Consider the following 1,153,433-nt stretch of genomic DNA (forward strand, 5'->3'; position numbering starts at 1 on the left):
TCTACCTAATTGATTGGAAGGGGTACGGACCTCAGGAGAGGTCGTGGGAACCCAGCGACCATGTGCATGCACCTCGATTAGTCAGGAAATTCCACCGACTCTTGCCAGACAAACCAAAACCCCCGGAGGGAACAACCTTGGAAGGGGCCTTGGGGGGGGAGTGCTGTCATGATGCCCGCTCCCGGGGAGCCGGTTCAAGCCCTGCGTCCCCGAAAGCGGACATCCAGTCCCCAAGGAAGGACCCAGCAACCCCATATAGGGGCCCTTTGGACAGTGTTCTGGCGCCTATGGCGCCAGGCTCATAAAAGACATCAGTCCTGGCGCCATAGGCGCCAGGCTCATTATGGAAGTGCTTGGGTGCACTTACCTGATGCAGACCATGCTGCAGGATCCTGGCCTCCTTGAGGCCTGAAAGGAACTACTTTACCTGTGGGACTAATTTACCATCCGGTCGTGGCCGGGGAAGGATACATGCCTGATTGGAGGAAGGATACATACCTGGAACTTCTTCCAAGGCTATTTAAACCCCACCCGAACAGCCACACGTGCTTCGCGTTGTTCTGCATCTAGCAGCTGGACGCTCACCGTGTCTGCTCCTGCATCCTGACTTCTGCCACGCCTGCCAGCATCCTGGATCACCTGCAAAGGAAGAGAAGAAGAGAACAGAAGAAGGAAAAGTCCTTACCTGCTAAATCCGCATCCCGGAGACATCTCGCCGACAATCCTGAAAAGGAAGACTTTTATTTAAAAGCTCATCGCGTTGATCGCTGCAGCGCCGCATTCCACTCACCTTTACAGGGCGCCTCCATGTTCAGCAGCGATCATCCGGATTCACAGTCACGCCCCAGCGCCTAGGGAGAAAAAGACCAGAACAAAAGGTGAGAGAGAGAAGGGAATAAGGAAAGCTAAATCTCCATGTTAAGACTTACCTGTTGATTCATTCCCTCTTCATTTCGGGTCCGCGCCGCATCCTGGCATTTTCGGACCCCGGCCCCTAAGGGGAAAAAGAGACATCAGCGTTAATGAGCGAATGAAAAGACATTACCAAAAAACGCTCATTAAAGACTTACCTGATTTCTACAAGGATTTCACCTCTCATCTCGGGTCGGTGCCTGTTCCCCGGCATTCCGTACACCGGCCCCTATGGGGAAAAAGACACTAGCATTAGTACATTAATGCATGGACACAAGGGGAACCTCTTATCAAAAAACGTACCTGGAAGCCAAGCAAGTTTGGTTCTCACCAATCCGAAAATCCAGTGAAGTAACTGGATACCAACGCGCCCCTGCATCAGAAGCAGGATGGAGAGCTCGTCCTTCCAGACCCTAAGGTGAGACGCTACGAGGAATCACAGAAGGGTTTCGAGGAGAGTGAGAGGGGAAAGTGGGAGGCTGATTGTATTACCCCGCAGACAGTTAATCCCCTATTTTCGCCTACAGAAGGATACTTCTGCGAGCCAGACAAGCCAGATTTGGGGGCCCGGTCCAGTCCGTCATCCGAACCCTGCGCATCACCTTAGAAGAGGTCACAGCAGCGCGAACCAGGCCATCGCCTCCATGGGAGTCAGGTGAGCGTTACAGTTACAGAACACAAAGCCTCACATCAAAATCCACCTGGGCGTCATGGAAACATCAGAAACCGACCAGTTAGCCCACATGTTGGGACAGCTAAGTTCCAAAGTACATGCGGCCAGGCAGGAGACCAACACCCTGAGGAGAGAGCTGAAAGTAGCCAAAGAATGCACTGATGATTTAAGCCGGCAACTTCTCCAGTCACAAGCAGGGCATGCACCATTACCGGGAAGCGTGCCCTCGATGCCAGCGGCATCAGCCAATCCCGTTCAGATAACCCTTCTTGGGGCAGTTCCCTTGGCCCCGCCCGAAAGATTTACGGGGGATCCCAAGAGGTTTGCAACGTTCATGAACCAGTGCCGCCTGCACTTCCTTTGTAGGCCAGGGGCCTTTCCGAATGACCAATCACGGGTCACTTTTGTGCTATCCTACCTGAGTGGTAGCGCCGCGGACTGGTCTGTACCCTTTGTGGCCCAAGATGATCCTTTGCTGCATGACTTCAGGGGCTTTCAGCAGGAGATGGAAAAGCTGATCGCCCGTCGTACTCATGGGCAGGCATTAGACAACGAACTTCTGTCCAAACGCCAAGGGAATCAAGACCTATTAGCATACATAGCCACGTTCAATAGACTTGTAGTTGAAGCAGAATGGCCAGTGGAGAAGAGAACCACGTTATTTCATCAGGGGTTGCGGGGGGAGCTCAAGGATGTTCTCGCACAAGTAGTGAACCCCCCGAAAGACTGCTCAGAATTCATTGACCTTGTTGTTCAACTGGATCATAGGTTGGAGGACCGAAGAGCAGATCGAACCAGACCGGACCCTCGCCCTATGTATGTGCGTTCAAAGGACAATACTGCCCGAACAACGGAAGGGTCAGGAGAACCAATGCAAATCGGGGGGTTCAGATCCCCCTTGACTAAAGCGGAAAGGGATAAAAGGAGCAGAAGCAGTTATGTCTGTACTGTGGAAGGTCAGGTCATTTCCTTAAAGAGTGCCCTGTGAAGCCACCGAGGAGGACGGTAGGGGCCACGGACAAGGAAGATACCATCAAGGAATCGGAAAACTCCCCAGCCCGGCAAGTGTAGGGGTCCACTTGTCAAGCGAAGAAAGTGAACTACAGACCTCCCATTTTTCACTATCTGAGGTCTTGATCAATCACCAACAACCATCTCGGATGCACGCAGTAAGAACGTACATAGACAGTGGAGCCGTTGGGAATTACATCGACCAGGATCTTGCGGCAAAGATGGGTCTTCCGTTACGCCCAAAATCAACCACCGACACTTTTACCACTGTCGACGGCACGGAAATAGCTTCTGGTCCAGTATCCCAATTCACTGCAGCTTTAACCCTTCTGTGCCAGGATGGACACCAAGAATCTATCGTTTTCGACCTCATTAAGGCACCACAGTTCCGGTTGATTTTGGGAATACCATGGTTGGTAGCTCACAATCCTCGAATCGATTGGTGAGCAAAAGAATTGGCCTTTCCCGAGACTTGCGCCCACACATGTTATCGCCAAGAGAAACAAACAATAGACACCAGAACCTCCACGCTTGCGACTGTGGCAATCGGCACCCTACCAAGTGAATACCAGGACTTTCAAGATGTCTTTCAGAAAGAACAGGCTAATACCCTGCCACCGCATAGACCATACGATTGCCAAATCGACCTGATACCTGGCGCACAAATCCCTTGTGGGCGGATTTACGCACTCACGGAACCAGAAAACCAGCACCTGAAGGCCTATCTTGACCAATACCTGGCCAACGGGTTCATCCGTCCCTCGAAGTCTCCAGCAGCCAGTCCTCTATTCTTTGTACCGAAAAAGGAGGGGGACTTGAGAACGTGCATCGACTATCGCGCACTGAACCAGATTACCGTAAAAAAACGCTACCCCCTGCCATTGATCCCTGAATTGCTTGATCAAGTCAAAGATGCCCAAATCTACACAAAACTAGACCTAAAGGGGGGCATATCACCTTGTTCGCAGAAAACAGGGGGACGAATGGAAAACTGCTTTTCGCACCAAATACGGCTTGTACGAATATCAAGTAATGCCCTTTGGCCTTTGCAATGCGCCTGCTGCATTTCAATACTTCATGAACAATGTCCTATGGGAATTGATTGATGTCTGTGCTCTAGTGTACATCGACGATATCCTAGTATATTCCGCATCAAAGCAGGACCACGTTAAACACGTCCGATCCGTATTGGAGAAACTCCGTCAACACCAGCTCTACGCCAAGCTCAAAAAGTGCTCATTTCACGTCACCGAGGTGGAATTCCTGGGCTTTATTCTCAGCCCAAATGGAATCCGAATGGATGTAAACAAGGTAGATGCTATCCTGAACTGGCCATCCCCAAATTCATTCAAGGGGGTTCAAAGTATGCTGGGTTTTGCAAACTTCTACCGCCGGTACATCCCAGGATTTTCGCAAATCGTGCATCCCATCACGTCATTACTAAGGAAAAGCAACAAAAAGTTCCAGTGGACAACAGAAGCCAAGGAGGCTTTCCAGGAACTCAAAGCAAGATTCACATCTGCCCCAATCTTACGCCCCCCTCGCCCTGATCTCCCATACCTGGTGGAAACGGACGCCTCAAGCATGGCTCTGGGAGCCGTCCTCTCACAAAAGGACCCCGAAACGGGCCAGTTACACCCTGTTGCCTTCTGGTCGCTTAAATTCACACCCCCTGAACTCAATTACGCTATCACAGACAAAGAACTCCTGGCCATTAAGTCAGCCTTTAAGGCATGGCAGCACTACCTCTTGGGCGCCAGACACACAATCACCGTAATAACTGACCACCGGAACCTCCAGTACCTAAAAACGGCAAAGGACCAATCCTTACTACAACTACGTTGGGCTCTTTTTTTTGCTGAATATGATTATTTGATTACATTTCAACCAGGGGTGAAAAACGGGAAGGCCGATGCCCTTTCCCGTATGGGGGCGGAAGAGCAAGGGTATCAGACCCCTGACCCAATAGCAATCATCCTGAGTGACAAGCTCCTAGGAATCACAGCAACCATAACTCAGAAAGAATTACATGAAGAAATCCAAAACCTGATGAGTCCGGAGCAATTACAAGCGTGGAGTGCACAATGAGAACATTACATGATAAAAGATAAAAGATCAGTTGCCCTACATCAGGAATCGTTTATTCTTACCAAACCAAGAACTACGAGTACAAGGCATGTCCGGTTATCATGATTCCTTGATCGAGGGCCACCCCGGAATCGCTAAAACCCTAGCCAAGGTAAAACTAAATTATTGGTGGCCCAAGTGGCGTAAAGACATTATCCAATTCATCCTATCTTGTGGAGTGTGTGCTCAAAACAAGTCATCCAAACAGAAACCAGCTGGGCTATTACAACCATTGGAAATCCCACCAGCACCCTGGCACACGATTTTATTACTGACTTACCACCCAGTCAAGGGTTTAACACTATTCTTGTCGTCGTGGACCTATTTTCAAAAATGGCACATTTCATTCCTCTTAAGGGGCTTCCAAATGCTTCCACTCTGGCAAAGGTATTTCTTAAAGGCATTGTACGGCTCTCTGGGTTTCCTTCAGTTTTGGTCTCAGACCGAGGTATTCAATTTGTATCTAACTTCTGGAGAAAATGCTGCTCTATGGCCCAGATTGACATCTGGCTATCCACCAGTCACCATCCCCAAACGGATGGTCAAACTGAGAGGACAAATCAGACGTTCGAGCAGTATCTGCGTTGCATGTTACACCAAGCTGAAGGAAGCTGGTTCGACCTATTATGGATAGCTGAATATGCTTATAATAATTCCCTACACACCAGCACTGGGCAGACACCCTTTTATACCATGTATGGCAGGCACCGACGTACGTCTGAGTTGGACGTTCCTACAAGCCTGGAAATGCCAGCAGTCAAAACCTTGCACACAACCATTTCTCAAACCTTTAAAAGGGCAGCTGAACACCTACTTCAAGCTAAGAATCGCCAAAAGAAGTTTGCTGATCAACACCGAGCAAAGGCCCCCAACTACCAAGTGGGAGACAAAGTCTGGCTGGCGTCTAAACACGTGTCCATTAAAGGAACCCAAACTTTCCGTCCAAGATACCTGGGTCCATTCACCGTCACCTCCGTGATAAATCCTGCGGCAGTCAGACTAGCTTTGCCGTCAAACATGCAGATTCATCCTGTGTTTCACGTGTCTCTCCTTAAACCTGTTTAAATTGGGACCCGGGTAGCAACGCCACTGCAGCCAGTAGTAGTCGCCGGGGAGCCAGAATTCGAAGTCAAGGACATCCTAGATTCAAAGTACATCAGATCCAAATTATACTACTTAGTAGACTGGAAGGGGTATGGTCCACAAGACAAGACATGGGAGCCTTATGAGTACATCCATGCACCTCGCTTGCTTAGACGATTTCATCAAAACCATCCAACCAAACCAGGACCAGACAGAAGAGCCACCTTGAGAGGGGCCTTGAGGGGAGTGCTGTCATGATTACTGCTCCTCATGTCCCCAGTCCTCCAAGATGTCAGGCTGGAGCCAGGCCACGATCACCTACATGGCCCTCAAGGGCCTCTCCATCGCTCCAAAGACCCACTTGGAGTCAGACTTGGCGCTTGTGGCACCAGACTCACTCACTCCCATAGGATAACATTGTGGATTGGAGTTGTAGTGCATTGATGGGGACAAGATGGATGCCCCCACATATTTCTGTTCCCAGAACTGCATGTGCAGTCTAGTCTTTTGGGTGTGGTTCAGCCCAGAGACACCTGGGATACCCAGAGACTATTTAAGCCACGCCCAGGCTGAGAAACATGCTTTGTGTTTTCTGCACCTGCAGCGTGACACTCACCGTGTTCGGATCGGTCTTCAGTAGGCCTGCATCTTTTTTCTGCGCTCAGCTACTGCAAGAACAAGAACACCGTTAGGAACAGCCTTACTTTGCGGCACTTCTGCCCATCATTCATCGCTCCTTCTGTTCTGCGGGCATCTTCGGCTGTGTCATTCCCATCCCGGCATGCCGCTTCCTAAGGAAAAGGGAAAAGAACAGAAAAAAGGCATTAGTAAGCATTCTGCAAATCTTCGCTTATTTTTAAATACTGTACGAGCTTCAAACGCTTACCTGAATCCCAGCCGCTCTGGGGGAACTCTGTCTCCGGAACTTCGCATCCATCTGAAAGAGGGAACAGACACTCCAGGTTAGCGTGGAAACATCTAGAGGCGCTGCATACCGCGCTTACTCACTGCATTTGTTCTTCATAACCAGCATCCACGCTGAAAATATTGTGGCACCTAAAAGACACAGGAAAAGAACTCAGTTCAGTACACATACGAAAGGGGTGCATCGCGCATCGCACTCTCACTCACCTTCAGCGCGACTCATCTCAGCAGCACGCCGCCATCACTGGACGCCGGCCATCATCTAAGGAAGGAAAGGAACGAAGTTAGAGAACTGTTCAAAAGACTCATTATACTTACCTGTCGGACTCTTGCCAGTGAAGTAACTAGGCAGCAACGAGCCCGCATCAATCAACGCACTCCTGCGCTGAAAGCAGGACGGAGAGCACACTATCCAAGAAAACAAGGTGAGCTGTGGATCAAAGGGAAGGGTTGGACCCCGGGGAAAAAGGGGTTCAAGCACACAGAGACAATAGGGAGTTAAACTCTACCAATCCTGTGTTACAGGCCCAGTCTCCAGTCGAATAGCCTCCAGGGAAGGGTTTGAGGTCATAAGAGGTCAGAACAGGCTGAGTGACGTCCCCGTGGATACCAGGTGAGCGTTACACCAGGGCAGTCTTTAACTACTAGAAGGGAATACAGAGCTGTTAGGGGGCAACTTGATTTGATACAGACGAGGGCAGTGGAGCGCAATCTACTTCGGCTCAGGCAAAAAGGGGGGAACTAGAATAAGCGCGAATAATGCAGACATTAAAACGGAGTTCACCCGATTCTTTACCGACTTGTATAGCTCGGGCAACCTACCGCAAGAGCAGCTGAATGAGTATCTGGAAAAAATAGATCTTCCCAGACTAACCAGGGAGGAATATGAAGCATTAGAACAGGAAATAATAAGGGACGAAGTAAGAGCAGCCATACAGTCCCTACCCCCCAACAAAGCTCTGGGCCCAGATGGTTTCTGGGCAGAGTTTTATAAGAAGCATAGGGAAACGCTCATTCCCCACCTCACATCTCTATTCAATCAAATAGGCAAGGACAGGGCCATCACCAAGTCGATGGAAGAGGCGAAAGTCATCCTCATACCAAAAAAGAATAAGAACCCCACAGATTGTGGGTCGTACCACCCTATAGCTCTGATTAATGTGGACGCAAAAATCCACGCAAAGATTTTAGCAGCCAGACTAGATCAGATCATCCCTAGATTAATCCAGCCTGACCAATCCGGCTTCGTGAGGGGGCGACAGACAGGGAATAACGTCCGGAGGTTGGTCCACTTGATAGAAAAGTCCCACAAGAGGGAGATCCCGGCCATACTTATGATGATAGATGCCGAAAAGGTGTTTGACCGAGTGGAATGGGCCTTCCTCTTTGCGTCAATGCATACAATGGGATTTGGCCCGAACTTCCTGGCCCGGGTAAGAGCAAACTACCAACATCCAACCCTCCGCCTGGCCATTAATGGGCAGCTCACAGAGCCGATTCCAGTGGGGAGGGGAACCAAGCAGGGGTGCCCGCTGTCTCCGATACTATACGCAATACATTTGGAACCCTTCCTAGAGGCGGTGAGTGTCAATGAAAATATAGCAGGAATTCCTTTCGCGGGGATGCCCCACAAGATAGCAGCATTCGCGGATGATATGATTTTGACACTAACCCAACCGGAGGATTCCCTAAGGGCAGTGGAAAGGGAGCTAGAGAAATTCGGGAGATGGGGGGGGTAGCGAGACTCAAAATAAATGCATCCAAAATAGAAATCTTGAATCTTACCCTTCCGCCGGATAGAGCTTGCGACCTTAAAGCAGTTTCGCCTCATAAGTGGGTTGAGCACTTCATCCCCTATTTGGGCATTAAGTTAACCAAAACTGTTGAAGCGCTATACCAAGAGAACTATCCACCCCTCATAGAGAAGCTAAGGTCCAAACTGGTAGATTGGGGCCCGCTAGCGACATCATGGCTGGGGCGCATTAACGTCCTGAAAATGGTGATATTACCCCGGCTCCTCTACTGTTTCGCTTCCTTGCCAGTATGTGTTCTGCAGTCTTTATTCAGAGCCCTTCAGAAAATAACAACTACATTTGTGTGGAATAATAAGCACCCGAAAGTGGCAACCAAATTAATGAGAGCACCTGTGGATAGGGGGGCATGGGGCTGCCTGACTTTAGAGCATATTACAGGGCAGCCCAGATGCGGGTCATACGGGACTGGCAGAGGGACGACCGTGAGAAGATATGGAGACCCATGGATCGGGCAGCGGCAGGGGTGGACCTGGAGGGTATATTGTGGAAACCTAAAGGGGACAGGCCGGCAAGGTTGTACTGTAGTTCTCTCCTCTCATTGGGGGCTCAAGTATGGGATGAGGCAGTGATTACGGCGCACCTCACAACATACCCGTCACCATATACACCACTGTTCGACAATTCTGTTTACTCTGGGGCACAAAACCCCAACATACGATGCATGGCGGAAGGGGGGCTGTAGAGTGGTCCGCGATATGTTCACACAAGGCCAGGTAAAACCCTTCGAGCAATGCAAAGTGGACTTCGGTCTGACAGAAAGAGAAAGATACCCCTACGTCCAACTGCGACACTGGCTACATCATCCCATCTTGCAAAAAGCAGCCACCTGCCAGCTAACCCCTTTTGAGAAATATCCTAGCAGGGACTCCGGGGACAAGCACCTAGTCTCAGCAATTTACAATCACATTAAAGCTGGAGAGGACCCCCCACACAGGGAATACATAAGGAAATGGCGGGAGGTAACAGGGATAGAAGTAGAAGAACACGAATGGACGAAGCTTTGGAGGTATATTCCCAAACTAACAAGGTCACTTCAAATACGGGAGATTTGGGTTAAATTAATGCACCAGTGGCACATAACCCCAACAAAACTGCACAGGGTCTACCCGGGCACGTCATCACTCTGCTAAAGGGACTGCGGGGAAGAGGGCACATGGAGTCACATTTGGTGGCACTGTCCCAAACTGGATGCCTACTGGAAGGGCATAACTGAGGCAATCGAACAAGTCATCAGGATTAAGTGTATAGAGAACAGAGGTCTGGCGATGATGGGTCTGGGGGGCTCGTTGGAGGCCATCAAGTATAAGTCTGTACTTTGTTATTGCAGTACCTTTGGCTGGGTGCCAGGGGAGCCTGGTGCCCAAGAGCCATGCGCATATTGGGGATAACAGAACCCCCGGGTGAAGGGGTATACTGAATGGGGATATAAGGACGAGACAATCAGCCTCGCTTGGAGGAAAAGGGACCATGCGAAACTGGAACCTGGTGCAGAATTCTCGAACCAGGGGGATGGAGTGGAGGGGGGAATTTTTATTTTCCTGTTACTGTTATTCATAAATGCCAATAAAAACTTATTAAAAAAATACTCAGATTGACCAAATCCTCAACAAAAGCCTGGAACATATCCGGCGCAAATATTCTTGTTTTCCATTTGAAATCGATGGATCCAAGTACCTGAGACAAATGTTCATTATACACCAACATTTTTGCAAAGGTCCATCTAATCCTGCTGCCCCCTGCATTTACCACTGCCATCCCCCTTATTTTATCTTGATACTTCTCTTTCGTCATCCTAAAGGTAAGAGACAGCATTCTATGATCAATGGCTGTAGTCCCCAATACTTTCATTGTGTCACAGTATTGGCACTGATGTTGATCCACATATATATAATCAATCACGTTTGAGACCTGCCATTCAACCAGGTAGCTGCCATGGAGAATCTCCATCTATATTCCCATTAAGCCGTATCAGGCCCATAGAAGCAAAACAAGCTGCCCATACTCGACGCAACGCCTCTTTCCTGCTGGACATTTTATACTCATGTATCCACCCCAAAGACTCCCCCGCCTCCAGACTCTTCACAACAGGAGTTAAAATCCCCACCTACCAGGACGTGCCCATTCAGATGATTAGTGGACCAGTGCTCTATAAACCTCCGTAATGCATCAGTAAAAGATGTAATATGGGCCACACCAATGTGCCAATATATATTTACAATCAGAATAGTAATAGTATGTGAGGCAAGTCTTATCTGAAGCTCCAACCCCAGGGCCCCCACTTGAATGTCATACCATAGTCCCACTTGCCACTGGGGTTGGAACTTTACTGCAATTAGTAGGCCCCCTGAGGGATACCATAGCCATCCATTAGTGGTGATGGGGGTCCTCAGCTAGGTCTCTTGCAAAAGTATTAGCTCGCACTTTCCCACCACTTGCCCCAATGTCTAATTTTTTCATACAATTGTGAATGCCCTCTCGAATTCCAGCAAACTAGCTTCACTTTCATTTAAAGAGGCTGATCGTCGGAAAGCGCCCCCTTCACATTTAAGCTCAGAGCACTCTATACGTTGAGAAACCTGAAGGTGTCTTACCTGCTAGTCCCTGGGGATCTGTAATCTAAGTGGTCAGGACACTGCTATCGCTATTGGATCCACTCCTGGAGTGGACCAGTGCAGGAGTATCACCTGGATGGGGGATCCTCGGGGAGTGTAAGTGGTACACCAATGGGCGAGACGTGGTAACCCCTTCCCTATAACACCTTTTCCTCATACTAGCATGTAGGATATTCAGAAGCTCCACCCCCCCAGGCCACTTTTCTGACCTGAACACCTTCTAACACCACGAAAGACAACGGACTAACACCAAGGCCATTTACCTGACATGTCCCAACACGAATGTCAGGCAGAGTCAGGCAATTGACAATAATCACACACACCTGACGACCCTTCTCTTAACCCAGAGGAATAAAAGGTGGAGCACGAGAGCACACTTTGAGCAAGGCAGATAGCACGATGAGACAGCTATTCCAGGACGGCAGTTCAAGAGGAGAAAGGCAGCGATAAGTGAAGGGACGACAAGGAGGGAAGTGCCCTTGCCCTTTTCAACCCAGACCCGTGAAGCCTCCGAGAAAGGAATCATAAGTCTGGGAATAACAGCAAGCTTATGGTGTAGCAGATGTCAACAGTGCACGGAGTCCTCCTACACTGATAACCAAGTCAGGGAGAGACGCTTGCTACCGTGGTACCGCCCTTGACTCCAGAGGCAAGTAATACCAAACGGTTCATCACAATGGGTGAGTCGGAGGGAGAAGTGATAGTAAACGGAACTGTGTTGAGCAAAGGTTGCAAATGGCAACATAACGTAAACTGAAAGAACAAAGACTCTGGGTGTTATGGAACTGGTGACCCAATCCAGGGAGAGACCAGCTGCAGAGTGGTCCGGCGCCAATTGGGCACTCATTCGAAAGACTCTGGCCGGTCCATGTTTGTTAATACTATAGACCCAAGAAGGCCCTAGGAGAGCCGACGCAAGAGGTCAAAGTGGTCCTACAAGGGACGGGTAAAAACCCTTGTGTACAATCGAAAGTCTTTGACCCATAACCAAGAGGAAAGAGGCAAGTGTGAACCCGACAGAGGAATGCCAAGAGAAAGCTAGTGGAAGGGAATCCCACTTTCTGATGAGATTGTGTTAGAATGGCCTTCCGAAGGTTTTTTCCTCAGCTTTCTGAAAACCTGCAGACAACACAAGAGGTAATTAATTAAAAAACTAACTTAACAGTTTAACAGAGAAGACGTTTTATAAGCGTTTACGTACCTGAAGGTTCCTCAAGTTTTCACCTCACAGTTGTTACCGCGCTCCACCTTGAAGGCTACAGTTACTCTGTATTGGCGAACCTATGTTAAAAACGTTTTCTCATCCTGGGTAACCTGTGCTCCAGGATGGAGAGCTCCACAATAATAAAACACAGGTGAGAAGGAAATTCAGCCCTAGAGTTAGAAGGTAGTGATCTTAGGGGTATACACATCTCATATAGTATTATCTCAGTTAATAGATGTTATAGCATTTCTATTGTTGTCATTTGTTTGTTCAAACAGAAACAAATCCTAAAGGCTCCAAGGTATCAGGTCCACAGGCTGGGAAGGTATTACACTCCTGAGGAGTACAGGTAAGCGTTACAGTTGACAAGAGTGAACCTGACCGAGGGATGTCCACGGTGAAAGATTGTTTAAAAAGACATTGAGACTTGTGAATACAACAAGTGGAATGTTCTAAGTAAAAGCTGTAGTGTACCCAACTGAGGGAGGCTAACACTGAAAGAACAAGGACCGAAGCGCGACTGAGGGGCACCAAGAAGAAAGCTAAGGGAGGTGAATCCTGTACTGTGATAAAACCAAGGGAAAGCTAAGGGAAGTGAACCCCACCTTGTGATAAACACAAGTGAACTGTATTGATTGGCAAATGTGAACCTGACCGAGCGATGCCTGCGAATTAGGGTGAACAGTAACACACCCATGAACATTGTGGTAACAAATGTGAACCCGACCGAGGGATGTCCACAGTGAGTGGTTGGTCACAGTGAACCCGACTGAGGGAGGACCACATTGCAAGAAGGATCGGAGCCCGGTTCAGGGGGATCCAAGGGTGACGAGAGATTGCCCCACGTGAAGATTTATTGAAGATACTTTTTGTTCATTGTTTAAGGTTCATCAGGCCTTCTAAGGCAAGAGACTTTGGAGAATAGAGACTTGGCCCCAGAAGAGCCTGGTATCATTGCAAGGAACTATAACCTAGTGCTGGCGAGGCCCAGAAGTGTGCTGTGCTCAGGAGTCCCACCTTGTCCTGTGCTCAAAACTTGAGGAAGGGAGATCCCAGCCATACCATCCTGACTTATTATTTGGTGAACACTTATTTCTCTTCTGGTGAACATTATCCCACACTATTTTATAACTTAGAGGTAAGGATTGGCAATATTTCTTTTTTTTTAGTATAGGCCCTTTTTATTTGACACAGTGCCACTAGGAGTATCTTATTATTTGATGGTCGTAGCTTGCTCCCATCTTAGATTCAGGTTTCAATTAGGCTTTTTTCTCATCCATTCATAAAGTTTAATAAACACTCTTGAACTGTGATCCCTTGTGTCTGTCTTTACTGTTGCCACCATGAGTTCCTTACAATACCCCGGACCAGTGAATTGAATTCAACAGATTGTACACCCCTCTGGGGATCTACACCCCCCCCTATCAACGTCACCCTTGTGTGGCAAAATTGACCTATCACTTGAGCGGTGGATCCTCACTTGTGAACCTCTAACTAACATGGGGGAATGATAAGGTATGGCATCATATCCTAGTCGATGCATTAATGGGGCTTCTTTTATGATTATGTCATATACTATTTTGAATCTTATATCCAGTGTAACTAAGTCCACCCTGGGATTGTCTATGAAGTCAACTCTTGATATATCTTTAGTTAAGATTGGCCATAGATTTAGAATCTCTGTGAAAACCAGTAAGACGTTCTTCGTGTTCATTACCACAAATTGGGGTTCTTTAATTATGCATTCCAGTTTTAATCTCTTTTCATGCCCCAGGCTCAACGGGGGGATGATGTACTCCCTGTTCTCCATGCCCATGTCTTTCTGCTGCATAGACTGAACAAACCATAGTTTTTCAAGTCCAATATCCGTGGATCGTGTGCCCCTCAACACACCGAAGGTTTGTTTTCGCGAACCCACCTCAGACACCTGTTTCGTACTTCCTGTGTTACTTGAGGGACCAAGATCACACCTCTCCCATTTACTCTGCCCCTCACCCTCAATGGTATTGGCAACCCTACTCGGATCATTAATGCCGTAGTTTGCACATAACCTTATTCAACAGGGCCCCATCATCATTCAACTCTTTCCTCAGTGTGTTTTTTTGAGGACCAATGCCTGTGTCCTTTGAAACGTGTATCTCTGGACCTTGTCCGACAGGAGCCTCTGCTGCCACCCCCACAAAGTGAGGCGCAGGCTCCCCCACCCCATTGTTTAAACTGCACCCCTTCACATAACAGTGCCCTTCATAAGTGTCTGAATCCATTGTTGTTGCTCCTTGAGTTGATTCATCAGAATAGTTACCAAGTCACTCTGTAGTTATTTCCCCAGCTTATCCACCAATGTCTTAGTCTCTTCGGGTGATTTTTAACTATGTCTGCATACAAAAGTTTTTGCCCCTCTTGGCCCAACACACCAGCTTGTACACTGGCAGCCTTATCCATACGTCCTCCATCCAAAGAAATGTCCAGTGATGTAGGACCCAGAGGATCTATTATAGATGCGACTAAGGTTGCTGCAGGGCAGTCTTTGATTTGGTTCCGTGACCGGCTTACAGGACAATGAGGGAGGCGGTGAAACCAATAGGGACACATTTCTCAAGAATTTTCTTGAGCCCTTTCCCTTAACCCTTTGTGTTTTCAGATTTTATTTTTTTTCACCTCATGTTTATTCCTCTTAACTATTTGCTGTTGGCTATTCTGATGGTGTTTTACTTGCACACTCATATTGGCTTCACTTATTGTTTTTGTTGAAAGTGAGGTGAGATCGACTACTGCCTCCTCTCATGCCTGATCCACTCACGCCTGATCCAAAACAGCCAATTCTAACAGAGACAATGGTATGGCCGTTTCTCCACAACTTCTGTTACCCAACTTTACCTCACTATGCCGACCTGATGGGCTGGAGGCAATAGTCAGAGTCTGTAGCCCCAATGTACCCAAATGGCATCCTGATTGCAAGCCCACTTCTTCTCTCTTCGGTTCTTTACAGATGCTACTTGAAACGAGCACGCAGTTCATCAACTCCAATAAAAGAGTCTAATTTTGTCGTAACTGATTCCAAAATAACAGTGTGCAGTTTCACCTCCATTTTAATGTTTTCATCTAGGCTCACAAAAGATGTGAGCACATAATTTAATACATGTAACATTGATCCATCCACCTCTTTATTAATGTTTTCTTCACCCCTTGCCAGTTATAATTCCGCTCGCTGCTATAGATACTGTGCTCCTTATTTCCACTCTGACTGGGAGAGGATGTTGTGACTGTAATAAGTTTTCAATACAAATTCTTCAAATATTATAGTTTAGGAGCACCTTTGAAACTCTCGAGCGCACACAGTTGCCACCTGAATACAACCAAAAGAAAAATCACTGACCTGTTCTTCAGTGCGATAAGGTGAGTGGAAAGCTCACCCGACTCTCCCTCTCTATGCCGAGAATGACAGGCACAGAGAGAAAGACCCAGGGAAACCCTCGTGGGGAAAAAACCCTGTGTAGCTAGAGAGCGCTGTTACTGGTTTTCCAGATTGAAGCTGGAGTGTAGATGGAGCGTGAAAGGACGCAAAGAGCGCTGACTCTGGGGATGGCAGGAGGCTGTAGAAGAGACACGACAGTTAGAGCAATACTTGACAGAAGAGAAATGGGCCTTTAGATCAGAAGGCGTACCTCTTAAAGATCCTTGAAGACAAAAGGAAGGAGTAGAAGACACGCTCCGTCTGCTAAGTGAGTGGCCTTTGAAGAAAGACAGAAGGATGAGAGATAAGTAAGAGGATGGCAGAAAGGAGAATGAGAAGGGAAAGGGTTTTGTTCTAAACGTACTGATATAACCCGGGAATTGCAGCTCTCTCTGGGCAGCTGTGGAAGGTTCTTTGTGGAATTCGCTAGGCGAACTGGGAACTGTAGTTCCGTGGCAAGAGGATCGTTGGGTGGCTGCTGTAAGAGCAAGAAATTACTTTCCGAATCACACTGCGCTAAGCAGTCAGAAAGACAAGTCAAGAAAGAAAACCTACATGAGCACAGACACAAACCTACATGAGCACAAACACATCGATCGCCCGAACTGATTTGGTTGGAAGAAACCTCTGCGGGGAATCCGAGAGGGAAGCGAGAGACCCTGACATGGACAAGAGAAGTTGACAAGGAAGGTAAGGCTAGTAATATTAGTAGTTAGTGAAGAGGAAACCTAAGTCCGAACTTATGGAGCGTAGCTGCAATAAACAGTAGCAACGTGCGGTGATGCAGGAGTCTGAAGTACTTCTTCCAGGAAGGAAGGAGGAGTGTCTACCTGGGAATCAGCCTGGATACCTAGAGCGGTGCCTCGCTCTATCAGCGCCATCTTGAGTGAGGATAAACCAACAGGAGAGCGACGCCGCCACCGTTGCCATAGTGACCAAGTCCGCGGCCCATAGCCGTGACCGCTCGTAACAGTGGAACCTTAATCATTGTTATTAACATGATCTTCAAAAGGCAGAGACATATCCAACGAAGGGGGGGGGTATCAGAAGAGGTCTCATCTAGCTGGTATGAGGTTTCATTAACCTGCTCATCCACAGCTTCACCCCTCAGAGTGTAGCTAACATGTAAATCCAATTGCAGTAGCTCAGTATCTGAAAGGGATAATCTCTCCTTCTCCCTCGCGTTGGGCTTTACGACTGGAGACATTGTTTTCTTATCAGAGAAAGATGTAGTCTTAGCTCCCTTTGACCCGCTAAGTTTGCTCTTTTTTTTCAACAGCCTTTTCCCAGCCCATATCAGTCTCCCCTTTGGCTTCAACTACCTCCACAACCTCTGCTAACAGCTTCCTCGCTATACTCCCAGCTGGCCTGGGGGACTCTATTATAATGGGAGAGGAAGCTGGAGACACTGGCAAGGGAAGGGAATGGGCCAAATCAAGCTGGGCTGCCAGCTCTTGTCTAACTACAAGGTCAGTAGCTAGCCCTTCTTTATACGACTGAACGTGCACAATAACAATAGTGGCCCCTTTATGCATACTGCGCAGATTGGACATAGACAATAAATCACTCAAAATGGAAATAGTGGTGCTCACCATACTGGCACCAACTTCAGCCTGTCACTTGCTTCACTGTACCGGTAGACAGCACTAACCTTGCAGTCCACAAATCTGTCCGCAGTTCTGTCTGCACTCTCCGGCACTGTTATGCAGAATCCTGTGCAGTTCCCTTAGGGAGCACTACAGAAGATTAAGACTACAGGTATGAGCAATAAATCCCCTTTGGTATCAGTATGTACCACAAAGATTTAGTTGGTAGCTGTGGCTAAGCAGTCAGACTTATCTCAAGAGGGAGATGAGCAGTATTCAGGGTTTACACAATAGGACTATAATACTATGGCACAAGGAAACCCTGACCAAAGCTTTGTATTAAAAAGAATATATATATTTATTTTACACACTTCTAAGTAAACACATTAATCACAGTTATTAAAGCAAGTTAAAATCAGTCAAGAAAAGTATACACAATGCCCTAGTTAAATTGTAGACAAGTTGGAGCAAGAGTGAAAACTGAGCAAAACGGCACAGTGAAAACCAAACACAAATGGCACTCTAGCAATTTCTCACAAAGGAGGTAAAGCACAAGTTATGCAGGAATATATTCTTAGACACCCTGGCAACACTTCCCATAAGTTTGTGAACAGGTTTAGGCAAGGCAGTACTTTAGCATGTATAATACTTAAATGAAAACCGAGCAAAATGGCACTTCACAAGTTTTAAAAGTGGGAAGAAAAAGGTGGTTATAAGAAGTAGGTGCACCAACACAGTTCTAGTGGAGAAGCAATCTAGAGAAGGCAGTTCTAACAAATTCAGCCAGAGTAAATAGGCCTGTGCCAGAGTCAGTGGTACAGGTAAAAAAGCCCAGGAGCAAAATGTTCTTGTAGCTGCAGTCAAGTCTTTGTTAAACGATTCGAAAAGGTGGATGCAGAAGGTGAAAGACAATGTTAGAGGATGGGGCGGCCAACCCAACAGGTAGGTAAAGGAATTCAAACACCTTTAGCACTACCACGCGAAAAAGGAGACCTGGCGGAACAAAGTACCTTAAAATGTAGAAGAGGCTCCTGCGGTGGCGGTTGTTCCTGGCAGTTCCTGACGTTCGGGAGATCGAGCAGAGGAAGAGAGACTCTCGTCGTGGAGGAAGGTTCGAGTTACTGCAGTGCCCAGGGATGAAACCAGCCACGGTGCTGCCCAACGAATAAAGGGTACGCTCCTTTAAATCGCGGTCTGGGTGGACATGTGCCTGGCTATCCGGTCTCCAAGTGCAGGGCACTGGCGATTCGACCAAGGCAGGTTCAGGAAGGCGATTGGCAAACTGGTTGGCCCCACCAGCTCAAGGGAAGAAGGCTCTTGCAGGTGAAGATCTTCTCTCGTCGTGTGGAGAAAAGTGGTGAGACGCTGCAGCAGGGCTTCACCGGTGGTTCAGTAGTTGCAGATGTCTTTGGCTTCTCTCCTCTTCAGCTTCTTAGTTCCAGTGGTGACGTCTTGCTCTTCCAGTCCTCAGGACCCTGCTTTTATGCAAAATGATCCCCATTCATACAGCCTAGCTTTCACTCACACAGTGGAGTGGTCATCCTGGCGGGAGACTCTCCAGCCTATCAGGGCAGAGTGCGACCTGGGTTGCTGAGGCAACCCTGTCCAGGGATCCTACTCCCCCTCCCATACAATGGATCCACCCCAGACTCAGTGGCGCCGAATGGAGGGCTTCTTGGCAGAAGCCCGCCAAAAGGACGAACAAAGGATCCCCGACCTGGGTTAGGAGTTTAGAGAAAGACACGAGAAAGAATGTATATAAAGTTCGGGCAAATAAAACCTACCAGAGTAAAGTTAATATAAAAATAAACCGGCGGTATGTTAGAGGCAGTCAGTAAATGTGGTAGCCTCGAACAAGGGGAAAATCCCATAGGGAAATATTCGCGGTCGAATATTTTTTCTAGTAACCACTGCAACTAGCCAGAAACTTTTGAGAGAGGGACTGTACGGTACCCTCTCAAAAATGAACATAAGGGAAAACTTATTAACCCTTGCCAGTACCTCCATAGTAAGATGGGTTGTACTGGTTTTGTTCATAAAGATTGACTAGTAAAGTAAATTGGGATTTTACATGCCCTGGGCGACAGTAGTCAGTCCCAGGGTATGGAGTGTATGTTTGGGGGTCGCTACGACACCCCTGTGTCACTGCACGGAGGGTGCTGTGTAACATATGTGGATAAAGATGGTTCCTATGGAGGTGAGATAAACCCTATAGACATTAAACACAAAAAATAGCCTAGAACACACATAGCAAATATGCCTAAGAGTGGGAAAAAGAGTCACACTCTTAGCAGGAGAAAGAAACAAACCCTTCAAATCGAGCAAAGCTGCTGGGGGACTCTATAGGTAAGGGAAATTAGCCATAGAATGAGAATTCTCCCTAACAGGCAGTGACTTATTTCAGGATACATTTCCTATTACTCCAGGAAACATGGTTACAATCTAAACCACTGTTAGATGCATGTGGGTTATTCCATTTTTCTGCTGGTAAAGAAGTGATGGGTCATTGGGGCCTATTGGCGTTTATCAATTCATCTCTTAATATAAAATGTGAACAGTGGGACACAAAGTCTAGGGACTTTCCCGATGTGAAAATCTCTTATGAAAAGCCAGAGGAAAAGAGGCAGAAGTAGCTCCATTATTGATTGTACTTTCGTAAACAAATATGTTGTATGAGAATTGAGAAGTGCTAGAGGTATGTCCCTCCATTGGCGAGTGATCGTGCCTTTCTTTATTTTCGTACAAGGATGAATGTGTGTGGTAAAGAGATGTCATCGGTGCAGAGTAATTTGAATGTTAACATCCAAAAAACGAGAATCTCATGGTCTCCAAAGATGATTGCAAATTTCACCTCAGATCTGTTGGTCAATGCAGAATATCTATGTTAAGACTAATCTCAATATTTGAACATTTAGATCCACGTGTGAGCTCCTTTTTGAGGGAAAAGGGTCATCATACCTCCTCTGAGCTATGTAGGTGCCATCGATTCGATGTGGCTGTCGCCTCTAGGAAGAAACAATTGAAACAAAAAACATACAGAAATTAAGGCGTAATAACAACCCTGAGTCCCTAAAACTACCAAAACAACTGAAACAACATCATAAAAATTGGCTAAAGTTCACAAAATGATTATGTATCAATGAGATGCAGAAGAGATGCTTAGGGTTCTAAATCCCAGGCAGACAAAAAGCTTTTGGCAGCTGATTAGCAAATGGAACTCTCTCAAACTCATGCCCACATAAATCCCATAGGGGAATCTAATTCGAAAACATATTTTTCTGAGATATATGCAAATCCAATTTTACCTGAGTTAAGGGCCAGAATGTGGGAAGACATAAATTGGTCACTAACGTTTGACATAGAAGATATCCATCAAGTGATAACGAGAGCAAACTCCTCAAGAGCCGGTGGCCCAGATGGGATTCCCATCACGATATACAAGGAAAAGTTGCTTGCATGGTCAAAGATCCTTTAAAAAACTATTTAAACACATAATGCAATTTTGGTCACTATTTTTAAGAAGGGGGACAAGGGTCTTCCATCTAATCACAGATCTGTTGCATTACTCGATTCAGCAAGTAAGATTTTTTCAGCAATGGTTTTAAAGAACCTTATAAAGGGGACTAAGAGTTGTAAAACATGGGATGAAAATCAATCAGGTATTTGGCAGGGTTTGGATACATCTCTAAACACCCACACTCTTTCTCTCCTCAAAAAGCAATCAGCCCATCTGGGTGGCATTTCTAGATTTGATGCAGGCCTTTGACACAGTGAACTGGGCCCGGTTAATGTGCAGGTTGCGACACATGGGTTGCCCAACATCTTTGATTAATGTTTTGATGCATCTACATCCAGACACAGCAATATTAAGTCTGTTTGAATTTTAATGGTACTCGTACAAAAGCATTCCCTTCTTTAAGGAACTGATGGTGGCAACAGTAAAGATAGACACACGTGATCACAGTTCAAGGGTGTTTATCAAACTGTGTATGCGGTTTGGAAAAATGCCTAATCTAAACCTAAATCTAAGATGGGAGCAAGCTACGACCATCAAATAATAATAAGGCTGTCCTAGTGGCATCTTGTCAAACAAAAGGAGCTATACTAACAAAAACATATTGCCAGTCCTTACAACAAAATACAAAAGGGTGTGGGATAGGATTCACAGGAAAGAAAGAAATGTACACAAATGATAAGTCAGGATGCGGTAGCCAGGGGTATCCCTTCCCCAAGTTTGAACATGGGACAAGGCGGGACTCCTGAGCACAGCACACGCTTCAGCTTTCCCAGCAAAAGACTACAGTTCCGCTCTCAGATATCAGGACCGTCAGTGGTTAAGTCTTTTTTCTACAAAACGTCTGTTGCCTCTGAGGATCTGATGTGTTCAAAATAATAAACAAAAGTTCCTTTCTGCTTGTACGTTGAGTGATACCTTTACATCCATGGATCCCCCTCTTCCGGGCTCAGACCCTTATCGAATGTTAGCCTCCCTCTGCCAGGTTCACTACCTCTTTCCAAATCAATTTCATTTATGGTATTCACAAATCTTAATGTCTTTTTAAACAGTTTACTGTGGACATCTCTCTGTCAGGTTCACTTTTGTCAACACACTGTTCGTGGGGACTTTAGGCTTGCCAACTTCACAGTTCTTTTTACTTTCATATGATGCAGGACTCACTTCACTTGGGTGTTCACTGGTTTTTCAGTCAAAGACTTTCGACTGTACAGGGGATTTTGCTAGACCCCTGTATGACCATTTTGATCTTTTCCTTGCGGCTCTCCTAGAGCCTTCCGGTACCGGTAGTTTCAACAAATGGTGGATCAACCAGTGTCTCTTGAATGAGCACCCACGTGGTGCTGGACCCCTCTGCAGCTGGTTTTCCTGTAATGTTAACAGTTCTTTGATCCACCCTTACCTTGCCATTTGTAACTTTCATTTATCACAGTTCGGTTTCTTATCGGTTCTCCCCTCAACTCACTGGCTGTGATGAACTGATTGGCTATTCTCTCTGGAGTCAAGAACGGTACCACGGTAGCAAGCGTCTCTCCCTGGTTTGGTTATCAGCAGAGGAGGGCTCTATGTACCCTTGACATCTGCTGCAACACACAGCGGCTATTATTCGCAGTCTTACGATTCCTTCCACAGAGGTTTTGTGGCTCTGGGTCAGAAAGGGCAAGGACACTTCTCTCCTTGTCACGCTTTCGGTTGTTGCCGCCTTTCTCTTCCTCTTGAACTGCTGTACTTGGATAACTGTCTCGTTGTGCGGTCTGCCTTGCTCGTAGTGTGCTCTCGTGCTCCACCTTTTATCCCTGTGGGGAAGGTGAAAAGGCCATCAGGAGTGTGTGATTCTGGTCAATTGCCTGACCCTTGTGTTGGGATATGTCAGGTAAACAGCTCTGGTGTTAGTCCATCGTCTTTCATGGAGTGTGAAAGTGTTTATGTTGGAAAAGTGGGAGGGGGTAGAGTGTTTCCTACGTGGTAGGATGGGGATAAGGTGTTATAAGAAGGGGGCTACCGAGTCTCACCTGTCGGTGTCCCACTTCCACTCGCAGAGGACCCCCCATCCATTACATTACATGATATTTATATAGCGCACTATGGGTCTGTAGGCATGAAGGCGCTAACAGAAGGACAAGACATACAACAGCTGTGGCAGCCTGTAACGCAGCATACTCTTCTAGCGCCCGATTTAGAAATGAGCAAAAGATCAGGCAGAAAAGAGGTGTGCTTACAATAGTGCTACCAGCAATCCAGGTGATCCTCCCTCACTGGTCCACCCCCAGCGATGGCTGTGTCCTCGCCACCTGGATGACAGATCCACAGAGGCACCGTCAGGTTTCTCACACTTCCTAAGGAGCCCTTCGGCAGGGATGCATTCTCGCCCCCACTTAATCTAACCTATACGTTACCAATTTAGGAACGGCTATACCGACATGGGCACCTTTCCACCAAAACTGGGACATCTGCATGCCAAATAGTTGGCATACAAGGGAGATTTCATTATGATGGATCAAACACCCATAGGTCGCCAGAGAGTTTTAAATTCCAGCTTTAAATATCTGAGGTTTTGTAGCTCTGGGTCAGAAAGGGCAAGGACACTTCTCTCCTTGTCACCCTTTCGGTTGTTGCCACCTTTCTCTTCCTCTTGAACTGCTGTACTTGGATAACTGTCTCGTTGTGCGGTCTGCCTTGCTCGTAGTGTGCTCTCGTGCTCCACCTTTTATCCCTGTTGGGAAGGTGAAAAGGCCATCAGGAGTGTGTGATCCTGGTCAATTGCCTGACCCTTGTGTTGGGATATGTCAGGTAAACAGCTCTGGTGTTAGTCCATCGTCTTTCATGGAGTGTGAAAGTGTTTATGTTGGAAAAGGGGGAGGGGGTAGAGTGTTTCCTACGTGGTAGGATGGGGATAAGGTGTTATAAGAAGGGGGCTACCGCGTCTCACCCGTCGGTGTCCCACTTCCACTCGCAGAGGACCCCCCATCCATTACATTACATGATATTTATATAGCACACTATGGGTCTGTAGGCATGAAGGCGCTAACAGAAGGACAAGACATACAACAGCTGTGGCAGCCTGTAACGCGGCATACTCTTCTAGCGCCCGATTTAGAAATGAACAAAAGATCAGGCAGAAAAGAGGTGTGCTTACAATAGTGCTACCAGCAATCCAGGTGATCCTCCCTCACTGGTCCAGCCCCAGCGATGGCTGTGTCCTCGCCACCTGGATGACAGATCCACAGAGGCACCGTCAGGTTTCTCACACTTCCTAAGGAGCCCTTCGGCAGGGATGCATTCTCGCCCCCACTTAATCTAACCTATACGTTACCAATTTAGGAACGGCTATACCGATATGGGCACCTTTCCACCAAAACTGGGACATCTGCATGCCAAATAGTTGGCATACGTGGGAGATTTCATTATGATGGATCAAACACCTATAGGTCGCCAGAGAGTTTTAAATTCCAGCTTTAAATATCTGAGTGACTCAGAGCTCGAAATATGTTAATCTAAAACAGAAATATTAATATTCAATCCTAAAAGAGTCAGTCAGAGGAAAAGCTTGTGGTATTTAAACAATATCCAAATAGAGCAGGTCAAAAGCTGGAAATATCTTGGTAATAATATATTTCATCTGCGTGCATACTTAAAGAGCTACAGATGAAAAGCCTGCCATGTGCAACGCCGATGAAAAAAATAGATATTAAATATGGGAAATACTTAATTCTGCCCCTTCTTTTTTTTATTGTGATTTGGTTTTAAATAAACCTTACACAAAAGATTAAAACATTACAAGAAAGAAAAACAAAAATTAAAAGAACAGTGTTCAGAAAAAAAGAGAAAAAGAAAATATATATTGACAATTGACAGTAAATCATACACTATAAAATACTATCTCATAAAAAATATAGACTAGATATTTAGTTGATTCGCACAGAAGATCAACAGTCCAAATGATCTAGGACAGCAGATAAAATTTGATATGAAGCATCAAAGAAACATTTTCCCCCCACATAAGCCTGGACCAGAACATTTCCCTTGAAACTACCGATTCTGTGCATACGCGATGTTTAAAATATATAGCTCTCTTAATATCAAGTGCCGGACATTCGGTTACCCAATACTTCAGGGTTTCAATGGAATCTGTGCCAGGGCAAAACTGACAGTCTGCCGTTGTTGCAGAAGATTCAGAATGCCCTCCCCAATGGATGGTCCGTTCCATGGTAGGAAGTTGATTGAGTTTAAAACGCAGATATAAGCAAACCCCAGCAAACCACAAACCCTACCGCAACTGCGCAATACAGACACTAGTCACCCTTCCAACTACTCATATTAATCTGAAAGCTCCTACCATCCGTGGTGCCCTCATCAATGCCAGATCACTCCTAGCCCACGCCATAGATATTGCAGACCTGATCACAGCTAATGATCCTGACTTCTTAGCTATCACGGAAACATGGCTCCATGCAGCAGTCGGCCCGGCTCCCTCCCTTGCTATCCCCGAAAACTACTCAATTTCCAGGACCGACAGACCTACCAGTAAAGGTGGTGGAGTGGCCATCATCACTAAGAACTCCGTTAACATCTGGGAAACACCCAATCTCACCTTCCCAGCAGGCAAACTACTATTAATCAAAATGGCCATCTCACCTACAACCACACGGAACATTCATCTCATCTATAGACCTCCCGGCCCCATATCGTCATTTGAGGACGACATAGCACAACTCATCTTCACCAAGGCCAGCACCCATACCTTACTTTTTGGAGATTTCAATCTGGGCTTCAATGACCCTAAAGACAACCACACCCTAGCCCTTGCCAACACCATCTCAGCACTAGGCTACACTCAATGCATACACAACCCCACCCACACCGAAGGTCGCACCCTGCATTGGCTATTGGACCTTAACTGCAACACCAATATTACCTCGAACTCCCATTGCCCCTAGTCGGACCATCATATAATCACCTTCAAAATAGCCAAGAACATAGGAGTTGACCCCACCGCTCATCAGGCACCCGCTGCACTATCCAGAAACTTGCGTAGTATTACAGCTGGCAATATCCTACCATTGTTCCACCCCATCACAGCATTCCATGAGCCACAAACCAATGACCCTGCTGACTTAGTCAACCTTTTTAATCAAACTTTCCAAACAGCTATTGACAAAGTAGCACCTCTAGCCCTACATAAAGCTAAACCACCAGCCCACCTCAACACCTGGGACACACCCAATCTAAAAGCCCTTTGCAATTTGAAAAGAGTAGCAGAATCCAACTGGAAGAAATTCCCAACGCTACGAAACAAAGAAACCTTTTCCGCAGCCTCAAAAAACTACAAACAAGAAATCCTTCACACCAAAAGTACCACGTACAATCAGAGAATCTAAAACACTAAATAAGAATCCAAGGAACTCTTCGCCATCCTGAGAGAACTTAAGTCCCCAGAAGAGAGCTGGTGCTCTAGCATTCAAAAAATCTCCTTCCTGCAAACCAAAATTGAAACTAAAAAAATCAGCCTCAAACCCTCTGAACCGACACCTAGACCCATCACTTACAAATCAGACTCGCTATTTGAATTCTCACCTGTCACGAACAACGATACTGAAAAAATCATCTCCAGCCTCAAACCGTCAAGATGCCAGGGCGACATCTGTCCGGCCTCACTGATCAAAGACTGTGCATCTGAACTGACCCCCTATATCACAAGATCAATTAAAGCATCCTTCGAAAGCGGCTCTGTCCCATCCAATCTCAAAGATGCCTGGGTTCTCCCACTCTTAAAAAAAACACTCTAGACCCTAACTCGCTGACTAACTACAGACCCATAACCACAGTACCCTTCCTCTTAAAAATTCTGGCGAGAGCAGCTCTCTCCAGATCCAAAACTATTTGGAAACCAACACTCTCCTTGGCAATCTCCTTGGCATTCAACAATCTGGTTTTCGTCCAAGACATGGAACGGAAACAGCTCTACTTGACCTCAAAATTCAAATGGATGAGCTAAAAGACACTGGCAACCTAGCTCTCCTCCTCCTGTTAAACCTCTCTGCTGCGTTTGACTTAGTCAATCAAAAATATTCTAAGCAATCACCTAGCGTCAGCAGCCCACTTCTCACCCAAAGCAATCCATTGGATAAATTCCTTCCTTACAGATAGAGCCATGAGAGTCTTCTCACCGCTCTCAGTGGCTGGACCTACCCCGGTCACCTGCGGAGTGCCCCAAGGCTCCTGTGTCTCCCCGACCCTTTATAACATATTCACGAAGCCTCCATTTGATTGACTAGACGAATTGGGTGTCACCTAAACTAATTATGCAGATGACACCCAAATTCTCAGTCCCATCACCGGCTCCCATGACATCGACTCTGAAGCACTGAACAGAATCTATCAAACCATTCAGGCCTGGATGGCCCTACATGGGTTATGTCTCAACAATGATAAAACAGAACTCCTCCTCATAAGATCTCAACACTGTCCCAACAAACCATCTAACTCCTTCAAATCATTCAACATAGATAGCAACTTTATCAAGGAGTCAAACGCTGGTTTTTAAATAGATTCATCCTTAACTCTAACTCGACAAGTCAATGCCACTGCATCTGCTGCAGCTTACACCTCCAAGCTCATCACTGCCTGTAGACCATTCTTATCTCCTGACAGTTGCATTACCCTAGGAAGAGCCCTCATATTTATTGGACTAGACTATTGCAATGCTCTGTATGCTGGCACTAAGGCCCTGAATATCAAAAAACTTCAAGTGATCCAAAACAACGCACTAAGAGCAGCTTTGAATATATCTAAAAAGAAAACACATTTCAGCGACCAGAAGGAACACTCATTGGCTACCTAGCCTTGAGTGCAACCAATTCAAAACACTCGCCCTTACACACAAATGCATTCACAAACTAGCACCTAAATATCTCCCAGACAAATTCACACCCAATCATTCCGTTAGACCCACGCGTTCTGTCTATGCACACCGCCTCACCACACCACGATTCAAGCCCCAGAACGCTGGTGGCAGTAGCTTCCCTGTGGTGGCTGCTAAACAGTGGAACAACCTACCAGTAACATTGAGATCCGAAAGTTCCTACTTGGCCTTCCGCAATCACCTCAAAACATGGCTCTTCACTTAGGAACTACCAAAATAACCCCATGTTCACCTCACTCTCCCTCACTGCAACCTGTACCACTATAGATACCTCTGTTATTGCTTTGTATTGTACTGATTTAATGACTAGAATTTGACTAGAATTTTCCCACTTCACCGTAATAACTTGTTACTTGCAACTGTACACATCATTATCACTAAGCACTGTATTGCATCGAACCTGACTTATGTTCACCTAGAACTGTATTGTACTGCATTGTCGACCTAAACTTGTAACTTTGTAACCTTGGTAACTCGCTCTGCCGTTTGTCTGTCAAGAAAAAGCGCCTAGATGCCCTCGGGTTTGGAGCGCTATACAAAGGGCCAAATAAATAAATAAATATAGAGGGCGCACCTTCTTGAACAGGGTGAGTGAGAAAAATACATGGCGAAATACTCCCTTTTTCTCAGGAATTTGGCATATTACATATATGAACTATATGATTGAATGTAAGGTAGAGCAGTTCTGAAATCTTACCAACATAGTTGTTAATAGAAGCGACCTGGTTATCCTCCATGAGACTATTTAAGTCCACATAAAGTGAATTATCAGCTGGATTGAGAAATGTTGAGTAGCTGTCTCCATTGGTATCTGGCTTGAAGTGAGGTTAGTGCCAAATCATGCCGAATTACTGAATTCGGAATAGACACTGTAAGAGACAGCACCTCTTTGCAATGTTGGGCTTGTAGCTTATTAAAAAAAAAGCTCCCAAATCCAACAATGAGAGATCCAAACCATGCAGGAGAACAGGTTCGATTTTCAATAGGTACTAGCGAAGTGCAGGCACAATCGAAAAACGGCAGACTTGTGAAATAACTGTTTCATATGTAAAACTAAGGGTATGATCTTATCCCTCAGAAAATGTTGCCACATACCGATAGAGGATGAATTGGTGAGGTTATAACCTAAGTATCTAACCGAAGTTAATTGTTCGATTGGTTCCCCTCCCAAGGTCCACTTCATTGTTTTTGGTTGCTTTTGTTTAGAATAGACAATGGGGGTCATTACAAGATAGGCGGTAAGGGGTTAACGGCGCCGGTAAAGGTGCTGGAGCCGTCAACCCCTTACCGCCCTATTACGAGTCTGCTCACGGGACCCGCTAAGGGCGCCTGGTAAAACCTGGTAAAACCAGGCGCCCTTATCGGGTCCCGCTAGCAGACGAGGATGCTGACAACGGGCCCGTTAATAACGGCCCGTTGTTAGCATCATCCCCATTCCCATTGAGCCCATTGAGCCCTGAGGGGGCTGAAATGGGAATGGGGATGTACCGGGTCTGGGTTCCTTGAATGAGGAATTACCGGGCTCTCCAAGGTCGGAATGGCCCTGTAATTCCTCATTCAAGGAACCCGGACCCGTTACCCGGTAAGGGGGTAGCCATGCCGCTAATAGCGGCATGGATACCTCCTACCTCATAATGACCCCCAATGATCTTTGATTTTGAGCCCTTGGCCTTAAGATTGTGTTTTAGTGCAAATTGCAGAAAAATATCCAATTTGCATTGTAGGCCAAACGGAGTATGATCAAAAAGAATAAGATCATCAGCGAATGCAAGCCAATGAAGTCTGAGAGAAACAAGCCTAGATATCGTTCCTATACAACAAACTCTTGATGTCGCTCAAGTAGAGGTTAAAAAGGGTGGGGCAAGAGTGTACCCTTTTTTAACTCCCACTAGAGTTGGAATGGGTTTGGAGAGGGCACCATCTCAGGTGAGATTGTGCCGCCTCTCAAATATTACTGAAGTAAAATAGTTCCCTGCCGGATTTATGGGGTTGCGTCTAAACTAGCAAGGGTATAGTGGGATAAATTCCCAGGTAACATATAGAGATCTGTGCTAATCCTGACAATAGGGGCACCAATTTCATCCATATGATATGAATTTGGGCTAAAATCATTGGAAGCATACAGGCAGTGAAAACTGCCACTTCTATTTTGCAAGTTACTCATACACCCCATGGACTCTCCGTTTACAAAATTGCACGAGATAATGATTAATCAGACGTGCCCGGTTTTAAAAAAAAAGTGGATTAGAGAGATGCCAAATGCCAAATGTATTGGAGAATATTGGCGGCAGTGAAAGTGAATTTAGGAAATAAAATGGATTGGATTAAAACCAGAGCTTCCATCTTGAATATTGTTCAGATTTTCGCACACAATTGAAAAGGGTTTAGGCTTTATGGCAACATACCATAGGAAGTTACCTAAAAGAAAATGGAGATTCGATTTTCTGAGGGTATGACTCTACCTGTTCCCTACTTGTGAAATAAGCAGCATTTGTGTCAAATCTATGGATGCAGTACGTTTCTGTAGGTTTTGCAAAGGGGAGACAGTTTGAGAAAACCTGGAGCATCTTATTATGGTCTGCCCCAATCTACAACAAAAACGCACCAACTTTTCTAGGTTTGTTGATATATTTAAACATAAGGATCCAAATGAATTTTGGAATTTCATCATGAGTGGGAATCAGTTTTCTATATGTAAAGCTGCTTCGATATTTCTTAAAGGTTATTTCTAGAAATGAATGAAGATAAGTATGTAAATGAATGAATGAAATGGTATAGTGCGATCTAAGGCTTGTTTTACGTATCATTAATTGGCTGAGACAGGACAGGAGCACTTTCTGTGCTTGTGCAGCGGCTGGCGAATTTGAAGGTAAGTGTAGGTAGCACAAAGAGGTGGTAGGCAGCACCTACCACATATTTGTGCTTGCCCCCCTTTGTAATACAACAGTGCTGTCCCTACCCACAGAGCCCTTTTGTCACCCTCCTGCTGGTTTTAGCCCCTTTCGTTGCCCCAACCCCTTTTGGCCCCGTTGTTGCCCCAATTAGTTTTAGGCCCCTTTTTCACCTAGCACCAGTCATTGGCCCAGTTCCCTTTTTCCCTGTTCTTGCCCACTTTCGGCCCCGTTGTTGCCCCAATCTGTTTTAGAACCCTTTTGCACCTGATATTGCCCCCTTTTGTTGCCCCAGTCCATTTTAGTTCCGTTTTTATCCCCTGCCCTTGCCCCTTTTGTAGACTCCAACCCCTTTAGCCAATTGTGTTGCCCCAGTCCCTTTTATCACCTTTGTTTGCCCCTAGCCCCTGTTCTTGTCCCAGCCCCTTTAGCCCCCATTCTTGCCCATTTTAACCCCTGGTCTTGTCCCCATGGCACATGTTTTTGCCCCCTTTAGCCTCTTTTGTTGCCCCAGCCCCTTTGTTATTCCAAACTGTTTTTAGCACTTTTGCTTCGTCCTTGCACCCTTTAGCCGTGGTTTTTGCCCTTTCTATAGACCCTAACCCAGGGTGACTAGATTTAAAAAGTAAAAAAACTGGGACAAGGCAACTAACATAAAAGTAGGACTAACTCTTGCAATTGGCTGTCAAGGTACTACACTTCAGTAGTGGTTGGAGGAGAAGGAGGTTTACGTGATACTGGTGGAATAATAATTTATCACAAACAACCACTATCTTAATTCATAAAACAAAGCATTTCTTCTGTGTGAGATTGTGCATTCTTGCCTCCCAGCTATGAAGACCTAGTACCAAAAAATGTGACGACTGTATTTTCCAAAGGAAAAATAATCTTAAGAAAGGGGGACAGAACACTCAATTCCAGGACAGTGCCAGCAAAACTGGGACATCTGGCCACCCTACCCCAAACCCTTTAACCAACTGTGTTAGCCCCAGTCTCTTCCCTACCCCTAGTTCCTGCTCTTACCCCAGCACCCTTTAGCCCCTGTATTTGTCCTAACACCTTCAGCCAATTGTGTTGCCACAGTCCTATTTAACCCCTTTTCTTGCCACCCTAAAATCCAGTGTGGCGATTAAAGAAAGTACAAATGTTAATAAAGAAAGTACTTTAATGGGGCCCACACGCAGGACAGAGCCATCCGTCACTACATGTACGAACAATCAACTGCCAAATACCCAACTGTCACCCGCCCCGCTTCCAAAGTTCTATCACTGTGTTCCATGGCACGTGGCAAAATAACACATCTCCCTTTCAACAAAGAATAAAGAAAGAATCAAGTACAGAAATGCAAGCAAGAATCAATCATATAAAACATAGGGCCTCATTACAAATCGCCCGGTATGGAAACAACGGTGGCGGTAAACCCACCGCCACCGTTGTTTCCATGCCGGGCGATCACAACTCCTGCAGGCGGGAGGTGATGTTCCCGCCAGGTCTGACCTGGCGGGTTTAACACCGCCCGCCTGCAGGCGGACGAGGAAACACCGCCAGCATTACGAGGTGCTGCTGGTGTTTCCATGATCCCCATTCCCATTGAGTCCCATAGGACTCAATGGGAATGGGGATTAACACCATTCCGCCTCCGTGATTCCTGGGAAACCGGGGTTGTAATGCCCCGGTAATTCCGGGAATCACGGAGGCGGAATGGTAATACGAGTCCGGCGGTAACCAGGCGGTTTTACTGCCTCGGTTACCGCCAGACTCGTAATGAGGCCCATAGTCTTTAACCTTTTCAGGCCAGCCAACATTGCGCCTCAGGTGGTTTCTAGAACCACGTCTAAAATTACAAGAATCATCTGCCGCCGCCATCCCACTCTCAGTTCAAATGCTCCAACATTCAAGTGATCTTGTCCCACATCTTCAGCTGAACTACTATCAGATTCGTTCATATGCCCCCCTTCTCTAACTGGGGAAAACTCCACACTCCCCTCATAACAGAACACATCACCCCCACCATCATCCATTTCAGGCATTCCACACCTCTTGTTCAACCTGATAATCCTTTCTTTGTTCCACCATCCATTTTCCCCAATTTGACAGCACTTCCACTTGTGTCAGTGACAACTTCTGGAGTGGAATATTGAGACTCCCCCTTGACTACTTTAAATGGTTTTTTAACCTAAACAACATCACCCACCAGGGTGTCATTCTGCTTGATACACATTCGGGTGTCAAAACAAACCTTACTCTTGAAGTGAGAATTCAGCACCCTTTGGTGTAAGCTGTTAACATCAACAAACAGGAAATCCCTCATCTATCAATTGCCCAACCCAAGCGGGCACTTACTTTGACCCAGCCTTCCTCGCTCTAAACAATTTGAAAGTAGAAAGACCAGTCACAACATTTGGCGTGGTCCTGTATGCCCACAACATTTCACATATCACTGTCTGCACCGGTATTTGGTTAGCAATTGCCCATTGAATGCAACTCTTCACAGTCCTGTTTACCCTTTCCACTAAGTCATTCTCCTGGGACTGGTAATGAGGTGAATTGCACCCCGTTACCAGTCACCAACATCTCCAGGGTTCCTTCTCTTCCAAAAGGTTCCCGTAGATACTCAATCACACCTGTAGTGTTGGGCGCATAACATGAATTTCACCTCACACCATCTGGAATGATAATCTACCACTACCAATGTGTAACGCTCCAGCAAATTCAGGGGACTGATAAAATCCACAGCTAATTTGATGCATGGCACTTTGGGCCAATGTACAATTTGCAGTGGCACATTGCGACACTGCAACCCTTTGTCAGCTGAGCAAGACACACCACAACTACCAACTAACCAATCCACCTCCTTATCTGTTCCAGGCCACCAATAACACTCCTGTAGATGCCTCTTGATATGTGTGGCCCCCATATGCCCCTCAGGAGCCATTTTCAACAGCCTCCCACGCACCACAACAGGTGGCACAATCCTGTGATCACAAATTAACTTTCCATGCTCAATAGACAATTCCTCCTGTACCTTTGCATATACCTGCATCTCTTTGTCCAGACTTCGTTCCCTTGGCCACCCATTCAACAAGTTATGCACAACATGTGTTAACGCATCATCATTTTGAAGAGAGGTTCCACAAAATGCCCCTCTGGATCCCTATAAGCATGACAGCCCGAAGAGCCAGAAATGCAAGATGCCAGTCACTATTTGGCCAGCCCAGAGGAGGGCCAGTGACTTCTACATATGCAAACAGATATATCCAGCTGACGTCCTCATGGATACAGGTGCCTCAACACTGGTCCTGGTTGACTAATGATAAATATCCAGCTGTGCTGACGTCATTAGAGACAACACAACATAGTAATGTTATTCACGAAGCAAACTCGCATCAATGCACAAAGTTTCACATGTTCTTCGTGTGTGTGTGTGTGCACACACAAAGAACATGCTTTCACATTTTTGTAGAGGACAGATACATATACATACTGTCGGAAGCCTTTCCATGTTATCAGCAAAAGGCTGAAATGCAAGAAAGCAAGAGATGCAGAGCAAGCTTGCAGCCGCTTATTGCAACTAACCATATGGAACTATAGGGTTGTATAAGGAACCTGGATGAGCTAAGTAACAATAACCCATAAGGAAAATAATACAATATAGACATATAAAAATCATAGCATAACTATAGTAGGAGTGTATGAAGCCACAAGCTTCATACTAAGGGACGAAGGAAAACAGATTTTGCAGCTCGCAGCCAAGATCATAGATGAGCAAAACAATCCTGGCTCAAGAGACAGGGAGCCCGCCTGCAAAATAGAAGAATAAATCCTCACTAATTGCAGACAGAAAAGCAAAATTGTGCGGTCTTCAGCCACATAATCTGGCCAAGCCAAACAATAGCCATTTACCCGCGGTGGGAAGAGGAGTAGTTCCCAGCGAAGCAGACAAGATCTGATACATGTGCTGTTTTACAACATTGCAACCTGCAGGCACTCTCTAAGGCGAGGTGGTTATACCAGTAGCAACAATGGGGACACATATGCCCTCATTAGGTGTCTGGCGGTAACCCTGCCGGTGCTACCGGCGGGTTCCCGCCGGACCTCTAAAGATTTAGCAGGCCAGGAAGTCAGGCGCCGGTATATTTGTAAATCCCCAATCCCATAGAGTCCCATAGGACTCTAAGGGAGTGGGGACACGGAAACACCGGCACCATTGCTAACAGTGCCTGCGTTTCCACAACGGTCAGACCTGTAGGGCACAGCGGCTCCGGCAGGTAAACACGTAGTTTGCCTGTCCGGAAACAAGGGCGTCAGTGAGTTTACCAGCACCTTTGTTTCCGAACTGGCAAACTTGTCATGCGGCCCATAGTCTTTCTCATCACTGTGAGAAGGTACACAGAGCGCTGAAAACAGAGCTGGATCCCAGACCTCAGGAGACCCGCTCCAGCCAATCAGGGAACACAAATCCAGGGGTGGAAGGCAAAGGACAAGGGCCAATGGTAATCCTGAGACCCTGCAACAATGTAATAGATCATTTTTGGGGAACGCTCAGGCAAAGCCACCTCACATGTAAGGGCCAGTCAGGTAACTTCTATAGGTGGTGTCTATAGGCATTATCACCCCAGCCACCGAATAGTGTAAGCTCTTAGGTTTTTGGGGGAAGAGCCCCAATTTGTGATGACACACGCCAACAAAAACACCTGACGCGGGCTCAGGAGCAGTGATTGCTGGAGATTTCTTGTTTCCTATATGACCCCTGTCTGTTATGGAAAATAAAGGACAGTTCTAACTTGCCCTCGGCTGAGTCCTCTGTCTTTTACCGGGGGAGTGTTCGTTGGGCCCTGGGTACTCTGCTGAATGGTGATTGTGTAGTATGAACCCTGCTCCTCTGGTATACCTTTACAAATTACTAGCAGAGGATGGTTTACTATGCCCATTCGGCATAGAGCCGCCTCTTCAATCGCAGCGCTTGGAGGACTGCGAGGCGCCCCATGGAGCTCGAGTCACACGGTGGTGCACCCCGTGCAGAGGCTTTCAGGTACTGCCTTGGAAAATATCCTGCCTTCGGTCTGTGAGGAGCCCAGCAGACCAGAAGGGCAGTGTGGCAGTTTTGGGGAGAGCAGGTGGCCAAGCAGCCTCAGTGGATCAGAGTGTAAGTATCAACTCGGCCACACAGCAATTGAGAGGGGTGGTAAAGAAATGTTGGGTATGGGGTGGTGATGAGTATTGTGAAGTTTAGTAAAGAAAGGAGCGGAGGTAGATGTCATTAGTTTGTGGTTAGGGAACATTCGATCTTGAGGTAAAAGGTTCAGGCAGTTAGCCTAGACTATTGACTTCTGGCTATGGATGAAAGAGGTTATGTAAATATTGGATTTCCTGTGGATTGGGCATTTTAGCTTGGGTCATGGATGACGGTATCCTGAGTATAGGGCTTAGCAAATGAAGCTAGCTTAAACTGTGGAAGGTATTCTTCTGGTTAAGTCTCGCAGAGGTGTTTTTCATCTACAAGGTGACGTATAGGTACAGATTCAACACGTGAAATATTGGTATCCCCTATTAGGAGGCAGGAAGTCGGCCATGGGTATATGCTGGGTGTGTTTTGGAAAATGTTAGTGTAATGGAACAATATCGTTGTGAGCTCTGTTCATGATTTCTGTCATTCACTTACTGATTGTAGAGGATACGTCACCAATAAGGTTTGTGTACAGGACTAGGAGAGCACGAGGAGGTGCATAATTCGGTTTTGATCATCAAAAGATTGATGGAGTGGCTATTCTGTGTCGGTGCGTGAAGGGGCATGCACAAGATTGGTGGGTGTGCCTGAGGAGGCAGAATTGCAGAAGGGTGGTGCGCGGAGCACGCCTGAGAAGTTGGTTGGGAGCCAGAGAGGCTTGTGATGTTGAGAAAAGAACTGGTATTTGCGAAATTGTCTGTCCTCCCTTTGTTCCCCTCCCTTGCCTCGTCGCGCCTTGAAACACTTGTGTATAGGAGTGTTATAAATGCCATATCATATCATATCATAAACTGTATTTCTGTGTGTGAATAACAAGGGAAGTGTCGAAAACCTCGACTTGAGGTCAAGTAAGTATTAAAAGGCAATGTATTGTGGTAAAGGTGCGGGGGATACGCCCCTACAGCATCGCTGTCATAATCATACGGAGCACACCTTCAGGATGCAGCAGGCACAAGAGTAGAAACATGGGGGAAGGCTGGACCACCTAAGTTGATTGCTGGCGTAAGCACACCATGACCAATGTAGGTGCACCATGCGAACATGGGTCCAGGCCCCTCCTACATGGATGCCAGGGATGGATGCACCCGAAAATCAACATGGCCCCCAAGCACCCCCAGGCTGTGCAGTCAAGGAGTGACCCGGGGCTATAAAAACCACATCCAAAGCCGCATCCGCTGCTTTGCGTTGTTTCTGCTGACAAGGAAGCAGCTTAACGCTTACTGCTGTTCTGTATCTCTGCACTGCATGCTTCAGCACTTTCTAGGCCTTCCGTATCCTCGTTGTTCATCTTGCTTCTGTCCTGCAGAGAAAAGCATGAAGAAGGTGAGCATGCACCCTTAGATACGCCGCGCACTGTCATCAAACCATTCCAATCCCACTTCTAGTGTACCTGTCATCTCATCGCCGCATCCTCACTCCTCCTCAGCTGCTCTGTTCGGGTGTGTGCCGCTGTCTGAGGCTTCTCATCATCAGGCTCCCAGGTGCATCCCGCTGTCTGAGGCATCTCTTCATCAGGCTCTGCTGCTGCACACGCCTTGCGGGCTGCCGAACCAAAGCACCTGCAAGGAGAAGAAAGAGACATTAAGAAAGGCATTATCGGCGCTAGCGCGCACCACCGAGCGCCGCACTGAGTAGAAAGACTTTGAACCAACAAAATGCTTACAACTACAGCTTGGACCTTGTAGCATTTCACCACAAGACTAAGAAGGTCACTCTGCCAGAGCACCTTGCGGGTCGCAGCTGGAGCCGCATTTTCACCAGTGAAGGAACTGGCCTAGGTAAATTTCCAATTGCACATGTGTGTGCACATCAACAAACTAAGAGGTGAGTCCAGCCTTCTCCACAGTCCTGTAGTTGGTGGGTAGTGACTTTTACCTTGCCTAGTTCTTAGGTCTCACGATAGAAACCATCCAACCATCGGGGGGACACAATATCCCATCACTGGGAACCAACATTCCAGCTCTTCCTGCCACACAGTAGACAGGGTTTATTTATACCATGCTGTGCTAATTTGGGGAAGGAGCAGTTGGAACACACAGCAGTCCATCAGAAGGCCGGAGGCTCCTGCAGGGCACCAGGTAAGCGTTACAGAATGTGAAGCCCATGTGTTGAAAGCCCTGCCTAAGCACAATGATGTCTGAGATAGACCAGTTAGCCTCTATCTTAGGGGAACTTCGGGTGGAAGTAGAGGCCACCCATTAATGAGACTAATGCCATGAGAAAAGAGTTAATAGTGAACCGGGAGCGCACCGAAGAATTGGCAAAACGCTTTACTCAGGCACAAGCCAGTCAGATCCCCCTCCCCTACCCGAACCGTCAGACGCCCCTGCAATCCTACCAGCGCACATACAAGTGACCACTTCTGCTTCTGTTACCCTAGCCCCTCCTGAGCGCTTCATGGGGGATTTACATAAATACGCATTGTTCATGAATCAGTGCCAGCTCCACATCCTTTGTAGGCCTGTTGCATTTCTACGGACCAAACAAAGGTCGCTTTTGTGCTGTCATACCTAGGGGGGCACGCAGCCAATTGTTCAGTTCCGCTAGTGAACCGTGATGACCCTATTCTGCACAACTTTCCCAGGATTTCAACAAGAATTAGAAAAGCTCTTTGCTCGCAAAACACAAGGGCAGGCCCTGGACAGTGAACTATTGTCCCCTTGTCAAGACTCGCAAGACCTTCTAGCAGATATCACCACCTTCAATCGGTTAGTGGCAGAAACCAACTGGCCAGAGGAGACGAAAACCACACTATTCTGTCAGGGCTTGCGATTGCGAAGTGAACTCAAAGACGTCCTGGCACAGGTCTTTAACCCCCCCCAGCCCCTGAGCACTGTTCAGAATATATCGACATAGTAATCCAACTAGATCACTGTTGGCAGGAACGTAAAACAGATCAATCACGCCCAGAGGGACACACCCTATACATCCGTCCAAACGAAAATACCCCATGTGTGAGAAACCTGAAGGTGTCTCCCTGGCTAGTCCCCGGGGATCTGTCATCCAGGTGGTCAGGACACGGCCATTGCTATTGGATCCAGTTCCTGGTGGTGGACCAGTGCGGGAGGATCCCCTGGATGGGGGGTCCTTTGGGAGTGGGAGTAGGACACTGACGGGTGAGACACGGTATCCCCATTCTTTCAACACCTTTTCCCAATCCTACCACGTAGGATATTCCAAAATACTGCTCCCCCTTTTTCTGACACGAACACTTTTGCACAACACGAAAGACAGCGGACTAACACCAGAGCCGTTTACCTAACATGTCCCAATACAAGGGTCAGGCAAAGTCAGGCAATTGACCAGAACCACACACACCTGACAGCCCTTTCCCTTCCCCACAGGGATAAAAGGTGGAGCACGAGAGCACAGGACGAGCAAGGCAGACCACATGATGTGAGGGCTAACTCAGCACGGCAGTTCAAGTGTAGGCGAAAGACGGCGAATACCGAGAGGGTGACAAGGAGAGACGTGACCTTGCCCTTTCCGATTCAGGCCTATGAAACCTCTGCAGTCGGAAACATAAAACCACGAACAAAGGCCACTGTGTGTTGCAGCAGATGTCTATGGTACACAAGACCCTCCTCTGCTGATAACCAAGCCGGGGAGAGATGTTTGTCTCAGTGGTACCAACCTTGACTCGAAGGAGAAGAAAGCCAAGGGGGTCATCACAGCTGGTGAGTCGAGGGGAGAGCTGATTAGAAACAGAACTGTGTTGAACGAAAAGTAGCAAGAGCTGATTTGAACTTTGAAAGGAACTATTGAGAAAAGAGGGGGAAAACCCGTAACAGGCAACCAACACCACGTGGGTGCTCACGCAAGAAACTCTGGGTGATTACCCACTGATAAGAAACTACCATAACCAGAAGCCCTTGGGAACAGGCGAAGAGAGGTCAAAGTGGTCATACGGGGGTCTTGTTAAATCCTCTGTACCGTCGAAAGTCTTTGACCGACAGATGATTGTGAAAGAAAGGGAAATTAATCCTGCATGGTGAAAACTAGTACATGAATTGTTTGATAAAAGTTGACACGAGTGAACCTGGCGGAGGGATGCTAACGAGACAGGGTGAAATCTAAAGTCCTATAGCGAACTGTCTGTAGAAATTGCTGAGAGTAAACCCGGCAGAGGGAAGCCGGCAATCAAAGGCAAAACCTGAAGAACTGTTAAGACCTGGGAAAGTAAAAAAGCATTGGAAGACCAGGGGAAGTGAATGGTCCCTCTTGTCAAGTGGGTGCATGCCCGGTCGAGGGAGATCCAAGGGTGAAAAGTCCTCACCCAAAGTCCATTGAGAAAGGAACTTTTTGTTTGTTGTTGACTACATCAGGCCTTCGAAGGCAAGAGGCTTTTTACTGAAAAGAGACTTATCCATCGAAGAACCTGATAGCTGGAAGGGATTTGTTAGCTCGTGCAGAGAAAGCTTGAGTGTATATTGTGCTCCAAGGTCCCACCTTGTCCCGTGCTGAAAACGTGGGGAAGGGAGACCCCTGGCAATCACATCCTGACTTATTATTTGTGAACATGTCTTTCTTTACTGATCCCTTATCCCACACTCTTTGGAAATTAGTTGTAAGGAATTGGCAATAGGTTTTTTCGTAGTATAGGCCCTTTTATTTTGACACGACACCACAAAGACTGCCTTAGTTTTCATTTGATGGTCGACGCTTGCTCCCATCATAGATTTAGGTCTAGATTAGGCGTTTTTCCATCCTACATTTACCGTTTAATAAACACCCTTGAACTGTGATCACTTGTGTCTGTCTTTACTGTTGCCACCATGAGTTCCTCACATATGGTGTCAGGGTTGGGATTTGATTCAACTGATAAAAATTGAAACCCATGCTAATAATTGTGGTACCACCGGAAGGGGAAAATAAAATAGTTGATCTCCTAGATTCTGATTGTGTATCCACCTTAAAAGAGGTGCTGTCCTATTAGTTCCATATTCAATCTAGTCAACAGGATCTGTTCTTTAAGACTCAAGTCTTACTAGATATCCTCTCACTGTCCCATTATAACATACAACTGTGGGACCGAATAATTCTAAGAATCCGACCAGTCTTTTCTTTCATCAGGCCTAGTGCTTTAAATCCTCCTCCTTCCGGGACCTTTTTTTTCTCCATGGTATTCAGTCTCCATCGGTGGTGGGGCCATCAGTGTTAAAACGTAATCTATCACAGTCCACTCCTTTGACAGACTCAGAATCAGGCGACTCTGAAGATTTTGAAACCTTATTCGAAGTGGCCGAGAGTAGTTCTTTTTCTGATTCAGACACCACACGGGGAGCCCTTGCACCCCCGGAAGAAATGGCTGATCTAGCCAATATCATCGCCCATTTGGCAGCACATTAGATACAAGACGAAAACAGACTCCAGGAAAATTTTACTAGACTAACTGAATTGCAAGCAAGTCTGTTACTACCTCAAGGCGTACTTCAACCCTATCTCGAAGGCAAGGATTGAGGAAATTATTTCCTAAACTTCCAACAACTGGCCGAACAACTTGGGTGGGGAGAAAACCTTAAGAATTGCTATTTGGGACGCTTGCTAAAAGGAGAACTCCAAACTTCTTATCAACTACTCAAGCTTGCACAGGGAGCCTCCTTCCTATCCATCAATTTGAATCGGGAGGATAGCTGAGAGGCAACGTGCTCGCCTTGCAAGCAAAACGACACGGATCAGCACAGGTTCGATCCCCGGGTCCGCACTTAGAAACCTCTGGGTATTAAGCGCGTTATAAATAACCTATCATATCATATCAAGGAAGTCTTGTAGAAAAGAGTAGGGCAAAGCTGCAATTTTTATCGGCAGAAATTACGAGTCATTAGATTGAACCCGGGAGAAACTCCTTTAGAGATGCCCAAACTGATCAAAACCACAGTAACCCTATGGACTAATAATACAACTCTAGAAGAACTGACCGAGATGATTACCTTAGAACAATTTACAAACTCCTTACCCCCTTTTTTGTAAAAATCCATCCTTCAATTAAATCGACCTACCCTAAGCTATGGCCATTGGGACTGCGCAAAACCACGTGGATGCAGCTAAAAACTTCCAACCAGCCCATCGATGGGAATATCGAAGATATCATAAACTGATCCATCGCCCTACATCCCAGGGAATAGATATAAAGAAGAGGGGTCATATAGGGTCAAGGAAGCGGTGCCTAAAGAAAGAGTTGAGATAAAGAAACCTGACCCAAGACCTAAAGATGAAAGCAGAAGGGAGGAAGCAAAAGGAAGTAAACCACCTCCTCTTGTCTGTTTTTCCTGTAGAGAAATCGGACATCTAGCTAGACACTGTCCAAAGAAAGTAAAAGACGAACCTATGGAAATAGGCTGCTTGAGGGGTGAAGAGTGGGAAGAAACAGAGGAAGAGCTAGAGACCTTTAGCATCTGCTTATGTCAAACCCATGCCGAGTTCACCTATGAAAAGGCTTGGGTAAAAGGGAAACAGGTAAGGGCATTAATCGATTCAGGTAGTAAACAGACCACCGTATGGGACGATTTAGTTACACCACAAGACCTAAACCATGCCAACCTAGTCCGAGTAACTTGTGTACATGGAGACAACGAAATCTATCCTAAAATACCAGCACAAATAGAACTCTGGGGCAAGCCATGTCAAATACTGTCAGCCATAATGCCAGGGCTCCCTGAAGAAGTTATTATGGTGCGAGACTTCCACATCTTCTCTACTCTCCTACAGGAATCTTCACCTCCCTTTGGAGATTTTCTGCCCCAAAGGTACTACCAGGAAAATTACAACTCCCAAAACACTCTAGTATGGGACTGGGAAAACCCAAAAACCCATGAAGCCCAAGACAGACTTTGAAACCCAATTCGTAGGTTATTGTAGAGAGTCAGATAAGACCACTTCAATTCTACCTATTAAAACCGATCAGAGGAATATGCGAGAGTACCTGGACTTCTCTCACCCCTGTTCTTTAGCCAGTCTTAACGACAGGAAATCTAACCAAACAACAGGTATATCCACCTTGCATAGGGGAAGGATATTTGAGAAACCTGAAGGTGTCTCCCTGGCTAGCCCCCGGGGATCTGTCATCCAGGAGGCCAGGGCAGGGCCATTGCTATTGGACCCAGTTCCTGGGGGTGGACCAGTGAGGGTGGATAACCTGGATGGGGTGTCCTTGGGGAGTGGGACACCGATGGGTAAGACGCAGTATCCCCCTTCTTTCAACACCTTTTCCCCATCCTACCAAGTAGGATATTTCAAAATACTGGCTCCCCATTATTCGACATGAACACTTTTGCACAACACGAAAGACAATGGACTAACACCAGAGCCATTTACCTGACATGTCCCAATACAAGGGTAAGGCAAAGTCAGTCAATTGACCAGAACCAGACACACCTGACGGCCCTTTCCCATTCCCAAAGGGATAAAAGATGGAGCATGAGAGCACAGGACGAGCAAGGCAGACCGCACGACGTGAGGGCAACCTCAGCACAGCACAGCAGTTAAAGAGGAGGCGAAAGACGGCAAATACCTAGAGGGTGACAAGGAGAGACGTGACCTTGCCCTTTCCGATCCAGGCCTGTGAAACCTCCGCAATCTGAAACATAAGACCGCGAACAAAGGCCAGCATGTGTTGCAGCAGATATCTACGGTATACAAGACCCTCCTCCGCTGATAACCAAGCCGGGGAGAGACGCTTGTCTTGGTGGTACCAACCTTAATTCGAAGGAGAAGAAAGCCAAGTGGTTCATCACAGCCGGTGAGTCGAGGGGAGAGTCGATAAGAAACCGAATTGTGTTGAACGAAAAGTAGCAAGAGCTGATTTGAACTTTGAAAGGAACTATTGAGAAAAGAGGGGGAAAAAACATAACAGAGGCAACTGGCACCACGTGGGTGCTCACGCAGAAACCTCTGGGCGATTACCCGCTGGTAAGGGACTACCAGAACCAGAAAGCCTTGGGAAGAGGCATAGAGAGGTCAAATTGGTCATACAGGGGTCTTGTAAAATCTTCTGTAACCTTGAAAGTCTTTGACAGACCGATGACTGTGAAAGGGAAATTAATCCTGCATGGTGAAAACTAGTACATGAATTGTTTGTTAAAAGTTGGCGAGAATGAACCCGGCAGAGGGAAGCCGACAACCAGAATAGCACGTTAAGCAAAGTGAAAACGTTGGCGAAAGTGAACCTGGCACAGGGAAGCCGACAATGAAAGGCAAAGCCTGAAGAACTGTTTAAAAAGACCTTAAGACCCGTGAAATTAAAAAGCATTGGAAGACCAGGGGAAGTGAATGGTCCCCCTTGTCAAGTGGGTCCGAGCCCGATCGAGGCATATCCAAGGGTGAAAAGTCCTCACCCAAAGTCCATTGAGAAAGGAACTGTTTGTTTGTTTATTTGCATTAGGCCCTCGAAGGCAAGATACTTTTTACTGAAAAGAGACTATCCATTGAAGAACCTGATAGCTGGAACAGAACTGTTAGATCATGCTGAGAAAGCCCAAGAGTGTTCTCTGCTTCAAGCTCCCACCTTGTTCCGTGCCGAAAATGTGGGGAAGCGAGAGCCCTGACAATCACACCCTACCCCCTCACAGACCCTACAACTGGCAAACTTACCTGGTACCAGGCGCTCAAGTGCCTTGCAGTTGCATCTACACACTGACGGAGAAAGAAAACCAACATCTTCAAAGTTATCTCGATCAGTACCTAGCAAATGGATTTATACAGCCCTCTAAGTCACTGGCTGCCTCAACTATTTTCTTTGTCCCCAAGGAGGAGGGGGATCTTTGTACCTGTAATGACTACAGAGTGCTCAATAAGATCACAAAAGCGTCTATACCAAGCTGGACCTCCAGGGGGCATACCACCTGGCGCGAGTAAAAGCCGGGGATGAGTGGAAGACCGCCTTCCGCACCAAGTTTGGGCTTTTTCAAGTATTCCGTCATGCTGTTTGGCTTATAAAACGTCTGTTACTCACCGCTCCGTATGCTGAGTGGAGCCTGGGTAAGACGACCTCGCCGAGGGAGGTAGGCTTTAACAGTTTCGGGTTCAGCCTCCAGGATTCCAGCTCCCCTGAATTCTGTGATTCAGGCTTCCTCTAAGAGGGGCTCTTTTCTACGATGTACCTCTCTGCCGTTTGAGTAAAAACCAGCAGAGATGTCTATCGCCTAAAGCGGAAGCAATCAGGCAATAGGGAGTTATTTAGACAATCAGATAATTCTTCTAAGTACCTAGACAATGGTTGAGGTGGTGTTGGACCTTTATAGATGAACCTGATAAGTGGGATTCCTAGGGAAAAATGGGTACCAGTTGAAAGGAAAACAACGGCAGGTACAAAACAACAAATGGGAAGTTTAGTAAGGAAGAATATACTCGGCCGGCATGAGGGTCGCACTAGTGACGGGATGGTGCATACACTGGAAAGCGTCACTGCTATGCACTTGGTTGATGTAGAAAAGGTAAGAATAAATGATATAGTTCCAGGAATCCACACGTAAGAGAAAGACTGATGAATTTCAAGTAATGAACAATACAGGAGTAATTGATGGATTTTACCTTAATTGCACAAACACAGGACAAGTTGGTGAGGCAGTCTTGTAATGAGTAGCGTGGTACTACGCGTAGGAAGATAGTTCAAATTGCGTAGAGCACTAAGAAAAAGTAAACTCACCAGACAGGCGAAAGCACAGTGGGAATCCAGGGACAGTCTGAGTTCGGCAACAGGGTTCACTGATCAGAATGGAGGAACAAGCAAATGCAATCCAAGGACAATCCGAAGTCGGCAACAGTGTTAAAAATCAGGTTGAAGGTACAGGCAAGGACAATCCAAGTAGACAAAGGTGGGTCGAAGGACCAGGAAGTCAAATCTCAAGAGGAAAAAGGGTATAAGCACTGGAACGGGATGAAATCGAAGGAACGTAACGCCACAATTAGCAGCAACAAGCCGCTGAGTCCCTTCGGCTTTTATGGTGCAGGGGGGCGGAGCCTCCTTACGCGTTCTCTGCGCACGGGACGTCTCAGCTGATGCAACGTTCTCTGCTGTACGGCCAGACGCCATGGCAACAAATACCGAAGCCACAACGAAGTTCTGGAACGCGCTTGCCCCCGTATGTGGCCACGAGAAATGGGAGGTACTGTAGGAAGGGGCCGATATGTAACAGCATCCGCCCCCAAAGACACCGGCCACCCCCTGGCGGAATGGAATTCCCTCAAAATCTTAGGACAATGTAAATTAGCAAGAGGCTCCCAAGTACGATCCTCAGGACCAAAACCCTTCCAATCGACCAGATAAAGGATAGTACCTCTGGATACCCTATAATCCAGGATGCAAGACACCTCATATTCTTCTTCACCATCTACCACAACAGGAGGTGGATGCGCTGGAAGCCTAGTGGAAGGAACAAAAGGCCTAATGAGTGAAACGTGAAAGACCGGATGTATATGCCAGGATCTGGGCAATGACAACCGGACTGCAGCAGGATTGATGACCTTGGAAAAAGGACTCATGAAGCGAGGCAACAACAAGCGTTTTCTGGCAATCCGTAAATTACGGGAAGACAACCACACCTTCATGCCGATCTGATAGGTAGATGCCGGCAAACGATGTGCATCAGCTGCCTTCTTTGCACGGTCTTGGGCCCTAAGGAGATGATATCTTACATCTTTATGCACTTGATCCAGATCGCGGACGCAGACACGCACAGCTGGATTGGAATCTGGTAATGTTGGATCAATTGGTAATGTTCTGGGATGACATCCCAAAAGGGCAAAGAAAGGAGAAACTCCAGTAGAGGTGTGCATAGAATTATTGTACGCAAATTCAGCTTGTGGCAACGCCGTAAACCAGGTTTGTTGAAATTGGAGACAGAGACAGCATAGGTACTGTTCAATAGTAGCATTAACCCTTTCAGCTTGCCCATCTGTTTGTGGATGGTAAAATGAAGAGTATCTATCATCGATTCCAAGAGAAGCCGTGAGAGCTTTCCAGAAGCGTGAAGTAAACTGCGTTCCCCTGTCAGAGACGATGACAGACGGTAGCCCAAAGTAGCGAAACACATTAGACATGAACAGCCTGGCTAATTCGGGTGCTGAAGGCAACCCGGAACAAGGCACGAATATAGCATACTTTGTAAAGTAGTCCACTACTACCCAAATTGTGTCGTGTCCTTGTATCTCTGGCAATTCGACAATGAAATCCATCGACACCATCTGCCAGGGTTTATATGGAACTGGTAAGGGATGTAATAACCCCACAGGTTTGGTTCTGGAAGTCTCGCAGTGAGTACATATGCCACAAGTTGCTATGTAGTCTTGTACATCGCGTGCCATGGACGGCCACCAAGCCCAACGTCATAATGCTTCCAACGCTTTCTGGTTACCTGGATGCGCAGCAACAGGTGAATCATGAGACCACTGAAGGGCTAAAGTGCGAGCCTGACCAGGCAGAATGAAAACACGTCCCTGAATGAATGGTAAACCTTGCACCAGATCCAAGTTCAGTTCTGCAATCTCATTAGGATGAGTAGAGGCCCAATCCGTAATAACGGATCGCAAGGGGGGTTGAACAGAACAGCCACATTTGACTCTGTTTGGTAGAAGCAGCTTATGTTCCGTCTGTATGAGCCGCTAACCCGCACAAGAGCGAGAAAGAGCGTCAGCTGATACTTGAGCCTTGGCAGGACGATAGGTAATAACAAATTGGTATTGTGAGAAAAACAAATGCCAACATGCCTGCTTGGCAGTGAGACATTTCATGGATTTGAAGGCCAACAAACTCCTGTGGTCTGAATAAAGGGTTACAGGGTGTCGAGCCCCAAGAAGATGATGCCTCCATTCCAAGAAGGCATCCCTGATGGCCAGAAATTCACGTTCTGTAATTGAGTAATTTCTCTCATATGTTATCAACTTGCGAGAGAAGTAAGCGATGGGATGTATGTCGGCCAAAAGAGAGCACTGTTGAGATAAAACAGCACCAACTGCATAACCTGAGGCATCCACTTCTACAAAGAACGGAAGATCTGGGTCTGGATGTATAAGAACAGGAGCAGTAGTGAAAGCAGATTTCAATTGATCAAATGCTTTCTGTGCCTCGGGTGACCATACATAAGAGACTTTGGCACTAGTCAGGGAGGTCAAGGGAGCCGACAGATCTGAAAAACCATTCACAAAACGCCTATAAAAATTAGCAAAACCTAAGAAAGACTGTAGGGCCTTAACTGATTTAGGTATAGGCCAGTCTAAGATAGCCTTCACTTTGGATTGACTCATTCGAACCCCATGGTTAGTTAAATCGTAACCTAACAACTCCACTTCAGAGGCATGAAAGATATACTTTTCTGCTTTTACGAACAATTTATGGTCTCACAGGCATTGAAGCACAGTTTTGACATGCTGGACATGTTCGGTGAGATTCTGTGAGTATATTAGAATGTCGTCTAAATATACCACGAAGTATTGATCCAAAATATCGTGGAAATGTCATTCATGAAAGCCTGAAAAGTGTCCGGGGCATCGCAAAGCCCGAAGGGCATCACCAGGTATTCGTATAGACCATACCGTGTTTTAAATGCGATCTTCCATTCGTCCCCTTCTCTCATGCGTACCAAGTTGTAGGCTCCTCTAAGGTCAAGTTTCGTAAAAACCTGCGATGAACTCAACTGATCGAGGAGAACAGAGATCAGCGGAAGGGGATATTGGTTCTTTATCATTACCGCGTTCAGGGCATGATAATCAATACCAGGACGCAGGTCTCCTTCTTTTTTCGGAACAAAGAAGAGAGGAGAAGCGACTGGAGACTTTGATGGTCATATAAAGCCCATAGCAAGCGCTTTGTCTATGTACTCCTTGAGCACGACATCTTCTTTGAGAGTGAGGGAATACACTCTTCCAGCTGGTATGCTTCCCCCTGGTACAAGATCTATTGGACAGTCATAGACCCGATTTGGGGGTAGTGTTTCTGCCCTTCCTTTGTCGAATATGTCCATGAATTCTGCATATTGAGATGAACCACGGGTGTGGAAGATTTAGTGATCGCCCCTATATGCATGGAAGGAGAGGCTAGTGCTCTAGCCGGACCGTCTTGAGTTATCCCAAGCAGTGAAGTGCATTGGGTATTACAAATGGTTGACGGGAATTGGATCTGATTCATTGACCAGTCAATGGCAGGGTTGTGAAATTGCAACCACGGAATACCAAGAATGAGTTTATAAGCTGGAGCCTTGATAATGTCAAAGGAGATTTCTTCCGTATGTCCATCCTCAGTACTCATAATTAAAGGAACCGTCTGATGGGTAACCTGGCCAGAAGCAAGAATATAGCCGTCTACGACATTGACAGTTTCAGGTTTTATTTTGTGGAGTAAGGGTATTCCTGACTCAGAGACGTAGCCTTGATCAATATAATTGCCTGTTGCACCGGAATCTATTATCGCCGTAGCTTTTAATGACAATCCCTGGTTCGAGGAAAAATCAACAGGAAGACGAAAAAGCTGTACAGGATCCTGCAAAGGTGAGTCCAGGGTAAAACATCCCGACGTAGGTACTCTATCTACTGTCGGGATTTGGCGTTTCCCGCCTTGCGTTTGGGTTTTTTAGGACACTCGGGTAACAAATGATCTGAGGCTCCGCAGTACATACACAAGTTGTGTGATCTGCGATATTCCCGTTGAGCAGGCATCAGCGGACCCCTAACCGCTCCTATCTGCATGGGTTCAGGGGCAGGTAGGTTTGTGGACGTGGCTTCAGCTGCTGCCGGGGCTAACACAGTTGTTCTTTTTTCCCCACGTCTTTCAGCCTTACGGGCATCAATTTGGAGGACTAAATCAAGTAATTCTCCAAATGCAGTGGGAATGACTGGAACAGTGGACAAAATGTCCTTCAGTTCGTCAGATAGACCTTGATAGAAGAGTGCTGATTTCTTCTCTTCAGGCCAGTCGGTTTCGGCAGCCAACTGATTAAAGTGGGCTAAATAAACCAGTAGGGTATTATTCCCCTGTCGGTGTTTCAGCAACTCCAGGTCGGTGGCTTGAGTGGTGTATCTCGTATCAAATACTTTACTCATCATGGTAAGGAGGGCATCACAATTATAGAGCACATGACTGTTAGACTCCAACAATGGGTTTGCCCATGCGGCTGCAGTACCACCTAGGAGTGGCAACACGAACGTGGCCTTGGTGGTGGAAGAGGGAAAAGAGGCCGGGCGACAGAGGAAGTGTAATTTGCATTGATTGACGAAAGTTATGTATTGCTTGGGATCACCCATAAAAGGTTCTGGGGGGGGCAGAGGAAATTGAGTGGTAAGCATTCCCGGAGCTGATTCCTGATTGGGAGCTGGAAACCCTGACCCCAAAGCCATAGCTGCAGTGCCACTGGGTTGTGAGACTGGAGTAGTCACCAAAGACTGAATAGCGTCCACCCGTTGATGCAATGCCTCCTGTGCGTTGGTCAAATCAGTACGTAGATCCATGACCATTTGCACAATCTGATTCAGGGCATCGGTTGTCTCTGTAGACATTTTTAAGGCTGCTAATTCTGTTACTCACCGCTCTGTATGCTGAGTGGAGCCTGGGTAAGACGACCTCGTGGAGGGAGGTAGGATTTAACAGTTTCGGGTTCAGTCTCCAGGATTCCAGCTCCCCTGAATTCTGTGATTCAGGCTTCCTCTAAGAGGGGCTCTTTTCTACGATATACCCCTCTTCCGTTTGAGTAAAAACCAGCAGAGATGTCTACTGCCTAAAAGAGCTGGAGAACACACACCGCCAATAACCAATGCTGCAAAGAAAACACAGTATGATTAGAAGCAATCAGGCAATAGGGAGTTATTTAGACAATCAGATAATTCTTCTAAGTACCTAGACAATGGTTGAGGTGGTGTTGGACCTTTATAGATGAACCTGATAAGTGGGATTCCTAGGGAAAAATTGGTACCAGTTGAAAGGAAAACAACGGCAGGTACAAAACAACAAATGGGAAGGTTAGTAAGGAAGAATATACCCGGGCGGCACGAGGATCGCACTAGTGACAGGATGGTGCATACACTGGAAAGCGTCACTACTATGCACTTGGTTGATGTAGAAAAGGTAAGAATAAATGATATAGTTCCAGGAATCCACACGTAAGAGAAAGACTGATGAATTTCAGGTAATGAACAATACAGGAGAAATGGATGGGTTTTACCTTAATTGCACAAACACAGGCCAAGTTGGTGAGGCAGTTTTGTAATGTGTAGCATGGTACTCCGCGTAGGAAGATAGTTCAAATTGCGTAGAGCACCAAGAAAAAGTAAACTCACCAGACAGGCGAAAGCACAGTGGGAATCCAGGGACAGTCTGAGTTCGGCAACAGGGTTCACTGATCAGAGGAACAAGCAAATGCAATCCAAGGACAATCCGAAGTCGGCAACAGTGTTCAAAATCAGGTTGAAGGAACAGGCAAGGACAATCCAAGTAGACAAAGGTGGGTCGAAGAACTACAAAGTCAAATCTCAAGAGGAAAAAGGGTATAAGCACTGGAACGGGATGAAACCGAAGGAACGTAACACCATAATTAACAGCAACAAGCCTCTGAGTCCCTTCGGCTTTTATGGTGCAGGGGGGCAGAGCCCCCTTACGCATTCTCTGCGCACGGAACGTCTCAGCTGATGCAACGTTCTCTGCTGTACGGCCAGACGCCATGGCAACCGATACCGAAGCCACAACGAAGTTCTGGAACGCGCTTGCCCCCATATGTGGCCACGAGAAATGGGAGGTACTGCAGGACGGCGCCGATATGTAACAACGCCCCAGCGGCATTCCAGTTTTTATGAACGACGTACTGAGAGAACTCTTGGATGTCTACACTATGGTGCACATCAACGATATCCTAATATACTCCAACTCCCTGGAAGACCATGTGCTACATGTAAGAGCAGTCCTGGAGAAATTGCGCCAACATGAACTATATGCTAAGTTGGAGAAATGTGCCTTCACTGTTACCGAAGTGGAATTCCTGTGTTTCATCTTAACTCCACAAGGAGTTCCCATGGACAACCGTAAGGTTGAGGCAGTTCTTCAATGGCCATCGCCCACCTCTGACAGAGCAGTTCAGAGCTTCTTAGGATTCGCTAAGTTTTACCTCCAACTTCTCTAACATTGTACATTCTATTACCTTTCTACCCCGAAAGAACAAGAAGTTCCTCTGTACAGCAGATGCCGAACAGGCCTTCAACCAGCTTAAACACCAGTTCACTACCACCCCAGTGGTAAGTCATCCAGACCCGGATCTCCCTTACCTAGTAGAAACTGATGCTTCCAGCATCGTAATGGGAGCAGTGTTGTCCCAAAGTAGTCCGTAGTCCGGACACCAACCAGCTACATCCAGTGGCATTCTGGTCCAAAATATTTGCACCGGCAGAACTGAACTACGCTGTGACAGACAATGAATTCTTCGCTATCAAAGCGGCAGCACTATCTCCTCGGGGCTCGCCATTCCATCACGGTGCTCACAGATCGCCTAAACCTGCAGTACCTCCCAACAGCGAAGGCTCAAACCGCCTCGACAACTAAGATGGTCTCAGTTTTTCACCAAATACGACTTCACCGTGATATACCGACCCAGAGTACGCAATGGAAAAGCTGACGCCCTTTCGAGCATCGGCTGGGATACGGAAGGGGGTGATATATATGCCGCCCCTGCACCAGTAGCCATTATTCCAGAGTAAAAACTATTGGGAGTCACCTGACCTGGATTCCTTGCAAGATGCAATCAAACAGACAATAAACCCTGAACAACTACATACCTTGGTCTCCCTAGACCCCCAACAAGAAGAGCGCTGCAGACTCCCATACTACAAGAGCTGCCACCATGCAAACCAGGATCTTGCAAACCTATCATGGTGCATTCATTGTGGGTCATCCTGGTGTTACAAAGACCCTCGCTAAGTTCCGACAACACTACTGGTAGCCTACCTGGTGATAAAATGTGACACATTATGTGAAGACCTATGACATATGTGCACAAAACAAGACACCAAGAACTAAGCCACAGGGTATGCTCCATCCATTACTGATGCCACCCGCTCCCTAGCACAATCTCTGGACTTCATTACAGATCTTCCCCAGTGCAGTGGCTACAATACTATCCTAATAGTGGTTGATCTAATGACAAAAATGGCACATATCATCGCCCTAAAGGGACTACTCAATGCCGGGACACTGACCCAGGTGTTCCTAGTAAATATAGTCAAATTACATGGATTTCCCTCTGTTGTAATGTTATGTTATGTTATGTTACTTTGCATTTATATAGCACCTTACATACCATTGGTATGGTCTGAAGGCGCTGATCGGGGGAGCCAGTTCATCTCCCAATTCCGGAAGAACTGCTGCGCCATTGCCCAAATAGAGACGCCTGTCAACCAGTCATCACCCACAAACTGATGGTCAAACCGAAAGAATAGACCAGACTCTGGAGCAATATCTGCGTTGCATATTGACACATACAGATAAAAGCTGGGTCGACCTCCTTTGGGTGGCAGAATACTCCTATAATAATACCATCCATAGTTCCACTGGTTTTTCACCTTTCTTTACCCTACACGGCAGACGCCCACACACCTCGGTGTATGACCCCCCAGCACTCTTAGAGAGATGCCCGCTATTGCCTGCTTGCACGCCAGCATTCAGGAGACTCTAGAACAGGCTACACCTACAAAAGATTTGCAGATCAGAGGAAGAAGGATGCCCCAACATATCACATAGGGGACAAGGTTTGGTTGGCTACTAAACATATCCATTTGAAATGTCCGAAAAGGTTCCACCCAAAATATATATCGGTCCCTATGCAATTGTATCTATAATCAATCGAGTAGCAGTTAAACTGGAGCTGCTTCCACCTTACGGGTACACCCGTTTTCCATGTATTACTGTTAAAGCCCATTCAGCCCGGTACTCGGGATTCCCTAACCAAACCACCTCCGGTGACCAATCAGGGTGAGGAAACCGAATACGAAGTTAGGGATATCTTGGATTCCAGAGTAGTGAGAAGAAGGTTGTATTACTTAGTTGACTGAAAACCGGCCTGCAATGTACATGCCCCACGTTTAGTGGCCTGTTACCACCGCAACTACCCAGGACTGCCAGGACGAGGCATTGCTCTCTTAGGGGGGCATTGGGCGGGGAGTGCTGTCATGATCACATGGAACACACCTCTGGATGCAGCAGACACAAGAGTAGAAACATGGGGGAAGGCTGGACCACCATAGTTGCTGGCTGACATAAGCACATCATGACCAGTGCAGGTGCACCAATGCGAACATGGGTCCAGGCCCCTCTAAGATGGCTGCCAGGGATGGGTGCAATCTGAAAACTACCAGGGCCCCAAGCACTCCCAGGCTGTGCAGTCTAGACACTCAAGGCGTGGCCGGGGGCTAAAAAAAACATGCCCAGAGCCACACCCGGTGCTTTGTGTTGTTTCTGCTGACAAGGAAGCAGTTCACCGCCTACTGCTGTCCTGTATCTCTGCGCTGCATGCTTCAGCACTTTCTGGGCCTCCGGATCCTCGTTGTTCATCTTGCTTCTGTCATGCACAGAAAAGCACAAAGAAGGTGAGCGCGAACCCTTGGATATGCTGCACACTGTCATCAAACCATTCCAATCCCACTTCTAGCTTACCTGTCATCTCACCGCCACATATTCACTCCTCCTCAGCTCCTCCGTTATTCGGGCGTGCCCAGCTGTCCGAGGCTTCTCTTCATCAGGCTGCCGGGTTCCTCCCACTGTTCGAGGATTCTCTTCATTGGAATCCCCTGCTGCACTCGCCTCGGGTGGCTGCCGGACCAAAGCACCTGAGAAGAAAGAGACATTAGGAAAGGCATTATCGGCACTAACGCGCACCACTGAGCATCATGCTGAGCAGAGAGACTTTGAACCTATGAAACGCTGACAACCACAGCTTGGACATTGGTGCATTTCACCACAAGACTAAGAAGGGCACTCAGCCCCAGCACCTAGCGAGTCGCAGCTGGACTAGACCACATTTTCACGAGTGAAGGAACTGGCCTAGGTGCATTTCCACTTACACATGTGTGTGCACATCAACAAACTAATAGGTGAGTCCAGCCTTCCCCGCAGTCCTGGGGAGCTGGTGGGTATGGTGGTGGGGAGGAGGTAGTAACACATAGTGACTTTTACCTTGCCTTGTTTTTAGGTCCCACGACAGAACCCATCCAACCATCAGGTGGACACAACATCCCATCGCTGGGAACCAACATTGCAGCTCTTCCTGCCGCACAGTACACAGGGTTTATTTATACCATGCTGTGCTACTTTGGTGAAGGAGCGGTTGAAACACACAGCAGTCCATCAGAAGGCTGGACGTACCTGCAGGGCACCAGGTAAGCGTTACAATCTATGCAAGTCCCTTCTGTGATATAAGGACAAGATTTATAAATATGGCACGGAATGGACACGAAGCACAGAGGGTAAATTGTCTAAGCCATGGCTAAAGGATGGGAGCTTCTCCAATATGTGCAGCAACTGTTAAAACCACACATACAAGAGGTTTTGTAAGGGGAAAAGGTTAAGCAATCGTATGGCAATATTCGAGCTCTGGAAGATGATCCAGTACGATGGAGGGGATGTGGCACAGCGTCAATGGATGCTAAGCCAACAGGAGACCCCGGGCGAAAAGCCCTCGCACCCCCCGCTTCCCCACCTCCTCCTGACCATGGGAACGAAGGGGCTACAGCAGGACCACAGGGATTATACCCTATGCAAGAAATAAGAGCAGCGCAGGGGTACACAAATCCAATATTTGCACCTCCACCATACATCAAGGAGGAGGGGCAGAAAAATGTTGCACCAGTAGGAGGGGGAGCAACGAGTGCTGGAGGTGGAAAATGGGTGCGCTGCGAAACACAGACAAGTACAAGGGTTTGTGACCTGAGAACTGAGGAAAGAAGGGAGGGGCTGGAGAATATAGTATCGAAGGAGTGGGTAGGAGGACAAATACTCCTAAAATTAAATGGGACGACAGCAGGAGAAACAGGAGGGGGCGAGTAAGGAAGTAGCTGGTTGCAAAGAGAACAGTGAAGCATGTGAGTGGGCAAAGCTAATGGAAGAGGTGGAAAGACAAGAAAAACAGGAAAAGGAGGAACGCGAGAGAGTGCGAAGAGAAAAGCAAAAGGCAGAAAAGAAAGAGTGGGAGCAGCGAGAGATGAGGAGAGAGAGCTTGAGGAGATAGCGAGGAATAAGGAAGAAGAAGAGAATGAAAAGCAGGTTTTGATAAAGAGGGAGAGGAGGAAAATAGAAATAGAGCATAAGAGACTGCAAATGCGAGGAGGAGGAATGCACAGTGAGAGATATAAGACTGAGATTGGGATTAGCACATTTTAACGGCAATGATGGTAGAGATGAGCAAGTAGGGAGAGAGCGCGGCAGGAAAAGTGATAGGGCAGCTACGCTACCTGATACACCTAATACTGGATCCTCCGTTAGGGGGGTGTTAGGCAGAAACCTGTCCAGTTCCCTTTGGGAACACTGCAAAAGATTTAGGACTACAGGTATTGGCAGTAAACCCACTTAGTAGCAGTCTGTACCACACAGATTCACTGTTGGTAGCTGTGGCTGAGCAGTCAGACTTCCCTCAAGAAGAGTTAGGCAGGATGTAAAGTATACACAATAGGCACTCAGACACAATAGCACAAGCAAACACGGACCAGAGCTTTGGTATCAAAGTATATAATTATTTATTTATAAAAACACACACTTATAGAAACACTCCAGCACTATTATTATGAAACACTTCCGAAACACTGTTACTATTACTATGTACTCCTCAAGTTCCCTATCAGACAAGTCTTAGTTAACACCACTTATTTCCAGACAGAGGTGAGCGCTTAACTAAAGATGGCACTCTGATAAGTTAACGAAATTTCGAGGGAAAAGGCAGAGATTAGGAAAGCCCACAACACAAAGACTTTAGAACGTATTAGCAAGGTAAGAAAAGTCAGAGTCTATCGGTGGGCCAAAGTCCATAGGCAGGGCCCGCTCTTAGAGAGAGTGGCACAAATGTGTTCAGGATCACACGGTTTAGACAGAGTCAAAAAGTCTTGCAAATAGTGTTCAAAAGAAAGAAGTGAACTTTAGAAAAGATTAGTTAGGGTGTCCCAGGCTAACCAGGATCGAAAGCCGAGGGCTAAGACTACCTCGTACAATCGGTTGCAAGGGAAGCCGGGCGGAACACAGTACCTTAAGTGGAAAGGATCCTCCAGTGGGGGCAGATGTTCCTGGCAGTGGGTGCAAGTCGCAGCGTCGTCTCGAGGAAGAGAAGGTCTCGACGAAGAGGAAAGATGAAGGTCGTTGCACTGCCAGCGATGAGGCCAGCCGTGGAGTTACCCAGCCACAGGGTACAACCCTTTGTTCGCGGTTGCGGTAGAAACATGGTATTCCAGCTACCAAAGTGCTTGGCACAGGTATGGCGGCCACGAGAGGTTGCAGGGAGCGAAAAAGGAAGACAAACTGGTTATCCCCACCAGTCAAAGGAAGAAGACTCTCCGGATTGGATATCTCCTCTGTCGTTGGGAGTGAAGAGTCGGTTCAGCAGGGCTCCGCCGGTGGTGTCGTCGTTGCAGGTCGGCTCAGCAGCTCCCTCGTCAGATTCTTAGGTCCTGTGGCGACTTCTGAAGAACTAGTCCCAAAGACCCTGCTTTTATGCAGCAAACCCCCATTCATTCAGCCTAGCTGTCACTCAAACATGCTAAGTGGTGAGTGGGGCGGCTCACCACTTGGGCCAATCACACCAGAGTGCGACATGAGTTGGCAAGGCAACTCAGTCCAGGGTGCCTAAACCCACTCCCACACCCCCTGTGGTACCCAGACAGAATGGCACCACTTTGGAGGGCTTCTGTGTAGAAGCCCGCCAAAAGTGGAACAAAGGACTCAACTTTGGGTTAGAGTCACAGAAGCGAACACATACGCCATTTTAGAACTGAGTTTTGGCAAAAACTACCAACCGGAGAATTATGATTAAATAAATAAACCGGCGGTATGTTCGAGGCTATGGTAAAAAGTATTAGCCTCGAACAATGAGAAAATCCCATACAGAAATATTCGCGGTTGAATATAACAAGTAGTATCCACTGCCACCAGCCAAAACTCGATCAGGGGGGACGGAGACGTGCCCCCTCGAACAACAGACCCCAGGGCAATCGAATTGCCCCGACCAGTACGTCCACAATAAGATGGTTTGTACTGGTTCTGTTCAGAATTTAAGACTAGTAAAGTCAATGGTGACTTTACATGCCCTGGGAGACAGTAGTCAGTCCCAGGGTATGGAGTCTATGTTTGGGGGCCACGATGACACCCCTGTGTTACGGCACTGAGAGTGCTGTGTAACACATATCACAAAAACACATGAAGCCCTATGGAGTAAAAGACCCCATAGCCCATTAAACACATCTAGAGTCAAAGAAACACACTCAAATCATGTCCAGGAGTGAGGGTAAAAGAGTCTCACTCTTGGCAGGAGAAAAAATAAACCCCAGAAATCCAGCAAAGCTGCTGGGGGACTCACTAGGTTAGGAAATTCAGCCTTAACAGAGAATTCTCCCTAAAAGGGGGACTGCGGGAACTTAATTGACAACGAAAGGGAACCACAGGGAGGCGTGGTACTGAGGAGACTAAGCTTCCCGATGATGTTGACAGTGACTTGGGAGACACCAAGTGCGACAATGACTTGGTAGGGAGTGAGGACGAGGGAATAGGGCGACCTGTTTGTCGATCGACAGGGAAGCACACTGATCAAAGCTCGACATGGCGAGCAGACAGAGAGACACAGGGGGATTGTGGGGTGACAAGGATGAGACGTTGGTCCAGGCTTACATCGTTCAGCATGGACAGTGTAACTCTGCATACGCAGAGGCTTAGGGACCTTCCAGCACGAAGGAGGGGAGAATTGGCAAGGACATTCACTGCCACCAAAGACACTGGGAGATTGGATGGGGAGATTGGGTTAACAGGGAGATTGGATGGGGAGATTGGGGTGACACAGTTCATCTTACTGGAAAAGGGGGGGCGACCTCGCTGCATACCATTGAAACCTATTGACAAGGAAAATTTGAGGTGTAGGCTACCCTTGTTGACCGCAGGTGCAGGGAAATGGATATACGAAATGAAGAGGATTACAGCAGGGCAGAGGTTAGCAGTAGGGGACATAAAAGGTTTATTAGTAGTGACCCTCTGAGAGGCTGCCGATGACGTATGGAAAAGGGCTGGATACCCAGGAGTAACCACCCAGAACACAGCACACAATGGCAAGCTCTACGGGCACAGTTCCCAGACACATCAGATATTAGTACAATTATGGCATGCAGAATGGGGAAAGACGAAGACCCCCTACAATATATTCAGGCTATTCAAGAGTTATGGAGACTTGAAACGTGAAGGGTTTGCCAGAGCAGGTGCAAAGGCAACTAAAGAAGCTGATGGGGATGGAGGCAATACCGTGGTCCCAAATTCAACTTACAATAGCACATTATTGCAGGTTAATGTAAAAAGACGCGAGGAAGGAAAGCAGGAGAAGGCAAAGTTAATGCACAAGAAACTGTCTAATATGCCATGAAAGGGGCAGTGTTAACAAGCGCGGGAGGACAGAGCACACCACAGACACAGTATGCACCACTGCCAGCAGAGGAGATGTGTAGCATGGGTTCAGAGGAAGAGGGGGGCCACCAAAGGGACACGGGTATGGGCATCAAATGCAACAAAGTCAAGGGGGATTTTTGGGAGTGTATCGCTGATACGGGCAACAAATTCAGCAGTGTCCAGAAGCGTTCTCTGGAGGGTATAAGAGGCAAATAACAGAACCACCCCACTTCTAGGTGTGTGGACAGATAGGACATATCTGTAGGGCATATAGAAGCAGAGGGGGATGCCACAGAATGGGGGAATGCAATACCAGCCAACATATCCAGGGGAACAAATTGAGTATTATGCCCAGGGCCCGACACAACAAGAACAGGCACCAAACGCATACCCGCAGACATACCAGCCCATGGCACAGACACCACAAATGCAGGCACCAGCATAGCATTAACCGCAGATATCCCGAGCACCACACACACAATAACACACAGCACAGTAAAACAACGGGGCACTGTCATGCACAGACTCCTTGGCAACAACTCCCATTAGGAAACTAGTGGGGTTACCATGGTGGGAGGGCAACCCATTTGCAGGAAATGGAATGTAATTATACCCTCATTAGCACAGCCCACAGACAGACCTAATGTGTTCCATCCTATCGATTACACCCCACCCGGCGGAGAAATGATGCATAGGGGTGACGATAGGTGACAAAACATTCTACTTTCTTGTAGACAAAGGGGCGATTAGATCCTGCATCTGGAAGGAGAAGCATAGAATGTCAGGCGACTCCATGAATGCTCAGGGATCTTCTGGGGCGATAGTATTGGTTCCATATATAGACAATATTGCACTTTCCATGGGAGAGCACGACCAAGCTCTACCCTTACTGTATTCCCGACAGACAACGGTAAACATAATGGGGAGGGACAACATGAGCAAACTAAACATGACCATTTTATTCACTGACAAGGGGATAGTGTGTTTCACACCTGGAATACACCTTCTAAACATGTGGGAAATTATTCAAGCTTATTGTAGACACACGGTACAGAGGGGGCGGGGTGCCAGCAAATGAGGAACTATTTCGATATGGGACTGAAATAATAATAGCATGGCTCATAGGGATTAAGGGGAAAATGTGGCACCTCCGAATCAGTACATTTACAGGCCAGAACTACCATTAAACAAGAAGAAAGGGATGATGGTACCACTAGAATGAGAGGCAGTAATAGTGGGGGACAACAAGATAGCAGTACATGGGACAGATGATACAGGGCGAGCATGGCGATCAGTGATCGCCGTGGCAGAGGGGTACAGATTGACTACCGTTACAGTTGAAGAACTGTTCAAAGGCAATAGATCAGATCATGAGGTAGTGTTTGAAATTAGCATCACATACTGGGTGAAGATAAATTACAGAGAGATACGACAGAGAATGGCGATGATGCTACAAGCACTGCCTACATTTGTTGAGGAAAACTTGGCAAAGGTCCCCAGCATCTTATGGACCACAAGTCCCTGTGACGTGGGGCTTCTGAAAGGTATACGAGCATTGAAAATAAAACTGAAGCCAGGAGCCAGTTTACCACGAGCTAGGCAATATCCCATGTCGAGGGAGGCAGACAAGGGTACTTATGAGACAATTGCAGCACTAGTGAAGCAAGGCATCCTAATACCATCCGAATCACTTTGCAACAGGGCGCTGTACCCTGACAAAAAGGCAACGGGGAGGGGGTCATGGCATTTTATACAGGACTTGTGCCCTCTGAACCATATTGTCGAAGCAGAATTTCCTTTAGTTCCGAATACAGCGACAATATTGTGTAGCATTCCCATGGAAGCTACCTACTTCACGGTCATAGATTTGAAGAATGATTTCTTCTCTATACCACTACACCCAGACTCACAAGACTTAACTTCATTTCTATATAGAAATAAGAAGTGGAAACATACTAGAGTTCCTCATGGGTACTGCAAATCACCTTCCATATTCAACAGTCCTTCAAATGGACTTAGGAAATGTACAGTTAGAGAGCATTGTTACACAATATGTAGACAACATATTGATTTGTAGCAAAACAGAGACACAGTGTAGCAATGACTCTGTGTATATGTTGACTGTACTAGCAGAAAAGGGTTACAAGGTAGACAAGGCTAAATTACGATATTATGTTTATCTAGGATACCCTGCACTCCTATTAGATCTGTGATCAATTTAAATTATTTTAGGATATTCAAATTCATTATAAGGTACATTCTGGATTGTGTTTAAGGTGCAGAGGAGAACATGACAGCCCTGGCATATGGGTTGTAACTAAGAGAAAACAACAAAGGAAGTTCCCCAAATTACAATATTGCCAGAAAGAAGTGTTGTATATTGGACAACTGATATCACAAGATGGACGAAAAGTGACATCAGAAAGAGCTGAGGCAATACGCAAGACAGCAAAGCCCACAACCATAAGACAAATGCAGCCGTTTCTAACACTATGTAATTATTGCAAAGCGTGGGTATTTGACTACAGCACTTACACTAGGCCCTTACTGAGTGCACTGAAGGAAGCACCAAGAGGGGAGGGTACATTACAATGGACAAAAGAAATGACTGAGTCATTTGACAAGCTGAAGGAAGCAATATGCACAGTGCGGGAGGATCACCCGGGTAGAGGAGTCCAGGGTCATTGTCATGGGTATACCCTAGGCGAGACACGGTATTCCAACTTTTACAATGAACCGCTACCCGATATCCCAGCAGTCTTTTTTTTAAATGTATCTTCTTATTGAAATTCCAATGTACAGTGCCGACAGTAATGCCATCAAAAGGTCTAGCTTGTATCATTAGAATTTCATTTTAAAAAACAGAGCCCAGGTGTGAGAAACCCGTACCATCTTCCCTGTTATGTGGGTTGTTAATTTCTCCATTGCAATGATGTCCCAGACTTTAACCCACCAGAACAACGCCACAGGTCATTCTTTAGTTTTCCAGAACCGTGTCTGATTAAGGTTTGCTGCCAGTAAAAGCTTGTTTATTAGATCAGCCCTAAGGCCTGAGGCTGGGTAAACTCCATCTTCTGGTACTTCCCCCAGAAGGATGACTCTGGGGCACATTGGGAGCGAAACACCTACAATGTCCTTAATTCTCGATTTTGATTTCTTGCCAATAGGTTTGTATTATTGGACATTGCCACCACATATGGAAGAAGCTCCCCGATTGGCCAGAACCGTGCCAGCAGCAATCTGAATAGTCTGTTGATATTGCATGCAGGCGGTGCGGGGTCATGTACCACCTAAGACAGAGTTTAAATGCACATTCTTTATACCTGATGCACCTGGAGCTCTTGTTGGTGCAGGCCCAAATTTGTTGCCAGTAGTCCGCTGGGATCTCCCCCCCACGTCATCCTCCCATTGTTTCATGTAGAAGAGCTTGTCCCCCAACTGGGCCTTATCAAGTAAACAATAGCACTGGGAGATCCTATGGGTACTTTGCCCTTCCATCAGTTGCAGTTCGAATCCCTTTCGTGGGAGTATACTCGCCTGTTTTATCTTCTGATTAGAGACACAATGGGCCTCATTACGAGGTTGGAGGTAGCCATGGAGCTATTAGCTCCATGGCTGCCTCCAAAACCCTTCCGACTCTAGCGGTCCATTCCGAGGTCGGAGGGACCGGTAATTCCCCATTCACCAGGGCCATTCCCCATTCCCATTTCAGCCCCCATAGGGCTCAATGGGAATGGGGTGCCGTTAATAGCTCCAGAGTCCCTTTGCGGGTCCCGTCCTTAACGCCTGGAAAAACCAGGCGTTAAGGGAGGACCCGCAAAGGGAACTCGTAGTAGGCCGGTAAGGGATTACCGGCACTGGTAATCCCTTACCGCCCACCTCGTAATGAGGCCCAATGTCTGATCTGGCAGTATCAAAAGCGCTCTGATTCCAGGAGTGCAAACTTGGTTTTACATTCTAGAAAAGTCAGGGGGAGCCCTTCTTTATATATGTCTCTGAGTCTCAGAAGTCCCAGGGATTCCCAGCGGTTGAACGAGTCCTCTTCTAGGCCTGGTGAGAACTCCGGATTCTGCAGTACTGGTGTTAATGGACCTATCCCGGTTTTAATTCCCATACCTTCTCAGACCCTATCCCAGATGTCTAGTGACATGCATGTGTATTCAAGTAGCCCCACTCTGGCTCGTCTGGTCAAGAAGGGCAGGTGTGCTAGCGAAGTCGGTCATACCTTGCTCTATCCCCTTCCATTTCTGTTTAATTTCCTCTGACCCCCAAGCGAACATTGGAGCAATCTGGGCTGCTTGATAGTATCTATGCAGAGAGGGAACCCCCAGTCCCCACAGGTCTTTCGTTCTGAAGAGTGTTTGCCGCGGGATTCTCTGAACGCTTCCCCTTCCAGATGTACTGTCCTACGGCCCTTTGCAGGTCTGACAGCTCTTTGTCAGAGATGCGGATCGGCAAGGCTTGAAACATGTATAAGAGCCTGGGCAAGATTGTCATTTTAACTGCCGTCACCCTTCCAAACCGCAACATTTATTGGGCTTCCAACCCTTTCAGGGTAGCTTTTGTTTCCTTCAAAAGTTGTGGGATATTGGCCCCATGGAGGTCTCTGTATGTGTTGGTGATATTTACCCCCAGGTAGGAAAACTCCTTCTCCACCCATTTAAATGGGAAGGTCGACTGAAGTTCCAGCTGAACGTCCTGCGGTATGCCTATGGATATGTCCACTGATTTATTATGGTTGATATGGAACCCAGAGACCCCACGGAACTCCGCTAGAAGGTCCATTAGAGGGGGCAGCGATTGCTTGGGATTTTGTATAAAGCAGATGACATTGTCCGGGTAAAGCGCTACTTCATGTGTGTTCCCTGCCCATTCCAGGCCCCGTATCAGAGGGCTATCTCGAATTCTTTGTGCCATCGGCTCCATGGTCATTGCGAAGACTAAGGGCGACAGCGGGCACCCTTGCCTTTTTCCCCTGCGCAGAGGAATCGGGGGAGAGTTGATCCCATTCACCCGCAGGGGATTTGAAAATTCGCTAGAATTAACCTACTGATGTTCGGCCCAAAGCCATACAGTGGCAAGAGAGTTTGCAGAAAGTCCTAGGCCATGCTATCAAATGTACAGTTCAGATCCAGGGAGATGAGTGAGGTCCCTCTCGAGAATTTCGGGACCAGAGCTATTAAATCAATCACCCTCCTAATATTGTCATGGGCCCCTCCATCGTATCCTTAATAAGCCCTGTATGGTCTGCATCTAAAATATATGGGCCTTCAGCATCACAGCAAGGATTTTGCTATACAGCTTAGCGTATGTGTTCAAGAGAGCTACTGGATGGCAGGAGGACAAATCCTCCGGATCCTTCCCTGACTTCAGTAACAACGTGGTTGTATATTCCGCCATAGAGTCGGTCACCTTCCCCGAGGTGGAGAATCAGTTAAAAAGAGTTGTGAGATGTGCGGCCAACTGTCCCACAAATGTTTTATAAAACGTGTTGGTAAACCCGTCTGGCCCAGGGGCTTTCCCCCCCGGGAGAGTTTGGATGGCCTGGATCACCTCTTGGGCTGAGATAGGGCTAATTAATGCCTCTCTTATCTCCTCTGAGATCTTAGGGAGCCAAGCTTGTCTAACAAACTCTAGAGGAATTCCAGAAAAAATCTTCCATGACCTGCCTCTTTCCCATTTCTTTAATCGCCCTCTGCCCATCCCCGGCTTTTAAGGCACTGATATAGTTACGGGTAGCCTTCTTCCTTAGTTTAGCTGCCAATAGTTTATTTGCCTTATTACGGCTACAGTAATAACATTGTTTCGTCATAAGTAATGATTGTGCTGCTTTCCCCATTAAGTGAGTTTCAAGTGCCTGTTTGGCTATTCTAAGGTCTCTGAGCGCACATCTGCTGCCTTTATTGATATGTGCCTTTTCTTTCTCCTGTACCGTCTCTTCTAGATCATTGCGGACTAGCCGCTGGAATCTGTTCCAGGTTATTGCTGTCCTATTATGACCCCGCTGATTACTGCCTTTGCCATGCCCCATACTGTGTGAATATCTAACTCCCGTCTTGTTTTCTTGAAAATATTGTGATATTGCGTTCTCTATTGCCGTCCTCGCTACCATATACTCAGGGATACGCTCGTTAAGCCTCCACAGGGGTTTTGGCCACAGTGTCACTAAATCCAGGTTCAACCCCAATACCACAGGGGAGTGGTCCGTAAGCGTCCTTTGGAGGATCTCTATAGCGGTGACTAATGGTATGGGAGTGGGAGAGACCAGAAACATATCCAACCTGGAGAAACCCCTGTGCACTGGTGAGAAGAATTGTACCCTTTTCCCCTTTCCCCTTGTTGGGCAAACCGCCACACCTCGATCAATGTTAGTTCCCTCAGTAAGGTGGTCATGGCGTAGACGTTAATTCTATCGTTGTTTGTCAGGGCCAGGGTCTTGTCTATTGTTGGGTCCACCACACAGTTAAAATCCCCTCCCAATACTACCTTCCCCTCCATGAAGCTCCCAACAATCCCATTAAACCCTTCCAAGAACTCCCCCCGGTTCTCGTTCGGGCCATAAATTACCCCACGCGTGACTTTTCAATTTCCCAGGTCCCCTTTGACCAGCAGGTACCTCCCCTGCGTGTCCCTTAACATCTCCCATATCCGAAGCGGTAACCCCTTACGAACCAAGATTGCCACTCCACACTTCTTCTGCCCACTCGTTGCAAAATATGCCTGTGTGTATCCTTTCCCAATCATGTGTTTTTCATCCTCCTTTATTAAGTGGGTCTCCTGAATGAATGCACTATCTACTTGCATGGATGTGACCCTCTGCAGAATCGCTTTTTGCTTTACAGGTGAGTTTAGGCCCCTCACATTTAGAGTCTGGCATTTTATACTGGGGTTAGCCATTGCGTGTTAGAACCTTTGTGTTGGCCATGCCTCCTTGTTGTGAGGTACCTGCGCGCCCGCCGGGGGCGGTAAGTAGAGAACCTCTTGCACGGTGTTCGAACATTGTGAGAGAGGATGTGAACTGAGAACCAGAAACAATAACCCAAGACAAAATTGAACCAAAAAGTGTGTCTCCAACAAAACCCCAACTATAGTTTCACAGGTTACCCATGGGCACCAACAAAACTGCCATCCGGTAATTATGATGACAGTTGAATGGGCCCCGCCTTTCCGGATGTCAACTCCCCTCCGTGTGCCTAGTGTCTGCCGTCAAATGGAGTATTCGCTCACCCATCTGTCCTGTGTAGAGATGGCTTACCCTATCGGGAGGCCCAGGTCCGAGCCCCTAGATTCTGCACCTCCCCCAGGCGAAATCAGTTATAACGACACTTAAGTCCTTCAGCCTTAGCCCACGCTAGGCTCCGCCTCCACAAGCTTCCTCCTCCTCTGCCTCCTTGATTTGTCTCTGCCAGGCCCTTCTTGGCTCTGATGCACATCTCCTTGAGATGAGCCCTCTCGTGGCCCAGTCATCAATGTAGCAGCTTCTTTTTCAGATCCAATGGCATAATTTTGGTTCTTGTACTCAAATAGTAGCCTGCATGGGAACCCCCACCGATATTTGATCCTCTGTGCCTGCAGCCAGGCCGGCACGACATGCAGTTTGCGCCCATTTGCCAGAGTATGTGGTGCCAGATCCTGGAAAAGCGTGATTTACTTCCCTCGAAACTGCACCGGCTCCATCCTCCTTGCGCTACCACGATCTGTTCTTTTGCTGAAAGAAGTGGACGTGGGAGAGCACATCCGGGAGGAGGTTGCAACGCGGTTGTTGCACAGCGTACATCCTGTGCGTTCTGTCTAGATCCAGCACTGCATTTTCCGGGAGGTCTAACAGAGTCCGGAACAGATCCTTCACATAGCACCCCAGGTCCTGATCTGATACTTCCCTTGGTACTCTTCAAATCCTGATGTTATTTTGTCGAGAGTGGCTCTCGAGGTCCTCCTGCGTGGCCCATATCATTTCCATTTGCTCTTCTAGGCCACGAATTCTGTTGGTGAGTTCCGCTTGATCATGAGCCTGCTCACACAGTGTATCCTTGACTTTGTTTACCCTTGGTTCCAGCCCTATCATATGGGAGTTTAGATCTGCCACTGTCTTCAGCATGGTGTCCTTTGCGTCCTTGATCTCTTTAGTGAGGCCTTGTTTCAGCAGAGAAAGAATCTCCACCATGTCTTCTTTCATGAAGGATGTTGGCGTCGCCATTCCTGCTAGGGGTGGGTGAATCTCTGCCAGTGTTTCTTTGGGGTTGGCCTCCTTCTCCTTTTCCTGAATCCCCAATAACGCCTTGATGTCGCCCGACAAAGCTTTGGCCTAACACCACCCTTCGACATCCTCTTTGCCGCTGAACTACCTGACAGTGTTTGATAGCTACCTCCCCACAAGCCCAGGCCACTGTGCGAGTTGAATTGGTACTGCCAGGCACACCTCTGAGTGGGCCCCGTGTAACAGGCCGTGCGATGCTGCAGGGAGGAATCAGCCAAATGTCCAGAATGCACTGGCCCAAGTGCTCCGAGGCAGTGCCCCTCACCCGAGCATTCCTGCTCTTAAACCATGCATTTGGAACTGTTTTGGCAGGTGCCCCCACCGCTGTCTATCCAGGGCCCAGACGCTCTGAGGGCGCATAAGCGAGTCCCCCCAGCGCTCTGTGACGCTCCTGCACTCTCTTTTCTTCTGTGACGGGGTCTGCTGCACCTGCCGTATGACCCGACAGCCCACCACCTCAAGGAGGCCTTCCATGCCCCGATTTCACATATCTTTAGCCCCAGAGGCCCTTTTCCAGCATGAGGCCATCACCATCTTGAGCCGTGCACCTCTTTCACGCAGCCGGCCCACTTGGTGGGTGGGGTGATCACCTCCGTGGGCTCTCCATGTTGTTCATCCAGGCAGCCCGCTTCAAGGCCCGGAAAATCATCTCTCTCCCCAACCAGGCCTTTCGCACAGGTGGCCCGGTTTATATGTGAGACGACCATCACTAAGCGCTCCTGCGCGTTTTCACCCGGCCAGCCCGCTGCGCTTCTTAGAACTCTCTGCTGCTTGTATAAATCTTCTGCACTGTTATCCCGGCGGCCCGCTGCAGTTCGGGGCCCGCCTGCGTCGCAGTCCACCACCCTGACCTCAGGCAGGCTAAACGAGCACCCTCACGGATCGCGGGTGTCCCTGCTTCAGCCCTGACTCCAACCCACAAGGCTCGGGACTGCATCGGAGTTCAGACCTGCAGGCCTTCTCTCGCTCCTTATTTGGGGGATCTTGCCATCTCTGGCAACTCAGTGATTCCTCTGTCCTCCAATGCGGCCCAGCTCAGGATCCGCCAGGCCTCAGTCTCCATGCCGCCCAGCTCTGCCCCGCATATCTTCCAGCACTCCTGCCAGCCCCTTTCACATAAATCCAGAGCGGGACGCTGGCATACTCCGACTCTGAACCTTGGGGAATGACGGAGCCGACGACCTAGGTGGCCATTTCTCTGCACCCTCTAGCGGTCTCCATCCCAGCAGTCTTTATGGGATGTTGTTACCAAAATCCCACCCCACACCCAGCACTTTCCCTTATGGAAAAGACGGAGAAAAACTCAAAACGAATGTTACCTCTCCACAATACTACAACTGCCATAATTCCATTCCCCCATTGAAATCCACAAGGACTGGGACGAGGAACAGGCATATGGGAGTCACGGGGATTACCCATAAGAATCCATGGGCAATGGATTCCTATGGGCAGTCTCCATGTTGTCCCCATAACGAGGTCAGGCAGAGTCAGGCAGGGAGGGACTGCTATTCACACCTGACTACAATTAACTCTAGCTGGGAGTATAAAAGCAGCAGCCAGAAACAGCATTGTGAGTGAGTTGGAAATGCTGGAAGGTGCAGGCGAGCTGGAGAGGACTGCCCAAACACTGGGCCTGCTACCATAGAGGAGATTGCAGTGTGGAGGAGGAAACCATCCCTCCAGAAGGCAAGACCAGGGCCAGCTTGGGTTGCCTGGAGAAACCAACAGTTAAACTCCTCCCCTGGGCCAGGCAGGTGAACCCAGGTCTCTGAGGGACAGAGCGAGGGACCCCGACCTCCTACAAACTTCCCCTTTTAGCTCCTGCAGCTCCCAATGACAAAGTTCCATCTTGGGGAGCAAAATCAGCCATGTGCATTTTGGGACTAGATGTCCCACAACCTTTTTTTGTTAAAATTGGGACTTTTGCAAGCAGGGTCCGTCTTGTAAAAGGCAGGCCTTTGTGAACCTAAATAGGGGTCTGAGCCCGACAGAGGGAGGCCCAGTGGTGAAACTATAAAACACAAATCAAACCTTCAAGACCAGCTGCAGAGTGTTCCAGTACCACGTGGGTGCTTGTGTGAAAGACTCTGGCTGATCCCCCTTTGCTTTGCATTGAAACTACAGATACCAGAAGGCTGTAGGTAGGAGGACCAGCAAAATAGGTCAAAGTGGTCAAACAGAGGATCAAGCAAAATCCCTGTACAATCGAAAGACTTTGATCTACAAGCAGTATGAGAGAATGGGAGGTGAATCCTGCAAGCAATTTCTTTTTTTTATAACCTTTATTTTATTTTGCTTGACACTGCTTAGAGGTACAAACATTGATTTTTACAGAGAACATACAGAAAACCATATACTTGCACTCATACACATCTTCAAGACAACATAACATTAATGCTTAGATGTAGAGAGTACTTGGGATGACTCGGATGGATCACCCCTTTATAGGGGGCTGCTTTGTCTTGGGGACTGTACAGGGGAAGAGGTACCTGATTCAGCGGACATAGCTGTCATGTATGAGCGGAATCTAGGCCATACATCCCTGGGCCTAGTAGCTTGTGGTAGTTGAAACGACCAGGCCTCCTCGGTGTCAGAGGCCCAGGTGACAGCTGCTAGCCATTGGTCATGCGTGTGTCATGATTACGGGGTTCCCTCGCAAAAGAATTTCCAAGATTTCCTGCTGGTCTAAGGATAGGTAGGTTAGACTCTTCCTCATCACCCAACATGGCGGCCTGATGTTACAACCTCTAGTTTGGGCCAGCAGTCTAGTTTTCTGTCACTCTGGAGTATTTAAGCCCCTCCCCTTTGCTCAACGGCGCTTCGCGTCTTCAGCTGTTTCAGCGAACGCTTACCGCGGTTCAGCCCTCTGACAGGAATTCCTCAGCTTCCTTAGTATTTCATAGATACCCTTTTAGTAGTGCCCTGGTTATTGCTTTTCCCGTTCAGTCCGCAGTCCCTATTTCTGTGAACCCTGTGTGAAGTTGGCGTTCGTCAGCGTTTAGCTGGCAGTGTACGCTTTTCCTTTTGGCGTAATTTGTGAGGAGAATTTTCGAGGCGCTCGTTCCAGTTGTCGCCCCTTGTATCACAGCAAGTATTTTTACTCATCTAGTTTTCTCCATTACTAAAGGTGCCATAGGGGCTCTTCACACATTCGTTCTTAGTGCGCAAGTGAATGCTAAAACCATACTAGTTGTATCTGCCTCACAGAAGGGGGTTGTGTGGAGAATATTGTTTCTAGGAACAGTAGTGTTCGTGTTTTCTGTCGTCATTAGGTACACTAAGTTTACACATTTAGGAATCTAAAATCTTTCGAGTTGTGTACTTCAGTTTTTAGACACATTTGGGTGTTTCTTGCAATTAGTTGGCTAGCGACACCATTCCTGTCTGAGCACTGTTAGGAAGTGTACCCTTTTAGGTGTTTCTAGGTGTTCCGTAGTGTTCCCTTCATTCTCCAGTCACAGTAGTGTAGTTCTGTTGATAGGTAAATTCCATATTGGGCAATTCATCCTTCCTTCTCACATCCCTTCTTCAGAACACGCGCCCCTGCACAGAAGCAGGATGGAGAGCTAACTAAATCACCAACTAAGGTAACCAAACTATGCAGTTTTTTGGAAAAGGTTCTTATTTTTCCCTACTTCAGGAATCACTCAGTTATTTGGTGTGGTAATTGTTTTTATGGCATAGATTGAGAGTCCAGTTGGGATAGTGAACAAAAGATAACTGCGCACCCTGAGAAGTTTCCGAATATCACGTGGTGTCCCCGAGGAGTCTAAGGTAAGCGTTACAGAACGCGAAGCCAGTCATAAAAATACTCCGCCTGGGCATCATGGGAACTTCTGAGGTAGATCAGTTAGCTCAACTACTGGGAGAACTTAGAGCTGAAGTCCATGCAGCCCGGTCCGAAACCGGTGCTCTTAGAAGGGAACTGGGAATCAATAGGGAACGAACTGAAGAATTGGCTCGCCAGTTATTACAGAATCAGGCGGGACAGGTTCCCCTTCCCCAAGGCAATGCCCAAGCTTCCTCATCTACATCGCCCACAGTTCCAGTCCAAGTGGTAATTCCAGGAAATATTCCCTTAGCCCCTCCTGAAAGATTCACGGGGGACCCAAAAAAGTTTGCAGTGTTTTTAAATCAGTGTAGACTACATTTTTTGTGCAGACCTGGGGTTTTCTCCACTGACCAATCAAAGGTTGCTTTTGTGTTGTCTTATTTGGGTGGTCACGCAGCAGATTGGTCCATACCTTTGGTTAATCGGGATGATCCCGTGTTACAGAACTTTTCGGAATTCCAGCGAGAGTTAGAGAAATTGTTTGCTCGCCATTCACAAGGTCAGGCATTGGACAATGAGTTACTGTCACTCAAGCAGGGCAATCAGGAGCTGCTCGCTTATGTGGCTACGTTTAATCGATTAGTGGCAGAAACTAATTGGCCTACAGAAAAGAGAGTGACATTGTTTTATCGTGGTCTGCGCAGTGAGCTGAAGGATGTTCTCGCTCAAGTTGTCAATCCGCCCGAATGTCTCACAGAATTCATAGACCTGACAATCCAGTTGGATCATCGTCTTCAGGATAGAAGGACGGATCGAGCTCGTCAGGACAGTCGACCCTTTGTAGTCCGTTCAAGGGAACCAGTGTCGAAGTCAGGATTAGATGTTCCCAATGAACCCATGCAGTTGGGTGGAATTTGAGGCCCTATTTCCCAAGCAGAGAGAGAGAAGAGACGACAGTTGCAGTTGTGTTTGTATTGTGGCAAGGCCGGTCATTTTTTAAAGGATTGTCCAGTAAAACCTTCACGGAGGCCTTTAGGAGGAATCAATCCGGATAAAAAAGAACAGACGGCGGAAAACTCCAGTGCCCGACAAGTTTAGAGGTCCGCTTGTCGAGCATGGAAAAGGTTGCAGCGACCTCACACTTTGTGTGTCCTATCGTCCTTTCTTGCCCGAATAACCCCACACAGAGGCATGCATTGGTTGCATACATAGACTGTGGGGCCATTGGCAACTACATGGATCAACATCTGGCTAGTAAATTGGGATTCCCTTTGAGGAATAAGTTAGAAGCTGAAAATGTCTCCGGGGTGGATGGCACACCTTTGGTGTCAGGTCCCGTGACCCAGTGCACTGACCCCCTCATAATGCTCTGCCGGGAAGGACACAGGGAGAGGATCTCTTTTGACCTGATTCAAGCTCCTCAATTCCAGATCATCTTGGGAATACCTTGGTTGGAGAAGCATAACCCTGTGATCGATTGGTGTTCCCGGACATTGAAGTTTGACTCCAAGTGTCAGAGTATGTGTTTTTCTGCAGAAGGTTCGAAAGATGCCAGGCAGTCTGAGATGACTATCAACACCACCTTGGGTCTCATAGGTTCATTACCAGTAGAATACAAAAAATTCCAGGATATTTTTCAAGAAGAACGACAGGCGGAAATTTTGCCCCCTCACAGACCTTATGACTGTCAAATTGATCTCATTCCAGGGGCTCAGCTTCCTTGCAGCAGAATTTATGCCCTCACTGAAAAAGAAAATGCTCATCTAAAGACTTATCTGGATCAATACCTGGCCAATGGGTTTATTAGACCGTCCAAGTCACCGGTGGCATCTCCTCTCTTTTTTGTGCCCAAGAAGGAAGGGGATTTGCGAACCTGCATAGATTACAGGGCACTGAATCAAATCACGGTGAAGAACCGCTATCCTCTTCCCCTTATTTCGACCTTGCTGGATCAGGTGAAGCAGGCACGAATATTCACCAAGCTCGATCTTAGAGGTGCCTATCATCTCATTCGCATTAAGGAAGGCGAGGAGTGGAAAACCGCCTTTCGGACACGATTCGGGCTCTTCGAATATCAAGTCATGCCCTTTGGGCTTTGCAATGCTCCTGCTGCCTTTCAGGCCTTTATGAATGATATCTTTAGAGAACTACTGGACATCTGTGTGGTGGTCTATGTGGACGACATTCTAATTTTCTCTGCAAACCTGGCGGATCATGTAAGGCACGTGACATCGGTGCTTCAAAGGCTCCAAGACAATTCTCTGTATGTGAAATTGGAGAAGTGTCATTTTCATGTCCCTGAGATTGAATTCTTGGGGTTCATTCTATCTTCAAGTGGAATCAAAATGGACAACAGAAAGGTTGATGCCATCCTGTCTTGGCCCGCTCCAACTTCTGTCAAAGGAGTTCAGAGTTTTCTGGGATTTGCAAATTTCTATAGGCGTTTTGTTTCTGATTTCTCTCGCCTAGTTCATCCTATCACCTCACTACTTCGAAAAAACAGGAAATTTGAATGGACTAATGAAGCTGATGAGGCATTTAAGAAATTAAAGGAGCAATTCACTGCTGCACCTGTTCTACAACATCCAAGACCCGATCTTCCGTTTGTAATTGAGACTGATACTTCAAACGTGGCTATGGGAGCAGTGTTGTCTCAGCGTGATCCTGACACCCAAGAACTGCACCCCGTAGCCTTCTGGTCAAAGAAGTTCTCTGCTGCGGAATTAAACTACACCATTACAGATAAGGAGTTTTTGGCTATAATTTGTGCCTTGAAGGAATGGAGGCATCACTTGCTGGGCGCACGACACACGGTGACCATCTTCACCGACCATCGGAACTTGCAATACTTACGCTCTGCTAGGGCACAATCTTCAAGACAGTTACGATGGGCTCTCTTTCTAGCTGAATATGACTTCGTTATCACCTTCAGACCAGGAGTGCGAAATGGTAAGGCTGATGCCTTGTCTCGAATGGGTAACGGGGAAGAAGCCTATGTGCCAGGGAATCCTGTGGAGATCATTTCTGGAGAAAAGATCCTGGGAGTAATGAACACAACGGACTCTGCCTTTGAAGAATTAAAAAGAGAAATTCAAAACCACCTCACGCAGGATGAATTGGTGAACTGGGAGTCCAGAGGAGTAGGCTTTACAGTACAGGAGGGCCTTCCCTTTTATCAGGAACGGTTATACTTGCCTACGCCTCAACTACAAGAAAAAGTGGTTACCAACTATCATGACGCTCTTTTGGAAGGTCACCCCGGAATTAAAAAGACCATGGAGAAAGTTAAGAGATCATATTGGTGGCCTACTTGGAGAAAAGATTCAGCATTTGAAAACTTGTGGTAACTGCGCTCAAAACAAGAATCAAAAAAGGAAACCTGCAGGCTTGCTTCTTCCGTTAAGTGTGCCACCAACCCCCTGGCACACCATCTCCATGGACTTCATCACCGACTTGCCTCCTTGTGAAGGGTTTGACACGATCATGGTGGTGGTGGACTTGTTCTCCAAGATGGCACATTTTATAGCATTGAAAGGATTGCCATCAGCCGCAGTTCTGGCAAAAACCTTTTTGGAGAATATCGTGAGGCTGCATGGCTTTCCTACGGTGATAATCTCTGATCGAGGTAGCCAATTTGTTGCTAAGTTTTGGAGAAGATGTTGTGAACTGGTCAAAATCGATGTACGTTTGTCCACCAGTCATCACCCCCAAACTGACGGTCAAACTGAGCGAACCAATCAAACCTTGGAGCAGTACCTCAGGTGTATGTTGCATCAATTGGAAGACACCTGGCTAAATGTTTTGTGGATAACCGAATATGCATATAACAATTCTGTCCATTCCTCCACTGGTTTGAGTCCTTTCTACACCTTACATGGTCGACATCCACGCACCTCAGTTTACGATCCACCCGAACCGTTAGAAATGCCAGCAGTAAAATCCCTGCATGAAAAGATCACCACTGCCATCGCTCAAGCTCGAGAACAATTATCCATGGCTAAAGAATCCCAGAAGAAATTTGCGGATAACAAAAGAAGTGTGGCACCAGAATATGAAGTGGGGAATTTGGTTTGGCTAGCCACCCGAAATCTGACCTTGAAGGGGTCTAGAAAATTCCTTCCCCGCTTCCTGGGGCCTTTTGCGATTGAAAAAATCATCAATCCCGTGGCCATTAAGTTAACCCTTCCAAAAAACATGAAAATCCATCCAGTATTTCACGTCTCTCTTTTGAAGCCTGTTAACCCAAACACACGAATCTCCAAAGCACCAGCCCCTGTGGTCGTAGATGATGACCAACTAGAATATGAGGTCAAGGCCATCTTAGATTCCAAGATTGTGCGTAACAAGCTATTCTACTTAGTAGATTGGAAGGGTTATGGCCCTCAAGACAGAACTTGGGAACCCTGCGAGAATGTTCATGCCACTAGGTTACTCAGAATTTTTCACCGCAACCACCCGTCCAAACCAGGGAGGGGGAATTTCAGTTAGGAGGGGCCTTGGGGGGGAATACTGTCATGATTACGGGGTTCCCTCGCAAACGAATTTCCAAGATTTCCTGCTGGTCTAAGGATAGGTAGGTTAGACTCTTCCTCATCACCCAACATGGCGGCCTGATGTTACAACCTCACGCGCGTCTTCAGCTGTTTCAGCGAACGCTTACCGCGGTTCAGCCCTCTGACAGGAATTCCTCAGCTTCCTTAGTATTTCATAGATACCCTTTTAGTAGTGCCCTGGTTATTGCTTTTCCCGTTCAGTCCGCAGTCCCTATTTCTGTGAACCCTGTGTGAAGTTGGCGTTCGTCAGCGTTTAGCTGGCAGTGTACGCTTTTCCTTTTGGCGTAATTTGTGAGGAGAATTTTCGAGGCGCTCGTTCCAGTTGTCGCCCCTTGTATCACAGCAAGTATTTTTACTCATCTAGTTTTCTCCATTACTAAAGGTGCCATAGGGGCTCTTCACACATTCGTTCTTAGTGCGCAAGTGAATGCTAAAACCATACTAGTTGTATCTGCCTCACAGAAGGGGGTTGTGTGGAGAATATTGTTTCTAGGAACAGTAGTGTTCGTGTTTTCTGTCATCATTAGGTACACTAAGTTTACACATTTAGGAATCTAAAATCTTTCGAGTTGTGCACTTCAGTTTTTAGACACATTTGGGTGTTTCTTGCAATTAGTTGGCTAGCGACACCATTCCTGTCTGAGCACTGTTAGGAAGTGTACCCTTTTAGGTGTTTCTAGGTGTTCCGTAGTGTTCCCTTCATTCTCCAGTCACAGTAGTGTAGTTCTGTTGATAGGTAAATTCCATATTGGGCAATTCATCCTTCCTTCTCACATCCCTTCTTCAGAACACGCGCCCCTGCACAGAAGCAGGATGGAGAGCTAACTAAATCACCAACTAAGGTAACCAAACTATGCAGTTTTTTGGAAAAGGTTCTTATTTTCCCCTACTTCAGGAATCACTCAGTTATTTGGTGTGGTAATTGTTTTTATGGCATAGATTGAGAGTCCAGTTGGGATAGTGAACAAAAGATAACTGCGCACCCTGAGAAGTTTCCGAATATCACGTGGTGTCCCCGAGGAGTCTAAGGTAAGCGTTACAGCGTGGGCATCCGGGGTCGAAGCCAGCACAGGAGAATACATCGAGTTGCTAATAACATACAAAGCCTTGCGAGCTTACAGGAATCTCGGTGCAAGCCTGGAAAATCATGGAAGAGACATTTCAACGGTGAAGGGTTGTACTCATAGTCCAATATTGATGAGGTTGTGGCGCATACATCAGACCAGAATCGGGTAAGGGAGGGACAGGCCCATATCATGTGTATGTAGGATGACTCATTTGATTGACATCTGGGGCAAGCCGGTGAGTGATCTGGGAACATGCGGTGGAGACTTATGGAAGTGTAGTGATATCTATGTAGGATTTTGAATTGTATCAGCTTGAAACGGGAGTTGAACGAGACCTCGTAAGTACGAGAACACATCCGCTTCCAACATTGATCGGATATTTCTATTTCCAGGTCTCCAGCCCAAGATTGTTTCAGCGTTTCGAGTGTAGGGGAAGTCACAGATTGTACTAGTGAGTAGAGTCTGGAGATTTTCCCTTTAGTATTCGTCGTGTTCATTATTTCCCCAAAGATTGGGTTATCGGGTGGTATGGTAGGGAAGCTTGGGTACCTCTTCTTAAGTATATGACGAAGGGCTGAGTATTGAAGCCAAATGGGAGCACCCTGCTGAATGGCGATCAGTAATTCCTCCCAATCAATAAACTGATCTTGAATGAAAATATCCCGAATGCACTCAAATCCTGCCTCCGCCCAGGCTCGCACCACTGATATAGGAACAGAGGGAATGTCGGGGAGGAAATTCCACAGTGGAATATCGCCATGGAGCGGGTAAGGAGTATTGGATAGCGACCATAGTCCAGCTAGTGCATGAAATGTAGTGCCTACAGGATCAAGCGGGTTATCACTACGGTTAGGAGGAGAGAGCGTTAAGGGGCGGATATCGCGGTCACCCACCATCCGTTGCTCCAGTCGTAAGTGTGCTGGGGGGTTAATTGTGGAGAACCAATACGAGGCAAATTGTGCTTGGGCTACCAGCCAGTATTTCTCAAAATTGGGGGCACCAAGGCCACTGAGTTCTGGGGGAGTGGCTAGGATATTATATTTGAGGCGCACTGCTCCAGAATGCAAGAGGAATTCATTAAGTATGCGATTTAGAGATTTAAAGAAGTCTCTACCCGGCCACAGGGGAAGATTAAGGAAGCGGTAGAGAAGCTGGGGGAACACCACCATCTTCAGTACATCATGTTTTCCTGCGAGGGACATTGGGAGGTTTTTTTTTTAATAACATATTTTATTGGTTAGTTTTTAAAACATACATACAACATACCAACAGTTTCCCCCCCACCCTCCATCCCCCGGTCACCGGGTTGGTCCATCAATCTGCTCGTGTCTTGCCACTCTATGCATCACTTTCCAGTAAAATGTTACTTGCCGTGTTCCATGTTGCGCTCCTGCGCTTTCTCCACCCCCCCTTTGGTAGTCCTCAGGTCACACGTGCTTCCCACTTTCCCCAAATGTTTGGGGCCTTTGCTGGGCACCCCCGTGCTGTGTATATTCTGTGTTCTTTCGCCGCGCAGATGTCCATTTCAATTGACCATTGGGCCACTGTCAGGCACTCCGGGGCTCCCCATTTCTACGCTATGTCACGCTTTATCAGGCTCACTGCTATGGAAAGAAATATACCCTCCCATTTGTTTGAGGTGTTCACATCTGGGGCCCCCAGTAACATTATTGCAGGTTGTAATGCTATTGTGCGACCCAGGGTCCTTCCTAATATTTGAGAACATTGTGTCCAGAAGGCCTTGATTTTGGGGCATTCCCAGAGGAGATGGATGAATGTACCTTCCTCCCCCCCGGCATCTCAAGCAGTTGGGATCCGTTGCCCTTCCCCAACCGAAAAGGGCTACACGGGGGTAGTATACCCTATGGAGTATCTTGAGCTGAATCAGTCTTATTCTGGAGTCTATTGCAATTTCGCGTGGGTGCATGAGAACCTGAATCCAGTCCTCAGGTTCAATGGCCCCGACATCCCGTTCCCATCTGGCTTTGAGGCTGACCAGTTCCGGGGTAGCGAATGCATTAATAGCTTTATATAGGATAGTTGTTACCTTGGTGGGGATGTGTTGTGTTCCAGGGGTGTGTAATCTGGTGCATCGGTAAGTGCCTGCCTATGACCATTGAGGGCGTGCGTTAGTTGTGTATAATGGTAGTGTTCTGCTGCTGGGATTCCAAATTTCTGCTGGAGTATTTCAAACGGGAGGATGGAACCATTGGTAACGATATCTCCTATCGTGGTTATTCCCGCCCTCACCCACTGGGTCCATGAGGTCAGTTTTCGTACCTCTGACAACATGTGGTTGTTCCACAGCGGTTGTGCCGTGGTAATCCTGTTCCCCCAACCTATGTGCATGTGAGCCTGCCTCCAAATGGTTGCGATGTGGGTCGACATTGTTTATTCTGGGGGTCTGGGTAGACTCTGATATATTGTTTCGAGTGGTAGGGTGTCCTGAATAATAGGTAGTTCCGCTCTAATATGTGGAAGTTCGCGATCCCCGTGGAGGAGGTCATTGACTACATTTAATTGGCTGGCCCAGTAGTAGGACCTAAGGTGTGGGACTCCAATACCCCCCTCCCAGATAGATTGTTGCAACGTGGTCAGCGCAATTCGGGGCTGCCCTCCCTTCCATATCAGTTTCCTAAGGGGGCGCTCCACCCGAATAAATTCCGAATTTGGTATAGCTAGTGGGGCATTTTGCAGTATGTAAAGGAAACGTGGAAGTGCCATAATCTTAAAGAGGCCCGCTCTGCCCATAAGCGTAAGGGGTAGGAGCATCCAGTGTTGTACATCCCGAGTGAAGCGGTCAATTAGTGGGTGCAGGTTGTGAAGCACATAATCTGATAGAGCCCCCGAGACCCATATGCCCAGGTAGAGGAAGCCCTCCCTCTCTACTCGGTACGGGTGTCTCGAGGAATTGCTAGGTCGCCACCTCTTACTGGGAAGAGGATCGACTTTCCCCAGTTAACTCTGAGGCCACTGAAGTCCCCATAGGTCTTTAGCATTTGGGTTATGATTGGACATGCGTGGACTGGGTTTCTTAAATAGAGTAATAGGTCGTCCGCGTAAAGGGAGAGCTTGTCCTCTCGCCCGTCTGGCCAGTGGAATCCGGACCATGTGGTGACCTGCCGGAGCCATCAGGCCAGTGGCTCTATTGCTTGGGCGAAAAGGAGGAGGGGCAGAGGACAGAGCTGTCGGGTGCCTCCACCCAGTGGTAAGGTCCCAGAGGTCCAGCCGTTCACCCTAACTGCGGCTAATGGGGCCTCGTATAAAAGTTGGACCCAGCTAAGAAAGGTTTCACCGATGCCTATGCGCCTCATTGTTGCCCAGAGGCTTGCCCATACCACCAAATCGAACACTTTCTCGAAATCAATTGCGAGTAGCGCAAGTGGTATATTGAGAGTTGGGGCTCTTTCCAATAGCAGGTGTAATCGGCGTAAGTTAATTCTAGTCGATCTTTGTGGCATGAAGCCGCATTGATCTTGATGAACCAGTGAGGATATGACCGGTTGGTGCCTATTGGCCAGTACTTTAGCCAGGATTTTGGCTTCGCTATTAATAAGCGATATCGGTCTATAAGATGTGCACTGGTCAGGGGGTTTGCCTTGTTTGGGAATGACCACAATGTTGGCCGTTCGTAGGTCTAGTGGAAGGGTGCCCTGTTCCCTGGCTGCAAGGAACAGGTCACGGAGGGGGGCGGCCATCTTGTTCCTGCCCAGCTTCTTCCAGGTCTCGGCCGGGAAACCATTTGGGCCCGGTGTTTTCCCGGATTGTAGCTTGGTCATAGCCTCCACTATTTCAGTTTCGTCCAATTCCCTATCTAGGTGTGTTCTCTGCACTTCCGATAATTGCGGGAGCACGATCATCTAGGAGCGATGATTCTATAGGGGCCGTTGGGGCGGCATAGAGCGTGGCATAGAAGTTGGCGAATGCCTCCGCTGGTTACCTGTCATTTGGTCGAAAAACAAAAGGTCGACAGGACAAATGGTCGACGCAATTTGGTCGAAAGACAAATGGTCGAATGTTTTTTTTTTGTATTTTCACTTTTTTTTTTTTTTGGGGGGGGGGTCCCCCGCAGCCCTCTTTTTTGGCTTAAAAACCCTTTTTTTTCCTAAACGAAAACCTGAAAAATATATCTAAAAATGAAAAAAGAATTCGACCATTTGTCTTTCGACCAAATTGCGTCGACCATTTGTCTGTCGGCCAATTTTCTGTCGACCAAATGACCGGACAGCGCCTCCGCTATCTCTGGTGCCTGTTTGGGCCGGCTCAATTTGGCTGTCAGTAACGTGTCTGACGTGTCTGTGCCCTTCCTCATGTCGTTCCAGCCACGCCAATAGTTTGCCCGCTTTGTCGCCCTGCTCATAAATTCTGGTCTTTGACTCCCTGTGCGCCTGTCTTGCGTTATCTAATGCCGTATTATGGAGGGCTGCTCCCGCCTTCAAGAGGGAGCGATGTGTTTCAGGGGTAGCGTCGGAGATGTATCTGATTTCCCATTTCTCAACCTCATCCTCCGCCTCCGTCACTTTCCTATGGTGTTCTCTCCTTTTATTGCATGTCCAGGCCGTCATTTCCCCTCTAAGTACTGCCTAATGTGCCTCCCATAGTGTCACTGGGTCCTCTACCAAGCCCGTGCTTATTTAGAAGAATTTGTTCGATTTTTCCGTGATGTGTTCCACGAACTCGGCGAGGCCCAGGTAGTAAATATTTAGCCGCCATGTTTTAGGCGGTAGGGGACGTTCCGTACGAGCATCACCTCCAAGGGAGAGTGATCTGATATGCCACGGGGAAGGAATTCAGCCGTTCTTACCCTATATGCTTCGGGGGTTGGGAAGAAGAAGTAATCTAGTCTGGATAAGGATGCGTGGGCACCCGAGTGAAAGGAGAATCCTTGGTCTGTAGGGTGGAGTTCTCTCCACACATCACTCAAACCAAGCGCTGACGCAAAGGTCGCCAGCCTCGTGGGCCAGTTTGGGTTCCGGTTGCGGATGTGGGACCTGTCTAGTGTGTTGCACGTAACATTGTTAAAATCCCCTCCCAAGATCCATACATCCGATTGTTGTTCCGCCATCCGGGCCGTCGCCTCCCTCAGGAGACCCTCCCCAACCTAGGTGGGGAATGTATCGCTAGAATGGCCACTGTCTCCCCCCAGAGTATGCCCCGGAGCATCACAAAACAGCCACAGGGGTCCTGCACCACAGCAGATAGTTCAAAAGGGAGTCGCTTATGTAAGAGGATCAGGACGCCCCGGGATCCCATTGTGTACCCTGCGTGGTAAGCTAGACGATAGTTAGTTCTGCAGAAGAATTGGCATGTGGAGCCTGCTAAGTGGGTCTTGGTTAGGAGGGCTATGTCAGGAGAACGTCTATTAAGGAATTGCATGATCAGCCGTCGTTTTATACTTGAGCCCATGCCATTTACGTTCCAGATAAGGATTTCAAGGGACCTGTGGCGTTCATTGGGTATCATTGGGGCTTGTGTATTTCCATTAATGGAATATTCCTGGTGCTGTGTGGCCATTACTGTCTAGGAATCTGGGATGTTGTACCTGGTAGGTGCGTGGTGCATTTGGCCGTGGGGACACAGCGTTTGCGCTTGGTAGGGGCATGAGCAGTGGGTACGGTATGTTTGGTAGCGTCTTGATAGACATTGGCATGGTGTGACCTCCTGGAAAATAACTAACATAAAACACCCCCCCCCCTTCACCATACTCCACCCCAACATGAAGTATCTGTCGCCCAAACTCTACTGCTGTTTAAAACTATATCGCCAGATTAACTAATATGAACTGTTTCCCCCTTTCCCACTGACTTACTACTCCTTTGTGGGTTTGGTGTCTCGAGTCAGGGGTGTGACGGCCGTCGATGGCATGGTGTGTTAATGGCAACCGCATGTGACTCATATGATCCTTTGTACAGGAGTGAAGGCAACTCACTGCTACTGTCGCTTCAGGAGGAGTGTTGCAGTACAGGTGGTTGCCAGGAGAAGGGTTGGTTCTTGAGTCCATTAGTGGTTCAGTCTGCTCCCGCGTCCGGCCGGTGTTTCCTGTTTAGGCCGTGCTAGGGATTGGGGTCTCCGTCTGGCTCAATTGGGATCTCAGGTATAGGTTGCTGGGCTGGTCTTTCTCCCTGCGGTCGGGGTCTTGGTCTACCCCTGCGGTGTTGATCTTGTCTGGTCCAGTCGCCTCCGATGTGGGTCTCGGCTCATTTCCAGGCTTCCTGTGGGTCGGTGAAGCGTACAGTTTTGCCTTCATGTTGGATTTTCAACTGGGCTGGGAACAGCAGCCCGTATCTCACATTCATAGAGTGAAGCTTCCTTTTTAGGTGCTCAAAGGATTGTCTGGCTTTCTTGACTTCGCAAGTGTAGTCTGGAAAGAAAGCAATTCTGTCTCCATTAAATGTCATTGACCCTTTTGTTCGGGCCATTTGTAGGATGGCATCTCTGTCACGATAATTAAGAAGCCTTGCAATGATTGTTCTCGGGGGTGCACCCGGGGCCTGGTGACCCGCGGGCATGCAGTGTGCACGTTCAACTGAGAAAAAGTTTGAGAAGGTATTTGGCGCAAAGAGGTCCGCCAACCATTCTTCCAGAAAGAGTTACACACTGGGTCCCTCTGTACGTTCCGGCAGTCCCAGGATGCGAATATTATTGCGGCGGGACCTGCTTTCTCCCTCGTCGACTCAGGCTTCCAGGGTTTTCAGTCGGGTTAATGCTTGTGTAAGCTGTTGGTGAACCCCACCAAGGTCGTCCTCCATGCCAGAAATTTGTTGTTCCACCTCCCCGGTCCGAGACGAGAGTTTCTGGAGGTCATGGCGGAGGAAGGAGACCTCCGTGGAGATAGTGTCCATTTTCTGTTCCACCGAGGAGCGCGAGCTGGCGATGGCGGCCATTACATCTTTTAGCGACCGGGCCTCGTCTGGCGGAGGGGCGTTCCCCCCCGGGTCCTCGACACTTATTGCTGTAGATGTGCTCGTAGCATATTGGTCCATTGTACTTTGCGTCGAGGTTTTCTTGCTCTTTTCTTTGCGTCGGGCGTTGATCTTTAGAGGCTGCCTGCCATTAAGGGAGGTTCGTTTTCAATTAGATTACCATATGCTCGGTGATATAATATATATTGCCACAGAAATTTGAGGGCTTTATTCATTTACCATATCTTTCACCAGCTAATTCCAATTGGTACTGCACGTTGTCAGAATTCGTCAGTTCTCACTGGGGAAGGTTTATTAACCAGTCTGACTAGAATGAGTTTAAATTTCTGCATATTAAAATGCCTGTTTTACCGTTTAGGCATGTTAAACATTGGTGCAGCCCATTTTGGACCCTTGTGTTAACCAGTATACCCATCTTCGGTTTTGTGTCATCAATTGGACACTTTTGGTAAGAATTGTTAGTTTACAACTCAGAATTTAGACGATGGGCCTCAACCTGGTGATGTTTACATATTTATTAACATTCTACAGGTTGGAGAAATTCTGGCGCTCAGCAATCTTGTGTGCAGGAACCTTCCCATGGACGCTGTTAATTAGTTCACACAAGTGGACCCAGCTATAAATGAAAGGGAGACATGAACAGTCTTCCTATGTGTATGTGAAGGTTAGTTAATCTCTACCATTTTTTCTCTTTCCCCGGTTTAGTATCTTGGGGTTCAATCACTATTTCAAGAAGTTCTGGTGCATAGTAAGGACAACCACGTCTTCTGGCTACATTATATACCAGCACCACGATAGCTGGTTAAAGTACAATTGCCCATATTGGGTTAGGCAATAAGTATGTGGCCTTTGTGTTCCCTTTACTTTCATTAATCATAGCCACTCCACCTCTGTGCCTATTCTTTTCAAATTAAGATCATGTATTTGATTGGTATCGGTTCGGTCCATGACCTGGTTCCACTGTGACCTCGAGACATCAATTCATGAGGGTAGAACTTCTTTCTGTCTGACACCTCAGGTCCACCTCGGAGAATTCCACTCGGGTTGGGAGCAGGTTGTTGTTTGTGTCTATTAATTGATCTTTTTAATCATGTTATATATTGTTTTTTTGAATTGGAGTTTATATATCGTTTCATGTTGTCATCAAAGTTAAGGGAATTCATGTACTTATGTTTACCTTTTCTTTCTTTTTCCCTCCTCCCCCGTTTTTAGAATGTAAACTTTTTACTCCTGATGAAGACATTACTATAATAAAGTACATACGTCGAAACCGGTAGAGTGTGAATTGGGATGAGGTCGTGGTTGGAGACTTCTGGGACCCATCTCAACGGCTTAGGCCACTGATACTATCCATTGTGGCCGATAGATTGATCGAACATTCTTTCTATAAAAAATGTTTTGGATTAATTATATGTCCTGAATTTTCTTATAGATTATATATTGTACACCCATTGGTGCTTGGAATGAGTGGATTGTTGGATGGATGGATGTGGATGAATGCTTGGACGATTGAATAGGATGAATTTTACTATTTAGATGTGTTCTTTTTAAAAAAAAGTTGTTTCCTGCTATGTAAATTGTTTTTTACAAGTGCAGATTAAATCATGATTTGTTTCATACATTAAAATTGTATCAGGTTCAATAAAAATCCTTGATACCAAGCCTTTGAATCGTATCCTTTGGATGCCTTTCTGCGATTAATTATTACATTAATACTCCTATCCAGAGTGTGGGGTCTCCTGTGTCTTTCAGAGAACGCATTTGTCTGTGGGGACACAGCGTTCGCACTTGGTGGGGACATGAGCAGCGGGTACGGTATGTTTGGTGGCGTCTTAATAGACATTGGCATTGTGTGACCTCCCGGAAAATAACTAACATAAAACACTCCCCCCATTCCCATACTCCACCCCAACATGAAGTATCTGTCGCCCAAACTGTACTGCCGTTGAAAACTATATCGTCAGATTAACTAATATGAACTGTTTCCCCCTTTCCCATTGACTTACTACTCCTTTGTGGGTTTGGTGTCTCGAGTCGGGGGTGTGGCGGCCGCCGATGGCATGGTGTGTTAATGGCAACCGCATGTGACTCATATGATCCTTTGTACAGGAGGGAAGGCAACTCACTGCTACTGTCGCTTCAGGAGGAGTGTTGCAGTACAGGTGGTTGCCAGGAGAAGGGTTGGTTCTTGAGTCCATTAGTGGTTCAGTCTGCTCCCGCGTCTGGCCGGTGTTTCCTGTTTAGGCCGTGCGAGGGATTGGGGTCTCCGTCTGGCTCGATTGGGATCTCAGGTATAGGTTGCTGGGCTGGTCTTTCTCCCTGCGGTCGGGGTCTTGGTCTACCCCTGCGGTGTTGATCTTGTCTGATCCAGTCGCCTCCGATGTGGGTCTCCGCCCATTTCCAGGCTTCCTGTGGGTCAGTGAAGTGTACAGTTTTGCCTTCATGTTGGATTTTCAACTGGGCTGGGAACAGCAGCCCGTATCACACATTCATAGAGTGAAGCTTCCTTTTTAGGTGCTCAAAGGATTGTCTGGCTTTCTGGACTTCACGAATATAGTCTGGAAAGAAAGCAATTCTGTCTCCATTAAATGTCATTGACCCTTTTGTTCGGGCCATTTGTAGGATGGCATCTCTGTCACGATAATTAAGAAGCCTCGCAATGATTGTTCTCGGGGGTGCACCCGGGGCCTGGTGAACCGCGGGCATGCAGTGTGCACGTTCCACTGAGAAAAAGTTTGAGAAGGTATTTGGCGCAAAGAGGTCTGCCAGCCATTCTTCCAGAAAGAGTTACACACTGGGTCCCTCTGTATGTTCCGGCAGTCCCAGGATGCGAATATTTTTGCGGCGGGCCTGCCTTCTCCCTCGTCGACTCAGGCTTTCAGGGTTTTCAGTCGGGTTAATGCTTGTGTAAGCTGTTGGTGAACCCCACCGAGGTCATCCTCCATGCCAGAAATTCGTTGTTCCACCTCCCCGGTCCGAGACGAGAGTTTCTGGAGGTCATGGCGGAGGAAGGAGACCTCCGTGGAGATAGTGTCCATTTTCTGTTCCACCGAGGAGCGTGAGCTGGTGATGGTGGCCATTACATCTTTTAGCGACAGAGCCTCGTCTGGCAGAGGGGGGTACCCCCCGGGTCCTCAACGCTTATTGCTGTAGATGTGCTCGTAGCCTATTGGTCCATTGTACTTTGTGTCAAGGTTTTCTTGCTCTTTTCTTTGCCCATGATGTTGCTATGCGCGGGTCGTCCGGTGCAAGTTTTGGATGAGCACTTCTCGTGGTGTTGTTCGAACCCCTACCAGTGCTTGCAATGCCTTTGTGGTCGGCGTGTGCGGCGTATGCTGTGTTTTGTCGCAGAAGCGTTCCCCCTCGGGTGCCTCGGGATTGCGCATATATCTTTAAATTCAGGCTGAGAATCCCCACGCGGCTCTCTCGTTGCCGTCTCTCACCGGTTGTCGGGAGTGGAAATATGGCGCCGAAGGCGTCACTGCCCGCGTCGGCCTCACCCACAGGAGTCCGCTCTCTGTCCTAGTCCCAGGCTGCGTCGCGGGGGCAGGTCTGGGCCGTCCGCTCCTTATCTGCAGGTGATGCCGTGCGGCTCCGGCGTCAGCCTCGGCCGACGCAATGTCACGAGCCGACGCCGCAAGATTGGAGACTCCACTTGCCCACGCACCCGCTACACACGGGGACCGCAGCAGGCCGCCTCAAGGGCGCTGGTACTGGTGCAAATCTGGCATTCGGGGGTCGATATCCACCTCCGCTCGTCCCCGCCGCAGTTCACTGCGCCTCGATGGCGGCCATCTTGATTGGGGCCGGGCAAAGTTCCTGCCAGTCTTTCAACGCAGATAACTTGCGTTTCCATTCACGGATTCGGCTCCTTTCACCGCGAGGCGTTGCCCCGAGGTTCCGCCGCCCGGAGATGTCGTTTTTAAGCGTTTTCATTTCTCATATCACAGGATATTTCAGGTGGCCACGGGAACGCCGAAGAATCACGTCTCCATTGCACGCTCGCTGGCCACACCCCCGGGAAGTTGGGAGTTTAACCCATCCCTGGCATTTCCTTGCCAGTGTGGTCAAATAGGTCCGAAAATTGGCGTCATATACCCTGTCGTGTGTGCGCGCCACAACCACGCCGAGGTATGTAATTTCTGACTGCGCCCAGGAGAACACCATGAGGTCCGTGGGGAGGGAGGGTGACGTTGGTAAGTGGAAACAGCATTGATTTGGTGCAATTTACTTTGAGGCCGGATAGCTCCCCGAACCACACAACGGCCGCAAGGATCAGGGCAAGGTTCTGCTCGGGTGAACGGATGAATAGGAGGGAGTCGTCTGCATATAGGGAAATTATGTCAGATGTGTCCAGTAGACGTAGACCTCGATTTGAGTGGACCTCCCGTATCTTGTCCGCTAAGGGTTCAATGGCAATTGCAAAGATCAAAGAGGAAAACGGACATCCCTGTCTAGTGCCTCTGGATATACAGAAGGGGGGGGAGAACATACCCTCGGTGTGGACCCTGGCCACAGGGCTTGAATAGAGTAACTTTACCCATGAGATAAACCGGGGGCCAAAGTTACACTTTACGAGTACTCTCCAGAGGTAGCTCCAAGACACAGAGTCAAACGCCTTCTGCATATCCAAGGCTGCCACCACCGCACGAGTGTTTGGATTAATCCTACTAATAATGTTGAAGAGGCGGTGCAGGTTCAGCGAAGTGGAACGACCAGGGATAAACCCAGACTGGTCTGGGTGTATGATATGAGGCATATATGGGGTTAGTCGCATGGCTTATACCATGGCGTATATCTTGATGTCACAGTTTATAAGTTATAATGGCCGATATGATCCACATTGGGTGGGTGGTTTACTGGGCTTAAGTAATACAGTTATGACGACCTCTTGGAGGGTAGGTGGAAGTATGCCAGACGTACAAGATTCTTCCCATAGTGCCAAAAGGTGGGGAACCAAGCGTGATTTGTATTCTTTATAAAACTCAACGGGGAATCCATTGAGGTCCGGGCTTTTGCCAGATGCTAATGAGTCTATGGCTTTGGATATTTCCTCATTTGTGATCGGGGAATCTAGGGCAGTGCTAGTACAATCCGAAAGAACCGAAAGAGAGAGTGTGTCTAGATATGCATCTATATCTGATTCCGGGAGGGTATCAGTATTTGTGTATAAGGCCGAATAGAATGAGCGGAACTGGTCGTTGACATCCGGTAAGAGGGTGGCCAGGGAGCCATCCAGTCTTTCAATGGCAGGGATATGGGGGGCACCCACCTCCTGCCGAACAAGTTTAGCCAACACACGGCCCGGGCGTTCACCCTCTCCATACCGTCTAACCAGTCCGGGAGTGTCTATAAACTTTCTTTCCCTTTTGGCATGCATACGAAAGGTGACCAGTTCTGCACCAATGCTGGCCAGTGTGGTTTGTGAGTGGTGCAGGGCATATTGGGCCTCCAAGGAGGAGAGTGCTGATTCACTTTTCCAGATGTCACTACAAATGGTCTTGAGAATCCCAGACTCCTTGGAGATAGCCACACCCCTGATGTACGCCTTAAAAGATTCCCATAGAGTAGCTTGTGTAAGGACAGACCCAGAATTCAGTGTAAAGTAGACATCTGTTGCCTCCTCCAGGTCAGACCTGAAGGCCGCATCCAGTAGTGACTGGGGTTTTAATTTCCATGTGCGGGATGTAACATGAAGCCCACCTCAGGCGAGCAAGATGGTCACTGGGGAGTGATCAAAGTAGGTTCTGGGAAGGATTAGCATTTGCGTAACTTTTCGGAGCAGTGTGTTTGAAGTTATCCATCTGTCTATCCTGGAGTGAGTGAGAGTCATGGACCGAGTAGTAGAAGGAGTAGGTACGGGAGTAGGGGTGTATTATACTCCATGTGTCAGATAATTCAAGGAGTGCTAGGGATTCCAGAATGATTTTGGCAGCACTAAAGAGTTGACAGGGTTTGGTGCCCGACCTGTCCCGTTCGACATCCAGGATCGTGTTAAGGTCACCGCCCCATAGGATGGGAATCAAGGGACATCTGAGTAGTAGTGTGATTAAGGAAGAGGAGAACTCTGGGTCATCGATGTTGGGACCATACACATTGAGAAGTATGATCTCTTTGCCGTTCAGGTTTCCATGGAGCAGGACATAATGCCCTAGGGGATCTATTCGAGAGGAAATGAGGTGAAACATAATACTCTTATGGAGCAGAATCAAGACCCCCCTGCTCTGGGTGGAGTAGTCCGTATAAAATCTCTGTGTGTCCCAAGACTTCGCAAAGTTGAGGCATTCCTGTGATCTGGCATGCGTCTCTTGCAAAAAAAGAATCTTAGCACCGTGCCATTCTACGTACAGTTGAATGGATCTCCTTTTTTTCTAATTACCCAGTCCCTTCACATTCCAACTTAATAAGGTCAGTACATTATCTGCCATAAGGATAATTTAAACATATGAATAGCAAGCAGTAGTAACACAGCTTATTTTAACAGACTAAATGGTACATTAAGCGTCCAACTGGTTTGGATAACAAATGCGATACCATCGCAAGCACCTCCACCATTGCAAGAGCCAAGCATTTTGCTGTGTAACAACCCAAAACAATATCTCTCAAAAAACCCTTGTCCCCGTTCAGAGTGGGACCATCCCTCTTACCTACCCCTACCTATACCCCTCCCCCAATCGGAAGAATGAAACCCATCCCCATATTAAATCAACTCAAAACCTGGCAACTTCGCCTGGGGTTCTTAGCGCCAGACGAACATGAGCACACTCGTGCTGGGATCGTTACTAGGTTGCTCTAACGCAAAAGCACTGAGACAATAATCCGTTTAGAAACTAGGCAGCATTCGGAAAAGTCTAATCACTGCTCAGAGGAGCCAATGTAAGAAAGTACACCTGACCAGTTCCCCCCGAGAAGGGAGTCGCAGGAGGAGGGGCAATCAGTATTGAAGGAAACTGGGCGGTCAGTCACAGTAGTTCTTCCCTCCACTCACGGGCCCTGCGTGTATTGCTCGCCAAGAGTGCACGGACAGTTATTTATCACCAGTACATTTGCAGAGCAGAGCAAATGCTTTGAACGCAGGTAGACGGAGCTATAACTCACAACCAGACACGCAGTTAGAAAAATAATGAGCACTTATAAAGCTATTTATTCATAGTTAAGAAGCAACAAGTGATAAAACAAAAATAAATCACAGAAAAGATAGAGAATTAAAGAGAAAATACATCACCATGGGCGTAACTGAATCCATCATCTCGCCAGAAGCGGCTGGAAGACTCCGGTAACAGCCAGGCAGAGAGCACAACAGCCCACAGGAAGGTCGGGACAAGGCGTCCCCCCTCCGACTGAGGTCTTTGTGTTTTTTCCACCTGACCTTTCCAGAGCTCCGCATATATGCCCTCTTCAAAAAAGGGTGGCAATTTCTCGAACCTTCTGGCATTAGCGATTGCGCATTGCTGAGTGACCGCTGGTTGCCAGCCGCGTCAACCGACAGTAACGCCAAGGAGCAAAGCTTCCCTCTCCTAAAGCACCACGGAAAACAATTCCATAAATCTCGCTTTTCCAGTGCTGTGTCCTTGGCTGAGGTCTGCATACCAGGCTCAGCAACGAATAACATTGAAAGCATGTTTTTTAGCAAAGCAAGTGCAGCTTTTCACTGAGGCAATGGAATAAATATCCATTATGGCTCTGAGTGCCCCCAGAATGCACTGCGCATCAGCGCCATGTTTTAGCTAAGCATCACAATCCACCCTTGGATATTTACCTTCCAATAGCCCAGTGGTAGAGGAGCTGGTCTCTGAAACCGACAAAACATCAGAACTAAGTTGGGAATACATTGAATACAACAACAACCAATTATTATAATAGCCAAAATAATACAAATGCAAGCAAAGGCATAATGCAGTGTTCCACCAATGTCAAGAATCCATGAAAATAACCAATCCCACCAATTCCCAGTATGATCTTGAGACACTTGGGAAATGAGGTCCCTTAAACCTCTAATATGACTTTCAATGGATCGTGAATGGTCACTTAGATTGAAACAACACATACCTTCAACTGCGTTACAGCCCAAATTATGTTTCAGCAAGAGGTAATCAACGGCAGCCCTCTTTTGCAAAGTTGCTTTTCTAATAACTTTGTGTCAGAAGAAATCCTAGAAGCCTATGGAGACACTGGAAGACGCATAATTCGAGATATTCTCAGTGGAATCCAAGATGGCGCCTGCTTGACAGTGTTACCACTTACTAACATTGCAGGTCCAGTCTTCGTGCTTCCGAGAAGCACACTGTTTACCATTCATTCGTACTTAAGCCCCAAGAACTGACAGGTAACTGCATTGCTACTCTACTGCTACGTTTAGCATTGCTCCACTAGCTATGCTCCCTCTCAAACCTTTCCAAAGGTTTTCCTTACTCGTTTGTTGCTTTTCGCTGTTTACCTTGCTCGCGGCGTCTCTGCCTCCGGAGACCTGCACCTTCTGCCGCTTTCTGGCTCCCTTCTACTTTCGGCTTCGTGCCGCTTGCTCTGCCCTCGGCTCCCTTCTACTTTTCGGTGTTCTGCCGCTTTCGACTCATTTCTAACTATCGGCTATTTTTCATTCTACACTTTTTCTCCTCGCACTCTGCGCGGAGATCGTCTCCCCTACCTTCCTTCTCGCTGCATTTCTTCGCTGATCTTGGCTCTCCGTGCTACCTCGCGCTTGCCTTCTTTTCTCGTCTCCACTCTCCTTCCTACCTGATGTTTGTCCGCTTACCTTACCGTTTCTCTGTCCATTCCTGTATTTTCTCTTCCATTGGACTCCTCAATTCCGGATAACCCTGCTGCCAATCTTCGTTACTCCACGTGAAGATCGATAACCTTTTCCATCGGACTCCTATTCTACTGGATACCCTTGCTGCTAATCTTTGCTACTTCACGTGGAAGATTCATATTACTCTTCATTGGACTTCCATCTCGCTATCTGAATCTGGGGTTTCCCAGGGGGGAGCCCCCTGGTCGCACAGAGCACAGTTTTATGGTCTGTGGACTTCCGGGGGGACACCTCTTACCTCTCCAAGACTACCACTGAACCCGAAGACCCGTGAGTACCAACAAGGCGAAAGCAAGATTGTGGTGTTTGTAAGAGATAGCAACGCCAAAACAAGAGTGAACATGGATCAACAAATCCAGCAACTAATGGCAGCAGTCCAAAACCTAAATACTGAAGTACAGACTTTGCGTAATGAGAACACCATGCTTCGCCAAATGGTACATTCAAGGACGGAAATTCCCCCTGGACCTCTACCCATGGGAAAATATGAAAGCAATCCAAAGAGATTTAAGGAGTTTATTGACTCTTGTACTGTACAATTTACGCTAAAACCAGCCTTTTTCCCTAATGATCGATCTAAGGTTAGTTTTATGATATCTAACCTATCAGGAAGTGCCCTGGCTTGGGCTACGCCATTGGTGACCACAAACAACCAACTCTTCGACTCCCTAGCCGGCTTCACAAATAGCCTGCAGGCCATGTTTGGACACAGAGAATTAGTGGTCACAGCCCAAGAAAACATTCTTGATTTAAAACAAGGAAATAGTGAACTTCTGGCTTTCATCACGCAATTTAAACAGTTGGCTAACGAGACGGCATGGTCAGATGACGCCCTCCTAACCATATTTAGGAGAAATGTTAACGAAGAATTGAAGGATGAGCTGTCTCGAGTTCCTCGTCTACATAACTTAGCGGAAATGATTACTCTTGTCCTACAAATGGATTATCGCATCCAAGAAAGAAACCTAGAAATGAGAAAAGGAAAGGCAAAGGGAATTCCGCCAACTGTAAAAAGTGAATCGGTCAGGACATCACGAGCCACTGAGGATGAACCCATGCAAATAGGTACAACCCGAGGGCCTCTTACTTCAGAGGAGAGGAATAGAAGACGTACGTTGGGCTTGTGCATGTACTGTGGATCCGACAAGCATGTACTTAAGGACTGTAACCTGGTCCCTCCACGGCGCTCAGGAAAGGCCTCCACCCGTTCATAAGGGGAACCATGAAGGGGTCCAATTTTCAGAGTTCCCTTAATTGTGTATCTAGTTCACCACAGATGGTGGTTCTGCCGATTACAATCCAATTCCAGGACGTCACCATCGAAAGGGTTCAAGCTCTTGTTGATTGCGGCACAGCGGGTCTATTTATGGATGCCGACTCGGCTTACAAGAACAAGATACCTCATTTATTCAAGACCTCAGCTGTACCGGTTGAAGGAGTAGATGGGAAACCATTATCCTCCGGACCTATAAAAGAGAATACCTCAGTCATCACTATGAAGATATCTACGCACAAAGAAGAGGTAGTCTTTAATCTTATCAAGGCAGCACACTACCCCATAATCCAAGGGATTCCGTGGTTGACTAAACATAATCCCTACATTAACTGGAAGGCCGGCACTATGTTTTTGGGATCGGAGTACTGTATTTCCTCATGTCTACCGAACTGTGCCACGGGAGTGCAAACATCAAACTCTCATGTCGCATCTCAGAAACCCTCCTCTGTGGTACTGAACTTAAATATGTTACCTGAATGCTATCATAAGTACCACAAAGTCTTTTCCAACGTGGAGTTCAAGGAATTGCCTCCCCACAGAAGAGAAGACTGCAGTATTGATCTGTTACCTGACGCTCAGATCCCCTTTGGAAGAATGTATACTTTGTCAAATCCTGAAAAGGAAGCATTACGAGAATATCTGCAAACCAATTTGCGCCATGGGCTTATAACAGAATCCAAAAGTCCGGCAGGGGCATCCTTATTCTTTATACCTAAAAAAGATTGCAAGGAACTCAGGCCCTGTATTGATTATAGAGGGTTAAACAAAGTCACCCACAAAGACCGATACCCTTTGCCCCTGATCCAAGATATCCTTGAAGTCGTAAGGGGTGCTTCCATTTTTACGAAACTGGATTTAAGAGGGGCCTATCATTTAATTCGGATCAAAAGCGGAGACGAATGGAAAACCGTGTTCCGCACACCCTTTGGGCACTACGAATATCGCGTGATGCCCTTTGGGTTAGCGAATGTACCTTCTGTTTTCCAGAGGTTTGTAGACCAGTTATTTTCAGACTTGTTAATTCATTCATTAATTGTCTACCTAGAAGATATTCTGATCTTCTCCAACAATCTGCATGAACACATAAATCATGTTTCCAAAGTTTTACATCGTCTACAAAACAACCATCTCTTTGCCAAATTGGAGAAGTGCTTGTTTCATCAAGACAGTATTCCCTACTTGGGATTTATACTTTCTGCAGAAGGGGCCTCCATGGACCCCCGAAAGGTACAAGCCTTTCTGCAATGGAAGGCCCCGCAAGGAGTAAAAGAGATTCAAAGATTTGTGGGGTTCTCAAATTTCTATCGAAGATATATCCCCAACTTCTCTAAAATCATCAAACCATTAACTACACTCCTACAAAAAGGAAAAAAATACATCTGGACTACGGAGACACAGCAAGCATTCGACAAACTCAAGATGGCCTTCTCATCAGCGCCCATTTTAAGATTACCAGATCAAACCAAGCCATTCATTCTTGAAACCGATGCTTCCCATTTTGCTATTGGAGGTGTATTGAAACAAACTTCTCTAAGTGGCAAAGAACACCCCATAGCTTACATGTCAAAAACTTTATCCTCCTCAGAACAGAATTACACTGTTCTTGAAAAAGAATTACTCGCTTTAAAAAAGGCATGCCAAGAGTGGAGACATCTTCTGATTGGAGCGAAATATCCCATCACTATCAGAACCGACCACAGAAACTTGAAGGTCCTTCAACATTACGAATGTCAAAACAGCTGCCAAGCCCGCTGGGCTTATTTTTTTTCTTCCTTTGACTTCGTCATCACCCACATCCCAGGAACCAATAATCAATTGGCTGATGCCTTGTCTCGGAGCCTCCAATCAGAAGCAGGTTGTATTCATGAGAAAATATTACCCCAAGCCACTTTTGTTTTTGTAGTCTCCACATTCCTTCAAGAAGTCCGTAGTCAAGTAAATAAAATCAACGATATTGATATTCAAAAGTTCCAACTCCAGGAAGAACAAGAGTTGTACTATCACAACACGGAACTGTATGTGCCTACTGAGTCCCTTCAACAACAAGTGTTGCACATGTGCCATGACCACAAGATCGTGGGTCATCGTGGTATTGCCAACACACAAGAATTGATCAGCCGTCATTTCTGGTGGCCTTCGTTGTCTACTGATGTCAAAGACTACGTATCTTCTTGTGACACATGTCTTCAAGAAAAGACACCTAGGAAGTTACCAGTAGGAAAGTTAGTCCAACCTCCCATACCCAACCAACCTTGGAAAAGGATTTCTACCGATTTTATATTAGATCTTCCTCCTTCTCACCGCAATACCACCATAATGGTAACCATTGATTCTTTGACAAAGATGGCCCACTTCATTCCCATGGTGAAACTTCCTACAGCCGCCCAAATGGCATCCTGTTTTCTACAGACTATTTTTCACTTGCATGGGTTACCCAAGAACACTATCTCTGACAGGGGACCGCAATACATTTTGGCATTTTGGAAGAATTGATGTCAATCTCTATACATACAACGGAACCTGACCTCAGGTTACCATCCACAAAGTAATCGGCAGACTGAAAGGCTAAACCAATCTTTGGAGCAATACCTCAGATGCTTTATCTCCTCTACACAAGACAATTGGAATGAGCTGCTTCCCTATGCAGAAATCGCTTACAACAATTCTCAACATTCAGCGATCAAGATGTCTCTGTTTTATTGTACTTATGGTTTTCACCCTGTAATAATACCTACCACTTCACCCTGGATAACAAATTCACCTGCTGTTGAAGAATTGGTGGCCAACATTCAATCTGGACATAATCTTGCCCGTAGCGTATTGAAGGATACCCAAGAAAAAACCAAAAGACAAGCTGACAAGAAGAGAACCCAGGAACCAATTTACCAGCCGGGGGATCTTGTTTGGTTATCTTCTAAATATCTCCCAAGGAGACTAATACCTTCCAAATTATCCCCCAAATTCTTTGGCCCTTTTCAGGTAACCAAGGCCATTGGCAAGGCAGCTTACCAGATTCAATTACCTCCATCCTGGTCCCGGATACATGATGTGTTTCATGTCTCTCACTAAAAGCTCATGTGTCTGACAGGTTCCACAGATTAAGAACATTCACTCCTCCTTCACTCGACACACCCGAAGGACCAGAGTATGAGGTGTCAGCTATAGCGGATTCCAAGTATCATCGGGGAACTTTACAATATCTGATCGATTGGAAGGACTATGGACCTTCCGATAGAACTTGGGAACCAGCCTCCTCTGTTCATGCCCCTACCTTAGTACACCGGTTCTGTAGGTCTCATCCTTGGAAACCTGGTCCTTCCACCCCACGGGGGGGGGGGCATACTGTCAGAAGAAATCCTAGAAGCCTATGGAGACACTGGAAGATGCATAATCTGCGATATTCTCAGTGGAATCCAAGATGGCGCTTGCTTGACAGTGTTACCACTTACTAACATTGCAGGTCTGGTCTTCGTGCTTCCGAGAAGCACGCTGTTTACCATTCATTCGAACTGACAGGTAACTGCGTTGCTACTCTACTGCTACGTTTAGCATTGCTCCGATAGCTACACTCCTTCTCAAACCTTTCCAAAGGTTTTCCTTACTCGTTTGTTGCTTTTCACTGTTTACATTGCTTGCGGCGTCTCCGGAGACCTGCCCCTTCTGCCGCTTTCGGCTCCCTCCTACTTTCGGCTTCGTGCCGCTTGCTCCGCCCTTGGCTCCCTTCTACTTTTCGGCGTTCTGCCGCTTTCGAATCATTTCTAACTATCGGCTATTTTTCATTCTACACTTTTTCTCCTCGCACTCTGCGTGGAGATCGTCTCCCCTACCTTCCTTCTCGCTGCATTTCTTTGCCGATCTTGGCTCTCCGTGCTACCTCGCGCTTGCCTTCTTCTCTCGTCTCAACTCTCCTTCCTACCTGACGTTTGTCCACTTACCTTACTGTTTCTCTGTCCATTCCTGTATTTCCTCTTCCATTGGACTCCTCAATTCCGGATAACCCTCCTGCCAATCTTCGTTACTCCATGTGAAGATCGATAACCTTTTCCATTGGATTCCTATTCTACTGGATACCCTTGCTGCTAATCTTTGCTACTTCACGTGGAAGATTGATATTCTTCTTCATTGGACTTCCATCTCGCCATCTGAATCTGGGTTTTCTTCCCCACGAGGGTTTCCCAGGGGATAGCCCCCTGGTCGCACAGAGCACAGTTTTATGGTCTCTGGACTTCCGTGGGGACGCCTCTTACCTCTCCAAGACTACCACTGAACCCAAAGACCTGTGAGTACCAACAAAGCGAAAGCAAGATTGTGGTGTTTGTAAGACTTTGCTATCAAGGAGCAACTCTTCTAATGCTTGAGAAGTATGATTAAGTCCTTTTACCACTAAACATGCTAGTTTAATTAAAGATTTGTAACCCCCCGCAGCTAAACCCCAAACTCCCACTAATGAAAGGGCTAATGCTAGAACCTCAGCCTCTGATAACAAATGCACATGTTTATCACAATCTGGGGATAAACCCACAGATTCAAAAGTTGACCTTTTGCTTCGAGACATTGCTGGGTGTAAAGGGAACATCATTAGCCCTAATCGAGTTAAGGCACATGGACCTCCGGAAATGTTAGCTGGAATGTAATTGTATGTGATGTTGCCACATGAGAAGAGCCATCCTGTTGGAAGTTTCACCTGATTGAGATGAGTGGCAGCTATCACTGTATGATTGCAAGACATAGTATTATTCACACTGCTACATGTGCTTGGAACTCGTGAACACAACCTTTTCTCAAACACAGTTTGATTTTTCTGTTTGGTTAAATTCAGCTGTTGGCATTTGCCAATTTCTATTACATTGCAGGTCATAAAGTAACACACATCGCCTTGAGTTATATTGTATGTTATAATACGTGTCAAGTTTCTCCACTTGCGATCTGTTTCCTGGCAAAACCTGCAGTACTCATACATTGAAAAGGATTGTCTGATATCGGAATCTTGAACTGCAGAATCATTGTGCATGACGCCAAAAATGTGCTTTAGAACCGGAACTGGTGTTGGCACCGCTACTAAACAAGTAGTCAGCAAAGCTTCTGCATGATTCACATCAGTAAGGCAAAAGTGCGTAATGTTGAGTACCTGTTGTGCCTATGTCCACATATTCTCTGTCTGGGTAATTACCGGGGAATATTTTCGCCGTCCTAAAGACATCTGTTGTATAGCTGGCATCAACGTTGTTTGCATTTGCACCTGACGTGTTTTTCGCATTCCACAAATCCATTTCTTCGGTCTGGCTGGCTTTTCAGCATCGGCATAAGGCTGCTTTCGGACATCATTGATTATCATTATCGGTTTCCCATGAGTCGCTGGCACAGATGTGACATCCCTCACGGACAGCAGCATGCCGTTTGACTCTCCCAAATGGAGTCCATTTAGTCCCACAATTACACCAGCCAGACACAGGATCTACAAGGCAAATCCAGAAAAGAGATATCAGTGTTGAAAATCACTCTCTTAGGTAACATTTGTCTGCGGGCGCATACTGCAATTTTTTTTCTACCGGGCTCCATTACTAAAACTACCTGGTCTTTGCCTGATGCAATAACATCTGCGGGCACTGGTGGGCCACTTGGTCTTTCAACCCACACATTCGCACCCGGTACCATACTGTCTGAGGAGCCAAATCCATGATCCCCACGGGTAGTTGACACTGTGGGAGGCACCCCCTTTTTAATCATGGACAACTTAACAGGAACAATAATCAACTGGGCCACCCGATCGCCCTTATGGATCGGTAACACTTGGTCCCCACTATTCATAAAGATGACTTTGATCTCGCCTTGGTAATTGGCGTCAATGACCCCTCCCAACACTTGAACTCCCTTCAATGCTAGGCCAGATCTAGGGGCAATCCATCCCATATGCTCTGGAGGAATTTGTACCCCAATCCCTGTTCCAATCAAAACAATCCCTCTCGGGTCTAATCTGATTTCCTCAAGAGAATGCAATTCTACCCCTGCTGACTTTGGAGTCGCCCGATAGGGAGCTAAAGAACCCGGGGTAATTTCCCAGTACAATAGGGTCTCTCTTACTGAGTTGGGTTGAATCTGTAAAGCAGGAGTCATTAGCCGCATCAAAGGAGTTTCATGATTATTCGTAGGCCTATTGTTTAACACTTGCACCGCATCAAACACACGATCACGCCAGCCTGCTAAACTGCCATCTCCAGATTTGCGCAGCTGTTCTTTCAACAAACCATTGATCCGTTCAATTAATCCTGAAGCTGCAGGATAATAGGGCACGTGGTAGAGCCATTCAATACTCTTTTCCTGACAATATTCCTGAATTAATTTGCCTGTGAAGTGTGACCCATTGTCACTTTGAATCTGCAAAGGCACCCCGTAATTCAACGTGATCTGATCCAACAACTTAATGGTGTTCAGTTGTGTGGTACGTTTGCACGGTAAAACCATCATATATCCAGAGTATGTATCCACAATAGTGCATGCATACTGACACCCTTTACTGATTGGCAGGGGACCGATGTAATCGGCCAAATTTGACTTGGTCATTTTCCTCTTTGTAACGTACCCTGGACAATCTGAGGGATAGGCCTGTGCTGTTGGTGTTGGCACACTGGACATTGCAAAATGATTGTTTTCACTACCTCTAAAGGAATATTGATTCCTCGAGCTTGTGCCCACCTGGTAGAAGCCTTTTCTCCAAGGGGCCCACATTTCTGGTGAGCCCACTTAGCCAAACCCTCCAAATCGTTTTCCTGAGCCTCCGCATCCACAAATGAAATCTTGGTGTGTTCATCTGCAACAGAATTAAACCAACGTTCTAATGAATCTGCAGCACAATGCGCATCCACATGATACACAGTGACTTCACTTTGTGATAACATTTCAGCAATGTCTTGCCACAGTTCTTTTCCCCACAACTCTTTTGAATTAATCATCCACCCATTCTTTTGCCACGCTGGCAGCCACACCGCCAATCCATTCGCCACTGACCATGAATCTGTGTACAAATGACATTGACAAGGGGTCTCTTGTTTCAATGCTTGGTAAACTGCGTAAAGTTCTGCAAACTGACTGCTCTTCCCTTTCCCTGGCGTTGTCAAAATCTATTTAGTCTTGGGATTGTATGACACCGCTTTCCAGTATCGCTCGGTTCCCATATATAGGGCCGAGCCATCTGTAAACCAGGCATGCTCTGTCTGCTCTACGATCAGATCGCCATAAGGTACTCCCCATTTCACGGGAGACTCGCGTTTTTCAGACACTTCCGGAGGTATGTAATCTGAGGGTGGTATGTTGGCCACTTGCTCATGTAATTTGGCAACCCCACCCTTCCCTGATTTAGCTCTGTCTTGAATGTACCATTTACATTTGATTAGGCTGGCTTCTAGAGCGTGTCCTATTCTGTGTGTTTTAGGAGAGCTCAGCACCCATTGCATAATCGGGATTTCAGGCCTCATCAACACATCATGCCTCAGTCATTTGCCTAGTATCGACCAGGGCCCAATAACATGCCAGCAACTGCTTCTCGAACTGAGTGTATGAGTTACCAGCATCGGGCAATTTACGACTCCAGAACCTCAATGGCACACGTTTCCTGTCCTGTTTCTGCCACACACTCCAGTTGGCGTAATTGTCTTGCACAGACAAATTCAATTCCACTTCGCCTTCCTTCAATGGCCATAAATCAAGCACCTGCTGCACAGTGTCTTTTGCCAAATCAAATGCTTTTTGCTGCTCTTCCCCCCACTGAAACTCATATTTCTTTCGGGTCACTTTGTAGTATCTGCCCTAAATGGGGAATGTGCTGTCTCTAAAACCTAAACAGCCCTATGAACTGCTGAGCTTGCTTTTTGTTCAATGGAGTGGTGAACTCAAGAATTTTCTGTCGGGCCTTCGGCACCATCTCGCGATGCTCATTATGCCACTGAATCCCTAGGAATATCACTGTCTCAGCTGGCCTTTGAATTTTGTTCGAGTTAATCTCCCAACCTTCCTTCTTCAATCCTTCCATAAAGACTTCTAACTGGTTTTGCACACTGCGCTCATCCTTGCCCTGAATCAAAATATCATCAATGTAGTGAGAGATCTGTATGTCAAGTTTGCATGGTATCTTGTCTAAGTGCTCTGCCACCAGCCGGTGACAGATAGTCGGGCTATGTATGTACCCCATAGGTAACCTCGTGAAGGTGTACTGCCGCCCGCTCCAAGAGAATGCAAACTGCTCTTGGCACTCTTCAGCAATTGGCACAGAGATAAATGCATTGGCTAAATCTACCACTGCATACCAGGTCCCCTCAAACTTTTGGACATTCGCAATCAAGGTAATGGCATCTGGGACTGCGGGCACCAAGGGAGGAGTGTGTTTATTTAACTCGCGGTAATCCAATGTCATCCTCCAGGACCCGTCCCCTTTTTTGACAGGCCATAGTGGGTTGTTCCACGCAGTAGTAATAGGGCGTAACACACCCGCCTCTACGTACTCTTTGATGGTGTCTGAAATTTCCTTGTGCCCCCCGGGAATGCGGTATTGCTTCATCACTACCACTTAGTCGCCAGAGGCACCTGCACTGGGGGCATCTTCAATTTGCCTATGTTAATGGGTGTGCAGGTCAATGCACTCACCCCAAACTGATACATTTTACCTCCTAGTCCCAATGTCAATCCTTCTAGAATGTCAAAGCCAATTATGTACTCAGGTATCGGGACAATCAACACTTGGTATTTCTGCCTAGTCAAATTGCCTATTTTCATATCCACTTCTGTTTGTACTGCGGGGGGTCTCCTTCCCCCCTAGCCCGGTAATGGTAAAGTGTCTGCCTTTGAATCGTGTTGGATTTCCATGAATCAGAGAGGTGTCCGCCCCGTGTCTATCAATGCTCGCACCCCTTGCGTATTTCCTGGCCCCCAAAAAATCTTAACATTAACATGGGGCCACCTATCAACTTTTACGCGAGCGGACGATGCCGGAGCTTTGTCGTAACCCTAGTCAAATTTTGAATGAGTGTAACCTGACTCTGACATTGCACTCACCACCTTCCTCAAATCAGCATATGTTGGCTGGTACAGCGAAGGTGTCCCCATAGACCCTTCTTCCTGTTCTTCCTCAGGAGAGGCGGAAGGTGAGGTGTCCCTCTGTGGCTTAGTCACTACCTGTTTCTTAACCTGTTTATAGGGCTCTTTGGCTGTAAGCTCTCTCTTTTTGTATAGTTCATACATTACCCTGGTTTCAATGCCATCAATTTCTTCTCGTGGCACACCATATTTTAACAAAGCCAAAAACATGACTTTTCTGGACACTCAGGAGTTGCTACTATCTTGCCTCCTGCCTTCAGTTCTTCTCTCAATACGCCCCTCTCTCTTGCGGCTTGTCATCACTCTTGTCCCACTCCCCTAAGTCTGCCAATTGCCAGATGGCATCCACTACTTCATCAGTGGGTTTGCCCGTCATACCTACGAGCAAAGTCATAATGACACTTTTGTATGCGGGTGGTGCAGTTCTGATCACCATATTCCTGGTTGAAACTGAGAGCGGCACGGCCCCCATCTGTCCTGGAGCAACTACATGAATTACCTCCTTCATAGCATGCTCTCTGACTTTTTGAATCACCTCTTTCAAAGTGTAACACTTCTTTTCCTTGCTAGGCGAATCTGTGGTAATGAGATACTTGCAGTTACATGCCTGGGCTGCTAGGTGCAACAAAGACACCTGTGAATCTTGCCCATTGTCATCAGGGGGCGGCCCTGCCCTTAAGACCTCCTGTACATTGGTGTCAGTTGACAAAGGCAAAAAGCACGGTGAGTCTGTGGAATCTACCAACAACCCTGCAGCGCCCCCATCTAGCAATCTCACCATCCATGTCAGTAAAGGTTCCCGTGACTTTTGCCTCAAACGAGTAATGATTTCCCCAACCTCCTGCTGGGTGTAATCTTCCAGCGTGGTTAAATCCACAACCCCGCCTACAGGATTCTGCGGGTGTGGTCCGGCATGCCGTCTCCTAACCGGCTTCACTGCCACTGTCTTTTGCTTCAGTTCTGCATTAGAATCTGACTCATTTGCCGAGATACTCTCTGGGCTTGTTGAGTCAAAAATGTCTCCATCCCACTTATCAGGGTCCCAATCCACACCTGCAGTAGCGATTACAGTTGCCACTTTCCTTTGGTTGACCCCTCCTCGCCTCTTTTTATACTTATAGCGAGCAACCCTAACCGTGGCCCGCTCTGCCACAGCCTGATATTTATCAGCCTTGTCTTTAAAAAGTTTAATCTGAATTTCCTGCATCAAAGCTATTTGGTGCTTGGCAGCTAACTCTTTTTCTAATTGTAAAATATGCTCTTTCATTTCTACATTTTTTTGATGCATTCTCCTATAGGCATGCAGGAGGACCCCAACAGCCTGCCAAACGCAATGCATTCCCGTCCCCTCTCCACTAAAATCTGCTGTAAAGAAAGCATTACTTCTGACAGAGCAGCTTCTCCCAAACTACTGTCCCATGTTTCACTCAGACCAGCTCCACATGCCCACACCTGGGCTAATTTATCATATGGGCTTTTAGCCCAACCTGGAATCATAACCTCGGGGCATTCACTGCCAGCGGGGACAACCTTTTTCCTGAACAAACTATTCATCATCACAGTAATTTGCAAAACCTCTTTTTTTTTACCTTTCCACACTGAAGTCACTCGCGCAAGCACGCACACACAAAAAAAAAACAGATAACACAGTCCAATGCTCACTGCCAAATGAAAACAAACTTTCACTTGCAATGTAAGCAAAGCCTATCTGCGTTCAAACACATTCTTTAATATTTGGAGCAATTCATCACAAACATCCCATCCTCGTCACCAAAGTGTATTGCTCACCAAGAGTGCACAGACAGTTATTTTTCACCAGTACATTTGCAGAGCAGAGCAAATACTTTGAACGCAGGTAGATGGAGCAATAACTCACAACCAGACACGCAGTTAGCAAAATAATGAGCACTTATACGGCTATTTAGTCATAGTTAAGAAGCAACAAGCGATAAAACAAAAATAAATCACAGAAAAGATAGAGAATTAAAGAGAAAATCCATCACCATGGGTGTAACTGAATCCCTCATCTCACCAGAAGCGGCTGGAAGACCCCACAACAGCCCACAGGAAGATCGGAACAAGGCCTCCCCCCTCCAACTGGGGTCTTTGTGTTTTTTCCACCTGACCTTTCCAGAGCTCCGCATATATGCCCTCTTCAAAAAGGGGTGGCAATTTCTCAAACCTTCTGGCATTAGCGCTTGCACATTGCTGAGTGACCGTTGGTTGCCGGCCGCGTCAACCGACAGTAACCCCAAGGAGCAAAGCTTCCCTCTCCTAAAGCACCACGGAAAACAATTCCATAAACCTTGGCGCAAGTATAGCAAGACATAACAAAACCTTTTATATCTGGTGCCAGCCTGCACCTGTAGATTCTCGCTTTCCCAGCGCTGTGTCCTTGGCTGAGGCCTGCATACCAGGCTCAGCAACGAATAACATTGAAAGCATGTTTTTTAGCAAAGCAGGTGCAGCTTTTCACTGAGACAATGGAATGAATGTCCATTATGGCTCTGAGTGCCCCTAGAATGCACTGCGCATCAGCGCCATGTTTTAGCTCAAGCATCACACTGCGTCAAGAGGCGGCACCATGGACAGTGGAAAATTGGCAAACATAGGGAACATGAAGAGCAGTGGAATGGGCGCCAACTGATATTCAAATCTGGGTGACCAATGTGACAGGGTTAGCCATGGAAGTGTTCCTCTACACATTTATTTGTTTCTTCACGGATAGTGAAGAATAGGACCCTGTTCGCATGTTCGATCCTGAGCTTGGCGGGATATAGCATGGAGTATTTCACCCATAGGTCACAAAGCTTTTTCTTCACCGACATAAAGGGCTTACGCTCCTGCTACACCGCAACAGAGAGATCCATGTAAAGGTGAATTCTAGAGGATCCCAGGAGCAGCTCACCCTTGGCACGTGCAGCCCTTAGGAGGGCGTCCCTGTCACAGTAGTTCAGGACCCTCGCAATTATGGGACGAGGCGGGGCACCAGGTTTGGGTTTGGCAGTGAGGGACCGGTGGGCTCTCTCGATGGTGAAATGCGGGGACAGTTTGGGGGAGTCCAGTAGGGACAGCAGGGTTTGCTCCACATACTCCTCCATGGGACTGTCAATGTTGTTTTCTGGAATACCAATAATTCGAATGTGATTGCGCCGAGAGCGCGCTTCGAGGTCATCATTCTTCTTAGTGATATCCTGGATCTTGTTGGTCAAGGTAATCATCTCGGCACGTAGGGAGGTGATGTAGTCCTCAGCAGTGCTCACCCTATTTTCAACCACAGTGACCCGACCGTCGGTTCTCTCTATGTGTGCCTTAATCGAGCAGATCGTCCCACTCATGTCGTCAAGTTTAGAATGGAGAGCCGTAAACCCCTCCCTCATGTACTCAAGCATTTTTGCAGAGTCTTGGATGCCAGCCACAGAGGATGAGGCCGCCTCTGGTTCTGGGCATGATTACGTCGCCTTCTGTGTGGATTTAGCAAACATATTGATTGTGCTTTGCTTCCTATTATTCAGTCCGGGCATACTGCCCACGGAGTGGCTAGCAGGCGGAACTCTAACAGTATGTCACATTGTAATAAGGGCTGACAGGCAGGTTGTGTGGTTCTGCACAAGTGGGACGTGGCTGGATCTTATGGTGGTAGCATACCACTGTACTGGGCTACATCAGCGGGATAGCAGGCGGAACCCTAGCAGTATTTCACAGTGTAATAAGGACTGGCAGGCAGGTTGTGTGGTTCTGCACAAGTGTGACGTGGCCAGATCTTATGGTGGTAGTATCCCACTGTACTGGGTTATATCAGCATTTCATAACTGCCTCCTCCTGCAAAGCTTAAATCGGTTAGGGCACCAGCCATGCAATCCACCCATTAAGTCCAGTGTATACAGGACGAGGGGCCAGGTATGCAGTATGTTCCGGCTAGTGTTACAGAAGTCCCTTCACCACTGTCACGCCCCCGGGCTATTCACATCATGGCCGCCCATATCCTAGTTGGTCTAAGGTCTCCACAATTATGAGCCTGAGTCAGGCAGCAGTTCAGAGCGGCAGGGTGACCACCCGCACTGGCAGGAAGTGGGAATTTAAATAAGGATGTTCGCTGGGAAAATTAGTAACCCCCATACGCCTTCATGGAGACCCAGTGTAGAGCTCGGCACTCCCCGCCCCAGGAAGCCGGCAGTGAGGTAATTTAGGTTGCTCGGGACATGCGACCGCAGCAGCTGGGTTGCACCGGGAGAGACTTGGTTAAAGGAACTTTTATTTTTGGTTATTTGAACACGTCAGGCCCCGAAGGCAAGAGACTTTCAAAGGAAATGAGACTTGGTCATCGACGGCCCTGAGAACTGCCATTGGAACTGTCATCTCATACTGGAGAAGCCCGAGACTGTACTGTGCTCCAAGCACCCATCTTATTTAGTGTTTAAAATGTGGGGAAGGGAGAACCAGGCTACCGCATCCTGACATATTATTTGAGAAAACGTCCTTCTTTTCTTGAGAACTATTCCACACCCCTTTTTGTATTAGTTGGGAGGTTTGGCAATAGGTTTGTTAGTATAGGCCCTTTTATTTTGACACAATGCCACTAGGACTGCCTTATTTTTAATTTCAAGGTCAACACTTGCTCCCATCTTAGATTTTGGTTTAGAATAGGCGTTTTTCCAACCTGCATACAGCACTCATTGTTCAATAAACACCCTTGAATTGTGATCACTTGTGCTTGTCTTACTTGTTGCCAGCATGAGTTCCTCACATCGGTCAACAAACATCTTCAAAACTACAAAAGAGTGCAAGGAAGAGTAAGTGATGGCGGCATTATTAAAAGAATGCTTATTGTGTCCTGTGTCTTATTTTCATGTGGTATTTTCGCCCTCATCTTTTGGCGAATGTCATATGTTGCAAGCAATACCGTTGTGACCTCTACCAACACAACCCCAACTCCAGCAGGTACAACGACCATGTCAGGTGGCAAGGTAAACACTGTAAGTACAGTGGGGAGAGGTAGGCACAGTGCTGATATAGACACAGGAGGGGTGGATCTCTACCTCACTGATATTGCTTGAGTATCAATAACATATGGTACAAGAACATGACTAACGTAGGTAAACAAACCACAAGGGAGAGCTGCTATGTCTGCTCACTAATCCCCTATGCCATGAGTGCCTCCAGAACGTTTGTAGCAACTGAAATACCAGCAGCAAGAGTACAATGCCTTATGTACCTGTCGATGTTTACAACCTAAGGAAGATTCCAAGAGAGAACAGCAGCATTGAGATCGATGTCCAAGGCAACATTCCTCTATGAAGCTATATAAAAAGACTTGACATGATGGACAATTATTGGAAACAAGACCAGGCTATACAATACAATACATAACTGACAGCCCACAGAAATGAGAGACAAAAACAATAACACTGAAAGAATGACCATGTCCTAAGAAGGGACCCAAGGAAATAGGGTGAGAACCAGGGTTTTGGGAACGACAACAGATGCGTGTGTATGGCCAAGTGTACACAGCTGAAGGATGGAAGGAGGGAGTAGTAGATAGCAAAGCACACATGCTCCTACAAAAGTTCCAGTAAACACAGTACAAGAAGAAAATGATAAATGCCTGAAAGAATGGGACGCAAGTGCAAAGTGATTGGCCTCGGTGGAGAATGAAGCTGGACCAATGCCCATAATACCACTGAAGAAAGCAGCATTATTTTTCCAGAATGATGGAGCAGTAAAGGTTGGAGAAAACAAAGACTGCAAGCAAACAGTGAATCGTCCAGGCATGAAGGTTGGGACGTCAGTATTAATGGATCATTATTGGGCATGCAGGTCTAAGGTGTATGAGAAGCTGCCACCGAACTGGGGAGGGGTATGCTCACTGATGCACATCAATTCACCAGCACTAGTAGTGCCATAAAATGACATCAAAACAGAAGACCCTAAAATGGGCGATGCAAGAAGAATGAATGGGTCAGTTGGAGTGAATAGTGTGAAAAGGCAGAACTACTTGTACGCATCGGAAGCATCTCTGGAGGACATATCACCCGAATGCCGATTGTTCAGGACAGAAATGTTCTTTGCGTCAGTAGTTCCAGCTGTACAGACATACACAAACCCAAAATCGCTCCAGATTACGAGACGGGAGCTGATGCAGATAATAAACTGAACTGTAAATGGCTTCAACGTGATAAAAGAAGTGCTCCGAGCAGTAAGGTTGATGGCTCTCCAGAACAGATATGTTCTAGACCTTCTCACAGCAATGTAAAGAGGAGTTTGCGCCAAGATCGTGTCTTCTTGCTGTACATTCATGCCCACAAACGATGAAGCAAATGGCACACTCACAGAAGTAGTTACCAGATTGTCAGAAATGCACGCCAAGATGGAAGAGAAAGCAAAAGGTACAGGAAAAGATCAAAGCTGGCTGTTGTATATATTTTCATGGATGCCAACATGGATGGAAGATGGTCTAAAAGTATTACTAGGAGCACTAATATTGGTACTACTAGCACTGTGTGATTAAGATCTGCATCACGCAATGCCGCAAGACGACATAGAAGACAATAGGAAACAAAGTGTTAGTGGAAACAAATGCTGAAGAAGACAAGATAGTAGAGGAAAGAAATAAAATAAGGACACAGATAAAAGGAGTGCTCATTGTTCCCGGCCAAGATGATAACTTTTGATGATCCCATGGACAACAGGAAATACTGGGCGAAATGGGTATGGTGCAACCCAGAAGGAGAATGCAGTTATATGACGTGGAGTATGGATGACCATGCAAATTCCTATGGACATCTTGGAGGAATAACCAAGATATGGCTCTCAAAAGCAACGGTGACTAGGTTTGGTGTTGTAGTCGACAAGTCGACCAGAGGAGGGACTGAAGAGAGGGTCCCTGGAATGCCCCTCTGCACCCCTATAAGCATGACAGCCCGAAGAGCCAGAAATGCAAGATGCCAGTCACTGTTTGGCCAGCCCCCAGGAGGGTCAGTAAATTCTACATATGCGAACAGATATTCTCTCAGACAACCATTCAAACCTTATCCAGCTGACGTCTTCATGGATACAGGTGCCTCAACGCTGGACCTGGTTGACTAATGATAAATATTCAGCCGTGCAGACGTCATTAGAGACACCAAGACATAGTAACGTTAGCCACAAAACAAACTTGCTTGCCTGCACAAAGTTACAGACACACACGTGCACACACGAACAACATGCTTACACAGTTCTGTAGATAGAGAACAGATACATATACATACTGTCAGAAGCCTTTCCTTTTCATTAGCAAAACGTAGAAATGCAAGAAAGCAAGAGATGCAGAACAAGCTTGCAGCTGCTTATTGCAACTAACCATATGGAACTACAGGGTCGTATAAGGAACCTGGAAGAGCCAAGTACCACTAATCCATAAGGAAAATAATACATTATAGACATATAGAAATCATAGCATAACTATAGTAGGAGTGCATGAAGCCACAGGCCTCATACTAAGGGACGAAGGAAAACAGATTTTGCAGCACACTGTCCAGGGCTGGTGCTTGCAGCCAAGGTCAGAGATGAGCAGAACATTCTTGGCTACAGAGACAGGGAGCCAACTGCAAAATAGAAGAATAAATCTTCACTAATCGCGGACAGAAAAGCTAAATATTGCAGTCTTCACCTACGTGATCCGGCTGAGCTAAACAATAGCCATTTACCTGTGGTGGGAAGAGGAGCAGTTCCCAGCGAAGCAGACAAGACAGGCACTCTCTAAGGCAGTGGTCTTCAAACTTTTTTGGCCTGAGCCCCCCCTGAGCAATGTTTGGGCAGGCCGCGCCCCCCCAAAAGTGCCAGATGGGCAGTATGTAGAAATCGCTATGAACTTTTGCGTGCCGTCACCGCACCCTACTCCCAGTACAGACCCTGGGCTCTCCCCACCCTACTCCCACCACTATCCCAGTGCTGCCGCCCATCCTGCTCCCACCACAATCCCATAACACAAGCATATACACATCCATACACAATTAAATAAAAAATAAATCGCCATAAACGTACCTTTTGAAGGGGCCTGCGCGTGGTTGCTAAAATGCCCCGCTCCAGGTTGCTCTGCCTGTATGTGCGAGGAGGCGCAGGAGAACCCCCTCGCACATACATACATACATGCAGTGCCCCAGCCAGCATTTCCAATGAGCTATGCAAGGCTGGCGAAGCAAAACACCCCCAGCGTTGCATGGCTCAGTGATCATGTGCGGCTGGGGAAATGAACTGTCAAAGTCAAACAGTGTTTCCCTTTGACAGTTCAGCCAGCCCAGGAACGCTCCCTCGGCTAGAAAAAGCAGCTGAGGGAGTGCTCAGTGTTTCACTGGGCCTGCTCCTCAGCTCCTCCATAATGGGTGAGGTGGCCAGTGGGTGGACAACCCCAACACCCATTATGGATGAGCTGGCAGGCTTGGACTGGCCTATAGGGCAATAGGGCGATGACCGTACCAAAAATGCAAAATGCTAGTGTAGGCCAGTCAAAATGGGCCACTTTTTTGGCCAATGTGGGCCAGTTTGAGGAGTTACTTCACTATGCAGCTAGTAGTTTTGACCATTGTTGCTGAATAAATATTCTTTAAAGATCACAATTTGTTTACATTTGAACAAAAAACAACCCGTTGGGTACTATTCAAACAGTCTGTGACTAAAGGACTGAATATCCATTTGCAACTGCTGGCCATTTTTTCATTGGTGCCTAAGACCGTTTTATGGTCCAGTCTGACCATGTGAGCTGCCCCTTCCTATTTCCTCCAATCTAAAAAAAAAAGAAAATACTAAAAATGTTGTTTTTTTTTTTATTATTATTTTTTTTTTTTTTACACATTTCATGCTGGGCTCTGGCGCCCTCCCTGGGATGCGGCCGCGCCCCCCTGGGGGGGCGCGCCCCACAGTTTGAAGTCCTCTGCTTTAAGGCGAGGCGGTTATACCAGTAGCAACAATGGGCACACATAGTCTTTCTCATCACCTCGAGAAGGTACACAGAGCACTGAGGACAGGGCTGGGTCCCAGCCCTGAGGAGACACGCTCCAGCCAATCAGGCAACACAAATCCAGGGGTGAAAGGCAAAGGGCAAGGGCCAATGGTAATCCTGCGACCCTACAATGTAATAGATCGTTTTTGGGGAAGACTCAGGCAAAGCCACCTGACATGTAAGGGCCAGTCAGCTAACTTCTATAGGTGCCGTCTATAGACACCACCACCTCAGCCCCCCAATAATGTAAGCTGGGAAAGAGTCCCAACTTGTGACCGTACACACCAACAAAAACGCCAGAGACGGGCTCAGGAGCGGTGATTGCTGGAGATTTCTTGTTTCCTATCCGTTATGGAAAATAAAGGAAGCATCTTCCTTGGCACCATCATACATCAATGGCATGCAAGGCAGAAAATCTGCTCTAATATGTCTGTTACCTGGCACAAATTCTATACTGTACATGTATTTGTGCAACTTAGAAGCTAAACGTGCCAGTCTCTGGCTAATTTTTTCCTGATCCACCCGCCTGCAGGACACTCAACAAAGGCTTGTGATCAGTCCTCAGTGTGAACATTGTTCCCCAAACATATGATTTAAAGTGTTGAACCACTCACACACACGGTAGCACTTCTCGTTCTATTACAGAATACTGACGTTCAGCTTTACATAGCGTGCATGATTCAAATGCCACAGCACACTCCTTACCCGCAATCACCTGTCCTAATACAGCACCCAAACCACATGTGCTTGTGTCCACTGTAATCACACATGGGCTACCTTCGTGAAACACTCTAAAAATAGGCGCGTCCGCAATGCAACTTTTAATTGTTGAAAACTATTTTCCCTCTCCTCCGTCCATTCAAAGTCGACACCCTTATGTAACAATTCTCTAAATGGTTCCACACTTGTGGCATAACCATGCACAAATGGTGAATAGTATTCACTTAATCCCATTATGGACAACAAATTCTCCTTGTACCAAGGCCTTGATGCCTGGACAATGGCAGCAAGAAAACCTTCCCACGGTTTTCGCTCCATCCACAGATATCACATGACCAAGGTACTCCACTGAAGCCTTTAAAAACACACATTTGGCCTTCTTCAAAGTAATTACTTTCTCACGTAACATCTTCAACACCTCAGCCAGAATTCTGTTGTACTCATCCACATCTTGCCCCAAAAACCAATGTCATCCTGAAAAGCTACGACACCTTTCAAACCCCTGAACATTTCAAACATGACACACTGGAAAACCAAGGAAGCGTATGCTGGCCCAAACGGCATCCTTTTAAATTGGAACGCTCTCTCTGGCGTCACAAAAGCAGTCAAATGTCTGGAATCCGGATTCAGTTGGGTCTGGTGGTATGCATAAAGCATTGTAAAGCAACCTTTGCAAGTAGATCATCAAGCTGGGTCAAAGGAAGGCAATCCACCCAAATCGCAGCATTAAGTCTTCCAAGTCTATACAAAGCTGAATGTCTCCATTCCCCTTCCTTGCCACCACCACGGGCCGACAACCACAACGATGATTCAATCGGCTCAAGTTATTTGATCCTTAACCATGTTCTCCAAATGCTCAGCAAGTTCTTTTCGTACACTGAATGGCACAGCCATAACTCCATGTCTGATGCGTTCCACATTGCTTTTTAGCTTAATCCGGTGCGTTAAGCCCTTCAGGCTACTGAGCCTGTCCTCAAAATCTTCACGGTTTTCCTGAAGAATTCTCCCCAAGTTACACCTGAGAGGTAAAGTCAAAACCTTTTCTTCGCTACATGGGTCCAAAACTATCTTCAATCGCACCTACATCTCCCATTCAAGCACATTATGCCTTTCTTTGCCACGTTTATCTTGTCCTCAGCATAGCGTACCTTGAATTCCAGTTGAGCATGAAACCACCCTAGAAGAGTGATTCTATCTCTCCTTCATACTGCTCAGGTGCAATCCGTGCCTTCATCAAATTCACTCAACTAAAATGTGTTCTCTAAGTGTCCAGAGATATTATGCTCACAGTCGCACCAGAGTCTGTGACCAAATTGACACACTTGCCATTAATCTTCACTTTACAACGTGGTAATTGGTTCTCCTTAGTGGTTTTCGCCAATCATGCCAACCATGACCACAATGTATTTGCAGTTAAAGTCGTCCTCTGCATCGCCTTCTGCAGCAATGTTTACTCGTCCTCCTCTTCCCCATCGACATGTCTTTGCAAAATGTCCCACATATTTATATGAGCTGCACTCTCTATTTACTGCAGGACACATCCTGCTTGATGCAAGGTGCCCTACATTTCCACAACTACAGCACTCCCCGAATTCTCTCATGACGCCCCTTCCTCCTCTTCTCTCATTAGTTGCACCTGCTCTCGACATAATCCTCACAGGCCTTTCGTTGACATATGAACACGATGGGCTCTCACAATATTTATACAGGGCTTTCATTCCACTGGCCGACATCTCCATGCTTTTTGCTATGTACACTGCCTGGTCAAAGTTGAGTTCCCTGCAACTTAACATCGTTTCTTGGATACCCTTGATGTTACAATGCACCACAATTTGGTCTCTCAAATGCTGATCAATAAGATGCCCAAACTCGCAATCAGCTGCCAATATCTGCAAAGCTGCAAGATATTCCTCCACACATTCATCTGCTCCTTGCAGGCGAGTATAGAAATGGTGCCTTTCCAAAATCACATTAGCGTGCAGATCATTATGCCTCTTCATGCGCATCATTGCTTCTGTATACTCATCCAGGACTTTATCCCTGTCATGTGTCACAGGTAGGTGGTGAAACACTGTCCTTCCAGACCCAAAGCATTAACAAGTAGCACAGCCTTCTTCTCAGGTTTAAAGTTCACACCATCCCTGGCTGCCAAATAGGTTTGAAATGCTCTGAACCACACTCCATTTCACCGGTGGTTTGCCTGGAGTGGCTAAGAATAGTGGTGGCTGGGCCTGCTCAATGCTGGCCATTGTTATGATAGGTATACAACTGTAATATAAATGCACAGTATCTTCAATTGTCGCCTCGCCTCTAGAGTGGCTGTAGTAGTTCCCAGATATATATGTAAAAGCCTTTATCTCAAGATAGTTTTTTTCCCTTCAGTTTCCTCACAGCCACTAGACGCCCTCTAGTGGTCACAGATTCCCACAGTATATGCTTGAGACTCCTCCACATGATCGTTTTTCCCCCCTTCATTTACCTCATAGCCACTAGACGCCCTTTAGTGGTCACAGAATCCCACAGTATATGCTTGAGACTCTTCAAGCTACACGTCTGCAGCTCTCCTCATAATATCACGTTACTTCAGCCTCTGCTTCCCGAAACCCTAACCGCCCACCAGGAGGATTGGAGTCAACAGGGACTCTCTACGCCAGTGGTATTCAAACTGTGGGTCGCGACCCCCTAGGGGTCCACGGGTGCATCCCAGGGGGGCCCTGAGAGCTCAGCATGAAAAAAGATTTTTTTATTTCTTTTTTTTTTTTTTTTTAGATTGGAAGAAATGGGCAGGGGTGGCCCACATGGGCGGGCTGAAGCATGAAACTGTCTCAGGCAACAATGAAAAAGTGGCCCACAGTTGTAAATGGATATTCATTCCTTTAGTCACAGACTGGGCCTCATTACTACTATGGCGGACCAGTAACAACGGTGCTGGTAAGCTACCGGCACCGTTGCTACCGTTCCGCCATAGTAAGAGTTGTGCTCGTGGGTGCTTGACAGCCCCCGCCAGGTCTGACCTCAGCTCGTTGGATGCACCAGCACCGTTATTAACGGTGCCGGTGCATCCGAGCTCCCCCTTCCCATTTGAGCCATATGGGGCTCAAATGGGAATGGGGATCTACCGGCACCTTCGAAAGGGCAATTATCATGTCCGCCTAACTCGGCATGACCTAGTAATTGCCCATTCGCGGGTGCCAGACCCGGATGCAACTCCAGTGGCAGCCGTGCCGGTTTTACCGGCACAGCTACCGCCAGAGTAGTTATGAAGCCCACTGTTTCAATAGTACCCAAAGGGGTGCTTTGTGTTAAAATGTAAGTAAATTGTGATATATTCAGCAACAATGGTCAACATTACTAACTGCATAGTGGCCCCTCACCCATTATGGAGGAGCTAAGGAGCCAGCCCAGTGAAACAGTGAGCACTCCCTCAGCTGCTTTATCCAGCTAATGGAGTGCTCCTGGGCTGGCTGAACTGTCAAAGGGAAACACTGTTTCCCTTTGACAGTTCAGTTTAGTTCCCCAGCCGCACATGCTCACTGAGCCATGCAAGTGCTGGGGCGTTTTGCTTCGCCAGCATTGCATAGCTCATTGGAAATGCTGGCTGGGGCACTGCATGTCTGTATGTCCGAGGGGGAGCTCCTGCGCCTCCTCGCACATACGGACAGAGCAGCTGGAGCAGCACCCACACACAGGCCAATGCAGAAGGTACGTTTATGTTCATTGTTTTTATTTAAACATGTGTATGGATGCGTTATGAGTGAGTGTATGGTGATGGATGCTCATGTGAATGATAGAGTGATTGCTGTATGAATGTGCAGCGCCTTGCATATACACATAATCATGTTCATTGTGTTAGGACCAGTGGGGCCCAGGGGACAGGGATGGTATCTTTTTACCGGACATCTATCATTCAAAACCCTCTGCCTTGTCCACAAGGCTTTCTGGGGCCTCGGTCCAAAATACCTTCAGCTATTCCTCCGCAAATACCTCCCCTCTCGAGCTCTTCACTCCTCTACCTCCAACTCCCTCAGGGTTAGTCGTTTATCAAAGAAACGAGCTGGGGGTAGATCTCCGTCTTCGGCTGGGGCCTCCCTCTGGAACAGCGCCCTGCCACTCTAAAACTTGAGGAGAACCATCTTTCTTCCTGCACTTATCAGACCTACCCTGTCTGCTGCCTTAAACGTAGCACTTGCAAATTGCTGGCTGCACTACCACTGTTTGTTGCCTTTATTATTTATTTATTGTTATTTATCTGTTTCTCCTCTGCTTCGCACTTTCCACTTCTCCCCCCTTCCATGCACTTTTCCCCTCACACTTGCGCGTTCTCAATGTCACTGGGCCTAGTAAGATCGCTGTTTTATTCTCCTCTGTTCCCCTCCCTTGCCTTGTCACGCTCTGAAACACTTGTGTACGAGCGCGATAGAAATAAAATATCAATGCCTGCCCCCTGGACTCCCAGCAACAATTGCAAACTGTTTGGCTATTTACCCATTTTTTGTTAAAAGTATGCTCTACAATGCAACATTTTAACCTATTATTTAAAAAAAAATTCACAGGGGGAAACCCCCCCGAACCTCCCCTTAATGCCCCTCCACTTAAAAAAGATTCACCAGCCGCCACTGGCCCTCAGACTGTGTTGGGAACGGGATGGGGGAACCGAGGGACTATGGTGGGAGCACAATGGGCGGGAACCATGGGATAGTGATGGGAGCAGAGTGGGGAGAGCCCTGGGTGTGTGATGGGGTGGGGAGAGACCAGCGACTGGGTAGGAGTGGGATGAGGGAGCCCAGCGACTTTGATGGGAGCAGGTGACGGCGTGCAATATATACTGTCCATTTGGCATTTCTGGGGGGTCCCGACCTGCCCAAATTTTGCTCAGGGGGGCCCTGGCCAAAAAAGTTTGAAGACCACTGCTCTACGCAGACTCGCGCTTGCTCGACCTCCAGCACACTAGACTTCATTACACGGTGGTGAGCTCCACAGAATGATCACCCCCCTTCCCCGTTTAGCCCTGAATTCCCTGGCTCTCCATGGCTCAGAGTCCCATTCACAGTTCCTTTCTTGTCCCTCCATACCTGTCACAGTAACTAGACGAAGAGGGTGTTGAAAATAAATACACTTTTCAGCTGGCGCACCCAAAATACCAATATAAAGCTCTGCCACCTAACCTAAGAGCACGCACATTCCCTTTCTTGTTACAGCCAGCTCCTTCCCGCTCAAGACGTGAGAGAAGACGTCGAACGTCACGTGCCCAGTAAGGAACGCAACGTGCCACGTCTGTGAAGAGGAGGTGGGGCGTTGCTATGGTCCGCTTCTCGGATGGGAAGTAGACGCTTGACTCGAGCATTATAGTCTTTCTTCCGTTTCTTGCAAACATTCGCTCTGACACTGCGCAACTCCAGTCAGCCTGTTCGATCAGGCTACGCCTCTTTATTGATTATCTTTCTTGCACTTGCAGGTCTTCGCTTGGTCCACCCCTGAAGCCCCTGATCCTCAAATCACAAGCATCACTGATGCCAGGGCTGAAGTTACTATTGGCTGTCACTGCAGGTCACGCACATCCCAAGCTAGGGTGGCGGTTCGTTAGTGTCTGAAAGCCCGGGTGTAAACGGAGGTTGCGCGAGAGAGAACTCCAGAAATATACAGTGCGTTCAAGCTGAGTAACACAAATCATCAGCCATTCTAGCAGGGCTATCTAACAAGAGCGCGCACCCGCTCCCAAGAAGCCGTCGCCGCATTTCCAGCGCCCCATCCCCCTTCAGCAATTGATCGATCTGTGACACCTCCCTCCCCCTTTACAGACTGTCCAGTATTACATCCCCTGGCACTCACTGTCCTTTGACTCCCCTTCTCGTTCCCAAAACCCCGGTCCCTTGGTCCAAACCGTTACTGACAGCCTACACAAAAAAGCACATTACCACTCGGTGACCACCACCCCACCAGGCGCTGTTTCATCCACTCTTTATAGATTGCTGCTGCTAAACGGTTCTCGACAGACTACCCTGTGCCTCGTTATTTTCTTCTGTCGTCCGCGAACTACCCATTGGAATTACTATCCACTCAATGACTGCCAAATGACACAATACCGAGTTCTCTCCAACCCTCCACACACCGTGGCCTCTAGTGAATTGTTCTGCTCCTCTAACGATTGTGTTCTTGGTAAAACCGTGTACTGAATGTCCAGCTAGTAGCCACTCCCTGAATCTGTTCTGTCTGATTTCACCACAGCGCTAACTGCCGTGTCTCCATTCTCCCTACCTCTTAACATACAGGCTGGTCAACTTCAACACTAGTCCATTCGTGCACTATCCTCTTCTTATTTCTTTAATACTCACACTCTCTCCTTCTCTGAATGGCAGGGTTTGGGGCTCCTCGACGCGGGCCCCGCCTGCCACCCTCAGTGCTTCTTGTTCTCTTGGCTGTACTTGGACTGCTAGCATTTAATTACTGGTCAGTGAGTGGTCGTCAGGCAGAGCTGACCACTGAGTTGGGAGCAATGCAGGCTCAGGCTGAGCGCACTGAAGTGGCGCGATTGCGGCTGGAGCGTAGGAACACTGAGCTGCTGCTATTAATCGATGAGCACCGGGCCGAAGCACGGAGAGAACGAGAACAGCGTGGAGGCCTGGAGCAGCGTCTGTGGGGGAGCCAGGGCCGACAGGTAAGTTCTATGGATATGGGGATGGGGGGATTTCATTTTGCACTTTGTGGGAAGAGTTTGGGGCTTGTGGGAGACGGCTAGGTAGACCTCTGTGTGAAGTGAGCGGGCACTCTGGGCCCAGACTGCTTGCCCTGCCATGACAGGCAAAGGTCCCAGAAGGCCACTGAGCATAGCACCTGAGCATGTTATAGTGAGGTTTGAGGCATCTCTCGGCTTAGCAAACAACATACTAATCGTAACTAAGGAAGCTGAAATTGGTGTCTGCTTTCCTCTAATTTCAAGCAGCCCTTCATATCCAAATGTCTTGCCTCGCATAGCACTTAATAAGTCGCTCATGGTAATAGCTGGAGTTTCCAGGCTGCCCCTTTCTTTCATCTGCCAACTAGCAAATGTTTGTGTTCCTCATGGGATACAATGTATCTGCTTGAGATGGCGGGCAGGCGGGACAAAGATAATGGAATTGACGGGTGGCATTGTGACGTAGAGAAATGGGACCTGTCTTGAAATGGCCTGCAGTAGGAATGCAGGTTGTTTTGCAATATACGGCCTATTCCTCCCTTCCCTTGACTAACCGGCTCCCCTGTAAGATCTCTTACCACCTTGCGAGACACACACCAAGAGCCCACAGACGGCTCCCACAGAACTCTGCATCAACCACAAGGCTTTCTGGAGCCTGGGACCCTGCTACAGGACAGTGCTCTGCTGCTCTGGTGCTAGGTCAGCACTTTAAACAATAAAATAAAATACTAAATTGGAAATGTCCCTATTTTTAGATCTGTTGAAATACTAACATCAGAATATCTGCCCACAGACTAGCATCAATCAGCCTTAATCACCGCATTTCATAAACCCAAATCATCTTTGTCAAAGATTAGACGACTCAAAGGGGGTGGTCCACGTTTTTGTATTGTTTAACTGATTGTGTATCACATTTATTCAACAAGGACCATAGACTTCTACTATCCTTGTTAATGACTGACCTCATCATAGACTAGCAGTTTCTAATGTTCATTACTACTTTGTCATTTTAGCCAGTTTTTGAAACTTTGCTTTAGCTGTTTCCTACCTCTTATACCCTTCTCGCTCCCCAGCCCTAAATCAAGTGTTTATTCTTTTTTAGAGCAAGTCTTGGGAACCTTTTTCTATTCCTCTCTTGTATATCATAAATATTTTTTTGATTTTCTACAATTGATTTGTCACGTGCCCCCCCCCCCCTTTGTCCCAAGACCTTAGTCTGCCATTCCTTTACTGTTGTCTTTAAAATTAACAGGTGCACAACATTTAAGTTTATTCTGTGGCCCACGTTTTTCAACTTTCAAAAACGTATTGGTTCAGTCGGCATACATTCTTGTGATTCCTCTTTGGTCTACTCCCCTGATAATTGACCTCTAAGTTCCACAGGAAGCAACCATTTACTACCATGGTTTTCTGGATTGAATGTAAGAATATGGACACCACTTGTGTGTGTTGGCACTAAGCAATGATTTTTCTATGTATAAAGAAACAGAACGCTCATAAACTGTAGGAGAGATAAAGGTATATGAAAAGTGGAATGCAAGTTCCAACGGTACCAAGTTGGCTGGCTGGGTTGATTTCCCCTTAGGTTCCCAGTACATTTCAAGAAATTTGATTATTGTATCAAGATGGAGGAAAAACATCAAACGGAGGGGGAGGAAGAGGTATACAAGGAACAGAGAAGTGCAGCTGCACGCATCAGGGAAGAGAGGCAGTAAACGGGAGCAAGAATGCACCCAAAGGAAATGTGCTTTGAAGGGCTGAGGGAGAAATGAAAAGTGACTTGCAAGTCATTGACCTATCTAGTGTCATGCATGCCGGACGTGGTCCTACCTCCTACGCTCGTAGAACAGCTAGACCGTTCTATTCCAAATGGCGGTTGTTCGATACGTTGCCGGGAAAACGACGTTTGCACTTTTCACGTCGCTAACTTCACGTGTATTCTGTTCGTCACGTGAACTACGGCATTACGTATAAAAGCAGCGTGGAAACTCCACTCGCTGCTTCTGATCGAATCATTTGGCGTTGTGTAGCTTTAACCTCCGTCCTGCATCCTTGCAGGTTACTTCAGCTACTTTTTGGGCCTTCTATAGCGTGTTTTCCGCCACACGCTGATTCCTGGAGCTGTTTTGTTCGCGTGTCCTTCCACACGCGCACGTTGTCTTCAAACGTGGCTGTCCTGGGCTGCGTGAATCCTGTTCGCGTGCAAACCCACAAGCGCACGCTATCTTCAAGCGCGGCTGGCCTGGACTGCATGAATCCTGTTCGCGTGTAAAATCCACACGCGCACGTTGTCTTCAAACGCGGCTGTCCTGGGCTGCATGAATCCTGTTCGCGTGCAAACCCACAAGCGCACGCTATTTTCAAGCGCGGCTGGCCTGGACTGCATGAATCCTGTTCGCGTGTAAATCCGCACGCACCCGTTGTCTTCAAGCGCTGCTGGCCTGGACTGCGTGAATCCTGCTCGCGTGTAAATCCACACGCACACGTTGTCTTCAAGCGCGGCTGGCCTGGACTGCGTGAATCCTAAATCGCGTGTATTTCCGCACGCGCACGCTATTTTCTTCGCAGCTGTGCAGAACCGCATGTACTTTGTTTATACCATAAAAAGGGCGATATTTCCAATTCCTGCACCTGTGACATTAACAGGGGGATTGATTCATTTCTATACTTTTCTCTACGTGGGAAGGAAGCTTTTCAAGGATAATTGGAAGGCGACAGTGAACAGTACTTTGGACGCTATCCTGTGGTGCATCAACCCGTATCTAGCGTGAGCCTCGTTCCGTTCGGGATAAGTCTCCCTTACTAATCTTCCCTTCCTTGTCGTTTGTTCTACCTTTGGATTTCCTCAAGAGACTTCTGTTGGATTCTAATGCCCTAGACTTAAGGTCAGTGTGTGCATTCATGTCATTTTCTGTTCTATCATACTCAGTTTGGGGCAGTTTCTTATGATACTTTATTTTGTTCTAGGCTGACTTCCTATACCTCACCCACGCCCTTTCCAGTGATCCATCTCTCTGCCTGTTTTATCAGTCAGAGAGTTGTATCATTTGGAAGGTCTAAACTTGACTTCACAACTATCAAATCGTGTGAACAGGGATCCGGAAGACCCTACCACCTGTATCCTTTTGAGTACCGTATCCTTTTCAGTCAATACTTTGGTGCTTTCTGACATCTAGCAGATATGGTATTGTCCATCAGTGAACATGATGTGTTAACACAAGGGTTACTTTTTTGTCCTTCTAAGTATGATCATGTACAATCACAGATTAACTTGCTTTATGAGAAAGATAAAGCTAGCTAAATAGCTGTCAACAATCTCGATGTCAATATATCCCGCTTCCCTCTTCAACCTCCTCACCTGTTGAATCAGAGTCCTCTTCAATAGATCTGAGAGTTCGATGCGCTCTGTAGTCCTTTTTCTTTTTTTCTTTGTTGCGGATATCTCCCACGAGAAGAAGCCACAGTGAGAACGATAGAAACGCCCTGACCGTGACCCCCTCCCCGGAGAGACCGGAAAGGGTAAAAAAGCCAAGTGTAGGCAAAAACCCCAGGAAATCACAACCGCAGGTGGGAATCCTGATGGAGGTTGTAGCAGTTGAACTCAACGGAAATCAGCAATACTCAGTAATAGAAAGTGAGGAAGGAATAACAGGAAACAGTAAGTGTAGGAAATGCAATAATTCCCACAACAAAAATAAAACAGAAAAACTGCAAGCAAAACAGGATGGTAAATAAACCAAAGAATAAGAAGGAAAATGGAGAGAGAAAGGTCCCGGGAAACAGAACCCGAAAGGACGAGGAGGAGTAGAGAGAGGAAAGCTCAGCGGAGCCAGAATACAGTGTACAGCAAACCGCGGCAGCAAAAGAAAGCACAGCTGACCGGAAGGGTTGCAACGCACAGAAGGAAGATAGGGTGTGGCTTAAATAACGCCACGTTCTCTTAAACAGAGAAAGACTAGACCGTTAAGTGGATGTGACGTGAAAGACGTGACAGGAATTGGGAAGTGCGTAATCGGAATCGGGGCCAAAGACGCCAGGTAGGAATGCGTCGCATGACAGTATGCCCCCTTCCAAGACACAGACCTCCCGGTTTACCAGGATGTAATCGATGAAACTTTCTTAGTAGTATCGGGGCATGGATATGTGAATGAGGTTCCCAAGAGTTCTCTGTATGAGAAAAACCCTTCCAATGGACCAGGTATTCCAGGCGCCCTTTGCGATACCTAGAATCCAACAACTGGGAGACCTCGTATTCAGATGAATCAGGGGAGTGAGAAGAAATAAAGATCGAGCCTTGTGAGACTGGTCGGCACTCTTAAGAAGTGAAGCATGAAACACCGGGTGGATCCGTCTCAATGCATGTGGTAATTTTAGATGGAATGCCACTGGATTGATTTTCTCAGTGATAGGATAAGGTCCAATGAACCGAGGGGAGAGTTTTGACGGACGAGACCATCTTGGGAGGTATTTAGTGGATAACCACACTTTAGAGCCCACTTTCCAATCAGGAACCACCTGCCGGTGTCGATCTGCCTGTTTCTTATAGACTTGTAAACTGTCATTCAGGTTTACCTTTGCTTTTTCTTGAGTATCTTTTAACCCGGACAGTGTTTCAGCAACCGCCGGAAGGGTAGGTTGAAAGGTCGAGAGAGGAATAATGGCTCGGGGATGAAAACCATATGAACAGTAGAAAGGAGACATCCCACTTGCTGAATGGCTGGCATTGTTATAGGCGAATTCTGCCGTTGGCAAAAGTTCCACCCAGTTGTCTTGTTCCAAGTTCGTGTAACTGCGTAAGTATTGTTCCAAGGTGGCATTCAAGCGTTCCGTCTGGCCATTCGTGTGGGGATGAAATCCAGATGATAAAGCACGCTGAATGTTAAGAGCAGCACAAAGTGATTTCCAGAATTTAGAGACATATTGACTCCCCCGGTCAGATATTATTTTGTCTGGGAGACCATGGAGTCTAAAAATGTATTTTATGAAAACCAATGCCATGCTGGGAGCGGAGAAAAATGGGCCATCCTGGTGAGAGAATCGATAGTCACCATTATACATGTGTGTCTCTGTGAGGGTGGTAAGTCCACAATGAAATCTGTGGATATGACTCAACGGGCGATCAGGAATGGTGTCTTGTTGCAACAATCCAAGGGGCCTCGTACTGTTTTTGCTCTGACAACAGATTTTGCAGGTCCTGACATACCGTTTAACATCCTCAGGCAAACCCTGCCAATAGAAGGCTCTTCTTATGAAGTCTAAGGTACTGGCTTGCCCTCTCTGGCCTGCTGTTTTGTGATCATGGCACCTAGACAAGATGTCTTTCTGGAGGGTCTTGGATGGTACCCATATCTTTTTATCTTTGAAGAACAGGCCATCACGTTCAGTCATGCCATGGGGCTCCGGTTGAGAGGAAGCAGCTTCTCTAATCTGTTGAAAAAATGAGGTGATGGTAGCCACTATTCGATTCCTTGGGAACAGTTTTTCAGGGTAGGAAGAGGCTGTCTGGGAGGCAAGTGTCTTTCTGGATAGAGCATCAGCCAAGGTATTCTGACTTCCGGGGATGTAGGTAATCTGGAAGTCGTATTGTGAAAAGAAATGTGCCCATCTTGCTTGTCTGGAGTTTATGCAATCCATTGACTGTAACACCTGTACATTTTTGTGATCAGTTCGAATTGGGAAGGATTGGCAACTCCCTTGTAGAAGATGTCTCCAAACTTCGCAAGCCTTTTTCATGGCTAAGAGTTCTTTCAATGACAGAATAATTCTGTTGGCTTGTTGTAGAGTCTTTGACAAATAGGCTATTGGATGTTCTGTATTGTCGTGTTCCTGTAATAAAACCGCTCCTATGGCTGCAGCTGAAGCATCGGTCTCAAGGATAAAAGGTTTCCTTTGATCTGGCTGACGTAGGATGGGAGCACTACAGAAACTTTTCTTCAAGAGTTGAAAACTGTCTTCAGCCTGAGTGTCCCAGAAAAAAAGCGTGGCTGACTTCTTAAGTAAACTGGTGATGGGTAGAACGATGTTCGAGAACCCTGGCATAAATCGCCTGTAAAAAGTAGCCAAGCCCAGGAATCGCTGTATTTCCTTAACAGATGAAGGAGCTGGCCATTGTAGAATGGCATCGACCTTCTTTTGGTCCATTTGAATTCCTTGAGATGAAAGAATAAATCCCAAGTAGGGTACAGAAGAAACTCCAAATACACACTTTTCCCTTTTGACTAATAGTTTATGCCTTTTGAGTCGCTCCAGTACTTCTTTGAGATGTACTAAATGTTCTGGCATGGTCTGAGAGAAAACCAGTATGTCGTCAAGGTAAACGACAACAGACACAAATAACAAATCTGAGAAGATACGGTTGATAAACCTTTGAAAAATCGTGGGAGCATTCACTAGTCCGAAGGGCATCACGTAGTTTTCATATAGGCCAAATGGTGTTCTGAACGCAGTTTTCCATTCATCTCCAGGATGTACTCTGAGTAAATGATAAGTGTTACGTAGATCCAACTTTGAGAAAACCGTTGCTCCTTGTACAGATTCCAAGATGTCTGGGATTAGCGGCATGGGGTATCTGTCCTTGAGAGTTACTTTAAGTCCCCTATAATCAATGCATGGTCTGAGGTCTTTGGAATCCCGTTTGGGGATAAAGAACAAAGGAGCACCTGCCGGGGACTTTGAAGGTCTAATGAGACCATTACACAGGTTGTCATCCAAGTATTTCCGTAGTGCTTCCTTTTCAGTTATTGATAACACAAACATCCTGCCAAAGGGTAAGAGAGCGCTGGGAGCCAGGTCAATGGCACAGTCCTCAGGTCTGTGAGGAGGTAACGACATGGGAGCAGCCTCTGCAAATACTGATTGGTAATCCTCCAAAACTTTGTCAAGAGAGTGTACTCCAACGGTCGTGTGAAGAGTGGTGGGATGGATCTTTACCTTCTGATAAGGTGTGTCCTTGAAACAATGTGCTTGACAAAAATTAGAATTGAAATGCAAACTGTTGGATTTCCAGTCTATGTTGGGATTATGTTGACGTAACCAGGAGATCCCTAAAATCAGAGGAAAATTAGCTGCCCCGATAATGTCGAATGTGATGACTTCTGAATGCTGAAAAATGGTGAGAGGCAGAGGTTCAGTTGTTTGTACAATGAGTCCAGAACTCAATGGTGTACCTCTACCCCCTCAACCTTTTGGCCGTGTCTGCGATCAACTCGCTTGGCTCCAACTTTGTCCACCCAGAGTGTATCAGCAAAATTTCCTGCCACACCACAATCTAAGAGTGCCAGGGTCTCCAGTTGATTGCCATGAATGGTAACTTTTACTGTTAATACCATAAGCCGTGAATCTTCTGAGGGATCTGAAGATCAATTGACATAGTCACATAGGGACTGGAAGATTGCCCTCGATAACCCGTCCCTTTTAGGTACGAGGGGTTGCGTTTTCTGCCGGTTTATGAGGCAATTCTGTACAATTATGTACTGAATGATGATCTTAAGCACATAGGCCAAGTTCCCTTCTTCTTTTCCTTTCTTCAGAGGTCGGGGACAGACGAGTAGCTCCGATTTGCATGGGTTTGTCACTAAGTTTGAGTGAAGCTGAAGTAGGTGAGGAGGTTCTTGTAAAAGAGGGGCGTGTCTTGCGTCTCTCCTGCCACCTTTCTTGCATCCTGAATTCCATCTGAAGCGCGGCAGTCATCAGATCCGGTAATGAGGCAGGACGAGGAAAATGAGCCAATTCGTCTTTAAGTTCCTCTCTGAGGCCTCGGCGAAATAATATAAATTGAGATTGCTCCGACCAACCAGTCTCCAATGCCAGTCTTTTGAAAGAGGAAATGTAAGACAACACATCGGCTTGGCCCTGGCGAATGTCTAGCAGGTCTTCCCCTGCTGCCATAGATACTTCTGGTCTCTCGAATGTGCGTTTTACTAGATCCACAAAGGTATCGAAATTTTTGAGAATTGGGTTGGTTCCTGTGACTACATTCCCTGTCATGTTTGATATTAGAAACCCGACTTTGGCATGATCTGAAGCTTAGGTGCGGGTTCTAAATGAAAAATACACCCTGCAAGCATCAAGGAATTCTTTTAGGGTCTTAGGAGACCCATCGTACTTCCCAGAGGATAAAGACATAGGAGGTAGAGCTGTTGTGGGTGGTTCGCGTGCCGACACCATTTGTTTCAAAAGGTTATTTTCAGCTTTCATGTTTTGCATTTCGAGAGAAAGATTTTGCACCACACCTATTAACTCTTGCACTTGCTCAGGAGTAGCCATTCTTGATGTTTGGGGGCGTTGCAAACTGTCAACAATCTCGATGTCAATATCCCCGCTTCCCTCTTCAACCGCCTCACCTGTTGAATCAGAGTCCTCTTCGATAGATCTGAGAGTTCGATGCGCTCTGTAGTCCTTTTCTTTTTTTCTTTGTTGCGGATATCTCCCACGAGAAGAAGCCACAGTGAGAACGATAGAAACGCCCTGACCGTGACCTCCTCCCGGGAGAGACCGGAAAGGGTAAAAAAGCCAAGTGTAGGCAAAAACCCCAGGAAATCACAACGGCAGGTGGGAATCCTGATGGAGGTTGTAGCAGTTGAACTCAACGGAAATCAGCAATACTCAGTAATAGAAAGCGAGGAAGGAATAACAGGAAACAGGAAGTGTAGGAAATGCAATAATTCCCACAACAAAAATAAAACGGAAAAACTCCAAGCAAAACAGGATGGTAAATAAACCAAAGAATAAGGAGGAAAATGGAGAGAGAAAAGTCCCGGGAAACGGAACCCGAAAGGACGAGGAGTAGAAGAGAGAGGAAAGCTCAGCGGAGCCAGAATACAGCGTACAGCAAACCGCGGCAGCAAAAGAAAGCACAGCTGACCGGAAGGGTTGCAACGCACAGAAGGAAGATAGGGTGTGGCTTAAATAACGCCACGTTCTCTTAAACGGAGAAAGACTAGACCGTTAAGTGGACATGACGTGAAAGACGTGACATGAATTAGGAAGTGCGTAATCGGAATCGGGCCAAAGACGCCAGGTAGGAATGCGTTGCATGACAATAGCATTCTAATCAAGCATATCTTAAGGGAAAGAAAGCAAGGACTCCAGTCGAAATTACTAGTTTCACTGTAAAATACATACCTGCTTTACCTGCAATGAATCTTGAAACGCAAGCTATTGGTGAAATTAGTGATACACAGAATAGTGTTATGCATAATACTTATGATATGCATAATATTTGGAACACAGAAAATCTAGATCGATTAGCTATTGATACCATGGTCTCGGTTAATGGTGAATTAGAATGCAAGTCTAAATTTAATCCTGTGATATCGAACGGTCTCAATTTTGAAGTATTTGAGGACTTTAAAAGATTGGAGGCGAAAGGTAATGTCAAGGGTTTTCATCTCAGTAAAATGCAATGGGAAGCATTACAGGCTCTGCAGATGGATAATTGTGGTGTTATCAAGTGTCTGATGAAGGGGACAGCATTGTCATAATGTATACTAAGGATTATATTGAGAAGCCCAAGTGACAGCTTGGGGATATGAAAGGCTATAAAAGCCTCAAAATGAATCTTTATCAAGTGTCTAAGCGCGAACATTTTGATATATTACAAAAGTGATTCCAATTAGGCTTAATTGAATAGAAAGTAAAACAATGCTTTTAGTACCCGTTGTATACATTTCCTCCCTAAAGTCAATAAAAGGTTACACAAGCCACCGGGGGTGACCCATTGTAGCTTCTAATAATCTTTGCTAGAAAATGCATCTATTGTCATGATACGTGCATCAATCATAATCTGGGCATTGCAGCACTCAAACACTATCCATGAGGTCTGTTAGTTATAGAGAATGTTCCCAAATTATTATTGATTTGTTAATTTTTTGACTGGGACACAATGTATTTTTGTTTGATCGACTGTATCTGTCACTGGCCTGTGCAATTGGAGTGTGGAGGAGATGGAAGTTCCTCCATTTAACGTTCCAGTACGTTCTTGCTCTACGTTAATGCCTGTTTCAGTCTTTCTCCTCACGCTGGATTCAAAGGCAGGCTTTGCCGCCTTCTCAGCGCGTTGCAACCTTTGTGCCTTTCCCTCTAGGTTTGCACGCAGTTTGATGTAACTTGCTTTCCTACTTGCTATCTCAGTGCTTTTCTTTCCTTTGAGGGTCTTACGGCTTGCTGCCTTCTGCCTTTGGCGCTCCGCACCTCCCCCGTGCTTTGTTCTCAGCATTCCTGTTGTTTGCCTTCATATTCCTTTGTGGTTCCTTCGCGTTGCAGCCTGCCAAAACCCGCCTCCAACTACTGCTTTACCCTGCTGTAATTATTCCTCCCGCGGCTCTCCCCCGCGGTTTCGGCTTCCTGAATGCCGTGCATGGGATCTGTGGTTTTTGTTGGGCGGCCCCTCCTCTTGCAACATTCCATTAGCCGCTTCCACCACCGCGAATGTACCTCGGCTGTGTCCTCAGGCGGCTCCTCTGCTTACTACATTCCTGCAGCCGCTTTCACCTCTGCGTTGAACAACTGGCGGTGTTCCCACGCGTACCTCCGCTTTCAGAATACAGCTACCTTCCTTCCTGGAACCGCAGTTTATTTTCCCTTTTTCACTACAGCTCTTCTCCTTAGTTCCTGCTCTCTTTTGATGTAATTATATCTTCCGGAGCCATCGTTCTCTTCTGTCATGATAGGACCCTCCTCTTAGAGCTCCTTCTACTTCGCACTTATTACCTCCTCATTGGATAATCCTGGACTCGAATTTACTACCACCTGCTGGATCCAAGTTAGCTGAAGAACGCTGGGTTCCACCAATAAGGGTTTTTTGTGCCTCCGGTTTTTTCGTTTCAACTTTGGCGACTCCTGGGAGGTTGGCCTCTTGCCTAGGGTTTTTCTTAACCCGGCATAGTGGCTCTCGGTGTCAGCCATATCTCTATAAGGAGAGGAAGACAACGAAGAAGAAGGGGTCGCCCATTCCTTCAGATGAAGAGGAGCTTTCCCCAGAAGAAGAATCGGGTGAGGAGGGGGTATTCGCCAATAAAGGTGACAGTTTGCAACGCCAAAGGACTACCACTACCATGGCTACCGCTGAACAGGTCCAGGAGCTGATAGCTGCTGTACAAGGTCTCTCAGCAGAACTACAACAATTAAGGCTGAAAATGACGTGCTAAAGCACATGGTCACCTCTAGGGACCAATCTGCAGACCGCCCACCAATGGCTTTGGCTACCGGCAAGTACAATGGCTTGCCAAAAAAGCTCAAAGAGTTTATAGATGCCTGCATAGTCTAGTTTACTTTTCGCACCACTACCTATGCTACAGACCAGTCCTGATTAGGATTCATGGTATCCAACATGGTGGGCAATGCCTTGGCCTGGGTCACACCCCTGGTCGCGTCTGCTGACCCTGCTTTACACAAATTTCGAGCCTTTCTGGCCCTCTTGCGACAGACCTTTGAGAGGTCAGAGGTCGTGTATTCTGATTGTGAATCCCTGTTAGATCTCCGTCCAGCATCGACTGACCTCATGACTTGCATCAGTGACTTCAAATGTATTGCGTCCCACAGCGGTTGGCCCGAGGAGACACAGTATGTTGTCTTAAGAAGAGGCTTGCAGGAAGAGCTGAAAGATGAGCTGGCAAGAATATTTTGCCCTGCTACATTCACAGAATTGATTACCTTTACTTTACAGATTGATTACCGTCTTAAAGAAAGGAAGGCCGAGCACCGGAAACTCCAACAAGCTCAATCCCAGTCCTGCCGCTTTCAACTTCTGGGTATATGCCAAAAGAAGAACCCATGCAAATCGGTTCTGCTCGAGGACCGTTCTCCTCTACGGAGAGGAAACAAAGGCACGATTTAGGTCTTTGCATGTACTGTGGGGCAGACAGCCATATACTTTGACTCCCTTGAAGTGCCCACACAGCGTCACAGAAACGAAAACCCCGGACCTAGGAGGAACCCAGGATCGGGGAAACAAGGGGGGGTTCCCTACTAGTCATGTGCACTGGAGAGCAGGATTACACTCCCGCCTGTTGGCCGTCTGCCTCTGTCTCATGCTTCCCCGCAAGAAGACAGAAGCACTGGCACTCATAGACAGTGAGAGCGGCAGGACAAGGTTTGGGCTTGCTAGGAGGGAATTCCCTGACAAGAAAGAAAGGAGAATCAGGCGGTAGAAGGAGTTGATGTTAGACCTCTGATTTCGGGTCCAATTACCCATACATCTCCCCCGTTAACTTCAGTCATTTTGTGATCACCAGGAAAAGATCTGTTTTGATCTCATTCGAGCCGCCCATTTCCCCATCATTTTGGGAATTCCTTGGCTGAGACTCCACAATCCATATATTGATTGGAGAGAGAACAGGATTCATTTTCCTTCTGCCTAATGCTCCTCACATTGCTTCCCTGTTCTCTGGTCCCAGGGGTCCTCAGTGGAGTGCTCCCAGGTAGAGTGTGCAGTTTTGAGTATTCATTGCATCCCAGCTTGCTATGATTCCTTTAAGGAAGTATTTCTGGATGAAATACCAAAACAGCTACCACCACATCGCCCAGAGGACTGTTCTGTAGATCTTAAACCAGACGCTTTGGTACCTTTTGGACGCATGTTTTCTCTTACTATCCCCGGAAAACAAGCCCTAAAGGAGTACTTGGATGATAATCTACAGAATTGACTTATACAGCCATCAAAGTCACCAGCAGGGCCTTCTCTGTTTTTCAACCCAAGAAGGACTCGAAGGAATTACGCCCCTGTATTGACTATCGCGGCTTCAATCGGGTGACAGTAAGAGACCGGTATCCCATGCTAGAATCTGTACAGGGCTCTTAAGAATTTCACTAAGCTGGATCTCTGAGGGGCATATCTGTTGAGGATCAAACGGGGGGGATAAATGGAAGACCGCCTTTAGAACACCTTACGGTAATTTCGAGTATAGTCATGCCTTTTTGGTCTTGTCAATGCCCCTGCTGTTATCCAGCGTTTCATGTACAGCATGTTCTCGGACCTTTTGTATCGGACGGTTATTATCTACCTGGATGACTTCTTGGTATTCGCGAAGACTGTTGAATCTCACTGAGAACATGTTTCTGAAGTTCTGGGTCGACTACAGAAGAATCTTCTTCTCCTCAAACCTGAGAAATGTTTGTTTGACGTTTCCTCGGCCCCCTACCTAGGTTTCATTCTCTCCGACAAGGGGATGAGATGGACCAATGCAAGGTGACAGCGTCCAACAATGGCCAATTACGTCGACTGTCAGAACATACAAAGATTTCTGAGGCTAACAAATTTCTATTGCAAATTCATCCCCAACTTCTCACAGATCATTTTATCCATCACGACTCTACTGAAGAAGAATGTACCTTTTCGATTGGGGAGAGGAAGCCAATTCTGCTTTCCAGTTTCTCAAAGACACTTTTTGCTCTGTACTCAAACAGCCCGATCAAACCAAACCATTCATTGTAGAGGCTGACACTTTTGCTGGGGCTATCGGAGCAGTCCTTAAACAATGTTTTGGAGACAGTGAGCTTCCCATTGCTTACTTGTCAAAGACGCTAAACGCTTCAGAACTGAACTATTCAGTTATAGAAAAGGAGCTGCTAGCGATAAAACACGCTTGTACGGAGTGGAGACATCTGCTACAAGGTTCGGTACATGCCTTCGAGATCGGTTCTGATCACCGCAACCCCAAGGTTCTTCAACAGATGGAGTGTTCAAATGCACGCCATGCCCGATGGGCTTTTTTCTTTGCTCCATATGATTTCACCATTACCTACATCCCAGGATCGGACAATTCTGTGGCCAATGATCTCTTTCGCAGATGGGCCTCTCCTGAGGTCAAAGGACAGAGTGGGGAGACTCTCTTTAGAAGCAACTGTTTTCTTGGAGTCTCACATTTCCTCCACGAAGTACAAGAGGCCACTGCCAGATTCCCTGATGACCAGTCGGACCCCTCTTACAGGAAGAACAAAGACCTCCTCTTCTATCAAGACCGGTTAGTAGTACCTAACTCTGGTTTACAGCTCTTTCTCACCTGGTGCCATGAAGGAAGAACTGCCGGTCACAAAGTTATCAATGCCACCCTGGAACTCATTAAACACTCTTTCTGGTGGCCAACAATGCACAGTGATGTCAAGGCATTTGTCGGCTCCTGTCCTACTTGTTCCAATGTAAGTCCAACACAGGCAAACCCATTGGTTTGTTGGAACAAGGTCCCACTCCTGCCAGACCATGGAGCCATATTTCCACTGACTTCGTAGTGGATCTACCTCTTTCCAGGGGTTGTACTGCCATTCTGGTAGTGGTGGTCTCTTACAGTAAACTGGCTCATTTCGTACCCCTCTCTGGCCTCCCTTCGGCCTTTACAACCGCCATGGTCTTTCTTAAAGAAATCTTCAGGTTACATGGTTTGCCAGAGTCTATCGTCTCAGATCGAGGTACACAATTTACCTCTGTTTTGGTAGACCTTGTGTGATTTGTTAGGTATCGATAGAGCACTCTCATTTGGATACCATCTGCAGTGGAATGGACTGACCGAACACCTCAACTACACCATGGAGCAGTACCTCTGATGCTTCATAAATTCCTGTCAAGACAACTGGGTGGATCTGCTTCCGACGGCAGTGTTGGTGTACAATAACACTGTCCGCACGGCTATAAGGATGAGTCTGTTATATTGCACCTACAGTCTCCATCCTCGGTTTCTGCTTTCCAACTTCCACTGTACCACCATTGATGCCCTCCTTTAAAGACATCACCCAAGCTCACAAAGAGGCATCAGAAACATTAAAGAAGGCCAGACAAGTGTACAAGAAGCAAGCTGATCAACACCGTAGAAGGGTCCCGGACTGGGATGTAGGTTCCTCGGTGTGGTTATCCACCAAACATTTACCCAGATGGGTTTGCCCTTCAAAGTACCCCTCCCCCGATTTATTGGACCATTCAAAATCCTTGAAAAGATCAATCCAGTGGCTTTCAGACTCAAACTACGGCCTTCCCTAAACAGACTGCATCCGGTCTTTCACTCCTCTCTTCTACGGACTTGCGTCCCTGATCGCAAGAAGAAACCCATCCAAACGGAAGCACCCCAGGAGACGGAGGAATAAGAGGTCTCAAGGATTTGGGATTCTAGATATTACAAGGGTAGGCTCCAGTACTTAGTACAATGGAAAGGTTATCCCCTTTCTGAGAATTCATGGGAGCGTGTTTCCTTCATCAAAGCCCCATATCTCATCAAACAATTCAGTCAGACCCATCGAGGAAAACCCAGAACCACCAGGTACAGAAGGGGGCATACTGCCACCGGCCTGCACAATTGGAGTGTGTGGAGGAGATGGAAGTTCCTCCATTGAACGTACCGGTACATTCTTACTCCACGTTCATGCCTGGTTGTCTTTCTCATCACGCCGGATTCAAAGGCAGGCTCTGCCCCCTTCTCGGCGCGTTGATACCTTTGTGCCTTTCCCTCTAGGTTTGCACGCTGTTTGATGTGACTTGCTTTCCCACTTGCTATCTCTGCGCTTTTCTTTCCTTTGGGAGTCTTACAGCACAGCTTGCTGGCTTCTGCTTTTGGCGCTCTGCTCCTCCCCCGGGTTTGTTGTGCATTCCCGTTCTTTGCCCTCCTATTGCTTCGCGGCTCCTCTGCATTGCAGGCTGCCAAATCCCCTTCCCCCTCCAGCTATTGCTTTACCGGGCTGGAATCATTCCTCCCGTGGCTCTACCACGCGGTTACAGCTTCCGTCCCTCCAGATACCTGGACTCCATGCCTGGGATCTGTTTTTTGTTTGGCAGCTCCTCCCTTGCAACATTCCAGTAGCTGCTTCCACCTCAGCGACTGTACCTCCCGCAGCTCTTCCGGTTACTACATTTCTGCAGCCACTTCCACCTTTTGCGTTTGAGCAACTGGCTGTGTTCCCACATGGCTCCTCAGCTTTCAGAATACAGCTACCTTCCTTCCTGGAACCGCAGTTTCTTAGGGGTTCTTTTCCCTTTTTCACTACACCTCTTCCCCTTACTTCATGCTCTTTGATTCAATTGCAATATCTTCCAGAGCCATCCTTCTCTTCTTTCATGATGAGACCCTCCCCTTAGAGCTCCTTATTCTTCGCACTTCTGACCCCCCTCCCCCCCCCCATTGGATAATCCTGGACTCAAATTTACTACCACCTGGTGGATCCAAGTTAGCTGAAGAACGCCGGGTTCCACAAAGAATGTTTTTTTGTGCCTCCGCTTTTTCCCTTCAACTTTGGCAACTCCTGGGAGCTTGGCCTCTTGCCTAGGCTGTTTCTTCTGCGGTCATAGTGGCTACCTCTCGTGTCGGCCATATCTCTACAAAGAGAGGAAGCCATCGAAGAAGAAGGGGTCAACGATTCCTTCAGATGAAGAGGAGCTTTCCCCAGAAGAAGAATAGGTGAGGAAGGGGTATTCTGTTACGCTCACCTGGTTCCCACGGGGGCGTCGACCGGAACTGGGCCGCTGTTGTTTCCACCAGCGTGACGTGTAGCGCCAAGATGACTGACTGGACTGGCCCGCTCAGCCTAGTTTGTCTGGCTCGCAGGAATATTCTGCAAAGGAGAAGACGAATTAACCACCCGTGGAATTGAGTGTCAACCCACCTTCCCCACTCCCGTTGTCTTCCCACAGATCACTCTTGATGTCCCCTCCTTAGTCTCACCTGATGGTTTGGAAGGATGAGCTCTCCATCCTGCGTCGACCGCAGGGGCGCGTTGATGACCAGTTACTTCACTGGCGTAGAGGAATTGGTGAGTTCCAGTATTGAATCTAAAGTCCAATTGTTCATAAGAGTTCAAATGTCTGATCTTCACTCTGTCCGATTCCTTGCAGGTTGCCGATTAATCCACTTGAAGATTTCCAAATGGCAATTGGTAAGATTCAGGTAAGTCTATTGTGGTTTTCCCCTTAGGGGCCGGGGTACGGCGATGAAGCAGAGTTGACTGCGCCGACCCGAGATGAGGTGAGTACCCCCCGTGGTAAATCGGGTAAGTCCTTGGGGGTAGCTTGTATAGCCTTAGAGAGTCCCCTTGCTCACCTTGCTGTCTTTGTCTCCTTAGGTGTCGGAGGGCGGCCACGAGATGGAGAGAGCGTGATGGAATGCTGAAGTACCGCCAAGCTGGTGAGTTCAGCGCGGCGCCGTAGGAATGCGAAGCGATGCTTCAAAGACTTCTGTCTTTCAGCTCCGTGGCGAAATGGATCAGGATTCAGGAAAGGATTAAAGTTAAAACTCCTGTTCTAACCTTTATCCTTCTTCTCTTCGTGTTTCAGGAGTCCCAGGACTGAAGCGTGCGTGGCTGAAGACTGGAGCTGCTGAAAACACGGTGAGCGTTACGCTGCAGCAAGCAGAATAACGCGAAGCACGTGTGGCTGTCCGGGCGTGGTTTAAATAGCCTTGGAAGAAGATCCAGGTAAGTATTCTTCCACAGCCCCACCCAAGTAACAAAATAGTCCCTTCAGTAAAATAGTCCCTCCTAAGCCTCATTTGGCTTGAGTCTTCATGCAGCATGGTCTGCCTCAGGTGAGTATGCAGCATGGTCTGCTTCAGGTAAGTTATCAATAATGAGCCTGGCGCCATAGGTGCCAGGACTGTACCCAAACAGCCCCTAACTGGGGCTTTTGGGCATGCTCCAAGTGGCATGATGCCTGCTTCCGGGGCTGCTGGGCCTGGTCTGGTCTTCCGGGGGCAGGCATCATGACAGCACTCCCCCTCAAGGCCCCTCCTAAAGTCGTTCTCCCCCTTGGCCGTGGTTTGTCTGGAAATTCCCGATGGAACCTCTTCACTAAACGAGGTGCATGCACGTGGTCACTAGGTTCCCAAGACCTTTCCTGCGGACCATAACCTTTCCAGTCAATTAGGTAAAAGAGTTTTGATCTCCCTCTTTTTGAGTCCAAAATATTCTTGACTTCGAACTCGGGCTCCCCGTCTATGAGGATAGGTTCAGGTGGAGTGGTTAGCCTAGTTCCTGGTTGCACTGGCTTCAAAAGAGACACGTGGAAGACTGGATGGATTCGCATATGAGCAGGTAGGTCCAACTTGATGGCCACATAATTGCCTTGACAGAAAAAGGTCCCAAATATCTGGGGTTAAAGGTCCGAGTCCAAGATGCACTTTTCCAGTTTAGCATATAATTTATGCTGGCGTAACTTCTCTAGGACTGCTCGGACGTGTTTTACATGCTCAGATTCTGATAGAGTATACTAAGATGTCGATGTAAACGACCACATGTCATGATGCCTACCTCCAAAGAGCCAGGTCCGACCCAGCAACCCCAGAGGCAGGCATCATTTCCCCCAGGGGAGTGCCAGCAGGCCCAAGCTGGGGTCCTTTGGACGCAGTCCTGGCGCCTTAGGCGCCAGGCTCATGTTGGACCTCTGTCCTGGCGCCTTAAGCGCCACGCTCATAAAGCTAGACATGTGTTCAAGTGTTTTAATGTGCACTTACCTGATGCAGACCATGCTGCCACATCCAGGCCCTCTTGAGGCCTGAATAGGAACTACTTTACCTGTGGGACTACTTTCCACCCGGGTGTGGTCGTGGAAGGATACATACCTGATCGGAGGAAGGATACACACTTGGGACTTCTTCCAAAGCTATTTAAACCACACCCGATCAGCAACTCACGCTTCGCGTTGTTCTGCTCCTCGCAGCTGGACGCTCACCGTGTCAGCTCCTGCATCTGGACTTCAGCCAGGCCTGTCAGCATCCTGGGTCACCTGCAAAGGGAGACAAGAGACCTACCAGCTAATCTGCACCACGGAGACATCACCGACGATCCTGAAGACATCATTTTTAAAAGTATTTTGTTACGATCGCTGCAGCGCTGCATTTCACTCACCTTTCCTGGGTTCCTCCATCTTCAGCAGCGATCATCCGGATACACAGCCACTTCCCAGAGCCTAGAGAAAAAGACAAGAATAAGAGGTGAGAGAAGGAAGGGAATAGGAAAAGCTCAGTTTCCTTCTAAGACTTACCTGTTGGGTCATTCCCATTTCATTTCGGGTCTTGCTGCTTCCAAGCAGGACCCCGGCCCCTATGGGAAAAAGACAAAGACATTAGATGAGCGAATGCAAAAACATTACCTGAGCGCTCATCTAGGACTTACCAGATCTTTACTGGAACTGCACGTTTCACTTCGGGTCGGCGCCATATCTCCGGCATTCCGAACCCCGGCCCCTATGGGGAAAAGACATCAACATCAGCGCTTTGTTGCAAGAAGTCTCCAAAGGAATCTTCATTCATCACCTGAAAAAAGACAATGACCATTATTATTTAAAGCTTGAACTTTTGAACTTGCAACAGAACTTTACAGCGCCTTACCTGTATAATCAAGCTTACCTGAACTCCCATCCAACCTCAATCCAGTGAAGTAACTGGGTTCAACGCGCCCCTGCGTCAGAAGCAGGATGGAGAGCTCGTCCTTTCAGACCCCAAGGTGAGACTTCACGGGGAATCGTGGAAGGGTATCGTGGAGGGTTGGAAGAGAGTGGGAGGCTTGAGCATAACTCAGTCAGTAGGTAATACTCCCTTTTCACGCACAGGGGAATATTCCTGCGAGCCGGAGAAGCCAGAGTAGAGGGCCCTTCCTGTCCATCTTCAGAGTCCTGCGCTTCACCATTGAAGAAGCAACAGCACTCGAAGCCAGACCTGCGCCTCCGTGGGAATCAGGTGAGCGTTACACCACACAAACGTCGATAAGTTCTCGGAGGACATCGTTCATGAAGAACTGGAAGGCTGCTGGTGCATTGCATAGTCTGAATGGCATCACCTGGTACTCAAATAGTCCGTACTTGGTGCGAAAAGCAGTCTTCCATTCGTCGCCCTCTTTGACACGTACCAGATGATATGCCCCCCGAAGGTCTAGTTTCGTGTATATACAAGCGTCCTTCACCTGGTCTAGTAGTTCTGGGATCAAAGGCAGTGGGTATCGATTCTTGATGGTTATCTGATTCAGTGTGCGGTAGTCTATACATGTTCTAAGGTCGCCTTCCTTTTTCGGTACGAAGAACAAAGCTGAAGATGCAGGGGATTTGGACGGGCGAATGAAGCCATTAGCAAGGTACTGGTCTAGGTACTGGCGCAAATGAAGATTTTCGGGTTCCGTAAGGGCACAGATTCTGCTGCAAGGTGGTTGTGCTCCAGGTACAAGATCTATTTGACAATCATACGATCTGTGAGGTGGTAAGGTGTTTGCCTGTTCCTTTTGGAAGACATCCTGAAAGTCTTGGTATTCAACAGGTAATTGCATGGCTACTGGAATTACTGGGGCCAGGACTGAGTTTTGAGTTTTCCTTGGGTAGCAGGTGTAAGCACATTCTGGGAAGGTTAGTCTCTTCTCTCGCCAATCAATACAGGGATTATGTTTTTCCAACCAAGGTATCCCCAGTATCAGCTGAAACTGTGGGGCCTTGATTAAGTCAAACATCATAGCCTCTCGATGCCCATCTTGACTCAGCAATGTCATCTCTGCAGTGGAATGAGTTACGGGTCCAGAGGCAATTTCCGTTCCATCTACAGTGGTGACATCGGCCGTGGTCTTGCAGGTGAGAGATAGATTCCTCCTGGTAGCCAATTCCCAGTCCAAGTAATTTCCTATGGCTCCACTGTCTACGTACGCCTTTACCGCGTGCATGCGTGATGGCTGCTCTGGATCTACAAGGACCATGGGTATGGTGAAATGCGAGGTCAGAGTGTCCTTCTTTAAGCTTGGCAAGCGGACCTCTACGGTTGCCGGGCGTGGTCGTTTCCCGAGTCAGATTTCACATGGTTTTCGTCTGCTGCTCCTATAACTTTCTTGGGTGGTTTTACAGGGCAGTTCCGAAGAAAATGACCAGCAGTTCCGCAATATAAACATAATTGCAGTTGCCGTCTTCTATCTCTCTCCTTTTGGGTTAGGGGTCCTTTAACCCCCCCGATTTGCATTGGTTCTGAGACATCTACTCCCTTGGAGCTTACATGGGTTTTAACCAACACCCTGTTCTCAAACTTGGTTCGGTCAGCCTTCCTGGTTTGAAGTCTGTGATCGAGCTGGACCACTAGATCTATATATTCAGCACAGTCTTGAGGCGGGTTCACGATTTGGGCCAAAACATCTTTGAGTTCTCCTCGAAGTCCTCGATGGAATAATGTGATTCGCTTGGCTTCAGGCCATTCGGTTTCCACTACTAATCTATTGAAAGTTGCAATGTAAGATAAAAGATCCTGGTTACCTTGACGTAGGGATAAAAGTTTGTTGTCCAAAGCCTGTCCTCGGGAGTGTCGGGCGAATAGTCTTTCCATGCTTGTTCGAAAACCCTGGAAATCTTGAAGAATCGGGTCATCCTGGTTAACTAGTGGAATGGACCAATCCGCCGCACTGCCGCTGAGATATGCCAGTACAAAGGCTACCTTGGCCTGATCGTTTGGGAAAGCTCCAGGTCTACATAAAAAGTGCAAGCGGCATTGATTCATGAATGTTGCAAACCCTTTTGGGTCTCCGGCAAAGCGTTCAGGCGGAGCCAAAGGAACGGCTCCAGGTAAATGTATCTGCACCGGGTTACTCGATGGTACAGGAGCTGGACTTGCCCCAAGTCCTGGTAGAGGTGCTTGTCCAGCCTGGCTCTGTAATAGTTGTCTGGCTAACTCATCAGTTCGTTCTTTTGACACTATCAGTTCCCTCCTGAGGGCATTGGTTTCTTGGCGGGCGGAATGCACTTCGGCCCTTTAATTCCCTTAATAATTGGGCCAACTGATCAGTTTCTGAGGTCTCCATGACGCCCAGGTGGGTATTTGTGGGTAGGCTTCGCGTTCTGTTACGCTCACCTGGTTCCCACGGGGGCGTCGACCGGAACTGGGCCGCTGTTATTTCCACCAGCGTGACGTGTAGCGCCGAGATGACTGACTGGACTGGCCCCCTCAGCCTAGTTTGTCTGGCTTGCAAGAATATTCTTTTGCAAAGGAGAAGAGGAATTAACCACCCGTGGAATTGAGTGTCAACCCACCTTCCCCACTCCTGTTGTCTTCCCACTGATCACTCTTGATGTCCCCTCCTTAGTCTCACATGATGGTTTGGAAGGATGAGCTCTCCATCCTGCGTCGACCGCAGGGGCGCGTTGATGACCAGTTACTTCACTGGCGTAGAGGAATTGGTGAGTTCCAATATTGACTCTAAAGTCCAATTGTTCATAAGAGTTCAAATGTCTGCTCTTCACTCTGTCCGATTCCTTGCAGGTTGACGATTTATCCACTCGAAGATTTCCAAATGGCACTCGGTAAGATTCAGGTAAGTCTATTGTGTTTTCCCCTTAGGGGCCGGGGTACGGCGATGAAGCAGAGTTGACTGTGCCGACCCGAGATGAGGTGAGACCCCCGTGGTAAATCAGGTAAGTTTTGTGGGGGCTAACTGGTATTGTCCTTGCTTTCTCCCCTTAGGGGGCGGGGTACGGCGATGAAGCAGAGTTGACTGCGCCGACCCGAAATGAGGTGAGTACCTCCCGTGGTAAATCAGGTAAGTCCTTGGGGGTAGCTTGTATGGCCTTGGAGAGTCCCCTTGCTGACCTTGCTGTCTTTGTCTCCTTAGGTGTCGGAGGGTGGCCGCGAGATGGAGAGAGCGTGATGGAATGCTGAAGTACCACCAAGCAGGTGAGTTCAGCGCGGCGCCGTAGGAATGCGAAGCGATGCTTCAAAGACTTCTGTCTTTCAGTTCCGTGGCGAAATGGATCAGGATACAGGTAAGGATTAAAGTTAAAACTCCTGTTCTAACCTTTATCCTTTTTGTCGTCTTGTTTCAGGAGTCCCAGGACTGAAGTGGGCGTGGCTGAAGACTGGTGCTGCTGAAAACACGGTGAGCGTTACGCTGCAGCAAGCAGAATAACGCGAAGCACGTGTGGCTGTCCGGGCATGGTTTAAATAGACTTGGAAGAAGATCCAGGTAAGTATTCTTCCACAGCCCCACCCAAGTAACAAAATAGTCCCTTCAGTAAAAGAGTCCCTCTTAAGCCTCATTTGGCTTGAGTCTTCATGCAGCATGGTCTGCCTCAGGTGAGTATGCAGCATGGTCTGCTTCAGGTAAGTTATCAATAATGAGCCTGGCGCCATAGGTGCCAGGAGTGTACCCAAACAGCCCCTAACTGGGGCTTTTGGGCATGCTCCAAGTGGCATGATGCCTGCTTCCGGGGCTGCTGGGCCTGGTCTGGTCTGGTCTTCCGGGGGCAGGCATCATGACATCTATAGCCAAAAGATTCAAAGAAAGAAAATATCCTGCACTTGTTATTTAAACGGCATTTAATAAGGCATACAGAAGGGCAGATCTTTTTGTTTTAAATAAAATTGTAGGAGGGAAGAAAAACAGTATAGCATGAGGTTTATTACTACCTTCAATAGTGAAGCTAATCTAATCAGTACAATTTTGAACACATTAGCATCTTCTGGCAAAAGACGAAATATTTGCTTGATGTTCACCCATCCCATCATCCCCTTTACTTGTGGCACCTAGTTCATTTAAAAGAAGAGGAACACTTGAGGGAATAGGATGGTTAATTGACAATGGGGTTTGGGAAATGTAGACTCCACAAAGATGTTTAGGTTGGTTTCTCAGTGCATGTGAATTGTCTTCAATTGTAAAAGTGTACAAATGTAAAAATGTTTATTGATATAGTTGTTAATACAACTTTTCAATTTAGTTATTATTTAAGCATATCATAGTATACAATTTAAATCGTAACAAAATGAAAATTCTTACAATCTGAAATACAAAAGAAAGAATGTCATTTCATATCAGAAACTTACAAAGATTTAAAAAGTAAATCAATTCAAGCACTCAGATTAAAACTGTTTCTTAAGTATAACGAACCAGTTTTGAAACAAGAAAATGTTATAAATCAATCAAGCAGTGTACCGTGCTTAAGATTATAGGAGCGTCTCTTAGTTAAGCTAGTGCTTAGTCACTTAAGCCTCATTAATCAAACTATACCAGTATTTATAATGGAACTTGCATTGTAAATTTCAGTCCCTTCCAAGCCTCAAATTGAATCGGAAGTTAAAGTGACCATTGGGAGTCATATGTTAATTAGTGATATCAGTATGCAGGGTTTAGCTCGCCTTGAATTTTTGTGAAGGTAATTATGCTTCTAAATCAAGTAAAAGTATGTATTTCACAATTACTGTTTGCAAGAGAATGGATTAAAAGTGTCCATTTAATTAAAAGGGTTCTCTGGGTTTGAAATGAAGGGAAGCTGTGAGGTATTTAGCTCCTGCTTATAGCCTAGAATAGCCTGGTTAACCTAAAACCAACAGTGACCAGTAGCTACCTTTTGGCTCCCCTGGCCAACTGATGCTGAACAAATAATACTATGTGAATTTAACCCAGTTTATTTTGGAAAAGCTATACATAAAAGTTAGGGCACATCTATATGGCATTTAAATCCTAAGGGGTCATATATGATGGATACAATTATAGGTTTGCATTTTATGTGGAAGTTAATTTGCATAATGCTATGTATTAGCTCCTTGTTCCCCATTGGTAGCCCCTGGTGACTGGTTTACTGCTGGATAACTAGGTGCTGCTTTTAGCTCCTAGTTTCGAGCCCTGGAGTTATTACATTTATTCAAGATTTAACTTTAAAACCTTTTTTAATATAAATAGCCCCACTTTGTATGGGGCTTGAATATTGTACTGAGATGAAGTTGGTTACTGGGAAGACTGAGATTGTGGTTTCATCCACTTCTGGTAGCAGAATAACCAAGCTTCAAATACTTTTTTTATTTATGTTTTATGAGCACAAGTTGGTGCTCGATAGGCACCCCTTGTTCCATCTTCTCCTGGTGTTTTCCCTAATTCTTTGAGATAGTGAGGGTTTTCCTGGATTCTTGAAGAACACTGGGTCTTCGAAAAGATGGGCATCCTCAGTATTTGCAGAGTTAGATCTGTGAGACACTTTGCGTTGATCAATCCTTGTATGTCGCCATAGTGATGCCCATGATTTCTAGTTGGGTTTCCCTAGAACCTATAAAACTTTTTTTTATTTTTTATTTGTTCATGGTTTATCACAAACCTTTACAAAAATATTCACAGAAAACAGACTATAAAAACAATAGAAAATTTCACATTCGATATATAATTCTTTAAAGTACATAAAAGAATTTCACATTCGATATAAACATTTCTTTCAAATACATAAAAGAACAAAAAACAAAAGATAAACCGAATATCAAAAACCATATCTAATTTAGCTCACATATTATTTTTAAAAGGAAATTACACGAATAATCAAAATAGTTGAAAATCCATTTTTCATTCTATACCAAATATATTTTGTATCCATACATAAGCAATTTTCAAATAGATCTGAAAAATATTCTGTTCGTTGTTTGAACAGCGCAGGGCATCTTAACATTATATGTTCTAAGGTCTCATCCATTTCAAACTCATGGCAGAATCTACACTATTTTTTTTCATCCAATGGATTTCTTATGTTAAGTATAAAATGAGTATACATGACATTCAATCTAAATCTCATATATGAGTTTCTTAAAATCCTTGATGGAAATTTTGTCAGGTACATCTCCATTACCAGCGAGAATTTCCAAAAAGAGTGGGCATCCTTATACAGTTTAGATGCTAGTACTTTGCTCTTAGTCATAGACCAATCCATTCCGTTAACAATCAGTTTACACTTGTTAGGGTTATTCATTACAGTACACTTAGCAATTCCTATTTCTGTCATCTTTTCCATATCGTTATTTAAAGAGATCATAAATGAACATGTAAGATCTAAACCTGCTTCCGCATAGAAATTACTAATCCCGGATAATTTACATTTTCTCCATAACATGAGCTTCTTAATAGCAACCACCGAATGAAGAGACAGCAAACCCAGTTCGTACCTCAAAACTTCCATCGGGATGCAAAATTAGGTAAAAAAAAGCCCCCTCCATATTATTCCCTCTAAAGATTTCAGAAAGTCAGTAATATCTGTTGGAAAGATTTCTAACCCATAGGTGATCATTGGGACGACTTTCTTTAAGTAAACTGCCGAATAGGTTTCATTGTGAATCCTCCAAACTTTCTTTCCAGCATTCACATCTGCCTTAGTGCCACCTCGGCTTTCACCCTGAGTTGATTTTTAAACAGAGTAACAGAATCCGTACCGGTAAAACAGTATCCCAAATATTTCAAAGCTTTCTGGGGCTTGATGTGTTTGCCCTCACATACCCACGAGAAGGACTCCTGCTTCCTATTTGCACCTCCCATTCGGATAATAATAGTTTTGGAAGGATTAATTTTTAGATATAGATTGCGTATAAACTGTTCAAATATCTTAATTAGGCACTGAAGACCCACTTTTGTGTTGTCTATAAGCAAAAAATCATCTGCATAGGCCAACCATGAAATGGCCCTCCCATTGAGTTTAGGCGACACCAAACCCCCATTAGAAAAGACAATATGTGCTCCACTAACATAAAGATTAAAGATTGTAGGGGCAAGCATACAGCCTTGTCGTAAACCATTATTAGTTTCCATCTGGGCAGAGAGGTCCCCAGCCTAATTCATTTGAACAACTAACCTGGTGTCAGTATATAACTCGATGATGATATCCAGTAAATGATTAGGCATATTTAAGAATTTTAATTTAAACCACAAGGTTGGCCTATCAACTAAATCAAAAGCCTTACTAAGGTCCAGAGAAGCGACAAAAGTAGGTCTCTTTCCCCTTGACCCAGGCTTTACTTTGAAGGCAACGCAATACTAGACCACCACAGTCAGTGCCACAGTTTTCTTTAAAGCCCAGTTGGTTCATGCTAAGAATGTGGTTATCATCAATCCATTTCTGAACATCTATGAAAACCAGTGAGGCAAATATTTTGGAGTCAGTCCGCAATGGCTATTGGGCGGTAATTGCAAGGCAGCAATCTGGAGCCCTTTTTAAAAACTGGGATGACTACAGAGACCCTCCAGGATTGCGGAATAGTTTTAGATACACACACATCTCTGAAAAGAATACATAAAATTCTTGCCCATACAAGAGGATTGGCCTTAAATACCTTGTTAGTGAGATTGTTTAAACCCGGGGCCCCCATGTTTAATAATCAGGCTTTTTTATTACTTCAACCTCACAGGACAAAGTCCACACGGAGGTCTCGCCCAGAGGTGAGTAACACAGGTCATTTTTCTTGTACACCATCGCAAAATGTCCAGCCCATGTCGCTTCAGGAATAGGGTTAACCAGTGTAAGATCTTGAGTCGAATCCACATTGTTAATTAATTGCCAAAAATTAGAGGATGTAACCCCTCGCATCGCTCCCAACATACGTTCTCCATCCCGTTGAGCAATGATGGATCGGTGGCTGATCAACCAGTTTTATATGATTGCTTTAATTTTTGAATTATGCCACCAGTACCTGGGTCTAACATACAACTCTTCCGCAATTTGCAAAGCTCCCTGTTAAGTTCTCGTTTTCTCTCGTAGATCTCGGGATCCATCGAATGCTTATGGTAAGTCATTTGGGATAGTCTAACAGGTCTGTATTCAAAGAAACCCTTAATTTTAGATCTGATGGTGTTCTCAAATACTTTTACAGAGAACATAAACATACGTTGTTCCAACTCTGTGTTTTCATATTCGGCGATCAGAGTAGAGGTGAATTTATTGGTAGCGTTAAAGGACCATTTTATTCTATTCTTTGAATAGTTAAGCAAAAGATCTTTGGTATAGCTCTGTTGGGCCCTCACACTGATTATGGGATCAAACTCAACCATCAACATACAATGATCACTTGTCATAACAGTCTTTACTTCAAAAGTGGACACAGAGACGCTTAGTTTTGCAGTTAGGAAAATATAATCGATAGTAGACAGATACCCCCTAGCGTTCCAAGTGTGGTGATCATTTACGATCAGCTTAAGCTCCCACACGTCAGAAAGTTAACCACAAAAAACCTGTAAGTTTCTGGCTGCCATTTCTGCAGGTCGCCATTTTATGGTACAGATCTTCTCCCAACAGCCTGTCCACACTACAATCTGCATTTAAGTCGCCAGCAATGATTATCTGACGACATTTGTTGGCTATAGTCCACAAATCAATTTGTTTACCTAAGTCAATTAGCTCAATTTCCAGCTGTTGGTCAGATAATTCATTTGCGTTACAATAAACATTGATCACCAACAGAGGAAAAACATTCACATCTTCCCCAACCAAATAAGTGGTTGAGAGAAAGGATTGACCTTGTTTCCAGGTACTTTTGTTTAACAGACCTGCGGATTCTTTTGAGGCCGTAAGCATACCACCCTTTGGTCTGCCCCTCGGCCCTTTTGTAGCACATAGATCCTCTACTACAAAACCTTCCCATCCCACATGAGTGGTCAACCAAGTTTCCTGCAGCAAAATTAAATCAAGAGTGTAGATGTTCCATAAGTAACTCATTATTAAAAAGATTGAAATTGCTGCGGGAGTTCCAGCAGATCAATTTCAACTTATGTTGTCTTGCTAAGCAGGTTTACCCAATTCTTTTAAATTACTGATTGCGTCACGTAAGGATAGGGCCAACCATCTCCAGTCCTGTTTCTCTGACACCTCTTCCACTCTGTGATTACTATGATAGTCAACCTTCTCACGATTATCCTGTGCTGTCAGCTCACTTCTATCTGGCGCTTGCACCAAACTCGTCTGATCTTTAAAAGGAAAGAGGTCGAAACCCATACGTTGAAGGGCTTCCGCCTCCTTCAACAGCATCGATCGAACCAAGGGAGATGGAATAACCAATCTTACAAAATCCAATCTTTCTTTTTGTATAAAATCCACAAGGTGGATATCTGCAGAGGTTATAAGTTTCAGTTCTGGTATCGCCGCAAATAGAGATAGAATATAAGGTCTATTTAACAGTTGATTTCTCTCGTCCTTAAATAAAGAGCACAAAATTAAACCTGGTAAATTTGCAAAAGCTGGAGTTCTGAGATCCTGTGCATATCTGGTGTCATACAATGCTTGTTCATTACTCACCCTCTCCTCCACCCTTACATAAGCACGGTAATCTTTTTCATTTCTTTCTTCATCAACAGATCCAACATCTGTTTTTCGAAAGTTATCCATACTGTCTCGATTCCTCAACTTTTTGTTTTCTTCCAAGATATCATGCACATTTCTCAACAATTCGCCCATTTGAACCTGTTCTTTATCCTTCAGGTCTTTGCTTACATCAATATGTTCATTTTGTTATGATTACATCGTTCGTTACCACAGCCTTGGGCATCTCAGTAGAAAATACAGTTGCCACACCTTTAGTACACCAACTATTGTTAGTTTGATCAATCACACTACCCTTTTCTTTCAGCCTTTTATTTTCAATCATTAACCCCTGCACAATTCTAAGAATGTCCTCCACATTCGTCTGAATCTCAGTTGAATTGGGATTAGGATTAGGCACTCTATCTTTAAATCCCAGCGCGAAATCTATCTCATCTGTTTTTCTCTCTTTGACTATTGTTAGATTTATAAAAGGCAGGGTATTCACAATTGTAGGATTTCTACAGTATAAATCCGTATTTACTGAATGTACAATGGGTCTTGTCTGAGGATTAGCTAGGTCCCCAGAATCATTTATTAAGTGGTTGATTTCAGCTAATTCTATAACGCTGTTCTTGCTGGCTGATGTACTAGGGACAATCATACCTTTTGGGATCGGGATCTCTTACAGAGTTGCCCATTGAGCTCTTAAAGATCTTGAAGATGTCACTCAAACCATCTTCAAGTCTGTTCGTATTATCCACAGCAGAATCCCTTTTTTTTCATAGCTTCAAACATTCCATCCACCCCTTATTCGTATTCACTCTGAGTCGCATGATCAACAGCTGTTTTCATGTTTTCAGTTTCCTTTGTCACTGCAGCGCCTTTTTGGGACGCCACATAGACAACTGCATCCGAAACATCCTCATCCATCATGTGTTTCATGTCAAGATCTCTCATGAATTTTCTAGAGGTTTTGTTTTTTAGTTCTGCTTTTTTTGCTTCTTGTTTTTCTTGGCTTGTTTTTTTGCGGCTCTGGATTGCGGAATGTCAATCAAAGGTCCCTCAATTATACCATTTCCCTTTGGTGGAATTATGGCACTAATCTCATTTGGCATAGAGAGACCCCTCTTCCCAGTATTGGCCACTATTTCCGAAAATCTTTGGGCCATCTTTTTTTTCTTTGGCTGCATTCTCATTAGGTGGAGTAGGTACAGCAGCCTGCTCCCTCCCTACTCCATACCCTTCCAAATTTCGTGCGGACTTGAATTCCACAACCCAAGCTTCCATAGCCTCCTTGGCTATGGGCACGAGTAAATCTGATATACCTTTGGGTAGAACCTTTATGCATGTAACAATAGGCATAAGTGAAACCGATACAGCTTTCGGAATATTATCAATAGATTTTATCATTCCAACCAACAAGTCATTTTGTTTTCTAAGTTCTCCCAGAATAGTGCGATTAAAGATGCCTAGCATCGTTGATACGTCATCCCCTGGTGGAAATTCATTTACACCCCCCGAAAGAATATCATAAATGGGGTCAGAGAGAGTGTCATCCGGAATAAATATAGCTGGAGTATCTAAATCAAGAACATTCGAATCACCAACTTTATCCCGATGATATAGTTCATTTTGAGCAACTTCATTGTCATCATCCCCAAACATGGGTTGGGATGGGTCTGTGTTATCATCTAAGTTTCTGATTTCAACAGAACAATCCTGTGCACATTGGAGCAGTTCCTCTTCGTCTGCACAGGGGGCAGGAAGAGGAAGCGCCGCTGCACGCGCCAGGATGGCCCTGCGAGTCCTGACTGCAGTGAAAAAGTCTGCCCTATGATCTTTACGGAGGGCCGCTAATTTTGCTTTGCCCATAGTGAAATGTATTTAACACACACTCAACCACAACATTTTTCACAAAAGCCAAAGTAAGTCAGATATCCCACAGAAAACAAAAAGACCTGCTAGTTGGGATTCCCCAAACAAACAAAAGTTTCAAAAACCAGTTGTGGAAGCACGCCTTAGCCTCAAGGCACGACTATATCTCTGTTCCAATTTATTTCCCTGACTTGTACACCTAGAACAAACAAAGCTCCAGTAAAACATTGGCCCAAAGCTCAGAATAAAAAAGAAAAACCCTTAAGGTTCAAGCACAACCCCAAAAATGCTTCCAGCGCCCAGCGAACAGCAAAGAGTACTTGTAGTACTTGCAACGTGCGCGGCGCAGGTGTGCAGACCCCTGGATAGATGAAGGGTCAGAAAGGGGGCGTGGCCACCACGGTGGAGGGCTCGACAAACTGATGTCCTTAAAGGTAAACACAGAAAAAGGGGAAATGAAACGAACTTTTTTTTAAGAGTAATTCTCTGTGCTAACAGGCACAACGTGCCAGTCCAGTATGCACACTTCAGGCACAACGTGCCAAAACAGTCACCTTTTTTTCTTTCTCAGGAGGACAGGCAAGCCTCTGTGTTGCCTGTAAAGACGTCCTCCAGGCGGCCGTGTAGAAGCGCTGCAAAGCAAGTTGAAATTCGGGAAGGCAGAAATTCAAAATGCTGAAAGATCCAGTCGGCGTGTCAGCCCAGCAAACAGTACTTGCACGGTGCGGGTGCGCAGACCCCCGGATAGATGAAGGGTCAGAAAGGGGGCGTGGCCACCACGGGGGAGGGCTCGACAAACTAATGTCCTTTATTTCTTTCTCAGGAGGACAGGCAAGCCTCTGTGTTGCCTGTAAAGACTTCCTCCAGGCGGTCGTGTAGAAGCGCTGCAAAGCAAGTTGAAATTCGGGAAGGCAGAAATTCGAAATGCTGAAAGATCCAGTCGGCGTGTCAGCCCAGCAAACAGTACTTGTAGTACTTGCACGTAAAAACATTTTTAAATTGGTATATCATATCTTGCTTCATGCAGGAGTACAGCCTCTAAGCCGGTTATCGAAACCTTGCTTCTCAGATTTGTCTTGCTTTCACGACAAGCACGTTGCTCCTGAGCTATCCTCCCAGCCCGTATATGGAGATTAAATCTTTTTCCCATCATGACAAAAAATGATCCCACCTTAAAAAGCACCCTTTTTCTTATAATGACCAACAAAAGTTTTGAAAACCCGAGAACCTTTCTGTCGAAAAAGGCTTTTGTAGAGGGCTGGTCCTGACTTAAAAGGGAATAGAGAGAAAACTCTTTTTAAAAAAAAAAAAAAGTCTTTTTCTTTTTCTGCCACCCTTTAAAAGGACTCTGGTGGAAAGGGCTGCTCCTCCTCACTGGACGGCAGGGAATCTGTGTAATGCTAAAACCTAAGAACCCATTTTATCCTGCTTCTTTTGGCCAGGGACATAACACTACTTCAGTGCGAGTATTGCCCCTCTTGCACCATTCACCAAAACTCATGAACTGTATATTTCTAAACCCCTTGTCCTATTTTTCATGTAGCCATGGACATAGTGGGCCTACTAGAACCATTGAGGGCTGGGAATAAATTAATGTGTCATCAGAGTATACCCTCTACGCTGTGGCTTTCACTTTGCAAGCTAATCTTGCTTGGCAAATCCACAAACCTGATACTTTATTTTACTAGGGTAATTTTTCCAACTTTCCACCTGCTCTCTGGTTTTATGCCCCAGCTTGTCCTTCAAATCCAAGATCTGCTGAAGGTTATGTTCCCAATTTACCACCTCTATTGGTCCAACACACACTCTTGACATCTTCTGTGGAAATTAGTTGATAAAGATCCTCGAAATAGAGATGAGCTGTTACCTTGGGCACTATTCACAGTGACAAGGACCTCCCAGCTTTCTAGATATTTTAGCAAGTTTTTCGGAAGGAGCTTTTGGCTATCTTAGATTTATTGCATGACGGTTGGGAGGAAACAACAGTCAGCCTGCAATGCCACTTACTTTCCCTGAAAGACTCTAGAGCTAATGTCATTCGTACAAGAACTAACAAAACAACATCTGTGCAATCCCCAGGGTCCACAACCTCATCACTGATTGTTGTGAGGTTTTGTGCTCCTTCTAAAGATCCCGCCACCCATCATGATGGATACAATCATTTTAAAAGCGGGCAGAATATTTGTATCTAAACTATTTGAAATTGCGGATACGCACAGCCAAGGGGGGGCTCCCGTTAACCATTCTGAATCAATTTACATTCAGACATAATTGATACGCATCAACAATCAACTATGTCTGATTTCTGTCCATGATAGGTTCTTTTTGCATGACATATCTGTTATTCAACACCCTGAGAGTGACCATGACCCATTTTGTCTGTAGAATACTTCACTGAGGTATATAATGAATTCCCCAGTGAACCTGATGCCTTACCCCATATTCTGTGGAAGTTGCTGAATTGGGCTAAGGATGATAAAGAATCAATATCCAACCATTTTTATTTGTGCTTGGTTAAGCAGCATAGAACTTAGCCTAACTAGTTTGTCTACAACTGACGCTATTCTGGAAGCCTTTGAAAATATTTTGGAAAATGCAAGACTGCTCGTAACGCTTAAACCCCAATCGTGCCCTCTCACAAAAAGTAAAGATTGCAGAAAAATGAAATCCTTAGTATTTGAAAGGATAAAGGGCCCATTTAAAAAGAGCAATGAATTGGCTAAGTTGAGTTTGAACTATTAAAGGATATAAAAATAGGCAAAAAAAATCCCTGGAAGTGGAATGCTTGCTAAAATTAAGAAGCTGCAGCCAAAAACAAAAATGAAAGTTTGGGAAAATTGTCATGAGGTTTTTAGAATGGCCTCCAATGCTGAGAATGTCAAGCCTCTGGCTGAAATTTGGATTAAACACTTGGACGGCTTTGCAGCTCCCTTGCTCAATTTCAAAGCCTAATATACTGAATTTTGAATTGTTTCCAAGTGAGGAAGTACGGAATGCCCTCTTTGTGACATTCAATAGAGAAGTTGTAGGGCTGGACATGATATCATCTTGCACATTTCACTATAATAATCTAATTTGAGTTCCATTATTCACCAACATTTGTAATGTTGTTCTAGCAAGTAACCTGATTCCAGCAAGTTGGAATGAGTGAATAACTATACCCTTCTTTAAGAAAGGTCATAGACTGGACCCAAGGTAGTCGCACGATTTCTTTAATTGATTCCTCTGTAAAATTGCTGGGTAGGGTGATCTTCAATCACATTAATGAATGGGCCTGTGCTAATAACTTACTGGCCGAGAATCAATATGGATTCAGAGAAGGTGTGGGAAATGTCAGGCAGGCCCTGTACCTCAGGTTGATTGTGGACAAATATAATTTTAAAAAGATAACGAATTGGGACGACCACAAAAATTGCTCAGCCATAAAATGTGCCCAAGCTAATGGCGCCATTCTTAATTATTGTAGGGACTTGTGTGGTTTCCCCTTTGATTCAATCCTTCATATATAATATGCCAAGTCAGTCACAATCAATGACTATGACCAAACGTTGCGGCCTCTCTCCTGTGTCCTCGTGTCCTGGATCCGAATTAAAGAAAATACATTTTTACGTGGGATTTTAGTGGCTAAGTGTGCTTCATCTTATTTGTTACATCTCAAAGCTGGGTTAGGCTATATAACTGATTTCATTTGTCTCAAACCCCTCCAAGTTTTCGTTTGGACTATGGTCTAATAAGAAGCCACACTTGTTCATGCAGTTATTAGCCTTTGTTGCTTGTACTCAGTCCATGGCCAAATTATTTTTAAAAAGAGTTTTTCGCTGAGTTTTCCTACATTGGTTGGGCCCTCCCCCAGTGCAATTTAAACAGATACTAAATTACTACTACTGCACTTTATATTTTTGGAACGGAGAAGAAAATTGTGTCGGTACTGAGGTACGTAAATCCTCAGTTGCACAATATTTTAATCTTGACCCAAGTAAGGATTGCCTGCTGTTCAATCTAATGGTTAATTGCCTTCCGATACCTGTAGTGTTGAGTAGGCGTTCCCGCACAAATGGACATCAACTGAGGGAGACCTTACCCATTTTTATCTTTCTGTCCTTTTTATTCTGTGTTTTAAGGAAAATATTTTTAATTCAATTATTGAGGCTTGATTGTAAGAATGTCATAGATGCAAGAAAAAAATGGGCTGTGTATCTGACATACAAGCTGCATATGATTTTTATATTCATTTATGGAAGGTGCTTTACTGCTTTATGGCAATTATTCCTCCATTTAACTAATTCTCTTTCTTGGTTTTTATTTTTCCTTGCTATGACTACTCTGGGTTTTATTATTCATGTTGTTTAGGTCACATTGCTTTATATTTCTTCTTTCATTATGGCTTCTAACCTTCAATAAATAATGTACAATACAAAACCCGCTCATCAGGAAAACAGCACTATCTGACTGTGGCCTTCCAACTGCAGATCAAATGATGATCCTTTTACTCTTTACAGATAATGAAATTGTGGTCTAGTGGCGGAAACCCTGTGCAACCATGCACATCTTGGAGAAGGCAAAATTATAATGTTTAATCACCTATAAGAGGACAAAAAGCTAATTGTTCATGTAGTTTGACTGACTCGCTTCTTGAGGATAGCAGGCTATTTTTGACACCTTTCCAAGAGACTTGTCGTAACCGCTCCTCCAAATACAGACCTACCAACTATTGAGGATTCCATTAAGTTAACAAAACTTTGTAGCCACTAGAATCTTAAAGCCTTTGAGGCGCGTGACCTGCTGACAATCTTTCATCCCCTTTTATTTACTTCATTGTGGACCCTCTGTAGAATAGCTAAAACTATGCTTGGTCGCCATCTTTATTCGCTTGAGTAGGCTGGCTCATAATCTAAATAGTAATAACCGACTAATGAAGCGGTTCCTAAGCCTTCAGTTGTACGCATTCAGAGGGCATAAATGGTGGTTATTAAAGTCTGCATCCCCTTGGTTGCAAGAAAACATTGTGGGCTGTAAATAAGAGGGAGGTATGTAACAAGTACAACTTCCACTTCTCCCTCTGGGCTTTAAGGTGTTCTTGGGACCAGGGATACCAGCCCGCTAAGCAATGTTTTACCTGGAGGGTGCAAAATTGCGATTCCCTAAGAGTCTATTTATTTATTGAGTATTTATAAAGCACCTATACAACAAATGGTGTTTCAAGGCGCCACATAACAAAAAACGGGTGGGGGGGCAACAGGGAAGACAACTACAATAACGGTCCTACTAGGCCTTGTCATTCGGATCGTGCAAGTGCAGTAACAAGAAGTGGAGGGGGGGAGTGCAGGTCGGGCGTAAGGGATAATGCTAGGGTGGGAGGGGAGGGATAATGCTAGGATGGGAGGGGAGAACAGGGCAGAGTTGAGGTATACAAGTGTGGTGGGAGGAGGAGGAGGGGAAGAAGAGGACCCCTGTGGCTAGGCAAATGCTAAGGGGAAGCCAGGTGGGCAAGTGCCAGGGGGTTCAGGGAGTGAGGACCACATGCTAATTTTGAGGCCAAGGGTGGACCAGTCGCAATAGGGAAGGGCAAGTACAAGTTAGGGCGGGTGCTAGGGAAGACGGGGCGAGGATGGCCTGGTGCCCTGTAGGGATCAGAAGGGACCAGGCAGCCGGTCATTAGCAGGGGAGGGTAATAGAGAAGGAGGAAGAGAAAAGGAGGGTCTTGAGAAGCTTCTGGAACTTGGAGATCCGGCTCACGCCTGAGGGGGGCAGGGAGGCCATTCCAGAGGGAGGCTCCTGCCAAAGAGCGAGTTCTACCCCCCTCACCCCCTCCATACCCCACTCTCTGCTTGGAAAAGCGGCTGATGTGCTGAGAAATAAATCTAGAAGACTGAATAGCTCTATCAGGGAGCAAACATTGGATATAGCATGGTCTAAGGCCCCATAAAGCCTTATGGATGCTGCAGAACTTGATCCACGCAACCACCGGGAGCCAGTGGAGAGATTTTAGGGCTGGAGAGATGCGGTCCCTAAGCTTGAAGCCAAGGTTAAGTCTTTCAGTCGTATTCTGTATTAGTTGAAGGGGGTAAAGGGAGGATCAAGGCAGATTGAGGAAGAGGCTGTTGCAGTAGTACAGTCTAGAGAGGACCAGAGCTCTGGAGACATTGAATTTATGGTGGAAGCCGAGGAAAGGGTGAATGCCTCTGAGGAGGTGCAGCTGAAAGTGGGGCTTCTTGGCAAGGTCCGTAATGTGAGGAGAGAGAGAGAGAGAGGAGTCGAAGATGATGCCACGGTTTCTAGCCTCACAAGAGGGTGGCGGGAGGGGACCCATGGAGACCAGCCAGAGAGTCAGAGGGAAGGACGGAGCAGGGGTCCTAATGAGAAGAATCTTGGTTTTACTGGCATTAAGGCAGAGCTCATTAGCGGCTCACCCGTGGCAGTGGAGGGAAGCTTGTAGGAGAGCTGTGTGCCATCCGCATAACCTTGGAAGTGAGGCGAGAAGGTGGAGATCAAGTGGGCCAGAGGGGCAAGGTAGAGATTGAAGAGCCACAGCGTGAGGATGGAGCCCCGAGGGACACCACAGGTGGAGAGTGTGGTGGAGGAGAGTAAAGGGCCCAGTTGAACCTTGGCAGATCGGCCAGATGGGAAGGAGCTCAACCAGTCCAGTGTCCAGTCTGTGATGACAAGGGTATCACGGAGCAGATTTATAAGGGTGGCATGATTGACCTTATCAAAGTGTGAGGTAGACATGGATTCAGGCGGTAGATACAGACACAAATGTACAGTTTCAAAAACCTTTATTTAACTTTAAAGGGGTTGGAGACTTCCTAACTGGCCCAATCTCTATAATGGCAGTAGTCTTGTCCATCAAATTAAACTGAAGGATGTCAGTCAGTCAGTCAGTCTGTCAAAATAATAAAGGTGTCTGTGCCAAACCTAATCTTGCCCTCACTTAATTCTACAATGATAATGTGCACGGTCTTAGGTCAAAACAGAAGAGAGTCAAGCAATGGAGTTGAATAACACTCCCTTCCCGAGCTTGAGTAATGAGAGTTTGTTAGGAGCTTGGATGGCTAGTTCAAACAGTTCAATGGCGCACAGTTCTTCCAGACTTCCCTTGCCTGGCTCACAATTCACACAGTTCAATTGCATACAGTTCACTCAGGTTTCCCTCGCCTGGTTCGGCATCAACTCAAAATGTTTCACAATCGGAGGTTCCCTTCCCCATCAATTCAACAATCCTTCAATGGTTTACATGACAAGAGACTTTTGCAAACACACAGTATTCACTTGCCCTGTGCGGGACCACTCTTGTCAGTGAGGCTTTCACACAATCGTCCCCTTGGCACTTCTTTACTTCATAGCACAGTAACAGAGACTTTTGCATATCCACTGTATCTTGCTTAGCACTGTGCGGGACCACTCTGTGACTAAGGCAGTCTATACAGTTAGTGCTCCTTGCGTTCTATTTCACTTGGTCGTGCCCCGGCACTGTCTTTCCCAATTCTCATTGTGGGTCTCAGAACTTTTTCTTAATTCCACAAACATAACAGTTCTTATTTCACTTTTGCTTTAGCTTCGAGCCCTCTGTAATTCATGATCTCAAAAAGTCTCTTTTTACCCATGTAAACGTATACGCCGCCTCAGCGTCACTTTGTTTCTTATCACACTCTTTCAACAATGGACAATTGAAGCTTTCATCGCGTCTTTCGCCATACGGGTATCCTCGCTTTGCAATATTGTATTTCACTGGTGCCTCGCCTTTCACAAACCGGGCTCCCTTCTGCTTTGAACTAACCACTGTTTCTCTTCATCATTAGCTCTGTGTCGAGGTCCAGTTCTCATCTGCTGCCCCTCCGACACTCTGCCTTCTCGCATGCCCTGGGGAACCAACACCTGTGCCAGGATTTCTCTTTGGAGTTTCCTTCCTCACGTGACCCCCTTCTGGCCTTGCTCTTTGAAAACATGACTCCCTCGCCACGCTTTCTGCAGCCTTTTCACCTCTCAGGCCCTCAGAGTCTTGGCGCTTTGTTCTCTGTGGACAGATTTCGGGGTACCTAGGCGACCCAGTTCGCCTGCCTGCTTGACTTTCAACTCATGTTCCTTCTCGGGCTCCAACTAGCTTCCTGTGTGATTCTATACTCTACCTTTTATACTCTGGGTAGCTGTCGATATTTTTCAGGTCTGTGTGAATGTCCGAGAGCCTGACCCTGCCTGGCCCTCATTACTGGGACAGGACCATTGCATATTACTAGTGGTAATCTTCATAATCTCAGTCTTTCTCGTCTCAGTAGTTGGGCTGACACAGAAAGGCGGGGAATTATGGGAGTTGTAGAGTTCCATAAAGGTAGCGGGAATATGGGGTAAACAATTGTCAGGAAATGGGGGGGATACCATGTCTCGCCTTCCAGTGGTTCTTCCTCACTCCCCTAGGCCCCCTACCCAGGTGATACTCCCTCGCTCACCACCACCAGGGTCTGGATCCAATAGCGATGGTCCTTCCGTGGCCACCTGAATAAGGGTCCTCGGGGATTGAGTACACCCTCAGGTTTTTCACAAAAGGCAGAGGAAACATTGGGAAGTATGAGAACTGAAGGAGTGTTCGAATAGAGTCCCTCCTCATAGCAAAGGCTTTCATGCTTACAATCACTGAGAATAGCTGTTGACCACAGCTTTCGCATAAATGCTTATGTAGAAAAAATAAACCCTGTTCCACCACTCTTTGTGCCCCTTCAATCCTGTGGCCTGTAATGACAGTACAAATTGACCTTTGGTACAAGCCCGTAATACACAGTTAAAGTGGTAGCGATGGCTGAGCACCCAGACTTATCTCAAGAGTAAGTGAGCAGTATCAGATAGTTACACAAAGGACAGCAATTACTATGATTCAGGCAAATACTAACTCAAGGTTTTCAAGTAAAAGAATATACATTTATTTCACTCTTCAGTTGTATAACATTTCACTATTATAAGCAAGTTGAAAACCACACTCTTAATACACCACACCACTTCCATTAAATTCCAGACAAGTTAAGCTCACAAAATGAAGTGAAAGCAAAATGGTACTCCAGTAATTTAAAAGGGAGGGAAAAACAAAGTTAATTGAAATTGAACCACACCACCAGGTAAGTACTCGGGGCAAGTGAGCAATAGGAACTACAATGATAAAACCAGATAGAAAATGCTTAGGGCCAAAGTTAATTTGTCGAAGATAATACAGTTCAGGGTAGTTTGCAGTAAAGTTTGTGCCACGGATTCCAGAAAGGTTGGTTGGCAGAAAAGTTAGTTCAAAGAGAGAAGGACAAGCCCTCGGTTTGGAGAAAGATTTCAAACACTTTCACCGCGGCTGAACGAAACGAACAACCGGATTTGCACAGTACCTTAAAACGGAGAGGAAGCTGTAGCCAAGGCAGAAGTTCCTAGTAGTTCCTGTAGGCTCACAGTTCCTGAAACGACTGTCACACTGACAAGAAGTAGAAAGACTGGAGGGTCCTGCACTACCCAGGGAAGAAACCAGCAGCAGAGCAAAGCAACGAATAAAAGGTGCGCTCCTTAAAACCCAAGCAGGGTCCGATCTTCCTGGCTATCCGGCCCACTGCAGCTCTGTACAGTGAATTTGAGCAGAGGGAGGGGTCCTGGCTTGCAGTTTGGGCGAACTGGTTGGTCCCACCAGCTCAACGGAAGAAGTTTCCTGGAGGATCTTCTCTGTCGTCCGATTCTGAAGATTCGGACCTGCAGCAGGGCTTCACGGGCAGTTCAGTCGTGATAGGGGTCCTCTTCCAGCAGCTCCTCGTTGGTTCTTTCGTTCCAGTGGCGACTCAGCCTTTCCAGTCCCAGAGACCTGCTTTTTATGCAGTTTTCCCCCATTCATACAGCCTGGCTGTCAATCACACAGCAGGGTGGCTGTCCTGGCAGGACAGTCACCCAGCAGGAGTGCGACTTGGGTTACCAAGGGAACCCTCCCTCACATGCCTACCCAGACTTTCAGGCGCCTTAAGGAGGGCTTCTGTGCAAAAGCCCTCGAAAAGACAGAGAACAAAGGGACCAAACCTGGTTTGGCGCGCAGAGTAAAACACAAGAAAGACATTTACAAAAAGAAATGGCGAATAAACCCAGCCGGAACTGTAATAAAATATATATGGTCAAGAGGTTTATGTTTGAGGCTAATATAATAGCCTAAAACAATGCCACGTTTATATAAGATAACCGCAGTACGAAAATTAGCGTAGTTACCACTGCCACCAGCCAAGTCTTAGTGTAAAGGGAGTGAAGCAAGGCTCCAAGAGACACAGACAAAAAGGGATAAGAATTAAACCTTTCCAATACTCCATGTAAGATGGGGTATATTGGGTCTGTGGTTTAAAGTGACTAAAATAAAGTTAATGGCAACTTTACCTTTTCTGGGGGACAGTAGTCAGCCCCAGAAAATGAAGTCAGGGGGGGGGGGAAGTCTCAAAGACAACCCTGTGTCACTGCACTGAAGGTGCTGTTTAACACATGACAAATGTGAGGCCATGCAGTAGGTGTGGGCCAGTGCCCAAGATCACACAAAAAGTGAAAACGCACACAGCAAAACACATGTAAGAGTGAGAAAAAGGCTCACACTCTTACCAGGTGAAAAAAATAAACCCTAGAAATCCAGCAAAGCTGCTGAGGGACTCATTAGGTAAGGGAAATCAGCCATTTATGAGAATTCTCCCTAACAAGTCCATCGTGCAACAACTCACCATCTAACTACAACTAGTACCAGGCTTTGTCGGTTCTACACATTGCCATCACAATACAACTCGCCTCAAATCCAAGTTGTATTCTTCAGAGTCCTGCACTCGTGCGTACCAATAATTTACCACATTTGAGAACCACACATGCCTGATTTGACAACCATAGCCCCTCCCACTCACCCCAATTGTTTTTTTCATCTGTTTTCGGTCATTGTATTGTCTAGGTTCTCTTCCCAATCACCACCTCCCTTTCCTTTCCACAGACTAAAATCTGGCGACACCCTGGCTGGGTTACAATATGCCACCTTTCAGACAAGTTCTGGGGCTGTAAAACTGCTTTGGATGTGATAGGTGCAACATAAATATTGGATAACATGGCATAACATAATGATTATTAGGCTCTCTATTTGGTTTCCCTAGAACCTTTAGGTATTCAATACTACCTATTCTGACTGGGACAGTTGTTTTGAGCTTCACTGTTAGGACACTTTTGTGTTAATCGTCTTTCTCGCTTCTTAGAGGTATGGTTGGCTGAAAGATGCTCAGAACGTCTGGTGTGTAATCCAACATTCATGCCTTCTGTCGGCTTTACTCTGTGGATTCCAGTTCAGGGGTTGAAGCTAATCAGTCATTTCGCTAGAATATTTTTACGAACTTAGTTATTTATGTGGTTGATAGCCTTCCTCTTGCACATCAGTGCTTATGCTTTCCCTGTACCATGAAGGAAAGGGGAAAGTATGTAGGAGAGAGAACAGGTTACTCACTTTGGAGACCATTATACTCTTAGAGAACACACCCAAAATATAGCGCCAGACTCAAAAGAAATAGCTGTTGGAACCAGTGGGGCATAACTGAAAGGGCGTGTCTGCCCATGGGCCCCGGCTAGTAGTCTGCATGCAGTGCTCCAGTTCCTGGGAATAACATCCAGAAAGCATGGAAGAAGGGGCCTATGGATGGACTCTAGCGTGAGTAGCTTGTACTTAATCATTCCCCATCCTCCCTGTGACATTGGCAATAAAGCAGCATCACCCACGCCTTGATGAACCTCTGTAGAGAGAAGTATTGACCCTGATGTCACATGGTTTTGTCCCGGGAATTGAACTAGATTGTGCAGTCACTAAAAGCAAAAGCGCGATGATTTTAGAATGCCATTATAACATGTCCGACTTGGGAAGTTAAATAACTTAAAATGTAACGAATTAGTCTTTATTTAACCGAGCTATATGAAATAGCTTGTGTGTTTTGTATTTACCAAAATCTTTCAATTACATACTATTTTGTCGCTACCCCTGTCTCCCTCACCACGGTTTTAAGGCTGTTTCTCTTAAATTTCTAATGTTGCCTTTGGATGATGTGTGTCGAACAATTAACACCCTTTAATCACCATGTTGCACTGGACTATCGTGTTCAATTACTTTTCATACACACCTGTCTTTGTGTTACACTTGGTATGCAGCTGCCAAGTATTCGAGAGCAGTCTGAGGCATAGTTAGCTGTTTGAGAGTGGGGAAAGCAAAAGTTCAAGTGAGGACCAGATTGGTCTTTTGGTTGTAGAAGGCGCAAGCCTCCGCGTTTTATTTGTTTTTAATTGTGTGGTGAAACAATTGGCAGTTGGTGCTGCTATACAGAGGTGCGATTTAAATGTTTTCCCTTTTGTGTCTTTTAGATTGGCATGCAGGAAAACATGTCTCGTCTGATGGCCGACATAGCTCACTTAAAAGGTAAGCAACTTACTTGCTTCAGAGGCTTATGGGTTTCGTTATTCCCAAGGAAATGTGCCAAAATCTATTTATTCCCCTCCCTGTATTTAATAATTCTTATATACTGTGTCTTTTTCCAAGTTCCAGAGTACCATGCAAACTGAAACCTATTTTTAAAAACCGCGTTAAAGAAGCACGTGTCGGAAAAAAGAGAGCTGCACAGCTCACAACTGGGTGTCATTTTAAATGCAGATTTTTTTCTTTTTTTTCTTCATTAAAGCAGAATTAATCTTTCTGCGCCGTTATTTCTAAAAAATAATGTGTACAAAAATGATAAAATCAACCTTTTTGAATCGAAACCTGGATCTACAACTGTTTCTCTGACACTTGGACTTCCTATTGCACTAGGGATGTCTGTGCCTGCTGAGCTGCATGTTTCACAGGAAAGAAACAGCTCCCTCCTGTTTCTTTCAAGGCGTGACATGAGACAGTTATTTACGAAACAGTTTAAAAAAAACAAACAACTTATTACCTGTGCGCAAAGCTGCAAAGAAACCGATGTCAATGAATTCCAACTTTGAGTGAAGCAATGTAAAGTCGTTTTTATTGCGTGCCATTTTTGTCAGTTTTTGGTAGCATGATTCATGAAGGGAAAAGGGGTATGGGAGGGAGGGATGTTGGGTGGAGAGAGAGCAGCAGTTGCCAATCCTGAAGCATTGATGGGTGCAGGCTGGAAGTACCAGATACCTGGGTCCTCTTCTGTTTCTACTTAGGTGACTTATAGTTGTGACCTTTGGGCTTTCCCCTGTGGATATACATGCTAAATAAGTGCCATTTCAGGTATACTGGAAGAGGGGGTGTATGTGTATTGTAGGGATACGTATTGCAGTACGCTGTGCTGTTCTATGTAAAATGAAGTGGTCAGGGCGCCAATATGCATTATTTTGATGTATTTCCCTGTTGGGTATCCAAAAGAAATAATGTACGTGCCATAGATCGGTTTCAGTAAACGTTTGGCACCTTGTATGTTTCTACAATACCAAAGTACTAACATTCATATAACCTCACCTTTATAGAAACATTGTTTTGGACAATCTCTTGAATGCTACGGACATGTTGCCCAACTGTGACCCATCTAGGGATTTGCAAACTGACTATCAAAGCATGATCGCTACAAAGCAACTCAAGGACAACAAATATCAGTTATAGAATATTCCCTCTTGCAGGGGTTCCCACGGTAACTATAAAAGAAACCCTAACTGTTGCGGTGTCGTGTCTCAGAAACATGGGTCCATTTAAGGCTGGTGCCCTCTGAGAGTGTTTAGAAATGAAAGCCGGGCACAAAGTTGTCATGTTTTGGGTTAAAGACTTTTATTAACATAAAAGGGTTGGGAAAATGCCTCTCTGACCTCTGTTCTAAGAGAAAGTTCCCTACCTAAAACCAAAAACTAAGGATCTGTCTGTGTCCGGATATCAGAAATCGTCCTTTTGTCCAAATGTTCTATCTGGACCCTCGCACTATAAACAAAGAATAAAGTCAGAAGGGGAATGTCTTGATGTTTGCAAACAGTATTCAAATATGAAAATACAATCGCTCCAATATAAAAGTTCTCCAAAGTGACAGAAGCTTGGTTCAAGAGGGTGGTTCCCTTCCCCTGGATTCTTCATTGGTATGGAAATGTTTCTTGGTCTAACAGTTCTTGGTGTCTTTTCTTGGCCCACAACAATCCTGTTGGGTGCAATGCTGCTTAGCCTAGTAATGTCTATTTCAAAAAGTTCATATTTAACACAGAGTTCATCAAGTGTAACGAGCCTTGATTCCAGAGGTCTACTCCGTTCCCCTGGTTTCTTCTCTATCGTCAGTGACTTTTTATGTGCTTGTGATTTCCTGGTATTCTTTTTTTACCAAAACCTTTTATATCTACCTGGTATGCTCCCCTGCCAGGACTTCTCATGTACTTGTAGCTCCCTGGTTTACTCACCTGGCAGGACGTCTTACTTCCATACATATATAACAATTTCTCTTCTTATCCAAAATTGCATATATCTTCCTTGGTTCGTTATATCAAGTTGTTTCAATGTTTGCTTTAGGTTTTCCCCATATCTGCATTCCATGCACTCCTATGTTGTTGGGGTTTAGGGGTGGGTTGTTTGCGAGTCAAAACGGCAGAGTACAATCTTCTTATTGTTTTTGTCTTTGCAGCTTTTCAATGTTCAAACTGTGTTTGGCGCGGTTGACTTTGCTTGGGCTGACTCACTGGCTCTGTGTGGCTTCTACAGTCCTGTTCACGCTTATGCAGCGTAGCTTTGCTGCCTGCTTTCCACTCTGCACTACTCTGACGTCTCTCCGGCTTCTCTTGTGCCTCTGCTCCTGCATGCTTTCTTTCCTTCAGGTTCCGGTGAGGGTAACGCTGCTTCCTTCCTCCAGCTGCCGAACACCCAGCAATCTCCTTATGGTTCCTGGTGTCTCTGTGGCACGTTCTGATCACGCATTGTTACTTTCCCACTCTGCTGGCGAGCCTCTTTGCTTCGCCACACCGGTTTGTGCCTCCAGCTTCTACGCACCTTAAAGGGAGATGCAACGTCTTCTACTGAACAGCTGCTCCCAATAGTTCGGTTTCCATCTTTAAATGTCACTCAAATCGAGTCTTTCTGAAAACAACTAGCACACTCATTGAATTGAGGCTCCCTTTGCTCTGCATCATTTCCTTCATCCTCCTCATTCCAGTGGTTGTGGGAATAGTTCTATGTCATTATTTTGATTTTTGTAAGTTTCCTAACCAAAAGACTTATTTATTTTTTTGGGGGGGATTTTAGACAGCCTACAAAAATGGCAATACTTACTTTTCTCCCCCACCCTTCTTCCTATTTTCAGTCCAATTCAGGGGAGTTTCCCCCCACCGTCTCTTCCCCTCCCAAGCACCCCCAAGAATGCACACATACACGTACACCCAACACATACATCCACAAACAAACACACAAACTTATCTGATCTCCCTGGCGGTTGCTTCCGGGTCCTGGCGTGCCTCTCCGCCCCTGCACGCACTAGTGTGCATCGCAGGGGCTGGCAGTTCGATTTAGAAAGATTATTCAGTCTTTCTAAATCGTCTCTTTAAAAAACAGTTCTATATGAAGGGGAATTGGAACTGAAAAAGGTATTCTTGGAGCTTTTACTTTTTAGGCGAGGGGTGGGAGTTTGGCCTAAAGGGTGTTGGTAAAAGGTTTCTCTATTTTCCCTTAAGGGGGGGGGGACACATGCATGGCAATAGGCCATTTAGGGTATTGGGTATCATGGGTTCTCTTCCATGGGCAGATGGGGGATAGCATGACTCATCCGATGAAGTCAGGATATCTCCCCGGAGGTTGTCCCCCAAGCACCCACGCGATCCTCCCTCAGCCAGCCGCCCCCAGGATTAGGATCAGGTAGCAGCTGCCATCCCCAGGCCACATGGGAGGAGGTCACCGCCGGGAAAACAGTGATGACACCATCAGATTCATCACACCTATCCACTGAATGCACATGCTAATGGTAACAGGATTTCAGCCATGTTTATGGGGATCCCTGTAGGTAATGGGAAGAGGAAAAGGGTCAGTAGGTTGGCTGTATGAGGGGAGATGAATCCTGGACTGATGGTCATTATCAGAACAAGAGGGGGTCCATCTGTCCTGGGGTTTCGTTCTTATGAAGATTGTTGGACGGTTGTAGTACTGGAGTGTTCAAAGTTTCATTGTCTCCACCTAGTGATTGCTTTTGAAAAGGTTTTTTAATCTGGCCTGCGATATTGACCCTGTCCACTTCAGCCAACAATGTGGGCATAACAGTGATGTTGCACTAGAGAAGGAGACCTTCAAATTGTTTCTTAGGAGGAGGGAGCTTAAATGAGACTGAGCCTATGCAATTTCTGTGTTAGGGTTGTCACACGTCCGACATGGGCATACGCTCGAGGGTTGGTGATGTCTTGTGTCTTTTATGAAGGATGCCAGATTGAGCTAGCTAACGCATGTGTGCACATTTGTGATCAAGTAGAGGTCCTGGAGTTTGTAGTAGTGTGAGTTAAACCGACCTGATTGGGACTTTTTCTTTGGAGTGTGTCTATCGATGATAATTTGGTTGTGGTCTGGTGAAAAGACAGGTTGTAAGTGACTTCCTGGAGGTTTTATGGTCTTCCTAAAAGTATGTGTCATTGGAGTATAGTATTCCATAGATTGGTTACAAGTAATAAGGAGGAGGGCCCTGCATGGTATTTTCAGTTGAAGTGTGGGCCCGTTACCAGAACTGCATTGCCGGATCAAAGTGTTACGACACGCATGTATGGATGAGCTTGGCAGTGTATTTTGGGCACATGCCATGGAAAATATGGTTGGTGATATGCATGATTTTGTAATTGGAATATCAGTTTGACTCTTAGCCAGTGCATTATTTCTAGGGCCCTCTGTTGCACTCTTCTTTCTAGTCTTCACTGTATTCTGGGGACCTAGTTAACAGATGTTTACATAATCCGGATGTGAGAGTACTAGGGTAAAGATGAGTGGATTTTTGGTTGAAAAGAGCAGTTAAAGTTTGTGTTTGAGTGTTGTCTAATTAGAAATCCAAGGTTTCTGACTGTGGCAGTCGGCTTGTAAATGTTCTAATTTCTTTGGGCCAAAGAATGTTTGTGGGGTGGGGTGGGGTGGGGTGGTTTGGAGCCTCATATCAAACATTTGCTTTTAGTTGCACTGCGTTTTAGTGGATTGATAGTCATCCATGTTTCTTGACATGAAAGGCATTTTCAAGTATCATCTCTGTAATTGAAGCAGTTGAGACTATAGCTGTTGATGATTTCGAAAATTGGGATCTGTGAGGACCCAGGAATGAGACAAGGTCATAAGGGGTTCATGGTTTTGGTCAAAGGGGGTTGGGAAATGCTTCTCTGTGCCTGCAGTAGAGATGTTTTCCTCCTACCTAAAACCAAAACTAAGTCTGTCAATGTGAGAATGTCCAAAGCAAATGTCCAAAGCAAAACCGTCCCTTGTCAAAAGTACTATTCTTTTTTAAATTTATTTTTTATTGGCATTTCAAAATTACATCACAAACTGTAACGAACCCCCCCTGCATGTCACAGCAATTAATGCAATTATCAATATCACTTTACTGCGTTACCCTAATTTGGCATATCAAACAATGCCCAGCAGGCGCAGTAAAAGTTTAGCACAATGTTCTAGTCTTCAGTGAACAATGGGAGATCCCTCTGGAAGGAATATGTCATCCACTCTAAGGATAAAAAGTTCCATACTTTAGAAAACCATTCTGAAGTTTGTGGTGGATCTCTTCGGTTCCAGTTCTGAGCGATTAGTAGTAGGGCTGCTAATTGCAATATCACAACGGCTTTCTGAACATTTTTCGGCCATCGTCTAAAGTCTTCGTCCAGCATGACCAACAAGCGGGAACGTAAAGAGAGAGGTGTATGAATACGAAAGATTTCACATAAATATGATTTCACCTCTCCCCAGAATTTAGCCAACCTCTCGCAGCTCAACCATATATGTTCCCAACATGGTCGCATTCCCTCCAGCATTTACTCGATATGGTAGGTTTCATTTGAGCGAGGCAGTCCTGAGTATGAGTTTGAGCCAAAATTCTTTTACTTGAACTGATCTAGTGAGTTTGGGAATTGCTCTCCAATGGGTCTCCCAGTCCAGATAGATTACCTCTTCCCCCAATGTAGCCTGAAAACGTTCTTTATAGCTGATCTTTGTTTTGAGCATCCCTTACCTGAAATACATTGTATAGATTAGAGAAAAGGGCCTTGTTCCCTGGATTAGCTATCACAAATTGCTCAAAAGATATTCATTCCCTGGTGGCCGCGGCCTTAATCGGCAGAGCCAGAATCCAATGTCTCACCTGGAAGTTTCTAAACCTAGATTTTTCATGAAGCCCTAACTCCTGCTTGCATTGTATAAATGATTTTACTGTTTCCCCCGAGAACATATCTCTGTTTCTCACACCCTGCTGCCTTCCATTCTCTAAAAGCATTTGGGTCCAGGCCTGGGGTGTATTGGGGGTTAAAAAATAGGGGCGTGAGAGGGGTAAATTGTTATGCCGTGTTTTTTCACTGCGTCATCCCAGGTATTTTCCACTGTGTGCATAATTTTTACTCAGATGAATATTGGCTGTGTGATCTGGTTTCGATAGCCATAATATGTCCCTTAGTTTGGGTCCGCCCACTGCAAGTTACATCTGTACCCAGCACTTCTCGGTTGAACCCACAGACCATTTCTTTTATTACCCTAATTTGCGCAGCACGATAATATGTCAAGAAGTTAGGAAGACCCATCCCTCCCCTGTCTAGTGGCACCATTAGTGTAGCTAGGGCTTCCCGCGTGGGTTTATTTTGCCACACAAAGGTAGAGGCTGCCGTATGTATTTTGCAGAAAAAGGATAATGGTACTTTGAAACAAATCAAGTGCTCTGGGGAGAGTGACCATTTTCACAGAGTTGATTCTGCCCAGCCACGAGATTGTGAGTGGATCTCATTTTTTAAACTGATTCAAGGTAGTTGGGGAAATTGGGTGCATATAAATATTTAAGGGATGGAGTGAGTCATACCCTAAGTAGTGTAATTCTCTCTTTAGCCCATCCGAAACATGCCTGTGCCTGCAGATCTAAAGCTTCTGTGGGACATAGGGATAAATTCAGAACCTTCGATTTATGCATGTTTATTTTGAGTCCCGCTACTGCCCCAACTTTCTCGAATGCATTCTTGGCTTCCCGTATCGTGTTTGATGGTTCTGTTGCCATAAGTAGGATGTCATCGATGTAAGTCATTATTTTATGCTGAGCACCACCAAACATAACCCCTTTTATTCCCTCTATTTGTCTAATTCTGGCCAACAAAGGTTCCAAGTGTAATGCATATAACATGGGATAGAAAGGACACCCCTGTTTGGTACCGTGTTAAAGGGAGATTAAAGCTGTTGGATGTCTATTTATTGACAATCTTGCAGAGGGATTTTGATTGTTTGCCCTAATCCATTTCTTATAATTTGGTCCAAATCCCATTTTCTCTAGTGTCAAAAAAAAAGAAACTACCATTCTACACGGTCAAAAGCCTTTTCAGCATCTATAGAGACGATCTGCAGGGATTTGTTTTTTTTTTCTCCACCTTCTCGCAGATGTGGCAAACTCTTCGTATATTATCATGTGTTTGCCTTGATTTGATAACAACTAGTTTGGTCGGTCCGTATTAGTGATGGTAAGAGATCTACAATCCGGTTTGCCAACATCTTGATGAACATTTTTGCGTCTAAGTTAATGAGTGCGATAGGATGTTAGGACCCAAAGATTGTTGGGTCTTCTTCCGGTTTAGGGAACAAAATTATTTTTGCTTCTTCCATAGTGGAGGAAATTTGTCCTGTGTGAAAGAGAGAATTTGACAGCTTGGTTAAGACGGGAGCTAGGATGTTGCACTATGGTTTATAGAAGAACCTGACCAGAAAGCAGTCTATACCAGGCGACTTATGTGATGGGAGTTCACGTATGACCCGTAATACCTCATCCGTTATAATAGGGTTTTCTAAAATGTGGGTATCCGCTAACCTGAGTCTAGGGAGTTCAATCGACTCCAGATGTAGTGTTTGAATTTGGGGATCCGGCATATCGGATTTATATAAGTTAGAGTAAAATTTGTGATTGTTAGGATACTGGTGGTTTCAGAGGTCATCTTCCCAGAGGGCAGTTTGATTTGTTGTATAATCTGGGAAGCAGTGCTTTGTCATAGCTTAGATGCCAGGAGGCAGTCCATTTTATTAGCTTATATGTAATACCTCTGTTTGAGTAATAAGAGGGCTTTTTCTGCTTTCTTTAAGTGAAGAATCAGCCTACCGGATGGTGCTCGGAATGCTTTTTGTATTCTAGGGCCTGTATCGGCTTCAATTTTTTTCCATAATATGGGATAGTTCGCCTCTAGTTCTATTTCAAGGGCTGTTTGTGTCTTTTGGCTTCTGCGGCTATAAGGCTTCCTCTTGTAGTAGCCTTAAACGCGTCCCAGGTAATATTGAGTGAGGTCTCCCACTCAGGTCAAAATATTCATTAATGTGTGTGGCAACTTCATCTCCGACGACTTCATCTCTGACGACTTGATCTTGGAGTAAAGCCAGCAGGAATTTCCAGGACAAGAGCTGTGAGTTGGTAGTTTTAATATCTAATGTCAGTGATTGTGCCATGGTCCGAGAGGGTGATTGGATGTGTGGTAATTTGTGTTAATATTCCCGATAATGGAGTGCAGGACCAATCATAGTCTATGCGGGAGAATGACCTATGTACATAATAATAAAAGGAGTAACTTTTCTCCTCCCCTTTTAGAGTGAGCCAAATATCTACTAAGGTTAGATCCGCGAATATGCGTTGCAGCCCACTCAAGGGGGAGCAAGCGCATCAGTGTGTTACCTTGCTTCTGTCCCATGTCTGGTCCCATGTCAAATTGAAGTCGCCCAATATTAGTAAGTCTCCATCCATGAATTGCTCCAGTAAGCCCATCACATGTTTCAGAAATCCATCTTGGCCTGATTTAGAGGCACATATTGACGCTACTGTTAGTTTAATGGAGGAAATCTTAAGAACCGCAAACACAGATCTGCTCTCCCTTTTGTGTTTTGGTGTGAATCATTTGAGATCCACGTCCCTCTTTAACTGCGATCAGCACACCTGCGGTTTTACTCGCAGCACATGCCTGTATTATTGTAGGGTAATGATTTAGGCAGAGTTTGCTTGTTTGCTTTGGAGATATGAGTTTCTTGGAGCGCCACCAAATCCGGTTGGTGCCGCCTCAAGAAAGACTCTACCTTCCTGTGTTTTTGTGGTGTGTTAAGCCCACTTGCGTTCCATGTCAGACACTTGAATTTTAGGGGTGTGTGTGTGTGTGTGTGTGTGTGTGTGTGTGTGTGTGAGTGATACAGCTGAGGGCTAATAGTTATTGGTACATTGCAGGTATTGTAAGTTAGTAAATAGCATACTTTTGCTCTGCAGGTGAGATTCCCCCACAACTGAAACATCACTCCCCCCACCCCTTGACAGCCCCTCAACGTAACTGCCATCAGGTATACATTTCTCCCACCCCTTGGGCCCCCCCTCCCAAGAGTTCCCACGTGTGTTATAGGCCTGCCATGTGTTGCCGTTAAGATGATATAGGGATCGGGCCTCTCAGTTGCGAACGCCAGTCCTCTTTTTGCTGGTCCCTATGATTTCTTTTTTGGCTATGTGCTAAATTGCCTTCGATTTTTATGCCTTTTGTTGCAACGTTTAGTTGGGCGCAGTCCAGTGACGCGCCTGTGGACTCATCTTCCATTTGTAGCACTGTCAGTCCTGTCTCCCTGGTCGTTATTCTTTGCTGCCAGAATTCTAGGGTAAATGATAACCCGAAAGGAAAGGTCCATTTATATCTAATGCCCTGGGTTTGAAGATCTCACGACTTCCTGTAGGTCTTGATGTTTTTTGAGGGTTATCCTCGAGCAATCTTGATGCAATTGAATTTCCGTGCCATTGTATGAGATCATCGCCGACGCCCTTGCCTCCTTGACTATGAGTTCCTTTTGAGGGTATGAAGCACAGGCTGCCAAAACATCTTGGGGGCGTAAACCAGGTTCTAATCTTTTCCGACCCTGTGGATCCTTCCTAGCATTATGTCAATAGGTTCTTCTCCAGCAAAGAGATTAGCGAATATCTGAACTTTGGCGTCTTTTAGTTCTGAGTCCAGGATCGTTTACGGAAGATTCCGAATCCTGATGTTGGATCGGTGTGATCTATTTTCAAGGTCCTCATATTGAAGTTTTAATTTGTGAGTTATTCTGGACCGGTCTTCTAGTGCTACATCCGTTTGTTTACAGTTAGCGTCTAGAGTTTGAATGGCTTGTTCGTTTAAATCGACGTGTTCAGCTAATGATGTTATTTGTTTGCTAACCTCTGCAAGTGAGTTCCTAATATCTACCGCGAATGCTGTAAATTGCGATTGAAAGTTCAGGGTGAACCGATCTTGAAATTCCTGGAAGCTTTTACAGAAATCCTCCTTTTGAAGCCGCCATGTTTGGGGTATTCGTTGAGGTGTTGTTGAAGAGGGTTGCCTTGACGTAGCTATGGGCCCAGAGAGAGTTTTACGACTTGGCCAAAGATTTTCCAGCGGTTTTTGAGATTTTTCTTTTCTGCGGCACGGTTTGCCCGCTTGACTTCGTTTATCTCCACACGCCGACATACATCAATTGGCGTCAAAATCCTAGAAATTGACCCCTATGCCAGAGATGCAGGTGCACTGCTAGAGCGGGTCCGGGGACTTTTGTCTCAAACCTTAGTGTTAGAGAAGATATATGCAAATAGGCCCGCGATCTGTTATAGGGCACCTAGGTGATCTAGATTGCTTCGATGGCGTATCCCCATCATAAGTGTGTGCCAACACACCTGTTCCCAGTATCAAATTGAGCAGTGGTGTAAAGGTGCAGAACAAAGCCTTGCTATGACAGGGCCACAGGCAGGGAGTGGCCATTTGGTAAGAGCAGGGATTGAACTCGCGGTAGAAGGAATTGTGATTATTTTTATTGGATTCGTGGTGTTGATTGTGGGTATTCACTGCAGAGAAGGTCACTTTGGAGCTGCTAAGACTGTGTGATCTGCGGCAGGCACATCAAATAGATCTGACCTGCTGATTCCAAGATGGTAGCAAACATAGTGGTTCACAGCTCCCGGTTCCTTTTGTATGCTAATAGAGGTACAATGATTGGGGCAGCTGACATTACGAGTTGCGATCAATGGTTTCCAGCCACACGTTAAGTATTAGTTACGGGACGCCACACTCCCCTTCCGTCGTTTACTCCTGAAAAATCACAAAATGCTTTAAAAGTTGGGAGTACGTGGTACGAAGGCTCCTCTTTTACGGCAGGCAGCACTTGTGTTGCGTTCGGGAAAACCCTGCTGCGGTCCGTGTCTGCGATACACGTAGTGGCATCAGTGCTGGTGCTGTGAAACTTCTATTTTCAGGCGTCCCTCTCAGTTTACGGAGCGCAGCTACCTCTTAAGTCGTGAGGGACAATACACAGTGCGTACCCCCCAGTCCTTGCCGAAACGCCCGCAATTTTCAAGCCTATGGTGTGTCTGCAGGGACCTGCGCTCACAGGCGTAGTCGCTCCATGATGCAAGGTTATCAGGCTTTTGTCTGCTACAAGCTCTGGTGGGGGTAATAGCGGGCGACCCATACTGTGTCTGCACAGCGGCTGGAGAGAATGTTAGATTGATTTCCGGATGGAAGTTTCAATCTGCAGATGGAGGGTGCTTCGACACGCCTTCCTTAAACGGCGGCCATTTTGGAATCCAAAAGTACTATTCTGGCCCTCACATTCTAACAAAATGAACTCTAAAAAGGGTAATGTCTTTGGCCTTCATTGGTTTATAAATGTTCAAAACAGAAAATGCATAGCTCCAACACAAGTCCCAGAAGGATAAAGTTCCTTATTCCAGAGGGTGGTTCCCTTCCCCTGGATTTCTCTTCCCTCTGTAGTATATTCAAAGGTATTAGTTCCTTGAGTTTTTCTTGATTCACAACACAACTGGTACACAAAAGAACTTTGTATTTGTCTTGTTAGGATACTGTTTTTCTTTCTCATAGAGTGGACAGATATATTTCTATTTTCCTCCCCAGTACATTGTATGAAAAAACCTTGGACGCCTAAGGTCAAATACTCGCACACAGACACACACACTTCGCTAGATTATAAAATGGCTCTTATATGGCCCCTTTTATTCACAAAAAGAATACATCTAAATAGAATACATCACTGTTGACACAGCTATAAAACACATCCTCATCTCTCCAGCAGTCAACTGAAAAGCTCCCAAACAGGCCAGGCACAGAGATTCCTGTTATCAACGGGCCTGGAACGATGTGTCCATCTTCCAGTAAAGCTTTCTGCCTGCCTTTCCTGGCTCTCTTCAATTTAAGCCATTCGCAAATGTGTGATGGCATTTTCCAAAACTTTATCTTTCCAAGTCTGTACCTGTTGACCGTTCCCATGGGCCCCCGGACAGAGCGACCTGTGGTAACCACAGAGAAAAAACCTTTCCCGTTGTCAAGGAAGCAGCAAAAATAACTACATAACAACGTTATCAAGTACCAGCTGGCACCTGGCTTATTTAGCCGCCTATGTGTGTATCTTCTTTCCAACATGTCCTTCGAGCATTGGCGCAATGCAAAATAACATAAGCAATATGCAGCACTGAAAACATGTTTCCCAGTGGAATAATACGAAAAGAGTTTGCATCAAGTGCAGCTTTCACTGAGGCCTTGAGCAAAGGTCCACCATGGCTCTGGGTGCACTACGCACAGGCGCCATGTTTTAGTCAAAAGCATTACAATCCACCCTTGGACATTTTGACTTCATAACTCAGTGGCATTAAAGTCTGCTTCTGAAACTGACGGAACATCATAACTAAATTAGGAATACTTTGAATACAACAATAACAAAAAATTATAATCATAACAATCACACGAATACAAGCAAAGGCGTAACGCAGTTCTCCAACATCTGGAATCCAGGAGAACAACCAATCCCACCAATTCCCAGTATATCGGGTTACCTGTTCCATTAAGTCTTTCAAATTGTTTAATGTGATTTTCAATAGATCGGGAATGGTCACTTATATTAAAACCACACATGTCCTCAAATGCGTTACATACCAGGTTCTGTTTCAACGACAAATAATCAGTAGCAGCTCGATTTTGCAAGGCTGCTTTCTGATAGTTTGGTCATCTAGAAGCAGTTCCTCTTAAGCTTGAGAAGTATGGTTGAGTCCTTTTTATCACTAAACACGCTAGCTTAATTAATGATTTATAGCCCCCAGCAGCTAATCTCCAAATTCCTAGCAATGAATATGCAAGTGCTAACACTTCTGACTCTGTTAACCGGTGCACATTTGAATCACAGTCTGGGGATAGCCCTATATATTCAAAAGTTAATCTTCTCATTCAATATGATGCACACTGCAAAGGAAACCTCATTAAACCAAGCCGTGTTAAAGCGCATGGTGCTCCGGGGGGAAAAAAAAGCCATCCTGTCGGAAGTTTCACATTGTTTAAGTGACTAGCCACTAAAAAACTATAATTAAAAGCCAATGTATTATTGACATTGGTACATGTGCTTGGAGTGCGTGAACACTCCTTCTCAAACGCAGTTTTGTTTTTCTCTTTGGTGACGTTCAGCTGTTAATTTGCCAACCTCTTCTGGTTCACAGGTCATACGATGGCAAACATCACCTTGGGTGATATTGTAAGTCACTATCTGAGTAAGGTTTCTCCACTTTTGGTTTGTTTCTTGGCAAAATCTACAATATTCGTTGATGGAAAAGGATTGCCACACATCAGAATCCTCCACTAAAGAATCTCTCAAAATTGAAGCATGCCTGACGTGCTCAGCAAGTCTCCTGCATTGTGCACGTCAGTCAAACAAAAAAGGTGAGATGTTTAGCACTTTCCGTGCAAGATATGCCCCATGTTCTCTTTTTGAGCAATCGTCAACGAATACCTTTGCTGTACTGTCTCCTTTTCTTGATCTCGTACCTCGAGTATTCTCAACGCTTTACAATGATGGCTCTTAGTGCCTGTTGTGGCTTGTGCGTTGGCGGCACATCGAGCCGCCTCTGGACATTTTTTCTCATCAGACTCACATTGGTCGGCTGCGCACATACAACACCTTGCTCTAGTGTGCCGCTTGACCCTCCCGAATGTCCATTTAGTATCACAATTGCACCAGTGAGGCACAGGTTCTACAAAACAAACCAGAAAAGACATGTTGATAATGTGAGGCAGGCATGGTGTTGCAAGTTAGACACAGACACAAAGATACACGTTTCAACATCTTTAAGTTTTGAATGGGGTTGGAGACTTCCTAGCTGGCCCTAATTATATAATGGGAGTAGTCTAAACCATCAAAGTGAAATAACATAGTCCATGTCAGTCATTCATTCAGTCAAACAAAAGAAAGTCTGTCGGAAACCTATACTTTATGTAGGTTGTTTAATATGTTTATACATGAAGGTGATCTGTGTCAGTCGATGTGTGAAACAATGATTACCTTGATTCCGAAAGAGGGGAAGGATCGGAAAAATTGTGGCAATTATCGACCCATTTCATTATTGAATGTGGATGTGAAGGTATTTGCTAAGGTTATGTCTAATAGGTTGGAAAAATAGTATAGGGAAATTGATTCTTCTCCAGCATGGGGTCTGGCATGGATTCACATGCTCATGAATATTCCCCGTCGTCAGGCTGGGAATCCTCGGTAAAGAAAAAACCAGTATCCGTTTCGTTTCTGATCTGTCTTTCGTAGTAATAACCAATCACTGGTCTCTGCGTCATACTGACCACAGCCAATGACTGCCCTCTACCTAAGCACCGCCTCTGGCAGCCATCTTCAGATTTTTACCGCACGTTCATGTGTTGGGATCCTCGTGCTATTGCTCTCGAGCGTTAGTGCTATTTTTTCACGTTTTTTCTCAAAAACGTCGTTTTTTCGGTCAAAAGAGCCTCAAGCTCCACCGACTCTCCATCCGATCAACGGGGACCCGTGTCGGATTCGTCTGCGCCCCTCAAGGGTGAAGATTTCGTCGAGCTACGCTTTTGGAGGACTCCAGAAGTTTCTCGGGCCCGGACATGGCCCAGGAGAAGGGAAGCTCGACGCCCGGAAAGCTGTTCAGGATCTGCCCTGGATGCCAGCTGCAGAACGTCTTTAAGGAGGACGAACACTCCTTTTGTCTCTACTGCTTACATGAGGACAAGACACACGTGGAGAAGGACTGTGCGTTTTGCGGCAATATGTCGGAGCGGACCATGAAGGACCGCCATCAACGTCTCGCCAACTGGCTGGAAGGGAAGAGCCCGTCAGGCGAGAAGAAGAGGAAGAAATCCGAGCGGTCTTCTAAGACCTTTGAGGACGCCCCGGCGAAGGGGGTCCAACACAAGGCCAAGCACCGCGAGTCCGCTGGCACCGGGAGCGCCGAACGGTCGGGCTCTACTTGCGCCAGGCAGGGCGCACCCTCCCCGGCACCTTCAGCCACGAGCCAACGCTCTGGGTCGGGTAAGAGGAAGGGCGAGCACCCGGCGAAGCTCCTGGAGAGGCCCCGGTCGAGCTCGAAGGCCCCATCGGAGGGGGAGCGAGGCAGTGTCCCCCCCCCCCTCAAGGATAAGGCGGTGAGCGCACCTAAGGTGGTGAAGGCCTTAATCCATCCGGCCAAGCCCTCTATCGATACTGTCGCGGCGGCCCTGGCTCAGCCTGTGGAGGCTACACAAGTGGTGGCGACCTTGGGGCTCAGTCTCCCTGCCACCTCGGAGGGAGTCCTCTTTTGTGCCCATCGATAGGACCCCCGTGAAATCCCCGGCGGGGAAGAAAAAGGGGGGGCAGGGCGTCGTCGTAGATTCGGCTTCAACCTCAAGGGAAGAGCTGATCGAGGTCTTAAGCCACGGCCTTGGCGTGGAAGAAGACCGGCCCGTCGGGATGGATCCCGACGCAGGTGACGACGACATCGTCGAGGGTGCCGACGGGGCCCCTGATCGCCCATCGGATTCCCCTCTGCCAGCGCCGCAAGACAACTCGGCGGCCATTTTGTTGGCTATACAGTCCTTATGCTCAGAGATAAGGACGAGGCTACCGTTGCCGACGGAGGAACCTCTCCCGTCGGGGGATCCTGAACCGGGACCTTCTGGTGTTCCCCCGCCCAAGAAAAGAAGGATTCACCCTCCACCTCCTTTTCAGCCGTCGCGCCCCGTCCACCCGAGGGGATGATACTGGGACTGACACGGCAGCGACGGGTACGGACGACGAGGTATACGACGAGGATCTACCGTCGTCACCTCCCACCAGGGCTTCTCCGCCCGACGAGATTGGATCGTTCCACTCCATGATCGCCAGGGTTTCCGAGCTTTTCCAACTCTGCCCTGAAGAGAAGAAAAAGGAAGGATTCCTTTATCAATGGCGCGAGGCCAAGAGGAAGACAGTCCTCGCAGTGCCTCTACTGGACGACATTTGGGATGAGGGCCTCGCCCTCCTCAAGAACCCTTCCACGACGCCAGCTAGAAGAGACCGGTACGAGAAGAAGTACCGGGTCCCGGACGCGGCCCCCCTGTGCCTCCGGGCGCAGCCTACCCCGGACTCCGTCGTCTCCGCGGCGGCCAGGAAGAAAGCGGGGGGGGGGGTGCGGCCTCCACATCGACTTCCCCACCGGACGGCGAGGGAAAGAAATTGGACGCTGTGGGACGCAGGGTCATCTCGTCTGCAGCGACGACGATTAAAGCGGCCAACGCCTTGGCTATCGTGGCCCGCTACGACAGGGAGCTATGGTACAAACTGGCTCCCCTGCTGGACTTCCTACCGGACGCCAAGAGGGCGGATGCCCTGGAGATCCTACAGGAAGGTGAGGTGGCGTCGGACCACGCCATCACTATTGCGACGGACATCGCCGACACTGGGTTTCGCCAGTTGGGCAACGGTGTGTGCCTTAGGCGGCGTGGATGGCTCAAGGCTACGGACTTCCGTCAAGACGTACAGACCAGAGTCCTGGACATGCCGTTCGATGGGAACAACCTGTTTGGGAAAACAGTGGACGATTCCCTTCAGGCCATTAAAGCGGACACTGAGACGGCCCGGGCCCTTGGGATTCTGCAGCAACGACGGACCCCTTTCGGAGCAGCGGAGGCAAGGGCACCTCCAAAGGTTCCGGCGGCGGTTTCTCCACCTACCGTCAAGCGGCCCGCTCGTCGTCTCAGGAGGCCTACAGAGGACGAGGCAAGTCTGGCGGACCCCGCCGTCGTCGCCAAGGAGGTCAAGGCGGCAAAGCCTCGTCGAAACAGGATTGAACCGGCCGTGGGGTCGGGCCCCCACCGAAGCACCCCGGTGGGAGGCCGGCTGGCGAGCTTCGTCAGCGTGTGGGAGTCCATCTCCACCGACCGTTGGGTGCTGGACGCCTTAGCCCGGGGCCACGCGCTCGAGTTTCAAAGAAGGTGCCCGCGCGTCCCCCCGTGGCCAGGAAAGAGCTTCACGTCCCTCAGCTTCTCCTGGAGGTAAAGGCGATGCTCAGGAAGGGCGCCATCGAACTCGTCCCAAAGAGGCTTCGGGGCTCCGGAGTTTACTCGAGATACTTCCTCGTGAAGAAGAAGACGGGAGGATGGCGCCCCATCCTAGACCTGCGACGTCTGAACAAGTTCATCAAGGTGCAGAAGTTCCGGATGGTCACCCTCCAGCACGTCCTGGGTCAGCTGGAGGAAGGAGACTTCCTGTCGTCGTTGGATTTGGAGGATGCCTACTTCCATATTCCCATCCTAAAGGGGCACCGAAAATTCCTCAGGTTTGTGGTCCAAGGGCGTCACTACCAGTTCAAAGCCCTCCCCTTCGGACTACGGTCGGCACCCAGGGTATTCACCAAGTGCCTTGCACCGGTGGCGGCGCAGCTGCGGCGCGAGGGGATCCACGTCTACCCCTACCTGGACGACTGGCTCATCCGAGCCAAGACGAGGGAGCTCGCCGTGGAGCACACGGCAAGGACCGTCCAACTTCTCACGGACCTGGGATTCTCCGTGAACTACGCCAAGTCCCACCTGGTACCCGCGCAAAACGCACTGTTTCTGGGAGCGAAGCTCGACACAGTGTCCCTTCTGGCCTCCCCGTCGGAGGAAAGGACCAGGTCCATCCTGGGCAAGGTACAGCGGATGTTGGTTTCCGACGCGGCCAAGGTGAGGTCCATCAAGTCCCTCCTCGGAATGATGTCTTCTTGCATCTACCTCATTCCCATGTGCAGGCTCCGGATACGCCCGTTGCAGGAGTTCCTGGACGCGCGCTGGATCCAAACGACGGGCGGCTTCGAGGAGAGGATCACACTCGACGAGAGTTTCCGCCGAGCGGTCCGGTGGTGGGGCACCTGCGCGCATCTGACGGCGGGCATGGACTTCCAGACCCCAGACCACCAGGAGACAGTGACCACGGATGCCTCCCTGGAAGGGTGGGGAGCGCACACCGAGAATCTGCACGCGAGAGGCCTTTGGCTCCCGACGGAGAAGTCCCTCCATATCAACGTCCTGGAGCTCCGTGCAGTGTTCTGGGCCCTCAGGTCCTTCCTTCCGTCCCTCAAGGGCAAGGTGGTGAGGATCTTCACCGACAACACCACCACCATGTTTTACATCAGGAAACAGGGCGGAAACAGGTCCCCAGCACTGTCCAAGGAGGTGCAGGACCTGTGGCATTGGGCCGTCGCCCAAAGGATGTTTCTGGTGCCGTTTCATCTGGCAGGGATAAAAAACACCATCGCCGACTCACTCAGCAGGGAGCTGCGCTCGTGCCACGAGTGGGAACTACGGCAGGATCTAGTGGATCGCCTCTTCCGGCAGTGGGGCACACCCCAAATCGACCTGTTCGCGACGGCGACGAACTCCAAGTGCCGGAGGTTCGCCAGCAGGTTTCCCCAGGCGAGGAGCATGGGCGATGCTTTCTCATTCCCCGGGAGGGCCTGTTCCTCTACGCGTTCCCTCCTTTGCCACTGCTAATCCGGCTCGTCAACCAGCTCAAGAGGTCACGGTGCAGGATGATCCTCGTCGCACCTGCGTGGCCGAGGCAGATATGGTTCCCGGACCTTCTGGACTTGTCAGCGTCCCCGCCAATCAAGCTGCCGGTGGACGCGGATCTACTCTCCAGGGAAGGAGGCGCCATCCTCCACCACAACCCGAAATCGCTGAACTTGCAGGCCTGGCTCCTGCAGCGCTAGAGTTTGGAGGATACGACATACCGGCCGACTGCAGAGAGGTTCTTGCAAAGGCCAGGGCGTCCTCGACTCTTAAATGCTACGGACACAAATGGAAGAGGTTCTCTGTCTGGTGCCATGCACAGAAGATTAACCCTCTACGGATTACGGCTCCCCAGGTACTGCCGTACCTGCTGACGCTGGCCAAAGCTGGACTGGCACACGCGTCCATCAAGATTCATCTTGCTGCGATCTCCCGATACACCAGAACCACGGGCCGGACGTCCTTGTGGTCTCATCGTCTGGTGAAAGAGTTCATGAAGGGACTGTTCAGATCGTTCCCGCCGGTGAAGGCTCCGGCCCCGGCGTGGGAGCTCAACGTGGTGCTGACCAAGCTCATGGGACCTCCGTTCGAGCCTCTGCACTCGGCCCCGTTGAAGTTTCTGTCGTGGAAAACAGCGTTTTTTGTGGCCATCACCTCCGCACGACGGGTGGGAGAGATCCAGGCCCTTTCCTGCAAGGCCCCGTACTTGACTTTTCACGACACGAGGGTAGTGCTCAGGACGCACCCCTCCTTCATGCCCAAGGTACCGTCGGACTTCCATCTCAACGAACCCTTGGTGTTGCCTGTGTTCTTCCCGTCGCCTTCGTCGCAGGCTGAGAGGACTTTGCAATCACTGGATGTGGCTAGAGCGCTGAAGTTCTACGTGGACCGCACAAAGTGTTTTCGGAAGACGTCACAACTCTTTGTGAACTTTGGACCTGTCAGTCAGGGGAAGGCTCTCTCGAAGGCTTCCATTTCCAGATGGCTCTCCGGCTGTATCATGTACTGTCATCGGTTGGCAAACCGACCGCTGCCTGGCCGTCCGAGAGCCCATTCCACGAGAGCGATCGCAGCTACCACGGCGTTCCTTTCTGGTGTGCCCCTGCTGGACATATGCAGGGCTGCTACGTGGAGGTCGACGCACACCTTCACGAAATTCTACTGCGTCGATCGGGATTCCAGGGAGGAGTCCAGGGTCGGCCAAGCAGTGCTGCGCAACCTGTTCGCCTGAGGTGAGCCTGGTGAGGAGGTAAGATGCTTAATGTTGAGTTTGATGTAATGCTTAATGTTGAGCCTTTGCCACCTCCCGTGGTTGTGCATGTGTGTACTGCTATGTATTCTTTATTCATGAGCATGTGAATCCATGCCAGACCCCATGCTGGAGAAGGAACAAGTTACTTAGCTGTAACTGTTGTTCTCCAGCATGGGTCTGGCATGGATTCACATGCGAACCCTCCCGCCTACCCCTCTGCGGCTCTTCACTTGGTCATACTGCCACTTCACGTGCTTCCAAATCTGAAGATGGCTGCCAGAGGCGGTGCTTAGGTAGAGGGCAGTCATTGGCTGTGGTCAGTATGACGCAGAGACCAGTGATTGGTTATTACTACGAAAGACAGATCAGAAACGAAACTGATACTGGTTATTTCTTTACCGAGGATTCCCAGCCTGACGACCGGGAATATTCATGAGCATGTGAATCCATGCCAGACCCATGCTGGAGAACAACAGTTACAGGTAAGTAACTTGTTCCATACATGTCAAGTGGGGTTTTTGCGGAACAGATTTGGGTATGATAATATTAGAACTTTGATATGAGTTTAAAACAGGAGGATCTGTCAGACGCAGCATTGATTTTTATGGATGCAGAGAAAGGCGTTTGATAGAGTGAGTTGGAGATTTTTGCAGTTTACGATGACACAGATGGGATTTGGTAGTGGATTTCTGGGGATAATCAGTTGTCTTCAGAGTGGTGCCAAGGCGAGGATCTGGGTAAAGAGCGTTTTATCTGAGGCTTTTGGATTGACTAGGGGGACAAGGCAGGGATGCCTGTTGTCACCCTACTTGTTCAGTCTTGTTTTGGATCCATTGTTGGCGTATATACGTGGGGAACGAGGTATTAGGGGCCTAAAATTTGGTCATATGGAAGTTAAAGTCCTTTCGTATGCAGATGACATGGTGGTGGTTCTTGCGGACTCTGAGTGAGGTAGTGTAGTTCTGAAAAGTATCTTTTGATAGGGTGGGTAAGTTGTCGGGACATAAAATTAATTGGGACAAAACTGAGGTGTTTCCAATCGCTAGAACTTGTGTGCGTGATTGTTTTCTGGATTGGCGTTGTAAATGGACTACTTCTCATGTGAGGTATTTGGGTGTTTATCTGACTAGGGATGCCAAAAAAATGGTGGCATTCAATGTAGAAAAATTGGTGGCTACCCTGAGTTTGGATATTAGAAGATGGCAACGATTACCGATAGGGATTTGGGCTAAAGTCAACACTATTAAGATGACTCTTTTACGAAAGGTACTTTATGTTGTGCAATCTTTGCCTTTGAGATTTTCAAAAAAGATGCTGACTAGTATTGATCGAGTTTTTCAGAACTTTCTGTGGGGGGACAAGAAGAGACCTAAGATTCCAAAGTTTATTTTGATGCGTAGTACTAAATTTGGAGGTTTTGGATACCCAGATTTGGAACGTTACTGTAAAGGGTTTATTTTGAAAAGGGCAGCAAACTATTTTTCAGTGGGAAGTGGGCCAGAACCCTTTTGGGTGCTAATTGAAAGATGTAAATTGAATTGTTTTCCGTTACATGCTATTACCTCATTGGGTCGTCTGCCTGGGAGGGATAGTAGACTACCGACTATTACTGTGTCTAAAGAGGTTTTGGTGTGGTGGTTGAGTATTTTTCAGGGAAACTTGTACTTGCACTATGGAGCCTCTATTTGGCTTAATCCGAGATTGCAAATTGCCAATAAACCCTTATGTTGGAGAAGTTGGGTCTCGAAAGGGATTTTATGTATCAGGGATGTGGTGCGTGATGGTCGTATATTGTCATAATTGCAGAGGACGTTTCGTTTGACAGGGAGGGAACTGAATATGTTTATGAAGTTGAAAGCACTATTGAGTGAAAGATTGGTTATGTTGGCAGGACCATTGGAAGAGGCATCAGTGGGTGGTCAGATTCTTATGTCATCGCCACGGATGGTATGCACTTATACTAGCTTGATGCCGGTATGTTCTAAGGATGTTGATGCTGGAAGAAAAGCTTTGGAGAGGTGGAAACAGGAGTTGGGTTGTGATATTATGGAAAAGGAGTGGGAATCCATGTGGGGTGTAGGGTATAGAAGTAGGTTGGATCTTAGGTTGAGATTGATTCATTTGAAAGTTTTAGGGCATCTGTATTGGACTCCATTGCGTATGTATAAGTTAGGACTGGCTGGTGATGACTTGTGTTGGGGATGTGGGAAGGAGAGGGTAACGTTGATTCATATGTTGTGGTATTGTTCCCGGGTGTTAGAATTTTGGGTGGGAGTGTTAGATAGACTGGAGGCGATCTTGTCTATACGTTTTCCCAGGATGCCTATGCAGGTGTTTCTTTTATCAGGTAAGGGACGTTGTGCGATTGCTCGTCGATATAGACAGTGGGCTGATAAAGCACTTGTGGTTGCAGTGAAGCAAGTACTGATGGCGTGGAAGACGAGTAAGAAGCCTAGAGTAGAGAATTGGATTAATGATTTGTTAGTATTATCAAACTTTGAGCGGGTGATGTTTGTGAGGCAATGAAAGGAGGATAAGTATCGAGCCCTTTGGAAGCCGTTCGCAGATTTATATGGTGACTGTTTATCAGAGGGTTAAATGCTCCTATTGGATCCGACTACCTGATAACATATATGTGCATTAATTGAGGATTCCCCTACTCTTGTTTTTGTTCTGTTTTGTGTAGTCTGAGATGTCTTTCTGTTTTTGTATTGTTCTGTATTGTAATTTTCGATATGTAAGATTGTAATTAGGTGTTTTTGTTTTGGTTGTGGTTTAGTATTTGATTTGAATTGTCTGAGATGTTTCAATATTTATGCATACTTCGGATTGCTTTTATTTCCTTGCCTATGTAATGCTGAGTGTTGTGTTCTATATTCTGTTAGACTTTTGGTGATATGTATTTTGATTATTTGAAAATCTTGTAAATAAATAATTTAAAAAAAAGAAACCTATACTTGCCATCATGATTTACAATAACAGTGTGAGAAAATGTATGAGAAATAAGAGTGTACAAAAGAAAGTCAGAATGGCAACGGAGTTGGCTCTCAACTCCCTTCCCCAAGTTTGGGGACTTTAACTTCTTCCAATTCGTCGCAGGATTCCCTTCCCCAACCTTCTTGGTTGTCCATTTACTTTCACGTTGAAGATTTTCAATCATAGATTTACTCAGGCCTATGCATGACCACTTCGACACAATGCATCTTGGTTATTGTAGTTCCTTGTATTCACACGTGTTCCCTTAGCACCTTGGTTTCACAAACGCCCTCTTGGCACTCACTTGGAAGTCTCCCTTCCTTCATACATACAAACATTTACTTTATTCATCAAGAAGTCCTTTTGGGATCACGGCTCGTTTTCTTGTCAGCCTCCCTGTTCGACTTGCTTCAAACATCAATTCTTAACACCGTTTTCTGCCCCCTTTTCTGAGGGAGATTACAGTTGACAGAGACTTTCGATAATGCATCTTTCTTTCTCTGCAGGATTGCTCTGTTATTTCTCTTCTCGCGTCTTCCATCATATGCATTGTCTTCCTTGCAACATTGTTAACATTTGCGTCTTCACATACCAGCCTCTCTCTTCATTGAAGAACTCCCCGGCTGTGATAGATTGAAACCCGCTCTTCTCTGCTATTGCGCGCACGGTCAGGGTCTGTCCCCTTTCCTTCTCAGACCTTCCCGGGCACTCCTGTTGCTCCAGGGAATCGAGTTACCTTCAGGCACATCAAAGGAAGGATTCCTGCAGTTTCTCAGCTTTCCGCTCAACACCTCTTTGGCTTCTTGGAGATATGACTCCCTCGCCTTGCTTCCTTTTGCTCTCGCTCGCAATATGTCAGCATCTCGGCTTTCCGCAACCTGATGTTCCACAGCCTTTGCCGCTGCTCCTTCTCGTACCTGTTCTCACCCTCCTCCATGTTCAATAAGGGAACCCTGGGGGACTAAATAGCGAAACACCCTCGGGTTTTTCACAATAATCGTTCTCTTAAATAGCATTTGTCTGCTGTCACATAATCCCATTTCCCCTTGCCAGGCTCCATTACCCAAACTACTTGTCCTTGCCTGATGCTGTGACATCTGTGGGTACAGGTGGGCCAAATTCTACACACACCTTCGCACCCGGTACCATGTCTGATGAGCCAAAACCATGATTCCCACGAATAGGTAACACCGTAGGGGGCTCCCCCTTTCTGATCTTGGACAATTTAACAGGTATGACAATCAGTTGAGCTATCCTGTCTCCCTTCTGAATCAGTAGCACTTGGTCTCCGATGTTCATTAAAATGACTTTAAATTCTCCTTGCTAATCAGGATCTATTACTCCTCCATACTTGGATGCCCTTTATTGCCAATCCAGATCTAGGGGCAATCATTCTCATGTGTTCTTGTGGAATCTGTACTCTGATCCCACTTTCAATTTCTATTATACCTCTTGGTTCTAGCCTGATCTCTTTGATGAGAATGCAAGTCTACCCTTGCAGATTCTGGGGTTGCGCGGTATGGAGCTAAAGCACCTGCAATTATCTCCCAGTATAAGTCTTTTCAGCTGAATTAGGTTGCATCTGTAATGCGGGCGTCAACATTCGCATTAAGGGTGTTTCATTTTCAGTCAATAGTCAATTATTAAAAATGTGACAGCATCAAACTCACGATCATGCCAACCTGTCAGGCTGCCATTGCCTGATTTGCACAATTATTCTTTCAACAAACCATTCATTGGTTTAATCAAACCCACCACTTCGGGGTGATAAGGTACATGATGGAGCCACTCAATGTTCTTTTCCTGACCATATTCCTGAATCAGTTTGCCTTTAAAGTGTGAGCCATTGTCACTCTGAATTTGCAAGGGCACACTGTAATACAGCGTAATCTGATCTGGTACTTTAATGGTGTTCAGTGGTACCATCAGATATCCAGAATATCTGTCCACAATTGTACATTCATACTGACAAACTTTACTGATTGGCAGAGGTCAAATATAATCATATCTGCCAGATGTGATCCAGTAGCTTACCTCTTCGTAAAGTGCCCTGGACAATATGAGGTATGGGTCTGTTCTGCTGATGTTGACACACAGGACATTGCAAAATCGCTGTTTCCACTAAATCTAAAGGGATGCTGATCCCCGAGTTTGTGCCCTCCTGCAAGTAGCCTTCTCTCTCATGTGTTCACATTTCAGGTGTACCCACTTTGCCAAATCCTCCAAATCGCCCCCCTGAGCCTCTGTCCACAGAGGAGATCACAATGTGTTTGTCTGCAACAGAATTTAACCAGCATTCTAATGAGTCAGTAGTACAATGCGCATCCACGTGATAGCCTGTTACTTCACTTTGTGATAGCATTTCCCAGATATCTTGCCATAGTTCTTTTCCCCACAATTCTTTGGAAAGAATTTTCCACCCATTCTTCTGCCATGTTGGTAGCCATGTAGCTAGCCCATTAGCCACTGACCATGAATATGTGTACAAGTGACATTGACGAGCTATTTCTTGTTTCAAAGCTTAATTTCTGATGCTTGTTAATCTGTTTAGAATCCCATGCTGTGCATATAGTCCGACATACAATGGACACCGCAGAGTATTGCATCTTGTCTTTCGAAAATCAAAAGGGGACGTCGACTTGGGCGTGCCTGTAAGACTATCCCTAACGTGACGTGTAGTGTACCCAAAATCCCTCGCGCTTCTAGGTCCCTCAGATTGTTTCCGCCCAGCATACTGGTTGCCTTATGCAGAGCTTGTCCAGAGAAATTGTTTTTGTTCTCTTTGACCTTGGGTCATAATTTATATCAAAGTTATTGGTTATTACTCTACCGTCCCTTCTATCGACGGCTGTTCAGATCTCCGCTGAAGACGGTCCACGGATCTTAGACGGATAGACATTTCCCTTTCCTTTCTTTGTTCCCTGGGTCTATTTGTGACAGTTTATTTCCTCAGCTTTGGAGAGGACTCCATTTGTTAGGTTATTTGAACTTGTAAAGCCCGCGGTCACCAGAGGTATCTTGGCGCTGAGGAGGGGATGAGTATGACAGCCGGCAAAGCCACATAGAATTAAAATAACAGGGTCTTCAAAGATTTTCTAAAGGCTAAATGATTGGATATAGCCTTGATCGAAGAGGGAAGGTTATTCCACATTTGAGCTGCCGCAATCGAAAAGGGCCGGCCTCCAATGCGTTTGCGGCAGTAAGAAGGGACTACCAGCAGTTCAGCTGTGGAGGAGCGCAGCATATGAGCAGGATGATAACGAACAAACTTAGACTGAAGGCATTCTGCACCCAGTCCGTGGAGTGCTCGATGCACAATGACTTAAACTGAGTTCTTCGACTGACTGGAAGCCAGTGCAAAGCACGTAGCACCGGGGAAATAAGCTCCATAGGGAGATCCTGTGGCAACACGAGCAGCCACATTTTGAAGGCACTCAAGCTGCTGAATTAAGCCTTTAGGCTGCGTGAGGTACAGCGAGTTACAGTACTCCAGGCAGCTAAGCACCATGGCTGCAACAACTGGAGGATGAAGAGTATCAGGAAGAAGCGGTAGAACCTTTTTCTAAATCTTAAGATGGAAGTGGCCATTTAGGTTTTGTCCTGTTTACAGGGCCAAATTCCCTTGGAAGGATAAACATCATAAATGTAACCGGTGTTTACCCCTCAATCACGACGAGTCGGTTTGTGAGGCTTGCAAGCTCCTGCGCCTGAAAACTTTGAAGGAGCGCTGTGTTAAGCGGTGGGCGGGCTATGGAATGTCACAGGCTGAGTCAAGTTCTCCCGCTGCCACAACCGCTGATTGTGACGAGGGTTTGAGTGACGAACTAGCCTCCGATTCGGTGGTGATTGACCTCTCGGCGCAGCACTCTCTCTCTGCGTCATCTGTCCCCGGCCCCGCTAGGCAAGACCTAGATCCTGCTATGGGGAATGTACACCCCGGCGACATAGATGCACATGTTCCCCACACTAAAGACACAACCCCAGGGACGTCTTTGACTAAACGGTCGAAGCAATCCATAGCGCCAACGGGCACACCGAAAGCTTCGGCCCTGCCCGCCGACCGTCAGGGTCGGCAGCCCTCCCCGCAACCGCAGGTGCGCCTTGCGACTGGGCCTACTAAATCAAAGGTCGCTGACCCAATATCCACCATCCCATTGAGACGCATCAGAAGAAGACATCCACGGCCGAAAAGGCCCCGGTTCCGCCGAAAGTAGTCATGCAACCAGAGGCCCAGACTTCAGAACCTCCCATTGATGAAGTAATTGGCGAGAGCATCGCCAGGATCATTTTGGTGGATTCTCCCAAAGATCCAAGGATTTGTCAAAACCCAAGGACAAGCACAAGGATTCGTCGAAACCCAAGGATAGGCCGAAAAATGTACCCGGACCTATGGAAAGGCCTACAAACAAAAGGACATGCATCAACCGCTGGAACCCCAAAAATACTTTTTGGAAGCTCCTGAAGGGATTTCTTAGGCGCTCTCTTGACGTTTGCGCCCCTGAACTGCTCTGGTTCATCTGTTTGGACCAGAGAAACATTTGAAGGATGTATGGACAGGCTAGAGCGATTTGTGGAGCTCTCTGAGAAGTCCACATCCAAAGGTCTAGGGAGGAAAAAAAAACCTCTCCCTGTGGGTAAGCTGCAGAGGGTCTTTGACCCTGCTCAAGATGAAGAAGAGGACAAATAGTTAGGACCTCACTGAGGAGGAGGTTCAAAATGAAGATCCCTTTATTGATTCTGAGGAGGTCCATTTAGACCCCACTGAGGGTTGGGGAGTAGACCCGGTTTCCATTGATCCTGGCCCTTGGCCGTCACCTACTCCAACTCCGGACCAGATGCCTTGTGCCTGGATCAACGCCACCCCCCTCCCCCCTCTTCTCCCCCATCCCAACCACCCCCACTAGACAGGCCTCCCCGGTGGACTATCAAATGGCTTTCAATGCCATATTGAGGAAAGCAGCGGAACACTTCAACATTGCTACTCAGGAAGCCGTTCCAGAGGCTGACTTTGTGCAAGACATTTTGAAAGAAAAACCTCCTGCCAGCCAAGCTATTCCTCTACTAAATTTAATTAAAAAGAGGTTGGCCCCTTCTTAACACCTGCACTTACTAGAGCAGTGAATCCGAAGGTAGAGAAGCTTTTTCGACCCCCCCGACCACCTCTACATCAGGGGTCATTCTACTCTAGATTCATTGGTTGTTACAACTACCAGGAAAAGAACAGGGGTTCCCCTATCCACTGGGGAGGCACCCCCTGACAAGGAATGTAAGAGACTGTACGCTTTGGGGAAAAGGGATCACTGCGGCGGCGGCTTACTCCACTCGCATCGCCAACAATACAATGTTGTTAGCCAGCTATGCTGATGCTCAATGGGCCAAGGTAAAGGAAGGCCTTCAAGAAGTCCCTGAGCCACTGCGAGCCTGTCTGCTCTCAACAGTGACAGAGGGCAGGCATGTTAACCAAAGTATGCTAAAAAATACTTTGGATGCAGCAGAAACGACTGGAAGGTCTTTGGCTCAAGGTACCCTCCTGAAAAGGCACGCATGGCTAAGAAACTGTGGGTTCAAGCCAGAGACACAAGCTTCACTTATAAATAAACCAGTGGAGGATACTAATTTATTCAGAAAGGCAGTGGATGAAGCCCCTGAAACTGCAAAAAATGAGCACAACACCCTCTGGATCAGATCACCCAGAGACCTTCACAAAGAAGGGGGTGCGGGAATAGACGTTCCTTTCGTGGGCAAAGATTCCCTCAAAATCGATACAGCTCTGGGAATAACTGGTCCTCTTCCCCAAGGAACCAGCAGCTACAACACCTCTTACCCCACAAGGGGGCAACAACGCGGTAAAGGAAGGGGCCGGAACTCTACCCCTCGAGGCTCCCCGGCCTCAGGCCAGAAATGACCTGCAGTTCCGGGTCCCCTCCCTTGCATCCCCAGTTGGGAGCCGGCTAACATTGTTTTTTCGAGCATGGGAGGGAATAACTACAGCCCAGTGGTTGCTAAAGACCGTCGGCCACGGGTACTGTATAAAATTCATCAGGACCCCACAATTCAGACTGCCATGAGCAAGACGCCCGACGCCAGGACATCTGTGAATCCTCCTACAAGAAGTCGAGACCCTGCAGGAAAAGGGCGCCATAGAGGTCGTACCTCTTCTACAGGTAAACAAGGGTATTTGTTCAGTGTCCTTCCTTGTACCCAAAAAGGATCTCACCATGCGCCCTGTACTAGATCTGCGCCCAGCGAACAAATTTGTGAAACCCCTAACGTTTTGTATGGTTAATCTGCAAGAAGTAATTCCCCTGCTCACACAGGCGGATTACATGGCAACATTGGACATGAAAGATGCATACTTTCATATTTCAGTGTTGTCGGCGCGCAGAAAATACCTCTGATTCATGATTTAAGACAAGCACTATCAGTTCAAAGTACTTCCCTTCGGCATAGCTTCTGCACCAAAGGGTATTTACAAAGGTACTGGCAGTGACGGCAGCACACCTGCGCAGGCAATCCATCCCAGTTTATCCTTACCTTGACGACTGGCTCTTAACCGGGGATTCCTATGAAACCTGCCTGTCAAATACCCAAAAGACTATAGATCTTGTATTCAGTCTAGGATTCTCTATCAATGGAAAGAAATACAGCCTAGACCCCAGCCAGGTCAAACAGTTCCTAGGGGCTCTAATTCGAACAAAGGACGGCCTCGTCTTCCCCTGAATATGTAGCCATTCGAGAAGTGACGGTACGCAAAGCTATGCGACTGTTGTGAATGATGGCGTCATGCGTTTATTTGGTGCCTCACACGCGCTTGCGTACAATGCATGAGTGGCTCAACAGCCAGTGGTGTTAGGCCAGCGGCCAATGGGACGATCTAGTCGTTCTCTCACTACAGTGGTGGTCGAGGGAGAACCTCTTGAAGGGGAAATCCTTCACAACCCCCGCAGTGGAGGCCACTCTAACTACAAACGCATCTCTCACAGGGTAGGGAGCTCACCTGCTTCAACAAACAGCGCACTGAGTTTGGTCGTCAGACATAGCATCCAACTTCATAAACCTGTTGAACTATTAGCAGTATTCCAAGCACTGAAAGCTTTCCAGACACAACTTCAGGGAAAGACGGCCCTGATCATCACAGACAGCACCACAGCCATGTACTGTCTGAACAAACAAGGGGGCACTCACTCTCCAGGGCTGTCCAAACTGTCCCAGAACATTTGGAAGTGGGCTCTCAAACACAACGTGTGCCTGGTGAACTCAATCTTCTGGCAGACTTGATCAGTAGAGATTTCCCACTACCCAGGGAGTACGAATGACGATTTCACAAAGACCTCGTCTCCAGCGTTTTTGCAGAATGTGGGCTTCCCAGAGATCGATTTGTTTGCAACTCTGGAGAATGCTCCATTCCAAGATTACACCTCCAGGTACCCTCGGAACCGTTCCAAGGGGAACAGACTCTGGATAAAATGGTCAGGGAAATTTGTTTACGCTTTACCCCTCGCCCCCGACTCCCCTATTCAACAAGATGCACCAGGAACCATCACAATGATATTGGTGGCTCCCGTGTGTGCCCGCCAACCCTGGTTCGCTCATCTGATGGAGATGTCCCTATCTCCTCCAATGAAACTGCCTTGCCTGTACAACATGTCGCAAGACAAGGGGGAGACACTTCACCCATGCCCACAAACATTGAACTTAGCGGCCTGGCTCCTGAGGTCATAGAGTTCGGGCACCTGCAACTCCCTTAGAGATGTATGGACATACTCAGGGAGGCAAGAAAACTCAACACACGATATTGCTATTCCAGTAAGTGGAAACGTCTCGTTATCTGGTGCATCAGCCCCATTGACTGCTCTCCTCCACATATCGTTTTGTACCTGACTCATTTACTTGACTCAGGCCTAGTCTTTAATTCGCTAAAAGTTCACTTAGCTGCTCTTTCAGTCGACACTACATCACAACAAAAGGTGTCGTGGTGGTAGATGCCAGTTATTAAGGCTTTCTCGGAGGGAGTAAAAAGAATTCACAATCTGATTTCTAATCCAGCTCCCGGATGGGACCTAAACGTGGCGTTGACTAGACTTATGGGGGTCTCCTTTCGAGCCCATGCATAAAGCAAGTCTCAAAGATCTCGCCTACAAAACTGCCTTTCTAATAGCCATTACTTCCAATAGAAGAGTAGGTAAACTACAAGCGCTCTCAGTTCTAGACCCCTTTGTTCACAAGGATAAGGTGGTTCTGCGCACTCACCCTAGGTTTGCAACTAAGTTCGTTTCAAAGTTCCATGTGAACCAATCCATAGAACTACCAACGTTCTTTCAGAACCGTTCAAACATGGGAGAAGGAAGCCTGCACACACTGTATGTACGCAGAGCAGTCCTGTTTTACATGGAAAGAACTCGACCACTAAGAAAGACAAATCCGTTTTTCGTTTCAGTGGCAACAGGTAGAGAGGGAGACCCGGTCTCCAAATCTACTGTCTCTAAATGGATTATCAAATGCATCACACTCAGTTATACTCTTGCTAAGAGAGAACTGCCCTTCAAGCCTAGAGCACATTCTACTCCATAGCATTCATTGCAAATGTTCCCCCTAGAGTCCATTTGCAATGCAGCAACCTGGAGTTCTGCACACATCTTTACAAAACACTATTGCCTAGACACTCATTCTAGGTCTGATTCTCAGGTGGGACAAGCAGTACTAAACATATTTTCTCTACTGTTCCTTCTCGCATGCCACCTCCAACTCCGGGCACTGCTTGCTAGTCTATGCACAGCATGTGATTCTAAGCAGATTAACAAGCATCAGAAGACATGCATTACTTAACGTAAAAGCATTTCTGATGATTGTATCTGCTTAGATTCACACACGCCCACCCTTTCTCCCCGCTCGGATGGAAGGAACATAGACTTCTTACTACTTTCTTACTACTTTCTCTCTTTTCTGTACTCACTCACGATAGTCAAATGCTCCCTCACGGCAAAACAAATGGAGAGGGACCTCGACATGTGAGGGCTTTTGGGTACACTACACGTCACGTTAGGTATAGTGTTACAGGCACGCCCATGTTGACGTCCCCTTTCGATTCTCGAAAGACGAGATGCAATACTCCGCAGTGACCACTGGATGTCGGACTATATGCACAGCATGTGAATCTAAGCAGATACAATCATCAGCAATGCATTTACGGTAAGTAATGCATGTCATAATGCATAACGTTCTGCAAACTGGCTGCTCTTTACTTTACCTGACGTGGTCAGGATCTTTTTTGTTGTGGGATCATACGACGGAGCTTTCCAATAATGCTCAGTTCCTACATTGGGAGCTGAGCTGTCAGTTAACCAGGCATGTTCTGTCTGTTCCACTGTCATATTCCCATTTCACTAGAGACTCATGTACTTCTGTCACGTCCTACAGTATATAGTCCACAGGTGGTACACTAGCCACTTGCTCGTGTCGTTTGGTAACCCCACCCTTTCCTGATTTTGCTCAGTCTTGGATATACCATTTCCACTTGATTATACTGGCTTCTTAGGCATGTCCTATCCTATGGAGAGCTTAAAACCCACTGTATAATCAGGATTTTGTGCCTGATCAATACATCATGACCCACTGTCATTTGCTCGGTATCAACAAGAGCCCAACTACATTCTCAAACAAAGTGTATTTATCACCAGCTTCGGGTAATTTGCGGCTCCAAAATCGCAAAGGAACCTGCTTTTTTGTCATTCTTTTGCCATAGGCTCCAGTTAGAATAATCTTCTTGTACAGACACATTTAATTCCACTTCTCCCGACTTCAAAGGCCACAAATTGAGCCCACGCTGCACTGCCTTTTGCCAAATCAAATGCTCTCTTCTGCTCCTTGCCCCACTCAAACTCATACTACTTTCGCGTCACCTTGTAAAGTGGGGCCAATATTTGCCCTAAATGCGATCTATGCGGTTTCCAAAATCCAAACAGCCCTATAAACTGATGAGCTTGTTTCTTGTTCACTGGAGTGGTAAATTCAAGTGTCTTTTGTTGGGCTTTCGGCACCATCTCTCTATGCCCATTATGCCAATGAATTCCCCAAAATATTACAGTCTCGGCTGGCCCTTGAATTTTGGTCGGGTTAATATCGCACCCTTCCTTCTTCAACCCTTTAATGATTACTTCCAACTGAATTTGCACACTTCGCTCATCTTTGCCCTGAATCAAAATGTCATCAATGTAATGTGAAATCTGTATATCAGGTTTGCATGGTAGTTTGTTCAAATGTTCTGACACCAGCCGGTGACAGATGGTTGGGCTGTGCAAGTACTCCATAGGCAACCCTGTGAAGATATACTAACCACCCATTCCAAAAGAATGAAAATTGCTCCTGGCACAGAGAAAAATGCATTGGCTAGGTCTAACACTGCATACCTGGTTCCCTCAAACTTTTGTATGTTCTCAATCAAAGTGATAGCATCTGGGACTGTAGGCACTAAAAGAGGAGTGTATTTGTGCAATCCTCTGTAATCCACCATCATTCTCCAGCTGCCATCCCCCTTTTTGAAAGTCCAGATGTGATTAATCGAAGCAGTAGTATCAGGGCTTAACCCTCCTGCTTCTACATATCCCTTAAACGTGTCTGAAATGTCCTTATGTCCCCCGGGAATGCGGTATTGCTTCATCGATACATGCTTTTTAGACAAAGAAATGTGCACCAGAGGGATTGTCAGTTTGCCTACAATAACTGGTGTACAAGTCAATGCGTTTACTCCAAATTGATATGTTTTACCTCATAGTCCCAAAGTCAACCCCTCCAAAATGTCAAAACCAATTATATACTCGGGTATTGGGACAATCAACACTTGATATTTCTGCCATGACAAATTGCCTATTTTCATCTCCACTCCTGTCTGTACTGCGAGCATTTCCTTTCCTGCCAGCCCAGTAATGGTAAAGGGTCAACCTTTAATTCTTGATGGATTTCTGTCAATCAATGCAGCCTCCACCCGGTGTCTCTAAACTCGGACCTCTTGCGTATTTCCAGGCTTCCAAAATATCTTCACATTAACATGAGGTAGTCTGTCAACTTTTATACGAGCGGACGCTGCCGGGGGTTTGGCCATAATGCTAGTCAAATTTAGAATTGGTGTATCCGGGTTCGGACCCTGACATTGCATTCGCCACTTTTCTCAAATCAGCATATGTTGGCTGGCACTGGGAAGGGGTCCCAATAGACCCTTCTTCCTGTTCCTCAGGAGGAGCTGAAGGTGAAGTGTGCCTTTTCGGCTTTGTCGCCACCCGCCTCTTAACTTGTTTATATGCCCCTTAACTTGTTTATAGCGCTCCTTCCAAGCAAGCCTTCTTTTAAAAAAAAAAAAAAAAAAAAAAAAGAAAATCCATTGTTTCAGTACCATCAATCTCCTCCTGTGGTACACCATCTTTCAACAATACCAAAAACATGTCCTTTCCTGACAACCATGAGTCTCTAATGTCCTGTCTCCTGCCCTCTGTTCTTCTCGCATTGCGTCCCTCTCTTCTCTCTCTCTCTGAATATCCTCCCCTTTGTCCCATTCACCCAGGTCTGACAGTTGTCAAATTGCATCAACCATCTCATCATTTGATTTTCCAGTCATTCCCACTAACACTCTTGTATGCGTGTGGGGAAGTTCTTATAACCATATTTCTGTTTGACACCGATAGCGGCACCACCCCCATATGTACTGGTTCGTCTACATGAATTGCTTGCTTCATAGCATACTCTCTGATTTTCTCAATTGCCTCTTTCAATGTGTACCACTTCCTTTCCTCACCAGGCCAGTCCGTGGTGATGGGATATTTACGGTTACACCCTTGGGCTGCTAAGTGCATATAGACCATTGCGAAGCTTGGCCATTTACGTCTGGAGGAGGCCCTGCCCTCAATACTTCATGTATATTGGTGTCATTGGACAGAGGCAAGAAGCGCAGGGAATCTGTGGAGTCTACTAACAGGCCCCTAGCACCCCCATCAAGCATTGACACCATCCATGTGAGAAAGGGCTCACCTGTTCTCTGCCTCAACCGAGTAATAATCTCCCCAACCTCTTGTTGTGTGTAATCTTCTAGTGTAGTCAAATCCACAACACCCCATCCCAGGTTATGGGGATGGGGTCCAGCCATATGCCTCCTTACTGGTTTGGCAGCTACTGTCTTTTTTTTAATTTATTTTTTATCTGGTTTCAATTTAAATTCTGCAGCCACTTCTGGGCTACACTCGAGAGTCGGTGGAATTCCAAATATCACTATCCCACTGATCAGGGTCCCAATCCAACCCTGCCGTAGCAATTAGAGCTGCTACCTTCTGTTTGTTTGTTACCCCGCCTTTTTTTATACTTATATCGAGCAACCCTGATAGCTGACCACTCAGCCACTGTCTGGTATTTATCGGATGTCTCTTGCCAAAGCTTCATTTGCAATGGCTGCATTAATGAAATGCATTCACTGCTGAAAAACACAACATATCTTCATTGAGCTCAACATTTCTCTGGTGCATTTTTCTGTAAGCATGCAAAAGAATCCACCTCGCCTTTCTCGCGCAGCAAATTCCTTTCCCTTTCTCTTTTCCACTGAAACCTGATTTAAACAAGATACGACCTCTGCGGGTTCTGCTTCCCCCTAAACTTTCAACCCACTGTTCACTCAACCCGGCGCTGCATGCCCAGTCTTGTGCTAATTTATCAGATGTGCTCTTTGGCCACCCTGGAATCATAACACTAAGGCAGTCTCTGCCGGCAGAGAATCCTTTATCTGTTTTCATAAGCAAAGTGTTCATATTTACAATAACTTACAATGACATATTCTCTATAACCTAAATGCAGTGTCACAAACACACACAAGACACTTATCAACACATCCTGACTCCCACTGTTAAACAACCCCCGCTCCCCTAAAAAAACACTTTCACTATAAATCTTGCAAAACAGCGTCCCAAAACAGATCCTTTGATGCCTTGAATTCCTCTTGATCACAAGGCACCCTGCTCACAGCACCAAATGTTTTGCTTTCTCACAGAGTGCACAGATATATTTCTATTTTCCTCCCCAGTACACTGAATGAAAAAACTTTGGATGCTGAAGGGCAAATATTCACACACACTTAGCAAGATTATAAAATGGCTCTTATATGGCCACCTTTATTCACAAAAAGCATACATGAATAAATGCAACAAGAATATGTAAATAAAAAGAAGTCTAAATGGAAAACATCACCGTTGACACGGCTTTAAAACCTATCCTCATCTCGCCAGCAGTCATCTGAAAAACTACCAAATAGGCCAGACAAAGAGATTCTTGTTCTCAACGGGCCTGGAACGATGCGTCATCCTTCCAGTGAAGCTTTCTGCCTGCCTGCCCTGGCTCTCTTCAATTTAAGCTATTCGCAAATGCGTAATGGCTTTTTACAGAACTTTCTGGCTTTCCAAGTCTCTACTTGTTGACTGTTCTCAGTTAAGTCATCAAACATTTATTTGGTGTTATAGCTTCAAGTCATCTAATGATAAGGGAGGAATCCCGGGAGACACTTGAAGTCACAAGTGTCTTGTTCTATCTAATCCGGGGTAGGATAGACCATGAATATAGGAAAACAGAACAAGGGTAGACAGGTCAAGTTGAAAATAGCTACATGAGCACAATAGGACACCCACTTGGAGGTAATAGTACAGCACTAGAGTTTAATAAATTAGAACAAGGTTAAAACAAGTATTACATCAGCCAAAGTGTGACACAATAATCGCATCAAAAAATGTTCATAATGTTCACATTGCATGTCATAGGAAAACAATAACAATAATGCTTTATTAACCCTTTAAGTGCCCCCCCCCCACCCCCAGTGCCAGGGCCTTTTTTGGTGGTTTCGGTATGTGGCTATTCAATGCCTTGTAACTTTTTTGTTACATGAGATATCTCGTCCAAATTTGGCACCTTTCTTTCCCACATGTAGGCGGTCGTAACGCCACCCAGGAATCCTAGGTTGCTGTAGGGGGGTGAGAGAAAATAAGCAAAAAGGGCAAAGATTTGGGTTTTTTCCAAAAAATGCCAATAAAATGATGTACAAAGAAGCCTGTGGTTTTTTCCTTGTAAGAGCTAGGAACAAATTGTTTGCTGTGCTGACTTCCCCAATTTCCTGGCTTTCAAGAACAGGTTCAGTGGAAACGAACACAAAATATTTTGATGTGGTTATCAACTGTTTTGTGTGAGGTAGGCGATTTTTGCCATTTTTGCCAATTGGCCATGCATGGACGGAATGGAAGAAAAGGGTAGAAAAGCCGAATTGGACGACAGAAAGGCATACATTTCTGAAAAGTAGACACAATTCCAAGTTTAGGAAGGGGTGATTTGTGTAGGTCAGGCAACAACTAGGTAGGGGAAAATGCCATAGATTGGAGGGAGGGGGGAGCGGGAAAATGACCGAAAAAAAAGCTATGTGTTGGACATGGTTGGCTTGGTACGGCAATGGCTTCTGAGTTTTGAGAAAAGCAATGCTCCGCTACATTTCCCCCACTCTTGCAGTTGGGAAAGCACACATTTTTTGTAGTGTTTTACAAAACAAGCAATACCACAAGCCAAACACTGAGCCATGGTACACAGGAGTTTTATGCTCACGGCCTGAACAGACCCACTTAGCATGTGTAAATCGGGAAAACCAATGTGGTGAGGAACGGCAAGCATCCATTTTTTGAAAGAGTACAGGCAGACCTTTTCAAGGGTAGGTGACTTGTGCATGTTACAAAAGTGTAGGGTGCCTAAAGCAGCAACTAAATGTTGGTCACATTTGGGAAATGAAAGGGTTGTGTGATAAAGGGCACCAGCAAATGGGTTAAAACGTTATGACAACCACACAAACAGAACAAATGTTATACCTTCCTGTGTTCCCACAGGTGTCCCGATGAAAATAGTACCTCACATGTGTGGGTGTACCTACCTGGGCGCCAAGTGGAAAGCCTAAGCCACAGGTAATCCCAAGTCTGTTTCGACACCTGAATTTGACACTTTCTCCAGACAAGCACAAGATACAGATATGGGCCTCGCGTGTCCAAGCCACCAAGGAAAACAGGGAACCCCATGCATTTCCAAAAAGAGGACACCTGTGGGAATCAGCAGAGGTATGATTTGCGCAAATCGGCCCAGAATTTATTACCCAGAAGCCCCGGCAAAGTCCGAAATGTGCCGAAAAAAAAACACATTTTTCACTTTGTTGGAAGTTCTGGGTAAAACATTATGGTCTGCTTCGCGCAAGTTGGACCTCTGTGGATTCCTACTGGTGCCTTCTTTTCAGAAATGCATGGGGTTCCCAGTTTTCCTTGGTGGTTTGGACACCCTATGCCCAAATCTGTAGGTTATCTCCCCAAACCCTTTTGTGGTTTCCAGTGGGTTAGCCGTTTCCTTTTGCGGCTAGATTGGTGAACCCACACATGTGAGGTACCGTTTTCATCGGGACACGTGTGGGGACGCGGGAAGGTAGGCCATGTGTTGTTGGCGGCATGTTTCGGTGGTTGAGCAGAGTGAAATGTCTGGAAATTGTGTTTTCTACCCCCAAATTTGGAATTTGCCGGAGGTTCTGGGTAGTAGATTCTGGGCCAATTTGCGTTTGGGGTTACCATCGGGTTACCCTTTTCCTTTTACGTCCCCGGTAGGTGCACCCACACATGTGAGGTACCTTTTTCATCGGGACACCTGTGGGAACGCGAGAAGGTATGACATCTGTTGTTGGCGACGTGTTTCGGTGAGTGGACACAGGGAAATGTCTCTGAAATTGGCTGGAAATGAAGACAATTCTCAGACATTTCGCTCTGGCCACCCACCGAAACACCACCAACAACACATGGCCTACCTTCCTGCGTCCCCACACGTGTCCCGATGAAAACGGTACCTCACATGTGTGGGTGCACCTACCGGGGGCGCAAAAGGAAAAGGGTAACCCACTGGTAACCCCAAGCCTTTCGTCACTGACCATTTTGTTCATGTGGGCAACCTACAGATTTGGACCTAGGGTGTGGAAGCCAGCAAGGAAAACGGGGAACCCCATGCATTTCCCAAAAGAGGACACTAATGGGAATCCACACATGGCCAAATTGGAGGGGCGGCCCATTTTATGTGGCCCTCCCCAGGGGCAGATAAGGGGGGGGGGCTGTCCTGCCCTCCTCCTTGGGCTCAGGCGTCCGTTCCTAGGAGCAGATATCTGGTCCCAGGGAGGGCTGCATGACATGGCACCCACTCAATTGCGGGTGGGGAGACGGGGTCACCACCCCGTCCCATTAGAAAATTACCCATCCCTTTGGGGTGCCCCACAGACCCCCCCTAAAATGCGTTCCACTATTTTCAAGTTTTTTCTTAGTTTACAAAACTTGCCTTGGCGCAGAGAGGCACATTGATATGCCAATCTGGCCCCGGGGTGCCCAAACCGTACTGCCCCACCCACTGGGGGGCCTGTTCCACCATTTTTGGGGGCCCTTTCCCGCCTCCCCCCAAATGGGTGGCAGGGGCACCTCATGCAGGCCTCCCTGGGCCTCCTACAAACGGCTGCGTGGGGTACACCCCCTCCATTTGGGGCGGGAGTAGTGGGTCCCCAGTGGGTGGGGCAGTAAGGTTTGGGCACCCCAGGGCCAGATTGGCACACCAATGTGCCCCTCTGCACCAAGGCAGGTATAGTAAACAAAGACAATAATTCAAAATGGCAGGCTGCCCTTAAGCGGGTGCGGAGGGGCCCCCTACACCGCTGTGGAATTTTCTAATGTGAAGGGGGGTGCACCTCTCCACCCCCACCCCAATTGGAGGGGCGGCACATCTCATGTAGCCCTCCGCAGGGGCAGATAAGGGGGGGCTGTCCTGCACTCCTCCCTGGGCTCAGGCGTCCGTTCCTAGGAGCAGATATCTGGTTCCAGGGAGGGCTGCATGACATGGCACCCACTCCATTGCAGGTGGGGGGCAGAGGGGGTCAACGCCCCGTCCCATTAGAAAATTCCCCGACCCTTTGGGGTTCCCCCAGCCCCCCTAAAAGCGTTGTACCATTTTCACTTTTTTCCTTTCGTAACCCAACTCCCCTTGGTGCAGAGAGACACATTGATGTGCCAATTTGGGGACCCTCTACCCCCTTACCCCAAATGGGTGGCAGGTGCACCTCATGCAGGCCTCCCAGGGCCTCCTACAAACGGCTGCGTATGGTACACCCCCCTCCATTTGGGTGGGGGGGGAGAGGGCCCCCAAAAATGGTGGGGCAGGCCCCCCAATGGGTGGGACAGTAAGGTTTGGCACCCCGGCGCCAGATTGGCACACCAATGTGTCCCTCTGCGCCAAGGCAACTTTCTTAAACAAAGAAAAAAATTGAAAAAGTACACTACACTTTAGGGCGGGCTGAGGGGCACCCTAGACCGCCAGGTAATTTTCTAATGTACTGGGGGGTCACCCTCTACCCCCCCCACACCAAATGCAGGGGGGGGGCATCTCATTCAGCCCTCCCTTGGGTCAGATGCCCCTTTCTGGGAGCAGATCTCTGCCCCCAGGGAGGGCTACAAGGGGTGCCCCCATTTCCCCTTGGGGTGAGGGGGAGAGGGCCACCCCCCTTTTCTGTCAAATATATCCCTGGTGGCTAGTGACCCCCAATCCCACCCTAAATTCCCTTTTGTTGTTATTTTGTTTTTTTGCCCCCTTCCCTGGGGGCAGATGATCAGCCATCTGCCCCCAGGGGGGCCCTAACCTGCAGGCCCCATCCTTTGGGGGGCTTGCACACTATTTCCTGGTGGTCTCCCCCCATCCCCCAATTGGATGGGGGGGCCACCTCATGTACTCCTGCCTGGGGCATAAATCTGCCCCCAGGCAGGGCTACAAGGGGTGGCCCCCTTTCCACTTGGTGTGGGAGGGCCACTACTATTTCAGGGGGGCAAAAAAATCCCAAATTACTTTGTTTCACGATGTACATTACGCACGCCGACGTGAAACTGAAGGTAATCCAGCCCCCTGGCAGTGAGGGGGGGACCTCCTCCTCACATAGCCCGGGGGTTGGATTACTGTTTTGTGTGAGCCCTGCTTTGCAGGGATCACACAAAACAAGGTGCCAAAAAGGACAAGCTATCTCGTCCTTGGCACTGCGTATGCAATTCCAATGACGAGATATCTCGTCCTTGGCACTTAAGGGGTTAAGGAACAATAATTACAGAGGTAAGTAAAAAAAGCTCAGTGGTAAATCATTGTGTACAATTTTCGATAACTTTACAGATGTTTCCAATTCAAAAACTCTGATGGTCTGCAGAGTCATAAAGTCTCGACATATTTCAGTTCATTTGTGTAGTGCATACAGAACTTTCTTCAGGAGGTAGGTTCAAATAGAATTCCTTTCGTCAAACAATTAGTGTGGGCCACTCACAAGACCTTGAAACGGTTCTTGTGGGGGCATACAGCTATAGAGTTGAGGTGTAGAAGGATAAGTGCAGTACTCCTTATGCGTGACTTATAATGTAACTGGAATCCAACAAAATTGGAGAAAGGCGGAATCCGAAGCCTCAGAGTGTGAAGGGGCTGGGAAATGCTCTTACTGCGGTCCTCAGTAAACGTAAGGATCACAAAGTCAAATAGCTTTAATTGAGCTGTCCAGTAGACAGACCGATTCTGCGTACACTGCGTTAGTGTACGTGCAGCCTGCCGGCGCTTGGTACCCTGAGGATGTTCCCGTGCAACCTGTTTGCACTAATAGCTTAGCGGGAGTCCGGACCACAGAGTTTCTGGCACAGCAAATTTAATAGTATTTGACGCCTCCACTTCATCCATAGACTTGAATGGAACAGTTTCGGTAAATGCACGGCGCTGCTTACTCTAAAGACACATGTGCTTCACAATGTATGCCGAATCTCTGGAGACTTTCATGCCTTTTAAACACGGTTTATTTCTGTATTAGCAGATGAAGCAAGAAACGGTGGTCCAGAGTAAAAGAAATGATATTTTATTTATATTGCGCTCGTACACAAATGTTTCAGAACAAGACCAGGCAAAAAGGGAGAGGAACAAGGGAGAACAACAAAATAAAACGGCAATCTTACTAGGCCCAGTGACATCTAAGAAAGCGCAAGTGAATGGAAAAGGGAAAAGGAAGTGCATGTCGGGGGGGGGGAGTGGAAAGTGCAAAGGAGAGAAAAACTGAATAAATATTAAATAAATAAGGGCGATACTACCAAAGGTAGTGCAGCCAGCAAGTGGCAGGTGAAAGTTGGTCAGATAAGGTATATCTCTGATAAGTGCAGAAAAAAAGTGGATGGGGACTGTATGGGTACAGATAGAGAACCTTAGTGCAGAGGGTGGCCTGGGGGCAGTGCAGGAGGGTGGCAGGGTGAGCAGGTACCTGGGCCCGAATGACAGAGGGTGGCCAGGTGCACAATACCAAGGGAAGAAACAGATCAACAGGGGCAAAAGGGGGCAAAGGCAGAGGCAAAGAGGAAGGTCTTGAGATGCTTCCGGAACCGGAGATGGTTTTGCTCAAGTGTCAAGGTGGCTGGGAGGCTGTTCCAAAGGGAGGCACCAGCAGAAGACCGAGATCTACCTCGGAGACCGCACAAAACTCTCAGAAAACATAACAAATGCAATTGAGAAGTGTGACTTTTGTGAATAATCTGAGTCTAGCAGTTTCCAGGCAATAAGAATGTATGTGATTCCGTCTGTTCTTGATGTACACTGCGGTAAGACACCGCTCCAAAAGTGAGGTCTATACAGCTACTAGACTTTCCAAAAAGAGTTAGTAGGGTATGCAAAATGTGATGGCATAACAACATAGGCCAAAAATGAACTAACCCAGATTGAATGTCATTGTGTACTTTGAGAAATGGTACATTTATATTTATGTATGAATAAGTATGTATAGGCAACCAGAGTTTTCACCTATATGTATACACTTTTTTTGAATAAATATATTTTGTGTTGAATAAGAAACAGGGTTGTTTCTTATATGAAGTGGTGTGGTTTAGAGTGACATTAGCTAGCAACTATTTAGGGTTGTGTTGATTGGGACCTGACTATTATTAGTCAGCAGAGCAACAGGAGCAGGAGGAAGTTTGTGTGTGGTCCACACCCTTTTCTTCTTCGTTAGTCAACAAAAATTACAGATACCTGGTGTACTCTCCTGCCAGGTTTTTACTCCACTTCTTTTTGGTTTCAGACCGCCTTTTGCTAGTCCCGATATATCCTTCTCAGGAACCCTTTAGGTGAAGTATTTATTTTACACTGCCAGTTTGACCTTGCCTGGTGTGCTTCCCTACCAGGGATTTCTCACATGATCACTCTTGCACTTGCCTGGTATACTCTCCTCTCAAGACCCTCTTAAATGAAAACACTTGTAACTTTGTCCTTGCCTGGTGTGTTTCCCTACAAGGACCTGGTTATGTGAACATACTTGCACTTGCCAGCCAGGATTTTCCTAAACACACTTGCAACTGTCTACTATACTCTCCTGCCAGACCTTCTTAAATGCACACACTTGGAGCTTTATTTTGCCTGGTGTACTCTCCTTCCAGGGCTTTTCTCATGTGGGATCTGCACACACTTCCAAACATATCATTCTGTGTTTCCTTTATCTAAGACGGTCTGCCTGGTACACTATGCTGCCAGGGCTTTTCTTAAATGTCTATTGCATACTCTAAGTTGTCTGTAATGCGAGGCAGACAACTGCTTGTAGTTTTTTCTAAATATGCCTCGCTTCCCCATACTCTACCGAGGAATTTCCTACCTGTTCTAAAGGCTAAGGGAACAATCTCTCGCATGGGTAAACTGACCCTCATTCTAAGCAATAAGCATACAAAGGAAATTATAAAGCAACACAAGAAAATAAACAATGTTAAACAATATCTGGATGATCTTCACCTGCCCTGGGTAAGATAATTTGCCCAGGCTTTAAAGTCAACTTCAAAATGTTCAAAGGAAAAGAAACGTCTTGAACCAGTTCTCATCAGTTCCAAGTCAAAGCAAAAGTTCATCCAACAAAAATTCACTGATAAAAATTCTTTGGTATTGCTTGAAAGATACCCTTCCAATTCCAGCAAAGAAAATGGCACCAATGATATTCCTGGTTATGACGATAAATTGTCTTCTCTTCAAGATTTTTTGTCGCAGTTCAAAAGTATATGTAATATTTACTTTTAGGACTTCTCCAACTACAACTTTACAATTGGTTAATACTTTTTCAGTACATTTGGTTTATTTGTCAGTAGGCTTCTCTTTGGGTTGCTGCTTCCCTTTTAACAACCACCCTCCTACTGTTGTGACTGTGAGAACAGTCACCTTTGTCCCACAGTATGCCACTACTTCAAACCCCTCCAATGTGACATCTGCTGACAACTTTGTATACCACCACAGTTAAGGTACTTCTACTACTGCTTTGTACTTCTGAATTATCAAGCAAAGTCTGACAAGACACTGCAACCTCTTCGGGTAGGCAAGGCAACCTGCTTCTTCCCACAAGACATACTTCCTTTCAGCTTCATCAGTCTTTAGCACTACAGGTTAACTTCGGAATATTCTTTACAAGCACCCAACTCGCCTTCTCCAGCTTTACTCACACCTCTTCTGCTCAAGTAATTACCCAGAAGCCGTAGTGCCACTATTTGAGCTTCAGGTAACAATGCCACATATCTTGGGCCAGTGGACTGTTGTCAACTTGCGATTAGGTGTTTTACTATGTAGAGGGTTTGCATCTTGGCTTGGGGTAATGTGTGTTCTCTTCAGTATTGTATACTCTTAACTACTTAGAATAAAAAAGAATGTCAATTCTGGATACAATACAAGCTTCAGTCTTCAAAGTGAAAACATTATTGGGCACACGCAACCACTCTTTAAGGTAGATTTTTAAACTTGGTGATGAATAGAATTGTATTCCACTGTAGCGTTAAAGGAGCTTATTTCAGACGTCCTTCAGGAAACACAAATGGTCAAACGTCACCTTCCTTTGATGCCGTTTTCACTTTGTATTCCTTGTAACTGTTATACCTTGTCAATGTTAGATATTCGGAATGGATTTAAGAAGCGTTACAATGAAGGACACGTGAGACACCTTAAGCTGTCTCACCCACCAGTCCCCGAGGGGGGGGGGGGAAATCTGTCATCCAGGTGGCCAGGACACGGCCATCGCTATTGGATCCAGTTCCTGTGGGTGGACCACTGCGAGAGGATCACCTGGATGAGGGGCCTTCGGGGAGTGGGTCACCAAATGGTGAGACACGGTATCCCCTTCCTTGTAACACCTTTTCCCATTCGTACCAGGTAGGATACCTAGAAGCTCAACCCCATTCCCCCCCCCCCACCTTTCCCGACACAAACGCTTTCTCATGGACAGTTCATCGTGAGCCACAACGGACTAACACCAGAGCCGTATACCTGACCTGTACCAACACAAGGGTCAGGCAGAGTCGGGCGATTACTGATAATTACATACACCTGACTTCCATCACACGTCTCCACATGGATAACAGGCGGAGCACTAAAGCGGAAACCGAGCAAGGCAAAACGCACGAGGAAGCAGCGATTCCAGAGATGGCAGTTTAAACCGAGGAGAAAGGCGTTGAGACCAGAGAGAGCTGCAAGGAGGGAGCTACGCTTGACCTTTTCAGAGAAAGACCGTGACTTTCAAAAGGCCTCGAGGCAAAGAACCTAAGACCGGGAATTACAGCTGAACAAAAGTGCTGTGTGTGTGTGTGTGTGTGTGTGTGTGTATGGAAGGTACACAGGGCCCTCCGGTATTAATAGCCAAGGCGGGGAGATGCGATTTCTGCTATGGTACTGTCCTTGGCTCCGACAACAAAGCACCAGTGAATTCAGCACAGCCGGTGAGTCGGAGAGACTAATAGCAGGCTGGACTGCGTTATTGTCATGATGCCTACCCCCGGAGCACCAGGCCCAGCACCCCCGGGTAACAGCCCAGCGGCCCCTTATAGGGGCTCTTTGGATTCTGTCCTGGCGCCGTTGGCGCCAGGCTCATGTTGGACATCAGACCTGGCGCCATAGGCGCCAGGCTCATAAAGGAAGGTGTTTTGTGCACTTACCTGATGCAGACCATGCTGCAAGATTCAGGCCTCCCTGAGACCTGAAAGGGACTATTTTTTCATTGGGACTATTTTGCCACTCGGGCGTGGCCAGGGAAGGATACTTACCTGGAACTACTTTGGGGGCTATTTAAGCCACGCCCAGACAGTAGCTCACGCTTCGTGTTGTTCTGCATCCAAGCAGCTGAACGCTCACCGTGTCTGCTCCTGCATCTGGTCTCCAGCCACGCCCGACTCGATCCTGGAACACCTGTAAGGAAAGAAGAGAAAGGTGAAAACCAAGAATTTTATCAAACTTCTTACCTGCATCCGGAACCTTCACGCCAGCATTCCCGAGAAAAGACTTTCATTTAAAAGCACCGCGTTGCTCGCTGCAGCGCCGCGCTTCACTCACCTGTCCTCGGGAGTTCTTCTGGCTCCACCGCGACTGTCTGCACCGGTCGCCACATCTCTGCGCCTAGGGGAGAGAAGAAGAGACAAAAGGTGAGCAGAAGGAACATATGAGGAAAGCCTAATTTTCCGCCATAACACTTACCGGTCTCCTGTTGGTGGACCATTCCTTATTTCGGGTCGGCGCCGCTTCGTTGGCAGGTACCGCACCCCGGCCCCTATGGGGAAAGGACAAAAGACATTACTGGAGGAATATAAAGACATTAAGAGGGATCGCCCCCATCGCTAACTCACCTGAGTTTACCATCGGCAATTCAATCCCTCAACGCATCGCCTTCATTCTGCACCTGAAATAAAGGACCGATCACAGGTTAGGAAGGCAACAGAAAAGGAGGCTCTACACTTGAACTTTTGTAATCTTCATACTTACGGCGTTCCGCTCGGAAAAGTCAAGTGGATTTTGCCAGCGCCATTCTGAAAACCAGTGAAGTAACTGGACAAACACGCACCCCTGCACCAGAAGCAGGATGGAGAGTTCATCCTTTCAAACCATAAAGTGAACTTCAACCGGGGATTTCGGAGGAAGTTGGGGAAGAACGAAGGGGAGAAGGGGGGAGCAAGCACACTATTCTGCAGACTGTTAATCCCCTTTCTCATCTGCAGAAGGATATTCCTACGGGCCAGACAAGCAAGATTTGAGGGTCCTGTTCAGTCGGTGTTCCGAGTTCTGCGCATCACGCTCGAAGAGGCCACAGCAACCCAGACTAGACCAGCGCCTCCGTGGGAGTCAGGTGAGCGTTACAGTTAAGCTGAAAGTTGCAAGTGGCAACATTCTCTGAGGAAAGATGACTTGTATGTGAATAAACTTTATGAAACCGAAATAGGTATCAAATACAGAGTGGTCCGGCGCCACGTGGGCGCTCACTCGAAGGTTTCTGTTTGGTATCCAACTGAGCATGTAAGAATCGTGGACCCTGAAATGGAAGTGGTCCTGCAGCGGGTCAAACTAAATCCCGTGCACATTCGAAAGTCTTTGATAACCTACAAACTGAAATTGGTCCGAGCCCGGCTGGGGGAGACTAATTGTATAAAAAGGGATTTGAGCCCAGATGAGGTGGATCCCGGGTGAACAGTAAAACTCACCTGAGAAGATATTGTTGTGGCAAATGTGAACCCGACTGAGGGATGCCTACAAACTAAAATTGGTCTGAGCCCAGAAGAGGGGAGGCTAATTGTTTTAAAGGGGCCATGATGTTGGTAAAAGGACCTGTGACCTTGTGCCGAAGAAGCCCAAAGAGTGTGCTCTGCTTGAGTGACCCGCCTTGTCCCATGCTAAAATGTGGGGAAGGGAGGCCAATGGCCTAACCTTCCTGATTTACCATTTTGTGAACACTTCTTTCTTTTTTTTGAACATTCTCCCACAATATTTAGTAGCATAGCGGTAGGGATTGGCAATAGTTTTCTTTTTAGTATAGGCCCTTTTTTTTTATTTGACTAGACTCCACTTGGACTATATTATTATTATTTGATGGTCGTAGCTTGTTTCCATCTTAGATTTCGGTTTAGTTCAATAAACACCCTTGAATTGTGATCACTTGTGTCTGTCTTACTTTGATACCTTGCCTTCCTTACACACGCGATCACTCCGTTAATCCAAAACGAGTTCAACAATGGATGTGATGGCTATTCACTTCTCACGCGACTATTGCAGCTTTCGGAATAAGCACGAGTGCTCCAATTCAATTGTTCACAGACTTTTACTCGATTTAAAAGTTACGTGAGTTACTTCAGAGCTGGATATAGTTACCAGCAAGGATTGTGGAGTGAATCTGAACGCCGTGCTTGCTCACCGGCTTCAGAGAAACTGCGGTTGCGAGTATCTGTTTCCCCTGACTTCCTCGACCACTGCTGCTACTTCTGGCTCACTTGGGACCCACACCCTTCTCCAGCACATGTTTCTCTGTTTTCCCTTTCTGGGACTCGCAGGCTCTTTCTGGCATATTTCCTTCTTCCATGACAAGCCTGCGACAAGCCATGGCGGTCGTTCACCATCTCTCCCTTTTTCGCTGCCTTTGTTTCTCGGCCTCTCGAAGTTTCTGCTGGGATCCTCTGCTTCGTGCCCGCTTCTGAGGTAAACTCTGCAGCTGAACTCCTGCGAACGCCCAGCAGCCCTGCGCTGACTTATGGAGTACCCGCAGCGTATTCTTTCTCTCCAACATGTTTTCTTCTCTGCCTCCTTTAGCCGGATGGCTCCACAGCACTTCGGTCCTCCGGTGCAAACCGAGAGAAGCAGCTTTCTCCTTCCAGCAGTGTGCCCTAGTCCAATGTGGCTGTTGTTTAAATCTCCCGGCTACAGGTATGTGCACATAACCACTAGAGCAAAGCCTGTACTCTTGGTCTTTTCCGCTCTGCATTACTTGGCTGATCTACCTCGTAGGAGTATCTTTGTAGTTATGGGAATGGTAGTCCATTCTTGATGCTTTACATACTAAGTCTGGCTAATGTTCTTTAAGGGCAAGTCAGAAGTATCAAAAGGTGTTTTCATGAGACCTCCACACATCTTGAGAAAAGGTCTTCCGTATGCTTTCTCAATGGATGAGGGGAGGTGTAACATGCCATTAGGGCATTGGTTATGGATGGAGTATCCTCAAGAGAGGAAGGGGAATACCATGCCTTGTCCGATGGTGCCTGCTACTCTTCCGGTAGTTGTCTCCCCCCTCATGTGATCTTCCCTCATATAGCCGCCCCCAGCGCTAGGATCAGGTTGCGGCTGCCGTGCCCTGGCCTCATGGGGATTGTTCACCAGCAGATTCATGACAGGTCTTATAGGTATTAAATGGTGTTATCCATGCTCATTTGGAAAAGGACTTCCCACACGTTCTCTTTCAAAATAATAAGAGAACAATTTTCAAAACACAAGTATTAGATTATTGTGTGACAATAAGAGACCGGAAATACAGCAGGGAGAATAGGTAGGTGTAAAACACGGGGGTTGGGCATTTTCTTTCAGTAAAGACAGGTGAACTGAAAGTCAGGAGCAGACTTGGCTGCACATAGTGATGGGGATGGTAAATGGATTTAAGGTTGGAGGAACTTGGGGCATAATGAGCATTGGCGCAGCATGGCTAACTGAAAAGCAAGATTTCTTCTTCTCTGGTCAGTACGCATTTCCTGGTGCATGCCTGTGGTGGACTCTCTAGCGGTAAGGGCTGGGGTACCGTGGTATCTACACCTTGCCTCCCGGATCTTCTTCGAATTGTATTGGTTTCATGACAACAAAGAAAGGTACAAACAAGCTGGGGGGGGGGGGCAACACCTTACATTATACCCTGCTTCTTCCAATTGTAACCCCCCCCTTCAACTCCCCCTCACACCCCCCCTTTTCAACCTATAACGTGAGTATTCCGTCTCTGGTTTCACAAGTCTGTGTGGAGAGGCCCATTATTATTGCTCCAGTCTCTGCGTATCTCTTGAATTTGCACGTCCCTTGGCCAGTGCCAAATCAAGTCCCACTGGGTAATCTCTGCCTTTCCCCTTCCTTCCTACCCAAAGTTGGTGCAAAACTGTTGCCATTCCCCTTCCATGTCTCCCCTGCCCCCATGAATTGCAGCCGTGATTTTTTCCATTAAGTAAATGTCCTTGGCCGTATCCGATCATTCCTTCCGACGTGGCAGTTCTTTTCTTTTCCAACATCTGGCTATGCACGCCCTTGCCACTAACAGGAAGTGTGACATGTGGGGCAGGCTTTGCCAGTGTCATCCTAGATTTTCCAGCCTGAACGGTATCATTACGGTATCTTGCCCCCATTCCGTCCCCACTGCAATCTTAATCCATCCTAGGACTTTGGTCCAATACATCTTAACCATGGGGCATCCCCACCACATGTGCCAATAATCCGCTCTGTCCCCGCAATCATGCCAACAGAGGGGACTCACCGTCTGAAACATTTCAGAGAGCCGCACTGTGGCATATTGCCACCTATGCGACAATTTCACACCATGGAGATTTTATACTGGCATGCTATGGATGTTTTACCAGTCCTCCTACACATTAATTCCCACCTCTGCCCGAGCCCTACCACCGATTCTTCAACCCCCCCGCCGCACGCCCAATGTTTCTACCAGAGCTCTTCATAGCAGTAATATGAGGCCCGGCATGGTCGAATGCCCATCGAATACTTTTTCAAACAGTGTTGGGTCTCTCTGGATCCAGTTGCGCCATTTCTCTCTGCACAGGACTCCCTTCAACCTAAGATATAGAAGGACTGGCAACCTTTCAATCCCCAGAGTAGCCTCCAACTCCTGTATTCCAATACATTTCCCCTCTACCCACAGCTGACCGACTCTGGACAGTCCTGCCTCGAACCAACCCTGAAATCTCTCCAGTTCTGGCAGTGGTGTTGCTAGGTCTGGAAAAGATCCGGGGCTGCACAAATGTCAGAACTGTCGGGACTCGGGGCTAGGTAGCCTTTTGGTTGTAGACCCTGAGATTCTATCTCAGGCTACAACCAAAAGAGCCAGGGCTATAGCCCTCTAAGCCACCCCCCCCCCCCCCCCCCCCCCAGCAACGCCTCTGGTATTTCATCCCACACTGGTGGGACCCAGATGTGACTCATCAGCGAGGGCCATGTAGTGATCCGTTGCCTGCCTGCTCCCCTTCCCCAAACCTCCCAGTAAACTTCCAGATAGGGGTTATCTCTAATTCTCCTGGGGAGCTGCCCTCTTAGGACCCAAAGCCACTCCCTCACCCTGGCCGGGCGCAGATGAATATTTTCCAGAACGATCCATTGTTTGTCCCTGTCTTTTCTAATGTGGGGTACCATTGCCCTCATGCTGATTTGTAGTATAACCCCAGATCTGTGAACCCCCCTTCTCCTTATGTAATATCAACGTGTCATATCCCACCCTCTGTTTCTGATCTTACCATAGGAACGCAACACCTGAGACTTAGCCTCCCTCAGAAGTGCCTCCGGGGCTTTCACAGGTAACATCTGCAAGAGGTAAAACACTCTGGGCAGGAGGTTCACTTTCAAGGCATTCAACCTGCCCATCCATGAAATGTGCCCTTTTCCCCAGCCCAGCTGCCTCACCCAAGTCTCTCCCCTGCCTAACTATGGTAACTCCTAGGTACTGTATTTTCTCTAACTTGATTTCCAACGCCAGGGGACGCAGGGTCTCCTCATCTCTCTGGCTTTCCTCCGCAAATGGGAAGATGGTAGATTTCCCCTTGTTCCCGTTGAAAGCCTGAATATTCTCCGTATTTTGCAAATAATATCTAGGGACGCCGGGATTCACCAGATGGAGGAGGACATAGTCTGCATAAAGTCCTACCTTGAATTCCATCTCCCCGACACTGATCCCCTCCACCTGTGGGGCCTGCCTGAGCTGCTCCGTGAGCAGCTCCATTGACAGAGCAAAGAGAAGCATAGAGAGGGTGCAGCCCTGCCTTGTGCCACTCTGCAGCCTAATAGACGCAGATTGCCTTCCATTGGCTGCCATCTTCGCCACCAGGGAAGCATACAATGCTCGAATTCCCTTCAACATTTTTTCTGCTAATCCGTATTTCTGTAAAACACTGTAAAGAAAGCCCCAATTCACCCGATCGAACGCCTTCTTAGCATCCAGGGCCACCAGCACCGGGTTACCCATCCCCTTCACTGCCTCCTCCATCAGATGCAGCGTTTTGCGCAGTGTCTGCCCCCCTGCCTCCCCTGTATAAACTCCACCTGGTCAGAATGGACCAGGTGCGCCATCACCCCCTCCATCCATGTGGCCAATATTCTGGTGAAAATCTTGGCGTCCACATTTAACAGAGATATTCGGCGGTAAGATTTACAATTCCCAGGATCCTTCCCCTCCTTTGGTATGACTGTTATCAACACCCCACCAAAAGATGGGGGTGTCCTCCACGTGGACAAGACATGATTGAACAATCTAGCCATGTGTTGCGCCAGGCTGCCTGAGGATACCTTGTTACTGCGGTGTATCCGTCTTCACTGGGGGCCTTCCCTAATTTCAACCGGCTAAGTGCTCCGAGTACCTCCTCCTGAGTGATTGCGGTCTCCATGTCTTTCAGCTCTTTCTCCCGCAATCTCATTCAAATACCCCTCCACCTCTTCTCCATATAATTGTTAATAAAATACAGCGAGTTCTTCTAAAACTTAATTCATCCATGCTAGTATGTAGCATCCCCAACAGCTGAAACCCACCTATACGCTTTTTGTCCCCAGAGCTTTGCTGCCAGCAGGACATCAGCCTTGTCCCCCTTCCTGAATACAGCCGTCTCTAATACCACTGTTTCAATGATTGGAGGCCTGCGACCACCCTCCCCACCTCAATTTCCCTCAGCTCCTGTCAACTGCCCCAAGCCAGTCCCAGATCCTCCTTAACGTTATTCCCCCAACCTGGCTTTCCCGTCTCCAGTGCCCTTATTTCCTTCCTCAGCGTCTCCGCTCGAAGTGTCCCGATTCTCTATTTAGCCATGCCCTCATGTATCAGGAGGCCCCGCCACATAGCTTTATCTGCCTCGCACACCGTTCCCAGGTCTAGTTCCCCTGTATCATTAATGCTAAAGTATTCTTCAATGATGGCCTTCGTTTCCTCGAGAAAGACTACGTCTTTCATATGACTACATATCATTACGGCGCCAGAGAGATTCCCTCGTTTTAAGGCCCAACAATGAAAGACATGGAGACCATATTGTGGTCCTACCAACTAACAGGCATAGGTGTATTCGCTACCAGGTAGAGGTAGGAGATTCCAGTGAAGAGGGGCAAGCAGCTCAAAAGATTGAAAGCGAGATTGTGCACAAGGGGCATGAGGAACGAGTCCAGCAGAGCGGAGAGGCAGAAGAGGAGAATAGAATGAGAGAAGAGAAACAAGACCATAAAGGGATTTGAATACTAGACAGAGGAAATTGAATTTGAGCTGAGAATGAAAAGAAAGCCATCCAAGAGAGTCGAGAGAAGAGGAGATTAAGTCACGATAGGAAAGTAAACGGAGTGAGCGAATGGCGGAATGATAGATTGATCTAAGAGGGGCTAGGCGAGAGCAAAGGCGGCCAAAAAGTAGAACAGAACAGTAGAAGAGCCGAGAAAAGATTAGTGAAGAAACCAGAAGCTTAGTGGCACAAAAATTAAGAATAGGGTGATTTTTACGAATATTGTAGAGGTGAAAATGACAGGCGCGAGAGGTGAGTGAGATAGGATGGGTGAAAGAAAAATTAGTCAAGATAGAGACCGAGATTACGGGCAGTCAGGGAAATCAACAGATTTGAGGGAGGATGGAGGGCGGAGGTGGAAGAACATTAGCAGGAAAGAAAGGAATTTGGTCTTTCCAGTATTTAAGGTGAAAAAATGAGAAGTCGTCCATGACTTAATAGCAGTAGGGCAGGAAGAAAGAGTGGAATGGATGTCGGGTGTGGAAGATGAGAAAGAGAGAGAGCCGAGTGTCATCCGCATAGAAGTGATGTGACACTCCGAAGGAAGAGATAACAGGGGCAAGAAAGGAGGTGTATAAAGAAAAGGTCCAAGGACAGACCCTTGTGGGACTCCGTGATTGAGAGGGAGAGGAGGATTTTGCCGCCCTAGGATACGGCGAACGTACGGTTTGATAAGAAGGAAAACCAGAATAGGACAGTACCACAAAAACCAAATGAGGAAAGCGAGTCAAGAAGCAAAGAGTGGTCCACCATGTCAAAAGCAGCAGAGAGGTCAAGAAGAATGACAGAAGAGTGTTCTGAGTAGCGAGCAGTAAGAAGAGTTGAGTACAGAGGTCAAGGCGGTTTCAGTGGAGTGGCAGGGACGGACAACAGACTGAGTGGGGGGAGGAGAGATGGGTCAGAAACAAAAGATGAAATTTGTGAATAGACAATAAGTTCGAGAAGCTTATATATGAAGGGTAGGAGAGAAATAGGACAAAAGTTAGTCCATGGAAGGATTTGCTGTGGGTTTTTTGAGAATAGGTATGATGGTCGCATGTTTAAAAGCTCATGGAAAAGTTGAGTTAGCGAGGAACATATTGAAGAAGGAGGTGGGAAAGATACCAGAAGTGAATAGACTTTAGGAATGAGTAATGAGGGAAGAGGGTCACTGGGAGCATGCGGTAGGGTGAGTTTTAGCCAGAAGAAGGGCCACATCAGAGTCAGATATAAAGGTGAAGTTGGAGACGGTGATAGAAGGCACTGGGAAGGATAATGAAGAATTGTTAATTGAAGAAGATGATAAAATGTCCTGACGTAGAGAGTGAACTTTAGAGGAGAAGAAGCGAGCAAGATCTGAAGCAGTTAGGGATGATGTAGTGGAAGGATCCGGTGTAGGAAGAGAAAGAATACGAGTCAAAGTTTGAAAAATACGGCGAGGATGTGTGGACTGGCTGTTAAGAAGATCGGCGAAGTGCGTTTTGCTGATTTGAGGCAATTGTCGTAGAGAGTATGGTAAGACAAGTAGGTAGACTGATTAGCCAGAGAGTGATCTTTGCACCATCGCCTTTAAAGGCGACATAGAAGACGGTGCATAGATACGAGCTGAGGAGAAAGCCAAGGTTGGGCAGGTTTACGAGTGGGATAAAGGAGGATAGAGGATAGAGTTGGTCCATGCTACAAAGAAGGGGAGGACGTGGCTTCGTCCGCAGAAAGAGTGGAGAAATGAGTGAGACGGAAGTGAGTTTATGCAAGTGTCATAGAATGGTGAAAGACTAGAAATTGTTGATGAGTACAAATAGCTGGGTCTCAACATCAATAATCACAACTTAGACCAGCCATACCCAACAGAGTTGCAAAGTAAAATCACAACAGCCACTTCACAAGCACAAATTCATGCAAAGTATGGAAACCTCTCTTGCTCCCCAATAATAACCTTCGATATACAAAAAGTGGCCCCACCCTTTCTGTATGGTGCGGAAACTAAAGTTTGTAGACCAGAACTGCACTGGACAAGACTCGAAGGTTCCTTTTGGAAACGTGTTCTAGTTTTGCCAAAAAGTCAGCCTATGTGCATTCTTAGATTTGAAGTAGTCCTAACATAATTATTTGTAATGTATAGTTGGAAAGCTTGCTCTTTTGTATAGAAAATGCCTCCTACCAGAGAAGTCAACTATGCTTTTGAGTACGCTGTCGAGTTATATGATTAATTCTGAACATTCCTTTTTCCAGGAATGGAGAAATCAGATTGTCTTATTGTTTACCACCGCTGATATCTCAGAGGATTTACTGCTATCTGATCTGATATGAGCCAAACACAAGTTATAGCTACATACTGGATACGCACCATCCAAGCATGCAAGATGTACTAGTCATTTAAAGACAATCCATTAGTGGAAAAAAAACTTTGCACCACAGAATCTTTCTTATTGAAATTTCCTAGTCCGGAGTTTGGAAATGCCTTCTTATGCATCTGCCTTAATCTTTGCAAAACCAGAGAAATTCAAGCCAGACGACAAGAAATCCCCAAAAGCAATAACATCTGCAGATTCAGCTGCAGTGAACATCCATGTGAAAACGTGCAACATTTACTGATTGAATATCCGGCACTATGACAACAGCGAGCTAGATAGCTGAGATTCTACTTTAAAGACTTAAGAATGCTACCACCACAATCCTTGTGGCAAAAACTCTTCATACCAAGTTACCAATGGTTCAAATTGCAACTGTAAAGTTTGTTTTATCTTTAAACCTTAATTAGATCAAGAAATCCATTTTGTCGGTGATATCACAACTAATTCCTCTACTTTTTTGTTTTAGTGAAGTCATTTAAAAAAAAAAAAAATTGCATTGTGAATTAATCATGTCTTCATTTCAATTCAATTGTAGAGGATTTTTAGTATTGCGACTTATTATTAACAATGTATGTTCTAAATGTTTTCTTATAGGATGTATTGAAGTGTTTATCAACAGCGTATGTATTTTATTTCTTTTCATCTGTCAATGAATAATGTGAATGAATAGTAATTGAAAGGTTGATGTATTCAACCATAACAATAAAAAAATAAAGGTAATACATTGCAGTGCCAACTAAAAGATATATTGTGTTGAAAAAGGTGCACATTTGTGACATGGCTGTCTCTAGGGTCTGTGATGAAACTGATGATGTCATCACTTCTTACACTGCAGTAACTTCGCCCTATGTGGCCAGGGGATGGTCGCCACTACTGGTCCTGACCCTGGGGCCGACTATGTGAGGGAGGACCACTTGGTGGGAGGTGACTTCAAGGGGATGACACAACATCATTAGGAAAGGTCACATAACCTCCTACCCTTCTAGGGATGTTCCCTCCATTCTTCATGCCTTAATGGCAAATTGCAACACACGTACCAGATCTACTTTAAGTAATCCCCAACATGACATAAACAACAATATATCACTGAGACGAGAAAGAGGCAGGGAGCAGTAATGATCACTCCCAAAAGGTTCCCATACTAGTTTCCTCAACATCACATAAGGAATAACGTTTTAAGAACTGAGATGAGAAAGAGGGATAGAACAATGAAGATCACTAAGACCGGTAAGCCCACAGCATCCTAGTCTTTGGAAACTATTCAATCATGCTGGGAAGTTTAAAACCAGTGCAGTTTACACCAAGCAGAGAGGGCTACAGATACTGAGCTGCGCAGCGACCTGCATGGACACCGACCAGTGCGCTGAGGTAGAGGACGCCGTGGGAAATGGTGTCAAGGTTGACCCAGATGGCAGAAGAGGAAACCAGAGTGCAGACGGGCTCACCGCCCGAGAGCGCAAGTCAGCAGGAATCTTATATAGACACAGCGAGGGTGGAGCGGCTAACTGGATGTATGCTGAGCAAGAAAACTGAGGAGAACTGAAGCAGAGAAGCGTGAGTGTCACTAAACGCACCTGGTAAACCCAGGTAAAAAAGAAGGGTTACCGGGTTTCCTGAGAGTGTAGGTCACTTCATAGAAGCAACACGTGAGCAAAGTGAAATCTGTGAAGAAGCTAACATACATCTAAGCTATGCCACGAACGGGTTGTTGAAACTGTATTTTAAAAGAGAAAGCAAAGTCATTGTGAAAGGAATCCAAGTAAAAGTGAAGGCACTGGCAAAAGGGGCAGAGGCCCATTTTATGAAAGAGATGTATTCTTGAAATGAACACTGTTAAACAAGGAACAATACGCCAAGAGTGGGAAAATATCATTTCATGGATAAAAGGAGATTGTACAGGGTCACACAAGGAAGGTCCATGCCCTTAAGATTGTCAAGTGCTACAAGAGTTAAGACAGTAAAAGGAGAATTCCTAGGAAGTCCTATACCCTTAGGATTCTAAATTATTTGAAATGTGAAAAGATACCCAGGAAAAGGAGTACTGTGAATGTGCCAAAAGGAGGGAGCTATCCTCTTGGGGTTCTAAAGAACTTGGTTATTCTGTGTTTGAACTTTTCATGTTTGTAAAGGAAATAGGCGGAATGGAGCCAATCCCTGCAACTGTGAATAGTATCCACTTGGAACTTTTTAGTTGGATTTACATCTTTGTGTTGAAGTCGCATGTGTGCACCTTGAGATCCGGAGACACTGTTCTTTGCACTTTAGAGTTTGTTTTTAGAGTGAGGGCCAGAAAAGGATTTCGGACATAGGACATATTTTTACTTGCACGTCTTAACAAAGGACAGTTCCCTTCGTTTTTGGATGAGGTAGGAAAATACCTCCTAGATTAGAGAGAGTGAGGCATTTTCCAACCCCTTATTATTTTGAATGAAAGAGTATATCCAAAACCATGAGTCCTATGTGTCTGTCTCTCATTCCTGGCTCTTCACAGGTCCCAAAAGTGGACCAACATTACGTTGCTCAGTTCTTGGCGGTTCAACGCTAACGAACCAGGCTTCAGAATGCTGTCTTTTCTGGTCGAACTAGGTTTGGCTGCAGCACGCCACGCTGCTCCAAGTGTCCAGCTGGCGTCAAGTCAGTTTGAAGTGGTTGCCCAGCACAGTTCACAAAGAAGCCCCAGTTTATTCTTTATGGGTGTAAGGAAAGTTGGACTTTTTTTTTTTTAAATAGAGCAAGGGATCATCGCTCAAAGAAGGATCTATTTTAGTAATGTAACCGGCTGGCAGTCAGTTGCAAGTACAATTAAGATGGTGGCAGCAGAGAGTATGAGTCCCAGATTGCATTTATTTAATGATGCGGGGGAAGGGGTGTAAAGAAGTTGGTGCTAGGGAAATGGTGAATTTGGTGAAGGTTTTTATGGTGAACAATCCCATCAGGAGCTTACGGGCTGATAAGTTAGTGGAATCAGTAGGCTGATGACGAAGCACTCCACTAAAGACAGAACAAAAAGTGGTGTTCAACCAGACATATCGTAGCTTCTTCTAATCGTATGACTAATGGAGCTATCTGAAGTGGTCACCTAGGGGAGTCTATACAGCAATGATGAAGGGGATTGCAAGCTTTACAGGTAAATGGTTAAAGTAAAATGTATTTGCTATACCTATAAAATCGAGGCATTAATTGATAGATTTAAGTATGTAAAATGAAATGATTTTGTTTTGCCTGTAGACATTTTGCATATGGTCTAATAGTACAGTATACTGTTTTTTTGATACTCTGCATTACAAACACAATGCCAGTAACATTTCTTTTTTTTTTTTTAAATGCCCTCCAAATATTTTATGGAAGGGTGTTGGCAACCTACCCTCTGTGTTTGCAGAGACCCCCTCTGATAGTCATCTTGAAGGAGCTCTTATGGGCATCTTTGGAACTCCGAAGGCCTCCTGGATATTCTCAACTTTAGTTTCAACATGGAGATCGAAATCTACTGCACAGTTGATGCAAATTGTGGCAAGTCAGAAGGATTCGAACCAAAGGACATTTTCATATTTAAATTAGAAGAAAACGTCCCCTGACCCTACTACTAAAATGGGGCTCCCTTGCTAACAAAACTAAAATAAGGTGCTACTCTATACTCAATAAAAAGTATTCCTCGGTCCATAACCTATTATCTTAACTGGCCCTACCACTTAGCAAAACGTAACAGAAAATGGGTGGAGTGCCCTGCACTCTTCGTTATCCCCAAAGGTGTCTCTAGTTGTCCCAGGAATCCCTCCTGGGTCTGTATCCAATAGAATTAGAAATATGTAACTGTTCTTCTCAAAGAGAACTGTTCTTGTCACAGTTCAGTCAGCTCTCCACTTTGCCTATGGGCCCTGGTGTTTTTTTGGGGGTTCCTCTGTCTCAATGTCTCCATTCTTATCTCTCTCTAATCCGGTTGACCCCTCTTTCCATTAGGTTTTCTTAGTTCTCTGGGTCCCTGTGACTCGTCGGGAGGTTTATACTGCTTGACTTTCTCGGGTCTCCACAACCCTTTTCCTGGTCTTGCGTTCTTTCTTTCCTGATCCCTGTCACTTGTGGTTGTTTAGGGTAGTCCTTGCTTCTTCCCCCACTTGGTGTTTTACTTATCCTCTGTGTCCCCCTTTTCTGTTTGATCCTTTCAGTTCTTGGTTCTGATGTTAGCCTCCGAGCTCCCCTCATATCTGTTCTTTGCTTTTCTTATCTCGCACTCTCTCGCACTCGGTTCCTGAATTTGGCGTCGGTTTGCGGGCACCGGGACACCACATCCTCTGCGTGGTCTCAGAGCAGTTGGCTCAGTGCCTTGCTGGGCACAGGTTAGCGGACTGTACTGCTTATGTAACATATGAATAAATAATCTATGCCAATCAAGAAATGCATGGAGGCCATCTTTACATTTGCCACAAGGATTAAATGACCTGGCAGACCCCCAACACTAGCAATGTGTATTGGTGAGTGTGACCCTACACGTTGTTAACTGATCAAAATTGCAACTGCAGGTCTACAGATTCAAGAACAGGTGTTGGAGCTGGTGGAGCTAGAACAACCCCAACACCCTGCCCGGGAAAGCAAAGAAGGCTACTACAATTCTACGTTGCACTGGCCGTACAGAGGAGGAGAGCGAGAAGAATACAGCTCTTCCAGTGATATGCGGCAAGCAGCTTTCATATCAGCGATGCGAAAATGGCAAGACAGAAGAAAACAGACTTTGCTGCCCAGCAATATGCGGTAAACAGCCTTCCTGGGAAGTGTTGGTGTACATTAAGAAGGAAATCGATCGTGTTTCCTCACGGCAGAGAAGTGAATCTCTTGTAAAGTTTACATTTTCAAATGCGTGCGTGCACTTTGAAATGACCTGAATCGCGTCTTAGTAAGCAATAAGAAATGGGAGGCGTCGGTATCCAAGATGCGTTCCCCATAGTATAGTGTGTGCCTGGGCCTTCTATGGAGAGGAGTGTGCGAGCGTCTTAAATGACGCGTCATAGTCCATAGCAACGGAGCAACGCCCGTTTGCAATGAGAAGAGGGAGGCGTCCGTACACGTCGCAGCCTCCCATAACAAAGCGTATGCCTGGGCTTGCGTCCATAGCAACGGTCACATGCACCAGTTGAACAGCGACTGATGTATCGGTGTACCGACAGCGTTTCCAACGCAAAAGTATATTGATTTGAAATGGCCAAACGAGGAAACAGCGTGTATGCCCAGGGCCCCCAGGGGAAGGATGTGCACGCAAGCTTGGTTTGCTTTGCTGACAGTCATGCAACGTGGAAACTGAAGGTGAGAGTGCTGAATAGCACACGCTGCAGTTGTATTGAGACCCTTCATCAAGGCAGTTGTTTGTGGTCCAGGATTGCCATCCATTAACTACTGGTAGCACCACGCAGAACCTGGTGGATATAATTTGAGTGCCATTAGTTCCCTGTTTCGTCTTTTGCTGGGGTGGCAGGTGAGAGAGAGGTGTGAGCCATGGCAATGGCAGGAGTTCCAGGCCCACCTGTATTTATGGCCAGCCCTGGCTCAGTCAAAATAAAGTGGGCAGCCTGGAAGAAAGGCTTCATACATTATGTTAAGTCAGCGTGTGGGAACAGAATTTCTGCTGAACGCAAGGCCTCTTTTTTTAATTAAATTTCTTGGGATATGAAGGTCAATGAATTTATGAAACATTGCCTGAAATCCCGGATTTGGATCAAGAAAGCGGGGTGAACGAATTTGACAATGCATAAATGAAACTCGACCGTCATTTTGATGTTGGAACTAGTACTGTATTAGAAAGGTACAACTTTGGAGTGAGGGAGTAGCGAGAGGGAGAGAATTTAGACTAGTACATTACAGCATTATGCCATCTTTCCCTAGGTTGTAAATTTGGAGAGAAACTTGATGAGCACATACGTGATCAGTTTGATACACTGTTTGAATGATAAGATAAGGGAAGAAATGTGGCTAAAAGATGAGCCGTATTTGGAGGAGGTGATGGCCATAGCAAAAAGGGTTGAGCATACTATGCATTGTCTGGCTAAGTTAACGAGAAAAGAGAATAGGCCCATGTCTAGTGAGATATTGAGAGTGGATGATCCGGGTAAAGAGTATAAGCATGCCAAGAAGAATGGACAGGAGAAGCCATCTAAGGGTTTTGAGACAGGTGATGAGAGAAATAATAGAGCGAAGGGTGCTAAGCGAGAGTAGAGGTTGTGTTTTCGTTGTGCAAGCTCAAGTAATTTTGCTATTTCACTGGTGTCCCCGGGTAGAGTGATATGCAACAAATGTAAAAGGTGGGGGCACTAGGCAAATTGCTGCAAGAACTGTGCGTTGGGAGTGGGAAGGGAAGTACTTAATGTGGGTGAGGATATGCAGCAATCGTCGGGTGAGGAGGAGTAAGAGCGTGTTGAAGTCGTTACAGTGAACATGGTAATTGTTGTGACAGTACATTCGGAAACATTTGTGCAAATGGAAAGGTAGTACGCCTGATGGCTGATTCTGGAGCTAAATTGTTGTTGATGTCGCAAGAGGTATATGAGGGTGTTATAGGTGGGAAGGTGGAGAATCTAATGCCGTCAGATAAAAGACCTGGTGGATATAATTGTGGAAAAATCGATGTTCTAGGATATTTTGTTGCAGGATTTCAATTCAAGGGGAGGGAAACACAAGGAAAAATGTCACAAGCAGTGGTGAGTCACTGCTTGGGTGGAAGGACCAGAAAGGATTAAAAATAAGGCTTGATCCCAATACACGCGAGCAAGTATTGAATGTGACAGAAGGTTTGAGTGTGATTGATAGTTTCCTGGATGTGTTTTCTGAAAGGATTGGGTGTGTGAAAGAAATGGTTCACACAATTGTCCTAAAGGAGTGGAGCAAGGCAGTGGGGGCAAAACTTTGTCCTGTTCCGATGGCTCTCAGGGATGGGGTGCGAGATGAGCTCAAGAGGTTGTTGGAGGCAGGCATAAATGAGCCTGCAAAGAGTGTTGTGTAGATATTGTCCTTGGTTATCGTGGAGAATGGAGGTTGTGAGTCGACCTGAGGGACAATACATGCGTTGCGGCGTAGGCAACCCGTACCAATTGAAGACTAAGCTGAATACAATCTTTGTTTCTTGAATACGGAACTTAGTGGAAACCTCATAAGAGAGTCGAACTGTTGCATACTGTTCAGAAGTAAACAGAAATTTAATTTCAAGCAAAACCATTAAATGCTGGATACTAAAAATTAATGCTACTCTAACTACAAGTGAAAAACAATTGTGAACTTTAAATATTGAAACAAACCATGAAGATTATTTCAACAGTCAGTTTCAACATATAAAGAAGGCACAATTCATGTTTAACCTTCAGATACTTTCGAAAACGTGTTTTCTCCCACACGCGACCACTCCCATACAAAGTATTCTTAGTTATTTAAATTTGAACAATAGATTGAACCAGAGCCCTTCGGAAACGTGTTTCTTCAAACACACGACCCATCCTACACAATGTATTTCTCGACTAGCTCAGTATAATGCTCATGCACCGGGTTTCTCAATGGATAGAAACTCACTGGTCGCGTTCAAAGGCTTCACAGCAGTCTGGATCGGGCGGCCTTATGCTCCTCACGTCTGGGGTCTCGCACCTGCCCCTCTGATACATACCCCTGTGTCCACGTCCCAGTACAGGGGAACGTAATATTTGTTTTCCTGGACAGAGTCCCAGCTCCCAAGCCACACTTGCGCTGACCTTCCTGCTGCTGTTCCACATATAGGCTTCCCCGTTCTCTCCCATAATGCTGGGCTGGCCTCCTTTTATACACCTGCAGCCCCTTGACCGGCTGCACGTGCGAGTATTCAATTAGCCCTGCCTGACCACAATTAATGGGACATGCCTGACCCTGACAGCTCTTAGCAGACCTCTTCTTCGTCCCAGTACCAGAATAGTGAAAGAGCATGGTCTTCATTGCTCTTAGTTGCTTCCTCATCCCAGTACTGTCAAGTGTCAGATAGGGAGAAATGAGGGGCATTGGCTCATATCAGATTATGAAGATGGGAGAAGGGTTGGGCACTAACAGGAAAAGGGGAATACTATGTCTCGCCCAAGGGCACCCCACTTCTATTCCCCAAAGACCCTCCACCCAGGTGATCCTCACGTCTCCGCCCCCAGGGTCTGGATACAATCGCGATGGCCTTTCCCTGGCCGCCTGCATAGAGGATCCAAGGGGTTTCGGAGTGAGAATACCCTACGGAGGGTATTGTGGTGTGGGCTCACCTCCAGAGCCTCCAAGGAAGTGGCTCCCCCTTCGGGAGAAGGGACGAATACCCCTGATTCATCACAGTGCCTAGCAAAGAAGTGTTAACCCGTGAATTTTAAATTACATTGCACTCTTCTGAGTTTCTAGTCCTACATATTGTAAAATAAGCCTTCAATACCACAAAAGGTTCTATAATCTGGTCTCATGGGATTTCTGGAGCACATTGTTTTATTGTATAGAAGCATTGTAACTTGGTTTCTGATATTTCTTTTTATTTTTGTTTTTTTGCATTTTTGTGGACTTTACAGAAAAACTGACTGATCTCAATCAGGCTTTTCTCCAGCGAGAAGATCAGCTTCATGAGTTGCACACCAACAATACTTACCTTCTGAACAGGCTGGAACAAGAAAGGTATGGTACTGATGTCTGTGACCTGTATTAAAAATGGTGGTGGTTGTTGTATGCTGATTGTCGTCCCTGCGGAATGGGGTGCAGTACTTGAGCACTGATTTCAGCATACTACATCTAGTGGTGCAGAGATTAAATGCTGATGGTTGTCAGAGGTCGTGTGCAACAGTAAAAGGAATCTGTTTGGGGCTGACCATGGTGTACTTCTATGGTTTGTTTGTGTGGGTATACCAAAACTAGGATCTGGAAATAGTATGCTTCCTTAAAGAGAAGAGGATTGACGCTTGCTGTATTGGTCTCAATTAAGAAGTGTTTGGAGGCTGGCTGTGATGGTTTGCAAACCATGCAAGAGAGGTTCTCATCATGTGATCTTAATTATTAATGACCACTAGTATATTAAAATAGTTTTGGGGACTTTTCTAACTTTACAAAAAATAAATGTCCATTTAAATAATTTCCAAAACAAAAAATCTATTTTCAACAATTATATAGCTTTTCTTTTTTCTTGAACTTTTTTTAATTGCGGGTACAGCAATTCAAAACAATAAGTCATATCAGTTTAGTGCAGTCAACACACAATGTTATGCCAAAATCTCCTGACATAAAATCCACATTTTATGGTTCTATAACCGTTCTCCACAATAAACACCCATTTATATAGCTTCAAGAGATTGGACAAAAGTAGCCATTCGGGCATGTAGGATAGCTCAGAGGTAATGCGCTTGTCTTGGAAGCAAGACTACACTGAGCAGCATGCGTCCGATATCCGGTCAAACGCTTAGAGGCTGGCCTCTGGCATGAAGCACAATATAAAAGCCCCATTTAATTGTTTAAAACATTTTCAGAGACCTAAATAGACTGAAAAGAGGAAATACCAGAAACCTAATTATCTTACGGACACCGAAGTGCAGAAATTGCTGACTGCTATGGCTGACCTTGTCTGGTTCAGCTGGTCAGTGAAGCCACTCACTACTGTGGCAATACCCTTGATCTTATATTGGCCCTTCCAGTGGTATCCCAGTTTGTCCTGTTCTTCTATTGACCTGGTCTGACCACTACATGGTCCTTTTTATCTGTGACTACACTACACTTTCTCTCCCACGAGGACTACACCTCCCCCTTAGTTCAGCAGGAACTGGCAGTCTGTTTAATTTACTGAGATCACTTCCCTGTTTCTCGACATGTGTGCTATTACTGCCTCTCCGGACATTGAGACGGTATCCCAAGCATTTGTCATCCTGTCTGATCAGCTGGCTCCTCTTAAACCCTGTGCTGCTAAGAGACTAGCCTCTGAACCCTGGTTTAACTCTCTTCTGTCTCTCCTACTACTGCGTAAGCAAGCGCAGCACAAATGACATCTGTGCTACTGCTCCAAGGTCAAAATGGCTTTCCACTGCTAGTCTCTTGCCAGTCATCTGGCGATAAACCACGCTAAGTGTGTACACTTTTCTAACCTAGTGGAGTCTTCTCTGAATAAACCTAGGGAACTCTTTTGGAGTCATTGACTCTTTATCTGCCATTCCCAACAAATCTGTTATCCCTTTGCAGTCTCTGTGCGTCTCTTTGCTTTTTATTGAAAAAATCTGTGGCCACATCACTTTGGCCAGAAAGGTATCTATACACTCTAAATCCTCCTCCCCCAATCTGTGCACTATTGTCCTCCAGATCAGTAGTCTTTCTTCTCGGTAGTCTTGCAGGATGAGTTTGCCTCAGCTGTCACTAAACTCCGGTCTGCTTCTCCGTCTGATCCTCTTCAGCTTGCTCTAATAAAGGACATTTCGCCTTATATATTGCCTGTGCTTACACAGGCGGTCAAAATATCTCTCACCACCGGTTTCATTCCTCCTTCTCTGAAACTTGCTCTTGTGGTGCCCCTCTTGAAAAAGCCTTCTGTGGACCCATCTTTACCTGTTAACTTTCGGCCCATTTCCCTTCTCCCGCTCTTGATAAAACCTCTGGAGTCTCTTGTTGGTCACCTTCTCACTTCTTTACTTGAGCAATCTTCTTTCTTTCATCCCTCTCAGTCTGGCTCCTGTCCGGGGCGAGGCACTGCGAGCATGTTGGTCTGCGAGTTTGATGACCTTATGTCTATAACTGATCAGGGCGGTGTGGGAGCCCTTACATTATTGGATCTCTCCACCTCCTTCGACACGGTGGACCACACGATTCTTCTTGACATCCTTGTCAATGCCGGTATTTTGGGTACTGTGCTGTTGTGGTTTCAGTATTTTCTCCAAGATCGTTTTCAGTCCTCTTGCTACTTCCTTTCCATTCTTCCTGTGAGAAACCTGAAGGTTTCTCACTCGCTAGTCCCTGGGGATTGGTCATCTAAGTGGCCAGGACACGGCTATCACTATTGGATCCAGTTCCTGGGGGTGGACCAGTGAGGGAGGATCCCCTGGATGAGGGGTCTTTTGGGAGTGGAATTGGGACACAGACGGGTGAGACACGGTATCCCCTTCCCTTTTCCCCCCATCCTGCCAAGTAGGATATTTAGAAACCTCCCCCCCACCCCCTTTCCAACACAAACACTTTCTCAGACAACGGACTAAGACCAGAACCGTTTACCTGACATGTGCCAATACAAGGGCCAGGCAGAGTCAGGCAATTCCCGACAACTACACGCACCCGATGAGCGCGCACTCTGCGCAAAGCCAAACGCACAAGGAAGTAGCTATTCCAGGACAGCAGTTCAAACAGAGGAGAAAGGCGGTGAGACCTGAAAGGACGTCAAGGAGGGAGTTGCCCTTGCTCTTTTCAACTTGCGCCCACGAAGCCTCCGACAAAGAAAACACGAGACCGGGAATCGCAGCTGGCGAATGGTGTAACGGATGTCAGCGGTACATGGAACCCTCCCGCACTGATAGCCAGGGCGGGAGACGCGGTTGCCATTGTGGTACCGTCCTTGACTCCAGTGTCAAAGGATACGCCAACGAGGTCAGCACAGCCGGTGAGTCGGAAGAACCTGATAGGGGACCAGATTGTGTTCAGCTCAAGGTTGCAGGGACAACATTGAGAAGATAGACCGGTATTTGTTGTGGACAAACTTGTTTCCAGAGATGGAGGGGCCCGTCGCCACGTGGGCGCTCATCGGAAGGTCTCTAGCTGGTACCCATCTCCAGAATAAAGAGAATGTGATAATACAAAATTATTGAAAACAAGAAGTACCAAGAGGCCATAGGGAAGGCCGGCGTGAGGTGGCAAGGGGGTCATGCAAGAGTCCAGCAAAAGTCCTTGACACATTGCTGAAGATTTGATGATTGTGAAATAATCCGACTGAGAGAATTGTGAAATAGGCGTTTGCGCCCGCCTAAGTGGGACGCCATGAAAACTGTTTTTTGTAAAGCCTGCACTTGCCATAGCAAACAGTGACCCGGGGAGAAGTGATCACCCTTCGGGAGTCTCTGTTTAAAATTCGCAAGCACTATGGAAGGTCTGAGCCTGGACGAGGGGGACCAAAACTGTAGATTGTGAGATTATTTAAAAAAACATTGAGACTGTTGATTGAGATTTAAAGGCGGTAGTTAACTCGACTGAGGGACGCCAAAGGAAAAGCAAAGGGAAATGAATCCCACTCTGTGAAGAAGCTAAGAAAACTACATTGTGACTACAAGTATGCACCTGACTGAGGGATGTCCACAGTGAGTGGTCGGTCTGATCCCAACTGAGGGATGCTGACAACTGAGAAAAGGATCGGAGCCCGGCTGAGTGGGATCCAAGAGTGACGGGTAATCACCCAATGGGAAGATCAACTGAAGGAACTTTTGTTTTGGCATATCAGGCAATCTGAAGCAAGAGACCTTGCGTGAAAGAGACTTAGACACAGAAGGTCCTGATATTGAGAAAAGGAACTGTAAGCTTGTGCCAGAGAATCCCAGGAGTGTGCTGTGCTCAGGAGTCCCGCCTTGTCCCGTGCTAAAAAACGTGGGGAAGGGAGACCCCGGCCATAACATCCTAACTTTTCTTTTTTTTGAAAGATTTTATTAAATTTTACAAACAACCAAACAATACAAACCAAACAAACAGTGCATTTACCAACAGTTTCATTACACTTTCTTAACTTCTAACCACTACTCACCCTATCCCACCCCCCTTTACGAGTCTTGCATTAAACCTTCAGTTTCCGCATCCTGTGGTTCGATCCCCTCCTCTACAGGCTCAGCCGGGTCAGCTAATGACCCAAACAGTTCGGCTATCGGTGATTTCCAGGCCATCAGGGACTCATTCTCCTCCTCCCCCCCTGTGCTACTCGCTTCTTGCCATGCCATGGTTTCGGCTTCCGCCCATTTTTGCAAGTCTTTCCACCACACCTCTATCTTTGGCACATGGCATGACTTCATCCCATGGCAATCCTTCTTTTTGCGAGCACATAAGCCAGATCCCTCAGCTTACTTACATGCCTGAGCTTCTGTGGTCTGGGGAACCCCCCCCCCCCCAGCAGACAGGCCCCCACTGTATCCACTACTATCTTGACCCCTTTTTCTTCCAGTTTCTCTTTCACTCCCCTCCAGAATCGCTCTATGATCGGACATGGCCAGAACATATGCACCATGCCCGCGTTCTCCTCATCACACTTGGGGTATGCTTGCCGCCCTGCATTTTCAAACCTCGCTATCCTCCAAGGCGTCATGTAGGCCCTGTGTGTTATGTACAGCTGAATCTGTTTCAGCCTCACGTTTCTAGACACCTTCTTATGATACCCCTGCGCCCGTTCCCACATCCCATCTCCCATTGGGGCCCCAACCTCCATTTCCCAGTAAAGTCTCAGCTGCGTGACCTCCTTCCCCACTTTAGACATCAACATTTCATACAGTCTGGAAATCTCGTGACCCCCCTCAGCTATGTCATATATCATGTCTATGGTGGCGTCTAATTCTTCCTCCAACACAGTTTCAGGCCATGTTCTCTTAATCCTCTATACCATTCTATGATACGTAATGTACTGGCCGTCGTGCAACCCAGTTTCTTCCCGCAGTCCGTCAAAAGTAATACTTGAGCCCTCCTGCCAAATATCACCCATTGTTGCCACCCCAGCCGGTTCCTGAGTATCATTCGTAGCTGAGCGTCTGCCCCCGTCAATACAACCAATGGCATCTGCGGTGAGCATGGGGACGGGTCCTCCATCATTTGACATGCCCTGCGCCACACCTTCCACCCCAGTAGCATCATTTTAGGGCGCCCCACCATTTCCGCCCTGGGTACCCACATCATCTCTTTCAAATAAAAAGGTGCACAATCACGCCCAAACAGCCTATGTTCAGGGGTCTCTTCTTCAGAGAGCCATTTGGCAACATACTGCAACTGGCTTGCCACATAGTACGCCTCATAGTTGGGCAATAGTTGTGCAGCTTTATTCCTCCTTTGTCGTGGAAGTTCTGAAGCTTCCATAATGCCACTCTGTTTCGCGTGCCATGCCACAAAAAGTCCCTACACATGCAATTCAATTTGGTGAAGAACTTCTTAGGAATCGGGTACGGTATGTTCGCGAAGTAGTGTAGGAGCCTCGGCAGGACCACCATCTTTAGCATTGCTCACCGCCCCATCATCGCCAAAGGCAGCTTTGCCCAAAACTGCATGCACTTCTCGATTTTTCTTGATGGCTACTTCTGTATTGCATCTATGCTCTTCCTCCACGGTGTGATATATGTCTATCCCAAGGTAACGAAATGTGCTAACCGCCCACGGTACCTGCAATACGGGTAACCGCTCTGCTGGAATCCCCATGTACCCCCCTAATGGGAACAAGCTAGACTTCTGGGGATTCACCGCTATGCCGGACAGCACAGCGTTTCTCCCAAGCACTTCCAGAATGTACTGGAGGTTTTCTTCTGGGAATTGCACGTACAGCAGCATGTCATCTGCATATAGGGAGATCAAATGCCACGCCCCTTTCACCTCGATGCCTATGGTGTCATATTGCTGCCTCAGATATATTGCTAGAGGTTCCAGGGCCAGTATGTAGATCATAGGAGACCACGGGCATCCCTGTCTAGTACCCCTGCTGAGCTGCCACCTCTCTGATATCACAGATCCTGTCTTAACTCTAGCCACCGGTTCGCTATATAAAATTTTCGCCCACCTTACATATCCAGGCCCTAACCCGTAGTGCTTCAGGGCTGCCAGCAGCCAAGGCCATTTAAAGGAGTCGAAGGCCTTGATTGCATCCAAGGACACGATTGCCATTTCCTCATCACTTTCTCTGCCAAACTCAATGATTCTTTCGAGTCGCCTATGATTATTGGTAATGTTTCTATGGGGGACGTAGCCCGTTTGATCCGGATGTATTCATTTGCTAATAGCCCTCTTCAGTCTATTTGCTAGGACAGCAGTTAATATCTTGCCGTCTTGATTCAGCATTGACAAGGGTCTAAAGGAACCACAGCTGTGCCCAGGTTTATTAGGTTTGGGGAGAGGTGTTATGACAGCATCTCTCAGTGACTCCGGTAAGCGTCCCATCTCGAACGCTTCGTTTATCATCTCTAGCAGCGGGGGGGGGGACCTCTTCTATGTATACTTTGTAAAATTCACTTGGAAGCCCATCTGTCCCTGGGGTTTTGCTAGTAGGCAGCTGCCTCACCACCTCCCCCAATTCTTCCAAGGTGATCGGGGTGTCTAGTTCCTCTCTCTCCTCCTCGCTTATCTTGGGCAACCCCATATCCTCAAGCGTTTCTTCCATCATAGCACGGCTACTTTCCCCATCATCTCCGTATAATACTTTATAATAATCCACAAACGCTTGATTAACTCCCTCCTGGGTGTCCTCTACGCTACCGTCTTCTCTCTATAGTTCTGATTGTGACTCTGGGGGTCTCACTCTTATATAACCACGCCAAAAGTCTCCCCGGTTTATTACCTCCCGCATGTTGTCTATGTATTTTTTATAATTAAGGTTACACAATCTCTCCCAATATTCCGCACATTTTTGCTGTTGCCGAAGTATCAATTCTAGCTTCTCCGCTGTATCGTCTCCGCCCTTTAAGGCCTCTTCTAATTTTTCTTCCGTCTCCTGCAGTTCAGCCAAAACCCCACCTTGTAGGCCCTTGGATTTCGCTATGGCCACACCCCTCATGACAACTTTGAAGGCCTCCCATAGTGTTCCCGCAGAGTCCACGCTTCCAGTATTAGTTTCAAAGTAATTTACGATCCCCTCCCTCAAGTCCTCTCTAAAAAAGGGGTCCCGCAACGCCTCTGCTCATAGGCGCCATGTCGGGATCCTCGCTCTCGGGGGGCAGTATTGCCATGCAAGAATCAGGGGCGAGTGGTCCGAGAGGACCCTGTCCTTATACTCTATATGTACAATCTCCGCTATCATTTCAGGTGATGCGAAGACATAATCAAGCCTCGTTGATAACTGCTGTGGGGCAGAATAATGTGAATATTGCCTTTCCTTGGGGTGCCAAACTCTCCATGCATCTTCCAACTCAAAGTCATCCAGCAATGTCTGTAACGCCCTAGCTGCAGGGGCCGGTCTATCCAACTTCCCATCCGGTCTGTCCACCCTCGGGTTCAATACGCAGTTGAAGTCCCCTCCCCAGATCACTCCGCTTCCTACACATGCGCTCAGGTTCGCACTCAATGTCCTAATGTACGCCGCTGTGTTCTGGTTCGGGGCATACGTGTTAACAATGCTCATCTCCCTGTTCTCCACCAGTCCCCTCAGCAGCATAACCATCCTCCCGTCTGTCTCAGCCACCACTTGCAATTGCTGAAAGGGGACATGTGGCGCCACCCATATAAGCACTCCTCTTGCATAGGCAGAGTATGATGAGCCAACCAGCACCCCTTTCCACTTCCCTGCGATCGTGTCCATCCTCTCTCGTGTAAGGTGGGTTTCCTGCAGCAATGCAAGATCTATTTTCTGCCTGCGCAGGTACAACATAACTTTGTTCCTTTTTAAGTAGCTATTGAGCCCCCGCACATTCCATGTAAGTATCTTAAGGTCCCCCATGGCCTGTTACAGTTCCATTCCCTCTCCCACAGGTGCAGTTTGACTTTGGATTCCAATCCAATCTGTATAGGCTCGCATCCCATTCCAAATTCCCTTTAACCAAAAACACACCAAACTTCCCGCTCCCCCTCCCTCCCGCCTGCCGTCCCTTCCCCAACATCACACCCACCAACTGTTGCCCAGCTCCATGCCTGGATCTCAGGCTCCCCCGCATCTAGCTCTTTCTGGCTCTCGCCTGTACTCGAAGCTCCGCAGGGTGAGGCCACCCTAGTGGCCAACCTACTACTACAACTACTATAATTCGGGGGGTAGGGTGCTTTCGCCCTGCCGCTCCTATGGCACATCGGATTGACTACACATTGCTATACAATTTAAATATATGTACATGCCACTATATTCCAGTCCTTCAAGTCCATTGCAATCAGCTGTATTTTATCAAAACATCAGCCTCCTACAGCCGCGCCCATTGTTCTTAGCCTTCGTCTAGGCACCCCGGGGATGCTCACACGCCGCCTTAACAGTATGCATACCGTATCCCAGTCACTTATCGCGTCCATCTTGGGTCTCTTCCGTGTCTTGTTCCGGGCAGCCCTGCAGATCCAGCCACGTCGTTGCTTCTTCCGGAGGGTCAAAAAAATACATTTTGCTCTTGTGCACCACCTTCAATTTCGCAGGGCACAGGAGCATATATTTTACCCCAGCCGCACGCAGCCTCCTTTTGATGGTCACATAGCTGTACCGTTGCCTCTGGACCAACATAGTATAATCCGGATACACCGTGTTGGTACTAGAGGCCCTTTCAATTGTTCCACCTTTTTGGAAGTACTCCAGTATTTTCTCGCGGTCTTTGTAGTTCAATATTTTGGCGATTATCGCCCGTGGAGGGGCCCCTGGTCTCGGCTTCCTCATAAGGGCTCTGTGTGCACGCTCCACTGCAAATCCCTGCGAGAGTTTACCAGCCCCAATTCCTTGTAGGAGTAGGTTCTCGATGTAGTCTGTCGGGTCCTGGCCCTCTTGACCCTCCGGCAAGCCCACCACGCGGATATTGTTTCTCCTCGCTCTCCCTTCCGCTTCTTCTGCTCGAGACTCCAAGTTAGCCACCTGTTTAAGGACATGGATCTCCTTTGCATTGTTAGTGCTGGTGTCCATGTTAGTTTTCACCGCACCTTCCAGGCTGCTTGTTCGTTCCGCCAGCCCCCTGACATCTTGCTTCAACAGGGAGACTTCAATACCCACTGCTTCAATTTTAGCCTCCAGGGAAGTGCTCAGGTCCAACATCGCAACCCCCCAAGAGTCTTTCAGCTCTGTGATGGCCTCTAAAATCTGATGATTATCAGCCGCTGTGGTGCCCTCCGCTGGTACCATCGGGCCTTTGGGTGCGATGGCCACAGGAGAATGTTGTGTTTTGGCAAAAATATCCATTGTGGGTTGTTTCTTGTTCTTGCCCACGGCCCCTCGCGCCGACATTTTCCGGCCTTCGTTGGGCCTCTTTATCGCGTGCCTCCCAGACCGTCTTTTCCACCCTTATCGGCTGTTGTAGTGATCTTCAAGCAGTCGCACCATCCGCCGCCTCTCGCCGCAGCTTGCTGCTCATCCATGCCAAGCGAGCGATTCCCGTGCCTATCGTGGTGCGGCCTATCTGTCCCTCGGGCTCCTGCCTTCCAGGTCAGCACACAAGCCATTGCGACACAAGGCTCACCGCCACAGGGGTTTCACTCCGTCTCCAACTCGCCATCATCATTCTTTCCCCGCGGCGGCCGCCTCTATTCCGCCTCTATTCCGCCTCTTCGGGTGCTCTAGTTTCGTTTCCTTTGTTGTCGGCCATCTTGTGTGACAATGGACCGAGCAGCTGCCGTCGTTCGCCGAGCAATTCCTCCAGAATCACACTTACGATTCTCTCGGTCTTTATACAGTGAGCAGAACACACGTTCCGAAACATGTGTGGTCAATCCTGGAACCAGTGGCGTGTTTTCACGGATCATATGTCGGATCCTCCGGAGCTGCTCAGGAAGCACGTCCTACTCCATGGCTGTCCAAGCCACGCCCCAACATCCTAACTTATCATTTTGTGAACATTATCGCACACTCTTTTGTAGCATAACGATAAGGACTGGCAATAGGTTTCTCTAGTATTGGCCCTTTTTATTTGACTAGACTGCACTAGGGCTGTATTATTATGATTTAATGATTGTACCTATTAGACTTAGGTTTAGATTAGGTGTTTATCCCACCCACTTTATGGTTTAATAAACACCTTTGAACTGTGATCACTTGTCTGTCTTAATTTGATACCATGCCTTCCTTACATTCCCTTGTCACTCTTCCCTGTGGTATCCCTCAGGGTTCGGCTATCTCATACGACCCCTCACTAATCTCACCTTTTTCTTTGCGTTCATCTGCTACTCTTATGCAGACGCTACCCAAATTCTTTTCCGTCCCAGTCTTTCTTGTACGGACACTGCACTCATGCTCAGGGCCTGTCTTCAATCAGTAGGGGAATGAATGAGCCTTAATTCCTTGAAACGTAATGGCGATGATACAGACGTTCTGGTTAAGGTGGATACATCTTTTTGGACACCTGCATTTTGGCCCTCTACCCTGACCAACACCTCCCCCCCCCCCCCCCCCCCCCCCAACGCCAGCTCTCACAGTGGTTATAGACTTGGGAGGCAAGCGCTCTTCCTCCTGTCTATGGAACCCCAAACAAAATGTTCTGCCTTTTGTGCCTCCGCAATTCCATTCTCCAGTGGTCGCCTCTCTTGCTCTCTCCTCTATATTATTGAAACTCTGTCTGGGCCAGCCGCTCTACCAGACTAACCATCTTCAAGTTCTGCAGAATGCTGCGGCTAGGCTTGCCACTTAACCTACTCGCATGGCGCACACCTCCCAAATTTTGCAATGGCTCCCTGATGCTAAGAGAGCCCATTTCAAGGCGTTGTGTATTGTCCTGCGGCCCCTTCATAATAGTGCTGAATATCTGTAGAAGTTGTTTCACTGGTATGTTCCTTCCTGGGTCCTGCATTTGTCAGAAGCCAGGCTTGTGCCATGATTTACATACCTGCGTAGAAGCGGGCGCTCCTTTTACGTGGTAGCTTGTCGGCTCTGGAATTCTCTGTGCCATCAATGAAAAAAATGTTTTGGGACATGCTCTCAAAACTATCTATTCCCCCCCCCCCCCCTTTGCCTTTGCTTTCTACTCGCGCCAGGTTGCCCTCGGGTTTTCGTGTGCTCTAGAACTGCTATAAATAAAAGTTCTATAGAAAAATTGAGGCAGAGAAGGTATAGAGGAGCTATGAAATGGGTTCATAAAGTAAAGAAAGGGTGAATTGCCATTGTTTCTGCATTCTTGTGTCAGATATTGTCCTTCTGTTTCCTCTCCCATAGCATGTCTGGGATCAGGGTATTCTGAGGTATATGCACCAGCTGGGCACACAGTGCCGGGGTAGGGCTTGGGCTTAAGAGATGGCTGGTGAGTATTAATACATGCCTTAAAGTCAGACTATGCATCCGCTGACAAACCCTTACAATTTGCTACAGCAGACCGACAACAAATTAGCTAAATCTACTGCCACTCATTTGTAGAGTGCCCATTATGTGTTGTTTCCATGGGGATAACATTCAATGGAAGCACCCCCTCCCTCGGCAAGAGGGGAACCAGTCTCCTCCAGTAGAATGTAGGCATACCTGGGGTGGCCAATCCTCTGTGCGTGCACTGTGATAAAGCATGCCACTAGCAAATGAAGCTGCAATACTTGCAGCACAGTCGGCAAGTGTTTTTACTCGTGCAGAAGGAACCGCACAAAAGAACCCAACACTAGAGTGCTGATCTTCTTGCACGTGGACCCCCTCGCTGACTTCCCTCTCCAAACACTTAAGAGGTAGGCGGCCAGGTCAGCACAAAAGCCAAGCAAGCTAGTAAAAAATCCATCCTATTTTAAGTGCAGAACCACACTGCCACAAGACACTTCACAGTGCAGGAACATTTCTAGTCCCTACCTGTGTGTGGCCTAATCCTCTTTGACACCCAGCTCATGCCACCAGAATTCAGTCAACCCTGTCTTACTTGATTACTTCTGTCCAGCAAGACTCCTTGCAGCAGTGTCCCAATCTTGACTCCACCATCTGCTTGAAGCTGCTGCGATTGTTGCGTGTCCTTGATCTACAGAAACTGTGACATGGGTGGAGGGCAATTGGGCGCTATTAAGGATTAAAGCTTAAACGGCTCAACAACTTCATCCTTAGCCCATTCGTGGCTCATTAGTAAGAAATAGCACAGCAAATCACACCATGCATGCACATGTAACAGAGCAGCATGCCCTACCTCTTCTTTAAAAAAATAAAAGCATTGTATTCTTTATTTTGAGAAAAATAATGAACACACGGACGTCGCATTAACAGCATGACTTGCTTTACAGGACGGACTATTCACTCATGTTTTCTATTTCATACATTAATACAGTGCTGCCATCGAACATCCCCCCACCCCGCCACCATCAACACCCTCCCTTCTATGTATCTTGCTGAGTTGCCACAACTGGTTGCTCAGCTTACGATGGGTACTATCTCAGCGGAGTCCAAATGTCTTTGGGCCCACAGCTTGACGTGAACATGGCTATGTAGGTTTCTTCATTAGACCAAGTCTCGAAGCCACTCTGCAAAGGTTGGGGCTGTTTTGGATTTCCTGTAGCGTAGGATACATATTTAGGCTACAACACAGGCAACATTAAACAGTCTCCTGATAACTACTGATGCCATCCCAGTGTCCCCAAGGAGGTAGGTGACATTGTCAGTGGAACATCAGGAATTTCAGTTAGTGCTGCAGCCACTTGTGGCCAGAACTGGTCAATTAAAGGGCAGTCCCAAAACATATATATTGAGGTTGCCGGGGACATATACTTTACACATGCATCACGGCCCCCCGCCCCAGCAAATTGAGCTCCTCCTTTTGATAAAAGGCAACATTTTCTCCATTACATGTCCGTAAACTCTACCCCCAAGTCTTGCTCCCACCTAGAGCGTGTCAGATTTTTAGAAGGTTGATTAGATTGAATCAAGTTATAAAGCTTGGGAACCACACACTTGGTCTATCCCCCAGACACGATTGTTTCTACACATGGATGAGACTCGGGCTCCTTAGGGAATGATGGCCCTAAATGACGGGCCACTGTTCCAACGCAGTAATACTGTAACGTTTTGATAGGGGTATCACCCAGCTTGTCAGTAAATTCCTCTAATGGTACAAATCTTCGTTCAGGGAACAGGTGCGCAGTAAGTAATCGCCTCTCTGCATGCCAGGATTTCTGCAGCTCATGGTCGAAAGAAGGGAGAATGCCTGTGAAGTTCCATAGCAGAACCCCCTTGTTATATAAAGCAATCAGTCCAAAGCTACAAAATATTCTAGCCCATGCATTCACTGTGGTGCGCACTGGGTTATGGGTACATGAGTCAAAATATCTATCGCTAAATATTACTGGTTTCAGACTCGTGGGTGCTGCCCCATACCTCTCCAATGACACATGCACCGGTTTGGCGTTGTCACAGTACCAGTGCCCTGCATATTGTACCTGTCCTACCAGGTACCATAACTCGAAGTCTGGTGCGGCCAGCCCCCATGTTCATAAGGCTCTACCACCTATTCCCAACTGATCCTGGCTACCCCGGCCTCACGCAGGAATCCCAGGGCTAAAGATTTCATTGTCGTGAAGAAAGCTCTACCTGTTCAGATGGGGATGTTGGAGAAAAGATATACTAGCGTGGGAAGGACAATAATTGTTAGTAAGGTGAGTCATCCATACATGGAGATTGGAAGACCCGACCATAGTTTCAATTTCACTTGAAGTTGTTGAGGCTATTCTACATAGTTTTCAGCATAGAGGGACTAGTGCGTTCTGGATATTATAATACCAAGATACCTAATCCGCAAAAGGACACACCAAAATCCCAGCAAGCCAGTGGTTGGGGTCGTAGCATCTGTGAGGGGGGAATATCTCAGATTTGGCATTATTGACTTTGTACACCGAATATCTAGCAAAAGTATACACCTTGTTCATTAGAGGGCTCAAATATATGTCTGGGTCTCTAATATATAACACAGTATCGTCTGCATTCAACAAGATAACCTGGTGTGGTCTTGCAATGTGAATGCCCCTATGACATGCTTTTTTTAAAAAATTAATCCTGCCAGCGGTTCTATCATAAGTGCGAAAAGGAGAAGAGACGGGGGGATAGCCCTGACGAGTCCCCAACCTCAGGCTTTGAGAGATGGTACTATTGGTGCGAACTCTCGCCGTGGGATGTGCATATAGCAGCCGGACACAGCTAAGAAAATAATGGCCAAATTGAAATCGTCATAGGACTCCAAATAAGTATTTCCAGGACACCGAATCAAAAGTCTTTTTGGCATCTAATGATGCAGCAACTGCCCAAACTTGTGGACTGATTTGCCTCAGAATACAAAATGGCTGCCTCGGATTCAATGCTGTGGCGCTGTCTGGGATAAACCCAACTGGCCTGGATGTATCCACGTCTGCATATGCCGCAAGAGTAGAGTGGTCAAAACCTTCGTGAATACTTTCGCTTCCACGTTTATTAAGGATAGCGGCCTGCACAAGGCTATGTCATGGGGAGATTTATTAGGCTTTAAATGCACTGTGTTAACAGTTTCCCTCAGAGTATGGAAGTGCCCCACGTTCTAATGCTTCTTACCACACTTGAAGCATGCGTGGGGCCAGGACCAGTTTGTATTCCTTGTAAAGTTCTAACCCAGTCCATCCGATCCTTGTGCCTTAACGGACACCAATGTCGTTGCAGATGTGATCTCCTCAACCGTCACTGGCTGATCAAGTGCCAGACGCTCCTCCTCGGGTAATACCTGGAGGGCAATGCCCTCAAAATGGCTCTCCGGGCCTGCCTCTGAACATATGCATTGGCATATAGGGTTGTATAGTAACTTACAAAGGCTGCATTTACATCTCAGCAGTGCACACTGTAGGATATATTTTGGGGTTATGTCTAGTACGTCGTGTTATTTTTATAGTGGTGACACTCATTTTAGAAGACTGCCTAATACGTATTTCACCAGGGTCACTAGCAACAAACAAATACTGGACTTAATACACTCTGAATAAATGGATCATGTTCTCCTGTGAGGATTTATTTACCACATCACGGCTATGCCCTTTTGGCTGTGTTTCAACAAATGTAGAGCATGCAATTCAAATACAACACATTCAGTCAGCCTCTATATTAGTAAAACAATTTACCATGTCTACTTTGCTTTTGATATATTTCTTATTGCATATGTTTATCTCTCTAAGCATGTCAAATCAAAGAGAGTGAATGCAGAACAAATATAATGAGACTAAATTACTTTTTTGAACTTGTTCATAAAATAGAATTATGCAAGTAAGCAGAGTGACATGTACACTCGCGTTATACTTCAGTGTAAGCACATTTTTTTCTGTAGTGGCTTTCAACGCTCTATCTGTGATAATGTGTCAAGCTCTGCCAAATCAACCTTGGCTTCACACAAAACTTGGCAGAAAGAATACACTCTGAATAAACAGCAAGACTTTGAGAAGCATAAACACAGTTTTAAATGTACATTTAAATTATCATTGTTAACACAATGCCTAAAATGACCTGAACCATTTGAGCTATGCTACATATCTATGCTATGCTCACTCACTCCATTCGCCCCTCAATTAACTTATAATTACCTAGATTAAACTGGCGATATTTCCGACTCAGTTTGGCAATAAATCCTTCCCTAGCCTTTCTGCCTGCCTTGCACAGGGTCAACCCAGATGAGGATTCTCACGACTTTGCAGCTCTGCTTAAGATTGCCAACCCAGGAGCGAGACCGCCTTCTCAACAGACAGCCTTCTTGGCAGACAGCATTCTGCTCCTCTGTCCGTCAGCGCCAGAAAAGGAAAATCCTCTCTAACTCTGCCTCAAACCAGTTTCATAACAAAGTCTCAGTGAAGAGCACCTCCCCTTGACCTGATAATCCCACTGAAACATCACGCGATTTCCTCTGTGCCTTTCACATTGTGCTAACTGCATTGCTGAGGAGAAAAAAAATATTTTTATGGCACTTCCTGCGACTATACAATGCCATAATTTTAGTCCTGTGCATTTAAATCATCTCGTTCCTATTTTCTGAGCATTATGCATTTCACTCAATCTGCATCCAGTTTATTTCATGGACTAATTTGCACTAAATGTTATTATGGGATTCAGTTACATGTTAAATGGGGTTGGGTTAATTAGTACATTAGATTCATGTTAGTTTCATATTTTAGTGCAGCTCAACCCATTAAAATAACCTCATGGAGCAAAGTGATCATTTTTTAGCATGTGCTCTGTGCATTGGCATCTATTTATTTCAGTCTGAGACTCGTACTCTTGAGTCCGGCAATGAGTCTCCCACCCTTGGCCCTAGTTAAAACTCAAACCCTTGCTAAAATGTGAATGATGAAATACGGAGTCTAGATGTTGAAATGCGAAGCCCATACTCCTTCAATCCCTTCTTTTTTTTCTGCTGGGATATAACCCGAAATCACTGCAGGGAAAGCACCCATATATGCTCTAAAACACATGTGCTTCTCCCAGCTTCACAACATTTTCAGCGTGTGATCTTGAGCACAATTTTATCTTCATCTTATCAGCCATTAACAAACATCATGCAACTGCTAATACTTATACACAAGAACATTATGTATGAAAGATTTCTTTCCCAAAAATGTTTAAAAAAGAAAAAAGAATGTATCTCTGGATCACCTTCATCTTTTATCTTCTTTTAATTGGTCATCTATTCTTTTTTGGGGGGGGGGATTTCTTGGTGCTTTTAAAAATAAAATGTATTTTAAAATATTAAAGAAAAACATTGTCATTTTAAGAAAACGTAAGTCCAAAGAACTGTGCTATTGAGTCGGATGTAAAAATCAATAACATTCATTTGAGCTAAAAATCAGTTTGTAAAAATAATTTAAAAAATAGTCTGATAAAAATGGTCTTTGTAAATAATTAAAAAATTGCACAGGAAAACGGTCTTGGTGGACTTCATTGGACTTTTTCTGGGGTCATCATCTTCACGTCTTTAGAGGTCATACTCTTCATCCCTTTCTTCAGTCCGGGAGGCTTTCCGGGGGGACCATTATTTTTCAAAAGTGAAAAGAAAAGACAACTTAAGAATCAAGCACATCAAACCCTTTATTTTTCCTTTCTCACTGGGATATCGGAAATCAAATTCAGTTATGCACACAAATGCAAATTATACCAAATAACATATAATACGTCTCCTTATAACCAAATGAAAATAACATGAATTTAGCACACTAATGTCACATGGTATTTTTCAGATAAGTCTCCAACACAACACTCCTTTTTCTTAGTTACTCACTTACATTTCGAAGGGATTGTGTCCTCCGACATATTCCTTATCTTTGATGTTACCCACCCCAGCTTGCTGGCCTCAGAATTTTTTTCAGTAGAGGGTGCTGCGCGTCGACGTCCTTTGAGTTGATGTCCCTCGACAGCCTCCGTCTCGGTGCCGACGTCACCGTGCGTATAAATAGACTTGCGCAGCGTCCGATGCTCAGTTCTGGGAAACGGTGTTGCTCAGTTCTTTCTTCAAGAAGATTCAGACTTATTCTTCGAAGATATCATCTTATTTCGATGGCTTCTTCATCCGAACCATCGACCCCTCGGTCCGGCTTCAAAAAGTGTTGTGACTGGGGGAAGAAAATGTTGACGGATCCTCACAGGATCTGTTTGTGGTGCCTGGGATTGGAGCATCACTGTTCGGAATGCGAGGATTATATGTCCATGACGGCGAAAGCCTTGAAGGAGCATAAGGGGAAGCTAGAAAGAGGCAAGACTCTTAAATCTCTTACTTCCTCGAAAGTTTCTTCGGCAGAGTCGAGACATTCGTCTCCTCGTCGTTATAAGAAACATTCCTTTTTATTATTATTATTTATTATTATTCCTGTTCAAGATCTCGAAGCAGTTCCCATCAGTCTTCGAGATCGAGACACTCTAAGAAGAGGCGTTGTAGATCTCCCTCTTCTTTGTCTTCTTCTCTCTCTCCGGAAAGTGTCACCTGCCCCACGAAACACAGTTCTCCAGCTAAGTGGGAGAAATTCCGTAAGAAAATGCTTAGCGTCTTCGAGAAAGCGGCCTCGACCCCCTCGGAGACGTCTAAAGGTGATACCTCGGGTGAAAGACCCGAAAAATCAAAATGCTGTGAGTCGTTGCACCCAGCTAGAATAACTACCCGAGAGCATCATGAACCCTCGAGTAAAGGCAGTAAGACCGCGTCGTCGACGCAGTTGTCGAAGGGCCCTTCGCATAAATCTGTTGCGTCGACGCCTTATTCGATGCCACTGTCAACTCCGATAAAGGACAGACCTTCAACTGTCACTACAGTAGAGGTGTCGAGGACCTCGACCATGACGTCGAGAATGCCATCGAATATTTCGACGACACCAAGTAGGATTCCGATCCTCTCGAGTACATCGAGCTCTCTTCAGACTTTTTCAACGCCCTTTTCGAGTTTGTCAAAGCCTGTGACTTCCACTTCGACAACCTTGACGTTTTCACAACCAGTGACAACAAATTTGGCTCCTTCTGCTCTAGAAATGGGGTTTAACCCACATCCTCGGTCTGACTATTTTAGAGCCTTGTCCTCAATATATGAGGAAGGTGAGGATTCTGATCATGAGACCTTTTGGTTTAAAAGGACCACTACACCCATACCAGAGGAATTTATCTCTGAAGAGAACAGGTTGAAGGACCTTCAAGACTCCTTACATGAGGCAAGTGGTTTAGATACTTCTCCAGAAGTAGAGTTTGCTAAACCAGACCCTGGGAAACATGCTGAGACCCCTTATAGGTTTCTGATGGCCAGAATAATCGAATTCATGTGGTGGTCAACAACTACACCCTCTTTTCAGCAGGATGACCTTACTGATATTTCAGATAAAGGTCCACAGGAGGACCTGCAAATTGGGAAACTCCTGAAGTTATCCCTGCAGTTAACAAGAGACTGTCTGCTAAACACAGGGTATCTGCTACAGAGCCTGAATATTTGAGCAAACATCCAACTCCAGAGAGTTTGGTTGTACAAGCAGCAACTTCACCAACTCTTTGAAGTTTCCAAATCCGCTTCTTATGCAGGAGATTGTAGACCTGCTAGAGAAAGGTGCCATAGAACCGGTACCTGTAGCGGAGACCAACAAGGGTTGGTATTCCCCCTACTTCCTAGTACCAAAGAAGGACGGAGGACTGAGACCCATCTTGGACTTACGAGAATTGAACAAATTCCTCAGGAAGGACAAGTTCAAGATGGTAACTCTTTCTCAGATCCTCCAGGCCCTCCAGCTTCAGGACTGGTTGGTATCTCTAGACCTTCAGGATGCTTATTTCCATGTGCCAATCCATCTCAAACACAGGAAATACCCGAGGTTCGCAATTGGCAACTCTCATTATCAGTTTCGAGTTCTGCCGTTTGGGCTGACCTCCGCCCGAGGGTCTTCACCAAGCTAATGTCAGTAGTGGCTGCAAGTCTAAGGAGGGAAGGAATCCACGTCTACCCCTACCTGGAAGATTGGTTGATCAGAGCAGTATCTTCGGAACAAGCTCAGATCCATCTGGATTATGTCTGCCACTTCCTTCACAAGCTGGGCTTCTCCCTCAACTTAAAGAAGTCACAGATGATACCATCACAGAGACTCCAGTTTATTGGAGCAGTCCTGGACACTTCCCTGGGAAAAGCCTCGCCACCAGAAGTGAGGGCTCAAGATATTCTGCAGATGGTCAACAAGTTTCAAAATGCCCGTCTTCCCAGCTTTCGACTTTTTGAGGTTGCTAGGCCTCATGGCATCCTGCATTTTCCTAGTGCCAGAGGCTCGCCTGAGAATGAGATCCCTCCAGTGGGCACTAAGAACCCAATGGTCGCAATTTTCAGGAAGAATGTCAGATCTCCTTCAAGTCCCGGACAGAGTGGCTCGAGACCTTCAGTGGTGGGCCTGTCGGGGGAGAATTTTGAAAGAACTGTTTTGGCAACCATGGCCGGAGATAACGGTAGTCACGGATGCCTCACTCAAGGGGTGGGGAGCCCATGCTAACGACTTGACCATCAGCGGTTGTTGGTCTCCATCGGAGTCCAGACTACATATCAACCTGTTGGAGCTGAGAGCAATCAGACTAGCGCTGAAGGCTTTTCTGCCATCAGTACAGGGGAAGAATGTCCTGTTAATGACGGAAAACACAGTGGCCATGCACTACCTCAACAAAAGAGGAGGCGTAGGATCCCTGCCACTGTGCAGAGAGGCAATGCAGCTCTGGTTTTGGGCAATTCAAGAAGGAATCTCTCTATCGGCAGTTCACCCAGCCTGAGAGAAGAACTTGACGACGGACGCTCTGAGCAGGCAGAGTACAGTTTGCCACGAGTGTGAGCTAGCTAAGGAAGTCCTTCAAGAGATCTTTGCCCTTTGGGGAACCCCTCAAGTGGATCTGTTCGCCACCAGCATCAACAGGAAGTGCGATCAGTTTTGTTCAAGGGAATTTCCCCCTAGAGGAGCTCTAGGAGACGCGTTCGTAGTGAACTGGGAGTTTCCACTCCTGTACGCGTTTCCTCCAGTCCCTGTTATTTCTCAAATGATCAGGAGTTTGAGAAGATTCTGGAAGACCATGATCCTAATTGCCCCAGATTGGGCCAGGAGAACGTGGTACCCGGACCTTCTGGACATGTCAATCTGCCCTCCAATTCGTCTTCCGCAAAGAGAGGATCTTCTCTCGCAGAAGGGAGGTCAGGTTCTCCATCCAGACATCAGAACCCTCAACCTTCACGCTTGGTTTCTGAAAGGTTGAGATACAAGGATTGGGATCTCACGGATGACGTCATGGAGGTGTTGCTTTCGGCTAGACGGCCGGCAACAAAGACTTTATACCGCTGCCGTGGGAACATTTTTTGCAGCTGGTGTAGAGAAAAGAATATTGAACCCTTTCATGCAGTACACCTATGGTGTTATCTTTCTTACTGTATTTAGCAAATTCAGGTCTTCAAGTTGGTACGATCTAGGGCTATCAATCTTTAAGTGCACTACAGAGGAGCCTTCGTATTTCAAATTACCTTTGGTAGTCCAATTCCTGAAAGGGTTAACTAATGTTTATCCCCGAAAGCCTTTCCAAGTTCCATTGTGGGACCTAAATCTACTCTTAAATTTTCTGATGGGTACTCCTTTTGAACCACTCCATTCTTGTTCATTAAGATTTCTCACTCATCAGACAGTCTTTCTAGTGGCTCTAACATCTGCCAGAAGAGTGAGCGAATTGCAAGCTCTATCTTGCAAACCTCCTCATACAATCTTTCATAAAGACAAGGTTGTCTTACAAGTGAAGCCTAATTTTCTCCCAAAGGTGGTTTCTGAGTTCCACATTACTCAGAAAATAACTTTACCTTCATTCTACCCTCCTCCCCATCCAGGGAAAGAGGAATGAGGTTACATAGGCTGGATCCAAGGCGTGCCTTGAGTTTTTATATCAGACAAACAGACCAACCGTTTGTAGGTCATACAGGACACAAATTAGGAATGCCAATCACGAAACTGACCATTTCAAGATGGATTATTTTAACCATTCTAGAATGCTACAAATTGGCAGGGAAAGAGCCCCCTCAACATCTTAGGGCTGATTCAACCAGGGGTATCGCAGCCTCTTCGGCTCTCCAGAGAGGAGTCCCGATTCGGGACATATGTGCGGCTGCCACATGGCCGACCGCACATACTTTTACAACATTTTACAGCCTGGATTCCTCCTCTAGCCAGGAGTCAAGATTTGGCAAAGCTGTGTTACATTCTGTACATTCTTAAAGGGAATATTAAATTTTACTCCCACCTCCTCTTTCATACCACTGCTATGGGAGTCTGTCAAAGATGAGGAATACGTCGGAGGACACAATCCCTTCGAAGAACAAGTTACTTCTTACCTTGAAACGTTCTTTCGATGGGATCTTCCTCCGACGTATTCCTCATCGCCCCTCCCATCCATCCCCGCAGTAAAACTTCCCTTGTGCTTCAAGGTCAATAACCAATTCATGCATAGCTAATTTCAAGCTCCAAAAACGGAACTGAGAAACGGACGCTGCGCGAGTCTATTTATACGCACAGTGACATCGGCGCCGAGATGGAGGCTGTTGAGGGACATCAACTCTAAGGACGTTGACGCGCAGTGCCCTCTACTGAAAAAAGTTCTGAGGCCAGCAAGCTGGGATGGGTAACATCAAAGTTAAGGAATACGTCGAGGAACATCCCATCGAAAGAACGTTACATGGTAAAAAGTAACTTGTTCTTTTGTTCATTAACTTTCCTTTTTACCTCTTCAAATCTCATTTTGATATCTTCACACAATTTATACCAATCTACATGCTATGGTAATTCTATTAATAGATAAGTGCTTTACTTTTTCACTCCTTGCTAGTCTCAGCTCGCTCTAGTCTTTTCTCTACATGTTTCGGGTGAAAGGGCTTCATTTGTTTAACATGAACAAACTGTTACACTGTTAATTCTCCGTCCTTTCTAGCAATTATGTAGACCACAGTTGAAACCTTCTATATATGGCCCTTGCCATACTGCAAGGTAGAGTTTTATGTTTGCTCTTCCTGAAATTAAACTTTAATACCTGGTCTCCTATTTCATATTCTCTCACAGATGTCTTCCTATCATAATACGTCTTTGCACAGTCAGCAGCCTTTTTCCAAATTTCGCTGCGCGCATATTGCAAGTGCTTTCTCAATTCTTGCACATATTCATGAATTGTGGATGCATTTACAAAAAGCACCTGTTCATTTGTTCTGTAAAGTAAGTGTTGTGGCAAACCATTTATCTTCCTGTCAAGATTTCATGGGGGCTGAGATTTGTTGATTTAGAGGGAGTCAACCTGTGAGCTATTAGTACCAGTGGAAGCCTCAAATCCCAACTAGATCCTGCTTCAGCTACAAACTTTTTTAACATATCAACTATCGATCTGTTACACCGTTCTACTACCCCTGAAGAGGAGGGCTGGTAAGAAATGTGTAGCTTCCTCTTCACAACCAAGATTTTCCATATTTTTGTCTTTCATGCACTAGTAAAATGACTTCCACGGTCTGATTCTATTCTTTGAGGTTAACCAAATATTAATAAAATAAAATGTACAAGTATAGAGTGCCTGCCGTTTGCACACTTTAGTCTGGTGCTGGAATGCACTCCATCCATTTAGACATTAGACAAACTACTGTCAGCATGTACCGGTTTCCCCTTGCTGATCTCCTCACGGGCCTGACATAGTTGACTTGTAAATCAGACTTTGGGAGTGTCAAGCCCCTTTTCATTAACCGTGCTCTGAGCCGGTGACGGAGCGCGAAACTGTGCACGCACTAAACATCCTCTGGTATAGAGCTCCACATCTTGGGACATGTGTGGGCAATAGGTATAATCTTTTAAAATGTCCAAAGTTTTCTGTGAACCTCTGTGTCCTGCAGTTATGGCATTGTGGGCATGATGTAACATCAATCCCCGAAATGACAAAGGTACTACCCATTGGTTTGACCTGTCACAGATTCTCTAATAATCAGTCCGTCCCGTATCCTAATTCTCTTTTTGTTTTTTAATAGCACCCTCAATTCCTTTTTCCCTTTTGGAGTCCTCTTCAGTCAGAGGATTTTGTTCTGCATCTAGCAAATGATTGTAGAATGGGCCTAGAATAAGATCCTCCTTGTGTGCTTTGATCAAATCCTTATCTGGAGTATCAAAACTCAATTGTGCTACAGGCTGTTCAACTGTTTCTGGAATTTTGGAACATGTTGTTGCATCTACCTGCATTTCAGAAAACAAGTGTTCAATAGGAAATAACTCTCCCATCACAGCTCCAATTTTGGCTCATTGATCTGCCTTGTCATTTCTCTCCTTATCCTAACCTGGCGTTTTCAAATGACCCCGTATTTTGCTCCAAAGGATTATCGGGTCATTTTATGACACAAGTTAGTCTATAGCCTGAATCATCTTGCCATGTTTAAGTGGCTTTTGTTATAGGTGAGCATGCCTTTCACCTTACAGCCAGGTAAATACTCCACAAACTATTCCGCGCATAATCTGAATCAGTAAGTAGAACTATTTCTTTGAGTCTATTTTCTACTGCTGTAGGTATTGCCTTATAAATAGTGGCCAGCTCTGCCACTTGACTACATTAGGGGCCTATCCTCATGCTTACTCTTGGAATATTGTCACATTTAAACCATATATTTCCTATTCCTGCCTGAAGCTCTTTTTCCGCATCATTTCCTACATGGTATGCACATCCATCTACATACACAGTTGGCAAATCCTTACATGTTTCTTCGTTGAATGCCTTGTGTGAGGATTGCTCAAATTGATTCAAACTTGTCTCTAGCTCTGTGTCATGAGGCGCACAGACAGCTGCACAATCATGCAACTCTGCTAGTCCTAGGGCAACTTGGGATCTTTTTATTTTGGCCATACCTCACTTTACAGGAAATCCCTGAAGCGCTAATGTACAGGAAGAAATTCTTGACTGGGCCAAATTCCCTGATCTAATTCTCTTACTTTGCAAAAATTGCAGAGGCTGGTGATTTGTTTCAATAATCACCCGCTCCCCTTGAATTATGGGGCGGAAATGTTCTAATACCCAGACAGTGGTCAGACGCGCTTTTACCCATTCACTGAATTATGTCTCTACCTGTGACAATGCTTTGCTAGCATATGCAATGGTTTTAATTTTTGCGTCGTGTTTTTTGATATAATACTGGTAACCTGCATTGATCTGTGAATCCTATTTCTACAAAAAAATCCTAGTTTTTCTTTGGCTATGCCAAACATGGTGCTTTCATTAGACACACTTTTAGCATGGCTACTGCCTCACTTGTTCCTTTTGCCATTAACAGGGTACAGCAGGCTTGAGTAATCTTGTCAAAGGTTGTGTCATCACTGCATAATGTTCAATACATGTTATGTTGTAACTTGTCATTCCTAAAAAACTCATTAAAGCTTTCAAGTTAGTGGGTTCTTTTAGTTTTATGAATCGCCTCCACTTTTTTCTTTTGTGGGTTTAACCCATGTTCTGTCACTTTATGACCTAGAAAATGTTCCCTTTTTCTGCACCACTGTGCGTTCTGTAAAGCTACTTTTGCCCCAGCCTTCTGTAGCTGACTGAGCACATGTCTAATCTCATTGAAGTGGCTTTTCAGATCTTCATTTTTGATTGGCACATCATCAACATAAACTATTGTCCCTCTTTCAGCTGCATCTGGGAGCGCTTTGCTTAGGAAATCCCAAACTCACTTCCATTATTGACTTACCCAAAACCGGTCCGGGACCATGCATACTGTGATTTGTCAAATGAAAATGCAAATACATGTTGAATATCTTCAGGTAGTGGCATACACCAGTATCCAGCTGTAAGGTCTAATGTGGTAAACACCTTTGACCCGTGAATCTGTGCAAGACCCTGATCAATAAATGGACGGGACCACCTTGAAACAGGTACCTTTTTGTTTATTTCTCGTTGATCTGCACACAAGCGCCATTTGGCCTTTGGGTTTTAGCACACCTAATATAAGGGTATTTGATGTACTATGAACAGGTATAATGATTCCTCTAGATTCTAAATTTTTGATTATTTCAGCTGGTGACTCCAAACATGCCAGGGGTAAAATATATTGTTGCACACATACTGGATCCCTACCATGTCCTTCTGGTAGTGTGGCAATATGTAAATCGGTCAGCTTGCAGCCATAGGCCTCTTTGGCAAAAACCTGTTTGAACTCAATAAATATTTGTCTCAATGGGTCTTTGTCTTCTTCACTTGTGCAAGCATCTGCAGCTTGACTCTGCTCCTCTACCACTTTAGAATACTCTGGGAAGTCCTCCAAAGGAGGAACCTCTGTACTTTCCTCTAATCGTGTCACAGTGCCTCATTGGAGAGTTGCTACGCTCAAATATTTTGGAATATTGACCTCCATTTCAATATGCTGTTTTTCTCTTCGATTGACTTAATTCCAATAGAATACAATCATCTTGATGACAGCACACTATTTCACTTGGCTTATAAGGGTACACAGACTGATTCCTTTAGGCTTAGAACTCGCCCTGTGCAGTCACATCATTTTCAGGAATGTTCCCGATTACTGGGTTACTGAAATCGGCAGTGTAGTAAGATTTCTGTATTGCCATTCCTAATGCTGAATTCTCTTCCAAATGAATGTCTTGGATCCCTTTATTGTCCACCAGGATTTGAATAGGTCCATCCCCAATCTGTATCAGTGGTGTATATTTGCATTCTAACCCTTGCTGCCTTATGGATTCATTTAGGCATAAAAATGCATCAGAATCTTGTATCTGTTGTCCCTTTCAATATTTTAATCCTACTGTAAATTGTCTGTTGAAAGCGGGAATGGTAACATCCTTTATCACCTGAAGCTCAATTGCATATGGAATCACTTGGGCACAATGGTAAGCTTGTCTTTTGTCTTCAAATTCAGGTGCGGCTCCACCCAACCTGGACCAAACCCCTGTGCATGATGTAATTTCCCAAATATAATTTGTTTTGTGTTCCGCTCACGATCCACACATTCTGATGAATACTCTTAGGGACAATTGTAATCTTTAACATGCATCTTCCTACAATTCTTTGTCCCAACTCGGGGTCATCGAGTCCAAAAATGTGTTGATTCTTTATTCTGAACTTTGGGATCTCCTCCCTGTCAATTATTTGCCGAGTGTCTTTTCATTAATGAAACTCCTTTCATGTTCCAGCGCCAAAGTGTCTTCAATCATTTCAGGATGCCCATTTACATGGATAGGGATCCATGGCAGCCTTTCTCCCATGTTTATTTCTGAGATTGTTGAAATGTGTTTTTCTTGATTTAACTCTGGAGTCATATTTGATTTGCATTTTTCTTCATTTAGATAGAAGCGCAATGTGTTTTGATCTATTTCTGTTTGCCATTTTTTCTTGGGGTCCAAATAAATCTCCAAAGACGGCTTCTCTTTATCTCCTCACATTTCATCCTGATACATGAGAAGGTCAGTGATGCTAGGCACACAGCCATTCTGAAGATCTACTTCCACTGCATGTTCTGATTTAGTAACTGTGTGGCATTCTTTTACAATGTTGCTTTGGTCATTATTTTCTTGCGTCTCAATGGCTTTTTAGCTATGGACCACAATACTCCAGTTACCCCATCAATGATGGTCGACAACCTCTTCAGGCAATTCGTCCCTATGATAAAGGGTATTTAATTAATGGATGTGATCAACACTTCCTGTTTCATCTGATGCTTCCCTATCTTTGTGCCAACCTCAGTGACACCTTCGATAGGGATTTCTTCCCCATTGAAATTGTGTTCAGGGCCTTCATTTTTCCTCACCTTTACATGATTTTGTGGGGATCTCCATTCATTAATACTTTTCACCGGTTCTTTTGACATTATGGTTTCTTGGGCACCTGTGTCAATCATTGCAAATGCATTACGTTTTTCTTCAACAGTGGTAGGAGCATAGTACCGATCTTCAACGTCCTAGTACACATAAAAAGTGATGTTTTTGCTAATTTCAGATCTTACTTTTCTTAGCTTCTTTTTACTCTTTGATAGGCAAATGGGCATATTAAATGACATTTTACCCTCCTTTTTACCCACTTCATTTAGAATTTTTGTCTATTCTCCTGGGCTCAGAACCCATTTGGAGTGCAGCCACTGACTGCCCCTCTGACTTGGGACCACTAGCGTTCGCGCCCCAATTTCTCTTTGTACTTTTCTCACTGTCTGGGTCCTCCCTACTTACTTCCACATTGCAACCTATTAACTGGGTTTTTCCACAAGTGTCACGTGACAGCATTTCCGCTTCTGGCGCGTGATACTTATCAGCGTTTTGCCTGGAGCTTGTCATTTTTGTCTTTTAGAATATCCGTGGTTCAAAATACTCCTCAGGTGACTGACCTGCATCCACCATTTGGCAATTGTTTCCTCTGTGTGAGTATCAACAGTATTTTGATTATGAAGTAAGGATAATCTTTCAGTTGATCCTAATTCTTAGTTTTTTGTTTCACTTTCACATTGGATATTCTTTATAAATCTGCTTCTCTGTTCTTTTGGTTTTTATTGTTCATTCCCCCCCCTCCTTTGTTCTTCATCTTCACAAATCTGAATAGTCTGGTTCAACTCTAAATTGAACCACACTCCCTTTTTTGTGTTGAAATTCCCTGTCTCACTTTCATTTGTTTGTTTTCTCATTTTTAAATTGGCAAGCAATTCAGTACTGTTATTCAAAGGTGATCTATAGGCATTTATTTTGCTCTCATCAGGGCAGAGGTCATTAGCTAGTCACTTGTCGCTACGCACAAGATCTCTTCGAATGGATTGTGTCCTCCCACGTACTCCTCATCTTGGATATTATATCTAGTCAGCTTTGCTGCTTCGGAAAAAAAAATTCTGCAGAGGATGCTGTATGCGATCGCGTCGATGTCCCTAGAGGGCATCCGTCAACGTCATCGTCAGATAAATAGCGCATGCAGTGCCCGTTGGCTTCAGTTTCTTTTTTCCGAAAGCTTCCGCTTCAAGTGTTTAACGGCACGCTTCAGTTTTCTTCATAGAAAATGCCTTCATCTTCGACTCCTTCGGCCCCTAAGTCTGGCTTTAAAAAGTGCTACGACTGCGGCTCAAAAATGTCTATTACGGATCCTCACGAGTCTGCCTTTGGTGTCTGGGCTCCGGGCACCGTACCGATGACAGTGGGTCTTGTCGGGCCATGACAGAGAAAGCTCTCAGAGAATGTATAGGTAAACTGGCTGTGGGGAGGGTGGCTTTGAAGTCTTTTTCGAAGAAAGAAAAAAAGTCCGGCGAGTCTAGAGACTCCTCCCGGCTTAAGAAATCAAAGAGTTCTTGGTCGAGGAGTCGATCGAGGCAGTCTTTGTCTTCTTCAAAGAAGACGAAGAAGAGACACCATAGGTCTCCCTCTTCTTCATCTGATTCCTCTACCAAGGTTATGAATGTGGGCTCGACCCCCCCCCCCCCACCCCCTCGAACACTGCTTCGGACAAAATCAAAGGTAATACTGAGTAAACCGATGACATTGTCGAAGCTGTCTTCGTCGCCGGCCACTTCGACTTCGTCAAGGCCTTTGCCCATTCAGGTTTACAAACCTGTTCCGAAAAAATACTTTTTAAGTCCATGTCCTCAATATTTGAGGAGGAACAGCCCTCTGAAGAGGATTCCCCTCCTCTTGGGTTACAATTTGGCACTCATAATGCACCCGAAGAGCCCATTAATCAATAGTCCAAAATGAAAGCTCTTTGACTCTCTCCAGTCGGCTAGTGGTCTTGATACCTCGCCAGAACTGGAATTTGGCAGGCCTGACCCTTCTGAACATGCAGATTCCACCTATACAGATCTCATTAATCTGGTCATAGAATATATCGGTTGGAGCAGAGTTTCCCCTAAGTATGAACAGGATGCTATGACAGACATCCTAGACCAGGGACCTCAGAAGTACCCAATTTTGCCCTTCCACAAAGCCCTTCAGAAGAAGGTTACTGCAAATTGGGAAGCCCCGGAATTTGGACTTGCAGTTAACAGAAACTTTGCTAGGAAGTACAGGCCTTCAAGCAGCGATACAGAATACCTGACCAAGCACCCCACACCTGAGAGCTTGGTAGTTCAAGCTGCAACATCAACCAGGCAATCGGCCTATCCCTTTTATCCCCGCAGATAGAGATGACAAGAAGGTAGATGCCTGGGCACGTAAGGTCTTCACATCAGGCAGCAGGGCCTTGAAATCTACTGTCGTCACTTGTACTCTCTCAAGATTCTCTTATACCTCGTGGGGCTGTGTTGCCATGGTGGCTGATCACATCCCAGAAGGTGAAGAAAGAGACGGCTTCCTGGCTATATAGTTAAGGATGGAAAGTAGGCAATGGGAGAATGTCTACAGTCATGATTGGATACTGCTGACGGCATCAGCAGATCCATGGCTGCCAGAACCGTACTAAGCAGATTTACGTGGTTCAGGAAGCCTGGGTATGCATCGGACATGCAGGCCAGACTGCTCAACATGCCCTTTGACGGCTTGAGGTTCGGCAGCAAGGCGGATGAGAGTCTGGAGAAGCTACAGACCTTCAAGACGGCAGCTAAATCCCTTAGCGCCTCCATTCGACAACCTCAACAACCCTATTCAGGCTCATCGTCCTGGAGGGGTCATTCTTTTAGTGTCTATTCCTCAATTGGTAGAGGAAGAGGACAGGCCTGACAAAGGGGACAAAGGACATTCCCTCGTTATGGACGAGGAAGGGGTGCTAAATCAGCCCCAGCAGCAGCAACTTTACCTTCCACCGCTACTGCAGCCACCTCTAAGCCCAAGGTTATTGCCTTCCTTTTCAAAAAAGGCCTCAAGATCATCCACCGGAAAACAACTCTGTCAAAATTCGAGATCCGCTCCTTGTGCGGGAAATTTTAATCCCGCTAGAGAAAGGTGCAATAGAACATGTACCTGTACCGGAAAGGAACAAGGGTTGGTTTCCCCACTACTTTCTCCTTCCCAAGAAGGACGGAGTATTGAGACCCGTCTTGGATTTAAGAAACTTGAAAACGTTCCTCAGGAAGGACAAGTTCAGGTTGGTTACCCTTTCTCAGATCCTTCAGGCTCTCCAAATCCAAGACTGGTTGGTATCATTGGACCTTCAGGATGCTTACTTTCATGTACATTCCATCTCAAACACAGAAAGTACCTGAGGTTTGCGGTTCTCATCGGTTTTGAGTTCTGTCATTCGGGCTGACATCCGCCACAAGGGTTATCACCAAGTTGATTGGTAGTGGCAGCAAGTCTGGGGAGAGGGTGCCCGTCTACACCTACCTGGACGATTGGCTGATCAGGGCTTGTTCACGCAAACAAACCCAGGAACATCTCAGTATCACCTGCCACTCCCTTCACAGACGGGGCTTCTCCCTCAATTACAATAAGTTCCATATGATACCATTCTAAAGACTCCAATACATCTTAGCAGTCCTGGATACTTCCTCGGGGAAAGCCTCGCCTTCCGAGGTGAGAGCTCAACACATTCAGCAGATGGTAACACAATTCCAGAATGCCCAACATCTTGCGGCCTTCAATATTTTGAGGTCTCTCGGTCTCATGGCATCCTGAATTTTTCTGGTGCCAGAGGCCCGATTGAGAATGAGATCCCTTCAATGGGCTCTCAGGACTCACTGGTCCCAATTCTCAGGGAATATGTCAGACCAACTGCAAGTTCCGAGCAGAGTTGCTCAGGACCTTCTATGGTGGGCTTGCAACATTCTCAAGGGAGAATCTTTTTGGCAACCATGGCCGGTGATAAAGATAGTGACGGACGCCTCACTCACTGGGTGGGGAACCCACACCAACAAACTGACAATCAGCAGTTGTTGGTCTCCATCGGAGTCCAAACTACATATCAACCTGTTGGAGCTGAGGGCAATCAGGCTAGCACTGAAGGCCTTTCTGCCATCTATACGGGGAAAGAACGTCCTGATAATGACGAACAACACAGTGGCCTTGTACTATCTCAACAAGAGAGGTGGTGTAGGGTCACTACCACTGTGCAGAGAAGCAATGCAGCTCTTGTTCTGGGCAATACAAGAAGTAATCGCACTATCAGCAGTTCACCTAGCTGGAGAGCAGAACACCGCGGCAAACACTATGGGCAGACAGAGCACGGTCTGCCATGAGTGGGAACTAGCTGAGTAAGTCCTTCAAGAGATCTTCACCCTTTGGGGAACCCCTCAAGTGGATCTGTTCGGGACCGGAACCAACCGGAAGTGCGAACTGTATTGCTCCAGGGAATTTCCCCCAAGAAGAGCTCTAGGAGAATAGTTCGTAGTGGACTGGGAATTTCCACTCCTGTACGGGTTTCCTCCAGTTCCCGTCATCCCTCACGTGATCAGGAGTTTGAGAAAGTTTGGGAATTCCATGATCCTAATTGCTTCTGATTGGGCCAGGAGAACATGGTACCCAGACCTTCTGGACATGTACATCTGCCCTCCAATACGTCTTCCACAAAGTGAGGATCTTCTCTCACAAGAGGAAGGTCGGTTTCTCCATCCAGAGGTCAAAACACTCAGCCTTCACGCATGGTTTGAGAGGCTGAGATACAAGGATTGGGACCTCCCCGATTACGTAATGGAGATTTTGCTTTCGGCCAGAAGGCCAGCAACCAAATCCTTGTACCAGTGTCGTTGGAATAAATTCAGTAACTGGTGCAAGGTTAAGAATGTGGATACATTCCAATGTGGCACACCTATGGTGTTTTCTTTCCTGTTGCATTTAGCCAATCTGGGGCTCCAGATTGGAACCATAAAAGGATACCTGGCAGGGCTTTTCATTTTTAAGCGCTCCCCTGAAGAGGTTTCCTATTTCAAAATCCCCTTGATTGTACAATTTTTGAAGGGACTTACTAATGTGTACCCTACAGTCCCATTTCATGTACCTGTTTGGGACTTAAACCTGATAATAAAATTCCTATCATGTATCCCATTCAAGCCTTTACATTTGTGTCCTTTAAGGCTCCTAACATTGAAAACAGTCCTTATCGGAATAACATCAGCCCGCAGGGTAAGTGAGTTGCAGGCTCTTTCTTGCAAGCGGTCATCCTCACGGTAAAACCATTATTTCTACTGAAGGTATTCTCTGACTTCCATCTGGCGCAGAAGATAACGCTTCCAACTTTCTACCTTCCTCCTCATTCAGGCAAAGAGGAAGAGAGAATGCATAGGCTAGACCCGAAAAGGGCTCTAAGCTTTTACATTTCAAGAATGGCTAAATTTCGCCAAGATGATCAACTTTTTATTCGGTATACTGGCCCCAAATTGGGCCTGGCAGTAACCAAACAAACTATATCCAGGTGGATCATACTGGCCATTGGAGAATGTTAGACTTGCGGGAAAGGACTTGCTGGAACGGCTAAGAGCCCATTCCCAAGTGGCATGGCATGACAAATGGGTGTCTCAATAAATTACATCTGTTCAGCGTGCAATTGGTAGTCTATTCACACATTTGTCAAACATTACTGTTTGGATTCTTCGTCAACTGAAGGAGTTTTTTTGCTAAGGCCAGTCTCCATTTGGTCCATGACTACATTGATGGCTAATCCCACCTACAAATTGTCACTGCTTTGGGAGTCTATCACAAGATGAGGAAAACGTGGGAGGACACTATCCATTCGTAGCACAAGTGACTTACCTCTGGTAACGTTTTTTTCCATTGGAAGTTCCTCCCACGTATTCCTCATCGCCCCTCCCAGCCTACCCTGCCGTACAATGTACGTGTATTACACTCTGCGCTTTGAGAGTTTGCTGTCTTGGGTACACCTGGTTAATTCCTCGAAAAAGGGGTAGAGAATAACAGAACTGAAGCCAACAGGCGCTGCATGCACTTTTTATACTGATGATGACGTTGATGCTCGACTAAGGCCCTCGTGGGACATCGATGCAACGGCATCGCACACAGCACCCTCTGCAGAGAATTATTTTCCGAAGCAGCTAAGCTGACGAGATACAATATCACAACCTGAGGAATACTATATCCTATGGCCTTCTGCATCTTCACTTGGCTGTTCCTATTTTGTCTTTCATTTGGTGGGAATTGTTCCCTATGCTGGTTTCCATTTTCAGTGAATTTATCCACATGTCTTGGTCTTTCCTGGTGGCCATATACCATGTATTAGGGTCAAATCTACTCTGGGCCCCTAGTGTCTGTTATGGGCCATTCTATTTTGGATTTTGTTTCTTATTTAGGCCTGGCATATTGTGGCAAAATTCCACTCTGGGAGAATTACCAAGATATCTAGGACTAATGTAAGAACCCCTATTGCTGGGATCAATGGAATGGAACTTAGGAGTTTGGCGTGATGTCCTCTGTGGAGGCGCGCCCCTTTGACTAGATGTCATGTCGTTCCTTGCCTGAGTTTGGGCTGATTCAAGCGGCATCATTACAGATTTTACCTCCAAAATTGCTGGTATGGCTTCCTTAGACTTTGGTTTTGTCTCTTTATTCTTAGCCTCCCCCCTCTCTCTCTGACCAAATATCACTTCATATAGTTTGGTCCCCTGTTGTATTATCCATTCTAGTGGTTTTTCCCCTGTCAAATTCACGAATTAACTTGGAGACCATTACTTTTTGGAGCCCATATGATATATGATATGATATGATATTTATAACACGCCTATACACAAGTGTTTCAAGGTGCGACGAGGCAAGGGAGGGGGAACAAAGGGAAGCCAGACAACGATCCTACTAGGCCAGGTGACATTCAGATCGCGCAAGTGCATGGGAAGGGGAAAGGGAAAAGTGCGGGGGGAGGGAAGGGAGGAGAGGGAAGTGCAGTACATGGGATAGTACAATAAAATAAGATAAATAAAACGGCCAGCAGGTGGCAGTGTATGGTAAGTGTAGAACATAAGTGCTGGTAGGGGGGCTGTAAGGATACAGAAAAACAGTCCCCAGGTGCAGGGATTGCCAGGGAGGCAGTGCAGGTGGGCAACTGGCGGGCCTGGGCCCAAGATCAGAAGGGAGGCCAGGTATCCAGTGCAGTATCTGTCTGGAAAATCAACAGGGGATTGTGGGGAGTGAAAGCAGAAGCAAAGAGGAAGGTTTTGAGGTGCTTCCGGAATCGGAGATGGTTCTCCTCAAGTTTCAGGGAAGCAGGAGGGCTGTTCCAGAGGGAGGCCCCTGCCGAACAGAGGGATCTACCACCAACTCGTTGCTTGGCGAAGCGACTGACCCTGAGGGAGTTGGAGCAGGAAGAGTGGAGAGGTCGAGAAGGAAGATATTTAGGAAGAGAGAGTTGAAGGTATTTCGGCCTCAGAAGACCTTATGGACAATGCAGAGGGTTTTGAACTTAATCCTCGCAGCCACTGGGAGCCAGTGCAGAGATTTCAGTCCTGGAGAGATACGATTCCTGGGCTTGAGGCCAAGGACAAGTCTTGCAGTCCTGTTCTGGATAAGTTACAGAGGGCGGAGAGTAGAAACAGGCAGATTTAGATAGAGGCTGTTACAATAGTCCAGCTTGGAGAGAACCAGGGCTCTGGAGACAGTGAGCTTCTGGGCGAAGGAGATGAAAGGAAGAATACCTCTGAGGAGGTGCAGCTGGTAATTAGACTTCTTAGAGACTTCAGAGATGTGAGGAGAGAAGGAGAGTGTGGAATCGAAGATGACCCCAAGGTTTTTAGCCATGCAGGTGGGAACGGGAAGAGGGCCAAGAGAGGCCGGCCAGAGAGCTGCAGGGAAGGAGGGCGTGGGTGTACCGATGAGCAGAATCTCAGTCTTACTGGCATTAAGGCAGAGGTCATTGGCGGCAGGAAAGGAAGAATACATCTGAGGAGGTGCAGCTGGTAATAATACATACATAAAAGTATGCAGTCTTAAATTCTACAGAGTTAGGTTTAAAGGCCACATCAAAGGTTGGAAATGCTCTTTTTAAATGTTGCCGTCATAGTATAAGCTGCCTTTTTGGCTTCCTGTATGGACTGGTAAGGTGGGAATTGATGTCTAACCTCTTTTTCAAAGTCTGCCCATGACAAATCTTCCTGTTAATTGAGACCATGAATGACACTAGCAGATGCTGCATCTAGGGTGAGGTGAAAGTGCTGCCTAGGTATCTGGAGGGCTTTAAATATATATCGTGAACGGTTTCTAAATGCTCTAACATGCAACAATCGCCTCCCTTTTTGAATGGTTTAATTAAAGTCTTGATAGATTTCTTCATTTTTATAGGACAACATTGGTGCATTCTGGTATGTGTCATTTTGTCGCTCATTCCTGTTCTCTTGTGGGCAAGAGTGGGTGTGAATATTTGCAGGTTGTTCAGATCCCACCATTGAGTTATAACCAGGTCCGACCAAAGGGACAGCTGTTCGTACATTTTCCTTGGCCATAGCTATGATTGAGTTCAGCTCCAGTGAATGTATTGCCCTTTTGCTTTTCTCTGAGATTAAGTATTTTCTATTCTAGGTTTTTGCAGCTGTTCTGTCTCATGACAATGAGAATTCTCCTCCCTGACCTTATTGATTATTGCTTGCAATTCATTGATTTATGTCTGAGACTGATTAAGTTCTTTGACCTTTTTGTCATTTTCTTCCAGTAATTTAAATATCTCCTGTTCCATAGCATGGAATTGTTTGTTTCTCCCTGCCATCTTCTGTAAGGGCTTGCATTTCCGAAATAGCAACATCTTTATCTTGTCTTATTTCATCTAATATTGTTTTTAAGTGGGTTAATTCTTGCTCACTCTCTTTAAATTGTTTCTATCTGAGTCAATTGAGTAGCAAGATTGCTGCATTTGGCTTGTAATTCGTGTGTAGCACCCTCTGCTTTAATTATGCTTTTATTTGCTGCACTTGATTACATTCATTTTCCAAACTGCTTTGTAACTTGCTAATAACTGTCTTTCCCTTGCATCTTTATGGTTCTGTGTAGCAGGAACCACAGTTTTCTGCAGTCTGATGAGGCAGTTTTTCTCCTCTGTGCATTCTGATCTCGGAGTAGCCTAAGGAGGCACACCAGCACAATGCTTCCTTCATCAAAAATATTTTCACATTTCTCCTTTCCTACCTCTGTGGCAATTCTCTTTTTCCATCCATATTGTCACATTTTCTGAGGACCAAACTGCATGGGCATAAAGCTTTGCCTCGAAGTAATCTGACAATTTAGAAAACTCAGCCTGAATCTGGGACATTGTGGCACTGTTGCCAATGACAGAGTGAAATGAGCACACAGTACTGCACTACCTCACAGTACTAATTCAATTGATAAGTGCACAATATGGTTATGCTTTAGAATGCAAGGCCACGCCCAGTAATTGTTTTAAATTTTCCCTGCCAACGCACCAAATCTGTAGGATGTATTTTGGGGTTATTTCTAGTATGTTGTGGTATTTGTGTGGTATTTCTCTGTACTTTGCTATGGTGGTATTTCTGTGGTATTTTGCTGTACTTTGCTTTGGTGGTATGTTTGTGGTATTTTTATAGTGGTGAGACTCATTTCAGAATACTTCTAATGATTATTTCACCAGGGTCACTAACAACAAACAAATACTGGACTTGCTTAACTCTGAATAAATGGCTCATGCTCTCCTGCGATGATTTATTTACAACATCATGGTTATACCCTTTTGGCTGTGTTTCAACAAATGTAGAGCATGCAATTGAAATAAAACGCATTCAGTCAGCCTCTCTTTGTAAAACAATTTACCAGGTGTACTTTGCTTTGAGATATTTCTTACCGCATGTTTATCTCTCTATCCATGTCAAATCAAAGAGACTGAATGCAGAAGAAATATAATGAGACTAAATTATTTTTTTGAACTTGTTCTTTATCATAAAATAGAACTATGCAAGTTACACAGTGACATGTACACCCATGTTATACTTCAGTGTAAGCACATTTTTCTGTAGTGCCTTTCAACGCTCTATCTGTGATAATGTGTCAAGCTCTGACAAATCAACCTTGCTTTTGCAGAAAACTTGGCAGAAAGAATACACTCTGAATAAACATCAAGACTTTGAGAAGCATAAACAGTTTTAAATGTACATATAAATTATCATCATTAACACAGTGCCTAAAATGACTGAGCCATTTGAGCTATGCTACATAGCTATGCTATGCTCACTCACTCCACTCGCCCCTCAATTAACTTATAATTACCTAGATTAAGCTGGCGATATTCCTGACTCGGTTTGGCAGTAAATACTTCCCCAGCCTTTCTTCCTGCCTTGCACAGGGTCAACCCAGATGAGGATTCTCGGGACTTTGCAGCTCTGCTTAAGATTGCCAACCCAGGAGCAAGACAGCCTTCTCAACAGACAGCCCTCTTGGCAGACAGCCTTCTGCTCCTCTGTCCGTCTGCGCCAGAAAAGGAAAATCCTCTCCAACTCTGCCTCAAACCAGTTTCATAACGAAGGCTGTCAGTCAAGAGCACCTCCCCTTGACCAGATAATCCCACTAAACATCACACAATTTCCTCTGTGCATTTCACATTGGGCTAACTGCATTGCTGAGGAGAAAAAAATATATTTTTCTCGCGCTTCCTGCTACAATACAATGCCATAATTTCAGTCCTGCACGTTTAAATAATATTTTTTTCCCATTTTCGGAGCATTATGCATTTCGTACAATCTGCATCCAGTTTATTTCATGGACTAATTTGCACTAAATGTTAATATGGTATTCAGTTACATGTTAAATGGGGTTGTGTTAATTAGTATATTAGATTCATGTTAGTATCATATTTTGGTGCAGCTCAACCCATAAAAGTAACCTCATGGAGCAAAGTGATAATATATTAGCATGTGCTGTATGCATTGGCATCTATTTAATTCAGTCTGAGACTCATACTCTTGAGTCCGGCAATGAGCCTCCCACCCTACCCTTGCCCCTAGTTAAAACTGAAACCCTCGCTAAAATGTGAATGTTGAGATATATATATATAATATACATATACTTTTTCGGCAGTTTATAACTTCACTGCCCCTGGACGAATCCTCAGCAAATTCTTGAAAACAAGTATATGGGCGGCTCTGCATTATTTCGCCAAGTTGGCCGAGGTTTCGTGCTGTGGGGAGGGGAGTTATAGGGAGGGGTCCCAACATTTTCTTTTTCCCATAGACTTAATGGGGAAAATTTTGCACATGGCTACAGGTGGAATAGCTGGATGGATTTTCACCAAATTGGCACCAGGAGCGGGGGCTTGGGCCAGAAAGCGTGCTTTTGTGTGTTCGGTACATTTTCTGCCAAACACTGAAATGTACGTCCCAGAAAATTAGTGATATCTGGGTCTGCTCTGCGGACCCATTTCCCTGTTCGCTTTGCGGACTGATGTCTGATTGGCTTGCGGTACGCCATGCTTTCAGCGAACAGTGGACGTGGCCGGTGGTTGGCGGAGAGGAAGCGTGCTGTGCGTCAACATTTTTTGGAGAAGCTGCCATGGTGTATTGGAGGATAGTGGTGCGCCAAAGGGCGTTAGAAAGACTGCTTTGTAGGATTGGCTGGGTGAAAGAGGGGGAAGCAAAGATATTGCCAACGTTTTGTGCTGTAGGCTATGGCGGCCGGTGGTTATGTTGAGGTTGTGCGTTTCAGTTGTTTTGTTACAATGGGTACGGCTCGGGAAGGAACAACATAAACATAACAGATCATTCCATACTTTACTGATAATAAAGTGAGTGGTTGTAAGTGCTTTATTTTGCCACAGATTGTAAACGCAGTTGGTGGATTCACCGCTCTTTTATTTCGCAAACAAAATACAGTGACCAATGCCGTCTGTGCAATTATGTTCCTCTGTTCGTGTGTAGCACAGTGGGAAAAAGAGTATGTGGTGCTGATTGGTGGTCCTTGTGGCAGAAGATATTGTCTTTGAAAGGTAGCGAAGGTAGCATGCAGTGCCTCTGGTATGGCTTATTGAATGAAGGTTTGCAAGTTGGTTCGTATAGCAGGAACCGCAAGTCGACATACCGGCCCATAGTGGTCGGCCCAGATAATAACGATGGAAAAGACATTGCTTATGGTAATCTTCCAATGGTTGGTCCACCAGCCGTCTATTGGAATGTGGAATGTGTGGCATGCGCAGTAGGGTGCAACATATCTGAGTAGCAAGAGGAATAAGAGTACATGTAAGTAGCAGGTATTAGTTGTAGCGTACAGGACAAAACTTTGCGGGAAGGATAATGTGGTAATAGCTAAATGGCTGAGGAACAATCAAGTGTGTTAGTGTGTAGTGCCATATCTGAACTCACTGCCTTGGTGTCTGGTTTGTAGGTAATGCAGTGATTGTGCAGGTGCACAGAAGAAAATGTGTTGGAACAAGATGATGTTTTTATGTGTTGCTTTTTAACAAAAGTTGACGGTGGTAGCGAGTATAGTTGGACCCACGGCGCAATGTGTCAGTGTGTTTACAAAGAAAGTAATACAATAAGAAACGTAATGTGGGTTACCTTGGATTGCTGGAGAATGGAGTAGCTGCTTTGGTAAGAAGTGTGAAAGAAATTTGAGTTGTACATATTTGTGTGCCGGTTGACCGCTGCGTGCACCTGTGTCGGTTATAACGTATACTACACTGAGGGTGCGTAGACGACGTAATTTTGTGAAAGGCCATACAAAGTGCAGAACAGGGAATGTAGCAGTGTACGAATGTGTAGAAGGTGAGGTGCTTTAGTGTATGACTTGCGTTCCATGTTCGTGGAGCCTTGTATGTCTGCATTTGGAGGGGGTGGGGAAGACTGGAAACAAAAGAAAGTACAATGACAGTTGCAAGTTACTTGGAATGGTGGAGACATGGCGGTGTGACAGCGTTTTTTTACTGCCGTCACAAAGGTCTGTGTAATGTATGGAGAGAAAGTGAGCGGTTTAGCAAGTTTGTAAATATGCATACGGATGAGCACATAAATATTTGTTAATCGTAATACACATGTGATGTAATGTTTTCGGCAAATTCCATCCTTCTTTTGGGAGGCTGTGAAATGGCAGTATACGGCGTATGAGATGGTTGCAGAGTACCTTGGGGGCACATGGACAGAGGAACTGCAGTCCAAGTTATGCATATTTTCTTGCTAAACTTCTATACAATATATGAACTTGGCGCTAAACTGGCTTCCCCCTGTTTTACAATGAGCGAGTGTTCTGTTTAAGGAGAGGTATGTTGGGTTTCGATTTCTGGAGATGAGGCAGGAAAAAAAAGAAGGAATTAGCCGGGAATGTGTTTCGAGTGTAGCATCTATTTACGGTAGTGTCATTTACGGTGAAGGTAGTGCAACGTACAAGTAGATATGATAGTGCTGTACAAATGATTGCGTGAATGAACAGATGGCAAAATACATCAAATGTGTTTTTACAGTGAGTAAGAAAAAGTTAGATGTGCACTGTGTTACGAGGCAACGGTGGGTAATGTGACTGTGTGTTTGCTGTTTGGGAACACGTGGGTGGGTGGTCCATAGTATGCAGTTTGGTGTTGTACTGCATGACCTTTTTTGGGGCTACTGTTTAGGAAAGGAAAGCAGTTAGTGTGTACGTTTGTTTAACATTGTAAGGCGCTTATGGGCTGTACATGGTGTTTTCTTTACAGAAGAAAAATGGGTAACCGAAGATGAAAAAGTAAAGAAGTACAGTAGTGGTTGCAATGTGGCTGGGGAGCTATGATGTATGCGCTGTACTGAAATATGGGTTGGCTATGTTTTTTGGAATGGTGTACATAACGATGAAAGAGACCCAATGGCGTACATGGTGGCAGTGTAAAGCAAGGAGGCAAATGTTTGAGAAGTTGGGAAAGTTACGTAAGATGTATGGCTGCATGCATGAAGTGGTATTGTTGTAATTGTGCGGATTGTAGGGTAGGTTACTGTAGTGTTAATTCAGTGTGTGCACTTATGATAGGCTTAGGTGACCCGTGTACGTAGGAAACAGGTTATGTATTCTGTGGAAGAAGTAGTAGGCAATGTAAACTGTACAGGCTAAGGGGTAAGTGGCTGTGTTATGTGTGGGGTTAGTCGTATGTGCATAGATGTTTGTATGTGTAGTTCTGCTGTGCAGCAGCAATAGTGGGCAGAGTGTATGTTTAGTGTATGGCTGGAGGCCCTACAATGTAGAGGGTGTAGTGGAGCGTGTAGGGCGTGGCCACAAGCTGCATAGTGTAATATAAGTGTGCATTGTCAGTGGTTCTATTGGTATGTGTATAGCAGAAATAAGTGCACTTATTGCACTGTGGATATTGTACAGAAGTATAATAGCAATCGTTGAAGACTTATTGTTTGCACTGAGGAAGCCCTGCACTGTGTTTTGGGCATGGAGTGTAAAATGTTGTCGTACTAGTTGCTGTATTATCTGTGGGAAAAGAGAACACAATATGTTAGCGCAGGTATTTCGTTACTTTGAAGTACACTACATAGCATACATTCTATTTTGTGGACCCTCATAACTAGCACTTCGGAAGTACTATGCTTTGAACCAGTCTACTGTACAATCAGCGCAGTTCCTGTGGTTCTTTGCATAATCATTGGGTCTGTGGGGGAAAAAAATCCATGCTGGATAAAAATAAAAAAAACCTTCCAAATTTAGTTGCTAATATAGTGCACAATGAGTGATAGTGACATTTGTAGTGGTTACAGCACTTTTTAAGGTGTACTGTTGAAGTAGGAGGAAATGTAATGGTGTAAGATATGTGCACTATACATGTTGCTAGGATGGGTTGCGTTCTATAGCAGGTGCTGATTTGTAAATATCTCGCTGCTTCCTTTTTGTACCATTGTTTCTTTATGCGTTAGGTTTCTGCTGGTGGTTTGCAAGTATTGTGATATTGTACAGTGCTAATGCAGTATTATGACCGTAGTTACGTAGCTGTTGGTGTATTGTAACTGCTTATACTTTGGAAGTGTTTGATGCTATGTTTGTAGCACAGTAGTTGTTGAAGGTTGTGTTGGGTAGTTGTGATGCTGCAAATAACATTGTCATATTCAGGTTGCAGTTAGATACCAGGTGGCGTATTCTAACGGTTTACAGTGTACTGTTTGTTAAGGGTACGTAGAGAAGCGTGTGCATTCTTGTGGTTATTTGGACATCTGTTTACATTTGGAGCTGGTACTGCTGAATTACGGATGTACGTGGTGCCACGTCTGTTAAGACGGATTTCTGAACTCTGTCCTGGAGGCGCAGAGGTTCAGAAGGCCAGCCTAGTTTCTTGGAACAGGGTAACCTCTGGACAAGCCAGACCAATCAGGGTAGCGATCGCGGCGGTCAAGACTAGGTCTCAAGAGGGGTGAGGGTGACTGAAAGACCCGCAATGAGCACACAAAGCAAGGACACTTACAAATTACTCCAGACAGGTGTTATATTAAAAATATATACACATTTATCACAAGGCCTTTGTAACATTAAACGTAGCGAGAAATCACAATAAAACTCCAGTAAACCAACACATACCAAACCAATACAATATATATACAAATACAAACGAATCTAACGAGTTAGACGCACGAAATGTGTAGACCACCTAGATGGGGAGGAAAACAGGCAGTGCAAATAATAATTAGACCCAGTCCGTCCTCAGAGGCACCTAACTAAAAGGAAGTCCAAGCCATACGAAGAGTGGAGCCTTGTGCTCAAAAGTACCTGCACACGCTGGTGCCAACGGGCAAAAAGGGAAGTCTCTTCGAGGGAATCAGGCAGTTTAGTTCGGTGAACAACTGAAGATGAACAGAGCTCCGTGATTCAAGCGCAGCCTCCACTGTGGGCAGAAGCAGAGCGCGAGTACGGAAAGGCGTGCTGTTAGACACAGCGGGGAAAAGCTATGGGCTCCTGCAGGAGGGCGACCAGTTCCTAGCTATGCTACTCACAGGTCCCCGATGCAAGCAGACCCAGGCTTCTCCGCGTCAGTTTCAGTGCTGGCAGGTTCAGATAGGAGCAGGGGACTCTCTGCGTCGTGTAGATTCCGCGGCAGCAGAAGTTGAGTTCAAGATGTCCCAAACGAAGTGAACCCGCACAGATTGTTACCACAGCAGGGCAACGGAGCGGCCGTGTGTATTTCAGCCAGATGTACACTACTCACTTCAGACCTGGGAATGCCAAGTGTACGAATCGTGTGAGAGTGACAAGGACTCAAAATACAACACAACCTGACGGCGGTTACAGAGCAAGACTCCTGGGTAGGCTGGTCAGTCTGTTGGATGGCCCAGAGACACTTCCACAGGCTTAAGTGCAGGAGATGGTGAAGGTGCCGAGAATAGCTGTTCCCGCTATTCCAAGGGTCGAAGTACCAGTACAGGCCTTCTCGTTCGATCAGAGGTAGAAAGGGTTTCACCAAGCGACAGCAGTGCAGAGGAGCAGTCCTTCAGCGGGTCACCAGTGATTCCTCGGTTCAGCCTTGTGGTTGCAGGATACTTGGCTCCTGTATCCCTTTGTTCGCGGCGTTTCCAGCCCCTCTTATCGACGGTTCCCTTCGCACCAAAACGGAGGGGACCCAATGGTAGATCTGCTCACAAAACACTTGCACCATACGTGGACCTATCACGGACCACGGTGGTCCCAGGCATTCATACCACACTAGACTCTCTGGCACCCAGGATGTGTATTGGGACCAGACATCCCAGCCCACATCCTGGAGGCACACACAAGGCCTGTAGAAGCCCGCGAAAGCATCTGTGTTTCGTGGGAAAAGTACATGCCCAAATAAGGAAGGCCCGGGTCGGCTCGACCTGGGGAAGGTGAAGGGGGCAAGTCGGTCAGCGGACAGGACAAAGAGCCTCGTGGTCTGGCCATTTTATGAGCCAGGCCACCATTTTGGGCTAAGCGTGAGAAACGCGCTTAAAACGCCAAAAGGAGCTCAGAAACACAAACGATCGCTGCCACCAGTCCCGTCCGTGATTCACTTGCACCGATCATTTACAATCCAAAACGAGTATCTAGGGCCTGTAGAATACTAGAGACCCAAGAGAGCAGTAACTTAGCTTACAGTGCCCTCTTGTGTCATGTTGCACGAAAGCTGCAACATGATAAAGAAACTACGGAAAACAACGTTTCCCGGTACTGACTGTCTTAAGGGCATGTCAGTTTCCCCGTAAGAATGGAGCGAAAGCCCAGAGGAGTGCAGCAGAAGGCTGCACTTCTCTGGCAAAGTCTAGATCCTGGTGAAAACAACAGCAAAAAGTTTAGGGGTTGCCACATGGAAGGAAAATTACCCACAATTAAGAAATCTTTCCTAACAACGTCCATATGTGTTGGAGTTGTAGGAGTGTTGTTGGAGAGCTGGTGACTTATTTGCGCAAGTCTTGATTTAGGAGGTTACTTTTGTATCCCTCATACTTAGCACTTTTCCTTCCACGTATGCAGTGGAAAATACTGGTATTGTGCTTTGTGTAGAAGTACTGTTTGCGTGACTGTACTCCTTGGGTTTATTGGGGATAACCTTGTCCAACACACACTGTAGTGCATTTCGTCAATGTTTCCGGTATGGTACATTGCTTTAGGTAGATAGTGTGGGAGGAAAAATATTTTTTGGCCACTTAAGGTAGTGCTTGGTGCTGGGGAGTAAGGGATGGAAGTTTCATTGCATTCCTACCATGACCACTATTTTCTAATGTATGCAGTATAGTGGACTTCATTCGTGGAGTCCCTGCTAGTGCAGAATTTGCACAGTAGTTACGTACCTGTTGGGGTACTGTAACTGCTGATACTTTGGAAGTGTTTCATGCTATGTTTGTAGCACAGCAGTTGTTGAAGGTTGAGTTGTGTAGTTGTGATGCTGCAAATAACATTGTCGCAGGTGGCGTATTCTAACTATTTGCAGTGTCCCGTTTGTAAAGGGTACGTAGAGAAGTTTGTGCATTCCTGTGGTTATTTGGACATCTGTGTACATTTTGAAGTGGTACTGTCCATTTGCAGATTTAAGTGTTGATACGTAAATATGTGTTGGTAGTTGTAGGACTATTCTTGGAGAGCTGGTGACTGATTTGCATTAGTGGTGATTTTAGAGGTTACAGAGGATAGTTTTGAACCTTCACACTTAGCAAATTCCCTTCCACGTATACAGTGGAAAATACTGGTACTGTGTTTTGTGGACATGTACGGTTTGTGTGACTCTACCCCTTGGAATCATTGGGGATGAAATTGGCAAATATACACTGTAGTGCATTTCGTCAATGTTTCCGGTATGGTATCTTGCTTTAGGTCAATAGTGTGGAAGGAAAAACATTTTTTGTCCACTTACGAAGGTACTGATTGTTGCTGGGGAGTAAGGTATACTAGGTTTGTACATTAATGAGTAAATTTTGGCCTCAAGAATATTAAGTAGGCATTTGCAAGATTTGCAGGTAGTCTGTGCTTTGGACTGATGGAAGCATCATTGCATTCCCACCATGACGATTGCTTTCTAATGTATGCAGTATAGTGGCCTGGATTGGTGGAGTCCCCTGTGTGGTCGATTATGGCTACAGTTGTGAAGGTTTTCCTGCCAAGTGATATTTGTCCGTGTGTGAGGGCAGTAAGTTTGCAGTTGCTTTTGGTACCATCGGCATTGTATTTTAAGAGCATTAATATCACATATTGACTATGTGTGTATATGTAGCGTCGAACGATTATCAGAATTGCACGACGTACAGAACCTGCTATGGTTTGCATTTTGCACCAGTTGCTGAAATGGAATGCAGTCACAGTTGGGTATATACACACAAAGGATTTGTTAGGGACTTGCTCCTCAATTACACTGTTGCAAAGAGTGCATGTATGTTTCCACATGTAGGAAATGTGAAAGATTTCTATTAAAAGTATGTTTTTTCTTTCCTGTATTTGTAGTAAGTACATTAGAAATTCTTGGATCTTCTTGTCAGTTTAAAGAGAATTTTGCCATTCCAGCACTGTAGTCCAATTCTTGCCTTCCTGAGACACTGTAAATGGTGTCAGGATTGCTTACTGCATTTCTGTGAAGGATGAGCATTTTTTAACACAATTGGTCTGCGCCATTTGAATAAATGTGTTCAACAACTGCTGGTATTTGGAATAGAACATTTATTGTTACATTTGCATAGCAATTAACATCTATTTTATTGGATAGGTTAGTGGGACAGGTCCTTCTGTGTCTCAGATCTTTGATGGAAGGATACTTGGTTTCTTAGCAGAGCCTTTTTTTGTGTGAGTGGAGTTTGGTTTGTCCATTTTACTCCTTTTGTATGTGCTTTTGGTAGTTGCTGTAGTATGACTTTCTTTGAATTTCTTTGACGGTACTGTGGCCCAATCATTTAGTACTTCTGATGGAATGAGCCTTCCTTTCAAAGCTTTTCTTTTTTGAGGAATAGGGTACCATTTTTAGATGGGGTGTGTACAGTGCACGTAGTCTATTGTACTCTATGATGCAAGCAATTTCTGCACTGACTGCAGTTGCATCAAAATTAACTAGATACAGTCCTTCCCGTGTACTTAGTCGTGACAGTGCTACGTAACTCATGTCTTCTTTGAAGACTGTTGCCAATATCAATCCATGCTTGATCTAAGGTGAGACCTTGTGATTTATGAATAGTTACTGCATAAGCTAGCGACAGAGAAAACTGTTCTCTGCGTACATACATTTCCTTGAAAAGAAGGAATCGCACCGTTGTGCGTCTTATATTTTTGACTTCTGAAAGTTTGTCAAACTTGACGTTTACAAACTGACTGCTACTGTCTCGTGGGTATGTGTGGAAGGCAATAACTGTACCAAGTGCTCCATTAACTAAACCTTACTCTACGTCAATGTTATGCTCTAGCATAACTCTACAGTTGTCACATAATGTTAGAATATTCTCCAAACCAGCTGTGTTAGTGATGGAGTTATCTAAGGCTTGTAGTCGTGCTATGCCTTGCTGACACATAGTCATTGTCATACCGTGTACGTCCGGCTTGTCTGTGCTTTGAATTTCTACTAGTGGTTGATTCTCTTTTTGGAGCATTGTTGCATTAAATTGTGCGCAGCTTGCTAGAGTTGGCATAAAGGCCATACAGCTGACATTGTTGTGAGCTAATTGTTCCATGACATCAGTAGCACATGTTTTACACCCGTATAGCTCATGGATAGGTCCACTATTGAGGGTAGCCTGCGCCTCTTTTGATAGTACATCAATCCGTATGTTTTTTTTAAATGTTGGCATATGTGAGGTCTGTGGACTGACGCATGTTTTGAGTTAGTTCTCGGTATTGGAAATGCTGCCAAAGATTTACATTGCTGATGCTTCCAAGACTTTTACGGCACTGTTTGTGTCCTAAGGTTTTGAAGATAGGTCCACCTTTGACTGGTGTCAATTGAATGAGATCTCCGGAAACAATTACATGTTTTCCTCCAAAGAGTTCTTTGTAGTCTGTTTTGAGTACCTCTTGCAATCTGAGGTGAATGAAAGCCAACATTTGGTTGGAGACCATGCTGACCTCATCTATTGGGAGTATTTTCATTTGTTTCAAAACTCTGCATAGCTCCATAGCAGCTTGTGCTGAATGCTTATAGTACTATAATTTATTTGCTGTTCCACTGGAAGGAGTAGCAATCTGTTTAGAGTGACACCACCTATGTTGTACGCAGCCAAACCTGTAGGGGCAGTTATAACTGCAGAAAGGCTGTTTGTTATTTGTTGGACATATTTACTGATCATTTTTATTAAGAATGTTTTACCTGATCTAGCGTCACCACTTACATACATTAGTATAGGTTTGTAGTTCTTACAGTTGCAAGTTGTACTTTCGGGCTGTATACCATGCTCAGTGGTTTTACTTACTTCTTCCAAAATTGTACACTGTTCATTGTTTAGTTGGGATTTCAGTACTGCAAACTCTTCTGCAGAGTGCTCGTATTGAAGCATAGTGGTGGTTATCTCTGTCATGGCTAATTCTGCCTCATTTGCTATGAGTGGCTCTCCAAGTGGTTTTTGGCTGCCTGTTTGCGAAGGTTCACTGGTTTCAGAAGTGTCTACATTTAGTTGTACTTGAAGTTCTTCTACTTGTTGGTGTTCACTGTCCAATATGGTTTTGTACTATGTAATGTTTTCATCAGTAATTGTACTTTCAGTGGCTTTGAAAGCATCTTGCACGTGTAGGTGGCTAATGCATCTTCTTTTCTCTGTGGTTTAAAAGTTGGAGTAGAGCCATGTAGTACAGTTCTTTGTGTTGAATTTTAAGGACAACTTCATGTGATTAATTAGGCTTCGTTTGGTTAGTGTCATGAGGATGCCTACACAACATTCCACTCTATCTACCTTTTTCCTCATTTGGTGTAATGTTGTTTTTGTATGAGAAGTTTTGGGCTACCTGGTACAAGGACAAGACTTATAAAGTAGTACTCCTGTTTGGGTAGGATGTGTCCAATAAGTTGTTCTTTAACATGTCCTGGCTGTTGGGATCGCTTTTGGCTATTCTTTATATGTCTTTGTACGATTTAAGTACACTATTTCTGGATGCAGCAGGCCCAAGGCTCAGCCACACTATGTTGTCATATTTCCCATATAAGGCTGTACCGTTTAAGCGGTCAGCAGCTTCGTAGCTCCCACATTCTCTAGGAGAGAGCATTTTAATGCCAAAGCTGTACAATTTTTGTGACAGTGTTTTCTCAGAGGATATGTCATCCCAGAGGTCTTTGAGCTCTGCTTTCTCTGATTTGGTTAAGTAGGCAGTGACATATCGTGCAACAGTAGTGGAATTGTCTGCAATGTACTGCACATCAACATTGGCATTCCATGAGAGGGCAATAATTGCATTGTAATCATTGATGTACTTGGATGCTTCGCTCCTTTTTATGTAGTATGCGTTTTTAGGAGATTTTCCTTTGACACTGTGTCGAACTGAAGACATGAAACTGTTTACTTGGCCTGTTGTTGAAACTGGTCTAGGGAAACCAAAGCGGCATTTGGTGTAGTATTTGCCTCTGTTCTTGTATTTGCCTCGACAATACTTGCCACACTTGTGTCATTGGAATTGCAAAATGTGTGCTCGTAGGTCACTATGGGTACTTTCTGGAGGGATTTCGCAAGTGACATATTTGTGAATGAACTCCAAAACAGTTTCATCCCTCTCCTCACCAAATTTAGGAGCATTTTTAATCCACAAAAGCATGTGGAGGTGTGGTGCTCCTCTGGCTTGATATTCTTTTCTCCAAAAGAAGTGTTGTACTTCTCCGAGGGGAGCAAGTCTTTTATTGCAAATGAAGTGCAGCATCGCAAAGGAAGCAATGATGAAAGTAGCGTGAAACATTTACTGGATCGAGAGAGCACAGCTCTCCTGGTGTTTTCATATCTATACCTGTTTTGTTTTAGTTTGCTATGTGTAGAAAAGTGTGCAAGTCTTCCCATGTATATACTCAGCCCAACTTAAAGTTACAAACCACGTGGGTGGGCCAAGGTTGCGCATCATACACTGCATCTGCGTGCTGTCGGAACCAGTACTCTTTGGTGCCACACATGTTTGCCAAGATATTTGTAGCACTACTTTGTAAAACTTCGTCCTTTTGTTGCACCTTTTGAAGTAGCTGTGTAGCAGACATGTTTTGGAAATCGGAACCTATTTTTAATGTGTGGGCAACTCCATAACATAGGGTTGCTAGTTCACTTTTAAAGAACAGGTGGAATATGTACTCCACGTTCTGTCTCAATCTTGGGTCTCCATCATACATTCGTAAACAGCAGTATTCAGATGATGTTATTTGTGTGCTTCTTTCATCATATCTTCCACCTTTTCCGGTGGGGAAGAGTAGAGGAAAGCCTTGTGCTTCCACACTTTTTTTTGCCCATATACTGATTGGGACTCCGATGGCTTGCCGCATTTGATATGTTTCTAGTGCATCGTCTATGGTGTCTCTGGAGTGCAGTGGGTGAATTGTATAGTGGTCTAAAATACTGGAGGGTGCACTAGGATCTAGGTGTTCAAATTGGCCACTTTTTGAGGAGTGCTGCATTATTTTGGTTGTTTCTCTCCGGTTTTCTCCAATGTTCCTTGTAGTATTCAATGTTCACTTTAAGGTACTGCAACGCCTCTCTAACTTTGGTTAAATCCACTAGGCATTGCCAAATTCTTTTGTCCTTTGTAGGTACACCATTCACCAGGATAATCAAAGATTCATGTATTGGCCTTTGGACTCATAGTGTCTACATTTTCTTTCAGATCGAACGGTAAATTAACTACTTTACCACAAATGTCTTTGAGTAATTCGGTGGGGGGTAATTTTGCAGTATTTGGTTGAAGACGTATTCTTGCTTGAAATGGGTGCACTGTTTGTATTCTAATGCTCTTTTACAAATTAAGCTGCTGCAGTGCGTTTGGCACTGGAAACAGTTCCAAATTATTACAAATTGCACGTAAAGGCCTTTGGTTATTGTCATGTTTTGAAGTGCAGTATTAGCACCGTATGGAGGTGTAAGTAATGTCGTACTTGTTTTCTGCTAGAAGGTACAGAGCTAATTGAAACAATTGGGATTCCTCATTGCCTTCTATTTTCTGAATTATAACCGTTTGGGTGCTCTTTTTATACAAAGTTCTACGACAACACACACATACTTGGTTTGGCATTTCAGCAGAAGTGCTTTTGAACTTTTGTATTTCTTTTGTTGTATGTGTGATGTAAAAGGTTGATAGCTGCACTGTTGTCAGTATTGTTGGCTGACAATGTTGCAGTGGGTAAGTGCTCTTCAGTTTCACAGTATTTCCTTGGGATGTGCTCAATTTCATCACGCACTTGTTTGGCTGTACCGTGTAGGAGAATATCATTTAAATGTTGGAGTGCTAAAGCTGGAGTTTTTGCATAGTACAGTTTGTAGACTAGATTTCTGATTGTTGAATGGTGGGTTGCTAACATTTTAATACGGTGAAAGGTGCTTTTGCAAGCTGCTCCACAAATGCAGGGTAAGGAATGTCCAAGTATTCCAGTGTACTTGCGCACTGGACAGGAGTCCATACTTGTAGTATTTTCATTTTTCTTTTGTTGGTACCTTTTGACATACTGATTGAGGAATTGCTGCAAATCTTTGATTAGGCATGGGCGAACGTTGCACATTGATGTCCAAGGCCATTTGTAGGTGAGGTGTGTTGGTTTGGTGGATTAGAGAGTGCCATCTAAGTTTGATGGGGATATTTGTGAAAGAAGTGTTTCTTCTTCCATTATGGTATTGGCTATCTTTTCATATCCTCGACCACTCTGATGTAGGGAATTTGGTTGGTTAGTTGTTTCTAGCATTCTTCATTGAGGTATGGCTCTGTGATGGTGGTGTGACTCCACTCACCTGTACATGTGTGGTTAAAGGTATCTATGGTGACATTGCGTTTGTTTCGTAGTACTGCTTGTAATTTAACAATTAATCTTGTTAGTGTTTCATTCCCTTTAAAGTTACTATAAACAATTTCCGCTTCACACTTATAGCAGTGTCTACAAGAGCTTCTTGGATTACTTTTCTGTGGTAGGTTTTGAGGGTTGAGCGTGATTTCTGTCCTCTACTTGTAAGGTTGTGAAGGACTTTGTGGTGGAAATTTGTTTTGTAAAATTAGTTCCTTTTTAATGCTTGCTTGTGATTACACTATTTGTACGTGCTCTTTTAGGAGAAGTCTGCGTTGGACTGTATTTTGTGGTTTCCTGTACATTCTCACATTTTGCCAGATCACCTACACTGTCTTTAATGGTAGATGGATTAGTTTTCCTTAATGCCTGAATTAACTCTTCTCATGAACCTTTCTGTTTACATTCAGATTGCAGTGGATGGGTACTTTCTGTGTTTGTAGGTTGCATGGCTCTCTTTCGGCGTTGCTTTCTACAGAATTGCCGTTTGGTAGGCATTGTGTAGTAGCTGTTGGCGAAGAAAGGGAAGTGTGGGTGTGCACATTTTCACATGCATATGTGTATGTTTGTCGGTGGGTGAATGGGACAGTAGGCAGCTATTTAAGTGCAAGTGTGTGGCTGTGTAGTGGTGTGTAAGGGTCGGTTGGGGACACGGTTGGTATGTGGGTATTATTGTAATGGTGGCGACATAAGAAACACTTAGCACCTGTAGAGGTGTAATTAATAACAATGAAGTACATACTGCTGGATGGGCACAGATGTATATGCTACAGTAGAATATTAGTGCACTGGTTTAGTAAGACATACAAGAGTATGCTGGTATTGTACTTTGTTGATTGTAGAAAGTAGGTGTCTTCTAGGCTGTATTTTGAAGTGTACACTCCAGTAGTTTCCCAGAAGCTTCCCAGAGACTGGTGGGTACTGCTCCTGTACAAGAAGAAGGTAAGAAAATATGTTTGCTAATGACATACTGCTTATATTTGTACATTACATTCTTGAGCACTGTAGGGGGGGTGTCTTGGCAGGAAGAATAAGTGTGCTTGTGTAAAGGGAAGGTCTACAATATGAAGGGCGGTTGGGAGTAAAAGCATATTTAAGGGAGTAGGTGGCCTACTTGGAAGTTTAGTGTGTCACAAGTTATGAAAAACGTGTGTGTATTAGTGTAGGCCTATTTACTTGACAAATGCAGTACTGTGCAGTGTGGGAGGATGAGACCAAGGTGCGGAAAGAAGCACAGAGTGGAAAGTAGAATGTTTTTGAGCGTCCATTTGCATGCAGTTCTGTGCATGTGTATGCTCAGTACCTGAGTGCAGGGATTGCTTAAGGGTTTTAATTTGAATATGCACATTTACATATGTTACAGTTTTGAACGTTGCGATAACTTACTTTTATTGCTTACCTGCTGTTATGGATGCCGTACGGGTGGAAACTGTCATTATGCTTTAAATGTATGCAGTTTGGTCGGTAAGGCTGCCTGATAGTTATGTTTGCGATTTGTACAAAAGTGCTAGGATGTTGTGTAATGGGGGAAACAATTGTAAAAGACGGAACAAAAGAACACAGTAACCTATGGGTGTTGCATCCAAATGGAACCTTTGCCACCACCTACCACCACCTACCACTGTAGGAGCAATTTCATGGTATGTGATGGGAGGCACAATAGTACAAATTTTGAGTACGTTATGGAGATTTAGACCTAGGTACTCTGTTGATATGCATGGTGTATAGTTCTCAACCTTTCATGGCTCTTGGGTGGGTGAAAACAACTGATGTTGTCAGTTCTCCAGATAGGATTTTGAGGTGGGAGTATTTTACACATGATTTTTCAAATTAGAGAGTAAATGCAATTTGAAGAGTAAAAATTAGTTTTCTCCTCTGCAAGAGAGTAAAACGTATCCAACACATACACCCAATGCATACGTAAAATCAGACCCATAGACCAATAAAGAGTTGTAGATCAAAGTTGTCTGGTTTCCGCAGAGCCCTTCACTCTACATGCAAACGGCACATCCCGTCTGAGCACATAGTAACAGCACATCACTCCACTTGATAATGGCATATATCCTCCCTGAGCATGCTAGCTACACATCTCCTCTTGACACATACTATCGAGTATGACACGTACTGTGTGCACATGTTAAAGGCCCATCTCCTTTCAGCATTTTCAGAGATGCGCTGTTAGCATTTGAAGAGCAAATTTGTGTAATTTACATGTGTAAATTGCACCTTTACACTGTGCGCATGCTAACAGCACATCTCTATGCATATGCTAATGGCAGACATTGTTTTCACGTATTGATAGAACACGTTCTGTTTAGTAAGCCTGATATTTGCACACGTTGGTAGGACATATCTCTACCCATAGTGACCTCAAATCTCTTCTGTGCATGCTATTGGCACATCTCTTCTTGTGTGCTAATGGCGCATCTTCTCTGCGCACATACTAGTGGGACAGCTCTCTGTACATGCGTGCTAACTATGTGCACAGAGGAGATGTGCATACCAACGACATGCCTTCTCAACGCACATGCTAATGGGACATACCCTCTCTGCACATGCTAACTGCACATCCCATCCCTGCACGTACTAACTGCACATCCTGTGCAGCGACGGGATGTGCACTTGGCATGTGCAAATTCCACATCCTGTCTCTGTACATGCTAACGGCACATCTCTGCTCTGCATGCTAATTGCACTTCTGTTCGATACTAATGGCACATCTCTTCTTGGCATGTGCAAATGACACATCTTAACTAAGTACTTAATATGGGGATATTCCTTCTCTGCGAGTGCTAACGTAGTGTCTCCTCTGCCCATGCTATAATGGCACATCTCCTATCTGCAAGTCTTAACTGCAGAGCTCCCTTCTGCACATGCTAACATTGCATCCGAAGAAAGGGTGGAAAGCTACCGGGTAGGAGGGCGGCCTGTTCTTCCCAAGTTCCAATTACGTAGAGGGCTGACGCAGCCTTGATGGGTGTGGCGCAGAGGGAAGACTGCAGAGGAATCGCTTCTTTCTTACAAGAAATGCAATAATGAAGAATGACTGTTCACAGAAGTTACTATCAGTGCTGGAAATGGAAAAAATTTACTTGGGCCAAATGTACCTGATTTTTCCCCCTCCCCTTTCCTTATTCAGCCTGACTCAAGCACGTCTTTGCCAGCCCCCACCACAATGGCCAACAGTGCTCCCCAGGCATTCTGCTCGTTGTTGCTGTGATAAATCAAGTACCATTCGAAATGGTACAATAACTTTTACCACAGTGCTGAAAAGCTGAAGGAATTTGGTTAAAAATGCTATGTAAGAATACATAATCCCTTTTCACATGTTATTGGCATAGCCTCCGTACACATGCAGCAGCACATCTCCTCTCTGCACATGCTAACTAAGCATCTCTTTTCTGCATGTGCCAGTGGCACATGGCCTCCCTGCATGTGCTAATGGAAAATATATTCAGTTCCCGGGCTGCCCCGCATCTCTCATGCAGGCTAATGGAACCGTTCATCCCTGCATGGGGTAACGGCCCATCCCTCGTGGTATAGCCCAACAGCAAGCACACGTCTTACTACAGCCAGCATAACTTTATAAATTATACATTACAGAGCAGGTTTGCAACGGCCCATGGTGCAACAAGTAAAGGAATAATTGCAGATGTGTTGAAGAGGTGGGAGTGACTGGTGGCTTGTCAGACTGAGCCGACCTACCTGACCTCCCTCCCTCCCATGCAGGGACGCAACAAAACCAACATTTCGGGGGGCGAGGGGGAGAAATTAAGTCGTGATGGGAGGGGCCACTTCAGAAAATAGGCCGGGAAAACTTGGAGGCTCTGCCCCCACTATTCTACCCACCTCCCCCCATGGTCTGGTGTGGGGACCAACTATCAAATAGTATATTTTAATGCGCAATATGCAGAGAGGTGATGGAAGACTTTCTTGAAAGTAACAGCTTTAAAGGTTTACTGCGTTTGTTCAAGTACATTTTTCTGAACAAACACAGTAAGACTTTAACGCCGCCAGTTTCGGGGAAAGGCTTACTTCACCTCTATGCCTAACAAAATGCAAGTGCGCGCATACATGGGTGCACCTATGGGCTAAAATTTAGGTGGGGGCTAACCCTTCAAATGTTGGGAGAAGCACTAACTTCAGAGACCGTGGAGGAGTGGCATCTAACTTCATTACTCATTGTAATAAGACGATTTTAGTGCTACCATCAGTTAACTGCTCTCTGTTTTGAGTCTGAAACACCCACTTCTTGCAGATCCTGAACGTCCTAGAAAGTGTGAAAATGGCAGATGGTGTGCAATGAAAGATTCAATATCATAGCATAACATGACATTCCAGAGTGTGGGGCAGTACTCAGGATGGCTCCAGCAACTTCAGTGGCTGGGAGCAACAGCAGAGAAAATGTAATGTTGGTTCTACCACAGTCCGCTATACTAGAATATCTGGTGCACTGACTGGCTGGTGAGACTGTCTGCCTGTCAAATCCAGTCTTACAAGACTGGGGGAAGGCCAGTGCAGCAATAATACAGTTCTATACACCAGTATTGGAGCCACTAGTAGAGGAACACCAGGGTACACCAATATGTCCCTACACTTATTAAAACGGTCCTATTGTAAGGGTGTAAACTTAATCATTTATAAACACTCCAATTTTTGCAATTGAAGTCAGGGTGAGATTACATTATTTGCCCAGCATCACACACTTACGCTAAACAGCGAAGCAGGGATTTTAACCCACTCTTTCAATTTGGGCACGGCCACCTTCTTCAGTGCTTCACTTGGAACACAAATATAAGTGTTGGGTGTCAAGACCTACAATAATACTGTCCTATAGAGTTTACTTGCAAAATAAACAAATTGCATAGTAAAGCATGAGGACGACAACATGTAAATCCTTATAGCAGCATGTTGGGTCAAAATAATATCACTGTACCTTTATTTTCCCTATCCTGAATGGAAAACTATAAGATGCAAAAGGCAAAACATCCCGATTTACCCACTTTATTTTCAGCGCTTTAAAAACACACAAAAAAAGTAAGTTGTGCCAAAAACTCACTTAGGTTTGTACATTTGTCACAAACCTCCAGGGTGGTGTTATGTATGGTTAAAGAACATTCAACTAAGGACATCAAAGCAACCTTTACTTTTTAGCATATCAAGCTATTAGACGTTTTTGGTATGAACACATTTTAAAAGGGTGCATGCTTTGTGTTGCCTGGTTTACCTGTCACAGATTTGCAAGGGGACTCGTGGTCTTTCAGTTGGAAATTCGCCATCATACATAAGAAAGGCTATGCTGCCAAAAGAAACTCTACAGTGCCATCTAGTGGTGGAAAGTATGTTTTTTAATGAATAATTACAGTATATGGTACGCAGTAGAAAATGAAATTATCCGTATTGGATATAATAACATGCGTAAAAAGGTACTATACGTACCTTATCTGGAGGGACTGGATGTCCTTATTGGCATGTGAAAGCCCATTGATAGTTATGGGCGTTAGGGAGCTTGGCGGGTGAGACAGCTGCATAACAGGTGGGTGACAGCCGCCAAAAACATGTGATTTGAGGGGTATACAGACGTATAACGCAGTTGGCACTGTACTATAGAAAAAATTGTAATGCCTACTGGGTGTGCTGATGGGTAGTGATGCTGATGTTTGTGTGTGCAGAACCCGTAGATCGTTCACCCGTAATTTCTTGTGGAGGTGCTTTTCATTTAGAAGATATGTCACCTATGTGTGAGTAACAACTGTTACGCACTGTTCATTAGATGTGATCGAATTAAATGCCCACTTCTTGGTTGTAATTGGTTTATGCGTATCTAATAGTTTAACAGTAGCCAATCAGGGAGTGCTGCTGGAAGACTCCTTGAAAGGGAAGGAGGACTGGCCCTGCTCTACTGGGCTACAGCCTTCGCGGTAGTAGGTGAAATCGCACGTGCTAAATGGTGTTTTTCTTAATGTGCTTGGTATGGAAATGGGACTACTGTTGAGCGATTCACGTTTATGTATGCTTTTGTGTTCCATGGTAGGATGTTGTTTTTTGGCCATGATAACGTTAGTGCTTGTAGTGTGATGTTTGTTAGTGGCAGTGCATTTCTTTTTCTTGTATTGCAATTAGTAATCTGTTGCAGTACATACTATGTATGCTGCAGACACACATGTAGTAAAATACGGAGGACAAGCCGAGAGCAACCCATAACAAGGAGCACAGAAGGTGTTTCTTGATGCGTGCCTTTAGCAAAATTTGAAATAAACACTTTGCATAACTTCTACGAAGACGCCAATTTTTTTTATTACGCTTCAATGTGTTTGTGTAGCCCCGTACACTAGGTAATATGTTGGCGAAAGCCGCGCCTTTTGGGGGAGCGCACGTGCTACATCCGGGTATTGAGGGTGGGTGCAATGGAAATGGGACTATGCTGGAGTTGGGATTGGTCAATATGAATTTGTGGGTGTGGTGTGTAGGAACAGTTTGTGGCATAACTTTTCTTTGCCAATAGGAGTGGACATGGCTACGGGGGCAGGTGTGCCGTTAAGTAGGCGGACTATATGGCTGTTGGGTGACTCGTGGATACATTGGGTACAACTTTAATGCAGAGCTTGCTGCACTAGCAGCACACTATGGTTTCAATAATGTTGCTGTGCAGTGGTACATAATACGTGGAATGCAGTGGGTCCATGTGGGTTCTTTTTGTGCTAGTTTGGTGACGCTTCCTCATCCAGACATTATTATTGTTAATTGTGGAGGGAACAGTTTAGGGCATGTTACCGGCATTTGCCTGCAGTTTGCAATGAAGGAGACATTTTGCCAACTAATGGAAATGGTTTCAAAATTCACCCATAATCTTTTCTTGCATTGCCCAGAGGCAGATGTGGCTGCGTTCTTCCTTCTGTGGTCCACAAATGGAGAAAGCGCGGCGCAATGTGAACAAGGCTGTGTGCGCTTTTCTGCGCGATGTTGGCATGTTCTCCTTCCACATAAAACATTACCTTTCGTAGTAGGAACATTTTTCGTTCAGATGGAGTTCATCTGACTGATGCTGGCAATGAGATCTTTCTGTGATATCCAAAATGCCGTACAGCGCTTCCTGCAAGTGTAGGATGCATTTTCCCAGTGGTCCTTCCCGAATTGTAACGTTTAAAATACAAATAGTACCAAAAAGGCTCTTTTCAGAGCCACTACTTTTTTTGTGGAAATGCGTACAATGCTTTTGACGGCGTCTCACGGCTAATTGTTGCCATCCCTGTACGCGGCGCTTACATGCTGCGTCACCGCCTGCATGCTTCATTTGAAGTTATATTTTTGAACACTGGAAAGTGGCTCTGAAAAGAGCCTTTTTGTTTGTCCCGCTTTCAGGCTGTGTAGCATTTTTCCTGTTACAAGAGACGACCGAAAAGACAGCAGTGGAAGGGAGATTTCACAAAGCGTACCAACTACAGGGATAAGAAATGGTGGAGAGTAGAAGATGGTAAGGTGCACCTTACTTGGGTAGGGGTCAGCGTTAGCCATGGTCCCGACAGCTGACTCAAAAACACTTCAAAAATGTTCTCCCCTACACAGTACTGTGTCGCAGTATATGCACAATAGAGGGACCGTTGAAAGGTAGGGGGCTGTTGTATTGTGTATGTCCTCCAAGATTGCTTGCGGGACACGGTGGCCCACTGGAGTGTCTCTAGTGGTGGTAGGAGCAGATGCGGAGGATGCTGCAGTGGACAATAACATACTTCATGCTTGGAAGGGGACAGCTCTCCAAATGGCTGCCTGGTGGTGTGCTTTAAAGTACCTTAGCTGTACAAGCCAGGTTTCCCGCGACTCTCAGTGCACTGCACCTGGCTAGCATGAGAGTTAGGTACATTTCCAATGTCCTAAATAGTTTCCACACCCTGGATTGCCGCTGGCTGTAGGCAATGGGGATTCCTTCTACTTTACTCTAGTTTCCTTTTCGATGTCCCTCCCCATTATGACGCTTGTCCATTGGCTGAGGACTTTTAGAAGGAGCTGTTGGTGCTTCTGAGTCAGAGGTAGTAGCAGAAGCTCTGGTGGCCATTACTTGGAGAAGTTGTTTGCAGGCACAGATTTGGTGCGAAAGCTATTTCTGCCGCAAGCACTGAGCACCGGTGCTCTTGTATAGAAAGCCAAACGGAGCAATTGTAGTGTGTGCACTTTTATAGGGCTCATGTGGAGCACGTGACATTCCAAAGCGCCATTAACTAATTCCCTACATGTAGAAGGAAGTGTGGAGGATCGCTGCAAGGGTGCACTATCACTGTAACACTCCGTACATTGCAGAGAAATATTCTCTTTCGATGTGTACGGATCTGGCTCGTGTCCGCCAAATAAGGGACGACGCACAATGTTGCTACGTTTCTATGGGGACGTCGCCATTGTTCTCCATTTGCATGCTTGTGTCCTGGATGTATATTGCACTTTACACTTAGTCACACGTGCATAGTTGTACTACCGATATGTTTCCCACCCACGGCCTACTTAAACACATGGTTCACGTACATTGCACATTTATACCTATGCTTGCTGTAAGCACTATAGAGGAGGTGGGATGTTTATGTGGAAAAATACGTGCAGAACGAGGGTATACGCTTCCAGCTACTACGACTATACCACACGTTTATTTGGTTATGTTCACCAAGGAACGTGTTACCAGGCATCACAGCATGATATACCTATGTGCACAGTTGTGCTACAGATAAACGGACGCTGCTGTTACTATTTCCAGATGGATGTGTTCATGCAAATATGCGGCCCGTACAGGCGTCCTACCGTTGATTGTATTGTGATTGCGCATAGGGCAGCCAGGTGCGGCGGTCGTCCGCCTCCTCCATTTTTCTCACTTGTATTCATCCCCACTACTGCTTTGCCCTCCTCACTTACAATGGCCTTGTTAAACGGAAAAAAGGGACATACACAATCTGTACAAATTAACATTGCAATATTTATTAGCGCACATATATAGCGACTATTCGGAAAGGGAAGGGGGACAAGAAACGGATACATATATTGGGGATGTTTCAATTTCAACAAGCTGCTGCTGAGATGAAGAAGGGACTGAGCTCTCATCGAAGCGTCTTTCATGCCACTGATTTTGCGGGAAAGGGGGGCTGGGAATTGGGGAAGGCGGACATGTGCAAGTTGGGCAGTGATATCTTATTTTGCCCCTTATATGTTCTTCAACAACCGTTCTCAAGGCAGCAGATTGGAGGAGCAACTGCTTGATTTTGGCATCCAGGTGGTCAACTTTGATATGCCCAGTGTTCAGTTCCGTTTCGGTGGCTGTATGTTGCTGTGCAAAAGGTGCCGCTTCTGGTGTACAGCTTTGCATTCCGATAGGTTCTGTTAAAAGAGAACAAATGTGGTTACTTGAAATGAAATTTTACATTGCGATTGTCTTCTTTTTGCTAGCTTGTTCCCTACCTATGGGGTTACTATGCTCACTCAGAAAATGTTCCTCCAGCCAGTCCAGAGTGCTTGCCCTTCCAGTAACTCTTTCCCTTTTCACAGTGCGGCGGGTAACAATGGGCTTATCATCGCTCATTTCTTCATGCGGAAAATTCTCCTCAAGCCACTCTAGGGTGGAAGCCATTGCTGCACACAAACAGAAAACATAATGCTTTTCTACTATTGTACACTAACGGACCTGTCCACTTACAACAAAAACATTTGTCTCCTTATGTTGCTCTGAAGTTCAGTTCTCGGTAGTTGCTGCTTGCTCCTCTGCCTCTTCCTTCTTTGTTTGATTGTGCAGCAGGTGTGCGGTAAGATTGATGAAGGCAAACGTCACTTTTCATGTTGGTGCTTTTCCTTATGCTGCATACTTTATGCCTTTGTGCACTTTGTTGCGAAAGTACACATTTTGTATAGGTACAGCATTTTCCCTTCTAATTGACGCGCTTGAAGCTGTTTGCATATATTTTTTGTCTTTGCTGAATGTTACACCTTTTTATGACCCCTCCCTTTCTGGGAATATTGGACTCAACCCAATCTCCGCAAACGGACGCAGTGTTCCCAACCTTTTCTGCCTTTTACTATACAGCCTCCGGCTTCAGTATGTTGCACAGTACATCTTTATACACTAAGAGTGAAAGACAACATTATTACAGGGACACTATGGTTCACTTGTGCAACTTAAACCCCTATCATCTTTCCAGCAAAAACTATAACATACCAATGTTATGATTAAAGTGCCGTACTCAAGACCTAGGAAATTCATTAACAAAAAACATTGTTAAAAGGACGTCATGGTTAAGTTGTGCTTCTACAACCATTTCCACTTTATTGCAAAAAACTAGCCTAAAGCATCGTTATGATTACAGTGCACTATTAAAAACCTATTAAATTCACCGACAGAAAACCTTGTTAAAGGGGCGTTATGGTTAAGTTCCACCACTACAAAACCTATGAAATTCAATGGAAAAACGTTGCTGCAGGGGCGTTATGGTTACAGGTAAAACCTAAAAGCCCAAGAAATTTGCAAGTTATGGTACGCTACACAACCATAACTCGCGCTACCACTGTGCACTGCAAGGACTAACACCCATGATATCAAAGATGACATCACAAATGTCATTGATGACATCACATGTATATGTAGTTGTCATGAAAAGCCTCCAGAAGGGATTGTCTTTATATTGCCACAAAACTATCAAAGATCATGGGGAGAACTATCATTACATAAGTAGGTAATTGCACAAGGCATTGCTATTAACAGTATTGCATTACACATTTCTTTCCATTACACGACCAAACTCGTGTACAAACGTAAGCAGTGTGTGCAGCATGCATGATACAGGTGCAATATCCACATATTTTCCATGTTGCATAGTGAAATGATGCATGCTTTGCTGTTAGACTTTTGTGGACAGTTAAACATGTGCTAAGTAGCTACCAATCCCTCAGTTACTATATAAATATACTACTGCACACAAAAATGAAAGACAGCACAAAGCATACCAATAGCAGCATATACAAAGAAAGTAAAGTAAGCAAAAACGTAGCAGTACTACCACAAAGTATTCATAACCTAACTGATTATTTTAATGCACAGAAATAAGTGCTGCATTTCAGGCTTCCTTCTTCATATATATATATATATATATATATCATATGATGTCACTGAACCCGAAGGAAAGCAGTGTAAGAACATATGAGAACTGTAAGGTCTACAAATGAATTACCTTCTCACTTTGCAATTCCTCACTGCTAGACAAGAAAATCACCTAGTGTACATATCTCACTAAACTAAAAAAGAGGGTACCAGACTTGTGATGTCATCAGTGATGTCATCAATTTGTGATGTCATCTTTGATGTCATGGATGTTAGTCCTTGCAGTGCACAGTGGTAGCGTGAGTTATGGTTGCGTAGCGTACCATAACTTGCAGATTTCTGGCATTTCTAGGTTTTACCTGTAACGATAACGTCCCTGTAGCAACATTTTTCAATTGAATTTCATAGGTTTTGTAGTGGTGCAAACCATAATGTCCCTTTAACAAGGTTTTTTGTTGGTATAGAACGTCCCTGTAGCAACGTTTTTCCATTGAATTTCATAGGTTTTGTAGTGGTGCAAACCATAATGTCCCTTTAACAAGGTTTTTTGTTGGTATAGAACGTCCCTGTAGCAACGTTTTTCCATTGAATTTCATAGGTTTTGTAGTGGTGCAACTTAACCAAAACGTCCCTTTAACAAGGTTTATATCCCGAAATCACTAAAGGGAAAACAACCATATATGCGCTAAAATACACGTGCTTCTCCCAGCTTCACAACTGTTCGGCACACTTTTGTCTTAATCTTCTCTTAATCTTATCAGCCATAAACAAACATCATGCAACTGGTAATATTCATACATGAAAACATTATGTATAACATATTTTTTCCCATTTTCACGTCTTTCGGGGTCATCTTCATCCCTTTCTTCGGTCCAGGGGTCTTTCCAGGGGACTCAATCCAGTGGTATCCTCCAGGGATCCGGCGCTCCAAGGATCCAGCGCTGACTAGGAAAACCATTATTTTTCTAGAGTAAAAGGAAAAAAAATTAAGAATCAAGCACATCAAACACTTTATTTTTCCTTTCTCCCTGGGATATCTGAAATCAAATTCAGTTATGCACACAAATGCAAATTATAAAAGTAACATATAAAACATCTCCTTATAACCAAATGAAAATACCATGAATTAAGCACACTAATATCACACAGTATTTTTCAGATAACGGTCTCAAACACAGCACTCCTTTCTCTTAGTAACTCACTTACATGTTTGTTAACTAACTTTCCTTTTTACCTCTGCAAATCTCATTTTGATATCTTGACACAATTTATACCTATCTACCTGCTATAGTAATTCTTTTTTTAAAAACACTTTTTTATTGAATTTTGATGCAAAGAACAAATACATCAACACAATATATCACCAATTTACATGGCTCGCTAACAAAAAAAGGGTCTGGTAAAAAGAATACCCTGGTCCACCCCCCCCCCCCACCTCCGTCTGTACCCTCACCCTAATTACATCATTACACTGAACCTAATCCCCCTTGCCCCTGCCCCCTTCGTTCACTTGTAACCGAAGTCTGCTCGCCTAAAGTGGCGTCTATACAGAACGATTATCATACAGGACTAGTACAATCTGGTGTATTCCTACGCATCATTTGATTTATGTGTCAATAAGTTCCCCGATTTGGTCTGCTTGTGTGGGTCTACCTTTCCGCCTCATCACCGCGCATTTTAGGGTACACACCTTAAGGATCAAGCCTAGGCAAGTTTGTTTCATAGGGTTTTGACCGCCTTCCAATGCATAATTAGTAGCTTGCGTGCCAAGAACAGTAATGTGTGGCAAATGTCTCACATTAGGGTCTGCATGCCAGTCTGTGTCATTGGTACCGAAGAGCATGGGCCAGGAGCAAAATCATTGGAGGTGTCAAGGACACAAGAGATCATCTCAATGCTTCCAATAAGTTAGTATAGCCGGGCATGACCACATGATATGGGCCAGGGTGCCTAGTCTGCCAGATTGGCACCAGCACGCGGGGGAGCATACCAGGCCTATGCAGTGTAGTTTGCTGGAGTTGTAATATAATTGCTGGATTAGCTTGTATTGAATTTCCCTATTGCGTATGTTGCATCACATGGCACAGATATTCTCGAAGTAGTCGTAAATGTATCCTGTGTCTGTTGGTGCATTGAAGTCACTAGACCATTGTGTTGATAGGGTGATATTGCGTTTGGTGGTGTTAGGGGTGCAGATGGTGTAGAATGAGAGCAGTTTTGGATATTAAGTAGGGTTTCGCTCCACAGCTTCCTTGCCTCCTGCTGCTGTCTCTTCATTGGCTACCTTTCCCTCGCCTCCTTCCACCTCTGCCCCTCCTCAGGCTTCTTCTACACCTCCATAGGGGTACCCCTGGTTTGTACCCCTCCCCGGAAGTCTTTCAAGGACGGCAACCTTCTCCATATTGCCACTCTAAACTCTTGCTTAGCTGTCAAACACTCCTCTGACATCTGCCGCCTCCTGGAGGAACTTGACCTCAATGTCCTAGTCTAACCGAGACATGGTTCACGGCCAACTCTGGCACGAGCTTTGACACTCGCCTCCCCGATGGCTGCAAGATCCTCTCCGTGCCCAGATCCAACGGTTCAGGAGGGGTGTAGCCCTGATCTTCCCTGAGTGGATTTCTGCCTCAGTCATTCCTATGCAGGCCTACTCCTCTTGCAAATGCCTCGTCTGCTCCCTCTTTTCTTCCCCCTTCCCCTTTCCCCTCTCTTCTCTCCCCTCCCCTCTCTTCTCTCCCCTCACCTCTCTTCTCTCCCCTCACCTCTCTCCTCTTCCCCTCTCTCCTCTTCCCCTCTCTCCTCTTCCCCTCTCTCCTCTTCCCCTCTCTTCTCTCCCCTCTCTTCTCTCCCCTCTCTTCTCTCCCCTCTCTTCTCTCCCCTCTCTTCTCTCCCCTCTCCTTTCCCCTCTCCTTTCCCCTCTCCTTTCCCCTCTCCTTTCCCCTCTCCTTTCCCCTCTCCTTTCCCCTCTCCTTTCCCCTCTCCTTTCCCCTCTCCTTTCCCCTCTCCTTTCCCCTCTCCTTTCCCCTCTCCTTTCCCCTCTCCTTTCCCCTCTCCTTTCCCCTCTCCTTTCCCCTCTCCTTTCCCCTCCTCTTCCCCGACTCTGCAGGGCACACTCTGGATGTTCTGATCTCTTCAGACCTCCCTCTTTCGATCCCTCTCACCACTCCTCTCTCCTGGAGTGATCACTTTCTCCTTTCCTCCCATCTCACCCTCTCTACACCTCAGGCAAAGCCAACTCCAGCACTGCCACCTAGCTTCTCGGTTGTCCGACCCATGAAGCATGTCAGTTGAGGCTTTCGCTGCCACTCCCTCCCACCCCCCCTCATCTCTAAAACTCGGGACATCCTGTCCTCTCTGTCTTCTTCTCACCCTCCTCCTTCTACTCCCTGCTCTTCCTCTGCCCTTCTTCGGCCACCTTTCCTCACTTCTTCTCCGCCTTTCCCCTGTTCTCCTCAGACGAGGTTTCTAGACAAGTCCGATCCATGAAAGTCTCGTCAAAACGGGTTCACCCCTCTTCCTCCAAAACCATCAAGGGCCACATTGACACCCTGGCTCCTACTTTGGCTGACTTTTGCAACTACTTCTTCGCCACTGCAGTCTTCCCCTGCCCCCTGCAGCACTCCCCTGTGCACCCTCTTCTTAAGAAACCCTCTGCTGACCCTGCCTGCCTGGCTAACTATCGTCCACTCTCCATCACTCCTTTGCTTGGCAAACTCCCGGACAAGATGGCCAACTCCCAGCTTAATCTTCACACTGAATCTGCTGGTTGGCTCCATGCCCATCAGTCTGGTTTGAGAGCTGCCAGAAGCACGGAAACTGCTCTCCTGAACATCCGTGAAGACCTGCTCTCCAACCTTGATTCCAAAAGCCCCTGCGTCCTCATCTTACTAGATCTCTCTTCTGCCTTTGACACGGTCAACCATGCCATCCTGCTCGACCGTCTCAGTGATAACCTGGGTATCACCGGTCAGGCCCTGGCTTTGCTAACCTCCTTCCTCTCCGATCGACCTGCCCAGGTCCAACTTGGGTCCTTCCTCTCCTCCATCTCTATCTGCGTTGTTCCCCAGGGGTCTAACCTCTCGCCCTGGCTGTTCAACCAATACCTGGCACTTCTTGCCCACTGCATTGTCGCTCTCTGCCGCAACTTTCAGTGCTATGCGGATGACACTCGACTCAATTTCAGGCTCCCTTTCCGCCACCTCTTCTCCTTCTCTCATCTCTGACTGCCCACCATCCAGGAGGGGTGTGCCGCCAATGATCTCTGCCTTAATGCCAGCAAGACCGAGATTTTCCTCATCAGCGCACCTGCTCCCTCCTTTCCTGACACTCTATGGCTGGCCTCTCTTGGCCCTCTTCCTGCTCCCACCTGGGAGGCTAAAAACCTCAGGGTCATCTTCGACTCCACACTTTCCATCTCTCCTCACATCTCTGACGTCTCTAAAAAGTCACACTACCAGCTGCACCTCCTAAGAGTTATTCTTCCTTTCCTCTCCTTCCCCCAGAAGCTCTCGGTCTCCAGAGCTCTGGTTCTCTCTAGGCTGGACTACTGCAACAGCCTCTTTCTAAATCTGCCTGCCTCTACTCTCTGCCCTCTGCAGCTAATCCAAAACAGGACTGCAAGACTTATTCTTGGTCTCAAGCCCGGGGATCGTATCTCTCCAGGACTGAAATCTCTTCACTGGCAGCGAGGATTAAGTTAAAAACCCTCTGCATTGTCCACAAGGCCTTCTGGGGCCTGGGACCTCAATACCTTCAACTCTCTTCCTAAATATCTTCCTTCTCAAGCTCTTCGCTCATCTGCCTCCAACTCCCTCCGGGTCAGTTGCTTCCCCAAGCAGCGAGTTGGTGGTAGATCTTTCTTCTGCTGGGTCCTCCCTCTGGAGCAGCCTCCCTGCCTCTCTGAAACTTGAGGAGAACCATCTCCCGATTCCGGAAGCACCTCAAGACCTTCCTCTTTGCTTCTGCTTTCTATCCTCCTCTCCCCTGCTGAGCTCCTGGCTGAATCTGAAACTGCACTGGTTACCCCTCCCCACCAGTTGCACCAGCACTGCCCCCCCCCCCCCGGCAACCCTTGCACTCACGGACTGTTTCTGTATCCCTACAACCCCTACTAGCACTTGACCCCTGATGTCTGCACTTACCCTTGCACTGCCACCAGCTGGCCGCACATTTATTTATGGTCTTTATTTATTTCACTGTTATCCTATGTACTGCACTGCCCCTTCCCCCCACTGTTTTCCCCTTCCCTCCCTCCCCTGCACTTGCGCGATCTCAATGTCACCTGACCTAGTATTATCATTGTCTGTCCTCCCTCCCTTGCCTCGTCACGCCTTGAAACACTTATATAGGCGCCTCATAAATGCCATATCATTTCCTGTTCACCTGCTGAGGGGGCATCTTGTACTGTCTGTCTGGTAGTGTTTGCTTTAATCACTCCTCGTATGGTGTGGTAGTATATGTACTCCGCACGCCGTAGCTGGAGTACTCTGCTGGCCTCCGGGAACCCCATTGGTTCTTCCCGAACATACAAATCGGCTACTCTGATTTCCGACCACAGGGAGTTTTAGTGCTTGTGCAGGCGATGGTCAAGACCTAAAGATAGGATTGCGTGCACACTGATCCAAACAGGGGTATCCCGGATGTCTGTCCCCATAAACCCCCCTTTTTCTATGCCACTGTGTTAGCTTTGTGCCAAGCAGCGGATGTGTTCTAATGTTCGCAGGCAGTTTGTTCCAAGGGATGGCTAGGACTTCAGCTGGCGTATATGGAGACATCAGTGAGAGTTCAATTTGGGACCAACTGGCAGAGTCAGTTATGTCAAGCCATCTTTTGGCCCAGTATATTTGTGCGGCTTGGTAATGGGTGTGCCAAACCGGTGCCGCTAGGCCACCATCGGTTTTGGAGCCTTATAGGATCTCAAGTCGAACCCTGGCCTTTTTACTGCTGCAGAGGAATTTTGGACAGTTGTTTGTCCATATCTTATACATTTTCTGCGAGTGAGCACTTGGGAGCATTAGTGCAAGATGAACACATTTTGGGAGCAAATTCATCTTGAAAGCCTTAATGCGCCACCATCAACGACTTGTTCCACCTAGTAAGATCATCAGTTATCTTTGCCAGTGTGGGTGTGTAGTTTAAGTTTGCAAGTTCCTGGATGGAAGGAGCAATATTAATTCGTAAGTGTTTGATGGATTGATGCTCTAAACAAAAGGGAGCAACCCCTCCTGGGTCCCATGGTATGTCTGGTCTGATAGGGAGGACCTCTGATTTTGACCAATTGACCTTATAGCCCGTAATGGGCCCGAACTCATTTAATAGGTGACACAGGCGTGGGATTGATACCGAGGGGTTCCGCACCTAAACTAGTAGGTCATCAGCGTATAAAGAAATACAATGCTCCTCTGTTCTTTCACGCCGTTCCAAAATGGATCATTGCGTAGTTTCTCTGCAATCGGCTCTATGGATAGTGCATACAGGAGGGGGGGACAGGGGACATCCCTGTTTGGTGCCTGAGTATAGATTGACTTTATTGGAGGTATTTTCATTTGTGATTACCAAGGGTTGGGGGTCGGTGTAAAGTAGACGAATGCTCCCTATTAGCGCCGGTGGGAATCCATAGATTGTGAGTACGCTGGACAAAGTCCCACCTTACTTCATGCTTTTTCTGCGTCAATTGTTAAGAGTAGTTCGTCGGGCTGTCTCGTCACGCAAGCACGTGTAAAAGTCGCGGAACATTATCCACCAAGTGGCGGCCTGCAATAAATCCGGTCTGATCTTTCTGGATAAGTTGAGGCAGTAGTTTGTCGATTCTACATGCTAAGCACTTAGCTAAAACTTTGGCATCAGCGTTGATAAGTGAAATTGGCTGACATTGGTGCTTTGGCGAAAATAGATTCAGGCAGTGGGGCCATACGGTCCGTCATTATTTTATAGAGATCTTTTGGTATACCATCGGTGCCAGATGCTTCCTCCCCCTCCCCCCCGGATAATGAGGCAATGGCACGGGTGATTTCTTCCGCCGTTAATGGTTTCTCTAGTTCTACCTTTTGTGAGTCGCTGATTAAGTTTAAGTGGAGTGAGGTGAGGAACGGCGCAATATTTTCAGGGTTAATTGGGCTGGGCTTGGCATAGAGTTTGTGATAAAATTCCTCAAATCGTTTTTGTCTTTTTTGCCGGTTAGTGACCTCCCATCCTTGTCCCTAATGCTGAGAATTTGTTGAGGCCTGTCTGGTGCGGATGGCGAGCGCCATTAGGTGAAGGGGTCTGTCGGCATTTTGGTAATAGGTCTTTGACCAACTAGTGAAAGACTTTTGCATTCGCTGAGTTGTAATCTGTTTAAGTTCCCCTCTAAGCCTATTGAGCCGTGCGTATGTGATGAGGTCACGTGTCCATTTATGTTGGGTTTCTGCAAGTGCAATGTCTGCCCCAAGCTGGCTTTCTTGCTCCCTCCACCCTTTTAGTTTGAGCCTATCACGATATGCACTGCCCCCTAAGGAAAGCTTTAAAAGCATCCTAGTAGGTGGCGGGGGAGTATCCGGGGACCAGGTTGTTGCGCCAAAACAGGTCTATGTCCTCGCCCAGTTTCCTAGTGAAGTCTGGGTATGTGAGTGCTCTTAAGTTCAAGTGCCAAGGTGGTCTAACAGGAGGCTTATCTGCTATCCTAATAAGTAGAAGCACTGGTGCATGATCTGATGCACTCATGGGGAGAATTGAGCATTGGCGGACGTGGGGGAGAATATTCGTCGGGGCCACACAATTATCCAGTCTGGAATGTGACTTGTGGCAGTTTGAGAAGAATGTAAAATCCTTGCGAAGGGGATGGAGGTGCCGCCATACATCTGTGAGTTTCAGGTCAGTCATGAGTGTGAGTAGGGTAGCGCGTTTTCGTGGGGTGGGGGGTTCGATAGTATTGCGCCTTGGCGGTCTAATGCTATATCTAGGATTGTGTTCCAGTCCCCACCAATGAGTGTGAGCTTCTGCATAAACGGTGCGCACTTTGCGATTGCCTGTGTAAAAAAAAAAAAAACATGGGTGTATCTCCGGTCGGGGCATAGACTAAAAGGTTGTTGCCAGATCAGGCCTTGGAACATAGCATATCTAAAGTCTTTCAGCGATGGTGTGCAATGTATTGACTGGGACACGTTTATGAATTAAGATGGAGATGCCCCTATTACCCCGGTGGGGTGAATGTACTCCTACACCAACTCAGCCCCAGTTTAGCTTCCCAGGTTTGTGGGTATCAAGGGGAGTTTCCTGGAGGAATGCGGTATCGCATTGTGTGTCTCGCAAATAGTTAAGGACGCAATGTCGTTTGATTGAATGCCCCAGACCCTGCACATTAAGAGTTACAAGGCATAGGTCAGCCATAGCCATGGGGTACGGTCATGCAGCGGTTAGGGTTGGGGAAAACGATGGTCTATTTATGTCGTGAGAAGTCGCAGCGGGGGGGGGCAAGGAGTGTGTGTGTGTGTGTGTGTGTGTGTTTGTTTTTCAGAATAATTAACATAACAAACATGGCTTTCAACTTGGAGGCTTTAACATTGGGACAGGTAAACATTATCTCAGTACTACCTCGCAACAGCCCATGCAATGGGGAATATAGAAGAGAAGAAAAAACCGAATCTCTTCTGTCTCCCGGCATGATGGTAATGCCCATTTGTGGCCGCCAATGGAGCTGGGGGCCGTAATGGAGTGGAGAGGCCAGGTCCCGCCAGAAGGCAGGGCAGAGTGTTCTGTCATTCGGGTTTACTCGCTTGAGTCAGGGAGGTCAGATCTCTTTGCTTGATGGATTCGGCCAGGGTAAAGTAGCCTACCAAATGAAACACAATGCAGCGAACTCACCAGGGCACCTTAGGTTGGGGTGAAGCAGTAAATGAGCAGTCCCATCAGGATGGTGCCGGGGGCCTGTGTGATCGGGTCCATTGGGCCGTCTGCCCTGAGGTTTCCGTTGTTGCCGGAGCCGCGGTGGTGGGGCGTCCAGTTGGCGGATCGACCTTTCTTCCTCCGTATTGAGGGGAAGGTCTGTAGAGACTCAGTCTCGTCTAAACAGGCGGCATGCATCTTCCGGGTCATCGAATGAGTACCATGTCTTGTCAAGGAGTATGCACCAGACTGCCAGAAATTTCAGGTAGAATTTGTGAAGTGTGCCTCTTAGCGCAGTGAACAGTGGGCCAAACCTCTTCCTCCGGCGGGACACTTCTACAGAGTAGTCAATGAAGATACAGATGTACGTCCCTTCTAGCATAATCGTGCCTACTGCTCTGTAAGCACGTAAGTATGGCGACTTTATGTTGAAATTTAAGACGTTGCATTGCTATAGGCCTTGGGCGGTCTCCAGTTGCTTTCTTCGGCGCTCTGTGGATCCGTTCAGTTGTGTAGGAGTGTGAGTCCTGGGTGTGCAAGTGGTCTTGGAACAACCGGAATGCATACGCCTCGAGGTCTGGGCCCTCAGTCTGCTTGGGGAGGCTGATGATTCGAAGATTATTGCATCGGGAGTGATTTTCTTGATCCTTGACTTTAGCCCAGAGGCGTTGCACTTCCTTAATGAGGCCATGCAGATCAGTGGTGGCTCTTGCGCTGTTATCATAAGATCGCAATGATTCTCTGTTCATTATTCGTAGTGCGCTCGGCCTGGGCATTTAAGCGGGTCTATATGTCGTGTATGTCTCGCTTGATCTCCAGGACCATAACATTGGTTTCTTGCGTGCTGTGGCTGCTTGCTCTCATCTCTGTTAGGCATGTCTGCAACTGATTTTGCACATCCATTTTCGCGTGTTGTGTTGCAGACCAGCATTGGAGTGGTATAGCAGAGCCTGGCACGTTATCCATCTTGTCGTCGTTGCCAGTAAGGATCTCTGCCATGCCCCCACCCCATGCCAATGGGGGGGGGGTGGGGTTAGGCGAGCCACTAGGCAATATCGGTTTCTGTGGTTGTCCGATGTCCCACGGGATGCCCATATCACTGTCACCTCCACCCTGATAGCTCCCACCCTCCGGATACCAGTCTGGTCACCAATACTGGATTAGCTGGTTATGGTGGTAGCAGGCTCGGTTCTCCCGCCGACAGTGTAGTTAGGCCCCCAGCGCCACAACCAGGCATGATTGGCCGTTCACGTGGTCACTCCAGCTGCACTGTGTGGAGCCGCATGTGTGTTGCGGGGAGACAGAAGTGCGTGGTCTTGCATGCATAGAGGTTTTGTAGTGTTCGCCACCAGGCAGCTAGGAAAGACATCCTTATTGGTGTTCCTAGGTGGTTAGTGTCCATAGCAGCGAGATTCATAGTGCCTTGGCGTTATGGGGGTTTTTGGTCCTTAGTGTGGTATCCACCGGGGATGGTGCTCGTCCCGATTAGCAGGGCTTATTTGCCACGTCTGAGAAGCTGCCACCTAAGTAGGGGGGGGGCGTGGACACCCCTGCTGGTGTCTGCCTGTCACAGTTGTGGATCCGCTGGCACTACGTCAATCAGACAGTAGTCCCCTGGTATCCAACATCTGAGAGTTAGGTAGCCGTCCGATTTGCCATTCTGGTGCACTTATCTGAAGAGCGTTGGTACGTGGTGGCCTGATTGCCAATTTGGGATAAACGGCGCTGTTGTACGTGTTGTCTGGTAAGCTGCTGCAACGTATTAAGGCTTTCTGCTCTAAAGTAGTGTTGACCGAAGTGGCTGTCTGCTGCATCGTGTGTTTTCACACTATCCCCCAAGGAAGTTAGTGGGTTCCCAGCGCATGCCTCGCTCTCCGCTCGGGTGCCCGCCGGCCCACTGCTGCATCCGTCCACGGAGAGGTGCAGGAGAAGTGCTCTTCATCTCGGCCCACTTGGGCATGCGCATGCAGTTTCTGAGCGCAGCGGGGGAGCAGAATGGAGCACAGGACTCACCCCTGCATCCTCATGTCAGCAGCCGTGGCTCCATTGCGATACCCTCGGGTTTCTTCTCTTCCCTCGGGCCTCCAGGCGTAGTGGCTCCTCCCCCAGCCACACTCCTTCAGCAGCCATGGCTCCATTGCGATACCCTCGGGGATAAAGGTTTCTTCTCTTCCCTCGGGCCTCCAGGCGTAGTGGCTCCTCCCCCAGCCACATTGCTTCAGCAACCATGGCTCCATTGCGATATCCTAGGGGATAAAGGTTTCTTCTCTTCCCTCGGGCCTCCAGGCGTAGTGGCTCCTTCCCCAGCTACACTCCTTCAGCATCCGCCGTTACAACGCGAGCCGGCACCGGCTCTGATGCTTCATGCTTCGCATTTTCGGTTCTTGGAGCAGCAGGGGCAGCACGGAGGACAACGGTCTGACCCCCGGAGTATGCGCTGTCTCTCGCTGGCACTCCATCCACTATCCGTCTTTCAAAACAGGCATATTAGCCGATATTCCTCCTGCCTTCTGTGGAGCGCAGCACTGCACCGCCATCTTGCTCGGGCTCTCAAGCGCCCCCCCCCTTGCTATGGTAATTCTAATAATAGATACGCGTTTTCCTTTTTCACTCCCTGCTAGTCTCAACTCGCTCTAGTCTTTCCACTTCACGTTTCGGGTGAAAGGGCTTAATTTGATTAACATGGAAAACTGTTCCACTGTTCTCCTTCCTTTTTAGCAATTCACAGGTGAAACCTTATCTAAAATTCTATATGGCCCTTGCCATGCTGCAAGGAATTCAAAGTTTTTATGTTTACTCTTCCGAAATTAAACTTGTATACCGGGTCTCCTATTTCATATTCTCTCACAGATGTCTTCCTATCATAATACGTCTTCGCACTGTCAGCAGCCTTTTCCAAATTTCGCGTCGTGCATTTTGCAAGTGCTTTCTCAATTCTTCCACATATATTCATGAATTGTGGATGCATTTACAAGCAGTTGCTCATTTGTTCTGTAAAGTAAGTGTTGTTGCAAAACCATTTTTCTTCCTGTCAAGATTTCATGGGGGCTGAGATTTGTTGATTTAGAGGGCGTCGACCTGAGAGCCATTCATACCAATGGAAGCCGCAAATCCAAACTAGATCCTGCTTCATCTGTAAACATTTTCAACATATCCACTATCAATCTGTTGCACTGTTCCACTCCCCCTGAAGAGGAGTGCCGGTAAGAAATGTGTAGGTTCCTCTTCACACCCAAGATTTGTCATATTTATGTCATTAATGCACTAGTGAAATGACTTCCACGGTCTGATTCTATTCTTTGAGGTAAACCAAGTCTTGAAAAAATATGATTTACAAGTATAGAGTGACCGCCGTTTGCGCACTGCAGTCTGAAGCTGGAATGCACTCCACCCATTTAGACATTAGACAACCTACTGTCAGCATGTACCTGTTTACCCTTGCTGATCTCCTCACAGGCCCGACATAGTCGACTTGTAAATCAGCCCGTGGGAGTGTCAAGCCCCTTTTCATTAACGGTGCTCTTGAGCCGGTGACGCAGGCTGAAACTGTGCACACACTAAACATCCTGTGGTATAGAGCTCTACATCTTGGGACATGTGTGGCCAGTAGACATCATCTTTTAAAATGGCCAAAGCTTTCTATGAAACACTGTGTCCTGCAGTTATGGTATTGTGATGTAACCTCAATCCCTGAAATGACAAAGGCACTACCCATTGGATTTGACCTGTCACAGATTCTCTAATCCGTCCATCCTGTAAACTAATTCTTTTTGTTTTTTAATAGCACTCTCAATTCCTCTTTCCCTTTGCAGTCCTCTTTAGTCAGAGGATTTTGTTCTGCATCTAGCAAATAATTGTAGAATGGGCCTAGAATAAGATCCTCCTTTTCGCTTTGATCAGATCCTTATCAGGCTGTCCACTGTTTCTGGAGTTTTGGAACGTGTTATCGCATCTACCTGTATTTCACCAAGCAGGTGTTCAATAGGAAATAACTCCCCCATTACAGCTCCAATTTTGGCTAATTGATTTGCCTTATCATTTGCCTCCTTATCCTAACCTGGTGTTTTCAAATGACCCCGTATTTTCCTCCAATGGATTATCAGGTCATTTTCTGACACAAATTAGTCTATAGCCGGAATCATCTTGCCATGTTTAAGTGGCTTTTTGTTATAGGTGAACATGCCTTTCACCTTCCAGCCAGGTAAATACTCCACAAAACTATTCCACGCATAATCGGAATCAGTGACTAGAACTATTTCTTTGAGTCTATTTTCTACTGCTGTAGATATTGCCTTATAAATAGCGGCCTGCTCTGACTCTTGACTACATTAGGGGCCTACCCTCGTGCTTACTCTTGGAATATTGTCACATTTAAAAATAATATTTTCTATTCCTGCTACAAGCTCTTTTTCCGTATCATTTCCTACATCGTATGCACATCCATCTACTTCTGTACTTTCCTCTAATCGTGTGGCATTGTCTTTTTGGAGAGTCGCTACGCTCAAATAGTTTGCAATATTGACCTCCATTTCAGTATGCCGTTTTTCTCTTTTAGATTCCCTTAATTCGAATAGAATACCATCATCTTGATGATGGCACACTATTTCACTTGGCTCATGAGGGTACACAGACTGAACTTTAAAGATTCCTTTAGGCTTAAACTCCAGTGAATCTGGTAACTCACCCTGTGCAGTCCTAGTTTTCAGGAATGTTCACAATCACAGTGTTACTGAAATCGTCAGTGTAGTAAGTTTTCTGTATTGCCATTCCTAATGCTGAATTCTCTTCCAAATGAATGTCTTGACACACTTTGTCCACTAGGATTTGAATTGGTCCATCCCCAATCTCCATCAGTGATGTATATTTGCATTCTAAAACTTGCTGCCTTATGGATTCATTTAGGCATACAAATGCACCAGAGTCTTTTGTCTGTTGTCCCTTTCTATATTTTAATGCTACTGTAAATTGTCTGGTCAATGCGGTAACGTTAATTTCCATTTTCACCTGAAGCTCAATTGCATATGGAGTCATTTGGGCACAATGGTAAGCTTGTCTTTTGCCTTCAAATTCAGGTGCAGCTCCACCCAACCTGGACCAAACCTTTTTGATTCTGTGCATGATGTCATTTCCCAAATAGAATTTGTTTTGTGTCCCGCTCACGATACACACAGATCGAAACTCTTGGGGCCAATTGTAATCTTTAACATGCATCTTCCTACAATTCTGTGTCCCAACTCTCGGTCCTCTAGGCCAAAAATGCATTGTTTCTTTATTCTGAAATGGGATCTCCTCCCTGTCAATTATTTGCTGGAGTGCCTGAAACTCCTTTCATGTTCCAGCGCCAAAGTGGCTTCAATCATTTCAGGATGCTCATTCACATGTATAGGGATCCATGGCTGCCCTTCTCCCATGTGTATTTCTGAGATAGTTGAAATGTGTTTTTCTTGCTTTAACTCCGGAGTAATATTTGGTTTACATTGTCTTCCTTTATATAAAAGCGCAATATGTTTTCATCTATTTCTGTTTGCCATTTTTTCTTGGGGTCCAAATAAATCTTCAAAGACGGCTTCTCTTTTTCTCCTCGCATTTCATCTTGATACATGAGAATGACAGTGATGCTAGGCACACAGCCATTCTGATGATATACTTCCACTGCACTTTCTGTTTTAGTAACGGTGTGGCATTCTTTTACACTGTTGCTTTCGGTCATTATTTTCTTGCGTCTCAATGACTTTTTAGCTAAGGACCACAATACTCCATTTACCCCATCAGTGAGGGGCAACAACCTCTTCAGGCGATTCGTCCCTATGAGAAAGTGCATTTCATTAATGGATTTGATCAACACTTCCTGTTTCATCCGATGCTTCCCTATCTTTATGCCAACCTCAGTGACACCTTCAACAGGTATTTCTTCCCCATTTAAATTGTGTACAGGGCCTTCATTCTGCCTTACTGTTACATGATTTTGTGGGGATCTCCATTCATCGATACTATTCACCATTTCTTTTGACATTATGGTTGCTTGGGCACCTGTGTCAATCATTGCAAATGCATTACATTTTTCTTCAACAGTAGTAGGAGCATAGTACCTATCTTCAACCTCTTCTAATACACATAAAAAGTGTGAATATTTGCTAATTTCCAGACTTATTTTCCTTATCTCCTTTTTACTCTTTGCTAGGCAAATTGGCATATGAAATGACATTTTACCCTCCTTTTTGTCCACTTCATTCTGAATTTCTGTCTATTCTCCTGGGCTCAGAACCCATTTGGAGTGCAGCCACTGACTGCCCCTCTGACTTGGGACCACTAGTGTTTCTGCCCCAATTTCTCATTGTACTTTGCTCATTGTCTGGGTCCTTCCACATTGCAACATATTAACTACTGGGTATTTGCAACCTATTAACTGGGTATTTCCACAAGTGCAAAGTGATAGCATGTCAGCTTCTGGCACGTGATACTTGTCTGTGTTTTGCCTGGAGCCTGTCATTTCTGTCTTTTGGAATATCTGTGGTTCAAAATACTCCTCAGGTGACTGACCTGCACCCACCATTTGGGCAATTGTTTCCTCTGTGTGGGTATCAACAGTATTTTGATTATCAAGTAAGGACAATATTTCTGTTGCTCCTAATTCTTCATTGTGTTTCACTTTCACATTAGATATTCTTATTAATATTGCTTTTGTTCCTTTGGTTTTTCTTGTTCATCTCCCCCCCCCCCCCTTGTTCTTTTATTCATCTCCACACATCTGGATAGTCTGGTTCAACTCTAAACTGAACCACACTCAGTTTTTGTGTGTGTTGAAATTCCCTGTCTCACTTTCATTAGTTTGTTTTCTCAGTTTTAAATCAGCAAGCAATTCAGTACCGTTATTCAAAGGTTATTTATAGGCATTTGTTTTGTTCTCATCAGGGCAGAGGTCATTAGCTAGTCACTTGTTGTTGCTACGTACAAGATCACTCCTATGACCTTCTGCACCTTCACTTGGCTGTTGCTTTTGGACTGCCGCATAATTTTCCTATCTGTTCCAGCAGCATTTTGACTACGGTCTCTAAGAATTGAAACCTGTCCATGTCTCTGAATTCCTACTTTTATGGCCTGGGCCGCTAATGATTAAACTCACTCTGATTAGGCCTGTTCTGCTATCTCTCAGGGGATTGATTTCTGTTTGTTCCTCTGAATTCACGTGACACAGGAGGTGGAGAACGCGGAGTGACCATCCTTTGACCATGGTCGACTTGTGGGCGTGATCGATTATAATGTCTAGTGACATAATTCATATTTTGTCTTTCATTTGGTTGGAATTGTTCCCTATGCTGGTTTCCATTTTCAATTAATCTATCCACATATCTTGGTGTTTCCTGGTGGCCATATACCATTGTATTAGGGTCAAATTTACTCTGGGCCCCTAGTGTCTGGTATGGGGCATTGTATATTAGATTTTGATTGTTATTTAGGCCTGGCATATTGTGACAATATACCACTCTGGGAGAATTACCAAGATATCTAGGTCTAATGTAAGAACCACTGTTGCTGGGATCAATGGATTGGAACATAGGAGTTTGGGATGATGTGTTCTGTGGAGGCACGCCCCTTTGACTAGATGTCATGTCATTCCTTGCCTGAGTTTGGACTGATTCTAGCAGCATCTTTAGAGATTTTACCTCCAAAATTGCAAGTGTGGATTCCTTAGAAATATCACTTCATACAGTTTGGTCCCCTGTTCTATTATCCATTCTTTTTTTAACTTTGGTTTTTATTGAATTTTTCAATAGGCAATACAGGCATTTTCAACCAACAGTAGCAACAGTAACATTACATTTTATCACCCCATCCCCCTTCCCATAACCCTCCCCACCCCTCACACGGGCTACCATGATTGTCTGTCCAGGTGAGCAGCTTTCATGGGTTTAGGTCACTTGTAAGGGGGCACATTCCAGGAATACATCTGGTACTTTCTTTGTTAGATCTAGCAGAGAGACATCTTTATAGTATGTTGGTATAAGAGTAAATATATGGCCATAATGGTCAGTGAAGGTTGGGGTGGACTGGACTGCTTCCCAGTCTGGGGGGCACATGATATACATCAGAGAGCCGGTGGCGATGAGAGTGGCCTGGGGGCCCAGGAGGCCAAATACCTATTGCTGACTCCAGGGAGGGGGTAAGGGGTTGCAGTCATAGCATTGCATCCCCAGTAGGCCCAAGGCATTACATCTCCTCCTGGTCGGAGGAGGGAGAAGGGTGGGGGCTGGTATGCTGTGCTGCTAGACAGGGGGGGATAAGAGGCCCTATACTCTGCTGGCCGTGCCTTAGTTGGGCTGGGGACACTCGCACTCACACATTCACACACACTCTTTGTGTATAAATACAATAACAAGGTGTACAATGCGCCACTTATTGCATGGGTTATATGGTTTAATTCTCAGCAAATGTATATATACATGATTGAGAACTATACACGTTTAGAAAATCATTGAGTACATCTTGGTATTAACGTTGCGTTATGCAGTCTACAGCAACCAGTGCTATTTGATCAAGGGCGAGGGTCTTAAACATACAAGTCATGGCGTCTCTGTGTGCAGATGGGGGGGGATAGGTGAGGGTCACCTTGTTTCGTTATTTGCAATCAATCTCGTGGTAAAGAACAGGAGTGAATTTATAGTTCCATCAGGGGGATTATCTGCAAGGGTGAAACAGGGTGGCACATGGGCTTGGCATACATGTCTGGCACTTCAAACGGGGAACAGGGTTGAGGGGTTATCCATAGCATATGTTAAGGGGACAGGACAAGTTTTATGGAGACAGCTTGTTTTTCTCAAACCCCGGCTTGGGTGCGGTCATTTGCAGGCCAGTAAGGGACTGCAGAAGGTGAAGTGTTTGTCATGTAAATTGTTCATGCCTAGTCTCCTGTGAGAACAGGGCTGCCGAGGGGAGGAGGGCGAGGGAAAAAACCTGCTTGCTGTGTGCGATCAGGAGAAGAGAGCTGCAGCCCTGCGGGCCGCTTGGGCCAGTGAGGCCTAAGTAGTTTTGTTCAAGATGGAGTCTGGTACCATCCCATCAGATGAGCATTGCAGCCACATGTGTCGGCCCGCAGTCATCCTGCATCCCTGGCCACAGGTGCATGGGTGGCTGCTGGACGAGTCATAGTCTAAATGCTTGGTGAGAATGGTATGGGAGGGGGGGGCCATAAAGACCTTTCCTCCCATACATTCCCCCCTTTCGTTACTTAAGTAACGAATATTGCAGTTCACCCAACCTTCACCGTTTTTCCTCCTCAGCTACCGCTTCGTCCCAGGAAGGTGTTCCCTTTCGTGGCATCCAGGCCCTACACACTCCCCGGAGGCTCTGCCCAGCTTTAGCATATTCATCAGGAGTGCAAGTCATGTATATTTTTTGGCAAACATCTCCATCCATGGCCGTCTACAGGTCTAGAGCGTACCTGTTCTGCATTGTCATTAGCCGTAGGGCCCTTAGCTCCACCTTTATTACGTTGAATCCTTCTTCTGTGTCGTTGGCCAGTTGGATCAACTCCCAGTGCGTAATTTGGAGCCATTTTACATTGGTTCGTGCTTGGATACTTGGGACGAGGGAGGCGAAAAATGTTTCAGCGGAATTGAACAACCAGAACCTGTCTGGAATTTGCGCCAAAAGTTCTGTGGATGCCTTGGATATGTAATTGGATGACCTTCTTTTTCTGGATACTGAACTTTGCATATTCTCCGCGGATAGGGCATACACTGAGGCCTCATCGTTGGTTGTGGAGCCTCTGGTTCTTGGATGGCCGACAGCCCCTTCCCCTCTTGAATATGACAATCCCGGACCACCATCGGGGCGGAATGCAGCGTCGCCAGGGAACACGTGCCCCTCCATGACTGTGGGAGGTGCAAGTATGCCTGTTTACCGCAAACCCAGTACATATCCATTAATGCAGCTGTACCCTTCATGTCTGGGATGAGCGTTTTGTTACAGTTCTTGTTTGAGCCCATGTTTACTGTTCCTTCTTGAGAAAACATAGGTGGTATGTAATTTCTTTTTGCAGTTTGAAGGGCTTTTCCAGGGCTGTTACCCACATGAGCTTTGTGATATGTTGGGCCCATATCGGAGCGCGTGTTTTCTCGATCCACTGCAACTTTTCAATTGCCAACCCTCGTAGTGCCTCTGCCTTGCATGTGATTTGCTCGTCTTGCAATTTATTATTCAAATACAGTGTTCCTTTAATTACTAAAAATGGTTCCTTTAGACACACCACCCCCTTGGATCTTGAGTAGCATGTTTTTTCGTTCTGTAGCATTTCAAAAGAGACAGTATGTGCCTGGAAGGTGTTCTTTATTCTGCATAATGCGAGATTAAGGAGACACTGGGCATCTGCTATAGATGATTCTTGCGGCAGGAGCACCTTGGGGGTACCCGAGGCGTGGGGAAGAGAGCACACTTAACAGCTCTCGTTAGTTGTTTGCTTTGCAGTTGTCTGCATACCACTTGTTGGACTGGTGTGGGTGTCGTGGATCTTCTACTGTGTCTAATCCCAATCCAGAATATTCATCATACTTCCTCCTCCCCGCCTCCCTTCTTCTTCTATTACCTTTGGGATGTACTCTTCCTTTCTCTACAACATGCTGCGTTAAAGGTGTTCCCCCCTGCCCCCCTTTTTCCCATTAATTGTACAAGGCAATAAACGTCTCGGCTGTTTCCGCATTTTCTTGCTCTACACTTGTTGGGGAAGGATTGTCTATAGTACTTTCAGATAGCGGTGTCACAGTTGTGGTGGCGTCATCGTATAACCAGGGTAATCCAGAAGAACGTGGGTCATTCAATTCGTAAATATTGTATTCAGATGCATTTTGTGGGGCGTACTGATACCTGTGCATCACTTGCACTGTTTGTATGCCATGTGCAACTGTGGTGTGTCCCGTGTCCCCATATTAGTTTAAACCCATCCCATATGAGGTGTGTCCCCTGTTATCATGCTTGTCCCATTCCCTCCCCCCTCATTTATATCAATTGATATAAATGCTACTGCCCAATATATTACTAGTCCAAACATCATTGAGAAGAATATCACAGCAGACATAAACAGACCGCATTCGTAACTGTATCTACGAAAGTCAAAGTTACTATTTCCATTTCTATCTATTCGAATGCTGTTTACATCGGGGGCCCCCTCTGTTGCCATGGTGTCTCCTACATAAGGAGACAAAGTGTATTAAGTAACTCATATACATCCATTTTCCTTATTTACAATTTTGTTCATTTCATTTTCTTATCATTACCTTTTCTTCAATTATCATTGGTATATTATTACTTACAACTGTGAGAGGGAAAGAGAGCGAGAACAATTTTTCTTTGTTCCATTAATGTTTTTTTTATACATCATTCTATCTTCATTTAGTTCTTTTTCCTTCTGTCACCTTTGTACCTCTCAATCTACCCCTTTCTCCTATTAAGTTTGTGTTTCCTCTTCTGCTATTCCTGTTTCTGTTTCCTGTGTTACACTTTAATAAGCTTTTCGTACGTCTGTCAACTGTATCCAGTATCTCAGTCCCTTCACCTTTACGGCAGTGGGTGTGCAATACACCATTTCATATGGGCCATGAAATCTTGGAGAGTTCCACCGACGTATGAAACCTCTCACATACACCATCTTCCCTGGCATTAGCTGACCTGTTGGACTGTCTGCTGCTGGTGTTATTGTGTCATTTGTTGCTTCTTGTGTGAACGGGGTTGCTAGCTGCCTAGCAATCATACGGGCCACTTTGGTGAGCTTAGTCAAGTATTCATTGAATTCTTCCCCTAATACTGTTGCACTTCTGTGGTCATCCGAGTATCTGCGTAGTGGGGAGTGAGTTCTATGCATGCGTCTTCCTGTCACAATCTCATGGGGGTACAAACGGTGGTCCTTGCTGGGTTGATTTCTTAGTCTGAACAAGGCCAGGGGTAAGCAGTACACCCAGTTTTTCTTTAGCGTGAAACACAATTTCGACAATCTCCCCTTCAGGAGGCCGTTTATTTTCTCAACCCTGCCATTCAATTGCGGATGATAAATAGTGCACAATTTGTGTTATTCCCAGCATTGCTGTTACTTCTTTGAACTGTTCATTGACAAAATGTGTCCCATTGTCTGAGCGCATTACGTCGCAGATTCCCCAGCGGGGAAACACTTCCCACACTAGGAACTTTACTGCGCACTTTCCATCTGGGTGTGCGTAGGGGCCTGCCTCTACCCATCTATTATCTGGGAAAACTGCATTGAATTATACCCATCAGGGCGATCTTCTTCCACATGTTTCTGTTTCTGTAATATATACTCACCTGTGTTTCCCTTGGCTGAATATGATGCCTCTTTCGCAGCAGTGTCCGCTGCCGTGTTTCCTAAAGAGATGACGTCATTGTTGTTTGTATGGGCCTGGCATTTCACTATGGCCACAACTGTAGATTCCTTTAGCGCCTCTATCAACTCTTTTAGTAGCTCCGCGTGCTGCACTGGGATCCGTCTGCTCTGTGGAATCCTCTCCTCCCCCATCTAGCCAATCCTCCATGTACTGTTGTTATGTATGCAGTCTGTGTATATTGTTACTGTGCATCCCTTTGCTGCATGTAGTGCTGCGATGAGTGCTACTAATTCTGCTGCTTGTGCTGAGTAATGGGCAGGTAACTTGTTTGGACGAGTACTTCATATTCACCTTCCTCTAGTCGCACAACAGCCACCCCCACATGTTTCCCTCCTGTCTCTGAATTTATTGATGCCGACCCATCTATAAAGTATATTTCGAAGGGATTGTTTCCTCTGACGTATTCCTTATCTTTGATGTTATCCATTCCAGCTTGCTGGCCTCGGAATTTTTTTTAGTAGAGGGCGCTGCGTGTCAACAGCCCTCAAGTTGGTGTCCCTCGACAGCCTCTGTATCTGTGCTGACATCATTGTGCGTATAAACAGACTCGCGCAGCATCTGTTGCTCAGTTCCGTTTTTCCATGATTCGTGGGCCTCGGAAACGTGTCGCTCAGTTCCTTTCTTCAGGGAAGATTCTGCTTATTCTTCGAAGATATCATTCCAACTCCAGAGAGTTTCGTTGTACAGGCAGCAACTTCATCAAATAGTAGGTCTGCATACCCTACTATTCCATAGGACAGGGATGATGAAAGATTTGATGCCATGTCAAAGAAGGTCTTTTCAGCATGTAGCATGGCGGTAAAATCTATTAACGCCACTTGCACGCTAGCACGATTCAGCCATACACTTTGAGAGTGTGCTTCATCAGCGGCTGACTGTCTCCCGGAAGGATAGGAAAGGGAAGCATTCTTAAATATCAGGGATGGAAAGGATGCAATGTGCGAATCCCTTTAAACAGGCATTGATTCTGCTGACAGTATCAGCAGGGCCATGGCGGCAAGTACCACAATCCGCAGATTTGCGCGGTTGCGGAAGTCCGGTTTTGCTCCAGATGTACAAGCCAGACTTTTGAACATGCCCTTTGACGGCACTTCGTTATTTGGTAAGAAGGCTGATGACAGCCTGTAGAGATTACAAACAACCAAGGCAGCAGCAAAATCTCTTGGGGCTGCAATCCAGCAGACTCCGAATTGCCCCTCAGGAGCCTCCTGGAGGGGTAGGTCCTTTTGCTTTTACTCTGCATTCGGAAAAGACAGGGGCCAGAAACGATTCACCCGTGGTGGATGGGTCAAAGGTACAAAAGCCGCAGCAGCAGGAGCCACTTTACCCTCGGCATCTGCCTCAGCCGCTTCTAAACCCCTCTGGTGTCTCCCCTCACAAGACACCTGTAGGGGGCAGGTTAACTCAACATCTGGCAGAATGGCAGGCTATTACGTCAGATGCTTGGTCATTGGAAACAGTTGCTCAAGGTTACTGCCTGCCCAACTCTGTGAAGTTTCCAGACCCGCACCTCATGCAGGAGATTGTAGACCTGCTAGAGAAGGGTGCCATAGAGCCGGTACCCGTAGCGGAGAGGAACAAGGGTTGGTATTCCCCCTACTTCCTAGTCCTAAAGAAGGACGGAGGACTGAGACCCATCTTGGACTTGCGAGAATTGAACAAATTCCTCAGGAAAGACAAGTTCAAGATGGTAACTCTTTCTCAGATCCCCAGGTCCTCCAGCTTCAGGACTGGTTGGTATCTCTAGACCTTCAGGATGCTTATTTCCATGTGCCAAACCATCTCAAACACAGGAAATACCTGAGGTTCGCAATTGGCAACTCTCACAATCAGTTTCGAGTTCTGCCATTTGGCCTGACCTCCGCCCCGAGAGTCTTCACCAAGCTAATGTCGGTAGTGGCTGCAAGTCTAAGGAGAGAAGGGATCCACGTCTACCCCTAATTGGACGATTGGTTGATCAGAGCAGTATCTTCGGAACAAGCTCAAATCCAGCTAGATTATGTCTGCCACTTCCTTCACAAGCTGGGCTTCTGCCTCAACTTAAAGAAGTCACAGATGATACTATCAGAGACTCCAGTTCATTGGAGCGGTCCTGGACACTTCCCTGGGGAAAGCCTCGCCACCAGAGGTGAGAGCTCAAGATATTTTGCAGATGGTCACCAAGTTTCAAAATGCCCAACGTCTTCCAGCCTTCGACTTTTTGAGGTTGCTAGGCCTCATGGCATCCTGCATCTTCCTAGTGCCAGAGGCTCGCCTGAGAATGAGATCCCTCCAGTGGGCACTAAGAACCCAATGGTCGCAATTCTCAGGAAGAATGTCAGATCTCCTTCAAGTCCCGGACAGAGTGGCTCGAGACCTTCAGTGGTGGGCCTGTCGGGAGAAGGAGAGCAGTTTTGGCAGCCATGGCCGGAGATAACAGTAGTCACGGATGCCTCACTCACGGGGTGGGGAGCCCATGCCAACGACTTGACCATCAGCGGCCGTTGGTCTCCATCAGAGTCCAGACTACATATCAACCTATTGGAGCTAAGAGCAATCAGACTAGCGCTGAAAGCTTTTCTGCCATCAGTACAGGGGAAAAATGTCCTGATAATGAATGACAACACAGTGGCCATGCACTACATCAACAAAAGAGGAGGCGTAGGGTCACTGCCACTGTGCAGAGAGGCAATGCAGCTCCGGTTTTGGGCAATCCAAGAAGGAATCTCTCTATCGGTAGTTCACCTATCCGGAGAGAAGAACTTGACGGCAGACTCTCTGAGCAGGCAGAGCACAGTCTCTCACGAGTGGGAGCTAGCGCAGGAATTCCTTCAAGAGATCTTCGCCCTTTGGGGAACCCCTCGAGTGGATCTGTTCGCCACCACGACCAACAGGAAGTGCGATCAGTTCTGTTCAAGGGAATTTCCCCCGAGAGGAGCTCTAGGGGACGCGTTCATAGTAGACTGGCAGTTCCCACTTCTGTATGCGTTTCCTCTAGTCCCTGATCAGGAGGTTGAGAGGATTCCGGAAAACTATGATCCTAATTGCCCCGGATTGGGCCAGGAGAACGTGGTACCCGGACCTTCTAGACATGTCCATCTGCCCTCCAATTCGTCTTCCGCAGAGGGAGGATCTTCTCTCGCAGAAGTGAGGTCAGGTTCTCCATCCAGACATCAGAACCCTCAACTTTAACGCTTGGTTTCTGAAAGGTTGAGATAGAAGGAATGGGATCTCCCGGATGACGTCATGGAGGTGTTGCTTTCAGCTAGAAGGCCAGCAACAAAGACTTTATACCGCTGCCGTTGGAACAAATTCTGCAGCTTGTGTAGAGAATAGAATATCGAACCTTTCTCATGCAGTACACCAATAGTGTTACCTTTCTTACTCTACTTAGCAAATTCAGGTCTTCAAGTTGCTACGATCAAGGGTTACCTCGCAGCGCTGTCAATCTTTAAGTGCACTGCGGAGGAGCCTTCATATTTCAAATTACCCCTGGTAATCCAATTCCTGAAAGGGTTAACTAATGTTTTTCCTCCAAAGCCTTTTCAAGTTCCATTGTGGGACCTAAATCTAGTCTTACATTTTCTGATGGGTACTCCTTTTGAACCACTCCATTCTTGATAATTAAGGTTTCTAACTCTCAAAACAGTATTCCTAGTGGCTTTAACATCTGCCAGAAGAGTTAGCGAATTACAAGCTCTATCTTGCAAACCTATTCATACCTTTCATAAAGACAAGGTTGTTTTACAAGTGAAGCCCAATTTTCTCCCAAAGGTAGTTTCTGAATTTCACATTACGCAGAAAATAACTTTACCTTCATTCTATCCTCCTCCCCACCCAGGGAAAGAGGAAGAGAGGTTACATAGGCTGGATCCAAGGCATGCCTTGCGTTTTTATATCAGCAGACTTGCTAGGATAAGACAAGCAGACCAACTGTTTGTAGGTTATGTTGGACTCAAATTAGGATTGCCAATCACTAAACAAACCATTTCAAGATGGATTATTTTAACCATTTTAGAATGCTACAAATTGGCAGGGAAAGAACCCTCTCAACATCTTAGGGCTCATTCAACCAGAGGTATTGCAGCCTCTTCGGCTCTCCAAAGAGGGATTCCGACTCGAGACATTTGTGCAGCTGCCACATGGTCGACTGCACATACCTTTACAAAATTTTACAGCCTGGATTCCTCCTCTAGCCAGGAGACAAGATTTGGGAAAGCTGTGTTACATTCTTAAAGGGAAATATTCAATTTTACTCCCACCTCCTCTTTTACACCGCTGCTATGGGAGTCTATCAAAGATACGTCGGAGGACACAATCCCTTTGAAGAACAAGTTACTTCTTACCTTGTAACGTTCTTTCGATGGGATGTTCCTCCGACGTATTCCTTATCGCCCCTCCCATCCATCCCCGCAGTAAAACTTCCCTTGTAGTTGCATCTTACGCTCCTTCAAGGTCAATAGCCAATTCATGCATAGCTAATTTTAAGCTTCTAAACGGAACTGAGCAGTGGACGCTGCACAAGACTATTTATGCGCATGATGACGTCAGCACCGATACAGAGGCTGTCGAGGGACACCAACTCGCGGGACGTCGACTCGCAGCGCCCTATACTGAAAACATTTCCGAGGCCAGCAAGCTGGAATGGATAACATCAAAGATAAGGAATATGTCGGAGGAACATCCCATCGAAAGAAAGTTACAAGGTAAGAAGTAACTTGTTCTTCTCCTTCAGATGATGCATTTTCGCTTGCTGTGGGCGTGTCTCCATCTTCTCCTCTGTAGATGGCACAATCGTGTGTTTGCATGTCCTCCACTGTGCATACTTCTGTGATAAATGTTGCAGGATTAACTATTTTACATCTCTCTATGTGTATGTTAGCGCTGGATAGGATAATCTCGTAAGCTGTTGCTCTTTGTGTTGTCAGTGTGCTCTTTGATCTTTCTAATATTGCGAATAGTGAATGTTCCACAAGCAGTGTCACAGAACATCCCATCACAATCATTGCACTTTTCTCTATCACGAACGCTATGGCGGCAAGAGACTGCTCGCAAGCGAAGTGTCCCTGCATCATTGCATCTAGCATACCACTGTAGTGGGCTTATGACCCAAGGATGTTTTTTGTGTTAGCTCTGCTGTCGTAAGTGTCCCATTACAATGTGAAAATAAGTAGAACTCGTGTTCATAATCTGGGTTCGCGAGTACTGGTGCTGTTGAGATCAGTTCTTTTAATGTGCTGAATGTGTCATGCATTTCTGCTGTCCATTGTATTTCTGTGTTTTCTCTCTGTGCTTCTTTAAGTCCCTGCAGTAATGGTTTTGTATATCCTGCATATTCTGAGATCCAGGTACGGCAGTAATTGCACATGTCGAGAAACTTCTGCATTTCCTTCACTGTTTTAGGTTTATTTACAGCATGTACTGCAGCCGCCCTGTCTGGTATGATTCTTTTACCATCCTTTAATATCCATTGACCCAGATACACTTCTTCCTGACAGTATTGTAATTTCTCCTTGTCCACCTTGTAACCTTTATGGGCCAACAATGTCAAAAGCGTAATTGGGTCTTTCCTGCACTAATCTTCATCTTTCCCGCAAATCAGGAGAACATCCACATATTGAATGATCGCGCTCTTTGTGACAATATTCCCTAGATCTTCATGTAGAATTCTGTTGAATATACTTGGGCTCTCACAGTATCCCTGAGGTAATCTGCAATGCTCATATCTTTTCCCTCCCAGGGTGAATGCTGTCAAATATTGGGACTCCGGGTCCAGTGGGAATGAGAAGAAATCGTTCTTCAAGTCCACCACTGTAAAACATGATGCATCTTTTGGTATGCTACACAAAATTGATGCAGGATTTGAGACCAAAGGGAACTCTTTTTGGTTGATGTCATTAAGGGGGCTTAGGTCCTGGATCATCCTCCACGCCCCGCCCTTTGCTTTCTTGATTGGGTAAATGCAAGTATTACATGGTGAATTTGAGGGCACTATTATTCCCTGCACTAGCAGTGCATATATTGTTTCTTTTATCCCTTCTTCTGCTTCTCGGGACAAGGGGTATTGTTTTACTCGGGGCAAGAATGCCCCCGGTTTGAGTTTTATTTTTACTGGTGTTACCTCGCGCAGTAGACTCACATCATGTGGGCCTGTTGTCCACAATTCTTGTGGCACCAGTTGCATGTCCTCATTGAAAAAGGAAGGTGGCGCCCCTACCACTGCCATTAGCTGTACTGGTACCTGTCTTGTTTGTATCATGATATCGCAGGGGATCGCGATCTCCATCACTATCTCCCCATCGCTGTCTGAATCAGTAAAAAAGTCCTAGTCGTACAAATCTCGCAGTGCAATGTTAGCATTAATGCGCAATACTGTTCGCCACTGACACCCGTGTATGTCCATTACTATGACCGCTATTCTTTGCGTGGACACCTGTACTGCATGCAAATCTAGGGACATCACGGTTCCTGGCATTATTTCTGGCCGTGCTATAGGGTGGAAAACAAACTCTGCGGGCACTCTCCACTCTTGGTGCTTTAACTCGGGGACCACTTGTGCTAGTGTTTTTAGCCCCTGGATGAACATGTCTGGATCAACTGGTATGCCGCGTATCTCTGGCGCTGTGGCTGGTGTGTGTACTACCAACATCACTCGCAATAGGTAGATCCCTAGGGTCGGACATCCTATCCCTCTTTCAGTGAATGATATGGTCATATTGAACTTGCTGAGGAGGTCTCTCCCCAGCAAGTTAATCGGTGACTCTTCTAGTACAGTAAGGGTGCTTGTACTGTCTTCTCACCCACTGTTACATCCACATCTTCTACTTCATGCGCACGTCCAAGTGTACCAGTTGCTGTAGGTGGGCAGCTCCCTTGAGGGGGTGTGCCGTGAGTCTCCGCTGTGGGCAGGGACGTCTCGTGCCAAAAAGAAGAAAAGTACAAATCACGTCCTAGGGGTCACCACTTGAAGGTGAGCGTCCCCCAAAAAGGCATCTAAAAATTCCCCAGTGAGAGTCAATGATGGACACACCCCAAATGGGAATGAGACCAAGAGCGGGTGAAGTCAAAAAGTAAAAGTTTATCTAAATCAATATAGGGCAAGCAGAGAACTCTGCAAACTCCGAGAGTGCTCTGCCAAACATCAGCAAACATTCACATTTATTACAAAGTTGCATCATAGATGACGTAAGCTATAGGGGGCACATAAATTGTGGGGATTGGGTGGTGAAGACTAGACAGTATGTAATCTGTAGGCCCGGTGCTCTCTTTTTCTCTCTTTCTTTCTCTCTTTCTGTATTTCTCTCTCTTTCTCGTAGGTGGAGGGAGGGGCGTCAACCATACCCTGTGTTGGGACAGACGGAGCAGGAGGCGATCCAGGCACCAGCAGTGCATGGATGGTGGCAGCAAGCGGTGGAGAACACTGGTCAGCCCTCTGGATGAATACACGCTGTGACACCTGTGTGAGCCACAGTAGTGGTCTCAAGCGTAACAATGGAGCAGGGCAATCCAAGAGTTCTGAGGTCAGAAGCCAAAGAGCACAACAAAGTCTGAGGGATAATCCGAAGAAAACTAGTTTAGCTGTCCAGGAGTCAGAAGACCAGAAGCAACAAGCAGCAGACCGTGATCCAGGGAAGAGGCAAGAGGAATCCGTTTAAACTCTCTATAGTCTGATACAGTGATCAAGAAAGTATGATGACTCCAAATAGTGGCAAAATGAACAGCTGTGAAGCACTGCAAGTGTGTAATCGCAGTTTTTAACTGCACTGATTAGTCAGGTATTCAGACGCCTTTGCGTCACGTGATGCACAGCCCCTAAAGCGCTTCCGCATCACGTGTTCCGTGGTAACAACCACCGGCTGGCCCCTTCTGGTCACGTGATGCGAATGCGGAAAGGAGCTGGGTCGGAGGCTACGCCGACCTGTTGCAAGACGCCAAGGTAGCTGCCAATGGAGAAACTGATGCAGGGAGCTCGGGCGACCATCCATGCCCGTCTGCCTCCATGTGCATTGCCAATGAACACCATGCTGCTGCCGCCCTGATTGGGTAAGTGAGGGTAAACGGGCAGAAGGAGGACTGGAATGACGGGAACCTGGAGGGGCACTGGCACCAGAGTGATGGGAACCCACAGACTGCATGACAATGGGTTACATGGTTCAATTCTCAGCAAATATATATATACGATTGAGAACACTGTTCTATATCTACTGTACCACATACCATAAAAAAGGCCCTGCATACGGTGATGCTGATAGGTCATGCAGAGAACTATACATATTTACAAAATCATTTAGTACATATTGGTATTAAATGTTGCCTTGTGCAGTCTACAGCAACCAGTGCTATTTGGTCAAGGGCGAGGGTCTTCAACATACAAGTCATGGCGTCTCTGTGTGCAGATGGGGGGGGGGATGCGTGAGGGCACCTTGTTTCGTTATTTGCAATCAATCTCGTGGTAAAGACAACAGGAGTGAATTTATAGTTCCTTCAGGGGTTTATCTGCAAGGGTGAAACAGGGTGGCACACAGGGTTGGCATACGTGTCTGGCACTTCAAACGGAGAACAGGGTTGAGGGGTTATGCACAGCATATGTTAAGGGGACAGGACAAGTTTATGGAGACAGCTTGTTTTTCTCAAACCCTGGCTTCGGCCCTGTCATTTGCAGGTCAGTAAGGGACTGCGGAAGGTGAAAGATAGTGTTTGTCATGTAACTTGTTTGCGCCTAGTCTCCCGTGAGAACAGGCCTGCAGCAGGGCCGCCGAGGGGAGGAGGGCGAGGGAAAGAACGTGCTGGCTGTGCGCGATCAGGAGGGAAGAGCTGCAGCCCTGCGGGCCGCCTGGGCCAGTGAGGCCTAAGTAGTTTTGTTCAAGATGGAGTCTGGGTGTGTCACAAAATGCAGTCTGGTACCATCCTACCAGATGAGCATTGCAGCCACATGTGTCGGCCCGCAGTCATCCTGCATCCCTGGCCAACGGCGCATGGGTGGCTGTTGGACGAGTCATAGTCTGAATGCTTGGTGAGAATGGTAGGGGAGGGGGGGGCATAAAAACCTTTCCTCCCATACATTTGTCCTGGTGCTGCAAGATCTGGATGTTTCTGTGCACAATGTCTGTCCCCACCTACATGAGAGGCCAGAGTGGCGTTAGTCCCTGTCATACAGTGTGGCTCAGAGACTGAGTTTTTCTCTTCCCTCTTGCAACAAAAAGGAACCCCACTCAAGAAAGTTTTCATCTTGTCATTTACCATGGTCAATTTATCATATGTAAATGTCCCACGTTTTAGTTAACAGTTCCTTCTTAGTTGGAGTGGTTCTGTCTTTCCATTTCTGGGCTAGGGCTACCCTTCCCGCTCTCAGCATTGCTTCAACGATTTTCGGGAACCTAGAGGTTTCAGAATTAGCGAGTGGGGTACCTAACAAAACCCGGGGGCGGCCAAGGGGTGGAGCCACACCGACCAGGTCTTTGATCCAACTAAGGACTTCAGACTATTATATCTGCACAGTTGGGCTCTCCCACAGCATATGGTACCACGTTGCCCACCGTCCACTCTTCCTTGGGCAGAAGGGGGAGGATCCCTTGAATAGTCTCACAGGGGGCAGGTGCCAAGAGTGCAGGTCTCACAGGGGGCAGGTGCCAAGAGTGCAGGATCTTGAAGTTGTGTTGAGGGCTGACGTATAACATTGCCAGCAAACATTAACTTATAGGTTTACCCCCATGTATCTTCTTTTATCTCCTCCCTCGCCCTTGTCTCCCAGCATTTCCTGAACTTCTGCCTCCCCTCCAGCTCAGCCGTGACTAGTACCCTGTCAATTCTAGACAGTAGTCCCTTCCTTGTTCTGGATTCAGAGTATTTTCTCAAAAGGGGTGGGGGTTCAGGAGGTGTTAGGATGCCACTTGGGGTCGGTCAGGATACCCTCAGGCGCAGGCATTCAAGGACATTTAAGTTGTTCCTTCCCATGGCCTCTACCAGGGCCTCTTACTCAATGAAGGAACTCTCCCTAAACAGTTGGGCCACCCATTCCAACCCCCCCGTCTTACCACTGCTACGTATTCCGGAAGCCCTTGTTTCCCAGGTCAAGCGGGGCACCCCACAACGAACTCGGGGCGAAGGCCATGATGAGACAAGAGAGTTTTTGTTATACTTGCACAGTCCCCATAGCACTGATCGGGTCGGTGGGTTCTAACGTGGGACGGTATCACGTTAGCACGGGCCCGCAAGAGGGTCGGTGTGCATGTCTTCTATGTATGACCAATAGGTCCCTATGTCATCCCTCAAATGCTCCAACATAACTCTGAGCTGTGCTGCCTTATAATATAATTTGATGTCCAGGGAGGCAGAAGCCCCCAAGGTCCCTGGGGAGAGTCAATGTGGCATACTTGATTCTAGGCCTTTTCCCTTTCCATATAAAATGGTGCACCATGGCTTGTAATTTGATAAAGAAGGACTCCGGAAGAGGTGAGGGGAGGGAGACAAATGGGTATAGAAGGCGGGGGAGAATATTCATTTTCACTGACACCAGCCACATGAACCAGTGAAGGAGGTCTAATCTTATTTCTCCCTGTATGGGGGTGTAGTTGACCTCTACTAGTCTTGACATGTCTTTAGAGAGGCGTATATTCAGGTACGGGGAGAATTGTCTTCCTGCCTGTGGTCACCAAATCATCTGCTCCCATGGACATCACACTGGACTTGGGGAGGTTAATTTTCAGGCCTGAGAACCTACCAAAATCCTGTATCTGGCATAAGAGTACGGGGAGAGATTCCGATAGGTTCGTCAGGTAACGGAGGATATCGTCTGCAAACGAGGAGAGCTTAAAATCTACTTCACCACATTGAATTCCTGTAATCACTCGGTTTTCCCTCATGGCAACTGCCAGGGGCTCCATAGTTGGGGCGTACAGCAAGGAGGAGATGGGCAAACCCTGCCTTCCTCTGGAGCGGTGAAGGGGGAGGAGACAGCACCGTTAACAGCCACTGCCGTGGGGCTGTTGTATAGTGTGATATCCACCTCCTGAAGTTCATACCGAGCCCCATCTTCTGCAAGACTTTACCCATGTACTGCCACTCGATCCGGTCAAAGGCTTTTTCTGAGTCTAATGATATCAGATGTGCTTCTAGCCCCCTACCTCTCACCTCATTTATTAGGTTTATGGACTTCCTTAGGTTATCTGCTCCCTGATGCCCCGGATAAATCCCACTTGATCTCCGTGAACCAATGAGGTCATCTGATGATAGTCTGTTGGCCAACAGTTTTGCCATTATTTTGACATCTGTATTCAGCAGGGAAATGGGTCTATAAGAGTGCCACTGGGCTGGGTCTTTCCCTTCCTTGCCAATAATAACACCCTTTTGGCCAGCTACAGTTGCCATAAGTGGGACAAAGTACTGCAGCAAATTGAAACTGTTACAGAGCCATTTAAACCACAGCTTCTAAACCTGGTGTCTGAAGGTAAGCAAGTGGCCAACTGCATCCTAACGAATAGCAGGAGGCACCGGAATCAAACGCCATGCATGGTTAAGACAATCTGGCTTCAAGCTTGAAACACAAGCCACCTTGCTAAACATGCCAATTGAACCTAATGCCCTGTTTGGTAAAGCGGTCGACGACGCTCTTAAGAGTACAAAGGAGGAGTATGATACCCTAAAATCCCTTAGCCAACTATCAAACAGGCCCTTTGTCCAAAGAGGGACTTTTAACACAGGGAGATTTCGTGGGCAAAACTCTCAACGCTCCTCCAACTATAATCAAGGTGGCCAATCGCTGTCATGGGGTTCCTCGCAGGGACAATCCTCCTCACAGAACTTGCAAAGGGGCTACAAAAGGTCTAGAAGCAGAGGTAGGGCCTCCTCAGCCAGAGGCTCCACCCCTCCAAAACAAGGACTCCTCGCTCCAGGTCGACTCCCATGCCACTCCAGTAGGAAGTTTCATTTCACAATTTACCCACGCATGGGAGGGGGATCACCTCAGACAAGTGGGTACTATCCACCGTAGCGGGCGGGTACTGTATAGAGCTTATACAAATACCACCCGCCACGGCAAAAGAAAACGACGCAAGAAGAACAGCGCATTTTTCTAGTGGAGGTCAAGGCTTTACTGGACTAGGATGCAATAGAAACCGTCCCTGCAAACCAGGCAAACAAGGGTATCTATTCAACGTACTTCCTTGTGCCAAAGAAAGATCGAACAATGTTCCCAGTCCTAGACCAGCGAAGACATATGTCAAGGCACAAATGTTCTGCATGACTACGCTGCAGGAGGTAATACCCCTACTGAAACAAGGGGACTACATGGCAACATTGGACATGAAAGATGCTCCCAGTGCATAGAAAATACCAGCACTTTAAGATAGCGGAACAACACTACCAGTTTAAGGTGCTCCCCTTTGGCATAGCCTCAGCTCCAAGGGCAAGCGGTCAGTGGGACGATCTAGTGGTTGTTAGGCTAACCCTAGTACAGGCTCTTTGCTGGTGGTCCAAAGAAAACCTATTAAAAGGAAAACTCTTTCACAATCCACTAGTTCACGTGATACTTACTACAGACGCCTCACTGTCATGGCAACTAGGCATTGGGCCAGTCCCTCCTCATCCCCAGGGTCCCATTGGACCCAGTCCTGGCCCCTCTGGCGCCAGGCTCATTTTAAAGTGTGTTCTGCACACTCTAGACCAAGGGCGTGTGCAGCTGGGCCAGGCGTGGCCATGGAACAGAACTGGAAGGCACATGCTACAGTCCCAAAGAAGGGCAAGGTGAAGTTTGTAGGCGGAACTAAAGGGAGGGGCCTGAACCAGGCTATATAAGGCCAGCCCATCCACGTACCCTCGCTTTGTGTTATTCTGCTTTCAAGCAGCGTAACGCTCCGCTGTGCTTACCTGTGCCTCTGGATTTCCACAGCCTCATCTCGAAGGTACTCCTGAGAACGCTTCTTACCTGCAGTCTACAGCCACATCTCTGCGAGCGTCTTCACCCCAGCTGCTCCATCGTTGTGGACGCTTCTTACCTGCCGTCAGCAACTCCACCGCTGGTGCGCGTCTTACCTGATGTCGGCCGCTACATCTCTGGGCGCGCCTCCTACCTGCTACCAGCCACCACATTGCTGAGCGCACCTCTTACCTGCAACTCGTTGCGGCCTGTGCCGGACTCTTCTTACCTACATTCCATTGCGGCCGGAGCCGAAGTCTTCTTGCTCACCAGCATTCCATCACGGTCAGAGTTGGGGGTGTCCTCGAATCTTCGAGAACCCGGACGCCATTCTTCGTCGGCCTGCACCTACGAGGAAATAAGAACATTACAGGTTAGAACTCACTGCAATGCCGCATTATACAAGAGACAAGAGACTAGAGTTCCTTTATAAAGACCAATTTACCTGTCACTGTCGAAACCACATCAGCCTCTAAGGTCTTCCAGACTCTCTTCGATCCATACTCAATTCTCCGTACCTATGGAAATGGAATGAGACATTATTATTAGATGGAATACAGACAGTCTAATTGAACTATAATCATAACAAAGACTTAACTTATACGTGGATTGGTCGCAGCTGGTCTGGATCAACACTCCCATGGGCCAGTGAAGTAACTTGGTCCGCTCAACATCACTAAACTACAGGTGAGCGTCTATGGGCAAGTGCTTGTCCTCTCTATTCTGGCACGAAAGGGCTGGGGGAAGTCATGATATCCCCACTCCATTCTCATTGCCTCTCTGCTTCACGCAGGGGCAACACCCATCTCCTGAGCCGCAGGTCCAACCACTCTGAGGGGGAAGGTGATTTCGAGGAGCCAAGTTGAGGGAGGGCTCCAACCGTGCCCCAACGCCCCTGCGGAGACCAGGTGAGTGTAACACTCACTCTCTGGATGGGGAGCCCATTACCTTCATCAACCAGCTCACGGACAGTGGACTCCTACCACATCCCGAAACCACATCAACCTCCTGGAACTACTAGCAATACTCAAGGTCCTACAAGCTTTTCAACTGCATCTAGTAGATCAGACAGTACAAGTCCTCACAGACAGTACCACTGCCTTGTTTTACATAAACGAGCAGAGAGGCACACCCTATCCAGGTCTGTCCAGACAATCCTAGAAAATGTGGAAGTGGACACTCAAGCGGAACATGTTCCTACTCTCTCAACATGTTCCAGGGGAACTCATTTCTCTGGCAGACACTCTTAAGCAGAAACCCTCTGCCCAAGGAGCACAAGTGGTAACTGAACAGAGAGATTCTAAACGAAATCTTCTTCCTATAGGGTTATCCTCCTTCAGACTTGTTCGCCACAAACCTAAACGCGCAATGCCCAGACTTTGCATCCTGGTTTCCCCAACCTAATCCAAGGGGAATGCCCTGTGGATGAGCTGGTTTGCAAAATTTGCCTATGTTGCCCCCCCAATCCCGCGATACCACTCCTCAGCAGGATAGTACACAAAATTCACCAGGAATAAGTAACGCTAATCCTGGTTGCTCCAATGTGGACGAGACAACCTTGGTTTCTGCATCTGCGCAAACTGGCGATGTGTGATCCAATCAAACTCCCGTGCCCCTACAACATGTTCACCCAACACGGGGGGGGGGGGGGGGACAACGTTAGACCCACATCCTCAGTCTCGGACTGTGGCTTGCACGCCTTCGGGCTCTGGTATACGACGTGACTCGCATCGTGAGTCTTCGAGGTCCCGTACAGACAAGGAATCTTAGAGTCGCAAGAGACATGTCTCTAGGTCTCGGTCCTCGAGACAGTAACAGCCTATTGAGGGCACGAGGCCGGCGTCGACTTGTTCGCGGCCATGTCCGTTCGATTCAGATGTCAACACTTTGCCATCGTATCAGCCCACGGCGCCGTAGGCACGTCTGTCGACACTCGACGTCGAAGCCTTCAGGAATTTTTTCTCAATTTACCATTGGAGTACCCAGATATCGTGGATCCTCCAAGGAAGGCTACGTCGAATGTCTGCGCGGCCAGTTTTGGCCTCCAGGCCCTCATGTCCCCAGGCCTGGGTTTCAACTCACTCTGGATGCCATTTATGAAGAGGAAGAAAGGTCTGAGGTTGAGGAACCTGGTGACCTTGATGATGCTACACTTTTTTCTGGAGACAATCGGTTGAAGGAGTTGCGGCAGACCCTCCATGATGCCAGTGGGTTGGTCTTCATACAGAAGGCTCATGGCGAGGGGCTTGGAGTATCTGGGCTGGTCCAGTCCTCCTGAAGACTTTGTGCAGGATGATGTAACAGACATTTTAGATCAAGGTCCGTCCCCTGACCCTGTTTTGCCATTTCATCTTACCTTGAAGAAAAGGGTGGCAGCTACTTGGCAGTCCCCAGAATCTCTTCTGGCTGTTAATAAGTCTTTGACCAAGAAATACCACCCTTCCGTTAGCGACCCCAGCTATTTAACCCCACTCCCAAGAGTTTGGTGGTTCAGGCGGCTACGGCCACCTCAAGGCAGGTATCCCTCCGGATAGGGACGACAAGCGCTTTGATGTTTGGGCCCGGAAGGTATTTTCTGCTGGGAGCATGGCCAACTCCACATGTGCCTTGACAAGGTTTTCACACACTCTGTGGAATTGTTTCCTTGGCGGCTGAGCATATTCCAGAGGGGGAAGAAAGGGATGGGTTCCTTGCTCTTGTGCAGGACGGCAAGGATGCCATGTGCGAATCCCTTCAGTCTGGTTTGGATACAGCCGACAGTGTTAGCCGATCCATGGCTGCGAGCACCGTTATACACAGATTTGCATGGTTGCGGAAGTCTGGGTTTGCTCCAGATGTGCAGGCCCGTCTTCTGAACATGCCCTTTGATGGCGCACATTTGTTTGGCAGCGAGAGCCTTGAGAGTTTGCAGACATCAAAAGCTGCGGCAAAATCTTTAAGCGCCACAGTGCGTCAACCTCCGGCCTTTTCGTCCTAGGGGACAGCGGTGGAGGGGAGGTTCCTTTCGTTAATACTCTTCCTTTGGTAGAGCGAGAAGGGCCGCCAGTTAAAGGGGCCAGCGAAAAAGTACCCATGGTGGTCTGGGAAATCGTGGTGCCAAACCCGCTCAGGCAGCTGCCTCTTTGCTTTCAGGCACTGCCGCAGCCGCTTCCAAACAGTCATGAGGCCATGTCCCATGGTTCGCCGGTTGGGGGCAGACTGTCTCAGCATCTCGAAGAATGGCGTGTCATTACTTCAGATGCATGGGTTCTACTGCCTTCAGCGGCCTCACGACAATCCACCGGGGAAACTCTTTGAAACTTCCGGATCCGCTCCTTGCGCAGGAGATCTTGAGCCTGCTGGAGAAAGGCACTATAGAACTGGTGCCTGTAGCGGAGAGGAACAAGGGATGGTATTCACCTTATTTTTTGCTCCCAAAGAAAGACGGGGGGGGGGGGGAGTTGAGACGCATCATGGACTTGCGTTGGTTGAACAAACTTCTCAGGAAGGACAATTTCAAGATCGTCACTCTTTCTCAGGTCCTTCAGGCCCTACAACTTCAGGATTGGTTGGTGTCTCTGGACCTCAAGGATGCTTACTTTCATGTACCGATTCATCCCGCTCACAGGAAGTACCTGAGGTTTGCGGCAGGCGACTTGCACTTTGTTTCGGGTCCTGCCGTTTGGTTTGACCTCTGCCCTGAGGGTCTTCACCAAGCTAATGGTGGTCGTTGGAGCGTAACTCAGGCGAGGGTGGCGGGGGATTCACGTCTACCCCTACCTGGACGACTGGCTGATCTGGGTGTGCTCTCCCGAGCTGGCGTTGGATCATCTCGGTGTCACCTGCCGCACCCTCCACAGGCTGGGCTTCTCCCTGAATTTCAAGAAGTCTCATCTGACACCTTCCCAACAGCTCCAGTACATCGGGGCTGTATTAGACACGTCCTTGGGGAAGTGTTTGCCTGTCAAGGTAAGGGCTTATCACATTGTGCAGATGGTGGACAAGTTTCAACATGCCCAGAGTCAGGTGGGTGACAGTAGTGACGGGTGCTTCCCTCATAGGATGGGGTGCTCATGCCAACGATTTAACTGCCAGTGGTCGTTTGTTAGAGCTGACGGCTGTCAGGCTAGCCCTGAAGGCTTTTCTGCCCTCTTTATGAGGGAAGAGTGTCCTGATCATGACGGACAAAACAGTGGACATGCATTACCTCAACAAAAGGTGGGGGTAGGGTCACTTCCGTTGTGCAGATAGGCAATAAAGTTCTGGTTCTGGGCCATCCAGCAGGAAAATTTGATCTCGGCAATTCATCTGGCCGGAGATGAAAATGTGGTGGCGGATGCTCTGAGCAGGCAGAGCACGGTCTCCCACGAGTGGGAGTTGGCTCAGGAAGTCCTTCAGGAGATCTTCGCCCTTTGGGGAACCCTGCAAGTGGATTTCTTTGCCGCCAGTGTCAACCGGAAGTGCGAGAGATTTTGCTCAAGGGGAATTTCCCCCAAGAGGAGCCTTGGGAGACGTGTTCGTGGTGGATTGGTCATTCCCAGTGCTGTACGCGTTTCCTCCAGTCCCTGTCATTCCTCGTGTGTTGCAGAGGTTCAGTTCCCATTTGATCTTCATTGCACCGGATTGGGCCAGGAGAGTGTGGTACCCGGACCGTCTAGAAATGTCCATCGGCCCTCCACGCTGTCTTCCCTACCGAGAGGATCTCCTCTTGCTCAGGTGGGGGGGGGGGTGTAAGGTTCTCCATCCAGAGGTCAAGACTCTCAACCTTCATGCTTGGTATCTGAAAGGTTGAGGTATAAGGATTGAGACCTCCCGGATGACTTGATGGAGGTGTTGCTTTCGGCCAGATGGCCTGCAACCAAATCCCTGTACCGTTGCCGTTGGTGTAAGTTCTGCGACTGGTGCAGAGATCACAATGTTGATCCTTTTCTCAGTGCTCCATTCCTGTGGTTTTGTCGGTCTTACTTTCTTTGGCCCACGGTACCATTAAAGGTTACCTGGTGGCGCGGTCTATCTTTAAGCGCTCGTCTGAAGAATGTTCTTACTTTAAGATTCCTTTGATTTCTGAGTTTCTTAAAGGACTGACTAATGTATTCCCGCCGTCCTCTTTCCAGTTGATGGTTTGGGATTTGAATTTGGTTTTGAAATTTCTCATGGGTGCTCCGTTTGAACCTTTGCACTCTTGACCTTTGAGATTACTGTCCTTCAAGACTGTTTTCTTGGTTGCGGTTACTTCCGCTCGCTGAGTGAGTGAATTGCAGGCACTTTCATCTAAGCCACCCTTTACTGTGTTTCACAAGGACAGGGTTGTACTGCAAGTACGTCCCTCGTTTCTACCTAAGGTAGTTTCTGAATACCATTTGAGTCAAAAGGTGGTTCTTCCATCTTTCTACCCTCCTCCTCCTCATCCTGGTAAGGAAGAGGAGCGACTCCATCGGTTGGATTCTAGGAGAGCTCTGAGCTTTTACATTTCTAGGATGTCCAGGGTCAGAGTGGACAACCAACTCTTTGTAGGATATGCTGGACACTGATTGGGCCTGGCTGTTACTAAACAGACCTTGTCCAGGTGGATTATCCTTACCATTACGGAGTGTTAACGATTGGCGGGTAAGGACTCTCTTGAAGGGTTGAGAGCTCATTCCACTAGAGGCGACTCTACGTCCACCGCCCTCCAGCGTGGGGTTCCTATTAGGAATATTTGTGATGCTGCTACATGGGCTTCCATCCACACCTTTGTAAAACATTTTCCGATGCTTGTTAATCTGCTTAGAATCACATGCTGTGCATATAGTCCGTCATCCAGTAGTAACCGCAGAGTATTGCATCTTGTCTTTCAGGGACCGAAAGGGGACGTGGGCACAGGCGTGTCTGTAACACTATCCCTATCGTGACGTGTAGTGTACCCAAAATCCCTCACACGCTGAGGTCCCTCAGATTGTTTTTTTTTAACTGGTCACCCTATAGCGGAGCTCTTACAGAAAGAGACATTGTTTATCTTATACCGACTTGTCGGATATTCCCCGTTAAGTCACTTCGGTCACAAGAACATCTTTGACAAAGACTGCGGGGGATTCGTCTACGGTGGTGGATTTCGGCGCCTAAGATCCGGCAGCCGTACTTTCCACGTGCTCGGGCCCTCTGGCCGACTTTTACAGTAGGGAGAGTGGGGTCGGGGTGGCCATATCTTTGATAGGTCTTTCCTCCTTTTCCCTCTTTACCCTTTTGGTCTGGTCATCTTCTCCTTTGGCTATGGAAAGGACTCCTTTTAGGTTCTGCCCTAAGTGTAGGGTCAGATATCCTTGAAAGGACGAACACAGGACGTGCAATGCCTGTCTCCCCTTAGAAAAATGGTGTGCAGCCTGCAAACTCCTTCGGCCTAAGACCCTTAAGGAGCGCTGTGTAAAGCGGTGGGTCGCCTGCGGTATGTCGTAGGTGGAATCCCCTACCCCCTCCGCCAAACCCGCTGAGAGTGACGGGGGCACCTCAGATGACCAAACATCAGTTGCGGATGTAATAGACCTCGAAGCGGACACTTGTAGGTCTGCCACGGCCATCCCCAACCCTTTAAGGCTTGACTCTGGTCTCGCTTCAGGGACAACACCCAGCGACAGTGGCGCACAAACGCATCTCACTAAGCATACAACCCCTACACCGGTTTCGACATCCTCGTCAAAAAAGGTGAAAGTGCCAACAGGGACATCAAAAATTTCAACGGGTTCCTCTGATCGCGCAGATCCAAAGCCTTCCCCGCATCCGCAGCAGCGTCTTGGCAATCAAAAACAAGTAAGGGCACGTCGAAGCGCGGAAATCTGACACTGCGACGGCCCCGAAGGCCATGGTAGGCCCGAAAGTTACGACTAGGCCTCTAGTTGAAAAACTGACCGCTAGGCCCTCTAATGCCGCGGAAGATAACACACCTACCGATAGACCATCGGAGCAATTATCTCACACAGATTCACCGGTTATCGAAGACAGTATCGAGAGGATTAAGGCAGCGGTAGGACTTATCTCGGTTCTGCCTAAAATCATGGTGCAAGCTGCGGACAAATCTTCGGATTCGGTTTGGGGCCCTGATTCTCACGATACTTATGAAGATAGTCAAGATCCTCTTTCCGACACCCTAAGAGACTCTTTTTGGCGCCATTGGGCGGAGGACAAGGTTTTTTCACCCTTAGGCCCGCCTGGGTCCTCTAAATGAACTAGAAAGAAATTCGAAGGGTGTATGGACGGGCTGGAGAGGATTATCAGTTTTTCTGATCATCCATCCCCGAAAAGGTCTTGTGGAGAGCCTAACCCGCAATCTTCTTCTCATTATCAAGAAGATCAACCTTCTGTCCCCATCCAGCAGGAAGACATTGTCCACGTGGACACCTATAGGGACATTTACAATGAAGAGGAAGAAACTTCTTTCATACAGAATTATGAAGAGGAACAGCAGGGTGCCACTGACAATTGGGAAAAAACCCAGCAGGAGGGTACGGACCCATGGACACTGCCACTTCAAGATCAGGACACTGATGTTTTATGTCTGGATTCCCCTCCGTCCACCCCACGCTCGCCAGGCCTCGCCTGTAGATGACCAGATGGCATTCAACTCTATGTTGGAAAAGGCAGCTGAACACTTTAAAATCTCTACTCAAGAGGCTGTGCCTGAACAGGATTTTGTAGAGGATATCCTTAAGGAAAAGCCTCCATCTAGTCAAGCTATTCCCCAATTTAATTCCATCAAGAGAAGGTTGGCTCCCTCCTTGGTGTCACCAGCTCAAACCCGAGCAGTGAACCCAAGAGTGGAAAAATAGTTTCGGCCGTCTCCTTCCGACCCTCTATATATTAGGGGGCACACCATCCAAGACTCTGTTAGTGACTACCACCCGAAAGAGGGCAAGGGTACCTCTTGCCACTGGGGAGGCACCTCCGGACAAGGAATCCAAAAGGCTGTATGCTCTAGGCAAATGATTCACCTTGGCTGCTGCATACACTAAGCGGATAGGTAATAATACCACGCTATTGGCAAGTTATGCTGACTCTCAGTGGGACCTACACTAAGAAGGCCTCCAAGAGGTTCCAGAACCAGTCAAGTCCAAGCTTCTCTCTATTGTGGTCGAGGGATGACAAGTGAACCAGAATGTGATTAAAAAATACCCTGGACACAGCTGAGACAGAAGGCAGGTCTCTGACCCTACTCAAAAGACACGCTTGGCTGCGTACCTCAGGGTTCAAACCCGAAACGCAAGCCTCTCATCAATAAGCCTATTGAGGAAGCTAACCTCTTTGGGAAGGTGGTTGAAAGAAAGAGCATGAGACTCTTAAGTCCCTACAACAGATCACACAAAGACCCCCCCCCCCCCCCGAGAGGTAATAACTCTCGGTGGTCCTTTCGAGGGTAGTCCCGTGCAGGTCAAAACAACTTCAACACAGGACAAACTTCAGGAAGTCCTGCATACTACCCTCCAAGGGGTCAGCGACGTGGCAAAAAGAGGTAGAGGCCCCAATCCTAGAGGAGCCGCAGCCTCTGGTCAGAAATGACCACCAGGTCCAGGTGCCCTCCCATGTCACCCTGGTCGGGGGGCGATTAACATCTTTCCTCACGGCATGGAAGGGGATAACTTCAGACCAGTGGGTCATTAAAACGGTCGCCCACGGGTACTGCGTGGAATTCGCCCGACCTCCACAATTCAGACCGCCGCGCTCACAGCGCCTTTCACCGGACCATCTGGAGATCCTGAATAAAGCGGTGAAAGCGCTGCTGGGAAAGGACGCCATAAAAGCTGTCCCTATTCTTCAGCTAAACAAGGGTATTTATTCAGTGTACTTCCTTGTACCCAAAACGGACCTCACCATGCGCCCTGTTCTAGACCTGCGCCCAGCGAACAAGTTCGTAAAACCCCAGAAGTTTTGCATGGCAACACTGCAAGAGGTGATCCCAGTGCTGAAACAGGGGGACTACATGGCAACATTGGACACAAAAGATGCATACTTTCATATTTCAATGTTGCCAGCGCAACATATAAAATACAAATAGCGCACAGGAAATATCTAAGGTTCATGATAGAGGACAGGCATTACCAATTAAAGGTACTCCCCTTTGGCATCGCCTCAGCGCCAAGGGTGTTTACCAAGGTCCTGGCAGTGGCTGCAGCACACATGCGCAGATTATCCGTCCCAGTTTACCCTTACCTCGATGACTGGCTCATCACAGGAGACTCATACAACACATGTTTTTCGAACACCCAAAAAACCAGTAGATCTTCTCTTCAGGCTGGGTTTCTCAATCAACGAGAAGAAATCCAGCCTAGTCCCCAGTCAAACAAAACAATTTCTGGGAGAATCTAATTCAGACGGAAGACAGTCTCGTCTTCCCCTCCAACGAGAGGGTTCAGAACATGCTTTTTCAGATTCCTCAATATGTAGCCAGTTGGGTGGTGACGGTACGCAAGGCCATGCGCTTGCTAGGAATGATGGCGTTGTGCGTAAACTTGGTTCCCGGCGCACGGCTGCGCATGCGTCCCATGCAAGAGTGGCTCAACAGCAAGTGGTGTCAGGCCAGCGGACAATGGGACGATCTGGTAGTTGTCTCGCCAGCCCTCGTTCTCTCTCTGCAGTGGTGGTCAAGAGAAAACCTCTTGAAGGGGAAAACCTTCCCCACCCCTGCAGTGGAAGCCACTCTCACGACAGACGCATCTCTCACGGGGTGGGAGGCTCACCTGCTTCAGCAGACAGCACATGGAGTATGGTTCCCTCAAGTAGCATTCAACCATATAAATTTACTGAAGCTATTACCGGTGTTCAAAGCACTAAAGGCCTTTCAGATGCAGCTGCAAGGGAAGACAGTGCTGATTCTAACGGACAGCACTACAGCCATGTATTCCCTGACCAAACAGGGGGGCACTCACTCTCCAGGGCTATCCAAGCTGTCCCAAAACATTTGGATATGGACTCTCAGACACAAGATGTTTTTTGTCCCAATATGTTCCAGGGGAACTCAATCTTCTGGCAGACGTGTACAGCAGAGATTTTCCTCTGCCCGAAGAATACGAATGGTGTCTGCACGAAGACATTGGGGGTAATTATGAGTTGGGTGGTAAGGGATACCAGGCACCAGTAAGGAGACCGGTGCCGGTAATCCCTTACCGCCCAATTCCGAGGTCCCTTAGCGGGAACCGCAAGGGACATGTGGTCGGACCACACGTCCTTTATGGGTCCCGCTAAGGGACCAGGGCGCTAATTACGGGTCTGCTATTAGCAGGCCCGTAATTAGCACCTTCCCCATTCCCATTGAGCCCTATGGGGTCTCAAATGGGAATGCTCGGGTGAATGGGGACTTACTGGGACCGCACAGGTTGGAATGTCCCGGTAAGTCCTCATTCACCCAGACCGGACACGGACCCGGGTTTGGAGGCAGCCATGGCACAAATAGCAACGTCTTCGCAGAATGGGGCTTCCCAGAGATCGACCTGTTCGCAACTCGGGAGAATGCCCAATGCCAAGACTGCGCCTCCAGCTACCCCCATTCCCGCTCCAAGAAGAACGGTCTCTGGATAACATGGTCAGGGAAATTTGTCTACTCTATTCACCCGACTCCCCTTATCAACAAGATAGTGCACAAGATGCACCAGGAACCAGTTACCATGATACTGGTGGCTCCCATGTGGGCCCGCCGACCCTGGTTTGCTCACCTGATGGAAATGTCCCTCTCCCCACCAGTGAAACTACCCTGCCCGTACAAAATGTTTTCTCAGGACAGGGGGGAGACCCTACACCCATGCCTACAAACTCTGAACTTAGCAGCTTGGCTCCTGAGGTCATAGAGTTTGGACACCTACAGCTCCCTCAGAGGTGCATGGACATACTCAGGGAAGCTAGGAAACCGAACACACGTTATTGCTATGCCAGCAAATGGAAACGTTTTGTCATCTGGTGTAATTCCAAGGGTGTCGATCCCATCGATTGCTCACCCACACACATTGTGCTGTACCTAACCCATCTGTTGGACACTGGGTTAGTCTACAATTCCCTAAAGGTTCATCTGGCTGCACTGTCCGCCTACACCACATCACAACAAAAAGTGTTGTGGTGGAAGATACCGGTGATTAAGGCCTTTATGGAAGGGGTTAAGAGGATTTGTCCTCCCATTTTTCACCCAGCTCCTGGGTGGGACCTAAATGTGGTTTTGACCAGGCTCATGGGGAGCTCCCTTTGAGCCTATGCATAAAGCAAGTCTACAAGACCTGACTCATGAAACGGCCTTCCTAGTGGCTATCACTTCTATCAGAAGGGTTAGCGAACTACAAGCACTTTCTGTTCTAGACCCCTTTGTTACAGTCCACAGGGATAAGGTAGTTTTGCGCAAGCATCACAGATTTGCGCCTAAATTCATATTGAAGTTCCATGTGAACCAGTCGATTGAACTACCTACCTTTTTCCAGAATCCCACTAGCATGGCTGAGGGAAGCCTACACACACTAGATCTGCGCAGGGCAGTCATGTTCTACCTGGAAAGAACTAAACTACTGTGGAAAACGAACCACTTTTTCGTTTCAGTGGCAGCTGGTAGAGAAGGGGATCCTTTCTCTAAATCGGCTATCTCAAGGTGGATTGTCAAATGCATCTCACTATCTTACACTCGAGGCACTGGGGCATCCATAGCATTCATTGCAAGTATTCCCCTTGAGTCCATTTGCAAAGCGGCAACCTGGAGTTCTGTACACACCTTTACAAAACACTATTGCCTAGACACTCATTCTATGTCTGATTCTCAGGTGGGACAAGCAGTGCCAAGACATCTTTTCTCTACTGTTCCTTCTCACAACCCACCTCCAACTCCGGGTACTGCTCGCTAGTCTATGCACAGCATGTGATTCTAAGCAGATTAACAAGCATCAAAAGACATACATTACTTACCGTAATAGCATTTCTGATGATTGTATCTGCTTAGATTCACATGCGCCCTCCCTACCTCCCCACTTGGGGTGGAAGGAACATGGACGTTGTACTACTTTCTCTTTATGTACTCACTCACTATAGCCTTGGGCTGCCTCGTGACAGAAAAAATACAATTGGAGGGACCTCAGCGCGTGAGGGATTTTGGTTACACTACACGTCACAATAGGGATAGTGTTACAGACACGCCTATGCCGACGTCCCCTTTCGGTCCCCGAAAGACAAGAGGCAATACTCTGCGGTTACCACTGGATGTCGGACTATATGCACAGCATGTGAATCTAAGCAGATACAATCATCAGAAATGCTATTACGGTAAGTAATGCATGTCATTCCCTGGATACAATCCATGGTCAGGGTATGGCCTTTGGGAAGTCGGTTCTTTATTCCACTATCTAATTGGGTATTCTAAATTCTTTTCTCTCCTCCATTTACTGGTACTGCTTTGGGAGTCTGTCCAAGATGTGAAATACGTTGGAAGACACAATCCATTCGAAGAACAAGTTACTTACCAACTGGTAAAGTTCTTTCGACTGGATGTTCCTCCAACGTATTCCACAATGCCCTCCCAGCCTGCCCCTCAGGAGAATTTCCTATGCGATAGCAGCTTCCATTTCCGCAAGGCTTAGTGCAGTCAAGCAGGCATGAGACTGGTGCCACACGTTCTGGGGGAAAAAACTTAAACTGAGGCTATGGTCGCCGTGCGTCCTATTTATAACATCCTGTGACGTTGCCCTTGACGGAGGCCTTCGAGGGACATTGCCTGATGCCATCGACGCAGGACGCCCTCTGCCGAAAAAGTTTCCGAAGTGCACAGCTTTGGACATTACATGTCAAAGATATGGAATATGTTGGAGGAACATCCAGTCGAAAGAACATTACCAGTTGGTAAGTAACTTGTTCTCACATCATTTCTTTTTTTTTTCAACACTTTTTATTATTATTTTCGAACAGCAAAAAGGAGCAGACATAAAACAAACAACTTTCGGCGTGTTATCAGGTCCAAGAGTACATTGAAGCTTTGCTTCGCCGAGCTGGTAGCACAGTATAACTAAAGTAAAAAAGAAAACAGTGGGAGGGGAAGGAGAGGGGATGAACGGGGAACCTCAGTTTTCACAGAGAGCTGTTTCGGGAGTCACTTTCTAGCTTCGGTATCTTAGGGTGGGGGGGCGTATCCGTGGACTGGGGACGCCTTGCTGCCAGGGTGGTGGGAGGAATGTCTGTGTTGGATTCCAGTTGGTCTTCGGGGGTACTTGCGTCCATGATGCCTCCGTCGGGAGCTGTTAGTCCATTTTATCCATCCATCGCAGGGTTGGAGGATGTCTTGCCACCCCCGGGAACTTCTGTGTGTAGTCTAAAAAGGGGGCCCAGATTTGATAGATTTTGTTTCTATTCTATTGTCAAAGCGGGTGGCTGTGATTTTTTTCTGCTGCTACTATCTCCCAGCAGCCGGTCAGCGGTAGTTGGCCTTCACCTGAGCCTCCGAGAAGGGCGATTCCAGGGTCCCACAGAACTGAGAGACCTGTGATTAATTTGATTTGGTCAAGGACGTTCCTCCAGAATTGGGCCGCTTTGGGGCAGGCCCACAATAGGTGGTATAGTGTGCCTTTGTCCGTGCATCCTCTCCAGCAGTGTTCGGGGATAGAAGGGTTACATTTGTTGAGAATCTCTGGGGTTTGGTACCATCTGTAATATACTTTGAAGGCGCCTTCCTTGTTGGTTATGCATTTGGAGCTTTTGTGAGCCCGGGACCAGATGCGGTTCCATTCCGCCGAGTCGATCTCTCTGCCAAAGTCCTTTTCCCATTTTATCATGTAGGGCTCCTTCTTGTCTCGGTCCGCTGTGTCAAGCAGCTTGTATAGGGTGGCCACTTTCCCTTAAGGGGGGGTGGCGTGAGAGTTCTCTCTAGGGCTGAAAGTTCTCTGCTTCCTCCTTGCTTGACTGCTTCGCTTGATAACCAGTGCCTGAGCTGTGCATATCTGAACCTTTCTGATTCCGGGACCAGGAATTTGAACTTGCAGGATTCGAAGTTCAGCAGGTTGCCGTTGTCAAAGAAGTCTGCGATGACGTGTAGGCCTCCTGTTTTCCATCTATTGAAATTGTTCGGGGTGATTGCTGGGGAGAAGTCCGGATTATCCCAGATGGAGGTGAGTGGGCCTATCGTGGTTCTGCGGTTCCATTGGCGGGCTGCTTTCGTCCAACTCGCCACCGTGTTTCTTGTCGCTGTCAGTGGCCCCTCATTGGCTGGGCAGCCCAGGTTTCTCATGTGTTGGAGGCTTTCTATCGGGGGCTGGCACCATTTGTCCTCCAGTATCAGCCAGCTGGGTCGGGGGTCCTATAATTTCCAATCGAAGGCATGGGATAGCTGAGCCGCAAGGCAGTATCTGCTAACGTCTGGGACCCCTAGGCCGCCCATCTCGGTGCCCCGGAGCATGATTCGCTTTGGGATCCGCAGCTTTTTTCCTTCCCAGATGAATTTTAGGATGTCTGCTTGTAGCTTTTGGATGGCTCTCTTTTGGACTGTTACTGGGAGGGCTAGGCAGTGGTACAACAGTCTGGGGACTACGTTCATTTTTACAGCGGTGATCCTTCCAAGCCATGAGATTTCTTGCTTTTGCCATCTGGCTATGTCCTTCGGAGGTCTGCGAATAGAGGGCGGAAGTTTGATTTGTAGATTCTTTCAGTTTTATTCGGAATTTGGACCCCCAGGTAGGTGAGGTGCTGCTTGGCCCATGGGATTGGGTAGATGGCGCTCAGGGGCAGCCTTGCGTGTCTTTTGCATGTTGATGCTCATAACTGCGGATTTTGTAAAATTTACCTGAAATCCTGCTGCTTCTTTAAACTTTTCTAAGTCCTGCCAGATTGCTTGCATGGATTCTTCTGGTTGGGTAGCCGTCAGGAGGACATCGTCGGCGTATAGAGCTACTTTGTAGGACTCTCCTCCTACCGTAAGGCCGTGGATTGCTGGGTTCGCTCGTATTCTGTCTGCGAAGGGTTGCATAGAGAGCGCGAATGTGAGGGGGGATAAGGGACAGCCCTGCCTGGTGCCTCTTGTGATGGTTATTTTCTCGGACTTGGTCCCGTTTACTCTGAGTTGTGTGGAGGGATGCTGGTAGTTTGATAAGACCCATTTGGTAAAGTTGGGTCCGAGTCCGAAATGTCTAAGTGTTTCCTTTATGTAACCCCAGTCCAGCATGTCAAATGCTTTGTGGGCATCCAGAGACATGACTACCAGTTCCGAAGCCTTTCTGTTGGGCGACTCTATTGTGTTGATTGTTCGCCTGATGTTGTCGTGAGTGCTGCGGCCCGGAATAAAGCCTGCTTGGTCCGGGTGGATTATGCTTGGGAGGGCTGGGGCAAGCCTATTCGCTAGGATTTTTGCAAACAGCTTGGCGTCGTTGTTAAGCAGGGTGATTGGTCTGTATGAGGCGCATTGGGTTCGGTCTTTCCCTGGTTTTGGAATGAGAACCGTTGTTGTATCTTCCATTGACTGGGTTGTGGAGCCCGTCTCGAGGAATGAGTTGAATAAATTTGCTAACTGCGGGGACAGGATGTTGGTGAATTTCTTGTAGAATTGGGCTGTGAAGCCGTCCGGTCCCGCCGCTGTGTTTTTTACTGTTCGGATTGTTTCCCCTACTTCCTCCACTGTAATTGGGTGTTCCAGTGTTTCCAATTGAGGGTGTAGGGGCGCTCTTTGTGCGGATGCTAGAAAGCTCAGTTGCTCCGATTTAGGTGTTGGGGGTCCTGCCATGGTTTCTTTGTGGTGCTCTGTCATGAGTTCAAGGATGTCGGGCTTTGAGTAGCGTAGGGTGCCATTCGGGTCTGTCGGGCATTGGATGTTCCGAGAATGCAATTTTTTCAGCTTGTGCACCAGCAGGCGGTTTGCTTTGTTGCTATTTAAGTAATAATATTGCTTTGTGTAGGTTAGGTCCTTTGCTGACTGGTCCGCCAGGTGCATTTCTAATTCAGATTTCGCTCTCTTGGGTTCCCGGCTGGTTGTTTTGGCTTGGTGCCTTTTGAAGGAACTCTCCAGCTCCTTGACTCGTTTCTCCAGCTTGTCCTGTTGTAGTTGGTTGGATCTCTTGAGCCTCACTGAGCAGTTAATGGAAACCCCGCAGATCACTGGTTTCATGGCGTCCCAGATGGTTGCCTTTGGAATGCCATCGGTAGAGTTCTCTGCGAAGTAGTTTGTAATAGCTTCAGCTATTTCTGTTCTGCAAGCTGTGTCCGCCAGGATTTGGTTTTGCAGCTTCCAGGGCCATATCTGTGCTTCAGGCATTCCCAGGGTCCGTAGCCGCATAACGATAGGAGCATGGTCTGAGATAACTCAAAGGCCGATCTGTATGGCTTCAACACAGGGGAAGAGCTCGCTGTAGATCAATCGTAGGTCTATTCGTGACGTGAGTGGTCTCTGGACGTGCGAGAAAAATGAGTAGTCCCTCTCCTCCTTGTTGAACAGTTGCCAGGCATCTATGGTTCCGGTTTCCCTCAAGAACTCCGCCATGGCGAGTGCTTTAATATAGTCCTCCCTGGTGAGGGGGGCGTGTTTTGTCCCGGTCCGGGTCGGGCGTTAGGTTTAATTTATTTATTATAACACAGAGACATACAACATATACAGGTAATCAATATGTTAAAATATCAGAATTCTAAAATATAACATCCAATACACATTAAAATTCATCATTCAATACATTTTAAAATTGCCACAATCTTTACATAAAGAGTAACAAAATAATATATTAGATTTGTGTCATTACCTCTCATAAAAGACATCCATAATTCAGTTGTATACGTCATGTCAATTGCATTGTTAAAAGATTTGGTTCTAATCGCAGTCACTTTCACAATTCATGATTAAATGATAAAGTGACTCAGAGAGATTATTGCCACATCGACAACATTTCCTGATTTCGTGTGGGATACCAGTAATATCGCCTTTGGTTGCAAGTGCTTTCGTCATATTAAATTTCATTAGAAGGTAAGTACGAAAAGTGCTAGTGCTGGTATATGCCACAACATATTTTGGAGGCGTGGTTCTAGTTAGATACTCTTCAAGGTATGGGCCACTATTTGACTTTGAGGCAACATTAGTTACATTTTGCTCATTCCAGAACTCAAACACTTTATTTTTTATGTCTCTTTTTTGAGCAGCGATCGTTAATATTCCAGGAGTACTCAAAGGCAACCATTTTCTATAAGATCTTTGTAGGGTGCCAAGAGCACCAACAAGCATATTACTATCTAGGCAAAGATACGCTTGCATGGCACAATAATCTTATCATTTGCTAAGGTAACCACCTTTTCATAGGTCAACACACATTGACATGTATAGGCACACCAAATACCTTTGATGGCAAACTCCAAATGCAGGTATTCCACACTGAGGTTGTGTGGTAACCGAAATAACTTCCTCAAGAGTTTGGCCTCAAATACCACCATGCGTTGACAAGAGTGACTCCATATCTCGGCGGCATATAGAATCATTGATTGTTTTTTAGCCAAGTAGATATTTACAACCGAAGTGACAGAATAGCCACTGTTTCGACCAATAAAAGCAGTCCAGGCATTCGTGGACACAATACACCTATTCTGAAGTGCTGACCATTGGAATTCCCATGTAAGCTTCTCGTCCACAATGATACCAAGATATGTATATGATGTAACTTGTTCCAACTTTTTTGAGGCCAGATTCCACAAATATCTTTTGGGTCTTCGTTTTTTAGAAAAGACCATAATTTTGCTTTTATCGATATTTATGGTCAAGCCGTTGGCAGCAGAGTAGGCCACTAGGGAATCAAGCATATGCTGGAGACCAGCTGGTGTATAATCCAGTACCAACAGGTCGTCCGCATAGGCGAGCCATCCAACAATCACACCATTTACTTTCACGGGATTGGCATTAGTTAAATTAAAGGCATTCATCATATCGGACAGGTAGAGATTGAAGAGAATTGCCGCTATCATGCACCCTTGTTTCACCCCACAACAAGTTGCCATATTTTTCGATAACCTGCCAGCAGCATTGAGTCTTATTCTTACCGAGGTATCTGTGTGAAGCAACATCAACATCCGCAAGAGACCTTGTGGGATTCCCCAAGAGTTTAGTTTATGCCACAATTTGTTGTGTAGGATGGTATCAAATGCGGCGGAGAAATCTCTGTAGGCACAATATACATCTAAATGCTGTTTGGCCCAAGCATGCTCAATTGCAGATGTTAATATCAATAGGTTATGCATAGTACTGGATTTCTCACGAAAACCTATTTGATTTGAGGGTAAAATATTAGAAGCAGCAATCCATACATTCAATTCTTGAAGTAGTACCTTAGTGAAAATCTTTGAAGAAACATCAAGCATTGCAAGCATTCTAAAATTAGCCGGGTTGTCCCAGGAACCTTTTTTGTGTACAAATAGAATATGGCTTGTTTGCCATGATGGAGGGATCACACCTGACCAACATAGGTCGCACCCCATAGAGCAGCTTGTTTTTTAATTACTAGATTGCAGACACCATCAGGGCCTGGCGCCGGGGAATTTTTCAATTTATCAATGATCCTAACAATATCGGATACAGATACATTGCAATCCCGTGTGGCATCAGGCAATGGGAGAATGTTAATGGACGATTCAGTTTTTCCCAAAGTATCTTTAATGTATAGGGCCCATGTATCCTCAGAAATACAGTTAATGGACAGATCACGTTTTTTATGTTTTCTAAGGAGATGCCAGATGCCGTGGTTGTTGTTGGACAAAGCCATTTTTGCAATTTTTTCCATAGATGTATTTCAGTTTCCCTTTTATGTAGTTTTACCCACTTTTGTAATCTGTTTTGAGTGTTTTAATGTGACATGCTACAGCCTGAACAGATAATTTTGGATCCGTTTTCTCCATTACCATTCTGATAGCATTACGAAGGTGCTTTTTTGCTTCTCTAATTACATTGTCATTGCCCACCCTTCGAGGTAACATAATGTTGGTCCGTTCACCAGCAGATTTATAGGTCCTACGTTCACACACATGTTCGCGAATGTTCTGCATTAGCAAACTAAATTGGGACTAAATTTGGCTTGCAGACATTAGACCCGAGAGCCCTTCCTTAATAAACTCGAATAACAAAACACATACCTCATTCATCTCGAGGTTGTTGCTGAGGTCGCCAATTTTAGCATTCAAATCGCCTAATAGCCAGATTGAATGACGATGATTATACATCTTTAAAACAGCATCTACAGTACGCACATTTTCTATGGTATGAACCAAATTAGGGGGATCGTAAACATTGATAACTATTATGACTTCCAATAGCCGAGTTAGCTTTGCAACTAACCCATGTTGGGTGGATCTCAGAGGACAACCAAGTTTCTTGGAATGCAACAATTTTAAAGATTGACAGGTATTCAATAAGACCCTCCGCCTCAAATAAATGTGAGTAGTCTCTCGTATTCCATGAATATAACAGTTGCAAGGAGTGCAGTCAATTACGGGACTCTGCAAAATGGGATTTAAAAGTCAGTGGTAACCATTGCCAATATCCCTCGGGAATGACGTCAGTACCACGGTTGGCCACATAAATTGCTGGGGGATTTCTTGTAGGAGGAACAGGTGGACTTGGCCGATGGGTTGCTAGTCCTTTCCCACAATTCACCTCTGGCCCAGGTTCCTGATTGAGTTGGTGGGTGGCAGGAGGATCAATAAGAGTGGGCTTCTGCTATACTAAATTAGTTCAGGATTTCACAGCTGGTATCATTACTTTATGTGCAGCATAGTCCATACGTAATAGTTCCACCTCATAGCACAAAACATAATTCAAAATGCTTTCAGCCTCAAAGCATATGTTAGAAGTATATCTGTTTGTTATTTCTAACTGATCAACCAAACGGATATCATTGGAGGAGATTACCCGCAAGGGCACAATGGATTTGAATATACACAGGATCGCTGAACGATTCAGCAGTGGAGGAGATTTATCCATATGCACGTGGGTGATTTGTGGCGCAGACGACATTCCAACATTGGATGCTTCCTTTACACAACTATTAGATATACCATTAGCAGGATTTTTCAACACCCAGGCATCAGGCAGTGTTATTTGCTGTGACGCTACTGCAACACCATTATTTTGAACAGGCACTGCTGCACACGGCTGCTTCAATACAGGTGTATTAACCTTGGCCAATTGCCCCTCAGGTTCATCTAACACACATATTGAGTCAGACGCAGCATCAGTGGATTTACTGGGCCTCACTTTAGCCTTTGTTTTAGCACCCACTTGTCCTTGTACATTATCATCATCAATGATTATGGCTGGTGGTACCTCAGCAGCACAGTTATCAATAGTTACAGCAGCATTGGGATCGGCATGTGGGAACTTTTTCCTTTTCACAATTCTCTTACTATACATAAAAGCTTGGTGAGCTCGTGGATGTTTCCTTTTAGCAGAGATGGGCTTCTTCCCAGCATTCATATCAATACATTTTTTAGTTTGTTTTCAATTTTGCTACTACAGGGACTGTTGCATGTGGCATCACACGCTTACTTACCCACTCTTTACAGCATAACTCTTTAAGCCTAGTATGGATTAGCAAAGATTGCACATCGATTTTTGTTTCTAGGTGTGAACACTTCTCAAGTAACATTGAAAGTAAGTTTTCGAGGGAGTTAAACATTTCATCAGAGTTCATGCTAGTGTCTGCGTCATTTTCACTTGATCCTTCCCCATGGTCAGTAATCACATTTCTAGGTGAGAGAACAGTCTTTCCAGGCTCTCCGTTAGAAGTGAAGCTAAATACAGGTGGTATATTGGAGTTCTACTCGGAGACACACTTTGGAGCTGGTTCAGTGTTAATGGCTTCTTTAACATTAGACAAGGGAACCAGAGCCATCATAGAGGGGGGGTAAAATACAAGGGGGTAGCAACTGTATCAACAAGGGGACATTTCAGGGTCAATGCCCATATACTCGATATCTAAATCCACAAGCTCAGAGTTCGATATATCGATAGCACTTGTGGTTTCACTATTAAATTCCTTATGCACAATAGCAGCAGTGCTCCTATTACCATGTAGTCCATCATTGCCATTTAGGCCACCCAACTCAATGTTGACAGACAGCAATTGCGTCACATTAGGCAAGAAATCATTAGCTTTTGGGTCAAGGAGATTTGAAATGGAATTGATGGCAACATGTGGGTCCATATGCATATCATTAACAGCATCACCGCCATCAATACAATCATGTTGGATTTCCATGGGGCCAGATAACGCATCACACAACAATTTTGCACTAACACAGCCCAGATCACTAGTCAGCTCAGAGACCCAGGCAACAGACGCTGAGTTGAGAGAAGCAATCTGAACAATCTCAGCCTCTGAGGTGCACTTGGCCTTTTGCCAAAATGGTCATTAATCGAATTTCCTTGTATTGTGCCTTTTTTAGGGCGCGAGATAATTTTGGGAACACAAATGCGACGATTACGCAGATTTGTGTGCATGGCTAGTTCCTTTTCATAATCATCCATGTCAATGAACTAATCAGAATAAAACACTGACAGTAAAGGGAAAGAGAAAACAATATAGTGTAAAGCTTAATGGTAATAGTTGGTATTGTTGTAATCCAGCTTGTTAACCAAAAGAAGCAGGTATAAAACGCGCGTGCAGGAGTGCGTGGCTGGCTCTATTTAATGACAATGGGGGCATGGCTAATAAGAATCTTCAATCAATGTCCACAGGTTGAAGAAAGGAGAGTATGTCCTAGCAAAACAGCCACTTCCGAGCCACTTCTCGGAGCGCGCGTAGGCATTGGGTTAAAGTCTCCACCGATTAACAGTTGACCCTTGGAGAATGCTGCCATTGTTGGTAGGAGGTTGCGGAAAAAACGGTCTTGGGCGCTGTTCGGGCAGTAGATTGCTGCTAAGGTGATGGGGAGCTCGACGAGGAGGCCTTTCAGCAGCACGTACCGCCCATCCGGGTCCCTTTTAATTGTGATCTGGGTCAGAGGCAGATCGCGGCTAGGGAGGATGGCCACTCCTCTCTTCTTTTGGTCGGAAGAGGCGAAGTAGCGTCTTGGGTAGCAGAGAAAGGAGATCTTCTTTTCATCGGCGGCTAGAAGGTGCGTTTCTAGTAAGCAGATGATATCCGATGATACCCGCGGATGATTCGGAGAGTTTTCGCTCCAAAGACTCATCTCTCACAGGGTGGGGAGCTCATCTGCTTCAGCAGACAGCACATGGATTTTGGTCTTCTCAAGTAGCGTCCAACCATATAAACTTACTGGAGCTGCTAGCGGTGTTCAAGGCTTTGAAAGCCTTTCAGGTGCCACTGCAAGGGAAGACAGTGCTGATTCTAATGGACAGCACTACAGCTATGTATTACCTGAATAAACAGCGGGCACTCACTCTCCAGGGTTATCCAAGCTGTCCCAGAACATTTGGATATGGGCTCTCAGACACCAGATGTTTCTGTTGTCCCAACATGTTCCAGGGGGACTCAATCTTCTAGCAGACGTACTCAGCAGAGATTTCCCTCTGCCCGAAGAATACGAATGGCGACTGCACGAAGACATTGTGTCCAATGTCTTCGCAGAATGGGGGTTCCCAGAGATCGACCTGTTCGCTACTCTGGAGAACGCCCAATGCGAAGACTACGCCTCCAGGTACCCCCAGAACCGATCCAAGGCGAAAGGTCTCTGGATAAAATGGTCGGGGAAATTTGTCTAGGCTTTTCCTCCGACTCCCCTTCTCAACAAGATAGTGCACAAGATGCACCAGGAACCACTTAACATGATAGTGGTAGCCCCCATGTGGGCCTGCCAATCCTGGTTCGCTCACCTGATGGAAATTTCCCTCTCCCCACCAGTCAAGCTTCCCTGACCGTACAACATGTTGTCTCAGGACGGGGGGGGGGACCCTTCACCCATGCCCACAAACTCTGAATTTAGCAGCCTGGCTCCAGAGATCTTAGAGTTTGGACACCTGCAACTCCCTCAGAGGTGCATGGACATACTTAGGGAAGCGAGAAAACGTAATAAGCGTTATTGCTATGCCAGCAAATGGAAACGTTTTGTCATCTGGTGCAATTCCAAGGGGGTCAATCCCATCGATTGCTCAACCTCACACATTGTGCTGTATCTAACCCACCTGTTGGACACTGGGTTAGTCTTCAATTCCCTAAAGGTTCATCTGGCTGCTCTGTCAGCCTACACCACATCACAACAAAAGGTATTGTGGTGGAAGATACCTGTGATTAAAGCCTTTATGGAAGGGGTTAAGAGGATTTATCCTCCCATCTCTCACCCAGCCCCTGGATGAGATGGTAATGTGGTTTTGACCAGGCTCATGGGAGCTCCCTCTGAGCCTATGCATAAAGCAAGTCTGAAAGACCTGACTTATAAGACAGCCTTCCTAGTGGCTATCACTGCTATCAGAAGGGTTAGCGAACTACAGGCTCTTTCTGTTCTAGACCCCTTTGTTACAGTCCACACGGATAAGGTAGTTCTGCGCACACATCCCAGGTTTGCGTCTAAATTCATCTCAAAGTTTCATGTGAACCAAATCATTCGAACTACCCACTTTCTTCCCGAACCCTACTAACATGGCCGAAAAAAGCCTTCACACTAGACGTGCGCAGGGCAGCCATGTTTTACCTGGAAAGAACTAAACCACTAAGGAAGACTAAACAATTCTTTGTTTCAGTGGCAGCTGGTAGAGAAGGGGATCCTGTCTCTAAATCAGCTATCTGAAGGTGGATTGTCAAATGCATCACACTATGTTACACTCTTGCTAAGAGAGAACTGCCCTTCAAGCCTAGAGCACATTCTACTCGAGGCACTGGGGCATCCATAGTATTCATTGCAAATGTTCCTCTTGAGTCGATTTGCAAAGCGGCAACCTGGAGTTCTGTACACACCTTTACAAAACACTATTGCCTAGACACTCATTCTAGGTATAATTCTCAGGTGGGACAAGCAGTACAAAGACATCTTTTCTCTTCTGTTCCTTCTCACAACTCACCACCAACTCCGGGTACTGCTCGCTAGTCTATGCACAGCATGTGATTCTAAGCAGATTAACAAGCATCAGCAGACCTGCATTACTTACCATAATAGCATTTCTTATGATTGTATCTGCTTACATTCACATGCAGCCTCCCTACCTCACCGCTCGGGTCGGAAGGAACATAGACATCTTACTACTTTCTCTCTTCATGTACTCACTCACTATAGCCTTGGGCTCCCTCATTGGCAGAAAAAATACAATCGGATGGACCTCGGCGCGTGAGGGATTTTGGGTACACCACACGTCACGATAGGGATAGTGTTACAGACACGCCTATGCCGACGTCCCCTTTCGGTCCCCGAAAGACGAGATGCAATACTCTGCGGTTACCACTGGATGTCGGACCATATGCACAGCATGTGATCTAACCAGATCCAATCATCAGAAATGCTATTATGGTAAGTAATGCATGTCTTATAAAGCAGAGTATTATTTATAGACAGACATGGGGGTGATGAGGGGAAATGATGAGAGGGCAAGAAAGATGAGAGACAGCCAGTTAGGGCAAGGACCGCTCAGCGCAAGGATGTGTTGGCTTGAAAGGTCGCAATTGGCGCAGCATGAACGTGAAGGCACTTAGCATTTTGTAATATGTATTAAACGTGAAAAAGATTGATTTACTGCAACATTATAAGACATGATAGGACATGTATTACACTGTTGTTGCAGATTTGAACACGTATTAAACATGAAGCACATTTATTTACTGCAACATTATAAACTGCATGCAACTATCCCTCACAAACATGACACCATGTACACACACACACACACACACACACGCTCACAGCACACACGCTCACAGCACACACGCACACATTGCATGCACATCCTCTGAGATGACATGCACACCTTCACACCACACATTCCCCCTTACGCTGCACATATATTCAAAAAGAGGATTACACCGTCTCTGGGCAACATTATAAAACAAAAAAAAGGAAATAAAAAATCATATTTATGCTGCTATTGGAGAACCCTGGCCTTAAGGAGTTCGAGAAGCAGCACTTAACCATTGTGCTACAATGATGTTATTGTTTGGATTTTCACAAGTTTCATACCTAGCCTTTTATCATTAAACATTATATTATAGGGTAAGTATGAAATTTATGCTCCATGAAGCACCAAGCCTTTGTGGCCTAGTGGTTAAATGCAGGACCTCGAGCTCTGGTAGACCAGGGTGAACTAGGCTGTATGTATTTTATTTTTTTATTTAACTAATTTCATTAAATTAAGAAAAGACTGTGTCCAGTCTGTCTGCCTGTTTGCTTATATAAAGTGTTTTTAAAAAGGAAAAGCAACGCAACAGGGAGGTGGTGAGGTTTGTTGCAGTGCAGTCCTGTGATCTTATTTAGCATGAGGGCATTTAGACGTGGCTGCAATGTCGGCCACGTCCAAACATCGATTGCGCCAAAATGCCTTTCGCGCCGAAAAGGGCTGCGGCTGAATGGGCATGCCAAATCAGGGCGTGCCAAATCAGCCTCCGCCAACATGAGTGTCCCGAAAAGGGGTGTACCGCCTGGAAAACGTGATTAACCAAAGTGTGTGCTCAATGAGAAATAATTTAATCTCACTGTGCATTGTCTAAAAACATTGAGTTCTCAAAGCCTGCAATCTGGAGGCCATGGCTAGTGGTCTGGTAGCATTTTAAAACGGACAGTGGGCACGGCCAAAGGCCATGCCACTGACCATGGCCGAAGACCATGCCAGTGGTCTGGAAGCGTTCTAAGAATCTATGGAATAACAAAACCCTTGAAATTCAAGGGAAAAACTTTAGTTGCAGGGTCTTTAAGGTGAGAACTTAATGCAAAGTAACCCTGGAAATTCTGCGAAAGCCACCTTAACTTTGCACCGCCTGTTGCGCAGACTATAACCACAATGATGACATCACTAATTACATTTTGTAAGGGAACACTGATGACATTACAAATCACATCACTGATGCCATCACTGGTGACAACACTAATTGCATTGTATATAACGGATTACATCAATAATGGAATTAGACATTAACATCATTTATAAATTAGCTCATGAAAACTTTGATATAGATCAATGAAGTGAAATCCCAAGTATTGATCAATTTCATGTGTATTCTTTTAGATCTTTCTCCACATTGCTTCTTGGCCCAGTTTATTCCCTAACTGATGGATTAGATTTAGCTGCCCATTTCTGTTTCCATTCCCTCCAACAAATTCCACTAAAAGCATGTACGTCAGTTACAGTTATTTTGTGTATAACAGTACATTGTTTTGCTGAGTTATAATTGAAAGAGTGCATGTCACTTGTATCTCTGTGTAGTGTCTAGGCCCATTGGAGCGTACTGTCACATTACTCATGTCGTAACTGTGTCTTTTTGATTTGGCCCATTTCTTTTCTGTGCCACAGGAGGAGACAGGGATGGCCAGTCACAGCACCCTTAGACACATTTCGTGGAGCGCATGTATGCCACTTTGCGCGTGAGGGAGGCCCATGTCTGGGGTTACAGTTCAGAGTATGAATGTCAGTAATATTGATCGGTATAGTTTGTAGGCTGAATGGAATGTAGCGACACATGCCATTTTCTTGTATTCTAACTGTGCCTTTGCTGAAAGATTCATTTAATTTCTTGGCTGTAGGAAAAGATGTGTTTGGCTAGTGCTTTTTAGTTACCCTCCGACACCTTGCGCTTAACGTATGAAAGCCAGTCAAGGTTGCTTTGTTAGAGGTAATTTCTTTTAGTGGGTTACAACTGTGAGCAGACAAGCCATTCATGTTTGTCACAGTAGTGTCTAGGCCTAGTAGAAAATATGACCACCCCCCATAAAAGGTGCTTGTGTCAGAACTATGCTGTTTGCTCTTGGACCATTTTTTTTTTTTTCCACAGGAGTATTCCTTTTCACAGCACCCTCGAACATATCGCCTACAGTGCAACTATGCCACTCAGGATTACTTTGTGCATTATGGAAGTCCTTCTCTTGTATTACAATTGAGAGCATGTAGTGTCTAGTGTTTATGCCTAATGGAATGTATTGCTCCACCCCTTTTCCTTGTGTTAGTAGTATGCCCGTGCCACATGGCTCATTTAATTTCTTGTCCTCTAGAGGAGACTACTTTGGCCAGTATTGCTCATGAACATTGACATATCACTGGGTGCGCAGGTATGCCACTAAGAGTTGCTTCGTGCATTCACAAGAAATGTATCTTTGACAAAACACAAGCCGTATATGTTTTGAATTTGTAAAAGTTCGAGAAACTGTCTTCCAATTAATTAGGAATCTGCATCTATGGATCGTCTATTCTGCATAGATGAATACAAATAATATAGCAAGTCATGGTTTTCTTCTTTTCTGTCAGGCTGTTGTCAAACTCTTTCCCCCACCCCCCTTTTTGGTCCAAGCCTATGGCTCTCACATGTGGGGTCCCCCAAGGGTCTGCCATCTTACCCATGCTGTTCAGCATGTACATCCATCCCCTGACTATTCATTTCCTCCCATGGATTTTGTCATTCTTATGCAGACGACGCACAGATCCTGGTCCGCCTTGACCTGTCCTCTTCTGAGTTGGCTACCCGGTTCAGGGGTTGCCTGGCGGCCGTGGGCGAATGGATGGGACATTATTGGCTTAAGTTGAACGGTGATAAGACAAAGGTAATGGTGGTAGGCCCTCTGTCTGCATCCTCTTATTGGTCTCCTGCTTTTTGGTCATCCCCTATTTCGGTAGATAAGGATCTGGGGGTGGAAATTGCTGCTTCCTTGTCCATGGAGGCACAGGTTGTCGCAGTTTGACAGCGTGGATATTTCCGTTTTAAGATGCTCTGAAAGGGACTTCCACTTATTCCAGTACAGTTTCGGGCCCATGTGGTATCGGCGTTGGTTGACTCTTCTATTGACTACTGTAACTCCCTGTTTCTGTTGCAGCCTGCTCATCATCTGCGGCGGTCGCATGTCCTTCAAAATTCGGCTGCCCGTTTGGCTACTTCCACACCTCACTGTGCCATATCTCACCTGTGCTACAGAAGCTTCACTGGCTTCCTTTAGCTCATCATATTCAATTCAAGGCACTATGCCTCGTGCATCATGCCTTTTATGGACAATGGGCCGAATATTTCCAGATGAAATTCCTCCCATATGTCCCTGGGCGAGCTCGACACTCGGCTAATTTATTTATTGTGCATTTGCAAGGCGCTTAACCAACAAGTAAATTGTGTTTCAAAGTGCACACAGGGCAACAGGGAGGCAACATGGGAATTAAAGATTTAAAAATAACAATGAAAGATGGAGGCGGACCTACTAGGCCTTGTGAACATTCAGAACGTGCAAGTGCAGAGAGAAGGGATGAGGGGTTGGGGGATAAGTGCAGGTGTACCAGTAGGTAAGTGCTAGGGAGTGAGCACCTGTAAGTGCTGAGGTGAGTGGTCAGCTGCCTATAAATAATTGCAAGCCTGTGATGCCATAGGCCAGTGGGTGCGAAGGCAAGTGCTGGGAGCGGGCAGAGGCTATAGGTGATTGGGTATGGGAGGCCAGGGCCCAAGCGGACACATAAAGACACTGGTCACCAATCTGAGCAACTGTGGGGTTTTTAGCAGAGGAGGGATGAAGAGATGGAGGTGGTGAAAAGGAAGGTCTTGAGGAGCTTCTGGAATTTGAGGAGATCCAGCTCAAGACGAAGAGAAAGGGGGAGGCCGTTCTATAGGAGGGAGCCTGCTGAGGAAAGAGATCGGCCACCAGTTCGCTGTTTAGCAAAGCATTTGACGCACAGTCAGTTGGTGCCGGAGGAACGTAAAAATCTGGAGGGAGTGGATTTAGTGAGAGCCAGTTGTAGATAGCTTGGTCCCCGTCCCCAGAGAGCCTTGTGGATGATGCAGAGGGATTTGAATTTTATGCTTGTAGCAACTGGGAGCCAGTGGCGAGTTTTTAGGGCTGGAGAGATGCGGTCCCTAGGCAAGAGGCCACGGATAAGTTGTGCAGCCCTAATCTGGATTAGCTGGAGGGGTCATAGAGACGAAACAGGTAGATTAAGGAAAAGGCTATCGCAGTAGTCTAGCCTAGAGAGAACCAGAACTCTAGAGACCATGAGCTTCTGGGGAAAAGTGATGAAAGGAAGAATTCCTTTGAGGAGGTAGAGATGAAAGTGGGCCTTCTTGTCAAGGTCCAGAATGTGAGGGAGGAAGGAAAGAGAGGAGTTTAAGATGACTCCCAGGTTTCTGCCTTCAGATGGAGAAGGAGGAGAGCCCAATGAAGATGGCCAGAGTGAGGCGAAGAATGCTCTACTTGTTTCTATTCCAAGGTTTTGACTTACCCGGGTGGGTGGACGCTCCTTTTGCTGTTACAGCAGCCATTTTGTGAAACTCTTTTCCTAATTCCTTGCAGGCTATTTCCACTCATGTTCCCTTTCATCAAGCATTGAAAACTTACCTCTTTTAGGCTGTTTTCTTTTTCTTCCTTGATGAGCAGCGCTAACATGCCCTTGGGTGAATGTCGCGCTTTAGAAGTACTATGTGTAAAAGCCATTGTTAATCAGAAATGTAAATGCAATTTTGAAAGGTATCGCACACCCTTTATTGGTTGGAATTGTATCACTTGCAGAGGAGGAAAAAGCAGGATAGGAAACGCAGACCACAACACAAACAACGGGCAGTGATTTTGGAAGAATTGATGTTGCAGCAATCTAAACCATCACACAATGTACTCATGAAGGTTGCTTATTCGCAGCGGCCTGAATTAGTTAAATACCAACCCAGAGCTGTGGAAGTTGATGAAAGACCATTGCTGTTTCCCATGCACCCTTGGCTGTCCTTATCAACAAACGAGCTATGCAGATTCAGAGCCAATGAATAGCTTAAACAGTCTGCACCGTCAAAGCCAGATTTGAATGTTTCAGAAATTGATATTCCAGTATCGCTGGTTACACCCCATGGACCCGAATTATGCCAACAGAAGAGCTTTAAGACATTATAGATCTTGGCCCAGACTACGCCATCTATAACAACGTGGTTGCCGAATAGAAGGCATGATATAAAACGCCATGGGTTTTCCATTACTTTGCTGTTTTGACCGCTTGAATTATTTTACAAGTATTCTTGAAAACAAATTAGGGAATCGATGAAGAAAGGCAATGTTGATATGCAATACTATGCAGAGCCTCTTCTGCGTTTGTGTGGCAACAAGCAATTGCATAAATAGGTTTAGATTATATTCTTCTTGGGCGGCTGCAAACTTCACCAGCAGAGGAGTTTGCGCCAGTTTGTGCTGCCAGGGCAGTGGATGTTAGCGTACCCGTGTGTGACTCTTTTCCCACAAGAATGCCTTGGTGAACACAGGTGGGTCACTGATAAGTGTATAACAATTTGTGATACTCCATAGAAATCCTAATACATCGCTATGAGGAGCAGTGCAGATCTACTGATAACTCATGGAGAAAAAGTATGGGTGTGACCATTCCTTTAAGTGCCAAGGACGAGTATGCTCGTACTTTTTGCAGTTTTTTTCATAATAGTCTGGCACTTAAGGGGTTAACTAGTATGTGGATTTGAGAACTGATTTTTTAAAAAAAAAAAAAAATTTTCACTAAATGTTCACTGATTGTATTTTTTTCAGTCTACGATGTGGGGAACAGATCAAAGAACTGAAAGTGCAGCATGAAGCTCGTGTCATAAAATTACCAGAAGCAGCGGTACCGGATCAGACGGCAAAGGTATGCTTCTTAACACCAAGTTGAAACAGTTAGACTAATGCTTCTAGATGCTTTCAGAGTGGATTGATGTGTTAGCCCTTGGTTATGTGACATCTGCTTTCAGAAATCATTTATGGGAAATGATACGATGTGGCATTTATAACGCTCCTATACACAAGTGTTTCAAGATGGAGTGAGGCAAGGGACTGGTAACAGAGGGAAGACGGAGACCGTGATCTTACTAGGCCAGGTGACATTAAGATCGCACAAGTGCAGGGGAGGGGGTAAGTGGATAAGTGCGGGGGGGGGAAAGAGGGAGGGGCAGTGCCATCATAAAATAACCGTAAAATAAAATACAGATAAATAAAGGCAATAAATGGGAAGTGCGGCCAGCTCGTGGCAACTGCAGGACAAGGGCAGACATCAGGAGTCAAGTGCTGTAGGGATACAGAAACAGTCCCTGAGTGCAATGGTTGCCGGGGGGGGCAGTGCAGGTGTGAAACTGGTGGGGACGGAACCTGGGCCCGAGATCACAGGGTAGCCAGGTAAACCAGTGCTGTTTCATTTTCAACCAGAAGATCAGCAGGGGAGCAGAGGTGACAAAGCGGAAGCAAAAAGGAAGGTCTTGAGGTGCTTTCGGAACTGGAGATGGTTCTCCTCAAGGTTCAAAGAGGCAGGGAGGTTGTTCCAGAGGGAGGCCCCAGGAGAAGAGAGATCTACCACCAACGTGTTGCTTGGAGAAGCGGCTGACCCTGAGAGAGTTGGAGGCGGATGAGCGAAGATCTCAAGAAGGAAGATATTTAGGAAGAGAGAATTGAAGGTATTGAGGCCCCAGGCCCCAGAAGACCTTATCGAAAATACAGAGGGTTTTGAACTTGATCCTCGCCGCCACTGGGAGCCAGTGCAGAGATTTCAGTCCTGGAAAGATGACGATCCCTGGGCTTGAGGCCAAGGACACGTCTTGCAGTCCTGTTTTGAATGAGTTGTAGAGGGCGGAGAGTAGAGACAGGCAGATTTAGAAATAGGCTGTTGCAGTAGTCCACCATAGAGTGAACCAGAACTTTGGAGACAGTGAGCTTCTGGGGGAAGGGGAGGAAAGGAAGAATACCTCTGAGGAGGTGTAGCGGGTAGTGTGACTTCTTGGAGACGTCAGAGATGTGAGGAGAGAAGGAGAGTGTTGAGTCGAAGATGACCCTGAGGTTTTTAGCTTCACAGGTGGGAGCAGGATGAGGGCCAAGAGAGGCCAGTCAGAGAGTGACCGGGAAGGAGGGAGCAGGTGTGCCGATGAGGGGAATCTGTCTTACTGGCATTAAGGCAGAGATCATTGACTGCACACCACTCCTGGATAGCAGACACACAGTCCGAGATGAGAGGAGCCTGAAAATGAGTTGTCATCCGCATAGCACTGAAAGTTGGGGCAGAGAGCGCCAATGCGGTGGGCGAGAGGTGCCAGGTATTGGTTGAACAGCGAGGGAGAGAGGTTAGACCCCTGGGGAACACCACACATAGAGATAGAGGAGAGGAAGGACCCAAGTTGGACCTTGGAGGGTTGATTGGAGAGGAAAGAAGTCAGCCAAGCCAGGGCCTGATTGGTGATATCCAGGTTATCACGGAGACAGTTGAGCAGGATGGCATGGTTGACCGTGTCAAAGGCAGAAGAGAGATCAAGTAAGATGAGGACACAGGGGTGTTGGAATCAAGGTTGGAGAGCAGGTCTTCACGGATGTTCAGAAGAGCAGTTTCCGTGCTTCTGGCAGCGCTGAAGCCAGACTGATGGTCATGGAGACAACCCACAGATTCAGTGTGAAAATTAAGCTGGGAGATGGGCAGCTATTCCAGGAGTTTGCCCAGGAAAGGAGTGATGGAGATTGGGCGATAGTCAGTTGGGCAGGAAGGGTCAACAGAGGGTTTATTAAGAAGAGGGTGCACATGGGCGTGCTTCAGGGGAGAAGGGAAGACTCCAGTGGCGAAGGAGTGGTTGCAGAAGTCAGCCAGAGCAGGAGCCAGGGTGACGATGCGGTCCTTGATGATTTTGGAGGAACAGGTGGGAACCTGTTTTGATGAGATTTTCATAGATTGGACTTGCCTGGAAACCTCCTCTGGGGAGAACAGGGGAAAGTCGGAGAAGGAGGGAAGAGAGGTGGCCGAAGAAGGGCCAGAGGAAGAGCAGGGAGGAGAGGGAGAGGACAGGGAGAGGACAGGATTTCCTGAGTTTTAGAGATAAAATGAGAAGCCAGGGCTGTGCAGAGGGCCTGAAAGGGGCCAGGAGAGGTAGATACTGCAGCAGGATTGGCCAGATCCTTGCAGATTTTAAAGAGTTCGGCTCGGTTTTTAGATGCCGCAGAGATGCGGGCTTGGATGTGGGTTCTCTTCTGGTGCGAAAAGAGAGCCGGTATGGCCTTTGGAGCCGGCGGCAGGCCAGTTTGTCCGAGGATGTACCGGAAGTCCGCCATTTCCTCTCAAACACCCAGCACCTGCGTTTAGGGGTGACAAGGTGAGTCATACCAGGAGTTGCACTTGGCTTTGGGCTTCAAGCGGTTCCTCATGACCGGCACAAGAACATGGAGTGTATCAGGTATAGCAGAGTGGAGCATGGAGAGGGCTGTGTCAGGGTGTGAGTCGGCCAAAGTGGGAGGATGGGGGGAGAAAGAGGCGGCGAAAGCCTCAACTGACACACACTTCATGGGTCGGATAACCAAGAAGGTAGGTGGCAGTGCTGGAATTGGATCGGCCTGAGGGGTGGAGGTGGTGAGCTGGGAGGAAAGGAGAAAGTGATCACTCCAGGAGAGAGAAGTGGTCAGAGGGATTGAAAGGGAAAGGTCTGAAGAGATCAGAACATCCAGGGTGTGCAGAGTGAGTCAGGCCAGAGGAGAGAATAGAGAGTGAGAGAGAATTGCAGAGGTCGTGAAAGAGTCCAGAGGAAGGGCAGGGAGCCTCCAGGTGAATGTTAGACTCCATGAAGTAGACCACCAAAGGATGGCCAAAGGATTTGAGTTGTTTATGAACATGGAGTTGTTAGTCATAACACACTGCTGAAATCGGGTCAGGGTGGCTTGCCATTCAACATTAAGTCAGCAAAATTAGAAGGCGTAAATCATCCTTCACCAGACTATGTTAAAGATTTAAAGGGTAGAAAGGAGGTGACTGAAATGTTAGGACATTAATTTTTTTTAAAAAGCTGGACCCAAATTTATCACAAAATCTGAACATGTAGTGGCAGCTTAATGTAAGGACTGAAGGGAGGAATGACGATGACGGCAAAACAGGAGATGGGCATTATGGCTGGTGCCAATTGCACAGGTGGATGTAGGAATAATTGCTAAAAACTGCAATTGACAAACTACCATTGGCAATAATGATCATTTGCTGCTTGAGTAAAATGTACCCGAAACAGCAAGTCAGTCGCATTGGAGTACTTTGCTCCTACACTGTGACATCATTTTTGATGCAAAAGAATGCTAAATTGAGCGCTGAATGCAACCCAAAAACACATTCTCACTAGCTTCTGCATACCCACTTGCACACTTAAAAATAGACTAATCATTGAAAAAATATTACTTGCAAGGAGCGGTGGTTGTGAAGTGTTATGAAGCAGAGAGAGGCTGGCAGTGAAGGGCATTAGGCTAGGGACCTTGGAAGAAAAGTGGCTTGTACACCCGAACAAGAAGGTATAGGACTCGTTGATGGGATTGGGGGACACTGAATCCAGTCTCTCTAGAAACATGGCAAAATAAATACAAGGAACAAGGTTTAAAAGACATAAACGAAAATAATTAAACTATGACATCTGAACAATCTCAGTTCGCAAGTATCAACTGGTAGAAAATAGGGACTGAGGTTGATCCTAAAATTAACACCACAACTGATGGCTAAAATATCTTATACTCTAGAGGTATTGCGAACAGCATGGAAAACAAAGTAGCTGCAACAATACCAGGAGACTACAAACAACATATTGGTACAGGAAAAATTAGGGGAAATGAAACGGCACCACATGTGGAGCCTGCACGCTAAGATTCTTCCCGATTATATGCTCAAGCACTGTTCGAAGACAAAGTAAGTACGTTTGGGGAAACCAGGTATAAGTGTGCTGGGGCTAGAAACGTAAGTGAGGAATATGAAGTATCGAATCAATTATCGGCTGCAGACAATGGAACCTCTGGGCTACCCCTGCCTAGTGTGAGAAAACAGATAACGAGATTGTTCCATGTACATGCGCTGATATTTGCATAGCCAGTAATATATCAGAACTAATCAGCATAGGTGAATTAAGTTGTCAATGTTTATTCCATGGTCTTTGACAACAAACAACTGTGCCGACGCGTGTTTCGACCACATCAGCCTTTTTCAAGGCAAATTATTAAAGCTATAATGAAATATTACACAAACATTAACTATTGATCATATTGATGTCAATTGTAACAAAAAAGAACCAAAATAAATCCCAAATTAATTATTCATATGACAATGTGTCCATAATAGGTTTCAAAATTCATCGGAGGTGGAAAGAAAAAACCCAAAAGGGACAAAACTAAAAAAAGTAATACACCTATGTAACAAATGATACACTTTGCCATCTGCTATGTCGTTAAAACAACCGTACATGACTGGGTGCGACCTGGAACTGGAGTGTTAAGGAAAAGTGCATGGAACCGCGGAAAAAGGTTTGGTTCAGAGTTACAGCAGTTACAATGGTTTGGGAAACAATTCGCTCTAGGCTCACAAGCTTTAGAAGGGCAGTTCATAACTGGCACACTGTAATTCGGGAGAAAAGTGCAAGTCCTCTGAGTCCACCTCCTGAATGAGTCTCTCCATTGTCTTAGAGGAAGGAAGACTTCAAAGAACAGAATGCACCAGCTAGTTCTTGAAGAACCCTAAACAGATTATGGAACCAAGTCAATTTCAGAATTCATCAAGCTTACTGGATCGTTCTAGTCTCCAATTCGTCTTGGGATGTTGCTGCCTTTAGCTCAAAGAATGGAGCATGTCTTACAAAGCATAAAAAAAGCAATGTATTTCTATCCACTGGTATGCTTCCACTCACATGTTTGCCATAGCTTTCATTCCTCCTTTTTTCCACTGGATTAGATGAGGTTGCAGAGATACATGTTTGTTTGAATGTTCAACTTTTCCACTTATATCGTTTGTGCTTTTGTGCCGTTCTCTTCCGGTTCACCCGTTTAATATATATATTTTTTTTGTGTGCAATTACAGCGAATAATCATGGTTCTCCAGCATTGGATCTTTCATGGATTCACATGCTTAGAATATTCCCAGTTGACAGACTGGGAACCCTCGGTACGCTTATAAAGCAGTTTCCCATAGGAAAACTTTCGACACTTGTGTCCTATCTATGTCGTTTTGGGGCCGCCCACGCATGCCCCACTAGGACGTAGCGGTATAAATGCCCCGCCCCCGCGGCTGCCTTCAGATTTCAACCGTCTCCAAAGTAGTGGGAGCACCTCGTGTAGTCTACTATTTTGTCTAGTTTGTGCTGTTGAAGTTTTCTCCTGATGTCAGGAATAGCGCGGATCTGCCCGTGCGCTACGTGCGGGTTGAAGGTGTACGAGGGGGACGGACATATGGATTGCATATATTGTCTACACCCTCATCATTCGTCAGACAAGTGCGACATATGTAAGGGCTTCTCCCAGAAGACTCTTAAAGATCGAAGTCGAAGACTAGTGGCATGGTTAAACGATGGAGCGGGGGCATACCCGCCTTCGGAGGTGGGCTCCACGCGCAGCGTGGCCTCAGTGTCAAAATCTTCAGGGGCCCCGCGCCGCTCGACATCGTCGGAACCCCCAGTGAAGAAATTACGACCGGCGGAGAAGGAATCATCGAGAAGCCATTCTAAGGAGTCTTTGTTGAAGAAAGCCTCGTCATCCTTATCTTTGACGAAGAAAGACAGAAAAGAAAAATGGAAATCCTCCTTGGGCGATCATCCTAGATCGACCTCGAGTCGAGATGCAGAGAAGCATAGGTCGAGTTCAGAAAAGGCGGGAACGCCTCAAGGGCCTACACGACCACCGTCGTCGACGGCAGGGCAGTCGTCAACCACTTCTCTGCCACTGACACAATTGGTCTCAGCCGTTCTTGGGCCGCAAACGGTGACGACGACGACGGGGCCAGCTTTAGCCTCGTCGACGGAGATCCCGCAAGAGGCCTGGCGACCAGAAGTATTCGATCCAGTTTTGCCGGAGACCCTACTGCAGCAAGAGGCCTCGTCGGTGTCCTCGGGAGATGAGTATGTGAGAGTAGCTGGCCCTGCAGACCTCGGGTTACGAGGGATTACCAAGCCTCTCTCCGGGAGCATTCCGGGGTCTACCCCTCTTCTCAATCCGCAGTCACTCTTGTTGCTGGAGGTTTTGTCCACGTTGCAAACGTTGCTGAAGACACTGGACGAGAGACTACCTCAAGCAACTCCGGCCAGGTCGGCCATCGATGAACCAGGCCCGTCTCGTCGGCCACCTCCGTCAACCCCCACGGCAGTGCCTGCGGGTGGAGACCTCTCTGCTCCACGCCATGAGGAAGGAGAGCTGATAGATTCGGACTCGGACAGTAGAGCCTTATCAGATGTCTCCCTTTCCCCCTCCAGGGATCCAACCTGGGAGTCTGAAGCGGAATTAGAAACCCCAAGAAGCCCAGCTCAGCCGTCTCCCCCGGACGACATTGGGTCATTTCACATCATGATGGCCAAGGCTTGTACAGAATTCGGGTTGGTGCAGGAAGAGGAGAAAAAGGACTGTTTTCTTTTCAACCACATGGGAAAGAGAAGGTCGCTGTTTTCAATATCCATCCTGGATCATGTGTGGCAGGAGGGGTTACAGACCATGCGCCACCCTTTCTCGGAACCGGCAATAAAAGGTCGCCTGGAGAAAATATTTAAGGCCCCAGAAGCTACCCCAAAGTGTCTCTCCTCCCAACCAACCCCTGACTCGGTGGTGTCGGCGGTTAGAAAGGCGAGGGCCCAGCACAAGTGCACGACCCCCCCGGAAAGTGAGGCCAGAAGACAGGATGCCTTTGGCAAAAAAGTGCTGTCGGTAGGTGCTACCACAGTGAAAGCGGCCAATTCTCTGGCCATAGTAGCCAGATACGACAGGGAGATGTGGCACCGACTGGCTCCTATGCTGGAGCATCTTCCGGAAGAACATCGTAAGGCGACCATGTTACTGGTCAGGGAAGGTGAAGAGGCCTCCAATCATGCCATAAACATCGCGGTGGACCTCGCGGAATCGGGGTTTAAGCAGGTGAATAACGGTGTGGTTCTCCGAAGGCAAGCATGGCTGAAATGCACCAACTTTAGACCAGAGGTGCAATACAAGGTGCTGGATATGCCTTTTGAGGGAGACCTTCTGTTCGGCGAGAAGGTGGACGAGGCCCTGAAGGGCATGAAAGCGGACACGGCGCGTTCCTTGGGGGCCCTCCAAGTGGTTGAAGTTTCAGGTCTTTTCGTCCCTTTAGGGTAGCATCGGGAAACTCCAGATTCTCGGCATTGAGAGACAGATCCTTCAGTAGGCCAGCATACCCCTCCCAGGGATACAGACAGGCTTCTCAAGCGGCAAAACGACGCCGAGACTACAAGGCCCCCCAAGAAGAGAACAGGTTACTCGTCGACGAGGGATAAGCAGACCAAGGACCAGCAATGACGGGCATCAGAACGTTCTTGGAGGCAGGATATCGTGCTACATCAACGAATGGGAGCACATAATAACGGATCAATGGGTGTTGGACACTGTAAGCTACGGACATTCCCTGCAATTCAAAAGCAACCCTCCGCACATTCCACCGGCGTTTGTAGCTCAACCCTATCTGAGCGTGTTGCAGCAGGAAGTAGCACTTATGCTGCAAAAAGGTGCTATAGAATTGGTTCCGTCGTCGCAGAGAGGTCAAGGGGTTTATTCCCGATACTTTGTGGTGAAAAAACCAAACGGAAAGTGGCGTCCTATTCTAGACCTGCGCGATCTAAACAAGACGTTGAAAAGCCTAAAATTCAAGATGCTCACGCTCCAGGAAGTGATCCGGTCAGTTCAGGAAGGGGACTTTCTGGCGTCTCTGGACCTGCAGGACACGTACTTCCACATACCAATGTGTCGGCGACACAAAAAGTTCCTAAGGTTTGTGGTAGGACGGACTCACTACCAGTTCACAGTACTTCCTTTTGGGCTGAAATCCTCTCCCAGGACATTCACGAAATGTTTTGCCCCGGTGGCGGCCTGGCTGAGAAGGTAAGGCCATCATATATACCTGTATCTCGACGACTGGTTGGTGAGGGGGTCCTCCCCTATGTCGACTCACACAAGTTTGCAGGCCACCATGCACCTCTTACAACGGCTGGGGTTTGCGGTAAACTTTGAGAAATCCTTGTTAAGGCCGTCAAGAAGCTTGGTGTTCCTGGGCGCACAATTCGAGACCCAGTCAGGGTTAGTGAAGCCATCCCTCGACAGAATCACCAAACTCAATTGATTGGCAGGTCAGCTGAAAATCAATACCAGACTATCAGTGAGAAAATGTCAATTCTGGGCGCTATGGCGTCCTGCATTCCTCTGGTGGGCAACTGCCGCCTGTTCATGAGGCCGGTTCAAGAGTTTCTGGCGGACCGGTGGATGCAGGCCCAAGGGCTCTGGTCGGGCAAACTGACCGTCGACGACGACGAGCTCCTACTAGCTCTTCAGTGGTGGCAGAGTTTCAGAATCTATCCAGAGGGGTACCCCTACAGGAGCCGGAGTTTCAGCTAACCATAGTGACGGACGCGTCCCTGACAGGCTGGGGAGCACACATGGGCACTCTACAAACGCAAGGTCGTTGGTCTCAGAGGGAATCTCTCCTGCACATCAACGTTCTGGAAGTGAGAGCAGTGCGCTGGGCCCTGAAGTCTTTCCTGCCGCACATCAGAGGGTCCATAGTGAGAGGCAATGTTTTACATGAGGAAGCAAGGGGGCACGCGATCCAGAACCCTTTTCACCGAGGCTCAGAAGGTGTGTCATTGGGCTCTGAAACACGATATATCCATTGTAGCTCATCATCTCCCGGGAGTAAGGAACGAGCAAGCGGACTCACTCAGCAGAAAAATGGACCAAATTCACGAATGGGAGATAGACAGCGTTCAGTTGTCGAAGGTCTTTGAGAAATGGGGATGGCCTCCGCTGGATCTCTTGGCTACGAAGAGGAACAAGAAGTGCGAAATGTATACCAGCAGGTGGCCACAGGAAGGTTCTCTGGGGGAAGCGTTCTCCTTCCCGTGGACGGACAAGTTCCTCTACGCCTTCCCTCCGTTCCCTCTTATACGGAGAACTCTGCAGTGGATACGCAGGTACAGGTGCCGGGTCATCCTAGTGGCACCGTGTTGGCCGAGGCAGCCGTGGTTTTCCGACCTGCTCCACCTGTCAGTGGATCAACCAATAACGTTCCCGTAGGTTCCCAATCTCCTGTCCCGGGACGAAGGAACAGTGTGGCATCACAATCCATACAGTCTCAATCTCACAGCTTGGCTCCTGACTTTTCGGAATTTGGTGCCTTGAGCATTTCGTCGGACTATCCGAGAATCCTGCAAGCAGCGCAGGCCCCTTCCACCAACAAGTCGTACGAGTGTAAGTGGAGAAGGTTCTGTACGTGGTGTCAAGGACAGACGGGAGTGTAACCTCTAAGGGTAAATCCAGAACAGATTCTGCCGTATCTGCTACACCTGGCGAAGAGCGGATTATCCTTTTCATCAATAAAGGTACACCTGGCGGCCATCTCCTAGGTTCACGAGGAGGAGGCAGTCGTCTCCCTTATTTAGTGACAGGTTGGTGAAACACTTCATGAGAGGTTTGTTCCGGATGTTCCCTCTGGTTAAAAGTTTTCCACCAACGTGGAGCCTTAATGTGGTGCTAGCAGGCTTAATGAAACCACCCTTTGAACCAATGGCCACATCATCGATGAAGTTCTTGTCATGGAAAGTGGCTTTTCTAATGGCTATAACATCAGCTAGGCGGATCTCGGAGTTGCAGGCGTTGGTCGTAGACCCGCCGTACCTAAGGTTTTTTAAGGGCAAAGTAGTTTTGTCAACTAATCCTCGTTTCATTCCAAAAGTTCCTACGGCTTATCATAAACACTCATCCATTGTCCTGCCCACCTTTTTCGCGACCCCCTCATCGGCTGCGGAAAAAGTCCTCCATACCTTGGACGTAAAGAGAGCTCTAAAATTTTACCTTCATAGGACTCAGCAACTTAGATCTACCCAACAACTCTTCGTTGCATATGGTCCTTCGGCGAAAGGAAAAGCAATTTCAAAGCAGGGACTGGCCCGATGGGTCTCGTCGACGATTGCCTTCTGTCATTCCAAAGCAGGAAAACGGCTACAAGGGCGTACGAGAGCTCATTCCACAAGGGCAACTTCGTCTTTGACGGCGTTGTGGGCAGGAATCCCGCTGACAGACATTTGCCAGGCGGCGGCATGGTCAGAGCCTCACACGTTTACCCGCCATTACTGCCTCGAACGGCAGCATGCGGACGAGATACAAATGGGAAGAGCAGTCTTACGCCATCTGTTTCAATAAGGTAAGCCCTTTTCAAGAAGGGTCTGTACTTATTTTGACGTATGTATATATATTTCTGATGTTTGTTAATCTGCTTAGAATCACATGCTGTGCATAGGTCCGACATCCAGTGGTCACTGCGGAGTATTGCATTTTGTTTTTCGTAGTCGAAAAGGGGACGTCGACAAGGCGTGTCTGTAACACTATCCCTATAGTGACGTGCGTTGTACCCACAATCCCTCACGCGTCGAGGTCCCTCAGATTGTTTTTTTCCGCCCAGTTTCTGGTCGCCTTTCGCGGAGCTCCTAGAGAGACATTGCTATACTTGCCACGGACCTCGGTCCTTTTGTCATAACTTAATATACGATAACGATCCCTCCCCCTCGACGTTAGCTGTAAAGCTGTTTCTCCGCCGAACTGATTTTCGACGGAGAGGAAGAGCGGAGGAGATCCTTCGGCGCTGCCGAACACGTGGCCTGGCCTCGACGGCCAACTTACAGTAGGGAGAGTGGGGGTTAAAACTTTGTCTCTTCTCTTTGAGAATGTCTTTCTTTCCCTTGGGGTTGTTATCGCCAGCTATTATTGCCTCAGCTATGGAGAGGACACCATTTAAGTTTTGCCCACGCTGCAGGGGCAAATATACTTGGAAAGATAAGCACAAGCTCTGTAATCGTTGCTTACCCCTCGATCACATAGAGAACAGCTGCGCAGCCTGCAAGCTCTTAAAACCCAGGACTCTTAAAGAACGTAGGGTTAAGAGGTGGGCGGACTACGCGATGTCGAAGTCAGTTTCCTCACCCGCTGCCGCTGTTACTGAAAGTGACGAGGAGTGCGATAACTCGACGTCCGTTACGGAAGTCATGAACCCCCAGAAGGAGCGCTCCCGCTCCTCGTCGTCCGTCCCCGGCCCCGACGGGCTCGGCTCACGCCCTGCTTATGGGGATGAACACCCCGGCGACAAGGACGCACACAAACCCCATAAGGCTAAACACACTACCCACGGCTCTTCTTCGTCGAGAACGAAGGATCCATCAGCGCCGAAGGGGACGCAGGGCACTCCGGCGTCTACCGCAGACCGTAAAGGTCACAAGCCCCACCCGCAAACGCAACCGCGACCAGCGATTGGGCTTCCATCTAACACGGGCGCTACCCCAAAAACATCCGACGCAACGCTCCATAGAGCGACCGTCGAGGTACAACGCGCAACGCACACAACGTCGACACCAGAGCCCTCGACTGACAAAATCGTGGTCGAGAGCCTAGCGAGAATTGTCGCCGAAGACAAACGTACGCGGACGATGAAACAAACGTCGAATACCGCGTCGAAAAAACATAAAAGTAGCCAGGAACTCCCCCTTTCTCCAAAGGACGCTTCCGAACTACCTGAAGGCTTTTCAGAAGGAGACGGGAACCTCTCGTCGACGTTGTGGGAGCGTTTGAAACGATTCAAAGGCGAAAACACTAATTTCCCCCCTCTAGACTATTCAGGGGTACCCCATGAGACCCTTGAAAGATTCCATTCTTGCATGGAGAAAATGGAAAGGTTTCTAGGAAACCAAGACCCACCCACTCACAAAAGACAAAGAGAATGGCCACAGGATGACCCTAGAGTCAAGATTCCTAGGCTGGTTGACCTCACTGAGGAGGAGAAATACCTCCAAGAAGATGAGTGTTTGGGTGGAGAAGAAGAGGTAGAACTTGAGGAAGAGGGGTTCGAAGAAGATCCTTACACCACTGCTACAGGGTTTGAAGAGGATACAGCTACCTCGCAGCCCTGGCATTCACCGTCAGTGCAGCCTTGGCAATCCCCATCAGTACATTCAGACCCTGATGCCTTTCTCCCTTCTCCTCTCAAGGATTCACATGGGAACTCCTCTCCCATAGATGACCAACCTTCCCTCAATGCACTATTGCGCAAGGCAGCAGCGCATTTTGAGATTGATACAGGGGAAACTCTTCCAGACATTGACTTTGTAGAAAAAGTCATCAAAGAAAAAGCCCCTGTTGGCCAATCTATTCCACTTCTGGCTTCTATTAAAAGAAGAATTTCTCCTTCCCTTACTAACCCAGCTTTAGTAAGAGGGGTCAACCCTAGAATAGAAAAGCTCTTCAGCCCTTCATCCTCTGACCCTTTATACATCAGAGGACATTCTATTCCGGACTCCCTTGTGGTTACCAACACAAGAAAAAGAGCAGGGGTGTCACTATCCACTAGTGAAGCACCTCCAGACAAAGAAGGCAAAAAACTCTACGCACTGGGGAAGAGAATCACGACCTCCGCCGCCTTCTCTACTAGAATTGCTAATAACAACTCACTTTTAGCTAGCTACGCAGATGCACAGTGGAACAAGCTGCGCAGCGAAGCAGAGGAAGCACCTGAACCTCTGCGTTCTCGCCTGCTAGCTATAATATCAGAGGGCACACTGGTAAACCAGGGCATCGTTAAAAACTCCCTAGATGCCGCTGAGACGGCTGGCCGCTCCCTAGTGCAGGGAATACTTCTCAAGCGCCACGTTTGGCTACGCAATTCAGGTTTTAAGCCCGAAACCCAAGCCTCCCTCATAAATAAACCCATTGAACAGACGCATCTGTTTGGGAAAGCAGTAGATGAGGCCCTAGAACATGCTAAAAAAGAGTTTGATACCATCAAGACTCTTGATCAAATTTCTAGGCCCCCTAACGGGCGAGGCTATGGTAATAAACGCTCCTTTCGTGGCCAAAGACAGCAGCAGAACCAACAACAACAATATTACTCTGGCTCCAACTGGCCCACTAACCAGGGTAACACCCAGTTCAGTCAAAGAGGCCAACGCCGTGGCAAAGGAAGAGGTCGTGGCTCCAGCCCCAGAGGTTCCACGCCCAAACCAGCAAATGACCCGAAAATTCGGGTCCCCTCCCATGCATCACCGGTCGGGGGCCGGCTAACATCGTTCCTTTCAGCATGGGAGGGAATCACGTCAGACCGTTGGGTATTATCCACCATAGCCCACGGATACTGCATCGAGTTCAACGGTTCCCCGAAGTACAAACCCCCACGGAACCGACCCATGACACCGCAACACCTCTCCATTCTTCTTCAAGAGGTGGAAGAACTACTGAAGAAAGAAGCTATAGAGCCCGTCCCCCTATCACAGGTAACAGAAGGTATTTATTCAGTGTACTTCCTTGTACCCAAAAAGGACTTAACCATGCGCCCTGTATTAGATCTGCGCCCAGCGAACATATTTGTCAAACCCCAAAAGTTTCGTATGGTGACCTTACAGGAGGTAATCCCACTGTTATCACAAGGGGATTACATGACAACACTGGACATGAAAGATGCATACTTTCATATTTTAATGTTGACATCGCACAGAAAATACCTCCGGTTCAAAATAGAGGACAAACACTACCAGTTCAGAGTACTACCCTTCGGGATAGCATCTGCACCAAGGGTATTCACGAAAGTACTGGCAGTGGCAGCGGCCCACCTGCGCAGATTATCCATCCCGGTATACCCTTACCTCGACGACTGGCTCATAACAGGGGATTCTTACGAAACATGCTTCTCCAATACCCAAAAGACCGTAGACCTTTTGTCCCAACTGGGCTTCTCCATCAACGAAAAGAAGTCCAGCTTAGACCCCAGCCAAACCAAACAATTCCTAGGGGCTCTAATTCGAACAAAGGACGGCCTCGTATTCCCCTCCAACGAGAGGGTCCAAAACATGCTGTTTCAAATTCCCCATTATGTAGCAGGCCGAGAGGTGACGGTACGCAAAGCAATGCGCTTGCTAGGGATGATGGCGTCATGTATTTATTTGGTACCTCACGCGCGTCTGCGCCCAATGCAAGAGTGGCTCTACAGCCAGTGGTGTCAGGCCAGCGGACAATGGGACGATCTAGTGGTGGTCTCGCAGGCCTTGGTTCTCTCGCTACGGTGGTGGACAAAAGAAAACCTGTTATTAGGGAAAACTTTTGCCACACCCGCAGTGGAAGCCACTCTAACCACAGATGCATCCCTTACAGGATGGGGGGCTCACCTATCCCATCAGACGGCCCACGGAGTTTGGACTCCGAGCTTAGCATCCAAGCATATAAACCTGCTGGAACTACTAGCGGTGTTCAAAGCACTGAAAGCCTTTCAAAAACAGCTACAAGAGAAGACAGTGATGGTCCTCACAGACAGCACCACAGCCATGTACTACCTCAACAAGCAAGGAGGCACTCACTCTCCAGGACTGTCCAAACTGTCCCAGAATATAAGGAAGTGGGCTCTCAGACACAACATGTTCCTACTGTCACAACATGTACCAGGGGAACTCAATCTTCTAGCAGACAAACTCAGCAGAGACTTCCCCCTGCCCGGAGAGTACGAATGGCAATTACACAAAGACATCGTCTTAGACGTCTTCACTCAATGGGGTTTCCCGGAGATAGACCTGTTCGCAACTCTGGAAAACTCACAATGCCAAAGTTACGCCTCCAGGTACCCCCAGAACCAGTCCAAGGGGAACGGTCTGTCGATTCTATGGTCAGGGAAATTTGTTTACGCCTTTCCCCCGACTCCCCTTCTCAACAAAGTGGTGCACAAGATGCATCAGGAGCAGGTTACAATGATACTAGTGGCCCCAATGTGGGCCCGGCACCCATGGTTCGCTCACTTGATGGAGATGTCCCTATCTCCCCCAGTGAAACTTCCCTGCCCGTACAACATGCTGTCACAAGACAAGGGCAGAACACTGCATCCATGCCCTCAGACCATGAACTTAGCAGCCTGGCTCCTGAGATCATAGAATTTGGACATTTACAACTCCCACAGAGATGTATGGACATCCTCAGGGAAGCCAGAAAACCTAATACTCGACACTGCTATTCTAGCAAATGGAAAAGATTCGTTATCTGGTGTAGAGGTACTAGCATCAACCCAGTTGACTGCACTCCTACTGACATTATTCTATACTTGACCCATTTACTGGATTCAGGTTTAGTGTTCAATTCCATTAAAGTCCACCTAGCGGCACTTTCTGCATACACCACTTCCCAACTTAAAGTTTCGTGGTGGAAGATACCAGTTATTAAAGCCTTCATGGAGGGGGTAAAGAGGATACACCCTCCGATAGCTAACCCAGCTCCCGGATGGGACTTAAATGTGGTACTTTCCAGACTCATGGGCCCTCCCTTCGAACCCATGCACAAGGCAACTCTTAAAGATATCACCCTTAAGACTGCTTTCCTAATAGCTATCACCTCCATTAGGAGAGTAAGTGAACTACAGGCTCTTTCTGTACTAGACCCCTTCGTAACAGTTCACAAAGATAAGGTGGTTCTACGCACACACCCAAGGTTTGCACCTAAATTCATCTCGAAATTTCATGTAAACCAAACTATAGAACTACCAACGTTCTTTCAAAACCCTTCCAACTCGGGAGAAAAAAGTCTGCATACACTAGATGTACGCAGAGCTGTCATGTTCTACATGGAAAGAACCAGACCACTGAGAAAGACTAATCAGTTCTTTGTCTCGGTGGCAGCAGGAAGAGAAGGAGATGCGGTCTCAAAATCCACTATATCTAGATGGATTGTTCAATGCATCACTCTCTGTTACACTCTTGCTAAGAGAGAACTACCCTTCAAGCCAAGAGCACATTCCACTCGAGGCACGGGGGCTTCCATAGCATTCATTGCAAATGTTCCCCTTGAGTCCATCTGCAAAGCGGCAACCTGGAGTTCTGTGCACACATTTACAAAACACTACTGTCTAGATGCACACTCTAGATCTGATTCCCAGGTTGGGCAGGCAGTATTAAGACATCTTTTCTCTACTGTTCCTTCTCATAACCCACCGCCAACTCCGGGTACTGCTCGCTAGTCTATGCACAGCATGTGATTCTAAGCAGATTAACAAACATCAGAAGACAATGCATTACTTACCGTAAAAGCATTTCTGATGGTTGTATCTGCTTAGATTCACATGCGCCCACCCTTCCTCCCCGCTCGGATGGAAGGAACATAGACATCCTTTTATATATATTTCTCTCTTTTCTGTACTCACTCACGGCTAAAAGGCTCCCTCAGGGCAGAAAAATACAAACAGAGGGACCTCGACGCGTGAGGGATTGTGGGTACAACGCACGTCACTATAGGGATAGTGTTACAGACACGCCTTGTCGACGTCCCCTTTTCGACTACGAAAAACAAAATGCAATACTCCGCAGTGACCACTGGATGTCGGACCTATGCACAGCATGTGAATCTAAGCAGATACAACCATCAGAAATGCTTTTACGGTAAGTAATGCATTGTCATATATATATATATATATGTGCATCTACTGTTGCGTATTTTTAAATTGGAATTTTACGTAAGCGTGGTTCGCTATACATATGCTTAGGAGGGTGCCGGATTGCATTCACACCGTCTCTTTTTCAGGATCACTACTGTGCATTCTATTCTAAGCATGTGAATCCATGAAAGATCCAATGCCGGAGAAGGGAATAGTTTCTTACCTGTAACTCCATTTCTCCAGCATTGGTATCTTTCATGTATTCACATGAGCCCGCCGGCCTCCCCGGTATGCAATCGTCTTGTATAACTCGGTTTCACCCCATTCTGCTTTGGAGGGGTCGAAATCTGAAGGGAGCTGCGGGGGCGGGGCATTTATACCGCTACGTCCTAGTGGGGCATGCGTGGGCGGCCCCAAAACGACGTAGATAGGACACAAAAGTGTTGAAAGTTTTCCTATGGGAAACGGCTTTATAAGCGTACCGAGGGTTCCCAGTCTGTCGACGGGGAATATTCTAAGCATGTGAATCCATGAAAGATACCAATGCTGGAGAAATGGAGTTACAGGTAAGAAACTATTCCCTTTTGCAGTATGCTAGCGCCGGCCCTGTGCAGGTTTTGGACATGGATCGTCTGTCTCTCTCCATTACCTCGCTGCTCATCTTAGTTGAACTGCATTAAGACAGAATTTAATTTTTGGGAATTATTAGGGTCTCCTTTTTGCCTTCCTTTTTTTTTTGGTTCACTGCCCTATTTTTGGTGGGCAGAGGGACTTCCACTGAAGTCCAACTACCACTGCAGCCAACCATTTTCTACTCTTGGAGTATATGCTCCTGGGTCGCCAATATGGCCGCCGGTCCAGGGCAAGGGGTGTTGGTTGAGGCTTCTTTATCACCCCATTTGTGTCGTGGGGGTATATCGCCCTCCATTGGTTCTAGGGACTGGGCTGGTAACATCTGCACTTCAGTTTGGATTTTACCAGGGAATGCAAGGTGATTTACCACATTGGCAGTCCAATGTACCTTTTTAAATCCTCTGATTATTTTGTTTTAGGGTAGGGATCTGCAACTTTTGGCTCACCAGCTGTTTTGGGATACCATTCTCACCAACGCAAGTCTGCGTTTTAGGGATCATACGAGTCATAGTCCAAACTATCTAGAGAGCCTCAGGTTGCAGAGCTGTGTTTTTAGGGGCTTTGTTTGTTGAGGGAAACAACAAGACAGTCCATTAATGGCTGTTGTCCGCAAGCAAGTTGTGTGAGCCCACCAGGCACCCTCTATAGTTGGTTAAACCCATGTATACCATTCCTGGCTCCGGGCAGGCTATATTCACATCCTCTGGAGGGGGTTTGGGGTTAGTGGTAGATCTAAGGGCAACAAGATTGGCTGCCACCAAACACTTTGTTTTTTTTTTTTGTCCCCTGGTGTGTTTCGTGGGCATGCTTAAGCCAGGCCTGTATTTCACGAACCAACGGAAAGTCAATGGGGTAATGCAATTAAGCCTGCTTGCAAGAAGTCTCAACCATAGACCATGGAGGCTCCTAGGGGTAAGTATCATGAATAACCCGTCAACTGAGGCCCCGGAGGTAAGTACTCGCTGTGTTGGTTCCCAAAAAGACTTTCAGGAAGGCGAAACAACCCAGTGAATACAAAGATTCTTTTCATGGTGAGGTTTACAGGATCAAAACAGTCAGGGGCCTGAACCCTGGAACAATGACTACCTAGATGACCGAAAAGAACAATTACCCTCCCTCGGAGTGGAACCTTCATGCCAGAAGCAAAAACCTTGGCAAGGATGACTCCAAAGGCAAAAGGAACTGGCAAAGTAGGTTCTGGCAGCTTGATGGACAAAGGAAGGCATCCCAGTCACAGGATACAGTCTTGCAAACACTACGCTGTGGGGTGGGTGAGGGGCAGGATGCTCCTAAAGAGGGGATAAGGTGGAGTGTTCGGTTGGGGGTGGGGGGGTCAATACCCTTCCTGGCTGTATCAGAAATACTCTCTCAGACCCCTACATTGACTGTGAGGTGGACGTGTATTTTTTCCAAATACTATCATTTGGAGTTCTTGAAAAAGCACGTCAAAGTGGTGAATCCACTTCGCATAATGCAGCAGTAATGGCATTTCCCCAAGAAGAAATTGGTCTCAACCACAATCTAAAAAACCTGAGCCCAGAGAGACCCACTTTGGTGTGATTTGGTTTTTAATTGGCTCCATTCACTTGGCAGTGACAGAGGGAGAATCAATGCAGGGATCACACAAATGCATTCTGCTGATGGATTTGTTTGCCACTCAGAATTCCACTTTCAGGAACTACGATTCTTGGATGCGAAAAGGAACAGCTCTATGGGAGGTTTAGTTTAGTTTAGTTTATTTATTTGTACCGCGCACCGAACCCTGGGGTAGCTGGGCGCCGGAGACTTAAAAACAGTTACAGCATGGCAAAAATATACAGTACAGATTGTGATAAAACAACAACGGTGTAGTAGACCGGGTTACAGGTGGTCAACAGAGGCAAGCAGAGAGGAAGTGCATTAAGCGGCGTTTTTGTTGGAAAGCCATGTTTTTTGTTTTGGCTCTAAAAGTCCAAAATGAGGGTTCTGCTCTAAGGTGTGGTGGCAAAGCGTTCCATAGTTTGGCAGCTAGGACCGGGAAGCTGGCGCCGCCTGCTTTTTTTAGAGAGAATTTGGGAACGGAGAGGCAGTGTGCGTATGGTGTTCTAGTTGGTCTAGTTGAGGTGTGATTGTGGAACTTGTCTGCCAGGTATTTGGGTGCGTCGTTAGAGCGGCATTTATGGACGATGACGAGGGATCTGAGGGAGATTCTGTCTCGTACTGGGAGCCAGTGAGCATCTTGTCTGAAGCTGGAGATGTGGGCGTTTCGTGGGATACTGCGGGCTGCTCTGATGGCATTATTTTGCAGTACCTGTAGTTCTTGAAAAAGCACGTCAAAGTGGTGAATCCACTTCGCATAATGCAGCAGTAATGGCATTTCCCCAAGAAGAAATTGGTCTCAACCACAATCTAAAAGGTGGCCTGAATCTACCCTGGGACGATATGGCAGCTTCCATTTTCCCACCCAGTCCAGTGATTATGAGCTTGCTGAACAGATTGGAAGAGGCAGTCATTTGTAAAATAATTCTCATAACTTCTGAGTGGCCGATTAAATGTTGCTTTGGAGATCATGTGCCTGTAATAGAGGCTATTTCCTCTTCTCTGTTAGTCAATCTCCTTTCTTAGCAATGCAGCCGGGTTCTTTACCCCTCCCCACAATCTGAGCTTTTCTGCCCGGTTCCTGAGGCCTTCGTTCTTGGCTACCTGGAACTTTTGGACAGCAATCTTACAGTTCTAACATCTGCCAGACAGGGCTCCACTAGGGCAGTTTTGCAGCAGACTGCTTGGGTTCTGCCACTCGTGTTGCCAACAAGGAGTCGGATCCACTAAATGTTTAATTGGATATGCTTCTGTCCTGTATAGCAGATCTTGCATATTCCTGCATTGGGGCATACTCCTGCAGGTCTTACATAGCAGCTGTGGCAGCTTATTAAACTCTGACAAGTTAGATCTCTTGTCTCCAATCCGATCATTAGACCTACTCAGGGCAGTTTGTGGTTGTATCCTCCTGTAATGCCTCCTCACCCCACCTGGAATATTAATTCTGTCTTTTAACGCTTTGGCCTTTTGATCCTACAGAAGATATGAACTTCGTTTCCTGGAAGACTGCTTTCCTGCTGGCTATAACCTCAGTTAGGAGAGCCGACAAATTTCAAGCTCTAGTGGACAAGGATACCTTTACGGTCTTCCTGAAAGACTTGGTTGAGTTGAAGGCCGATCCATCACTTTTACCCAAAGTAGTATTGGATGTCCCTATACGTCAGGAAATATGCCTCCCTTCTCAAACCCAGGGTCAGATGCTGATAGAACCCTCTGTTGCCTTACTGTTCGCTGGGCCCTTTAGTTCTATCTTCAAAGAACCAGAGAGCTTAAGTCCTCATGCAGGATTTTTGTCAGATGGGGATCGTTGGACGCCGGTAAGCAGAGGTCAAAAGCTAACATGGCTGTGTGGACCGTGTCATGCATTCTAGAAGCTTATGCATGCCGAACAAAGCCCTGTATAAGGTGCTTCATGTGTGTATGCAGTGCTCCAGATAGGAATTTGGCGTGAGAGTATTTTACTCCCAGTTTTTAGAATTGCAGAGTAAATTCAATTTCAAGAGTAAAAATTAGCTTCTTCCTTCGCAAGAGAGTAAAAAATCGTCTGACAACTATCCATTTAGTGCATAAAATTAAAACTGTTTGAAAACATTAGTGACAAAGAACTTGTCGATGCTTACTAACCAGCTTCATCTTTATTATACTTGGACACCAAAACTCTGTTAAGAACTACTACAGATGCCTGAGAGTTACATCATAAATCAAGTCCCTCACTCTACCAGCATCACTTCTCTGTCTCTCAGGCCTAATGTTGCTGCCTGGCAATAGCTGCTTGACAGCCACTCAATGTTTTTGCTCAATCTCTCCTTCCCTTTGCCACTCTGTTTCCCTGGTCTCTCACTTTCTGATGTTCTGCCTCTCACTCTTGCTATGCCACTTTTTGAGGTGTGTTGCTTGGTCACTCTTCCTCTGCCATCTCTGCATTCTATTATTGCTTTTTCCCTCCTACATTGTTCTGTATCGGTTGATATAACTCCTCTTCCCCTCTCATATCACTGCTCTGGCAATATCTGTTTTTTTTCATTTTCTCTGTTGTGGTTGCTACTCCTTTTGATTATCTTTCTTGCACTGCTTCTTATGTTATTGGTCTGCCTTTCTCTAATCTGGACTTTCTATTTCCAGATCTTCCCGTCTGCTGTTGATCTGTGTTTTCTTATTTTACTATCTCTGTATGTCTCTTTTGCGCTGCTTCTATCCCTCTGTTATTGTGTGTCCTATTATTTATCTCTGTTTCCCTTCTCACTTTCTTTGTTGCTCTCTTATGTAGCTCATTGGTCTCTCTCTTCCTGTTGCTTGAATTCCTGTTTTGGATTGTCTAATATGTTCTTTGTTCTCGTAGCCTCTCCCCTCACTTTGTTCTCCTGTATTACATAGGTTCAGTGTTGCTCATTCTCTCCTTTTTGACATAGCACAAATACATATTTAAAAAGCTGAAAATGCCTTTTCCATTTACAAATCCAGTGCAGCTTTACCATTGGGTGCTCCTTTTTTTAGATGTGTACAAACCTTCTTTTGGCCATTAGGATGGGAATTATAGAGTTAGGTGTTTCTCACCAGATGCAGTACTTGCTTGAATGCAGATGCTTTACCACCACTGTATGCCATTACAAGTATAGGAGCCTACATGAGATGTGTGGTCTGAGCCATTAAAAGTTTAGAAGCCCTCATGGGATGTGCTTCTTCTGAGCCATGACACGTGTCTGTTGTGAACCATTACAAGTATAGCAGCCCTGATGAGATGTGTGTGTGTGTTCCGAGCTATTACAGGTATAGCAGACCTGATGCGATGGATTTGAACTACCAGGTTACACGATGATCTCTTATTGACCAACTGAGCTACCTTTCCCAACAGGCTGTTGACTTGGAAAGGCACATAGGGTTAGGGCTCTGGCAGTTCCATGTGAGGCTTGCCTTACATAACTGCCTTGTCAAAATGTCTCGGCCTGTTTTGCTATCCTACATGAGTCCGTAGATTCATAATGAGGCATTGAAATGTGCTAGATTTTTGGTAGTCAGACTCAGTAATGTAACATGGGAGAAGCAGAAGTTTTGAAAAGCGCAAGGCAGAGTATGAGGGATTGAAGTATATGACAGCATTGCCATCATCTCACACTGTCCGCCAGTGTGCATCACACCAGCTCATGAGGCTGGTGTGAAGGATCTACGTGAAAAAACCACATATCTTACTGCGAGGTTGAAAATCCTGCATTTAAAAAATTTCTGTATTTTTAAAGCAGGGGGAGACCGCTCGCAGCACACCCCCTCCACACCCACCCACTTTATTAAATACCCCTACCTCATGCCCCTCCCCATCTATTCTTTGGGGAAAATGTTTTGTTTTCCATGCAAGGTTTTCTACATCGCAGTAATAGGATTTGGGAATTTTGTAGTGAAACCAGTGGGAAGAGCTTAGCCACTGTTGTTGCTCAGTTCTTTAGCTCACTCCAGAAAATGGCAACACATGTTCGTGCTTTGTCATTACAGCAGCTCTTTTAAGAAATGCAGGTACTGTCCCAAAACATAGCAGTCTTGATATGAAATGTGGGCATGATGCAATTAGCCCTGCTGTGAATGATTGGTACTGTGCCATGACATGAGTATAGTAGCTCTGCTGATAAATTAGGCTACTTTACCTGACTATATAGCATTCCTGTTCAGAGGCACCTATACAATCTGTGCCACTGTAAATATATACAGCACTACTTCTACCTGCATCGATTATATCTGTTTGTGGTAGCGGGTGGTCAGAGATGGAGTTAAAGTAATGTTCAGACTACATGCCCAGCTATTTCTTGCTCTCCGAAACACCAAACTATGCACAGTGCCCTTTCATGCATGCACATGGACACATACAATCTTAAGACTAAGTAAAACACATCTTCATATAGAACACCAAATGCTTTTCCTTCTCACAAATGCCAAACAACTGCTTGCTGAGAGGCTCTTCTAAATCTTCGAGACATCAAACACAATTGATATGCTTCTGTGATGAAAAGAAAATAAAGTATGAAATGCCCATGATGCTGCAACTGCTCTGCCTCTATTAAAGCTGATCAAAACAGAGGAAAATGAAGCCGAAATGCAGCGCTAGTTTAATTTTCATTTTACACAATACCACATGTGTCCTAAAGCAATGTGTAAAGCATGATGATGATGATTCAAAATGCTTCAATAACACTGTAACCTACAAAATGCAGGCAGTTGAACAAAACACACATTCCCTTATACTTTAATCAGAGTATTGTCTTGTTAGAGTTATTAACAGAGACTCATCCCAGTTGCTTCTTTCAAGGTACTGTCAATTGCTAAAGTAAAGAGTGGGTTTGCAAGTTGCTGCTGGCCGGCCTGTCTCCAGTGACCACCAAGATTTATGGGGCTGCTGCTATGAATAGCCTGTGTAAACTGTACGCAAGGAAGAATTAAAAGGGCCATACTGACGAGATTTCTGTGCGTAAAATGGCCTAATGAGCACCTTATCTGGATGGGCTGTGTATGGTTATGTCCAAAGACAAAAATGACAATTGAATAGGTACAAAGAAGAGTGCTCTAATGAAAACACACTGTTTCACCCCTTATTACCCTCTGCATTAAAGGAGAAAAAGAAAGAAACTCACTTTCTTTGTTGTTTGGAGAAAATAATAGTTTGTTTATCTATGCAGTTGAAAAAATCAACATAGAGTGAACAGTTCTCTAAACAGCATAACATCACACGGTTTAATGAAACCAACCGTACAGGCTTATAGGATATATTTACAAACACATGGGGTCACATAGTTTGACACAACAGTCGTGTAGGTAACGCAAACTCAATCAAAATACATAGTTTGTTATGGTGATTCATATACTTCAGTATAAAACAACACAATTAGACAAAGTAAGCAACAACAGAAAAAAAAAGGGGTTTGTTAATTGACAATTGGTAGTGGACAGTGACAATGCACTGTTGTTCGGGGTGCGTCTACACCAAGGTGTTTCGGCCGTTTAGGTGGACCAATTATGTCCCAGCATATGTACGGCCTTCATCAGGACGAAGTGCTGCACGGGGTGGAATAGGTGCTGTGGATAATTATTTCCACTGGCACGAATTTCTAGTATTACGCCAGGCGTGGGAAGGATCTTAGTGTAATCCTCACTTGTGAGGATCTTGGAGTGGGATGGACTCTGATTTTAAATATGCGGCCCTTGCGCGGAAACCTTTGTGCATGAATCACGAATAGCGGGCCAGTGGAGAGCGCTGTAGAAATGTGCTGACTCACTCCGGGGCTTCTTCGCCCCGGAGTGAGTCAGCACATTTATACGAGTGAGTCAGCACATTTCTACAGCGCTCTCCACTGGCCCGCTATTCGTGATTCATGCACAAAGGTTTCCGCGCAAGGGCCGCATATTTAAAATCAGAGTCCATCCCACTCCAAGATCCTCACAAGTGAGGATTACACTAAGATCCTTCCCACGCCTGGCGTAATACTAGAAATTCGTGCCAGTGGAAATAATTATCCACAGCACCTATTCCACCCCGTGCAGCACTTCGTCCTGATGAAGGCCGTACATATGCTGGGACATAATTGGTCCACCTAAACGGCCGAAACACCTTGGTGTAGACGCACCCCGAACAACAGTGCATTGTCACTGTCCACTACCAATTGTCAATTCACAAACCCCTTTTTTTTTCTGTTGTTGCTTACTTTGTCTAATTGTGTTGTTTTATACTGAAGTATATGAATCACCATAACAAACTATGTATTTTGATTGAGTTTGCGTTACCTACACGACTGTTGTGTCAAACTATGTGACCCCATGTGTTTGTAAATATATCCTATAAGCCTGTACGGTTGGTTTCATTAAACCGTGTGATGTTATGCTGTTTAGAGAACTGTTCACTCTGTTGATTTTTTCAACTGCATAGATAAACAAACTATTATTTTCTCCAAACAACAAAGAAAGTGAGTTTCTTTCTTTTTCTCCTTTAATGCAGAGGGTAATAAGGGGTGAAACAGTGTGTTTTCATTAGAGCACTCTTCTTTGTACCTATTCAATTGTAATTTTTGTCTTAAAGTAACCCTCCTGGGTAGAATAGGTCCATAACCAGGAGCCCATTTTTTGAAGCTGGTTATGTCCAAAGCCACTTCTATAGCCTTTCAAACATAGGTCACCATCAGTGTAATTTGCAAAGCAGCCTTTTGGGCATTTTAGTCTATCAATTGTTCAGATAATACGTTTTAAATTACCCTTAAATTCACCAAATATTGTTAGTGTAACACTTAATGAATTTAACAAATTGCTTTACAAAGTGGGTCCTGCTCTCACTTTTGGGTTGGGCGAGTGCTCTTCATGCTCTCATTCCCTGCTCCAGTCCGCCATCCACCACCTTTTTCCCCTCATTTGGTTTTATTTATTGAATCCTTTAATACTGCCGCCATCCGCCTTTCATATCTTTAATTTTCCACCCCTGCTGCTTCTCCCGCCACTGTTTCTTAATTTTATTTTTCTTTTCTCTTTTCCCCTTCCTACCCTCTACCATCCAACTTATGCACCTCTTCCCTTTCCACCTTCCCCTGCATGTTGCTCCCTGGGCCTCCATCCCGCCCAACTCCCTCCCTTGCTGATCCTCCCCCGCCCACCCGGCCCGTGATTGGTGGCCCCACCAGGAAGTAGCCTACTTCACTGAGGGCCCCAGGGCAGCCTTGCTCAGGGAGCCAACCGGCTAAGTGCCAAAGGCAAAGGGCAGCTCCCCTTGTGGCAACTCCATTCCCTGTTTGCCCCTCAGCACCCAGTGAGACAACCTACAGCAAAAGACCAGTAAGGTGGTCTGGTCGGGGAGTACAGCCTTCATTGTGCTCCAGTAAATCCCCACCACTTGTTTACCATCTAATACTTGATTAGGGGCAGGGCGCGGCTCATTGGCTGTATTTTGGAGGGTAGGAAATATGTCGCACTTAGTTGGATTATTGGGGTTGGGAAAGGTATCACACTTAGATGGATTTTGAGGGTCAGAAATGATATTGTACTTGGAAGACTTCACATGATTGATTGGGTATTTATAATGCACCTATACCCAAAGTGTTTTGAGGGATAGGCTGCAGCTCCCTTCTCTGGCCAGGCACAACTCGCAACACATTGTAACATAAACATTCTTGGGCCTCCAGGTTCCTATGACATCCAATGGCAGTGTTCCATTTAGAATGGGGTAACATCAGTCAGTTTGGTCCAACATGAACTTTATACAAGATGAATGTTATGATTTGATGTGAGCGTGCCTACTGTGTGAGGTCAGAGTCTTTGGAGAATGATTGGAATGTATGCATGTCAGGGTTCCAAGGTAAACGGTTGGAGTTGCTGAAGGGAGCTGGCTGCGTGGGTGTGGGCTCCAGTGTTTTTCTACCGTGTATCATCGGGTGTCTTCGTGAACTTACTTGTTTCCTTTGCCTCCATGTGAATCCCGAGAGGTGACAACCAAGGGACAATAAAGCGTGAGAGTTGTATACCATAACGGCGTGTCTTCGGTTAATACACTGGTGATGAGGATTTTCTGAGGCCAAGGTTGAAGCAGCTGCTGAGGGGGGTGCAGCGGAACAAAGTAGAGACACTGCCCCCGTTGACATCGATTCCCCACACCCACCATTTCGCGGCCAGCTGCTGCCGGGAGCAGGTGTTCCGGTTGCTGTCTGCTTTCTTCAGAGACAGCTGATCACCACAGAGTTCGGTGCTGCTCTGTGTGGCTTGGCGGGGCAGAGTGCAGGTCGGACAGAGCGTCTGCTGCTTGGTGAAGTTGCAGGCGAGGTTGGACTGGCTGTTGCGCGTGGCCATCGCCTTGGTCGAGGATGGCAAATGCTGTGGACGGAGCGGAGAAAACATCCTTCCTTAAGGTGGAACCGGCATCCCTATTTGAGGTGGCAAGTGCAGCTGAGAGGACAGTGGAAGGAAAGTTTGTCCGCTAACTTTGCGTCCCAAATCGTTTGCTGGCCAGAGGTCGGTAGGCATGGACTGAGCGTGTCCATGTCTGCACTGGGAGTTTGACGGCTGGACGGGGTGAAGGGCGTTCCTCAGGTTCGGGGGATGGCCCGCAAGTTCTACCCCCGTCGACCAGTGAAATGATGACATCAGCGCGGCCAACTCAAAAACGTTGGGCCCCGCGAAGGGCCGTTGGTGTGCGTGTGGGCATTACCAGCACAGGGTGTTTTGGAAATCGTTGCTTCCGGTATGGTGACCCGGAGTGTGCTGCATTCCGGTCGGTGAGTGGTGGACAGAGCAGAGTCTGATATTCCGCGGAGTGTGGAGGTGAACAGAGCTTTACGAGAAGTTTCGCGGGGTATGGAGAATGTTGGAATTTCCGCTGAATGGAGATTTTTGGACTGCGCTCTGGGGAGAATTCCTGGATAGCTAGTTTCCAGGGTTGAGGTAGGACTGTTTTGGGCTTGTGTTTTATGTGTGTTTTTGTTGTGGCCCTGTTAGAGGGAGAGGGTCTCATCCTGGGTTTGGTTTTGAGGTGTAGTTGTCTAGGCCGTTGTCGCTTCTGCGAGTTTGCTTGATGTTGTGGCCTTTTTGCCTAGGGGGTGCAATATGTACTGGTCCCGGGTATGTATTATGGGGTTCAGGGTTAATCCCTTGGGAGTCCAGCATTACTTTTGTTTCGGACATGAGGGTGGAGTTTGGTTCCATTTACGGACATGAGGGTGGTGTTGCGTTCATGGGTATTGTGACTTATTGAATTGTAATTTTCCTTTACAGGATTTCACATGTTTCATTTGGACATGAGGGCACGGGGTCTGGTTGGTAAATTCCCTATTTATTCTCATTGGACATGAGGGTGGGGTATGAAGTGCTTTGGAATTTTTCTACATCCACTTTACGGGATGATTAAGTGACCAGTGTGCGTTTTTCACATGTGATGTGTAAATATTACGTGGTGCAGTTTGTGTACCGTGGGGAAGCGTGAGTGCGCCGTTTGTAAGTTGTGGCACAGTGTTGGAGTGAGTTGTATTTCGTATGGTGTTTTCTGTGAACTGTTGTTAGGGTGTGATATTGCGTACAGTACGGTTTACGGTTTTGTGTCACGAGTTTCCTGGGAGTTACATAGCATGTGTGAGCAGTGCGTTTACGTTGCATGTTAAACGGTTACAGGTGATTTGCAATGAGTGGCAGTGTAATGCCGGGTAGGATCCATGGTTTAGGGGCCGGTATTAGTAGCATTGTAGGCTATCTAAAAAAGTGCTACAGTTGTTGACAGTATCCGGTCTGTTCGGTCTATGGTTTCAGGCAGTTGTTACCAGTTGTTTTGGGGTAGGTGAATGTTTTTCACTTTGGCCTTGCTTGTGGAATGCCCGGTGGGTACCTTAGTTATTAGAGGGCCGTTGTTACTGGTGTTTATGAAGACTGTGGGTTTGCAGTCCATGTGGTGTGTATGGAGTTTAACAAAGCTGATGTTTTTGAATGAGCTGCAGGATACCGCCGGGTTCTGTAGCATTATGACCACGTTTGTTTGTTTGGGACTATGCTAGTTGTGCATAGGTTATTGCTTCAGTATCAGAAGTGCGTTTGGAGGAGCTGTTGCCATGGGTTCTCAAGATACAGTGTGGGGATCTCAAGATGCAGTGTGTTTTGGTAGTTGTGTTGGTGTTTTGGAGTTTTGGTGGGTTGGTGAAGTTGGTGGTCCAGTGGGATTTGCGTGTTGGGTTGGTTTTCGCTGTATGCGAGTTGTGGTCTATGCTCAGGTGTGGCAGGCCTGTGGCCCTGGGGGGCAGCCTGGGGCGGAAGGGGTTTTGATTTGTTTTGAAGGTCAGGTTTGTTGGTAGGTTATTGCCCTTGGGGGCATAGCATGTGCTTAGGCAGGACAGGCCTGAGGTTCTGGGGGGGGCAGTCCAGGACGAGCAGAGGCGGTTTTGTTTTTTCAATTTTAGTGTCTTCCTGTCAGGCGGTGAGGTCGTATGGTCCTTTTTTACATGTCGGTGGGCATTATGTATTTGTTGCAGTGTGTAGAAAGAAGGGAGTGGAGTGTCAGGTGTTGTTTCTACCTGGAGTGTTCACAACATTTGGGTGTTAGACCTACATTTGTGGCTGCAAGTATGCCAGAGGGTCTTCAACCCTGGCTTTTCATGGTGTCCGGGTTTGGTTGTTGCATTGGGCTGCGTTTGTCCTTATATGGGCTTCGGGTGATTTCTGCCAACATGGCCATTGGTGGGGAATCTTCTGGGGTGTGTATTGGTGTCTGCTGGGTTGTGCCGGTCACTACTTTGTTCCTTCGTGTTTGTGTGTATTGCTAACGGAGGGAGAAGTGTTATGATTTGATGTGAGCGTGTCTGCTGTGTGAGGTCAGAGTCTTTAGAGAATGATTGGAATGTGTGCTTTTCAGGGTTACAAGGTAAACGGTTGGAGTTGCTGAAGGAAGCTGACTGCGTGGGTGTGGGGTCCAGTGTTTTTCTACCGTGTATCATTGTGTGTCTTTGTGAATTTACCTGTTTACTTTGCCTGCATGTGAAAGCCGGGAGGTGACCACCAAGGGACAATAAAGCGTGAGAGTTACATACCAGAACGGTGTGTGTTCCGTTATTACAATGAACTATTTACAATATAACACACCTTTTTCCCTTTGACAATAGAAGGATGGAAGAACATGTTTGTCAAGGTTTGTTCGGTTCCTACCTTTTCCAAACGCTCTTTGTTCCAAATGTCTCCACCCTCTAACCTGATGGCATTGCCAAAGTCATCCCTCACTCTCCTGGCCCTAGATAATTTATTATCCAGTCTTCCTAGTCCACCTTGGAAATGTTATCTTCACCTCATCTGACACTCGTAAGACTACATCCATGTTTGTTATCATTCCATCTTTTGCGTTCCTCACCCTTCAATCTCATCTTCTTTCACAAATTGCAGCTACACTACCCGGTTTTTGCTTGACCTATCCAACCAGGAACTAGCATGGTATTGGGTTTGCGACCCCCGCATCAACTCGAATGAAGTGGCAGCACTCACTGGGTGAGGGGTAATCCTGTATTAAAAACTTCTCCAGCTCATCTACTTTTTCCACTCATCTCCAGATTTCACATCCATGCATAGCCCACCCATAAGCGTCCTATATGTATAAGCGGAGTGTGGACAGAGTGTTAGGTGCAGGGACATACTACACAAGTCTTTCAACTCTTTTGGAGGCAGCATTTTTCCACCACAAAATCACCAGACACAGGGGAGCATGTGCCAAGTGTGTAGAGAGTGTTGGGTGGCTGTTGAATCTCTCCCCCTTCCCAAAACCTGCCCTACACCGCCTGCAGCTGTGAAGGAAAAACTGCTTACTGAGGAGGAGCCTGTTTGAAAGCTGCAACTCGCCTTCCTGGAGTTTCTTGGCAAAAACACAGGCATAGCAGCAACGAACCTCGAGCAGAAAGACCATCACCTTGTAAGTAGATTTGACTAAAATATCCTTAATAATTGGAAGTAACCGAAATTCCTTGTCCTGAGCTTTGTGTCAAGTATACAAGTAAACGTCTCTAGCGAGGGGGGAGTCATACTGGGCTAGCTTCTACGACTATTATCACTCATCGACAAAGCTGGCCTGTGGAAGTAAAACGGGCAATCCCCTGCACTAGGCGTCAAGTCTGTCTCTTGGCCGATAATTCACAGGATCCCACTCTGCCGAAGTCTGCTGCCCCCTTGGATGAGTTAAAAACTCTACAGGAAAAGGATCTGCCAGCAAAGGATGCTACAAGCTGGCTGCAGGACTTGAGAAAGGGCACAGAATGCAAGGATTTATCAAAAATTCTTAAAGCAAAAAAAATCGAACCAGGATTATCCAGTCCATTAATCCATATGCATATGCATATGATATGTGACAAAAATGAAAGGGGCTGAATAGAACTATTGCCGGTCCTGATATGTTTGCCATTGCTTGTTAATGTGTTGATGACTGTCAAATGGGGTTGAGCCCAGTCGTATTTTCTTCTCCCTTTCCTCTTTTTTTATTTTTTTTAGTTTGTGCGTGTGTTAATTGCAAGAGATGCCTCTGATTCCGCAGCTGTGCGCCGCTTGAGGTTGCTGCTGTCAATTGTGCCTTACTACTCTTGCTCCGTAATGTGAGCGCATCAGGGAGTGGCCTTATTTTATCTTGTCATGGGGGCGTGGCTTGATGGCTACGTGAGGGGACGTTCCTTGGAGGAGCTCCCGAAGATCCGATCCCGATCCTGGGAAGAAGTGATGGTTTTTGGCAGACTTTCGAGCCCACGGTGCATCCAAGGGCGTATGAAAGTGGGGGGGGCACACGGTGAGTGCCCTCCTCACTAGCGAGACTGCATATCCACGGAACTAGACTTCGAAGAAGGTGGTGGTAGCGCAATGGATGGGCAGCACCCAAGATGGCCGCCTGTGGACAAAGGGCCATAAATGGTCCACGGAGCTGAGGAAGACAAAGTTGGTCGGAACGTGGGCGAGCCCAACCAGACAGACGTGTCGCATGCACCTCTGGCTGAAGGCAAGAACATAAGGGCGAGCCCCCACTGAGGAGGCCCGGGATTGTGGCGGGCTAGCGGAGTGAATCTGGGTTCAGCGGAACATCGCTGTAAGAGAGCCGGCGAGGGAACCCCGCGAGGTACTCGGCAGCGCCGAGGGTACAGCAGGGCGAGTGGGCCCAACCGACGCAGCAGGATGTCCTCCAAGGTGGTGAGACCCTGGATCAAACAGCCCACAATGGAGGCCTACGCCAGGTCGCCCTCGGGCGCGGAAGGGGGCAAGAGCAAAGAAACCCCCGTGGCGACGATGGACCCGCCGGGCACTATCCAGGAGGTGCTGGCTGCAATTGCAGACTTGAAGGTGGCCTGGGATACGAAGCTGGGTCTAGCCATGAAAGAGCTGCAAGAGGGCCTAAACCTTAAGATCGGAGCGGTCCGAGAAGAGGTGAACCTGTTGCGCCAGGACGTGCGAAAGATCGCAGAGCGCACTGGTGAACTAGAGAAGGAGTTGGCCCCGACCACGGAGGCGTGCAATACACACGCCAAGGAGCTTCATGCCCTCGTGCAACGAGTGGGCAATTTGGAAGACGGAGCAGAGCAGGCAGAGGGGCGCGCCAGGCGCAACAACATTCGCATAGTGGGGGTTCCGAAGGTAATGGAAGGATCGAACCCCACGGATTTCGTCGAAACCATGGTCTTGCAGGAGATTACAGGTGGGGAGCTGACCCAGGGGTTTGCGGTCGAAAGGGTGCATAGGGCCCTGAACAGGAGACCGGCCCCAGGATCCCCCCCGCGGCCTTTGATCGCGAAGATCCTGAACTATCGTCACCGCAAGAAGATTCTCGAATTCTTCCGGAAAGGAGACACGATAGAAAGAGGGTCAGCAAATGTAACGGCGTATCCAGATTATACGTTGCACGTACAATGGAGTCGGATGAACTTTGGAACGGTGAAGAGGAGGCTTAGAGAAGCAGGCCACCGCTACATGTTGCTCTACCCCGCCAGGTTAAAGATGTTTCACAAGAACAGATCCCTCTTCTTTGAGACGCCGACCGAAGCGATGGAATGGTTGGATATGCAAGGTCGACCTCAGGAATCGGATGCCCAGACAGAAGCGGCTGGGGATAAGTAGCACGTTGCAGAGGCACCCGTGAGGCCATAGTTAAGACATTTGGACTGGAATATAGTATGATATTGTGCTTGTGGAGGGGAAGTCATGGTATCTGCCGGCGGGTCCCGTTGAATTCACTTCTTCTAAATAGATGACTGGGAGCTCCTGGGGAGCAACCCCTGCACCCAATAATAGTATATTTAGTTGGTCACTGTTAGAGTGGTGACACCCCGCGGGGTCCTCTTTCTCGGACACGAGACGGGTCCAAACGTGGGTAGGCCTGAGATCCAGGGATGGAGCTGGGCTACTGTTGGGGGTTGGCGGGGAGGGGGGGGGGAAGGGGGGGGGGGAGAGTTGTGTGCAGTGGCGTGAAGTAGGGGAAGGTGGGAGGGGGGCACTGTTCGTGAATAGAAGGGAAAGAGCCAGGGAACAATCCTATGTGCAGAGCATTATGGGAAGGGATGGGATGAGGTAGACCGACCGGATGGCATCGGGTAATCTCAGAATTGTGTCCTGGAATGTACGGGGCCTCAATAGCTACCTTAAACGTAACAAAGTGATGTTGTATTTATAGAGGATGCGCGTAGACATAGCCCTGCTGCAAGAGACCCACCTCACTAGGGAAAGGCGGGAGGTGGTCAGGAGGAAATGGAAGGGCACTGTTGTGGGAGCGGCGTACTCGGCGTATGCTAGAGGGGTTATTACTTGAGTGGCGCCCCATGTGCCGTTTCGGGTGCTCGATTCTACGGTGGACCCGGAGGGTAGAATGGTGGTGGTAACGGGTCTCTTAGAAAACAGAGAAGTGCACATCGTAAATTTGTACGCCCCCAATAATGATACAGCGGCATACTTTAGGACCCTCTACGGTAAACTTGGCCCCCTGGCAGGGGGTACGGTAGTGTGGGGGGGGGGATTTTAAATGTACCGTAGATCCCAGAATGGACAAGTCCAAGGACAGGGCAGGAAAGACGGCACCGGCGCCTAAAGCGCTGAGTACCTTACTGAAAAACAAGAAGGTTGGGCAAAAAAAAAGCCAAGTGGGACACTGCGCTTGCAGTCTTGGTTAGTGTTAGATGGAGGGCAGCAGGTGACTGGGTTGTGTGGGTATATTGCCCATATACACCACTGTGAGGTAAAGTTAAGGAGGAGTGTTTCCAGTCTCACTGCGCCAACACATACAAATTTAAGACACTGCTTGGTTTGCAGTTTTATTAGGTGAGTATGGTACAGCCTAACACGTGTTTCGAGCAACACTGCTCTTCCTCTGAGGCTTGTACATCAAAATTAAAATTAAATTAAATATTGGTCAACCATATAAGGGGTTGTAAAGGTAACAAAATAAATAACGAGAAAAACATAGAAATAAATGCAAAGCAACCATAAAGTGCAAATTCATGGATTTCAAAATTTAAGAAGTACCATGGGGCAGTAGGGGTGATATGACCCCCAATTTTTAAGATAAGTAGGTCACATTTATGCCCCCATTAGTTAAGAGGCGTGAGTAAAATTATATAAGGCAAAAACGTTTTAAGTCCAAAAGTAGCAGAAAACATTATACCATGCAATGCATATGGAATTAATACATTATTGGGTGATCCCACAGATCCATTTGTATACATTTAGCATTGTCAACCAGATAATAAGAAAACCCACCGTGTTAATATGGTGGGTTCAAATTGCATAAACAGTTTGGAAACAAAGTTGTAGAGTTGAGAAGGAGCGGAGAAAAAGAGAGAGACAAAACAATGGGAAAACTGTTAGTGCATAATTGCAGTGTATTCACAGTGGCCAAAAAATGTAAGGTTTAATTTAATTTAAAAAAACTAAATATAAGGTACCTTGGATTGATTGTTGAACATACGTGATTACGTGTTGTAGTTGTACTGAAGGTACAAACCTAAAGTAAATGATATTGATTATGGCATTGGTCGTAATTAATCAATTTGGAGTTGCTAAATTATGCAATTTAAAATAATTATGGCATACCTTGTTATATTCCTCGCAATTGCGGAAAGCTACCCAGTTAATATATCCGACTGTAGATGTAACAAAACAGTTGATCCGAATAAGCATTCCATTGGAGCAAAGCCGTAAAAGAAAGAGAGGTAAATCATTAGGTTAGAGCGCTAGCCGCTTGTCTAATTATAGACAGGTGGGCATGCGAACACATATTGAAGGGTGTTCTAGGGACCGGCGACAGTTACTTACCCCGGTGGTCCTGACTGAACGATCTATTCCCCACGCATGCGCTGTGTGAACTGTTGTTTTTATTGACCTGCTTATCGCTGTATACTCCAAAATGGTCGCACCCCATCTAAACTCATGTCGGCCATTTTGGAAGGGTTAAAATACTGTTACTTTCAATTGGAAAAATGGTAAAGAGACGCCTCGCGCGAAATAGTGCATGATATTTTCAAAACCTAATATATTGAAACTCATTTAAGCAATTGTCCAACTGAAAGTTATGAAGAAATAACAGAATTCTAAATGGTGTTCCAATAAAAATCTCAGGTTGCCATGGAGACCAAATACATCTCTCCAATATGGTGATGTAAAGTGTTATAGAGGGCCAAATTGATAAATTATGATTGGCAACTATATGTATACCTTGAGATATAAATGCATTGAGCAGCTAAGAGGTAAATTACAACTCTTGGCAAGGGTGATAAGACGGACTCGCTCTCTACTAAATTGATGGATTCCGGGAATTGTTTGTCTAAAACTGTTTACCCACTCCTAAACCTTGTGCACAGCGATTGCTAAAATTTCATATAGTCATGGGATAAGACTAAGTTAAATAATGTTATGTGAAAGACACGAACACAATTGGATATAGAACCAGACCAGGAAAGACAATAGGAGGAGAAACTTGAAACTAAATTAGGCAATAATAGAAGGGCTTTCAATATAGTCTGAGCAAATTAAATGAAACATTATTATAGAAAAACTGAAAGTTCATGGTCCGTGTTCAGACCCTCAATTACTGTTCTGTATTGGCATATGAGGCGTGCTTCCAATCGGCGGAGAATCAGAGTGAGGTTACCGCCTCTTTGTGGTAATGTCACTTTTGCAAGCCCTACAAATCTAATGTTTTGTTTGAGATCAAGCTGATGGAATTTCTGCCAATGTGATGCTAGCGGGAATTTGGCATCCTGGCTAGCAATGGTCGACAGATGTTCACGAATTCTGGTTTTGAGGGGCCTGATCGTACTCCCAATATATTTCTTACCACAGACACAAATGATGCAGTAGACCGTGTATTTGGTATTACAATTAATGAATGACTCAATCCGATGTGTTTGCCCAGGATTAAACAAAACATTATTAGTTTCTAATGTATATGGGCACATGGAACAGCTGCCACATTTGTGAAAGCCTTTGAATTTGTCTTGGTTGAGCCATGTTGTTTGGCGATCTTCATTAGGCATGAATGATGGGCTGAGTAAATTTTTTAGAGTCCTTCCTTTACTAAAAGTAAAATTAGGAAATGGGTCAATCCAGTTACTGATATCCGTATCCAATTGCAGTAAGTGCCAATGTCTCTTCATGATAGAGTATAGTACATGACTATCCGAATTATATCGAGTAATCAGTCGAATCTTGTCTGGACCTTGTCGATGATTCATTTGTTTGGGATGGAGTAAGGTATCTCTCTCTAACAAGCTGACTTGACGGGCTGTGGCAACTATTTTAGGTTGGTAGTAACCCCTTTGTAAAAATCTATTTTGTATTGATTGACTTTCAAGATAATATTCATTCAACGTTGTACAATTCCGACGTGCTCTAATCAGTTCTCCCTTAGGTATGTTTGAAATCACATGTTTTTTGTGACAACTGTCAGCATGCAGAATTGAATTAACTGCAGTAGTTTTCCTGAAGGTTTTGGTTGTGAAGCCACAGTCCGAAATGCGGATAGTGAGATCCAGGAAATCAATAGTAGTGGCGCTGGAAGAGTGAGTGAATTGTATGCCCCATGCGTTTGAATTAAGCATATTCACAAAAGCCTCGAGTTGTTCTAAGTTACCTGTCCAAAGCATAAATACATCATCTATATAACGCTTCCAAAGGTAAATAAATGAGGTGTAGGCATGTGTGCAGAACACAAATTGCTGTTCAAAATTATGCATAAAGATATTGGCTAATGCTGGGGCGAAGCTAGCGCCCATAGCAATCCCAATGAGTTGTTTGAAATACACATCATTGAAGAGGAACACATTGTTCTCCAAAGCAAACATAATAAATTGCTTAAGCATTTCAATATGCACATAGTAAGATGCTGAGGTATTACGGAAAATGTATTCCACACTTTGAATAGCCATATCGTGTTTAATCGATGTATATAATGATTTGACATCTAATGTCACCATCAATAAATTTTGTTGAAAAGGTAAGTCATTTAGGATTTGTAGGACATGCATTGTGTCTCTAATATATGCCGTGGTGGTGAGCATGGCAGGTAACAAACATTGATTGATATATAGCGCAAGGGGTTCCAAAACACCTCCTCTTCCACTCACTATTGGTCTGCCATCGGGTATACTAGTATACCTTTTGTGTAGTTTAGGCAGAAAGTAAATGGTTGGCATGGTTGGACCGTCTGAAATTAAAAATTGTCGTTCAGTGTCTGATAGTACTCCTTTCTTGTGCCACTCTAAGATCATTTTGTTGATCTCTAATTGAATTTGACGAATAGGATTAGATGGTAGCTGTAGATAGCAGCCTGCCTGATTAAGGTGAGCAAGTCCCATGGTGATGTAATCTACCTTGTTCATTATCACTACGTTTCCGCCTTTATCTGCTTCCTTAATGATGAGGTCCTTATTGTCTGCCAGTTCCCGGAGAGCGGCACGTTCCGCTAGATTTAGATTCTGTTTCGATTTATTCTTGAAAGAAATAGTTTGTTTGTCAATCGTAGAATGGATATCTTTGATTACTGCTTGATGAAAGGTGTCAATAATGTTATCTTGAGCAAATGTAGGTGTGAATTTAGATTTCGAACTAAGTTCTTTAATCGACAGATTCTGTTGATCTATGTCTAGTTCATTTAAAATATTAGAAATTGTTGATTCTGACTGTATGTCTGCATCTTCCAGGGTCATAAGTATATGGGTATTGAGCATTGTTTGGAGCGTGATGTCTGATGGAACTGGTGCTGATGTTTGAGGTTTGAAGATTTTGATCTGAGTGGCAAAGAATTTTTTAAGTTTAAGTTTGCGAATAAACTTAAAAATGTCAATTTGAATATCCACAAAGTTATTGAGCCCGGATGGTGCAAAAGACAAACCTTTATTGAGCACAGCATGTTCAGCAGTAGAGAGACAATGCTTACTCAAATTACAAACAAGATTCAGCGGTTCTGGTTCATCAATTGTTGTTGATGATAGGCTCTTGTCATCCTGCGTGGCACGGCAGGGGCGTTTCCGCCGGGGTTGATTGCCACCCCTGGTGCCCCTTGTGGTATGTTTGGGATTGGCATATTGGCAGCGATAGGTGTTTGGAATCGAACTGATTTTCTGTTGTTTGCGGTGGCCAGAAGTGCTTGTCGATTTCCCTTTTTGTACCGTTTGATTTGCTCTAAAAAAGCGTTAGCGATAGTGGGGGGTCGTGACGAGTTAACTTCTTCTGTTGGATCTTCAGATTGGTCTTCATAAAGCTCGATATCTGCGTTGTTAATTACGCTTTGTTCCTTGGGTACATTGATGGGTACTGAGGTCTCTGTTTCGCTGTCCGGATCCGAACTGACAGCAGATGACGCTACACTATTGGATCTGGATCTGGACACTTGATCATATTTAGGTTGGTAGGTGTAGACCCTGTTGTCTCTATAGTCACGGTCATCTCGAGAGAACTTTCTTGATTTTCGTAATTTGACTTCATCTTGATGTTTCCTTAAAATGTTATAGAGTGTCTGATAGTTTTTGTCTACAGTTGCGCTGGGGGCATCAAAAAGATTGATTGCTTCCTTCAACTTGTCAATTTCAATGACAATCCGTGTGTGTTCCCGTGTTGCATGCTCAATTAAGAGTTTCATCATGTTATTGGAGCTTGTTGCTAGATTGGTTTCCCATTCTGTAATTAAATCTATATCGGATGCGTCTTCAAAATCCGGTAAGATTACAATTCTAAGACCTCTTGGTATTTTCTTTTCTCGTACATAATGGGTGAGTGTAGTTTTCTCCCAAAATTTGTTAATTTCTCTAATACTGAGCTTCTCAAGTTTAACAAAAAGGGAACGTAGGTCCGTTGTTTCTTTGTTAATTCTTTTGAACGGGTTCAATGTAGAGCCGCGTGGGGCAAAGAGAGCCTTAATATCTTCTTCTCTAGTGAGGATGTATTCTGCCTGTTCTGCCATGGTTGCTGCAGCTGCACGTTCCGAAGGCTTAAATTTACAAGAACAAGAAGGTTGGGCAAAAAAAAAGCCAAGTGGGACACTGCGCTTGCAGTCTTGGTTAGTGTTAGATGGAGGGCAGCAGGTGACTGGGTTGTGTGGGTATATTGCCCATATACACCACTGTGAGGTAAAGTTAAGGAGGAGTGTTTCCAGTCTCACTGCGCCAACACATACAAATTTAAGACACTGCTTGGTTTGCAGTTTTATTAGGTGAGTATGGTACAGCCTAACACGTGTTTCGAGCAACACTGCTCTTCCTCTGAGGCTTGTACATCAAAATTAAAATTAAATTAAATATTGGTCAACCATATAAGGGGTTGTAAAGGTAACAAAATAAATAACGAGAAAAACATAGAAATAAATGCAAAGCAACCATAAAGTGCAAATTCATGGATTTCAAAATTTAAGAAGTACCATGGGGCAGTAGGGGTGATATGACCCCCAATTTTTAAGATAAGTAGGTCACATTTATGCCCCCATTAGTTAAGAGGCGTGAGTAAAATTATATAAGGCAAAAACGTTTTAAGTCCAAAAGTAGCAGAAAACATTATACCATGCAATGCATATGGAATTAATACATTATTGGGTGATCCCACAGATCCATTTGTATACATTTAGCATTGTCAACCAGATAATAAGAAAACCCACCGTGTTAATATGGTGGGTTCAAATTGCATAAACAGTTTGGAAACAAAGTTGTAGAGTTGAGAAGGAGCGGAGAAAAAGAGAGAGACAAAACAATGGGAAAACTGTTAGTGCATAATTGCAGTGTATTCACAGTGGCCAAAAAATGTAAGGTTTAATTTAATTTAAAAAAACTAAATATAAGGTACCTTGGATTGATTGTTGAACATACGTGATTACGTGTTGTAGTTGTACTGAAGGTACAAACCTAAAGTAAATGATATTGATTATGGCATTGGTCGTAATTAATCAATTTGGAGTTGCTAAATTATGCAATTTAAAATAATTATGGCATACCTTGTTATATTCCTCGCAATTGCGGAAAGCTACCCAGTTAATATATCCGACTGTAGATGTAACAAAACAGTTGATCCGAATAAGCATTCCATTGGAGCAAAGCCGTAAAAGAAAGAGAGGTAAATCATTAGGTTAGAGCGCTAGCCGCTTGTCTAATTATAGACAGGTGGGCATGCGAACACATATTGAAGGGTGTTCTAGGGACCGGCGACAGTTACTTACCCCGGTGGTCCTGACTGAACGATCTATTCCCCACGCATGCGCTGTGTGAACTGTTGTTTTTATTGACCTGCTTATCGCTGTATACTCCAAAATGGTCGCACCCCATCTAAACTCATGTCGGCCATTTTGGAAGGGTTAAAATACTGTTACTTTCAATTGGAAAAATGGTAAAGAGACGCCTCGCGCGAAATAGTGCATGATATTTTCAAAACCTAATATATTGAAACTCATTTAAGCAATTGTCCAACTGAAAGTTATGAAGAAATAACAGAATTCTAAATGGTGTTCCAATAAAAATCTCAGGTTGCCATGGAGACCAAATACATCTCTCCAATATGGTGATGTAAAGTGTTATAGAGGGCCAAATTGATAAATTATGATTGGCAACTATATGTATACCTTGAGATATAAATGCATTGAGCAGCTAAGAGGTAAATTACAACTCTTGGCAAGGGTGATAAGACGGACTCGCTCTCTACTAAATTGATGGATTCCGGGAATTGTTTGTCTAAAACTGTTTACCCACTCCTAAACCTTGTGCACAGCGATTGCTAAAATTTCATATAGTCATGGGATAAGACTAAGTTAAATAATGTTATGTGAAAGACACGAACACAATTGGATATAGAACCAGACCAGGAAAGACAATAGGAGGAGAAACTTGAAACTAAATTAGGCAATAATAGAAGGGCTTTCAATATAGTCTGAGCAAATTAAATGAAACATTATTATAGAAAAACTGAAAGTTCATGGTCCGTGTTCAGACCCTCAATTACTGTTCTGTATTGGCATATGAGGCGTGCTTCCAATCGGCGGAGAATCAGAGTGAGGTTACCGCCTCTTTGTGGTAATGTCACTTTTGCAAGCCCTACAAATCTAATGTTTTGTTTGAGATCAAGCTGATGGAATTTCTGCCAATGTGATGCTAGCGGGAATTTGGCATCCTGGCTAGCAATGGTCGACAGATGTTCACGAATTCTGGTTCTTAAAACGTTTTTGCCTTATATAATTTTACTCACGCCTCTTAACTAATGGGGGCATAAATGTGACCTACTTATCTTAAAAATTGGGGGTCATATCACCCCTACTGCCCCATGGTACTTCTTAAATTTTGAAATCCATGAATTTGCACTTTATGGTTGCTTTGCATTTATTTCTATGTTTTTCTCGTTATTTATTTTGTTACCTTTACAACCCCTTATATGGTTGACCAATATTTAATTTAATTTTAATTTTGATGTACAAGCCTCAGAGGAAGAGCAGTGTTGCTCGAAACACGTGTTAGGCTGTACCATACTCACCTAATAAAACTGCAAACCAAGCAGTGTCTTAAATTTGTATGTGTTGGCGCAGTGAGACTGGAAACACTCCTCCTTAACTTTACCTTACTGAAAAACCTAGGCCTAGAGGATGCGTGGAGAAGACTGCATCCCACGGATATACGGTACTCGCACTACACAGCGCCACATGATTTGCACACAAGGTTAGATTACATGTTTGTAACAGCCGAGATAGTGAGAGGCATAGAAGGAGCGGAATACAGGGCCCGAGTACTATCGGACCACTCGCCCTTGGTGGTAGACTGGAGACACCAGCCCCCACGACCGTGGATCCCTATATGGAGACTTAGGACTGAGGCTCTGCAGGACGAGGGGTTCCGGGAGGGCCTGAGGGATGCCATCGAAGAGTACTTTGATATAAATACGGGAAGCGTAAGCTCTGTGGGCACACTGTGGGAAGCGTTCAAGGTGGTGGTGCGTGGGGTAGCTATCTCCCAAACTAAGGGGCTACAGGGAGGGGTCGAGAGGGAACTCCAGGAGGTGGAAAGGGAGCTAGAGGATCTCACGCGTTGCGAGAGCACCGCTCATGACAATAGAACCAAAGTAGAGGAGCTACAGCTGTCCTGCAGCGCACTCTGGGACAGACTGTGCAGACTCAACTACAGGAAATATACGGAGAGGATACACGAAGGGGGCGACAAGCCGGGCAGACTGCTGGCCTGGCTGTATAAGAGTGAGACCCCCTGCTCGGTGATTAGTGAGATTCAGGACGAGAGCGAGGTTACATATGCAACACCCAGAAAGAGGTAAATGAGGAATTCCTTAAGTTTTACAGACACTTGTATGAGGACACGGGGGAGGATATGAGCCAAGACATACTGGACACATTGGGGGACATTGAACTGCCCACCTTAGATGATCTAGAACGCACTGAGTTAGACGCGCCCGTCACCTCGGATGAGCTGGAGATAGTGATTCGGAACTTGCCCACTTGCAAGGCGCCGGGTTCAGATGGGCTGCCCAGCGAGTTCTACAAAACGTACCAGCAAGAGTTGCTTCAGCCACTGCTTGCCACTTTCAACGAGGCCTATGAGCAGGGAGAACTCCCATTGTCCCTCTGTGAGGCTGTAATTATCCCACTCCTGAAACCAGGCAAGCCGGCCGTGGAGTGCGGGTCTTACAGACCGTTGTCCATGCTCAACCAGGACAGCAAAATACTCACGGCAGTGCTGGCTTATAGATTGAAGAGGGTGATTAAGAAATGGATACACCCAGATCAGACGGGATATGTTCCATGCAGGAACATCACCGATAACCATAGGAGGCTACACCATGTCATGGATCAAACCGAGGAAGACACGGGCGAGCTAGCAATAGTGCCGTTAGACGCGGTCAAGGCCTTCGACTCGGTGCAATGGCCCTGGCTGAAAGCGGTCCTGAAGGAATACGGAATGGGACCTGGATACCTCAGATGGGTCCAGTTGTTTTATAGTACCCCGACGGCGAGGGTCAAGACAGGGTCCACAGTCTCAGAGTCCTGGCAACTTTGCAGGGGGACCAGACAGGGATGCCCCTGGTCACCCATGCTGTACATACTGGCATTAGAGCCGCTGGCAATATGCCTGCGACAACAATATTGGGAGGTGGGTATAAGCACTGCCAATGGAGAGCATCTGATATCATTATATGCGGATGATATGCTCCTTTATCTGCGCTACCCAGAGGAAAACCTACAGTACGTGCTGGAGGTAATAGAACGGTACGCCATCCTCTCGGGCATATTGGTGAACCCCGGAAAGTCCAGTCTGTTCCCTTTAGGCAGATATAGGAATGTCCTGGTGCAGAGGCTGCCTGTCCTGCTAATACCATGGCAGCCCGTGACGTTTAGATATTTGGGCATAAATATATACCACAAGGTCGAGGCAGAACACAAGCTTAACACAGAAAAGGCGATAGAGGGGATCAAGAACAGCATGGTATTCTGGTCCAGATTGCCCCTGACCATGATGGGGAGGGCGGCCTTGCTCAAGATGGTGGTCCTGCCTAGACTTTTCTGATACCTAGGAGCCTATTCACGAAACTTCATAGCGTGTAGGGGTTTCGTGTGGGGCAGCTCTAGTAGTAGGGTGGCTCTGTGGAAGCTCCAGAACCCATGTGACGGGGGGGATAGGCCTGCCTAATTTTGAACTCTATTACCTGGCGGGACAGCTGCAGTACGTGGCCAGGTGGCTCTCGGCTGAAGACTCGGCGGAAGCCAGGCTCCTGCGAGGAGACACAGCCCCATACTTTCTGATGGAAGTGGTGTGGTTGTGCAGAGACAAACTGATGGGTAAGGGGCGGCTACTGAGGCTGGGCTGGGAGATCTGGCACAGGACATGGAAGAAAGGGGGGGACTGGGACCCGTACTCCCAGCAGGCCCCTTTGGCGGCGCTGTGCGGGAGCGACTATCAACTACTTGAATCGGTCCGCAGATACTGGGAACAGGTAGGCTTAGCCACCCTCGGGGACATATGGCAGGAAGGGGAGGCAGTGGGCTTTCAGAGGTTGCAGGAAGAGACGGGGGTACATGGTGGCCAATATATAACCTACACTAGGCTGGTGAAAAAGACTAGAGAAAGATGGCCTGAGACAGTGCTAGCGCAAGACCCAGATGCCTCCCTGGAAACTATGTATGATGTATCAGAGGGCGGGCATGAAATATCAAGGATATATGAGCTCCTGCGAGTAAGGGCAGGGAAGGAATTGCTCCAATTGAGACAAGATTGGGAGGAGGAGGTGGGAGGACCCATGACGGATGGACAGTGGGAACGGGCCCAGAGGTACCACAAAAAGGTGTCCCGAAATGCGCGATTCCAACAGCTTCAATTGTACGTTACCCACAGGGCTTATCTAACCCCCGGGAAGATTGCAAAGTTTGGGGGACCTGCTACACAGCAATGCCCCAGGTGTGGGGAGGTGAATGCGGGACTGCTACACATGTTTTGGGCTTGCCCGGAGGTGCATAGATTTTGGGACGAGGTTAAGACGAAACTGGCTGGTGGGGGGGTGGTGCTGGATGTGGAATCGGCCTGGTCGTGCATGCTTGGGCTTTTCCCCAGACCCCGGCATTTGAAACACATAAGTAAGATGAAGGACCTGGCTTATGTTTTGGCCAAACGTAGGATTGCCATGGGCTGGAAGGCAGCCCACAGACCTAGGGTGGAGTTATGGTGGACGGACCTCTTGAGATGGGCGGAGGCTGAATCTGTAGTCTGGTTTGAAGCGGTCACCAGGGGAGGTGAGGAGGAAGTAGGGCCCCTGCTGGCCTGGCGGCAATTAGTGGCCTTGTTGGCAAATCCTCACCAGGGTGACGACGAAACAGAGGACCCGGATGATGACTGCCTAAGTATTGTGCTACCCAATGATGCTCCCGTAAATGACATGGGAGAACCGGCCCCCTGGTTTAAGGGGGGAGGTTGGAGTTGGGGAGTTTTGTTGGAAATGTGTTGAAACATGATGCTTTCTATGCTTTGAAACAGTTGTAGTGTGTTTGTTTGATTCTAAAATAAAATAAAAATATAAAGAAAATCTTATTTTATCTTGTCACGGCAACCAAGATGGCTGCCGCCTGTTTCCAACGTATATAGGTCCTTTCCTCTAAGATGTTCGCAGTGCCCGTAACCTGCTAAGCGTAATGTTGCTGGCAGGTGCGGGTGGTCGCTTGGCCGGAGAGAACGAAACCTTTGCTCTGTATTCCCCTGTCTGCCCCTGCCTCCACCCTTCACTTGCGTGGTGGGTTGGAGCTATGCAATGGTCACGTTGTGCGCGCTGGAAATCACTGTGGAGAGCGGTTGCCTCTCACCCTTTAGGCTGGATCGGGTCATTGTCGTGAGGCATCGCACTCCACCTGGTGTCCCATGTCACAGTGGCACGTACGCACACTCACTCGCCGGTGAGTTCACTCGACCTCTATCATTCCACTGGGCTCAGTTTCACTGGGTCCAATCCAGACCATGCCCTAGTCTGCTGCAGCCTGGGCAGTGTTCAATCCTCGTCGCTAATATTATAATCCAATGATCCACAACTGTGAGGTATATAAGGGGCTTTATTAAGAGCTCAGGATAGTCTGCAGCTCCCTTCTCTGCTCAGGCACATAACTCACAACACATGAGATATGACATGACATTTATAACGCGCCTGTACACAAGTGTTTCTAGGCGTACACTTGTGTTTCTAACATAAACATTCCTGTGCCTCCAGGTTCCTATGGCATCCAATGACGGTGTTCAATTTGGAATAGTGTTACATCAGTCACTTTGGTCCAACATGGACTATGTACAAGATGAACTATTTACAATATAACAGACAGAGCCTGAGGAAAGCAGAGGGTGTAGGGGAAGGAAGAGCCACAAGCTAAGTATGAGGAATGGGTTAAGTGTTACAATGGTGCAGGCCCAACCTGGTTACTGCAGGGGGAGGGGCCCAGAAGGGCAAGTGCAGGTTGAGGGGCGTGGGGGGGATTCTAGGACCAAGTGCAGGGGTTTACTGGACAAGGGAGGGCCTGAAGCCCTGTAAAACTCTGAAGGAAACAGGCAGCCAGTCAAGAGGCAGAAGGAGACATTAGCAAAAGAGGAGGAGAACGAAAGAAGGAAGAAGAGAAAGAAAAGGACGGTCTTGAGAAGCTTCCGGAACTTAAGGAAATCCAGCTCGAGTCTGAGAGGGACGGAGAGGCCATTCCAGAGGAAGGCGCCTGCAGAGGAGCGATATCTACCCCCCACTCTCTGCTTGGAAAAGCATCTGATCTGCAGAGAGTTAGAGCTAGATGACTGAAGGGCTCTAGCAGCAATATATTTAGGGAGAGAGAGTTGGATGTAGCGGGGTCCCAGGCCCCAGAAAGCCCTGTGAATGATGCAGGGGGTCTTGTACTTGATCCTCTCAGCAACCGGGAGCCAGTGGAGAGATCTTGGGGCTGGAGAGATGCGGCCCCTGGGCTTGAGGCCAAGAATAAGTCTTGCTTTCCTGTTCTGGATTAGTTGAACGGGGCGGAGGGAGTGTTGGGCAGATTGAGGAAGAGGCTGTTGCAGTAGTCCAGCCTAGAGAGGTCCAGAGCTCTGGAGACATTGAGTTTCTGGTGGACGGTGAGGAAAGGGAGAATGCCTCTGAGGGGGTGAAGCAGAAAGTGGGTCTTCTTGGCAAAGTCTGTGAGGAGAGAAGGAGAGAAAGGATTTGAAGATGACACCAAGGTTTTTTTCCTCTCAGGAGGGTGAGGGGAGGTGGCCCATGGAGGGTGGCCAGAGTGTGGGAGGGAAAAAGGGAGCAGCGGTCCCAATGAGAAGGATCTCTGCCCTACTGGCATTAAGTGTCATGACCTCGGTAGCACTCACCCCTCTAACCCAAAAAGGTTCATATACTAGTCCTGCATCCATTCACTGGGCACGATACCATTCCAAATGGAGAACTAAGAAGCTGTGCAGTTGGTTCAGGGCATGGCATAGGTGGCATCAGCAGTTTCATACCAATATGGAGGGGTGCTAAGCCCGAGGAACGAAGAGAGCAGTCTAGTTGCTGGGTGTGGCTGGCCACACCCAGACAGAACTCCACGCTTAGCGTTGTTTTTGCCCAGCGGCACGTTCACCGCAGCTCCAGAGCAGTGTTCGTGAGTCAGGACCCCGCTGCTCCATCAATCGTTCGGGATCCGCTCCTCTCAGAGCATGTTACTTACCAGTCTCCAGCTCCAGTGTCGTCCTTCTCTTAACGCTCCGGTTGCCACAACGTTCACCGTCTTCAGCACAGCTCCTCCAGACGCCCAGCGAGCACACACATCATCGGCTCGCCTTTAGCTCCTCCAGGAACTCTCGTGAACTCGCGACCCCTCCGGCTCCTGCATCCGCGGCACTCCAGCTCCAGCTCCAGCTTCCGCCACGGCACAGCAGCTCCCAGCATTTTGCCTGCCGGCACGGATTCCAAGTAAACATATGCATGAGGTAACGCATAGGCGATTAAGGCGTAGAACTGTAAAGCAGACCCAGTGAATACTACATGTATGCGTGAGGTAACGCATGGACTTTGTATACAGCAGATTGAGTGAAAACTGTGAAGCAGGTTCATTGCGAATTCCAGCAATTTAGGAAAGCCACAAAGACCGATATAAGGCGTGTGCCAAGAAACAAGTCTTAGGAACCTACAGCTCTCACCTAAGCAAAGACAAGCAAGGGACTTGGATTTGATAGAATAACAAAGCCCAGTGCCATCAGTGAAGCAACTGTTGGACTAATGCGCCCCTGCTGAGAGAGAGAAAGCAGGATGGAGAGTTTGCCCACTATTTACCTAAGGTGAGCACATACACAGTGGGGTTTAAGAGCGGGTTGGAGGGGTCATTCACAGATCATACATCACTCACCATAGTCTTGTTCTTGGCTCCTGATTTAGACGCAGTCCCCCAAGAGTTGACCCAAGGCTAAATACAGTGCAGAGTATCCGGATACTCCTGCAGAGCCAAGGTGAGCGTGACAATAAGGCAGAGATCGTTAGCAGTGCACCATGTCTGAATAGCAGTCAGTAATGAGAGAGGAAGAGGAGGCGGCAGAGGAGGAAAGCTTGAAGGAGAGCTGTGTACCATCCGCATAACACTGGAAGTTAGGAGAGAAGGTGGAGATCAAATGGGCTGCAGGGGCCAGGTAGATGTTGAAAAGCCAAGGGGAGAGGATAGAGCCCTGAGGGACACTGCATGTGGAGAGTGAGATTGTGGAGTGAAAAGGGCCCAGTTGAACCTGGGAAGGTCCGTCCGAGACGAATGAGGTCAGCCAGTCCAGAGCCAGGTCTGTGATGCCAAGGGTATTATGAAGCCGATTTATCAGGGTGGCATGATTGACTGTATCCTAGACAGATGGCAGGTCAAGAAGGATGAGAATGGAAGGAGAGCTGAAATGAGAGCAGGTCTTCACAGGTGTTCAGGAGAGCAGATTCTGTGCCTCTGCCAGCTCTGAAGCCAGACTGGTGTTCGTGGAGGCAACCAACAGATTCAGTGTGGTGGATAAGCTGGGAGATGGCCAGCTTCTCCAAGAGTTTGCCCTGGAAGGGGGTAATGCAAATAGGGTGGTAGTTTGCCGGACAGGAAGGGTCGCAGAAGGCCTTTTGAGGAGAGGGTACACAGAGGGAGTGCTTGAGGAGTGGAATGAGGGGAATGATCCAGTGGCAAAGGAGTGATTGCAGAAATCGGCCAAGGCTGGAGCAAGGGAGATGGTGTTGTCCTTGATAGTTCTGGAGGAGCGTTGGAGCATCTGTTTAGATGAGACTTTCATAGAGCAGACTTGTCTAGAAACCTCATGTGGTGTTAGGTGACAGACCAGAGAAGTGCAGAGGGCCAGGGAAGGCAGAGAAGTCGAGACTGCAGTAGTGTTGTCGAGTTCCTTGCAGATTTTGAACAGGTCAGTCAGGTTGTTAGTGGTCGCAGAGATACAGGCTTGGATATAGGCCCTCTTCTTGGAGCAGATGGAGAGTCTGTATTGCCTTTGGGGCAGGCCAGTTTGTCAGAGGATGAGCTTGAAGCCTGCAACTTCCGCTCAGCTGCTCTGCGCTTCCGTTTTAGAGTGGCCAGATCAGAGTCATACCAGGAGTTGCACTTGGAGGCATGCTTCATGCGGATCTTCATGGCAGGGGCACGAAGGATGTCCAGAGTGCTGGAGATGGAGAGTTGAAGGTTAGTAAGTGCTGTCTCAGAGTGAGAGTCAGTGGCAGGAGTAGGAGGGGGGAGTGAAGTCGGCGGCAAATAGCGGCAACTGTCACTCACTTCATAGGTCGAATGACTGAGAAGGAAGCTGGCAGTGCGGGCGAGAGCTTAGCCGGGCGACCCTGCAGGTCCAGGCAAGAGGACAGGAGAGCATAATCAGACCAGGAGAGGAGTAATGAGAGGGTTGGAGATGAGAATATCTGAAGAGATGAGAGCATCCACGGTGTGTCTGGCTGAGTGTGTTGGACCAGAGGGAAGACTGGAGAGGTAGAGCGAGTCGGAGGTTGCAGAAGAGTCCAGATCAGAGGAGTCGGGGTGAAGATTGAAGTCTCTGAGGAGGACCAGCAAGGAGGAGGACCAAGAAGAAGACTGAGTGGGTTTGATAGTAACAGATATCCACCCAGGGAAGATCAGGGCCACTTCGCCCCTGGGCCAGTTAGGCCAGGGCTTAGATAGGAACTTGTAACCCTCAGGGAGCTGGCCACTTAACCACTGCTCGGTGAGAGTGAGGACGTGTAGGTCGAGGTCTTCAAGGAGGTGTCAGAGGAGTGTTTGACGGCAGAGCGAGAGTTGAGGGTAGCTAAGTAGAGCAGGTTGCCACTTTGGAAGGTCTTCCAAGGAGGGGTGCAGTGTGGTACACCCTTCGGAGGTGGCAGAAAGAGAAATGGCAGAAGAGGGGAGGAAGTTGATTACAGAAGATGCCTATCAAGAAGGAGGTTGGGCTGAGAGCCCTGGACTATGACACTGCCATTTAGATAGACATTAATGGTGACCCTAGATGACGGGAAGGATGCCAAGAGTACCTCCCAATGGGTGCCTCCATTAATGGGAGATGAAGAGAAAGGGAAGAGCACAGAGACCATAAGGGGAATATAAAGGTCCAGAGAAAGAACAGAGGATGTTTTTGAAAGTCTGCATGGAAGAGGCGTTGACATGGGTGTCTGCGATAGATAGTCCTGGATTAGAAACCAGGAGATCGTTCTTGAACTTTTTCCTTCAAGACTTAGACAGGGGGATAGCATAGAAGATAGAATAGCAATTAGAGAAGATGGGAAGGGTTGAGAGCACCAGCGAGGGAGAGTGCGGAGTGATGGAAGAGGGAGAAAAGGAGGAACTGCAGAGCACAACACCAACTACAACCACAAGGCAATGCAACAATCTAGAGTCAAGTGACCAGAAAGGGAAAAGGCCTAGGTTACGTCATACAGAGAGCACAACACCTAGAAGCGGGTTATGTGGACAGAAGGAAGAACCTAGATAGTGGGATAGAGGTAAGCCTAATTTTTAAACACAGCAACACATGCAAGAACACACCAATTCGACATTACCAGAAAAGAGGGAAAGCTTAATTTTAAAAACACTGCAGTAATTGCAAAAATTCTGATTCAACTATCCTAGATGGGTGGGTGGGGGGAAGGCCCCACAAACTAATTATGAGAAATCACCAATGCCAGATATGGGTAACATACGACTGCCAAGTACAGCAGACTGCATAAATAGATAATAAAAGTAATAAAAGAGAAGGGACAGTTAAGTAGGGAGCAGTAATGGCTGTTCCACCTGCCCGCACCTTTCTTACCTTGATGGTCGCTGCTGGTTGACGGCTGCACTGTATGCTTCCAAGGTGAACAACGCCTAACGTCCCCTGGGGCTGCAACTGTGGGAGCTTCCCTTCGTCTCAGGGCCCTAGCCGTAGGGGGGCTGCCCTGTGGGCAAGGATTATATGGGTCTGAAGGCCCAATCAAGCACCTGGGTGGAGCGGGAGGGAAGCAGAAAGAGGGTGGAGGGAGGTAAGGGGAATGGGCTACATTCCGCTGTGCTGCAGAACAGAAATAAAATAAGATAAAGGCAGAAACGGCCAGGTGCGTGGATCAGGAACTGCTTAACAGTTCACACGGCGATGGCACACGTGTGTTGTACTTGGAGCAAATTGTGTACATTATCACATGCACTCCACTTGAACATCTGAAGACTAGAACATGTATCGCACTTAGAGGTTATTTGTAGATCAGCACTCCTTTGCGTCCAGTATCGTGTGTAGGTCCGCACATTTACTGCTCATAGAAAAACGATGAAGATTAGCTCAAGCTTACACTTGGAGGCAATTGTGTGGGTCGGCACTCTGGGTATGTCTAGTACCTGAAGAACTTTGAAGGCTAGCAATTCGGAAGCGCATAATTTAACAGCAGGTTAGAAGCTGTATATCACTAGAATGAATTGGGTATTTTGGCATACGCATTACACACGAAGAACTGTGAAGATAGCACTTGTACTGTGCTTGAAGAATTATGAAGACCTGCACCGCATTACAAGAAACAGTGTAGATTTAGTAGTCACATTTCACTTGAAGATCTGTGAAGGCTGTCACTTATACTACACTTAAAAGAACTGTATTATTTAGACGGTTAGGAGGGTTGCCAGTGTGTTACATTAGATTGACCTGGGATTGGACATTTGTGCTGCGCCTTTAATGTTAGCCTGCCCTTTACGCTCGTAGATCTGCGTTGGTAACCCTTCCATTGCACTTCAAGATACTAAGTTAGCCATGGTATCCAGATATTGCAGTTTGTAGATGGTAGTTGGTAGCGTTTACAGAACTTGGAAGATATTACTAAGACTATATAAAGGTAGTCTATCTATGACACTTAGAGATTCCTATTTCCTAGACCCTTTGGCAGCCTGCCTGTCGCACTAAAGATTTACTACAACATCCAGCCTATTGCCTTTGCTTAAAAGACTTGAGGGTAGTCTCTCAATAGTGTCTAGTAAAGTCTAAAAACTGAGCTGTTTTTTTCCACCCACAAACGATCTGATGACACAGCAACATCAAAGGTATCCTCCATCTGAGGTTTGGGTACGTATAAACGCACCACTTCGGTGGACATCTGCCGTAGGCACAGCTTCCCAGCCACACACATTAGAATGCAGCTACGACCTACGACGCATTCGGTCTAGTTGGACACATAACTAGTCTCTTGCACTCGCACACTCTTGTGACCTCGGCAGGACCCAGCCGCATGCCTGACCTTGTGGGTTGCTTAATGGAGCCTAGCCAGCCCATCTAGTCCCTAATCTTGGCAAAATGCACACACACAGCATTCTAAGCCTTTGAGAATTTTCCCATAACTGTTCTTTGGTCCCCAAGGGCGTTCCCACCACAAGTGCTTTGAGACTATAGTAATGTAAAAGGCGCTATATAAATGACTACGATTACAATTAGAATTGATGAAAGGTGATGAATGTGGAAGTATGTAAATGTTACTCCCCGTAGTGACTACTGTATTCATTGTCCAGTCCCCTTTTCTCAATACGCCACTGGCCATCCCCGCTGATCCTAATTGTGTGGTGGGCCTTGCGTCTGCAACAGACTGTTAAGCATAGCCAGTGGCTTGGTCATGGAAGGAGAGGCTTTGCTGCATACGTGCACTTTGGCACTGCTTTCAAACTTAGGGGGTTTTGATGGTCATAAAAAGGCTCAGGTCCCATCCCCATGCAAAGACATCCCTTAAGTTTGAGGAAAGGAGACACTGGACTAGGAGTTGAGTAGTCACTCTGTGAGTATGCTTTTACGTTTTCATCCAACAGGAATTCAGAGTGGAAATGGTTGGCTAAATCTGTAGCCATAGCTAAATTATTACACACCTTTTCATACTCTCTTGCACAAATAATTTCTCAGCGCCACAACCCGATGTTTCCATGTCATTCCTAATCTGGTACAGGAAACGGATTTCTTAAAACCGCGCTGCCAAAAAAGGACTGAGGTGCACTCTACAGGAACATTTAACCTTAGCACTGAGAGCAGGTAATGATTCTACATTAAACCTTAATTTCTAGCCTTGGGTCAGCACCCAAAGTGACTTTTGTCCCAATTCCAGTTTGTTGCCAATGGGTCCCCAAGCAATTAATGTCAGCAGTGACTTTTGCTGGCCTTGTGGGGCCTGGGATCGAAGATTGATTTGTGTGTGTATTATGATGAATCTTGACTTGGTCCCTTCTCAGCAAAGGGGAGCCACCCCCTTTTAGGCTAGGAAGGTGAGCCAGCTCAGCAAGACCCTCCCTAGGGGACTGGGCAAGTGGGACGTCACTAGGAGTGACTCCCTGCTTTGGTACAAGGACTCCCATTCCTGTAAGGAACTTACATTCCAAAGTACACTATCCTTCTACATGGGAAATAGAAAGACTGTTACTTCTGTTTTCAACTCTCCCAATACTGACAAATCTTCAATCTCTTTGGTGTCAGGCAGTGTTGGATCCCACCTGAAGGTATCCACAGTTATAGAACCTAATCAAGGGATCTAATACTTGAATCTTCCCTTTAAGGTCGTTGTAGCACATTAGGATTCAAGTCAATTCTATTTGGGTATTGCTTTTTATTCCGGTTTTAATACTTATTTTTGTTTTCCTATGATCCTTTTCCTTGGATATTCTATATACCCAGGGTGTTCAGTTGTTTTTTTCCACGTCAATGTCAAATTTATTTCGGTTTCATGAAATGCAACTCGTTAAAACAAAGATGGTAGTGAGAATGTGTATTGGCTGGGAAGTAATACGTCTAGAGACAAGCTTGGTTCACGTGTGTATTCTTCATACAGAATATTTTGAAAATAAAATTTGGAGTACTGGACCACCGTTGATCTAAGACCCCTCCTATTCTTTGAGGTTCGGAGATCTGTGTCTTCTTGTAGTTCCGATCCTCAGACGTTAATACATAATCCCTCCTAATGGTTATTAGGAACAGGAAAGAGAGAATTGCAGCCTGACTTGTGGGTTTCATTTGTCCATTTTCATATAGCCATGGCATGCAATGAGCCTACCATTTTCAGTGGTAAATAGGTTTCTGAGACCACTTTCATCAGGGCTGGGAAAAGAACAACATTGGTTGGTGTGTAGTCTGCTTGCTTTGGAGAGTAGAGACAAATCTAAATAGTCAAAAGGAGGCCACTCTGTATAGTGAAAAGAGCGGGACATGGGGTAAGGGGGAGACAAAGACAAGGTTATGTAGAAACAAATCCTTATGGTCCAGTAACAGTTGGAGAACCATGATTCTATCTCTGTTTTACCCATATATGATATCTACTCCCATGTGGGACGGTCCTAGGTTGACGCACGCATGGTTATTAGGGTATTCCTTATCCCATGTTGTGTACACTATCATGCATTACTTGGGAATCTGCAAAAAAAAGACAATGTCTCTCCGTTCCCAGGGAGGGTATCAAGAAATTAAGTAACTTGCCATCGGGCATGTAAAATCTTTGTTAAATTGTTAAGGCTAGATAGGTATTTGGAGAAAGGTCAACTTGTGAAGCAAGTTTGACCTCATATTACACATCAGGACAGAAGGGGCTGTCCTAAAACATTTTGGGTTGTTGCAAAACTGTCAGGAAGCTGCTGGTTCAGTTCCCTGTTGTCTGTTTAGTTTGAGAAAAAGTGTGTGAGAGAGATCTACCCCTCGACTTATGGCCAAACTATTGCATATACATTTCAAACTTGCCCACACGAAAATTGTAAGGTAGCACAGAAGATGGGAGGAAAATTGTAGATTAGAATGGGCTGAGAGTTCTACAGGCTAATCTCTTGTCAAGCCGTGTGTGCTACAATTCCTATGTGATCGTACTTCCTGCAACAATGTAATGAAAGGAAAAAGGAAAAAGATGTCCGGGCTCACCTCCAGTTTTGGAAAAATCGCCTCGTGCCGGAAGAAAATCTGCTTATATGCGGGGTCCCGATTGCTACGTGTTTACATAGACCCACGATCACGTGTGAGACCACGTGTCGGACGCGGTGAGGGCCATAGACACTGTAAGGGGGAAGCGAAAACAAATCTTGTAGATGAGAGGTAAAAGGGGGGCGGCCATCTTGACCTAGAGTCTCGAGGTGGTTATATGTATAGATGGGGCTGCTAAAAGGGAGAACGGCTATTACTACCGTCTAGAGATGTAGATGATTGTTACTATTTGAAGTGGTACGAAACGTCCTAAGTGGGGTAGAAGGTCTGGCCCAAGAGTGTTTTGGTGGCAGTCACGTGAAAAGTCACGTGGTGCAAAAAGCGGTGTTGTAGATAACTGCTAAGGGGTTGTAAAGAGGTGTCTGGGTCAGCCAGATGGGTTTCTTGGTCAGCCAAATAGGCGTTGCCCGGTTGTAGATCAAGGGACACACAACTCGTGGTCATGTCACATATTCAAAATCACTGACCATCGGAGTGTTGATGTCATCTATAGTACTGATATCCGGACGTCCTATTGGGGGTAGTGTGAAACCATCTGTATAAACCATATTTACAAACGGAGGGTTACGGGGTCGAAAGGTCTTCAAATCCCTATCCGAAGGACCCTCTTGTATACAACACCAGAAAATGGTGAGGTGTGGTTTGAGTTATTAGCTACACAAAATGGCAGGTTTTTGGTGTTGCCATGGGGTATCGGGGAGTCTGAGATAAGCGTATAGACCATGGTGAGACTAGTAGGCACTCTTCTACGGATGCTAGAATTTGAAAAAGTTGGGTGCCCAGGGTTGTGGCTATGACACAAGGACAGCGGGAAAGTGGGTGGGCAAATATGAATTGTGCTCATTATATACAGAACCCAGTCCTATAAAGGGTACAAGGGTCCAGGCTGTTGGGGTGCAGGTTCCTGCCAGAGACATTTCAACAATGTACATTTGGATCACACAGCATATTAGAGTTGCCAGCGTTTGCCAGCACATGGTTTCATTTAGGCCTTTTCACATCAGTTCTGAGTCTATATATCCACATTTGTTCACGTCTGAGTAGTAAATTGTGGATATTTCCGCCTCTTGCTGGAATCTTCACTTTTACAAGGATTGTCCACTTGAAATCTGTCGGACTGTGTTTCTTTTCCAGAAAATGTTCAACCAGTCAAAGAGAAACTACGCACCCTGTTTGGTTGTGATGACATACCCAAAAAACAGAGGAACCTTGACTGGAATAGGGAATCCTACGCAGAAGCGAGTCTGACTGGAAGACATCCTGGAGGGGCAGAGTCACGCTAGGCCGCAGAGCCAGCGGTAGTGTGTTAAGCAAACTGATAGCTGGCAAGACGCCCCTAGGCTGGCTTCCTAACCGACTAAGAAGCCAAGGACGGGGGAGAGCCGGTGTCATGGCCACTAACCAAGGGCCCTTATTTCCTCCTTCTAAAGGGTCCAAATGGACCCTGTCCTGGCGCCTTTGGCGCCAGGCTCATAAAGTGTGCTCTGCACACTTGGTGTCCAAGGCACGTGTATCCAAGCCGGGCGTGGCCATTAGAAAGCATTGGAAGGCACGTGCAATCATCTATGGGAGTGGTGAGGTAGGGCCACAAGGGGAGTCGCTTGGGCCAGACTATTTAAGCTGGCCCCACCTGCATGTTGTGGCTTAGTGTTAATCTGCTGTATGCAGTGTAACGCTTACCACCGCCTGAAGCTCTTACCTGTCTCCAGCTCTGCATCTTCTGATTCCAGCTTCACATCTTCGGCGCACACCTTCCTGATTCTAGCTGTACATCTTCAACGTGCACCTTACCTGGATCCAGCTATACCATCGCCCAGAGCGCATCCAATCTCAATCCGGCATCCTCAGCGCGCACCTTACCTGAAGCCAGCCATACCACCGCTTGAAGTACTACGAGCTTCACGCCAGTATCTTCAGCGCGCTTCTCACCTGTCTCCTCAAATCCATCTTCAGTTTGGCACCTCTTCCTCACCTGTCAGTCTTCATTTACGCAGAAGACTTCTTCTCGTCAGGCATCCTCGCTTCTTCCATCTCGCAGCCGCCAACAGCTTCCCAGATAGCCGTTCTCCATCTTCCGACGTCAGGCCTTCCCTGCAAGAAATAAAGACAGCACACGGTTAGAAACAACCTAAACATTTAACGCTTGGCCGCTCAACACCTAAGCCTTGCATTTCATTTAGAAACCCTACTCACCTTCTAGTGGGGTCTGCTCCATTCCTTTTTGATACAGCGTGGGTACACTGTCATTAACGCGACTCAGTGGAGCCATCTTCAACACCTATTGGGGAAAAGAAAGACTATTAAAAATACGGACAATAATCATTGGGAAAGGCTTTACAGAAGCATACGGACAATAATCATTGTTATCAACACTCACCTCCCACGAGGATTAGTCGCAGCCGGTCTGGGCCAGTACGCATACGGACCAGTGAAGCAACTGGGTCTGTATATAGCGCCTCCGCTGAAGAGAAGCAGGACGGAGAGCTCATCTTTGCAAAATAACAGGTAAGAGCCTATCGGAAAACGCTTGCGCATCTCATTCTGGCACGAGGGGTTTGAGGGGGATCGCAATTCAGTCACAGCATTCTCACTGCATCTTAATTTCCCCCAAGGGCATTGCCAGCAACCTGACCAGACCAAATGGCTGCAGCTGGGGGTAAAGCAAGTTCCAGGGAAGCCAAATCCAGGGAGGGCTCCAACCGTGCCCCAACGTCCCCGCAAAGACCAGGTGAGTGTAACAGCCAGAGACAGTAAAGAGACAGTCTCGCCGGGTGGCGTGACCACACGCAAGCCGTAATGGTTCTGGGGCCTTTTAACTGATGCTGAGACCAGACTGCAGCGGGGAGGTCGGATCCTGATCTCCTCATGAGAAGTGTATTAGCTGCCGAGCTGAGCAGCAGAAGAGAAGCCAATGCTCCCAAAGAGGTGTAAAGCCACTCGGAGGCACGAACACTGATAGTGTAGAGGCAGGAGAAGCTACCCGGTTTACAGGAGCTGACAAAACTGAAATGAGCAGACACCCTATCGAGTCCTGCTAAAGCAAGCTAATTAGAGGACCAGTGGGCTTTGGGAAAAACCAAGAAACAATCTTCGAGGTTGGAGAAGCCACATGGGTTATGGGAGTCAAAAAAACCTGAACGGGCAAACACCCTATGGAAACAAAGCTAAAGCTTTGGAGAGCCCTGACAATTTGAGAAACACTCGTACTCTAGGTTGGAGCAGCCACCAGGGTTACAGGAGCCTGGATAACTCGAATGGGTTGATGCCCTACCAAGGCCCTGTTAAAGCAAGCCTGTCAGAGGAACAGAACTGGGAGGAGAAGAGAACCTGCTGGGATCCAGTGTTTACAACATGACAAGTACACTGTGAAGCACCAAGTGAGAAATGGTGGAGTTGTGTTAAGAAAACCTGGTCTGTCCTGAGAAAAGGAAACCGTATGGAGTCTATGTAAAGACTTAAAAACTTAGCATACCGAACCTACAGAGAGGCTGAGGACTGTACAGCGAGCAATTGATTAACTTTGCATCAAGAGATACAGAACTTGATGAACTTTTAAAACCACCTTCTTGCTAAAAGGATCCAAGTGTTGGGCCAGGCAGAAGCCAAGGACCGAGGCTATTGCCCTGCCTCCTTTTTAAAGTTTTTTTTTAAGTGGTAGGGCCAGTTAGCCATTAGGAGTTGGACTAAGGACTATTTCTTTTGGACTTTGACGAGCACACTTACTTTTAGTTTGGTTATTCAGGGAACTTCCCTCGTAGCGGTAGGGCTAGATAGGCGTTTTTCTTATTATTTAAATAAAAGACCATTAACATGCCCAATCTTAGTCCGACTCCATCTGGTTCGCCTCAGTATGTATGTGTGGGGGATTTCTAACACAGAAACCTAGATGGGCAGCAACACAGTACGGTACATAGGGACATGTCCAGGGGGTTATGGTGCAGGGGTAGCTGGAAAGGGAAGCTCTGGAGGTGAAGTGGGACTGGGTGCTATTTGGAGATGAAAAATGTAGAGGCTGGTCATACCAGTTTCTGGGCATGCGTAAACAGGCCATGAGCAGCATTCTGATCCTTTTTGTATTTTCTCAACTATCGAATTCATTGGATATTTTTTCTTGCATAGCATTTTACTCAGAGGATTTCTAGAGTGCTCTTTCTGTAGAGTATAATCATACAAGGTTAGTGATGAAGGATTGGGGTTAACTGGGAAGGGGATGAAGGGACCAGGAGTAAAATGTAGGTGTGAAGGGGGCTAAAGGTAAATGGTTTAGGGGTAATGTTTGCAGTATGTAAGGAACGGGCTAGGTGCTGAAGATTTCAGTTTAGGGGTACAGGGTTGCAGCGATGGGGCTAGATGAGTGGTCACAGGATTGGGTGGGTAAGTAAGTGATTGCTTTTTGTTTTTTTTAACAAATATCTATAAAAAGCATCAACTGAAATCTAGAAAAATGCTTTTCAGTTTAAAGCATAGCAACTTGAGGAAAATGCAATTGAAGAAAACATTCAGTTATAATACTGTAGGAGAGAAAAACACTTAAAGTAACATAGAATCCTGATCATACCTGTAGCTCTACAAGTAGAGGGTGGTGATGGGTATTGCTATCCCTCTCTTGATCCTTCTAGTCCTTCCGTCCTATTTCACTTCTTTCCTTTCTCTAAATTACCGGAACAAATTGTTTACTCTCAGGTTTCTAGCTTTATTTCAGCGCACTCACTTCTCCCCTCTCAATCTGTTTTTGTGTTTTTCCACTCCACTCAGACTGCTCTTCTTGCTGTGTCTAACACTCGCTACTCAAAATGTTCCTCTCTCCTTGTTCTTCTTGACTTATCGGCTGCGTTCGCTACGGTTGATCACTCTATTCTTCTCTCTTCTCTTAGTCACCTTTGTTTCAACTCCTCTGTCCTTGACTGGTTTTGTCCTCATCTTTCCATAACTCCCATTGGAACTCAAATTGGTCTCTAAATTCTGCCGTTTCAGGCATTCGAGGGAAACCAACAAATTTTGTGTGGTTAATTTTTAGTCCTGAGAAGGTCACAAACCTCATCACCTCCATCACTGTGTTGAGATTCGTCTCTGGGTCACTTATGAAGGGGGCTATGCCTCTGCATACAGTGATAAAATCAGATTATGGGGACCTAGGGTGAGTCCCCTTCCCATTTGTCTAGTTCTGAGGCCCGCAGCAAGTGGCTCCATTGCGAGGGCGAACAGCAGGGCCTACAGAGGGCAGCCCTGTCTGGTCCCCCTTTTTAATTCTATATGTGGCGATTTCGTTTTCCCTAGTACAATACTTGCTAAGGGGTTCTTGTAGAGGAGTGATGCCAGTTTTTGCAAATGTTCCCCAAGGCCTAGTTTTCGGAACACTGTGAAGAGATGTGGCCATTCGACAGAGTCCAAGGCTTTCTCTGCCTCTAACAGGACTGGGACTGCCTAGGTCGAAGGCGACCGCTTCCATGATGCCGGAGCCGTTGAATGCCAAATGTTGTGTTCCGTCCCGGGATAAATCCTGCCTGGTCTGCGAATACCAGCCCTGACATTAATTGGAGCAATTGTTTAGTCAGGATCTTAGCAAGAATTTTATTATCGACTTATCAGTGAAAGCAGTCTTTATGAGGCGCATTCCTCAGGGGGTTTCCCTGCTTTGTGGAGTAGAATTATGTTAGCTTCGCACAACATAGCGGGAAGGCATTCTTCCGCCAGTGTCTCTTCCTATACCGATAGTAGAATCGGTGCAAGGGTTGAGGCGAAGTTTTATCAAATTCTCCCGTCAATCCGTCAGGGCCTGGTGATTTGGACTCGGGTAGCTCTTTTATTGCTGCCAATATTTTGTCTGCAGTGATTGGTCCGGTTAGGGACTCTCTCATCTCACCTTCTACCCAGTATTGCTCTGTGTGCTCCAAGTACTCTCGTAGGGCTGTGGGGTCATTCAGGGACTTGGAACTATAGAGGTTTTGGTAGAAGTTGCGAAATGTTTCCATAATTTCACCCTCGGAGTGAACTCATTTTTCTTGGGGGTCTCGGATGCAGTCTACTGATGGGGGTCGCCTGCTAGCAGCCATGCCAGGAGAGCGTCTGGCTTCTGGCCCTCACCATGCTGCCTTATTTGAATGCCATGTGCCAAGAGTCGGACCTTGCAGTCTGTGTTGTCTCTGAATTTGTTTAGCTCTTCTCGGAGTAGGACCAGGTCTTTCGGGGGGCGGGGGGTATGTTCAGTATAAGCTTTCTCTAGTTCTTTAAGCTGGTTCTCGTTTTCTGTAAGTTCGCTTCTAATAGTTTTTAGGATCCCATTATCTGTGGCCATACATATCCCTCGCATGTAACATTTTAATGTTTCCGACAGGGTCCCACTCGATGATACAGACTCTTGCTTAGTTATAAGAAATGACTTAATTTCGGTTGTAAGTTCCTGGGCGAAACTGAATCTTGGAGTGCTCCTGATTTAAATCTCCAACTGTATGCCCCGTATTTGCCGCTTGTGGGAATGCACTCCAGTGTCACTGGGGAGTGATCAGAGAGCATTCTCGGGAGTATCTGACTTTCTCCCCATTGGTAGCCTCCCCCTGTCTTGGATTCTAGTAAATAGTCTAGCTGTGAGCTGGTTCCATGAACCCAGGAATGGAAGGTAAATTCACGAGAATCCCTGTGGCTAAGTCTCCACACGTCTATTAGGCTATAAACGCTGCAGATTTCCTGTACCTGGAGGCTTGTTTTAGTGGGGGAAAGTTGGTGGACGTGTTTGATCCGTCTTTTTCAGGGTCTAGTGTGGTGTTCAGGTCCCGCCCCATATGATTGTCGGTGTGCCAAACCCAGCTAAGTGTGTCATCACCCAGTCAAACGTGTTGGGGCTGTCAGTGTTCTGGCCATATGTATTTACTAGGACGACCTTGCTCCCTTCCAGCACTCCATGTACCAGTAATGCCCTACCCGCTTCATCTCGAGCCACCGACAGTAGTCAGAATTTCACTCTTGCTTATCAGTGTGGTCACCCCTCTGGCGTATGATGAGAAAGAAGAATAGTTTCGAAGGGATTGTGTCCTCCGACGTATTCCTTATCTATGATATTTGTATCTCCAGCTTACTGGCCTCAGAATTATTTTTTCCCAGTAGAGGGCGCTGTGCGTCGACGTCCGTCGAGTAGGTGCTCCTCGACGGCCACCGTATCGACGCCGAAGTCATCATGCCTATAAAAGTTCAGCGCTTCGTGTGCCTCGGAATACCGTTGCTCAGTTAGTCAGTCGATATATATTCACATTTCCTCAAGAAAACCGACTCGTACTCAATGGTTTTCTCCTCCGACCCGACGACTCCTCGGTCCGGTTTCAAAAAATGCCGAGACTGTGGGAAGAAAATGTCGTTGACGGATCCTCACAGGATCTGTTTGTGGTGTCTGGGAATCGAACACCAGTGTTCGGAGTGTGAGGAATGCCTATCCATGACGGCGAAAGCCTTGAAGGAGCGTAAGGGGAAGCTCGAGAGAGGTAAGTCAGTTTTAACTTCCTCGAAAGTTTCCGCGGTAGAGTCGAGACATTTGTCTCCTCACAGTCGAAAGCATTCTCGGTCTAGTTCTCGAAGTGGCTCCCACCACTCTTCGAGGTCTAGACACTCGAAAAAGAGACGAAGAAGATCCCCTTTATCGTCGTCTTCTAGTTCCCCTGAAAGAGTAAATTGCCCCACAAAACACAGCTCTCAAGCTGAGTGGGAGGAATTCAGAAAAAAGATGCTAAGCGTCTTCGAGAAAGCGGCCTCGACCCCCTCGAAGTCAGCTGAGGGTGATACCCTGGGTGAAAAGCCCAAAAAATCTAAACGCCGCAAGTCGAAGCACCCGGCGAAAGAGTCGACCCGAAAGTGCCATGAGCCATCGGGAAGTAAAGCATCTTCGACGCCATCGTCGAAAGCCCCTTCGAAGCATAGATCGGCGCCATCTACGCCGTTATCGAAGGGTTCTTCGACGCATCCGGTGATCGAGTCGATGCCGACATCGACGCCGATAAAAGAAAAACCCACGGCTACTCCACAGCCAACGGTTACACCGAGAGCCTCCGACACGACGTCCAGAACGTCGTCGACATCCTCGAGCAGGATTCCAATCCTCTCGAGTTCCTCGAGGCCTCTTCCAGTTTTCTCGACGCCTTTGTCGGCGCCTTCGAGGATTTTTACATCGGCGTCGACGACATCGACCTTTTCAAGGCCACCGATGATGCCTCCCTCTGCCTTAGAGATGGGTTTTATACCATTTCACAGACCAGAGCATCCCCCCTTAACTTCTATTTTTGAAGAAAGGGAAGATTCTGACCAAGAAAGGCCTTTTGGGCTGCAGAGGACCACATTACCTGAACCAGAGACTTTTGCCTCTGAGGAAAGAAGGTTGAAAGACCTTCAGGATGCATTACAGGAAGCAAGTAGCCTAGACACTTCACCAGAAGTGGAATTTGTCAAACCAGACCCAGGGGAACGCGCTGATACCCCTTATAGAACCCTAATGTCAAGAATTATGGAGTTCATGGGTTGGTCTACGCCTTCACCTGTTTTTCAACAGGATGACCGCACAGATATTCTGGATAAAGGTCCACAGGAGGGTCCAGTGGTTCCCTTTTCATTCTGCTTTACAAAGAAAGATTTTAACTAACTGGGAAACTCCTGAAGTTGTCCCTGCGGTTAACAAGAAGTTGTCAGCGAAATATAGGGTATCTGCTGCTGACCCTGAATACCTATCTAAGCACCCTACTCCAGAGAGTCTTGTGGTCCAGGCTGCAACTTCATCAGGCAGTACATCTGCATACCCCACTGATCCTCAGGATAGGTATGATAAAAAATATGATGCCATGGCTAAGAAAGTCTTCTCGGCCTGTAGCATGGCTTTAAAATCTATTAATGGAACTTGTACGCTCGCTAGGTTTAGCCATACTCTTTGGGAGTGTGCTTCATCAGCGGCTGACTGCCTCCAGGAAGGAGAAGAAAGGGACGCATTTTTAAATATCATCAGAGATGGTAAAGATGCAATGTGTGAGTCCCTTCAAACTGGCATTGATTCTGCTGACAGTATCAGCAGGGCCATGGCGGCAAGTACCACAATCCGCAGGCATGCGTGGTTGACAAAGTCCGGCTTTGCTTCTGACGTACAGGCCAGACTTTTAAATATGCCCTTTGACGGCTCTTCCCTATTTGGTAAAAAGGCGGATGACAGTTTGGAAAAACTACAAACATCTAAAGCAGCAGCCAAGTCACTAGGAGCTGCAATCCGCCAAACTAATTTTCGTCCCTCAGGATCCTCTTGGAGAGGAAGGTCCTTTCGCTATTATTCCTCATTGGAAGAGGCAGAGGACGGCCGGCTCAAAGAGGTCAAGGAAAATGTACCCGGGGTGGACGGGGTAAAGGAAAGAAAGCCGCATCAGCAGGAGCCTCTTTACCTTCGGCAACTGTATCAGCCGCTCCAAAACCACTCTGAGGTCTCCCATCACAAGACACCGGTAGGGGGCAGGTTAACTCACCATCTGACGGAGTGGCAGGCTATTACGTCAGATGCTTGGGCATTGGAGACAGTTGCCCAAGGTTACTGCCTGCCCTTTCTACGCATCCCTCAGAGCCATCCACCGGGGAACAGCTCTCTGAAAGTGCCGGATCCGCTCCTCTTGCAGGAAATTGTAGACCTGCTAGAGAAAGGTGCCATAGAACTGGTACCTGTAGCGGACAGGAACAAGGGCTGGTACTCCCCCCTACTTTCTCATACCAAAGAAAGACGGAGGACTGAGACCCATCCTGGACTTACGAGAATTGAACAAGTTCCTCAGGAAGGACAAGTTCAGGATGGTAACTCTCTCTCAGATCCTTCAGGCCATCCAGCTTCAGGACTGGTTGGTATCTCTGGACCTTCAGGATGCTTATTTCCATGTGCCAATCCATCCCAAGCACAGGAAGTACCTGAGGTTCGCAATTGGCAACTCTCATTATCAATTTCGAGTTCTGCCATTTGGGCTGACCTCCGCCCCGAGGGTCTTCACCAAGCTAATGTCGGTTGTGGCTGCAAGTCTAAGGAGGGAAGGGATTCACGTCTACCCCTACCTGGACGATTGGTTGATCAGAGCAGTTTCTTCGGAACAAGCTTGGATCCAACTAGATTATGTATGCCACTCCCTTCACAGGCTGGGCTTCTCCCTCAATTTAAAGAAGTCACAGATGATACCATCACAGAGACTCCAGTTCATTGGAGCAGTCCTGGACACGTCCCTGGGAAAAGCCTCGCCACTAGAGGTGAGGGCTCAAGATATTCTGCAGATGGCCACCAGGTTTCAAAATGCCCAACGTCTCCCAGCCTATGACTTTTTGAGGTTGCTAGGCCTCATGCTATCCTGCATATCCCTTGTGCCAGAGGCTCGCCTAAGAATGAGATCCCTTCAGTGGGCACTGAGGACTCAGTGGTCACAGTTCTCAGGGAGGATGACAAATCTCCTCCGGCTCCGGAAAAGGTAACCCACGACCTTCAATGGTGGGCCTCTCCAGAGAACATCTTGAAAGGAGAACTGTTTTGGCAACCATGGCCGGAGATAACAGTGGTCACGGACGCCTCACTCACGGGGTGGTGAGCCCATGCCAACGACTTGACCATCAGCGGTCGTTGGTCTCCATCGGAGTCCAGACTACACATCAACCTATTGGAGCTGAGAGCCATCAGACTGGCACTGAAGGCGTTTCTGCCGTCTGTACGGGGGAGAAACGTCCTGATAATGACAGACCATACAGTGGCCATGCACTACCTCAACAAAAGAGGAGGCGTAGGGTCACTGCCACTGTGCAGAGAGGCGATGCAGCTCTGGTTTTGGGCAATTCGGGGAGGAATATCTCTATCGGCAATTCACCTAGCCGGAGAGAAGAACTTGACAGCGGACGCTCTGAGCAGGCAGAACACAGTCTCCCACGAATGGGAAATAGCTCAGGAAGTCCTTCAAGAGATCTTCGCCCTTTGGGGAACCCCTCAAGTAGATCTGTTCGCCACCAGTATCAACAGGAAGTGCGACAGATTTTGCTCAAGGGAATTTCCCCCGAGAGGAGCTCTAGGAGACGCATTCGTAGTGGACTGGGAGTTCCCACTTCTGTACGCGTTTCCTCCAGTCCCCGTCATTCCTCAAATGATCAGGAGGTTGAGAAGGTTTCGGAAGACCATGATCCTAATCGCCCCGGATTGGGCCAGGAGAACGTGGTACCCGGACCTTCTGGACATGTCCATCTGTCCTCCAATTCGTCTACCGTACAGAGAAGATCTTCTCTCGCAGAAGGGAGGTCAGGTTCTCCATCCAGCCATCAAGACCCTCAACCTTCACGCTTGGTATCTGAAAGGTTGAGGTACAAGGATTGGGACCTTCTAGATGACGTCATGGAGGTGTTGCTTTCGGCCAGAAGACCAGCAACTAAAACTCTATACCTCTGCCGTTGGAATAAATTTTGCAGCTGGTGCAGAGAAAAGAATATCGAACCCTTTTCATGTGGTACACCTGCGGTGTTATCCTTTTTACTTTATCTGGCAAATTCAGGCCTTCAAGTTGGCACTATTAAGGGCTATCTCGCAGCGCTATCAATCTTTAAGCGCACTACAGAGGAGCCATCGTATTTCAAAATTCCATTGGTAATACAATACCTGAAAGGTCTAACTAATGTTTACCCTCCAAGACCATTCCAAGTTCCCTTATGGGACTTAAATCTAGTTTTAAACTTCCTAAAGGGTGCTCCCTTTGAACCACTCCACTCTTGTTCATTGAAGTTTCTCACCCTCAAAACTGTTTTATTGGTAGCATTAACATCTGCTAGAAGGTTTAGCGAGATACAAGCCCTATCTTGTAAACCTCCTCATACAACTTTTCACAAGGACAAAGTAGTTCTACAGGTGAAGCCTAACTTCCTCCCAAAGGAAGTTTTGGAATTTCACATTACTCAGAAGATTACTTTACCTTCATTCTATCCTCCTCCCCATCCAGGGAAAGAGAAAGAGAGACTACACAGGCTGGACCCTAAGCGAGCCTTGAGTTTTTATATCAGTAGACTTGCTAAAATTAGACAAGCAGACCAACTCTTCGTAGGTTACGCAGGACATACATTGGGATTACCAATAACCAAACAAACCATCTCCAGATGGATTATTTCAGCCATTCTGGAATGCTACAAACTGGCAGGGAAAGAGCCCCCTCAAAATCTAAGGGCTCATTCGACCAGGGGTATCGCAGCATCCTCAGCTCTTCAAAGAGGGGTACCAATTAGAGACATATGTGTGGCTGCCACATGGTCGTCCGCACATACCTTTACCAAATTTTATAGCCTGGTTTCCTCCTCCAGTCAAGAGACTAGATTTGGCAAAGCTGTGTTAAACTCTGTTCATTCTTAAAGAGTAATATGGCATCTCTTACTCCCGCCTCCAATCACATACCACTGCTATGGGAGTCTATCATAGATAAGGAATACGTCGGAGGACACAATCCCTTCGAAGAACAAGTTACTTCTTACCTTGTAATGTTCTTTCGATGGGATGTTCCTCCGACGTATTCCTTATCGCCCCTCCCATCCATCCCCGCAGTAACATTTCCCTTGTGGTTGCAGCTTACGCTCCTTCAAGGGTAGTAACCATTCATACAATAACTACTTTACTCTACAAAACGGAACTGAGCAACGGACGCTGCGCGTGGCCATTTATAGGCATGATGACGTCGGCGTCGATACGGTGGCCGTCGAGGAGCACCTACTCGACGGACGTCGACGCACAGCGCCCTCTAATGGGAAAACTTTTTTACGAGGCCAGCAAGCTGGAGATACAAATATCATAGATAAGGAATACGTCGGAGGAACATCCCATCGAAAGAACGTTACAAGGTAAGAAGTAACTTGTTCATCTGTGGCATCCCCAATTGGATGCCCAGTGACCTTCAGATGTAGGGAGGAGGTGGGTCTCCTGTATTAAGGCAACATCGACCTTATGTCTTGCAAGGTATTGGGATACTTTCCGGATTTTAGCTGGATTATCCCCCCCCCTCTAATGTTCCAAGTTGCTAGCTTGAATGTCCCAGTTTCACCTTATGTTTGTGCCAGGTGTGCTCCTCTTCTTGGTCACAGCTCTAGTAATGCCTGCCTGATTCTCCTGTTTATTTGGGCCCGCTAGCGGAGTTGGTCGGTAGGGGACAGGCTCTAGCATATCGCACTCTCTCGTTCGGCACCCTCCCCCAACTCGGTGTGCCCTACTCGAGTTAATTTGTAATGAAGTTCCTCACTCCATCCAACCCGCCTGTCTGTTGTCCACCCCTCCCCCCAACAAATCAATAACTTGGCCTTGGTGCTTTTCCTGGAACTGGGCGGTTGGCCGGTACTCGATGAGCCCTTTTGACTACGAAGAGGTGGGAAAGTGAGGCTTCTTCAAGTTCTCTGCACATGCTTCATCTTCTGTGGGGGTTGCCTCTCCCTCACCCTACAAGGCTTATATTATTGCACCGGTTTCGCCCTTCCAAGTCTTCATTTTTGCCTGTCACTGCTTTCATTTGTGTTTCTAGTGCTGATACACTGGTCGATAAGGCAGGATTTCCATCTTCTAGATCCGACTCCCTCTGCTCGACTGTGTCAATCTGTCTCCATGTTTATCCATCCAATGTTGCAATTGGTCAACTTTTGAGGACAGGGTGTCCAGCTTGGAGTCCAGATTTCCAATGCCAGCTTTAAGTTCTAGCAGAATTTCTCGGATGTCGCAGTTAGTGGTCTGGGCCGCGTCTTCTTCCTGTTCCATTGTCAACACTGAGGGTTCTGACTGCGGTCGCATATCCCGGGGGTCTTGGTAGTGGAACCAGGCTCAAAGTTCAGTTTTCTCTGTGATTTATCTGACTTTCCCATCTTTGGTGATCGTCGTCAGCGAAACAGGTGCACACGTAATAGGAAATTATATCACCGGTCTAGGGGGCCACTCGTCGTGTCTGAACGTTGAGTCGTGATGCAGCTTGTCAGGAGGTCTCTGCATGCGACTATTCAGTAGTCGGGTAGATTGTTATTCAGTAGCTCATATTTGTGACACTTCCTCTGAGAGCTTAGATTTGAGGTATCTGCCTCTGCTAGCGAGTTCTCATTCGTGAGAATGTGTGCAGGTTGGTATCTCTTGTTCGCTGTATGTTTGGTTAGGTGCGTAAGGTGGTGTATTGTACCAGAATACTACCTCGTTGGCTGGGCGCTTATCTTCATTTTATCACGTGTAGGTCCGCTTAATGTTAGATGCCACTACTTTGGAAAGCTGTCCAAGTAAGGATCGATCCTTGTGGCCACTACTGATTGTTATGGAGTATTGCGTGATGCCGAGTCGAGCCCTCCTTCCTAGGCCTGCTCTCCTCTCCTGTGAGGGGATTCGTCAAGGTGTATTTGCGGTGTTCAGGAGGAGAGTTAATACCACCTCTGACGTGGGAGCAACGTGGCTCTGCTTGGATGTGTAGGTTCACTTACTTGGTCGAGATTAAATATATTGTTGCTGTGGGACACTATCGCTGTTTACCGAGTTCTTTCCTGCCCTTGCCTATGTAGGTTACTCTAGTTCCGAGGCTTCCAGTTGATCACTTGGCTTCGCCGTGTTCCGTACAACTCTTTACTATGGTGGTGTAACCGCCAGCACTCAGGCGCAGCGGGGCAGTCGATTCAGAGTGATTTGGCCGTTCCGTTTCCCACTCAGGGGTGGGTCCTTTCTTGGGGCCCCTGGTTGATTTCTAGCACACACGCTCCTTCCTATGCTGTCTCAATGGGGTGCTGTTGTCTATTGGGGACTTTTGTGTGATCTTGTGTCGGAAGGGTGTTAACTTGGGCCCGGGCGTTAAATCCACTTCTGGGTTTAGTTGGCTCTGATTCGGGTCCTTCCTGTGCCCCCCGCCCTGTGTGGATCCCGCAGCACTGTGGACTGTTTTGCAATGGGTGGTTTCTTACTTTTGTGTGTTGCGGGGGTCGAGGGGGGGGAGGGTGTTTGTTTTACCCGCTGTGCTTCAATTTCGCCTGGTGAGTCCTTGCTCCCTGGGTCACTCAGTTCTTAGATCAGGTAAGGCGGATGCTCATTCCGTCGGTTCAGCAAGCTTTCCGTAGGCCGGGATGGACACGGTCCTCTGCCGGCTAGTTCGGTGGGTCCGGTGCCTTCAAGCTTTCGGAGTGGGCTTTGTTCCATTCGTCCCCCTATCGGAGACGTGATGAGGCTCAGGGCGGCACCGTTCTGGGGGGGGGGAGCCTTGCTCCTGTCACTATCTTGCCTCTCACTGTGGTTTTGTCTATTGCGCTCTGTTCCCGGATCTTGGGCCTTAGTCAGCTTGACTGTTTTGCTGAATTCTGGCTGGGCTTGGGGGTCATCGACTGCCTTCCGTCTACGCCCACCCTACCTCGCTTCCCACGTCTCAGCCCCGTGGAGTTTCCAGCAGTGCAATGTTCCACCCAGTGTCTGTGATCTGGCTGGTAGTCGCCTGGGCTGCTCCTCTGATGGCGCACTGCGAGCAGTGGTTCGCTGCTTCTCTCCCCTTCTCTGGCCCTCTTTCGATTCGGGATGCCCGATGGGGTACGCCTGATAGGGTTTGGTGCCGCTTCTGATCCCAGGATGTCGGCCGCAGCTTTGGTGTCAGTTGAACCTTGTTCCCGCTCGTTTGTCACTGCTGCAAACCTGGTAATGGGAGAGTCACGCCATTTCTGCACTGACACCCCAGGGTTGGGGGGTTCCGAGAAGCGTTTGCCCCTGTTCTTTCGTCGACTCCAGCACTGCCAACGTTAATTCAGGATATTTTGGAAGCTCACAGAATAGCCGCCATCTTGGCTGGGCTCTCTAGAGCCCTCAGCTGGACTGCATATCTTAGAAAGCAAAGTGCAGCAGAGATCAAATCGCTGAAGAATTAATTGGAGTTAAGTACAGAAGAGGTATGCAATTACTGCACAGGATGACGGGATAGAATTATGCACGTTAAGGGTGTTGCTTAATACGAATATTGATTTGCAAACTGAGAGAGGACTATTCTATACTAGACAGGCCTTTTGGCAGAGTTGTGAGGTGGGTGGCATGCTCTTAGCTAATGCACTCAATGGTCATCGATCTGTCGTGAGGAATATAGTGAGTGATGATGGTGGTTGCATTGGCTTTGGGGAGCATTTTTGATGAGGTAGACTCGCTGTCTATCACAAGATTAACTGGACGAACAGTGACATTTATTCCTTTTCTGGTGGCTGTTGTAGGGCTGATTTTGAGGGTTCGGACTGCAAGTGGTCTGAAGAAAGTGTTATTTATTTAGGGATGACACTGGTGCAGGATTTAAAGAAGATATTGTCAATGGTGGAGAAGGTGGTTGTAAATATCAAGAAGAATGTTGTAAAGTGGAAGAATATTAAAGTGAATGTGTGGGGAAGAACTACTGTTATTAAAATGGAATTGCTTCCCAAAGGTCTTGTATATTATTCAGTTGCTGCCCTTGCCTTTCTCTAACAAGTTGTTGCATGTGATTGATAGTGTTTTAAAGATTTCTTGTGAAGATGAGAAGATTAACAGGATCCCACATTATATTATGGGTCGTGCGGTTGCGAAGGCGGGCTTTGGCTATCCTGATCTAGTTAAATATTGTAGGTGATTTGTCCTTAAGAATTCCGGCTTGTGTTTTGCATGTGATGTGGTGAATCCACCGACTTGGTTGAGTATGGAGGCTTGGGTTGCATCGCCATTCCAGCTTGCGAACCTCTGTTCTTTGTCTAGACTGCAATGGTCGACTAAACTTCTGCCCACAATGTAGACTCAAAGTGCACTGCTTCATTGGTTGTTGTTTGGCTGCATAGGAGTGCCTTCTTGTGGTTTAATCAGGCTTTCCAGGTGAATTGATAGAATGTTGTTTTGGAATAGATGGGTGTTGAAGGGTGTTCTGTGTGTGGGCAAATGTAATGGAGGCGGATCGGATTTTTGATTTTGATGAACTACATGGTAAATCTGTTAATGTTAAAGGTATTTTTACTGCGCACTGTCACCACTGTAGTGGTCCCCAGGCGGATCTGAAAAGGAGGGTGTTAAAAAAGGGGGGCGGGTTTAGGGTGTTTTGGGAATAGGAACGTGAGTGGTGTGATGTCCTGTCGGCAGCTTCATTTCGGTTTGCACTGTTTGCTTATCTTAAGTGCTGTTTTCCGGTCAGTGCGAATTCCCATGTTGCAATGCAATGCGGTGAAGTGCGTGTGGATTGCTGTGCAGAGAAGTGGTTGTGTGAGTTTCTGTATAAGAAGTGTATGCGGAAAGTTGAGGTTTTAGAATTGGTGTAGCAGGTTTTCCTTACCTCTTTTCTGCTCTCAACATCTAGGATTATCCTGTGTGATTGGAATTGTTTGGCTGCCGAGTTGGCACGCATGTTGAGGGGAGTGATTGTTTTCCTCTGTATTACTCCAGTGGTATGTGTACCTGGCTGATGCGGGTGTGTTCCCCCGCCCTGGGGTTGGCAATGTTTAGGTTAGTGGATTCTTGTCCCTCCCTGCCCATCCTGTGTGGGGTCCTTACCTACCTAAGTTTCCTCTATGGACTAGAGGGTGGCCAGGCAACCCCCCCACTCCTCGGCCACCCTTTAGTTAGGGTAGATTAAGTTAGGGGTCATGGGTTCCTGCCTGGGATTCTTGTTTCCTGCTGGGTCTATGCGTCCTAGTAGTTTCCTTCTGGTTATCAAAATGGTAGACAAAGAGAAAAACACACCTAGATTTGAGATTCCTAGAATGTGGGAGAAAGGCATGGGTTTCATAAAATGGCAAAATTCACAGGTTTAGCAATTACCTGCTGTTAGGGAGTTTTACTAAAGTCCACCTGTGGTATGACTGTAGAAGACTCACTCTTAGATGTACAGGGCTCCTGGGTTTGTCCTGAACTACCCAAAAGGTTTGGTAGCTATGGTCGAGCAGCCAGGCGTAGTCTAAGAGGGAGTAGGGCTGTAGTTGAGTACAAAGGCCTACAATTTTAATTGTGAAGGCGTGGAAAACTAGGAAAAAGCCTCAGATAGATGAATGGCTAAATGATCTAGTTATACTGTCCATATGAGTAAGTGATTTACAAGAAAAAGGATTGCTCTGATATGTATGTGGAGGTTTAGTCATCTTTTAATAATCTATATGGATCATTCTGGCATAGCTGTTTCTATACTTCAGTTTGGCTGTGTGCTTGTGCACAATTAATTATTTTTTTTTGTTGTATTTTGTTCTGTCTGTTTTCTGTTTTGTACATTGTTGTGGGCTTCTATTATAGTTGGATGTATTTATTGGATTCTTTTTCATTTATTTTTCTATTGTACTATTGAATTTGTTCCCACAGCATTTTGTAGTGTTATTTCTTTTGGTTTAAAGGGAACTACATTGTACTACTTTCTACTCTTTGTTTGATATTGTAATGTATTTGAACTATTGTGAATAATAGCGTAAAATCTAAAAATAAAGTAAAAAAAATAAAAAAAACGGGTGCTGGTTTGGTAATGGAATGCTAGACATAGTTTCTTTTAATACAAATGCATCTCCAGATTTGCTCTAGATTTTGGGGATTACATGGTTGAAGAGGCTTTATCCCTATGGACACGTGCAAAGTGTTCATGAGCTCATTGTTTTGTGAGGTGAATTATTTGTGAGTTATCTGACGTCGATTAGGGGTCTAGAATTGAGAGTAGAATTTTCAGACCTTTTTGATTGTTGCCAGTATAGCTAATGTTCTTGATAATGTTTGAAAAACATAAAAAATCAGTGCAAGGTGGCTATAGGTTTTAGTAAAGTGGTTTTGCAAGGGGCGTACTACCTATTACAAATATAATCTGGTGGAAACCCATATTCCAGACACTGTTTGGACTTTGCTATATGAAACACTGAATCGGTTTATCAGAGATTTTTGGCTCCCATACCTTCAGATGTTTTGAGTCTATTATGTTTGCCTTGTTAATTACTAATAAGTCCTTGCTTTCTCCTTCAAAACACCTACACGACCATTCCAACTTTGAGCGTATGCTGTGCGCCAAATTGTACAAGGGTAAAACATATGAAGAAACTGGTTGTGGCAGGTGGAGTTGAACAAGTGGTGGCACACTGTCTTGGTTTATCTCTTTGTTTCCTCAAGTGATTATCTTATCTAAGATTACTTTTAAATCAGTGGCCAAGAAATCGATCACTTATCAAGATTAATCATTGTTTTTCATGTTGTGCAGTTCAATCTCTGAAATCTCTGCCTTCTAGGCTTGTTATAACTAAGATTCAAAAGGCAGGCATTAACTTGGTATAGACGTCATCAAGCATACAATTATGGTGTACATACAATTTTGTAGGTATGCACACCAGCAAAAAATACCTTCTCGTCCCTCTGAGGAAAAATTACACATGGACAGTGAGATTTTAGTTAGCTGATTTTTTCTTGCCATGGTACTACCATTCAGCCTTGGCTAAATATAACAAGAATGTATTTATACAGGGAGAAACAATGCTCTTTTGGTCAAAAAAGAACATACAATAGATAAGAAATCAGCTTTGACGGACAGCAGTGAGCTTCTTACAATGTGGTGAGTTTGATTAAAATTCTGACCAGGTTGTGTGTGGGGAGTAAATGGAACAGTCACCGGGGACAATACATGGGTGGACATAAATAACTTAAGCAGGGTTCGAAATTGAGGGAAGTGTGGACCTATTTAACTCCTGCTTCTGACATAGTAGAGCCTGGTTAGCTTGAAACCAGCAGCTACGTTTGGCTCCTAGGGCCAACTGTGCCTTCCAAACATGTAAATGCGACATTAACTTTAAGTATTTTAGAATGTTAATAAAGAGGAATTGGAACACATGAATACATATTTAAACACAATGGTTCATACAAAAAGTTAAAGGAGCATCTCTGGTAGCTTCTGGCTCTCATGCGGTAGCCCCTGCCTACTGGTTGATAGCCGACACGCAGGAGCTGATTTTAGCTTCTGCTCATAGAATCTCAATTTCGAACCTTGCTTAAGGACAACCAACAGACTTTGTTTTTCTTTTTATAATTTTCAATGTACAGCAGTTGCCACTAAACAAATACAATGCTGTGCCACACAAACATAAGGCTAACTCAGACCAAGATCAAGCAAGAATGAGGCTGCCGCAAACATTTTCCATTCAATCTAAAGTACAGCAAAATGAAACGGTAATACAATCAGATTACAGCTGAGGACAATCATGAGTGTGAATTCAATCACATGACAAACGAATACTAGACAAAAACTGTACATGACTACACAATATGAAGATAGCCCTATGATACAGAGCTGTCTGCCAACTCAGGGCTAACCATATAATCCATTGGAGGATGGCCACATATCATACTAACTAGATTTCTGCATTCATTTTGAAGTGCAGAAGGCGGTACAGCCAGCTGTGTTGGGGATGTAACCATGATGGATGAAGTGCTAGATCGGAGGCAGTAGAAAGTGAGGGATAGGGTTGAGGCGAGCGAAGAATGTTAGCTAGGAGGCAGATGAGAGTCAGGTTAAGAGGGTAACTCTAAGGTGAGGAGGTAGGCTTTTAGTTTGGTTCTGAACAAATCATTGCGGACTGTTTCTAGGATGTCTGGGGGAAGAGCATTCCATGCAAGTGGAGCAAGAAGGGAGAACAAAAGTGAGAGGAAGCACAGGAAGGGTGTGGTGCCACATGGGTAGTCAAGGCGGCAGAGTGGAGATTTCAGGAGGGCTTGTTGTAAAGTTGGCTAGATGAGGATTGATACAGTGGTGCCTTTCTGTGGATAGATTTGTGAACCAGGAGCAGACATTTAAATCTGGGCCTGTTTTGCATTGACAGCCATCCAGCTTGGTGACGGTACGAAAAATGCTTGGCGGTGTTGAAAAGAATGAGGTGCCTGATTTTCCTAATATTTAGGAGTTTGAGGCGAGCCGAATTTAGTTTTTCAGATGATGTAGAGGAGGTTCATAGATGACGCAAGGTTTCTAACGGATGAAGACTAGGTGAGCGAGTCAGGCGGGAACTGGATAGGCAGGGGAAGGGATGAGGGTATTTGACAGGGAAGAAGAGCACCCCTGTTTTGTTAGTTTACCATCAAAGAGTGCGGATCCAAGACGGAGCCCTGTGGAACTCCAACAGTTAGAGGAGTGAGTTGAAAGGTGTGGTTGCTCCAGGAGACAGAGAATTGGCGAGGTGCCAGGTAGGATTCAATCCAGGCATTGGCTTGATCGCGAATCCCAAGAAGAAAGAGAATTAAGGAGATCAGAGTGATCTACTGTGCCAAAGGCATCGGACAAGTCAAGGAGAATTAGGATTGAGGATAGGTTGGAGTGCTTAGCAGAGGAGATGAAGTAGGACACATTCTTTTTAAAAAAAATATATATTTATTAGGTTTGAATAACACAAAATACACTAATACAACCATAACATACATTCAATAAAACATATATATAAAACCCTCCGCCCATCCCAGCCCCCCTCCCCTCTCAAGACCACTGTCAGTTCTTCAATGTAGTTTGCGGCAAACTGCGACCAAGAGCCGTTTGTGTCACTTGAAGCGTCCTCCATTTGCCTGGTGTTTAATAGCGATGTCGTAATCGCCACCCATTGATGTAGGTCTTCGCTGGTGTCCAGTTTCAGTTCACGTAGCGCCTTTTCCCATGCTCCAGTTTCTGCCGTTGTCCATTTGCGGATGTCTTCCCACCACCGTTCGATACTAGGACTTCTGATGCTCTTCCATCCCATGGCTATGCGTCTTTTCACCAGGATATACATTAGGTCCTTCAGTTTATTAAGGGGCTTATTCTTTTTGCCTCTTTTGTAGCTGCCCAGGATGCATGCTGCAGGTGTTTGCACATCCAGTATTATGTCCACTTCCGCCACCTTAGCAGCTATCTGCGCCCAAAAGGATTGTATCACTCGGCATCCCCAAAACATGTCATGTCCGCGCGGGGTTCGCAGCACTTGGGGCATTCGATGATACTTGCCCCGTTGAATTTGGAGATCACCCCTGGCATAAGATACGCCCGATTAAGTATGTAAAATTGGATGAGCTGCAGTCAGGCGTTCCTGGAAACCTTTTTGTGGTAGTGGGCGATGCGTTCCCATTCCTTCTCCTCGAACTACAGTCTCATTTCGTGTTCCCACTTAACTTTGCACTTGAGGCTAGTGCTAGTTGTGCTATTCAGTAGTGTCGTAAATCCTGGAGGTTTCGTGCCCTCCCTCGGCCGCAGCTAGCATGTTCTCGACGGTCTCATGTCCGACCTCCTAAGTTTTGCTCAAGGAGTAGGACACATTCATATGAGCAGTTTCCGTTGAGTGATAGGAGCGGAAAACTGCTAGTAGGGGGTCACAAAGGTTGTGGATGTCTAAGAAATTGGTAAACCGGTTGAACACAACTCTTTCAAGCACTTTAGTGCGGAAGAAGAGAAACCAGGCTAAAGTTTGAAGGTAGATTCAGTTCAATCCCTTGGTTTTTTTAGGAGAGGGATGACTGGCCGTTTTGAAAATAGAGGAAAAGCAGGTGGAGTCTAAGTACAGGTTGAAGGAGGTAGGAGATGCTGTGGCATTGGAGATTTTTGAGGCATGAAGAGAGCAGGTGTCTGCCTCCACCTCTGCCAGTCAGACGAGGAGAGTGAATGAAGGATAGATTGGAGTCATGAAGGGCTGCCAGGGTGGCAGTGCCAGATGGAGAAATCCAAGTTTCAGTGATGGCAAGGTGGTGTAGGGGAGGGGAGCGTGTGTAAAAGTAGTCGGTGATCAAGGACGTTTTGTCGCATACAGACTGAGCATTCCAGAGTGCAGTGTTCAGTTGATGCAGTTAATTTCACTAAAGGGGGGCCAACACGCTTACCAAGTTACCATGTGCATGATCTCATCCACTTCTGTGTCTTTGCATATTCTAGTGCAAGGCTCCCTTGCTTCTGGTATTTGCCATGCTGTCCTAAAATAAACTTGTGTTCGGTCTTCAGGACCCAAGCAAGCAGCATAATGTTGCTTAGCATTGATCAACCTGTCCATCTATTCACCTTCTCTCAAAACATTTAGCTACCATAGACCAGCCTTGATCTCAAGGATAGGAAACATTATCTGGCATCTGATTCTGGCAGCATTGAATTTGGCAGGTTTGCTCCTATGGTCTCCCAATATAACTGCATGAAATTACATTGTTAGGTTAAGAGATTTTTTTTATACTGCTCATGCCATCACTGTAGTGTTCTAACAATGTAAGACTTGTTCGGAGAGTGCCATACTGTGCACCAACCAATGATATTGACACCTTGGTCTGCGAGAGGATACAAAATTGCAGCAGAGATGGAGGGAAAGGGCAAATGTGAAGACTGGTTAAATACACATGAAAGATTTGTACAGGCAAGGAATGGAATGGAGTATAGAGTTCGTGATAGTTTGCATGCCTGTAGGTTTAGCATAGAATGCATAGAACAAAGCATAGCACTGATCGGAAAAGGAAAAATGCGGAATATTCCTTTGAACTAACGTATACCCATGTAGGTAGTTTGTAGTACTTTCAGGGAAGTACTGAAATTAGTCCGCGAGTGGTTGCATGATAGGTTTGGGATGTGACCCAGCGTTCCCTTGAAGCTTGGAGACTTGTCTATTGGGAGTTATCACCTGACACTCTATAGATATAAATCTGGTATTGCCGCGCAAACTTTCAGAAGTGAATGACTGCGTGCAAGGTGAACACACACAGCAAGAGAAATCGGGTGAGTGGGCCTTCCCTTACAGTGCTATACTTTAATTCCTACATATTGAAGGACGTTCTTTGGGAGGGAAGAGTGTAATAATCTGATAATGTATTGTAATGTACATAATTAGTGACTGTTTGCCCTGTCACTGCACAACTTGGGGGTTCCTGTAGAGGTGGCTGCATATGTTACATTGCCACTTATGGTTATGGCATGCTTGATACTTGCATAGCGCTTTATGCTACAGTAAAAACACATGCCTAGTTCTGTAATAGGTATAGATCAGTGACCCTAAATACAATTTTAAGGTAGCCTTTGGTATGTAAGTTCCCTGCTGAGAATGCAGAACTGAGGGTGCTGCCTCAGCAGTCATTGAGCCAAGCCAGCAAATGATGGGGATTCCTGGGGTGTTGTGGTGATTGGGCCCCTCTTAGGTGGTGGTTGGGCTACTGTGGGATTAGTCTGCATAAGTACCACCCTTTACCAGCCACTTTCCTGAGCTGCAGTTGGTTGGTTAGGCTAACAATTGACAGTAGGGGGAAATCCGATAACATTGCAGCCAGCACATCTCGGATACCCGATGTAATTTACACTGGCTCTCAGTCTGCCAAAGAATTTCCTTGAAAACGTTGGCCCTCACCCATAAATGCCTAAACAACCAGGCGCCCATCTACCTGGCCTGCCGCCTCACACTAACCGCTTAGATCTTCTCAGACCAACTGCTTTGCTTTGCCCAGATTCAAACTACAGAAAGCGTGTGGGTCTAGATTCCCTACAGTAGCCTCCAAACTCCGGAATACTATGCCCAACCTGCTGAGATCTGAACCTTCATTCCACTCATTTAAATGCAATACCAAATTGTGGCTAGCAGCATCTGACTATCCTCCAACTGCTTAGATCGCACCGACGTTCGCCACTTCACTGATAACAAGTTGCTTCTGTATATATTCTGAATGTATTTTGTACATTCATCTCTGTATATCTTTCATGTATCTCGCACTGTATATTTTGTAATTATTACTATTATGTAATATTTTCACTGCCAACTTTGTAACTATTAACATTATGTATTATCACTTCCTGTACTGTAAACTGTATCACATATCTCTGTGCCCAGATGCCTTTGGGCCCAGCACGCTATACAAATACATTGGGAAAACCGCTCCCATTCATAAATAACCTGCGCTCTAACAGCACTGAACTGAACTACACAAATTGTGGGAGGGTGCGAGAGGAAGATGGAAAGAAAAGTACCTGGAGTTGAAAGGGGCCCAAAATCCACATGCCAAACTTACTTGGACACCGTTGGAAAATAGGCTGATCCCTAGGAGTGCATTAGGCATATACATTCGGAAGTGAATTATTATTTTGCGGCTGGATTTTCTAATTGGCTGGACATGGGCAAGAACCAGGACAGTTTTCAGACCCAAAGTGGAGAAAATGGGATCGAAGTACAAAGGAATTTGCTCCAAAACAGACTCCGAGGCTATAGAAATTATGGTCTGGGCAGTTGATACGCATGCAAACCCTATAATTATACAGGAAGCGTTGCTTAGCCACCTGTGAAAACACGCATTAATTTGCTCCACTGTTGTACTCCCAGACTAGGTACTTTGCCAGCAGCAGGAGAAATTGGAATTTGGATGGAAGATACTATTCTGCATCCTTCATAAACCCTTAAATCCCTATGGGGTGCATGAAACATGCGAAAAACAAATCAATTTATGGCAAAATGTACGTCCAGGCTTTTAATTGCATGGCGTTAGTAAGAGAAACTAGGACTAACACAAGACAGTCATACTCTTAATTTTTGTAGACCTTCTTTGGTGCTGGTAGTAGGATAGAACACCTTCTTTGCTGCAGATTTCCTTGCAGTTATGGTATGTAGTCAGTCCAGATAAGGCTTTGTTATTCAAGTTACCATTTACTCAGGATTTTCTGGAAGACATCAAGTCGTTTGACCCACATTGGACACTAGTGTAAAACCTGGGTGTAGATCGTGCTTTTGTCCAGCTGTGGCAGTTTTACATGTTTAGAATGAAAGGACTCGGCTTTATAGAATCACTTTTTAAGTAATATGTAGTTTATGGCAAATCTGTCTCCAGGCCGATTTTTTTTTTTCTTCCCTAGATTAATGCCATCTTGCGTCCTGATATGATGGCCAGCAGAGTGCTATGCAAAACCTACCCACTTCACATCCGGAAAACGGTCTGTGACCACTTTGCTAGTTAACGTGACCCTGGATGACCGCTACCTGCAAGGCAGCTACAGGAGAACAGTGCACACATTTTTAAACATTGCTGCCTACACTCTGCGGTCAGGGCTGATACACTAGTTTGGTTGATATCCACGCAAAATTGGCTTACTTCAAAGAGGCGTTGCTCCTGCACTTCACGCTGTTTAGGAGCACTGCTCGGTAGTTGATGTAGAACTGCATCAGTATTTGGGCGAGATTCTTGATTAAAGAATAGAAATTGAGCTACCTATAATACTAGTTGTGCAGGACAATTTTACTTCCAGATTCCGGTGTCCGTCCCTGTGGAGTGTGCGGCCCAAGTACACATTTAAAAAAAGAAAAGGTGAAAGGAGAGTCCCCCTCCCTCTCTGAGCCTTTTTGTCTTAACCGAGGCAATGTCATTTAGTTAATTTGTGGAGTTTTTTCTATGTATGGTTTAAATGGTATCCAGTCATTGCATCGACAACCAAAGCATCGACAGCCATACCATCTAAAAAAAAGCATCTAATGCATTTTTTTTTAGATGGTAAAGGGTTTAGTTTAATAAAAATGGGTTTTAAAGGTTAGAAAAAGAGGGTTTGGTGGGGCTCCATTAAAAAAGAAAATGAAAAAAATGCATTAAATGCTTTTTTTTAGATGCTTTTTTTTAGATGGCATGGCATTAGATGTTTTGGCTGTCGATGGAATGACCATAAACCGTTTAAACCATTGCCATTGCCACAAGTGCTGAGTCTCGAGTTCCTTTGGGGAGTGTTTTTATTTTTTAATATTGTTTAAATGATGGCAATGAAAACCTAATACTGGAACATCATGCTGGAAATCGTTCAAGGCTGAATTGAGCCCTGCAAAGTAGGTTAGCTTCTGCATTTACAACGCTCTTCAAAATCAACTAATAAATAATGATATGCTTGGGTGGCAGGATGTTATTAGTGGCAGGACCCTCCCCCAGATCACATGTTCCATGTCCCTGACCTATTCAGTTCTTTGCTGTAAACTTCACAAATAACTTGCCATTTCCATCTGCACCTGTGCAATTCCCCATCCCCCCTTTTTATTTTACCCTTCAAATGGCTTTCCCATGGACTTGTGCCTGGAATGGCCATTCTCTTGCCATGCAAAATCCACTTTCTTGTATTAGCCTACACACATTTTGTCCACATATTTACCTTTTCACCTCCCATTCCTTCACTGTGGTTGATATTGGACATCCCTCCACAAGTCATGCTGTCCGGGGCCACCTTTTCTGTCTTTACTTTGCAGACACTGCTGTGTGTTTTTCTCTCTCCAAGAGTTCTGAAAGCTTTGTCTGTCAATGTAATAGTTTGTATTACATTTGTTAAATCTCAATTGACTGTCGTTTTTTAGACTGTGAATGCATTGTTATAAGAATATTGTATGCTTGGTTGACAGCCTGTAGGACTGATCGAGTCCAGCAAAGAGCGTAAGCTGGACTTTGATGAAACCGCAAAGAACAATGCTATGAAGGATACAGTTGAGAACTTCAGCATGATGGTTGAAGACGCCTCCAAAGTTCCTATAAAAAATGTGGAAGGTAAATGGTTGCCCCATTAAATGAAAAGGTTTGGTTAAAAAACAAATGATATCCATAATGCCTATTGCTTAGATACTTCGCAGCTGCGTACATTTTGTTCTTTACTGTGCTTACTGTTTTATTGCTCTTTTCTTCTTTTATTGCTTTTGCCTTCCACATGTATTGCTTTGATTTTTTTGCATTGCCCTATTGCTTTTGATGTTTTCATCCCTTTGCATTATTGTTTGTGTTGTTACATTTGTGTAAAGCTTTATTACCCACTGCTTTACTTACTGGTGCTTCCCTTATTTTTTCCTTTTCTCGGTTGAACATTATAATTTGTTTTGTTTGACACAGAATGTGACGTACAATATACAATGATAAAACTAATGGCATTGAAGCACTTTCTTCTAAAACAATAACTGCAATCCTGCACGCAATATACAAACATTGTTTAGCTCTTTTAAAGGACTTGGAAAAGGGGGTTGAATTGTCCTTTCATTATTTCTAGGATGTGTAAGAATGTATTCTTTGTCTTGTGTAAACTTAGTTAATGATTTAGTTCCTCCTTTATCCTGGAAAGGGATTTGCCATAAATGGTGTACTTCTTTCTAATTTTTCAGGCAATTGGAAAACCAAATATTCTTTGTATTGCTCTTTCCTAGAGTTTAATGTTACTATGGGACCTCCTGTTACAATGCATGCAACAATGCATTTGACATCATTGTTGTTGAATTTGTCTGCACTTTGTCTCTCCCAATGTATTCGACGTGACTTGGTACTGTGGGTCCCAGCATAAAGCATAATGTCCTCCCACAATAGTTGTTCGACTTGGCTGGGGTCTTGGGATTCATGTTCCAACTTGCATTTAATGAATCAAGTTGCATTTTCTTCTCCCTTAACCACCTGCTCGCTTGAATTTGTTTATATTGTATATTTAGTTGGACTTTGACTGGGATGCAATACTTTGGCTCCCGGCATGTAATCAATAGGGCAAGTGTTTATCTACGGTCTCTTAACTGTTAATGTTTTATAATTTGCGCCCAGTGTCTTCAGGCTCTTTTACCTTGCCCCCAACATGTTCTGGATTATGTTCAGGTTGGGTGTACTGGACTTTCTTCTTTGAACAGTTTTATCAAAATGCTGAGTCTCTCTGGCTGCTTTTGGTTGTGCTTGAGCAGAGTATTAAAACCTCATTCTCTAGAGCCCAATAACTGTTTTCAGGTTTTTCTCTCATTGTGGTGGTTATGCTTTGGTTGGTGCGTCACCTGTCCATCACTTCCATTTTTTTCTCTTACCTACTGGCTTTATTTTCAGAACCTCTCTCTGAGCGAACACCCTTGTATGACTTCTCCACTCCTCTCCTTTTGTATTGTATAAAACGTTGTATTGAGTCACCAACTCAATATAACGTTTGTGGCCCCCGTTCCCGCCCTGTCAGTGGCTTTCTCCCTGCTAGTCCTTCTCTGCATCTCCCCTCTTCGCACTCCTGGCCTAGGTGTGTCTGTCAATACCTTTAGAACTTCATGGATTCTTATTTGCTGAGTTAGATTTTAAAGTGGCGGTTTCAAAGGCTTAGTCATGTGACCATACTGATAGAAGTGCATCTGCCTGTCATTTGTTCCATTTCCTCGAGATAGTTGACTTGCTGCATTCCTTATTGGAAATACACGGTCGAGGTGCACTGTTGCCTTCTCTGTAATTTTTCATTTCCAACTCCAGATTTTCAAATACTTGACCAGTGTTGCGAGTACCTGGTCACTTGATTGCAATGCTATAGGTACAGATGTACCCTTTTGTCTGAAAATTAAGTATTTGAAATTCTTCAGCTTGATTTGTAAAGTTCTGATCTCATGTGCTCTCAGATATCCCTCTCTTGTTCATCATAATGCAAACGGTGTAGCGGCTTGAAATTGAACCGTTCTAAAATGCCTGTAATTAAAACACTAATTTAAAGGTGTTTCTTCAGCACACCTCTACATTTGAAATGACATTCTGAAAAGAAAATGAAAAAGTATTACCTATAATACTATATTCGGAAAAGTGATGCCTTCATCAAACATTCTGCATACAGAACATTATCTTGAGACACACGCACAAATGATCATTATATAAGCAAGTAGTCTACAGAACAGTTACAGTACACCCTAACCGCATGCTTTCATTTTGTAGTTTTAATGCAAATTATTCTTACTGTTTTTTCTAATGTAAAAACCAGTATATTTTAATCCTGTCATTTTCATGGTTAGACAATAGTGGGCTCACCAAGAAAAGGTGCTATTTTTCGATGAGTTTTTACAGGGGTATTGAGATATATAAGGTGACTTTAAAGGATACATGTGAATGGCTAAATGGGGAATCTAATTTTCCTGCAATGCAATGTTCTGATTTGACAGGTTTTCCACTCTAGAGAGAAATAGTTTAACCTCAAATTCATAGAAGACAATTGTGCAACGGAGTAATTAAGTGAAGTAATGGACTTTCAATAGCAAGAACTGTTGAATCTGTCCGAATATAACATCTTTTTCATACTTTGGAACTAAGTGGCCTTCTGTCAATACACGTTTGAACTTTTTCCCCCCCATTTCTTTGAGTCTTAGGGTATTCAGTTAGATTATCCACGAGAGGCAGTTACCCTCTGCAAACACTTAGTATGTACAAAATAATGCCAACTGGGGTAGCATTGCATATTTAATTGGAGTATGACTGTGGATGATCAAGCAAGACAGGCTAGACCCTACAGACAGGCATAGGTAAAGTGCTGGATCCTCCACACATCTTGATCAAGGATTTCTGAGGTTTCCTTCTATTAAGAATGGTCTGTTCCTTGCTGGTCTTTTATGATCTTATGCACGACTTGATGTTCTGCTGAATGGTGTAATCAGCTGGTATCCAGAGGCAGTGCGTCTGTCTGGGCAATCTTTCCCTCCATTTTGTATCAGGCTTTAAATATTGCATTAGTGACTTACATTTCTCCTCACGTCTGACCTAGAATAACCTGTTCAGCTAGATGTCTATTCTTTTTTTAATGTTTAAATTGATTGGTCAGTGTACAGAGGGACATATTTACGTCTTTGTGTCCTTATTTGCTGAAACCATGGGTTTTTCCCTTGTAGGATGGTCACCAGACACAAGAGCATCTCTCTCCACTTGCAAGTTTTAATGCTTGATTTCTTCATCTTTTGTTCCCACCTCTTGATTTAATGAGATTGTATATTGCCTTTGTATATAACTAAGGAATGAACAAGTGGGTTCGATCTGACTCTTGTGCGCTATTGACCACTCTCCAGTTACCGTAAATAGTTGGCACAAAAGGATGAGCTGGCACCGAGCACTCTATTTCCACAAACCACCCTCAAGGTTTGTAAAATTGAAACAATGAATTTAGGGTTTTGGGAAGGCAACTCGCGCTCTACCAACTAACTGTTTTGAAACAAGTTATGCATACATATCACTGTGACAAATCAGACGTTGTGAAAACGGAGTTTAATTGTGGTGAACAGCAGACAAGTGTTTCGACCACCTGGTCGTTCTCAAGGCTGTTAAAAAATGGTCACATAAATACATTAATGAAACACATTTTTTAATGCATAAATGATAAAGGGATGAGAGAAAATTATATTATTTAACTATATATGATCAAGAATATAAAGTGAAATACAAAAACATACCAAAACATGTCCCAGATCAGGTACGGAGGGTGAAGTCAGATGTATACATATGTAGAGAAAAACCATGAATTAAAATACAAAACCATGATATTCGTGAAAAGATCAGAAATTAGTAAAATAAGTATATGTTGTCATATTATCTCAGTGCACTACGTTAGGTCCCCTGTTCTCAAAGAAAAGAGATGAAGATGTGAAACCATCCTGGTTATCCATTGACAATACACCCAATTAGATCCCAGTTTACCAGAAAAAAACAAGATATGTGTGCCAAACATTAATTCGTTGATTATTTGATACTATGTGATGTTGTGATAATGGCTGAAAAACCCAGGCTTACCGCACTGTGATCAGTCACTGTCCTTCTCTGTTGAAAGGACAAATTGTAAATGGAGAGAAAAAATATATATATATATAAAAAACTGCACATTGCAAGCGTGTATAACGTCATTATTTACCCGCTGGCATTGTAAAAAAGTGAACATACCTTGTAGTAATGGATCATTTCTGATACGACGACTTAAAATCAAGCTGTGTTGCCAGTGTACTTTAGTTGCACTACATAGGTTGATGCTTTCATCTGTACAAAGGTAATTTGGTACATTCCAGATGAGATTTATAAATGCGGAGTATTAAGGTGAAAAGCAGTCTTCAAATTCTAAATTGCATGTATTCCCAGAGTATTAACCTGAAAAATCAAGGAAAACTAAAATAACTGATATTAAAGTTTGAGTCTAAAAGAATCTCAAAAAAAGGCATGGTCAGGATTGAATGGCCCTGTGAATTACCATTAACAACAAAAATGTTTAATTCATTATGTTCCTGTCCTTCATACATCATAAAAAAGGGAATGCTTTAAGAAAACAGCTTCTTTAAATAAGTCATTGGTTAGTGAAATTGACACGTATCCCGCTAGGGTATATTGGCCAGACGGCAGGTCCTGTTACCTTAAATGAATAACATGATCAGGCTTGGGATAGATCCCTTGGAAAAAATCACCCGGCAGTTGCCCGAAAAAGGAAGAAACTCACGAAGGACCATTTCCCTGTCCTTCGCACATAAAGATGTGGAAGTACGTAATACGTGATGACGTCATGCGTGCGAAGGCGTATGACGTCAGAAGTAAACAAAGAGAAACCAAATATGTGTTTTGCCATTTTAAAGAGACAAATTGCGGCATAAAATGAAGTGATTACACGTGTGATATTGCCTTTAGTTTAATGACAAAAAGTTGAAACATTACAAATTTTGCAAAGAAAGTTTGGTCATCGTACAATTAGTAAATCAAAATTATGTGTAATGTGAATATTTACGGATGCCATGAGAATCAATATAACCTAGAGAAGCCACCAATGGCATGTAAAGGTCTAGTGCTCAGAAGGCTCTAAACTAGTACCAATTAGATGGACCAGGCCGATCAGAATCCTGATCATCCTACCGCAATATTGAACTAGAAAAATGCGCTTTAGAAGGTGTGTCAATGTAGGGATTGATTTTCAATTAGTGCGTAACTATTGAAGATAGGGTATTACATGGCAACATTAGACATGAAAGATGAATACTTTCATATTTCAATGTTGCCAGCACACAAAAAAATACCTCCAGATTCAAATTGGGAAATGAGCACTACCAATTTAAGGTGCTTCCATTTGGCATTGCGTCTGCCTCCAGGGTATTCACAAAGGTCCTAGCGGTGGTGGCCGCACACTTGTGAAGGCAGTCCATTCCAGTGTACAGTTACATAGACTGGCTAATAACCTAGTGCCTTCAAAACACGCAACAAACTATCAATCTGCTGTTGCAATTGGGCTTCTCCATAAACGAAAAGAAGTCCAGTCTAGTGTCCAGCCAAGTAAAGCAATTTCTGGGGGCACAAATCAAAACTGACATCGGTCTAGTCTACCCCTCCGAAGAGAGGTTCCAAAACATGCTGTTTCAAACACCTCAGTATGTGGCCGGTCGTCGGGTCACGGTACGAAAGGCAATGCCCCTGTTGGGAATGATGGCTTCCTGCATGTACCAGTGCCTCACGTCAGTCTGCGCATGCATTCAATGCAAGAGTGGCTGGCGAAACAATGGTCGCAAGCAAGCGGGTTATGGGACAAACTAGTGGCGTTTTCCCACAAACCAGCGATCGAGGCCACTCTCACGACAGACGCATCGATGACTGGGTGGGGCGCTCACTTCCTCAATTCTCTGGCAGACATACTAAGCAGGACGACAATGCTACCCTCCGAGCACGAATGGCAACTAAACACAGACGTGCTAAACAATGTCTTCTCAAACTGGGGGTTCCCAGAGATAGACCTTTTCGCAACCCTTCAAAATGCACAATGCCAAGACTACGCGTCCAGGTTTCCCCAGAAAGGATCCAAGGGGAATGTACTTCTGATAAACTGGTCAGGGAAATGTGCATATGTTTCCCTCCCCTCCCCCGCCTCTCACCCCACAAGACCTCTGCTTAACAAAATAGTCCACAAGCTGCACCGGGAACAAGTAACACTAATCCTAATGGCTCCAATGTTGCCCGCCAGACCTGATTCTCACACCTACAAATGATGTTGCAGTGTCCACCCATAAAACTACCCTGCACGGACAACCTGTCGACCCAGGTTCAGGGAACAACGCTGCACCTGTGCCATCAGAAGCTGAAATTAGCAGCTTGGCACCTGAGGTCATAGAATTTGGTCACCTTAACCTAGACTAAAAGTGCATGGAAATACTCAAGGGGGCACACAAGCCCAACACAATGCACTGCTATTTTTAACAAATGGAAACACTTTGTGTTATGTTACAAGACACGGTCTCTCAACCCAACCGACTGTTCACCCACTAATCTAGTCAACTACCTGCTCTAACTGCTTGACTCCGGATTAGTCTTTAAATCAATCAAAGTACACCTAGTGGCTCTCTCTGCTTACACCACATATCATAACAACATTTCGTGGTGGAAGGCTTTCATGGGGGGTGTCAAAAAACTGTACCCTCCCATCTCTAATCCTACTCCTGGCTGGGACCTCAATGTCATAATCACAAGGCTCATGGGTGTGGTGGGACCCCTTCAAGCCCATGCACAGAGCCAACCTTAAAAACCTTACATACAAAACAGCCTTCCTAATAGCCGTTACTACCTGAAGGATTACTGAACCACAAGCTCTGTCAGTACAAGACCGCTTTGTAGTCCTACATAAGGACAAGGTGGTGCTACGCACACATTCTCGCTTCTCATTCAAATTAATATAAAAATTCCATGTCAAAGTATAGAGCTTACTGTGTTTTTCCAAAACCCAACAAACGTAGCAGGGAAAAGTCTACATACATTGGATGTACAAAGAGTTGTCATGTTCAACCTTCAAAAGACAAGCATATCAGAAAAACAGATCGTTTCTTTGTATCTGTAGCCCTGGAAGAGAAAGGGGACCCTTTCTCTAAAGCAGTGATTTCCAAATGGATTGTCAACTGCATGCAACTCGGTTACTCTCTTGCCAAGAGAAGATTGCCCTTCAAGCCCAGAGCACACCCAACTCAAGGCACTGGGGTAACCTTAGTCTTCATTTCACATGTGCCTTTAGATGCCATTTGCAAGGCTGCCTCTTGGAGTTCAGTACACACCTTCACTCAACATTACTGTCTGGACACACATTCTAGGGGTGATGCACTGTTCGGACAAGCAGTGCTTAAGCATATCTTTGCAACGTTACCTTCTAATAACCCACCTCCTTCTACTAGTACTGCTCGCTAACTAGGCAAATCATGTGATTTTAAGCAGATCCACAAGCCACAGAAGGGATATATCACTCAACGTAATCGTTTTTCTGATGCTTGCATCTGCTTAGATTCACATGTGCCAGCCCTTCCTCCCCTTTTGGAGTAGGTGCCTGGGGGAAAAAAAAGAAAAAAGCATAGATTTTTCACACCTCATGGTCTACTTACAGTTCACCCTTTCAACTTACATTCCCTCTTGTCAGAAACAAGTAATCTGAGGGACCTCGACGCGTGAGGGATCCTGGCTACAGGATATGTCACACTAGGGATAGTATTAGTCACGCCCTGTTGACCTCCCTTTTCGATCTTCAAAATCTTCATGTGCAATACTCTGCAACTTCCACTAGATGTCGGCCTATGCAAAGCATGTGAATCTAAGCAGATCCAAGCATAAAAAATATGTTTATGGTGAGTAATGTATCCCATATACATGTATGTATATTACAAAAAAATCCTTTTCAGTGCCATGAGAGATACTCAAACATCCAGAAAGGAAACAATTTAACAGCACTCCAGTGACCCGGTGAAAAATGATTTATCGGATGGGTTTCATCATTAAATATTACCAAAACAAGGCAGAGTGTAAACACTCATAGGAAAAGATTTCCCAAGTGTTCCACCCCTAACAGGGTTTCTGCAGGCTAGTGATAGTCATCGGCGTTTCATTTTTTTAAAACGTGAGAGGAACCCTGCAGCCTAATTCTCACCAACATAGAAAGGACTGGTATGCGTGAGCTAGTTACTAGTTTCTTGCATTCAGATTGCCATCTTGAAAGAGTATTAATATATAAAAGTGTAATTTTATCTAATAAAACCAGCTCCTATTAGACGAGCATTACAAGTCTGAATACAGTACATCCCAACACTAAATAATACATAATAAATGACGCTTTAATGTGCAAAATATGGCATACAAATATTTAGTCTATAGACGGCCTCCTAAAAATACGAGGCAGACTATAATACATCCCATGAGGTAACCTAACGGAAAGCAAGAGATCACTGTAGCACAGTTCAAATTCTTAATCTCGCAGTTCCCGGTATGTGAGTAGTGGTACTTAATACATCAAGTCCACCTTGCATATATGTGTGCAAACAGTACTGCCTGAACAGAAACATAGAATGTATTCTAAAAAATGCTCCTGATTGAAAAAGCAGCACAAAAGATTTATTAAATGTAGACTCCCAGAGCCAATGGATAATGATTGCAAGCCAGCAATCCTAGCACAAGTGTGTATGCTATTGGAAAATGGCTGCTGTTCTCCTTGGGCCCGAAATATCTACAGGGATCAATTGGTTAAATGTAATTCCCAAATATTGGCTGTAGAGAGTAAATAACTCCACAATGTAGATGTGCAGAATAATGTGCAGCGATCAATAATTCCTAGCACCAACATTACAGCACCAACCTTAAGTCACTCTCAGATAGATGTATCTTAGCAATTGGAACATGAACACTAATTCATGCACAAGAACAGTGTAACAAAGCAATTATTCAAAATGTAATAATTACCCACTCTTAATACAATGATGACCCAATTCAAAATCACAGAATGCACTTTCCTCCATGGTACATTAGGAGACCATTTTCTATCTAATCTGAATAGCCCATGCAACATAATAAAGTGCATGGGTAAAGTGCATAGTAAATGCTTGCAATCCAAAACACACAAAGATAGTAAAGTACATAGTGTATCATCTGATCATCTACAGACATTGTCCATGAAAGAACAATCCTCACAGAATCCCTGTCTAAAGTTTCATCCCAGGTGGCCAGGGGAAGGCAGCCGCTACCTGATCCTCACCCTCGGGGTGGTATTACCCGGGTGGATCACCGGGGATGAGAAGGTCCCAAAGGAAGAGGATTCGATGCTGTAGGGTAGTGAAATCTCTTGGGATCAGCAGGTAAATAACATATGTGGGATTCAGAACATTAACACTCTGACTTCTGATCGATACAATTCTTTCTTAAATTTGAATCAACCATTATACCCTCCAAAACCCTTCCCTCAGGATCTATCAATAAGCAATGTAAACCCAAGGATCTATCAATAAGCAATGTAAACCCAAGAAAGTTGAAGTTTATAGTTGTGAAGAAAAAGAAAGGTAATCAGAACATTGGGGACTTCAAGTCCCACAGTGCCCTGAGTACTGTGACGAGAAAGAGGGACCCAGAGGCGCTAAACAGAAGTATGCAGTTTAGTGAATCTAATGACCCTCACCTGAGCAGGATTTTTGAATATAAAAGGCCCTCTTGGGTGCAGGCCATTAGATCCGGAAGGTGGAGTTGCACAGACCCTGTCGCAGTTGCAGCAGGAGGAGGGAAGGAAACTGAGGCGCTGGAGCCATTGCTATCTTTGAAGCGGATGTCGTTCCTGAGAGGGTCTCCAAGATTAATGACATTAACTGCAGGAAGCGTTGTAGCAAGCTTTCAACCTGGAGAGAGAGGCTCTCCTGTTTGCGTGCTGTGTCCTAGTGGCTTGAGAGCACTGGTGATTACTAGGATCGAGAGGGGCTCCTTTACTGATTGGTGGGGGCCACAGGAAATCCAAAGCAGTCTGCTGTTCAGGAGGTGTCAGAGGAAGTAGAATGAGCAGTCGCAGCAGATCGAGCAGATGCACGTGCAGAAACCAGTCAGTTTAGCATTGTCAGATAATCCTGGTACACTCCATAATCTACTGCTAATAATTTTGAATACCAAACTAAAATAAGGAAGTTGCATTAGCGCAATAAGAATTTTGTAAAAAGACCAGAAGGGTAAGCCGTTATTGCTACCAAAGCCAACACCATTGCTAAAATAAAGAGGGGGCAATACCTCACAAAGCATTTACTTTCAAGTGTCAAAATAACAAGAGAACATTATTGCATAAAGATTGTAACCATGATTCCCAGAAAGGAAGGAAGCGGCACTATTTAAGCAAGATATCAGCAAGCATTGCCTAAGTCAGAGGGGCAAGTGTAATAAAGAAACATGGTCAGCAGTTATTTCGATGTGAAAGTGGGAAAACAGATGTGGCAGGAGAGGCCTCATGCTAGAAAATATCAAGGAGGAGAGGGACATAACGGCATTGTGAGTAGCAAATACAAGAGTGGAACAAATAGCACCTATGTGTGTCATGTTTCCTAGACAGAGTTGTGAATTTTAATGTTGTTGAAAGTCAGACTTTTCAAAAGGTTTGAAGCAAACCTTACCACAGAGTACTTGTAGCAGTGTTAGGAGCTTTTTGTTCTGGCAGGAGAGTATAACTGGAAGAAAGCATTAAAGTACTGTATTGTGGTTTAAGGATGTGGAGAAGAAATGGAAAGACCACTTGAGTGTTCATTGAATGGCTGTGGAATCATCCTGACAAAATATTGTTGTTGAAACGGAAGGATTGTGAAAGTGTTTTGTTTCTTAAGTTGTGTTGAACTCTTTTCTATAAACGGAGAGATAAATACTTGTCTGGTTGAACCATTGGTTAAAGTCCAAGTGAAATACTTTTGCAGCAAGATTAACTTTATGATCAGAACTTTGCTACAAAAAGGAACCTTTTTTTATTTATTATTTGCGTTCAAATTGAATCAACAATTTTTTAGCAAAACAATGTATCAATAAACAAGTATTTACATGCATAAAACAAACGGAATAAATAGTAAAAAGAATCCAAAAGTTAAAAAAAAAAAGAATCAGTTCAAAAAAATGTTACACTTGCAATCTCAGGAAGGACCTCAATCAGAATCTTAACTACTGCAATAACGTGCTTAATCCGTTGACCTGGCATTAAAGACTTCCACCACTTTTTTATTTGAACCTTTGATTACAAATCCTGCTTTGAATCTGGTGAAGGAGATCTGACCCAGGTTACAAGGATACACAGTTATTAGGTTTATGTTGACCATAACTGTAATTTCGAATGGATTGTGTCCTCCCACGTATTCCTCATCTTTGATATTCGATATCCAGCTGTAGCTGTTTCAGAAATACAATTTCGGCAGAGGGTGCTGTGCGTCGATGGCGTCAACTCAATGTCTCTCGAGGATGATGTCATTTAAGGTATGTATAGCACGCGCAGCGCCTGTTGGGTTCAGTTCTGTTTTTCCGTGAATGCTATCGCTGCGAGAAATACAGTGCTTCTTTACTTCAAGTAAAATCTTCATTGCTTCGAGTAATCGTTTGTCTTCTTCGTCAACACGACTATCCTGAACTGGGTTCAAGAAGTGTTGAGATTGTGGGTCGAAAATGTCATTGATCGATCCACTCTGTATATGTTTATGGTGCCTCAGGGTGGAGCTTAACACCTCAAACTGCTCCAAGTGCCAGTCGATGAGAGGAAAAGCCTTGAAGGAACAAAAGGGGAAATTGACGGTAGGTCGAATCCCCAAATCATCTACCCTGACCAAAAAACTTTCGACCGAGTCGAAGGGCGACTCTCCTCGGAGGAAGAAAGTTAATTTATTTTTAAATTTCTTTATTGGCATTTGTTATAGGTACAACAGCAGTGTGACAATAGTTGCCACCTGCGGCATGTCAAGTGCATATCAATATGAAATCAGCCGTCAATATTCGTACAAAACTTTAACATACAACTTTTATAACGTACAACGTTTAACATTGTCTCCTTGTGGTTAATGAGAAGTTCAGCGTGGGTGAGTCAGTAGGGGTGTGGGGTGGGGAGCGCCAGGAAGGGGGGGGTAAGTGTACGAGAATGAGGGATCAGTTCTGCTTCTGACAATTGTCTGTTTAGGTGACTTTGTGGCGGTCTAATCAGGTGACATGGGGCAAGTTTTTCATGGGGCTTTTCGTCATTGGAGGGGTGAAACAGTGCCCATGTCAAAGCCTTCCAATCATCCAGTGCCTGGCTTGCATCTTCTGGGGATTTAGCAACACTGTCTTCCCAGGCTGAAGTTTCCGCCCGACCCATCGTTCCAGTTCACTATACCATGCTTGGAATCGTGGGCCACCTGGCCGCTTCCATGCCATTGCGATGGTCCTCTTGGTCAGGATGCATGCCATGTCCATAAGCTTTACGGTGTGTTTTATTTTGGATAATCTGGGGCAAGTCCCTAGGAGGCACTCCCCGGGGGTCCATTCGTACCTGGTCATGCCTGCCCTTCTGCAAGTTTGCTCTACCTCGGCCCAGAGCTGCTGGGTCTTGGTGCATTCCCAGAACATGTGCCATAAATCCGCTTTGTCTCTGTTGCACCATGGGCAGTTGTGATGGTGTTGCTTGCTGAACTTCGCTATTTTATTTGGTGTTAGATAAGAGCGGTACAGTACGTTTAGTTGAATTAATCTGAATCTGGAGTTCCTGGATACCTCCCTGGGGAACGCCAGAGCTCTCTCCCATTCTCAGCCGGTCATTTCTCGCCCCATGTCCCTGTCCCCTTTAAGTTTCAGTTCAGGGCCATGCGGATTAGGCCGGTCTATTAGGTGGCTGTATATTTGAGACACCGGTCTCCAGCCCCCTCCCAAATTATACAGTAGTGTTATGAAGGGCTTGGGCTAGGGCTCTTCCGGCCATGCATCCCACTTCTCTCGTGCCAGCTTCCGAATCTTTTGATACCACAAGAACTGGCCGCTGGGTAAATCGTCCTCTGATTGCAATGAGGAGAAGTCGCCGAAGGAGCCCTCATTGTATAAGTCTCCCCACGTGTGCACTCCCTTCCTCTCCCAGTATATGTAGTTGCCAGATCGCCGCTGTTCTGACACAGATCCGAGAGGAGCAGTATGTCCGGAGTGTATGCATGTTTCAGGTGGAGAAATGACTTTGTTCTATTCCAGACCTGTCTTCCCAGAGTGGCCAGTAAGGGTGTTTCACTTGGGAGGTGTTGGGGTGCTCATATGAGTTCCTTCAGCCGTATTGGAGCGATTGGTTGCTGTAGAAGCGCTGTTTCCGAAGTGACATCATCAGCCAACCATTTGGCTACAAAGCTCAGCGGGGCCGCCAGATAATATTTCTCCAAGTCAGGGAGTTGTATGCCACCTTGTCTTTGTGGGAGAGTTAATGTGGTTAACGCCATCTTGTGTCTGCCTTTGCCCCATAGGAAATCCTGAGTATCGTCTCGAGTAAGCGAAAGAAGGGGGCCTTGATGTAGTACACATTTTGGAATCCGTAGATGAACCTGGGAAGAACAATCATTTTAATCATGGACACTCTTCCCATCATGGATAGGGGGAGTCGTGGCCAGAACCCTATCGATTTGCGTAGGGGGGGCAACGCCGCCACGGTGTTATTTTTGTGCATGCACTCAGGAGTGTGTAGAATGTTGACTCCGAGATAACGAAATGAAGTTGGTTGCCATTGCACACCCAGAGCAGGTAGGTCATCAGTGTGTTTGTCTTTGAGGTCAGCCAGTGGAAAGAGGTAGGATTTGTGTCTGCTGAATCGTATTCCCGATACTTTGGCAAAATTGTCGAGGACCTCCAACATAGTCGGAACGTTCTGGTGCGGGTCTCTCGCAGAGAGGTGGACATCATCTGCGTACAGTGAGATTATGTGATCTATCCCGTGCGATTGTATAGCCGCATCAAAGAATTGCTTTCTGAAGTATATGGCAATGGGTTTGAGCCCAAGTATGTAAAGCATGGGGGAAAGCAGGCAACCCTGCCTAGTGCCCCTCTTTATATCCCACGCCGCAGAGACAAGCCGTCCAGTTCTTACTTGTGCCGTTGGTTTGGTGTAGAGTACTTTGACCCATCTGATGAATTTCTCCCCAAAGCCGAATTCACGGAGGACCGCCATTAGCCATTCCCAAAAGATGGAATCGAAAGCCTTGATGGCATCCAAGGATACCATGGCGTAGGATCCTCCGTTTCGATTGGCCTGGGACATGACGTGCTGGAGTCTGCGAAGATTGGCGGTGGTGTTGCGGCCTGGCACAAAGCCGTTCTGATCTGGGTGCACTATTTCTCCTACTACCCTAGAGAGCCACTTGGCTAGGATCGTGGTCAATATTTTGACGTCGTAGTTGAGCATTGCAAGCGGGCGGTAGGAGTCGCAGTCTTCGGCAGATTTGTTGGGTTTAAGCATCGGGATCACCAGAGTTTTGCGCATGCTCTCGGGCAAGATCCCAGGTTCGTGGGCCTCCTGGAAGACCTCGTGCAGCAGCGGGGATAGATTTGGCTCATAAGTCTTGTCAAATTCAGAGGGAAGGCCATCACTATCCGGAGCCTTGCACGTGGCCAGGGACTTAATTGCGTTTGATAGATCTTCAGTGGTGATGTCTGCATCTAGTGCTTCGCTATGTGTGGGCGACAGCCTGGGTTGCCCTATCTCCTCCAGTGTGTCCGAAATCTCATCTGGGGGTACCTGGGCTTCGTGGGAATACAGTTGGGTGTAAAATTGCTTGAAAGTGTTATTGATGCCCTGTTGAGTTCGATACAGCGTCCCATCCGTGCTTCTCATGGCTGTGGTTAGGTGGTTGGGGTGTTCTTTCTTACATAACCAGGCTAGCAGTCTGCTGGGTTTGTCTGCTTCGGTGTGCGCTCTATTGGTTCTGGTGGTGTAGTCGAGCTTGGCTAGTCTGTCCCAGGCTTTTTTGCATTCGGTTCTGATTTGCTTGAGTTGGTCCTCCTCCTGCTGGGTGCCCTGGGTGTCGGATTCCAGCTGTTAAATTTCGTTTTCCCACAGCTCCAGCTCAGTTCGTAAGTGTTTCCTGATGCCTCCCGCCTTTGCTATGATCTCTCCTCGTATAACTACCTTTAGGGCATCCCATAACGTGCTTAGGCGGTACACACTGCCCATGTTCTCTGCTATGTAGTTCTCTAGGGAATCCCTGAGGTCCTCCCTGAATGTTGGGTCCTTTAACGCTTCTGTGGGCATTCTCCATGTGGGGCCTAGGATGCTCCATTCCATCGTTGATGGTGAGTGGTCAGAGATGGTCTGACCTAGGTATTGTGCCTTGTCGATCTGGGGCAGGTTTTCTCTACCAGTAAAACGTAGTCGATCATAGTGTGGAGGTTGTTGTGGAGATGAGTAAAAGGAGTAGCCCCAGTCGTCTGGGTGTAGCTCTCGCCAGACCTCCAACAGGTCTAGGTGGTCCAGCATGGTGTCCAGCGGCATAGTGGACTCTGGCAGTCCACCGGGGGCAGGTGTGGACCTGTCGAGTTGTGGGTTGCTGACGCAATTGCACAATTGAAATCGCCCCCCCAGATGAAAAATCTGTGCCTGTATTGTGACCTTGGCGTACATCAGGTTTAAGTGGGCTGGTATGTTGTTGTTGGGGAGGTATGAGTTCACTAGGCATATTTCAGTTTGCTCAATATGGCCCGACAATATCACGTACCTTCCATCTGGATCTGATTCAGTCCTGGTTAGTTGGAAGGGGATTTGAGAGCTGATCCATGTTAACACCCCTCTGGTGTATTTGGAGTATGTAGCACCGAATCCCTGTCCACCCCAGTGCGTTTGCTGCATTGCTGCTGATTCCTTTGTCAGATGGGTTTCCTGCAAGAGGGCTAGTCCAATATTCTTCCTATGCAGGTAGGATTTGATCCTGTTTCGGCGAAGGTAGGTGCCCAGTCCCCTCACGTTCCAGGTTAAGACCATAATGCGCGTGGCCATGATAGTTCGGGGAAGGATGCAAGTGTTTATTCCTTGTTGTCCCTCTTCTCTTGCTTGAAGATCTGGGAGCTCGGGCGCCTCCCCCCCAGGTTACCCGGCCCCAATTCCCCTCTCAAGCCCCCCACCCCCACCCCCCGCACCCGCTGAAGGCACAACTGTGGATCTCGGAGACGTCTTAACGGTTTCAATTTCCACTCTGGTGAGTGGTTTAACAAAATAAAGCAACTGTGAAACAGGACTGAACAACAAAGAACTGCCTCTAGCAGTTGCTTGTAACTGGCAACTCTGAGGTTCCTGCGTCGCCTGGACCATTCCAGGTCATTAGGCGCGGGCATTGTGCCGGCTTCTGGCCTGCGCAGGTTCTGGGGGGGTGGATTGTGGTGAGCTGCATGTGTGGACCCCGGAGCCCTGTCCTGAATAGTTAGCAGCAGTGTCGCAGCTCGTTGCTTATGTGTTAACTCGTGCGCTCTTCTGCCTTTGCAGCTAAGATTGTTGTGGCTGCAGTCAGACGTGGTTGACTTGCGTCATACCCTCATGCGTTATCGTGCATGGGTTTGGATGCATTTTGCTTCTTTTTCATCTAGTACCTTTTTGCAGTGTGGGTTCTCCTTCTCCGGCTAAGTTATGTTCAAGCCACATATTCGCTGCCGTTGGGGTCTCCAGAAATATCGCCTTCCCATTGTAGATGACCTTCTGGCGGGAAGGATATAGGAGCACATATTTGAGGTTGAGTTTTCGCAACCTTGCCTTTACTGGCACAAAAGAGTTCCTCGCGCGTTGCACTGTAGGAGTATAGTCTGGATAGATCACTATCTTGGAGTTGTTTCGTGTGATCTCCCCTCCCTCTTTTGAGTACTTCAGTATCGTTTCTCTGTCGCGAAAGTTTAATATTTTCGCAATTATTGGGCGGGGATGTGATCCTGGCGGGGGGTGTTTTTGTAGAGATCTGTTGGCCCGTTCGACGGAGAACCCTTGGGTAAGTTTCCCGGCCCCGATTTCCTGTAGGAGCAAGGTCTCCAAAAAGTCAGTCGGATCTGATCCCTCCATATATTCCGGTATTCCAAGTATATGTATATTGCTGCGGCGGGCACGGCCCTCCGCCTCTTCGGATCGTGTTCTAGTTGGGCCACCTTCATCTCAAGCTTTTGGACTTTTGCGTGTTGGTTGGAGGTGGTCTCGACGTTGCTCTGTAGGGTGGCTTCTGCAGTGGTTACCCTCTCCGTCAGGTTACGGGCATCTTGCCGCATCAGCTGCATGTCTGTCTTGACCGTCTGAATTTTGGTATCGATGAACGACCTGAGCGCTGCTATGGCTTGGAGTACCTGTGTATCCTTGGGTTCTTCATCAGAGGCGGTCGATTCTTCCTCCGTGGCGGCTTCCTGCTGTGATTGTTGTTTAGACCTTGTCGCTGCAAATGACTCAATTATAGTCGATTTAGGCTTGTTTCTGCAGGGGGGGACATCTTCAGTGTGTCTCCATGGGTAGTCGTCACGGGTAGGGGGCTGCTGCTATTTTGTTGGTTGTATGATCGTTGTGCAGGGCTCAGGCAGGGCTTCCTCCTGTCTTTTTGGCGCTCGGCTGTGTTATGGCGTGCCCGGCTGTACTTGTCAGTTCTCCTTCGGGCTGGCAGCGACCCTTGAGTGGTCTCCCTTGGTCTCAATACGGGCAGTGGGCCACTGTGCGGGACCCCCCCCCCTGGCAAATCTTTTCCGGGCCTCCGGATCGCCCCAGTAGTCCGCTGCTTCCTCGGGTCTGTGCTGGATTGTATGCCGCCAACTTGTCTCTAGCTGTTGGCGGTATGGGTTACTGCACGGGCCGGGCTGAGGCTTCTGTTTGCTGCTGGTTGCCCCACCTGCGTTCGATATGGACGGGGCCGTTGCAGTCTGGGCAAGAGCCACTGGGTTTGGCAGCGCTGTCGTCTGTTCTCGGTGTCCGTTGGGGGCGTTCCACTTCTGTTGCGTCCTTTCCCTCTGCGCTTCAAGTTGCCGCTCCGGTCGCCATCTTGTTTGCTTGGGGGCCCGTTTTCTGAAGCCTCGTTTCGCGTGAAACCTGCTCCGATATTTTCGGTTTCTGCGGTCGTGGTGTGCAGAAAAGCTTCCTCTGCTGTCTGGTAGCGTTTGTAGGGCTCAATGTGAAGAAACGCTGCAGTTATCAAGGATCGTAATGGATTCCGGACGGAGCTCCTCTGAGGCTCGCCTTCACTCCATGAGCTCAGGCCACACCCCCTCCCCGAGGAAGAAAGTTAAGAGGTAGAGATCGAGGAGTGGCTCCCACATTCCTCGTCGAAGTCCAAGAAGAGGCAACATAGGTTGCCTTCTTTGACTTTGTCGGACACTTCCCCCGAGAGGGTATCTTGCCCCACCAAAAAATCTACTACGGCCAAGAGGGATGCTTTCGGAGCAGAGATGCTAAAAATATTTATTTGTTTTGTTATTTATGTAGCGTGTCTAACCCGGAGGCATCTGGGCGCTTTTCTTGCATAAGAAGTTACAACAGTTTACATTACGTACGTACAAAGTAAGGTGATCATTTACAGTTACAGTATTGTTTACATTATTATATACATTATTTACAAAGTTGATTGGGGGCATCCTCCATAGTACGTGTGACAGTGCAATATATACAAAGACAATGTGAATAGTTTAGTTATTCAGGCTTTGGGTGAAGAGGGGTGTTTTAAGTTGTTTCCGGAAGGTCCAGAATGAGTCTTGGGCCCTTGGTTTGACTGGCAGGGTGTTGCATTGTTTACTGGCTATAGTGGGAAAGCTGCTGCCACCTGCTTTCTGGAGGTTAAATCTTGGAGTGGCGAGAAGGAGAAGGTGCATGTAGGCTGCTCTCTTAGGTCTATCACGATAGGGTTTAGATATTTTGTCTGACAAGTATAGTGGGGCCGACCGGTTGGAGACATTTGAGTCAATGTGAGGGTTTTGAACATGATTCGTTCTTGTACCAGTAGCCAATGGACATTCTGTCTAGTTATGGAGATGTGTGTTGTTCTGGGGATATTGAATGCGGCTCTGAGGACATTGTTTTGCAATACTTGAAGTTTTCTGATGTTGTGATTCTCGGTGCCGGCATATATGGCGCTGCAATAGTCCAGGCGAGTCGGGATGAGGGCTCTAGCCAGGGTAATGCAGCTGTCGGCAGACAGGAATGGTCTACAGGCATTGATAAGTTTGCATGTGTAGGTTGTTGCTGAATAGGTTGCATTTCCTTGTTTTGATAGTGTGAGCGAGGAGTCCAGGTAGAAGCCAAGGATTTTTACCTCATTAGAGACTTTGATGATATTACCATCAATGTTACAGGATTTGTAGGTGTCATTTAATTTGGATAGCCGATGTTGTGATCCTACGGTCTTATGATCATTTAGGCACAGTCCGTGAGGAGCCATCCAAGCTTGGATTGCTAGGTAGATGGCATTCAGTGTGGCGGTGTCAGTGGCATGATCGCCTGTGATAGGAATGAGGATTGGGGGTCATCTGCATAATTAGTGTAGGTGCCCACCAAATCGTCCAGGTGGTCGAATAGGGGTTTGGTGAAGATATTATATAACGTTGGGGGGGATGTGCGAACCTTGGGGTACCCCACATGAAACTGCTGTAGGTTGGGCTTCAGCCTTAGGGAAGAAGACTCATTGTTCTGTCTGTTAAGAAGGACTTTATCAATTGTGTGGCGTTCGGGGAGAAATGTGCTGCTGAGGCCAGGTGTTTGCAAAGGATATTGTGGTCCACAAGATTGAACGCAGCTGAAGGGTCCAGCAGGAGAAGAAGGGCTAGTTTTCCTTTATCTCCAAGTTCATCCATTTGGATTTTTAAATCCAAGAGGGCGGTTTCAGTCCCATGTCTTGGTCAGAATCCGGACTGACGTAGACCAAGAAGGTTATTGGTTTCCAAGTACTTTTGAATTTGGAGATATGCTACCCTGTCAAGTATTTGTAGTAGGAAGGGCACTATTGTGATTTGGCGGTAATTAGTCGGTACGTTTGGGTCAAGTTTAGGCTTCTTTCGTAGGGGTATGACCCATGCATTTTTTAAGTCTGTCGGGACGCAATTGTTTCTGAACGAGGCATTGATGACACTTGTGATGAAAGGAGTCAGTTGCGGGGCAAAGTCTTTAATGACTGTAGCCGGGTATGGGTAGCCTTGACAGCTTAATAGTTTGAGGCTTGAAGTAATGTGCACGACTTCTGGGTTAGTGACCTCAGTAAATTTGAATTGAGGAAGTCCATTGTTGGCTGGGACGTTTGGGAGCTTGATAGTCGGTCCAGTTGGACGGAGTAGAGTTTTTTTGGCTGCAATTTTTAGTGTAATTTTATCTAGGAGAGCATTTTGGATGTTGGAACACCAGTTAGCATCTTTGTTGCAGCTTTCTGCTTGGGGGACCATCGATTCCAATTCTCTGAGCATTGAGAAGAGTTCCTTAGTTTTAGAATTGGCCTTGGCGAATCTTTCGTTGTATAATGCACTTTTTTGTTAAAAGGACCTCTTGTTTGTACTCATGGGCCACTCTGGTGAATTAAAATGTATTTAGTTCATTAGGATCTTTTTTCCAATGTGATTCCGCTCTTCTCTTGGCCTTTCTTAGTACTTTTAAGGTAGAGGTGAACCACTTGTTTAAGTGTGGCAGTTGTTTCACTTTGCGTATGGAAAGTGGAGCTAGCTTCTCTATTGCTGTGAGCACCGTTTCATTATACTGTTTTGCCGTTGGCATAGGGTCATTTTTTTTCACAATATTTGGATGCTAGTATTGTTTGCAAAAGAGGTAGTAGTCTTATTGGCTGTAATTTTCTGTTTATTTCTTGATGGGGTGGCCGGTGCTAGTTGTGAACAGTTAGTTGGGCCTGACTTGGTATTGATGTTAAATGTTATAAAATAGTGGTCCGACCATGGACGGGCAGAATTCAAGTTAATGATTGACTTGCAGTTCAGGTCTGCTATCCAGTCGAGGATGCAGCCTTTTACATGTGTAGGGTCCTGGATGCGGTGTGAGAAGCCTAGTGCTGATATCGTATTAGCAAGGGATAGTGCATTTTTTTCTAGAGGGACGTTGAGACCTAAATTGAAATCACCCATGATAATGGTTTGGGGTTTTGGTTTGGAGTTGGATGAGAGGAGTTCGGTTACGTTGTTTTTCAAAGGTGAGTACAGGCCATGGGGGTGGATATTGAAAGTAGTAGTGGGGGTCAAAGCCATTTTCACTGATATTAATTCCCCTGAAGGGATGGGCGTATTAGGTTTCTCTCATATTGAGGGTATTTCTTGCTATAATGGCTACACCTCCGCCCTTGGCAGCAAGTCTGTCCATCCTGCAAATTGAGTAGTCATTTGGCACAGCTAGGGCAATGGCTGGGCCTGCTGCTGCATGGAGCCAAGATTCTGTGATAGCTAGGAAGTCGAGGCTATGTGATGTGATGATGTCTGTGATATCTAGTGCATGGGTCATTAAGGATCTAGCATTGGTGAGGGCACCCTGGATGTTTGTTATTAGGTTAACTTTTCTTGATCCGAGATGTGGCTGACGGCGTGAGGCTCTGACTAAGAGCACTTGGGGCCGTTATGTAAGTGTTAAGTCTGGGAGTGGGACCAGGATTACTAGACGGTAGGTCAGGCTTGTCTTTGGAATTAGTAGTGTGGACTTTTTTAGAAGTTGCTCAGGTTACAAGTTGTTCTAAGTGATGGGAGTAGGTTCCTTCTTAAGATGGCCAAGTCAGTGGTGAGGATCGTGTCTCTCTTGAACTTGGTTCTACATGCTAGTTTATTGTTTCTCGCGGTGAGAGGGCAAGTGCGGCTGTGACTAAAGGAGGCTAATGAGGCTGCTGAGTTCCATTTGTCGATGTGGTTGATCATGCTATTGCTACTTGGACGTGTCTTAAGATCATATTTATAGGCTAGTTGGAGGAAGCATGTCGGCTGGATGAAACTCTAGTCAGGAAGGTGGAGAGGCGTGGCTAAGGATCGTACTAGTGTGATCCTAGTCTGAGTCATTGCAAAGGTTGCATGATTGTAATGCTTCATTAGCGAGGCAGTAATGTTAGCTAATGTGGCTGCCATATTTTGAGTCCTGGTGTGCCCTGATGATGGAGTTGCTGATGTCTACCGTTATTAATTTTGCCACAGCGTTTGGCCCATCTGGGGTCAGCCACTAGCAGAAGGGTTCCAGTGTCATTTAGCAAGTTGTGGATTAGTTCGTAATGGGGCCTGCAACTTGGAAGTTGTTTTGGGTGATAGTAGGTCTATCTCAACAATATTCGTTTTTTAGATGGTTGCTCGGGTATACTCTAGGCTGTATTCTAGATGGAGAGTTAGCAAGTTTCATTATTTTAGAGGCATTAATAGCACTTTGTAGGAGGTAGACAATGAGTACTGGTTTGTTAATGAACAAATATCCTAGGCAGTGTTGCAGAGCATTGGGTATGGCCCATAGGCGGCAGTGTGTGCGTCTGGGGACTACAATTTAACATGCACTACAATATTTAAACCATACTAACGAGCATTAAGGATATTGCATAAGTGTAAGCTAGGTAGTATTGCAAGCAAAGGGTTGGACATGTGGGCGATAGTCGGCGCACTTCTGGACTACAATTTATCAAATGTAAACCACATTAAAAGATCACTTTAGCAGTCACAAGGTTGCCTACTATACAATATTACAGTATTACAGACATAAGGTATGGGGCGCACTTACGGATTACAGTTCATCAAGTTTAAACCACATTAATTGGCACTTTAGCAATCACTTGGCTAAGTACATGCACTGCAATGTTTAAGCCATTCTACTGAGCATTTAGGATATCACAACTGTAAACTAGGTAGTATTGCAGGCGAGGGTAAGACATGTGGGTGGTAGTCGGTGCACCTTCGGACTAAACAAGTGTATACCAAATTAAAAGATCCCTTTAGTTTTCACAGGGGTGAGTAATAGACAATATTACAGTATTACAGCCAAAAGGTATGGGGCGCACTTACGGATTACAGTTCATCAAGTTTAAACCACAATAACGAGCACTTTAGCAATCACAGGGTTAAGTAGTAGGCGATGTTGCAAACATCAGGTATGTGGCGAAGTTGGCGTGGAGTTTTGGTTAACACCACAAGGTGAATACAGCACTGATATAGTGTTACAGTACGTTTGGGAGGTTTGCATGTTGCCCGTTTAGGCCATATGCAGAGTCGAGGGTTCACTTTGGATGGTAAACATAAGTTTGCGGTCACTGGATATGAGCATTGTGTTTATGAATATTGGCGTGGGAGTAGGGGGAGTACCTTTTAGTATTTCCGTATTGCTTGCGTTCCTCCCAGCTCGGACAGGAGCCTCTGTTGTTAGGCCTTCGGTGGGGGCCTGCTTTCGCCTTCCGGTGCTCCCAATTGGCTGATATGGGGTGGGCACCCAATCGGCTTAACAAGCCTCTTTGTGGGGATTCTGGGCACTTAGAATTTAGTCGGCGGCCACCTTAAAGAGTGGGCAACCCTAGTTGTGTACAGGTTTCCATAGGAACATAAAGGCTTCCTGGCATCAAACACTGAACGTGGGATAAGACAACACAATAATTTTCAAAGCGGCGCAGATTTTTTAAAGTTAAATCTGGGGGGGAAATCAGTATAGTACGGCGTGGTTAAGGTCCCGCCAGGTGGGCTTACCTCGTGTTGCAAATTATGGTAGCTTTGGGTGCACTACTCCTGCAGCGCATGGTGTGGGAGAGCCTTCCTAGGCTATTTGAAAAATAAAAGCCTCCAAGCCATGCTCCTACCGTGCCTTCCAAAGAAGCCAGGAAGGAAAGGGCTCGACCTAAATCCTGCGCGCCCTCGAGCCCAGGGCGAAGGCCTGATCCTCATCGGGAGCCCTTGAGGTCTCGATCCGATGATGTTATAGAAGGATCTGTCGAGCCAAAAGCATAAGCCTAGGTCAGCGACCGCATCAACGCCATCATTGCCGGCTGCGCCTTCGATGCTGAGCGCCCCATTAAAACCTATGGCACAAGTAAAAAAAAGTTTAGACGGGTCTTTCAGCGTTGAATCTATTATTCACTAAACCCTTGATGCCTGAATAAACGTATGTGCCTTTACCGAGGAAGGACTATTTTAAGTCCCATACCTCATTATATAAGGATAATGAACCCTCAGATAGCGAGGCACCATTAGGCCTCTGGTTTGGTATGCCAAATGTACCAGAAAGCTTTATCTCTGAGGAATCGAGGTTGAGAGACCTTTATGACAAACTGCAGATGGCCAGTGGGGTGGACACCTCACCTGAGCTAGAGTTTGGAAGACGAGAGACAGTGGAGCATGCTGATGCATCATACAGACAGCTCATGTACATGAGGTGGAGTAGGCCTCCATTACCATTAGAACAGGATAATCTGACAGACATCCTGGATTAGGGTCTTCAGTCAGATCCTATATTACCTTTTCATATTGCTTTGCAAAAAAGGGTGGCAGCAAATAAGGAAACACCAGAAACCAATCCAGCTGTGAATACACATTTGACCAAGAAGTACCGCCCTTCCAGTAGTGACCCTGACTACCTGTCAAAACACCCCACTCCAGACAGTCTGGTGGTACAGGCAGCTACATCAACTTCTAAGCAAGCAGCTTACCCTACCATCCCTCCAGGGACAACAAGACAGTAGGTGGATGGGCAAGGAAGGTATTTTCTGCAGGGAGTATGGCGCTTAAATCTGCTAACTCCACATGTACATTAACTCTATGGGACTGCATTTCCATGGCAGCAGAGCACATTCCCGAGGGGGGTGAAAGAGATTGGTTCTTGGCCGTATTTACGTATTTAGAGATGGCAAAGAAACCATGTGTGAGTCTCTTCGGTCAGGTCTGGATTCTGCTGACGGCATCAGCAGAGCCATTGCTACTAGCATCTTTTATATGCAGATTTGCGTGATTGAGGAAATTTGACTTTGCACCGGATGTGCAATCCAGACTCCTCAACATGCCCTTTGATGGGGTCTCACCTTGTTGGCAACAGGGCTGAAGAGCGCCTTGAGAAGTTGCAGAGCTCAAAGGCGGCAGCCAAATCTTTAGGTGCCGCTATTAGACAGCCTTAACCTTTTCACTCTAGTGGACAGCCTTGGCGGGGTAGATCATTTCGCACTACACCTCTGTTGGAAGGGCAAGGGGAATGGCTGATCAAAGAGGCCAAAGAAAGTTCCCTTGTGGTGGACAAGGAAGAGGTGCGAAGCCAGCTCAAGCAGGGGCATCTTTACCTTCTGCCACTGCATCAGCCGCCTCAAAACCTCTCTGAAGTCTTGAGTCGCAACTCACCAGTAGGGAGGCAGACTATCTCAGCATCTAAAATAATGGGGAGTCATTAATTCGGATGCTTGGGCATTGGAAACCATAGTCCATGGGTACTGCCTTCCTTTCATACAGAGACCTTGGAGCGATCCACCAGGGAGCCTCTCTTTGAGGATTCCAGATCCGCTCCTTGTGCAGGAAATGTTACCCCAGCTAGAGAAAGATGCTATAGAACCAGTGCTTGTAGCGGAGAGGAACAAGGGGTGGTATTCCCCTTATTTTCTACTACCCAAGAAGGACAGAGGACTGAGAGCCATCTTGGACTTGAGAAACTTAAACAAGTTCCTCCGGAAGGACAAGTTCAAGATGGTCACTCTTTGTGAGACCCTTCAGGCCCTCCGACTCTAGGACTGGATGCTTATTTTCATGTGCCAATCCATCTCAAGCATAGATAATACCTGAGGTTTGCAGTTGGCGGTTCTCATAATCAATTTCAAGTTCTGCCATTCACGCTAACCTTCGCCCGAGGGGTTTCATCAAACTGATGGCGGTGGTGGCAGCGAATCTCCGTAGAGTGGGGGGGGGGATTCACGTCTACCCCTACCTGGACGATTGGCTGATCATGGCGTGTTCTCCCGAACAAGTCCTGGATCATCTCAACGTCACCTGCCACTCTTCACATACTAGCCTTCTCCCTCAATTACAAGAAGTCCTATATGATGACACCTCAAAAGCTCCAGTTCATTGGAGCTGTGCTGGATACATCCATGGGAAAAAGCTCGTAACCCAAGGTGAGGGCTCAAGACATTCTACAGATGGTCACCAAATTTCAGTGTGCAAAAACGTCTCAGATTTATTTAGAGGTTGCTCGGCCTTTGGCATCCTCCATCTTTCTGGTGCCAGAGGCCCGCCTGAGAATGAGATCCCTTCAATGGGCTCTCACAACTCAATGGTCCGAGTTCTCAGGAAATATGTCAGATCTACTTCAAGTTCCAAGCAGGGTTGCACAGGATCTTCTGTGGTAGGCCTGCGAGGACAACATTCTGAAGGGAGAACCTTTTTGGCAACCATGGCCGGAGATAACAGGAGTGACGGACGCCTGTCATGGGGTGTGGAGCCCACACCAACGATCTGACAGTCAGCGGGTGTTGGTCTCCATCAGAGTCCAACCTGCATATCAATCTTTTGGAGCTGGGAGCACTCAGACTAGCGCTGGAGGCCTTCCTGCCCACTGTACGGGGAAATGATGTCCCGATTAATGACGGACAATACAGTGGCCATGTACTACCTCAACAAGAGAGGTGGTGTAGGGTCACACTACCACTGTGCAGAGAAGCAATGCAGCTCTGGTACTGGACAATTGAAGAAGGAATCTCCCTATCAGCAGCTCACCTAGCCGGAGAGGCGAACACAGAGGCGGACGCTCTGAGCAGGCAGAGCACAATCTCCCACGAGTAGGAACAAGCTCAGGAAGTCCTTCAAGAGATCTTCATCCTTTGGGGAATCCCTCAAGTGGATCTGTTTGCGACCGGTGTCAATCAGAAATGTGAACTGTACTGCTCCAGGGAATTTCCCCCAAGAGGAGCTCTAGGAGACACGTTCGTGGTGGACTGGGAGTTTCCACTCCTGTACGAGTTTCCTCCAGTCCCCGTCATTCCTCATGTGATCAGGAGTTTGAAGAAGTTTGGGAAACACATGACCCTAATTGCTCCGGAATGAGCCAGGAGGATTTGGTACCCAGACCTTCTGGACATGTCCATCTGTCCTTCAATGCGTCTTCCAAAAAGAGAGGACCTTCTCTCGCGAGAGGAGTCGGGTTCTCCTTCCAGAGGTCAAGACACTCAACCTTCACACTTGGTTTCTGAAAGGCTGAGCTACAAGGATTGGGACCTCCACGATGATATAATGGAGATTTTGCTTTTGGTCAGAAAGCCAGCAACATTGTCTTTGTACCGTTGCCGTTGGAACAAATTCTGTAACTGGTGCAAAGAAAAGAATGTAGATCCTTTTCTGTGTAAAACGCTGTGTTTTATCCTTTCTATCTTTAGCCAATCTGGGGCTTCAGATTGGCACTGTTAAAGGCTATTTGGTGGCTCTGTTCATCTTTAAGCGCTCGTCTGAGGAATGTTCATATTTCAAAATTCCACTGGTGACACCATTTCTAAAGGGGCTCACCAATGTGTTACCCCATCTCCTTTCCAGGTTCCAACTTGGGACCTTAATCTGTTACTAAAATGTCTTGTGTGCACCATTTGAACCTTTACACTCGTGTCCTTTAAGGTTGTTAACCTTTAAAACCATTCTCTTGATGGCCCTAACTTCAGCCTATAGTGAGTTGCAGGAACTTTCATCTAAGCCTCCCTTTACTATTTTCCATAAGGATAGAGTTGTTCTGATGGTTAAGCCTTCATTCTTACCCAAGATCGTTTCTGACTTTCACATAGGATAGGAAATTGTTTTAACTTTTTTCTATCCCCCACCTCATCCTGGCAAGGAGGAGGAGAGATTACAGAGGTTGGATCCTCGCAGAGCTTTGAGCTTTTATATATCGAGGCTGTCAAAACTTTGCATTGATGATCAGCTTTTCATTGCATATACAGGCCACAAACTGGGTCAGGCTGTTACGAAACAGACCTTATCCAGGTTGATCATTCTGGCTATTTCGGAGTGTTACAGACTGATAGGCAAGAATCCTCCTGAAGGGTTAAGAGCCCATTCCACCAGGGGCATGGCTACCTCTACAGCCCTGCAAAGGGGTGTACAGATAAAAAGTATTTGTGAGGCAGCAACGTGATCTACGATTCACACGTTCACAAAACATTACTGCCTAGAGTCTTCCCTCGGTCAGGATGGGAGTTTTGAAAAAGCAGTCCTGCATTTGGTTCATGAAAACCTATAAGAAGTGCATAATCAGTTTACAGTGTGCAAATTCTGAGCTGTAAACATACCAAAGTTAAAGTGCATGGTGCAACACAATGTCATGTTCTTTGACCTAATTGTAAGATCATAAGGTGCATGATACAAATATCTAAGGTGCTACGTATCTGAAAAATAAGCATTAAAGGCAAAAGTAAAGAGTCCAAGTGGACTAAAACTTAGTTAAGCCCAGATTACAAGCAAGCTAGTACAAATCACAGAGAAGCAACAAGAGAAACCAATTATAAAAATACATGCAATTCATTGTTGTCATTATGTCCATGAGGTTGTAAAGTGTCAAATGGGATAATCAGTTTGGATTATAATTATTGCTGCTTGAGCTCACAATTATCTTTTTGAACATGTTCAGGTATGTGAGCTATCCATTGCAATGAAAAAAGTCTAATGCTCAAATGTGGTGCAGTCAAATGTATTCATATATTTTTTATTTAAGGCATATTCATGAATGTAGATAGTAACCCTGAGAGGGCCCAACAAGCACACAATGATGTGTATGGAGAAATGCTGAAAGTCATTTTTTTATTAACAACAAAAGTGCAATTTTGACAACAAGCAATGGAAGAAATGCCTTTTTCAATCAAACTAAATACAGAGGTACGAAAACACCATGTGTAAAGCATCAATGCTCAGTTCAAGTGTTTGAGGCACACCGTTACTGCCCTACAAAACTAAAAGTGTGAATGTACAAGGATTTCATAGACCAGCATTTACATGAAACTAAAAAGTGCGAACAATAACTGAAAGTGACAAAAATCACAACCATGCAGGAAAACAGATGCACATAAAAATGCAACAAACAGTATTTGGAATATACACTATGCTGTCTAGGGTAGTCTTGTCAAATGGTGACATCTGTCTACTGGTGTAATGACTGCAACCAGTTTGTTTTGCAAAAGTCCCTGTAGGAACAGAATTGGTTGATATCCCTAAAGGTTATGTATTGTCGACTCAGTTTCCAGCACCCCTCAGGACGAAGAAGCAACGGGTGTGGGAAGCAGACAGGCGAGTATGAAATGATGCAGGTCGTCTGTAGTTCCCAGCAAAAATGAAGTGCTGAAAATGACAGAGAAAGAGAAAATAATTGGTGATGTATGAGGAAAATAGAGTACCTTTTGGATAAGGTCTCAAAGTTATTTAATTTCTGCGGGAAATAGGTAGTTTTGGTCTGTATTGTTAGTTGAATCCCGCCTCAGAAATATGAGTGCAAAAAACAGTGCAGTACTCTGGTGGTGGAATAAATCCACAGTCTAGCCAACGCATGACTAAATGGTAAGTGAACAAGGTACATGACTGAACAAGCAACGGGTAACAGCAGACTGATAATGTAATGGAGATAGCAAGACCGAAATGAGATCCTTCCACTGTGTAACCACCTTGTGGGGGTGTGCGTTAAAGCCCTGATCACAAAAGTGAACTATGCTGTAGTAACTAGGTCAAACGGGGTGAGTGAGTCTGCATTCACTTTCCAACCCGTGGTGCAGTCTGTGATTGGGTCCCGAGCACTTGGGTGGCGTACATTCTCACTTGCGGACTCTGCGGTACGGGCTTGTGGACACACAAGCTAGCAGAAGTCCTGGAAAATAGCACTGCAACAGGAAAGGAGCCGGCACTGTGAAGCTCGGCCTGTTGCTACTGTGTGCGATACGCGAAGCTAAAGGAGCCTAGACATAGACAAAGGATGACTCTGGGTAATGCTGTGTGGAGGAAAAGCTGGCGGCCATCTTAGAAATGTGTGCACCGATAGAGAGGTGGGTGAGTGTCAAGAAGAAGAAATAATCTGAACTGTAGAAAAATGGGTAAACAAATTGTTTGGAACGTAAATCCAAAGATAGAACTTGTTTGGAGAAGTGTGGGCCAATTAATGGTCTCATTCAAACCAGAGTTGTGTGTTTCCAGTTAATGGATCCAATGCTGTTCCAGTTTATGTAGCTGGTGCATAACTGAAAATGTGTTTATCGGGCGAATGGCCTCCAATATGAACCACCGGAGGTCGTTTACAGTGTGTCCTTTCTCAGGAAAATATTTAACCAGCGGTGCTTACGTTTGAGTAGTTCTGATCTTGGATCTATGTGCTTTGAATGGATTGTGTCCTCCTACGTATTCCTCATCTTATGATAATTATCCTTTGCGCTTTAGCTGCTTCAGATTTTCTTTTCGACAGGGGTCGAGTCTATGTCCCTTGAGGGCCTCAGTTTGACTGTCGACATCATCATCAGTAAAAATAGCACATGCAGCGCCCGTTGGCTTCAGTTCCGTTTTTCAGAGCTAACGCTTCAAAGAATTACGGCGTTAGTCAGTCAGTGAACTTCATCAGCTCTTTTCGATCTACAAACATTTCTTTGCCGTCGGCTCCATCCACACCTAAGACGGGCTTCAAGAAGTGCCAAGACTGTAGATCAAGATGTCCGACTGTAACTCCTTTCATGCGAGGACCGAAAAGGCTCTTAGGGAGCGTAAAGGCAAATTGGCGGTGGGGAGGTTGGCTTCAAAGTCTTCTACGAAGAGCTCAAAAAGAAAGACCGATTAGTCGAGAGATTCTCCTCGACGGAAAAGATCTAAAAGAGCTTGATCGAGAAGTAGAGTGCGCCATTCTTCGTCTTCAAAGAAGGCCAAGAAACGGCATCAGAGGTCACCTTTGACCTCCAGTGGTTCCTCGGCCGAGGTAATGAAATGTCCAACTAAGTCAGACCTTCCAGCAAAATGGGATGCGTTTCGTAAAGAAATGCTTAAAATCTTCAAGAATGCAGCGCGACCCCTTCGAAGGACAAGCAGAAAGCCCATGCCCCTGTCGAACTGCATCAAGACGGCAAAGGGAAGTCTAAGAAGAAACCTTCTAAACCGAGCCATAAGCCAGAACAGCATCGAGAAAAATCTCGATCCGACGTGAAACCGCTGAGGGCTCTGACATGTCAGGAATCCAGTCCAGCGAGGGTTCCTTCGATAAAGCATAAAAAGTCATGGTCGACGCCAGTGGTGAAGTTGACTCCAACAAAATCGACTCCGAAGTAGTTGTCAGAGATTTCTTCTTCAGATCACCCACCACCATTTGGGTTACAATATGCCTAATGTGCCAGAGGAATTCATCTGAGAAGAGTCCACGTTAAAAGACTTGTATGATAACCTTCAATCAACCAGTGGTTTAGATAGCTCTCCAGAACTGGAATTTGGTAAACCAGATCCTACTGTCCACGCTGACTCCTCCATATAGGAAGCTAATGAGAAAGGTGAACGTTATTAGGTTGGAGCAGGCCTACTCCTTCTTTTGAGCAGAATGACCGACAGATATTTTGGATCAGGGTCCCCAAAAAGATAAAATGTTGCCTTTCCACATTGCACTACAAAGAAAGGGCTCAACAAATTGGGAGCCACCAGAGACTGTGGCTGCAGTAAAGAAATATAGGCCATCCAGCAGTGACCCAGAGTACTTAACAAAACATCCAACACCAGAATGTTTGGTGGTTCAAGCTGCTACATCTACTAAGCAATCAGCATACCCCTCTATCCCTCCTTATAGGGATGATAAGAGAATGGATGCTTGGGCGAGAAAAATATTTACTGCTGGTCGTATGGCTTTTAAAATCAACTAATGCAACTTGTACCTTGTCAAGATTTACGTTTACCTTGTGGGACTGTGTAGCTATGGCGGCTGACCACAATCCGTAAAGGTGAAGAAAGAGACTGCTTCCTGTCTATAATCATAGATGGTAAGGAGACAATGGGGGAATACCTTCAGTCAGGTCTGGATACTGCAGACAGCATCAGCAGATCCATGGCAACTAGCACTGTGATGTGCAGAATTGCGTGGTTGAGGTAATCTGGATTTGCACCAGATGTGCAGTATAGACTCCTCAATATGCCCTTTAACGGTGTTAGGAAGAATTCTCTGTAAAGGTTAATTTCTAAAACCTAGTGAGTCCCCCAGCAGCTTTGCTGGATTTTTGGGGTTTATTTTTTTCTCCTGCTAAGAGTGAGACTCTTTTTCTCCCACTCTTAAACATGATTTGAGGTGTTCCTTTGACTTTGTACGTGTTCTATGAGCTATGGGGTCCTTTACCCCATAGGGCTTCATGTGTTTTTGATATGTGGGTTACACAGCACCCTCCGTGCCGTAACTCAGGGGTGTCGTAGCGACCCCCAAACATAGACTCCATACCCTGGGACTGACTGCTGTCTCCCAGTGCATGTAAAGTCACCATTGGCTTTACTAGTCTTAAATTGTGAACAGAACCAGTACAAACCATCATATTGTGGACGTACTGGTCGGGGCAATTTGATTGCTCCGGGGTCTGTTGTTCGAGGGGGCACTGTCCAGTCCCCCCCGACTGAGTTTTGGCTGGTGGCAGTGGATACTTTCTATATTTGACCGCAAATATATTCCTATGGGATTTTCCCATTATTCGAGGCTACCACTTTTTAAAATAGCCTCGAACATACCGCCGGTTTATTACATTATTATAAATACACCGGTTGCTATTTTTTGCCGAAACTTGGTTCCAAAATGGCGTTTGTGTTCGCTTCTGTGACTCCAACCCAAGTCGAGCCCTTTGTTCCACTTTTTGGCGGGCTTCTCCACAGAAGCCTCCAAAAGTGGTGCCACTCTGTCTGGGTACCACAGGGGGTGTAGGAGGGGGTTTAGGCACCCTGGACTGAGTTGCCTCGGCAACTCAAGTCGCACTCTTGTGTGATTGGCCCAAGTGATGAGCCGCCCGGCTCACCACTTAGCATGTTTGAGTGACAGCTAGGCTGAATGAATGGGGGTTTTCTGCATAAAAGCAGGGCTTTGGGGACTGGAACTTCAGAAGTCGCCACAGGACCTAAAGAATCCGAGGAGGGAGAAGCCGAGCCGACCTGCAACGACGACACCACCGGTGGAGCCCTGCTGAACCGTCTCACCACTTTTCCCGACGACAGAGGAGATCTCCAGTCCAGAGAGTCTTCTTCCTTTGACTGGTGGGGATAACCAGTTTGCCCGTCTTTTTGCCTTCCTGGACCATCTCATGGCCACCTTGCCTCTACCAAGCACCCCGGCAACCGGAATACCACGGTTTACCACTACCGCGAAAAGGGTTGTACCTTGTAACCGGAAAACTCCGCGGCTGGTTTCTTCCCTGGCAGTGCAACGACCTTCATCTTTCCTCCACATCGAGACCTCCTCTTCCTCTGGACGAAACACCGACTTGCACCTGCTGCCAGAAACAACTGCCCCCGCTGGAGCCTTCTTCCCATTTCAGGTACTGTGTCCCGCCTGGCTTCCCTTGCGACAGATCGTTCGGGTGACAGTAAATCCTCGACTTTCTAACCTGGGTTAGCCTGGGGCCTGTTAACTAATTTTTCCTGACTTGATCTCAATCTTTTGTGAACTATCTACAAAGACTCTTTGGGCAGAACCCCACTGTGTGATCCTGGACACATTTCGCTTGCTCTCTCTAAGAGTGGGCCTGGCATTTGAACTTCCTTGCTCTCCAGTAGACTTTGCCTAACATGCCTCACTGTGGTTCTTTGAAATGTATTGAAATTGTATGCTTTCATAACTATGCCTTTTCCCTCCCTTTTTCTATAACTTATTAGAGTGCCATCTTATGTTAAGCGCTCACCTCTATCTGAAAATAAGTGGTATTTCTCATCAAGACTTGTCTAAAAAGTAATCAGGGTTGTATATATATATATAATAGCGACTATGTGTTGAATTTACTTAACTCTTTTTGTGCTAGTGTAATTTACAAGTGTGTCTTTAAATAAATAATTTTCTGATGTTTGTTAATCTGCTTAGAATCACATGCTGTGCATAGGTCCGACATCCAGTGGTCACTGCAGAGTATTGCATTTTGTTTTTCGTAGTCGAAAAGGGACGTCGACAAGGCGTGTCTGAAATACTATCCCTATAGTGACGTGCGTTGTACCCACAATCCCTCACGCGTCGAGGTCCCTCAGATTGTTTTTTCCGCCCAGCTACTGGTCGCCTTTACGCGGAGCTCCTCGGGAGACATTGCAGATTTCATCTCCTCGACCTTTGGTCGTTTTCCTATTTAATATATAACACATCGATCCCTCCCTCGACGCAGTTGTGAAGCTGTCTCCGCCGAGCAAGATCTTCGCGGAGGGGACGAGCGGAGGAGATCCTTCGGCGTTGCCGAACACATGGCCTGGCCTCGCAGGCCAAATACAGTAGGGAGAGTGGGGTCGTGGGACATCTCTGGTTCTTTTCTGAGAATGCCTTTCCTTTTCCCCTTCCTTTCCCTTGGGGTCGTTATCACGATTTATTGCCTCGGCTATGGAGAGGGCACCCTTTAGGTTTTGCCCGCGTTGCAAGGGCAAGTTTACTTGTAAGGACAAGCATTCACGGTGTAACCGCTGCTTGCCCCTCGATCACAAAGAGGAGGGTTGCACGGCTTGTCGGCTTCTTAAGCCAAAGACTCTAAAAGACCGTAGGGTCAAGAGGTGGGCGGCCTACGCTATGTCGAAGGCCGATTCTTCACCCGCCGCTGCTACCACCGACAGTGACGAGGAACGTGATAACACGACCTCCGCTACGGAAGTCGTAGACCCCTCTAAAGAGCGCTCGCGCTCTTCGTCGTCTGTCCCCGGCCCCGACGGGCTCGGCTCACGCCCTGCTTATGAGGATGAACACCTCGGTGACACTGACGCACACGATACCACACATAAGCACACAACCCATGGCTCTTCTTCGTCGAAGACGAAGAAAGCATCAGCGCCCAAGGAGACTCCGGTTCCACCGGCGGCCTCCTCGGACCGTTCAGGTTCGAAGCCCCTCTCGCAACCGCAGCCGCGACCAGCGACTGGGCTTTCGGCAAATAAGGGCGCCGCCCCCAAACCATCGGCCGGCGCGCACCAGCAGAGAGCGCACGCCGCCGTAGAACGACCGACACCCGTAACGTCGAAACCACAGCCCTCCGCTGACAAACGAGTCGCAGAGAGCTTGGCGAGGATCGTTGTAGCCGACGCCCAGAAGCGTACGCCGAAAGACACGTCTGGCGCTACGCAAAGGTCGAAAGACACGCCGAAAAAGCCCGAAGAAAGACAGGGACTACCCCCTTCAGTCGGGGGGACCCCCAGCACACCGGAAGGCTTTTCGGAAGGCGACGGGACACTTTCCTCGACGTTATGGTAGAGGTCGAGCCGTTTTCAGCTAGATGACACTAATTTTCCCCCGCTAGACCGCTCAGGGGTACCCCATGAAACCATGGAAAGGCTCCATCTCTGCATGGAGAGAATGGAGAGGTTTATGAAGACCCAGAACCCTCCCACTCCCAAGAGAACAAGAGAAGGGCCTCAGGAGGACCGCAGGGCCAAATATCCGAGACTATTCAATCCCCAGCAGGACACAGCCTCAGATTTCCATAATGTGTATGACCTCACTGGTGAGGAACAATACTTGGAGGAGGAGGATGAATTTGTGGACGATAAAGAGGGACAGAACCAGGAGGAAGGTCTGGAAGACAGCCCAGACATGGTAGGAGAAGGCTTCGGAGAAAATCCAGAAGAAGGACCTTCTCATCCCTGGCAATCCCCATCAGTATATTCGGACACTGATATCCTGAACCTAAATCCTCCTGACAATTCACCTGTTAGAAACACGTCTCCCATTGACGATCAGCCCACATTCAATGCCCTGTTGCGCAGAGCAGCAGCACATTTCGAACTGGACACTGGGGAGATCTCTCCTGAAATAGACTTTGTGGAAAGAGTAATTAAGGAGAAACCCCCGGTCAGCCAGACCATTCCCCTCCTCGCTTCAGTGAAGAGAAGAATCATCCCTTCGCTATCCACACCCGCACTAATCAGAGGAGTTAATCCAAGAATTGAAAAACTTTTCACTCCTTCACCCTCAGACCCGCTGTACATCAGGGGACATTCCATTCCGGATTCCCTTGTAGTAACTAATACAAGGAAGAGGGCAGGGGTGCCGCTGTCCACCAGCGAGGCACCACCTGACAAGGAGGGCAAGAGGTTATATGCCCTTGCAAAGAGAGTCACATCCTCGGCTGCCTTTTCGGCAAGAATTGCGAACAACAATTCTTTGCTAGCTAGCTACGCGGACGCGCAGTGGGCCAAACTGCGCAAAGACGCCGAAGAAGCGCCGGAACCACTACGTACACGCCTGCTATCAACTATTGGCGAAGGAACCCAGGTCAACCAGAGTATTGTAAAGAACTCTCTGGATGCTGCAGAGACAGCGGGACGTTCCCTGGTTCAGGGAATACTCCTAAAACGCCATGTATGGCTGCGCAACTCAGGGTTCAAACCGGAGACACAGGCGTCTTTAATAAATAAACCTGTTGAAGACTCAAACCTCTTCGGGAAAGCGGTGGATGAGGCTCTGGAGATGGCTAAAAAAGAGTTCGATACTATCAAAACTCTTGACCAGATCTCTAAGCCCACTACCAGACGCGGCTATGGCAACAAACGCTTTTTTCGTGGCCAACGCCAACAGCAGAATCGGCAGCAACAGTACCCTGCCACCAATTACCAGACCAATAGTGGGCAGTACAGCCAAAGAGGCCAGCGCCGTGGCAAAGGGAGAGGTCGGGGTTCCACCCCCAGAGGCTCCCAAGCCCCCAACAACACCAAGTGACGCGAAGATTCGCGTCCCCTCCCATGCAACACCGGTTGGGGGCCGGATAACATCCTTTCTTCCAGCATGGGAGGGAATAACGTCAGACCGCTGGGTACTTTCCACCGTAGCCCATGGATACTGCATCGAATTCAACGGTTCCCCAACATACAGACCCCCGAGGGGACGACGCATGACACCAGAACACCTTGCCATCCTTCTCCAAGAAGTACAACAACTGCTGGAAAAAGGAGCCATAGAGGTTGTGCCTCTATCTCAGGTAACGGAAGGTATTTATTCAGTGTACTTCCTTGTACCCAAAAAGGATCTAACCATGCGCCCTGTATTAGATCTGCGCCCAGCGAACTCGTTTATCAAACCCCAGAAGTTTCGTATGGTGACCTTACAGGAAGTGATCCCACTGCTATCACAGGGAGATTACATGACAACATTGGACATGAAAGATGCATACTTTCATATTTTAATGTTGCCAGCGCACAGAAGATACCTCAGGTTCATGATAGAGGGCAAACACTACCAGTTCAGAGTGCTACCTTTCGGCATAGCATCGGCACCAAGGGTATTCACAAATGTACTGGCAGTGGCAGCGGCCCACCTGCGCAGGTTGTCCATCCCAGTTTACCCTTACCTCGACGACTGGCTCATAACAGGGGATTCTTACGAAACATGCTTCTCCAATACCCAAAAGACTGTAGACCTTTTGTTCCAGTTGGGCTTCTCCATCAACGAAAAGAAGTCCAGCCTAGACCCCAGCCAAATCAAACAATTCCTAGGGGCTCTAATTCAAACAAAGGACGGCCTCGTCTTCCCCTCCAACGAGAGGGTCCAAAACATGCTGTTTCAGATCCCTCAATATGTGACCAGTCGAGAGGTGACGGTACGCAAAGCAATGCGCTTGCTAGGCATGATGGCGTTGTGTATTTATTTGGTACCTCATGCGCGCCTGCGCATGCGCCCTATGCAAGAGTGGCTCAACAGCCAGTGGTGTCAGGTCAGCGGACTATGGGACGATCTAGTGGTGGTCTCGCAGGCCTTGGTTCTCTCGCTACTGTGGTGGACAAAGGAAAACCTGGAAAGAGGGAAACCCTTTGCCACACCCGCGGCGGAAGCCACTCTAACCACAGACGCATCCCTCACAGGATGGGGGGGGCTCACCTATCCCATCAGACTGCTCACGGAGTGTGGACTCCGAACGTAGCTTCCAAACACATAAATCTACTGGAGCTACTAGCTGTGTTCAAGGCGCTAAAAGCCTTCCAGGAACACCTACAAGGCAAGACTGTGTTGGTCCTTACAGACAGCACCACAGCCATGTACTACATCAACAAGCAGGGGGGCACCCACTCTCCAGGACTGTCCAAACTGGCCCAAAATATATGGAAGTGGGCTCTCAAACCATGTTCCTACTGTCACAACATGTACCAGGGGAACTCAATCTGCTGGAAGACAAACTCAGCAGAGATTTCCCCCTGCCCGAAGAGTACGAATGGCGACTGCACGAAGACATAGTCTTCGACGTCTTCACACAATGGGGATTCCTAGAAATAGACCTGTTCGCAACCCTGGAGAACTCACAATGCCAAAGTTACGCCTCCAGGTACCCCCAGAACCAATCCAAGGGGAACGGTGTGTCGATGCAATGGTCAGGGAAATTTGTTTACGCTTTTCCCCCCCGACTCCCCTTCTCAACAAGGTGGTGCACAAGATGCACCAGGAACAAGTGATCATGATACTGGTGGCCCCAATGTGGGCCCGACAGCCATGGTTCGCTCACTTGATGGAGATGTCTCTATCTCCCCCAGTGAAACTCCCCTGCCCGTACAACATGCTGTCACAAGACAAGGGCAGGACTCTGCATCCATGCCCCCAGAACATGAATTTAGCAGCTTGGCTCCTGAGATCATAGAATTCGGACATCTACAGCTCCCGCAGAGATGCATGGACATCCTCAGGGAAGCCAGAAAACCTAACACTTGCCGCTGCTATTCTAGCAAGTGGAAGAGATTTGTCATCTCGTGCAGAGGAAAAAGCATCAACCCGATTGACTGCTCTCCCACACATATTGTTCTATACCTGACCCACTTATTGGATTCAGGTCTAGTTTTCAATTCCATTAAAGTCCACCTAGCGGCACTTTCTGCATACACCACTTCCCACTCAAAGTGTCGTGGTGGAAGATCCCTGTTATAAAGGCCTTCATGGAGGGAGTAAAGAGAATACACCCCCCGATAGCTGACCCAGCTCCCGGATGGGACCTTAACGTGGTACTTACCAGACTCATGGGCTCACCATTCAAACCCATGCACAAAGCATCTCTTAAACACCTCACTCTTAAGACTGCTTTTCTAATAGCTATCACCTCCATCAGAAGAGTAAGTGAACTACAGGCTCTTTCTGTTCTAGACCCCTTCGTTACAGTTCACAGAGATAAGGTGGTTCTACGCACGCACCCAAGGTTTGCTCCGAAATTCATCTCGAAATTCCACGTAAACCAGTCTATAGAACTGCCAACGTTCTTTCAAAATCCTTCCAACTTGGGAGAAAAAACTCTGCACACTAGATGTGTGCAGAGCGGTCATGTTCTACATGGAAAGAACCAGACCACTGAGGAAGACTAATCAGTTCTTCGTCTCGGTGGCAGCAGGAAGAGAAGGGGATGCAGTTTCAAAGTCCACTATTTCTAGATGGATTGTTCAATGCATCACTCTCTGCTATACTCTTGCTAAGAGAGAACTGCCCTTTAAGCCAAGAGCACACTCTACTCGAGGCACGGGGGCGTCCATAGCATTCATTGCAAATGTTCCCCTTGAGTCCATCTGCAAAGCGGCTACCTGGAGTTCTGTGCACACCTTTACAAAACACTACTGTCTAGATGCACACTCGAGATCTGACTCCCAGGTGGGACAGGCAGTATTTAGACATCTTTTCTCTACTGTTCCTTCTCATAACCCACCGCCAACTCCGGGTACTGTTCGCTAGTCTATGCACAGCATGTGATTCTAAGCAGATTAACAAACATCAGAAGACAATGCATTACTTACCGTAAACGCATTTCTGATGGTTGTATCTGCTTAGATTCACATGCGCCCACCCTTCCTCCCCGCTCGGATGGAAGGAACATAGACTTTCTTTTATATCTCTTTTCTGTACTCACTCACGTCTAGAAGGCTCCCTCAGGGCAGAAAAATACAAACAGAGGGACCTCGACGCGTGAGGGATTGTGGGTACAACGCACGTCACTATAGGGATAGTATTTCAGACACGCCTTGTCGACGTCCCTTTTCGACTACGAAAAACAAAATGCAATACTCCGCAGTGACCACTGGATGTCGGACCTATGCACAGCATGTGAATCTAAGCAGATACAACCATCAGAAATGCTTTTACGGTAAGTAATGCATTGTCATATACTTTTACACCAAAGCTCTAGTCAGTGTTTGCTTGTACTACTGTATCTTTGTACCAATTGTGTATACTCTATATACTGAAAATTTTTCGCCAACTCGGCCTTGCAGCTCAGGCATGCCAATGCTGAACTGGTGTTAGCGGGGGCAAATATGCGGATGTGGAAAGGTCTGTCGGAGTTTGAGGAGTGCATCCCGGTTGAGAAGCTGAAAGACTTTAAAATCCGACGCCAGGATCTTGGCCCAGGATCTCCTGGAGGCTGCGGCTCATCACGTAGACACCTCGGCTCGGGGCCTTATGTTGGGGGTTGATATCTCACGACAGGCGTGGCTGCATGCCACTAAATGCTCGAAAGAAGTGCAGGACAAGGTGCTGGACCTTCCGTTTGATGGCAAGGAGCTCTTTCATTCTACAACAGATGTAGAGCTCACCAAGACGAAGGCTAGCACGAAGACAGCTAAGTCCTTATCGCTCCTTGTTAAGACCCCTTTCAAAACCCAGAGACCATTGGCGCAGAACCGACCCTCCTGGCTTTAGGGGCTTCCTAGATCGGAAATCTCGCCGAGTGGATACCCCTTTGTGGAATAACCGCTGTACGCAACAACGGACTCGGTTTTTCCTCCCGCTCCTCAGCCTCCTCCTCAGGTTCAGGTGGCAACACTACCAAAAATCCTACAAAATGAGGGTTCTCCGCGCTCGCACGAGACCCCGGTGGGAGGACGCATTGCGTCTCATTGGGAGGCGTGGCAAACCATCACCGAAGACAGATGGGGCTTGTCAGTCGTTCGGGCGGGCTTCTGCTTACCCCTACCCCACCCTTCAACCCTCCCTTTCAGCTTTCAGGCTTGCCCTCCCTCAAAGCCAAGGTTCAGATCTTCTGGACCTTAGAGCTGTGGAACCCGTTCCCCCTCAGGGAGCGTGGGGAGGGCTTCTACTCCCGGCTGTTTACGGTGCCCAAACCCAACCAGGCTGGCCTGCGCACCATCCTAGACCTTTCCCAGTTCAATCTTTTTCTACCCCAAGAGAAGTTCAAGATGATCACGCCCAGCCAGATACGGGCCTCCTTGCAGAGGGGCGATTGGCTCAGTGTGGTGGATCTTCAGGATGCGTACATGCATATTCTGATTTGGAATCCACAAGGGAGATATCTCCGCTTCTCTTTGGGAGAGGAGCACTTCCAGTTTAGAGTGCTTCCTTTTGGCCTCAGCTCTGCGCCGCGTGTCTTCACGAAGATGATGTCGTTGATTGCGGCCTATCTTCGTCTGCAGGGTATATATGTGTAGCCGTATTTGGACGACTGGCTCTTACGCAGCCCTTGTCCGTTGGAAGCAGTGGGCAATCTTCAGTCTCTCCTTCAGCTCCTGTTCCACCTTGGGGTGTCGGTGAACTGGCGGAATCTTCCTCGACGGTCTCGCAGGACTTGATTTTCCTGGGTTTCCGCTGGAACACGATCGACTGCAGAGTGTACCTGACCGGAGAGCGGATCTGTTAGCCACGTGTCAGATGTTTGCACAGTCAGAGAGCATGTCGGCCTGGTGGTTCCAGAAGCTTCTGGGCCTCATGGCATCGTGCGTGTTGGCTCTTCCTCTTGCTCGTCTCAAGATGAGGCGTACCCAGACAGCTCTTCGGAGTTCTTGGCGTCAGGCTGTGGGCCCTGATTCCAAGCTGATAATGATTCCGGCTTCCATGAGAGTGGACCTGGAATGGTCATCTCTCAGCAACCTGTCGGTGGGTGCTGGGTTTCAGGACCCAGCCCCTACGGTGACTATCACGACGGACTTCTCCCTCCTGGGGTGGGGTGCGACGTTGGATCCTCTTCAGGTCTCGGATCTCTGGTCGCCTCAGGACAAGCTCCTCCACATAAATCATTTAGAGCTTCTGGCGATCTTCCTAGCGCTCAGGGCGTTCAGACCGATCATAGCCAACAAGGTGGTCTGCATACGCACGGACAATGTGGTTACGATGTATTACATCAACAAGCAAGGGGGAACCAAGTCTGCCCCTCTCGTGGAACTGTCCATCCAGATTTGGGAGTGGGCTGTGCTTCATGGTGTTTGGCTGCTTGCAGTGCACATCCCGGACCAGTTGAATGTCACAGCGGATGCCCTCAGCCAGCGGACAGTGGTCAGCTACGAGTGAGAGTTGAAGGTGGAGGTCCTCTCATGGATTTTCTTGCATTGGGGCACACCAGAGGTGGACCTCTTCGCTACATCGGTGAACAAGAAGCTTCCTCAGTATGCCTCCAGAGGGGGGCTGGGAGCCTCCTCTCTGGGGGATGTGCTCGAGATTCCATGGCACAACATGAGATCTTACGCCTTCCCGCCTCTGCCTCTAGTCCATCAAGCAATTTGGAAGCTGAAGAACTCGGTGAACTGTTCACTTCTACTCATAGCCCCGTGGTGGCCGGTCAGGTTTTGGTTCTCAGAACTTCAACACCTGTCGATGTATCTGCCGATCAGGTTACCAGTGACCCCCGATCTTCATCATCAGGGGGAACAGCAGATGTGGCACCCCCCCCAGCAATCGCTCAGCTTGGCGACATGGTGCCTGAGTTAAAGTCTTTAGAACATCTTAAATTGTATGCGGATAACATGCGTATTATCCAGGCAGCCTCGACTAGATCCCAATACAGAAGTAAATGGCTCAGGTTCCGTCATTGGTGTTTGGGAAAACAGTTGGACCCAAGATTCACATGGTGCTGTCCTTCGTTTCCTTCTTAGCAGGGTCGGGTGTCCATCTTCGGTCATGCAGAACTTGTCTTTCAGTGGTCTCCGCTTACCTTTCTACGGACCAATGCTCTTACTATCTGTGTAATCCAGTGGGTAAGAGGCATTTTGCAGGCTTCACACGCCTCTACCCTCCAATTCGTAGTCTGCACCCACCGTGGGATCTAAATGTAGTCCTGACGGCGTTGTGCCATAAGCCTTTTGAACCAATGGCCACGGTGGACCTCAAGTACCTATCCTGGAAAGTGTCCTCTCTGGTCGCCGTTACGTCAGCGAGGCAGGTGAGTGAGCTCCAGGCCTTGTCAGCGGAGCATCCCTTTTTGTTTTTTTACAAGGATAAGGTAGTCCTACGGACGAATCCTGCTTTCCTGCCGAAGGTGGTAACTGAATTCCATCTGAAACAGTCGATCTCCCTGCCGGTCTTTTTTCCGAACCCTACCTACCAGAAAGGGTTCTGCATTGTCTCAATGTCAGAAGGGCTCTTAAGTTCTATCTGGACAGAACTTCCGAGCTTCAGAGTTCTTCTCAACTGTTTGTGACTTTTGGTAGCCCGCAGGGTAAGCAGGCGTCTAAGGCGACTATTTCTCAGTGGATCGCCGCCTGCATTACGGAGTCTTTCACCGTCCAAGGACTGAAACCTCCTAAGGGTATTCATGCACACCTGGTGCGGGGCAAGGCTGCCGCGGTTGCTTTTCAGAAATGTCCCCTGGGAGTCCATCGCTAAGGCAGCTACTTGGGCCTCCCCGTCTGCTTTTTGTAAGCATTATTGTCTTGACATGAGCTCAAAAGCTGATGCTCAGTCTGGTCAGGCTGTGCTGAAGAACCTTTTTCAGTAAGGTGTATTTCCATCCACCCGTAGTTCCTGTTAGGAGTGCTTGGGAATCTCCCATAAGTATGGAGGAAAGGGGACGGGACGTAGGAGTATAACCAGGTTATTCACCGTAGTGACCACCTTAGTCCTAGTCCATAGTCCCCTTTCCTCCATACGCCCGCCTGCCGTCCCCTCTAATAAGTTTCCTCTGTTATTGCTAATAGGTCTCTGACCTGGCGATAGAAAAGGACTGATGGGCGATGCGTGGGGCGGAGCCAAGGTGGGCGGGGTTACGGCCGCGTGCCGTGCCCCGCGCAAGACAGAGAGGAAGGACACATTTTTGAAAAACATTTTTTGGATGCTGTTTACAAAGTGCTCCGGTCCCGTCCCACAGGACGGAGAGATGTCCCATAAGTATGGAGGAAAGGGGACTATGGACTAGGAGTAAGGTGGTCACTACGGTGAGTAACCTGGTTTTACTTTCTAATTCCCGAAAAGGACAGAGGATTGAGACGCATCTTTGACTTAAACTTGAACAAGTTCCTCAGGAAGGACAAGTTTAAGATGGTTACCCTTTAAGGCTCTCCAAATCCAAGACTGGATGGTGTCATTGGACCTTCAGGATGTTTACTTTCATGTGCCTATCCATCAAAAGCACAGAAAGTAGTTGAGATTTGCGGTTGACGGTTCTCATTATCAGTTTTGAGTTCTGCCATTCAGGCTGACCCCTGCCCGAGGGTTTTAACCAAGTTAAGGGTGGTGGTGGCAGCTAGTCTCCCAAAGGGCGATCAAGGGGGGGGATTCGCGTCTATCCCTACCTGGACGATTGGCTGATCAGGGCCGGTTCACCCGAACAAGCCCAGTAACATCTTGGCGTAACCTACCACTCTCTCCACAAACTGGGCTTCTCCTTCAATTACAAGAAATCCCACATGATGCCATCTCAAAGACTCCAATTTATTGGAGCAGTCCTGGTTGCTTCCTCGGTGAAAGCCTACCCACCCAAGGTGAGAACTCAACTTATTCTGCGGATGGTCACCAAATTCCAGAGTGCCCAGCATCTTCCGGCCTTCACCTTTTTGAGGTTGCTCGGTCTCATGGCATCCTGCATTTTTCTAGTGCCTGAGGCTCGTCTCAGAAGGAGATCTCTCCAATGGGCTTTAGGACTCAATGGTCCAAATTCTCAGGCAGAATGTCACACCACCTGAAAGTTCCAAGCAGTCGCTCAGTACCTTCTGTGGTGGGCTTGCAAGGACTCAAGGGAGACTCTTTTTGGCAGCCATGGCCGTAGATAACTGTAGTGACGGATGCCTCACTCACACTCAGCTGACAATCGGCGCTCGTTGGTCTCCGTCCGAGTCCAAACTATACATTAACCTTTTGGAGCTGAAGGTAATAGCGCTGAAGGCCTTTCTGCCCTCTGTATGGGGAAAGAATGTTCTAATAATGACGAACAGCACAATGGCTATGTACTACAGCTACAAGAGAGTAGGCGTAGGGTCACTACCACTGTGCAGAAAAGCAATGCAGCTTTGGTTCTGTGCAATTAAAGACAGAATCTCTATCGGCAGTTCACCTAACTGGAGAGGAGAGAACGGCGGTGGATGCTCTGAGCAGGCAGAACAGTCTTCCACGAGTGGGAACTAGCTCAGGAAGTCCTTCTAGAGATCTTCACCCTTTGGGGAACCCTGCAAGTGGATCTGTTCGCGACCAGTGTCAACTGGAAGTGCAAACTGAACTGCTCCAGGGAATTTCCTCCATGAGGAGCTCTAGGAGACGCGTTCGTAGTGGACTGTGAGTTTCCACTCCTGTACGTGTTTCCTCCAGTTGCGTCATTCCTCATGTGATCAGGAGGTTGAGAAAGTTCAGGAAATCCATTATCCCAATTGCTCCAGATTCGGCCAGGAGGACTTGGTACTCGGACATTCTGGACATGCCCATCTGCCCTCCAATGAATCTTCCACAAAGAGAGGACCTTTTCACGCAAGAGGAGGGTTGGGTTCTCCATCCAGAGGTCAAGACTTTCAACCTTCATGCATTGTTTCTGAGAATTTGAGATGCAAGGATTGTGACCTCCCGGATGAGGTAATGGAGATCTTGTTTCCGGCCAGAAGGACAGCAACACACTCTTTGTACTGCTGCCGTTGGAAAAAGTTCAGCAGTTGGTGCAGAGATAAGAATGTGGATTCCTTTCTATGTGACACACCTATGGTGCTTTCTTTTTTGTTACTTTTGGCGAATCTGGGGCTCCAGATTGGAACAATTAAAGGTTACCTGGCAGCGCTATCTATTTTCAAGCGCTCTTCAGAGGAAGTTTAATATTTTAAAATCTCTCTGATTGTTCAATTCCTAACGGGTTTTATTAACGTATTTCCACCAGTTGCATTCAAAGTCCCTGTATGGTGTCTTAACGTAGTGTTAACATTTCCAACACGCATTCCTTTTGAGTCTATCCACTCATGCCCATTAAGACTGTTAACATTGAACACTGTTTTGCTAATCGTAATAACGTCAACCCGCAGGGTAAGCGAGTTGCAGGCACTTTCCTGTAAACCCCCACATACTGCTTTCTATAAAGACAAGGTTGTTCTCAGAGTGAATCCTTCGTTTCTACCTAAAGTAGTCTCCGACTTCCACGTGTCGCAAAATATCATTTTGCCAACTATCTTTCCACCTCCTCATCCTGGAAAGGAGGAGGAAAGATTACATAGGCTGGACCCCAAAAAGGGCTTGAGTTTTTATATGTCAAGCATGGCTACATTTCGTCAAAATGACCAATTATTCATTGGCTATACAGGCCCTCAATTGTGTTTAGCTGTTACAAAACTGACCCTATCCAGATGGATCATCCTGGCTATTGGGGAATGTTACAGGCTCACAGGCAAAGACCCACCCGAAGGCTTCACAGCACATTCCACAAGGGGCATTGCAACCTCTGGTGCTCTTCAGCGAGGTGTTCCAGTCAAAGACATTTGTTCATTGGTCACTTGGTTGTCTGTTCACACGTTTGTGAAACATTACTGCCTGGATTCATCTTCCAGTCAGGAAGGACAATTTGGAAAACCGGTTCTTCATTCAGTCCCTGACAACAGTTAAAACAAAATATAATTCGTACTCCCACCTCCAAATTTTTTACTGCTTTGGGAGTCTATCATAAAATGAGGAATACGTGGGAGGACACAATCCATTCAATGAACAAGTTACTTACCCCTGGTAACATTCTTTCAATTGGATGTTCCTCCCACGTATTACTCATTGCCCCTCCCAGCCTACCCTGCCGTAGAATGTACCTGTCTTTACACTTTATGCTTTCTTGGAGCCTACGGTCTATGGTCTGCCTGGTAATTCCTCTACAGGAGTGGGAAAAACAGAACTGAAGCCAACGGGCGTTGCATGCGCTATTTATACTGATTATGACGATTATGACGTCAATAGTCGAACTGGGGCCCACGAAGGGACATCGACTCAACGAGACGGAACACAGCACCCACTGTCGAAAGAAATTTCCAAAGCAGATAAAGCTTAAAGGATAATTATCATAAGAGGAGGAATACGTGTGAGGAACATCTAATCGAAAGAACGTTACCACGTGTAAGCAACTTGTTCTTTGATTGGGGCACTGATGTACCACAAATCACAGGGGCAAATAATCATCTGTATGCTGAATTTGCTTTACTTATTTACTTTTACATATGTAGAGTGCACAAAACCAAACAAGCATCAAGGTGCTGAGACTTGAGGTAGGGGGGAGGGGGTGAAATAAGGGGTGGGAAGCATATGGAGGAAGGAGAGAGGGCGACTTTATAGTACAAAGTACGAAAATGATGATGAGTATCCAATGGTGAGGGAATAGGAGGCAAGTCATACGCGTTAAATCTGTAAACAGGCAGTTTTTCTGTTTCCTGAAAGGCCAATAGCGATGCTCAGCCTGCAGGTGGGGAGAAGGTTGTTTCAAAGGCGGGCTGCTGTGACCGGGACGCTGAAGCCTCCAACTCTGCTGCGTTTGAAACGCGGGGTGGACAGTAGGGTGATCTTGTAGGCCTGGCGAATTTGGACTTGGCAATCTTGTGCGAGATTTAGGCTGGTGTAGTGTTGGTCAAACACTGGTGCATAATGGACAGAATTTTGAAGTTGATCCTTTCTTTATTAGGTAGTCAATGTGCTGTTTTGTTTGGCCCAAAGCAGCTCGGATAGCGTTATTCTGGATGAAATGGAGTTTATGGAGATTATGTTCTGAAGTTCCTGGCAAAGAAGGAATTGCAGTAGTCCAGCTTATAGCAAATTACTGCCCTGACAATGGTCATGCAGTCCTGTGGGGAGAGGTGGTGCCTGGTAGCGATCAGCAGTTTGGTGGTATAGGCTGTCGAGGAAGCAATTGCACTGACTTGGAGTGTCATGCTGAGGCTGGAATTTAAGTAGACACTAAGTGTTTTGATGTAAGTGGAGACAGGGATGGGGCAATTGTCAATGGAAAATGACCGAAATGCATGATCGAGTTTGGCAAGATGTGAAGGGGTAACCCACAATCAGGATTTTAGTTTTCATCGTTAGCTTATGTGAGGCCATCCAGGCTTGGATGGAGTTATAGATGGTATTAATGTAGTTAGTCTTAGCCGTAAATTCCTGAGCGGGGATGAGGATTTCGGTGTCGTTGGCGTCGTTGGTGTAAGATATGCCCAGGAAGTCAAAGGTCGAAAAGGTGTTTAGTGCAGGTGTTGTATAATGCAAGGAGATGCAGGAGCCTTGAGGGACGCCATAGTGGACTTGGTTGGGGTTGGCAGCGGCACTTCCGGTGTACACTCGTGCTGTCTTGGAACGAGGCCACCCATGTGGAGCGAGAAGTTGGCTGCTGAAATGAGGTGATGGCAGTGGGTTTGGTGGTTGACCATGTCGAAAGCTGCCGGTAAAGGAGAGGAGGGCGGCGAGATTGCCAGCTTCACTGATGTCATCAAGTTGATTTTTCAGGTCGAGAATGGCTGATTCAGTGCCGTGACCTGCTCTGAAGCCTGACTGCTGAGGATGTAGGGAAGTTTTGTAAGTTCCATGTGAACGCGTTATAGGTAACTCTGTACGTTTTTGTGGTAAAAGGGCACGCTGTGCAATGACCACATGGATGGTGCCCAATGAGCAATTTGGTGGACTTGCCAATTGATCTTGCAATGTTAGGTAGCTTAGCAGTGGTTTCAAAGGCTGCTCACACTAGTTTATTTCTTAGGTTACAACATCGTTTGAGGGGTAAATAGGAATTGGGAACCAGTCCAGTTTGTAATGTCTAGTGATGTCCAGTATTTGCAAACAAGTTGTTCCAAACTTGGAGAGAATCGAGAAAAGATGGTTACACAGGCAAATATCTGGTTAGTGCTGGTCTTCTGTTTTTCAGAGTTCAGTAGTATTTCTGACAAACCAAACTCTCTTGTCCGTTCTTTTGAGTAAATTAAGTGGGTAGCTGCTTTACAGGAATTTATCTACCGTACGGTTGGCTTGGAGAGTGTAATCGGATTTCTTCGTGCAATTGCATCATAAGTGCAAGAGCTGGCTGGCTAAAGGTAAGAATGTCTCGGAGATGTTTGGGGTTTTGACCAGAGTACTGCAATAAGGTGTTTCTCTGTGGGTTTGGTGCAGTGAGTGGTGTATAATATGCTATTGGAATCTCGAACCATCAAATCAAGGAAAGCAATCTCGTCTTTACTCCATTGGGCAGTAAAGTGCAAATTGGGAGTGATGTTGTTCAACCACCTTGTAACTTGGTGCAATTCATCTGTGTTGCCATGCATAAAAGGTCATCAATAATGCGTCCCCATACACAGATATTGTGGGTATATTCATGTGGAGTAAAAATTAGTTTTTCTTCAAATGCAACCATGAAAGGTTGGCGTTGCTGAGGGCAAAAGCTGAAACCCATCGCTGTGCCCTTAAACTGTAAATTTCTTTTATTGCCAAACATAAAGAAGTTCCGGTTCAGAGTGATCCTGAACAACCGTATTAGAAATTTGGTCGGTATGGCGTGACGTTTCACAGGTGTTGAGAACTGTTTATGCCACTGCTAGTGCCTCATCCTGTGGAATGTTGGTGTACTGGTCTGTCATGACGAGGGTCACCAAGTAGTCTGTGTTTTCATCAAACTCACAAACCTCAATGAGCATAATCACATACTGCATGTCTATCAGATATGCATGTGCGGTGAAAGTCAGTGGTTTTAGATAATGGTTCACAAACTGGCCCATAGGTGTGACAATGTACACGCACAAGGACACTAGGGTCTACCCATGGGAGGAACACTATTCTTGTGGTCTTTGGGTAATGCGTATAAACGGGGAGCTCTTACATCGGTCCTAAGTGAAAAGATATTTTTATAAAGATCTTGTCACTAAAAGACCAATTTAGAAAGACTGCTCTGTGCTCACCCAGTGGGGTCTTTTAAAATCAAACGGTCACGCCCCTGCCACACACGAGTGCATGCAGGGACTGACTGGCTCTCCGAAACCCGGAAGCAGAGGGCGAGGAGATGTGTGTGTGTGTGCGTGCGCGTGTGTGTGTGTGTGCGTGTATGTGTTCTGGTTTGTGTGGGTGCAGGGGATTGGGGCTGAAATCCTGCGGCACAGGGTGGGGTGGGTTGGGGCTGAAAATCCCGCAGTAGAGGGTGGGGTTGGGGGCGGGGAGGATCAATGGGGAGCTCAGCGGTGAAACCACCCCAGCCATTTAAAAAAACGCATTTTAAAGGAGAAAAAGATCTTTACAATGCTGTTTTTAGGATCAAAAGAAAATCGGGCATTGTAAATCAGTCTTTTTCTCTTGAGACCTTTAAAAATAGATATTTTTACATAGAACCTTTACATCATGCTGGGTTAGAAACTTAGCTTCTTGTTCGGTCAGAAATCCCATTGCAGTAGCTACCTCAAAAATCTCTTGTAAGTAAGACATCTCTTCGTTGGTCGGGTCCTCAAGTAATACTTAGTAATGCGTCTCATTGAATAAGAGGTCATTGGCCATTCGTTCATACTGATATTGATTCTGTATTACCAGGCCTCCGCACTTATCCGCGGGTTTATTCACAAAGTCATGATTTATTCTGAGCGATTTAAGTGCTGTTCTCTCTTCTTTGCACAGATTATGAGGCACATATGGATTGTGGCCTTGAGAAAGTTTGGGAAGGTCCCTCGCCCATGCGCTTGACATTGCAGACCTTATCTCATCTTAACAACCTACACTTCTTGGCCATTATGGAAACTTGGCTACAGCAGGCCCGGCACTATCCCTAGCCATACCAGACGGAAAGATAGAGACACAGGTAAATGAGGTGGAGTAGCATTCATAGCTAAAACTTCCTTTGGCCTAAGAGCCACCCCGGCTGCCAGCCTCCCTTCCTCTGAACTTCTAACAGTTAAGATCCCACTCTCATCATTCTAAAACAGTCCTTATGCACCTTATTTACAGGCCCCCAGGTCACATCTCCTTCGAGGAAGACATTTCTGACCTCCTAACTAGAAAACACAATCACCCAACTTGGTTTCAACCACCGCGTCACAGCACCGACGCATAATAAAGGCAGAACCTTGGATTGGTTGACAGACCACAATTGTTATACCACCATACTCTAAAACAAACCAATTGCCTGGTCCGACAACCATGTCATCTCCTTCTCCATCCTTCTCCATCCAAGGGAAAGCTCCGTAGAGCACTTCACCAACCACAGCTCTGCAAACACTTGCCAGGAACAACCGTAACATAACGTTGCAAAGCCTATGCCCTCTCATCGACAATATCCTTGTCCCTGCAAACTACATAGACTTAGATGCAAATAAACTGGTCGACCAATACAAAAAAACGCTTGAGGCAGCATTAGATAGCATCGCACCCATTAAACTTACCAAAGCTAAACCAGTAGCCCAACTTAACAAATGGTTTACCCCTGAACTGAAAATCCTCGGAACGGCAAAAGAGTGGCGGAATCTACCTGGAGAAAAATGCCTAACAAAGCGCTCTTCTCGGCAGCCGGTTCCACTTACAAAACAGCCATCCTCACTGCAAAGAAAGAAACCTATGACAATAGAATCGTCGATGCCAAATCCAGAAAAAAAGAGCTCTTCAATATCCATAGGGAACTTGAGTCAGCCTCCACACCGGTGGAATCTTTTGTGAAAGACACAGACTGGTGCACTAAAATTTAAAAAGCTCTGGCAGACAAAATTGCCCAGCTTCAATCCAGAATTGAGCAAAAAAAGAATACTCTGACAAAAAACGCCAATACCTCTTCACCCCATCCCACAAAACCACTACTTGCCCACCCTTCTCCTTCTCTCCAATTACAGCCACTGAAGTAGAAAACATTATCAAATGCCTCAAGCCGTCCAGATTCCAAGGGGACTTATGCCCAGCCACAATCATTCAGGAAGGCGCTAACGACTTGGCCCCTTTCATAAGTTACCTAAACTAAGGTAATCTCCCCTATCATAACAGCCATAATCAATTCTTCCTTCAAAACTAACTCAGTACCCAATAGCCTTAAAGAGGCCTGGGTTATGCCCCTCTTAAAAATAAATAAATAAATTAAAAAAAAGTACTTAGGCCTGTAGTTAGTGGGATTGCTAGGGTCTATCACTACTGTTCCCTACATCCTAAAGATCTTAGATAGTGCCCTATCTACAAATCCAGAAACATCTGGAGGACAACAACGTATTAGGCCTCAGACAATCAGGCTTTAGGCCAAGGCATGGAACAGAAACAGCCCTTCTGGACCTTAAAATCCAGATGGACGAGGCAAAGGATAACGGCAAGTTAGCCATACTCCTGCTGCTTGACCTCTCAGCAGCGTTCAACCTTGTTGACCACTGTATCCTCATTGAACACCTGGCGTCAGCAGCCGCCTTCTCTCGTGAGGCCTCAGCTTGGGTACAATCCTTCCTTGCCAATCGCACTACTAGGGTCGTCTCACCCTCGGCTACAGCCGACCCTATCCGTATCTATTGTGGCGTCCCACAAGGATCGTGCGCATCGCCAACCCTCTATAATATTTTTACGAAGCTCCTGTTTGACCGTCTCAACAACCTGGGTGTCACATACACAAATTATGCTGACGAGACTCAGGTTCTCATCTCGCTATCAGGATGCCATGAAGAGGACTCTAAATTGATTAATGGCTTATACCTGGAGATCCAGGCATGGATGGCAGACCACAGTTTCTCTTAATGACGAGAAAACCGAGCTGTTACTCGTCGGCTCCCAACCACAACTAAATAAATTAGACCCACGATATGCATCCCTCAACATTGATGGAAACCTAATCAAAGTGGCCAAAGAAATTAAAACCTTAGGGGTATACCTGGACTCTACTCTCTTGCTAAAAAAGCAAGGTAACACCACTGCATCTTCTACAGTGTACACAAATGAGCTGATCAATGCATGCAAGTCTTTCCTCTCGCCCAGTAGCTGTATTACCTTAGCTAGAGCACTAGTGCTCTCCAAAATTGACTACTGCAACACCCTCTTCCTAGGCACCTCTGGCCACAACCTAAACAAACTCCAGGTTCTTCAGAACAATGCCCTAAGAGCGGCATTAAGCATTCCTCAATCTCCAGCTTCAGACAGGACGCCCATTGGCTCCCAGTAAGAGACAGAATAACCCTCAGATCTCTTGTCATTATCCATAAGTGTCTATCGAACACAGCTCCCAAGTACTTGGCTGTTAAATTTAACAAACGCCATTCAGCTAGACCAACCAGAATCTTGTACTCGCATTGCCTCTCCATTCCCAAATTCAACTTTAAAAAAAGCGGGTCGTTCTAGCTTCCCGGTCCTAGCGGCCAAACAATGGAACACTTTACCCCTCAACGTCAGAACGGAATAGTCGTTCTGGACCTTCAGAGCCAATACCAAGACCTGGCTCGCAAATAAGAACTGTTTAACGTCTGTTTAATACATCTCTAATGTATCCCACATTGTACTATACCTCATTATGTATCAACTTTGCAACCCTCATGCAACCCTGTTCCTCCGCGCTTAGTTTTTTTTTCTCTTGTCATTGTCCCTGTTTTCTATGAAAATTCTTGTAACCTGTTGAACTTGCTTTAAGTCTCTGGCGCCCAGTTACCTCCGGGTTCGGCGCGTGGTATAAATAAAGAAACTAAACTCAACTCAATATGCAATTCTCGAACACCAGGCCAGTATGTCAGGAGGCATTTCTGAGTCCTGGGAAGTAAAACTTTAGCTGTCCTGAAAATTTGCAAAAAAGCCTGATCAGATTCAATTTCCAAATCTTGAAAGTAGTTCTTCAATCGAACTTGGCGGACGAATTTGCGAATATCGCGTTCAGTTTGTTGAAGAGTTACTGATTCTGTGGGCACAAAGGACAATCCTCTGTGTAGTAATGAGGTAAAATGGGAATTGAGATTGAATTCAGAGAGGTTGAAGATCTAGGATTTCAACGTAAATATGCCCTCCTCTGTGTCGAAGTTATGAATGACACTTGTGTTTGAGGGTGTCTGGGCCCAGGGGGTCTTTGGCCCCTGCTTTGTCCTCTTCCTAAAATAGATTGACTTTCACAGATCGATGCAATCGTAGTTGTCTCTGACCCATTGTTGTCCGAGCTTGACTCTACGAAAATCTGACCCAATGTCTTCTACTTCTAGTCTGTAAAATTCTGAGTGGGAAAGTATTGAGGATTGGAAGTATAGTCGGTCGCTAGATATGGGTAAACCTTCTTCTTTGTGAAGGCTAGCAGATCTTAAGTTCATTAGCCTTTTTTGCTGATTTGAGCTTCTGAAATTCTTCAACTTCTTGCCAATTGCCTCAAGTTTGGTTCTAGCATCAACTATAAGGGGACTCTCAAGGAAATGTTTGGTACTAGTCTCAAGTTCCTCACAAATCTCGTTGGTTATTTAGGTAGCTGTGGTTATGGTGTGGAGCATCAGATTGCAGCTGCATTTATTGGCGATCTGGCTGAGCCCCACTTTATAATCTTGGTTGTCCAGGAAAAGGAATGGGTTGATCGCTACCTGTACGCTTAAAGGAAGGATGTTGGAGCGGAGATGCTCTTTTAATAGGTGGCAGTGGAGTTTGCTACGAAACTTCTTTTTATTCACTTTCAGGTAATCTTGTGTTGGGCTGTAAGATCCGCAGGTAAATTTGCTTTTTCAGAGCCACACAAAATCAACTGAAATAAATCGGTCTTTATGTGCAGCCTGCAAAAAGCATAACAATTACATAGAACCGTTTAACTGTATGCCTATGCTTAAGTAAAGGACAGAGTTCCCACAAGTGGCACTAAAATGATGTTCAGAATCAAGCACTACTTTCCTTCCCTAGCCCCACATTTCAGAGGTCTGTGGCGGCCCAAAAGGTGCAAGCATGAAATAGATCATGGAGAAGTTAAAATGGCGAAGAGTAAATCGGGATGCTCCAGTGCATCAAGAAACCTGTGAAAGGATACCCAAAGCAAAGAAGGGTGAGAACAAAAACTGTGTGCCAAAGGTACATACGGTTTCACAGCTCTAAAGGTGTCCCGTAAAGATATCCATTCAACCATATTTCCAGAAGCTGCTAAGTGCGGTTATAGGTCAAAGGATCGACTCAAAAGGACCGAAATGCAATTGGTTCGAATCAAAAGGACTGAAAAACAAAAGGGTCACATTTTTGTTTCTTTGGTCTAAAAAACACTTTTTTTTACTATACAGAAACCAAAAAAAAGATATTTAAAAAAAAAAAAGTAACCCTTTTGTTTTCGGTCCTATTGACTCGACCCTATTGCATTCGATCCTTTTGGTGTCGATCCTTTGACCGGACACTGCTCAAGTGCTAAGCAGGCAAATGGCATCCCTGCTGGGGTTATGTGTCTTTGATGATATTCTGCTGCATGCTCAGTGCTGCCAGAAAAATCAACTGCAAAGTATGTCACTCAATGCATAACTGTGATGCGTATAAGTAATGTTTACATTCATTATATTTGAAAAACAAAGTAGGACTTTTACTGTGATACAGTACTTCAAGCGATAACAGGACATCTATATCTACAACCACACATCTCAAAATGTTGCTTTGTATTGTACAGTCCAACCAACTCTACGGAGTTAACAAACATTTTAAATTACCTTACACGCAAACTGGCAAGGCCCATAGCCTAAACCACACCCACAAAGTTAATGTTGGAACCCCGATCCATTGATCAGTTTTACTCTTGGAGTGTTGGGTATTTTGAACAATTGCACAAACGCCAATGATGTAAACAGTATGCACCACTTTATTTGTTAGAAAAGGTGCCTGCATTGTGCAGCTACAAGAAATTGTGTTGCTTCCCACACATGAAGGTTCAGGGTCGCCCTTATCCATTACTCCACCATAAAAAGGCACAGCCAAAGATTCCAAGTAACTTCTCCAACTGTCTTTACTCTGCTGAGGCATTTATGCCCAGGAGAGTTTCCAAATTTCACTTCTGATTTTGCCATGGTATTCCAGCTCATGGAATTGGAGATGCATCGGCACATCAGGTAACTTTCCTTATTTCCATTTTGCACCCTGGTAGTAACCATATTAAGGGGATTGAGTTCTTTTTATTCCAAATTTTTATAAGCTGTGCCTGTACCATTTGCATATATTTCATATGTAAACGTCACCATTTGACAAGACCAGATGTAGAAATGTAGTTATGTTGCTTTAATATCGGAGACCAGTCTAGGTGCCTCTCATAGTGACAGCAGGCAATTTGTGAGAGAAACCAGATATTGGCATTGAAACAAAAATTCCTCATTCCAACCTTCTCTCACTTGTGTCCAGTTGGCAGACAGCTTTTAAAAAAAAAAAAATGTTTAATTGATTTTACAACAAACAAAACATAACTCACATTCCCGACATTTTCAGTTACATTTGTTATAGCACGCATTACATGTTTCATTCTTAATGCCTGCCCCCACCCTTACCCCTAAACTCGAGCACTTCCAACTATACCTCTGGCTCCCGTTGCTCAGGATTAGTTCTCTTCCTGGTTCTCGGGCAGGTCGTCATCACTGTGGTCACTTTGGGTGCACCCATGCAACGAGGCCATCATTTGTCTCCATTCCATCAGTGGTCCCACTTCCTCACCCTCTCCGCTGTGTGCCGCATCATACCATGCCACTGTTTCAGCGTCTGCCCATTTTAGGAGATCCTTCCACCACATCTCTAGTCTGGGTCTATGAGTGGCCTTCCAGCTCATGGCGATTCTCCTCTTGCCCAGGATGTATGCCAAGTCTTTGAGTTTACATATGTGTCTCAAGTTTTGCGGCCTGGTGAATCCCCCCAGCATGCATGCCCATATGGATTCCACATCTAATTTAATTCCCTTTTCAGATAGCTTGTGTTTAATTTCCCCCCAAAACTTCCCAACCTCCGGTTTTCCAAATTTACCTGGCATTTCTGGACACCTTCTTGTGGTATCTTTGGGCCCTCTCCCATTGCCTATCTTGCATGGCCTCTCCCGCCGCCTCCACCCAGTCCCGCCGCAACTTGAGCGGCTCTTATCCCACCCTTGACATTGTTAATTTGTATATCCTGGATATTTCATGCCCTCCCTCCAAGATGTCATACATAGTTTCAATGGCAGTATCCGGTTGCTCCGCTAGCGCTATTTCGGACCACTTTTCTTTCACCCTTCTGACTATTCTTCTATATGTGATATGCTGCCCCGCCTGTACCCCAGTTCCGTCCATTAAAGTGTTTGATAATCAATGGCTTCCCCCTCCTGCCAAATATCCCCTAGGGTCGCTAGGCCCACTGGCTCCCAGTATTTCCGTATCGCTTTTCTTAGTTGGTCATCTGCACCACATAGCGCCGCAAGTGGCGCTTGCGGGGAGCACGGGCTCGGGCCTCCCATGGTCCAGCACGCTTTGTGCCAGACCTCCCAGCCCACCTTTAACAATCTTGGCCTACTCAGCATCTCTGGCTTGGGTAGCCATGAGTTCTCGCAGGAAGTATGGGGCACTCTCATCCATCAGCAGCCTGGATTCTGCTGTCTCGTCCTCCGCTAGCCACCTAGCTACGTACTGTAGTTGCGCCGCTAGGTGGTAAATCTCAAAATTCTGCAAGTTTATCCCCCCTCTGTCATATGCGTTCTGTAATTTCTACAGAGCCACTCTGTTTCTTGTGTTATGCCTTAGGAAACCTCTGCACAGGCTGTGTAGTTTAGTGAAGAAGCGCCTGTGCACCATGTATGGGATATTTGTTGAGAAATGCAACAGCTAGGTAGGACCACCATTTTCAATAGGGCCGCCCTCCCTACCATGGCCAGGGGGAGATTTGCCCAGAACTCCATGCTATTCTTGACCCCCCCCCCTCTCCACTGCTTTCTCTGTATTGTGCCTGTGCTCCGCTGCCACCATATGGTAGATGTTGATCCCCAGGTATCTAAACGTTTTGGTCTGCCAGGCTATCTGCAGGATGGGTAGGTTTACCTGTGGTATGCCTTTGTATCTACCCAGGGGGAACATGCTTGATTTTTTGGGATTGACCGATATCCCGGACAGAGCCGCATACCGCTCCATCACTTCTAGGATGTATTGCAAGTTTTCCTCTGGGTAACGCAAGTACAGGAGCATATCGTCGGCATACAGTGATATCAAGTGCGTTCCCCCTTTGGTGCGCACCCCTACCTCACTGTATTGCTGTCTTAGGTAGATTGCTAGTGGCTCGAGTGCGAGGATGTACAGCATCGGAGACCACGGACAACCACCTTGTGCCCCTGTTTAGTTGCCACCTCTCCGAAATGATCGCTCCTGTTTTTACCCTGGCTTTGGGGGAACTATACAGCATTTTCACCCACTGCAGGTACCCAGGTCCCATCCCGTATTCCTTTAATGCCACCATCAGCCATGGCCATCGTACCGAGTCAAAGGCCTTGACTGCATCTAGCGAAACTACCGCTATTTCGTTTGGGTCACCTTCTGTTAGCTCTATGATGTGGTGGAGCCTCCTATGGTTATCAGATATGCTCCTGCCTGGGACATACCCAGTTTGATCGGGATGTATTAGTTTATCACCGGTTTAAGTCTATTCGCGAGTACTGCCGCGAGGATTTTGCTGTCTTGGTTCAGCATAGATAATGTTCTATACGACCCACAATCTGCGCTGGGCTTGTCTGGTTTGAGGGGAATGATTACCGCCTATCTCAGGGTTTCCTGCAACCTCCCCTTCTCGTATTCCTCATTCAACATTGCCAGTAGCGGGGGGAGGACCTCTTGTCTGTATGTTTTATAGAATTTGCTGGGGAGCCCATCCGTGCCTGGTGCTTTACACGTGGGTAGATGCATCATCACTGCTTCCAGTTCCTCCAGTGTAACTGGGGCTTCTAGGTTCTCTCTATCCTCTGCGCTTAATTTGGGCAATCCTATGTCTTCCAGGATCTCTTGCGTCTCCCTCTCCATGTCCTCCCCCATGTCTGCGTAGAGGTGTTTGTAAAATCTGAGGAAGCTCTCGTTCACCATTTCCTGAGCATTCCAGATTTGTCCCGCCTCTCCCACTATCTCTCTAATTGCAGGCCTTGGTGCCTCATTTTTATACAGCCATGCTAGCAGCCTCCCTGGTTTGTCCCCTCCAGCGTGTTGTCGTTCAATATATTTCTTATAGTTCAGATTGCTTAGCCTCTCCCATAGCTCCCCGCCAGCCATGCAACTGGCTTGCAGCTTCCACCTGTTCCTGCGAGGTCCCCTCATTTTCCATGATTCTTTCCAGCCTCTTTTCTATGTCCCGCAGCTCCTGCCCTATATCCCCCTGAAGCCCTTTAGATTTGGATATTGCCGCTCTCCCCTTATTACCACCTTGAAGGCCTCCCATATGGTCCCCTCCGATTCCACGCTTCCCATGTTGTGCTCGAAATAACTTTATCTCTTCCCGTAGGTCCTCTCGGAATGTGATGTCTCTCAATGCCTCAACTCTAAGTCTCCATGTTAGAATTCTAGCTCTTGGGGGGCTGGTGTTGCCATTCAAGGACCAAAGGGGAATGTTCCGATAGTATCCTGGCTTTGTATACTGAGCTCACTACTTCCCCCGCTATGCCGGGGGTGGTGAAGACGTAATCCAGCCTTGTGTACAAATTATGCGGGGCCGCGTAATGTGAGTAGTGTCTTGCTGTCGGGTGTTGCCGTCTCCAAATATCCTCAAGCCCAAAGTCTCTCAGCAGGGCCCGTAATGCTCTCGCTGCAGGTGTGGGTTTATCTAATTTCGTATCCGATCTGTCTAATTTAGGGTCTAGATGCAATTGAAGTCCCCCCCACCCCTTATGATCGCCCCGCCAGTGAGGGGGCTGACCTTGCTATATAACGTTTTATAGTAAGTCACTGTATCTTGTTTGGGGGCATACGTGTTTATAATGCTTAGCTCCCCGTTCTCCAAGAGCCCTTGGAGCACTACCATCCTCCCATCTGGTTCCACCATGGTCTGTAATATCTGAAAAGGCACCTGTGGTGCCATACAAATAATCACCCCCCTAGCATATGCTGAATATGTTGCACCTATGGTAATTCTTTTCCACATTTTTTTAATCACCTCCTGTTTCTCCTTAGTGAGGTGGGTTTCTTGCAACAGGGCTATGTCTATTTTTTGCCTCCTCAAATACATCATCACTTTATTTCTCTTCAAGTAGGTGTTAAGCCCCCTGACATTCCAGGTAATTATTCTGAGGTCACCCATCGCCCTTCTGGTCCCTTCTGGTCCCTCCTCCCGTCCCTCCCTCTGTAATCATTAGCCCAAGAGTACTTAACATCGGTTACGCACAGAGGCGCGCAGGTGCTTGCTCGTTCCCTAATCACTATCACTTCAAACTCCCTCCCCCCGACCCCTCCCGTCCCAACCCCAACTGTTGCCCAGCTCCATCCCTGGATCTCAGGCGATCCCGCATTTGGCCCTGTCCAGCTAAGCCGGTACCGGGTACCCAGCAGGAGGTTACCGCTCTACTGGTAATCCAACTACCCGATCTATGGGGGTGTGAGGTCGGGTGCTCTGTATCTCCCTATTGTGCGTCACAGTTCGCTGCCTTCCCATTATCTAGCATGACTATAATCCAGTCCCATTTTACATTGTTATACAGCACCTCGCTTTGCAGAGTCTCTGCGTCATTTCTCCGCTTCACTTCCCTTCTGTTCCTCCTTCCCTTCCGGGCAATTTTGCGCATCTAGCCAATCCGCTGCCGCCTCTGGGGTGTCAAAGTGTTCTGTTCTGTTGTGGAATACCTTCAGTCTCGCCGGGTACATCAGCATGTATCTGTGGCTCGACTCCCGTAGCCTCCTCTTAACTGCTCCGAAGTTGAGTCGTCGCCGTTGCACCTGAAGTGTATAGTCAGGGTACACTGTAATTGAGGCAGACGCCCTTTGGATCGTGCCTCCCTTGCCAAAGTATTCCAGGATCCTTTCCCTTTCGCAGTAGTTTAATATTTTAGCTATGATGGGTCTCAGGGGAGCCTGGGGGGGACGCCTGGAGGAGGTCTTCTTGCTAGGGCTCTGTGCGCCCTTTCCACTGCAAATCCCTGGGTGAGCATTCCCGCTCCTATCTCTTGCAGCAACATGGATTCCACGTACTCCGTGGGGTTCAATCCCTTTTCTCCCTCGGGAAGCCCAACAATGCGTACATTGTTCCTTTGCGCCCGTCCGTCGGCTTCTTCGGCTCTACTCTCCAGGTTGCCCACCTGTTGATGCAGCGTATGGATCTCCAAGGCATGCGAGGTGCAAGCTGCTGTGTTGGCCCCCACTTCTTTTTCCAGCTCTCCGGTGCGGTCCGCTATTGCCCGTACGTCTTGTCGCAGGGGTTTAGGTCTATTTGTACTGCGTCTATTTTGTATTCCAACGCCACCTTCAGTGTGGACATTGCGGCTTACAGTTTTGTTTACCACGCCACTTTCAAGTATGCAATGGCTTCCAGGATTTGCCGGTCCCCTGGCGCTGGGGATACGTCCAGCTGGGCACTTCTGTCCTTGCTTCTGGCGCCTTCAGTTGGTTGCGGGGTCTTGGCATAGTCCTCCATCGTAGGTTGCTTCCCTTTTCTTATTGAGCTTGGTTGCCATGTCCGGTGCTGTGCCGGGTGAGCGGGCACCCTTTTTCGGATGTTGTGGATGGTTGCCGCTGTCGGGGGGTTCAGCCTGGTGTACGTGGGTGGCTTTATTGTTTGCTCTGAAGGTGGTGGTCTTTCTGGGGCTAGTTCAACCAAGTACTGTTTGGGTCAGCCCCATTTTTTTGTGGCTTCCAATGTGGGCCGCCTTGGCCTGTTCTGCGCCCCCCTACACCACCCTTCTGTGCCGTGGCTGGTGTCTTCTCCTGAGGTGTTCCAGCGGGAGGTGTCCAGGTTTAGTGCGACGTGTGAGCTAAGTTGTCTTGGCGGGGCCTTCTCCACCCTTGTTTTCAGGGGTGGGCCTCAGCAAATTTGGGCTCCTGGCCTGTCCGTTCTGGTGGTCTTTCCGCAGGTGACCCAGGCGTTGCCCCCACTGGGCATCTGTCAGTGCCCAGGTTGCAGCTGCATGTGTGGTCCCGTTCAGCACGTGTCACTGTCAGGTTGCCTGGTGGAGATGGGCCACAGTGTGAGCCTGCCCCTATGTGCCTGTGGCTAGTGTTGTATTACTTGCCTTGTAGGCAATTGCTTGTCACAAGCTTACTGGTGCGGTTCGTCCGTAGAGCTTATTTTCACAGGGTATTATGATTTGCTGCCCGTGTCCGTTTCTTATTTTGTTGTGGGGCCGCCGGTTCCAACTCTGGAGAGGGCCGGCCCCTCTTTCGCTTCCTCCATTTCTCCTCCTGACTCGTGTCCTCGGCCACCCTAGGAGCCGGATGGTGTGTGCTCCCTCAGTGCGCTCACTCGGCACCTCGAATCCCCCGCTGTCCTCGTTGGGGGTTTGCCATGGGCGTGTCGCAGAGGGGTGGGCCCCAGGGCTACTTGCCTTGTTTTGTCCCGGGCTCAGGACTCTGTATTGGGCGGGCAGACCACTGTGGTCTTCCGCGGCTCACCTTTGCTTGGGGGCTCTTCCTGGCTCTGCCTTCCACCCCTCTTTCTCTGCGCGGTCTGAAACCCCGCCAGGGCAAAGGCAAAGCCCGGCTTGTCCAGCATTGGATCTTTCATGGATTCACATGCTTAGAATATTTCCCGTCGACAGACTGGGAACCCTCGGTAAGCTTATAAAGCCTTTTCCCATAGGAAAACGTTTGACACTTTTGTGTCCTATCTACGTCGTTTTTAGGCCGCGCACGCACGCCCCACTAGAACGTAGTGGCATAAATGCCCCGCCCCCGCGGCTCCCTTCAGATTTCAACCGTCTCCAAAGTGGGAACACCTCGTGTATTTTCTACTTGGTTAGGTTGTGCTGTTGCGGTTTTTTCTCCTAATGTCGGGAAAAGCACTGTTCCGCCCGTGCGCTACGTGCGGACTAAAGAAGGTCTACGAGGGGGACGGACATATGGACTGCATTTACTGTCTGCACCCTCATCACTCGGCTGACAAGTGCGACATATGTAGGGGCTTCTCCCAGGAGACTCTTAAGGATCGGAGTCGCAGACTTGTTGCATGGTTGAACGACGGAGCGGGGGCATACCCGCCTTCGGAAGTGGGCTCCACACACAGCGCGGCCTCGGTATCAAAATCTTCAGGGGCCCCGCGCCGCTCATAGTCATCGGAACCCCCGGTAAAGAAGGAATCGTCAGTAGGCCATTCCAGGGACTCTTCTTCGAAGAAGGCCTCTTCGTCCTCATCTTCGGCGAGGAAAGATAAAGACAAATCTAAATCCTCCTCGGGCGATCGTCATAGATCGACCTTGAGTAGAGAGACAGGGAAACGCAGGTCGAGTTCAGAAAAGGCAGGAGCAACGCATAAGCCTGCGCGACCACCACCATCGTCGACGGTTGGGCAGTAGTCAACTACTTCTCTGCCGCTGACGCAGTTGACATCAACCGTTCCTGGATTGCAGGCGACGACGACGACGGGGCCAACTATTGCTTCGTCGACGGATATCCCGCAAGAGGCCTGGCGTCCAGAGGTCTACGACCCAATTTTGCCGGACACACTTCTCCAGCAGGAGGCCTTGTCGGTGTCCTCGGGAGACGAGGGCGAAAGGATAGCTGCCCCTGCAGACCTGGGGTTACAAGTTACCACACCTTTCTCCGGGAGCATTCCGGGTTCTGCCCCTCTGCTCAATCCGCAATCGGTTTTATCATTGGAGGTCTTGTCCACGCTGCTAAGGCCACTGGATGACAGACTGCCTCGAACAACTCCGGCCAGTTTGGTCGTCGACAACCCGGGCCCGTCTCGCCGCCCTCCACCTTCAACCCCCGCGGCAGGGCCTCCGGAAGCAAGTCTCTCGGCCCCACGCCGCAAGGAAGGGGAACTGTTGGATTCGGAATCAGGCAGCAGAGCGCCGTCGGTGGTCTCCCTTTCCCCCTACAGGGATCCGACCTGGGAGTCCGATGCAGAATTGGAAACCCCAGACGATATCGGGACATTTCACAAGATGGCCAGGGCTTGCACGGAATTCGGGCTGGCCCAAGAAGAAGAAAAGAAGGACTGTTTTCTTTTCGACCACATGGGTCAAAGGAGAAGGTCCGTGTTTTCAGTGCCCATCCTGGATCATGTGTGGAAGGAAGGTCTTCAAACCATGCGTCACCCTTTCTCAGAGCCAGCGATGAAGGGTCGCCTAGAGAAAAAATTCAAAGCCCCAGATCCTACTCCCAAGTGCCTTTCGTCACAACCGACACCTGACTCTGTGGTATCGGCGGCGGCGGCGAGATAGGCAAAGGCTCAAAACAAGTGTACGACCCCCCCCCCAGAATGTGATGCTAGACGCCAGGATCCGTTCGGCAAAAAAGTACTGTCGGTGGGTGCTACCACAGTGAAGGCGGCCAATTCTCTCGCCATAGTTGCTAGATACGACAGGGAGATGTGGCATCGGTTGGCGCCTATGCTCGAACACCTTCCAGATGAACATCGGAAAGCAGCTATGTTGCTGGTCAGGGAAGGTGAGGAGGCTTCAAATCATGCCATTAACATCGCAGTAGACCTTGCGGAGTCGGGGTTTAAGCAGGTGAACAACGGTGTAGTTCTCCGACGACGGGCATGGCTGAAATGCACCAACTTCCGACCGGAGGTGCAGTACAAGGTACTGGATATGCCTTTTGAATGAGACCTCCTCTTCGGCGAGAAGGTCGACGAAGCCTTGAAGGGCATGAAGGAGGACTCGGACACGGCACGTTCCTTGGGGGCCCTCCAGAGTGGTCGCGGTTTCCGGTCTTTTCGTCCCTTCAGAGGAGCATCAGGGAATTCCAGATTTTCATCGAGGGACCGACCCTTCGGTAGGCCAGCATATTCCTTTCAGGGATACAGGCGAGCTTCGCAAGCGGCTAAACGTCGCCGGGACTACCAAGCCCCCAAGAAGAGAGCAGGTTACTTGTCGTCGACGAGGGATAAACAGAGCAAGGACCAGCAATGACGGGCATCGGAACGTTCTGGGGGGCAGAGTATCATGTTACATCAACGAATGGGAGCTAATAACAGATCAATGGGTGTTGGACACTGTAAAATACGGACATTCCCTGCAATTCAAGAGCAACCCTCCGCATATTCCACTGGCGTGTGTAGCTCATTCCCATCTGAGCGTGTTGCTGCAGGAAGTAGCACTTATGCTACAAAAAGGGGCTATAGAACTGGTCCCGTCGTCACAAAGGGGTCAAGGGGTTTATTCCCAATACTTTGTGGTGAAAAAGCCAAATGGAAAGTGGCGTCCCATCCTAGATCTGCGCAAACTAAACAAGTTGTTGAAAAACAAAGTTCAAGATGCTCACGCTCCAGGAGGTGATCAGGTCAGTTCAAGAAGGGGATTTTCTGGCGTCTCTGGACCTGCAGGACACGTACTTCCACATACCGATGTGTCGGCGACACAAGAAGTACCTAAGGTTTGTGGTAGGGCGGACTCACTACCAGTTCACAGTTCTCCCTTTTGGACTGGAATCTTCCCCCAGAACGTTCACGAAATGCCTGGCTCTGGTGGCAGCCTGGCTGAGAAGGCAAGGCCACCATGTATAACCGTATCTCGACGACTGGTTGGTGAGGGGGTCCTCCCCAGCGTCGACGCACAAGAGTCTACAGGACACCATGAGCCTCTTGCAACGATTGGGGTTTGCGATAAACTTCGAAAAATCCTCGTTAACGCCGTCCAAAAGCTTGGTGTTTCTGGGTGCACAGTTCGAGACCCAGTTGGGGTTCGTCAGACCATCCCTCGACAGGATCACCAGGCTCAGTCGATTGGCAGGTCGGTTGAAAATCAATTCCAGGCTGTCGGTGAGAAAATATACATCAATCCTGGGAGCTATGGCGTCCTGCATTCCTCTGGTGCCCAACTGCCGCCTTTTCATGAGGCCAGTGCAACAGTTTTTGGCGGATCGTTGGACGCAGGCTCAGGGCCTCTGGTCAGACAAGCTGACCGTCGATGACGACGAGCTCCTATCAACTCTTCGGTGGTGGAAGAGAGTTCAGAATATTTCCAAAGGAGTACCCCTACAGGAGCCGGAGTTCCGGTTCACGGTGGTGACGGACACGTCCCTAACTGGCTGGGGAGCGCACATGGGCACTCTGCAGACACAAAGCCGTTGGTCTCAGAAGGAATCTCTCCTGCACATCAACGTTCTGGAATTGAGAGCGGTCCGCTGGGCCCTGAGGGCGTGCCTGCCTCACATCAGGGGATCCACAGTGAGAGTTTTGACGGACAACACCACGGCAATGTTTTACCTAAGGAAGCAAGGCGGTACGCGATCCAGAACCCTCTCCATCGAGGCTCAGAAGGTGTGGCACTGGGCTCTAAAACACGATATATCCATCGTAGCTCATCACCTGCCAGGAGTGAGGAACGAGCAGGCGGACTCGCTCAGCAGAAATATGGACCAGATTCACGAGTGGGAAATAAATACCGATCAATTGTTGAAGGTCTTCGAAAAATGGGGGCGACCTCTGCTAGATCTCTTCGCCACGAAGGCGAACAAGAAGTGCGAGATGTACGCCAGCAGGTGGCCACAGGAAGATTCGGTGGGAGAAGCGTTTTCCTTCCCGTGGACGGGCAAGTTCCTCTACGCCTTCCCTCCGTTCCCTCTGATACAGAGAACTCTGCAGTGGATACGCAGGTACAGGTGCCGAGTCATCCTGATAGTGCCGTGTTGGCCGAGGCAACCATGGTTTTCCGACCTGCTTCATCTGTCAGCCGATCAACCGATAACGTTCCCGAAGGTGCCCAACCTCTTGTCCCGGGACGAAGGAACGGTGTGGCATCACAACCCGAGCAGCCTCAACCTCACAGCTTGGCTCCTGACTTTTCAGAATTTGGTGCCTTGAACATTCCCTCGGACTGTCGGCAGATATTACAGGCTGCGCGGGCCCCGTCCACCAACAAGTCCTACAGGTGTAAGTGGAGGAGATTCTGTACGTGGTGCCAAGGACAGGCAGGAGTGGAACCTCTGAGGGTTACTCCGGAACAGCTTCTCCCGTATTTACTACATTTGGCGAAGACTGGTTTGTCTTTTTCATCTCTAAAGGTTCACCTGGCGGCCTTCTCTAGGTTCACAAGAGGGAGGAAATCAACGCCCTTGTTTAGTGACAGATTAGTGAAACACTTCATGAGAGGTTTGTTACGGATATTTCCCCCGGTTAAGCGTTTTCCACCAACGTGGAGCCTTAATGTGGTGCTAGCAGGCTTAATGAAACCACCCTTTGAACCAATGGCCACATCATCGATGAAGTTCTTGTCATGGAAAGTGGCTTTTCTAATAGCTATAACATCAGCTAGGCGGATCTCGGAGTTGCAGGCGTTGGTCGTAGACCCACCGTACCTAAGGTTTTTTTAAGGACAAAGTAGTTTTGTCAACTAATCCTCGTTTCATTCCAAAAGTTCCTACGGCTTATCATAAACACTCATCCATTGTCCTGCCCACCTTTTTCGCGACCTGCTCATCGGCTGCGGAAAAAGTCCTCCATACCTTGGACGTAAAGAGAGCTGTAAAATTTTACCTTCATAGGACTCAGCAACTTAGATCTACGCAACAACTCTTCGTTGCATATGGTCCTTCGGTGAAAGGAAAAGCAATTTCAAAGCAGGGACTGGCCCGATGGGTCTCGTCGACGATTGCCTTCTGTCATTCCAAAGCGGGAAAACCGCTACAAGGACGTCCGAGAGCTCACTCGACCAGGGCGACTTCGTCGTCGACGGCGTTGTGGGCGGGGGGTTCCACTGACAGACATTTGCAGGGCGGCAGCATGGTCAGTGCCCCATACATTCACCCGCCACTACTGCCTCGAACGACAGCATGCGGACGAGATACAAATGGGACGAGCAGTCTTGCGACATCTCTTTCAATAAGGTAAGCCCTTTCTCTTCGAGAAGGGTCTATGCTGGTTTGGATATATATATTTCTGAGGCTTGTGGAATCTGCTTAGATCACATGCTGTGCATAGGCCGACATCTAGTGGAAGCTGCGGAGTATTACAGTTTGTTTTTCGAAAGTCGAAAATGGGCGTCGACACAGGCGTGCCAGTAATACTATCCCTAGTGTGACGTCCACTGTACCCAAGATCCCTCACGCGTGTAGGATCCTCAGATTGTTTTTTTCCGCCATACTGGTCGGAAGCATCTTGCGGAGTTCCCTGGCCTTAGCCATACTTTTGCTGTTATTATAATTTTAATTCTTATTCATTCCCTTCCCCACCCCAACGTCGACCCTCAACCTCGACGACGGCTGGAGAAGTCATCGACCGTCGACTGCTGCACGACGGATCTGGGCCTCGGTAGGCCGCTGGCCTCGGCCCGGGCCTAGTAGGCCGCTGGCCTCGGCCCTTACAAGTAGGGAGAGTGGGGGGTGGTACATACTCTTCACTCTTGATATATAGTTACATTTATATATATTCCTACACTTAGCAGCCCGCTGCCTTAAGGTGCGTATGGAGGGTACCCCTTTTCAATTCTGCCCCAAGTGCAATCGCAAATACCCTTGGGTCGACAGGCACGCCACGTGCAATCTCTGCTTGCCGAGGGATCACCCCGAAGCGAACTGCAGAGCGTGTAGTAGGTTTAAACCTAAGACACTTAAGGACCGTTCGACAAAGCGTTGGGCCCACCACGCCAGGCAGGAGGCCATGGCAGCGGAGGGCGCCTTCAGCGATGGCAGCGACGCCGTACTTTCGGACGGCGAGGGCATTACGGCGTCGAAAGACAGCCGACGAGCGCAGGTCCCCGACCTCGGAAGGTCGTCCGGCAAGGCGGCTATGGGGAAGACCCCCGGCGACGCAAGCGCTACACACCTAACACACACTAAACACACTAAGACCAACCGGACCTCGACGACGTCGACTTCCCGGAAAGAGGCACAAAAAGAACGGTCCGACTCGGTGTCCTCTGGGCGCTCTCGATCGAGATCGCCTCACGACGCAAGGCAATCATCCACTCTTGCCAAGAGTGCCTCGCTACACACACTAACGGAAGTTCGATCGTCGGGAGACGAAGACGACTTCCACCCCCAGGCCGCGCTCCAAGATACCGAGACCGCGGTTAACACCAGTGAGGCCCCACGCCCGAAGCACACAGATACCTTTCCAGACCCTCGACGCCAGGCGTCGAAAGTCTCTGGGGCCCCCAAGGGACAGGGAAAACATTTTTCCACGCACGGAGAAGGGGGGAAACAGCGGAAAGCACAGCCTTACACCCCTGTAAAGCCTAAGCAGACAAGCAAACACAAGTCTACCCTTGAAAATAAATCACCTGCTAAAGTAATACCCTGTTCCAGGGAATGGTCCAGTGAAGACATAGACAGGGTTATGTCTAGGATGTCTTCCTTGGCTGATTTTTATGATAAGAACCCAAAACACTTTCTTTCATATAACCCTCAAGGGGCCACACCCTCAGGCTCCTCCGATCCTATCCCGCTAAGTAAAAAGCCCCGGGTCGAAAGACCTGAACCCTTCAAGGTTCAGCCTTACTCCACTCCATATTCTACTCCACTCCCCAGTTATCAGGGACAAGTTTTCCCTGAAGAGGACCAGGAGTTTGCAATTATGGAAGAACAAACCGGGACAGATTACTATGCAGAGGATGAGGACCTGGAGGAGGGAGAAGATGAGCAGGAAATTTACAGAGTAGATTCCCCAGTACAAAGCGAAGCCCCAGTTACTGACTCTCCAGTTGATAACCAGCCCCTCCTTAACGAGGTTCTCGCTCGAGCAGCGGAACACTTCCACATCGACACCCACGGTGTACAGGAGGAAAGGGACTTCGCGGAGGAGTTTGTAGGAGAGAGAAGACCGGTCGCTCAGACCATCCCTATCCTCAAATCCATCCAACGAAGAATAGATCCTTCCCTGGTGAATCCTAACCTCACCAGAGCTGTCAACCCCAGAATTGAAAAGATTTTCCGGGCAGCCCAGTCTGACCCTCTGTATATAAAGGGACATCTTAAACCAGATTCCCTAGTGGTGACCAACACTAGAAAGAGGGCTGGCACGCCCTTATCTTCATCAGAAGCTCCTCCCGACAAGGAGAGCAAAAAACTTTACGGGTTTGGCAGAAAGGTAGCCTCAACGTCCGCCTACCAAGCAAGGATTGCGAATTCCACCACCCTGTTGGCTAGTTACAATTGCCATCAATGGGAAGAAGTCGCGGCGCTCATTGCCTCTGCTCCAGAACCGTTAAAGGGCCAGCTGGCTCGGATCTCGGCAGAGGGGAGAGCCGTGTCTGGTTGCATTTTAAAAGCAACTTTCGACGCCGCTGACAACGCAGGGAGATTGATAGCAGAAGGTACTGTTATCAAGAGACATGCGTGGTTACGGCAGTCGGGATTCAAGACAGAAACCCAGGCTTCTTTAATAGACAAGCCAGTGGAACCCGACCTATTGTTTGGGAAAGCGGTCGAAGACGCACTTAAAAATGCCAAAGATGAATATGAGACTCTCAAATCCCTTGGCCAGCTTACCAACAAACCCCCTAACCAGAGGGGGAACAATAATTTTCGTCGCCCACGCGGCCAAAATTCACAAAGAGGCAACTATGCCCAGGGACAAGGTACACAATGGAATAACAACCAGCAGTCTACCCAGAGTTACGGCAGGGGTAACAAGAGAGGTCGTGGAAGAGGCAGAGGCAGCCCCAACAAGGGCGGTGGCACGCCTCCACCAAAACAGTGACGCTCAGTTCAGGGTCCCTTGCCACGCAACCCCAGTAGGGGGACGCATTTCCACCTTCACCCAGGCTTGGGAAGGGATCACCTCAGACAGATGGGTGCTGTCAACAGTATCCGCAGGATATTGTATAGAACTACTGCAGCGTCCCCGGAATCATCCTCCACGACAAAGAGTGCACTCCCTAGAGCATCAAAGGATCCTTCTCGAGGAGATCGCCATTCTGCTAGAAAAGGACGCGATAGAACTCGTCCCAGGACACCAGGTAAACAAGGGTATCTATTCAACTTACTTCCTTGTGCCAAAGAAAGATTTGACAATGCGCCCAGTATTGGACTTACGGCCTGCCAACAAATATGTCAAGCCCCAAAAATTCCGTATGACCACGCTACAAGAGGTAATCCCCCTCCTAAAAAAGGGGGATTACATGGCAACCTTGGATATGAAAGATGCTTATTTTCATATTTCCATGCTCCCAGCGCACAAAAAGTACTTGCGCTTCAAGGTGGACAGTCGCCACTACCAATTCAAGGTACTGCCCTTCGGGATAGCTTCAGCACCAAGGGTATTCACCAAGGTACTGGCGGTGGCGGCTGCACACCTACGCAGGGAAGCAATCCCGGTGTACCCTTATCTGGACGACTGGCTCATAACGGGGGAAACCCCAGGAATTTGCAGGTCAAACATTCAGAGGACTATCGACCTCCTCCACGAATTAGGCTTCTCCATCAACGAGAAAAAGTCAAGTCTGGTGCCAAGCACCTCAAAACAGTTTCTAGGAGCTATCCTAGATACTCAGAAAGGATTGACCTTCCCTTCGGAAGAGAGAATTCGGAATATACTTCTGCAAATTCCGCATTATCAGTCAGGTCAACAGATAACAGTACGCAAAGCTATGCGGTTACTGGGCATGATGGCGTCATGCATTTACCTGGTCCCCCACGCGCGTCTGCGCATGCGTCCCATGCAGGAATGGTTGGCGAAACAGTGGTCTCAGGCAAGTGGTCATTGGGACGATCTAGTGGTCGTTTCGCCAACACTCGTACAGAGCCTACACTGGTGGACAAGAGAGAATCTCGCAAAGGGGAAACCCTTTTACGATCCCGAAGTACAAGCCGTGGTGACTACAGATGCATGCCTGACTGGGTGGGGAGCTCACCATCTCCACCACACAGCTCAGGGTCTCTGGTCTCACTCAGTAGCCAAGAACCACATCAATCTGCTAGAGCTTCTGGCAGTATTCCGAGCGCTAAGGGCGTTCGAGCCCCATCTACTGAACTTGTCGGTGCAGATCAGGACGGACAGCACGACAGCCATGTTCTATCTGAACAAGCAAAGGGGGACTCGTTCGCCAAATCTGTCCAAGCTTGCCCAGAAAATATGGATATGGGCACTCAGACGGAACATCTTCCTGTCATCGCAACATGTTCCAGGGGAGCTCAATTCCCTAGCGGATGCTCTAAGCAGAAACTCCCTCCCAGAAGAACACGAATGGGTCCTTCACAGAGACGTAGTAGAAGATCTCTTCTCTCAGTGGGGTTTCCCCACTATAGACCTATTCGCCACAAGCGAAAACAAACAATGCCCAGGATTTGCATCCAGGTTCCCCCAGCCGGACTCCCAAGGGAATGCCCTGTGGATGAACTGGTCAGGGATGTTTGCGTACGCTTTTCCACCAACTCCTCATCAGGAAGGTGGTGTACAAGATGAACAAGGAATCTATGACGCTCATCCTAGTTGCTCCCATGTGGGCGAGACAACCATGGTTTCCACACCTACGCAGGATGGCGGTGTGCGAACCCATCAGACTCCCAGCCTGGTACAACCTACTGTCCCAGCAACAGGGTCAAACAGTGCATCAGGAACCCAACTCTATGAACCTAGCAGCATGGCTCCTGAAGTCATAGAGTTTGGACATCTCAAATTACCACAGAGGTGTATGGACATTCTAAAGGAGTCCAGGAAACCAAATACAAGGCACTGTTACTTTGATAAGTGGAAAAGATTCGTTATCTGGTGCCAGAATAAACAAATCAACCCGGTTGATTGCACTCCTTCCAACGTTGTGACATACATGCTCCACCTGCTGGATGCAGGGTTGGTTTTTAACTCGCTGAAAGTACACCTGGCAGCCCTCTCGGCTTACACCACATCCCATAACAAGGTCTCGTGGTGGAAAGTACCAGTGGTTAAAGCCTTCATGGAAGGAGTAAAGAGACTTCACCCTCCTATTTCGAACCCACCGCCAGGATGGGACCTCAACGTGGTGCTAGCTAAGCTCATGGGACCCCCATTCGAACCCATGCATAAAAGTAGTCTCAAACACCTGACTTATAAAACGGCCTTCTTAGTAGCCATTACCTCCATAAGAAGGGTCAGTGAAATTCAGGCTCTGTCAGTGCAGGATCCTTTCTTTACTATCCACAAGGACAAACTGGTTTTACGCACACACCCTAGGTTCTCACCTAAATTCATATCCAAGTTCCATGTAAACCAGTCCATCGAGCTTCCGGCTTTCTTCCAGAACCCGCAAAGCTCGGCTGAGGTGAAACTACACACCCTAGATGTGCGTAGGGCGGTCCTATACTATGTAAATAAAACCAGACCGCTAAGGAAAACAGATCAACTGTTTGTCTCCGTAGCTACAGGCAGAGAGGGGGATCGCGTCTCTAAGGGCGCTATCTCGAAGTGGATTATCAACTGTATACAGCTGTGTTACTCTCTTTCTGACAAGACTCTGCCTTTTACGCCAAGGGCCCACTCTACTAGAGGCATTGGTGCCACTCTGGCTTTCATTGCAAATGTTCCCCTCGACACCATTTGCAAAGCGGCTACTTGGAGCTCTATTCACACTTTTACTCAGCATTACTGCATTGACACTCATTCCAAGACAGATACACAAGTGGGACAAGCGGTTCTAAGACACCTGTTTGCTCATGACCCTTCTCACATCCCACCTCCTTCTTCTGGTACTGCTCGCTAATCTATGCACAGCATGTGATCTAAGCAGATTCCACAAGCCTCAGAAGGGATACATTACTCACCGTAATCGTATTTCTGATGCTTGTATCTGCTTAGATTCACATGCGACCCACCCTTCCTCCCCTCCGAGAGAAGGCGCATGATTGCTTGTAGTCTTACCTTTTCTGTCTATCTGCTTGGATTATCTGTACTCACGCTACTCCTCATGCTTCCTCATGTCAGAAAAAATACAATCTGAGGATCCTACACGCGTGAGGGATCTTGGGTACAGTGGACGTCACACTAGGGATAGTATTACTGGCACGCCTGTGTCGACGCCCATTTTCGACTTTCGAAAAACAAACTGTAATACTCCGCAGCTTCCACTAGATGTCGGCCTATGCACAGCATGTGAATCTAAGCAGATACAAGCATCAGAAATACGATTACGGTGAGTAATGTATCCCATATATATATATATATATATATATATATATATATATATATATACACACGCATGGAGGGAAACGCGTGTGTTTTATGTATCCTTTTTTGGCTTATATAAATATTGCTCGGTGCAGTACTGTGGCATGTTGTTAATCTCGAATCTTATGTGATCATGATTCGCCTTTTGCAGGATGGGGTGGGTGCTGGATTGCATTTACACCTCCTCCATTGTTTCAAGTTCACTGCTGTGCATTCTATTCTAAGCATGTGAATCCGTGAAAGATCCAATGCTGGAGAAGGGAATAGTTTCTTACCTGTAACTCAATTTCTCCAGCATTGGTATCTTTCACGGATTCACATGCGCCCTCCGGCCTCCCTAAAATGCAATCTTCTGATACCTTTTGATTCACCCCGTTCCACTTTGGAGGGGTCGAAATCTGAAAGGAGCCGCGGGGGCGGGGCATTTATACCACTACGTCCTAGTGGGGCGTGCGTGGGCCAAAAACGACTTAGATTGGACACAAAAGTGTTGAACGTTTTCCTATGGGAAAAGGCTTTATAAGCTTACAGAGGGTTCCCAGTCTGTCGACGGGTAATATTCTAAGCATGTGAATCCATGAAAGATACCAATGCTGGAGAAATGGAGTTACAGGTAAGAAACTATTCCCTTCATGCGCTCCGGTTCTCTGGGTCACCGCTCTGTGTCCCCGTGCCCCTCCTCACGAAGTAATCAACCTCGGCTCCGTGCTTGGCTGCACCTCCTTGAGATAGGAGCCGACGCACTGTCCCAGCACACATACTTCTCCAACTGTGTTGTCCTGTGCCTATTGTTTATTCTGCTCGCTTCTGGATCTATTGAACTTCGCTGCGGGGCTCCCCCTCTGCATCGCCGCAGCGCCCCGCTCCAAAGCCTTTGTTCCGTAGTGCAGCGGCCATTTTGGTGTGAAGTCCGTGAAGCTTTTAGATTTGGGGCATCACCTTCTGCCTAATCCGGATCTTGTCCCCGTCTTGCCCATTGCATGCCGCTTGCTTTCCCCTGCTCGTTCCTAACTTTTGGGAAGGATTTCTGAAGTGGGAACGGCAGCTTTCTCCGGGATAAATGCCAGATCATTAGGAGCTCCGGAGTAGCCCAGCCTCCTACATGGCCATCTAGCCACGCCCCCCAGTTGGCAGACAGCTTATGTTCTTATAACGTCCTCTAAAAGATTGTTTTCGGACTTAACTGGAAGTAGACAGTTAGCCGTAACAATTACCTCTAGTGCACTCAACTGTGGATTACACTGCCTTCTCCAGATCTTGGCCAGCAGAGATCTGAAAACACTCTTTAAACTAACATAGCATAGCAGGTGATAGGCTTGAATTGATACAAATGAAGCAATAACTTTATAATCCCTCAACCATGAAAAATCCCCTTATGTTATTGAGCCAAAATGGGTGACTAAATGGGGGTGAAGTGGCATAGTTTGTACATCGTGGAAGAGTTTGTTGAAGGGACGGAATCCGGTGAAGGTGCAGAGGTGCAGGGGGCACATGCACTTATTTGGGCCAAGGCAGTAGAAATCTGAGTTGTAGGCCTTCAGTTGCAAGAAGCCGTTCATCCAATTTCACATAGGAAATAAGTGGTGCTACTCACAGAGCCATGATTCCACCCGAAGGTAGTTGACAGAACTTCACTTCTATCAAGAGAAGTCTTCCAGTCTTGTTTCCAGATCCTTAAATTGAATTAGAAAATTGCTTTGCATAATTTGGATGTTGGAAAGAATCTCAAGTTTTACCTCAAACGTATGAAACAGCTGAGGTCTTCCATTATGCTATTAGTGCGGGAGCTCTTACCCGGGAAATCAGGCAACTGAAGCCTCTACTGCGAGATGGCTGATCTTAGGTATTTTTGAAGATCACAAAACACAGCATTTGTCAGCCCCCAAAGTCTTCACACCAATTTGATCCGGGCCAGGATAGCTTATGGTGTATTTCAGAGGCCCGTCCCCATAGAGGACGTTTGCAGAGCTACCACCTGGTCTATGCCACACAGATTTTGCAAGCACTACTCTCTAGATTCCAGCTCACATGCTGATGCCATGTTTGGCCAGGATGTTCTGCGGAACCACTGATGCTGCAGGTGTTCTTTGGGTGGCACCACAGAGCCTTTGAAGCTGCAGGCTGAGAGCGGCGGAGTTAGGTCAGTCAGAGTACAAGTGGGTTTGAGGATGGGTTCCTTCATTATGATTTCCTGTGAGACTTTCCTTCCTTCCTGTCCCCTCCACTTCCTGTGGAACAAGGCACTTTGGGTATGGTAATAGGAGGCAAGGATCACTTGTCTAAGGGGCAGCAATTGGGCCATGTAACTCTGGATTGCTTTAATCCTAGCCATTGTGGACCTATACCTATACAAGAGGGTGTCTTCTTTGATCCTATTTGGACTTCACAAAGAATTAATTTGGACCTCCCATGGGAGAGCACTCCGTTCCAGAGTCCTCCGCCATTGAGGTGAATATAGAGTTCTAAGGCAGAGACAAGCTCTGCTCCCTACCGGTCTCAAGGGCACATTGGGGGTGAACTGCTATTGTGGACCACACCTGCCTCTCTTTGCCCATTGCGCTGGTACTCAAGCCCCTCAAAGGAGATGAAGGATTCCTGCAGGTGCTAGCTAGCCTCCCCTGGGTTGGGAGTGAAGACAACAAGCACCATTCTTGTCCCTCTGCCCCTGGATTGGGACTCGCAGCATCCAGAGTAGCCAAAGCAGACAGGTCTCCCCTTCAAACATCTACCAAACCATGGGTGTCGCTTTTGAACCACCAGGTCTCCTTTTGCCGCCTTTGACACTCAACTTTAAACTGCTGCTTGCATCCATCGAACCTGCTCAATGCGGCAGAGCCACATCACCTGTCAGGTTTGAGCACCAACGAAACGTGCAGAAGACTCCGAACCACCCTGTCATTGAAACCAGCTTGAACCGCTGGAGCATCCCTTCACCAGAGCCAGCCGTACTCCCAGTTCCGACTGCTCCTGATGATCCATCAGCCTGCTTTGCTGAATGCCGCCTTTGGAGCACTGTTCGAATCAGACTATGCTGATTTGCCGCCTGGGTTCAATATCTCGAAGCCTGGTTCAAACCGTGTCAAACGCCTAAGAACGGGATTCTTATTTATTTATTTAATATGTATTTGTAATTAGTTATTAAACTTTTACAAAATTTCAAATACAATAGCATAACAACACACATGATTTAAGAACGCATACATAATTTCATATCAATACAGTTAAAACAGTTGGAAAGCATTCTCCAAGTGTCACGTCAGTTGATTAAAATCTAAGCAAATTAGGTTAATGGACGTTGAGATACTGAACCGATTCCCACTACACTTCCAAAACCTGCTACTAAGGTCTAAACCCATCTATCTATTTCATACCAAGGTCAACAAATCGATGCACCATAGGCAATTCAGTCACTCCAACATAGGAATAAAATTCCAACACAATTTAAACTTTACAAAATAATAAATCTAATATTATAAATAGTACAAAATACAGATCAAACCGACTGGCATATTAAAAACCAAACCACAGAATACTGTTTCAAATGAGGAGCCTAAAGCCATTTTACCATACTTCATTCATAGATTAGTGCTATTGATTGTAAGCGCATTTGTGAATAATACCATAATTTTCGGGTAACATTTTGCTTATAATTCCCCATAACCTAAAAAGGGCTAGATACACCCTTCCATTCTTGGTATTTAGAAAATATGTCCAGAAGGAGTCCGTTTTAATAGACTCGTAGCCATGTACTAGACATCCAAGTGTAGTCATAATCGCTGGTCCCAAGCCCAGGCACTCAGTGAAAACATGTTTCGCAGTTTCCAGCGAAACCTTACTCTTACAAATGTGACATGTACGATACTGACGGGGAATGTTAAACCTAGCCCCGAAGGTAATCAACAAGGGTAATTGATTAATCCTCAATTTCAGCAGAAAGTTACTAACCCAGGGGCTTGGACAGGTTAGAATATACCCTTGAGGTTTAAGAAAAGCATGTGTAACATTAACCACGTCAGAGTGGAATCTTTGACTAGAAAGGTGGACATAATTCTTAGTCCAATCTCATTGGCGTTTTTTATTTTTCAATAATTTTATAAGAGTGATAAAACTCGTCCCACGATTGAGCTTGGGAACCCAACCAATGTTTGCAAAACAATTTACCAATAGGTCCGTAAAGTCATACCCCTTGCTCCTGTTACAAACACGACCAGAAGTGGCCATAAGAGCAAGTTGACATCTGGGGATCATTTTCAAATACAATGTTCCCTGTCTTATTCTCACCTGGATTTTTAGTGACACCAGGCCGAGCTCCAACCTGATGTACTCAATGGGTTCTGGTAGATGTGAGAGTTCCAGTTCCCTTAGTCTATTTTTGTGGCCCTAGAGACTGGTTAAGTACCTTGTTGCATCTTTTTCCCGAAGGAGCATATCCTTTTGAGAAACATTGCTGCAATTCTTGCCATTTTTTCTCCCTGATAATGTATCCAGATATGTACATGTATTGGTTCTGCATGGGTGGGTTTCATAGTGTTTTTAATAATCGTTTGATTTTGCTTCGTTTATGTTTTTATAGAACCTGGATTGGACATTCTTTTATTTTGGAACTGTTGTGGTATTGCTGTTTGGGTTGCTATTCTCTCATATTCACACCCCTTCTAAGAGTAAAGCCTACCCTTAGCTCATGATACCACAAAAGGCGAAGGAAATCTATCTCTTGGCTGTGCCTTTTTACCTTCATGACTGGAATCGCTGTTGGTTTGTAGCAGCGTGAGGGCAGAGAAATTGTTTAGCCACTACTCATCCTTGTACTACAATCTGTTGCAGAGATTTGTAGGGCAGCTACATGAGCCAGTCTGTGTGCTTTTTGCAAGCATTTATTCCTTCATTTATCAGTTAGGAAGTACTCTGCATTTGGCCAGGAACTCTTACCTTTTTGCTTAAAGACTGGACTGTAAAAATCAGTTTCCCAAGCAACCAGTTCATACAGGGAGAGACCAGAATTAAAATAGAAATATTACCTCCCTGCTGATTATGGTAGTTTGTTCTTGCTCTTCCTCCTTCACAACTCGCTCCCAGCTATATCCTGAACGCATATGAGACCATCTTGCTTGTCTGAGGGAATGGCGGCTTCCAACGTGTGGGTTTCCCATGTGTAAATGTGAGAAAATCGAAGATAAATCACATAGGAAACATTTTTTGGCTCGATCGAAATATGCTAAAAATACATGCTCTATCCATTGGGCCTGTAACAATTCTGAGAGAATGGCCCCTTTAAATGAAGCAAAAGTGGAGATGGGCTACGAGGGAACCTAAAGGTTGACTTTCTGAGTTTGAAAACAGATATCTAGCTAAATACTTTCTGCCCGATTTATTTGATCAGCCAAAGATGGGAGTGTGTAGAAATAAATCTACTTTTTCCGCACTGAATTTTGGAGCATCACTGCCAAGCCGAAACGACTGATTTTCAACAGCCCCATTTCACTGCATATATATTTGGAGGGATGGGTTAAGTTAATAAAAATGGGTGGGGCTAGGGGAGTTGCAGGGGTTCTACCCCCAAATATATATATATATATACAGATAAATGGGGTAAAAGAAAAGATATATGTATTTTCGGCTTCGCAGTAATTGATTAGATATTTGACATAGATCCAAGCATGTGCAGTCAGAGAATTGTGATGGAGCACGGAATAGTTTGCTGGTTCTGTGCGTAAGCAGTGCTGTGGTAGTAAAGGAACGTCTGGGGAATAAAGTAAATGATGCTATGAAGTAAAGGGTGAAATGCGTGCCGGTGGAGCAAAGGCGCAGCTTTGTTAATTATTTAGTAGTGCAAAGATTTGGGAGGATGTGGGGTGGCCAAGGGTGGGGGTGAGGGGACATTGCCAAAGAAGGTTTGCTGGCACAGTGGGAAGAATGCTGGAGCAGTGAACGTGGGGCTGGACAGCAAGATAGTGCTGGAGATATTAGAATAAATCTTTTAATTATTTGTGCCCTTATACCGTGTCTTCCAGTGTACTCTGTGTTGGGGAGATTTGTGATGTGGCATTTATAACAAGCCTGTACAGTAGTATTTCTAGGTACAACAAGAAAGGGAGGGGGAAACAAAGGGAGGACAAAACCACAATCTTACTAGGCCTTGTGTCATTCAGATCGCTCATGTGCGGGGAAGAGGGAGGGGAGAAGTGCCAGACGGGAAGGCAACGGAGAAGTGCAATGAACTCAAGAAGGTCAGCCAGCGGGTGGCTTATAAGTTCAGAGAGAAGGTACTGTAGGGTTGCAGGTACAGGCCCTTAAGTGCTGGGGGAGCCCGGCGGCAGTGTGAGGGCAACTGAACATGCAGGAGCCTGGGCCCGAGTTCGGAGGGTAGCCAGGTGACCAGTGCGCAGAGAAGTCCGGAACATCAGCAGGGGAGAGGAAGCGAAAAGGAAGGTCTCGAGTTGCTTCCGGAACCAGAGTTGGCTCTGCTCAAGTTTGAGAGAGGCAGGGAGTCTGTTCCAGAGGGAGGCCCAAGCTAAGGAAAGAGATCTGCCCCCAACTCTGGAGAAGCGTCTGACCCTCAGTTGGTAGATGAGCGTAGAGCTCAAGAAGTAAGATGTTTTGGAAGTGAAAGTTGGAGGTAGTGCGGTCACAGGTCCCAGAAAGCCTTGTGGACGATGCAAAGGGTCTTGAACTTGATCCTTGCAGACACGTGGAGCCACTGAAGAGATTTCAGAGCTGGAGAGATACGATCCCTGGGCTTGTGGCCAAGGACAAGTCTTGCAGTCCTGTTCTGGATAAGTTGTAAAGTTTGAAGAGTAGAGGCAGGCAGATTTAGAAAGAGGCTGTTGGCACTAGTCCAGCCTAGAGAGGACCAGAGCTCTGGAGACAGTGAGCTTCTGAGGGAAAGTGAGAAAAGGAAGAATACCTCTGAGGAGGTGCAGCTGATAGTTTGACTTATTAGAGACGTCAGAGATGTGAGGAGAGAAGGAGAGATTGGAGTCGAAGATGACGCCAAGTTTCTTAGTCTCACAGGAAGGAGCAGGAAGAAGGCCCAGAGTGGGCCATTTTTATGCTTCATCCCCTCTCCTAGTGAGACCCCATCACTTTTTTCTGGACTTCTGGACATTTTTCTTTATATCCTTAATGAGTGGAGCCTTTTTCCACTCATTCATTCTTATGGGTTCTACCTTTTGGAACTCTGTTCAGTGATTTACTTTTTCAATGGAGTCTACTTTCCTCCATATCTCTTTTTAAGGCATCTGTGTTTTACTGTTTCTGGCCCCAGCTCCTTATGGGCAGTGTTGCTGGGAACCCTTTGGGTTCTCCTTTGAGATTCTTTCTTTCTCCAGCATGGGGTCTGGCATGGATTCACATGCTCATGAATATTCCCAGTCGTCAGGCTGGGAATCCTCTGTAAAAGAAAAAAACAGTTTCACTTACAAAACTGTATTTCTCCTTTAACCAATCAATGTCTGCTGGGTAATAATGCCCCCATCCAATGACAGTCCTCTCCCTAAGCCCGTCCTCTGGCAGCCATCTTCAAATTCTTACTGCACGCTTCAGTGTTAGGAGTCCTCAAGTTTGCTCTGCGAGCTACTGCTATGTTTAGTCATGTTTTTGACTAAAAAAGGTTCTATTTTTGGTCTGAAAGAGCCGGTGTGCTCTCTTCATCTGCCGACGGCAGGGATCCGTTGTCCGTGAATTTCAGCACCCCGAAGGGCGAAGATCGATGAAGTTACCAGGAGGCCATCGGGCCTACTTCGCGCCCTCCGACCTTGATGGAGGGGAGGGGAGGAGAGGGGAGGGAAGGGAAGGAGGGAGGGAGGCAAGAAGGAAGGAAGGAAGGAAGGATTGATTTGTTGAAGACAAGCACCTGCAATGCCTCTACTGCCTGCATCTAGACCACAAGGAAGGAGAATGTGAGGTATGCCTCGGTTTCTTCAAGAAGATGACGAAGGATAGGCACAGTAGACTGGCGGCATGGCTGAACACCAAGGCCTCTGTCCCGTGCTCTGAGCAGGGTCATGCCTCACCCAGGACCGGACGGTCCGAGTAGCAGTCTTCCAAATCCTTTGAAGGCACCTCATCCATGGGGGCCCAAGACCAGGGCAAGAACTGCAAGTCCAGGTCCCAGGGTGGACAGGGCACGAATGACATCACCCTCCGCCTCCATTGCCAGCCGGCAATCGAGCTCCTCCTCGAAAAGGAAATCGTCCAACCCGGCAAAACTGCGGGAGAAGCCGCGGACGGAGGAGAAGGCCGAACTGCCCAAGAAGGCCCAATCGGCACAGGATAAGACTTCGTCGACAATGGAGTTGGTGGCGGCTGCTCTCACAAAGGCTAAGGGGGCTGACCCTGTGAAGGTAGCCCCCACAGCGCAGAAGGTATCTGTCCCCAAGGCGCAAAACCGCTGAAGTGACTTTGGCAAAGTCTGCTGGCACGTCTGAGAAGGGGACACTGTCTCAGAACCCGGTTCTGGCCCCTCAAGGTGGAAAAAAGTGGGGCAAGGAGGATCCGGATCAGTCCCAGGCCGTGGCCCAAACCATGGATGTTTCATCCATGGATGATGAGGACCAGGAGTCCTTACACATGGTCCACGAGGATGTGGAAGAGAAGGACTACAGCACGGGTCCTAGTGTTCCGATCACGCCAGCTCAGCCGAGGGATGTACCTCTGAACGTCCTGTCGACCCTCCACACCTGGTGTCTGAGATCCAGAAGAGGAAGCCACATGGCCGGGTTCCAATGGTCCTGCATGCCCCTGATCAGCCGCCAACGAAGAAGAGGAAGCATCATCCGACACACCCATTTCAGCCTCCACATCTGTGTTGAGCCGCCTCTGCCCTAGCAGACATAGACACAGGGACGGATACAGCCACAACGACAACAGAAACTATATCGTCGCAACAGGTGGCGGGTCTCCGCAGCCTAGGGTGTCCCCAGCGGATGAGGTGGCGTTGTTCCATTCCGTGATTGCCAGAACCTCTGAGCTATTCCAGCTTGTGTCTGAAGAAACCAGGAAGGAGGGTTTCTTGTACCAGAGGCGCGAGGCCAAGAGGAAGACAATCGTGGTGGTGCCCCTTCTGGACGATGTGTGGGAGGAGGGCCTGGCCCTCCTGAAGAACCCTTGCACGGCTCCGTCCAAACGGGATAGGCTGGAGAAGAAGTACCGGGTGCTGCAATCCTCACCCAAGTGGCAGAGGTTGCAACCATCAGCAGATTCAGTGGTTTCAGCAGCCACGAGGAAACGGTCTGCTAACCCGTCCACGTAGTCTTCAGTCCCTCCTAACAGCGAGGGGAAGAAGATGGAAGCCATGGAAAGGAAGGTGTTGTACACAGCAGCGTCCACCATCAAAGCGGCATTACATTACAGGGAGCTGTGGTACAAGCTGGGTCCAATTTTGGTGTTCCTCCCCGATTACAAGAAGATGGAGGCAATCGCTCTCTTCCAGGAAGGGGAGGTTGTGTTGGATCACGCCATCAGTGGCGCTGGACATTGCTGACACAAGGTTCTGGCAGATGGGGAAAGGTGTCTGTCTTCGTCGCCAAGCCTGGATGAAGGCCACGAATTTCCACCAGGAGGTCCAAGCGAAGGTACTGGACATGCCTTTCGATAGAGATAGCCTTTTCGGGAAGGTCATCGACTAGTCCCTACAAGCTATCCAGGCGGATACAGAGACGGCTCGTTCCCTGGGCACCCTCCAGCAGCACTGCTCTTCTCTTCGCTCCTCCAGAGGAAATCCGAGCAGATTTTTTTAAGGTTTCTCCTCATCGTACCGTCAGTCTTCCAGATAAATGACTCAAATCCTACAGAGGCCGCTCCCAGGCCTCCCTCCGGCATCACTGTCGCCCGTAGGGCAATACGCCGAAGCAAACCTGAACCGGCCTGGACGCCTGGCCCGCACCCATGCACCCCGGGTGGGAGGTGAGTGGAAAAAGATCACTGACAGATGGGTGCTGGACGCTCTTGCCCAAGGACATACCCTGGAGTTCCAGCTCACGTGTCCGCGGATGCCTCCTGTGGCCCGTCAGGAGCAGCACATCCCTCATCTCTTGTAGGAGGTTGCATGAGTAGTACAGACCGATACTACGACTTGGAGACCTGTATACCACTGGGATAGTTTTATGAAGTCTTACCTCAAGTGGGCTTTAGCAAAACTCCCCTAACACTTGTCCTGGAGACTGAATGTGTCGTCAGGAACTTTTGCTGTTCTGCTACTTCGCAAGACTGAGCCCTCTCCAAACTGACTTTTGCATAGAGTTAGAGATCAGACTTTAAAAGCTTTAGTTTGCTAAGAAAACGTCTCTAGAACATCAAGCTCTGCTACTGTATGACTAACCAACCCTATTCCTTCCTAAAATTCTTTTTTTTGCCTGGATTTGCTAACTAAATAAAATCATCCTATATCTTTGTCTTAACACGATAGCGCGGTCGTACCGATAATACGGTAGAACTGTCATTAGTGTCAAACTCTGTAACAATTGTACCGTGAGTAACTACCACTGAAGCAGTGGCCTTTGAAAAGTATTTGTAAGTAATCCTAAGTGTGTTGGTTATTTGAACTAAGTGGATTTCTGACTTCTTTGTGTAAATGTAATAAATGATATATTTTAATACAACTTTGTAAGTGTTTCTTTGGACTACTGTACTAACTGGGTTCAGTGTACTTACCTACAGCTCACAATCCTCCTCCAATGATACACCTGACTGCTCTGCCACTCTACCTAGGTTCTTTGAGTAGTACAATCTTGTACTAAGAGTTGGGGACCTGTATGCCAAGGGATACTTTTATGAAGTCTTACCTCATGTGGACTTTAGGAACACTCCCCTAACACTGTTATCGGTCTTTTATCAGATTTGCATTGGAAGAATTCAGCAGCAGCGGCACATGCATATTTTAGACCATTGCCTATTTACTTAGTCCTGTTCTACAGTAGGATCAGATCTACCTTTGTAAAGATTAGCTCTGTCGGAACTAGTATTTCAGAAGGCTTGCCTTTTTGAAAGGTCTGCAAAGATACCTGTATTGTGATGGTGAATATGCCAGTCTTTTAGTGCTGCCTTCCTGTGAAATGGATTTTCAAAGATAGCTTTTTCTTTCGCTCTGTTTCAACAGAAGCAGTCAATCCTGAAGAATCAGATGCTGGCATGCCGGAGCTTGAAGAAAATGGTGCTGCAAACTTGGAAGATCATCCCGCTGGTGAGCTGGAAAGTTTAACGCGGACAAATTCACACTACATGTACTTGCACATTTTCTTTTCTGAGACAGTTTCTGTTACAATTTGTGTTGATGTTGGGGGACAAAGGTAGTCAACCCCAATATATCCTGGAGAAGAAGTGTGAACAGTGTTCTTTTAGCAAGTAACGGCCACTTAACCACAGCTAGACCACAGTGACTGTAGTTTTCAGTGGTTCTGCATAAACAGCCCTGGGTATAAGTGAGCCAGTAACCCTAGTGCACCTTTACTTTACTCTTATAATACCAGCAGGTAACACTAGTATACTTGTCAATGGACTTTATTTCATATAAATCACAGACCAGTACCAAATAGTAATCTCTGGCACATGCCATCAACCTGAGCCCTACTTGAATTTTTATAAGCGGTCACCTAGAGCATGCAAGCATATTCAACTCTGACCTACTGGCTGTTCGTAGATGACATCGGTGAGTTGCAGTGAGTAGTGTAGTTAATTCTGTTTGTAAACAAAGCCTTTTGGTTAATGTGAAGTAGCATGTGCAGAAACCATGCTGTGAGATTTTGGGTTTGTAAATCTTACAACCAGTGTTTTTTCTTTCCAGTATCACGTGTTGGCAGGTGTGCTCAAAGATTGACACTGTGGTCGGGGATTGGGATAGGAGGTCTGCAAACTAGGACGGTTGTTTAGTTTTGGCCATTCCCTGTACCTCATAGGTTCAACTGCCCTGGTGCATAATTATACTGGAGGAGCACCCCCTTCTTAAGGTGACAACAAGGCTGAAGCATTGTTAGGCAGTTTAAGGATACCATACCGATAACTGCGCAAACAGTCTTTGGTAATGTTCATTCCTCAACTGGTGTGAACTTCAGCTTCTTTGAAGCCCATCTCCTGACCAGTGCTGCAGTAAAATGCAAATTTCTTAAAATAATGAGTAAACAAAAACACAAATATAGAAAAATACGCCCCTTTTGGAATGCACAACCAGTGGAAAGAAAAGGAAGCTAGACAAATGCCCCAGTGAGATAAAAAAATCCCAGCAGTCCTGGCCATTAGGCCATTTCATTTTCAGGAGAATTATTAAGGCTATTGTGGGCATTACCCTAGATGCATTTGAGCATTCCTTGGTTAGTTTGATAAATAATTTAATGCAGTTAAGTACCGTAGGGCTGCTATTTTATTCAATCTCTAAATTCAGTGGTCAATTTGTCAGCAAATCAAAACTGTGTATGCTTGCTCATGGACCCTTACGAGAGCAACTGCAAAATAACAGGTAAACATACAAGCGTAGACTGAGAGAGACCTTCCCAGTCTGTTTGTCTGAACTGGAAACCTCACTGCGGAGACCTTTGCCATCTGTGACACACTTCTCCATTTTTTAGTACGTCTATTGTTCGAGGTCTCCTCCTTCTACAGACTTCCTTTTTTCAGTCTTGTTGCTTTATATAGTTTTTTATGAGCAAGTCTATTTTTTTGCACTTTTTGGTCTTGCTCAGGCCATTGTCTAGAGTGTATATTTATGCCTTTAGTGGCTGGGCGCAGAACACTGATTGCATGTTACGTGACAGTCTTTTGAGAAGGCTTTTTCAAGCAAAACTGTATACATTTCAGGATTTTCATCAAGAAACGACGGCAAGGATTTTGGGACTTTTCATATTGGAATAAGACTAGGACAGTGTGACGAATGCTATGATGTGCCTTCTCCCCGAGGGGTAGACACTTCCCATGAGGCCTCTACCCGATAGTCCTCCTGGGGGTGGTACTCAGCGGGAGAATCTCATGGGGAGTGATTCCCCCTCTGGGATACAGGGTGGACACCATGGGCAGACATGGTATTGTCCGCAATTACCTACCTCTTTCACACCTCCTTCCTCATCTCCCTCCACTCCTACCAACTCCCCTATGTACTTATGCCAAACCAATAGTACTAGGACGAGGAAGAGTAGGGTGGACTCCACTGAACTGTCATCTCTACATACTGGGATGTAGAAAAGGCTTGGAGCCCTGAAGAACCCTCAAGACAACCTTAATTTATTGTCTAGTTCTTTTATGAGAAGGACTTAAAATGGAAAGGGACTAACCATGTTGCTAGTCCTTCCCTGGAGGCACCATGAGCCAAGTTCAAATACAGAAGACAGCGAAGATGATCCTACAGTTGCTGACTGGGATGTAGCTGGAGAAGTTATGGCGTCCCTACCAGCTCCAGAAGAGACCGAGGAACTGAAGCCGCAAGAGGCTCAGGCTCCCGGCATGGAAGAGCACGGCGGGAAACGGTCCAGCAGGTATGTGCAGTCGGTTCTATGTGATTTTATGAAATAGAATTAATCTAATTGTTTTTTCCCTACTGATCCATTTTGCTGGGAGGAGACAGTTTGCAGCCCCCTAACACCCTTGTCCATCCTAAATTTTGTATTCACCTAAACCCACCCCCGACATATATTCGCGGCAAAATCTGATCAAATAAATTCAATGAATTCCCCTTTGATGAGTTCTACTGCGGCAAAAACTGCTGTTACCTGGAAGCCGGGCTGCGCAGGAAGTGCTCGGGAACTGCATACGTCAGCGTGCAAAAAGGAACGAACGCCCAAGGACCGTCGGAAGACGCAGAGAAGGTTGAGGTGAGCGAACAGGAGCCCACATGGAAGGTACGGGGGCGGCCCGGGAACCTCGAGGGGGCAAGAATAACCCATTCGAAGGGGTCTGGGGCCCAAGAACAAAAATCCTATGGGAATAGTTCTGGAAATGGAGTACAAGAAACAAGTAAAAAGGCGTCACGGACCCAAACAAGAGAAACCATAAGCCAGGCATTGTTAAGGGTGGCTGTTGTAGGCCGTGGGAGAGTCAAGCAGACGAGAATCTCACTTGCATGGAAGCCACACCCTCCTGCTTTCAAAATACTCTGCAGGTCCCCGGAGTGGTGAAGCCCGCCGCTGTTATGGGCGGCTGTTGAGATTCGCAGGCTGTTTGAAGTAGCAGGCTACTTCAAACTCAACCCCGACGCTTTAGGATCCCTGGATACCTGGATCAATGGGGAAAAGTTTCCTTCATGCTGCCATAGACCAGTAAAGTGACTTTAAATCTTCTGTAGCTCCCCCGCTCCTTTCTATCCTTCGCCGGCTGTGATTGCCAAAAGGAGGCAGCACCTGCTGGTCAACTTTGTTGTAAATCCCCAGCAAGATGCTGCGGTTGGCAGGCCCTGGCTGGGCTCTTCAGCTAATCTCACGCCTTGAGCGGTTGCGGCTGCCGAACCCACCGTGACTAGGTATGCTAGGGAGGAAGGAGCTCAGGAGTATAGTACGGAGCAGAGGGGCCACATTTGATGAGTTGATACAATTTGAAAGAAACTTGAACGATCCTTTTTATTAACTTGAATTGCTATTCTGCTTATTCTTCCCGCTTCCTAAGCACCCGCTTACGAACTAGGAACTCCATGCAGCCGTACCATTGACTTTTATTTAATGGATTCATGTTTTAATATTGGAATCCGATCAGAAACAGCTGCCGGTTATACAAGTTTAAATTTTTCAGTGAGTGGGCGAAGTAAGTTTTAAAAGTGTTTATATTGTTCTATTGTTTTTTCACTGGTTGTACATTCTCCTTGCCTCACCTCGGTATGGTGAAAAGGAAAGCTGAGAGTACCGTGCAAGGGGGGCAAAGCAACCTTTCAAGATCTTTAAAACAAATTAATAAAGTAAATTTCCTGATCACTGAAATTAGACGTTCTGTATGGCATTGATGGTCATGTTGGACTGAGAGCTCTGAGTTTGCTGGAGAGCGAAAGACCGGTAGTTGCTGAGATAAGGGGAGCTAAAGATGATCATAATGGTAAAGTGCACTTGAATTCCGCCCCAACTGTGTCACCACTGAAACTGATGATTTGATCTAAGATTACGGTGAAGGGGATAGATTTGGTGGGTTCCAGACCTCATATTACAAGGGAGGATCATTTGGTATTGTTTGAAGTCCCCCCCAACCTTAATCAACTAGGGGGTAAAAATGTTGTTCTCCAGGTTAATCACAAAGGTAATGAACCAGGAGTGTTGGTGTCAAACATTGTGGAAACCCTTCTCGTTCCCTCTAACTGCTCGCTACTAACCTTTGGGCAAAGGAGGGTTACTGGTATAACTTTGTCCCTCATTCACCCCTTGGTGGGACAGGTCGGGGACTGAAATAGTATGGGATGCCAATCCTGTCTCCACAAGGGTGCCAAACCCCTTGGTGAAGATATTTAACCCTTTTGAACCCTTCGATTCTCTTGGTGAGTCCCCCGTAAACTTTACGGGGGATAATTGTGTTGCAACACCATGGAAGACAGTGTCTCACACTAAGCATGGTAACCAACGCGGGCACTTCCCAAGAGTTAAAAGACCGCAGGGGAACTAAATAAGAGGTTGAACATTACTTCTTGTGAAGTGGGTACCCAGACAAGCCCCAAAGATTTGAGCCTTAGCTCAATTTATTTAGAGGAGAATGGGGCTGTTCGCTCTCTTGAGAATAGTATTTTATCCTTGAAGGAGGCATCTGGTGACGTTATTGGCAATTATATGAAAGGTTTATTGGGAGAATTAAAGGAACTTAAGGGGTTGATTGTTGCCCTGACCAGTGAGGGTGCTGATAGTACTGCTATACCGAAAGAGAAGGGTTCAACACCACATGCCCATAGCTTCAGTATTTGTGAGGGGGGGGGTGCTTATGCAAGTGCTAATAGCAGGAGGCCATTGGGAGAGACTGGGGTGAGTAATTTGTGAAGGGTAAATGGAAACCTAGTTCGCCATCAGCAGGTTAGGTCTAGATGGGGTGGAGATAGTGATCGCCGGAGTGCCCGCCATGAAAATAGGGGCATCTGGTGCTCACGGGTCCAAGATGCACAGGACTAGAACCAAAGGTTTGGTAACGCACACATGTCTGACAGGTCAATTTATAGGCAACATCAGGGCTTTTGCCCCCCAAATCCTCCCCATCCTCTTTTCTGGTTCTAACCTGATATCTGCCTTGGTATCAGAGAGAGCCGGGTGCCTCGTGAGGGTCATGAAAATAGGGCCAGAGCCAACAAGACCCCTATGTACTATATGATCAATATCCCTAGACTAGCAACAGATGCTTATGAGGATGCAAAAGCTCTTAGGAACAAGTGTGTACACTGGTTTAAGAACACCAGGGTGTCTATCGGTTATTGGGAAGGATTTTATCAAATATATTAGGGGCTCACTCGGGAATTCTAGTACTGATTATATTGAGGTATACTTCAGCTTCTGGGAATTGGTGAAGGGCATCCTAAGTATCGACCTGTGTGTAATTCCACCAAGGGACGTAAAGATTCTGGTCCGATCCCAGCAATATTTCCAACTTAACTTGGGACAAAACGGTCCAAAGTTGTGGAATTTAAAAGATGAGTCCACAAGAGAGTGGATGAATAGCCAGAGTAAGGGAAGTGTGTGCAGCAGGAAATAGGATGAGGTCGCCCTCTAACCTGGAGCAGGCAGATTGACTGGATGGGTTAGAGATCGAAGAATCAATTAGTACCCTCTAAAAATCTTATGGGACATTGCCGGGGTAAAAAGTGTAATTGTGGATCTGGCATGGTGTGATTTTTGTCAGACAGCCTCAGGTTATAATCCTTCAGGAAACATGGGTTTTGGATCCCATAGATTTTCAAAGCTATGCTAGTTTTATGGTACATGCCACTAAAGGCCTTGGAGGAAGACCGATGGGAGGTCTACAGATTTGGCATGACATTAAATTGGACTGGGGGATGACCTCTATTGAAACTGGCTCCCCAGGTCTACAATTGCTGGCTGTGTCTACTCAAGGGGTGGAACGGTTTCTGCTCTTTAATCTATATTATAGACCAAGTGTGGGCTCAGGTTTGGAGGTTTTAACGAGGCTCCAGGAACATATTAATTCAAACAATTCTATGATTCTACAAAGTCGGTATACTGTGGTGGCGAGGGATATGAACCTCCAGCTAGAACCACTGGTAGCTACTGAAGATTTATCGGAAGACCAGGATATTGCCTTGTCTATCCTGGCATTTTTGACTATTCCCCCTAAGAGAATCCACAAAGTGGCTGTGGAATCTGCATGCATCATCGCAAATTCAAATCTTTTTGAGCCTGCAACGAAAGACTGACAGGTGACCAACCAGCATATATAGCATTTAAAGGTCAGAAGGGGTCTTCTTGTATCGATTATATCCTTATTACTGGCATTAGTTTGTTTAGAACCAGGGATCTAGTTGTGGTTGCTTGGAACGAGCGTGATCACAATCCCCTCTGTTAAAGCATGCATAGGGACTGGTGGGCCAAGTGGAGTGAGGGATTTAAGGAATAACCAGATCATTACTATCCATGGTCATGCAAGAAAATCTGTTAAGTGGGCTAATTGGGTTACCAGGGAATTAAAAGTGGAAGCATATGCGGCTATTGCGGAGAATGTGGGAAATATTTCTAATTCCATTTTGCCAGTCAATGCAGTAATTGCAGAATTTTAGACCTTGGGCTCGAATTTACCATTTTTGTCCACAGTAAATGACCAAATAAAAAGGAGGACAATGGTGATAAACCCCGGGTTTTATGAGGAGTGTTCTAGGGCAAAGAGGGATATAGTGGGTGCTAGAGCAGAGAGTCCCTTGGAGAAGAGTGCATTAAGAACCCTAACCGCTAAATATAAGCAGCTATTTAAAAGCAAAAAAGGGGCATACTCAAAAACTGCATGGGAAGCACTTTATTCTGCTCTCGATGAGATGGGCATGACACGATTTTGGAAACTGGTTAGTCCGGAAGTGTCAGGTGGTGAGAGGACACAGCAATGTTGTATCCCGGGAGCTATATGGAGACGACATTTTGCCAAACTATATGCTGCCCCAGAAAGGATGCCTACGTTAGCTAAATGCATTGTTCACGCCCCGCTTATCCCCGTTGAGATATTGTATATCGCTAGGGAAGAAGTGGAAGGGGCCTTGGTATCCCAAAAACTGGGGAAAGCTGCTGGTCCCGATTTGAGCCCCCTAGACTTTTACAGAGATGAACTCACCATTTGGTCCCCGATTCTGACCAGAGTTTTTAATGCTGCTATATGCTCACAGGCAGTTCCTAGGACATGGAGGGGGGCAACAATAGTCCCAGCGTATAAAAAAGGAGGAAGAGAGCTACCAGATAATTATTGCCCAATTTCATTGCTAGACTGTGTTGGTAAGACATTTGGTGAAGTCCTTCAAGTGAAATTACAAAACTGGGTGGATGAGACTAGGATTATCAGTGATGCCCAGGCTGTGTTCCGGGCAGGTAGGAGTACTCTGGACCACTGTTTCCTACTTTTTTAAATAATTCTGAAATGTTCTAGACTGCTCAAAGTAAAACTGTCATTTTTCTAGACATTAAAACTGCTTTTGACTCAGTCCCACGAGAAGCCCTTTGGCAAGCTCTGGAGAGGAGAAAAGCCCTGATTGTATTAGTCGATGCAATCAAATTATTACATGTGGAGACAAAGGTTTCGGTCTGTTACGGACTACGGGGCACGGGGGGGGGGGGGGGACAATCTGAATCCTTTGCTGTCCAGAAGGGGGGGTTCGCAAAGGATGCGCTCTGCCACCGCTCCTCTTTTCGATATTCGCCCAGGAGATGGTGGATGCACTACAGTTGGGTGCTATGGACGTGCCTCGAATTGCAACCAAGAGATGGCCAACCCTTCTTAGCAGACTATGCAGTATTTTTCGCCACATCACCAAAGGGGCTGGAAACTTCCCTTGCCATCTATGTGGGGAAATGCAGGGAGCTCGGGCTGGAATTAAATGCTGGTAAACCAAAAGTTATGGTTTTTAAACACCCGTTTGCCCACCCTAGCAGTATAAATATAGAGGTTAAGGGCTCAAAATTGGAGCAGGTAAAGTACTTCGATTATTTGGGGATTAGGTTCAATGAAACTGGGAGATGGTTGGACCATCTTCTAAAAGCTAAAATTACCCTAAGTAAATATGGTGGGGGTATTCATTCCTTTTTTACAAGTCATGGTGGTGGGGCAATCTCACCGGCATTAGAACCTTTCGAAAAACAAGCTTTACCAGAAGCTTTATATGGTTCTGAGATTTGGGGCTATTTTATCATAACATCATTACCGCCAATTGAGAACATATTTCTGAAGACTCTATTGCTTCTTCCAAAAAATGCCCCTACTTCATTGGTCCAAATAGACCTTCATTGATGGTCTAGAGCTGGCCAGTTTGCCCTCAAACCTGTACTGTATTGGGTAAGAGTATGGTCTGCTCCCAGTTTAGCTCCCTACAGGTATGCCCTGTGGAACTTTTTAGAGTTGGAAAGGGCAAAGAGGTGTAGTTGAATACCTCATGTAGGTTGAACGCTAAAGCATTGTGGGACAACCCCTTATAGTGCCAAACAAAATACATTTCTTAGCTCAAAGTGACTGCAAAGACGAAAACCTTGGAAAAGCTAGTGATATCAAGATCTTTGAAGAAGTGTCCCAAATGTTTACGTTGTAATATGATGGGGAAATGTAAAGATATACTAGATGAAAATGAACCCCCTCCCGCCCCCATGAACGTTCTTCATACGTATGCTTTTTAGGCTAGGAATTCTGCATATAGCTTGGTACATACGGACATGGTCATCGTCGAGATCTGGCGAATGCCCCTTCTGCCGATCAGCAAACAAAACTCTGCCCATTTTGTTAATCTGCCCAGTTACACTAGAGCTAATATGTAGGTATTTGAAAGCTTTATTGATTGTGTCAAGGTTAAAGAGCACACAAGAAGCTGTGCAGTTTTTAACGTGCACGCCATTGTGCAAGCTTGTGTTTGCCTCAGCTAGATATGTGCATCGACTCTGTTTATTAAGAGGGAGGTTGGTGGGTACTTCTTAAATTACATACTGGGAAGAGTTATGTGGCTGTGAGCTTGCTCTTCTCATTGTGGGTAATGCCATTGAATGATATTAACTATACGTAGACACACTTTTGTTTTAGATGTCATTTTAAGATTGTCGTGTGTATTTCAATTTTGTATAAAGTGCTTTTGTGGTGAATTGTGCTGAAGGTCTATTCTGAATAACGCTTTAAAATGAATAAATTAGAAACCATATTGAAGGGATCCGGGGTCCAAGCCAGTATCTGGAATGGGAGTATACCAGGACTGCCTGTTGAGCAATTGGAGTAGCTCAGATAAAGACGAGAGAGCATATTGAAAGGTTTTGGAGCGCAAGACGGTACCTGGCAGGGGAGTATACCAGGTCTGCCCAACTAGGCCAGTGGAGGCCCAATAAGCCTGAGAAATGCCAGAGGAAGGTATTCCCCCTGCTTTGTGGAGCTGTGAAAACAAGCCTGAGAAAGGCCAAGTGAAGGGAGGCGGTCCCCCTAATTTGTGGAACTGTGAAAGCAAGCTTGCGGGAGGCCACGGGAAAGGAGATATTCCTTCTACTCTAAACTGCCAATTGTATGGAACCGTGCCTGTCCAGAAGAAGGGAGTCATTCTTCTGGACCAAAAGGACAGTAAACCACTTTAGTATGTTTTCAAGTTTAAGAAGTATTTTGACACAGGACTGTGGACTCTTTATTTCTGGACATTTTGAAATTGTCCTTAATATTTAGTTGAGGCAGAAACACCCCTCTTAGAGTTAGGGAAAGATAGGGTTTTCTCTTTATTTCTTTAAGAAATAAAAGTCTTTGCCCAGAAACATGCCAACTGTGTGTCAGTCTCCACCTTCCACACACTTACAGCAGGTACTACCACGGGTGATACCAAGGACACTGTTACAAAACCTAACTTAGGTATAACTGTGTTGATACCAAAGTATTGTTACCTGTACTGGCTCAGAAGCTTCTCTTTTATTGGAAAGCATACAAATGGACCAAAGTGCTGACAAAATGACAATAACCTGTTAAACAGATCTCTAAAATAGTGCAGAGAATCGGCAGCAGCTGTCTGATAAAATGGCATCATAAATGGTTGGAACTCGCTCCACATTCGATACTGGCGTTTAAGGGAATCAGACTGAGAACTATAAGTGAAAATAGACTATATTCTGTCTGATCTGTGAAGGCATTATGAAGCAAGACACGGACAACAGATTCAAAGTTCAAACAAAAATGGTTTATTAACCTAAACGTCAGGATGATTGAAAGCCTGACTTGCCGTATGTTAAGGTGGGATTTCCCCACCTAAAGAACAAAGGATAGTTCGAGTCAGTAAGTTCAACTTAAAAGTATGCCTATGTCCAAAACCTATACTTGTGCTCACAACTAAAGCTGAACAATGTGGAGGAATATCAACTTCAAAATAAAGATCTGAGCTCTGGGCTTATTTTTCAGCTTCGCTTCCCCAAATTCAAAACAATTCCACAAAGTCGTGGTGTTCCCTTCCCCAAGTTCAAGGTAGCACAGTTCAGCAAAAGGAATCTCTGGGTTTTCTTCCTCAAGAAAACAGCACAGTTCAAAAACGAGATCTCTGGGTTCCTTTTCCCAAGAAAACAACACAGTTCAAAATTGGCCTCTGGATTCTCCTTCCACAAGACACTAGCTTGCTCAGCTTGCCAACGCCACTCTCCCAATATTCAAAACAAGCTCCAAGTCAACTTTATCCCCCTTCTGGTTATTGATAGTTCATACGGATTGCTTTCTTCTACTTCACTTCAGCAATATCTTTCCAGCACTTGCAATTACTTTCTGTATATTTCTTTGGCTTTCACAGATGGGGTAGGCGTAGTTGTTGGACCCCATGGTCCACCCTTTACAGGTCACGCAACCGGTCACCCTGGACTTGGATGCCCACACCGGTTCTTCTGTAGCTGCACCTGTGTTCTAGTTCACACTCACTTGGCTCTTTCTTTGCCAGCCACATCTTTCTTTGCCACAACATGTTTCTCTCTTTGCCAGTCCCTGGACTTTGCCACCATGAGTTTTGTTATACAGTTCACTTCGTGGTGCTCTTTTCCTTTCACCACATTGCTCTCACACTCTTCGGCAATGTTCCATACTTGCTTAACATTGCATTTCATCAGCTTCGCTCTTAACTTGCAATATATGGTATTTGTTCTTCACACCAGCTTGTCGTTTATTAAAAGCTTTCATATGCTCAGCAAAAGGTTTCATTCAGTTTGATATTTAATAGTTTTCAGTTCTTATTTGCCCACACTTTGTAGTAATCAAAACCATTTTCTTTTGTTCACGGTATCTTGCCCATAATTTCTCATTAATTCAGCATTTTCTTGCCACATAACAGCCCCAGGAGCGCCCTGGTTCGAGTGATCTCTTCTTCACTCACCGGTCTCCGGTGTCTCCTCTGGGCGGCTTTAACCGCCTGTCACCTCCTGCTCTACTCCGCGTACATGCCCTCGCTGAACAGCGAGCCCCGCTTGCAGTTCGTTCCTCTCTCTTTATCTGTGTGGACGCTGACAGTGACTTACAATGGTTGGATTTCTTCTCCGGCCTGCAGCTCCTGCTGTAGGCAGTGACCAGTGAGACTTCCAATACTGTAGCCTTCACACAACCCTTCCTGGTCCTGGTGCCCCAGTTCCTTCCAGTTCTTGCAGACGTCCTGGTTTCCCGACAGGACCACACTTGGGCCGCCTCGTACTCTGCATGATTTCTCCCTCTGCTGGCTTCCCTCGCTCCACCTTTTATACACCTGCAACCGCTTAACAGGTTGCAGGTGTGAGCCTTCAGGCCCAATTGCCTGACCACAATTAGTAAAGCACTCTGGACATGCCTGGTCCTTACACCAGTCTGTTGGCCGCTTCCTCGTCTTAGTACTATAGTGGAATGAATGAGAGGAAATGAGGGGAGAGGGTTTACAACAGTATAAAGGCAGGGGGAGGGCGATGTACATATGGGCCTGCTGGAGTGTGTGGTAATGGGGAAGATTGAGAATACCCTACAGAAGTAGATGGAGGACAGAGGGTATTCTAATAACCTCTCGATATTTTACTATTTTGAATGTGGGAGCATTCTATAATTCAGTGTTCATGTTGGGGTTTTGACAGTACCCTATAAAGGCTTCAGGGACCGAGGGTTCATTATGGAATGGAAACTGAGTACCATGTCTCACCTGATGACATTCTCCTTCCACTCCCCAAGGACCCTCAACCCAGGTGATCTTTCCTCGCATAACCACCACCAGGGTTGAGATCTATAAGCGATGGCCCTTCCCTGGCCATCTGAGAGGAAGGCCCAAGGGTAGTAGATGGGAGGGCACCCTCAGGATCCTTACAGAGCTTACAGAATGACGGCCATCTTGTCATCCACCAACAGTTTCTGCAACTGTGTAAAGACCACAATTTCCTTTGTATTCCCAACACACAGGATACACTATACCTCCGGAATGGTCTTCGGTGCAAATATCCATAGATATCCGTGATGGTATTTTTCACAAGATAGATAAAATAATATACTGATCAGTTTAGATACATTTCTCCACATGGGGTTTGGCATGGATTCACATGCTCATGAAAATTACCCCGATACTTTTCTCCACATGGGGTTTGGCATGGATTCACATGCTCATGAAAATTACCCCTCGTCAGGCTGGGAATCCTCAGTAAAAGAAAAACCAGTTTCACTTTCACTCTAAAACTGTATTTCTCCTCTAAACCAATCACTGTCCTCTTGGTCATACTGCCCCCATCCAATGACAGTCCGCTCCCTAAGCCCTTCCCCTGGCAGCCATCTTCACTTTTTTACCAAACGCTTCAGTGTTGGGAGTCCTCGAGTTTGCTCTCCGAGCTAATGGTACGATTTTTCGCGTTTTTCGATGAGAAAAGTTACATTTTTGTTCCAAAGAGCCTGTGTTCTTTTCCTCATCTTCCGGAAACAGGGATCTGTTGTTGGTGAAGTTCCGCGCCACTGAAGGGCGAAGATTCAATGAAGATTCTAGAAGGCCATCTCTGGCCTACATCCAGCCCTCCGACCATGTCGGAGGAGGGAAGGTTCCTTTTCAGGCTCTGCACCAAATGCGGGCTACGGAATGTGTTTGTAGACGACAGACACCCACCAAGCAGCCCATATTATAGATGGGTTTGGTTGCCGGGTGGAAGGCGTGATTGGTCTGGAGGGTTGCGTATCGGACTCAGTGTTTGCCCGGAATCAATTTGCCTGTCAGACCGATATAGAAGACATTGAATAATGCCAGTCCCCCGGGGTGGCCCTGGAACAGCCGCAAGAGATGCTACCAAGTGTGCTGTACTGGGTTCCCCCGATGTGGGAGAGGAGGGGGGCTAATCTTCAATTACTGTCTTGTAACATGGCCGCAATAAGAACTAGGCTGGCCTGTTCGGAGACAGAGGTCACATTTAGTGTAGTAGATGTCGTATTGCTCTCTCGCTGCACACCAGTTGTATATGCGCGTCGATGTTTAAAAGTGCCCCATCTTGTATGACTCTTCTCATTCACACCTAGCCAAATGATAACTAATGCACTATACTGCTCCAGCCTAGCGTTAGCCCCAGCACTACACTGGACTTCTCAACTGTACACCTAATATAACCTTGCCTTGAATCCATATTTTGCCTAGCTACTATATGTTGACTTCATTTGCCAACCTGCTTGCCACCTTAGCTCCACTGTGACCCTGACTAATCTTGTCTAGTGATTCACACACTGTATGCCTGGCTTTGTGCCACGCCTTCGCAAATCTGCCATATGCTTGCACCTATGCTGCTATGCTGCACCTAGCCCTAGGTGGCTCTATTTTGGACTATTGCATTTAGCCTACGCTGATATCCACGTTTGCTGCTATATCTGTGTTTGCTGCACCTAGCCCTAGGTGGCTCTATTTTGGACTACTGCCTTTAGCCTACGCTGAGCTCCATAATTGTTGCTATAGCCCTAGGTGGCCCACTCTGATCTGCACTCGGACTTATGCTGCTACTTGTGCTTGCTGTACCAGCCCAAGGTGGCTCTACTCTGGATTGCTACATTTAGTACATGACATCAGTATCTGACTTTTGCGCTTAACCAGCCACCTTTATCACACCCTGACTCCGCTATGCTGCTGCACTTCTATACTATCTGCCATCTCATTGCACTATGGGCCCCGGTTACTCCTCTGATTAGACAAGTGATAAGTACCTTATCACTGCCTTATTCCAGACCCAAGACTCACGTGGATTATCCCTCTACCATGTCACTAGACCTGAACTTGGCTACCAAGCCATTAGCCTATCACACCACCACACCACCGCACCCATCTCACCTTCTACACCGATACACTGCTTTACCCAAAGGCCCAACCTTCTGTACAACACTAATCCTTACCTCAACTCTCCTGCCTTATGGCTTCAACATTTTGCTACTAAACCCACACCCAATCAACACTGCCCGCTACATCGGAGGAATATCAGATTAAGAACCAGATTCCTTCACGTACCCAAACTCCAACCCCAGCATGGGGTAGCACCCACATTCACACAAACACCAGCCACACCCAATTTGCCCAGGTACAACCAGACAACCTTAAGCCACCGCCATGAAATGAGGTGAGGGGTGGTTTTAGCATTGCTACATCCCTCCCTGCCCATGACATCGCTGATCTCATCACCACACAAAACCTTGACTTGATTGCCATTACGGAAACGTGGCTACACGCAGCCTCAGGCCCCTTATTGGCTCTTGCCATTCCTAATGGATACTTCATTATCAGAAATGACCGCAACTCTTATTGGCTCTTGCCATTCCTAATGGATACTCCATTATCAGAAATGACCGCAACTCCATCCTTTCCAAAGGAGGTGGAGTCACATTTATCCACAAAGATGTCCTCAGTATAAAATTGATTCCCAACACACAATTTAGTTCTGCTGAGTCCATCTCAGTCAAACTTTCTCTATCTCACAACAGTACAGCTACTATGCACCTCAATTACAGACCTCCGGGTCCACTTGCTACCTTCTCGAATTACATATTAACCATTCTGGCAGACAACACCAAACCTAACCCCCAAGTCTTACTTCTTGGTGACCTTAATCTTGGATTATTAGATCCCAATGACTCGCATGCTGGCGGGATCGCCATTAATATCTCAAATCTAGGATTCTCTCATCGCATTCTTGAACCCACCCACTCGAAGGACGCTTGATTGGATTGCTGATTTAAATTAACACGCATATCGTCTCCAACGACCCCTGTGCTTGGTCAGACGACCCCATCATCATTTTTGACATACCAGCCATAGATCCTCGCACCAAACCCAATATTGCGCCATCCAGCCCTACTAGAAACAAAAAGGATATTACCAAGGCCAAACTTCTTCCTCTGATCCTGCCCATACTTAATAATCAAGCTCTCTCACCTGACGACCCAACGGTCCTGGTGGACATCTTCAACCAAACTTTGCTCAAAGCCATTAACACCATAGCACCTCTTAAAACTAGGAAACCTAAACAGCGTGCCCACCTCAACTCCTGGTTCACTCCATATCTTAGAACACTTGGCAAAGAAAAGTGGAGCGCCAAAGCACTCTGGAAAAGCCTTCCTTGTGAGACATACAAAGACAATCTCATTTTAGCAACCCTTAATTACAAGGAAGCAATTCTACAAGCCAAAAAAGAGACATATAACCAACGCATCCCACAGGCTGAATCTAACACGAAGGAGCTATTCAAAATTCTTAAGGAATTAGAATCCCCATCCTCCACCCCCGATAACTGCATGAAGGACAGGACTTGGTGTGAAAACATCCAAAAAGCTCTCCTCACTAAAATATCCACTTTACAGGCTAAAATGAATACCAAACAAAACTGCCTACAGACATCTCTCCAAAGTAAACCAATGACTAATAAACCTAGAAACCCCCTATTCATGCACACCCCTTTTAGCTTTGCCCCTCTTACTAATACTGAGGTAGAAAGCATCATTAGTAAATTGAAACCTTCCAACTGTCAAGGTGACTCCTGTCCCGCCCCTATCAAGGAAACTGCCCATGATCTTGCCCCTTTCATCACTGCCTTTATCAACTCCTCATTCCATTCGAGCATTGTTCCCGATAACCTCAAGGACGCTTGGGTCATCCCACTGCTGAAAAAACCCTCACTGGACCCGAGTATCCCTACTAATTATAGGCTGATTACCACGGTCCCATTCTTACTGAAAATTCTGGACAGGGCAGCGTATTTAGATTCAAAAATACCTAGATAACAACAACCTACTTGGCACAAAACAATCTGGCTTCCGTCCTACGCATGTGACGGAAACAGCCCTATTAGATCTGAAAACCCAAATTGAGGACCTAAAAGATGGCGGCAAATTAGCCCTACTATTACTCTTCGATCTGTCGGCAGCTTTGATCTTGTCAACCATCAAATCCTCTGTCGCCACTTGAAATCTGCTGTCCACTTTTCCTCAAAAGCTACCAAATGGATCAGCTCCTTCCTGGATAACAGGCAGATGAGGGTATTCTCACCCACTGCCTCAGCAGAGCCTACTCCGGTGCCTTGTGGGGTACCTCAGGGCTCGTGCACCTCACCAACGCTCTATAACGTCTTCACTAAACCACTGTTTGTACTTCATTATCTGGGTGTCACTTACACCAACTATGCTGATGACACCCAGATACTCATCCCAATCACAGGTGACTACATAGTGGCGACACAAGCCCTGAATGACATCTGCCAAGTCATCCAAGCCTGGATGGCCCAGCATGAGCTCCGTCTTAATAAGACGGAGCTCCTCATCCTGGGCTCCCAACAACGACTGAATAGACTCGACCCTGCCTTCAAAACCTTCAACATTGATGGTAATTCTATTAGTCTCCTCCGACACCAAAACATTAGGAATCTACCTCAATTCCACTCTATCACTTAATAAACAAATTAACGCAGTTGTCTCAGCATCCGCCTACACATGTAAGCTCATTATAGCATGCTGTCCCTTCCTTACCACACAGAACTGCACTATCCTGGCCAGGACACTGGTTATGTCCAAATTAGACTACTGCAATGCTTTATATCTAGGGACTAGCCAACGTAACCTGAACAAACTACAGGTTGCTCAAAATAACGTCATTAGAGCTGCCCTCAACATCACTAGATCTTCACACATCTCCGAGACAAGGAGAAGCTTACATTGGCTCTCAGTAACACAAAGAATTTCCCTGAAATCTCTTACCCTCACACATAAATGTTTGAACAACCAGGCCCCCACCTATCTCTCCTCTCGCTTCTCTCACTACACGCCCACCCGACTACTCAGATCGGCTCAAGCCCACTGTCTAACCATCCCCAGATACAAACTGCAGAAAGCCGGGGGAATCAGCTTCCCTGTCCTTGTCTCCAAACTACGGAACTCGATTCCTCTTTCTATAAGATTAGAACATTCCCCTACCCTCTTCAAACAAAGAACCAAATTGTGGCTAGCTACCACTGTTGCCTAAATGACTAAAATCACCTCAGGACGTTTTCTCGGTTCTTCAATTGCCCTCGTCTGTATGTATTCCCGCTAAACTGTAGATATTGTGCACAGCACATTGTAAACTATGTACTATACTGCAACTGTATATATTACTGCACATTATATTGTATACTATGTTTAACTTTACTGTATTTATATGCTGCGCTAACTTTCTATCCTAACTGTACCCATTACTGTATTGTACTACCTTGTCAAGATATGTGCCCGGTTGCCCTTGGGCCTGGTTGCACATAAATAAATAATACAAATCCAAGAAACATGGTGCCAGGAGGAGGTTAGTTTTGATGGTTTTGTCTCTTACCTGAGGTTGGCAGAGAGGAACAAGCGAGGGAAATAATATGGTGGGCTATGTACTCTGGTTAAAACGCACCAGGAGAGTGTGCAGGTGACATTGACAAACCCGGTGCCATATATATTGGTGGTCAAAATCTTTAGACCAGGCCAGGTGGACCTTTTTAGTAGTCAATTTCTACAATAGTCCCCACAAAGGGCATGGGAAAAATTGTCTGGGTGTGCTGGCCAATGTCCTGGAGGAGCTATCCGCCAGGCTCTCTATGGGACATGTGTGTCTGGTATTGGGAGGAGACTTTAATGCGAGTTTGGATGTGGCCGGTAGACAATTTGTGGAGGACACCATGCTCCGTCAGGCCTTTGGCGCTAACTTCATGAGTAGGAATTGCGAACAGTAAATGGGCCTTTGAGTGGGGACACTCCTGGCAGAGTCACTTTATCCTCCGCAATGGGTAGCTCAACAATTGATTTTTGTGTACCAGTTGAGCACTGGTGACTCATAAAGGGTTTGGGGTGCTAGATAACATCTGTAGCGATAATTTTCCCATCAAGCTTGAGATGAAGTTAGCTGCGAGGGTGGAAGGGTCGAGTCAAGTGTATCCCCTGGAATCTCCAGACACCTCCCGGCGAAGGCTGAAATGGAGGGAGAACGACGACACAGATTTATTAAGAAAGGCAGTCCTATCAAGCTCACGTGAACTTGTGAATTTGCTCTCTGGGAATCTGGAAAGCAAAACTATCCTGGTGGAGTTTGGAATCATATCAAACACACTCTCCCATGTGTTTTCCTGTCCACCAGGCAAACAGGGCGAGTGGTTTAACTCTGAATGCACCGGTGCCTGGAATAATCTTCTACTAGTCCCGAAAAGTAATGGAACTCCCAAAACTGATATCATAGGTGCTAGATCCCACTACAAGAAAACATTGGCCACCAGAAAAAGGGAAATTGAGAAAGAAGCACGGGAAGCCTGGGTGGTAGCCGCAAGGGCTAACTACTCCAAATGTTTCCGGGAGATCGCCCAGAGGGGTCCCTATTATAAATTTAAGATTGACATTTTCATTAATATTGTACCAGATAAGGCTTGGGTGGATCATTTCTCAACCCTTTATAGTGTGGGGTCGATGAAGATGGGCAGGTGACTGGGGCAGTCAGGGATGCAGTGAAAGGATGGGAACTGAAGCAAGTATTGTGTTCTTTTTAGATGAAATAAAAAAGCCCATTGGTTGTCCGCGCTATAATCGAGCTCCGGGCCCGGACAATGTCCTGGCTGATTTGTTCATTATGGCTCCGGATCTCTGGGCACCAGTACTGACACAAGGGTTTAATGCAATATGTGCGGGCAAGGCAATCCCACCATCATGGTTCATGGCGGTCATTCAGCTGATATACAAGAAGGGATCCCAGGCTTCCCCGGCATCGTACAGACCATATCTCTCTTGGACTCTGTTAAAGATACCAGGTCGCGCCATTTTGGGCCCAATAGAGGATTGGGTTGTGAACAGTGGGGTCCTCTCGCAGGTCCAGTTAGGATTTCGGCCAGGGCTGGGCACAGCTGAACAGGTACTCAACCTTTATTTGGTAATGGCACACTCACTTGATCTGGAAGAGGAGCCAATTTACCTTGCATTCATGGATCGGAGCACAGAAATGCCATGCCATATATCGCAGCATTTGACAAAGTCAATCGTGCCAAGTTATGGGACATGCTCAGGTTCATGAATTGCCCGCGGCCCTTGGTAAATCTTCTGGCCAGGTTGCATGGCTCCACGCAAGCATGCGTCAGGAGGAGCACAAATGAGCACGGTATGAGTTTTTTCCCAGTGGGATTGATCCTCTCCAGACGTACCAAAATTGGGTGGCCGGCCCTTACTGGCCCTAGTGTTTGCAGATTACTCTGTCCTGATGGTCCGCACACCCAGAGCTCTTCAGGCTCTCATTTCAGAATATGCCGACTTTATGGAGGGGCTGGACTTGGTGGTAAACGCAGCAAAGTCGGCAGTGATGGCCTGTTGGAAGGGGAGGCGTAGGATTAACTTTAGGGCTATGTACTGCAGGAACAGTGTTATCCTCAGCGTTGACTCCTTTGACTATTTGGTGGTGAGATTATCTGCTAATGTTGGCCCTATGGCCCATATAACCAAACAGGCTCTGCAGTTCAAGCAGGCCCGAGTGGGGTCTGTAGGGCCATGTCCATGTTTAGAGCTAAACCAATTGCCCCATTGCTGCAACTGCATAAAGGCAAAGCGGACTCAATTGCCAGGTTTGGGATGGAACTGTGTGTGTATTCAAACGTTAGAGGTTCAAATCCCTGCAAAATCAATTCCTCAATCTGTTGGGGCTGCCAGTCTCGGCTCTGAATTTTGGAGTACACATGTAATTGGGTTGTTCACCAATTGGGGATGTGGTCTCCCTGCAGCCAGTACTGGCTCAGGTTATGGGGCAACTATAAAGCGTCTCTTACTCATGAATTAATCACCTTCATGATGGGTAAGGATGTGGGAGGTAAGTTCCAATGGCTGTCTCATATTAAGAAACAGCTGAGGGTGATTAACACTTTGCATTTGTACCCTCCGAGTAGCATGCTGTCTCGGGGAGCGATAAACCGATGGACGGCTTGCTTGTATGAGTCTGTGAGAATGGAAAGAGAAAACACAGAAATATTGAAGCCAAAGAACCATGGGGTAATGACAATTATGTCCCTGCGCATCCAGCGCTATTTGCTATGGGTGGAGTTCCCAGCGGATCATGTTTTTGTAACAAGGGCAAGGTTTAACTGTATCCACCTAAGGGCTGTGGTGGCAGCATGGTCCAGGGCGGATGCAGATCGATCCTGGCGCATCTGATCTTTTATTGCCTTGCCTATGCACAAGCCAGAGGACAGTTTATAAGACTTCTATTACAGGAATTTCGGTTTTGTACAGTATCGACCTGCCCTAATATATCTGTTATGGGTGGACTCACCATGTGTGGGCTGGTCCTTACTTACATATTTGAAAATTGCACTTTCTCTCGGGAAACGACTGTTAGGTACTTTATCCTAAAAATGTGTTTTTATGTACACTTTTTATGAACTGTATCTGTGCATTTTCCCAGTAGTTTTTTTAATGAGGTTTGCAAGATCATATGTTTTATTGTGCTACAATTGGTATTGTTTTTATGCTTTGTTTTTATACATATCTGACCATAAGGAGGAAGATTGTGAGATATGCCAAGGTTTTTCTAAGAAGATGAAAGACAGGCACAGTAGACTGGCATCTAAGTCCTTTGAGGTTGCCCAATCTGTGGGGGTCCAAGATGAGGCCAAGATCTGCAAGTACACCGGGTTCGCTGCTGATGGGCGGGTTCCAAAGTGGATAGGGCGCGATCAACATCACCCTCTGCCTCCATAGCCAGCCTACCATCAAGCTCCTGTTCGAAGAGGAAGTCATCCACCCAGGCAAAGCTACGGGAGAGATCCGATAAGCCAAGGGTGGAGGAAAAGAAGGCCGCGCAACAACCGAACAGTCGAAGTCTTCGTCAACGGCTTCCACTACCACGGCAGCTGCAGGCGCTGATCGTACGACTGTGGCGCCCGCGGTGCAGGAACTGTCCCTGCCTTCACGGCACGACCCCGCCGCAGAAGCCTTGGCAAAGGCTGCAGGCACCCCAGGAGGGAGTAAGACACCTAGGTCCCGGTGCATGCCTCTCGGGGGTGAGAAATAAAGGGGGGGGGGGGGTAGAGGCAGCCCACTAAACAGTCCTCCCAGGTTTACGCTCAAACTATGGAGATTTTGTCCACGGACGACTAGGATGAGGAGTCCATGCATACTGTCCACGAGGACGACGACGTTGCAGGGCCTAGTTTTCCTTCTCTACCATCTCAACCGAGGGACATTTCCTTGGACATTCTATCGACTCTCCAAATCTTGGTGTCGGAGATCCAGAGGATGCCCCTGGTACCTGCAGCGCCCCAGGTCACCAACCAACCACTGACGAAAAAGAGGAAGCGCCATTTGACGCCCCCATAATCAACCTCGGCTGCCATGTCGGGCCTCAACTTCCCCAGCGGACATGGGTACGGGGACAGATACAACCACGACTACGGATGATGAAGACTTCGTCCCAGCAGACAATGAATTGCCACATTTGGATACTCATCCTAGGGTTTCCCCCCCAGACGAGGTGGGGTCATTCCACTCAATGATCGCCAGGGCATCCGAGCTCTTCCAGCTGCTACCTGAGGAAACCAAAAGGAGGGCTTCTTGTATCAAAGGCGAGAGGCCAAAAGGAAGACAATCATGGCAATGCCCTTTCTGGATGATATTTGGGAAGAAGGCCTGGCCCTCATGAAGAACCCTTGCAGGGCTCCATCCAAGAGGTACAGGCTGGAGAAGAAGTATAGGATGCCAGACTCCGCACCCGAGTGCCTGAGGTCCCAGCCATTTCCAGACTCAGTGGTGTCGGCTGCTGCGAGAAATTGGTTGGCTTACCAGTCTTCATCGCAGTCTGTCCTTCCGGAGGGGAAAAGGATGGACACCATGGGGAAGAAAGTGATTTACAAGGCGGCATACGCCCGGGCAATCCTAGCCAGGTACGACACGGAATTGTGGTACAAGCTAGGACCGAGTCTGGAGTTCTTATCTGACGATAGGATGGAAGCCCTCGCCGTCTTCCAGGAAAGAGAAGTGGCATACAACCAGGCCATCACGGTGGGAGGGGACGTCGCTGACGCAGGGTTCTGTCAGATGGGGAACGGTGTCTGCCTTCGTAGACCGGGATGGATGAAGGCCACTACCTTCCGTCAGGAGGGTCCAGGTGAAGGTTCTCGACATGCCCTTCGATGGGGAGAATCTGTTTGGGAATTGCTGAAACTGAAGGATTGGCTCATGCAGTCTTATAGTTTAGAGGTTATGAGTTGCCAGTGGACTGCAGGGAGGCCCTCGCCAAGGCCAGGGCGTTGTCGACTTTGAAGTGCTACGGCAGTAAATGGAAATGTTTTGCTATGTGGTGCCGGTCACAGAAGATTACCCCCTCCCTCCCCCTGCCGAGGGTCACAGCTCCCCAGATCTTGCCATACTTGCTGTCCTTGGCAAAGGCTGGGCTGTCTCACACGGTGTCCAGTCAAAATGTCGAACATTTGGTCGAATGGCAAAAATGTCTAAAAATAAAATAAAAATTTGAATGCTTTCTTTTTTTATTTACATGTTGTTTTTGGTTCCGCAAGTAGAAAAAAGGGTTAAAACATAAAAAAAACATTAAAAAGGGGGTTGGTGGGAACCCCCACATTTTGAACAAAAAACTTTCGACATTATTTTTTCGACATTTTGACTTTCGACCAAATGTTATTTGAAATAGTGACTATAAATCCTCTCACACATTGTCAGCCATCTCCCGCTACACCAGATCCCCGGGGAGATCCTCACTGTAGTTGCACAGACTCATCAAGGAGTTTCTCAAAGGCCTTTTCCGATCCTTCCTGCTGAAAGCTCCTGCCCCGGCTTGGGAACTCAACATGGTTTTGATGAACCAAGCTCATGGGGGGGAGTGGGGCTCCCTCCGAGCCTATGTATCAGGCTCCACTCAAGTTTCTCTTGTGGAAGACTGCTTTCCTTGTGGCTATCACCTCTGCCAGATGTGTAGGTGAGATCCAGGCCCTATCCTACAAACAACCGTACCTGCCTTTCCACTGATTTCCACTGATCAAGGGTGGTACTGCGTACGCACCCCTCTTTCATGCCGAAGGTTCTGTTGGAATTCCACCTCAACAAGCCTTTGGTGTTGCCAGTTTTGTTCCCGAAACCTCTGTCTCTGATGGAGAGGGCCTTGCATTCGCTCGACGTTGCTCATGCCTTAAAGTTCTACGTGACGTGCAGGAAGAGTTTTCGGAAGACTTCTCAATTGTTTATGAACTTTGGTCCTGTGAACCAACCGCTGCCGGACCATCAGAGAGCCCACTCCACCAGACTGATCACTGCGATGACGGCGTTCTTATCTGGTGTGCCCCTGCTAGACATCTGCAGGGCTGCTACTTGGAGGTCCACGCACACCTTCACGAAGTACAACTGTGTTGACCGGGATTCCAGGGAGAAATCCAGAGTCGGACAAGCAGTGCTACGCAACCTGTTTGCTTGAGATGAGTCTTTTCCAGGGGTAAGTGTTAATTGCTTCTGTTGGGCCTTGCCACCTCCCGTGGTTGTGTAATGTTGTACTGCTTTGTATTCATTATTCATGTGAATCCATGCCAGACCCCATGCTGGAGAAGGTTTAAGTTACTTACCTGTAACTATTGTTCTCCAGCATGGGTCTGGCATGGATTCACATGCGAACCCTTCCTCCGGCCCCTCTGCGGCTCTTCTTGGTCATGCTGCCACTTTTACGTGCTTACCAAATCTGAAGATGGCTGCCAGATGAGGGGTTACGAGAGAGGACTGTCATTGGATGGAGGCAGTATGGCCCAGAGGACAGTGATTGGTTTAGAGGAGAAATACAGTTATAAAGTGAAAGTGTTTTTTCTTTGACCAAGGATTCCCAACCTGACTGGGAATATTCATGAGCATGTGAATCCATGCCAGGCCCATGCTGGAGAACAATAGTTACATGTAAGTAACTTAAACCATCTGTTACATTTGTAGCTATCCATCACCTTAGAGCCCCTTTAAATTTGAAAGTTTGTAGTACCACATTAAGTTATGGAAGTGAAAGTACAAGCAGCCATTTCCACTACTTCTCTCTCCTGATCTCTAGAAGGCCTTCACTGGTACTCCAGGACCGTTGGGAACAACCAGTCTCAACCCCTGCTTGAGGATCTGTGCCTTTCAAAGTGTCCCTGGACCAATCGGTAGACTGACCAGCTCTATCCTGGGTTACCCTGCTTCAACTGTCATCATTCCAAGCAGAGCCTTGGAACTTTACAGATCCCCAGCTTGTGCCACAAGTTGCCTGCCCCTGCATTTTCAACCATCTCACTCCAAGGGTAACTTTGCTAGGGCTGCTGCTAACCTTGGTGACCTTCATTGGATCTTCTCTCCTTTGTGTCCCTGACGTGTCCTGAGGTCATCTCTCCTGCAGAAGTCTTCCTTTGCCTTTATTTTGGTCTTCAACTGGAAGCTGTCTGGAATAGATTCCTGTGCACAGTGACCGACCAAATGTAAAATCCTTTGAAACAAAGTTTCTCTGCTGTCTAGACGACCCTCCCAGTGGGAACAAGAACCGAAGAACAAGCTTGAAATGAAGTCTTGAATCTACGCAGGTGGAATCCAGAACATCACGAGCCAGGAGGGTAAGTGTTCATAACTGTTGCTTTCTCCCTCTTTTTCCAATAGGGTATTTGGGTGAACATCCCTGACCCCAACTCACTCTGATCTGAACTTTGGTGGTGGAACCTGGGTTAAGGATCACCCTCTAGGGATATCCTAGTGTGTTGCATTGAATTGAGTATTTGCCTGAACTTTACTGAACTTGTTGTCTAACTTGGGAACTTTCAATAATCGCCACCATGGTCCACTGCGTTCTTTCTATATAAACTTACCTGAAGTTTTTCTTTGGAAGTGGTGACTTTTGAACACAAGGACCCAAACCATCTTAGGGTTGGACTTTCTAAGATTGAGGGCAGCTGTTGGCTTGATTCCAATACATTCCTTTCATCTGACTACTCGCCTGTATTGCACTGGTAATTGAAGCAGATGCATTTCTAATTCTCCTATTGTTGAATGTGTACACATGTTGTATACGGTTTTGTGTGACAATACTTACTTGTGAATTTTATTTGCTTAGTGTGTAACTGAAGGTATAATAAATAGATGTATATTTGTATTTACTATTTAACCAGAATTACTGGTATTGCTCTTTTTGAACTCCTTGTAGCCCTAGACCACTCTTACACTTTTCCTGTGACTAAGCCTTAACTGCTCAGCTACCCTACGTTGATTGGGTTTTGGCTAACCTCTCAATGTTTTCCCTCTTCACCATAAATAGGGTGGGCTCCTAAAATCCTCCCACCAGGGCTTATTTTGGAAATCCATCTTAACATCAGTCTCGTGGAAAAGCTACTTCAATATATGTTTTAGACACAAAAGAAACCAAAGAAAATCATGCACATCCCTTTCCATGTTTTGGTCACTGACCTATAATAACCTGATAATAGCATATTTTATTTAGGGGGTGCAAGCTTTCTGCATATTTGAAGATATCAACAGATGCAGGTCTTTACTATTCATTCCATGACTTTGTCAGTCTTGCAATTAGTTAAAATCTCTTTGTATACAACTTCCTCTGAATATGATTCACTTGGCAGCCAATTACATTCTCATTTTACTCTTCCATCAATCACTTTGCCATTCACATCCACTACATCTGTTTAATCCACTGTAAAAACAAAGCCCATTTTCTTGTTATATTTGTTTTAATGTTTGTAAAGGGAGACAAATTAAAATCACTCTTTCTTTTTACTTTTTGTTGTAAATGTGTGAAGGTCTTGGGTTTCCTTGAAATAAATCTGTTAAAAAAGAAAAACATTCAATTGTTTTCAACTTTGGTATATTTCAATATGTGCCTTCCCGATTTGTAAGAATTTGAATACTTTTCCAAGTGATTATCTTTTTCTTCATAAAATCACTGCAAATTGCACCATACTAAATAAATAAAGCTTCTTCCCTTCTAAATGAAGCAGTTATTAAAAACACGTTAAAATGAGTAAAGTGTAATTCTTTTATAGGAACAGTTCACTTGCCTGTACTAACAAAACTTGAGATCTTGAAACCTTTTATCAGTGAAAGGAGCACACGTATCTATATAAGGTGGGAGCTGAAGTTCATGGTGTACCAGTTCGAAGGGGTGCATACAGCTGTGAACACTGGCAGGTCTATCTTGCATCTTTTTTTTTTTACGTTCATGTTAAAATATTTTGGTGAGTTATCCTATCGTTCTACTTTATTATCAAACATTTGTTGTCTTAAAAATGTTCACATCCAAGTTTGTCAGGGCTATGTGACTGTATGAAGCATTCCTTTGGGATCCATGTTCGTCTTTGAACTAGGGATCTATTCACATTATAAAGCTGCTATCATTGCCTCAGTAACTGTGGATGTGATACAAAGAGAATTCTAAAATGTTAGTGTCTGCGAAGTGGTCCGAATTAATATTTGAGTCCCAAATAAATGTTTTGTCCAGTCGTTTACTTTATTCACTTTAAGAGATTTTAACTGCTAGAAAGATCCTTCATTTGTAATCACTAAATAATGGTTGAGCATAATGAGCATTTCCCATTTTCGTAATTACCTTTGGATTGATTGTTGCTCAGATTGCGATGAGAATACATTTTGTGTAAGGGATGGAACTATAATAATTTGATGCATTGTAGCCTTGCATTTCTAGGTAATCCGTGATACTTCTTAGATAGGCCTGATTTGTTGTTTTCATTCTCTTTTTTCAAATATTATTCGGTCTTATTTTTTAATTATTTATATTTAGTTGTATTATTTTAAGAGGGATTAGAATAGTTCACTGATTGCTAGTAATTTCCTGTGGTGGTTCTCTTGGTAGCCTGTTACCTTGTACTTCTGCATTAGTTCTGCCATTTAATTGCAGAATCTGCCCTTTGCTACATTATGGCGTCTGCTTAAATTTTATAAAATGAATATAACCTTCCCCAGCTCCTCTCCCTGAAAGAAATCTTAGGTAGTCTCCTTGTCCTCCAATCCATTGTTAGATGCATGATATCCTCAGAGGAGGTTCTCCTACTTCCACAATGGAATCTGACATTCTTGTCTTTAGAAATGCTAGAGTGAACAGCTGTCCTTGGGGAGGCCATTCTTGTGCTCTGCAAGTCTCTGCTCCATTGTGTTAAGCTCCTAAAAATCAACTGGGTGCATCTTCCTCCGATCAGGTTAATAGCCAGTCATCGCAAGCTGATGTTTTGGAAATATGGAAAAAATTATTCCTGGAGGCTATTGAACAAATTGAGTATCAGCGAGTGGGCCTGTTGCTTGTTCAAGCTATTTTTGTCACTGCACTTAGTATTTTCCTGTTATAATATTGGGTATCCATCCGGTCATCAGGTTATTTCTACTAAGTTGGGGAATCATCTTGGATTTTTCTCAACACTCTGCCTTGTTTGCCTCACTGGCTCAATACCTTTCAGAGTAGGTGTTTAATGTGAGCTCCATTCTAATAGAGGGTGGCTGTGTCCTAATTCATGGCGCTTTGGAACAACAAGTTCCAAGACAAAACTCTTCACTTAAGAAAAATCTAGAAAAAGTGGAAAACAAATCTGCAATTTTAATAGCAATGTCCTAGAGCAAACAATTTCAGACTCCTTGTTCGAAATAGAATCTTTTTTTCATTCTTCAAAAGTAGGTAAATTAATAGTCTTTGATATCTTCAAATGCAGCCAACCCTTGGCATCATGAAAATGTGTTGATCCATCTCCTAACAAAGGCAAACAACATGCTACCGTACAATTAAAGGTTATTTGAAATGTTATGTCATGTTACGTTACTTGGCATTTCTATAGCGCTCTAAATATAATTGGTATGACCACAAAGCGCTGTAGGTTGAACGCCCTTGGGAACCATAGTTCTGGTCAGTAGAGGGAGATAGTGTTGTAGGGTGCATCGGTGCACCAGATATGTGTGCAGCTGATGTAATTGCCGGATGGTAGCTGCATCCTAGCGTTAGGTGAGATGCTGAAGATATCAGTTGGATGTGTGCAGTCTGGTGGGTGGACTCCCAGATTGGGCTCTGGCTGCGTTAGGCGTGAAGGACGCATATGTGAGCAACTAGGCCGGAATGTGCTCGGCAAGTTGCGTTTTATTAGCGTGATGAGGTGTTCATGGGGTCGTATTCGTATGTGAACAGCTAGGCCGAATTAATCGGGGGTATAGCTGTGTTCTACTTGAATGATGGTGTATAGTAGAGAGTAAGCGTAGCAATGTGATATGATGGTTATCTTTAAGGAGCCCGAGACCAGACATGTGAACAGGATGGCAGGGAACAGAGCAACACATGGACACATAGAGACAGGGGGCTGGTGTTACAGTGACAGGAGGGGGGATACGGATATATAGAAACAGCATGGGGAACAGGAAAACAGGGTACACATTGATCCATCCTTTTCATCCATCCATTCCGTCCGTCCATTTCATCCGTCCCATCCATTTCATCCGTCCGTCCCATCCATCCGTCCTGTCCATCCATCCGTCCCATCATCCATCCGTCCCATTCATCCGTTCCATCCATTCCAGTCATCCGTTTCACCATTGATCCAATCCATCCTGATCTATCAATCGATTCGACCCATCCATCCTTTCCATCTATCAATCCCTCTCATCCATCTGTTCCATCCATCAATGTGTCTCGTCCATCCATTCCATCCATCAATCCGTCTCATCTATCCGTCCCATCCGTCCGTCCCATCCATCCACCCATCTGTCCCATCCATGCGTCCAACCCATCCGTCCCATCCATCCAACCCATCCGTCGGTCCGTCCCATCCGTCGGTCCGTCCCATCCGTCGGTCCGTCCCATCCATCCATCCATCCGTTCCATCCATCCATTCTGTTCCATCCATCTATCCATCTATCCATTCTGTTCCATCCAGCCACATCCGTACATTCGATCCATTCATATCACATGTGTCCATCCGTTCCATTCATTCATTCCATCTCCTCTCTTCACTCCGTTCGTTTGTTCAGTCTGTCATTCCATCCATCACCTCCATCTATCCATACCACCCATTAGATCCATCCATTTCATCAGTACATTCCCTTCATCTATTTCATCAATCTATCCAATCCTGTGGGTGGGGTCAGAGGTCATTGTTCAGTGTTCATATATGGTTGTCTATAGCCGAATCAGAGGGAGAATTCATTGAGGACATGGTATAGAGTCCCATTGTATAGGCAGTCATTGGGTTGTTATGGGAAGAGCCAAGTTTTTAGTAGCTTGTGGAATGTCATATAGTCTTGGGTGTGTCGGATGTGAGGTGGAAGAGAGTTCCACACAGTCTGGGCCAATGCTGAGATTGAGGATCCTCCGATTCTGACGGAGTTAGTGGTTGGGATCACTAAAAGGAGGGCAGAGCTTGATCTTAGGATGCAGGGTGGAATGTAAGGTTTTAACTTACCTTGCAGGTATAGAGGGCCGGTCTTGTGCACGCCGTGATGAGTGATGCACATGGTCTTGAAAGTTGCCCTTCGTCCGACTGGGAGCCAGTGGAGGGTTCTAAGAGCTGGAGAGGTGTGGTTTCTTGGACCCAGGGCTATGAGCATTTTGGCAGCAGTGTTTTGCACTCTTTGGAGTTTAAGGTGGTATGCCGGGACTGCAAGGTAAAGGCAGTTGGCATAGTTCAGTCTCGACATTACAATAGACATATCGGCAGCAAGTCTGTTCGGGAAGGAGAGGTAGGAGAAATGCGCCTTCTAATTTTGAGATGGTAGTGACAAGATTTACATACGTTGTTGATCTGTCAGGAGAGGGTTAGGCCAGAGTCAATAGTGCATCCAAGGTTTTTTTTACTGTGACTGAGGGGGTTGGCCCATGGAAGGTGGCCAAGCGAGTGGGCTCAGTGTTGCCGCACACCATGATTTCGGTTTTAGTGGGGTTTAAGAGGAGGTGGTTTAAAGTCATCCAACGGTCGATATCTAGGAGGCAGGCTGCAAGGTCGGGCTGAGAGTTGGGGTCTGGGTTGTGCAGTTGAAGGATGATTTGGGTATAGTCTGCGTAGTTGTAGCACAAGATATTGTGCGGTTGAATGATACCAGGGAGGGTGGACATATAGAGGTTGAATAGGAGAGAGCTGATAGACATGGGTACTCCAGTATTAATCGGGCGAGGAGCTGAGACAAAAGGGGAGAGGAGGGTTATTTGTTTCCTGTTGTTGAGGAAGGAAGTGATCCATTTGAGAGCGGTTCCACGGATTCCTAGGTAATGGAGGCGGTCGAGGAGGATTGAGTGGTTAATTGTGTCGAAGGGTGCTGACCGGTCGAGGAGAATGAGTGCAGCGCATCCTGCAGAGTCTGCAGTGATCTTAAGATCGTCCCAGATTGAGGCCAGAGTGGTTTCATTTCCATGTCACGGTCTGAAGCCTGATTGGGCGGGGTCAAGGAGGTTGTTTGGTTCGACAAAGGCGTTTAGTTGCCAGTATGCAGTTCCGTCAATGAGTTTTGCAAGGAATCTGGTGTTCAAGATGGGACGGTAGCTTTGGGGCCAAGGGGGTCAAGGGATGGGTTTTTAAGAAGAGGATTGACATGTGCAATTTTGAAGGCATCTGGAAAGATTCCAGAGCTGAGGGAGTCATTTAGGATGGTTCTTGCATGCTCTCCTGTGCAGGTGGACGAGAATATTTCTTTGAGGACTGCAGCGGGGCAGGGGTCTAGGGGGGAGCCAGAAGGTTTGCAAGCAGATAGGTCAAGAAATTCTTCTCTCGAGGTGGGTTTGAACGAGTCAAAGGTGGGTATGGAGGAGGTTGCAGCGGCAGGGTGGTTGTTGGATTGGTCGGTATTTGAGGCGGGGACAGTTTGTTGTTAAGGGAACTCGTTCTGTCGACAGCAGTGGTGTAGAAGTGGAGGGAGAGAGAGTCACAGAGTGATTGTGATGGGGTAGATTTGGAAGAGGTGCAGGTGGGTTTGACGAATTCGGATGTGATTCTGTGGAGTTCTTTGCTGCGGTTTTCACAGTTGAGAATCCAATTGTTGTAGTGGCCTTTTTTGACTTTCCGGATTTCTGCTTTGTAGTTGCGATGGCGCAAGGCGAAGGTGGATCTACTGAGACTTTTTGTTCGCCATTTGCGTTCCAAGAAGCTATTTAGTTTTTTGGCATTCTTCAGTTCAGGGGTAAACCATTTGGGAAATGGTCTGAGGCGTGAGGAAGAGGGGCACGAGGGGGTGAGCGGAATTAGTGAATCTTTGTGCCATGAGTCGAAGGAGTCGATGGTTAGAGGTCTGTCCAAGGGGGTTGTGGGGGGGTCTGGGAAGAAGGGCTTTGGCTAGGTCAGGGATGATCTTTAGTTTGTTCCAGCATTTGCGGTGAAAGGGGGAGGCGGGTTGGGTGGCGGGGGCCAGTGTAGGGGAGAGGATGGAGAAAGGGACGGCAAAGTTGTCGGACCAGATGAGTGGTAAGGGAGGGGCTAGGTGTATCAAGTCGTGGGAGCTGAAGATAGCATCTAGGGTGTGTCCTTTTAGAATCGGTTGGACCGCTCATGTGAAGGGAGAGGTTGAGTGCATCAAGACTGTCGACCAGTGAATGAGTCATAGGGTTGGTGGGGCTGTCCAACCAGATATTGAAGTCTCCTAGTAGTCATGGAGGGGTGGTTTACTTGACTGGTGGCTACAGAGTCACAGAGGTTGGTTGTGAAGTGGTTGTCGTAACCAGGAGGTCTGTAGATGACTAGGAAGCAGTGGGAGAAATTTGGAGATAGTGAGAGTTTAACGAGGAGGGATTCGCATGATGGAATGTATGTCTGAGAATCAATGTGTGCAACCGAGAAGTGAGATTTGAAACGGACAGCCAGGCCGCCTCCTCTTGAGGGTCTGTTGAGTGGGATGAGGGAGTAGCCGGGGTGGAATGCCTCATGTGCAACAGGGGCGAAGTCGTCCGAGAACCAGGTTTCAGTGATAGACTAGGTCAGGTTTGTCGGAGGAGAGGAGGTCGAAGATGCTGTCTGTTTTTTGCTACCGAGCGGGCATTGAAAAGGATGCACTTGACTTCTGATCGAGGTCTGTCATGGAGGTTGTTGGGGTGTGAGTAAGAGGTGCGTAAGGGGTAGTGGGGGGGAGGGGCCAGTGGATTGCTCGAAGTCAGGGAGGCGGGGAGATGAGGGGTGGTGGGGAGGAGGGGTGTCAGTGGGCCCGGTGTGACGAAGGGTGGAGGCAGGTCTGTGGTGGCCGGGAAGAGTAGGCGGGCGGAGGAGGGTATGTGAGGGGTGTGGGTAGGGATTAGGGGGCGAGTGGATGGAAAGTCAATGGGCGAGGGGACATTTGGGTGGGTAGAGTGTCAGATGGGTCTCGAAGAGTTGGGGGCGGTCCGGTGTGCAGGGCGAGAAGTCGAGAGAGGGGGTGGAAGCAGGGCTAGGGCAGGGGTGAGTGTAGCGGGGATGTGAAGGCTGGGTAGAAGTGGTGAGGAGCTGATAATTATGGAGGTGGACCAGGATAGTTTTCTACTTTTCAAGGGTTTCTGTGCAGTAGGGGTGTGGGAGAGGGTGGGGCGTTCGGAGGGTGAAGGAGAGGCAGCTACTGTTCTTGCGAGGGCAAAACGTGCTGCTTTTAGAGAGGGGAAGGGATATGGAGAGGTGGATGTTGGCAGGTGTCGAGGAGAGGTTGACAGGGTGGGCAGACGAGGGAGGAGGGGTTTGCGCATTTCTGTGGTGGGATAGGGACTCAGGTATGGGTGGGGGGAAATGGGGGAGGGATGATTGCTGTTGGGTGGGAGGTAGAGGTTGAAGAAGGGGAGGGTTTGAGGTCATTGGAGCGCCAGCGGGCTCCTCTGGCTTGGGTGTTCGATGGGGGCAGGGAGTCATGGCGGGGGGGTATTGGGGAATTCTAAATAGCGGTCAGCAAGTGAGTGGGAAGTGGTGAGTTTGGGTGGGAATGGAGGGGCTGTATGGGATTCGGGGGAGGGAGGTGGTTGGCGTGCCAGAGTGTGGCTCTGATTTTCGAGTTTGATAGGGAGCGGGGTGTCGTGCCAGGGAGTAATGGGGAGTTCTCAGAGGCGATCAGAGGGAGGGTTGGGAGTGAAGAGTTTGGATGGGAAGGGGAGGGGGGAGTGGGCTTCTGAGGGGGGAGGTGGTTTGTGTCCGGCTATGATTTTAGGGTTGGATGCGGGTTGATGGTAGGAGGTTGGGCGAGTGGCGTTTTGCTGATATGGGGTGGCAGAGGGATTCCTACGGATGTGCTCTGAGAAGGAATGGTGGGGGGGGATCGTGAAGGTGGGAGCAAGTGTGCCGTTGAAGAGCCGCAGGGACTGAGTGAGGACAGGAGGGAGGGAGCTCTGGGTTCTAGGGATTTGGACTGGTTCGAGAGGTGAATATTTGCAAGACGGGGTTGCCCTCTAGATGTGACGCAGTCTTGCTAGATAGAATTCGACACAGTACATTTTCAATGCGCTATCTTGATTAGAATTCGACACAGTATATTTTCAATGCGCTATCTTGATTTGAGATAGGCTAAGAGCACATCAGCTGCTCTTCAGTTGGTCTCTTTTAGAGAGTTTTGCACAAGGTATTGTCTGTGATAGAACTTGGAAAAGCCCACCTTAGGTGACTGAGTTGCAACCCCTTAGGTTTAGCTTGAACTACTCAAAGGTTTGGTGGCAATGGCTGAGGAGCCTGGCTTATCTAGGAGGGATAAGGTCTGTAGTGAGGTACACAGTACTTAGATCATACAATGGGGTCAAGGAAACACTGACACACTAGCAGTTATATAAAAATGAATATTTATTTTATACACACTAAGGCTTTAGAAAATAAGTCATGTAAGTACTATCTACACAGTAAAATCACAGTAGAATAAAAGGTAGCACACTTTAAATCACAAATGTGTAAAGCAACACAAGTTAGTGAAGACTACTAATACACAAACTTTAGATTAACTCTTGTCACTTTGGTTAACTCTTTCTTAACCACTCTTCAAAAGTCCAACCCTATACTAAAGGAGTCACAAAGAGTCAATGGGGGCACTGGCGATCCAGTGACCAAGTGCTGAGGAGGAAAGAGGTAGGTAAGCAGCAAACAGAACAAAGTCTATGAGGATGTCTTCAGGTTTGCAGTTCAAACTGGTTCCAGGCAGGCCCACTGCCGGATAAAGACCAGGGGAGTTTGTTACCTCCTCCACTTCCTTTCCTTTAAGGCACTCTGAGAACCTTTGCAGGCTTTCCAAGGGAAGCCCACAAAAGACCCATCAAGACCTCCCCCACCCAAGAAAGTAGAAGAAGGCTCACGTGACCACAAGCCATTATCAATTGGTTTTAAAAGGGTACAGCCACCATTGTAGGCAAATGCTGACTCCTTTTTCCTGACTGCAGCTGCAAAGACAGCCTGCGGTAGAAGTCTACAAAAAGTTGTGCAAAAAGGTACACTGCCACCAGCCTGTCAGATGAACTTGGGACAGTAACTAAAAGTTACTGGAAAAGCGAGGAAAGGGAAACAATGTTTCTTTTCAGCACTCCACTTGAGGTGGGGTGTGCTGATCTCACAAAATAAAATACAGGTGGGACAAAAGGTTGTCCCCCTGCCCTGTATGTGTTAACTCAGGTAGAATAAAAAGGGAAGCTCAACGAGCTCCCAGCAACACTGCACAGAAAGTGCTGTGTGCTGCATTAATAAAATGTAGATGCCAGAAAATATGGAGGAAAGCTTAACTCCATTAAAAAGTACCAGAAAGTGATTGAAAGGGTTCCCATGGTTAGAGTAAAAGAATGTGTGGAAGAAGGTTCCCACTCACTCAGGAGAATCACTTGAAAAATCTAATAGTCCAGCAAAAATGCTTGGGGACTCACAAAGAGAATTTCACTCAAGAATGAAAATCTACCTAACACAGGGAGTACAAATATTCTCAACAAAAAAGAGGAAACGGACATGTAGGACCTTGTGCCCCCTGCTTGGCATCCCTATGGCTCGATGGATATGTTTGGACCAGTAGTGTACGTAGTAACACAGGAAGAATCTACTATTATTACTGCCTAATTGGAAAAAGTAAACATGCATCTTTTAATGTGTATGAATAACTAGGTGAAAAGGTTTTATTTAAAAAAAAGTATTTTCCAGTTAAAACATATTTTTACTCTATTTATAAAATATTCCCATTGTGAATATTGGACCTATGTTTTTACTCCCTAAAACATAGTTTTACTCCCAACTTTAAAAAATAGGGAGTAAAATACTCCCACTTCAAAATCTTATCTGGAACACTAGGTGGACAGTATGTAAAATAACACATTATTTAACTCCTGTAATATTATTTCACATGGCTTATGATCTTCCTCTTCCTCGTTCCTGTCCCCAGCCCTACAGATAAAGGGTGTATCAGCCACTTTTGTTTCCCAAAAATAGGCAAATACTCCGAAACGAGGAGTAAAAATACTCTCAACAAAAAATAGCTTTCATCCACAAAACTCCATGGAAATGTTTGTTCCAGTTGTGCATGTAGTACAGCAGGAGAACTATTACAACTGCATGATGGGAAGAAGTAAACCTGTATCTTTTTATGTGCGTGACTACCTAGGTGCAAAGAAATGGTTATTAACAAAACATTTCTGTTTTTCTAGTTTAAACAGATTTTTACCCACTTATAAACTCCTTATATTGGAAATTGGACTTATATGTTTACTCCCTAAAAAATAATTTTACTTCCAACTTTAAATGGGGAGTAAAATACTTCCACTTCCAAATCTTATCTGCCGCACTGCCTGTCCCTATAGCATTGTTACTTTGATCACAACATTTTCTACTTGTGTCCTGTCCCCCGACTTCCATATTCTTGTATTACGTTTAAAGAACAGTGGATGTTATGCTTGCCTTTTCTGTAGATTGGCCTTACCAGAAGGGATGCCAATGGGCAAGCATTTGCTGCCTATGCCAGCCCCCTAGAATTACATTCATGTCAGGCACATGGAGTTGAGCATGGTTGTTCTGGCTCAACTAAGGTTTTTCTGTCAGGCACTCAATTGTGCACAGGCATGTATGGGTGAAATGTTTGTGTTCTAAAGGAAAACCAGGAGCATTCTCCCTTCATTGAATTGCTTGCCTGGTGAAGAAAAATGTGCTGTATCAAGAAATTGAGCTAGGGCTGCCCCAATATCCAGTGATTCATGTAGAATATTGACTTGATTCATGATTGCAAATATCTCTAACAATGTGAAAGTTGTGCTGTCTTTTGGTGGAAGAGAAACTGAAAACACCCCCTTTTGTAAAGCACAGAAGGATATTTCAAAGCCTACGAGCCTGGTAATGATCAAAACATTGGGGATTCTTTGTTATATAAAAATAACTGCAATCATCAATCCAGCTCTCAAGTGTAAAAGACTGATTTACAACGACCGATTTTCTTTTGATCCTAAAACGGTATTGTAAAGGTCTTTTTCGCTTTAGAGCTTTACAATGAGGTGTTTTTTTCAGGGGCTTTGTTCCTCCCCACCCCCACCCTCATTTCTCTCAAATCTCGCGCCTCCCTCCCCACCAGATACTTCCCCCTCACCCAAATAACATCACAACACAGCCATATATCTATATTTCAGAGGCTTGTGGAATCTGCTTAGATCACATGCTGTGCATAGGCAGACATCTAGTGGAAGCTGCGGAGTATTAGTTTGTTTTTGGAAACTCGAAAATGGGTGTCGACACAGGGCGTGCCAGTAATACTATCCCTAGTATGACTTCCACTGTACCCATGATCCCTCACGCGTGTAGGACCCTCAGATTGTTTTTTTCCGCCATACTTGTCGGAAGCATCCCGCTGAGTTCCCTGGCTTTAGCCATAATTTGCTAAATAATATATATTTCCCCGTTTTCTTCAATACCCACGTCGAGTCATCGGAATCCGAAGCTCGGCGCCGGACCGGAGAAGAAAACTGCTGTCGAACTACACGATGGACTTTGGGCCTCAGAAGGCCTCTGGCCTCGACCCGGGCCTCGGAAGGCCTCTGGCCTCGGCCCTGTACAAGTAGGGAGAGTGGGGGGTGGTACATACTCTTCACTCACATATATTTTCATATATATATTCTTACACTCTAGCCCGCTGCCACAGGGTGCGTATGGAGGTTACCCCTTTCCAATTTTGCCCCAAGTACAACCGCAAGTACCCTTGGGTTGACAGACAAGCCACCTGTAACCTCTGCCTGCCGAGGGACCACCCTGAGGCGAATTGCAGAGCGTGTAGCCGGTTCAAGGCTAAAACTTTAATGGAAGCGGAGGGCGCCTTCAGTGATGGCAGCGACGCTGTACTATCGGACGGCGAGGGCAACGTGGCGTCGAAAGACAGCAAGTCCCCGACCTCGGAAGGTTGTCCGGCAGGGCAGCTATGGGGAAAACACCCGGTGACACGAGCGCAATCCACACCAGTTACACTAAGCACTCGAAGTCCAACCGAGACTCGACGCGCACGTCTAGTTCTCGGAAAGAGGCACACAGAGAACGGTCCACTGAATCGGTATCCTCTGGGTGTTTTTGATCAAGATCGCCGCATGACACCAGGCAACCATCCACTGTTGCCAAGAGTGTCTCACTTACTAAAGTAATGGAGGTTTGATCGTCCGAAGATGAAGCGGACCTCCATCCCCAGGCCGCACTCCAGGAGTCGGCGTCAGCAGACCGCTCGATGCCTACGCCCATGTCCCGACGTACTCAATCTACGGAAAGGGACACTACCCCCGAATCTCGACGCCAGACGTCGAAAAGCTCGGAAAAGTTGAAAACCCCAAGGAAACACTCTTCCACTCACGGGGAGGGGGGAAAACCGCAGAAGAGGCCTTCTCAACCTTCCTCTACACCACAGATACATAAAGACAGCTGCAAGTCCTCTGTTAAACATTCTAAGACCCCTGCACAAGTCCATAGGTCCAGTCAAGAGATTGCAGAGAAACACCCCTAAGAGAGGGTAATTCACAGCTCTAAACAATGGTCCAGTGAGGACATAGACAGAGTTATGTCCAGAATGTCATCCCTAGCAGACTTCTATTCCAAGAATCCAGAGCACTTCCTCTCGTATACCCCGGATGGGGCTACTCCCTCAGGGTCTTGGGACCCGCAACCCCCTGGTAAGAAACCTCGAGTTGAGGCACCAACACAAAGTCGGTCTTCTGACCCTTTTTACCTACAGCCAAACTCTCTGTATAAGGAGGATCCAATACAGGATGAGGATTCAGAATTGGCAGCGTTGGATGGCCAAACTGGGGCGGACTACTATGCGGATGACGAGTACCAAGACAAGGACGAAGATAACCCAGAAGTCTACAGAGTAGACTCTCCAGTAGACAAGGAACCTCTGGTTAACGACTCTCCAGTCGACAACCAACCTCTACTAAACAAGGTTTTATCCAAAGCGGCAGAACACTTCTGCATACCTACTCGGGGAGCTCAGGAGGAAAGGGACTTCACCGAGGAATTAGTGGGAGAAAAGAGACCCATTGCCCAGGCCATCCCTATTCTCAAATCTATACAAAGGAGGATTGATCCTTCCCTTCTTAATCCCAACCTCACCAGGGCAGTAAACCCCAGGATCGAAAAGTTGTTCAGGGCAGCCCAGACCCGCTGTATATAAGGGGGCAACTGAAACCGGACTCCCTGGTAGTCACAAATACCCGAAAGAGGGCGGTAACGCCCCTATCATTGTCTGAGGCTCCCCCCGACAAGGAGAGCAAAAAGATCTACGGGTTGGGAAGGAAGGTAGCCTCCACTTCTGCCTACCGGGCAAGGATTGCCAACTTCACCACTCTGCTGGCTAGTTACAACTGCCACCAGTGGGAACAAGTGGCTGCACTCATCGACTCCTCACCGGAACCTTTAAAGAGCCAGTTGGCACAGGTTGCGTCAGAGTGGAGGGCTGTGTCCGGTTGTATCCTTAAGGCAACCTTTGATGCCGCGGATAACGCTGACAGGCTTATAGCAGAGAGCACTGTTATTTAAAGGCATGCTTGGTTAAGGCAGTCAAGGTTTAAACCCGAGACACAAGCATCCTTAATAGACAAACTGGTGGAGCCTGATCTACTGTTTGGCAGGGCGGTAGAGGACGCTTTAAAAAATGCCAAAGATGAGTATGAGACTAGTCCCTGGGACAGTTGACCAACAAACACCCTAATCAAAGAGGGAATGGCAATTTCCGTCGCCCACGCGGCCAAAATTCTCAGAGGCCCCAACTATTCTCAGGGGCAGGGCACACCATGGGGTAATAACCAGCAGTCTACCCAGAGTTACAACAGGGGTAACAAAAGGGGTCGTGGTAAGGGTAGAGATCAGGGTCCCTTCCCACGCATCTCCAGTAGGGGGCCGCATTACCAACTTCACCCAAGCTTGGGAAGGGATCACATCAGGCAGATGGGTGCTGTCCACAGTGTCCGCAAGATATTGCATAGAACTGCTCGAACATCCCCGAAACCACCCTGTGCGACAAAAGGTACATTCCCTAGACCACCAGAAGATCCTCCTCGAGGAGATCGTCAATCTTCTAGAAAAGGACGCGATCAAACTCGTCCCGGGCAAACAGGTAAACAAGGGTATTTATTCAACTTACTTCCTTGTGCCAAAAAAAGATCTAACAATGCGCCCAGTCTTAGACTTACGCCCTGCAAACAAGTATGTCAAGCTCCAAAAATTTTGCATGACTACTCTCCAAGAGATAATCCCCCTCCTAAAAAAGGGGGATTACATGGCAACACTGCACATGAAAGTTGCCGATTTTCATATTTCCATGTTCCCAGCGCACAGAAGATTCTTGCGCTTCAAGGTGGACAGTCAGCACTACCAGTTCAAGGTGCTGCCCTTCGGTATAGCCTCGGCTCCAAGGGTATTCACCAAGGTTTTGACAGTGGTGGCGGCACACCTACACAGGGAGGCAATCCCAGTGTACCCTTACCTGGACGACTGGCTCATCACGGGGGAGACCCCAGCAATTTGCAGTTCAAACATTCAAAGAACGATGGACCTCCATTTCGAATTGGGTTTCTCCATAAACGAGAAAAAACCAAGCCTGGTGCCAAGCACCTCCAAACAGTTCCTAGGAGCTGTGCTAAACACTCAAGAGGGGTCGGCCATTCCATCAGAGGAAAGAATTCGGAACATACTACTGCAGATTCCTCAATATCACTCCGGTCGCCAGATAACGGTACGCAAAGCGATGCGTTTGCTAGGCATGATGGCGTCATGTATTTACCTGGTCCCCCACGCGCGCCTACGCATGTGTCCCATGCACGATTGGTTGGCGAAACAGTGGTCTCAGGCAAGTGGTCAGTGGGACGATCTAGTGGTCGTTTCGCCAACACTAGTACAAAGTCTTCACTGGTGGACAAGAGCGAACCTGTCAAGGGGGAAAGCCTTTTACGATCCAGAGGTTCAAGCTGTAGTCACTACAGACGCATCCCTATCAGGTTAGGGAGCACACCTCCTTCACTACACAGCACAGGGTCTCTGGTCTCACTCAGTGGCCAACAATCATATCAATCTGCTAGAGCTTCTGGCAGTATTCAGAGCGCTTCAAGCGTTTGAGCCCCACCTGTTAAACCTGTCAGTGCAGATCCTAACGGACAGCACAACTGCGATGCTCTACCTAAACAAGCAGGGAGGGACTCATTCGCCAAATCTGTCCAAGCTTGCCCAGAAAATTTGGATATGGGCACTCAGACCGAACATTTACCTGTCATCGCAACATGTTCCAGGGGATCTCAATCCTCTAGCAGACGCCTTGAGCAGAGATCCTCTCCCACAAGAACACGAGCGGTCGCTAAACATAAAAGTCGTAGAAGACATCTTCTCACGGTGGGGTTTCCCCACTACAGACCTATTCGCCACAAGCGAAAACAAACAATGTCCAGGATTCGCATCCAGGTTCCCACAGCCACACTCCATGGATGGATGGATTGGTCAGGGATGTTTGCCTACGCTTTTCCACCAAACCCCCCTTATTAGGAAGGTGGTCAACAAGATGCACAGGGAATCGAAGACGCTCATCCTAGTTGCTCCCATGTGGGCAAGGCAACCGTGGCTCCCACACCTACTCAAACTAGCCGTGTGCGAACCCATCAGACTCCCGTGCTGGCACAATCTACTGTTCCAGCACCAAGGACAAATGGTACACCCACAACCCAACTCAATGAACCTGGCAGCATGGCTCCTGAGGTCATAGTTTGGACATCTCAATTTACCACACAGATGTATGGATATCCTAAAGGAATCTAGGAAACCGAACACAAGGTACTGTTACTTTGATAAATGGAAAAGATTCGTTGTCTGATGCCAGAATAAGCTATTCAACCCTGTTGATTGTATTCCTTCCAATATTGTCACTTACATGCTCCACCTGCTGGACGCAGGCCTTGTATTCAACTCACTCAAGGTACATCTGGCAGCGATATATGCCTACACCACTTCCCACAGCAAGGTTTTGTGGTGGAAAGTACCAGTGGTGAAGGCCTTCATGGAAGGGCTAAAGAGACTTCACCCTCCAATCTCTAACCCACCACTGGGTTGGGACCTTAATGTGGTGCTTGCTAAGCTCATGGGCCCACCATTTGAACACATGCATAAAGCCAGTCTCAAACACCTGACCTATAAAACTGCCTTCTTAGTAGCCATTACATCCATAAGAAGGGTCCGTGAAATTCAGGCTCTCAGTGCAGGATCCTTTCTTTACTGTTCATAAGGATAAACTGGTTCTTCGTACACACCATAGGTTCTCGCCTAAGTTTATTTCAAAATTCCACGTGAACCAGTCCATTGAGCTCCCGGCTTTCTTCCAGGAACCCAAAAGCTCTGCTGAGGTGAAACTACACACTCTAGATGTGTGAAGAGTGGTCCTCTATTATGTAAACAAGACCAGACCACTAAGAAAAACAGACCAACTGTTTGTCTCCGTAGTGACAGGCAAAGAGGGAGATTGCGTCTATAAAGGTGCCATCTCTAAGTGGATTGTAAATTGTATCCAACTGTGTTACTCTTTCTGAAATAACTTTGCCTTTTACGCATAGAGCCCACTCTACAAGAGGCATTGGGGCCACTCTAGCTTTCATTGCAAATGTACCCCTGGACACCATTTGCAAATCAGCTACTTGGTGCTCTATTCACACTTTTACTCGGCACTACTGCATTGACACTCATTCCAAGACAGATACCCAAGTGGGACAAGCGGTTCTAAGACATCTGTTTGCTCAGGACCCTTCTTGCATCCCACCTCCTTCTTCTAATACTGCTCGCTAATCTATGCACAGCATGTGATCTTAGCAGATTCCACAAGCCTCAGAAGAAATGCATTACTTACCGTAAACGTATTTCTGATGCTTGTAGCTGCTTAGATTCACATGCGACCCACCCTTCCTCCCCTCTGAGAGAAGGCGCATGGATGGTTGTAGTCTTATCTTCCTTCTATCTGCTTGGATAATCTGTACTCGCGCTACTCCACATGCTACCTCTTGTCAGAAAAAATACAATCTGAGTGTCCTAAACGCGTGAGGGCTCATGAGTACAGTGGCCGTCACACTAGGGATAGTATTACTGTCACGCCCTGTGTCGACGCCCATTTTCATGTTTAGAAAAACAAACTGTAATACTCTGCAGCTTCCACTAGATTTCGGCCTATCCACAGCATGTGAATCTAAGCAGATACAAGCATCAGAAATACGATTACGGTGAGTAATGTATCATATATATATATATATATATATATTTCTGAGGCTTGTGGAATCTGCTTAGATCACATGCTGTGCATAGGCCGACATCTAGTGGAAGCTGCGGAGTATTACAGTTTGTTTTTCGAAAGTCGAAAATGGGCGTCGACACAGGCGTGCCAGTAATACTATCCCTAGTGTGACGTCCACTGTACCCAAGATCCCTCACGCGTGTAGGATCCTCAGATTGTTTTTTTCCGCCATACTGGTCGGAAGCATCTTGCGGAGTTCCCTGGCCTTAGCCATACTTTTGCTGTTATTATAATTTTAATTCTTATTCATTCCCTTCCCCACCCCAACGTCGACCCTCAACATCGACGACGGCTGGAGAAGTCATCGACCGTCGACTGCTGCACGACGGATCTGGGCCTCGGTAGGCCGCTGGCCTCGGCCCGGGCCTAGTAGGCCGCTGGCCTCGGCCCTTACAAGTAGGGAGAGTGGGGGGTGGTACATACTCTTCACTCTTGATATATAGTTACATTTATATATATTCCTACACTTAGCAGCCCGCTGCCTTAAGGTGCGTATGGAGGGTACCCCTTTTCAATTCTGCCCCAAGTGCAATCGCAAATACCCTTGGGTCGACAGGCACGCCACGTGCAATCTCTGCTTGCCGAGGGATCACCCCGAAGCGAACTGCAGAGCGTGTAGTAGGTTTAAACCTAAGACACTTAAGGACCGTTCGACAAAGCGTTGGGCCCACCACGCCAGGCAGGAGGCCATGGCAGCGGAGGGCGCCTTCAGCGATGGCAGCGACGCCGTACTTTCGGACGGCGAGGGCATTACGGCGTCGAAAGACAGCCGACGAGCGCAGGTCCCCGACCTCGGAAGGTCGTCCGGCAAGGCGGCTATGGGGAAGACCCCCGGCGACGCAAGCGCTACACACCTAACACACACTAAACACACTAAGACCAACCGGACCTCGACGACGTCGACTTCCCGGAAAGAGGCACAAAAAGAACGGTCCGACTCGGTGTCCTCTGGGCGCTCTCGATCGAGATCGCCTCACGACGCAAGGCAATCATCCACTCTTGCCAAGAGTGCCTCGCTACACACACTAACGGAAGTTCGATCGTCGGGAGACGAAGACGACTTCCACCCCCAGGCCGCGCTCCAAGATACCGAGACCGCGGTTAACACCAGTGAGGCCCCACGCCCGAAGCACACAGATACCTTTCCAGACCCTCGACGCCAGGCGTCGAAAGTCTCTGGGGCCCCCAAGGGACAGGGAAAACATTTTTCCACGCACGGAGAAGGGGGGAAACAGCGGAAAGCACAGCCTTCCACCCCTGTAAAGCCTAAGCAGACAAGCAAACACAAGTCTACCCTTGAAAATAAATCACCTGCTAAAGTAATACCCTGTTCCAGGGAATGGTCCAGTGAAGACATAGACAGGGTTATGTCTAGGATGTCTTCCTTGGCTGATTTTTATGATAAGAACCCAGAACACTTTCTTTCATATAACCCTCAAGGGGCCACACCCTCAGGCTCCTCCGATCCTACCCCGCTAAGTAAAAAGCCCCGGGTCGAAAGACCTGAACCCTTCGAGGTTCAGCCTTACTCCACTCCATATTCTACTCCACTCCCCAGTTATCAGGGACAAGTTTTCCCTGAAGAGGACCAGGAGTTTGCAATTATGGAAGAACAAACCGGGACAGATTACTATGCAGAGGATGAGGACCTGGAGGAGGGAGAAGATGAGCAGGAAATTTACAGAGTAGATTCCCCAGTACAAAGCGAAGCCCCAGTTACTGACTCTCCAGTTGATAACCAGCCCCTCCTTAACGAGGTTCTCGCTCGAGCAGCGGAACACTTCCACATCGACACCCACGGTGTACAGGAGGAAAGGGACTTCGCGGAGGAGTTTGTAGGAGAGAGAAGACCGGTCGCTCAGACCATCCCTATCCTCAAATCCATCCAACGAAGAATAGATCCTTCCCTGGTGAATCCTAACCTCACCAGAGCTGTCAACCCCAGAATTGAAAAGATTTTCCGGGCAGCCCAGTCTGACCCTCTGTATATAAAGGGACATCTTAAACCAGATTCCCTAGTGGTGACCAACACTAGAAAGAGGGCTGGCACGCCCTTATCTTCATCAGAAGCTCCTCCCGACAAGGAGAGCAAAAAACTTTACGGGTTTGGCAGAAAGGTAGCCTCAACGTCCGCCTACCAAGCAAGGATTGCGAATTCCACCACCCTGTTGGCTAGTTACAATTGCCATCAATGGGAAGAAGTCGCGGCGCTCATTGCCTCTGCTCCAGAACCGTTAAAGGGCCAGCTGGCTCGGATCTCGGCAGAGGGGAGAGCCGTGTCTGGTTGCATTTTAAAAGCAACTTTCGACGCCGCTGACAACGCAGGGAGATTGATAGCAGAAGGTACTGTTATCAAGAGACATGCGTGGTTACGGCAGTCGGGATTCAAGACAGAAACCCAGGCTTCTTTAATAGACAAGCCAGTGGAACCCGACCTATTGTTTGGGAAAGCGGTCGAAGACGCACTTAAAAATGCCAAAGATGAATATGAGACTCTCAAATCCCTTGGCCAGCTTACCAACAAACCCCCTAACCAGAGGGGGAACAATAATTTTCGTCGCCCACGCGGCCAAAATTCACAAAGAGGCAACTATGCCCAGGGACAAGGTACACAATGGAATAACAACCAGCAGTCTACCCAGAGTTACGGCAGGGGTAACAAGAGAGGTCGTGGAAGAGGCAGAGGCAGCCCCAACAAGGGCGGTGGCACGCCTCCACCAAAACAGTGACGCTCAGTTCAGGGTCCCTTGCCACGCAACCCCAGTAGGGGGACGCATTTCCACCTTCACCCAGGCTTGGGAAGGGATCACCTCAGACAGATGGGTGCTGTCAACAGTATCCGCAGGATATTGTATAGAACTACTGCAGCGTCCCCGGAATCATCCTCCACGACAAAGAGTGCACTCCCTAGAGCATCAAAGGATCCTTCTCGAGGAGATCGCCATTCTGCTAGAAAAGGACGCGATAGAACTCGTCCCAGGACACCAGGTAAACAAGGGTATCTATTCAACTTACTTCCTTGTGCCAAAAAAAAAAAAATTTGACAATGCGCCCAGTATTGGACTTACGGCCTGCCAACAAATATGTCAAGCCCCAAAAATTCCGTATGACCACGCTACAAGAGGTAATCCCCCTCCTAAAAAAGGGGGATTACATGGCAACCTTGGATATGAAAGATGCTTATTTTCATATTTCCATGCTCCCAGCGCACAAAAAGTACTTGCGCTTCAAGGTGGACAGTCGCCACTACCAATTCAAGGTACTGCCCTTCGGGATAGCTTCAGCACCAAGGGTATTCACCAAGGTACTGGCGGTGGCGGCTGCACACCTACGCAGGGAGGCAATCCCGGTGTACCCTTATCTGGACGACTGGCTCATAACGGGGGAAACCCCAGGAATTTGCAGGTCAAACATTCAGAGGACTATCGACCTCCTCCACGAATTAGGCTTCTCCATCAACGAGAAAAAGTCAAGTCTGGTGCCAAGCACCTCAAAACAGTTTCTAGGAGCTATCCTAGATACTCAGAAAGGATTGACCTTCCCTTCGGAAGAGAGAATTCGGAATATACTTCTGCAAATTCCGCATTATCAGTCAGGTCAACAGATAACAGTACGCAAAGCTATGCGGTTACTGGGCATGATGGCGTCATGCATTTACCTGGTCCCCCACGCGCGTCTGCGCATGCGTCCCATGCAGGAATGGTTGGCGAAACAGTGGTCTCAGGCAAGTGGTCATTGGGACGATCTAGTGGTCGTTTCGCCAACACTCGTACAGAGCCTACACTGGTGGACAAGAGAGAATCTCGCAAAGGGGAAACCCTTTTACGATCCCGAAGTACAAGCCGTGGTGACTACAGATGCATGCCTGACTGGGTGGGGAGCTCACCATCTCCACCACACAGCTCAGGGTCTCTGGTCTCACTCAGTAGCCAAGAACCACATCAATCTGCTAGAGCTTCTGGCAGTATTCCGAGCGCTAAGGGCGTTCGAGCCCCATCTACTGAACTTGTCGGTGCAGATCAGGACGGACAGCACGACAGCCATGTTCTATCTGAACAAGCAAAGGGGGACTCGTTCGCCAAATCTGTCCAAGCTTGCCCAGAAAATATGGATATGGGCACTCAGACGGAACATCTTCCTGTCATCGCAACATGTTCCAGGGGAGCTCAATTCCCTAGCGGATGCTCTAAGCAGAAACTCCCTCCCAGAAGAACACGAATGGGTCCTTCACAGAGACGTAGTAGAAGATCTCTTCTCTCAGTGGGGTTTCCCCACTATAGACCTATTCGCCACAAGCGAAAACAAACAATGCCCAGGATTTGCATCCAGGTTCCCCCAGCCGGACTCCCAAGGGAATGCCCTGTGGATGAACTGGTCAGGGATGTTTGCGTACGCTTTTCCACCAACTCCTCTCATCAGGAAGGTGGTGTACAAGATGAACAAGGAATCTATGACGCTCATCCTAGTTGCTCCCATGTGGGCGAGACAACCATGGTTTCCACACCTACGCAGGATGGCGGTGTGCGAACCCATCAGACTCCCAGCCTGGTACAACCTACTGTCCCAGCAACAGGGTCAAACAGTGCATCAGGAACCCAACTCTATGAACCTAGCAGCATGGCTCCTGAAGTCATAGAGTTTGGACATCTCAAATTACCACAGAGGTGTATGGACATTCTAAAGGAGTCCAGGAAACCAAATACAAGGCACTGTTACTTTGATAAGTGGAAAAGATTCGTTATCTGGTGCCAGAATAAACAAATCAACCCGGTTGATTGCACTCCTTCCAACGTTGTGACATACATGCTCCACCTGCTGGATGCAGGGTTGGTTTTTAACTCGCTGAAAGTACACCTGGCAGCCCTCTCGGCTTACACCACATCCCATAACAAGGTCTCGTGGTGGAAAGTACCAGTGGTTAAAGCCTTCATGGAAGGAGTAAAGAGACTTCACCCTCCTATTTCGAACCCACCGCCAGGATGGGACCTCAACGTGGTGCTAGCTAAGCTCATGGGACCCCCATTCGAACCCATGCATAAAAGTAGTCTCAAACACCTGACTTATAAAACGGCCTTCTTAGTAGCCATTACCTCCATAAGAAGGGTCAGTGAAATTCAGGCTCTGTCAGTGCAGGATCCTTTCTTTACTATCCACAAGGACAAACTGGTTTTACGCACACACCCTAGGTTCTCACCTAAATTCATATCCAAGTTCCATGTAAACCAGTCCATCGAGCTTCCGGCTTTCTTCCAGAACCCGCAAAGCTCGGCTGAGGTGAAACTACACACCCTAGATGTGCGTAGGGCGGTCCTATACTATGTAAATAAAACCAGACCGCTAAGGAAAACAGATCAACTGTTTGTCTCCGTAGCTACAGGCAGAGAGGGGGATCGCGTCTCTAAGGGCGCTATCTCGAAGTGGATTATCAACTGTATACAGCTGTGTTACTCTCTTTCTGACAAGACTCTGCCTTTTACGCCAAGGGCCCACTCTACTAGAGGCATTGGTGCCACTCTGGCTTTCATTGCAAATGTTCCCCTCGACACCATTTGCAAAGCGGCTACTTGGAGCTCTATTCACACTTTTACTCAGCATTACTGCATTGACACTCATTCCAAGACAGATACACAAGTGGGACAAGCGGTTCTAAGACACCTGTTTGCTCATGACCCTTCTCACATCCCACCTCCTTCTTCTGGTACTGCTCGCTAATCTATGCACAGCATGTGATCTAAGCAGATTCCACAAGCCTCAGAAGGGATACATTACTCACCGTAATCGTATTTCTGATGCTTGTATCTGCTTAGATTCACATGCGACCCACCCTTCCTCCCCTCCGAGAGAAGGCGCATGATTGCTTGTAGTCTTACCTTTTCTGTCTATCTGCTTGGATTATCTGTACTCACGCTACTCCTCATGCTTCCTCATGTCAGAAAAAATACAATCTGAGGATCCTACACGCGTGAGGGATCTTGGGTACAGTGGACGTCACACTAGGGATAGTATTACTGGCACGCCTGTGTCGACGCCCATTTTCGACTTTCGAAAAACAAACTGTAATACTCCGCAGCTTCCACTAGATGTCGGCCTATGCACAGCATGTGAATCTAAGCAGATACAAGCATCAGAAATACGATTACGGTGAGTAATGTATCCCATATATTAAGCAGGGCGGACTGACTGACAGTCCAAAAATAGCAGCAGCAATCAGGCAATGAAAGATGACACCAAGGCAAATCCCATTTGGGAAAATCCACTGCAAAACAGTCCTTTATTTTTCATATATCCATGGACAGGAGGGCAGCAGAAAATGCAAAGCAAATGTGTGTGTGTGTATATATATATATATATATATATATATATATATATATATATATATATATTCTCTCTCTCTCTCCTCCCTTCTCTCTCTCTCCTCCCTTCTCTCTCTGCCTTCTCTCTTCCTTCTTTCTCTTCTCTCTCTTCCTTCTCTCTCTCGCTCTCTTCTTCCCCCCCCACCGCCTGTGCGGTCAGAGATTGGACTTTCTAAATCGATCTTCGGGTGAAAATATCTTCCTAAAAATCATTTCACATAGAAAGGTTCACACTCCGTGATTCGTAACACTTAGACTGCACGGGTCTGCAACCATTGGCTCTCTAGATGTTTTCAACTACAACTTCTATCAGCCCCAGCCAGTATAATTAATGTTGATGGATCACTGTAGAGCTGCATGTTGCAGAGCTCTGACTTAAACATTGCCATATGATGTATTCCCTACTTCGCTGAGTGGGGGAAATGAGGCTTGCATGCAAAGTGAGCCTTATGTAGCAGAGATGTTTGCATAATGTAGGAAGGAGCAGTATGACAATATAGGGATGTCCATTCTGGTTATATTTGTGGTTGAATATGTTTGTTTTGAGCAATTTTGCAGGCACCTTTATCCCGAAAGACAAATTCACTCATCAAAAACCTTCCTTTTTAGCATTGAAGAAACCTTTACCTTTGGCTCCAGAAGTTATACTGAATCTTCAAAGCAAGCAGCCGAAGGACTCCAAGCTAGTCACAGGTATCACTCCTCAATTATTTGTGATCCCAGAATTTTCCTAAATGCTTGAATTTTTCCTTTTTCTGTGAGATGTATCCACAATAAATCACTTTCCTTTCTCTAGACAGGTGAGATACACAGTGCATTCAGAGAGTTTGGTATTACATTTCCCTCCGCACCTTAGAGTGTAAACTAAGAACAATGAGGTACGGGGACTGGCTTCTCCAGCATTTCATCTCCCTTAGATTTTTGAGGTTCAGTGCTTTATCTTGGGGTGTGTGAGAATCCCGGCACACTTAATTGAGAACATTAAACAGCCACCTGGTCATTGTATGCAAACTTCTAACTGTTTTGATGAGACTCTGATTATAAATCCTTTTATTGTCTTTCTTGGATTTTCTACTTTTTTTTTTCTTTCTTTTTTTTCTTTTTTTCTTTTTTTTATGAGACTCCCTGCCTCAGCAACTCATTTTGTATCTGCTACTTTGAATCTGAGGATGACATCACTCCTTTCCCTGAAATAGCCTCTCCTCATGTGGCCAGGGGACGGAACCGCTGTCTGATCCTGACCCTGGGGGAGGCTATTTGAGGGAGGACCACATGGGGGGGGGGGTGACATATCATCAGGTGAGACATGGTATCCCCCTTTCTCTTTTAGGGATATTCCTCATCCCCTTCAACAACTTGACGACTTTACTGAAAGTACTCCTCAATTTCAAATAGCGAATAAAGTAACAAAAACTGAGACAAGGAACAATGATTTTTACTTCTAATGAGAACCAGCACCAGCATTCTAGTAGCTGGAAGAATCTGATTGAACTGAAACGATTTAAAACAATGCTGAGAAACCGGGAGTATGGCGGCTGGCAGCAGCGCAAGAGACAGAACCGCAATGTGGAGCGAGAAGGCAGCCCTGTGTGCGTCGTGCTCACTGAAGCTCAGTGGAGGCTGCAGCAAGATGAAAGGAAGCAAGCGGTGCTTCCTGACAGCTGAGGGTGCTGGGATGACCACTGAGGACCGGAGGTGCCTGCAGGGTCAGCGGAGACGCACCCGATGCAGAGTCAGGAACGCAGAGAGAATACCAGAAAGCAACCGGTGAGCCCAGGGAAAGTGTCCGGACACCGAAGCACTGTCGGGCACGGCATCGGAAGCTGAGGCAGTGGAACTGGGGTCAGGGACCCACTGTATGAACATGGGGAAGACCAAGAAGGGAAGCCAAAGGGGCATTGTACGTTAAAGAAAGTTCTGGCAGGAAAGTATACCAGACAAAGCCAAGTGGGTGAAATTAATTTTAGTGAATGTGGAAAGGAACCTGGCAGGAGAGTATACCATGTGTTTTGCGAGTCTGAGACCTGAACGCAAATTGTATCAAGGAACTATGAGAGCAGCTGAAAGGGGAGCATACCGGTTGTTGTTTTGTGAGTCAGAGAATCGCATGGAAGATTCATGCCCTTAAGATTTTTGGATTACGTTGAATGTGAAAAGGACCTGGGGTAGGGAGTCATTTTCCCTGGGATAACTTGCTTCACCAAGAGGAGGGGAGTTATCCTCTTGAGCTTTTGAACTTTTGTTTTGGTTGAGAGAAATCTGGGGAAGGGAGTCATTCCCTGAAACTGTGAACATTATTCATTCAGAACTTTTGTTGGATTTATACCTTTTTTGTTGAACTTGTGCACTGTTTAAATCCGAGACATTAGCCTTAGCACCATAGAGTTACTTTTTGAGTGTGATAGCTAGAATAGGATTTTGGACACGGGACATTTTTGCTTTGACATCTTGACACAGTACAGGTTGAGCTAAGGAAATACCTCCTAGATTAGGGACAGTGAGGCATTTTCCAACCCCGTGCCCTCTGTGTCAGCGTCAAATTCCTGGCTCCTCACATAGCCCATAGGGATATTGGGGGAGGGGTGCTGTTCAAGCACACCATTTTGTCGCTGAGTTTTTTTCTATCGGCCAGAAATTGTGTGGAGGAGTAGGCTGGCGACACCTGCATACCTTTATTTTGTCTACTCCTGGTCTGTAGCATTTTACCACGGCAAGTGTATAATAAGCTGTATCCTGTCGCACTTTGCTATGCAGTTACATACATTTGCTAATAATGTTGACATTTGTTTAGTGTAGGGTCGATTTTCTTATTTTATGCACAATCTCCTCCTTATGTGAGTACCCCAGCACTTTTTGCTGGACTACTGGATTTTTGGTCTGTTCCCCATAGTGAGTGGGATCTCTTTTCCACATTCACTCTTTTACCCGCTCTCTGGGATCCTTTTATTTCTTTTCATACCTTTTTATTCTTGGAGCAATAACTTCCTCCAAGTTTTATGGCAGCTATCTTTTAACTTTTGTCGCACACAGCACTCTCTGTGCAGTGTTTCTGGGAGCCCTTTGGGTGTCCCTTTTTATTTTCTGTACAGGAGATTTGTTATCCTTCCTATCTTTTTTTTTTCTTCTTTTTTTCATATTTGTCTTTTTATTGAAATCTCGATGAACATAGCAATAAATTAAGTGAAATAACATCCAAGATGGAAACATCAAAACTTCTTTTCCATTTTCATTACCATAATCCCCCAAATAATAAATTAGCAAACAATATTAATAACAATTGGCCCTAGGAGATGTTCTACTGTTCTTTTACATATCTCAAACAATACTTCAAGTCCTCATTTCCTCTCCGAACATTCCCATCTCTGACAGGGGTCCCCGCCTGTCTCACATCACCTCAGTTTTTAAATAAATGCTTCAGGATCTGCGGCCTAAAAACATGTGTTCCTTGTCTTGCACAAATTCGAAGAATGGGGCCCAAATACGAGAGAATCGAGTCATATTCCCTGTGGTGTGTGAAGTTAACTTTTCGATAACCAATATTTACCACATCTTAACCCACCAGTATGACAGACATGACCCCTAAGTTGTTTTTCCAAACACGGGCACGGTTTAGTTTAGCTGCCAGTAACAGTTGTGTTATGAGCTCTACCTTGGGACTTTGTCAGGGGTGTCCCCCAGCAGCATAAGAGGGCACCTTAGGAGTAGACATCCCTTGATTTATTTTATCCTCGACGGATTTCTTGCCAATATGTTCATATTATAGGGCAAAGCCACCATATATGTGTAAGATCCCCCAGCTGCCCAAGCTGCCCACACCTGGGCCAACAGCGATCCGGATGTTCAGGTAGAATTGCGCGTAATCTCTGTGGAGTCATGTGCCAACGATAGCCTATTTTTATCGCACACTCCTTGAACATTGTGCACCTGGATCTTTTTTGAGTTCGGGCCCATATTTTCTGCCAAGAATTAATTGGGATCTATATCCCTAATTCCCTTTCCCAGCGTGTCATATATGGAAGTTTGTCTTCTACTGAGGCTCTTTCTAATAGGCGGTAATAACTAGAGTTTTTCTGAAGCTCCTGCCCTTCAGAAATTCAAAGTTCAATCCCTATTGTGAGACGTGAACCTGCCTGGATGACTTGCCCATTGGACACCCACTGTCTGATCTGAAAGTATCTAAAATGTTCTGTTTCAAATAACTTTTCTTTGCTCTCCATATATGTAAGAGGACTCCCATCCTTGTATAGGTCCCCGAGTCGCAAAATCCTGAGTGATTCCCAATGTACAAAGGCCCCGCTCACCACTCCTGGGGAAAATTCAGGATTCTTTTACCCTACCGATAAGAGCCCAAGATCTGTTTTAAAACCCACTTGCGAGCAAGCTTTATCCCAGGTAGTAAAAGGGTAGATCAGGTGGAGTCTAGCAAATGGGCTCTGCCAGATTACATTAGAAAAGCCAAATGGGCTAGAGGGATGCAGGAGCAGCCTTCCTCTATTGTCTTCCATTTGGGGCACCTGTCTTCTATCGCTCATTCCAGCATTGGCGCAGTCTGTGCTGCTCAGAAGTAGCGCTGTATCGAAGAGTTCCCCCCCAATCCCCTTCGACCTCAGGAGTACTTTGCGCAAAATTCTAGGTGGTTTCTTTTTCCAGATTTGACCTATTGCTTTCTATAGTTCTAGAAAGTCTTTCCTAGACGAGGATTGGTAGTGCTTGAAAGACAAATGGGAGCCTCAGTAAAATTGTCATTTTAATTGCACTGATTCTACCGAGCCATGAGACGTCTTGCAATTCCCAACGTTTCAGAGTGTCTTTAGTCTCCTTGCACAAACTGGGGATGTTGGCTCCCGCCAGGGCCTTAAACGATTTATTAATGCGAACGCCTAGGTATTATGCGATTTCATTATCTGCCCACCGAAAAGCAAAGGCTGACTGCAGAGCTAGATGGGTCTGAGGTGGTTCTATGATTGCCAGTCCCACCGATTTCTGGTCGTTAATGCAGAAGCCTGATACCAAGGTGAATCTTTCTAGAAGATCAAGTAAAGGCGGAATTGACAGGAGATGCTTCTGGAGGAAACAAATAATATCGCGTATAACGCCACTTTATGCGTTTTACCCTCATATGTCGGGCCCAGTATGTGTTGATTGCTTCGTATCATTTGTGCTAGGGGCTCTAAAGTCAATGCACAAATTAAAGGATACAACGGGCATCCTTGCCTCGTGCCCCTACCCAGAGGGAGTGGAGTTGACCTAGCAGCATTTACTTTGATTATGGTGGATGGAATTTGGAAATGAGCAATTACTAGTATATTAAACACAGGGTCAAAACCATAAGCTGGCGGTACATCTTGTTAAAAATCCCATGACATGCTATCAAATGCTTGAGAAGCATCTAAGGAAAGGAGTGATAATCACCCCAAGATTTTAGGGGCCTACCAGGTCAACCACCCTCCGAATGTTGTCAAGAGCACCTCTATTTTTAATTAACCCGGTTTGGTCTTCATTGATTAGGTGAGGTAAAACCTCCCCTAAACTTGTAGCTAGGATTTTGCTATAGAGTTTGGTCAGTGTTTAGGAGAGCTATGGGGCGGTAGGTAGTGCAGACCTCAGGATCTTTCTCTGGTATCAAAAGTAGTGTAGTTACAGATTCTGCCATGGAATCTGTTCCTTTCCCAGATTCAGAGAAATAATTAGAGTGGTGAGTTGCGGGATTAAGGGACCTGCAAATGCTTTGTAAAATCTGTTGGTTAACCTGTCTGGACCGGGGGCCTTTCCCGCTGGGAAAGCACGTATGGCTTGGGCTACCTCTTGGGTGGGTATCTGGATATCTGGTTCTCTAACGGTTCCCTTGTAGCGTCAGGGATTCAGGGGTGGGGGGGGGGGGGTGTTGTGCCTGTTGAATAAATTCTCGAATATGGGTAGGGTTTCCCTGATGCAGGGTGGAGACCTTACGAAAGAATTCCTCCATAATCTTCAACTTCCCTATTTCTGTGACTACTTGCGTCCCATCTTCACCCCTCAATGCTCCAATATAATTACGACTTGCCGCTTTCTTAAGTTTGGCTGCCAATAATGTATTTGCCTTGTTGCCCCTAGAGTAGAAATATTGTTTTGTTTTAAGAATAGACTGTGCCGCCTTCCCCATCATGTGAGTCTCAAGGGTTTGTCTAGCTATTCTGAGGTCCTGTAATGAGTGCCTTTTCCCCTTTGCTGCACGTGCCTTATCTTTGTCTTGGACTATCCCCTCCAACATGGACTGATTTAGTTTGAGTTCTGCCCCAAGCCACTGATAGCCCAATTATGACCCCCCAAAAGAAAGCCTTCCCCGCATCCCACGCAGTTCGCATATCCATACCCTCTAACATTTTCCTGAAAGTAGTTGACTATGGCCTCTTATATGTGAGCCCTCGCGAACGTGTCTGTTAGTATAGCTTCATTAAATCTCCATGGAGGTTTCTATTGTGGCGTGCCCTGTCCCAGGTCCAACTCCAATTTTACAGGAGAATGGTCTGAGTGCTTTTGTTAGGATCTCTATTTCTTTACCAGCGGGATGAGACCATTAGAGACCAGGAACATACCTAGTCTGGAGAAGCCCTTGTGCACAGTGGAGTAAAAATGTATATTCGTTCTCCCCTGAGTGAAAAAAGCGCCATGTCTCTATTAAGGAGAGGTCTCTTAAAAGAGTTGTCAATCGCAGTGGGGGCTAGTGTTTTATCTACGGTCGGGTCCAGCACACAATTGAACCCCCCCCCCCCTCCATGATTTCCTCTTCCATGAAGTCCACCAAGGTCTCGGAGAATTTTCACAGAAACGCAGCCTGCTTTTCATTAGACCAATATAGTACACCTAATGTGAGCTTGAGATCCCCCAGATGACACTTAAGTAGCAGATATCTCCCTTCTGCATCCCGCAAGACTTCCAATTTTCGTAATGGTAGGCTCTTGTAAACCATGATGGCTCCTTCCTGTTTTTTTAAGGCCACTAGTCGCAAAATATGCGCACGGGTACAATTTATTAATGAGACTATTTTCATCCCCTTTTAATAGATGGGTCTCTTGTAGGAGAATCAAATCCACCTCCAGAGAGATGATTGTCTGTATTAATGCCTTCCGCTTTATTGGGAAGTTTAGACACAGAACATTCAGGGTCAAACATGAGATAACTGGGGACGCCATCAAGTGTCGTTTCGAGCTGGGATTTAATCACTATGAGAAACTGGGAATCGGGAGGAGTTTTTCAGAGTAACACTTTTGAGAAGTAATGCCTAAGAACACGTAAGTGGCCAGAACCAAAAGAAAAAACAAAGAGAAACAAAAACCCCAAATGTTGAAATCTCCAAGTACTAAACCATTACCTTTAACACTAAAGAACCAACATTCTGTTATTCGCAATAACATTTCTATGGTAGCCATTCGGTCATGGCAACCCTCCACCCCCTCTCCAGTTACCCTCGGTAGCGTCAAACACATTTATTACATGTTTGCACCACCTTTGCCAACATAGGAGATCATAGTCCCCTATCACCAATTCCAAGACACTGGCAAACCTGGATCATCGACATTCTGAAACCGCAAGTTCCATACAACGCTGTGTCATGTAGGGGTGCTCCAACCCAGTTCGGTCCCCACTATAGCCGGTGTTGTCCCGGAGAGTCGCTTCCTTCTCGGTCTTCAGTTCAAGCTTGTTTTTGCCCTTGCCTCTCCCGTATCATCTTCAGTACTGCTTGGGTCCCAATCATCAGTTCTGCCGCTTCTTCTTCTGAACCAATCGCGTATCGCTGGTTCTGGTATGGGAATAGGAGTTTGCAGGGGAACCTCCAGTGATATCTGACCCCTTGCGACTGTAATCAAGCCGTTACTATGGGTAATTTCTGTCTGTTCGCCAGGGTACGCGGCACCAGGTCCTGATATAGGGAAATTCTTGCTCCCTGGAACTCTACCGGCTCTTTTTGTCGCGCCGCGGCCATGATCCTTTCTTTCCGCTGAAAGTAATGGACTCTGGACAGAACATCGGGCAGCATATTACGTCGCTGTTGCTTCGAAGAATAGACTTGATGCATCCTGTCAAGTTCCAGATTTGTAGTGTCTGGGAGGTGCAGGAGATTCCAGAACAAGTTGCGCACATATTCGGCTAGGTCCTGATCCTGGATGTCACACGGTATGCCTGTATCCTAATGTTTCTGTGCAGCCTGTTTTCTAGGTCTTCCTATTTTGCCCATATCGCCTCCAGCTGTTCTTCAATGCCCAACACTGTTACTGAGTTCCGCTTGGTCATGGGCTTGTTCGCCCAGCGTGTTTTCAACCTCAACTTGTGATTCTAAGCTCATCATATGAGAATTGAGCTCTGCAACAGTTTTGACCATAGCTACCTTAGTCGCCTTGATCTCCATTGTTCGATCCGCTTTAAGCGTAGAGAGCATTTCCATAAGGTCCTCTTTGGTAAATGAGGATGGGGCGTTTGAGCTGGCCACTCCAAAAGGCGGCAAATTAATCTCCACCTGTGTCTCTTTGGCATGCCTTTCTTTTTCTTTTTCCTGCTTGCCCAGTAGTGATTTATCTCCCGCCTTAGGTTTTGCTCTGGTCTTTGCCATCCTATTCATATAGGGCTTGCTCCCAATCTCTGGGTATCTCTTGTCTCTATTGTCCCAGCTGTGGGTGTACCCAGTCTCAAGGTGCCTGGGTCTGTAGTATTAACCAAGGGGACTGCTGTGTGGTCACTTTCCATTAGCCAAGACTCAGTGATTATAGCAGGGAGTCCCAGGCTATTGATTGCACACAGGATTGTGGTGTTGCGAAAATCAGGGCAGGGTCCAGACCTCTCTAGAAATCAGAGTGTTCACCAGCTATGTCTGATTGTAGATATGGACTGCTCTGCCCATGACTGTCTGCTTCCTCCTTTGCTAGGCTTCCTTTGTTTGCCCACAGTAGTAGCAGATGCAGTGTCAGCCTTTCTCTATTCCATTCGCCAGCGCCTTGCAGTCTGGGCTGTTATTTAACTCGCCCCCTCCGCTCCTCTCTTTACCTCTGTGCACTAGGAGGCTTCAGTCATGTCAGAGCACCCGGCTCCTCGAGCACGTCCTAGGTTTTGCTGTCACCCACACGCACTCTGACCCCAGCCTCTGGTTGCATCCACCAGGCGGTTACTTGTGTTCCTTTTTCCCCGCAGCCACCCTGACTAAAGGGCCTCCCTGGAGCCAAGACAGAGTGCTCGTATGGGTGTTGTGCGGCGGGAGCTGCCATTTTCTTTCCTATTGGGGCAGCTTTAACGGCAACGTGGATCACGACTCCGAACCCAGACGGGCACTATTTTGAGTCCAGATGCTCCGCGGATGATGCGCATTGGTTGCCGGGGTAAGTACAATTTTGTTGGCTGCCAGATGACAGAGCCTACGGCGGACACAACTGCATCGGTTGCCACCTGCCACGCCCCTTGCCTATCTTTTTCTATTGCGAGATCAGCATACCCCACCTTATGTGGAGTGCTCAGGGGCTACACAGTATCGCCTTTATCACTGCTATTGTACATTTTTGGTTACAGTGACACACTAATCTGAATGGCTGGTGGCACTGGTTTTATCCTAGCTGCTTTTGTGCAATTGTTCCTCCCAGGCTGTACTTCTAGCCACGATAGTGCACTGAAGGGTCACCATTAACCCAAAATGGTGACAGTGTTCTTTTTTGCCAATTCAAGATGCCTTGTGCTTTCTTGGTCCTTCTTTTTCCGTGCATTTTCCGTGCAGGGTAGGGGAGGTTCCTGGTTTGACTTTCGTCTTCAGCGGGATCCCTTTGTGAAGCCCACCAATGTGCCAGTGTGTCTGTGAGGACAGGAAACCGGGGAGGACTGTGAAACACTGTTTTTGTCTTCTTCTGTGCCTGTCTGGAACCAGTTCCAACTGGGAACCACCCACAGTTTGAATGGTGCATGGGTGCTGATTGGCTGGATTCCTGCATAGCAGGCATGGTTCCTGAGGCTGATGTCATGGCTACAGGCCCCAGAACACACAAACCACACCATCTAGTGATGGGGGCAATGGGTCACTTGACTCACGTATGTCCCTTTTGGGACCCATAAACACAGGGGCCCTGGCTGGCGCCAGGCTCATATAGAGATGTGATCAGAAAGACTTCATTTCAGAGCAGGAGTGCTTTTACTTTATTTCAGTGCAGGAGTGCTTTTATTTTACAAGAACTTTCCAGGAGCTGGAAGCCTTTATTCCAGAGAACATCCTCATGTGCGGACTCATCGGGTGTGGCTTCAGAAGCTCAGCTATATAAGCTGCTCTATCCTTAAGGCCAGCGCTTCGCGTTACTGTGCACTCGCGTGCAACGTGACGCTCACCGCCGCTTGGACCAGTTTACTTTCCTTTGAAACCAGGCGTACTCCTGCATACTCGCCACCAGGAAACTGGTGCTTCATCGCTTCATCTGCAGACTCATCTCCTGACATCCAGTGATCTTGCTCCCGACGCCGCAGCACCGCACTCCGCATCCACGAACTGACTCTGTGAAGAAGAAGAAGAAAGACAAGGTTGGAACATCCGTCCTAGGGCTGCACCGCATTTGAACCCTGCACGCCCCCTAGTTAACCACTTACCAGCTACTATACAGCTGCAGCTTCGTTCCTCATTCCCTCCGGCTGCCGCCTTGAGCTCCGCAGCTTCTGCCGGGCCGCCAACATCACCTGCAAGGGAAGAAAGCAAAAGAGCAAACATCAAAAGTGGAACGGACAGCAATACAAGACAATGAACTTTACAATACAAAAAAAACAGACGAGGAAAGACAAAGGCTAACAGGAACACTTACCTGAAGTATAGTGGCTTAGTCGCAGCAGGACTGGACTACCACGTGCAAGGGACCAGTGAAGGAACTCAGTCCAGATCACACAAGTCCACCTGCCAGAAGCAGCAAGACGGAGTGCTCGCCAAAACTAATCAACAGGTGAGCTTTCCAGGGACAGCGCATCCCACGGGTACCACGTTTTGGGAGAAGGGGTCTGGAAGGGGAGCAGGCGCACAAGCTGGCATACTCAAGCCCCCTATTCTCGACGCAGGAGCAGTCCCGAGCAGCATCACCTATTACCGCCAGTCACCACATAAAAGCAGAGGACGAAGTCGGACCCGAGCAACCTCACCCCCAGGAGGGCTGCAACCGTGCCCAAACGCCTCCGCAGAGACCAGGTGAGCGTAACAGCTGAAGACAAGCGAGCCACTGGTACTGAAGAATCGACGAGGAGGAGGAAGAAGAGGAGAGGATGTGTGCAGTCTCTTGCAGACGACCAGAGATGCCTTCTGTGTACTCTCTGCCGTCCAGCCTTCTCTTCCAAGCGTCAGGAGTCCCTAAAAGTATGACTCTCTACCTGGGTCTGCTGGGTCCAATCAGTCTGAGGACAACCTGCATTTCGAGCCATTCCACGACAAACTGTAACCGTAACCTTCACGGGCTGCAAACCGCCAATACTCTGGGACCTGTGGCCACTCTGCAGTGCATCGCCTTCCGAAGATCAAATCCTCCCGAAACTTTGGACTCTTTGCGGGCCTCCAGAGGTAAGATGCCACTCCTTAAAGTCCCCTCGTCAGAGTGCTGGACCGAGAAAGCGAGGCAATCGACCGGGCAGTAAACGTTCTTCACTGGTGTCTTGAAAAGGGCACCAAAGTCACAGACCCACAAAGAATCCTTTGTCTGAAGCCTCTTCACTCGACTGGTACTGCGAGATCCATTCCAGTGTCGTTTCTTTCCTCTTAATGAGTGTTCTTTTCATTGTAGTAAATAATGCATTATTTAAACACTTTGCTTTTTCTTAGCATGGATGAATAATTCTTGCTAATCGTGTCATTCGAACAGGAAATTCAAGCATGTTTAACCCTATTCATGGATTGGAAAAATATAGCTTTACCAAAAAATGTGCCTTGCATTCCATAGTTAATAGGATAGCTAGACCGAGTGTTGTCCAAATAGGTCCATTAAACTGTCTGGAGAAAACAAAAACTGTACCAATTTCATCTAATTCGGATACTTGATCTATTACAACTTTGTTTGATAATTTTATGATCATTCTCACATGTGCACTGATCATTGAAGTAAGCTACTGTATAGGGATTGGATCCCTTCAAGTGGTATGCGTTTTCACAATGGCTTAAGAACCTTTAACATACAGTAACTGAACAATATTAAAAATGAGTGGGCATTTGAAATTAAATTCATCATGCAAAGATCCAAGGGGCAGTAGGATTGTATTCATTTCACAGTATCTTTCCACCAAATTACAGGCACAGCATTTAAACTGTATTGGAATCCCGGTCCTTATGTGTCGATTGGGGTGAAGGACATGGGCCATTTTAGCACTGCCGTTTTAAGGGACTGAGATCAAAACTGAGAAAGTTGACTGCAGGTTAATGCAATGGCCTGCCATATTGGAAATGCCTTGAGGTAATGGAAAACGGTAGATGAACTACCCAATTACGTGCAACAGGAGACCGGTGGTTCAGGTGGTGAAAGTAATGGATCAGTCATTTCTTGACCGAAAACAATGGTAATTGTACATGAGGGTCAATTTTAATTGTAGTCACCAGATATCATGCAGCAGCCATGTTTTTGTGAACACGTTTGCCTAAAGGGATCCCTTTTACGAAACCCAGATAATGTGACCTTTAAAATTGAAGCTGAGAAGTTTAAAGTGCATGTTTGCTTGAAACACTTTTTCACTGGCTGGCTAGAGGCAGGGCGAATCTACTGGTTACAGTAGCCATATTTAAAGATGTTTTACTTCTGATAATGATATTCTTTTAATAGAATTGCACTAAATCTTTAATACAGTGCAGATTCAGTATATATCTTATGTGCCAGGAGGCTGTGCATCATCAGGGTAGGTAATCATAATAGTCGGAAATAGTCAGGATATCTTATGCTTGTCTCGTGAGACAAATGTGTTAATTTGTGCAACAATATTAAATAAGTCTTGCCAGTGCTCCAGATTTTGAAGTGTTTTAAAGTTGGTAAAAAAATATTTATTATGGAGTAAAAATGTAAGTCCAATTCCCAATGGGTGTATTTTATAAGTGAGTAAAACATTTTTTTTTACTGGGAAACTGAAATGTTTTTGTAATAATTATTTCTTTGCACCTAGTTATTCATACTCGTTAATCGATCAGGCAGAAATAATATCGATGTCTTTCTGTGATTCTATGTGCATTGCAGGTCCAAACATATCAATGTAGCTGTGTGAGTGAAAGCAGGGGCACAAGGCCATATGTGTCTGATTCCCATTTTTGTTGGGAGTATTTGTACCCCCCAGGGGAGTATTTGCATTTTTGTAGGTAGTAAAAGTAGCCGAAACACCCTTTATCTGTAAGAGTCCAGCAATGTGTTTGGTGGGCAGAAGATATCGATAGATCCTACAAAGTGTACCACCAGGTTTCCTGCTTAATAGGGCCATAGTATACATTTAACACTGACATTATGAATTTTTACATTGTGGTCTGTATGTTTTATAACGATGCCTAAAAATTGATGCCCCAAAAAAGTGTTTCTTCTTAAAATGTTAAGACTATCCTCTCAGTGCCTTTTTATAGATCTATTTGGCTTAACATTGCAGAAGCATTTGTTCCCATTCTCCCACTTCTTTAGTTTTTAGACTTGAGGGAGACCTATACATTTGTTTGTAATTTCTACCCTGATGGTGTTCGGTGCAACGTTTTGCTAGAGATTATTTCATCTTCGTTCTTAATTGCTCCGAGGTATTCCAGGATTCTGTCTGTGAACCCTTGAACAACCCTTCCTACATATTTCATGTCACAGATACAAAATGAGATATGCAGAGAACGTTGCTTAAAATAGATGAAAGCCTGTTTGTATTGTATGTGTTTACTGGTAATTGTTACAGAGTTCGTTTAGTTTCGATGGAAACCTAACTGGTGCAGTCTTATGTGTGAGTATGTCGATTGTCTAATATTTCCGGTGGTTTTTTGGCTTTCTTACCACCATACTCAGCATGACGCAACAGCAACATTTAAAATGAAATACCAATAGACTTTGCAAAAAGTCCAAAATGGTTTGTTAAATCAGATATCAGGATGGTGGAAGGGCTAACCTGCTCTATGCTAAGGTGGGATTTCCCTACCTGAACGAAACTATGGAAAGTCTGAGTCAAAAAGTTCAACTTAATGGTTTGTCTGTGTCTAAAACCTATCCTTGGCCTCACAACTATTGCTACACAATGTGTATGGATGTCAATAATGATAGAAATGATGATGGAGCCACCAGGGGGTGCTGAGATGATCTGAAGTCTTTCAGCCGATCTCCTCCCCAGGGCATTTAATTTTGAAAATCGAGCCCCCCACAGCCTTGTGGGAGTTGCACCCTGACCCCCCCCCCCCCCACCCCTGTGGCAATCTGAAGCAGCAGTGAGGCGGCGGATCTCAATTCCGGAGCCCGAGGGTGCAGGGAAGCCAGAGGTCGCAGATACCCTTGCTGGAGGAGGGAGGAGAGAGGCGGCCGTCCCCACCGAAGATTCTGCATGGCGCCTGGCTAGCTGGCGGCGGGGGATGGGCAGCAGCCTGCGGATCGGGCTTGCGGCCTGAAGAACTGAGCACCCACAGGGGGGCTGCGGACCCTGAGCAGCAGCGCTGTGCGCAGGACATTGCCTGACGGGCACCCTGGTGTGAGGATCCACGGAGGCGCTGTCGGCATACGTGAACAGGAGATCTGGTGGTGGTCTGTGGTCCAGGGGAGGTCTCCCCTACCCAGCTGTCCTATCGGCGGAAGAGGCGCAGTTGGGGAGTTGAGAGAACGCCCGTGGATGGGGTCCTGGACCCTTGGACTCTGGATCCTCGCTGCCTTGTCAACGCCTGGAGCGCAGGTGACTGTGTGGGAGGCCTTTTAGCTGGAGCAGGAGTTACGGGTAGGCGGTCTGGGCCCACCCGTCCCCAAGGTGGAAGGGCTGGGGAGGCCCCCTCCCTGGGATAGTGAGCGGGAGGATTCCCTCCTTTGGTGGGGACGATCCAGTGGCTGGAGGGGGGCACTGAAGAAACCCCTCGCTGTGGGGTCTATCCAGTCAGGGCCAATTTCGGGGATATGGCCACTGCCACCATTGTTGAATCTTGCGGCCTGTGTCACCTGTGGGCCTTTTCCTGCATTTTTACTTGCTACTCTGAGGATTAATTGCCTATTGTCAATGCTTCGCCCCAGGATGGTTTTATGCCTCGCCCTGGTCTGCAATTGCATTTCTTTTATTTGAACTTTCCTGGGCTCAATTGCTGGAGCATCATTTCGGCAGCTCTATGGAACTTGGCTCTTCCCTCGGGCAATGACATAGACTGTGCTTTCTGTGGAGGGGTGGCCTGGTGGTTGCTTACTCCCCTAAGCGGGCAGCGGGGGAGACTCCTCTGCGCCAGAGCACTGCAAGTTAGAGAGTTGGCAGCACATGTGTGGCTGTTCCCCTTACTGGAGGTGGGCTACGCTCGGGTGACTCAGGTGGCAAATTGGTACGAGGAGGTCTTCCAAGTAACAGGTCATTGGGGGACTGGCCTGAGTTGTGGATTCCAGCCTGGGAGCTGCAGAAGAAAGTGGGGAGGTGTATGTTATGTTATTTTGCATTTATATAACGCCTTATGTACCATTGGTATAGTCTCAAGGTGCTGGTAGGTTGAACGCCCTTGGGAACCGAAGTTCAAGTCAGTAGAGAGAAATAGGGAGAGTCAAAGGTGTGTGTGAGCACCTGATATGTGTGCAGCTGGTGTGGCATTTGTGTAATAGCTGCTTCTTAGCGGTAGGTGTGGTGGTTGAGAGATCAGGAGTATGTGTTCGTTCTGGCAGGTTTTTATCCAGACCGATTCTGGCTGCGTTAGGCCTGAGGAGGAATGCCTAGGCTGGAGGGTGTGTAACCAACAGTGTTTAATAAGGGTGATGGGGAGTATGAGGCAGATGATGGTATGAGAACAGCTATACCGTAGTATCGCTGTGTTCTAGTTGAGTGGTGGTGTAAAGAGGAGAGTAAGCGTAGAGATGTGATATGGTGGTTTAGCTTAGGTGTTGGAGATCGGGTCCACTCCAATAGTTCCATGTACTCTGACTGTTCCATGCATTACGACCGTTTCAAGCACTCAAAACCGATAACTTCCATGCTCTTTCAAACGTTCCATGCATTCCAAACATTCCATCCCGCACATACATCACCCGTTTGCTCCGCACTCGACACCTGCTCCGCACCCGCACCATACTCTACATCCGCTCAACACCATACATTGACTAAACACCACCGCACCCTGATTGCATTCGGTGCGGTGGTGAGGGCCAGCAATGTGGGTCACAGACCCCTGCAGGTGTAAATGCAGGGGCTACGGGCCAATGGAAGGTGCCGGGTGGGATGGGAGGTGGGTGGAGGGGGGACAGGGAGAGCGGATTGGAGGGACACCGGAAATAGGAGGAAAACGAAAAACTTATTTAAAAAAGGAAAGAAAACACACACAGGAGCAGGTAAAGGGGATGACTAGCCTACCACACGGCCACTGGTGCCATGGAGTGAAGGGGTGAAGAGAGGCCCCAAATGGGGTTGGAGGCACTGCACTTACCGTGTGCTCAAAGACCATGCCGGAGTGAGGGCCAGCAATGGGGGTCACAGAACCATGTAGGTGTAATTGCAGGGCCTACGGGCCAATGGAAGGAGCTGGGTGGGGATGGGAGGTGGGTGGAGGGGGGACAGGGAGACCGGATTGGAGGGACACAGGAAATGGGAGGAAAACGAAAAAATTATTTATAAAAGGACGCAAAACACACACAGGAGAAGGTAAGGGGGAGGACTGGCCTACCACACGGCCACTGGTGCCGTGGAGTGAAGGGGTGAAGAGAGGCCCCAAATGGGGTCGGAGGCACTGCACTTCTCCAGCATTGGATCTTTCATGGATTTACATGCTTAGAATATTCCCCGTCGTCAGGCTGGGAATCCTTAGTAAATTATATAGACCTTTTCCATAGGAAAACTTCTGACACTTTTGTGTCGTGTCTTCGTCGTTTTGGGCCGCGTACGGCCGCGCCACTAGGACGTAGAGGTATAAGTAGCCCCGCCCCCGCGGCTCCCTTAGATTTCAACCGTCTTCCAAAGTAGTGGGATTACCTCGAGTATCTACTATTTTATTAGGTTGTGCGTTCTTCTTCTTCGACTGTTTCTTTTCGAAGAATGTCTGGAAAGGCGTTATTTCGTCCGTGTGCTACATGCGGTCTTAAAGTATATGAAGGAGACGGGCATATGGACTTTATTTACTGCCTTCACCCTCATACGGCGGACGGTGTGAGATCTGTCAAGGCTTCTCACAAAAGACCCTAAAAGACCACAACAGACGCCTGGTTACTTGACTCAATGATGGAGCGGGTGCGTTCCCGGCATCGGAGGTAGGCTCTACAGCCTCGAGATCTAAGTCTCCTGTCCCCCCTCGTCGATCAGGGTCAGCGGAGCCTCCGGCGTAGAAATCACGCTCATCTGAAAAACGCCCCTCGGAGAAACATCCTGCGAAGTCCTCCTCTTCACATAAGGCTTAGTCTTCTTCCTCCTCATCTAAAAAGGAGAGAAAAGACTCATCAAAATCCTCCTCAGGAGACCGTCATAAGTCTACCTCGAGTCGAGAGTCCTCGTCCCACAAGTCGAGGTCAAAAACGGCGGGAACGCCTCAAGGCCCTGCTCCACAGACTTCATCGACGACGATCCGGTCGTCGACGCCTGCTTTTCTTCGGCGACGGTTCTTCCAACGGCTATTTCGTCAGGTCAAACAGCGCCTATGGAAAAGATTTCATCGTCGACGGTGGCCCCGTCGGTGCGATGGCAACCAGGGGTTTTTGATCCGATCCCGCCTGAGGCCTTGCTGCAACCAGAAGCGGCTTTCTCCATCTCGTCGGTGGAGGATGACCGTGATCCGGTCGCACATCCAACCGATCTGGGATTACAACCAACTGGTTCGGGGTCGCTCTTTAGTGGAAGTGCCATTCCAGTTACCTCTTCCTTACTGAATCCCCAGGCTGTTCTGTCCCTGGAGGTGTTGAAAACATTACAGAAGCTGTTGGAGCGGTTGGACACTCGGTTACCTTAGCTTGTCCCGACAGTGTTACAGGCCTCGCCAGTCGTCGACGAGCCAGGCCCGGCTCCTCGCCCTCCATCCAGAATTCCTACCGCTTACCCGGTTGAGGAAGATCGTTCTCGTCCACAGGAAGGAGGAGAACTGTCAGAGTCGGAACGTGAAGGGTCGGGTTCAGACATCTCGTTATCCCCCTCAAGGGACCCTACATGGGACTCTGAAGCGGAGATAGAAACTCCGAAGAGTCCGGCGCAGCCATCACCACCTGATGATGTGGGTGCTTTCCATGCCATGATGGGTAAGGCATGTGCAGAGTTTGGCCTTGTCCCAGAAGAAGAGAAAAAAGATTTTCTGTTCGATCATATGGGCAAGAGAAGAAAGGCGATATTTGCTATCCCCATTTTAGACCATGTCTGGAAGGAGGGACTAAAAACCATGCGTCACCCTTTTTCAGAACCGGCAGTAAAAGGTCGATTGGAAAAGAAATACAAGGCTCCGGAATCGACTCCCCAGGTGCTTGATGTCTCAACCTTCGCCGTAATCAGTGGTAACCGCGGCGGGGGCCAGAATGGCAAGGTCGCAACACAAATGCACGACCCCGCCAGACAACGAAGCCAGGAGACAAGATGCTTTTGGGAAGAAAGTGCTATCGGTTGGAGCGACTACAGTTAAAGCAGCCAACTCCCTGGCTATTATGGCCAGGTATGATAGGGAGATATGGCATCGACTAGCTCCTATCTTGGACCATCTGCCGGAGGAACACAGGAAGTCTGCCATGCTGCTCGTACGTGAGGGAGAAGAGGCCTCCAATCATTCCATTAACATTGCTGTCGACCTGGCGGAATCAGGCTTTAAGCAAATCAACAATGGCGTAATGTTACGAAGGCAAGCTTGGCTTAAGTGCACGACGTTCAGACCAGAGGTACAATATAAGGTAATGGATATGCGGTGAGAAGGAGAACACCTGTTTGTGGAGAAAGTGGATGAAGCCTTGAAGGGCATGAAAGAAGATTCTGACACGGCTCGTTCCCTTGGAGCCCTCCAGAGTGGTAGGAATTTTCGTTCCTTTCGTCCCTTCAGAGGAGCATCAAGTAACTCCCGGTTTGGATCATCTAGAGACCGAGGTTTCAGCAGACCCTCCTACTCTTCCCAATGCTACAGACGTGCAGCCCAAGCTACTCGTAAAGGCAGAGATTACCAAACCTCCAGACGACGAGGCGCCTGCTCCTCGTCGACGAAGGATAAACAGGCCAAAAGCCATGACAACTTACAGAGCGTCCTGGGGGGCAGAGTGTCTTGTCACGTCGACGAGTGGGCGCGCATAACAGACCAATGGGTTTTGGACACGATACATCTGGGCCATTCTCTACAGTTCAAGGGCAAGCCACCACGCAGCCCTTGTTCTCGACGCAGCCCCACCTTCAAATACTAATGCAAGAGGTGACGCTTATGCTGCAGAAAGGGGCTATAGAACTGGTCCCGGTGGCAGAAAGAGGACAGGGAGTGTACTCCTGTTACTTTGTCGTCAAGAAACCCAATGGAAAATGGCGTCCCATTCTAGATCTATGAGCTCTCAACAAACTGCTCAAGAATCTAAAGTTCAAAATGCTTACACTCCAAGAAGTGTTCCGTTCGATACAACCGGGAGATTATTTGTAGTCGCTAGACCTTCAGGACGCATACTTCCATATCCCGATGCATCAACGACACAAGATTTCTACGGTTCGTCGTCGGACGAACCCACTATCAGTTCAAGGTCCTCCCATTCGGACTGAAATCGTCTCCCAGGACGTTCACGAAATGTCTGGCTCCAGTAGCAGCCTGGTTAAGGAAAGAAGGTCATCATGTGTACCCTTATCTGGACGATTGGCTAGTGAGGGGATTGTCTCCGGAAAGGGCACAGGAAAGTCTGAATGCCACCATGTGCCTCCTACAACGTTTGTGCTTCGCAATAAACTTCGAAAAGTCCTCCTTATTGCCATCAAGGACCTTGGACTTTCTGGGGGCGGAGTTCCAGACGCAGTCAAAACTGTTAAAGCCATCCACCGAAAGGGTTCTGAAACTGCAGCAAAAAGCATCGGATCGGAAAGTCAACACCAGAGTGTCAGTGCAAAGGTACATGTCCCTACCGGGGACCATGTCGTCCTGCATACCCTTAATCAACAATTGTCGTCTCTTCATGAGACCGATTCAGGAATTCTTGGCGGATCGATGGGCACAGAGTCAAGGGCGTTGGTCGGACAAATTGACCATCAACAGCAAACTTTGTGGAGGCGCTTCAATGGCGGAGAGTTTCCATAAATCTGACAAAGGGAATCCCCTTGCTGGAACCGGTGTGCCAGATGACAGTGGTGACGGATGCTTCCCTAACTGGATGGGGAGCTCATCTGGATTCCCTACAGGTTCAGGAGCGTTGGTCATCGGAGGAGTCCGGCCTTCATATCAATGTGCTGGAATTAAGGGCGGTGCGTTGGGCCCTGAAATCCTTTCTTCCACGGATAAAGGGATCAGTTGTACGGATTATGACAGACAACACAACACAACAACAATGTTTTATCTAAGGAAACAGGGAGGGACTTGCTCCAGAACTCTGTCGACCGAAGCCCAGGAGATCTGGCATTGGGCCCTTCAGCAGAAGATATATCTATTGGCTTTCCACTTGCCAGGAGTCAAAAACGTGCAAGCAGACTCTCTTAGCAGGGAGATGAATCGACTACACGAATGGGAACTGAACGACCAACAACTACACTGTGTCTTCGAGAGATGGGGTCGTCCGGCCCTCGATCTCTTTGCAAAGAGAGACAACAAGAAATGCCCACAATACGCGAGCAGGTGGCCACAGCAAGACTCACTAGGGGAAGCGTTCTCTTTCCCGTGGACGGACAAGTTTCTGTATGCCTTTCCCCCGTTTCCGCTCATACGTCGGACGCTGCAATGGATCCACAGATATCCATGTCGGGTGATCCTGGTGGCCCCGTACTGGGCCAGACAAGTGTGGTTCTCCGATCTACTCCATCTTTCAGCGGCAGAACCAATGAGGTTCCAGAAAATCCCGAACCTTCTGTCTCAGGAGAAAGGGGTTGTTTGGCATCACGACCCAGACAGCCTCAGTCTGACAGCCTGGCTCCTGATTTCTCCGAGTTTGGTACGTTAGAGATTCCAGCGGACTGTCGTCGCATTTTGCAAGCGGTGAGGGCGCCGTCCACGAACGCTTCATATTCATACAAATGGAAGAGATTCTGCATATGGTGCGCAGGTCAACCAGGTCTGGTCCCGCTTGATATCACACCGGAACAGCTTCTACCATACTTGCTACTCCTAGCTCAAAAAGGCTTGTCTGTTTCATCCATAAAAGTGCCTCTGGCTGCCATTTCGAGATTTACTCGGAAGAGACATTCAACTCCGTTATTTAGTGACCGGCTGATTAAACATTTTCTTAAAGGATTGTTCCGAACCTTTCCTCCCGCGAAAAAGTTTCCTCCAAGCTGGAGTCTTAACCTGGTTCTGGCAGCGCTGATGAAGCCCCCTTTTGAGCTGATGTCGTCATTGAAATTTTTGTCGTGGAAATTGGCTTTTCTGGTGGCTATTATTTCGGCTCGACGACTGTCAGAAATACAAGCTTTAGTGATCGATCCACCGTACTTGAGATTTTTCAGTAATAAAGTCGTGTTGGCTACTAATCCTCATTTCATTCCTAAAGTACCTACCATGTTCAATAAGCACTCTTCTATAGTGCTGCCGACGTTTTTTCCAACACCTTTGTCGGTTGCGGAGAAGACTCTCCATACATTGGACGTGAAAAGAGCTTTAAAATTTTACCTCCATCGCACTCAAAGCTTCAGAGAAACGAGACAGCTATTTGTGGCTTATGGCCCTTCGGCTAAAGGTAAACCGATCTCAAAACAAGGACTAGCCCGATGGGTGTCATCTACTATTTCCTTTTGTCACTCAAAAGCCGGAAAACAGCTGGAGAAGCGTCCAAGGGCCCATTCGACGAGATCCACTTCTTCGTCAACGGCATTGTGGTCCGGAATTCCGCTGGGCGACATCTGTCAGGTGGCTTCCTGGTCGGTACCACACACGTTTACCCGCCATTATTGCCTCGAACAGCAACATGGTGAGGATACACAGATGGGTTGTGCAGTCCTACGGCACCTGTTTCAATAAGGTAAGCCCCAATTAAGGGGTCACATCCTTCGGCTAATGTACTTTGAAGTGTGATGTTTTCACTGTTAACCTACTATAAGGTGATGTTTTGCCATGATAAATATGCATTATGGTTATGGTGATATTGGTTTGCATACACACCTCCAATGTTGGGGGATACTGCTATACAATCTATTCTAAGCATGTGAATCCATGAAAGATCCAATGCTGGAGAAGGGAATAGTTTCTTACCTGTAACTCCATTTCTCCAGCATTGGTATCTTTCATGGATTCACATGCGCCCGCCAGCCTCCCCTACGCATGCAAACCAGAGATCCCCCCCCATACTACTTTGGGGGTCGAAAACTGAGGGAGCCGCGGGGGCGGGGCTACTTCTACCTCTACGTCCTAGTGGCGCGGCCGTACGCGGCCCAAAACGACGTAGATAAGACACAAAAGTGTCGGATGTTTTCCTATGGAAAAGGTCTATATAATTTACCGAGGATTCCCAGCCTGACGACGGGGAATATTCTAAGCATGTGAATCCATGAAAGATACCAATGCTGGAGAAATGGAGTTACAGGTAAGAAACTATTCCCTTACCATGTGCTCAACGGCCACGCCGGAGTGAGGGCCAGCAATGGGGGTTCACAGACCATGCAGGTGTAATTGCAGGGCCTACGGGCCAATGGAAGGTGCTGGGCGGGATGGGAGGCGGGTGGAGGGGGGGGGGGACAGGGAGAGCGGATTGGAGGGACACAGGAAATAGGAGGAAATCAAACAAATAATTTAAAAAAGGACGCAAAACACACACGGGAGCAGGCAATTCTCCTCTGAACAAGAGTACCAACAGCGACACCAGACACGTGTTTCGGTCTGGTTGAACCTCATCAGTAGGGCGTAGCTGTGCCTCTCTAGGAATAGTGAGCAAGGGGTCCACGTCTGTATTTCCCTAGTAATTTAGGGTGAGACCCAAAGTTACTTGAAATATGCAAGGGCAGGGCAAAGACTGATATGTTTAGGATATTTCTCCTCTGTGAAAGTTAGTGAGCTAAAGACTCTGGGTAAGTCTCTCGTAACCAGGACTAATGTCTGGCAGAGGGACTCCCAGTGCCCCCCCCCCTTTGTTAGTTTGCATATTTAAGTAACTATGGGTTTCACCCTAAGTTACTAGGGGAATCCAGACGTGGACCCCTTGCTCACTATTCTTAGAGAGGCACAGCTCCACCCTACTGATGCGGTCCAACCAGACCGAAACACGTTTCCGAGGTTGCTGTTGGTACTCTTGTTCAGGGGAGAATTGCCTAGCATTTCAGTGATGGACTGCCCTAGGGCAGGACAAAGACTGATATGTTTAGGATATTTCTTCTCTGTGAAAGTTAGTGAGCTAAAGACTCTGGGTAAGTCTCTCATAACCAGGACTAATGTCTGGCAGAGGGACTCCCAGGACCCCCCTTGTTAATTTGAGAGAGCAAATTGCCGCCATTCAGCTGGGAGGGAAGCTGAAAATGCAGTAGGGTCCGGGCAAGTGGGAGGAACTACAGAGTCTCAGGGCAAAACTAGCCGCCCTTCTCGTGGGGCAGACGGAGAGAAAGCTTGCTTTTTTAAAACCGGTATATGGAGAAAGGGGAAAAGGCGGACAAGATTTTGGCGTGGAGTCTGAGGGAGCTTCGTAACAGCAGAAGGGTGAACTTTGTCTCGTGCCGGCCGGGGGAAATTGTTTTACAGGATGGTCAGATAGAGGAGCAGTTTAGGCAGTACTACGAAAGCCTGTATACTGCAGAGTATTCTGGGGATGGGACGGATATGGATTGGTTCTTAGACTCTCTCCCAATTCCTCGCCTCGCCCAAGAGAATGCGGACTTGCTAGAGCTTCCTATTTCGCCCCAGGAAATAGTTGACGCTAGCTCATCCTTGAAGAGCGGTACAGCACCAGGTGACGACGGTTTCTCAGTCCGCTTTTACAAGGCATTCCGATCCGCGCTGGCTCCATCTCTAGCGAAGGTTTATAACTCTGCCCTGGACACTGTCTTTCTCCCTGACACTATGATGTCGGCTCTTATAGTAGTTCTTCCGAAAGAAGGGAAAGATCTCTTGTTGTGTCAGTCTTACAGGCCCATTTCCCTTCTCAATATAGACGTTAAAATTTTGGCCGAGCTTCTGGAGAATAGGCTGTCTGGGTTTCTTCCCTCGCTGGTGCATGGAGACCAAGCCGGTTTTATCCCCGGGCGCCAAGGCTCTGACAAGGTGAGGAAAACTCTGGGCCTCATGTATGAGGTGTCAAAGCAGGAATCGGAGGCTTACCTCCTCTCATTGGATTCTGAGAAGGCCTTTGACCGTGTCAAATGGCCTTACATAGAGAAGGTGCTATGTAGGATGGGATATAGATTTTGTGGGTGGATTTCGGCCTTGTACAATGGTCCCTCAGATTGGGTTTTTGTAAACTGATATACTTCGGCGGGTTTTCGGCTAGCTAGAGGTACCCGTCAAGAATGCCCACTTTTTTTGAATGCTCTAACTATGGAACCCTTTGCCATTGCGGTCAGGGTTGATAGTGGTGTTTCTGGGGTGCAATGTGGGGACTGTGAATTTAAATTATCTTTGTTTGCAGACAATATTTTGGTGTACTTGACCAAGCTTCAGGAATCCCTCCCGCAGTTGTTAGGCCTAGTTCGTCGTTTTGGTGCATTTTCTGGGCTAAAAATCTATGTAGCCAAGTCTTGCATAATGCTGTTGGGTAGGCGGGACCAAGAGACCGGGGATAAAACGGAAGTAATGGGGATGAGAGTAGAACGGGAATTCATTAGGTATCTAGGTACTAATATTCCTAGAGATGTATGTAAAGTGTTTGAACTAAACTTTCTCCCCCTTCAGGCTAAATTCTTTAGTGATTTGATAAGATGGGCTCCCCTTACCCTCTACTGGTTTGGGCGAATGGTCACAGTTAAAATGAATATACTTACCGGGCTCCTTTATCTCTTTTCGTCCCTTCCTTGCATCGTACTGGACTCTTTCTTTAATTCGCTACAGTCTCGCCTTCTTCGGTTTATTTGGAATGGCAAGAGAGCTGGAGTGAAACATTCCACCCTGACCCTTCCAAAGTCTTACGGGGGATTTGGTCTCCCCGACTTCAAACTGTACTATAAGGCTGCCCAGTTGCGCGTCATGCTAGAACACCTAAGAGACGATCCGAGGACGTATAGGACTTATGTCGAGGATGTTCAGGTCCACCCGTACAAAGTTAGGGACCTACTTTGGGCCCCTACGCGATCCCTCCCTTCGGCGGCTAGGCTGTTCTGTGGGTGTCCTGGAAACTTAATAGGGACAATAAACTCCTTTTGTCCTGGCCTTCCCCCCCTAACTTCCCTTTGGGCCCCCCCCCTGCTAAACTTGGGATCTAGAGGCTTTCGCGGAACGCAGCTGTGGTCGGATCAGGGGTTGGAAAGGGCTGCTCAACACTTTCATCAGGGTGGTTTTATTGAGTTTGGCCAGTTGTCAAAAGTGTTGAAGGATAGCCCGCTCTCCGTTTTTGAATACTTGCGGCTTAAGGGAATCCTTACTGAGGGTGACTGGTGTCGCCTGACTCCCTTTGAAAGAATCTTTTTGGAAGCCAAGTCTAGAAAGGGGTCTCTCTCCAAGATTTATAACGTGCTGGTTACAGCTAATCTAGAAGGTAGACAACCATTCAAGTGCATTTGGGAGGAGAGGTCGGGCACTACCCTGGAGGACCACACATGGAAATCTGTTTTTAAGTCAATTTTCTCAGGGGGGGTTGTATACAGCAGCCATTGAACATGATTTCAAGATCCTTCATTCCTGGCATCGTCCTCCCGTCTCTCTATCGAAAATGTTTGTCAAGGTGTTTCACATGTGGTGGGAGTGTCCAGTCATTCAGGTCTTTTGGGAGGAACTGCTTAGTTGGATCAAGAACATTCTGGGAACATGCTCCTCCCTCCACCCGTTGGAAGTTCTTCTGGGCACGCCCATGCCTGACAACGAGTCCTTATCGTTTTCAAGGGTGATGGGGGCTATGTTAAGAGCGGGCAGATTGGCATTGGCCCAAAAATGGAAAAGTCCCCAGGCTCCCACTATGGTGGAGTGGTTCAATAAATGATTAGTTATTTTCACATTTGATAAATTATCGCCCATAGCCAATGATACCATGCCCTCTTTCTTGCAGGAATGGACTATTGTTCTGTTAAATACGGATTGTGACGCCTTGAAGTTGGGATTAGTCCGGTGTGGAATGAAACTCGAAGTTTGGGCAGGGCTGTTGATAGGCGGGCGAGTTACCTCACATTGTACGAGCGTTGGGGACCTCACTGACATTGATGTCATTTTGAAAAGTCTCATAGTTTTTGCCCTACTTTCTGCCTTGTGTACCGATTATTTGAAAACTGGTAGCCTGTGTGGGGGGTTGGGAGGTATGAAAGGGGGTTGGGGGTTGCGGGTATGGTTGCTTATGATGTGTGTAATTTTTCATTATCGCCAGATGTTTGTTGGCGGGTCTGTTTGTTGAAAAAGTTAATAAAAAACAAAGTGGAAAAAAAAGAAATGATGATCAACACGCAGTTCCGAGCTTCTTCTAGCTCTTAGCTTCCACTTCAACTCCCTTTCCCCAAATTCAAGAAAGTTCCACAAAAGTCTCAAGAGGACCTTTCCCAAGTTCAAGGCAATAGAGTTCCACACAATCCTTGGGGTTCCCGTACCCCAGTTCAATGCAACACAGTTCACATAAACAAAGGGGTCTTGAGGCTCCGTCCTCAAGACAGAATTGGCAGTTCATCAAATCTCAGGGTTATCTTCCCCAAGATTTCAATGTAGTAACTTGTACTGGTTTCAATCTTTCAAAGTTCAACACAAATCTAGGTCCACTTGACCCTCCTTCTGTCTCGCTTTACCAGTTCACTCGCAGTGTTCTTTCTTGGTTTCACCATTTAGGGCTTGCTGGTCTAGGCACAGTTGTTAGAACCCACGGTCCACCCATCACAGGTTGCGCAACCAGGAACCCTAGGCTCTCCAGCCCACACGGGTTCTTCTGTACTAGTCCCCGTCTACAGATTCACATTCACTTGGTTTCTCTTTATCAGCCTCTTAGCTCAGTGTGCAGTTTCACACACTCTTGGTTTCTCCTAGTTAGCCTCTTGGCTTTGCCACAACGTATTAGACACTTCTTGACTGTCTTTGGCTTTGCCATACTGTATCCATTCATACAATTCACCTTGTGGTGGTCTTTTTCATGCCCCACCTTCCCATTGCTTGTGTTGTCAAGTGCTTGTCCAAGTATGAAGGAAAGCTGTGATGTCATGTGGAGTGTTGACCTCTGAATGATAGAATGTATGGCTGAGGGTTCTAGCCCAGGCAGTTAGGAAGCCCCCTGCCTGGGTGATGGGAGCCAGTGTTTGTCCTACTCTATGTATCTTACTTGTATCCATGTAACTGCTTGTAAAGTACCTTAAGAAGCCGGTAATAAACCTTAAAAGTAAACCTAAGAAGGCTGAAGGTCACTTTATAACAGCTTTCTTTCACACTTGTGCTCTTTTCCGGAAGTTGCTTTCAAATGGGCGCTTTCCCTTTTTTGGCTATGTGCCGCTATTGGCTTTGCCCATGATGTTTCATTCAGTTCCGTATTCAATAAGCTTACTTTAGCTCGATTTCAAATTTTTATTCAGTTCGATATTCAATATACGTAATTCGGCTCTTTCATCGTTTCATTCAGTTCTGTATTCCATAAACTCATACGGCCCTTGATTGCCTATAGCCAGCCCAGTGTTGGATGGCTTTCCCTGACACTCATTGGTTCTCTGTTTCTCTCCGGTTGCTCTGCTGCTTCTCTTCTGCCTCTCAGGTAAGCGGGCTACCCTCTGCGAGCCCCGCTCGCATTCTGGAGCCTGTCCTCCACACGCTGGTGGCTCTGCTGCTTCGGCACGGATGCAGAGTGTCCTTTCTTCTTCCTTCCTTGCTCGCAGATACAGCTCTCTCTCTCTCTCCAATGCAGAGGCTCCCCCACCTGTGGTGGCTTAACAGCTCAGCTTGCCCTGGACTCCACAGATCTCTGGGACATTGGCCGGTGTCCTGGCTTCCTGTCATGATCACGGGTGAAGTACCTAGTTTGGCCTCCAAAAAGACTTGGATATCTGTTTATTGCTCTTGGATTGTACATAGGCTACACAGTGCTATGGGGAATCAATGATGGAGTAATACTTCCTGACTACCTAACATGGCCGTCTAGTTGTCATCCTGTAAGTAGCAGTGTTGTTCTATGCTTTTTACTCCACTTTCTATCTAAGCCACTCCCTCTGAGTGTTCCGCGCTTCGCGTCGTTTCCTGTTCCTCAGCAGTGCAACGCTTACCGCGGATCCTGTCCTCGTCCTGTCAGCCCTGTATTCATAGAACCATTTCCTTTTGCCCTCTGTTTCCTTATTTCCCATTTTTGGTCCACAGTATTCCCTGTATTTTCATCACCTTTTCCTGTCCTATTTTCCGTCACAGAATTGTTCCGTAATAGAACCCCTCTCAGCAATCAGCTTTCCAGTCTACGTAGCTTCTAGTCAGCGAACTACCAAACTGCAAATATCTTCCTTCATTCAGTTTTCTTCAGGGAATAGCAGTAGTTTTTTCCATTCTTTCGAAGCCTCTGTTTTTATTGAGAGTTATTGGAATGCTATTAAGGCTCTGCCGTTCTAGCACATGTAAGAATTGTTTGCTTCAGGGAATGCAGAGTTCGGCCTGCGCTGAATTTTAAGAAAAGAAAAAGGTTTTGCCCACTTCACTGAAACTAGCCTTACAGCCTCTGCAGGTTCAAATTCAACAGAGCGTTTCAGTCAGCCTCATAGTTATGTTTAACGCTCCCATCAGCTTGAAGTAATTAAATAACTCAGCGCAGCTACTTAATAACTCAATTAAGGTTCCAGCGTTCAAATTGCAGAGGAAGCACCTATCTGCGCCGACTAGAAATTTTCATTCCATTCATACATAAATATGCGGCATTAAGTGTACACGCTCCACGTGTTCACAAAGGCTCTTCACTAATCCTTCCTTGAATCTCCCGCTCTAGGATTACACACAAATTGCATTAATCCTCAGTACAACTTGTGAAATATTTTTTCCTGCTTCCCAACTCCATAGACCCCTCCTTGCCGACAATACATAGAGGGAATTCATCATCCTAGCCCAACCTTAGTAATTAGTTCCATCTCTCAACTGTCAACTCTTCAGAACAAGCGCAGATGCAGGATAGAGAGCCCATCATAAAAGAACTACACGTAAAAAGAGTATTAGTTCTAACCTATAGAAAAGGCAACCAGTTTTCAGTATTAATTGCAATCGTGACAATATTTTGAGCATTGGGCTTTCTCAGAGGGGAACATTACCATGTACCATTTTAGGGATATTTTCCACCTCATCTAAAGAAGAATTCTCAGAGGAGGACATATTGCACCGCAATCTGAGAAGAACCCTAGAGAACATCAGTTATTGAGTGTCCCCGCAGAGTTCAGGTAAGCGTTGCACTACCTCTCGGGTCCCACCATGGCTGCCTTCTAATGATACGGGTTCCCTGCTGGTCTCTGCCACACAGGCCTCCCTGTTGCTCCCTTTGCTGCTCTTTGGCTCTCCCTTTATACACCTGCAACCACTGTTGCAACAGGTTGCAGGCGTGGAGCTTCATTTGAACTTGCGTGACCATAATTGAAGGGGCATGCCTGACCTTTAAAGTAGTCTACAGGCATCTTCTTCATCCCAGTGCTACGGTGGTGAAATGTGGTTTTAACGTCCATCCCTCCTAGTTGCCTCTTCTTTGTCCCAGTACTGTCGGAGGTGTAAATGGTGGGGGAAAAAAGGGGAGATTTTACAATGCTCTACTAAGGCTAGGGGAGGGCTAGGTTAGTCTTCAATAGGGAAAGGGGATACCATGCATCGCCTCCGGGCACCCCAATCCCTAAGGACCATCTGCCCATGTGATCCTCACTCACTTTTCTGCCCCCAGCGTTGGGATCCAATAGCGATGGCCTTTCCCTGGCCACCTGAGAAGAGGATCCAAGGGTGGCTGGGGGTGGGCGGGGGTTGGGTTAAGAGTGAGGGATACCCTCATGTTTCTCACAGCTGACAAATGGCTAGGACTGAGCATCCATCTAATTGTTATGGCTTTGTTGTACACCATTCATTGTTTATCACCTATGTAGTCTTTTAAGTCTTCATATGGTTGTAATAGACCCCCGTGTTGTGGTTCTAAGTTTTTCAGGTTCAGGTCAGTTGGGTCGTTTTTATTTGGTCAACCTCCTCTTTTTTATGGGGTCCGTGCAATGCCCCATCCTCCAACCTCTTTCTCCCCACCCCTGCTTCCCCCACCACTAAACAGAAAAACACACACGCACACTCCCCTAGCCCCCCCAAGTTTGTTCTTTATATGGGAGTTAACTTGTATAATGATTTACCACTTCTTACATCGATGGCTGGTTTGGTACACAAGTTTTTCACAAGAAGCCATTTTACTATCTCATAGGGGTTTGACAAACTCCTCACTAACCCTAACCTAACGAGTATTTCCCTGCCAAAAAAATAAACTAAAAGAAAACTAATAAAAGGAATCTGTCCATCAAACTCATAAATGTAATATATGGCAATTCAAATGAAACAGAAAAAAGTTATGTTTAACATAAACTTAATAACTTTGCATCCTTGTAACCTGCGTCAGATCCCCTTCCCCAGATTCAAAACAGGATTTTCAATCAAAAGTTCAAATAAGAAAGTTCCTTGTTGTAGTCAAGTTTTGACCATAAAATCCTTCTTACTCCAAAAGTCTTTCACTTGGACTTTAACAAAGTTTCAGCCAAACAATAAAAGTCTTAATCTCTCCACATATCGAGACAAAAGTACAACACAACGGCTTCCCTTCAGGAAAACAAAATACTTTCACAATTATTCTGTTATTATTATTTATTTGTTTAGTTCATAAGAAAAAATACATATGAAACTAATCGATAACGTACATTACAAATGCATCCAAATACATCCAATAACTTTCACATTTACTAAAACACTAACATATTCACTAAACCATTTGTTGTTCAATTTCATCTATTACAATTCACTAAATACAACCTTAATCCATAAGAATCACACCATCAGTTTTAATGCTTGGGGATTTTTCAGTCTTTCAGGCGAGTATCGCATTCCGAACAGCAGGACTGGGGCTCCTTAGTATTTAAGGTTGTGTTTTCAAATAAACATGTGTAACACATGACACATATGAATAATTCTGTAATGTACTCAAATGGTCATAGTTGGTTACCCAATCCCATTGTTCAGCTTTATTCTTGAAAATAGTTTTCATTACGTTGAAACTAGTACCCCTATCAAAATCTGGTGTCCATTCAATTCGGGCAAATAATTCAATTTTTAGCTGCGCATATCGAACCATGCCTGGCGACTCCAAATCATGGGAGTCTGCTAGCATATCGAGATTAGGGCATAATGGTTGGGTTCTCAATTTGATATACAATAACCCTCTACGTATACTTGATGGAGAAACCAGACCCAATTCCAAACGAAGATAAGCCATCGGCTTACAGGGGGCCAGATTCAATATAGTTCTCCACAAGTTTCCCTCCAGCACATTCAACCATTTCAGGTCTCATCCCCAGTGCCTCCACACCATATAAAATGGTTGGACAAAAACATAGTATATAGAGCTTGGGAATTCCTTCAATAAAGAAACCTGCTGTGTGAATTGCAGATTTATTTATCATGTGTATAAGTTGGCAGCCTTTACTTTTCTTTCTTTCTATAATGCTGGAGTACACCCCATTTGCTCTCAGTTCCAAGTCCAAGTATGGGTATTTCGCCACATACTGGATCTTTCCAATTTGGGTATCTAATACGACCCAATTTATTCTACAACCAGAAATGACCATTGCTTTGGTTTTACTCATGTTTATAACTAGATTGTTGTTCTGAGCATTCTCCATAAGGGCTTGGAACTTGGCTCGGACCCCCCTAAAAGAGCCATCCATAATGACCAAGTCGTCTGCATAAAGCAACCAGGAGACTGGTCTAGTTTCGACTCTGAAGGGCTACTCCACCGTTTTTAGAAGGGCCGGGAGTTCTAACCAATGCAGGTTGAACAGGGGAGCCAGCACACAACCTTGCTCGACTCCCCTGTCTAACTTTACAACATCCATTAAGGAACCTTCGTCCAATCGTACCCTCCCTCTGGTACTAGTGTGGAGGCCAACCAAGATTGTAAGCAGCCAGGCTGGGCAATACATCCTTCTCAATTTCTGCCATAGGTAGATCGATTTAATGTATCAAACACCAAGCTAATGTCGATATAGATCAGATATAAGGCCGCGTTACCCCTTACTTACCCCTTGAGGAAAACATGGTTCAAAGATGAGATTGTGAAAGCAAGAAAGATCAAAAGAGCTGCTGAACAAAAATAGAGGAAGAAGCCCTGCTCGACTACCCTAGAGAATTATAAAAAATTTGGTACAAATATATAAACACACTATTGAAGATAAAAAGAAAACTTATAACATGCATATCAAAAATGCCAAATCAAACTCCAAAGAACTGTTTAAAATTCTCCAAGAATTTGAAAGTCACTCATCTCCCTCATCGCCTGTCTCCAAAGATTCAATATGGTGTCAATCCATTTAGGATGAATTTGTGACTAAAATTGTGGCTCTTCGCCTATCCATTGCTAATCAAATGACCAGCTTAGCACCTAACAATGACCTTGCTTCCGTAGACAGCACACACTTGGGCAAGCTAGCAACCCTCCCTACATTTGTTTTTCACAGTTGTACAGAAAATGAGGTCTTTAAAATTGTTACTAACATGAAGTCTACATCTTGTCTGGGGGACTCATGCCCCGTTAACATTTTGAAAGGCTCCCTAGATGTTCTGATCCATGGATCACAAAAATGATTAACTCATTGAATCAGGCATTGTACCGGCTGTCCTGAAGGATGTCTGGATTACTCCCCTCTTGAAAAGGGACACACTTGATCCTGGAGCTCCTAAGAATTATAGGGCAATCACCAATGTCCCTTATTTGTTGAATATCTTGGACAGAGTGGCATACTTACAGCCCCAGATGTTCATAGAAGAAAATAACCTTTTTCATACTCGCCAATCTGGTTTCAGATCCCAACATGGAAGAGAAACAGCTCTTCTGGATCTTAAATCTAACATTGTGGTAATCCTAGAAAGAAGCCACCCAGCTTTACTATTATTATTAGATCTTTTGGCAGCATTTTATATCATAGATCACAAACTATTACATAACAGAAGACTTAAATATTTCCAACTGTTCGGATAATGCTGCCAACAGGATAGCTTCCTTTCTTGGTCCATGGACATCTAGAGTGGCCATTGACAGAGCTCAGGCAAATCCCATCTCTTTGATCTGTGGTGTGCTGCAGGGGTCATGTTCATCACCCTTGCTGTTTAATGTCTACATCAGACCTTTTATTGATCTTTTTAATGGTCTGCATGTCCAGTTTGCAAATCAGGCGGATGACACCCAGATCCTGTTTGGGATTATTCTAAGGATACTGTCACAGTGAATCAATTCTATAGTAAAATCCAGGCTTGAATGGCGCAGAATTCTCTCACACTCAACGACACTAACTGAGCTTCTCATGGCCTCTGGGCTTTGTCTGCAGAAGCTCCATACCCAATATGCACATTTTGAAGTTGCTTGTACTACAATCGCCGTTAGTAAATCGGTGAAAACTCTTGGAGTCATTCTTGATGCTGATATATCAATGAAGAAAACGGGTATCACAGATCCGCTCATCCTGTGGTCATGTGATTCAAACTGCTCCACCAGATTAGGCCGTTCCTCTCTATAGAAAACAGATTGCTACTGGCATCCTCACTCATGAGCTCACAGTTAGACTACTGCAATAGTCTATTGATAGGCACCTCACAGAGTAACCTCCATCGTCTCCAGTCTACTCAAAATGGGGCAGTAAGAGCTGTGTTTGGATTGTCTAGGCGTGATTCTCCAGCATGGGGTCTGGGATGGATTCACATGCTCATGAATATTCCCCATCATCAGGCTGGGAATCCTTGGCAAAGAAAAATTCAGTTTCAGTTTCATTTCTGAACTTTCTTTCTCCTAATAACCAATCACTGGTCTCTGGGTCATACTGCCCCCAGTCAATGACTGCCCTCTACCTAAGCCCCTCCTCTGGCTGCCATCTTCAGATTTTTACTGCACGTTCAAGTGTTGGAAGTCCTTGTGCCATAGCTCTCAAGCTTTTACTGCGTTTTGCGATTTTTCAAAGAGTTAAAACTAATTTTTTCAGTCAATCGAGCCTCAAGCTTCTCCGTTTCTACTTCCGATCAACGTTGACCCGTTTTGGAATTTTCTATGCCCCTCAAGTTTTCGTCGAGTCCCGCTTCTTGGAGGATTCCAGACGATTCTTTGAGGCCTACCCTGTGTGGACATGGCCCAGGAAAAAGGGAGCACGACACCCGTATCCAAGCTGTTCAGGAGCTGCCCTGGATGCGGATTGCAGAATGTCTTCAAGGAGGACGAGCATTCTAGATACCTCTACTGCCTTCACGAAGACAAAACGCACGTGGAGAAGGACTGTGCGTTTTGCTAGAACATGTCCGAATGGACCATGAAGGATTGGCGGATTCCGCCTCACCAACTGGCTGGAGGGGAAGAGCCCAGCAGCAGGTGAGAAGAGGTCCGAGCAGTCTTCTAAGACCTTTGAGGTGCGCTCTGGCGACGGGGGCCCAACAAAAGGCAAAGCACTGCGAGTCCGCGGCCCCCGGGAGCGCCGAACGGTCGGGCTCCTCGGCTGCCAGGCTCGGCGCACTTTCACCGACGCCATCAACCGCGAGCCAACGCTCTGGCTCGGGGAAAAGGAAGTCGGAGAACCCGGGTAAGCTTCGGGAGAAGCCCCGGTCGATCCCGACGGAGACAGCCGAGGGGGAGCGAGGCAGCGACCCTCCCCCCCAAGGTGAAGGCCTCAAGTGTGTCCAAAGTAATCAAGGCTTTGATTCACCCGGCTAAAGCCTCTATCGAGGGAGTCGTGGCAGCCCTGTGGAGGCTACCCCAGTGGAGGTGACCTCGGGGCCCAGAGTTTCCCTGCCACCTCTTTTCAGCCCATCGAAAAGACCCCTGTGAAAACCCCAGTGGAAAAAGAGGGGGGGCCGGTGGCCATCACGGACACGGATACAGCCTCTGACGGGGAGCTGGCTGAAGATCCTGGACAAGAGGTCTGAGGAAGTCCGGTCCTCCCACGGGAGGGATCCCGACAAGGCGGACGAATAAAGCAATGGTGACGCCGACGAGGTTCCCATGGAGGCGGAGGATTCCACTCCCCAACCGTTGCGCCCGTCGCAGCCGGTGTCTGGGCCACAGGACAGCTCAGGAGCAATCTTGATGGCTATCCCGGCCTTGTGCACAGAGATAAGGACAATGTTGCCCTTACCCCCAACGGATGACCCAGCCTGGACCGTCGGGAAGCCCTCCAAGCAAGCGGAGGAGAACACATCCCCCACCGCCCTTCCAGCCTGCGTGGCCCTCAAGGCTTTCATCCCCTTCGCCGGATGACACTGGAACAGAGACGGCTACGACGGGGACGGATGGCGACGACGGTGGTGACGACGGGATGGGCCTTCCATCACCACCCACCCCCCCACTCCCTCCCTGGGCTTCCCCAACCGACGAAATTGGATCCTTCCACGCCAGGATCGCCACGGCATCCGAGCTCTTTCAGCTCTACCCGGTGGAACAGAAGAAGGAAGGCTTCCTCTATCAACGGCGTGAGGCCAAGAGGAAGACTGTCCTCTCGGTCCCATTGCTTGACGACATCTGGGACAAGGGGCTGGAGCTCCTGAAGAACCCGTCCATGACCCCTGCCAAGAGAGACCAGTACGAGAAGAAGTACCGGGTCCCGGATTCCGCCCCCATGTGCCTTAGGGCGCAGCCGAACCCGGATTTGGTCGTCTCGGCGGCGGCCAATAAGAAAGCGGTGGGGGCGACGGCTTCAACTTCGACCTCACCGCCGGATGGCGAAGGGAAGAAATTGGATGCCATGGGCAGACGGGTCGTCATGGCGGCGACGACGATTAACGCCCTCGCAATTGTGGCCCGCTACGACAGGGAGCTGTGGTTTAAGATCGCTTCTCTGCTGGACTTTCTCCCGGACGACAAGAGGGCTGAGGGCCCTGGAGATACTGCAGGAAGGTGAGGTGGCGTCGGACCACACCATAACGGTGGCCACAGACATTGCTGACACCGGCTTCTGCCAGATGGGCAACAGTGTTTGCCTTCGCCGGCGTGGTTGGCTCAAGGCAACCGATTTCCGCCAGGACGTGCAAACCAGAGTTTTGGACATGCATTTCGACGGAAACAACCTGTTTGGCAAGACAGTGGACGACTCACTTCAGGCCATCAAGGCTGGCACGGAAATGGCGTGGGCGTTGGGAGTTTTGCAACAACGCCGGCCGCCCTTTCGGAACTCTGGAGGCAAGCAAGGTGCCTCCAAGGGATTCGGCGGCGGCTCCTCGACGTACCACCAGGCGGCCCGCTCCTCTTCGCAGGAGGCCTACAGAGGATGCGGCAAGTCAGGAGGATCTCGTCAAGGAGGCCAAGGCGGCAAGGCCACCACCAAGCAGGACTGAACTAGCCGTAGCGTCGGGCCCCCACCTGAGCACTCTGGTGGGAGGCCGGCTGGCGAAGTTTGTCAGCGTGTGGGAGTCCATCTCCACCGACCGATGGGTGCTGGATATCCTGGCCCACGGGCACACTCTCGAGTTTCTAAAAAAGTGCCCCTACATTCCTCCTGTGGCCAGGAGAAAAACCACGTCCCTCAACTGCTGCTGGAAGTAAGGGCGATGCTGAAGAAAAGAGCCATCGAGCTCGTCCCAAAGAGGTTCCGGGGCTCCGTAGTGTACTCGCAATACTTTCTCGTACGGAAGAAGACTGGTGGCTGGCGACCCATCCTGGACCTTCGCATCAAGTCCCAAAAGTTCCAGATGGTCACTCTCCAGCACATGCTGGGACAGCTGGAGGAGGGCGACTTCCTATGGTAGCTGGACTTGGAGGATGCTTACTTCCCCATCCCCATTCTAAAAGGACATCGAAAGTTCCTCAGATTCGTAGTCCGAGAACGGCACTACCAGTTCAAGGCCCTCCCCTTCGGATTGAAGTCGGCGCCCAGGGTATTCACCAAGTGCCTAGCACCAGTAGCGGCGTGGCTGCGCCTGTAGGGGATCCACGTCTACCCCTACCTGGACGATTGGCTCATTTGAGCAAGGACAAGAGAACTCGCTGTCGGACACACAGCGAAGACCGTCCAGCTGCTCACGGATCTGGGATTTTACATCAACTATGCAAAATTCCACTTGGTCCCGTCACAAGTCGCACTGTTTCTGGGAGCCAGGCTCGACACAGTAGCGCGGTTGGCCTCTCCGTCCGAGGAAAGGACGAAGGCCATCCTGGGCACGGTGCAACGACTGTCGGCCATGGACGTGGCAAGGGTGAGGTCCGTCGAGCCCCTTCTCGCATGATGTCCTTGTGCATCTACCTCTTGCGCCTGTACAGGCTGCGGATGCACCCACTGCAAGAGTTCCTCGACCCCCCCCCCCCTTGGATGCAAGCGGCGGGCAGCTTCGAAGACAGAATCTCGCTCAACGAGACCTTCCGCCAAGCGATTCGGTGGTGGGGCACCTGCGCGCATCTCGCGGCGGGGATGGACTTCCAGACCCCCGCACACCAGGAGAAAGTGATGACGGATGCCTCCCTGGAGGTATGGGGAGCGCACACCAGAGATCTCCACGCAAGAGGCCTTTGGCTCCGGGAGGAGAAGTCGCTACACATCAATGTCCTGGAGCTCCGAGCCGTGTTCTGGGCCCTCAGGTCGTTCCTTCCGTCCCTCAAGGGCAAGGTGGTGAGGATCTTCACCGACAACACCACCACGATGTTCTACATCCGGAAGCAGGTTGGCACCAGATCCCCAGCCCTATCCAAGGAGGCCCAGGATCTGTGGCATTGGGCCGTCGCCCAAGGGATGTTTCTGGTACCCTTACACCTGGCAGGAATAAAGAACACCATCGCCCACTCACTCAGCAGGGAGCTACGCTCGTGCCACGAGTGGGAACTGCGGCAGGATCAAGTGGATCTGCTATTCCAACGATGGGGCAATCCCCAGATCGACTTATTCGCGATGGCGACGAGCGCCAAGTGCCGGAGGTTAGCTAGCAGGTTTCCCCAGCCGGGGAGCATGGGCGATGCCTTCCCATTCCCCTGGGACGGCCTGTTCCTCTGTGTTCCCGCCGTCCTTATCAATGAACTCAGATGGTCCCGGTGCAGGATGATCCTTGTCGCACCGGCGTGGCCGAGACAGATATGGTTCCCGGACCTTCTGGACATGTCCTGGTCCCCCCCCAGTCAAACTGCCGACGGACGCGGATCTCCTCTCCAGACAATGAGGCGCCATCCTCCACCATGACCCGGGGTCGCTGAATTTGCAGGCCTGGCTCCTGCAGCACTAGAGTTGGAGGGTACGATATCCTGGCGGACTGCAAGGAGGTGCTTGCAAAGGCCAGGGCGTCCTCCACTCTCAAGTGCTACACACACAAATGGAAGAGGTTCTCTCTCTGGTGCCGTGCACAGAAGATTAACCATCTTCGGATTACGGCCCCTCAAGTGCTGCGGTTCTTGATATCACTGGCCAAGGCGGGGCTGGCCCATGTCTCCATCAAGATCCATCTGACGGCTATCTCCCGCTACACCAGAACTCCGGGGCGCTCATCCCTGTGCTCCCATCACCTGGTGAAGGAGTTCATGAAGGGACTGTTCCGATCCTCCCGCCGGTGAAGGCTCCGGCCCCGGCGTGGGAACTAAACTTGGTGCTGACCAGGCTCATGGGGCCGCCATTCGAGCCTCTGCATTCGGCACCGTTGAAGTTCCTGTCGTGGAAGACGTTTCTTGTGGCCATCACCTCCGCACGACGAGTGGGAGAGATCCAGGCCCTCTCTTGTAAGCTCCCATACCTGACTTTCCACGAGACGAGGTTGTTGGTGCTGAGGACGCACCCCTCCTTCATGCCCAAGGTGCCGTCGGACTTCCACCTCAACGAGCCCTTGGTGTTGCCTGTTTTCTTCCCGTCGCCTTTGTCGCGGGCCGAGAGGACTTTGCACTCGCTGGATGTAGCTAGAGCGCTGAAGTTCTATGTGGACCGCACGAAGAGTTTTCGGAAGACATCACAGCTGTTTGTGAACTTTGGACCTGTGAACCAAGGGAAGGCCCTCTCGAAGGCTTCCATTTCGAGATGGCTCTCCGGCTGCATCATGCACTGTCACCGGTTGGCAAACCGACCGTTGCCCGACCGTCCGAGAGCCCATTCGACCAGAGCGATCGCTGCTACCACGGCGTTCCTATCTGGTGTGCCCCTGCTGGACATCTGCAGGGCTACTACGTGGAGGTCGACGCACACCTTCACGAGATTCTACTGCGTCGACCGGGATTCCAGGGAGGAGTCCAGACTCGGCCAGGCAGTGCTGCGCAACCTGTTCGCCTGAAGGTGGGCCTGGTGAGGAGGTAAGAGATGCTTAATGTTGAGTGATGAAATGCTTAATGTTGAGCCTTGCCACCTCCCGCGGTTGTGCATGTGTGTACTGCTATGTATTCTTGTATTCATGAGCATGTGAATCCATGCCAGACCCCATGCTGGAGAAGGAACAAGTTATTTACCTGTAACTGTTGTTCTCCAGCATGGGTCTGGCATGGATTCACATGCGAAACCTCCCTCTCACCCCTCTGCGGCTCTTCACTTGGTCCTACTGCCACTTTACGTGCTACCAAAGATGGCTGCCAGAGGAGGAGCTTAGGTAGAGGGCAGTCATTGGTTAGGGGCAGTCTGACCCAGAGACCAGTGATTGGTTATTAGGAGAAAGACAGTTCAGAAACGAAACTGAAACTGATTTTTTCTTTACCGAGGATTCCCAGCCTGACGATGGGGAATATTCATGAGCATGTGAATCCATGCCAGACCCATGCTGGAGAACAACAGGTACAGGTAAGTAACTTGTTCCTCACGTCACAGCCTTCAGGAAGGAACTGCACTGGCAACCAGTTAAGCAGAGAATTTGACATAAGATATTGTCGCTTGGATACAAATGCCAGATCCTGTGTGCTCCCCAATATCTCAGTAAGAAACTTTCATTGAAACAACCTCGCCTAGTGCTACGCTCCGTTGACAATCCTCAGCTCAACCAACTGCAATTTCGCCTGAAAACATTTGGTGAGTCTAGCTTTGAATTTCACGCTCCGCGAGAATGGAATGCCTTGCCCCTTGCTATTAAATCATCTCAATCATTGACAATATTTAAGAGATGTATAAAAACTCTACTCTTTAACTTAGCTGATTTAAGTGTTTTTGTTTTCAACTGCAACGATCTCCCTTGCTTCTGTCGCTCTGCTGTATTGTCTGTTTGGTGCGATCTGAGGCCTATGGGCATGTAGCGCTTTATCAAGAATTTAAAATAACTATCAACCATGTGTGGTGGAGGATCCTGGTCTAAAACCTATTTGCGTTGGGTCTAGGATGTTATACTCTGCCATCCATGTCTGTAGGTCGGCCAATACAAAAGAAGCAAACAATTAACTGGTTAGGTCTAATAATTAAAACAATCAGCAATTGACTGAACTTGCTCTATCTCCTTTCTTATAGACCAGAAGAAATATTGCTTGTTGCAAAGTTTCTAGAATTGTCGCTTCTAAACACGCTTTCACAAATAGAATATAGACAATGATACAGGGTCGGCTTTTAGGACAACATTTGAAAAAACTATTTGGCCCCGGTGCCCAGGAGCTTTTTATTCAGAGTATGGCAGTGTAGATCTTACCCATACGTATATCTTGCACTCAGCGGCACCTGGTCCCTCTGTCAGTCTGGCACGATGGTTGACCTTATTGTTTTTTTCAGATGGTCAAGCCACTTTCGCTCACAGATGGGATTATTTGTACATGTTCTTTGATCACCCTTAGCAGCCGTGAGTAGCTGCCATATCCCTGTGGTCGTTTCTACTACATAAGGCTTCAAACATCTGCTGCCACTGTACGGTTTTATCTGAGAGCCAATGGCGCGAAAGCCAAAAATATGTTTGCTTTATTTTTCTGATCGGCCCCGCGAGCACTCGATATTCTTCTAATGTTCTTTCTCACCTCGCGCTTGCCATCTCGGAATCTCTTTCAAATGCATGTACATGTTTTAATTAGATGATTGGATGGTCCACTGCCAACCTCTCCACAGCAACTGTGAAATTCTTAAAGGAATGCTTTTGGCCAAAAAGATGGCCAATAATAAAACAAATATCTAAAATATATATATTTTTTTAAGTCCCTATGGAAAGTTTAGAGCAAATGAAGCTCAAACCTTAAAATTGGAAGCACTAGATGGCATTCATTTTGTGATTTCAAGCAGTCTCCTCGGCTCTGCCTTTGCGGCACTAAACAAGCAGCAAAAGCCCCCTACTGGGAGCTTTTGCTTACTGCAGCCTGAGCAGAGCTGAGGAGGCTACCTTCACTTTCGTTTTACGTTTTCTGTGCTCCCCAAGCCCAATAATATTTTCTGATCGAACCATTCCTTTACAACACTCTTCCAGTTCATTCTCCGTTAGTTGATGATAGGATTTCAACTCGTGGTCGGGAATCTGCCTTATTATTTTGTTTGGCCAGTGCAGAGAATTACCTGCATGATTAACTACTACTCCTGCCACCCCCCTTTGCCATAGGGGGGCGTTAGGCATCGTTAAACTTAATACACTTATAGAATGGTCGCTATAATCTGTTTCGTGCACCCTAAGAGACTCCACTAGTTCAGCACAAACTTTACTTCCAATAAAGTAATCTAATGTGGAGGTTTTCTTCCCAGGACGCCACGTGTTATCTCCTGGACAGTCTCCTCTGGTTCATCCATTGAACATGCCAAAGTCCCATTGTTTGAAAAATGTCATCTATTGGCCACCTTTCAAAATCCCATGATTCTTTACCATAGTACTGGTCGCCTTTACATTCCTATAATCTGAACATTGTTCTGTATCTCTGCAACCAGCATTCAAATTCCCCCACCCCCATTAAAACAAATTGTCTTCAGTAGACATCCAAATTATACAAATATGGTCGATACACTCCCGTATACAATCAGGATCTGACACATCAGGGGGCACATAAACACTGATCAGCAACATTTCCATAGGAGCCTCTGCCCCATTCACACACTCTTCAATGGCCAAAATATTTCAGTTGTGAAAGAAAAGTCTCGTACAGTGGGTGTGGAGTGCTTGCTTTATCCCGGTGATTAAGCCACCAAATGGTCGACCTTTCGTACCCTTCGTGGCTGCCACTTGGAACAGGCTATACCCCTGTAATTGTATGTCAGAAGTCAGCCAGGTCTGGAATATAATATTTTCAACTAATAGTTTAAGGGACCTTGTGTCTCCCAGAAGATGACCATGGCTGCAGGTGTTCCAGTTAGCCATCTTCCAGTTTCACTTACATTCACTTAGTTGCTTAACCAGAAATCATTTAACCCTTTAAGTGCCAAGGACGAGGTATCTCGTCCTTGGCACTTTAGGGGTTAATGAGGAGAAAATGTTAGGCTTTGCATGGTGAAATACTGAAATCACCAAAAAAGGCCTTGGCACTGGGGGGAAACCCCATGGCAGTTAAAAGGTTAAACCCTTACTAGCCATGTACATCCTCTGGGGGAACCTCAGATTTCTGCACCTTTTCTTTACCATTTTCTGATTTCCTGAGAGTGGGAGGTTCACTATTACCGTTTGACACACATGGGCCGGATTATCAATCTTGTATCCTATTTTTAATATTTTAGCCTTATGGATACAAATCAACCTGGGAATCTCGGATGCAGTTCAGTGGACTTCTGCAAAGTTAACCCCATTAAGTTTTACGGGTTTAACAAAGCTAAAGTCGCACGAAGACAGCACTCTGTGGGCCAAGAATTTTTGACACAGTGACAGTAAATCTGATCTATTAGTCCAATTAGCCGTGAATGTCAGTGGCCCTCTACCTATTGTAAAAACAAGTGAATCTAGATCAGATGACCCATGTTCAGGCTCCACTTGATGGGTTGTTAATTTGGTGTTGGGGTCCAAACTAGCCCTACAAATCGGGCCTGTACAGTTTCAGGCATAGTTTCTGACTGGAGATTTTCTTCATAAGCATCGGTCTCTGAGGGCCTTGCTGCTACCGTCTCTCACCATCCAACTGGTCAATGTTCCGGCTGACCTATGCAGACACTTTTGGCATCTAGCAGCTTTATTTTTGCTTTCTTTATTTTGGGCAATTGGGCTTCAATAGTTGTTGAATTGATCAGCACTGAGACTGGTGGATCTGCCACTGTAGGTTTATAATGTGAACCCAATGTAACACGTTTCTTCCCGTGTTTAACCTGTTGCCTCTCCCGTCTGTTCATATAGATGGATAGGTTGAGATCAGGATTTAACACCTCCACAACTTGGCAAGCCATTAACGTCGGGTTCACTCTTGTCCCTGGTCACAAGGCCCACTTACTCCTCGGGCCCCACACTCGGCGTACCCTTGCTCTGAGCCACCACTCCCTGTAATCTACTGTTCAAGGAAGCGATGACACTGCCCTACTTTTTCACCTCTTCCAAAATAACACCACACCGCTTGTATTTCCACTGCAAAAATGCATAATCACAGGGGTTGTCCTGGATGCATTTGTGATTCCTGTTGCCGCACTAATACTTGAGCCATTTAATTGACGCCCATTCTCATTCCCCAATTCCTCCCTGTCGTTGAGTTCGGGGTACAGATTTGGGGTTGCAGATGGACGCAGACCCTGGGAGAATGCTGAATTCTCCACCCTCCTCGGCAGTTCTTCAATTGAGGCCTTCCAAATGTACCCGAAACACTGTCTCGAAGTGTGTAGCAAAGATCTAGAAGTGATAATATCCCCGAAGTCTGATATGATCCACTATTGTTTTGAGGCAGAGCTAGATTGATCACCGATGGTGTGTTTGCTGTGCTTACTGTGCTTTTTGCTTCTTGGTGAGGCTTGTAAAAATCAGTCATTTCTGTGGTTGAGGAGACTTGTAGCGGCTCTTGTACCATATTTTTGTCATTACGTACTTTCTCTGAATGGTCCCGAGTTGTTCCATGTTCCTGTATTGCAGCACTTTTTCGATGAATCACTTTCCCATACAGCTTCCCCTTTCTAAGGTTGTAATTTTGGACTTTATTCACCACCTATTCATGCATGTTTCAGAGTTGTATTACTTGTGGCACAGGCTACCTTGTACTTTCGAGTCAGCAATTCTTTTTTTAATGAAATCTTGCCATGGCACCCAGAGATTCTGCTATCACATGTATTACGCTGTTTCTTTAACCAAGACGGGGTCGCAGCCAGTGCTCGTAGAAAAATGGCAGCGTTCAATATATTTCTATATTTCACAATAGATTTTAATGGGAGCAGTCGTACCTTGCTATTGATCACTGCAAAGTCCAAAACCGATTCACTCAATGCAATTCACACTGCGCACACTGTGCGCTCTCTGCCGGTGTGGGCATTTGAGTCTCCTCGTCCTAGCAGCAAAAACAGTGAGGAAAGACTTGCAACGTAGCAGGTGAGCAGCTCAGTACCTCCAAACTCCATGACACCGAACCACACTGCATTTATTCTGTATCAACAACAATGCTTTGTCCGGATGATTCCACAACAATTTAGTGAACACTTTGGTGGTCTTTCAACAAATTCTTTTCCACAACCTTCAATCACAATTCAATACCTCAATGATTTCATCCTAGTCTGCTAACCTGCCAGGACTACCACTAAAAGGTCCCTGTTCTGGTATACTCGCCTGCCAGAACGAAAAGCTCCTAACACTACTCCAAGTATTCTGTGGTTGGGTTTACTTCAAGCCTTTTTGGAAAAGTCTTTAAGTTTCAGCAATGGCAAAATTCACAACTTCTTCTGGGAAAACATGATTCACATTAGTGCTCTTTGTTCCACTGTTGTACTTGCCTTTGGCAATGCAGGTTATACTCCTCTCTTCCTGGATAATTTCAACCAGGAGGGCTTCTCTCCTTCCACTCTTGTTTTCACACTTTCACACGAAGCAATTGCTGACAATGTTTCTTTATTAGACTTGCCTCTCTTTGGCAGTGCGTGTTGATATCTTGTTCAACTATTGCCTTTTCCTCACTCTGGCAATAATGGTTATGATCTTTCTGTGACAATTTTCACTTGTTTGGCCAATAAGATTGATATGCTTTGTAAAATATTGCCCACCTCTTTAATTTGGCATTGGCAATGGTGGTTATGGCCAACTTGTTCCAGTATTTCCTGATGTTTGTCTTGGCAACAATATGGGCTTTGATGGTATTGATTATTAGCTTTCTTTATAAAGTTATTATGCCGCCAAAGGGATTTCCTTATGTTAGTTCGGTATTCAAAATTGTTTTATGGAGCGTACCAGCATTACCCGTCAACGGTAAACTCACCGGTGTTTGCTAACGCGTCCGCTCGATCCATTTCCACTCTTTGTTCTGCTTCTGCTGCTGGCTCTTGCACAGCAGTCTGCTTTGGGTTTCCCTTGCCGACCGGGAAAGGAGCTCCTCTTGCTCCCAGTACACTCTGGTGCTCACCAGCCACCGGGACACTGCGCACAATACGCAGAGACTCTCATTCCTGGGGGAAAGCCTGCTACCACACTGCTTCTCACTGCACAGCCTCTGCAATTAAAGCCATCAAACTTGGAGACCCTCGCAGGACTGACATTCACATCAAAGTTGGCGCCGACTCCTTTCTCCTTAAACTGCATCTGCGGCTGATAGCCTCTGCAACTACTCCACCTCCTTCTAATGGCCTGCATCTGAGGGGGCCTTATATATTCAATATCATTAGAACCACGAGACTGCACCTTGCAGTTTAATACCCGAGTCCCTCTTCCTCGTCCTAGTACTTGGGGCACTTCCCAATGTTCTGATTACCTTTTCCTTCAAAGGTTTTAATTCCACGATAGGCCATTAAGACTGTATGGTCTCTGGGGGAAGTTAGATAAGGGGTTCTTCCAGTTTTCCTGACCCGATTACCCCCCCCTCCCCTCACCTCATGTGATCCTTCAGGCGAACACTGCCCCCAGGGTCAGGATTGGGAAGCGCCTGCCTTTCCCTGGCCACCTGAGAAGGATCCCAGGCCAGGGTTACAGGGATAATCACCTCTGATTCATCACATACCCTTCCCCTAATATTACTGGGTTTCACATCCTCTATTGGGAATCGTGATAGCAAATCAACATTAACTTTACGATGCTTAACCAAAAAACAATAGGGCTGTACATCTAAAAACCAATTAGGCCTAGAAAGGCATTCTTAGTCTTGGAAGCTTAGGTCTTTTTAACAGCCCCAAACTTTTCAGTCTGGGGTTGAACTAATCCATTACCCACAAAAAAGCCTAGATAATTTAGGGCAGACCTAGCAAGATGACATTTATTTAAAACAGCAGTAAGTCCAACTGTCCTGTAACCAGATATAAATGTGATATATGCTGGGCCATGTTTTACTATGTATGTTAATGACATCAACGTAGGTGCTTCGGAATGAAGCATATGGCCTAAGAGCATGATCCATTAGTCTTTGAAAGGTGACTGGAGCCCGATGCAAACCAAAGGGGAACACCTTAAATTAAAATAAGCCTATTTGAGTGGAAAAGCCTGCCTTAGTTTTGTCTATGGGGTTGACTGGCACCTGCCAATAACCTTTTGTTAGGTCAATGGTTGAAAGATATACTGCAGCTCCCAACTTATCAATCAAGTCATCTATCCTAGGCATAGGGTAGCTGTCAAACTGTGAAACCTCCTTGATTTTCCTAAAGTCAATACAAAACCTCCATGAATTATCGGGCTTAGCAACTAGCACAATAGGAGAAACCAAGGACTTTGTGAGTGTTCAATAATATCTGCGTTTGTCATAGCCTCTATTATGTCTTCAATGATTTATTTCCTTCTTTCAAGGGTTTTATAACATTTCTGATGAGCAACCTTCCATTTTCACTCTCCCCGGTTCAGCTCTAAATCCATCAGGGAACTGTTGTAGGAGGTCTATCAGATCTTGTTTGCAATTTTGTGGTAAATCAGGAAAAATTAATTTGCTGGTATGATTTTCTTCAATAATAGGCTGGTTAATATGACTGACGTATTTTAATAGCGTCTATATGGTAAATGAGTTTTTATTTTTCTGTCTGGTTGAGACACTTTATAAGGTCCCATCTGTTCTAAGATTTCATAAGGGCCATGCCACCTGGGCAGCATTTTATATTCAGAAGATGGAAATAAAAGCAATACCTTTTGACCAACAGAAAAAGACCTCGGATGATGGCCACGTCAGGAGTGCAGAAGGCCATCACTAAGATCTATGAGACGCAGAAGGTAAACTACTGGAATTTAAACAGAAGGCGGGGCAGGGGATGAATATGCTGGGGAAGAAATCAGATTGAGGCAGGCGTGTATAACACACTGGCACAGGCTAGGTAAATTCAGTTATACGAGATACCTGGAACGAAGTCATGCTCAAGGTGACAAGCTAGGACGAATGTTGGCCTGGCTGTACAAAAACAGGAAATTACAATCTCTGATACATTCCATCCTAGACGCAGAAAGAGGGGTGGTGAACACGCAGGCAGGTATAAATGAGGTGGTCTTTGATTATTACAAAGAACTATGCACTGACCCTCCACAAGATAGAGGAGGAGATACAGGACACCTTGGACCTTGTTCCTCTTTCAAGGCTTGATGAACAACAAAAGGAGGTGCTAGAGGAGCCTGTGACCCCAGAGGAGGTTGCGGCCACCATAGGATTCATTCCCACGGGCAAGGCACCAGACAAGGATGGGTTGACTGCAGAATTCTACAAGGTCTATGTCGATTTGTTGGCTCCATTGCTAGCCAGAGTATATAATGAAGCATATGAACAGTGAATCCTCCCGGGAAGTATGCGCAAGGCCGTGTTCATCCCACTCCTAAAGCCAAACAAAGTATAAACGGGCCGTGACTCTTAGACCATTCACTCCTAAATCAGGATAGTAAGATACTTGCGGCACTCCTGGCCAATAGGCTGAGGACAGTAATACCAACCTTAGTCAATCCAGATCAGACAGGATGTTTTCTCGGGGAGGAGCATTGCAGGGAATTTTAGGAGATTGCACCATTGCACAAGGGCTAGAACCGAGCAATGCGCCATCGCCTCGCTGGATGCCACGAAGGCAATCGACTCTGTACACTGGGTCTGGCTATATGCCACTATGGTAAGGATGGGAAATAGGGCCGCGATATATGAAGTGGGTGAAGTTGATATACACTCAACCTAGGGCGAGAGTAAGAACTGGCTCCACTTTTTCTGATCAATGGGGACTGCAGAAAGGGACAAGACAGGGGTGCCCACTGTCCCTTATGCTATACATATTGGCAGCTGAACCCATAGCGGCGTATTTGAGGCGTGAATACAGCGATATATGCATAGAAATAGATGGGGTGCGGCACATAGTGTGCATGTATGCGGACATGTTGCTTTATTTGAATAACCCTGAGATAAACCTGCCATACATGTTGGAGGTGTTAGACGGCTTTGGGGAACTGACGGAGATATGGATCAATAAGGGTAAGTCATGTCTATTCCCGCTGGCGGGGATGGCGTCCCTTAGGAAGGCTGAGCTGCCGGTCATGCCTTTACTGTGGAGTACAGACTCGTTTAGCTATCTAGGTCTGAACATACATCATGATCCCAAACAGGAACATGAAATTAACACCGTTTAGGCTAAGGAAGGCCTGGTTTAGGCGATGAGTTTTGGAGCAAACTACCTCTGTTGATGGCATCGAGTACAGCACTGCTAAAAATGGTGGCATTGCCGAGGCTAATGCACTATTTTGGAAACGTCCCATATATCCCTAAGAAATTCTTCATGGAATTGGATAAGGTGTACAGAGGTTTCCTGTGGCAGGGGTGTAGACACTGCGTTGCACTTCACTTATTACAGAGGCCCTACGCTCAGGGAGGCTTGAAGAGCCCGCATTTTGAATTGTACTATCTGGCGTGCCAGTTACCGTTTGTGGTACAATGGATGGCAGATGACCCTGCTGGTGAGACGATTCTGTTACAACCAGCGCTGAAAGGTCTTTACCTTAGGGATTTAGTTTGGACTTCCCTGAGAGAACAATTCAATCACCCGTATTTAGTGAAACTGGGAATACAAATATGGAGGCGGACCTGCAGAAACATGTGACTTGAAGACCCAATCTCGCCTCAGACACCCATGGCAGCGGTAATGGTTGATATGCATGGAGGTAGGACGGGTGTAAGAATAGAGTGGGAGGCCTGCGGTATTGCGACGATAGGAGACCTGAGGGGAGAAAACAGGTTGCTGAATTTTTCGGAATTGAGAGAGGCCACAAATATTCACGTGGGACAGTTCCTGCTTCACCGGACCATGATTAGTACAATCTAAAGAAGGTGGCCAGTCGTCGCTGAGGAGTCTATAGAATGAAGACATTGAAACACTCATAATTATCTCTGAGGCGGGACACGCCATCTCTAGAATCTACAGGGTATTGATAGACAGTACCTCGAGAACTATGTTAAAATGTAAGGGTAATTGGGAGGACGAGTTGGGTAGAACGTTGGATGACAAGGAATGGCAAAGAATAGCCCTATATCTGTTTCCAGAAATGCCAGGCTACAGCTAATACAATTGTCCATCACACAAAGGGCATATTTGACACCAGCGGCAATATCAAATTTTAAAGGTGCAGGCAGGCATGTCCCAAATGTGATAAGGAAAATGCAGGACTTGTACACATGTTTTGGGAATGCAGGTTGGTGCAGGGTATTTGGGTGAGGGTGGCGAGTAAAGTGGCTATGGGGAAGTATCACTCTAGATACTGGGTACCCAGAAGCGCGTTTGCTCAGCCTGTTCAGGAAACAAACTAAGCAAAAGCTCCTGGTAAAAATGAAAATCTTGATATACAGATCAGCCAAGCAAAGCATAGCCATGCATTGGAAAGCCACAAAGGAACCCTGCATAGACAGATGGTGGGGAAATCTCAAGAAATGGGCTTAGGCTGAAACTAGAGTGTGGAAAAAAGCGCTGCGGGAACACATTCTAGACCTGGTAACAGATCTGTACCAATGGATTGCCCTAACGTTGACACCGTTAAATCGAAATGAGGATGTGGATGCTACACAAGAGATGTTGGTCAGAACTGAGGAAGCATGACATAATACAATTGCGAAATAAGCAGGCAGTTAAAGGGGTTGAGCGGTAGGGGAGCAAGGGGGGAAATGTTGAACGTGTTGATGCAGTTGTTTAATGTTATTTGATGCAAGTGTGTTGTTATGAGAAAATGTTAATAAATTAAAAAGACCTCGCCACTGCTTTCTTGTTATAATATTCCTTTTGATGTTCTTGTGTTTGTGCCATATTAGTTTGGACTATATTTCAGAGTGCTGACATGTTTTTTCACTATGTGCAGTTTGGGATAATGGCATAGTAGCCCTCCCTCTCTTTTATCCCAGGTTTCATGTAACCTATCCAGTACATCTCTAGGTTCTCTCCCATATATAATTAAAACAAGGAAGCTCCTGTAAAGAATAGTTTTTCTAATACCCAGCAGTGCCCAAGGTATCATAATGTCCCAATATTTCCCATCAGCTTCCACTACTTTTTTATAGATGTGTTTTAAAGTTTGATTAAATCTTTCCACTAATTAGTCAGTTTGCGGATGATAAATGGATATGCGTAAAGTTTTAATCTGAAGAATGTCTTTAACTTCAGTCATAAGCTTACTCATAAATGTAGACCCTTGACCCATCAGCATTTCCTTTTGGAAAACCTAGTCTAGAAAAGAACATGAGTAAATATTTCAAAATTTGTTGTGATGTATTATTTCTTAATGAAAGACCTCAGGGAAATGGGTTGCATAATCCAAATATTTGTTACCTAACTGTGAGGTCTCTTAAGGGCCTACTATATCCATCCCTATCCTTGAAAAGAGAATGTCTGTAAAAGGTAAGGGTTGTAATGCGACTAGAGGCGGAATTTGAGTACTGGTTTTCTGACATAGGGCACATGTACTCACGAAGTACTTTATGGCAGCATACATTCCAGGCCAATAGAATCTATTCACAATTTGAGCCTGAGTTTTTGCAGTTTCTAAATGACCTCCTGTTAAACGGAAATGCGCCATTTTCAACACAATATTTTTATGGCTTTTAGGAATTACATTGTATGACCTTGGGGTACCCACTTGTCTAATATCCCCTCTATATAACAGTCTGGATATTAGAAAAAGAAATGGTAGTGTTGTTTCTCTTCTCTCATCCTCGGATATCACCTGAATAAAGCACTGTGCTAACAAAGGTTAATTTCTTTGAGCAAAAGCTAAGTCTGGAATAATTTCTTCCTCAACATTGGCTTTCACTATGGGTTCCACAGAAGGCTCTATATCTGCTTGACCAAAACCCTACATTTCTCTGTTTACTGTTCTTAATTTCTTTTGGCTTTGGAAACCGAGCCTTTTCCAACATTCCTTTAGCTACTCTTCCTCCAGCTTTAACTTGGTATGCTTTCTTCCCATTATTTTGTGTCAATATTTTGATATCACCCCCATAGTCGGGATCAATCACTCCTGCCAATATGTCTAATCCATAGCCGTAGGCTAGGCCTGACTAGGTACCTTTGGAAGGAATAAGAATTAAGTCGGTGGAAATCAATGCTCTGTCTACAGGGTGAATTAATTCCCCTCTGCTACTATAGATATCAAACCCTGTAGGCTGTTCAGTAGCAACAGTAGCATTAGAGGCAACTAAGTTTCTCAAATGTAAGGGTTCCCCAATTTATATCAATTGACTCTAATCCCAATGCTGACACCATATGTGAGGGGTCAAAAATGTGATGTGGACAACTTGGTAAAGGTTTTTCACTAGAAACCATTGTATTATCTCATAGGGGTTTGACAAATGCCTTACCATCCCTAACCTAATGAGGATTTCCTTGCCTGAAAATAAACTAAAAGAAAACACTCTAATAAAAGGAATCTGTCCCTCAAACTTATGCATACATCAAACTCATAATGGTAATACATGACAATTCAAATGAAACCGAAATAAGTTATGTTTAACCGAAACCTAATAACTGTTTATGCCAGAACGAAAAGCTCCTAACACTACTACAAGTATTCTGTGGGGAGGTTTTAGTTCAAGCCTTTTTGGAAAAGTCTTTAACTTTCAACAATGTCAAAATTCTTCTGGGAAAACATGATTCACATTGGTGATGTGTGTTCCACTGTTGTATTTGCCATAGGAAATGCAGCTTATACTCCTCTCCTCCTCGATAAATTCTACCAGGAGGACTTCTTTCCTGCCACTCTTGTTTTCCCACTTTCACATCCAGTAACTGCTGACAATGTTCCTTTATTACACTTGCCCCTCTTTGGCTTTGGCAATGCGTGTTGATTTCTTGTTCAACGATTGCCTCTTCTGCACTCTGGCATTAATGGTTATAATCTTTCTGTGACAATGTTCTCTTGTTGTTTGGCCAGTAAGGTTTATATACTTTGTAAAATATTGCCCCCTCTTTACTTTCACAATGGTGGTTATGATCAGCTTGTTCCAGTGTTGCCCCCTCTTTGTCTTGGCAACAATATGGGCTTTGATGGTAATGATTATAACTTTTCTTTATAGAGTTCTTAGGCCACCAATGAGATTTATTTGTTAATTAGGTTTTCAAAACTGTTATTAGTGGCCAGCGGTCGGTTACAGAGCGTACCGGGATTACCTGTTATGGTAAACTCACTGGTGTCTGCAAACGCATCCGCTCGATTCGCCGCCACTGTTCATTATGCTTCTGCTGCCTCTTGCACGGTAGTCTGCTTTGGGTTTCCTGCGGCCTCCGCCTACCGGGAAAGGAGCTTCTCTTGCTCCCAGTGCAACTCCGGTGCTCGCCAGCCACGTGGACAAAGCACACCAGTGCACTACGGTGCTTGCCAGCCACCGGGACACTGCGCACAATAAGAAGAGCCTCTCTTGGGGGAAAGGCCTGCTAACACACTGTTTCCCGCTATGCAGCATCTGCAATTAAGGCCATCAAACTTGGAGACCTCTCAGGACCAACATCCACATCAAAGGTAGACTGCACCTTGCAGTTTAGCGCCTCTGAGTCCTTCTTCCTCGACACCGTACTTATGGCATTGTGGAACTTGAAGTCCCCAATGTTCTGATTACCTTTTCCTTCAAAGGTTTAAATTCCACAATAGGCCATTAACACTGTAGGGTCGCTGGGGAAGTTAGTAAAGGGGTTCTTCCAGTTTTCCTGACCTGATTTACCCCCTCAACCCCCCTCATGTGATGTTCCCGCAGAACACCACCCCAAGGTCAGGATCAGGAAGCGTCTGCCTTTCCCTGGCCACATGAGAAGCGTTTCAGGCCAGGGTTTCAAGAATAATCGCCTGATTAATCACACCACCCCCTCATTACGTGGAGGAAAGGCCCAATCACCATTCGCCCTTAGGAAGAGTGAAGGCTGCAAAGGTGTGGCAGAGCGAAGCAAGCATATTCCTGGTGTGGCAGATCGGCCCACAGTACGCTCAGCAATCTTGCTTGCGCTTGCGCCTGGACCAAAGAAGCCCATCCCACGAGAGTCTCCTGCAGTAAAGAACACACAGATGCAGCAAACAAGCATCACGAAACGGAACCAACACTGAACCCCTGCGGGAAGGGAGCGCTAGCTACATCCGACCCAGAACGCCAGGAGGAAGCCAGAAGGAAGAAACCTAATCGACCTACAAGACCACCTGCTCAGAGGAACACACCTCGCAGAGAACAGTACGTACAAGGATGCTCCAAGGAGTCAGGAGGAGGGTGGAAAGGCCAAGCCAGACCCTAAGGCAGGGGTGAGAGCAATCAGACCCCAAGGTGGGCCCTCCATAGATTCCCATAGAAGCCTGTCTTTTTGCTTTTTATGTGATCCTTGTCCTGACATTTGGAGGTCAGTAAAGCCTTTCTGCTTTACTTCCATTGCCTGTTAGTTAATGTTAAAGGATATTTATACCACGCAGTATCCCCACTGGAGTGGTCCCCTAACGCTCTAGCGGATCTGAACAGTAAGAGGGTGGAATGGTTAGTGCGGCATAGCAAGGAAAAGGTCAAGCGAGATTTGTGATGTCCTGTTGACAGCTTCAGTTTGGTTAACACCATTTGCTGAGCATGGGCGTGATATGCGGATCGGTAGACTCCCATGTGCTGTTGTGCGGGACTATATGTGGTTTGTTTGTTGTTGTATTGAAGTGCATGTGGATTGCTGTGCAAAGATGGTCTTGTTTGTTTAGGGTTTGAGAGGTGCATGCATAGAGTTGGGTCTTAGTGGTTGGTTGGGTTAGTTGGTTTTCTTCTTACCTCGTTGTATGGACATCTGTGTTGGGTGTCTCTGCCCATGCTATTTACTGGGGTGTTTCGTGGTGGGTCATTCACCGGGTGCTGCACATAGTGGTGGCATGTCTCTGATACTCTCTATTGGTTTGTGGGCAGGAAGAGGGTGAAGGCCTCCCCCGACCCCGGGGTGGAGATGGTTATGGTTGTAGTGTTTGCTCATAAGGTTGTCAAAGGGATGTGCCTGCCATCGCCGCCCTGAGCGCCAACGGCGGGGTCTCCTTCCCTCTGAAATTCCAGACACTCCATGGCATCCCGGGGTGCCAGTTATTGGTTAATACGCCTTCATCTGTGTTGGGCAGAAACCTGTGCAGTTCCATTAGGGACCACTGCAAAAGATTTATGACTACAGGTGGTTGGCAGTAAACCCAATTGGTAGCAGTCTGTACCACTCAGATTTACCTGGTACCTGTGGCTGAGCAGTCAGACTTCTCTCAAGATGAGTTAGGGAGTATATAGAGTATACACAATAGGTACAGAGATACAGTAGCACAAGCAAACACTGACCAGAGCTTTGGTGTAAAAGTATATAATTATTTATTTAAAGACACACTTGTAAATTACACTAGCACAAAGAGAGGTAAATAAATTCAACACAGTCACTATTATATATATACAACCCTAATTACTTATTAGACAAGTCTTAATGAGACACTCCACTTATTTACAGACAGAGGTGAGCGCTTAACATAAGATGGCACTCTAATAAGTTATTAAAAAGGGAGGGGAAAAAGGCAGAGTTATGAAAGCACACAAATTTCAATACTTTTCAAAGAACCACAGTGAGGCAGGTTAGGCAAAGTCTACTGGAGCGCAAGGAAGTTCAAATGCCAGGCCCACTCTTAGAGAGAGCAAGAGAAATGTGTCCAGGATCACACAGTGGGGTTATGCCCAAAGAGTCTTTGTAAATAGTTCACAAAAAGTTTGAGATCAAGTCAGGAAAAGTTAGTTAACAGGTCCCAGGCTAACCCAGGTTAGAAAGTCGAGGATTTACTGTCACCCCGAACGATCTGTCGCAAGGCAAGCCAGGCTGGACCCAGTACCTGAAAGTGGGAAGAACGCTCCAGCGGGGGCAGTTGTTCCTGGCAGCGGGTGTAAGTCGGTGTTTCATCCAGAGGAAGAGGCGGTCTCGACGTGTAGGAAAGCTGAAGGTCGTTGCGCTGCCAGGGAAGAAACCAGCTGCGGAGTTTCCCGGTTACAAGGTACCACCCTTTTCTTCGCGGTAGTGGTAAATCGTGGTATTCCGGTTGCCGGGGTGTTTGGCACGGGCAAGGCGGCCACGAGATGGTCCAGGAAGGCGAAAAGACAGGCAAACTGGTTATCCCCACCAGTCAAAGGAAGAAGACTTTCCGGACTGGAGATCTCCTTTGTCGTCGGGAAAAGTGGTGAGACGGTTCAGCAGGGCTCCACCGGTGGTGTCGTCGTTGCAGGTCGGCTCGGCTTCTCCCTCTTCGGATTCTTTAGGTCCTGTGGCAACTTCTGAAGTTCCAGTCCCCAAAGCCCTGCTTTTATGCAGAAAACCCCCATTTATTCAGCCTAGCTGTCACTCAAACATGCTAAGTGGTGAGCCGGGCGGCTCACCACTTGGGCCAATCACACAAGATTGCGACTTGAGTTGCTGAGGCAACTCAGTCCAGGGTGCCTAAACCCCCTCCCACACCCCCTGTGGTACCCAGACAGAGTGGAACCACTTTTGGAGGCTTCTGTGGAGAAGCCCGCGAAAAAGTGGAACAAAGGGCTCGACTTGGGTTGGAGTCACAGAAGCGAACACAAATGCCATTTTGGAACCAAGTTTCGGCAAAAAATACCAACCGGTGAATTTATATTAATTTAATAAACCAGCGGTATGTTCGAGGCTATTTTAAAAAGTGGTAGCCTCGAACAATGGGAAAAACCCATAGGAATATATTCGCGGTCGAATATAAAAAGTAGTATCGACTGCCACCAGCCAAAACTCGGTCGGTGGGAACTGGACAGTGCCCCGTCGAACAGACCCCGGGGCAATCTAAATTGCCCCGACCAGTACGTCCACAATAGGATGGTTTGTACTGGTTCTGTTCACAATTTGAGACTAGTAAAGCCAATGGTGACTTTACATGCCCTGGGAGACAGTAGTCAGTCCCAGGGTATGGAGTCTATGTTTGGGGGTCGCTACGACACCCCTGGGTTACGGCACGGAGGGTGCTGTGTAACCCATATACCAAAAACACATGAAGCCCTATGGGGTAAACGACCCCATAGCCCATAAAACACATACAAAGTCAAAGGCACACCTCAAATCATGTCTGAGTGGGAGGAAAAGAGTCTCACTCTTAGCAGGAGAAACAAATAAACCCCAAAAATCCAGCAAAGCTGCTGGGGGACTCACTAGGTTTGGGAAATTAGCCTTTACAGAGAATTCTCCCTAACAATCTGCTGCTAAGGTGCCTGTCTCTTAGGCAATGCCTAACGTAGGGGTTTGGCTTGGGAGTGGGTATATCCTGGACTCCCTCCCCAGCTTCTTCCTTCCATGTACGCTTGTTGAGGTGCGTTCATTTTATGGGTAAACTGACCAGTCACTAAGACTGTCAGTACTGAGAAACACTTGTATTTTTACAATTGCACACACCACCTTGTAGGGAAGTGCAGGTAATATTCTTTGTATCCTTAGAAAATTTAGTTAATGACTTGTTGGCTACTTTGACAATGTGCCTACGAGAAGCTGGGGGCAGCTGAATGATTTTTACACTTTTTTGTGATATTTTTCTCGTGCGCTTTTGCAATTACTGCAAATGGCTACTAAGGGTAGCTAGCACCCTCCAATGTCAGTGGCACGAGACTTTTGTTTGTTCTTTGGCCTTATTGTTCTTTTGCCACCTTCTTGCCTTCTCAGGTCAGGAAATGCCATATATGGTAACCCCTTTCCTGAGGAAAGCTGCTGCTTTCACAGGTAAGTGGGCTTTGTGTGTTTTGGCCAGAGGACTGGGCTGTGTGAAGACATCATGATGTTTGACACACACAACAGACTTAAATTTCAAACAAACACTTTTATGTAGCCTATGTGTCAGGATGGTTTAACGCCTAACTTGCTGGGACTTGGGACTATCTGGTCTCAGTTTACATCATTTGGCACCCGAAAGTTTGTTGCTGAGCGATGTGATGACCAGTGATTGTCTAGGATTGGACAACGCTGGGCTCTTTGAATGTTGCAGATATTTACCATTGGTTGGCTTGGGCTTTCTTCCAGTCCGAATCCTGCATAAAAAGAGGGTTCCTACAGCTATTCGAGAGATCATCATTGAAACCAAGACTACTATGAAGAAGAGCAGCATGCTGATGACCCGAGGACGACTGCTGCACTAACCAGCCTCTGACTCCAAGGTGCACAGAGTGGCGGAATCCAGCCCCCAAGGTGTGGGGTGGCCAGAATCCGAACCCCTAGGTGCGGTGTGAGAGAAAAATCCAACCTCAAGGCACGGTGAGAGAAAAATCCAACCCCAAGGTGCTGGGTGTGAGCAGGAAAGAAACCCCTTTCTTGATCAAGTCACTCACCAGTGAAGTCAAAAACTAGCCACCATTCTATTTGGGCAAAAGGCCTTATTGTACTTATTGTACCTTTGCTAAAGTTAGAATCATTGGTTTACAGTGGTAGGGACAGGCATCGGGATAGAACAGGTTGTCGGACGGGAGTCCTGAGGAGAACTCTTTGAAACTCCGTTTGTTCCCCTAAGAGAAAGCCGAGACGTATAGGGACAGGTTAGGTTTTTTTGTTCAAATAAAGAACTACTTTACCCAGAATGCCACCTTGTCTATCTCCTGATTCTAGCTTACCAAAACAAAGTTTGTGGGTATTGTAACGAATCTGGAGTATTCATCCCTTCTCCCCAGAGGGACCCATCCCCTTTAAGGCTAGGAGGGTGAACTCGCTCAGCAGGAACCTCTCTAGGGGGTCTGGGAAAGTGGGACCACTTTGGGAGTGACTCCCCTCTTGGGGAGAAGGACACCCATTCCAGTAAGAAACTTACTGTCCAGAGTACCGTGATGAATCCTGCAGAGTCCTTACAGAATCCCTGCCTAAAGTCTCCTCACTGGTGTCCAGGGCAAGTAGGCGCTACCTGATCCTAACCCTGGGGGTGGTATTAGCCGGGTGCATCACCTGGGAGGAGAAGGCCACCAAGGGAATAGGGTGACGCAGTTGGGAGAGGCGCAGTATTTACCTTCATCAGAGGGTAAGTTTGTGGGTATTGTAACGAATCTGGAGTATTCATCCCTTCTCCCCAGAGGGACCCATCCCCTTTAAGGCTAGGAGGGTGAACCCGCTCAGCAGGAACCTCTCTAGGGGGTCTGGGAAAGTGGGACCACTTTGGGAGTGACTCCCCTCTTGGGGAGAAGGACACCCATTCCAGTAAGAAACTTACTGTCCAGAGTACCGTGATGAATCCTGCAGAGTCCTTACAGAATCCCTGCCTAAAGTCTCCTCACTGGTGTCCAGGGCAAGTAGGCGCTACCTGATCCTAACCCTGGGGGTGGTATTAGCCGGGTGCATCACCTGGGAGGAGAAGGCCACCAAGGGAATAGGGTGACGCAGTTGGGAGAGGCGCAGTATTTACCTTCATCAGAGGGTAAGGTTTCTATAATACCACAATACCTAATGGATTTTTGCAGAGTAAGGCTTGCCTTCCCAAAATTACTCAAATTGTTAGTGGAAACCATTATAGTCAACGGGGAAATTATATATGTAAGGGTCAGATAATCGATATCATTATGATTAATCTTTTGGGTTTGAACTATAGAGCCAAGGGCCAATCATGGATTCCTCTGAACACCTCTCCTAAGGGTATATTTTATAATCCATTTAAACAGAGTGAATTAGATGTTGGAAAAAGAAACAAGAACATTAGGGACTTCAAGTGCCATAATGCTCGTAAGTACTGGGACAAGGAAGAGGGCCTACAATATTTAAAGCCCCTTCAGGTGCAGACCATTAGAAATAGGAGGAATAGATGCAGAAGCCGACAACAGCTGTGGGATCAGGAGAAGCAGAGTGAAGCAGATGCCGGGACCGCCGCTGTGTTACCAGCAGGGCGCGGTGCAGAGAGTTAGTTGTGGAAGCTGAGAGGCTGAAGTACAGAGGATGCGCAGCGGGAAGCAGTGCTTTTACTAGCCGTCACATAGGAGAGTGGAGATCTCCTGGTCTGATCTCCTACTCTGGTAGTTAATGTTCACTGGAGTGTGGAGGCACCCTTTTCGGAAGGTGTGGGCCGCAGGAGTATGACTGGATCTGTCGGATGTCCTGGACCCTACATGAGAAGAAAAGAAAGCAGCGCCTTTTGCAGGCACGCAGAGAGAGACCAGTGAGTTGGCATTCATTAGGTGATCACAGGCGTGGGGGGGAGGAAAGGGGTGGGCTCCGCAATAGACATCGACCGCTGACTGACAGTGCTCTCTTTGAATACCGAATTTAAGAATTGAAGCATTTTTTTTGTGATCTTATTGAATGGAAGCAAGAGTTAGACACTGTAACCAACATTGCTAACAAAAGGGGCACTATTTGAACACGCTTGTAACCACTATTGCCAAAATAAATTGGAACACACTTGTAACCACGATTTCCAAAATGAAGAAAGGGCCATATTTGAACACGCTTGTAACCACTATTGCCAAAGTAAAGAGGGGGCAATATTGGACCAAGAGTGTAACTTTTATTGCATAAGCCAAAGAGAAATAGAAGAGGATATAGTTACTCTAATGGTCTACCAAGAAGGAGATTAGCTGAAAGGCAAGATGACAACCAGCATTGCCTAAGTCAAAAAAGGGAAATTGTAACCAGAAAGGGAAACGGTTTTCCTAAAGAGAGAATCTTGAAAAAGAGACATTACCAACGATTAACTTGTGTGATAGTAGGAGCCCAAAGGTGGCAGGAGAGAGGCCCTCCTTGTAGAGGTTATCAAGGGGGGGAGGAAAATAACATGCATTGCATGTGGCAAACAAACCATTGTTCACAAACAACACAAATGTTTACTGTATCCTTGTGAAGAAGTTATGAATCTTAATGATGTTGAAAGTCAAAGATTTTTCAAGAATTTGAAGCGAGCCCCACCACAGAGTACTTTAGCAATAGTTTTATCCTGACAGGTCATTATACCAGGAAAGGAACTGCTGGTGGTTAGTCTTGGCAGGTTAGTGAACCTGGAAGAAGACAAGAAGTTGTTTTGAACTGGAAGTGTAAAGTCTTATTAAGCAAAAGCTTGTAAAACTTTGGCAATTGTTCTGAAGAGTGAAGAACTTTGTTTTACAATAAGAGGGAAACCCAGGGCCAAGTAAAAAAACTCATGGAGTCAAGGCACTTTGAGTTTGAAGCAGAATTTTGCTATTGAAAGAAACCCTATTCTATGACGAGACCGGAGGCGAGCATTATGCTTATAACTCCTTTAATACTGCCAATCACAGCATTTCAAAACTTATAAAATCAAACATATTTTTCTCTTTTTTTTTTTCTTTCAAAAATAGAAACTTAAACCAAGTAATGCGGAGCATAACTCGTTCTGAAGTCAACCTACAAGCCCCAATAGGCTCTAGGGGTTCGGTAGTCCTAGCCTCGTTTTCATCCTCAATGAGTAAGCCCCTGAAAGTATAAAACAGTCTACACTCCGGGTCCCTAACTCTTCTTTTTTGCTGCCATTCTCAGCTAAGTACCTCTCATGATGTTTGGGCTTAATAGCTAAGAGCGTTATATTTGTACAGTTTGTTTAAGAGAATCATTTGTATATTTAACATATAATCCATACATGCAGCCACGAGTTATAGTTTAATAGCGTAGTGCGAGCGTCGCGCATACTCATAATAGTAAATGTTTAGAATCCTACCGTGTTAAGTCAGATAGGGAAAGGAACCCGCTAGCGTTATCGCTCGCAATTAGGGTTCTGTTCGGTTTAAATGACGTTTTTATTATTACGATTCCCTGTCAGCAGCGCCTGAAGACAGCTGTGGAGACAGTCACACGGCGTTCTGAGCATGCGCGCGCATGCGCAATGCAGAAATAAAATCTCTAACGGTTGCGAACATTCACAGAGGACGCGGAGCGTTTCAGAGGGCTACGATACCACAGGAACTTCATTTTCGAGCGGTTTCCGATTACGAGGGCAGGCAAAAGGAATATAAAGAGCGTGAAAAAAAAAATATCCATTAATTCCGCTCTTGCTTTATCATTGCGCACAAGAGAGAGACAGTTCAGATTTCTCACTTTTGCCGTCAAGGAATACATATTTCAGCGCAAACCAGTCTGCTTGAGAGGAGTATTCTCCCAGATAAAAACGAAAATGGCCTCAGTCAGAGGTGAGGAGTACTGGGAGGAATACGAGGAGCAGGATGCAGAGCTCCAAGAAGAAGAGATCGATCTATCTCTTAGTTTTAAGAAAGTTTTAGGGGACTCCCTGATTAAAGCAGTGGCACAGGGTGTTCAGCCTATTCAAGAGAGACTGCAAGTTCTCGAGAATCTTTTGGGCACAAAAGCTGGCTTACTTGATGACCCAGGTGAAGGGACCTCCACCAACACAATTGAGAAGACGAATAGGGGGCATAAAGCTGCCCGGAACCGGAAGCACTCTTCTACCCCCCGATCCCCACTGGCTCTATAAAGGGGATAAGAGAGAAGCCCCAGGAGGCAGCTGATGCGTTCCTCAGGCTGAAGGAAGCTGTGCCCAGCCTCCCACACCCGACCCCAGGGGCGAATAATATGGGGGAACCAATCTCATCATCAGAGGAGTTCGAGCAAGAGGAGGAAGATGAGAGATTAAGTATTGACGACGTACCAGATAAGATAACGGGTACAGGAAAAGCCAGCGTTGTGGAGAGTACCTCTGAGGACGATATGTCTGATATGTTTGAGCCAGAGACAATCGGACATCCACGGTCCACGGAGTGGACCCCATTGCCAAGGGTTGCGGTGTATATGGCTCAGAGAATTAGGAAACCCTTGGAGAAAGAAGTCAGATTTCGCCTCAGATCTGAGTGCCCACGGCCAGAACTTAGTGGCAAAGTATCTGAGACACCTGACCTGGACCCAAAGATGCTCTCATTCATTTCGAAAGCAAGCAAAGATCTACACAAGGGCATGGACCGCTCTTGGCGTTCTTGCCAGGGCAAAGTACTGGACTTGACAGGTCCCATATCAAAAATTATGGACCTTGCAGAAAGAGCCAAAGATACAGGGGAACCGATAGACCTGTCTATTCTAGCAGGTTGGGCACAACGCGCCGTATGCTTGCTAGGTAATGCAAATTCAGCCATTTCGGCAGAGCGGAGGAGGTCAATGCTCCTCAAGATAGACGCGAAACTGGGCGATCTAGCCTCTTATGAGGCGGGAGAGGGTGCCCAAAGTCTGCTCTTTGGGGACACCTTTGTAAAAGAAATAAGCATATTCGTGGGAACGTATACAGCCTTGAAGAAGGCTCAGGCATCAATCAAGAAAGTGTTTCCCGGACGAGTTTTTACCGGGGCCGGTCGATTCAGAGGCCGTTTCAATTCAAATAGAAGGCCACAAGGACCAAGGGCACAATATTGGGAGTCGCGCCAGCAAGACTCATTCTTCCCGAACAGAGGTAGAAGCTTCAGAGGGAGAAGAGGCAGAGGCTACTTCAGGCATCAAAATGCCAATTCAGGTGAGAGAGCGCAGTGCGTTATATCCGCCAGTGGGAGGCAGGACCTTGCAATTCATAGACAATTGGCGTGAGCTTTCATCAGACGCTTGGGTACTTCAGACAGCCCAGGGCTGCCAGCTAGATTTTCTGGGGTCGCCCGCGCAGTGAAGCCCGCCCCCAAGCATGCATTGTTCAGTAGAAGAGAAAGATTTATTAGACAAGGAGATCCAGGCATTAGCGGACAAACTTGCGATAGAGAGAGCGCAACCACACTCAGTAGGTTTCTTGAGCAACATGTTTTTAGTGCACAGAAAAGGCAAAGTGCGGCCAGTTATAAACTTGAAAGAGTTGAATAGCTGGATAATATACAGACACTTCAAGATGGAAGGAATCCATCTGCTAGCAGATCTCCTCAGGAAAGAGGACTGGCTAGCTCGATTAAACCTGAAGGATGCCTATTTGACAATTCCCATTGCCCAACATTACTGTCAGTTCCTGCAATTCCTATGGAAAGGACAGAGGTGGCAATTCAAGACCCTAGCTTTCGGCCTAGCGTCAGCCCCTTGGGTATTTACCAAGCTAATGAGACCGCTAGCAGCAGCCTTAAGAGACGAGGGGGTCAGGATGATCATATACCTAGACGATACCCTGATTATGGCAGAAGATGGGGACAGATTACAACAACAGATACAGCGAGCCGTGTCACTGATCGTAGGACTAGGATTTCTAATGAACACAGAGAAATCAGCGCTGATACCATGCAAAAGAATAGAATTCCTAGGCTTTATAATAGACACAAGGAAAGCAATGTTAGAACTCCCCATGTGCAAAATCGGAGCGATAAAAAGAGACATGAAAGCGGCCCTGAAGAAACCGGTTATATTGCTTCAGAATCTAGCCAGGATAGTTGGACTGCTAGCAGCATCAATTCAGGCGATATTTCCAGGTCCACTTCACTATCGAGCACTACAGAGGCTCAAGATAAAATATTTGCAAGAGGGATGGAGATATCACCATCTAGTCCCACTAGACCAAGAAAGCGGAGCAGAGATCGAATGGTGACTCAGCAATATGGAAGCTTGGAACGGCTGCGCCATATTCGGAGACTCACCAGAGATCGTCATAGAGTCGGACACCAGCAGATCAGGCTGGGGAGAGAGATGTGGGCTCATAGAGACAGGAGGAAAAGGAATTGCACATCAACTGTCTAGAGCTCTTGGGAGGATCTTTTGCGGTTCAAGCTTTCACCAAGGATCACGTAAAATGTTGCATCCTACTAAGGATGGACAACATTTCAGCAGTGAAATACATCAACAAATTGGGAGGAACGCAATCCAAGATGTTAGCGGAATTAGCCAAAGATTTCTGGCACGATTGTCTGTCGAAAGAAATAGCAGTAAAAGCGGAATATCTTCTGGGAACGAGCAATGCAGTAGCGGATTGGAATTCCAGGTATCTGACAGACTCGAGCGACTGGATGCTACATGCATCCGTATTCGAGAAGTTACTACGGAAATGGGGTCCGTTCGACACAGATCTTTTTGCTTCAAGACTAAACACCCACCTACCAAAATACTTCAGTTGGAGACTAGATACAGGGGCAGCAGGGTCGGATGCGTTTCTCCACAGTTAGGGAAACTCGCACTCATTACGCTTTTCCCCCATTTGCAATGCTGGCGAGGGCACTAGCGAAGGTCCGCAGAGAGAAGGCAGACATAGTCCTAGTGACACCAGAGTGGAAATCGCAAGCCTGGTTTCCAGTTCCGATGTAACTTTCTATGGATTTTCCTCCGAGGATTGCGAACAGACCAGACCTGCTAGTAGATCCAAAAGGCAACCCTCATCCTCTGATTCTGACCAACACTCTGAACCTGATAGCTTGCAGAATTTCAGGCGCAGATGGTGCTTGCCAGGCCTTTCAGAGGAAGCTACAGAGCTCATTAAAGTATCATAGGCCCCATCTACCGTCAGGAGCTATAATTCCGCTTGGCAAGCCTGGGAGTTGTGGTGCAGAGAGAGGAGTGTTTCTCCCATTTCAGCCCGTATAGAGCACATATTGAATTTCCTGGCGTCACTAACCACGAGTGGGAAGGCATTCAGAACAGTGGGAGTGTATAGGTCAGCAATTTCAGCTGGGCATGAGCTCATAGAGGGAGTTCCAGTCGGAGAGCACCTGGCAGTCTCTAGACTGCTTAAAGGGATCAAAGTCACGAAACCCCCACTTCCTAGATATTCAGACCTCTGGGACGTAAACAAGATATTACAGTTTTCGAACATTGGCCTAGAAACAATCTTTTATCAGGCAGACAACCATCAGGGAAATTGGCGACTTTACTTTGTTTGGTTTCATGTAGAAGAGTGTCGGATGTGAAAGCTCTAGCGATCAACAGGAAGATTTTCTACCCAGAGGGTGTAGCATTTAACATAGCGGAGCGCACTAAAACAAATTCCAAAGTGATTTCTTATCCTTACTTTCAAGATAAGGAGACGCTATGTGTAGCGAAATGTATTAAATGTTATGAAGCAGCGACAGCAGGTGTTAGACCTCATGATGTAACGCAATTGCTCATAGCGCGCAGGAGACCTTTTAAAGCAGTCTCAGCAGCCACCATAGCGAGATGGGTGAAAGAGATCATGGAACAAGCTGGCATAGATATTTCTGTTTTCGGAGCTCATTCAGCCAGAGGATCTATGGCTTCCGGAGCTTTTGCAGCTGGCTTTCCGCTGCAGGAGATCTTGAAGGTGGCAGACTTTTCCAGTGACTCAGTTTTCAGAACCTTCTATTTTAAGTCAGTGGCGAACATGGCAAGGACAATTGTGCAAAGCTTTGAAGAAGCATAATGCTCGCCTCCGGTCTCGTCATAGAATGAAGAATGCCAAAGCGCATAGCGCAGGAAGTCTTGATTCTATTAAAGACACAGAGGCGAGCATTATCCCACCCAAAAAAGGAATCTCGCTGGGAAGAAAATGTTCTGGTTACGTAAAATCTTTTATGTGTATATGCACTTAATGCTGTAGAGTTCAGCGAATTCCCACCCTAATGATATTATTTTCTTTAATTAAGGGGAAGATCAGAAGAACTTAAGGGAATAATGAAAAAACAGACAGGAGCAACAGAGGAGTTCATGAAAATAAAGAAAGGCTTAAAGGCAGAGAAGCTAACAGTTTCACAAAAAGAAGAGGAAGGGACCCGGAGTGTAGACTGTTATATACTTTCAGGGGCTTACTCATTGGAGGATGAAAACGAGGCTAGGACTACTGAACTCCTAGAGCCTATTGGGACTTGTAGGTTGACTTCAGAAAATGTTATGTTCCGCATTACTTGGTTTAAGTTTCTATTTTTGAAAAATAAAAATAAAAAATAAAAAGAGAAAAATGTTTGATTTTATAAGTTTTGAAATGCTGTGATTGGCAGTATTAAAGGAGTTATAAGCATACTGCTTGCCTCTGTGTCTTTAAAAGAATCAAGACTTCCTGCACTATGCGCTTTGGCAATCTTCATTGACTGGAACTTTGATTTAGAAAAACCTACATTAATCCTGGGGAAGGGGATCCGACCCTGGTTACAAGAATATTTGGTTATAAAGTTTGTTTTAACACAACTGTATTTTTGTTGAGGTTTAAAAAGCTATATGATACCTATACAATTGTATGTATAAGTGTGAGGGACAGATACCTTTTGATATTAGAGAGTTTTCCTTTAGTCTTCGTTTAATAGGCAGGGGAATCATCGTTAGGTTAGGATAAGCGAAGCGTTTATCACACCCTTATAATATGGCTACTTGTGAAAAAACTTTTTCTAGTTGTCCGCCTTACATTTCTAACCCCTCACAGTACAGTGGGTCTCATCACGAGTTTGGCAGTAACCCTTAAATCCGGCGGTAGCGCTATTACCGCCGGATTTAAGGGTCTGCCAAATCAGGGCTTAGGCGGATTTCTCCCCAGCTCTGAGCTGGGTGGAAATCCGCTGAAAATTTGCGCTCTTTCCGCCGGCGGGAAATCCGCCAGCGGTATGAGCGCGTACATTCCCCATTGAGCCCAATTGGGAATGGGGCATTCCCGAATGGGCTCAGTGGGGAATGGGGACTTCCATTACCGCCAAACCCGTGATCCGGCGCTAATAGCGCCGGGGGGGTTTGGCGGTGGGGCAGATAGCGCCAGCGCTATTAGCGCCAGCGTTACCACCCAACTCGTGATGAGGCCCATTGTCTGCCTATGTGGAAATTGGAAATACTGTTTTTACTTCTGTTTTGGACTCTCAAAATAGGGACATTTCTTCAATCTCTTTGGCTTCAGGTAATGCTGGATACCGTCTGAACTTCAGTCAAAGACAAATGACCTACCTCTTTTGTTTGTGATGATATACATAAAACGACGAGGATCCTGGAATGGTGGAGTGAGAATCCTATGCAGAGGCGAGCCTCTGATGGGAGGACATCCTCGAGGGACAGAGCCATGCGAGACTGCATAGCCAGCAGTAGTATGGAGAGCTACCGGATCACTAGCAAGATGCCAGAAGGCTAGCGTCCTGATCGGCAAAGAAGCTAAAGTTGAGACAGCGTCAGTAAAGCGGCTGTCTTGCCTGGTGGCGCAACCACACGGAAGCCGTGGAGTGCCTGGGCACGTTAATTGACACCGGGACCAGACTGCAGCTGAGAGATGGAATCCCTGCATGAGAAGTGCATTAGCTGCTGAGCCGGGCAGTGAATGCTCCCGAAGAGGTAATGCTGCTTAGATGGACAAACAGTGGTATTAGAGCCTGAGAAAGCCGCAATGGTTACGGGAGCCAGGAATACTTGAACGGACAGACGCCCTACAGAGGCCCTGCTAAAGTAAGCCTGTCGGAAGGCCAGAGGACTTTTGGGAGCCCAGGAAACACAAAACATAACCCGCAGAACTGGGGACAGAGGGAACATGGAGGGTTCCACTGCTTAAAAACAAAACAAGAACACTATCAAGTCAGAAATGGTGGAATTGTGTTAATAAAACCTTTTCTTCCTGGAAAGAGGGAACTGTATGAATATACATAAAGACCTGAGATTTGGCATACAGAACCTGTAGAGAGGCTGAGTACAGTATTACAAACACGCCGTCTTGGAAAAGTGTTCCAAGTATTAGCCCAAGCAATTTTGAACTTTTGATGAGCACCCTTTTAGTTTGTTAGGCAGTGAATTCCCCTCATAGCTGTAGGACTAGATGGGCGTTTATTGTATTATTTAAATAAACATGCTACAACTTAGTTCAACTCCTTTGTCTGGTTCGCCTGTGACATCTACTGTACCCATGGTCCTTCATGCGTCGAGTTCCCACAGATTGTTTTGTTTCTGACATGAGGTAGCATTAAGTGTAGCGTGAGTACCGATAAGAGTAGATAAAAACAGAAAACATCTATACACCTTCTACTCCACATGGGAGGAAGGGTGGGCGCCTGTGAATCTAAGCATCAGAAATACCATTACGGTGATTAATGTATCCCTTCTGAGGCTTGTGGGTCTGCTTGGATTGCATGCTATGCATAGATTAGCGAGCAGGGTCTGGAGAAGGTGGCGGGTTGTGAGAAGGTACAGCAGCAAATAGATGTTTTAGTACCGCTTGTCCCACCTGCCAATCGCTAGGGAGGTGCTCATTACACAATGTATTTGTCCACCCCTTTCCCTTGTCACCCTGCTGCCGGCCCCAAACATGGATAGGACACCTCTTAAATTGTTTCCATCCTGTATTAAAAAATTACCGTGGATCGATAAGCACAGAGTGTGCAACCTGTGTCTTAATCAGGACCACGGCGAAGGGCACTGTCGAGCTTGCAAGCTTTTTCGACCTAAGACCCTTAAAGGCCGTAGGACGAAACGTTGGGCCCATCACGCCATGCAAGCTGAGGCCTCCGTTGAAGTGGAGGGAGCTGGGGGCTCGCACGCGCCGGCAGCGGCGTAGTCTTTTCGAACGGCGAGGGTGACGGGAGAACAGCCACGTTCCCCAGCGCTAGCCCCCGAACCTGGAAGACAGGCCGGCAGCTCTGTTGTGGGGACTACACCCGGCAGCAAAAGCACTTCATCTCCCCACACTAAGCACATACCCCACGGCGATGTGTCCGACACGCGCCAAGATTCTGCGTCTAGGTTCAGATCTGTGGATTCACTGTCCTTTGGGCGCTTGAAGTCTCGATCTCCTCATGACAGGCCAAATAAGATTAAATACGGCGCCCACAAAACCCCTTCTACTGACCGTCGAAGGACGCGGCGGGGGCCCTTCCGAGTACCGAAACTCTACCTGTTTCAACTAAACCTGCAGGGAAACCGAAAGAGTCAAGGCTTTCTCACCTTATTAAGAAACCTGTCCCAGAAAGCCCAATTAAAGCTTCTAGCTCAAAGAAATCATCCTCTAAAAGCTCCAATCACAAGGATAAGATAGAGTAATGTCCAGGATGTCTTTCTTTGCTAACTTCTTTGAAGAACATCCCCATGCTTTGGAGAGCCCACAAAATACTCCGGCTTCCAGTTCTCAGCTTTTGCCTGCAACTACTCAGCCTCGTCCGTCATCCCAGCCATCGAATAAGAGATCTCTCATCTCTTCTGATCTCTATGATATGCCATCAGCAAAAAAGTCTCGCACCTCTACTGAACTTTGATATACATGAAGAGGCTGTGGAGTATCAAGAAGGTCAATAATATGATGAGGATGAGGATGGGGATGATAACAATAATGAGTCAGAGGTCTATGGACTCTCCAGTTCCGCAGGACCCCCCTTTACCTGATTCCCTTGTGGATAATCAGCCCTTGTTCAATTATATTCTAATCAAGGCAGCTGAATTTTTTGGCATTCAAACTCATGAGACTGAGCAAGACAAAGATTTTGTCGAACATCCTGGGGGACAAGAAAGCTGCCACCCAGTTTATACCAATTTTTAAATCCGTTCAAAGGAGGATCCAACCTTCACTTGAAACCCCCAATCAAACTAGTGCCGTCAACCCAAGAATAGAGAAACTTCCGCCCGGGCACCGTCTGATCGGTTATACATAAGGGGACAGCTTAAGTCTGATTCACTGGTGGTCACAACTACCCGGAAGTGGGCTGGTACACCCTGAGCCTCTTCTGAAGCTCCCCCAGTCAAGGGGAGCAAGAAGCTCTACACCATGGGGAGGAAGGTAGCAACTTCTGCAGCCTACAAAGGTAGAATTGCCAACAATTCTGCACTGTTGGCAAGCTACGGCTGCACTAAATGGGACGAGGTTACGGGATGAGGTTAAAGGGACGTTGACGGGGCGTGACAGTAATCGCGCGTCGAGGTCCCTCAGATTGTTCCGCCATGCTAGACGGACGCGTATAGTGGAGTTCCTTTCAGCGATAAGCCATTGACTTTTATACAATTACGATAGTTTTTCTTTCTATTCTTTCATCTGTAAGTGATTTCAATCCACCACTCAAACTAAGTCGATGCCTAGTATGGGATGCCCAATGGAAACCCTTAGTTATATATTTTTATGTCACAAGTTCGTTTAATTCTGGATGATGTACCCTTATATAACGCCCCTCTCTTTGAATTCCCCGGTCTCACTGAACCAAGAAAATAGGTTTGTTTTGCAAATTAAAAGATTTATTTGAAGAATTGAACAATATATAGATTACACTTTTATGAATATGAATAATATCTGAATAACACACTTATGAATATGAACAATATCCGAAATGTCACACTTATGAATATGAACAAGGATCAGCAATGGGTAATATTACAATATCAACAACCTCTTTAATCAATTAGGAGTAGGAATAGGAAGAATAATCCAGCAGAGAATACTTTGTATGGGTTCCAGAGATTGCAATGATAGGAAGAAATGCAACACAAAAATAAAACTTGATATGAGTTCAAACAAAAGACAATATGATCACTCTTTGCCCTGTTACTACTCACTCCCCCACTATGCAATATGAAGAGATGGAATGAGGGCACACAGGTATCGGGAATAACAATCAACAATTTCAGTTTCAATCCCACTTCCCCTCAGCAAGCAGAGACAACAGGTTTGAGTTAAAAACAGGTCAAAATGCTTTTGAATGGGATTTGCAATGAATGGGAAAATGCTAAAATGACTTTAATTCACTAAAGAAGATTCAGAATTAGTGAAAGTTAATTTGGATTGGTTCAGGTCAACACTAGCAATGATTTATGAATGATTATCAGATGGAAAACGAAATTCAGAAGTTGAAAGCAAGAAATAGCTATTTTACATTAAGTGAAATTGAGCCAAAGTGCAATTTGCGGCAACTTTTCTGCTTGGGTGCGTTGAAAGCTGAGGATCCTAGCTTCAAAATTACATTTAAATTTCGTTTCTAGGACGTGCGATTCAAAAGTTAGAGGCTTTTGTGAAGGTCGATTTTTCTGAAACAGAGTCAAGATTTCAAAATGACAGATTGAGCTTTAAAGATTCGGAACCAATATGGACTTATACTAAGGGGTTATGAAAGTACAAGATACCCAACGGGACAACCACCAGAATAGGGCGCCTTCCACTCTGATTGTTGTGCGCCAGGACACTTGACTTTCTTCAAAAATATCAGCGCATAGATGATTGGTACAATTATCACAGACAATATAATGAGAAGAATTCAGGATGGACACAAGATTCTATAATGCAGTTCTGGACAGGTTGAAATGGATAGAGTAGGATTACTTTAAACTAAGAGATGACTATGGACAGTTCTATACTAAATACTCACTCCTATGGCTTTTGAATGGAATGGGCCTGTCAAAGATCTGGTCAAAGGTTTGGACTTCACTCGCCACCGGACAGCACTCAGGCACTGGGTTCTGCTCTCAGCAAGGCCCTCTGGTCTGCGCGGCCTCTTGGACTGGATCTGACTGGTTGGTTACAGCTCTGCTCTCTGGGTCTGGATCTGGGTTCTAGCACAGGGTTCTTAGCTAGAATAGCAAAACGGCTCAGCCAGGCTGTTGGATTTTGTGGTGCCCCTTGAAAGTTTAGGGGTTCAAATCAGGTTGCTTAAGATTCTGAAGGCCAGCTGAGAAGAGTTCAGCTTTTTGGGTTAGGCCTCTCTGCTTCAAAGTTCTGGAGTCTATGTCTGGATCTTCGTCTGGAGCCTGGATCTTCCTGCAGGGTGCTTCGCCAGGGATCAGTTGATGAGTGAGAAAGTGTATGTCTTGTCTGTCCTCAGCAGTCCCTATTTATGTATTTCCAAAGTGGTTGGGGAGGCTGATTCTACTAAGCCCAACCCTCTAAGAATCTGATAGGTCAGAGAATTTCCCCTCTCCTGATTTGAGACAGGAGCAGTGTGTCAGAGTGATGCTGTGTTTATGGCCCAAAGGAAATCCCTCCCCTTTGCTTTTTCTTAGGAAATCTATTTTCCCCAAAAAACATTTGCAAGATACACAAGTTGTTCATAATACTTAATTACATGACAGATTGCCTAAGTTACATTTCTGTTGAACTCCCATCTTCCTGCGAGCTATGGTTCATAAATGACAACTTTTTTGCACTTTTGGTGGGTTTCTTAATGTTAGTTCTGCACCAATTTTTATACATGCATTCACGTCCCCTCTGGGCACATTTCCTGTAATTTTTCATGTTCCTAACATAAACACCATGGCTACAATATGAATAATTTCCGGGGCTCAGTCTCAGAACATCGTACAGATTCCATCTTAGTCTTAAACTGTGAGCACATTTTTCATTTTAGCAATCTCTAAGTTTCATATTTTTGTCAGTTCAGTACACTTTGCTATAAGCATTTTTCTAAAACATACATTTACACCAACTTCAATCAACAATTTCAGTCTAGCCCGCTTCCAGAGCTGAGCTGAGTCAGAGGGTCACATGGCCTGCCTTCCTGCCAGAGCAGTTTGTTGTCAGTCACACCCGAATTAGCATTCCTATTCAGCCCAAGGAATACATTGTTTCTTGGTCTGGGCAGCAGGGGAAATCTCCTCCCCTTCTGATTAACATGCCAATGCGAAATGCTCTCCTTTTGGTGGGAATGAACAAGGTGTGAGATTCTCGGGGGAAGAAGGCCCCTTGGAAGTTTTAACTGAATCAGGTTACCTTCTGGTCAATTGTAACATAGTTCCTTGTGAAAGAAATACATTTATAAATTTAAAATGAGCAAACCCATCTTTACTTCCAGTCCTTTTTCAACATGAAAATCAATGTGTGGCACTCTTATATGGCATTTTGATGGGAATCTCTTCTTTGGCATAGTTTTGAGTTCAATGTTCAACTTTACACATAAGTTTTAAATCGTCGGCTTCTGACAGAGGTGAGTAACGGTACTACACCCATTTTTGACAGATTTCTTTCAGCAAGCAATCTTTAAAAGAGGATTTTGTTCTGATAACATATGATTCTTGCTGACATTGTATTTATGTGGATTCTTGCAGTAGAATAATGTGGAACACCCAACAAGGAGGTTGGATCTTTTAGGTGGTTTGTGAGCCATGATTTTTGCACATTTTTGACATTCAAGAAAACGGATTTCCAAACAGCTCTGTTTCTTTTTGGCAATCAGCATTGCTTTTTCAAGTGATCTCAGGCTACTTTGTGGATAGCCCAATGGTGGGTTTTGGCAGTGGTCTCCTGTGTTACCACTGACATAGGCAAAAGTGGATGGCGGCCTATTTTTCAGATTTTTACTGCGCAATTTTGGGTGATTTTTAGCGAGTAGCATGCTTTCCAGTGGCCATTTCTGAGGTTTCTGCTGCCAGCAATGCACAGTAATGTTGCAGGACCTGGACCAGTGGGTTGAGACATCCCACAAGCCCCCCTCTTGCGATTGGCGTTGATCGCCCATCAATGGAAACTCGCAAGACTGATGTCAGCCTCATCTCTTCTGATTCCACAAATGGCAAAGTTCAACCTCTTTTCCTCAATCAGGGGTGGATCACTCTCTTCTCGCCAGTCCTGATGGGAGTATTGAGCGATACTCCGGGCCCCTCGGATCTTTGCTCCCGGTCCCCGGGTAATCCTCCTTAGTTAGTCTCCATGGTTTATCTCTCTCTCTCCTAGGATGACAAAGCAAAAACATATTTGTAGACATTTCCCCACCACTATGAATGTAATAGGGCGAACATATACATTTTGAGGAATCAGGAGACTATGTATTTTATAGACTATGTGGACTATTTTAGAGTTGGAATTTTATGGATCGGGAGCGGCCCCCTCTGGGGTTCCAGAAGACTCCTCCAGTTGCTGTAGAGTGTGCCTAGGATGGCAACACTTTAGTTGATTAATGTGGACCCACTTATCATCCCCTTCTGCCAAACTGCCTTTGGGGATGCAGATCTTGTAGGCGACTGGTGAGATTTTGTCTACAATTTCAAAAGGTCCCCTCCAAGTAGGCAAAAATTGTTTTGTTTGGCCTGCTTCCTTTGGAAATTGTATAAGTAGACCCGGTATCCTGCATTGTATTCTTTTCTGGTAGTCTTTAAGTCATAATGGGTCTTCATGCTGTCTGCCGATCTTTCTAGATTTCGCTGAGCATAGGCAAAAGCATGTTGAAGGTGTTTTCTTAGATTTTTAACATACTCATGAGTTGTGAAGGCATTGATCAATGTCTGCTCTTGGGTTCTGTAGAGCAGATGCTGGGGAAGCACCTTCCTCCGTCCAGTCATCAGCTCAAACGGTGACATTTTAGTTGCAGATGAAGGGGTAGAGCTAATGGCCATTAGGACAAGAGGTAATCGAATATCCCATTTTGGCCCAGAATCTACCACAAACTTTTTTAATATGCTCACAATTGTTCGATCATATCTTTCGACTGCACCACTAGAGGCTGGCCGGTAAGCAATATGTAGCTTCCTTTTAACCCCAAGTATCTCCCACATCTTTGTTATTACTTCGCTGGTGAAATGGCTACCTCTGTCTGACTCGATCCTTTGGGGTAGTCCAAAACGCGAAAAGATGTGGTTGATCATCAGGGCAGCTGCTGTTTCTGCCTTGCAGTTTGGGCCGGGAGACATTCCACCCATTTAGTAAACAAGCATGTCACGGTCAACATTTACTTGTTCCCCCTAGAGGAGCGAATCACGGGCTCGATAAAATTGTCTTGTAAATCTGACCATGGCAGTGTCATCCCCCTCTTTTGGAGAGGCGCACGGTGTGTGAGGGATGTTGGCTGAAATTGTGCACACACAAGACACCCCTTCAAATATTGGTCGAGGTCCTGCCCCATTTGTGGCCAGTATGCAACCTCTCTTAAGATTTCAAGTGTTGTATGAAACCCCCTATGACCGGCTGTGGCTGCATCATGGGCGTGACTTAACATCAGGCTTCGGAATGAGGTAGGAACCACCCACTGATCATGGCCAGCTAGGGATTTCCTCACCAACAAACGGTCTTGGATTCAGAACATTTTTGGACAATTCATCAACACTCTGAGGTCCTCTTTCCCATTGTAATTGGTATCCGTCAGGGGAAAGTTCTCTGGGTCCTCAATGTGTTGATAAAACTTATCAATTATTGGATCCCCCTTCTGAGCTGTAATCAAATCAGCATCTGGGGTCTCCTTACTCCAGCCCTCAACTGTGTCAGAACATAATGGATCTCCGCTATGTGTTCCTCCACAGTTGAGCTTTTGATCTGAACATCATCTACATAGGCCAGGTTACCCCTCTCACCCAGGTCGGGCATGGCCTTATGTAGAAAAATGTTGAACTAATTGCCGGAGTTGATGTATCCGAAGGGAGTCCGGGTCCATGTGTACTGCTGGCCCCCAAAGGTAAAAGCCAGATTGTATGGGTCCTCCCTACTGACAGGTACAGTCCAGTACCCATTGGTCAGGTCTATTGCAATGAATACCTGTGACCCCTGGATCTGGGCCAGCCCTTGGTCAATGTAGGGAAGAGGCCATCGGGAAGTATGGACCCGTTTGTTGAGCTCCCTGAGGTCGGCACAGAGTCTCCACTGGCCGTTTTGGCTTCAATATCCCCAGCACTGGGTTATTGAAGGTGCTGTGGACTGGACGGAATATCCCACGGGACTCAAGGTTCTTAATTATTTCAGTAAGGGACTCCATTGAAGCGAGAGGCAAGCGATATTGCTTCACAAACACAAGAGTCCTGCCAGGGTCCGTGGGAATTGTTGTTGTGTGGATGTCGGTGCGACCACAGTCAAATGAGTCCACCGCAAAGAGATCTTGAAAATCCAAGAAAATTTGTTTCAACTTTTGCTTCTGCTCCAGAGTCCCACAGGCATCAGCTAGGTTGACTCTCTTCAACCATCTGCCTGAAGACTGGAAAGACTTCTGGTTTTGCTATCTCAGTGGCCTCCTCCAGCTAGGTGGAGAAGTCCCTGGTCAGAGTGCTGATTTGGACTGGTGGCTTCAGGTGGGGAAGGCAGTCCTCACGGGCCTGGAAAATCACCTCATCCCTCCTGAAGTCACAAGTCACATCTTCCTTACCATAAGGGCAGGAAGGGTACACTAGAAAGTTCCCCCCATGCTGGGTAAAGATCCTGTTTGGTGTTGTGTTGTCATCACTGTCACTGGCGCTGTCAGAGCAGTCCTTGGGGATTGGTCCTAACAGTTCATTACCTAAATCAATGGGAAAATGTCGGTCATCAACCGCCATTCCAATAATGGTGCCTGCGGCTAGAGTGATACTCTTTAAGTCGCTGTTATCCACCTCTATTGGAATGGTGTCATGTTCTACATTGACTAGTGGTGTTTGGTTTACCCCCAACCCTTGGTTTTGGAGAGAAGCATTTAAATGAATATAAGCATCAGGGTTTTTCAATTTATGTCCTCTTTTAACTTTCACTTCCAGGGAGAATTGTCGGGTCCTTTCTGGGATGACGACTTCCTCTCCAATCAGAATTTCAACTGCATAAAGTAGCAATTGAGCTGACCTAAATGCTTTTTCTGGATCATCAAAGCCCATGTGATTATCCGCTAATCGGGACCAAGCTTTGAAGTTTATTAGGTCCAAACTAATGGCAAAGTGATTGAGAATGTCACTTCCTAAGTAAAAGGCAGCAGTGACGTCTCGCACGACCCAACAATTATGGACTATGCTCTTGTTGCCCAGGGAGATTTTGAGCATACACCTGCTTGGCAAGAGATGTTTGGAATTGGGTACTTCCAGATCCATTTCCCATTTGTCCATCAGTCTAAATGTGGGAATGGCTGGATCTTTTGGGAGTTGGCGGAACATGGCTTCGCTGATGAAGCTCTTACCATTGTTCACACACACTCGGGCAAGAACAGAGTCCTTCCCTTCATTTAACTGAACAGGGACTACAACAACTGCTCTCCAATTTGCTGAATATCAGCCAGGCTCTGAGCTGATTTCACATCTTTCTGGATTATAGGAGTGGGAATTTCTGATCGTGGATTGGTAAAGAATTTCAGAGTGTTTCCTTCTAGTGTGGAATGCCACCTTAAACTGGAAGGAGGGTTGATTTTCAGAAATAGAGAGGACCCCCCATCACCAGTCTGTTGTTCTACTGCTATTACTGTCAGGTCTGGAATTTGGTTGTTCTGGAAGTGAAATTCTACTTGGTCAGATTTTTGTTCAACTATGTGGCATGTGCCGTTTAAACTAACATGGTTGACGCTCTGTTTCAATTTTATTGGTCGGCTAGTCTGGGTCCAGAGGACCTTGTTTACACAGTCTATTAGGGGTGACAACCTTCTCAGGAGGTCATTCCCCAGTAAACAAGGGGTGCCCTCTGGAGTCACAACTATGACTGGGTGCTTCACCTTGTGTCGCCCAATTTTTTAAAAAAACGTATTTATTGGCAGGAGGTTAAGACAAGCACAGTACAGTAAAATCAGACAATCGACCTCGCAAAACGTACAAAGGTAGTACCACATATCCATTGCCAACATCTCCTGGTAGTGGGGTAGTGGACATAGACAGGCAAACAAGACATTTAATTAGGTGGAGTCGGTGGGGGGGGGTGGAACACCATTCTACCTCGTCTTTGTTACTCAAGTAAGTGCAGAAATCTCCCCACACATTTCTGGGCCGTGAAGAGGAAGGCAAGGCGGCTATATAGTCCTCCTCGTACCTCTGTACCCAGGTGAGTGCTTTCAACCACATTTGTGAGGTAGGGGGTTGGCGACGCTTCCAGCACTGCAGTATATATCTTTTGGCTACAATAGTGCTTACATTCAAAAATGTCGACATCTTTCGTTCCCTCTCCCCCTCCCAGATTCCAAACAGTAAAGCCAGTGGATCCGGGTCTACTGGGGACCCAATTATTTCAGAAAGCACATTTGTCACTTCGACCCAAAACAATTTAATCGCAGCGCAGGACCAGAACATGTGTAGATGATCTGCATCCTCCGATCTACACTACGGGCATACATGATTCGGGGTGCGAGTGAATTTCAACATTCTACACGGCGTGTAATAGTCTATTGAGTTTATATTGTATGCATCGAAATCTGGTATTGAGGGACACCTTGCGCGTATGTATGCACATCTTACTCCACAGCTCCTCTGTCATTTGTTTCCAGTTCCCTAGCCCATGCTTCCCGTGGCTTGAAGGATGTGTCAGCCACGTTCGCCTGCTGCATTTTGTATAAGGAGGATAATATACCCTTGCTACCTGCGGAATTTGCACTGTATTGGAGTTTAGGCAAATCTGGGGGTTTATCTGGGTATGAAGGCCACAATGCCCGTATCGCCGCCCTAAGTGTATAATACTGTATCATCTCTAGCGCAGTGTTAGAATGGTCAGGCCGCCAATTTTGAGGGGTGATAAATGTGCCCTCAGGAAATAGGTCAGTTAGAGCCCGATTCCCCCAGAGCCTCCCAGTGCTGCAAAAGTTGTTGGTCGTGTGTGGGGGAGAGGCCAGGAAATTGCCATATGGGAAGCCACTTATAATATGGGCATTGCACTTGTGTAGACCGTAAAATATTCTGCCATGCCTTGATCGTGCTGGCCACTGGGTCTGCCGGGGCAGTTGTTCAGTAAGCACGGTGCAGCAACAGGGTCATGATGTTGGTCCCCTCCCCTGCGAGTCTCTAATTTTACATGTGGGGCCGGGTTCAGATATTCATACCAGTGGGAGGCATGCTGAGCCTGTGCAGCAATCCAGTACAGTAGAAGGTCCGGGGCTTCAAAACCCCCTTTTTCATAGGGAGAGGTCATCTGTTGCCATTTCTTGCGGACCACCCAAGGGTGCCAGAGGAATTGGCCGCACTCTGAGTGGAGTCGCATGAAGAATTGCCTCCCAGGCCAGACAGGTACATTCACGAATATGTATAGGATCTTAGGGACCAGCACCATTTTTATAAGGGAGAGCCTGCCCGCAAGAGACAATGGGGAGAGTGCACCATTTAAGCATCTTAGATTCCATACTCTGTGCCACAGTCACATCGTTGTCCGCCAATAGGGAAGCTCTGGACAGTGACACCTGCACCCCGAGGTACCTTATGCCACCTGGGGACCAACATAGGGGGTATTCGCATGAGGGTTGTCGGGTGAATGTAGTGAGAGGGACCATTTCTGATTTAGAATAGTTGATGGTGAAGCCGGAGTATGTGCCAATTTTAGTTATATCGCGGATAATAGGGTCTAGGAATGTAGAGGGGTTTCTAACGTACAGAAGTACGTCATCTGCGTATAGTGAAATAATTTCCGGCGCATCCCGTAATCGAATACCCTTGTTGGAATGTCGTTCCCTTATGTGATCCGCCATCGGTTCGATGGCAAGCGCAAAAAGGATAGGTGAGAATGGACATCCCTGACGGGTACCCCTATGCAGTGCGAAAAGAGAGGAGGGAATCGAGTTGACCAACACTCTTGCCAAAGTTCCCTTGTATAGCAGTTTTATATAGGAATTCATATTCGGCCCCACTCCCATTTTCTCCAGTACGGCCCATAGGTACTGCCAAGATACCATATCAAATGCCTTTTGGGCTTCCAGAGTCACTGCTACCGCATCTGCATTCGGGTCTATTCTGGACAGTACATTAAATAATCTATGGATATTAAGAGCCGTTGATCTCCCGGGGACAAATCCACTCTGAACGGCATGGACCGTATGGGCCATAAATGGAAGAAACCTATTGGCAATCACCTTGGCAAAAATGTTCGTATCCGTATTGATGAGGGACAGGGGCCTGTAGGACCCGCTCTCGTCCGGGGGTTTCCTTGGTTTGGGAAGGACCGTTATTACTGCCTCCCTCAGGGAGGAGGGGAGAGTGTGCAGGTGGAGTGACTCCGTCCAAACCCCGTGCAGCACAGGTGCTAATATAGCGACATATTCCTGATAGACCTCAGATGTGAGCCCGTCAGGGCCCGAAGCTTTGTTCTTAGGGAGGTCAGAAATGACCTGGACTACCTCATCCAAGGTGAACGGGGCTTCGAGGTAGTCCCTGGTGCTTTGCGAGATAAGGGTCATAGGGATGTTCTCCAGCAAGTCATCCAGGTCTTGGGCAGTGTGTTAGGGCTGAGGGCCATATAGTGTGGCGTAGAAGCTGGCGAAGGTGTCAAAGATGGCCTGATCTGCCCAATGTCTTACACCGATTTCATTGATTATGCTGTCAATTCTGGTCCTGCCACACTCTATCCGCACCAGCCTGGCCAGTGTTCTGCCCGGTCTGTCTCCCTCCCCATACCTGTGGGCTGCTATCGGGCGAGCCAGGTACCGCACCTCGCTTAGAGCGTGCTACTCAAATCGTTCCAGTTCTGTTCTCTTAGCTAGGATTGCGGGAGTGGGTCTGGAAGCATACTCTTGTTCTAGGGTTTTGAGGTTGGCTTCAGAGTTATCTAGGGCCTGTCTTATGGCCTTGAGGACCCCTGCTTCCCTGGAGATACACATGCCCCTGAGGTATACTTTAAACGCCTCCCAACAGACCCCTTCAGATGTGTCAGCCGTGCTGTTAGTGTAAAAAAAAGTGTTGCTATCAGCCAGGATCTCGGCCTTAAAGACAATATCAGACAGGGCTTCCGCCTCGAAGCGCAAGAGGGGGCGGGTCAACAATATGCACCCAGTCGGATCTGTATCAGTACGGGGGAGTGGTCAGAGAGTGTGCGTGGGAGGATCCCAACCTCCGAGACTCTGCCCATGCGGTCACCAGACAGGAGAAACAGATCTATTCTTGAGGAACTGTCATGGACCATTGAGTAAAATGTATAGTCCTGTCGTGGGGATGGAACGCTCTCCAAACATCATGTAAATTCAAGGAGGTCATGTGTGTCTGCAGTAGTTTGGCAGTTTGAGAAGTGGCCCTACGAGTGGTAGTTGTCCTGTCCAGGGCCGGGTCGAGTATGAGATTCATGTCACAACCCCATATAATGGGTATTCCCACGTATCTCGTGAGGATATTGGTCACTGTGTCTATAAATTCTGGGGAATCTGTGTTCGGCGCATAAGAATTCGCAAGCACGCATTCTTCATTGGCAAGGGTGCAATGTAGAATCACATATATGCCTTCTGCGTCAACATGAGCTGTATGGTGAGTAAAGTTTACCGATTTATGGATGAGAGTGAGGACCCCCCCCGGCTTGAGTGGAGTGCTGGGTGTAATACCTATTAGGGCCCCAGGTATGTGCGAGGCCAGAGGCCAAGCGCTTCAGAGCATGTGTCTCCTGCAATAAAAGCACCTTGACCCGTGCCTCTGTGCATACGCCGTGATCTTACGGGAGTTTGTAAAGTTCATCAGCCTGCGTATGTTCCATGTCATTATTTTAATAGACATGTAGTACCTTATGGAACATCCCTGGTGTAGAGTCCGTCTCCTATTGCCCAAAGATACACTGTAGCGGCGTTAGAGCGCCCCTCTGTAAAACCAGTTACAACCAACCTGCCATTTTGTGCATAACACCCCCCAACTCGTCCACCCCCCACCCTCACCGCAATGCGGAACCTAGCAGTGCAAAGGTACCCTTCCTTAAAACACTCGGCTGCTTGCCAACCCCAACCCGGCAGCACCTGAGAAACTGCCCAACAGGGGCACGAACACAAACACTTCACCCAAGGGGGCATTGCAGTCGCAGTGGGGGCTGGCGCTGCCATCTGGCCCACTTACATAACTGCTTTATGTGAATGATACATCAATAAAGGAGTGGATCGGCAGAAAACTTAGGTTGCAAAGTAAGGATACATCAGTTCCAGAATAGCAAAACCAGGACTTGCACTTCCATAACAAAAGTACAATAGTGACACTTAGCTCCTCGCAATCGGGGCTCAGAACATGGCGCTCTAGTTAAGTGAACTCGGGATGCTCCACCTTCGAGGAGTTGTATGCTCACTAGAGTGGTGGTTGGCCAAGTTAGGCCTCTGCGGGAACCACAAGGGAAGGTCTGAGCCCAAGAGGAGGGATGAAGAGAAATCACTGTGCACTCAGGGATCTACCGAGGAGCACATGAGTTCTGAGATCAGACGCCGCCCATCCGCTCCTCCGGGGGAGCCCCCATCGGGATCTGCGCTTCAATAAACTTGACCGCCTCGTCCGGGACCGTGAAAAAGTAGTGTTTGTTGCGGTAGGTGAATTTCAGACGAGCAGGGAACAGCATCGCATATTCAATGTTCCTTTCTCTCAACATTTTCTTCACCCCACTAAATTGTCTCCTCTCCGCCTGGACGCCTACCGAAAAATCCAGAAATATCCTGATGATCTGTGAGTCCAGCCTCAATTCCCCCTTCTCCCTGGCCAAACTGAGAATATTGTCTCTGTCTTTGTAGCTCAGTAGTTTGGCTATTATTGGCCTGGGAAAGTCCCCAGGCTTCGGCCAAGGTGCCAGGGTGCGGTGTGCCCTTTCCACCATAAAGAAAGGGGAGAGCTCTGGGTTCCCAAGGAGGTCTCTGAGAAGTTGTTCCACGGCTAGCTCCATACGGCCCTTCAGTGCAGATTCGGGAACCCCTACTATGCAAAGGTTATTTCTTCAGGACCTCGATTGGAGGTCATCGCACTTAGCTTGGACCAGTTTCATGTCACGGACCAGATCAGCAACTGTGGTTTGTAGTGTCTGGACGTTGTCCTCAGTAGTGCCTATTCTTTGCTCAGCCTCTGTAATCCTAGTTCCGTGCTGGTCCATTTTGGCCTTCAGCGAGGCCACATTTGCGTTAATGTCGTCTAACTTTTCATGGAATGCAGAGAAGTTCTTGGCCATAGATTCCATCATCGCGGATAGGTCTGACTGTAGGGGGGTAGGCAGGTCCTCGTCTCCCCCTTGTATCTCAGCGGGCAATGCCTGATCCGCCCTAGGTGCCATCTTGGTGAACTTGTCCATGGCGCCGGCTTTACAGTTTCCTCGCGCCTTGCCGGGCATCTCAACCGTGAAGGATAATGCCTGTGCAGTAACAGTCAATGGATGTCCCCCAGAGAAGAGGATGGCAGTAGGGCGGTAGTTGCAGTGTGCGAGAAGGGCTGAAGGCGGCTGTCCGTGGCAAGGCAGCGATGGAGAGCCCGTCGCGGTCTAGGGGAGTTGGGGAGAGACCGCTGTGTATGGAGAGCATCTCCTTGGGTAGTGTCCGGGTATACAGGGCTATAAGACGTCGGTAAAACAGGCGGGTCCCCTACAGGCCAGGGAAATGCTGCTGTATGCCCCTATGAGCAGTGTTGGGCGGGGGGCACCACTTACAATTACCCCATGCAGGAGCGGTGATAATACTGCATACAGGCTTCAGTGTATGATTATGTGGAGGCTCAAGGCGACATCCGCCTGTGTCCCCACCGCTCCAAGGGGGGGGGGGGGGGGGGTGGGTACTCCTGTTCCTGGGAAGGGGACCTCGAGAGGTGGATACTTCAGGGGGAGCGAAAGCCGGGAGGGTTCCAGGCCAGCCTTCCCAACCACCCCCTGGCTAGAATGGAGACGGATGGGCAACCATGGGTCTGAGGGGGCTGGGGGAGAGATTAGCAAACAGTTCTGAGGACCCACCTCACGGCATCCAGGGCGGTCGGGTCAGCATGCTCCTGCAAGAATGTCCTCCTCGGAGGGCCGCACCTCGCTCCGGGGGCAGCACGGCAATGAGGAGCAGCTGGCAAGCATTGTGCGCCGCCTTCAGCGGGCGCAGCCGAAAGTCTGCAGTCTGGTGCCAGGTGTGTCCACAGGGCGCGCAAGCAGGCCCCCGATGGGGACCGCCACCAAGAAGGGCCGGGGGGGGCCCAGCGCCCACCCGACGCGGTCAGAGTCCGCCAAGGCGCTAACGCCCATGAGCGATGACGGCGGCTCCAACCACGCCGGGCCCGGGGGCACTCCTCTGCTCAGGTGGCCCCCGCCCCGCAGGACGGGGGAACCGCAGATGTGTGCGGGCGCAGGGGGGCTCCTGCCCAGCCCGCAGAAGCCAGAGCCGATCGGCCGTCCCCGCTACCGTCCCTCAGACTCCGCAGGCGGCCGCGGGCGGGCTACGCCAGGGACCGAGCAACGTCCAGGGGGGGCAGCGCAGTGTAGTTCAAGCGGCCCCCTTTCCACAAGACGGGGGGGCCGCGGTCGTGTGTTGGCCCAGGGGGCCTCTAGCCCAGCCCAAAGGAGTATACGCCGGGCGGCCTCCGCTCAGTCCAGCTAGCCACCGGCGCGGCCTTCCGGGCCTGGGCCACGCCGCAGGCGAGCAGCGCCGGCGCCTAAGTCCTCGCCACAGGATGCCCACAGGAGATCCGGAAGATGACTTCACCCGGCAACTGAGTATCGCTGGGGGGCCGCAGCCGGCGGCGCCCCAAGAGCAGGCCGGGGAGCTCCCCGGATGTCGGGCGCAGTTAGGGCCGCAGGCGGGCGCCCATAAAGTTCGCAGAGAGGCCACGCCGTGCCACAGTCCACAGATGTTCGTTGTACCGGCCCCAGACGCCGAATTGGTCCCAAGCTACGGTTCCTTGACCGGGGTGATGCAGGAGGTGGGAACGTAGCAGTTACTTCATCTAGAGGTTCGGATTGGCGCCAATATCCAGCAGATTCTAGTGGGCCAGGACGGAGCTCACCAGCTATGCAGCCATTTCCATCGGCTGCTCAACAGCGTCCCCCCGCGTCGCCCAATTTTAATGTCCAAATCTGCAGTCCCCTCGACGGGGATTTCCTTCTCGTCAAAGTTCTGAAGTTGTCCAGGAAGAGAGGTGAGAAGAATTTGGTATTTCTCCCCCCCCTTCCTGAATTCAGTTCGTCAAAGGCCTTTTTGGACCGAAGGGTAGCTTGGGATCCAGTGTCCACCAGTGCCAAAATAGTACCCTGCCCCTGTATTTGTACCGGGGCATTGTATCTTCCCTCCTTCTCTGCAAAGGGGCACAGATAATGTACATTTTTGGACAACTGGTGGGTTAATTTTTTGGTTCTGGACATTGAGAGAGAAGAGATTTGGGCAGAATTCTGTGGGGAGCCTAGGGAATCTGAAAGAAAAAGGTGGCAACTAGAGATGGGAAAAGTTTTGAGTTCCCCTGGTTCTGGGCCGCCACCCCCCCCCCCCTTTTTTGGAGGCAGTCACCAGGATGGGTTTGAACCAGGGGATTTTCATGCTGTTGGTTCTGGGATGGGATGATGGGCGGTGCTAGCTCAGTCCCCACATCTACCCAGTCTGGATTTGAATCCTTTGGGACCCATTTTTCTTTGGGAGGAGTTCTCCCATCTCTTAAGGAGAAGATCCTTTTCCCAGAATCCTCTGAGGACCCCTCTCCCTCAATTTGGAAGATCTGTACCTCCTCCTCAAAATGGGTCTTTTTGGGGTCCTTTGTTTCTCCTACCCCCTCTCTGCTCCTTCGGTGGCAGGCTTTCAGGGGCAGGAGATTTTGTTTCCGGTTCCTGGGTTTCCAGGGGCTTTTTACAAGTGGGGAAGGAAGCTTCCTCCAAGGCTTAACACCCACCTCCCCCTTGTGCCTCCTCCCTGGGAACAGGTGGGTTGTCAGGGTGCTGCCCCGTCATTGTTCTAGAGCACCAGGTCCAGAGTTGGGGGCATTCTGTGCCGGCATGCCCATCTGAGGGTTCTGTTGAGCCCTCAGCATGCGACCCAGATCCTGTGCCATATTTTGGACCTGGCGCTCTAGCTGTGAAACCCGCTCAGGCTGATACAGGGTTCTGTTTTCTCCCCTGGGCTGATCCTGGGAAGTGTAGCTATCCCTTCTCTGGTAATACCTTGGGTTGGGAAGATTTGGGTACCCCTCCACCCTTGACCTCACCTCTCCCGGATTAGGTTGTCTGGGCTCAGGAAAGTGGGGAAAAAAGGATGGATTATTCTGGGGTTGGAAATTTTGTGGCTACCTGGGGAAAAAAGTTCTGGCCAGGATTTGGGAAATTTCTGCCCTTCTGTGGGAAGTGAGGAGGGAAGTTACCTGGGTTAGGTGCCTGGTTGGATCCCCCCCCTTGGGCAGGAGTCCACAGATAACCCAAAATGGGTCGGTTCTCCTTGTATCAGGGACTTGCATAGTCAGGGGAGTGAGGGACCCCATTTGTGGGACTACCTCCTTGGCTCCCTGTCTGGCCCGAGGGCCTTCTGGGCTTGGAATTATTCTGTTGTTCAGGCAAGTGTTTAGGCCCCCCATCTCCAAATCCAAAATGGGGGCAACCTTTACCTCTGCCACCTTAGCAGCAGCAGGGGTGCTGGTTGGTTTGGAGCTTTTAGCATTGTTTTTGTTTTCTATGGGCTTCTTCATCTCCTAGATTCGGGTGGCCTTTTCAATGACCCAGTCTAGTGATCTTTTCTCATGAAAATCTCTCACTAGCTGGGTCATGATGTACTTTGGTAAGGCATGAAAAAAAGTATTAACAAATTCTTTGCTGTCCATGCGTACCCTTCTGGTAGTCTGCGCAAAGGCACGCTTTAACTCCTGCACAAATTCTTGTGGGGCCTGATCCTCCCCACATTGTAAATTGTAGGCTGCCTTGCAAGCCTCTTGGGGATTTCTGTGAACAGAAAAATGCTTTAGGATGGCCGCCCTATATGTGTACCACCTTGAATGATTTTGGTCCTCCAGCTCCGCAAAGAAACTGGAGTATTCTGGGGAGAATGTTCATTTCACATACTGAATGCAGCTACTGCTGTCTTTCAAATGGAAAGTCTCCATTTGCTCAAAGAGCTCTAAGTGTTCCCAAACAAAATACTTAGCGTTCTTATGATAAGGCGTGATGACGCTCCTTATTGCCTTGATCTGTTTTAAGGGGTCCTTAAGCAAGGCCCTTTTTTTGCCTTATTGGCCTTCTTGGTTCGGGTAACCCTGGTCCATTCATCCTCTTACTCAGAGGCACTGCTCCCAGAGGTGCCCGTCTGGTCTTCTAGGTTCTCCCGGATTCTACGAGCCTGGGAATGGCTGGCAGAATGTGGGGACCTAGTCTCCTGTGTCCTGGGGCACTCGGAGGAGTCTTCTGATTCCTCCTTGCTCCCAGGATTCGATGGGTACCCCCCCCCCCCCCCCATTGTCCTAGCTGGGCAGAGGTTTTTAGGATGCCCTTAGTGGGCCTACTCTCCTGGAGTTCCCCACTAAACTTCACAGTACTTGGGTGCCCATACCCAGATGCCCGCCCACCCATACCTGGGAGGTGCTGATCTATGAGCCCCATACTTCTAACTGGATAGTAATCTGCCATCCCCGTGGCCCTGGGCTCATGTGCGCCAGGGGACATGGGGGGGGTGGCAGAGTCCAGGGACTGGGAGAGATGAAGCCCCCTGGTACTAGGGTTCCTGAGGTTATGCTCAGGTGTTTCCCTTTCCCAGCAAATCTCATCTCTATCAGCCCCTGCTCCCTGTTGCCTTGAAAGAACCTGAGCTTTCTGTTCCTCAATCAAGGCCTTACTTGTCTCTATCAGTCTCTCTTGCATGGCTATCTGTCTGAGGAGGCTATCATTGTTCTCACAGAGAGCCTCATTTTCTCTCTGTGCTTCCTGGTTTGGCTTTGAGGACTGGGCCAGTCTTTGCTGCAGGATGTTTACCTCCTGAGTCCTGTCCATCCTGGCATGCTCCTTCCTTGCCAGAGCATCTTCCACCCTCCTGGTGTGCTCTAACCAGTTTGTATGCTCTTTTTGGAGGTCACCCAGTCCCTGGAGGGCCAGGTGATTTTCTTCCAGTTTCCCTTTTAAGTGACAGACTTCCTGGCCTAAGGTGTCCCTTTCCTGAGTAAGAGCCTGCCTCTGTGCCGCCAGGTCATCCCTCTGCCCTTGAAGGGCCCCAGCTTTCTGGTGCTCCTCATCAAACTCTGCCTGGGTATCCAGGTCTTTCAAAATCAATGTATTGCTCTCTGCCTTCACTCTATCTAGGTGGCTTTGCAAGGTGACTACCTGCTCTGCACATACCCTGTTGAAGTCCAGTTGTTGCTCCAGCTTTTTCTGGCTCTGCAGTAGGAAGTCCAAACCTTCTTGGTACTCATTCTGCAAGGCCAGAATTCTGGTATCCTGGTCTGCCTTTTCCTGTTGCAGGATACCCATATCCTCTTTGATTTTGACTAGATACTGCCTGCTTTCATTTTCTGCCCCCTGGCTCCTCTGCAGCCTCTGCTCAGAAGAGTCCAGATCAGATTGGGCCTTTTCTAATGCCACCAGTTGCCTACTTGCCAGATCTTGGCCTTCAGCATATTGATCCTGTATGGCTCCCATAGACAAATATAGATATGCCGCTGTCCTGGCAATCTTGTTGTGCTCATCCTTGGTTGGCCTTAGGGGCCATATATAGTTCGCTCAGGGCCACATGTAAGGGACCCTGGTCTCTCCATATGCCTGACCCTGTTGTAGTGATCTGTTGTGCGATTGCCTGCAACCACACATTCTGGTCCTGCTCAGTCCACTCGCCTCTCACAAATACTTTATGTAAAAGGTGCTCTCTAGCTATCTTGATGTCTACCAATGTCGCCATTCTGGAAATTGATTTCCTTCCTGACTTACAGAAGTTTATTATTTTATTTTGCAAAACAGTTTCCTTAGAGCGTTCCCTTTTGAAGGGTGCTTTTACAGTGTAACACAGCGTGCCAGCTCAACAGGATTTATGTATCCTATTAGTTAGCACAATGTATTAAGCTGCATAAGTGGTAGATCAAATCCAGAAATCCTGTGCACGAGCCCCCAATCTGTAAGTGATTTCAATCCAGCACTCCAACTAAGTCAATGCCTAGTATAGGATGCCCAATGGAAACCCTTACTTATATATTTTTATGTCACAAGTTTGTTTAATTCTGGATGATGTACCCTTATATAACGCCCCTCTCTTTGAATTCCCCCGGTCTCAATGAACCAAGAAAATAGGTTTGTTTTGCAAATTAAAAGATTTATTCGAAGAATTGAACAATATATAGATTACACTTCTATGAATATGAATAATATTTGGATATCACACTTATGAATATGAACAATATCTGAATATCACTTATGAAAATTAACAAGGATCAGCAATGGGTAATATTACAATATCAACAACCTCTTTAATCAATGAGGAGTAGGAATAGGAAGAATAATCTAGCAGAGAATACTTTGTATGGGTTCAAGAGATTGCAATGTTAGGAAGAAATGCAACACAGAAATAAAACTTGTTATGACTTCAATCAAAATACAATATGATCACTCTTTCCCCTGTTACTACTCACTCCCCCACTATGCAATATGAAGAGATGGAATGAGGGCACAGAGGTATCGGGAATAACAATCAACAATTTCAGTTTCAATCCCACTTCCCCCCAGCAAGCAGAGAGAACAGGTTTGAGTTAAAAACAGGTCAAAATGCTTTTGAATGTGATTTGCAATGAATTGGAAAATGCTAAAATGACTTTAATTCGCTAAAGAAGATTCAGAATTAGTGAAAGTTACTTTGGATTGGTTCAGGTCAACACTAGCAATGATTTATGAATGATTATTAGATGGAAAACGAAATTCAGAAGTTGAAAGCAAGAAATAGCTATTTTACATTAAAATGAAATTGAGCCAAATTGCAATTCGCGGCAACTTTTCCACGTGCGGGAAACGCAATTATGGAAGAACTATAAGGAATCGGGATGTCGTTTTGGGTGCGTTTGAAGGCTAAGCATCTTGGCTTCAAAATGACATTTATATTTCGTTTCTAGGACGTGCGGTTCAAAAGTTAGAGGTTTTTGTGAAGGTCGATTTTTCAGAAACCGAGTCAAGATTTCAAAATGACAGATTGCGCTTTAAAGATTCGGAACCAATATGGATTTATACTAAGGGGCTATGAAAGTACAAGATACCCAAAGGGACAACCACCAGAACAGGGCACCTTCCACTCTGATTGTTGTGCACCAGGACACTTGACTTTCTTCAAAAATATCAGCGCATAGATGATTATTGCTACAATTATCACAGACAATATAATGAGAAGAATTCAGGATGGACACAAGTTTCTATAATGCAGTTCTGAACAGGTTGAAATGGATGGAATAGGATTACTTTAAACTAAGAGAGGACTTTGGACTTCACTCGCCACCGGACAGGTCTCAGGCACTGGGTTCTGCTCTCAGCAAGGCCCTCTGGCCTGCGCGGCCTCTTGGACTGGATCTGATGGGTTGGTTACAGCTCTGCTCTCTGGGTCTGGATCTGGGTTCTAGCACAGGGTTCTTAGCTACAATAGCAAAACGGCTCAGCCAGGCTGTTGGATTTTGTGGTGCCCCTTGAAAGTTTAGGGGTTCAAATCAGGTTGCTTAAAATTCTGAAGGCCAGCTGAGAAGAGTTCAGCTTTTTGGGTTAGGCCTCTCTGCTTCAATGTTCTAGAGTCTATGTCTGGATCTTTGTCTGGAGCCTGGATCTTCCTGCAGGGTTCTTCGCCAGGGATCAGTTGATGAGTGAGAAAGTGTATGTCTTATCTGTCCTCAGCGGTCCCTATTTATGTATTTCCAAAGTGGGTGGGGAGGCTGATACTACTATGCCCAACCCTCTAAGGATCTGATAGGTCAGAAAATTTTTCCTCTCCTGATTTGAGACGGGAGCAGTGTGTCAGAGTGATGCTGTGTTTATGGCCCAAAGGAAATCCCTCCCCTTGCTTTTTCTTAGGAAATCTATTTTCCCCAAAAAACATATTTCCAAGATACACAAGTTGTTCATAATACTTAATTACATGACAGATTGCCTAAGGTACATTTCTGTTTAACTCCCATCTTCCTGCGAGCTATGGTTCATAAATGACAACTTTTTTTGCGCTTTTGGTGGGTTTCTCAATATTGGTTCTGCACCAATTTTTATTCATGTATGCACGTCCCCTCTGGGCACGTTCCTGTAATTTTTCATGTTCCTAACATAAACACCATGGCTACAATATGAATAATTTCCGGGGTTCAGTCTCAGAACATCGTACAGATTCCAGCCTAGTCTTAAACTGTGAGCGAATTTTTCATTTTAACAATCTCTAAGTTTCATATTTTTGTCAGTTCAGTACACTTTGCTATAAGCATTTTTCTAAAACATACATTTACACCAACTTCAATCAACAATTTCAGCCCTGCTCTGGAGGCGGGCCAGACTGAGTCAGAGGGTCACATGGCCTGCCTTCCTGCCAGAGCAGTTTGTCAGTCACACCCGAATTAGCATTCCTGTTCAGCCCAAGGAATCCATTGTTTCTTGGTCTGGGCAGCAGGGGAAATCTCCTCCCCTTCTGATTAACATGCCAATGCGAAATGCTCTCCTTTTGGTGGGAATGAACAAGGTGTGAGATTCTCAGGAGAAGAAGGCCTCTTGGAAGTTTTAACTGAATCAGGTTACCTTCTGATCAATTGTAACATAGTTCCTTGTGAAAGAAATACATTTATACATTTAAAATAAGCAAACCCATCTTTACTCCCAGTCCTTTTTCAACATGAAAATCAATGTGTGGCACTCTTTTATATGGCATTTTGATGAAAATCTCCTCTTTGGCATAGTTTGAGTTCAATGTTCAACTTTACACATAAATTGCCGGCTTCTGACAGAGGTGAGTAACGGTACTACACCCATTTTTGACAGATTTCTTTCAGCAAGCAATCTTTAAAAGAGGATTTTGTTCTGATAACATATGATTCTTGCTAACATTGTATTTATGTGGATTCTTGCAGTAGAATAATGTGGAACACCCAACAAGGAGGTTGGATCTTTTAGGTGGTTTGTGAGCCATGATTTTTGCACATTTTTGACAATCAAGAAAACAGATTTCCATACAGCTCTGTTTCTTTTTGGCAATCAGCATTGCTTTTTCAAGTGATCTCAGGCTACCTTGTGGGTAGCCCAATGGTGGGTTTTGGCAGTGGTCTCCTGTGTTACCACGGACATAGGCAAAAGTGGATGGCGGCCTATTTTTCAGATTTTTACTGAGCAATTTTGGGAGATTTTTAGTGAGTAGCATGCTTTCCAGTGGCCATTTCTGAGGTTTCTGCTGCCAGCAATGCACAGTAATGTTACAGGGCCTGGACCAGTGGGTAGATACATCCCACACCAACTGCCGAAACACCACGCCGGTGAAGAAAGAAAACTGCCCATCGGAGACCACAGCGACAGACCGCACGCTTTGGAAGGCCGCACCGGGCCTCGGCCCAGACAGGGATAGAGGGGGAGGCCATTTTAGAATGCATATTCCCCCCATCCTACACTTAGTTTGCCCAGCTGCCATTTCCATAACTCAGAATTATGGAAAATACACCATTTAAATTTTGCCCTAAGTGTAATCGTAAATTCCCCTGGGTCGACAAACACTTAGTTTGCAATTTGTGTCTCCTGAGAGACCACGTCGAAACGTCTTGTCGAGCGTGCAGGCTCTTCAAGCCTAAGACGTTAAAGGAACGCCCAACGAAACGCTGGGCCCACTACACCAGGCAACTCGAGGCCATGGAGGTAGAGGGAGCCTTTAGCGATGGCAGCGACGCTGCACTTTCGGACGGCGAGGGCATATGAGTAGCTTCGGTTACCCAAGCGCAGACCCCCGACCCTGTAGGACAGGCCGGCGGCTATGTTGTGGGGACTACACCCAGCGGCGGCAGCGCTACAAAAGCACACACACCACCAAGCACATAAGCCCCAGTCAACATTTGACAGATGAGTCGAATACTCGACAACGTTCGACACCCTGTGAAAGGTCCACCGAGTCACAGTCCTCTGGGCAATCTCGTTCAAGATCGCCACACGACAGGGTTCAACCGTTGAAAGACGGCAAGGGTATTGCACGAAAAACTCCTTCCGAAGGCCGATCGTCCAGGGACAAAGCCTCGGCTCCCCTACCCGAAGTTCGACGTTCATTGTCTGATAAAACAGCAGGCCCCAAGTAGTCCGTTAAACACTCCTCTGGGCCCCAGGGTGGGGAAAATATCATTAAAAGTCCTCTAAGACCCCTCATGGGGACAAGAGCCCTCCTAGGGAGAAGACATCACAAAAGGGAATAGTATTCAAGCCCATAGAGAAACCTAAAGAATCTAGACCAACAATGATCCCAAGTTCAAAGGAATGATCTTCACAAGATATTGATAGTGTTATGCGAAGAATGACCTTCATGGCTAATTTTTATTAAATGAACCCAGATTACTTTCAAAGTTTCCACTCCTCTCCCCCCCACCTGAGCCCCTTCCGGCTCTCAAGCCTCTGCCTTATCCACTCAACCCCCTTCTAAGAGGTCTTGCTCTACTGTCCCATTACAAAGCACAGTTCTAGATCTATATGACCCTGAAATAGAGCCAGAAGACCAGGAGGCTCTCTTTTGTGGAAACATCTGACCCTCGACTTAATGAAGAGGATATAGATTAACTATTATGGGGATGATGAAGACCCAAATGCACACCAGGAGGCGAACATGTACTCCATAGATTGCCCTCTTAATCAGGACTCTTCATTGGTCGATTTCCCCTGTCGATAATCAACCCCTCCTCAATTAAGTCTTAGCCAAAGCGGCAGAACACTTCCAAATTGACACACAGGAGGTACAGGAAGATAAAGACTTTGCTGAACAAATACTGGGTGACAGACAGACAGTAGGTCAGTTTATCCCACTACCAAAATCGATCCAACGCAGAATACAGCCTTCCTTAGAATCACCCAATCTCACATGGGCCGTTAACCTGCGTGTGGAAAAACTATTCAGGCCTGCACCATGAGACCCCTTATATATAAGAGGCCAATTGATAACAGACTCATTGATTGTTACCACAACAAGAAAGAGAGCAGGCACACCCTTTGCTTCCTCCGAGGCCCCACCGGATAAGGAAAGCAAAAAGATATATGCCATGGGCAGAAATGTTGCTTCCTCTGCGGCCTATAAAACTAGAATAGCCAATAACGCGACACTTTTGCCAAGTTATAACTGCCATAAGTGGGAGGAGATTTCTGTGTTACTTTTGTCCGCCCCATAGCCACTTAAATCACAACTAGCTCAAGTGGCAGCAGACGGAAGGGCGGATCTACCTGTCTCCTCAAATCAAATTACGATGCAGCTGACCATGCCGGAAGAGTCATTGCAGAGGGGACTGTTATAAAGAGGCATGTCTGGCTATGCCAGTCAGGCTTTAGGCCAGCGATACAAGCCACTCAAATAAACATGCTAGTGGAACCTAATGTGCTCTTTGGCAAGGCTGTGGAACACGCACTTAAGACAGCAAAGGATTAGGATGACACTCTAAAATCTTTAGCTCAGCTCACAAACAATCCTAATGGTCAAAGGGGTAACGGTAATTTTTGCCATTTCGGGGCCAAAATTCACAGAGGATCCGGCCACAATCGAGGCCAAGGCTCCTATGACAATCAAGGACAAGCCTTCCAAGTCTATCCACGAGGACAACACAGAGGTCGTAGTGGTCGGGGCAGAACCCCAGCTCGAGGTCGCACCCCATCTCAGAGCAAGTGACATTCGCACCCCATCTCAGAGCAAGTGACATTCGTACCCCACCTCAGAGCAAGTGACATTCCGCTCCAGGTACCCTCCCATGCATCTCCAGTAGGAGGACACATTTCCAACTTCACCCACGCATGGGACGGTATCACCTCAGACAGATGGGTGCTGTCCACAGTAGCAGGGGGCTACTGCATTGAACTATTTCAGCGTCCTCACGACCACCCCCCACGACAGAAAGTCCACTTGGAGGAACATCAGCGGATCCTTCTAGAAGAAATAACGCTTCTATTAAAGGACGCCATAGAAGTGGTCCCAACCAACCAGGTAAACAAGGGTATTTATTCAACTTACTTCCTTGTGCCAAAGATCTAACAATGCGCCCTGTATTAGATTTATGCCCTGCAAACAAGTATGTCAAGCCACAAATGTCTGCATGACTATGCTACAGCAGGTAATCCCGCTACTAAAGGGGGATTACATGGCAACACTGGCTATGAAAGACACCTATTTTCATATTTCAATGTTCCCAGCGCACAGAAGATTCTTGCGTTTCAAGATAGCGAACACGCACTACCAATTCAAAGTGCTGCCCTTTGGAATAGCCTCGGCTCCAAGGGTATTCACAAAGGTACTAGCGGTATTGGCAGCGCACCTGCGCAGGGGAGCAATCCCAGTGTACCCTTACCTGGACGACTGGCTCATGACAGGGGAATCGCCTCTGATTTGCAGACAAAACATCCAAACAACTATCAATCTTCCTCTTTCTATCAATCGAAGAGAAAAAATATCAAGCCTAGTGCCATGCACTTCCAAACAGTTCCTAGGAGCCATCCTAAACGGAGGAAGGATTGGTCTTTATTTCAGAGGAAAGAGTAAAAAATGTGTTACTGCAAATACCACATTATCAGACCGGCCGTCAGATAAGGGTGCGCAAAGCAATGCGTTTAATTGGCATGATGGAATCTTGCATATACTTGATTCCTCACGCACGCCTGCGCATGTGTCCCATACAGGAGTGGTTGGCGAAGCAGTGGTCTCAGGCAAGCGGTCAGTGGGACGATCTAGTGGTCATTTTGCCAGCACTTGTACAAAATCTTTGCTGGTGGACGAGAGAAAACCCAACGAGAGGGAAACCCTTCTACGACCCGCAGATACAGGCAGTGGTCACAACGGAAGCTTCACTGGCAGGGTGGGGGGCTCACCACCTTCACCACACAGCTCAGGGTCAGCTGTCTCACACTGCAGCTCAGAACCACATCAGTGTGCTGGAACTTCTGGCAGTATTCAAAGCCCTTCAGGCATTCTAACCCCATTTAACAAACCTGTCGGTGCAGATCCTAACAGACAGCACCACAGCAATGTTTTATATCAACAAACAGGGGGGTACACGTTCTCCAAATCTATCCAGACTTGCAGAGAAAATCTGGAAATGGGCCCTCAGACGGAAAATGTTCCCGTCATCACAACATGTTCCAGGGGAACTCAACGCTCTAGCAGACTCATTGAGCAGTGATCCCTTACCATAGGAACATGAGTGGCGTCTACATGAAGAAGTCGTAGAACACCTCTTCTCTCAATGGGGTTTCCCAGCTATAGACTTATTCGCCACAAGCGAAAGTCGGCAATGACCAGACTTTGCATTCAGGTTCCCCCAGCCAGGCTCCAAGGGGAACGCATTATGGATGAACTGGTCAGGGAAATTTGCTTACGCTTTTCCCCCCAACTCCTCTCATGAGGAAGGTGGTGAACAAGTTACGCAAGGAACCGATGACGTTTATCCTAGTTGCTCCTATGTGGGCAAGATAACTGTGGTATCCACATCTGCGCAAACTGGTGATGTGCGACCCCATCAAGCTGCCGTGCCAGTAAAACCTACTCGCCCAGCACGAGGGATTAACAGTGCACCCACAACCACAATCTGTGAACTTGGCAGCATGGCTCCTGAAGTCATAGAGTTCGGGCATCTCAATCTACCGCAAAGATGCATGGCTATCTTGAAAGAATCAAGAAAACCAAACGATAGGCACTGTTATTATGACAAATGGAGATGATTTGTAATCTGGTGCCAGACTAAGCAGAGCAACCCCATAGATTGTACTCCATCTAACATTCTAACCTATATGCTCCACTTGCTAGATGCAGGGTTAGTGTTCAACTCACTAAAAGTCCACCTGGCGGCCTTGTCAACCTACACCACTTCCCATAATAAGGTCTCATGGTGGAAGGTACTGGTCATCAAAGCATTTATGGAAGGTGTAAAGTGACTCCACCCTCCAATTTCTAATCCACCGCCAGGTTGGGACCTCCATGTGCTACTCGCTAAGCTCATGGGACCCCCTTTCGAGCCTATGCTCAAGTCTAGTCTCAAACACCTGACTTATGAAAACTGCCTTCTTAGTGGCTATCACTTCCATAAGAAGGGTTAGTGAAATCCAAGCATTGTCAGTGCAGGATCCTTTCTTCTATACATAAGGACAAGCTGGTTTTACGTACTCGCCCTAGGTTCTCACCTAATTTCATCTCCATATTTCATGTAAACCAGTCTATTGAGCTACCGCTTTCTTCCAAGAGCCAAAAAGCTCTGCTGAGGTAAAACTCCACACACTAGATTTGAGGCGAGCGATCCTCTACTACGTAGACAAGACCAGACCGCTAAGAAAGACAGATCAACTGTTTGTCTCCATAGCACGAGGCAGAGAAGGTGACCGCATCTTTAAGAATGCCATCTCTAGGTGGATAGTCAGATGTATACATCTGTGCTATTCCCCATCAGATAAAACACTGCCTTTTTACGCCGAGGGCCCACTCCACAAGAGGTACTGGAGCCACTCTGGCTTTCATTGCAAATGTCCTCCTAGACAGTATTTGCAAAGCAGCTACATGGAGCTCAATACATACTTTCACTCAGCACTACTGCATTGACACTCATTCCAAGACAGATACACAAGTGGGACAAGCGATTCTAAGACATTTATTCACTCATGAACCTTCTCACATCCTGCTTGTACCTGCTTAGATTCACATGCGACCCAGCCTTCCTCCCCTCAGAGAGAAGGCGCATGGATGCTTATGAGCTTGTCTGATACGTATCTGCTTGGATACAACTGTACTCAAGCTACACCTCATGTCAGAAAAATAACAATCTGAGGGACCTCGACTTGTGAGGGATCATGGGTACAGTGGACGTCACACTAAGTTTGTTTGGTTGTTTATTTAATTTATATAGTGCTCCAGACCCAGAGGTAAAAGGGCACTTTTGGACAGGTTACAAAAAACAAGATTTATATAATTTGCAGTTATACATTTATGCAGTATGTACAGTATATACAGTTTGCAATGAGCATTGTTATAGTTAGAGTAAAGGCAGTGTCGTCAGGCATAGGAGATAGAAAATGGTAGAGTTAGTTTTTCTCCAGTAACCATCCAATGACTTGTTTCCTGAAGGGTTGAAATGATTCAATCGATTTGATGTTAAGTGGTAAGGTATTCCAGAGTTGAGAGGCCAGAACCGTGAAGCTAGAACCTCCAGCTCTTTTTAAGGTGAATCTGGGCACTGTAAGGCATAGAGTACTGGACGATCTGGTAACTCTAGTAGTCGATTTCAGGGTGAATTTGTTAGTGAGATAGGGTGGGGATAGATGGTTTAAGGCTTTGTAAGTGAGGCATATGGTTTTTAGGTTAATTTTCTGTTGTATAGAGAGCCATTTACAGGATATTCTGGTGGTGGAGATGTGCTCTCGCCTGGGGATGTTTAATGCTGCTCATAGCGCATTGTTTTGGAGTACCTGTAGTTTGTTGATTACAGATTGATTGGCTCCTGGCTAAAGGCTATTGCAATAGTCCACTGTTAGTCGAGAAGGATTGTAGCCACATGACAGCAGAGGAGGAAAAGTGAGCTGCAGATGAAAGGTGGTTGCAGAGTATTTTATGGTCGACCAGGTCGAAGTCCGCTGAAAGGCAAGTCTAGAAGGAGTAGGATGGCGGCATTACCTTTATCTTTAATATCATCAATCTGACTTTTGAAGTCAACAAGGGCAGTTTCTGTTCCGTGTTGAGGTCGAAAGCCAGATTGACGTATTCCTAACAGTTGGTTGGTCTCTAGATAATCCTGAATTTGCAGGTAGGTAACTATCAAGGATTTATAGCAGAAATGAAACTGTAGTGATGGGTCTTTAATTAGTGGGAATGGCCGGGTCTAGTGATTGTTATTTTAGAAGTGGGAGAACCCATGATTGTTTCAGGTTACTGGGTACTGAGTTAGTGGAGAAAGATATATTTATTAGTTTAGAGATGAAGGGGGATAGATCTCTAACTGCATCTTTAATTATATGGGTGGGGTAGCTGTCCCTTTGCAGTTTGAGGAATTTAGTGAAGTTATGATTTTTTGGACTTCTGGTATGGTTACCTTTTTGAATGTGAAGCCAGTGTTATGCTTGGGCTGGTGGAATTACTACTAGAGAGTTGTTGTCGTTTGTCCTCAATTTTGGTTTGGAGCCCTGTGATTTTGTTGGCGAGGACGTTTTGGATGCTAGTGCACCATGGTTCGTCTTTCACGCAATTGTCCTTCGGTGGGTTGGGATTTTCTAATTCCTTTAGAATAGTGAAAAGTTCTTTAGTGCAGGAACCTGCCTGGTTTATTCTAACATTATAGGCTTCCTTCTTAGTACGGATTATCTCATTTTTGTAAAGGGAGTAGATAATCGTGAGATTAGTTTTATTTTCAGCCGATGGAGACGTTTTCCAAAGAGTTTCAATCTTGGATTTCTTTTTTCTCAATATTTTGAGTTCAGGTGTGTACCAGGAGTTCAAGTGATCTCTAGGTTTACCTTTACGCAGCTTTAGTGGGGCGATAGTGTCAATGGTGTTGGTCATGGTGTCGTAAGTGTTGACCAGTAGGTTGAGGTCAGCAGTGGCTGGGAGCGTGTTTATAATGGGGAGGACCAAGGGTATTAGGGTTTCCGCAGTAATGTTACGCTTATTTCTGGTCGGACAGGCTGGTGCGTGGGGGCACTGTTTGGGATTAAAGTTGGTAATGTTAATATCAAGTGATATGAGGTGGTGGTCAGTCCATGCGAGAGGTTGGGGGGGCTTTGCAGGTGATATTGCAGTTGAGTACAGCAACCCAATTAATGTTTCTGCCTTTCTGATGAGTAGGTAGAGAACTGAGTTGGGTGAAGTCATGCTCCGCTAGATCGTTAGCCAGGGAGGATGCTGGGGTGTCATTAGGGTCGTTGTACCCTAGGTTAAAATCACCAAGAATTATATTTTGTGCTGAGGGTTTAGAGTTCTCGGCTATTAGAGAGGTGATGTCTTCCTCGAAGGTTTCAGGAGGTCTATATATTAAGTGAATGGTAATCGTACTCTTGGGGGTGGGTAGAAGTTTGATAGTAAGGTACTTGCATGAAATAAGTGGAGGGGAGGTAACTGATCTAAGGTCTAGTGAGGATTTAAATATGATGGCTACACCTCCACGAGCATTAGGTCTGTCGGCTCTGAGGATGGAATAGTTGTCGGGAACAGCTAGGGTTAGGTAGGGTCCTGCTGCCTCATATAACCAAGTTTCTGTTATGGCAAGGAAGTCGAGATCTTCTGATAGTATGATGTCAGCGATTTCTGTGGGATGAGCAACAAGGGATCTGACATTAGTAGAGCTTTTTTAAAGGAGGGGGACTTATATTTGTTAGCGGCAGTGTCCTTGTTGTTAGCCTTAGTTTTGGGTGTTACAGATGACTTACAGGACGTGACGTGGAGTCTAGTGGCTAGTCTACTGTTGCGGGTAGTGAAGTTAGGGTTGACTGAGGGGGGGTAACCTGGTAGTAGGTTGTGTTTTGAGGAGATTAGGATTGATGTTGGTGTAGTCATCCTCTGTCTGGTGTGGAGCGTTAAGTCTGGGGTGGCTCAGAGGTCTATCAAGGATAGTGTTGACTGAGTGGTCACTATCTTTAGAGGTGTGGTATGAGTGGCAACTGTGAGGGAAGGGTGGCAGGGTGGGCAGGAAAGATGTGGGGAAAGGGATGGGATAGTGTTTTAGGCATCAGAGTTTGGCTAATCCATTACTAAAGGAGATGTAATTATTACCGCTACATGGTACGTTATTGTGCATGACACAATAAGGGAACATGAGCGTGAGCCAGGTGAGCATAGTTATAGCTACGAGGTGAGCTAAGTTGTAGAACTATGATAGGCAAAAGCAGTTTAGACTGGGCACATACAGGTGGGCACAGTTAGCAGATTCAACTTAGACTGTGTTTAACAAAAATAGGCAGATTCGACTTTGCTAGTGGCATACGAAATAGGCAGATTCGACTTTGCTATTGGCATACGAAATAGGCAGGTTCGACTTTGCTATTGGCATACAAAATAGGCAGATTCGACTTTGCTGGTGGCATAAGAAATAGGCAGATTCAATTTTGCTAGTGGCATACAAAGTAGGCAGGGATAGTATTACTGGCATGCCCTGTCAACGTCCCTTTTCGAGTTTCGAAAACAACTGTAATACTCTGCAGCTTCCACTAGATGTCGGCCTATGCACAGCATGTGAATCTAAGCAGATACAAGCATCAGAAATACGATTACGGTGAGTAATGTTTCATATATATGGTTACATCTTCCTCCTGATGAAGAAGTTGTTAAAATCAACACTCCACGTCGAAACCGGTTGAGAAAATCCCAAAGGGATGTGATCCTTGAACTTCTCTGTTGTGATCCACCTTTTGCGATAGATTGTGTTTTAATGATTTCTATTGCTCCCTTTTATAAATACTAAAATGAGGAGTCTAGCTTTGGGGAGAACTCATGAATTATTCTCCTCAAATGTTTACAGTTTTTTGTCTTTCAGCAATTATTATTTGGATGAATGCCACTGATGAGTTTTGCTTGAATGTTGCACTATGAGTGGTAAGCGTAATTGATTCTTCGTCTTCTTTTTAGCCAGTTTTAGGCGAATTGTTTCTGTCATGCTGTTTTGTAATTATGAAGTGCTTAAAGGCACGGTCTAGTAAAAAGTTTCATTTAAAAAATAGATAGGCAACATAAAAAGAAAAATACTAGCATTCTCTTTTTTAAAACTTCCTATGTAAAATTTTGAGCTATTCAAGCTCAAAATTCACAAAAGCAAACACATGGGCGCATCCATTTTGTGAAATGGATGCCCTCCTGTGCTGGCTTTTGCGGCACTAATGAAGGAAAAGCCAGCCAGCTGTAGTAAACAAAAGCTACCACTGGGTGACTTTCCCTTCATTAGTGCTGTATGCGGAGGATGGGGACCGGAGACCAGAGCAGGAAAGCTGCAGCTGAATCTCGGTAAGTGCTATTTATTTTTTTTTAAAAAAATAAGCACTAGCTGGTGTTTTTTTTCTAAGTTTTCCGGGCTGGAGGAGCCCGGAAAACTTAGAAATAAAACTGCAGCTTTAAAAACGTATTTGTTTGCGGTCGCTTCAAAAGCGACCGCAAACATAAATACAACATTGTGTTGGAAAACGCTGCAGTTTTTCTTTCCAAGTTTCTCAGGCTCCTCCGGCTCGGAGGAGCCTGAGAAACTCGGAAAGAAAAACCGCAGCGTTTTCCAACACAACCGCGTTGTGTTTCTGCCTGAATCTGCTTTCCCATTTGGGGCTCTCGGGCTCCCCACGGGGAGTAGTTTGCGATTGATTCACTATTTTTCTAATTTGTGTATCATTTAAAATAGATTTTGATACGTTATTATAAAAAGGTCCTCCGGACTTCTTTTCCGGTTTTGATGGTACAATAATACTCTTGTCCAGAGGCTAGAGTTTTCCTGCTCTTTTCAGTATCTATGAATCTGGCCTGGTCAGGGAGGACTAGTGCTAGCATGTAGGGCAGCAGGCGATCAGCCAGGATTTTCGCGAAGATCTTATTGTCTGTGTTTATTAAGGATAATGGGCGATAGGAAGAGCATTGCCTTGGGTCTTTTCCTGGTTTCAGGAGAACAGCGACCAACGGAGTTCTAGTAGATTCGGGCAGGACCCCAGAGGAGAATGAAAATTCGAACATACTACGCAAGTGGGGGACCACAAGGTCACTATATTTTTAATATAATTCTGCGGTAATACCGCCCAGACCCAGGGCCTTCCCTCCCAGGAGAGAAATTGCGGCTATAATTTCCTCTTGAGAAGGAGGGACGTTCAGACTGCCGCCAATTTCAGCGCCCAGCCAGCCTAAGGCCACTTGGTCCAGATATTGGATAATGGCATCACGCCCGACCTGAGATTTCAAGGTATGTAGCCTCTCGTAGTAGTCATGAAAGACTTAATTTATCACTCCAGAGTCGCAAGTGATGTCTCCCCATGGGGTGTGAATTTCAATTATGTCATCCAATTGATGCTCCCGCCTGATGGCCCAGGCACGCGTACGGCTGGGGTGATCTCCCTCCCTGTACTTGGCAGCAGCTATAGGGTCCCCGATAAACCTCTCCTCCCTTTCCATGAACGAACGCATAACTGCTCTCTTTTCTCCAAGTTTGTGTTGAAGGGCGAGGGAGTCGTTAGACCCCTGTTGCCGCTCAAGATCTCCGATTGTTACGCAAGTCTCTTATAACGCCCCCTTAGTGTGATATACAACATCCCCTAATGTATCCCCTAAAGGCTTCCCATATTACACCATTGTCAGGGACCGACCCTAGGTTAGCTCGGAAAAATATTTCGAAGGGATTGTGTCCTCCGACGTATTCCTTATCTTAGATATAAATCCTTCAGCTTTGCTGGCCTCGGAAAATTTTTTCGCCAGAGGGCGCTGCGCGTCGATGATCGCCGAGTCGATGACCCTCGACGGCCTCCGTGCCGACGTCGACGTCATCCTGCCTATAAAGGCCGCGCGCAGCGTCCGTTGCTCAGTTCCGTTTTTCCGCGCTTCGTTGTGCCTCGGAACACCGTTGCTCAGTTCTCGTCAAGATAACGTATATAATAACTACTATTTACCTCGATATCGATGGCATCCTCCTCCGACCCGACGACCCCTCGGTCCGGTTTCAAAAAGTGCCGAGACTGCGGGAAGAAAATGTCGTTGACGGACCCTCACAGGGTCTGTTTGTGGTGTCTGGGAATCACGCACCAGAGTTCGGAGTGTGAGGAATGCCTTTCCATGACGGCGAAAGCCTTGAAGGAGCGTAGGGGGAAGCTCGAGAGAGGTAGGTCAACTTTAACTTCCTCGAAAGCTTCTTCGGTAGAGTCGAGACGTTCGTCTCCTCACCATAAAAAACACTCTCGATCTAGATCACGAAGTGGCTCCCACCACTCGTCGACATCGAGACACTCGAAGAAGAGACGTAGGAGATCCCCTTCGTCATCTTCGTCGAGTTCTCCTGAGAGAGTTCATTGCCCCACAAAACGCAGCTCGCAAGCTGAGTGGGAGGAATTCAGGAAAAAGATGCTAAGCGTCTTCGAGAAAGCGGCCTCGTCCCCCTCGAAGACAGCTGAGGGTGATACCCCGGGTAAAAAACCCAAAAAATCTAAACGCCGCGAGTCGCAGTACCCGGCGGAAAAGTCAACCCGAAAGCGCCTCGAGCCATCGGGAGATAAAGCATCATCGACGCCATCGTCGAAAACTCCTTCGAAACAGAGGTCGGCGCCATCGACGCCGTTGTCGAAGGATTCATCGGCGCATCAGTCGATCGAGTCGACGCCGACGTCGACGCCGATATCGACGCCGGTGAAGGAAAGAACCACGGCTACTCCACAGCCAACGGTTAGACAAAAGACCTCCGACTCGACGCCGAGAACGTCGACGTCGTTCTCGAGCAGGACTCCGATCCTTTCGAGTTCTTCGAGGCCTAGTACACATTTCTCGACGCTTTTCACGGCGCCTTCGAGTACTTTCACGTCGGTGTCGACGACATCGACGTTTTCAAGGCCTGTGATGATGGCTCCTTCTGCATTGGAAATGGGGTTTATACCATTCCAAAAACCAATGTATCCCCCTTTAACCTCGATTTTTGAGGAAAGGGAGGATTCAGACCAAGATATTGATTTACAGAGGACCACATCACCAGAGCCAGAGACTTTCGCCTCTGAGGAAGGAAGATTAAAAAATCTTCAGGATGCACTTCAGGAAGCTAGTGGCTTGGACACTTCTCCTGAAGCAGAATTTATCAAACCAGACCCAGGAGAACATGCGGAGACTCCATATAGAGCTCTGATGTCTAGAATCATAGAATTTATGGGTTGGTCTGCACCTTCTCCTGCCTTTCAGCAGGATGACCTCACTGACATACTGGACAAGGGCCCACAGGAGGATCCTGTGGTTCCATTTCACTCTGCTCTACAGAGAAGGATTTTGACAAACTGGGAAACGCCAGAAATTATCCCGGCAGTAAATAAAAAACTGTCAACAAAATACAGGGTGGCTAGTTCTGACCCTGAATATTTGTCAAAACACCCTACTCCTGAGAGCTTGGTTGTACAGGCTGCAACCTCATCAGGCAGCACATCTGCATACCCCACTGCTCCGCAGGATAGGGATGACAAAAAGTATGATGCCATGGCTAAGAAGGTTTTTTCTGCCTGTAGCATGGCGTTAAAGTCTATTAACGCGACCTGTACGCTCGCTAGGTTCAGCCACACCCTTTGGGAGTGCGCTTCATCAGCGGCTGACTGCCTCCAAGAAGGAGAGGAAAGGGACGCATTTTTAAACATCATCAGGGATGGTAAAGATGCGATGTGCGAGACCCTACAAACTGGCCTAGATTCTGCTGACAGTATCAGCAGGGCCATGGCGGCAAGTACCACAATCCGCAGGCATGCGTGGTTGAGGAAGTCTGGTTTTGCCTCTGACGTGCAGACCAGGCTTTTGAATATGCCCTTTGACGGTTCTACCCTCTTTGGAAAGAAGGCGGATGACAGTTTGGAGAAACTGCAAACGTCCAAGGCAGCAGCCAAGTCATTGGGAGCTGCTATCCGTCAGAATACCTTTCGTCCTTCGGGATCATCGTGGAGAGGACAGTCCTTTCGTTACTATTCCTCATATGGAAGGGGCAGGGGACGACCGGCTCAAAGAGGCCAAGGAAGATTTACCCGTGGTGGACGGGGTAGGGGAAAGAAAGCCGCACCCGCAGGAGCAGGAGCCACTTTACCTTCGGCAACTGCATCAGCCGCTTCAAAACCACTCTGAGGTCTCCCCTCACAGAACACCAGTAGGGGGCAGGTTAACTCACCATCTGACGGAATGGCAGGCTATTACGTCAGATGCTTGGGCTCTGGAGACAGTGGCCCAAGGTTACTGCCTGCCCTTCCTACATATCCCTCAGAGTCATCCACCGGGGAACAACCCTTTGAAGCTTCCAGATCCGCTCCTCTTGCAGGAGGTTTTAGACCTGCTAGAGAAAGGTGCCATAGAACTGGTACCTGTAGCGGAAAGGAACAAGGGTTGGTACTCCCCCTACTTCATAATACCGAAGAAGGACGGAGGACTGAGACCCATCTTAGACTTACGGGAATTGAACAAATTCCTCCGAAAGGACAAGTTCAAGATGGTGACTCTCTCTCAGATCCTTCAGGCCCTCCAGCTTCAGGACTGGTTGGTATCTCTAGACCTCCAGGACGCTTATTTCCATGTGCCGATCCATCCCAGGCACAGGAGATACCTGAGGTTCGCAATTGGCAGCTCTCATTATCAATTTCGAGTTCTGCCATTTGGGCTAACCTCCGCCCCGAGGGTCTTTACCAAGCTAATGTCGGTTGTGGCTGCAAGTCTAAGGAGGGAAGGGATTCATGTCTACCCTTACCTAGACGATTGGTTGATCAGAGCTGTATCTTCGGAACAGGCTCAGAGACAACTAGATTATGTTTGCCACTTCCTTCACAAGCTGGGCTTCTCCCTCAATTTAAAGAAGTCACAGATGATACCATCACAGAGACTCCAATTCATTGGAGCAGTCCTGGACACTTCCCTGGGAAAAGCCTTGCCACCAGAGGTGAGGGCTCGAGATATTCTGCAGATGGTCATCAGATTTCAGAATGCCCAATATCTCCCAGCCTACGACTTTCTGAGGTTGCTAGGCCTCATGGCATCCTGCATATTCCTCGTGCCGGAGGCTCGCCTGAGAATGAGATCCCTCCAGTGGGCACTGAGAACTCAGTGGTCACAGTTCTCAGGAAGGATGACAGATCTCCTTCGGATCCCGGTCAAAGTAGCCCGAGACCTTCAGTGGTGGGCCTGTCGGGAGAACATCCTGAAAGGAGAAATGTTTTGGCAACCATGGCCGGAGATAACAGTAGTCACGGATGCCTCACTCACGGGGTGGGGAGCTCACGCCAACGACTTGACCATCAGCGGTCGTTGGTCTCCATCGGAGTCCAGACTACATATCAACCTGTTGGAGCTGAGAGCCATCAGACTAGCGCTGAAGGCTTTTCTGCCGTCTGTACGGGGAAGAAACGTCCTAATAATGACGGACAATACAGTGGCCATGCACTACCTCAACAAAAGAGGAGGCGTAGGCTCACTACCACTGTGCAGAGAGGCGATGCAGCTCTGGTTTTGGGCAATTCAGGAAGGAATCTCTCTATCGGCAATTCACCTAGCCGGAGAGAAGAACTTGACAGCGGACGCTCTGAGCAGGCAGAGCACAGTCTCTCACGAGTGGGAGATAGCTCAGGAAGTCCTTCAAGAGATCTTCGCCCTTTGGGGAACCCCTCAAGTGGATCTGTTCGCCACCAGTATCAACAGGAAGTGCGACAGATTTTGCTCAAGGGAATTTCCCCCGAGAGGAGCTCTAGGAGATGCGTTCGTAGTGGACTGGGAGTTCCCACTTCTGTACGCGTTCCCTCCGGTCCCTGTCATTCCTCAAATGATCAGGAGGTTGAGAAGGTTTCGGAAGACCATGATCCTAATTGCCCCGGATTGGGCCAGGAGAACGTGGTACCCGGACCTTCTAGACATGTCCATCTGCCCTCCAATTCGACTGCCATACAGAGAGGATCTTCTCTCGCAGAAGGAAGGTCAGGTTCTCCATCCAGCCATCAAGACCCTCAACCTTCACGCTTGGTGTCTGAAAGGTTGAGGTACAAGGATTGGGACCTTCCGGATGATGTTATGGAGGTGTTGCTTTCGGCCAGAAGGCCGGCAACTAAAACTCTATACCGCTGCCGTTGGAACAAATTTTGCAGCTGGTGCAGAGAAAAGAATATTGAACCCTTTTCTTGTGGTACACCTATGGTGTTGTCATTCTTACTTTACCTGGCTAATTCAGGCCTACAGGTTGGCACAATTAAGGGCTATCTCGCAGCGCTATCAATCTTTAAGCGCACTGCAGAGGAGCCTTCATACTTCAAAATTCCATTGGTAATACAATACCTAAAAGGATTAACTAATGTTTATCCCCCGAAACCTTTTCAAGTTCCCTTATGGGATTTAAACCTAATTTTAAACTTCCTAAAGGGTGCCCCTTTTGAACCACTACACTCTTGTTCATTGAAGCTTCTCACCCTCAAAACTGTTTTGCTAATAGCATTGACATCTGCTAGAAGGGTTAGCGAGTTGCAAGCCTTATCGTGTAAACCTCCACATACAATCTTTTACAAGGACAAAGTTGTTCTTCAGGTGAAGCCTAACTTCCTCCCGAAGGTAGTCTCGGAGTTTCACATCACTCAGAAGATTATATTACCTTCTTTCTACCCTCCTCCTCATCCGGGGAAGGAGGAAGAGAGACTGCACAGGCTGGACCCTAAGCGAGCCTTGAGCTTCTATATCAGCAGATTGGCTAAGATCAGACAAGCAGACCAACTCTTTGTAGGTTATGCAGGACATAAGTTGGGCCTTCCAATAACAAAACAAACCATCTCCAGATGGATTATTTTAGCCATTCTGGAGTGCTACAAATTGGCAGGAAAGGAGCCTCCTCAAAATCTAAGGGCTCATTCTACCAGGGGTATCGCAACATCCTCAGCCCTTCAAAGAGGGGTGCCAATTCGAGATATATGTGCGGCTGCCACATGGTCGTCCGCACATACATTTACCAAATTCTATAGCCTGGATTCCTCCTCTAGTCAAGAAACTAGATTCGGCAAGGCTGTGTTACACTCTGTCCATTCTGGAAGGGTAACATAACTTTTATTACTCCCGCCTCCAGTCACAATACCACTGCTATGGGAGTCTATCTAAGATAAGGAATACGTCGGAGGACACAATCCCTTCGAAGAACTAGTTACTCTTACCTTGTAACGTTCTTTCGATGGGATGTTCCTCCGACGTATTCCTTATCGACCCTCCCATCCACCCCCGCAGTATGACTTCCTGTGGGTTTGCAGCCTATGCTCCTTCAAGGTGATTAGTCTAATCCAAAAACATTACTGGGGACTACAAAACGGAACTGAGCAACGGACGCTGCGCGCGGCCTTTATAGGCAGGATGACGTCGACGTCGGCACGGAGGCCGTCGAGGGTCATCGACTCGGCGATCATCGACGCGCAGCGCCCTCTGGCGAAAAAATTTTCCGAGGCCAGCAAAGCTGAAGGATTTATATCTAAGATAAGGAATACGTCGGAGGAACATCCCATCGAAAGAACGTTACAAGGTAAGAGTAACTAGTTCGTCTATATCTTGAGTGATTCCATCCCGAAAAGAGGGATCCTGAATCGTGCAGGCTTGGAAGCGCCAGTGCAACTGCCTGGAGGAGCAAGGTGGGGGCTGAAGTGAGCCCAACAACGGGAAGTGATCCGAGAGGGAGCGGGGGAGAATCCTAACCATACCAACTCTGTAGTAATTCAGAGGACACCATCACATAAGCAATTCTAGAGGAGCTACTATGAACTTCAGAGTGGAAAGTATATTCTCAGCTATTCTGGTGTATTGACCGCCAAACGTCATGTAGTGCATGATAATCAGCTATGTCTAGCCAGGCCTGTGCTGCCCTGTGGAGGGTAGTTTGGGATGTTGACGACCTATCCATATCTTGCGAAAGGGAAACATTAAAATCTCCTGCCCAGATTGTTTCATAGGGAGGATTTGTGGAGATAGGAGGAATTCCTTCGAAAGAAATCGTGACTGCCAGTATTGGGTGCATACACATTTATAATGAGGATTCTCAGTCCCCGCACCTCCCCAGCTAGCAGAAGAAACCAGCCCTCTGAGTCTCTGACCTGTTCTTGCAGCCAAAACTCCAATGTACGGTGTAGGTAAATGGCCACCCCTCTAGAGTGTGTTGTGAATGAGGACACATACCTGTGGCCCCCCCACGCCCCCTCAACCTGGTAGCATTACGGGATTAGTGTCTTTGGATAAGTGTCTCTCTTGAAGACACAACATTAACACTGTGCTTCTTTGCATAATTGGCAATAAGCATTGTTTTTTGGCTCATTTGTGAACCCCTGTACATTCCAAGTTAACACTGAGATATCATTATTCGCCGCCATAGTGTCCACGGCTGTGAATATAGGACCATCAAGATCCTAGCCCTAATCATAGCACCCACTGGGGAGGGACCCGGCCTGACAACCATACCAGGGGGGGGCAGGGGGACCAACCTGATTCTGCACCACTAAGTGAACCCACAAATATGCACCAACAACCAATCCACACTAACACCCTGTTACCCACCCCCACCAGAAACATAAACATACCGGCAGTGACCCCCTCCCACGAATTCCCAGCAACTAGGCAACCAACGACAACCGCAGTGACTGTGGTAATGAGTAGCTGCCGGCGGCAGACGGGCTCCAGTGGCTCTGGCTAATTTCTTGACGATTAGAGGCCTCCCTGGCCCGAAGCCGGGTTTATGCACTTCAAAAGACGAGTACCAGCATAGTATATTGTGAATGGCACCCATTAGATAATGGATCATGGTACGGGGATCGACGCGGGTCGGGCAGTTACTGTGCAAACCTTTCCGCTGCTTCAGGTGTCGTATAGGAGGCTTTCCCCATGTGCATCACTCAGAGCTTGGCCGGGGACATCATTGCAGATTGGAGATTTTTCCGACTGAGGATATTCTTGGCCGATTGGAAGGATCTCTGTTGTTCCTACACTTGGGGGCTGAAGTCTGGAAACGGGCAGATCGTCGAGGATTGCCATCACAGTTCTCCCTTTTCTCTGCCCGCTTTCAGTAGGACATCCCTATCACCGTAATAAAAGAGCTGGGAAATTATGGGGCGTTCTGGGGCTCCTGCAGGGGGTCTAGCAGTCAGGGAGCGGTGCGCTCTTTACACCAGGAACATTTTGGAGACCGGAGGGTCAGAAAACACCTCCTTTAATAACATTTTGACAAATTGCTGTTTCTGGTTGGAGTAGATTCTGGTACACCAAGAATGCGTAAGTTGTTCCGCCGAGACGCCCCTCCAAGTCGTCATTCTTAGCTGCTATTTTCTTGACAGTCTGCTGTAGGAGGGGAGACCTTGCTCTGTAGAGTGGACACTTTATCTTCTCACTCACTAATTCTGGTCTCTTATCAGTCATCAGCCCACTCAGTTTGTCGATCTAGATAGCTGATATATCCACTTTACTCGTGAGGGCGTCAATCTTCGTACCCAGGGAGTCCGTACTGGATTTAAGGGCCAACAGAGTGTGGTTAAGGGCAGCAACGTCCTGCTGGGAGGATCCGGGTTGTGCTGGCGGGGGTGGCAGAACTGACTCCATCCTGGCAAATTGATCTAGTTTCCCCTGTTTCTTAGGGTTCAGGCCAGAGGGCCACGATGGTCAACCCTCGGAATGGGCGTAGGAGTGGTCTCAGAAACCTGGTGAACTCAGCAGCGTAGCCCGCTGGATACTGTTCGATTGTAATGGAAGAACCTCGCTCCTATTTTCTGGAGCCCCCGGTAGTCCGCAGGAGCGTGCTTGTTGTGGATTTGGGTGTGGTAAGGACAGGGCCCAGTCTGCTCCCAAAAGGCGTTCCACCCACAGGGTGTAATGAACTGTCTCAAATCTAAGAGCGCTTCAGAAGTCCAGCAGGAACCATCAAGGCTAGGGGGCACTGGCACTGTATTGGGCGTGATCAGAGGTGCGCACTGCCCCTCATCCCCCCCCCCCCCCCGTCCGAGTAGTAGACTCTCAGCACAGCTGGCATGGACCGGTAACGTATTATGCAAGAATTGTCCATACGCATAGGGATGCACTAACCTCCACTCTGCCTGACCTCTGGCACAAGGCTTGTAAGTATGATGGGAGGGAGGGGCGGGGCAGCTCACCTGCCGGTCCGACGTGCGCCACCCCAGGGACCAAGATTCTCACTAGCCCCCGCGTGGAGGGGGCCGGACCCTCAATCAAGAAGCAGTCCACCAGGAGCCCGGGGCGGGTGCCAATCCACAGGTCTGCCCCTACCGCAGTGGAGACAGGCACCGCAGGGAACTCCGCCACGGCCAGGAGCGACGCAAAGGATATCAGGACGAGGCACCCACCCGGGTCGTCTCACCGGCACGGCATCAACCGCTCTGGGGGAGGAAGATAGGGGGAAAGACATCCCCGCAGGGCCAGTCCGGCGAGCACGCTCCCAGGCCGGGGGCACAGAAGGCGTACAGCGGGATCAGGGCAGACGCCCCCCTCTGCAGCAACCCAGGTGCTGCAGCTTGACCACCACGTTGCCGCAGGCCAACCACCTCCACAAGGTCACACGTCCCGGACACCTAGGTGCACCACATTTCGGGACAATCCAGCACATCAGGCTGGAAAACAAAAGCCGGGGTAGCGCAGGCGTTTTCCTGGTATGGGAGGCAAGGATTAATTAACGGATAGGAGAGCCAGAGCTCTCTCAGGCTGCACCCTTCTTGTCGCAGCGCAACAGCGCCCCCCTTCTCACAGTCCTATTTAGAGAAAGCCTCCATTCACATTTCCCTTTAACCTTTCTATTTTGCTGTCTTCAGGCCCACATAATAAGTAAGATTCATTTTAAATGTCTTTGTTGCAGTCAAAGGTTTCACTGGAAGGACACACGCGTGTAACAATTGTCTCCCTCGAGACCACCAGGAGGTTCAGTGCAAGGTTTGTAGATTTTTTTGGCCAAAAACCCTAAAGCACCAACGGTCGACGTGCTGGGCAGCCTATGCAATGCAGGCTGAAGCATTTTTGGAATATCCTGCCAGTGCAGAGGAATCTGAGGCTCAACAAAACAGCCATAAGTGACACAAGAGAGATGTCTGAATGGGAGACTGAAGACCCCCGAGTGATCATCCACAGCTCCGGGAGGCAGGCATCCTGCACTGCTACGAAGGGTTCTTCTGCCGACAAGGGCACACAGAGGGGGGTCGCACCTCACAAGGCACTGACACACAAACATAAACGCCATATACCCTCAACTAACGGTTCGACACATCCGTTGAAAAAAGTGGGAAGTTGGCAGCCCAACCTAAATCTCTGCACCTGTTGCTTGTCCTTCGGCGCGTGTTCCAAAGGACCAACATATGCCTACTATAAGTGCTTCCACGCACGATATTCTTTCACACCCTCATTCAGAGACAGCTGCCAAAACAGCCACAAAAACCCATTGTTTTGACATTTACAGGAACACAGGCATCAGGGTACACAAGAGCTGTCTCTCCTTAGTCACAGGCCCTCCAGGGAAAGTCTTCTGTGACACAACAAGAGGAAATAGTTTTTCTCCTGCAGGATACACCGTCCGGTGGCCCCTGTACTAGGGATAGGTTTCAAAGTACCATTTATAAAATGGTTTCTTTTGTAGACTTCTTAGATAAACACCCTATTAAACACAAACACATCTCACAGGGGGAGGAGGGGGGAACCTGCACGTAGAGTTCCTAGATTTCAACACACTGACCACTATGAGGAGTCTGTAATTGAGCTGGATGAAGACGATGGTGATGTCTTCTTACAAGACAACACTGGCACAGACCCTGAAAAGGCAGATGACTATTCTGTACAATCCCCAGACCTCACGCAAGAGTCTGTTTCTAACTCTCCAATTGATGACCAGCTACTGTAATGATATTTTAAAGAGAGCAGCTGATCACCTCAAAAGAGTTACACGAGTCGAAAGAGGACACTGACTTTGTAGACAATATCCTAAAGGAGAAGAAAAAGGTAGGGCAATACATCCCCCTGTTACAATCGGTTAAATAGACAACTTCTTCCTTCTTAGTCTTCTCTTGCTGTTACTAAACTGCTTTACGCGCGCATTGAGCAGCAATGTAAACCTGCCCCTACAGACTCTCTCTTTATCAAGGGATACCTTAAACCTGATTCTCTTGTAGAAACCACTACATGCAAAATGGCATGCACTCCACAGGCTACTTCTGAAGCACCACCTGATAAAGAGAGCAGGAAGATCTATGCAATGGGGGGAAAAGTCACTACTTCTGCAGCATACCAGATGTGAATAAAACAACCCTTATGGCCAGCTTCAAAAGGGCACAATATAAGCAGGTTTATGGGGTGTCAGACTTTATCGGAGGGGTAAGCAAGCAGCTAAAGCCATTGTTAAACTCTTATGAGGAGTCGTGAATGAAATTCGGACACAAGTTAGCCACATTTTTCGTTAAATACCTTTATTGAAAATAGAAAGGGGCTGGGAAAATGCCTCTCCGACCCTGCTCTTAGAGGAAATTTCCTACCTGAACCAAAAACAAAGGAATTGTCGGTGTCAGAATGTCAAAAATGAAAACTGTCCTGTGTCCAAAGTTCTATTCTGTTCCTTACACTAAAACTAAACTCTAAGATGAAACAGGAAATGTCTTTAACCTTGGAAGATTTGGGAAAGTGTTCACAAAAAGATAAGTTATGCAAGGATAGGAGTCCTTGTTCCAGCAGAGGGCTCCCTTCCCTGGATTCTTTTTGGTCCTCTGAAGCTTCACTTTCAGCAGTTCCTTGTGCCTATCTTGCTCAAATCAACATTTCGAGGGGATTGGGTCCTCCGACGTATTCCATATCTATGACATGTAATCACCACAGCTGTGCTGCTTCGGAAACTTTTTTCGGCGTCTGCGTCCTGCGTCGATGACGTCGATGCGCCGTCGTCGAGGGCCTCCTCCGATGTCATCCGATGTGATAAGTAGGATGCACGACGCCCGTAGCCTCAGTTCCGTTTTTTCCGCGAACGTGTTGCTTCGTGATTCTCGGTTCACGCCTCGACTCTTTGGAGTTCTGTTCTTCGAACCTGTTCGTTTTGTGCAAATCCTTCGTGTGACGATGTCTTCTACTTCGTCTTCGACCCCGCGTCCGGGTTTCAAGAAGTGCGGGGAGTGTGGGTCCAAGATGTCGGTGACTGACTCGCACGACGCCTGCCTCTGGTGCCTCGGGGAGGCCCTCGACACGGATGACTGTATCGACTGCCAGTCGCTCACGTCCAAAGCCTTACGCGGACGTAAGAAGAAGTTGTCGGTAGGTCGGGTGTCCAAGCCCAGGAAGTCGAAGTCTGCGGGGCTTTCGACGGATGATTCGAGGGGTGACTCTCAGCGTCATCGTCGGAAGTCTCGTGGGTCTCCTTCTAGGAGTCGGTCTCGCCACTCCTCAGCCTCTTCGAGGCGTTCTCGGAAGCGCCGACACCGGTCGTCTTCCAGGTCCTCCTCGGAGGACTCTGCCCGGCACGTCGCTTACCCCACCAGCCGTGCGACGCCGGAGGAATGGGCTTCCTTCGGGAAGAAAATGCTGGCGATTCTTGAGTCGCAGGGTACTAAGCCGTCCGCACCCCCGAGTGGGGTCGGTCGTGAGAGGTCGAGAGACACCGCTCGCATGAGTGGTCGGCACGAGTCACGGGAGAGGTCCCGTTCGGACAAGGAGACTCGTTCTCGCCGTACCCGTTCCAGGTCCCGGTCCTCGACGCGTTCGAGACCGTGTGCACCTGTGAGGTCTTCGAGGAAGACATCGACGTCTGAGGCGTCGAGGGCGTCGACAGGCTTTCTCGAGGCTCCGGCTTCGAGGAAGTCGTCGAGGCCGTCGACGCTCGGGTCGTCGAGGGACACGCTCGGGGCTCCGGCCTCGAGGGCTGTGTCGACGCCGCCGATGCTGGAGGCGCTGCGTCTGACGTCGACGCCGATTTCCTCGGCGCCGATCCTCTCGGCGCCGATGCCGGTTCTCTCGACGCCGGCGCCGATTCGCTCGACGCCATCGACGCCTTTCGTGTCGGAGGTACCCCGTGGCACGGGAGAACCCCCTAGGAAGGCTCTGGTTAAGAGCAAGCACTCTCGGGTGCCTTCTTTTCGCCACCTGGACTATATTTCAGAGGCGGATGAGGATTCTGATGGCTTGGTTCCTAGTCAGGTTCCAGATGAAATTGTCTCGGGCCATAGTCAGTTTGACGATTTGAGACAGTCACTGCATGATGCCAGTGGACTGGACACCTCTCCGGAGGTGGAGTTTTGTAGGCCTGAGCCTGGCTCTCATGCCGATTCCTCGTACCGGCGCCTTATGGCTAGGGTTTCTGAGTACTTGGGATGGTCTGCTCCCCCAGGGGAGTTTGTGCAGGATGATCTGACGGACATCCTTTATGTTGGTCCCCCAACTGACACGGTACTGCCGTTCCATATGGCTTTACAGAGAAGGGTGGCGGCGGCTTGGACTGCTCCGGAGAGTCTCCCGGCGGTGGGCAGATCCTTGTCGTGAAAATACCGTCCAGCCAGTAGCGACCCCTGCTACTTGACCAGGCACCCCACTCCGGAGAGTTTGGTGGTACAGGCGGCCACGGCCCCGGCAAAGCAGGCGTTGTACCCTACCATCCCTCCTGATAGGGACGACAAACGTTTTGATGGCTGGGCGAAGAAAGTGTTTTCTTCTGGTGGTATGGCGCTTCAGGCGGCCAACTCCATTTGTGCCTTGTCTCGTTTCACACACACTCTGTGGAACTGTGTTGCGTTGGCGGCTGAACATATTCCCGAAGGGGACGAACGGGATGGTTTCCTTGCTATGGTCCAGGATGGTAAGGATGCCATGTGTGAGTCCGTTCAGTCGGGTTTGGATTTAGCTGAATGCGTCAGTAGGTCAATGGCGGCGAGCACCGTGATACGCAGGTTTGTGTGGTTGCGGAAGTCGGGGTTTGCTCCTGATGTGCAGTCCCGGCTCCTCAACATGCCCTTTGACGGTGAACACCTTTTTGGCAGCAAGGCTGACGAGAGCCTTGAGAGGTTGCAGACCTCAAAAGCTGCAGCGAAGTCGTTGGGCGCTGCAGTTCGCCAACCTCCGCCTTTTCGTCCTAGGGGACAGCAGTGGAGGGGTGGTTCCTTTCGCTATTACTCATCCTTCAGTAAAGCGAGAGGAGCTGGCAGTCAAAGAGGCCGACGCAGGGGTACCAGAGGTGGACGACAGGGTACCCGTGGTGCCAAGGCCGCTCGGGCAGTTGCCTCTTTGCCCTCAGGTAACGCTGCAGCCGCTCCCGCTCAGTCGTGAGGCCATGTCCCATGGTTCGCCGGTTGGGGGAAGGCTGGCGCAGCATCTTGTAGAGTGGCAAGCCATTACTTCAGATGTGTGGGTTCTGGAGATCATAACCCACGGCTACTGTCTTCCCTTTCGGCACAGGCCTCGCGACAATCCACCGGGGAACCTCTCTTTGCAGAGTCCGGATCCGCTCCTTGCGCAGGAAATTCAAGCCCTGCTGGAGAAAGGCGCCATAGAACTGGTGCCTGTAGCGGAGAGGAACAAGGGATGGTATTCCCCTTATTTTTTGATTTCGAAGAAAGACGGGGGTTTGAGACCCATCATGGACTTGCGCGGTTTGAACAAACTCCTCAGGAAGGACAAGTTCAAGATGGTTACTCTCTCTCAAGTCCTCCAGGCCCTTCAGCTTCAGGACTGGTTGGTGTCACTCGACCTCAAGGATGCCTACTTCCATGTGCCGATCCATCCCAAGCACAAGAAGTACCTGAGGTTCGCGGTTGGCGACTCGCACTTTCAGTTTCGGGTCCTGCCGTTCGGATTGACCTCCGCCCCGAGGGTTTTCACCAAGCTCATGGTGGTGGTGGCAGCGCATCTCAGGCAAGGGGGGGATTCACGTCTACCCCTACCTGGACGATTGGTTGATCAGGGGGAGCTCTCCCGAGCAAGTCCTGGATCATCTGTCCGTCACCTGCCGCTCCCTTCACAGGCTGGGCTTCTCCCTCAATTTAAAGAAGTCCCATTTGACGCCAACACAGCGGCTCCAGTACATCGGAGCAGTGCTCGACACTTCCCTGGGGCAGTGTTTTCCTCCCCAGGTGAGGGCTCTTCACATTCAGCAGATGGTGCACAAGTTTCAGCATGCCCAGACGCTCCCTGCGTTCGAGTTCTTGAGGTTGCTCGGCCTCATGGCATCCTGCATTCTTCTGGTGCCAGAGGCTCGCCTGCGGATGAGATCTTTGCAGTGGGCACTCAAGACGCAATGGTCGCAGTCCTCCGGCAGGATGTCGGACCCGGTTCAGGTGCCGCCCTCGGTCGCCCGGGATCTTCTGTGGTGGGCCGTCGAAGGCAACTTGATGAAGGGGGCTCCATTTTGGCTTCCCTGGCCGGAGGTGACGATCGTGACGGATGCATCCCTCACGGGATGGGGAGCTCATGCCAACGGGCTGACAGTCAGCGGTCGTTGGTCTCCGTCAGAGTCCAGACTCCATATCAATCTTTTGGAGCTGTGGGCCATCAGGCTAGCCCTGAAGGCTTTTCTGCCGACTGTGCGAGGAAAGAGTGTCCTGATCCTGACGGACAATACAGGGCCATGCACTACCTCAACAAAAAGGGGGGGCAGAGTCACTTCCTCTGTGCAGGGAGGCGATGCAGCTCTGGTTCTGGGCCATCCAGCAGGAAGTTTCGATCTCGGCAGTTCATCTGGCCGGAGACGAGAACGTGACGGCGGACGCTCTGAGCAGGCAGAGCGCAATCTCTCACGAGTGGGAGGTGGCTCAGGAGATTCTCCTGGAGATCTTCGCCCTTTGGGGGACCCCTCAAGTGGATCTCTTCGCCTCCAGTGTCACCCGGAAGTGCGAAAGGTTTTGCTCGCGGGAATTTCCTCCAAAAGGAGCCTTAGGAGACGCGTTCGTGGTGGAGTGGTCATTCCCGCTGCTGTACGCGTTTCCTCCAGTCCCCGTCATCCCGCAAGTGCTGCGGAGGTTACGGAAGTTCGTTTCCCGGATGATCCTCATTGCCCCGGCGTGGGCTCGGAGGACGTGGTACCCGGACCTTCTCGACTTATCCATCTGCCCTCCGCGTCGTCTTCCCTACCGAGACGATCTGCTCTCACGGGAGGGGGGGTCAGGTTCTCCATCCAGAGGTCAGATCCCTCAACCTTCACGCTTGGCTTCTGAAAGGTTGAGGTATAAGGATTGGGACCTCCCTGAGGACGTGATGGAGGTGTTGCTTTCGGCCCGAAGGCCAGCAACAAAGTCTCTGTACCGTTGCCTTTGGCGTAAGTTCTGCGACTGGTGCAGAGTTCAGAATGTGGATCCTTTTGCATGTGACATCCCCATGGTTCTGTCCTTTTTACTTTCTTTGGCCCACAGGGGCTTGCAAGTGGGTACCGTTAAAGGTTACCTGGCGGCGCTGTCCATCTTTAAGCGCTCGTCTGAAGAGTGTTCTTACTTTAAAATCCCTTTGATTTCACAGTTTCTGAAAGGGCTCACTAATGTGTTCCCTCTGTCACCTTTCCTGGTGCCCGGTTGGGATTTAAACCTTGTTCTTAAGTTTCTTATGGGTGCTCCGTTTGAGCCTTTACATTCTTGCCCTTTGAGGCTGTTAACTCTGAAAACTGTGTTTTTAGTTGCGGTTACTTCCGCTCGCAGAGTGAGTGAGTTACAGGCACTTTCAGTTAAGCCTCCCTTCACTGTATTTCACAAGGACAGGGTTGTCCTTAGAGTTCGTCCTTCTTTTCTTCCGAAGGTAGTGACGGAATTTCATTTGGCCCAGAAGGTTGTTCTTCCGGCATTCTATCCTCCTCCGCATCCTGGTAAGGAAGAGGAGAGGCTCCATAGGCTTGATCCTATGAGAGCTTTAAGCTTTTATGTTTCACGCATGTCCCGGGTCAGAGTGGACGATCAACTATTTATTGGTTTCGCTGGAAAGCGTTTGGGGCAAGCTGTGACGAAACAGACTTTGTCGCGCTGGATTATTTTGGCCATCTCGGAGTGCTACCGCTTGGCGGGTAAGGACCCACCGGCTGGCTTGCGGGCCCATTCTACCAGGGGTATGGCTGCGTCTACTGCCCTGCTGAGGGGTGTTCCTATTCGCAACATCTGTGATGCAGCCACCTGGGCTTCAGTACATACATTTGTACGTCACTATTCCCTCGATTCCATCCGAGCACAGGATCTGGCCTTTGGCAAGGCGGTCCTTTGCTCTGCTATTTGATTGGCTATTCTAAATTTTGATTCTAAATTCTTTCCCTCCTCCTTGCTCTGGTACTGCTTTGGGAGTCTGTCATAGATATGGAATACGTCGGAGGACCCAATCCCCTCGAAGAACAAGTTACTTTCTTACCTGGTAACGTTCTTTCGATGGGATGGTCCGACGACGTATTCCATATCGCTCCCGCCCTGCCTTCCCCGCTGCAGAATTTCTTTTGCGATTGCAGCTTACGTTCCACAAGGCTTTGTGTCTGACTGGCAGTTGACTAGTGTCACACGTTCTGGGGGAAAAAACTACAACTGAGGCTACGGGCGTCGTGCGTCCTACTTATCACATCGGATGACGTCGGACGTCGGAGGAGGCCCTCGACGACGGCGCATCGACGTCATTGACGCAGGACGCAGACGCCGAACAAAGTTTCCGAAGCAGCACAGCTGTGGTGATTACATGTCATAGATATGGAATACGTCGTCGGACCATCCCATCGAAAGAACGTTACCAGGTAAGAAAGTAACTTGTTCATCTAAACTTCACATCCAGCAGTTCCTTGTGCCTTTCTTGGTTCACAACAATATATCTGAAGTTCACATTCAACAGTTCCGTATGCCTTTCTTGGCCCCCAACAATGTTGATGGAAAAACCTTGTCTTGGCTTTGCAATTGTATCTCTCTTGAACATCTGGTTCATACAATCCTTTCCCAGTCCTGATGCTCCTTCTCAGGACCTCTTTATCAGACAACACAGTTCTTTACTCTTATTAAGCAACACCGTTCTGATTGCCTGGTACACTCTCCTGCCAATTCCAATTATGTTCACACTCTTGCCAGCACTTCTTTTATTCACATGGGCTTCCTGGACTTTTCCATAGTCGCACACACCCTTCTTTTGCAAATATATATTCTGGATATATATTCCGGTCTTGGGTTTTCCTTTGTTTGCACAATTTGCATTTATCTTCTTCTAGGGGCTTTAATTGCAATTTGTTTCCCCTTTTATTATCAACTACGTTCTCTTTCTCTCTAATTTATTTGTTCATTCTCTTGCTTTCGGCATACCTGCTGACCCACCCCGGGGTCCTGTCATGATCTCTGCTTCCAAAAGGTCAGGGTTTTCCCAACTCTCTTGGAAGCAGATCCATAACCCAGGTTCCGAGTGCCAACCAGTCCCAATTGGGACCTTTTGGACCCAGTCCTGGCGCCAGTGGCACCAGGCTCATAAATATGCCCAGTCCCAGCGCTGGAAGCGCCGGGCTCATAATGCTTGGGTGGACTTACCTGCAGCAGACCATGCTGCTTACTTGCCTGCCAGTTGAGCCTCTGATCCTCTTCTGTTTGGAACTACTTTTCCTGTTGGGTGGGGCAGGAGCCACTCCCTAGATTCAGAACACTGGAACTCTTCTAGAAAGCAGGAACTCTTTTCTTACCTAGGCGTGGCTGTGGAAGGAGACACCTAAGCACTACAGGAGGCTATTTAAACCACACCCGATGGATGAATCTTGCTTTGCGTTATTCTGCATCCTCTGCAGCAGAACGCTCATCGTGTCTTCTGCATCTGATCCTGGGCCTAAGGAAAAAGGCTTACCATCCTGAATCCAGTCTTCAGCAACACCTATAAAGACAAGAAAGAACAGGTTAGCATTACGGTCTTCAGTGACAGCTCTTCACTTACCTGGTCCATCGGCTGTCACCAACGCCTCGCGCTGCGTTCCGGCATCTGAAAGACAAAGGCTTACCTACTCTTCGTGCGCTCCGGAGGTCTTCACACTGCATTCCGGCATCTGAAAGACAAAAGCTTACCAACTCTTCGCACGCTCCGGAGGCCTTCGGCGCTGCATCCCGCATCTGAAAGCCAAAACAAGGTGCGTTTAAAGACATTGGGGAACTTTAATACTCACGTGCCATTACTCCTTTCCACATCTAACCCAGTGGGTATTCCGGCACCCTGCAGCCGCTCCAAACTTGTACCTGCAAAATAAAAAGACAGTTAGAGCGCATCGTGAAGCAGGCAACAAGCGCTTACTTACGTGCTTCCAGGCGCTTCTATTCATCACACGGGCTCCATCTTCAAATCACTTTAGCCCGTCATCCGCCATCGCCGGAACCCTGCAAAACAAGAGACATCATTACTAAAGACTTTAAAGACATTAGAATTACTCGAAACTTACCGTTCGTGCAGTAAACGACGGACAGCAGTCCTCTGAAGTCAAGAGGCCTGCTCCCCTTATCCAGTGAAGAAACTGGTTACAGCACCCTGCCCCGAGGCAGATGGAGAGCACAGCGTTCACTTACCTAAGGTGAGAGCGTTAACCTTTGGGGTTCTACAGGAGAAGAGAAAGGGAAGAAGAGAGAGACATTCAATAACCCAGTTCCTTAATCCCATATTTTCTATCTGCAGACATCTTACCCTCCGAGTCAGGCATACAGTGCACAGAGGTCCAGCCCAAAAAGCCAGCCGTGTGTTACACATCACCTTTGAAGATACAGTATACGCCCTGTCAAGACCGGCGCCTCTACGGGAATCAGGTGAGCGTTACAGGTCCCTACGACCTCTGGGAAGACTCACCGGTGTTCGTTGGTGTCGTGGTATGCTCCTGCAGTCAACCAGAGGAGGGATTTCATCCGCTTCCGTCTCGTGACCGGCTGTCATGATGCCTACCCCCGGAGCATCAGGCCAGGCCCAGCACCCCCGGAAGCAGGCATCATGCCCTCGGGTAAAAGCCCAGCGGCCCCTTATAGGGACTCTTTGGACTCAGTCCTGGTGCCTTTGGCGCCAGGCTCATGTTGGACACCAGTCCTAGCGCCATAGGCGGCAGGCTCATAAAGGAAGGTGTTTTGTGCACTTACCTGATGCAGACCATGCTGCACGCTTCAGGCCTCCCTGAGACCTGAAAGGGACTATTTTTTCATAGGGACTATTTTTTCACTCGGGCGTGGCCAGGGAAGGATACATACCTAGTTGGGGAAGGATACATACCTGGGACTTCTTTGGAGGCTATTTAAGCCACGCCCAGACAGCAGCTCATGCTTCGCGTTGTTCTGCTTCCTGCAGCTTAACGCTCACCGTGTCTGCTCCTGCACTACAGCCACGCCCGTCTTGAACCTGGAAGACCTGCAAGGAAGGAAGAGAAGAGAAAGGTGAAAACCAAGGATTATTTCAAGCTTCTTACCTGCATCCGGAATCTTCTCGCCAGCATCCCTGAAGGAAGACTTCAATTTAAAAGCATCGCGTTGCTCGCTGCAGCGCCACGCTTCACTCACCTGTCCTGTCCTCGAGACATCTCCCGGCTCCATCGCGGCTGTCGGCATCGGACGCCACATCTCTGCACCTAGGGGAGAGAGGAAGAAACAAAAGGTGAGCAGAAGGACTCACAGAAGGAAAGCCTGATTAACAGCCAAAATACTTACTGGCTTTTCTTCCACATTTCGGGTAGGCGCCGCCCCGTTGGCAGGTACCATACCCCGGCCCCTATGGGGAAAGGACTAGAGACATTTCAGAGGAATGATAAGGACATCTAGAGGGATCGCCCTCATTACTACTCACCTCGGCAGGTTAACCCCTCGACGCATCGCCTTCATTCTGCACCTGAAGTAAAGGACAGATCACAGGTGAGAAAGACAGCATAAAGGGGGCCTCACTTGAACTTTGAACTTTCATACTTACGGCGCATCGCTCAGGAAAGTCAAGTGGATTTTTCCAGCGCCATTCTGAAAACCAGTGAAGTAACTAGACGAACGCGCGCCCATGCACCAGAAGCAGGATGGAGAGTTCGACCTTCCAAACCATAAGGTGAGCTTAAACCGGGTTTGGAGGAATAGAGAGGAATGGAGGGGGGAAGGGGGGAGCTAGCACACCATTCTGCAGACCGTTAATCCCCTTTCTCATCTGCAGAAGGATATTCCTATGGGCCAAGGAAGCACGATTTGGAGGTCCTGTCCAATCGGTGTTCCGGGTCCTGCGCATCACGCTAGAAGAGGCCGCAGTAATCCAGACTAGATCAGCGCCCCCGTGGGAACCAGGTGGGCGTTACAGAACGCAAAGCCTCCCTACAAATTCCCACCCAGGCGCTATGGAAACTTCTGAGACTAACCAACTGGCCCAACTACTGGGGGAGTTACGGGCCGAGGTACACGCCGCTCGTCAAGAGACTAATGCCCTCAGAAGAGAAGTGATTGTAACAAGGGAAAGGACTGATGACCTAGCTAGACAGCTTTTGCAAGGTCAAGCTGGACAAACTCCTTTACCCGGTTCCGGGGGAAACCCCACTCCTGTGGTTTCCAGTAACCCTGTGATGATTAATCTACCTGCAAACATGCCGCTGGCCCCACCCGAACGCTTTGCTGGGGACCCCAAACGATTCGCCGTATTCATGAATCAGTGTCGTTTGCACTTCCTATGCATACCCGGGGCCTTCCCTAATGATCAGACCAAGGTAGCCTTTGTGTTGTCATATCTCAGCGGCTGTGCTGCCGATTGGTCAGTCCCACTGGTAACTCGAGATGACCCGATTCTTCGTGATTTTCAAGGATTTCAAACAAGCATGGAAGGTTATTTGCTCGACATTCCCAGGGACAGGCTCTGGATGACGAACTTCTATCTCTGCGACAGGGCAATCAAGACCTTCTATCCTACATTGCAACCTTCAATAGACTAATTGTGGAAACTGGTTGGCCAGAGGATAAAAGAATCACGTTATTCTATCGAGGTCTACGCGGAGAACTTAAAGATGTCCTGGCACAAGTTGTAAATCCACCCCAAGAATGCACTGAATATATAGACTTAGTGGTCCAGTTGGATCACAGGCTGCAAAACAGAAAAGCAGATCGGTCCAAGTTTGAAACCCGGGTGTGGGCCAAAACCCACGCTAACCCCAAGGGGGCTGATGCCTCGGAGCCTATGCAAATCGGAGGAGTTAAAGGACCCCTAACTCAAAAAGAACGGGAAAGAAGACGACAGATGCAATTATGCCTTTATTGTGGGTCCTCAGGACACTTTCTACGAGATTGCCCGGTTAAGCCGCCCAAGAAGGTGGTAGGAGCCGCTGATAAAATCCATGGAAACTCTGTATCGGGAAACTACCACGCCCGGCAAGCGTAGGGGTCCGCTTGCCGAGCTTGAAAACTAACTCTCAGACCTCGCATTTCATTGTGCCAATGGTCCTCATAGATCCGGAACAGCCAAAACGGTTGCATGCTATAAAGGCATACATCGATAGCGGGGCTATAGGAAACTATGTGGATTGAGAATTGGTCTCTAGGATAAACCTCCCTCTGCGTCCTAAAACCAGCAAAGATGTCATCACCACTGTAGATGGAACCGAAATTGCCTCTGGACCGGTAACACATTCCACAGCTGAGGTGACACTTGCAGGTCCGGATGGCCATCGGGAGGCAGTTGTGTTTGATGTGATCAAGGCTCCACAGTTTCAGCTTATTCTCGGAGTCCCTTGGTTAGAGACACATAATCCTCGAATTGATTGGCGAGCGAAGAGAATAACCTTCCCGGATTGTGCACAAACCTGCTACCCAGAAAATCCAAAGATTAATCTAGCATCAGTAACCTCTGTCCCCGTGCAACTACCTCCAGAGTACCAAGACTTTCAGGACGTCTTCCAAAAGGAACAGGCCAACACGTTACCTCCCCACAGATCGTACGATTGCCAAATCGATCTGGTGCCCGGTGCACAACCCCCTTGTAGCATGATTTATGTCCTTACTGAACCTGAGAATCTGCATTTGAGACAATATTTAGATCAATACCTCGCCAATGGTTTCATTCGCCCGTCAAAGTCCCCAGCATCTTCAGCTTTGTTCTTCGATCCTAAAAAAGAGGGCGACCTTAGGACTTGTATCGATTACCGCGCATTGAACCAGATAACTGTTAAAAATCTTTACCCTCTGCCTCTGATCCCTGAACTCCTTGACCAGGTGAAGGACACTTGCGTATACACCAAGTTAGATCTCCGGGGGGCTTATCATCTGGTACGAGTAAAAGAAGGCGACGAATGGAAAACGGCCTTCCGTACAAAATATGGACTATTCGAATACCAGGCGATTCCTTTCGGGTTGTGCAACGCGCCTGCTGCCTTCCAATTCTTCATGAATGATGTCCTTCGGGAACTCATAGATGTCTGTGTTATCGTGTATATCGATGACATTCTTGTGTACTCCTCTTCGGAATCTGATCACAGAAAACATGTCGGGGCCGTCCTAGAGTAACTGCGCCAGCACAAACTGTTTGCCAAGCTGGAAAAATGTGTTTTCCATACCACCGAGGTTGAGTTTCTCGGATTCATCCTGACACCTAAAGGGGTCCGAATGGATTCACGGAAAGTGGATGCCATCTTCAAATGGCCATCACCTAGTTCAGTGAAAGGTGTCCAAAGCATGCTTGGTTTTGCCAACTTTTATCGCAGGTTTATCCCGGAGTTTTCACGTGTGGTGCAACCCATCACTGCACTCTTGCGAAAAAATAATCGTATTGAATGGACCGAGGAAGCCGAACAGGCCTTTCAGGAGTTGAAAGCTAAGTTCACGTCCGCACCTATTTTGAAGCACCCGCGTCCTGATCTCCCATATATATTCGAAACCGACGCGTCCAGCTTAGCCATGCGAGCTGTCCTGTCTCAGAGAAACCCTGAAACCAACCAACTGCACCCCGTAGCATTTTGGTCCAGAAAGTTCTCACCGCCGGAGATAAATTATGCGATTACCGATAAGGAACTATTAGCCATTAAGTCCGCCTTTAAGGCTTGGCAGCATTATCTCCTCGGCGCCCGGCATACCATCACCGTGATCACCGAAATTTACAATATTTAAAAACTGCCAAGGCCCAATCGTCTCGAAAGCTCCGATGGGCTTTGTTCTTTGCTGAGTTCGATTTTGTAATCACCTACCGCCCCGGTTCTAAGAATGGTAAGGCGGATGCTCTATCCTGAATTGGAATGGAAGAAATAGACACAAACTCAGAACCTGTGCCGATAATTCCCGAACAAAGAATTTTGGGAATAACCACTTTACAAACCCTTGAAGACATTCAAGCACGAGTAAAACAAGTCCTGGACTCTTCAGCCTTGCAGGATTGGATCAAAAAGGGGTCTAACTTTTCAGTCAAGGATGGCTTACCTTACTTCCAAGGACGCTTATTTTTGCCAGAAAAGGAATCACAAGAACTGGTTATTTCCCGTCATCATGACACCCTGATGGAAGGACATCCTGGCATTGCCAAAACTGAGGAAAAGGTTAGACGACAATTCTGGTGGCCTTCCTGGCGAAAGGATATTAAATCTTTCGTGATGTCCTGTGGAGTTTGTGCCCAAAACAAAGGTCAAAAGACAAGACCCGCCGGTCTTCTTCAGCCCTTAGACATTCCACCAGCACGTTGGCACACCCTGTCACTAGATTTTATCACGGACCTGCCCTCTTGTAATGGTTACAATACTATTCTGGTCGTGGTGGATTTATTTTCCAAAATGGCCCACTTTATTCCGTTGAAAGGATTACCTTCAGCCTTTGTTCTTGCCAAGGAATTCCTCGAGAATATCATCCGTTTGCATGGATTCCCGTCCATACTAGTCTCCGATCGGGGAAGCCAGTTTATTTCTCATTTTTGGAAAAAGTGTTGTAAGCTGGCACAAATCGACGCAAGACTCTCGACCAGCCACCACCCACAGACCGATGGTCAGACGGAGAGAACGAACCAGACCCTTGAACAATTTCTACGATGTATGTTGCACCAATCGGAGGGTAATTGGAAGGATATTCTGTGGGTGGCTGAATATGCTTATAATAACTCGATACACTCTGGAACGGGTCAAAGCCCCTTTTTTACCCTATATGGACATCACTCTCGTACTTCAGACTTGGACTCACCTTTGAGCCCTGAAATGCCTGCAGTGGATCATTTGCATTCTACGATAACTCAAGCCTTCAAGGATGCAACTGCACATTTGCAACATGCGAAAGAGAAATACAAAAAGAATGCGGATCTACATCGAAAGGAGGCGCCTCCGTACCAAATTGGGGATCAAGTATGGTTGGCTACCAAACACTTATCGCTCAAGGGACCTCGAACTTTTAATCCAAGGTATTTAGGCCCTTACTCAATCAAAGGTATAATTAACCCAGTAGCAGTCAAGCTCGATCTACCAGCCAACATGCGGATTCACCCCGTTTTTCATGTCACTTTTGAAACCAGTACAACCAGGAACCAGATTAATAAAGCCACCAGACCCAATCCTGATAGATGGAGAGCCAGAATTCAAAGTAAAGAACATTTTGGATTCCAAAATCTTAAAATCAAAGCTTTTCTATCTAATTGATTGGAAAGGGTTCGGGCCTCAGGAAAGGTCTTGGGAACCCAGTGATCACGTACATGCACCTCGGCTGGTAAAAAGGTTCCATCGGAATTTCCCAAACAAACCGAAACCTCCAGACGAACGACCTTGGGGGGTGGGGGGGAGTGCTGTCATGATGCCTACCCCCGGAGCATCAGGCCAGGCCCAGCACCCCCGGAAGCAGGCATCATGCCCTCGGGTAAAAGCCCAGCGGCCCCTTATAGGGACTCTTTGGACTCCGTCCTGGCGCCTTTGGCGCCAGGCTCATGTTGGACATCAGTCCTAGCGCCATAGGCGCCAGGCTCATAAAGGGAGGTGTTTTGTGCACTTACCTGATGCAGACCATGCTGCACGCTTCAGGCCTCCCTGAGACCTGAAAGGGACTATTTTTTCATAGGGACTATTTTTTCACTCGGGCGTGGCCAGGGAAGGATACATACCGAGTTGGGGAAGGATACATACCTGGGACTTCTTTGGAGGCTATTTAAGCCACGCCCAGACAGCAGCTCATGCTTCGCGTTGTTCTGCTTCCTGCAGCTTAACGCTCACCGTGTCTGCTCCTGCTCCTGGACTACAGCCACGCCCGTCTTGAACCTGGAAGACCTGCAAGGAAGGAAGAGAAGAGAAAGGTGAAAACCAAGGATTATTTCAAGCTTCTTACCTGCATCCGGAATCTTCTCGCCAGCATCCCTGAAGGAAGACTTCAATTTAAAAGCATCGCGTTGCTCGCTGCAGCGCCACGCTTCACTCACCTGTCCTGTCCTCGAGACATCGCCCGGCTCCATCGCGGCTGTCAGCATCGGACGCCACATCTCTGCACCTAGGTGAGAGAGGAAGAAACAAAAGGTGAGCAGAAGGACTCACAGAAGGAAAGCCTGATTAACAGCCATAATACTTACCGGCTTTTCTTCCACATTTCGGGTCGGCGCCGCCCCGTTGGCAGGTACCATACCCCGGCCCCTATGGGGAAAGGACTAGAGACATTTCAGAGGAATGATAAGGACATCTAGAGGGATCGCCCTCATTACTACTCACCTCGACGCATCGCCTTCATTCTGCACCTGAAGTAAAGGACAGATCACAGGTGAGAAAGACAGCATAAAGGGGGCCTCACTTGAACTTTGAACTTTCATACTTACGGCGCATCGCTCAGGAAAGTCAAGTGGATTTTTCCAGCGCCATTCTGAAAACCAGTGAAGTAACTAGAAGAACACGCGCCCCTGCACCAGAAGCAGGATGGAGAGTTCAACCTTCCAAACCATAAGGTGAGCTTAAACCGGGTTTGGAGGAATAGAGAGGAATGGATGGGGGAAAGGGGGAGCTAGCACACCATTCTGCAGACTGTTAATCCCCTTTCTCATCTGCAGAAGGATATTCCTACGGGCCAAGGAAGCACGATTTGGAGGTCCTGTCCAATCGGTGTTCTGGGTCCTGCGCATCACGCTAGAAGAGGCCGCAGTAATCCAGACTAGATCAGCGCCCCCGTGGGAACCAGGTGGGCGTTACACCGTCTCGGCCTGGTTTCTTCGATTCTCGCGGCTTCTACTTCCAGCATCTGCTTCGCTTCGGGCACCGGTAAGGAAAGCACTGCTTTTGGATCACCTGTGATTGTCCCAGAGGTCCTCGCTAGTTCCTTGCGTTTTCACAGCGTGCCTTCCTTGCTCTGCAACCTTCTCCTACTTCGCTGGTGAGCATTCTGGCTCCACCATGTCGGTACTCGTCCTGCGATATCCTTGGCCTCACAGAGAGACTGCATTCTCTCCCGCTAGCAGCAGACATTAATGTTCTGCTTTACTTGCCTTTTGACCTGCCCAGGCATAGGTGTGTATGAGTAAACACTAAAATGCTCACTGTGCTTGGAGCTTTCCTCATTCTGCATTGCTCGATTCTTCTTCGTCCCAGTATTTTAGTCATTCTGTGACATGAAGTCCATGATTTGGAATTGGTTCCGAAGTCTTGAATAGACACTTTCAGTAGTCTTAATTAGAAAATGATTCTTGTATGAATGTTAGGTGGAATTGGAAAGAGTGATCTCCCTATTCTTCATTGGAGAAGGAGTGGGCATATAACAATAGGCCATGAGGGTGTTAGAGATGGGAGGGTTATTTTCATAAGAAAATTGGGGATACCATGTCCCACCTGATGAAGCCCTGGTACTTCCCCGGCGGTTGTTTCCTCCCCTGTGATCATCCCTCATATAGCCGCTGCCAGGGTCATGTAGTGACTGCCGTCCCCTGGCCACAGGGGAGGTTGTTGCCCCGGGAAAATAGTAAGGACTCAATCAGATTTATCACTCTTGACGCTGCTGATCTACAGCAGGCAGGGTAGTGGCCGAGAGAATACTCATTAAATGCTATGTGTGGCTTAGACATTCAGGGTTCAAACCCGAGACACAAGCCACCCTCATCAAAGTGCCCATAGAGAACAATGCCCTGTTTGGGAAGGCAGTCAATGCTGCTCCGGAGACAGACAAAAAAGAACATGAAATCCTAAAGACCTTGGATCAAATCGCCAACAAGCCTTTCATACAAAGAGGAACTTGGGGCAATAGGCACACTTTTCGTGCACAAAGTTACACAAGAACAACCCAGTCCATCTATTCTCCACGTACTGGCACCAGTACATGGTAAACCAACCAAGGCCAACTATCAACCTTACAATCCCCTTTCCAGAGGCAGTTCAAACAAGGGCGTAGCAGGGCCAGAGGCCAGTCCTTTAGGGGCTCGGCTGCCCCCTCCAAACAATGACTCGCAGATACGGGTCCCCTCCTATGTTCCCCCAGTAGGGGTTCGTATTCGCCTACGCATGGGGAAGGGATCACAACAGATAAGTGGGTGCTAACAACTGGCAGAGACGGATATTGCATAGAGTTCCTCGAAAGACTGCGTAATCATCCTCCAACACACAGGAACATCAGCAGATCCTTCCATTGGAGATGGAATCTTTACTACAAAAAGGAGCCCTAGAACTCCCCCAGCCCCCACACCCCCAATCTGAGGTAAACACACGTATTTATTCTGTGTTCCAAAGAAAGACCAAACAAAACACCCAGTTTTAGATCTAAGGCCTGCAAAACATATGTCAAACCGCAAAAATGCAGAACTCTACAGGAGGTAATTCCTTTACTAAACAGGGGAGACTACATGTCAACACTGGATATGAAAGATGCATACTTTCAAATGTCGATGTTCCCAGCTCACAGAAAGTGCCCAAGGTTCAAGGATGGAGACATTCACTACCAGTTTAAAGTACTACCGTTTGGGATTGCATCAGCCCCACAGGTTTTGACAAATGTAGTGGCGGGTCAATCCCAGTGTACCCTTGTCTGGATGACTGCCTCATGACTGGAGATACACCACAGATGTGTGGGCAGCACATACCAACGATAAACCTCCTGTTTCAACTAGGGTTTTCCATCAACGAGAAAAGAAATCATGCGTAGTCCCCAGCCAAGTCAAACAATTTATAGGGACAATTATTTGGACACAAGACCCTGTAGTCATCTTCCCCTACGAGAGGGTACAAAACATGCTGCATCAGATCACTTGTACAGCCTGACATCAGATAACCATCTGGAAGGTGATGCCTTTTCTTGGCATGATGGCTTCATGCATCTTCATTGTGCCACATGCAAGGTTGAGCATGCGTCTAATACAGGAATCGAAACCATGGTCTCAAGTGCAAGGAGAGTGGGACGATCTACTGGTAGTTTCGCAAACTGTAGTGTCAGCACTTCAGTGGTGCAAAAAAGACATCCTAGAAAAGAGGAAACGTCTTTCACTCCTCCAACACAAGCCACAATAACAGACACATTGCTCTCAGGCTGGGGAGCTCATTACCTCCACCTAACGGCACACAGCATGTAGACACAGATATAAACAAAGAAGCACGTCAACGTCCTAGAGTTGCTAGCAGTGTTTGAAGCACTACAAGATTTTCAACACCACTTGATGGGGAAGTCTGTACTAGTTCTCACAAATAGCACGACAGCTATGTTTTACCTCAAACAACAGGGCGGCACACATTATCGAAGTCTGTCCAGACTAGCATAGAAGATCTGGGAATGGAGGCTTCAGAGGAACTTTTACCTTGTGTAACATGTTCCAGGGGAACACAACTGCCTAGCAGACACTTAGCAGAAACACAAACCTTCCCTCAGAACACAAGTGGGAACTAAATACAGACATTGTGAACAGCATACTCTTACGTGCCGTCTCCTTTCCTCCATACTGTATGGGCGTCCCTGCCAAGGGACGGGAGACGGAACCTTTTTCACCAGAAAAATCGTTCTTCCACTTTAAATTTAGAGGCATGCAGGGGTGCGGCTCAGGGAGCATGCGCTGCCCTAACTCCACCCTCTGTGGCCACATCTCAGTCCCCTTTTCTGCGTCGATGGGAACGGGCCGAATTTACCAGCGCGCCTGGGTTTGGCTTCAGCCATGTAATTCCACGCGTGAGTACTTCTTTGTCTTTTTTGTCTCATCTATCATTCAGGTACTCGGTCCTCAGACGTCACGCTCCTCCCCGGCGCATGTCGACTTCTACAAGGTTCAGCAAGTGTCCATCCTGCAACGGGCTCTTCCCAACTTCAGACCCCCACACCCTCTGCCTACGTTGCCTTGGCCCAGACCACGGTTGGCAATCATGTTCGACGTGTGACTCGCTGTCCTCGAAGGCACTGAAGAACAGACTAGCCAGGTGGAGGGAGCTCTTCCACAGGATCTCAAGAACTTTGTGAAGCATCGAACCAGGCCCAAGGTAGGGCCGATATTTTCCAGCGCACCCCGCAAGGGATACTCCTTCCCAGGGACTAGCCCGCGCAGGAGGGACAGGGACCGGCCAGATCCTTCTACCGGCACGTGCACCGAGGCTGCTGCAGCTACCGGCCTTTGGGTCGAGGGATCCTCGGATCCTCCCGGGCGCAGTGTTGAGGCACCGGAAGGTTCTTGTACCGGGTCTACACCCGAGGGGCTCTGCCCACTTACTGGCACCATGGCTGAGGGGCTACGCCCTAATGCCAGCAATACGTCTGCGGGGGTGCCTAAACGCAGCTCTACCGACGCCCCGGTCGAGGGTCTCACACCTACCGGGCCGTGGCCCGAGGAGCAGGGTAGGCCTTGTTATCCACACGCAAGAGTCTTGGACGAGGCCAGGCCCAGCGAGCCGAGGACCACGTCGCAGGCACGTGGCAGGCAGCTCGACAAAATGGCCACCGCACCAGTAAGAGGCACCCGTCTGACGCCATTCCAGGAATTCGGCGAAGAACGAGTGTCAAGGTTGGACTGGCCTCCACCAGGTACGTGGCCTAAAGTCTACCCTTCTTTTGCGCAGGGCAGATTTCCTTTGCATCCATATGGACAGGGTATGCAGCGGCTTCCGCAGCCCCACGCTACCCTGTCGGTACCCCCTGCCACCTCTTTGGCCAGTGAGGAGGTGCTCTTCGAGAAGTTACTTGGCCTCATGAGGTCTCCTCAGATGGGGGTTATCATCAAAGATGCCATCAGGGAAGTCATCCCCGCCATGTTGGCGGCACCACAGATGCCTCCATCGGGCCCCCAGGCACCGGTACAGCCGACTCCTCTGGCTCCACAGCCAACTCTGCAACCTACGCCGCCTCATCAGCCTCCGGCTGCCGTCCCTGTACCCCAGCCTCTGCCGCCATCTACTCCTCCTCCACAGGATCCTCCAGATCTGCAGGATATGGACGAGGAGGAGGATCCAGACACTCCATCCTCAGCCAGGGCCTTCCACGAACGTTGGCTGGCCTAGGGGAGTACCTGGGCCTCCCCCAACCCAAGGTTGAACAGCTGGCAGAATGGATTCTGGCGGAAGTCCTCATGCGACACCCCACTGCCAACACAGGGATTCCACTGCAAACCGATGTAGTCTCCCTGGCCAAGAAGGGTTGGCTCAAGCCCCACTCGGTCCAGCTTGTCAATCGATGCCTGGACGCCAAGTACAGGCAGATGGAGGGGGGATACACTCTTGCTCTCGACCCATCCTCACTCGAGAAACTGAAAACAAAGAAAACAAAACTCAAACACAATCTCCCATGGAGGGAGCGACAAGCCCTCAAACAACTTCAAAACAACAAGAACATAATAATCAAACCAGCAGACAAAGGAGGGGCTATAGTCATCATGTCTACAATCCAATACAAACAAATGGTACTGACCATCCTGGAAGACCGAGAATGCTACTCCACCCCACCCCTCGCCCCCCATAGCAATCCAACTAAGAACTTGGAGCAAGAAATTGCAGAAACAGTTGACTTCGCAATGCAACGAGAATGGGTGACGGAAAAAGAAGCAGCATTTCTGATCAGGAAGGGGGGACGTACACCTTGCTTTTACGCTTTACCCAAAATTCACAAGGACCCCATAAACCCCCGGGCCGTCCAATTGTCAGGATGTGGCTCAATTTTGGAACCTCTGCAAGTTTATAGACACTTTTCTACAGCCATTGAGCAGGTTAACTGATACCTACTTAGGCGACACGAAGCACACAATTACCATCTTTGAGGGCAAATAATTTAACCCAGAAACAGATATACTGGTCACTATGGACATAAAAGCCCTGTACTCTAATATTCCACAGGAAGCAGCCATTGAGTGCACACGAGAATGGCTCACCAGCAACCCATTACAACAAAGGGTCCCTATCAACTTTATTCTCGAGTTGATGACTATAGCCCTCACTAAGAACTTTTTTACATTCGATGGACAGATGTATTTACAAACAAAAGGCACGGCAATGGGGGCAGCCTTTGCCCCGGGCATGGCCATCCTATATATGGCCACATTTGAAGAAAAATATGTACTTTCACAAACGAACCAGTGGAGGCCACACGTAAACTCCTGGTTTAGGTACATAGATGACGTCATCCTAATATGGCAGGGAGATCAGACCAACACAGCACTGACCAAGTTGCCTTTTTGGATCTGATCATCCGACATAAGGACGGAAAAATGGAGTGTGATCTATATCGGAAACCATCGGATAGGAACACCCTTCTGCACCACACTAGTAATCATCCCGACCATACAAGAGCCAATCTACCATACGGACAATACCTAAGAGTAAGGCGGAACTGCACGTCCAAAGATGATTACAAAAAACATTAAAAAGACCTTACTAATAGGCTCAGAAACAGAGGGTACCCAGCAGCAGCCCTCAAACAAGCAGCTAAAAGAGCCCTCAACACAAATCGTGAAATACTACTCGAACAGGACAATCAAATAAGACTAGATGGAGAGGATGAGGACCAGATGTCATGCGTTATCACACACAGGGTTCATACATCGCAAATGAAAAAAACCATACGCAAACATTGGCACATAGCCAAATTAAATTTACCAGATGATCCTCCTCCTCGCTTTGCATACAAGCGAGGTAAGAATTGAAAGGAATCATTGGTACACTCCCTTTTCCAACCTGATTTAAGACATCAATCACAAAGAGTTCTACGACCACTACAAGGACACCACCCATGTGGTAATTGTACGGCATGCAAATTTACGAACAAACTCAAATCCTTTCAAATATGTCAGCGCGAATGGCATCTCCGAGACCTTACTAATTGCAAGAGTGAATGTGTGGTCTACTGTATCCAATGCCCATGTGGACTTAAGTACGTGGGCCCGACAACAAGGGCAGTCAACCTACGAATATCGGAACACCGCTCACGGATTAGGTGTAAGAACTTAACTGCCCCACTGGTCTCCCATTACGTTGCAGCCAGGCACACACCGAAGGACCTCACCTAGTGGGTACTGGAGAAGATCAAAGGAAGTCCCGACGTCTTAAAAAGCCTTATACATCGGGAATCAAGATGGATACACCGGTTAGATACATACCACCATGGCCTGAATGAGTCCTTCCAACCCAGCCTGTTTTGATCCTAGCGTATATAGGCACACATACCCTACTCATGATCAGAGTGAAAAACACACTGGCGGTCACCGACCCTTGCATATTGAGGCAGGGAATGGCTCACGCAACATGATGCAGCTTTACACAATCCATTCCCCTGTCCTTAGATTTCATGTCCCCACCACAGGACCATGACGGCCTCACATGTCACTTATCGTACATGTATTCTAGCTTCTGCCTCAGTGCCAGAGCCTCCGGCTTTGCTCCAACCGCCACACACCACGAAACCCGTAGCCCAGGCATCGCTCGTTGCCGAGACAACATAGGGCAGCGTATCAGGCAGCACGCTGCACAACGAGCCCCATGACGCATTACGCTACACCAATCCACGCATAGCTTGCCTTAGCGGTCGCCATAACTACCAGCTGACGTCCGCTTCAGCAAGGCTGAGGAGAGACACTTGGAAGCAGACACCGGAGCTGCGCACACGGACCACGAGAGGGACGCAGAGAAGCCCTCCGACCCAGGTGAGAGTCGGACACAGTGTTATCGTCCTCACCACAAGCACGAGATTAAGGGTGAAAGGCACACGCAGCGCCAGCATCTTGCCTCATGCACTCCAGCCCTCGTGGCACGGTCCTATCTCAATATAGTAGATTTCTCGCATTCAAAGTACCCTTCCACCCCCGGACACGGGACTAAGGGAGGGAGGCGTGCCTCATGCCACTGCACTGCTCCCGTCCTACTGACCCCCTCTGGGACAGACCCGCGCCACTAGAGCGGGCTACTTTCAGTATAAAACAAATTCCCGTTCCACTAACTTGCCCCTTCTTCCTTTCCCCCCCCCCCCCATTCCCCACCCCCAACAACCCCCCTTTTTTTCTTTCCCTTTCCCCCTCTACAGAGGTACTTCCGACAACACACGGAAGCCCTCCACTGTCTGCACCGGAAGCCGCCTGTCCACGGTCCTCTGTGAGTGCCTCTTCCAACCCGGATCCTCCAAGAAACTTGGGATTTTGTTACCGGCACAGCTTCAAGTACAGCTGGTAACCAGAGCTACTCTGTTAAATCATTAAATATAAGGCTGCACTTACAGCTTCATAAACCAGAGAACTTCACACATCTCTCTTTGCTATCTGGTCTTTACACAGGGTCTACCGACTGGACGCCCTGAAGAAGGTGCCATATACCTTTTAAGTATACAAGAAGCAACGAAACGTGTACACACTAAACAGCATATTGAAGAAGATTCAGGACAGAATAGACCACCATTCTTCTCGCACTTAGTGTGTCTGACAAATGTTTTGTGAACACGTTGGCTAAAATTTGAGATATCTTTTAAGTCCAAAGACTTAGACCTCTTTTCAGCAAATAATTACTCTGAGCATTTGAAATGAGAGACCTGTTAATAAAATTCCTCTCAAATGACTAATTGTAAAGGAAACTGTTCCTCATAACGCTTACAACTTCCCGGATATGCTTTAATTGTTAAGTGCAATTGTATGTCACGAGGAATAGGTTTTGTTTGTTTTTTAAGAACCACTAAAGCTAAATGTATGCTTCTCTCTATGTTGTACACCAAATCCTTGGCATTGAATATGTAAAGTGTACCATGGGTATATTTGATTTTTGTTTTGAACACTGTATTTATGTGTCACTGTGAATGTGTCAGTATTTTACCACACACTTGTTCCATATAAATTACGTTTTCAATACACTTGGTTATATATGGTCATTTGTCTTCTTGTTTGGTACGTACAGGGCCTGAATCAATAGGGGCGTAGTACTAACTGCAGATACAGACATGGACCGAGACCAACGCAGAGGAATGTTGTAAGTTTCTCAGTAGTCCCCTTGTACAAGACTTAGTGTAGATTCAAACAGGGGCAAGGTAGGAACCAGTTGATGCCCCCACCAATGTAAGGAGGGCAATTGATAATCTGTACAATGGGAAAAGGGACAACTTTTTCTTTGTTGGCACTCGACCCATCCTCAGTCACACTCCTCCGTGATCGCTGCAGCATCACTATACTCCAGGCCTCAGTCGTCCTCAGCCACCTCCTCTGCAGCGCTGCTCGGCAAGGAGGAGAATATCTTGGAGGCGTACGGCAAGAAATTCGACTCCAACACATCCTTGCACCTCCGTCAGGCCAACGCAGATGCCATGCTGGCTGCCGCCAACCAAAGGTTATGTCAAGAAATTGCGGACTTCCTCCCGGAACTCCTCACCCAGTGCCAATCACACTTTAAGGCGGGTCTATCTGAAGCCAAGCTTGTGGAGCATGACCTCATGGAAACCACAGTGGCTCATATTGATACCTCAGGCCGTGCCATCTGCATTGCCATGGACATGAGGAGAATAGCCTGGCTCCGGGCAACGAAATTCAACCCGGATGTCCAGGAGTCTATTCTAGATCTACCGTTCGAGGGAGTGGGGGGGACCTCTTCCACTCCTCTACGGACGAAGAGCTGGTCAAAAAGAACAGCAGCTCACAAACTGTAAAGTCTCTCTCCATTCTTACAAAGACCACGCCCAAATCGTACACCCAATCTCAGCAGCGCTAAGAAAAGGGTCGTACATATGGAGGGTTCCGCGGCTTCCAGGAACGCAGATCCAGGCAGCCGGACCGCTCGCCGTCTCGGAACCGGCGCAAACAACAAAAGGGGAGTGGGGGGAAAGAGCTTTTTACAGTCCCCCTCCTCAGCGTCAGCCTCGGAAGGAAAGAAGGCATGACACACCCCTCTGGATCCACGTGTCTCCGGTGGGGGCAGGCTTGCGCTCTATGCACATTTCTGGCACCAGAATTTCTCGGACCCCTGTTTCCTCTCTGTAGTATCCACGGGGTACCGCCTTCCTATCCCAGCCTCTCCTCCCTCCTCCCCCACCCTCCCACAGGTTGAGACTGCAACTCTCCTGGCGGAGATCGGGTCGCTCGTAGAGAGCCAGGCAGTGGGGGAAGTTCCAGCCTCCCAGCAAGGTATTGGCTTCTATTCTAGGATTTTTGCCATTCAGAAGAAGAACCAGGCGGGCCTGAGAGTTGTGCTGGATCTTTCCACCCTCAACCTCTCCCTACCCCTGTAAAAAATTCAAGATGGTTAAGGCAGCTTTTTTTTAAAATTAAACTTTTCTTTATTGGCAAGGTACAGTAGCAGTCACAAGTTTCAGCAGATTAGCAAATACTATTACATGTTTGGAATTAACAGAGCATGGAACACACAGGAGTATACAACAGAAGCTGGGTTTACCGTCCAGTAGTCTTAGATCGAGGTTATGCTTCAGATTGAGCATCCGTCATGGGTGAAGAAATGAGTTCAATGTCGTCTTTACTGTTTAAATATCTACAGAAATCAGACCACACATTTTTCGGGCAGGAGTTTATGGGGGGGGGGGGGATTGATATATTCTTCCTCGCACATTTGAGTCCACGTGAAGGCTTTCAGCCACATCTTGAAGGACGGTGGGTGTGGGGGAGCGTTGCTTGCAGCATTGTAATATGCACTTCTTGGCTACCATGGCCCCAATGTTCAAAAACTTGAACACCTTCTTTGACCCAGCTCCCTCCCACACACCAAACAGTATAGCCAGGGGGTCCGGGCCAATCCAGAACCCCACCATTTCCGCTAGGGCTTCGGTGACTGTTTCCCCAAAAGAGACAAGCGCACTACAGGACCAAAACATGTGGGTATGGTTAGCCTCTTCAGACCTGCACCTCGTGCAAACTCGGGACTGGTCCTGGGCAAATTTCCCCACTCGGTGGGGCGTATAGTATAGCCAATTAAGCAGTTTCTATTACATGCATTTAAATCTGGAGTTAAGAGAGACCCTACGTGTGTGTATGCACATATTGCCCCACATGGCGTCGGTGATTGTCAAGCCCAGTTCGGTGCTCCATGCGTCCCGTGGTGGCTGGGGTGCATCTACCGCCTTTGCCATCAGCATTTTGTAGAGTGAGGATGTCATGCCCCTCCCGCCGACTGAATTGGATATGTAGCAGATCTCGGGTGAGTCAGGGGGTTCGTCAGGGTAGGAGGGCCACATTGCCCAGACCACCGCTCTGAGTCTAAAGTATTGCAGCCGCTCCATAGCTGAACCAGAGTGGCCAGGTCGCCACGTCTGCGGGGTGATGAATTTCCCTTCGGGATATAGATCTGATAGTGCACGATATCCCAGATCAAGCCAGTGTCGCATAAGGAGTTTGTTGTGTGTGGGAATGTGGCCTGGAAAGCGCCAGATAGTCAGCCATTTATAGTATGGGTGATGTTCGGGGCAAGGCTGCAACAGTTGTTTCCATGCCATGGTTGTGGCGGCCACAGGGTCAGCCGGGGCGTCAGTGCGGTATGAGCGATTGAGAATTAGGGACATAATGTACACCTCTTCACTTGCTAAATTCTCGACTTTCACGTGGGGGGGGTGGATCCTGGTGGTTATACCAGTGAGTGGCATATTGGGCTTGTGCAGCAATCCAGTACCGAGTTAAGTCAGGGGTGTTAAGGCCACCTCTCTCATAGGGTAAGGTCATGTGTTGCCACTTCTTGCGAACTGCGCCAGAGTGCCACAGGAATTGGGTGCATACAGAGTGCCAGTTCGAGAAGTAGTGTTTCCCGGGCCATAACGGGACATTCGCGAAAATATAGAGAAGCTTGGGGACTATTATCATTTTGATTAACGACAGCCTACCCGATAAGGAGAGCGGGAGGTTGCACCACCGAGCCAGCTTGGACTCTACTAGTTGCGCAGCAGCACCGTAGTTATTGGCCAGTAAGGAGGATCTTAGTAGGGATACCTGGACCCCGCGATATCTGATACCACCAGAAGACCATTGAAGGGGGAATTCATAGACTGGTTGTGGGGTTGCAGTAGTTGGGGGGAATATCTCGGACTTGGAATAATTTATGGTAAAACCCGAGAACGTGCCAATTTTCGTTATATCCCGAATGATAGGGTCCAAATGTGCGGAAGGGTCTCTGATGTACAAGAGTGCATCGTCCGCATATAATGATATAATTTCCGGTGTGTCCCTGAGCCGTATACCCATGCGGGTATGTTTATCTCTGACATTGTCAGCCATGGGCTCGTTTGCCAGTGCAAATAAGATCGGGGAGAATGGGCAACCCTGGCGTGTACCCCTATGGAGTGCGAAGGATGACGACGCCAGGGAGTTAACCAAGGCTCTAGCCATAGGATTTGTATACAGTAGTTTAATGTAGGATAGCATGCGTGGGCCAATGCCCATTTGCTGTAACACAGCCCACATATATTGCCAGGACACCATGTCAAGGCAGCTTTTATAGCAGAGACATTGGACATGGGAGACTGGATGTGCTCCCTGGACCTGAAGGACACGTACCTACATGTCCCGATTTGGCAGCCACATCGTTCTTTCCTACGGTTCAGGATCATGGGCTACCATTTTCAATACAAAGTCCTTCCATTTGGCCTCAACTCGGCCCCCAGGGTCTTTACCAGACTCATGAACGCTGTGGCGGCCCTCCTCAAAGCGCAGGGCCTCCACATCTACCCATACCTCGAAGACTGGCTCGTCAGGACTCCATCTCTGGAAGCGGTTTGCCACTCTTCCCATGCCATTATGAACACACTGCACAATCTGGGCTTCGAGGGGATTGGGTCCTCCGACGTATTCCATATCTATGACATGTAATCACCACAGCTGTGCTGCTTCGGAAACTTTTTTCGGCTCCTGCGTCGATGATGTCGATGCGCCATCATCGAGGACCTCCTCCGACGTCATCCGATGTGATAAGTAGGACGCACGACGCCCGTAGCCTCAGTTCCGTTTTTTCAGCGAACGTGTTGCTTCGTGATTCTCGGTTCACACCTTGACTCTTTAGAGTTCTGTTCTTCTCGGTTCTTCGAACCTGTTCGTTTTGTGAAAATCGTTCGTGTGAAGACTCCATATCAATCTGTTGGAGCTGAGGGCCGGCCGTCAGGCTAGCCCTGAAGGCTTTTCTGCCGACTGTGCGAGGAAAGAGTGTCCTGATCCTGACGGACAACACAGTGGCCATGCACTACCTCAACAAAAAGGGGGGGGGGCAGGGTCACTTCCTCTGTGCAGGGAGGCGATGCAGCTCGAGTTCTGGGCCATCCAGCAGGAAGTTTCGATCTCGGCAGTTCATCTGGCCGGAGACGAAAACGTGACGGCGGACGCTCTGAGCAGGCAGAGCACGATCTCTCACGAGTGGGAGTTGGCTTGGAGATTCTCCTGGAGATCTTCGCCCTTTGGGGGACCCCTCAAGTGGATCTCTTTGCCTCCAGTGTCAACCGGAAGTGCGAAAGGTTTTGCTCGCGGGAATTTCCTCGAAAAGGAGCCTTAGGAGATGCGTTCGTGGTGGAGTGGTCGTTCCCGCTGCTGTACGCGTTTCCTCCAGTCCCCGTCATCCCGCAAGTGCTGCGGAGGTTACGGAAGTTCGGTTCCCGGATGATCCTCATTGCTCCGGCGTGGGCTCGGAGGACGTGGTACCCGGACCTTCTCGACTTGTCCATCTGCCCTCCGCGTCGTCTTCCCTACCGAGACGATCTGCTCTCACGGGAGGGGGGTCAGGTTCTCCATCCAGAGGTCAGATCCCTCAACCTTCACGCTTGGCTTCTGAAAGGTTGAGGTATAAGGATTGGGACCTCCCTGAAGATGTGATGTAGGTGTTGCTTTCGGCCCGAAGGCCAGCAACAAAGTCTCTGTACCGTTGGCGTAAGTTCTGCGACTGGTTGACGAGTTCAGAATGTGGATCCTTTTGCATGTGACATCCCCATGGTTTTGTCCTTTTTACTTTCTTTGGCCCACAGGGGCTTGCAAGTGGGTACCATTAAAGGTTACCTGGCGGCGCTGTCCATCTTTAAGCGCTCGTCTGAAGAGTGTTCTTACTTTAAAATCCCTTTAATTTCAGTGTTTCTGAAAGGGCTCACTAATGTGTTCCCTCCGTCACCTTTCCTGGTGCCCGGTTGGGATTTAAATCTTGTTCTTAAATTTCTTATGGGTGCTCCGTTTGAGCCTTTACATTCTTGCCCTTTGAGGCTGTTAACTCTGAAAACTGTGTTTTTAGTTGCGGTTACTTCCGCTCGCAGAGTGAGTGAGTTACAGGCACTTTCAGTTAAGCCACACTTCACTGTATTTCACAAGGACAGGGTTGTCCTTAGAGTTCGTCCTTCTTTTCTTCCGAAGGTAGTGACGGAATTTCATTTGGCCCAGAAGGTTGTTCTTCCGGCATTCTATCCTCCTCCGCATCCTGGTAAGGAAGAGGAGAGGCTCCATAGGCTTGATCCTAGGAGAGCTTTAAGCTTTTATGTTTCACGCATGTCCCGGGTCAGAGTGGACGATCAACTCTTTATTGGTTACGCTGGAAAGCGTTTAGGGCAAGCTGCGACGAAACAGACTTTGTCTCGCTGGATTATTTTGGCCATCTCGGAGTGCTACCGCTTGGCGGGTAAGGACCCACCGACTGGCTTGCGGGCCCATTCTACCAGGGGTATGGCTGCATCTACTGCCCTGCAGAGGGGTGTTCCTATTCGCAACATCTGTGATGCAGCCACCTGGGCTTCAGTACATACATTTGTACGTCACTATTCCCTCGATTCCATCCGAGCACAGGATCTGGCCTTTTGCAAGGCGGTCCTTTGCTCTGCTATTTGATTGGCTATTCTAAATTTTGATTCTAAATTCTTTCCCTCCTCCTTGCTCTGGTACTGCTTTGGGAGTCTGTCATAGATATGGAATACGTCGGAGGACCCAATCCCCTCGAAGAACAAGTTACTTTCTTACCTGGTAACGTTCTTTCGATGGGATGGTACGACGACGTATTCCATATCGCTCCCGCCCTGCCTTCCCCGCTGCAGACTTTCTTTGCGATTGCAGCTTACGTTCCGCAAGGCTTTGTGTCTGACTGGCAGTTGGCTAGTGTCACACGTTCTGGGGGAAAAAACTACAACTGAGGCTACGGGCGTCGTGCGTCCTACTTATCACATCGGATGACGTCGGACGTCGGAGGAGGTCTTCGACGACGACGCATCGACATCATCGACGCAGACGCCGAAAAAAGTTTCCGAAGCAGCACAGCTGTGGTGATTACATGTCATAGATATGGAATACGTCGTCGGACAATCCCATCGAAAGAACGTTACCAGGTAAGAAAGTAACTTGTTCTTGTCGCTCAACCTCAAGAAGTCACAGCTGCAGCCTACACAGACTCTGACATTCCTGGCACTCATTTGGGACACGTGCTCCGAGAGGGTCTTCCCGTCGGAGGACAAAATCTCGGCCATCAAGAGGGCCACCGCCCACTTCCTCAGCAAAGAGGTGACTTGGGCATGGTGGTACCAACATCTCCTGGATCTACTGGCAGCGGTCCTATAAGCCGTGCCGCACACAAGACTAAGGATGAGAAAGATTCAGCTGCACTTCGCGGCCTCATGGAATCAGGAGTGGGGCTCGTAATGCGAGATAATCAACCTTCCTCCATCTCTCCACCTGGACCTAACATGGTGGTCCATGGACTGCAATCTGCAGACGGGCAAGCCCTTTCGTCCGCCCTCTCCGCAGGCCACCATCACCACAGACTCTCGCTCGAGGGCTGCGGAGCCACCTTGGACGATCTCTGTCCACGGCACCTGGACTCGACAGGACCAGGAATACCATATCAATTGGTTGGAGCTGAATGCCATCTGGCTAGTGCTCAGAGCATTCCTACCACTTCTCAAGTGCAAGGTTGTCCTCATCCAGACAGACAACTCGACCAGCATGTACTACATCAACAAGCAGGGAGGCACCAGATCCCCCTCCTCTGTGCAGACTGGCGATCAGCATGTGGGAATGGGCCCTGGAAAACGACATTTACCTCTCGGCAGTCCACCTCCCGGGGGAATCCAACCTGGAAGCGGACAGGCTCAGCAGGTCTGGGACCTGACAATTACGGGTGGCAGCTAAACAACCTCGTTATTCAGGAGATCTGCAACAGGTGGGGTCACCCCCACGTGGATCTTTGCCTCCTGGCACAACAAAGTGTCCCCAGTTTGCATCCTGGCAAGGTCAGGGCACAGGCTCTCTGGGCGACGCATTTCACCTCCAGTGGACCGGCATGAAAGCTACGCCTTACCGCCCACTCCTCTGATCCACAGGGTAATTTGCAAGATCGAAGAGTCTCGTCGACGCCTCATCATTCTGATGGCTCCATGGTGGCCGGCCAGGCCATGATTTTCGGAGCTACTCAGCCTCTCAGAGATGCCCCTGGAACACCTTCCGACAGGCCCAGCACATCTCAGGAAAACTAGCACTCACAGCGTGGTACCTGAGCGGGTAACGCTTCGGCACCTTAGCCTCTCACAGGCCAATCAAGAGATCATGCAGGGCGCCAGGAGCAAAGCCACCAGGGCCCATTACAAAAGCAAATGGACCAGATTTTGCCACTGGGCAGACTCCAGGGGAATTTACCCCTTGGCTTGCACTTTGGACGACATGTTTTCCTTTTCGGCACACCCCACTCATTTAGGCGTACAGGTGGACACCTGCCGCACATACCTTGTAGCCATTAGGGCTTACCAGAACTCTGAGGAAGGGAGTTTTTCCTCCGCCAACCCTATCATCAAACTTCTGACAGGTCTCGCTAGGCTCTACTCACCCGTCAAGAGATCGCACCCTGTGTGGGACCTCAACATAGTCTTGGGTGCCCTGGCGCACAAACCATTCGAGCCAATGTCGTCCGTGGACATCAGGCTGGTCACCATCAAGACGGCCTTACTAGTCGGTCTTAACTCGGCTCACAGAGTCAGTGAGATCCAGGCGCTGGTCGCCTCTGAACCATATATCACCTTTCACAAGGACAAGGTAGTCATGCAGACGCACCCGGCATTTCTGCCCAAGGTTCGATTGGCGTTCCACTTGAATGAGGAAATAGTCGTTCCTACGTTCTTTCCCGATCCCAAGGACGAAGCACAGAGAGTGCTGCACTGCCTGGATGTCAGTTGTGCCCTAAAATTCTAGTTGGACAGGACCAAGGGCTTCCGTAAATCGGACGCCCTGTTTGTCACTTTCGGAGGCTCGAGGTCCGGCTATCAGGCCTCTATGCTTCCATATCCAGCTGGATGGTCTCCGCCATGAAGGAACCGTACGAGGGCCAGCACAAGCCACTTCTGGCCAACATGCATGCCCATGCAGTCAGGGACGCAGTTGGGGCCAAGGCAACGGCCATCGCATTCCAGCGCCATGTCCCTTGGAAAGTCATAAGCAGGGTGGCCACTTGGGCCTCTCCCTCGGCTTTCTGTAAGCATTACTGTTTGGATGCCGACTCTAGATCTGATGCGGCCTTTGGACAGGTGGTTCTCAGGAACCTGTTTGCTTAAGGAGGGTCTCCTCTCCACCCTGGGGCTGCATTCAGTTGTAATCGTCCATACAGTATGGAGGAAAGGGGATGGGACGTAAGAGTAATTATAAGTTACTCACCGTACTGACAAACATACTCTTAGTCCATAGTCCCCTTTCCTCCATACATCCCACCAACTTCCCCCCTAATAATACTGGTGTCATTAGGCAATGTTAAATCTATTGTCGACGTGTCGATGGGGACTGAGGTGTGGCGCCGGAGGGCGGAGTCAGGGCAGCGCATGCTCCCTGGGCTGCACCCCAGCGCACCTCTAAATTTAAAGGGGAAGAAGGTTTTTTTCTGGTGAAAAAGGTTCTATCTCCCGTCCCTTGGAAGGGACGCCCATAGAGTATGGAGGAAAGGGGACGATGGACTAAGAGTACGTTAGTCACTACGGTGAGTAATTTATAATTTTTCGTACAATCGGGTCAGCCAGACATAGATCTTGTTTGCCACAGAAGAAAACACAACATGCCACACCTATGCCTCCAGTTTCCCCCAGAATGAATCCAAAGGGAATGCACTGTGGTTCAGTTGGTTAGGGATATTTGCATACGCCCCCCGTCCCACACCCATGTCCCCACTCTGCAACAGAGTGATCCACAAGATACATCAGGAACACTTAATAATGATCCATATTGCTCCAATGTGGGCATACCAGCCAAGGTATTCCCACCTGCTCAGGATGTCAGTATGCCCACCAATGAAACTTACCAGCCCTTACAACATGTTGTCTCAGAACCAAAGGGCAACTCTCCATCCGCATCCTCAGACAATCAACTTAGCAGCTTGGCTCCTGAAGTCAGAGTTCGGACACCTTAACTTACCTAACAGATACATGAACATTTTAAAAGAGGAATGTAAACTGAACGCTAGACACTGCTACTTTTACCAATGGAAAAGATCTGTCATATGGTGTAGAAAGTCTAATGTTAATCCCATTGACTGTTCACCTTCTAACATAGTGCACAATCTATTACACTTGCTATACTCGGGTCTAGTGTAAGTTCCATGTAAACCAATCTATTGACAACCACCGTTTTTTCAAAACCAACTGAAGAGAGAGCCCTCCATACACTAGATGTTAGGAGACATGTCATGTACTACCTCAATAAGGCGAAATCAATTATGAAAAGAGTACAGTTCTTTGTTTCCTTCGCTGCAGGGAGGGAGGGAGGGAGAGAGGGAGGATTGTGTTTCCAAAGCAGCCATTTCTAAATGGATAGTAAAGTGCATACAACAATGCTACAGATTAGTTTACAAAGCAGTACCATTTAGACCTACAGCACACTGTACATGTGGTAATGGTGCCTCTTTCTAGAGACTCCAACGTTTGCCTACCAAAGATCAAGCAACCTAAGGGATCTCCTTGTCAACACAAGAGACATTAGAAGCAAAAGGAGTAAACCAAAGAGAACAGGAACATTTCCATGCTTGAATTGCAGCAATTGTAATAACATTAAAGTGGGACTAGTCCCGCATCCATACACAGGAGAGAAGATTGCAATAAAAAGTTATGGAACTTGCAACACTGAAAATTATATTTACTGCATACGTTGTTCATGCGGACTTTACTATGTTGGAGAAACAGGTCGGAAATTGAGAATCCGGATTAACGAGCACAAGTCATGTATAAGAAATAGAAATACCAACTCAGCAGTAGCAAGACACTTTAATGAAAAACAACATAACATCTCCCAAGTCAAGTTCCAAGTCTTGGAAACTCTTGAAGCACCAAATACACATACAGACTCGAAAAAAAGAAGACCACAAAGAGAAGCCTATTGGATAGATCGCCTAGAAGCTTTGGCACCGCGAGGACTGAATGAGGAATTCGATCTAAACTGCTTTTTGTAATAATTAAGTCTCCTGTTCACCATGTAATGTAAAAAATAATATTGCAATGTTCTATGTACATCAAGTAAGCATATATCACAATGCTGCATATGCACTATGCTATGAAGCAGTTTAGTCCAGCTTTTAATCAGTCTGTAAAATACTGGAGAGGACACTGCTAATCTAGAATTGTTCAGTGGCAGCACACCAATTTTTAGATAGACACTGTTTAAAGTTTATTTATTTTTTCTTGTACACAGATTTATGCACTAATTACATATTACATGAATCGTTTACTGTGCATCTAGGTTTCGTGTATTATATATCTTACCCTAACACACGTTTATCTTCACAACTTACTCGTGCATTTTTTAACATCCATAGAAGTACTGCAGTACTCATATACTAATACTAAAGCAGCCGTTACCTTCTATACCACGTGCTTTCACAAGCCTTAGTACACTCAGTGTTAACACATAAGTCGATATATTGATATAGAGAGGCACGGATAAACATCTTCCTAAACGTCAGTACGTAGTGCAGACCGCGGCACACTACAACCTGTAAGCAATTGAATTGAACTGTGTTTGCCACAACCAATATGGCCGACACGTAAGTATACGCGCGCCCATAATGTTTACTTAACGTTGCCTAGGGCAACGCCACGAACCGCGAGTATCAGACGCGTTCGTAGAAGACAGAGCAGGACCATGCCTGCTGCACTCCAGGTAAGATGTATAGACAGAATGAAGATGCGCCATCTCCGATCGCATTAAATACTTAATGTCAGTGCAAAAGAAGGATGACAGAATATAACACGTTTGCTCAGTCCATGTCAGGCAGTGTTATTTGAAAGAATTCAACACGCGCACAAACCGCGTTTTTTTTGCATATCTTGGCTAACAGGTCTTTGACACAAAACACACATCGTAATGCATAGTCACATGGTATTCGCACTAAGTATACCGGCCATTAAGCACCTTAGAACGTTAAGGTTTACATTGAAAGTTACAATATTTAGCATTTCAATCAACACGAGGGGTCACGGTGCTATACACTGTAGATCACACGTATGATAAACATTATTAAATGCTTGATATGACTAAAAATACCTCGGAATGAGCATACACATTGATGAAAGTTCCTCGGTTTCTTTTTGTTTTTTCTTTCTCTCGAATTTATGTTGTATATTTGTCTGTCCTTGTGGGCGCCCTGTTTAATTAATAATTTTTTTTTAAAAACTTGTTTTGTGCACGGTGCACTGTTGAACCTTGATCTGAACATTGTGGATATGTCAACTGGATATTGTAATATATAATCATAATGTGTGTAATACAGTAATAACCTGGCTCTGAAGAAGGATTAACTCTGAAATGCTTAGGCGGATGGGTTTTCTGTTTTGCCTTAACAGACAGCATTAGCTTTTTTGGTGATGTTTAACCAATTAAGCGCAAAACTTTTTTGTACATAAAGAATCCATAATTTTGAACATTAAATAAGGTTATATTTTTCAATAATGACCAAAGTTGGCTTTTCGAGTTTATTAAGAAACAAAGAGAAATCGATTAAACCGAATTGGCAATTTGGGGTGTGCGGCCCACACCGAAGGCACAATAGCCTAGGTCTTTTTTCTCCATGTTTACTTTCTGTGCCCTACACTGTGGCACAAGATAGTGGGCTCCACCCCACTAACAAACAAATCTACAGGATCATGAACTACTAGAACATAAGGAAATTATCAGTAAAAAAGATGTGCCCTCTCGCCTCTCTCTTTTCACCAATGGTGCCACATTAGCCATCATTGCAAATGTGCCCCTACAGGTAATTTGGAGCCCAGTTCACACAGTCACCCGACATTACTGTGTAGACACACAGACTAGGACTGACTCTCAAGTAGGACAAGCAGTGCTAAAACCTCTTTTTGCCTCTGTTCCTTCTAGCAACCCACCTCCTTCTACTGGTACTGCTCGCTAGTCTATGCAGTGTGTGATTCTAAGCAAATCCACAAGCCTCAGAAGACACATTTTTCATACCAGTTATCGTTTTTCTGATGCTTGTATCTGCTAGATTCACATGCATCCATCCTTCCTCCCCTTGTTGGGAGTAGAAGTCACATAGGAAACTTTCACTTTCTTCATTTTTCTTATACTTGAATACACACTTCATGCATCCTCAGGTCAGAATCAAAACAATCTGATGACCTAGATCCGTGAAAGGCCATGGGTACAGTGTACGTCACAGTAGGGACAGTATTACAAACACGCTCAGTTGACTTCCATTTTCGATTTTGAAACTAAGTAATGTAATACTCCGGACAAACCACTAGATGTTGGCCAATACAAAGCATGCGAGACTATGCAGGTAAAAGCAACACAAAGACAGTTACAGGTATGTAATATTTGTTACATATATTTGGGTATGAGGGGCAACAGGCTTAGTGGCTTAGTGGAGATGGACTTGCAAATGACTAGGTCTAAAACATACCGCCCTTCAGTAGGTTTGCAGATGCTATGACTGACCACTACCCCCACTCCCCCATTCCTTCATGCCTTTTTGAGAGCAGCCCAGCATTTTTTCCTCTTGCCTTTGTGCATGCCATTTTCAGTGCCTTATTTAAATCTGCAATGCGGATGGGGTGGATTTCTGAAAGTGTAAGGCTCCGTGTGGAGGAAACCAATCCGAAGCGGACACAAACAAATAAAGACATTCCAGAGGTGAATCCTTGAGTTGCCCTGCTATTCCAAAAGCCTCATTCTCTTCCTAGGCCTGATGAAATAATTTGAAAATTACAAAAGCTTGCAAATAAATGGCCTACTAAGGTATCATCTTGTTGTATTTTTTAGGAGTTAACACTTCGTGTGTGTCCGAGTAAACAATTTATCAGAAGATTTTAAAAATCATAAAAACAAATAGACCTGTGTGCCATGATATAGTCATACACCATGCTAATTAAGAAAGTTTAAAATGTTTTTGATGTGTATACAAAACTTTATGCAGAAAAAATGCAAGCATCTTCTTGTGTCTTCTTCTGTCGCTCTTCGTGTGGCTCTTGTTAGTTGACCAACATCACCTTTTTGTAAAATTGTTAATGCAATTATATACGAATAATAATAAAAAAAATAAAAATGCAAGCATCACTATTGCCACTCATAAAAACATTCCAAATCACTTTGTTGCTGGCAGTGTAATCCAGTCCTGCAGCAAATTATCTGTGTCTTGGGCAAGAGGGGCATTCCAGCAATAGATGTTTTACACTTTAACCCTGCTCGCCACGGTCTACAGAGTCTAACTTCTTTTGGTATGTTATGCCAAGCACCTATCACTTCAAGTGTGGTGATCGGATTACATTTTATTTTCATATATTCCCACACAGAATAATTACCCAAGTAAGCCTGAATGCATTTGGGTGTAGTAACTTGATCATCCATGTATTGAACAAAAAGCTCTAATAGAATTTCTCGCAATGTTCTGTAGCCATTTATAAGGCACACTAAGAACACCCTCCAGTAATCATGCTGCCCAATGCTCAAATTTATTGTAAATGTTAATAATGGTGCTATTCTTCATAGGTGATTTACGTGACTCTACTTCCTTCCAAAGAAGACCTTATAGGGAATCAGATGTAGCATTATATAATTTCCAATACAGAGAGAAACATCTTAACAAGAGCCTGGCTCGAATGCACTTGATGTTAAATTCTAAATAGATGTCTTCAGCGGGAGTGTGCCTCGGCAATCGCAGCAATCTCCTCAAAGTATTTTGCTCAAGCCGCTCAATTTCACAGATTTTATCAATGGCCCAAATGTCTACTCCATATAATATGACTCGAAGGATCTTATCCAGATATAACCTAAGAATGACCCCTACAGAGATCCCCTGTAGCGTTGAGACAGTGATCTAATAGCCCCAGAGACCCGAGATATTTTAAGAGGAACATGCTCCAGTCCTTCCAATTAAGAGTGGAATCCAGCATGTTCCCCAATACTGATATATAGATACTACTTCCCCAGGTTCTTGGTTAAGTTTCCAGACACAATTGGGGGGCACACTGGAACATTTGGGTTTAAACACCATCATTTTAGTTTTCCCAATGTTGATCTTCAGGGAATTAAGGTCTGCATAATCAGAGTTTATCCAGTGCAGCCTGTAAACCCTTGGGAGTACAATCTAATATGGTGACATCATCAGCGCATTGAAGCCACTGGAGCTTCACATCTCCCAACTTAGGTGGAATACAGGCAGGGTTTTCCAATCCCACTCCCAGGATTGCCAGATAGAGATTGAATAGAGTGGGAGCGAGGATACAATCTTGTTTGAGGTCAGTATTGGTCTTAATACAGCCAATGCCATGATGGTCCAAGCGAATTTTCACCCTAGTGTCGCTATGTAGATCAATAATCATATTAAGGAGGCCAGATGGAATGCTCCAGTGCCTAAATTTGTTCCAGAGTCGATTCCTCACCACAGTGTGAAACGCAGCACTCGTCCATGATAGCAAAACGATATATATGTGGCGTTCAATCGGTCAGGATTGTTGTACTGTGGTGACTAGTGCTAGCACATTAACAATTGTGTTTGCACATCTCCTAAACCCAGTTTGATTTAAAGGGATAATAATATTGTCACTTATTCACTTAACCATGAGTTTAGTTCTTGTAATAATATTGATAGTGTGTTCTAAGGCAAAGAGGACAATTGTGTCTTGTGTTAGATAAAACCTAGGGGTGTACAAAACCAATTTGCGTTCTCAAAGATCTGAATATAAGAGATTGGTGTCATGTAAAAAAAGAGAATTTGTCAGACATAAGTGGTCAGCCTTGCAAAATGCACTTGTATGAGGGGATGGCACATCTTTTTGGAAAATGGTTGTGGACAACGATGTGAAAGGGGACAATATGTTGCAATGCTGCATCACAGCAGACGACTGGCGGCGCCATTTCTCCGACCTATATAGTTCCCATGAAGTTATAGATGCTGATTGGAACCCCTCAGACATAGAAAATGCCCTGGCCAAAGGGAACCCATGACTAACATTGAAGGAGGTAGAAGATGCTCTAAGGTCTTCGAAAAGTGCTATGGTGCAGGCCCCGATTGAGTGCCCATTGACCTATACAAGGATGAGGTGGTTGTATGGGCCCCGGTACAAGCCGCTTTCATTCCAATATATAAAAAGGGAGGAAGGGATTCCCTGGGAAACAACCGCCCAATTTCTCTTTTCAACGGTGCAGGGAAGAGTCATTTGCAGGTATGGGCGGATGATAATGTAATAGGTAACCACCATGTGGGATTCAGCCAAAACAGGGGCACGATGTTTCTTATGGTTTTTGTTGATCCAGAAGTACAGCGTATTGCAGAGAATGAAACTTTGCTGTATTTCTTGATCTAAATACAGCCTTCGACTCGGTTTCCAGACCTATTTTATGGCAAGTTCTATCTGCTCGCAATGTTCCATCTGAGCTGATCTTGATATTATCTTCGTTCTATTCAGAAAATGAAGCCACAGTACGCTATGGCTTAGGGGGTGAACAAACGTCTCAATTTTAAGTTAGAAGGGGCGTAAGACAGGGGTGTGTCCTGCCAACCCTTCTCTTCAATATTTACATCCAGGAGATTATTGATGAAGGGGTGCCAGGATTGCCTTAAAATGGCGTCTGAAAAGTATCGGGCCCTTTTTTATGCCGACGACACAGCAATCTTGGCAACAACCCCGTGGGCCTGGAAAAGTCACTATCTATGTTTTTGTCTAAATGTGTAGAATTGCACCTGGACCTGAATATAAGTAAATCTAAAGTCATGGTTTTTAAGCCTTGATTCTCAAAATACAGGTCTGTGTTACTCAAGCTAAATAATGTACCATTGGAGCAGGTCAAAAATTTCGACTACCCTTGCGGTCAGGTTCCACAAGTCTGGAGGCTGGACCTCCCAGCTGGATAAGTCCAACACCATAATGGAAAAATATAATGGAGCGATAATCTCCCTCTTATAAGACATGGTAGTGGCGCTGTTTCTCCTGCCCTGGACATGTTCCAAAAACAGTCTGTCCGTGCAGCAATATATGGTTTGGAGATTTGGGGATACACTGATCTTGAGAAGTTGAAGATCTGTGAACGTAAGTTCCTCAGGAAACTGGTGCCGTTACTCCAAAGTGCCCCATCAACGTTGATCCATTTGGAATTTGGCACAATGCCTGTGGGCTCCCAGGCGGCATATAACCCAGTCATGTACTGGTTAAGATTATGGAGGCAAGAAGGTTTAGAATCATATTGTGATGCCTTACTCCACCTTATGAGTCTGAACGGTGGAAGAAGTTGCAAGTGGGTCAGCCATGTAAAGCAAACCCTTACTGTATTGAACCTAAGAAACTTGTGGGATGATCCCATGGAACACTGAAGCTCTGTGGCCAAAAGTATCAAGACCGACATAAAACAAAGCGCACAGGATCTACTTGTGGTACAAGCTAAGATCTTGACATTAGGCCCTGAATATGTCGAGATAAGATTGCTTAATGGCCCCAAGTTGTATCTTCATATTATAAATCCAGCTTATGAGAGATCCTTATATATTCTCTTTAGATTGGGGATTTTACTGATCGCTACTTTTGCCCTTTCCTGGAAGGAATCGGGGACTGCTGTGTCCGTTGCTGGGGGAAGCAAGAGAAACTCTGATACACTTTTTGTTGACCGGTCATAAAACCTGAATCTTAGATACGGGTATCTCTGGAATCCGCCAGCTGGGTGTGGCGGTGTTGTACTTGGAACTATAAAACATGACTTGGAGACTGGAGGGATTTTTTAGATTATAGAGCAGTCCCTCTATTTAATCAACTATCAATACTTAGAAGTGCTTTACTGGTCTTATGTCGTCTTGGGTTCTCACCATAACACTACCTAATCATTCCTCATTCATAGGCAATTCTCACTTTCATACAATATTCTCTTGTATAAATTCCAATATATTCATTTATTGGTTTTTGATTTTATTTTTAGACGTATCTCAATACATTCATTATTTTCCTAGTTACATCAATTAATGAGTAACAGTGGTTTTTGAGGCAACGGTGCAAAAAGAGTTTTTAAACATCTAAAAAATATATTATACCCCAAAACTCAGCAGTAAAAATACTCTCATTCGTTCTCACTTCCGCACTTATCATTCCATCTCATTACATTTATCCCAACATTCCTTCCATCCATTCTAAAATAATTTGTCTAAAGAAATTCTTCAGGGGAACACTGTTTGCCATTCCACAGTCCTTTTTTGTAAATATTAGATCTGCTCCTTTTTGTTTAGGAGACTTATTCCGTTAGTTAAGCTATTGGCTGATTTAATTGCAGCAGTCCCGTGTTTACAATTATTTCTCAGGTCTGGTGTTGCAAAGTGGTGTCTCAATTTCACCGTCTAGGCAATGTCTTTAGCTATTGTATTGTTTAGTGTGCATGCCCGCTGCTACAGGCCTCTATATTATACTGTTGTTGTACTTGGGCCAGACTCAAAGCCCTTGTGTTGTATATACAACAGCACTATATATGTAACAGGGCATGGATGCAAAGACAGAGTTAAACAAGAACTGAGGATGATGGCACTCCTTTCAAGGCTGCGAGCAACGCTCTTCTTGTTGTTTCAAATCACCCAGTGGCCTACCCTAAATAGATTTGTGGCCTACAAATTGTACCAAATGCACTAATTGACTAATTTATACCATGTTTCTTAATTATCATGACGCTAATTTTGTTATAACCTGATAGTTGGAATATTTGTAATTGAAATTGTGGCGTTTCATATTTTTATGTTTGTGATACGACTTGCTGACATTTTGTAATCCTGTTTTTATGTACTCGCTATCTTACTGTTTATATTGTGTTGTTGCTTTTATGGTTTTAAACAAAAATAAAGCTGCATTGACTGACTGTAATAATACTCGAGCAAAAATGGCATCAAGCATCACCAGCAAACAATAATTACCTGGGTTAGCTTGACATTCCTTTTTGTGTATTGGTACAATGATGCTCGTTCCAGGTAGTGGGCAATATATTAGTTTGACTAATCCAAAGGAACAAGCAATGGAGAGCCTTAGCCCAAATGACAGGATTAGCCTTGATTTAACTGATTGCAGAGCCCATCAGGGCCTGTTGCCCTGGAGGATTTAATTGAGCAAATGATCTTTGCTAAATCCATATATCCCAGATAGTACAGCCATTGCTCATTACCAATGGACATACCGGTCTGGGATTTATCAGATTTACTCAGCGTTGATTTGATGTATTCCACCCACTCATAGACGGAAACCCCATAGATTGTAAACAATGCCAACAACTGTCTGAGCACAATGTTCCAGAAGGACTTAACATCATTAGTTTGTAAACTAACCACCAATGTCTCCCATTTTTACGCTTTGTAATCGGCTTGTCTGTTCAGCCACTTCCGATAGCTGGTGCGATAATATTCACAGCTTCAGCGTAATTAACTAGCAAATGTTAGTCAGAATCAGCCTTGCGTGATTGGCACGTAGTAAGTTTTTCCTTTCGCTGAGTTGTAAAAACAATGTTTTTAGTCTGCTTTTCTTAGTCCCACCCCTATTCTGGCCATGGTGATCTTATTAGTTTAGATACAAGATTTCACCTCTTTAATGTAGATTTCATATCTATTAATGCACTGTTTCATATCACCCAGACACAAGGAATCTCTTTCCCGGCTTTCACACTCTGAAATGGAGACTGGTAAGCAATCGATAGAATGTTGATTTGCCTTTTCAATATTATTAGTGCTCCAACTAATACGACTTAACTGTAGATTAACAGTCAAAACACCATGCTCCTCCTGTCTGTTAACTGGTCTATAGTAATCAAGTATTGCGACCAAGGGATAATGAGCACTCTTGTGCCTTTGCAATATACTCCTGTCTAAAATCGCAGAGATGAAGGAAGCTGACTCAGACGTTGGGCTGTAGTCCTTAAATGCGACGGTAACGGTATTACCGCCGCATTTAAGGGCCGGCCCTGTCACGAGTTGGGCGCTAAATGGACTGTTTTACCTCCAGCTTTTTGCTGGAAGTGAAAATCCGATTTAGCGCCCTGTTTTCGTCAGTATTACTGCCGAAAATGCCCCATTGGATCTAATGGACCCAATGGGGAATGGAGATTTAACGGCCAACTCCTGATCAGACGGTAATACCGCCAACGCTATTACAGCTGGGATACCGCCCAACTCGTGATGAGTCTCTATAGTCAATTAGAGTGGCACTTTTTAGAGAGACCCTAGTATATTGTGGAGGGTTGTCAAAAGAGTGCTGTATTCATTTGGACTATGATTAATGGTAGTTAATGTCGGCCACCTCAGACCCCTTTTACATGTGCTATTCAAATTACTGTTTTTAGGTACAAACAAGGCCTCCTCTTAAGATTTATCCTTTGGAATTCTTGCATTCAGATCTCCACAAAGTATTGTGGGGATTAAACCCCATTGTTCGGTAAGTAATGTTTGAAGTTTGTTCTGTATATCCATATGTTCAGCACCATTAGGAGGGTCATAGACATTTATAAGTAAGAGTGTAGGGCTAGAGCCATGATCATTAACTTTAGTTATGTCTGTCAGTTTGCCGGCTAGAATATAATTGCTGGAATAGGCTTTTTCCTCAGTATTCACGGAGCTTGTGAAGGCAAGCGTCCTCAGCCAGCACGATCCTCCCCGCAATGAGAGACAATGATGGACTCTCCCAGAATGGGAATAAGGCCAAGACAAGTGCGGGTGAGCATAAATGGGAGTTTATCAATCAAAATAGGGCATGCAAAGAACTCTGCAAACTCCGAGAGCGCTCTGTCTGACAATAGCAAAGACAGGCGTATATATTTACAAAAAACGTCATCAGAACCTACATTCTATAGGTGGCACAAGTTCAATGGGATTGGGTGGCGACGACTAGCTATAGGTGCTGCTGCGATGTGGTTGGCCTTGGCTGGAGGACGTCACTGGTCAGCCTCGTGGGTTGGGCTGGGCCTGGCAGGTCTGCTGGGTTCATCCGGGCGGTGTCGTTGTGCCACTGTGGCCAGTGTCAGAGATGAATGTCTTTTCTTGACTTATTTGCCCTAGGCCATGCACACCGCAGTCATTCAGTTATTGCAATATTATCTTCTTTAGTAAATCTTTCAATAGGTTATTCTACAGGTTAATGCAACACAGGAGGAATGCACCTTGAGAGGGGTTTGATGGCGATTCATCAGTACATGGTTACCAGTGTCCTGTTGACCAGGTACCATAGGTCGTGGGGCTAGGTCTCAGGGCATGGGACAGGCGGTACATGTCTTTGTCTTGTTAGAAGCCGTTATGAATGTGCTGCTGTATGTTGCCATAGTATTGGGTGTCCTAATTTTACAGGGGCCATAAACCCAAGGTGATCCGGTGGGTTGTGGGGTTTAAGAGAGAGCGCCTTTGGATTTGTGTATTCAGGCGGAGGTTTACTACTGGCTGTAAATAATGCAGGTGGCGGGCCGTGGCCTTGGGTGCTGCAGAGGGGACTACAAATCTTTGAAGCGGCTCCAGCCTAGTTGGGGGAGGTGGAGCAGCGCGGCGCGGGCCTCTGCTCTTTCGTCTGGCAGGCTCCACTGGGTGGGAGGGGGAATGGCCTTGCATAAACTCACAAAGGCATCTTCCTCGTGTGTTGCCGATTTGCGGTGAAAGCATCATAAACATTCAAATAACATACAATACTAATTGAGTCATTTCAAGGTTCACTTTTTAACATTGCTAATGTCTCTCGAATATAGCCAGTCCGAGCACATTATTTGTACACTATGTTTTAACAACTACAACATTGTGTTATATGCATATACATTTGCAGTTAGTGAGGTAGTAGTGAGGTTGGTGGAGCACATAGAAAATGACTTGCCACCGTACAGGACGGTAGTGGCACATAAGGAGCTTAGACTTACATACATGGAGGGTGCATTCTCGCGTGTCCTTCACACGAGCCCTCAGTATGGTTGCATTTGTCTTTCTTTGCACTCTAGCAGCATTAGTTCGGTTGTGGCGCGGGACCGTGGGGTGTAAGCTTTTCAATGATGCACATAACAAATAACCCCCCGGGACGCTTTTATCATTTGCACACAACTGCAGTGGTGTGGGTGATTCATTGCTTATGCCATGTGAACATGTATTCTGCCATATCTGTACATTTTACAAATTTTCTAATCAAAGGGGTCTATGGAGAAAATACACGTATTGCAAGCAGTTTTGGCATTAGTATTTGGGAACTTTTGCTTTTATTAGAAGACCATTTTTCAGTTCTCTTTCCACCCAGGCTCTGCTGGCCGGGTCATGCTGTCATGCTGGGAGCAGCGATACACTGCGGAAGGTGAAATGTTAGTGTTGGTATCTTACACTAGCTCATATCCGTCTCGTTCGTGGGAACGGGCTCACAGCGGATCTGCCAGGGAGCTGCGGCCACAGGGATAATTGAAACTCTCCAAAGGTGGGGTCCGCGCTACAGTGCGCCGAGCTCACACCATCTTTATTAGACAAAATGGTTTCTGGGCCTAGCTAAATTCAATACGTTTGGGCAATGTCTTCAGCAGGTGAGCCATCCACCACCTGGGCCCTGGTGGTAAGGAGGGGACGCCCGATGAGTCATGGCCCTCACCTGGGGAGGGGATGTAGGCAAGGGGAGTCTTTTGGACCAATCCTCCCCTACACTTGTTACAATGATTATCATACCACCCTTGGGCATACCCCTTGCACCATGCATTGTAACCTTGTTTATGGCATCACTTCCTTCGATGACGTGTACCAAGTTTCTTGTAGAGCAACGACCAAAAATAGGTCAATTGACTCTAATAAGCCTCCATGCTCCGAGAGGTGAGAGTTGTCCCTGGTGTTCCAAGAAAGTAATAGATGCATACCATTAGGGACAGGGAATCGTACATGGCTGGAGAACACCAGGTAGCCAATCCCAGCACCCATCACTAGTACTCGAGAGTTTGGAGGTGTCCCAACCCCTCGAGACCATTCTTCCATCATTCATTTTGAAGATAAGAGAACTTATTAAGGCTTTCATACTCTCATTGCCCAGATCCTCACATACTCCCAAGTTCTGTAAATTAGTGGAATAAATATCAGATGCGCTAAACCTGGGGGTAGTAGGAGCCCTCGCCCCCAGTCAGTCGGTAGGACTTATCTGATTCCCCATGAGTATCATTGACCATAGATATACAACTTAGTACTTCCACTGACCTTTCTTTTACATTTGGAGCCATCTTGGCATTAACAATTGTGCAATCGTAACCCAGTCTCCCCAGTGCCAAGTCAAATTGCATGATATAGTTAATAACATCCATAGACTTAAAAAAAAAAACACAACCGGGGAGCCACCAGGGGGCGCCGGGATGGGTAGACGCCTCTGACCCTTCTCCTCCATGGGAGCTGATTTAACGATCTGAGCCCCCCCAAATACTCCCTGTAGTGAGTTCCTACCCAACGCCAAACCCCCCCCTTGAATCCCTCCCCCGTGGGACCCCTGAAGCGACAAGTACAGCCTGGAGAACAACTCCGGTGCTCCAAAGTGCTGGCAAACCTGTGTCCTGAGCCCGGAGCAGAGAGCGGGCGGCTGGCGGCTCTCATCCCAGCCCTTGTGCGCCTGGTCCGGTGTGTGTAGCGAGGGGGTGGGTGCCCCCTGTGAAGTGCTGCTTCCTGCTGGGAGAGGGGGCTCCCTGGGGGGGTCCCACACCACCGCTGGACCTGCTGTTGCTGTGAGTGTCCCCCACCAGGATCTTGTCGGGGAGGTGGGCCATGCTGGCGCGCCGCCATCGGAGAGTCCCTGCCCCTCCCCCCAACACCATCAGTGGGCCGCTGAGGCCAGGTGGGTGGAAAGGATCTTGTCTGCAGTCCCCGTCCACTGGGAGCTGGCCGTGCTCTGTTGCGGTCCCAGAGGCTGTGTGCGTGATCCAGCTTGACTGTTGGGGGTCGCGGAGGATCCAGATGACTGAGGAGTGCTGAGTGCAGCCTTCAGCGCCCCCGAAGGGAGACCGGAGTGCCGCGGCCAGAGAACAAGCGAATCCTGGAGGGATTTGTATCTCTTGAAGTGGAGCTTGGAACTGCGGTGAGAGCCCTTGGGCTGATCCTGACTATGAGATAAGGAGTGGAACCCTTTACTTTAAAATCAGTTGGGGGACACCCCACCCCTGGTCCCTGACAAGCCCTGTGTGGGGTGGGGCTCTCCTGCTGTGTAGCGGCCTGCAGCAGCCGGGACGTGAGAGCTCTTGTGCAGCTGTACAGCCCCCCCTTTTCATAAGAGTGTGTAACTCTGGCTGGACTGGTGAGTGTGTGGGGCCTGCTAGAATCTGTTGTGGCTGCACCCAAGTGAAAGTCGCCGAGCTCTGCCACCGGCAGGGAGGAGGGGGCTGAGCAGTTTTGTGTACGTGGGAACCTATAAACCATATTTAATCCCACTAATTTTCTTTGTCTGTCCCAATACACTGGACCTCAGCAGTGCTTTGTCAGAGCAGACTGTTTTTTTTAAGTCAACCCAAGGAGTGTATTACGGCAATCGGTCTGGCACCCTAATGGACTTTGTGGCAAAGGTGCATGAGACTGTAAGATGAATTAGAGCTGCAGATTCTTGTAGAGCGAGCTGGAGGTTCAGCACAGTGACCCCGTCTGGCTGGCTATTCAGCCGGGCCTTTCAAGGTATTTATGGGAGATCCGGAGAGGACTCTGAAAGACGGCGGGTTCGAGGACACAGAAAATTTAGAAGAGGGATCCTGCCCTCCCCTACGTCTGCCAAGGAATTGAGTAGGTCGTGGTGCCCTGAGTGGTGACATTGAAGAGGACATTGTTTTTGCTCAGTAGTCACGGGGCTTTTGCTTTGGTAAATCCTAGTTTGAGGCTCGGGACTCGCTATGCCCTCTTGTTCCGGGGGGGTGGTCATGCTGTCTCCCTGAAAGGGGTACTGCAATAGAGAGAGGAGGGGAGCCGAGACCTTGCCAGACAGCTGAGAACTATTTTCTGTTCCGTTTGTGATGTGGGGATCGTGGTGGGGTTCGGTGTCCTGAGTGGATCTTGCACCCTGTTCCTTGGGGAGGGAGGGAATCAATCTTGAGCTTTTGTTTCTGTTCTTTTGGTGTTATAGAGGGGGGAGGGGTGGCTCGGCATAGCTTGGTTTTATTGTTGAGTGCTGCCACAATGGATGGGGCAGTGGTGGCCTGGTTTGGCGGATTTTCCTATGGTGCAGGAAATACAGGCGTTTGTGGGAGTTGGGGTGGGGGGGGGGTTGGGGATCTGTTTTGTGTTAAGTTGGGGTTATTGTGGGTTGAATAGACTGGACAGGAGATTGAAGTCATGGAAGACTGAATTCCCTGGGAACCTATCGAAGTGGATGGCCCACGGGAGCCAAATGAGGTGTACAGCCTGCCTCACAGAGACTTGCAATTGTCGTTTGTTCAATGGCTGATGCCTTACCCTTGCTGACACTGGGTTCACTTAACGTACGGAGGTTGAATTCTCCGACTAAGAGAACCCTGGTAATTAAGGAGTTCAATAGGTTGAAGTTACACTTTTTCTTTTTGCAAGAAAACCGCAGGGCAAGAGGGAGGGAAATGGCGCTCAAATCCAGGACCATTCAGGAGGTCTTCCAGGCCTCGGCCTCTTCCAAGAGAAGAGGGGTAGCAATAGTAGTGTCCTCCAAGGTCCACTTCACCGCGAGGGCCCATTGTGCGGACCCAAATGGTAGGGTTGTGATGGTGAAGGGGGAGATTAGAGGGAGGAAAGTGACCCTTGTGTCTATTTATGCTCCGAATGAGGCCCAGGACCAGTTTTGGGATGAGACAAAAACAAAGATCATGGGATTCGCAGAAGGCCTACTCCTTGTGGGTGGGGATTTTAATATGGTTCTACAGCCTGAAGTGAATAGTAAGTCTCGCCGCCCTAGCTCAGACCTGCAGGCCCAAAGGAGGTTGGCTGCATCCTTCCAGGCGACAAATGATGCGTTGGGCCTGCTGGACTCCCATACGACACGTCAGGGCCAAAACCCACTCTTTACTTTATTTTCTAATCTGCACTCATCTTTCTCTAGGATAAACTATGTTTTGCTCGATAACTCCTTGCATGAGAGTATTATGGGGTTTGGGGTGGAGTTGATATCATGGTCCGACCACGATCTGGTTCGCGTGCAGGTGGGTCTTTCTCTGCCCCCCCCCGGTATCTGGGAGCTGGGTGTGCAGCGATCTCTTGCTGAAAGGTGGATTGATCAGTTCCTCCTCACGGGTATTAAGGAGTTCTTTGAGCTCAACGATAACTGGGAGGTTGGAGAGGCGGGAGTGTGGGAAGCCTTTAAGGTTACAATTCGAGGGGTCTTGATTGGTGTGGGGACTGCAAGAAAGCGAATCAAGGTCAGGGAGGAGAAGATCCTTAGAGATAAAATAAGAGATCCAGCCGGGGGGCAAGCTCAGTTCCCAATAGTTTCCAGGTAAATGGGCTGAACTACAACTTAAGGCGAAATTAGCCACCCTTATGGTCGGGCAAACAGAAAAAGTTGTCTCTCCTCAAACAACGATATATGGAGAAGGCTGATAAGTCTGGCGTGGAGACTACGAGAGCTGAAGAGCAGTAGAAGAGTGGACACAGTGCGGCTCCCAGGGGGTGAGAGATGCCTCGATCTAGGGATAGCAGAGCAATTTTGATCATTCTACAAACTCCTCTATGCATCAGAATGCTCAGGAATGGGTCCGGAGGCCGAGAACTTTCTTGACTCTCTACCGATCCCTTGTCTTCCTCCGGAGAAGGCAGGCCTTCTAAAGAGTCCAATCACGCCCCAAGAGATAGTGGATAATATAGGCTCCATGAAGGGGGGTACTACTCCTGGTGATGATGGTTTCACAGTCTCTTTTTACAAGTAATTGGGCTCCATTCTTGGCCAGATTATTCAATAGTGTCCTAGACTCAGGGACTCTTCCCCAGTCCATGTTATCGGCTCTAATGGTTGTCATTCCAAAAGAGGGGAATGATCCATTGAATTGCCAATCGTATCGCCCCATTTTGTTATTAAACACTGATGTGAAGATCTTGGCGAAGCTACTTGCAATCAGACTAGCCCAATTCCTCCCCTCGCTCGTCCATGGTGACCATTTGTGGTGGGATTGTCCTTCTATTCAGATCTTTTGGTTGGAACTACTGAGCTGCATTAAATACATAGTGGGTCTCTCGCTCCCCTTGAGTACTATTGACCTCCTGTTTGGATTCCCCTCTCCGTCCTCGGAGTCAATTGCTTATCCCAAGGTGGTTCAGGTTATGCTGAGGTCGGGGAGGCTGGCCATAGCCCAGAAATGGAGAAGCAAATTTGTTCCATCCAGAGCAGAATGGCTGGCTAAGTTGTGTTATTTTTACTTATGAGAAGTTGACCGCCCTAGTGCACAATTCAATGGACACCTGCTTGAGTGACTGGACACTGGTGCTTTTGCACGAGGATTGTGGTACAATGAGACTTTGAGGCTCCCTGCCCAGTAGCGCCCTCTGAAGTGCCTTCAGTATATGTTATCACTGACTACTTGAGCTGTATTATCACTAATGAACCCCGAGTGTCAGCTTATTCGCTCTGTGAGGCCCAATAGCTTTCTGTTTTTTTTTCTTTCTTTCCCTTGAATCTCCAGTGCCCATTTGGGACCGGTTAATTATGTGCGGGGGTGGAGTAGGGAGGGGGGGATGGGAGGGTTTGTGGTTGTGAGTATTCATAGATTGTGTTTTGTTTTAAGTAAAATGTTTAATAAAAACTAAGTGGGAAAAAAAAACACAACCGAGGTAGCGCATTTCTCTCCACAATACGAATGTTCTCACTACCTATAAAGTGTAATGGAATGATAGAATGCAGCAAATCGAGTAACCTGGCCCCATTTATGTAAAACATTTCACTAGTACAGAACAAGCTGCAAATCTGTAGTGCCTTGCATTTCTGTGTGGATATGGGGCCTCTGCGTTCCAGCACTCCAGATAGATGCATTATTAGTTTTAAAGGCAGCTAGTGCAGTTTGTGTAAAACCATCTTTTGGGCGAGTAGTTGCTTTGCTGCCAATAACATTGTGTTGCCTTGTCTACAAAGACCTCAGTGGGCTGTGCATAGTTATACTTGTCTAAGACAGCGGCTCCCTGAGGCAGCATCTTACTTTGAACTGTCAAAGAAGTCTCCATGAGATCACTCATATTCTGAAGGTTTCTTCAGATACTTGACAGGCGATGGAGTTAACTAAGCCCCTGTTATTATCAAAAGTCTGAATCATGGCATCCTTCTGCTTTATTCCCTCAAGTGCCCCAGAAGGTTGAAACAGCTCTTGTAGGTCAATTAGTGCATCATCATGGATACCAGCTCCCGCCGTCAAGTTTCTTTTTCCTATGTACCGCTCTCTTCCTATCCTCTGTATCCATGCTGGTCGTGTTTATCCCATGATTATGTTGCAACAAGAAAGACTGTATATCACAATTGTCTCTAGGCTTACTTGAGAAGTTCTATTCAGTTGCATGCTCTTCAATACTTAAGGAAACATTCACAGCACTACAACCCTTTTGTTTACTTACTTTTTCTTATTCTTTCCTGTACGAAGAACAGACTGCACCTTCTCCCTTATAGCCTCCACTTCAAAACTACCCAGATCATTTTCAATTAACCTCACCAAGTTTGCTTTTGAGACGGGAGTTTCCGTATTTAATTTAACTTTCTTGTTTTTCCCATGCTTAATAGTCTGACATATCACCTTGTTCTTCGTCACATGTTTTCTATTAACTAGCCTGTTCCCAGGGAGTTCAAAATCCCTCACATTGATTATTTTGTTGTTTGCTTTATCGAACCTAGTTTCGAGCATACCTGAGTGTCCTGCCAGTATACTTTCATCCCCCCCGTATCGCAGAAGACCATACAATTTCCTTTGATGTCAAGCATGCCAAGCCATCCATTTCCTTTGATTTAAAGCATGCCAAGCCATGCATTTAATCAAAACCCCTATTTTGATTGATAAAGGTTGTATCATTTTTGGTTGTCAACCTCTTCAAAATGGTGGATTGCATTTCCCCGCTGTATATTTTCCCATTTTTCAACTACAGTAGATAATACATTCTCCAGAATATTAAACATCGCCTCCAAAGTACAACTAACAGCACTTCCCTGCGATACATTTAAATTGTCCTCCACATCTTCCCCCAAGCCACCCCATGGTTGCTGAAGCCATCCGGTTCGCTACAACCAATAAGGGAGTAGAGGAAAGCTTGTTCTGTGGCGAGAGAGCCATGTGGAGATCAATCATGTCAACAGTAATGGTTTGCGACAGTCTTTCAGCATTGTTTACTCCAACGATAGGTTCCAGCAAGGGCTCTTGGCCAACACCACAGGTATCCTCCTTCGAAGATTCAACAGATGCACCTCCCCCATATCCTCCCCCCTCCTCCCTAGTTCTACCGTGATATTGCTTTCTGTTGCCTGAAGTGCCCAAACCCCCAAGCTGGGTTGTATCTCATCTACAATTATTTCAAAGGTTTTGGAGCCTATGCAATTTAGTGAGTTTGTGAAGTCAGCTACTAATTCCATGCAGATAGCTTCCTCCAAAACGAACTCCTCGTCCCTTCTATATTCCACCAAAACAAACTCCTTATCCCTTCTAGAGTGAAAGTTAGTAATTTTTACCTGTTGGTTCTCTGTGCTCTTGTTGTGTGTTCGTATCGTTTTTCTGTGGGCACGTCCTTGGTTGCCTCAATTGATTGCCACATTTAGGTGATTCAGCATACTCCACTGCTTTAATCAACTTTTGGTGCTTGATCTCAGTGTTTGTTTTATCCAGCATAACCATTGATTTCCTCCTATTCCGGGGCAATGAGCCCTGTCGTCCATCCCCGCCAGAATGTCTGACGGTGTTATGGCTACACACCTTTTGCGCATAATGCGTGTAGCGATTCAGCGTCCCTGCTGCAGTTAGGCAACCCAGGAGCAGTTCTAAGGGCCGGTTTATGCCCAACGGTCAATGCAAGGCTGTCTGGCGTTAGTCCTCTGGGAACATGGTTTGAACCGCTTCTGGGTTACTTAATTGCAGCATGGAAACTGAACGGCTGCTATTATTTGCTTTGCTGGTGTGCTTTCCTGCTTACCGTGTTCCCAGAGGACTACAACTTCAGTGTCCCTGCTGCAATTAAGTAACCCAGAAGCGGTTCAAAGGGCGGGTTTACGCCCAATGGTCACTGCAAGGCTGTCTGGTGTTAGTAGTACTCTGGGAACACAGTAAGCAGGAAAGCAGCATTCTCACACCATTAAAGCAAATAGTGTGTATATTTGGCCGCCTTGACTAAAAACAATCGACCAAAATTTCAACTATCAAACTGTGGTCGTTTTAACCATGGAAAACCTGTTTTTTCAGTAATTTCCTAACCAAATGATTGTGAGCTGAGAACCATGTAATGAGTTTTATGGTTTCATTTCTATGGAAGATATGAATCTGGTTTTTGTTTGTAATTTCATTTTAAAGAGATTCATCATTTTGACATCTTTGTCATTGACTGAATCGCTAAGTGGCAGTATTGATTCGATGACCACATCTACTAAATTTGGCTGCACTGCACCTTTTTATGTCTCTTGTTTATGTTCTGTTGCCTCATTGCTAGTTCCTTTCGCCCTTAGGAATTCTCCAATCGGGATGTTTCATATAACTCTTTTTAAGTGCACACTGTTGGCATGCAGGAAATAATTTGCTTCAGTGGGCTTATTTTAGCATTGATATTAGTCTATAGATAACTATATCTAAAAATAGGGAAATTGATTTTTTTTTAGGATTGAGTGTGAGTAAAATATTAAAGTTTTTATTCAGACAGCTAAGTCTATGAATTATTTTTCTGTGCTTCCCCAAATGAGCTTTCCCAAATTGAGTATATCATCAATATATCTTGCATGCATTGATGGGATTTTTCAGATGAACAGGTACCAGTTAATTTGTATGTACCTTTTCAAAGTAACACATGAAGCCATTCACCAATGATTGAGGAATATTTGTTGTTAGAGCCACACCAATACATTATGAAACTGGTTCTGAACCTATCCGCTAATGATGGTTCTGAATGGAGTAAATCCTGTATTTACTTTTTTGTGTATTTTAGGCAAGAAATAAGTTGGTGCCATTTTGGAAAATTAACTAAGATTTAATTGAAAGTGCTTCTCTTCTCTACCGAAACACTGTTGGACTAGAGATTGGATATCAACATTTAGAAAACGTAGTCGCCTGAATTAGATTGTTACTTTCTGGTGCGTTTTTCTTCGATACTGAAGAAGTAGTAACTGGACAAACAAACTTAAAACACCTAAAGTCTGTCTTGATAGGAGGCACAACATGTGTACTGTCCCAGAACCAGCTTAATTTCTAACATTAACAACCTTGGTGGGTGTGACAGCCAGTCTGGTTACTCCAAGCCCGGGCTGAATCTAACAATGCAAGCCTGGGTTCGGAGCAACCAGAGTGCTCTGCACATCGGCCCTCCACCGGGCGTTGCTTTTCTTCCTCCTTCCCTGCTTTCCGCCCCCATATCCTGTCCCTCAACACTCCCCAATAACTCCTCTCCTTACCTGAAAGGGCTCTTCCGCCCAGGCTGCACAGTTTGGCTTCCTGTTCACGCCATGGAAACGGAAGAGGCGATCTGAGCGGAGCCCCGCCTTCCATTTCCATCTCAATTACAACTCTCCCCCTACAGGTTTTGTCATGTTTTTTTATTGCTATTAGCACCTGAAGGTGCTAATGGCAATAATAACTTTTGGTGTACTTCACCAGCCCGGTAACAGCACAGAGCCCGATAAGGCCCTTGCGTCGTTCGGGCCTATAACTTGGGCAGCGGACTGTTACCAACCAGTGAAGCCCTGCCGAACATGTTGTTATTGCTATATTAATACGGTCAGCTGGAGTATGACACCTTGACTACCCAGATGAGGGCATAATGGGCCTCTGACTAGAAGTGCGACACTTTGTGTTGTGCCCCCGAGAGTCCTTATGCCTCTCGGTGCCGGGTGCCCAAAAGGAACCCTCTATTTGCCTGGTCAAGTAAACTTGCCCAATTAGCTGTACAAGCCCCAGGTTATGGTGGCAGAAGCACCAAGTTGCCCAGGAACTTGGTAGTAAATGGTCATTGGGGATCATCACCCAATTCCCTGACCTAGAACTTCTAGGTGGTGCTCTTGTATTAGAAACTGAATCCGTTTGACAGTTAAACCAGACTTCCTATGTGTGAGAGGTAACCGATGTGTCCTTAAATAGTCTTGTTCACTTTGTGCCCAGGAATCCTGGGGCAAGAGTAGCCAAGACAAGATCTGGGGGGAATAGCATGTCTGGATTGAAGGCTGAATTCACACTGTGTGTATTTGCCCAGTACATTTTGAATATGGTGGCTGCAAATGTTACAAGAATGCACAATTGTGACCATGTTAATAATGTGACGTGCCAAGATGCATCAAGCAGCGACCTAAAACAGAAAAGGACTGTGGAAGATCAGCTGTGGCAACTGGTCCAAGCTCGCACTCTGACATCAGAGCCCTGCCAGGATCGCTTATTAGGCTGCATGGCCTGCACAACGATATGGAAGCACTGGGTGACTGAGGCCTAGTAATGGGCAAAACCAGAGGCCTGCTTCAGAAAAAACCTTGAATCCACAGTCTTACCTGACCTGCAGCCCCTTGATGCTGGTTGTGCTTAGTTTTCTATCTGGCAACTGCACCCTATCCCTGTATATACCTTTGTCTTCAGCCCAGCATGCCTTATGGTAATTTAGTGTGGGATCCTTTTTTTTCATCACCAGAAGCGTTCATGCAAATGTGGATACTGACTCTGCTGCTGGTGGTGCCATAGCTGTGCAAGCTTACCTATTGTCTTTACCCAGAAAGCATTAAACTGTTTGGGAGGAGTTTATTCTCTTTAAAATATACATAGACATTGGGACTTTTTGACGACGCCGAACTCCAATATCTGATTGTTTGGGACATCAGAGGGTGCTGGTGCAGAACTGTGTTGCTTCTAGAGTGCAAGTTCAGAGATCCAGCTGTAGACCTGTTTTCTGGGAATGGTTGGGGGCATCTGCCTTTATTGCAGCCAGTGAGTGAACACCACACCCAATCACACATCAAACAGAGAAGTGGTCAGCCAATGGGAGACATTTCTTCCAAGCATACCCACGCATTCTGGAAAGGTCTCTCTCACAAAGGAATGAATCCACACTTCCCCAGAGTAGCATCTGCCGGTCATAACTGGCTTCTGACTAACTACCGTCCACCCCGCTCCTGGGACAAGCACACCTGCCAATTGGGCAAAGATGACCACCTCCTCATGCACACACATAGGGAACCAAGAGATAGTCATGTGACCCATCAGGTCTTCGAAGGAAACTACAACCTCCATTTTGTTTGTTTATTTATTTATCAAGCAATAGAATGATCTTAGAGGCAAGAAAGCCCCCACCCAAATAGCCACATAACTAACAGAGAACATACTCTCCCTGGGAGTCTAGGAGTTATCTTTGGATCCCCTTTCTTATGAGTCATATGGGCTCTTAATGCAATGCATAAAGGAACAGCGCCACACTCTGTCTGGCTTAAGATTAAGCCTGGCTGTGAGAAAACCAAGTCCTAAACCCCAAAAAGCCAGCAAAAAATACAGAAGGATACACATATGGTAAAAAGTGTGCTTTCTGTCTAACAACCTAAATACTGCTTACACTAAAGAGAAAGTACCTCGCAGGGGATGCGATACAGAACAAAATGTCATCACAAAGCTTGTCCTGTTGCAATAGTGTTTTATTTTTTTCTTCCACTCTTAACCAAATGGAATAAGTATGATGACCTCTACTGTTGGTTTCACCAAAATGGTGGAGAGAGGTGATTTCTTCTTTCCACTTTAATCTATTTGGTTCTGAATTTAACTGAATGTTAAACGGACTACATTTAGGTATATCTGGAGAAGCAGTTCCTAGCCCAATTGAAGGTGTTAGTTGATGGATATATGCCGTAACGTCTTAGGCGTAGGATGGCACGAGAAGGAAATTGTCTGACCTTGATATTGCTGACAATGTACAGTGTATGGTACTGATGAACGCTCTCCTTTATTGAATACACGCATGCCTTAGGCGTCAACATTTAGCGAAGAACACTTATAAGAATCAATAATACGTTAATCATGTCCAGAGTTTTAATCAGTGGTAGTGGTGAAACATTTAGATTGCTATTAATATTTGTATTCAGAATTTTAACCTAGTGTTTTTTCAGGTTTCTTTATTATTTCCCCCAAAGAGGTGTGTTGCAATGTTTAGTCTTTATGTATGTTAGACTCTTTGTTTAGGTAGATTCATCCAATTTAAATGAATGATGGTTTTGTTTGAATAACCATCTTTATTGTGATAAAATATATTGTGATCCTGTATAGAGTGTGTTGGTTATTACTTTTGCTAATTATAGAATGTGTGATTGTACATGAATACAATGAAGAACCATTTGTTTAGGGTGATACAATTTGAACTTGTGGCTTTAATACAAACCTCGTATAATATTCCAAAGGGGGCAACCTTCTTTCTGATAGTTCATTTTATTGTTTTAACGATCTTAAGACGCTGAGCTGTCTCTGCATTAGAACGTTTCTTGGCTGTAGTTCAGCGTTGACTTTCTTTCTTCACAGTAAAACAAAGCCATCTATTGACTGCTGTATTGTGTGGTTCCCTTATTATACTGTACCTTTAAACTTGCCTGATTCCCTCATGAGAGTTTAGCGTTGTCTGCACTGCCATGTTGACCACTCAGTTAGGTGGAGTTGAGGGATATACCCGGCTTAGTTGTGGTAGGTCTTTCTCACACCCTGGACACAGGGCTGATGAAAACCCTCTTTACTGTTTCCTGGCCACACTCTGGAACGTCTTCACACTTGCATGTTGGATTTGCTTTGTTATTATCAATATGCTCAGCAAACAGTGCTCCGGTATTGGCACCAAACTATGGGGGGAAGCAAGACTATGTAACAAGAATAGTAAGTGAGTAGAATTTTCCTCTTCGTATCCTACAGGTTCACTAATGACTCTTGAGTTAAAGCCTGATGTGGGGAACCCTCCAGACCCTCTCCAGATACAACCCTTGGAAATGCACAGCAAGCAGAACACAGAAAACAGTCGGAAGGAGCTTTTTCCAAAGAAGAGGAACACAAGTTTCTTGAATCTGAAGCAAAGTAAGAACAACCGACCTCTTCAGCAAGTATTTTCCTGGTTATTTGATCTGTATATCGCTTACACAAACTCATTTGCCTTTTTGTGTCCTACATATTCCATTATTATGTAGCAGGATTGCTCTTTGCACCTTACTTTACTGTCATAAAGCACCCTTTCTGTACAGATGATATGCTTTCCATCAGGGTTGGTTACTGTTCGCTGTTATGCCATACTGTTGAGCATCAGCTAGAGCATATTTGAAATAAATGACTGCCCTCTACTGGGCTAGTCTGTACGGTTAAGTTGGATCCCTTTAAAAAGGTAATTATGCTTTCGTGGGTACACCATGATGTCCAAAATCACATCGTGTGCATCTGAGGCTTGCTACTCTGTGTCGTCTGGTTCAGGGCTGGCCTTTACTCGGACACCTGCACACATCTGTGGAAAGCTTTGTAGCGACATGGCTTTGCTTCCATATGCCGTCAGTTCTACAAGCGAAATTAAATTGAATCTTATTTAGAGAATGCAAGAAATATTCGCTTTAAAAGGAACAAAACTTCGAAGTTGCTAACAAAAGTGAGCAGATTTGCCATTTGAGCATAGCTGAACTACCCCTAAAAACCTCCATGCCCTACAGAATGGCATACATTTATTTTTATTTTTATAAAACTCGTCTTATGGTGGGTACAGTGTTGTAAAGATAGATTTCCAGAATCATCCCTGGGATGGGTTTTGGGAGGCCAACCTATTATGGTGTATAGGGAAGACACTGAAGGCTAGCCAAATCGAATGTATGGTAGCAGAGCGGCAAGGCTTAGACTCAGGAGGGCTGTATGAGTGTTCTAGGGCTAAAATGAGTCCACACAGAACTACACCAATAATTCCAGTTATACAGAGAAGTACAAAATTTGCAATCATTGAGACCTTTAAAATAAACGCAACCAAATGAAACTTCTAGGCAAACATTTTCAGACTTAATATAGAACAGATTTGAGGCTTGTGGATCTGTTGAGAATCACATCATGTGCATAGGTCGACATCTAGTGGTAGGTGCAGAGTATTGCATTCTTGTTTTTGAGTTTTGAAAAGGGACGTCGACTGGATGTAATTGTAACAATATCCTTGTGTGACGTGTATTATACCCATGATCCTTAACGCGTTGAGTTCCCTCAGATTGTTTTTTTGCGCCATCATATGTGGAGCTCATAGCCTTGCTACTGAGATAGATTGTAGTTTGAAAAACGATTGATATTAATATCGAAATATTTCGACAGTCTCGATGATCGATCCTCCAACATCCGGCAGCTACCATCTGAAGCTTCGATGAACGTCTCCTTCTCGATGGCCGGCTGTGGCCTTCACCAGGCATTGGCCTTGCAGTAGAGAGAGCGGGGGTGGTCTCTACATTTATTTAATAGAATGCTTTCCTTTCTGCTGATTTATGTCTAGCTGCTGTTAAATTTATACTTCAATATGGAACGGAACCACACTTTAATGTCCTTCCTGGAAAGATACACACGTAGTGTGTAACATGTGTCTTCTACGCCATCACCCTGAACAGCGTTGCGAATCCTGCAAGCTTTTTAAGCCTAAAACGCTTAAAGACAGGCGCACCAAGTGGTGGCCGCCCTATCCCATGCAGGCCAAACCCCTTTCACCCACCGTCGCTTTTGGGTTGGTCGAGGAAGCTACGGCCAGCTACGGCTCCATTTTGTAGGCCAAAGTCTGTAGACTCCTACATGCCTGTCCCCATTCCCAGCGGGCTGAAATCTCTGTTATTGGGAAGTCCATTGGCCAAAAGGGTATAGACGTGAACACAACCCCAACCCAACCTTTGATGAGATCGTCGAAAGGGGCTTCAATTGCAACTGACCTTTAGTTGAAGGTTTCGTTGAAAGTGATCGTACCCTCGCGTTCGAAACCAGCTGCGCATTCGCTGCATGCTTCTAAATCTACTGAAAAATGTAATTGCCGACCATAAATGCCCATCTGCTGCCAATGCAGACATGTTGAAACGGCTGTTGAAACATGTTTCCAAACACAAACTAGAAAAACACAACTAACCACAGGTACCTACATAGCCATCTAGGCCCCCTGTTACTACATCTGTAACCTCCTCCTCTTACAATAAGGCTACTGGCACTTTGTCCAAGTACCTGCAGGGTAAAAGATCTGTTGATCCAGACGAAGTTGTATTTCCCCTTCCTTAAGTTCAAAGAAAAGGCACATGGCCAAAAACATTTGAAGACTATGGACAGGGTATCTGAATGTGACCTTTATGGAGAAATAACCCATTAAGCAGAAGACCCTGTTGCATGATGAAGGTGAGCCACCCCTCGAGTCTCCCTGACTCCATCACTCTCCACCACATGATAACTCTAAAGACACCTCTAACATCTTCAAGATGTCGAAGAAGATCAGGGTGATATATATTTTATCCAAAACCAGGGGGATCAAAATCTTTGGCAAGGGGACGCTGATCAAGGTACTTGGCCAGCAACTCCCACTCATGATACCTTAGTGTGAACGCATCATAAAGCAAGACACAAACAACAGATTCAATGCTTTAAATAAAATACTTTTATTTACTTAAATGTCTGGATGGTGTAAGGCCTAACTTGCCCTATGCCAAGGTGTGATTTCCCTACCTAAAGAAACCTAAGGATAGTCTGAGTCAGTAAGTTCAACTTAAGACCGTCTGTGTCCAAAACATATGCTTGCCCTCACAACCAAAGCTAAACAATATGTTGGGGTATCAGGAACAAAAGAAATAGTGTTAAAAATAAAGTTCTGTGCTTCTTCCAGCTCTTGGCTTACTTTTCAGCTCCTCTTTCCCAAGTACAAAACAGTTCAAAAGGTCTGGGGGGTGGGGGTGGGGGAGGGGCATGGGGGAAAGAAGGCGGGGCGGTTTCCTTCTCCAAGACAACAGCACAGTTCCAGAAAGGCCTCAGGGTTCCCTTCCCCAAGATGACAACACAGTTACAAAGTCTCTTGTTTCCCTTCCCCAAGACGTCAGCTCTTCCAGCTTGTAAACTTACAATCAGTTCGCGTCTTAGTTTTCAAAACCAGTTCTAGGTCAACTTTATAATCCTTCCGGCTCTTCAAAAGTTCATATAGATTGCTCTCTTTCTCATTCACTTCAGCAATCCTATTCCAAAGTGTAGATTCTTTACTTTCCTTGGCTTTTTCCAAGCAGGGTATCCTCGGTCGAGGTGCAGTTGTCGGACCACACGGTCCACCCGTTACAGGTCATGCAACCGATAACCCTTGGCACTCTGTTGGCTTTCTACATTCTTTAGTTTTCTTGCTAACACAGGTTTCTCTTTCACTGCACCTGTGTATTGGTTTACATTCACTTTGGATTCTCCTTGGCAGTCTATTGGCTTTGCCACAATGTGTTCTTCCACACAACTCACTGTGTGGTGCTCACTCTCCTCCACCCCCTTGCTTTCACGGTATTCCTGAGTGCTCATAACTTGCTTTTCATTTTATTCAAAACCTGTTTGCTTCATAAATGTTCATTATTTTATCATGTGGCTTTAAGTATTCATCACTTGCTTTTTCATGTGGTTCAAAAACCGTTTACTTCATAAATGTTCATTACTTTGGTTTCACACTTGTTTTCACTTCATTTGTAGGCTCATCAGAACTTTCCTTTAATTCGGTATTCAAAAATACTTGCTTCCCATTCAAGTTCATTTAAAATACGCAGCTTGTTCAATATCCAAACCCCTCACTTTGCGTTCACCATTGTTACATGTTTCAGTTCATTCGGCATAACAATATGCCCAGCTGTAGCCCAGGCACGGCCCCGGTATGAGTGTTCCCTCTATTTCACTCACCGGTACTCGGCCGCTCCTCTGACATTCTGTCTTCTTTCTACCGTCCTTCGGCTCCACGTATAATTCTCTGCAGCCCGGCTTGCAGCGCTCGCCGTCTTCGAACCTCGCTGCGTGTTGCTGGTAGCTCCACTCTTCCCTCGTGGATGCTAACGGTGGCCTGCAGTACTTGTGGGTCTTCGTGCCCCAAAGCTCTGGCTGTGGGCACAAGGCAAAGGAGATGCTGGCGGTCTTGACCCTCTCACGTCCCGCTCGGGCCCCAGTGTCAAGTTTCTCATCTGCAGTAGCCGGCGTCCCGACCTTGTGGAAGGACCATCCTCTGGAGCTCCCTTCTAGGCAGGATTCTTCCCCTCTCAGGCCAATTCCATGCAGGCCGGTCTCTTCCCAGCCCGGTTTCTCTCCTGCCGGTTTCCTCTGTTGCACCTTTTATGCACCTGTGACCTGTTCACAGGTTGCAGGTGCAAGTCCTTGATTCCAATTGCCTAACCACAATTACTTCTATTCTCTGGACATGCCTGACCCTCGCAATAGTCTTCAAGTGTCTTCCTCGTCTCAGTACCAGAGTGGTGTAAATGAATGTTAGCGTGTCCTAGTCACCTCTTCCTTTCCCAGTACTAGAGTAGTGTGACTGAGTGCAAGTAAGAGGAAATGACTGGCAATAACCTATGAAGGAAGGTAGGGTTTATTCTTACAAGATAAAGGGGATACCATGTCTCACCCAAAGACATCTCTCGCCACTCCCCAAGGTCCCTCCATCCAGGTGATCCTCCCTCGCATCTCCACCCCCAGGGCCAGGATCCAAGAGCAATGACGCTTCCCGGGCCACCTGAGAAGAGGATACAAGTTGAGTAGATGTGAGGATGCCCTTGGGTTCCTCACAATATATGAGCCAGATGTTGTTTTTGGTGATGATGTCCTCTAGAGCAGCCTAGAGACTAGACTAGTCTCCCATTGACGATCAACTCCTTTTTAATAATCTACTTAAGGGAGCAGCAGAGCGTTTTCAAATCCAGACTCAGGAAACTGTTTCTGATCATGTCTTTTTTGAGGGGTCAGAAATGCAAGACAGACAAGTAGTTTTCTCACAATAAACCATTTTATTAAACAATAAGGGTGAGGCAAATACCTAACCTTCCCTAACCTAACAAGGGTTTCCCTACCTGTTAAATTAAAGCTAAAGGAAAATTACCTAACGTCCAAAAATCTTTCCCTCACACTTATACATACAACTAAATTATTCAGGGAGCATCTGGCTATTCAAACTTCATGAAATAACATTTAAATTCGGAACAAATAAAAAACATAAATCCTTGTAATGGGTTGACCCCCTTCCCCTGGATCAATTCAGGATGTTTCAAACCAAAGTTAAAAATCAAGGAAGTTCTTTTCAATAGCAAAGTTCCACTCCGAGTATAACACAAGGTTCCTTTCATTACATGAGACCTTTACTTGACAATTAGAATGTCGTCTTTTTCAAACGGGTTTCTTCACTCCTCCAAACAAGTAGTTTCCACCAACTTCTGCTTGACAACTAGAAAGATAACTTCATACATCCAGTTAGTGTTCAATATAATTATTCTCCTCTATGAATACCAATTACTTTGTCTTAAATCCCATTTCTTCTTAATAAGCAACACCGTTTTGTCAGGATGGTTTTACAACAGTTCATCAGAACACATTTAGTGGACTTGACACTTTCTTTCCACCACAACCTTCTACCACACTGCAGTACTTAAAATTGTCTTCTTCCTGGTCCACTCGCCTGTCGGGACTAATCACTAATTGTCCCTTTTCTGGTATCTTGCTGCCAGTTTAAAACTACTACTACTACTACCAGTACTTTGTGGTGAGGTTCACTTAAAACGTTCCACACTTCAATTCTCAACCGAGAAAGTTAATTCAACAATTGTTTAATGGATACATTTTTTGATTTCCAACAACCACAATGGGTTTATCAATTCTTCTACAAGGATGCAGTACGCCTTGACAATGTCTCACACCCATTCATTTGCACCAGGCAATGACGGTTACAAGGAGGGCCTCTTTTCTGCTGGAATTGGTTTTCTTTAATTGCCTTTCGAGGGGATTGGGTCCTCCGACGTATTCCATATCTATGACATGTAATCACCACAGCTGTGCTGCTTCGGAAACTTTTTCCTGCGTCGATGCACCGTCATCGAGGACCTCGTCCGACGTCATCCGATGTGATAAGTAGGACGCACGACGCCCGTAGCCTCAGTTCCGTTTTTTCCGCGAACGTGTTGCTTCGTGAATCTCGGTTAACGCCTCGACTCATTGGAGTTCTGTTCTTCGAACCTGTTCGTTTTTGTGAAAATCCTTCGTGTGAAGATGTCTTCTACTTAGTCTTCGACCCCGCGTCCGGGCTTCAAGAAGTGCGGGGAGTGTGGGTCCAAGATGTCGGTGACGGACTCGCACGACGCCTGCCTCTGGTGCCTCGGGGAGGCCCACGACACGGATGACTGTATCGACTGCCAGTCGCTCACGTCCAAAGCCTTATGCGAACGTAAGAAGTTGTTGTCGGTAGGTCGGGTGTCCAAGCCCCGGAAGTCGAGGTCTGCGGGGCTTTCGACGGATGATTCGAGGGGTGACTCTCCGTGTGATGCTGGAAATGCATCAGAGGGACAGGGCCTCTGAATCCTTGTCCTTTACTGCTTTTTATCGTGTGTTCTGTCATGTTTTCTGCCCAGGAGTCCATGTGGGACTCCTGGCAGTGCAGCTCTCTCTTTTGGTTTGGTGAACAGACCCATGGGATACCCTTATGGCACCCATGGGTAGGGGTACAACCCTGTGCCCCTAGTGTATGTTTTTGGGCACCTGTGGGTGGCCCACAGAGCAGGGTATGGGCTGGTGGCAGCTCCATGCTGAATTTGACAGGTGCTCTGGGTGTCCTCCATTTTGGGATACTCAGGCCCTGCCATTGGGATCAGTTGATTCCTGATAGGAAACAAGATGGCCCCTGTGGCCTCTTGCTTTCTACTGCCTGTTACCTTGTTTCCCAAAGTCCTGGGAAGCCCTGACTCTGTCCCTTCCCCCTGACTGGCTGTTGGGTGGAAGTTCCATATAGGGTGTTGTTGTGAAGGCCCAGCTAGACTGACTGGAGCCTTCCCAGTGACTGTATGTTGTGGGTACCTCCTGTGGGTGGGACCTGGGTAAATGGAGTGTGTGACCAATATACACTCCTTGTTGTGGTTGTCTGGTTTCTGGCATGAGAGACAAAGACTGAGACAGCCCTGCCCGAAACTGGCCTGAATGCAGTGTGTAGTGTTGAATGGCTGGGTACTTGTCCCAATCCACATTCCTTGTGAGTGTCTGAAAGGGAGGAGTGTGGCCTGAATGCACTGTGTGCCTAATTGGCTGACTGACTGCATGAATGCCCTTCTGTATGATTGGCTGCTGAGTGTGGGCCAGCAGTGTGGATGAGAGACAGAATAGTATATCTGGGGACCTCTCACCACTGGTAATGGGTTCAGAGGGTTCAGAAGGTTCAGAAGCGTTCAGAAGCGTTCAGAAGCATTCTGGAGTTGAGTCTCCACTCTAAGAGTAACGAACTGCTGATCCTCGACGTCCAGCTGGAAGAAGAAGACTTGCTGTTGCATTTGCTTCGACCGATCCGAAGGCTGCCGAAATCGTCGAAGACTGACCCGAGAGAGGACCTGGTAAGGCGCCCTCTTCCCGTGCTCCGAGGGACCATCCAGCACCGCTCCATCTTCGCCGAAGCGCCCTGGAAGACAGACCCTCGAAAGGCTGCCGACCCGAGACGGGACCGCCGAGGAGATCGAAGTGAAGCACCCGGACATCGCCGCCGTCGAAGTCCATTGCCGTCGACCAGGGTTCGCAGGTTTGTGTAACCGCTGGAGGCCCGTCGAAGTTGTGTTGCTCAGCCGTGGGAACCACTTGACGCCGTGCCGCCGCCGACGACCGGAGCCGCCCGCTCCTTTGCCTAAGAACATTTGAATCGAGGGACTCCCTCGTCCGCACCGTCGACCGCTTTATCCTGCCGGAGAAAGTCGAGGACGACCAACGCGCCGAGGAGAAACCTGCCGGTGGGTTTCCCGCCACCCGAAGACCACAAAGACTCGAACGACTCGACGCCCTTGCTGGGCCTCCGTCTCCACAATCTTTGCGGTCCAGAACTATTGTCACCGAGGTGCCCCGCACGCCTCTGCCTTGCAGGACGCCGACGCTCCAACGCCGACGAGCACCGCTCGGACGAAGCTGCCGCCTCATCGACGCCGTTCTACCCTGTTTGTCGACGGACGTTCGACGCCCCGTGTCTCCCGCTTGAAAGGGAAGACATTCAAGAAGGGCCATCGATTCCCCGCCGCCGAACGCCGAGTCCCTCGACGCTTCTCGACGCCTCTCGACGATCCGTGACTCCCGCTTGAAAGTGGGTCGCTCAAGAAGGATCTGTCGACGCCTCTTTGAAGAACTCGACTCCACCAGGTACATTGGGGGGGTAAAAACATTATAGGAGACTTGCAGAACAATATATGGACTGGGCTTGTGCTATATCTTTATTTTACAGGTTGCCCAGGTGGGGGGGGGAATCTCCACACAGAACTGTGTCTAGTGGTAGGGGCCAGTATTCTGCCTATTGCTCAACCATCTTATTTTCTCTCCTCTCTCTATTGCTGGTTTCACTCTATTGATCTGTGTGACATTGTTACAGTATTGTTGATGCACTTTGAGATCTAATACAAAGGGTGGTACCACTTTAGAATTGTATATATTTGCCATTGTTGATTTTCCTAAGTACAAAGTGAGTTATTATGATAAGTGTACATAACCTTGAATATTGATGGGGGCGTGGCTTGGTAGCCATGTGAAAGGACGTGCCTGAACGGGAGCTCCCGTTGATCCGTACATAATCCGACTGATAACGCACAAGGACCGCTGCGATTTGACGAAAATTGGAAGACTGTGTACATGAAGTCCGGCTGCACGCGAGGACACATTTTTATATGGGTTCGTAGTGCGCACGGATACTTAAGAGCCGAATGAAGCACTGGCGGCCAGACCTCGACGGATGACAAAATGGCCGCCGCCGCTTGACGAGGAGACAAAGGAGCGGTAGATTGGGACCACAACATACGTGCGCCCTCTCAGCGGCACGAAGGGGGCAGCGCGACCCTGCCCATCTGGGGGGAGCGCCGGACAACAGCGGTGCCTGAGACTGCTGGGCGAACTGAGACTCTTATCAGAGTCGTGGCGTATGGTCATAGTGCCTTCCTGGCTTGGACCGGAGCGCGACCGGAGGGACGCTCCTGACTGGAGATATGTCGAACAAGCCTCTGAGGGCGAAGAATAAACAGCCCACGCTCGACGAATACGCCAAGACGTCGCCCGGCCTGGAGGGTGCCAGGAGCAAGGATAAGGCTCAGACCAAGGAGATGGCCGCCGGTGGTGCGAACCAGGAGGTTCTCGCTGCGATCGCGGATCTGAAGGCGACGTGGGAGACCAGGCTCCAACTTGCCGTGGCCGAATTGAAAACCGCGTTGGAACTACAGGTTGGGGCGGTGCAGGAGGACGTAAACCTCCTGAGGCAGGATGTGCGGGCCCTGGCTGAGCGCGCGGAAACTTTGGAAAAGGAGATGGGCCCTACTGTGGCGGACTGCACTGCACATAAGCGCGATATCCATGCCCTGGTGCAGCGGGTGGGCAACTTGGAAAGTAGGGCTGAAGAGGCGGAAGGACGTGCCCGGAGAAACAACGTTCGCATCGTGGGCCTGCCGGAGGGGGCTGAGGGCCAGAATCCCACGGAGTTTATTGAGAACTTGCTGCTGCAGGAGATCACTGGGGGAGCCCTGTCGCAGGGGTTTGCGGTGGAGAGGGCGCATAGGGCCTTGAGTAGAAGACCACCGCCGGGGAACCCACTGAGGCCTGTGATCGCCAAGATCCTCAATTATCGGGATCGGGAAAGGATCCTTGAGCACTTTCGTAAAGGGGGCACCATACGGCGAGGAGAGGCGACCATTACTGCTTACCCCGATTACACCTTGCAAGTGCAGCGCAGTCGCATGAACTTTGGGGCGGTCAAGAGGCGATTGCGGGCAGCAGGGTACAAGTATATGTTGCTCTACCCGGCCAGATTGAAGGTTTTCTTCAAGACTAAGATGCTGTTCTTTGACACTCCGGAGGAGGCCATGGGATGGCTCGATGCACAAAACTGTCCTCAGGAGCCAGATGAGCGGACGGCGGATGGAACGGGAAGAGATAAGTGATGCTGCGGGCCCGGTTGGGCGATGAACATTGGGACTGGAATATAGTCGGTATGACTCTGTTTGGTAGTGTATGCGTTAGGACTTTGAAACATGGTCCGTGTGCGCGGATACGGAAGTGCGGGAGGGGAGCCTCCGGGGGCTGGTCTTTGTACCCCAGTTTGAGTTTAGTTTAGTCACTGTGTGTAGGGTGACACCCTGTCGGGTTCTCTACTTGGCTTCCAGAGAGAACCGAACACAGGGATGCCTGAGATCCAGGGATGGAGCTGGGCAGTTGGTTGGGTTAAGGGGGTTAGGGGGGTGGGGCGGGTCAGTTTTTATATGAGCCTGGGGGAGAAACTGGGGATGGGGGCCCTCGCGGTAGGAGGGAGGCGAGGGGTCCTGGGAGAGGGATGGGAGCTACTGATGCGTCATGGGGGACCTTAGGATACTAACGTGGAACGTTAGAGGTCTTAACAGTTACCTTAAGCGCAACAAGGTCATGTTGTACCTAAAAAGACAAAGGATAGACATCGCCCTGTTACAGGAGACACATCTGACACAGGATAAGCTGGAACTGGTGGGGAGAAAGTGGAGAGGGACTGTAGTTGGATCCACATATTCTGCCTATGCTAGAGGTGTGCTGATTTGGGTTGCACCACATGTCCCGTTTAAGCTACTTGGGGAGGTTGTGGAGTCTGATGGGAGGCTGGTCATGGTAAAGGGGCTTGTGGAAAATAAAGTAGTGTGCGTTATAAATACCTATGCCCCCAACCGTGACACGGCGACATACTTCAGGACACTGACCACTAGACTGGGTGAGGGGATGGGGGGTCCTGTGATTTGGGGAGGGGACTTTAATTGTGTACTAGACCCCAAGGAGGACAGGTCAGACGACAGGGTGGACAGGCCCAGCCCGGCGGCTAGGGTACTGCAGGCGTTGCTGGTAGACCTTGGCCTGGCAGACGTGTGGAGGACGAGACACCCTGGCGTGAGGCAATATTCACACTACTCGGCCCCACACCAGTTACACACAAGGCTGGATTACTTTTTCGCCACTCCGGACATTGTCGCGGAGTGTGACCAGATAGACTACAGGGCGAGAGTCCTGTCGGACCACTCGCCCCTGGTCATGCGTTGGCAGCTTTGTCCCCCACGTGCGCGTATTCCAACATGGCGCCTCAGGGCGGAAGCGCTCAGGGATCCAGTCTTCAGAGAAGAAGTGAGGGAGGAGATTGTTGCTTATTTTGAAACGAACACAGGCAGCGTCAAGTCGGCTGGTACTTTGTGGGAGGCCTTTAAGGTTGTAATGAGGGGGGTTGCCATTGCTAAATCCAAAGGATTAATGGGAGGAGTCCTGGCAGATCTGCGTAGAGCCGAGACTGAGTTGGAGAGAGAGCTGGGGGAGGGGGGGACGGACATGGAGGAGGTCATTAAACTGCAACAGAGGTGCGCAGAACATTGGGACAGGCTTTGTAACCTGAATTACAGGAAGTACATTGAGAGGTTGCATGCCGGGGGAGACAAGACGGGCAGACTTCTTGCTTGGCTGTATAAGAGCGAGACCCCAAGATCCCCGATCCGATCAGTTATCACTGAAAAGGGAGTGGAGCAGAACACCCAGGAAGGGGTGAATGGAGCATTCGCAGAATATTATCAAGCATTATATGAGGATCGAGAGGGGGGAAGCCGGGAGGATATAGAGGTAGTACTTGAAGACATAGGCCTGCCCAAGATAAGTGACGAAGAGCGAGAGGAAATGGATGCTAAGATCACTTTGGATGAGCTGCAGGAGATTGTGCGGCAGCTGCCCACTTGTAAGGCCCCAGGTGCAGACGGGTTCCCCAGTGAATTTTATAAAGCGTATGGGGAGGAGGTGCTCCCGCCCATGCTGGAGATGTTTAACGAAGCGTTCGAGGTGGGGCGGCTACCAGAGTCGCTCAGGGAGGCGATTATAGTACCGCTCCCCAAACCCAACAAACCGGGGCACGACTGTGGCTCCTACCGGCCCCTGTCGATGTTGAACCAGGACAGTAAGATCCTGACAGCGGTCCTGGCGGCCAGAATGCGGAGGGTAATAGGCAAGCTGATCCATCCTGACCAGACGGGCTATGTCCCGAACAGGAATATTACCCACAATCATAGACGCCTTCACAGGGTGGTGGAAAAGGGGGGCAGTGATGACAGCGAAATGGCAATAGTGGCGCTGGACGCGGTTAAAGCGTTCGACTCCGTCCGATGGCCATGGCTCCTGGCGGCTTTGGGGCAGTTCGGACTGGGACCATGCTACATGAGGTGGGCCAAGCTATTATATAGTGCGCCTCTGGCTAGGGTCCGTACGGGTGCAGTAGTGTCAGACAGATGGCAGTTAGGCAGAGGTACCAGGCAGGGATGTCCTTGGTCCCCAATGTTGTACATACTGGCCCTCGAACCTTTAGCAGTTTACCTCCGGCAGCAGTATGATCCGGTGGGCATAGAGGTGGGAGGAGAGTGCCATCTTATATCCCTGTATGCAGACGATATGCTGTTATACCTGAAACACCCGGAAGAGAACTTGCAGTATATCTTGGAGGTATTGGAGAGGTATGCCTGGTTGTCCGGCATAGCGGTTAACCCTCAGAAATCCGTATTATTCCCGCTGGGCAGTTATGTGGGGATACCGGCGGAGAGGTTGCCGGTGCTGCGGATTCCGTGGGCAACGAGCTCCTTCCGGTACTTGGGCATTGACGTGTATCACACGACTGAGGAAGAACACAAGTATAATACTGAACTAGCGGTGGGAAAGATTGAGAGGTGTATGAGGTTCTGGGAAAGATTGCCTTTAGCAATGATGGGTCGCGGAGCCATGCTTAAAATGGTGGTGTTGCCCAGGCTCCTGCATTACTTTAATAACATCCCGTATATGATACCTAGGAAGTTTTTCGCCAGGTTGCATAGCGTGTGTAGGAATTTTCTGTGGCACGGCACGCGCAACAGGGTCGCATTATGGAAATTGCAGAACTCTTACGAGAAAGGTGGCGTGAAGCTGCCGAACTTTGAGGCCTATTATATCGCGGCGCAACTGCAATATGTGGCCAGGTGGCTTTCAGATGAGGAGACCCCCGAACATAGGCTGCTAGGGGAAGACTGTTCCCCCTTCTATCTGCGGGAGGTGATTTGGGTGACTGGCTCATGGATGAGAGAGCGTCCTAAGATGCTGGCCCTTGGCAGGAACATATGGCGGCGTGCCTGTCGGATGATGGGTGACCCCGCGCCGTGTATGTCGCAGTTCCCTCTGATCGCCCTGGCAAAGGAGGACGTGCAGCTGAGAACTATTATCCGGACGTATTGGGAGTCAGTGGGATTGATTACAATGGGCGACATCTGGCAGGAGGGGACCCTGATGGAGTTCGATGAACTGGAGGTAGGGGCGGGACTACACAGGGGTCAATATGTAACATATCACAGGGTGGTCCGGGAGGTCCGGAGCACGTGGCCCGAAACTACTTTGGCCGATGAACCGGATGCCACGCTGGAGACGATGTATGACGCATCAGAGGGCGGACACGAGGTCTCTAGGTTGTACGAGATGTTGATGACAAAGGTTGGGAAGGATTTAGGGCACCTGAGACTGGAGTGGGATGCAGAGGTGGGGGCCCCGATGTCGGATGGGATGTGGGAGCGCGCCCTGGGGTACCATAAAAAGGTATCGAGGAACGCCAGGTTCAAGCAGATACAGCTCTATATTACGCACAGGGCATATATGACCCCCCTTAGAATTTCCAAATTCCTAGGTAGTGGGCGCCAGGCGTGCCCCAAGTGTAACGAAGAGAAAGCGGACATGATACATATGTTCTGGGCGTGCCCAGTGATTGCAACTTACTGGGGTGAAGTGGCGCAGAGGCTGGCAGAAAGGGGTATCACACTTAAGGTGGATTCGGCGTGGGCTTGTCTGCTGGGAGGGTATCCCAGGGCGCGTAAGCTTCGACATGTGGATAAACTTAAAGATCTGGCCTATGTGCTTGCCAAACGTAGGATAGCCATGGAGTGGAAGAAATGTCACAAGCCGCGAGTGGAGGTCTGGTGGCGGGATCTCCAAAAATGGGCGGATGCTGAAACGACAGTGTGGCAAGATGGCAGTATGGCAGGCGATGGGGAAGAAATAGGCTCTCTCATGGCATGGAAGTTGTTGGTAGCTGAGCTGTTTTGTGCGGGATCGGCCTCGGCTGGACTTGAGAGCGATGAGGCCCCACCGCACGGAACGGACACTGATGGCGAACACTCTACAGGCTCATAGGGGGGAGGGATGGGGATTGCAGTGCCTTACCTTTTGTTCGTTTGGTTTTGTTGTTTGAAGTGTTTTATTTATGTTTCGTTGTAATGTTGTTTGGTTGAGATAAAATAAAAATATATTTAAAAAAAAACCTTGAATATTGATTATATAAAGACTGTGTTCTAACCAATACAGTGTGTGGACATTCCTTTGTGGGGGCTTGGGGACTACACTGTACTTAAAAACCAGCCTGCATCACCTCCTGAGAAGCTAGGCCTTGATTGCTCGTCCATTGCTACCGTAATAGAGAATCTTGGCTGGGGTCTTCTGTGCCTCTCTTCTACCATGAAGAGAGCAGAAGTACAGACACCCCCCACCGGTCCTTTACACTGGTGGCAGCGGTGGGATGCTTATGGTTTTAAGAATCAGTGTATAACCATGCCACTTACAAAATATCTGCACTTTATTAAATTAAGGTTTAGTTGTGTACAAGATAACTGCATTACAAACAATGGAGTCTATTGCAAATGGCAAATTGACTCGGATGAGCTTGGAGGCTCTCCAGAGTGCTTGTGAAGCCAGGGAGTTAGACTTTGTGGATAAGTCTAGGGCTGAGCTGATAGCTGCCCTGGTGGACTACCAGACTGATGGTGAAACTCTTGATGAGGGCGGGAATGCAACCAATGAGGACTCTGCCCCTGGGGTTTCTGCTGAATCTGTTTCTGGGAATGCCGCCATTCCTGCTGCCTCTGTTCCAAACCCCAGCAATTCCTTGGAGCTTGAGTTATTAAGGATGAAATTGGCCTTTGAATACCGCAAGTTGGAAATAGATGCTGAACTTAAGAAAGAGGAGTTGGCTCAACAAGTGGAGCTCAAGAATAGGGATCTTGAACTCAGAAAAAAGGACCTTGAACTCAAGAGCCAGGACACTGAATGTCAGAGAATCCAGCTAGAGAAAGCTAGAGTGGAGACTTCAGCTAAAACCAGTGAGAGTGTCAGGTTCTCAGCCACCAAGTTTATGAAAGATTTGGTTGGTGTATTTGTGGAGGTTTCAGATATCCTCCAATGGATTGAAGCGTGTGAAATGGCTTGTGCGATTCATGATGTTGATAAAAGAGATTGGGCTAAGTGTTTGTTAAGCAGAGTGCCTCAAACTGGATATGACTGTATTCTGAAGCTGAGTGTGGAAGAAAGGGGTCAGTATGAGTGTATGAAGTCTGCTTTGATTGCCAAGTTTGGCAAGACACCTACCCAATACCTTAGAAGGTTCAGGGATTTTAAGAAAAGAGAGAATGTGTCTTGGGTTGACTGGGTGAGTGCTGCGCACATGAACATGATGGGGTGGATCGATGGATACAAGGTTAAGACTTTTGTTGAATTGTCCCACCTCTTGTTTTTTGAGCATTTTTCTGAAGCCTGTTCACCAGAGCTGCGTCAGTATGTGGCTGACCAGAACATTTTGGACCCCTTTAAGCTGGCTAGGTTGGCTGACAAGTGGGTCTCCCACCGGGTGTCCCCTAAGGACTCCAGTGGGAAGGACAAGGACAAAGAAAAGGGGGCCTCAGAAAGCTGAGGAGTCCCACAAGCAGTCAGTCGGGTAAACCTAAACCTTCCTCTCCCAAGACCCAAAAATCTCGTGAGGATAAGTCATCTGTGGGTGGGAATAAGAGTAGTGGTCCACCTGCTGCAAAGCAGGCTCCCAGTGGTTCCAGTACCGTACCCCTCACTCCTGGCGCTTGTTGGGACTATGGGGCTCTGGATCACAAAAGGGGTGACTCCAAGTGTAAAGGTAAGGCACTTGGAGTACAGGCTGTCAGCCTGATCTACCCTTACCCCGTGTCTGAGGTGGAGGCCACTGTCCTTCCCTCCTCTACCGAGATCACATTTGGTGCTCCGGTAGAGATTTCCTTAGTGTCCGTTGGGGCCTGGGACCAGTATGCAGAAGTACTGGCGACTATCCCACAGAACACCGTAGGTTTTTGAGAAGTGTCCTCTTGAATGGCCAGCCTTCTACTGGTTTTAGAGACACTGGGGCAAGCATGACAGTGGTGGGCAGGACCCTGCTCAAGCCAGAGGACTATGTAGGTGCTCCTCTGAGAACCACCAGGTTAGCTGGTGGGCCTCCCAAAGTATCGCCTGTAGCCTTAGTCACACTCATGATTGGAGACAAGACAGCAAAGCTTCCTGTCCTGGTTCAGGACAATGTCCCTGCTAACATTCTGTTAGGAAATGATCTAGTAGAGTTGGGGTTGATCTCGGATGGTCTTACCATGACTGCTGCTGCAGTCACTAGGTCACAGGTGACACCAGGTCTGGCTGTGGGTCAGGTACCCGAGCCAAAGGCGAGGCCTAAGGCAAGAAGAAGGAAGACCAAGAAGGCCACCTCTGTGGAGGGAACACCTTCTCTTCCTGCTGTTCCGACAGCACCCATTGGGATCCATGCTCCGGACGGGCTGGGTCCAGTGGAAAACCCAAACTCAACTCCTGTGGGAGAAGAGACAGAAGACTCTCTTGTGGGAGAGGTTCTCAACCCGGAGGATCATCCCGACCTTCAATGCTTGTTAGCTGAAGGGGGACCCTCCCGGGCAGACTTCTGTAAGGGACAGAGAGAGTGCCACTCTCTCGAGGGACTGAGGAAACAGGCCCTGTCCCAGGCACAAGGAGAAGTGCCTAGGACGTTCCGGATTTATTGGGAGGGTGAGCTCCTTGTTAGTGAGCCCACTAAGCCTGAACCTGGTGCCCTCAAGAGGTTGGTGGTACCCCAGGTTTACAGGCCCTTCCTACTGCAGTTGGCGCATGAGGTGCCCTTGGCTGGTCATCTTGGGACCAAGAAGACTAAGCAGAGGCTCTCTGCCCATTTCTACTGGCCACGGATGGGAGTAGAGGTGGAGTCCCACTGCAGGACCTGCCCAACTTGTCAGTTGTCTGGCAAGACTGGAGGTAGTGTCATTGCCCCACTGCAGCCATTGCCAGTGGTTGGCACACCATTTGAGAGGGTGGGCATCGACATCGTCGGTCCCCTTGACCCTCCCACTTCAGGTGGACATCGGTTCATCCTGGTCTTGGTAGATCATGCCACCAGGTACCCTGAGGCAATACCCCTTCGGACTGTTACTGCCAAGGTGGTTGCCAGGGCTCTCCTGGGCATTTTCACCCGTGTTGGATTCCCCAAGGAGGTTGTCTCTGACAGAGGATCCAACTTCATGTCTAGTTACATGAAAACCATGTGGAAAGAGTGCGGGGTAACCTACAAGTTCTCCACGTCTTACCACCCCCAGACCAATGGTCTGGTCTGAGAGATTTAATAAAACTCTCAAGGGCATGCTAGGGGCTTTGGAAGAACCCCTAAGGAGGAAATGGGATCTCCTCCTGCCATGCCTGCTGTTTGCTTACAGAGAGGTACCTCAAGAGGGTGTTGGTTTCAGCCCCTTTGAGTTACTCTTTGGACATCCCGTGAGGGGGCCCCTCGCCTTGATCAGAGAAGGCTTGGAAGCCACCCCTCCAGGTCCCGCCAAGCAAGTGGGGGACTATGTGTTAGGCCTCAGACGGAGGATGACACAGATGATGGGTCAGGCAACAGCAAATCTCAAGGCCAGCCAGGAATTGAATAAGTACTGGCATGACCTTAAAGCCTCGCAAGTGGATTGGACTCCGGGACAGGAAATCCTTGTGATGGAGCCTACCAAGCCTAGAGCTTTGGCAGACAAGTGGACTGGACCCTTCAGGATCATCTCCAAGATGGGCGAAGTCAATTATCTGGTTGACATGGGAGCCTCTGGGGTAGCCCCTCAGATATTCCATGTCAACAGGCTCAAGCCTTTCCACCGGCGAGCAGAAGACTCATGTCTCTTGCTAGCTTCAGGGCAAGAAGAGGATGAGAGTGAGCCCCTTCCTGATTTGCTGCATAGCAACCCTCAGGATGGCTCAGTGGAGGGAGTACATCTCTCTCCGGATTTGACAACAGAGCAACAGAGGGCCTGCAGGGCTTTGCTCCAACAGTATGCCTCTCTGTTTTCACTGACGCCAGGCCTTACACCGTGGTGTAGGCATGAAATTGACACTGGTGACAGTGTGCCTGTCAAAAGCAGGTGCTACCGTATGTCAGATACCGTCAAGAACCACATCCAGGCTGAGGTCGCCAAGATGTTGGATCTGGGTGTTTTTGAACCCTCAACCAGTCCCTGATCCAGTCCAGTGGTCCTTGTCCCCAAGGCAAGTTCCCAGGCGGGTACCAAGGATTGGAGGTTCTGTGTGGACTACCGAGGAGTCCATGCCGTCACCAAAACTGACGCGCACCCATTGCCCAGGGCTGATGAGCTCGTGGACACCATAGGTGCTGCCAAATTTGTGAGCACCTTTGACCTTACCTCAGGCTATTGGCAAATGGCTCTGACGGACCATGCCAAGGAAAAGACGGCCTTCTCAACACCTGAGGGACTCTACCAGTTTAGGGTCATGCCTTTTGGGTTGAAGAATGCCCCTGCCACCTTCCAGAGATTGGTCAACCATGCGCTCAGTGGGCTGGAAGCCTTTTGTGTGGCTTACTTAGACGACATTGCCGTCTACAGTTCCACCTGGGAAGAGCATTTGACACATCTGGATAAGGTGTTGCAGGCCTTGAAAAGGGCTAACCTCACTATCAAGGCCACCAAGTGCCAGATAGCTCAGGGGAAAGTTACCTATCTTGGTCATGAGGTAGGAGGGGGTGAAATCCAACCTCTCTCCAGTAAAGTACAGGATGTACAGAACTGGGAGACTCCCACTACTCAAACCCAGGTGAGAGCCTTTTTGGGCCTCACTGGGTACTATCGCAATTTCATGGCAGACTATGGAACCATAGCTGCACCCCTGACAGCTCTAACTTCACCCAAACAGCCTAGGAAGGTTGATTGGACCGAAGACTGTCAGAGGGCCTTTGATGGCTTGAAAGAAAGTCTGTGTAGGGCACCTGTGTTGTGTGCGCCTGACTACAGCCAACCCTTTATCGTCCAGACGGATGCCTGCGACACCGGAATTGGAGCGGTCTTGTCCCAGTTAGATGACAAAGGGGGAGAACATCCTATCATATTCATCAGTAGACAACTCAAGGGTAGAGAACTTAGGTGGTCTACTGTTGAAAAGGAGTGTTTTAGCATAGTTTGGAGCCTTAGGCGTTTTAGGCCCTACCTTACGGGGTCTACCTTCAAGGTCCAAACAGATCATAAGCCCCTGAAGTGGCTTATGCAGATGAAGGGTGAGAATCCGAAATTGCTCAGGTGGTCCATTAGCCTGCAAGGGCTAGACTTCACCATAGAGCACAGACCAGGGAAGAGTCACGATAATGCAGATGGCCTTTCCAGAAGGTATGTTGACCGTCTGGATGAGGGTGCCTATCCCGTGGGAGATTAGACACCCTCCACCTCAGTCTGGGGGGGGCGACTGTTATGCTGGAAATGCATCAGAGGGACAGGGCCTCTGAATCCTTGTCCTTTACTGCTTTTTATCGTGTGTTCTGTCATGTTTTCTGCCCAGGAGTCCATGTGGGACTCCTGGCAGTGCAGCTCTCTCTTTTGGTTTGGTGAACAGACCCATGGGATACCCTTATGGCACCCATGGGTAGGGGTACAACCCTGTGCCCCTAGTGTATGTTTTTGGGCACCTGTGGGTGGCCCACAGAGCAGGGTATGGGCTGGTGGCAGCTCCATGCTGAATTTGACAGGTGCTCTGGGTGTCCTCCATTTTGGGATACCCAGGCCCTGCCATTGGGATCAGTTGATTCCTGATAGGAAACAAGATGGCCCCTGTGGCCTCTTGCTTTCTATTGCCTGTTACCTTGTTTCCCAAAGTCCTGGGAAGCCCTGGCTCTGTCCCTTCCCCCTGACTGGCTGTTGGGTGGAAGTTCCATATATGGTGTTGTTGTGAAGGCCCAGCTAGACTGACTGGAGCCTTCCCAGTGACTGTATGTTGTGGGTACCTCCTGTGGGTGGGACCTGGGTAAATGGAGTGTGTGACCAATATACACTCCTTGTTGTGGTTGTCTGGTTTCTGGCATGAGAGACAAAGACTGAGACAGCCCTGCCCGAAACTGGCCTGAATGCAGTGTGTAGTGTTGAATGGCTGGGTACTTGTCCCAATCCACATTCCTTGTTGTGAGTGTCTGAAAGGGAGGAGTGTGGCCTGAATGCACTGTGTGCCTGATTGGCTGACTGACTGCATGAATGCCCTTCTGTATGATTGGCTGCTGAGTGTGGGCCAGCAGTGTGGATGAGAGACAGAATAGTATACCTGGGGACCTCTCACCACTGGTAATGGGTTCAGAGGGTTCAGAAGGTTCAGAAGCCTTCAGAAGCGTTCAGAAGCATTCTGGAGTTGAGTCTCCACTCTAAGAGTAACTGGAACTGCTGATCCTCGACGTCCAGCTGGAAAAAGAAGACTTGCTGTTGCATTTGCTTCGACCGATCCGAAGGCTGCCGAAATCGTCGAAGACTGACCCGAGAGAGGACCTGGTAAGGCGCCCTCTTCCCGTGCTCCGAGGGACCATCGAGCACCGCTCCATCTTCGCCGAAGCGCCCTGGAAGACAGACCCTCGAAAGGCTGCCGACCCGAGACGGGACCGCCGAGGAGATCGAAGTGAAGCACCCGGACATCGCCGCCGTCGAAGTCCATTGCCGTCGACCAGGGCTCGCAGGTTTGTGTAACCGCTGGAGGCCCGTCGAAGTTGTGTTGCCCAGCCTTGGGAACCACTTGACGCCGTGCCGCCGACGACCGGAGCCGCCCGCTCCTTTGCCTAAGAACATTTGAATCGAGGGACTCCCTCGTCCGCACCGTCGACCGCTTTTATCCTGCCGGAGAAAGTCGAGGACGACCAACGAGCCGAGGAGAAACCTGCCGGTGGGTTTCCCGCCACCCGAAGACCACAAAGACTCGAACGACTCGACGCCCTTGCTGGGCCTCCGTCTCCACAATCTTTGCGGTACAGAACTATTGTCACCGAGGTGCCCCGCACGCCTCTGCCTTGCAGGACGCCGACGCCGACGAGCACCGCTCGGACGAAGCTGCCGCCTCATCGACGCCGTTCTACCCTGTTTGTCGACGGACGTTCGATGCCCCGTGTCTCCCGCTTGAAAGGGAAGGCATTCAAGAAGGGCCGTCAATTCCCCGCCGCCGAACGCCGAGTTCCTCGACGCTTCTCGACGCCTCTCGACGATCCGTGACTCCCGCTTGAAAGGGGGTCGCTCAAAAAGGATCTGTCGACGCCTCTTCGAAGAACTCGACTCCACCAGGTACATTGGGGGGGTAAAAACATTATAGGAGGGAATAAGACTTGCAGAACAATATATGGACTGGGCTTGTGCTATATCTTTATTTTACAGGTTGCCCAGGTGGGGGGGATCTCCACACAGAACTGTGTCTAGTGGTAGGGGCCAGTATTCTGCCTATTGCTCAACCATCTTATTTTCTCTCCTCTCTCTATTGCTGATTTCACTCTATTGATCTGTGTGACATTGTTACAGTATTGTTGATGCACTTTGAGATCTAATACAAAGGGTGGTACCACTTTAGAATTGTATATATTTGCCATTGTTGATTTTCCTAAGTACAAAGTGAGTTATTATGATAAGTGTACATAACCTTGAATATTGATTATATAAAGACTGTGTTCTAACCAATACAGTGTGTGGACATTCCTTTGTGGGGGCTTGGGGACTACACTGTACTTAAAAACCAGCCTGCATCACCTCCTGAGAAGCTAGGCCTTGATTGCTCGTCCATTGCTACCGTAATAGAGAATCTTGGCTGGGGTCTTCTGTGCCTCTCTTCTACCATATAGAGAGCAGAAGTACAGACAGCCCCCACCGGTCCTTTACACTCCGCGTCATCGTCGGAAGTCTCGTGGGTCTCCTTCTAGGAGTCGGTCTCGCCACTCCTCAGCCTCTTCGAGGCATTCTCGGAAGCGCCGACACCGGTCGTCTTCCAGGTCCTCTTCGGAGGACTCTGCCCGGCACGTCGCTTACCCCACCAGCCGTGCCACGCCGGAGGAATGGGCTTCCTTCGGGAAGAAAATGCTGGCGATTCTTGAGTCGCAGAGTACTAAGCCGTCCTCGGCCCCGAGTGGGGTCGGTCGTGAGAGGTCGAGAGACACTGCTCGCAAGAGTGGTCGGCACGAGTCACGGGAGAGGTCCCGTTCGGACAAGGAGACTCGCCTGTGAGGTCTTCAAGGAATACATCGACGTCTGAGGCGTCGACAGGCTTTCTCGAGGCTCCGGCTCCGAGGAAGTCGTCGAAGCAGTCGACGCTCAGGTCGTCGAAGGACACGCTCGGGGCTCCGGCTTCGAGGGCTGTGTCGACGCCGCCGATGCTGGCGGCGCTGCATCTGACGTCGACGCCGATTTCCTCAACGCCGATCCTCTCGGCGCCGATGCCTGTTCTCTCGACGCCGGCGCCGATTCGCTCAACGCCATCGACGCCTTTCGTGTCGGAGGTACCCCGTGGCATGGGGGAACCCCCTAGGAAGGCTCTGGTTAAGAGCAAGCACTCTCGGGTGCCTTCTTTTCGCCACCTGGAATATATTTCAGAGGCGGATGAGGATTCTGATGGCCTGGTTCCTAGTCAGGTTCCAGATGAAATTGTCTCGGGCCATAGTCAGTTTGACGATATGAGGCAGTCACTGCATGATGCCAGTGGACTGGACACCTCTCCGGAGGTGGAGTTTTGTAGGCCTGAGCCTGGCTGTCATGCCGATTCCTCGTATCAGCGCCTTATGGCTAGGGTTTCTGAGTACTTGGGATGGTCTGCTCCCCCACGGGAGTTTGTGCAGGATGATCTAACGGACATCCTTGATGTTGGTCCCCCAACTGACCCGGTACTGCCGTTCCATATGGCTTTACAGAGAAGGGTGGCGGCGGCTTGGACTGCTCCGGAGAGTCTCCCGGCGGTGGGCAGATCCTTGTCGCGAAAATACCGTCCAGCCAGTAGCGACCCCTGCTACTTGACCAGGCACCCCACTCCGGAGAGTTTGGTGGTGCAGGCGGCCACGGCCCCGGCAAAGCAGGCGTCGTACCCTACCATCCCTCCTGATAGGAACGACAAACGTTTTGATGGCTGGGCGAAGAAAGTGTTTTCTTCTGGTGGTATGGCGCTTCAGGCGGCCAACTCCATTTGTGCCTTGTCTCGTTTCACACACACTCTGTGGAACTGTGTTGCGTTAGCGGCTGAACATATTCCCGAAGGGGACGAACGGGATGGTTTCCTTGCTATGGTCCAGGATGGTAAGGATGCCATGTGTGAGTCTGTTCAGTCGGGTTTGGACTTAGCTGAATGCGTCAGTAGGTCCATGGCGGCGAGCACCGTGATACGCAGGTTTGCGTGGTTGCGGAAGTCGGGGTTTGCTCCTGATGTGCAGTCCCGGCTCCTCAACATGCCCTTTGACGATGAACACCTTTTTGGCAGCAAGGCTGACGAGAGCCTTGAGAGGTTGCAGACCTCAAAAGCTGCAGCGAAGTCGTTGGGCGCTGCAGTTCGCCAACCTCTGCCTTTTCGTCCTAGGGGACAGCAGTGGAGGGGTGGTTCCTTTCGCTATTACTCGTCCTTCAGTAAAGCGATAGGAGCTGGCAGTCAAAGAGGCCAACGCAGGGGTACCAGAGGTGGACGACAGGGTACCCGTGGTGCCAAGGCCGCTCGGGCAGTTGCCTCTTTGCCCTCAGGTAACGCCGCAGCCGCTCCCACTCAGTCATGAGGCCATGTCCAATGGTTCGCCGGTTGGGGGAAGGCTGGCGCAGCATCTTGTAGAGTGGCAAGCCATTACTTCAGATGTGTGGGTTCTGGAGATCATAACCCACGGCTACTGTCTTCCCTTTCGGCACAGGCCTCGCGACAATCCACCGGGGAACCTCTTTGCAGAGTCCGGATCCGCTCCTTGCGCAGGAAATTCAAGCCCTGCTGGAGAAAGGAGCCATAGAACTGGTGCCTGTAGCGGAGAGGAACAAGGGATGGTATTCCCCTTATTTTTTGATTTCGAAGAAAGACGGGGGGATTGAGACCCATCATGGACTTGCGCGGTTTGAACAAACTCCTCAGGAAGGACAAGTTCAAGATGGTTACTTCAGCTTCAGGACTGGTTGGTGTCACTCGACCTCAAGGATGCTTACTTCCATGTGCCGATCCATCCCAAGCACAAGAAGTACCTGAGGTTCGCGGTTGGCGACTCGCACTTTCAGTTTCGGGTCCTGCCGTTCGGATTGACCTCTGCCCCGAGGGTTTTCACCAAGCTCATGGTGGTGGTGGCAGCGCATCTCAGGCAAGGGGGGATTCACGTCTACCCCTACCTGGACGATTGGTTGATCAGGGGGAGCTCTCACAAACAAGTCCTGGATCATCTGTCTGTCACCTGCCACTCCCTTCACAGGCTGGGCTTCCCCCTCAATTTAAAGAAGTCCCATTTGACGCCAACACAGCGGCTCCAGTACATCGGATCAGTGCTCGACACTTCCCTGGGGCAGTGTTTTCCTCCCCAGGTGAGGGCTCTTCACATTCAGCAGATGGTGCACAAGTTTCAGCATGCCCAGACGCTCCCAGCGTTCGAGTTCTTGAGGTTGCTCGGCCTCATGGCATCCTGCATTCTTCTGGTGCCAGAGGCTCGCCTGCGGATGAGATCTTTGCAGTGGGCACTCAAGACGCAATGGTCGCAGTCCTCCGGCAGGATGTCGGACCCGGTTCAGGTGCCGCCCTCGGTCGCCCGGGACCTTCTGTGGTGGGCCGTCGAAGGCAACTTGATGAAGGGGGCTCCGTTTTGGCTTCCCTGGCCAGAGGTGACGATCGTGACGGATGCATCCCTCACAGGATGGGGAGCTCATGCCAATGGGCTGACAGTCAGCGGTCGTTGGTCTCTGTCGGAGTCCAGACTCCATATCAATCTGTTGGAGCTGAGGGCCGTCAGGCTAGCCCTGAAGGCTTTTCTGCCGACTGTGCGAGGAAAGTGTGTCCTGATCCTGACGGACAACACAGTGGCCATGCACTACCTCAACAAAAAGGGGGGGGGCAGGGTCACTTCCTCTGTGCAGCGAGGTGATGCAGCTCGAGTTCTGGGCCATCCAGCAGGAAGTTTGGATCTCAGCAGTTCATCTGGCCAGAGACGTAAACGTGACGGCGGACCCTCTGAGCAGGCAGAGCGCGATCTCTGACGAGTGGGAGTTGGCTCAGGAGATTCTCCTGGAGATCTTCGCCCTTTGGGGGACCCCGCAAGTGGATCTCTTCGCCTCCAGTGTCAACCGGAAGTGCGTAAGGTTTTGCTCGCGGGAATTTCCTCCAAAAGGAGCCTTAGGAGACGCGTTCATGGTGGAGTGGTCATTCCCGCTGCTGTACGCGTTTCCTCCAGTCCCCGTCATCCCTCAAGTGCTGCAGAGGTTACGGAAGTTCGGTTCCCGGATGATCCTCATTGCTCCGGCGTGGGCTTGGAGGACGTGGTACCCGGACCTTCTCGACTTGTCCATCTGCCCTCCACGTCGTCTTCCCTACCGAGACGATCTGCTCTCACGGGAGGGGGGGTTCAGGTTCTCCATCCAGAGGTCAGATCCCTCAACCTTCACGCTTGGCTTCCGAAAGGTTGAGGTATAAGGATTGGGACATCCCTGAAGACGTGATGGAGGTGTTGCTTTCGGCCCGAAGGCCAGCAACAAAGTCTCTGTACCGTTGCCATTGGCGTAAGTTCTGCGACTGGTGCAGAGTTCAGAATGTGGATCCTTTTGCATGTGACATCCCCATGGTTCTGTCCTTTTTACTTTCTTTGGCCCACAGAGGCTTGCAAGTGGGTACCATTAAAGGTTACCTGGCGGCGCTGTCCATCTTTAAGCGCTCGTCTGAAGAGTGTTCTTACTTTAAAATCCCTTTAATTTCACAGTTTCTGAAAGGGCTCACTAATGTGTTCCCTCCGTCACCTTTCCTGGTGCCGGGTTGGGATTTAAACCTTGTTCTTAAGTTTCTTATGGGTGCTCCGTTTGAGCCTTTACATTCTTGCCCTTTGAGGCTGTTAACTCTGAAAACTGTGTTTTTAGTTGCGGTTACTTCCGCTCGCAGAGTGAGTGAGTTACAGGCACTTTCAGTTAAGCCACCCTTCACTGTATTTCACAAGGACAGGGTTGTCCTTAGAGTTCGTCCTTATTTTCTTCCGAAGGTAGTGACGGAATTTCATTTGGCCCAGAAGGTTGTTCTTCCGGCATTCTATCCTCCTCCGCATCCTGGTAAGGAAGAGGAGAGGCTCCATAGGCTTGATCCTAGGAGAGCTTTAAGCTTTTATGTTTCACGCATGTCCCGGGTCAGAGTGGACGATCAACTCTTTATTGGTTACGCTGGAAGGCGTTTGGGGCAAGCGGTGACGAAACAGACTTTGTCTCGCTGGATTATTTTGGCCATCTCGGAGTGTTACCGCTTGGCGGGTAAGGACCCACCGGCTGGCTTGCGGGCCCATTCTACCAGGGGTATGGCTGCATCTACTGCCCTGCAGAGGGGTGTTCCTATTCGCAACATCTGTGATGCAGCCACCTGGGCTTCAGTACATACATTTGTACGTCACTATTCCCTCGATTCCATCCGAGGACAGGTTCTGGCCTTTGGCAAGGCGGTCCTTTGCTCTGCTATTTGATTGGCTATTCTAAATTTTGATTGTAAATTCTTTCCCTCCTCCTTGCTCTGGTACTGCTTTGGGAGTCTGTCATAGATATGGAATACGTCGGAGGACCCAATCCCCTCGAAGAACAAGTTACTTTTTTACCTGGTAACGTTCTTTCGATGGGATGGTCCGACGACGTATTCCATATCGCTCCCGCCCTGCCTTCCCCGCTGCAGAATTTCTTTTGCGATTGCAGCTTACGTTCCGCAAGGCTTTGTGTCTGACTGGCAGTTGACTAATGTCACACGTTCTGGGGGAAAAAACTACAACAAAGGCTACGGGCGTCGTGCGTCCTACTTATCACATCGGATGACGTCGGACGTTGCCGGAGGTCCTCGACGACGGCGCATCGACGTCATCGACTCAGGACGCAGACGCCGAAAAAAGTTTCCGAAGCAGCACAGCTGTGGGGATTACATGTCGTAGATATGGAATACGTCGTCGGACCATCCCATCGAAAGAACGTTACCAAGTAAGAAAGTAACTTGTTCTTCTCTGGATGAGGCTATTCTGGTTCTAATCTCCTGTTACAAGTAGAGGTGTACCGAACTTTGGCTTCGAGTAAGTATTTGTCTGAATTTCGGCTGAAAAATAGATATTCTTCTTCGGCCGAATACTTACTCATCCTTACTCAAAGCTGAAGCTACAGCCCTATTTAAAACCAGTCATTGGTGCAGCCAACCAGTCCATGCATCTAATTCATGATTGATAAAGAGGCATCTGCCAAGTTGATAGCCGTCTAATTTCGGGGATGTCAACACTGCAGAGAACATTAGTTTAAAGTTTGTGAATGTTCGTGCATGCCGCCTGCATCTCATTCAGAGATCTTAAGGGATAAACATTGCAATGAATAAAGCTAAGTTATGCATGCAGCCGTTTGCAATAACATCAGGCGGCTCTGACACATTTACGTGTCACTTTGTTTAACCACATAGTGTTTCCTAAATGCCCAGACATGCAAGTTTTCCTTTCCGTGTCCCGTCCTGCAACCTGCACTCACTTCTACATGACAGCCCTGCAATCATCACCACTCTTACCAGCAGGTAGCCCTTGCTGTCAACCCATGAAGTTCGAACAAGTGATACTTCCTAGCTATTTAGGGCATGCATGCGTTTTAATTCCAATTGAAAACATCCTCATTAAAACCAACTGGATAATGGAAAAATGATGTAAATGGGTGCACTAGCGAGGGACCTAACATCTGTCTCCTTTGTTTACACTTTAAACTATGGTTATGTGAAAAGTTATATTACTTTTTGCATTTTATTTAGCAGTACCTATTGCAACATGTTCTAATGACTTCCGGAAAAGCAAAGAGTCCTATACTGTAAACTCGCCCACCGCAAAGGGCACGCTTCCAGTGCACCACGTGATCTGTGTGGGAGCCCAGAGCGGATTGTTGAATGTCTCTAGTTCAAGATCTCTCTTCAAAAGTACTTATTGTTGCTTGTTTCTGAGGGAAAGCAATGACGTTATTGGCCAATACGTAAGAAAAGTCAGGAAAAACTGGTTTTGTGAACACATTGTACGAAGAGGGATGAAAAAAGAGACCTTGGAAGCCATATATGAAGCAGAAGGACCGTTCCTCTTGAAAATAAATTTTAAATTGCGGCCGCAGTGCTCAGCTTGAAAGCCTATGAGCCTGCCTTTGTCATATGTTATGCATGGATGTGGCTCCCCTGTGCCAAGGGTGCTGGACAGGGTGGGGGAACAGTAGTAGAATTTAAGATGTAGCAGAGTTCAAAGGAATGTGCGGTCTAAATTTACACACAGTTACTAGGCACTGTTGTTCATCTTGAATTGCCCCGGAATGAAAGCAGCGCCCTCTCCCTCCTACTCTCTCCACCACTCACAGTGCCCATTGTGTCTCCTTCAGGGCCCACCCTGCAGAACAAAAGGAGAGACAAAAACATGCATCTACTGTGCTCTCGGAAACACTATGCGCATAACATTATTTCGCTAAGTGGGCATCCCCTTTTACTTCATGGAGCAGGGGTGGATTTGGAAAGACTGGGAAATTACTTTGTTTCTTTGTTATTAGCAGTACCTATTCTAATATGTAAATGTTTAAGTACTGCTATGATCTATTTATAAGCCTGATGCATGTCCTTCACTGAAATCCTGTTAAAATGAGCATTGGCAAAGCCAACAGTTTTGGCTTGTTATGCACTGCCTTTATATGCCTAGGTAATCGCACCATTTTGCACCTGCAACCATCAATAGCCAGTTAATACTATTGTGCTCGCTGTTCGGCCCCAGCCAAATTCTTAGGCCAACTATTCAGTATTCGGCCGACTAGTACATTTGCTATACGGTACACCCCTAGTTACAAGTGATCTTCCTTTTTGTAAATCACATTTACCTTGTTTCAATATTCTTCCCCTTTGGCTTTGGCAATGGTAGATACAATATTCTTTAATTCAATCTCTCTTAAAATAAGAGTTGTGCCCTAATTGCTTCAATTCAATAGTTCGGTATTCAAATGTTTTGTTTTGAGCCAGCGGTCGGTTTCAGAGCGCCCCAGGGTTACCTGACAAAGGCCAACTCGCTGGTCTTTCTGCACATCTCAGCTGGACCCGCTGCTCCTGTTTCTTCTTTTGTCGGGTTTGCACAGGCGTCTGACAGCTCCTGTAACCTTTCTGTGGCTCGTGCCTCCTGTATTTGGAGATTTCTCGGTTCCGTTCGCACTCCAGTGAAAGCCAGACACCGGAGCAACACCCAGAGCCAGGAGAGCTTCTCTCCCATGGGACAGCTACCCTTGGTGCTGCTTCCAGTTGCGCGTCCTCTGCATTCAGGATTCCTGACCTACCACTCTTTAAATGCAGTGACCCGCTTGTAACACAGCGGCGGCTCCAGCTGCTCCCTCTCCATCCTGCATCTGCTGCTTCAACTGTGTGTTCCTTAATGGACTGCACATGAAGGACTTTTAATTGTTTAAATGTCCCACTCAGGTGTGGGTCATTACAACCATTAGACTGCACACTACAGTTCTGCAACTCTGAGACCCTCTTCCTCGTCTCGGTACGAAGCGCATCATGGGACTTGCAGTCCTGAACGTTCTTATTCATTGCAACATCATTTAATTCACTCTGTCGCACTGATGTATAGAATGTACCTTTAGGGGAGGTTTTCAAAGGAATTAATGTTTGATTTCCGGTTTGATAGTTCAAACAAAATCTAGAATTATAACTATCAGAAATGCTGTATTAACTCCCCGACCTCTGCACATACCACTCCCCTGCTTATCATAAGGGCTTTCACAGTTCATGCCTTGAGGAAGTTGTACTTGGACAGCAAGCCATCAAATATTCAGGCATTGGGGAACCCTCAGAAGAATATGAATATCGCAGATCCCCTGATGGAGTCCCCATGTTCCCTTGATTACCTCCTTCCATGTGATCCTAACCGTTGGGGGTGGTATTAGCCATAGCAACTGCTTTCCCCTGGCCACATGGGAGGGGACTTAAGGCTGGGATTCTGTGAGGATTCCGCAGGATTAATCACACCTTTTGTAGAGGACATCCTACAGGAGAAATAGGCTGTTAGCCAGTGTATCCCCCTCTTGAACTCTATTAAATAGAGAATTGCTCCTTCCCTTCTCACACCATCCCTAACATGGGCAGTAAACCCGTGAGTAGAGAAAATATTCAAGCACGCACCAACTGGCCCTCTTTATATTTGGGGTCATGCAACACCTGACTTGCTGGTAGTCACTACCACTAGAAAGCATGCTCGAGTGCCAATATCCAATACCCAAGCACCTTCAGACAGAGTGCAAAAGCCTTTACGCTTTAGGTAAAAGCTTATAATACTAGGCAGTTGGCAAGCTACAGCGATGTCCAGTGGGGATTGCTCCAAAATAACTTGACTGGCGTCCCTGAGCCAACCAAGTCCCAACTGCTTAACATCATTAAGGAGGGTAGGCAGGTTACCCATAATATTTGGAAAATACCCTGAACTCTGCAGCAACAGCAGGCAGTCCTTGCAAAGGGAACCCTGTTAAAGAGGCACTTTTGTTTGGCAAAGCTGTGGATGAGGCTTTAGAGATGGCAAAAAAGGAACACGACCCGCTTAAAACAATCGGCCACATTTCTTACAAGCTCTATATCCAACACAGAGTTCAACACCCATCGTTCCTGTCGCTCACAGGCCTTCTCCAGACACACGCATTCAGCGCTTTCATCAGGGTCCTCTTCCTGGTACACACCACAGGGTACACAGTCTACCTACCATACTTCACAACAAAGATGGTTCAGATGATGTAAGGGTAGAGGTAGGAGTTCAACCTCTAGAGGCTCCCCTGCCCTTGCCAACAAGTGACTTTAACATCAGGGTTCCCTCTCATGTATCTCCAGTAGGAGGTTGAATTTCATCATTCACCCACGCATGTGAGGAAATAACCTCAGACAGAACAGAAGGATGTTGCAAGAACATCAGCTCATCCTGCAAGTAGAAGTGAAGACAGTGGGCCTCGTTTTGGGTCAGATCCGAAAGAAATGACCCGCGCCTGACTTCCTGTTAACACTGGGGTATCACATCCCCAGCGGCCGGGAAGTCGGGCACCAATATTTCTGCATAGGACTCCATGGGAATTAACAACGGTGCCGGTGCTCCTGTGAGAACTCTGCGAGCGGGTGCCGTCCCACCCACCAGGTCCCGCCTCTGGCGGGCGGGACGGCACCCGCCCACAGAGTTGTACTGTGCTGGTCCGGTAACAACTGTGCCGGTAGGCTTACCAGCACCGTTGTTACCGGACCAGCACAGTTGAGGTCCAATGTTTCAGAAAGGAGCCATAGAACTCGTTCCCTTTCTAGAGATAAACAAGGGTATTCATTCTTTGTACTTCCTTGTACCCAAAAAGGACTTGACCATGCACCCTGTATTAGATCTGTGCTCTGCAAACAAATATGTCAAGCCACAAAAATGCAGGATGACTACACTGCAGGAGGTAATCCTTCTTCTCAAACAGGGGGACTTTATGGCAACATTGGACATGAAAGATGCATACTTTTCATATTTGAATCTTGTCTGTGAACAGAAGGTTCCTATGGTTTAAAGTGGAAATCACTCCTTACAGTTCAAAGTACTGCCATTCGGCATAGCCCCAGCGCCAAGAGTATTCACCAAGGTTCTGGCAGTGGTGGTGCCCGTCCTTCAAAGAACATCCATTCCATGGTATCCGTACCTAGGCGACTGGCTAATTCCAGGGGGCACACCTAAAGCGTGTCTCAAAAACACCCAAGATACCATCAACCCACTGTTCCAGCTAGGCTTCTCAATCAACAAGAAAAAATCAAGTCTCGTACCCAATCAAGTGAAACTATTTTTTTGAGCTTTAATTCGGACAGAAGACAATCATGTCTTCCCCTCACACAAGAGGGTCCAAAACATGCTATTCCAGATTCCACAATTTATAGCTGGTCGTCAGATAACCGTACCCAAGGCCATGCCCCTACTCTGAATGATGGCTTCTGTTGGGACGAACCAAGGTCCTCCCAAACACCCAAGCCCTTTAGAGTTAGGCAAGACTTCTTTAAGGCGCTGTAATGGACTAGGCGGGAGGGGCTCTGGGAAGGCTCTCTCACACAAACATAATCACATACACAGACATAGGCAAGCACTGAAGAAGGTAGTTATTGTCTTAATATAAGGCTCAATTAACTATTCGTTGGATTGATTTGTAATTTCAGATCCCAGGCATTTTAATAGCTTAGCTAGTGTTGTAGATGAGTCAAACTCCCCCTCCTTCCCAGAAGGAATGTGGCCTGTGGGATTCAAAATAGACCACAGGCTTAGTGTGCAGTGTTCGTCACCATAGCCAGCACAAACTGACTCACCAGGTGTCCACTGCCCATCAAGGGTCAATGTGTGTTAAAAATAGGACTAGCATGTTTTTTACGACAAAGTGCATTTAGAGATCAAAAGTAGACGTCTAAATTGTGGAGGAAACTACAAAATCCAGATCAAACGTGAGCAGGATGAGTGGAATATGGATAGAATGACTGGAAAATGTTTGAACATGGATAACCATGTTTAGTTCTTCGTTGGGCTATGCCTCACGGTTTTAAACGTCTGCAGAGCTACTGTGTGTTTTTGCATAGCTAGAAAAATGGAGAACAGCATGCTCTCACAAAACTGCTGACAACGAAGAAAGGCGGCTTTGGAGCATCCCTATTATGGAAGGAAGACTGATTTGGCTGAAGTCCTGATCCAGCACCATTGACATCACCATGGCAAGCCAGACCTATATAAACCCCTGCCTGAGACCAGTTTGGCAGGAAGGAACGGAAGAGGGACAGGAAAAGACAGTTCAGGCACCAGAGTCCTTTGCTACCATCCTCATTTTGTAAGATTAAACTTGTTATCCTTACAAGATCGCCTTTTTGCCTTATTTCCCTAGAGGGCTGTATTCATTCTGGTGTGAGCGTAATTGGGGACACCCTTATTCTTCCTACATCTACCTGCGTCCGATGCAAGAGTGGCTTGCAAGACAATGGTCTCGGGCAAGAGATCAGTGAGACGATCTAGTGGTTGTCTCGCAGTCTCTAGTTCTGTCTCTGCAGTGGTTTTCAAGGGATAATCTTCTGAAAGGGAAGTCATTCACCACACCAGCAATAGGGGCCACTCTTACCACTGACGCTTCCTCATCAGGGTGAGGAGCCCATTATCTCCATCATACAGCACACAGCGTGGAGACTCAGTCACGAGCAAACAAGCACATCAACCTGTTAGAGCTTCTAGCAGTATTCAAAGCTCTGAAAGCCTTTCAAGACCGGTTAAGGGGAAACAGTTCTATTCCTAACAGACAGCACTACAGCCATGTTTTATATAAACAAACAAGGCTGTCCAAACTAGCCCAGAACATATGGAATTGGGCGCTGAGACACATGCTCCTACTGTACTCGGCAGAAATGTGCAACTTCCTGTAGAACACGAATGACAGTTGCACGTCGACATTTTACACAGCATCTTCACTGAATGGGGTCAACCACATATCAATCTCTTTGCAACACTGAAGAATGCACAATGTCCATACTTCCACTCCAAGTATCCCAAGACAAAATCCAAGGGCAACGCGCAGTGAATGACTTGGTCAGAGAGATTTGCTTACGCTTCCCCACATCCCCCGACTCCTCTCCTCAACAGGATAGTCCACAAGATGGACCAGGAACAAGTCAACCTTATCCTAATGGCTCCAATGTGGGCCCCGCAAACATGGTTTTCACACCTAATGAAGATGTTCTTTTGTCCTCTAGTCAAACTTCCATTCCCGTTCAGCGTGCTATCCCAAGATCAGGGATCATCTCTGCATCCATGTCCTCAAACACTGAATGTAGCAGCTTTGCTCCTGACGTCTTCGAATGTGGGCATTTAAATCTGCCTCAGTGATATATGGACATTCTTAAGGATGCACGTAAACCTAATACCAGATATGGCTATTTCAATAAATGGAAACTCAAGTGGTATAGATCACATAGCATCAATCCTATTGACTGCACACCTTCTCAGATTGTGCTATACCTACTTTACCTTTTGGATTCAGGGCTAGTCTTTAATTCGCTAAGAGCGCATTTGGCTGCTCTTTCTGCTTACACCACCTCGCAGAAAAAATGTCTTGGTGGAAAGTCCCTGTCATTATAGCCCTTATGGAGCGGGGGTCAAGATATTACACCCTCCAATTTCAAATCCATCTCCCGCATGGGACTTGAATGTAGTCCTTACTAAACCTATGGGCCCTCCTTTTGAGCCAATGCATAAAACCAGTCTGAAGTATCTCACTTAAGACTGTTTTTCTCCTGGACATTACATCTATAAGTAGGGGGAGTGAACTTCAGTCGCTCTCAGTTCAAGATCCATTTGTCACCATTCACAAGGACAATGTGGTTTTACACACACATCCACACTTATCTCCTAAATTCATCTCCAAGTTTCAGGTCAATCAGTCTATAGAACATATGGCTTTCTTCCAAAACCCTACAATTTCATCAGATAGAAGCCTCCATACATTAGTTGTCAGAAGAGCTGTAATGTATTACCTGAATACAACTTAACCACTACAGGAAAAAACCCAGTTCTTTGTTTCCATAGCCTCTGGAAGAGAAGGGGATCCTGTCAAAAAGTATGCCATTTCAAAATGGATTGCACAATGCATCCAGATGTGTTATTCTCTTTCAAAGAAAACATTAACTTCTATGACCAGAGCACACTCTACTCGAGGCACAGAGGGTACTTTAGCTTTCATTGCAAATGTACCTTTAGATGCCATTTGCAAAGCTGCTTCCTGGAGTTTTATTCACACCTAAACACAGTATTACTGCGGGTCAGGCAGTGTTAAGACATCTTTTTGCCGATAACATCCCACCACCAACTCCTGGAACTGCTTGCTAGTCTATGCACAGCATGTGATTCTAAGCAGATCCACAAGCCTAAGAAGGCATACATTACTTACCGTAATCGTATTTCTGATGCTTCTCTCGCCTTAAATTGACATGTGCCCTCCCTTCCTCCCCTCTTGGAGTTGAAGGTACAAAGACATCTTGCACTTTCTTGATCTTCTGCACTCGTGCATCACTTCAGGCTCACTTTTGTCCGAAACAAAACAATCAGAGAGACCTCGGCGCGTGTAGGATCATGGGTACAATACACATCACACAGGGATAGTGTTACAAGCGAAGTCCCTTTTTAAAACTCGAAAACAAGAATGCAATACTCTGCAGCTACCACTAGATGTCGGCCCATGCACAGCATGTGAATCTAAGCAGAAACAAGCATCAGAAATATGATTACGTTAATATAATATATGCCATATACATTCTCCTTTAGGAGAACAAATAATAGCATTGGATTCTGTGAGCAGTGTAAAACAGGTAAGTAGTCTGATGCATAAAGTTCAGTAGAAACACTGTAAACCGTTCCCTAAAACTTGGTAAGGCCAGCCCTAAGATGGTTTGGTGTCTTGTGCCGTAAAGTCATCAGTTCCCAAGTTATACTTTTGAGGAAAGTTTACTATGTAATTGCACAATGGCAATGGTTATCATGCAAAGTTCAAAAAGGTACGTAAAGTTCAGGTAAGTAAACCCACTCTGTCCCATACACTAGGATAGGCCTAGGAAGAGATCCTTGACCAGGTCTCCACCGACCCAAGTCGAGGAAGAGTAAGATAGGGACAGGACTTTTATGCCCATGTAACCCTATTGTGAACGTGCAGAGAGGGGGGGGGGCACAGAGATGTTCACTTACTCTTTGACTGTTTTCTCCAGAGACCGTTACTGAGTTTCTGGAATCCGTTGGGGACACAGACTTCTGGGCTTGGTCCGGTTGGGGGATGCCCAGGACTCGCTGGTACAGATGTCACTTTTCAGGCACTGGATTTAATTATGGTTGGACACAGTGCTTAGGGCTCGGTTCTAGGCACCTTCCAGCAGTACACCCTTGTGAAGAAAAGATGTCTGCTGAGCAGGTGACCTCGGGACACCTCCAGGGAGCAAAGAGGACAGATTGCAATGGGAATCGCTGCGGTCAGGCAGCAACAGGTGATCTTCAATGAACGTACAAAAGAATGGGCCCGCAACGGCTTCATTTGATTTAAGAAGGCTGAAAATGTAGGAGCAGGTGTCTTGTAGTACTTGTTGAACATCCTCCAAGTTCCAAGGATGCACTCAGAATGGCAACTGATGCAACGATAACGTGCATCCCCAGCATGTGCTGCTCAAAGTGACTCACGTCAGTATGCGCTGCAAAAATGTGTGTTAAAGGAGAGTTATAGTTCTTTCATACAGGTTAAAAGTGGAATTATTAATAACTTGCATATAGTGATGGAACATCATGAAACGTGGGGGTTGACTGCCTGAGTGAGGGTGTCCGCAAGGAGGGAGCCAGGCATTTCTTCGCTGAATTCAGTAGGGGAATGGCCTGGCTGACTGGGTCCTTCTCCATTAAGGATGTCCTCCACAAAGTCTGAATCGGGTACGGCTTCTTGGGTGCATATTTTGAAATGTCAGCAACCTTCTCGAGAAGGTTGTTAAAGAGCATTTGGTCATCAATAAGCAACAAATCCCTGGGTTGAACAACGGGAGGCGTGTCCAAGATGTTGTCAGGGTCATGGGTAGGGGTAGTGTGCCAAGTGCTCTGATCATAAACAGGGACCCAGTCTGGATCTTGAGAGACAAGGCTGGAGACGCCTGACCTGGATCAGTGATATAGTAGATATCCTGATCAGGGTCATCTTGGTCGTCAAGGGATGGGGAAAACATGGTCCGGGAAATTTGCCTACACTTTTCCCTCAATTCCCCTTCTCAACAGAATAGTGCACAAGATGCACAAGTCACGCTTATCCTGGTGGCAGCAATGTGGGCTCGACAGCCATGGTCCCCTCATCTATAGAGAATGTCGGTCTCCCCTCCTGGGAAACTGCCCTGCCCGTACAAATTGTCACACCACCTAGGGGAAACACTGTACCTGTGCCCCCAAACACTCAACTTAGCAGCTTGGCTCCTGAAGTCATAGAGTTCTTCAATTACTTCAAAGATGCATGGACATACTTAAAAAAACAGAAAACGAACACCAGGCATTGTTGCTCCGATTAGCGGAAACGTTTTGTCATTTGGTGGACCTCCTAAAGACATCAATCTTATTGACTGTTCACATAAAGATATAGTCCTTTATCTAACACACCTATCGGACTCAGGACTTGTTTCCAACTCTCTTAAAGTCCACCTCGCTGCCCTCTCTGTGTATACCACATCTCAGAGCAAGGTTTCATGGTGGAAGATTCGTGTAATGAAGGCCTTCATGGAAAGGGTCAAAAGGCTTCACCCTCCTATTTCCAACCCAACTCCCAGTTGGAACTTGAATGTTGGTCTTAAAAGATTAATGGAGCCTCCTTTTGAGCCAATGCATAAGGTTAGACGTAAAGCCTTCACCTATAAGACTGCCGTTTTAGTGGCCATTACATCCATAAGGCGGGTTAGTGAACTGCATGCCCTGTCAGTTCAAGACCCATTTGTGACCATTCACAAGGATAAGGTGAGACTGCACGCACACCCACATTTTGCGCCTATATTTATTTCAAGTTCCACGTGAACCAATCAAACTTCCTACTTTCTTTCAGAATCCAACTCACTCTGCTGAAAGAAGCCTGCATGCGCTAGATGTTAGGAGAGCAGTAGTGTTACTACCTTGAAGAAACTAAACCACAGGGGCGCTGTTGAGCATGCATAAAATGGCCGCCTAATTGTGTGGCTCTGCGGCTTGCTGGATCAATACGGCAGTTAAAGTATCCTTTCAGTGCATGCCTTGACTCCCTAACAGCCTGCAATGACCCTATATGTCTGCGACACCCTGCGGTTGAATATCGGACCCAAGGGTGCGACCTGGCGCCAGAAACATAAGAGGACATCCCGCGTGGCCTGCATGGTGTCAGCCGCGGCTCGCCTAGTCCTGTGTGGGCTGCGGTGCCCCTGCTGCTCTGCTTTGGGAGAGCGGCTGAAGACGCGTGAGAAAGCCCCTGCAACCGCTGGACATCGCCAGCGGCGACGTGCCTCTCGAAACCCCGCTCTTGCAGGGTCCGCGGACTCGGATTGGTGCCCGGTCTTCTAGCACACTGGGGGACATTGTTGATTGTTTCTCCCTGCAGCGCGTTGCAGCCTGGGTTCGCCCAACTGCGCATCGACTTTCCTCCAGGTACTACCTGTGGGCTGAGAATCCGCTTGTTGCACTGGGCACCCCGTGATGCTGTGATCCTTGCCGGACCGGGGGCCTACCCTCAATGGGCTTGTCAGCTACTACACCTGACTGGAGTGCTGGTTGTCGCTGTGCTGTGGCTCGAGTTACTGCAGCCCAGACGCCTGACTCCTGTTACTCCCTACCTTCGGCCTCCTGGAGCGGACTTGCTGCGGCTGGAGCCTGGTATCTACTGGTGCCTCCTGGATCTGCTGTGCTGGGCTGCCCTATCTACCGGTCGGTCTGCAGGGCAGGAGCCTTGGTGGGTCTCCGGTCCCCTTCCTACATCTCGACCACTGCGTTGCCACTGGGCGGAGCATTATCACCAGGCTGCCTCCTCTTACCACCTGTGTTCTCTGCTGTGAGTGTGCCGCCGAGTACCGGCGCTCCTGCTGGGGAGCCGTGATGGCACTGTTGTGATTCCTGAGTTAACGGCGTGTGACCCCCTGCCTGTGCTTGGACCCGGTCGTTTACTACTCCATGCACAAGGTGAGATCTACTTTGCACACTGTGAAGCGGGCCGCGGGTGCTGGTGATGGCTGTGAACTCCTGAAATACTTGCCGATGCTGTACGCCTGGCCTGTTTTGAGGTGCCTCGGCTGCTGGCCCACCGACGAATAACTTATCTGACCTCTGCTGTGTACCCTCTCTGTTCCCACCAGGGTCCACCATTGCTGCAAGTATCCTGCTTTTACCTCCTTGATCATGCTAACCCCCCTGGGCCTGACTGTCTTCTGCTCACCCTAGCTGATGTTGGCTGGACTGCTGATAAGGTGCTTTGATACCCTAATTAACCCTTGCGTGGGCTCTCATTGAGACTGTTGTGGCTCTTACCCTTATTGGTTGGTGCACTCTGATACTTGCCTTGGGGTGCGTGTGCTTTGTGCGGTCAGTCCCCAACTGCTGCTTATGGCCTCTGGTCAGTACCCCCGCCCCAAATATATGTCTTCACATACTGCATGGCCCACGCACCCCCCGCAGCGTTCAGTGGCCATCATCTATACTTCACGAGACAGCAGATGAGTAATCACTGAACCCCCCCCTTGCAGGATCGCCATAATTATCCTTTGCTGTTCCGCTGCTCCACTCATTTTCTCATTGTACCCTCGCTCCTGTCATTCACTTTCTCACTTACATTGGCTGCACAACCATGGATAAAGGTGGGGGCAAAAAGCAAAGTTGTATAAAAATGTTTGCTAAATCTAACCCCAGAGACTCTGAGGGTATAAGTGACACTGCAGCTTACCCCTCTCCCCCTACCCATATCAAACCCACGGAGTTGCAGAAAATGGACTACATGCGGGAGGGGTTCACGAATGGAGAAAACTGATGCTCTTGTTGGGGAAGTCGAGACCAGAGTCGGAGTGGCAGAAGATGACACTCATGCATTGAGAACTGACCTTACTGCGCTCACTAAACAGATGCAAATTGTCAGTAAAAGGAACGAGGAACAGGGATGCGTTGCTGTCGGTGGCTAGGGCCAAGGGGGTGCTACTATTGGGATCGAACAGAGTTCATCTTTACCCCGATTTTTCTGTTGCAGTACAACATGAGCGAAAATCCTTTCTCGTGGTGAAAAAGAGGCTTTGTGACCTTCGTGTTAACTACGCTATGATGTTCCAGGTACTTTTACACGATTCCTGAGGAGGCGATGAAGTTCTTGGACCAGCATTTTCCAGGGAGATCCGGATAATCCTTTCTCTATGCTTTTGTTTGTTGCTATGGCCGTGGCTAAGACCCCGTTGAGGAAGGACGATCTCCTGTAACAGGCCTTGGAGGCCACTAATCCCTGTTTTCCGTCTTATTGTTGGTTCCTATGATATTTTGCCTACTGTACTAGCTATATAGTTTGCTGCAGTGCTGAGAATCGGGCGGCTCATGGCAAACAGTCCCCCCATGCTAGGTTGCAATGGTGTGGTTTATCTATGTTTTGGGGTTTTCAACCCCCTGGTTGAGAGGGGGGATGAGGGTGGTGAGTGTTGGGACTGGGTACGGTTTACTAAAAATGCTTGACTGGGTAAATGAGGCTGTTGGATGGCTTAGTTACGTCACCGCTTGCTTAAAGGGCTTCTACTCTGTTGGCCTCCTTGTGTATAATGCTTTTTACACACGGTTACTAGATGGCGGTTGACACACTGGGGTGCATGAACTGGAACATTAGAGGGCTGTGCAATTATACTTAAATGCGGAAGCTTCAGCTTTACGTGGAACACAAAGCCTGCATCCTCTTCCTGCAAAAGACACACTCGCTAGCGGTAGGTTGCAAAACATTTGCTTAAAAACTGGGCCTCAGCAATTCTGCACACAATACTCGACTCAAAGTAGAGGCATCATGACCTCTATTCACAAATCAATACAATATGTACCAAAAGCCACACAGATTGACCCCTTGGGGCGTTATGTGCTGATGCATGGTGTTTTGGCTGGTCGAGAGGTGATATTGCTTAATATATACGGGCCCAACATAGATGACATAGTTCTACACGGAACGATATGCTTGCACTGTAACCCCTTATCCCGATCCTGTGGTGGGGGTGGAACTTTAATATTATTGTGGACCGCTACCTAGATAGATCTGGGATCGGGCCAGTCAATTAGAGCCGCCCGGGTGATCCTAGATAAACAGGTTGGATTGGGTATGGTAGATGCATGGAGAATATTACCCCCGCAAACCCGCGACTACACATTTTACTCAGGTGTCCACGACTCACACTCCAGAATCGATTGCTAGTTGTCATCTGGTACTCTAACAAACCGCATAGTGGATGCGGACATACATCAACCTACGTATTCAGACCGCTCTCCAATCACATTGGCCCTAACCTGGAATGATAGTCAAGCCCCTGGGTGCTCATGGAGGCTCAAACCAGAGGCACTCCTAGAGCCAGTGTACAGGTCCGAAGTGGTTGAATGCGTGAGTGACTATTTTGACATTAATACGGGTACAGTTGACTCCCTTGCCACACTTTGGGACGCCTTCAAACCAAACATTAGGGGCATGGCCTTGGCCAAGGAAGCAGGGATCCTCAAGTTAATACGCAGGAACATTCAGAATAGCAAGCCTTCTCCAGCATGGGGTCTGGCATGGATTCACATGCTCATGAATATTCCCCGTCGTCAGGCTGGGAATCCTCGGTAAAGAAAAAACCAGTATCAGTTTCGTTTCTGATCTGTCTTTCGTAGTAATAACCAATCACTGGTCTCTGCGTCATACTGACCACAGCCAATGACTGCCCTCTACCTAAGCACCGCCTCTGGCAGCCATCTTCAGATTTTTACCGCACGTTCATGTGTTGGGATCCTCGTGCTATTGCTCTCGAGCGTTAGTGCTTTTTTTTCACGTTTTTTCTCAAAAACTTCGTTTTTTCGGTCAAAAGAGCCTCCAGCTCCACCGACTCTCCATCCGATCAACGGGGACCCGTGTCGGATTCGTCTGCGCCCCTCAAGGGTGAAGATTTCGTCGAGCTACGCTTTTGGAGGACTCCAGAAGTTTCTCAGGCCCGGACATGGCCCAGGAGAAGGGAAGCTCGACACCCGGAAAGCTGTTCAGGATCTGCCCTGGATGCCAGCTGCAGAACGTCTTTAAGGAGGACGAACACTCCTTTTGTCTCTACTGCTTACATGAGGAAGAAAGCGGGGGGGGGGTGCGGCCTCCACATCGACTTCCCCACCGGACGGCGAGGGAAAGAAATTGGACGCTATAGGACGCAGCGTCATCTCGTCTGCAGCGACGACGATTAAAGCGGCCAACGCCTTGGCTATCGTGGCCCGCTACGACAGGGAGCTATGGTACAAACTGGCTCCCCTGCTGGACTTCCTACCGGACGACAAGAGGGCGGATGCCCTGGAGATCCTACAGGAAGGTGAGGTGGCGTCGGACCACGCCATCACTATTGCGACGGACATCGCCGACACTGGGTTTCGCTAGTTTGGCAACGGCGTGTGCCTTGGGCGGCGTGGATGGCTCAAGGCTACGGACTTCCGTCAAGACGTACAGACCAGAGTCCTGGACATGCCGTTCGATGGGAACAACCTGTTTGGGAAAACAGTGGACGATTCCCTTCAGGCCATTAAAGCGGACACTGAGACGGCCCGGGCCCTTGGGGTTCTGCAGCAACGACGGATGCCCTTTCGGAGCAGCGGAGGCAAGGGCGCCTCCAAAGGTTACGGCGGCGGTTTCTCCACCTACCGTCAAGCGGCCCGCTCGTCTCAGGAGGCCTACAGAGGACGAGGCAAGTCTGGCGGACCCCGCCGTCGTCGCCAAGGAGGTCAAGGCGGCAAAGCCTCGTCGAAACAGGATTGAACCGGCCGTGGGGTCGGGCCCCCACCGAAGCACCCCGGTGGGAGGCCGGCTGGCGAGCTTCGTCAGCGTGTGGGAGTCCATCTCCACCGACCGTTGGGTGCTGGACGCCTTAGCCCGGGGCCACGCGCTCGAGTTTCAAAGAAGGTGCCCGCGCGTCCCCCCCGTGACCAGGAAAGAGCTTCACGTCCCTCAGCTTCTCCTGGAGGTAAAGGCGATGCTCAGGAAGGGCGCCATCGAACTGGTCCCAAAGAGGCTTCGGGGCTCCGGAGTTTACTCGAGATACTTCCTCGTGAAGAAGACGGGAGGATGGCGCCCCATCCTAGACCTGCGACGTCTGAACAAGTTCATCAAGGCGCAGAAGTTCCGGATGGTCACCCTCCAGCACGTCCTGGGTCAGCTAGAGGAAGGAGACTTCCTGTCGTCGTTGGATTTGGAGGATGCCTACTTCCATATTCCCATCCTAAAGGGGCACCGAAAATTCCTCAGGTTTGTGGTCCAAGGGCGTCACTACCAGTTCAAAGCCCTCCCCTTCGGACTACGGTCGGCACCCAGGGTATTCACCAAGTGCCTTGCACCGGTGGCGGCGCAGCTGCGCCGCGAGGGGATCCACGTCTACCCCTACCTGGACGACTGGCTCATCCGAGCCAAGACGAGGGAGCTCGCCGTGGAGCACACGGCAAGGACCGTCCAACTTCTCACGGACCTGGGATTCTCCGTGAACTACGCCAAGTCCCAACTGGTACCCGCGCAAAACGCACTGTTTCTGGGAGCGAAGCTCGACACAGTGTCCCTTCTGACCTCCCCGTCGGAGGAAAGGACCAGGTCCATCCTGGGCAAGGTACAGCGGATGTTGGTTTCCGACACGGCCAAGGTGAGGTCCATCAAGTCCCTCCTCGGAATGATGTCTTCTTGCATCTACCTCATTCCCATGTGCAGGCTCCGGATGCGCCCGTTGCAGGAGTTCCTGGACGCGCGCTGGATCCAAACGACGGGCGGCTTCGAGGAGAGGATCACACTCGACGAGAGTTTCCGCCGAGCGGTCCGGTGGTGGGGCACCCGCGCGCATCTGACGGCGGGCATGGACTTCCAGACCCCAGACCACCAGGAGACAGTGACCACGGATGCCTCCCTGGAAGGGTGGGGAGCGCACACCGAAAATCTGCACGCGAGAGGCCTTTGGCTCCCGACGGAGAAGTCCCTCCATATCAACGTCCTGGAGCTCCGTGCAGTGTCCTGGGCCCTCAGGTCCTTCCTTCCGTCCCTCAAGGGCAAGGTGGTGAGTATCTTCACCGACAACACCACCACCATGTTTTACATCAGGAAACAGGGCGGAACCAGGTCCCCAGCACTGTCCAAGGAGGCGCAGGACCTGTGGCATTGGGCCGTCGCCCAAAGGATGTTTCTGGTGCCGTTTCATCTGGCAGGGATAAAAAACACCATCGCCGACTCACTCAGCAGGGAGCTGCGCTCGTGCCACGAGTGGGAACTACGGCAGGATCTAGTGGATCGCCTCTTCCGGCGGTGGGGCACACCCCAGATCGACCTGTTCGCGACGGCGACGAACTCCAAGTGCCGGAGGTTCGCCAGCAGGTTTCCCCAGGCGAGGAGCATGGGCGATGCTTTCTCATTCCCCTGGAAGGGCCTGTTCCTCTACGCGTTCCCTCCTTTGCCACTGCTAATCCGGCTCGTCAACCAGCTCAAGAGGTCACGGTGCAGGATGATCCTCGTCGCACCTGCGTGGCCGAGGCAGATATGGTTCCCGGACCTTCTGGACTTGTCAGCGTCCCCGCCAATCAAGCTGCCGGTGGACGCGGATCTACTCTCCAGGGAAGGAGGCGCCATCTTCCACCACGACCCGAAATCGCTGAACTTGCAGGCCTGGCTCCTGCAGCGCTAGAGTTTGGAGGATACGACATACCGGCCGACTGCAGAGAGGTTCTTGCAAAGGCCAGGGCGTCCTCGACTCTTAAATGCTACGGACACAAATGGAAGAGGTTCTCTGTCTGGTGCCATGCACAGAAGATTAACCCTCTACGGATTACGGCTCCCCAGGTACTGCCGTACCTGCTGACGCTGGCCAAAGCTGGACTGGCACACGCGTCCATCAAGATTCATCTTGCTGCGATCTCCCGATACACCAGAACCACGGGCTGGACCTCCTTGTGGTCTCATCGTCTGGTGAAAGAGTTCATGAAGGGACTGTTCAGATCATTCCCGCCGGTGAAGGCTCCGGCCCCGGCGTGGGAGCTCAACGTGGTGCTGACCAAGCTCATGGGACCTCCGTTCGAGCCTCTGCACTCGGCCCCGTTAAAGTTTCTGTCGTGGAAAACAGCGTTTCTTGTGGCCATCACCTCCGCACGACGGGTGGGAGAGATCCAGGCCCTTTCCTGCAAGGCCCCGTACTTGACTTTTCACGACACGAGGGTAGTGCTCAGGACGCACCCCTCCTTCATGCCCAAGGTACCGTCGGACTTCCATCTCAACGAACCCTTGGTGTTGCCTGTGTTCTTCCCGTCGCCTTCGTCGCCGGCTAAGAGGACTTTGCACTCGCTGGATGTGGCTAGAGCGCTGAAGTTCTACGTGGACCGCACAAAGTGTTTTCGGAAGACGTCACAACTCATTGTGAACTTTGGACCTGTCAATCAGGGGAAGGCTCTCTCGAAGGCTTCCATTTCCAGATGGCTCTCCGGCTGTATCATGTACTGTCATCGGTTGGCAAACCGACCGCTGCCTGGCCGTCCGAGAGCCCATTCCACCAGAGCAATCGCAGCTACCACGGCGTTCCTTTCTGGTGTGCCCCTGCTGGACATATGCAGGGCTGCTACGTGGAGGTCGACGCACACCTTCACGAAATTCTACTGCGTCGATCGGGATTCCAGGGAGGAGTCCAGGGTCGGCCAAGCAGTGCTGCGCAACCTGTTCGCCTGAGGTGAGCCTGGTGAGGAGGTAAGATGCTTAATGTCGAGTTTGATGTAATGCTTAATGTTGAGCCTTTGCCACCTCCCGTGGTTGTGCATGTGTGTACTGCTATGTATTCTTTATTCATGAGCATGTGAATCCATGCCAGACCCCATGCTGGAGAAGGAACAAGTTACTTACCTGTAACTGTTGTTCTCCAGCATGGGTCTGGCATGGATTCACATGCGAACCCTCCCGCCTACCCCTCTGCGGCTCTTCACTTGGTCATACTGCCTCTTCACGTGCTTCCAAATCTGAAGATGGCTGCCAGAGGCGGTGCTTAGGTAGAGGGCAGTCATTGGCTGTGGTCAGTATGACGCAGAGACCAGTGATTGGTTATTACTACGAAAGACAGATCAGAAACGAAACTGATACTGGTTTTTTCTTTACCGAGGATTCCCAGCCTGACGACGGGGAATATTCATGAGCATGTGAATCCATGCCAGACCCATGCTGGAGAACAACAGTTACAGGTAAGTAACTTGTTCCTTCTCTTAAACACCTTCAAACAACATATGGTGTGGACCCGTCCCCTGCAAACCTAGGTGCAATAAAAGGCACTTGACGCATTCGGAGACGCTGCTGATAGGGAGCTAAAGTTTCTGCATAACCCGGTAGCTGTGCGTCAGTATGGTGAGGGCGAAAGACCGGGTGGGTTGCTGGCTAGACTGGTATGTCAGGAAGAGAGCGGGTGACACATTCCACTAATCAGTGACTCTGATGGGACCCTGGTGCATACTGAAACCGGGTGAACAAAGTGTTCCGCTCCTTCTATTCGACAGTATACACCAATAATGACGTGGTGCCTACCTCTGTCATAGATGCGTTCCTGGAGGGGCTGCCGTTATCGGTACTCTCTGCCGAAACTTGGGAAACTCTTGATGTCCCGCTCGAAGTTGGGGGAAATACAACGAGCTATTGAAACCTTGCCATCCGGGAAGGCCCCTGGTCCTTACAGGCTCACTATGGACTTTTATAAGTGTTATAAATCCCTCTTTTTTTTTTTTTTTTTTTTTTTTAAATATATTTTTATTGTTTTTTCCAAGAAAACATACAACCAGTATCATCAACACGACAATCAATTAAATATCCACAATAATTTCCCATTCCCTCCCTCCCCAAGTGAACCCGGACCGGGGTTGCGCAGTCTGCTGCTGGCATTAGGGTGAGCCCGGGCTGTCCGGGTCCTCGCCTGAGGTGCTGGCTTCCTTAGGACTGAACAGGGCCGTCGTGAGGGCAATCCACTGCAGGAGGTCCTCCGAGTCATTTATTTTTTGCTGTCTTTGCGCCAGCTCCCAGGCCCCGGTTTCAGCCACAGTCCATCTGCGAAGGTCCTCCCACCATGTTACAAGTTTAGGGGCCCTGGGACACTTCCAGGCCATTGCGATGCGCCTTTTTGCGAGGATGTACATCAAGTCTTTGAGCCTGTTGAGAGGTTTGTTTTTTTCCCTCGTGGGTACAAGCCCAATAGACATGCCTTGGGGGATTGCACGTCTAGCGTTATGTCCTCCTCTGCTACCTTGGTCTGAATTTGCGACCAGAAGGTTTGTATGTTCGGGCAGGCCCAAAACATGTGGGTCAGGGAGGCCGCGGGTTCTTGGCACTTGGGGCACCGCACCACACCAGCGCCATTGAATCTCGAGATGACAGCTGGGGTAAGGTAGGCCCTATGGATGATGTAAAATTGGATAAGCTGGAATCGGGCATTCCTAGAAACCTTTTAGTGATAGTGTGTTATTGTTTCCCACTCCGTGTCGCCGAATAGTGTGTTCATCTCGGCCTCCCATTTGCTCTTGCATGTGAGTTCGCTATGTGTGGTGCTGTCAATTAGGATCTCATAAAGCCTAGAGGTTTCGTGTCCCCCTTCTGCCACACCTATCAGGTTCTCTATGGCCTCGTGTCCGGCGCATTGGGATTCTGCATCCGGCCATCGCCTCCTAAGTCTGTCCAGCACCGCCCCGTATAGAAGGAACTGACCCAGTGGGACCCCAGTCAATTCGTGCAGCTCGGGAAATGTGTGGATGCCCTGGTCGTCCACCAGATCGCCCAGAGTGGCGACGCCGGAGGGTTCCCATATGTTCCGGATCGCCTTCCGGTCTTCCGGCCTAGTGGACATGATGGCGGCTATAGGGATCTGTGGGGAGTAGGGGTCGGACAGCTTGACCAACTTGCAGGCCCGACTCCAAATTTGAGTGCCTAGGCGGATGAGGTGCGCGTCCAGCGTTTTGGGCATTGGTCCGATCCAGAGGAGGTCCCTGAGCAGCCATGGTGCGTCTGGGGGCTGCAATAGGCGTGTATCCGTCATGGCATCATCAGCCATCCACTGGATCACGTGCTTAAGCTGGGCCGCTATGTAGTAGAGCTCAAAGTTAGGGGTGTTCAGGCCTCCCCTCTCGTACGGTCTTTGAGTAATGTCTAGGGCAACTCTGTGCCTCCCCTCCCGCCATAAGAGTTTCCTACATAGCATGGCCAGGTCTTTGAAAAAACGCTGGGGGATGTTGTAGGGGACGTTGGTGAAGAAATGTAGGAGACGGGGGAGTGCTACCATTTTAAGGAGTCCCGCCCTACCAGCCATCGAAAGGGGCAATTTGCACCATAGGTCGATTGATTTAGCCAGTCCCTCCTTAGCCCTGCCCGTGTTCAGAACATGTTCGGTCTCAGGGTCCCGGTGGATCACGACGCCCAGATATTTGAACGTAGTGGGTTCCCATTTAAGGGCCAGAGGGGGGAGGTGTTCTTCCTTGGTTCCACTAAGTGCAGTCAGGGGGAATAAGCAAGACTTGCTGTGGTTAATCTGGACCCCTGTGCATCTGTGGAACCCGTCTAGGGTTTCCAGGATGTAGGGGAGAAGGTGTTCGGGATCCCTCAGGTAGAGGAGCATGTCATCCGCATACATGGAGACAAGGTGGTTCACACCATTTATCGTTATTCCCCCGTCACCGTATTCCTGCCTAAGGTATGCTGCCACTGGTTCAATCGCTAAGATGTAAAGTAGAGGGGATAGGGGGCACCCTTGCCGAGTGCCCCTGGCCAGGCTCCATTTTTCAGAAAAGGTGTTGTTGGTACGCACTCTGGCGGTGGGGTTGGTGTAAATGAGTTTGACCCAGTTCAAGAAAGCCGTTCCGATCCCCATCTTTGCTAAGGTGGCATAAAGCCATGTCCATCGGACCGAATCAAAGGCCTTAGAGGCGTCGAGGGACACTGCATATTTACCGGGCATGCCGTTTGTGCTGTGTATCACGTGTTGCAGCCTTCTCAGGTTCTCGGACATAGAGCGACCCTGCATGTAGCCCGTCTGATCCTTGTGTATGAGGTACGGGACGGCTGCACGAAGCCTTCTGGCCAGTAATGCGGTGAGGATTTTGTTGTCTACATTCAACATGGATAGTGGGCGGTATGAGCCGCAGTCAGAGCTGTCCTTGTCGGGCTTAAGTAAGGGGATGATGGTGGCTTCAGTCATGGTGTCGGGGAGGTGGCCTATGTCATACGCCTCGTTATATACTTTGGACAATAGGGGGGCCAGTATGTCCTCATAGGCCTTATAAAATTCGCTCGGGAGACCGTCCGGTCCCGGCGTTTTACCCGAGGGCAATGACCTAATGGTGGCTGTGACCTCGTCGGGGGTGACGGGGGCTCCGAGGGGATCTGCCAAGTGGTCCTCCAGGCGTGGGAGCCAGATGGCGTCTAGGGCGTCTTCGATCGCGTGGTCAGGGGGCGGGGTTGGATCGGAGTAAAGGGTTTGGTAATATTGTTTGAACACTGCGTTGATACCCACTTGCGTGTGGAGGGTCAGGCCGTCTGTATTACGAATGGAGCAAATGGGGTATTTGGGGGTTTCTCGTTTATAAAGCCATGCAAGAAGCTTCCCGGGTTTATCGCCCAGGGCATGATTCCTCTCCGTGAATTTCGTATAGCTCAACTTCCCCAGCGTCTCCCAGTGTGTTAGGCATGTTTGTTTAAGATCAATCATCTTTTGCAGGTGGGCGGGATCAGGGGACGGGGTGGCTTCGAGATCTTGGAGTTCAGTCTCAGCGTGCGCTAGCAGGGACGTGACGGATTTTAGGGCCCCTCCAGCCGCGGCTATCATTTCCCCCCTAGTTACCACCTTGTAGGCTTCCCAGGCTGTGCCTAAGTATCTGACGCTATCAATGTTGGTCTGCCAGTAATGTGTGGAACCCTCCCTGATTTGTTCGCTGAAGGCTTTGTCTAACAGCGCTTCGCTCCTCAATTTCCACGTGGGGATGGGGGGCCTGGGCGTCGTGGTCACCCACGAGGTCATCAAAGGGGAGTGGTCTGAAAGTACCCTGGCTAGGTACTGCGTGTCCTCAAATCCCGCCACGTGCTCTTCGCTAATGAACAGGCAATCTATCCTGGTATGGACCTTATGTGGGGGGGAGTAAAAGGAGTAGCCTCTGGTTTCGGGGTTTTGCACTCTCCACAGGTCTTTCAGGGCATATTGCTGCGTGAGGGCGTTCAATATCTTGGCGGGTGGGGAGGGGTCCCCATGTTTACCATCCGACCTGTCTATACGAGGGTTCAGGGTACAGTTGTTGTCACCTCCCCATATCGTTATGCATTCATTACTCGGGGTCAGCCGAGCGTACAGCGAGCGAAAGAAAACAGTGGCATCATGGTTCGGGGCATAGGTGCAAATCAGGCGGACGTCCCGCCCCTCTATGGTGCCCTGAACCAGGGCCATCCTACCTTCATTGTCCGTTTTGGTGTGGGTCAGCTTGACTGGGACAGAGGGGGCGATCCATATCAAGACGCCTCTGGCGTAGGTGGAGTAGGGGGAGCCCACTAGGGTGCCCCGCCAGACCTTGGCCAACGCTGCAAGCTTAGGGCCACATAAGTGGGTCTCCTGAAGGAGGGCGATTCCGACCCTGTGGCGTTTCATGTAGGCGTGGATGCGGCGCTGTTTGATATAGCTGTTTAGCCCCCTGACGTTCCAGGACATGACTCTGATCCTCTCAGCCATGGTCTGTGTGTGGTCGTGCGTCTGTGGGAAGCGTGAGGTTGAGGGGTTTGACGAACTTGGTCGTCCTGGTTGCAATTCCGCTGCGCTTGGTCCCGGTCCGGTTTGTGTCCAATTCAAACTGCGATCCCAACTTGGGGTTCAAACCCCCACAAACAACAACGTCTAACTTAACAAAAAACACAACTTCAAACATAACACGTCTAGCGAGGTTGCCCTTGCTCTGACATCCCCGTTTCTGCCCCATCAGACCAGGGTCTTCCGGTGCCCTACGGGCGGGTGAACTCACCCAAAGTATCCTGGGGATAGGAAAGGGGCTGCCTCCGAAGGTGTTGTCAGGAGGTGTGCCACGACCGGCGCGGCTCCGGTTCCATCAGTGTCGCCACGTCTATTGTCATATGAGTGTACGATCGGCGACTGCAGTCAATGAGTGGAGAAGTTCCTTTGTTGCGGGCGGCTAGGGCCCGCGCTGCTTCCGTTCGATGTCCGGGATCTGTTCTCTGTCCATCCATTCGCAGGCCTCTGCTGGGTTATCAAATAAGTGGGCCTTGTTGTTGCGCAGGACCTTGAGTCTAGCCGGGTAGAGGAGTAGATAGCGCAGGCCTGCTTCCTTGAGTCTCGCCTTGGTGTGGTAGAACTGGGCCCTGCTCCTTTGAACCTGCAGGGTGTAGTCAGGGTAGATTGCTATCTGTTATAAATCCCTCTTATTGCCCCGTCTGGCAGCTTTATGGGAGGAGTGCTGCGCTCCTAAGGTGTTGCCTCACCACACTTGGAGAGGCAGTGATAACCGTTCTTAAGCCCAGTAAATCACCCACTCATTGCGGTTCATATCGACCTCTATCACTAATAAACAGTGACGTCAAGATATTTGCTAAGGCCAATCGCTCTCCGCCGCACCCCATATATGACGCATTTGATACACACTGATCCGTCCAGTTTTGTCCCTGGCCACTCTACTGCTCTTAATCTACAACGTTTATTCAACATTCTGTCTCGGGTCGACCCGGAGGTGCAGGCGGTGGCTGCTCTCCTAGATATACAAAAGGCCTTCGACTGTGTCTCTTGGCAGTTTCTTTGGGCAGTACTCGAAGTGCAACTTTGGCCTCAGCTTCATCTCATGGAAACAGCTGCTCTATTCGCAGCCGGTGGCAGCCATATGTACTAATGGTCAGCTCTTGAGACCGTTCGATATATGCAGGGGACTAGGCAAGGCTGCCCACTGTCGCTGCTCATTTTTGCGATAGCCATGGAGCCCGTGGCCGAATTGTTCGACAGCGGCATTCGCCAAAGGGAATACTAATATCCGGACCCCCAGAGATTCTCATTATATGCAGATGACGCGCTTCTATATATCGGAGGACCCGGAACTTAATCTCAAACCCGTCATGTGTGATATCAACTACTTCGGGCAGTTATCCAGCCTTCGGGTCAATCGAGCTAAATCTGAACTTTCGTCTGACCGATGCCACGACAATCCCCTCTGACCTCATGGGGTTCTCCTGGGCTCCCACAGAAATAAAATACCTCATGGTCATAGTCACAAGGCACCAGGACGCGCTGTATGAACGGAATTACGGTTCCTACTTATAAAAACTTGGACCAAAGTTGCGCGCATGGGCTAAGCTTCCCATCACCCTTGCCGGTAAGGGGTGTCTGCTTAAGATCACCATATCACCGCAATTGCTATACTGCTTTCTGAATGTTCCTCTGTGGCCTGGGGCAATACTGTCACTGGGCTACGCTCAGCGGTGAATGATTTCCTATGGCACTCCGGCGCTGTGAGACTTAAATACTGCACATTGGTCAGACCATGTTCTCAGGAAGGCCTTGCTGCCCCTGACTTTGAGAAGTACTGGCTTGACTTGTGCGGCATGCTGTGGGATCCAGGGACCTCTGCTCGCTGGTGCTGCCCCCGCTCTGGAGAGATCCAGTTGCACCAAGCTCTGCGGCTGCTACCGCATTGTCCTGGGACAAAATAAGGAGGCAGACCGGCAATCCTCATCCGTTGCACAGACACTACGCCACTTTGGGTGACATGTACGAGACAGGTTCCTTTGTGCCTTGGGATGACCTGCGTTGCGGTCCTGCCGGGCTCTCCCCTCATTGGTTACAATATACAGGGCTACGACATGCGGCCAAGCTGTCACGGCCTGGGTTTCCCTCACAGCGCCCTGACGAACCACTTCTAGCATTTGTGATGGGAAGTTTTTTACCCTCAGGAGTGGTGTCGGGCCTGTACTGGCGAGACTGCAGGAGAGCATAAACAAAACACTCACTAAGCTCTGTGAAGCGTGGGGTAGGGATTTTATGGTAGACATAACTGACGAAAGATGGGAGGCCATGTGTATGCAGACCCGATGGGTTTCTCTTAATGCAAGATTCCGCTTAATCCAATTCAAGGTACTACACAGGTTTCATTATACCCCCGCTAGGCTCCATTTCATGTCCCATGTATACTCCCCACAATGCCCAAGATGCCACATTGATAATGCGGGCTACCTTCACATGCTCTGGGCCTGCCCCCAAATCACTGAATAATGGGCTAGAGTTTGTGCTGCTGTATCTGTCATGCTAGAGCGAACAATCGATCCTGATCCCATGAATTGTTTATTCCATGAGCTCCCGTCGCTCGCGGGCAGCGCCCGTAAACTCGCTAGCCTATATCTGCTCCATGCAATGCCCTGCAAACTGCTGTTGTGGCTCAGACCCCCCAACCCCACCATAAATCAATGGCTCAGGGATGTCACTTGGGCATCGTACACTGAAGAACGCTGGATTGGTCTGCACCCAGCGGGCTGTAAACCCCGAGACATATGGCCCCCCTTCTGCGCATACTTAAAACACTGAATGCTGACCCTGGAGATGGTCCACCTGCGCTACCTCCTCTGAACCCTCATGAGCCTCAGCAGAACTAAGTGCCAGTCATGTTCTTACGAATTGTTGCTGCATCCCATTGATGAGCTCGCACTACCCCTCGCTGTACCATGAACCCATTGTTGTAGTCCATGTCGCTCTGTGTAATGCCTAGTTGACTGTCTTGTTAACTTGTCAAGCAAACAATAAATAAAGTTTTTTTTTTAAAAGGAAAAAAACAAAACCAATTCGTTGTCTTTGTGGCAGCTAGTAGAAAGGAGACCCTGTCGCTAAATCAGCTATTTCCAAATGGATTGTTAAATGCCTGCTTGTCCTCTTCCTCTAAGTGGGTTGACCTCTCCTCTCCTCAACCTCTCAACTTCTCCTCCTCTGAGACCTCAACATCCACCTTAATGCTTCTAAACCCTCTTCTGGACTCTTCTGCAACCTCTGCGACACTCTCGCTCTTTCCATTCTACCCTCTGGTCAGACACACTCTGCCGAACACACCCTGGATGTTCTCAACTCCTAAGACATCCCCCCCTCTCTAACTCTCACCACTCCTGGACTGACCACTTTCTTCTCTCCTCTCACCTGAAACTCTGTCCCTCAGGCTAAGCCCACCCCACCCCAGCACTGCAACCCACCTTCTCAGTCATTCGGCCCATGAAGCGTGTGTCAGTGGATGCGTTTGCTGCTACCTTCTCTCCACCTGCGGCTGATTCACACTCTTGACACAGCCCTCTCTAACCTGCATCGTTCTATCTCAAATGCCCTGGACATCCTTGCCCCTGTCATGAGAATCCACCTAAAGCCTACCTCCAAGTACAACTCTTGGTATGACTTCGACCATGCCACCCTGAAACGCAAGTGTAAGGTGGCTGAGAGGAAGAGGAGGGCTTTGGCGCATCCTCTAACAAACTGGCCTGCCGCCTGCTCCAAAGGCAATACTTACTCTCTCTCTCTCTCTCTCTCTCTCCTGTCCAAGAAGCGAGTCCACATCCAAGCCTGTGTCTCTGCAGTCTCGGAACAACACTGCCAAACTCTTTAAAATCTGCAAGAAGTTGGCCAATCCTTCTGCAGTCTCCACCTCTCCTGTTCCCTCCCAGGCCCACTGTACAGCTCTGGCTTCTCACTTCACCACTAAAACTCAGGACATCCTGCTTCTCTCCTCTTCTTCTCCCTCTACCTCTCTGCCCCCCTCTGGTCACCTCTCCCTCTCCTCTTTTCTCTGAAAACGAGGTAAAAACACTTGGCTTCCACCTAGACTCCTCACTCAATCTCAACAAACAAGTAAATGCCACCACCTCAGCCACCGCATACACATGCAGACTCATTAGCGTTTGCAGAAAATTCCTCTCACCAGACAGCTGCCTTACTCTAGCCAGAGCCTTAGTCCTTACACGCCTTGACTACTGCAATGCACTGCATACCGGGACGAAGATCCAGAATATCCGGAAGACACAAGTCCTACAAAATAATGCCCTCAGGGTGGCGCTCAACATCCCCAGATCCGCACACGTCTCAGACACCAGCAACACTGGCTCCCAGTACAGGAACGCATCATGTTCAAATCACTTACCCTCACACACACATTTCTCCACCGGATGGCCCCAGCCTACCTGTTCAACAGCATCACGCTGACACAACGCTCTAGACCCACCCGAGCAATCTATCAGTACTGCCTACCCACTCCCAGATTCAAGCTCCAAAAGGCAGGCGGTAGCAGCTTTCCCACGTTTGCCAGCAAACTCTGGAACTCACTGCCTCTCCCACTCGGAGCTCAAGACTCTTTTTGGATCTTCAGGAAACCACTAAAAACGTACCTCTTCACCCAAAGTTTAAGCAACCAAGTACTCCCTCTCACCTAGCTCATAGCCACCCCATTCTGCTCCTACCTGTACTCAAAAACTTTGTATGTTAATATGTTCACGCCATCCATTTGTAAAACCATTATCTTCACTGTCTGTCTTGTACTTGCTTTGCAACAACTGTAACCTCTACACTCTGTAAGAAAGCGCCCAGGTGCCTTTGAGCTTGCCGCGCTATATAAGCTTCAAAATAAATAAACATCTGAGGTATTGGCCAATAGTTTGATTGGTTCTTTCACTTTGTGGGTGACAGCCTGTAGAATAGTTATGCTTGACTCCTAGTCGTTTGCAGATTTCCTTCCAAAAAGAGGAGATAAACTGTGTTCCCCTGTCAGTTACGGCCATCTTTGGGAGTCTGTGTCGACAAAATATTTGTTGTATTTTTATTTATTGTTCGCTTTTTAGGCGCTTAAACAGGAAGTAAATACTGTTTCAAAGTGCCCACAGGGCAACAAGGCGGGGACAAGGGATGAAAAAACAAATATATATATAATGAAAACACTTTGTTAAAGGGGTGTTATGGTTAAGTTGCACTAATAAAAACCTATGAAATTCAGTAAAAAAGAACTTTGTTAAAGGGACGTTATGGTTCCAAGTAAAACTGAAAAACCCCTGAAATTCGCCAGTTATGGTAAGCTAAGCAACCATAACTCGTGCCACCACCGTGCATTGCTAAGACTAACACCCAGGACATCACAAATAAACCTATGGGTTTAGCAACTTAACCATAACTTCACAGCCACTACTGTGGCTGTGTAATATGTATATTAAATTAAATACAGTGGGGAGGGGACGAACCTACTATGCCTTGTGAGTTTTCAGAACCTGAAAGTGCAGAAGGTAGCGGGAATGGGATAGGTGCTGGTGTGTTCTTGGGCGAGTAACGGGTGAAGTGTAATGTAAGGTAAGTGCGAGCCTCGAAGGGTGGTGGGTGAGCAGAGGCAAGTGCTGAGGATAGACAGAAGCTGTGGGGATTTGGTGTGGGAGGTCAGGGCCCCGAGGATGCATAAGGGCCCTGAGCACCAAACAAGCAACTGTGAGATTAGCAGAGGAGGGAGGGAGGGAGGAAAGGAAGGAGGAAAGGAAGGAGAAGGTCTTGAGGATCTTCTAGAATTTAAGAAAGTCCTGCTCAAGATGAAGAGGGACGCAGAGGCTGTTTTCAAAGAAGGGAGCCAGCTGAGGAAAGTGATCGACCTCCTGCCCTCTGTTTAGCGAAACGCTTTACACACAAGAAGTTGGTGCCAGAGGAGCGCAGAGGTCTAGAGGGGGAATATTTAGTAAGGGAGAGTTGCAGATAGTCTGGTCCCTGGCCCCAGACAGCCTTGTGGATGATACAGAGGGATTTGAATGTAATCCATGAAGCAACCGGGAACCAGTGAAGACTTTTTAGGGCAGGATAGGTGTGGTCCCTGGGCTTGAAGCCAATGATAAGTCTTGCTGCCCTATTCTGGATTAGCTGGAGGGGTCACAGGGTGGAAGAAGGTAGATTCTGGAGGAGGCTATTGCAATAGTAAAGCCTAGAGAGAACCATGGCTCAGGTAACATTGAGATTCTTGGCGAAGGTGAGAAAAGGTAGAATTCCTTTTGAGAAGGAAGAGCTGTAAGTGGGACTTCTTGGCAATGTCCAATCCTGGATGGCAGAAAGGCTGTCGGGGATGATGGAAGGTGCAAGAGGGTCAGCAGGAAGTTTGAAGAAGAGTTGTGTGTCATCAGCATAACACGAAGTTGGGGGGGGGGGGCAGATGAGGAGTGCCAGCTGAGTAAGGTAGATGTGAAAGAGCCAAGGCAAGAGAATGGAGCCCTGGGGGACACCACAGGTGGAGAAGGGAGTAGGAGAGGAGAAGGTGCACAGGATGACTTGGAGGGAGCGGTCAGTTAGGAAGGAGGTCAGTTAGTCCAGTCCCGGCTGCCAGATACCAAGGGTGTCGTGGAGCCTTTGTATTAGGATGAAGTGCTTCACTGTATCAAATGCAAAGGAGCGATCAAGAAGGATGAGGACAGCATGGGAGTTAGAATCCAGGGATGCAAGCAGTTCTTCATATAAGATGAGCAAAAACAGAGGCAGATGGTACTTAGAGTAGGATTTGTTGGCTATGTCGTGTGGGTAACCAAAACTTCCTGTAATGAACAAGAACGCCTTGTTGTTGGTGTTGGCCAGATACTTCTTCATAAAATCTTGTTTAAAGGCCGAGGTGTAGGATCTTCTTACTGATTCCTCCTAAGGAAGTAACCTAGGAAAAAAGAGCATGGATGATTCTTTCAGGATGAACGAATGGGTATGCCTTCTGTCTCTTCGGATTGGGATAGGTCATCCGCCTTGATGTTTCGGTTCCCTAGTGTGAAAGTAACTTGGAAGTCAAAGCGTGAGAAGGCACATATCCATCTATTCTGTTGGTTCATGGATCATACAGTCTTCAGGAAGCCTAATTTGCAATGATCTGTAAAGAGTGTGATGTTATGCTTAGCATCCTCAAGCCAGTGTCTCCAATTGAAGAAGGCTTCGTTGCTGGGCAATAGCTCCTTTTCAAAGATGCTATAATTCTTTTAAATGTACGTGAATAATATGCCAGAGGATGTCTTTCCTTTGAATGGGGATTCTTCTGGAGGAGCACTACTCCTACATCAAAATTAGAAGCATCTGTTTCCAATATATACGGAAGATCAGACGCTGGAGAACCGGTGCTGAGGCGAACAACCTCTTTAAAAATGCTGAAGTTCCTTTACAGAGCGAGGAATATGCCACTCGACTATGGAGGATATTTTCTTGGGGTCCATTTCAATGCCTTCAGGGTTTAGGATACACCACCAATAAGCGATCTGGTGTTGATCAAAAAAGTATTTGGATTGCTTAGCATAAAGGCAATGCGCCCAGCGACGTTGAAGTACTTGATATGGGCCACGTGTATATCATAAGACCAGCAAAATATCAAGATGCCATCAAAGTAGATAACTAGTTAGATGTCTAAAACACCCCTGAAGATGTCATTCAATAAATACTGAAATACAGCTGGGGCATTACATAAGCCAAAAGGCATAACTAAGTATTCTAAGATCCATTGGCTCCCGGTGCAGGGGTGTATCCAGTTTAAAATTGGCACGTTAGTTCATCACACTCTTTACCGTAAAGCCCCTGAATATCTTAAAGCTTTGGTCCCACCTTCCCAACCCACTAGGACGCTGCGATCTTCCTATCTTGCACAGCTGCAGGGAGTCAGGTTCTCTAGAACCAGGAGTCTTGGCAGGTCCTTGCCGGCAATTGCGTCCTCTTTCTGGAGCACACTACTGGCTGCCATTAGAGCTATGTCTAACCTATGGCTATTTTAAAAAGAAAACTGAAAACTCATCTTTTCAGGTAACCCCTTTGATAATTTTCTCATATCCCTAGGTTTTTTGCTGAGCTGGTAAATCAGCGGCCCATTGTCCCGTTTTATTTGTTTGTCCTTGTGTTTTTGATGCGCCCTGATGCCCGCAGGCTGTTGGCACATTAAAATGAATACAATTAAAAATAATAATAAAAAATAAAAATAAATGCCCGAACCTGGTTCTAAAAGCTGTCTTCCATTCCTTTCCCTCAGCCATGCCTATCAGATTGTAGGCATCCGTTTGGTCTAATTTGGATTAAATATGACCGCCTTAACGAGATCTGGATTAAGGATAACAGATATCTGTTTTTTTTATAGTTATGGCGTTCAACTTCGTTTAGTCCACACATGGCATGAGTTCTGGTTCTTCTTTTTTAGGAAAGAAAAACATGCAGGCTCCTACAGGAGAAGTAGAGTGTCTTATTAAACCCTTCTTTAAGTTTTCCTCTATGTAATCTTTAAGGATAACATTATTTTTCCCTGAAAGTGCTCGTGTATGTCCATATTGAGTTTTTGCTCCTGGGATCAACTCTATACGACAGTCATAATCCCGGTGAGGTGGGAGTTTGCAAGCGTTTTCGATCCAAAGGAAGCAGGTAAAGTACTGATATTCCTGAGGGCAAAAGATATAGCATGACTAAAGCTGGTTGTGGAGATAGCCACCAGGACAGTCTTTACTTCCTGTGAATTAAGGATAGGAAAGGGTGACTGGGAACAAGAGGACGGGCATTGGGACCCCTGAAACGTCAGTTTCTGCTCCTTCCAGTCTATGTAGGGTTTGTGATGTTTTAACCAAGGAGTCCCTAAATTGATCTGGAAGTTTGGGGTAGGTATTGGATCAAACGTTATGGATTCTTGGTGGAACTGGGCACACACACACCATTATCGTAGTTCAAGATTGTAAGGCAATTGGACCAGAGCTGAGTGGGGAACCATCTACAGAAAAGATGGACTCCCTCTGGTTTTTGGACACTAAGTTTATATGTTGTTTATGGTTTATGGGTAAAAGATATGTCTACGAAATTCCCAGCATCTCCGCTGTCTGTAATTGCTATAACACCCCCCCCCGGCCCCATTATGTCAACCGAAGTATAAATCCACTAGGATTCATAAGTGGAAAGATTGACTTGGCATAGTTGGACACATGGTCTGTGGGGAATCCATAAGGTTAGTGCTTGCAGTAGGATTCCCTACTGGGGGCGAGCTCCAGTGTTTCCCGAAGGCTAATTTGGTTCTTCTAGAGCACCCATTCACTGAGTTTCCTGCATCACTACAATAAAAACAGAAATTTAGATGTCTTTTACCTCTTTCTTCAGGGTTAACAGGTCCTCTAATACTCCCTAGTTGCATGGGTTCTGGTTCACTGGAGGAGGGAGTAGTCTTCCTTCCATTGGGTAGGAATAGACAGACAGAACTCTGAACATAGTCTTTCTGCCCTTCTTTTGCTAGCTCTTTGATCAATGTGAATGATTAATGCCATAAAGTCAGAAACGTTATTAGGAGAGTCTACTACTTACCCAAGCATGTCCTTTAATCCTTCCTTGAAGCCCTTAAAGAATATAGTTATTTGTGCGTATGCAGTCTCGGATACCAGTCCTATAAAATTAGATATAGGTTAGTAGATCCCAATTCCCTTGGTGTATGTCTATTAGTTGCGTACGGCTTTCCCCGTATATTGCAGATTGAACATGGATTTAAAGGCCTCCAGAACCCTGTATACGCATTTAAAAAGTGGCTGTTGCTATCAACATGCAGGGTTGCCCATGATTATGCTACTTTTTCCAAATTAAACCGCACAAAGGCTACCTTGGCATGGTCTGAGGCATACAGTTGGGGTCCGTTCAAATTGTGTATCCTGAATTGGGTCATGAAGGATTTGAAGTCCTTAGGATCCCCCCCATATTTAGTACTTCAGGAAGTACCCATCAGCTCTTAACAGAACATGAGGTGACCCTTACAACCCCTATTTCTTTTTAAAGCCACTGCAATGGCCTCTTTGGAATTTTCCCCCTTCAGAAGACCAGTCTGTAGGACCTGAGTGTAGTTATTTCAGCCCAAATGAAAAGGCCTTTTGAACTACTGGCCTCTTCAGATCTGAGGTTGGTCTGCCTGAAGACATTCTTTTGAGTGGCGATCACTTCCGCCTGTAGGTTTTGCAAATTACAGGAAAGATGCTCGTCGGAGCCTCACCTGATCTTTCACAGGGTCGAAGCTGTTCAGAGAAATCAGCTGTTCTTTGGGCAAAAGGTGGTATCATGTTTTCTCCATTAACCAAGAAATCTCTCTGGTCTTTTTAACCAACCCTTACTCATATGCAGACGGAACTCTGCTCCCTGAATGCGACAAGGGTGCTGAAACTTTATCTGCAAAAGACAAAAGAGGTCGGGAAAGCAAAACAGTCACCTTTGGTGGATATTGCTTGGTCATGGCAACATCCAAAGAGAACTATAGCTTGGTATCTTGTAACAACCGTCCAAGGTAAGGGGGAAAAGAAACACCTCAAGGTTTGTATAGACCCCTTCTGAGGGCCAGTTCTGCATTAATCACCTTTCCAACACAAATCCTCTAGAGGAGATTTTCTAAGGCTGCAACCTAGTCGGCTCGCCATCCATTCTGTGAACAAAACACGCAGGATTCTGACTCGTGAGCAGATGCCAGTTCTGGACAAGCAGGTTGCCAATAATCATTAACTTCAACCTCTCACTTTGGTTTAGAGATGCATGGGAATATCCCATAGGTATGGAGGAAAGGGGTCGGGAGGTAAGATTTCTAAAGTTACCGACGGTAATGATAACAGTACTCTTAATCCTGTGCAGATGGGCCTCTTATCACCTTAACCCATCGTAGGCCCACCACTTAAGAACTGAGTGCACTTTTGTATGTAAAGCAAGTTTATTGTACAATCGTCCACGGGAGGGGCTAGATGATGCTATAGAGTCACACTAACTCAGTCTCCCCAAACCACACAAGTGGACACGTTATATATTTTATTACAAACCACCTCCAAATGTCATTGGTCATAACCTACACAAAAGAAATCTTTCTCCAATTCCCCCATTCTCATTGGTCACGTTTATCTTAACTACGATCTTCAGCTCATGTGTACAACCCACCCTCTTTTAGGATTTGTCCGCTGTAGGTCGTGGCATCATTACATAGTTACATATTCACATGGAAACCTAATCCATTACAAGTCCCAGCTGGCCTGAGACCACCTAACCCCGGATGTAATTGCACATGGTATGTAAGAGTACTTCAAACAATTTGAAGAGCAGAAGAATAAACGGGTTCTCTTTGAACTGGCGAGAGCCATCAACCCACCACGACTTGATGGCATCTTCGGAACACTCTAATCTAAAAAAAACTACCAATTCAACATGCATGGCCTTCAGAACCATCCTGAGAAAACACTATTGAAACCCATGAAATATCGGTCCCTCTGGCCTCGGAAGTCTTTCACTCAAGGTTCATTGCTGGTCAAAAAGCAAATGACCGGATCCCCTGAATAATAAATAACAATTGCCTATGCACTTCGAAGATTGCATCTTCGTTCTGCAATACTACCAAGCCATAAAAACACCAGGGCAGCTTGTTGACTGACCATCTCCTTAATGTTGCAGTTACTCCCCTTCGTCCTCCAAAACCAGTTCTTCCAAGACACTTAGAATTCACCTCACAAACCCTGACTGCAGGGTTTAACCAATTTATCAAAAGAGCACATTGCATAAAGACCTGTAAATTCCCCATGTATATATATCAATTTGATTACATGTTAAAAACTGTCATTTTTACAGTGGTTTCTTCATAATGAATCCCCTTCTTCACATGCGCATTATGAAGCTCCTCATTGCCCAGCCTGTAGGTGCATTGTTGCACCCCATACCCAGATTATATTTATATTTAATTGGTGATTTTGACATTTATCTCGCTGCACACGTGTAAATCTTAAATGTTTCAGTTTACACACAAAGTAACACATATCTCATTCACATTAACTACGCTGGCTACGTATGAAATTGTGTGAACTTCGCTGCTCCCCCAGTCACAAATGACGCATGCAACGTGAACCCCTCTTTGGAATGGATTGTGTCCTCCCACATATTGCTTATCTTTTGATATTTCTAATATCCCACTTAGCTGCTTTGGGAGAAAACAAATCAGCAGGGGGTGCTGTGCGTCTATGCCTGTGGACTCGATGTCCCTCGGAGGACGCTGCCTCGATGTTGACATCACCAAAGGCATATATAGCATGCGCAGCGCTCATTGGTTTCACTTCCATTTTTCCACGCTAACGCTTTGGGTACGGTACGCTTCGTTCCTTGTGAAGAGAAATCTTTGAAAAATCTTCGACAAATCTTGGAAATAATGGCTTCATCATCGGCGTCTTCCACTCCTAAGTCAGGTTTCAAAAAATGCTGTTACTGCGGTTCAAAGATATCTGTTACGGACCTCCGCAGAATATGTTTTTGGTGCCTTGGATCTGCTCATCCTTCATCAGACTGTGAGGACTGCCTGTACATGACATCAAAAGCCCTGAGAGCGCGCAGAGGGATGCTCTCGCGACAAGTAGGACCCATAAACCCCCTTCGACTCTGTCGAAAAAACAAACTTCGGACGATTCTATAACTGTTTCTCCTCGCCATAAGAAAAATAAACGCTCCCAATCGCGTAGTGGTTCCCATCACTCATCGTCTAGACATGGAAAGAAACAGCGCTATAGATCGCCATCTTCCTCGTCTTCGAGTTCCTCTCCGGAACGGGTTGTATGCCCGAATAAATCTGCTTCACCAGCTCAGTGGGAAGAGTTTAGGCTTAAAAGGTTGAAGGTGTTCGAGAATACAGCCTTGACCCCCTCGACTACACCCAAAGGCATGCTCCGGTCTATAGACTAGATAAGCATAAAAGTTGTGCGCTTTCGGGCATGGCAGGCAACACTCCTTGAGAGCGGTCAAAGGATACCTCGAGTCGAGGAAAAGTCCCTTCGAGGACTGAGTCGTTGACGCCATTGACGCACAAAGAATCTACTGAGACACCATTGGTGCCGAAAGATGCGTCATTGACGCCATCGGCGCCAAAGACAACATTGACGCATTGAATGTCTAGTTCCTCGACACCTCAGGTGTTGAAGCCATCAGTGCTACCATCGAAGCCGTTGACGTTGACAGTTTCAACAATTTTGGCTCCTTAGTCCACAAATATCATGACTCCATCAGAAACTATGGAGAAGACATATACCCCCTTGCCTAGGACTGACTTTTTCAAGTCACTTTCCTCTATCTATGAAGATGCAGAGCCATCACCTGACATATCTAGGCCTTTTAGCCTCCAATATGGCACGCCATCAGTCCCTGAAGCCTTAATTTCTGAACAGTCCAGAATAAAGGACCTACAAGACTGCCTGCGTGAGGCCAGTGGTTTAGACAACTCACCAGAGGTAGTTTGGCAGGTCTGATCCAGGTGATCATGCTGAGATTATCTACATACAATTGATGTCAAGAGTACTAGAATATATGGGTTGGACTAGACCAACTCCAGTCTTTGAACAAGATGACTTGACCGACATTCTAGACAAGGGACCTCAAGAAGACCCAATTGTGCCATTCCATGCAGCTTTGCAGAGGCGGGTAGCTACCAACTGGGATGCACCTGAACTTCCAGATGTCAACAAGAAGTTGACTATTCAATACAGAGCATCAAGCAGTGATCCATATTGTTTATCTAAACACCCAACACCAGAGAGCCTGGTGGTTCAAGCTGCCACCTCAACAAATGGACAAAACGCCTACCCTACAATCCCTCCGGATAGGGATGACAAGCGTTACAACGCCCTAGCCAAAAAAAGATTTTTCAGCTGTATGGCCCCGAAATCGCCTAATGCCAGGTGCACGTTGGCAAGGTTCACCCACACCCTTTGGGAGTGTATATCCATGGCGGCTGACCATATCCCCGAAAGGGAAGAACAAGATCCATTTTTAAACCTAGTCAAGGATGGGAAAGATGCGATCTGCAAATCCCTTCAGACTGGTCTCGACTCTGCTGACAGTATCAGCAGAGCTATGGCGGCTAGTACAGTTATCCGCAGGTTTGCCTGGTTGAGAGTCAGGATTTGCTCCAGACATACAATCCAGACTGCTCAAAATGCCCTTTGATGGCACTCATTTATTCGGAAGCAAGGTTGATGAGAGTTTGGAGAAACTGCAAACTTCAAAGGCAGCAGCCAAATCACTGGGTGCTGCGATTAGACGACCTCCAAATGGCCCACAGGTATGCCCTGGAGGAGTAGGTCCTTTTGTCACTGCTCCACATTTGGAAGGGGCAAAGGACTGCCAGTTCAAAGAGGCCAAAGAAGATTCCCCCAAGGCTGATGGGGAAAGGGTACTAAGACCGCAGCAGCAGCGGCCACTTTACCTTCAGCCACTGCATCAGCCACCCCAAAACCACTCTGAAGACTTAGTTCACAAGACCCCAGTGGGAGGCAGACTGTCACAGAATCTGACAGAGTGGCAGGCTATTACTTCAGATGCATGGACATTTGAAAAAGTTTCCCAGTGTTACTGCCTTCCCTTCCTAAAAAAAGCCAGAGTCATCCACCGGGTAGCAACTCTTATAAAGCTACAGATCCACTCCTTATGCAGGAAATATTTACCCTGCTAGAGAAAAATGCTACAGAGCCAGTACCTGTAGCTGAGAGGAACAAGGGTTGGTACTCCACGTACTCCCTATCCCAAAGAAAGACTTGAGGATCGAGACCCATCTTGGACAAGTTATTCAGAAAGGACAAGTTCAAGATGGTTGCTCTCTCAGATCCTTCAGGCCCTCCAGCTTCAGGATTGGATGGTATAATTGAACCTTCAGGATGCTTACTTTCATGTGCCGATCCATCACAAGCACAGACCGTACCTCAGGTTTGCCGTTGGCGGTTCTCATTATCAGCTTTGTGTTCTGCCATTTGGGCTGACCTCTGCCTGAGGGTTTTCACCAAATTGATGGTGGTTGTGGCAGAGAGTCTCAGATGCAGCCCCTGGGCTTGCGGCCAAGGATAAGACTTGCAGCCCTATTCTGGATTAGCTGGAGGGGTCGTAGAGAAGAAGAGGGTAGATTAAGGAAAAGGCTATTGCAGTAATCTAGCCTAGAGAGAACCAGAGCTCTAGAGACATTGAGATTCTGGGGGAAAGTGAGGAAAGGAGGAATTCCTTTTGAAGAGGTGGAGTTGAAAGTGGGCCTTCTTGGCAAGATCCTGAATGTGAGGAAGGAAAAAGTCTGACTCCAAGGTTTCTGGCTTCAGATGAAGGAGGAGGGGGCATTGAAGATGGCCAGAGTGAGGGGAAGAAAGAGGGAGCAGGAGTCACAATAAGAAGGATCTCAGTCTTGCTGGCATTGAGGCAAAGATTGTTGGAAGTACGCCAGGGCTAGATGGCAGATAGGCAGTCAGGAAAGATGGACGAAGTAAAGAGAGGGTCAGAGGGAAGTTTGAAGAAGAGTTGTGTCATCTGCGTAACACTGGAAGTTGGGGGAGAAGGTGGAAATGAGGTGAGCAAGATAAGTGTTAAAGAGCTAGAGAGAGCGTTTGGAGCTCTGGGTGACGCCACAGGCGGAGATAGAGGTGATGGAGGAGAAAGAGCCCAGAATGACCTGGGACGGATAGTCATTGAGGAAGGAGGTCAGCCAGTCCAGTGCCCGCTCTGAGATACCCTGGGTATCGTGGAGCCGTTTTATGAGTATGGAGTGGTTGATCGTATCAAATGCAGAGGAGAGATCAAGTAGAATGAGGACAGCTGGAGAGCTGGAATCGAGAGATGCGAGCAGTTACTCACAGGTGTTCAGAAGAGCCATTTCTGTGCCTCTAAATGCTCGCAATCCAGATTGATGGTTGTGGAGGCACCCAACAGGTTCAGTGTGGTGGGTCAGTTGGGGGAAGGCCAGCTTATCCAAGAGTTTCACAAGGAAGGGGGTGATGGATATTGGGTGGTAGTTTGGTGGATAAGACAGGTCTGTAGAAGGATTTTGCAGGAGGGGGCGCACAAGGGACTGCTTGAGAGAGGAGGGGAAAGAACCAGTAGCAAAGGAGTGGTTACAAAAATCAGCAAGTGCAGGGGCAAGAGAGGCAATATTGTCCTTAATGGTTCTGGAGGAGCAGGGGGGAAACCTGTTTGGAGGAGACCTTCATGGAGCAGACAACTCTGGTGAGCTCATCAGGTGTGATACGAGAGAAGTAGGAGTGGAAGACAGAGGGAAGATGGGAGGCCATAAGAGGAAGGGTGGTGCGGTAAGGGGAGGGTGATGCAAGGGTGCTCAGGATGTCCTGAGTGTTTGCAGTGAAGTGTGTGGGCAGTGCATTGCAGAGGGCCTGGGAGAGAAGAGGTGAGGAGGAGCCAGCAGAGCAGTTGGATAGTTACCTGCAGATTTTGAAGAGTTCAGCTGTGTTGTTGGATGCACCAGAGACGCAAGCATGGATGTGGGCCCTTTTTCTTGGCGCAGATGGAGAGTGTATTGCCTTTGGAGCAGGCGATAGGCTAGTTTGTCAGAGGGTGCACCTGAGGTCTGCCACTTCTGTTCTGCAGCTCTGCACTTGCGTTTCAGGGCTGCAAGGTCAGGGTCATACCAAGTGTTACGCTTGGAGGCATGTTTCAGGCAGATCCTCGTGACTGGGGCAAAAATGTCAAGGGTATTAGTAATGGCAAGATGGAGGTTGCTGAGAGCAGAGTCGGAGGTGGAGTCTGTAGTAGGGAGAGAGGGGGAGTGGGATGGAGGTGGAATCAAAGGCAGCAGCTGGCTGTCACGACCCTCGCCCTAAACCCCCTATAGCAAACCCATTGGCCAGGTGGAGTCAGGACTCGGGCCTCTAGAGCCTGGCATCCTCTTCAAAAGCCCTTATGGGGCCAGTGCTGGCGCCTATGGCGCCAGGCTTATACACCATGAAAAACAATGTGCTTGGGAACTACTTTATTGTATTGTCAGCCAACATGGAGGCATCCACATAGCTTGGTTCCTAAGAACCAAGCTATGCGGTGTAGTGTTTTGGGTGTGGTAGCCTAGGGACTACTTTACCTGGACTATTTTGTTGGGGCTATTTAAACCACACCCGAGCAAGACAACACGCTTCGCGGTACTTTGCAGCTTGCCACGTGACGCTCACCGTGTCCAGCTATTCCCTCGAACCTCGGAGAAGCAGAACCTGCAAGGAGACAAAAGGAACATCATTACCAGCAGCATTTTACCTGCAGTCTTCAACTTTAAACATTCGCAGCTACTGAGAACAGCTTCCTCGAATCTGCACGCCTCCCGGACAGAACGACCTGAAAGAGGAAAATAGAGGCAACATTAAAGAAAGCAGTAGAGACATTTACAAATTACGAACTTCTCAAAAGGCTTACCTGGCTGGTCGCCTCTCGGCTGGCACCACTCCAGAAATTACACTCACGCTGAAGAACACCGCGACCTACAAGGAAGTAAAACACAGGTTAGCAAAGGCAAGACTTTGCAGCGCTGCGCATAGCGCTTAATTACCGCATCATAGCACTCTTAATGCGCCATCATTTACCAGCGGGGCTCAACCAAGCCAGTTCGCCGCGCTGAAGCTCTGCATACCTAAGGGAGAAAAAAAGAGACATTTTAAACAAAGAAAGGCATGCAGGATAGCAACAAAACTAAAGAACAGCAATAAGACCTACCTGAAAAATATCAAACGGGCCGGCGTCAGTGAAGTAACTGGACCGCACTCGCCCATGAAAGACAAAGCGCCCCTGCAAAGGCAGGACGGAGAGCACGCCTAATTCTACCACAAGGTGACGAGAGGGCACCAGAGGGACTGAAATCATAGGGGGGTGGAGGGAGGATACTTACCCCAGTCGGTCAGTCTTGAACACAGTCCTCCTGTATTTTCAGGCAGAACCTACCCCGCAAACCACATCAGGGCAAAGAGAAGCATCCCAGCGAATAACCCGGCTGGGTGGCGTCCCTGTGGGTACCAGGTGAGCGTAACACTGACACTCATTTCATCAGATGGATGTTCGTGAATAAGATTGGCATAGCTGGGGGAGGTGCAGTCAGAGGGCCGGGAGGACCCAAGCAGGAGGAGAGGAGAAAGTGGTCTGACAAGGAGAGGGGGGTGATCAGTAGGGAGGAGAGTGAAATATCAGTGTGGATGAAGGCATCAAGAGTATCCAGCCGGGTGGTTAGGACCAGAAGGGAAAATGGATAGGGATAGGGATAGGGAGAGCAATGTGCAGAGGTCACGGAAGAGAGTGGACGCTGTGATTGAGGAGTCAAGGTGGATGTTGAGGTCACCCAGGAGGAGTTTAGAGGGGGTTGTGAGGAGAGAGGAAGATAATTCAGCCCATTCAGAGAGGAACAGGGTGGTACAGCCATGTGGCCTGTAGATGGTGGCAATGGTCAGAGAGGAGGTGGGAGAGATGACCAGCTTGCAAACCAGGCTCTCAAAGGAAGTAAGGCTGGGTGGGTATGAGGGAAAAAGGGACCCACTTGGGGAACATCAGAGCAACCCCACCGATGGCACAGTTAGGGCGAGACTTGGAGATGATCTTGTAGCCATAGGGCAGTCAAAAGCAGCGACTCAGCTGGTATTGAACAATTTCTCGGTAAGAGCAAGGATATCCAGGTCTTCAAGGGCGAGACATATGTTGGCAGAGTGTTTGATGGCAGAACGAGCATTAAACGTGGCTAGATGCAAGTGGTCTCCACCTTTGAAGGTTTTCCGAGGAGGGATGCAGGGGGCTTGGTACACCAGTCTGATGGGGGGGGGGACAGAGAGAGTGGAAGGAGTAGTAGCAGGTGTGGTAAGGAAGTTAATGAGAGACGGCAGGCGCCTGTCAAAGAAGAAGAAGAGGAGGAGGTTGGGTTGAGGACCCTGAACCAATATAGGGCTAGTGTAATAGACATTAATGATGCATCTGGATGATGCAAAGCCCACCAAAAGGACTTCCCATTTAGTGCCACCATTAATGTGTGAGGATGTGAGAGGAGAGAGAGTAGAGATGAGATGAGTGTCCAAAGATTTGGAGAGGGCACAGAAAAGAGGATAGCAGTGAAGATGTCTGGAGATTGCGCTGACATAGGTGTCTGTGGTAGGTAGCCCAGGGTTAGTGTTCAGGATTTTTTTAAAGCTTTTTTTCTTCCAAGCTTTGTCAGAGAGGGAGGATGGGTGATAGTGTAACAGTTGGCGAAGATAGGGGCGATGGTAAGTGCCATAGGGGCGGCAGAGGATAGTTGGAAGAAAGAGCAGGAGCTGCAAAGCACAGTCCCAAGCACAAACTCACCTGGCGGCCTAGGAGCCAAAACAAAACAAGAGAACAGATGCACTGGGAATACTTTAGTACCGCAGATGGGTGTAACGATGTTGAAATACTCAAGTCAGGCTTCGAATTTGCAAATGGAGACACAAAATGCAGTGCAAGAGGGGTGCAAAGATATTCAAAAACTCACACCAGGCTTCAAATTCGCAAAAGGAGACATAATAAGTGATGAAAGAAGGAATAAGAGCGATTACGTAAGGCAGAATGGTGTAAGCACACCTTGGTTCAACAGTTGTGTGGGGCTAGTGGTGAGGCAGTGACAATGTCCAGCCATCACTCACCTGTATTGTGCAGCGTGCGTTGAGTTGCCGAGGCCCAAGTACGTGGGGTAACAGGCTCCCTGCCCTGGGACCGTTCCATGGTTTGCTGCAGGGGCAAAAAGGAGGAGGGGGCCCTCCGGCCCGGGCAGGCTCAGACAGGGGCCTAGTTGTGGGCCTTGAGTGGGGGCCGACTTTCCTTGCCTGCCGGCTTCCTTGATTGGCCTTTTCACAGTGATTCTGGCCAATCAATGCATTGTGTGGAGGTGGCAGCCAGGCACACTGGTGTTTCCCCGGATGGCAGCCATGCTGGAGGGTGCACACACCCAAAAAGTGCAAAAAATGTATAATATAACCGCTGCCTGGACGGATGGGCAAATTAACAGGCAGATGCTAGTATTTGCAGAACTAGCACACTTAGATTGCACAATTCGAGCTGTTCACCCGATGGGGCCCAACTGGGCTTGTAGACTTGGTACGATGCGGATACTGCTCCTGCAGCATCCGGAGGAAGTCAGGGGGCCACTGGTGTGAATCGAATGGTGCCGAGGTGGGAAAGGAGGCAGAACAGCTGGTGAACGGGCCTAGTTGTGGACCTTGATTTGGGGCCAGCGTCCTCGCCAGCCGGCTTCCTTGATTGACCCTTTCAGGGTGATGCTGGCCAATCAATGTGTTGGCTGGAGCGGGAAGGCAGGCACTCTGGTATTTCCTTGGATTGCACAATTCGAGCTCTTCATCTGATGAGGACCAACTGTGCTTGTAGACATAGCGTGATGCGAGTGCTGCTCCTGCAGCCTCAGGAGGAAGTCAGGGGGCCACTGGTGTGAATCAAATGGTGTCAAGGTGGGAAAGGAGCTCCACCCCACCTATCTTCCGGTTTCTTGGTGTCTTGATTGCTTTGCTAAAAATGTCCAGAATCTGAAGGGCTTTCCCCAATTAGCATGTCTGGTGGTTCTGGGCTTTATATTTGCAAGAGGTCCCAAAAGGGAAGTGTTTTTTTGTGTGTTATATTTTGCCAGTCACTTCTTTAATTTCCTTTCGAAGTTGGCATGTAGTGATTGAAAGCTCTTGAAATAGGGAAAAGGTAATTCCGTTGTAAATTCTAAACCTTGGTGTTAAACAGGAGAAGCTTCTCTTTTTGAGAAAAAATGTCCAATATACCTTACACATTTGAAATTCATGAGGTGCATGCTTACAAACCAGCAATGTAAAATCATTCCAACTCAACTCCGTCCAGGCATGTCTTTAATATCTGGACTGTCATATTCGTAAACTCCAGAATATGGTCTCCTTCAGCTGATTCCTCCTGCTCCTTGATTCTTACATTCTCCTATTTCGATATTCAATGAGGCTTAGTTTAGTTTAGCTAGGCAGCTAGCGATTGCAGTTTCAGGTGTTCCAATCTATCTTTAATCACAACACAGACTGTGATTAGGTGAGGCTTTCTGTTCTTGGCTCAACCTCGACCATTCTCACCACAGTTATTCTCTCCTGACCACTGGCAATTTTCCCCCGCAGTTTAATTGCAGTTCTTGGAGGCCCTGGGTTCTATCTCCATCTCTTTCCTAGCACACTGCGCAACAGAAGTCCATGATCCGCTCCTGTTAGTTTCATCTGGGATCTGTCTCCTGCTTCCATTGGGTGTCTCCACTTTCTTGTGCCCTTTTTAATGTCCTTTTCCTGTTCTGATGCAGCTCCATTTGCCTTAGCCGGGAATGTCCTGCTTAGCCTGCTTTCTAGGATTTACAGTTTCATCAAACTTCGGGCTCTTCTGTGCTGATGGGTCCCATCCTCAAGTACCCCTGCAAAATCCTCCTGCTGCCTTCTTTTTGTCACACAGTGGTGCAGCACCCATGCACCCCCAAGCACAACCGTCTCAGCGTTTGCTACTACATGTCGTCTGTGCTCCACCTAGGAGGGGGTTGGAGTCGAACACAGCCCAGGTTGCTCAACTCTTATCTGTGTTCAGTAGGACCCCTCAGAGTGCTGTGGAGTTCCCCCTCACCAGTCTCCATCACCTCCACGGAAACCAACAGTGGGCACTTTCCAGGTGCTGGAAATGGGAAAGCATTGCCTTTTTAAAAGATTTAAAAAAAGGTTTGTTTGAATGGAGGGGGCGGAGTACCACAGTCCAGGCACACAGCCACCTTTGCTCTCCTGGACGGTTGGCTCCATAAGTCTGCCCACCACATCAGAGCACAGCAGAATCAAAACTTTGTCCATGTTCGGCCATCCCCATCATGATGAGGCATTAATTGGCACACCGTATAAAATCATGAGATTTGTAACATTGCACAGTGCCTGCTCTGTCCCCGACCTTTATTCATTCGGGGTGGTTATGCGTAAGAGCTATGGGAGGCTTCATATTAACAGCTTCGGGGAGCCCCGTGGATGAACATGCATCAAGAATAGACTACCATCATGTAATCTACGAGAGGAGCCTGTTAAGTTGGGTTTCCTTCTTAGTAATTACTAACTGTCCAGTCTCGGTCGCATGACATGTGTACCAACGGAGTTCCCTTGGCTCCTATCCTCCGTTTGAGTTATGTATAAACAAAACTTGGTTCCTTAGAATTTAGTCATGCACCCTTGTTGTCAAAGAGAAAAAGCAGGCAGAGAACACTTTTTCTCCAATGTTAGACATTTGGCTTTTAATTATCCAAAGTTTCTGAAGCGCCCTTTGTGATTACACGTGTTTCGACGTCTCCAGCGTCTTTTTCAAATCAGGGCTGATTCTGTCGCCATTTTACAAATTAACATTGCATTTACAAAACAAATAATTAAACCACAATGATTGTATGAAAATAGTATTGAAAACACATTTTAGTTACATAAATACATGTGAAAAGGTGGCCATTGAGGGAGGGGGAAAGGTAGGAGTGTTTAGGGATGGTTGAGAATAGAAGAGAATACACCAAATAAGGCATTCACAAATAATAATTGAAAAAGAAAAGAAAAAGGGTCACATTATTAGCGATTAATATCCCATTCCACTTTTAAATCTTCAGTGTACAAAGAATCATAATTGGTGAATCAGATGAAAGGTACGTTTAGCTCTTACCTATTAATGTTGATTCAATGTTCATATTACATGGTTTAGGTTTAGAGTTCATGGGTTAAATCCCTGAAAAAAATATATATATAATCCAACCCATTAATGAGCTGCCTAAATGTTACTTGGTAATATCCATTTCAGGTAGTTTTAATGACCATTTCATTATTCCAAAAGTTTCTAAGATGCCTTCCCTTTTTGTCTAAGTATTACGGTCTAAGAAACATATTTTTTTCCTCTTTCTTAAATGGGAAACATCCTAAATGTTCTAAAAGAGAAATGTTAACTTTCCATTCCTGTCAATGGGCTTATTGCATTACAATTTTTTGGGAAACGGAACTTGGTGTGGACCCAGTTTTTGTTTATACCCACCTTACGCGCTATCAAGACACGCTTCCGCTAGTCCTTAAACATTATTCCTTAAGAACTTGTGTGTTCACGAGTGTCCACGTGTGTCCGCATTGTCTAAGAAATCCCCCCCCTAGACGGGAGCCCCTCTAGCACGCTTACCTGTGAAAGCGTGTCCCGTTCCTAAAAGTCCTCGATTGCTTTTCTTTGCGGGTCTATTATTGTTGTGTCCATGGAAACCTGTTGCATTAGTCCTACTTCTGTTTTCACTTCGATGATCGTGTTTCACTAATGTGTATGTGTGTTTGCTGACATTAATCACATTTTGTCAAGTCAGATTGCTTCCATATATATTAAAATGAATTACTGAAACTAATTTTGGGATTTCGAAAGTTAAAATGTATAATTACGCTAATAATGTTGTCACGATTTTTTAACACTTCGAACATTTTTCATAATGTCTGTCTTAACCAACTTGGGCTGCATATACGTTCTTTGTAGTTTCTGTGTCTTATTAACCAATGTAAATGGTTAACATGGATTATAAAAAATATAAAATATTTCATCCTTGTGCTTATTGTGAAAATGCCATGTTTATTGTGTTATGGCTCTGTGTGCTCAAAGTGCTATCATTGAGTTTAAAAACGATGTGTCTGGTTGGGGGTGGGGTGCTGGTATTTGGCACCATTCCCCTTAAACACTTGAACATTATATTAATGTGCAGCGGTGTCCACATCTGGATTCGGATGCATTGGTATTATATCCACCCATCGTTATTGAGATGGAAGAGTGTGGTGTGTCAGTGCGGTCCTGCTGCACAAGCGATCTAAAACATGGGTCGTTATGGGAGTCCCGATTTCAGTAGGAACCGCGTGAATTAGATCCTGCGAACCTGATAAGAAATAATGTTAAAGGCAAGTAACTTTTTGTTACTATTCTTGGAGGCCCTAATGTATTGTTAGCTGAGATCATTCTTTTGGTATTTACATAGCCATTAAAGAACAATTCTAATGTAACACATTTTCTCACTGACCTCTTCACCCTTTCTCTTTTCCTCCTCCCTGTACACCTCCCCACAATAACTTCCCGCCCGTTTCCTTCTTTCCCTATCCTGATTTCCCCCATATTCCTTGCTTTCCTTCTTGGCATTTATTCGGCTTGCTTTTTTCTTGCTCTTTATATTTCTGCTTTACCAAACCACCCATCCACCCTCACTCACTTTTTTCTCTTTTCACCCATCCGTTACTGGTTACCTTCCCTGCCTTTTTCATCTCTGCCCTACCATTTCTCACATTATCCTTTCATCCTCTTCTATGCCCTCTATCCTCATCCCTCCCCTTATGCCCTCTTCCATCCCTGTCTGATGTCTCCCCCTCCCGGTCATCTCTTCCTCTGCTTTTTTTTTCATGCTCTGTCTTCTCCCAACCCTCTGTTAACCCCACTACCTTATTGTCCTGTTACCACCCCCTCTCCCTGTCCTTTTCGCCTCCCCGCCCCTCCCCTTTACATCTTTTACACCCTCTCCATACAATGACCCTTTCCTCTCTTCCCCTCTTACGTTTTCCCTACTACTTTCTCCCTTGCCATCTTGATTTGCTCCTCCACCTCCTTTCCTTTCTTCCCTCAACCCCTCCCTGCTCCTTTCATGAACCCCCCCCTTTGCTGCCTCTTTGCATACCATCTCTTTGCTTGCCTGTTCTTCATCCCCTCATTCCTACTTTCCCTGTCTTCCTTTCCTTTTCTTTTTATTTCACCACGCTGCCGGATACCTTGCAGGCCGCTTCTTTGATGAGAACGAGTCCCCGGTTGATCCGCAGCACGGTTCTAAGGTGGCGGATTATAATGGGGATGATGGTAATGTGGGTGAGTATGAGGCAGACAAGCAGGCAGAGCTGGCTTACAATGAGGAAGAGGATGGTGATGGGGGTGAAGAAGACGTCCAAGGTGAGCTTGGGCCTGGTCTCTGTGCTGTTACAGTACATGTCCTCCCGAGTTACTGGCCACATCAGCTTGGAGCCTTCGCTATTGGTCTTTGCTAATCTGACTACAGTTGGGAATATACTCTTTGGGCCACAAATCTCTCCATTCAACATAACTCATTTATCAGTTAGGGTCAGACCTGCCTTAGTCAGTGATGCACTGAGATTCTGCTTCAAGTCCCATCTACTGGTGCACTTAATTCTGCTTTGATAGATGAATGTTTCAACGCCATGGAACCTACGTGGTAGGGTAGAAATATCTGATTGGGTTAACGTGAACCAGTGTCAGGACATGTTCTAGGCCTGAGTCTGAGAATTAACTTTTTTGACTGCTTTCTGATCTGCGTTTACTGTAAAAGAATACCGATTCCTTGTGAAACAGATTGTTATAGGATTTTCTGAGCACTCGCAGTATTCTATTCACAAATCTATTTTTCAAAGGTAACTGTAGTATTTGGATAGTGCACACAATTATACAGCACTTAACTACATTGGCCAGACGTTTAGGCAATTGTGTAACCAGTACTTTACCGTCTTTAGTTTTATACAAACTTGTTGAAAGAAAATCGGGATTTTAGTAAATGCCCAGAAGTTTACACTTTGCTTATTGCCTTTAGTTTGTCCTATGTCTATATGCATGACTTTTGCCAATCAGTCACGAAGGGAGGACTTGAGAATAATTGAACACATCATTACATTACTGCTACTTAGTCCTTCGTTTCCTGTTTGACTACTAGCTGTATCAAAATAAGGAACATTTTAACCATATGCGGTGTAACAAATCCAGGATATTTGTTGAACTGTGCACCCATATTTTGCTCTGTTATATTCATTGGTGGACCATGTTTTACTGTGCCCTCCCCATTCAAAGATTTTTTAATTCGTTTTTTAAATGTATTTTTTAGAATAGGGACAGCCTCTTCTTACCCCTTTGTCTTTACTCTTGCACCTTTCCAAACATCCTCTCACTAGTTGTTTTATCTTTCAGTTGATTTAAATTGACCTGCTTTGAATGTCTTTGGAGTGCACCAAAAAATGGACTGATAGACCTGCCGCCTTTGAACCACAATAAAGGCTTGTTCCGCAAAGTATGGGATAATATTGATAGTATGATATCCTGTAACAGAAGCAGTATGTAAAGTAAAATCAATGAAAAAGGGACTGATTAGTCTCTGTACCCAGCACATTTAGCAATCATGTGTGTATGACCACTGAAAAAGGACCAGACGAGCCAATACAATGACTTAACATTCCCAATTCTATACCACTCTCGGATTAATGATAGTAGTCCATTCAAATACATATGGTATCTTTATCAGAATGTGGCGGACACCTTTCCCTTGCGTAGTGAATCATCTTAATTCCAGAAATTGAACGAGGGTGGGTTACATTGATTTGCAGAGGACGTCCCTAAACCTGCTTCCCATGAAGACCTCCATAGGCAACTTTGTGTTCCAGGCCTACATTGAGGCTCAGGGAGTAGCTCAAGAATGACCAAATACCCCAGGCTCGCTGTCCTCTGGGCACAATTGGTTGCATTGCTGACTGGCCTGACAAAAGAAAAATTACATCTGGGAAAATCTGCAAGGATCCCAGTGCATACCTGGGAAAACATACCCAAGGCCCACTAGCTAGCTATGACTAACAGACCAGGCAAAATGGATGTAATGTTTGGCTTGGAGGTGGACCATGACCTAGGCAAAGTGGCAACACAAAGCTAGCAATCATTACAAAAATCTTTGCAAAAGTACTTAATTGTTATGTGTGCTCTATATATATCGTTGGATTTCACTGAAATGCATGACATTTAAGGTGACTTGATGGCTGTAACACAAAACCTAGCAATCCCCCCAATTATGGTGCTTTAACTTAGTCACCACTATGCACTGCTCATGACGACACACATGGCATTATTAATGACATTACAAATGAAATCATCAGTGTACACACTTCGAGAAACGGTAGCCGCAGTACAAAGAATGAATATCCTGATGGTTGTTACTGTAATCATTGTTTATATGTATACATGTCACACATTTAATTTCTGAACACTGCCAGCTGTGAACCTTATAGGCCACTTGATAATGCCATGCCCTAAAGAACTGTTGTAAGAGATTTAAAAATACCACAGTGCATCGCGCCCTGTATGTGCCGCGGTAAAAACATGGCATAAAGCAAGCACAAAATGCAATATCCAAACGCAATGGGTAGCAGAAGGACATTTAGACACAGGCTCTGTGATTGAGCACCGCTTATTTATTTATTATGTAGTGTTTGTGGTCAAACAGACCTTTACACTATACTCATCAAACAATTGCACATATTACAGTTTTCAAATTTGTAAAATTACACTTAAAACCAATTCATTTATATCAGCCAAAACGACAATTTCTTAAAGGATCAATTTAATCAGTGTGCACCAGCCTTTGGCGAGTGCTAGCGCAAACATCTAATAACCATGGATCAGATGAACAAGAAGTCCGGTTTTCCCTCCACATATGCCATCCACTATGTACAAAAGGTTCACAATACAGCCAAACGTTTTTTCACATTCTGCCATATGTGAAATGCGGCCGCGGTTATGACAAGGGCTTTTGCTCCATAAATGGAGCTCCAAGATGGTAGCTCCTCTCAGAGAGGTACTAGCACACTGCATTGTGTAAGTGTCTAGCAGATTCCACTGTTGTCTTACACATGCAACAGTCGATCACCTCTTTTCAGACCAATCCACGTCCCTATGTTTTCGTAAACTGGTAGGGTTTCGAGACGCAGGGAGACAATGAAGTGTACCAATTTTGGAAAATAGCTTTTTACCAAGTAGTCGCGTGGGTTATTTGCATTAATTCCCTGTGTAGGGTACGTATTATATCTACGTTTATTAGCCGGGTAATCAATGGACACCCAGCGGTCTTGGTCCTTCAACTTTCGTTTAAATTCCAACGCGTATACCTCGCCTAGAGAATCTGGTAAGCCCTTTATGCCAATTGCCACAAAATGGTTTGAGACAAGTTTTTGCATGTTAGCCAACCAAACACTGCGTCCACAGTGTTAATTGTGTTTGAGGGTCTGCCCTTTTCACTGTAGTATATGGTGCCCCACCACTTGCTAACGGTCAGCTGCCAAAGTACATATAGGGAGGGCAGTCCGAGTTCTAGGCGCATGGCTTGCACAGGTACTGATTTTGGAAGGCCCAGCATCGATCTCAATATTTTTCCCTCCAGTTTGGTCAGCCCAACGAACTGATCCCAAGGGCAGTGTTTCCAATGCGTAAAGCATCCCCGGTACTACAGATGACTTGTATGCAGTGAGTTTAGTCTCCATGAAACGACCCCCTTGACTATCAATCACGTTTTTTAATGAGAGCCATTTGATCCATGCTGAGGCGGAAACCACCCTCGCTTGATTAGTACCGTTCAGGTCGTGTGCTATGTGCATGCCTAGGTATTTATAGGTATCGACTAGAGTCTTTGGCCACCCAGTCGCCAAGTAAACCTCTTACCCAGGTAGGCACCCTTACCTATGGACATGACCTTTGTCTTCCCTGTGTTCATTCGAAGGCCATTTAGCTCTGCGTACTTTGATAAGGTGTCGAGCAAGCGCTGAAGACCCAGGGGTGTGCGGTCAAGTATAACAGTGTTGTCCGCATAATCGATGCTGCTTATCTTTTTGCTCCCATAGGTCGGTGGATGGCTGTGTACTGCTTCAAGAGTTTTTGTGAAATCTGCTATATAAAGATTGTATAATAATGGGGCAAGTACGCAACCCTGCTTGAAGCCAACATTAGTATAAGATGGTCTTGTGAGGGAACCATCCTGTGCTAACCTAACCCTTACTACAGTGTCCTCATGCAACTGCCTGATGAAATAAAGTAGTGAGGTATCGAAAGCTGAGGAGTAATCTACGAAGCAGGTGTAATGACTAGTGCCAGGATTATATAGCGTGTCTGATATCAGTGTGAGGAGTGTCCAGATAGCGTGTTTAGTGCTGTACCCCATCCTGAAGGGCATCTGCATAGGGTTCAGTGTTTGATTTGCACATGCCCATGTGGAGAGTAATTCCAGCAGTAATCGGGGGGGGGGGGGGCGGGGGGGGAATCTTGGAACTAGAGTCCGACATAGCTAGTAGGTGGTAGTTGGTAGGGTCTGTTTGTGGGCCCTTCCTGTATACTGGAATCAAAATTGACTCCAGCCATGTAGGAGGATAGTCACCAGTTTCACAAATGCAGAGAATTAGAGACTGCAATAATTCTGCCCAATACTCGGGGTTGTTCTTCAGGACCATGTTACAAAGTCCATCTGGACCTACAGCTCTTGACGATTTGGACCTCACAATTATTGAGGCAATGTCTGCCTCCTTCACGTGATGCCAGACCATTGAGCCTGTCTTGGGACCTTTTAATACGGGTGTCTTGGGCTCAATTGCCATCCAGTGGTTTTTATTAATGTGCGTGACCCAGGTATTTTTGGAGCTGCTACTTACCATTCGTTCAGTTTTTGCAAGGCTAAAGTTTTGCAGCAAGAACCAGAATTTCTTGGTGTGATTAGTTTTAATAATTCTGCCAGTTAGATGCCAATTCAGAACATTGATCTATTTGTATGCATGCAGCCAGTACTTTGACATTGCTGCCACTTTAAGTCTGCATTTTTCACTGACTGATTGTTTTTTTTGTTATTTCCCGAATGGAGACTTTATAAGATCTCTTCCTTTTTGCTATTTCCGAGTTATACAAGTGCCCTGGTCTTGGTGTGTTTTTTGGTCTCGTAACTAGCTGCCTTGTGTGTGGGTTATACCTATTCAGCAAACATTTCAGGCCCCAGTCATGTCCACGAACTAATACCTCATGGTTTTCCGTAGTGGTTCTCAATTTTGTGTTGAACTGGCTGATGTTAAAAGCTGTCCAACATAGCTTGTTCCACTGTGATTTTAAAGACGGGTTAATGCCCATGCGCGTCCCGTGCTGTTTGTTTATTATTTGGAATGTTATGCTCAATACAGCATGCTCACTTATATCTAGGGGACCGGCTCGCAATTGTGGCGAATACTTAAAAATAGCTGAATTTACAAAAATAAAATCAATGGAACTGTTGTAAGTTCCATTTGACCAAGTCGCCATAGGGTCCGCCGAGTTGTCTGTGAGCATCTCTAAGTTGTATTCTAGGAGAGCTGCACGTGTAGTCAGGGCCCTTGTCTGGGCTACACATCCTCGCTTGCCCCTTTTACTTCCATTCGCAGCATCTGTGCAGTCTACGTTGAAATCACCATTTCTTCTCTGTGGAGATGCTGCATGGGGGAAAATTACGCATTTTCTTGTTTGCAGCAATTGAGGGATTTATCAAGACTTTGAAGAATTTGTTTCCTTTTTATTGGGACTTTTTTTTTTCCAGCAGATCTCGACTTTTGGTTTTCGCAAAGTGGCGGTCAGCAGTGGTCTGCCCTTCAACTGCCCAGGAAAGTGCTTTTTTGGCCGATTGAGGCAGCTATTTTTTCTTCTTTTGGACAGGACTGTTGATAAAGGTTGGCACCAAAAAAGTAAATTTCCAGTTGGACTGTAAACTGAATTTCATCTGCAATGATTTGGCTGGTATGCATGGAACGAGGGCAGATGTTACACAATTTGAGGTGGCACTTTAAAGTTCTTAAGTACTTTCTGATGGTAGACACCTACAAGAATGGACGTTCTTGAATGCCTTTTGCAAAGCAACTTTGCAGATTTTGGTCTTGCAGCTGTTGCCAGGTTTCACAAGGTATAACTACAGATAATCCTGTTTATCTGTCTTCCGCCATGCCACACTCTAGCAATTTGTTGTAAGAGTGTACAATTAGCGGGCTATGCATACTCCATATAGCATACAGGTACGTAGGTCCCAAGCTTTGTAGAGTGGCCGACTACCAATTTGTTTTCTCATCTCAATTGCTGTAGTTGGAGAGCTGGAGTATGATCGTACTTCTATGACCAAAGTGTCTGATGTTTAATTGGCATGTGGAATGCTAAGAGGGAGAAAACTATGATCAATAACACTATGGGCCCTACCTCCAGGCGGTGGTAGATTGAAAGTGGTAACCTTCATACACTACAATTCTGTGAATATTCAGTCACTTGTTGTAGGTAGTTTATTTGCCCACAGCAACAGCTATTCCAATCAAGTTCGAAGTCCAGGAGTGTTCTGTTACTTCACTAGTTGTTTCCATCTCCATCCAGATGAATATACTGTTTGTGATCTCATACTGGACACCTGAACAACAAAGAAATAGATAATGCCCCTTTTTATTATTGTGCCTTTGCATACAGATAATCATGCCTTTTATAGTGGGTTACACACTTTTAACTTGAGTATCCCCTACCTCCCTCGACAAATGGCATATACAACTTGCTTTGGCAAATGCATTGGTTGTAAGACATTTCTCCTCAAATGGACCTGCACCACCATTTTGCAACATGGTCATATCTGCGTTTTTTGCAACAGGCTGGCTCTGTTGCTGAGGGTTTGTCTCTAGCTAATATCCCGAAAGGAACCACTTCCACGGGCAACTTTCAATCCTTGTGGATGCTGTAAAATGTGGGAGGGGATGGAGGAGGGCTAAATTTCCTTGTTGGTGTGAAGGTAGACAACCCAGTTTCAAGATACTGAACCCCCCGATTAAGGAGCGCTGCCCAAGCAACCATGCAAATTAGTTTCTCTTGTTGGTAAAGCTCCTGCTTCTAGAGCGAAAGGCCCTTTACCACATTGTGGCGGCTTCCAGTTCGGTTCCAGTCTTAGAATATCCTGGCATTAGTTTGGTACCTTCACACAACAAAGGCGTACAATCTATGCATTCTGCACCTACAAGACACACTTAAAAGTTGAGTTAAGTTAACCTCCTGCTGGATTTAGTTTACAAGCCATTGGTACCAATGATAGCTAAGGCTTCTACTGTGGACCTGAAATGAGTAATCCTTGCTTAGCTTAGGTTACTGAAGGTCAATACTTCAGTTCACTCTATCAACTCTGGTACTAGAATCTTCTATCGCCCCAAATCTTTCCTCACAATACCCCAATTGGCATAGAAATAAGGGTAGGTACCAGGAGGACAGCCTTACCTGAGTGTAAAGAAACCCAGCGGGTGTCAAGAATGATCGCTCTCAGGCTCCACAGTGGCTCAGGATGAGTTGGAATACCTCCAGACACATAAAACCCGAGAGATAACGCAGTGTGAGGAAAAAGCACCAGGCAAAAAAAATACAAGGAGAGTGGCTTCATTAGGAGCAGGAGGAGGGCAACTGGATAACTTCAATTGGACTGTGCAGGAATCCAAGGTTCAGGCAGCAACCCCAACTGGTGAAGAAGGTAGAAGTAATTGGGTAAAGGAAGAGGAATGAGGTCTGCTTGAAGGCTTCCCAACAGAATGAGCATAACAGTAAGGAAGCAAAAAATGACAGGGATTACAAGGAAGAGGAAAACTGAGCAGACTCTCAGACTCATGGGGCGTTGAAACATGATGATCTTCTCCGTCTGCCCAGTGTTAACTTCCTGGATTGAATCGGATTGGTGCCGTGCTGACGTCCCATGTCATGCTGGCAGCCCTCGGTGCTCCTATCGTGCGCTCAAACTCGCCATTTTGGTATTGGCTGCTCGCCGTCCATGACAGCAGCCATCAGGGAGTGGGCCGCGTGTCATTGATATGCTGTTAACTGATAAAAAAGGCCGTAGAGCCACAGGACTCTACGCACACTCTTAATAGTAGGGAAGAGGCTGATGCTTCAAATTGTAATTCGTTTTTACAGAGAAAAAGATAAATGCCTACCAGGCGCGTATTTGTCTGACTGTTTTTGGTATAGTCTTTGGGACCCGGATCTGTGCTCATCGCCTGATTTGATCCAGAAGCGCCAAATTTCAATGCTTCACAGCTATTTGGCTGTTCGCACTCCACCCTCTCCTTTTCAGAGATACTGCTACTTTGCTGTTTGTTCCTTCAATTTGAACTCTGCATCTTTGACAGAGGCCACTTTTGGGCCCGTTTCCACCACCTCTTCTACCTCTGCTGCAATTGCTGTTCTTAATGAACATTCAGATACCAATGCTGCTTTTGTGCAGCATGCATCTCTCCCACAGCCATATTATGCTTCATTTACTACAGGTGACTGAGCGTGTTGACACAGCTTCATCATTTTAGCAAACGGAGCAACCTTCAGTATCCATTCCTCTTCTCATTCCAGAAGAATGCATGGGTAGAGTGACTAATGGGATACTACTGACCATGTTTCGCGCCTTGAAACACATGTGTATAGGCGCGTTATAAATGCCATATATCATCATGCTCTAAGATTGATTTCTGGACTCTTGCACAAGTTAAGGACCTTTTACAGACACATGTAGTACCCTGAACAACCATTTGGCCCATATCTGACCCCTAACTCAAACCAAGGTTAGACAAAGACCTGGAATCTGATGCCAATGAAAGGATTTTGTCTGTGCTTCCCTGAAGGTGGTACAAATTGGGCTTTGAAAAGGCATGCAGGCAATAGACCTGTTCCACCTAAAAAGCCACACAACACCACCAATGATTCAAGCAAAAATATACTATGATTTTTTTAGGTCATTAGAATGCACACTAAGCAAGTAAAACCTTTAGCCAAGTATTATCATTCACCTACTAAAACACAGGTATATACATTCACCATTAGGAGAATAACATAGGCATATATTTAAATAACCAGTGATTAACACAGGTGAGTGCTTGTATGCATGAACTTCAGTAGAGACGTTCAGAATAGCCACAGAATAGCTCCCCTAACACTTAATGAGTCCAGCCCTAAGATGGTCTGAAGCCTTGTGCACTAAAGTCACCAGTTCCAAACGTATACTTCATTGGTAGGTTTATGAAGAGATTTGGACGGTGCCAGTGGTTATGATCAAAAAGTCAAAAATGTAAGTAGCATTCAGGTAAGTAAACAAACTCATTCCCAGTCATTAGTCTAGGCCTAGGAAGCGATCATTGACCAGGCCTCCACTGACCAAAGTCAGGAATGAGTAGTGCTGGAACAAGACGTTACATCCATGTAACTCTATGTAGGAAGGAACCGGTATGCTAGCTTAACCTCCTGACTCCGATTTCTCTAGAGACCACTGCTGAAGTTCTGGAGTCTTCTGTGTTTGGTGCGGTCGAGGAATGCACAGGGCTCACTAGTGCAGAGGCCACTTTTGGATGCAGGATTTAGATTTGGTCGGTCGCAGGGGCCTAGGAACCTGTTCCAGACACCTTCCTGCTGAATACTCAAACAAAAGACAAGATTGAGACCTCTGCAATGCAAATGGCTATTTCCAAAATCAGTAGTAGGAACTCGGACAAGTACAGATTGGATTCCAAATACCAACCTGCAACCCATGCTGCCTAGGATATATTAGAGAAGTATGACTTGCAGAAAACGATGCCACCTCTCATTACCCTCAAGAACTATTAATCCCCAGTTAAGAGGGTGCTTCGTGATGTTACAATCAATTGGCTGAAATCCTCAAACACGGTTTGCTCTCTCAAACTTCACTTCCAAAATCGAATTTCCTCTCAAGAATTGAGTTACAGAAGCTCTTTCAACGCCTTTTGATGGGATGATCCTAGAACACCGAAAGGGTTAGGGATTTTACCAATACTTTTTAGCCCCCATGTAACATGTTGGACCCTACCAAATTATTAACTTCTTTAGATGTCATTCACTTACTAATGATGGTAGCTTTGGCGCAAAATCCAAAGGCGGTGTAGCTTTCAACTGCATGAGTTCAGTTGTTCTCCAGGTTGCTTATGTTCACATTGCAATCCTGAAAGAGCACTGCAAAAGTCTGTACATTGCAATGGGGAATCCTTTACACGTTCATGTTTGTAGCTTCATGATTGAGTCCTTTGGGCGGTGGCGGTAGCACATCCGTATTTAAGTGCTGTGGGTGTTTACATATTTACCATTACCTTGGTGACTGGTTTATTCAGGCCTCATTTTTATACTAGGCCCTAATAAGTATCCAGAAGTTGTGACACACTGTTATGGCTTTGGGTTTTGCATAACGTGTCCAAACACAGTTCTTTGAGGCATTTGGAAGATTCAGGTAATTGGAACAACCCTCAACTGCACTCAAGATAACTGCTCTTGCACTTCTTGAAACATGCCCTTGCCACATCTTGGTGGATACAGCGATTTCTTGACCTCCCGGTCTGGTGCATTTGTGTCCTTCCATAAAAATGTTTGAAAACTATACGATGGCCCAGAACTGGGACTGTGGTCTGATCAAAAATAACTTGCTTCAGTTCTCATTAGTTTAGTCTCTTGAAAGATGGTTGCTGCAGGAAAATCTACTAAAAGGGTGTCCTTTCTAACCCACCATAAATCAGATTTATGTCATGGCGACTTCTTCGAAATGTGAGTGGGGAAGTCCACTGTCTAGGCCTGAGATCTTTCGGTCCTTCAAAGCGGACTGTGTCACATAAACTACCTAGAGCTAAAAGCACTACTTCGGCAGTAAAGTGATTTTCCACCAGCTGCAGAAAAACCTTATCAAGTTGGTTGTGGACAATATGAACTATACATTCTACTTGCACAAACAAAGGGGTACTTGTTCCCTTCTCCTCAACTTAGTGAAAGATATTTGGGATTGGGCACTTTAACCATATGACGCTTTGGGTGGGACATTTAGAGGAAAAGAGCAATGTCCCAGCTGGTTCTTTAAAGAGGTTGCACTATTCTCCACATTTGTACCCACAACCCCACAGAGGCTCTAATGATTTTAGAACTGTGGGGTGGTTCGCAAATACTTGTCATTCTCCAGAAGGCTCACTTTCTGCATTGCATATCCAGATTGGGTCTTTGACACATCTTTATATGATGTGCTCCGTCTACATTGGTCAAATAACATCATGTATGCCTTTCCACTGACTCCCATGATTCTAAGAACTCTTCGGAAATTCAGGCTATATCAAAAATTCCCTGAGGGCAGGCCAGATTTCATTACTCAGTGGCCGTGTTGCATTCTCCACCCCTCCCTACTATTGCTAAACTTGAAAGCTTAGAAAAGGAAAATGTACTGTATTCACTAATACAGGAGCACGTTATTTTGTTTTTCTTACTAAGCTATGGGGAAAAAGGATTAATTGTCTTGGCTGTTTTGCACAATATCTTTCTTAAATTTTTCTCTTTGCAAAATGATGCAAACAAATGCCCCTTTAATGGCCTTTGTCATCTTTATTATTTTTGAGAACCTACCCATCATATGGGATCAGAATGTTCTGCTGGGTTCTCTAATAAACAAAGCCTTTCAGCTATTGGCTTCTTGTGATGTTGACCCACTTTCCTGGATAACTGTTTCTTGTGGCAATAACATTTGTCATACAAATTACCTAATTGCATGCCCTTTCTTCAAAGGAAGTGTTGATATTCTGTAGGAACACAGTGGTGCTTCCATAGTTTCATGTTTTGAAAAGGAGTGTGGGAGCCCCTCTACTGAGAACGAACATGGGTCAAATCCCCTGTTCTATGGCATTTCTTCCACAAAGGAGGGTCTACAACCACGTTTGAGCTCACTGCACCCTTCACAGAGGAGAAATGGCCATTTGCATATGAGTGTTTGTCCCACCCACAAGGGCAGTCCAGCACCGAAATGCAAGGCAATTCTCCTCTGATCAAGAGCACCATCAGCAACCCCAGGCACGTGTTTTGGCCTTGTTGGGCCTCCTCAGTGGGCCTCCTCAGTGAGGGGAAGTTGAGCCTCCGTAAGGCACAATGATGAAGAGTTCCACATCTGGTTTACCCTTGGTTACTTAGGGTGAAACCCATGTTTTACAAAACTGAAAATGAGTGTGGGGGCGCCTCTGCTGACAACGAATATGGCTAAAATACCCTGTTCTGTGGAATGTCTTCCACTCAAAAGGGTCTACAACCACGTTTGAGCTCACTGCACCCTTCACTGAGGAGAAATACCCATTTGCATATCAGTCTGGTCCCACCCACAAGGACAGTCCAGCACCAATATTTCTCCTTTGTGGAAAGTCCAATGAGCTAAAACGAGGGATACATTCCATAGAACAGGGTATTTGACCCAAGTTCGTTCTGAGTAGAGGGGCTTCCACACACTTAAATTGTTCCATCTTTTGAAAACAAAGGATAGAGTATACAGCTACCACTCCCTCTTTTGTCTAGGCCTTCTAATACCTCTCTGCAAAATGCAAGTATGGAATAAACGATGCACTATGCACTGATTACCCTCCAAATTACAAAACTTCATGATTTATTGAATTAATAGGCACAATTCTAAAGACATATATAAAATGTTCCATAAAAGCATTTATACAATGTGGGGTTAGTAAAGGTGTTTTCTTGATGTATGAAAAACGAGTTTAGACAAATTGTACACAGTTGATCTATGGGTATGCTGGACACCACTTATTGAGCCCTTCAGAATGGATTGTCTTATATTACAGTTCACTCATATCTGGATAAAGTATGTAATTCAAAAGTGGTTAATGCCAAATATTGCCCTGCAGGTCACATGCAATAGCTCTATTTTCCTCTTGAGGATGTTTTCTAAGAAATATTGTCGACACAACGTGTTTCAGCCCTTATGATGGTTTGCACATCCCGGCGATCATCTTTTCTATGTGTGTGTTTGGGCCTTCAACAGGACAGTAGGTTATTTATTCACGAAGCTAAATCGTTCGTTTAACCCTTTAGATTTGTGGCATCTATGGTAAAACAAAACACAAAATACAGGGGTGTGTGAGGCCTGTTGCTATATATCTGGGCACACTCATTAGTGTGAAACCCAGTTGGACAAGACTACTGACCTGAAAATTATTAAGGCACATGGTGAATGTACATCATTAGTCCAGGCAGTTGTTCATTTCCGTGTGGATATTATTCCTAGATGGCTCACTTCCTAGATTCAGGTGAGAAGCTGTATCGATAACAAATATCTAATTATAAATATAACTAGTTACAAATGCCTGCACTGTGCAGATCAGGTATATTCTCTAGACCATGATAGGCCAAGGCCCATACTACTGTCCTCCCGGTATATGCAACTTCAGGAGTCGCAGAGTTCATACTTTGCTCAATCCAGTTCTTAATCCTTCTGCCATTCTTCATTAGCGCTGCAGAGAGAATTGCATGTTAGCGTACGCCCTGCTCGCACTAAAGATAATCATGTGATATCATTTAGCTGTAAGGGTGCCCTTATCCTGTAGTAATGTCGAGTGGACCTCTTTGCTAGTTGTCACGACTATGCTCGAAAAAAGGGGGCGCTCATTGATACATGCTGGAAGTTAAGATAATTCAAACATGCCGTTGTCAACTTAGTTTCTAAGATATGGCACTGGGGCGTTGCTCAATATGTAGCAGACCGTGCCGTCGACATCCCATATAAGGATCGTGTGTGTGTGTGTGTGTGTGGAGCCCAGAGAGGACCACTCTCCTTCAACGTGTGTGTTAGGGCGGGTATGCAGGGATGTTAGTGGAACGGTAGTACATATTGGCACTGAGTCTAACTAACTCTACTGATGGCAGATACGCGGCGGCACAGAGCTTGTACATCCGTCGAAACCACGTTCAATCAGTGTTTTCTAGTTACCAAGGGGGCGGCTATCAACCTTATTCTCGGTCTATGGCTAATAGAGAGCTCTCCAGTACAACAGGGAGCCCGGCAGCCATCTTTGAGTGTGTTATACTGACATGTGATAATAACAGGATTGTATCAACGCATACAGCTAGATCTTAGCTCTGTATTGTGCATACATTTTTTAAGGAGTTTAGGCAAACCCACAGTTCATTTCATATTTCCATAGTTCTGTAATGCATAATGGAGGGTGTTTAACCAGTTTTTCACGTGTTTATTACAAAATGCTCAGAAAAAACAATACCATGACGGATATTGTCATCAAAGCTATGTTCTATGGCCATCTTTCTGGACCTATAACAGCGACAGTAATGTAGTGGCATATTGACCCATACATTGAAAGCCAGAATTAGCGTGTGCTATAAATGCATATTTGTACTTCTAGATTTCATTGGATTATGTGCCCAAGAGGTGCATTTGTTATATTGTGGATGCCCGGGTATAACGCATGTTCTCTCAAAATACTGTGTGTACTCTGGCTAAGTCACTTGCACTTCACCCGTGGTGGAGCTCACTTGACAAATAATCCAAAACATCATGGATGAATGAACAGGCTCCATTCTATCTGTCTCAAACATATATCCTGGTCTCCTCCTCAGGATAGTGCTGGTGTCGTTTGGATCACAAACCACACAAAATCATTGAATTTATATTTTTTTTTACCTGAAAATGTTCCACCATTGGTTTCTCAGGGACCTGTGTTTTTTATTTTTTAGACATGACCTGTGTTCACAGATCCTTTGGCAGACTTCTCTTTTTGTTTTTCCGATATACAAGAAGTTGCATGGACATGTGATGGTGTAATGGCCCACATTGTTCTACAATTGTAAAAATCTGTATTTCCAAGTTAGTACGTACAGGTCCACGGTTTTCATGTTGGGTGTGAGTGTACGCACAGAACAGTTTCCGCATTTGTTGTGATTACGACTGGAGGAAGTCCCCATGCATTAAGGATGGATGCATGTCTAGGCTGTTTCTGCTCATATGTGTTCATGAGCATTTGTTTTAAATTCTGCGGTTGCTTAAATGTAATTCGTGGTTTCATTGGGGTAAAATCCGGGGTGTGTTTAATGTTCCAGTTCCACACAGGTCATGTCTAAAAAATAAAAAACACAGGTCCCTGAGAAACCAATGGTGGAACATTTTCAGTTAAAAAAAATATAAATTCAATGATTTTGTGTGGTTTGTGATCCAAACGACACCAGCACTATCCTGAGGAGGAGACCAGGATATATGTTTGAGACAGATAGAATGGAGCCTGTTCATTCATCCATGATGTTTTGGATTATTTGTCAAGTGAGCTCCACCACGGGTGAAGTGCAAGTGAATTTTAGCCAGAGTACACACAGTATATTGAGAGAACATGTGTTATACCCGGGCATCCACAATATAACAAATGCATCTCTTGGGCACATAATCCAATGAAATCTAGAAGTACAAATATGCATTTATAGCACACGCTAATTCTGGCTTTCAATGTATGGGTCAATATGCCACTACATTACTGTCGCTGTTATAGGTCCAGAAAGATGGCCATAGAACATAGCTTTGATAACAATATCCGTCATGGAATTGTTATTTCTGAGCATTTTGTAATAAACACGTGAAAAACTGGTTAAACACCCTCCATTATGCATTACAAAACTATGGAAATATGAAATGAACTGTGGGTTTGCCTAAACTCTTTAAAACATGTATGCACAATACAGAGCTAAGATCTATCTGTATGTGTTGATACAATCCTGTAATTATCGCATGTCAGTGTAACACACTCTCTAATATGGCCACCGGGCTCACTGTTATACTGGAGAGCTCTCTAGTAGCCATTGACAGAGAAAAAGGTCGACATCCGTCTACTTGGTAACTAGAACACACAGATTGAACGCGGCTTCGACGGATGTACAAGCTTCTTGCTGCTGCATATCTGCCATCAGCAGAGCTAGTTAAGAGTAAGTGCCAATATGTACTACTGTTCTGCTAATATCACTGCATGCCGCCCCAACACACAAGTTGAAGGAGCATGGTCTTCTGTTCTCCGTACACACATGGGACATTATGGCAACGCAGTATGCCACGTTGTTAAGAAGGGATGATCCATGTGCGGCGGCACCTAGGGGGCTACACTATTCGTTTCCTTTGGTACCCCCAGCCTGATGTAAACAAAAGGATTTTGGCAACATCCTTATCTGAGATGTCGACGGCACGGCCTGCTACGTAATGGGTAATGGTCCAGTGCCATGTTTTATAAGCTGAGCTGACACCAGCATGTTTGAATTACCTTAACTTCACTGCATGTATCCATCCATGAGCGCCCCCCTTTTTTGCACATAGTCATGAGAACTAGCAAAAAGCTCCACTCGTCATTACCACAGGATAAAGGCACCCTTACTGGTAAACAATATCACATGAAGATGCTTAGTGCGTGCAGGGCATACGCTAACATGCAATTCTTTTTTATTTTATTTTATTGTGGTATAAACCAAAACTGTTTTTTTTTCACAGATAAAAAAGAAAACTTTCAAAAAGAATAAATTTGCAATTCTCTCTGCAGCGCTAATGAGGAAAGGCAGAAGGATTAAGAACTGGATTGAGCAAAGTATGAACTCCGCAACTCCTGAAGTTGCATACACTGGGAGGACAGTAATATGTGCCTTGGTCTTTCGTGGTCTAGATATTATACCTTTTCTGCATAGTGCAGGCATTTGTAGCTAGTTATGTTTTTAATTAGATATTTGTTATCGATAGAGCTTCTCACCTGAATCTAGGAAGTGAGCCGTTTAGGAATAACATCCACATGGAAATTAATGTGTCTGAATAATTTTCAGGTCAGTAGTCTCCTCCAACTGGGTTTCACACTAGTGAGTGTGCCAAAGTATATAGCAACAGGCCTCATACCTCTGTATTTTGTGTTTTTGTTTTACCATAGATGCCACAAATCTAAAGGATTAGACGAACGATTTAGCTTTGTGAATAAATAACCTACTGTCCTGTTGAAGGCCCAAACACACACGTAGAAAAGATGATCGCCGGGATGTTCAAACCTTCATAAAAAGGGCTTGAACACATTGTGTCGACAATATTCCTTCGAAAACATCCTCAAGCGGAAAAAAGATCTATTGCATGTGACCCGCAGGGCAATGTTTGGCATTAACCTCTTTTGAATTACATGCTCTATCCAGATATGAGTGAACTGTAATATAAGACACTCCATTCTGGAGATTTCAATAAGCGGTGCCTAGCATACCCATATAGATCAACGGTGTACAACTTGTTTAAACACGTTTTTCATACATCAAGAAAACACCTTTACTAACCCCACATTGTATAAATGTTTTTATGTGCATATATATTTTATATATTTCTTTTGAATTGTCTATTTGTTAAATAAATCATGAGGTTTTGTAATACAGAAGGGTGAGCAGTGCATAGTGACGCATTTATTCCATAACTGCATTTTACTGAGGTACTACAAGGCCTAGACAAAGAGGAGGGGAAGCTGTATTCTCTATCCTTTGTTTTCATTGTATATTAACCCCTATTTTTGAGTACAAGTCCCCCAAGAACAAAAATTAGGGGTTGACCCTTGTTTCTTAATAGTTGTATTTTTTATCCAGAAAATCCTTTTGGTCTTTCATCCCGACAGAGATCAATGGTGAAAGACGGAAAGGATGATCTCTTGCTACCTACGCTGAGGAATCCTTGCATTACTTGGATGTTTCAGGTACATTGACATGTTCTCCAGTGGACTAAGCCATTCAGGAGTACAAATGTTCTTGATGGTCTTGCCCTAGGCAACAAATCAGCTAAGACGACCATGTCTAAATGGTTTGTGTCCTGCATATCTCAATCCTGCATGCTGTAAGGAATTTCCTGTACCCTTAAGACTTCACAAACACACTATTAGAGCATAGGCAGTATCTTGTCAGAGACCTCTCTCCATTTTGGAAATATGTAAGGCGGCTACACGGGCCATTCCGCATGCATTTTACAAGCATTAGCCTCTGGTGGGATACATATTTTGTCCAAGACTTTCTGTGAACCTTTTTGCTTGAAAGTGGTCGTCCTATGCTCCCCCTGAGTTTAATTTGTTTAATCTTTTCCCTTACCACTTTGGGAAGGAGGGTAAGCAGAACAAGAGAAAGAAGAGATACATTAACTACATGGTGATTCCAGTTTAGTCCTTGATCTCCTGCCTTCGCAGTACCCACCCATCGATCCCTTTAACATTGCATCGCTCTGATCTTACTGTTATAAGGCTTCATCACGGGTTGGGTGGTAGCCGTTAAAAGCGGCGATAACACTATAACCGCCGCATTTAAGGGTCCGTCCAATCTCGAGTCTGGCAGCATTTACCCCCAGCTGTAATTACGCTGGGGATAAATGCGCTGGAAAAATGTTCATTTTTGGCGCAATGACCACGCGGTTATACCTCTGGCTGTAATTGCGCTGAAGAAACCCCATTGGGTCCAATGGGGAATTAGTTAACTCCCAACCCGTGATCGGGCAGGAATACCCTCGGATGGTTGTGCAGTAACGCAAATACAGTTGGACGGTATCCCAGTCGGGATACCACCCCACTCGTGATGAGGTCCATAGTGTTAATAAAAAATTAAAATACCTATGGAACAAGTCGTGGCTTTTTCTGATGCTGCATTTGTAATCCTGTGGAATGTGTGTGAGGGATACAGCCCCACTTTCCAAAAGCTTTACATTCAGTAATCTTTTAACTTGCTTTCTGGACCCTCTGCTGTGCAAACAATTTCCAACCATGTTGTTGAGGAGGGAGAACAAGGAGTAAGAGGAGACTTACCATAAAGGTAATTTTCCCTTTTTGAATTCTTCTTTGCACATTTGCTACTTAGGTCTCTACTTGCCTTCTACTTCACTACATATTGATGGATGGGTTCCAACTCTGGAGTTTTGCACTACTATAAGTGCTCAAGTATGTACTGTGCATCTCGGGTTTCACCATATCCTATCCTGTACCCCTCTTTGTCTCCTAATCAATTAAAAATGGTTAAGAGACCTACTGCAACACTTGTGCTTGTACACATGGAATGTATAAGGTTCTTCTCGATAGACTACTATGCTTCTCTCGCAATCCGACTTCTTGAGTACTGGTACAGTTTGCATTGGTCTACTAGTTTTTGTCAGAACTGACACCAGGCAATAATATATAGTAAATCTACTGATAAAGGTTCATGGCACGCTTTTTACTTCTCGCTTAAACTGTGGTGGGCAAATAGTCAGGCTTTTCTCTGTGGTCTTCATAGCTTTGTGAACCCTCCATGTGCCCCAGAAGGCCCGTTCATTTGGTGGTTCGTGACTAGAATCCGGATAACCTACCCTGTAACCTACCTTGTTCCGCTCTGTCATTTGGGAAATGATTCTCCTCAGATTTGGCAAAGACTTCTTGTTGAAGGTGACTTGGTGGTGGCCCAGTACATGTGTGTTCACTGTTTTAGTATCCTTTCATGGTTTCCCTGCATGTTTATCTTGCATTCTCCGCCCTGGTCATTGCATGCTGTTAATTTTTGCATCACCTTTGTGCTGTTAACTGTGCAGTTATTCGTGTTCATGTACATTTGTCTTTTGTAAACGCGTGCGTTTGTATGGTTGCCACGAGCCTTCATGGTACATGTACATTTCTTGGGTTTTGGGTTGTGAGAGTGCTGGAATGCCTGCTTACTTTATTTTCTCAACAGTAGCCACTCTGCTTTTCAATGCCGCTCATTCGTACTGCTTTTCTCCACTTCATTCTCTCACCTTTTATGACTGCGCTCTGCGTGATCCTGTTGCCTACTCTATTATTGGCAGTCCTTGCCTGCATATCTCCCTTACTGTCCTAAACTTCTAGCTTTCCAAGCTTCTCAAGCCCACTCTCTGCTCTCCCTACCCTTTTCTGTAGGCACGTTCACCTCATTGCCCACCTGTGTACGTGTATGGTAGAAAATGATGTAACTATCATTACTATTAACGAGACATGGTGTATTGGGAGAAATAATTGGAAATTAGCTTTGCCTGGAAATGTCCTATTGAGAACTGCTGCGGGAATGGGTAAGGTGGTTGGCTTTGTAAATAGCATAAAACCCTGTATAGTTTAGCAGATGCCTGGAGATGCAGTCCCTTTCTGGTTTAATAACCGAAACAGTGTTCGCAAGATGTAATGTACATGTCAGCGTGACAGAGGGAGCAATTATCTAGTTATTGTAATACTGCTGTACTCGTGTGACTGTGCTCCAAGCTCGTAGGATGCTGCAGAAGCATAACGTGGGACGCAATCATTTTTGCACAGAAAAAGAAGAAATATTTTGCACGGAAACCAAGTGTTTGCAGTGGGCAAGTCGCTGCCCCTCATGCATTTGCCTGTTTTACAGACATTGATCCTTCATAGATCAGCAATCCTAAATGTTCCCCACCATCAAGCTGGGAATCAGAATTAAGCCTTAAGCAGAGAGGCTTTTAAACTACTGCCTTTGCACCACATTTTGGAATTGCCTCCAGTGACCAATGTGGGGAAAGGGTTATTCCTGGAAGTCCTCTTCCGATTTGTGTGCATGGGGCATCTTGGGAAACTTGTTTTTTTCTCATTCTGCATATAATGCAAGCGGTTTGCCACTGTATGTACCTGACTCTTTCATTACCTGCTATCGGTATCGAACTGCATATTAAACATTTGGCTATGAATCGGCTTTTTGGATTTCAGTCTCATCCAATTTAATCAGATTTCTGCCCTCCCCTCACAAGAACGAATGCTCCCTTCTAGGGATGTATTCGAAAATGTCTAAAAAATGTCCACTAGATGGCAGCATTGATCTCGCTGTACATGGATTTCTGAATTACATTGTGGGTGTGTGTGTGTTTTTATATATATATTTCTGAGGCTTGTGGAATCTGCTTAGATCACATGCTGTGCATAGGCCGACATCTAGTGGAAGCTGCGGAGTATTACAGTTTGTTTTTCGAAACTCGAAAATGGGTGTCGACACAGGGCGTGCCAGTAATACTATCCCTAGTGTGACGTCCACTGTACCCAAGATCCCTCACGCGTCTAGGATCCTCAGATTGTTTTTTTCCGCCATACTGGTCGGAAGCATTTTGCGGAGTCCCCTGGCCTTAGCCATACTCTTGCTAAAATATTGATTAATTGACATCCTTCCCCATCCCAACGTCTAACTTCGACACTCGACGCCGGCTGGAGAAGAAATCGACCGTCGGCTGCTGCACGACGGATTTGGGCCTCGGAAGGCCTCTGGCCTCGGCCCGGGCCTTGGAAGGCCTCTGGCCTCGGCCCTGCAAGTAGGGAGAGTGGGGGGTTGGACATACTCTACACTCTTGGTATATAGATACACCTTATACATTTCTTACACTTAACAGCCCGCTGCCTCAAGGTGCGTATGGAGGGCACCCCTTTTCAATTCTGCCCCAAGTGCAATCGCAAATACCCTTGGGTCGACAGGCACGCCACGTGCAATCTCTGCTTGCCGAGGGACCACCCCGAATCGAACTGCAGAGCGTGTAGTAGGTTTAAACCTAAGACACTTAAGGACCGTTCGACGAAGCATTGGGCCCACCACGCCAGGCAGGCGGCCAAGGCAGCGGAGGGCACCTTCAGCGATGGCAGCGAGGGCATTACGGCATCGAAAGACAGCCGAGCGCAGGTCCCCGACCTCGGAAGGTCGTCCGACAGGGCGGCTATGGGGAAGACCCCCAGCGACACAGGCGCTTCACACACCACCCACACTAAACACACGAAGTCTAACCGAGACTCGAAGACGTCGAGTGCTCTGAAAGAGGCACAAACAGAACGGTCCGAATCGGTGTCCTCTGGGCGTTCGAGATCGCCGCATGACTCCAGGCAATCATCCACTCTTGCCAAGAGTGCCTCGCTCCCTAGGCTAACGGAAGTTCGATCGTCAGAAGACGAAGACGACTTCCACCCCCAGGCCGCACTCCAGGAGTCAGAGCCCGCAGACAAGATCAGCACGGCCCCACGTTCGAAGGACAGGGACTCTACCCCCGATCCTCGACGCCAGGCGTCGAAAACCTCCGGAGCCACAAAGGGACAGGGAAAACACTTTTCCACTCACGGGGAGGGGGAAAACAGCAGAAGAAGCAGCCTCTGCACTTTTCCACACCTGTGAAACACTCCACTCCTCCTAGACAGGCAGACAAGACCAGGTCTGCTGATATTTCAAAGAGGAAATCTACTCAAGATAAATCTCCAAAACTTTCTGAGAGAGTCATTCCCAGTTCCAAAAAATGGTCCAGTGATGACATAGATAGGGTCATGTCAAGGATGTCTTCTTTGGCAGACTTTTACGATAAAAATCCAGACCATTTCCTTTCATATCATCCACAAGGGGCTACACCCTCAGGCTCTAATGATCCTATCCCCCTGAGTAAGAAGCCCCGGTTCGAGACACCGATGAGGTCTACAGACCCCTTCGAGGTACAACCATACTCACGACCATACTCACTATATCAAGGAGAGACTTCCTTTGGTGAGGACCAAGATTTTGGCATGGTAGAAGAGCAAACCGGGACGGGCTACTATGGGGACAATGAGGACCAAGAAGAGGAAGAGGAAGACCCTGAAACCTACAGAGTAGATTCCCCAGTAGAAAAGGAAGCCCCGGTTACCGACTCCCCTGTCGATAACCAACCCCTCCTGAACGAGGTTCTCGCACGTGCAGCAGAACATTTCCATATTGACACCCACGGTGTCCAGGAGGAGAGGGACTTTGCCGAGAAGTTAGTAGGAGAAAGGAGGCCTGTTGCCCAGACCATCCCTATCCTCAAGTCTATTCAGCGAAGAATAGACCTGTCCCTGGTGAACCCGAACTTCACCAGAGCAGTCAATCCCAGAGTTGAAAAACTTTTCAGGGCAGCCCAGTCTGACCCTCTCTATATAAGAGGACATCTGAAGCCAGACTCCCTAGTTGTCACTAACACTCGTAAGAGGGCTGGAACACCCTTGTCATCGTCCGAAGCTCCTCCAGACAAGGAGAGCAAAAAACTATATGGTTTTGGCAGGAAAGTAGCCTCAACGTCCGCCTATCAGGCAAGGATTGCAAACTCCACCACCCTGTTGGCCAGCTACAACTGCCATCAGTGGGAAGAAGTCGCGGCACTCATAGCCTCTGCACCAGAACCCTTAAAGGGCCAGTTAGCTCGGATTTCCGCAGAGGGTAGAGACGTGTCTGGTTGCATTTTAAAAGCAACCTTTGACGCCGCGGATAACGCAGGCAGATTGATAGCAGAAGGTACTGTTATCAAGAGACATGCGTGGTTACGGCAGTCTGGTTTTAAGGCAGAAACCCAGGCATCATTGTTGGACAAACCGGTGGAAGCCGATCTGTTGTTTGGTAAGGCGGTCGAGGACTCACTGAAGAATGCCAAGGACGAATACGAGACACTCCAGTCCCTTGGCCAGTTAACCAATAAACCCCCTAACCAGAGAGGGAATAGTAATTTTCGTCGCCCACGCGGCCAAAATTCCCAGCGAGGGTCTAACTATTCCCAGGGGCAGGGTAACCAGTGGAACAACAGCCAACAGTCTACCCAGGGTTACGGCAGGGGTAATAGGAGAGGACGTGGTAAAGGCAGAGGCAGCCCCAGTAAAGGAGGCGGCACGCCTCCACGAAAGCAGTGACGCTCAGTTCAGGGTCCCTGATCACGCAACCCCTGTAGGGGGACGCATTTCCAACTTCACCCAGGCTTGGGAAGGGATCACATCAGACAGATGGGTGCTGTCAACAGTATCCGAGGGGTACTGTATAGAACTACTGCAGCGTCCCCGGAACCATCCTCCACGACAAAGAGTACACTCTTTAGAACATCAGAAGATTCTCCTCGAGGAGATCGCCATTCTGCTAGCAAAGGACGCAATAGAACTCGTCCCGGGACACCAGGTAAACAAGGGTATTTATTCAACTTAATTCCTTGTGCCAAAAAAAGATTTGACAATGCGCCCAGTATTGGATTTACGGCCTGCCAACAAGTATGTCCAGCCCCAAAAGTTTCGTATGACTACGCTACAAGAGGTAATCCCCCTCCTAAAAAAGGGGGATTACATGGCAACCTTGGATATGAAAGATGCCTATTTTCATATTTCCATGTTCCCAGCGCACAGAAGGTACTTGCGCTTCAAGGTGGACAGTCGGCACTACCAATTCAAGGTACTGTCCTTCGGGATAGCTTCGGCACCAAGGATATTCACCAAGGTACTGGCGGTGGCGGCTGCACACCCACGCAGGGAGGCAATCCCGGTGTACCCTTATCTGGACGACTGGCTCATAACCGGGGAAACCCCAGCAATTTGCAGGACAAACATTCAAAGGACTATCGACCTCCTCCACGAATTAGGCTTCTCAATCAACGAGAAAAAGTCAAACCTGGTGCCAAGCACCTCCAAACAGTTCCTAGGAGCTATCCTAGATACTCAAGAGGGGTTGACATTTCCTTCAGAGGAAAGAATTCGGAATATACTACTGCAAATTTCCGCAATATCAGTCCGGTCACCAAATAACGGTACGCAAAGCAATGCGTTTGCTGGGTATGATGGCGTCATGTATTTACCTGGTCCCCCACGCGCGCCTGCGCATGCGTCCCATGCAGGAATGGTTGGCGAAACAGTGGTCTCAGGCAAGTGGTCAGTGGGACGATCTAGTGGTCGTTTCGCCAATACTAGTACAAAGCCTTCACTGGTGGACAAGAGAGAATCTTGCACAGGGAAAGCCCTTTTACGATCCCGAAGTACAGGCAGTAGTCACTACCGATGCATGTCTGACGGGGTGGGGAGCTCACCATCTCCACCACACAGCTCAGGGTCTATGGTCTCCCTCAGTCGCCAAGAACCACATCAACCTGCTAGAGCTTCTGGCAGTATTCAGAGCGCTTCAAGCGTTCGAGCCCCACCTACTAAACCTGTTAGTGCAAATCCGGACGGACAGCACAACAGCCATGTTCTACCTGAACAAGCAAGGAGGGACTTGTTCGCCAAATCTGTCCAAGCTTGCCCAGAAAATCTAGATATGGGCACTCAGACGGAACATCTTCCTGTCATCAACATTTTCCAGGGGAGCTCAATTCCCTAGCGGATGCTCTGAGCAGAGACTCCCTCCCAGAGGAACACGAATGGGTTCTACACAGAGAGGTCATAGAAGAGATCTTCTCTCAGTGGGGTTTCCCCACTATAGATTTATTCGCCACAAGCGAAAACAGACAATGCCCAGGATTTGCATCCAGGTTCCCCCAACCAGACTCTCAGGGGAACGCCCTGTGGATGAACTGGTCAGGGATGTTTGCGTACGCTTTTCCACCAACTCCTCTCATCAGGAAGGTGGTCAACAAGATGAACAGAGAGTCGATGACGCTCGTCCTAGTTGCTCCCATGTGGGCAAGACAACCGTGGTTCCCACACCTACGCAAGATGGCGGTGTGCGAGCCCATCAAACTTCCAGCCTGGTACAACCTACTGTCCCAGCACCAAGGTCAAACAGTGCATCAGCAACCCAACTCAATGAACCTGGCAGCATGGCTCCTGAGGTCATAGAGTTTGGGCATCTCAATTTACCACAGAGGTGTATGGACATCCTAAAGGAATCTAGGAAACCAAACACAAGGCACTGTTACTTTGACAAGTGGAAGAGGTTCGTTATCTGGTGCCAGAGTAGACAAATCAACCCTGTTGATTGCACTCCTTCCACTATTGTTACATACATGCTCCACCTGCTAGATGCAGGATTGGTTTTTAACTCACTGAAAGTACATCTGGCAGCCCTGTCGGCATACACCACTTCCCATAACAAGGTCTCGTGGTGGAAAGTACCAGTAGTTAAAGCCTTCATGGAAGGAGTAAAGAGACTTCACCCTCCTATTTCAAACCCACCACCAGGGTGGGACCTTAATGTGGTGCTATCTAAGCTCATGGGCCCCCCTTTCGAGCCCATGCATAAAAGCAGTCTCAAACACCTGACTTATAAAACGGTCTTCTTAGTAGCTATTACTTCTATAAGAAGGGTCAGTGAAATGCAGGCTCTGTCAGTGCAGGATCCCTTCTTTACTGTCCATAAAGACAAACTGGTTTTACGCACACACCCTAGGTTCTCACCTAAGTTTATATCTAAATTCCACGTAAACCAGTCCATCGAGCTTCCGGCTTTCTTCCAAGACCCTCAAAGCTCAGCTGAGGTGAAACTACACACCCTAGATGTGCGTAGGGCGGTCCTCTACTATGTAAATAAAACCAAACCGCTAAGGAAAACAGATCAACTGTTTGTCTCCGTAGCTACAGGCAGAGAGGGGGATCGCGTCTCTAAAGGTGCCATCTCGAAGTGGATTATTAACTGTATCCAGCTGTGTTACTCACTCTCTGAAAGAACTCTGCCTTTCACGCCAAGAGCCCACTCTACTAGAGGCATTGGGGCCACTCTGGCTTTCATTGCAAATGTACCCCTTGACACCATTTGCAAAGCAGCTACTTGGAGCTCTATTCACACTTTTACTCAGCATTACTGCATTGACACCCATTCCAAGGCAGATACACAAGTGGGACAAGCGGTTCTAAGACACTTATTTGCTCATGACTCTTCTCACATCCCACCTCCTTCTTCAGGTACTGCTCGCTAATCTATGCACAGCATGTGATCTAAGCAGATTCCACAAGCCTCAGAAGGGATACATTACTCACCGTAATCGTATTTCTGATGCTTGTATCTGCTTAGATTCAAATGCGACCCACCCTTCCTCCCCTCTGAGAGAAGGCGCATGGTTGCTTGTAGTCTTACCTTTCTATCTATCTGCTTGGATTATCTGTACTCACGCTACTCCTCATGCTACCTCATGTCAGAAAAAATACAATCTGAGGATCCTAGACGCGTGAGGGATCTTGGGTACAGTGGACGTCACACTAGGGATAGTATTACTGGCACGCCCTGTGTCGACGCCCATTTTCGAGTTTCGAAAAACAAACTGTAATACTCTGCAGCTTCCACTAGATGTCGGCCTATGCACAGCATGTGAATCTAAGCAGATACAAGCCTCAGAAATACGATTTCGGTGAGTAATGTATCCCATATATCGCTTTAATCTAAAGCGCTTTACATAGGACTTACTTACATACATTACTATTATTGAAACTAAAAAACAAGGTCCGCAATGTCACCAGTAGACATTCTCGGACATTTTCATACCTGAAAATGATCCAAACTGAAATTGTATCCCCTCAAAAATAGTGTGTAGACCATTTATTTTAAAAAGCTACTACAGGGCTGACAAATGTCCCTTGGCCACTTGTGAGCGATGATTTAAGTGAACTAGTTGATCAAATGGTACTTTCTATTCTAATGATCCTCCATCAAACACTAGTTTGTTCACGTTTCATTGGGGAAATGTATGAAGAAAAGTCACTTCTATTTCCATAATACAAAGTAGTCAGCCAAAGTAGTAGTTTTTGTACAGTTCGGGTGAAGAATAGAAGGGTTATATATGTCATTTGGAAATTGTAATTGCCATTGAATTAAATATCCAACTCCTTTTTTACAGTTCCAGAACCTATTCAAGCGGCCACATACTAAATGTTAACTTTAGATTTTTACCAAGGGTTTCATTGTAAACTGTGTGCTGAGAAGCTGTTACCCACATGTTTTAAAATAAAACAAAGGTGGTTGACTTCTTTGTCCTTAATCCATCTTTAATAATGAACGTACACATAAACACCTGCCTCTGCCACCAATGCACCTTCCCCTTGCTCTCCTGTTCACCATGATTCTTTTTAACTAAGGGTAGTGCATGTCTTGGGTCTCGCGGAAAAATGAATTTGAGCTCTTATCTTGCCACGTGTCAGGCAACTGGAGATTTTGATTCTTTACTTTTTCAATCTTGGGCTTTCTTTTTCTGTTCTGAATTCAGGAGTACAAATCCAAGAATACGAAGAGATCACCATAAACTGTCATGTGTTTGCTTCATAAGAATTATACATAATGTTCATGCAGCAATAAAAAAAATACATTTTGTTGAGGCTGGAAAAAAAGCTTTGTGATTTATTTTGTGGACAAACAATCAGTAAGCACTGATACACAGAATTGTAAACCTTTTGAAAACCCTGGAAAACGCCAACAGAATTGGAAAACTAAACACTGAAACCAGGAAACCCTAACTATGAAATGTAAATTAATCATCAAAAACATCTATATTACATTACTGTGTCATTGTAGACTTATGTAGACCAGGTTGTCCAACTCCAGGCCTTGAGGGCTGAAACACGTTGGAATTTCAGGATATCCCTCATGAATATATTAATATTCATGAGATAAATGTGCATGCACTGACTCTAAATGTATGCACATTTATCTCGTGGCTATTAATGAGGGATAACCTGAAAAACCCTTCTGGCCCTCAAGGCCTGGATTTGAACACTGCTGTTGCAGATGTAAAGACTGAATCATGTCTCCCACAAATAAGTGAGTCACCCCAGGGAGTGAGATTTAAAAAGACTAGTTTTGTTTTTATATCAGTTTGTAAATGCAATGTGTATTGCTTTGTATGCTCTTTGCTTCTTTTTAGAAGCACTACTGTTGGTAGGATGCAAAAGCCAGCCTTCGTGAACCTCAAAGGTTTTGTTTAAATGTCTACCCTCACTCACTTGGCTAGGAGGCTGAGCAGTAAGGCTTAGAATAAGGAGATAAGGGGTTTAGTGTAGTAAAGTTCAATTAACAAACGCAAGAGATTTGCAAGCAATAGAATGCTCACACGAGTAAGTTAGGCCTTTATCAACACGATGCACTCAAAGTACTAAAATGTAGGTAACACAATGTATACAATCAGTCAGGTGTCCAATCAGTCAGGTGTCCAAAATGGCAAGCACAACACACTTCAGAATATACCCAGTGAAAACTTAAATACAAATTCAAGTCAACAAAAACGAGGGCTTATGGGGGATGTTACACAAATGTATCAAATCCCTAACCTACGAACAAGTATTCCACAAGGTTCATTGTCAGAAAAACCAGTATAAGATACTTTGGGGAAGTTTAAAAAGTTCTCACCTAGGGAATAAGGGTTTCAATAATGGCTTCAATGTAGTAACTAGTACTGGAGTCAGTGACCCAATTTGCATGATTTTAAAAGTAGGTTTCCTCCAAAGAAAAGAGATGGCTGCCTATCCTAGTGACACAGGAAGACTCCAGACTGGATTCCTATGCCCAGGTTCCACCACAAAATGCAATGCAATGCAATGCTACAAAGCTACAAAGCTACAGGGAAGGACTTTACACCAAACGTTATTCATCAAGGGACCTGTGGTGTGGGGGCTAGCGGATGTGGCGGTTCACAAAAGGGCTCCCTGTGTTCGTGGCACATCTTCGCAAGGAAGGCATTCCAGTGTGCCCTTGTTTGGGCGACTGGTTAACAGTGGAAAGTCCAGAAATATAAAGAAGCAAGGAGCCGCGCACTGCGATGGCCTTCCGCCGCCCATGACAGCAAGCCCAGCCCCCGACAGCATCTGCGCTGCAACAGGCGGTGTGTGCTAAGGCGCCCACGGGCGCCTGATGAACCACCAGACCGGTAAAGGAGAAGGCAGAGCCCACGTCCCCCACGCAAGAGGAACCCCTGCTGAGATCAGGCAGAGAGGAGCCAAGCCACGCTGTGCTATGCCACAGCACTACAGAGCCTCGCCTGAGTGAGGCTCGTTTCACCTGGTCCGGTCAGCCACATCCAATGTGAAGCACAGGGCCCTGCTGAGCGGTGCAGAGGAGGAGCTGGCGCAGCAAGCCACAACTCGGCAGTGAGAGTGGCCTCACGTGGGGTAAAGGCCCTTAAACACAAAGAGCCAAGGGAACACACACTGCGGCACCCCACCCACCGCCTTCTGCCCCAACAGCAGGCGCAGCCCCCGACAGTGACGGGACCGCGACAGGGCCCTCTGTGCTGGGTCACCTGCAAGCGCCCACAGGAGGTGAAAAGGGGAAGACGGAGGGCTTGTCCCCGTTGTGAGGAGGGCACCTGCGGAAACCAGGCGTAGAAGAGCTGAGCTGCATTATACAATGCAGCAGCAGCACCACAGAACCCATCCAGAGCGAGGCCTGGTGAACCGGGTCCGGCAAACCACATCCAATACGAGGCACAGGGCCCCATTGATCGGCACTGAAGAGGACCAGACACCACGAGCAACGATCCAGCATTGATTGCAACCCCAACCTGTGTAAAGGCCCTCGAAAAACAAAGGGGCGCAAGGGGCTACGTACTGTGACACCCTCCTGCCCCCATCAGTAAGCGCAGACAGTGGCGGCAGAGTGATGGGGCTTTTGGACCACGTGGCACTGCAGCAGGGGACCCCACCAGGGAGATGTACATAGGCCCAACTAAGAGAGCGCAGTCCACGGGCCGTTGTACTAGACCAGCCCGGGGGAGCAGATACTGCCAAGTGTGCAGCTGCCCACCCAAAGAGTAGGGGCAGTAACCCCACTGAGCAGGAGTAGTGTAGGAGGGGGCTGTGCCTCATCCATCACAGCAAAGGCACCGAAAAGCTGACGGGCAAGTGACAATGCCGTGGGGCACATCAGAGAAGGGACCCGAAGGAAGAATGCTCACTGAGATGGACATGTCCCGTTCCTCCACCAAGGACGACTCCGGGCACATTTTGGCTGAAATTAAAGCACTCATGGGTGACCTACACGCCTCCCTGGCTGACCTTACGGGCAGGGTTACCACCATAGAAAGTAAGGTAGAAGACCTGGAGAACAACCAACTCAATGCAGATCTTGCTGAAATGCAGCTCGATGCTATGAGGACAGAGTTGGAGTTGTGCGAAGAAGAGGTCACACCTTAAGATAGATGACCTAGAAAATAGGGAGAGGAGAAACAGCATTCGTATACTGGGCCTGAGGGAACCGCCTAGTGAAGCCCCAAGACAGGTGGGGGAAAGGGTGCAAGCCATCGTCAACCTTCTCTTCGATGCGGAAGGAGGCAAAGCGGTGGAATAGGAAAGGGTGCACAGAGGAGGAAAGCCATTGTGGCCAAGTTCCTACGATGCAGGGATAAGGCAGAAGTTCCGGCCCCGTGCTTGTGAATGGAGGGAGCTGGACTTCAATGGATCAAAGGTCATGATATACCAGGATCTTTCTAACCTTACACTCTCGAGGAGAAGACACAGGGCAGAAATGCATGCGCTTGAATGGCCTGTTCCCACCACATAAAACAACCTGAACACGGATCAGCATGGGCGAACAAAGCCCCAGGACCCTCCGACTCTGACCGGGAGCGCCGAACACTATATTGGCAGCATGGCAAGGTACTGTACTGCATGCTGGAAAAGGGGACCAGCAGTTAGCCAACATCCCACCCCTCCCCCGCCACCCCACCCTGTAAGTGGCCCTCAACAGGATAGAGGGCATCTTGTTAACCTTTTGTAGCATGCTGCTGCTTTTAGGTTCACAGAAATGTTAGTTTGTTTTGTTTAAGGGGGCAATTTCAAAGATAGCAACTATATGTCCGGGTTGTCACTTTTTCCATGATTGGGACCGTATGAAGCGGTGGGAGGCAGACGGAGATGAAAGAATAAAGATGGAAGTGAGAGAGAGGGAGAGAAATGAGGCCAAATGAGGGCACCAGGAGTCTGGTCGTTGGCACCCTGAATGTGAAGGGCATAAACTCACCCACGAAAAGATCCCTAGTAACGGGATTTTCAGGATGCTGCCCTGGACGTGCTGTTTCTACAAGAAATGAGACAAGTGAGGGGAGAGGCGTGAAAACTCAGGTGTACGGGTGTGGGACAGGTGCACTGGGCCTCTGGAGAAGTGAAGGAAGGCAGGGTGGGGATCATAGTGCACAAGCAATGCAGGCTGTGGGACCTAAAGGGGACCGAGTTGATGGATGGGCAACTACTCGTAGTGCAAGGCACCCTGGAGGGAGAACGAATATTGTTGGTGTCTCTGTACGCCCCCAACGAAGGCCAAATGGGGTTCATGTAGAGCACACTGGACCACATACAAGCCTTGCCAGCCGAGGTGTGTATCATTGGGGGACTTTTTCCTGGGCGGATGAGAGGCTAGATAGGAAATCCATGAGAAACGGGGACGACCGCACAGAGGAATTGAGACCGCGGGACACCTGGGGCACGCCATTGACGCAAGGTGCTTGCTCGATGTGTAGAGAATGAAGCACCCGTGGAGCAGGGCTACACCGTCTTTTCCCCCCACACTTAACACACACCAGGATAGATTATCTGTTACTAAACAGGGTTTGGGGGTAGAGTGTTGGACTGTGAAATACTACCGGTGGGATGGACAGACCACAACATGGTCCGGATGATGCTAAACATAGAGAGAATATACAGGGCAGATAGCAGCTGGAGGTGCAACAAACCTTTTTGAAAGGACCCATCATTTGCTGATCAGTTGTCAAGAGACGTTGAGTATTTTGAGATAAATGACATGGGGGAAACAGACATAAAAGTAGTATGGGATGCAGTAAAGGCCACATGGCGAGGTCTCTTAATCAGTGAAGGAGCGCGGAGAAAGAGGGAAAGGAAGCTCCAAGAGGACAAGCTCTGCCATGCGATAATGGAGGGGGAGGTGTGGATGCATGTGGGGGAGGGGACGTTGATGAGAGACTGGAACTGGAAAACATACAGGAAAAAGAGAGAACAATTAAAAGAGCTAAAACCGGGCGAAACCTTGTGTAAACTTAAATACAATAAACAAAAATACTATGAGAACGATGACAAGGCAGATGCACTCCTGGCAGCCAGACTCCGGGCCCAGAGGGCAGAATGATGGGTTGCAACCCTGGAAGAGACAGATGGGGCCCGCAGAACTGCACCAGGGGACATAGCAGAGAGTTTCGTGCACTTTTACGAGGATCTATACAAGTCAGAATTGCCAGAAGCAGCCGAAGTGGCAGAGGCATACCCGAGGGATGGGGGAGGGGTATAGGCATGGTACAGCTCACACACATTGACGCAGAGCACTTGGAGATTCCAATAACGATGGAGGAAGTCCCAAATGCCTTCTCTCTCCTCCATAGTTGCAAGGCCCCAGGTGAAGACAGCTATACCATAGGGTTTTATTAGAGGTTCTCAGGGGTTCTCCTAGACCACATGGTGAAGTATACAACAATATACTTCACACTGGTGCTGACCCGCATCCTTTATCAAGGCACTGATCTCTTGATATCTGTGATACCCAAGGAAGGGAGAGACCCGGTGCACTGCTCATCATACCGCCCCAGCTCCCTGCTAAATGTTGATGAGAACATCCTCACCCGCATCCTAGCCACCCGCTTAGAAGTGAAAATGCCACGTCTGGTGCACCCGGATCAGGTCGGATTCATAGCTGGTAGACAGGGTGCCGACAGAATAAGAAAATCACTAAATCCCATGCAACGCGTATCCAGAGACCCAGCGGATTATGCACTTGTGAGCCTCGATGCCGAGAAGGCATTCAACCGTGTAGAATGGGGGTGCCTGTTTGCTGTACTGAGGAAGGTGGGCTTTGGTGATAGGATATTGAGGGCCAGAGGGGCAATATATGCGGAACCCACAGCACAAGTGGTAGTGAATGGGGGGGAAAGGCCAGGGTAATTATACTAGAGAGGGCCAGCAGACAAGACTGCCCACTTTCCACCCTACTATTTGCGCTAGTGATGGAACCTCTGGGCAAAAAGATACACCAAGACGAGCACATAGCGGGTGTAGGAGTGGGAGGTGTTGAATACAAGCTCGGCATGTATGCAGATGATGTATTGCTCCATATCTCGAAGGTGGCCAACTCGGACCGAAGGGTGCTCCAGATTATAGATGAGTATAGGCAGGATTCAAAGTAAATGCGGGCAAGTCAAACCTGTTCCCCATAGACAAGGCTGTGCGCAGCCGCAAAGAGGAGTGGAAAGGCCTTGGGATTCCGGTAGAGGAAGGTAACATAAAATACTTGGGAATACGGATACCCAGGGACCTGGACAAACTGTACGAGGCTAATACCCCCCCCCCCCCGCCCTACTACGGGTGCTGTTTAGGCTTGGTCGAGGCTCACCCTCTCATGGTTGGAAAAGCTGAATGCGATAGAAATGACATTGCTCCCTCATTTACTATACCTATGCCAACCACTGCCCATATGGCAAGGGCAAAAGTGGAGGGTCTCATACAAGGTGCTTGCGCAACCAAAGGAGAGGGGCGCAGTAGGGCTACCCGACATGCGTATATACTATAGAGCAGAACAATTCGGAATGCTGATCCCTCACCTCTGGCTAGACGTGAAAAACAATGGGTCCAAATTGAAAACTACCTCTGGAGACCGGCCACTATGGGAGAGTGGCTATGGACCCCGCCCACACTGTCCCAAAGATAGTGAGAAGGCACCATATAATGACCCCCTACTGGCCCTATGGAGGACCAAAGGGGAGATGAAGGGAGTTACGACCTGGCCATCTGCGCTGAGCCACATTTAGGCGCCCCCACACCCAATAAGAGAATATATAACAGAGAACGCAAGATTCCAGGATTGGTTTGACGTAGGTTTGAAGAGGGTAGGCCAACTGGTGAAAGGGAAGACTTTTGCGGACATAGGTACACTAGAAGAATGCCTAGGGATAGGGCCACTCAATATTCAAATATTTACAGCTTAAGGGGATACTGATGTTGGCAAGGTGGAAGGGAGCCCTGGAAAGAGACCTGACGGATACAGTGTGCTGAGTGGAACAGTGGCGTCGGGGGATGGGGGGGACTGATCTCGAAATTATATCAGGCGCTTCTATTAGCACAAGCAGCAGAAGTCGACACATACAGAAAAAGGTGGGAGAAGGTCATGGGTAAGGATCTGAATAGTGACCTATGGAAAAGGATGGGTGAAAACGCCCGTAGAACTTCAATAGCCTGCCAATACAAGCTCCACGGTTTGAACTATTGTATAGATTGGAGTGGGACCTGGTCAGATTATCTTAAATGTTTGTGGGAATTGATTCTAGATACTGAAGAGGGTGTGGTCAGTAGGCCGCCTACTGGAACATGTGGTAGGGGATGTGGGGAAATGGAGATTTTGGAAGGAGATCCTGGGATGGATAAAGGCCTTGGATGCAGTCGAAAGGGACCTAGACCCCATGCTGATACTGTTTGGAATGGAAAGTGTGAAGGGAGAATGGAGACGGCTTCCCCACATGGTGCACTTTTTGCTGCTGGCCGTGAGGGCATGTGTGGAAGCTAGGTGGAAAAGGAAGACCCCTCCCCAGGTGAGAGGTGATAGGCCATGAATGCCAGAGGATACCTGTGTGATGGAGAATCTGACAGGACATTCCATGACCGTACCCCATCGAGGGAGCTTGAATGGTCGGTGTTCCTAGGAAAATATAGTCCACGAAAGAAACTGCTAGTAGGCTAAACCAGGTCCAGGGGGAGTCGCCCTCTGGAGAGATGAAAGTATGAAGAGTGCCCTAGCCTGTTGAATGCACATGAGTGCCCATCCCCGAGGACAGTGAGTGGGTAGAAGAAAAACAGTTTGACCTCCAGCCCAGACTCTGGAAATGTATGAATGGTATGAAAAGAACTGCCTCTCACTGCAAGGGGTTGATATACAGTCATTGGAAAAGAACACAATGGACTCATGGGACACATTGATTAGCTACCCTGGGGAAGGACGGGGAGGAGGGTTGGGGGAGTTTACGTTAGTTTGTGTAAAGGTTTCCCAAAAACGGAGGGGTTACAGCGTACAGCATAATGCTATTGTGGCACTGATATTTGAAAATATTACAACTACTAATACACATTGAATTGGAAAAAAAAGGAAGCCTTGAAGGAAACCTATGAATGAAGCCTAAGTAACATGTAGCCTTCTGGCTGCATCTCTGCCTCAAACCCTGATAACCCAGATACATGTTGGCTATGAGTTACTGAAAAGACCCTAAGGTATGCCATGAATAGAAAGCTAAAGAGATGTTAAGAGGAGAGACCCCACCAGTGAAATAGAAACATTATAGGGTTTTGCTGCGCTGCATAGAGTACAAGAACAGCACAAAAAATGTACCCTTTAGTGACACTGCTGCCGTAGTTATTGCTTAAGACTGATTACTACAATATGTATAGGGTTTCCTGTTTTCAGTGTTTGATTGTTGCATCCCTGGGGAGTTGTTCCGAAAAATGTCAATCTATGTTGAGCACCTTTCTTCCATTGTTTTGCTACTAATAAATTGCAGATAATTGTGGTTTTGCCTTGTATTAAAAAAAATGCGCGTTTATTGGTACTTTCATAATTCAAACGCCTCAAAAAGCTAGCAGTGCGGAAAGACCTCTGCCTTGTAGAGGTTATATGGCTAGTACACAAATTACATAGAAAAGCCACCTGCCATTTTATATAAAAACATGCTAATCCAAACAAATATGAGTATAGCTCTATTTGCACGCCCTGAATGGAAGACTGCAATTCCCAGAATGTAAATGAGTTAGTAGAATTAAATTCTGTTTTAAGCTCACCATACTTTAAGCACTAAAACATACAATAAAAATAAGCATTATTATGTATGTATTGTAGTTAGTAAATCAACGTTTTATAACTCACTAGCATTACACGCAGACATAGATTACAAACCAGAAGGAAGTTCCTAAAATAATAATCTACTAAAAGACACCGTCATTGACCTAATATCGTTAAAACCCAGGCATCACAGTCCAACTCTTTCTCATGGGCAATCCTATTTAAACATTCTAGCATACATCACCTAACGGAGGAACAGACCAGTATACATCAACAAATAGGTCAAATATACATAATTCATACTACACATCACATCTCTGATACTATGTGTAAATAGGAATATGACTCAATATTCAAGTCTTATAAATACAAATATGTGCAAAAGAGCAATGTGTAAATCGGTGCTCTGATGTCATATATACTGAAGTGCACGATTAAACAATGTGCAAAATATGCTTTTACTGCCAAATGGTCCAACCGTCAACCTAGTTGTTGCCATTCAACATCTGGGCAACGATGTCATACGGTTGTGTTGTAATGACACGTGCGTGTGGAGGGGTTGATGTCATAGTTGCTGGTGTCTGGAATGTGGGGGTTTCGAAGTTCTGATTGGGACGGCTGGGACTTGGATGAGAGAGGCTGGAGGATGGGTGTGGGGGAACCCAGTGTCCTACGTTAGTACTGGTGTATATCTACAATAAAGGGAGATGTAACGCACCTGCTGGAGCACGCATCCCTTTATTCTAGGTTACTGGTTAATGATATTGTTTGGCACACACGTCCAGTTTATGCATGAGCTTGCTAAAATGTGAATATTCACAAAACAGCCAAGACTTTATTTTTTTGCGTCAAAATTGCAGACATCGGGAATGAAAAAAGTGTTTTACTTTGTCGCTCGGTCTCATTGCGTTGGAAGAAGACCGAGTTGATAGGTAAGCATTTTTGTGTGGTATTTCAGATGGAAATGCCCCATCAAAAGGTCCAATCCACTAAATCTTCACGCAAAAAATGATGTGCCGATAACAGCGCTATTTAAAACAGGTAATTGTCAGGCTCTTCTTAAGGTGCGGACAGCACAGCACTGTCCCATACACTGATCCCGTTAATCATCCCGTCCCCCTAGAAGCTCGTCCAAATTGACGTTACGTCCCCGCCACTGACCTCTAGTCTGCGTTTCCCAACTTGCCAGAAGGTGGTAAAGACGTTGCTTTAAAGAAGCAAATAACAAAAGTTGTTTAGTGAAGGGTGCTGCCTGGTGGTAAACAAAAACGCAGTTCAGTGCTGCCATCTAGTGGCCTTTAAAAAAAATCGGTAAACACTGCGAGAGGAAAATTGCTGCCTGGGGATGTATTGATTTAAATTGGGTTTTAGTTAAAACTGAAAAGCGTAAATATGTATATGGGGGGAGTGTGTGCTGTGAAATGCAAAGAAGCTGAGCTCCGTTAAGAAGACTGAACTTCGCGGCACTGTTCAGGTGCCACAGGTGACTGGCCCCGGCCGGTGCCATACTTGAAGCGAGAAGTAGCCAAGTTGTAGGTTGACTAACCCATGCAGAGTGGAGAGGGGTGCAGTGTGTCATTGGCCTCGAGGTCTTCTACTTTCAAAGAGGCAAGGTGAATTTTGCCAAAGCCTGTTTGTTGGTAACAGCGGAAACTGCATACGCTCACGTCAGAAGTTCAGATGTGGTCATTACCGGTATTCCCGGCGACGCAGCCTCTCTCCGTGGCTGATGTGTGCAAAGTGGTCCACACAGAGCCCCCGGCTCGGCAGTGGCATAAATGGTAGTTTTGTCTCAGTACAGAATCAAATCGAAATCGACAGTGTGACTGTCCTGGTGACAGTCCAATAAAATATACTATACTGTGATCAGTCAAACTAACTTTGCGGAGACCAGTGGTGCTGCTGTCGTGGACTCTTCATTACCCCCGCGCGAACTCTCCAGTGTCCCGCATGACATCATCTGAAGAGCGAATTGTGAATGCAACCATCATGGAAATGTTGTCCTGCATTTCAAGTTTCACAGGTGGCTCCTACCATTTAAAGGATATTTGCATATATGTGTAGTCACGTTAAGACGATGCTATTTGGCGGTTATTCAATTTAGTATTTGCAGCATTAGAATTCCACATTGTATTGTGGTTGTTGCTTGTAATGTCATGAGTGGAAGTTTGTTGCAAAGTTGTATAAGTGTGTTTTGGCCTCCTGGTATTTGGCTGTAGATCCTCCGAGTAATAAGTCACTTCCTCCTTGTCTTTGAGTTGTCTTTCCCACGATGCTTTAACCGCACTAGTCGTTACTGTGTTTGCCTTTTCCATGCACCGATTCCTCGGAACAAAGGAGGGAGGCGGGGGGGGGGTGAGCGGCTGGGGTGGGACGTGTTGTCCCTCACCCCAAGGACCCTGTTTTGTTCAGGGCGGTTTCCTTCCTTCTCACCCCCCCATATCCCCCGAGCACTTGTTCTTCTTCTTGCTGATGGATTTTTATCCATCATCTGTGATTTTTGGATACCGAGGCTTGAGCCTCATTACTCCATCTTCTCGGGTTGAGTATGTAGTCGTGGGTTTGGATTCTTCTTGGTCTGTGTGGTCTTGTCACAGTAGGGCTGGTTTCACAGGGTCTTCGCTGTGATGGGCCGCGTGTAGCGGTCGAAGGGGTTTGCACTGGTGGCAGTGAGTCTTCTGATCAGAGGGTTCGGGTGCTGATCCAGCCCTTGGCAGAAGTTCTTACTCAGCTTTGCTATATGTTCGTCCAACATCTTGATGTCAAGGTCTCTGTGAAGGTCTGCTATCCTTGTGAAGATTGGAGCTCCAGACAATATCCGCAGGGCCTTGTTCTGGAATATCTGAAGATTCTTCCGGTGTCGCTCTTGGCAGGTCATCCATTCTGGGGAAGCATACGTCAGGGTTGGTCTGATGATCGCCTTGTAGATGTTGATCTTTGTCCGGAGGGACATGGACTTGGTCTTCAGGAGTGGGTACAGTGCTGCCATCTTTCCTGTTGCCTTCTGCTGAGTATTCTCGATGTGGCTTTCCCAGTTGAGTTTGCTGTCCAGGCTGACACCGAGGTAGTGGCTGCTGCTCTCCCATTTGATGGTCTCCCCGTTGAGGCTGATGTGCGGGTGCTCCTTGATCTTCTTTCTGGTGAACAGCTTTGCGGTTGTCTTGCTGGTGTTGAGTTCTATCCGCCAGTCGCTGTACCACTTCGTGATGGTATCCAATGAAGCTTGCAGGTTCTTCGCCACTTCCTTTTCGCTGAATGACTGGGAGATGACTGCAACATCGTCTGCATACAGTGCCAGGTCCGTCTTGTGGAGATCTGTCGAGATGTCGTTGGTGAAGAGGTTGAACAGGAAGGGTCCGAGGTTCGATTCCTGTGGCACGCCTGCTCCGATGCGATGTGATGAGGACATCTCAGACCGCATGGCGACATGGAAGGTGCGGCCTCCCAGGTAGCTTGTAATCGTCTTCACCAGGTAGTTCGGAAATCCCAGGCCAATCATCTTGTGCAGCAGTCCCTTGTGCCAGATTCGGTCGAATACTTTGGCGACATCCAGGAAGATGATTCCTGTGGACTTCTTAATGTTGAATCCGTGGCTGATGGTGTCCACCACTCTCAGTAGCTGATGAGTCGTTGCATGCTCCTTTCGAAATCCAAACTGTTCCTTTACTAGTAGATTTCTTACGGAGGTGAAGTCGCTGAGTTGGCCGAGAAGGACCTTCTCCAGGAGCTTCGATTATCCAGGTAGAAGGCTGATGGGGCAGTAGTTCGCTGGATCCCTCAGTGCTTTGCCGGGAAGGGGGACAGAGGTGGATAATTCTGAAAAACTGTCTACAAAGCCTATGCCCCAAAAAAAAGCTAGACAGACGAATTTGCTGCTGGCCCCTTAACGCTGTGCAGGTCGAAACCGCTGCAGGCTGACTCCAGGAACACCATAAAACCACCACCCAGCGCATAAGCGAAGAGAAAGTGGTGTTTACCGGTGGACCGTGGGCCGCTGTCTACTGGGTACATCGTCGTTGTGCAGCTCCTCATTTACGGATGAAGACGCCGCCGGGGGTGAAACAGACCGATACTGGGTCTATGGCGACCACGGGTCTCAGGACACGATTACAGGTGAGGCAACGCTTTAACTCACTTCCAGTGGCACTGTGACCCCCGGCCCCACCCCGTTACCATCTGCGAAAGAAACGCTGGTGCTGAAACAGTCCCGTCTGCCCTTTAAGGAAAAGTCTTTCAGTGGGGGCAGACATGGGCCACTCCCCCGCTACTGGTAGATGATTGAACGAACATAGAAATCCGGCCGCATGAGGAGGAGGCTGTTGCTCCCCGTACCGGCTGTCTTGGGGGTGGAAGAGCCGCTACCCATGACACAGGACCAGCCTCAGATCCATTTGGGTACAGGTGGGTACCAAACGGGGATCGAATAAGCATCAGTCCCGGAGTCCTTAAACATACAAGAAACGGGAAATGGACACAGGCATGGAAAGAGTGAGGCCAATAGTAGGGCCTACATAAGAGATCAGGAACGGGAGAAAGAGCAATCAAGATTGTTGGGACATCCTGCGAAGGAAAAAAACGAAAAGATAGCAGACCCTCTGAAAAGAACCCCATATAGCCCGACGACAAATAACATCCTCTTGGAGGGACCCATGAATATTGATGGCAATGGTCTCGGGGGCGATGGATAGAATTGACGAGCGCTCTCCCCCAGAGCCATTAATCATTGCCAGGGGCATAACTGACATTTTGGATGGGGGGAAATCTGAAAGGCCGCCTGATCTCTGCCCTGATTCCCCTGAGAATAGAGGAGATATACTTGAAACTAGTGGTGATAGTACTGGCTCACCCGCAAAGTACGAGGAGGCCCTTCAAACTAAAATGTAAGTGGGAAATAGCAATTGTGGAACAATTTCCTAGTCTGAATGAATTGGACGAGGGACTATGGAAAGATGATCGACCTTGGGACCCCGTGGAGTTAGAGCAAATAGACGCCACCCGAAAAGATCTGATGAGGGAGGCCATAACTCTGCCGAGAACGCCAGTAACACACCATCAAGTGGGAGCAAAAGCCTCCTTACCGAAAACAAGTCTGCAAGGATGTTTGAACTGGAAAGTGAAAATCAGAAGGGAAAGGGGAGAAGCGTGCGTATTAACCAGTAATGAAGAAAATCTTGGAGCAAATGGCTCAAGAGTCTTCTTGAGAAATATAAGAACACAGAGAAGGGAAAGCTTGAAATGTACAAAGAAACCCAGGACAGAAATGAAATTTAGTGACACTTCACCGGACTCAGAAATCATAGAAAAAATTCCTACAGGAGATACTGAACCAGAGCAGGAGGAATGGTCAAATGAAGAGTCCAATGCCTTTCTTACTGATCTCATAGAAATTATGGAAAAAAATAAGGAAGATGAAGACTGGGATATCAGTTTATCGGACTGGCAAGACATTGAAGAACAGGTAAAGGACCTCCCATTGGAACGAGCTAGAGATACATCGCCACAGAAAAGCCAAAGAAGAAAACCCAGTGTGGTGGAGAGGGCCCTTGTAAATCGGGGCTTAAACCATAAGGACTCTCCAAATGAAAGGATAAACTAAAAGGACAAACAGAGTGGGATACCCTTCAGAACGCTAGAAGACAAAAGGGAGCTTTACATAAAAGGAAAAAAAGGGAAGGCATAATCGGATGGAAAAGCCACACCAAAAAAAAAAATGAGGAACGAGAAAATAAAAGTGACTTGAGAAACCAATCTCCCAGGCGGAGTCTAAATAGCAACAGACACCCAAAAGGGTGGAGCCTAGAGCTTGAAATTACATCGAAAGGTCCTAAACGTGCTTTACTGAATAGAAAATACATCGTGAAAAATTTCAATTCTGCTGGATGTTTCAACAGCCGATATAAAAATAGTTGAATTTGTCAATGAAGAACGGCTTGATCAAGTAATACTTCACCTAAAATCAAATGGGATTAAACAAATATTAATGGAAGCCACTGAGAACCTTATGAAATTAGGAGTGTGCAAGAAAAAGATCGAAAGTAAGACCAGAAGACCAATCAAACGAAAGGCGACGACCAAAAGGAAGTCAAAACCAAAAGCAACAGTGAACCAACAATAAATCAAAAGAACACAAGAGTGAAACAAAAAACATTGGCAAGTGAACAAAGAAGGAAAACACCTATAACTGATAACCTAGATAGTTGCCCAAACCCAGAAACCTAAGCCTGGAGGGAGAGCCTGGAGCAATCCCAATACAAAGGGGGCATCATCTTCAGATGCCCTCATAAGAAAACTGAGGTTTACGGTTGACAACTCAAGAAAGGCGTGCAAGAACGTTGTTACAGCTAAAACGGGATGCAAGAAGGCAGAGGACTGTACATGGATGGCGGAAGCTTTAACCTCGGGAAAAAAATAGATTAATGAGGAGTATTTAAAAAACATCCTCTGGACTGCGCATGCGCGCGCGACGCATGCGGGACTAAAATCAACGGCTCCCGCTACTATTATCCTGAATTCTTTTCCACTCTACGAGAACCAATCTCGCCTCAACCGCCCGCCAACGGTGGCGGACCCACTAGAGCTGCTGCCGCTGCACTCCGGAGAGAAACCGGAGCGGGGGACGCCAGAACCAGCCCACGGACCGCCGGCGGATGACCCGTGGCCATTGCGGCGCGGGCGGGAGAAGAGGATCGCTCCTCCCCCCCAGAGACACTGAGTTCGCTGTGGCTCCCAGGCGAGGCCGACGCTTGGATCGAGATCTTGCGGCGCTCTCCGGGTGCCGATGAGCGGCCGCTGAGGGCCCCCCCCACCTGCTCCACCCTCGGGACAACAGCTGCCCACACACCTCCCGATCCACGAGAGCAACGCATCCGGAGAGACTCCGCATCGCCAGCCTTCCCAGCGGGGCCTCCTCCCTCCTCCCCCCGCCCCTCCTCAACAGCAAGACTACAATACCCGGGGTCGAGCGGCAGCAAGAGCCGAGAGCTGCGCTCCCCCGCTGAGGGAAGACACGCTGCAACCAGAGGCACCCACGGCAAGGTACACGGGTGTGGGGGGTGGATGCTTTGTTTCCCCCCCCCCGCAACCCCCCTCTTTTTGCAACTAGCCTGCTGCAGAGGACACAGAGCACAGCTGCGCCATAGACCCACGAGCCACAAACGCAGCTACACTGAGTGTGGGGAGCCCCCCCCCCCCCCGGTCCACGGTGGACCCCAAGACTTGGTGTAAACGGTGGAACTGCCCTGCCCCTCTCCTGGGACCGCCCCGAGTGGCTTAAATCATCGCAGTACTCGCGGGGGGCCACCCTATGTAGCGGAGACAGGCGCTGGCCAGCCCACGACTACGGTAGAACAGGGGCACAGGCCTCCCCACGACATCCCTACTATACACCACGCCACTAAGCGAGGCTGAGCGACGACACTGCGGCCATCCCAAACGTAACTTTGGCGGCGGATCGCAGTACACACCCTGCGCAGCTTATACACATTCGTCTGCCCCGAGGGGGAGCAACCAGATCCCAGCTACATAGAGCCCGACCAAAGCATGGGAAAGGAGAAAACCAAGAGGCAAACGCTACAGAGCAAGATGGATCTCTACACTGTGGGGGCCCCTCCCCAGCGCGAGCCTCAACCCCCAGAAGAAGAGAGTAACCCTGGAGAACTCAGAGATCCTCCTATCTCTTTGTCAGATCTTATGAAAGCGATTGGGGACTCGAGGACGTCCTTGGAACTTAAAATGGGTGGCCTATCCTCTGAGGTGTCCCTTATACGCCAGGACCTCCGCAACTTGTCGACCAGGGTGGGGGAAGCGGAACAGAGGGTGTCTAACACTGAAGATGCGGTCCATCGCATGGAACAACAGCTCACTGCGATTGCCCAAAAAGTGACCCAACTGGAAAACCGCGCCGAAGACAGTGAGGGGAGGGCGCGACGCAATAATCTCAGGATCCTCGGTATACCAGAGAAAGAGGAAGGCCCCAGCGCAGAACTCTTCCTAGAAGATTGGCTCACTCATATCTTTGCCCCGAAGAAGCTATCCAAATTCTTTTCGGTGGAAAGGGCACACAGAGTCCCCACCGGCCGACCTATACCGGGTGCCCCGCCCAGAACAATGATTGCACGCCTACTGAATTATCGCGACCGAGATGCGATCCTACAAATGGCAAGGGCCATGGGCCCGATCACATACAACGGCTACAAGGTCGGTTTCTATCCTGACTACACGAAAGAAGTCCAAAAAGCCCGCCAGTCCTTTGACTCCGTCAAGAGGAAGCTCCAGTCACTATCCATCAAATATGCCCTCTTCTTCCCGGCATTGCTAAAAGTCCAATATGAGGGCGCTACTCACTTGTTTTACAACCCCAAAGATGCATGGGACTGGCTTGAAACTCATGTCCTCACGGACTCCAGCGGGAAACGTGTGCTACCGGGCCCGCCCGCGCAGCGACCCCGACCTGGGAGACCCTCGCCCCCTCACCCCCTGTCCGATGCGGACGACGACGCGTCAAGGACCCCTACGGAAAAAGGATGAATACCCGGTACTGAGGGGCCCAAACTGCAGATTGGTAGAATGGAAATGCTCACCTAGCGGCCGCCGCCCCCTAAGGCTGCGCGCGCGTTATCGCAGCCGGGTTATCCCGAAGAAGTTTATAAAGTTATAGGTTCGATGTTTGGGCGACAGGTGCTCCCAGTTGGGGGGGAAGTACAGGGTGGGGGGGAGTTCAAGGACTGTAAAGAAACCGAATCAAGAAACAAGAAGGCGAGACACATAGTAGCACTGGCAAGGGAATCAAGTACTGTCTATGGGCAAGACCAGACATAATCATCATCCAGGCAGCAGATATACCAACCCGAGACAACCCCTGGACGTCTCCCCCGAAAGTACAGCGCCGCACACCTCTCGAGTGTACAGGACTACCATTGATCCTCGATGTCCAGATATGCGCCCCACGCAGATAGAATGAACTCCAACAAGGTGACTGTGCTCTCCTGGAACGTCAACGGCCTCGGCTCCAGCATAAAGCGAAGACTGGTGCTCCAGTACCTTAACCGTTACTCGCCCGACATTGCCCTTCTAAACGAAACGCATTTGCTTGGCACGAGCACAAACCTCTTCAAAAGATCCAACTACTCTCACACCTACCAGGCTGGATTCACAACGGGAGCCAGGGGCACGATGATCCTGGTTCACAAGCGAGTCCCCCTGCAGGTCAGGAAGGTCAAGACCGACCCCCGGGGCCGCTATGTTATGATACTGGCTGACATCTGGGGCGAGAAATGGGGCCTTGCTGCAATTTACGCACCTCCCACACAGTCGAAAGAACTACTCTCCGAGCTACAGAGCCGGTTACTAGAAGAGGAGGCCGATGTATGGGTGATTGGCGGGGACTTTAATGAAGTGATGAACACTGCAGTCGATAGATCTCACAGGAGGTCAGGTACCTGCCCTGCCCCCACACCACTCGCCATGTTCGCCGAAGCTCTGGGTATGACGGACACATGGCGCTCGCTCCACAACAACGAGGCAGGGTTCTCCTTCTTCTCAGGCGTCCATAAGTCATTCTCCAGAATCGATTATGCCTTCATCCCCCGAAATATAAAGCACAGGCTCCTTGACGCGGAATTCCTCGCAAGAGGTATTTCTGACCACTCTCCGCTCCTATTGTCCATGAAGAACTCTGGCCGTGGTCCGGATCGTAATTGGCGCCTGAACACGTATCACCTGCGTCTCCCCGAAATTGCGGAGGAACTGGAAAAGAAGACAACAGAATATTTTGAAAACAACGAAGGATCAGTGGATTGCCCGATCTCGCTCTGGGAGGCGTATAAGACTGTCCTCCGCGGGGAAGTTATCTCGGAAGTTTCGGCCTACCAAAGACGACAAGTCCAAAAGATCAAAGAGGCAGAAGCGCGTGTCCTGGAGTGCAAACGGCGAACCCTAAAACACTGCACCCAAGAAGCGAAGGAGGATCTGATTACAACACAAGAGGCCCTTAGCAACCTGGCTCTAGACAATGCACGAATAGCCCATCAGTTAGTCCGGAGCCAAATCTATGATCGAGGCGACAAGGCGAATAAGACACTGGCCTGGTTGGAACGGCGCGAACAGACCAAGGGACATGTGCGGGCAATTGTATCTCCAGACGGAACGCTCCTCACAGACGACTCGGACATTGCTGCGGCATTCGCCGCCTACTATGAGAAACTCTACACTCCACCGGCCGAGAGCCTGCCTTCCGAACCCGCATGTTACCTTGACCAGATCGAGATCCCGAAGCTCTCTCAGCGCCAAACAGACCTCCTGAACGCCGAAATCACTGTCACCGAGGTGCAAGAGGCGCTCGCACAGCTCCAACCTGGGAAGACCCCGGGTCCTAATGGGTTCCCTACAGAAACATGGAAATGCCTCGGCGGCTCACTGCCCTCCCACATGCACCGTATGTTTCTACGCAGCAAAGAGCTGGGGGCACTCCCCCCGGACCTCAGGAAGGCATGCATAATCGTCATACATAAGCCCGGGAAACCCCCGGAGGAATGTGCCTCCTATCGCCCAATATCCTTGATCAACGGCGAAGCCAAGGTCCTCGCAAGAACACTAGCCAACAGACTGCTGCAAGTTATAGAGACCCTGGTCCACCCCGACCAATGCGGATTCATGCCCAACAAATCCACCCGCATGAACCTGCGTAGAGTTCAGCTGGCGCTAAGCAGAGCCAAGGAAATACCAGCCCCACTGGCCCTCCTGGCAGTGGACTTTGAAAAAGCATTTGACTCTGTAGAATGGGAGGCTTTGTGGGCAATCATGGCTCGGATGAACCTGGGGAACATTTATATCGTGGGTTAAACTCCTGTATGCACACCCGGAGGCCACGGTAGGGGTGAACGGCAGGTCTTCTCGAACATTTCCCCTGGGTCGTGGTACGAGACAGGGGTGCCCCCTCTCCCCGCTGCTTTTTCTCTTGGCCATAGAACCTCTCGCAATTGAGCTTAGGACTAACACTAATTGATCAGTGTTCGCCTGGCCGGGGGGGGGGAGAGGACCGACTGTCCCTCTATGCGGACGACCTCCTCATATACCTCAGTAACCCACGCACTTCCTGCCCGATTGTCTCCCGCATCCTTAGAGAATACCAGCGCTTTGCAGGCCTTAAGGTAAACGAAACCAAAACCATTTACTTCCCGGTCCAGGGAGACGAGTCTGCGATCCCTGAAACCTGCCCATATCATGTCTCCATTAGAGAACTCAAATACCTGGGCATAAGACTCGACCCGACACTGGGTGGGTTCCTACAACTCAACTTACAACCAATAATTGACCGGTTCAATAGGGACACCTCCCACTGGCAATCACTCCCACTATCACTAATGGGCAAAGCGGCGCTATTCAAAATGTTGACCCTCCCCAGACTGTTGTATGTACTCCAAAACGCCCCCATTGCCATCCCCCGAGACACCTTCGCACTCAGACAGACGCCTTCGCACACTGCTGTGGGGAGGGAAACAACCCAGGATCGCCCTCGAAACGCTACAGCGATCAGTGTGGGAGGGAGGCATCGGTCTACCATGCATACGCACCTATTACCTTGCAGCCCAGATTGGGGTGGTAAACGACTGGATACATGCAGATCCCACACTCCCCCACATCCGCCTTGAAACAGAGAGCATGACCCCACTAACGCCACTACAGACCCTGTACGCCACCCACGACCAACCCCCGTTGTTGCCCAAAATGACACGCCACATTTGCCGGGCATGGCGGGACGCGCACAAACTAATAGGCTGGAAAGGTAAACCAACACTATCTCAACCCCTATGGCACAACGCACTCCTCCCGGAAATAGTAAAGATGGGCCCCTTCGATCACTGGTGCGTGAAAGGGATACACACACTAGCGCATGTGATACAAGACGGCCACCTCCTTGACTTTGAGACCATGCAAGAGCGATTCGACCTCGCACCCATGGACCGGTTTCAACATGCGCAACTGGCCCACGCCATTCGCACCCAATTCCCTGATACGACAACCATACCCCCCTGTACTCCCATTGAGACCAACATCCTTTCGCAATACATTGACACCAAGGTCACTTCCACGCTCTATCAAGCACTTAACTCCTTTGGGGCGACGCAGCTAGATGGGCTCAAAGAAAAATGGGAAAAGGACATAGGTCAAATGGAATCAGAAGACTGGGTAGAGGCATTGATGTTCCCTAGAGAAATAGGTATAGACTCCAAGCTCAGGCTTATACAACTGAAGATCCTCCACCGCACATACTATTGACGCACTGCCATGGCCAGATGGGGGGGACTGGAAGACGGGACATGCCTCAGGTGCAAAACAGAACCTGCCACGTTTTACCATATGTTATGGGATTGCCGAGTCTTACAGGTCTTCTGGGAGAACTGTATCAACAAGATCGCAGCCACCCTGGCGACACCAATCCCCAGGGATCCCAAAATGATACTGCTGGGAATCCGAGGTGAAGTGGATCTCTCGAAATATGGAAAAATATTTCTGGCACTGGCATTTGGGGCAGGCAAAAGATTGATCGCGGCTAGCTGGGGCTCTGCCGACCCTCTATCCGTGAACCTCTGGTGCAATGAGCTGGACAGATGCGCGGCCTCGGAGCGCCGGATTTATAATGCACGGGGTTGCCCCCGCAAATTCGAAAAAATATGGGGTAAATGGCTGGACGCTAACTGAAAAGTGCCGTTGAAAATAGACACGTACTGTTGTTAACATTGGTTACCTGCCTTATCCCACAAATGCCTGACGGCTCTCGGCCCGACTGGGTTCCTTTTGCTTTTTTGAAAACTGCCTTGCTACCATGATCTGATGTATGCCTTTGATTCATGTTTGTTTTGGTTGTTGTGTTACTAAAATGTAATAAACAGAATTATTAAAAAAAAACAAAAAAAAACATGCTCTGTGCCTCATGGAACACCAGAGGCTTTAAACATCTGTTTTCAGGCGGAAGTCACCTTCTGGGCAAATCCAAAATCATCTGTATACAGGAATCGTGGTTGAGAAACACCCCGTTGTGCGAGGGTAATGAGGTCTACACAAACCCTGCACGAAAGGGACCCAAGGGAAGACCGTTCGCTGGTCTGCTAACTCTGAAGAAAATAGACTGTGAAATGCAAGTCCTGGAACAAATCCCTTCGTTCAGCTCCTGAAAATAAAAATCTATACGAATCCAAAGAAAGGTCCAACTAAGTTGCTCCTAATTATCACCTATTGGAGTGAAAATATGACCATAATGGAAAGATAAATATGAGACATCACGGATGCGATTGAGAAGTCCATGTTGAAGGACAAAGAGCAACTCATTATAGTATGCAGTGATCTCAACATTAAACTATTAAATAAAGAGGGAAAGCAAAAAGTCAGCAAATACCTTGTAGGTAAAGAAAAGAGATGGATGGAGGAAATCGGAATTCGAGACATGAAGGTGCTAAATAGTCAAACCAGAGGCGACTTGCAGGGGACAAATACCTTGTCTTGTGGAAAGAGCGGAGCATGCTTGGACAACGGCTTCATTACAGGAAACACCCTACAGTGCATAAACTCCTTCACGATCAGAAAGCAAACTTAGTGATCATAATCTACTGGAAACCGAATTATCCTGGAAAACGAGACAAGCCCCCATAAAGTTAAATGGCCAAACAGAAGTATTGTGGGGGCAGAAACAGATTAAGAATTAAAAAAAAAAGTATTCCGAAACTTGCGGGGGCAATGTGACAGCCATATACTGGCAAATCAGAATGCAGTAGAATATAGATGGCTGTTGAAGGACTTCAAGGTTAAACATGACCCAAATAAAATGAAAATGATCACAAGAAAGCATGCGTACGATGAGGTATTGGTCGAAAAAAGAAGAAAAAAAACAGAGCTGAACTCCTACGAATAAAACAGAGTAATAATTTGGAGAAAGAAGAACGACTAAGGAAATGTTGACAAACATACAAGAATTGGCTCCGCTCTACGAGAATACAAAGAGCCGAGGGTGACGCAGAGAAAATGCTAGCTGCTGTCGAAACAGGAAACGCAAGAAGCCTATGGGACATAAATAACATGGACCATTGCCAATCGGCAATTGCCGTGAACAGTCTCGGAAGAGAAATGGGTGAAACATTACACAGCCCTGTATCAGGAGAAAAAAGAGATGATCCACAAGGGAAAAAGGGTTAATCCAAAGCCATGGTCAATTTAATTCAATCGTGGGGATATCTCGGGGATGATTAAAAAAACTGAGTTCCTCAAGGGCTGCCGGGCCTGACAGCATTTCAAACCAGGTTCTCAAGGCAAACTGTGAAGGCTGGTCCGATTTAAAACGATCATTGTTCCAACAAATAAGGAAAACCAGAACTATCCCAGCATCTTGGAAGGAAGCCATCATTGTGCCAATCTATTAAAAAGGTGATCGAGGCGACCCAAGAAATTACAGGCCAATTGCCCTATTGAACTCTATTGGCAAACTATTTGCTTCCATCCTGCTACGAGACCTGAAAATATGGGCTTCAAAGGCTGGCATCCTAGATAAATGGCAAACAGCCTTTATCAGTGGTCTAGGTATATCATTGAACCTGTTTCTGCTCAACCTACAGAAAGCGAGGGCTTTACACACCAAAAGAAACATCTATCTGGGCTTCATAGATCTAGAACAGGCGTTCGACGGGATAAACCGCGACCGACTGTGGTCTAGGATGAAAAAGATGGGGTTGTCCTGAAGATCTATTAGAAGCCATCCAAGCGCTATACACATATACTACTATTCAGGTCCAAACAACATCTATGGGTACGATAACGGAACACATACGGTAATTCCGAGGGATTGAACAGGGCTGCGCCTTGGCGCCTTTTCTGTTTGTCCTATATATGGTTGACATGTCTGATTCACAAAGTACGGTATGTGCCTTTGCCCCTAAGATCGAAGGGACTGAAGTGCCATGGGTACTATACACTGATGTAGTATTTATAGATTAGACTGCGATAGGTCTCCAGCGCCGGATAACCTCATTAAAAAAATACCTAGTACAAAACAGTATGAAGATCAACATAAAAAAAATCAATGATATTTATAATGAAATCAGGATGTGGAAAGATGGGGGGAGGGGGCAAGAAAAACTTCACCTGGACCATTGAGAGCCAAAATTTGGAAGTGGTCGAAACAACAATATACCTAGGAGTGAGGATAAATAAGAACAGTAATGAAGGTCAACATGCCCTGATTTGCGAGAGACTAGTGAAATGAACTCATAAGGGGCAAGTACTAAATCGAAGATATGGGAAATATTCCTTGACCCCCATGCTAACCTTTTACAAGCAAAGGGTGGTAGTGGTGCTAACCTATGGGTCTGAGGCTCATTCGGCCCTTCGCTGGGAAATATGGGGAGTTTGTGAGGTGTACTTCTGGCGTAAGATCCTGAAATTGCCAAAATCTCTGCCAGTTGACATACTCGCCTCCACAGTAACGTGGAAAACACTCTCCCCCTATCGGAAATGCATGCTTGATCGTCCACCAGTGCCATTTGAAATTCTAGCGCACCCTGGGCCTGTAAAGTGAGATACAACTCTACAATCCTGGAAGAACAAATGTAAAAACTTTCTTGAGATCCAGAATATCACGTGTGATCTTTTGAAACTCAACCCAAATAAAATGAAAAGAAATCTCCAGGAAAAAGACTGGGGCGAAACTCAAGAAACGAAAAGAGACTGTTGTTATAACATCATATGGGGACGGAAAACCTCCAGAGAGGTCCAATTAATAAGAAAACAAATCTCGAAAGAAGGATGCGTATTGCAGGTTCTGCAAAGCCCATGACTCCCTGCAGACCATCAGACACGTGATGTTAAATTGCACCTCCCCGAGGGTGCAACAATCGATGATTATGGGGGGCTATGTGACATGGCATCTCCCTGAGATGAGGAAGAATACTGGGAGAGACTATTGACAGCAGACAAAGTAGGGCGGACCATTGATGCCCTTTAATTTGTGGAATCTTTGGAAATGGGGAAGGTGGTTGGAGTTAGTTCTTGAGTAGATGAAATAACTGGACATGGAAACCTGGTACCATTAATAAACTCTAGGATGATGGTTATTAGTCTATTAGTAAATGGTAAACAAATGAGGAATAAGAATTTGGAAAATGTTAAAGGTTAAAAAAAAAGTGATTTAGCAATAAAACATTTTTTTAAAAAACATTGGGAAACTCTCTGAAGGGAACCAATGTACCCCACAAAAGGCAGTAAACAAAGATCTAGTTCAGCCTATAACTGGATGGGGTTGTGGGCCCAGGAAATCAAGGAATTTTAAGGTTATGGGGCAACATAAAGAGAGGGGGAATTAATATTGACTGGTGGCACAGATGGGCCGGGAAATACCCAAATGCCAACTGTAAGTGGGCTGATTAAAAGTGGTCCCCAAGTCCATATGGGGTCATATAGAGGGGGCCTCTACATCAGCCTGTCAGCCCCTATATTCAGAGGTGGTTAATAAACTGTCCGAGAGGGGCTACCGGTTGGGTAAATTTCAGGCTGAGGATATTTCGCTGCCCTCCCTGTACCCAGAGTGGCCTCTGGAATAAGGAATTACTAAGATAGGAGGGGCAGGAGCAGACAGAGATCAAGGGCCAACTGGTCTGACCTGGAAGAGCAAACTGAAAGGGTTAAACGGCGGTAAGAGTAATAAGAAAGATTCAGTTAAAGAAACTCACCTAATAAGAATAAGAAGTCTGCTGGGGCCCAAAAAACTGATATGTTTAAATAGGTCAAATATCTTGACAATCTTTTGAGAAATTCCGGGCTTGGCACTAATTGGCTCTAGAGCTATATCCAGAGTGGCTTTCCTGGTAAGAGAGCAATTAGATACAAGCCTCATGTTTCTCAATTCTTCTTTGGTAAAGGAACTTATACTCACCCATTGAGAGACATTGAAGAACCTGGGTTTTGAAATTTAGCCAAGGACATCTATGGAGGAGGCCACTCTGGATGTAAAGGATAAACTGACCAATGGAGAGGTTTCTATGGGCAAACAGATGGGAAAAGAAAATGATTGGGCCACAGTAATCGCGACCATGTGGCAGAAATTGGTACCATAAGCAGATTGTCACTGTGGGAAGAGAAAATAAAAACAAAAACATTAAACTGTGCCTAAAATCACGAATACCAGAGGGAGTCAACTTCTGTTTAGGAATCCTGAATGTTTGGCTAATTTAAGAGAGGCCAATCTTATCTGTCTACAGGAGATATGGATGACCTTAACTCCAGTACTAGATGGCTATAAGATATGGCCAATTTGGTAAAGGTGGTACTGGGGGTAGGCTTTCGGAGGGACTTCTGACTGCGATTGAAAATAGTTTGGGTCTCAGTGGCATGATCATGGAAGGCCTCCCTTTTGGGGCTTTAGGGGTTGACATTATCTCTGGGGACAATGCCGTCAAGATCTTGGTAGTGAATATATACTGGCACAGTGGAATGTCAGCGGTAGAGGAATTTGTGGAGAAGGTGTGTTCGATTGATGAGTGGGTTATGAAGCATGAGAACGGACAAATCCTGGTGTTGGGGGATTTGAATGCAGAATGTGTCTTCGAAAATACGCCATGGGAAATTTGTAATATGAATATGGAACAAAAGGGAATCCCACTAAAAAGAAAGATGGGTAAAATATGGTATGTGGGCCTAGGTAACCTGGGCCTCTTACCATTGGTGGGATCAAAAAATGAGTAACATGGGGTAACATCGTGGCATACGTGGCACAGAGGGAAAAGTTCCTCTGTGCTGGACTATATCCCGACTAATACCTAAGGAATAGATGTACTACATTCATGGTCACCCCAAATGTGTGGAGTGACAATTCCACTTTGACTGCATGCTTTGATATGGTCATAACTACTAGAGACTATAGAGTGCAACCACAGACTGAAGTGAGTGTGTCAGGAAATGCGGTCAGATGGACCACTTGAAATATTGAGGCACTAAACCATAAACTGTGGGCTTCTTTGAATAAAACCACTCTAGATTGGAAAATGATAAATTTTAATACTCGTGAGATCCAGAGACTTACCAGCGCTGCAGTGGCAGATATTATCTCAATGAGCGAAAGAAGGGGCCCCATTACTAGGCATATGCATTGCTATAATCCTGATATAGCCTTGGCTAAAACTTCCATGAGGAAAGATCTACGTAGAACTAGGAGATTGAAGTTGGAGGAGCCCATTCGAAAAAAGACAAACTGATGAAACAAACTTTTTAAAACTTTTGTAAGGCAATAAAAAATCAGTTATTGCAACAAGATGCTGAAGTTATGTTGGGAGTACTAATTAAGGCTCAAGTTAGTGCCTTTTGGACACTGGTGAATGGACAGTATTCCATCTGCGCTGTCTTACAATTGAATAAGATCTCAGAATTAGAATGGATCGAGTTCTTTGATAAAAGGTTTGGCAACCCAATAAGCCCACTAGGGGAGAGGGGAAAAGCAAATATGGTTAAATTAGATTATGATCAATGGGAACCATCCTTTGAGATCAATACAGTCAAGGATTTGATAAAATGCAAAGGATCTCGTGCAGCGGGACCGAACGGTCAGACCAATAAAACCTTTAAGGCAGATCCAGATATGTGGGAAAATATCCTGTTTTACGAATTCAAGGATATTTTCAGGACGGGTATCACTCCACCATCATGGAGTACAGCGCATGTAGTACCCATCTTCAAGTGCGGAAGTAGGTTGGATCCGAAAAATTATCGGCCAATCTCGTTAATAGTACATTCATGGCCCCAGTTGACCTCTGAGCAGTGTTTGACTGCGTTGTTCGCAGCAAATTATGGAAAAAAACTCGCTTTATGGGGTCTGCCACTGGGTCTCCTGAAACTCATTGAAGTCTACGAGAACTGCGGGGTCCAGGTGAGACTGAGCCAGAAAGGAGATATATCAAAGAGAGTACGCTCGTACCGGGGGGTGGCGGGAGTTGACGGGTGTATCCTAGCACCCTGGATTTTCAACTAATATGTGTCTGATGTGGCGGAGAGCCTGATCAAGGAAGGGTTGTTAGCACCTAGAATAGTCCAAAGTAAAATGATATGTCTGGCGTATGCAGATGATTTCCTTAATCTAAATATTTGAGAGAAAATGGACTCATAATAAACCCGAGCAAGACAAAAATATTGTCATTCACAAAAGTTCTACGAAAGAATATGCGCCCCGTCATGGCATATTGAAGGAACTTTGGTGAGTAAATCTACCAGTGAAACGTATCTGGTATTTCATTTTGGGTCACACAGGGGAAGTAAAACGCAAAAGGAAATCCTCTTGCACAAGGCCAAGCTTCTGGAATCCCAGATCGTGAAGATTTGGTAGGTTCTCGATAAAACCGGCACTAATGTTTTTTGAGGGTAAGATTGTTGAGTGAAGAATTTTGAGTCGGATCCTTGGACTACCTAATGCTGTGCCTTTAACAGCAATTAGGTATGAATTAGAATATGTCTCTCACCGCACAGGATTTGTCTCAAACTATGGTTACTAACATCTACACAGAATCCACTAACATCTATACAAAATGGCAGTCTTGCTCGCACCTTGGGCTATACTATTTGGGTTGATTATATTGGGATGAGGTCATACCACTGTCCACCTCCCCCTGGCCCATCCTAGTGTTTCGAATGCCACTCGCCTTATTCTAAAGCGCTTAGGGGGTGGGACTGGGTCGCCCCCTTCCCGGCATTCCCTCCTTTCGTTACTTCTACAGTAACACACTCTTAAATACCTCTGCGCTCCTGCTTTCTCCTTTCTGCGTCCACAAATGGCTGTGCATACGCCCTGCATACTGACTGCAAACTCTCACCCATACGCGCATATTCCTCAGGTGAGCAACGCATATAGATGCATTCCCCATCCCCTTCCAGGTCCACCCAAACCTCTGTATAATTCTCTGTCAGGGAGCTGAGTAATGATAGTGTGGTATAGGTGATCAACTTCATTTACATACATATGCTCAGGGCCACACTGCAGGAGATCAGTCTGTACTTCAATATCTTTTGTCTCGTGAGGTGCTTTTGAAACCCCAATTGATACCATAATTCATGCGCTATTGGGTGCCACATTGGCACAACATCGAAGGCCTAGTTGGCGGTGCCAAAAATAACAAGGTTGAACACGATGGGTATCAACATCTTCATGATGACTCCGAGCCACGACGGGGCCCAGTCAAAGGCCAGGGTGAACTAGCCACTCTACTGTACTCCTCCCTCCTTTTTCATACGAACACCCAGGCCATGGACGGCTGCAATGATGTGGGATAACAACGCATTCTCTGCATCCTCTGAAGACACAAACGTGCAACAGGAACAACCAAACCTTTTGCAAACTCCTCCTTCCATTGCTGTTAACATGTCTAACACACAGCGGTTTTGCATTGTCATAAGTCTTAGTGCAAGCAACTCAACCTTGATCACGTTGAACCGGTTCTCTGTACCGTTCGCGAACTGAACCAGCTCCCACCGCACGATCTGCAACCATTTGGTGTTTTCTGCGGCCTGCACTCCCGGCAACAGTAGAGATGCAAAAAAGGATTCTGATGAGCTGAAGAGCCTGTAGTATTCTGGTATTTCAGCGAGCAATGCAGAAGAGTCTTTGGATATGTAATTCCATCTTTTCATCCTCATTAGTTGGAACTGTCCTTTCCCTGGCAGGATGCAGAACTCTTGTGTGGACAACAGGTTTTTCTCTTCTTCTTCGAATACGGGAGGGCAAGTTGGCTCCACGGCAGGCAGGGCTCCCCTCTTCAGGTGTTCTTCTGTAATTACTAGTAGTGCTCAGTGCAGCGTGGTTAGCAAACGGCCCCTCCATGATGTTGGGTGCTGCAAGTAAGCCTGTTGGCCACAGACCCAGTAGTAATCCATTACAGCTGCCGTTCCTTTCTTCATGTCTGCAATCGGGAGAGTCTTATTGCAACGTTTGTTCGAGCCAACAAAGACTGCACCCTTGCTGCAGAAACATAGTCCATGTACTTCTTCCCTGTGCACTTGCACCAGCTTTTCCATTGGTGCTATCATGCTTTCGTGTCCTTGTTATGTTACCAGTCCTTCTGCCTTGCAAGGTAGTTTTGTGTCCTGCCTTTTGTTATTGACGTTTGCGTACTTTCCCCATCAAATAGGGAAAATCCACACACTTGACACTATTTGGATTGCCGTTGCACTTCACAATATCTGGGGCCACCAGTTGCAGTTGCCTACTGTGTGCCTGGAACGTTCCTTTTATTCTGCATAGTGCAAGATGAATGTAACGCTCACCTGATTCCCACGGAGGCGCGGGTCTTGGCAGGAAGCTGTCTGTGACTCGAAAAGTGATGTGCAGGACTCGATTGGCTTCTGGGGTCGAACCTCTTCGCACTGTGTGTCGGACTCGAAGAGTGAGGTTTCTGCAGGTGAAAGAATATGGGGGTTAATGGTCTGGGTTGTTGAATGTCCCTCTCTCTCTCTTCCCAGCTTTTTCGTAGAGCCCCCAGGTCAACGTGCTCACCTTATATAGGTGAATGTTGGGCTCTCCATCTGCGTCTGGTGCAGGGTGCCGTTGCCAGTTCCTTCACTGGTGAAACACAGGCCTCTTGAATTCAGAGGATGGTTACCGTCGTTATCTGCACGAGCGGTGAGTTTCTGGACACCTTTTGTCTTTATAGTCTTTACATGCGTGGCACGTTTATATGCAGACTCTGTATAATGCCTTTCCCTTATGTATTGCAGGGCTCTTGAGATGAAAGATGAAGTGAAGCGCTTGGAAGTTCGTAAGTATGGCAAACGCTCTAGCTGTCTCTTTCCTTGCAGCTTAGTTCGTGTTAAAGAGACGCCGGAGAATTCGCAGGCGTTTTATTGCGACGAGCGTGATGGACGTAAGTAAATACCTGCTTAATGTCTTTTCTTTTGCCTTTCAGATGTTGGGTTGCAGGAGTCCGCGGAATGCCAGTAAGTTGTTAACGATACTTTGTCTTCACAGGCGGCGATGCAGAACGAAGAAATCCGGAATTCACAGCGTGCTGGTAAGTATGGCAATGCTTTTGTTCTTGCAGGTGGAGATGCGGCGTGAAGAAGCGGCCGCAGCCGATGGATCAGGTAAGTAAGCACTGCGTGTAAAGTTCGCCTTGCTAACCTGTTGTTTTTCTGTTCTTTGCAGGTGCTGATGATGTCTGGATACTGAAATGGTAAGTAGGATTCTTGCAGGTCCAGGATCGGAAGAAGAAAGGCCGGAGCAGACTCGGTGAGCGTTCTGCTGCAGATGCAGAATAACGCGAAGCACGCTTCATCTATCGGGTGTGGTTTAAATAGCCTTGGAGTGATGAGGCGTCTTCTTCCACGGCCCCGCCTAGGTAAGAAAAAGACTTCCAGTTTCCAGAAGAGTTCCAGTGCTGTATCCAGGGAGTGGAGCTGCCCCACCCAGGTTAGAAAGTAGTTCCTGTTCTCAGATGGCTTCTAAGTGGCTGGTAAGTAAGCAGCATGGTCTGCTGCAGGTAAGTCCACCAAGCATCTTCACACCTATTATGAGCCCGGCGCTTCCAGTGCCGGGACCAATGGTTTTGATGAGCCTGGTGCCACCGGCGCCAGGACAAGGTCCAAAAGGTCCCAGTGGGGACCGGCTGGTGCTTAGGATTAGGGTTAGGGGCCTGCTTCCAAGGACGTTGGGCTGGTCCTGGCTCCTTGGAAGCAGTGATCATGACAATGAACTAGTCATTGTGCGTCTATAATTGGGACTGCTTGCGGTAGTAACACCTTGGGAGCCCCTGACGCATGTGGAATGAGTGAACACACGTAACGGCTTCCATTCGTTTCTTCCCATGCCACTCATGTCAGTATACCAAAAGTTGGTCAATTCAGGATGGCGTATATCTTTAATCATATCCAAACCCAGCCCTTGATATGTATCACACTTCTTTCGTATTTCCCTTTTCATTAATCTATATACACTCTCGGGTGCCAGCTTTAACAGTGCTATTGAAAATAACATATTATTTTGGATTATTAAACAATCCTGGATTTGCTGCAAACAACCTTTTTACCGTTACCCTCATTGGGATTGTGCACATACTCTTGCTGTCGTATTGTACTTGTTATAATAATCACTAACACATCAACACTAGTGTTACTCCCATATTCATTTCCATTGTTATTGTTAGCATTCATATTGCTACTAATATATGTAAATCCACTAATATTAGCATTAATATGTACTGTCCCGTTTAAATATACAGTCCCACTCTTCCCCCTTTATAGGACCTCCCCCTGTAACAGACTCCTCAATAAAGCCCCAATAGTGCCATCAATATCATATATAGACCTGCAATAATGGTCATCTCACAATAGTAAGCATAGGCCCCATATGTTGTCATTTGTGCATTTACACTTCGGATCCCTACTTAACGAACAGTTATTTACATTTGTGCAATTCATCATCTTCAATCCTGAAATGGAAGCAAAAAGACACACAATAAAGAAAAGGACAGACGTACAAGACATACTTTTACACAGAAAGAGGGGGGGGGGGGGAAATGCGCTCCCAAAAAAATGAATTCGAGGGGATTGGGTCCTCCGACGTATTCCATATCTATGACAGGTAATGTCCACAGCTGTGCTGCTTCGGAAAAATCTTTGGCGTCTGCGTCGATGACGTTGATGTGCCGTCCCCGAGGACCTCCTCCGACGGCCGACGTCACCCGATGTGATAAGTAGGATGCACGACGCCCGTAACCTCAGTTCCGTTTTTTCCATGAACGGGTTCGCTTCGTGAATCTCGGTACACCTCGACTCGTTGGAGTTGCTGTTTTCTTTCTCGGTTTGTTGAACCAGTTCGGTTTGTTTGTGGCGATGTCTTTTTCATCTTCGACCCCGCGTCCGGTCTTCAAGAACTGCGGGGACTGTGGGTCCAAGATGTCGGTCACAGACTCGCACAACGCCTGCCTCTGGTGCCTCGGGGAGGCCCACGATACGGACGACTGTGTCGACTGCCAGTGGCTCACTGGGAAGGCCTTGCGAGAACGCAAGAAGAAACTGTCGGTAGGTCGGGTGTCTAAGCCCCGGAAGTCGAGGTCTGCGGGACTTTCGACCGATGACTCGAGGGGTGACTCTCCGTGTCGTCGTCGTAAGTCCGGTGGGTCTCCTTTCAGGAGTCGGTCTCGCCACTCGTCCGCCTCTTCTAGGCATTCCAGGAAGCGTCGGCATAGGTCGCCTTCCCCGTCCTCTTCCGAGGACTCCGCCCGTCGGCGGGTCGCTTATCCCTCCATGCAAGCGACACCGGAGGGAATGGGCTTCCTTCGGGAAGCAGATGCTAGCAATTCTGGAATCGCAGGGCACGGTCCGTCTGCGCCTCCGAGTGGGGTCGGTCGGCACCGGTCGAAAGACACCGCCCGTACGCCTTCGGACTCGGGTGGTCGGCACGGCTCGCGGGAGAGGTCCCGCTCGGACAAGGGAAGCCGTTCTCGCCATGCCCGTTCCAGGTCCCGGTCCTCGACGCGCTCAAGACAGCGTGATCCTGTGCCATCTTCGAAGAAGACGTAGACGCCTGTGGCGCCGAGGTCGTCGACGATTACTCTCGAGGTTCCGTCTTCGAGGGGGTCGTCGACGCCTTCGGCACCCAGGCTGTTGAGACACGCTCGGAGCTCCGGCTTCGAGGACTGTGCTGACGCCGCCGATGCTGGAGGCATTGCAGCTGACGTCAACGCCAATTCGCTCGATGTCGACGCCTTTTCTGTCGGCGCCGACTCGGTCGGCGCCCTCGACGCCTTTTCTGGCGACGCCGACTCGCTCGGTGCCCTAGACGTCTTTTGGGGGGATGTCTGAGGGGCCCCGTGGCACAGGGTTTGCCCCTAAAAAGGCTGTGGCTAAGGTCCAGCACTGTTTTGGTCCGCAGAGGTTTTCCTCTCCCCGCCTGGAGTACATTTCAGAGGGTGATGAAGGCTCTGATGGCGGTCTGGTTCCGGATGAACTTATCTCGGGCCATAGTCAGTTTGATGACTTGATGCAGTCATTGCATGATGCCAGTGAATTGGACACCTCTCCGGAGGTGGAGTTTTGTCAGCCGGAGCCTGGCACTCATGCCGATTCGTCATATCGGCGCCTTATGTCTCGGGTTACCGAGTACTTGGGTTGGTCGGCTCCCCCAGGGGAGTTTGTTCAGGATGATCTCACGGACATCCTTGATCTCGGTCCGCCCACTGACCCGGTTTTGCCTTTTCATATGGCTTTGCAGAGAAGGGTGGCGGCGGCTTGGACTGCTCCGGAGAGTCTCCCGGCAGTGGGCAAGTCTTTGTCGCGAAAATACCGTCCAGCCAGTAGCGACCCCTGCTACTTGTCTAGGCACCCCACCCCGGAGAGTTTGGTGGTGCAGGCGGCTACGGCTCCGGCAAAGCAGGCGTCGTATTCTACCATCCCTCCGGATAGGGATGACAAAAGTTTTGACGGCTGGCCGAAGAAAGTGTTTTCTTCTGGGGGTATTATGCTTCAGGCGGCCAACTCCATATGTGCCTTGTCTCGTTTCACGCATACTCTGTGGAACTGTGTTGCATTAGCGGCTGATCATGTTCCCGAAGGGGACGAACAGGATGGTTTCCTTGCTATGGTTCAGGATGGCAAGGATGCCATGTGTGAGGCCGTTCAGTCGGGTTTGGACTTGGCGGATTGTGTCAGCCGGTCCATGGCGGCAAACACCGTAATGCGCAGGTTTGCGTGGTTGAAGTCTGGGTTCGCTCCTCCGGCCCGAGGGTTTTCACCAAGCTCATGGTGGTGGTGGCAGCGCATCTCAGGAAAGGGGGGATTCACGTCTACCCCTAACTGGACGATTGGTTGATCAGCGGGAGCTCGCCCAAGCAAGTCCTGGATCATCTGTCCGTCACCTGCCACTCCCTTCACAGGCTGGGCTTCTCCCTCAATTTAAAGAAGTCCCATTTGACACCAACGCAGCGGCTCCAGTACATCGGAGCAGTGCTCTCCTCCTCAGGTGAGGGCACTTCACATTCAGCAGATGGTGCACAAGTTCCAGTTTGTCCAGACTCTACCAGCGTCCGAGTTCTTGAGACTGCTTGGCCTCATGGCGTCCTGCATTCTTCTGGTGCCAGAGGTTCTTCTGCGGATGAGATCTTTGCAGTGGGCGCTCATGCTCCAGTGGTCTCAGTCCTCTGGCAGGCTGTCGGACCCTGTTCAGGTGCCGCCCTCGGTAGCCCGGGACCTTCTGTGGTGGGCCGTCGAGGGCAATCTGATGAAGGGTGCCCCATTTTGGCTGCCCTGGCCGGAGGTGACGATCGTGATGGACGCATCCCTCACGGGATGGGGAGCTCATGCCAACGAGCTGACAGTCAGCAGTCGTTGGTCTCTGTCGGAGTCCAGACTCCATATCAATCTGTTGGAGCTGAGGGCCGTCAGGCTAGCCCTGAAGGCTTTTCTGCCGACTGTGCGCGGGAAGAGTGTCCTGATTCTGACGGACAACACGGTGGCCATGCACTACCTCAACAAAAAAGGGGGGGGGGGGGCAGGGTCACTTACGCTGTGACGGGAGGCGATGCAGCTCGAGTTCTGGGCCATCCAGCAGCAAGTTTCGATCTCGGCAGTTCATCTGGCCGGAGACGACAACGAGACGGCGGATGCTCTGAGCAGGCAGAGCACGATCTCTCACGAGTGGGAGCTGGCTCAGGAGATTCTCCTGGTGATCTTCGCCCTTTGGGGGACCCCTCAAGTGGATCTCTTCGCCTCCAGTGTCAACCGGAAGTGCGAAAGGTTTTGCTCGCGGGAATTTCCTCCAAGAGGAGCCTTGGGAGACGCGTTCGTGGTGGAGTGGTCATTCCCACTGCTGTACGCGTTTCCTCCAGTCCCCGTCATCCCGCAAGTGTTGCGGAGGTTACGGAGGTTCTGTTCCCGGATGATCCTCATTGCTACGGCGTGGGCCCGGAGGACGTGGTACCCGGACCTTCTAGACTTGTCCATCTGCCCTCCACGTTATCTTCCCTACCAAGACGATCTGCTCTCACGGGAGGGGGGTCAGGTTCTCCATCCAGAGGTCAGATCCCTCAATCTTCACGCTTGGCTTCTGAAAGGTTGAGGTATAAGGATTGGGACCTCCCTGAAGACGTGATGGAGGTGTTGCTCTCGGCCAGGCGGCCGGCAACTAAGTCTCTGTACCGTTGCCATTGGAGAAAGTTCTGCGACTGGTGCAGAGTTCAGAATGTGGATCCGTTTGAATGCGACATTCCCATGGTTTTGTCTTTTTTGCTTTCTTTGGCCCACAGGGGCTTGCAAGTGGGGACCATTAAAGGTTACCTGGCGGCGCTGTCCATATTTAAGCGCTCGTCTGAACAGTGTTCCTATTTTAAGATTCCTTTAATTTCGCAGTTTTTGAAAGGGCTCACTAATGTGTTCCCTCCGTCACCTTTTTTGGTGCCAGGTTGGGATTTGAACCTTGTTAAGTTTCTTATGGGTGCTCCGTTTGAGCCTTTACATTCTTGCCCTTTGAGGCTGTTGACTCTGAAAACTGTGTTTTTAGTTGCGGTTACTTCCGCTCGCAGAGTGAGTGAGTTACAGGCACTTTCAGTTAAGCCACCCTTCACTATATTTCACAAGGACAGGGTTGTCCTTAGGGTTCGTACTTCTTTTCTTCCAACGGTGGTTTAGGAATTTCATTTGAGCCAGAAGGTTGTTCTTCCGGCGTTCTATCCTCCTCCGCATCCTGGTAAGGAAGAGGAGAGGCTCCATAGGCTTGATCCTAGGAGAGCGTTGAACTTTTATATCTCGCGCATGTCCCGGGTCAGAGTGGACGATCAATTTTTCATTGGTTACGCTGGAAAGCGTTTGGGACAAGCTGTGACAAAACAGACTTTGTCTCGTTGGATTATTTTAGCTATCTCCGAGTGTTACCGCTTGGCGGGTAAGGACCCTCCGGCTGGCTTGCAGGCCCATTCTACCAGAGGAGTGGCTGCGTCTACTGCCCTACAGAGGGGAGTTCCTATTCGTCACATCTGTGATACAGCCACCTGGGCTTCAGTACATACTTTTGTACGTCACTATTCTCTCGATTCCATCAGGGGGCAAGATCTGGCCTTTGGCAAGGCAGTTCTCTATTCCGCAATTTGATTGGGCATGCTAAATTTGTATTCTAAATTCTTTCCCACCTCCTTGCTTGGTACTGCTTTGGGAGTCTGTCATAGATATGGAATACGTCGGAGGACCCAATCCCCTCGAAGAACAAGTTACTTTCTTACCTGGTAACGTTCTTTCGATGGGATGGTCCGACGACGTATTCCATATCGCTCCCTCCCTGCCTTCCCCACTGCAGAATTTCTTTTGCGATTGCAGCTTGCGTTCCGCAAGGCCTCGTGTGTCTGACTGGCAGAAAACTGGTGGCACACGTTCTGGGAAAAAACTATAACTGAGGCTATGGGTGTCGTGCGTCCTACTTATCACATCGGGTGACGTTGGCCGTCGGAGGAGGTCCTCGGGGACGGCGCATCGACGCAGGACGCAGACGCCAAAGATTTTTCCGAAGTAGCACATTTGTGGACATTACCTGTTATAGATATGGAATACGTCGTCGGACCATCCCATCGAAAGAACGTTACCAGGTAAGAAAGTAACTTGTTCTATGGAGCAAGCAGCTGTGCTTCAGCCCATCAACTGAGTGTGACACTGCACTGTATCGTGCCTCGACAGGCTGGTGAGATAGATAAGGTGCAGGTACTGCTGCCCCTCTTTTTAAGCTAACTTATGTGCCAACATGCTGTCTGGAGGTTCCCTACGGACGTCAGAGAGGTACCCAATATCGCAAGCCCTTTACCGTGAGGGGAGTGCAAAACACCAACTCGTAGGGCCCGTGGAACTGAGGGTTGTTCCACCTACGCACAAAATTGCAAATGTACAGTCACCAGGCAGCAGTGGTTGTGTGGTCATGCACTCTGGATCCGTCGCACTCGTGGTTGCTACGTCCGGTGTGTCTATCTTTATTCTTTATTCTGGGAGGTGCAATCTGTAGGGAGACACATTTAATTGTCCTTTAATTAGTGGTCAAATAATCTTTGAACTCATCACCCAACACTGCTGCTGCCCCATGTGCATCTGAAGCTCTTGTTAAAGGGGGTATTAGGGTGTGCATATGCCGATCACTGACCACCTCGTGGGTTGACACATGGTGGTCTTTGCTGGGCTGTGTATGTAGACTGAAGGGGGCCAGGGGCAAACGGTGCACACAGTTCTTCTTCAACGTGGTACACAGTTTGGACAATTTGCTTTTGTGGAGCCCGTTGATCCTCTCCACAAGGCTGTTGGCCTGTGCTGTGACGTGCTGAAACAGTGCGTTGAAAAAATGTGTGCCATTATCTGACCTTAAAACCTTGCATACACCCCATCGAGGGAAAACCTTGCGTACCAAGAATCTAGCAGCACATTTGGCCCTGCTTCCACCCGCCTTGAAAAAGAGCAAACCACTACTGTGAGATATCTGGAGCCATTGCAACATTCACCCGTATCAGGATAATCTATGTGAAATTCAGGGGACGGCCCAATAGGGCAGTGGAATGTGCCCCATAATGTCATCCCTGTACTGAAACTCTGACATGTGGTGCAGTGTATGACCATTTCTGTGATGCTCTCCTAGATGTTTGGTATAAACCAGTCCTCCTGTATATCTGTGGCGATGTGCTGCTTCTAACTGTGGGACGGATGGTGTAACTATTCAAATGCTACTGATAGCAGCTCCTGGGGCATTACTGTCTTCCCGGAGCTCTCTTGTCTGCATAATAGATCAGCTGGGTATTGCTTGCATCCCCTCTGTAGCCACAATTAATTTTCCCTTTCTGGTGCCCTACCCTGTTACTCTATTATATTGGAGATAGGCAATGCTGTATAAGGTGTTGGATTTCACTGAGCAGGCATTAATTTGGCAGATACGCTGCCATTTTGGCTGCTGTGTCAGCGGTTGCATTCCCCATTGAAATTCATCTGTCCCATTAGTTTGGGCAGTGCATTTGGGTGGTGCACTTGCCAACCGCCACACCAGATGGCTGGGATAATGCTTCTATCAGTATTTTTAGCAGTGCTGCATGCTGCACTGGGGATCCATCTGCCCTCTGAAACCCCCTCCTCTTCCAGCGGGATAGAACGGCATGCACAGTTGCGACGTACGCTTAGTCTGAATATATTGCGACATGGTGCCCTGGGGACGCTCTCCATGCTTCAATGAACGCTATGAGTTCCACCACCTGTGCAGAATAATGCATGGGCAATCTTTTCGTAACCACCGTCTCGTACTCCACTTCCTCAAGTCGTGCAACCGCTGCCTCTGTATGTCTTTGTCCATCCCCCCTGGTCAATTGTGGATGACCCATCAACGAAGAGTACCTCGCCCTCTGCCAACCCGCAATCTTTCGCTTTGGGGATGTTATCGTCATTACCCTTGTATGTGGTGCAGTTGTGCACAGTCAGGTCTTCTGCAGTGGTCTTAACTGTTAGAAAGGTGGCCAGATTCACTGTTTTGCATTTAACCTCATGAATGTGGGGTTTTGAGATAATAATCTCGTACGCCAAAGATCTCTGTGTAGTCTGGGTGGACTTTGACCTTTCTAGGATGGCAAATAGAGAATGTTCCACATACAACGTAACTGAGCACCCCATGACAATAGTAGAACTTTTTCTATTGCAAATGCAGCAGCTGCTAAAGCTTGTTCGCACACAAACTGCCCTTGCATCACTGAATCCAGTGCGCCACTGTAATAGGCCAACAGCTTATGGCCCATAGTACTTTTCTGTCTCAATACTGCGGTCATGAGCTGGCCATCTGAATGTGAGAACAAGTAAAATTCCTGTGTAGTCTGGGGTGGCCAGTACAGGTACTGAACGAATGACTTCTTTTAGATTGTCAAACGGTTTGATCATATCTGCAGTTCACTGTAATTTATGATCCTTTTGTTTTTTGTGCTTCAAGAAGGGCCTGCAGAAGTGGTCTTGTGTTTGCCGTGTAATCTAAGATCCATACCCTACAATAGTTGCAGAGCCCTAAAAACCTCTGCATTTCTTTAACTGAGGCGGGACTGGGGTGGCGCTTACTGACGCTGCCCTATCTGTTAGTATCCTTTTACCATTTGCTGATATGAACTGTCCTAGAAGAGCACCTCCTGTTGGCAGTATTACAATTTAGCCTTATCAACCTTGTACCCCTTATAGGCCAGCAATTGGACAAGTGTAATGGAATCCCTTCGGCAGTTCTGCTCACTGTCACTGCACACTAACACGTACTGGATAATCGCGCGGGGCACCTCAATTTTCCCTAAATCAGCATGCAATATTCTGTTAAATATGCCCGGGCTCTCGCAGTACCTCTGAGATAACCTAGATGTTCGAACCGCACCTGCCCTGTGTAAATGCCGTGAGGTACATCGACTCATGGTGGAGTGGAATCGTGAAGAATGCATTTTTCAAGTCCGCTACAGTGAAGTATGTGGCTTCTTTGGGGATACTGCATAAAATTGTCACAGGATTCGGGACGACTGGAAATTCTTTCTGTACTAAGTCATTTAGGGGACGCACGTCCTGAATCATTATCCACTTGCCCCCTGTTGATTTTTTGACCGGGTATATCGCTGTGTTGTACTGAGACGTTGATGGTCCAATGATCCCCATGTCCAGTAGGACCTGTTTGTCTTTCTAATACCCTCCTCCGCCTCCCTTGATAATGGATATTGTTTTACCCTGGGTAGCACCACACCTGGCTTCAGTGTTATATGCACAGGGGTCACGTCTTTCAGTAGTCCTACATTGTGTGAATTTGTAGTCCATAACTGAAGAGATGTGTTGTAAGTATTCGTCAAGGAATAGAGGTGGAGTTACTATTGCCATCAAGCGGCATACTGTACCAATATTTGACAGGGGATACAAATCTCTGATCTTATTTCCCCCTTTTTGTCATTGTCTCAATCAGCTCGTCATCCATCACTTCCTTTAATTGTACTGTTGGGTCTATACATAGCACTGTGCGTCACTCAAACCTGTCAATTCCTAGCACAAGAACCATCTTGTCAGAGACCAACAATCCCTGTAAATCCAGCGACATTGTTCCCGCCACCTCTCAGGTGACCCAACTGGATGAAAGATGAAATCTGGGGGCACTCGTCAACACTTTTTTAGCAATCAGATGCACGTCCACGGGAGTCCCGCGGCCCACCACCTCCCTTGTCATTGTGTGTGCTATCAACATTGCCCTTATTGCGCACATCCCATGCGTGGAGCAAACTATACTACGATCTGTAAATTATATTGTCATGTTTAATTTTCTGAGCAGGTCCTCGCACAGCAAATTGACAGAGGAACTTTCAGAATATAGTAGGGTAGCCCGCACCACCTTCCCTGCCACCTTTATGTCCAACTCCTCAGTGTATGGAACTATGGAAATAGCCCAAGAGAATCTTTGCGTGTCAAGATATTTGTCTAATAATGGGAAATTCCATGATGCATGATTTCGCTGCCCGAGTCCACCATAAATATGAGCTGTCTGTCTCTTATCTCCGCCCCCACCAAGGGTTCCACTTCACGGTGAATGGACGTGGACAAGACGGACACCCGAGTGCACTCTGTGGGCTGTCCCAATTGGGTTATGTGTTCGTTCCGGGAACCAGAGGGGGTTACCCCCATCACTGCTACTCCTCCAAAGGGGATGGTGGTCCTGCTTGGTACTTTATTAACCAGGGCCACAGCGCCCTTCTGTTGCTACGGCGGGTGACATACATGTATATCAGATACTTGAGGCTGCTGGTTGGATGTCGGGGGTTGCCCCTGTAGGTACCCTTGATCCTGTTGCGGATACCCTAGTCCTTGGGGTCCTTGGCGTCCTTGGCCCTGCTGCTGTGACCTGTAATTATACCCCCTCGGAGACCTGCTCCTGCATTCCCTCTTCCTCCCTGCGGTCCTCTTTGCTGCCACTGTGGGCCGGGATACTGTTGCAACCCACCCCACTGTCCTTGTCCTCCTTCAGCCCAGAGCACAGCAATAGTGGTGCTCACAACCTGCTCTCCCTTCCACCTGTACTGGTGTCGACACAGGTGCCTGGACAAAAACCTTTGCCAATTTCTTTTCTACCAATTTCGCTTCCTCGGTTTGGCGCCTTTGGGCTGTTTCCCTGTAACGCTCACCTGATTCCCGTAGAGGCGCCGGTCTTGACTGGGCGTATACCGTATCTTCAAAGGTGATGTGTAACACACGGCTGGCTCTTTGGGCTGGACCTCTGTGCACTGTATGTCTGGCTCGAAGGGTAAGATGTCTGCAGATAGAAAATATGGGATTAAGGAACTGGGTTATTGAATGTCTCTCTCTTCTTCCCTTTCTCTTCTCCTGTAGAACCCCAAAGGTAAACGCTCTCACCTTAGGTAAGTGAACGCTGTGCTCTCCATCTGCCTCGGAGCAGGGTGCTGTAACCAGTTTCTTCACTGGATAAGGGGAGCAGGCCTCTTGACTTCAGAGGACTGCTGTCCGTCGTTTACTGCACGAACGGTAAGTTTCGAGTAATTCTAATGTCTTTAAAGTCTTTAGTAATGATGTCTCTTGTTTTGCAGGGTTCCGGCGATGGCGGATGACGGGCTGAAGAGAGTTGAAGATGGAGCCCGTGTGATGAATAGAAGCGCCTGGAAGCACGTAAGTAAGCGCTTGTTGCCTGCTTCACGATGCGCTCTAACTGTCTTTATATTTTGCAGGTACAAGTTCGGAGCGGCTGCAGGGTGCCGGAATACCCACTGGGTTAGAGGTGGAAAGGAGTAATGGCACGTGAGTATTAAAGTTCCCCAATGTCTTTAAACGCACCTTGTTTTGTCTTTCAGATGCGGGATGCAGCGCCGAAGGCCTCCGGAGCGTGCGAAGAGTTGGTAAGCTTTTGTCTTTCAGATGCCGGAATGCAGTGTGAAGACCTCCGGAGCGCACGAAGAGTAGGTAAGCCTTTGTCTTTCAGATGCCGGAATGCAGCGCGAGGCGTTGGTGACAGCCGATGGACCAGGTAAGTGAAGAGCTGTCACTGAAGACAGTAATGCTAACCTGTTCTTTCTTGTCTTTATAGGTGTTGCTGAAGACTGGATTCAGGATGGTAAGCCTTTTTCCTTAGGCCCAGGATCAGATGCAGAAGACACGATGAGCGTTCTGCTGCAGAGGATGCAGAATAACGCAAAGCAAGATTCATCCATCGGGTGTGGTTTAAATAGCCTCCTGTAGTGCTTAGGTGTCTCCTTCCACAGCCACGCCTAGGTAAGAAAAGAGTTCCTGCTTTCCAGAAGAGTTCCAGTGTTCAGAATCTAGGGAGTGGCTCCTGCCCCACCCAACAGGAAAAGTAGTTCCAAACAGAAGAGGATCAGAGGCTCAACTGGCAGGCAAGTAAGCAGCATGGTCTGCTGCAGGTAAGTCCACCCAAGCATTATGAGCCCGGCGCTTCCAGCGCTGGGACTGGGCATATTTATGAGCCTGGTGCCACTGGCGCCAGGACTGGGTCCAAAAGGTCCCAATTGGGACTGGTTGGCACTCAGAACCTGGGTTATGGATCTGCTTCCAAGGGAGTTGGGAAAACCCTGACCTTTTGGAAGCAGAGATCATGACATTCCCTTTCCTGCCCCTTGATTCTTTTGCAACGGTGCACTATTATACTCTGTATCCCCTGCCACCCCTTTGCTTCAATACCCACAATCTCATTTTAACGCCTTCTGCACCTCCTTTGCCAAGCCCCTCTTTACAATAAAATAGAAAAATGGTATCCACCAGAGCCACGGTCCTCCCATTTCAGCTCTCTACATCTCTTGTAATTTAAGAATGAATATAGCTGGGTCCTCATCGCCCATTGTACACTGCATCAGGGACTGTAAATCATTGGTGTCTGGGAAAGCCCTTCATAGCGCATCCCACACCTGTGCTCTAATTCTGTTGAAGGATGCTCCATTGTGTGTATCGTTCCCCAGGGTTATTCCCGGATAGCCAGCTTTTACCCACATATTGCCAGCCTGGTCCCCAAGTATAGCAGCCATCAACTCCTGATGTCCCCTATTGCCGGGGGCACCTCTGCTGTTTGTTTTTCAAACTCATATATCCACTTACTCGCCCCTGCTGTGAGCTCTGGGAGAGCCTTAATCAAATTGTTTTTATCCATCTGGGGCCAGGGCACATAATGCGTCCCCCCTGTCCCCTTAGGTACGAGGGGCATCTACATCTTCGCCCCACTTCCCAGACTCGTCTTTATAACTCCCCTTCTCTTTACCAACGCCATCCGGCCGGCCCTATTCCTCAACCTGCCCACCCACAAACCTTCTACTTGGGCTGTGGGGTACTCTCAACTGCCTCTTCACCCCTTCCTTTTTCTTCACCCTGTCTCATCAAACATATCATTGTCATCCTCCCTCTGATCGTTTCCCAGCACTGTATTCTCCTGTCCAAGGACTGTCCACTCATCCTTTCTTCCCTCCTTCTCAACACATACACTTCTTATTCCTTCAGTATCCATCCTGAGCAGCCCCTCCCGTGATCTCCATTCTCCCGATCCTTTTCCCGACACCCCCCATGTCCCTCACTTATCTTGAGGATGCCTGTATCCTGTTCCGTTCTGTTAGCAACTCTGCCAACCTATCTTCAAACTCCCTTCACTTGTCACCTGCGGATGCCGATACTTCAGGTCGGTGTGCGTATGTGGGTGGGCGGGCGAGTGGTAGCCTGTTGTGTTACTGGTGCTGAAGGGGTCCCTACCACAGTGGGTACATTGGATTTGTGTACCCATCTGCGGGACACACTACCAAGGGATATAATCCCTCGCGCTCCGCTGACGCCCCACCCTCTCCCCTTCAGCACCTTCCATCTTTCTGTATCTGTGCCCCCGCTACGTCCCCCTGGTCCTCTGTGTCCTCAAACATTCACCAGAGGTCTAAAATATCTTTTCTCTTCTGTAGCTGTTTCCCCTATAAGACACTATTATTGTGGGAGCCCTCCTTCCGTGTGCACACACATCACTCCACAAAACCATACAATGCCACACCATGCTGTGACATACACAATGAGTGCCCCCTCACTCCCCAGGGCCTGTTCTTCGTCCAATAAAACACGAATGCAATAAACTGAAATAACAAGCTAAAATAACCCCTACTTCTCCAGCAAGGGGTCTGGCATGGATTCACATGCTCATGAATATTCCCCGTCGTCAGGCCGGGAATCCTCGGTATAGAAAAAATCAGTATCCGTTTCGTTTCTGATCTGTCTTTCTCAGTAGTAACCAATCACTGGTCTCTGGGTCATACTGCCCCCAGCCAATGACTGCCCTCTCCCTAAGCCCCTCCCCTGGCAGCCATCCTCCGATTTTTACCGCACGTTCAAGTGTTGGGAGTCCTCGTGCTTAGCTCTCGAGCTTTTGCTGCGTTTTCGCGCTTTTTTCAGGAGATTTTCTCATTTTTTTCAGTTAAAAGAGCCTCAAGCTCCACCTTTTCTACTTCCGATCAACAGGGATCTGTTTTGGAGTTTTCTACGCCCCTCAAGGGTGAAGATTTCGTCGAGTTACGCTCTTGGAGGATTCCAGAAGTTCCGAGGCCTACCCCGGACATGGCCCAGGAGAAAGGGAGCTCGACGCCCGAGAAGCTATTCAGGACCTGCCCTGGATGCCAGCTTCAGAACGTTTTCAAGGAGGACGAGCATTCGTTATGCCTCTACTGTCTCCATGAGGACAAGACGCACAAGGAAAAGGACTGCGTGTTTTGTGGAAACATGTCAGAGCGGACCATGACGGATCGCCACCTCCGTCTCGCCAACTGGCTGGAAGGTAAGACCCGCCAGGCGAGAAGAAGAAGTCGTCGTCCGAGCGGTCTTCTAAGTCCTGTGAGGGTGCTCAGGCGACGGGGGCCCAACAAAAGGTTAAGCACCGCGAGTCCGCACGCACCGGGAGTGCCAAACGGTCGGGCTCCTTGGCTGCCAGGCAGGGCGCACCCTCCCCGGCGCCATCGACCACGAGCCAACGCTCTGACTCGGGTAAGAGGAAGGCGGAGAACCCGGCGAAGCTTCTGGAGAGGCCCCGGTCGATCTCGAAGACTCCGGCAGAGGGGGAGCGAGGCTCTGACCCTCCCCTGAAGGTGAAGGCCCCAGGCGTACAGAAGGTGACGTTGACCGTGATTCACCCTGCTAGGAACTCGATTGAGGATGTCGCTGCGGCCCTGGCTCAGCCTGTGGAGGCTACACCAGTGGAGGCGCCCTCAGGTACTAGAGTCTCCCTGCCACCGCGGAGGGAGTCGTCTTTCAGGCCCATCGAGAAGACCCCCACGAAGTCCTCGTTGGAAAAGGGGGTGGTGGCCGTCGTGGATACGGACATGACCTCTGAAGAGGAGCTCATCCAAGTCGTGGAGGAGACCCAGCCCATCGGGAGGGATCCCGACGAGGGCGACGACGAGGGCAACGGTGACGCAGACGAGGCTCCTGAAGAGCCCTCACGCCTGTCGTTTCCGGCGCCGCAGGACACCTCGGCGGCCATTTTGTCAGCCATCCAGTCCTTATGCTCGGAGATAAGGACTAGGTTGCCCCTTCCCCCGACGGAGGAGCCTGAGCCAGACCCAACGGAGGATCCGGAGCCAGGACCTTCGGGGAGCCCACCGCCTAAGAGGAGGACGACGCATCCTAGGCCTCCTCTCCCGCCTCTGCGGCCTTTTCTGCCTTCCCCCGGTCCACTACCCACGGGGAAAATACAGGCATGGACACGACTACGACGGGTACGGAGGCGACGACGGGACGTGCCCCCCGTCGCCCCCTGCCCGGGCGTCCGCGCCCGACGAGATTGGATCCTTCCATGCAATGATCTCCAGGACATCCGAGCTCTTTCAACTCTGCCCCGAGGAAAAGAAGAAGGAGGGGTTCCTTTACCAGCGGCGCGAGGCTAAAAGGAAGACGGTCCTCGCCGTACCGCTTCTTGATGACATCTGGGATGAGGGGCTCGCCCTCCTCAAGAACCCTGCCACGGCTCCTGCGAAGAGGGACCGGTACGAGAAGAAGTACCGGATCCCCGACGCTGCCCCCTTGTGCCTTAGGGCGCAACCTACCCCGGACTCGGTCGTTTCGGCGGCGGCCATGAAGAAAGCGGAGGGGCATTGGCCTCGACTTCAACCTCCCCTCCGGACGGTGAGGGTAGGAAACTGGATGCGATGGGACGACGGGTCATCTCATCTGCAGCGACGACCATCAAGGCGACCAACGCCCTGGCCATCGTAGCCCGCCACGACAGGGAGTTGTGGTTCAAGATCGCCCCTCTGTTGGACTTCTTTCCAGAGGACTGAGGCCCTGGAAATCTTGCAGGAAGGTGAGATTGCCTCAGACCACGCCATTACGGTGGCTACGGACATCACCGACACCGGTTTCCGTCAGTTGGGCAACAGCGTTTGCCTGAGACGACGAGGATGGCTCAGGGCGACGGATTTCCGCCAGGACGTTCAGACCAAGGTTTTGGACATGCCCTTCGATGGGAACAACCTTTTTGGCAAGGCGGTTGATGAATCCCTTCAGGCGATCAAGACGCTTCGGAGTTCCGGAGGCAGGCAGGGTGCCTCCAAGGGAGCCGGCAGCAGCTCCTCTACTTACCCTCAAGCGGCAAGGTCTTCGTCGCAGAAGGCCTACAGGGGACGCGGCAAGTCAGGTGGATCCCGCCGTCGTCGCCAAGGTGGTCAAGGAGGCAAAGCGGCCTCCAAGCAAGATTGAACCGTCCGTCGGGTCGGGCCCCCGCCGAAGCACCCGGGTGGGAGGCCGGCTGACGAAGTTCGTCGGCGTGTGGGAGTCCATCTCCACCGACCGTTGGGTGCTGGACGCCCTGGCCCTGGGGCACGCCCTTGAGTTCCAGAAGAGGTGCCCCCGCATTCCTCCCGAGGCCAGGAAGGAAAATCACGTCCCTCAACTGCTGTTGGAAGTACGGGCGATGCTCAGGAAAGGTGCCATCGAGCTCGTCCCGAAGAGGCTTCAGGGTTCCGGAGTTTACTCAAGATACTTCCTCGTGAGGAAGAAGACAGGAGGATGGCGTCCCATCCTGGACCTGCGACGACTAAACAAATACATCAAGGCACAGAAGTTCCAGATGGTCACCCTCCAGCACGTGCTGGGACAGCTGGAGGAGGGCGATTTCCTGTCGTCGTTGGACTTGGAGGATGCTTACTTCCACATCCCTATTCTAAAGAGGCACCGAAAGTTCCTCAGGTTCGTGGTCAAAGGGCGGCACTACCAGTTCAAGGCCCTCCCGTTCGGATTAAAATCGGCACCCAGGGTGTTCACCAAGTGCCTAGCACCGGTGGCGGCGCGGCTGCGCCTGCAGGGCATCCACGTCTACCCCTACCTGGATGACTGGCTCATACGGGCAAGGACAAGGGAGCTCGCGTGGAACACACTGCGATGTCCGTCCAGCTGCTCACGGACCTGGGGTTCTCCATCAACTTTCCAAAATCCCACCTGGTCCCGTCGCAAGTCGCCCTGTTTCTGGGAGCACAGCTCGACACAGTGGCGCGGCGGGCCTCACCGTCGGAGGAAAGGATAAGGACCATCCTAGGAAAGGTGCAACGTCTACTGGCCATGGACGTGGCCAGAGTGAGGTCTATCAAGTCCCTCCTCGGAATGATGTCCTCCTGCATTTATCTGGTGCACCATTGCAGACTTCGGATGCGGCCCTTGCAAGAATTCCTCGACGCCCACTGGATCCAGACGACGGGCAGCTTCGAGGCCAGGATCTCGCTCGACGAAACGTTCCGTCAGGCGATACGATGGTGGGGTGTCCGCGCTCATCTGACAGCGGGAACAGGCTTCCTAGCCCCGGCCCACCAGGTGACGTGACGACGGATGCCTCCCTGGAAGGTTGGGGAGCGCACACCGGGGGCCTCCACGCGACAGGCCTTTGGTGCTCGGAGGAGAAGACTCTCCACATCAACATCTTGGAGCTCTGCGCAGTGTTCTGGGCCCTCAGGTCCTTCCTCCCGTCCCTCAAGGGCAAGGTGGTGAGGATCTTCACCGACAACACCACCACAATGTTTTACATTCGGAAGCAGGGCGGAACCAGATCCCCTGCCTTGCCCTGTCCAAGGAAGCCCAGGATCTGTGGCATTGGGCCATCGCACAAGGGATGTTTCTGGTACCCTTTCATCTGGCAGGGATAAAAAACACCATCGCTGACTCACTCAGCAGGGAGCTGCGCTCGTGCCACGAGTGAGAACTGCGCCAGGATCAAGTGGACCGACTCTTCCGACGATGGGGCGAACCCCAGATCGATCTCTTCGCGACGGCGGCGAACTCCAAGTGCCGGAGGTTCGGCAGCAGGTTTCCCCAACCCGAGGAGCATGGGCGATGCTTTCTTGTTCCCCTGGGACGGCCTGTTCCTTTATGCATTCCCGCCGTTGCCGTTGCTACTCCGGCTCGTCAACCAGCTCAAGAGGTCCCGGTGCAGGATGATCCTCGTCGCACCAGCGTGGCCGAGGCAGATCTGGTTCCCAGACCTTCTGGACTTGTCAGCGTCCACACCAGTCAAGCTACCGACAGACGTGGATCTTCTCTCCAGAGAAGGAGGCGCCATTCTTCATCACGAACCAGAGTCGCTGAACTTGCAGGCCTGGCTCCTGCAGCACTAGAGTTTGGAGGATACGACATCCCGGCCGACTGCAGAGAGGTTCTTGCAAAGGCCAGGGCATCCTCAATTCTCAAGTGCTACGGACACAAATGGAAGAGGTTCTCTGTCTGGTGCCGGGCACAGAAGATTAACCCTCTGCGGATTACGGCCCCTCAAGTATTGCCGTACCTACTGTCTTTGGCCAAGGCTGGCCTATCTCACGCTTCCATCAAGGTACATCTGGCTGCCGTCTCACGTTACACCAGAACTACAGGACGGGCGTCCTTGTGGTCTCATCGTCTGGTGAAGGAATTTATGAAAGGACTGTTCCGATCATTCCCGCCGGTGAAGGCCCTTGCCCCGGCGTGGGAGCTCAACGTGGTACTAACTAGGCTCATGGGGGCCCCATTCGAGCCTATGCATTCAGTGCCGTTGAAGTTTCTGTCGTGGAAGACAGCATTCCTCATGGCCATCACCTCTGCACGACGAGTGGGAGAGATCCAGGCCCTGTCTTGCAAGCCTTCATACTTGACTTTTCACGACACGAGGGTGGTGCTGAGGACGCACCCCTCCTTCATGCCCAAGGTGCCGTCGGACTTCCACCTCAACGAGCCCTTGGTGTTGCCAGTTTTCTTCCCGTCGCCTTCGTCGCCGGCTGAGAGGACTCTGCACTCGCTAGATGTAGCTAGAGCGCTGAAGTTCTACGTGGACCGCACAAAGAGTTTCCGGAAGACATCACAGCTGTTTGTGAACTTTGGACCTGTGAATCAAGGGAAGGCTCTCTCGAAGACTTCCATTTCTAGATGGCTCTCCGGCTGCATCATGCACTGTCACCGGTTGGCAAACCGACTGCTGCCCGGCCCTCCGAGAGCCCATTCGACCAGAGCGATCGCTGCTACTACGGCGTTCCTGTCTGGTGTGCCCCTGCTCGACATCTGCAGGGCTGCTACTTGGAGGTCGACGCACACCTTCACGAGATTCTACTGCGTCGACCGGGATTCCAGGGAGGAGTCCAGAGTCGGCCAGGCAGTGCTGCGCAACCTGTTCGCCTAAGGTGAGCCTGGTGAGGAGGTAAGAGTTGCTTAATGTTGGGTTGTTGTATTGCTTGATATTGAGCCTTGTGCCACCTCCCGTGGTTGTGCATGTGTATACTGCTATGTATTCTTATATTCATGAGCATGTGAATCCATGCCAGACCCCATGCTGGAGAAGGAACAAGTTACTTCGCTGTAACTGTTGTTCTCCAGCATGGGTCTGGCATGGATTCACATGCGAACCCTCCCGCCTACCCCTCTGCGGCTCTTCACTTGGTCATACTGCCACTTCACGTGCTACCAAATCTGAGGATGGCTGCCAGGGGAGGGGCTTATGGAGAGGGCAGTCATTGGCTGGGGGCAGTATGACCCAGAGACCAGTGATTGGTTATTACTACGAAAGACAGATCAGAAACGAAACTGATACTGGTTTTTTCTTTACCGAGGATTCCCAGCCTGACGACTGGGAATATTCATGAGCATGTGAATCCATGCCAGACCCATGCTGGAGAACAACAGTTACAGGTAAGTAACTTGTTCCTTGTTCCAGGCCTACTACTTATGAGAACACTCTTTTTTTCTGTATTCCTCCTTTAAATAATATATTTTATCGTGGTACCACCTTCTTTCCATTTCTGAGGAGGGGCTCCCTGCCTTACCTTTGCCTTACCTTATGTCATGCCAAAATAACCTCTTCACAATACAAACAACAATAAGAGATAACCCAAACCATACCCACGTCACATCAACGACCTCGTTCTCGACGTGTGAGCCGGGTGTTCACATCTCCCACACGTCCCTATGCATCTGTCCCCTACTTGTTATCACCCACAAAAGTATACTCACGTGGGAATGCTCACCCAAACTCCTCCCTCACACGGTTTCAACACCGGACTGTACTCTTCTCGTAGCCGTGCTTTAAAGAGCAGAGGGGACTTCTCTTAAAATGGCTCCTGCTAAACCACGCAGAGCACATGCTTTTTCGGGACCCCTCGCTGTAGGTAGGTGCAGCTCGGTCATGGTTCGCGCTAAGAACCCCCTGGATCGGAGGTTCCCCCCCCCCCCAGTCATTGACTCCCATAAGGACTTATCAAGCCCCAAGGGAGTGTCCCAGAGCCTCTTGGACTCAGTCCTGGCGCCGATGGTGCCAGGCTCATAAGATGGGATGAAGCACGTGAAACTACTTGCTCAGCCTAGTGAGGCTGAGCCTTTCAGCTTTCTCTGGGTGTGGTTGAGGGACTATTTTACTTGAAGAACTGGGTGTGATAAAGGGACTACTTTACCTGGAACTACTTGCAAGGCTATTTAAGCCACGCCCTGCAGGCAGAACACGCTTCGCGTTATTCTGCACTCCTGCAGCGTAACGCTCACCGTGTCTGTCCTGTCCTCGAACTTCTACAGCCACGCCCGTTCAGAATTTCATCCATCGGTGCCTAGAAGGAGAAAGGCAAGAGAAAACAAAGTTAGTACAACAGCAAAGTCTTACCTGCAGCATACTTCCTTCGGTTGCTTCTTCAGCTGCTCCCGGACCTCCGCATCAGCTGACGGGAAGGTATTCAGTCAGGCCGCAAGACACACTCGGGTTCAGCATTCTTCCGGAGCATCATCGGAGCGGTTCTTCCATTCTTCATTCCGACGCTGCGCCGCTTCTGCAAAAAGAATAAACCGGTTAGTCGCGCACGGAAAGAAAACCAGTATTTTAGACTTACAGCGCCTCACTCTTGCGCTTCAACTCACCTGAAGGAAATCTGCTCCGCATCTTAAAACTACTTGAATCTCCATTCGAAATCCATTCGAGGCCGTGCCTGAAAGAAAAGACAAAGACACAGATCAAAAGGGGTTGAGGCAAAATTAAGACTTTAAACACCTCTACCAAGCAGTTCTTGGCATAGAGACTTACCTGTTTTACCCAGCTCACCAAGACTCGGCAACCACTCATCGGATCAGTGAAGTAACTCGATCCTGGGAAAAACTGTATTAAACGCGCCCATGTTAGATTGCAGGACGGAGAGTCTACCTTACAAAATTGTAAGGTGAGATCAAGAGGAGTAGGGAATCAGGTGGTGGAGGAGGTGGGTCCAATTCAACCCCACTCAGTGGCTCATATCTTATTTCGATATTGCAGACAAACGCCTCGTGAGGGTGATAACAAGGAGAAGTCACAGCAGCATCATCAACTGTGCAGTACCACGCCAGCGCAGACATCGTTCGTGCAGCCATGTGCTACGCCCCCGTGGAGACCAGGCGAGCGTGACAGAACGAGAAGACTTATACAAAATCCTCTACCTGAGCGTCATGGAAACCTCTGAGACAGATCAGCTAGCTCAGCTTTTGGGGGAACTTAGGTCTGAGGTACATTCAGCTCTGCAGGAAACCAGTGCCTTGAGGAGAGAACTGATCACGGCCAAGGATCGTACTGATGACTTCGCTAGACAACTGCTCCAGTCACAGGCTGGGCAAACACTGTTACCTGGATTGGGGTCAACGGTTCCAACAACACCAAGCAATCCAGTCCAAGTGGTTCTTCCAGGGGCCGTACCCTTGGCACCTCCAGAACGCTTTGGGGGAGACCCAAAAAGGTATGCAGTCTTTATCAATCAGTGCCGACTACATTTCCTATGTAGACCAGGAGCGTTCCCAAACGACCAATCTAAGGTGGCCTTCGTGCTTTCATACCTCAGTGGCAGTGCGGCGGACTGGTCAGTACCACTAGTCAATCGGGACGATCCTATTTTGCCGGACTTCCAGAGGTTCCACTTGAACATGGAGAAGCTTTTTGCCCGCCATTCCCAGGGCCAGGCATTGGATAATGAACTCTGTCTCTACATCAAGGCAATCAAGATCTGTTTACGTATATCACAACTTTTAATAGGCTAGTAGTGGAAACCGACTGGCCAGACGACAAAAGAACAACACTGTTTCACCAAGGGTTGAGAGGTAAATTAAAGGATGTTTTGGCTCAAGTGGTCAACCCTCCAAGAGACTGTGCCGAATATATAGTCTTGGTGGTTCAGCTTGATCATAGACTACAGAACCGTAAGGCAGACCGAGCTAGAATGGACACTCGGGTATTTGTACGTACAAAGGAAAGTGCATCTAAAACCACCGACTTGGCCGAACCCATGCAGATTGGAGGGGTGCGCGGGCCACTGTCCAAGGCTGAAAGAGACCGGAGAAGGCAACAACAATTGTGTTTGTATTGTGGATCAGCCGGCCATTTTCTCTTAGAGTGCCCAATGAAACCACCCAAGAAAGCAGTTGGGGTTGCCGGCAAAGTGGAAGTAGAGCCAGAGTCGGAAAACTACCCCACCCGACAAGCGTAGAGGTCCGCTCATCGAGCGAAAAGGACTTCCAGACCTCGCACCTAGCCTTGCCATTGATCATTATAAGTCACCAACAGCCGTCTTGAATGCATGCAGTCAAAGCTTATATCGACAGTTGAGCCATTGGAAATTATATGGACCAAGAATTGGCTACAAGGAGGAACCTTCCTCTCTGTGAAAAGGCAAAAACAGATCTAGTCACTACTGTCAACGGAACGGAAATCGCTTCGGGCCCTGTAATGCACTCAACGACTGAGATGACACTTCTGTGCCAAGACGGACATCGGGAAGCCATTGTGTTCGATATAATTAAGGCCCCACAATTCCAAATCATTCTGGGAATGCCATGGCTAGTATCACACAATCCTTGTATCGACTGGCGTGCTAAGAGGCTGACCTTCTCAGACGAATGTGCTCGTACCTGCTATCAGGTAAAAGAACCCTTGGTCAAAGAAGTGACAACGATCATGAGCCTAGCTAATCCGCTGCCCCCGGTATATCAAGATTATCAGGATGTTTTCCAGAAGGATCAAGCCAACACTCTCCCACCCCATAGATTGTACGACCATCAAATCGATCTCTTACCTGGTGCACAGATTCCATGCAGTCGAATCTATGCACTCACCGAACCTGAAAAACCTGCATCAAAGAAATATCTAGATCAGTACCTGGCTAACGGTTTTACCGCCCGTCCAAGTGCCCGTCAGCTTCCCCCTTATTATTCGTGCCTAAAAAGGAAGGAGACCTTAGGACTTGCATCGATTACCGCGCATTGAACCAGGTCACTGTTAAAAACCGTTATCCTTTGCCTCTAATCCCTGAACTTTTGGACCAAGTTAAAGACGCCTGAATTTATGCCAAGTTGGATCTCCGTGGGACATACCACCTGGTACGAATCAAGAAAGGGGACGAATGGAAGACCGCCTTCCACACCAAATACGGGCTGTTCGAATACCAGGTGATGCCCTTTGGCCTTTGCACCGCCCCAGCGGCGTTTCAGTATTTCATGAATGACGTCCTGCGAGAACTAATTGATGTGTGTCGTAGTATACATCAACGACATTTTGGTGTACTCCCCGTCTGAACAAGAATATGTGAAACACGTCCGTGCTGTTCTGGACAAACTCCGTCAACACAAACTATTTGCAAAACTGGAAAAATGCTTCTTCCACGTTACGGAGGTTGAGTTCCTTGGATTTGTCCTAACCCCTCCAGGTGTACGCATGGACTCACGGAAGGTGGATGCCATTATCAATTGGCCCTCTCCAACCTCAATAAAAGGAGTTCAAGAGTATGCTTGGGTTCGCAAACTTCTATCGTCGTTTCATTCCAAGTTTTTCACAGTTAGTGCATCCTATTACCTTGTTACTGAAAAAAAAATAAACATTTTAAATGGTCAGTGGTCAGAGGAAGCAGAGAATGCATTCCAGGACTTAAAACAAAAATTCATCTCGGCTCCCATCCTGAAACATCCCCGCCCAGATCTACCGTACGTGGTTGAGACCGACGCTTCCAGCATGGCAATGGGAGCGGTCCTCTCGCAAAAAGATCCTGAATCCGGTCAGTTTCACCCTGTGGCCTTTTGGTCACGGAAATTCACGGCCCCAGAACTGAATTATGCCATTACGGACAAAACTCTTGGCTATCAAGGCAGCCTTCAAGGCTTGCCGGCACTATCTCTTGGGAGCAAGGCACACGATCATGGTAATCACTGATCACCGCAATCTACAATACCTAAAGGTGGCAAAGGCTCAATCATCTCGCCAACTTCGATGGGCATTATTTTTTGCTGAATTCGACTTTGTGATCACTTATCGCTCAGGTTGTTGAAATGATAAAGCAGATGCTTTATCTCGTATAGGAGTAGACGAGTCCATCAATCCAGATCCTGTGCCAATCATCCCTGGAGAAATAATCTTGGGAATTATAACGTCTCTAACCTTAGATGACATCCACAAGGAAATCACTCATCTCATGTATACCAACACTCTAAAGGTTTGGCCTACCAAAAGTGCCCACCACATCATTATCTGCCCAGCAAGGAGCTTTAAGAAAAGGTCATCTCAATCTACCAAGAATCACTGGTTGAAGGCCTGCCTGGAATCGCTAAGACCGTAGCCAAGATAAAGCGACACTTTTGGTGGCCAACATGGCGTAAGGACATCAAACAATTTGTGCTGTCTTGTGGGGTCTGCACACAAAACAAGGCTCTAAAGAAGAAATCACCAGGCCAATTGCAACCTCTGGATATTCCACCTACACCTTGGCATACATTGTGACTCGATTTTATAACTCACCTACCTCCTTGTAATGGGTGCAACACAATTTCGGTGGTGGTGGACTTATTTTCCAAGATGGCTCATTTTATCCCACTGAAGGGGTTACCCTCAGCCTCGATCCTGGCAAGAGAATTCTTGGAACAAATAGTCTGGATACATGGATTTCCTTCTATCCTGATTTCTGACCGTGGCAGTCAGTTTGTATCACGTTTCTGGAAAAAGTGTTGCGAGTTAGCTCACATCGATGTAAGACTTTCCACCAGTCGCCAACCCCAGACTGATGGTCAGACTGAGAGGACCAATCAGACTTTAGAACAATACCGCAGATGTATGTTACACCAAACAGAAGACAATTGGAAGGACGTTTTATGGATAACTGAATACGCCTACAACAACTCCCTGCACTCTAGCATTGGACAAAGTCCTTTCTATACTATTTACTGGTTGCATCCATAAACCTCTAACCTTGACCCACTTCAACCCCTGGAAATGCCAGCAGTAAGAAGTTTGCACACAACTATCACTCAAGCCTTCAAACAAGCAACTGACCATATGAGGCGAGCTAAAGAAAGATGCAAAAAATCGGCAGATATGCACAGGAGTGAAGCTCCCAAATATCAAGTGGGAGATGAAGTCTGGCTGGCGTCAAAGCACATTCCAATGAAAGGAACTCGCACCTTCCCTCCCAGATATGTAGGTCCATACACCATTAAAGCCATCATTCCGGTAGCTGTGAAGCAGGATTTATCTTCACACATGAAAATTCATCCCGTATTCCATGTTTTAAAACCAGTGCAACCTGGAACCCGAATACTGAAACCACCAAAACCAATCCATAGTTGACGGGGAACCTGAATTCGAGGTTAAGGATATCCTGGACTCAAAAATCGTCAAATCAAAACTATTTTATCTAATAGACTGGAAAGGATATGGACCACATGAACGATTGTGGGAACCTAGCGAAAACATTCATGCCCCACGGTTGTTGAAGAGATTCCATCATAACCACCCGAACAAACCGGGACCAATGGGAGAAACCACCGTTGGGGGTCTTTGGGGGGGAGTGCTGTCATGGTTCGCGCTAAGAACCCCCTGGATCCGATGCCCCCCCACCACCCCAAGTCATCGACTCCCATAAGGGCTTATCAAGCCGCAAGGGAGTGTCCCAGAGCCTCTTGGACTCAGTCTTGGCGCCGGTGGCGCCAGGCTCATAAGATGGGATGAAGCATGTGAAACTACTTGCTCAGACTAATGAGGCTGAGCCTTTCAGCTTTCTCTGGGTGTGGTTGAGGGACTATTTTACTTGAAGAACTGGATGTGGTAAAGGGACTACTTTACCTGGAACTACTTGCAAGGCTATTTAAGCCACGCCCTGCAGGCAGAACACGCTTCGCGTTATTCTGCATTCCTGCAGCGTAACGCTCACAGTGTCCGTCCTGTCCTCGAACTTCTACAGCCACGCCCGTTCAGAATTTCATCCATCGGTGCCTAGAAGGAGAAAGGCAAGACAAAACAAAGTCAGTACAACAGCAAAGTCTTACCTGCAGCATCCTTCCTTCGGTTCCTTCTTCAGCCGCTCCCGGACCTCCGTATCAGCTGAAGGGAAGGTATTCGTTCAGGCCGCAAGACGCACTCGGGGTCAGCATTCTTCCGGAGCATCATTGGAGCGGTTCTTCCATTCTTCATTCCGACGCCGCGCCACTTCTGCAAAAAGAAGAAGAAACAGGTTAGTCGCGTATGGAAGGGAAACCAGTATTTTAGATTTACAGTGCCTCACTCTTGCGCTTCAACTCACCTGAAGGAAATCTGCTCCGCATCTTAAAACTACTTGAATCTCCATTCGAAATCCATTCGAGGCCGTGCCTGAAAGAAAAGACAAAGACACAGATCAAAAGGGGTTGAGGCAAAATTAAGACTTTAAACACCTATACCAAGCAGTTATTGGCATAGAGACTTACCTGTTTTACCCAGCTCTCCAAGACTCAGCAACCATTCATCGGATCAGTGAAGTAACTCGATCCTGGGAAAGACTGTATTAAACGCGCCCCTGCTAGATTGCAGGACGGAGAGTCTACCTTACAAAATTCTAAGGTGAGATCAAGAGGAGTAGGATATCAGTTGGTGGAGGAGGTGGGTCCAATTCAACCCCACTCAGTGGCTCATATCTTATTTCGATCTTGCAGACAAACGCCTCGTGAGGGTGATAACAAGGAGAAGTCACAGCAGCATCATCAACTGCGCAGTACCACGCCAGCGCAGACATCATTCGTGCAGCCACGTGCTACGCCCCCGTGGAGACCAGGTGAGCGTGACAGGCTCCTTCTGGAGAAGCGGCCTGGAAGCTTCTGCAAATACGGGGGGCGATGGGGATCACCCAGGGTCACCAATTGAAGGCGAGTCCCTGAATGCTCACACCAGAGAGAATACACCCTGCTATAGAAGAAAGGTCCAAGTCGATCTTGTGAGGGTAACACTTTTTAATCTCACCCACAGATGAGAGCAACAGCAAAGAACTTTGCTGCCAAGAACGTTCTACCGAAAAAGGGTTCAAGCAGAGGCTTAAGAAGAGACACATCGCCATAATGACGCAATACATACAGTAAAAACCCATGCGGCTGGTTGGTGTGCGCCTATACAGGATAGGGATGCCAGGTAATTAGTTCCAGCCCAGTATGTCCATCTTCCATCAAGTGGGTGCCCCGGAGATCCTCCTCTTCTCAATGACGAAGGTCAAAGAACAAATTAACTACGCTCTTAACACAATGCTACTTTATCATTATCCTATGCACCTGGCCGGCCTTAAGACTGGCACAAAGGCAGTTCTGGGGCACTCTAACCTTCACACACACATTTCACTCACACCCTTCCACGCCATCCGGTTCCAAGGTCTCCACCCTCGTTTTGAACTAGAATTCATCACTCCCAGCACCTTGCAATACAAATCACATAATTGTAGCTCAAAGACGGGCAATGCCCGTCCTCTTTGAACATTTCGGGACTTGTTACTTTGGGGTTGGTGGTCAAAGGGCACCTGGTGCCATGCAATTGGGCGATCTTGAGGTTTAGTCAGTTATATGGGCTATAACTCGTGGTCGCCTGAGGATGGGCCGGGTCATGCTTTGGCCAGTGTAAGATGACATGCACACCAGGCACCTATTTATGATCGCAGCCTTGTAGGGTACATTCCTTGCGGATAAGAAAGCATCTTTGCACCACTGTCCGAACAATGAATGAGCTTTATGGCGGTCAGGGGTGTTGGTTGTCCTCTTGGGTGCTCGGGCATGGCTGGAGATTTTCCATGTCTCGCAATTAGGGCCCAATGCATGAAATGCCAAATTCGCCACACAGGCCTGGTCTCCAAACTATGTTCACTAACCTCTACACAGAATGCACTAACATCTATACAAAATGGCAGTCTTGCTCGCGACTTGGGCTACACTATGTGGGTTGATTACATTGGGGAGGGGTCATACCACTGTCCCCCTCCTCCCCCATCGCCCATCATAGTGTTTCAAATGCTGCTCGCCTTACTCTAAAGCGATTAGGGGGGTGGGACGGGATGCCCAACAACACCTTTTGTGTTCTCTTGTGCGTTTGTGTGCTCTGTGTCTGTTTCTCATTTCTGTGGAAGTATTGGCCTTCTTCTGAGGTTATTCTAGTGTTTTTGTAGAATGGTAGGTGTGTTTATAGTTTTTGCAAGCACTTTTAGTAAACTCTCCACAGCAGGGTTTGGTTGATAGTTAAGTTTGTCTGATGTGGTATTGTGGGACTCTAGCTGCAGGTGTGGCCGGCCTGGTCAGTGTGTGACATGCCTGGTCCGAGTGTGACAGGCTTAGCGATGAATGTGTGAACCTCTTGGCCCTTATTCTTTGTGGGCTTGATGGGAGCTCCACTGTGTGCGTGCCCTGTTTGAGGTTCTAAAATGTTTAGTTGGCATATGTTGCCATTTCCCCTCAGCAGGTTTTGTGGTTTAGTAATATGTCCAACCAGCATTTTAGGAATTATCAGGGCTGCAGGTGTCACAGACGTGGTCGGATTGTGGCAGGTTTATACCAGGTAGATGCTTTCTCATAACATAATCATGCTTATGTCCCTCTGGTCTAGAGACAGTAGTTTTAAGTCCAAGTGGCCCACCATGATGATTCTTCCCCATTCACATTCTCCACACATACCATTGCCCCATGCTCCTCTGCTTATCTGTGCATGGTATGTGCTAAGGCAAAGCAGGAGACATACAGGAAACTACCAGACACATGAGGGAGTAGTTTGGCTGCTGTGTGCAGATAATCTCGCTGCACGTTAGAATTGGTTTCTTGCTCATTTTCTTTTCTTGCAGCCAGAATGTCCATTGAATCTTTAGGAAGCTAGATCATGGACTTGCAGAGCATGAGGAACTTTTCTTTTTTATCATTGACGTGTTATCAGGTAGGACTTTCAGTCGGCATCAGCTTAATGGAATGTTCCTTCTGCGATTCGTAGTAGTAAATCTTTGAAAAATGTTGAGGGGTTTAGCTCCAGCAGTACAAGTCCACTCACAACAATGCACTTTTAGACCTGTGTAGTCAGGTCGGGGCCTTGTTGGCATACATTGAGGCATGGATACAGGAGGTTTAATCGTCAGTGAATGGTGTGATTCACCTTTGCAGAATTGGAGTCTGCACATACTAAAACGAAGACCCTGCATTTAAGAGCAGTTGTTTTTTTCTTTTTCTTTGTAAAGATTCAATTTGTTTTTTTAATTAAGGCCTTTTATTATCTAGTAGAGTGATGGGGGAACCAGAAAGACTTAGAAGATTTGTATAAGCAATTAAAAGCAAGAATTAGTTGCTTTTTAGGAAATGTCATGGGTGGCATTGGGTCCAGTGAGCATTTATGAGCTACATAGAATCTGAGCACTAGACGAACAATGAAGTTTATTTGGAAAATGTAAGGGGCTGCAAAGGTGGTCAAGAGAGCCATGGCACACTCGGAAATGAAATTTGCCACATTAGGAGACAAACCCATTTTTATGAATGCCAGTAAAAGAAGAAGGCGCAATGATCATGGATATGGAACCGATGCCTCTCCTTTTCTCCACTTCATTTTCTCCTTCTACCTTCACACCCCTTGCTTCGTCTGACAGTGCCCCTATTTCTTTCCCGGTCTCACTGAGTGCTTTACCTCTTGAACCCTGCTGCTTTGTTCTCTTATCCCTAACATTTTTCCTAAGTATGCTACTATTTCCCCTCGTCTAGAAACGCCACCTCACGATCCATCCCTTCTTGCTGACCTATTTCCTTGCTACCTTTTCTTTCCAAAATTCTTGAGTGGGTTGTTTACTTGCAGTTGTCTGTCCATCTTGAGCACCACTCATTTTCCTCTCTTCCGGGCTGGCTTCCAGCATTCTCATTCTACTGAAACTGTGCTTCTTAAAGTCACTGTTTCTTTACTTCCTCTCATCACACAACGCTTTCTTCAGTTCTCATTCTGCTAGATCTAGCTGCTGCTTTAGTTCATCCAACTCTTCTTACTACCCTCTCCTCTTGAGGCTTGTCTGGTGTTGCCCTACAATGGTTTCAATCTTACCTGATTGCACTTTCTCAGTTTATTGGGCTGGAAAGCATTCACCTCCCCCTTCAATTATGGTATTCCTCAGGGTTCTGTACTTGGTACCCTTCTTTTCACACGCTATACTATTCCACTTTCTTCTGTCATTTGTACGTTGATTCCCCCTAAATCTTTATTTTCTTTCCTTCCTTCACAGATTCTTTTCATTCTCTTCATTCTACCTTTAATGCAAGTCTTCTTGCTGTCCAGTCTTGGACGCATTCCCATTTCCTTCACCCTAATGCCTCTAAAACTGAGTTTTTTTTCCCTGCAGCAACTACTCCTGCACCTTTGTCTCCTTCCACTCTTTCCTCCCTCCCTTTTTACTTCCTCTTTCCACTTCTGCCTGTAATCTGTTATTTTGGTTCTGTTCTTTCCTTTGCCTTACATTTCTAATATTGGCCGCTTTTGTCTACTTTAAAGTATATACTATTTGTAAAGCTTGCTCTTTTCTCACTTTCCACGTTCACTTTCTTATTACTTCTCTTATCCCCGCTGGCTTTTTGGATAGGTTTCCTTCCTGCGAGCCTGCACTACAAATGTTTTTAATTCAGCTATTGATCCCCTTTTCCTACTCCCTGCACTTGCCTTTATTTCCTCTTCTCTTATTTCTATTTCCTTGCTTTTGTGTCTTGTCTTCTCTACCATTTAATTTGTATTGTCCTTCTATTTTTTCCATGACCTTGCCCTCTCATCTTTTATCTCGATTTATATTTCTAATCGATCGTGCCCTCTCACATATTCCTTATCTTTGATATAGCTGATATCCTGCTTGCAGCGCAGGAAACATTTCAACAGTAGAGGGTGCCGTACGTCGTCGACTCTAGGTCTCATCAGCTTTCATCCCGCTCTCGGCTGTGATGTCGACACTGGTATAAATAGCACACACACCGTGCCCTTTGCCTCTGTTCCTTTTTTCCAGGCACAGCATGCTTCAAATTGGTTTGATCGCCTCTGCTATTTTCAACTGTTTTTCTCAAACTCTAGATATTTCTACTCCGAAGAACAATACAAGAGTTGTGCAGACTGTGGATCGGAGTTGTCGATTACAGATCCGCACAGGATATGCCTCTGGTGTCTAGGGGTGAAACATCAGGTCAGTCAATGTCGGTCTTGCCAGTCGTAGACCATTAAGGCCTTGAAGGAGAGGAAGGGGAAGCTCGCCGTAGGTAGGCCACAATCCAAATCTCCTTCGGCCACCAAGTCCAAAAGGGGATCGTTCAATGAAAAAAAAACCTCAAGGGATATCTCACCTCAGAGAGCTAAGAAGAGCTCTAAACATTCCAAGTGCTCCAGACAGTGCAGTGATTGTCGACATTTGTTGTCTTCTCATGAAAAATCAAATAGGCGATGTCCTCGCTCCCTTCAACATTGGACCCCTCACCCGACAGAAAAAGGGTTTGTTTTCCTAGCAAATCGGCTTCCAAAGATGATTGGGAGGAATTGTGCCTCCAAATGTTAGATGTGTTGATGAAGGCAGCCCCTCCTGGCCCTTTGAATGGGAAACTGGTGCCACCCGCCCTTGTGAGCTTGAATTTCGGTTGGACAATGCAGTGTGAGTAGGGAGTTCTTGTTGGCATGTCAGAGTGGACTCTGGTGATATTCTGGGAGAGGTTGGGGGTGCAGAGTTGGAGAGGCATTTGTGTGTAATGGACATAGTTCTAAAGATGATTTGCTTTTTTTATTGGTATCCAGTAAACAGCTCTCTTTTGGGGATACTGAGAGCTGATTGGAGAATGTTATTTTGGATGACATGGAGCTTCAGGAGGGCATTGCAGTAATCCAGCTTTGAACCAATGACTGCCCGGGCAATGGTAAGGCAGTTATCAGTGGTGAGGAAGGGTTTGGCAGCATTGAGTAATTTAGTTGCATAGGCGGTTGAGGCAGCTATTGCGTTTACTTGCCGTGACATCGAGAGAGTGGAGTTCAGGTAAACCCCTAGCGACTTGACAGATGTCGAGACTGGGATTGCAGTGTCATCAATGATGAATGTATTGGTCAGTGAGATTATCGAGCACCGCTGGGGCGCAAGAGGGGCCTGGTAAATATGTTGTATAGGGTAAGGGATATGCATGATCCTTGAGGGACTCAGCAGCTGGTGGGAGCGGAACTAGCAGACTCTGCAAATACTTTCATGACTCTTGCCTGTCGGAATTAGGCAACCCAGGCTATGGTTTTGAGGGAGAAATTGGCTGCAGTCCTCAAGTGTTGGCAAAGGATCTTGTCGTCTACTAAGTCAAATGCTGCTGACAAGTCTAGGAGGAGGAGGAGGGCAGACTTGTTGGTGACCCTGATCGCATCCAATTGTTTTTTAGATCCAATAATGCAACATTTTGGAACCCTGGAAGGTGTTTCAACCTTTGTCGAAGAAAGACGGTCTGAGTTTCATATTTCAAGAGAGGAAAGAGTTTGGTACTCGTAATGTGCCAGAAGAGCTTATATCTGAGGAGTCTAGGTTTTAGAGACTAGTGGACTGCTTAAAAGATGCCAGTGGGTTGGACACTTCACCTGAAGTGGATTTTGCCACCTCTGATTCTACATGTCATGCAGATGCTTCTTATAGGTTTTCATGAATAAGCTGATTGAATACTTGGGCTGACTTTGTCCTGTTAGAAAAGAGCAGGATGATCTAACGGACATTCTGATGAAGGGTCCTCCCAAGGATCTTGATTTGCTGTTTCATTTGGTTTTGAAGAACATAATCCTTGATAATTGGAAAATGCCAGATGCTATGCCAGCAATTAATTGGGAGCTGACTAGAACGTACTGGCATTCAGCTGTAGATCTGGAGTTTCTATCCAGACATCCTACTTTGGAAAGTCTAGTTTTGCAAGCATCTACCTCGAAGGCAGCAACCTACCCAACGATCCCTCCTGACAGGGACGATAAGAAATGTGATGCCCTAGGTAGAAAGGTTTTTTCTGTTGGGAGCATGGCTGTGTAGGCCATTAACTCTACATGCGCTCTGGCTAAATACTCGTACACTCTGTGGGATGTGGTAGCACTAGCTGCAGAGAATATCCCTTACGGGCAAATGAGGGAAAGATTCCTCAATATTGTCCAGGATGGTAAGGATGCCACGTGCGATCATTATAATCTGGGTTACACTCTTCTGATTGTGTGATTCAATCTATGAATGTGAGCAGAGTGGCTAGAAGGTTTGCGTGGCTGCGCAGATCTGGGTTTACGCCCGCCGATGTTCAGGCTAGGCTAATAGACATGCGGTTTGATGGCTCTCAACATTTTGGGTCTAAGGCTGATGAGCGTTTGGTGAAGCTGCAGGCATCCAAGGCAGCTGCTAAGTCACTAGGAGCAGCAATTCGCCAGCCACAGCATGGCCATTCGACCTCCCGGAGTTGAGTGGGTTGCTCCTTTTAGTTCTGTTAATCAATTGGCAGTACAAGAGTACAAATGGCTCAAAGGATAGGGAGGTAAAACTACCCCACAAACTCTGCCTCTTTGCCCTCCTCTGCAGACACACCAACAAACATCTTTAAATCCTTGGTCCACAGGACTGTAGTGGGAGGCAGATTAACACAGCATCTGGAAGAATGGGGAACCATTACTTCAGATGAGTAGGCACTGCAAACAGAAGCCTGTGGTTATTGTCTCCCATTCTTAAAAAGGCCCCTGGATTTTCCACCAAGCAACCAATCCAAACAGGAACCAGATCTACTCTTTCTGCAGGAGATTCTCTTCCTGTTGGAGAAAGGGTACCTGTGGCGGAGAGGAACCAGTGATGGTGGTACTCTTACCTTCTGATTCCCAAAAAAGACAGAGGGCTGCTGCCCATCTTGGAGACGCTTGAACAAGTTCCTCAGGAAGGTCAAGTTCAAGATAGTAACTTTTGCAGATCATCCAGGCCCTTCAGCTCCAGGATGGGATGGTCTCAGTCAATCTTCAGGATGCTTACTTTCATGTGCCCATACATCCCAAGCATTGAAAGTACCCGAGGTTCGCCATTGGCAATTCTCATTTTCAATTTCAAGTTCTGCCTTTCAGGCTCACCTCCACCAAGAGGGTCTTCACCAAGTTAGTGGCGGTGGTGGCAGCAAATCGAAGGAGGGGAGGATTCACATATTTCCCTACATAGACGATTGGCTGCTCGAAGTTCGTTCTACCGAACAAGCTCTGGAACATCTCAGCATCACCTGCCACTCTCCACAAACTGGGCTTCTCTCTCAATTTCAAGAAGTCCCACATGACATCTTTTCAAAAGCTTCAATTCATTGGAGCGGTTCTGGATTCTTCCTTTGGGAAAGCTTTGCACCCCCCAAGGTAAGAACACAGCATATTTTGCAGATGGTAAAGAAATTTAAGGATGCTCAACATTTCCCAGCCTTCGATTTTCTGAGGTTGCTTAGCCTCATGGCATCCTGTGTTTTCATGGTGCCAGAGGTCCGTCTGAGGATTGAGATCCCTCCAGTGGGACCCCAGATCCCAATGGTCACAATTCTCAGGCAGGATGACGGACCTTCTTCAGGTCCTGTGCAAGGTCGCACAGGATCTTCTGTGGTGGGCCTGCGAGGAGAATGTGATGAAAGGTGAACCATTTTTGTCTAAATTAACCTTTTTTGCAACCATGGCCGGAGGTGATGATAATTATGGACGCCTCCCTCACACGGTGGGGAACTCATATGAACAATCTGACAATCAGCAGTCGGTAGTCTCCATCGGAGTCCAAACGACAAATAAATGTGTTGCAGCTGAGGGCAATCTGACTGACGCTAATGGCCTTTCTGCCTTCTGTACGGGGGAGGAATGTTCTAATAATGGCAGACAACACAGTTAACCTGCATTACCTCAACAAGGGAGGAGGTGTATGGTCACTACCACTGTGCAGATAGGCAATGCAGCTTGGTTTTGGGCACTGCAAGAAGGAATTTCTGTATCGGCCCTTCACCTAGCTGGAGAGGAGAACACAGCGGCGGACGCTCTGAGCAGGCAGAACACAGTGTCCCACAAGTGTGTGTTAGCTCAGGAAGTTCTTCTAGAGATCGTTGCCCTTTGGGGAACCCCTCAAGTGGATTTGTATGCATCAGTATCAACAGAAAATGCTGCCGGTTCTGCTCCAAGGAATTTCCTCAGACAGGAGCGCTGGGGGATGTGTTTGTGATGGATTGGGATTGTCCACTTCAGTACACATTCCCTCCGGTCCCAGTCATTCCTCATGTCATAATGAGGTTGAGGAAGTTTGGTAAATCCATGATCCTGATGGCTCCAGATTGGGCCAGGAGAACATGGTACCCAAAACCTCTTGACATGTCAATCTGCCCTCCATGCCTTCTGTATTATGTTTCTTGTTACATCTGGCCAATCAGGGGCTTCAGGGTTCCAGTGCTAAAGGTTATTTGGCTGCAATATCGATTTTTAAGCGCTCGTCTGAACAAAGATTGTACTTTAAATTCCCATTGTTATCCCATTCCTAAGGGGACTGACGAACATCTTCCCACCGGTACCGTTCATAGTCCCGGCTTGGGATCTTAATTTAGTTTTAAATTTCTTAATGGGAGCACCTTTTGAGCCTCTTCATTCATGTCTGCTTAGGATGTTAACTTTAAAGACTATTTTACTTGTAGAAGTCACTTCTGCTTGCAGGGTGAGCGAACTTCAGGCTTTGTCATGCAAACCACCATTTACTACTTTTTATAAGATGTTTTTTTTGCGTTCGTCCTTCATTTCTACATAAGGTGGTGTCAGAATTTCACCTGTCACAGAGATTAGTTCTGCCAGCCTTTTATCTAATGCCTCATCCTTCCAAGAATGAGGAAGACTTGCTAAAGTGAGACCTGATGGCCACATTTTTTGTTGGCTATACAGGTCATAGGTTGTGACAGGCTGTAACCAAACAGACTATCTCGATGGATCAATTTATGTATCTCTGAGTGTAAAACTTTAGCTGGCAAGGATGTCCCTGATAATTTAAGGGTGCATTCCACAGGAAGTGGCTACAACTTCAGCCCTTCAAAGCGGAGTACCAGTGCAGGATATTTGCAATGCTGCAACGTGGTCTTCGCTGCACACCTTTTCTAAACATTACTCCCTTGATTCTGTCGGGTCAGAAAGCTAAATTTGGCAAAGCTGTTCTTCACAGCGTAAATCAATAGCAAATTCTTGATTAGCACCTCCATCTACGAACTGCTATGGGAGTATCAAAGATGAGGAATCTGTCGGAGGACACGATCCATTATAAGAAAAAATGACTTACTACCTGATAAGGTTTCCAATGGATGTTCCTCCCACAGATTCATCATCGCCCTCCCAACCTGTCCCTCCACCCTTGCATGAATTCCCATTGATTAAATCTTCCTCTTTCAACGTCTGGGATTTATTTCACCTTTGAGTCTGCTATGCAGGAAGAGGGGAAAAACTTGAAAAGATGCAAAGGGCGCGGTGCATGATATTTATACCGGCGTTGATGTCACAGCTGAGAGGGGGATGGAAGCCACCAAGGGACCTAGAGTCGACGCATGGCACCCTCTGCTGCCGAAACGTTTTTGAAGCTGCAAGCAGGATATTGGTTATATCAAAGATGAAGACTCTGTGGGAGGAACATCCATCAGAAAGAACATTAACAGGGGTAAGTAATTTGTTCTTCTCCTTATACTTTATTCTCAAAATCAGTTTGTCATTCCTAACACCCTGTGGTCAATCCTGTTTTTGATATGTTTCTCTTCTGAATCCTAAACATTGGAATTGCTTACCTCTTTCAAAAGGTCTGCTACACTCTCCTTATTTCATTTTAGTCTGAACGCTTACTACTTATCCTCTTTCTTAATCTGTTTAAATGTTTGTTTCTCTTTGCAATGATCAATTATTATTGTACAGTTTTCAGTTATCCATAGTGTCATGGCAAAAACAATGCATTAATCAAGGTTTCATATGTTAATACCCCTGCAAAAGTATTGTGATACAAAAATATCGCCATAGTTTTGCAGCGATATTGAGCCAATGACCCTGCGAGGCAAACAACCATATGTACGGCGATATTTTTGGTGGGGATACCTTAATAAATACAAATACACAGCAGGAGTAGTCCAGGCAAAACTAGATGCGAGCATAGATTTCCATTGGCATAGGATATTGCTCTGTGATGAAGCAAGGGGTGTCAGGGTGCCAATGCTACCAATGCTTGGTCAAGCCCTGTAAGTAGAGCATGTTCCGCAGTTGGCTATTAAGGGGTGGATGCATGATGTTTTCCCACACTTCCCTGATCTTGCCTGACTCTTACTTTCTAAGCTGTGTGTAGAGTCTGCTATCGCCAAATATGTCCTTTTGAAGAATGTAGTTAATTGTTCCTAATCCTTTCCCTTTCTTTAACATATTTGTTTAAATGGAGTCTTGCTTGAAGAGCACAGAAATCTCTGCACTGTTTTTTTGCATGTAAAATACTCAGACCTGCATCTCGTGCCATGTTCACAACCTTGGGTATAGCCAAAGAGCACTAATCGCTGTCACATCTGTATGTTAATTGAAATGTATGTAAAACAGTGTGATCACTAGTATGGCAGCAACTGCTACATTGTAAGAACGTTTTGTTTAAAATGTGACGCACCCATATTATCAGCCTTTCAAATTTGTGATTTTTTCTCTTGATAGACGATGAAGAGAGGGATGCTCAGGAGGACCCTGCTGATTACAGAAAAGACAGCATAAATGATGCCCTTTGAGAGAGAAAGAAATGACAGCGGAAAGAGGCTGCAAGCTGGCAAGAAGATGCCCTAGAGTGCTGCAAATGGTGAACTTCTAATTCCAGGCGTCATTCAGAAGAGTTGCACGGGCAACAAATGATAGAAGTCATAAGAAATGTTACACCTTTCGGTTTTGGGTATAATTTCTGGCAGAGCCTGTGCAAAATATTGGGGCTATGTGCAGCTCATTCCATTTGTACTATTTTACATAGTTGGATGCCAATGGTTGAAAGATTTACTGCGATTGTAGCCATGGACACATACGAAAAACAGACTGAACTCTCAAAATTCTGCCATTGGTTTCAGTCATATCTTCAGTATGATCAGGCACCCCAGTAGTAAAGCAAAGGGGTGGTACGGTCACTGAAGGCGGTGGAGCAAATAATCTGCAGTCACTCAAGACTGTGGAGTTTATTATCTGCGGACACTCCGGCTGTGGAGCGAAGGATCTACAGTCACTCCTGACTCTGGTGTTGAGGGTTAATGACGCCCCACACTGAAGTGTTTTGAAAGGGTTACATATTGTGCTTTCCTTGCACATGATTTGGCCTACTATTGGACATTGGTGAACCAAGTGCAGGGGTTGGGTGTGGTTATACTTGTCAGTGTCATGTTATGGGTTATTGCGAGCAGTATTTTTGTTGGCTCACTTTGATTTTTGATATTATTAGCAGTTGGATATCAAATGAGAACTGTTATGAAAGCTCTGATGGTGAAGGCAGAGTTCCTGTTTGAAATTGTCACACTGTACTGCACTAAAATCCATGAAATGAAGGAGGAACAAGAAGACTTGCCTTATGTGCTTGTGCCCTATTTTACACCTTGTAGGCAAACTGCTAGTGTCTTTGCCTTTTAGGATTTTTGTGAATCTTGTTGGAGAGAGTTTTTGCAAAGATTTGGCTATGCTTTCCATTGGGGCCAAATATGCTTTCAAGTCTTAATCACTTTTGCACTCTTTCTATAATTCTGTGCCATGCAGTTGAGGTTTCAGCAGTGATGCTGCCTCTGGTGCCAAATGCTTTTGCCACTCTCTGCTGGCTTGTATGATGTGTTCCATGTTGCTTCACAGTTCACATTGTCCAAGTACTTATCATTGCGCTATTATCAGTTAAATTGCCCTTCAATGCTTTCAACCTGTCCTACTGTCTTTCTTAGGTCCCTATTTTGCAAGCTAATTGATGAAAGTGACTGGGTCTGATATCCAGTTTCTGTTTTGGATTTTGACACATAGTGATGTGTAGGACCGATCTGTCAAAAGCTTATTTTGTTTTCTCAATGCTGATTGTAAGTTTTGTTACTGGTGGAATTCCTGTTTTTTTCTCCTTTTATCCCAGTGGGGAAATCCTCTTGTATTCTCTTACCCCTTCCTTCCCCACCATCAGCGCACTCTTACCCCTTACTTCCCCACCATCAGCGCACCCCCCCTGGCACAGAAGACTGAGAATTGCTTGCCACCAGCATTTTTGGCTGTCATTTAAAAGTAAGTCTTGTGCCTGAATATCCTGTAGGGCATAGTGTGAAAGATAATCCGTGGAAATGTTGCTGGCTGAGAAGAGATGGGTGTTTACGTTTTTGTCCCGAGTTACTGTTCCTAAATTATTTCTCCTTTTCTTTTTTAAAGTGTGTCAGATTTGATTTTGTTGATTGAAATCTTTCACAGGAATCATGCATGTAAGAGGGGAAGCTATTCTTGCATCCTTTGTCAATTTGGGCATGGTGTTGGGTGGTTGAAAAGGAACACTCCCAGTGTGAGCTTTAAGACCTGCTTTTGAGATGAGTAGTTCTACCTAAACTGTTTTAAAGCTTGCGTCTTTAAACGTACTCTCTTCCCTCTTTACCTTCCAATATTACGTATCTATGTTCCATTCTCAAAAAGGGCACAAGTAACTGGGTTGAGATACTCTTATCAAAAGACGCAACCTTTTGCTGACCTTTGGTCTTCAGGCTAGGTGTAGTGATTTTTATTTCTTGAGCTCTAATAAAATAAAAATGCAATGAAATTGCCATGTGGTATTTTCTGAATCTGCTTCTTAAATAATGTTCATAATCCCAAAGGGTTTCCCCTTTAAACAATGTATTCACAATTTAACATTTAGAATGTTGCTTATTAGGCAGGCTCCTCTTTAGTGCCAAGTTGCAAGCATATTAATCAAATACATGGCAGTATGCACTGACCATCAGAAGAGGCTTGGTGTGCAGATGTTAAATCTGGTAAGTCTAATTGTGCTGTGTTTATTGATATTTTCAAAAAGGAAAGTCACTCTACGCTGCTGTGACACTTGATTATAATCATCCAGTAGAATCTCTCTCTGCGAGTGTCATCCGCAAACACTGTTATAAAGATAAGTATCTCTTTCCAATACAGTCACTTAAATGGAGAATGTGATATATCTATTTGTATGTGTTTATTATTTCATTGGAGAGTTAAAATCAAATCAAATGGGGAAGTGTTTTGGCGGTTTCAGTTCTTGAGATTAAAAAGCCAACCTCCAGAGAGCCCCTCCAATGCACTGTAGTGAGCAGTAGAAGTTCGACCCTTACATTATGTGGTTTTCACTTAACGCTTTGTCGAAAGAAATAAAAAGGAATCCCCTCAGTTTAGCCTGGTCTCGTCAGTCCAGCACCTGGCAATACAACCTCTAAATGTGAGGGTTAAAAATCCCCAAAGTGGATGACCGCATGTGCATCTTTTGTTTGTTTAAAAAAAAAAAAAAAGAAACGCTCAATTGAAAGCTGTCCTGTTTGTCAAAAATGTTTTGCATTGTAAAAGACTGGGAAAGCAAGGGGCTCTAGGTGTAGTTAGACCTGCTAAACAGTCTTTCAAGATCTTATGAGGGTTGAAGTGGGTGTTTCCATTTATGCCATCAGGTACACACACAGCTAAATGTTTTAGGAGGTATAGAATCTGTGTCTCAAGAAGACATACTGCCCATATGACACACCTGGTGTTTTTTTGGCATTATGCAGCCGCTATAAAGTATCTCCCATTTTGCCAAGCACATCCACATCTGGCTCAAGTTATTTACTTGTTGAGTTTATGGGTCTGGGAATGTATCATGTCTGAGGTTACACATGATAAACCTCACATACCCTTTCATCCTGTTCTTTTGTTTATCCTTATTTGTCTGTCGTCATCTCCACTGGGTGTAGCAACAGGATTTTAAAGCAGAGAAAAAAACGTTAAATATAAGAGTGCAACCAGTAAGGCATGCATGGCAATGACTCCGCCCGGTCCTGTCCTCCACATCCGCAAGTCCAGGTCTCCTCCATTGTGACTGGACACTTCCTGTACAGCTCACACAAGCCCTTGCTCTTCTCTCTCTTTGCCAGACCTCTGCTTGTGTTGTTTACTACAGGTTTGTCAAGTTGTAGTCCTGAGAGCTATGAGCCACACGTGAGACACTTCCCTTTTTCTCCTTGGACGCTGTTACTTGGAGGATATTTACTCAAGCTCAGTCCTTTCTTTGAGAGGTTCTGAAGCAGCCAACCTCCACTCCAGGGGAAACCTGGAATCCTCTTCTAAGGAAGATGCCCACAACACTCCCTTGCATATTGGGTCCTCACACATCTAATGGAAAGTTCAGAGGTGGTGGCCAAGGAAAAAGTACAAGTGCACCAGGACCATCTGTTAGGGAGAATTCTCTGTAAAGGCTAATTTCCCAAACCTAGTGAGTCCCCCAGCAGCTTTGCTGGATTTTTGGGGTTTATTTTTTTCTCCTGCTAAGAGTGAGACTCTTTTCCTACCACTCTTAGACATGATTTGAGGTGTTCCTTTGACTTTGTATGTGTTTTATGGGCTATGGGGTCCTTTACCCCATAGGGCTTCATGTGTTTTTGGTATGTGGGTTACACAGCACCCTCCGTGCCGTAACCCAGGGGTGTCGTAGCGACCCCCAAACATAGACTCCATACCCTGGGACTGACTACTGTCTCCCAGGGCATGTAAAGTCACCATTGGCTTTACTGGTCTCAAATTGTGAACAGAACCAGTACAAACCATCCTATTGTGGATGTACTGGTCTGGACAATTCGAATGCCCCGCGGTCTGGTGTTCTAGGGGGGCACTGTCCAGTCCCCCCCGACCGAGTTTTGGCTGGTGGCAGTGGATACTACTTTTTATATTCGACCGCGAATATATTCCTATGGGATTTTCCCATTGTTCGAGGCTACCACTTTTTAACATAGCCTCGAACATACCGCCGGTTTATTAAATTAATATAAATTAAAATGGCGTTTGTGTTCGCTTCTGTGACTCCAACCCAAGTCGAGCCCTTTGTTCCACTTTTTGGCGGGCTTCTCCACAGAAGCCTCCAAGAGTGGTGCCACTCTGTCTGGGTACCACAGGGAGTGTGGGAGGGGGTTTAGGCACCCTGGACTGAGTTTCCTCGGCAACTCAAGTCGCACTCTTGTGTAATTGGCCCAAGTGGTGAGCCGCCCGGCTCACCACTTAGCATGTTTGAGTGACAGCTAGACTGAATGAAGGAGGTTTTCTGCATAAAAGCAGGGCTTTGGGGACTGGAACTTCAGAAGTCGCCACAGGACCTAAAGAATCCAAGGAGGGAGAAGCCGAGCCGACCTGCAACGACGACACCACCGGTGGAGCCCTGCTGAACCGTCTCACCACTTTTCCCGACGACAGAGGAGATCTACAGTCTGGAGAGTCTTCTTCCTTTGACTGGTGGGGATAACCAGTTTGCCCGTCTTTTCGCCTTCCTGGACCATCTCGTGGCCGCCTTGCCCGTGCCAAGCACCCCGGCAACCGGAATACCACGGTTTACCACTACCGCGAAGAAAAGGGTGGTATCTTGTAATCGGGAAACTCCGCGGCTGGTTTCTTCCCTGGCAGCGCAACGACCTTCAGCTTTCCTCCACGTCGAGACCTCCTCTTCCTCTGGATGAAACACCGACTTGCACCCGCTGCCAGGAACAACTGCCCCCGCTGGAGCGTTCTTCCCACTTTCAGGTACTGTGTCCCGCCTGGCTTCCCTTGCAACAGATCGTTCGGGGTGACCGTAAATCCTCGACTTTCTAACCTGGGCTAGCCTGGGACCTGTTAACTAATTTTTCCTGACTTGATCTCAATCTTTTGTGAACTTTCTATAAAGACTCTTTGGGCATAACCCCACTGTGTGATCCTGGACACATTTTGCTTGCTCTCTCTAAGAGTGGGCCTGGCATTTGAACTTCCTTGCTCTCCAGTAGACTTTGCCTAACCTGCCTCACTGTGGTTCTTTGAAAAGTATTGAAATTTGTGTGCTTTCATAACCCTGCCTTTTTCCCCTCCCTTTTTTAATAACTTATTAGAGTGCCATCTTATGTTAAGTGCTCACCTCTGTCTGAAAATAAGTGGTGTTTCTCATTAAGACTTGTCTAATAAGTAATTAGGGTTGTATATATATATAATAGTGACTGTGTGTTGAATTTATTTACCTCTTTGTGCTAGTGTAATTTACAAGTGTGTCTTTAAATGAATAATGATATACTTTTACACCAAAGCTCTGGTCAGTGTTTGCTTGTGCTACTGTATCTCTGTACCTATTGTGTATACTCTATATACTGCCTAACTCATCTTTAGAGAAGTCTGACTGCACAGCCACAGCTACCAGGTAAAACTGGGTGGTACAGATTGCTACCAATTGGGTTTACTGCCAACCACCTGTAGTCCTAAATCTTTTGCGGTGGTCCCCAAGAGAACTGCACAGGGTTCTGCCTAACACCATCATGGGCCTTACCCTGAGAGCAGTTTGCCATCTCTTTTTGGGGTTCTCCCAGCCACTCCTTTCATCTGCAATATCGGGGCATTCTTTTAGGACAGAGGCCTTGAAGCATTGTACTGGAGTTGAGCTTTGACCCAATCTAACCAACTTTTTTCTTGCACATATGCTGATTGTACACAATATGGTGTAATCTCTTTTCAATGGGTTGTATTGCCTAATCATGGTGCGTCAAGCTCATTGGATGCATTAATAGGGGATTAAATTGGTTCTGGTATATTTGACACTTTTGGATCTTGTGGATGAACCAGTACGGATGTTCTGTGAACGAAATACCATTCTTAACAGATATGTGGTTTCATCAACCTTCTGATAGTAGATCGCAAGCCTTCCTTTACCCAAAAGGTAGAATGGCCTAACTTCAGCTAGCCTTCCCCAATGCTTTTTAGCCTATCTGTTTCACAAGTGGGTATTCTGAGCCTTGGGGTAGCCCTTTTTGGCAAGTTTCCTGTAAAAACACCCCACTCCTGAAAGCTTAGTGGTTCAGTCAGCGACTTCAGCTTCTAAGGCTGTAGCCTACCCTGCTATCCCCCTGGATATGGACGATAAAAGGTTTGACGCATCACGGAAGGGGATGTTTTCCACAGGCAGCATGGCCTTAAAGGGCATTAATGTGACTTGTGTTCTGTCCAAGTACACGCACACCTTGTGGGACGTAATGGCTTGGGCAATGGAGCATATCCCCGAAGGGGAGGGGAGAGAGGGTTTTCTAAAACTGGTACAAGATGTCATGTGCTAGTCTGGACTAGACTCTGTGGATTATGTAAGCAGAGCAATGGCGGCGAGTACTTTCGCCAGGAGGCTCGAATGGCTGAGGAAGTAGGGTTTTGCACGTGACCTCCAATCAAGACTCTTGGACATGGCTTTTGATGGCTCCCAGCTTTTCGGCTCCAAGGCTGATGAAAGCCTGGAAAAATTACAGAGGCCCAAGTCGCTGGGAGAAGCGATATGCCAGTCTTCCCACAGTTGAAGGGGTTGGTCTTTTTATTCTATTCCTCAAAAGCAAGCGGAAAAGGCCAATTTGCACAGAGGGGTCAAAGATGGGCTCCCTGTGGTTCACAGGGCTGAAGAGGAGAAACTCCTCTCTCAGTATCTGCTTCTTTACCCTCCAATTCAGCAACAACCCCAAAACACCTTTGAGTCCTTGGGTGTCAGGACTGTGGTGGTGGGGGGGGGGGCTGACTAAGCAGTTGGAGAGTTGGCGAAGCATAACCTCCAATGCTTGGGCTCTAAAGACAGTGGCCAATAGCTACTGCCTCCCTTTCTTAAGACCCCCTCCCCCCCGATTGTCCTCCAGGAGGCCAATCCTTAAAAGATCCGGATCCGCTCCATCTACAGTAGATTTTCATCCTGTTGGAGAAACGTGTGTACCTGTAGCGAGGCGGAATCAAGGTTGGTACTCTCCTTGTTTTCTAATCCGCAAGGATGACTGAGGACTGCAATCCATGACTTCATCCCAAAGACAGAAAGTACCTGAGGTTCGCCATTGGCGGTCTCATCAGTTTTGGGTTCTGTCATTCGTTCTCACCTCTGCCCATGAATTTTCACCATGCTCACTGCGGTGGTGATAGCAAGTCTGGGGGAAGGAAATCACATCTACCCCAACCTTGATGATTGGCTGATTGGGAGAATAAGCTCTGAACAGGCTCAGGATCATTTCAGTCATGCTTGTCACTTCGCCCACAGGCGAGGCTTCTCCCTGAATTTCAAGAAGTCCCACTTGACAACATCGCATCGAAGCTTCAGTTTATTGGAGCAGTCCTAGATTGGTCCTTGGGGAGGGGGGGGGGAGAGATATGATCCCCAAATTCAGGGCTCAACATCTTTATCATTGCAGATGGTCCAAAATGGTCAGACTGCCCAGTATCTTCTGGCATTTGAATATCTGACGTTGCTCGTCCTCATGGCATCCTGCATTTTCCTGGTGCCAGAAGCACATTTGAGAATGAGGCCCATTTAGTGGGACCTAAAATCACAGTGGTCACAGTTCTCCAGCAGAATGACAGACCACCTTCAGGTCCCGAACAAGGTCGCACAGGATCTCCTGTGGTGGGCTTGTCGGGAGAATGTGTTGAACCTTTTTGACAACCATGGCCTGTGATGACAGTTGTGACGGATGCCTCCCTCTCTGGTGGGCAGCTCACATGAACGACCTGTCAATCCGCGGTCGTTGGTCTCCGTCGGAGTCCAAACTTCACATAAATCTTTTAGAGCTGAGAGCAATCAGACTAGCGCTGATGGCTTTTCTGCCTTCTGTATGGGGGAAGACAGTCCTGATGATGACAGACAATACAGTGGCCATCTATTGCCTCAACAAAACAGGGGGGTGGTGTAGTGTCACTGACGCTGTGTAGCGATGCAATGCAGCTCTGGTTTTGGGCACTACGTGAAGGAATCTCTCGTCGAACAGTTCACCTAGCTGGAGAAAAAAACATATCGGCGGATGCTCTGACCAGGCAGAGCATTGTCTTCCACAAGTGGGAGTTAGCTCAGGAAGTCCTTCTAGAGAGATCTTTGCCCTTAGCGGAACCCCTCGGGTGGATCTGTTTGGGTCCAGTGTTAACATGAAACGTGACCTATTGTGCAACCTATTGTGCTCCTGGGAATTTCCTCAAAGAGGAGTTCTAGGGGACGCGTTAATAGATGACCAGAAATTCCACTTCTGTATGTGTTTACACCAGTCCCTGTTGTTCATCATGTCATCGGGAGTTTGAGCAAGTTTGGGAAATCCATGATCCTGATTGCTCCAGATTGGTTCAGGAGAAGGTGGTACCCGGACCGTCTAGAGATGGCCATCTGCCTTCCAATTCGTCTTCCCAAAAAAGAGGACTTGATCTCGCAAGAGTGGGTTTTCCTCCTTCCTTCAGAAATCCGTACTCTAAACCTTCACGCCTGGATTCTAAAAGGGCAAGATACAAAGATTTAGACCTTCCAGAAGATGTAATAGAGGTGTTTCTTTTGGCCAGGAGGCCAGCTACAAAATACTTGTTCTGCAGCTAGTGCAGGGATAAGAGTATTGATCCTTTTACATGCAAAACTCCTTCTGTACTATCATTTTTACTACATCTGGCCTGTCCGGGGTTTCAGGTTTCCACGGTAAAGGGTGATCTATCAGTGCTTTTAATTTTTAAGCATTCGCCGGATCAGAGTTCCAATTTCAAACTCCCTATAGTAATTCAGTTCCTAAAAGGACTAATGAATATCTTTCTCTGGTCCCATTTATTTTACCGGTGTGGGATTTGAATTTGGTTTTAAGGTATCTAATCGGAGCACCTTTTGAACCCTTGCATTCTTGTCCAGTCAGAATGTTAACCCTTAAGATGATCTTTTGAATGGCAATTACATCAGCCTGCATCTGTGAGCTTCAAGCTCTCCGAAACCACCCTTTACTACCTTTTTTAAGGATAAGGTGGTTCTGAGGGTATGGCCTTCTTTCTTGCCAAAAATAGTATCAGAGTTCCTTTTAACTCAGAAGGTTGTATTGCTTGCTTTTTATCCGCCTCCTCATCCTTCGAAAGGATGGAGAGAAAGCAGGAGATATTGCATCGCTTAGACCCAAAGAGAGCCTTTAGCTTCAATTTGACTAGAATGTCCAAAATCAGACAAGATGAACAGCTCTTAGTGGGCTATTCGGGTAACAAATTGGGACAACCCATCACCAAGCAAACAATTTCTCGCTGGATAATTTTATTAATTTCTTAATGCTATACCTTGGCTGGCAAAGATCTGCCTGAGGGTTTAAGAGTGCATTCCCCCCGAGGAGTGGGTTCTTCGGCTTGTCAGAGGGGTGTGTCCGTACAGGACGTTGAAAGTGCTGCAACTAAGTCCTCTTTGCACATTTTCAGCAAATACTAATGTCTGGATTCTATGTCTGGTCAGGAAGCAAGATTCGGCAAGGCTGTGCTTTACAGTATTAATCTATAATCAATTCTCTTTTCCCAACTCCTTCAACATACTGCTTTGGGAGTCTATCAAATATGAGGAATATGTGGGAGAACACAATCCTTTTGGAGAACAAATTACCCCTTGTAATGTTCTTTCGACTGGCTGTTCCTCCCACGTATTGCGCTTCTATTCTTTTCTATTTCATTTTTATTAGGCGCCACTGGCCCGCAGGCCTAATCGCTCTCCCATCCTACCCCTCTATCTAAAATGAGCACGAGACGCTTAACCAGATCTCAGCCAAACCCTTTATCCAATGATGTGCCTTTAACACCCATCAGTCCTTTCACGGGCATTCCTTTTCCCACTCCTCCGTAGTTCCTCCCAAGGGTACTAAGGAACAGGAGGGAGTCCTTGGTATTCCAGACAAGGCATTTCCAGCAGTTTCCAGACCACTCAACAGGGCTTTCGGCGCGGAAGGTGTAGAGGGAGAAACTCTGCAGCCAGAGGCTCCCCAATTCAGGCTAACAAATGACTCAGCAGTGCAGGTCCCCTCCCATGTCTCTTACCCACGGACGGGAGGGCATCACTTTGGCAGTGGGTACTCAAAATATTCAGCGGCGGTTACTGCATAGAATTCCAGCAACAACCCTGTTACCATCTGCTCAAGAGCAGATGGCTGTTGCCGGAACATCTACAAATCCTGCTAGAAGAGATCCAGATCCCACTGCAAAAGGGAGCGATAGAGGTTGTCCCACATTTTCAGGTAAACAATGGTATTTATTCAATATACTTCCTTGTATCCAAAAATGATTAAACCACGTGCCCTGTTTTAGATCCAAGTGCTGCAAACAAGTATGTCACACCACAAAAATTCAGGATGACAACTCCCACTACTGCAACAGGGGATTACATGATCACATTGGATATGAAAGATACATACTTTCATGTTTCAATGTTGCCAGCACACAAAGTACCTCAGGTTCAAGATGGTGAGTCCTCAGGTTCAAGATGAACACTCACCATCAGTTCAAGGTACTCCCCTTTGACATTGTCTCAGCTCGAGGGTATTTACAAAGGTATCATGAAGAAACAAACCCTCCTGTATATAAATGTGCCACACAAAAGAATTCAATGATTCTTGAACTAGTGTTTATTCTCACACCCAGTTCAAGATGAACATCACATTGATAGCCCTAAACTGGTGACACATGTTTCAGCAAAATGGCATTCCCTTTATCAAACCAGGGGTACAAGAACAAGATCAAAAAAAGTAAAGTGAAACAATATACAGTCAACAAGGAAATATGTAACCGAATGCAACACACATGTAATTTGTAAATTGAATTGTAATCGGTACATGAGAGACAGAGAGACAAGGATAGGGAAAGGGGAAGGATGTCAAGGGAATTTACTTCAGACAAAAATGGGGAAAAAAAGAGAACACATGGAAACATACATTATTAAATTGCTTAACATGTAGCATATCGTATGTAATTCATTGTATATAGAGGTGTTTTAGTGCTACATAAAATATGCACACCGTTGGAGTAAAACACAAAGTTGAAAATGCAAAGCTGCCGGGTTATACTTTAGGTGATTAAAAAGGTTATCAAATTTCGTGTTGGGGTGAACACCCACCTAAACGTGCTAATATTACACCAATAATGCAGAAATAAATCAATTTACCTCTGTTCCGTAAATGCACACTTTTTGTTTCTGAGGTCTGTTTATACGCGTAATAACTGGGTTAAATCCCCTGGATGGAAACATGAGTTATTGTTAGTAAAAGAGCGTAATCACTAACTCTGCGGTGCATTACTGTGCGTGTTTCAGGGCAAACGAAAATGTACTTTCGTGCCGCTTGGACACTTAATTCCAATTATTGTTGCAATAATTGCCAGCAGGCCGTAACACTGCTCACTGTATCTTTCGAAAACATGATTGCAAATTCTTGCAGTTGTTTTATGTTATGCATAACCCGAATAACCTGAATCTAGTCTGACTTAATAAGCATTGTTGCTGGCCGAAGTACGCGGTCACGGGCAAGAATTTGCAATCATGTTTTCGAAAGATACAGTAAGCAGTGTTACGTCCTGCATGCAATTATTGCAACAGTCAGACATCTATTAACATTAAAAAGCATTTGGAAGTGGGCACTGAAACACATGTTCCTACTATCGCAATGTTCCAGGGTAACACAATCTTATGACAGATGTCTTCACCAGAGACTTGTAACCTATTCTACTCAACGTCTTTGCAGAATGGAGTCATCCAGACATAGATTTGTTTGTGACTCTGGAGAGCGTCCAAAGCCCAGATTACACCCCAGGTACCCTCAAACGGTCCAAAGGTAACGGTCTCTGGATAACATGGTCCAGGAGATGTGCCTACGCTTTTCACCCTTCTCAACAGGATAGTGCACAAGATGCACCAGGAACAAGTCACACTGATCCTGATAGTACCAATGAGGGCTCGACAACTATGGTTCTCATCTCATGAGAATGTCAGTCTCCCCTTTCAGGAAACTGCCCTACACACACACAACATGCTGTCACAAGACTTAGGGAAAACAATGCACCCGTGCCCCCAAACACTCAATTTAGCTGCTTGGCTCCTGAAGTCATAGTTTGGGCACCTCCAACTACCTCAGTGATGTATGGACATATTTAAAGAGGCACGGAAACCTAACACCAGGCATTGGTACTCGAATGAGTGGAAAAGTTTTGTCATTTGGTGCAATACTAAAAACAGCAACCCTATTGATCACCTAAAGATACAGTCCTTTATGTAACACGCCTGTTACATTCAAGACTTGTTTTCAACTCCCTAAAGGTCCATGTTGCTCCCCTCTCTGCATACGCCACATCTCAGATCAAGGTTTCCTGGTGGAAAATTTCTGTGATTAAGGCATTCATTGAAGGGGTAAAGAGACATCATCCTCCTATTTCTAACCCAACTCCCGGATGGGACTTGAATGTTGTTCTTACAAGACTAATGGGACTGCCTTTTGAGCCAATGCATAAGGCCGGCCTTAAGGCCCTCACCTATAAGACTGCCTTCCTAGTGGCCATTACCTCTATAACGAGAGTGTGTGAACTGTAGACTCTCAGTTTGAGACCCATTTGTGACCGTTCATAAAGACAAGGTGGTACTGTGTGCACACACCCACGCTTTGTGCCTAAATTAATTTCTAAGTTCCATGTGAATCAATCCATTGAACTTCCAACTTTCTTTAAAAGGCCCACCAGTTCATCTGAAAGAAGCCCCCCATACACTAGATGTTAGGAGAGCAGTGGTATATTACCTTGAAAAGACCAAAACTCTAAGAAAGACAAACCAATTATTTGTTGCTGCTGGTAGAGAAGGGGGCCCTGTCTCTTTAGTCTGCTATTTCTAAATGGATTATTAAATGCATCACACTGTTAGTCTCTTGCCAAAAGATATTTACCTTTTACGCCTAGAGCTCATTCTACTCGAGGCACAGGAGCGAATATAGCCTGTATTGCAAATGTTCCTCATGATTCTATTTGCAAAGCAGCTACCTGGAGTTCTGTTCACAATTTCATCCTTAGTGCTTGGACACCCACACTAAGTCTGATTCTCAGGTCGGACAGGCAGTGCTAACACATGTCTTTGCTACGGTTCCTTCATACATCCCACCACCATCTCCTGTTACTGCTTGTTAGTCTATGCACAGCATGTGATTCTAAGCAGATTCACAAGCATCACAAGACATGCATTACTCAACGTAATTGTATTGCTGATGATTGTATCTGCTTAGATTCACATGCACCCAACCTTCCTCCCCTTTTGGAGTAGAAGGAACATAGACATCTTACACCTTCTTTGCTTCTGTACTCACGCATTCTGTAAGGCTCCCTCACAGCAGAACAAAAACAACCGGTAGGACCTCGACGCATGTTGCATTTTGGGTACACTACACATCATGTTAGGGATAGTGTTACAGTGACGCCCATGTCGACGTCCTTTTTGATCTTCGAAAGAATGATGCAATACTCTGTGATTACAACCAGATGTTGGACAATAGGCAGTGCATGTGCCTCTAAGCAGATGAATTAGAAAGATGATTATGTTGAGTAATGTATGTGTTTTGTGGAAACACACTATAGTATCCATAAAAACAGATTACAGAAATAACAGTACCATATATAAAAAACATTTACATACTCAATAAAGTCTCAAGAAAACGGTAAAGATTTCCGATCATACGAATAAAAATGCCATTAGATGTTTCCTTGTAAGCAATGCGTTCCTCAAAAAGGACAAAAGTGCCCACCCAACATGGGGTGATTCCCCCCACAGCAAGGTCGAGCTGGCTGATACTGAACAACCCCCTTCTCCCTCAGGATTGGTTTGAGTGTAGACCATCTAGCTCTCAAATAGGCAGGATAAAAATATAAAAAGTGCGACAGATCATCCCTGGGTGCATCACACAAAAGGCACAATTGATTAGTACTGTCTCCAGACCATGTTGCCACCACACCTCGTAGGAAGACAATCAAAATGTGCCCAAGTTATAATTATTCACTGGGAAGAATTTGTGGCTCATAACGGGTAACTCTATAAACCAGGTGTCATGATTGCAAGCCTCCTGTTCTGTGATTTCAGAAGCTCACAGGACTCTCTCTTCTCCCTGATTTATAGTAGCACCCTCTTTGTCATTTTTCGAATTTCACTAACCGATAAAATGTCATATTTAGCATTTGCTTCTGCTTGTTTTACCTTGACATAGCTCATCCAGGGGATTCCCCCATTAAGATCTTTAACCTTTAATGACCAGATATCTTATTAACTCACGGGTCAAAACAGCCCTGGTATTCTCCAGCATGGGGTCTGGCATGGATTCACATGCTCATGAATATTCCCCGTCGTCAGGCTGGGAATCCTCGGTAAAGAAAAATCAGTATGTTTTGTTTCTGATCTGTCTTTCGTAGTAGTAACCAATCACTGATCTCTGCGTCATACTGACCACAGCCAATGACTGCCATCTCCCAAAGCCCCGCCTCTGGCAGCCATCTTCAGATTTTTACCGCACGTTCAAGTGTTGGGATCCTCGTGCTATTGCTCTCGAGCTTTAGTGCGTTTTTCGCGCTTCTTCATAGGAAAATTCTCTCTTTTTTTGGTCAAAAGAGCCTCAAGCTCCACCGTTTCTTTATCCGATCAACGGGGACCCGTGTCGAATTCTTCTACGCCCCTCAAGGGTGAAGATTTCGTCGAGCCACGCTTTTGGAGGACTCCAGAAGTTTCTCAGGCCCATCTCGGACATGGCCCAGGAGAAGGGAAGCTCGACGCCCGGAAAGCTGTTCAGGGTCTGCCCTGGATGCCAGCTTCAGAATGTCTTCAAGGAGGACGAACACTCCCTTTGCCCCTACTGCCTGCATGAGGACAAGACGCACGTGGAGACGGACTGTGCGTTTTGCGGCAACATGTCGGAGCGGACCATGAAGGACCGCCATCTGCGTCTCGCCAACTGGCTGGAAGGGAAGAGCCCGTCAGGCGAGAAAAAGAAGTCCGAGTGGTCTTCTAAGACCTTTGAGGGCACCCCGGCGACGGGGGCCCAACAGAAGGCCAAGCACCGCGAGTCCGCTGGCACCGGGAGCGCAGAACGGTCGGGCTCTTTGGTTGCCAGGCAGGACGCAACCTCCCCGGCGCCATTAACCACGAGCCAACGCTCTGGCTCGGGTAAGAGGAAGTCCGAGCACCCGGCGAAGCTTCTGGAGAGGCCCCAGTCGAGCTCGAAGGCCCCATCGGAGGGGGAGCGAGGCGGTGACCCTCCCCCCAAGGAGAAGGCGGTGAGCGCACCTAAGGAGGTGAAAGCCTTGATCCACCCTGCCAAGGCCTCTATCGAGACAGTCGCGGCGGCCCTGGCTCAGCCTGTTGAGGCTACACCAGTGGAGGCGCGTCCTCTTTCAAGCCCATCGACAGGACCCCTGTGAAACCTCCGACGGAGAAGAAAAATGGGGGGCAGGAGGCCATCGTGGATTCGGGCTCAACCTCTGAAGAGGAGCTGATTGAAGTCTTAAGCCACAGCATTGGCGTGGAAGAAGACCAGCCCGTCGGGAGGGACACCGACGAAGGAGACGACGAGAATATCGAGGGTGCCGACGAGGTTCCTGACCGCCCGTTGGAAACCCCTCAACCAGTTCCGCAAGACAACTCAGCGGCCATTTTATTGGCTATACAGTCCTTATGCTCGGAGATGAAGATGAGATAGCCGTTACCACCAACGGAGGAACCGCTCCCGACGGGGGACCCGGAGCCAGGCCCTTCTGGGAGCCCTCCTCCTAAGAGAAGAAGGATTCATCCTCCACCTCCTTTTCAACCATCGCGCCCTGCTCAGCCCTCCTCCCCGTCCACGACCCGTGGGGATGATACGGGGACGGACACGGCCGCGACGGGTACAGACGACGAAGTTTACGACGAGGATCTTCCGTCGTCACCTCCTCCCCGGGCTTCCCCGCCCGACGAGATTGGATCGTTTCATGCCATGATCGCCAGGGCATCCGAGCTTTTCCAGCTCTGCCCGGAAGAGAAGGAAGGTTTCCTTTATCAACGGCGCGAGACCAAGAGGAAGACGGTCCTCGCTGTACCTCTACTGGACGATATCTGGGATGAGGGTCTCGCCCTCCTCAAGAACCCATCCACAACGCCTGCGAGAAGGGACGATAAAAAGTACCGGGTCCCGGACGCGGCCCCCTTGTGCCTTCGGGCACAGCCGACCCCGGACTCGGTCGTCTCCGCGGTGGCCAGGAAGAAAGTGGGGGGGGGCTTCGGCCTCTACGTCAACCTCCCCCCCGGACGGCGAGGGAAAGAAATTGGACACGATGGGATGCAGAGTCATCTCATCGGCAGCGACGACGATTAAGGCTGCCAAGGCCTTGGCTATCGTAGCCCGCTACGACAGGGAGTTGTGGTACAAAATCGCCCCCCTGCTGGACTTCCTACTGGATGACAAGAGGGCGGAGCCCCTAGAGATCTTGCAGGAAGGAGAAGTGGCGTCGGACCACGCCATTACGATAGCGACGGACATCGCTGACACTGGGTTTCGCCAGTTGGGCAACAGCGTGTGCCTTAGACGGCGTGGATGGCTCAAGGCAACGGACTTCCGGCAGGACGTGCAGACCAGAGTTTTGGACATGCCATTCGACGGGAGCAACCTGTTTGGGAAAACAGTGGACGATTCCCTACAAGCCATCAAGACGGACACGGAGACGGCCCGCGCTCTTGGTGTTCTCCAGCAACGACGGCCGCCCTTTCGGAGCACTGGAGGCAAGCAGGGTGCCTCCAAAGGTTCCGGCGGCGAATATTCCACCTATCGTCTAGCGGCCCGTTCGTCATCACAGGAAGCCTACAGGGGACGAGGCAAGTCGGGCGGACCCTGCCGTCGTCGCCAGGGAGGACAAGGCGGCAAGGTCTCGTCGAAGCAGGACTGAACCGGCCGTGGGGTCGGGCCCCCACCGAAGCATCCCGGTGGGAGGCCAGCTGGCGAACTTCCTCAGCGTGTGGGTGTCCATCTCCACCGACCGTTGGGTGCTGGACGCCCTGGCCCAGGGTCACGCGCTCGAGTTTCTAAAGAAGTGCCCGCGCGTCCCCCACCGTGGCCAGGAAGGAACATCACGTCCCTCAACTTCTCTTGGAGGTAAAGGCGATGCTCAAGAAAGTCGCCATCGAGCTCGTCCCAAAGAGGCTTCGGGGCTCCGGAGTTTACTCAAGATACTTCCTCGTGAAGAAGAAGACAGGAGGATGGCGTCCCATCCTGGACTTACGATGACTGAACAAATTCATCAAGGCACAGAAGTTCCGGATGGTCACCCTCCAGCACGTCCTGGGTCAGCTGGAGGAGGGCGATTTCCTGTTGTCGTTGGATTTGGAGGATGCTTACTTCCATATCCCCATCCTAAAGGGACACCGAAAGTTTCTCAGATTTGTGGTCCAAGGGCGTCACTACCAGTTCAGAGCCCTTCCCTTCGGATTGAGGTCGGCACCCAGGGTGTTCACCAAGTGCCTCGCACCGGTGGCGGCGCGGCTGCGCCTGGAGGGGATACACGTCTACCCCTACCTGGACGACTGGCTCATCCGAGCAAAGACAAGGGAGCTCGCCGCGGAGCACACGGGGGCACCGTCCAACTACTCACGGACCTGGGATTCTCCATACACTACGCCAAGTCCCACCTGGTGCCCGCGCAAGACGCACTGTTTCTAGGAGCGAAACTCGACACAGTGGCGCTTCTGGCCTCCATCGGAGGAAAGGACGAGGGCCATCTTGGGCAAGGTGCAGCGGATGCTGCTTGCGGACACGGCCAGGGTGAGGTCCATCAAATCCCTCCTTGAAATGATGTCTTCTTGCATTTATCTCGTCCGCCTGTGGAGGCTTCGGATGCGCCCGTTACAGGAGTTCTTAGACGCTCGCTGGATCCAGACGACGGGCAGCTTCGAGGATAGGTTCATACTTGACGAGAGCTTCCGACGAGCGATCCGGTGGTGGGGCACCCGCGCGCATCTGAAGGCGGGCATGGACTTCCAGACCCCCGGGCCACCAGAAGACAGTGACCACGGATGCCTCCCTGGAAGGGTGGGGAGCGCACACGAAAATCTGCACGCGAGAGGCCTTTGGCTTCCGACGGAGAAGTCGCTCCATATCAACATCCTGGAGCTCCGTGCAGTGTTTTGGGCCCTCAGGTCCGTCCTTCCGTCCCTCAAGGGCAAGGTGGTGAGGATCTTCACCGACAACACCACCACCATGTTCTACATCAGGAAGCAGGGCGGTACCAGATCCCCAGCCCTGTCCAAGTAGGCGCAGGATCTGTGGCATTGGGCCGTCGCCCAAGGGATGTTTCTGGTGCCGTTTCATCTGGCAGGAATAAAAAACACCATCGCCGACTCGCTCAGCAGAGAGCTGCGCTCGTGCCACGAGTGGGAACTACGACAGGATCTGGTGGACCGCCTCTTCCAACGGTGGGGCACACCCCAGATCGATCTGTTCGCGACGGCGACAAACTCCAAGTGCCGGAGGTTCGCCAGCAGGTTTCCCCAGCCGAGGAGCATGGGCGATGCTTTCTCGTTCCCCTGGGAGGGCCTGTTTCTATACGCGTTCCCTCCATTGCCGATGCTGATCCGGCTCATCAACCAGCTCAAGAGGTCACGGTGCAGGATGATCCTCGTCGCACCTGCGTGGCCGAGGCAGATATGGTTCCCGGACCTTCTGGACTTGTCAGCGTCCCTGTCAATCAAGCTGCCAGTGGACTCGGATCTTCTCTCCAGGGAAGGAGGCGCCATCCTCCATCACGACCCGAAGTCGCTGAACTTGCAGGCCTGGCTCCTGCAGCGTTAGAGTTTGGAGGTTACGACATACCGGCCGACTGCAGAGAGGTTCTTGCAAAGGCCAGGGCGTCCTCAACTCTTAAATGCTACGGACACAAATGGAAGAGGTTCTCTGTCTGGTGCCATGCACAGAAGATTAACCCTCTACGGATTACGGCTCCTCAAGTACTGCCGTACCTACTGACGCTGGCCAAGTCTGGACTGGCGCACGCTTCCATCAAGATTCATATTGCTGCGATCTCCCGATACACCAGAACCACGGGACGGACGCCTTTGTGGTCTCATCGTCTGGTGAAAGAGTTCATGAAGGGACTGTTCAGATCGTTCCCGCCGGTGAAGGCTCCGGCCCCGGCGTGGGAGCTCAACGTGGTGCTGACCAAGCTCATGGGACCTCCTCTCGAGCCTCTGCACTCAGCTCCGTTGAAGTTCTTGTGGAAAACAGCGTTTCTTGTGGCCATCACCTCCGCACGACGGGTGGGAGAGATCCAGGCCCTTTCCTGCAAGCCCCCGTACTTGACTTTTCACGACACGAGGGTAGTGCTCAGGACGCACCCCTCCTTCATGCCCAAGGTGCCGTCGGACTTCCACCTCAACGAACCCTTGGTGTTGCCTGTTTTCTTCCCGTCGCCTTCGTCGCCGGCTGAAAGGACTTTGCACTCGCTGGATGTGGCTAGAGCGCTGAAGTTCTACGTGGACCGCACGAAGAGTTTTCGGAAGACGTCACAACTTTTTGTGAACTTTGGACTTGTCAATCAGGGGACGGCTCTCTCAAAGGCTTCCATTTCCAGATGGCTCTCCGGCTGTATCATGTAGTGTCATCGGTTGGCAAACCGACCGCTGCCCGGCCGTCCGAGAGCCCATTCCACCAGAGCGATCCCAGCTACCACGGCGTTCCTATCTGGTGTGCCCCTGCTGGACATCTGCAGGGCTGCTACGTGGAGGTCGACGCACACCTTCACGAGATTCTACTGCGTCGACCAGGATTCCAGGGAGGAGTCCAGGGTCGGCCAAGCAGTGCTGCGCAACCTGTTCGCCTAAGGTGAGCCTGGTGAGAAGGTAAGAGATGCTTAATGTTGAGTTGTATTGCTTAATGTTGAGCCTGTTGCCACCTCCCGTGGTTTTGCATGTGTGTACTGCTATGTATTCTTTTATTCATGAGCATGTGAATCCATGCCAGACCCCATGCTGGAGAAGGAACAAGTTAATTACCTGTAACTGTTGTTCTCCAGCATGGGTCTGGCATGGATTCACATGCGAATCCTCCCGCCTACCCCTCTGCGGCTCTTCACTTGGTCATACTGCCACTTCACGTGCTACCAAATCTGAAGATGGCTGCCAGAGGCGGGGCTTAGGTAGAGGGCAGTCATTGGCTGTGGTCAGTATGACGCAGAGATCAGTGATTGGTTACTACTACGAAAGACAGATCAGAAACGAAACTGATACCGATTTTTTCTTTACCGAGGATTCCCAGCCTGACGATGGGGAATATTCATGAGCATGTGAATCCATGCCAGACCCATGCTGGAGAACAACAGTTACAGGTAAGTAACTTGTTCCTTACACCCTCTCCATCCCCCCACCCCCCGAGTCTGAGCAAATGAAGAACAGGCTGTACTGAGATTATGACACTAATACATTTGCAGCTCAGTTCTAAATGTACACTAAAATTGGCAGCCAAACAGGGGAGGCCCAAAACTTGATTTAAACAGTTGTTCTCTACCACCTGGATAGTTGACATTGCTGTAGCCTCACAGCTCCATACCAAACCTGGCAACTTAGATTGCTTTTACATTGTATTTCTTTAATACCAGGTCAATTGGCTTGGCCTTAAACATAGCCATGACCCTAATTACCCCACCCATGGCCTGCTTGAATCTTGCGGTTTGCTCGTTGAAATGAGGGTCAGCACCAAAGTTCGATGAGAACCCGACCCCCCCCCCCCCCTCCACACCCCCCAAATAATCAAAACTGTGCACTCTTGGAATTTATGTGCCCTTAAAAAACATTGCCTGAAACTCCAGGGTGTATTTCCCCCCTATGGCCTGCCATCACTGCTGACTTTGGAGCATCAACCACAAGGTCCAAAGAATGCATGAATGTGGTATAGTCATTGATAAGCCTCTGCAACGCTCTGCTGGGTATGGACCATTGTGTCGTCTGTATACACTAGGGGCGGTAAAAGTGGACTGCCCAGTCTTGGGGACATCTGGTGTGGGCATTAGTAAGCAGTCATACAAAATATTGATGTATAAACAGTAGAGCAGGGGGCCAGCACAGAGCCCTGGCACACCCCCAGCTCACTGAGAGAGGCAGTGCATCTCCTGTTGGCGCCACTCCTCGCACATGCCTGGGTTGCATGGTAACCAAAAGGTTAACCAGAGCCTGTGGGCAGTTCATGGATCTGAGCATGTGCCAAAGCTTGGTGCAATTAACCCTGTCAAACGCTGTGCTTAGATCCATGAAGGCTAGGTACATCAGCTCTTCCTTGGCATACACTGAGTGGGTGACCACCAAATAAAAGTTATGAGACTGCTCGGAACTGCTGAGACCCGGTTTGAACCCTAGCTGTACAGGTGAGAGGATGTTGCAACCTGCTACCAGGGACGTAAAGGATGGAGCGAAGACTACTCTGTGAGTATTGGGTCCTCTAAAGAAATTGACGAAAGAAATCACTTGTAGTTTGCACAGAGTGCAAGATTGCAAAGGGGTGCCTGAAAGAGCAGCTGGTGAGGTTGAAGTTCTTTTCTGGATGGATAAATTCGTCAATGAAGGACCCAGATCCTGATGGTCTTCAAGTAGAGTCCAGGGACCCAGAGATGAAGTGCAGCTGAACAAGAACTGTTGCTGTAATTTCTAATCGGACAATGCACAATAGTCACGAGTCACAGATGGAACAAACTGCAACAATACACGGCATTGGAGGTCTCTACACCAGGATAGTGTTCCTCTGCACAGTTAAGTCGTCTGGTGAAATCGCATGCTGCTGCAACAGTCATGCTGGGATGTCCCAAGGATGTAGTGTTCCTATTCTCAGTCAGTCAAGTAGCACATGCTAGGGCTGGGAGCTGAATAAACCCAAAAATGCATTGAGAAAAATGGACTCAGATGATCTTGCCAGGGTAAGGACAAGGAGTACCATTCCAGGTTTCCCATGATTGTTAGGTAAGCAGAGATTCACCATCTAGTTTCTTAGTGGCCGAGAGACACCTGTGCAGATCTATAGTAGTCTTCCTCTGGCAAGTTGTCCCCCTCGGTGCTTCTGGGTCCAATCTCCTCATTCGACAATGAAGTGGAGCAGAGTGACAGATTATATTCCTAAATTATGGGTAAAGTCGAACCCTGGACCACCTCCAGTGGCCACTCCTGGAACATTCAAGGTTTTGAAGGCAGCCAATCTGTGCTGTCCACCTGCACACCAACCTTCACTGGCAACTATTAAGCAGTGGACATGTGAATTCCAAATGAATCCAGGGCTCTATCCCCACAGACACACAAATGCGCAATCACTCTGCCCATTTGGGAGCTGTGAGTTCCTGGGCAACGCTATGGATAAATGACACAATAATCACACAAGGGCAACAAAGTATATTTGCCTTGCTATTTGAGTTCCAAAAAACTAGAGCCTTAACTTTAAGAACGTCTAGGGTTCAAATGCGTCAGACTAGACTGCCATATTGTAGAGCTTCGGGGGGAAAGCAAGCCACCTCCTTTGTGAGGTGGGCCCTTCAGAAGACATATGTTGATTATCCCACCCTTCCTGCTGAGCTCCCCAGTCCATCTGTAGCCTACTTTGCTTAAATACCCCTACAGTCCCGAAGGCACCCTGGCTAGTCTGTGGAAAGACCTCTCCATTCACTTAGCAAATTGCTGTCAACCATAACGGAAGCACAAAAGCCCTGCATGGAAATCACATTGCCAATTAACCTGCAGGAAATATGTGCATAAGTACCACTGACTGCAGAGGGAACACGCTTGTTTGAAGGACAATGTGACTCGCGCGTCTCACAGGCCTGGGAGTAACAGTGTGGTTTGAACCATGAAAATCATTGATGGCAGAGCTAGGGTTCAAGCAAGCTAATGCATGGCAAGTAGGCATACAATCACCCATGTCAAAAGGAAGATGAGCCTCTGTGGAAGGGCCCCTGCTATGTACACAGTGAGGATGAATCAAAGTTGATGGTCTGTCGTTGGTCTTGGGTCTGTGTTGCAATGGGAATAACACTGAAAAGCAGTTGGGGAATGTGTAGCCCTCCAGCGAGTGATCCAACCAAATTGATTGCTTGCAATGAACCACCTGCTGTAGCCAACTACACAATACAAAGACAGGAGAGGACTCTGCTGCAGTATAAAATGGAGGAGGTAACAAGGTGGTGTTTGGGAGGCACAAGCAGGCTGGTGGAGCGCCGCATTAGTGCCCGGCGGTGTAGCAAGGTTGATGGACGCAAAAAGGTGGTGGGAAAGTAAGAGGAGCAGCGAGGCAGAAATATGGAGGTGGTGGAAAGAACAAGAGAAGAGAAGTGGAGGTAAAGGAGGGGGAGATAAACAGCTAGTAAAAGATATAAAGAACACAATTATAGGGAGGAGTGAAGGTGGAGGCAGAGGAGGAGCACGGAAGTTGATGGCAATATGTAGTATACAAGCAAATGAATAGATAAAGCCAAGTAAAGAATAAGAAGGCTTCCAGGAGACGATCAGAAACCCAGGGGAAGGGTGGTGAAGGAGATGAGAGCAGTGTGTGGTGAATCATTGAGGGAGGGAGTAGAGTTGGGCAAGAAGGCAGACAGAAGGGTGAAACGCGAAGGAGCTAGTGCTCAAGTCATGGGGCAGTAAGCCAGAGCTTTGTTTAAAATCCAAGTGACTGCAGAACCTATGTCCAGCACAGGGAGGGTTAAAGCAGACTGCATTCTTTGCTAACATCCAAAAGGGTCTCCCTCCCCCTCCAACACCCCCATCCCACATTCACGGGTTGGTGGTTCAGAATCTTCTATGACAGAGGAGTGACATCTGACAACTCTTCAGAAAACCAGTCATCAAACTTCAAGAAAGTAGTGCTGTGGTATTTTTACCACAGAATACTTACTTTTCACAGACCAGGTTGCAGAGTTTATGGGGAGAAGGAAAGTCTGTGGAGATTGCCCGATTTGTTTGATTTCTTGATTTCTCACAAAATAACCACAGTTAACACTAAGTTTTTAGTTTTCTGTTCTGTTTAGCAAAGACCCTTGAGCCTCTACCTTGGCTTTGAGTTGTTTGTTGATCCCTCCACTGTGACAGCTTCCGCTGTTTTAAAGTACACTGCCACCAAACAGAATCGGAACTGGCTGGGCCAGGTTACTGACTGAGGGAGAATGGGGGAACCTTGGTGAAAACTCCCCCGCTTAAGGGACCCTCAAGGGCCACATATAATTAGGAGTCACAACCCCAGTGAGTTCTGGATTGAACTCACTGGGCAAAAATGAAGGCATCAGAAAAATCTGCAAAACGTTCAGGGCGCTCAAAACATATTTCCTCTGCAGATTCCTTATCTACGAAATGACAAGCCTGCAGGCTTGAACTTCAGAAATGTTGAATCCTGCCTGCTCTACATCTGGTTGCGCCACCCAAAACAGCAGATAAAACGCTCTAACGGTCACTCAAGTTTACATTCAGTGTTCATTTTTTTATTTAATTTGACATTTCTAAATTCTTTTGCTAAAGTGATTAAGAAACACTTAATGTTTAAGGCCTTCACCAAGTGAAAGAGGTCTATGTCCACAAATGGCTTGGTACCAACTTTCTCTCCTGCAGAAAATCAAGATCTTCATCCAAGAAAACAACTTCAGATCTGCAGTCCAAGCCTTGATCCTCTCCCACCTGGATGGTGGCAATGCCCACTTGGAAGGCCTTCAGGCAACTACCCTGGCACCCCTGAGATGTTTCCTGCATTCTGCCGCACTACTCTTCAAAGGACTGCAAATTCATCGACATCACCCCAACGCTCATCAAACTGCACTTGTTCCCTGCTGCAAGCCCATATCCTCTTCAAATCCTGCTGCATCATCTATAAGGCCCTCACCATGAAGTCCCCAAGCTACATCGCTGAGAAACTCAGCATCTCCGGAGGTCTGCGATCCACCCGAAGGAGGGACATGTGCAGACTTGAACTCTGCCTGTGCAGGAAAGAAAAAAACAGAAGACGGCTCTTCTCTGTCTACGCCTCAAGACTCTGGAACCTCCTTCCCATCAACACCCGACTCGCCCCCTCGCTTCTAAAGTTCAGCTAGGCGCTCATGACCCTCGTCTTCAAAGAATGACTACTCCCTAACACCTAGGCCCATACACCATCCACTCCCCACCATACCTCAAACTGGGTGAAATGATCCCCACTGTGTCCTCCCTTGGTTACTTGCAGACTCATTGCTGACAATTGCCCTCCATACCCTGTTATTAGAGCCACACTCCTGTGTTTCTCTGCTCCCTAACCTTGTTCTTCCCCCTATGATTATAAAGCATGCTGTTGCGCCCACAGCTAGGTCTTCACACAATAAATACCCTAGTAATGTTATGTCCATTATGGACATTCAGGAGCACTGAATGTAGTGTCTCGTGACCAGTCATGATAGGAAGAAATGTGAGGCCTGCCGGTCCTGACCTATAAGGGTAGACAGTTCTGGAACGTCTTCTGATGTCCCGGACAGGATAAAGGAAAATAGTTTGACTACAGAAGGCTGGAACTGACTGGAGCATGTGCACTTTCGAGAGGGAGAGAGACTATCGCTTGAGTGCCTCTAGGGATTCCAAGAGTAGACACGACAAGAAGCCGCCCTCAATTGGGGTTCTTCTTTCACTAGACATAGTGATAAGACCAAAAAAAGAAGAGGAAGACAAATGAATCCACCAGAAGACCCTTTCGTCAGATCAGTGGGTGATGGCTGTTTTGTAACGGCAGGTGGTGGTGGCCCCAGCGATGCTGGGGGACTTGACGTCCTTGCTGCAGGAGAGGCTGGTGATGTCTGCTCCTACTCTCACTGTGCCAGTTACCAGCGTTGTTCTGAAACCTGGGTGCTATGCAACTCAGCAGTGATGAACATCCCTAAAAGAGTAGATAAGCCAAGCAATATGGTTGTATACCTCTTGGGTATGGACTCCCCACAGAATCTGTGGAGTTAGAAGTTGCACTGCTGGAGTTGTGCACAGTTACCAGTATGGTGCCACATAAGACACAAGAGATTAGTTGGATGCCGATTAGCACTGGACTGGAGACTGCGACTACGGAGTATGGCATAGGAAGGTGGATACGCTTCTGGACAGGGCTACTATTTTAATATCGCTTGGGGGAATATTACTTCAAAGCGATAACAACAATGTTTATACATGAGTTTGAGACCTCTAGGCACTTTATCCAGATGGGCTTAGACAATGGATTCGGTGGCCAGGAAAAAGTTGATGTCAGCAGCTTTATACATCATGGGTGGTTGCACTTGCCTGGTTTCTCACCAGATGTCCAATCAAAGATTATGGGCATGCTCTTTCAAGTATATAAACTCTTTGGGACAAGGCTGACCATATATGGAGGAGTCCAGACAAACTGCTTGCTTCTATGTACTGTCCACTCCTAAGCCATTCTTTATAGCCCAGCAGTGTTAGGGCATGCTGCAACTCTGCAGAAACAGTGTTTTGGGAAGAGTTCTCGAATGAGAAGTCAGTAGACCAGAAGGCTGTTGAAACCTGCCCAACCAAAGTCCACTCAGAGACGTGGCCCAGAGGAAGGCTCTTGGTTTTGATCTCATCCCCAGTCATGATTACACTGGTGGGGGCCTGGCTTCAGGACTTCGTCAAGGAATGTAGAGTTGTCACCACAGACAAGTGGGTCTGGCAGATTGTATAAAAGGGTTATAGCCTTCCTTTCTTGACTTTTCGTCCAGATGGCCCTCCATGGTGCAGAAGGCAGGCGATTTACCAATAGGAACTCCTTTAGGAGGTAGAACAAGTTATCAATTGAAGCTCAATAGAAATAGTGCCAGAAGAGGAACACCATACTGCTTCTTACTTTGAGCAAATGTGTTTATCCCAAATGGGAAGCAGAAACATTCAAGGCCTATTCAGGCCCCTAGGGGGCATGAACATGCTTATGTGAAAAGAAAAGTTCCAAATGACGACTAGATGGTATACTTCTCCAGCATCGGATCTTTCATAGATTCACATGCTTCAATATTCCCTGTCGTCGGACTGGGAATCCTCGATAATTTAAATAATTATAAACTATATTAGAACTTTTCCTTAAGGAAAGGCTATACACCCAGCCCAATAGGGCCTGTGTAGCACCTCACTTGTGTAGTCCCTCCACCTCTGCTGGTCCTTTTAGACCCTAACCAATGAGGTGGCAGGGCTTAAGCTCCACCCCAGTCAGCCATCAGATTGTTCACGGTGGTCTTACTGAACAGGGGAATCCTCTCGAGCTCTCGGAGCGTTATTCACTTTTATCATCTAAAATCATATTTTTCTCTACCTAAAGTAATTTATTTCCCTTTATTGGGACTGTCCCTTCACTGGCTCAGTGTTCCTGGGCTCAGGTCACTCTTCTTTCCCTCCAAAACATCGAGTATTGGTCTGCCTGGCTGTCACCTCATGGCAGAGTCAGAAATGCCAGCTGCCAATGAGAAGACCTGCCTCTTCAGGGACTGCAGCACATGTCGCAAGTGTGTAATTTTTTATTAGAGACCCTCACAAATATAGTATATATTGCCTCTAACCTTATGAAATCCAGTCCTGCAAAATGTGTCAGACCTTCTCGAAAAAGACTCTGGAGAACAGACATAGAAGACTCCTGCTACATCTAGAAAGCAGGCAAATGTCTTCTGATGAATCTTCAAAGCCTACGCCTTCAACTTCCACCAGGCAAGCTGAGAAGCAAGCTCTAAAGAGGAGAGCTTTATCAGTGGATAGGACGGAGTCCCCACCCACTAAGGAGAAGAAGATGAGTGAAAAGTCCACCCTGGGGTCAAAGCCCTGCAAAAGGGGGAGCACCATATGAAAAGTAAAGATTTTAAATCTTCGTCGGCGGAGCATTCGTCCACAGGGGCATCGTTCACGCCTAGACACTCTTAACCATCTACGAGCGGTCTACCGACGTCTAAAACGCCTGGACCATTGACAGAAAAATAATCGACCAAGAAATCTATTACCCCGTCGATGAAAACATCATCATCAAAGGAGTTGTCCACAAAGCACTCGTCCACGAATCATTTGTCGACGATGTCATCATCGTAGACGGAAAGCCAGTCGATGGACAACCAAAAAAAACTGAAAAATATCCTGTCGACTGACACTCCATCGCCCATGGCAGCAGACATTGTTGAGGAGCCTCCTGTGTAAGTAACACCACTGTGTACTAATGCACTGGTTTCACTGGAATCGCACACTCTGCAGCTCAGGTGCTTAGAAGGAACAGCAACAGCTTTTCCCCACAACAGAAATGGCAGAATCGCCACACATCCTACAGGAAGAGTTTTCAAAAGGGGAGGAGCCGTATACAGGGCAGCCTAAGGAGCATAGTCCACACTGGCAACCAATCATGGAGGACACAGCGGGTCCCTTCGACCGGGCCCTGATGAAATCTATGCACAGAATAATGGAGGAGTTTCAAAGGAGACAAAGAGCAAGGCAGCTTGCTACTTAACCGAGTCAAGAATGGAGGCAGACCCTCGAGAAGCAGGTCTCCTGCAGGCCCCGCTAGAATCGGGTCCCCCCGGGCCTGCATCCCTTACTGTTCACCACCTAGACAACGATCATCGTCTGTCAGCAGTCACCGGAGGCAGTGGTTGCAGTACAGTGGGTCACCCAGACCTCAAAGACTGAGGCATTCTCCCTCCCCACAATGGTCCTCACCCCAAAGGACCCGAGAACCAAGTGCACCATTTACCATCAAGGTCTATGAATAGCCTGATGACCCCACAGAAGACCCGAAGGAACCAGATAATCCTTTCAGGGAGGTCTCGGACACCAACACACATGGCGAAGAACCAGAGGAGGGTGAATTGACACAAATTACACCTGACACAGACCCAGATGATTGGGAATCCGTCGTCATCACAAAGTAGAAGAAGCATGACTATCCAGGGGGATCCTCGCCTATTGCAGAGTTGGCGAAGATTTTTAAGATTCAAGTATCTTCAGAGGAGATAGCATCAGTCCCCTATGAGCATAGTGTTAGGAATGCCTGCTCAAGTTGCCCCTGTAGTGTAGAAGAAGAATTCTACCCTACAATGTAACCCTGTGTCTGGGTACAAATAAACCAGCACCAGGGATCAATTGTTTGGAAGAAATGGACCCAAACGCGTGGCAGTAGACTCCCTTCGTAAGTGATCATAGCCTAGTTAACACAACGTATTTTGGGTTTTATACTTGCATCAATGAGGAGCAGAAGGACAGCTGTTTCAACACACAAAAACACAAGAATCCTTAATACTCACATTAACTGAATCGGATAGCATAAACAAAAATAAGGACAGACACTCTTACCATCAGATTGATAGCAAGCATTCCATAGAAAACCAATGCTCCAGTAAGACCGCCAGGTACAGGGGCAATAAGACTATTCCCGCCGACACGCGTACGCCTAGGGGTCGGAAGTCCAATACCCGACGAAACGAGGACGCTCCGACCTCCACCCGTGAAGGTACCAAGGCAGTCTCTAGTCCGTCACGGGGAGAAGGTGCAGAGGAATGTATCGGCAGTCTAGTTTGGAGCTCCTGCAGTCACGGTGATCCTAGGAAACAGGAGGCAATCCTATGCAGTCCAGGTCGGTAATGGGTTAGCAACAACGTTGATCAGGTGAGAGACAAACAATCCATAAGGCAGTCCGGGTCGGATGTTGGAAAAACTTCACAAGACAGAACGTGAGACAAAGCAATCCTGAAGGAGGTCCAGTTCGGCAACGGGAAGTTCCGGGATGAGCAAAACGTGAGGCAAATGACAGTTCCTGGGCACCATCCGATTCGGCAACAAGGAGTAGCAGAGCAGAACGGGGGAGTTCTGCGGGTAGGCAGGGAGGACAAAAGGAACAGGAAGGCACCAGGCAAGACTGGAAAGCACAGACAGTAAGAGGGAGACAAACGGGAACTCCAAATAATGAAAGCCATAACTTCGAACTCAGAGGGCAAGGCTGAAGCAGGAGAGGGGAAGCGAGGTAGGGACAGCGGGGCGAAAGGTCAAAAAGCAGGTATCAAGACGTGAATCAGGATACGTAGCGTACTTCGAAATCAAAATCAGAAGCAACGAGTTTACCACGGGCTAGAGTTTATCTAGTTGCGGTCACATGACCGTAACGTGCGCCTGACGTGGTGCAGATCGACATACCTGCCCTAATTTCCATGGCAACCGCCACTGCAACAACAAGGAGGGATGATGTTTTATTAACTTATTGCGGCAGTGAACTAATCCCCTTTTACGAGGAATCCGAAGGGATAGTGTCCGCTGATGCATCGTAGACTGTCCCTGTTGTGTCTGACACAATAGGGACGGCGCTTGCCTTGTTTGAGCCCTGGTAACCCCGGACCGATTCCTGACACATAGGGACAAGAGACACGTAGACGGTAACCAAAATCCCAATTTTAGACCCGCTATGGGAAGCACTGGAAAAGAGTGCCCCCCCCCGCCCCCCTCTCTCCACCCCAGCACTGGTGGCAAGGCGAGAGAAGAAATACAAGACATCCGGTTGTGCATCGTTGCATTTCAGGTCGCCCTAAGCCTGACTATGTCGGCACGGTTGCAGGAAGAAAAACACTGCAAAATCCAGCCTCCACTTTCACAGCCCCACCTGATGAGGAGGGACGCAAACTAGAGGCCATGGTTAGAAAGGTCTCAGCGGCCGTTTTGTTGACTGTAAGGTCTAGTAACGCCATGGCGATGATGGCCAGGTTGGACAGAGAACCTTGGCTCTGCATGTCGTGCTTAGTGAAACACCTTCCAGACGAATTCCAGGAGGAGGCTAAGGTCATAATCACAGATGGTGAGGCTGTCTCGGACCACATAGACACCTCAGTGGACGCAGCCCACTGTGGCTTTAGACAAATGGCACACAGCACAGTCTTGCAGCGTCAGGCCTGGATGAAGGCCACTAGCTTTAGACAGGAAGTACAGGTCCAAATTTTAGACATGCTGTTTGACAGCCAGGAACTATTTGGGAGAAAATCAATGACCACTCGAAAGGCATCAAACCGGACATGCATAATACTAGGGCTATCAACTCCCTAAGAGACAAAGAATAAGACTGCTGCACTTTCCGCTCCTTTCGAGGCTCCAGCTCCAAATACAGATCGTACATCGGGTCCTTTCAAGGGCAGGCACCATCATCAGGCTCCTACCAATTGGGGGGCAGATATCAACAAAGCTCCGCAAGATACCAGACCCAAATAGGCAAGAGGGGATCTGGCCAAGGCAGTGCCCAGGCAAAGAAAAATGTACTCCAGGACAACGTGCCTCCCGCATTGCACCGGGTGGGAGGATGCATCACCCAAATCCCGAGGTACTGGGAGAACATCACTTCAGACAAATGGGTACTACAGGTGGTAAAACGGGGCCACACCATAGACTTCAACCAGCAACCTCTGTGGCGACCTCCTCAAACGAGGAACACACACCTGCTGAAACAACTGTAGGTGGAGGTTGACAAGCTAATGCAAAAAGCGGCAATAGAGCATGTCCGGCTCCAACAAATGGGGAAGGTTTTTACTCGCACTTCTTCTGAATAAACAAAAAGAATGGACATTGGTGCCCAATACTGGATCTAAGGGCCCTCAGCAAATTTGTTTGCCGCCTCAAATTCAAAATTACGTCTATCCAACTGGTCCTCCCATGGCTCAACAAAGGCGATTTCCTGGCCACATTATATCTAGAAGATGCCTACTTTCATGTTCCCATCTATCCCTCCCAGAGGCAGTTCCTTTGGTTCTATTTGGCGAACAACACTTCCAATTCAAGGTGTTCCCCTTTGGGCTCATGTCAGCACCAAGAGTCTTCACAAAATATCTAGCTCCAGTTGCCGCCCATCTCAGACTTTCATATGTAAAGGTTTTTCCAAACTTAGACTGGCTCATAAAGGGCGTTTCACTGAGAGCTGCATCAGAGGTAATGGAGAAGACAACAGCTCTACTTCAAAATCTAGGCTTCTCGGTTATCAAAGACAAGTCCTCTCCCATACCAGCACAAACATATATCTTCCAGGGGGCAGATCTGGATATTCTAGTCCCGAGGGTATGTCCATCTCCCGACAGGGTGACAATAATGCAAAGTCTCATTGCATGGTTCCAAAGGAAAACAAGCTCCACTGTAAGACAATACAAATCCCTCCTGGGCATGATGTCCTCCTGTAACTTCCTCATGCCCAATTGCAGACTGAAGATGAGACAGCTTCAGGAGGAGCTGGACAAGCAATGGGTCCAGCACAGCGGATTATGGAAGGACAGCATACACCTCACGCCAACATTCCACAAGGCCTTGAAATGGTGGGCCAAGGACACCAATCTACTACAGGGCATGCCTTTTGAAATACCCACGCCCACTTTGCTCTCAAGGACGTATGCCTCTCTGTCGGCATTGGGCGCCCACTTTGGCGATCTACAGGCCAACGGGGTGTGGTCACAAGCAGAATCCTGCCTGCACATAAATGTGCTGGAACTCGAGGCCATCTGATGGGCATTGAGATCTTTCCTGCCAGTACTCTCAGGGCGTGTGGTGACAGTGCAGACGGACAACACCACGTCAATGCACTACACAAACAAACAAGGGGGACAAAATCCAGCAGGCGCAGAGACTCTAGAATTGGGCATCGCAGCACAGGATCCACATGATGGTAGAACACCTTCCCAGGAAGGACAACATATTAGCGGACAAGCACAGCAGACAATTCTTGCAATCCCACGAATGGGAAGTAAGCGATCGGGAGCTGGACAAGCTGTTGCGCAGGTGGGGAAAGCTCGAGATAAACCTGTTTGCAACATTCGGAAACAGAAAATGCAGTCAATTCATCCAGAAACCCAGATAAATACTCCCTGGGGGATGCATTCTCAGCGGACTGGAGGGGAAAGTTCCTCTACAGTTTCCCTCCAACACCTTTGATACTGCGTGTGCTCCGCAGAATGAACGAACAACCATGATCATGATAGCCCCGACATGGGCACGTCAGATATGGTACACTGCACTCCGTTAACTGCCATGGGAGACCGCCATCCATCTCCAACAACATCCACACCTGTTGTCGCAGCACATGGGCAAGTTGCTCCACCACATCCCCACCAGTCTGTCTCTCAGGGGCTGGTTACTCAGCAGCGAAGATTCCACAACCTTGCGCTAGAACCTGAGTGCTGGGGCATATTCCGAGCAGCCAGGGCTCTGACCGTGCGGCGAACATACACCCAAAGGTGGAAACGCCTCAAAGTGTGGTGCAAAGGTACGAGTACAGATCCTCTCTCAGCATTGGTTGAGCAAATCTTGCGTTGTCTATTACAGTTGGCAAAGAGTGGATTAGCGCTCTCATCCATCAAGGTTAACCTTTCGGCCATCTCTGCTTAGGCTCTCTGGTCGCAGATCCGGCAGTCAAAGCCTTGCTAAAATGTTTGATGTGCACCTTCCCCATAGAAAGAAAAGCCATCCCTTTGTGGAGTCTTAACACAGTTCTGGCAGCGCTGATGAGAGTGCCCTACGAGCCTATACACAGATGTGACATAAAGTTCCTCTCTTGTAAGACATCCTTTTTAGTGGCCATCACATCAGCCAGACGCATTGGGGAACTGCGGGCACTTTCCATCGAACCACAATTTACCATCTTTCAAAATGATAGTCATTCTCCGACCTCACCCTAGATTCATCCCTAGGGACATGTCTGAGTCCACAATGTCATAGCAGATTGCATTGCCGACATTCTTCGGCAATCGTACAACTGCAGCTGAGCAAACGCTGCAATCACTGGAAGTGGCTAGAGCCCTAAAGTTCTACATGCAAAGGACAAAAGACTTCAGGGCCTACAAGAGGCTTTTCATTGCATTTGCAGGATGTAGCAAGGTCCGATGCATCTCCATACAGGGTCTGGCACCCTGGGTCTCCAGCTGCATCACCCACTGCCACCAAATAAGAAATGACCCACTACCGGCCACGCCGACCGCACACTCCACCAGGGCGACAGCGGCTTCAGCAGCGTTCCAAGCAGTGGTATCTCTAAAAGACATATGTCGTTTCGCCACATGGAGTACACTCCACACGTTCACCCGACATTACTGCTTGGAAGAAGACAGCAGAAGGGAAACGGCAGTAGGACAGGCAGTGCTTCAGCACCTATTTGCTTAAGGTAGGAGCAACCTAATGTTCTTTAATGTTTTCTCCTTATCCCGCCTTCCCATTGCTGGTGCAACTGTCACGTGTGCTGTGCTAGGCTCGCTTAATCTAAGTGAGTTTTATTTTCTACTGTTATGTGTATTTTTACAGTACTAGACGGGTTATATAAATATTGTACATATATATTTATATATACAGACGTCTTGCTATCAGACACGTTCATACTACTTTAACTGCTTGGTATTCTATTCAAGCATGTGAATCTATGAAAGATCCAATGCTGGAGAAGTCTTAGTTACTTACCTGTAACTGTATTTCTCCAGCATTGGTGTTTTTCATAGATTCACATGCAGCCACCCTCCTCCCCTGGGGAGTGACTGCTCCCTTTCTCCAGTCAGTCATCAACTGTCAGCCTACACGCTTAAAAATCTGAAGATGGCTGACTGGGGTGAAGCTTAAGCCCTGCCACTTCATTGATTAGGGTCTAAAAGGACCAAAGGAGGTGGAGGGACTGCACAAGTGAGATGCTACACCGGGCCTATATAGCTGGGTGTGTAGCATTTCCTTAAGGAAAGGTTCTAATATATTTATTTGTAATTCTTGTATAGCGCTACTCGTCCGTGGGCCTCAAAGCACACCGAAAACAGAGACAAGACTTACAACAGAGAGCCAAAAACAACGGCAGGTGATCCATCAGAAACAGTACCAGTGTGAATACATTGTTTAATCTAGGTCAAGATTGAACAGATGAGTCTTAAGTCTTGTCCTGAATTCCAGACAAGACTTGGAATACCTGAGTTCAAACAGAAGTTTATTCCAGTACATGGGTGCCTATACATCAAAGCAGGAGCCGCCAAATGTTTTCAAGTTATACCTTGGTTGATTACGTTTTAGTGGGTCATAGGATCTCAAATTGCGACCCTCTGGAAGGGTAGTGAGGCGATTTAGAAGATATTGAGGGGATTCATTGTGAAGGCATTTGTACGCCAAAGACAGTAGCTTGTGCATAACCTGTAGTTTAACAGGGAGCCAGTGTAGGCTACGTCTGGCAACGGTAACAAGTCCCCTACGCGATAGCCCATACACAGCGCTTCAAAGTAAGATTTTTAAATTAATTTGGGGAAACAAGCAAGCTAGGTGCCCCTGAGGTCAACTGGGGTGGGGGACTTTGGGGTCAATGATGTCTTCCGCTATAGCTTGGCCGTGCAGCTTTCTCATGTGGTCACCTGGGGGGGATACTGCATTGCAGCAGAAATGGAAAACAATTGAACAGGCCCAATCGCTGTTGATCTGCACCTTATGTTGATAGGGGATTTCTGGGACAGGAAGGGTGTTCTCACTATTGGCCACAACCAAGTGTACACTCTACTAAATGGGAAGAGCACTGCATAGATGGGGTCCAGGTTTTTCGGCCTGGATGTGACCGTGGGAGCTTCACGAGGTGGGTGACGGACGGCCTGAAATTGCTATCCCAACTATGTAAGGAAAACAGTCCCATGACCTTTAGTGAGTGCAAACTCGCTTTTACACTACCGGAAACAGAGCGGTTTTACTATGCTCAGCTGCGGCATTGGGTCCCACATTCTATCACAAAACAGGCAACCACTTGACAGCTAAATGCTCTTGAGCTGACACTGCAAGGGGTCTTGTTGCGGTCAGGGTCTTGAAACTATATAAACTGTTAGATACGGGGCTCCAGTTGTGCGGCTACCATACATGACAAAGTGGGATGCTGACCTGGGGAAGACTATAGATGATGAGCCGTGGCTGAGAATATGGTAGGATGCGTAAGTCCTCTAGATGTGTCAGAGACAGGAATTGTTCCTACAAATTCTGCGATCAGTGGTATCTCACCCCGGAAAGGCTGCGCCATATATCACCGGACTGCTCCGCTTCTAGCTGGTGGGGCTCCGACACGGTAGGCTCTCTTTCACATGATATGGCTGTGTGGTAAGGTGAATCTTTTCTGGAAGGAAGTGCTCTCCAAAATCAAAGATATCACAGGGTTGTCACTCGCCATGAACCCATGGGTAGTAGTGCTGGGCGATGCAAGAGCTGAGTCCTTCTCTATTATGGGCCCTATGGCTGCTCTGATTGGGCATCTCCTCTTAGCTGCAAAACTGACTATCGCTGGGAATTGGAAATCGGCTGTGGGTCCAGTAATTCAAATGTGGTGGGTCAAAATATGGGACACCCTAGTTGCGGACAAGATTACTGCACTGTGTGAAGGGCAATGCACTAAATATGTCACAGTTTGGGAGACTTTTTTTATTGACTTTACAGAGAACTATCCTGCTGTGGTTGCCAAGACTCCTCTGTTACAGCACTTTTCACTGCTGTAATATTGTTTGGATTGTTGCATAATGTCTGCCTAGGCCCAAGGAGTAGGGTAGGAGAGGTGATGGTGCTGTAATGTATTCCCCATGACTAAACTTGGCATTATGATGGAATCTGACACCTGCTGCTGCTGAACCGAATTGTAGATGTCATGTATGTTCATTTGCTGCCTCTCACAATGTGGTAAATAACGTTTTTGAGGGAAAAAAGGCAATTTACACAGTATGTATAGTTGCACTATTAATCCTATTTGGGTGATCTTGTATAAAATTCAGTCTGTGAATTCCGGTCACATTCTTAACTCCTTTCTTCCAGGGTAACAAAGGTGCTCCTGGTGTTTTGAACACATCAACTAATAAATACTTGCCTATACATTTATCAGTGACAGATTTCTCCATATCCTTATCCACTATTGCAAAGGCTTGATAAGAGATTCAAATGTAACCAACTTAAGATGTAGTATTACATTTAGTGTACTATTTGGAAGCATTAAAAACCTTTTTAGAATGGTATTTGTGGTTACACTGAGCTGTGAGATATTTGAATTACCCTAAAGCTCTGTGCCATAGAGGGCGGCAGCAACTCCCTGAGCTTGAAATATTTCTAATGTGGGATCAACCAATTTCCACCAAAAAGGTTAGTGAAGAGTATGGCTGACCTACCCCCTCCCCGATCTCCCCAAGTCTGGGTGCCGCCACATTGCTTTTTTCTACATGGATAGGACCATTTACCCATGAAACAAAGCTCATGGTAATCAAAATACTCACTCTTGTCAAAATGTGATCCTTGCATATTAAAATCAAACGTAGAGGAGAACCTTTCATGAAATACCATAGAATTTGTATTGGTAACACAGATTTTGTAAAGGGTCTTGAAATCACTCAAACTGATCACACATTTTCTGAGCTCCAACAGGCCCTTTAGATAACAAAACAGCATCATTGTTTAAGAGAAGGGTGGCTTATTTAAGACCATTCAGCTCTGGTGCCTCTGTCTAATTCAGTCATCTCTTCTGCCAAATTATTCAGATAAAAGGAAAACCATGAAGGAGCTAAGAAGCACAATTGATGCACCTCTTTAAAACAGCCAAGGGCGCATAAGTCTTGCTGCATAATCTGCATCTTACCACCGCTGTTTTATTAATGTGTAGCCCTTGTACAACACATAGCAAATGTTAAAGGGGAAATGTCAGCCTCTCTAATTCACTCCATAGTTTATACCTAGCTATAGCATCAAAGGCTATTTTAAGACCAACAAAAATTGACATTGTTTTTTTAAAATACACATTTTTTAATTATAAGAAATGAACAGAATGCTTGATCAATTGTTCCCACTCAGTACTTAAATCTGGCTTGGAAATGGGTAAATACATTAACATCTATACACCCATTGTTTAAGCTATTCAGCAAACGTTAGATAATCAATCAGTTAGGTCTAAGTTCACAGCATAATTTCTCCTTTCTAATATATTGACACAATTTCCACCGTTTTCCAAGAATCTGGTTAAACTAAATTCTCATTAAATGTATTGAATAGATTAAGAAAAAAACAGAACCATGATAGTGGGTTACTCTTTGAAGAAGTAGACCCATAAGCAGTCAGGACTAGGAGCCTCCTCCGCTCTCTCGGACTTACAGACTCTAGATAGCTCTGGGAGTGTAAAAATCAGAACTCATGTTGTCCATATTCGATCAACTGATCACCCGAATCTTAGAGAGTGGGACCTAGAGGTCAGGTCATATACAGTTTTACAATGAGAAATCCAAAACTCTCCAGTGACATTAACTTCAAGGATTGGTGCACCACATGTGGCAGTTGCCGGACTGTATGCTGATCTTTACTAGCAGCATTTATCAGATCTTTCCAATGTCCATCAGCCTCTTCTCTTTTTCGCAATTATCTACTTCATTCACCCCAAGATTGCAAATGATTTTTGTACCTCTCCCTTTTGGATTGTTGATGGCTGTTAATAAACACTCCTTCTTCAAACGACATGCTTTAACAAAGCATGTGGTTGCTGTTTTAATATCCTTTAACCATCCAAACTAAAATATTGTAGATTTCTACTGGAGATCCAGAACTCACTGTCTCTCCAGAAGTCCTTTCTTAAAAGATCAAAATATAAAGGAGGAATAACCTGTTCTCGATCAATAGATGGCCATAACTTTCTTCATAATTTGTGTGGCGGGTCAGATAAAGGACACAGACTCTTGTAAGACATTGAGATTAATGTTTATTAAACAAAAGAATAATGCCTATCTTTTCCCGGCTTCTGTGGGGTATTCCCTACCTAACAAACTAAGGTTTTTGTCCGTCATCAGTGAATGTCTTAAAGGAGTCTGCCCACTGTCCAAATGGACTCTAACTGACCCTACCACTATTTTAACAACTAAAGTTAGGAGAATGGCTCCCTTCTCCTGGGTTCACGCTTCTCGCAATTTGGCTGTTCTATAACTGATTTTTAAATAGTCTCTTGTGACCTCTTTAATCAGTTCATACAGTTATCTAAATACTTTGTTACTTTTTTGTTCCTTCTACACTTGGATATCCTTTGTTCTATGCTGATATCTTTTTCCTTTTCAGGAACCTCTGTTAGTTTGTTACTTTTGTTTATAGCCCTCTTTCCAAAGGTTCCTTGTAACGCTCACCTGACTCCCACGGAGGCCCTCGCCTGGTTCGCGCTGTTGTGACCTCGTCTAAGGTGATGCGCAGGGGTCGGAAGACGGACTGGACCGGGCCCCAAATCTGGCTTGTCTGACTCGCAGAAGTATCCTTCTTAGGGTCTGGAAGGATGAGCTCTCCATCCTGCTTCTGATGCAGGGGCGCGTTGGTATCCAGTTACTTCACTGGATTTCGGATTGGTGGTTTCTGATGCGGGGGCGCGTTGGTATCCAGTTACTTCACTGGATTTTCGGATTGGTGAGAACCAAACTTGCTTGGCTTCCAGGTAAGTTTTTGATAAGTGGTTCCCCTTGTGTCCATGCATTAATGTTCTAATGCTAGTGTCTTTTTCCCCATAGGGGCCGGGGTACGGAATGCCGGGGAACAGGCACCGACCCGAGATGAGAGGTGAAATCCTTGTGGAAATCAGGTAAGTCTTTAATGAGCGTCTTGGTAATGTCTTTTCCTTCGCTCATTAACGCTGATGTCTTTTTCCCCTTAGGGGCCGGGGTCCGAAAATGCCTGTATGCGGCGCGGACCCGAAATGAAAAGGGAATGACCCAGCAGGTAAGTCTTAACATGGAGATTTAGCTTCCCTTTTCCCTTCTTTCTCTCACCTTCGTTATTGTCTTTTTCTCCTAGGCGCTGGGGCGCGACCGCAGATCCGGATGGTCGCTGCAGAACATGGAAGCGCCCTGTAAGGTGAGTAGAATGAGGCGCTGCAGCGATCGATGCGATGTGCTTTTTAAAAATAAATGTCTTCCTTTTCAGGATCGTCGGCGAAATGTCTCTGGGATGCAGATTTAGCAGGTAAGGCCTTTTCCTTCTTCTGTTCTCTTGTTCCCTTCCTTTGCAGGTGATTCAGGATGCTGGCAGGCGTGGCAGAAGTCAGGATGCAGGAGCAGACATGGTGAGCGCCCAGCTGCTAGATGCAGAACAACGCGAAGCACGTGTGGCTGATCGGGTGTGGTTTAAATAGCCTTGGAAGAAGTTCCTAGAATGTGTCCTTCCTCCAATCAGGTATGTATCCTTCCCCGACCACGCCCAGGTGGTAAATGAGTCCCACAGGTAAAGTAGTTCCTTTCAGGCCTCAAGGAGGCAGGGGTTCTGCAGCAGGGTCTGCATCAGGTAAGTGCACCCAAACACTTTCATAATGAGCCTGGCGCCTATGGCGCCAGGACTGACGTTTTCTATGAGCCTGGTGCCATAGGCGCCAGGACGCTGTCCAAAGGGCCCCTATAAGGGGTTGCTGGGACCTTCCCCGGGGACGCAGGGCCTGAGCCGGCTCCCCGGGAGCGGGCATCGTGACAGCACTCCCCCCCAAGGCCCCTCCCAAGGTTGTTCCCTCCGGGGGTTTTGGTTTGTCTGGGAAGAGTCGGTGGAATTTCCTGACTAATCGAGGTGCATGCACATGGTCACTGGGTTCCCACAACCTCTCCTGAGGTCTGTACCCCTTCCAACCAATTAGGTAGAAAAGATTTGACCTAAACATTTTTTAATCTAAAATGTTCCTCACTTCGAATTCGGGTTCCCCATCTATTTGAATAGGTTCTGGAGGTTTGAGTAGTCGGGTTCCGGGTACCACTGGTTTCAGAAGTGACACATGAAAAACAGGGTGAATTCGCATATTAGCTGGTAAATCAAGTTTAACCGCTACTGGGTTAATTATTGCCGTAATAGAATAAGGTCCCAGATATTTTGGGTTAAAAGTTTGGGGCCCTTTGAATGGTAAATGTCTGGTAGCTAACCACACTTGATCCCCAATCTGATACGGAGGTGCTTCACTCCGATGTAGGTCAGCATTCTCCTTGTATTTTCTCTTGGCTTGTTGTAAATGCGTGGTTGCCTCTTTGAAGGCTCGGGTAATGGTAGAATGCAGATGTTCTACTGCGGGCACTCCGAGGTTCTGAGGTGAGTCGAGGTTTGAGGTTCGAGGGTGATGTCCAAACAAGGTATAAAAAGGACTATGGCCAGTTCCAGAGTGTACTGAATTATTATATGCGTATTCGGCTATCCAAAGAATGTCTTTCCAGTTGCTTTCAGATTGCTGTAACATACACCGTAAGTACTGCTCAAGGGTCTGATTTGTCCTCTCAGTTTGACCATTGGTCTGAGGGTGGTGACTGGTCGATAATCTTACGTCGATTTGTGCCATTTGACAACATTTGCGCCAGAAGTGGGAAATGAATTGGCTTCCCCGGTCAGAGATTAGTACAGATGGGAATCCATGTAGCCTAACAATATTTTCGAGGAATTCTTTGGCTAGGACAGAAGCTGAAGGTAAACCTTTCAAAGGAATGAAGTGGGCCATTTTGGAAAACAAATCCACAATTACCAGAATGGTATTATATCCCGAACAAGGAGGCAGGTCCGTAATAAAATCCATTGATAGGGTGTGCCAGGGTGCTGGCGGTATGTCTAGAGGTTAGAGGAGACCAGCTGGTCTTTTCTTTTGACCTTTATTTTGGGCGCAAACACCACAGGACATCACAAAAGATTTAACATCTTTTCGCCAAGAGGGCCACCAGAATTGTCGTTTCACCTTTTCCATTGTCTTGGCAATACCGGGGTGTCCCTCTATTAATGTATCATGATAACCGGAAATAACTAGTTTGTGTAAATCCTTGTGTGGCAGGAATAAGCGTCCTTGGTAATAAGGTAAACCATTATCTATGGTAAAGTCTGATCCCTTTTGTATCCAATCCTGTAGGACTGTAGGGTCCAGGAGTTGTTTCACTCTGACTTGAATGTCTTCAAGCGTCTGTAACAAAGTCATGCCTAGAATTCTCTGTTCGGGAATTATTGGTACTGGTTCTGAGTTTGTATCAGGTTCTCCCATTCCAATTCGGGATAAGGCGTCTGCTTTGCCATTCTTGCAGCCAGTTCGATAGGTAATCACGAAATCAAATTCAGCGAAAAACAAAGCCCATCGGAGCTGCCGTGATGGCTGAGCCTTGGCGGTTTTCAAATACTGTTAATTCCGGTGATCAGTGATCACTGTGATGGTATGTCGAGCGCCAAGCAGGTAATGCCGCCAGGCTTTAAAAGCGGACTTTATGGCTAACAGTTCTTTGTCAGTGATTGCATAATTAATCTCTGGTGCCGAGAATTTTCTGGACCAAAATGCTACGGGATGCAGTTGGTTGGTTTCGGGATCTCTTTGAGACAGAACTGCTCCCATGGCTAGACTGGATGCGTCAGTTTCGACGACATACGGGAGATCTGGACGTGGATGTTTCAATATAGGTGCAGAGGTAAGCTTCGCTTTTAAATCCTGGAAGGCCTGCCCGGCTTCTTCAGACCATTCAAAACGTTTATTTTTCCTCAAGAGTGCAGTAATGGGTTGTACTATGCGTGAAAATTCCGGGATAAACCTGCGATAGAAATTGGCAAAGCCGAGCATGCTTTGAACCCCTTTTACAGAGCTAGGTGATGGCCATTTGAGGATGGCATCCACTTTTCTTGAGTCCATTCGGACTCCTTTGGGTGTCAGGGTGAAACCGAGAAACTCAACTTCTGTGGTATGGAAAACACATTTCTCCAGTTTAGCAAATAGTTTGTGTTGGCGCAGTTTTTCCAGAACTGCCCTAACGTGTTTTCTGTGATCAGATTCCGAAGAGGAGTACACTAGAATGTCATCGATATAGACGACAACACAAACATCGATGAGTTCCCGAAGGACATCATTCATGAAGAATTGGAAGGCAGCAGGCGCATTGCACAACCCGAAGGGCATTACCTGGTATTCGAATAATCCATACTTAGTACGGAAGGCCGTTTTCCATTCGTCGCCTTCTTTTACTCGCACCAGATGATATGCCCCCCGTAGGTCTAACTTGGTGTATATGCAATCGTCCTTTACCTGGTCAAGGAGTTCAGGGATCAGAGGCAGAGGATAACGGTTTTTAACCGTTATCTGATTCAATGCGCGGTAATCGATACAAGTTCTAAGGTCGCCTTCCTTTTTAGGCACGAAGAACAAAGCCGAGGATGCCGGGGACTTTGACGGGCGAATAAAACTATTGGCGAGGTATTGATCCAAATATTGTCTCAGATGCAGGTTCTCAGGTTCGGTAAGGGCATAAATCCTGCTACAAGGGGGTTGTGCACCGGGCACCAGATCGATTTGGCAATCGTACGATCGATGAGGAGGTAACGTGTTGGCCTGTTCCTTTTGGAAGACGTCCTGAAAGTCTTGGTATTCCGGAGGCAATTGCATGGAGGCAGAGGTTACAGATGCTAGATTAATCTTCAGGTTTTCTGGATAACAGGTTTGTGCACAATCCGGGAAGGTTATTCTCTTAGCTCGCCAATCAATTCGAGGATTATGTGTCTCTAACCAAGGAATTCCAAGAATAACCTGAAACTGTGGGGCCTTGATTACATCAAACACAACTGCCTCCCGATGGCCGTCGGGACCAATAAGAGTCACCTCAGTAGTGGAATGCGTTACCGGTCCAGAGGCAATTTCAGTTCCATCTACTGTGGTGATGACGTCTTTGCTGGTTTTAGGACGGAGAGGGAGGTTAATCCTGGAGACCAACTCACGGTCCACATAATTTCCAATAGCCCCGCTATCGATGTATGCCTTTATTGCATGCAACTGCTTAGGCTGTTCTGGATCTACGAGAACCATTGGCACTATGAAATGCGAGGTCTGAGAGTTCGTTTTCAAGCTCGGCAAGCGGACCCCTACGCTTGTCAGGCTGAGTCGTTTCCCGAAACAGAGTCTTCAAGGTTTTTATCAGCGGCCCCTACCGCCTTTCGGGGCGGTTTTGCCGGGCAATCTCGTAGAAAGTGTCCAGAGTTCCCACAATAAAGACATAACTTTAATTGCCGCCTCCTTTCACGTTCCTTTTGAGTTAAAGGTCCTTTAACCCCACCAATTTGCATAGGCTCTGAGACATCAACTCCCTTGGGGTTAGCGTGGGTCTTGACCAACACCCGGGTCTCAAACCTGGACCGATCTGCTTTTCTTTTCTGGAGTCTGTGATCCAATTGGACCACTAAGTCTATATATTCTGTGCATTCTCGGGGTGGATTTACAACTTGGGCCAGGACATCTTTAAGTTCTCCACGTAAACCTCGATAAAATAACGTGATTCTCTTATCCTCTGGCCACCCAGTTTCTACAATTAGTCTATTAAAGGTTGCAATGTAGGATAGGAGATCCTGATTGCCCTGTCGCAGGGATAGAAGTTCATCATCCAGAGCCTGCCCCTGAGAGTGTCGAGCAAATAACCTTTCCATGCTTGCTTGAAATCCTTGAAAATCACGGAGAATCGGGTCATCCTGAGTAACCAGTGGAACTGACCAATCGGCAGCGCAGCCGCTGAGATATGACAATACAAAGGCTACTTTGGTGTGATCATTAGGGAAGGCCCCAGGCCTGCATAGGAAGTGCAAACGACACCGATTCATGAATACGGCGAATCGTTTGGGGTCCCCAGCAAAGCGTTCGGGTGGGGCCAGCGGCATGTTTCCAGGTAGATTAATATGCACAGGGTTACTGGGAACCACAGGAGCGGGGTTCCCTCCGGAACCGGGTAGAGGAGTTTGCCCAGCTTGGCTTTGCAAAAGCTGTCTGGCCAGGTCATCAGTTCTTTCCTTTGATATTATTAATTCCCTCTTGAGGGCATTAGTCTCTTGACGAGAGGCATGTACTTCGGCCCGTAATTCCCCCAATAATTGGGCCAACTGATCAGTCTCAGAAGTTTCCATAGCGCATGGGTGGGAATTTGTAGGAAGGCTTCGCGTTCTGTAACGCTCACCTGACTCCCACGGAGGCGCAGGCCTGGTTCGCGCTGTTGTGACCTCGTCTAAGGTGATGCGCAGGGGTCGGAAGACAGACTGGACCGGGCCCCAAATCTGGCTTGTCTGACTCGCAGAAGTATCCTTCTTAGGGTCTAGAAGGACGAGCTCTCCATCCTGCTTCTGATGCAGGGGCGCGTTGGTATCCAGTTACTTCACTGGATTTTCGGATTGGTGGTTTCTGATGCGGGGGCGCATTGGTATCCAGTTACTTCACTGGATTTTCGGATTGGTGAGAACCAAACTTGGTTGGCTTCCAGGTAAGTTTTTGATAAGTGGTTCCCCTTGTGTCCATGCATTAATGTTCTAATACTAGTGTCTTTTTCCCCATAGGGGCCGGGGTACGGAATGCCGGGGAACAGGCACCGACCCGAGATGAGAGGTGAAATCCTTGTGGAAATCAGGTAAGTCTTTAATGAGCGTCTTGGTAATGTCTTTTCATTCGCTCATTAACGCTGATGTCTTTTTCCCCTTAGGGGCCGGGGTCCGAAAATGCCTGGATGCGGCGCGGACCCGAAATGAAAAGGGAATGACCCAGCAGGTAAGTCTTAACATGGAGATTTAGCTTCCCTTTTCCCTTCTTTCTCTCACCTTCGTTATTGTCTTTTTCTCCTAGGCGCTGGGGCGCGACTGCGGATCCGGATGGTCGCTGCAGAACATGGAAGCGCCCTGTAGGGTGAGTAGAATGAGGCGCTGCAGCGATCGATGCAATGTGCTTTTTAAAAATAAATGTCTTCCTTTTCAGGATCGTCGGCGAAATGTCTCTGGGATGCAGATTTAGCAGGTAAGGCCTTTTCCTTCTTCTGTTCTCTTGTTCCCTTCCTTTGCAGGTGATTCAGGATGCTGGCAGGCGTGGCAGAAGTCAGGATGCAGGAGCAGACACGGTGAGCGTCCAGCTGCTAGATGCAGAACAACGCGAAGCACGTGTGGCTGATCGGGTGTGGTTTAAATAGCCTTGGAAGAAGTTCCTAGAATGTGTCCTTCCTCCAATCAGGTATGTATCCTTCCCCGACCACGCCCGGGTGGTAAATGAGTCCCACAGCTAAAGTAGTTCCTTTCAGGCCTCAAGGAGGCCGGGGTTCTGCAGCAGGGTCTGCATCAGGTAAGTGCACCCAAACACTTTCATAATGAGCCTGGCGCCTATGGCGCCAGGACTGACATTTTCTATGAGCCTGGTGCCATAGGCGCCAGGACGCTGTCCAAAGGGCTCCTATAAGGGGTTGCTGGGACCTTCCCCGGGGACTTGATGTCCGCTTTCGGGGACGCAGGGCCTGAGCCGGCTCCCCTGGAGCGGGCATCGTGACATTCCTCCTCTGTTTTCCCAGGGAAAGGTTATCCAACCTTTCTGAGTTACTTCCTTGAGGTTTATTTCTCCTTTATTCAGCTAACAACCTTTTATCTCTGTATTGTATGTATCCCTTGATATAATCTTTTATGCTTATTGTCAGGATTTTCTCTTACAGTTTCGCTATCCGTTAATGACACTTTCTTTACTTTTACTGCGACAAGTATGATTACTCTAACAATTATCATCCAATGCTGTGACTTTGAAGGTTATACTCTAAATATCTTGTCTGAAAGGTGAAGGAATCGTTCAACAACAATTCCCTGTCCTTTCTCTTGTTTTCACTGTTATGTTCACGTTACCTTGACTGTGACGCGTATCGGTACTCTGACGATTCTCTTTCACTCCTTATTCTCCAGGTTATATTTTGGTTACATTGGCTGGGAGGAGTATTCATATTCTTACAATAATTCTCATTCCCTTTTCTTGTTCTCACTGTGATATTCTCATTATCTCGACTGACGAGCATGAGTACTTTTATGATTCTCATTATCTTCTTGTTATCACTGTGATATTCTCTTTATCTACGACTGTTGATGAGTATGAGCACTTTTATCATGATTCTCATTCACTTCTCTTCCTCTCAATGTGATATCCTCGTTATTTTGACTGTGACGACTATGAGCACTTTTATCATGATTCTCATTCACCCAGCCAGGTTACCATTTTCCCTGTTGCCTGATACTATCGGGGATAACGTAATCAGGATTTTGCTTTGCTCTGCTTGGGTTTTCTCCTTTGGTTGCTCGATTCCTTTTCCTCGCTCAGTATCCCATACCCCGAGTCTTGCTCCTGAATTGCTTTTTTTTTTTATTTAAAATTGTATTTAGTTTTACAAAAGAAAACTTTTACAACATTGTGAGTCTCAACCAATAAAAAAAAAACAGTATTTATAAATACAATCATTAAGAGTCAAATTCATTTTTGCTTTTCTATCTTTCTTGAGTTTCTTAAAAAACAATTTGATAGATTGTTAGCATAGCATTCATCAGCCAACAATTTAAGTAAGTCGATTTTTCTTTTCTAGAGTAATGCTTAGGATCAGACCTAAGTCATAGGTGGAAATTTTGCACACACCCATAATAACATTCATTTTTTGAGAATATTATACGGTATTTCTGCCTCCAGTATATAGTGATCAATTTTCAATTAATAGTGCATTTTCGATTTTCCCCAAGGTACGTACTAACGATATTATGAGAGCCATGCTCCCACCATACATACATCTTTCCCAAAAGGAAGATTTCAAGATGTCCGTATCTTTCGGAGCATAAATCCCCAAATAATTATTTCTGTCGTTTTCAAAAAAAGAACAATCAATCACAAGATGTTTCAGGATTTCAGCTGTTCCACAATCACAAAATCGACAGTTCAAGTTAGTTAATACACTATCATTGTTACTCCAATGATTGATTCTCTCAAGTGTGTGACACTGGTTCAATTTAAACCTCATGTATACTTTTTTAATTTATTTTTTTTATTTTTTTTATTACCACACTTTGTGTTTTTATTTGAGTATATGTTTCAGGGAAATAATTTGCTGTATTACACCACTCATAAACAATTAAGAAAAAAATGTCACTTGACAATTTTTGGAGTAAATGTGAATACTTGGACTAGTTCATGAATTTTGAAATCTAAGAAGATTTCTTAGGTTTGCTCATTTATTTGATATCCAATTTGTACGTAATAAAACCGCTGCACTGGAGATGCTTGCAACTGTACCAACACACACAACCATTACAAAAGGAGTTCACAGCTAGGAGTCAGCATTTTCTTAAGCACGACCTTGTTTACTACACAGAGCACATGCCTTGAAAATCTAATAAAATGGTCTTTCAGATCCCAAGCCATTATGCCTCACTGTGCCACAACATACTGAAATGCAAAGGTCCAAAAGAGGTCTTCATAGCTCTTCCCGTGTTATAATGATGAATTAGGAAAATTAATAAATCAATAATTGGATCTACATTGAACAATTAACAATGAATTTAAATGTTCTGTAAACCTGCTCTGTGAATACTAGACATTTGAAAGGAGCTAGAATATTCGTAACAAAATTAAATGACTTAATTAAGAGTCAAGTTAACGCATTTCAATAATTAGAAATCACATTGGTGGAGAAGGTGTGTGGATTTAGAAGAGTGTTCAGCTTATGGGTTCATAAGCATTAGGACTGCCAGGAAATAAATACAACATTGAGCATCTATCAACAAATGTTTAACACTTCATGGTATCCATAGTTGTTATGGAAATCAGTAGCTACAAGTATACAAAAAGGGACTATCAAACACACTTTTTTTTAAATGACAAAGTGGAAATACAAAAATGTTTATAACTGTACATCAGTTTTTTTGCAAAATCGTTTCATATTTACTTTGCAGTAAATGAGGTTTAATATGTATAACGTTGCGTTTGAAAATCCTTGCTAAATGGATCACTATTAGAAGAATCATGTACCAGTAAGAGCTATTATGTCTACAATGTGTACTTTCCACACAGTGTAAAGACAACAACACATAATTGGGTGTCTGGTTAAATTTGACTGTATAGATAGTCTTGATAAACCTCATGTATACTTGACTTGTCTTTCTTGGTGGACATTGAGAAAGATAAGGCGATCTCAGCTCTCTCTTCCTTGGTCTTTTCGCATATTCCAGATATGTCATATAGATATTATTACAATCCAGAGTTGCAGACCAATCGCGATCGTATAGGTTTCGCTTAACTTTTGGGAGGTGCATAACAAGGTCAGAAATAGTGCAGTCAGAATCATCTAAAATGCTTTTCATTTCACTATCATATTTATTCAGGGATTTAAGTTTGCGAGTATCAAGTAACCCATTTAGATCAGAATAGAGGGAGTTTTGATAGGGAGCCTTGATATCTGCATATCTTGAAAGTTTTCGCCATGACCATCTAGCCGCTAGAGATGATAAACCAATTTCATGTCTAATGATTGAATTTGGGACGGATGAAGATAGTCCCAAAGTGGATTTCCATAGGTTGCCCTGTATTTATTTTAGGATTCCACCTATGTCCAGGAGGCACATATCCAATCCATATAGAAGGATTGGTTCCACTTTCAGCAAGTAGAACTCAAATAGCGGTATCAAGGATAACTCACAAGTTGTTCGGATTAACACCTTCATCATTGATGCCAAAAGGCGCACCTTCATCTTCAAGTGTGATTGCCAACCTTTTTGAGAGTATTGGTTGTTTAAAGGGTAACCAAGATAGCGAATTGAACTTGCACATTCTATTTCGTTTCCATTCAATTGCCAAGTGTATGATTTAATTTTTTTGTAATTGCGAAAGATGACAATTTGTGATTTGGAAGAGTTAGGTAACAGGTTATGTGATGCAGCAAATTTAGAGAATTGATTCAGTTTTAATTGTAGCCCCCTAGGGGTACGATCAAACAATACGATGTCATCAGCAAAACATAGCCAAGATATTTTTAAATCCCCTAGTTTTACAGGATACATGCCAGTCACATTCCATAGCCTATACATATCGCAAAGATATAAATTAAACAATGTGGCGGCCAAATTGCATCCTTTTTTGACGCCAGTTTCGGTGTCAATAGGAATTGTAAGAGCACCATCACTGGTGATCCTTATTTGAAAAGTTGTGTGATTGTGTAGCAATGCAATCAATTGAACCATCCTTTTAGGAAAACCCAGTTTTAAAAGTTTGATCCATAGTACTTCTCTGATAACTGTGTCAAATGCACTACTTACATCTAATGCCGCCATGTAGACAGCGCCTGTATCAGGTATTTTAGTTTGTGCAAAAATGTGTTTGTTTATTTATTTGTTATGCGCACCAGACCCGTAGGTAAGAGGGCGCAGCAGTATGAAAATGCGGAGCTTACATAGTTACAGGTATACATAACATGTACAAAAATATACACAAAAAATTACAAAAGTACAGAGTATACAAAATGTGCAGATATGTACAGCGATAAAGTGACCTTTGTAGTTGCCTGAATGAGCAGTGTGCAAAAATGCGCCATACTTAGAGCCTCCGTGTATTACTGAGGCACGCAGGTGAACAGGGACAACGGGCATAATCTATCAGGTCTGAGGCAATTATGTGTTTACCTGAAAACCAATTATTTTGTGAAAACGTTCGTTGGCATCAGTTCAAAGCCCAGCATTGCGAGCCGACAAGGGGCTCTTGCTGGTGGCCGTGTGCTTCCTGGAGGAGGCGGGGCCTGTTGTGTACACGTGATCTATCACGTGATCTTCACCATCTACAAAGGCCAGAGTGAACCGCCCGAGCGGCGAGTGTTACCTGAAAACCAATTCTTTTGTGAAAACGTTTGTTGGCATCAGTTCAAAGCCCAGCATTGCGAGCCGACAAGGGGCTCTTGCTGGTGGCCGTGTGCTTCCTGGAGGAGGCGTGGCCTGTCCTGTACACGTGATCTATCACGTGATCTTCACCATCTACAAAGGCCAGAGTGAACCACCCTTGCGGCATTAAGCCCGGCAGGGGTAAACGCCGAAGACTGTTACGTGCTGGAGGTGCGAAATACCGGTTGGGAGACTGCAGAGGTCTTCCTCTTTGAACCCCCGGGTACTCCTGTGCTCCACTGGAGCCTCACAGCGCATTGAGTGGGCGCGGTCTTTACACAGGTGAGAGAGCACAATAGTGTGTAATACACTACCCCTCCATATTTGACTGCTTACACTGAGCAATAGTACTGATAAAGGGCAAATCTAGCAAAATGGCTAAACCAAAGCCGGTCAAAGCCCGGTACGATTTGCGTAAAGGCAACGCTGGGAAAACGGATAAACTTCCATCTAAAAGCTCTAAGAAGGACAAACAAAATGGGGCAGATGGTGCTCCAGGGAAAGGCACGATCCTGGCAATGTTTGGGAAAAATAGCACCAAAGTAACTTCTTTTACTGACAAATCGACAATTGATGATTGCAATTCAGCACCCCCACCCCCACATAACAGTGAGGCTCTTGATTCTACCAATTTTAATGACATTGATAATAACTCTCTTCTCGACCTGTGTCTGTCAATCCAAAAATCAATGGCCTCTTTCAACAAACCTCTTACCCCTCGAAAGGATACCCCAATAGTGGTAGAAGCACAAGTCTTGAATGAGGCTCAGAATGATCAACGGAGATCCTTGGTCCCACTTAGCCCTAAACAAACAGGCAACTCTACCTCAAACCTGTCTGGCATCCATTCCATCCACCCTACCCCCATTTCACCCGTAGTACCAACTGTAGGGCGATTATCGGCTTCCCCAAATCTTTATATTGACACTGAAGAATTGGAGCATACCGATAGAGGACCGAGCAACATTACAGAGAGTTTAAATAATGCAGCAATCGCTGAATTACAAGCCTCAATGGCCTCCGTCCAATTTGCCCTGAAAATCCTTGTAAAGCTGTGTGAGAGGATCCATACCAATTCTATAATCCGGCTAGGGCTCCCTAACCCTATTGAAAATATGGATCAAATACCGCAAATATTGTCGACACTGAAGGGGGACCGGGACCCAGTAGCCCCGCTTGAAGCGGATAACTTGGTTGAACCTAAGGAGATCGCTGTGGAAGCACCTTTAACTAAAAAACAACATCGACAACTAAGACGAGAGGCCGCAAAAAATGTGGAGGTTGAGATAGCCTCCCCCTTACCAGCCACTAATGCTCCTGTCGTTCGATTCCAAAAAAGCTAAAAAAAGGGGCCGGAAAACAAAGAAGCGTGCAAAAAAGGGTGCGGGGACCTTAACGAGCTGGATTATTCCGGACATACCACAGGAAGCTACCAGCACGATCCTGGAAGATCCAGAATCTGATCTCTCAATTAATTCGACTGATGATTCTTCAAAATGCTCTACCCTATCTGGGAACGTGAGAACCGAGGAAGATGAACAGCATGATTCCATGGAGGTGACGGATATTGACGACCCCAACGTAAGTAAAATCTGCATTATTAAAAACTTACATCAGAAGAAAAGGGACAAGTGGCTGACGAGATCTGAGGTCTTGACGAAACTACATCTGATCCCACAGTTACGTGTTATACGCTCTGAAGATTTTTCTTTTGTGGAACCACTCACAGTATGTAACCCTAATGTTACAGCCCTCCATTGTTGTGTCATGGCATCGGCCAAACTGATTCGAACTCACAAAAAAAGCCTTATGCGGGTTGGGATAGAGGTGGATGCCAGTAAAGAGAAGGAAGACCCCCACCTCCCAAGAGGTGATCATGTTCCATCCAAGAATAAGGGTGGCAGACCGGCCCAACCATTGGGGAAGAAAGTTCAGATGATGGACATACAAAACACTTTGAAATGGTTGGCTGACTCACTACCAATGGTCCTACAACAACCATGAGATTATTCCTTACTAAGCTGGAATACTCACGGTCACCAACATTTTCTTACTGATAAGGGATCACTGGCACTCATTAATAGCCACCCTATTATTTTGTTACAAGAGTCTTGGCTGTTGCAGCCTACGGCCATGGATGGTTACTCTATCTACCACACCCTGGCTAAGAAAAGAACAAGGGGGCGCCCCTATGGGGGTTTAGCTATTGGTGTGTCAAATAAAATTAAAAGTAAAATGATTCCAGTGGAGAGCAGTCATATATGTGCTGCAGCCATGTCCCTTAGAATTAGAGATGCTTGGGAAGAAACGCTGTTAATTAACATATATAACCCCCCGGGGGCAAAGCATAGAGACCACATACAAGATGCCTTACATGATCTTCTGAGTAATTGGAGGTTAACAAATGATAAATATTTTGTCATTGTTGCTGGGGATTTAAATTGCCGGATAAATTGTGGGGGGGCACTACCAATAACCGGAATCTAGCCAGTAACAGCCTCTGGAAACAGGTAAACACTGATAATGAGGGGGAATGCTGGAGGGGCTTCTTCGACTGCTGGGACCTTGAAATAATCAATGGCAGAACAAGAAGTGATAGACCTGCAAAATTCACTTGGAAGAATGGGAGAAGTGGGAGCACCCTCGATTATATCTTTACGAGTGCTGAGATTGCAACTATTGTTGATGATATGGTGGTGAGGGAATGTGAATGGAGCGATCACGATCCCCTGATATTAAATTTGGGGTCTTGCACTCCGAGGGAGGGAATGGTCAACTTAGGTGAGCTTACAATTAACCACTCTTTAAATCGCATATCCTGGTCGGCATTAAATGTGCTGAAGGCATCTAAGGCATCGGGTGAATGGGGGTTCGAACAGTTTAAGCTATTCACGCAGATGTCACTTGAACAAATAGAAGGATGGATCAGCAATTTCTCCGGTTTGCACAGTTCCTGCAAAATGCGGTTGATGGTAGGAAAGGTGCCGCAAGAGGCAATCTATGACTGTACCATCAGAGACAGGAAACGTAAGCTCAGAGGTGATATTCGTGCTATCAGAAAGGGCCTACGCCCTACAGATGTCAAAGCCATCAAAATAAGAAAGCTGAAGGCTGCTTATCAAAAATGGCTAAAATACATAAAAGATATAGGAAATTGGAGAGATGGCAGCTCACAGTTAGATCTTTATGTAGTAAGAACTCCCGCAAAATTTGGTCCATATTAGGGGAGGTGAAAGGGAAGAAGACCATTAATATGGTGAATCCTATTGGCTGTGATAAATGGATTTCCCATCTGGAAAAGCGAAACGTTGGGATCAGTAATAAGATCTACTCTCCCACTTTTTCAAAACCCCCTATTCCCCCCTTTCATGTCTCTATTGAGGACCTACAATGCAGAATTAAGGAACTAAACACCTCACGAGCCCCAGGACCTAATGGCCTCTCGAATGTGGTGATGAGAAACAACCCTTCCTTCTGGGCCAATCTACTTAAAATTTTGTTTGATAAAATCATGTTTGATGGTCGTATACCAACCTCTTGGCAGGCGGCCATCATCATACCAGTTTTTAAAAAAGGTAGCAGGACCGAACCAGAGAACCATCGGCTGTTATCTATGTTGGATTGTTCCGGGAAGATGTTTGCTGCTCTCATTCTCAATGAATTACAAAAATGGACTGAGGGGGCAGGTATCTTGGACCAATTTCAATGTGGTTTCAGGGCTGGCTATTCCACCTCACATAATCTATTTATTATGAATGGACTAAGAAATAAGGCCCTAGTAAACGCTAATCCACCACTATATGCACTTTATGTAGATTTTAGGGCCGCCTTTGATTCAGTAAATCGTTCCCTTTTATGGGAAATATTGAGGAAACTGGGCTGCCCTGAGCCTCTGCTATATTACCTCGAGCTATTACACACTAACAATACTGTACAAGTTAGGCTGGATAATCAGGGTGCAGTGATTAAACCCATCTCTCTTATGCGAGGGGTAAAACAGGGATGTGTGACGGCCCCCACCCTATATAACCTATTTGTGTCTGACGTGCCTAAATGTTTTTTGGGGATTAACAACTGCGCCCCTAAGATAGGCTCCTACCATTGTCCCATACTGGCTTATGCGGATGACCTGGTGATACTAGATCACACTTTTAGTGGAATACTAAGGTCTACAAACCAGTTATGGCGATATGCAGAATCCAATGAACTTATCATTAATCACAGCAAAACCAAACTGGTATTGTATACTGCAGGAAGGGTTGCCAGGCCTCGTATGATGGTGGGCCCGATTGAAATTAAATACACCTCCACGTACAAATACCTAGGTGTGGAGTTTGACAATAAAGGAAATTACCATACGTGTGTTCAGGAACGTAGAACAAAAGCCGCCCAATTTACAGCATTAATATATAAATTCACGTGTGAGCAGTGTGGCTTCTCAATCTGGGCTGCACGCCAGTTATATATGCAATGCTTGGCTCCTATGGTTACGTACGGATTAGAGTCCCTGATTAATATGAATCTAGGATGGCTACAACTCGTGGAGGGTAAGTTTTGGAGAAAAGTTCTCGGCCTCCCCCAATGCATCCCTATGGCCATGATTAGGCTAGAGTTAGGTATCTCCTCCCTCAAGGCTATGGTTCTGAGGAAAAGGAAGGAATTTTACATCATGCTTAACAACAAACCTACAAATAGGCTCCTCATGACCATCAAAGAGGACACTATTGCGGGTAGACAGGTAAAACTAGAAACCCAGACCAACACTCTGATTGAAGAAATCAGTTGGTCCCCGGAGTGGGGCAGGGAAAATGAACATCTGATTACCCGCATGCGTAGTCGCTTAAATTTGTGGGATTGGCAGAGTAATTTTACCCACCTCAGAAGCCTGAAAAGCTACAGTTTCATCACGTTTATACTCTATACCTATATGAAGCCACAACCATACCTAAATATTTGCCCGTCGGAACAATTGAGGCGTTTCATACTATTCTTACGCTTCAATTACTTACCTGTTTTGGCAGCCCGAGGTTCAGCGATGGGTTTGGCTGCTACAGAAAGGTATTGTAGGATATGTGAACTTTCGACTGAGCCGGAGACGGCATGTCACGTATTAACGAAATGTCGTAGGTTGAAAACAAAGTACATGAAATATCTGAAGGAGTTTGTTCATAACACTGAATATATCGAACATTCAGATTTTTGGAATCAGTGTGTTAATACCTTAAACCCCAAACTGCACCTAGCACTTTTCCAGGTGTGGCGTGAGGCCACCACTTATTTGAAAACAAGCACAGGGGTGGCCACCCAGACGTACAAAGGATTTTACCTTTAGCAAATGGTTGAACAACGTTAATATGGAAGATAACTAGCCACACTGACAGGAGTATAAGGATGGCTTTATGTCTTGTATCAGGTTCTATTAAGGATTTGATTTATTTATCTTTCTCTGCCTTGATCGATTGATTTGTGGTGAACCTTATCATGTTTATAATGGTTTTATATATCCTGTATATTGAATATTTTTCTACATTTTAATTGTTTAATGTAATTATGTGTAAAGTTTTTTACATTTTGTACAAAACTGTATCACATTAATAAATAATAATAATAATTATGTGTTTTATCACCTTTTTTCTGAAGTGTGGGAAGGGTTGGTCAGCTCTCAAATCTTGGGGCTGGGCGTTTCAACATTTAGCGGCTCTTACAGGGAAGTTGTTGCCACCAATAGTGGTAAGCTTGTGTTTAGGTATGGTAAGACAATTAGCATTACCAGCTCTGGTTAATCTATGGACAGTTTTTCTCTGAAATGTAGCTGTAAGATAGCTAGGGGCAGCGTTATTAAGGGCTTTGTGTGTCAATGAGTGTGTCTTCAATTGTATTTTATTCGCCGTGGATAGCCATTTATGTTGGCGTCTGATAGGGGAGATGTGGGTTCTTTTGTTTATACCTAAGGCTGCTCTTAAAGCATTATTTTGTAGGGTTTGGAGTTTGTGGATGGTTGTTTTATTAGCACCACTGTAAAGAGCATTACAGTAATCGATTCTGGATAGTATTAGAGCTCTGGCAAGGATCAGGCAACTGTCGTCAGAGAGGAAGGGCTTCCCCACTCTGAGTAGCTTGCACGTATAGGCTGTGGTGGAAGTCAGGGATTTGATCTGTTTATCAAATGACAATGTGGAATCCAAGTAGAAGCCAAGGGTTTTTACCTCCTTGGATACTTTAATAGAGTTCCCATCAATGTTGAATGAGGCAAATTCCTGACCTAGTTTATTGATGTTCGTCTGAGAACCCAAAAATTATCAACTCTGTCTTATCATCGTTTAAGCATAGGCCATGAGTGGCCATCCATGCTTGGATGATAAGATATACTTTGTTCACCAGCCCCATGTCCTTGTTGTAATCTCCAGAAAGCAGGAAGAGAATCTGGGTATCATCTGCGTAATTGGTGTAGGTAATACCCAGAAGGTCCAGATCATCAAACAAGGGTTTGGTGAAGATATTGTATAGAGTTGGAGAGACGCAAGAGCCTTGCAGGACACTGCACAGGATGGGGGTGGGGTCTGCTGCTGCTGAGGGAGAGAAGACTCTCATAGTTCTCTCGCTCAAGAAAGATTTGATCCAGCTAATAGCTTCCAGGGAGAAGTGAGCAGCAGAATCGAGGTGTCTGCAGAGGACTTTATGGTCGACCAGATCAAATGCGTCTGAGAGATCAAGAAGGAGTAGAAGTATTGTCTGCCCTTTGTCTCTCAGCTCGTCTATTTGGGTCTTTAGGTCAATTAAGGCTGTTTCTGTCCCGTGTAGCGGGCGGAAGCCAGATTGTCTGTTACCAAGGAGTTTGTGCTGTTCAAGATGTTTTTGAATTTGTGTGAGATAAGTGCATTTAGCGAGGTACACATGTACTTGCGAAAACCAGTTTGAAATTTAGAATAGATGTTCTTTGTTTCTATAAAGTTTTGTGGACCCTGCAATAGAATGATGGAAAATACTTTTTCTGAAGCATCCATGAGTGCGATAGGTCTAAAATTGGATTTCTGGGTTCCCTTTCTTATATATTGGAATAATAATGGCGTTTAGCCATGAACTCGGGATTATATTGGTCACCAAGATGTATGAGAATTTGGTGTAAAGAATGGCACCCCAGAAGTAGGGGTCATCTTTTAAGATGCAAGCAGGCAATCCATCAGGCCCGGCCGCCTTTGAAAGGTTGAGTGATTTAATTGCATCAATAATTTCCTCCATAGAGAAAAGTATACATTCATTGCATTTGTAGTGGATTATTCCAGAATCAAAGTGTTGGAATTGTGGATGTAGACTATAATTGTTTTTGATATAATCCAGCCATATGGATGCTGCAATCGGAGACCCTAAATCGGGCGCTGCGACCCCTTTTTTGTTGTTCAATATTGCCCAAATATTTCTAGTATTCTTTGTGATGATGTGCTTCATCATTTTTTGATTAGCAAGAAGCTTTACATTCATTTTTGTGATTTTTAGCATACGACTGTATTTCAATTTTATCACATTTTTGGCTTCGTAGTAATTGGCATAATTCAATGGTCGTCGACTTAATTCTCTTAACAGTCGATTTTTTTCCTCTTTTGATTTTGTCAATTTCCAAAATATATCCTCTAGAGCCAGTTGACTTGTACAATGCTGCTCTTTGCGTAGGAGATTCTATATGCTCTTTTATTATATGAGTATTCCATTCTTCTCTCATATGAGCATTAATGGACAAGTCTTGAGAGTGAAGCATCCTAATTACGTCTCTTTGTACCAAATAGGATAGTTCTCTGCACATTTTCGGATGCCAACCAACCAAGGTCTGCGCACGATGAAGGGTCACCAATCCCAGTGCGGCATCTTAGTTTAACATTGCCAAATCGCATCTTATTCTGTTGTTGAGTGGGTTATGATCACTGAGTATCATCAATAATTTACACGTTTTTAACCATAGTCATTAAAGGGATAGAACAAAAAAGTAGTGTCATGATTCCTGCCCCCAGGCCCCTGGCATATCAGGCTGGAGCCAGGTCACGGCCACCTAGTTGGCCCCTAAGGGCCTCTCCATCTCCCCAGACACCTCCTTGGACTCAGACTTGGAGCCTTTGGCACCAAGCTCACACACAGTCCTGAGATCCACTTAGTATTGGACTTGCAATGTATTATGGGGCAATGGATTCCTTGAACTGGATGAGCGGTCTAGTCTTTTGGGTGTGGCTCAGCCCAGGGATACCTGGGATACCTACAGACTATTTAAACCACACCCGGCCTGAGAAACATGCTTTGCGTTTCTCTGCACCTGCAGCGTGACACTCAACCGTGCTCGGATCTCCTGATCAGCGCACCTGCAAGAATAAGAACTTTGTTGCCAATACTCACCTCGAAGAGCATCCAACTTCTGTCCGGCTCTTCCCAGTCTGCGGATTCCTACGGCAGAGTCATCTCCATCTCGGCACACCGCACCCTACCAAAGGGGAGAAGAATAGAAGAAAAGACGTTAGTAAGCATTCTGCAATACTTAGCTCTCTCGAATTTTCAAATAGAGTTTAATCCTTACCTGAACTCCCGTCGATCGGACAACTTCTGCTCCGGAGCATCCCGCCGATCTGAAAAAGGGGATAAGACACATCAGGTTAGCGCAAAACATTTAAGAGGCGCCGCACATCGCGCTTTCTCACCGCAGCTCATCTCCTCAGCTCGCTTCCATGCTGGGTTACTGCGGCACCTAAAAGGACACGGAAAAGATGAACATTGGTTAGTGCTAAGGAAGCCAATAAGCATCACGCTCCGCATTCCTACTTACTTCAGCAGCGCATCACCATTCTCAAGACCTTCATCACCTAAGGAAAGACAGACACAGTATTAAAGGGACTAGAGCCATCAGAACTTTTTTAAGACTCATTCCAATTACCGGTCGGGCTGAAGCCGCAGCAAGCCCCGTCCGCCGGGCCCGTGCCAGTGAAGCAACTAGGCACCCTCCAGCCCGCATCACCCAACGCACCCCTGCATTGAAAGCTGGACGGAGAGCGCCCCACATCAAAAAACAAGGTGAGGAGAGGTCCGGAGGAAGGTTGGGACCCAGGGAAGAAAAGGGGGGCCACACAAGCAAGACCAATAGGGAATTGACCTCTGATAATACTGTGTTTCAGGCCCAGTGCTTGGTTGAGCAAGTCCAGGGAAGGGTTCGAAGTGGTTGGAAGTCCGGACCGGCTGAGTGGCATCCCCGAGGATATCAGGTGAGCATTACAGTAGTCTATGTATGAGGTTCGAGGCCCCCTCGACCAAGTCCCTCTGTGAGGACCAGCTTCATAGTCTACCACTTGTATGTTCCATTCCTTAAAGTAAGCTACCCAACGCTTCCCCATGGTAAATGTAGAGCCAATGGAGAAATTACATTTGGATTTTTGATCGGACATAGAAGGTGAGCATACAGCATTAAAGTCGCCCCCAATAACAATCATATAATTCGGATTGCGAACCATAGCCTCTTCTAGTATGTCATCCATGGTGTCAAATGCGTCCTCTATGAAGGAATTTCCAGGGTTAAAATAAACACATACAACTAAAAACACACAAGTCGTCAAACCACTGGGGAGAAACTCAATTGCCAACATGCCATTTTTCGAGTAAACAACCTTAGATTTGTGATTAATAGCATTGTTAACGAGTATAGCGATCCCCCCGTACGGGCGACCAGTTTGACCCTTTACTGCCGGCATGCAAAAGTTTAACAAACCTTCAATATTGAGCTCACCAACACACATAGTTTCCTATAGTAGTGAAATCGTCGGTGAGCCCATTTGTACAAAACTTGATGACCAGTGCTCTAAATTCTTTTTCCCACAACTGTTCCAAGATAAAATTTGAAGACCCTGTAGATTAGAATCTGTATCAGTACATGTCTATGATTTATTTTGTTTATTTGAGAATTCGAGGATGGAGGTCATTACAGGGGCTAACCATGTGATGTTATAAGTTGCCCCCACCAATTCTGAAATTTTAGATATAAATTCAGCAGTTTGAGCAGGAACATCCTGTAGATTGGTTGATGATGCACCGTTTTCTTCATCAGGTTTGGAGGCTTCATTTAAGAATTTGTCTGTCTCCTCAACAGTCCTGAACAAGCGCAATGTTAGAAGATTCGAAGTCATCCCTATGTTCCCACAATAACCTAAGTATTATTACAGATTGTGGAGCACAGATCATTCTTAGGTTATTGTGATTTGCCAACCTCAGCCACTCAATATCGTCTGAGTGAAGGGTCCTCAATTGAGGACTGCCCTTAAAAATGTTAAACAGGAATGATCTGTTTAATCTCTGTTTCCCATTTATAGTCTGATCGCTAGACCAGCCCAGAACGTACCTCGTGTCTCTGTTAAAAGAATATTCAGTTTCATCTTGTTCAGAACTGTCTCGGGATTGGGGCTTCCTGTCCTTGATAGCCCTAGCCCTTTCCACTCCATTTCCCTCAGAGTTAGATCCCCCCTCGCACTCGTTGTTTACATTTGGGTTTTCAGGAAGTGTGCCTTGTATTTCATTACTAACTGGTGGTGCAGAGTTAGTCGTATTACTTGTGGGTTTAGGTTTAGCATTTGGTGTGCTAATCTTTTTTTGTTTGGGCACTGCACCCATATTCAATATCGGAATTTGTTCTTTCTCCAAGCCCTTTACAGTGTTTTTTTTTTCAATGAGTGGATAAAAGGTCGATAGGCGACCTTGTGTCGAGGGTCCTGTATTCACTTGGTCGCCCTCACCCTGACCATCTCGGGATCGCATCTTGTTGGTGCCCTTTTTTTTGTTTCATATTGTGTACCAGTAGGTGGTACCACATTTAATACAGCCTTGGATTCGTCATTCAGTTGGGTCAAGTCGATCCTTGGCTCACTTCAGGATCCCATAGATGAATCGGGTGAAAGACCGACAGTTGGTTCTTCATCATTTTTCTCAATATTTTAATTTTTTAATTTTTTTAAATTATTTTCCTTAGTAGCTTTTTTGTTGTCAAAGATTACTTGTACGCTACTGCTCTTTTTTTAAATTTAATTTAATTTTCTCTTTTTAGGGCCCTGACATGTGCACGCTTCATTTTTCGAGACAGATAAATTGTCTGTTTACCTTCAGAGTCATTATCCTCACACTCACTGTTTGCTGCTTCATCTTTTCCTCTCAATTTGGCCAAGTTAGCAGCAATTAGAGAATGACATCTTATTTGTTCTGCTTCGGCTTCGTTAATAAAATTCACTAGCAGAGAAGGACTATTAGGTGGCACCTCCTTTGGAATTGCCATCGAGCCAATTGCATCGACAAAATCACTTAGTCTCCCACTGCCATATTTCAGTTCTAAGTGCTGTCTTGTAGGAAAACAAAATAGATCATCCAATTTCCGTGAGTTTTCCTTAACTTCAGCCATTAATTTAGTTGCTGCTAAAGGCTCTTTTGGAGGACAAGCCTCCTTTGAACCTTCGGCAACAGCTCTGGCATAAGTATGTGAGTCATACGTCGTTAATTGAGCAGGATCAATTGTTTGAGTAGATTGGTTCCTGCGCATCTGTTCAGTGGAATTAGTGCTTTTAATAGACATGCATCAACGAGACCCTGTCTTTCTGAGTGTGCAGCTGTTTGAGTCAACAAGATACCCTCAATTTTCGAGACCTTATTAGATAAGGCCATCATCACTTCCTTTAAGGAGTTGATGTGCATATGGATTAGATCGTGGCCCTTATCCAATAAATTTAATAAGGATGTAATCACCGGAAAGTTCGATAAATCTTCATCATCTTTTTGCCCCAAGAACTTGGGTTCTGCAGTTTTATCTGAGTAAGAGCCAACCCTTTCCTCACGACAGGTATCTTTGTCGAATGTTTTGTTCATATGTGGGTCAGGTTCAGAATTTGGCCCTTTACCAATTTTCCCATTGTTGGTTATGGGGGAACTACACGAGGGTCTCATTGAACTTTCACGATGATAATTATCAGGCCCTCCAAAAGAATACATAGAACGTCCCTTGTATGTTATGTAGACATATTCTTTCCACTTCAGATGATAAGAATACAACCGGTGATTGAGGGGTGAGAGAGATTCTGCAACGTTTTTCCCATTCACTAACGAGTGCAGGTGCCATAAAGGATACATCCGAAATGATGTTTGGTAACACAGACTGAATGTCAGTATGATTTAGAGCTTTCTGGATGGTATGTGTCTCTTTATGTATTGTTGCAGTGTTAGATTTTTTTTTGTCAATTACGTTATTCTCATCCACATCATCAGCGGAATCATTTGGCATGCAAACAGGGGGTTGCTCATTTGTGGCATCATTGGGTTCAGTAGCCAGTGATTGGATACTGTATGGGATATTGTTTGTATCGGTGGTACGATCATCATACACCGATACTTGTAGTGCAATGAGGTTCGATTCTGCACCAGAGTCATGTAATAACACAGGGTTTGTTGCAATTAACCCTGTTTGTGTGTTCCCGTCGGCAAGACTTTTGCCACTACGTAAACTACCCACCATTTTGCTTTATACTTATTTGAAGAGATGAGTTACTTGTTATTTGGTACCGCAGTATCCCCCAGTTACTTAAATTTGAAGGGATGTATCTAAAGTGCCCAATTTAGGAGTACCTAATACAAAGAATATCCAAAACAATCTGTATAGTTTAAACGTTCAAATACAGAGAACAATTAGATGATGGGCAGATTTTTTTTTTGTTACACAGAACAACAAAACAAGTTAGTTCAGATACAATTTCATAGATTTAACTTAATGTACCAAATACTCCCATACGAAAGGGCTTTATGCTTCACCTGACACCCTGCCGACCTGCCAAACAGCGCAGCACACTTAGACACACTTTGGTGTGTGTGCGGTGCGCGTGCTTGTGTGTTTTGATGCAGGTTGGCTCCAATCGGTGCGGGCAGTGGGCAGGGCTTGCAGCGGGGTCGTGGCCAGGGGCTGAAAAAAGAAGAAGGAAGTCAGGAACCCATAAAGCAGTGAGGAGGGAGACAGTAGCTGCTGTGCACTAAGTGCACGGCACGATAAATCTCACTCTGTGAGTTCGCTGTTGCCAAAAAGTACCCGGTGTCCAATAGAAAACACAATGGTCCAATGAATAAATCAAAGTCAGTTCAGCAGTGTCAGAGCGCGGTACGGCTTCGTGCAAACTTCTCCTTGCTGACTGCTACTTGTTCAAGGAGAGTAGAAGAGCGAGTACAGCCAAACAGCCCAGCACACTTAGACACACGTTGGTGTTTTCAGTTGCCCACGCAATGAAACACTACGCAGTACCAGTCGTGTAATGGCCTCTCAGCGGTTGACAGGATCACCGATCCACCACTGGCTCTCTGTGGTTACTCCAGCACTGACTGCTTCTCTCATTCTCCAGCTGACAGGATGCTGCACGTCCGGCCCTCTTCTTTTAGCTCGGCAGCTGTCTTATATTTCATGTGTCTTTGTGACTCTCCAATCTGCTTCTCCTGAGGTTACATAGCCGTAGATCTTCCCGGCGTATCTCTGCCTCTCTCCTCCTCATCCCAGGTAAATACATCTATGTTAGGAGGACTGTTTGGGAGTTCCTCATAGGAACGGGAGTCGTTGCCCCAACAGGGGAGTATCTCCTGGTAAGGTCTTGCTTGCCTCTACCCCTAGGAAGGGTGTTGCAGAATGGGCTTACCTCCCTAGAATCACAGGGGGGGGAGGTCTCTCCCTTGGAGAGAAGGAACAAATTCCTCTGATTTGTCAAAATTGTTACTAAGCCAACCAAGAGGTAACAGTATTTGATTTACATCAATATACTATTACATGGTTGCATCAAATAGTTAATGAGTGGCACATGATCACTCTTAACTTTGGGTACCTTGCTGAAAACCATAACTGTGTACCAGTTAAATCACTTAATATGGAATGAATTTAAGTGGACTTACTCCATTAACCAAACCTTTTTTGCTGGAATATCCCCTTGGTGCATCCGATTTCATACCCCTAAGCCAACATCATTAAAGCAGGTGGCCACGTGTGGAGACTTTTTGTGGGCGGGTGTCTCCGGTACCCTCATCCACCCCAATACATAATTTTCTTCATCTTCAATTGCTTTCCTGCCTTTTGTAGGTTGGAAATGGATGTTAAAGTTTCCCATTGTGAGGTGCCATTTTGTCTTCATCTTTAGAACAGAAGTTCAGCCATTTTAACTTGCTGCCGAAGCTAAAGGAATGCACTCCTGTTAGGAAAGTGTTCATGCTGGGAATGAAGTTTCACATTGCACATAACTAACATGGGGAAGGAAGCATGAATGGTTGCCTGTGAGCTATGGCTGGGGTCTGTTTGTCAAGAAAGAGATAAGGAACAAAGACATGTTATGGACAAATGATACGGAAGAAACATACATAGACTTACTGCAAACAACCACCAGGCCCAGAAATATATGGGCTCAGATATAAACAACATCTCGCTGATATAGCTGCTGGTGAAGACCTGTACTGATATGTTCTGTTGCCTGAAAACAAAGTATAAGCAGTGTAAAGATGTATACTATAAGTGCTGTGAACCTGTGTGCAACAATAAATAAATTGCTATAAAAAAAAGAAAGAGATAAGGAAAGGGGGCTTGTTTCCGTCAACAAGCCAAGGTTATTTGTGTCCTGAGAAGCAAGGCTATGCAAAGTTTCCACTTGGTAACAAATTGCACGCAACTACTGATTTATCGCAAACCTTGAGGATGTGTCTGGACGTTGTGGCAGTCCCACTACCAGCCCTTGACACCTGATGTCTGCACTTACCTTTGCACTTGCCACCTGCTGGCCGTTACTTTTACTTATTGTTATTACTCTACTCCCATATACTGCACTGTCCCTTCCCCCTCCCACCCGCACTCTCGCCTTCCCCTTCCCATGCACTTGCGCGATCAGAATGACACCTGACCTTGTAGGATCGTTGTCTGTCCTCACTTTGTTCCCCCTCCCTTGCCTTGTTGCGCCTTGAAACACTTATGTATAGGTGCATTATAAATGCCACATCATATCATATATCGAAGAAAAGAGGACATGTGATGAAATATGTACACGTTCTTTGTTCGTTCTTGTATATGTTTGCCATAAATTATGTTTGCGGTTTTGAGGAATAAAAAGGCTGATAGGACAACAAACATTTGTGCATAATTCTGAAACGAGACGGTATGTGGTGTTTATTTCTGCATGCACCATTCTCCTAAATGCCCCCTCAAAAGTGAGAGACTGGGATGTGAAGAATTGGTCAGTACACGATCACCAAACTCTCTCTATGAATGTAATGTTGTGTAAGGAGGGACTTCATGGCTGTAATATTTAATAAACCATGACAGTTGTACACATTAATTACACATAGCAAGTCACTGTCGCAGAAACCGATGTTCAATGCTTGAATATCACTTGGACCAGGATCCATGTCAGTCTTGTTAGCATTAAGGCACCCTTAGACTCAACTTGATATTCCTTCACTCAGTCACACAGTTTTTACCGCTTTGCTACTTTAAGAGCAAAAGCCTAATTTCTAAGTCATCTGTGGACCATATGTATAGCAAACAGATCATCTTATCTGATTAAATGTATTCTTGCCAATATGAATCTGGCTGCTTTGTAGCAAGACCAGCAATATTCCAGGGCAGCAATTTTATAATTTCTGAGCCTTTCATCCTCACAATCTTATTCACACTCATTCCCTTTCCAAGCACATGTGGGAAGGGGCGTGCATCAACCCATAATACAATTAGAACAGCTTCTTCCTTCAGTACTTTGTTTATGAGCAAGGAAAACATTTAGATCTGATTTTCAATCAACATTAACTCTGATCCTAGTGGACATTTCGTTATAATGGACAATCGACTCACAAAGCTGGATTTGTGATCTAATGCAAGACAGTGTGGGAAACTATTGATAACAAACTAGCAACCACCTGGTTGTTTATCAAAACCAACCTGATAATATAATTATTAGGGTTTTTAGGCAGGGCACAAGTCGAGGGTACACGCGGGTGGATGAAGCTAATGAGAAACACTGAATGTCTTCTTTGAATTCATGAATTAATGCCAACCACGGGATCGAACAGCAGTCGTCAGATTTGCAGGCTGGACACTTCACCACTGAACCATTATGTATGAAAAATAACAAACAACTAAATGTGAAATGTCCCATTTCGGTATTTCATGCTCTAGGGAAAACATTTGTATTAGTTCTTGGAGTCTAAAACATGCACTCCTTTTAACATTTTAAAAAAACTATTAGAAGAAAATATCCTCTCTTGGTTTTGTGTGTCCTGTGAAATTTGGGTGGCTATGCAAAGCCAATTTAATGAAATGTGCATATTTCACCTTGATATGCTAATTTCGGATGACGTCACATCCCATTGCATTTGTTGATGAGTCCCACCACTTTATTTGTTAGGACTTGACCCCTGTTTTTAGGGTGATGTAAACAACCTGCTTCTAAAATACTGTTGTGTACAATTGACAAACAACCCTTAATATGTTTCATTTGTCTGATGCAAGCATTTTTTAATCAATGTATCCACCCATTAATTCTTGCCTGAGGTAAGCTTGCTAACGCCATGTATATAGATATCTCCACCTCGCATGTTATTCTCCTGCAAACTATTTTGGGTAGATTGCCTTAATCGATTATCGGCAGGGTTTATGCACAAAGTCTGCTGTATATTTATCATCGAACACTTGCATTGTATATAGGTCATTGCCTCTTAGTAGTTCGAAATTTCTACTAATCGATTGTAGTTCATCCAGTGTATCCCCATCATCATGGGCTAAAGGGGAAAATGTATATTCTAGATATTTACCTTCAATGATTTTAGGAAATTATTCAGTTGTAGCTACTGGTATCTCATGTCTGGGCGGATGCTCCAAGAAAGTGTCACTATCATTAACTGACATTGGAATAAACCTTTTCCTAAGTGGTATATGTTCATCAGTTTCCAAATTTCACCCCACCAATAACTGTTGGAACGTCACTAGGATAAGTAGAACTAGAAATATCCCTTGGTGTGTGTTTTGAAGAAGCACATTTCAGCCACCCGCCTTGCAGGGCTTACTCTCCACTTCATATTAATCTAAATAATCTGTTATTTTCATATCTAATGTAATTGTGCCATGTTTATTTCTTTGTGGTGAACATTAGTCATGCCTAATTTGATTATTACATTTAAAGCAAACTGAACTGAGTGTCCATTGGGCATGAACTTTGTCCAGCGGACTCATCTTTATTACTATATATTTGCGAGAGAGACGATTGAGTTCCTAGTGTCACTGAAACTATGCAAGAGTCTATTTCATTAATGAGAGCATTAGCCTCAATTAGAAGTGCTGTTAATATAGTCATGTTTATATTGTTTGAACTAGTTAAAGAAGTGTACATGATTTTATCTGAGACATAATCCCTAAAAAAATCACAATGTTATATATCTTAACTTACAAAAATTATGATTAAAAAAAGAAAGTTAATTTCAACGGTAAACGTTCCACGTTGTAAAACAGTTTTTCTTTCCTCACTTGGTGCTGCCCAATTATAACCAAGGGGAATTCTCCAGTTCGTAATTGTGATCAATTATATATTAAACTGCAGTAGTGAGTATATGTAAATATATTTGAGCGCTGCAACGCTGAGGAACCACCGTTTAGTTTTACAACTGGTGCACATTTTGCAGTTTATGTATCGCCATATTCCCGTCACAATACATCAATAGAAACCAGGCAGATCTACAGAGCAATTGAGCAAAAGAGTTTGCCAACCACCATTGGTCACATTTAATCAAATTTGGGCATTAGTCACCATGGGAAATGCCGATGAATATCCAGATAATGAATGAAAAGAAATAAACAAAGAAAGTGGCACTAGGCGTTATGGAATTTTTGAGGGAAAAAACGAGGGAAGTCGACAAAAGTAGAAATGTGTTTTTTTTTTATTTGTGTAGCCCCCTTAAAAGCCAAGGGGCACAAGAGAATATCATAAGGTAATAAACTGTTGACTAAAAAGGTTCAGTGTCTCTAGATCCTCAAGGGAATACCCACAATGCGACGACCTTCCAAACTCCTGCCTCCAACCTTCAATTTTAACTTGTGCAGCTTCACTTAAAGATGTTTAAGTGAAAGTTAGACGATATAAGCTTAAATGCGTGCCTTCATATATTAGACAAACGTATCCATGCTGGTCTTTTATTATTCTGTTAAATCACATCCTTGAACACAGATGGCATGCAGACCCTACGATGTCGAACAGATTAGCCTACAGCCCCAGCTGAAAGTTTACCGGGCAGAAATACGCAAGGCAAAAAAAACCTATTACTGGAATAGAATCACCAATTGGCATAACGCTTCAAGGGAATTCCACCCGCTTATCTCTGAATTCTGTTCACCAGGATGCACCGCCTCCACTCCCATCCACGCCCAAACCCTCGGCGACTCCCTTTCAGACCACTTCCATAAAATAGCCCTAGAAAGAACCAACACCATCGTCTCTAAAATAGCATTGCTCACCCTTCCCTCCCGCATGACCTCAATCGGGACATCAATACTGCCTTCCGCCCTCCCACTCTTCTCGTCCTTCTCTCCACTCTCGGACCCTGAATTTCTCAAGCTAACAAACAGCTGCACCTCAGGATCCCCTGGAAACATCTGCCCCCTCGATTTTCCAAAATAAATCCTGACATCCACCTGCGTTGGTGACTTTGCAAGATCCATCGTCAACACATCTCTCCTTTCCAGCACTTTCCCAGCAGAATTCTGAGCCCCCTACATCAAACCCCTGCTCAAAAAGCCTACTCGTGTCCCCTCATCCCGACCAATTACAGACCCATCTCAGGCAACCAATTTATAGCTAAACTAACCAACAGAGCGGCATACTCAAAACTATGCCAGTTCACAGAAACCAACCAGATCTTCGACCACCCAATCCGGCTTCACACCCCTGCAAAGAGCTGAATTGGGCCTAGGGTCTGTCTGGGATGATCTTAAAAAACACTCAGGCTTGAAAAGGAGTACCATCCTAATCCTACTCAACCTCTCAGCAGCCAGCAACACAATTGACTGCCCGCCCTGATGGACAGACTTCACTCTCTCGGCATCCGGGACAGAGCTCTGAAATGGATATCCTCTTTCCTATCCAACAGATCCCAAATAGTTCACTTGCCTCATTTCACCTTTGCCCCCTTGCCTTCTTGCTCCTTCCTCTTCTGCCCCCTTTTACTGTGCCTGGCTCTGGTTTTTCTGATGACTTCTCTGCCAGGTGGCCTTCTTGTGTTATCATCTTGGTGCCCCTGTTCAGTGCCTGCCACTGTTTCTGCACCATGCTAAATCCAGGCGCACCTATTCATGGTGCAGAAAGATTTGCCCTGCATCAGCCTGCCACTGTTTCTGCACCATGTTAAATCCAGGCGCACCTATTCATGGTGCAGACAGATTTGCCCTGCTATCTGCCTCTGGTCTCGGGTTCCCAGTGGGCAGGGGTAGGGTGAGTTTTCAGGTATTGCTATTCCACTCTTGACGGCTGTATTACAATGTGGTGACCCCAGATCAACAGACTCTCCACACAGGTACGCAACAGCGCTCGGATCTGCTTGACAGGTGGTATGCATAATGTTAACACATGTGTTCAGTCTTTCATCTGTACCGTCCGTTTCAATTATCAATAACTCTAAAATCAGCTATGTACAATAATGTATTATGCCTCCCATTCAGTGGGATCCAAAAAAACAATTCAGCCAAAACAATCAAGCCTACACGTGCTTCGAGCTATGCTCTCCTTCAGGGCAATGAAACCGTTATTTACCAAAATAAATTCTGAAATTCAACTGTAACATAAGTGTTAGATGTAAACAGTGTTTAACTAGTATGTAGGACCGCTAAACAGCGGTCCGGGTAGAGGACGCTTCCTGCAGCGTTTGTGGCTGAGTTAAGGCAGTCTATGGGGGTCATTCCGAGTAGGGCGGTAAGGGTTAACGGTCACTGTTAACGAGACCGGTGGCGTTAAACCCTTACCGCCCTATTCCGAGTTCCCTTTGCGGGTTGGTACTTAACGCCTGCTTTTTGCAGGCGTTAAAAAACCAACCCGCAAAGGGACCTTGGAGCTAATTATGGCACCGTAATTTACGGTGCCGTAATTAGCGCCTTCCCCATTCCCATTGAGCCCTATGAGCCAAAAATGGGAATGGGGAAGGGCCCTTGGTGAATGGGGAATTACTGACCCCGCCAACCTTGGAATGGGGTGGTAATTCCGCCATTCACCATGGCGGAGTTGGAAAAATAACGGCGTCAACCAAGGCGCTAATAGCGCCTTGGTTAACGCCAGGGTTGGAATGAGGCCCTATGTGTTGCTGGTGTTTTTTCAGCGGGATACAGGTTTACCACACTGCCTGTCTCTCAATCCAGAGGAAGAGGAGGGGGCTTTGATTTAAGCCACACTGCAGCGTGGAGCGCTGAGGAGTTGCAGCTGAGTTAAGGCAGTCTGTGGTAGTCTGTAAGAGACGGCGGGGCAACAGGGAGAAGTATCGAGTCTGAAAAAGATCAAGTAGGAGTTTCATCGTCTACTTAAATTCTGGGTCTACCGGCTCCCTTGGTCCCAGAGGGTCTACCGGCTCCCTTGGCCACGGAGTAACGGAGCTCGTGCCATAGTTTACCACTGTTGGTACTTGCCATTTCCATTGTTTGAACAATTGCACTTTATTTTTTGTATTTTTTTACTTTGACCTCGTTTTAATTTCGGTGTAAGTGCCCTGAACCGTGCTAACTGAATAGTGTGCGTGTGTATAGACACATAGGTGCTGGAATCCATCCTCATGGCGTCCGAACTAAGAAGTAAGGCGGGTTGTGTATTGCCTGACTCAGTGCCCATGAGTCTTGAGAGGTTGGGTGTGACAAAGAGTGGCCCCCCACTAGCACTGACCTCCTCTTGTAGCACCAATACCTTCACAGCTCTCATCCATGCTTTCACACCAGCACCTGTGCTGATGTCTTTACCGAGCTTTTTGATTGTGACGAATACCTTAAATGACAATTCTAACGTGCAGCCTTGTGCCTCCACACCAAAGACCCCTGCTTTCAATTCTTCAACTGTGCCTATGTCAGCCCCTGCTTTCTCCCCTACCCATTATGGGAAGTCAATTGCAAATTCTTTTGCAGGTTTGTTGCTATGTGATTTACCTAAATCAGGAGAAAGGCTCGCCCATGAAGTTGAAGTGGGGGGCTTGAATGACTCTTCCCATGCTCTTTTATCTGCCAGCAAGGGCCGTTTAACGGAAATTACAGACACGGAAGTAATGACTCACTGTGACCAACTTGAAGCTAATATCCTTGATGGCACACCAGGGTATATGGAGTATGGTAAGCCTAGAAAACGGGCTTTGAATAAAACCATGGAGGATATGGCCAAATCGGGCAACCTCTGTAACTATAGAGTTGACGAGCTTCTAAACTCAGCAGATAAGCCTCCTACCCATTTGCACCCTATAGCCTTGCCTGTCTATGACACTCAAATAGCGAGTGAAATGGTGGGAGGGCGGGGTACAATGGCGGGGGAGGCTTTTGGAATGGCTCCTTCAACTGAACATCCTGCTTAGGGCCTTATTGTCATGTCTTCGGGTAGTTCCTACGGCCATGTCCCGACACCCAGTCCAGTGACCTACCCCTCCCATTCACCTGTCTCCCGGGGCTCACGCAGGCAACCCAGTTTGGCTCGCGCGCTAGCCAAACAAACGCCATACACCCTACAGTCACGATTGCGGCCGTTTCTCCATTGGCAGTTGCCATGGAGATTAGGCCACCGCACGAGCAGTAACACACTCGCTCGTACCGTTGTGGCCCGATCACGTGACCCGAGGAAACGGTCACGTGCCCCGGGTTCACGGTCACGTGACTCCGTTTAACATCATGTGACCAGGAAGTGGACGATATTTAAGCAGTGCAGTGCCGGTATCCTACGCTTCACAGCTGGTTTACCAGGATAACTCTGTTTGGCTTTCTTACCTTTGTTGCTTACCTGGCTTCCTTGGACTTGGCTTTCGTTTTCTGGACTTCTTGTGGATCACGCTTGGATTTGGCTGCATCGGCTTTTCTGCTCATCACGGCTCCTGACCCCGGACTGAACTACGGACTTCCTCTGGATCACGTTTTTGTTTTTCCCTTTGGTTCGGACGGCTCTTCCTGGCTTCAGACCTTCTTCTGCAACGGATCTCTTTTGGGCCTCCCTGATTGCACCTCTGCACGGGTAATCTCACTCTCCAGTTGGTGGCTGCCATCTGATTACCTGGGGCCCATCTACAATACACTCTCCAGGTGGAGACTGGCGATGAACATCTAGATCTATCCCGCAGGGTGGGTCCTACGTGAGTCCCGGAACCATCCTCCCGTTCAGGTTCACCATCCCTTTCATCAGATCCCCGGTAAGACTCTGATTGTTTTCGGATTATTGTATGTAGTATCCTGTCTGCTTGGTATCTAACCATTGCCTTTTTTCACAGCTGCCTTGGGGTTCCTAGTACTTCGGTTCCTGCTTCGGATTATCTCCACCTGTGGCCTCAAAGGTTGCACAGGGAGTGATTTAGTGATTCTCCCTGTGCAGCACTTGGGGACGGAGGTCTTCTATATCTTCACGACTCTCAACACAAGACACTTATTCCTGCACCCCTTATAGCAGATACATCACTTACAACGGCAGAGGCAGCATTTCAGGGGCCCCTCAATCTGTAACTACTGCCTTGAAATACTCTCAATTCCAGGTTCTGGAAAAGGCAGCATCAAAAGCAATACAAAAAATTAATGCTTATTCTGTGAAACCTGTGTTCTTTGCATTTCCATCACCCTCCGACTATTCATCCCCTGTATCGGTTTTTGCCATTCCCTCCACTTTGACTTTTGCACCTATGCCCTCATGTTACGTTTGGGACTGTGGTTTTAAAGGTGCATGTTTGACTTCTTTGGCTTTGCGCAGCCCAGCTCTATTGGACAATATAAGAATTTGGTCGAGGACGGTGGCCGTCGAAATCTCCCGTGAAAATGATTGATTTGGTTGTCAACACCAGTGGCTTACCTCTTCCTTGGCTTACCTCTTCCTTTGACAAAAAATGGGTGTCTTCATGATTTTCATGTGTCACATGGATTGAATGAATGTGTTGTCAATATGGGCAACATGGGTATATCATTGGACTTGGTGCTTACAGTCCTACTCAATTTACATGATAATGTGGGGGGTGGGGATGCTAAATGATCAATGCTCTATGTTGTCTCATCTAAGTGAAAAACTCAGTTTTATTGAAGGTTTTATTTTGGGTTTTAAAAAAGATTTTAAAAATGATCAGGTTGGAAATGAAATCTCTACATAGACTAATGCCTCCAATGATAATATAACTAACGTAAATCCAGGGACTACTAGAGAAGTGGTGATTGATGTAGATCAGGGTTTTCACCCACCACTCCCTCCGGAGAACGTGGCTTCATTTGATGAGAGACATGAGGGCATACCGCCCCTGTCTCGGCCGAGTCCTAGGGTTTGCCAGGTAGCAGAGGAGCTTATGGCAGAGAATTATGACCATAGTTTTCTGGTAGTTGTCGAGGACGAGTTAGATGCCCAAAGAATGGATTTTGCGATCTTCCATGAAAGAAAAACTAAAAAGGGTTGTAGTGATAAAAGTTCTGGAACTAAAAAAATTAAAGAATAAAAAAGCAGCAAATAAGAATGTAGCTCGGGGTTCTAGAAGATTCCTTCGTAATTGAACTCTGCCATCGGCCCCTAAGGATACAATTGTTATACAATATGTTGTGAATAATCTGACTGTTGAGAAGGCTCCCCAGGTTCAGGTTTCTCTGGTAGTGGGTGGGGTGCAGAGTGTGGGCTCTTGTACAGAGAAGTCCCAACAAACAAATCCCGCTTCTCAGAAGTTTCTAATTGACTATACGGAATGTGTGTCTTACTCACCTGTTAGTATTGATGGGAGGACTCAGATGGAGGGGTTCAAGTACTCAAGCTAGGGAACCTGTGGGAATGGAAATGGAGGCCTGTTGCAGGAATTTTGGAGTGGCTGGCAATGCACCCGCATTTTAATAATGCTATTACGGGGCCCACTGACAATGCCATTCAGGACTCTTGAGGAACAAAGGCTTTTAGCATGTACAGGGCTAGTGCCCGCCCCCATAGAGGGGAATAGTGTTACAATCCTATGCCCTTCTATGGAAAATCCATTCATTTTAGAGAAACTACCTTTGGATCAATAGATAGTAATTTTGAATAGATCTAATGTTTTACGCCTATTAAAGAGAGCTCCGTTGCTTGCACAACTTAATGCTAGGGATCTTGAATGGGTAGAATTTTAGAATAACTATTGTCTTGATAAAGTGATATTACAATTTAATTCAAGCTTAGTCAAGGATCAAGTCTTTGTAGCCGCTGATTATATTAAATCTTGGGCCAACGACATTTCTGTATTTGTTCCAAGACCTCTAGTGAATAATTCACGTATAATGTCCACCACCCACAATCGGCAAAGTTCTCGCCCTGACACTGTCCCATCATTGCAGATCAAATGCTGCAGGGGGGAGAATTCAAAAAGGCAGATAATCAGTATGCAAAAAAGAGGTGGGTCTGGGAAACTCTCTACCAGCACGAACACAGCCCATTGACTTGTTCTTGGGTGGATGGCCCCTGGGAGTGTCTCAACCAAGTCTTTAGCTCACTGTTCTTTTCACAGAAAAGAAATTTCCCCACATATCAGTCTTTGTCCTGCCCAGGGGCAGTCCAGCACCGAAAGGCTAGGCAATTCTCCTCTGAACAAGAGTACCACAGCAACCCCATACACGTGTTTCAACCTTGTTGGGCATCATCAGTGAGGTGAAGCTGCGCCCCTCTAAGAACAGTGAGCAAGGGGTATCAGTATGGCTTCGGGTGCCCGGGTAATGGATGACAATTATAACAGGAACTTGTTAGTGACCGTTTTGGATACAAGGCCTAGGACAGTTCATTAGTAATGAACTTGAAAAATCATTTAAAGAAATTCAAGTAATATGCTGGAATGCTAGGGGCTTCACCCATTTATTCCAAGAAGGCAGTGTGGATCTATTCTCAGTTGATGTGTTTTTGTCTTCAATAAACATGTCTCCAAACTACACCTGTCCTGGATGGCTTTACTTTGTTTTTGTCCACTGCATATAAAGATGACAATGGGCGCCTACATTGTGGTTCTTTGGTGGGGATAAGTAATAATTTAGATGTCCAATGCGTCACTTTTTGCACAACCTAATCTGTTTGTCCAGACGTTAAAGTGGAATCCATACTCTTCCCCCATTTAGGGTGCACTTTGATAGTGAACCTATGCTGCAACCCGTCGAAGATTGCCCAAGTGGAATTCTTTTATTCCATAGAAAATATTGCTTTTATGTGGCAGTCTCAAAAGAATTCTAACTCAATTATGTGTGGGGATTTGAATGGCCTTTGTGTTTCACTGCCATCTTATAAAAAGGCTGTGTGGACGAGAGGGAGACTTCTCCTGTTAAATATAGAGGCATGGGTTCTTTGTATTTTGAATGGAAATACTGCGGGTAATGAAACTCCTCACTATACATGAGTTAGAGGTTCTCAAGTTGATGTATTGGATTATTGTTTTGTGTCAGAGGAAATATGCTAAAAACGCTGACCCAAAACAATACTAGTGAATTCTGGTCCACAATGAAATCAGATGTGGGTTATCAAACTAGCGTCCAGGTAAACCCTATTTCCGAGGATAAATGGATTTTCCATTTTAAGAACATATATGCAAATAATAGTGGCAGTTAAATCTATGCTATTCAGTGTTCTGATATGCCCTGGACGCTTGTTGAACTCAGACCTTCCGCAGCAGTTAATTTGAGATCCTCTCGCCTTGATGGCTTAGCCACGGAGAGTGCTTAAGGGAAATATACACTTTTGGGCTAATATATTATTAGCCATTTTTGATAAAAGTAATCGCACTGAAAAGAATTCCAGAATCCTGCTATGTTTCATCATAGTGCCAATTTCCCAAAAAAGGGCCAGGCATAGATCTGGCAAACCACAGGCCAATAGTACTGTTAGAGGTCCCTGCCCTGCTGCCTCAGGATTTACAAGAATTGGCTTAAGTGACTCAGAGATTAGACGTCTTCCAGACTGGCTTTTGTAAGGGAGTGGGGACGAATACCAACGGTTTTATATTGCATTTATTGACTTCTCCATGACCTATGATAGTATTGACAGGAGCAGATTGTGGGATAAGTTTCAATCTTGGGGACGTCTGGCCCCTTTATTAGATTTGCTTATTGCCTTAAACACAAATAGCTATGTTCAGGTTAGATTGAAAAGGCAGGGCCGTCTCTTCGCTCCTATTCAAAGTGAACCCAGCTTAAAACAAGGAAGCCTTTTGGTGCCCCTTTTATGTAATTTGTTCATTTCAGATATTACCTATGCTTTTGATAATACCTGCTGCCTTCTGTCGATGGTACACCATTGAACTACTTACTGTTTTCGGGTGATATGGTCCTAATGTTAAGGCCATAGATTGTGTGGGAGGCTTTCAAATGTACCATGCAAGGTTATTTGATTAGTCTAACGTGTGGTGTAAAAAGAAAATGTGACACAAGACAAAAAGAACTTGAGATGAAAATTAGTGATTTGTCAAAGAAAGCAATGGCAAACCCACAAAATTCAGATAGTACTACAGAGATGTTGAGACTCAAGAGAGAATTGAAAAATATAATCGAAGAATGGGCTGAATGGAAATACCATTACCAGAAATGTGTGTATTTTGAGAAAGGGGAGAAGTGTGATTGGTGGCTGGCATATAGGCTCAAGAAGAGGGAGTCAGAACAATCTATCACATCTATTAAAGGCAAAGATGGACAGATCACCTTTCATCCAGAGGAGATCAACAAAATCTTTTGAGATTATTATGTATATTTATACCAAAATGGATTAAGCACAGCCGACAGGGGAAATTATTTTCTTGAGAAAACAAAGATTTCTAAACTTGCAGAGTGTGACTCACAATTACTTGAGGAGAAGATATCATTGGATGAGATCAAAAGGGGCAATTAACAGATTTAATGTAGGGAAGTCACCAGGTCCTGATTCCTTTCCAATGGAATTCTATAGGTTGTTACCAAACTCGGCCCTTGGACTACTGAAGGACATGTACATGGCCTCTTTGGAGAATGGTCTATTGCCGGCAATTACAAGACATGCAATGATATCTGTCTTTCCTAAGAAAGGGAAAGATGATACGCCTCCTGCGAGCTACAGGCTAATCAGTCTTATTAACACAGACAATAAAATCCTGGCAAAAGTCTTGGCAATTAGACTAGAACATCTTCTCCCAGCTTTGATCCACGAGAGCTAATCGGGTTTTGTGAAAGGAAGGAAAACTTCAAGTAATATTAGGAGGCTAATCCACACGATTTCTAAGGCGACTGACCCATTAGATGGTACTGTGTTTTTTCACTAGATGCAGAAAAGGTATTCGATCGAGTGGATTGGGACGTCCTCTTCTTAGTCCTTGAAAAAATGGGTTTTAGGGAGAAATTCAGGTCATGGATAAAATTACTTTACTCAGAACCAACAACTGATGTCAACACCAAAGGCCTGCGTTTAGATCCATTCAAGCTAGAAAGAGGGACAAGACAAGGGTGTCCCCTCTCCCCACTGCTGTTTGTTATTGCGATCAAACCCTTGGCTGCTGCGATTAGAGATGACCCAAATATACAAGGAATGTCATGCTGGGGGCTACAACTAAAACCGTGGTAAATTGCAGATTACTTACTTCTGGTCCTCAGGGACTTGGAACAATCTTTACAAGCTCTTATGGATATCTTGACATTATTTCACATATCCTCCGGGTATAAAATAAAATGGACAAAGTCAGAAGTGTTACCCTTAGTACCATGATGTAGTAAACAGTTTATAACCAATCTGGGGTTTAGGTGGTGTTCAGAAAAATGGTTGTATCTAGGGATCTGGATTACGCCAGAGGTCAGTGATTTAGTGAAGATAAACATGAGTACAATTTGTATAACCTTTAAAAATGATTTGGAGCGTTGGGGTTTACTGAATCTTTCACTATGGGGAAAAGTAAATGCTTTGAAAATGGTATGAACCCCTAAAATCAACTATGTCTTGAGTATGATTCCGCTAAATATTGATTCTAAATACTGGAATGAGATGGACAGGCTTATTCAAGGTTTCCTAAGGGATAGGAAACCGGCTAGATTAAAATTGTGGAAACTGGAATTACCTTTGGAGAAGGGCAGGCTGGGAGTACCAAATTTAGGGCTTATCATCTTGCCTTATTTGTGATTTTATGGTTAAATTCCTGAAATCTTTACCTGATGAATGTGTTTTGGCAGAGACAAGCTATAATGGTCCTCTGACACCGAGGGCAATATTAACCACAGAATCAAGAATGAGATGTGTGAAAGATCCGTTGACTATCAGTCTGAGAAATACATGGAAAAAATTGACTGGATTACTGAGAGTGAATGCATATAAAGATACTGGTGCATCAATATGGATGAATCCTTCCATTAAATTGGAAAATAAAACTTTATTCTGGCCAGAATGGTTTTCAGGAGGTGTCAGTTGGATTGGGAAGTACAACAACAATTTAGTATTGAAAATTTCAGGGTCTCATATTACAGGAAGCTAAAGAATGCTATTGGTGTGATCGACTGGAAGGCTAGAATGAGTCTAGATATGCTCACAAGAGAGTCAAAGGTTGGGATAGGCGGCCTAGCTAGCCAAGTATACAAATTGATTGTGAAAGAATATAAAGGCAATGATTTGCTGAGAGAGGAGTGGAGTCGAAGGATTGGCTCTGACATTACAGTGGAGTTGTGGACACAAATGTGTGCAAATGTTAAACTATGTTCCTTGGGATTGACTGAGAGAACGCGACAAACTAAGATCCTAAATCGGATATATTGGACTCCCGAAAGGTCATGGAAGAGGGGTCTGAAGGATAATCCAGACTGCTGGGCTTGTGTTCATGATGCCGGTACAATGGAGCATATGTTGTGGGATTGCAGAAAGGTGCGAGGATTTTGGATAGAAATAGGTGCAATCTTCGAGAGGGTTTTGAATGAAAGGATTGTTTGATTTTAAAACATTAGTGCTGGGGAACGATGAAACCTCGGAAGAACTTACTCAATGCCAAAAGAAATGGTTATTTAGAGGTGCCATGGTGGGAAAAAGAATCATCCTAAGTAATTGAAAATCTGCTGTTACCTTAGAAAAGGATGTTTGGATAGATAAAATGCATAACATGGCAAATATGGAAAGATTTTTATGCAGGAAACAAGGCAAAATTTTGATTTTTAAGACGATATGGGGGACACTTCTTTCAATGTATATTGAACCAGACATTTGTAAATTGTAAGATGTGGACCATGAGACTAGGGGGTGGGGGGGTTGCTTGTATTATGCTTTACAGATGTGTACATAGTTATTTTTTGTTATCTCAATATTGTTTATTTGATGTTCTAATGTTTAAAATGAAAATAAAGTTTAAAAAAAAGGGGAGATATATTCAAAGGCCAATGGTCTGAACATAAATACAACTAAAACAAAAGTTTTCTGTTTCCAACAGGGGAGAATAAAGCCACATGCCAATTTCAAATGGTACCTGGGAAATGAAGTCTTAGAAAGAGTTGATGATTTAATTTACTTGGGTTTCTATCTGTTTGAAACTAAGAGTGAAATCGAACGTTTAAACCATAAAAAGTCAAATATGATCGTTCTGGATGCTCAAGCAGTTCAGATAAATAGAAGGTTTGGTCCTTTTTCATTTGTCCCAGCAATGGAATTTTACAATAAGATGTTATTATAACATATGGAGCAAATACCCTGTTTTTTTATTTAAAGATAATTGGATCAAGTTTTGATTTGAGAGGGTAAAAGCTTCCACAGGGAGTCCCAGCCCAAGTGATAAGGTACGAGCTAGGCCTACATTCGATTGAAGCAGGAGTAAAATGGAAGAATTTGGGGATGCTAGCAAAAATTGCTTCTGCAGAAGAATTTTCAATTTGGTGGCCTTTGAGGCAATTCATGGACACATTGATAGGTAAACCTTTGAATAACTGTGTTTCAGATTGTACAGGTTACATGACATATTATGGTTTAACTCTGCTGCTGCTGGAGGCCCTGGATAAAGCAAAACAGAAACTGCAGGAGATAAATTGGGTCAACACTATTGAGGAGGTACAGGGTACCACATGTATTCAGGAATGTTGCTAGATGTTAGGCCTCTGGATGCACTACCTCATTACCTGCACAGATTCCCAGGCCAACATTGGATTATGCAGTTTTTTTTTCTCCATTTAGTGTGCATTTGTAAGGTGCTTATACATCAAGTAAATTGTGTTTCAAAGCGCTCACAGGGCAACAGGGAGGGAACATGGGAATGAAAAACAAATACAACAATGAAAGGTAGAGGCGGGCCTACTAGGTCTTATGAGCATTCAGAACGGGCAAGTTCTGCGTTTGCGTTTCAATCTTTTCCCCAACAAAGAAATCTTGGGAGCAAGGGAAGGGATTGAACACTCCCTGAGGACCTGTAGGTACTGTAAAGATGAGGGAACCATCAAAAATATATAATCTATGAATGTCGTGTATTAATGCCCCGACGGGCAACATATTTCAATCATCTGGTGCAAGATTGTAATGTTTTATCAGGTGGTTTAGTTTGGCAATATATTTTAACTCTAAAATCAAATGGCTGGAGGTTAGTGGTGTTGCTCTTTTTAAAAGAGTTGTTCCCATGATGGTGCTAAAACATACTTATTGAAAAGGGGACACATTGAGTATTATGTATTGAGTATAATGTTCTACTGCTCTTCTCTCCTCTTTGGTCTCCTTGCTTCCCATCTTTCCCCCCTCAAATCCCTCTACCACTCTGCCATTCGTATCCTCTGTCTTCTCTCTCATCACGACTCCATCTCCTCCTCGCTCTCTCATCTTGGCTGGCTTTCCTTTCATTCCCAACTCAAATTCCACTTCCTCTGTCTTGTCTTTAAATCTCTTCACGATCTTGCTCCCCCATTTCTCTCCTCTCTCATCTCATTCTACACTCCCTCCCGCTCTCTCCGATCTGCAGACCTCTTCCTTCTCTCTGTTCCCCCGTCCCCATGCGCCTCTCATTTTCCCTCCTTTCAGCTCCTTGCCCCCCTCCACTGGAACTCCCTTCCTCTCTCTATCCATTCCATCCCCACCTATTCCTCCTTTCGTGTCTCCTTGAAATCTCTTCTTCTCCACTCCCCCCAATACTCTTAACCACTCCTTCTACCTTCCACTCTCCCCCCCTTTTTACCCTCCTCTTCTTACCTCTCTCTCCCTGCTCCGTACCTCTTAAATCCCTTCTCCTCCTCTCTCGCCCTCAGTTTATTCCACTTCCTGTTTCCCATGTCCTTCCCCTTCTCCACCCCCTCTTCCCTCGTTTATCTTCACTGGCAAATTGTTCTACTTGCTGTATTACTGGTTTGATTCATATTTTGTAATTGCTTCTACTGTTTTTATTGTATCCTTGTTGTTATAATGTAAAGCGCTTTGGCGTAAAGCGCTATAAAAACACAATAAACATATGAAGTGTTTTAGTGTATATTAGTGTATATTAGTTTGTAATTGCACATGATGGAAATTTGAACTTGAATTTGATGAGTTTTAAGATTGTTTTGTTCCCAATTAATTTCACTGCATTTAAGTGTTTCTTTTGTAATTTTGGATATGCTGATGAATCGATATTAAGGACTTCTTACTGCATTTATGTGTATATGTTAATAATGTAAGTCTAAATATTTTAATGTGATGTTTGATTTGAGCAAAATGATTATTTATTGCTTTTTGTCATGGCTCGAACTGTGGCACTACCGGAAGAACCGCCACAGAGCTTCCCATTATGTTTGTTCCGCAGCGTTGTTCATCGCGCTAGCCATTTTTGAACATGCCGTCTTCCTTTGGAATATCATCAGCTCAGAATCTCCACTCTGCGTGTTGCAACCCTTGTTTATCGTGCTTTAGGTGAGATGCTATTTTTCGTTCCCTCGCTGCTCTCCTGGATATCCTTTTGCCTCTGTTTCTTCTGGTCCTCACAGGCCCATTTTCCTTCAGCCCGATTTCATCTCTGCCTCCTTCCCCTCCATGCTGTGTGCGCTTCCTCTGCCTCTTCAAAACGGCTCTTTCCATCTGCTCTCGTTGCTCTGAATTTTGGCAGGACTGCAGCCACAGGACTTGCATATCCATTTGTTACCTATCCTCTGGATTACTCCATCTTGGATTTAAAGACTTCAGTAGTCAGCACACCGGACCATGGATTTTTTTATGCCTATATTCGCTTTTTCCCGTGTTAGGCTGTACCTGGGGGGTCAGTCGGTCCAGCTGTTCAACACAGACAGGCAGAGCGGCTTCCTCTCGGGACAGACCTTTTCTCTTTGAAGATTGACATTATGCACGAAAGAAGACTGCTACAGTTCAGCAAAAGAAGGCAACCAGTGACAGCAAGAGACACCCACTCCACGGATCTGCCACCTTTGGGACTAGCCTCAGGGAAGTTCAATGGTTTTCCCAAGAAAGTATGCAAATTAAATGATGCTTGTGTTTACTTCACTTTTTGGACCGCAACTTATGCTTCAGAACGATCGAAGGTTGGATTTATGATCTCAAATATGTCTGACAATACCTTGGCTTGGGCAACGCCGCTCGTGACCTTCAACAATCCTGTCCTGCAGGATTATGCATCCTTTATTTCCCTATTACGGCACACCTTTGAGAGACCTGAAGTTCTCTACTCTGCCTGTGAGTCTCTCTTGGATTTTCGCCAGGGGGACTTCCGACCTCATGTCTTACATATCCTCCTTTAAACGTGTAGCTGCTGAGTCTGGCTGGACTGAGACAGCGCAGTATATCATTTTTAGGAGGGGTTTACACGAAGATATAAAGGACGAGTTAGCCTGCACTACTCATCCAGATACCTTGTCAGAATTGATGACTCTGATACTCCAGATTGAAGTAAAGCAGAACACAAAATATACAAGGGAATATCTTATCCTCAACCAATGCCTGTGAGTCTGTCTATGACAGAAGGCACCTCAAAGGAAGAGCCTATGCGATTGATTCTGCCTGAGGACCTTTAACATCCACAGAGAGAAGGAGAAGAGATGTGGGTTTGTGTCTTTCCTGCGGTTCCAGTACTCACTCCGAGATTTCCCTCATATTTCCCCAAGATGCCAGGAAACGAAGGACCCCGGCACTAGAAGCGACAACTTGCTGGGGTGATCAGGAATGTCCCATTATTTCCACCCAGCCCTTTCCTGGTGTCCTGAAATCTCGACTTATGGTAGGGCAAGTCCTACTACATATACGGGAAGGATGGAAGATTGAGGCGTCGGCTTTGTTGGATTGTGGTGCTGCTAGCAATTTCATGGATATCCTGTGGGCTGACAAGGAGAATATACCTGGACAAGAAAGAGAGAGCAAACTGTGAAGGGTGTCGATGGTCAACCTCTTTGTTCTGGCCCCATTACACATGCATCCCTGCCAATTACTGTCTCTTTTTTTTACCATCAAGGGACTCTATGCTTCGATTTCATCCATGCGGTTCATTTTCCAGTTATCCTGGGTATACCATGGTTGCGCCTTCACAATCCTCAGATCGATTGGTCCAAGAATACTCTTCATTTTAACTCTGAGTTTTGTTCGGATCATTGCTAGTCCTCCAGCAATAAGGAAACTCATCCTGCAGTGTATGCCACTGTTCAGTCCCCTGCTTCAAGGATATACAACATTCCAATGAGTTATCAGGAATATGCTGATGTATTTGAGAATAAGAGCCGTAAGGATTTGCCGCCTCACCGGACTGAGGATTGTGCCATCGATCTGCTCCCTGATCCTTGGTCCCGTTTGAAAGCATTTACTCGCTCACCCTGCCAGAAAAGAAGGCCCTGAGGGAATATCTTCATAGCAACCAGCAGAATGGTTTTATACGAGAATCCAAATCTCCAACAGGGATGTGTTTATTCTTTATTCCCAAGAAGGATTCTAAAGAACTCTGGCCTTGCATTGACTATAGAGGTCTCAACAGAGTCACCATACAGGATCGATATCCCATGCCTCTTATCAAGGACATCCTAGAAGCCGTTCAGGGGGCTGTCGTTTTTACCAAGCTTGACCTTCGTGGTGCTTACCATATCCTCAGAAAGCCGCCACAGAGATGAATGAAAGGCAGCATTCAGAACCCTCTATGGGTATGTCAGAATCTGTAGCAGTTGAACTCGAAATGTAGACAACGAGTTCTTCCTACCAATGTACCCCTCTGGACACACAAGGTGAAGTACAGAGGAGTCAATTAGCTGAAAGAATATGGAACACCACACGAAAGACCAGGCCCTGTAAAGGAACAATGGCAAGTTACTTAACAGTTTGTTTCCAGTATATACAGTGAATGAAATAACCACAAGACACTAACCATTATTAACAGAGAAGCCTTGTAACTGGTCAGTACTTCCTATTTCCAGATGGTAGATGCAAATGATATTCTATTGGAAGACAGATTACATCATGAAGAACAAGAAACAGGAAAATAGCAAGAAAGCAGAGGGCTTAATCAGAAGTGGATTTACCAAGGTGAACCTGAGAGCCTTTTCATGTCCAACAGAGGCACCAGTGTGTTCCAGCCTATTCTATACACGACGGCACAGGTCTACCCTGCTGGCACGAGGACGCCTAACAACCTAAGCGCCAGTGATGGACAGTCTCTAGTTCAAGCGCTTCGTGGGAACACCCTGGTGCAGTGTTGGCAGTTAGAATGCAGGTTCCTGTGGGTTCCTGGAGAATGGTCAACAGAGTTCTGGATTCGGCGTTGTGGAGTTGTGAACTGATCCAAAAACAGCAGGCAGAAGGCAATCCAGTAAACGTTCTGAGTTTGTAAGGAAAACAGCAGGCAGGAGGCAATCAAATAAATGTAAATGTTCCGAGTTCAGTTTGTAAGGGAAGAGAATTCAGTATGTAGTCATAGTGGCAGGTGGAAGAGAAGAAGTGCAGCAGACTGGGTTTGGTACAGGGGAGCAGACAAAACAGGTAGAAGCAGGCAAGGATGAATTGGCTAGCGTTTCGGGTCTGAATACCAGCAAAGACAGTAGACAAAAGGACAAAAAGCAGGATGTGGATTCAAAAACGAGACAAAGTCACAAGAGACGTAGCCACGGTTTCTTTTCGAAATCACAAGCGGGGCTCTGCGGAAGTCTGGAAGTATTTCAAGGGAACAATGGAAATCGAACTCCTCGCCCGACACGTCACGCTCTGTACCGTGCGTGCAGTGGATGCCAAAGTCGCCACGGCAACCCGTGTAAACAGAAGCCGCATGTGGCGAAAACGGGGCTGGGCATTGGAAGGACGAGAAAAAACAGCCCTCGCATTGTTTACACGGTGTAGCAGAGTGTGATGATTTATTCTGGTTGCGGGAGAACGTGCCAGAAGGAAGCTGGACCTGACAGGGCATTATGAATACCAAGTTATGCCCTTTGGCCTAGTCAATGCTCATGCAGTATTCCAGAGCTTTATGGACAGACTCTTCTCGGATTTGTTGTGTCATTCAGTCATATATCTTGACAATATTCTTGTATATTCCACCTCTACAGATCAACATCAAGACCATTTTACGGAAGTGTTGGACCGGCTTTGCAAACATCTCCTTATTAAGCCAGAGAAGTGCCAATTTAAAGTATCTTCTGTCCCTTTTCTGGGTTATGTCTTGTCTGATAAAGACATCTAGATGAATCATCGCAAGATCTCTGCTATACTACAATGGCTTTCCCCATCCTCAGTTAAAAACATACAGCACTTTCTGGGTCTGGATAATTCTTCCGCTTACAACCTTGTTAAAAAAGTATGTTCCCTTCTTTTGGAAAGAAGAAACTGAACAGGGCTTTAAACTCCTTAAGTCCAAATTCTGCTCTGCACCTATTCCTAAACAGCCTGATCAGTCTACCATTTATTGTCGAGGTCGGTGGTTCAGCTGGAGCAATACGAGCAGTCCTCAAACAGTTGGTTAACGGCAAAGAACATCCTATTGCTTATCTCTCTAGGACCCTAAGTAATAGAGAGCGCACAACTATTCTGCAATTGAAAAGGAATTACTTGCCATAAGACAGGATTGTGTAGAATGGCACAACCTGCTTCTTGGCGCTACCCAGCCCTTTGAGATTTGCACCGATCACTGGAACTTAAGGGTTTTTCAGCAGATGGACTGCCGCAATGCCTGGCAAGCACGGTGGGCTTACTTATTCACCCAGTTTGACTTCAACATAACCTACATCCCTGGAAGTGAGAATGTCATAGCGGATTGTCTATCCCAGAATCTAGCGATCTCCTTGAATTCCTTTCCCCATACAGAGCGGATCATTCATGAAGAAAGATTTGTTTTTGCCATCTCATCTTTTTTGCACAAAGTTAAGGAGGACTCATCTAGATTTGATTGTCCATTCCCTGGAAGGCTTCACCAAGCTCTTGTTCAGAAAGATGGTTAATCTTTCATGGCAATCAATTGATCGTTCCAACTAGCACTCACCTGTGCTCTAGCACTGTGAAGCATCCTCTATGCACTAGATGAAATTAGCAATAAATATTTTAGACCAAATAACTGGACAGACCCAAGGAAAATGGTAGCATACGGCTTTAATCTCAATGGAAGAATGCAGGGAGGTGTACAGCTATCAAAATAGATGCATGCATATTCACACCTTATCTTATTTGTACAGAGTTTATATACTTTTTTCATACGTCATTTATGATGTCATCCTACGTGGCATTTTGCAAAACCTACTACCGGGAGGGATTGCATTAGGGGAACATGTCTACTTATAGAATCATATAAGTGTTAATATCTCATTGTCTGCCCCTTGTCTGTAGGACACGCCCTGAGCTACTTCCACATACAGTAGTATACTGATTATAGCAGAGAATATGGCAGTGGATTGGTCACTGCAACATTGTATGTAAAAGTACGTGGCAGGCTTTATGATTGGTTGGCAACCCCATCTAACCTTGGACTTTCAGCTTGTTTCGAAGCATGTGAGTGAAAAAGAAACCTAGCTGCTCGGAATGCATCAATTCATTCCTTGTTTTCCCAATTAGTCCATCGTATGTCATCGACCTGATCCTTAGCAAGGCCTTCTGTTTGTAGTTGACATTGTAGTCTGATCACTGTTCTGGAACATTTGAGGGAGTATGAACAGACCACTATCTCCATCTGGGTTTAAGAGAATAGCCCTGGTTTTCGACTTCTGTGTCCTGTGTTAGGAGACCATGATTTTGTCCATTTCAGCCTCTTATTTAGGACTGTTTGATTGTATTAAACAGAGTGCCATTACCCTTTCTGGCCTTCAGAGACGTGCTCACTCCACCTCACATAGGCTTTTGCCCTCGTGATAGTTCAACACTTGGCACTTGCAAATGTCCTTGTCTCTCCTAATCGTAGTAGAAATATGCCTTATGCACATGGTTTGTTAATTCGACTCCCTTTGCACCTTGCACCCATCTCTTGAAATAGCCTCCTTGGTCCCATGCCAAGGTACTCCCTTACTCTGCACACAAAAACAGCTTCTTCATCAGTTCTTCAATTTTGCAATTGTCTTTTGAGGTAACAGGGTTGATTCTTAACACATGCTGTCGTCCATTTTCTTCCAATGGGCGTCCTAAACGTTGTATATATATATATATCTTTTTAGCAAGCTTCTATGTATCTTTTCTACCTTGCATTACAGCATATTTATAGTTATTGGTCAGCATGTTATTTCATCTTCTTATATTCATGATTACTTCATCTTTAGGTAAATCTTTTTCTTAGTGCTATAGTTACATTGTCAGTTTTAAGTATTTTCATATTGTTTTGGCATAGTTCATAGATCTGATTTATGACATCATTCTGTCATCACCAGACTTTACTTAGAGTTCATCCATATTATTCAGAACCGCATTCTGCATCTTGCTACTGGGCATCCTTGCTTGCAGCATCTTTCTTCTGCCTCTACGTGAGGGTATATTCAGAATGGCCGATTGAGTGCATATCGTCTTTCATACACTTGACGCGGTATAGAAATATTGCATGGATTCCCAATTGTAGCTCTTCATCTGCTACTCCAGTAGGGCGGTGGAAAAGGGGTGGGGACCAGAGGAGAGGTATTCACCTGCTCCTCTACATTCCCCCCTCTTGTCGAATATTCAACTATACCCTTTGTTTCCTCTTCTCCTGCAATTCTTGCTTCATCTTTTATAATCTGATCATATTTTCTTTTCTTCGGGACCCATATCTTTGTCACCCCTCCTCAGATGACCTGCATTTTATATATGTTCATCCACACTCCAAGTCATATAACGACAATCCCCAGTTGGTTAACAGATATCCATCGTCGCACATACCTCTTCCGATCTTGGGGATAGTAAAACGTTGTTCCTGGAGGAGCAAGAGAACTCTTCTTGATGTTTTCTCAAGTACTTTCTTCCGTCTGCATCTTTTCTCCAGTGCCACCGTTAATTTCAGTCATTATCTTCATTCCAATAGCTTTCTTGGCTGTCTTCTGGCATTGCCCCAAGATGATCCTTATGAGACAGAATCCTAGCAGCACTAACACTAATATGGCTCCAAGTAATTTGAAAGCATTCGCCAACCAAGATGGAATCCATGAAAACAGAGATGAGAACCAATTGTCTCCTGCCGTCCCATCAGCTTCCTCTTCCATCTTTGTATGCATGGTTCTTAACATCGTTATTGCTTCTGTTAGGGTTCCATTTTCTCCATCATGAGATGGTTATAACATACAGCAAGATGGCCCGACCTTGGCACAAACTCCTCCCGCCATTGCTGTTATTAGATCCAGATCAAACCTTTTCTGGAGGTCATCAGTCTGATGGCTCTGTGAGAAACTTGAAGGTGTCTCACCCGCTAGTTCCCGGGGATCTGTCATCCAGGTAGCCAGGGCACGGCCATCGTTATTGGATCCAGTTCCTGGGGGTGGACCTGTGCAGGAGGATCACCTGGATGAGGGGTTTTTGGGGAGTGGAAGTGGGAGATGCGCAGTATCCCCTTCCCTGTAACACCGTTTCCCCATCCTACCAGGTAGGATACCTAGAAGCTCAACCACCCCCCTCTTTCACGAAAACTTTATCATGGATAGTTCATTGTGAGCGACAATGGACTAACACCAGAGCTGTATACCTGACATGTCCCAACACCATGGTCAGGCAATTACTGCTCATTACAGACCAGACTTCCATCACACTTCCCCACACGAATAAAAGGCGGAGCATGAAAGCACACTCAGAGCGAGAAAAAGCACATGAGGAAGCAGCAGTGCCAGGATGGCGATTTAACACAAGGAGAAAGGTGGCGAGAATGGAGAGGGTTGCAAGGAGGGACGTGCCCTTGATCTCTAGGAAAGGTTACTTTCATGAGTCCTGGAGAGTGAGAAGCCTAAAACCAGGAACTGACACTGATCTGTCCTACTGTGCCTCAAAGGTATCCAGGGAGCTCCCGTGTTGATAACCGGGGCCGGGAGGAGTGATTGCTGCTGTGCTACTGTCCTTGGCTCCTGCAAGAAAGCTGCACCAGTAAAAGCAGCACAGCCGGTGAGTTGGAGAAACTGCTACAAAATCAACTTGTGTTTGAACCAAGGTTGCAATCAGTAACATTGTATGAAGAATTCCACAATGAACCGTGTTTGAAGCGTGTGTAATGAGAGGTGCAAACAAGTGGAAACTAAAGGTGTGAATGTCCTTTGAAGATACTGTGTACAGAGTGGTCCGGCGCCACGTGGGTGCTCGTTCGAAGGTCTGCTTGGTATCCAACTGAATGACAACTGTATTGTAAAAGGAACTTTATATCGAAGTGGTCCGTGCACATTTGAAAGTATTGATAAGTGTAAAGTGAACTCCAATTGATGTGAGCCCGGCTGAAGGCATACTAATTCAATATAAAAAAGGGATTTTAGCCCAGAAAAGGAGGATCTGGGGTGCACCGTGAGTCACCCAAGAAAGAATAGTTTCTGAACATTAAAGTAAAGAGAAATGAGCCTGGAAGAGGGGTATCCGCATTAATGGAAAAGGGATCTGATCCTGGAAGAGGGGGATCTGCAGTAATGGAAACGGGATCTGAGCCCAGAAGAGGGGGATCCGCAGTAATAAAATCGAGATCTGAGCCCTGGCTAAGAAGGATCCAGGGTGAGACAATGAAGTAGAAAAATGTAAGGAAAAAATAACTTTCAATTTTTTTGTTTTGTACATCAGGACCTCTGAATCAAGAGACTTTGATGAAGAAAGAGACTTGGGCACAGAAGGCCCCGATGCTGGAATTGGAACTGTACCCTCATGCCGAGGAAGCCAGAGTCTGTGCTTGGCTCAGGTGAACTGCATTGCCCCGTGCTGAAAACATGGGGAAGGGAGGCCAACGACATCCTGACTTATCATTTTGTGAGCACTTCTTTCTTTTTCATGACCATTACCCTCACACTATTTGTAACTTAGCTGTAAGCATTGACAATCGTTTTTTTTTGTATATGCCCTTTTATTTTGACGAGACTCCACTAGGACTGCATTATTATTATTTTGATGGTCGTAGCTTGCTCCTATCTTAGATTTAGGTTAAGATAGGCATTTTTCACCCACATGTGAAAGTTCAATAAACACCCTTGAACTGTGGTCATTTGTGTCTCTCTTACTAAGATACCATGCCTTCTTTACATATGGTGTCAGCAGAGGGATGTGACTCAATTGAAATAAATTGGTGAACCCTACAATTTCAGAAGCGTAGTCATAGAGCCTCCAGCCCCTCTGTTGCCACGAAAGATGTTATGTTATGTATTCTTGTCAAGCGCAAGTATGCCCGAAGGCACCATGGCGCTAGGCAGAGAAGGTGGAGCCGCCGGGCCTTAGAAGAGAATGGTCTTCAGCGATCTACGGAAGCCAGATGGTTTGTGGTTGCCCTAAGTGACCATGGCAGCAGATTCCATGCCTTGGCAGCTGCCAAGGAAAAGGCACAGCCGCTAGTCCGCACCCGTCAATAGGCTTCGATATCTGTAGCAGTAGAGAGGCTGTGATCCCTCCTGGTAAAAGAAGAATGATTCCCACAGACCTGATTTGAATTCCCCCTCCTGGGTGGTACACAAGATTGGCCCCAAAATCTGTCCTGTCTTGGAAGTTCGGTATAGACGTTCTAGCAGGCATCATCGATCCCCAATTCAAGGGAGACATAAAGGTTCTCTTACAGAATCATGGTGAAATCCCATTTGAAGTACATTGTGGGGACCAAATTGCCCAAGGAATTCCTCATTTTAAAGAAAGTGAAACAGACAAAACAGAAAGAGGTACCTTAGGCTTTGTGAAAGCTGGTAAACCTTATCTATCCAGGGACCGGCACATCACCCCATTCTAGATGTGACCTGAGCATCTCACCTGATTCTACCATGGAGCCCCTGCAGCACCGTAAAATGGCCGCCGCATGGCTTCACCAGGCTCCCAGCCTGCATTGTTCGCCCCTTCAACGAAGGAGAATCCTGATTGGCTGAGGCCTGACCTACCTCCCAACATACCATCGAGCCGGGAGGCACAGCCAGCCCTCATTGAAGGCCCGAATTCAAGGCCAGCTACTTGTGTCGGTCCCTGAATGGATAAGGGGACCGTCAGAGACACATCACCCCCTTCCACATGCAATCTGTGCATCTCACCTGATTGCACCCTCGAGCCCCTGCAGCACTTTAAGATGGCCGCCGCCATTGCTGTGGCTTCACCAGGCTCCCAGCCTGCACTGTTTTCCCCTTCGAGGAAGGAGAACACAGATTGGCGGAGGTGAGGTCCGACCTAACTCCCAGCATACCATCGAGTCGGGAGGTGCAGCCGGCCCTCATTGAAGGCCCGAATTCAAGGCCAGCTGCTTGTGTGTCTACTGGTCTCAGCCGTAGAAGCAGAGTTGCTGCATTGCCCTATGCACCCTCAAAAGCATGCCCCATACTCACAGGTAAGCCAACCGTACTACAGTATATGTACGTTAAGGCTATTAATGTTTCATCACATTGCCTGCATCCGATCTATGTCACTACCTGCTCAAACCCACCCCTTTCCTCCACCTCTACAATGTGCAACGCAAGAAGCCTCTGCGCATGCATATATTGTGACAACAACTACCCTTACCCGAAACCTCCACTCCACAATACACCATCCAGCCCAGTACCGCTACCCCAAGCAACCGCCACGCCTTACTGAGCGCAGCAACATAGCGACAACACTGCCTGGCTCCCTCACTACTCCACACATCTCGGCACTTCAAACCCACCCAGCTGATTACTTCAGCCAGCAAGTCCTTTCCTCCCTGTGCTATGAGACCTTCACAAAGAAGGATCCGAATCACTACTGCCCTTAAGTACCAGTGGTTCTAACCCGCTCAGTCCGCTACTCCTGCCAGTCACTCCTTTCCTCCCTGCATTGCGGGACTACCACAACGTACGACTGGAGTCACCCGCTCACCCCGTAGGAAGCCAACTCACCTACACCAAAGCATATTCCCCCCTTCATGACGGCCTCCTTAACAGACAATGTCTGTCACCACGTTCCACCCCAGCATTCCCCCAGGCATGCCCTCACCTTTGCCCTGACACCTACACAGTCCACCCAACTGCAAGTATCTCCCATCACGCATGCCCTCTCCCCCTTCCACAGCCCATGCCCCCACCACACGCCATCACCAGCCTTCACCACAATACCCACCCATGAGACAACCTCTTCCATGGAAAGTGCCACAAAAGCCACTACATGCCCCCAGCACCAACCAATGAGTGTTTCTCATGCAATAACATCCCCACAAACACAGAGCGAGAGGATGGCCCACCTATAATCATGCTCTTCCCACCCTCCCCACAACAATAGCCCTCCTAGCACCTAGGCGAAACCACTTTCTTAACTTACACACCAGCCTTGAATACCACCCGCCTAATATGGTCTGCATTACCCTTTCCACGCCTTCACCCACTCATCTCCAATATGCCCTCCTCAACACTAGATCCCTACCAGCCCATGCTCACAAAATCTTTGACCTCATCACAGACCAAAACCTGGATATCCTAGCACTCACCGAAACATGGCTCACCCCATCTTCCGGCCCCATCCTTCCTGTCGATAGCTATCCCAACGTGCTATGCAACGCTACGAAGTGATAGACTGCTCAGAAGAGGAGGAGGGGTAGCTCTTTAAGGCCTCTCTCCCACGGCATGCCGTCAACGCCATTGCCCGTTCCAACTGCGAACTCCTCTACGCCAAACTCACCTGCTTACATACTGCCTCTACTACCATCCACCTCCTGTACTGGCCTCTAAGCCCGACCACATCCTTCGAGGATAACCTCACCCAACTCATTTCTTTTTAACTTAAGCCCCCCTCACAACTCCTACTCCTAGGCGACTTCAATCTGGGCTTCAATGACCCATCTGACCATGACGCAATCACCCCCTCCCACGCACTGCAGGCTTTAGGCTCTATCCAACACATCTCTCAGCCCACCCAGACCCACGGCTGCACCTTGGATTGGGTTGTGGACCACAATAGAAAAATCAATGCTCTGTCCATTCCCCTATGCCCCTGGTCTGACCATCACCTTCTCCATCACCACTCTTGCATCACAGTCCAAACCAACAGCCATCCCGCCACCATTCTGTCCTGCAGCTCTCGTAAACCTCACATGTGACCGCCTCACCCCGCCTCGACCAACCTCTACTACCTATGTCTGATACCTCTACCGTAGTGGAGCACTACAACGCTCCAATAGGCACCGCCATCAACTGCCTTGCACCCCTCAAAGCTATGAAAGCCAAGAACATGGCACACCTCAACTCCTGGTTCACCCCTGAGCTCAGCTCCGTTAGAGTTTCTAAAAGAGCATCTGAAGCCATGTGGTGCAAAGAACCGACCATAACCAACAAAACCTACCTCTCCACCACATCACTTCAATATAAAAAAGCTATTACAGCTTCCAAAGCTGCAACTTACAACGAAAGAATCTCCAAAGCCTCCTCCAGCTGCTGCAAACTCTTATCCATCCTCAAAGAACTAGAGACCCCCATCTCACCACCCACCTCAAGGATGATGCTTGGTGCAACTGTATCCAAAAAACACTCATGGCCATAATCGCTAAACTCCAAGACAAAATAAAACTCAAACAACAAGCCCTCCTAGTGCAGGGCCCCAACCCACGCCTAACCTCCACATACCCAGTGCTATGCCCAGCATCCTGCCCTTCGACTTCTAACCGGTGGACATAGCCGACCTAGCCAACATCATCAAAGGCCTCAAGCCTTCCCGCTGTAAGGGTGACACGTGTCCAGCTTCTCTAGTCAAGGAGTGCGCAGAACCGCTAGCCCGCTCGTTACCGCCATTATCAACACCTCCTTTGCTTCCAGCACCGTCCCAAGATCACTCAAAGAATCCTGGTTCTCCCCACTTCTAAAAAACCCTCCCTCGACCCAGCCATCCCCACTAACTACCGCCTAATCACCACAGTCCCTTTCTTGCTCAAAAGTATGGACAGAGTCGCCTATTTACAAATCCGATCCTTCTTAGAAACACATCATGTCCCGGGTTCCAGACAATCAGGCTTCCGCCCCAAACATGACACAGAGACGTCCCTCTTAGACCTAAAAAACCAACTCCATGTAGTTACCGATCAGGGCTCCCTCGCACTCCTCCTACTATTCGACCTCTCCGCGGCCTTTGACCTCGTCGACCACAATATCTTCTGTCAAGCACCGTCCACATCTTCGCACTTCTCACCAGAAGCTACCAAATGGATCGCCTCCTTCCTAGCCAACAGTTCAACAGGTGTCTTCGCAGGAGAGTCCACTGCCCTCCCCACTCCCACATCCTGTGGCATCCCTCAAGGCTCCTGTGTATTGCCCACTCTTTATAACGTGTATACCAAACCCCTCTTTGACCATCTGAATGCTCTTGGTATCTCTTCACTAACTATGCGGACGATACACAAATCCTCATACCCCTCTCTGGAAACTACCGCACAGACACCTGCTGCATCAACTCCATCTATGAAACCATCCAGTCCTGGATGGCACACAGCCTTTGCCTTAACGATGAAAAAACTGAGCTCCTCATCGTTTGCCCAGCATCACGCCTGTCCAAATTACACCAGGACTACAAAACCTTCATTATCGATGGCCACAAGATTTCAGTAGCAACGTCTGTCAAAACCTTTGGCGTCTTCCTTGACTCCTCTCTAACCATGACCCGTCAGGTCAACCACATTGCTGCCTCCTCAGGGTACACAATCAAGCTAATCAATGCTAGCAAACCATTCCTTTAGTCCCAGAATCCACTTGAAATTGCACAAGCCCTCATAGGATCTAAACTGGAATATTGCAATGTCTTACAGTGTGGAACATCCAAAAAAAAAGCTGCACAAACTCCCAACCATTCAAAACAATGCTCAGCAGGCAGCACTTGATATTGAAAGACATGCCCAGATCTCAGAGTCAAGAAAATAAGCCCATTGGCTTAGAGTTAAGGACAGAATTACATTTAAGACACTCTCTATCACCTACAAATGCATTGCCAATGAGGCTCGCCTACACCTCACAGACACCATCAAAAAACACTCTTCTAACAGACCCAGCAGGTCCGCCTACAAACACTGCCTCCTCACTCCTTGCTACAACAGGAGAAGAGCAGCTGGCACCAGTTTCCTAGCCCAGGCCCCAGCGCTCTGGAACAAACTACAGCCCTACCTGCGAAATTAACCATTGTAACATGTCTTCAGGAAACACCTCCAAACTTTGCTCTTTAACTAAGATCTAACTCTCATTTATCTTGTTCTATCATTACCTCGTACCCACCCCAACCCCCATTCGCAACTAGCGCCTAGATACCTGTGGGTTTTGTGCGCTCCTACAAATGTACAAAATAAACAAACAAATTAAATAAACATCGAGGGGAGAAGAGCCTACCATCTATGCAGACCTAGCCTACACCCCCAGCGAAACGATCCAGCCCTCGCTGAAGCTTTTTTACAAGCTATTCCAGAAGCAGAAGGTATAGAAAAGGGGAGTCCTTTTGTCTTCTTAAAGCAGGGGTTGCTATATAGGAAAGAAACATCTATAGAAGGCTTATGTAAAACACAATTAGTAATCCCCAAAACCCACCAAAAGATTGTACTAGAGATTGCACATTCGCATCTGACCGGGAGGCACTTAGGACACTCCAAAACCCAGGTTCATATCAGTGGGATGTTCTACGGGCCAGGTATCCACGCTGATATAAAAACCTTTATTCAGACCTGTGAAATATGTCAGAAAACCAGCACTCACATCCCATTGCCTGCCCCTCTGAATCCTTTACCAATCATAGAAGTCCCTTTTTCAAGAATTGGATGGTCGTCATTGGACCTCTAGAAACATCTAGACTGGGCAACAAATATGTCCTTGTGATTGTTGACTACGTAACCAGATACCCAGAGGCATTCCCTATGCGGAACAATACTACCCAGTAAATTCTAAAGCACCTCCTACCATATTTTTCCAGGGTTGGCTTTCCTAAGAAAATCCTGACGTATCAAGGTTCAAATTTTATGACCAAGCTCATGGCTGAAGTCAAAGAGCTACTCCATATTGCCACCTTACGAACTTCCCCAAACAGATGCTTTGGTCGAGAGATTTAATAAAACGCCTACAATGATCCTAAGAAAGTTGATGGGTAAGGACGGGAAGGGCTGGGACCGAATGATTTCCCTGCGCGCTATTTGCAGTAAGGGAAACCCCTCAGGCATCTACTGGATTCTTTCTTTTTGAACTACTCTATGGTAGAGAACCTAGAGATGTCCTGGACATGCTTCGGGAGACCTGGGAAGCACCCATTCCCCTCTCGCAACCGCTATCAGATGGTGAGAGCATATGAGACTTGTTCGAGATCTAGTTTGTACTCATATGGAAATAGCCCAACTCCAACAAAAATCCACTTACGACAAAAAGGTGAACTTAAGATCGTTTTCCATAGAACAAAAAGAACTACTCCTCTTACCCACATGGGAAAACAAGCTTGTCTCTAAGTGGCATGGGCCATATGAAATATTGAACGAACAGGACCCTGTATTTATAAGGGAGACCAACCTGACAGGAAACAGAAGGTCCATCTACATCATGTAAATCTCTTAAAAGAGTGGAAGGAAAATCTGTCGGCCACCCATGCCACAATACTATCCTTTTTGGTGCCAGAAGAAATTGACAACTTTGAATTAATTCCTCCAGAGCTATCTATTCAAAAAGAAGATTTAAAAGATTTAGTCACCTCGTTTATCAATGTATTTTCGGAGAAACCAGGAAGAGTAAAAGGCACCTATCACTACATTAGAACACCTATGGGAAATGTGGTTCATCTAAAACCGTATAGTCTCTCGGACGCCCGTAAACAGATAGTGGTTGAGGAAGTGAATAAGATGTGAAGAGCAAATATTATCGAGCCCTCTTCAAGCCCATGGTCCTCCCCTATCGTACTGATCACCAAACCTGACCATTCCTGGATGTTTTGCATAGATTTCTTCCACGTTAATGCCATTTCCCACTTCAATGAATATCCCATGCCACGCATCGATGACCTAATTGATAAACTCGGAAATGCCACTTTTCTTTCCCCTAGATTTAACAAAAGGGTACTGGCAGGTCCCAGTATATGGGCCTGATAAAGAAAAAACAGCTTTCTCAATGCGTCTAGGACTATTTCAGTTCAAAGTCCTCACTTTTGGGTTACACAGTGCTCTAACCACTTTCCAATGATTTATGGACAAAATATTACAGCCCTACTCCGATTTCTGTGAAGCATATATTGACAATATCGTCATTTATATTAAAACTTGGGAGGACCACCTTTTCCATTTAATTACTATTATGAGAGCCCTCAGAGATGCCGGCCTAACCACCAATCCCTCCAAATGCAGACTGGCCCAGTCAGCCGTGAACTACCTCAGCTTCTTTGTAGGGAATGGTAGCGTACAACCTCAACGCAAGAAAGTGAAAGCCGTCTTAGATACCCCTACACCTAAAACTAAAAGAGATCTCAGAGCATTTCTAGGGTTAATCAGTTATTACCTTAGGTTTATCCCAAACTTCTCTGACCAGATAGCTTGGCAGACAGACACTCTAAAGAACATCGAACCCCAGAAAATTAATTAGACTGACGAGGATGATATATGTTACAACAACATAAAAGAAACCCTGTGCCAAAACCCAATCCTAAAGGTAGTATATTTCTCAAAAGACTGTGTATTGCAAACAGACGCTGCCCTTAAAGGGTTAGGAGCAATCTTATCACAAGTATGCAAAGGATTAGAACATCCCTTCTTGTTTACGAGTCGCAAACTCTTCCAATGTGAAAAAAATTACTCTCTGCTGGAATTAGAGGCCCTTGCCATCAAGTAGGCCATTATCCACCTTAGATACTACCTCGTAAGAAGAAAGTTCACACACGTCACAGACCATTCCCCACTAGTTTGGATTAGCCCAAGAAAGGACTCCAACCCTCGAGTCATGCGATGGTTCTTAGACCTGCAACCTTACTGTTTCACTGTGGGGCACCGAAAAGGTAAAGACCAAGGGAATGTAGATTTCCTCTCCCGGTTCCCCTGTGAAACAGATGCGGCTACATCACATAGGGGAAGGATATGTGAGAAACCTGAAGGTGTTTCACCGCTAGTCCCTGTGGATATGGACACAGCCATCGCTATTGGATCCAGTTACTGGGGGTGGACCAGTGCAGGAGGATCACCTGGATGAGGGCTCTTCGAGGAGTAGAAGTGGGACACCAAAGGGTGGGACACGGTATCCCCTTCCCTGTAACACCTTTTCCCCATCATATCAGGTAGGATACCTAGAAGCTAAGCTCAATCCCCACCCCCTTTCCCGACATGAACACTTTCTCATGGACAGTACATTGTGAACAACAACAGACTAACACCAGAGCCGTATACCTGACATGTCCCAACACCATGGTCAGGCAGGGTCAGGCTATTACTGATCATTACACACACACCTGACTCCCATCACACTTGCCCACATCGATAAAAGTTGGAGCACAAAAGCATACTCAGAATGAGGAAAAGCACAAGAGGAAGTAGCAGTTCCAGGATGGCGATTTAACACACGGAGAAAGGCGGGGAGACCGGAGAGGGTTATAAGGAGGGAAGTGCCCTTGATCTCTAGAAACTGTTACTTTAAAGAGCCTTGGCTAGTGAGAAACATTAGACTGGGAACTGACGCTGATCTGTCCTACAATGTGCATCAAAGGCATCCGGGGCGCTCCCGTATTGATAACCCAGGCCGCGAGGAGCGATTGCCACCATGATATTGTCCTTGGCTCCTGCAAGAAAGCTGCGCCAGTAAAAACAGCACAGCCGGTGAGTCAGAGAAACTGATACAAAATCAACTTGTGTTTGAACCAAGGTTGCAAGCGGCAACATTGTATAAAGAATTACACAAAGAACTGTGTTTGAAGCGCGTGTAATGAGAGGCGCAAACACGTGGAAACTAAAGGAGTGAATGTACTTTGAAGATACTGTGTATAGAGTGGTCCGGCGCCACGTGGGTTCTCAGTCAAAGGTCTCTGTTTGGTATCCAACTGAATGGCAACTATATTGTAAAAGGAACTTTATATCGAAGTGGTCCTGCGACAGGTCAAGCTAAACCCTGTGCACATTCGAAAGGCTTTGATAAGTTTGTTTGTTTATTAATTTGTAATGCGCACCAGACCCAGGGGTATCAGGGCGCAGAGGACAGAAGGATAAAAGAATACTTTCGACTTAATGTTACACAGGTTGCACAAGTTGTAGGGAGAGATGTAATACAGCTGTTTACTTGTAGGTGACATACACTTAGGGAGCTGTATGTCGGATATATACATACAAGGAAATAAAACAGTACATAGTTACATAATTTACAGTGTTAGAATACAACGTATTCAGAGATTTACTGTGGTTATAAACAGTCAAGTCTATAAGGTGGTGCTGTGATGCATGCAAAGGAAGGATAGGTACTAAGGTTAGTTTGTAGTCATTTTCTCTGATCCATTTGATGGTGTTATATCTGAATTTAAGAAAGGTTTGATCCGCCATCAAGGAGGGTGGGAGGGAGTTCCATAGCTGTGCTGCTTTGACCGGGAAACTACTCCCTCCGACTTTTGTTAATTTGAATCTGGGTACGACTAAGCAATCTGAATTGGCAGACCTGGTAGGTCGGCTAGTCGTTTTTCGATTGATTTTTTCCGCCAGGTAGCGAGGGGCTGCATTGTTGAGACAGATTTTATCTCTGATGGACAGCCATTTGTTCTGTCTCCTAACTTCTGAGATATGTTCTCTTCTAGGGATGGCCTGTGCCGATCTCAAGGCATTATTCTGGACGATTTAGATCTTGATGATAATATGCTTGCTGGCGCCGAGGTATAGGGAGTTGCAATAGTCCAGTTTGGACAAAATTAGGGCTCGGGATAGTATAGTACAGCTATCCCTGGATAGAAAGGGTTTACCAGCTCTGATTAGCTTACAGGTATATGCAGAGGCCAAGGCCATGGCATTGACCTGTTTAGCAAAAGTGAGGGTGGAGTCGAGGTAGAAACCTAACATTTTAACCTCTTTAGCAACCTTAATAAGGTTACCATCGATGTTAAAAGAAGTGTATTTAGGGCCGAGTTTGTTAAGGTTAACTGTAGTCCCCAGAATGAGGAGCTCAGTTTTTTCATCATTCAAGCAGAGGCCATGGGCAGCGATCCATGTTTGGATGTTAAGGTAGATTGTATTTACTAAGGCCACATCCTTGTCATAATCCCCGGAAAGCAGTATGAGGATCTGGGTATCATCTGCATGATTAGTGTAGGTAGTGTAGGTGACACCCAGAAGGTCCAGATAATCGAATAAGGGCTTGCTAAATATGTTATACAATGTAGGTGAGACGCAAGAGCCCTGCGGCACAGCACATGTAATGGGAATGGAATCTGTCGCCGCAAATGGCGAGAAGACTTGCATGGTCCTGTTACTCAAGAAGGATTGAATCCAAACTATAGCATCCTGTGCGAAGTGGGCAGCTGAGTCAAGGTGGTTGCAGAGAACTTTATGGTCCACCAAATCGAAGGCAGCCGAGAGATCAAGAAGGAGTAACAAGGGAGTGTTCCCCTTGTCCTTCAGTTAGTTGATCTGGGTTTTTAGATCGATTAATGCAGTTTCAGAGCCGTGCTGGGGCCTGAAACCAGGTTGGCGGAGTCCCAGCAGCTGATTAGACCCTATGTAGTCCTGTATCTGAAGATAGGCCACCCGGTCTAATATTTTAAGTAAGAATGGTACTGTCGTGATAGGCCTATAGTTGGTAGGGATGGATTGATCTTACAATTGTTTGTTCAGGAGAGGAAGGACCCAAAACTCCTTTAAATTGCTGGGGATGGTGCCAGATGCAAAAGAGGCATTAATTAGCTTTGTTATGAAGGGTGAGAGGTCTCTTGCGGCATCTTTGATAATTTGGGCTGGGCACTTGTCTCCCTGACAATTTGAAGGTTTTAGTGATGGGATTGTTTTTTCCCTCAAGGATTGAGACTTTTGAGAAGCTGAAGCATTGTGATGGTTTAGTGGAGTGCTTCGGCGTACCGGCAAGTATGTTTGAATTCAGTAGGTGTATTTTCTTCTTCTCTATGCTGGAGAAGGGTAATTTTGTTAGATAAGGCATCCTGAATATGGGTTATTCAATTAAACTGGGGAAACCCATCCTCGTCACTCTAGAGTGATAACTCTTCCTTTTGGTGGGGGGTAGATGCATTAATTATAAGAAGAGGTAGATAGAACCTATCAGCAATTAGGCCATTAGATTGGTCTTCAATGCAAAATTACAATTTTATTAAAGACTCAAATAAAAACATATCAATGTAAAAAATACAACACATACATAAAAAAGACTTGTATCTAGTCTTCGTGACAAAAGTAAACCTTAACCAGGCATCAAGATTGATAAATTGTGTTACAGAGCATCTTCCTAAATAATTATATTCTAATATTCAATATGAATTTTTAATCCTTTTCTAAGACGGTCTGTAATCACTAGACTCTTAAACTCGACATGTTTCAGTCCTCAAACGTCACTCTGGGACTTTCTTCAGGAGTAATGTCACGTTCCGCTTAAAAACACAGTCTCTTTAAAAGATTAACTTGATCTTCGTTATTGAAGTAGTTATCTTATTCAGTTTGGCATAACTGCTGATAGAAGAAAGATACAAATCAGGATACTGTACTTTGTACTAGAATTCCTTTACCATCCATTTTTGGTATGCTAAGAAATAGGTAACCAATTACCTTTTCCAGCTTGTGGGTTTGGTCCTTGGATTGCCAAAAACGTCCTCAATAGATCAGGGGTTGGCCTATAAACTTATGGTATTCAAGTGTACCTGTCAAAACATATATTAATTATACTTCAGGACTCACTATTGTGACTCTCACTCTCAATGATTATTGTCTACTTTCTTTCTTTAAAGTTACCTTAGATGGTAGTTTCCTGAAAAGGGGTCTCTTGTGTAGTTTCTTCCACTTGATGTAGGTGTGGCATTGTCAAAATACAATACCTATCCGTGAGAAACCACAGAAAAAATACAAAATGTTTGTTACTTTCCCATTGAGTGTTTGTTTGTTTGATATTTATTATGCGCGCCAGACCCGAAGGTATCAGGGCGCAGGCAAAAGTAGGAAGTCTTACAGCTTGGTACATAGGTTACATAGGTTACAAAGTATCAGAAAAAACATCACAGTGGTATAGAGTAAACAATAGTGGAGACTGTATAGAGAATCTATATAAAGGTAAATGTACAGTTATTTACAACTATGAGAAAAACACACATGCCCCTGCGCGGTTGTAACACTGCAAAAAACCACCCAGTGGGCTTGCGTAGAAAATACTCCAGCACACAAGACCTAGCTATTTAGAATATCATATTTATTGTTGCTTAATACAGCACATTACAAAACACAGAGGTGAAATCATTCGCCTCTGTGACAGCCATAAGGTTGAACAAAACACTCACCCCACGGCTGGAAGATGGTCACGCGTTCCGCCTGAATGCTCAGGCTTCCTCAGACCTTTAAAATCCAAATGCGGCATGCACATCATAGAATTTAAAAAGAAAAGCAGTTACAGAGCGTCCCCATTCGTGTCACATCACGTGCAAAAACGATCATGTGACCGCTACAAGGAAACAATAGTGAAATCTATCACATACGATGACCTCCATATTGGAATGGTCAAAGTCCTATAAATAAGGTATATACGATGGAAAATTGCGTAAAAGTTACGCGTAAGAAAGTCACTTAACACCTATATTAGCTACCGCAATGTGAACTGCACCATGGAGACGCTCTAAACTACTTATTTAAAATATTGTTGTCAAATTACAATTGATGTGTAACAAATGAGCACAAGTGTGCCTGTTCATAATCAAATGACTGAAACCAGCTTAGATAGCTTCTCTCAGACATATGCCCCCACATAGGGTCAGTGTTTGCAAGCCAGGGATTACGCGCACAACGGCCGCAGCCAAATCGTCAATAGGCAAGTGACCTGTTATTCGAGAGTATACCTATAATAGGCATTGTTCATACAGGCAGGTGCCCTGTTGTTTAATAAATGCACGGGTGGACCCAGAGTCTGGAAAGAGAATAAAATTGTTTCATCACATAGCTCCTCCCAATGTGCAAATAGCAGTTCCTAAGTCAATGATTTAATCCAAAAAGTAGCAGCCTACTACAATAAATACACAGAAATAGGAACCATTACACCACTGAAATGTCCATTGTGCAAATAGCAATTCCTATGTCAATGATAAAGTGCAAGAGAAAAGCAGCCTTATTAGATAAATCAATCAACAGCTCAATACATAGCAGTGTGGAGATGTGTTACTCACACTTCTCCCAAAGTGCAAATAGCAATTCCTATGTCAATAATACAGTACAGTTCAAACTAATATATAGTGATGGCCTAAGGGTCATCTCGTATTTCAAATGTCCAACTATTACTCCCTTGTGCAAATCGCAGTTCCTATGTCAATGATAAAGTGCAAAAGGATAGCAGCTTCATTAAATCTGTCATTCAGCTTATCGATACATAGCAGTATGGAGATGTCTAACTCTCACTCCAACCAATGTGCAAATAGCAATTCCTATGTCAATAATACAGTGCAATTCATGCAGATATAAATATAACGTGATTGCCTAAGGGTCATCCTATATTTCAAATTACCCTTAACCATGTGTGCAAATGGCAAATTTAGAACTCTTAATGAATATAGACAAATGCTTCAATAACGCCCTTATGATGATAGTATGCAGGGATCTCCACACATATCTTAAATCAAGGTTGTTGGCAACACTCATATTTTTGAAAAGCTCATTTTTGCAAGAACACATAAAGTTCTGCATCTATGTTCAATCCTTTCGGTCTCAAGGTGTCAAACTTACAAATGAGTGTTGCTTCTAATTGCCTCAATTTCAATTCTCGGTTGCCTAATCTTTTACTGGGTGGTATGTAGGCCAGCCCCGTAAAGGATAGAGATTTCACATCGCCATTATGCTTTTCTTGAAAGTGGCTAGTGAGAGGGTATGTTAAATCTCCATTTTTGATGGCTCTGTAGTGTTGGAGAATCCGCATCTTTAAAGGACCTATTGTCGAGCCTATATAATGAAGGCCACAAGTACATGTGATCACATAGACCACATATTTCGTGGTACAGGACATTCTGTGTTTATATTTCCAACAAAGGCCATTCACACTCTGAAAGGGAACCTTAGACACATGATTGCACAATTTACAGTGAGCACATTTGTAGAAACCAGTTCTTCCACTCTGAATCATTCCTGTATTTTCAGCTGGTTTGGTTATTACCATGCTGGGGGACAGCATGGTTTTGAGCGTGGGAGCCCTGCGATAAGTGACCTGAGGGAAGTCATCAAGCACTAGCTCGAGATGCGGTTCACACAGACAATCAATCGACCATGGCAACGAGATCTGGAGCCAAGGAGAAGGAGAAACCCCGAGGCAACAAGACCTCCAATTAAAAATCTTCAATATTTCGAAGAGAAACCTGACAGATCATGAATCATCAGTGCTTTCCCTGGGTCTCTCCTTTAGCCCCTCGCATATGTTTGATTATACTTCGACCAGGGTAGATTTATTCAAATTTACCAGAAAACTCAAATTGACCAAATTTCACGCCACCAAGATTGAAGAAAATCTAGGAACTAAGAAAAAACAGGCAGTGAAAGAGGTCTCCATATTATCTGAAAAAGATCTGACTAGCCTTTTATGTTTGGCCAATATGGAAGAAACTGTGGAATCTAACTTGGACAATAACATCACAATGGATGAGTCCATGTTAGAAGCAACGTTTGGCATCTCTACTGATCTGAACTGTCCCACCAAGTTTAAACCACAGTCGATCTTCTGTCCTAATATAGCATGTGGACCCATTGACATTTTTGAAGAACTAGTAATGAAAGATCTCAAGAAATTATCTAGTCACATCGCACCGGCCAATCGCAATCTCAATCACTCACAATTCCAGGCACTACAAACGTTGAAGAGCGATCATTCCATAGTCATTCATCCTTCGGACAAAGGTGGAGGCATTGTTGTCATGGATAGCGACAAATATGAACATGAAGCTAAGAGACAACTAAGTGACAGTACCAACTATATACCAATAGAAATGGTGATGCGATCGGACACCAAAATGATATACCATGGAATGTTGAAAGAGTGGTGTGATTTGGAGCTTATAGATCCAGATGAATATTTCTTTCTCAAAAATGCCATAAGGTAACCCCTTTGATCTACTTTAACCCCAAGATCCATAAAAGCCTAATTAATCCTCCAGGTCGTCCTATTGTTTCTTCGATTGGCAGTCTGCTTGAGAACACATCCAAATACTTGGACTTCTTCTTCCAGCTGTTTGTTTTGAGTTTCAATTCATACATACGAGATACTGCGGACTAGCTTGCGAAGTTGGAAAACATCAATTGGGAGCCTGGGTATCTACTTGTATCATTAGATGTAGTATCTCTGTATACCTCGATACAGCACACAGCAGGCATGAAGGCATGCCAATCATTCTTGGAAAGTAGATCGATCAGCTACCGCCAACACAATAAGATGCTATTGAACATGTTGCAATTTTGTCTTGAACACAACTACTTCCTGCATGACAATCAGCTTTTCAAGCAAATACGTGGGACAGCAATGGGGTCGTGCATGGCCCCAATTTATGCCAGCCTTTATATGGGATGGTGGGAGACTAATCAGGCGTGGACAGAAGAATTGGAACATTGCACCCAACATATAAAAATTTGGTATCGATTTATCGATGATTTGTTTATTATCTGGGATGGGACCGAGTTGGAGCTTAATGAATATGTGAAGATACTTAATGACAACGCATTAAATTTGGAACTAAACACGGTTATCAGCAAACATAATCTGGTATTTCTAGATGTGGAATTCCGGGTAGAGAAAGATAGGCTGACCTCCAAATTATACAGGAAACCCACAAGTTCCAATTCAACTCTCCACGCCAAAAGTCATCGCCCAAGAGCCCTAATAGACTCCATACCCTATGGGGAATTTTTGAGAGCGAAAAGAGCCTGCAGTAATAGCGATGACTATATGAGTGAAGCCAAAAAAATCGGTCAGAGATTCATTAAACGAGGATATGAAAAGGATGTTATCTCCAAAAGTTTTATGAAAGCAAAAATACCCACTAGAGAATCCTTGTTGTCTAGAGAAGTGAAAGCGAAAGACAAAAAAATCAGGCTAATCACAGGATTTAACCATCAAGCTAAAGAAATCAAAATGATAATGAATAAACATTGGAAAGTTTTGCTCACTGACCCTCATCTCAAGCTAGTGCTTGATGACTTCCCTCAGGTCACTTATCGCAAGGCTCCCACGCTCAAAACCATGCTGTCCCCCAGCATGGTAATAACCAAACCAGCTGAAAATACAGGAATGATTCAGAGTGGAAGAACTGGTTTCTACAAATGTGCTCACTGTAAATTGTGCAATCATGTGTCTAAGGTTCCTTTTCAGAGTGTGAATGGCCTTTGTTGGAAATATAAACACAGAATTTCTTGTACCGCGAAATATGTGGTCTATGTGATCACATGTACTTGTGGCCTTCATTATATAGGCTCGACAATAGGTCCTTTAAAGATCCGGATTCTCCAACACTACAGAGCCATCAAAAATGGAGATTTAACATACCCTCTCACTAGCCACTTTCAAGAAAAGCATAATGGCGATGTGAAATCTCTATCCTTTACGGGGCTGGCCTACATACCACCCAGTAAAAGATTAGGCAACCGAGAATTGAAATTGAGGCAATTAGAAGCAACACTCATTTGTAAGTTTGACACCTTGAGACCGAAAGGATTGAACATAGATGCAGAACTTTATGCGTTCTTGCAAACCTGAGTTTTTCAAAAATATGAGTGTTGCCAACAACCTTGATTTAAGATATGTGTGGAGATCCCTGCATACTATCATCATAAGGGCGTTATTGAAGCATTTGTCTATATTCATTAAGAGTTCTAAATTTGCCATTTGCACACATGGTTAAGGGTAATTTGAAATATAGGATGACCCTTAGGCAATCACGTTATATTTATATCTGCATGAATTGCACTGTATTATTGACATAGGAATTGCTATTTGCACATTGGTAGGAGTGAGAGTTAGACATCTCCATACTGCTATGTATCGATAAGCTGAATGACAGATTTAATGAAGCTGCTATCCTTTTGCACTTTATCATTGACATAGGAACTGCGATTTGCACAAGGGAGTAATAGTTGGACATTTGAAATACGAGATGACCCTTAGGCCATCACTATATATTAGTTTGAACTGTACTGTATTATTGACATAGGAATTGCTATTTGCACATTGGGAGAAGTGTGAGTAACACATCTCCACACTGCTATGTATTGAGCTGTTGATTGATTTATCTAATAAGGCTGCTTTTCTCTTGCACTTTATCATTGACATAGGAATTGCTATTTGCACAATGGACATTTCAGTGGTGTAATGGATCCTATTTCTGTGTATTTATTGTAGTAGGCTGCTACTTTTTGGATTAAATCATTGACTTAGGAACTGCTATTTGCACATTGGGAGGAGCTATATGATGAAACAATTTTATTCTCTTTCCAGACTCTGGGTCCACCCGTGCATTTATTAAGCAACAGGGCACCTGCCTGTATGAACAATGCCTATTATAGGTATACTCTCGAATAACAGGTCACTTGCCTATTGACGATATGGCTGCGGCCGTTGTGCGCGTAATCCCTGGCTTGCAAACACTGACCCTATGTGGGGGCATATGTCTGAGAGCGGCTATCTAAGCTGGTTTCAGTCATTTGATTATGAACAGGCACACTTGTGCTCATTTGTTACACATCAATTGTAATTTGACAACAATATTTTAAATAAGTAGTTTAGAGCGTCTCCATGGTGCAGTTCACATTGTGGTAGCTAAAATAGGTGTTAAGTGACTTTCTTACGCGTAACTTTTATGCAATTTTCCATCGTATATACCTTATTTATAGGACTTTGACCATTCTAATATGGAGGTCATCGTATGTGATAGATTTCACTATTGTTTCCTTGTAGCGGTCACATGACCGTTTTTGCACGTGATGTGACACGAATGGGGACGCTCTGTAACTGCTTTTCTTTTTAAATTCTATGACGTGCATGGCGCATTTGGATTTTAAAGGTCTGAGGAAGCCTGAGCATTCAGGCGGAACGCGTGACCATCTTCCAGCCGTGGGGTGAGTGTTTTGTTCATAAGGCTGTCACAGAGGCGAATGATTTCACCTCTGTGTTTTGTAATGTACTGTATTAAGCAACAATAAATATGATATTCTAAATAGCTAGGTCTTGTGTGCTGGAGTATTTTCTACGCAAGCCCACTGGGTGGTTTTTTGTAGTGTTACAACCGCGCAGGGGCATGTGTGTTTTTCTCATACTTACGAATTTGGCTAAATTCGTCACTCCAGCACCAGCCACTTAAGGAGGTAGAGCGCCATCTTTTAGCTAAATCGATGTACTCTTATTTACAACTATGGTCACATTCTGCAGGATCACTTAGTATCATTCTCTACGAGCCATGTGATCAGGTTTTGCCTAAATTTGATAAAGGTTTGGTGAAGGTCCATTCTAAGGGCCTCATCACGACTTGGGCGGTAACGGTAACGCTATTAGCGCGGGGGCTATTAGCGCGACCGCCATAGCCCCCGGCGCTAATAGCGCGGGATCACGACTTGGGCAGACTTGGAAGTCCCCATTCCCCATTGAGCCCATTCGGGAATGCCCCATTCCCCATTGGGCTCAATGGGGAATTTTCGCGCTCTTACCGCCGGCGAATTCTCGGCGGATTTCACCCCAGCTCAGAGCTGGGGCGAAATCCGCCGAGGCCCTGATTCTGCGGACCCTTAAATCCGGCGGTAATAGCGCTACCGCCAGATTTAAGGGTTACCGCCGAGGTTGTGATGAGGCCCTAAGTGTGGTAGGTAGTGAGTTCTACAGTTGGGCTGCTTTGACTGGGAAGCTGGTGCCCCCAATGGTGGATAGTTTAAAGCGAGGCACCTGAAGGCAATTGGAATTTACTAGTCTCGTGGGTCTAATAGAAGTTTTCCTAGCAAATCTTTCTATTAGATATCGTGGTGCTTTATTATTTAGGCATTTATGAATGAGGGATGCTGTTTTTAGTCTAATTATCTCATGTGTAGATAGCCACTTGTACTTCCTTCTTGTTTCAGAAATATGTTCTTTCTTAGAGATACTAAGTGCGATTCTAAGGGCATTATTTTGTAGTGTCTGTATTTTGTTGATAATGAATTTGGTCGCTCCAATATATAGGGCATTGCAATAATCTAGCTTGGATATAATGAGGGCTCTGGCTAAGGTCATGCAACTGTTGGGTGAGAGGAGTTGTTTGCCAGCTCTAATTAATTTGCATGTATATGCTGTAGAGGAGGCTAGGGTGTTTACCTGTTTAGTGAATGTTAGGGTGGAGTCTAAGTAAAAACCAAAGGTTTTTACTTCCTTGGCAACCTTAATAAGGTTCCCATTGATGATGAAAGATGAGTATTCTGTACCAAGTCTGGTGAGAAGAGAAGAGGTTCCCAGGATGGGAAGCTCTGTTTTATCATCGTTCAGACAGAGACCGTGAGTGCCCATCCATGCCTGAACGATACTGCAAATTCTATTCACCAGTGCTAAATCCTTGCTATAGTTGTTCTGACCCTTGCCCCTGGCCCTCACTGGCAAGTCAGCCTTCCAGTTAGGGCCAGGTCAAAGGCCTTAAAACCTCATCCAAGACTCTCTTGGAGTCAGCAAAGGCGCCAGGCTCATAACCATCATGAAGACCAACATTAGAATGAGACTATTTACTTGGGACTATTTAACTTGGGGCTCGGGGGGTTCATCCAACATGGAGGCACACACATAGCTCAGTTACAAGGAACTGAGCTATGCGGTCTAGTCTTTTGGGTGTGGCAGGCCTGGGACTACTTTACCTGGACTACTTTGGGTGTGGCAGCCTGGGACTATTTTACCTGGACTACTTTACCTGAGACTATTTAAACCACACACAAACAGCAGAACATGCTTTGCGTTATTCTTCTGTGGGCAGCGTAACGCTCACTGTGTCCAGCTCTTTGATGCCAGCTTACCTGAAACCAAGGACCTGCAGAGAGAGAAAGAACACTACGAAACTTACCTGGAACAGTATCCTGTCTTCAATCCATCGCTGACTTCAGTTCCACTCACCTGACGGTACGAACTCCATCATCCGGCACCGCATGCATCCTTGAATACCATAACCTGGAAAGAGGAGAAAGAAAGACAGCATTAGTAAGCGTTTACTCACGTTTCCTGCCGAATGAAGAAAGCCACACAATTCTTACCTGGGTAGTCATCTCCTGGTCAGTATCATTTCTGGAACATTACGGCACTCGGCGAGGAACATCGCAACCTGCAAGGAGAGAAAAGACACAGGTTAGCAATATAAAAGGCGAAACAGCGCCGCGCATCGCGCATTACTCACCAGACAGCATAGCACACACCGCGCTTTCGCCTACCGGCCCTTGCTCATCTTCAAACTGCATGACAACACCAAAATACCTTTCCATACCTAAAAGGAAAGAAGCAAGACATTATTATTCGAACTAAGAGGAACATAAGAACTGCATATAAAGACTGTAAAGCAGCAAACCTATGGAGTCGCAGCAGGCCTGGATTCCCACAGGGGGGCTTGCACCAGTGAAGTAACTTGGTCGCTGCTCGCCCCCCACATCTATGCGCCCCTGCCACGAGGAGCAGGACGGTGAATCCACCTTTTACAATATTAAGGTGAGGAGAAGGCCCAAGGGGGAGGAAAGAGTTGAGGCCAAGGGAGTTGGGAAAACAAAGACAATCTGGTATTGAATCCAGCTCTCCTATATTGCAGACCCATCTTTAACCAGAGGCCTTACCAAGGGACCGGGAGAGGGTTCGAGAGTGCAAATCATCCAACCAGGGCTGGGTGGCGTCCCCGTGGATACCAGGTGAGCGTAACAATAGTCCCCCGTAAGAGGTAGGAGGATCTGGGTATCATTTGCATAATTAGTGTAGGTGATACCCAGATGGTCCAGATCATCAAACAGGGGATTGGTGAAGATATTATACAGGCTTGGAGAAACACAGGAGCCCTGGGGTGCCTCGCAAGTGATAGGGGTGGGGTCCGTGGCTGCAGATGTCGAGAAGACCATCATGGTTTGGTCGCTGAGGAAAGATTGTATCCACGCTATTGCCTCGCTAGAGAAATGAACAGCTGAGTCCAAGTGGCTACATAAAACGTTGTGATCCACTAGGTCGAAAGCCGCCAGGTCAAGGAGGAGGAGTAGTGCGGGTTTTCCATTGTCTCTTAAGTTGTCTATTTGGGCTTTAAGATCAATGAGTGCTGTTTCTGTGCCATGTAATGGTCGGAAACCAGATTGTCGAGAGCCTAATAGTTGGTTAAGTTCTAAGAAGTTCTGGATTTGGATGTAAGCAACCTTGTCTAAAATTTTCAGAAGGAATGGCACAGTGGTGATAGGGCTGTAGTTGGTCGCTATTGCGGGGTCGAGCGTCTGCTTCTTGAGGAGTAGGAGTACCCATGATTCCTTAAGGTTGCTAGGTATCGTGCCGGATGTAAAGGAAGCATTGATGAGTTTGGTAATGAACAGTGCTAGCTCCCTAGCGGCATCCTTGATCAGTTGTGCTGGGCATTGGTCGCCCTTAGTTAGATGGTTTGAGACCCAATATAACTTTCTCGACCTATATAATGGAGACTTTGGAGAAATGAAATTGGGTGGTAGGTTTAGTTTTCAGTGTTGTGGTTTTATTGGATGGAGTTAAATCCGTTAGTGACGCTTTCTTAAGTGCTATTTTATTTGAAAGGTTCAAGACTTTGTTGGCTAGCGCGTGCTGGATATCGGAGCACCATGTTTTGTCTTTGACACAATTGTCTTGGGATGTGATAGGATTTTCTAATTCTTTTAAAAAAGTGAAGAGCTCCTGTCACCTCATTAGTTGTTATTCATCATTAGCCAGTTGAAGATGGCTAAAGACGTTCGCTTACCCTTCTCTGGGTTTCAACAGAAAGGACTCCTCCTTCGGACTTGATCAATTCCGGGCTAGTATGTAGCTTCTTCCTTATCAGTGGCTGCTCTATCTCTCTTTCATTTAGTCCTTGCTCTGCAATCTGGAAGGACTCCAACTATAACATAACAAATATTATATAAATCCTGCCCCATTATATGTTCCTCTTGCGTTTTCATTCTAACACACTATATTTCCTCCAGCCTGCATTTGGACCACTTACCTGTTAGTCCGCTTTTTTCCTTGAAGTCTGTGTTGCCTCTCTTATGACTTCTAGATCCCGGAAATTTCCTTTGTTTATCCTTGGTATGGCGTCCCCCGCATTGATAAGGGACGACAAAAACAATGTGCGGCCAGCGCTTTCACCCCGCTAGTACCATCCTCTTTTTTCCATTTCTATTCAAGGACGTTACGTCCTATAGTAAACACTAAAAAGGGACTTAGGTTTCGTACAAAGGTGTAATTATTCTGAAAGGGATGCAGTTCTTCACCGAAGTCAAGTGGCTTTGTTATGAGTTCTTACCTATAGTTAGATGAAACGGTTATTCATAGGCTATCAGCAGTTATGCCAATCTGAATAAGATAACTACTTCAATAACGAACATCAAGTTAATCTTTTAAAGAGACTGTGTTTTTAAGCGGAACGTGACATTAGTCCTGAAGAAAGTCCCAGAGTGACGTTTGAGGACTGAAACATGTTGAGTTTAAGAGTCTAGTGATTACAGACTGTCTTAGAAAAGGATTAAAAATTCATATCGAATATTAGAATATCATTATTTAGGAAGATGTTCTGTAACACAATTTATCAATCTTGATGCCTGGTTAAGGTTTACTTTTGTCACAAAGACTAGTTACAAGTCTTTTTTATGTATGTATTGTATTTGTTACATTGATATGTTTTTATTTGAGTGTTTAATAAAATTGTCATTTTGTATTGAAGACAAATCTACTGGCCTAATTGCTTATAGGTTCTATCTATCTCTTCTTATAATTAATCCTGAATACTGGAGCACCACAGTTTGACCTTCAGGCAGTTATCTGATGGTGGAATGGAGGCTTCCAATTCTTTTAAGATTACAAAGAGTTCCTTTGTACTTGAGTTTTCTTGAAGAATCCTACTGTTATACGTTTCCTGTTTTCTATGTATTATTTCTTTCTTATATAGGGCCGAAATGTTAGTCAGGTTAGTTTTATTTTCATCGTTAGGTTGGTGTCTCCAAGTGGCTTCACATTTTCTTTTTTCGGCTCTCAAGGTTTTAAGGTGCGGGGTGAACCAGGAGTTCATGTGAGCTCTAGGTTTACTTTTTCTCATTTCTAGAGGTGCGATCAAGTCTAAGGCTTTAGTCATGGTATTCTTGTATTCTTCTACTAGTGTGGCGGGGTCATTCGTATCAGGCAGTGAGTTAAGGATGGGTGTTATGAGTGGTATTCATTTCTCTGTTGTAATGCTCTTTTTGTTCCTGGTGACGGTGGGTGGTGCGACTACGTTATTATCAGGACTGAGACTTTTAGCTGCAAGAGTTAAGGAGAAGAGGTAGTGGTCTGTCCAGAGCTGCAGGGTTATGGAGGCGATAGAAGCCTTATAGTTCAGATCAGCCACCCAGTCTAGCGTTCTACCTTTAGTGTGTGTGGGCAAGGTCACTCTTTGGGTGGGGCCAAATTCAGTGAGCACGTTGGATATTACTGTAGCTTGCTGGTAACTTGGGTCTTTGAAGCCCAAATTGAGGTCCCCCAATAATAGTATTTGGAAGGTGGTTTTCATGTTGTCAGATAGGATTATGGAGATATCCTCCTCAAATGCTCCAATGGGGCCTGGAGGGCTATAGATGAGATGGTTAGTGAGAGTTTGTGAGTTAGATATGGGAAGTTTAGCAGTAAGTGATTCACACTATTTGATATCAGATGAAGGGGCTAGTCTGATAGTTAGGTTAGATTTTGCTATGAGAGCTATTCCTCCACCTCTAGAGTCGACCCTATCTGCTCTAAGTATAGTAGAATTGTCTGGGACTGCAAGCAGGAGGGCAGGGCCTGCTGCTGGGTGGAGCCAAGACTCTGTTATGGCTAGGATGTCATAGTTTTCAGCGCAGATTAAATCGGCTATCTCAATGGCGTGAGCCACCAGAGATCTGGCCGTGATTAAGGCATCTTGATGTCTGGGACGTTGTTGCTGGGCACAAGGTTCAATGGGTTGCCCTGGCTTTACGTGTAAAGTGAACTGCAATTAGTCCGAGCCCGGGTGAGGGAGACTAATTAAATATAAAGAAGGGATCTGACCCCGGCTTATGTAGCCTGGCCCCAGTCACTCCCTTTAGGCCCCGCCTTGTAGCCCCACCTTACCACTCCCTCTGACTTCTGCACGTGCCTCCAATGTCTTTGGAGGGACGCGCCCGGCCTGGATGAACGTGCCTTAGGCACACTGTGTGCAGAGCACACTTTTAAATAAGCTTGGTCCATTGCGACCCTGCAGGCCATGAAGGTAGTGGCCCTTGACCAGTGGCCATGACAGCACTCCCCCTCAAGGCCCCTCTCACTGTTGTCCTTCCTCCTGGTCCCGGTTTGGGGGGATTGTCCTGGTGAAATTGTTTGATGAGTCGTGGAGCGTGGACGAATTAAGCTTGCTTCCCTAGTGCGATCCTGAGGCCCGTAGCCCTCCCAATCGATCAAATAATATAATTTTGAAGCACTTTCTTGGAGTCCAGAATACTCTTAACCTCATATCCAGGTTCACCTGCGATGATCTCTGATTCCGTTGGTGTTGGAATCCGAGTGCCCGGTTTCACTGGCTTTAGAAGAGAAACATGAAACATTTGGTGGATTCGTATGTTGGGTGGTAAATGCAATTTCATGGCCGCAGGGTTAAAAATGGCTTTAATGGAATATGCTCCGAGGTATCTTGGCCGGAAGGCCCGGGGTCCCTTTAAGGGAATGTTTTTGGATGCCAACCATACTTTATCCCTGACATGATATTGCGGGGCTTCTCTTCTATGTCTGTCTGCAAATCTTTTGTTGTTCCTTGGCTCGGTTTAAATTTTCGGTAGCTTCTTTAAGGAACCGAGTAATATTTTTATGCAATGAGGTATTTGATGGCTGTTTCCAATTCGTCAAGCGGATCAAAAGAGGATGTTCTTGGGTGTCGACCACTTACTGTAAATAATGGGGTCTGTCCAGTGCTAGTATGGATAGAGTTGTTGTATGCAAATTCCCTTAACCAGAGAATGTTTTTCCAGGGCCCTTCCGTTTGCTGTAACATACATCTCAGGTATTGTTCCAGAGTCTGATTGGTCCTTTCTGTTTGACCATCGGTTTGGGGATGGTGACTCGTGGATAGACGAAGGTCGATTTGGGCTAGTTTACAACATCTTCTCCAAAAGGCTGAGACGAATTGAGTTCCACGGTCAGAAACTAATACGGATGGAAAACCGTGTAATTTTACAATTTGTTCCAGGAATACTGTGGCTAGAGTAGCAGCAGTGGGAAGCCCCTTTAGTGGAATAAAATGTGCCATTTTGGAGAATAGGTCTACCACGACCAGTATTGTATTGAACCCATCACAGGGTGGCAGGTCGGTGATGAAGTCCATTGACAATGTATGCCATGGTGTTGGTGGTACTTTTAATGGCCGCAACAACCCTGTGGGACTTAATTTCTGAGACTTGTTTTGTGCGCAGCACCGCAAGTTGTAATGAACTGGGCAACATCTTTTCTCCAGGTGGGCCACCAATAGTTTTTGTGGATCTTGGCTCGAGTCTTCGCAATTCCAGGGTGTCTTTCCACCAATGACTCGTGATAGTTTGCTATTATCTTGGTTTGTACATCTTTGTCTTGGATATATAGTCTTCCTTGAAAGTATAGTAGGTTATCTTTCATGGAGTACTGGTCCCCCTTACCCAACTATTCCTTTTGGGCTGTCTGAGCCATCTGCACTTGGAGATCGGTCTTCAAGTCCTCCCAGCAGGAAGTTGCAGCAATCTGATTTTGAATCCGTTCTTCGGGAATAATGGCTACTGGTTTGGCTGGATTAAAGGCATTTTTGTCTTCTCCCATTCGTGATAGGGCGTCTGCCTTTCCGTTACGCACTCCAGGTCTGTAAGTTATTACGAAGTCGTATTCGGCAAAGAATAAAGCCCAACGCATTTGACGGGAAGATTGGGACTTAGCTGGGTTTTTTTTAAGATATGTTTATTTTAAACCAAGGCAGGACAATTTACATAACACATTGCATAAGGATATTACACCAAAATTATTTCTTCTTCGCTCATGTTCACCCCCCTCTCTCCCTCCCCTTTTGGAACCCCTCGCTCCCCCCTCGTCCTCGGACCCCAGATGGCTGACCCTCTGTAAGCCCCACCCCTCAAGTAGGCCCTTGGTCTCTCAAAGTCCATCGCGCGCTGAGGGGTTTAAATGTTAAGATGGGAAAACGCTGATCGAACTCCAGCACTGAGGCCCATAGGTTCTGGAAGCGGTGCAGGACCCCCGCCCTAGCCGCGGTCACCTTTTCCGCAATCAGGATGTCCCAAAGTTTACCCCACCAATGGGCCTCGCACGGGCCGTCCGGGGACTTCCAGAAGCGGGCTAGCACGGTTTTGCCCACCAGGAGGCATTGTGTCACTAGTTTCGCTCTATTCCCAGAGCGTGGATAGACCCCAGGGGTTGGGACCCCCAGAAGAACTGTCTCGGGCTCCAAGGGGAGGGAAGCCCCCCGGATGCGATTGATTGTCGTCAGGCACTGTTCCCAGAATCGCTGGATCTTGGGGCAAGTCCACCACATGTGAAAAAAGGAGCCCGGTTGGGAGCATCCCCTCCAGCAGGAAGGGTCGACCTGGGGGTTCATGTGGTGTAATCTGAGGGGGGGTAGTACCATCAAAGCAATAGCTTATATGCGCATTCCTTATTGGTCACACAGGTGGATGAGGTGTGGGTGCGGGTCCAAATGTCTACCCAGGCTTGGTCCTCGAGCGGGTGGCCCAGGTCGGCCTCCAATTGGGCCATGGCTCGTGTCCGTACGTTCAAGAAGTCGGTCAGGAAGCATCTGTACAGGGATGAAATCCTACCCCGGGATGGCAGATCCTTCAGCGTTAGTTCCAGAGCGGTGAGAGGGCGGACCGCCGCTTGGAGAGTCTGGGGGTGAAAGCACCAGTGATGGAGTTGGCAGTATGTGAATCTGTCCCTTTCCTGGAGTTGAAACATCGTCTTGCATTGTTCAAAGGTGCGTGGCACGTTCCCGGCATATAGTTGCTCCGGGGTCTCTAGGCCTCCATCGATCCAGTTCTGAAAGTTCCGGGGGTTTGACCCCCGGGAGAAGTTTGGATTGTGGAAAATAGGGGAAAGAGGGTCTTGTCCTCTTGGGATGCCTTTTTGTTTCAGGGCCCAGTCCCATGAGCTAAGCGTATGTTTAGTAGTTAGGAGGAGTGTCTTCCAGTGATCTCTCAGGGGGGCCTGGATGTGTGGGAGGAATCGCAGGTGAGCGGCAGTTGGGCTTGCTCTAGGTCTACCCATCTAGGGCGGTCCGAGAGGATTTGCCAGGCATGAATGTGTGCTAGCTGTGCTGCCGCCCTATAAGCCTGAAGATCGGGAATCCCCAGGCCCCCCAACCTCAAACTCCCCAGCAGGGTTTTGAGGGGGATCCTGGCTCTCCTGCCTCTCCAGATGAACCTGAGCATTTTCCTTTGTAGGTCCTGGAGCGCCTGCCTAGGGATGGCCACCGCCAGGACGGAGCAGGCATAGGGAAACCGCGGAAGCAGGTTCATTTTTGCGGCCGTGATCCGCCCCATTAAAGAGATTTCCTGGGTGGAACAGCGCCTCAGGTCTCCCTCCAACTCGCTGAATAATCTGGGGAAGTTCGCCTGGTATGTGTCCTTTGGGTTCGCTGGTATATGGACTCCCAAGTAGGGGATAGCTTGTTTCTCCCATCTGATCGGGCATAGCCTGGACACAGCCTCCTGTTCCTCCTGACGAAGGCCTACGCCCAGACCCACTGACTTAGAGAAATTGACAGCGAAGCCAGTGACCTTTCCGAAGTTGGCTATTTCCTCCAGGGCGTGTTTGGCTGAGGCATTGGGATTTGAGAGAATCAGAAGAACGTCGTCGGCGTACAGAGCGATTCGATTTTATGTTGGGAGAGCCCGACCTCGGGTCCCTTAATAAACTCATTCCGTCTGATTCTTTGGGCAAACGGCTCCATCGTTAGTGCGAAGAGGAGGGGGGATAAATGGCAGCCCTGTCTCGTTCCGCAGGACATGGGGATCGGGGATGACAGCAAGCCGTTGATTCTCAAGAGGGTTTTGGGGGATGCGTAGTTGGCCATCACCATAGATTGGAAGGTTGGGCCAAAGCCAAAGGCACCCAGGGTGAGTTTCATGAATGTCCAGTCAACTCTATCGAACACCTTGGTGGCATCCAAGGCCATCAATGCGAAACCCTGGGCGGACCGGTGGGTGATTTCAACCAGGTTCAGGGTTCTTCTGATATTGTCCCCGGCTGCTCTGTTCCGAATGAAGCCCGTTTGGTCGGGATGGATTAGGGTCGGAAGGATGTGTGAAAGCCGGTTGGCCAGGATCTTGGAATAGAGGCTCGCGTCTATGATCAGCAAGGCAATTGGCCTATATGAGGCTGGATCCTTGGGGTCCTTCCCGGGCTTGGGGAGGAGGATAGTTGTGGACTCTTGCATCGATGGTGTCACTGACCCAGTTTCCTTGAATGAGTTGAAGAGTGTTACCATAGGGGGGATTAGCTGGGGTTTGAATATCTTGTAGAATCTGGATGTGAAGCCGTCTGGGCCCAGGGCCCGAGTTTTGAGAGCTTTAATGGCTTCATCGACCTCCTCGTCCGTTATTGGGGCTTCAAGGATGTCCCTCGTTGCAGTAGGCAAGCGTGGTAGGGCCGCCCCTCGATGGTATTCCTCTTGTCGAGACTGGTCCCGCGGGGCGCAGTCATTAGTTGAGTCAGGTGGTCCACTGCCAACCGCTGTTTCTCTAGTTCGCCGTAGTGTGTCCTACCCAGCGGGTCTCGAAGCCCCACGATGGTATTAGCACATCTTGTTTTGGCCAGTTTGGCTACTAGGAGCTTATTAGCTTTATTGCTTTTGGCGTAGTAGAATTGCCTAGTCTTGGCCATCAACTGTGCAGTGTGATCAGCGTAGTGGGCCTCCAAATTCTTTCTGGCTATACGGACGGCTCGGTGAGATTTGGGCGACCACCCCTTCTTTTTCCGGGCCTCCTCCGCTGATTGCAGGTCTTTTTCGAGGGTTTGCCGGGTCTGTCAGCGCTGGTGGTGGAACGTCACCCCTTGGGCTATCAGGGCTCCCCTGATCACTGCTTTCATCACATCCCAGTTATTCGCGAGGGAAGTGTCCATAGCGGGATTGTCTTCGAGGAAGTTTTTAATTGTGGTTGCGATCCTATCCCTGGCCAGCATGTTGTTAAGGATGGGGTCATAGAGTGACCATCTGCGCGTGGGGTTGGATCTGGGGTCCTGGGTTTGAAGCTCCATGATTATCGGTGCGTGGTCTGACAGAATGATAGGGCCGATGGAGATATCCTTATCTGCGGAGAGGGTTTGAGGCGAAGTCAGGAGGAGATCTATCCTCGAGAAGGTTCGGTGGACATGAGAGAAAAAGGAGAAGTCCCTCTCGGCGGGGTGAAGCACCCGCCACGCATCCACCACATCCAGAGTTCTAAATAAGCGTAGGAGGCTGAGGGCTATGGCAAAATCGCCAGGGGCCGGAGGGTGAGATTTGTCCTTGGTGGGGTCCGGCACTCCGTTAAAGTCCCCCCCCCAGAATCGTCTGGCCTTCCGTGAAGCCCGAGAGGGCGGAACCCAGGGAATCATAGAAGCTTGCTTGTCCCGAATTGGGCGCATAGACGGAGACAAAAGTATATAGATCCCCCAGCAGGAGGCATTTTACTGCCATGAAGCACCCTCTGGGCACGATATTGAGTCCAAGATCTGGGAGTTGAGGCCTTTCTTGAAGAGGATCGCTGTGCCCCCCTTCTTGGATCCCCCGGAGGCGAGGAACTGCAGTGGGTATAGCCGTGATCGAAGACGCCCAAAGTCCGCTGGGAGGAGGTGAGTCTCTTGCAACATTGCCACTCCGGCGTCCTCATCTTGTAGTTTTTGGAGGATCGATTTCCGCTTAGTGGGGGAGTTCAGCCCGTTGACGTTTAGCGAGAGGCATTGTGATGTCTGAGCTTCTTGGGTCGGGAACCCCGCTGTATTGAGTTTTGGTGCGAGGGGGCTGGGGGTAGGTCGTCAGATGCCATCTTTGGTGTTGGATACGCTTGAGATGTCCTGCTCTTGGGGTTTTAACGAGAGCCCCCAACGGGGGGCTAACATTTTAACTGGCGGGGAGGTCGACATTGTGAGTGCGGCCTTCCCCTTGGCCAACGGGGCCAGTTGCAACATTAAAGTGACTTGAATTTCCAAGGACATAAAGGTGGAACGAACCTTGGAATGGGCATGAGCCGTAAGTGAAGCCCGCCGGATCAAGCTGTGAGAACCTACGATTTCTTCGGAGTGGGCAAGTAATTGTGTAGAATACCAAGGCCCCTGAGTTGATCGTGTGGGATTGATTCCCATTATCTGCCTGTGTGTCTTTCACCTTCTTCTGTTGCTCCGGGCGGTCCTAGACCATGCGGGTCGCTTGGGCTGCGGGGCGGGGGAGTGCTCCTGGTTATCTGTTGCCTCCGAGGATGACGGGGCGGCCCCTGTGGGGGAGGAGGGGTTCATGATTTTGTTGGCGTCTTCTAGATGGGCAATTCTCCGCAGGGAGCCGTTGAATGAGAATTGCAGGGCTGTTGGAAAGAGCCACCTGTATCAGACCTGGCGTTCTTGAAGGAAGAGGGTTAGGGGTCGAAGAGCTTTCCTCTTCTGAAGGGTTAGGAGAGAGAGATCCTGGTAGATCTGGAGGCGTGAGCCCAAGAAGGTGAGCTCATCCTTTGAGCGGCTGATGGCGGATATGGCCTCTTTAGTCGAATAGAAGTGGACCCTGGTGATGACATCTGGGGGTGGGTCTGTTTCCACCCCGCGGCGAAGGCGGAACCTGTGGGTGTGGTCCAGCAATAGTAGGTGCTTGTCCAGATCCGGGAGGAGGGCCTGGAAGAAATCCCCCACATATTCCGCCAGTTGATTATCCGAGACCGAGGAGGTTACTCCCCGGATTCGGAGGTTATTGCGTCGGGCCCTGTTCTCCAAGTCCTCCTGCTTGAACTCCAAAATTTCACATCTATCCTGAAGGGCTCTAACTGCTTGCTGGACTTCGTCCAGTGCCGTTGTGTGGTCCTGGGTGTGGTCCTCGACCTCTCCCAGTCTCTGCTCCACCTCAGCGACTCTGTTGTTGGTTTGTTCCAGGTTGGTGGATAGCTCTGTCATGCAAGCTCTGAATTCGGCTTTGATGTCCGCCATAAATTCTAGTAGGTCGCCCCTGGTGGCCGGGGGATCGCCCTCCTTTTGCTGGTCTTGTATGGCGGGTCCGGCAATATCGGGCTTCCTCCCCTTGTCTGACGCCGTCAACATGGCGGCAATGTCCGCATTTTTGGTGACTTTCGCTTGTTTGGACATAGTGCCAGGAGAGAGGTGGGAGATGGGATTAAGTGGAAGGATATGTTCTTACTTATGTTCAGCTTGATCAGCCCAAGGTCTTGTCTTGTGGGTGTTGTCCCAAGGCGAGGAGCAGTGGTTCCGGAGACCGCCCAGCAGGGTAGCTCAGGAGGCAGCCAGCAGCGACGAGGGGAGCGAGATGGGCCGGGGCGCCCCAGGAAGAAGAAGAGTCCTCAGGGGCCCCCCACGTAGCCCCCTCCGCCCGGAGTCCTGAATGCGGGCCTCAAGGAGGGCCTGGGGCTTTCCCCCAACAGGGAAGGATGTGTGACTCAGCCGGCCAAGGATTCCCTAAGGAGCAGGGGGGCGGGGGGAGACTGCTGCGGGTGAGATGGGATGAGGCTGGCTCCGGACGGGGCAAATCGGCGCCGGCGTGGGGGCCCTCAGGCCGCTGGGTGACCCCTCACCCAGGCCGCCCCATGCAGAAGAAGCCCTCGGCGGGAGGGTAATGCATGCTTGGGCCCCCGGGCGGGGCAACACCCGGGGGGGTAGCTGGGGTCCACGGAAGTGGGACCGAAGTAAAAATGGGCCGGGGCGCCCCTGGAGTCAGGCCTGCAGGCCTGCAGCTGCTGGTGTTGGCGGCGCCTTCCAGCGCAGAGCCAGGCAAGCGGGGGAAGACCGCAGGAGGAGGAGACCAAAGAGCCGGCGACCGCGGCGGGCTCCCAGGTAAGAAGTGCCGCGGCCCCAACCTCCAGCGCTAACCCTAAGAGTGGGCGCCCCCCACGGGGCCGGGGGCCACGCCGTGTGCAGTCCTCCGCTATTGCGCCAGTGGTGACGAGCTGGCTCCGCACCAGAGCGAAGGGCGGACTTCTCTCCCGCCGTGCCGGTGTCGGGCGTCTCAGTGCTGGATGGGCGAGTGGGGGAGAGGGGGCCCTCAAGCACAGGGCCACCTCCGAAGGTCACATCGCCGTCTGTGGGCCGAGAGCGCCCCCCATCTTGGATATGCGGAGTCCCACGCCGCGAGGAGACGTTGGTCCCGCTGGGTCCCCGGGAAGCGGTATGCTCCGATTTTTGGGGAATCACTGCTCCATATCCTCCGACGGCCCCCGGTGTTACTGGAGCCTCGGTAGGAACTCGGAAAGCTGCATTATTGGGCTCGCACGGCGGGCTTCACGCGGGAGGCTTCAACGGAGCAGCCACATCGATGGCGCTCCAAGCCACGCCCCCCGGGACTTAGCTGTTTTTAAATATTGCAGGTTACAGTGGTCTGTGATAACAGTGACTGTGTGTCTTGCCCCTAATAGGTAGTGTCTCCAGGTTTTGAAGGCTCCTTTGATTGTTAGGAGCTCCTTGTCGGTGATTGTGTAATTCTTTTCTGGTGCAGAAAATATACGGGACCAGAATGCTATGGGGTGAAGTTGCCCTGTCTCAGGGTCCTTTTGCGATAACACGGCTCCCATGGCAATACTGGAGGCATCCATTTCGACCACGTAAGGCAGGTCAGGTCGAGGATGTCGAAGTATAGGTGCTGAGGTGAAAGCTTGTTTTAATTCCAGAAAGGCGTTCTCTGCCTCGGGGGGACCAAAAGAATTTCTTATTCTTTTTTTAGAAGAGATGTGATTGGATGGACGATCTGTGAAAATCTCGGAATAAATCGTCTGTAAAAATTTGCAAACCCGAGTACACTCTGTACCCCTTTGATAGATGTCGGAGATGGCCACTGAAGGATAGCTTCCACTTTGCGCACGTCCATATGAACTCCATGTCAAGTAAGCATGAAGCCCAAAAGTTCAACCTCTGTGACGTGGAAGGAGCATTTTTCTAATTTAGCAAACAGTCGGTGCTGACAAAGCTTTTCCAAAACCGCCCTTACATGGCCAACATGATCTTCCTTGGACTGTGAATAGATCAGGATATCATCGATGTAAACGAGGACGCAGAAATCCAACAGCTCGTGGAGTACATCGTTCATAAAGAACTGGAATTCCGCCGGTGCATTGCATAACCCAAATGGCATCACCTGACACTCGAAAAGTCTGTATTTGGTTCGGAATGCTGTTTTCCATTTGTTGCCTTTTTTAACACGTACGAGATGATAGGCCCCCCGAAGGTCTAGTTTCGAGTAGATTTGAGCACTCTTCACTTGATCGAGTAATTTGGGGATGAGTGGCAGAGGGTATCGGTTTTTAACAGTGATTTGAATCAATGCCCTGTAATCAATGCACGTTCTGAGGGTGCCTTCCTTCTTGGGTACGAAGAAGAGAGCTGAGGAAGCAGGAGACTTAGATGGGTGGATGAATCCATTGGCTAGGTACTGGTCTAGGTAGGTTCTCAGATGTTGATTCTCTTGCTCCGTTAAAGCGTATATTCAACTGCATGGGATTTGAGCTCTGGGGACTAGGTCGATCTGGCAGTCGTAGGGCATATGTGGAGGTAGGGTATTTGCTTGTTCCTTTTGGAACACGTCCTGATAGTCCTGATACTCCGGGGGTAAGGCACCAGCAAGTCCCAGGATCGTTTTTGCCTTGATTATTTGGTTCTACAGGTTCTTATAACAGGTTTTGGCGCATTCCTGCAGAAAGGTCAGCACTCACGTTTGCCAGCCAATCCTGGGGTTATGAGTTTCTAGCCACAGCATTCCTAGGATCATCTGGAACTGGGGTGCCCTAATAAGATCAAAGGAGATTTCTTCGCTCTGACCATCCTGACACATCAGCATAACTTTGTCGGTGTGTTGCGTTACTGGTCCCGATGACAACTGAGAGCCATCCCCGGCGGTAACGTTTTTCGCTTGTAGAGTCTGCTGAAGAGGGAGCCCTATTTGCACGGCTAAATTCTGATCAATATAGTTACCCACAGCTCCACTGTCAATATACGCTTCCAAAGCATGTACCTTTCGTGGTTGCTGGTGGTGCACTACGAGAACCAGAATGACTAGGTGTGAGGTCTGAACTACTTTCTTCATTTCGCTCGACAAGTGGACCCCTACACTTGTCAGGCATTGGAGTTTTCCTGGATTTGGTCTTTTTCATCATTGTTGTTATCCGGGTTCACCTACTTTTTTCTTGGGAGGTTTCATTGGGCAATCCCAAAGAAAATGTCCTGCCTTGCCACAATATAAACAAAGTTGTTATTGCCTCATTTTTTCTCTCTCAGCTTTGGATATAGAGGCCCGTGATCCCCCAATCTGCATAGGTTCAGATGGTTCATGGCTTTTGACCCGATTGTCCCTGGGTTGCATATAAACCGACCTTCCTTCGGTCCTTGTACGATCCATCTTTCGGTCTTATAACCTATGATCTAGTTGTACCATCAGTTTAATATATTCTGCACAACACTCGGCACGGTTGACCACTTGGGCTAGTATGTCCTTTTATTCCCCATGCAATCCTCGATAGAACAATGTGGTTCTCTTTTCTTCGGGCCAGTTGGTTTGTGCAATGAGACGATTAAAGGTGGCTATGTACGTCAGCAGATCATGGCTTCCCTGTTTTAGGGACAACAGTTCGTTATCTAGGGCTTGTCCTTGGATGTGCCTAGCAAACAACTTTTCCAATTCCCGTTGAAATTCCCCAAAATTGTGAAGTACAGGATCATCCTGGTTTACTAATGGTATGGGCCAGTGTGCTGCGCTTCGGGCAGGGCTGTCTCAGTCATTGTGTCAAACACCAGAAACCAGACATCCACAACAAGAAGTGCATATTGGTCACACAGTTCATTCACCCAGGTCCCACCCACAGGGTGTACCCACAACACACAGTCACTGGGAAGGCTCCAGCCAGTCTGGCCTGGACTTCACAACACCATATATGGGACTTCCACCCGAACAGCCAGTCAGGGGGAAGGGACAGAGTCAGGGCTTCCCAGGACTTTGGGAAAACAAGGTAATAGGCAATAGAAAGCAAGAGGCCACAGGGGCCATCTTGTTTTCTATCAGGATTCAACTGATTCCAATGGCAGGGCCTGGGTATCCCAAAATGGAGGATCCTCAGAGCACCTGTCAAATTCAGCATGGAGCTGCCACCAGCCCATACCCTGCTCTGTGGGCCACACATAGGTGCCCAAAAACATACACTAGGAGCACAGGGTTGCACCCCCACCCATGGGTGCCATAAGGGTATCCTATGGGTCTGTACACCAAACCAAAAACAGGAAGAGCTGCACTACCAGGAGTCCCACATGGACTCCTGGGCAGAAAACAAAGAGAATACAAATGAAAAAGGACTACAGGACAAGGACAGGGAGGCCCTGTCTCTCCAATGCATTTCCAGCATCACACCGGTGAACCGTTCAGGTGGGGCCAAAGGTACAGCCCCCGGGAGTACCACTTGAACTGGTGGTGATGGCTGTGGCAAAGGGGTTGGTGCAATTCCAGGTAAAGGAACTTGTCCTGCCTGAATTTGAAGCATCTGTCTTGCCAGATCGTCAGTTCGTTCTCGAGCGACAATTAGATCTCTTCTGAGGGCATTTGTCTCTTGTCTGGAGGCATGCACTTCAGCCCGAAGTTCCCCCAGTAATCGGGCTAATTAGTCAGTCTCTGAGGTGTTCATAACGCCCAAGCAGAGATTCAGAGAGGCTTCGCGTTCTGTTACGCTCACCTGGTCTCTGTGGGGACGTTGGGGCACGGTTGGAGCCCTCCCTGGACTGGACTCCTCAGGTTCGAGCTCTTCCCTCGACTGCGATAGTGTAGACTGCTCTAGCTGCTGGTTATACCCCTGGGAGACGGTAAGAGGCAATGTGAATGCTGCAGTGGAAGTGCGATCCCCCTCGGACCCTTCGGGCCAGAATGATATGAGCATGTGTTTTCCCATATGACCTCACCTGTTGTTCTGTAATGATAAGCTCTCCATCCTGCTTTCTCTCAGCAGGGGCGCGGTGGACAGACCAAGTTGTGTCACTGGTCCTTATGCATGGTGGCCCAGACCGGCTGCGACCAATCCCGCCTTGGAGGTAAGTTTTTGAAACAATGATTATTGTCCGTAACCTTTGTGTTGATTTTTCCCGACTGATTATTGTCCGTAACGTTGTAATGTCCTTTCTTTCTCCTTAGGTATGAAGATGGCCTGCGGAGGCGGGGTGATGGAAGAGGGTTCTAAACGATGCCAAAGAGGATCCAGAAGAGACCACTAGTAGTTAAGTTGGGTTTCCGGGTGAAGCGCAAGTTTGTGAGTTGCACGGCCAATGAGTTAAAAGTGTATGCAGTTGCTAACCTTTATGCTTTCTGTCTCCCTTGCAGGTTCAACCAGACGGTGCTTGATGGCGAGCGATGTTCCGAACACCTGTCTGCTGCCAGATGGAAGGATCTGCAAGAATGTTGAGCAGGAAGATAGCTGCAAGAGCTGGATCAGCGGAGACAGGTAAGATACGCGCGGTAACTGCAGAGTTGGAATCGGTTAGCAGTGCTTTGAGCGATGGTGTGGCTGGTCCCAGGTAAGATGTGTGTAGTAGCTGCAGAATTGGATCCCGTAGCGGTGCTTCGAGCGGTGGCGTGGCTGGGCTCAGGTGAAATGCGCACGGTAACTGCAGAGTTGGATAGGGTAGCAGTGTTTCGAGCGATGGCGTGGCTGGTCTCAGGGAAGATGCGCACGGTAGCTGTAGGATGGAGTTCCAGGGACTGACGATAAACGTGATGAACTGGAAACAGGTAAGGAACTGTAGACGGCGGTAAGCATTATGCTGCTCCAGCAGACTAGCGCCAGCCTGCGGGTGCGGTTGGCTTATGTAGCCAGGCCCCAGCCACTCCCTTTGGGCCCCGCCTTGTGGCCCCACCTTACCTCTCCCTCTGACTTCTGCACGTGCCTCCAATGTCTTTGGAGGGCCGCGCCCGGCCTGGATGCACTTGCCTTAGGCACACTGTGTGCAGAGCACACTTTTAAATGAGCTTGGCGCCAAAGGCACCAGGACCGGGTCCATTGGGATCCTGCAGGGCATGAAGGTAATGGCCATTGACCAGTGGCTATGACAGCTACTCGCCGCAGAAAACTCTGCAATCGTCTAGCTAATGGTAGGAGCAGGCGACCATCCGGGGTCTGACTCTGGGCCTAGATCTAGATCGTTAGACCAGAACCATCCTCTGCTACCAAATGTGATCTTGCACTTTGAAGTGTCCTCTATGCGCTAGATGGAATTACCAATAAATATCTTAGACCAAATAACCGGACAGATCCAAGGAAGATGGTAAAATACTGCTTTAATCTCAATGAAAGAAAGCAAGGAGATGTACGGCTATCAAAATAGATGCATGCATATTCACACCTTGTCTTATTTGTAGAGTTTATATACGTTTTCATTCGTCATTTATGACATCATCCTACGTGGCATTTTGCAAAACCTACTACCAGGAGGGATTGGATTAGAGCAACATGTATACTTATAGAATCATATGTGTTAATATCTCATTGGGTGCCCCTTGTCTGTAGGACACGCCCTGTGCTACTTCTACCTACTTAGTATACTTATTATGGCAGAGAATATGGCAGCAGATTGGTCACTGCAACATTCTATGTAAAAGTCTGTGGCAGGCTTTATAATTGGTTGGCAACCCCATCCAACGTTGGACTTTCAGCATGTTTAGCAGCACGTGAGTGAAAACGAAACCTATGTGCTCGAGATGCGTCAATACATGCCTTGTTTTCCCAATTATTCCATCGTATGCCATCGACCTGATCCTTAGCCAAGGCCTACTGTTTGTAGTTGACCTCATAGTCTGCTCACTGTTCTGGAACATATGAGGGAGTTTGAACAGACCACTGTCTCCATCTGGGTTTTAATAAATAGCCCTTGTTTTTCGACATCTGTGTCATGTGTTAGGTGACCACGATTTTGTAAATTTCAGCCTCTTATTTTGGCCTATTTGATTTTATTAAACAGGGTGTCATTACCCTTTCTGGCCTTTAGAGATGTGCTCGATCCATCTCACATAGGCTTTTGCCCTCGTGTTTGTTCAACACTTGGCACTTGCAAATACATGTCCTTGTCTCCTAATCTTAGCAGAAATATGTCTTATGCACAAGGTCTGTTCATTCGACTCCCTTTGTGCCTTGCACCCATCTCTCGAAATAGCCTCCTTGATCCCAGGCCAAGGTACTCCCTTAGTCTGCACACAAAAACAGCTTCTTCATCAGTTCTCTAATTTTGCAAACCTAGGCTGGTCTTTTGAGGTAACAGGGTTGATCCTTAACACAGGCCGTTGTCCATTTTCTTCCAATTGCCGTCCTAAACGTTGTATATATACCTCTTTTTAGCAAGCTTCTATATATCCTTTCTACCTTGCATTACAGCGTATTTAAAGTTATTGGTCAACACGTTATTTCATCTTCTTTTTCAGTTTGAAGTATTTTCATATAATTTCGGCATAGGTTAAAACATTTTCTTTATGACATTCTGTCACCACCAGACTTTACTTAGAGTTCATCCATATTACTCATAACCGCATTCTGACATCTTGGTAGTGGGCATCGTTCCTGGTAGCATCCTTCTTCTGCCTCTACGTCAGGGTATATTCTGAATGTAGGCCTGAGTGCATATCGTCTTTCATACACTCGACGCGGTATAGGAATGTTGCATGGATTCGTGCATGGGTTCCCAATTGTAGCTCTTCGTCTGCTACTCCAATAGGGTGGTGATACAAGGGCAGGGACCAGAGGAGAGGCATCCACCTGCTCCTCTACACTCCACAAAAAGGTCATGCCCTGGTGTCTTGACTCAAAGGCTGCCAGTCATAAAGGTTTTGCCGCCACCTTGGAATCGATCTTTTTGGTGGCCTTCAGTCAGGCATGATCTCAAGGGCTAAGTCAATACTTGCCATGTGTGTGTCCAAGAAAAATACAGTATGCAATACCTGTGGGTTTATTGGAACAAGGGCAGACTCCAAGAGCCTGGAGCCATATTTCTACCGCTTTCATGGTTGATCTGCCTCACTCCCAGGGGGTGTAACTGCTATTATGGTGACTATCGATTCCTTTAGCAAAATGACACATTTTTCCCCTATCTGGATTACCATCAGCTCCAAAGATGGCTAAGATATTCTTTCATGATGTATTCCGATTACATGGGCTTCCTTCGACAATAGTATCTGATCGAGGTTTTCAATACACCTCTCTCTTTTGGAAGATGTTGTCAGATCTTCTTGGGATTCAACAAGCTCTATCTTCCGGATACCACCCTCAGTCTAATGGTAAGACGGAAAGGCTCAACCACACAATGGAACAGTGGGCCTCATTACGAGTTTGGAGGTAGCCATCTTGCTATTAGCGCCATGGCTGCCTCCAAACTCGTGTCCGGGTCCGGGTTCTCTGAATGGGGACTTACCGGGTCATTCCAACCTTGGAGGACCTGGTAAGTCCCCATTCACAAAACCCTTCCACATTCCCATTCGAGCCCCCATAGGGCTCAATGGGAATGGGGAGGGAGCTAATAACAGGCATGTAAATAGCAGGCCTGTTATTAGCTCCCTGGTCCCTTAGCGGCTCCCGCTAAGGACGGCTGGTTTTACCAGCCGGCCTTAGTGGGACCCGCTAAGGCACCTCGGAATGCGGCGGTAAGGGGTTAACGGCACCGGCATCCTTATTGGTGCCGTTAACCCCTTACCGCTGCACTCGTAATGAGGCCCACTATCTTTGCTGCTTTACCAACTCCAAGCAAGACAACTAGGTGGACCTTTTACCAACCACCGAGTATTCCTACAATAACACAGTTCACACAGCAACGAAGATTAGTCTTTTCTACTGCTTCTATGGTATCCATCCAAGATCTTTATCTTGTGATACATTTCCTTCTTCTCGTGTACCTCCTAATGATTCCCTCCTAGATTACATCTCCCAAGCTCATAAGCTGGCCTATGATAACCTTGAAAGGAGTAAGCAAAGCAATAAAGAAAACGGTGATAAGCAGAGAAGTGAGGTGCCAGGATGAGAAGAGGGTACTCAGGTGTGGCTCTTTACTAAATATTTACCTCCCTGGGTCTGACCTTCCAAATTATCACCCAGGTACATCAGACCATTTAAGATAACTGCTCAAATCAACCCGGTAGCCTTCAAGCTTTGTTTGCTCAAGCGACTTCAAAGAGTGCATCCTGTTTTTCACTCTTCCTTTTTATGCACTTACTGGCCGGTGTAGGGGAGGCATGGTATCACAAGTATGATACTGACACAATAGGTACAATTTGTAAAACCTTTATTGACGTTTCTGGGGTTGGAAAACCTCCTACTTTACCATATAACTAAGATGGGAATAGTCTTGACCATCAAAGGATAAACAAAACAGTCCTAGTGGTGTCTGTCAAATCAAAATGGCCTATGCTAACAAAACCTAATGTCTGCCCTATCTCTTGTACAAAAAATGTATAAAGAAGAAATGTATGTAAAAGAAAAATCAGTGTTCAAAAGAATAAATGTGGCTGGATCAGTTCACCTCCCCATGTTAGACCATGCAGAGTAAGGCAGTCCCTGTAGGCAGGATGACACACTCCGGCTCGGTTTTTCACCACAATAAACAGTTCTAAAACCTGGATTGAGGCCTGCCTGGCCTTCCACAGCAATGTCTTTCTTCCCAGACTTGCAAATAATGTTTCAACAAAATGTTCACGTAGCCCCCTTCTGCCGGGCTCAGCCTCTTCAAAACACTGCTCACGTGGGTCCCCCTCTGTCGGTCTCAGACCTCTTCAGAACAAAGTTCAACAAAACTTGCAAGGGGGCTCCCTTCCCCAAGCTTATTACACATCGGCTTCCCTCAGTTGGGCTCAGACCGCTTTCGGATGTCGAAGACTTTCGAATGTGCGTGTCATCGGGCGGTGCCCCTGTGGAAGCTCCTCCATTAACGTTCCACCACATTTCCTCTGAATGTGCTTCAAGATTCTAGTCTTCCGGAGTTGATTAATCTCGCTTGCATTTATGGGTGCCTCTCCCACTACGCCCTGCTTTGCAACCATAGAGCTTTGCTTGTTTTCTTTTGGTACGCACGCTAGTTTTTCTCTTTCGCTTACGCTCTCTCCCTCTCAGACCACTACTCACCATTCCTTTTCTGCAGCTTTCCAACTGCTCATTCCCGTCTCTTCCCAGCGATTTCCTGGTTTGCTGTTTCCTTTTCCTTTTCTGGCTACCTTTCTCCTGGTTAGCGCCTCCGCTATACCCCCCCTTTTTTCTCTCTCTACGCTTCTGAGTGTCCGCCTGCTAAAGTGAAGACCTTACTGTACTACCCACCAGACATCCACTTTGTCATCCTTGGATCTGTGAAGCTTACACTTCTGGACTGAAGGTTTTTTCCAGCCGCAGGCTTTTTCCCTTCGTTACAGGCTGCTTCTGGGGGGGCGGGTCTCTTGCCTCAGCTGTTATCACAGCAGGCATAGTGGCTACCTCTCAGGTCAGCCATTCCTCTACAAATAACAGAAAACAACCAAGAAAAATAACTCCTCTGCGCAGTCTGATGAGGAAATCAAACTCTTATCTGAAGAAGACTCAGGTGAGGAGTCACCCCTGCTGTGGACAGTTTGCAACGCCCAAGGTCATCGACAGCCATGGCTACTGCTGAACAGGTCCAGGAACTTATAGCAGCAGTACAAGGTGTCTCTCTGGAACTCCAGGCTGTTAAGGCAGAGAATGCAGTATTAAAACAATTTCTTATTTAAAGAGACAACCGTGCATCAGATCTTCCACCCATGGGACTTGCTACGGGCAACTATGATGGCTCACCTAAAAGGCTAAAGGAGTTCATTGATGCTTGTATTGTCCATTTCACATACCGAACCAACACTTACGCTACTGACCAGGCTCGAGTGGGCTTTATGGTATCCAATATTTATTTTTATTTATTTATTGCATTTGTTGTACTCCCAAACCCAGGGGTGCCACGGCGTAGTTACAGACATTTTTGCATAAAAGGATACAGATATAGTCAAGCATATACAGATGGGCAATACATTCCTGGGTACAGTTACAGTCAATACATTAGCGCATGTAGAATACAGAGTTCACTATATTTTACAAGGTCAGTAGCCTAGAATTGATTGAATAGCCATGTTTTAAGGACTTCTTGAAGCACTGGTGAGAGGGCTCATTTCTAGTATGTAATGGGAGTGTGTTCCAGGTTATTGGCGCCATTACTGGGAAACTGCTTCCCAGCATATGGTGGGTAATGCCCTTGCTTGGGTCACACCCCTGGTAACTTCGGCAAACCCAGAACTCCAGGATTTTCAGGCTTTCTTAGTCCTCTTACGGAGGACCTTCAAAAGGTCAGAAGTAGCATATTTCGCCTCTGAGTCTTTGTTGGCCATTCGCCAGGGATCAGCTGACTTGATGACATATATAAGCGATTTCAAACACATAGCTGCAGAGGCTGATTGGCCGGAGGAGACCCAGTATTTCATTTTTAGGAGAGGATTACAGCAAGATATAAAGGATGAGTTAGCTAGAATTGCATGCCCGGCATCCTTTTCTGACTTGATTGTACTTACTCTTCAGATTGACTATCGTCTTAAGGAAAGAAGGGCTGAGCCTAAGAAGCTCCCGAACAAACCTCATTCCAGTCCTCCCCCAGTTCTACATCATCAGTCCTCCAGTGATACCCCAAGAGAAGAACCCATGCAAATCGGCACAGCCCGAGGTCCGTTGTCCTCTGCTGAGAGGAGACGGAGGCGCGAACATGGCCTGTGCATGTATTGCGGGGCAACTTGCTTCGAGATTGTCCAGAAGTACCACCTAGGAAAACGGGAAACAAAAGACCCTAGTCCTAGGGGGAACCCAGGACAGGGGATTCAAGAACGGTTCCCTGTCAACAACTTACACCAGGAAAAAGGACCTGGATTCCCAATTACTGGTTGTCCGCGTCTGCCTCCTTCTACCCCACAAGAAGATTGAAGAACTGGCACTCATTGATAGTGGGGTGGTGGGCAAGTTACTGGACGATGTTTGAGCCCAGAAAGAGGGAATTCCTCATCAAGAAAGAAGGGAGAATCAAGCTGTAGAAGGTGTCGATGGAAGACCTCTGATTTCGGGTCCATTGCTCATACTTCAGTGCCCATGACTTTCGCCATCTTTGACCATCAGGAGTCTATCTATTTGATCCAATCCGGGCTGCTCACTTCCTGGTTATTCTGGGGATTCCCTGGTTGAGGCTGCATAATCCCTACATCGATTGGAGAAAGAATACGATACACTTTCAGTCTGATTACTGTTCTTCCCATTGCTTCCATCTACCATTGTCCATTGTGTTCCGGGCTGTTTAAGCCAATTTAAAGAGGTCTGTCTCGATCAGATCCCCAAAGCTCTACCCCCACATCGTACTGAAGACTGCACCATAGACCTCAAACAGGATGCTTTAGTGTCTTCTGGACCCATGTTTTCACTCACCATTCTTGAAAAACAAGGCCTGAAGGAATATTTAGAGGATAACCTACAGAATGGACTCATTATGCCCTCTATGTCCCAGGCCAGGGCTTCTTTGTTTTTTATCCCCAAGAAGGACACCAAGGTACTCCGACGGTGCACTGACTATCGCGGTCTCAACCGGGTGACCATTAGAGACAGGTATCCCATGCCCCTCATAAGGGATATTTTGGAAGCTGTTCAATGGTTGACGATTTTCTCCAAACTGAACCTCCCGAGGGCCTATCATTTATTACGGATCAAACAGGGTGAAGAATGGAAGACCGCCTTCAGAACACCTTACGGCCACTTTGAGTATCAGGTGATGCCCTTCGGACTAGTGAACAACCCCGCCATTTTTCAACGTTTCATGGATCGCATGTTTTCTGACCTTTTGTAATCGAACGGTCATAATATACCTGGATGATATCTTGTTTTTTTCTAAAACAGTAGAATCACACTGTGACCATGTGTCGGAGGTCCTTGACAGGCTGCAGAAGAACTAACTGTTGATAAAACTGGAAAAATTCCTGTTTGAGGTGTCTTCAGTCCCTTACTTGGGGTTCATATTATCGGAGGCATTGAGATAGACCAAAGCAAGGTAGTGCCTGTGTGGCAATGGCCGACTCCTACTAATGTGAAGGACATTTCGCAGTTTTTGGGGTTAGCGAATTTGTATCGCAAATTTATTCCCAACTCCTCACGGGTTTTCTTACCCATCACTAACCTGCTCAAGAAAACAGTACCAGGCAGGTACTAACAGGGAGGCTGACGACATAATCTGATTTCTCAAGGACTTGTTCTGCACTGCACCAGGTCTAAAATAACCAGATCAGTCACTTTCCTTCATTGTCGAGACCGACGCCTCTGCGGGAGCCATAGGGGCTGTCATCAAACAACGATATTGTTTCCTCGAACATCCCATAGCATACTTATCCAAGACCCTCAAACCGTCTGAGCTTACCTACTCAGTTATAGAGAAAGAACTTATGGCCATGAAACAGGCCTGTACCGAATGGTGACACCTGTTACAAGGATCTGCTCACCCCTTTGAGATCAGGACCGACGACAGGAACCTTAAGGTACTCTAACAGATGGTCTGTGCCAATGCCCGCCAAGCCAGATGGGCCTTTTATTTGCCCCATATAATTTCACAATAACTTACATACCAGGTTCTGACAACCTAGTAGCGGGATGGCCAGTCCCGAAAATGGATCTCCTCTTCCTCCAAAGGCCAAAAGTTAGAACCCCTCTTCCGAAGGAATTGTTTTCTAGGAGTAGTTTCGGCCTTTCTGCAAGAAGTCAAGGAAGCGGCTGCTGAGTTCCCATATGATCATCTGGATCCTGCTTATCAGAAGACCAAGGACTTCCTCTTCCATCAGGATCGATTAGTAGTACCCAAACCCTCTTTGCAAAGAAAGGTCCTTTCCAAGTGCCATGAAGGGAAGACTGCTGGCCACAAGGGGTTTTGACGCCACCCTGGACCTCATCAAATGATCATTCTGGTGGCCTACCCTGTCCAGGGACGTCAATACCTTTGTCCTCTCTTGTTCCAAGTGTGCCCAATGTAAGCACAACACTGGCATACCTGTTGGACTACTGGAACAAAGCGTGACTCCCAACAGACCCTGGAGCCACATTTCTACCAATTTTGTGGTCGATTTGCCTCTTTCGAGGGGTTGTTCTGCCATAATGCTTACAGTAGATACCTACAGTAAGATGGATCATTGTGTTCCTCTCCCTGGTTTACCTACTGCTTCGGAAACTGCCTGTCACGACCCTCAGCCCTGATCCCCACTGGCAAGCCCATTGGCCAGGTGGAATCAGGGCTCGGATCACTAATAAGGCCTGGGTTCCACTTCTCAGGCTCTCTTGGGGCCAGTCCTGGAGCCTTTGGTGCCAGGCACATCAGTAAGGAAAGACATCTGCTTGAGGAACTACTTTATTTAGGCTTTCAGCCAACATGGAGGCATCCACATAGCTTGATTCCTAGAGCCAAGCTATGCGGTCTAGTGTTTTGGGTGTGGTGGCCTAGGGACTACTTTACCTGGACTACTTTACAGTGGCTATTCAAACCACACCTGAACAAGACAACACGTTTCGCGTTACTTTGCTTCTAACAACGTGACGCTCACCGTGTCCAGCTTTCTCACGAGCCTGGTGAATTCCGGACCTGCAGAAAAACCAAGAACATCGTTAGCAGCAGAATCTTACCTGCATTCATCATCCTTCACTGCTCGCAGCTCCTGAGCAGCTCTGTTGGTGGTGTTCACCGCCCGGATCGAAGGATCTGAGAGGTAGTGGAGACATTACAACCACAAAGCGCTTAAAGACTTACCTGGTTGGTTGCTTTTCGGCCGGCATAGCTCCAGAACTCCATCTGCGCTGGGAACTCACCGCGACCTACGAAAAGAGAAAAGCACAGGTCAGTGAGGACAAGACATCGCTGCGCTACGCAAAGAGCCTCCTTACCGCATCATAGCGCTGTAGCGCGCCATCATCTCCCGGTGAGAACCAGCATATTCAGTTCTCCAAGCGGACACTCCGCGCTCCTCGGGAGATAAAAAGAGAGACATTTAGAACAGAGAAAAGGCATGCAAGAATTACAACGCCATCAATCGCAGTAAGACCTACCTGAAAGACACTACAAGGGCAGCAGTCAGTGAAGTAACTGGACCGCCTGCGCCACAAAGACAACGCGCCCCTGCCCAGAGAGCAGGACGGAGAGCCCACCGATTCCGACAACCAGGAGGAATCCCATCGACACCGAGACCACAGAAGGGATTCATTGGGAAGGGCACCAACGACCAACTGGCTGGGTGGCGTCCCCGTGGATACCAGATGAGCGTAACAGAATGCGAAGCCTCACATAAATAATCCACCTGGGCGCCATGGAAACATCAGAAATCGACCAATTGGCCCAATTGTTGGGGGACCTTCGTGCTGAGGTTGGTTCAGCCCAACAAGAGACTAATTCACTTCCGGAGAGACCTAATAGTGACCAAGGAGCGCACCGATGAAATCAGCAGACAATTCTTGCAATCGCAGGCAGGGCAGACTCCTCTGCCTGGAGGAAATCCACTGATGCAAAATCCTATCTCATTATCTTATACCCCCACACCAGTACGGATCACGCTGCCTGGAACAGTTCCCCTGGCACCACCAGAAAGGTTTTTGGGCGACCCACGGAAGTATGCAGCATTCATAAATCAGTGTCGCCTTCACTTCCTTTGTCGCCCTGGGGCATTTCCAAATGACCAAGCTCGGGTAGCTTTCATCCTATCATACTTGAGTGGAAGTGCAGAAGGTTGGTCGGTGCCGTTGGTGACCCTAATGATCTGTTGTTACAGTACTATGGGGGGTTCCAGAGAGAAATGGAAAAACTGTTTGCTCGCCATACCCAGGAACAAGCAGTGGATAACAAACTTTTATCACTCCGGCAGGGGAACCAAGACTTGTTAACATACATTGCGACTTTCAATAGACTGGTTGCTGAAGCCAGGTGGCCAGAAAACAAAAGAACCACTTTATTCTATCGAGGCTTACGAGGCGAATTAAAGGACGTCTTAGTCCAGGTAGTTGATCCCCCCAGAGACTGTACCAAATTCATAAATCTGGTCGTGCAGCTAGACCATCGGTTGCAGAACCGAAAAGAAGACCGGTCCAAAGCAGACTCTCGAGTAGCTTATGTTCGGCCTAAAGACAATGCGCCACGGGGGCCAGACAACGCCGTAGAACCCATGCAGATCGGAGGGATACAACCTCCATTAACAAAACAAGAGCGGGATAAAAGAAGACAACAGCAACTTTGTTTGTATTGTGGAAAACCAGGACATTTTCTGAAAGACTGCCCAATAAAACCCCCAAGGAGGACAGTCGGGGCCACAGAAAAGGATGAAGTTAAGGAATCGGAAAACTACCAAGCTCGGCAACTGTAGAGGTCAGTTTGTCGGAATTCGTGTACAACAACACAGTGCATACTGGCATTTGGCATGAGCCATTTTATTGTACCTACAGTGTCCATCCGCGATTCCTCTCTAGCTCAGCTTTTCCAACTTCTGCTGTTCCATCTATTGATGCTCTCCTTAAAGACATCTCTCAAGCCCACAAGAATGCATTTTAGAATCTGAAAAAGGCTAGACATGGATACAAGATACAAACTGACTTGCACAGAAGAAAGGTTCCAGAATGGGACGTGGAAACTCTGGTATGGCTCGCCACTAAATACCTACCCAGATGTACACACACACTTGTTCGGTCCCTTCAAGATACTTACCAAGATTAACCGGTGGCCTTTAGGCTAAAGTTGCCACCCTCTTTAAGCAGGTTGCACCCGGGTTTTCACTCCTCCCTTTTACGCACTTGTACTCAAGATCCCTACATCCGCAAGAGGAAGGCCTTCCAGACCTCACCCCCCCTAGGATACAGAGGAATATGAGGTCTCTAGGATATGGTACTCATGGTATCAAAAAGGGAACCTCCAATACCTGGTGCAATGGAAAGGGTACCCACTTTCTGAAAACACCTGGGAGTCAGTCTCTTTTATTAATGCTCCCTGACTTATCAAAATGTCCATCGGATGCATCCGGGAAAACCTGGAACCTCAGGGCACAGAAGGGGGCATACTGTCATTGGGCATCACCCCTGGTGGCTATGGAGCAGGTGGACGCTCCTCCATTAACGTTCCACCACGTTTCCTCCGAACGCGCTTCAGCATTCTAGTCTTCCAAAGTTGATTAATCTCGCTCGCATTTATGCGTGCCTCTCCCACTCCGCCATGCATTGCAACCATAGAGCTTTTCTTGTTTTCTTTTGGTGTGCACAGAAGTGTGTAATACAATGGTGTGTATAGCAATGCATTCCTCCATGACGTACTTATCTCATGATAGTTCTTCTAATAATCTTTGATAGTTTTCTGCCACCATTACAATAACAATCCCTTGTGGAAGCTTCCTATTAAAACAAAATGCACATGTGATGTCATCAGTGATGTCATGAATGGGATTTGTGATGGCATCTTTGATGTCATGGGTGTTAGTCCTTGCAGTGCACACTGGTGGCACGAGTTATGGTTGCTTAGCTTACCATAACTGTCAAATTCCAGGGGGTTTTCAGTTTGACCTGTAACCATAACGTCCCCGTAACAATGTTTTTCATAGGTTTTTGCTAGTGCAACTTAACCATAACGTCCCTTTAACAATGTTTTTGATAGTGAATTTCATAGAGTTTTAGGGGGGGCACTGTAAGCAGAACGTTGCTTTAGCATAGCGTTTTCTGTAAGAGGATAGGTATTTGGTACGGCAACGTAACAATAATGTCCCGTTAACAACGGTTTGTTACTGATTCCTTGGGTGCCCTCATGATAAACATGTGGAAAGGGCAAATTGTCAGGTGTATGTATCCCTTTGCGCTACCCCTTTCTTTTCCGAATAGTGTTGGTATATTGTAGCAATTACAGATGTACATAGTAAATGTTGTTTAGTGTGTCAGTAGGCTCTCTTTTTGTGTTAACAGTGCATGATAAATCTGTGCCTGTAACGCTTACCTGGACTCCTCGGGAGCGTAATGCCTTCTCAGTCTGTGGACCTGGACCTTGGCGCTTTTAGGATTCCCTTTCGGTTTAAACAAACAATGACAATAGAAATACTATAACATCTATTAACTGAGATAAGACTGCCTGAGATAAAAATATCTGCACTCCCTCCCTTCTCACCTGTGTTTATTTAATGTGGAGCTCTCCATCCTGCTTATCATCAGGGGTGCGTTGAGATGAAGAAACAATGGTAACTTGGGTAGCCGATGTACTCTATAGTATCTTGCCTTGAAATGTCTATTCTTTTAACAATGAGTCTTTGGGTAAGTAAGTTGGTAAAATGCTGTGATTTTAAACGCTTGAATGATTCCTACATTGGAGAGATCTCTCTTTCTAATTATTTGCCTTTTCTTACCCTTCTTTTGCAGGTTCTTGGAATTTGGGAAAAGAATTATGGCTGCGGATGGCTGCAGAGTTACTCAGGATGAGAAAATGTTTTTAACACGTAAGTTTGCCAATACGGAGTAACTGCAGCCTTCAAGGAAGAGCGCAGAAACAATTGTGAGGTGAAAACTTGAAGAGCCTCAAGTATGTAAATGCTTAATAAACGTCTTCTTTTATTAACTGTTAAGTTTGTTTGGTAATTAAAAACCTTTTGTGTTGTCTGCAGGTTTTCGGAAAGCTGAGGAACAGTACCTTCATGACTGAAGATGCTGTGATTACGAACGAAAACTGCTGACCGGAGATGCTTCGGCTGTGAGTGAAACTTCTGACTGAAGATGCTGCGGCTACGAGTGAAAACTGTTGACTGAAGATGCTGCGGCTGTGAGTGAAACTTCTTACTGAGGATGCTGGGGCTGTGAGTGAAACTTCTGACAGAAGATAACCGCTTTGGAGATAACTTCAATCAGGTAAGTCTTTTCTATACACTATTGTATTCGGTAGCTAATGTCTCTATTTTCTCCTTTTACAGGTTCTGTGAGGAGAAACGCTGGTAGCGTTACCCGCTGTCAGAGGAGCAGACGCGAAGCGCGCATTCCAGCGGAGGCAAGGATTGAGTAGCTCCCTCTGCAATATGCATAGAACGTGCTACAATTCGTAAATGGATCTTGCGGCGGCCATGTTTAGTTTATGGAGTTACTGTTAAACATCACGAGAGTCTATGGAAGCATATGCTGTGAATGGTGTAAATGCCATATGTCCCAGGCTAACACCCACCTTTGACCTGCTGACTGATATGGTGTTCCCTGCCTACCCTGAATGCCTGAATGAAGATTATGCTCACTGATGACTACAGATGAGCAATATGGACGTTTCCTATGGAGACTGCACCTGGTTGGCGTATGTGCAATCACACTGCAAGTATCCGTAGGACTCCATTAGTGACTGCATGTCTGCATCTTCGAATGCACTTTTAAGTAGTTGTGGAAGCGCACATGTTTCCGTTCCACACCTAGACCCATGCATAGGTCATCCACTGCATGCTGGTAAGACCACCCCTGTCGCCAGCCCTACGGATTCATGCAGTAGGCTACCGCATTTAAAGTACTTCTGCCGACTTCGTGGGTGGCTCTGCAAACCTACCAATGTGTGGCTAAAGCATTCCTAACTGTATAACGGCCACTGGTAAACAAGGAACAGCAACCTGCAGTGTCAAGATGGCTAAGATATTCTTTCATGATGTATTCCGATTACATGGGCTTCCTTCGACAATAGTATCTGATCGAGGTTTTCAATACACCTCTCTCTTTTGGAAGATGTTGTCAGATCTTCTTGGGATTCAACAAGCTCTATCTTCCGGATACCACCCTCAGTCTAATGGTAAGACGGAAAGGCTCAACCACACAATGGAACAGTGGGCCTCATTACGAGTTTGGAGGTAGCCATCTTGCTATTAGCGCCATGGCTGCCTCCAAACTCGTGTCCGGGTCCGGGTTCTCTGAATGGGGACTTACCGGGTCATTCCAACCTTGGAGGACCTGGTAAGTCCCCATTCACAAAACCCTTCCACATTCCCATTCGAGCCCCCATAGGGCTCAATGGGAATGGGGAGGGAGCTAATAACAGGCATGTAAATAGCAGGCCTGTTATTAGCTCCCTGGTCCCTTAGCGGCTCCCGCTAAGGACGGCTGGTTTTACCAGCCGGCCTTAGTGGGACCCGCTAAGGCACCTCGGAATGCGGCGGTAAGGGGTTAACTGCACCGGCATCCTTATTGGTGCCGTTAACCCCTTACCGCTGCACTCGTAATGAGGCCCACTATCTTTGCTGCTTTACCAACTCCAAGCAAGACAACTAGGTGGACCTTTTACCAACCACCGAGTATTCCTACAATAACACAGTTCACACAGCAACGAAGATTAGTCTTTTCTACTGCTTCTATGGTATCCATCCAAGATCTTTATCTTGTGATACATTTCCTTCTTCTCGTGTACCTCCTAATGATTCCCTCCTAGATTACATCTCCCAAGCTCATAAGCTGGCCTATGATAACCTTGAAAGGAGTAAGCAAAGCAATAAAGAAAACGGTGATAAGCAGAGAAGTGAGGTGCCAGGATGAGAAGAGGGTACTCAGGTGTGGCTCTTTACTAAATATTTACCTCCCTGGGTCTGACCTTCCAAATTATCACCCAGGTACATCAGACCATTTAAGATAACTGCTCAAATCAACCCGGTAGCCTTCAAGCTTTGTTTGCTCAAGCGACTTCAAAGAGTGCATCCTGTTTTTCACTCTTCCTTTTTATGCACTTACTGGCCGGTGTAGGGGAGGCATGGTATCACAAGTATGATACTGACACAATAGGTACAATTTGTAAAACCTTTATTGACGTTTCTGGGGTTGGAAAACCTCCTACTTTACCATATAACTAAGATGGGAATAGTCTTGACCATCAAAGGATAAACAAAACAGTCCTAGTGGTGTCTGTCAAATCAAAATGGCCTATGCTAACAAAACCTAATGTCTGCCCTATCTCTTGTACAAAAAATGTATAAAGAAGAAATGTATGTAAAAGAAAAATCAGTGTTCAAAAGAATAAATGTGGCTGGATCAGTTCACCTCCCCATGTTAGACCATGCAGAGTAAGGCAGTCCCTGTAGGCAGGATGACACACTCCGGCTTGGTTTTTCACCACAATAAACAGTTCCAAAACCTGGATTGAGGCCTGCCTGGCCTTCCACAGCAATGTCTTTCTTCCCAGACTTGCAAATAATGTTTCAACAAAATGTTCACGTAGCCCCCTTCTGCCGGGCTCAGCCTCTTCAAAACACTGCTCACGTGGGTCCCCCTCTGTCGGTCTCAGACCTCTTCAGAACAAAGTTCAACAAAACTTGCAAGGGGGCTCCCTTCCCCAAGCTTATTACACATCGGCTTCCCTCAGTTGGGCTCAGACCGCTTTCGGATGTCGAAGACTTTCGAATGTGCGTGTCATCGGGCGGTGCCCCTGTGGAAGCTCCTCCATTAACGTTCCACCACATTTCCTCTGAATGTGCTTCAAGATTCTAGTCTTCCGGAGTTGATTAATCTCGCTTGCATTTATGGGTGCCTCTCCCACTACGCCCTGCTTTGCAACCATAGAGCTTTGCTTGTTTTCTTTTGGTACGCACGCTAGTTTTTCTCTTTCGCTTACGCTCTCTCCCTCTCAGACCACTACTCACCATTCCTTTTCTGCAGCTTTCCAACTGCTCATTCCCGTCTCTTCCCAGCGATTTCCTGGTTCGCTGTTTCCTTTTCCTTTTCTGGCTACCTTTCTCCTGGTTAGCGCCTCCGCTATACCCCCCCCTTTTTTCTCTCTCTACGCTTCTGAGTGTCCGCCTGCTAAAGTGAAGACCTTACTGTACTACCCACCAGACATCCACTTTGTCATCCTTGGATCTGTGAAGCTTACACTTCTGGACTGAAGGTTTTTTCCAGCCGCAGGCTTTTTCCCTTCGTTACAGGCTGCTTCTGGGGGGGCGGGTCTCTTGCCTCAGCTGTTATCACAGCAGGCATAGTGGCTACCTCTCAGGTCAGCCATTCCTCTATAAATAACAGAAAACAACCAAGAAAAATAACTCCTCTGCGCAGTCTGATGAGGAAATCAAACTCTTATCTGAAGAAGACTCAGGTGAGGAGTCACCCCTGCTGTGGACAGTTTGCAACGCCCAAGGTCATCGACAGCCATGGCTACTGCTGAACAGGTCCAGGAACTTATAGCAGCAGTACAAGGTGTCTCTCTGGAACTCCAGGCTGTTAAGGCAGAGAATGCAGTATTAAAACAATTTCTTATTTAAAGAGACAACCGTGCATCAGATCTTCCACCCATGGGACTTGCTACGGGCAACTATGATGGCTCACCTAAAAGGCTAAAGGAGTTCATTGATGCTTGTATTGTCCATTTCACATACCGAACCAACACTTACGCTACTGACCAGGCTCGAGTGGGCTTTATGGTATCCAATATTTATTTTTATTTATTTATTGCATTTGTTGTACTCCCAAACCCAGGGGTGCCACGGCGTAGTTACAGACATTTTTGCATAAAAGGATACAGATATAGTCAAGCATATACAGATGGGCAATACATTCCTGGGTACAGTTACAGTCAATACATTAGCGCATGTAGAATACAGAGTTCACTATATTTTACAAGGTCAGTAGCCTAGAATTGATTGAATAGCCATGTTTTAAGGACTTCTTGAAGCACTGGTGAGAGGGCTCATTTCTAGTATGTAATGGGAGTGTGTTCCAGGTTATTGGCGCCATTACTGGGAAACTGCTTCCCAGCATATGGTGGGTAATGCCCTTGCTTGGGTCACACCCCTGGTAACTTCGGCAAACCCAGAACTCCAGGATTTTCAGGCTTTCTTAGTCCTCTTACGGAGGACCTTCAAAAGGTCAGAAGTAGCATATTTCGCCTCTGAGTCTTTGTTGGCCATTCGCCAGGGATCAGCTGACTTGATGACATATATAAGCGATTTCAAACACATAGCTGCAGAGGCTGATTGGCCGGAGGAGACCCAGTATTTCATTTTTAGGAGAGGATTACAGCAAGATATAAAGGATGAGTTAGCTAGAATTGCATGCCCGGCATCCTTTTCTGACTTGATTGTACTTACTCTTCAGATTGACTATCGTCTTAAGGAAAGAAGGGCTGAGCCTAAGAAGCTCCCGAACAAACCTCATTCCAGTCCTCCCCCAGTTCTACATCATCAGTCCTCCAGTGATACCCCAAGAGAAGAACCCATGCAAATCGGCACAGCCCGAGGTCCGTTGTCCTCTGCTGAGAGGAGACGGAGGCGCGAACATGGCCTGTGCATGTATTGCGGGGCAACTTGCTTCGAGATTGTCCAGAAGTACCACCTAGGAAAACGGGAAACAAAAGACCCTAGTCCTAGGGGGAACCCAGGACAGGGGATTCAAGAACGGTTCCCTGTCAACAACTTACACCAGGAAAAAGGACCTGGATTCCCAATTACTGGTTGTCCGCGTCTGCCTCCTTCTACCCCACAAGAAGATTGAAGAACTGGCACTCATTGATAGTGGGGTGGTGGGCAAGTTCCTGGACGATGTTTGAGCCCAGAAAGAGGGAATTCCTCATCAAGAAAGAAGGGAGAATCAAGCTGTAGAAGGTGTCGATGGAAGACCTCTGATTTCGGGTCCATTGCTCATACTTCAGTGCCCATGACTTTCGCCATCTTTGACCATCAGGAGTCTATCTATTTGATCCAATCCGGGCTGCTCACTTCCTGGTTATTCTGGGGATTCCCTGGTTGAGGCTGCATAATCCCTACATCGATTGGAGAAAGAATACGATACACTTTCAGTCTGATTACTGTTCTTCCCATTGCTTCCATCTACCATTGTCCATTGTGTTTCGGGCTGTTTAAGCCAATTTAAAGAGGTCTGTCTCGATCAGATCCCCAAAGCTCTACCCCCACATCGTACTGAAGACTGCACCATAGACCTCAAACAGGATGCTTTAGTGTCTTCTGGACCCATGTTTTCACTCACCATTCTTGAAAAACAAGGCCTGAAGGAATATTTAGAGGATAACCTACAGAATGGACTCATTATGCCCTCTATGTCCCAGGCCAGGGCTTCTTTGTTTTTTATCCCCAAGAAGGACACCAAGGTGCTCCGACGGTGCACTGACTATCGCGGTCTCAACCGGGTGACCATTAGAGACAGGTATCCCATGCCCCTCATAAGGGATATTTTGGAAGCTGTTCAATGGTTGACGATTTTCTCCAAACTGAACCTTCCGAGGGCCTATCATTTATTACGGATCAAACAGGGTGAAGAATGGAAGACCGCCTTCAGAACACCTTACGGCCACTTTGAGTATCAGGTGATGCCCTTCGGACTAGTGAACAACCCCGCCATTTTTCAACGTTTCATGGATCGCATGTTTTCTGACCTTTTGTAATCGAACGGTCATAATATACCTGGATGATATCTTGTTTTTTTCTAAAACAGTAGAATCACACTGTGACCATGTGTCGGAGGTCCTTGACAGGCTGCAGAAGAACTAACTGTTGATAAAACTGGAAAAATTCCTGTTTGAGGTGTCTTCAGTCCCTTACTTGGGGTTCATATTATCGGAGGCATTGAGATAGACCAAAGCAAGGTAGTGCCTGTGTGGCAATGGCCGACTCCTACTAATGTGAAGGACATTTCGCAGTTTTTGGGGTTAGCGAATTTGTATCGCAAATTTATTCCCAACTCCTCACGGGTTTTCTTACCCATCACTAACCTGCTCAAGAAAACAGTACCAGGCAGGTACTAACAGGGAGGCTGACGACATAATCTGATTTCTCAAGGACTTGTTCTGCACTGCACCAGGTCTAAAATAACCAGATCAGTCACTTTCCTTCATTGTCGAGACCGACGCCTCTGCGGGAGCCATAGGGGCTGTCATCAAACAACGATATTGTTTCCTCGAACATCCCATAGCATACTTATCCAAGACCCTCAAACCGTCTGAGCTTACCTACTCAGTTATAGAGAAAGAACTTATGGCCATGAAACAGGCCTGTACCGAATGGTGACACCTGTTACAAGGATCTGCTCACCCCTTTGAGATCAGGACCGACGACAGGAACCTTAAGGTACTCTAACAGATGGTCTGTGCCAATGCCCGCCAAGCCAGATGGGCCTTTTATTTGCCCCATATAATTTCACAATAACTTACATACCAGGTTCTGACAACCTAGTAGCGGGATGGCCAGTCCCGAAAATGGATCTCCTCTTCCTCCAAAGGCCAAAAGTTAGAACCCCTCTTCCGAAGGAATTGTTTTCTAGGAGTAGTTTCGGCCTTTCTGCAAGAAGTCAAGGAAGCGGCTGCTGAGTTCCCATATGATCATCTGGATCCTGCTTATCAGAAGACCAAGGACTTCCTCTTCCATCAGGATCGATTAGTAGTACCCAAACCCTCTTTGCAAAGAAAGGTCCTTTCCAAGTGCCATGAAGGGAAGACTGCTGGCCACAAGGGGTTTTGACGCCACCCTGGACCTCATCAAATGATCATTCTGGTGGCCTACCCTGTCCAGGGACGTCAAGACCTTTGTCCTCTCTTGTTCCAAGTGTGCCCAATGTAAGCACAACACTGGCATACCTGTTGGACTACTGGAACAAAGCGTGACTCCCAACAGACCCTGGAGCCACATTTCTACCAATTTTGTGGTCGATTTGCCTCTTTCGAGGGGTTGTTCTGCCATAATGCTTACAGTAGATACCTACAGTAAGATGGATCATTGTGTTCCTCTCCCTGGTTTACCTACTGCTTCGGAAACTGCCTGTCACGACCCTCAGCCCTGATCCCCACTGGCAAGCCCATTGGCCAGGTGGAATCAGGGCTCGGATCACTAATAAGGCCTGGGTTCCACTTCTCAGGCTCTCTTGGGGCCAGTCCTGGAGCCTTTGGTGCCAGGCACATCAGTAAGGAAAGACATCTGCTTGAGGAACTACTTTATTTAGGCTTTCAGCCAACATGGAGGCATCCACATAGCTTGATTCCTAGAGCCAAGCTATGCGGTCTAGTGTTTTGGGTGTGGTGGCCTAGGGACTACTTTACCTGGACTACTTTACAGTGGCTATTCAAACCACACCTGAACAAGACAACACGTTTCGCGTTACTTTGCTTCTAACAACGTGACGCTCACCGTGTCCAGCTTTCTCACGAGCCTGGTGAATTCCGGACCTGCAGAAAAACCAAGAACATCGTTAGCAGCAGAATCTTACCTGCATTCATCATCCTTCACTGCTCGCAGCTCCTGAGCAGCTCTGTTGGTGGTGTTCACCGCCCGGATCGAAGGATCTGAGAAAAGGAGGAAGACATCATTAAAGGAGGTAGTGGAGACATTACAACCACAAAGCGCTTAAAGACTTACCTGGTTGGTTGCTTTTCGGCCGGCATAGCTCCAGAACTCCATCTGCGCTGGGAACTCACCGCGACCTACGAAAAGAGAAAAGCACAGGTCAGTGAGGACAAGACATCGCTGCGCTACGCAAAGAGCCTCCTTACCGCATCATAGCGCTGTAGCGCGCCATCATCTCCCGGTGAGAACCAGCATATTCACTTCTCCAAGCGGACACTCCGCGCTCCTCGGGAGATAAAAAGAGAGACATTTAGAACAGAGAAAAGGCATGCAAGAATTACAACGCCATCAATCGCAGTAAGACCTACCTGAAAGACACTACAAGGGCAGCAGTCAGTGAAGTAACTGGACCGCCTGCGCCACAAAGACAACGCGCCCCTGCCCAGAGAGCAGGACGGAGAGCCCACCGATTCCGACAACCAGGAGGAATCCCATCGACACCGAGACCACAGAAGGGATTCATTGGGAAGGGCACCAACGACCAACTGGCTGGGTGGCGTCCCCGTGGATACCAGATGAGCGTAACAGAATGCGAAGCCTCACATAAATAATCCACCTGGGCGCCATGGAAACATCAGAAATCGACCAATTGGCCCAATTGTTGGGGGACCTTCGTGCTGAGGTTGGTTCAGCCCAACAAGAGACTAATTCACTTCCGGAGAGACCTAATAGTGACCAAGGAGCGCACCGATGAAATCAGCAGACAATTCTTGCAATCGCAGGCAGGGCAGACTCCTCTGCCTGGAGGAAATCCACTGATGCAAAATCCTATCTCATTATCTTATACCCCCACACCAGTACGGATCACGCTGCCTGGAACAGTTCCCCTGGCACCACCAGAAAGGTTTTTGGGCGACCCACGGAAGTATGCAGCATTCATAAATCAGTGTCGCCTTCACTTCCTTTGTCGCCCTGGGGCATTTCCAAATGACCAAGCTCGGGTAGCTTTCATCCTATCATACTTGAGTGGAAGTGCAGAAGGTTGGTCGGTGCCGTTGGTGACCCATAATGATCTGTTGTTACAGTACTATGGGGGGTTCCAGAGAGAAATGGAAAAACTGTTTGCTCGCCATACCCAGGAACAAGCAGTGGATAACAAACTTTTATCACTCCGGCAGGGGAACCAAGACTTGTTAACATACATTGCGACTTTCAATAGACTGGTTGCTGAAGCCAGGTGGCCAGAAAACAAAAGAACCACTTTATTCTATCGAGGCTTACGAGGCGAATTAAAGGACGTCTTGGTCCAGGTAGTTGATCCCCCCAGAGACTGTACCAAATTCATAAATCTGGTCGTGCAGCTAGACCATCGGTTGCAGAACCGAAAAGAAGACCGGTCCAAAGCAGACTCTCGAGTAGCTTATGTTCGGCCTAAAGACAATGCGCCACGGGGGCCAGACAACGCCGTAGAATCCATGCAGATCGGAGGGATACAACCTCCATTAACAAAACAAGAGCGGGATAAAAGAAGACAACAGCAACTTTGTTTGTATTGTGGAAAACCAGGACATTTTCTGAAAGACTGCCCAATAAAACCCCCAAGGAGGACAGTCGGGGCCACAGAAAAGGATGAAGTTAAGGAATCGGAAAACTACCAAGCTCGGCAACTGTAGAGGTCAGTTTGTCGAGTGATGAGAAAGAGCCACTGACCTCACACTTTGCGATACCTGTGATCTTAATAAATCACCAACAATCGTCAAAGATGCATGCTGTAGAAGCGTACATCTACAGCAGAGCAGTTGGGAACTATATAGATCAAGGGTTGGCAGCAGAGATGGGGCTCCCTTTGTGTTCTAAGTCTACCAGGGACAAAGTGACTACCATGGATGGGACAGAAATCGCCTCCGGACTAGTAACCCAGTGCACAGCAGTAGTAACCTTGCTGTGCCAGGACGGACATCGGGAGTGTATTTCGTTCGATCTTATAAAGGCACCTCAGTTCCGGTTGATACTAGGGATGCCATGGTTGGTTACTCACAACCCTTTGATAGACTGGCGGGCACGGAAATTGACCTTCTCCAGCAACTGCTCCCTAACTTGCTATTCTGCTGACCCGGAACCCGACTCCTGTGTCTCCAAGACTTCCAATACTAGAGTCTCTACTCTGGGAGTAACTAATACTTTGCCAGATGAATATCGTGACTTTCAGGACGTATTCCAAAAAGACCAGGCTAACACATTACGATTGTCAAATTGACTTTATTCCTAGGGCACAAATCCCTTGCGGCAGGATCTACGCTCTTAAAGAACCAGAAAACCTTCACCTGAAATCCTATTTGGACCAGTACCTTGCAAATGGATTTATACGCCCATCTAAGTCCCCAGCAGCCAGTCCTTTGTTCTTCATACCGAAAAAGGAAGGGGACTTGAGGGCCTGTATTGATTACCGCGCAATAAACCAGATAACCGTGAAGAAACGCTACCCCTTGCCTCTTATCCCGGAAATGCTAGACCAAGTAAAAAATGCCCAGATCTATATCAAATTAGGCCTTCGGGGAGCATACCACCCTCTCCGGGTCAGAAGCAGAGATGAGTGGAAAACCGCTTTCCGTACCAAATATGGCTTGTTTGAATATCAAGTCATGCCTTTTGGCTTATGTAACGCTCCCGCGTTTCGCTATAGCGCGCCATCATCTCCCGGTGAGAACCAGAATATCCAGTTCTCCAAGCGGACACTCCGCGCTCCTAGGGAGATAAAAAAGAGACATTTAGAACAGAAAAAAGGCATGCAAGAATTACGACGCCATCAATCGCAATAAGACCTACCTGAAACACACTACAAGGGCAGCAGTCAGTGAAGTAACTGGACCGCCCGCGCCCACAAAATAAAACGCACCCCTGCCCAGAGAGCAGGATGGAGAACCCACTGATTCCGACAACCAGGTGGAATCCCATCGACACCAAGACCACACCAGGGAATCATTGGGAAGGGCACCAACGACCAACTGACTGGGTGGCGTCCCCGTGGATACCAGGTGAGCGTAACACTGCCATGGCTTTCTGTAGAGAGATCTTCCAGATGCATGGTTTGCCTGAATCGGTCACCTCGGACCGGTGCTCTCAATTCACTTAAAAATTCTGGAAAACATTGTGCAATTTATTGGGGATTGACAGAACACTTTCATCTGGATACCATCCACAGTCTAATGGGCTGACTAAAAGGCTCAACTGCTGCACAATGGAACATTATCTCAGATTTTTCAAAAACACCCGCCGGGACAACTGGGTGGAGTTACTTCCAACAGCGGAATTCGTGTACAACAACACAGTGCATACTGGCATTTGGCATGAGCCATTTTATTGTACCTACAGTGTCCATCCGCGATTCCTCTCTAGCTCAGCTTTTCCAACTTCTGCTGTTCCATCTATTGATGCTCTCCTTAAAGACATCTCTCAAGCCCACAAGAATGCATTGTAGAATCTGAAAAAGGCTAGACATGGATACAAGATACAAACTGACTTGCACAGAAGAAAGGTTCCAGAATGGGACGTGGAAACTCTGGTATGGCTCGCCACTAAATACCTACCCAGATGTACACACACACTTGTTCGGTCCCTTGAAGATACTTACCAAGATTAACCGGTGGCCTTTAGGCTAAAGTTGCCACCCTCTTTAAGCAGGTTACACCCGGGTTTTCACTCCTCCCTTTTACGCACTTGTACTCAAGATCCCTACATCCGCAAGAGGAAGGCCTTCCAGACCTCACCCCCCCTAGGATACAGAGGAATATGAGGTCTCTAGGATATGGCACTCATGGTATCAAAAAGGGAACCTCCAATACCTGGTGCAATGGAAAGGGTACCCACTTTCTGAAAACACCTGGGAGTCAGTCTCTTTTATTAATGCTCCCTGCCTTATCAAAATGTCCATCGGATGCATCCGGGAAAACCTGGAACCTCAGGGCACAGAAGGGGGCATACTGTCATTGGGCATCACCCCTGGTGGCTATGGAGCAGGTGGACGCTCCTCCATTAACGTTCCACCACGTTTCCTCCGAACGCGCTTCAGCATTCTAGTCTTCCAAAGTTGATTAATCTCGCTCGCATTTATGCGTGCCTCTCCCACTCCGCCATGCATTGCAACCATAGAGCTTTTCTTGTTTTCTTTTGGTGTGCACAGAAGTGTGTAATACAATGGTGTGTATAGCAATGCATTCCTCCATGACGTACTTATCTCATGATAGTTCTTCTAATAATCTTTGATAGTTTTCTGCCACCATTACAATAACAATCCCTTGTGGAAGCTTCCTATTAAAACAAAATGCACATGTGATGTCATCAGTGATGTCATGAATGGGATTTGTGATGGCATCTTTGATGTCATGGGTGTTAGTCCTTGCAGTGCACACTGGTGGCACGAGTTATGGTTGCTTAGCTTACCATAACTGTCAAATTCCAGGGGGTTTTCAGTTTGACCTGTAACCATAACGTCCCCGTAACAATGTTTTTCATAGGTTTTTGCTAGTGCAACTTAACCATAACGTCCCTTTAACAATGTTTTTGATAGTGAATTTCATAGGTTTTTAAGGGGGGGCACTGTAAGCAGAACGTTGCTTTAGCATAGCGTTTTCTGTAAGAGGATAGGTATTTGGTACGGCAACATAACCATAATGTCCCGTTAACAACGGTTTGTTACTGATTCCTTGGGTGCCCTCATGATAAACATGTGGAAAGGGCAAATTGTCAGGTGTATGTATCCCTTTGCGCTACCCCTTTCTTTTCCGAATAGTGTTGGTATATTGTAGCAATTACAGATGTACATAGTAAATGTTGTTTAGTGTGTCAGTAGGCTCTCTTTTTGTGTTAACAGTGCATGATAAATCTGTGCCTGTAACGCTTACCTGGACTCCTCGGGAGCGTAATGCCTTCTCAGTCTGTGGACCTGGACCTTGGCGCTTTTAGGATTCCCTTTCGGTTTAAACAAACAATGACAATAGAAATACTATAACATCTATTAACTGAGATAAGACTGCCTGAGATAAAAATATCTGCACTCCCTCCCTTCTCACCTGTGTTTATTTAATGTGGAGCTCTCCATCCTGCTTATCATCAGGGGTGCGTTGAGATGAAGAAACAATGGTAACTTGGGTAGCCGATGTACTCTATAGTATCTTGCCTTGAAATGTCTATTCTTTTAACAATGAGTCTTTGGGTAAGTAAGTTGGTAAAATGCTGTGATTTTAAACGCTTGAATGATTCCTACATTGGAGAGATCTCTCTTTCTAATTATTTGCCTTTTCTTACCCTTCTTTTGCAGGTTCTTGGAATTTGGGAAAAGAATTATGGCTGCGGATGGCTGCAGAGTTACTCAGGATGAGAAAATGTTTTTAACACGTAAGTTTGCCAATACGGAGTAACTGCAGCCTTCAAGGAAGAGCGCAGAAACAATTGTGAGGTGAAAACTTGAAGAGCCTCAAGTATGTAAATGCTTAATAAACGTCTTCTTTTATTAACTGTTAAGTTTGTTTGGTAATTAAAAACCTTTTGTGTTGTCTGCAGGTTTTCGGAAAGCTGAGGAACAGTACCTTCATGACTGAAGATGCTGTGATTACGAACGAAAACTGCTGACCGGAGATGCTTCGGCTGTGAGTGAAACTTCTGACTGAAGATGCTGCGGCTACGAGTGAAAACTGTTGACTGAAGATGCTGCGGCTGTGAGTGAAACTTCTTACTGAGGATGCTGGGGCTGTGAGTGAAACTTCTGACAGAAGATAACCGCTTTGGAGATAACTTCAATCAGGTAAGTCTTTTCTATACACTATTGTATTGGGTAGCTAATGTCTCTATTTTCTCCTTTTACAGGTTCTGTGAGGAGAAACGCTGGTAGCGTTACCCGCTGTCAGAGGAGCAGACGCGAAGCGCGCATTCCAGCGGAGGCAAGGATTGAGTAGCTCCCTCTGCAATATGCATAGAACGTGCTACAATTCGTAAATGGATCTTGCGGCGGCCATGTTTAGTTTATGGAGTTACTGTTAAACATCACGAGAGTCTATGGAAGCATATGCTGTGAATGGTGTAAATGCCATATGTCCCAGGCTAACACCCACCTTTGACCTGCTGACTGATATGGTGTTCCCTGCCTACCCTGAATGCCTGAATGAAGATTATGCTCACTGATGACTACAGATGAGCAATATGGACGTTTCCTATGGAGACTGCACCTGGTTGGCGTATGTGCAATCACACTGCAAGTATCCGTAGGACTCCATTAGTGACTGCATGTCTGCATCTTCGAATGCACTTTTAAGTAGTTGTGGAAGCGCACATGTTTCCGTTCCACACCTAGACCCATGCATAGGTCATCCACTGCATGCTGGTAAGACCACCCCTGTCGCCAGCCCTACGGATTCATGCAGTAGGCTACCGCATTTAAAGTACTTCTGCCGACTTCGTGGGTGGCTCTGCAAACCTACCAATGCGTGGCTAAAGCATTCCTAACTGTATAACGGCCACTGGTAAACAAGGAACAGCAACCTGCAGTGTCACGTGGGCGTGTTAAATGTCGCATTACTTTGATTTATCTGCTGCTTGCCTTTCCATGACCCGTGAAAACAGATAAATTGTGTCTACACTCAACAGTGTGATGTAAAATATTAAGTGGTTGCCTGCCGGTCATACAGATGAAGGAAACATGTAACTGCGGGTGGGACAGTTTGTAGTAAGTCTTCAAAATGGCAAAGCTGGTGCACCTTCGTCACGCAAAACTAGTGCATGTAGAGACAAGTAAGGAAACAGTCGAATATGCAGAGCGCAAACAATCTTAGCGGTGGTTAGAAAAGCGCTGTAGCTGAATGGGTCGCACAGAATAAATGGCTTCCTGCAGCACGTAATGAAGCTGTGTTTCGCGTTGTTGTAAACATTCTTGTATTCCACAATGTATTTATATCCGTGAATGCTACCCCTAACACTAATGGCCTAGCATAAAGTGTTTGTACTGCATGTGACGACAACTGAAATGAAAGCACAAGGGACCATTGGCTAGGCTACCGCCCTTCCAACAATTACGTAGGGTACTTTCATGTACATATTTTGCCACATCTGCTGCAGGCAACAAGAGGGGCACTCCTGTAGGGCAGCTGAGTTCCAAAACAACCTTTGCAAACCATATGCCGCGCTACAGACCCTTACACGGCAAAGGGCATTGTATTGTGCATGTACTGCAGCGCACTACTCTACAGAAGGAAGGTTCTTGGAAGTGCGTGGGAACGGTCCTTACGGGAGCATTACAATGACTGGTGCCTATGTAGGTGAGGGCCACCCAATCATTCCATCTCCGGGCACGTCCCCTATAGTATCCATGCAGGTGCTGCCCCTTCCGTACCTGACCTTTCCTGCCGTTCCTTCTGTGGCGTGTGTGAGAACATGATAATAAATGAAAATGAACTGGGAAAGGAAAAAAGGTAAATAAAGAAAGCACCTTTCACAGATCAACAACGGAATTGCCAATGCACGCATGCAGGTTGGGAGGCGTGGCAGTGTGGTAAACACTGTAGTTCAATCGATTAGAAAGGGGGTCGCTGTAAAAAGAGGTTTCTTTACGTGTTGCAGAGCGTTTTCAAGAGAGTCAGTGCGCAACCCTTACTACAAAAAAGTCACTACTTTCAAGAAGGGCACCAAGCCAATTTAGATGGGGTGTGCAGAAATCGGGATGGCTGGCATAGTAAGATGAAAGTTATAGGTCTGGAAATGTATTCGTGCTGTGAAACGTCATATTCCCATGGGCGAAGTATGCCATTGGCACATGTCTAACAAAGGCACAAATACACTTCTTTGCAATGTACTGCGCTGTCTGCATTCACGGACCAATTAGAAAATGGCACTGCCACATCGATGGCTGCATAATGCGATAGAAACTTATGCAAGAGATCAGAAACAAACGCATGAACTGGGCATGTGCCTCCTTCATCGCAAACGGCACTGAAACTCGTCTAACTTGCTGTGCAATTTTCCCTGCACAATGAACAACAATAATATAGGCATGATTGCGCGTCACCAAAGTGTCACACAGAGAAACCGAAATCAGTCACTTCATTGTAGCTACTCCGTAGCACTACAAATGCAAATGATAGATAGAAAAATGACTAGCCACTGCACAGTGTTTTCCATTGACTTTCAGTCAATGTATGTCGGAATTCCCTAAAACCCGCACGCTGTGCCTCGTGAAACACGCAGCCATAACCGCACCCTCTGCATTTCTGTTGACAAATACAATGTGTAGCACAGTCTGTCCGTACACACCACACCCACAAACTTTATTGCCCAATCTGTAGCCTCTGCAGGCCCATTTCTATGGCCGTCATCTGCAGAAGGGGCGTATGTAACACGTGCCACCCTGCAACTATCGCTATATTCGCAGACTTTTCGTGCTTTGTGCGCGCAGGAGTGGGGGAATAACTTTCAACCAGGGGAGCGGACGTCGTTAGTTGTGGTGGCCTTTTTATTTTTTTATTTTTTTTAAAGGTGCTTCCCTAGAAACACTTTTTGCGGTTTTCATAGGTAAATGTGTGTTTTCAACGTTAGCTCACATTCTTACAAAAGGGTCTTCAGTGCAGTGTGTAGATTGTGAAACAACATATAATTGCCACTGGTCACCAAAGACATGCCATTTGCCTTGAAAAGGTGTATGTATCGCGAACCAATGTTCTCATTCTCACAGGAGAACATCCCAGTAGCACTCGAGAAGTCACACATGCGTCTGTTGATGAGACCCCTTCCGACCTCTGGCTGGAGACAGGAATCATTGGAATACTTCTACACTATTCTCGGGGGTATACGTGAGAAAAGCACCTTGGCAGTAGGAAAAATGCGCTGCACTGCTTTCATCATAATCTCCAATTGACGGAACACATAGGAACAAGGCATGTAATCCAAAAAGAAGGCTCCAAAGTGCACGATCACAACATGTACAGTTGCCAAAGAGGCCACGTGTCGACATTCTACAAGCAGTCTGCCGAAACAGCACCCTTCGACACTATACCACAAAGCGTCCACTCCCTCTGAACCGAAATTGGCAGACAAGTCTTCTTGGAGGGCATACACACACAGATCTTCCACAAAGCCATCACCCACGATGAAATCTGTGCGTCTTGCCTTGTTTGTCAGCCGCAGTACACAAAGTAATGGAAAAAGTGAATGCTGTCCTTTCCTGTGACGCACACACCCAGAACACCGGATTGGCCAAAGGCCATAGTCCCATTCCCATTGGCCAGCATAGTAAGAAGCACAGAATGTGGCACATGCCTTTCCCCAAGTACCACGAAGGCTGCACCCCTCCAAAGCTGGAGCAGTCCTTCTTCCCTTCGCACTGTCTTCTCTGCAGAACGACCTCATTAGCTTACGCTTAAGTAGGCACACACGCATCTACCAATCGCATCAAAGCCGCCATCACCCAACACTGTCACTCCAGTACTTCAAACGTACTGTTACACATTTACAATACAAGTGTCGTGCCATTCCAAAGCACGTCCACTACAAAGTTCAGTAAAAGTATGCACGATTTCGCCATCCGCATGCAGCCACATAGCCACCCAGGATGTGGCACGTGTAATCCTGAAACTACTGCACAATCTGCAACCTTTTTGTGATAGTGAGGGTGGGGAGACGGGGTAAGCAATAGCGAGCTGGGTAGGGTATTGTGGCAACTCTTCTTTGCACACAACACCTGTGCAGATGGTGCACAGAGGTATCAACGACAATAAGCACTGTGTGTCTCTCAATCTCGACCAACCTCACGACACAGTATTGGGACAAATTGCTACCACCCCTTCCTGTCAACCACACCCTTAACACCTAATTGCCTATTGGCCACAATTCAATTCCCATGTGCACCAATGTCAAAATGGCAGAATATGACACGTGCGCTTTCCCATCTGCAATGAGGGCCACGGCCCAGTAACACAGACATAATACTTCTTCCCTTTGCACAGGCATTTTTGTAGCACTTCCCCATTGGGTGTTCTCACATTTTCAAACATGCATGCAGCAAGCACATACAAAACCTCTGCATTGCACACTATCATTTCTGAACACCACTCCATATTTACTGTTACACACTCTTATTACACATTGCGTTTGATTCCAAAGCCCCGCCACCAGAAACTTCTGCAAAAAAATGCACGAATGCAGCATCCATAAAGATCCTGAGGCACACCCAGCTCACCTTTCGCCATGCACACAACAGTGCTGCCCTTTCCACACCCACCACAACACTATGGATCTATGCATGCGACCATGTGGGCACCTAACATTATGCACAAACGTAACAAACAGTGCACCACTTCTACCCAACTCTTCCACACCCATTCACCAAAAAGTGTCGCAATTAGCAGAATCCACAAACAGACCACAGCCTGCACCAACCCTACCCACTGCCATTCACAAATGATTGTGTCACTGGCAACCTATGCACAACAGATCACAACATTGGGCCTACATCAATAAATCTTCACACAGCACTGTAACCAAGCACATATAAGCTGCACTTCAACCATACCCTCTTCCATACTCACATTACATAAACACTGCACCCTGTGTCCACACTACACATCTTCTCACTGCAACATCTCCTGCTGTACACCAAATACCGCAGCATGTTCCAACTATCACCACAACCATGGAACCCACAATACACGCTTTGCAACTCACTTGTGCTGCTCTAGCACGTCTACAATGTGTTCTCCACACACTCCCCAAACATCACCACCCTGTGCCTAATGCACTGTCAAACCTGCATTGCTGCAGTGGGTGTGTTCCTTGCACACATTTCCCGCACCGTAATGCAACCACTGGCACCAGCACTCTTACCCAACCTCCACACTGCAATGCATATGCACAGCGCTAAATGCAACAGTTACCATAATGTACACACATTACACTGTCTCCGGCACCCCTACGCCCTTTCATTCACATACTATTGTCTTACCCACTTCCACTCCGAAAGTTTTGTGTCACTGCCAACCTAACCACAAAATCCTCACAACATTGGCCATACTACAAACAATCTGAACAAAGCACATTATCCAAGCACATATAATCTGCCATTCAACCATACCCTCTACCATACTAACAATATGCAAACACTGCACCCAGTGGCCACACTGTGTGATATTTCACTTCAGCATCTCCAACCACACATCAAACATTTTACCACGTTCTAACAGTCACCTGACCTGGAAACCAAGCATACACGCATGTCAGCTCTCTTCTGCTGCTCCATTGCATCTGAAATATGCTCCACACCCATTCTGTACAGGTCACCACCCTCTAACGGATGCAGAGTCAACAATGCATTACTGCCGTGGTTGTGCTCAAGACCTAGGCTCTTGAGTGCATGGCCTATGAATGCAGAGTCAGACATGCATTGCTGCAGTGGGTAAACTGAATGCCTAGGCTCTGAGTGCATGACCTACGGCCTTCGGTCATGCACCCAATAGTCTAAGCCTTGCACACACCCACCGCAATGTAATACCACCATACATGTCACCATCTCAACAACTACGACAATTCACATACACAGCACTGCCACCAGCACTCCTGCACACCACCATGGAGCTATGCAGAATAAAAGTGCAGCAATTACCATAATGTACAAATAAAGCACTGTCTCCTGCACCCCTGTGCACTTTCATTCGCATATTACGGCCATACTCACTTCCATTCACAAAGTATTGTCTCACTGGCAGCCTACCCACATACTGTTCGCAACATTGGCCCTACTCCAACCAATTTGCACACACCACACTATGCAAGCACCCCCTTCTACCGGATGCAAAGTCATACATGCATTGCTGCGGTGGGTGAGCTGAAGCCCTAGGCTCTTGAGTGCATGGGCTCCGGCCTACAGCCTTCAGCCATGAACCCAATAGTCTAATCTTTCAACACACCCACCACAAATAAATCTGCACAGAGCACAGAAACCAAGCACATATAAGCTGCACTTCAACCATACCCTTTTCCATACTCACATTACTTAAACACTGCACCTGTGGCCACAGTACACAACTTCTCACTGCACCATCTCCTACCGAATATGCGCCCAATAGTGCAATCCTTCAACACACCCGTCGCAAATAAATCAGCACACAAGACAGTAACCAAGCACATATAAGCTGCACTTCAACCATACCCTCTTCCATACTCACATTACATAAACACTGCACCCTGTGTCCACACTACACATCTTCTCACTGCAACATCTCCTGCTGTACACCAAATACTGTAGCATGTTCCAACTATCACCACAACCATGGAACCCACAATACACGCTTTGCAACTCACTTGTGCTGCTCTAGCACGTCTACAATGTGCTCCCCACCCACTCCCCAAACATCACCACCCTGTGCCTAATGCACTGTCAAACCTGCATTGCCGCAGTGGGTGTGTTCCTTGCACACATTTCCCGCACCGTAATGCAACCGCTGGCACCAGCACTCTTACCCAACCTCCACACTACAATGCATATGCACAGCGCTAAATGCAACAGTTACCAAAATGTACACACATTACACTGTCTCCGGCAACCCTACGCCCTTTCATTCACATACTATTGTCTTACCCACTTCCACTCCGAAAGTTTTGTGTCACTGCCAACCTAACCACAAAATCCTCACAACATTGGCCATACTACAAACAATCTGAACAAAGCACATTATCCAAGCACATATAATCTGCCATTCAACCATACCCTCTACCATACTAATAATATGCAAACAATGCACCCAATGGCCACACTGTGTGATTTTTCACTTCAGCATCTCCAACCACACATCAAACATTTTACCACGTTCTAACAGTCACCTAACCTGCAAACCAAGCATACACGCATGTCAGCTCTCTTCTGCTGCTCCATTGCATCTGAAATATCCTCCACACCCATTCTGTACAGGTCACCACCCTCTAACGGATGCAGAGTCAACAATGAATTACTGCCTTGGTTGTGCTCAAGACCTAGGCTCTTGAGTGCATGGCCTACGAATGCAGAGTCAGATATGCATTGCTGCAGTGGGTAAACTGAATGCCTAGGCTCTGAGTGCATGGCCTACGGCCTTCGGTCATGCACCCAATAGTCTAAGCCTTGCACACACCCACCGCAATGTAATACCACCATACATGTCACCATCTCACCAACTACGACAATTCACATACACAGCACTGCCACCAGCACTCCTGCACACCACCATGGAGCTATGCAGAAAAAAAGTTCAGCAATTACCATAATGTACAAATAAAGCACTGTCTCCTGCACCCCTGTGCACTTTCATTTGCATATTACGGCCATACTCACTTCCATTCACAAAGTATTGTCTCACTGGCAGCCTACCCACATACTGTTCGCAACATTGGCCCTACTCCAACCAATTTGCACACACCACACTATGCAAGCACCCCCTTCTACCGGATGCAAAGTCATACATGCATTGCTGCGGTGGGTGAGCTGAAGCCCTAGGCTCTTGAGTGCATGGGCTCCGGCCTACAGCCTTTAGCCATGAACCCAATAGTCTAATCTTTCAACACACCCACCACAAATAAATCTGCACAGAGCACAGAAACCAAGTACATATAAGCTGCACTTCAACCATACCCTCTTCCATACTCACATTACTTAAACACTGCACCCTGTGGCCACAGTACACAACTTCTCACTGCACCATCTCCTACCGAATATGCGCCCAATAGTGCAATCCTTCAACACACCCGTCGCAAATAAATCAGCACACAAGACAGTAACCAAGCACATATAAGCTGCACTTCAACCATACCCTCTTCCATACTCACATTACATAACCACTGCACCCTGTGGCAACACTACAAAACCTCTCCCTGCACCATCTCCTGCCATATACCAAATACTGTAGCATGTTGCAACTATCACCACAACCATGGAACGCACAATACACCCTTTGCAACTCACTTGTGCTGCTGTAGCACGTCTACAATGTACTCCACACCCATTCTCCAAACATCAACACCCTGTGCCTAATGCACTGTCAAACCTGCATTGCTGCAGTGGCTTTGCTCCTTGCACACATTCCCCGCACCATAATGCAACCATTCATGCCAGCATTTCACCAAGTAGCACTATGCACATACGCACCACACTGCGTGACTTTTCACTGCAGCATCTCCAACCACACATCAAAACCTTTACCACGTTCTAACAGTCACCGGACCTGCAAAACAAACATACACGCATGGCAGCTCTCTTATGCTGCTCTATTGCGTCTTAAATATGCTCCACACCCATTATATACAAGTCACCACCCTCTAACGAATGCACAGTCAACAATGCATTACTGACGTGGTAGTGCTCAAGCCCTAGGCTCTTGAGAGCATGCCCTACAGCCTACAGCCTATGGCCTTCGGCCATCCTCCCCATAGTCTAGTCCTTGCAGACCCCCACCACAACGTAATGCCACCATACATGTCACCAACTACGACAATCCACATACACAGCACTGCCACAAGCACTCCTACCCAACCTGCGCAGCGCCAGAGAACTATACAGGAAAAATTGCTACACTGACCACAATGTAGAAACAAAACAATGGGCCTCATTATGAGTTTGGAGGTAGCCATGCTGTTTTTAGCGGCATGGCTACCCCCAAACTCTGATCCGGGTCCCAAAAAATGGGAATTACCAGGCCATTCCGACCATTGCGGGCCCGGTAATTCCCATTCGTGTGACGCGGACCCGGTACGTCCCCATTCCCATTTGACCCCCATAGGGCTCAATGGGAATGGGGAGGATGCTAACAACGGTACCGTTAATGAGGGGTCCGTTGTTAGCATCATGTTCTGCTAGCGGGTGCTGTCTGACCAAGCGTACAGGGCCGCCCCGCGAGCAGAACTTGTAATGAGGCGGTGAGCCAACAACAGCACCAATAGCACTACCGGCGCCGTTGTTGCCTTACCGCCAGGGTCGTAATGAGGCCCAATGTCTCCTGCAGCCCTGTGCACTTTCATTTACATAGTACGGACGTACCCACTTCTATTCACAAAGTACTGGGTCACTATAAACCTACCCACATACTGTTTGCAACATTGCCCCTACTCCAACCAGTCTGCACACACCACACTATGCAAGCACCCCCCTCTTCCGGATACAGAGTCACACATGCATTTCTGCGGTGGGTGAGCTGAAGCCCTAGGCTCTCCTGAGCATGGGCTCCGGCCTACGGCCTTCAGCCATGCACCCAATAGTCTAATCCTTCAACAGACCCACTGCCACTTCATGCACCCACCCCAACTACCGCAATCCATCCGCATTGCACAGGCACCCGCGCTCCCACCCACCCAATGCCATGTGCAATTCACTCCCCTTCTGAAATTCAAGTGCCACCACTCACCATGGAAAGAGGTTGCCGCAAATAGGTTGCAGCAGAAGCTATCGTGCCGTTATGACAGCTGCCTCAAATCAACACACACAGTTGTCGGCTGTCTAGGTACCCGCGAATTGGCCCCATACGCACCAATACTGCAGCCACTCCTCTGTATTCTTCCACCTATTTACATATGTCACATTAACCACTTCTCACTACCCCACTCTTTCCCTCCCTTATTGCAGCCAACACATGGCGTACAGTATATTTTGCAGACCCTTCTGTCAGCGCACTGTCCACCGAGACACCATGGCGGATTTTCTGAAAAATTGTTGACGCACAGCACGCTTCCCTCCAGCCAACCACCGGCCGCGTCTAAAGTTCTCCGACAGCATGCCGTACCGCAAGCCAACGACACTTCGGTCCGCGGAGCGAACAGGGAAATGGGTTTCACGGAGCGGACCCAGATATCACTAATTTTTAGAGACATACATTTCAGTTGTTTGCAACCGAAGTACTGATCTGATTCCCACCAAAGACACAAAAGCACACTTTCGGACCGAAGCCCCCTCTCCTGGCGCAAATTTGGTGAAAATCCATCCAGCCGTTTGGGCTATAGCCGCGTGCAAGGTTTTTCTCCATTCAGTCTATGGGAACCCCCTACAACTTTGCCCTCCCTGCACAAAACCGCACCCAACTTGGCAAAACAATTCAGAGTCGGCCTTATACTTTTTTGGCAAAGTTTGGTGAGGATTCCCCCAGGGGGAGAAAAGTTATAAGCTGCTGAAAAAGTGCTGTTTCTATGAGTTTAACAACTTAACCATTACTACACGCCCGCTACCGCGGGCCGTGTCATATATATATATATATATATCTTCTGGGCACTGATGAACATCAGGCAGGGTGAGTAGCACTCTTCACTTCCATGGAGTAAAAGGATCCGGACACTGAAATTTGTAATAAAAGTATACGTCTTTATTGGTGCCTTGCAAGCTGGCACAAAAGTTAAAAGGCCATCAAAATGTGGCACTCCCAAAGTGCATAATAAAAGTGCATATTGGGAACGTTAATGCGCTCTGCTCACCGCTTGATCACAACAACGAGTCCCCGTTCTACCCGTGAGTTATAAACATGGTGCAGAGCAGTCTCACTGTAATGGAAGAAGGACTCCATCGGTAGGTGCACTCTCCATGCGGCAAAACCATGGTCGCCATCTTTGCCTGGAAAAACCAGACAAGTGGTCATAGAAAATGGGAATGGTAATCCCGACTAATCTGCTTTGGACAGTCCATGCCCTTGAAAAGTATTAATGAACTGTCAAGAGGTACCTTGTGTATATATTACACGGTTTAGCCACCAAACCCTGCCGACATTTGCGTGCGCACCCTGAGGGAGTCCTTCGATGCCGAGTATGTGCTGAAAATGCATCACATAAATCTTTGCATATTAAACATTTTCTTAGCAATTACCAAGGACAATCAGAACTCAGTTCTTTTCAAAATATAACTCCACTTTTTGGCCTAGTGCACCAATCGTGAGATGGATTAGGTTTTTGTTTATTACAACTACTATGCTTGTGCATGAATTGAGTTTCTGTCTCTTGGTTTGTTTAGAGTTTACTAAACATTCCTGCTTCTAGCGAAGGAGAGCGGTCCACAGAACCGTGTTCCTATCCCTGCTACCTGGTAGGTCCCTGTCATCAAGTGCAAAGTGCACAATGATGGCATTGTCCATTACGGACAGCATGATGCTTCAATACGATCATGCCTAGAGATCCTACATGCAAAGTACAAAGACTGCACAGCTAAAGTGCACATGTTGTATTTCGAACATACGTTACATGATGTCACACCTGAAAACCGATGCACGGTTTACTGCTAGAAATATAGTCAAACAATGCTGTGCATTGATCCCTATAAAGTGCTTAGTGCAAAAGACATACAACAATGTACATCAATAGCTATAAAGTGCATAGGTCACCTTCAAGTACAAAGTATCGAAAGCATATAGTAAAGTGCATCAGTATTATTAAAGTGCAAAGTGCACCAGGCATCACACTAAAGCATTCCTCTGTTGATTCTGATTCCGGGCCAGTGATCTCCTAAGCATACCGACTCGGCAAATATCACCACTGCCCTGCACCATATATCTAAAAACAAACTATGATTCAAAACCAGAATCAAGTTTAGCACATGTGTAAACATCTAATCTAAAAGACAATCACCTGGTGAGTAAAAAGTGTATATTACCAAGTTAAAAAACAATGTAGAAAACAATGTTAAAAACAATGTTAAAAAAGGGGGAGATTGAATACAATACTACCTCTGACATATATCACACAAATAAAAAATGAGCATATTACAGTGTACTTTTGAATTCAACATCTAGGAATTAAGAATTGATTATCCCAGCTCTCCTCTACAACAAGGAAAGGAACAAAAAAGAAAAAAGAGTAAAATGGAGAGAGAAAAAGAGAAAAGAAACAAGAAAAAAGAAACAAAACGGGGGAGCATGAAAAAGAGAGAGAAAGAAAGAGGAGGGATTTGAACAGCTATCAATCATTGGCCTAAGAATGTATAGAGTTCTTTGTCTATATTATGTCCATTTGGAAATTTGCTCTCGAAATCCAATATGCAACGAGTCTCTTTTTGTCTCAGGATTTTTTCTTTATCTCCTCCTCTGGGTCCTGTCTCGATTCTGTGGATGCCAAAAAAACCAAAACTTCCCATATTCTTGTCATGGCATTCTGCAAAATGTTTAGCCATCGGGTAATTGGCGTCACTGTTGATGATTGCCCGTACGTGTTGTTGGATGCGTGTCTTTAGTTTGCATTTGGTGCTGCCTATGTACAATTTGTTACATGCACAGGTCAGCACATAGACAACGTATTCCGTTTCACAAGTGATCTTCCCTGATATGAGAACCGGTTGGCTAGTGATGGGATGTTTGAAAGAGCCACAAGGTTTGGCATATTTGCAGATGTTGCAGCGGGTACATTTAAAAAAGCTCTCTTTTTTATTGTTAGAAAGCCAACTCTTCTTGTTGCTATTCTCTTCTTGAGTCATGTAGCTTTGTACCAAAACATCCCATATCGATCGATTTCTCCTGAAAGTTATTTGTGGGCTACTCCGAAGATTTCTATTGAGATCCTGATCCGCCATGAGGATTCTCCAATGATTGTTCAAAATTCACCTGATCTTTGGTGCCTGGGTATCAAAGGTTAAAATTAACCGAGTGCTGTCATTCTCGATGTTTCGTTTCTCGTTGTGCTCGGTTCCAGCTATGAGGCACAAACGTTCTTTAGCTCTGGCTTTGAGATATGCTCTCTCGATGACTCTTCTTGGGTATTGTTGTCTGGCAAACCCATGGGCTGTGATACTGCTCTCCGTATCATAGGATTTTAAGGTACTGTTATTTCTCCTCAAGCGGATAAATTCTCCATAGGGAACGCTCCATATAAGATTTTTTGGGTGTCCACTATGTGCATGGAGCGGTGTGTTCGTCCCTGTGATCTTTCTATGTAGTTCACTGGTTACCTTATTGTTGACAATTCTCACATTTATGTCGAGAAAGGTAATCAGGGTGTGACTGTGTGCTTCCGTAAACCGCCGGTTATTATCATTGAGATTTAGCTGGTTGACGAACTCCATCCATCCTAGCTCTGTACCATTCCAGATTATGAAGAGATCATCAATGTATCTCAGCCAGAGAATAATGTTGTTTGTGTATTCTTGATTCGTGTCCGTCCAAACCTCCCATTCTTCCCATGCACCCATTGTAAGATTTGCATAGGACGGTGCAAACGTTGTGCCCATTGCAGTTCCTTGCAACTGTTTGAAATATTTGTTATTGAAGAGGAAAGTGTTGTTAGTCAGACATAAGTCTATCATGGAGAGTACCATTTGAGTATGTTCTAGATAATTGAGAGATCTGGTCTGTAGAAAATGTTGACACGCCTGTTTCCCATATTCATGGCCAATAGACGTGTACAGCGAAACCACATCCATACTGGCTAGTAGATATTCTTTCTCCCACGGAATGTCTTCGATTCTTGATAGGAAATCTGTTGTGTCTCTTAGGTATGATGGTAATACCGAGACAAATGGAAAAAGAACCTCATCAATAAACTTTGACATGTTTTCCAATGCCGAGCCTATCAAGCAGACAATTGGTCTTCCCGGGGGTTTCTTCATATTTTTATGGACCTTGGGGAGGAAATAAATAGTAGGTGTGATGGAATTAGTGGTCGATAGGAATTAGTGACTCTCATCAGATAGAAGGCCTTTTGATTCCCATTCTGTGAGGAGCGTACTGATTTTGCTTTCCAGTTCTTTAATTGGATTGTTTTCAATTCTCATATAGCATTTGCTATCATTTAGCTGTTTATAAGCTTCTCGTATGTAGTCCTTTCTGTTCTGTAGGACTATGTTCCGCCCCTTATCAGAAGGTTTAATAATACCATTTTTGAGTTCATGTAACTCTTGTAGTGCCTGCCTATCTGTGAAAGAAAGGTTGTCGTTCCAAATTCTTTTCTGTTCATTTCTTCTTAGTTTTTTCAGATCTTCGATCACTTAACTTTGAAAAGCCTCAATGTTGTTCCCAAGGTTAGCCACAGGATTGAACTTTGATTTGACTTTCAATTGACTCTTCATCGTCCAATCTGTTCTAATATCCAGTTCATTCAGGTCTATGGGTTTGCCTTGATCTCCTGCTGCTGTACCCTTTGCCAGGTCAACCAAATCTGTTAATGTACTTAGCTCCTTAATTTGAACCTCCGTCTGGCCCGTCTCTTTTTCTCTCGGGCGTCTTTTATACGTGTTCGTTGCAAAGAATTTCTTTAGTCGTATTTTACGTATGTATTGGTCAAAGTCGATTCTCGTTTACACATAATCATTCTTAGCTTTGGGGCAGAAATTTAAACCCAGACTGAGTACCTTTGTCTGGTTTGGGGTGAGAACATGATCTGACAAGTTGATTATCCTCAGCCTTATGTCATCATCATCATTTGGTACTTCTACTTTCCAGAGCGCAGCGATCTGACCGGGGTATTGTTCGTTGCACTGCCTGCTCCTCTTCCCCCTCCTCGTAGTTTTCGGCCACCTCTGCCTTTCCCCCGACTTTGATTTCCACCTCTTTGTGGCTCGTTTTTTCTGCCTTCTTGGCATAATAAACGCATTTCATCTAAAAAATTAATGCGAACGTTGGGCTCATCGGTCTCGCTGCTTGTAAGATCAGATTCTGAGGTTGATGCCTTGTCACTCAATTGCCCTTCGTCTTCTTCAATAGATCGGGCTGACCTGGATAGAGATGCTTGTCTCATTTGGTCAAATCTTTTGGCAAAAGTATAGACTCTTCCTCTCTCATAATCCTCTTTGTCTCGCAAGAACTTTCTCTGTTTCCTTTGCTTTATTTCCTCTTCGTATTCAACTAAACTCTTTTCCATGTTGCTCCTTAGTTTCTTTCCTTCCTCAGTTTCAGATATCTTTTTTAATTGTTTTTCTACTTCATTAATTTCTTTCAGTGTTTTAATGCGGTCAGCACCAGCATATTTCACCAGTAACTGCAAAAAGGTTTTGGAGCATCCATTTGTGGCGATGCTCCATTCCTGTAGCATCATTGGGTCTAGTTCTTCAAAGGAAGGAATGGTCAGAATTCTTAAGCCACGTGGGATTCTGCCCACTTCTATGTAATTTTGAAGTGAGTGTTCCTCCCACCATTTACTCACTTCCCTGCATTGTAATTTTTCTAGTTCTTTAAGTAAACCCAAATCACTATCACTTTTAGGTGCCATTGCAGAGGGTATACTGGTGCTGTTCACTTGTAAAGTCTCATTAAACATGGTTATGGCTTGTGCCTTTCTGATTGCCTCTCTGTTGCTTTGGGAGTTGGCCATGTTGCAAGGTTTTACAGAAGAGTTCTGTAGGTGATCCGGCACTTGCAGTGTAACTGCTTGTAAAGATAAGTCCAATTTAGCAGTGCACTGCGTAGGATGTGAAACCGTTGGCACAGTATTAAATATATCCGTGCTGGTCGTGGGTTGGCGTGTGGGTCGTGGTTGGGTGTGGTGTCGGTTGCATCCGGCACCTCAATGGCAATAAGATGCAAAAAACTACCATGACCTAAGTACTCACCCCGCTTTGTTCCGCTGTCAATCCACCGACGTACAGCTTCACTCCGCTCCGGGTTTTCCTTTCAAGTCACGCCGCTTTTGCCTCTTTAGTTTGCCTCCGTATGCACGACCCGAGCAGCAACGGGACAATGAAGTCTTCGAGAACGTGCTGTTGCCGTGCGCTCACTGCCAAGAAAAGATCCCACTGGTGCTATTCTCCGCGCTCACACGTTGTTGCGTGTAAATATCTTCTGGGCACTGATGAACGTCAGGCAGGGTGAGTAGCACTCTTCACTTCCATGGAATAAAAGGATCCGGACACCGAAATTTGTAATAAAAGTATACGTCTTTATTGGTGCCTTGCAAGCTGGCACAAAAGTTAAAAGGCCATCAAAATGTGGCACTCCCAAAGTGCATAATAAAAGTGCGCATTGGGAACGTTAACGCGTTACGCGGCTCTGCTCACCGCTTGATCACAACAACGAGTCCCCGTTCTACCCGTGAGTTATAAACATGGTGCAGAGCAGTCTCACTGTAATGGAAGAAGGACTCCATCGGTAGGTGCACTCTCCATGCGGCAAAACCATGGTCGCCATCTTTGCCTGGAAAAACCAGACAAGTGGTCATAGAAAATGGGAATGGTAATCCCGACTAATCTGCTTTGGACAGTCCATGCCCTTGAAAAGTATTAATGAACTGTCAAGAGGTACCTTGTGTATATATTACACGGTTTAGCCACCAAACCCTGCCGACATTTGCGTGCGCACCCTGAGGGAGTCCTTCGATGCCGAGTATGTGCTGAAAATGCATCACATAAATCTTTGCATATTAAACATTTTCTTAGCAATTACCAAGGACAATCAGAACTCAGTTCTTTTCAAAATATAACTCCACTTTTTGGCCTAGTGCACCAATCGTGAGATGGATTAGGTTTTTGTTTATTACAACTACTATGCTTGTGCATGAATTGAGTTTCTGTCTCTTGGTTTGTTTAGAGTTTACTAAACATTCCTGCTTCTAGCGAAGGAGAGCGGACCACGGAACCGTGTTCCTATGCCTGCTACCTGGTAGGTCCCTGGCATATATATATATATATATATATATATATATATATATATATATATATATATATATTTTCAGTGTTTATGTTTGCTCCATGTTAGTGCACACAGAGCATTTGTTTCAATAACCTAAACCTCATAACCCTGCAGTCCTTAGCAGACTGAATTACGACCTCCAATTATCATAGCAAAGGAAAGGTTTTGATGTTACTTCCTATGTACTAGTTAAACAATGTGTACATATAACACTTATTTTACAGTTGAATTTCAGGGTAGGCGTGTTTAAAAACCAGACCAGGTAACCAGTGTTTCTGTTGGAACCAATTGACAGGGTCACTCCAATACAAGTTACCAGTGAGCCCCAGCTTGGTGCAGGGCTTGAGTTGGTGGTACAGGAAGAAGAATGTCATAGTTGGCGGGTCATTTGCACTGCCAGTGTTCCAGGCACAACTAGCCATGGATGCTTCCATGACTGACTGGGAGCTTATCTCGATGATCTAAAGGTACGGGAAAATGATCTGGGAGAAAAGCAAAGCTCATATCAATCTTTTGGAGCATAGAGTGATCTGACTGGCCCTGTAAACGTTCCAACTGAAGTTATGGGCGGGCATTAGAAGTTGATCTAATGAACAACACAACCGTGATGCGTTACGTGAAGAAGTGTGACGATTGCGGTCGATCATCAGAAATCGCTTGATCCTGGCCTTCCATTTGGCTGTGGAATGCAACATGGGGGCAGACACTCTTAGAAGGAGGCAATCCGTATTGCACGAGATGTGGGGCTCACCATTAGTGGATCTGTTTATGACCCATTACAGTAATAAATGCCATTGGTTATGCTCCCATGGGAATTTGTGAGGATTTATGCAGTCCCTCTGATTCCAAGATGCATCTTCACAATCAGCTCTGTGGACAGATCCCTAAAAGACACCCTATTCTAGTGAACAGGGAAAGAAACTAATGTCTAGCCAAACTCTATCATGGTAGTCTGACTGAGCAGTAAGGCTTAGACTTGGGAGGGTCAATGGTTCAGTTAAGCACACAAAAAGAACGCTTAATAATTCAAGTGAGGCAGAATGTATATAAAATACAGGTATGTTTATTTGGGCATGCGATAACTCTTCTCATTCAAAAATCACAGGTAAGTTAATCACTAAACATTCACTACTGATATATACACATTCTCTTTTTGCGTGCTCTGGCTGTGTAGTAACCACTCTTTATTTATAAAAACAGCAAAAGAACACTGCAGTGTAGCAAATTGAAGAAAAGACAAGGTAAGTAACAAACCAATTTGGTATATAATAGATGAAAATAAAAAGTTAAAACACAATATACAGTCGTATAAATATATGGATCTACATTTTAAAAGTCCTTTCCTTGCTAGATTAGATGGGGCCTAGTGCCCTAAAAAGTCAAAAGTTCCAATTGAAACTTTTGCAGGGGCTAGGAGTCTGCAAAGTGGGCTGCACAAGTGTTGGCGCAAAGCCAACAGGCAGTTTGTAAATATTTCAGATGAACAGTAGACGCAAAGTTTGCAGGTGGTGTTCTCCCCATCACTTTGGGAGAAGCTCAGAGGGGAGAGGGGGGGGATCATTGCTCAAAACTGTAGCCAATCATGGTCAGGCAAGGGAGAGGAAGGGCAAGTATTTTACGCCTGTTAAACCCTATGGACATATGGAGGGTAAAACAGTTATGTTAATTCACCTCTGCACTCCGATTCGTGCAGGGAGCTCTTCTGGTGCTCCTGAATTTGCTGTGCCTGCTTACTTCATGCTTTGGTTCCATCAGGGGAGGCCATGGAGTCGCTAGTGCACAGGTCACTTTCTGATTCGAGATTTAGATCCAACTGGTCGCTGGTTCTGTGATCTGGCGAGATAATTCCTGGCACTTAACAGCGAGATGACCCTTGGCATGATCAAGAAAGGACCACTGTTGTCAACTACCTCAGAGGGCCCCCATGGCAGGATGCAGGCATAGAACAGTGATAGCCACAGCGATCAAACTGAAGCCATTAATGATGAAAGTAGGAGAAATATGCACAAACATATATGAGACCAAGTTATTCAGGTTACCTTTCACACTAGCATACTTTGGAGCCCCGAGAGGCAGCGAGCTGATAGCGTCCAGTACAAGGGAACATTATGGGTTGGCCATGTTAGATGTCCACATGGGGCAGAACTGCATGGCCGTAGAAATAAGTAAAACAAAAACTGGTAAGGGGAAATTGATAAACTTGTATTGCATAGAAGTAGGGGGGAATGCCCAATATGCGTAAAAAAAATGTTCTTGCAATTCGCCCCATCTAGGTCAATTCTTTTTTTAATGTATTTATTGTTTATTGTCTCAGAGCAAACATCCATGTATGACATCATTTCCAACATATCTCTTAATATACTTTTCCCCCCAGCTCATCCTCCACTTCCCACCCTATCCCCAACTGAACACCTACTATGTCCTAAACCACAGCCAATAATTCATAGGAATGTACAGGGTTTTCAAATGGACTGTCTAATTAATATACATCACATATATTCTCTTTCACTTTGTACTGTTTCCCGATTAACCGCTCCCACTATATGTTTAGCATCTTCTGAGTGTTCAAGGGGGCTTTTCATCGGGTGAACTAAACAGTGTCTGTACTAGATGATTCCAAGACATCACATCCTCTGTACCCTCCCTGCCCCCTCTTCGGATTGCTTCATACCAGAATGTTGTCTCTGCTAGTGACCATCTTCTTAAATTTGCCTACCATCTATCTATGCTTGGACTTTGTTGTGACTTCCAGGTCATGGCAAACCTCCTCTTCGCCAGAACCCATGCCATATCTATCAACCTATTTTCCGACCTAGCTGTCTCTGGTTGTGCAAAGATGCCTAGAAGGCAGGCTTCTGCCTTCCATGCATATCTGGTTATGCCCCCATCTCTTAGTCTTTGTTCCATATCTTGCCAAAATACTTGTATTACAGGACAGCTCTAAAACATATGCGCTATATCTGCTCCATGCCCTTTACAGCGTGGGCTCTCTTTGTTGTCTGCATCTGGGAAGCGTGATAATAATTTTGGTGTCATGTAAGCTCCGTGAAGGATATGAAATTGAGTCAGTTTGAATCTAGCATTCCTCAAATTTCTTTTGGGATATAGTAACGCCTTGGACCATTCGCTATCGGTTAGCTGCCTACCCATATCTAATTTCCATACATTCCTTGCTTTGGTTGTGTCTGTAGGAATGGCCTTAGTTAGGTCCTGATATATTCTGGACACCCCATGAACCCCCTCCAATACATCCTATAGCAAACCCAGTACCTTGTCCTCATCTGGGGATTTCGGGAAGCTCAGCCATCTCCTGCTTATTACATGTAATATTCTGGCGTATGTCAAAAATTGCCCTTCATGCACTGCAAAACTGTCCATCAATTCATGGAACTTCAATAGTGTATCCAAGAGGAATAAGTCTCCTATTGTTAGAAATCCCTGCACTTTCCCACTAAGTTCTTATCTGTGCTAGGTCAGTGTCGCTGTTCCCATAAATGGCTGCCAACGGTATTTGAGGTGAGTAGGGTTCGTACCTTTTTATTATTGCCTTAGTTCAGGCCCACACTCCTCTGCCTAACTTCAAGAGCGCTGAAGGATCCACTATTCTATCCTTCCCAAGCCATAATGCCTCTTTCAGCAAGTAGGGTGCCATCTCTGCTCCTATCAAGGTGTGTTCTACATTTTCAAAATCTGCTAGCCACCCAGCTATATGATGTAACTGTCCTGTCAAATAATAAAAGTAAAAGTGTGGGAGTCGCATTCCTCCATCCACATGATCCCCATGCAGTGTGCCCATAGCTACTCTGCCCCTACCCTTTCCCCATATGAACCTCCCAACCATGGCATTGAATTCTTTAAAAAAAAAGGCTGAGGTATTAGGTATGGGACATTAACAAATTGATATAACAATCGGGGAAGGGCAACCATTTTTAAGAGAGCAATCCTACCTGCCACAGAGAGAGGACGTTTTTCCCAGAATCTGAATGATTTTTCTACTCCCGATCTTGCCCTTAGTGTATTTTGCTGATGTGTCTCTAGTGTGTCATGGTAAATATCAATGCCCAAGTATTTGAATGTATCGACCTTCCATTGAAGCGCTAAGCAGGGGAGTCTGTTTTCCTCCACTACGACCCAGCTCCCCAGCGGAAATATACAGGACTTATTTTTACTGATTGCTATTCCCGACAGCTCTTCAAAGTTTGCTAATACTTCCATAAATGCGTCCAGGGTATCCTCCGGGTTGTGTACATACAGTAACATATCATCCGCATATAATGATATTACATGGTGTACTCCCTCTACTTGGAGTCCCATGTCCCTAAATTCCTTAATCAAAAACACTGCCACAGGTTCCAAGGCCAGAATACACAACATGGGGACAGGGGGCATCCTTGTTTTATGCCCCTCTGTATCAGGAATTGTTCCGAAATAGGCTTCCCCGTCCTCAACCTTGCGACCGGTCTAGAATATAGTATTCAGACCCATTTCATGAACCCCTCGCCTAATCCATATACCTCCTCTAATGTTTGTAGTAATTTCGATGCCACTTCATCAATAAATTCTTTATAAAATTCAGCAGGCAACCCATCCCCCACAGGGGTTTTGCTCGTAAGGGGGCATTGTTATGATATTTCTCACCTCTTAAAGTGAGAGGGGAGCCTCTGATGCTTCTCTTTGTTCTCCATTTACGGTGAGTAACCCTATCTCAGACATTGGTCGTCATTACAAGTTTGCCGGTTTGTAAACGGCTGTGCTGGTAAGCTTACCAGCACCGTTGTTTCAGACCGGCAAACTACGAGTCTCCAGGCGGGTGCCGTACTGCCTGCCAGGGTCAAACATGGCGGGTGGAACGGCACCCGCCTGTAGACTTTCACGGAAGCACTGGCACTGTTATTAACAGTGCCGGTGCTTCTGTGATCCCCATTCCCATTGAGTCCTGCTGGACTCAATGGGAATGGGGATTAACATTTACTGCCGCCTGACTTCCCGGAACGCTGGGGTCGTAATCCCCTGGTGATTCCGGCAAGTCAGATGGCAGTAAATCATTACGGGTCCGACGGCTAACGGCACTGTTCTCGACGGACCCGTAATGAGGGCCAATGTCTGCTCAATTTCTCCTCATTTTTTGTTCCCTGAGTCCTCATATAGTCGTTTATAGAATGTTCAAAAAGTCTTGTTAATTTCTTTCTGTGATCTCCAAACTTTCCCACAGCCATCCTCTATTTCTATAATGACCTCACGCTCATCTCTATCTTTGCACAGTCACGCTAATAATTTCCCGGGCTTATCTCCTTGCCCGTGTAACTTTTTGCCAGGATTCGCCCTACATCAAACCATTCGCAGACGTACGAAAATAAATATCAGGGCGTTTAACAGTACTTGGATAGGAGAGGACCGTTGCTTGTACGGTCGTCCAATCTCCCGCTTCATCTACGCCGTCTGCTTACTTGTGTACCGAAACCTGTCTGCTTCCGACACGGCCACTTGCCTTTGATCAGGAACACACAGCAACTTCATCTACCTGGATTGCCAGCCTTCATCACTACTATCCTGGAAGACACCAACAACACCCGAGTGTATTACAAGAAAGCGCTGGAACTCGAGACTGCCACCATCTGCGCTGAAGTCGTTAGGCGTCCTCGTGCCGGCGGGATAGAACTGGGACTAGAGACTGCCTCAATTCGTGTAGGCGTCCTCGTGCCGTCATTTTAGGAATAGAATACACTGGGTGACACGTTGGTGTAGGAATATCAACAGGAAGGTTATTGGTAAGTCTCTGTAAGTACTGCTCTTTATTCCTTGACCCTTTATTCTATCCTTGTCTAATGTTCCTCCTTATGTCTCATCAGATTGCATACTACAATCCAGTCTTATATTCCGAATTGATCCAGAGCAGTCAGGAAGAGTTGTTATTCCTCTGGTTAGTGTTTTGGTCTTTTCTTACACTGTTCATTGCATCATTTGAGTTTGAGTCTCCAAGTAACTTGCCCTTGTTCCTTTGCAGTGCCTGGTCGTTCGTGTGGTGTTTCTTATCTTTCAACTAATAGATCCCTCTGTATTTTACCTTGTGTGTCCAGAGGGTTACATTGGTAGGAAGAACTCGGCAGCTACACTACGGGTCCAACCTTGTGTTCTCCTACCACGGATTCTGACACTTTTCTGTGTATTTTGCGAAACTATACTTTCCCAATCTTTCCCAATTTGCCAACATTCTTGTCTTAGTACTATGAGCTTCCCTTCTGTCTCTGTATTTCCTCTTCCCGCTCCTTCTAACTGCTTTCTTTCTGCTTGACTCCTGCCAACTTCTTTTCCAACTCCTCCTGTATCCCTCCCGCCTTGGCTACTTCTACTCCTCGCACCACCACCTTAAAAGCATCCCAAAGTACCTGCCCTTGTGCCACACTGCCCTCATTAAGGTCGAAATATTCCTTTATCTGCTGCCTAATATCCTCTGTGAATGGACAATCACGTAAAGTCTCGGCTCAGAGTTTCCACGTAGGTATTGGTGCTGATAGGTTGGCAAGAACCCAGTTTATTATTAGAGGTGAGTGGTCTGATAGTGTTCTCCCTTCATATGAGGCTCCCACAAACTCCCCAATCTGATCTATGCTTGTGAGGAAGTAATCTATTTGCTTGTATATTTTATGTACCCCGGAATAAAATGAGAATTCTGTCTTGCATCCGTTCAGCCACCTCCATTTATTATGCAAAGGAGGTCAATTCTTGATACACAGGTATGGTATGGCTCTCAACCGCTTTCAGTTTCAGGCCATACTGAAAGAAGCCATGAACAAGTCAGCAAGTCAGAGTGGGATAGCAGAGAATATGGAACTCGCTTTTTTAGAATAGGTGCAGCCACATCAGCATGGAGTGGAAGCATAGGACCACAAGGGGTCAACACAAATAGGGGGCTGGAAATCAAGTTGTTTTAAAAGATACATAAGGCCAGAACTAATTTAACCAATATCTCTCAACAGATAAAGAAGCCCCCTACAAATCATCATGGATCCTGGGTCATTCCTTTGTGGCTAGGACAGGAAGATGGACCGAAGAAACCAGAGACAAACTACCATTTAAAAACACAGTCACGTCCTTGTGGGGGCACAAGGGGTATGAAATGGGATGACATACATGACAGATTAGCTGACTTGGTGGCATTCAGGGACCCCCCCCTCTGCCCCGGAGTATCTAGTAATACACCAGGGGGGAACAATCTAGTTGAGATAGGAAGGCAACAGCTAACAGAGGACATCTGCACATCCCTGACAGGGATAGCGGGAAACTGGAGAGACATTGAAATATTTATGTCAGAAATACTACCCAGAAAGGTATTGTCATGACCCTTGCCCCTGGCCCTCACTGGCAAGTCAGCCTTCCAGTTAGAGCCAGGTCAAAGGCCTTAAAACCTCATCCAAGACTCTCTTAGAGTCAGTCCTGGCGCCTTTGGCGCCAGGGTCATAACCATCATGAAGAACAACATTTAATGGGACTATTTACTTGGGACTATATAACTGGGGGGGGGGGGTTCAGCCAACATGGAGGCACACACATAGCTCAGTTACAAGGAACTGAGCTATGCGGTCTAGTCTTTTGGGTGTGGCAGGCCTGGGACTACTTTACCTGGACTACTTTGGGTGTGGCAAGCCTGGGACTATTTTACCTGGACTTCTTTACCTGAGACTATTTAAACCACACCCAAACAGCAGAACATGCTTTGTGTTATTCTGCTGCGGGCAACGTAACGCTCACCGTGTCCAGTTCTTTGATTCCAGCTTACCTGAGACCAAGGACCTGCAGAGAGAGAAAGAACTTACCTGGAATAGTATCCTGCCTTCAATCCATCGCGACTTCAGTTCCACTCACCTGAAGGTACGAACTCCATCATCCGGCACTGCATGCATCCTGGAATACCATAACCTGGAAAGAGGAGAAAGAAAGACAGCATTATTAAGCGTTTACTCACGTTTCCTCCAGAAGGAAGAAAGCCACACAATTCTTACCTGGGTTGTCATCTCCTGGTCAGTATCAATGCTGGAACATTACGGCGCTCGGCGAGTAACATCGCAACCTGCAAGGTGAGAAAAGACACAGCTTAGCAATATAAAAGGCGAAACAGTGCCACGCATCGCGCTTTTGCCTACCGGCCCTTGCTCATCTTCAAACTGCATGACAACACCAAAATACCTTTCCATACCTAAAAGGAAAGAAGCAAGACATTATTATTCGAACTAAGAGGAACATAAGAACTGCATATAAAGACTGTAAAGCAGCAAACCTATGGAGTCGGAGCAGGCCTGGATTCCCACAGGGGGGCTTGCACCAGTGAAGTAACTTGGTTGCTGCTCGCCCCCCACATCTACGCGCCCCTGCCACGAGGAGCAGGACGAAGAATCCACCTTTTACAATATTAAGACCCATCTTTAACCAGAGGCCTTACCAAGAGACCGGGAGAGGGTTTGAGAGTGCAAATCATCCAACCAGGGCTGGGTGGCGTCCCCGTGGATTCCAGGTGAGCGTAACAGGTATGGAGAGGGGCATCATCAAACAGAGCCATTGACATAGCCAGGATAAAATTGAACGGTGAAGTGAAAAAGGTTTGCACAAGCAGGGGGCTGAACTTTATCAGGCATGGGAGCATAGTTTACTCCGACCCAGATCTTTTTCACAAAGACGGACCCACCTGTCAGTAAAGGGGATGGAATTATTCCACAGGGGGATTTTAAACATGTTAGCAACAAAGGGATGCAAGTAGAGCAAGAATAGAGCAATGGGGCCTCATTACACGGAATGCGGTAGGGGTTTACCGGTACCGGTAAGGGCACCAGTACCGGTAAACCCTTACCGCCTTACTATGAGGTCCCTTTGCGGGACCGGACCTTAATGGCTGGTGTAGACCAGCCGTTAAAGTTGGGACCCGCAAAGGGACCTTGGTGCTAATTACGGTACCGCAATTTGCGGTACCGTAATTAGCTCCTTCCCCATTCCCATTGAGCCCTATGGGGCAAAAATGGGAATGGGTTAGGGCCATGGAGAAAGGGGGAATTACTGCCCCGCCAACCTTGGAATGGGGTGGTAATTCCCCTTTCCTCCATGGTGGTACCAGTATGGTACCGGCGGCAACCCTGGTGCTAATAGCACCATGGTTTACCGCATTCCGTGTAATGAGGTCCATGGTCTTTTGCAGGAACCTGAGTGGGCGTCTAGTCTACCCACTCAGGTATGGCGGCATGAGTTTCGAAGAAAACTGCCGACAGGCACAGGAGTGCTCATCAGACAATGTCCAGGTCCCAAACACATGGACCTGGGAGCCCACACTGTGGGGCACCTGGTGAGCAAAGAAGGGCAACTTCCATTTCCCAGACCAAGTGCCCAAAAGTACAGAACTATGATAACACTGCACACCTGTTTGTTGGGAAACAAACAAAATACTCCTGTTTTGGTTTATTAGTATTATGTTTAATAAAATGCCAGAGCCTTTTTATTGCCAACACAAACAAGCATCTGTACATTGTTTACTGTATATAATGTAGGATGTCCAGGTTCCCTAAGGTTAGCGTTTCCACAATTTATGTACCCACTTTATTTTACTCAAGGGAGTATTTTCTCATAAAATGTGGGGGTCGGTTAGGGAGTATGTCATTCAGGTTGCCATCTAGCCTGCACCTGGTGGTCTCCCACTGTTTTGTATGCCTGGCATATGATACCCCCACATGCTGCAGGCAGAGCTGCAGATAAGATACAGTGGGCCTCATTACAAGCTTGGCGGTAAATAATTGGAATTACCGGCATGCAGTGCTACCGATTCCATGTTGAATTGCTGCCAGAAGCAACGGTTGATTCCGAGTCAGCGTGCACGTGCATTCCGGCATGCCGGAAATGGTAGCACCAGCATTCTGGTAATACCATCAAAAGGCCCCAACATCCCCCATACCGGCATCCTCGCTGACGCTGATTCTGATTCCGGCTTTGCGCACACAGACCTACTGGCACCGTTGTTACCGGTATTACTGTGACCGGAAATAACATGATCGCCGGAACAGGAAATGTAACGGCGGACATTATAAAAACACAATTCATTGCAATCCTCTGCACTGAAGAACATACACAGCACTGAAGAACATACACAGACATGACCTCAAGACAACCTGCCGCACGGAGGCGAAAGCCAAGATTCAGTGAATCAGAACTGAACATGTTGGCGGACACGCTGGTCGAGAACTCTGCAGAAGTCTTCTGCAATGACCTACTGCACCAATCGCAAATCAGGAAGAAGGCCATCAGGGAGGAGGTTGCCAAGTAGCATTGGGGACACCCCCCAGAACAGTTAGGGACTGCAAAAAGAGGTGGGACGATCTACGTCTCTGTGTGCAGAACCTCCTTGCCGCAGAGCGAACCCAGGGCACAGCCACAGGAGGGGGACCACCATCTCCAATAAAACTGCAGGCCTGGGAGAAAACCTGTAGCAGTATAATGCACTTGGAGGTGATCGAGGGAGTTGGAGATGCAGAGGTCGGAGACGTCACATTCAATGAGGCTGGTGAGTCCCCGTAAGCCCAATGTCACATCACACACCTTGTAGCCCCAATGCCAATGAGTAGGCCAATATGTGAAGTATGTTGTACCCGAGGCCATTATAGCCCTGCTGGCAGTCCACCCACCGTCAACCTCGTTGCACACATGCACATCGTACCTGCCTGCAACCCATACACCACTCACACATCACAGATGTCCCCGGTATTGCCCCCCCAAGTTGCAATCTGCAGGCACTCAGACACACATCCCCCTGACATTGCACAACTGCTGTTGTCACTGCTGTGCTACAACATGCCCAATGTCACGTCAGTGTCACGTACCCCCACCACCAGCAGATGACAAGATGCACACATCAATGATACATGTGGCCCACTTGTCCCACCCACCATGTCCCATCCCGCAGAATCTCTCTCAACGCAGTTAATGCCATAGGCAGCAGACACATGTGTAAGACATCCGTGTGACAATCAGACAACCCCATGTCATACAGCTTGTGTGGCACACCCATAACACCCAAACCAGAAAACACCAGTACCCCAGGCAACAGGCACTGCACACACCATGTACGCACACCGCACATGCACCCACAAAGCATTCCCCGACACATGCATGTTTGCACCATGCCATGGCCATCAGCATGTCCTTGACAATGCACATACATCTGAAATCACTAGTACTCATGTCTGTCTCATGAATCCACACCCATCACTGATGCCCTACCTTTCTGACCCACACAGGCACATCATCTGGCAATGAGGCAGAACAGCCGACAACATTGCGGAACACCAGGGCACGCTGCCACCGGCCTACCACCACCTCCACCCAGGGATCCAGTGCATCTGGCAGCAGAGGGGAGCGGCCTACTACTGCATCCGCCCAACAACCACCCGAACAGGAGCCACCTGTCGTACAGGCACCCCAGTGACAGGAGCCACCTCTCGTACAGGCACCCCCCCAGACAGGAGCCACCTGTCGTACAGGAAAACCTGCACCCCCACGAAAGGCAGACCACCCGCCGACATTGTGTAAGACGGTGGACCTGATTATATATCCAGTGACCACAGCTAACCCCTACACAATGTACTTGACATCGAGGGACGCCTGAGCAGGACAGAGGCACAACAAACATCAATGCACACAATGGTGCAACAATACCTGGAGGAGGCCCGGCTCATGCGGGAGACACTACAGGACACCTCCAGGAGGACCGCACGGATGCTGGGCCGAGCCACACAAGGGATATACCATCTGGCACGGCGGGTGAGGGAGGAGAATGGCTCAATCTCAACCCTAGTTGTGTCCATCGCCGTGTTAGTGCAGACAATTGCGGGACAACTGCACATACCCTTGCCACTGGCACCATCTTCGAGAAACACTCCCACAAGTTCGCAACAAAGCAGTCCAAGGCATAGGTCGCTGCGGCTGACTCACCTTGCAGAAGTGCACACCCCTCCACATAAACGTGGACGAAAATAGGACACAGACTCGTTGTGTATGGTGAGGGAAAGTTGGGGAGGGTTGTGGGGCGGGGCTGTAGGGAGGGATAGTTCAGGGGGAGTGGGGAGGGATAGTTGGAGAGGGGGTGTAGGGAGGGATAGTTGGATGGGATTGTAGAGGTAGTAAAGGGCAATCACAAATGTAAATAGTAATTTGTCTCACAATATACATGGTGTTCAAAACAAAAACATGAGTGGACATTGATCTTTCGGTGTGAGTGCTTTTATTCATGTACAGTGTCCAATGCCCAGTGTGCTCAATGTCCAGTGCTGTGTGTGTAGCAGGTGCTCAAAAGTAGTGCTGTATAAGGTCTTCACGTGTGGCACGTCACGGTGCAAGCCATATTCCTCCTCTTCCTCAGTCTCGTCCTCAGCCTCTGGTGGTAGCATGTCCATGTCGGGGGGCCAGGGGGACATTGCGCCTGATGTACATAGTGTGCAACATGGCACATGCCAGCACAATTGTTCTCACCTTCTCAGGGCTGTACATGAGGGCTTCCCCCCGATCTGTTGAGGCAGTAGAACCAGGCCTTTAACAGGCCAAAAGTCTGCTCAATGGTGCAGCAAGTGCATACATGGGCACGGTTGTACGCCTGTTTGTGCCTGTTGTGGGGCTGCCTGACAGTGGTCATTAGCCAGGGCATCAGGGGATACCCAGCATAACCTGCAAAGGATCAACAGAAAGGGTACATGTCAATTTCCTTGGCACAGGCTGTATAGTGTTAAATTGAGAAGACTAACATGCACAGGCAGAATAGAGTTTAGATGACATCAGTTCTTTTCCGTGTACCAGAAGGGATTATTTTCAGGATGCGTGTGGGGTGTGTCTTGTGCTGTTGCATTCACATGGAACATTCACAGACAAGATTACCTCGAACAATTTTCCCAGCAACTGACACAAATGGAAGTAAATCTCATTGATGTGTAACATGAAAATCAACTATATGTCCTGGTACAACGGTACTTTTAGCATTTGAATGGTATGCGTGTGTGATGTAGTGGTAGTACCGGTGTGCAGTCTTTATTACGAATCATTTATATAGACATGCTTTGAAATCGTGACCCATATGACGAAGGACATATTGATGGAATATGTGTGTGTGGGGTAAAGGATTTCATATTTGCTATGGGGGGAATTTTGGGATGTGAACCTGTGGATCGGGTGATGACGCCACCTTGAAATCATATATTAGTGGTAGTGAAGTATATTCACAATTCAGAGGTTTTAGTCTAGGAGCATTCCATTTAAAGGTGTTACATTTGGAAGACATGACATAGGTAACTAACATGCAGTGTACCTGTCAAATGTGTGTGCATCCACAAGTTTTACAGGGGTGCCAGCTTCTGGCCGAGCGTCATGTGTTGTGTATTTCATTGACTGTGTATTTCCCGATCGTCACTATTGTGCGGTGCATTCTGGTACATGTGGTTTTGGTTCATTGCTGGACCACATAGATGTAGTTATGTATGCACTGTATATTTTACATACATGGAGACACGGCTGTCAAGGCCTTGCTCTCTGGCATGCTACTACTGTGTTGCACCTTCAGTTGCACCTACACACTTGCACATTTCATGCCTTCACAACGCTGAGTAGGGTCATGGTCCTTTGAATGTGGGAGGTTTATTATTGTTACAATTGTGGGTAATGAAGTTCCTTGCTCTTCTTCCTCATCCACCTTTGCCTTTCAATTACCTATCCTGCCTCTGGGCACTTTGACAGGGATTTGGTAATTGTAGCAGGAATTTGCAGTAGGAGTTATGATGGATTGATGTATGCAGCGTGCACATCCACTGGTCATGGATCTCATACTGGACCATTTTATTTTATTTTTTTTTTTATTTATTTATTTATCGAGACAGAGACGCAATCCTCCGGCTCTCCAGGGAGAAAGGCACGTTACACTTCGAGCATGACAGGATCCACATTTACCCTGACTTCTCCGCTGGAGTGCAGGCTCAACGCAGATCCTATGAGCCGGTAAAAAGACAACTCCGGATGCGGAATGTGCCCTATGCCCTGATTTTTCCCGCGAAGATCAGAATTCAACATGGAGGTAGGGCCCATTTCTTCGAAAACCCCAAAGAAGCCATGGCATACGTGGAGGCCTCTATCCCTCTCCCTCCCAGGGACAGAACACACGATAAAAACGCCGGAAACCAGCCAGGGGCAGAGGGACTGGAAGCGGCAGACTGAAAGGCCTGCACTGTCGTACTATGCCGCCGGGAAACATGTCTCAACACAAAGAATGGCCTGGACATAAACTTAAGGTAGGACCGGGCCGTGAGCCCCCGACAGGGTGGTCGGACAGCGACGGCAGCTACCCTCAGGAAAGTTCCAAGGTTATTTCAGGGGTATGCCCATCGGGGAAGTCCCGAATGTTATTGGGCAACATCGTCAAGTTGGGGTGGATGATGTGGGGAGGGATCCAACAGGGTGGGATAAAACCATTTATGTTGGGATATACGGGACTCATGTAAGGAGCTTGGGGAGTTGGGGGAGCTCAGTTGGGAGGGTGTTTCAAGTTAAAAGTGGTGGACACAACGCTACACAGGACATCCGTTCTGGGACGATCGGAATGAATATGATGAGTCTAACACACAGAGATGGCATGTAACGGAGTAAAAGATAAGAGATTGAAGTTGAGACTACTTACTTGGAACGTTAGGGGCCTGAACAATCTAGCTAAATCAAGAAAGTTGGGAGCCTATATTACTAGACACTGCCCACAAGTGATCATGCTGCAAGAAACTCATGCACTTCGCAAAGTTAACACGGCCTTCTTGAAGAACTGGGGTCATAACCGATACTATACGGAATACTCCACACAGGCGAGAGGGGTCCTAACCCTCATACATCCCTCGGTTGGGTTTCGATGTGGGAAAAGTAAAGTGGACATGTTGGGTCGTTTTGTCATAGTATGGGGGAGTATAGCGGGAAGGGAGGTGGTGCTGGTGAACACGTATGGGCCAAATCTGGACGATCCCGACTTCTATGTAACTGTGGCACTTGAAATAGGATGCACGGGTAATGAACACATTTTGTGGGGGGGAGACTTCAACACCATCCTTGACACCACGCTGGATCGCTCCAGCACAAAACGCCGGACACCCTCCAGAGCGGCAGAGATGCTGTCGCAGATCTTGTCACAAATGGCACTGGTTGACTCCTGGAGAACACTGCATCCATGTAGGAGACAATACACATTTTATTCGTCGGTACATGATTCAGAGTCCAGGATAGATTATTGGCTGGTTTCTCTAAGCCTCATACACCAGTTAGACAGCTGCGAAATACTTCCCCGTACTTTTTCAGACCACTCCCCTGTTATGATGACAATCACGCTAGAAAACATAACACCCCCCGCCAGAAGATGGAGGATGCCACCAAATATCCTCAGCGACCCAGAGGTAGTGGAGTCTTTACATATAGAGGTGGGGCATTTCCTCGACACCAACAGGGGTTCAGTGAATAGCTGCCACACTCTATGGGAGGCCTTTAAGGCTTGGGTGAGAGGTATACTGCTTTCTAAGTCCTCGGGTATGTTGAAGGCGGTTCGGATAGAGCTCGAGGAAGTGGAGAAACGCCTGACGAACCTGGAGGCTAGATACACTAAAAAACACGATAGAGAAACCCTTTCGGACATCAATCGTAATCTGCTAGAATTCAACAAACTGGCTAACAGAGAATTATTGTACATGTCAACCCCCAGCAGAGCACGCAGATATGGTGAGGGCAACAGAGCGGGACGCACTCTAGCCAACTTGTTGAAAGCTGAGAGGCAACACACACCGATTTCCAGCATACTGTTGGAGGACGGTTCAGTGGTCACCAGTGAGGAGGGGATAAATAGGGAATTCACCCGGTTCTACTCTAGTCTATACTCTAATCATGACTCGAAAACGCCCGAGGAGGTGGAGGCATACCTCCGTGGCATCACCCTCCCGTCGCTACCCTCCGAATACAAGCTGGCAATGGACCAACCCTTGACCACTGAGGAAATCGCCGATGCGATAAAATCTTTGGCCAACGGGAAGGCGCCGGGCTCGGACGGGCTTGGTGCAGAATTCTACAAGGAGCTTAGTGAGGAACTAACCCCGGTGTTGCTGTCGGTGTGGGAGGAGGCTGTGGAGGTGGGTACTCTCCCGCCATCAATGAGAGAAGCCATAATCACAGTATTGCTGAAACCCAGGCGACCATCCAGTGAGATGTCCTCTTACCGCCCCCTTTCTTTACTTAATTGTGATGCAAAAATTTTTGCTAAAATCCTGGCCACTAGACTTCTCCCACACATGCCCACGTTGATACACCCTGATCAGTGCGGCTTCATCCCTACCAGATCGACGGCCCTCAACCTTAGGAGGCTGTTCGGTATAATGGCCCAGATAAAACCGGAGGCCCAGGCAGTGGCAGTCTCACTAGACGCTGAAAAGGCGTTTGACACGGTGTCATGGCTTTACCTGTTCAGGGTGCTAAATAAATTTGGTATAGGTCCCTACTTTCTAAGATGTGTTGGGCTGTTATACTCGGACCCGGGCGCCAGAGTGCTAACCAACCGCGTGCTGTCTGACTGGTTTAAGCTGGGCAGGGGCACGCGACAGGGATGTCCATTTTCCCCTATATTGTTCGCCCTCACGATGGAACCGGTTGCAGCAGCAATCAGGGAGCATCAGGGGCAGAGGGGCATAAAAATGGCAGGTCTGACTCAATCCATATCCTTATATGCAGACGACACACTGTTATATATTAGAGAACCAGATGTACATTTAGGCCCTGCGATAGAGACAATACATGAGTTTGCCGAGTACTCGGGCTACAGAACCAACAGGTCTAAATCCGAGATATTCCCCTTAACCCCCGCCACGAGATGCCCAACCAACACATATGGTTTGCAATGGTCCCCCGCCAAGCTGAGATATCTGGGAATAGTGGTGTCCACTGGAGCAGCCTCTCTTTATGCTGACAACCATGATCAGCTATTAGACAACATATCTGCTAAACTTAAGTTGTGGACACGGCTTCCCATTTCTCTCGTTGGTCGAGTGGCCATACTAAAAATGGTAATACTCCCGAAATTGCTATATATATTCACCAACATTCCGCTGTGGCCGGGGGCACAGTTTTTTGCAACCCTCCGATCACTGGCGGTGGAATTTGTCTGGGGAGGGAACGCGGCCAGGATGAAATGGGAAAAGATGGTGGAACCTTATGACAAGGGGGGAATAGCTGCCCCGGATTTCGAATTATATTACCTTGTAGCACAGGCCCAATTTATCAAATACTGGTACGACGACCTGGACACCTCCCCACATGTTGTTATCGAAAAGCACGCCGCTCTCCCTACCGATATAAGGTCCATAATCTTTAATAAAAAACATAAGGATGACTGCCCATTCCACCCGGTTAGCGTTACAGTACACGCGTGGTCTAGACTCTTCGGCAGGCTTGGAATAGTAGCCCCTTACTGCCCGGAAGCACCCTTCTGGAACTTTCCCGGTATAGCACCGTCCTACGATCCGGGTATCCGCACAAACTGGGACCCAGATGGTGAGTTTAAACTCCGGGACATATACCCTAATGGCAAGTTCATAACTTTAGAGGAATTTAAAGTAGGGATGGGAAGAGATCCGCTGAAAATATTGCAATACCATCGCATGCGACTATCTTTTAAAGCTAGATGGCCTCTGTTCCCGGAGGAACCACCTACCCATCCATGCCTGGATGTGTTGACTGCCCAAGGGGGAGTTAGTGTCTCGGGGCTATATGCAGTTATGCAGGCAAACACACCCACAACAAACAGGATCAGACTGACATGGGAATCTGACCTGGGGATCACGATCCCGAACGAGAAATGGGAGAAATATTGTGCTCTGACAAAAGGAGTCTCCATCAACGCGGGTCTCCGCCAAATCCAATTTAAGGTGTTAAATAAGTTACATTATACCCCTCAGAAGGTAGCGAAATTTATACGAGATGGATCGAGCAGGTGCCTGAAATGTGGAGACGAACAGGCCGACTCATTCCACATGTATTGGAGGTGCCCACTCATATACAAGTTCTGGGGTGAAGTGGCATCCATCCTAGAAGATATTACACAGATTCCAGCGGACCTAGCTCCTCAGAAATATATATTTGGTGACATTGGTAAGATCTCAGTAGTGGCCCGGCGATTATTCAACGTTGCGTGCGCAGTGGCCAAAAAATGTATATTGCAACAATGGAAAAGCACGAACGCCCCGAGTGCAAACCACTTCCTTAAAGAGCTGGCCTATGTCAACGAATGTGAAGAACATTACATAATGTCCTTGCCAGGTACATGCAAACCCAAGGACATATGGGGCCCATTCAGGGTATACTTGTGTGAATTGGGGTCGGCTGGAAACAGCCCCGGGGGAACTGTTACTGTGCCAAGTGTGTAAAATCGTTCCACTGTAACCAAGTTCCGATATTGGAGAAACGGAATGTGAAATGCTATGGTATGTTATGTTGTGTAGTAAGTGTACCACCACGATTGTTAAATAAAGTTTAAAAAAAAAAAAAAATATATTTTTTATTGGTTTTACAACATACAACTTGTAACAATCCCAACCACCTCCCCTGTACACAATCCGGACAACCGCCCCCCCCATCCCCTCCGGGAGTTTCCATGTACTCCTCTCTGCTTGACTGAGGCTTTTCTTCTCCTTCTTAATTAAACATGTCCAATATCTCTATTTTGTGTGGGCACCATTGCTCAATGTAGTCGCTTTGGAGGTATTCAAGGGTTTCTCCCCAGTCGTCTCTACATTTTTGATAGGCCCCCTGTATGTTGTATGTTATATGCTCCATAGCTATGTGTGCCCAAACTCACCTTATCTAGTCGAGAGCCAGAGGCGGGTGCTTTTGTTTCCATTTTAGTGCTATTTCAAGCCATGTGCCTATCAGTAGACCCATAAAGTTTTGTTTTTGCGTTTTGGTTAGTTGTTTGTCCTTAGGGTCACATAGCCCGCATAGCCAAACTTCTTCTTCTATGTTCCCCATGGATGGGAACATTGATTTCATGTGTGTCTTGACATCTACCCAGTACTGCTGTAGGTTCAGGCAGTCCCACCAGACGTGCTGCCAGTCCCCTTCCCCTCCACATTCCCTCCAGCATTTGTTTGGGGGAATTCCGAAATATTTTGTTGAGCCTTTCTGGTGTATAGTGCCATTGTAGGAGAATTTACATCCACATTTCTTTTGGCTGCATCGCCTTAGTAAGTTTAAGTATCATCCCCCAAATGTATTCCCATCATCCTTTGGGGATCGTTTTCTGTAGGGTCTTCTCCCATCTTTTAATGTATCCATTTTATTTCTTCCTCTGAGGTGTTTATATATTTATAGGTGTTCGACACAAACTTTTTTGTTCCGGTGTGTGTCATTATGTACGTTTCGAAAGGAGTTAGATCCCTTGTTGCAGCTTCTTTAATTCTAGGTGTGTCTAACCAGTGGTATAATTTGTCGGATTTGTATCTGTCCTTGGCGTTCAGATTTAGCAGTGCTGCACAGTCATCAAACGATCTTATGTTTTGCTCCTGGTACATGTCCCTGACGATTTTACATCCAGCCTCCTCGCACTTCTGAAATAACCATTTCTTCATTCCTGGTGGGAATTCGGGATTTTTGAATAAGGACATGAAGGGGGCTGGGTCTTTTGTTAATGTACCTTTCTGTGTAGCCTTATCCCAGATTTCTAGCATCGCTTTCATTATTTAACTGATTTGTACATTTGGATGTCTATGTTTCTTCCCTTACCAGAGCAGGTGTCTAGTGGGTGTTGTCGCCACTGCTCTGTCTTGTGCCGCCCACAGTTTCTGAGAGTTGTCTGGTAACCATTCTATCAATACCCATAGCTGGGCAGCTTCATAATATTTCTTAAAGTGCAGGACTGCGCAGGCGCCTTCGTTCCTTGGGGCGGTGAGAACCGCACTTGATACTGGGCCTTTTTTTAACGCTCTACATGGCCTCGTAGTTAGACTCACCCAGCAGCCAGGTATGCTATGCTCTTCACTGCCCCCCAATTCAACACTCCACATAGCCTTGTAGTTAGACTCACCCAGCAGCGAGGTATGCTATGTTCTTCACTGCCCCCCCCCAATTCAAAACTCCACATGGCCTTGCAGTTAGACTCACCCAGCAGCCAGGTATGCTATGCTCGTCACTGACCCCCGCCCCCAATTCAACACTCCACATGGCCTTGTAGTTAGACTCCCCCAGCAGCCAGGTATGATGTCCGGCGTGTCCTGCCATGTACCGGGGCAACGTGGAGTTCCACAGCACCATGGAGTCATGTGTAGAGCCAGGGAATCTTGCACAGCAATGTGTAATGAGGTGGCGGGCATCACACACCATTTGTACGTTGAGGGAATGGTACAGCTTCCAGTTGCGGTACATTACCTCCACAGCATGCATGGCCACCAGCTCCACATGTATGCAGTCCACTGCTCCAATTACATTAGGCATATCTGCAAGTGCATGGAATGCTATTTTTGTGGCATTCACCTCCTCAGCAGTCCGTGGTAAGCTGATGTGGTCCCGTACGTGGGACAGGAGTGCATCGAGCACCTGGAAGAGCACACAGGAGAAACATGGTTGGGAAATACCATGCAGCTGGCCCACTGTGTGCTGGTATGTACCTGTGGCAATAAAGTGTAGCATAGACACTACCTTCAGCAATCGGGGGGGGGGTGGCTGTCCAGATATTAATGAGGCTGGCCAGGTCATCATGTATGAGGTCCACTATGGTGATGGTGTCCCTGTCTAGCCGGTACAGGGTGTGGATCTGAGCAGGGATGAGGTTGAATGGGGTGGCCCTTAGGCGAGGGATTGGTGGCTGCCTGCGGGGTAAGACCTGGTGTGCATTGGGTATTTGCTGGGAGTGTTTGGCAGAGTGTTTGGTCTGCTAACAACTCAATACTGCGATCCTGCGTGACCCGTGTGAAGGAGTCTGTTTTTGCTTGCCATTACGTGCAGAAGGAGGAGTCTGCCTACAAAAATACCTGCCACAGCGCAGCGTGGCGGAGCATTTGGCAGAGTGTTTGGTCTGCCAACAACTCATTACTGCGATCCCGTGTGACCCATGTGAAGGAGTCTGAAGGAGTCTGTTTTTGCTTGCCATTACGTGCAGAAGGAGGAGTCGGCCTACAAAAACACCTGCCGCAGTGGAGCGTGGCAGAGTGTTCGGCAGAGTGTTTGGTCTGCCAACAACTCAATACTGCGATCCTGTGTGACCGTGTGAAGGAGTCTGTTTTTGCTTGCCATTACGTGCAGAAGGAGGAGTCGGCCTACAAAAACACCTGCCACAGCAGAGCGTGGCGCAGTATTTGGTAGAGTGTTAGGTCTGCCAACAACTCGATACAGCGATCCCGTGTGAAGGAGTCTGAATGAGTCCGTTTTTGCTTGACATTACGTGCAGAAGGTGGAGTCTGCCTACAAAAACACCAGCCACAGCGGAGAGTGCAGAGTGTTTGACAGAGTGTTCAGCAGGAGTGGAGGCATCACTTTGCTCCGCCCCAACCTTGATCGTGACAAACCAAGAATTCTGCCATGATAACGGGTAAGAAAAACAAACAATTCTAACACTTAAATCACACTCGACTCCTCCCCTCACTACCAGTACTGTTTTCTAATGGCAACCTATAAACCCAAGCACCGACATTGAGTCACAACAAGCCTTGAAGCAGATACTGGTACTCAACACACCTTTAGTGCTTGCACGACAGTCTGATTGCGCTCACAGATTCCCCCCTTTTGAATTTAATACAGCGTGCCCGAAAAACTTGAGCTAAAACATCAATAAAGTGCAAACGACCGGCAAATTACAAGATCACCCACAGACTTTGAGGGTAAAACAACAACAACAGAGGTAGCCTCCGTGCATTACCAACTACGCAAGAGATTACTGCCAATCTGCGATGGAGCGTTGGAGCAACTGCAGGCATTTGCCTTTGAACTTCAATGTACTCCTGCGCAGAAGCGACTGAAAACACCAACTGCATCTACCACTGAGTACAAGTGTTAGAAGTAAGCTGGAAAAGATAAAAACATTAGCATGCCTAAATCAACCCTAATACGTAATGGCGTGTAATAAACTGGGGTGACTGCTGACACCTTGTGCCATTGAGCCCCAATGCCACGGTGGAAACAGAAGATACGAACCAGCAGGGAGCGGCAACACGGTTACACCTGAAGCCATTGAGCCTCAGCGCAACAGCAGAAACAGAAGTGACGAACCAACAGGAATCAGCCACCTGGTTATTGTGACCATCAATCTTTAAACTCCGACACACTTCGGTATAGAAGCGACCGAGAACAACATTTTCTTTTTTTAACAGAAGCACCGGAAGAAAACAAGTCCTATCGCAATACTTGCAAGGTAACATCAAACCAAAAAGCGGAACGCGGTACGAAGATTCTCGGGAGACAGCAGGCACCCTAGCCTTTGATCCCCAGTTCAGTATAAGACACAGAAATACCGAACAACAAGTGGATGTTTGCCACTCAACACTGCTGTGAAAAACCACCAGCTTGTTTGAGGGTGTCGCTGAGCACTAAAACAAAACACACCAAAAACTCAAAATAATCATCCACGAAAGCAGGCAAAGTCCACAACCACCAGGGCTGCCCAGTCCACTATGGTTGCACCGACAGGCCCAAAGACACGCCACCAGTCAAAGAAAATCAAGAACTTGGAAGCACTATATAATACTTCTATATTACCCTACATCATAATGATGAAAAAACAAAGAAGACAGAAACAGATTATTTCAACTGAAAAACTCAGAGAAAACATGCCATGCTTGCGAGAACTGCAGCCTATCGAAGACTCAAAACCCAGACTCACAAGAAAATAGAGAGCCAGACAAAGGCCTACAAAACTGTGACATGAACCACAAAGAACAATTAATTACACAAGTGACAGACAATTCTGCCATACCCAGTAACAAACCAGAAGAGACCAAAGAGGAACCCTACGACAAATCACTGAAATTGAGGAAAATAAAAAACAAACAGACTCTGCCATTACACCAGTCCATCACTCAAGAAGCATCCAAAGACTTACAACAAGAACGGAAGACATCCATTGTTGACGACAAAAAAAAAACAAGCAATTAAAAATACCCTAACCCCACTAGCGACATTGAAACTAAGAGCAGAACATACCAAACAGAAATGACAACAAAAATGTAACACACAAAACAGTGAAAGTAAACTCTTTCCACCCACATTACAACCAGAAATTAAGAGAATGGCAAGACTCTACCTAGACATAACAGAAATAGAATCTCTGATGTCAAATCACGAAAAAAGAGAACCCACATTTTTGGCCAAATCCCTTTTAATCACACATCCAATCACACAAGAGAAATGGCGTCCAAACCAGCACCGTAAGACCACAATTTAGTGGAAAAAAATACTAAGTTACGTCCTCAAAAAAAGAAAAACCAAACCCACCGAGCTTGGGTGACACCCTAACAAAAAAACTATTAAATAAGGAGACTCAAAAAGATCGAACGGAAAGGCACAATCAAGTAAATACAGAAAGACACATCCAAAGACTACGAGAGAAGGAAATGGAGGCAAGAAGAGATAACGCTCATTACTGCGACTGTGACAAACAGTCAAACATCCCTATGCAACCTATTCCAACGACGATGTTGGATCTCTAGTACTCACTTATGGTGGCCTCCACCCATGTCCTAGCACCATTTCTAAAATCTTTACAAAATCATACGGACGCAATGAAAGCCCAAGCGACACTGCTCGCATTAATACATACAAAACAAATCAATTTAGAGGCATTTGTAACCCAAACTAAGGAGAGATTGGACAAGAAAGCGGCGTGCTCTGCCCAATGGCAAGCCAGGCTCTTTGATATTGCCAGATCTGATCGGAATGACAAGAACGATATGACAGCGGCCCTCATAAGTATGGTACAACATATAGGAAACAACAATCAAAGAAAAAATACCAATCAACAAGAAAATGAAACACAACCACAAAATCGACAGGTAATGCAATTACCCAAGACAATTAACAATACCGTGCCAACTAGAAATCAAGGAGATAAACCTCTGTTGAATCAAAACAACCAACATTTTCTATATTTGAAGGCCTGCAAAAGGGAATCAAACAACAAGAAAAGTTGAAACATCAAACCCTCAGGTTGAAAGAAAAAACCCAAGAAAAAAAAAGAAATCGAACAGAATAACTCACAGAAGTCCAAGAAAGACAAGAATACACATGAAGATTCAAAAATCATTTTAACAGATGATGACCGTAAACAACAGGAAATCTTGCTGAACTTATCCACTTACACAGATGATGATGAAGAAGTTGCAATAATGCTAGATGACGAGTATATTGTCATCGACGAGGATTGCTCATTAGTCGAAATAGCTCATCCTCTGAATGAAAATACAAGTCATAATAAAGACACTATACTAGCCTGTGACGAAATTTCTGATACCAAACTCACAACCTCCACAGAACTCGACTCAAACTTAGCAAATAAAAAAAAGACAAAAAAACTAGACCCAAACCATCCAATACAAAGAGAAATAGAAGATGTAAGATATGACCTACCTATCTTTGAAGACCTAAGAGGTTCGTACTCAGACAAAATGTCAACATCAAATCAAAATGGCAGAGACACAATGACATCGTCTTAAACAGAGCGAATGTATTACGGCTATTACATGCGATCCCCAACCTACACGCAATCAAATCGGATGATATCCGAACAATTTAATTTCTCCATGAACACCGAACTAACTTTGTAGCAGTACATCTACAGTCGAGAAATGCAGCAATCGCCATAATAGAAATGGCAAGGGAAATATATAGCTTGGGATTCAAAATCACATACGGAGAATCATTAAATAACGGAAAAACAAATGAAAAACAACAACAAACAAAAATATATTCCCCAAGCAATAAACCATAACATGAGGACATGATTCTAGAAGCCCCTTGGAAACTATGTTGCTGGAACTCTCGTGGCTCAAGACATCTATTTGAAGGTGACAACTTGATCATAAAAAATTGAGATATTATATGTTTATAAGAAACATGGATCAGCGATCAACCAACTTGTGATGGATTCACTATATACATGAACCCTGCAATCACTCGAGAAAAAGGTTGACCTTCTTTGGGATTACTAATGATGATTACAGCAGGAGTAAGATTCCATGTCATCAAATCTCTCAACTTGAACCCTTTCACACAACTTACAATACTGGAAAAACACCTGATCTTCAAGAAATCCAAGTGCCACCAAAGAATTGACCACAAGGATAACATGCATATGTAACATCTATTAGAACCATTGTGCCATCAATGACAACATATTCATCGACATAATATTTACGAAATTAGATGAATTAAAGGCCAACTACCCAAAAATGGAGATAATCATATGTGGCGACTTCAACATCCACCTATTCACAAAATATGGAAAACAAATAGAGCAAAACAAACTCACTAAGAAATCCCAAATGTGGTATAAAGAATGCTCAATGAGAGACTAAGACCTTGTCAGCAGTCAGATACAAGGAGATACTCTAGTAAAACCAACATGGGGTGTAGGAAACACAGTTGGATACTTAAATTATATTTTTGTTTCACGATCATTGATGTTAGAACTTGAAACATTGGAAATTACCGACAAAACCACAAGCGATCACAATATATTAACATTGACATGGCCAGGATTACAGTATCATCCTGCTATTAATTCAACTGTACCTGTGGAGCTGAACCATGGGCTAAACCATTTACGAATATCTGAAAACCAGATACAACAACTACCGACAATCTTCCAGAATACAGAAATGACAGAGAAAACTAAGATTGAATCTGAAAGGCTTCTTCGGACACATAAAAGGCTAGAGCCAAACAAAGACCACATTTGCCACATCATGCCCATGCATATAATCAGGAAACAGTCAATAGAAAAAAGATCCTCAGACTAAAGATTCGAATGCCCCAAAAACTGAACCATGATGAAAGAAAGGTAGCTATCAAAAAACATAAACAACACTACAGAAATTGGCAAAAGAGCTTGCACGCTATGCGCATACAAAAATATGCTGAAACCATGCTGGCTACGTTAAACCAACGCAAAACTAGAGAAATGTGGAACTTATTAAATAGTAACCACCTAAACAAAGGGCCTCATTACACATTAGGCGGTGGACCAAGGTGCTATGCCGGTAAACTACCGGCACCGCCTTTGAAGAAAGGGGACTTACCGCTTAATTCCGAGGTTGTGAAGGTGGTAATTCCGCCTTCTTCCATTGCCCTTCCCCATTTCCATTTTTGCCCCATAGGGCTCTATGGGAATGGGGAAGGCGCTAATTACGGTACCGCAAATTGCGGTACCGTAATTAGCACCTTGGTCCCTTTGCGGGTTGTTTTTTAATGCCTGCAAAAAGCAGGCGTTAAAGTCTCCAACCCGCAAAGGGACCTCGTAGTAAGGCGGTAAGGGTTTACCGGTACTGGTAAAATACCGGTACCGGTAAACCCTTACCGCCTACTGTGTAATGAGGCCCAAAGACTTTTTAACAGCTGAAGTAACCAAAGCAGCCTGGGTCAAACATTTTATCAAAATCTATGAAAGACTGAAACCAGAAAAAATCAAAGCAGTGAAGCAGTCATGGGACTTCGAATGGTCTTACAAGGAAATTCTGTGGACCATCTTATGACTTAATTCCTCAAGGGCACCTGGTCCAGACGGAATGAGCAATCAGATTCTGAAAAGAAACCCAGAAGCCTGGTCAAAAGTTAGCGAACACCTGTTTCACCTCTTCATAAAAAACAAACAAATTGCACACCCATGGAAAACTGCCACACTAATCCCAATCTATATAAAAGGGGACCCAAACCAACCAACTAATTATCGACTAATAGCGTTGCTAGACCCTCTTGGGAAACTATTTGCTACCATATTATAACGCAACCTGACCAAATGGATAACAAAAAACAACAGATTTGACGAGCGACAAACAGGCTTCGTAAGAGGAGTAGGCACAAACATCAACCTCTTCATACTAAACCTACTGAAGCTCGAGGGCATGAGGACTAAGACCCAGACCCTTGCAACATTTATCGACTTTCAAATGGCATTCGAAAGTGTCACACGTCAAAAATTGTGGGAAAAACTCAGATCCTGCAAATGTCCCTCGGTCTTACTAGAACCAATAATAGCACTGTACTCATCTACTAGCGTCTGTGTCAGGCTGTCACATACAGAATCTGGGGGTCATTACGACCCTGGCGCTAAGGGGTTAATGGCGCTGTAAAAGGCTGCGGCGCCGTTAACCCCTTAGCGCCTAATTACGAGGTCCCTTTGCGGGACCCGACCTGAACGGCTGGTCTGGACCAGCCGTTAAAGTAGGGACCCGCAAAGGGACCTTCGAGGTAATTACGGTACTGCAATTTGCGGTACCGTAATTACCTCCTTCCCCAGCCCCATTGAGCCCTATGGGGCAAAAATGGGAATGGGGAAGGGCCAATGATGTTCAATGGGGAATTACCGCCCCGCCAACCTTGGAATGGGGTGGTGATTCCCCATTGAACATTGGCGGACTTGTTACAACACCGGGAGCAACCATGGTGCTAATAGCGCCATGGGTTACCGCCAGTGTTGTAATGATCGCCGCTGTCTCAAAAGTTATCCGGACGTGGAACGGCCTAAAACAGGGTTGCCCGCTGGCTGTACACTCTTCAATCTATACCTCGCGGACTTTGAAGTACATCAAAAAGTTTTAATAACCAACCCGCCAATTTTGATTGGAACACCTATAAATTGGATTTTATCTGCAGACAATTTAGTGCTTTTCGACAAGACACAAATTGGCATGCAAAAAAGAGTCAACGCTATTTCCGACTATGCAGAAAACAATGATCTAAGCTTTAATCTGGCAAAATCACATCTATTGTCCCTAACAAAAAACAAGGGAACAAGAAAGAAAGAACCAACGATCTATCAACAGCAGACAAAACTGGAAACTGTGAAGTCTACAAAATACCTAGGAGTATGGATCGATTAGATCATTAATGGAAGTCTGTGGAAAGACCATCTCATGACAAATATTGACTCCCAAGGATTGATCCTCCATAGGAAATATGGTTTATTCTCCTACAAACCTCTGACCATGTTTTATCGACAAAAGGTAACTGCGATAGTAACATACGGAAGCAAAACTCTCCTAAATCTACCATGGGAAACTTGGGATGCAATAGAAGGAAGATTCTGGAGAAAAGTGCTAACCTTACATCCATCCTTTCCAGTTCAGCGAATCAGATTTGAGTTAGCACTTCAATCCTTAGAATCCATCGTAACATGGAAAATACTAGACTTATATAGAAAAACAGTGTTCAATGAAGACTTTCCAGCTCTACAGTCGTCCTAACACCATCAATACCTCAATATTAAATACATGGAAAGAAGCTTGCAAACAGTTGATGCTAACTAAGAGCATCACAGAAGAAACACTGACATGTAGACCATATGAAGCCAAAAGAAAAACCCAGCGATCAGATTGGATAAACACCATAGAGAAAAAAGCTGAATACCAACTCTCGCTCAACTCCATGTTCGACTGCTGAAAACTGAACCAACTCCCGAAATATCTAGAGCTCTTCCCATGTCAAAAGATGAGAGACACCTTCCTCAGACTCAGGCTGAACCTGCTGCCAACGAGAGAAGGGCTGGCAGAAAAACAAACAAATTGCGAACGATTGGAAATGTCGATTCTGTAACAATACCAAGCAGACTGAAGCATCTTATCACATTTTTATGGAGTGTAAATCTTTGAATACAGAAAGGAAACAATTTGCGGCTATGCTCCCAGGGGAAAACTGTTACAATATGCAAGAAGACCGATGGGAAACAATACTAACAGGCAACCACAAGAGTCTGACCTACTGAGTTGTGCAATACTGGAACAAAATAAGTGAAAAAGCAATCGAAGACAAACCCGAAAAACGACAAAGAATTGATAATTGACTATTCTTAAACACATTCGAGTAATCTCCAGCCAAGATTGGACTGTTGTTCTTATAGTTTGCCATCCCTTCATCCAATTCAGAATGGAAAGGACACTACTGAAAATGGTATAAATGGAAATGTAAAAGCTATAATTTTAATAACTAAAACATTTTTTTTTTAAATTAAAAATTTGATATTTGCTTGGCCATGATGGGAAATTAACCCAACACCCTCCTGACAATAAATGGCAGGATAGCACTGAACCAACTCCCAACGCCACGGGTGGCACTTCTCTGCATTAACGTGACGTCGGGACAGTGTTTCCACTGGCAGAGAAGGCGAATGTGTCCTTAAAACACCAGTAGATGGATGAGCTGTTCTTCGGGACTTCCAGGAAGGCAGTAAGGCACGGGTACCGGCAGGGCACAAGGCGGAGGAAGGGAAAGGCCAGGCAGCAAGGACGGGAAGGACTGACCAGGGAATCCCACGGGACAGGAGACAAGGAAGGGAGAAGGCTAAACAGGCAACCCAGAGAAGACCCCTGCAAACCCCAAAACCAGAAAGTAGGTAAGGACAGGACAGGGCTGAGAAACCAGGAACCGAAAGTACCAGGGGGCTGGAAGGAGAGGAAGGTAGGAGGGCAGGACAAGGCAGGGCAAAACTAGCAAGGGTAACTGGAGAGACTGTAGCACAGAAACCAGGCTCCAGCAGCGCATACACGGCAACAACCGCGTTGAGACGCGTTGTCTCCGTGTATGCGAAGCCCTTTTAAGGTCCGGGGCCAAAGCGAGGCCCGGGAACGCAAGTTCGCGTTACTGCGCATGCGCGAACGTCAAACACTGACGATCCGCGCATGCGCAGAACACGCAAGATGGCTGCGCCCACGGACCGCGGAACAGCGTGGGGAAAGACGCCACCGCGGATAGAGTCTCCATGAAGGAGGAGACTGCCGAGGCCGAGGACCCGGATCCCCGTAGCAGGTAAGTGGCGCACGCGAGCGAGCGCGCGGCATGACACCATACCCCCTCTCGGACAACCCCAGAGCACCAGGCTTCCAGGGATAGCGGAGATAGAAGTCCCGAACCAGGCACGGTGCATGCACGAAGGAGCGCGGCTCCCAAGTGCGGTCACAAGCCGGATAACCCTTCCAGCTGACCAGGAACTGCAGCGCACCACGCCTAATACGTGAATCGCAAATCTCCTGCACCTCAAACTCAGGAACCCCCTGAAACAAGACCGGGGCAGGACGGGAACAGGAACGCCCCAGAACATCAGGTACATAGGGCTTCAAAAGAGAGACGTGAAAAACGGGATGGATCCTCCAAGAACGGGGTAGGGACAACCGAAAGGCAACAGAGGAAACCCGCCCAATGATGCGGAAGGGACCAAAAAAGCGGGGAGCCAGTTTCACAGGTAAATTGCGTACCGGCAGATTCCTAGAGGACAGCCATACCCTGTCACCAACTTGAAGGTCAGGCTCAGAACTCCGTTTCTTGTCAGCCTGTTCCTTCATACGTGCCTGTGCCACTGCTAAGGTACCGGCCGCCAGGCGATGTTGATCGCGTATCTGAGTCACCAAGGCATCTGCGGATGGTACAGTACTGGTAGAAGTAGGACGAGCAGGTAGTAGCTTGGGATGTAGTCCGGAAGAACAGAAAAAGGGGCTGAATCCGGTAGTGGAGTGAACAGCATTGTTGTAAGCCACCTCCGCGGTGTCCAACCACTCTGACCAGTTGTCTTGAGTGGTATTGGCGTAACAACGTAGATACTGCTCAAGTGTTTGGTTGGTATGCTCTGTCTGCCCATTGGTCTGGGGATGATAACCAGAACTCAGAGCACGCTGAATGTCCAAATGCCGACACAGTTGGTCCCAAAAGGAAGAGATGAATTGAGACCCACGATCCGACAGAATCTTCTCAGGAAGACCGTGGAGACGATACACCTTGTGAAGGAAACGTCGTGCCATCTGGGAAGCAGTGGGCAGTTTAGGAAAGGGCAGGAAGTGAGCCATTTTGGTGAAGCAGTCCACTACCACCATGATACACTTGTAACCACCAGAAAGCGGCAAGTCAACGATGAAGTCCGTAGCAATGGTATGCCAACGGTATGGGGGCGTTGGCGTGGGTTTCAGGAGACCAATGGGTTTCTTGCGAGGAATCTTGGTCTGGGCACATACTGGACAGGAATCCACGTAGAGCTTCACCAGCGTGGCCCATCCAGGCCACCAGAATTTCCGTGCGACCAGTTCTTGAGTTGTGCGAACTCCTCGGTGACCACAAAATACGGAATCGTGACAATTTTGCAGAACGATCCTCTGTAGCTCTAAGGTGGGAACGTACAGACGATCCCTGAAGAACAACAAGCCGTCACGTTCTTTGATGTCAGAGCGTTTCAGTATCTGTGACCTGGAGGGATCCGTTCGTGTGGCTTCTAACAACTGTTGAAGCTGGGGAGTCACCATTGACAGGAAATGCTTCGAAGTAATCAGAGGTTCTGGGTCCTTGGCCCCTTCGACGTTGTTTTCCAGGGACCGAGACAGGGCGTCGGCCTTCACATTCTGGGAACTTGGGATGTACGTGACCGTGAAATCAAACTGCGAAAAGAAGAAGGCCCAACTAGCATGCCGGGATGTTCTGCATTGCAAAGACCGTAAAAATTGAAGATTACTGTGATCCGTGCGAACTTCCACCGGATACCTCCCACCCAGCAAGTGATGACGCCATTCCTCGAATGCTGCTTTTATAGCCAGTAATTCTTTTTCAATCACAGCGTAGTTTCTTTCACTCACAGACAATTTCCGAGAATAGTAGGCCACCGGGTGTTCTGTTTTCGTAACTGGATCTTGCTGTAGTAAGACCGCACCAATTGCGTAGTCCGAGGCGTCGGTTTCAACTACAAACGGCCTTTCATCATCCGGATGTATCAAAACAGGAGCCGACATGAAGGATTTCTTCAATTCCCGAAATGCCACCTCAGCCTGTGAGTCCCAGAGAAATGGTACTTTGGTGCTGGTCAGGCAGGTTAACATGTTGGCAAGGTGAGAAAAACGTGGTATGAAGCGTCGATAAAAATGAGCGAAGCCCAGGAACCTTTGTAAAGACTTAACCCCGTGTGGCTGTTTCCATTCCTGTATGGCTAGCAGTTTCACGGGGTCCATCCGCACTCCTGTGCTGCTGACTACATAGCCCAGAAATTCCATAATCTCCAGATGGAATTGATACTTCTCAGCCTTGGCATACAGGTGATTGGTAGTTAACCTACGGAGTACTTCCTGAACGTGCGCAACGTGCGCAGTGCGAGTGTCAGAAAAAACCAGGATGTCATGAAGGTATACCCATATTGATATACCAATAAGGTCCGAAAAGATATCATCCATGAACCGCTGGAAGACGGCCGGGGCATTGCAGAGCCCAAACGGCATTACTCTGTACTCGTAATGACCAAAAGGTGTCTTGAAGGCTGTCTTCCACTCATCCCCCTTCTTAATCTGCACCAGGTGATAGGCCCCTCAAAGATCCAACTTGGTGAAGACCTGCGCGGATTTCAGGGATTCGATGATGTCCCGGATGAGTGGCAGTGGGTATCTGTCTTTCCTTGTGATCTCGTTTAATTGGCGATAGTCGATACAAGGGCGCAAAGTACCTTCTTTCTTCTTGACAAAGAATAGCGGGAATCCTGCGGGAGACTTGGACGGCACGATGTAGCCCTTGTTGAGGCAATCCTTGATGTAATCCTGTAGGACTCCCTTTTCGAGTTGGGTTAATGAATAAATCTTGCCGTGGGGGATGACAGCATCAGGCAGGATATCGATGGAGCAGTCAAAGTGTCGATGAGGCGGTAAAGGAATGTCCTCTGGCTTGGAGAACACCTTGAGGTATCCGGCATACTCCTGAGGTACCGACTGAGTGGCACATAGACGGTCAGATACATTGACAGGATTAAGAGACTCCAAAATCGCTGGGAAGGAATCGTGAAGACCACAGTCCTGAGGACAACGTGCCGAAGTGAATACCAGGGATCGTGCAGTCCAGTTGACCTGAGGATTGTGATAAAGCAGCCAAGGCAAGCCCAGCACCACCGGAAAAGAGGGAGACTTGATGACGTCCAACGAGATTTGTTCGAGATGCCCTTCCACAGAGAGCCACAAGGGATCGGACCGTTGGCACACCAGACCCGAAGACAATGGAGAGCCGTCGATTACTTCTACCACTGTAGGCCGTTCTTTGTAGTGTAGACCGATCCCATTGGAAATCGCGAACGAGGCATCGATGTAGTTACCTGATGCACCACAATCCAGAAGGGCCCGGGTCTTCGTACACTTCCCTAGCCAAGCCAAACCAACTTCCAAGACTAACAAGGGTACCGGGTTCATGGGATGAAGGTCTGATTCAAGGAGATGGCCCGTCGCTGCCTTCACACCAAACAACGGGCCTGTTAGTTTTCCTGCTTCCTCAAAGGACGTAGCGGGCAGGTGCCTAGAAAATGGCCAGAACCACCGCAGTACAAACACAGGTTTTGCTGCCGTCTTCTTTTCTTTTCGGCTTCGGACAACGGACCTCGGATGGCACCCAACTGCATGGGTTCTGGGCCCACGTCGGTTGAGGTAGCTGGCCTGGATGATTGTACTGGAAGGACTGGGTGGTACTTGTCGATTCTGCGACGTTCACTCCGTCGTTCCGCTAACCTGTGGTCGATGCGTAAGACTTGTTCCACCAATGCAGGCAATGTTTCCGGCTCCGGAATGTGAAACAATTCGTCCTTGTATTCTTCTCGCAGTCCCCGACGGAATAATGTCTTCTGAGTGATTTCGGGCCATTGGGAATCAGTTGCCAGTTGTCGAAACCGACTGATATACTGGATGATATCACCTGATCCCTGTTTGATCTCCATTAGTTGGTTCTGGGCCATGGCTGCCAAGTTAGGTGGTTGAAAGACATCCAAAAAGGCCTTCTCAAAAGCGGTGAAATCACCCAGCAGGGGGCTGTTAGTAGAGACCAGAGGTGCGGCCCAAGCAAGCGCGCTACAGGTCAGGTTTCCTAGAATGTACCCGATCTTGGCCTTGTCTTGACCGAAATGACTGGACCTAAACTGAAAATGGATCCTACAGTGGGTACAGAACTCTGCCACTCGAAGCGGGTCTCCATCAAACTTCATGGGAGTCGTGTAAGCCATGGTGTTCTCAGGCGGTGGAACTGGTTGTGATAGTCCGCCCATACCCCGGCCCATCGCTTGTCAAAGGGTGTCGTTCTCCTGGCGAAGTGTAGTCATCTCGAGGCGCATGGCACGCATTTCTTTGCGTAGTTCCTGCATGTTTTCCATGTCGAGGCTGGAGGAAAGGCGTCTCAATCTGTTAAACGAGGTTTCACGGGATCGCTGGTTACCTTTTCTTCCCGGGGTTCGTGGAGTCGAGGCTGCCAGTCTGTCGGAGCGACGATGCCGATGAAGCAGTAACGCGGGAAATTAACCCAACACCCTCCTGACAATAAATGGCAGGATAGCACTGAACCAACTCCCAACGCCACGGGTGGCACTTCTCTGCATTAACGTGACGTCGGGACAGTGTTTCCACTGGCAGAGAAGGCGAATGTGTCCTTAAAACACCAGTAGATGGATGAGCTGTTCTTCGGGACTTCCAGGAAGGCAGTAAGGCACGGGTACCGGCAGGGCACAAGGCGGAGGAAGGGAAAGGCCAGGCAGCAAGGACGGGAAGGACTGACCAGGGAATCCCACGGGACAGGAGACAAGGAAGGGAGAAGGCTAAACAGGCAACCCAGAGAGGACCCCTCCAAACCCCAAAACCAGAAAGTAGGTAAGGACAGGACAGGGCTGAGAAACCAGGAACCGAAAGTACCAGGGGGCTGGAAGGAGAGGAAGGTAGGAGGGCAGGACAAGGCAGGGCAAAACTAGCAAGGGTAACTGGAGAGACTGTAGCACAGAAACCAGGCTCCAGCAGCGCATACACGGCAACAACCGCGTTGAGACGCGTTGTCTCCGTGTATGCGAAGCCCTTTTAAGGTCCGGGGCCAAAGCGAGGCCAGGGAACGCAAGTTCGCGTTACTGCGCATGCGCGAACGTCGAACACTGACGATCCGCGCATGCGCAGAACACGCAAGATGGCTGCGCCCACGGACCACGGAACAGCGTGGGGAAAGACGCCACCGCGGATAGAGTCTCCATGAAGGAGGAGACTGCCGAGGCCGAGGACCCGGATCCCCGTAGCAGGTAAGTGGCGCACGCGAGCGAGCGCGCGGCATGACACCATACCCCCTCTCGGACAACCCCAGAGCACCAGGCTTCCAGGGATAGCGGAGATAGAAGTCCCGAACCAGGCGCGGTGCATGCACGAAGGAGCGCGGCTCCCAAGTGCGGTCACAAGCCGGATAACCCTTCCAGCTGACCAGGAACTGCAGCGCACCACGCCTAATCCGTGAATCGCAAATCTCCTGCACCTCAAACTCAGGAACCCCCTGAACCAAGACCGGGGCAGGACGGGAACAGGAATGCCCCAGAACATCAGGTACATAGGGCTTCAAAAGAGAGACGTGAAAAACGGGATGGATCCTCCAAGAACGGGGTAGGGACAACCGAAAGGCAACAGAGGAAACCCGCCCAATGATGCGGAAGGGACCAAAAAAGCGGGGAGCCAGTTTCACAGGTAAATTGCGTACCGGCAGATTCCTAGAGGACAGCCATACCCTGTCACCAACTTGAAGGTCAGGCTCAGAACTCCGTTTCTTGTCAGCCTGTTCCTTCATACGTGCCTGTGCCACTGCTAAGGTACCGGCCGCCAGGCGATGTTGATTGCGTATCTGAGTCACCAAGGCATCTGCGGATGGTACAGTACTGGTAGAAGTAGGACGAGCAGGTAGTAGCTTGGGATGTAGTCCGGCAGAACAGAAAAAGGGGCTGAGTCCGGTAGCGGAGTGAACAGCATTGTTGTAAGCCACCTCCGCGGTGTCCAACCACTCTCACCAGTTGTCTTGAGTGGCATTGGCGTAAAAACGTAGATACTGCTCAAGTGTTTGGTTGGTATGCTCTGTCTGCCCATTGGTCTGGGGATGATAACCAGAACTCAGAGCACGCTGAATGTCCAAATGCCGACACAGTTGGTCCCAAAAGGAAGAGATGAATTGAGACCCACGATCCGACAGAATCTTCTCAGGAAGACCGTGGAGACGATACACCTCGTGAAGGAAACGTCGTGCCATCTGGGAAGCAGTGGGCAGTTTAGGAAAGGGCAGGAAGTGAGCCATTTTGGTGAAGCAGTCCACTACCACCATGATACACTTGTAACCACCAGAAAGCGGCAAGTCAACGATGAAGTCCGTAGCAATGGTATGCCAACGGTATGGGGGCGTTGGCGTGGGTTTCAGGAGACCAATGGGTTTCTTGCGAGGAATCTTGGTCTGGGCACATACTGGACAGGAATCCACGTAGAGCTTCACCAGCGTGGCCCATCCAGGCCACCAGAATTTCCGTGCGACCAGTTCTTGAGTTGTGCGAACTCCTCGGTGACCACAAACTACGGAATCGTGACAATTTTGCAGAACGATCCTCTGTAGCTCTAAGGTGGGAACGTACAGACGATCCCCGAAGAACAACAAGCCGTCACGTTCTTTGATGTCAGAGCGTTGCAGTATCTGTGACCTGGAGGGATCCGTCCATGTGGCTTCTAACAACTGTTGAAGCTGGGGAGTCACCATCGACAGGAAATGCTTCGAAGTAATCAGAGGTTCTGGGTCCTTGGCCCCTTCGACGTTGTTTTCCAGGGACCGAGACAGGGCGTCGGCCTTCACATTCTGGGAACTTGGGATGTACGTGACCGTGAAATCAAACTGCGAAAAGAAGAAGGCCCAACGAGCATGCCGGGATGTTCTGCATTGCAAAGACCGTAAAAATTGAAGATTACGGTGATCCGTGCGAACTTACACCGGATACCTCCCACCCAGCAAGTGATGACGCCATTCCTCGAATGCCGCTTTTATAGCCAGTAATTCTTTTTCAATCACAGCGTAGTTTCTTTCACTCACAGACAATTTCCGAGAATAGTAGGCCACCGGGTGTTCTGTTTTCGTAACTGGATCTTGCTGTAGTAAGACCGCACCAATTGCGTAGTCCGAGGCGTCGGTTTCAACTACAAACAGCCTTTCATCATCCGGATGTATCAAAACAGGAGCCGACATGAAGGATTTCTTCAATTCCCGAAATGCCACCTCAGCCTGTGAGTCCCAGAGAAATGGTACTTTGGTGCTGGTCAGGCAGGTTAACATGTTGGCAAGGTGAGAAAAACGTGGTATGAAGCGTCGATAAAAATTAGCGAAGCCCAGGAACCTTTGTAAAGACTTAACCCCGTGTGGCTGTTTCCATTCCTGTATGGCTAGCAGTTTCACGGGGTCCATCCGCACTCCTGTGCTGCTGACTACATAGCCCAGAAATTCCATAATCTCCAGATGGAATTGATACTTCTCAGCCTTGGCATACAGGTGATTGGTAGTTAACCTACAGAGTACTTCCTGAACGTGCGCAACGTGCGCAGTGCGAGTATCAGAAAAAACCAGGATGTCATGAAGGTATACCCATATTGATATACCAATAAGGTCCGAAAAGATATCATCCATGAACCGCTGGAAGACGGCCGGGGCATTGCAGAGCCCAAACGGCATTACTCTGTACTCGTAATGACCAAAAGGTGTCTTGAAGGCCGTCTTCCACTCATCCCCCTTCTTAATCTGCACCAGGTGATAGGCCCCTCTAAGATCCAACTTGGTGAAGACCTGCGCGGATTTCAGGGATTCGATGATGTCCCGGATGAGTGGCAGTGGGTATCTGTCTTTCCTTGTGATCTCGTTTAATTGGCGATAGTCGATACAAGGGCGCAAAGTACCTTCTTTCTTCTTGACAAAGAATAGCGGGAATCCTGCGGGAGACTTGGACGGCACGATGTAGCCCTTGTTGAGGCAATCCTTGATGTAATCCTGTAGGACTCCCTTTTCGAGTTGGGTTAATGAATAAATCTTGCCGTGGGGGATGACAGCATCAGGCAGGATATCGATGGAGCAGTCAAAGTGTCGATGAGGCGGTAAAGGAATGTCCTCTGGCTTGGAGAACACCTTGAGGTATCCGGCATACTCCTGAGGTACCGACTGAGTGGCACATAGACGGTCAGATACATTGACAGGATTAAGAGACTCCAACATCGCTGGGAAGGAATCGTGAAGACCACAGTCCTGAGGACAACGTGCCGAAGTGAATACCAGGGATCGTGCAGTCCAGTTGACCTGAGGATTGTGATAAAGCAGCCAAGGCAAGCCCAGCACCACCGGAAAAGAGGGAGACTTGATGACGTCCAACGAGATTTGTTCGAGATGCCCTTCCACAGAGAGCCACAAGGGATCGGACCTTTGGCACACCAGACCCGAAGACAATGGAGAGCCGTCGATTACTTCTACCACTGTAGGCCGTTCTTTGTAGTGTAGACAGATCCCATTGGAAATCGCGAACGAGGCATCGATGTAGTTACCTGATGCACCACAATCCAGAAGGGCCCGGGTCTTCGTACACTTCCCTAGCCAAGCCAAACCAACTTCTAAGACTAACAAGGGTACCGGGTTCATGGGATGAAGGTCTGATTCAAGGAGATGGCCCGTCGCTGCCTTCACACCAAACAACGGGCCTGTTAGTTTTCCTGCTTCCTCAAAGGACGTAGCGGGCAGGTGCCTAGAAAATGGCCAGAACCACCGCAGTACAAACACAGGTTTTGCTGCCGTCTTCTTTTCTTTTCGGCTTCGGACAACGGACCTCGGATGGCACCCAACTGCATGGGTTCTGGGCCCACGTCGGTTGAGGTAGCTGGCCTGGATGATTGTACTGGAAGGACTGGGTGGTACTTGTCGATTCTGCGACGTTCACTCCGTCGTTCCGCTAACCTGTGGTCGATGCGTAAGACTTGTTCCACCAATGCAGGCAATGTTTCCGGCTCCGGAATGTGAAACAATTCGTCCTTGTATTCTTCTCGCAGTCCCTGACGGAATAATGTCTTCTGAGTGATTTCGGGCCATTGGGAATCGGTTGCCAGTTGTCGAAACCGACTGATATACTGGATGATATCACCTGATCCATGTTTGATCTCCATTAGTTGGTTCTGGGCCATGGCTGCCAAGTTAGGTGGTTGAAAGACATCCAAAAAGGCCTTCTCAAAAGCGGTGAAATCACCCAGCAGGGGGCTGTTAGTAGAGACCAGAGGTGCGGCCCAAGCAAGCGCGCTACCGGTCAGGTTTCCTAGAATGTACCCGATCTTGGCCTTGTCTTGACCGAAATGACTGGACCTAAACTGAAAATGGATCCTACAGTGGGTACAGAACTCTGCCACTCGACGCGGGTCTCCATCAAACTTCATGGGAGTCGTGTAAGCCATGGTGTTCTCAGGCGGTGGAACTGGTTGTGATAGTCCGCCCATACCCCGGCCCATCGCTTGTCAAAGGGTGTCGTTCTCCTGGCGAAGTGTAGTCATCTCGAGGCGCATGGCACGCATTTCTTCGCGTAGTTCCTGCATGTTTTCCATGTCGAGGCTGGAGGAAAGGCGTCTCAATCTGTTAAACGAGGTTTCACGGGATCGCTGGTTACCTTTTCTTCCCGGGGTTCGTGGAGTCGAGGCTGCCAGTCTGTCGGAGCGACGATGCCGATGAAGCAGTAACGCGGGAAATTAACCCAACACCCTCCTGACAATAAATGGCAGGATAGCACTGAACCAACTCCCAACGCCACGGGTGGCACTACTCTGCATTAACGTGACGTCGGGACAGTGTTTCCACTGGCAGAGAAGGCGAATGTGTCCTTAAAACACCAGTAGATGGATGAGCTGTTCTTCGGGACTTCCAGGAAGGCAGTAAGGCACGGGTACCGGCAGGGCACAAGGCGGAGGAAGGGAAAGGCCAGGCAGCAAGGACGGGAAGGACTGACCAGGGAATCCCACGGGACAGGAGACAAGGAAGGGAGAAGGCTAAACAGGCAACCCAGAGAAGACCCCTCCAAACCCCAAAACCAGAAAGTAGGTAAGGACAGGACAGGGCTGAGAAACCAGGAACCGAAAGTACCAGGGGGCTGGAAGGAGAGGAAGGTAGGAGGGCAGGACAAGGCAGGGCAAAACTAGCAAGGGTAACTGGAGAGACTGTAGCACAGAAACCAGGCTCCAGCAGCGCATACACGGCAACAACCGCGTTGAGACGCGTTGTCTCCGTGTATGCGAAGCCCTTTTAAGGTCCGGGGCCAAAGCGAGGCCCGGGAACGCAAGTTCGCGTTACTGCGCATGCGCGAACGTCAAACACTGACGATCCGCGCATGCGCAGAACACGCAAGATGGCTGCGCCCACGGACCGCGGAACAGCGTGGGGAAAGACGCCACCGCGGATAGAGTCTCCATGAAGGAGGAGACTGCCGAGGCCGAGGACCCGGATCCCCGTAGCAGGTAAGTGGCGCACGCGAGCGAGCGCCCGGCATGACACCATACCCCCTCTCGGACAACCCCAGAGCACCAGGCTTCCAGGGATAGCGGAGATAGAAGTCCCGAACCAGGCGCGGTGCATGCACGAAGGAGCGCGGCTCCCAAGTGCGGTCACAAGCCGGATAACCCTTCCAGCTGACCAGGAACTGCAGCGCACCACGCCTAATCCGTGAATCGCAAATCTCCTGCACCTCAAACTCAGGAACCCCCTGAACCAAGACCGGGGCAGGACGGGAACAGGAATGCCCCAGAACATCAGGTACATAGGGCTTCAAAAGAGAGACGTGAAAAACGGGATGGATCCTCCAAGAACGGGGTAGGGACAACCGAAAGGCAACAGAGGAAACCCGCCCAATGATGCGGAAGGGACCAAAAAAGCGGGGAGCCAGTTTCACAGGTAAATTGCGTACCGGCAGATTCCTAGAGGACAGCCATACCCTGTCACCAACTTGAAGGTCAGGCTCAGAACTCCGTTTCTTGTCAGCCTGTTCCTTCATACGTGCCTGTGCCACTGCTAAGGTACCGGCCGCCAGGCGATGTTGATCGCGTATCTGAGTCACCAAGGCATCTACGGATGGTACAGTACTGGTAGAAGTAGGACGAGCAGGTAGTAGCTTGGGATGTAGTCCGGCAGAACAGAAAAAGGGGCTGAGTCCGGTAGCGGAGTGAACAGCATTGTTGTAAGCCACCTCCGCGGTGTCCAACCACTCTCACCAGTTGTCTTGAGTGGCATTGGCGTAAAAACGTAGATACTGCTCAAGTGTTTGGTTGGTATGCTCTGTCTGCCCATTGGTCTGGGGATGATAACCAGAACTCAGAGCACGCTGAATGTCCAAATGCCGACACAGTTGGTCCCAAAAGGAAGAGATGAATTGAGACCCACGATCCGACAGAATCTTCTCAGGAAGACCGTGGAGACGATACACCTCGTGAAGGAAACGTCGTGCCATCTGGGAAGCAGTGGGCAGTTTAGGAAAGGGCAGGAAGTGAGCCATTTTGGTGAAGCAGTCCACTACCACCATGATACACTTGTAACCACCAGAAAGCGGCAAGTCAACGATGAAGTCCGTAGCAATGGTATGCCAACGGTATGGGGGCGTTGGCGTGGGTTTCAGGAGACCAATGGGTTTCTTGCGAGGAATCTTGGTCTGGGCACATACTGGACAGGAATCCACGTAGAGCTTCACCAGCGTGGCCCATCCAGGCCACCAGAATTTCCGTGCGACCAGTTCTTGAGTTGTGCGAACTCCTCGGTGACCACAAACTACGGAATCGTGACAATTTTGCAGAACGATCCTCTGTAGCTCTAAGGTGGGAACGTACAGACGATCCCCGAAGAACAACAAGCCGTCACGTTCTTTGATGTCAGAGCGTTGCAGTATCTGTGACCTGGAGGGATCCGTCCGTGTGGCTTCTAACAACTGTTGAAGCTGGGGAGTCACCATCGACAGGAAATGCTTCGAAGTAATCAGAGGTTCTGGGTCCTTGGCCCCTTCGACGTTGTTTTCCAGGGACCGAGACAGGGCGTCGGCCTTCACATTCTGGGAACTTGGGATGTACGTGACCGTGAAATCAAACTGCGAAAAGAAGAAGGCCCAACGAGCATGCCGGGATGTTCTGCATTGCAAAGACCGTAAAAATTGAAGATTACGGTGATCCGTGCGAACTTACACCGGATACCTCCCACCCAGCAAGTGATGACGCCATTCCTCGAATGCCGCTTTTATAGCCAGTAATTCTTTTTCAATCACAGCGTAGTTTCTTTCACTCACAGACAATTTCCGAGAATAGTAGGCCACCGGGTGTTCTGTTTTCGTAACTGGATCTTGCTGTAGTAAGACCGCACCAATTGCGTAGTCCGAGGCGTCGGTTTCAACTACAAACAGCCTTTCATCATCCGGATGTATCAAAACAGGAGCCGACATGAAGGATTTCTTCAATTCCCGAAATGCCACCTCAGCCTGTGAGTCCCAGAGAAATGGTACTTTGGTGCTGGTCAGGCAGGTTAACATGTTGGCAAGGTGAGAAAAACGTGGTATGAAGCGTCGATAAAAATTAGCGAAGCCCAGGAACCTTTGTAAAGACTTAACCCCGTGTGGCTGTTTCCATTCCTGTATGGCTAGCAGTTTCACGGGGTCCATCCGCACTCCTGTGCTGCTGACTACATAGCCCAGAAATTCCATAATCTCCAGATGGAATTGATACTTCTCAGCCTTGGCATACAGGTGATTGGTAGTTAACCTACAGAGTACTTCCTGAACGTGCGCAACGTGCGCAGTGCGAGTGTCAGAAAAAACCAGGATGTCATGAAGGTATACCCATATTGATATACCAATAAGGTCCGAAAAGATATCATCCATGAACCGCTGGAAGACGGCCGGGGCATTGCAGAGCCCAAACGGCATTACTCTGTACTCGTAATGACCAAAAGGTGTCTTGAAGGCCGTCTTCCACTCATCCCCCTTCTTAATCTGCACCAGGTGATAGGCCCCTCTAAGATCCAACTTGGTGAAGACCTGCGCGGATTTCAGGGATTTGATGATGTCCCGGATGAGTGGCAGTGGGTATCTGTCTTTCCTTGTGATCTCGTTTAATTGGCGATAGTCGATACAAGGGCGCAAAGTACCTTCTTTCTTCTTGACAAAGAATAGCGGGAATCCTGCGGGAGACTTGGACGGCACGATGTAGCCCTTGTTGAGGCAATCCTTGATGTAATCCTGTAGGACTCCCTTTTCGAGTTGGGTTAATGAATAAATCTTGCCGTGGGGGATGACAGCATCAGGCAGGATATCGATGGAGCAGTCAAAGTGTCGATGAGGCGGTAAAGGAATGTCCTCTGGCTTGGAGAACACCTTGAGGTATCCGGCATACTCCTGAGGTACCGACTGAGTGGCACATAGACGGTCAGATACATTGACAGGATTAAGAGACTCCAACATCGCTGGGAAGGAATCGTGAAGACCACAGTCCTGAGGACAACGTGCCGAAGTGAATACCAGGGATCGTGCAGTCCAGTTGACCTGAGGATTGTGATAAAGCAGCCAAGGCAAGCCCAGCACCACCGGAAAAGAGGGAGACTTGATGACGTCCAACGAGATTTGTTCGAGATGCCCTTCCACAGAGAGCCACAAGGGATCGGACCGTTGGCACACCAGACCCGAAGACAATGGAGAGCCGTCGATTACTTCTACCACTGTAGGCCGTTCTTTGTAGTGTAGACAGATCCCATTGGAAATCGCGAACGAGGCATCGATGTAGTTACCTGATGCACCACAATCCAGAAGGGCCCGGGTCTTCGTACACTTCCCTAGCCAAGCCAAACCAACTTCTAAGACTAACAAGGGTACCGGGTTCATGGGATGAAGGTCTGATTCAAGGAGATGGCCCGTCGCTGCCTTCACACCAAACAACGGGCCTGTTAGTTTTCCTGCTTCCTCAAAGGACGTAGCGGGCAGGTGCCTAGAAAATGGCCAGAACCACCGCAGTACAAACACAGGTTTTGCTGCCGTCTTCTTTTCTTTTCGGCTTCGGACAACGGACCTCGGATGGCACCCAACTGCATGGGTTCTGGGCCCACGTCGGTTGAGGTAGCTGGCCTGGATGATTGTACTGGAAGGACTGGGAGGTACTTGTCGATTCTGCGACGTTCACTCCGTCGTTCCGCTAACCTGTGGTCGATGCGTAAGACTTGTTCCACCAATGCAGGCAATGTTTCCGGCTCCGGAATGTGAAACAATTCGTCCTTGTATTCTTCTCGCAGTCCCTGACGGAATAATGTCTTCTGAGTGATTTCGGGCCATTGGGAATCGGTTGCCAGTTGTCGAAACCGACTGATATACTGGATGATATCACCTGATCCCTGTTTGATCTCCATTAGTTGGTTCTGGGCCATGGCTGCCAAGTTAGGTGGTTGAAAGACATCCAAAAAGGCCTTCTCAAAAGCGGTGAAATCACCCAGCAGGGGGCTGTTAGTAGAGACCAGAGGTGCGGCCCAAGCAAGCGCGCTACCGGTCAGGTTTCCTAGAATGTACCCGATCTTGGCCTTGTCTTGACCGAAATGACTGGACCTAAACTGAAAATGGATCCTACAGTGGGTACAGAACTCTGCCACTCGACGCGGGTCTCCATCAAACTTCATGGGAGTCGTGTAAGCCATGGTGTTCTCAGGCGGTGGAACTGGTTGTGATAGTCCGCCCATACCCCGGCCCATCGCTTGTCAAAGGGTGTCGTTCTCCTGGCGAAGTGTAGTCATCTCGAGGCGCATGGCACGCATTTCTTCGCGTAGTTCCTGCATGTTTTCCATGTCGAGGCTGGAGGAAAGGCGTCTCAATCTGTTAAACGAGGTTTCACGGGATCGCTGGTTACCTTTTCTTCCCGGGGTTCGTGGAGTCGAGGCTGCCAGTCTGTCGGAGCGACGATGCCGATGAAGCAGTAACGCGGGAAATTAACCCAACACCCTCCTGACAATAAATGGCAGGATAGCACTGAACCAACTCCCAACGCCACGGGTGGCACTACTCTGCATTAACGTGACGTCGGGACAGTGTTTCCACTGGCAGAGAAGGCGAATGTGTCCTTAAAACACCAGTAGATGGATGAGCTGTTCTTCGGGACTTCCAGGAAGGCAGTAAGGCACGGGTACCGGCAGGGCACAAGGCGGAGGAAGGGAAAGGCCAGGCAGCAAGGACGGGAAGGACTGACCAGGGAATCCCACGGGACAGGAGACAAGGAAGGGAGAAGGCTAAACAGGCAACCCAGAGAAGACCCCTCCAAACCCCAAAACCAGAAAGTAGGTAAGGACAGGACAGGGCTGAGAAACCAGGAACCGAAAGTACCAGGGGGCTGGAAGGAGAGGAAGGTAGGAGGGCAGGACAAGGCAGGGCAAAACTAGCAAGGGTAACTGGAGAGACTGTAGCAAAGAAACCAGGCTCCAGCAGCGCATACACGGCAACAACCGCGTTGAGACGCGTTGTCTCCGTGTATGCGAAGCCCTTTTAAGGTCCGGGGCCAAAGCGAGGCCCGGGAACGCAAGTTCGCGTTACTGCGCATGCGCGAACGTCAAACACTGACGATCCGCGCATGCGCAGAACACGCAAGATGGCTGCGCCCACGGACCGCGGAACAGTGTGGGGAAAGACGCCACCGCGGATAGAGTCTCCATGAAGGAGGAGACTGCCGAGGCCGAGGACCCGGATCCCCGTAGCAGGTAAGTGGCGCACGCGAGCGAGCGCGCGGCATGACACCATACCCCCTCTCGGACAACCCCAGAGCACCAGGCTTCCAGGGATAGCGGAGATAGAAGTCCCGAACCAGGCGCGGTGCATGCACGAAGGAGCACGGCTCCCAAGTGCGGTCACAAGCCGGATAACCCTTCCAGCTGACCAGGAACTGCAGCGCACCACGCCTAATCCGTGAATCGCAAATCTCCTGCACCTCAAACTCAGGAACCCCCTGAACCAAGACCGGGGCAGGACGGGAACAGGAATGCCCCAGAACATCAGGTACATAGGGCTTCAAAAGAGAGACGTGAAAAACGGGATGGATCCTCCAAGAACGGGGTAGGGACAACCGAAAGGCAACAGAGGAAACCCGCCCAATGATGCGGAAGGGACCAAAAAAGCGGGGAGCCAGTTTCACAGGTAAATTGCGTACCGGCAGATTCCTAGAGGACAGCCATACCCTGTCACCAACTTGAAGGTCAGGCTCAGAACTCCGTTTCTTGTCAGCCTGTTCCTTCATACGTGCCTGTGCCACTGCTAACGTACCGGCCGCCAGGCGATGTTGATCGCGTATCTGAGTCACCAAGGCATCTGCGGATGGTACAGTACTGGTAGAAGTAGGACGAGCAGGTAGTAGCTTTGGATGTAGTCCGGCAGAACAGAAAAAGGGGCTGAGTCCGGTAGCGGAGTGAACAGCATTGTTGTAAGCCACCTCCGCGGTGTCCAACCACTCTCACCAGTTGTCTTGAGTGGCATTGGCGTAACAACGTAGATACTGCTCAAGTGTTTGGTTGGTATGCTCTGTCTGCCCATTGGTCTGGGGATGATAACCAGAACTCAGAGCACGCTGAATGTCCAAATGCCGACACAGTTGGTCCCAAAAGGAAGAGATGAATTGAGACCCACGATCCGACAGAATCTTCTCAGGAAGACCGTGGAGACGATACACCTCGTGAAGGAAACGTCGTGCCATCTGGGAAGCAGTGGGCAGTTTAGGAAAGGGCAGGAAGTGAGCCATTTTGGTGAAGCAGTCCACTACCACCATGATACACTTGTAACCACCAGAAAGCGGCAAGTCAACGATGAAGTCCGTAGCAATGGTATGCCAACGGTATGGGGGCGTTGGCGTGGGTTTCAGGAGACCAATGGGTTTCTTGCGAGGAATCTTGGTCTGGGCACATACTGGACAGGAATCCACGTAGAGCTTCACCAGCGTGGCCCATCCAGGCCACCAGAATTTCCGTGCGACCAGTTCTTGAGTTGTGCGAACTCCTCGTGACCACAAACTACGGAATCGTGACAATTTTGCAGAACGATCCTCTGTAGCTCTAAGGTGGGAACGTACAGACGATCCCCGAAGAACAACAAGCCGTCACGTTCTTTGATGTCAGAGCGTTGCAGTATCTGTGACCTGGAGGGATCCGTCCGTGTGGCTTCTAACAACTGTTGAAGCTGGGGAGTCACCATCGACAGGAAATGCTTCGAAGTAATCAGAGGTTCTGGGTCCTTGGCCCCTTCGACGTTGTTTTCCAGGGACCGAGACAGGGCGTCGGCCTTCACATTCTGGGAACTTGGGATGTACGTGACCGTGAAATCAAACTGCGAAAAGAAGAAGGCCCAACGAGCATGCCGGGATGTTCTGCATTGCAAAGACCGTAAAAATTGAAGATTACGGTGATCCGTGCGAACTTCCACCGGATACCTCCCACCCAGCAAGTGATGACGCCATTCCTCGAATGCCGCTTTTATAGCCAGTAATTCTTTTTCAATCACAGCGTAGTTTCTTTCACTCACAGACAATTTCCGAGAATAGTAGGCCACCGGGTGTTCTGTTTTCGTAACTGGATCTTGCTGTAGTAAGACCGCACCAATTGCGTAGTCCGAGGCGTCGGTTTCAACTACAAACAGCCTTTCATCATCCGGATGTATCAAAACAGGAGCCGACATGAAGGATTTCTTCAATTCCTGAAATGCCACCTCAGCCTGTGAGTCCCAGAGAAATGGTACTTTGGTGCTGGTCAGGCAGGTTAACATGTTGGCAAGGTGAGAAAAACGTGGTATGAAGCGTCGATAAAAATTAGCGAAGCCCAGGAACCTTTGTAAAGACTTAACCCCGTGTGGCTGTTTCCATTCCTGTATGGCTAGCAGTTTCACGGGGTCCATCCGCACTCCTGTGCTGCTGACTACATAGCCCAGAAATTCCATAATCTCCAGATGGAATTGATACTTCTCAGCCTTGGCATACAGGTGATTGGTAGTTAACCTACAGAGTACTTCCTGAACGTGCGCAACGTGCGCAGTGCGAGTGTCAGAAAAAACCAGGATGTCATGAAGGTATACCCATATTGATATACCAATAAGGTCCGAAAAGATATCATCCATGAACCGCTGGAAGACGGCCGGGGCATTGCAGAGCCCAAACGGCATTACTCTGTACTCGTAATGACCAAAAGGTGTCTTGAAGGCCGTCTTCCACTCATCCCCCTTCTTAATCTGCACCAGGTGATAGGCCCCTCTAAGATCCAACTTGGTGAAGACCTGCGCGGATTTCAGGGATTCGATGATGTCCCGGATGAGTGGCAGTGGGTATCTGTCTTTCCTTGTGATCTCGTTTAATTGGCGATAGTCGATACAAGGGCGCAAAGTACCTTCTTTCTTCTTGACAAAGAATAGCGGGAATCCTGCGGGAGACTTGGACGGCACGATGTAGCCCTTGTTGAGGCAATCCTTGATGTAATCCTGTAGGACTCCCTTTTCGAGTTGGGTTAATGAATAAATCTTGCCGTGGGGGATGACAGCATCAGGCAGGATATCAATGGAGCAGTCAAAGTGTCGATGAGGCGGTAAAGGAATGTCCTCTGGCTTGGAGAACACCTTGAGGTATCCGGCATACTCCTGAGGTACCGACTGAGTGGCACATAGACGGTCAGATACATTGACAGGATTAAGAGACTCCAAAATCGCTGGGAAGGAATCGTGAAGACCACAGTCCTGAGGACAACGTGCCGAAGTGAATACCAGGGATCGTGCAGTCCAGTTGACCTGAGGATTGTGATAAAGCAGCCAAGGCAAGCCCAGCACCACCGGAAAAGAGGGAGACTTGATGACGTCCAACGAGATTTGTTCGAGATGCCCTTCCACAGAGAGCCACAAGGGATCGGACCGTTGGCACACCAGACCCGAAGACAATGGAGAGCCGTCGATTACTTCTACCACTGTAGGCCGTTCTTTGTAGTGTAGACCGATCCCATTGGAAATCGCGAACGAGGCATCGATGTAGTTACCTGATGCACCACAATCCAGAAGGGCCCGGGTCTTCGTACACTTCCCTAGCCAAGCCAAACCAACTTCCAAGACTAACAAGGGTACCGGGTTCATGGGATGAAGGTCTGATTCAAGGAGATGGCCCGTCGCTGCCTTCACACCAAACAACGGGCCTGTTAGTTTTCCTGCTTCCTCAAAGGACGTAGCGGGCAGGTGCCTAGAAAATGGCCAGAACCACCGCAGTACAAACACAGGTTTTGCTGCCGTCTTCTTTTCTTTTCGGCTTCGGACAACGGACCTCGGATGGCACCCAACTGCATGGGTTCTGGGCCCACGTCGGTTGAGGTAGCTGGCCTGGATGATTGTACTGGAAGGACTGGGTGGTACTTGTCGATTCTGCGACGTTCACTCCGTCGTTCCGCTAACCTGTGGTCGATGCGTAAGACTTGTTCCACCAATGCAGGCAATGTTTCCGGCTCCGGAATGTGAAACAATTCGTCCTTGTATTCTTCTCGCAGTCCCCGACGGAATAATGTCTTCTGAGTGATTTCGGGCCATTGGGAATCAGTTGCCAGTTGTCGAAACCGACTGATATACTGGATGATATCACCTGATCCCTGTTTGATCTCCATTAGTTGGTTCTGGGCCATGGCTGCCAAGTTAGGTGGTTGAAAGACATCCAAAAAGGCCTTCTCAAAAGCGGTGAAATCACCCAGCAGGGGGCTGTTAGTAGAGACCAGAGGTGCGGCCCAAGCAAGCGCGCTACAGGTCAGGTTTCCTAGAATGTACCCGATCTTGGCCTTGTCTTGACCGAAATGACTGGACCTAAACTGAAAATGGATCCTACAGTGGGTACAGAACTCTGCCACTCGAAGCGGGTCTCCATCAAACTTCATGGGAGTCGTGTAAGCCATGGTGTTCTCAGGCGGTGGAACTGGTTGTGATAGTCCGCCCATACCCCGGCCCATCGCTTGTCAAAGGGTGTCGTTCTCCTGGCGAAGTGTAGTCATCTCGAGGCGCATGGCACGCATTTCTTTGCGTAGTTCCTGCATGTTTTCCATGTCGAGGCTGGAGGAAAGGCGTCTCAATCTGTTAAACGAGGTTTCACGGGATCGCTGGTTACCTTTTCTTCCCGGGGTTCGTGGAGTCGAGGCTGCCAGTCTGTCGGAGCGACGATGCCGATGAAGCAGTAACGCGGGAAATTAACCCAACACCCTCCTGACAATAAATGGCAGGATAGCACTGAACCAACTCCCAACGCCACGGGTGGCACTTCTCTGCATTAACGTGACGTCGGGACAGTGTTTCCACTGGCAGAGAAGGCGAATGTGTCCTTAAAACACCAGTAGATGGATGAGCTGTTCTTCGGGACTTCCAGGAAGGCAGTAAGGCACGGGTACCGGCAGGGCACAAGGCGGAGGAAGGGAAAGGCCAGGCAGCAAGGACGGGAAGGACTGACCAGGGAATCCCACGGGACAGGAGACAAGGAAGGGAGAAGGCTAAACAGGCAACCCAGAGAAGACCCCTCCAAACCCCAAAACCAGAAAGTAGGTAAGGACAGGACAGGGCTGAGAAACCAGGAACCGAAAGTACCAGGGGGCTGGAAGGAGAGGAAGGTAGGAGGGCAGGACAAGGCAGGGCAAAACTAGCAAGGGTAACTGGAGAGACTGTAGCACAGAAACCAGGCTCCAGCAGCGCATACACGGCAACAACCGCGTTGAGACGTGTTGTCTCCGTGTATGGGAAGCCCTTTTAAGGTCCGGGGCCAAAGCGAGGCCCGGGAACGCAAGTTCGCGTTACTGCGCATGCGCGAACGTCGAACACTGACGATCCGCGCATGCGCAGAACACGCAAGATGGCTGCGCCCACGGACCACGGAACAGCGTGGGGAAAGACGCCACCGCGGATAGAGTCTCCATGAAGGAGGAGACTGCCGAGGCCGAGGACCCGGATCCCCGTAGCAGGTAAGTGGCGCACGCGAGCGAGCGCGCGGCATGACACCATACCCCCTCTCGGACAACCCCAGAGCACCAGGCTTCCAGGGATAGCGGAGATAGAAGTCCCGAACCAGGCGCGGTGCATGCACGAAGGAGCGCGGCTCCCAAGTGCGGTCACAAGCCGGATAACCCTTCCAGCTGACCAGGAACTGCAGCGCACCACGCCTAATCCGTGAATCGCAAATCTCCTGCACCTCAAACTCAGGAACCCCCTGAACCAAGACCGGGGCAGGACGGGAACAGGAATGCCCCAGAACATCAGGTACATAGGGCTTCAAAAGAGAGACGTGAAAAACGGGATGGATCCTCCAAGAACGGGGTAGGGACAACCGAAAGGCAACAGAGGAAACCCGCCCAATGATGCGGAAGGGACCAAAAAAGCGGGGAGCCAGTTTCACAGGTAAATTGCGTACCGGCAGATTCCTAGAGGACAGCCATACCCTGTCACCAACTTGAAGGTCAGGCTCAGAACTCCGTTTCTTGTCAGCCTGTTCCTTCATACGTGCCTGTGCCACTGCTAAGGTACCGGCCGCCAGGCGATGTTGATCGCGTATCTGAGTCACCAAGGCATCTGCGGATGGTACAGTACTGGTAGAAGTAGGACGAGCAGGTAGTAGCTTGGGATGTAGTCCGGCAGAACAGAAAAAGGGGCTGAGTCCGGTAGCGGAGTGAACAGCATTGTTGTAAGCCACCTCCGCGGTGTCCAACCACTCTCACCAGTTGTCTTGAGTGGCATTGGCGTAAAAACGTAGATACTGCTCAAGTGTTTGGTTGGTATGCTCTGTCTGCCCATTGGTCTGGGGATGATAACCAGAACTCAGAGCACGCTGAATGTCCAAATGCCGACACAGTTGGTCCCAAAAGGAAGAGATGAATTGAGACCCACGATCCGACAGAATCTTCTCAGGAAGACCGTGGAGACGATACACCTCGTGAAGGAAACGTCGTGCCATCTGGGAAGCAGTGGGCAGTTTAGGAAAGGGCAGGAAGTGAGCCATTTTGGTGAAGCAGTCCACTACCACCATGATACACTTGTAACCACCAGAAAGCGGCAAGTCAACGATGAAGTCCGTAGCAATGGTATGCCAACGGTATGGGGGCGTTGGCGTGGGTTTCAGGAGACCAATGGGTTTCTTGCGAGGAATCTTGGTCTGGGCACATACTGGACAGGAATCCACGTAGAGCTTCACCAGCGTGGCCCATCCAGGCCACCAGAATTTCCGTGCGACCAGTTCTTGAGTTGTGCGAACTCCTCGGTGACCACAAACTACGGAATCGTGACAATTTTGCAGAACGATCCTCTGTAGCTCTAAGGTGGGAACGTACAGACGATCCCCGAAGAACAACAAGCCGTCACGTTCTTTGATGTCAGAGCGTTGCAGTATCTGTGACCTGGAGGGATCCGTCCGTGTGGCTTCTAACAACTGTTGAAGCTGGGGAGTCACCATCGACAGGAAATGCTTCGAAGTAATCAGAGGTTCTGGGTCCTTGGCCCCTTCGACGTTGTTTTCCAGGGACCGAGACAGGGCGTCGGCCTTCACATTCTGGGAACTTGGGATGTACGTGACCGTGAAATCAAACTGCGAAAAGAAGAAGGCCCAACGAGCATGCCGGGATGTTCTGCATTGCAAAGACCGTAAAAATTGAAGATTACGGTGATCCGTGCGAACTTACACCGGATACCTCCCACCCAGCAAGTGATGACGCCATTCCTCGAATGCCGCTTTTATAGCCAGTAATTCTTTTTCAATCACAGCGTAGTTTCTTTCACTCACAGACAATTTCCGAGAATAGTAGGCCACCGGGTGTTCTGTTTTCGTAACTGGATCTTGCTGTAGTAAGACCGCACCAATTGCGTAGTCCGAGGCGTCGGTTTCAACTACAAACAGCCTTTCATCATCCGGATGTATCAAAACAGGAGCCGACATGAAGGATTTCTTCAATTCCCGAAATGCCACCTCAGCCTGTGAGTCCCAGAGAAATGGTACTTTGGTGCTGGTCAGGCAGGTTAACATGTTGGCAAGGTGAGAAAAACGTGGTATGAAGCGTCGATAAAAATTAGCGAAGCCCAGGAACCTTTGTAAAGACTTAACCCCGTGTGGCTGTTTCCATTCCTGTATGGCTAGCAGTTTCACGGGGTCCATCCGCACTCCTGTGCTGCTGACTACATAGCCCAGAAATTCCATAATCTCCAGATGGAATTGATACTTCTCAGCCTTGGCATACAGGTGATTGGTAGTTAACCTACAGAGTACTTCCTGAACGTGCGCAACGTGCGCAGTGCGAGTGTCAGAAAAAACCAGGATGTCATGAAGGTATACCCATATTGATATACCAATAAGGTCCGAAAAGATATCATCCATGAACCGCTGGAAGACGGCCGGGGCATTGCAGAGCCCAAACGGCATTACTCTGTACTCGTAATGACCAAAAGGTGTCTTGAAGGCCGTCTTCCACTCATCCCCCTTCTTAATCTGCACCAGGTGATAGGCCCCTCTAAGATCCAACTTGGTGAAGACCTGCGCGGATTTCAGGGATTCGATGATGTCCCGGATGAGTGGCAGTGGGTATCTGTCTTTCCTTGTGATCTCGTTTAATTGGCGATAGTCGATACAAGGGCGCAAAGTACCTTCTTTCTTCTTGACAAAGAATAGCGGGAATCCTGCGGGAGACTTGGACGGCACGATGTAGCCCTTGTTGAGGCAATCCTTGATGTAATCCTGTAGGACTCCCTTTTCGAGTTGGGTTAATGAATAAATCTTGCCGTGGGGGATGACAGCATCAGGCAGGATATCGATGGAGCAGTCAAAGTGTCGATGAGGCGGTAAAGGAATGTCCTCTGGCTTGGAGAACACCTTGAGGTATCCGGCATACTCCTGAGGTACCGACTGAGTGGCACATAGACGGTCAGATACATTGACAGGATTAAGAGACTCCAAAATCGCTGGGAAGGAATCGTGAAGACCACAGTCCTGAGGACAACGTGCCGAAGTGAATACCAGGGATCGTGCAGTCCAGTTGACCTGAGGATTGTGATAAAGCAGCCAAGGCAAGCCCAGCACCACCGGAAAAGAGGGAGACTTGATGACGTCCAACGAGATTTGTTCGAGATGCCCTTCCACAGAGAGCCACAAGGGATCGGACCGTTGGCACACCAGACCCGAAGACAATGGAGAGCCGTCGATTACTTCTACCACTGTAGGCCGTTCTTTGTAGTGTAGACAGATCCCATTGGAAATCGCGAACGAGGCATCGATGTAGTTACCTGATGCACCACAATCCAGAAGGGCCCGGGTCTTCGTACACTTCCCTAGCCAAGCCAAACCAACTTCCAAGACTAACAAGGGTACCGGGTTCATGGGATGAAGGTCTGATTCAAGGAGATGGCCCGTCGCTGCCTTCACACCAAACAACGGGCCTGTTAGTTTTCCTGCTTCCTCAAAGGACGTAGCGGGCAGGTGCCTAGAAAATGGCCAGAACCACCGCAGTACAAACACAGGTTTTGCTGCCGTCTTCTTTTCTTTTCGGCTTCGGACAACGGACCTCGGATGGCACCCAACTGCATGGGTTCTGGGCCCACGTCGGTTGAGGTAGCTGGCCTGGATGATTGTACTGGAAGGACTGGGTGGTACTTGTCGATTCTGCGACGTTCACTCCGTCGTTCCGCTAACCTGTGGTCGATGCGTAAGACTTGTTCCACCAATGCAGGCAATGTTTCCGGCTCCGGAATGTGAAACAATTCGTCCTTGTATTCTTCTCGCAGTCCCTGACGGAATAATGTCTTCTGAGTGATTTCGGGCCATTGGGAATCGGTTGCCAGTTGTCGAAACCGACTGATATACTGGATGATATCACCTGATCCCTGTTTGATCTCCATTAGTTGGTTCTGGGCCATGGCTGCCAAGTTAGGTGGTTGAAAGACATCCAAAAAGGCCTTCTCAAAAGCGGTGAAATCACCCAGCAGGGGGCTGTTAGTAGAGACCAGAGGTGCGGCCCAAGCAAGCGCGCTACCGGTCAGGTTTCCTAGAATGTACCCGATCTTGGCCTTGTCTTGACCGAAATGACTGGACCTAAACTGAAAATGGATCCTACAGTGGGTACAGAACTCTGCCACTCGACGCGGGTCTCCATCAAACTTCATGGGAGTCGTGTAAGCCATGGTGTTCTCAGGCGGTGGAACTGGTTGTGATAGTCCGCCCATACCTCGGCCCATCGCTTGTCAAAGGGTGTCGTTCTCCTGGCGAAGTGTAGTCATCTCGAGGCGCATGGCACGCATTTCTTCGTGTAGTTCCTGCATGTTTTCCATGTCGAGGCTGGAGGAAAGGCGTCTCAATCTGTTAAACGAGGTTTCACGGGATCGCTGGTTACCTTTTCTTCCCGGGGTTCGTGGAGTCGAGGCTGCCAGTCTGTCGGAGCGACGATGCCGATGAAGCAGTAACGCGGGAAATTAACCCAACACCCTCCTGACAATAAATGGCAGGATAGCACTGAACCAACTCCCAACGCCACGGGTGGCACTTCTCTGCATTAACGTGACGTCGGGACAGTGTTTCCACTGGCAGAGAAGGCGAATGTGTCCTTAAAACACCAGTAGATGGATGAGCTGTTCTTCGGGACTTCCAGGAAGGCAGTAAGGCACGGGTACCGGCAGGGCACAAGGCGGAGGAAGGGAAAGGCCAGGCAGCAAGGACGGGAAGGACTGACCAGGGAATCCCACGGGACAGGAGACAAGGAAGGGAGAAGGCTAAACAGGCAACCCAGAGAAGACCCCTCCAAACCCCAAAACCAGAAAGTAGGTAAGGACAGGACAGGGCTGAGAAACCAGGAACCGAAAGTACCAGGGGGCTGGAAGGAGAGGAAGGTAGGAGGGCAGGACAAGGCAGGGCAAAACTAGCAAGGGTAACTGGAGAGACTGTAGCACAGAAACCAGGCTCCAGCAGCGCATACACGGCAACAACCGCGTTGAGACGCGTTGTCTCCGTGTATGCGAAGCCCTTTTAAGGTCCGGGGCCAAAGCGAGGCCCGGAACGCAAGTTCGTGTTACTGCGCATGCGCGAACGTCGAACACTGAAGATCCGCGCATGCGCAGAACATGCAAGATGGCTGCGCCCACGGACCGCGGAACGGCGTGGGGAAAGACGGCACCGCGGGTAGAGTCTCCATGAAGGAGGAGACTGCCGAGGCAGAGGACCCGGATCCCCGTAGCAGATAAGTGGCGCACGCGAGCGAGCGCGCGGCATGACAGATGTGTGGGAGTGGTCCTTTTGTGCTGTGGAACAGGCCATTGGGTCCACCTGGGCTGATTTTGAGCACCTGTTGCATGTTTCTACACACTAATATCCACTTAACGTCTGGTCCGCGATGCTGGTATTTACGGCATCGTTTTCATGTTGTTACCGGCATGTCCATGCCGGTGGTTGCGTGTCTGTGCACCTCGGAATGTGCACTCACTTACGCCATGCCGGTATCACATGCACAGCTGCCGCGTGTCTCGGGAGATACCGGTAACGGTGTTGGCAGACGCGGTGGGTTCCTTGCGATGCCGGTGTTACCGGCGTCGCAACTCAGACTACACCGGTCCGGAAAAGGGTGCCGGTATAGATATACCGGCACCATTTCCGTACTGGCAAGCTTGTAATGAGGCCCAGTGTGATTAAATGATCTGACCAGGATCACACACTTTGTTTAAATGGTGAAACCGGGAGGTGAACAATTTAAGCAACTGAGCACATATTGCCAGGTTTAGTTGATAGATATGTATTAAGGTTTCCCTTTGTATTTCATGTCTTGAAATGTTACTTTATTTATAGACATGCCTTGGAAGCAAAGCACATTACATAATAAACTATCCTTTCATAATTAACTTTACATTATATACATCATCATAGAAATATGTTGAGCAATAAGAGGTTGGCTTTAGTTTTATTCTCCCCATCCTGCATGCAAAGTCACAAGAGCATCATTCAGATTAATGTGAGCCTAACAAATCCCCCTTGGGGTTTAAAGCCATAGTCATTATTTCATTAAGCATGCAGCATTATGCACCCTTTCCTTGTCACTGCTGATCACTTCCTCCCATGCACATTTCTAAAGGGACAAGAGTCCCTGCCAAATAGTCCCCCTCCCTCCCATCAGTGCATAATGGCTCACATTGAAATGCTCTGATGACACAGAGCAATGTGAGAGCTCCTCTGATGCCCGGAGCTCCTTGGGACATTGTCCTGGCAGTAGGACACCTCTCCCGTTCGGAAAGGGTAAGGTGTCCTGCTGCCAGGACAATGAGCATGCTAATTGCTCAACACACATTGTCCTCCCATTGGGACACCTTGCCCTTTGGGCACCCTCATTGAGGTGCCGAACGGGAGAGGTGTCCCACTGGCAAATGTCCCGGTCAGACTGTCATGCTCTCAAAAGAGCCTGTGGGGGGCAGCTGACTCTCCCTAATCCCACCTTCATTCCCCCCCCCCCCTACTCGGTATGCCCCAGGCCGCCGGAAAGAGGCGCGTGAGCACATCATGCACTGGGGGTGTATGAGAGGTGTGAGGAGACAGGATGAGTGAGCACAGCATACATTGAGGGTGCAGGAGGAGGGGGGCAGAGCACAGAATACAGTGGGGGGAAATACATGAGCAGAGCACAGAATAAAGTCAGAGGATAAAAGGGGTGATGGGACAGCAGGAGTGAGCACAGAATACAGTGAGCGGGCAGGATCTGACTAATTTGTGTAATGATAGCTGACCCAACACCATCGATGAAAGGACAGAAGGGGCTGCCTGCGCAAACAGGAATCAATTACTGGTAATGGCCCGTGTGGGAAGAGAAACAAAGCCAAGATAAGCATCATGGCCAATAGAAATGTGGAACACTTGTGTCTGTTCAGTCAAGTAATTAGCTTTTTGAGGTTGAGTGAGGGGCACTGTCCTGTATGGCCCTCATTAGGACCCTGGCGGTAAGGGGTTTGCGCCAGCGTTAGCTGCGCCGACCCCTTACCGCCAACTACGAGTTCCCATAGCGCCATGGTCATTTTTCCGCCCGCTTTTTGCGGGCGTAAAAATCCATGGCGCTATGGGACCTTGGTGTTAATTACGCCACCGTAATTTACGGTGGCGTAATTAACTCCTTCCCCACTCCCATTGAGCCCTATGGGGCCGAAATGGGAATGGGGAAGGGTAAATGGGTCAATGGGGACTTACCGCCCCGCCGACCTCGGAATGGGGCGGTAAGTCCGCCATCCGCCATGGCGTAAAGGGACTTTGCGCCATGGCGGAAAAGTCCGCCGACGGCGGAAAAAATCCGCCAGGGTCCTAATGAGGGCCAATTATGTTTTAACATGACGCTTCATAATGAAATATTCTCAATTCTAAGTGCTTTAATAGGTGCTATTATTGCCCAATTCAATATTTAGTAACCCCAAAAGAAGGAAAGGGTAATGTGGCACTACTTGGTTGTGAGCACAGATCTGAGGGGAGCGCTTAACTCAATTAATTATCTGACAGAACAGGTCAATACATGTGGGGAAAGAGATCAAAGGGCTAGCCTAGAAGTGCCTTATGGAAGGGGAGTGGAATTGTAAAAATACTTAAATGGATAACATACATAGCAGCACTTCTGTTTTTTTCAAAGGGATTGCCCTGTAGTATGTATTACTAGAACCCAGACTCTGTGGCTCAGTGTAATAACATCTGTTTTTTATGTAGCACTTACATGCATCTGGATTCTTCCCGCTTGTGAGCATGGTAATATTGCCTGTTATTATTACACAATATAATTATGGTACTCAATGTATCAATCTTGGAAGGATGCAGGGGCGAATAAGCCTTGCTGAGGATGACAAACTGCATGCTAGGTTGCTGGTCCACTGACAGAGGCATGCATTTAACCCATGAGTCCGGTCATGCACACAGCAGTAGTCAATAGTGTGTGAATGGCTTGTTTCGTTCCAGCTCATGCAATTGATTTTACTGTGTTTGGTATCACTTGAGCCTCATTTGGAACACCCATTCAGGCACTACCAGACAGTTGTCTATCGAGAGATGATACACTGCTAATTTGATTGAGCTTGACTCATATTTTTTATGGTCTTCTTTAATGGCCCGCACCTCTGGCTGGACCCTTCAGAATGATAAGGGACCAAAAGGGGAGGGGAATCTAGGAAAATAAAACAGCAGATGGGAACAGAGGGGTAATTGCCAGTATGAGGACTGAAGGTGGGCAGCAGAACACGCAGTCTCATGGCCCTTCCAAACTTCATCCTACCTTGCTCAATGCAGAAAGGCATAGTGGAAACCAACTCGAGAGCAGAAGTGGCTTTTACAAGGGCAGAGTGTGCAAGCATTGGTTTGGCATTTTATAAAGTAGCACTGTGCAGGACTGTTGGCGAAGGGGGGCAGGATTTGTAATCGTCCGGCAGGTATTGTTAACTACCTGGCTGTGGGGCTGATCATGGTATTTGTAGTCCAAAATATATGGAGAACCAGGGACTGGACGTTCCCAGTGGTATCTCCACTCACAGCTTTCAGAACACCTATGTACCCAGGAGTGCCTGAGTTTTTTACAGAATGACAAATAACTATAAGATGCACACTTAGGCCTAACTGGTCTACCACTGCAAAGGTTAAAGAGGATTTCTAAGGGTGACATGCTAAACCAGGAGCTGGAAGTGGAGGACTTTGCAGTTGGCTAAAGTACTTCTATGCTGCTCTGGCTGGCTTCTTGGCATTGTAGATGTAGCATGGACTCTCTCTTGTGTAGAGACTATTAGCTTATTCTTACCGTCATTCAGTGATTACATTTACATGGAGGTTCTTTGCTGCCACGGCCTACCTGAGGTGGTTGACTAGCTTGAAAGAGCAGGTTCGCAAAGGTGCTGGGGGGAATAGCCATGTTTTGAGCGCCCCGGCCTTCCGGAGGCCAAGTGGTCCTTTATGCATCAGATGTTAAGTGGCATTGCCGCATTGAGTTCCAGATAGTGGAGGCTTGAACGGAGAAGAACATTTTGTTTTAATAGAGATGATTTGAAAGGTACACAAATTACTAAAATAAGCCGACTTGACAAATGTATGCATACATATAGAAATATTTTAAGCACAGAGTATGGTACATGTTAGTATCTTTATTTTCCTCATCGTCATGGGAGGCTCCAAGTACCAGAATATGTGGCAATGCTAAGTGCCTTGAATCATACAGAAAAGGTCAAATATGATAAGGGCGGTTGCCTGTTTATAGTTATTGTTACATATGCAGCATGCGCCAGGCAGCTCCACCACCCAGCAAACATTGTACTCTATCATTTGTTCAACTTTTCTGTAAACACCAAGACGAGGTTCAATGCTTTACGGTCCCAGCAGCACAATCAAGTGATGGTTTTGCTATATAAGTATTCATTGTGTGTATTGGAACTTGGAAGGAATCCCATGATATCTACCCCTATTTCTCATTTCCTTCCCTATAATGTCTGGAGCCCAGAAGAAAATGCCATTATACTTTTCAAAACCTGGTGAAAAATGCAGAAAGGACGAGCCTACAAGCAAGCGAAGTAATCAGGAATCTGGTTCTAAAACATGAGGTAAAATATAGTGATAGTGACGAACCAGAAAAAACACCAGATGAGACCACCAGCACTACTGTCAACATCCATCCAGAAATCCAGACATCAAGAATTCCACTCGGAAAGGGGATGGGTAGTATCATTGATGAAGACAGTGAAATACCTAACTACAGTGACGCCGAAATGCCAAGAACTAGCTAGGAATATGGTCAGTTATTATTTATGCAACATTCAGCTCCCTTGACGAAAGTCATACTCCCTAAAAGCTGGAAGCTAGACCCGAAACACTATTTAAAGAACGGACATAATAAAATGTGAAAGGCAGAGCATGCCGGATCACAGTGAAGATATGATTCTGGTCTATTTAAAGGGAGAGGGGCTGGTGGAGAGCTTATGGTCCATAGAATACAGGGTTTATCCCCTCCCTCCCACCTCCCCGGGTTCTCGAATCTCAATAAGAATGACTCCAAATAAAAAAGAGCGTGGACCACCAAAATGTAAATCATATGCTTCACAAAGAGGGACCTGCAGTGAAGGGTCCTACTGTGCAAAGGTCTTGTGGTAGACAGGACAATTTCAACCTGGAGAATGTAGATTGACACATTTCTGCCTCTGGACTGGAGCGACAGGCCAAGGAAAGAATAGCTAGGCTAATCTCTTGGAATATAGCTGGTCTTGGAAAACAATTGATGGGCCCGGATTGGTGTAGCTTTGTCTGGGGCCATGACATAATATGTTTCCAGGAAACATGGGAATATTGACCTGTCAGGCTCCAGAGGTATGAGGTATTCCCGGTTTTGTGAAGCAAGGGGGCCAAAGGAAGACCATACAGGGGACTGGTAATATTGATAAGTACTGCCTTGTGTAGCACATCTCAGTCATTGAAAATGGTTCTCCTGATGTACAGCGTTTGGTGCTTGCCAGGTGGAAGTCCAACCTATCTTATTGATTAATGTGTACCATCGGGTTACCGAGGGACACATCAATCATGCAATTAAGTTGGTAAAGACTCTGGTGGCGCAGAAAAATTTTGAGCAGGGCCCAGACCTAAGACTGATACTTGCTAGAGATCTGAACCTGCGGGTTGAACCCCTGGCTGACTTGGTGTGGGATGATATAGACAAGTTCTGGGATATCCCCTCTCCGTTCTTGATGGGCATGAGCAGAGTCCATCCTCAGGCCCTTGGCTGCGCTACCATTATTCTTGGCATGGGCTTAAGGGCCGCCAATGGTCGCTTTGGTAAAGACCAACCATCAAGGCCTACATACCGGGGGACTAACGGCTCCTCGCACCTTCGATTACATGTTCCTATCCTTGGGGTTGTGGCCTCTTGCGAGGGACATTGAGGTCTTAGACCAAGAGGGAAGTGATCACATGCCCTTGCTCTTGGCCTTGATTGAGCGGGGAGGACCTGACAGTGGCCATCGGACAGTGCCCAGGGCCTATCTAAACAGAGAATAAAATGGGGTGATCTTGACCTAGGTTCTTTGAAATCAAGCATCTATGAGTCAATCCTGCCCATCCTGGGACAGCTATCTCTATAGGCATCCACACTATATATGACAATCTGATCTCAGCTGTACAACCATTTATCACAATGTCATCCAAGAAAGTAACTGAAAGGGCAACCAAACATAACTTCTGGTTTGATGAGGACTGTCAGATGGCTAAATTAGACATCTTGGTATGCCTAAAGGGAGGTCTGGGAACTGATAGGACAGAACTGAGGCGCCTGAGGGCACAATATAGAAATCTGATCAAGTCCAAAAAAGAGGAGTATGCCCAGCATGAATGGGAACGTCTGTATGAGGCATCTGAGTCCAGGGGTGGCAGCTTGTTTTGGAAAATAGACAGTGGTAACAGGGAAGGCTGTGGGAATGAAGTGGCAGTTGATACTGGCCTAAGCACTTGGAAGAAACACAGTGAGAACCTTTATGGGATGGATCACACAGCTAATAAACAGGACACAATAGTGTATGCTCAGGGGAGAGGGACTACCCTAGATCCAATCCAATTACATCTGGAGTAAATCGCTAAGGCCATTAGCATGCAAAGGTGGGGTAAAGCTCCTGGACCCGACCAAATGCCTGTTGATCTGGTTAAAGACGAACCAGACATGTGGGTACCAGTGCTGTGGCACTTTTTTAATGTTTTGCTTGGGCTAAATAAGGTGCCCCCTTCATGGCAAAACGCAACCATCATTTCCATATATAAAAAGGGGGAAGGTGGACCCTGGGAATTATAGACCCAAATCATTGCTAGATGGAGATGGCAAGGTATTTGCAAAAATCATCCACAAGCATTTACAAGCATGGGTTATACAGGAAGGAGAGGCTGATCATCTACAGGCGGGTTTTAGGCCCAAGACGAGCACCATGGACCAGGCATTTTGATTACCTTTGGTAACACAAAAATACACGGTCCTGAGGAACATGAAAGTATTTTCAGTATTTATTGACCTTAGAACCACTTTTGACTGTGTGAAGGGGGATGCTATGGTCCATTTTAGCCAAAATGGGAATTCCAGCCAACATATTGCAAATTATAATGCAGCTTTACTCCAATAGCAGCACCCCACTGCGGTGGTGACTGGGGGGTGAGCTAACAGACTCATTCAAGGTGACTAGGGGGGTGAGGAGGGGTTGTGTCCTCACTCCTCTGCTATTCCTAATTTTCAGATGAAGTGATACAGCGTGTCAGGAAGAAATGCCTGGACCAGCCAAAACTTGCCCATGAATCAATCCCAATACTCCTTTTCACAGATTATGCTGTCTTACTGTCCACATCTGCAAGGGGTCTTGCTACCACACTTGAAGCCTTTGTGGAGAAATACACGAAGCTCCATGTTGATATCAAAATAGGGAAAACTAAAACTAAAAACCAAGTCTTTTGCCTTAAGTTCAAAAAGCCTGCAAAACTAGGAATGTCCATTAATGGAATCCCCTTGGATTGTTTAATATCAATATGTACTCAATGATTTTCTAAACATGTATAATTTTCTGCATGACCTATCAGCATCGCCATATGTATTGTCTTTTTATGGTATGTGGTAAAGTGTATATAGAGCAGTTTTCTCAATCGTATAATTGCTGAGAAATGAATTGTGTAACCCATGTAATAAGTGACGTATTGTACACCCAGTTTTGTATTTACACACATACTAACCTATTCCTACCTCATTCATATGCTCCATGTGATTGTGTGTCCCCTGCACAACTAATCAAGGCACGGCCAGCAAGAATACAGGGCCTCTTCTCCCCTCTCCAGCAGCGTTGCATGTCAGCCCCCACCTTCCTCCCCCCACTGGCCAGGCAGCGACGTAAAGCCTTGGTTCTACCGGCAATGTGATACTGTGATTGTAATCCCTCACCTCCCCCCGGAGTCTGCACCAGGTATTCACCCTCCTGTGCCCCCAGGCCCTTCGCATCCCACATCTTCACTGATGTATATCATGTGCCCCCTGACTAGAAAGCAGTCCAGCTCACCC

The 1,153,433-nt window shown here is 47.1% G+C and overlaps 1 protein-coding gene across 3 annotated transcripts; it reads left to right on the top strand.

Annotated features, from left to right (window-relative positions):
* Nucleotides 1-118,360: 118,360 nt before the first annotated feature.
* On the top strand, nt 118,361-919,517 carry GOLM2 (golgi membrane protein 2). Of its 3 annotated transcripts, none has more exons than XM_069624193.1 (10): nt 118,651-119,643; nt 162,863-162,917; nt 226,911-227,013; nt 354,552-354,648; nt 437,262-437,403; nt 522,756-522,839; nt 572,866-572,949; nt 744,855-745,013; nt 820,734-820,820; nt 917,422-919,517. In XM_069624193.1, exons 1-10 carry the CDS (start codon nt 119,338-119,340, stop codon nt 917,490-917,492), a joined length of 1,188 nt encoding a protein of 395 aa, XP_069480294.1. In that variant the 5' UTR covers nt 118,651-119,337; the 3' UTR covers nt 917,493-919,517. The 3 variants fall into 3 exon arrangements, with proteins under 3 accessions (XP_069480295.1, XP_069480294.1, XP_069480293.1); XM_069624192.1 differs by having other exon boundaries at nt 119,203-119,643; nt 820,734-820,901; XM_069624194.1 differs by lacking the exon at nt 820,734-820,820 and having other exon boundaries at nt 118,361-119,643.
* Nucleotides 919,518-1,153,433: the final 233,916 nt, after the last annotated feature.

This window comes from Ambystoma mexicanum, chromosome 11 (assembly GCF_040938575.1).
Source record: "Ambystoma mexicanum isolate Mex_15411 chromosome 11, UKY_AmexF1_1, whole genome shotgun sequence".
Lineage (NCBI taxonomy): Eukaryota > Metazoa > Chordata > Amphibia > Caudata > Ambystomatidae > Ambystoma > Ambystoma mexicanum.

Coding starts and splice junctions, on each gene's coding strand:
- GOLM2 (XM_069624192.1), top strand. CDS start 119,338: ATGGCAGGGTTTGGGGCTCCTCGACGCGGGCCCCGCCTGCCACCCTCA. Junction 227,014..354,551: donor AACAGGCTGGAACAAGAAAG/GTATGGTACTGA, acceptor TATTTTTTTCAG/TCTACGATGTGGGGAACAGA. Junction 437,404..522,755: donor TCCTATAAAAAATGTGGAAG/GTAAATGGTTGC, acceptor CTGTTTCAACAG/AAGCAGTCAATCCTGAAGAA.